General features: G+C 40.1%; 10 protein-coding genes across 44 annotated transcripts; 3 read left to right on the top strand and 7 right to left on the bottom strand.

Moving 5' to 3' along the window:
- Positions 1 to 15531: 15531 nt before the first annotated feature.
- Positions 15532 to 84509, bottom strand: atg4c (autophagy related 4C, cysteine peptidase). Of its 2 annotated transcripts, none has more exons than XM_063064109.1 (11): positions 84435 to 84509; positions 71369 to 71507; positions 59514 to 59597; positions 50117 to 50350; positions 48961 to 49303; positions 37949 to 38019; positions 34222 to 34367; positions 31399 to 31477; positions 21199 to 21275; positions 19528 to 19647; positions 15532 to 15864 (listed from the first exon to the last, which is right to left on the bottom strand). In XM_063064109.1, the coding sequence occupies exons 2-11, from the start codon at positions 71442 to 71444 to the stop codon at positions 15688 to 15690; spliced, it is 1407 nt and encodes a 468-aa protein (XP_062920179.1). In that variant the 5' UTR covers positions 71445 to 71507; positions 84435 to 84509; the 3' UTR covers positions 15532 to 15687. The 2 variants fall into 2 exon arrangements, with proteins under 2 accessions (XP_062920179.1, XP_062920180.1); XM_063064110.1 differs by having other exon boundaries at positions 84441 to 84481.
- A 17595-nt stretch (positions 84510 to 102104) lies between these two features.
- dock7 (dedicator of cytokinesis 7) lies at positions 102105 to 294659 on the top strand. 10 transcript variants are annotated; one of them, XM_063064087.1, is made up of 51 exons: positions 102105 to 102344; positions 105478 to 105580; positions 119930 to 120105; positions 126683 to 126751; positions 126845 to 126974; positions 127531 to 127743; positions 134113 to 134198; positions 140365 to 140431; positions 142132 to 142281; positions 146131 to 146211; positions 146504 to 146669; positions 149479 to 149621; positions 149755 to 149848; positions 151395 to 151557; positions 179822 to 179939; positions 184518 to 184588; positions 189700 to 189838; positions 192046 to 192147; positions 195620 to 195706; positions 206320 to 206551; positions 208228 to 208392; positions 209852 to 210027; positions 211180 to 211269; positions 216018 to 216104; positions 216895 to 216990; positions 219185 to 219325; positions 219871 to 219984; positions 220657 to 220827; positions 221629 to 221768; positions 222198 to 222367; positions 229904 to 230058; positions 231217 to 231399; positions 231809 to 231944; positions 232603 to 232699; positions 235257 to 235274; positions 244092 to 244188; positions 244735 to 244869; positions 246500 to 246652; positions 246769 to 246927; positions 251103 to 251203; positions 252707 to 252899; positions 268436 to 268579; positions 272260 to 272391; positions 272661 to 272675; positions 285694 to 285819; positions 286953 to 287042; positions 288889 to 289125; positions 290359 to 290502; positions 292170 to 292276; positions 292866 to 293033; positions 293650 to 293784. In XM_063064087.1, the coding sequence occupies exons 1-51, from the start codon at positions 102184 to 102186 to the stop codon at positions 293690 to 293692; spliced, it is 6534 nt and encodes a 2177-aa protein (XP_062920157.1). In that variant the 5' UTR covers positions 102105 to 102183; the 3' UTR covers positions 293693 to 293784. The 10 variants fall into 10 exon arrangements, with proteins under 10 accessions (XP_062920157.1, XP_062920160.1, XP_062920158.1 ...); XM_063064090.1 differs by lacking the exon at positions 211180 to 211269; XM_063064088.1 differs by lacking the exon at positions 235257 to 235274.
- On the bottom strand, positions 170195 to 173371 carry angptl3 (angiopoietin-like 3). The gene is made up of 2 exons (XM_063064942.1): positions 172879 to 173371; positions 170195 to 171417 (listed from the first exon to the last, which is right to left on the bottom strand). The coding sequence occupies exons 1-2, from the start codon at positions 173359 to 173361 to the stop codon at positions 171304 to 171306; spliced, it is 597 nt and encodes a 198-aa protein (XP_062921012.1). The 5' UTR covers positions 173362 to 173371; the 3' UTR covers positions 170195 to 171303.
- A 1497-nt stretch (positions 294660 to 296156) lies between the features above and the next one.
- Positions 296157 to 370799, bottom strand: usp1 (ubiquitin specific peptidase 1). 6 transcript variants are annotated; one of them, XM_063064100.1, is made up of 11 exons: positions 370670 to 370799; positions 365611 to 365687; positions 364381 to 364431; positions 317858 to 318029; positions 312532 to 312661; positions 308746 to 308853; positions 308108 to 308277; positions 305347 to 306086; positions 303461 to 303619; positions 301805 to 302006; positions 296157 to 296940 (listed from the first exon to the last, which is right to left on the bottom strand). In XM_063064100.1, the coding sequence occupies exons 4-11, from the start codon at positions 318019 to 318021 to the stop codon at positions 296172 to 296174; spliced, it is 2442 nt and encodes an 813-aa protein (XP_062920170.1). In that variant the 5' UTR covers positions 318022 to 318029; positions 364381 to 364431; positions 365611 to 365687; positions 370670 to 370799; the 3' UTR covers positions 296157 to 296171. The 6 variants fall into 6 exon arrangements, 5 of the variants coding, with proteins under 5 accessions (XP_062920170.1, XP_062920171.1, XP_062920172.1 ...); XM_063064101.1 differs by lacking the exons at positions 364381 to 364431; positions 365611 to 365687; positions 370670 to 370799 and adding an exon at positions 323597 to 323633; XM_063064102.1 differs by lacking the exons at positions 364381 to 364431; positions 365611 to 365687; positions 370670 to 370799 and adding an exon at positions 323373 to 323427.
- firrm (fignl1 interacting regulator of recombination and mitosis) lies at positions 338348 to 399102 on the top strand. Of its 2 annotated transcripts, XM_063064098.1 has the most exons (24): positions 338349 to 338768; positions 341772 to 341811; positions 346244 to 346332; positions 347305 to 347409; positions 348769 to 348909; positions 349654 to 349819; positions 349923 to 350007; positions 350393 to 350531; positions 353265 to 353354; positions 353991 to 354055; positions 355939 to 356087; positions 357548 to 357677; positions 360933 to 361119; positions 364051 to 364133; positions 364383 to 364434; positions 368080 to 368169; positions 381397 to 381582; positions 388052 to 388174; positions 389185 to 389280; positions 392399 to 392512; positions 394342 to 394446; positions 395086 to 395166; positions 397582 to 397704; positions 398342 to 399102. In XM_063064098.1, the coding sequence occupies exons 1-24, from the start codon at positions 338679 to 338681 to the stop codon at positions 398534 to 398536; spliced, it is 2724 nt and encodes a 907-aa protein (XP_062920168.1). In that variant the 5' UTR covers positions 338349 to 338678; the 3' UTR covers positions 398537 to 399102. The 2 variants fall into 2 exon arrangements, with proteins under 2 accessions (XP_062920169.1, XP_062920168.1); XM_063064099.1 differs by lacking the exon at positions 392399 to 392512 and having other exon boundaries at positions 338348 to 338768.
- Positions 399103 to 399115: 13 nt separating this feature from the next.
- scyl3 (SCY1-like, kinase-like 3) lies at positions 399116 to 443611 on the bottom strand. 5 transcript variants are annotated; one of them, XR_010019891.1, is made up of 14 exons: positions 443336 to 443611; positions 433381 to 433566; positions 429697 to 429810; positions 429447 to 429503; positions 428709 to 428811; positions 427255 to 427366; positions 418947 to 419027; positions 411634 to 411773; positions 410564 to 410748; positions 408848 to 409016; positions 408153 to 408335; positions 406350 to 407104; positions 402884 to 403156; positions 399116 to 400622 (listed from the first exon to the last, which is right to left on the bottom strand). XR_010019891.1 is itself a non-coding variant. In XM_063064105.1 (13 exons), exons 1-13 carry the CDS (start codon positions 443498 to 443500, stop codon positions 403103 to 403105), a joined length of 2304 nt encoding a protein of 767 aa, XP_062920175.1. In that variant the 5' UTR covers positions 443501 to 443611; the 3' UTR covers positions 399116 to 403102. The 5 variants fall into 5 exon arrangements, 4 of the variants coding, with proteins under 4 accessions (XP_062920175.1, XP_062920176.1, XP_062920177.1 ...); XM_063064105.1 differs by having other exon boundaries at positions 399116 to 403156; XM_063064106.1 differs by having other exon boundaries at positions 399116 to 403156; positions 418947 to 419024.
- A 5642-nt stretch (positions 443612 to 449253) lies between these two features.
- Positions 449254 to 508252, top strand: LOC134354801 (5'-AMP-activated protein kinase subunit beta-2-like). 4 transcript variants are annotated; one of them, XM_063064086.1, is made up of 8 exons: positions 449254 to 449405; positions 475639 to 475834; positions 479524 to 479690; positions 486116 to 486209; positions 489728 to 489842; positions 496028 to 496161; positions 503843 to 503911; positions 505761 to 508252. In XM_063064086.1, the coding sequence occupies exons 2-8, from the start codon at positions 475667 to 475669 to the stop codon at positions 505836 to 505838; spliced, it is 825 nt and encodes a 274-aa protein (XP_062920156.1). In that variant the 5' UTR covers positions 449254 to 449405; positions 475639 to 475666; the 3' UTR covers positions 505839 to 508252. The 4 variants fall into 4 exon arrangements, with proteins under 4 accessions (XP_062920156.1, XP_062920153.1, XP_062920155.1 ...); XM_063064083.1 differs by having other exon boundaries at positions 449295 to 449405; positions 475606 to 475834; XM_063064085.1 differs by lacking the exon at positions 449254 to 449405 and adding an exon at positions 449444 to 449470 and having other exon boundaries at positions 475606 to 475834.
- A 3315-nt stretch (positions 508253 to 511567) lies between these two features.
- Positions 511568 to 952481, bottom strand: pde4dip (phosphodiesterase 4D interacting protein). Of its 9 annotated transcripts, XM_063064080.1 has the most exons (49): positions 952311 to 952481; positions 911443 to 911492; positions 896564 to 896631; positions 753737 to 753847; positions 743127 to 743203; positions 703739 to 703862; positions 701913 to 702079; positions 699695 to 699848; positions 693701 to 693754; positions 664362 to 664499; positions 664006 to 664125; positions 663126 to 663218; positions 655019 to 655255; positions 654198 to 654356; positions 652567 to 652680; positions 651929 to 652066; positions 650471 to 650650; positions 649326 to 649520; positions 648363 to 648551; positions 646194 to 646299; positions 643831 to 643961; positions 641996 to 642091; positions 641491 to 641628; positions 639908 to 640020; positions 638757 to 638896; positions 627141 to 627232; positions 624597 to 624817; positions 621544 to 621976; positions 618600 to 618774; positions 613041 to 613157; positions 602191 to 602722; positions 600674 to 600909; positions 599722 to 599767; positions 553412 to 553665; positions 547534 to 547668; positions 545816 to 545992; positions 541487 to 541729; positions 538115 to 538246; positions 536787 to 536909; positions 533302 to 533491; positions 532126 to 532247; positions 526457 to 526690; positions 525144 to 525260; positions 523237 to 523463; positions 522748 to 522888; positions 520275 to 520404; positions 518971 to 519017; positions 517674 to 517734; positions 511569 to 513510 (listed from the first exon to the last, which is right to left on the bottom strand). In XM_063064080.1, exons 1-49 carry the CDS (start codon positions 952433 to 952435, stop codon positions 513368 to 513370), a joined length of 7545 nt encoding a protein of 2514 aa, XP_062920150.1. In that variant the 5' UTR covers positions 952436 to 952481; the 3' UTR covers positions 511569 to 513367. The 9 variants fall into 9 exon arrangements, with proteins under 9 accessions (XP_062920144.1, XP_062920148.1, XP_062920151.1 ...); XM_063064082.1 differs by lacking the exons at positions 896564 to 896631; positions 911443 to 911492; positions 952311 to 952481 and having other exon boundaries at positions 511570 to 513510; positions 753737 to 754042; XM_063064074.1 differs by lacking the exons at positions 693701 to 693754; positions 699695 to 699848; positions 701913 to 702079; ... (4 more) ...; positions 911443 to 911492; positions 952311 to 952481 and adding an exon at positions 668827 to 671024 and having other exon boundaries at positions 511568 to 513510; positions 643831 to 643958.
- Positions 952482 to 1062248: 109767 nt separating this feature from the next.
- Positions 1062249 to 1093161, bottom strand: prrx1b (paired related homeobox 1b). 3 transcript variants are annotated; one of them, XM_063064940.1, is made up of 6 exons: positions 1093001 to 1093161; positions 1091777 to 1092742; positions 1087699 to 1087874; positions 1083455 to 1083630; positions 1066232 to 1066335; positions 1062892 to 1063025 (listed from the first exon to the last, which is right to left on the bottom strand). In XM_063064940.1, exons 2-5 carry the CDS (start codon positions 1092024 to 1092026, stop codon positions 1066263 to 1066265), a joined length of 675 nt encoding a protein of 224 aa, XP_062921010.1. In that variant the 5' UTR covers positions 1092027 to 1092742; positions 1093001 to 1093161; the 3' UTR covers positions 1062892 to 1063025; positions 1066232 to 1066262. The 3 variants fall into 3 exon arrangements, with proteins under 3 accessions (XP_062921009.1, XP_062921010.1, XP_062921011.1); XM_063064939.1 differs by lacking the exon at positions 1066232 to 1066335 and having other exon boundaries at positions 1062249 to 1063025; XM_063064941.1 differs by lacking the exon at positions 1066232 to 1066335 and having other exon boundaries at positions 1062899 to 1063025; positions 1083441 to 1083630.
- Positions 1093162 to 1116334: 23173 nt separating this feature from the next.
- Positions 1116335 to 1147928, bottom strand: gorab (golgin, rab6-interacting). Of its 2 annotated transcripts, XM_063064937.1 has the most exons (5): positions 1147784 to 1147928; positions 1123660 to 1124026; positions 1122737 to 1122838; positions 1122148 to 1122288; positions 1116335 to 1117977 (listed from the first exon to the last, which is right to left on the bottom strand). In XM_063064937.1, exons 1-5 carry the CDS (start codon positions 1147839 to 1147841, stop codon positions 1117515 to 1117517), a joined length of 1131 nt encoding a protein of 376 aa, XP_062921007.1. In that variant the 5' UTR covers positions 1147842 to 1147928; the 3' UTR covers positions 1116335 to 1117514. The 2 variants fall into 2 exon arrangements, with proteins under 2 accessions (XP_062921007.1, XP_062921008.1); XM_063064938.1 differs by lacking the exon at positions 1122737 to 1122838.
- Positions 1147929 to 1153433: the final 5505 nt, after the last annotated feature.

Genomic DNA, 1153433 nt, shown 5'->3' with positions numbered 1-1153433 from the left:
AAATAGAGATCTTGGTTTACATTTGTAAAAATTTGTAGGAGGACTGGTTAGTTATCTTACTCTACTACTTCCATTTATCCATTAGTTGTGTTGGATCATTTTCTTGGAACATCAATTCTGTTTCTCTCTCTACTGCTGCTGCCTGATTTGATGAGTATTCCTAGCCCCTTGCTTTTATTACATTGGTTTACACACCTATCATGGATTGTGCTGAGATTTCAACTGCCTGTCAACAGTTGTCTTCAATATACTGGGAAATTAAAGTGAAAAGAATCAAACTAGGATTTCCTTTTGATTGCTATTATGAAAGCTTATGCACACGAGTGTATGCACATTTGGTGAGGGTAGAATTTTGCTTTACCCCGAGATTCAAAATCTAGACAACACTCACTGCCTTGGGTTACACACAATAAACAACTATTTGGATGAATCACTGGAGGCTATCAGCATCTGTGGAACAGTACATCAGCAAGAGTCATAGGGGGAGATATTCTTTGATGATAGCACAAACAGACTATAATAAATCAGTAGCCCCTTCTACACACTGCCTTATTTTATTTTCCAGTGACTGCAACAGAAAACAGAACCAAGCAGGTGTATAATAGGCTGATAATTTACTATCATTAAAGGATATTTTCATCCTTAGTGCCTTCAGGTAAATTGATAGAACTGGTAAAAAAAAACTATATCCGAAGCTCACCTTGAAACAGTACCTAATATTTATTCTATGATTACAATAGGATTTTAGTAATCATATATTTAAAATTTCTATTCTGGACCGATGTTAATATTTAAATTTCTCAACATAGCTTGGCCTCTCCCATTCACATTTTGTCCCTCATAAATTGGGTGTATTTTATTGTTCTTACTTAAAGACTTGCATTTCCAGATTGTAAATTATAAATGATTACATCCATGATGAAAATGGTTGCAAGTTGCCTTCAGCAAATTAATACAATGATTAGAAGAACAAAATGTTTGAACATATCAAAAGATGAAATTGTACATGCTCAGCTGTCTACACACAAAACATAATCCTTCTTGTTTTTAATATAAACCATTCATGCTCAACAAGATTGGATTAAAACATTAAGTTGATGGTGATTTGCTCACTGTGATTATCAATTGAGCTGATTCATGATCACAATTACAACTGACTGCCAGTGAGTTACCACAATGTTTATTGCAACTCTAAAACAAACTATTAATTGCTTGTGTGCTAAATGTGGACAGAGGCAAGGAATTCTTCTGTTCGCTGTTACTCTGTGGTATAATTGAGGCTGAAATGAACCTTTACAGAGACATGAAGCCTGTCTTTATCAAGAAGTGTTATTAGCCAATTAAACAAGTTTTTCCATTCATTCATTTGTTGAGATCTGGGCATTGCTGCTATCGTCATCCCTAATTGCTCTTGGGAAGGTGGTGAGGAGCTGCCTTCCATGGGGATCTGCAGTACTTCTAGCGGAAGCTTGTGGAAGTACTTCTAGCCACTTGATTTAGTTGATAAAGAATGACAGATTTTTAGCTATTAAGAAAATCAAGGACCTAACAGGAGAATAACCTACACCTGACTTTTTTTTTATTTTCTTATGTTATCTTTTGTGCAAGTTGGAGGAACATGCAGGTAGTGGTGTTTCCATGAGGCCAAAACACTGCCCCTTGTTGGTGACAGATATTTGATAGTTTGGGTGACATATTTTACTGGATTTTGTAAATAGTATACTGCATCCAATGTGCATTATTGGCAGAGGCATAAAATATTCAGGTTGGTAGCTAAGATGCTACACAAGCAGTTATCAAATTTGAGCAACACACATAAAAGTTGCTGGTGAACGCAGCAGGCCAGGCAGCATCTCTAGGAAGAGGTGCAGTTGACGTTTCGGGCCAAGACCCTTCGTCAAGACTAACTGAAGGAAGAGTTAGTAAGAGATTTGAAAGTGGGAGGGGGAGGGGGAGATCCAAAATGATAGGAGAAGACAAGAGGGGGAGGAATGGAGCCAAGAGCTGGACAGGTGATTGGCAAAAGGGATATGAGAGGATCATGGGACAGGAGGCCCAGGGAGAAGGAAAAGGGGGAGGGGGGAGAAAAACCCAGAGGATGGGCAAGGGGTATAGTGAGAAGGACAGAGGGAGAAAAAGGAGAGAGAAAGAATATGTGTATATAAATAAATAACAGATGGGGTACGAGGGGGAGGTGGGGCATTAGCAGAAGTTTGAGAAGTCAATGTTCATGCCATCTGGTTGGAGGCTACACAGACAGAATATAAGGTGTTGTTCCTCCAACCTGAGTGTGGCTTCATCTTTACAGTAGAGGAGGCCGTGGATAGACATATCAGAATGGGAATGGGATGTGGAAATAAAATGTGTGGCCACTGGGAGATCCTGCTTTCTCTAGCGGACAAAGCACACGTGTTCAGCAAAATGATCTCTCAGTCTGCGGCGGGTCTCGCTAATATATAGAAGGCCACATCGGGAGCACCGGACGCAGTATATCACCCCAGCCGACTCACAGGTGAAGTGTCGCCTCACCTGGAAGGGCTGTCTGGGGCCCTCAATGGTAGTAAGGGAGGAAGTGTAAGGGCATGTGTAGCACTTGTTCTGCTTACAAGGATAAGTGCCAAGAGGGAGATCAGTGGGGAGGGATGGGGGAAGAAATGGACAAGGGAGTCGTGTAGGGAGCGATCCCTGCGGAAAGCGGGGGGGGGTGGGAGGGGAAGATGTGCTAAGTGGTGGGATCCCGTTGGAGGTGGCGGAAGTTACGGAGAATAATATGTTGGACCCAGAGGCTGGTGGGGTGGTAGGTGAGGACCAGGGGAACCCTATTTCTAGTGGGGTGGCGGGAGCATGGAGTGAGAGCAGATGTGCGTGAAATGCAGGAGATGCGTTTGAGAACAGAGTTGATGGTGGAGGAAGGGAAGCCCCTTTCTTTAAAAAAGGCAGACATCTCCCTCGTCCTGGAATGAAAAGCCTCATCCTGAGAGCAGATGCGGCGGAGATGGAGGAATTGCGAGAAGGGGATGGCATTTTTGCAAGAGGTGGTGAGAAGAGGAATAGTCCAGATAGCTGTGAGAGTCAGTAGGCTTATAGTAGACATCAGTGGATAAGCTGTCTCCAGAGACAGAGACAGAAAGATCTAAAGGGGAGGGAGGTGTCGGAAATGGACCAGTTAAACTTGAGGGCAGGGTGAAAGTTGGAGGCAAAGTTAATGAAATCAACAAGCTCAGCACATGTGCAGGAAGCGATTGTTCCACAAAGCCAACAAAAAGGCAGGCAAGCTAGGACCCATATGGTGCCCATAGCTACACCTTTAGTTTGGAGGAAGTGGGAGGAGCTAAAGGAGAAATTATTAAGAGTAAGGACTAATTCCGCTAGACGGAGCAGAGTGGTGGTAGAGGGGAACTGATTAGGTCTGGAATCCAAAAAGAAGCGGAGAGCTTTGAGACTTTCCTGATGGGGGATGGAAGTATATAGGGACTGGACATCCATGGTGAAAATAAAGCGGTGGGGGACAGGGAACTTAAACTCATCCAGGACGAGGGAGATGTCCTCCTTTTTTAAAGAAAGGGGCTTCCCTTCCTCTACCATCAACTCTGCTCTCAAACGCATCTCCCCCATTTCATGCACATCTGCTCTCACTCCATCCTCCCGCCACCCCACTAGGAATAGGGTTCCCCTGGTCCTCACCTACCACTCCACCGGCCTCCAGGCCCAACATATTATTCTCTGTAACTTCCGCCACCTCCAACGGGATCCCACCACTAAGCACATCTTTCCCTCCCTTCCCCCACTTTCCACGGGGATCGCACCCTATGCGACTCCCTTGTCCATTCGTCCCCCCCCCCATCCCTCCCCACTGATCTCCCTCCTGGCACTTCCCCTTGTAAGTGGAACAATTGCTACACATGCCCTTACACTTCCTCCCTTACCACCATTCAGGGCCCCAGACAGTCCTTCCAGGTGAGGCGACACTTCACCTGTGAGTTGGCTGGGGAGATATACTGCGTCCGGTGCTCCCGATGTGGCCTTCTATATATTAGTGAGAACCGCCGCAGACTGGGAGACCGCTTTGCTGAACACGAGTGCTTTGTCCGCCAGAGAAAGCAGGATCTCCCAGTGGCCACACATTTTATTTCCACATCCCATTCCCATTCTGATATGTCTATCCATGGCCTCCTCTACTGTAAAGATGAAGCCACACTCAGGTTGGAGGAACAACACCTTGTATTCCATCTGTGTAGCCTCCAACCTGATGGCATGAACATTGACTTCTCAAACTTCCGCTAATGCCCCACCTCCCCCTTGTACCCCATCTGTTATTTATTTATATACACACATTCTTTCTCCCTCTCCTTTTTCTCCCTCTGTCCTTCTCACTATACCCCTTGCCCATCCTCTGGGCTTTTCTCCCCCCCTTCCCCTTTTCTTTCTCCCTGGGCCTCCTGTCCCATGATCCTCTCATATCCCTTTTGCCAATCACCTGTCCCAGCTCTTGGCTCCATCCCTCCCCTTCCTGTCTTCTCCTATCATTTTGGACTTCCCCCTCCCCCTCCCACTTTCAAATCTCTTACTAGCTCTTCCTTCAGTTAGTCCTGATGAAGGGTCTTGGCCCGAAACGTCGACTATACCTCTTCCTAGAGATGCTGCCTGGCCTGCTGCGTTCACCAGCAACTTTGATGTGTGTTGCTTGAATTTCCAGCATTTGCAGAATTCCTCGTGTTTGAGTTATCAGATTTGAATATTTTTGTACATCATAGATAATATTTAATTCAGCTGTCTCACAGAGTCCTGATGAAGCATCTTGGTCCGAAACGGCGACTGTTTATTCCCATCCATAGATACTGCCTGACCTGCTGAGCTCCTGCAACACATTTTGTGTATTGTTCTAAATTTCCAGCATCTGCAGTATATCCTGTGTCACAAAGTATTAATCCTTTCTCACAAATGCAGATTAAGAGACACTGCATTCCCACCATGTTCTACTTCTCTTTCAGTTTTCCAGCATTGTGATTTTCCTGATTCTACATAAAATCATCTCACACGAAACATAGTTGAATAAATGAACTTGTAATGAAACAAATTAGCTTAAAGTTCAGAGGTGACTATGCAATGACCACAATTGAAACATGTCTCCTCATTTCTACCTATTTCACTGGTCCCCAAGACCCGCTGAAGATGTGGCATGTAATCAAGTATAATCACAGTTTTGCATATTATTATGGGAAAACCAAGAGATTGGATTACTGATTTACTGAACATCTCTGTCCTGTCACTAAACATAATTGTATACTCCTACACAAATTGCACACTATGTTACTTCTTTCAATTAAGATTTCTTATTAGTCTCATATTTTGGATAGTGTGGGAAGTTCGAGAGATGATTTTTGGTGATTGAGAACCATTTTAGACAGATAGAAATAATTATGAAGTTGCAACTTTGCAGCTCCTGTAAGTGTAAGCTTTGTGTTCTGAGGTAGCACTGGAAAATGCACTGGAGTGCCAGCCACAACCCTCATATAAAATCTACTTATTTTGGTAACATCTCCTTCTTGGCACCATAATCAATTGTCAAGTTTGAGTATTTGCAAAAGCAGTTTATAGGTACTGATAAACATAAAGCCATCCTGTGTTGTGTTTTGTTTAGTTCAAAACACAAGAAATATATCTTTCTGGATCTGCAGTGAAAAACTGTATTTAGCAGATGATCTAATAAGCTCATGTGAATTTAAATCTCTGCATATGATTTCATTCAGCCCAAACAGGACCTTGTTCCTCTGCAACATACTACGAGATATACCTGGAACATTATTAAACTTTGTAAATAAAGCAAGCTCCAAATTTGTACCCAATCATTGCTCCAGAATCCAGTCTTAAATGATACAGTGCTAAAATTAATCGTAACAACCCCCTTATCCCATGCAACAAAGATGGAAAAATTCTGCAGGGTTCCCTCTCCTGACTGTTTCTTGATTTGTTGCACTGGAATAAATCAATGGAGTTGCCAGTTCTTAAAGTCATCAGAGCTGCTGAATTCCTTGATCCCTACCACCCCCACCCTCCTGCTGTCATTACTTAAATCAATGTTACTGACTTGCCAATACCGCTCCCTCACCAAGTCCCTGATGATCTGTCGCTAGACCTCTACAAGTGAGTGCCCTAGATACATTTGAAGTGTATTTCTTGCCCTCAAAGTCTGATAACTGTCTCTTAATCCAATAAATGACTCAGGTGGTTTCAAAAACAATTATTGTTGACAGCACTAATATCACAGAGACATAATAATTGTGGCTTCCAAAAATTAGTCATCTTATGACTCTTCTAAATTACCCAGTAACTAATTTGATCAGTGATTCTTTAAAACAGACAAATCCAATTTACTTTTCATCTTCTCTCTGTTACTTGCTTTCTTTTAATTTTTATAACCAATTATTCAAAAACATATTGGAGACTGTTGAAGGAAAGAAACTTTTTAAGTTTAAAGTTTAAATCGACTGAAAAACTTTACATTCCAATTTAAATCATTGCCATTGAGTAATCTCTGTTGGGAAATGCATGTAGATGATTAGGTTTGATTCTTCTTCCCCAGGGAACAACTGGCCAGCACTCTTTATGTAAACTCATGCATGACAACCTTGGGTAAAGCAGCTAAAGACTCAGATATCCTTGGAAGGGGAAAAATTATTCTTTTTTGTGAAAAAAAACTTTGTTTTATTCAGTCAAACTTACACTAAAAACTATTTCCATTGTATTTTTGAGGTATCTATTATGAGCTTTTTAAGCCAAATGACTGAAGTTATGCAGCCTCCAGTACCACGTGCCCACAATGTAAGCCACCAAATCTTTCCCAAGGCTGCTCATTTCCGTAGGAAAAAAATCTTTACAAATTAGACACAGTAAATTGGTCTGATAATAGTTCAAAACTGATATCTGAATAGTGTCACTTTATAGATCTCTTTGTAACCAGGAATTTACTCCACAGAATATATTAGATTTGTAAGGTCTGAATGTCATTGACATTATTGGCAGCTGTGTTAACTGTGAAAGGAGTGTGCTGTGTATGCCATAGTTATTAAATTTCTCCAGAGACCATGACTCATTTAATCAAATATTCATACCTCTCTGTAAATACACACTGAACAGTATATCCCCTCAGAAAAAAGCACCCTTTCATGTTAAAAACTGAAACAAAAAATCCTCAGAAAATATGATCGTGTTTTTGCAATTACAATGCTAGTAAAACTCTCCGCTGCCATTTCCAAAAAGGACATAACTGAACCCCTCTGACCGATTACAAAATGTTCATGGTCATACAATTAAATTAAAAATTATTCTTTCATTGCTTCATACCAACCATTTCTAATCTGTTACCAAGAGGCCTGCAATGAATTGTCCTTCTGTTCCCTTGTTTACCATCAATTCAATAGGCTCTCAAATGCAGATGAAGAAAGTTAGGCCGTTGACCCATTACTACAAGAATTTGTATTTAGCATGACAACAAACTATTGCCTACACTGCCAACAGGACACAATCTTAAAAACATATTTTACTGTGGGGTGTTTCCCATAGTTGCTTAGCAAACAACTACAAGATGAAATACCAGAGAGCTTTCACACATATTTCTCCACATAATATTTCTGAGATAAAATGCATTCTCCTAATAATTATAAGATCTGTTCTTAGCAAATTGTTTTTGATTGCAAATAAACACACTTCTTCAGTGAGTTACTTAATAAAATGGATCTTCAGCCAGCATTGAATTAGTTGGTTGTACATGACAGTAGTTGGTCCTCTCAGAACTCCATTTGAAAGTAGAAGCTCAGCGAGCAGACCTGTTGTGGGTTGCTCTACATGGTGAATAGTGAAAATTTACATGCAATTGGCCAGATGATGAAGTGAGAAATGGACTGTAACACATTCCTCAATTCCCCACCTTCCACCCCTCAAGCTAGGTACAGTCCAGGTTGTTCAGAGTCTTGAATTGAATGGTGAGAATGAGAAATGATCTTGATCACATACTCAAATATGGTCATCATTACATTTGGCACTATAATCCACAAGAACAGATCTAAGGGAAGAGACCATCTTTCTATGCCCACTGTGGGAGTGCTTAATGGAGCAGAAATTTATCCTGTATATAATTGATGGTACACTTAGCACTGCTTCAAAAAGCAAAGTAGAGGGAATTTCATATCTAAATCCTACTGTAAATTAACTAGGATCATTTGCTTATGACACTGAGCTTGTAAAATGGTAGGTGCCCCATTCCTTATAATGACTTCCCGAGCCTAAAAATAAGAACTGATTATCCCCTCAAAACGTAATACAATGGATTCTGGTTAATTGGGTCACATCAGAACCAGCACAGTTTGGCCCAGTTAAATGGTTACCCCAATTAGCCAAAGTTTCATGGAAATAGTTAAAAAGGTATAAAAAACACAAATGGAGTAACGAGTTATGTATTTAAATGAAATACTGAACAAATTAGAGAACTATCGATACTAAAACAGTACGATAAAACTGCATGTTAGTTCATTATAGTTATCAATGGAGTAATTCATCCAGTGTGCACTGTTGTGTTCTTTTGATTGACTGTAAATGAACAAAATTAGCGCAGGCACCTAGTGCAGATAATGGACTGCCTTCATACAGTTCTTTTGATTATTGCATCCTCCAAATCTTCATTTTCATTGTAACATTCAAGATGATTGTCAATATATTCAAATTTTTCATAGTTTCTACCTTCTTTAAGTTCATTTTCATTTTCACTCATGGCCATTTCTGGCATCCTCAAGCCTGAATACTTGAAACCGCAGAGAGCAAAACAATTTTTAATTGTCTTACTACTTATATCTCGCTAAATATCAGCAACAAAAAAAATTGCTGGTTTTTGAACACAAACAAACAAAATAATGCTATTTTTAAAAATTCTCTCTAAAAGCACAGTGTAGTATCTAATAACCATGCAAGTGCATGCGATTGACACTAGATGGAAACTGTTTAGCAACAGTCCCTAATTAAGTAGTATGGTGCCCCAAATAAATGAAGGGAATCCTGGCTATTTTCCTGATTTGCTTCTGTTCTTCAAGAGTTGTTTCAAATAAATGGTTGTCCCGATTAGCTGATGTATAATAATGTGCATACTTATTTCATGAATCTATTTTAAATGGCATCACTATAATTTTGATAAATTTATAGCTTTTATATTTTTAAATAATTATCTTACAATTATTTCCCATCAGTCAAAAATTTCCATATTGGCTCCAATCCTTACTTTTGAAATATTATGTAATATCTTGTTTCATTGAATTCTTCACATTAACTTATAACCTCTGGAAACAATATTTTCAATGGGTGGAAGCGAAGTGGAGATTGAGCAAACTTCCTTCATAGTGTAGTGTCATAATAAGTTCTGATTCCTTGGTATGAAGTTATTTTGTTGATTTTGTTGAACAGACCAAGGAGAAAGCTAAGGGAAATATTGTAATTGCCAATAAGATCCTGCAAAGAAACTAGTGATATCCTACCTAGCCTTAGCACCCACCATTGGTTACTGCTGAAAAATTGAGAATGATGGACATTAAATGGCAAATTGACCTAGTGTGCGGAGAATGTTTTATCCCACAGTTAAAGCTAGACTTGCACTTCGGAAAGACCCTTTTAAAAACACAAATCCATAGGATGATACCAGCAGAATATACTGATAAAATTCACTCTTTTACATCTAATGACCATACCTCACAACAATGTTAAACTTGTCAAGAAAAATTATATGTTCTATTATCACTCAATTGAATAAACTCCAACCAAAAATATGAAAATAATCTGCAAAACAAGTTTAAGTCTACAGCTAATCAGGCATCTACATAATATAATTTCTTAAACTTGATTTAGGTTAGTTAGGGCATAGCTGCCACTGACATATTAACCAATTAACCTGATCATTAACCAATAATAATAATGCACAATTTGCATCTTCTACATACTGTACAAGTTCAAGTTTAATTGTCAATCAACCATACATGTCTACAGCTAAACAAAACAGTGTTACTTCAAGGCCAAGGTGCAAAACACATAACATAGAGTCACACACAGCATCACTACCTAGAAAGTATCAGTGTCATAAATCTAAATGATCAAATGTCATGCATACTTAGAAAAACGCACCTAATAACAAATCTTAAATTTAAAAAAAAACAAATTTGCAGCTCTTTACCAAATTGATGTATGAGAAATATACTTTCCACCTTCAACTTTGGAAATTACATTCTCCAAAGTGATCAGTGACATTCCACATCAGAATGACAATCAACAACATGCATTTCTATTGAATTCTTAATGTACTAACCACTGCTTTATAGAGATACAGAAATAACAAGCACCAAAAAGTGGGAGCAATTTTAAGGGACGAAACAGCAATCAAGGAGGTGGTATGGGGGGGGGGGGGAGGGGAAGAGAGAGAGAGAGAGAGAGAGAGAGAGAGAGACACAGACACAGACACACACAGAGACAAACAGACAAAAACAAAAACGGTTTAGGACCAGCTTCTTCCCCACCACCATCATCAGATTTCTGAATGGGCAATGAACCCATGTATACTACCTCACTATTTTGTTTTACTTTTTTGCTCTCTATTTGCACTACAAATTTAATTTATGCACACATGTATACATATATACTCACACTCACTCAAAGATCTACAGACAGATAGACACACACACACACACACACAGTCTACACATATGTATATATACGGTACACACACATTTACACATACAGTACTATTCAAACGTCTTAGGCAAGGGGGAACACCATGGGAGGGGTATGGGGCAGGTGGCAGAGAGTGCCAGGGGCAGGGAGTAGTGCAGGTGTAGACACACCCAGCCCTGAGACCACCAGGTACAGTCAATTGATTCCATACAGTTGGTTTATTGATAATTACAGAATCTGTGGTACGTATATATAAATATTAATATTATATATCATACAAATATTTCTTATTTAAACGCAAACAACAGGAATTCTGCAGATGCTGGAAATTCAAGCAACACACATCAAATTTGCTGGTGAACGCAGCAGGCCAGGCAGCATCTGTAGGAAGAGGTGCAGTCGACATTTCAGCATCTGTAGGAAGAGGTGCAGTCGACGTTTCAGGTCCTGACGAAGGGTCTCGGCCTGAAACGTCGACTGCACCTCTTCCTACAGATGCTGACTGGCCTGCTGCGATCACCAGCAAATTTGATGTGTGTTGCTAATATTTCTTATTGTAGTTTTTAAAAATCTATTGCAATGTACTGTTGCTGCAACACAACAGACTTTATGATATATGCCAGCGATATCAAACTTGATTCTGCAAAAAATCTTCTTTGAATGGGATTGAGGCACTTGAAGATAATCAACAATAGTGCATTAAGGAGGAATAAACTCAAAATTATTTCAGAATAAAATAATCCAGAATAAGAACAAAAGCAGAAGCAGTTAGCTCCAATTGCGTCTAATAAGATGGTGCGACACTGTTTGCCTCAACTCTCAAATAAGAACACTTTCAGTGCTACATTAAACGTGCTCTCATAGGTTACCATCTACTTTAACAGACTAAGGCCTGATTCCTGTCCCAGTTTAGAACACAAACATTACAACACTGGACAGTCCATTTGGCCCAAGATGTTGTGCCAATCTTGTTGCCAGGTTGTACCAAATGTCCTCCTCCTATTAACATCTAAATCCCTTCATCCATACTACTTCTTTCCCTTTATATTCAAGTGTGCATCCAAAAGCTTCTTAAACTCCACCAAACTACCCAATTCCACCACTGCTGTGGGAACACATTCCAGTCACTTACCACTCTCTGCATTTATATATTAAAAAACTTGCCCATTACGATGCCTTTAAACTTACCCCTCCAATCTCAAAAGCATGTCCTCTGGTGTTTTCAACAAATGGCAGAAGTCACAGCACCAATCCTCGCAGAGCACCACTGATCGTGGACCTCCAACCAGAATAACAGACTTCTACCCCTACTTTGTCTTCCATAGGCAAGCCAGTTCTGAATCCATACTTCTGACTTACCCCAGATCTCATGCACCTTTATCTTCTGAATCAACCTACCGTGGAACTTTGTCAAATGCCTTACTAAAATCCATGTGAATAACGTAACTGCTTTCCCCTCATCAAGCACCTTTGAAACCTCCTCAAAAAACTCAAATCAAGTTTGTAGGATATGATCTGCCCTGCACAAAGCCACGCTGACTGTCCCTGACCAGGCCATGTCTTTCCAAATGAGCCTAAATCCTATCTCTTAGTATCCTCCCCATAGTTTCCTCACCACTGGCATGAGGCTCACAGGCCTTTAATTACCTGAATTATCCCCATTTCTCTTCTTGAACAAAGACACAACATTGTTACTCTCCAGTCCTCTGGGACATCGCCTGTTGCTAATCAGGACTCAAAGATTCACATGAAAGCCCAGCAATCTCCTCTCTTGATTCTTTTGATTTTCTAGGATATATACCATCAGGTCCTGGGGTCTTATCCACCTTAATGCTTTTCATAAGACCCAACACTACCTTCTTAATCTCAAGATGTCTCAGCACATTAGAATGCTCCATTCTGTTTTCACAGTCCTCCAATTTCTTCCCCTTGGTAAATATTGACACAAAGTACTCATTTACTACTTCAGCCACTTGCTCTAAGCACATATTCCTTACTTTCTCCTTGAGTGGACCTACCCTCTCCTTGCTATCCACCTTTACTTAATACATATGAAACGCCTCGGGATTCTCTTTGGTCCTGCTTGTTACGGACTATTTGTGGCCTCTTTTGGCCTTCATAATGACCTGCTTGAGCACCTTTCCTGCCGTCCTTATATTCCACAAGGACCAGTCTGATTTTGGCTTCCTAAAATCTTATGCTTACTTCCTTTTCATCCCTGCCTAAATTTAGGACCTCTTAAGTCATCAAAGGTTCCCTTATCCTACCACCCTTGTCCCTACTCCTTACTGGAACATTCAGATCCAGAACTCTGATCAGCTGGTCTTTAAACAGCTCCCACATTTCAGACATCACTTCCCTGACAGCACCTAGTCACAATTAATCCTCCCTTAGCTTCTACCTTACCCTGTTGTAATTTACCCTCTCCCAATTTTGTACCTTCCTGCATAATTGTAAATTTACCATGTGCTCTTCAACTTGATTTAGAAAAATAGCACATTACTAAAATCAGTTTACTCTTAATTGATAGAAACAAGTTCCCTCAATAGCCAGAGTCCTCTCAATTTTCTTGCCTGTCATTACTCCTGTCACTCTACCAACTCCTGCTTTGTGGCAATTGTTACCACTGCCTCAATGGCAGATTCACCTGCTGTCCCATCAAACTGTAAAATCCTTCTCATACTCCACAGAAAACCAGTAGTCCTGAACTAACTGTGGTACATAAATTCCACCCTGTTCCCTGGTTCATGAACCATACATTGAATACCTGAAAAGGAGTCACATTTGGCCAAGATTAAGCAATTGCTGTGCATATAAAGAATATCTAAACAGTGCACGTGTCCTTGAGACTGAAGAGAACCATGTTATTAGTCTGTCAACACTAAAGTTATAAGTATCCTGCTCAGGTTGGTATGGCATACAGTGCAAATTGTTAAATTAGGAGAAAGGGTAAACTGGGGAAATGCAATACTTACATGTTAAGGTATTGTCACCCCTGCCTATCATTACTTAACAATCACTCCTTGGTCAGATAACTAAAACAGCAGTTTACATTTACATAGCAATATTAATATATCAAGGCAGTTAAATTTCAAATCTCTGAAATGAGATGTTGAAATATGCAACCTTTATTTTTTGGGCAAGTGGTCAAATCTGTATGAAAAAAACTGAGCACGAATGCAAGTATACCTTGCATCTGCAGTGCACTGTGGCTGCAGTATATACAAACTATTGAATGCATTACAATAATTTAACTTGGATTACTTTGGCAACAACACTCTCTGCAACCTCAATCATGAAATAGGATAACCACAATAACTTTACAGACTGTCCTGTTTTAGAAATATACACATTTCTCTCCTTTTAACTTAAATTCTGTCATGATTATGTACTAAGAAATAGGAAAGCCAAGAGATACTATCCAATTGCAAAGACTATTGCTAGTTATTCTGTGTGTCCATCATTTTCTTTTTTTCACTATGATTATACTCCTTTCTCGGTAGTTTTTACACTTTATTCTGCATAGTTATTGTTTTACCTTATTCTAGCTCAATGCACTGTGTAATGATTTGATTTGTATGAACAGTAACCAAATCAAGCTATTTAGTGTACACATGACAATAAACTATGCAGAGGGTGACAGAAATTAGGAAATTTCACAAATGACAATCGTCAATTATTTACTTTAAATCAGAAACTGGTTTTTGATACTAACTGTATCGAGAAATAAAAGGGAGATAAATAATTTAGGTTTCCAGTCATGATTTCATAGAAACGTAGAAAGATAGAAAACCTACAGCACAATACAGGCCCTTCAGCCCACAAAGTTGTGCCGAACATGTCCCTACTTTAGAAATTACTAGGCTTACCCATAGCCCTCTATTTTTCTAAGCTCCATGTACCTATCCAAAAGTCTCTTAAAAGACCCTATCATATCTGCCTCCACCACCGTTTCTGGCAGGCCATTCCACACACTCACCACTCTCTGAGTAAAAAACTTACCCTGACACCTCCTCTGTACCTCCTCCCGAGCACCTTAAACCTGTGTCCTCTTGTGGCAACCATTTCAGCCCTGGGAAAAAGCCTCTGACTATCCACACGATCAATGCCTCTCATCATCTCATACACCTCTATCAGGTCACCTCTCATCCTCCGTCACTCCAAGGAGAAAAGGCCGAGTTCACTCAACCTGTTTTCATAAGGCATGCTCCCCAATCCAGGCAACATCCTTGTAAATCTCCTCTGCACCCTTTCTATAGCTTCCACATCCTCCCTGTAGCGCAGCAACCAGAACTGAGTACAGTATTCCAAGTGGGGTCTGACCAGGGTCCTATATAGCTGCAACATTACCTCTCTAAATTCAATTCCACGATTAATGAAGGCCAATATACCGTATGCCTTCTTAACCACAGAGTCAATCTGCGCAGCTGCTTTGAGCGTCCTATGGACTCGGACCCCAAGATCCCTCTGATCCTCCACACTGCCAAGAGTCTTACCATTAATACTATATTCTGCTATCATTTTTGACCTACCAAAATAAACCACTTCACACTTATCTTTCACGTCCATATCAGCAAGGTCAAGGAGGAGACTATATAAATATAAAGGGAGCTTGTTCAGAGTGAGGCAGGATAACTGGAGAAATTTTTGCTAGTGTATGATCACTGATTTATATATTAAACCATCACAATATTTCCAAGATCATTCTTTTGTTAATCTCAAATGTCTATGATTTAACTTAGTGAGGCAAAGAAAATAAAGATGCATGAAGAAAACCATAGAAAAATGTTCAGCTGTAAAAAACTAGTATTTAAATTATTTTATTTATAGTAAATTACAAAAAAGACACTTAAGTTTACATTTTTATACAGTGAAATATATACTTTTGCAGATGTTTCACAGATTATCCATCAATGTTAGTAGGCACCCATAGTTTCTGCCAGCAATGGCAGGAAACCCCATTGTAGTTACTGTGAAATTCTGTTACAACAAAACAAATTCCTCATTACTCAACCTTTCTGCTTTCCTCCTCCGAGTCCCAGAGTCCTGTGTTATTGATTCAGTTTTCAGTGTACTGTGTTTATTAACTTCATAATCTTTAGCATGACCCTCTGAAAAAGTAAATAGTGGATATTTCTCCTTAGAAGGAGAGCTGAAAACCTAAAAATTAAATAGAAAGTAAATACCTTTCAGATTTTCATTTACATTTTTAAACTGATTCATTCTTACAAAAAAATCTTATCACTTTTTATTTCAATATTCAGTTCTCACTCATTCCTCCATGTTTTGGCACCGACACCAAATCTGTCATTTTCTGTGTATGACGCTAGCCAGGGAGTATCATCAGATTTTTATACCTACCTATATCTAATCCTGTTCCAACACAAATTTTTGCACATGCACTTTCCAGTACATTTCAGAGATTAACCGCACGCATTAACAATTAATTAACAATACAGAACAGGAAATCTTGCTAAAGTTCCCTTTCATGCAACAAGCCAATTTTAAAAAACTTAGACAACAGGAATTCTGCAGATGTCGCCTCCGGGTCCAACATATTATTCTCCGTAACTTCCGCCACCTCCAACGGGATCCCACCACTAAGCACATCTTTCCCTCCCCCCCTCTCTCTGCATTCCGCAGGGATCGCTCCCTACGCAACTCCCTTGTCCATTCGTCCCCCCCATCCCTCCCCACTGATCTCCCTCCTGGCACTTATCCGTGTAAGCGGAACAAGTGCTACACATGCCCTTACACTTCCTCCCTTACCACCATTCAGGGCCCCAAACAGTCCTTCCAGGTGAGGCAACCTGTGAGTCGACTGGGGTGATATACTGCGTCCGGTGCTCCCGATGTGGTCTCTTATATATTGGCGAGACCCGACGCAGACTGGGAGACCGCTTTGCTGAACATCTACGCTCTGTCCACCAGAGAAAGCAGGATCTCCCAGTGGCCACACATTTTAATTCCACATCCCATTCCCATTCTGACATGTCTATCCACGGCCTCCTCTACTGTAAAGATGAAGCCACACTCAGGTTGGAGGAACAACACCTTATACTCCGTCTGGGTAGCCTCCAACCTGATGGCATGAACATCGACTTCTCTAACTTCCGCTAAGGCCCCACCTCCCCCTCGTACCCCATCTGTTACTTATTTTTATGCACACATTCTTTCTCTCACTCTCCTTTTTCTCCCTCTGTCCCTCTGAATATACCTCTTGCCCATCCTCTGGGCCCCCCCCCCGCCTTGTCTTTCTTCCCGGACCTCCTGTCCCATGATCCTCTCGTATCCCCTTTTGCCTATCACCTGTCTAGCTCTTGGCTCTATCCCTCCCCCTCCTGTCTTCTCCTATCATTTTGGATCTCCCCCTCCCCCTCCAACTTTCAAATCCCTTACTCACTCTTCCTTCAGTTAGTCCTGACAAAGGGTCTCGGCCTGAAACGTCGACTGCACCTCTTCCTAGAGATGCTGCCTGGCCTGCTGCGTTCACCAGCAACTTTAAAAAACTTAGCACTGATCCAGCTAATATTAGTAAATTCAATATAGAACAATGACGAAATTGGGGACGTTCAAGGTTTGTGTAAGTCCATATTACATCAGAGAGCATTATTACCAACAGAACTATTGGGGAGACCAATGATTACATTTTAACAATCTATCAAACAGAAATTTCAAACAAGTCCCTGATGAATGTTGAAAGATAAAACTGCATAAATATGAAACTATACACGTTCTACAACAGCACTGACAAAACTATAAATGAAAAGATTCACAATTAGTTTCAGTTATTTATTTAATATGCCTAAGTTGTTTTAAAATTTCAATGGGCAGGATCATATTATTTGCTAGTCAGCAGTTTCGAAGAGAACTACAAGCAGTGCATGGGTCAGTGCTTTCCTGATGTCTGAGCTTGTGTACTGCAGTGCAGAAATCAGGAATGTGGTCACTCAATCTACATTTACTTTCTCCAATGCAGACACAACCTTGGCATAAACAGCTAACTCAACAAACTAAACTAGAAGACGTGCAAGGGCTTTGTTGCTTCATTTCTTTGGGTTCTCAGATGATAGGAAGGGACATAACAAAATAGCAGATGTTGCACTTCATGCACATGGGAATGTGCCAAGAAAATGGGAGTGGGTGGTAAAGATGTTAAAGTGGGACAGTGAAGCAAAGAAGGTATGGTCCCTTCAAGATGGTCAAGAGAGGGGAGGAGAAGATATGTCAAGTAGTGAATACTCATTGATGGAGGCAGGAGATATAGAAGTTGAGGACATCAGAGATGTCACAATGGATATAGGAAAGATCTCATTGAGAGGGAAAAGAAAAGAGAAGACTGAAGGAAGATCTTTGTGTAGAAGGTAGAACTGGACTGCACAAGATTGTGCGTCTGAAGCTGCAGGTTGTGGAGGGTATGTCACCCAAGAAAATGAGATCAATGAAGATTGAGTAGTATGCATTACAAAGTGTATCTGAGCATCAGTTACTAATGTGATGACTATATTTAAACAAAGGACAGGTTTATATCTGTTAAATCAATAATTTTTAACATTTAAAATGGTTAATTCTATTTTTTATGCAGAAAAGAATTTAAGATAAATTAAATTTCCTTACAGTTAAGCACGTTTTCATGCACTAATAGAATAATTTCCCCCCAAATCAAACCAACTTTAGTGTGCGCCATGAATGAAATAATCTATCAGAACTGCACACAATGTAAAGCTTCATTTAAGTCAGAGTATAATGAAAGTGATTTGCCAAGCTTAGATTTATTTTACTTTCAATATTGCCACCTGCTGGTCACAATATTTGACAGCTGTTTGAAAAATACAATGTCAAATGAATGAACAATGCTAATAGGAAAATTGAACCCCGGACTTCTGATTAGCAGGAATGCTTTGTAAAATTATAGATGCAGTCTTCACAAAACTGCTTTCAAAATATCACTGATGATTATGGTACACAAAAATAACTGAATTTGGTGTGGTGAGTTAATTATATTTAAGGTGATAAAAGGAATTGACAAAGTTGACCTGGCAATTTGCTCATTGTGTTTCAGGATTCAAATACCAGGGGTAACAAGAACAGGTAGGTTATGAAAAAGGGAAATGAGGCAGAAATTTTATTCCAAATAGGTAATAGAAGTGTATAATAAATCAGAGAAGTCTCTTGAAGCGAGTAATATAAACATTCCCCAGAACAGATTTTCTCGAGAAGGAAGGACTAAGGGCCATGTTGAGAAGATGGTTAGGTCAATTAAAAATATGACAGGCTTGGTAGCTTCCTGGCTTTTGTTGTTAAGAATTCATATGAAACTGAAAAAACAATGAGGTATTTCAACTCCTCCCCTTTTACTTCTAGCTTCTAACCAAAAGGATAGTTTGCCATCGTCTTTTTCAAATCTACAAGTAAAATATGTGCACTTGACAAGTACATTTCTTATTCCTCCATCATTAACCAATAAAGTGTGAAAAGCTGCAGTTCAACTAACCCGAAAATTCCCGTGTACAATTACCATAATTTTCATTAAGCACAATATGAAAGAACAAATCTATAAAATAAAGTACTATTCTTACACATCAGTGTGGGAATCTTGGATTATTTTGCCACTCCCTGGAATCAATGCAGCAAATCTCAATTAATTCAGATCTTCCAAGAATGTATGGTTAATGCTATACCAAGTTATACCCTTATTAATCGGCTCTATCAGATGATTATTTACTTCTTCTAATAGATTTTAAGTAGTACAGAGAAACAGTGAAGAAAGAAATTACCCAGTGACTTATCCCAGCCTACTCCATCAATAATTCTACCACTCACCTTTGTTACTTCATCAATTATGTGTTCAAAATAATATTTGTTGGATGAATAAAGTCCTATTGTGCAGCTAGGATCCATTTTACCAAATGACATTTTTTTTGGAGATGGACAGTGATAAGACTGAAAATACAACAAAAATTGCAGAATTAGCCCCTCAGCAAAAAGCACGGACAACTCCACTGGTTTACTAATCCTGATAAATACAATTCAAATCAAATCGAGTTGAGTTTACTGTCATATGCACAAGTACGGTGAGGTAGAGGTACAATGAAAAATTTGCTTGCAGCAGTATTACACTTAGCACACTTCAACTGGAGAAAACAGTACTTATAATAATTCTAATTATACTATCAATTCTGAAATTGTCTCATATGATCAAATAAGATTGTAATGCATGATTATTAATGGAAGATAAAAGAATAGAGCAGAATTAGTTGGATGTATTTGCCTAGAAATTGGAACATGTGGCACAGATTTTTTTGTTATGTCATATGAAACTGATGAAACCCAGAGTAAGTCAACTAACTGATAATTTCCAGGTGAAACTGCACCCACAGTAAAACTATACTGACCTTTCTGGATAAAATTCATGCCATCAGATATAACATTTTCCTTACATTAAACACATTTTGAAAAGACATCAATTGCAAAGCAGTCAGAATGCAGGTGCTTTGAAAGGCAGCTGCCCAATCTGTGTTTCTCCAATGTAGAGGAGACGACGTTATGAAATCCAATGCAGTATTCTAGCCTGGAGGAAGTGTAACTGCTTCAGCTGGAAAGACTTTTTAGATGCCTGGATGGTGGGTAAGAAAGAGGCAAAAGGGCATCCATTGCCTCTCTGCAGGGCAGCAAGCATCTGTGGTCTCCTGCCAATGCAAGCATGGGGAACAGCATCTCATCTTCTACCATTTCTGAGTTTCATGACAATTTTTGGTACTTTATCTGTGTTATCACTTTTTAAACTGTTACCATTAATCCATCAGCCACAAGAATCTAATAGAGTCCAGTTCATTACCAAGACTTTTTGTTTTAGATTATGTTACTAACTGAATTTAAACGTCATATTGGAATTTGAACTTGCATTTTAATGTTGTTAGTGCAAGTTTATGAATCACTAAATTAAATTACTAAACTACTGTCTTGTCACATAATTTTGTAATACTTTTGAGGACACAACTACACACAACATAGTTGTAACACACCAAAAATGAGAAATTCTATTTCTATTAAAAATGATAATTGACTTTACATGTAATTTAAGTGTTACATAGTCAAGTTGCTAAGAATGAAATTCCCATTTATTTTACCAATGGTATGGATGCTATAATTAGTCTATATGCACAGTTTTGAAGTATCTGTTAACTCTTGATGCACAAATGTTTTTGTGAAATTTGAAATTCAATAATATAGTCTTAATTTAGTTGTAGTTCCATTGGATTTTAAAGTTGAAATATATTCCAGGTGTCTTTAAGTAACACAAATTTACTAAAAAAACAAAGGGATAAAGCAAAAGTTTAACAGCTCCTTCAGAATCTATTACTAATAAATCTTGATTAAGACGGAAATGTATTCATCTTAGTGTAAAGTGTCCCGTAGTACAAGACTAAATAATTCTAATTTACAGTCCGAATGAGAAAAACAAAGTAAGTATTTTACAGATGCAAACTTCACCTCAAGTGGAAAATCCTTCATGCTGACATCCACGAATGATTGGCAGTAATGAGGATCCATGTAAATTAAACTGTCATCTTGAAGGACAAAAAGAAAGAAAATAGATTCTCAATATCCTAATCAGACATCTTCTTACAGTCCCGTTTCTTCAACATGTAAAATAATGCTCAATATATCACATTTATTGAATGAAGTCTTCAGACAAGACTGTATTCTGAACACACACTTTTTAAACAATTTTTCTTTAACATAGCATTTTGATGTTATTTAAGATGTTGGAAAACTTGATCAAAAATTAAAAAGCAGCCAGCAATGGACACCTATTTGTTCTATGCAATGTGAAAGAAAATATGTTCATATGGTGAAAAGATCACGTACAGGGATTTCAAGTAGCGAGAGCTATCTTAGATAGTAAATGTAAAAAGAAGAGTGACTCAATTAGTATTAAAGATAACAGACAGTAATTATGTTAGGACTGAAAGCAGCAATACTCCATTTCAAAAGCAGTAGGATGTGCAGCTACACTAGAGTGGAAGGGTGAATCTGGAATGATGTCAATCTATGCACCAGATTAAATGCAAAGAATTTGGTACAAACTAAAATATACTGTGTGTGTGTGTGTGTGTATGTATGTGTATATATATATATATATCCTCATTACTGCCAATCAGAAAGAAGGAAGTCTATGGATTACAGTTAGATTATAATTCCATTAAAAAACATACCAAGATGTCTGTAATGGAATGCTGTGGACTGGCACAGTCCAGGCTGCAGGAGCACAGGCTGAGGGATGCAGTCAATGCTAAGGCTCTATCAGCAACAGCCACAGTCTAGGCTCCTTCCACTACTGCTCAGAGGGGTTGATTTATACAGGGTAGCCCCCTTCCCCCACAAATAATGAAAGGGTTAGCACCTCGGGAAATCATGCGAGTGGCAATTGTATTACGTTTGTTTGTGTTTGCTTTCTTTAAATGTTTACGTTACTCAATGCAGCGACCATGAATGTTAAAAAAATACTGTTTCTTCCTTTGTATACACTTTTTAATTGTGAACATAATCTATTTTTGAAATAATGAAAAATCTCTGTCACACAAAGGTCTGTACTTGTAAGTACTCTTCTACAAAGGAAAGGTAATGCGACAACATCCAACTGACAGGGACACTGCGGTAGTGCAGACAGGCCTATCTTCTGCTACACCTGGGGCGTGTAGAAACTTAATACAGAGTGACATTTGCTGCCCTCATATTTTTGGTCCATACATTGCCTGATATAGCTACAGACGTGATGGTCACCAGGATGGGGCAATGTTGGGTACACATTTGGCCCCTTTCTTGGGGGAACTTGTGCACTGTGACCCACTTGGGCTCCCAGATAATCTGGTCCAGATCCTGGGTGATTCCAAGGCAAAGGGGCCGGGAACAAGCCAAACCTGCACCCTGAGAGTGTATCACACCCAACAAAACACTATATCTACCAACCCAATTTTTGTTTCACCATCCCACTCCACCCCAGCCAATTCTTGCTACATGCATCAGCTCTTCTAAACCAGATCACCAGCATTTTCAGGTAGTCAGGCCTGACACTGAAGGGGACATTAGATCAGTTGGGCCAGTTACCAAAGAGTATAACCTCGCTCCTCCGGCAGTTGATTCTGACCCGATGCCAACTCAAACTGTGAACTGACTCTGGTCCAAGCAGAAGATGGCGACATCATCCATGCACAGAGGGGTGTTGGCTTGTGTGTCTCCTCTGTCTGGCAAGGCCATTCCTCTTATGCTCTTCCTGATGGATTTGGCAAAGGATTCTATGCAACACAAAAACAAGCCAGAGAAGGGTGGACAATCCTGCCCGACTCCAGACTTTATGGGGAAAGTCTCTGTACCCTACCTATTAATTTGGACTGTACTACAGATATCTGTGCAGAACAGTTGGATCCAATTTCTGATTCTATTCCCAAAATTTGTTTGGAGAGAGAGGACATCCATCATGTATGTGAATGATATTCTGTTGAAGACCTTCTCCTGACCAAACAGGCATTTACCTCTCTGTCCTGCATGTAGGTAAAGGTATCACTAATCAGCACAAGGCTGTCAACGATTTTCCTGCCTGACACAGCACAGGTTTTGTCTGGTGGATTTCCTGTCCAAGAGCAAATTTGACATGGTTAGCAAAGGCCCTCAAAAAAATCTTAAAAGTACACACTCAACAGTGAAATGGGTCTCCAATTCCTGATGACATCATTCTCGCCCTTGTGTTTGTTGATGAGGAAGTGATGCCCTTCTTCTTGGAGTCTGACATGCTGCCATTCAGAAGCATAGCATCATTCCTTTCTAGCAGATCCAGTCCAAGAAGTCTCACGGAGCAAAGTACAACACTGCCAACAAGCCATTCCTTTTGGGAGCTTTACTCATGCCAAGAGAAAAGATGGAGCCCCTTTCCTCTCCAATCCACACTGACTGCGTATTCCCCTCAATAGATGCTGCCTAACCTGCTGACTTCCTCCAGCATTTTGTGTGTGTTACTCAAGACTTACAACATCTGTAGAGTCTTGTGTCCATGAAAACAGAAGAAATGAAATTAATTTGTAAGGTACAATCAGGGAAAAAGAATATAAAGCAAAAGACAATATTGGAATAAGAATTGGTCTATGAAAGACAAAATTTCATATAGAGGGGGAAGACATGGGTCCAGTTCTTAATGAAAATTTTATACTGTTTACAAGAGCAGAATAATATCAATGTTGTAATTTAGGAGAAAGTAAGAGGACTATTGTATGGGATAAATATAATATATTTCAAAATTGAGCCTCTTTCAAAGAGAATAAATTACCAGCACCAGTTGAAATATAAACATTGTTGAAGGAAGCAAAGAAAGATTTTGCAGAAGCTCCGAGCCATCATTTTTCAATCCTTCCTGCCAACAGAAGTGCCAGAGAAATGGAAGACCATTAACACTGTACCAACGTTTAGAAAGGAAGGATAAATTGAGAAGGTGGTTAGTTTAACTTAAAATGTAAACAAATTATTGGAATCAATTTAGAAGGACTGTATTAAGACAGAATAAGGAATGATTACTCAAAACAAGGTCATGTCTGACTAACTTATTATATATTTTAAGGAAAAAACAAAGGGTTGATGAGAGCACAGAGTTTGTAGTGTACATGGATTTCAACAAGGCTACTGACAAGTGATCATGAAGTAGGCCAGTCAAAAGAGTAAAATTTCCTGGGATCAAAGGAACAGTGCCAACCTGGACTGAAATTTAGTTCAATGGTAGAAAGCAGAAGGTAATGATTGTTAGTTGTTTGTGAGACTAGAATGCTCTAAACCATGACGTTCCAAAATAGTCCCTTGGTTTATTTACTTATATAAAAGTGGCTTAGACATACTTGGCAGGAAAAAGAAGTTTGAAGATAAAAAAGATGGAGGAAAACTTTCAATTTGAGGATACAAATGATTTGGATAGTGAAGCAGATAAGTGGTAAACAGAATTTAATCAGTCAAAGTCATTTAAGAAGTAAAGGAAAAGAGGAATAATTCCATAAATGGAAGAATAGAGAAATGCAGCAGAACAGGTGTCCACAGATCCTTAAGTTGTCAACAGTTTAAAAAAGGTAAACAAAATATGCAGAAAGGTTATGAAGGAACTGTATATATGCACATTAAGTCACAGTTTGAGAATTGTGTACAGTTCCATAGGAAATGTACAATTGCCCTGGAAAAGATGCTGCCAGAACCAGAAAAACAGATATGAAACATTGGATGGGCTAGAGTTGTTTTCTTTGGAATAGAGCTGAGGGAGAGGCAAATGCATAAAATTATGGAAGCATCCATTTCCCATCATTCGGAGGAACCTTCATTAAATGATATGTCCTCACCTCACACATGACTTTCATAGATGGAAGGGGAAAAAGTGGTGGGAGGAAGAGAAAAGGTTCTTGACATAATTATCAGATGTGTTTGTAGACTATATATTATTGTTTAAATAACAGTTGTGTACTACTGTACTCTGCTCCCCACCCCGCCCCCCGTGGGTGTACATCTCTTATCTGATGAATCAGGATTTGCAAGAGATGGTGACGATAGAGATTGGAACACTGGCTGACAAAGACAATTCAGAATGACTCCCATTCAAAATTTCCTAATGAGCCAACTCTCTCAACATTTGTACATTCAGTTAGTAAAGAATTCCTTACAAGAGTTGACCGCATTAATATTGGTGTCTTGCCTTAATTTGACCTACATTGCCACAAGGTATTTAAAAACACACATGTGGCTTTGATTTCAAAGCTGGAAATTACCAAATTTATTGAGTTCAATGTCACTATTGACCATAAGTTTGAACATTCCGCCCATGGGTTCCCATGCTTTCAAATTATGAGCAGAAGTTTTTATCTCCCTCTTTTAACTCATGCCTTGTTCTGCTAATTCAACTGCTGGAATTGCTATTCACAAAAAAAAGTCTGATTAGTATAATCTTTCTTATCCAGTTTTATATCATTCTATTAAAGTTTTCTTTGAGGAATTCCAGAGATCTTGATTCTCATTGGTGTCTCACCCAAAAATTGCTATTCATATGCAACTTCCAACAACAAGTATTGTGGACAGCCCTTTGACTACAAGGGAATACAGGCAAATTCATCCTCTTTTCAGGAAATATAGAGGTACCTGTAGTTCACTTTCAAGCTGAGTTTCCTGTTTTGCTGTCAATTGACAGCGTGGACTTTTCCCCCTTCAAACGAAGGGCCAAGTTTAGCGTCTGTACTGCAAGTAATTCATAAGTCCTCCTAGCCTGTATAATTCAGTTACAATCTGAAGTTAATACCCTTAGCTACACATGAAGGGGCTGAGTCATTTAAAATCAATGTTCCTATTAACTAATGCAACTCAAGATCATAATGAGGCAAAGGCATTGGGAACAATTCTTTCCAAATACAAAATGTTCAGACAGGACAGACCAGGAAATGCAAAATACAAGTGGAGATCTAAGCGCAAGAATTTTAGATTACTGTGATTTTAGTGTGTTAAACCATACAAAATTATGCAATAAATATTAATCTTTTATCCACAAGCATTTGAAATATTTTCCTATTCTCATTTTCCCAATTTTTAATAAAAATTATTTTCACTTTTGCTGACTGTAACTCATTTGGAACACAATTCAGAAAGTTCCAGGTTCAAGTCCCATTTTAGAGCTGTACAAAGGTTTACTTCATTGTATGCTGTATATCAATGATTTAGATGATGGAATAGATGGCTTTGTTGCCAAGTTTGCAGACAATATAAAGATTGGTGGAGGGGCAGGTAGTGCTAAGGAAACAGGTAGGCTGCAGAAGGATCTAGGAGAATAGTCAAGGAAGTGGCAAATGAAATACAATGTTGGGAAATGCATGGTCATACACTTTGGTAGTAGAAATAAATGTGCAGACCTTTTCTAAACGGGGAGAAAATCCAAGAATCTAAGTTGCAAAAGGACTTGGGAGTCCTCGTGCAGAACATTCTAAAGATTAACTTGCAGGTTGAGTCAGTGGTGAGGAAGGTAAATGCCATGTTAGCATTCATTTCAAGAGGTCTAGAGTACAAGAGCAAGGATGTGATGCTGAAGCTTTATAAGGCACTGGTGAGGCCTCAAGTACAGGTGTTCCCTGCTTTTCGAACGTTCGCTTTACGAAACCTCACTGTTACGAAAGACCTATATTAGTTACCTGTTTTCGCTAACAGAAGGTGTTTTCACTGTTACGAAAAAAGGCAGCGTGCGATAAAAGCAGCGCGCGTCCCGAGCAGCCACTCCTCCCCCGGATTCGGAACTGTATTCTAGCCGGCATTGCTTAAACACGTGCCTGTGAGCAGCCGTTTGCAAGACGAGTTCTATGGTATCAGAAAAGCCTGAAAGAGCTCATAAGGGTATTATATTTAGCGTAAAACTAGACATAATTAAGCGTTTCAATTGTGGTGAACGAAGTAAGGACAAAGTGAGTTTGGTTTGTGGAAGTTCACGAAGATGATGTTGAAGAGGTTTTGGCATCCCATGACCAATAACTGATAGGTGAAGAGCTGATGCAATTGGAAGAGAAAAGGATAACAATCGAAACCGAATGCAGTAGCTAACGGACTGAAAGTGAAGTCGTCCAGGAACTGAACGTGAAGCAACTGCGTGAGATTTTCGCTGCAATGATAAAGTACGACTTTAATTTTGAAAGGGTACATCGGTTTAGGGCATATTTGCAAGATGATTTGAGTGCTTGCAAAGAACTGTATGATAGAAAAATGCACGAGGCTAAATAAGCAGTCAAGCAAGCCTTCCACATCAGCCACAGCAGACGACGAACCTCGACCTTCGACATCGAGACAGGCAGACATAGAAGATGACCTGCCTCCCTGATGGAAACAGACGACGATAAGATGACACCCCAGTGTTCCACCACCCCAACCCCCGGGCCGCGGACCGATACATTGCCGCGGAGAATGCAGCGGTAGCCAGGATCACATCCAGCATATCTTTAAGAAAAAAGCCGAAATAAAAAAGCTAATTAATTAGGTGCCGCCTGGCACGTAAATGTCAGCCCAAATCAGAGGCAACGCAATCAGCAATCGGCTCTGATCTGGGCCGACATTTACGTGACGGGTGGCACCTAATTAATTAGCTCGTTTATTTCGGCTTTTTTCTTAAAGATGTGCCGGGTGCATCCTGGCTACCGCTGTATTCTTCGCAGATCGGTATCGGTTCGCTGCCCGGAGGGTGGGGGCCACTGCACCACCCCAACCTCCAACGACTCAGCCTAACACATCATCATCAGTGTGCTCGGCGCTGTCTTCCCAATTCCCGTAAGTGATACTACACTGTACATACATTATTTCTACTTTATATAGGCTGTGTATTTTTATGCATTATTTGGTATGATTTGGCAGCTTCATAGCTTAAAGGTTACTGGAGAGAGTGTTTCTGCCGAGAGCACTTACGTGAGATTTTTGCCAAGAGCGCTTGCGCTGTGTTTATACCAAGAGCACTCACGTGGGATTTTTGCTACGGAGGACAGTGCAGCAATGATTGTAGAGAAGTATTTCTACTTTATATAGGCTGTGTATTTATCATATTATTCCTGCTTTTACTATATGTTATTCTTATTTTAGGTTTTATGTGTTATTTGGCATGATTTGGTAGGTTATTTTTGGGTCTGCGAACGCTCACAAATTTTTCCCACATAAATAAATGGTAATTGCTTCTTCACTTTATGACATTCCGGCTTACGAACCATTTCATAGGAACGCTCTACCTTCGGATGGCGGGAGAAACCTGTATTGTGAACAGTTTTGGGCCCCTGATCTTAGAAAAGATGTGCTGGCATTGGAGAGGGTCCAGAGGAAGTTCACAAGGATGATTCCAGGAATAAAAGGGTTATCATACAAGTTTCCATCAAACTCAATATATAAGTTTGCTGATGACACCATAATTGTAGGCCGTATCTCGGGTAGTGATGAGTTTGAGTACAGAGAGGAAATTAAGAACCTGGTGGCATGGTGCGAAAACAATAACCTATCCCTCAACGTCAGCAAGGCGAAGGAATTGGTTGTTGACTTCAGAAGGAGTAGCGGACAGCACGACCCAATTTACATCGGTGGTGCGCAAGTGGAACAGGTCAAAAGCTTTAAGTTCCTCAGGGTCAATATCACAAATGACCTGACTTCGTCCAACCAAGCAGAGTTCACTGCCGAGAAGGCCCACCAGCACCTTTACTTCCTGAGAAAACTAAAGAAATTTGGCCTGTCCCATAAAATGCTCACTAATTTTTATAGATGCACCGTAGAAAGCATTCTTCTAGGGTGCATCACAACCTGGCATGGAAGTTATGATTATGAAGACACGTAGTCCTCTTTTATTGTCATTTAGTATTGCATGCATTAAGAAATTATATATTATTTCCTCTGGTGTGATATCACAAAACACAGGACAGACCAAGACTGAAAAAACTGACAAAACCACATAATTATAACATATAGTTACAACAGCACAACAATACCATAACTTGATGAAGAAGTCCATGAGCACAGTAAAGTTCAAAGTTTCTCAAATGTCCCACATCTCACGCAGACGGGAGAAGGAAGAAAAATTCTCCCTGCCATGCTGACCACAATCCGACTCTGAGTCATCCGAAAACTTCGAGCTCTGATCAGCTCTCTGACACAGAGTACTGAGCACCATCTCTGTCCGAACGATTCAACCTCCTTCTCAGTCGCTAAAAGCAGGCAAGGCCGGAGATTTTGAGGCCTACCCTCCGAAAGATTCCCGACCACACAGTAACGACAGCAGTGAACGGGCGTTTCAGAAATTTCTCCAGATGTTCCTCTGTGCTTTCACGTCCATTCTCCAATAAATCAGAATTGTCCACGGCCCCTATTTAACAGATACGATATCACTTTTCACCAGAGGGCTGCGCACACACAGGCATGCCGCCATCTTCTCCTCCCACCAGTTGTCCTGTCCAAGACCGAAAGAAGCTGCAGAAGATCGTGAACACGGCGCAGCACATCACACAAACCAATCTTCTGTCCGTGGACTCACTTTACACCACACGCTGTTGGAGCAGTGCTGCCAGGATAATCAAGGACACAACCCACCCAGCCAACACACTTTTCGTCCCTCTTCCCTCCGGGAGAAGGTGCAGGAGCTTGAAGACTCGTACGGCCAGATTTGGGAACAGCTTCTTTCCAACTGTGATAAGACTGCTGAACAGATCCTGACCCGGATCTGGGCCGTACCCTCCAAATATCCAGACCTGCCTCTCGTTTTTTTTGCACTACCTTACTTCTCATTTTTCTATTTTCTATTTATGATTTATAATTTAAATTTTTAATATTTACTAATTTTAACTATTTTTAATATTTTAATATTTAATATTTGTAATCCAGGGAGTGTGAAGCGCAGAATCAAATATCGCTATGATGATTGTACAATTGTTTGGCAACAATAAAGTATAAAGTATGTTTGATGGCTCTGGGCCTGTACTTCCTGGAATTTAGAAGGATGAGGGGGGATCTCACTAAAACCTTTCGAATGTTGAAAGGCTAGATGTGATATTGGAAGGATATTTCCCATGGTGGGCAAGTCTAGGACAAGAGGGCACAGCCTCAGGATAGAGGGGCATCCATTTAAAACAGAGATATGGAGACATTTCTATAGTCAGAGGGTGGTGAATTTGTGGAATTTATTACCATAGGCAGCTGTGGAGGCCAGGTCATTGAATGTACTTACAGCAGGGCTTGATAGGTTTTTGACTGGACACAGCATCAAGTTATAGGGAGAAGGCCAAGGAGTGGGGCTGAGGAGGGAAAAAAAAGGATCAGCTATGATTGAATAGCGGAGCAGACTCGATGGGCTAGATGGCCTAATTCTGCTCCTATGTCTTAAGGTCTTATACCAATCTTCCAGTTTAATTCTGTACTGAAAGATACAAATGACTGAATACAGATACAGTCATACAGGTGTTTTTTTTTAAATAGATCTTGCACTGGAGGCCTTTTCCTCTTCTTAAATAAATATTAAATATTGCACAGATTATTTTTAAGAGAAGGTTACTTTTATGTTCTGGTCAAAATTTCCTTTTATTAGTAACTCCAAACTATAAAATATGTAGCTTGTAGGAGTTTGTGTAAAAAGGTTGTCAGGTTTCCTTATAAAACAGATACACTCCAATGGCTGTAAAGCACATTGGAAAACTCTGTAAAGGACTTAAAGCAAGCTAAATAAACACATTTATCCGCCAAAATTTCCTACTTTAGATCTTGATGTAATCAACTGATAAAAGAACACACACCTGTATGTAGTAGCAGGAGTATGCATTACATTTTATCATTTCTTCCAACAAGAAAAAAACTATCACCACTTTAGTTCACTGTATTAAAATAAAAATAAAGTTTAAAAAAAATTTTCCTGTGAATAGAATTAATTGCCGTCATATTTTGTGAAGTCAAATTTAAGGATAAGGAACTTTTACTGTGATCAAGCCACTCAATGCATTTGTTGTACTGCTATTCAATTACATGAGAAAATGGCAGATATGCAATAATACTTCCACCACTGACAACATCTTAATATATTGCAGCTTGCAACCAAATAAGAGCAAAATGTAAAATGTATAATTACATTGCTGCTTAATTTCAGGGGGAAAAAAAAGTTCCACATCAATTACAAAATACACAAACCTTGAAATCCCACAAAGTAGAAAGACTGCTTTGGCTTCCCACCAATAATTCCGACACAGAACTCAAGACTTAAGATCCCCTATTTATAGAAAAGAAGAACTGTGTGAGAACTTGCATGGTTTTTATTCAATTCTACAAAACATACTTTTTCTAAATTGAGAAATAATTGAAAAACAGTGTGCGACCCTTCCCAATGATTTTAACTTCTGTGTAAACAATATCTGAGGTAAAAACTAGAAAAAACTGTTAAACTGGTAATGGGAACACAGATATCAGGTTGTGCAGGTTGTGTGTAACCAGTGATCTTTTCCTGTATATTTTAATTTTTATTTTCATTAACCACACTATTGATGGTGCATTGCCTGAGAAGACAATAAGTTGCAAAGAAATTAAGGTGTAATAAAAACAAATTTCTCTTCTGAACATCATTATTCTATAGTATTGTAAATACTAAATGCCATCCATTATCAGTGATACCTGTTCTGCCTTATTCTAAATGAAAGGTAAATATACAAACATCACCATGGCCGAATCTGATCATACCCTCACCTGATGCTTTTATGCAACTGTGGCCAATACTCTCACTCTGAAAGATCTTACCAAAATTAGAAACATGGGACTTTGAATCTGCAAGGTTGATTAACACCCTGAGAAATTCTGCTTCCCATTGAACCAGAAAGATGGCTTGATTTTAAAATTAAAACAGGGATTTTATATTTACAAAAATTCAAACAAAAGCATTTAATTTATCACAAACAGGTATTTAATTGGCTATTAACATTGCCTTTCATTTAAGTCTCTACAAATAGGTAGAAACAGTTTGTTTAAATGACTTAACAGCCTTGACTCTGAAAACATATAAAGTATTTATTACCTGCCCTGCAAAGCATGCTTAGTTGGCAATCTTTTCATATGTTAAGTGAAGTGCAATAAAAACTTATCATGCGGATAAATTCAAGGCTATAGTTGTGGGTAATTTGTTGCATGGTTTAGGAGGCTTTGAACACAGCCCCAAAACAACATTCCATTATAACATCATTCAATGATGCTGCAATGATTTAGAAAATGCTATAACTAATTTCACTGAGCATGCAAATAAGCATAAATATTTAGTCTGTAGAGCAGAGTGGAATACTGGTAGACCTGCTGCTCACTGTACCAGAGACAGGGTTCAATCCTGACCTCGAGTTTGCATATCCTCCCTATTATCACATGTGTTTCCTCCGGGTGCTCTAGCTTAAAGCACAAGACATAGATTAGACATTCAGATCATTGCGTTTACTCCACCATTCCATCATGGCTGATTTATTATCCCACTCAACCCCATTCTCCTGCCTTCTCCCCATAACCTTTGATACCCAAACCAATCAAGAACCAATCAACCTCCAGCTTAAATATATTCAGTGACTTGGCCTCCACAGCCGCCTGTGATAATGAATTCCACATATTCACTACCCTCTGGCTAAAGAAATTCCTCCTCATCTCTGTTCTAAATGGATGTCCCTCAATTCTGAGACTCTAGTCCTAGATTCACCCACCATAGGAAACATCCTCTCCACAAGGCCTTAATTTGATATTTGATAGGTTTCAATGAGATCCCCTCTCATTCTTCTAAACCAGAGTTCAGGCTTACAGTCATCAAATGCTCCTCATACACTAACCCTTTCATTCCCAGAATCATTCTCATGTACCTCCTCTGGATCCTCTCCAATGCCAGTACATCTTTTTCTTAGATAATGGGCTCAAAACTGCTCACAATATTCCAAGTACTGTCTGACTAATGCTTTATAAGTCCTCTGCATTACATCCTTGCTCTCAAGTTCTAGTCCTCTCATAATGAATGCTAACATTGCATTTGCTTTCCTTACCACTGATTCAACCTGCAAATTAACCTCTTTGCAGCTCTATTTTAATTTTTCTCCCCATTCAGAAAATAGTCTACAATTTTATTCCTTCTACCAAAGTTTATGACCATACACATCCCTGCACTGTATTCCATCTACCACTTCTTTGCCCATTATCTCGATCTGTCCAAGTCCTTCTGCATACTCCCCGCTTCCTCAGCACTACCTGGCTCCTCCACCAATCTTTGTATTGTCTGCTAACTTGGCCACAAAGCCATTAATTCCATGATCCAAATCACTGACATATAATATGAAAAGAAGCGGCCCTAACACAGACCCATGCAAAACACCAGTAGTCACCAGCAGTCTCCAGAAAAGGCCACTTTTATTCCAACTCTTTGCTTGCTGCCAAACGTCCAATCTTTTATTCATGCTAGTATCTTTCCCATAATATCACGTGCTCTTATCCATTATTTCACTTTCTACACATACACATTCAAAAGCATTATTAGTCACCTTGAACTTTTGGACTCCTTAGCAACTCATTTCCACATTAAAAAAATGCTTCCTATGACACAATTGAAGTTAATGCATTTGCAGTTAAGTTTCAAGATCGCCATCCAAATGCACACAGTTTACTTGAATGGCAAAAATAGTCATCAACTTTTGCAACAATGGAGAACATCACAACCAGAGTAAATCTCGATTTCAATGGAGTTACAACTTGGCAGAATAATTAACAGCAGGAAGCTGCTTGATTTTACTGCCCCCTCTTTGGCTATGGATAAGCCTTATTGAAACCACAGCTCCAGTAAATACCAAATTAGTAAAAATTGTGTGTATAACTAACTCCCTTAGTAATATATTACCCTGTACATTGTGAAAGGATTTGAAATTAGAATGAGAACAAAAAAAAAAGTTATAACCTAGCACCAAAGAATTGTGTGGATACTATAGAATGACATTCTATTGACACTACCTTTAGAATCTCTTTGTATTCAGGGTTGACCTTCTCTCCTCCGAGTCTCACCGGTATTAGGATAAGAACAGCATTCCTGTCTGATGAACCTGGTATTCCACATTCAACAGTTTGTAAGTGTTTCTCCATTACATCAGCAATATAAACTGAAAAAGAGTGCAACACTTTAATCACAGTTTGTTCTCCCAAAATTTCTAATCTGCTCTTTCATTTCCCTGCATCCCTAAACTAAGTTGAATTCAAAAATCAAGGCAACATATCCTATTACCTGTACTCTGTATTTTTTTGTTTCTCTGTCAAGCTGGAATCCAAAGCTTTATGCCCACATTCTATTTAATATGGTGTTCACTCAGATTCCTCATAAAATAGAATATAAAACATAGAGCAGCACAACACAGTCCCGGCCTTTCAGGCCACAATGTTGAGCTGACCTTTTAATCTTTTCTAAAGATCAATCTAATGCACGTAGCGCTCCATTTTTCTTACATCTATTTTCCTAACTAAGAGACTCTTTAATGTCCCAAATGTATCTGCCTCTACCACCACCCCGGCAACAGATTCCACACACCCATCACTCTCTGTGTAAAAATCCTATCTCTGATATTTCCCCCTAATCACCTTAAAATTATACTCTCTCACATTAGCCATTTCTGCTCTGGGAAAAAGATGCTGGCCGTCCATTCTACCTATGCCCCTTATCTTCTACACCTCTATCAAGTCACCTCTCATCCTCCTTCACTACAAAAAGAAAAGCCCTAGCTCGCTTAACCTTTAATCCTAAAATATGCTCTCTAATCCAGGAAGCATCCTGGTACATCTCCTCTCCACCCCTTCTAAAGCTTTCACATCCTTTCTATAATGAGGGGTCCATAACTTAACACAATATTCCAAGTGTGGTCTAACCAGTTTTATAGAGCTGCAATATTAGCTCGTAACTGTTGGACTCAATCCCCCAACTAATGAAGACCATATGCTTACTAATTTCAGATATGGTTTTAATCTTTGAATTCTCTTCATATTACTTATCCTTCTAAATATAGACTAATTAAAAATACAAACAGCATAATGTTCTTATCTATTAGCATAACTTCCTTATACAATGCAGTTCAATTTGTCTTAAGAAGATACCAGCTACTGAATATATATGATATTTCACCATTTCTCACACCAACCATCTTCTAGCTTCATGCAAGGTCTCCAATTTTAATGACAGCCAGGCCTAAAAATTTGACTGCACAACCCAATGCTGCACAGATGGCAATTGTATTACAAGGGAGTTTGAAGAAACATTGGCTGTATTTCTGAGTGATAAATTCCAATCATTAAAACTGCAATATTCTTGGGGAAGAAAAACCTGTGTATCCTAGTGTGGTTTCTCTAGTGTCCAGCTCATCCAAATGATGTCAATAGTAGTGTAGTGCCCAAGATTATTATCTAGAGATACTTTTGACATGCACGGGAGAATCATCTCATTTAAGTGCTGAAAATTCTAAAAGGTGAATGTAAATTCATATATAAATGAACCTCCCTGCAAACTAAACCTGAACTACAGCAATCCAACTGGGGTAACTGTAATCATACCACCAGATGGCTTCAGATGGTTCCCCTTCGAGTGTTAGTACCCAGAATAATAACAATAAATTCTGCAAATAAAAATAAGCAAATCAATGCTCAACAGATAAGAAATAAAGAAAACTACTTGGCAGAAAAGAAAGCACCCAACATGATCAACCTTGGCTTGGTCACAAGTAATTCTCTCACTCACATATCACAAACTAGCACTCATGTCATGTGACATCAACGATCAGGCACATATTCATATGTTTCCTGCACACCTCTCACTCCTTTTACCAACAATAAAAGGGCTAATAGATTTCTAAGTTCCAATTTCAAACTAAAGTTAGATTTGTTCTCAAGTTCAGATTGAGATTTGACTCATTTCACGTGGGGCATTTATATGCAGCAGAATTAAATTTTCATCCCTTTTAGGATGAATTTAAACCAAGACTCAGAGGATAAGTCTTATCTCTTATATATTACATAAATGACATGAACATCATAGTAACCTCTGTACAGTGATGTTATTTTTGAGGCCCTGCATGGGTCGGGTCAACCATGGATGTTGCGTCCGAGCAGTCTACATGATACACAAGCCAGAACAGTACAATATGGAGGGCAAGGTGTTGCCCATGTAGCAGGCTCCCCCCCTCCACACTACTGATGAATCCAAAGGAACAGCAGAGATCAAAACAGTTCGGCTCGCAGGAGTTGTCAGTCAGCTTTGAACTCAATGTTGGACTACCTTAGGGACTTCAGCTCCAGACTTTTCCTTGAGGTTTACTCCCAAAGCCTTGCCCATGAGTGGGAAGAGCTGCAGGAGAGCAGAGGTTTGAGAGCAGAGTTTTCCTTCTTGTAGATGAGCTGCTAACTACGGCTGATGAGCCCCATCTGTCTAAAGCAACTGGTTTCAAGGTGCCAGTAACCAATTTTTACCCCTTCTCCAGTCAGTAAAAACAGTTCCACCAGGCTTAGTAGCTAAGCCACACACGAAGGCCAGGAGCTGGACTTAGTTGGCAGAGGCTATTTGAGATGCATGCCATTGGGAGCATTTAATAGGTAGTGGGAGCTTATCCCCACTACCATTACCAGCTACAGGTCAACCTTCACTAATCCGACTATCTGTAATCTGGTTCCTTCGATAATCCGGCACTGATTATGCTTAATGTGATCCTTCTGTAATTCGGCATTTTCACTAATCCGGCACTCCTCAGGTCCCAGTGGTGCCGGATTAGTGAAGGTCGACCTATAATAACAATCTTAACGAACCACTGCAATGTTATAGAATTAATTAAAATAGCTTCAGAAAATATGTAGACCATCTCAATTCATTCTTATCAAATAAGCAAAATAGGTAACTTTAAAGTGAATAAAAATATATTCCTTAATGTTTATGAAGAGACCAACACAAGTGCAATCAATCACCGAAAAAAATATATGTGGAGCATTAGGCAGTGTAATCTGTGAATTGGGCCTCTGATCCATTTACTTAACAGAAACAAATAAATAAATAAATGGTTTGGGCTGAATATAAATTGCAAATTTGACTCAAACACATCCTCCAGTCACCTGGTAGGACAGATTAAGATCAGGGCTGTCGCCTTTCTTATGACTTTTATATGTCTGAGATGACATTTTGAAGCACACACTCGTTGCCCATCATTTTGAGATGGAGATATTGTGTATAAATTTATTAACCTACAGGTAGATACATAAAACAGCTGTCCTTTTGTGAAATGTGTTATTACATCTGTACACTGGTGCTCACTGTCTCATTAGAAACACTTCAAAATCATTGTTCTATCTAAAATATTAGGTCGTCTTTTTCTTCCTAATTCAGATGCTGCTTGATTTGTTGTATAATTCATGCAATTTCTGCATCTATATCAAATGAAGGTGGAAGTTGTGATTTACTAAAACAATGACACTGTTTATACAAGGATAAATATGTCATCATAACCACCTTGATTTTTGTAATAAATTTAGAACATGGACAAAAAGGATTAAAATTATGCTCCTTTAGAACACAAAAGAATTGATTTTTAGGAAATCAAACAGGAGTTATGTTGAATAACGTTAAATGCTGCCTTGCATTATCTATTTCAGATGACTGGCAGAACTGGGCAAAGTTCCCAGTCAGCTTACCTCATTTCCATATTATGGCACTCACCCGTACAGTCCTGAGCAACATAAACTGTTATTCCTTGCAGCTCGGGCTCCACTGCATCTTCCACTGCTCTCCTAACAAAATGAATTTAAATAGGTTTAGACATTCACCATTGAATTGATGTTAATCAAATTGGTCTGAGTGTATTTAAAAAAAAATCAAACAACCATTTCTTTATCGAGGAAAATCTTTGGGCCAACCTATCCGTATTCAGCACCTTTTTGAACAACTTTTTTTAAAATTTAAAACTTTCTGTTTTTTAGTTCTTAAAATTAACACATTAGTAAGAAAAATGGCCATTCATGTTCTCTAAGTCAACACGTGCACTCCTGGTTACATCATGGCTACCAATGCCCAACCAGCTTCAGCTACTTCTTAACTGACTATCAGTAAGTCAGAATGGCAGATGACATCGTTTTTAGTTCCCTTTGCAATTTCTTAGATAAATAAACAATCCAAACTTGCATATAGCAAAGCCTGAATAACAGGCAGGCTTGTATTACAGAAATGATGCAAAGATTACTCAACTTTTAGAACCAAACATTGCTCACTTTCAAAATAAAAGAAGCAAATCGTTTATTCCTGAAAGTTAACAATATTTTCATCACCAAATCCCAGTACTGACATCCTAAAGAACACCTTGATACTCACAAAAATGCCTGGATATTCTGGTATCATGTAACACATCTTGACTCCTCAAAGCTATTCCACTACTTATAAGACACAACAGAAGAATATGATAGAACACTCTCCATTGCATGCATGAAGACATACCTAACTATCAAGAAGCTTAGTACCATCCAGGACAAGGTAGCCTACTTGATTGGCATCACTCCTCCAAGTATACAGTTGGTTCTGGATAACTGAGTGGTAACAAATGTCACATTAAGAACTATTAAATGGTAAGCTGCTTTTACGTTATTATTACAAAAAAAACAAGATGGCTAACAACTATCATCACTTCACCAGTGCCAATAAATGCTGGGCCTAATATAAATGACCACATTACAAGATGTCAGAGATTTATGCATTATTCCCAATATCAAACAGGGAATTAGTTTAGCAATGCCTTCTTTTTCTCAGAATGAGCTTCTCTGAGTGAGCTCATCAATTTAAAGGCAAATTAGGAAATGCAAAATAAAAACACCCAAAAAGATTCTCAGGATAGTAGACTATCTAGTCAACATGGCTTTAAGACCACAGTAATAAACTACATTGTGATGATCTAGAACCTCAATTCCCTAAGACACTAAGAAATTCACATTAAAGGATTTCTGTTAAACCTTGTTTCTATAAAATCATTAAAAAACTTAAGTGTAGCAAGTTCACTTTAAGATGTCCAGTGTCAATAAAACACATCAACTTTTTAATATTGATAAACCTTGCCCAAAGGGAGATACATCTTTCTTCAATTCATTGACCGCAATATCATTAATGAAGAAGAATCTACCTCCCTGGGTGGCAGGGTGGAGAGACGTCTCTACCAAAGGCGGTGTAAGCTCTCCTTCCCTGCTAGCCTGCAGGTCACTGTTTGACAAGGTGTAGCACCTGCTTAGCCCCCTGAACAGGGTCACATGAAGCCATGGGAGCAGGAGGTGGATGGACTTATGAGCAACTGGCGCATTTCACAAGTCCTGGAATTGCAACCACTGACGCCAAGCAGACAATCTGTGAAGAGTATTGATAATGGCTGGGGTCACCTGTCTTGTAAAGACACTGCCCAGAAGAAGACAATGGCAAACCACTTTTGTAGAAAAATTTGCCAAGAATAATCACAGTCTTGAAACCTTGATCGCCAACATCTACAAGTACTTCTTAAAATAATTTTCATTCAGATCAATAGGATCAGAATCTTAGAACAATTCAAACACATCTAAACCATGAAAAATATCAGGCTTCCTCAAGAGATACCCTCCTCAATAGAGGTCATGCTCCAACCCATTCAATTCATTTTACATGCTATCTAGAAACCCTGAATATGGTAAAACTATGGAAACAGACTTGCTAGCTTTGGAAATGAAGATCAACACCAGAACTAGCTGCTTCTCATGCCAAACTATCGCAGTACAGTTACAATGCTGGTAATTTCTTGATAGTGTGGAAAATTGCCCAGGTATGTAGTATTCACAAAAAGCAGCTATCCAATATGACAAATTACAGTAAAAATCCAATAGTACAGCAGCCTTAAAACTTTCATAGTAAAGTGGCAGATTTTCCAGACCACTAGATACTGATGCTAGTAATAATCCAACTTGTACTTCACTCTCTCTTTTTAAGATGTTAGAGATTTTCAGTAAACCAGCTGATTTTAAAAGCGGTATGGGAAATTGGGGGGGTGGGGGGGGGAAGGAGCATGATTGCCGTTTAAAAGGAGTGTCGGAAATTGGAGACTCTAATGAATTTAAAATAAATGCGAAAAGCAGGTGGAGTTCCTATGAGTTTAAAAGGAGCATAGGCAACAGGAGGAACCCACGAATTTAAAAGGAGAGTGGGAAACAGTGTCCAAAATATCAGGATTTCTGAACAAAGGATGGCATACAAATTGAGGTGAGGAGATGCCACAGTAGCGTAGTAGTTAGCATGATGCTATTACAGCTTGGGGCATCAGAGTTCAATTCCAGCATACTCTGTAAAATAGTTCTTCCCATGTGGACATAGGTTCCTCCATGTGCTCCAGTTACTTCCCACAGTCCAAAGATGTACCAGTCAGTAATTGGTCATTATAAACTGTCCTGTGATTAAGCTAAAGGTAAATAGGTGGGTTGCTGGATGGCGCGGCTCGAAGGGCTGGAAGGGCCTGATTCTCACTGTATATCTCAATAAATAAAATAAACAACAGGTAGTTTCTGACTGTGTTCAGAATCAAGAGGAGCAGGTAAAATTGTGTTAATAGCCATGAAATGGAAAACACTCGAGTGGCTTGAATCACACCCTTGATAAAGACAGGTGATTGCGGTTGTTGGAAGTCATTCATCCTAACCCCACAACGCCATTACAGTAGTTCCTCAGTGCAGGAACTGAACAATGATCAGCAGCTTTATCAGTGACTGCCTTTTTATCATAAGATCCCAAGTGGAGATCTTCAATCTATTTGCAACGCCTCAGTAAATGAGGCAGTCCATGCCAATGTGCAGCAAGACCCAGACAACTTTCAGGTAAGTTAGTAAGTGACAGGTAATATTCATAATACAAAAGAGGCTAAACATTTAACCTTTGACATTCAATGGTATAAATATTGACAAACTCCTCATAATCCTAGGAGAAACTCAAGCAAACTGTAAAAATTGTTAATTTATGTTTTTTTTCTTGTGAATGCTACTAATATGATGCTATGTGCCCGTGATACTGCTGCATGGAAGTTTTTCATTGTACCTTTAAATACATGTACTTGTGCTTATAACAATAAACTCCGCTTTGACTTTGACTAATATTGCAGCTGAAAGAGCAGGTCAAAGTCTGGGTATCCTGCAAAAAAATGACTCATTGTCTGACATTCCCAAACCTTTCCACCATCCACAAGGCTCAAATCTATATCCGAATGACTATAGGTCCAACAGCTCTTAGGAAGCTTGGCATCATTCACAACCAAGTGGCTCACTTAATTGGTATTCCTTCTATTATAGTAAATATTCATTCCTATTATTGGTGAAGTTGGCAGCAACATGTACCATTACTTGCCCAGCTACTCCTGCAGCACCTCCCACATCCATGAGCTCTACTACCAAATGACAGGAGTAGTAGGTGTATGGAAATACCACCAGCTGCAGGACCCATCCGAGTCACACATTCAATTTTGGGAACGTATCACTGGTCTTTCATCATAACTGGGTCAAAATCCTGGCCCTATAATGCAGGATTCCAGTGGTTCAAGAAGGTGCCTCACCATGACCTTCCAAAAAGGAATTAGGACGGGCAATGAATACTAGCTTTGTCAGTGACACCCAGGTACCAAAATATGAATAAAGAAATATGTTCTCAAAAAGACTATTAAAGAAGATATAACATCCATACTGTATCACAGGAGTCCTTAGCCCATAACCTCTCAGATCAATGGAAGAACATCCAAGAAGGCATAGAGTACTTCTACAATTGCATAGCATCTTAAACCACCCATTCACCGACCCTATAAGCATCATCTACAAGAGTCTGCAGATCATGCACAGGCCTCTTTAATTACCTTTAAGTGGAGTGGAAGCAAGTCATACACAATTGATTGTCTATGAAGATGACAAATAACTTGTTCTTTTAAAATTAAGTTAGCTAAATTTACCAAAACTGGTCTTTCTCACTTCACATTATCAAGTTTGGACAGGGGAGGGTTGCAAAAGGAAAAACAAAGAGGTAAAAAGGGTCTAGGGATATGGGGTGGAACCAAGATGAGATGGAAGGAAGAGAAGCAAAGAAAAAAAAGTTTCATTTAATGAGGATTAAAAGTATGAAACAAGATATTTTTTGTTTCTGTAATTGGATCACCCATCACACCTCAATCAGGCGGGAAAGAAACTAAAGGCTCTAATAGAACAGGTAACAATTTTTAGTGGGAACAGAAATATTTAAAAACTGAAGCAGAAAACACATCCACTGTTAAGAATGGCCAATTATTCACAATTACTGTGGCCCATTTTTACAGCAAAGGTTGTGGGCTTGATAACATCTTTGCTCTACTGGCAAAGACCTGCACATCATAATTAAATGCCCCTTCATCCCAAGCAAGCTGTTCCAATACAGCTTTGATGCTGGTATCCAGCCAACAATTTGGCAAATTGCCCAGGTACATCTTACCACACAAAAAAATCCCACGATAAATCTAGCTTGACCAATTATCACTCTCTCCTTAATCAAAATATTATACCATTAAGCAACACCTATTTACCAATAATCTGCTGAATCACTTGTTCTAGAAATCAATGATGTGGGCAAAAATATATGTTAAGAATGAAGGAAGTGAGAGTACAGTAGATGCCTTCATGATCAAACCTGCATTCAACTAAGCCTTAGTATAAATAATGTCACCAGGCTTTGAAAAAAAAACCCTATAGCAGATGGAGTCATACCACACACAAGAAAAGTTCATTACAGTAATTAGAAGATAATCACAGCTGCCTGAGAATATCTGCACAGATATTCCTCAAGGCAGCATACTTTGCGCTTCGACTGTTTCATTTACATTTTCCTAGCACTGTAAATTCAGGCTATATTTGATCACAAATAATTCTACAGTGCTGAGCTTCATTTACCCAATCCATTCATGACGAACCAGCACAGCCAGCGTACTTTTGTTATCATTTTTTCATATGACAAATAAGCCAATTGGCCCATCAAGTCAATATTAATTCTCAAAGCAATCTTATCAATTTCATTCTCCCGCATTTCCTTCTCTTCTATTGCCTCTCATCTGCCATTAATTCCTCCTAATTCTCCTACCATGAACCCACACAAGGGGTAATTTAAATAGCAAATTAACCCATCAGTCAATCCAATTTCTCCATGAAACCACAACCCCTAGGATGAAGTCTACGTGGTCCCAGGTAGAATATGTACACCCTGCACAGACACCACCAGATGGCAGGATAGAACCCAGGTCACTGGAGTAGAGATAGCAGTACTACCTGTTGCACCATTAATACAAACAACCCCTCCAATTATAGTCTTATTTACGGAAGTACAGTGAAAAACTTGCATTGCATATCATTCATTTGGATCAATTAATTACAACATTGCATTGAGGTAGCGCAAGGGAATATAATGAGAAAGTTTTAGATACAGAGTAAGTGCCATGTAGGTAGACAATAGGGCACAAGGTCATAAGGATGTAGATTATGAGGTCAAGCGTCCATCTTATCATACTAAGAGCTGTTCAATCATCCTATAACAGCAGAATGGAAGCTGTGGTAGGTGCTTTTAAGCTTTTGTGTCATCTTCTGCCTGATGGGAAGGAGGAAAAGAGAGAATATCCAGGGTGAATAGGATTTTTGATTATGCAGGCTGCTTTATCAGGACAGTGAGAAATATAGACAGTCATGGGAGGGAGTCTGGTTTCAATGATGTGCTGAACTGTGTCCACAACTCTCTGTAGTTTCCTGCAGTCACAGACAGAATAGCTTCCATGTTAAGCAATAATGCATCTGATTGGTGCATCAATAAAAATTGGTGATGGTCAGACGGGACAAGCCAAATTTCCTAGGAGGTTCTCTTGAACATTTTTGGCTGTGGTATCAATATCGTTGGATTCACACAGGCCACTAGTGATATTCACTCTTAAGAACTCAAAACTCCCAAGCTTCTTGGCTTCAGAACCATTGATCTAAGCAGGAGCATGTACACCATCCCACTTTCTGAAGTCAATGAACAGCCCTTTTCTTTTGCTGACATAGGAGGAAAGGTTGTTGTTATGACACCATGTAATGAGGCTCTTTATCTACTTCCTGTGTTCTCACTCATTATTTGAAACATAGCTTACCATCAGAATCAGAATCAGGTTTATTATCACCGGCATGTGTCGTGAAATTTGTTAACTTAGCAGCAGCAGTTCAATGCAATACATAACATAGCAGAAGAAAAAATAATAAATCAATTACAGTATATGAATATTGAATAGATTAAAAATCATTCAAAAAACAGAAATTATATTAAAAAAGTGAGGTAGTGTTCAATGTCCATTTAGGAATCAGATGGCAGAGGGGAAGAAGCTGTTCCTGAATCGCTGAGTGTGTGTCTTCAGGCTTCTGTTCCTCCTGCCTGAAGGTAACAGTGAGAAAAGGGCATGCCCTGGATGCTGGAGGTCCTTAATAATGGACACTGCCTTTCTGAGACACCGCTCCCTAAAGATGTCCTGAGTGGCATCATCTGCAAACATACAGATGGAGCTAGAGCAGAATCTGGCCACATAGATGTAAGAGTACAGGGATTAGAGTAGAGGGCTGAGAATGCAGCCTTGTGGGACACCAATGTTGAGGATGATTGTGGCAGAGGTGTTGCAGACTGTCTTTACTGATCATCTGCACTCTCATTGTTGGTCAGGAAGCCAAGGCAGAGGAAGGAGTTGGGTCCTAGGACAAAAGTGTCAGTTGGATTGGAATTATAGTACTAAAGGCAGAGCTGAAGCCAATAAACAAAAATCTGTCCAGATGCTCCAGACGTGAATGTAGGGCAAGTGAAACGGTGTCCACCATAGAACTGTTTTGGCAGTAGGTGAATTGCAGTGGATCAAGGTTGTCTGGGAGGCTGAAGTTGATGCATACCATGAAGCATTTCATGAATGGATGTCAGAGCAACTGGGCAGTAGTCATGAAGGCATATTACCTTGTTTTTCTGAGGTAATGGATGAAAGTGAGGCAAGGTGGCACTAGGAAACTATAGCGACGTGTTGCAGAAAACTTGTAAAACTTCTAAATATGCTTCTTTTGAACTACTCTCAATGCAATCTGCAGTCTGTAATTTTCTTCAAGTAACACAATTTTGAACTGTCTTAACAAACTTGCCATTTCACAATCTTCTGAAGAACTCAACGGACTTGATTCTCAGGCACGCTTTAAGCGGACAAAGGTAAACTGACACAGGCAACAGAGAGGACGGAGTTGAGGACTCCAAGCCAGGCTAAATGAAGGGGCATGAAACTTTCTCTAACCAGCAACTTATTAGAAAATGTACAGTCACTGGAGAACAAGATTGAAGACCTAAGGGCAAGATTTCTGTATTGGAGGGAAATGAGGTATTGTTGCATTCTCTGTTTCACGGAGACATGGCTCACTCCAGAAATGCTGAATACATCAGTAAGGCCCAAGGGCTTCTTGATATTCTCGATGGACTAGACTGCTGATTCAGAGAAGGCAAAATGTGGCATCTGTGTTTCAAGATAAGCTCTTTGTGGTGCTCAGACACAGCGTTCTTGTCACACTCTTGTTCCTCTAATCTGGAACATCTAATGATTAAGCACTGACCATTCTATTTACCAAGAGAGTTCTCCTCCGTGATCATGATTGCAGTTCACTTACTACCAAAAGCTGCTGTTATGCAGGCACTTGATTTACTGAGTGTTGCCATCAGCAAACAAGGAACAGCCTATCTCAACACCTTTCTAATCATTATCAGGGACTTAAATCATCAACATATCATTTGCAACATCAGGGGGTCCAATATACACAAACACTGCTATATGATTAGAAATGCCTACTGTTTCATGCCTAGACCGCATTTCAGGAAATCTGATTACTTGGTTGTCGTCCTAACCGCATACAGCCAGAGGCTAAAGAGCAAGGCTCCAGAGGTAAGGATGACAAAGAGGTGATCGCAGGAGTCAGAAAAGCATCTACAGGATTGCTTCGATTCGGTGGACAGGGCTGTGTTCAAGGACTCAGAGGATCTGAACCAATACACCATAGACTTTTTAATAAACTGTCATAGATGAGTGTGTCCCCACAATATCATTCAGATCATCCCCACAATCTCATTCATAGTCTTTCCCAACCATCAGCACAGGTGCGCTACAGGGCTGTGTGCTTAGCCTCACAGTCACAAGTATAAAGCGAGTAGAGCAGGGGGCTAAGCACAGCTCCAATGCTCCATTTAAATTTGCTGACAACACCACTGTCATTGCTGACTCAAAGGTGGTAACGAATCAACATATAGAAGGGAAATTGAAAATCTGGCCAGAAGAACAAGACCAAGTCAGCAAGTTAACAATGAAGGACTATGAGCCAGATCTCATTGGGGGAAATCGGAGGTGCAGGGGATCAGCAACTTTAAATCCTTGGTGTTATTATTTCAAAGCGTCTGTCCTGGGTCCAGCACGTAAGTGACATTACAAAGAAAGCACAGCTTCCCCTCTATTTTCTTAGAAGTTTGAAAGATTCTGCATGTCAGCTAAAACTTTGACAAACTTCTATAGATGTGTATTGGGAGGATATTGAACGGTTGATCATGGCCTGGTATGGAAACACCAATGCCCTCCAATGAAAAAAACTACAAAAAGTAGTGGATACGGCCCAGTCCATCATGAGCAAAGCCCACCCCATCATTGAGCACATCTACATGGAGTACTGTTGCAGGAAAGCAGAATCCATCATCAAGGACCATCCCCATCCCTACCACCCAGGCCATGCTCCCTCTCATTGCTGCCATCAGGAAGATGATACAGGAACTTCAGGACCCACACCACCAGGTTCAGGAATAATTATTAGCACTCAACCATCAGCCTCTTGAACCAGAGGGGATAACTTCACTCAACTTCATTTGCCCCATCAATGAACCGTTCCCACAACTGAAGGACTCTTCTTCTAATCTTTGTGATTTTCTTATTTCTTATTATTTCTCTTTCCTCTTGTGTATTTGCACACTTTTTGTCTTTTACACATTGATGGTTTGGCTGTCCTTTTGGGACTGGCCTTAAAAAATGTTAAAAAATGTCTGTCGTCACCCCACTAGCTGATCTGTAGAGGATCTAAGAAAACAGTCAGGGAAACCACCCTGGCCAGATGCTTTCTATGGGTTCACTCTCTGGAAGATTGATCATATGTGACTGTGGGTTCAGGTACATTAGAGGCTATCAGGGTAGGTGATGATATTTTAATCCTCTTCTGTTCAAAACATGTGTTAAGCTCATTGGGAACGGATGCATTGTCAGCGAGGCTGTCCAACTTTGTTTTGTAGCCCATTATAGCATGTGAGACTTGATACGTTACTGGGTCTCAACTTTGGACTGGTACTGTCTCATGGCATTCTAATACCAGATTATCTCAAGATGATCACACGTAGAGATGCAGTATCTCTCTGGACCATAAGGGCACATTCATTTCCAAATACTCCAACTTCAACCATTCATGTTGAGATATGCACATAATGCATATTCACAAGCTTTGCAGGCCAATTACAGCTGGGTTGATATGAGAATGAGCAGGATAGCTAGAAAAGCATGGTGATACACTTGTGCAGCAGTTAGCACACACTTCCAGGTCCCAGGAGTGGACTGCATGAAGTTTGCATGATGTCCTTGTGTTTCCTGGCCCTTCCAAACATATGCTGAAAGATTAACTGATTATTGTAAAGTACCCCTTATTGTAGCTAACTGACAAAGGCAGCACATGGACATACCAGGGAGAATAGACTAGAGGGCTCTGATGAAACGACATAATATGGAACCAATAGGATAGTTCTGTTGACTCCCTTTGGAGCCGGTGAACTAAATAACCCTATTCCACATGGTACTAAGTAAACGGCAACCCAGAAGATAGTTCAGCCAATTGGTAATCCTAACATTGGACACATATCCATCTGCTTGTAACACATATTCAGATTTATTGCGATAACTTTCCAAATTAGTTTAACAGTAGCTCCCAGTTCTGCAACTTCTTTCATAAGTAAAATAGCCACACCATGGCAGTTCTTGTGTTTCCCTTGTTAGTTCTTCCTCTTGAAGCAATATCCAATACTATAGGAGGAATAGACCCACATTTAAACTAAAGTTAGAACTTATATAATTATTACAGTAAAGTTGTTTCATAAATAAAACAATGTTAAAAAGGGAATAAAATGCACGATAAAAAATGAATTCAAAGCAGTCTCTATTGTGCAAGAACAAATACACATTTGAACCCAATTACATTCAGCTGCTGCAGGAGAAAGATCACAAGCAGGAAATGAAACCTGCATCATCTGGCATGGCACATGCCACCTCTCTTAGTCACAATTTATCTGGCCAACTAGATGAGGTGAAAAAATTTACCCAAAATACCAAGAATACAAAAACATTTGGTTAATATTTGATTCTTTTGTTTTTAAGCCTCATCACAATAGTTCCTCTGAAATTTTGTCCTTGATTAAAACCAGATATTTCATTTACAAGTTCTTTGCCTCCTTTCCAAAGCCTTAATGTATAAAAACCAAGGCTGATTATGCAATTGGGTATCTGAACTTAGTATGTTAAAATTCTTTTGACCTTCTTGTTTCTCATCTTCATTTCTCTACCTAGTAGCTGTCCTGCATCGAGTTTCCATAAACAGCCTGCAATGTCCACTCACCTTAGAATATGTGCAACTAAAGCTGGGCCATACCAATCTCCAGCTCGCTTGTCAGAGTTTTCACCCAACTCTATCAGTTTATGTATTCCAAATATTGCCTCTGGACTGTCGCCTAACCAAGTGATTATAGTTCTGTGCAACTTTTCATCCTCATTTGTTGTGCTGACTGGATTTAGAGATCGCTTTTCATTACTTGGCAAGTCCAGTTGTTCACTCATGTCCTGTAGTGATTTTTCTAAAGGTGGTAGGAAGGTAAAACCTGATTCATCAGTCTCTGATGTGTTGGATTTGAATAACTCAGATTCTAACGGAACCATCTGTGGCACGTCTGCCCATACCCAATCTGGAAAGAAAAATAACCAACTGATTAGATTTATTTTTAAATGAAGATATTGAGGATTGCTAGAGAGAAATATTCAGCCTCTCCCATTAGCATAGCAGGGCAAATAGTTGATATAGAACAGTCATCATTTCCTGAGTTAGCTAATCCTTATCTAGTGACTGTTGATTCAGTGCATCTCAAAAAGAAGTTACCCTGTGTTTCCCAGTTCTCACTGCTGATTAATGATTTTCAAGCACAAGTATGCCAAGCATTGGAAATGCAACAAAACTAGGCCATTCTTGACCTTCCTGCCAGAAATCAGATTACAACTACAGAACAGCTGTAAAGGAGAAAATATGTTATCTGTATCACACGATATACTTACAACAGCAATAATTTAAAGCTAGAATCAGAATTTATGGTTTGCAGTTCAATAGATTAGTGATACTTGACTTACCTTCTTTTCACATTGAATTGTCTCTGGTTATTTCTTGACTTGAAAGTTTTGGATTCTTTCTCAGGCATGATGCCTTGTTCCTTCTGGTACTTCAAACAACTGGCCAGTTTATACAGCCATACCTCATCAAGTTGACATACTATTGTCCCATAGACATGCATTTTCAGTTGACTCATTAGATGGTGATTAGCAATTAATTCCCTTCCATGTTGTCATCCTATCACCACTGCAGTTCAATTCAACCAACATGGCACAAATAATGAACAAGCCAGAAATATTGTTGGTACATCTGCTCCCATGTAGACAGTGAGCATTTTAATACATTACTAAAACAACATTGCAAAATCTACTGCTGATGATCATCGAAACAAACTCACCTCGACCAAGAAAATGGAGCAGAAGACTTTGTGCTAACAACATTTGACCAGACCTCAGTGTGCAGCCCCAGCCACAATCTGTTGTGAGAGTGCATCCTTTTAACTGTGGGAACTCACGTCGGTATGTTAGCCAAATCCTAGTGATGAAGTCCTTACGGAACTGATGCACATTATCTGAAATCAGTTCAGTGTTTGTTACTGTATCTGTGCAGCCTGATGCACTCTCATCCTTTCCTGGAAAATGGAAAGCAACAGAACATAAACAAAATCAATCCCTTTAAAATTTAGTGACAGTAACCTGACTAATAAAACCTGAAAAGATCATTTGTTCTGCTCTGTGGAGAACAGTCAAGAATCACTCATTACAACAATGACTATATTTCAAAAGTGCTTATTAATTATAAAGTGCTTTGGAATGTGACAGTCATGTTGGCCATTATTAAAGTGCAAGTATACTTTCTGAATGAGCATGGTTGAACACTAAGGGCACTAGAAACCGAAAAGGAGAGAAACACTATTTATTCAACACTGCAAATACAGTAACGTGTTTTGACAGTTAAAGAATCACTTTTGCAGTGTGGTCACATTGCTCAAAAAAATGGCACCTCCAATAATACAAAATTGCTTCAATACAGTACACAATGAAGAATTTTAAGAGAGAAAATCAATGCTAGTATAATAGTTTTATATAATATGAAATTTATAAAATGTTAATAATGCATGAGCTTAATTGGAAGGAGGGACCACTTTTGTCTGACAGAAAAAAGTAACACCAGTAATTTCAAATTTTATGGACATTGATCTCACACTAAACTTGCTGTTCACAACTCTGTCGTAATCTTAGTTGGAAATATGATGATGAATTATAAAGTTTCTTAGAGTCAATGCATGAAAAGGTTAACAATAGTTTTTTCCCCTCCAGCAAAGTTGACAGATCCATCAATCCTGTTCCAATTCCTACACTTCTATGTCCACTCCCCTTCTTCCAGGCAGAGCAAGAACAAGCTCCCAGCTTTCCTCCCCACTTTCTATGCTACTGGCCTTCACACTCAACCAATCCTCCTCTGTAATTTTCAACACCTTCAACAAGATTTCAGCATCAAACACAATTTTGCCCATCTTCCTCCCCCCACCCCCACCGCCAACCAAAGCAACTATTGCCTTCCAGACTTCCTGGTTTGCTCTTCTACCTCTACTAACTACTCTTCTCATGGCACTTCCCTGTGCAAATACAGAAGATGTAACACTTCCTTTTCTACCTCCAAACTATCTTTCTTGGTGAAGCAGCAATTCACTTGAACTCCTTCCAATAAGGTGACTGCGGAATAACTATTCAATCAGTAGGAGTAACTGAAATTTAATCACTCATTACTAATTCACTGTCCTGTTCTAGTATTCTTGCCTTCGGCAGCCTGGTGTTCCAAGAAGCCCAACATATACTTGAATTTTTCACCAATACACAATACAGCCTTCAGAACTCAATACTGAATTCAACAATTTTGGATAACTTATTTCCTGGTTGTATCAGAACTTATGGTTTCCTAATGGAATACCCCTGCAAAACCGAATATATCTACTTGATCCTTTTATCAATATGTTTGTTATATTATTGCAATGTTTACTCACCTCTCATCCTTCAATTACAGGGTTTTCCTACCTCGTTTTCCTTTCTGCCAGTAGTGCTCAAACGTCAAATATGCTTGAGTAGTAAGTTCCCAACTATATCCCTCAGAAGCCCCTTTCTCAAATAAGCTGGATAATTATTTTTGTCATTACTCTGCCCTATTGACTTTCCTTTCTCTTTGCTTTCCTAAATGCCACTTCAGTTGAACACCTAACTTCCATCTCCACCTAAACTTCTCCTCCTAATTAAATCCTCATGTTTCCCTTTCCCTGACAAATAGGTTTAAATCCTCCACAACAGCACTAGCAAATCAAGTGACCCAGTTCCACTAAAATGGAATCCATCTGATTTGCTGAGATTCAACCTCATTCAGGGAAAGCTCCTATTCCTCAGAAATCTAAATCCCTCCCTCCTACATTCATTCTTTTCAACCATTCACCTGTTCTATCTTCGCCTTTCTATACTCATGAATACATGGCACATGTTTTAAGTAAGGAGTAAGGAGATTTATTATCTTTACAGTCCTGCTTTCTAACCTCTGGTTGCAGAATATCAACACACTAACTACCTTTATAGTTCTGTTTCTTTATGCGGACCCTACCTGCCTACACTGGCTCCACAGAATCTCTTTTCTTATCCCATCTTTCTTTCTACATGGATCACAACTGTATCTACACTTCCCAATAAAATATTCTTACCTTGGTTAGTGATACATCCTTCAGGCCTCATACTTGCAACTGCAGAGAATGCTATCTATACCTAGAACTAAACTGTCTCCTACTACCACTAGACTATTTTTCACTCCTCCAATGCAAAGCCCCCTCCCATACAACATATCGACATTTTGCTCATCCTCCATTCAGTGTCTGATCTCATCCACACGGACTGTAATAATCCTCTACGTTATGGACAAGTGCAAGGACAGACCCCTGAAACCCTAACCTCTGGATTCTCATACCTACTTCCCACATCCTCCTTTACCTTTTGATTGATCAAATGCACAGTACTTAATATAAGATGTGTGACTACCTCCTGGAACAAAATTTCCTCCTCCCTGATGCACCACAACGTCTATAACTTGGATTCTAGCTCAGACTAGGAACTTAAGTTTCTTGATCTGTGAAAACTTACTGGAAACATGGTACACAAGGATGCCAATAGTTTCCATTAACCCCCATGTGGCACCATATTAGATTGAGGAGAATGATAAGGCAATAATTAACCAAATTGGAATATGGAAGGCATTTCTCACCTTCTCAAATTGAAGGCTGATGTGTAACTGAACAAGAACAGGGAAGGGTTAAGTCAGGCAGTGCGGTAGTTTAGGGGACTCGATAGTCAGGGGGACAGAAAGGAGATGCTGTGGCCGCAAAAGATTCACCAGGATAACGTGTTGCCTCCGGGGTACTAGAATAACTGCACTGTAATGCAGGATATTCTCAAGGGGGAGAATTTACCCGAGGTTATTGAAGGACGCAAGAGACAAGATTGCTGGAACCTTGATCAGTATCTTCATGTCCTCTCTAGCCACAGGCAATGTCCTGGAGGACTACTGAGTTGCTAATGTTGTATCTCTATTTAAAAGAGGAACAAGGGAAAATCCTGGGAACTATAGACTGGTGAGTCTCACGACTGTTGTAGGGAAATTGCTGGAAAAAATTCTTAGGGTTAGGATATGAGCATTTGGAAACCCATGGGCTAATTAGGGAGAGCCAGCACAGCTCTGTGCGGGGCAGGTCGTGTCTTTCCAACTTGATCGAGTTTTTTGACAAGCTGATGAGAGGGATTGATGAGGGTAGGGCAGTGGATGTTGTCTACATGCAGTTTAGTAAGGCATTTGACAAAGTCCCTCATGGAGGCTGATCTGGAAGATTAAGGTGCATGGGATTCACAGCAAATTAGCAGTTTAGATTCAGAATTGGCTTGCACATAGAACTCAGAGGGTAGTGGTTAAAGAGACTTATTCGAGCTGAAGGCTTTGTAACTAGTGGTGTTCTGCAGGGATCAGTGCTGGGACCCCTGCTGTTTGTGATGTCTATAAATGACCTGAATGTAAATATAAATGAATGGGGTAGTAAGTTTGTGGATGATACCAAGATTGGGGAAGTTGTGGATAGTGTAGAAGACTGCAAAGAATACAGTGCGTTATAGAACAGTTGCAGATATGGCTGAGAAACGGCAGATGGAGTTTAATCCAGATAAATATAAGGTGTTGCACCTTGGTAGGGCAAATGCAAGGAGACAGTACATTGTTTCAGTTTTGCTGGACAGAGAGATCTTGGGATCCAAGTTCATGGCTCCTTCAAAGTGGCTACACAGGTCGATAAGGTGGTTAAGAAGGCTTATGGAATGTTTGCTTTTATTAGTCGAGGCACTGAGTTCAAAAGTCAAGAGATTATGTCACAACTTTTAAAAACTCCGGTGAAGCCATATCTTGAGTATTGCATACAGTCCTGGTCTCCCAACTACAGGAAGGATGTTGAGGCTTTGGAGAGGGTGCAGAAGAGGTTTACCAGGATACTCCCTGGTTTAGAGGGTATGTGCTATCATGAGAGGCTGGATAATCTTGGGTTGTTTTCTCTGGGACCCTGAAGGTTGAGGCTTCTAAGATTATGGAAGGCATAGGTAGAGTAGACAGGGAGCATCTGTTTCCAAGGGTTGAAATGTCTAATACCAGAGGGCATGTTTTGAAGGTGAGAAGAGGTAGGTTCATGGGGAATGTGAAGGGTAAGTTTTTTTTGACTCAGAGGGTCATGGATGCCTGGTATGGTGGTACAGGCAAATATATTAGAGGCTTTTAAGAGACGTTTGGATAGGTACATGAACATAAGGAAGGAGGAGGGATATGGACATTGTGCAGGTAGGAGGGATTAGTGCTTGGGTGTTTTTGAATTGCTTTTTAGCTGGTTCGGCACAACATTGTTGGCCAAATGGCTCGTTTCTTTGCTGTAATGTTCGGTGTTCTATTTTCTATATTAAGAACACTGTGGTTACTGTGCAACTAATTCCAGAGTACATCTTCACCACATCAGCTGGAAGCATCCAATCACTTCTTGATAATACATCCATCCTGCTATCTATTTCACATTAAACTCATGCTATTTCTTGCACAACCCTTGCATTAAAAGCTGGCTTGTTGAATGCCAGGCTCAAGGGAAAAAGGGGTTAAACGATATTTGGTTTCATTGCCCCACTTCAAAACTTTTCTTGCAGTCTTTGTCCTCAAATTCATCAGCTTCCCCTTGAACTCAATATTTCTCCTTATTCAAATGTTTTTTCCTTGTTGACACTAGTTGCAAGTCTAAAATTTTCTCTATTTGTCATGCTGTAATACCTAGCCTCAACCCATATTGCCTTAAAATTAACTTTTCCTTAAATTCTGTGTTGTCCATTTACTTTTTGTTTGGCTAAACTCCACAAACAACCAAACTGTCTTCCAACGCTCACCATCTAGGTTAATACATGAAGAATGGTAATTTGGGTGAATTATTTACAAGTGACATTGTAGCTTTATGAAAGTCAGTACTTTCAGGAAAGCAGACAGCAATTTGAAATGCTAGATCAAACTACAAAAATTCCTTAGATTTTCAGCATCAGTGACTTTTATCCCTGTCACTTAAATTACTGAGATTCCAACTTTCCTAGAACATTCAACAATACAGCTGAGGAAAAGCCCAGCACTGTTTTTTTTTTAAAGCTAAAGCACCCAATGAAAAGCAAGCAACACACGTCAAAGTTACTGGTGAACGCAGCAGGCCAGGAGCATCTCCAGGAAGAGGTATAGTCGACGTTTCAAGCTGAGACCCTTCGTCAGAAGGTTAGTCCTGACGAAGGGTCTCGGCCTGAAACATCGACTGTACCTCTTCCTAGAGATGCTGCCTGGCCTGCTGCATTCACCAGCAACTTTGATGTGTGTTGCTTGAATTTCCAGCATCTGCAGAATTCCTGTTGCTTGCAATGAAAAGCAATTTTGAATTTAGTTATACACCTTTACATATAAAATTCTCACCCAGCTCTCCCCATAAATTACTAATGGGTAAAACACCTTATCCTTGTGACCTGGATATCAGAAGAGATAATGTAATTATGAGTAGTAGCCACAGGGTAGTGCTGCGGATAATTGCTGCAATTTATTTCCTACAGTGCCACTCAGTGGCTAGAAATGGATACTACAACAATTTACTCTGAATGAAATATTGGTGGAACACGCAAAAAAAGCTGGAGGAACTCAGTAGGTCATGCAACATCTATAGAGGGAAATGGACATTCAATATTCCAGACAGAAACCCTTCTTCAGAACTGGAAAGATAGAGGGCAGAAGCCCAAACAAAAGGATGGGGGTGGGGGAAGATAGAAAGGTGGGGAGGGGAAAAAAGGAATGATGTGAGAAGCTGGGAGGTGATAAATGAAGAGCCAAAGGACTGAAGGAAGAATTGAATATGAGAGGACAGGAGATCATGGAATAAAAGGAAGGACATGGAAACCAAATAGAGGAAGGTGTAGGTGGTGGGCAGGTTGTGGGTAGGTGAGCAGGAGAGGAAAGAAAAGGAGTAAAGGGGCTAAAGGCATAAAGGAAAACAAAGGGAGGTAGGTGGGAAAATAGAGGGGAGTAGTTGGTTACCAGAAGATAGAGAAATTGATGTTGATGTCACCAGGTTGCAGACAACCAAGTTGGAATATGAGGTGTTGCTCCACCCCTCCGAGTATGACCTCAAAATAGCAGTAGATGAAGTGCAGACAGACATGTCAGTATGGGAATGGGAAGTGAAATTAAAATAGCTGGCTACCAGGAGATTTTGATTGTTATGGCGAAGGCTCAACAAAGCAATCCCCCAAACTGTGTTGGGTCTCAGTGATACACACAAAGCCACAATCAATGACCCTGTGAAATGCTGCCTCACCTGGAAGGACTGTTTGGGGCCCTGTATGATGAGGGAGGAGGTCTAGGGGCAGGAATAACAATTAACATTGTTGCAGGGATAAGTGCCTGGAAGGGTATCAGTGGGGAGGGATGAGTAGACAAGGGAATCATGAAGACTCTGTGGAAAGTGAAGAGGAGAGGGGAGGGGAAGTTGTGCTTAGTGGTGGGATCCTGTTGGAGATGATGGAAGTTGTGGAGAATGGAATGTCAAATGCAGAGCTGGGTGATGGGTTGAGGAAAAGGTGAACCCTATCCTTGTTGTGTCAGGGGATAGGGAAATGGCGGCAATGCAGGTGAGAGCTTCACTGACAACAGTATAGAGGAAACCCCATTTTCTGAAAGAAGTCATCTCAGTTGTCTCAGAATGAAATGTCTCATTATGAGAACAGATACAGTGGAGATAGGTGAACTGAGAGAAGGGAATAACATTTTTGCAAGTGACAGGGTTGGAAGAGGTTAGTCAGTGAGTTTGTAAAAGATGTCAGTGGCTACGTGGAACTGTCTGGAGATGGAGACAGACAAATCAAGCAAGGGGAGAGCAGTGTCAAAAATGGACCAAGTGAATTTAAGGGCAAGGTGGAAGTTAGAAGTGAAGTTGATGAAATTAATGAGCTCTGCATGGGTTCAGGAAGTAGCAGCAATGTAGTGGTGAAAAAGTTGAATCAGAATCAGGTTTATTATCACTTACAGATATTGTGAAATTTGTTGTTTTACAGAAGCGATACAGTGAAATATATAAAATAATATTACAAGTTATAATAAGAAATAAATAGTGCAAAAAATGAGCAAAATGGTGAGATAGTCTTCATGGGTTCATGGATCATTCCGAAATCTGATGGCGAATTGGTGAGCGTTACTGAAGTAGGATCTGGAACATGTATTGTTCCACATAGCCAGTGAAAAAGCAGGCATAGCCAAGGCCCATGGGAGTGTCCACAGCTACACCTTTGATCCGGAGAAAGAGGGAGGAGCCAAAAGTGAAATTGTTAAAAGGTGAGCACCAGCTCTGCCAGACAGAGAAGGGTGGTGGTGTAGGTGAACTTGTCAGGGCAATTATTATGAAAGAAGTGGAGGGCCTTGAGGCTTTCCTAAAGGGTGCTGGAAGTGAACAGGAACTGGACATTCATGATGAAAATGAGGCAGTCAGGGCTAGGGAGCAGAAAGCTGTTGAATGGGTGGAAAGCATAGTAAGTGCACAGACATTGACATCAAGTGACAAATAAAGTATACTGCATTGCTTTAAAGTCACCTTGGGTATTAAAGACAAGTTTTTAAGCACTCAAATGCATCATTGCTCACTGTTTAATTCAGCCAGGTTGAAATGATTTTAAGAAGAAGCATTAATCTGTTATCAAGAAATAACAGATGCAGAATATAAATCTCAAAGGAAAAAAAACTGCATTTAAATGACACTTTGCTTTCAAATTTATTCCTAGGCTACTGTTAAACAATACTTTCAAAGTTTCAGGTTAAGATTTATCAGTATTTAATATGATGGTACCCTAGCATAAAAATTGGATTAAATAAGTTCTACTTATGGCATGAAAGATTGCAATGGTGTTCCATACCAAACTTTCATCAAGTTCAAAAAGATTCAGAACAGTCAACCAAAATGAGAAGTTTGCTAAATTGCTCTGCCATAAGTCATTCAGTTAACTATGTAAATAGAAAGATTCAAGTACTTCAGGTTATAATGAAATATTGATGATGAAATTCATACCATTTTCAGTACACCACCGCAGGCTTTAGGCGTCTGAGGGAAGGAATACTTGAAGACAAGCACATTGGAAAAGCATATTTGAAGACCAACACATCAAACCTAGCACAAAGCTCATGTTCAAATGAACAAGAGTGATCCCCACCTTCCTGTAAATTTCTCACACTTGGCTCCCACTACAGCAGCTGCCTTCCTGTAAACTTCTTAGAAAGCAAATCTATAATAACCATCTCAAAGCAATGGACAGGTACTACCAATACTCCCCAAAATCTTTCAATTGACAGACAGGTTAAACAAAATAACATCAGCAACCTCTTCCAGATCACAATCCCTAGAACTAAGGGCATAATTATACTCAGTTGGTTCTAATGGGCAAGCTGTGTAATTCACATGTCATACACTGGACTCTCAAATTAGGGATTAATTTTCAAGCTCTATTATGGAAGAAGCTGGATTGCCATATGGACAGAGGAAACAATTCAAATATATTCTCAAAACCTTGAAAAAGTATAATATTCCTAGCCTGTAACTACTCAAAATGCCGGAACAGCTTTCAGGACAACATTGAGAACCCCAAGTCCATTCATCAGGAGCACAAAGAGATCCAGTGTGCTATTTACATCTCTCCAGAATTGCCCAACCAGCCATCACTTCTTGCTGCATTTGTGGCAGAGACTGCAGATCCAACATTTGTCACATCAGCCAACTTGAAACTTAGAGAAATGAAGTGGAAGCCAGACTTTCATTATCTCTCGTGACTGACAAAAATCCAGAATGCACACAGGTATTAATTCTAGGAAGTTGATAAAGAAAATTATAAAATTGATTAAAAACAGAAGTGAAGGAACTCAGTGAACGACAATGGGGGAAAAAATTATTGATCAAAACTTTAGGCAGAGCTTGGTTCTCAATATTAATGCTAGTAATGTCCCTTTTCACTTTCAAGGGGATGGTCATTGTGCTAAGCATTTCCACTATTTTCTGTTTCATGTTATCCTGTTGTATTCAAATCCAGCCCCAGAATTAAAAGAATGTGTAACCCACATTATCTTTGTTACTCTCCCTATTAGACATTCTAAGTGGAAAAAAAAAGTCAAGTATTTGAAGTAAATCAACAGCAAGCCTTTATACTTACCCTCTGACTTGAAATGATAGCATTTTCCCAGCAAAAAGACAGGCGAGTTTCTACTAAACTTTGTTTTGGTTCTCACAATCCACCCTTAAGGGATAGAAGACAGAAGGGTATTATTCACAAGCAATAGTACATAGCCCTAAATGGGACATTTCCAGAGATTTTTTTAAAAAGGCTGTACTGACAAAGTACAGAAGCCCATTGTTTCAGTTTAAAAACAGCCACTGGCAAAAAACCCATGTAGTCAGCGTCCAAGATTTCATTTATACTATTCAAGAGGAGGGAGTGGGAAAGAAGTTGGTGCATGGGTGCAGTGAACTGATTTTTCTACTGAGATATACAGATCATTTCTTGTGTTAGCACCATCAGCTTTTTAAGATGTCATTAAATTGAATTAGCTATCGCAAAGCAACTGACTTGAATCACTTGTGTTTACCAAGCAAATATCTGCCAGTTATTCCCAATGGCTGCTAGTAACTGTGCTACATAGCATGCAATTCAATCACACACCAATTACTACTTTGGTTTATGCAGTCAGTTGATTCTTGCAGAAAATGACAGTTAATTTCAGGTTTAGTTTGACGGAGGCTTGGGAAGAAAAGAACTTTCATCACAAGTCATTCTACGCAGTTCCTCCTAAAAAGTATGCACATTTGGTAATCTGATGTGTTCCAGACTGTGCTTTGGGATGAATTTCTTTGCTTAAAATTTTGATTCTGAATGTTTACTGACACCTTACTTTAATTGAAAGCCACCAAAAACTTGTATGGATGCTTTAAGATTTAAAACTGAAATATGGTTCATATGTGAGTATATTTTTTAAAATGTAAACATTCAAAATCATGCATTTCCTAACACATTGAAATATGACATCTTACAACCTCAGAATGATCACTGTTTTATGGCAAGTCCTCACTTGATACGTGGAGGACCATCACTAGATAGCCAAATGAAACATTCTCTATGCTTCAGGACTATTTTGAATGGACTAACTGGAAGATGTTTAAGGAGGCTGCCACAAAAGAAGATGACACAGACTTCAAGAAATATGCCTCATCTGTCATTGGTGTGTAAAGGACATTGATACTTCAAGAATGGTCATCTTATGGTCCAACCTGAAACCTGGGCTGAATGTTGAGATGCAACCTACTGAAAACCTGAGACACTGCCTTCAAGTTTGGAGACAGAACAGCTCTTAGAATAGCCATAAGAAATCTCATCTTAGGTATCAAAAGGGCAAAGAACTGCCTACGCTCAAAATATTCAGAAACACCTCTCCTATAATGACCCCCAGCATACATGGCTGGCATCAAGGGTATTACTGACTACGCAAGGGAAAATGGTGTCAACCGTACCAGTGACTCCTCCTTTCCTGATGCTCTAAGCAACTTTCAAGCATGCTTCGAGGCTTGCAACACAATGCCAGCCACAAAAGCTACCCCTCTTCCAGATGAGCAGCCACTATCTGTAACAGCAGAAAATGTGAAAAGAACCCTGCAGAGAGTCAACCCTCGTAAGGCCGCTGGCTCATGTTTTACCATTTCCCATTCTCATCAGGGAGGAGGCTACATAGCATTCACGCCAGGACCACCAGATTCAAAAACAGTTACTTTCCCCAAGCAGCAAGGCTGATCAACATCTCCACCCGCTAACCCACCCCCTACACCCCCAACTGTCCCTACTTCATCATTTCCTGTAAGTTATCTTACGTACAGTCACTCCTGTGCCTAGCATCACTTTATGGACATACAATCAATGTGTATAAGCTATCTTACACACTTACAGTATATTTATTGTGTTGTTATTATTATTATTATGTTCTTTAACTTAGTGTTTTATTTGGTGTTGTAAAACCTGATCCGGAATAACTATTATTTTGTTTTCCTTTACAATTATGTATAGGAAATGGCATTAAACAATCTTGAATCTTGAACAAACTGCAGAGATTAGGAGAGATATGTTCCAGAAAGAAGATAGGACAAGGATAGCAAGGTAAGGGAATTTTGAATGACAAGAGAGCTGGTGGATTTATTCAAAAATAAAAAGGAAGAAATGTAAGGTTTAGAAAGCTAAAGGCAAACAGAGCCCTTGAAGATTACAAAGAAGTTACAAAAGAACTCAAGAAGGAAACTAGAAGAGCCAGAACGGGCCATGAAAATTCTTTTTGGTGACTAGGATTAAAGAAAATTCCAAGGCATTCTATGCATACATCAAGAGCAACAGGATAACTAGGGAGAGGGTAGGACCACACAGTGACAAAGAAGGGAACATGTGCTTGACGCCAGAGGATGTTGGCGAGTTTTAAATGAGTAATTTGCATTGGTACTTACCAAGAAGCACATGAATGATAGGGAGATCAGTATGCAGCGTGCTAATATGTTAGAGCATTCTGAGAAAAAGAAAGAGGTTGTATTGGGTTTCTTGAAGAACAGAGGATGAGTCCCAAGGGGGCCCGATGGGATACATCCCAGATTATTGAGAGGGGATTTCTGGGGCCTTGACCAAGACCTTCATGTCCTCTCTAGCCACAATTGAGGTCCTGGAGTACTGAGGAGCAGCTAATATAGCTCCATCATTCAAGAAGGGAAATGGCAACAATCCTGGAAACTATTGACTTGTGTGACAAAAGACCAAGTTATCAGAAGATTGATGCCGATAAGAGAGATAAGAGAGAGACAAATGGGGGAAACATTCAAAATGCTAATAAGAGAGAGACGAGAGAGATTAACGAAAAGAGACACAGTTCCGAGTATTGTCAGACCGGTTGCTTTGAACCTGAACTGTTTGAAGTTTGATGGACAGGCGATACCCCAGCAGGGGATAAAAGGAACAGGTTCGCTAAGGCAAGCGATGCACCACGACACCACGAGATAACGAGATCCTGGAAGTGCGGTGTGCCCCCCCCCCACAAGTTGGTGGGAGTTTTGGAGGTCTGGTCACAGGACCGACCATAGACGCACAGGAGGAAAAGGTACGATCGGCGGGAACCTGGTGTGTGTGTCCGCCCTTGCCTGGGTGCCCGGTTCACCACAGAAGAACGATCGTATCCGGAACGGAGGGGTCACAGTCGGTGACCTCCGAAGACATTACAAAGGGCTCGCCCGAAAGCTAACTGCGAGGAATATCAAAGGTCTGTTTGAATCCGATTTGAATATCATCATTCGCTCTCTCTCTCTCCCCAACGGCACAACAGCGATTACTGCGAACTGAACTAAACTGAACTGAACTCTGCGTCACTTGAGATTGATCATTTTACCCCTAGACTGCGATAGAGCTTGATTGATCCTATTATCCTAGTTCTCTGTACATGTGTGTTTTACCATTGCTAACCTGTTGCATTTATATCCTTACGATTAGAGTACTGTGTTACTTATTTCTTTAATAAAACTTTCTTAGTTCTAGTAATCCAGACTCCAACAAAGTGGTCCATTTCTGCTGGTTTGGCAACTCAGTTACGGGATACGTAACACTTGTGAGTCTCACTTCAGTGGTAGGAAAGCTATTGAAGAGAATTCTTAAAGAAAGAATTCATAAGCACCTGCAAAAACATAGGGATACTCAGCATAGCTTTGAGCAGAGCAAGATGTGACTTACTGAAAACTGAGTTTTTCAAGATGATGAAAATAGATTTGGGAATGTTCTCTATAGATTTTAGTGAGGCATTTGACAAGGTCCCTTATGGTAGGTTCATCAAGATTAAGATGCATGGGATCCACAATCACTTGGTTGTTTAGATTCAGAATTGGCTTACCCATAGAAGACAAAGGGTAATGGTTGATAGTACGTATTCTGGCAGGAGTTCTATGAAGAGACGTATTCCATATTGGGACCCCTGATGTTTGAGATATATATAAATGACTTGGATAAAAATGTACATGGGTGGGTTAGTAAGTTCACAAATGATACAAAGATTGATGGTATTGTGGATAGTATAGAAGATCGCCAAAGGATAGAGCAGATTATAGATCAGTTGCAGATATCGGCAGACAAATGGCATACAGAGTTTAATCTGGCCAAGTGTGAGGTCTTGCACTATGTGAGTTCAAATATAAAGGTGCAATACAAGATCCTTAACAGTATTGATATACAGAGGCCCATGTCCAGGATCATTGAAAGTGACTGCACAGGTTAAAGAATGCATATGACATGCATGCTTTTATTAACTGAGGCACTGAGTCAGAAAGCTAGAAAGCATCTCTGGAATATTGCATTGAATTTTAGTCAATACATTTTAAGACAGAAGAGCATACAGAGTTCAAGATGCTGCTTGCATTCGAGGCATATGCTTTAAGGAGAGTTTGGACAAACATAGGTTGTTTTCTGTAGAGCAACAGAGGCTGTGAAAAGGCCTGATAAATGTTTTAATATTATGAGAAGCATGGAGATTAAATAGCAATATCTTTTTCCCAAGGTCAAGATGTGTAATACTGGAGGGCTTGAATTTAAGATAATGGGGGTAAATGGTAGGGCATTAAAGAATGCTTTAGAACAGAGGGATCGAGGAATAATGGTGCATAGTTCCCTGAAGATGGAATCTCATGTGGATAGGGTGGTGAAGAAAGCTTTTGGTTTGCTGGCCTTTATTAATCAGAGCATTCAGAATAGGAGTTGGGATGTAATGCTGAATTTGTATAAGGCATTGGTAAGGCCAAATCTGGAGTATTGTGTACAGTTCTAGTCACCGAATTATAGGAAGGATGTCAATAAAATTGAGAGAGTACAGAGGAGGTTTACTAAAATGTTGCCTGGGTTTTATCTCCTAAGTTACAGTGAAAGGTTGAGCAAGTTGGGTGTTTATTCTTTGGAGCGTAGAAGGTTGAGGGGAGACTTGATAGAAGTGTTTAAAATTATGAGGGGGATTGATAGAGTTGACATGGTTAGACTTTTTCCATTGAGAGTGGAGAAGATTCAAACAAGAGGGCACGGGTTGAGAATTAGAGGACAAAAGTTTAGGGGTAACATGAGGGGGAACTTCTTTACTCAGAGAGTGGTAGCTGTGTGGAATGAGCTTCCAGCAGAAGTGGTTGAGGCAGGTTCGATGTTGTCGTTTAAAGTTAAATTGGATACATATATGGACAGGAAAGGAATGGAGGGTTATGGGCTGAGTGCAGGTCGGTGGGAATAGGATAGGGTAAGAGTTCGGCACGGACTAGAAGGGCCGAGATGGCCTGTTTCTGTGCTGTAATTGTTATATGGTTATATATGGGGTAGGTTCAAAGGAGATGGGTGAGGCAAGTTTTTTTTTAAAAAGCAGGGAGTGGTGAGTGCCTGGAATGCTCTGCCAGGGGTGCTGGTGGAGGCAAATAAGATAGAGGTATTTAAGAGGCTGTTGGACAGGCACTTGAAGGAGCAGAGAATAAAGGAACATGAATATGGTGTACAGAAGGGACTAGTCAAGTTAGACATTCAGTTACTAGTTTCATCCGTTTGGCACAATATTGTGGGTCAAGGGGCCTGTTCCTGTGCTATACTATTCGATGTTCTAAATCCAAACAGATGAAAAGAATGTATGCCCATCTTTTTAAATTTGGCCACTAATTTTATCTAGAACTAGCCATTAAGTTTTCCCACAACAGAAAGTTAACTGGCTTGTATTTGTTGGGTTTATCTCATTTCTCCTTTAAAATTAAAAAAAAAAGCAAAAAGTGATTTTTGAAGTAATTGAATAACGTTTGGAGAGTATTCACTTATAAATATGGTAGTAATAAGATTCAACAAACAATACAAAACAAGTAAATTACAGATAGTGAACTTACTGGGTTGATAGCCAGCAACATATGCCAGAATCCCACTACAGCAGTTCTAATTATAAAAAAGTTATTAGGCAATGGTGATGATAAAACTACCAGATTGTCCGAAATCTCAAATTGGTTTACTTAATTTCACACAGGGCATTTCAGGGAAGGAAGTCTGCCTGCCTAACCCATAAGAGGCCAATGTTGTTGGCCCTTTACTGTCAATTAAAGATGGATAATAAATTCTGATTTTGCCAGTAATGGCCATGCCTCAGAAAATAAATGTTTAAAGAAATTTAAAAGTGTTGGTGGCAAGCATTGGTTCAATTCTGATAACCACATTTCTAGGAAACTCCATCACTATTTTCTCAATAATGCATGCAAAGCTGGTATAATCACTCAGGCAGTTATGAACTCTTTTTCACTGTTTCTTTCAAATGTGAAACCTGACAAAAATATTGTAGTCAGTCAGTACTGTATTATGATCTGGTCTTGAAGGAAGTTTAAAGTCATTACATTTAACCCAAGAAAAAGTTTATTAACACTAAGCCAGCACTGTCATGAGAGGGAAAGGACACATCAGAAAGGGGAGAGCACCCCCTGTGGGCATCCCCCTCAACAATAAGTACTCCATTTTGAGTACTGCTGGGGGTGGGGGGCAAACTACCTGGGGGCAGCGACAGTGGCCGTGCCTCTGGTACTGAGTCTGGCCCAGTGCTCAGAAGGGTAGGGAACTGAAGATAATGGCAGCAATAATAGGGGACTCTATAGTCAGGGAGACAGATAGCCGATTCTGTGGACGCGAAAAGGAAACACGGATGATAGTTTGCCTTGCAGGTCCCAGGGTCTGAGATGTTTCTGGACATGTCCACAATATCCTGAAAAGGGAGGGTGAGCAGCCAGAAATTGTGGTATATATTGGTACCAATGACATTGGAAGAAAAAGGGAGGAGGTCCTTAAAAAAATAATACAAGGAGTTAAGCTGAGAAGCAAGACCTCAAAGGTAGTAATCTTGGGATTGCTACCTGTGCCGTGCAGCAGTGAGGACAGAAATAGAATGGAGTGGCAGATAAATGTGTGGCTGATGAATTAGAGCATGGGGCAGGGAGCAGGGATTCAGATTTCTGGATAATTGCGATCTCTTCTGGGGAAACTGGGACCTGTACAAAAAGGATGGGTTGCACTTGAATCCAAGGGGAACCAATATTCTTGCAGGCAGATTTACAAGTGCAGTTGGGAGTGGTTTAAACTCATACAGCGGGGGATGGGGACCAGTATGATAGAGCTGAAGATGAGCCAGCAGGTTGACAAGTAGATGATGGGTGTTAACATGAATATAAGTAAGGAGAAGCCAATGACTGAGTACTAATGCAGACAGAGCAAAGAGTTAAATTGTACCACAGAGGCAAAATTCAAAAAGGTGAAGAAGCAGGACTGAAAGTGCTCTATTTAAATGCGTGTAGCATTCGGAATAAGGTGGACAAACTCGTGGTGCAATCAGAGATTAGTCAGTTTGACATTGTGGGTACCACCGAGTCGTAGCTGAAAGGATGCCATAGTTGGGAGCATAACATCAAAAGATATATCTTGTATCAAAAGGACAGGCAGGAAGGCATAGGCAATGGTGTGGTTCTGATGGTTGGAAATGGAACTACATCTTTAGAAAGAAGTGACATAGGGTCATAGAATGTTGAATCTGTGTAGGTGGAATTAAGAGACTGCAAGGGTAAAAAAAAAAATCCTTATGGGAGTCATATATAGGCCTCCAACTAGTAGCCAAGATGTGGGGTTGATATTGTGAAGGGAGCCAGAAAAAGCATTAAATAAGTGTAATGACACAATTGTAATGGGGCATTTCAATATGCAAGGGGATTGGAAAAATCAGGTTGGTGCCAAGAGGGAGTTTGTTGAATGCCTACAAGATGGCTTTTTAGAGCAGCTTGTGCTTGAGCCTACTTGGGCAAAAGCTACCTTAGATTGGGTGCTGTGTAATAACCCAGATCTTATTCAGGAGCTTAACATAAAGGAACCCTTAGGAGACAGTGATCATAATATGATTGAATTCATACCACGTTGAGAGGGAGAAGCACAAGTCACATGTATCAGTATCGTAATGGAATAAAGGGAATTACAGAGGCATGAGAGAGGAGCTTACCCAGGTGGATTGGTGGAGGATACTGGCGGGGATGATGGCAGAGCAGAGATGGCTGAAGTTTCTGGGAATAGTTCACAAAGCAGGGGATAGATATGTCCCACAGAGAAAGAAGTTCTCAAATGGCAGGAGTAGGCAACTGTGGCTGACAAAGGAAGTTAAGGACTGCGTAAAAGCCAAGGAAATGGCATATAAGGTAGTAAAAGTGAGTGGTAAATTGGATGATTGAGAAGCTTTTAAAATCCAACAAAAGGCAACTAAAAAGTTTTAGGAAGGGAAAAGATGAAATATGAGGGCAGACTAACCAATAATATAAAGCAGGATACTAAAAAGTTTTTTTCAGTTATATAAAGAGTAAAAGGGAGGTGAGAGTTGATATTGGACCACTGGAAAATGATGCTGCTGAGGTAGTAATAGGGGACAAAGAAATGGCAAATGAACTTAATGGGTACTTTGCATTTGTCTTCACTGTGGAAGACACTAGCGATGTGCCAGAGGTCCATGAGTGTCAGGGAGCAAGAGTGAGTGCCATTACTATCACAAAGGAAAAAGTGCTAGGCAAATCAAAAGTCTTACGGTGGATAAGTCACCTGGACCAGATGGACTACATCCCAAAATCCTCAGAAAGGTTGCTGAAGAGATAACGGATGCATTGGTCATGACCTTTCAAAAATCACTCAATTCTGGCATGGTCCCAGAGGACTGGAAGATTGCCAATGTCACTCCACTATTTAAGAAGGGAGGACAGCAAAAGAAAGGAAATTATAGGCCAGTTAGCCTAACCTCAAGGCCGGCTGGTGGCAACAGCGCTGGACTGCGGAGCGGAGGTTCCGAAGTTCAAACCCAGCCAGCTCCCCCCGGCATGCTTTCCATCCGTGTGGGGTTAAGAGCTGGTGATCTCTGAAGAAAACACTCACCCGGCAGAAGGCAATGGCAAACCACTGCTGTAACTTGCCTCGTACGCAAATTCCATCTACGTCAGAACGGTGTGGGAGGAAGTCGTCCGCTACCCGGAAAAATTCCGGATGCTAGCTACATTATTATTAGCCTAACCTCAGTGGTTGGGAAAGTATTGGAGTCTATTGTTAAGGATGCGGTTTCGAGGTACTTGGAGACTAATGATAAAATGTCAAAGTCAGCGTGGTTTCTATAAAGGGAAATCTTGCCTGACAAATCCGTTAAAGTTCTTTGAGAAAGAATCAAGTAGGGTGGACAAAGTAGAGGCAGTGGATGTCATTTACTCAGAAGCCATTTAATAAGGTACAAAACAAGGCAGCTTAACAACATAAAATCCTATGGTGTTACAGGAAAGATACTGGCATGGATAACGGAATGGCTGACAGGCAAGAGGAAGCGAGTTGAAATAAAAAGGAACTTTTCTGGTTGGCTGCCAGTGACTAGTGGTGTCCCTCAGGGGTCAGTATTGGGACCGCTGCTTTTCACATTGTTTGTCAATGATTTGGATAATGGCTTTTGTGGCCAAGTTTGTGGATGATATGAAGACAGTTGGAGGGATAGGTAATGCTGAGAAAGCAATGCGATTGCAGCAAGACTTAGACAAATTGGAAGAATGGACAAAAAAGTGGCAGATAGAATATGGTGTTGGGAAATGTATGATAATGCATTTTTGTAAAAGGAACAATAGTGCGGATTATTATCTAAATGGGGAGAAGATTCAAACTTCAGTGCTGCAGAGGGACTTAGGAGTCCTCATGCAAGACTCCCAAAAGGTTATTTCACAGATTGAGTCTGTGGTAAGGAAGGCAAATGCAATGCTGCCACTTATTTCAAAGGGAATGGAATATAAAAGCAAGGAGATAATGGTCACTATTATAATCTGCACATGGATATGTTTTGCATTGAGTCACTGAGTTTCTAAATCTTTAGTTATAGTAATAAAGTCAAGACCTGGCTGGAGGCGTACTGGCATCAGCTTCAGACTTCGGGATGAAAGGTCCCGAGTTCGAATCCAGCTCCAGCTGGCTCCCCTGCATGCTTTCCGTCGTGCTGGGTTACGAGCTGGTGATCTCTTTGGAAACTCACCCGGCAGAAGACAATGGCAAAACCACTGCTGTGACTTGCCGCGTATGTGGTTCCCCACTACGTCAGAAAGGCGTGGAGGGAAATCGTCCGCTAACCAGAGAAACTCCGGATGCGACGTACCTTTCCTTTCAAGAAACTAATCAGGCCACACTTGGAGTATTGTCAATAGTTTTGGGCCCCATATCTCAGAAAGGATGTGTTGTCATTGGTAAGAGTCCAGAGGAGGTTCATGAGAATGATTCCAGGAATAAAGAGCCTGTACTCACTGGAATTTGGAAAAATGTGGGAGGATCTCATTGAAACCTACCGAATGTTCAAAGGATTAGGTAGGGTGGATGTGGAGAGAATGTTTCCTGTGGTGGGGGCATCCAGAACTAAAGGGCACAGCCTCAAAGTTGAGGGGGGACCCTTTCGAACAGAGGTAAGAAGCAATCTTTTTAACTAGACAGTAGTAAATCTGTGGAATGCTCTGCCACAAACTGCGGTGGAGGCCAAGTCCGTGCATATATCTAAGGCGGAAGTTGATCATTTCCTGATCGGTCAGGGCATCAAAAGATATGGCGAGAAGGCCGGTGTTGGGGTTGAGTGGGACCCAGGATCAGCCATGATAGAATGGCAGAGCAGACTTGATGGGCTGAATGGCCCAATTCTGCTCCCATGTCTTATGGTCCAAATCTGTAGTTTCTTATAATATCCCATGTCATTGCTGATTTCATGAAGATTATGGTGGAATTTGATTTAATTCGATTTTTCCAGGCAAACCAGCCTATACATGGTTAGCTGATTCACCAGACACAACACAGCCAACTTTTATAAAGTTGCTGGTGAACGCAGCAGGCCAGGCAGCATCTCTAGGAAGAGGTGCAGTCGACGTTTCAGGCCGAGACCCTTCATCAGGACTAACTGAAGGAAGAGTGAGTAAGGGAAGGGTCTCGGCCTGAAACATCAACTGCACCTTTTCCTAGAGATGCTGCCTGGCCTGCTGCGTTCACCAGCAACTTTTATGTGTGTTGCTTGAATTTCCAGCATCTGCAGAATTCCTGTTGTTTGCGTTTTTAAATTCACTACAGCCAACTCTATCTGTTTTTACTGGATGATTTCCCAAAGGCATCATTGGACCAGGATCAGAAGGGGAAACCCTAGCTAATGTTTCCTTTTCAAAGCCAAGAGGTATTGAGACAAACAGTACTATCGACTACTACCCAGTTTAGAACATCAAACGGCACAGATCTGGGCTTAAACTCAATGCCACATGGAGTTTTTTGCTCCGACACTGCATCAAAAGTATTTATTGGACCTGGCCTACAGACTTCAAGATAAACAAGAGAAAATCTGTAGATGCTGGTAATCCAAGCAACACACACAAAATGCTGAAGAAACTCAGTAGGCCAGGCAGCAAAATTGGAAAAGAGTACAGTCAACATTTCCGGCCAAGCCCCTTCAGCAGGGCTGGAGAAAAAGAGATGAGGAGTCAAGAGTAAGAAGTTGGGGGAAGGGGAGGAAGAAATACAAGGTGATAAGTGAAACCAGGAGAGGAGAGGGGTGAAGTAAAGAACTGGGAAGACGATTGGTGGGGGAAAAAAAGGGGCTGGAGAAGGGGGAATCTGATAGGAGAGGACCGAAGGCCACCGAAGAAAGGGAAGGGGAGGAGCACCAGAGAAGGGTGATGGCAGGTAAGAAGACAAGGTGAAAGGGGGAAAGGGGAATGGGAAATGGTGAGGGGGGGGCATTACCAGAAGTTTGAGAAATCAATGTTCATGCCATCAGGTTGGAGGCTACCCAGACAGAATACATGGTGTTGCCATGGACTGACATGTTGGAATGGGAATGGATGTGGAATTAAAATGGGCGTTTTGAAATTAAACCATCTTACTTTACTTTAAATCCCCCTATTGTCCACACTAAATTATTTGCAAGAATCACCTACCATACTTCACATTGTGCCATGCGGACATAAATTTTGTCTTCAGTTTATCCACTTCATCAGGTTCACTATCTTTCATTTTCAGCCTTCAACAGAGATTGCCATCTCAGCTTTCTTTACTTTGATGTATGAAAACTTGATTCTGGGATGCAGCATATTTCAAACAGAGCAGAAAAAAAGAAAAAATTATGATTAGCTATTTCATATTTAAAATGATATAGGATCTCCTTCAATTTAAAGCACATCCTTTGCTCATACTCATCTTCAATAGCTGTATGAGTAAAAAAACAAGTGTATGTGAAAACGTGCCACTAAGATCAGAAAGACTGCTCATCTATCCACACCAACATCCAGTTGGAACAACTCTAGTGTAAGTTATTTTGCCTATTTTTTTCCTAACATAAACACGGTACCAATGCAGTGAAATCTGTTACAACAATGAACCTACCCAAATAAAAAATGCAGCAATACCATGCTAATTATCCAACCCACACACAAGCAGCTACTGTACTTGCCATCATTCCAGAGAGATGCTGGGCAGATTGGAATCCCTCAGTAAATGCAAAATCAACAACTTTCCATTGCTATTCCATTAGAAAGTGAATTTCCCAGCCTTTGCACTGGCAGAAGTTTTCTCTTAAAAATCCAGGCTCCACCAAGAATTGTTGGTGCACCTGGATGGCCTCATAAGACACTGGGAAGGAAAAGGATCTTAAGTTTAATCTTGAACTCAGGCCTGCAGGAGTAGGGTAAGGAAGAGTGCAGTCATTGAAAACTGTACTGATATCAATTTCATATCATCGATGTCCAGGACAATCCCACATCAAAGTGAAATCATAATTTTAATCTGCTCCTATTTAATATGTGCATCAAATTCAATCGAATTATGATCAAAATGGAGACAATGTCCCACTAAAATGTCATGGTGTTTGAAAATGTTACCTTTAATCAACAAGAAACATCCTTAAAGGTAAAACGCAATATCATGAATTTCCAGTGGATGAACCAGTGGATAAAAGATCATCCCAGATGGTATTCATTAACAAGCAAATCAACTGAGACAGTAGTATATACAAAACTGTATATTTAGAAAGCAGCAGGGATTGGCCTGCTTCACCATTCATTATAATGGTTGATCATTTACTTCAGTTTCCTGTTCCCTCTTTCTCCCTTTGTGCATTGAGAAATATATCTACCTAATTCTTGAATATATTTAATGATATAACCTCCACTCTTTGTGGCATAGAACTCACGGGCTCGTCAGTCTATGAATGAAGAAATTTCTTCTGATCTTTGTTCCATTTGCACACCCTTTTGTCCAGAATCTCTGACCCATGGTTGATGACTTTCCAATCATCAGAAATATTTTTCTTGTTCCTGGTTTGTTGAGTCTTATCAGAATTTTTCAGGCTTCTATAAAATCCCCTTTCTTTCTTCCATTATTTATTGAATATAGGCCAACCTGATTTAATCTCTGCTCATACTCCTGCTATCCCAGAAGTCAGTCTACTAAATCTTTGCCATACTCCTCACATGCAAAGAACATCCTTTTTCATATAAGGAGATCAAAACTGCAGCTCAGTCTCAATAAAGGGCCAGTGCAGTCACATAAAGATATCTTGCTCCTCTACACAAATCTCCTTAGAAGAGGAAAACATACCATCTACCTTCCAAAATGCTCCACCTTAATCCTCAGTCTGGATATCCAAATCTTAACTTTTTCTGACCTATTATTCAGATGATAATCGGTCTATTTCAGTGTTTAACCACACTTTTACCTGCATTAAATCGCATCTGCCTTTTATTTGATCCTCACCCAACTTGCCCCTTCCTCACAGTTCACTTTGCACACTCCCCAGCTTTTATGCAATTTGCAGACTTGGAGATGTCAGTTCCTTCATTTAAAAAAGTGATACATATGACGATTAGTTGGAGATCAAAGCATCCTTGAGCATCCCACTACTCACTGTCTGTTTCTTGGAAGAAAGAAACTTTTATTCCTCATCTGCTTCCTGCTTGTCAACCAATTATCAATCTACTACCCCATTTAATACATTAAGCTCTTATTTAGTACTTTAACATTGACTCTCCTCTATCTTTCTCCTAATTATGTCCACAAGTAGATTTGTTTCATATTCTTTCCCTTTCATAAATACATTCTGAATATGCCCATTCCTTCAACGCTTGATATGTGTTCTGTTATTAATCTTTTATCATGGACTCTAGCATCTCCCCACCACTGCTGCTGAACATAATGATCAGCTTTCCCCTCCTCCTTTATTTTTCAATAGAGGGGTTATATTTGCCACTCCGTAATCTGCAGGAGCCACCCTGGAGTCTCAAGAATTTTGCAAGATGACTACCAATGCATCCTCCACTTCCAACCCCACTACTTTTTGTACTCTGGGATGCAAATACCAGACCATAGGGATTTGACAGCATTTAGCTACAGTGCTCTTCTTGAAACAATGTCTTACCTAATACTGATGAACACCACCATTTGTGATTTTCTTAAATTGGAAAAGAGACAAAGAAACATTACTGTTGAAAATATATTTTCAAATAAAGTTTTGAAACCTATTGAAAAGGATATATGCATCCTGTCCTCTTTTCCACGAATTTTCTCCTGAACTGTATCCATCATATATCTAAGCACAGCTAGTACTACATCGTCAATATCCATGACTGTCAGCTAGACCAATTAGAATTACTTTCAATTTGCCTTTTCCTGTGTGGTGATACAAAATAGCTGCTTTGTGGTTTCTAGCTAAAGTGGCTTTCAAATCACTACAAAAGAGTTGGGGAAAATTAACTTGTATGCAGATACTACAAAATTGTGTTGTTTTTCCAGTTGTAGTGTAGTTCCTTAGATTTACTCATTCACACAATTTACATTAAAATATAATACATTTAGCCCAAATTTAATGCAAGGTTAAATGCCAACTGCAAGAATTTTCTAACCAATCTGGAGACAAAGCTAACTACTTTGAAAGTAGTTAAGTTGTCATGAAAATCCAGTGATTATCACAATTATTCCCATTTTGCAAACAAAATAAGTAAACCAATCCACTTAACTTGATCAACACACACAAAATGCTGGAGCAACTCAGCAGGCCGGGCAGCATCTATGGAAGAGTACAGTTGACATTTCAGGCTGAAACCCTTCGGCAGTACTGGAGAAAAGAAGCTAAGGAGTAGATTTAAAAGGTGGGGGGAGTTGAAAGCAGAAGAAGGTGGATGAAGTAAAGAGCTGGGAAGTTGATGGTGAAAAATACAGAAGACCATGGAAGAAAGAAATAGGTGGAGTAGCACAGGAGGGAGGCGATGGGTAGGCAAGGAGATAAGGTGAGAGAGGGGAAAAGGGAATGGAAATGATGAAGGAGTGGGAGGATGGGGGCCATTACCGGAAGTTTGAGAAATCAATATTCATGCCATCAGGCTGGAGGCTATCCAAACGGAATATAAGGTGTTGTTCCTCCAACCTAAGTATGGCCTCATCACAACAGTGGAGGAGGCCAGGGATAGACATTTGGAATAGGAATGAGAAGTGGAATTAAAATAAGTGGCCACTGGGCGATAACGCTTATTTTGGTGGACGGAGCATAGGTGTTCAGCAAAGCAGTCACCCAATCTATGTCAGGTCTCACCAATATACAGGTGGTCACACCGGGAGCACCGGATACTGTAGGTAGCCCCAAGAGACACACAAGTGAAGAGGCACCTCACCTGGAAGGACTGTTTGGGGCCCTGAATGGTAGTGAGGGAGGAGATGTAGGGGCAGGTGTAGCACTTGTTCCACTTGCAAGGATAAGTGCCAGGAGGGAGATCAGTGGGGAGGGATGAAATGACAAGGGACTCACGTAGAGAGTGATCCCTGCGGAAAGCAGAATGTGAGGGGGGGGTAGGGAGGAAGAGGGAAAGACGTGCTTCGTGGTGGGAGATGGCAGAAGTTTCGGAGAATTATGTGCTGGATGCAGAGGCTGGTGGGATGGTAGGTGAGGACAAGAGAAACCCTGTCCCTTGTAGGGAGGTGGGAGGATGGGGTAAGGGCAGATGTGTATGAAATGGAAGAGATGCGGTTGAGGGCAGCATTGATGGTGGAGGAAGGGTAGCCCCTTTCTTTGAAAAAGTCATCTCCTTCATTCTAGAATAAAAACCCTCATCCCGCGAGCAGATGCAGTGGAGACGGAGGAACTGAGAGAAAGAGATGGTGTTTTTACAAGTAACAAGGTGGGAAGAGGTATAGACCAGGTAGCTGTAGGAGTCAGTGGGTTTATAATAGACATTAGTGGCTAAGCTGTCTCCAGCAATAGAGACAGTGAGATTGAGAAAGGGGAGGGAGGTGTTGGAAATGGACCAGGTAAATTTGAGGGCAGGGTGGAAGTTGGAGGCAAAGTGGATGAAGTCGATGAATTCAGTACGAGTGCAGGAAACAGCACCAATGCAGTCGTTGGTGTAGCGTAGGATAAGCGCAGGATGGTCACCAGTGTAGGCTTGGATCATAGACTGTTCCATGTAGCCAACAACAGGCAGGCATAGCTGGGACTCATGCATGTGCCCATGGCTACACCATTTAGTGTGTGTTGCTCAGATTTCAGCATTTGCAGATTTTCCCTTACTTATGATTGGATTTCCACTTAACTTGATATTTCCCATAATTTAAGTCTATGCATCAACCTTGCAACACCAAATCTTCTATCAAGGATTATGAGCTGATCATTCCATCCGAGCAACAGGTTTTGCAGAGGGATATTTACACTGTTATTATGTTGACAATCCAGTACTACACACCAAAATTCAGTTAGGAGCTCTGCTCTATAGTCCTCAATTAATGCCAAGTAGTGCACATAGAGGCCACAATTTAGTGGTAAATGGCAGATGGATATCCAACTCTACAATCCAGCCCATTATTGTAATGCTAACTTAAACAGCAGTGAAAAATTCAAAAGTTCTATTTTAAAATGAAAACTATTTAAAACAATAAACTTGGCTCAGTTTTCTTTTGCTCCTATTTTCATTTAAACATCTATTTTCTTTCTAACATTTAATCACTTTCTATTACTGTCAGAATCATATTACCCATCAGAATATTTCTCTGAGAAATATTTATCATTTGCTCATTCTCAGAAAATGTGTCACTTACAGCCAGAAGTTTACTTCCTCTTCGGAGCTTCAAATACAAAAGAATCATTTTAGGGCAAAGTACAAATTATTTAATTGTGTATTTACTAATAAATGAAGTATAACCTGACAATAATTCCAGAAGCAAAAACCGCATTGGTGTTAAATCAAAAAATTCATTCAAAGCTCAACTTCTGGTTTAATTTAGTAATCAAAATATATTAAACCAAGATCAACAAACATTGGGATGATAGGTATACAGGATCTGGTACAAAGTAGGACATGACAGAGCTTGGATAACCTCATGTTTATGAAGAGTACAAGAGAAAAGTCCAAGAAGGCACTGGAATAATCAAAACAGATTAGTAGACCAGGGATGCTGACATTCACAGATGTGCTGTAGCACAGGCAAAGCTGAAATATTTTAAAGAAGTGAAAAACGGAAGCATTAGTCAAACTGAAAATATGATATCACATTCAATTTGGAATGAGGAGCAAGAATTTAAGTAAATGTTGATCTCTGCATATTTAGAACAGTAACATCCAGTAGTCCAGGCACGCTAAGTGGCATCCAAAGTTCTCTTGACTTTGGGAGCTGTGTATCGATGATATAACATCCTCAAATGCTCATTTCCCAATTCCTACATCACTCATTCTGCAGTGTTTTTGAACAAAATTAATAAAAGTTGTGTGGTTCTTGTCAAGTTCTGCAGTGATATTTTATCTTATCAACTAGGCTGGTTCAAAATCTATACTTGATGTCAGAAAAGATCATGAGTAAACTCATCTACAGTGAGCCCTTCTTATTGTACATTCAGTGAAATGAGGTACCATATCATTAGAACAAGAACAGTTAGGACAAGAAACAGTTTCTTACCCTAGGCTGTTAAGACAACTGAACTCCCTGCCACCATCCAAGTCTCATCACATATGAAACTCAGTAGTTTACAGTAGTTACTCATTTACTTTTAAACTTGATTATATAAGCACCTCATTATTTGTGGTAATATTACTTTATGTACTATGCTTGTGAGATATATATACTGAGTTGTGCACTTTGATCCTGAGAATGTTGTCTCCTTTGGCAGTATATACATGTACATATGAACGACAATAAACTTGAACTTGAAAAACCATGGTCACTTTGAGTAAAGTGAGGAAGAATGATTCCCCTTACAAATTAGCTCACATATAAACAAATGTTTCTCTAATGGTTTAAAATATATTTTTATTGGTCAGTGACTCTGAAAACAATTGCACCACCAGCCAACCTACCAAAAGATCCAGAAAGATTTTATCACCTGAGTAAGTTTACATGTTTTCATCAAGTGGACAAGACAGTAAATATGCAGGATTACCTGAAACCAAATGGAGCAAGTATTACTCTCATTATAACTCCAGCTTTCTAGGTAAAAATTGTTGCACTGACTGTTGAATTATCAACACTTACAGATTCGCATTGAAGTTCCAAGTCAATGCAATTATTCTGACTCATTCTTCCAGGAGCTCTAAAACAAAGAACTGTTGTTTCCTTCCCAAATGATAAATGCTTTATAACTTATTCTGTCTTATATGTTTCAATCTGAGCATTATCCCACAGATTGTCTTTGTTCCTTGTCACTCAGCAACTTTACTAAAGCAAGACAATTCCTCCTGGCTTTAAATATGAAACATACCACAAAATAACTAAATAGAAGCAAGAGGAATTGCAAATAGCAGAATAGTTAATAAACTCATACAGGAGAACTGACTGGAAATTTATTTACTGACCCCTGTTCAGTTCCAGCGAATAATAAACAGATAAAACATTTGTAACGCTTTTGAACAATTGAATTGTGGCTTAAAACAATAAAGATTATTATATATTGTATCCTTATTTCCATGATTTATATCACAAACTGTTATATATAATTTGTTAGCCATTATGCTTACATATCATTTATGGAGGTCATGGCAATTTGAATTACTTTCTGTACTGGCCTAATATATTAACCCACGATAACTAAACTAATTGAGAACAATTCTAGTACCAATGTCCTCATGGTAATATTTCTGTACACTTTGTTAGGATCTAATAACAGAAGACAACCTATCAACTAACATTAACTTAAACTAACTTTTTGAAACAAAAAGCTGGTTGTGATTTTGTGGATTCCAATATTAGTGAATATTATAAACATCAGGATCTTTTGACAGAACTCTGATATTTATAAATACTCGGAGAAATTATAAAATAAATTTAAATATTGATCACATTCCCTACAGTTTTTTTGCTGAACTGTTAAATTTATACAGAAAACCACAATATTCCTAGACAACAGTAAAATTTAAATATTGCTAGCTAAGGCATATTAAATATGTATTCGAGAAAAAACAAGCGATAACAGCACATGAATTTAATACCGTGGATTTGGTTAATTGGGCCATTGGTTATGTAGGCCATTGGCTAATCGAAGCAGTTGGTTATCTGGGACAACTCTTAAAGAACAAACACTAATTGAGAAAATAGCTGGGATTCCATTCTTTTATTTGGGACACTATTCTGCTTAAATGGGGCAGGAGACTGGTGCCAAACAGTTTATAACTAGCATTAGTCATGTACACTTATGTAAGACGGGCTTAGAGGAAAGTTTTTAAATTGCATCAGTTGTGTGTGCTTGTGTTATGTTATCTATTTGGGCTGACAGACACTGAATCAAAAAGCAGTGATTTTTAATAACTTGCATCTTGGATTAAGACACTGCTTCATGCAGGAAGACAATGAAAGCAGTCTATTATCTGCACTAGGTATCTGCATTGATTTTATTCATTTACAGTCAATCAAAAGAACATAGCAGTGTAAAATGGGTGAATGTATTACTCACTGAAATAGTGGTTTATCTTTTTTTAAAATACCTTTTTAACTATTTTCATGAAGCTTTGGCTAACTGGTGCAGCTGTGTAATTGGGCTAAAATGTACTAGTCCCAAGTAGGCAAATTAACTACTGTATTCTGGAACTTCTTTTCCCAACAATCATTTCTTAAAACAAAATCATTTGTTCTGGCAAGATGGTGCCAGTGACCAACTGCGACATCTTGTAGACAGCTTACAAAACAACTATTCTTCTTATAAATATACTTCTTCAGAACTACAATCATTTGCAGCCTGTAAGAATGCATTTTTGAACCGACTAAACAATCTGCTGTTTCTGTGACCTCCTGGGTGATTTGCAGTGGAAGACCGCGGAAACTGCAAATACACCGTTGCTGGGGGTGTATGCTGCATCAATTCCTAAAGGCAGAACACAAGCCATGGTCGGCTCCATTACTCCATTGGGCAAGATTAAAACTATCGAGGACTAGAGCAGAAGATGGACAGATGCTCAGCATTGCCTGCCTGCATTTGACCAGTCTCCTCTTGCTGCTGTTAGCAGGTGGAACGTGTAGGAGACTTGTGTCCCGAGCTGCCGGGTCTGGGTGCAGCTGTTGCCCTGCAACCATCGTGCTACTGGGCGGGCTTCACTCACCTCAGTACTGAACACACTCTATGGATTCACTTGACAACACTGCAGTTCACATTCCTTGTGTTTCTGTTTTACTTCTCATTTTTTTGCTATTTGGGCAATTTGATTGAGGAGCTTCAGCGCTGACTGACTCTGCAGTTGCAACCTGCAACCCTTGGCAAAGCACTGAACTGATTCCATGGCTGTGGACTCACTTTAGGGGACTCTGTGGTTTAATGCTATTTGTTTGCACGATTTCTTTCTTTTTCACGCATTGGAGGTTGGATGGTCCTGTGTGTGGTTTTTATTTACACAGGTTATATTGTGATTCTCGGCTTTGCATCTGCCTGCAACAAGACAAATCTCAAGATTGTACATTGTATACATACTTCGATAATAAATACAGTACTTTGTTTTTAATGGTTACAGTTAACAGAAGCATCTCTTACTTTAGAATCTTCCAGCAAAATGTGATAATAAATCTTTTAAAAAGAGTTTTGTTTCATTTCACAAGCTTGCATTAAAATAACAAGAGATCTTCAACTGCCACTTTAAGTATTATCTGCACATTGCACTGCTGAACCAAGATCATCCAAATTGTAATAGGTAGACAATGATTGTATTTGTGCATGCTCAAAGTCCAAGATCAAGGAAATTATCAATACTTTCTCTGAAAATAAGTGAGTATGAATCTTACACTCAACACCCATAAGGAAAGGCTCCTAATCAACCTGTCCCTTATATAATATACTGCCCCCAAAATTAAGATTCACAGCTAGAACCAAGAAAATATTGAACACTCATCAAAGTTGCTGGTGAACGCAGCAGGCCAAGCAGCATCTGTAGGAAGAGGTGCAGTCGACGTTTTAGGCCGAGACCCTTCGTCAGGGATAACTGAAGGAAGAGTGAGTAAGGGATTTGAGAGGGCGAGGGGGAGGGGGAGATCCAAAATGATAGGAGAAGACAGGAGGGGGAGGGATGGAGCCAAGAGCTGGACAGGTGATAGGCAAAAGGGGATACGAGAGGATCATGGGACAGGAGGTCCGGGAAGAAAGACAAGGGGGGGGACCCAGAGGATGAGCAAGAGGTATATTCAGAGGGACAGAGGGAGAAAAAAGAGAGTGAGAGAAAGAATGTGTGCATAAAAATGAGTAACAGATGGGGTACGAGGGGGAGGTGGAGCCTTAGCGGAAGTTAGAGAAGTCGATGTTCATGCCATCAGGTTGGAGACTACCCAGACGGAATATAAGGTGTTGTTCCTCCAACCTGAGTGTGGCTTCATCTTTACAGTAGAGGAGGCCGTGGATAGACATGTCAGAATGGGAATGGGATGTGGAATTAAAATGTGTGGCCACTGGGAGATCCTGCTTTCTCTGGCGGACAGAGCGTAGATGTTCAGCAAAGCAGTCTCCCAGTCTGCATCAGGTCTCGTCAATATATAAAAGGCCACATCGGGAGCACCGGACGCAGTATATCACCCCAGTCGACTCACAGATGAAGTGTTGCCTCACCTGGAAGGACTGTTTGGGGCCCTGAATGGTGGTAAGGGAGGAAGTGTAAGGGCATGTGTAGCACTTGTTCCGCTTACACGGATAAGTGCCAGGAGGGAGATCAGTGGGGAGGGATGGGGGGGACGAATGGACAAGGGAGTTGTGTAGGGAGCGATCCCTGTGGAATGCAGAGAGAGGCGGGGAGGGAAAGATGTGCTTAGTGGTGGGATCCCGTTGGAGGTGGCGGAAGTTACGGAGAATAATATGTTGGACCCGGAGGCTGGTGGGGTGGTAGGTGAGGACCAGGGGAACCCTATTCCTGGTGGGGAAATATTGAACACTTCCCATTTCTTGGGAAACACCACTAGATGAAGCAGACACGGGCATCTTTGATGTGCCAGCACAGTCTTTGTTTGATTGAAGAAAAGAGTTTATGAATACTGTATTGTAAACTCAGGACTGAGCTTAGAACCTGCAACCTACAGACTGGCAGTGAAATGCTTATTCTTTTTCTATATAATTCTGAAATATCCACTGATTACTACAAGCTTTTCAAGGCACTGGAAAATAAAATAATGCTGTTTCTGCAAAATCCTCTCGTCATTACAAGGACAATGAAATCTGTTTACTCTCCCAGGCCAAAATCTCCAAGACTGAGGTTCTCGTTATACTCAACTGCTTTGGCCAAACCATGTCATTTGCATGCCAAACATCAGACATTATGAGTTCTTTCAATGGGAGAAAGAGCTTAAAAAGACTCAAGGATCAACTCAAAGCATCCTTGAAGAAATACAACATCCTCAGTCCCCAGATGCTACCTATGATTGATATATATATATATATACACACACACACACACACATATATATACACACACACACACATATATACACACACATATATACACACACACATATATACACACACACACACACATATATACACACACACACATATATATACACACACACACATATATATACACACACACATATATATATATACATATATATATATACACATACACACACACACTTCATAATATCTCTGATTTGTAAAAATTGGTCTTTGATGTTATAATTTAGGATTCTTTTAATGCAGGTAACATTAACTTAAAAAAAAAGCTTATGCAGTTTTTTTTAATACAGCTAACATTAACTTAGGCTGGCTGGTGGCGCAGTGACATCAGCACTGGACTCTGGAACCTTCGTTCCAGAACTCGAATCCAGTTGGGCTGCTCCTGGACACGCTTTCCATTCATGCCGGGTTGAGTGTCGAGCTCGCAACTCGGCCTCTTAAAAAAAAAATTGCACTGTGAGGAGGACGTGGGGGACCACTCACAGAATCTTTCCTCCAAGACAACCACTTGAAAAAGTGGTCACCAAGGCTCTGGCAGAGTATGGCACACAAAAAAAACATTAACTTTGTAAGTAAAATATCAAGAGGCTGTTATAATCTTAGCTGTAATTCCTCTGCAATAATTGAATGAACACTTACAAGGGTAAATCCAATTTTATCTGAATGTACTATAAAGCTGACACAACTGCAAGGAACACTCATTTTATCTACACAATTTACATGAATATGATCTTTTGCAATTTACAGACCAAAGACATAAGAAATCAAATTGCTTTTTCATCAGAACTGTAGGACCATATTTGCCATCATGGTGGGACACAGAAACATTAGACTGATTTACAAGTTCAAGCCCTCCCCAATACTCGTAATATTGTACATACGAAAGAACCAAAATTAAATTAATAACCATACCCATAGTTAAATTGAAAAGCCAAGATACTAGGATTTGGACTTAAGGCTCTAGTTCATAAATCCCGTGTTCAATTCAAGAACAATTATGATTGTGAAATGATCTGGCCATCAACAGCAAGGCTGACAACCTGAATATTATTGCGAAATGAAATAGAGATTTATTTTATGGGAATGCTCATTTCCTGTACAATTCTTTACCTTTGCACCATATCTGCTAGGGCTGAGGAAATGTGGGAACGATATTTTCAAACTACAACAACTGAAAATTATTTATACTTCCCCCTTTTTGTGAATGTCAGGCACTGTTCGCACCTGGGTATCTACATAATATCATCATAAGGGTAGCTAGGGAACCAATTGTGCTATCTTCTAACCCATTAAAAGTGCACAAAGGAGATTGATAAATTATAGAATGTCAAGAAACCAAATGGATTGACACAACTGTCAACATTTGATTAAAAAAAACTTAGGAAAATCATTTTAAAACAGTGACGTAATTAAAAAGGTAATTGGTGACATGATGTCGATTTTTTAAAAACTTGAAATCAGAAGACCTTCCGTTTTGGCATAAAAAATCATTCTGCACTGAGGTATTATGATTCTTTTAAAACAATAGCAATGACAAAAACCTAGCTTAACGTCGTGCCCTTCTTTTCCGGTCCTGTCAATAACTTAAGCTTATACCGTTTTTGTTGGTTCTGTCGGTAAAATAACAGCGGCCGATTAAAAGGTTTTTAATTGTCAGTAAGTTGGAAATGTTTTAAAAAAGACCTTTCGCCACCCAGTTTACTTTTCAAACAGTTTTTCATTCTAAAGAGTTGCAAAAATCGAAGGAACAACCGGATTCGACTGAATTCAAAATCAGAGGTTAACAAAAGGCATCAATCGGATCGTTTAGAAATAGAAAATGTCATCAGAAGCGATGCAGTTGCCAGGGTGAGCAAAACGACGTAACTAAATACTTGCTGCACTTGGACTACAGGAGATACCTGCATCAACAAGAACAACCCTTAAACAGAAAAAACCATCTCAGCAGGTCAGGCAGCATCAGTGGAGGCAGAAGATGTCTGACCGCCAGCAGTTTGTTTGGTGCCAGATCCCCAACATCTGCTGGTTCTCGTGTAACAGCTTCACACCCTCTCTCACCCGTCGATTCCCCTTGCTTCACAATTTACGTTACGGTTTATTCATTTAGAAGTTTGTACCTGTACCAAAATCAGCTGCGGTCGCTTCCGGGCGCACGCTCCCCGCCTACAATGGCGCCGCCGACTCGGCCGCCGGGATTGGCGGAAGGGCAAAGCACGCGCAGCGGCCTGTCACGTGACCGCGCCGTTACTGGCGGCTGAAGGAGCGGAGCGTCCGTCCCAAAACACCGCACGGCTGAGAACTATAGATTACAGTTCAAGTGATGACATAAAAGGGATTAGCAATTTCATACAGATTCCATCGTTAGCAATTTACCATATTGAAATTAAAGAGTTTTATATAAATTGCTCAGATTGCGAATAAAAATAAAAGATTACACACTGTGGAGGTATCATATCCATCAGGGATTAGTAATATGATTTAATTTGTGCAAATTGTCGTTGGATCACAGGGATTAGCGATATATTTACTCATTAATTGCAAATGGATCATATACTTAACGGGGATTAGTTTCGTATAGAGTTAACTAGGTAAAAATAGATCATATACCATGTACTGTATTCAGAAAGAGTTAACGTTATAATTAACCCACATATTGTAAGGTGGATCATACATTACGTAACAGGTCCAGAATATATTTTCTTCGTTGTAAGTACATTAAATATTTCACTAAAACTAATAACAATATTGTGCATTTCATTAATGGAACAATTACTACATAGCTTTACAGTGATTGTACATTTACAGCACCAAATTTACAAATTGAGGCTTGGGCTCAAGAGGCTTTGGCAAGGAGGCACAGGTAAGTAGCAGGTAAAGCTTTTGTAGTGGTTGAAAAAAAGGGCATGAAATTACGGCTAATCAAATTAAGTAAGGATGATGCAGGATCAGGTGTTGTGCTGTAGCTACACGATGTGGGAGCTGCTGGACCCCATTGTGGTTCCTGGAGACCACATCTGCAGCAAGCGTTGGCTGCTCGAGGAACTCGGACTCAAAGTTGATGACCCGGAATCTGAGCTTCAAACACTGCAGCACATCAGGAAGGGGGAGAGTTACCTGGATTCTCTGTTTCAGGAGGTAGTCACACCCATTAAATTAGCTGCCTCAAATTTGGTCTGTGGTCAGGGACAAGAGAGTGTGACTGCAGGTGAGGTGGGTAGTGGGATCCAAGAGACAGTGCTGGAGGAGCCTCAGCCCTCGAGCTTGTGGATGAGAGTGGGAGCTGTAGGAAGGATGAGCAACCTAACTCTGGCACCATAGTTCAGAGAGTCATTCAAGAGGAAGGAGAGAAGATAAATGTTGTGGTAATTGGAGATAGTATAGTTAGCGGAATAGACAGAGTTCTCTATTGCATGGATAGAGCATCCTGAAAGCTTTGTTGCCTGCATAGTGCCAGGTTCGGGACATCTTATCTGACCTGCAAAGGAATTTGCAGTGGAAGGGGAAAGATCCAATTGTCATGGTCTATGTGGGTACCAATGACATAGGTAGAACAAGGAAAGAGGTTCTGCTGAGGGAATCTGAGCAGCTAGGGACTAAATTAAAAAGCAGAACCAAACTGTGGTAATCTCTAGATTACTACCTGAGCCATGTGCAAATTGACATAGAGTCAAGAAGAATAAATGTGTGGCTCGAAGATTGGTGTGGGAGAAGTGAGTTTGAATTCATGGGAAATTGGTGCCAGTATTAGAGAAGGAGGGAGCTGTACCAATGAGACAGGCTTCACCCGAACCATGATGGGACCTGGATCCTAGCGAATCACATAACTAAGGCTGTGGATAGGGCTTTAAACTAAATAGTAGGGGGTGGGTTCAACAGATAGGAGAAATATGGATAATGTAAGAAGGATAAGTGGATAAAGATAAAGAAAAAGCAAAAGATAAAAAGAGAAAAGTAAGAGTGGAGTGATGAAAAGTCAAGTGCATAAGAGTAAAAGGTTACAAGATTTTAAAGGCACAATGAGTATAAGGGCACTTTATTTGAATATCCATAGCATTTGAAACAAAGTCAGTGAACTTGTGGCACAAATCAGTAAAAGGGGTGTGATTTAGTGATCATTACAGAGACGTGGTTACAGGGTGGAGAAGATTGGGAATTAAATATCCAAGGATATCAGGTAACATGGAAGGATAGGTGGGAAGATAAGGGAGGTGGGATAGCGCTCTTAATTCAAGATGAGATCAGAGCGATAGTGAGAGATGATATAAGATCTCAGAAGCAAAATGTTGAATCAAACTGGGTAGAGATTAGGAATAGTAAAGGGAAAAAAAATCACTGGTGAGAGTTGCTTATCGGCCACTGAATAATATTATAGTTGCACAGGCAATAAACAGAGAAATATCTCAGGCATGTAAGAATGGAACAGCAGTTATCATGGGGGACTTTAACTTGCACATAGATTGGGTGAGTCAAGTTGGTTGAGGCAGTCTTTAGGAGAATTTCATAGACTGCATCTGTGTTGAATTTCTTGAACAACATGTTACAAAACCTATAAGGGAACATGCCATCTTAGATCTGGTCCTGTGCAATGAGACAGATAAAATTAGTGATCTTGTAGTTAGGGATCCTCTTGGAAAGAGTGATCACTGTATGCTTAAGCTTCTCATACAAATGGAGGGTGCAATAGTTCGATCTAAAACCAGTGTATTATGTCTAAACAATGGAGTCTACAATGGGATGAGGGAGCATTTGGATAGTGTAGACTGGGATCACAGGCTATTGGTGGAACAGTTGAGGAACAGTGGAAGACTTTCAAAGATATCTTTCATAGTGCGCAACTAAAATATATTCCACTTAAAAGCGAGGACAGTAAGGGTGAGAAGAGCCAGCCTTGAATAACTAAGGAATTAAAAGAAGGCATCAAACTAAAAGCTCGTGCATACAATGTTGCCAAGAGTAGTGGGAAACTAGAAGATTGGGAAAACTTTAAAAAGCAACAAAGAGCCACTAAGTGAGCAATAAAGAAAGAGAAGATAGACTATGAAAATAAACTAGCACAAAGTATAAAAACAGATAACAGAAGTTTTTATAATTATATAAAGTGGAAAAGGGTGGCTAAAGTTAACATAGGTCCCTTGGAGGGCAAGAAGAGGGAATTAATATTGGGTAGCGAGGAAATGGCAGAGGCTTTCAATGACTATTTTGTGTCGCTCTTCATGGTGGAGGACATGTCTAACATGCCAAAGAGAAATGTTATGGATGAGATAGGAGGTGAGGACCTCGATACAATAGCTATCACTAAGGAAGTAGTGCTGAGCAAACTTGTGGGCCTGAAGATAGGTAAGTCCCCTGGTCCTGACTGAATACATCCCAGGGTACTGAAAGAAATGGAAGAAGTTATGGTAGAGGCTTTGGTGATAATTTACCAAAATTCTCTGGACTTTGGACAGGACCTGGCAGATTGGAAGACAGTGAATGCCATGCCACTGTTCAAAAAAGGATGTAGGCAAAAGGCGGTTAATTATCAGCCAGTTAGTTTAACATCTGTGGTTGGGAAAATGCTTGAAGCTATCATTAAAGAAGAAATAGTGAGGTACCTGGAAAGAAACGGATCCATCAGCGGATGCTGCATGGATTCAGCAAAGGCAGGTCCTGTTTGACAAACCTACTGAAGTTCTTTGAGGATATAACGAGCGCGGTAGATAAAAGGGAACAGATGGATGTTATTTACTTGGATTTCCAGAAGACATTTGATAAGGTGCCGCATAAAAGATTTATCCATAAGATAAGGATGCATAGAGTTGGGAGTGATGTATTATCATGGATAGAGGATTGGTTAACTAATAGAAAGCAGAGACTTGGGATACATGGGTGTTACTCTGGTTGGCAATCAGTGGGGAGTGGTGTGCTGCAGGAGTCAGTGCTGGGCCCACAACTATTTACGATATACATTAATGATCTGGAAGAAGAGATCAAGTGGAGAGTATCTAAGTTTTGCTGATGATACTAAATTGAATGGAAAAGCAAATTGTGCAGAAGATATGGTGAGTCTGAAGATATACAAACGCAGATAGGTTAAATGAGTGGGCAAGGGTCTGGCAGATGGAGTACAATGTTGTTAAATGCGAGGTCATCCAATTTGGAAGGAAAACCAAAAGAGCGGATTAATATTTAAATGGTAAAAAATTGTGGCATTCTGCTATGCAGAAGAACTTGAGAGTGCTTGTGCATGAATTGTAAAAAGTTGGTTTGCAGGTGTAGCATGCTATCAAGAAGGCAAATGGACTGCTGGCTTTCATTTTTAGAGGGACTGGATTTAAGAGCAGGGAGGTTATGCTCCAACTGTGCGGGGGACTGGTAAGGCCCCATCTGGAGTACTGAATGCAGTTCTGGTCTCCTTACTTGAGGAAGGGTATACTGGCTTTGGAGGCGGTGCAGAGGAGATTCACCAGGTTGATTTCAGAGATGATGAAGTTAGACTATGAGGAAAGATTGAGTCGCCTGGGACTGTACTCGCTGGAATTCAGAAGAATGAGAGGAGATCTTATAGAAACATATAAAATTATGAAAGGGATAAATAAGATAGAGGCAGGAAAGTTGTTTCCACTGGTAGATGAGACTAGAACTAGGGGACATAGGCCCAAGATTCGGGGAAGTGCATTTAGGACAGAGATGAGGAGGAATTGCATTTCTCAGAGGGTGATGAATCTGTGGAATTCTCTGCTCAGTGAAGCAGTGGAGGCTACCTCAGTAAATATCTTTAAGACAAGGTTGGATAGATTTTTGCATAGTAGGGGAATTAAGGGTTACGGGGAAAAGGCAGGTAGGTGGAGATAAGTCCATGGCCAGATCAGCCATGATCTTATTGAATGGTGGAGCAGGCTTGAGGGGCCAGATGGCTGACTCCTGCTCCGAGTTCTTGTGTTTTTATACCACAGAAGACCACAAAGATCACACACACTGTAAATTAATCATTATCATATAGAAAAGATGAATGAAAAACAAAACAGAATGTAATTGGATGACAAGATAAGAATAAGTACCAATATTGCACATTATAAATATATTATTGGTATCATGTCAGTCTCTGTATTTAAGGAAGGATGTAAATATTTCGGAGATAGCTCAGTGAAGTTTAATAGACCAATATCTGGAATGGGGAAAGATTAGACATGGTTGGCTTATTTGTACAGGAATTAACCAAGATGAATGAATGAAGCATAAAACATGAAAAATCTTATCAGGATGGATGTGGAGAGGATGTTTCCTCTAGTTAGAGAAAATGGTCATTTTTTTCCTCTCTTATGGTCATTGTGTATTTTTAAGGCAGAGCCACATATATTCTTGATTTAAACAAGGTGGAAGATCGTGTGGATAGTCAGAGGCTTTTTCCCAGGGCTGAAATGGATAGCACGAGAGGGCATAGTTTTAAGGTGCTTGGAAGTAGGTACAGAGGAGATAGCAGGGGTAAGTTTTTTATGCAAAGAATGGTGAGTGTGTGGAATGGGCTGCCAGCAACAGTAGTGTAGGCAGATATGATAGGTATACAGAGCTCAGAAAAATAGAGGGCTATGGGTAACCCTAGGTAATTTCTCAGGTAAGGACATGGTCGGCACAGCTTTGTGGGCCGAAGGGCCTGTATTGTGCTGTATAGTTTCTATGTCTATGTTTCTATTTCCAGGTAAGACAGAATGTAGAATATGATTACAAAGGACCTTATTGACTGGCAGAGCAGGATTGAAGGACTGGGTACTTCAAATTCAATCTCTGTTCATGTTTGCATATGCTACTTCTCAGGGAGTGGGGTGGGTCACCTTTTTGGCTGTACTGCTTTGACAGATGCCATAGAATCTGTTATGCACCTGGCCTTGACACACCTAGAAAACAAGGACATTTATGTCAGAATGCTGTTTCTGGATTTCAGTTCGGAATTCAACACTATTGCCCCACCGACTTGCTGAACCAACTCCTTCTCCATTTAGAAAATGGTGTATTCTCTAAATACACCATTATGCAATTGGGAGTTGGACTTCCGAATGAACAGAGCTCGGATAGGATGCATGACAGCTCCTCCCTCAACACAGGTGCCCCCACCACCACCCCAGGGCGGTGTGCTGAGCCCATTTCTGTGCACTTTGCTCACGTATGACTGCACTTACAAACACCCAAGTGGTCACATTGTCAAGCTCACTAATGACACGACAGTGGTGAGGCTCATCACCAACAATGATGAGTTGGCCTACAGAGAGGAGGTGGAAGAGCTTAGGGCCTTGTGCCAGGCGAATAACCTCTTCCTTAATGTCAACAAGACAAAGGAGATGGTTATCAACTTAAGGAGTACTTGCACCACTCACACCCACTTTACATAGCATCACTTTATGGACATAATCAAACCGGGCATAAAAACTATCTTTTGTATTTATACAGTATTTATTGTGTTTTTCAATTATTATTGTGTTATTTATCTTTTGTGCTGAATCAGATCTGGAGAAACTATTGTTTTGTTCTCCTTGAAACACACAGAAAATGCTGGAGAAACTCAGCAGGCCAGGCAGCATCCATGGAAAAGAGTACAGTCGATGTTTCGGGCCATGACCCTTCAGGAGGACTGGAGAAGAAAAAGATGGGGATCCTGAATAACACGCACAAACGCTGGAGGAGCTCAGCAGGTCAGGCAGCATGCTCAGATTTCCAGCATCTGCACATTTTTTCTTGTTTGTGAGGAGTCAGAGTAAGAAGGTGGGGGGGTGGGGAGGGAGAAACACAAGCTGATAGGTGAAACCGGGAGGGGGAGGGTTGAAATAAAGAGCTGGGAAGTTGATTGAGGAAAGAGATACAGGGCTGGAGAAGGGGAACTCTGAGAGGAGAGGACAGGAGGCCATGGGAGAAAGAAAAGTGGGAAGGAGAACCAGAAGGAGGTGCTGGGCAGGTAAGGAAATAAGGTGAGAGAGGGAATGAAAATGGGGAATGGTGAAGGGGAGGGGGAGTCATTATCAGAAGTTCAAGAGTTCAATGTTCATGCCATCAGGTTGGAGGCTACCCAGATGGAAAATAAGGTGTTGCTCCTCCAACCTGAGTGTGGCCTCATTACAATAGTAGAGGAAGCCATGGATTGAGATGTTGGAATGGAAATAGGAAGTGGAATTAGAATGGGTGGCCACAGGGATATCCCGCTCTTTCTGGTGACGGAGCATAGATGATCAGTGAAGCAGTCTCCCAGTTTATGTTGGGTCTCATCGATATGCAGACAGCTACACCAGAGGCACTGGATACAATAGATGACCCCAAGAGACTCACAGGTGAAATATCACCTCACCTAGAAGGGCTGTTTGAGGCCCTGAATGGTAGTAAGGGAGGAAGTGTAGGGGCAGGTGTAGCACTTGTTTTACTTGCAAGGATAAGTACCAGGAGGGAGATCAGTGGGAAGGGACGAATAGACAAGGGAGTCACATAGCAAGTGATCCCTGCAGAAAGCAGAAAGTGTAGGGGCTGGGGGGGGGGAGGTGAAAATGTGTTTGGTGGTGGGATCCCGTTGGAGATGGCGGAGGTTACAGAGGATTACGTGCTGATGCAGTAATAGGTGAGGGCAAGGAATACCCTATACCTGGTTGGGTGGCAGGAGGATGTAGTGAAGGCAGATTTGTGTGAAATGGAGGTTGAGGCCAGCGTTGATGGTGAAGGAAGGGAAGCCCCTTTCTTTGAAGAAGGAGGACCATCTCCATTCTGGAATGCAAAGCCTTATCCTGAGAGCAGATGCGGTGGAGATGAAGGAATTGAGTTTCATGCGTCCCCCCCCCAGTTCCCCCATCACCTTCTTCCTCCCCTCCCCCACCTTCTCACTCTGACTCCTCATCTTTTTTTCTCCAGTCCTGATGAAAGGTCTCAACCCAAAACGTCGACTATACTCTTTTCCATAGATGCTGTCTGGCATGCTGAGTTCCTCCAGCATTTTGTATATGGCTTGGATTTCCAGCATCTGCAGATTTTACTCTTGTCTGTGATTTTTTTCTCCTTTGCACTTGTGTAGAGGAAATGACATTAAACAATATTGAATCTTTGTGTAACTAGATGATATCCACTTCTTCTGTCGTTCAATGAGATTTAAGTTACTTATTTTCACTCCAGTTCTATGGGTTTTGAGGAGGCTGATGAAGCCAAAGTGGGAACCATAGACTCTGTCCTGGATGGGACAGCAGGTGGCTGAAACAATTGGCAGGTGAATAGGGCAGACAATGTCATTGGGTACGCATGCCCGACAACAGACTCCTTAAATTGACACTATTCTGAATTCATCTGTAGGATGTGACGGGGGTGAATAGTATGTGATGCACACCTTGTGTGATTTAAATGGGGCTTCTATGTGCTCTACTGCATGGCCCTAAGCCCCTCAATATCTTTCCAAATACTCCGTCTCCACTTTGTGGAGTCCCGGGTCAAATGTTCCCAGGAGTCAGTGGGAATGTTGCAGTTACTTTGGGAAACTTTGAGTTTATCTTTGAATTGTTTCCTCTGTTTATATGATCTCATCCACAAATGAATTCAGAATAGAATGTCAATTTAAGAAGCTTGTTGTCAGGCATGGCTGCCCAGTGACATTGTCTGCCCAATACAGCTGATTGAGAGTTAGTAGAGCCTCAGTGCTGGGGATGTTTACCTGGGCATTAATCCGCTTATCCTTCCAGTGAATTTAAATAATTTTGTGGACTCCACAGTGGTGGTACCTTACAGTGCTTCAAGAATTCAGTTGTCATCTTATAGGAGAGCAGGAATCAACAGCATGGAAACTGGCTCTTCAGCTCACTGATGCCTGGTAGACCATGAGTTTTGTACCAGGTATGAGACCCGGATGGTGGCAAAGCTTCGGTGGATGCTGATTTTTGGAGGCAGGGTTGCTTTTGGTAATAGGGCGGATTACTTGGTGATTACTGCAACGCCTGTCAGAGTGTGGTGGCTGTGAGCAGTCACTTGGTCAGATGATAACATAATGTAACAGGTGCCAGTGCTTTGATCCAGTAGCATCTGAATCCTGTGCTTACCCTTCTGATGAAACAGGGTAATGACAAGGCTATGGTCTAAGCATTTTGTCAGATATTCTTATACCTCTCAGTGGGCTGCATTCCTTTCCACCCTGTCCCTTCAGCCTGTGAAATCCGTTCGCCTCTTTTTGGGATGTAGACAGGATTTTCACAAAGCCAGAGCAGAAATCCTCCTTGACCTCAACTGAAGCTTCCAGGTTCAAGGTGTGCACACTGATGACTATGGTTATCCACCGCAACCAAGGAAGACCCCAATTTGTGATGCTCGTTCGTACGCCTGGACCCAGGCTTCTGGGGTCGAGAGAGTGGAACTGCTCCTGTGCAATGGCTTTTCAACTTTCAGAACTCTCCTGCACAGGTTCCCTGCCATTGTTGGACACGATGGATGACCACCATTGAAGCCAATATATCCATCTTCCCTTTCCCTATCTCAATTCAGTTAATAATTCAGGTCTGTGGAGCAGAGGATGGAGGATTGATGAAGATGTAGTAAGATTGAAATTAATATAGGACATAAACTAGAGATCAAAAAGCCTCAGGATGAAGCAATGTCCATTTATTCTTCTGGGATATCTAGGACAAAAGAACTAGCTGTCACATGTGTCGAAACTAAGAGGTAATCCTCAAAAGCAAGTAGGTGTTCAAAATAGTAGAAGGTCGACTAGATGTGGGAGGTGTAATGCATTTGTTATATTTACCTGTAACATGCTGATTAATCACTGAGGGCTGGACAAGTGGCCAACAAATCAGGGAGTAATCATGTAGGGTAATTATCCAAAATAGGAGATAAGAAATGGCACTCCTCGGGCCATTTCAGGATCTACATAAGGAGTTTGGCTCACTTTAGTTGGTCTGAACATCAGACAATCCAAACAATTCGGTAGCCCAGTCTGGGTGAATATATGAATATACTGTTATAACCTTTATTGGATGAATAAACCTATCTGGTACACTAACCCATATAGATCAGAAAATTTCCCATGGTAGATTTTTAGTCTGCTCGGCTTTCATTAGACCCCCGGGAGTAAGAAAGGAAAACCAAGTAAGTAGTCAACTAACATTTGCTGAAATTGGGCAAAGAAAGGCACCCTCCCCCCCACCCCCACCAATCACAATTCAGTCCTCAGGGTCCCTACAATTTGAGGTCTAATTGGAGCAGATATTAAAATGTGGTAGCACATCTTCCCACATATTAGAAATGTCAGCAACTTTGAGTAACACAGTTGGATATTTTTTGAAAAAGGACAGAATTTAAGTTCTTCAGAGCAATTAAAAAAATAAAAATGAACTACCCTAATGCAACTTGAACACAGCAATTAAAACTTGGGTTAATAATTGGTTATGTTTTTAATTTAATGGATAAGATTGTAATTTCACTATAAACAACAACATGAAACTAGTTAATTAACCAATATTTCATTTTTGATTATGACTGCTTAGAGGTATTCCTAATTTCCACAGAGATTAATTATAAGAATACTAATGACTAAACTAACAATTTTGAATGCAAAATAAATGCTTTTACACTTCCCACAGAAAACATTAACTTCAAAGTAATATTTTCCCAATATTTTCTATTGTATTAATCCGTTCTAGGATTCTGTTCTATTATAATGCCTGTAGTATCTCATATTAATAATGTAGTCCCCAAATGTTGTCAAAAGGAATAGGTGTTAATGAATTTTGAAAAAAAACATATGAATAATATAGGCAACATATTATAATATATGAACAATTTAAATTAAAGCTGATTTTTTTTCTTATCCACAGTAACCAGAGTCGATGCCCTACTTAATATTGGTGTTACCAATTGGGACTCTGCATCTGAATGGGGTACTCTATTGCTCTTTAAAAGAGATGAGTTAGCAACAATTTGAATGGTGTATTCTCATTTGTCAGGCTCAATACCAGATCACATGGTAGTTTGATCTTTTCAAGTCAAGTCGTCAATTTTTATTGTCATTTCGACCATAACTGCTGGTACAGTACAAAGTAAAAACAAAACAACGTTTTTCAGGACAATGGTGCTACATGAACAATACAAAAACTACACTGAACTATGTAAAACAACACAAAACTACTCTGGACTACAGACCTGCCCAGGACTGCATAAAGTGCACAAAACAGTGCTGGCATTACAAAATAATAAACAAGACAATAGGCACAGTAGAGGGCAGTAGGTTGGTGTCAGTCCAGGCTCTGGGTATTGAGGAGTCTGATGACTTGGGGGAAGAAACTGTTACATAGTCTGGTTGTGAGAGCCTGAATACTTCGGTGCCTTTTACCAGATGGCAGGAGGGAGAAGAGTTTGTATGAGGGGTGCGTGGGGTCCTTCATAATGCTGTTTGCTTTATGGATGCAGCATGTGGTGTAAATGTCTGTAATGGTGGGAAGAGAGACCCCGATGATCATCTCAGCTGACCTCACTATCTGCTGCAGGGTCTTGCGATCCGAGATGGTGCAATTTCCGAGCTAGGCAGTGATGCAGCTGCTCAGGATGCTCTCAATACAACTTCTGTAGGATGTGGTGAGGATGGAGGGGTGGGAGATGGACTTTTCTCAGCCTTCGTGGAAAGTAGAGACAGTGCTGGGCTTTCACCAGTGCTGGGTGTACAAGATAATAAGAGGAATAGATAGAGTGGATAGCCACATCCCATTCCCATTCTGACATGTCTATCCACAGCCTCCTGTACTGTAAAGATGAAGCCACACTCAGGTTGGAGGAACAACACCTTATATTCCGTCTGGGTAGCCTCCAACCTGATGGCATGAACATCGACTTCTCTAACTTCCGCTGCCCCACCTCCCCCTCGTACCCCATCTGTTACTTATTTTTATGCACACATTCTTTCTCTCACTCTCCTTTTTCTCCCTCTGTCCCTCTGAATATACCTCTTGCCCATCCTCTTGGTTCCCCACCCCTCCTTGTCTTTCTTCCTGGGCCTCCTGTCCCATGATCCTCTCGTATCCCTTTTGCTTATCACCTGTCCAGCTCTTGGCTCCATCCCTCCCCCTCCTGTCTTCTCCTATCATTTTGGATCTTCCCCTCCCCCTCCAACTTTCAAATTCCTTACTCACTCTTCCTTCAGTTAGTCCTGACGAAGGGTCTCGGCCTGAAACGTCGACTGCACCTCTTCCTACAGATGCTGCCTGCCCTGCTGCATTCACCAGCAACTTTTATGTGTGTTGCTTGAATTTCCAGCATCTGCAGAATTCCTGTTGTTTGAGATAAAGGAGCCAAAGTCTTTTTGAATAATGTAACAATTTCAAATGGTAATGTAGATGACTGAAAGATGTAGAAAAAACTGATGGTAAAGATATGAAGAAGATACCAGAAGCAGTAAGTGCAGTTGCAAACAGATCAGTCAGATGCTTCCAAAATCTCAGAAATTTTAAGATATTTGGAAAGATTGGGAAAACTTGGTTTGTTCGCTTTTAACATATTTTGTTTTGTGGATCATCAAGAAGATTAACAAACTTGATTCACATAAGTTACTTAAAGAGATCAAAACCTTGGAAAAGCATGATAATCAAAATAGTTAGATCAGAATCTTGTAAAACTGTTTGAACGTTTTTCTCCTTCTATTAAGTTCAAGTTCAAGTTCAATTATCATTCAATCTTACATAAACATAGCCAAACAAAACAGTTCCAAGCTACAAAGCACAGCACATGGCATACAGTATACCACAAATATTGCATATAGCTACGATTTCAAAAAAACATACAGTCACAAAGGAAAACAAATATATACAGTAGTCAAGTCCCTGAGTGACATGACTGTGGCATTATGGTAAATTGCTCTGGTCCAGCTTGTTCCTCCACCGAGCGAACATTGGAGGGCAGCATCGACGGAAAGAATCAGACCCCAACCGAGTACGGATAACAGCACACGCTACTGAGGATCTCCCTCACCACCTCTCCTGCTCATCTGCAACAGGTGAGCCCACAGCCTAGGCTTAGTTTTCACCACAGATGATACTTCGCAGCTTCTCTAGTGTTGGTCTTGTCAGCGAACCTGTGAACCACATAGAGTATTCTGTGTTACCAAGGTCCAACAGGGTCTTGCTATCACAATAAAAATTAAGATGGCTTAAATACTAACTGACATTCCTACTCTTTAAATTAACTGGAAGGTTAAACACTCAAAGATAAAATGCAGTGGGATTCTATATTATTAATCTTTTCAGAAACAATTGTAATTGCAACATTTTCTTCACTCATATGATGTGTCATTGGAAAAGCCAGCACTTATTGACCATCTATAATGCCTCTGGAAAAGTTGCTCTTAATACCAGCTTTGTCTTTTTAACAAGGAAGTTCTAGAATTTTGACCTAGTAATAAAATAATAATAATATTGATCGCGAAGAACTTGGAAGAAAATTGAGGTGGTGGTATTTCTATACTGGTATATTAGCCCTCAGCTCTGGAATTGCATGACACGTACCGGTGATAATAAACCTGATTCTGATTTGGGAACTGATCGTCTGCAGGATGTTGACAGTCGGATTCAACAATGATAATACCATTGAACTGACACTTGTTGGGAATGGCCAGGGCTTAGAACTTATTTGTGCAGTATCTACACGTGTTGTTTAAGTGTACTCTTTTAAGCAATACAATCTGAAATACTGTGCAATTTGTCTCTCTGCAGATGCTAAGCTGCTGAATATTCTCAGCATTATCTGTATATATTACTTCGGAGATTTGCAGACTCAACTATTTCTCTTCTATATGCACAATGTGAAGTTGTTCTGAAGGTGAACATTACTGAGGAATTGTGAAGAGCACAGATCAGAGAAGTTTGATGGTGTCGAGGGAAAGAAGGTGATAATGCTATTGGCAACACGGTCAAAGGAGCATGAAACATTCTAGTGTACTCACACCATGATCTACCACTAAGGTATTAGAGGAGGACATAATGCAGACCTTGAAGAGATAGTTCAATCTAATGACATCACAAGCTATTGAGAGAAGTGAATCATAATGAGTTAATGCAATGGGTTGAAGAATCAGGGAACCATGCAGGAGGCAGCTGCATTCAGTACATTCCCATAGATCAGATCCACAGTATCATCAAGGCTGTCACATACATGGTATACAGATTCAGCAGGAAACCTGCAACTCAAATGAGTGAGTCAGGCCTGCACATACAGACTTAACCCAGTCTCCAGCCAGCTATCAGGAATCACCTGCCACTCATTTCCAACTCATCACCTGCGGCCTATCTAAACCCAGCTCTCATCCACATTCCTTGTTCACTCATCTGAACCAGCCAGCCTCAACCAGTTGCTCCTAGCCTTCAGTTACCTTGTTGCCTTGTACTGGTAAGTATTTTTTTCTCTCTTGTGGCATGTTTCGCAGTTTATTTTTAAAGTTATTACTCACTACTAAATTGACTCTGCTGCTCTGTGTTTGGATCAAGACTCCTCTACGTTTCCTGACAGTGCTGGAAAGACTGAATGGCTACATGTTACAAGGGTGAGCACATGAATGTATGCATTGGAGGCAGGGGTACATGATTTAGTTCATCATGTCTGTTCCACTATATAATAAGATTATGTTTGATCTGATTGTAACTTAGTCCACATTTCCACCTATCACCATTAACCTTTCACCCCCCCCCAACAAGTATGTATTTGCCTCTCCTTTAAAAACACTCAAAGGCTCTGCTTCTATTATCCTTTGAGGAAGAGTTTCAAAGACTCATGAGCCTCGGAAAGGAAAAGCATCTTTTCAGTCAACCCCTCATTTTTAAACAGTGGCCCCTAATCTAGATTCTCCCACAAGAGAAAACATCCTCCCCACATCCATCCTGTTAAGATTTACTGGGTCTTACACATGTCAATCAAGTCCTTATACACTCTTCTAAAACAGTGGATACAAGCCTCATCCATCCAATGTTTGCTTATACAACCACCTGCCCGTTCCAGGTATCTGTCTAGTATTTGTTCAGTTAATTGCTTGCAGTGCATTTACATGCTTTATGAGAAGTGTGTGTATTAGAAGACCAAGACTGTACACAATACTCCAGATGTGGTCTCAACAATGCCCTATATGGCTGAAGCAGAACCTCCCTACTTTTGTTTTCAGTTCATCTAGAAGAGAAACACTAACATTCTGTTGCCCTCCTTTCCCTTGCTGTGCATGAATACTGGCACTTCTGCATATCTTGTGCCAGGACAGCCAGGATCCATAGCGTCTCACAGCTTAATACACTCTCATCATTCAGGTAATCTGCTTCTTTATTATTGTTCTTTCCAAAAGGACTATTTCCCATTTTCCATGTTGTACTCAATTTGCCAGATCCTATCTATAATCTCTTTTTTTTTAAAGACTCCTGATGTCTTCACAATTGAAAAAATTAGCTGTCATTGTATCGTCAGCAAACTTAGCTACTATACCTTCAGTGCTTTCTTCCAAATGATTTATATAAATAGCAAAAGGTTTTGGCTGCAACTCTTTAGTACATCATTTATTACATCCTGGCAAGCAGAAGAAGACCCTTTTGTACCAACTCTGTCTCCCATTAGTCAGCCCAACTTTCACCTATACCACTGTTACTTCCTATACTTCTGTTTCCACATTAACAAATGCTTTCTCAGAGCACAGCTTCATCATTATAAATACTACTTTTTGTAAGACCAGAACCCCTGTCCAAGACCGGCATCAGCAGGATTATATTGTCAAATAACTAAGAAACCACAAAGATGTATGCAGCACTTGTGCCATGATAGGTGCTGATGATGGTTGAAATGGGCACCACATAACCTTCTCTATTCTCTTAAATATTTACCTATTTATTCAGAGATACAGTGCAGGTCGGGCTCTTCCAGCCTAACAAGCTGCACTGCTTAGCAACCCACTTATTGAACACTAGCTTAATCATAGGACAATTTACGATGAACAATTAACCTACTAACGAGAATCTCTTTGGATTGTGGGAGGAAACCAGACACTAAAAGCTTGATATTGAAGCGCTCAATGATCCCACAAAATTGGTGCTTCTTGGACAGCATGGCACAAATAAACTGCTAACTCCCAGTCTACAGGGACTGTGTGGAGCCTTCTGGCTGCCCTGCTCAGCTGCGATCATCATCTCTGAAGAGACTCCCAGCTTTTCTAACAAGAGGATCAGTACTAGTTTGAAGCAAGTTATCTTAAACCCAGAGGGATTGGATAAGAAAAAGATATTTGTATTAATTAGCTATTAAACAGTTTTGTTAAGTTTTATGAAAGCTGTGTACGGAATCAGGGTGGCATTTAGATGATGTTGCAATTAATACAACCCTTGGAAAGTTAGACTGATATTCATGTTGCCATTGTTCTGTTAATATAAGTATGAGACCTAAACAAAGGGTGATTTACCGAAGTTACAGACAAGTAGGCATTGCAAAGACTGTTAGTGAAATGTTAAACTGTAATGAAGAGTTTTATAGATGGCAAGACATTGTGTAGATTTATAACTGCATATTTCTGTAAATAATCAATTAATTGTATGTTTTAGTGAAATGTCTTTGACCTGAAACATTAACACTCTTTCTTTCCAGATGCTGCCTGATCTGCTGACTCTTTGCAATATTTTACTTTTATTTGTAGTTGTGTAAACTCTCATGTATATAACACTCACGATCCGAATGGACTTGTAGATTTTTATTTAAAAAGGACAAACAGTGTATTTTAATATAAATATAAGTTTATACCATGTGGTACGACAATACCTTAATGTACTGGACGACGCTGTTCAAATCAAAACAATGCTTTTCAAAGTTTTGGCACAGACTAGAAGGGCCAAATGGCCTGTTTTCTGTGCTGTAACGTTCTATGGTTCTAATTAAGAGTATTCTGCTGTCAGTGCTGCCTTTACCTGACAGTACTTGCAACAACACCAAAGAAACCCACAGAATGTACAATAAATTCAGAAACTACTGCCTCTCTAGTTAATGACCACTCATTTAACAGGAATGAAAACATTTACCTGCTAATTTTCTGTGTGAAGGGGGGGAAGTATGGTTAAGCAGTGAAGCCAAAGACATCAGCTGTATCTCCACAGATGCTGTCTAATCTGCGGCCTTTCTCCAGCAGTTTGTTTAAATGTCAAAATTTCAGCATCTGCAATTTTCGCTTTTCAACCATGGATACTACAGTTTGGAATTACTGTTGATTTCCATTCACCACTCTAAACCAAGACATTGTCAAAGTCTTGCAACACACAATACATGTGGGCACATTTTCATTGTCTGCATAGTTGTGAATGTGAAATATTGTTCAATCATCAATGAATGTCCCAATAGTTACCAGATTGTCAGGTATGGTTTGGCTCTATGCTCTCAATTTTAGAACTTGTGATTTTTAGATTCAAGTTGGCTTTCCAAATTTCCACAGGACAGAGCACAACATCGAGGAATTGCTGCATTGTTGGCAAAGTTTCCTTTTGTATAGGATGGGGGGGAGGGAAGACAAATCTGGTTCTAAAGGGAGAGGGAAATATTCTATAACACCTTTTGAAGAAAACCAGAAGGCCTCTTTAATAACTTAAGCAAAGTATATCTCGATTATTACTGTGCGCAGAAGTATTGCTTTCTCCCATATTTCAGTAGTCATTACCCTTTGAAAGTATTTCCCCGGAGCAACATAATCTACATTCCTTTCTGGTGCCTCGGGTAATAAATCCCATCAACACCACCCTCCTATACTAGCACATCTGCCTCTGAACTTCCGATGTGTTGTAGTAAATCAGGCCTTCTGATTTTTTAAAGTGAGGCCGTGGAATGGGTAGTTACATGCTGGATCTCCTTTTCCTCTGATATATTACAGTAGCCGGCGCCCTCTCCATGTATTACGGTGGCAGACCCTCTCCCTCCGGTGTATTACGGTACCGCCGCCCTCTCCGGTGTATTACGGTTGGGGGCTCTGCTCTGCGCCACCGCCCTCTCACTTTTTTTCTCTTGGTACAAATGGCTGAGCGCCGCGCCTTCGCCCAGAAAATTAGCAGGTAAAGCTTTTCTTTCTGTTTGCTTGGCTCTGCTGTGAACAGTTAGCGACGGGCTGGTTGGCCGGAGAGGCTAGACCGCCTCGTCAGCTTCGCTCAGCCCGGCCTAGCCCCGCTTTGTAGGTCCCGCAGCAGCGAACACAAATGCAGCTTTTAATACAGCGTAGCAGCAATCTCAAATGTGTTGCAATCAATAGAGCAAAATTAAGGGGACAGATTATTTCGAAAAATAAACAATGCGCGATGCTGCACAGAACGATAAATTGATTACAGTTAAATCAGTATGGGGAGTTTCCAATGGCATTCATTGCTGCATGTAACGCGACAATGCCAGCTGCTGTTATATTGGGGTGGAATAGTGCATACTCCGGAGAGAGCGTAGCGCCGGACCCGATGCGACCCATCGGATGAAATTCCAGATTGCATATTTAAAGCGGCACTAATATGTTAATTCAAATAAAAGTTTAATCCCTGCTTCTGAATGTGGTATTGCAAATGATAACACCCACAAATAAATATTGTAATTCTGAAACAAATGTCTTATACTGACTTATGGAAGTGCATAACTTATGGATGATGTTTGCGTTGCCTCAGTGACATCCTTTAGATACTAGATATTAAATATAAACTACCGCCTTATGTAATTTATATATTACATTAAATCAGTGTAAACTCTGTAATCTCTTCTGGTTCTGGTGTACAGCATTTGGGGACAACAATTTTTTAAAGTGAAAATATAATTAATTTGTTGAAATGAGACATTCACACATTCGCAGTCATTTCGAGCGCTCAGCTTTGGATTCCTGTGCCGCATTTTTCATGATACTATGAGCCAATATTACTGTTTGGAGTTCAGAATGCAGTTTTACAGATAACATCTCGTAATTAGGTTTCTTTTGCAAAGTGGAATACCAGTTGGATTTGCTAGCTTTACTTTGGGCTAGACATCCACTGTGAAACCCAGGTTTTGGAGTTTATTAAGATTACGTTAAAATACAAACCATTTTATTTTACATTGTTTGAAAGATTAATGCCTCAGAACAATCTGTGGTGTTCCAGTCATAGTTACACACGAATATAAACTTTTATTTACATATTTTCAAAAATATCTAATTTCCATAAGAAATTTGTTGCAACAATCCTTTGAATTTTGGTTATAATATTTAGAAGATAATTTCCAGACATATTATAATTTATAAAAGAAGGAACAGAAGTTATAATAGTTTTCAAAATCTAATAAATTAAACTTCAAATTGAGTTGCGTATCTGTTTCAAATACAATTCTTAAAAGTTATGTAAACATAATCAAGGACAAACACAGTATTTTTTTGCATGCAGTGAAAATTAGGAAGGATGGGAGTTTCAGCACAATTTAAATTATGTCTGCTACCAGTCATTACCTCTTTTGTGGCTGGTGGATTTAATTTATGGAAATGTAAAGATATTCCCGAGCTCAAAAGGATGTTACTGAAGACCCGAATAGTCCAGTTGTGATGCAATTTTTACTTGGGGCCTGTATCTCTGATTTAAGGAACCTTCTAATTTTGTTGTGATGCAAATGTGATATAATTGGGCTGTAGTGTAACCGATACCGTGCCAACTTTTAAAGTTCAAAGTTCAAAAGTTGTTTTACAAGTTTTATTTAATTTAGCATCATTAGTTTTGATCATTATTTCAGTCAAGCTAGAGTTTTAGCTAAATTAAAATTTGTAGAATCACATTGTTGCATCTTTTCCACTCACTGAATGTAATTCTTGCAACTCCCACTCTTTTTTCTGTCACCCAGACCTCTGGATGATCGGCAAAATTCAGCAGCATTTTGAGCAGTGTGGTTACTTCATAATGATTTAACAGTTTTATTTTGTCTGAAAGTGACATTGCAATTGTCAGGCAGTTATTATGATTGGATAGTTCCCTTTGCATTGAAGCTTGGTGAACAAATTGAATTTATGCAATTATCTCCAATTCATGATTTTTTTTCCCCTTTGGAGAAAATATGTGGCTTTTATTGGGAAAAGATGCTGTGGTTTTTGGATCTTTCAATATATCCTATTTTCTGCTAAATTGATGCTTCTGCTGTAAAATAGTCTTTTGCTATGAGTGATTTGCTCTGTCCTGCTTCAAATTCATTGGCGGAATCAGTGTTATTGATAAATACTGTTTATCTTTTTAATCTGAAAGGTAGGAGAATCATTATCATCTTCTGTACATTTTGATTAATATCAGTGTTATATAATTATTTGTAAAGATTTTGTTTACATCAGCTCACAGATACTGAAAGAATTGCTCAGAATAATGAGACGTTGATCTGATTTTCTGTGAGTTATTTGCAAATTTTCCAAATTTATTTCTGGTCATGAAGTGGATAATTACTTTGAGCAAAGATGTGTAGTACTCCAGTTTTGCACTCAGACAGGTCAAACAGGGCAGCACATTTGTGTGGTAGTTAGTCCAACACTGTACTGCGCCAGTGATTGGGGTTCAATTCCTGCCACTGTCCGTAAGGAGTTTGTACATTCTCCCTGCGACGGCGTGGGTTTCCTCCGGATGCTCTGGTTTCCTCCTGTATGCCAAAGATGTGCAGGTTAGTAAGTTGTAGGCATTCTATGCTGGTGCCAGAAACATGGCGACACTTGTGAACTTCCCCCTGCGTATCCTCGTACTATGTTGGTCACTAAGTGAAATGACATATTCCAAACAACAGGAATTCTGCAGATGCTGGAAATTTAAGCAACGCACGTCAAAGTTGCTGGTGAACGCAGCAGGCCAGGCGGCATCTCTAGGAAGAGGTACAGTCGACGTTTCAGGCCGAGACCCTTCGTCAGGACTAATGAAGGGTCTCGGCCTGAAACGTCGACTATACCTCTTCCTAGAGATGCAGCCTGGCCTGCTGCGTTCACCAGCAACTTTGATGTGTGTTGCTTGACATATTCCAATGTATGTTTTGATGTCTTGATGTACATGTGAGAAATAAAACTAATCTTCAATATTTAATCTTAAAATTTCACATTGACTTTTGTTGTCATCATTACATTCTACTAGACCATCTGTGCTGATGGTTGATGTGTTTTAATTAACTGGTGTTCAGTGGGATTCCTGACACTAAATTGAACTGAAGTCCTTTTTCTTTCTCTAGAACTGTGGCAGCAGAAGTAAGGAAACAGATCTCTGGGCAGTATGGCAGCTCTCCACAGCTGCTCAAAAACCTCACCCTGGGGGCAAATATTTCTCACCATTCAGTAAGTTCATTTTTAAAAAAAGATAAAGTGTACTGGAACACTCAGAATTGGTGGTCTTTTGTTTGATGAACACGCTATTTATTAAATTTGACCTTTCTTGGTAATGAGCCAATGGTCATACAAGAGTAGGATTGATTTAAGTGTATAAGATGATGAGAGGCATTGATCGTGTGGATAACCAGAGGCTTTTTCCCGGGGCTGAAATGGCTAACATGAGGGGGCATAGTTTTAAGGTGCTTGGAAGTGGGTACAAGGGAGATGTCAAAGGTAAGTTTCTCACACAGAGTGGTGGGTGCGTGGAATGCACTGCCGGTGACAGTGGTAGAGGTGGATACAATGGGGTCTTTTAAGAGACTCTTAGATAGATACATGGAGCTTAGAAAAATAGAGGGCTATCAAGCAGTAGGGTAATTCTAGGCAGTTTCTAGAGTAGGTTACATGGTCGGCACAACATTGTGGGTCGAAGGGCCTGTAATGTGCTGTAGATTTCTATGATTTTATGAGTATTGCCTTAAATGTAGTCTTGTGTTTGTTTTGTGCCTTTAAATTAATTAAAGTTGATGTCTTCTACACTACCTCTGTCATGTGCTGGTTAGATATCTTTGTAAAGTAGAGGAAAATCAGATTGGCGATAATCGGATAGCTCATTGTTAGGCTTTGCCAAAATTTCAACTTTTAAGATGATACTTGGGCCAAGTTCAGTAGAAATTCCAGTCAAAATCCCAAGTTACAATACCCAGCATATAATTAAATCTTCAGAGGAAGAAGGAAAAAGATGTCAGTTATTGTTACGTAAGAATTGTTTCCTTTTATATTTTTGATCTTGGAAATAATTACATGGCTATTTCGCCCTAAGGGAGATTATGTAAAGAACAACAGAATAATCAACCAGTTTCTTCACAGAAGTTGAAGTTTATTTCATCCGTTTTTAAATCACAGCTGCTTGTTCAATTCTGGGTCTGTGAATAAGTGATAATGAAATCATATATAATGCAAAGTCACACTTTCATGAACCAAACAATAATTGCTAACAGTAAAGTTAATATGAGAAATAATAATGCAAAGGTGAAAGTAAAGGAGAAGTCAGGGAACATGTGGAAAAATGCTTAATATTTAAGCTTTAAACTCTGTCAGTATTGCGAGATTAATAACATTGTCTGTTGTATCTATTGCTTGTGTTGTCATCTTTATACTGGAGAAGCTAAAATGAGTTTTGGATGACTTGCCTGCCATACATCTGTCTCTGTTCTGTATGAAAAATGAAAGGAACAAAAATTTTAATCAAGTCTTTTTATCTATTCTGAAGAAGAATGTGCTAACGTGTTTGTTCTCTATTCCGAATGCTAAGTAACCGCAGCGTGTTTCCATAATAATCTGTTTTTGGTTTAATGAATTGTTCATTTGGTGACTTTGGTATGTTAAACTGTTGCAGATAAGTGGTTTATGTTTTTATCACATGTTCCAGTTATTTATCTTAATGTAATTTTTGATAGGTGAAGAAGTCATTATAAGTGGTAAAGCAGGGCTGAAAAGATGCTGCTTGAGGATAAATCAATATCCTCAAGGGAATCTTAAATTATGCAGTTAATTAAAACTGGAGAGTTTCATGTTGAGAATGTGTCCAAAATAAAACATTTCATTCACTGGTGTAAAATCCCTCACTTTGACCATGGAGTTTGAACATGCATATTGTTTGGATCCTTTGCATTAAATGGGTTTAGATAATTTTGGTGGCTTTGACTTTTCATAAATCCCGATTTTCAAAAACAAAAAAATTCAATTGGCTTTTAAATTAAGGCTGCAAAGAAATGTTGATTGGAAACTCCCCTTTTGGGAAAAGTATACAATTTATGGAGGTAAAGGAGGAAATCAAAAGGCAATTTATTTTAGACCTTGATTTTTGAAGGATGATCCTGATAGTGTTCTTAAAGCTTCTGTGTTTGCATTTTTAATTTGATTTTTATTCAATATAGACTTATTTTTAGTTATATTCAGCTGCTACCTTAAGCAAAGAAAACACTGGTAAACAGAGATTAATTATAATAGTTGTGATATGATTTGACAAGGTGTACCATCATGGTCACAACATAATGAAAGTGATAAACATGTGAAAGTTTTTGCTGCCTATTTAACAAAAAAATACATTGCCAAAAAAAAGCTGCTTACAGTATTATTGTGGCTTTGAAATGTCCCTTGTTTCTCTGTGCTCTTATACAGGATGGTTTGGTCATATGCACCCAAATACCTGCCAACGGTCACTTTGTCATTCTGGGAGGTGACTGGATATGTTGGTAGCTTGCTTCGTTTAATAGGTAATACTTAAGTGTATTTCAATTGAAATAGGCATTGAGCAGAACCAAAAGATGGTGCAAGCATTGGAATCCTTCTGCTTTGGAGAACATGCAGCCCACAAAATTGTTCTGTGTTCATTTATTTACGTTTGTAATTTTTGTAAAATATTATTTAAATCAAAAGGGAATCAAAGTACGGACTGTAATCGAATAATGTTCTCGGGGCTGAATGGGCAGGTGAAACAAATGACAACAGTACAATAAGCAGCTTAAGTAGTAGGGCTACAATCAATATTGATCTGTGAATTAATCTGTGATTTGGGTTTCTCCTGAAACAGCTCCACACCTTTTCCTGATGATACCCAATCTCTGTCAGCAGCTATGATTCTCAGAATCAGATGAGCTGAGTATCTGAATGTGGGTGGCCTCATGGGCAAACATGATCTTTCCCTTGCATAGCTCACCAGCAACCAAGTCCTGTGCAAAAATGCAAACAATTAGTGAGTTTATTTTCTTGTTTCAACTGTGGATGCTGCTGCGAACTATGGAGTCAAAGTCAAGTTTATTGTCATATACACAAGTACGTTTACACACAGATGTAATGAAAAACTTACTTGCGGCAGCACCACAGGCATATAAGCAGCATTCACTAGAATGAAAAACATACATTTACAAGCACACAAAATAAAAAGTCAGTTTTAGTTCAAGGTGATCAAAGTGTTGTTAAAGTGCTGTGATTAGAGTTTTGATGGTTGGTTCAAGAACCAAATGGTTTAAGGGAAGTAGCTCTTCTTGAACCTGGTGGTATGGGATTTCAGGCTTTTGCACTTCCTGCACAATGGTGTTGCGAATAAATGGCATGGCCTGGATGGTGGGATCTTTAATGGTAAATGTTGCCTTCTGTAAATAGTACAAATAGTGGGGAGGAATGTACCCCTGATGTATTAGGCAGAGTCCAATACACTCTGCTCTTATTGTATTCAAATTGCTGTACCAGACCATGATGCAACCAGTAAGGAGACTTTCAACAGTACATGTCCAGATGTTTGTTAGTGTGCTTGATGACAAGCCAAACCCCCTTAGCCGTCTATGAAAATAAAAATGCTGGCGTACATATGGTGTACTATGTGTCGAGCCCATGGCAGGTCATCTGATATGTTAATCCCTAAGAATTTAAAGCTTCTAACTCTCTCCACCACTGATTTCCCCCAAAGTAGACCATTCATCCCTGAGGCAGGAAATGATTCATACCATAGTAAGTGCTACCAGACAGTAGTTACTGAGGTAGGTCACCACATTTCTTAGGCACCAGTACAAAAGATGCCTCTTTAAAGCTGGTGGAAGTAGAAGTGAGAGGCTGAATTTGTCTGTAAATACTCCAGCTAGTTGTTCCTCACGGATCCTTAGTACTCAGCAAGGTACCCTGTGTTGGCACATTCGTCTGGTGATTTGAAGGTCACTAGTTTGAGCCTTGGCTGAGGCAGCGTGTGTGTCCTTGAGCAAGGCACTAAACCACACGTTGCTTTGCGATGATACCGGTGCCAAGCTGTATGGGTCCTAATGCCCTTCCCTTGGACAACATCAGTGGCATGGAGAGGGGAGACTTGCAGCATGGGCAACTGCTGGTCTTCCATACAACCTTGCCCAAGCCTGCGCCCTGGAACCCTTCCAAGGCACAAATCCATGGTCTCATGAGACTAACAGATGCCTATATAAATAACCCTGTCTTGACCAGTCTCCCTTCTGTGGATTCACCCTCTTGAAGAATGCCCGGGCATTGGCCTTAGAGACTGAAGTTATATGGTCATTCTGAGATGTGAGGTTTGTGTGGTTGTATGGTAGTTCTCCTTAACAAAATGTGTACAAAAGGCATGGAGCTTATCTGGGAATTACATGCCGTTGCCAGTTATGCTGCCTGATTTCACCTTGTAAGAAATTGTTGTGTAAGTCCTGCCACAGCTGTTTAGCGTCCATCTTTGATTTCAGTTTGGTCCAAAACTAGTGAACAAATTATCAAAGTTCAATGTAAATTTTATTATCAAAGTTCGTGTATGTCACCATAACCAACCCTGAAACCCATTTTCTCGTGGGCATACTCAACAATTCTATAGAATAGTAACTAACAGAATCAGTGAATGACCATCCAACTAGGGAGTTCAACTAGAGTGCAGAAGACAACACACTATGCAAATGCAAAAAGAAGAAACAATAATATAAATAAACAATAAATATCAAGAATATGAGATGAAGAGCCCTTGAAAGTGAGTCCATTGGTTGTGGGAACATTTCAATGATGGGGCGAGTGAAGTTATCCCCTCTGGTTCAAGCGCCTCATGGCTGAGGGGTAGATACTATTCCTAAGCCTGGTGGTGCGATTCCTAAGACTCTTGTACCTTGGTCTCAATGGCAACAGTGAGAAAAGAACATATCCTGAGTGGTGAGAGTCCCTGATGATAGATGCTCCTTTCCTGCGATGTTTCAAGTACAAACGTTTGTAGTTGTGCTCAGTGGTTGGGATAACTTTGCCCATGATTGAGGCCTTGCTGTTTTCACGTGTCTCCCATGTCACTTGAACACGGCCAGTCCAGAGACTCGAGGCAATCCCATAGCCACTCCTTTGCCTCCCACAACCGCCTCTTCGTTGTCCTAATCTCTGGAGCTTTGCTCTTTAACCTCTGCTGTGTGTGGGTAGGAGAAGGACAACCAAGTGAGCCGATTTATCAAAATGCAGTCTGGGCAAGGAATGGTAGGCTGTCCTTACCTTAGCATAACAGTGGTCTAATATGTTGAGACCTCTGGTGCTGTAGGTTATATGCTGACGGTAATTGGGCAGAGTTTTCCTCAAACAAGCCTGGTTGACGTCGCTGACTATGATTTGAAATGTATCAAGATGGACTGTTTCTAGATTGGTAATTTAGTACTGTATATATTATCAACTTTGATCTTACTGACTTGCCATGAAGGAAGATTTAATATTGCTCCCATCTTGGTCTGCCCTGTTTTCAAAATTATACTGGGTGGTACTGATTACTGATAGTGGAACAGCAGAAGATTTCCATATTAGTTCTTGAACGTGAAAGGAAATAGTGAATTATTCTCTGCGTGGTGCAGTAACTATTCATGATTTTAGTAGAATAAGTGATTGAAAATGTGAAAGAAGTATTGAAATAATTAATCCAGTAAGTCCCAGGAGCTCACATTATATCAGTTGTGAATTGAACTGCAGTCTGATTTGTATTTCATAGCGTCATAGAGAAGTTCAGTACACAAACAGGCCCTTTGGCCCATCTAGTCCATGCGGAAAACCATTTAAACTGCCTATTCCCGAAGACCTGCATTGAGACCATAGCCTTCCATATCCCTACTATCCAGGTACCTATTCAAACTTCTCTTAAACGTTGAAATTGAGCTCACGTGGACCACTTGTGCTGGCAGCTCATTTCACACTCTCACGACCCTCTGAGTTTCCCCTCATGTTCCCCTCAAACTTCTCACCTTTCACCCTTAAGCCATGAACTCTGGTTGTAGTCCCACCCAACCACACAGATAAAGCCTGCTTGCATTTACCCTATCTACACCCCATAATTTTGTATGCCTCTATCAAAGCTCCTCTCAATTTTCTACATCTTAAAGAATACAGTCCTAACATACTTAATCTTTCCATATAACTCAGATATTCCAGACCTGGCAAAATCCTTGTAAATTTCCTCTGTACTCTTTCAACCTTGTTTACATCTTTCCTTTAAGTAGGTGACAAAACTGCATAGAATACTCCAAATTAGGCCTCACCAACATTTTATACAACTTTAACATAACATTATATCTTCTGTACTCAATACATTTATGTGTGAAGGCCAATGTGTCAAAAGCTTTCTTTATGACTGTATCTACCTGTGATGCCACTTTCAAGAAATGATGAACCTATATTCCCAGATCCCTTTGTTCTACCACATTCCTCAGTGCCCTACCGTTCACTATGGAAGATCTGCCCTGGTTGGTCCTACCAAAGTTCAAAACCTCACACTTGTCTGCATTAAATTCCATCTGCCATTTTTCAGCCGACTTTTCCAGCTGATAGTCTTCCTCACTGTCCGCTACACCAGCGGTCCCCAACCACTGGGCCGCAGAGCATGTGCTAGCGGGCCGTGAGGAAATGATACGAGTCAGCTGCACCTTTCCTCATTCCCTGTCACGTACTGTTGAACTTGAACATAGGGTTGCCATCTGTCCCATATTTGCTGGGACATCCCATATATTGAGCTAAATTGGTTTGTCCCGTATTTCCCCCGCTAAGGTAGAGCGTTCCTATGAAACTTTTCGTTCCGAAATGGTGTGAAACGAAGAAGCAATTACCATTAATTTATATGGGAAAAATTTTTGAGCATTCCCAGACCCAAAAAATAACCTATCAAATCATACCAAATAACACATAAAACTGAAAATAATTAACACTGGCATATAGTAAAAGCAGGAATGATATGATAAATACACAGCCTATATAAAGTAGAAATAATGTACGTACAGTATAGTCGGGAAGATGAAGGCAAAACTGATTTGTGGGAAAAAAGTCGGCATCTACGCCCACGCGCACATCACATGCTCACGTCACGCATGCGCACACATGTGCCTGTGCAAGGCTTCATGGTCATGGTAGTCTTTCCTGGGTAAAGTGTCCTGGGATTTGACTGCTACTTTTGTCCCTTATTTGGGAGTGAGAAAGTTGGCAACCCTAACTGTGAAAGACATGTTGAGGTGAGTTTAACCCTACTTGAACATCCCCCCCCCCCACCCCCCGGTCGGCCAGTCCGCAAGAATATTGTCAATATTAAACCGGTCCGCAGTGCAAACGGTTGGGGACCCCTGCGCTACACCCTCTCTCAATCTTGATGTCATCCGCAGATTTTCTGACACAGTTGACCACATTATCAATCAGATCCATTGATATAGATGACAAACAGTAAAGGACCCAGCACTGATCCCTGCTGCGTACCACTAGACACAGGCCTCCAATCAGAGAGGCAACCATCTATTACCACTCTCTGGCTTCTCCCACAAAGCCAATGTTTAATCCAATTTACTTTCTTATCCTGAATGCCAAATGACTGGCCTTCTTGATCAGCCTCACATGTGGGACCTTGTCAAATGCCTTACTAAAGTCCATGTAGACAATCTCTGTTTTGTCTCCACACATGGATTACCATTCTGTTCGTCCAGTAGAGCAATTTTGTCCTCTGCAATCCTTTTGCTCTTGTATACCTGTAGAATCCCTTTGGATCCTCCTTCACCTTGTCTGCTAGAGCAACTTCATGCCGTCTATTGGCTTTCCTTATTTCCTTCTTAAGTGTTCTCTTGCATTTCTTGTACTCCATAAGCACTTCATTTGTTCCTACTTGCCTATACCTGCTATACACCTTCTCTTTTCTCTTAACCAGGGCCTCAGTATCTCTTGAAAACCAAGGTTCCCTACACTTGTAATCTTCATTACATTTAGCTTCTTAAAAATCTGCACAAGATTTTTAAAAAATGGAATTACTTTAGTTTATTTTAAAAGACGTAACAGTATAAATAAAATGTTTCTACATTTTATTTCTGGGCTAAGCTACAGATATTAAACTTAGTGTTTGTGATTAAGGAATTGAAGACCAGAGCAAAATATTTGAATTCGAGTACCACAGACAAAATGCTGGAGGAATTCACCAGGCCTGGTAGAATCTTTGGAGCGGAATAAAGAGTTGACAATCATACTGAGAGCCTTCATCAGGACTGGAAAGGAAGGGGGAAGAAGCCAGAATAAGAAGGTGGGGCAAAGGGAAGGGATACCATCTAGAAGTTGATAGGTGAGGCCAGGTGAGGGGAAAGATAGGTAGGTAGGGGAAGGAGGGGTGAAGTGTGAAGCTGGGAGATGAATGGTGGAAAAGAGAAAGGGCTGAAGGAGCAGAAATCTGAGCGGGCAGGAGAGTGGACTGTGGGAGAAAGGGAAGAAAGAGAGGCACCAGAGGGAGGTGATAGGCAGATGAGGAGAAGAAAAGGTAAGAGGGGAGCCGTAGTGGGAAATGGAAGAAGAGAGAAGGGGGAGGAGAGTGAAATTACTGGAAGATAGAGAAATCGATGTCAATGCCATCAAGTTGGAGGCTACGCAGACAATTATGAGGTGTTGCTCCAACAACCTGAGAGTGGCCACATTGTTCCATTTGAGGAAGCCATGGACCAGCATCTTGGAATGGGAGTGTTAATTGGAATTAAAGTGATTGGCCACCAGGAAATTCTGCTCATTACAGACTGACCGAAGATATCTGACGAGCAGTCCCCCAGTTTACGTCGGGTCTCACTGATGTAGAGGAGGTCACACGAGGAGCACCGGATACAGTAGATGGCCCCAACAAAACTGCAAATGAAGTGTGGCCTCACCAGAAGGGACTGTGTGAGCCCTGAATGGAGGTGCAAGAGGAGGCGAGTGGGCAGGTGTATCACTTCTGCTTGCAGAGATAAGTGTCAGAAGGGAAATCAGTGCGGAGGGACGAATGGATAAGGGAATCACAAAGAGAGCGATCACTGCAGAAAGCAGAGAGTAAGGGTGGGGGGATTAAAGATGTGTTTGGTGGTAGGGTCCTGTTGAAGATAACAGAAGTTGCAGAGACTGATGTGTTGGATCGGGAGGTCTTGTGAAATTAGGTTCGTGTGGTCGGTGAGTGCAGACAGAAGACACTCACTACCAGTAAGTAAGTTACTCAATTATTTATAGGACAAGGCAAACTAAACATACATTAAACCACTCAAAGTACACTCAGTTACATAAAGTGTGTGCCTGGGATCTCTTTTACTGCAGTACACGTCCGCTGTTTCTGTGGCACCATCCGCAACGTGGTCCACGGTGACCCAGAGAGCAAAAAGAGGCTAGGTGCTCTTAGCGCACTAGATTTATACTCTGCCTATGCCATGACATCATCAGCTGGCGCACGTGCCAAACAGCTCTCAGTGGGAGCCTGCAACGCTCCTTAAACGAGCCAATCCCGAGCCAGCATAAGGGAGTGGCTTTCAATGAACAGGTAAGATGAACACCTATAGTCATAGTCAAAGTTATAGTCATACTTTACTGATCCCGAGGGAAATTTGGTTTTGTTACAGTTACACCAACCAAGAACAGAGTATAAATATAGCAATATAAAACCATAAATAATTAAATAATAATATGTAAATTATGCCAGGAAATAAGTCCAGCTATTGGCTCAGGGTGTCTGACCCTCCAAGGGAGGAGTTGTAAAGTTTGATGGCCACAGGCAGGAATGACTTCCTATGACGCTCAGTGTTACATCTTGGTGGAATGAGTCTCTGGCTGAATGTACTCCTGTGCCCACCCAGTACATTATGTAGTGGATGGGAGACATTGTCCAAGATGGCATGCAACTTGGACAGCATCCTCTTTTCAGACACCACCGTCAGAGAGTCCAGTTCCATCCCCACAACATTACTGGCCTTACGAATGAGTTTGTTGATTCTGTTGGTGTCCGCTACCCTCAGCCTGCTGCCCCAGCACACAACAGCAAACATGATCGCACTGGCCACCACAGACTCGTAGAACATCCTCGGCATCGTCCGGCAGATGTTAAAGGACATCAGTCTCCTTAGGAAATAGAGACGGCTCTGACCCTTCTTGTAGACAGCTTCAGTGTCCTTTGACCAGTCCAGTTTATTGTCAATTCGTATCCACAGGTATTTGTAATCCTCCACCATGTCCACACTGACCCCCTGGATGGAAACAGGGGTCACCGGTGCCTTAGCCCTCCTCAGGTCCACCACCAGCTCCTTAGTCTTTTTCACATTAAGCTGCAGATAATTCTGCTCACACCATGTGACAAAGTTTCCTACCGTAGCCCTGTACTCAGCCTCATCTCCCTTGTTGATGCATCCAACTATGGCAGAGTCATTAGAAAACTACTGAAGATGGCAAGACTCTGTGCAGTAGTTGAAGTCCGAGGTGTAAATGATGAAGAGAAAGGGAGACAAGACAGTCCCCTGTGGAGCCCCAGTGCCGCTGATCACTCTGTCGGACACACAGTGTTGCAAGCACACGTACTGTGGTCTGCCAGTCAGGTAATCAATAATCCATGACACCAGGAAAGCATCCACCTGCATCGCTGTCAGCTTCTCCCCCAGCAGAGCAGGGCGGATGGTGTTGAACGCACTGGAGAAGTCAAAAAACATAACCCTCACAGTGCTTGCTGGCTTGTCCAGGTGGGCGTAGACACGGTTCAGCAGGTAGACGATGGCATCTTCAACTCCTAGTCGGGGCTGGTAGGCGAACTGGAGGAGATCTAAGTGTGGCCTGACCATAGGCCGGAGCAGCTCCAGAACAAGTCTCTCCAAGGTCTTCATGATGTGGGAGGTCAATGCCACTGGTCTGTAGTCATTGAGACCACTGGGGCGCGGCGTCTTCGGCACAGGGACAAGGCGGGACGTCTTCCACAGAACAGGAACTCTCTGGAGAATCAGGCTCAGGTTGAAGACATGGTGAAGTACTCCACATAGCTGATGGGCACAGGCTTTGAGCACCCTGCTGCTGACACCATCAGGCCTGCAGCCTTGCTTGGGTTGAGACGGCAACAGTGGTGGGGGGGGTGCAATATTTCATTGCTTTCCTCCCTTCCATTGGAGAAATAAACTAGCTCAGGGTAATTCAGCTTAATGTCAGAGATTGAGCAGAGCATAAATCAGAGTTATATATTTCAATATTGCTGCAGTAACTCTGATTTTGGGTTTTATTAGATGTAGACATATAGGTCCACAGTGTTGAAATAAGCATTTTGTTAGGAAAGAGCTGGGACAAATGGTTTGGCGAATTAAACCATAAAAATCAGTGCTTGAACAACCAATAATGTTGATTTCAGTCACCCACAGCCTGTAGAGTTGGTTCAGACAAATGGAGTAGGTATAGTATATTGGTTTAAGTATTTTGCTAATACAAACCTAAATGGGAAAGTGAGGAGGATGCAGAGTGAATGGGAGATCTATAGCAGATGCAGGCACATGTGGTGAAATCTGAGCTTATCCTGTTTTGGAGGAGGAACAGAAAACCACAAAGTAGTTTTTACTATGAAACTTGAATGACATTGTTCAGTACCCTGCTGTCTTCTTACAAGAAACACAAGAATTTCTTGTGCAAGGGCTGTAGGAAATTAGAAAGGCAAAAAGGATGTTTGTCTTAATAAAAAAAAAGAATGGAGTACACAAGTAGCAAAAGTTTGGCTACAGCTGTAAAGGACACACTATAGTAGTCTATATACTGTTTTGGTGCTTTATTTTGAATGGAATATACCTGTATTGAAGGCAGCAAAAAGAAGTTTGGTTTGATTTCAGGACAAGGGGGTAATTTTATGAAGAAAGGTTAATTCTATTGGGCTTATATTTGCGGGAATTCTGAAGATTGCATGTAATGTTGTTAAGGGGCTTTGACTGCTGGGGCAGTCTGAGGAAAAGAGGTCATCCATTTAAGACTGAAATGAGGAGGAATTTCTTTGGAATTCTCTGGCCCAGAAACCTCTGGAGGCTGAATCATTATTGAAGGCTGAATTACATTTTTATATCTTATTTTTGGAGATGAGGCCATAGTCAGATCAGTCAAAATTTTTCTGAATGCTGATCAAGCTGTAAGGGATGTTACCTGTACCTATTCTTTCTTATGTTCTCATTGAAATAGTTAATCAGTGAAAAACTATGAAAAGGATCATAAGCGAGTATTTGCTTAAAACCAGATTGTTATTTCTTTGTCAAATCAATCAATCTCAAAAATATCACCTGTTGGCAAATAGGTTAAATTATTTTAAATTTCTTTCTTTTGATTTGTGACTGATGTACCTTAATAGCAGAGAGAAATCAGCACAGAGAGTAAGGACATTGGCTGTCAACTCTACTCAATCTGTATGTTTCTTTTTGTTCTAAATGTTTGGAGTGAGCTAATCTTTTTTCTTATGCTTAACAATGTTTCAAAAATGTATTAAAATCAAAATTATCAGTTAATGATATAAAAGGCAAGTTCCCAAATAAGATCAGATGATTTTGAAAATACTGCAATATTTTTCCCCCCTGAGGCCTCTCTAGTTCTTCGAGTTGCAGTAGATATTTTTTATATTCTCCTTCACTGGAGTTTAACCTATCATCTTGGCCCCGGTCTCAGTTTATCTGCTCATGGGAAACACTTAAATGTATGTTGTAGTTATCTGCAATCTTGGTTCTTCCAGAATTATCTTGGAAAGCCTCCTTTTCAGCAACTTCCATCAATGTGAATCCTTCCATAATTTTGATATAGGTATCTTAATTCTTACAAAAGTCATTCTGTCCATCTCACTTGTGCTGAACAATTATTAGTTTGAACTATGTAAATTGTTAACTTAGAAAAGTTTTGATTTTAATATTCAGATTCCTCATGGTCTTGTCCCTCTGGCCCCTCCCATCACCTGTAACTCCTTCTGACCATGGAACTCTCCAAGATTTTGGCATGCCTTCAGTTCTGGCCTCTTGCATCTCACTAATCCTAATTGTTTGGAGTTCAATACTTACCTAAACCACAGGTTCATTTTTCATCTCTAACCCTCTTTACTTTTATGATAAATCTTAAAGTCGCTGTTTCTGGCAAAGTTTACAATTACATATCCTAATGTCTCCCTCTGTGACTGTGTTAAATTTTGTTTTAAGTGGTCAGTGGACTTGCCTGAGAAAGTTTATCTTTGTCTTGCAGGAATGAAAGTTATTTGCGATTTTCACGGGTTTTGCCAAATGATCTCTTTTTAAACTATTTTCCATACTCCACTTTTCACTCATTCTAGGGAACAGTTCTGACAATACTTGCCCAAGTGACCATTATATATGTGAGGAAGGGCAGTAAAATTTAGAAGATTGATGGACTATTCAATAAGCAGCTTTTTTATTTGATAAGGGTATCAAGGGATTGGGGTGGGGTTGGGGGGGGGAGAGATAAATAAACAAAGTAGAGTTACGGATCAGGTCTGATATAAATTGAATTGAATGACTGAATAGAATTACTTATATTTGATCATCACATTTTTTCAGTCAAGGCCCTATAGAAGTTCATTAAATCTGCAGCAATATACAAAGTACAGGAAGAACTTAGCAGGGCAGGTAGCATCTATGGAAGAAGATGGACAGTCGCCATTTCAGGTTGAGACCTTTCATCTGGACTGAATGACAGAGGGAAGAGTGAAGATGGCCAGTGCAGTGCAAGGACCTAGTATTGCGATAAACCACAAAATAAACAAATAGTGCAAAAAGAAACAGAATAATGAAGTACTGTTTGTGGGTTTGTGAACTGTTCAGAAATCTGATGGTGGAGGGGAAGAAACTGTTGCTGCATGTTGAGTGCAAGTCTTCGGGCTCCTGTACCTCCCCCCTTATGGTAGTAACGAGAAGGTAGTGTGTCCCGGATGGTGAGGATCCTTAATGATGGATGCCACCTTCTTGAGTCACTATTTCTCGAAAATATTGTCAATAGTGAGGAGGATGGAGCTGGCTGAATCTACAACACTTTAGCCTCTTGTAGTTCTGTATTGAAATCTCCATTCCAGGCGGTGATGCAACCAATCAGAATGCTCTCTACCTTACACTGATAGAAATTACAAATCTTTGCTGACTTACAGCTCATACAATACCATTCCTCAAGCAAGTTATTGTTGATCCAGATTTCAGCATCTGCAGCCCTCAAGTAAGAAGCAAGGTTCTGCAGGACAGCTTTTCCTCCAGCTCCACCCTTGGAGCAATGGATGAGATACTGAATCTTGCTGATGTTCCAGCAACTTTAACCAGCTGAGTTATATATGTTAGGTTTATGAAACACAGCAATTAGTTAACTTAGATATGGTAGAGTTTAAAAGGGGAAAAAACTTGACAGTTGTTCCTTCACTGAATCATTGTCCTCCAACTTTTGCTTTTGTGTCTCCATAAAGCCTGCATTTGATAAAGGATTCAAAACGTGCTCCTCGCTCATACAACCAGAGCAAAATGGAGATATTACAGAAAATATAAACCATTGACAATGTGTGCCTTTCAGGTTCCGTTAACTGAGGCAGTAGATCCAGTGGACTTTGAAGATTATGTGATGATGCACCCTCCCATAATTGATCCGGGTCCCTTGAGGGACTTGTTGGAGTTTCCACCAGATGATATTGAAGTCATCTACAGCCCAAGAGAATGCCGAACGCTGGTCCAAGCTGTACCCGAGGAAAGGTAAAAGCTTCATTCTTTTCGAACAGTTTGATCAAATGTATGCTTAACTACTCAAAGCAAATGAAGTTATTGTATCCACAGGAGAGTATGAAAACGTATGACAGCAAAAACCAAATTAGAGGAAAATTGTTCAAAATAGTAAATGGTGTCAAGGCTGATGTATTTGTGATGCATTTATTCTACTCTTTTTAATTTATCATTTCTGTATTGATGCTCACCTGCTACAGTTTAGGTGGAAGAATGTAGGGTGAAGGTCAAGTTGAGCTTGGATATTTTCATTTGACATTCTGTTGGAGGTGATCTAATACACGGCAGAGTACAAAACATCAGCACAACATTGCATTAAAACAATAAATTACATGATTAATTAATAAAGGGTGAGAGTAACTGAGTTATTAAAAAATTAGTGAGAAAATTTTAGATTAGTCAGTTTTCCTGTTTAGATTCAGAAATTAATGTTATTAGATTGGAAATTATATAAGTTTATCAATTATTTGGAGAGGAAAAGGAATAAAGATTGTGTGCGTCTGTACACTGCCAAGAAACTGTATTATTGATTGCTGGACATTGAGAAACAGTTAATGACTTTTCAACTGATGGGAGGTTGTTGATTAAAATGCTTATCTCTCCATGGATGCTGCTTGACTTTCAGGTGAGAGGATAGAGGTTTAAACTGGATCTGAGGGAAAAATTATTTTTGCGGAGTGGTTGGTATCTGGAATAATATGCCACGGGGTAGTGGAGGTGGGGATAATAACAACATTTAAAAGGCATCTTGGCAGGTACTTGAAAGAGTACCTGAGGGATATGGGGACTAATGCAGGTAAATGGAATTAGTAGATACTTTAAATTTGAGCAAATCTGGCAACCTTTTAGTCAATATTTTCATTTAATTTGATTTATTACTCTTCCAATTTTTTTTGAAGTGTTACATTTGATCAGAAAGTCTTTCTTTTTTTTAGGTCGTATCCTCAGAATGGATTGCCCAGTCCCTTTTTTTTTGTTTCTATTTTTTTGTATAGTGTAGTGGGGCTTTTTCCTCTTCATTTAAAATTCAAAGTTTTTTCTTTCCTCTTTTTTGAACTGATAAGAGGAGAATTGCTGTTTTCTTTTTTATTATATATTATATACTAGCTTAACACTATGTACGATTTTGATAATGTCTATCTCAATCTCAGTTTGTATTACTGATATATATATTTGAGATAATTCTCCTCTTGTTTGTATTTATGTTCCTTTAAAATCAATAAAAAGATAAAGAAAGAAAGGAATGAGAGAAGGGCATTATTGGACGAGTTGAAATGCCTTTTTCTCACTGTACTACTCTTTGACTTGCTATGTATCATCAGCATTTTCTGATTTGGATTCCATTTTAAACACCAGGAGTTTAGTCTTAATCTGCACATCCAGGTTTCAAGAAGGGATTTGATTTTAAAATAAGCACCATAATCGGAATCAAAAGGACAGTAAGTAGGAAATTTGTGAGTAATTTGTTGGGAAGTCGCATGAAGCAAGGGAAGAAGATAATTTTTAAAACCCACATTTTAAAATCAACAAAAATTATTTTTACTAAGAACTTTTGATAGCTAATTTTCAATGCAGGGAAGTATAGTTGGCAATACTTAAAGTCTAAAAGTAAGGGTAATTGTAGTTGCCATGATGGCTTACCATTTCTGCAGCTGCTTAGTATCTGCCATGTAACATTTTGCTGTTTGATGCATTTCAATGGTGAAGAAGACAGCAAGATTGCATTTTCACATTTTTTAGTGTGTTTGCACAGCCTAGGCAGTAGCTTTCGACATTCAACATTTCTGCATTTTTCCTGTGGCTTTAGGTTCAAGTGCTATTTGCTAATGATGTAGTGAGCACAGTTAGCCTTGCTTTTTAACAACATACTCTGGTGCATTGAGTGAGTAGATGGAGTTCAATGGAAAGGTTACTTTTGATAAAGTGAAATTAAAAGATCTTCTTAAGTGAAAGGATAGCCATGGAGGTTGCATAAAACAAGTTCTTAAAGGGCTTGACAGTGTATAGTAGTTGCCATTTTCCCTGTCTTGGGTTCTGGTTTTAGGGCATGGACTGAAATAAAGAAGCTCCAAACCTTTGGAATTCTCTATCCCAGGATGATGATTCTCATTCAATGAGTATATTCAACGAGGAGAGTGTAAAGTTGTGAACATTAGGGGAATCAAAGGATATGGTATGGCACAATAAAACTCAAGTTCAGCCTTGATTTATAGGAATGCTATGTGGTTGAAATGGGAGTTGTTTGGAATATCCTTTTGATTGAGTTACAATAGCAGTAGTTTAAGGGCACTGACTGAGTTCCAGTTGTTCTACATAGAATGAAGAGCAACTCTGCACCGGAACAGGCCCTTTAGCCCGTGATGGTGAGCTGAATTAATTAAGATAATGATGCCTAATTGAACTAATCCCTTCTGACTGTACATGATCCTTAATCCCTTCATTCTTTGCATATTCTTGTGCCTATCTAAGAGCCTCTTATTTGCCATTATTCTCCCTCTGCTACCAACCTTGGCAGTGCATTCCAAGCACCTGCCACTCTCTGCATGTTTGGGAAAACTTGCCATGGACATCTTTGAACTCTTCCATTCCCCCCCCCCCCTTAAAAATGTATACCCTCGAGTATTGGACATCTTGACACCGGTAGAAAGATATCAGCTGTCTATAATTTTATAGACTTCTATCAGGTCTCTTCTCAGCCTCCGCCGCTCCAGAGCAAAACAATCCCAGTTTGTCCAACCTCTCCCAATAGCACATGCTCTCTTATCCAGGCAGATCCATGCCGACCAAGATGCCTTATTCAAGCTAGTCCCATTTGCCAGCATCTGGCCCATAACTTAAACCTTTCCAATCCATGTACCTGTCCAGCTGTCTTTTAAAGTTGTTATTGTACCTGCCTCAACCACTTCCTCTGGCAGCTCATTTTGCATACATACCACCCTCTGTAGGAAAAAAGTTGCCCCTCAAGTTCCTATTAAATCTTTTCCCCTCTCATCTTAAACCTATGCCCCTTAGTTCTTGATTCTCCAAACTGATTCTTCACTCTATCTATGCCCTTCATGATTTTAGACACCTCTGTAAGATCCTTTCTCAGTCCCCATGGAATAAAAACATATCCCATCTAGCCTCTCCTTCTAACTCAGTCCCTCGTCCTGGCAACATCCCAAATCCCAAAGTTCAAGTTTATTGTCAACTACAACCAAACAAAACCCCACAGTGCATGCACAAAACATATAACACTCATTTGACCAGGAGCCTATATGCAGGGATAAGCAAAATGGATATGTTGTTTTGAGTATTCATGGTGAGGGCAGGGGATAGCCTTTTAAGCTCCTCTAACGTTGGTAGATACCAGGTCTGATTGCAAAAGTGACGTGCTGGAAACTTTGGCATGACTGTTTTTAAGTTGGCATGATTGAAGTCACCAGCAACAGTGAAGACACCGTCAGGGCAAGTGACTTCACACCGGCACTGTAGAGCTCCTGCAGCACTTCCCCTGCACTAGCACAGGGCAGATCCTTCATATAACAGGGCAACCAAAACTGAACACAATACTCTCCAGTGTCCTGTGCAACCAACTACAACTTCACCTCCTGACTTTTATACTCCATACCCTCACTTATGAAAGCTAGCATGTCTTCACCACCCTGTGACTCTGCTTTCAGTGAGCCGTGAGCCAGTACTCCAGGTGGCTGTGTTCTACAGCAGTCCTCAGGCTCTGTCAAGTCAAGTCACGTTTTATTGTCATTTCGACCGTAACTGCTCGTACAGTACACAGTAAAAACAAGACAACGTTTTTCAGGACAATGGTGCTACATGAACAATACAAAAACTACACTGAACTACGTGAAACAACACAAAACTACAGTAGACTACAGACCTATCCAGGACTGCATAAAGTGCACAAAACAGTGCAGGCATTACAATAAATAAGACAATAGGCACAGTAGAGAGCAGTAGGTTGGTGTCAGTCCATGCTCTGGGTATTGAGGAGTCTGATGGCTTGGGGGAAGAAACTGTTACATAGTCTGGTCGTGAGAGCCTGAATGCTTCAGTGCCTTTTGCCAGATGGCAGGAGGGAGAAGAGTTTGTATGAGGGGTGCGTGGGGTCCTTCATAATGCTGTTTGCTTTACGGATGCAGCATGTGGTGTAAATGTCTGTAATGGCGGGAAGAGAGACCCCGATGATCTTCTCAGCTGACCTCACTATCCGCTGCAGGGTCTTTCGATCTGAGATGGTGCAATTTCCGAACTAGGCAGTGATGCAGCTGCTCAGGATGCTCTCAATACAACCTCTGTAGAATGTGGTGTGGATGAGGGGGTGGGAGATGGACTTTTCTCAGCCTTTGCAGGAAGTAGAGATGCTGCTGGGCTTTCTTTGCTATGGAGCTGGTGTTGAGGGACCGGGTGAGATTCTCCGCCAGGTGAACACCAAGAAATTTGGTGCTCTTAACGATCTCTACAGAGGAGTCGTCGATGTTCAGTGGACAGTGGTGGTTCCATGTCCTCCTGAAGTCAACAACCATCTCTTTTGTTTTGTTCACATTCAAAGACAGGTTGTTGGCTCTGCACCAGTCCGTTAGCCGCTGCACCTCCTCTCTGTATGCTGACTCATCGTTCTTGCTGATGAGACCCACCACGGTCGTGTCATCGATGAACTTGATGATGTGGTTCGAGCTGTGTGTTGCAGCACAGTCGTGGGTCAGCAGAGTGAACAGCAGTGGACTGAGCACACAGCCCTGGGGGGCCCCTGTGCTCAGTGTGATGGTGTTGGAGATGCTGCTTCCAATCTGGACTGACTGAGGTCTCCCAGTCAGGAAATCTAGGATCCATTTGCAGAGGGAGGTGTTCAGGCCCAGTAGGCTCAGCTTTCCAATCAGTTTCTGAGGAATGATTGTGTTGAATGCTGAACTGAAGTCTATGAACAACATTCAAACGTACGTGTCTTTTTTGTCCAGGTGGGTCAGGGCTAGGTGGAGGACGATGGCAATGGCGTCGTCTGTTGACCGGTTGGGATGGTATGCGAGCTGCAGGGGGTCCATTGAGGGGGGCAGCAGGATCTTGATGTACCTCATGACGAGCCTCTCGAAACACTTCATGATAATGGATGTGAGTGTGACGGGATGGTAATCGTTGAGGCAGAACACTGAAGACTTCTTTGGCATGGGGACAATGGTGGCGGCCTTGAAGCACGTAGGAATGATGGCGCTGCTCAGGGAAATGTTGAAGATGTCAGTGAGAAGCTCTGCTAGCTGGTCTGCACATCCTCCAAGCACTCTGCCAGGAATATTGTCTGGTCTAGCAGCCTTCTGTTGGTTGACCCTGTATAGGGTTCTCTTCACATCGGCCACGGTAAGACACAGCACCTGGTCGTTTGGAGGAAGGGTGATCTTCCTCACAGCCACGTCATTTTCTGCCTCAAAACGAGCGTAGAAGTTATTCAACGCATCTGGGAGAGAGGCATCACCAGCACAGGCAGGTGGTGTTGTCTTGTTGCCTTTCACTTTGAAAGCCATAGCTGGATTTGACTTACAAAATGAATACCTTGCACTTTTCTGAATTAAATTCCATTTGCCGTTCCTTGGCCCACATGCTCATCTGATCAGGATCCCCCTGTACTTTTTGATTTCTGCAACTAATCTACACTCAGTGGCCACTTTATTAGGTACATCTGGTTACCTGCTTGTTAATATCTTATGAGCCAATCCTGTGGCTGCAACTCGATACATAAAAGCACGCAGGCAAGTTCGAGAGTTCTTCAGTTGCTGTTCAGACCAAATATCCGAATGGGGAAGAAATGTGATCTCAGTGACTTTGACAGTGATTTTTGGTGCCAGATGGAGTGGTTTGAGGATCTCAGAAACTGCAGATTTCCTGGGATTTTCATGCACAACAGTCTCTAGAGTTTACAGAGAATGGTGCGAAAAGCAAGAAACACTCAGTGAGTGGCAGTTCTGTGGGTGAAAGCACCTTGTTAATGAGAGAAATCAGAGGAGAATGGCCAGTCTGGTTCAAACTGGTAGGAAGGTGACGGTAACTCAGATAACCACACATCACAACAGTGGTGTGCAGAAGAGCATCTCTGAACGCATAACACATCAAACCTTGATGTGGATGGGATACAGCAGCAGAATACCATGAATGTACACTTAGTAGCCAACTTTATTAAATACAGAAGGTACTTAATAAAGTGACCATTGAGTGTGTAACCTGTTGTGTCCTTTGGCAACATTCTGTACTATGAACTATGCCTCCAACCTTGGTGGCATCTGCAGATTTCAACTATTCAACAAAGTCATTTATAAATATCACACACAGCAGCAGTCTCGGTACAGATCCCTGCAGATCACCTCTAGTCACGCCACTTTGCTGTGTCTTCTGTGGGAAGCTAGCTTTGAATCCATATGGCCAAGTTACCATAGCTCCCATGCACCTTAATCTTCTGGATGGACCTACCATCTGATAACTTTCATTGTCACTTTTAAAAGTTCATGCTGGAAGCCCGTTTTCAACTCATAATTTTTGTAATTACTATTTTTATTCCTGTTTTCAGTGATATGGACCCTCATGTAAGGGACTGTGTGAGAACCTACACTGAGGACTGGGCCATCGTGAATCGCAAGTAAGCTCTAGGTAGTATATTTTCACTCAATTTCTTTCGACTGGTTCAGTGAGCTTTAATTGTAATGCAGTTTTTAAACATTCGTTAAAACAGGTATCACAAACTCAGCACAGGATTCAATCCCAACACACTTGACAAACAGAAGGAAAGACAAAAAGGTTTGCCAAAGCAGATCTTTGAATCAGATGAAATGCCAGACCCCAACAGTTACCAGGACGATCAGGTGAAGCACTTCATTGAATGTACTTACAAAACAATAGGAAACACATTACCCAGGGTGAGTTAGTTACAAGTTAATGTCATAGAGCATAGAAATCAATAAAATGGTGCATCTGGTTTTTATTGCATTGTTGCTTCTGGAAGCTTGGTGTAGACAAATTGAATATCATGTTTCCTGCATCCAGCAGTAGCAAAGTCACTTAATCGGCTGCAGTGTTTTGTGACATCCTGACATTGTGAAGGGCACCATGTAAATTCAAATCATTCTGTTTAATCAAAGCGTCATGTAGAGTAACCAGTTCCAAGGATTAAGCACAGGCTGAATTCTACTCAAAATTTGATTTTATATATATATAGACACACACACAATTATATGTTGCCTCGTGGATACTTCAAGTTTTGCAAATGTAGTCACAATGACTTGCTGGAGTGGTAGTCAATTTGGAAACAAATATGGTATCAACCACGCAGCAATGAGATGGACATTAAATTTAAATTTACTTTTATTGTAGTGCAAAAAGTTGGAGCATGGAAGTTAACAAAAAGGTCTCTAATTGCAGGATGATTTGAAACGGCGTTCTGTATCCATAGACGATACTCCTAGAGGTAGCTGGGCCTGCAGTATTTTTGATCTCAAGAATTCGCTTCCTGATGCTGTCCTTCCAAATCTACTAGATCGATTCCCTATTGAAGAAATAGACCAACAGAATGAAGAACAGAGGAAGGGAAATCGACATAAGGAGCTATTTGCACTTTATCCAGCGCCAGATGAGGTTGGAAAATAGTTTCATGTTCTTTACATTGTTGTAGAATGGGTGGGTTTAAGCTGTGGTTGCTATTGAATGATATTGATGGCAACCTTATTCAAAAACCACACAATTGCAGATGGGAGAAATTAAAGTTATCTTGATACAACCTTGATAATACTCTGAGTTTGCTTTACATCTGATGTATTATGCTTGCCATTGCTATACTTCATCTGGATGCTGAACACCTGTATTGGGAAGTGTTTCATTGTCCAGAGCTAAAGTTCTTCAATATCGTAAGTACAAAATAAAAAAAAACTGAGAAAGCTTAAATATTTTATATGATCTACTGAACTGTTGTTACAAATGAACAATTTCTGTACAAGTTGACCACTTTGAACAAATACAGTCCTTCCCATTTTGCTTCATATAATTTCTGCCATACTCTTCAGCTAGCTGAAGATATGCTTTCCAGAGCTGAATTTGTGGTTGTATTACTTTTCCTGCAAAAACAAAAAAAACTTCTGTATTTGGTGTTGTTTTCCGGCAGTTTGTGTGGGCAGTTAATTTGTAACCAGTCATAAGAAGACTTTCATTTTGAATTACTGTTTTTTCCTCCTATTATCAGTTCCTTGGGCTCTAGTTATTACTTTCATTTCCTTATTCTCTGAAGAATACAGGAACAAGAATTGAGCTTTACCCAACCCTTTCACCACTTTGCCAGAAACTGCTTTTAGAAAACATTTTTATTCCGACAATTGACTCGACCTCCTACTTCCGTCCTAACTTCTGTGATTTTCTTCACTCCTTTGGAAGATGACTCAGTCCTGGATTCTGATTTTCATGCATGAACCAGCTCAGTATAGGTCAGGCTGAAGGGTATCATTGATCAATCCATCCTTGTCCCATGTCCATATAGATAGGTCGACTACATAAGAGTCGACTACATAAGAACATAAGGAGTAGGAGCAGGTGTAGGCTATTTGGTCCATCGAGCCTGCTCCACCATTCAATAAGATCAATAGACAATAGGCGCAGGAGTAGGCCATTCAGCCCTTTGAGCCAGCACCACCATTCACTGTGATCATGGCTAATCATCCACAATCAGTACCCTTTTCCTGCCTTTTCTCCATATCCCTTCACTCTGCTATCTTTAAGAGCTCTATCTAACTCTTTCTTGAAAGAATCCAGAGAATTGGCCTCCACTGCCTTCTGAGGCATAGCATTCCACAGAACCACAACCCTCTGTGTAGAAAAGTTTTTCCCTCAACTCCGTTCTAAATTTTCTACCCCTTACTCTTAAACTGTGGCCTCTGGTTCTGGACTCCCCCAACATCGGGAACATGATTCCTGCCTCTAGCGTGTCCAATCCCTTAATAATCTTACATGTTTCAATCAGATCCCCTCTCATCCTTCTAAATTCCAGTGTATACAATCCCAGTCGCTCCAATCATTCACCATATGACAGTCCTGCCATCATGGCTGTGGCCTCTGCTCCACCTACCTGCCCTTTTCCGAATAATCCTTAATTCCACCACTGTGCAAAAGTCTTTGTGTGTCTTAAATATATTTAATGAGGTAGCCTCTACTGTTTCCTTGTGCAGAGAATTCCATAGATTATCTATTCGCTGGGAAAAGCAATTTCTCTTATCCACGAACTTTGAGGCTATGTCCCCTAGTTCTCATTTCACTTACCAGTGGAAACAACTTTCTGTAAGACCGGGGACATGGGAGTAGTATTGGCCCTTTTGGGTGATTGAGTCTGCTCCTCCATTCGATCATAGCTGATTGATTTTCCTTCTGAACCTTATTCTCCTGCCTTCTCCCGGTAACATTTGACAGACTTTGTTAAAACGATAACCAACATCCAGCTGAACCTGGAGGATATTAATGGTCAGTTTCAACATGGTGTCTCTGTTCACGAGAGTTCTCATTAAGGGCAGCTTGGCCCTTCTGAAGTCAAGGTTTGACACCACTGACCTTTTTGATCACATGCTTATATCAGCATACTTCCTCTATAACAGGAACTACCATGAAGAAATGGACAGAGTGGCCATGGGATTGTCTTTGTTACTGGCTGTTGCTAATTTCTGCATGAAGGACTTTGAGGAGAGGGCTCTGAGTTCATCGTCCTTGCACCCCACATTCTTCAGATACTTGGTCGTGTGGCCTCATCGGCTCCAGGCACTCCCAACAGTTCCACGACCATCTGAACAGTATACGTCCAAACATTCAATTTACAACGGAGATGGAGGAGAATGGTTGCCTCCAATTCCAGGCCATTCTCATCTGATGGAAACTGGACAGTAGCCTCGGACATGGTGTTCATTGGAAACCCACTCACACGGACTTATACCTCAACAATAACAGCCACCATCACACCTCCCAACGTAGAGTGGTTCTTTCTACTTTGATCAATCATGTGAAAACTTTTTAGGACCCAGAGAGTCTTCTTGAGGAAATCAGACGATTACACACGATGTTCCGACAGAATGGCTACAAGGTGAAAGAAATCACTGACGGGGAAAATCCAGGAAACAACAAGGAGGAACCCATCGCTACCACCTGTCTTCCCTATATTTCCACAGTTTCTGGAAGGATCGCCAGGATCCTGAAGAAATACTGGACTAATACCATCTAGATACCCATAAGGAAGCTCAGGTGACAGCTTATACAGGTCAAAGATGACCTGGGACTCAGATCGGCTGGTGTTTACAGGATTTCCTGATTTTCTGTTTGGGTTACCTGGATAAATCAGCGGTAGCAGAACACTGCATTCACAATGGCCATCAGTTTGACTTTGGCACAAAAGTACTGTGCTATGCCAATGGCTTTTGGAACCACCTGCAAAAGGAAGCTATTGAAATAAAACTAGAGGAAAACTCGAAGTAAAAAGTAGAATTCGATTGTAAACAAAGTGGGAGAGCAGAAACCTGAATGGATGAGGACTAACCCATCAGGAGGGATGGACTACAGGGGTATAAATACCACTGGACTAGACATGCCCAGGCATCATCCCTGAAGATGAAGACAGAGTTTGTCATAGAAACATTGGTTATAATCGATACCTGTACCTGGTTGGAATCCTGAGAAGAGTTTATTCGTCATATACGCAGGGAAAGCACTGGATCTTTTTTCAACATTTGATGCCTTATTAATCAAGAACCTATCAACTTCCACTTTACAGCCTCTGCAGCCATCTTTAGCAATTAATTCAAGAAGAAATTTCTTATCTCTATTCTAAAGGGACGTCCTTCTACTCTGAGGCTGTGCCCTCTGGTCCTGTACTCTTCCACTATTGGATGATTCCTCTCCATGTCCACTCTATCTTGACCTTTCAATATTCAATAGGTTTCGATAGGATACTTCCCTTATTCTAGATTCCAGTGAGTACAGACACCACTCATAAATGCTCCTCATATGTTAATCCTTTCATTCAATGCGAACATGTCCTTTCTTGGATATGGTGCTCAAAACTGCTCCCAGTACTCCAAATGTGGTCTGATCAATGCCTTATAAAACTTCAACATTACATCCTTGCCTTTATATTCTAGTCCTCTCGAAATGATTGCTAACATTGCATTTGTCCTCCTTGCCACCAATTCAACCTGCAAGTTAACTTTTAGGGAATCCTGCACGAGTCTTCTCAAGTCCATTTTCACCTCTTATTTCTGAATTTGCTCCGTGTTTAGAAAATAGTGTACGTTTTTATTCCTTCTACCAAAGTCTATGACCATACACTTCCTAACACTGTATTCCATCTGCCTCTTTGCCCGTTCTCCTAATCTGTCCAAGTCCTTCTGCAGACTCTCTGCTTTCTCAACACTACCTGTCCCTCCACCTATCCACAAACTTGGTCATAAAGCCGTCCAACGTGTCATCTAGATTATTGACGTATAACGTGAAAAAAACTGATCCCAACACTTTCCCCTGCAGAACACCACTAGTCGCCAGCACCCAACTTGACCGCAACTGCTGGATCCTTCCCCTCCCTCTCCAATTTTCTCTGTGGGTCCAATGAGATATCCTGAACCCAGGCACCAGCCAGCCAACATAGCCTTTGGGACCCTCGATCAATGCGACAGGGAATGTGTCTATTCCCCTGGTTACACTATTCCTAATTACAACTACATTTCTCTTCCCAAACATGAGAAAGTCTGCAGATGCTGGAAATCCAAAACAATACAGACAAAATGCTAGAGGAACTCAGGAGGTTAGGCAGCATCAACATTTCAGGCCGAGACCCTTCTCCAGGACTGAGAAGGAAGGGGAAGATGCCAGAATAAAAAGGTGGGGTGGGGGGTGGGGAAAGAGGCAAGATGGAAGGTGATATGTGAAGCCAGGTAGGTGGTAAAGGTCAAGGCTGGAGAATAAAGAACCTGATAGGAGAGGAGAGTGGACCATAGGAGAAAGGGAAGGAGGGTGGGACCCAGGGCGAAGTAGTAGGCAGGTGAGAAGAAGTAAGAGGTCAGAATAAGGAATGGGGAGGGGAATTTGCTTACTGGAAGGAGAAATTGATCTTCATGCCATTGGTTTGGAAGGTACCCTGATGGAATATAAGGTGTTGTTCCTCCACTCTGAGGGTGCCCTCATCTTAGCACAACATTTCACTTCTTTCCCCTCTTTTGAATGACTGTCTGAACCATGGTGCCATTGTTCAGCGGCTCATCCTTCCTTCCTCACAGGCATCTCTTTCCTCTCTCTCCTCGAACCTTACCCCTTCTGAACACACTGCCCTCAACCCTCTCCGCACCAATCCCAACCCTACCGTTGAACCCGCGGACAAAGTGGGTGCTGTTGTAGCATGGTGGACTGACCTCTACTTTGCTGAGGCCAGGCATCAACTTTTAGTCACCTCCTGATACCTACCCCTTGAAGATGACCCACACCAGACCATTAGAAAGCTGTGCCTGAGATCTCACTGACCTCAACTCTGGAGAACTCCTTCCCACTGCTACAAAACTCATAGTTTCCTTACCACACACTGCTCACTAAAACCTCCAACCCAAGATCCACAGACCTGACGATCTGGGTAGGCCCATCGTCTCTGCCTGCTCTTGCCCCACTGAACTCGTGTCCTCATGTCTCAACCCCAATCTGTTCCTCTTGGTTCAGTCTCTTCCCACCAACATCCGTGGCACTTCTCATGCCTTCTGTCTCCTCACTAATATTCAATTCCCTGGCCCTGACTGCCTCATTTTCACCATGGATGTCGAGTCCCTTTACAGTTCGATCCCCCACTGAGAAGGTTTTAAAACTTTCCACTTCTTTCTCAATAAAAGAACCAAACTGTTCTCCTCCACCACCACCCTCCTTGATCTGGCAGAACTGTTCCTCACATTAGCCCAAACTCCATAAACCCTTATCTTCTGGCTAAGTTCTTTTTTGTGGCACCTTCTCAAATGCCTTCTGGGAATCAAAGTATATGAAATTGGCCTATTCCCATCCCTCCACTGTGCTCATTAATACCTCAAAGAATTCCAGTAAGGATCTGCCCTTCATGAATCCATGCTCAAAGCTGTTATTAAGGAGGAAATAGCAAGATACCTGGAAGTGCCTGATGGAACCACTTCCAAATGTCTTGCTGTTTCTTCCTGAATGATAGCTTCAAGCATATTCCCAAACAGACATTAAGCTAAATGGCCTATAGTTTCCTGCATCTTACGTTATCCTTTTGCCTCCATCATTTTCTAAACAGAACTGTGACGTTCACTGTCTTCCAATCTACCAGGACGTGCCCAGGGTCCAGAGAATTTTACTACTCCAAGTGACTTTGTATGTGTGAGCTTTTAGTTGGATGCCATCATTTGTTTCCGTAGTTATCCAAGGCTGGCTCTCCCCATCCTTACTGTCCTTGCCTTTAACCAAATATACCTTTGTTGAGCACTGTAAAAAATCATTTGAAAGTTTCCACTGTTCCTCAGTTGTCCTACTATATAGCTTGAGTTCCTAGCTCCTCCCTCATCCCATTATAGTCTCCCTTAATTATGTAGAATACACTGGTTTGAGATCAAACTATTGCACCTGCATTTGTATGAGAAATTTAATCATACTGTGATCACTTTTTCTGGCATAACTGATTGGCAGGTCTTAGAAACATGAGATCGATCTGATTTCACTTCCTGAAAAGGAAGAGCGCTTCTAAATGAAGTGTTTCAACAGCTACCTTATTGTTATGTGAGCTACTCATCTTTTTGTTAAGTGCAATATCACATTACTTACACATTTCCCATTAGAGAAGCTCTCTAGCCCAATGATGACTGTGGCTTTTCTGAAAAACTTGTCCGACATTTTGTTTCCCTTTCTTGAGAGATTATGGCCAGCAATAAATATTTATGAAAGTTGCCTTGACTAACAATGAACTAACTTAACTGCTTTGTTTCAAATTGATTACAGGATGAACCAATAGAAAGGCACACAGTCCCTGAAGTTCCCCGGGAGCACTTTGGTCAAAGGCTCCTTGTGAAATGCTTATCTTTGAAGTACGTGGGTTTTTGTTTTAAAAAATAAATTGTGAATTGTTAAATTATTTTGCAGATTGAAGAATGTGAAAATTGAACAGAATTTCAGAAAGGAGGAAGAACAAAAATATAGATTGACCTAACATCAAAAACAGGAAAATGCTGGTGGCTATTATAAAAGATGTGATAAAAGGAAACTCAGAAAATATCATGGTGATTAGACTAAGCCAATGTAGATTTATGAAAGGGAAATTACCTTTGACAAATCTGCTGGAGCTAGAATGTATCTGGTTGAATAGGTAAATGTTAGAAAACGTGGATATGGTTTATGGAACTTGTATAAGGCCTTTGATACAATCCTACATAAGAGGTTAGTGTTCAAAATTAAAGGTCATAGAATTGGGATGATATACAAACATGGTTTGAAAACTGACTGATAAGAACAGAGAATGGGAATACTTGGGACATTGTTGGGGTTGCTAAGGAAGGGATCAGTACTACCCTAGCTGATTATAATATGGAAACATTCACAAATCAAGCTGTGTTGGAACCAGGAAAGGAAGAAAACAAGCAAGTTTTATGTTATACAGAGGGCGGAGGAGGGATAGATGAATAAAGGGAGCCTCTGACAGGGTGAGCTGGGGTTTCCATGGTGATAAGCTATAGTTGAAGTCATCCAGTTGTTAGCTTAATAAGAGAACTTAGAGAGAACACGGACAAAGAAGTACTGAAGCTATGAACAGAACATTTAGATAGAGAGAATACAAATAATGGATCCTAAAATCTGCAAAAACACAGGATTATACAAAATCCCCAGCGAATCAGGGAGAAGAACTGAAGCAACATTACTGATGGATGACTTATGGTAGAACTGATTCATCAGAAAGTGAACAAACCTGAAGTTGTAGAATTCAGTATTGAGTCTGGAATGTTGTATACTGCCCAAATGGAATGTGATATTCTTATGTTTACTGATGACACAAAACTGGATGGGGCAAGGAAGCTACAAAAGTAAGATTAACTTATTTGTTACGTGCACATCAAAACATTGAATCACACACTGTAATGTGTCGATTGCATCAACAACAAACACAATCTGAGAAAATGCTGGGCACAGCCCCTCAAGTGTGATTGTACTTCTGGTTCCAACATAGCATGCCCACAACGTAGTAACCCTAACTCGTAGGACTTTGGAATGTGGAAGAAAACTGGAGGAAACCCACGCGGACTACTGTCCACAGTTTTGGTTTCCTTGCCTAAAAAAGGATATACAATGGTTTCCAGTCAGGAAACATTGGGACCAGTACATTTTGGCCCAATTAAGTGGCTATCCCAACTAGTCGAACTTTCATGGAAATAATTAAAAAGGTATAAACAAAAAAACAAATTACCATTTGAGTAACAAATTATGTATTTAAATGAAATACAGAACAAATTAAAACACTTACCAATACTACTATAGAACAAAAAATGCATTTGTTCCAAATAGTTATCGATGAAGGAATTTATCCAGTGTATGCTGTCTTTTGATTGACTGTAAATGAACAAAGTCAGCGTAGACACTGCCTTCATTCAATGGTTTTGGTGATTGCATTCTCCAAATCTTCATTTTCATTGTAACATCCAAGATGAATGTTGAAACCTTCAAACTCTTAATAGTTCCTAACTTGTTTAAGTAGTGACATTGATTCATTTTCTCTCCCAGCCGCTTCCGGCATCTATAAGCCTGAATGTTTGAAACTGCAATGAACAAAACGGTTCTAATTGTGTTAATGCTAATTTCTCACCACCTATCAGTGACAAAAGTCACTGCTTTTTGAACACAAACGCATGCAACTGAACTCTGCCATGGATGGTCCCAAACCCGGCTGTGAAAGGAGGAGGATTGGACATGGCGTTAGCAACCCCACACCGCTACAGAAATGTGAACAGAAGCTCTGAAGTCCTCGTCCCTGGGCGGGGAAACACCTTCACCTAAAAGATGTATGAAGTTGCATTATGAAAGCAGAAGCCACGCGGTTGATCAGCCCAGGACTGACGACTCTGGCGAGCCGCTGTTGGTGGCCTATGCCCCTGTACAATTGATGGGCTGACGAAGAGTAAGAAACACAACTAACGCTATTTTTAAAAACTGTTCACTCTAAGCACGGTGTAGTACCTAACGGCCATACAAGTGTGCACAACTGATGCTAGTTAGAACGTTTGGCAGTAGTCTCCTGTCCCAATTAAGTGGCACATTATCCCAAATATACAAGGGGAATTCTGGCCATTCTCTCAATTAGTTTTTGTTCAAATAAGTGGCTTCCCCGATTAGACAATGGCCCAAATAACTGGAATCCGCTTACTTGCCATTAGAGGGAATGCAGTGGAGGTTCACCAGCTTGATTCCTAAAATGGCATGATATGTACGTGAAGAGACTGCTTCCCAAACAGGAGAGAATCTGCGGATCTGGAAATCCAAGCAACACACAAAATGCTGGAGGTACTCAGCAGGCCAGGCAGCATCTATGGAAAAGAGTACAGTTGACATTTTGGGCCTAGATCCTTCAGCAGAACTGGAGGACAAAAATGATGAGTAAAGCTAAAAAGGTGGGGGGGGGGGGAGGGAGGGAGAACCACAAGGTGATAGATGAAACCGGGGGGGGGGGGGTGAAGTAAAGAGCTGGGAAGTTGATTGGTGAAAGAGATACAGGGCTGGAGAGGTGGTAATCTAGTAGGAGAGGACAGACGGCTATGGAAGAAAGAAAAAGGGAAAGGAGCACCAGAGGGAGGCAATGGGCAGGCTAGGAGATAAGGTGAGAGAGAGAAAAGGAAATGGGGAATGGTGAAGGGAGGGGTGGCATTACCGGAAATTGATGTTCATGCCACCAGGTTGGAGGCTACCCAGACGGAATATAAGGTGTTGCTCTTCCAACCTGAGAGTGGCCTCATTACGACAGTTGAGGAGGCCATGGATAGACATATTGGAATGGGAATGGGAAGTGGAACTAAAATGGGTGGCCACTGAGAGATCCCATTTTTTTCTCGTGGACGGAGTGTAAGTGCTCGGCGAAGCATCTCCCAATCTATGTTGGGTCTCACCGATATACAAGAGGCCACACTGGGAGCACTGGACACAGTATACAACCCCAACAGACTCATGGGTGAAGTGTCGCCTCACCTGGAAAGACTGTTTAGGCCTTGAATGGTAGGGAGGGAGGAGGTGTCAGGGCAGGTGTAGCACTTGTTCCGCTTGCAAGGGAACGTGCCAGGAGGGAGATCAGTAGGGATAGACAAATGGACAAGGGAGTCGCGTAGGAAGTGATCCCTGTGGAAAGCAGAAAGTGGGGGGGTTGGGAGGAGAGAGAAAGATATGCTTGGTTGTGGGATCCCGTTGGAGATGGCGGAAGTTGCAGAGAATTATGTGCTGGATGCAGAGGTTGGTGGGGTGGTAGGTGTGGACAAGAAGAACCCTATCCCTGGTTGGGTGGTGGGAGAATGGAATGAGAGCAGATGTGTGTGAAATGGAAGAGATGTGGTTGAGAGCATCGTTGATGGTGGAGGAAGGGAAGCCCCTTTCTTTGATGAAGGAGGACTTCTCCTTCATTCTGGAATAAAAAGCCTCATCCTGAGAGCAGATGTGGTGAAAATGAGAAGGGGATTGCATTTTTACAAGTAATAGGGTGGAAAGAAGTATACTCCAGGTAGCTGTGAGAGTCCTTCGGTTTATGAGACATTTGTAGATAAGCTGTCTCCAGAGATAGAGACAGACAGATCGAGAAAGGGGAGGGAGGTGTTGGAATTGGACCAGGTAAATTTGAGGGCAAGGTGGAAGTTGAAGGCAAAGTGGATGAAGTCAATGAGTTCTGCATGTGTGCAGGAAGCAGCAATAATGCAGTGGTCAATATGGCATAGGAAAAGTGCGGGACGGCCACCAGTGTGGGCTTGGAACATAGACTGTCCTACATAGCTGACAAAATGGCAGGCATAGCTGGGACCCATGCGAGTGCCCATGGCTACATCTTTTGTATGAAGGAAGTGGGAGGAGCCAAAGGAGAAATTATTAGGAGTGAGGACAAGTTCCACTAGGCAGAGGAGAGAGGTGGTGGAGGGGAACTCGTTGGGTCTGGTGTTCAGAAAAAACTGGAGAGCCTTAAGGCCTTCCTGGTGGGGGATGGAGGTGTATAGGGACTGGACATCCATAGTAAAAATAAGATGATGGGGGCCAGGGAACTTGAAAAGATGCAGAGTGAGTGAAGTGTCACGGATGTAGGTAGGAGGGGACTGAACTGGAGCGGGGGGGTGGATAAAACAGAGTCAAGGTATGCAGAATTGAGTTCAGTGGGGCAGGAATAAGCTGAAACAATGGGTCTACCTGGGCAGGTAGGTTTGTGGATCTTGGATAGGAGGTAGAAACTGGAGGTGTGGGTTGCAGGAACTATGAGGTTGGTGGCCGTGGATGGGAGATCCCCAGAGCTAATAAGGTCAGTGATGGTGGTGGGTGACAATGGCCTGGTGCTTCTTAGTGAGGACAAGGCGTAAGCAAGAGAAGGTGTCTGAGGTCAATGTGCCGGACTACTACAGCACCCCCCCCCCCATCTGCAGCTTTGATAATGAATTTAGTATTAGTGTGGAGAGAGTGGAGAGCAGAGGGTTCGGAAGGAGTGGGGTTGGAATTGTAGAGATGAGTGTTGAAGTCGAGATGGTCGATGTCCCGTTGGCAGTTGGCAGTGAAAAGGTCCAGAGCAGCCAGAAGAACAGGGTCTTATGTCCAGGAAGAGGAGGAGAGTTGAAGACAGGAGAAGGGGTCATTGGTGCAGGGTGGCAAGTTCTTGCCTAAGAAGTCAGCTCAGAGATGGAGGCAGTGGAAGAAAAGCTCAGTGTCATGGTGGGTGCAGAACTCACTGAGGTGTGGGCACGGAGGCAGAGGTGAGGCCTTTACTGAGGACAGAGTGTTCTGTTTCAGAGAGGAAAAAGGTCAGAGGGAATAATGAAGATCCGGCACGGATTAGATTAGATTAGATTATGAGGACACTCAGTCCTCGTTTATTGTCATTTAGAAATGCATGCATTAAAAAAATGATACAATGTTCCTCCAGTATGATATCACAGAAACACAAGACAGATCAAGACTAAAACTGACAAAAACCACATAATTATAACATATAGTTAGAACAGTGCAAAACAATACTGTAATTTGATAAGAGCAGACCATGGGCACGGTAAAAAAAAAGTCTCAAAGTCCCGATAGCCCCAACATTTCACGCAGACGGTAGAAGGGAGAAACTCTCTCTGCCATGAGCTTCCAGTGCTGCAAACTTGCCGATGCAGCATCCTGGAAGCACTCAGCCACAGTCCGACTCTGAGTCCGTCCGAAAACTTAAAGCCTCTGACCAGCCCTCCGACACCGAGCACCATCTCTGCCGAGCGCTTCGACCCTGGCCCCGGTCGCCAAGCAACAGGCAAAGCCGAGGATTCGGGGCCTTCCCCTCTGGAGATTTCGGATCACACGGTAGCAGCGGCAGCGAAACAAGCATTTCAGAAGTTTCAGCAGATGTTCCTCCGTGCTCTCATGTCTGCCTCCATCAAATCAGAATTGTGCACGGCTCCTACTTGACAGATAACAGATATTCATCACCAGAGAGGCAGTGCGCGCTGCGTCGTGCCACTATCTTCTCCGGCCATCTTCTGCTCCCAGAGAGCTGGGATCTAGGGGGGAAGGGTGTTGTTAGTGTCTGAGGAGAATGGAGTGTCTGAGGGATAAGAGACTGCTTGAACTGGCCTGTATTCAGGATGAGAAGAGATCTCATTGAAGCTAATTTTGGCTGGCATGGGGGTGGTGTGGAGTGGAGGTGGAGGATGATTGCTGACTGACGATGTCTAGAATCAGGGTTAGCATCTTGGGACAAAGGAAAGATTTTTAAGGCTGCACTGTGGAAAAATTTCTTTATTCAGCATGATGGAGACCTCATACAAGGGATTATCTATCATAGAATAGGGCAGAGACCAAATTGATGAATGTATTCAAGAAAGAGAAAGGTAAGTTTTAGGGTACAAAAGGAATCAACAGATATGGTGGGAGAGCAGGAACATGGTTTTGAGATAATTGTATTAAATGGTAGAGCAGACTCAAAGGGCTAGCTGCTGACTCTAAACAATTTGGAAGGTATGTCCATGCAACTTTAAAACCAAATTCTTGTCTTTGCAGATTTGAAATTGAAATTGAGCCAATTTTTGCAAGCTTGGCCTTGTATGATGTCAGAGAAAAGAAAAAGGTTGGTGCTGTGAGATATTATTTTGCCATTCTTAATGTTTTGTTAATTTTCTCCCTAAAGACATTTTGAATCTTATTGGTATAAAACCCAGCAGTGCTAATAATCCCACCCCACAACATACCCTACTGGCTGTTCCAAGTGTTAATCAACAAAGAATGTTACAAGTTATTAAACCTTGAGTTCCGTTAAATATAAACAGGAACCAGTTCACATATTTACATTTGTACTGGACAAGAATGGGAGCAGAGAGTCAAATTCAAATTTGTCCTTTTTACCCCTGTTCTCCTCACTATCTCTCTCCAATTTTGCATTCATACATGGGATCCTCCTGCACTGCATTGCTCAGCTTCTTATGGACTGTGCCATAAATTTATTGAGATGCAGTGTGGAGTAGGCCCTTTCAGCCCTTCGAGCCACACTGCAGAGCAACTCACCAACTTAATGCTCCCTAATCTTGGGACAGTTTTACAATGTCCAACTAACCTACCAAGTGGTACCTCTTTGGGCTGTGAGAGAAAGCCCACGTGGTCACGGGGAGAACGTATAAACTGCTTACAGACAGCGATGGGAATTGAACCGGTCACCTGTACTGTAAAGCGTTGTGCTGGCCACTGTACTACCGTGCTGTGGGTTTCCGAATCCACACTGCATGCTCTCTTTCCACCACTAGTGCACAGTTGCTGTAACATGTGCCATCTATAAATGCATTGAGGTTTGTTGCTATACGCTAATCCAGCACCACCTCCCAGAACTGTGACTTCTACCACGATGAAAACCAAAGGTAACAGGTGAATGGGAGCACCATCATTTGCAGATCCTCTCCAGGTCATGTATTATTCTGATCTGGCAGTATATTGCTGGTCCTTCACGTCTCAGAGTGTTAAGTTCTGAATACCACATTCACCAAATGGACAACATTAGGTCAAGAAAGCTCAGCACCAGCTTCTCAGGAACATTCAGGGTGGCAGTTGATGTTGTCCCTGGCCTGTGGCGCTTAGATACTGAAAAAAAGGAATATAAAAAGATAGTAAACTATCTTGTGCATGGCAAAAAATAATCTGGTTAAAAGCAATGGAGTGATCAACCTGCATTTCACCAAGTGACGGATCCTTACTGCAGTTTTTGAATTGCAAGAGTCTTGAGATATATTGGGAAAATTGCTAGCCCGCAGAATAGCAACCCCTCTGCAAATGCCAATTGATGCAGAGCGCTCAGTGAATTTTAAATTAGTGGTTGTTATATTATTGTAAATGAAGATAGTAAGTGATATGAGCAAAACAGTTGCATGGAGGTCAGTAGCAATCTCCTGTTTCTATTGCTGATTATACTTGGACACTGGTGGTCAATATACAAGAGAAAATTTCCCATAAGGTTGCATTAGGAATATTTCTCTGAGGATGAACTTGTTCAAAGATGTACCATACATCCAACTTATAAATGACCAAAGAATCTTTGATTGTAGTAAATGAAGGTCACTTTAAGGGCACAAGGTTCTCTTATTTTTTCCAGGTAGTTGTGCTGTTACATTTTAATAACAATAATGTTCCCTATTAACTGAAGTTCCAAGTATATACCTCTAGAGGATAGTGTAGAGCTAACATATGGTATTGTAGCTCCATTGATTGAATATTATGCAAATATTTTGAAAAATCTGAATTTTCATTTTCTTATTTATAACAATTACTTTCTTTATTCCATAGATTTCTGAAAACTTTTTCTTTGATTTGAATTCTGAACAAATTAAAGGCATGTTACGACCTCATGTTCCTCCTGCAGCTATTTCAACATTGGCCCGATCAGCAATCTTTTCAATCACTTATCCATGTCAGGATGTTTTTTTAGTTATAAAGGTAAGAAGTATTTGTTTTAAATATTTTTTTCCTTTCCCCAGCTCTCTGATGTTGTGTTAAGGCAACATGGTAAATTTTCCTTTTACTTGGCTTCGTATGTGAGACCAGAGACTGTTTGATGATATGGTGGTGGGCCCTGGAGGTGGGAGAATGGATTGGACTTTATGTCAGATGTTACTGGAAAGTCAGGAGGAGAGGGAGAAACACCAACCACTACCACTTGCATTTATACTACTTGAATTTATTTTAATGTTTTCAAACTCTGATACTTTCCACTGCTGCCTTCCCTGAAATATGTGCATGGATGGTCATACCACTTGGTGAATACTGGAGTGAATGGACTAAATTATCACACAGACAACTTGTTTTGCACAATTAATTTCAAACTCTTTCCTTTGTGACTTGATGACATTAACATGAAAATCATCGTCCGAAGATGCTCTAATAATAACCTCTCTTACCTACTCAGTGACTGCCTCCCTTCTCAAAATCCATTTTGGAGATCCTATTCATCATGTGTAAAATATTCTGTGAAATACCTTCTAAGCCCTTAACATCTTTCAAGGTGCTTCGTTAACTTCATAGAATCATAGAAATCTACAGCATATTACAGGCCCTTCGGACAACAATGTTGTGCCAACTATGTAACCTACTCTAGAAACTGCCTAGAATTACCCTACCACTTTATTGCCCTCTATTTTTCTAAACTCCATGTACCTATCTAAGAGTCTCTTAAAGACCCCATTGTATCTGCCTCTATCCCTGTCGCTGGTAGTGTATTCCATACACCCACCAATCTCTGTGTAAGAACATAGAATAGTACAGCACAGTACAGTACAGGCCCTTCGGCCCACAATGTTGTGCCAACCCTTAAACCCTGCCTCACATATAACCCCCCACCTTAAATTTCTCCATATACCTGTCTAGTAGTCTCTTAAATTTCACGAGTGTATCTGCCTCCACCACTGACTCAGGCAGTGCATTCCACGCACCAACCACTCTCTGAGTAGTAAAACCTTCCTCTAATATCCCCCTTGAACTTCCCACCCCTTACTTTCAAGCCATGTCCTCTTGTATTGAGCAGTGGTCTTTTCCAACTGCTTTCCCACCACAGACATAAGGCTCACTGGTCTATAATTACCCAGACTATCCCTACTACCTTTTTTGAACAAAGGGACAACATTTGCCTCCCTCCAGTCCTCCGGTACCATTCCCGTGGACAACGAGGACATAAAGATGCTAGCCAGAGGCTCAGCAATCTCTTCCCTCGCCTGGGGAATATTCCATCAGGCCCCGGGGACTTATCTGTCCTAATGTATTTTAACGATTCTGACACCTCCTCTCCCTTAATATCAACATGCTCCAGAACGTCAACCTCACTCGTATTGTCCTCACCGTCATCAAGTTCTCTCTCATTGGTGAATGCCGAAGAGAAGTATTCATTGAGGACCTCGCTCACTTCCGCAGCCTCCAGGCACATCTTCCCATCTTTATCTCTAATCGGTCCTATCTTCACTCCTGTCATACTTTTGTTCTTCACATAATTGAAGAATGCCTTGGGGTTTTCCTTTACTCTACTCACCAAGGCCTTCTCATGCCCTCTTCTTGCTCTCTTCAGCCCCTTTCTTGCTACCCTATATTCCTTAATAGACCTATCTGATCCTTGCTTCCTAAACCTCATGTATGCTGCCTTCTTCCACCTGACTAGATTTTCCACCTCACTTGTCACCCATGGTTCCTTCACCCTACCATTATTTCTCTTCCTCACCAGGACATATTTACATACTTATCCCTAACATCCTGCAGGAGATCCCTAAACATCGACCACATGTCCATACATGTACATTTCCCTGCAAAAACATCGTCCCAATTCACACCCGCAAGTTCTAGCCTTAAAGCCTCATAATTTGCCCTTCCCCAATTAAAAATTTTCCTGTCCTCTCTGATTCTGTCCGTTTCCATGATAATGTTAAAGGCCAGGGAGCAGCGGTCACTGTCCCCCAGATGCTCGCCCACTGAGAGATGTGACCTGACCCGGTTCTAATCTGTCTATAACATTACGTTCATTCCCATTTGAGAACTTGGAACATAGAACAGTGTGGCTCAGGGACAGGTCCTTTGGCCCAACTTGTTTGTGCTTTCCATGCCAATCTAAATAATCCTATCTACCTGCACAAAGTTGGTGTCCTATTATTCCCTGGTTGTTCATGTGCCTGTACTAATGTCTCTTAAACATTATCCTCATATCTTTTTCCACCACCTCCCACGGCGCCTACCACCGTTAATATAAAATCAAAACTTACCTCATAAATCTGCTTTAGACTTTACCCCCTTTCACATTAAAGCTATGCTCTTTAGTATTTGGCTTTTCTACCCTGGGACAAAGGCACTGACTCTCTACCCTAACTGTGCCTTTTGTAATTTTGTATGCTGCTGTCAGGTCACCCCGCTCGGACTCTAACACTCCAGAGAAAACAGTCCACAAGTTTGTCCACCCTTTTCTCAAAGCTACCACTCGCCAATTCCAGCAACATCCTGGTGAACCTTTACTGCACCCTCTCCTAAGGCTCCACATCCTTCCTGTAATAGAAAGGATGTGCTAGCATTTGAGAGGGTCCAGAGGAGCTTCAGAAGAATGATACTGTGAATGAAAGGGTTAATATATGAAGAGTATTTGATGGCTCTGTGTCTTTACACACTAAAGTTTAGAAGAATGCGGGGGGGTGGAATCTCATTGGAGCCATTGAATATTGAAAGGTCTAGATAAAGTAGACATGGAGAAGATGTTTCTAATAGTGAGGTAGTCTATGACCAGAGGGCACAGCCTCAGATTACAAGGACATCCCTTTCGAAGACAGATGAGGAGGAATTTTTTTATTCAGAGAGTGGTGAATCTGGAATTCATTGCCACAGATGGCTGTGGAGGCCAAATCATTGGGTATATTTAAAGCAGAGGTTGATAGGTTCTTGGTTAGTAAGGGTGTCAAAGGTTTCAGAGAGAAGGCAGGAGAATGAGGTTGAGATGGATAATATATCAGCCATAATCAAATTGCCTTATTGTGTTCCTATGTCTTATGGTAATATGGCATCTAGAACTGCATACAGTTATCTAAGGTGACCCGACCAATGTTTTGTACAGCTACAAGAGAACTTCCCTTGTTTTATATTGAACACCTTGACCAGTGAGAGCAAGTGCACCATGCACCTGCTCTTTCATCCTACCTAGTTGTGTTGCTATTTGCAGGGAGCTATGGACCAAGATCCCTTGGCACATCAGTGCTCCAAAGGATTCTGCCATTTACCATTTACTTTCCTCTTACACTTAACCTCCCAAAGCACACTTCACGCTTATCCAGATTAAACTCCATCTGCCATTCCTCTGTCTCCCGTTTCCAAATGGTCTATATCTTGCTGACTCTTATGACGACCTTCACTATCCACGACTTTGCTAATTTTTGTAAGATTCACTTACATTTTGACCATATATCACACAAATCGGAGGTCTCAGACCTGATCCTCATGGAACACACCACAGGTCACAGACCGCTCATCATATTAACATCCCTTCACCACCTCTATCCATCTTTGGCCAAGCAAATTTGAATCCAACCTACTCTGTCTTTGTGGATCCTATGTGCCTGTAAGGAACTACTCTGTGAAAGACATTGTTTACCTCTGTTGATAGTAGTACTTACACTCAAAAGTGTTGTTGGCATTGAGTATCGGGCTGGGTTCACTAAAGTGATTTCTTGTTGTCTAACGTAAATTATGAAACTACTTAGCCTGTATTTATAACTGAGAAGAACAGGTTGCCCACAGTTAGAAATAATGTTTCTCTTTGTTTTTCAGTTGGAGAAAGTTTTGCAACAAGGCGATATTGGTGAATGTGCAGAACCCTATATGATCTTCAAAGAGTCTGAAACAGCAAAAGTAACAATTTTTCTGAAGTATTTTGGGAATTTTAGACTTTAGTATTTACCAAATATTTCCAGCATAAAATTAATAATTTCTAAACTGTAATTGAAATTTTCTTTCACTTTTAACAAGAGCACATATGGTTGTTGATGGTGTGGCACATGAAGGGGGTCTGCCCATGCTGGGTGCCCAACTCATGAGATTAAAAATGGTGTGGGACTAGATGATTTCATCTATATAGAGAGTTTCAGTAGCACAGAGTTTTTGTTATAAATGACATACTTTTAAATTTACCTTTTTTTAACAGAACAAAGAAAAGTTGGAGAAGCTAAAGAGCCAAGCAGAGTTGTTCTGTCATAGACTGGGGAAGTACCGCATGCCTTTTGCTTGGACTGCCATACATCTAATGAACATTGTTAACAGTGCAGGAAGCCTGGAGCGAGACAGCACCGACTCAGAGATAGGAGCGGGAGGTGATGTGCTCTTAAGTGAATTTTCTTAAAAACTGGTAACACTAATGTCCATATTTCTATTTATATATCTTAATTGGTGTTTATTGCTCGTTGCTTCTTAAATTGAGGGATGTTTTGGGAATATGATCATTTCACTCAACTAGCATTAGAGGTGTTTATTACTTACTTGTGGCTCACACAGCATATTCTGCAAAAGGACTAACCCACTCTGTGTTAAGCCCCAAGTTCAGTTGAGTGCTAATAATTCAGCATTGTGTGTTTCTGTCTTTCCCACTTGCTATGTCAGATTTAATTCAGCACCATTTGGAATCATGTCAACTATACACTGGATTGAAACAGACTAGATGAGTTTCATTTCATATCTTCCATTTGAGTTAGTGTTGAGCTTGGATCCCAGAGATGAAGGTGTAGAAGCCAACAATCTCATTTTACTTAACTTTTCCGTTTGGTGTTTCCATTTATTTATATGACCACCAAAGGAAAACAGAAAAAAAGAAAAAATCCCCTCCCAGTTTCATAAGTAACTAATAAGGTTTTGACAAGTAGTTATAAGGTTGATTTAACTTAAAGAGGGGTGTGAGATAGAAACTATAAATTTTGCTGCTCATTTTGCACTCCTCTGCACCTCTGGTAGAGAAAAAATTGAGTCCTCTCTCCCTACTTTCCCTACTTCCCCTACCCCCTCCCCCCCATCCCTCACAACTGTGTTGGACCCAATGAGGTATAGCTGAACATCTTGTGGGCCTATTCACTGAGGCCTTGATTATAAAGGCCCTGCAAATGCAGAACAGAGATCCCATGTTGTGCCTCCACAATCGGTGGACCATCCCTGCAACTTTTGCCACTTTCAATGAGATTGTAGGAGCAGTTATATCTCCCTTCCCCATTCCCATTCATCAGCCCCTTCACCTGCTCATCCATTTCCACCAGCTACTCCCTTTTTTGTGGCAGTTTCTCATGTTACACACAATGTCTGACTCCTTTACTGCTCCTCCAGGGTGACGCAACGATTCAGTCAAGAGTATTGCATTCACTGCACCCGATGTGGTCTGCTCTACTTTAGAGAAACCAGGTGTATTTTGGATGATGACTTTGTACAGCATCTGTTTTCAGTCCATAGGGGTTCTGTTGTTTAGGTTTCTGTTGCCCAACTCTTTAATTCTCTTTTTTACTCGCTCTCTGGCTCATGCATTGTTATGGTAAGGCCTGGTATACCACTGAGAAGTAGTACTTTATTTTCCTTTAGGGCTTTTTGCAACCTTTCAGATTCAATGTTGAATTTATCTGCTTTTGATAACGAACATTTTCTATCAGAACTGGCTGTTTCTACTCTAGGTCACACATCAACTAGCATGACCTGACTGGATCATTTCACTGCTTTTGTTTGCTTTGTTTATCTTTTCCTTCTTTTAACTTTGCTCATTAATCAGTCAAACAGATTGCTTCATCATCTGCTTAGCCCTGCGATTATTCTGACCTTGCTCCTTCCGATAGTCCCTTTATTCCATCATCCATTTCTCATCCACCCTCTGTTCTGCTCAAGACTAATGTGTTTTCTCTTTCCAAGTTCTGGTGAAAGATCACCTTTGACATCAACTATTAATTTTGTGTCTCCATACATAATTTTCTGTTTTTATTAAAGTTTTCCTGCATCTGCAGTTGTTTCGGTTTTCTTGCCCTCAGATTCAACTTTGTTACAGACTTCAAACATTTCTGATCTTTAGAGACATTTAAAACTTAAGATTTCAGTAGGAAGTTTACCAAAAAAAACATTCACAATAAGTTAAAATGAATTCATTTTTAAAAATAATAAAAGCATTAATGTAAATCAAAATAAATAGAAGTAAATAATTGACCTTGCCTCAGCTAAGTGCCTTTTTAAATGTACAGGGTGTTTTGTGGGGTTCCTAGCATGAAAGGAGGTTTACTACTGGTCTTCAGAAGGTATTTATCATTCAGCACACTAGGATCTAGCAATGGACCAAAGTCAAGGACTCACTTCCCTCTGTGGATTTGTGGTACATTTCCACCAAAAACCAATTCAATTTGTTGCTCTGTGTTGGAGGACATAAACCAACACTTAGAGGAGAAAAAGAGAAAGGAAGAAGAGTTTTGTAATTAAACTATTTGACTTAATTCCTGAATATTGTATTACAGTTATATGTTGGTCTGGTTAAGCTGCTTTTAGAGTATCCAGTTCAATTATAATAACCTGTTAAAAGCATAGTGCCACCCAGAGGGTTAATGTGTATATATATTTTTATAAAGGGTTTTTTCAAACAGGCCCAGGGTATGATAGGCATGTCAGCTTAATGCCATTGCTAGAAAAGAAAATGATAGAATCCAACCTAAAAAAAGAGAATAGAAGAAAATCAGAATGAAAAATTATAGTAAAGAATAATCAGCATGGATTTTAAAAGGGAAATGATGCTTAAATTTTGAATTTTCCTTCTTAGACTAATGAAATTTTAGGAAGTACTGTCAGGATCAGTTGAGCCAAATGGCTTTTCTGTCCTAGATATTATCCCTCATGATTTGGACCTCTTTTATTGACTTTCTATTCCTTTCCATTGATGCAGCCTGATCTGCTTGGTTCTTCTAGCATTTTGTGTGTACCACTGTAAAATACAGTAATACTTTAAAGGAGATGAATGCAGCTGTTATTCCAGAGTAGTAACATTGCAGGGAACCATGAGTTTGGAATGGCTGGAATGGCAGCTTAAGTGGGATTTTGATTAATATGTGAGGACATGGGGCTTTCTGTGACATTGACTATTTTCTTAACTAGTGTGACATAATTTCCTGATAGAGCGGAAGGGTTCTTGGTCAGAAAGAAGGAATTCTGGTCTTGTCGGGAGACGCTCTCTTGAACGAGTTACAACAGGTGATGAATCATGCAACCTTTCAAGCTTCAGACCAGCTACGCTGACAGTCACAAACTTCTTCAAACAGGTAACCTTAAATAGTTTGACATAGTACATAACAGGAGTTCAAATTATCTGATATAAAAGAAGTTAGTAATTTATCCATAACTGACCAGATATTTTTCACTACTTCCTTTGCTCCTCTTGTACCACACATCTAGGAGGGAGATCGTCTTAGTGATGAAGATTTGTATAAATTCCTTGCTGACATGAGAAGACCTTCATCTGTTTTGAGGAGACTAAGACCAATCACAGGCAAGTTGTTCTTTTCAAAGAGTTTGCATTCATGTCTGTTGCGTCTGACAGCAGCAGAACTGTGATTGAAAATGTTGTTCAGTATGGGATGGTACCCACAGACCTGGAAAGTTTCAAGTTTTAGTCTCTATCCATACCAAGTCTCACACCACCACCACCTGCTGAAGGGAATTAGAAATGGCTATAAATGCTATTATTAATAATAGCATTTTATTTAATTGTTTACACTTAAATTCCTGTCTACTCTGCCAGAAATATCCACATCCCATGGACAAATAAATTAAAATAAAACTAAGCTGTGGAAGCTTTCCTGGCATCAGTCATAAAGCTATTTAATGAATAAATCAGGTCTACCATTAAACAAGCTGATGACACTTGCCAAAAGTTAGGATCACAGGCTGGACCTAATTCTGAGACGTGCAGCAAAGATATGAATGGCTCTTGCATTCAAGTTAAGTTTCCAGTAGAGAAGATGGAATTCTTCTTGGAGCAAAGATGATTGAAAGGAGGTTTGCTGGAAGTGCACATGCCATTGACTCCTTTGGATCAGATAAATAGTGGGAAGTTGCTGTCATCAGATGGCTTGAGATAGAGAGATGTAGATTTAAAATCTTGCACACAATGTATAAGGGAGACATGCTGAGCTTAGAAAGTGGTCGTGATCTGATGGCGGTGGTGGAAACAATCAAATGGTGCCTTCAGTAAGGAACTGAACAGAATGGATCATTTGCAGGACATTAGGGAAAGAACAGGAATGTGATGGAGGGTTTTGTCCTCTAACTGAACAGTAAGAGTTCAGTGATTCCCAGTAATTGATGATTATGGTGACGCAAAAGAGACCTGCACATGCTGAAAATCTGGAGGCGAAAGCCAGTTCTGGTGAAAGGTCTTAGCCTGAAAATCAACTGTTCATTTCCCTCCATAGATGCTGCCTAACCTGCTAAATTCCATCAGCATTTTATGTGTGTCACAGATCATGATTATGCCCTTCAGTCCTGAGAATTACTCACAAATCGAGAAAATACTGGAACTGCACAATCAGAATCTGTTAGCTGTTGAAGGAGTAAATGTTCCTGTAATCTTCAACATTAACTTTTTTTCAAATGTTACTAATATATTTTCTTTGAAGAATCACCTTACCTCCTTTCCTACTGATTGTTTCCCAAATCTATCCTCCTTGTTTCTGCTTGGTTCCCACGGTTCACTGAATAAGCATTGTATTACTGGGCTACAGTCTCATCAAGCCGTTGTCTTCAGTTCACTGTCTATAACCAATCACACTCAGATCATCTCCACTGCTGTCTATTTGGCTTGGAAGAAATGCATCACCTTTTTCAAATGCTGTTTTATTGTTTCATAAATCCAGAATTTGCTTATTTCAGTGCAGATTGACAGTATCAAGTATTAATTATTATTTTTATCTTGTCTGTTGTACAGATTTAAAAACAAATTAACATTTTTGAAATTCATTTGTACTAAATTTTTTGAAGATTTCTTTTCCTGAACGAGCACCTTTTAAGATTTCATTTTTATTTTCTGTATACAGCCCAACTGAAAATAGACATTTCTCCAGCTCCAGAAAATCCCCATTATTGTCTCACACCAGAGTTACTACAGGTCAAACCCTACCCAGATACTCGAGTTAGACCAACAAAGGATATCCTGGAGTTTCCTTCAAGGGATGTGTATGTTCCGTACACCACATACAGGTAAGAACAATAGTTATTCTTCATAACTTCTATAATGTGCAAGTGATTCTTTTGGGAAAATGGATCAGAACATTGAGGGAAGGGGGTGCACATTGTATTCAGTTCTTGTTCATGAAACATTTACTCGTGCTGTTTTTAACAAGTTGGATTTGGAGCAATTGAGAACACAGACTGGTTCCTGTGAGAGAATTCTGTCTTGTGATCATGGCCTACAGTAGGCAGGAATCTGTTATCCTATCTGTATCGCAGAAAATTAACCATAACCAGCAAAATAATGCAAAGGTAAAAAGGAAAGGTATGTTGCATCTGGAGTTTCTCCGGTTAGCGGATGATTTCCCTCTACGCCTCTCTGACGTAGTGGGGAACTGCTTATGAGGCAGGTTACAGCAGTGGGTTCTGCCAGGTGAGTTTCCAAAGAGATCACCAGCTCATAACCCAGCACGGATGGAAAGCGTGAAGGAGAGCCAGCTGGAACTGGATTTGAACTCGGCACCTTTCGTCCTGAAGTCCGACACTGATGCCACTATGCCACCAGCTGGGGGTCAAAGGTATCAAAATCAAAATGAGGATCTGAAGGTGGTATCTAAAGTTATCTCATCATGTTGTACCTGAATTTGTCTCATTTTGCCTACGATCAGGGCCAAATGGTATATCTTCTATGCAGATTGGTTAAGCTGAAGGAAGGTCAGATTTTACCGCAAGGATTTTGAAGTTTTGTCTTTGTCAGAACTCTAAAAATTTGTCAGTAAAAATTAAAATCAGTGGAATTAGATTTCTGATAATTTGGGTGACAATGTTTCTCCTGAAGAATCCTGCTGAATTGTTCCTTTCCCTTTATTGATTTTATTTTAATCCTTTTTCTTTTAATCATGCTTTTTCATTATTTCATGTAACTTTAAAAGAGTTTATGCTATCTTTTCTTCTCTGTAATAGTCCTTATGTAAGCATCCATTTTTGTGAAATTAGAATGTTTGTGTTCACTGTGATCACTGGATAAAGGCACCCTGTAGAAGCGCTTAACTAGGTCAAGATGGTATTTTATTTAATTAATGGCAAACCAGACTATGACTAATCATGATGATTAGATGAAAGGATCAGAGAAATAATATGAGGAAATAATAATGCATTCTGTACAACGGATTTATTAATAGCCTAGAATATATCTTTTATTCCAGTTTAATTTGTCAGGCATTGATGCAATTATTTTGAATTAGTATTGTTGCAGGCGTAAAGATAGAAATTGCACTGCAACTAATTTTGGACAACTTTTTCTCTATCAACTTTAAATACGGTGCTTTTGGTAAAAACAGTTTAGCTGGCATTGTACCTGTAAAGTGATTAGTTCACTTTGTAAGCATTTCATGTTTAAGATTTATAATTCTGAAACTTAAAACTTATTGTTAAGATTAGGAAAAGGCCATATTCAAGACATGATGTCGGATTTCATGCGGATTTGTTCACACTTTGTTTTATTTAATCACAACCGCTCCCCCCACAATTCTTCTCACTCTGTGTCCTGCACCCTCTGTTCCCTTGCTAATGAATCCACTTCCCGTCGTAGGCATCGCCTTGAGATGTATCACGTTCCTGTTTGACTTCCTACTTCATATGCTCTCCTTTAATATGACCAGTCTGCTTTGACCTCTAGAACATTACCTTGTCCAGACTCTTGTTACTTCTAGACTCACCTATTGCAATGTTGTTCTGCCCTTTGTCCATCTTTGCTTATCTACAGCTCTGTTCCTTACATTCTAAACCATGTTGTGCCATCCGCCCATGACTTAGATTGATTTTAAATACTTCCTTTCTTTGTTCCTTGTAATCTCTTCAAACTCAATAACCCTCCAACGACATTGTGCGCAAATTATTATGGAATGCAAGAAAAGACAACTGTTTAATTTTTTTTTCAGTCTATACTTAATTTGCATCCAGGCCCAAATGAGAACAGGTCATTGAGGAAAGCAGAAAATGCCCAATATGTCAAGCCATACATGCGGAGAGAGAAACAGAGTTGATGTGTCAGGTTGATAGTTCTTAATCTAAACTGGGAAAAATGAGAAATGTGTTGAAAATGGAGAGTAGTGAGGGATAGAGAGAAAAGGGAATGTCTAATTTTTCGGGTGGCATATTTTCAGAGTATTTCAGTTAAGAGGTGAATGAGTGTGATTGGAGAGAATAAAAAGATGAAGCAAGGTTCAAGGTTCATTTTATTGTCAAAGTATGCATGTACAATACAACTCTGATAATTGTCTTCTCCAGATAGCCATGAAATGCCCACAAAGAAGTAAAAGAAACAAACCTCGCAGACCCCAGAATCCCTGCACCCCTCCCCGCAGAAAAAGGAACAGCAGCAGTAACAATCCCCAGCCGCCTCCTATGCAGAAATAAACAATAGCGATACACTCCCCGAATCCCTCACCCACAGAAAAAACAGTAACAATCCCTGACCCCCTCTCCTGCAGAAAATAAACAGCGACAGTACAATACTCGACCCCTCCTTGCAGAAAAAACCAGCAACAATATAATCCGATCCCTCTCCTGCAGAAAAAGCAGCACCAATGCGATCCCTGATCCCCCTTCCCACAGATAAAAACAGTAACAATCCCTGACACCCTCCCCTGCAGAAAATAAACAGTGACAGTACAATACTCGACCCCCTCCTTGCAGAAAAAAACAGCAACAATATAATCCGATCCCTCTCCTGCAGAAAAAGCAGCAACAATGCGATCCCTGATCCCCTTTCCCACAGAGAAAAACAGTAACAATCCCTGACACCCTCCCCCGCAGAAAATAAACAGCGACAGTACAATACCCGACCCCCTCCTTGCAGAAAAAAACATTAACAATATAATCTGATCCCTCCCCCGCAGAAAATAAGCAGCAACAGTACAATACCCGACCCCCTCCTTGCAGAAAAAAACAGCAACAATATAATCCGATCCCTCCCCCGCAGAAAATAAGCAGCAACAGTACAATACCCGACCCCCTCCTTGCAGAAAAAAACAGCAACAATATAATCCGATCCCTCTCCCGCAGAAAAAACAGCAACAATGCGATCCCTGATCTCCTTTCCCACAGAAAAACACAGCACCAGTAACAATCCTCAATACCCACCCCGCAGAAAATAAACAGCGACTGTACAATACCCGACCCCCTCCTTGCAGAAAAAAACATTAACAATATAATCCGATCCCTCTCCTGCAGAAAATAACAGCAACAATCCCCAATACCCGCCCTGCAGAAAATAAACAGCGACTGTACAATCGCTGACCCCCTTCCTTGCAGAAAAAACAGCAACAATATAATCCGATCCCTCTCCCGCAGAAAAAAACAGCAACAATACAATCCCTGACCTCCCTCCCCACAGAAAAAACAGCAACAGTAGCAACACATCCCCAACCCTTCCCCTACAGGGAAAAAAACCGCGACCAACCCCCCCCACACGTGAAAAAGAACGGTGACAGTGACATCAAAAAACCCCTACCCCCCCCAACCACACAAAAAAACACAAAGAACTTACAGATCACCCACTCACCAATCCGCCGTAAGGAAGATAACGGCAAAAGACTGAAGGAGACCAATATAAAGTACAGTCCAATCGCATAAATTTCAGAACATCGAAGAGTCCTTCTGTGACTCAGAACTCACGCCTGGTCCGAGTGGTGGCCTCCCTTGGGAGCAATCACTGACCCCCCGGCCCCTTTGGGAGCGATCGCTAACCCCCCGGCCCCTTTGGGAGCGATCGCTGACCCCCCGGCCCCTTTGGGAGCGATCGCTGACCCCCCCCGGCCCCTTAGGGAGCGATCGCTGACCCCCCCCGGCCCCTTTGGGAGCGATCGCTGACCCCCCGGCCCCTTAGGGAGCGATCGCTGACCCCCCCAGCCTCTTAGGGAGCGATCGCTGACCCCCCCCCCGGCCCCTTAGGGAACGATCGCTGACCCCCCAGCCCCTTAGGGAGCGATCGCTGACCCCCCCCCCCGGCCCCTTAGGGAGCGATCGCTGACCCCCCCCCGGCCCCTTAGGGAGCGATCGCTGACCCCCCCCCTCGGCCCCTTAGGGAGCGATCGCTGACCCCCCCCCCCGGCCCCTTAGGGAGCGATCGCTGACCCCCCCCCGGCCCCTTAGGGAGCGATCGCTGACCCCCCCCGGCCCCTTAGGGAGCGATCGCTGACCCCCCCGGCCCCTTAGGGAGCGATCGCTGACCCCCCCGGCCCCTTAGGGAGCGATCACTGACCCTCTGACCCCTTTGGGAGACCAATATAAAGTACAGCCCAATCACATAAATTTCAGAACATCGTAGAGTCCTTCCGTGACTCAGAACTCACGCCTGGTCCGAGCGGTGGCCTCCTTTGGGAGCAGTCACTGACCCTCTGGCAGGTAGGGACGGTTCTGACTCAGGCAGATGATCTGAAATTATTGGGTTCATTATCAATCCCCGAGGTCTGCTTTGTGTCCAGGTGGAAGATGAATACCTGTGGTACCTGAGTTTGACTTGAACCTCTATTTATAATTTAACTTGTCACCCTAAATCTTTTGAGATTGATAATATTGCCATTAAAATAATGTAGTTTAAAATTTGAACATGAAATTGTATGCTTATTTTTCTGAGCCAAGTAAATATAGAACATGAGTTCAAAGACTTTAGTGGCTCAGGTTGATTGAACATTTGCACCACATATAGTTGCAGGCAGTGACAGCCTCCAACAAAAGAAAATGTAACTTCTCAGCCTTGAAGTTTTATGGTAATACCATCATGGCTTTCCTTGCCATCAGCATCCTGGAGTCATCGTTTACTAGAAATATAACTGATTCAGCTATATAAATACTGTGGCCACAAGAGCTACCTTGCATCAAGTGATTCACCTCTTGACATCCCGAGGGCTTCTAAATGTGGTCAGGTCTGTGAAGGAATACTCTCTCCACTTGGCTGGATGAGTGCAACTTCAGCAACACTTGAGATGTTCAAAATCATTCAGAAAAACAGTGTGTTGAGTAGTGCCCTATCTCCTTTGCTTCCCATCCCCCCACATTTAAACATTCACTCCCTTCACCATTGATGCACTGTGGCTGCTATGTGTACGGTATGCAGAGGGCATTGTGATCTCTAGCTTAGGCTATTCTGAAACCACTTGCATATCTGCCATCCCTACCATTGAGCAAGAGGATCTGAACAGACACCTAGGAAACGCACTTACAGGTTCCACTTGAAATCACACATGATCCTGTATATTGGCTTTTTTTTATTGTTGCTAAGTCTAAATCCTGGAACTTGCTGCCTGACTGAATGAGAATATTATAGAACAGGCACATTTTTTACACCCAACAACCCTGTCCTATTATGGTTTCTCATAAATGCATTAATTCATTACCTTATCAGAATTTTTCATCTCTACCTCTCTGCAAATCCACCTAATGCTATTTGGACCCCAATTACTGGCAGCTTTCTTTGGTTTTTTTCTGCTTAATAGTTAATAATCGTAATAGTTAAGTCTTTATTTAATTACAGTCAACTTAATAATTTTCAGCACATTTGGTATGATGTGATATCTCCTATCTTTGGTAGAGAAGGAATTCCTGCCTTTTCAGTCATTTCCCAAGAGGATGTTAGGCAGTATAATCTTTCCCCTTTTCACGCAGGTGAAAGGTATACTTTATGAAATGCTTGTCACTTTTCTGGCCTTCCATTTTAATGTGATCTCCCTGATAATGTTGTATAGAGTACCTTTTCGAACCATAACCAGAATTCACCTACACAAAGGATTAATGATGCTTTGAAAGACTGAAGTTAAACATGAGAAATATATTTATTGTAGTTTTTTACTTGGGTGTAAGAAGGTCAGAACTGATGATCACAGGAAACTGGGATGGAACACTTGGGGGGAGTGGGACAGCAGAGTGATTCAGTCCCCATTTTATTCAAAACAGTCAGGATCTGCAATGATACAATCCCAACTCTAGGCAATCATTAATTCTGTAGTGCTTTCTGCTTTGTGCAGTGCTCCAATCCAAGGATGTGAGTCTGAGCCAGCTCTGAGAGAATTTGTGAAGCCCTGTGCACTGGCAGTGCCTTCTGTCATGTGGAAGAAGTTAGAAGGAAGCTCTGACGGTTAAAACTGGTTCATGATTTTAAATACCTTCTCGCATTCTCTTGTTCCAGCTTCCCATTTAATGGGAAGTGTTAAATCTGTCAAAACAGTATTTGTGGCATTTAGAAATTATTAAAAAGCAACCGAACTGTTTAAGAAGACTAACTTGAGAAAATAACATAGAAAACTCAAAAGCCATTAAATTCATTTAAATACACAGAAAGATTTAAATGCAAACAAATAACAATAGTTTGAATTAAGTGGGACAATGCAGGCGATGGGAAAACACAGCAAATTCAGGCTACTCTCCAGCAATGAGCTGAGTTGGAAAAACGTTGAAAAGCTGACTGCAATGTAAGGAATTCAGTAATCATAAATGCAATTATAGGAATGCAGGAGTTGCTCTCATTTGCACAAGTAAAGTCAGTAAACATTGGCAGCTCTGTCAAATTTTTTCTGCAAAATCATTGCCTTCTTATCAGCAACTTGAGGTCCAGGCTAAGGGTAAAAGTAATAGAACCCAGTTTGTGATGCGTTCTCCATAGTGGCATCTATATTTTGAAGCAGGATTGTGGAGATGGGACAAGAAGGAGCAGACAAAATCTGCTGGATTTACTCAAAGTATTTGTACGGATTTACTCACAGTGTTCGTATATCGTGAGCATCTGCTCTATGCTGCTAATTTAATCAACATTGGCGAAGAAGTTGAGGATCAAGTGAATATATACTTGCTGGAACTGGAACATAATGTCTGAAATTTCTTTGATTGCTCAAAGTCAGGCTGTGACTGACCAGAGGGACAGGTGCCAGTGAATAGTGGTGTTGCTCAGGGGATGCTGTTGGGTCTGCTACTTTTCATGCTATATTTTAATGATCTGGATGACAGAAGTGATGTCTTTGTGGCCAAGTTTTTGGATGATACAAAGATAGGTGGAGCGGGAGGTAATGTGAGGAAGCAGAGAGTCTGTAGAGAGACTTGGACAAATTTGGAGAATGGGCAAAGAAGTGGCAGATGGAATACAGTGTAAAAAAAGTGTATGGTCATGCAACTTAGTTGAAGGAATAAAGGGTTCAACTATTTGATAAACAGGGAGTGAATTCAGAAATCAGAAGTGCAAAGGGACTTGGTAGTCATTGTACTCCATTCTGCCAGGCCCTTGCCCACTCACTTAATCTATCTATATCTCTCTGCAAACTCTCTGTATGCCCTGCACAATTTGCTCTTCTACACACTTTGTCATCAGCAAACTGAGATACTCTACACTCAGTCCCCTCTTCCAGATCATTAAAGTATATCATGAACTGTTGCGGGCCCAGCACCGACCCCTGTGGCACACCCACTCACCACTGATTGCCAACCAGAGAAACACCCGTGTATTACTTGCTGGAGTTTAGAAGAACGAGGGAAGATCTCACTGAACCTTGATGACTATTCATAGAGTGGATGTGGAGAGGATGTTTCCTTTAGTGAGAGGGTCTAGGATCAGTGGGCACAGTCTCAGAATAGAAGGACTTCCCTCAGAACAAGAGAAGTAGAGGAATTTCTTTTCTGAGAGCTTAATGAATCCGTTGAATTCATTGCCACAAGTAGCTGTGGAGACCAAGTCATTGAGTATGTTTAAAGCAGAGGTTGATAGGTTCTTGATTAGTAAGGAAGTGAAAGGTTATGGGGAGAAGCCGGAACATGGGGTTGAGAGGGGAAATAAATCAGAATGGCCAGAGGAGCAGACTGAATGGACCTTAACAGATTGATCTGCTCCTAAGTATGATGGTCTTTAAAAAATCGCTAACTGTAATTTTGTTTATTTTGCCCCTTTCTAAGCTGATTTGTAACGTACTAAATAACATCAAGATTAAGTACTATTTATTTTGAATTTGTAGGAAGGATTGGATAGAATACTTCTTGCATTTATGTGAATACACTGTAAATCCACCTTAGATCACCTTCGTTGATCTAACCCCCATATTGTTGCTAAAACTAAGCAAAGAACATGCAGGATCAGTAATTTTGAAGGAGGGTTGTGAAATAGGATTGTAATATTTGTTTTTTTTTATCATTGGAGGTCCTAGGATTAGTGTGTTATTGACATCAGATAAATTTTGCTTGAATTGATTGGCTTCTTGTTGTTAATGTAACCTGTAAGAAGAAATACATGACCTGAAGTTGAAGACTGGAGCAGAACTTTGAAAGCTTGCAATAGTTCATTTTCTTTTGTTATAAGCATATTGAGTACAGAAGCATAAGCTACTTTAAAATTTAATGATTTCTGCAGAGTTAACTGATACCCACTAACATTCTGTGGCAGAGTGTTAGAGAAACGGTGCTAGATGCTGCTGGTTTGCCCCTTTAATAGACACAGAGTTCTGAATGTAAAACAGGTACCAAAGTGTTACATGATGTCATATGGTTATGAGAAGTTAGACACTCGAGAGACCTGCTGTGACCCAGTATGCAGCAACAGACAAATAGAATGTCGATTTAGTGGAAGCTCCAAATCTCACCTTGGACAGTACCCTGTCTGACTTGCTGCACTGTGTTGCAGTATCTCTGCCTGATGAACAGTTCTGTGTAACGATACTCCGACCTGACTCTCAGCTCTGTGCATCAAGGCTTCTGGCTGAGTCACGATATTGTGCTACTGTACCCCATCTAACTCAGCACTGTACCCAACAGCCTGAATTGCTGTTCTGTTCTATTGTACCTCCCACCTGCCCCACTGCCCTGAGGAACTGTACCCTTGCCTGACTCACTATACTGAGCTGCTGTACCTACTCCTGATTGGGTTCCCTGTAAGAACTTGTCCACTTTCAAGTAAGGTTGGAGAGGAAGTGGATATGAAAGAGACACTAGATGGTATGTTGCCTCCCAGGTGCCAGGGTCAGGGATGTCTCTGATTGGGTCCATAGCATTCTAAGTGGGGAGGGTGAGCAGCTAGAAGTCATGGCACGTAGTGGTACCAACGACAGGTAGGAAAAGGGATGAGATCCTGAAGAGAGAATATAGGCAGCTAGGTAGGAAGCTGAAAAACAGGACTTCAGAGACAGTTATCTGTGCATTGCTATCTGTGACACACGCTAATGAGGGTGAGAATAGGATGATTTGGCAGATGATTGTGTGGCTGAGGAATTAATGCAGTGGGCAGAGTTTCAGATTTGTGGGTTTTTTAGGATTTTGTCTGGCCTTGATTGAATTCTTTGAGGATGTGACAAAGCAAATTGATGAAGGTAGAGCAGTGGATTGGTGTATGTGGATTTTAGTAAGGTGTTTGATAAGGTTCCCCAAAGTAAGCTCATTCAGAAAGTCAGGAAGCATGGGATCCAGGAAAACCTGGCTGTGTAGATTCAGAATTAGCTTGCCCAGAGAAGGCAGAGAAAGGATGGTTGTTGATAGATCAAATTCTTCCTGGAGGTTGATAACCAGTAGTGTTCCACAGGGAGCTGTTCTGAGACCTCTGCTCTTCGTGATTTTATGAGTTGAAGGAGGAAATAGAAGGGTGGTTAGTAAGCGTACAGATGACGCAAAGGTTGGTATATATTCAAAGATTCCCAGTATTACTCTACAAGGTTGGGGGAGGGAATTGAGTTCAATATAAAATTCTTTTTAGACCACACTTGCAATATTGTGTTTGCTGTAAGTGAGGAAACAGATTCAGTAGATCTCAAAGGCAAGGACTCTGGACACACAGTCTTGGTAGTAAAGGATTTTATTTACAGAAGACAAATGTGGGGAAATGACAACAGAAGCAACACGCACACGTGCACAATTTACAGCAATCGTGGGGAAAGTCGGATGGGCAATAAAACACATGCGGACGATTAGTAACGAACGTGGGAAAATCGCATGCATTACATGCCAAGCATTACATGTAACACAGTGAGAAGGAAAGTAATATATCTTAATGGAAGTCTTACACTTAACTATTTCTAAGGTTAAAGCTATATGTGACTATATAGAACTAAAGAAAGGCAGATGTGCTCTGAATAATTTGGCAAGCACAACATTATATACACGCAGCGATGATAACGAGAATGAGTCCAATCGACCAGTGGATGACAGTTGCCCACCAGCCCCTCCCCCTCCGGGACCCAACGGCCACCAGTTTCTCCATGAGGTGTTGTGCTGGAGGAGCTGGCCCCTCGATTTTTGAATTTTAGCCACCAAGTCCCGAATGTGAGTGGGTGATGTTACTCGACTCGTCAGGGATAAATGTGCAGCACTCCTTACCAATCACTGCACGGGTACCACCATCAGCCGCGAGTAGGTAATCCAGGGCCAGTCGATTCTGCAGGGCGACCATCCTGACGGCCACCAGCTCTGCCGCCGTTCGGGTGAGGGCATCTTCGGTGTGTTGCAGTGCCACTGCCGTTTCGTTGGCCAGCCTCTCGAGTACACTGGTTATCTGGATCACCTCACGGGACAATCGGGCCGAGCCATATCTGGGAAAGGCTATCATCCAGAACCTCTCCGCCTCCGTGATGGCCCTCTTGTCCTGGTGACTGCTGTATGCCGGGTGCTCCCCCAGATCGTTCAGGGGGGTGGATGAAGGGCACCACATATGCTGGAAAGCAACAACCGTACCAGCTCGCGGGGAGCCACGGGTAGGCGCTGTGGCCGCAAATCCAGTGGGTCCCGTTCAAAGTCCAGGGAGCCCCCAGCTTAGCGGCAACATCGGCAGTGGTCACTGGAGCGCCCGGATACTAGTCCCGCTCACAGTCACTGTGGCCTACTGAAAGGTTGGAACTGTGCTCATTTCGGAGCCTGCACCAGCATTCCCTGGGTCTGCTCACTGGCTGAGGGATAACCCTGAGGGTCGGGACTCAGGTGGAGGTCAAATTGTAGGGAGGGAAATATCAGTTCCTAAAGCACCCACCCCATCACGACCCCTCCAATACAGTGTTCACTTCTGGTTGTCTCTTTATGGGAAGGATGTGGAAGCTTTAGAAAGGTTGCAGAGGAGACTTATCAGGATGCTGCCTGAATTAGAGCGCATGTTTTATGAGGACAGGTTGAGTGATCTAGTGGTTTTCTGTTTGGATCAGTAGTGACTTGATAGAGGTGTACACGATAATAAGGGGCATAGCTTGAGTGGACAGCCAGAGACTTTTTCCAAGGGTGGAAGTGGCTAATATGAGGGACCATAATTTTAAAGGTGATTGGAAGAAAGTAGAGGGAGTATGTGAAAAGTAAGTTTTTTAAATTGAGAGTGGTGGGTGTATAGAGCACAGGGCTGGTGGTTGAAGCAGATACATTAGGGACATACAAGAAATTTTTTGATAGGCACATGGATAACAGGATAATCTTAGAATGAGTTAAAAGCTCAGCATACATCATGGGCTGAGAGGCCTGTACTGTGCTGTAATGTTCTGTGAATTTAAAAGTATGTGGAAAATATCTGTGATTTGTCCACAACCTTTTAAAAAAAAACTAATTGTAATTTTGTTTATTTTTACGCCCTTCTAAGCCGATTTGTATCTTCTCCCAAATAACATAAAAATTAAATACTGCTTATTTTGGATTTGTGGAAAGGACTGGATAGAATTGATTTTAAACCATCAGACATTTTTGATTTTTGTACTTTATTTATATTTTGTTGAATGTCCATCATGAATGTTATCATTTATTATGTTTAAGGGTGGTTCCATTTCAAACTTTTCAACTTTTATTTTTGGCTGAAGTCTGTGGACGCCAAATTCTGATTCTTTGGGTGCATGTTTGGTCAGATTTTGCAGGCCCAGTCACCAAGAATGATTCTCATCATCTTCATTTGTGCAGATACACACTTGTTCCCATGGGAATGTTCAGGAACAATTGTGTGTGTGGATCTAACTTCCCTGCCATCTCTACAACCACCACCTCCACACTGTCTCATAACAAACAGACTCAAGTTGACAAGGATATAATTTACTGAAATTTTTTTAAAGACATGGTAACATAATCTTCTTATCTTCCCGTGAACCAAAGCCATTTTTATAAGCTTGCTAAGGGTTGATTAAAATCTGCTGATCCATTAAATCTATACTAGATGTCTATACAAATTTGCCCTAAAATTAAGAGCAAAATATGAAGCATGTTTCTGATGCAGAATGTAATTAGTTTGCCAGAGTAAAGGCAGAGTACAAGGTTAGTGGCAGGATTCTTCGCGGTGTGGAAGAACGGAGAGATCGTGGGGTCCACATCCATAGATCCCTCAAAGTTGCCGCACAAGTTGACAGGATGGTTTAAAAGAAGTGTGGTGTGCTAGCTTTCAGTAGTCGAGTGATTGAATTCAAGAGCCGTAATGTAATGTTACAACTCTGTGAAACTCTTGTTAGATCACACTTGGAGTATTGTGTTTAGCTCTGCTCGCCTCATTATAGGAAGGATGTGGAAGTTTTAGACTGGGTGCAGTGGAGATTTACCAGGTTGCTGTCTGGATTAGAGAGTGTGTCTTATGTGGAAAGGTTGAGTGAGCTGTGACCATTCTCTTTGAGGGAGGATGAGAGGTGACTTTTCCCAAGGTGGTAGTGGCTAATACCAGAGGGCAGCTGTTTAAGGTGAGTCAAGGAAAGTTTTGGGGAGATGTCAGCAGTAGGCTTTATACGCCGAAAGTGGTGAGTGCTTGGAACTCCCTGCCAGAGGTGGTGAAAGACGCAGATACTCTTCGAGAGACACATGGATGAAAGAAAAATAGAGGGATGTGTAGGAGTGAAGAGTTAGATTAATTATGGAATAAGTTGATAAAGATCAGCACATTATGGACAGAAGAGCCCATACTATGTTGTGGTGTTTTATGTTCTATGATCCTGCAGCTAATTTTGCATAAAATCTCTGCCCCTCATGACTTTATAAACCTCTGTTCGGCCACCCCACAGCCTCCTTTGCTCCAGGGTAAGTCCCGTCCTATCCAGTCTCGTTACAACTCAAGCCCTCCTGTGCTACCAACATCCTCTTGAATACTTTCTTCATTCTCTCGAGCTTAATCCCATCCTTCCTATAGCATGGCAACTAGAACTGCACATAATACTCCAGGTATGGTTTCACCAACATCTTGTACAGCTGTAACATGACGTCCCATCTTTTGTACTCATTGCTCTTTCTGATGTAGGCAAGTATGCCATAGATCTTTACTACCACGTTGTCTCTCTGTGTCATTACTTTCTGAGAACTCTATACTTGTACCTCTTGGTCTCTCTGTTCTACAGCTTTCTCCAGGGCCCTGTTTACCATTGTGGTATTTTTTGCCCAGGTTTAATTTCCTGAAAAGCATCACTTTACTCTTGCCTGAACTGAATTCCATCTGCCAGTCCTTTGCCTACTTTTCCACTTGATAGAGTCCCTTAGTAACCTTTGATGACCTCCTCATTGCCCCACACCAAAAAGTTAAGTGTTATCTGCAAACTTACTCATCATGCCACTTATGTTTTCTACCAAATAATATATACTCGACAAACAATAGTACTGATCCCTATGGCACAGCATGGCACACACTGGCCTTCAATTTTCCACCAAGGCAGTATTTCACCCATTTGGTTAGCTGTGAACAGATCCCAAGTCCATCTGCTGAACCAGCCTACCATGTGAGACCTTCTCAAAAGCCTTGCTAAAGTCAATGTAGATAACTTCTATCGCCCTGCACATGTCAATCCATCTTATTCTATTTTGTTTCTTGCTGTCATATTTGGCATAGACAAATAGTTTGCTGTAATGTAAAACTTCATTACCCGAGGATACAAACTGAAGCATTTGCTGATTGCAAATACAGGTTTCCCCCGCCATCCGAAGGTAGAGCATTCCTATGAAACGGTTCGTAAGCTGAAATGTCGTAAAGCGAAGAAGCAATTACCATTTATTTATATGGGAAAATTTTGTGAGCGTTCGCAGACCCAAAAAATAACCTACCAAATCATGCCAAATAACACATAAAACCTAAAATAACAGTAACATATAGTAAAAGCAGGAATGACATGATAAATACACAGCCTATATAAAGTAGAAATACTTTTCCACAATCATTACTGAACTGCTCTCCATAGCGAAAATCTCACGCAAGCACCGTCAATGGAAAATCTCATGCAAGCGCTGTCGGCAAAAACACACACAAGCGCTCTCCAGTAACCTTTAAGCTGTGAAGCTGCCAAATCATACCAAATAACCCGTAAAAATACACAGCTGATATAAAGTAGAAATAATGTATGTACAGTGCAGTATCACGTACCGGAATTGGTTCAGCGCTGAGCACACTGATGATGGTGTGTTAGACTGAGTCGTCGGAGTTTGGGTGGTGCAGCGGCCCCCACCCTGCAGGTCACTGAGCGATACATTGCCGTGAAGAACGCAGGGGTCCAGCGGTAGCCAGGAGGTACACAGCACATCTTTAAGAAAAAAACGGAAACAAACATGGTAATTAATTAGGTACCGCCCGTAATTGTTGGCCCAGATCAGTGCCGATTTCCGATTGCGTCGTCTCTGATCTGGGCCGACAATTACGTGTCAGCGGCACCTAATTAATTAGCATGTTTATTTTGGCTTTTTTCTTAAAGATGTGCTGTATGCCTCCTGGCTACCTTTCCATTCTTTGCGAATTGGTATCTGTCCGTGGCCTGGGGGTTGGGGTGGTGGGACACTGGGGTGTCATCTCGTCGCCTATTTCCATTAGAGCAGGCAGCTCATCTTCTCCTATGACTGTCCGCCTCGATGTTGAAGGTCGAGGTTCTTCATCTGCTGTGGCTGATGTGGAAGGCTTGCTTGACTGCTGAGCCTGGCGTATTTTTCTATCACACAGTTCTTTAATAAGGATGCAAACCATCCTGCAAATATCTCCTAAACCAATGTACCCTTTCAAAATTAAAGTCGTACTTTATCCTTACTCATTCGGTTTCGATTGTTATCCTTTTTTCTTCCAATTGCATCAGCTCTTCATCTGTCAGTTCTTGGTCATGGGATGCCAAAACCTCTTCAACATCATCTTCGTCAGCTTCCACAAGCCAAACTCACTCTGTCCTTACTTCGTTCACCACAATCAAAACGCTTAATTATGTCTAGTTTTACCGTAAGTGTAACACCCTTACGAGCTCTTTCAGGCTTTTCCGATACCATAGAACTCATCTTGCAAACGGCTGCTCACAGGCTCGTGTTTAAGCAATACCGGCGAGAATCCGGGGGAGAGCGGCTGCTCAGGGTGCGCTGCCTTTTATCGCGCGCTGCCTTTTATCGCGCACTGATTTTTTCGCGCGCTGAATTTTTTTTTCGTAACAGTGAAAACACCTTCTGAAAGCGAAAATAGGGTATTAATGTAGGTCTTTCGTAACAGTGAGGTTTCGTAAAGCAAACGTTCGAAAAGCGGGGAATACCTGTATAAATTGAAGTTTAGCAGAAACTAGTAACATAAAGGGAAAATTGTGAATTCATTAATCAAGTGATAGTTTTGAAGCAAATATGGTAATTTTTTTTGGTGCCATTCGTTGTCCATGTATGTGTTTCTTCAAGAGTTGAAAAATATGATTAAAAGATAGATTAACACTAATATCTTCATCTTGAAAACGGTGTCTCTAGTAATGTAAAATATTCTCACTTGTGTTGTCAGACATCCCACCCTGCAAAAACTCATATCAGGGAGGTATCACCACCATTTCAGGGAGGTAGCACCCACACCCCCCACAACCCCATATCCCCTCCGCCCCCCCCCCCGTCGACCTCCAAGGGTGTATGTAAAACTTTGTTTAGTGATTTTGTCTAATCTGCAAACCAAGTTGGGTATATGCAGCAAATGTGACATTAAAATATGCACTTATATTATCATGTTTATTCTATTACAACTTTAAGCAAGTCTACAGGGTGTTTGGCCTCATGACGTAGGACATCAATAGCGTAGCTCCTTAGCAGCTAGCCAGCTAGTTTAAATAACATTAACTATGCTAATGAACAAATGACACCTGTTAAACTCACCTCAACATGTCTTTTACATCTTAACCCACCATGGGCAATAGAAAAGTCACTGTTGCAAACAGTGCAGCAAGCAACACTGTCATTATTTTTGAGGTCGATTGTAAAGCCCGCCCATAGAGAAAACTGATAGGTCTACTTAGCAGGGGTCGCCAACGGTTTTTGCACCGCAGACCGGTTTAATATTGACAATATTCTTGTGGACTGGCCGACCCGGGGGGAGGGGGGAGCGGGGGGTGTTAATCACAACTGGAATATAGGTGATAAGTCAATAGCATCATAACATTTTAAGTAATGTTTGGATATTAAACGCACAGTGCGTATTTTCCTTGTATGAACATATAAAATCATTGCAACACATCAATATCGCTGAATCAGTGGGAGCCCTGGGCTTGTTTCCCTGCAACAACTCGGTCCTATCGAGGGGTGACGGGAAACAGCGATACTTGAAAGGGGTTCCTTATGTCTAGTCTATTCCGCAATTTAGTTTTCGTTGCATTCATTGCAGAAAACTCCGCTTCGCAGCGATATGATGTTGGAAATGGAAGCAACGTTTTCAGTGCTTTCGTGGCTATCTCAGGATATTCAGCCTTGACTTTAATCCAGAATGCCAGCAGAGATGTTATGTCAAACATACTTTTCAGCCCACAGTCATTTGCAAGCTCGAGGAGTTGATCTTCTTCCCGCGCTGACATGGACGACGCGCGGGTAATGAGCTCGCGTGCGTTCAAGCTCAACAGTGCGTGACAGGGAATGAGGAAAGGTGCAGCTGACTCATATCGCCAAATCATATCGTTTCCTCGCAGCCCGGTGGTTGGGGACCAATCTTAGCACGAAGAGAGACCAATCAGGATGCTCGCTCTCCCTCTCAAGGAAATCTATTTCCGGGATATTGTATATAATTTCCGGGCGTCAGGGAGCCACTATCGATATCCGGGAGATTCCCGGATCTTCCGGGAGAGGTGGGATGTCTGTGTTGTATTTTCGTGTCAAGCCAAATTATAGGCCTTGATTATATTATGCTTTCATTCATAGATAAATCAGAATATTGTTATGTAGCTAAGCACACCAGCATCTCAGGAGAGAAGTTTAGAAAGTTGAGTAAGGATGGGCAAAGGCAAATTATATAATGGGATAAGGTCATCATACTTTTCAAATCCTTCAGCTTGTGTGATGTATGGACTGTTGCCAATGGCATGAATATTTCTCATAATGGGCTTCCAGTATTAATTGCTCAGCAGAGCAGGTTGAGCTTTGTATCTCAATGACATGATTGAGGAAGCCTTTATCTATGTAGTTGTGCTCTGGATACTTTTGTTGGTTTATGGTAATTTATTGCAAGATTTTAACATTTGAGATAATTGTGATTATTTCATCTATACAACTTCAGTCAGGGAGAAATCCTGTCCTGAGCCAATAGGACTTCACTGTTGAATGTTGCATTTGAGACTGAGAAAAGTTGGCTTTGAAAAAAAATATAAGTCCATGGGCTCAGGTCCATGGACAAATTGAGCTTGTGTTAGGTTTTAATTTTATACTTGAACAGACTTTTAGTGAAGGCACTTTTGTTAAGTAACAACTGCTAAAACATGAAGTACAATTATATGGGACCTTGGTTATATCACATGTGAAATATTCCAGTGTGATATAACCAAGAGGATGCACTTGATGTAAGAGTGAGTGTAACAAATATTTACCAGACTTATTCTTGTAATGAAGGCTCAGTCATGAAAGGAGATAATAAATAGACCAGAACTCTGTTATCTAAAATTTAAAACAATGAAATATGTCTTTGAAATGTACAAAACGTATACAACTACATGCAAGATATTCCCGCTTGGAAAAGAGTCCAGAATTCGGGCTTAAAGTCTCAAAACAAAGCGGTCATTAAGGATTGAAATAAAGGGTTTTTTTCTATCTGAGAATACTGAATGTCTGCAATTTTCTAGCTCAGAGAACTCTGGAGCCAGTAGCTGCCTTTTAACAATGCACATTGTTGTCTTAAGGACATTGAAGGTATTGAGGGTTTGGGGAAAAGGCAGAAAAATGGTGTGGTGGAGAAAAGATTGGCTGTGATGCTTTTGAATGCTAATATTCATGACTTTCATATGCCATTAAAGCTGCATTCATATTTGTAGATCATTGAATAAGCAGTTTTATAATAATACGATATGCATAACATAGATTGCATAATGTAATAATTAACAAAAAGGGAAGTTTACCCTATTAAGGTGGGCATGTTTAAATCTGACCAGTAGTGTGAGTTTGTTTTTAAGGAAAGCCATCAAAGGAACTAGATGCCTGGACCTGCAGATTAAGCCCCAGGTCATTGGAGCCAAAAGACAGCAATATTAATTGCTGTACAACCACACTACTGCCGTTGTGTTTGTATTGCACTTACACTGGAGCACGTATATTTATATAGCACTTCCAAAACATCCAAAGGAGCATTAATAGGCAGCATTTGACATTGCATCATAATTGGAGATTTGTTGCATCTTCTCTCATTATTAAATGCATTGCAATAAATCAGAAGATTTGCATTTATTAAAAGAAGATTAAATATCTGAATCAAAATAGATCTTATTTACAATGCATTTAGCTCTTTCGATCTATCAACAGGCAAAGGCATGTCAAGGTTTGCCAATCCATAATTAATTTAACAAAAGAGACTGGTTTATGAGTATAGCAAATGACAATGGAGACAGGTGTTTTTTTATTTGCATAACAGATTTACTACACAAGTTGTGGCCTGTACAGAGAAACAAAACATCAGAACAGTGATAGTTGTAGTCTGTTCCTTGAAGTGACTGAGGCTTATCTTCTGAGGGACAGTGACATGGATCTCTTCTGCTATGTTCTGTTGATTGCAGATTCTCCTCCTTTTGGTTTCTCCCTCTCCCTCTCTCCCTCTCTTAAAATGAAATGCCTTTTTCCTTTGATTTTACCTCAAAGCTACCATTTTCTATCAAAAATGCATAATGTATTTATTTGCCCTCTCCTGCAGATTATCTGCTCACTTTTTTACAGAGTGAGCTAATCCTTGATTGAGGCTCTTAAACTAATAGGACAGAATTTTGTGAGAAATGTTGCTTGCTTCTCCAATATGACCCTTTGGGTCTTTTAACCCTTCCTTTATCTTTATCAGAGTTCTGGCTCTACTGCCAAATTCATCAACATGCTGCTATAAAATTAATGTGGGTGCATCTTCCAAGACGGTACACCACAGTCCTAAGCCTAAAGTAATGCTCTGCGTAAATGTTTATATTTTAGAAAAAGTTCTTTTTAAGCTCATTCTTTATAGCTAGTAGTTTTTCTAACTTAACTGGCCATCAAGTTTTGCTTTTGACCTTGCACTTTTTAAAATAGATTGGACATGCTTCCTTGTGCATCTTGCTCATGATTATTGACTGGCTGAATGAGAGCAGCAGAATTTCTAAGCTCGATCATGTTTCATTTGATGTACACAATCACTGAGGATAGTTGTAATTTCCTGTTATCATCAGGCAACGTACAATCTGGGGCTTGGACACAGGTCTTGCTGGTCTGTACGTTTTGGCAAAGCCAATTATCAATCAAGATACTATGTAAACTCTAGTGTGGGGTTGAAACTGGCTATTGGCGTGAAATTGTTCTTATTATCAATATTTTGACAGTTCTGGCCAGTTCAATAATCTCCTAAATGTGACACAGCAATTCTAGAATTTTATTTCCGTGAAAGAAAAATGCCCCTGAGAATTACTTTTCTTCCAGTTTCTGTGTTTGATGGCTCTGCTTGTCCAGGTTACTGTGTTGCTTCTGTAAAGTATTGATCAGGCTTTTGATATTTTTGGTTTGTTCTTCAATAAGAACCTAGTGGAGTAAAATTAATAAAATAACACTCAGAGTAAATAACAATAAATTTCTGTACTAAACTTCCCAATGACTATTTTAACGTCATTAATTAATAACTAAATTCAGTTTCAAATTATAATTTCTAGGTCTTTGTTTTTAACATACAGCAATGCTAATATGTTCATGTAAGTAAAATTTTCTGAAGGTTCTCAAATCCTTCAGGATCCTTTGCTTAAACGGTGCTTGATTGAAAGGAAGTGCTAAATTCAGCACAATTAAACCCATAAGTGAAAGAGAACCTAAAGGTAGGACCACTTTAGAATTTATATCTACTTATGTTTCCTTTGGATGACAACCTCTCTCATTTGTAACCCCTTGTTTTCTCAAATAACACTGGGCATTCTCCTCCAGGATCCAATTACCATCTGACACATTGCATCCACGCCCACACTGCCAGTACCCTGACCTGATCCAGACAATATGCAGTGTTATCCTTAACATCATTTTTTAAATATGGCAATTAAAATGTTTTTTGTCTATTGCAGTTCAATGCTTTTAATGTGCCTTTTCCAGCACAAAACAGTTTCTATGATGAGCTGTTCGTTGATTTAATTTTGCATAAATAATTACACAAGGTCCTTCAAGAAGTAGCATGGTATGTATTGCATTTGCATAATATTCTGCAGTGCTACAACATAAAGCAGTATAGAGAGCCTATAAACTATCTCATCTTATTACTGCACAGAGATCACCTTCTGTTTTGAGACCATTGTTTATTACAGTAGAGTAAGTATAGTGCAGGGTAATGTTACATGTTAATCAGTATTCAAACATTGTTATTCCCCAAACAATGTTTGTGCGCTGCTCTGAAGAATGCAGTAAACTGCACCATGTAAGGATCTGATGCAGATCAGTGCATGTGATTTTTGAAACGTCCACATACCTGTTAGGAAAAGTTACGCTTTGTCAAATGGAAGTGGGGTACTTCCTTAAAAGGAAGAGGCAAAATATTATAGAATCATTCATTTTTAATAGTTCTATTTTTAGAAGGCTATTATTCTTATGTTATATGTGAATGAAATAACACATTTTAATAGTGTTCAGCATACTTGCTAATGATGAAAGGAAGTACAAAATTGTACTGGAACTTTTTGGAAATACTTTACACCTGGATGCATACAGTGGAAGGTTTACACCTTACATTGATCTTTTTCCAATTTATTGCAATTTTTTTTACTTCCTGTAATTCACACAAGTGACTATTGTTCAAATGTGAATTTAGGTAAAGTTATTTGACCGAGTGGGTTTGCAACCAACTTGCTCTTTTCACATCTAATATCCACAAATGAACTTTCTAGCAGGGGTTCACTAAATGGGAACATGGAGACTCGTTTCTTAGCTCAAGATGGAGACCATTTAACTGAGATAATTGGGTAGTAAATTGCAGATTTCACAATTTTTGTATAAAAATCCACTTACTTTTAGAGATGGGATCTTCTTTATCTCCAATATTTCTGATTTGATTTCATTCAGTTTGTATAGTTTGTCTTCCAGACCTTCTACTTTTGTTTCTAGAAAAGTCTGATTTTCCACAATGCTGTTTAATTTTTCTTTGATGTCAAGTGACATAGTTTTTAGCTCATCATTTTTGGCTTGTAGAATTGCAGTATGTTTTTTCAGTTCCTGTTCATTATGTTTGATCCCGTTGGTTTCCTTTGAGAGTTCAGTGAAAGATCTGTCGAAAATACTAATTTTTTCAAATATTTCATTCACTTGATCTTTAGTTTTCTGGACAAAATCTCTTAGACCATGTCCCAGCTGAAGCAGTCCGTTGGCTAAAATCCTCACGTCATCCAGCATTGCAAATCTAGAAGCGGGTTCTGAGCCAGAATTGTTTACTGGTATTTGAACAGAATAATGGGTCAGAAGTAAAATGAGGAATGCCAGAAAGAGCATTTTCATTTTTTCGCAATACTTGAGAGTGCCCTTTCTAGCAAAGTCCTTTATATACCTCCATTTATTGACCATTTCAATCTTTTAGCTGATGATTAAACAGGTTCATATTGAGCTGGGGTTAAATCCATAGTGGGGTTACCACCAGTAAAGTCAACATACAGATGTGTAAATAGAGTGTAAGCATTATGGTTGTTACTCAGTTTTACAAAAGGTTTTATTCTGAGTCTTGAGATTTAAGTTTCCACAATTAGATTGTTCTTTTGCTCTTCTGATATCCCTTCCTTTTTCCTTAACTGTGGTTTCCCTTCTTCCATAGTGGACAGTGCTCTTGACTGCATGGTATTTACAGGTTGACCACCGGTTTTCAGGTACCCTCGGTTCCTGAGCCTTGCCGGATTAAAAGAGGTCATGCAATAATAAAGGGGAAAATGGACAGTAGAAGCTTTAAAAGGATTAATAATTAAACAAAAAATAAATGTAAATTTATTAATTACTGTGCTTATAAAGAATATTGCTTCTCGGTTATCTTTTTAAACATTTGTATTTAAGAGGGAGTTAGATATGGCCCTTGTAGCTACAGGGATCAGGGGGTATGGAGGGAAGGCTGGGGCGGGGTTCTGAGTTGGATGATCAGCCATGATCATAATAAACGGTGGTGCAGGCTCGAAGGGCCGAATGGCCTACTCCTGCACCTATTTTCTATGTTTCTATGTTTATATCCAGGTGAAGTTGTTTCTTGTGTTTTCATCTCCCCTGTGTAATTTTTCCTGCATCAAATATAAATTCATTAGGTCTTGTTCCATCATGAATGTATGTTTCTCTAACCCTTTGATTAAATCACCCAGCAACTGAATTAACTTGTCAATAATAACTCTTCCAGTTTCATCCATTTCATCATCACTGCTGCTATCTTTAACACTTGCAGTGTTTTTATCAGAATTCAAATCACTGTCTATAATTCCCGAGTCCATAAGGTGATACACAATAGGTGTTTCATCGTGGACTATCATCTACTCACCTAGATTTTCTTCGTTAAGACTACTTGCTATATCTTTGAAAGCAAGTTCTGTAGCACTTTTTGCATACGCAAGCAAATCATGAACAATTTCTTTCTCCTTTGGTACATGAAATCCTGTAAAGTCATCGTGAAGGTTTTCTTCAGGCACATTATCAGACATCAAGCCAGGCCACAACTTATCCTGATCATTCTTTAGTGTTGAGGGTTCTACCTTCTCCCACCTTCAAGCAATGAAACAAAGAACGTCCTTCATGTTGAACTCTTTAATGAATGTTTGTACAGAATTGCCAGCATTCACCTCATCTAACTGGTGTTTCCTGAAAAGTGAGTGATACTTGGCCTCATAATTTCACCTAAATTAGAAGAGGTGCTGAACCATCAGCTTCCGGAAAATCGGTGGTCAACCTGTATATCCTATGCCTGTAACCTTCTTTACTCTGGACAGAACAGAGATAGAATTCCACTGTTCTTGCCTTCACTGGCATTCATTACCATTTTTCATATCTGATTTTAGATGATGAGTGCTACAACGTTATTTTACCATGTGAGTCACACCCAAGTTACATTGTCTATGTCTAATATCTACGTCTGTATAACCTTTGTAATCTCTACCATCTTAACAAGTTCCAACATCAAATTCCCCTCCACACTCCCCCTTCCTCCAAAAGCACTTTTCCATCAAGGCCCAATGCAAGCTTGAAAGGCAGCACTTCATCTTTTGTCTGAGCATGATGCAATCTTTAGGATTTAATATCAAATTCAGCAATTTCAGGTATCTCAAAGTTGAATAAGGGGATTTGGAATTATTGAAGAAATTACTTGTAAAGGAAAAGTCAGTGATATCTTAGAGGGCTTATAGGTGGCAAGGGAGGGGATGTTACTGCATATAATTTCCACACCATTCTATGTATGGACATTGTCCAATTTTTAAAACGTTCGGTTAGCACTAATTGCATGGTCTCTCACATTCCCACTCAACATCAGGGCTCTTGGAGACCATCTGAGCTTAAACTTAATTGTTTGAAGCTCCACCAGCATCTTTTGAATTAGAGATGTTCACTGCCAGTAGCTGTTGATGAATATCATTGAATAAATGAATTGGCGGGGGGGATCTCATTGAAGCGTAGTGAATATTGAAAGGCCTTGATAAAGTGGATGTGGAGAATATGTTTCCAATACTTGGTGAGTCTAGGACTAGAGGCACAGCCTCAGAATAGAGGTACATTCATTTAGAACAAACAATGAGGAACCATTTCTTTAGCCAGAGTGGTGAATCTGTGAAATTCATTGCTGCAGACAGCTGTGCGGGCCAAATCATTGGGTATATATAAGGCAGAGGTTACTGGTTCCTTGATTAATCATGGTGTCAAAGCTTATGTGGAGAGGACAGAAGAATGGGGTTGAGAGGGTAATAAAGCAGCCTTGATGGAATGACGGAGCTGACTCGATGGGCCGAATGGCTCTATTCTGCTCTTATGTCTAATGGTCTTATAATGCTGTCTGGTCAGACTGATCTCATGAGAGAGAGAGAATGAATAAATGAATATAGGCAAAAATATTTACTGTTTATAAATCCCTTGTAGTTAAGGGAATCTATAAGGGTGAATCATTAAGCCGTGTGTATTCATTATAGAAACGTTTGTCATTGTGGGTGATAGCCCTTTATATTCATAATATAGCTGAGGCAGATTTTGAGATCATCAACAACAAGAATGATGGCAATGTTAAATATTTGGATGTGTTTCACATTGGATTTTGGGAGTGTTTTCTTTGATCCTAATTCAGAGTAGTGGAGATCTGTGAGGACACTTAGTCATCCCTCTTTGCCATAGAGCTGGGAGCTGAGGAGCTACCTTCCTGAGTTCTCTCCAGTGTAGAATTGAGCTGTGGAGAAGAAATGCTGTTTTGTGAACAGCTCTAACGTTATGAAGGAGGAATGGCAATAGAGTTGCAAAATGTTCTCATAAGAAAATCAGTGGAACCAGGCCAGCGTTGTTAGTGACTTTAAGAGCAACTTACAGATGTCAGAGTGCTATCTTGACATGCTGGTGGAAAGAGGCTTTTCATTCTGCCTCCCCTAACGAGTTGGCTTCCCTCTAGTTGCCTCCTTCTTTTCAGATTGTGCTGGAGACCAGGAGGGATCATCACTACTTATTCTCTAAATAAAACTATAGAATGCTTTTTACAGTGAGTAAATGCCCATGCAGTCCTAGTAGCTCTTTCTAACAATCTCCTCAAGTTAATCCCATGGTTATTTGAGTGGCCTAAGGTGATGATCTTCTTCCTGCATTCAAGCCTAATTTCTTGTGCACAGCCTATGTTGTCTGGCAGATACATGACCCAATGTGATACGCCATATTGAATATACCATACCGTATTTGAAGACTATATGGAACTGCAGATATGGAGACTGTTACAAGTACTGTGAGAGGTGCTAATTGTATACTGTTTGTAATTTATGTTAATGTGAGTATATTTTAACCCTTTCTCAATGATACACTAGCACTGACCCTGTTTTCCTACTGTATAGTTCATTTAACTTCATGCAGGAAGCTGTTTTTTTTTGTGTGATGTTGCTATTCCCGTTATTCATTAACAATCTTGGGCTGTTGCAGTTACTTATCAATGTTTCATAGGTGAATCTGAAGCTAGAATTAAAAGATTATATATCTGGTCTTTAAATATATTTCATCCAGTTGACTGCTGACAACTATTAAGAAAGATTCAGCAAAGTAGGAGTGTCAGAGGGTCTAAGGGAATTTTAGCAGTCATCCATTTTAAATGCATGTGTCTGTAAACTCAGCAGATCAGGCAGTATCTGTAGATAGAGAAAGAGTTAATGTCTCAACTGCAATACCATTCAGAACTCTTTGAAGAGGCCCACGTCTGAAATAGCTGTTTCTCTTTCCTCAGTTACTACCTTATTAGCTCAGTCTTTCCAGCATCTGCAATAATTATTTCAGATTTCCAGCATCTGCAGTTTTTTTCACAATATGTTTGTATTGCTGTTTAGGAATGTTTGCCTAAATTTAGATGAGATGAGATTAGATTAGATTATGAGGACACGCAGTCCTATTTTATTGTCATTTAGTAATGCATGCATTAAGAAATGATACAATATTCCTCCGGTATGATATCACAGAAACACAACATAGACCAAGACTGAAAAACTAACAAAAACCACATAATTATAACATATAGTTACAACAGTGCAACAATACCATAACTTGAGGAAGAACAGGCCATGGCACAGTAAAAAAGTTCAAAGTCTCTCAAAAGTCCCACATCTCACGCAGACGGGAGAAGGAAGAAAACTCTCCCTACCATGCCCGTCCACAGTCCGACTCTGAGTCATCCGAAAACTTCGAGCTCTGATCAGCCCTCTGACACCGAGTACCGAGCACCATCTCTATCCGAACGCTTCGATCTCAGCCTTGGTCGCCAGCAGCAGGCAAAGCCGGGGATTTTGGGGCCTTCCCTCTGGAGATTCTCGATTGCACAGTAGTAGCGGCAGTGAACCGGCATTTCAGAAATTTCTCCAGATGCTCCTCTGTGCTTTCACGTCTGTCTCCATCAAATCAGAATTGTCCACGGCCCCTATTTAACAGATACGATATCATTTCACCGGAGAGCTGTGCACGCTGCGTCACGCTGCCATCTTCTCCTCCTGCCCAACTTTAGACTTTATTTCAGGATACTTTAAGTTTAAAGCCTTAATTACAGTTTTCTTAAATATTCACAGGAATTGATTTGCTCCATATTTATCTGTCTTAAATACTTTTTAAATTTTCAGTGCCTGATGCTTGTGGCTTTGGTACAAGAGCGACCTCACCAACTGCCTGTCATCGAAATGCAGCATTCCATTTGAAAGCGGTTTTATTGATATTCAAGGCCCTACTATCTCTTCAAATACGAGTCTTCACCCTAAGGCTTCTCATCTCTGGCAATTCAGATTCTATTCTCAAAACATCCACACACCTTCTGAGCAAGGGACACTGAGGCCATTTACACTATTGTTGCTCTCGCATTGCCTGAGATGAGCTGATGGCCAGATTTTATTGTCGGTAGTATAGACCTCGGAGAAATGTGCCACGATTTAATGATCTCTATGGTGTCAACATTCCTATTTCTAATGGTGCATGCTATCTTGTACAGTTCTAAGGGACCTCTGACTCCCAGTAATGAGCCATTGAGCTAGGTAACCAATCAGCTGTGTCAGTGAATTTTCACAGACGTTTAAACGTCTCACAGACTGCTGTAGATTGGAACAAATGAAAATACCAAAAGTATACTTTCAAAAATATAATACTTTTTTATTTTTGTTAAGCTTGTGATACGTTGGCTTTCTTTGTGGGGAAAACTGCACAAGAGTAGTGGCCATCTCTGTGGGTGAGTGAGTTGATGGGAGGTGGTGTGCCACAGGAACACAGGTCTAATAATTATTGAGCAGATTAAGGATTAACTACTTTTCACGTGTAAAATACAAGGCTGTTTAAAATGTCAATGCAAAAGCAACCATTTTGAATTCCTGCACATCATAAACACAGGAGAATCTTGAACAACACACACAAAATACTGGTAGAACTCAGCAAGTGAGATAGCATACATTAACAGTGGACGGTTTAGGCCAAGTGCCTCATCAAGACTGGAAGGGGGTAAAGGCCAGAAGAAGGTGGGGAGAGGAGAAGATGTACAAGCTGGTAGATGAGATCAGGTGAAGGGGAGGTTAGTAAATTGGGTATACTGTAGTTATATACGATAGCAGGTAAGAAAATGTCATAAATTATTTGTCTTATTGTAAGTAGCTTCACCCAGTATAAATACATTTGTTTACTTTATAATGACTAAAAATGAGAATTATTCCATAAGTGTGATAGTGATTTTTAAAAATTAGTGATATTATACGGACAATGCTAGTAAGGCTGTCATTTCTTGTTCTCACCTATCACCTGCTAGTTTGTACCCCCTTCTCTTTCCCCACCTTCTGTTCTAACTTCTGTCTTCTTCCTTTCCAGTCTTGATGAGGGGTCTCGGCCCGAAACGTTGACTGTTTATTCCCCTCCATAGATGCTGCCTGACTTGTTTTTTTTTGTTTGTTTTTGAGCATGAAAGAGTTGACTTGAAAAGAGCGAAACCAGTTTTCTAAATGTTTTCTTGCATTAAAACCCGAGTGGGATGTTGAAACAACAAGGTTGCTCTCTTCTGAAAAGCAGTGATTTTAGCCCAGGGCTAGATTTAACTGACTCTTATAGTGCATAAAACTATCCCTTGTGGTTTCTTTTACCTGTACATTCAACTGGATCTTGTATCTGAAATAGCATTGGAATTTCTGTACACTTTCTTGCTCCGTTCCTACCAACGTCATAGTTAGCTATTGATACATAAACCCCTCTATATTCAATTTTCACACAAGATCTTGCATCTCATTAACTTTGTTTAATTCCATAGGAATTTGCTGTACGTGTATCCGCAGAGTCTTAATTTTGCAAACCGTCAAGGATCTGCTAGAAATATTACCGTGAAAGTCCAGTTTATGTCTGGGGAAGATCAGAACAATGCACTGCAGGTAAAGTAAATCTTACTTTATTTAATTGTAAAATGTAAATGCAGTTTTATTTAAAGAGGAATACTGAATAAGAATGCATGTACAGTTTTGGATGTTGTGGATAAAATGTCCAATGGGATACTGGCTGATGTAATTGGGCTGACTGATAGTGCCCAGGTTCCAAGGGAACCAGCAATAATGAGACACCTGTGTGTTTCAGACTTCTTATTTTGTCAGTAGAGAAATGGAAGGACGGTTGAATCATTTGTGCTCATTGCCTTGTTGCATGGGAGGATACACTGTTTGACCTGTACTGGCTGATTTCTCAGTCTCAGTGAAGTTCCTTGTTGACGTGGGTCACACAATAAATTGGCAATCTGGCCGAAGAATGCTGAGAGGAAAGTGGGTGTGGGAAAAAATATAAATATTGCACACTTAGTTCTTCCTTTCTTCCACCAAAGGAAGATAAACTGATACTCTGTGTTCCACTGCCTCTATTACCAGTATCTCTTTGTTGTGTCAGAGAGAATTCAATGGAAAAATAGTTCCCCCAATGTATTCTAGAGCTGGCACCAGAGATAGAGAGGTTTTTGGTGTGTATTTAATATTTCAGTAACATTTGAGTGATATTGTAAATATATTGTTTGATCTAAACATTCTTTGCTGATGAAATAATTCATTATGGGTTATATGTAAAGGAACGTAAATGGCATATGTCATCACACCACCACGTCGTAAGTGTGTGCCTCGCTTAAAGTAAGAATGAAGTTAGACTCATGTTCCTGGCTCCCTTGCTTTCCTTTCAATTCATTTTATGTTTTGGAGTTACAAAACATAACACTGGCAACGAAGTTTTAAACAAATCCAAGACAACTACCTACCTGTCCAGTTTTTTTAAAAAAAGCGCAGCGTGTACGTCTTCAGAAAAGGAGACGTTTGTGTTTTTTTTTTAAAAAAAAGAAAAATAATGGACAGATTCACGGATTCATAAGCAGTGAGTACTGGGTGATAATAATTATAAATTAAAAAAGCAGAAATGGCCGTACAGCTTGCTCAGAAGTTTGACCGCTCCAACAAACCAGGCATAAATGATCTTTGCTGATATCATGAAAGTAATGCAGGAACATTTAGAACTGATGTTATTGTTGATTGCAGAATGCCTTAGGTTTTATAAGCAGAATTAAAAGGAAGGGGAGTCCATTTCAGCGTTTGTGTCTAAATTAAAGAGATTGCCTGAAATTGTCAGTTCAGTGATAGGCTTATTGATTGATGCACTGAGAGATCAATTTGGTTGTGGAATCTTATAAGAAAGCATTCAAAAACAGCTCCTAGCTGAAGCACAACTCACGTTTAAAAGAGCAGTTGAAATATCTGTATCAATGGAAACAGCAGACAGAATTGTGTTGCAGTCTGGAATGAAAATGAGTGTGAATAAAATTGCAGCATCTAAACAGGAACTGGCCTGTCAAATAAATTGTGTTTATAGTTGTAGCAGGAGCTCACATACGCCACACCAATGCAAGTTTAAAGGTGAAATTTGCAGAAAACACAACAAAGTAGGACATATTAAAGAGCATATTGAGCAGACAAGATTAAATGGACTGCTCAGGGAAGAGAAAAAGATAAAAAGTCAAGTTACAGTTTCAAAAAGAGCACTAATGTGCATACTGTGATGAAAAATTTGATAATGATGAGAATGACAAAGGACTGAGTAGCCTTGAGATTTATAATGTGAAATCTAACAATTGTCAAGCATTATGGCCTTAACTAGAAATGAACAGCAAATTAATTAAAATGGAATTGGGCACTGGCTCGGCTGTTTTAGTCATTTCTCAAATGAGTTTGATAGGCATTTCAAAGATACTGAACTGAAACCTGCAGATATCCAACTAAGAACTTATGCTGGAGAAAAGATAACTCCTGTGGGTATGGCATGTGTAATAGTGAAATGCAACAACCGACAAGCCACATTGAGCTTGTAAATGGTAAAAACAGGAGGGCCAGTATTGTGGGGTTATATTTGTCTGAGACAACTACAACTTGATTGGAGATCTGTCCATCATATGCATGTCACATCTCCTGCATTGGAGTCAACTGAAAGCAAATTAAGAAAGGTACTGGATGATGCCATGGCAGTGTTTAAGGATGACATTGGAAAACTCAACCACATAAGGGTAAAATAGTGTTAAATGAAAATGCCACCCCCAAGTTTCACAACCGGCTCATCCAGTTCCTTATACCGTCTGTCATAAAGTAGCCAGTGAGCTAGATCGCAATGAGGCTGAAGGAATTCCTTCCAAGGTTGATGGAGTCTCTGGGCAACACCCATGGCCCGAGTATCCAAGAAGGATGGGTTTGCCAGTATTTGTGGTGATTGTAAGATCACTATCAACCTAGTACTTAAAGTAGATCAGTACCCTCTGCTTAAGATAGAGGATAGCTTTACAGACCTTTCTAGAAGGAAACACTTTAGCAAAGTGGACTTAGCTGAGGCCTACCTGCAGATGGAGATGAAACATAGAATCATAGAAAACATACAGCACAATACAGGCCCTTCGGCCCACAAAGCTGTGCTGAACATGTCTCTACCTTAGAACTACCTAGGCTTTACCCATAGCCCTCTATTTTTCTAAGCTCCATGTAGTCAGCCAGGATTCTCTTAAAAGACTATGATTTCTGCCTCCATCACCGCCGCCGGCAGCCCATTCCACGAACTCACCACTCTGTGTAAAAAAACTTATCTCTGACATCTCCTCTGTAGCTACTTCCAAGCACCTTAAAACTATGCCCTCTCGTGCTAGCCAATTCAGCCCTGGGGAAAAGCCTCTGACTATCCACACGATCAATGCTTCTCATTATCTTGTACGCCTCTATCAAGTTACCTCTTATCCTCTGTCACTCTAAGGAGAAAAGGCCAAGTTCACTCAACCTATTCTCATAAGGCATGCTCCCCAATTCAGACAACATCCTTGTAAATCTCCTCTGCACCGTTCCTATGGTTTCCACGTCCTTCCTATAGTGAGGCGACCAGAACTGTGCACAGTACTCCCAAGTGGGGTCTGACTGCGGTCCTATATAGCTGCAACATTACCTCTCAGCTCTTAAACTCAACCCCACGGTTGATGAAGGCCATCATGCCATCATGCAATCAATGTTCATGCCATCAGGTTGGAGGCTACCCAGACAGAATATAAGGTGTTGTTCCTGCAACCTGAGTGTGGCTTCATCTTGACAGTAGAGGAGGCCGTGGATTGACATATCAGAATGGGCATGAACATTGATTTCTCTAACTTACGTTAATGCCCCTCCTTCCTTTCTTACCCATCCCATATTTATTTATTTATTATTCCCCCTCCCTCCTTTTTTTCTGCCTGTCCCTCTCACAATCTCTCCTTGCCTGCTGTCCATCTTCCTCTGGGCTCCCCTCCCCCTTTCTTTCTCCCTAGGTCTCCCGTCCCATGATCCTCCCCCTTCTCCAGCTCTGTATCCCCTTTACCAATCAACTTTGCAGCTCTTAGCCTCATCCTTCCCCCTCCTGTCTTCTCCTATCATTTTGGATCTCCCCTCCCCCTCCCACTGTCTTACTATCTCTTCTTTCAGTTAGTCCTGACGAAGGGTCTCGGCCCGAAACGTTGACTGTACTTCCTATAGATGCTGCCTGGCCTGCTGTGTTCCACCAGCATTTTATGTCGAGAACAAAGGTGTTCAGAGCTGTCAGAGTCACTTCCTGCCATCCCAGAGCCAACTCTTATAACCAGACGGAGGAGGCCCCAGATCCTGAGATTGTTCCACAGCCACAATTCTCACCTGCCAAGCAGAGTGACCCCCTTGTCAGGAAAGACGTTATCCCACAAGAGTTACAAAGCCTCCACAGCGATAAATCTTTAGGCCTGAATGGGACAGTTTAAAATTTACTATGCTGTGGATGTGTATAGTAGTTGTACTATATAATATATTGCGTGTGTATGTGTGTGTATATAAAATATAGCATTATGTTACATATTTGAGTTGAGTTGCATTCTATATTGAGTTGAAGTGTATAGCTAATCAAGGAGCATTGTGTATTTAATATTTCAGTACTATTTGAGTAATGTAAATATATTGTTCGATTAAGCATTCTAGTTCTTATAAATAATTCACTAAGGATTATATGTAAAAATATGAAATAGCACGTGGATCACGCCACCACAATATACCTCGCGAAGTAAAAATGAAGTTAGACCCACATTTCCGGCTCCCTTGTTTTCCTTTCAATTAGTTTTTATCTTATGGAGATGTAAATCATAACTGCTTTCTTTTTTGAAAAAAAAGGGGTCTTCAGTTTTAAGCCTTTCTCTTCCATGGAATTTGGCTGGTAACTAATATTTTCAAAACATTATTGGAAATGATTCTTCAGCAAACTCAATGGTTTGGACATATCTCACTTTAATTTAGATGAAAGTAGAGTCTTCCATGCCTACTGAGAAGCATCTCTAACAATGCTGCTCTTTGAGTGTTGGCTTAGATAACATGATCATTTCTAAAGTTGCTTGTGTAAGACTACAACCATTGAACAAAGGCTTGCAATAATTGATGGAAATGATTCTTACCCATTTTTAGGTTATTTTTGGAAAATCAAGTTGTGCGGAATTTACAAAAGAGTCATATACTGCGGTTATATATCACAACAGGTAAGAAAATGTCATAAATTATTTGCCTTATCATAAATATTTTTGCTCAGCCTAGTTTTTCATTTTATAAGGACTAAAAAGAGAAACGATACCTTTCGAGTGATTGAAAAATATTCACAGTTATGTTGACACCACTGGTAAAGCTGTCGTAATTGTCCATTTCGAATTGGGTTCAAATGAAGAGAAAGGGAAGAATCAACCATGCGCTCACAAATAGGGCAGACTGGATAAGGACAGATATCCTGACTGAACGACAGTAGTGAGCCAGAAGGGTCTTTATGAAAATGCTGTTATAGCCTGGTCATTGTTATTGATGCAACTTCAATTAACCACTGTTCCCAACCCATTTTCAACTGGCACCACCACCACTTGTACCATTCAGCCCCCACCTATCAGAGACATTTTGTTTGCTTTCCACAACACTCACCCTGTAACCATGTTTGATTTATGAATTTCCACAATATAAATATATATATATAATATATATGTTAATATATAAATATATATCAATGACTTAGACAAGGGAATTAAATGCAGCATCTCCAAGTTTGCGGATGACACAAAGCTGGACGGCAGTGTTAGCTGTGAGGAGGATGCTAAGAGGATGCAGGGTGACTTGGATAGGTTAGGTGAGTGGGCAAATTCATGGCAGATGCAATTTAATGTGGATAAATGTGAGGTTATGTGGCAAAAACAGGAAAACAGATTGTTATCTGAATGGTGGCTGATTAGGAAAAGGGGAGATGCAATGAGACCTGGGTGTCATTGTACACCAGTCATTGAAAGTGGGCATGCAGGTACAGCAGGCGGTGAAAAAGGCGAATGGTATGCTGGCATTCATAGCAAGAGGATTTGAGTACAGAAGCAGGGAGGTACTACTACAGTTGTACAAGGCATTGGTGAGACCACACCTGGAGTATTGTGTGCAGTTTTGGTCCCCTAATCTGAAGAAAGACATTCTTGCCATAGAAGGAGTACAAAGAAGGTTCACCAGATTGATTCCTGGGATGGCAGGACTTTCATATGAAGAAAGACTGGATCAACTAGGCTTATACTGGCTGGAATTTAGAAGATTGAGGGGGGATCTTATTGAAACGTATAAAATTCTAAAGGGATTGGACAGGCTAGATGCAGGAAGATTGTTCCTGATGTTGGAGAAGTCCAGAATGAGGGGTCACAGTCTGAGGATAAAGCGGAAGCCTTTTAGGACTGAGATGAGGAAAAACTTCTTCACACAGAGAGTGGTGAATCTGTGGAATTCTCTGCCACAGGAAACAGTTGAGGCCAGTTCACTGGCTATGTTTAAGAGGGAGTTAGATATGGCCCTTGTGGCTAAAGGGATCAGGGGATGGAGAGAAGGCAGGTTCTGAGTTGGATGATCAGCCATGATCATACTGAATGGCAGTGCAGGCTTGAAGGGCCGAAGGGCCGAATGACCTACTTCTGCACCTATTTTCTATGTTTGTTTTATGTTAACCTGAAACATCAGCTTTGATTTGCTCTTCAGAGGCACTTCCTGGTTCCTCATTTGCTGCTGTTTTTTCAGAATTTTTTTCTATTTTATTGCAAGAACTTTTTTAAAATTTGTATTTCTCTTTTAGGAATAAATCATTTTCCAATTTTTTTTCATTGTCATAGCCTCATCAAACATGTTAGATCTCTGCATTCTGTGGGGTAAACTATGGGTTTGTTTTATGTGTGGTCAGTAATTATTGGGTCCAACATGAATCGTCTACTCTTGTTAAAGATCTCGGAGCTTGAACATATTTTTATACAATTTTAAATAGTTGAATAAAAATGAGTATTTGCTTTAGTATATGAAAATTCTTTCAATATTATATCTACCAAAATCTTAAATTGTTAATTTAGACAACTTTACAGTAAATTTACAGTACTCTATAACTGATCAATTATATCTCATTGTGAAATCTGGCATTGTGACATTGAGATCTTTAACAAGAGTAGACGTGTTGGGGTGAGATACGATAATGGAATTGTTTTTCCTTTGGTTGAAAAAGTATTCAGAAATGGTTGATGGCAAAACTAAGTGTTAGTTATTGAATAAGCATGGCTGTGAAATAGCTGATCACTGAGGTGACTTACTGAGGATTTCATCACCAGTTATACAGTATGCCAGAGAGTGCATGAGTTCTGTGTAGTTATGGTCAATGACATGTCGTGCTTTTGAGTTCACAGTATGGTGAAATCATTTAGTTTCTCTTTCCAGTTGTTTTTAAAGACTATAAATTCTTTGCAGAATGCTTATACATTTTTAATAGGTTTATTTTCTGAAAGAAGCTTCCCCTTCTACCAATTTATACTTGGAAATGTTTGCAAGATTCTTTCAATGCTCCATTTGTAAATGAATATGGAATCTTGGGGAATAAGTTTACAAATCTGTAATATGCAACTTTTCTAAGTGAGGCTCTGTGATATCAGTGCTTGGAAAACTTGCCCTTTGACAGACCAACTATAATTTACTTCATATTAAAGAACTGCTTTGATTTGTAAAAAAAAAATCAGTACCAGTGCTCATGAGTATGAAAATGGGTTGCACAAACCAGTAAATACTTCAAGCAATTAATGCATTATTTTTGCCAGTCTCAGACATCCCACTCCTCCCGGAACTTCCGGGAGTCTCCCGCATATTAATAGTGGCACCCTGATGCCTGCAAATTATATACAATATCACAGAAATCAATTTTTTTGAGAGCAAGCGAGAGAAAGCAAGCAAGAGAGAGCGTGAGAGCGACCACGGGAGAGAGAGAGAGCGCGAGAGTGAGAGCGAAAGCAAGCGGGAGCATGCAAGCGAGAGAGAAAGCAAGTGAAAGCGCTGGAGCGACCACGAGAAAGAGAGAGAGCGTGAGTGAGAGTGCGCCATGGCAGTGTTCTCCAAAAAAATATAAAACGTACGTTACCCCAGACTACACTAAAGTGTATCCCTGCCTAATAAGGGTCAAAAATAATGACAGTGTTGCTCGCGGCACTGTTTACAATAGTGACTTTTCTATTGCCCATGGTGGGTTAAAATGTAGAAAACGTGTTGAGGTGAGTTTATCAGGTGTCATTCGTTCATTAGCTTAGCTAACATTATTTAAACTCGCTGGCCTGCTGCTAAGGAGCTACTCTATTGCAGACATCCCACCTCTCCCGGAAGTCTCCCGCAAATTGATGGTGCTACCTCCCTGAAGTGAGTTTTTACAGGGTGGGATGTCTACAGTCTCACCCTCCTTCCCTCTTAGAGTCTTTAACTCAGAGATTCTTCCAACAGCTTCCCTGACTGACTATTTTAATGTGAAACCTTTATTGATGTGCAGCTTTTTGAGCTGTGGAATGCATTACAATCAAATCATATTGACGTCACGGCTGTGTGAAAAGAGATTGCTTTCAGTCAGGACGGTGATCGAGATTTTAAAGGCAGAGCTTCACGGCAGTTTCTCTGAGTTGAGGGGCAACCAATCAGCAAGAAGGATTCCTTAGAAAGGGCCAATAAAATGGAGTGGCCATTCTTTTGAGTGTGCCAGTGTTTAAAGTGGCTTTGGCTCATCAGGCTTAGGAGAGATCAGGCTTGGGAAAGGTTAAATATTTGGTAGGTTTCTCTCTTTCTGTTTTAATTTGTTCATCGTTATCTGTTAGGACATAGTAGTGTCATGAGAACAGCTGCAGGGGTAGTGTTTTGTACTGTATGTGGGATATGGGAAGTCTGGGAGACTGGAGGTCTCCCAGATGAACACGTCTGCACCAGGTGCGCTGAGCTGCAGCTCCTGAGAGAACGCATTAAGGAAGTAGAGCTGAAGCTCAGTGACCTTCGACTCGTGGGAGAATGAGGAAGTGATAGACAGGAGCTACGGGGAGGTACATTGTAGGAGATAGGTAACTGAGTAACTGTCAGGAGAAGGAGGGAAATGCACAGCTAATGCAGAGTACACTTGGGGCCATTTCCCTCAATCACAAGTATACAACTTTAGATACTATTGGGGGGGGGTGGGTAGCCTACTGGGGGGAGCCACAGTGACCAGGTGTCTGGTGCTGTGGCTCAGAAGAGCAGAGAGGTGAAGAGGACTGCAGTGTTGAGAGGAGATTCCTTCATCAGAGGAACAGAGACGAGTTCTGTGGGTGTGATAGAGTTACCCGGATGGTATGTTGCCTCCCTGGTGCAAGGATCAGGGATAGCTCAGATCGGGTCCACGGCATTCTCAAGGGTGAGGGTGAGCAGCCAGAAGTCTTGGTGCATATGGGTACCAATGACATAGGTAGACAAGGTGAGGAGGACCTGAAGAGAGATTTTGGGAAGCTAGGTAGAAAGCTGAGAAACAGAACCTCCAGGGTAGTAATCTCTGTTGCTGCCTGTGCCACAAGGGTAAGAATAGGACAGTTTGGCAGGTGAATGCGTGGCTGAAGAACTGGTGCAGGGAGCAGGGTTTCAGACTTATGGATCATTGGGATCTCCTCAGGGGAAGGTACAACCTGTACAGAAGGGACGGATTACACCTGAACCGGAGGGGGTCCAATGTCCTTGCAGGCAGGTTGGTGAGAGTTGCTCGGGGGGGGGGAGGTTAAACTAATTTGGCAGGGAGATGGGAACTGGAGTGATAGTGCTGAAGATGAGGTAACTGGTTTACAAACAGAGGCAGTGTGTAGTGGGGAGAAGCTATTGACAGGGCAAAATTGCAGTCAACAGGATGAGTTGCAATGTAAAAGGCGGACAAAATTCGAAAGGATGAAAAATGGATCAGCCATGATGAAATTGCGGAGCAGACTGTATGGGCAAAATGGCCTGATTTGCTCCTATATCTTATGGTCTTATGATCTAGGCTTCATGAATATAAACATATTTTCCAAGGAATGAATTGGTAGTTATTAGTGATGCGGACATTTTCCTATCAGTCTGGTGGGCTTTTAATTCAATTATAGGGCATATCTGGGATGAACTAATTATATAACTAATATTTACAACCAAATACCAGATGAGGTAGTAGGAATTAACTATTGAATGGTGGAACCATCTTTAATTACTGAAGCTTGCTGATATTGTTTAATAATACATTTCACATGGAACTTAATGTGAGTAAATAATATTTTATGTGAAATGCATTTATTTCTTTTGTTAGATCCCCTGACTTTCATGAAGAGATTAAAATCAAACTCCCTGCGTACCTGACTGATCACCATCATTTGCTCTTCACCTTCTATCATGTCAGCTGCCAGCAGAAACAGAACACGCCCTTAGAAACCCCGGTTGGATACACGGTATGATCTTAACTGATTATTCCAGGTTCAAAGAGAGAATTCAAGGAAATTAACACTCTCTATGCAAATACTGTTTGATCAACACCTATTCTCTGCAAAGGCTCTAAAGCTTTTATACTTCATCATTTCTTATTCCTCTGCGTGAGCGTGGTGAGTGAGTATAAGCAGACTATTTGATTGACAAGAAATGGCATGCAGCGAATGCAAATTACCCTACAGTGCCTATAAAAAGTGTTCACCCCCCCCCCCAGAAGTTTTCATGCTGTATTATATTACAACATTGAATCACAGTGGATTTAATTTGGCTTTTTTGACACTGATCAACAGAAAAAAATTATTTCGTGTCAAAGTGAAGACAGATCTCTACAAACTGATCTAAATTAATTACAAACATAAATCACAAAATAATTGATTGCATGAGTATACACCCTCTTCAAATCAGTATTTAGTCGATACACCTTTGGCAGCAATACAGCCTTGTGTGGATAGGTCTGTATCAGCTTTGCACATCTGGACACTTTTCCCCTGTTCTCCTTTACAAAATTGCTCTTGCTCTGTCAGATTGTATGGGAATCGTGCCCTTTTCAAGTCCAGCCACAAATTCTCAGTTGGATTGAAGTCTGGATTCTGACTTGGCCACTCCAGGGCATTAACTTTGTTGTTTTTAAGCCATTCCTGTGTAGCTTTGGCTTTATGTTTGAAGTCATTGTCTTGCTGGAAAACAAATCTTCCCCCAAGTCACAGTTCTCTTGCAGACTGCATCAGCTTTTCCTCCAGGATTTCCCTGTATTTTGCTGCATTCATTTTACCCTCTACTTTCACAAGCCTTCCAGGGCCTGCTGCAGTGAAGCATCCACACAACACAATGCAGCCACCACACGCTTCATAGTCGGGATGGTGTGTTTTTGATGATTTGCTTACACCAAACATAGTATTTAGTCTGATGGCCAAAAAGCTCAATTTTGATTTCATCAGACCATAGAACCTTCTTCCAGCTGCCTTCAGAGTCTCCCACATGCCTTCTGGCAAACTCTGGCTGAGATTTCATGTGAGTTTTTTTCAACAGTGGCTTTCCCTTTGCCACCCTCCCATAAATCCGCGACTGGTGAAGCACCCAGGCAACAGTTGTTGTATGAACAGTCTCTCCCATCTCAGCCACTGAAGCTTGTAACTCCTCCAGAGTTGTCATAGGTCTCTTGGTAGTCTCCTCACTAGTCCGCTTCTTGCAGTCACTCAGTTTTTGAGGACGGCCTGTTCTAGGCAGATTTACAGCTGTTCCATCTTTTTTCCATTTCTTGATGATTGATTTAACTGTACTCCAAGGAATATTCAGTGACTTGGACATTTTCTGCCACCTTTAACAAGGTTTCAACGGCAGACACATTTTCCCTTCCCTCCCCTTTCAGCATTTCAAAGGAACAATTACCTCCATGACTCCCTGTTTGGCTGTTCCATGAATCATCTCCCTTTTGCAGTTTTCCATATAACCAAGAGAGATATGACATGTGCCTTTTCATCTCTTCCTTTCCTACCATCCAGGGACCTAAATATTTCTTGGAGATCAAAACAATTATTCCCTGGCATTTGCTGCTCAGGATGTGGTCCCTTCTACACACTGAAGAAACTTCATGGATATTGAGTGACTGCTTTGCAGGACACCTCCATTCAGTGTGCAAGAATGACCCAGCATTTTCTGTAGCCTGTCACTTTAATTTTGCATTTTATGCCCACTCTCACTTCTCAGTCTTTGGTCTCCTGTATTACTCAAACGATGCCCAATGTAAGCATCGTAATTTTCATTGGGATATTTTGCAAATCCTTCTTTCAGGTACCCACCCTTGTCTGATGTTGCTGTAATTCCTGTTTAAAGTTGTCTTTTTTTTTCTCTTCTATCTCTAAATGCTGATTTTTTTTAAAGTATCTGTGACAATTTTATTTTGCACCCCATTCCATCATTTCTTTCTACTCCTCCCTCGCTGTGCAGAAATAAAAGATGTGATGGGGTTATGGCAGAAATGATTTCTCTCTGACCATGCATATCTTGATCTCAGTTATTTAACTGTAGGGAGCTGCTTCCCTTACACAAGATTCATAAGGCAACATAATTTGTGCAAATAACTTAGAATCCTACCTCCTCTAACAAAAAGTATTGTGTCCAGACACAGGTTAACATTAACTTTTCACTCTCCTTATTCTCTCCAATGTAGTGGATCCCAATGCTGCAGAACGGACGTCTGAAAACGGGTCATTTATGTCTTCCTGTGTCACTTGAGAAGCCTCCACAGTCTTATTCAGTTTTATCCCCAGAAGTAAGTTACTTAAGTTCATCTGTAGTTTGGATTACCTTCTCTCTGTATCACACTTGCATTGACTTGCTGTTTGTGAACATTGATTACTGAAATATGATGTGATAAAGATATTGACTTGTTCATCCTTGCATCTCAGGTATCAGGCTTTGAATTTCACTGGTGTTGATAAGAATGATTCTCTGTGACAATAGCAACATAACACTTGTTAAAAAAAAACAACAAAATGTCAATTGAGCCAGAACAGAAGATAGAGGAAACAAAAGATAAATGTCTTGCAGATCAATGAATGAAAAATGTTCAGCTTGCCTTCTGTGACCAGATTAGTTCTATGAACATTTGTGAGTTTGTTTGAAAGAAAATAGTGGTTTAACGATAACTCTGCTTCAATCTTAACTAGAATTCTTTTGAAAGTTGTGTTGATATAAAACAGTAAAGCAGTGCCCTCATGTTGATAGAGCAGAAGAACTCACAAAGCAGTTGACAGTTTGCATCTAGGTTTTGTCAATTGTCAAGGATATTTCAGAAATATTCAGAACTATTAAAAAACAAAACAAATGTTTAAGTTAATAAAAATATTAAAAAACAATTGAACAATATAATTAAATTCAACTTAAAGATGTGAATTAGAAGCTTTGCATTCTCCTTTGCATTGAAATGGATGGGCTCAAATGGCAATGGTTGAGGGGTTGCATCAAGAACCTGCAGCATTGCCGGATGCTAGGACGGCCCCATTGTTGGAGCACATTCAGGAAAACCTTAGTGTAGGCAGCAAGTATGGAAATTGCATGTTTACTGTATATAGGGATCTCAAACTGAGTGGTACTTAAGCCTTCAGATTAAATTTAAGAATAAGAATACAGTCATCTTTAGGTTTAATAATAACATTAATAATTTGTCTATTGTTGCCATAGATTAATAAAGCTGAAAGCAATCATGAGTGCTTATGTTTTGATAGTTTTAGCACAGACTATGTATGACAGCTGGATATGTGAGTGCATTAATCTTTGCAACATTAGTTCATGTAGGCATGACTGATCGATGCAAGGATCAGCATGTTTCCTTCGTCAGCTATGTGTACAATCTATACATCATTCAGGGTATACAATGCAGTGTTTCATAAGGCTGTCAGAAATTTCTCCATTTCAGTATAAAGTCTCAAAGTTATCGACCTCTTCAACACCCAAGTTTTACCTGGTATATCATATGTAGTTGTATTATTATAGCAGGCAATATTTCAACAGACATCCGAACTTTGTAAAGGTGCACATCAGAGCTTCACTTCTCATGTTTGGCTAGCATAATTGGTTCATAGGCACAGCACTGTGTCCAATATTGTTGGAATTCCTAGCTAATTATAAGTTGTTCTTATAACCAGGACATAGTCCAACAGAACAATCAGAGTTTCTTTAGGGTAAGGTTGTTGATTTTTGCTTTTTAATTACGTAAGCACTTTCTTCTGTGTCACTAGTATTTTAGATTTGATAGCCAGAGTCTTCATTTGAATTTGTCTGTTGATTGAGTCTGTTCTCATAAACCTTTTCCCAGTTGATTTTGGGTTCTCTCATTCCTGTAATTAGTTTCCCCATGAGAATCATTGGCCAGAAACATTCTGGTACTCTACCATTGCTCTTCCTTATCACCCTCAATGCTCCTCCACCAGCAATAGTCTGCCTGGATGTAGAAGATCCCTCATACCTGAAGGTGCTCATTTCAATGAAATGGCAATCCATGTAGTGAACGAGTCTTGGGCCCTAGAATTTGGGGTCTTGCCCTGGATTGCCCTGACAACCTTTGGCTGCTTGTCACCATCAAAGGTTTTTGCAATAACTTTTATCTATCTATCTGTTTGTTTATTTATTCAGAGACAAGGCAGGAATAAGCCCTTCCAGCATTTCCAGTCATGCCACCCAGCAAACCCCAATGTAACCTGTTACGTACCCCGTAACTGGGTTGCCAAATCAGCAGAAGTGGATCACTCAGTTGGAATCTGGATTACTAGAACTAAGAAAGTTTTATTAAAGAAACAAGCAACACAGTACTCTAATCAAAAGGATAATGAATGCAACAGTTCAGCAATGATAAACATACATGTACACAGAATTCTGATAACAGGATCAATCAAGCTCAATCGTTGTCTAGGGGTAAATGACCAGTTTCAAAGTGATGCAAAGTTCAGTTCAATTTAGTTCAGTTCAGTTCGCAGTAATCGCTGCCGTGGGAAATGGACAGTGTGGGGGAAGGAGAGAGAGAGCAAAACGAATGAATATTCAAGGCTTCCACACAGACCTTCGCAGTCAGCTTTCGGGCGAGTCCTTTGTGATGTCATCTGAGGTCACCAACTGTGACCCCCTCCGTTTCCAGATACGATCGTTTCTCTGCGGTGAACCTGGCACCCAGGCAAGGGTGGACACACACCAGGTTCCCGCCGATCGTGCCTTTCCACCCTGTGCGTCTATGGCCTGGTCCCGCAACCGGCCTTCCAAAACTTCCCACCGACTTGTGAGATTCGCACCGCTTCCAGGGTCTCGTTACCTCGGGTGTCGTGTGTGTGTGTCCTGCCTTAGCAAACCTGTCCCTTTTTATCCCCCTGCTGGGGTATCGCCTGTCCATCACTTCAAACAGTTCAGGGTTCAAAGGGTGAGCCGATCTTGACAGCTCGCTCCTTCTGTTACTCTCTCTCCCGTCCCTTCATTACACATCTCCAAATGCTGCTCCATTGTTTTCCTTATCTCTCTCCTGAAGACAGGTGGCAGACCAACTGCTGATCCCACTGGTGCCAGCACAGGACAGCTACATCTTAATCTATGTGTATTCTTGTCACAAACCCTAGCCTAATCCCAGGACAATTTACAATGACCAATTGACCAACCAAACAGTATGTCTTTGGACTGTGGGGGGTGGGGGGGAACTGGAGCACCCAGAAAAAACCCACACATTCCATGGGGCGAATGTACAGACTCCTTACAGATGACGGTGGAATTAAACCACGATGCCCCCAAGCTGTAATAGCATCGCCTTTTAAATGTCCTGAACTGTCAGATAGATCTAAATTAAAAGAAACATAAAAGTTAGTAATGTAGAAAGAGTTTTTAAAAATCTGGTGTAACTAAAATACCTTAAAATGTAAGCGATGAATGATAAATATAAAAATAACACAAAATAAGTAAACCACATGCATTAACTAAAATATTTTAATGAGCTTAGTGATCACCACCATCTTTGTTCCAGCCAGCTTTGACCCACATCATCATTCCTTTATTGCTGTTAAGAGTTTGACATGTTAGTGTTTCTCCACTGGACCCCCATGGGACTGAGAGCCACTGGCCCTCTCCACACCTACTGGCTGAAAGTAAATTCCATCCACATATTAACCAGAACTTCAAACTGTGCAAAACATGAATAGCGTAGTTAGTAAATGAACCTTTGAGGTATTTTGTATGTATTAGCTCATAAGAGTTTGCTACTTTTGCAGGTGCCATTGCCTGGAATGAAATGGGTGGATAACCACAAGGGAGTGTTCAATGTAGAGGTGGTTGCTGTATCTTCCATTCACACCCAGGTGAGAACACAGCTGAAGTTACTTTGCACTTAATTGTAAAAATGAAGTTCTTTTTATGTATGGAGCTCCAAGGATTGAGTTCTGGCTGAAAATTTGGCCTCAATCCATTTCTTTTGTACTAGATGTACAAAATGATAATTCAATTACCATTAATGGTAATCAAATTAAGTCAAGTCAAATCAAGCTTGCTTTTCATTCAGACCATACATCAGGGGTCCCCAACCTTTTTTTGCACTGCGGACCGGCTGACCCGATGGGGGGGGGGGGGGCGCGGGGTAGGGTTGCCAATGGACAAGAGTAGCAGTTAAATACCTTGTGTTTACCCAGAGAAAAACTACAATGACCATGAAGCCTTGCGCAGGCACCAGTGCGCATGCGTGACCTGTGCATGCGTGTATCTGCTGATTTCCCCCCCCCCCCCGCAAATCGTTTTGCTGATTCTGTTTGGGGGGTGGGATGATGGTGTTAATCACGACCGGAATATAGGTGATAAGTGGCTAATACTCTCAATTTTGCTTCTCAAAGGGTTTATCTAACGAATTTAATATTAAACACAGCGCATATTTTCCTTGCATGAATATAGTGGTAAGTCAGTTATCGGGGAGGACAGGGGAGCTTGAAGTAAGTGTTGAACGAACTTCCAGTAGAAGTGGTAGAGGCAGGTTTGATATCATCATTTTTTTAAAAATTGCATAGGCATATGGACAGGAAAGGAATGGATGGTTATGGGCTGAGTGCAGGTCAGTGGGACTAGGTGAGAGTAGCGTTCGGCACGGACTAGATCGCCTGTTTCCGTGCTGTAATTGTTATGTGGTTATATAAGTCAATTATAAGTCAATAGCATCATAACATTTTAAGTAACGTTTGGATATTAAACACACAGCACATATTTTCCCCGTATGAACATATAAAATCATTGCAACACACCAATATCGCTGAATCAGTGGGAGCCCTGAGCTTGTTTCCCTGCAACAAGACGGTCCTATCGAGGGGTGATGGGGGACAGCGATACTCGAAGGTGGTTCCTTGTGTCCAGTCTATTCCGCAATTTAGTTTTTGTTGCATTCATTGCAGAAAACTCCGCTTCGCAGAAAAATGTTGGAAATGGAAGCAACGTTTTCAGTGCTTTCATGGCTATCTCAGGATATTCAGCCTTGACTTTGATCCAGAATGCCGGCAGAGATGTTATGTCAAACATACCTTTCAGCCGGCCGTCATTTGCAAGCTTAAGGAGTTGATCTCCTTCCCGTGCTGACATGGATGATGGGCGGGTCATGACCTCGCATGCGTAATAGCTGAACAGTGGGCGTGACAGAGTATGAGAAAATGTGCAGCCGACTCATATCGCCAAATCATGTCGTTTCCTCGCGGCCTGGTAGCACATGCTTTGCGGCCCGGTGGTTGGGGACTGCTGCCATACATGGATACATTTGACGAGACAGAATTCCTCAGGGGCTGGGGTGCATAACATACATTCAAAATAGCGAGAGAAAACGCACGCGCGCACACACACAAACACACACTTACACAAGAAAACACATGTATAGTCCAAGTTCCTGTTGCTCCAGCTCCTCCAGCTTCTGGCAATCCAGCCTGTACCACTGGAGGGCAGCACTGATGGGAGAGGCAAGCTTCCAGTCAAACACAGACTTGGTTATTTTAAGAGTTAACCAAAAGAATTTTGATACTTTTATATTCCATAGATTTGTGATAGCAGAAGGAAGCAAATTTAATGTATTTTGTAGATGAAGTTTTTGACAGAGGTTCCTGAGTTGCCTGAGGGATATAGAGATTTTAACTCTTCTAAGAACTACAGATACAGAAACATGTCCAGAAGGAGATGAGCATCCGTGGATCCAGTGACAGAGAAAATATAATACTGATCCACCAGGAGTGGGATTTAGTTTGCCTGTTTCTCACTTTCAGGTTATGTACTTTTCTGGGGGAAGCTCAATGTTTATTCATTCTCCCTAGTTAACTTTGTTTCTGGGACCACTGTGGCCCATACAGAGATGCTCCTAGAAATCTAGAAAGTACCATTTGGATTTTGACTCAGTGGGAATGAAGGATAAGCAATATATATCCAAATAAGGGTCATTATGAACCAGAGCTGGGAAAACAGTGATGTTCAATCCACTTTTACCCTTAATCTTTGCAGGTATTGCACTCTATCAGTTTGAAAAATAATCTTGAGGAATCCCTGACAGTGTACATTGTGTATGTTGTAAGTAGTACACTCCACAGCTATAGTGTGCTACTGCTACAGTGAAAGTTTTTACTGCTACTTGTTAATGCAAACTTCATTGTTTTCCACTTCTTGGTGGATTAATGAACAGACTGCTCCATTATCTGAGTAAGTGTGACCTTTGTAATTAGTGCAGACAGTCTAACCTGTTGGAATAAAATGGAGAAGGGTGTTAATGAAACAGCTGAGGATATTTGGGCCTAACACATTTCCTTGAGGAAAATCCTCTTGTAATGTCATAGGCTCAAAGAGCAATACAGCAAAGATACACGCTGTTCGGCCCAATGAGTCCACGTTGACCACACTGCCCACCTAGCTGGTCCTAATTTCCTGAAATCAGCCCATGTCCCTCTCAGCCCCTCTCCTCGATGTATTTATCCAGGTGTATCTTAAATGATAAACACATGGGATTCTGCAGGTGCTGAAAATCCAGAGCAACACACACAAGATGCTGGAGGAACTCAGCGGGTTAGGCAGCATCTCTGAAAATGAATAAACAGTGAACGGTTTGGGCCGAGGCCCTTCATCAAGACTGGAAAGAAAGCCGGAATAAGAAGGTTGGGGGGGGCGGTGGAATACAACCTAGAAGATGATGGGTGAAGCCAGGTGGGTGGGGGAGGAAGTAAGAATCAGGGAGGTGATAGGTGGAAAATGTAAAGGGCTGCAGAAGGAGGAGTCTGATTGGATAGGAAAGTGGACAGTGGGAGAAAGAGAAAGAAGCGGGGGCAACAGGGTGGAGGTGATAGGCAGGTGAGGAGAGGTGAGAGGGCAGCCAGAGTGGGGAATAGAAAAGGGGAAGGAGGAGGGGGAAAATTACTTGAAGTTATGCCATCAGGTTGAAGGTTTCCTAGATGGACTATGAGGTGTTGCTCCTTCAACCTGAGAGTTGGCAATAGAGGGGGCCATGGACTGACATGTCAGAATGGGAATGGGGATTGTAATTAAAATGACTAGCCACCAGGAAATCCTGTTTTTTGTGAAAGGAACAAAGGTGCTCAACAAGGCAGTCTCCCAATCAATGTCTGATCTCATCAATGTAAAGAAGGCCATATTGGGAGCATCAGATACCCCAACAAAAATGCAGGTAAAGTGTTGCCTCACCTGAAAGGTCTGTTTGGGGCCCTGAATGGAGGTGAGGGAGGAGGAGAATGGGCAGGTGTGGCACTTCTGCCTGCAGAGAGGAGTGCCAGAAAGGAGAATAGTGGGGGGGCTGGGGAGACAGACAAATGGACATGGGATTCTGAGAGGGAGCGATCCCTGCAGAAAGCGGAGAGTAAATGTGTGTTTAGTGGTAGGATCCCAGTGAATGTATCTTAAATTATACTATTGTACCTGTCTCAACTACTTCCTCTGGCAGCTTATTCCATACACTCACCACTCTCTGCGTGAAAAAGTGGCCCTTCAGGTCATTTTAAACCTTCCTCCTGTCACTCTAAATCTGTGTCCTCTAGTTTTGGACTTCCCTGTTGTTCTTAAATGCCATTGAGTCATCTTCGACTCATGGCAACCCTATGGATAGTAGCCCTAAATTAGTTTTGATCCTCGCAAAGGCGGCTCATTGTTGATTACGTTGTATTCATAGCTGCCCTTATTGTGTCCATCCATCTGATTGGCAGTCTTCCTCTCTTCCGTTGTCCTTCCACATTGTCGAGCATGATATCCTTTTCCAGGGAGCTGTTTCTTCACGTGATGTGCCCAAAGTATAATAGGCAGAGTCTTGTCGTTTGAGCCTCCAGAGAGGGACTTGGTTTGATCTTGTTGAGGACCAGTTCACTTGTTCTGTGAGAGGTTCACAAGATGAGTAGTACTTTTCTCCAGCACCACAGTTCAAAGGTGTCGATATGTTTCCTACCCTTCCTCTTTACCTTCCACCTTTTGCACCTATACGTCATTGAGAATGCCATCACCTGCACCAGTCGAACCTTTGTACGTAGAGATAGATTCCTGTTCCTGAGGATCTTCTCTAAATCCTTCATGGCTGCTCTGCCAAGGGCAATTCTTCGTTAGATTTCTTGACTGCTTACTGTTTTGGTGTTATTCATCGATCCAAGTAAGTTGAAACTGTCAACCACTTAAACTTCCTCTCCATTGAGACTGAGATTGCTTGTGCCACCAGCAGTCATAATCTTAGTCTTCTTCAGGTTAAGATGCAGACCCATCTTGAGGCTATGTTCTTTGATATTGGCTAGCAGTCATGAGCTACATAGTTGAAGGCCTTATAGTTGATAAAGCATATATAGATGTCTTTCTGGTATTCTTTTGTCTTCTTGAGAATCCATTTCATATCTGCTATGTCTCTTCTTCCCCTTCCTTTCCTGAAACCTGCTTGCACTTCAGCAAGCTCCCACTCTAAATACAGGTATCCCCCGCCATCCGAAGGTAGAGCGTTCCTATGAAACAGTTTGTAAGCCGAAATGTCATAAAGCGAGGAAGCAATTACCATTTATTTATATGGGAAAACTTTATGAGCGTTCGCAGACCCAAAAATAACCTACCAAATCATGCCAAATAACACATAAAACCTAAAATAACAGTAACATATAGTAAAAGCAGGAATGACATGATAAATACACAGCCTATATAAAGTAGAAATACTTTTCCACAATCATTACTGAACTGTTCTCCATAGTGAAAATCTCACACAAACGTCGTCGGCAGAAAATCTCACGCAAGCGCTGTTGGCAAGAACACTGTCTCCAGTAACCTTTAAGCTATGAAGGTGCCAAATCATACCAAATAACCCGTAAAAATACACAGCCAATATAAAGTAGAAATAATGTATGTACAGTGTAGTATCACTTACGGGAACCGGGAAGACAGCGCCGAGACACTGATGATGGTGTGTTAGACTGAGTCGTCGCAGGTTGGGATGGTGCAGTGGCCCCTACCCTCCAGGCCGCTGAGCAATACGTTGCTGTGAAGCATGCAGGAATGCAGCGGTAGCCGGGAGGCACACAGCACATCTTTAAGAAAAAAGCCAAAATAAGCAAGCTAATTAATTAGGTGCCGCCCGACACGTAATTGTCAGCCCAGATCAGTACCGATTTCCAATTGCGTCGTCTCTGATCTGGGCCAACAATTACATGTCGGTGGCACCTAATTAATTAGCATGTTTATTTCGGCTTTTTTCCTAAAGATGTGCTGTGTGCCTCCCGGCTACAGTTGCATTCTCTGCGAATCGGTATCTGTCCGTGGCCTGGGGGTTGGGGTGGTGGGACACTGGGGTGTCATCTCATCATTGTCTGTTTCCATTAGAGCAGGCAGCTCATCTTCTATCTCTGCCCGCCTCGACGTCGAAGGTCGAGGTTCGTCGTCTGCTGTGGCTGATGTGGAAGGCTTGCTTGAATGCTGAGCCTCGCGCATTTTTCTATCACCCAGTTCTTTGTAAGGACTCAAACCATCCTGCAAATATCCCCTAAACCAACGTACCCTTTCAAAATTAAAGTCGTACTTTATCATTACTCATTGTTATCCTTTTTTCTTCCAATTGCATCAGCTCTTCATCTGTCAGTTCTTGGTCATGGGATGCCAAAACCTCTTTAACATCATGTTCGTCAGCTTCCACAAGCCAAACTCACTTAGTCCTTACTTCGTTCACCACGATCGAAGCGCTTAATTATGTCTAGTTTTATGCTAAGTGTAACATCCTTACGAGCTCTTTCAGGCTTTTCCAATACCTTAGAACTCTTCCTAACGGCTGCTCACAGGCTCGTGTTTAAGCAATGCAGTTCCAAATCCGGGGGAGAGCGGCTGCTCGGGGCGCGCGCTGCCTTTTATCGCGCGCTGATTTTTTTTTCGTAACAGTGAAAACACCTTCTGAAAGCAAAAACGGTACTAATGTAGGTCTTTCATAACAGTGAGGTTTCGCAAAGCGAACGCTCGAAAAGCGGGGGACACCTGTAAGTTTGAAGTCTTTTCTGAATAATCTTTAGTAAAATCTTGCGGGCATAAGGAATGAAAGTGATCGCACGATAATTTTCACACTCCATCGGATAATGTTTCTTCAATATTGTTGAAAACAGTGATACACTTGGCCACGACATTGTCTTCCAGATCAGGTGACTGAGCAGCGTCAGAACTGCAACAGCTGCGTCTGATTACTGTGGTATTTCAGTTGGGATTCCATCAACTCCAGGTGCTTTGTTCTTTGGTCCAACTTTTAATGTTACTTCAACTTCTTCCTTCATCACCGTCAGCTCCTGGTTGTAAGATGTAAGATAGTGCTTCTGATTCTGTTGATCTTTCTGGTACAATGACTCTCCGTGTCATTGTTTGATCTTCTCTGATTTGTTGAGCATGGTGGCACCTTGTGCCTCTTTCAGCATACCCATGCGAGGCTGGAATTTTCTCATCAGTTCTCGTAGCTTTAAGAAGACTGATCTTGTCCTTCCTTTTTTACTTTACATTTCTACTTCTTCACACACATTATTGTAGGAGTTTTCTTTGGCCTAGCGGAATGTTAGAAAGTTTGATTGAGTACTGTAACTGCTACCCTTTTTCCCTTAGCTTTGGCTTCTTTCCTGTGCGATTTTCAGAGTTTATTCACTCATCCATTTTGGACTCTTCTGCGTTTTCACTTTATGCAGAGCCTTTTCACACTTGTCGTGTACAGCATTCTTGATACTTCCCCACAATCCTGCTGGTGTCCTATCAGTTGTGTTCGGAGCAGCGAAAGAATTGTACAGGCCATCTTTGAATTCTGGTGGAATATTTTAAAGATTACACTTTAGTATCCTGGTGAAAAGCTTGTGCTTCCTCAAATTTACTTTGAGCTTGCATATTAGCAGTTAGTGGTCTGAGCCACAGTCAGTTCCAGGTTTTGTTTTTGTAGGCATCATAGAACTTTTCCATCACTGACTTCTGCAGATATAATCTATTTGGTTCCTGTGTAATCCATTGGGAGAGGTCCAAGTGTACAGTTTGCACTTGTGTCATTGGAAAAACATGTTTGAGATGAACAAGTTGTCAGTTTTGCAGAAGTCGACTAAACGTTGTCGAGCATCGTTTCTGGTACCCAGTCCATATTTCCCCACTTCTTGACCATGCTTTTCACTCCCAACTTTTGCATTGCAATCTCCCATAACTATCAGTATACCTTGTTTGCATGTTCCATCAAGTTCAGCCTGCACTTGCTTATAGAAGTGATCTATTTCACCTTGCTCTGCATCTGTTGTTGGTGCATATGTTTGTTCAGTGGTAATGTTGATCGGTCTTCCTCGTAGATTAATTGAGATTAGGCGATGGCTGACTGCATTGTATTTCAGTACAGCTCCAGCCAGTCTCTTTTTGACTGTGAATGCAACACCATTCCTCCTGTACTTGTCGTTTCCAGCATAGTATATCCAGTGTTGATTAGGTTGGAAGCGTCCCATACCAGTCCACTTCAGTTCGCTGATTCCAAGTAGGTCAATTTCCATTTCATCTTTCACCGTGTCCAGCTTTCCATGATTCATACTACGTATGGTCCATGTACCTAAAATGAACACACCTTTGCAGCCTCTGACCCTCATTTCGTGCCCAGGAACATCAGCAATTGAAGGTGCCGAAGGCATCATACGGTTGGAGACAATCTGCAGATGCTGGAAGTCCAGGAAACACACACACAATGCTGGAGGAACTCAGCAGGCCAGGCAGCGTCTGTGGAAAAAAGTACAGTTGATGTTTCGAGCTGAGACCCTTCCGCAGGTCTGGAGAAAAAAAGCTGAGGAGTCGATTTAAAAGGTGGGGGAGGGGAGAGAGAAACACAAGGTGATAGATGTTTTTGTTAAGGGTTTCCATGGCAAGATACGGAAGTAGATTGCCAGGCCTTTCTTCGCGTTTGTACTGCTGCTGCCCAGGTGGGTGGTTTGTCTTCGTCTGACAGCTGGGCTGACACCTGTCCATCATGGGAAACCCTGCCCTGCCCTGCCCTGCCAGTAGATGAACTACCGATGGCTTAGCTCTCAGTATCGTTAATGCACACAAGCCCTCGCAGCACGACAAGCTGACAGACCGTGCGAGGGTGGTCTCCCCTACCCTGGGGAAAAGACCGTTACCATCCACGATACCTATAACTCTCATAATTTTGGACACTTCTATAAGGTTGCCCCTCATTCTCCTACGTTCCAAGACATATAGACCCAGTCTGTCCAGTCTCTCCCTATAACTCAGCCCATCTGGTTCTGGCAACATCCTTTTAAATCTTTTCTGCACCCCTTGCAGTTTATCTCTTTCCTAAACCAGTGTGACCAAAACTGTACACTGTGTTCCAGGTGTGGACACAACTGCAACGTAATGTCTCAGTGCCCTGACTGATGAATGCCACTTTCAGCAAACTTCACATTGTACTATTAGATCCCTCTGTACCATTACACCCCCTAGGGCCCTACCATTCATTATACAAGTCTTACACTGGTTTGACTTGACAAAATGCATTACGTCACACTTAATCTGTATTGAAATCCATTTGCTGCTCCTCAGCCCACTTCCATAACTGATCAAGATCCTCTTGTAATCTACAATAACCTTCTTCACTATCAACAACACCTCCTAATTCCGTGTCATCAGCAAACTTACTGATCAAGCCTTGTCCATTCACATCCATATCATTTATATAAATAACAAATAACAAGGATCTCAAAACTGACCCTGTGGCATACCACTACACACAGTCCTCCATTCTGAGAAGCAAAATTCAGTTTTATAAGCAAAACACTCAAAATGCTGGAGGATTTCAACAATCAGGCAGCTCCATGGAGGAGAATAAGCAGTTGACATTTCAGGCTGCAACCCATCATCAGGAATCAGTTAGAAACGTCAACTGTTTATTCCCCTCCATAGATTCCTCCTGACTTGCTGAGTTCCTCCAGGATGTTTGTGTGTTGCTGAAGATTTCTAGCATCTGCAGAATCTCTTGTGCCTGTTTTCTGAGGCCTCCTTTGTTCTCTACTTAGTCACTTTACTGCCTGTTTTCAGTCCTTGTGCCAGACAGAACTGAAGTCTGCAGTGGTTAGCAGGTTATTACTGAGTGTACAGTGATGGTGGTGTCTTCATTCATTTCCTGGTGATAATGAGTAATATGAAGTCCTGGATATTAGCTGGGTAGGACTTTTATCAAAAGAACACGTCAATAATGTTCAACTTTGCGCAGACTGGAGATATCGGAATTAATTTTGCTCATTTGAAGATAGGATATTTGAAAAGTTATGAAGAGGTTTAAATGTTGCGAAGAATAAATACTGTTTTCTTGTTTAGTGAATTGTAAATGTAGGGAAAGACCTTAGGGGGAATTTCTTTACTCAGTAGGTTGTTTGATGTTTAATCTCATAAAAATTATAAGTAGATTCCACTTAATTGGGACACTTCAGGACCAGCACATTTTGGCCCAATTAATTGGCTGCCCCAATTAGCTGAAGTTTCATGGAAATAGTTTTTTAAAAAATGTATTTTTAAAAAACTACTGTTTAACTGAGGAACAAATTATATATTTAAATGAAATACAGAACAAATTAGAACCTTAACAATACTACTACAGTGCTATAAAACTGTAGTTCTTAATAGTTATCGACAGAGGAATTCATCCAGTGTACGCTGCCGTGCTCCTTTGATTGACTGTAAATAAACAAAATCAGTGCAGGTAATAGACTGACTTCATACAATGATTGCATTCTCCAAATCTTCATTTTCATTCTAACATTCAAGATGATTGTTAATTCCTACAAATCTTTCATGGTTACTAACTTTTTGAAGTAATGAAATTGTTCCATTTTCTCTCCTGGCAGTTTCTGACCTCTCCAAGCGTGAATGCTTGAAACCTCAGTGAGCAAAACAGCTCCGATTGTCTTACTGCTCATTTCTCACCAACTATCAGTGACAAAAACCACTGCTTTTTGAACACAAACACATGCATCGGACGCTATTTAAAAACACTCCAATCTAAGCACGGTGTAGAGTTTAATGGCCATACAAATGCATGCAACTGGAGCTAGTTAGCATCTTCGGCAACAGTCTCCTGTCCCATTAAGCAGCATAGTGTCCCAAATAAATGAAGGAAACCCTGCCTATTTTCTCGATTAGTTTTTGCTCTTAAAGACTTATCCCATATAACTGATGGCCTTGATTAACTAATGGTCTAAATAACTGGAATCTACTTATTCTGTTCTCATATGATATCATTCATTGAGTAGCACACAGAATAGAGCAATGAATAACATCTAAGATGTTTTAATTTAAAGCATATTGTAAATTGTCGAATGGCAACAATTAATATGATTATGATCTTATTTTGCATGTTGATATCTTGTTTCATATACTTTTTGTACTTGCAACCTTGAAACCAGGGTTGAATCTGTTTTTTGTTTAAAGATTATGAATTAAATGTTTGTCCCAGGATTCATACCTTGACAAGTTCTTTTCACTGGTCCATGCCCTGGAGGAACATGCTTTTCCCGTACGGATTGGAGATCTAAGAATTCTGGAGATCGATTTGGAGAATGAGTTGAAGAGCAGTATAGCAGGCCTTAGTTCAGCTCAGCTGGAGCCAGTTGTTCGATTCCTGCATCAGCTACTGGACAAACTTGTTTTGTTGGTTGTGAAGCCCCCAGTAATTGCTGGACAGATTGGTATGTCATTTGCATTATTCTTTATTTATATATGGACACTTTTGTGGAATAATCATGAGTTTACAGTATTTTTGTTGGCCATGGGCTGTGGTCTTAGCAGACAAATGTACATTCAGACATACTTGTGAATATTTATCAGAAACAACCAATTCCCAAATGTCCAGAATAGTAGGTCTACACTGACGTAGATATCTTTACCATATAAGCATTAAGTTTGCTACTGTTGGATCAGGGCAAGCAGAAGGAAAAATGGTTGAAGTTTTCCCTCTGGTCACTAAACAATGACTACTGGTGGGATTTGAGCATGCACTCGTGTTTGAATGGATGTTATTCCAATAGTTAATACCTAATATCCAAGTTTCTACATGAATAATTTTTTTAATTAGCAATACAGAGTGGAGTAGGCCCTTCTGGCTGTTTGAACCACGCCACCCAGGAGCCCCAGACAAACCCGATTAACGCTAACCCAATCACGGGACAATTTATAATGACCAGTTAATCTACCCAGTATGCCTTTGGACTGCGGGAGGAAACTGGAAAACCCGGAGAAAATCCACGCATTCCACGGAGAGGATGTACAGAGACTCCTCTCAGAACGGCGCCAGAATTGAACTCCGAATTTTGGAATGCTCTGAGCTGCAATAACATCGCGCTAACTGCGACGCTCCCGTGGTGCTGTTCTGGCATGAAATGTTTGTGTGTGGTGCATCAACATCAGCTAGTGCCTGCAGGTCAAATGCCAGAAAGCATTTTACACGACGGGAAATGTATGTGGCAAAGCTGGTAATGTGTTTCTGGACTTGGGTGTAAATTGGGTTACAGACATCAACGTTCTGAATGAGTTTGTAGAGAGTAAGCCTGCCACAATTGGAATAGTTGTTTCTGCTGATTACACCGAACATTGTAGAGGTGTAAGTAGTGAAAAGGCTACAGACTATGGGTGTGGAGGTAGAAACATTTTTGTAAGAATATCTTTGATATGGCAAGACCAAGGTTACAGTTGGGGTATGTTGTAAAGGTTATCTTGTTGATGGCTAATGGAGGCAGAGAGATGGAGGAAAGAGCATTCAGACAAAGGAATGAGAAAAAGTACAGACTGCAGAACTGTTGGATATGCAGGTCAGGACACGATGAAGCTGTAGGATAACCTAGCAGGTCATGCTGCAATCATGAAGAGAGAAAAACTGGGCTAATATTGTAAATGGATAACTTACAGCAGTATTGACCAGTTTTGATGCAGACAGAGTTGCTAGATAGAATTTGATATTAAGTTTGGAAGGTTGCAATGTGCCTGAACAGAAAGGGAGATACTGTTCGTCAAGCTTACATTGGATCTCGTTATAACAATGCGTGGAGATCAGAGCGAGAGTGGAGGCAGAATTTAAATGGCAGGCGATAAGGAGCTCTGAGTCAACTTTGAGGACTGAATGCTGAAGCCCTGCAGAGTAGTCACCCAAACTGCGTTTACTTTCTCCACTATGGAGGAGACCACATTGTGAACATTGAATGCAGTTCACTAGACAGGAAGAGCAGGTAAAATCTGCAGGCATGACCTAAGTGTTCCATGCCAGCCTCTTTAATTCTCCATACCCACTCTGACCTTCCAGATGTTAAAGGTTAAATTGCAACTTTATGTTTTATGATTGTAAATTGATATATACCATTTTTTCTTTCAGTAAACATGGGACAGCCATCTTTCGAAGCAATGACATCCATTGTGAACAGATTGCATAAGAATTTGGAAACAAGCCAGGACCAGCATGGCAGAAACAATTTGTTGGCATCCTACATTTACTATGTTTTCCGTCTTCCAAGCACAGAGTCAACCCCTTCGTCACCAGGTCTGAATAAAGTCCCACTTTCTTCAGATTCCATAACTCACTTGATTAGTAGGTTTATTCTTTCAAGAATAATTACTCCAATTCTATTCTTGGGTTTTTTTTTACAGCCAATATGCATCTATGTACCATTCGATAAAAGAATCATACAGATATGTGGCTTATGTTACACTTAGTTTTGAGCAATGAGGAAGGATTAATTAATAAAGAATCAACATATAAATTAGGAGGACACACAAAAGGTTGGCATTCATTGTGAGAGGATCCTGGTGAAACTGCATTGTGTATGATTCTTGTCGCTATGTAACGTGGGAGGGGGTAAAATGAGGATTTACTGGATTGATTCCTGGGTTTGTGGGGATTGCCCTCAAAGGAGAAATTAAACAGACTGGGCCCATACCCTCAAATTTATAAGAAAGAGAGGAGTTCATTGAAATACTTTAAATTTTTAAAGGGCCTTGACATGGCAGATGCAGTGATGGTTCACCTGGCTGCCATGTCTAGAATTTCTAGCTGTTTGAGAGCAATCTCCACAAACTCAGGAATCAATCCATTTGGACTAGAGGATGATGTTATTCTTCTTCCAGAATGTACTAAATCCTTAAAATTATCTACTCAGTCTAGCTGTGGAGACTGAGTATAGACATGACAGAAATCAGTATTCTTCAGCATATTAGAAGAGTCAAGTGATATGAGATTAATATAGGGGAGTGGTGCTGAGACTTGCACTTGTGACTTCTTGTGTTCTTGTGAGGCTGTGGCTATACTGAACAGACATTTCAAATCATCCCTAGTGCCCTAGTAAGGTAAAATCGACCTATTAAAACATGATATCCATTTTTTAAATTATTGGGCTCTGGCCGAGGACTTTGTAACCCTGGCAGTTAATTATGGCTTTCACTTAATAACTTAATTTGTTATTTCTTATTTGTCACTTTTGTGTTCCAGTCTTCTTATAGAACATTTTAAAAACCCCTCTTCAGTTAGTCTCTAATAACAGATTTTTCCAGGCCCACCTCTCTTTCACTGGTCATCCTGACTGGAGTTGGTGTTACAAGAAACTGATTGTAATTAATATCTCCCTGGTTGTCTTTCTGACAAGAGAGAAGTCAAAATTTCAAAAATTTTGCAGTTACTTTACAATAACTAAAGAGTTGACTGATTGAATCTAAATGTAATCAATTCACATTATTTAATAGTTCATAAAATGTTCAATAGTTTGACCATTTATCCTTGTATTTCCACGATGACCAACTTTTTCTTCCTATCCTGTATTATATGTTCCTTTTAAAACCAAATTCCCCAGTCTTTTGGTGTGTGACGTGCAAAACTGTCTGCCGAACCTTGTTTATACCTTGTCTTTGATTATTTTTGCCAGATTGAGATCTCGTCTTGCAGTGCATCTGAATTTAGGCAGGGCTTCAATCTGCACATACTGCTTATGATTAACTTCTTGCTGCAGGACCTGGTGGCTGTGTGTTGGGGGGATCTATGCATTATGCTACTATGGCGCGTTCAGTGGCACGGCTAGCCAGCCTGAGCCTCAGTCGGTCCAGAAGTCTCAGTAACAGCAACCCTGACATCTCCGGTACTCCAGCCTCACCCGATGATGAAGTTAGGACAATTATTGGCAGCAAGGTAAACAGTTTCTTTTCATTATTGACATGATATTTGTAATGAGGATTTAAACTTTATATAGTGTTCAATCTGAATTCATTCATCATTATTTCCTGTGTAGACTTTGTTCCAGTGTCATGAAACCATATTCTATTTAACAATAGTTAGTTTGTGTGTTGTTTTTAATATCCTGCATCTAATTGACTTATTCCTCAGTGGGTCAAGCAGCATCTGTGAAACACTATTAATCTTCTGGCAGGACTGGGAAAGGTTAGAAATGAACCAAGTTTTAAATTGCAGAGAAAACAAAGGGGAGAGCTGTGATAAAGTGGAGACCGAAGGAGATAACTTGAGTCATTAAGTCTGTTTCTCATTTCACATATGCTGCCTGATTTGATGTGTATTTCCAACATTTTCTGTTGTATCTCATATTCTGACTGTCAGTCATGTTATGTATTTGACATACTTTTCTGTCTAACACCAGCATTTGGATTAATTAATTACATTTGTTAACTCCATAACACTGTGGTTAAAATCGTGTTGCATAGTGTTGATCTATCTTAATGGAGATGTTTAAATACTTAAACAGCTTTGCAAATAAAATCATTATTTTCTTGATGCTCCTGTTGTGTTCTGCAATTTCATCCCTCTGCTTCTTTTCAATTATGATGTTCTAGTGGATCAGATCGAATTGAACTGACTAGTTTCAGACTAGGTTTGGAAAATTTGATCAGTATTTTATACTGAGTTAGCCTCTTGTAACTTGTAAGGAACCTTTTGTTGTTCTTTTGGGTAAAAAGGCGAAAGTCAGTGCCATTGTTCTGATCATTGTCTAATGGCCCAGGCTGGAAAGTGTATACTTCTGGGCATTACAGCAGTAGTGCTTGTAATTCACAGCATTAAGTTATGTAATTCTGCTTTGTTGCTCTTTACCTTCAACCTTCACAGTCAAAAATAAAGAGCGACTATTCCCAGTTGTGTAAAATCATACACTAGAAACGATCAATATCTTGAGATGAGGATGGGAGAAAAATATATCTTTATTAGATTAATCTGAGATGGACTTATACAAATTTAATTTCCTTGTAACTTGTATGCTTTTGGAGAAATTTAGGGAATATCCAGCTAAATAGTTTAAATTCGCTTTTCCCTTTGCTTCGTTCACCTGCTTAGGGACTAGATCGTTCCAATTCCTGGGTTAATGCTGGTGACCCAACTGTCCCATGGAGAAGCCCCCCCAGATCAAGCACTGAAGTGATGCAGGTTGTTTCAGATGCTAATATATCTCTTTTAGGATATTATTTTACAAATCGGTTTTCTTTCCCTTTCTTCCATCTCTCATTCTTTGTTTATTTCATTTACTTTAGACAAAGCCTTTGAGTTTCAGTGGTGCTTGCCTATGATTAATTTATTTCTTGTAAAGTTATCAGCCATCTTTTTTTTCAGCCATTTCCCATAGCTTTAAGCCTAAGTGCCTGTGCATGTTATTAAAATGCATGAGATACATGGTACGTAAAGACATGATTGCATATGTTTCAAATGTATGTATTGTCACAATTATGAATTTCTGGTTATAGGCCGAGTAGCAATCCTTACTTAATTCTGAAATATGTTTCATTGTATATTCAGTAAATTAATTTATGTCTACTTGTACTGTTCCGCAAAATGTTGAAATTTTTCTGAACTTGCAAGTATATGTACCAGTGTATATTGTATATGTACCAGTGCTTGTTGGGGACATGGTCTCAAACCTGACTCATGTAAATGGTGTGCAATGCTCCAGGTATTTCTCTAACTCACTTCAGTGGTGTACAGTGCTCTTCTGGAATTAATTCATGTTCTTGAAAGAAGAGAGTAATTTTATTATAGTTGCCTTAATAGACATTATTTAAACTCAAGGGGTATTAAACATTGCTCATGCAGCATATACATTTGTCATCCATTACCATCATTGAGGGAAAAATCACAAAAATTGCATGATTTATTTTGTCACATTATCCAGCATCTCTGTGTGTTTAGGAGCATCTCACCACTGCAGAATTTAAATATATACATATTCTCCAGATTACAAATCTATAGAAAACCAACAGGGATGAATTCAAGAAAGCTATGTTGTTGGCCTTGGTCAAATACTGTCCGCTAGCAGCTTGTTTTATTATCACCAAAGGAGATGATACCAGACCTTGGGATGGTGTTAAAGATAAAAAGACGTAAACCTCAAAATCGAGTTGCAGGAAAGAGTGTGGATTATTTCTGATATGAATGTCTTTGAAAATTCACTGCTTGTACATCCAGCCAATTTCCCTGTCTGTTGTGCTCGTTATGCTGACAAAAACGTTACTATCAGTAAAATTGTGCTGACTCTGCTCACCATACAATGATTTTCCAAGTTATATGTTCCTGGTAAGTGGAAGTAAAAACTGAGACAGGCAAAAAATTTTACAGTTTAGAAGTTCTGGTTTGGATTAAGGAATTAAGGAGGAAGAGAAAAGATTGATAATGTATTTGGCTGAAGATACAGAAAATGCTGGAAATACCTACTAGGTCAGACAGCAACAGTGGAAGGGAAACATTTAATGTTTCAGGGATCATACATCAAAGTTGCTGGTGAACGCAGCAGGCCAAGCAGCATCTGTAGGAAGAGGCGCAGTCGACGTTTCAGGCCGAGACCCTTCGTCAGGACTAACTGAAGGAAGAGTTAGTAAGAGATTTGAAAGTTGGAGGGGGAGGGGGAGATCCAAAATGATAGGAGAAGACAGGAGGGGGAGGGATAGAGCCGAGAGCTGGACAGGTGATAGGCAAAAGGGGATACGAGAGGATCATGGGACAGGAGGTCCGGGAAGAAAGACAAGGGGGGCGGGGTTACCCAGAGGATGGGCAAGAGGTATATTCAGAGGGACAGAGGGAGAAAAAGGAGAGTGAGAGAAAGAATGTGTGCATAAAGATGAGTAACAGATGGGGTACGAGGGGGAGGTGGGGCCTTAGCGGAAGTTAGAGAAGTTGATGTTCATGCCATCAGGTTGGAGGCTACCCAGACGGAATATAAGGTGTTGTTCCTCCAACCTGAGTGTGGCTTCATCTTTACAGTAGAGGAGGCCGTGGATAGACATGTCAGAATGGGAATGGGATGTGGAATTAAAATGTGTGGCCACTGGGAGATCCTGCTTTCTCTGGCGGACAGAGCGTAGATGTTCAGCAAAGCAGTCTCCCAGTCTGCGTCGGGTCTCGCCAATATATAAAAGGCCACATCGGGAGCACCGGACGCAGTATATCACCCCAGTCGACTCAGGTGAAGTGATGCCTCACCTGGAAGGACTGTTTGGGGCCCTGAATGGTGGTAAGGGAGGAAGTGTAAGGGCATGTGTAGCACTTGTTCCGCTTACACGGATAAGTGCCTGGAGGGAGATCTGTGGGGTGGGATGGGGGGGACGAATGGACAAGGGAGTTGTGTAGGGAGCGATCCCTGCGGAATGCAGAGAGAGGCGGGGAGGGAACGATGTGCTTAGTGTATGTTAACATATTATTCTCCGTAACTTCCGCCACCTCCAACGGGATCCCACCACTAAGCACATCTTTCCCTTCCCCCCTCTCTCTGCATTCCGCAGGGATCGCTCCCTACACAACTCCCTTGTCCATTCGTCCCCCCCATCCCTCCCCACTGATCTCCCTCCTGGCACTTATCCGTGTAAGCGGAACAAGTGCTACACATGCCCTTACACTTCCTCCCTTACCACCATTCAGGGCCCCAAACAGTCCTTCCAGGTGAGGCATCACTTCACCTGTGAGTCGACTGGGGTGATATACTGCGTCTGGTGCTCCCGATGTGGCCTTTTATATATTGGCGAGACCCGACGCAGACTGGGAGACCGCTTTGCTGAACACCTATGCTCTGTCCGCCAGAGAAAGCAGGATCTCCCAGTGGCCACACATTTTAATTCCACATCCCATTCCCATTCTGACATGTCTATCCACGGCCTCCTCTACTATAAAGATGAAGCCACACTCAGGTTGGAGGAACAACATCTTATATTCCGTCTGGGTAGCCTCCAACCTGATGGCATGAACATCGACTTCTCTAACTTCCGCTAATGCCCCACCTCCCCCTCGTACCTCATCTGTTACTCATTTTTATGCACACATTCTTTCTCTCACTCTCCTTTTTCTCCCTCTGTCCCTCTGAATATACCTCTTGCCCATCCTCTGGGTCACCCCCCCCCTTGTCTTTCTTCCCGGACCTCCTGTCCCATGATCCTCTCGTATCCCCTTTTGCCTATCACCTGTCCAGCTCTCGGCTCTATCCCTCCCCCTCCTGTCTTCTCCTATCATTCTGGATCTCCCCCTCCCCCTCCAACTTTCAAATCCCTTACTCACTCTTCCTTCAGTTAGTCCTGACGAAGGGTCTCGGCCTGAAACGTCGACTGCACCTCTTCCTACAGATGCTGCCTGACCTGCTGCGTTCACCAGCAACTTTGATGTATGTTGCTTGAATTTCTAGCATCTGCAGAATTCCTGTTGTTTATGTTTCAGGGATAATGGCTTTACATCAGAACAGGAAATATGGAAAAACAAGCTATGGAGTTTTTAAGTTATGGAAATGGGGGAAGGATGGAGGCAAAGGGGATGTCTCTGGTAGAGTAAAGACCACTGGAGTTCAGGTGATACATATGCTTGTAGGGACTGTCTAAGAGAGGGTGTAAATGTCCAGTCATATCTGAAAAGCAAACAATGCAGATACTGGAAATTTGGGGAAAAAATAAAACAGAAAATGCTGGAAACAGGCAGCATTTTAAATGAGATTGTTTTAAGTCAGAACTGGGGAAGAGAAAACAATGAGACATAAAAGTGTAGATGATGGAATCTGGAGCACCAACAATTTGCTGGAGGCACATAGTGGGTTGGGCAGCAGCTGTTGGGAGCAAGGAATTGTTAGTATCATGGATCGAACCCTGCTCAGGACTGAGAGAATGGAGACGAAAGGCAGCCATTATGAAGAGGAGATCTAGAGTAGGTGATCAGAGAACTGAGGAGGGGTGAAGGATGACGGGCAAATGGAGGCAGGTAGGGGATGGAAAGGGGTGGAATTGAGAGTGACAGGTGGATGACCACTGGAGGCAGACAGCAAAAAGGTAAGTGGGCTGAGGTGGAGTGAGGGTTGGGTGAAGGTAGACACTGCTAGGAGGATGATTAGTGGAGAAAATGATGTGAGAAGGGGACGGTTGTTGGAGGTGAAGGAGCATCAAGAAGTGAGAAAGACTGGTCTTTTTGAGAGACTGGAAGAGGAAGGGAAGGTGTTGTGTCTATTAAGGGTATTTTGTGCAGATTGCAGAACTTATAGATAATGGTTTGTTGAATGCTTGTCTTAGTTAAGAAGAGTTTGGTGAGAGCAGAAGGGCAGTAAAGTGTTAAGTATTTCCTGAATTTATTTCAGATTTTCAGTATCTGCTGTGTTTTAGTTACTATAGAAGTATTATTAAAGCAAGTTCTAGAAAGTTTGATATAGAGCAAATGGGATTGGAGGTGAGAGAAAAGGAGGATTATCTGTGTGTTTTATTTTTTAAAAATACTGCTTATTGGATCTAGCTGAACTGAGAGAGAAAGAATAAAATTAGATTGACACCAAAATTAATCAGAAGATGATAGACTCAACCCAGAACAAGCAAGGAAAATGATAAAGAAGTATTTGGTTGTGTATTGGTAGGGAACTTATACAAAAATTACTATGCCTTGATTATCCACCCCTTTGAAAGATGATTAACATTTTCAATTAAAAACAACTTTGTGTAAAACACATGGTAGGTCTTAAACACGTTAAGGCCTTGATCTGCTGTAGTCTTACTTCCAGGGATAAACGTTGATAACCCTTGTTAGGGATGTGAAACTACAATCACTTCAGGTTTTAATTTCATTGCAGCCATTATGTGCTTCCAACTGCTGTGTGTTGAAATTAATATGTTCATTTGTGCCTCGTCTTCCATCACCAATCTGTTGCCAACATTCATTCCACTCCATAGGCTATGGATCGAAGTAATCGCATGTCATCGCATACCGAGAGTACAAGTTTCTTACAAACGTTAACGGGACGATTGCCAACTAAGAAGGTAGCGCACGGTACTGTTGTGTGAGCCACATAAGGAATGTTGGATAAATGTACTCCAGGAAGTCTTGAACATCGTCTCTAATTCTACTTTTTCAAATTTAGGAGATTCCAAGTCAGACCCAGATCAAGTTAGGCTTTGTGGGAGAATTTTTTGCAGAATCTATGGGCTAAAGTGTCCATACCCAGTTTGTGTGTTACCCAATGCCTAGTTGCCTCAGTGAGTGTCATAGTAATCACTAGTTTGGCTTAGCCTGATTTAGTTCATACAAAGTTGCAGACCCCTTTAGGCATAATAATAGTTTTTTTTAAATCTGAGATCTAGTTGTATGACCCCATTGCATTTACAACTTGTTATTAATATTACCACATTTCATAGGCTTTGATAGACTCAACTACTGTAATTATTAATGGTGACCAAGTTTGTATGACATTCCATTGAACTATTTTCACATTTGTAGTAGAAGGTTTTGGTTTCCAAGAGATTTAAGTTTGCAATAAGAGTGATTGAAATTTGTTCAGAAAGCTTTAACAGTTAAATACCATCCTCTGCAAAGGGAGAGAATTTACTTTATAGGTAGACAGGGATGGTAGATCTCTCATGGTATTTTTTTCCCTCTCAAATCATAGTTCCATCCTGGATCTGCTGTGAAATGGCTGATCTCTATAATAAAGTCACCATCTGGTTGCAACCAGTTCAGATCTGGCAGCATTAATACATTACTCCTTACTTAAAAATAGCATGTTGGTTGAAGTTTTAATGCATACTGTGTTGTGTGGTTTGTGTAACATAGCTATTGCACGAGGAGCTGGCCTTGCAGTGGGTGGTGAGCAGTGGGGGTGTGCGTGAATCTGCCATCCATCAAGCCTGGTTCTTCTTTGAGTTAATGGTGAGTGAAATAGACGCCAAGCAAAAGCCCTGTGGAAAAACTAGCTCTAAGTTTTAAAATTCTGCTCATGGGTGTTGAAGAGTTCATTCTTAGTTGAAGTAAACTTTGTGGAGAGGATCGTATTCTGGATTTTGCAGATCTGAGCTTTGAAACAACCCCTGATTCTTTCTTCCACCTGAACCACAATTTTCACATTCGTACTCCACTTCAGGTTCCACTTTTTCTAAGCAACCAAGTGTAAAAAAGTGAGCATGAAATATACAAAAGAAACTCATTTTGAGATGTATTACTGAAAAATGGATTATTAGTCATTTGGCACGGAAACAGGCCTTTTGGATCATCGTGTGTATGCTGAAAATCAAGAACCCATCTTTACTAATCCCATTTACCAGTATTTACATAATATTTTCTATTATGCCCTGATGGGTCAAGCTCTTGTCTGGATACTTAAATATATACGGATCTGTGCTTTCACCACCCCTCTCAGGTAGTATGTTCCAGATTTCAGCCACCCTCTTGCTGAAACGATAATTTCTCTGAAACCCCTACAACTGCCATTCTTTGCCCTCTAGTTTTAGGCATTCTGTTTTCCTTTAAAAGAACATAGAACATTACAGCATAGTACAGGCCCTGCAGCCATGATGTTGTGCTGACCTTTTAACTTGCTCTAAGATCAATCCAAACCTTCCCTCCCAAATAGCCCTCCAATTTTCCTTCATCCATGTTCTCTTAACTGTCCCTACCATCATCCATAAACCCACCACTCTCTGTGTAAAAATCTACCTCTTGACATCCCCCTCCCTATACTTTCCTTCAATTACATAAAATTATGTCCCTTTACATTGGCCATTCATGCCCTGAGAAGACTTCAGGACAATCCAATTGATTTTTGTAAGATTGTGATGGGATTTGACAAAGTGTTTGTAGGGAAATTGTCTTATTTCACATTTAATTATCAAGAAACTTTTTTTTCTTCTGCAATCCCTTCAGAAAATTAGTAAAATAATAGAATAAGTTTCAAGGGATGTTAATGAAAGTAGAGAAATGAAGAAAATAAACAGATCTGCTGTTGATGAAGAAACAAATTGGAAAAAATGTAAGATAAATAAATTTGAATTAGAATCAAAAAGAGAGGAACCATTGAATCCAAGTAATGTTTTGATAATTCCAAAATTCAGGTTTCTAATTACGCTGTTTGGCACTCAATGTACAGTGGCATGCAAAAGTTTGAGCACCCCTGGTCAAAGTTTCTGTTACTGTCAAAAAGTTCAAAGGAACATCTAAACAAGCCTGATGCATTTGGGAAACAAGTCCTGTGGACTGATGAAGTTAAAATAGAACTTTTTGGCCGCAATGAGCAAAGGTATGTTTGGAGAAAAAAGGGTGCAGAATTTCATGAAAAGAACACCTCTCCAACTGTTAAGCACGGGGATGGATCGATCATGCTTTGGGCTTGTGTTGCAGCTGGTGGCACGGGGAACATTTACTGGTAGAGGGAAGAATGAATTCAATTAAATACCAGTAAATTCTGGAAGCAAACATCACACCGTCTGTAAAAAAGCCGAAGATGAAAAGAGGATGGCTTCTACAACAGGATAATGATCCTGAACACACCTCAAAATCCATAATGAACTACCTCAAGAGGCGCAAGCTGAAGGTTTTGCCATGGCCCTCACAGTCCCCTGACCTAAACATCATCGGAAATCTATGGATAGACCTCAAAAGAGCAGTGCATGCAAGACGGCCCAGAAGTCTCACAGAACTAGAAGCCTTTTGCAAGGGAGAATGGGCGAAAATCCTCCAAACAAGAATTGAAGGAGTCTTAGTTGGCTACAGAAAGCGTTTACAAGCTGTGATACTTGCCAAAGGGGGTGTTACTAAGTACTGATCATGCAGGGTGCCCAAACTTTTGCTTCGGGCCCTTTCCTTTTTTGTTATTTTGAAACTGTAAAAGGTGGAAATAAAAAAGTAATCTTGCTTAAAATATTAAAGAAATGTGTCATCTTTAACTTTATGCCTTTTGGCAGTCAGTTCATCTTATACTCGCTTAGCTATTTACAGTGACAGAAATTTTAACCGAGGTGCCCAAACTTTTGCATGCCACTGTATAGGGCTGAAAGCACCCTGACAATTCTTCCTTTAAAATTATTAATATATCTGGGAGTAATGCTATGTTTAATGTGTTGTTGAACAGGTAAAAAGTATGGTGCACCATTTATATTTTTCTGACAAACTTGATATCCCGAGGAAAGCGCGATTTCCTGAGAGGTTCATGGACGACATTGCTGCGCTGGTTAGCATGATTGCAGGTGATATAGTTACAAGATTTCAGAAGGTAATGACTCAATTCATTGTTATTTCAGTATTCAGTTGCTTCAATGTCCGAATGTGAAAGAACCAAATTCAGTCTTGGTTCTGTGCCTCTTTGGCCAATCTCAGTTAAGTCAGTGGAAAGTTCATAGTCTAAAGGGAAGAAAAGGAAAATATAGTTTTTGTTTTTCATTGTTACCTCAAGTTCTGGGTGAAGGTAAGGCAACAACATAATATGGATTTTGTTACGATTGCACTCCCAGCTTTTCACAGTTGAGCAGACAACCTAAGTAGATGTATTGGACAGGATGACTACTGGTTACTGGTTGGATAAGGAAGTGCCTTTAAAAAAAGAGGAAACGTTTTGAGAATAATGAGAATGGCAGATAATCCAGTTTAAGAATCGTGGACAATCAAAGGAAATTTTCTTTTTTTATCTGAGTACAGTACTGATTTATAGTGACAAATTTCCATTTGTATTCCAGGAAATGTCATCTGTCATTATTATTTACTAAATTAAGAGTTGCAGACGAATACCGCTGGTGTAACTAATTAATCCTTTATTTCTAGGATATAGAACTGATTGAGAGACTAAATGTTAGTCTTGCATTTTTTCTCAATGACCTGTTTTCGGTGATGGATCGTGGCTTTGTCTTTTCACTTATCAAAACCTATTGGAAGCAGGTATGAAAATGAAGGTGACTGAACTTATGAGTTTGACCCCAGATCTAAAGGATAAAATCGGTAGCAATGTTATGCGTCTGAGGAACGTTACAGAGTCATTCTTTGTTCCATGAAAGCCATATAACATCAACCAAGAGAATTTAACTTTGATGCTATTTGATTTGTTACTCCAATTGACTCGTCGCTCCTACGGGAATGAAATGGAAATATTCACGCTCAAACACCTATGACCTTACTTATCGTATGTAAACAAAAAAAAAATTCAAGTAAAAATTTTGGTAAGGAAAATCAAATTTCCCAGGGAGCAGCAGCCTTAAGTTATTAAGATACCATTAAATAAGATATTACTTTTTAAAAATACATTTTAACATGAATTTTAAATATTATGCAGTTGGACTAAAAGAAAAAGATGGATTTGTTTAATAGCAAGTCATCCTTTCATTTTTCCATTTGGAAAATTACTCCATGAAATACTATCACTGTTGGCAAATGCTGAAGCATGGCAGACAATTCACATGTAGCCAAGTTCAGTCAGACATAGAAATATATTCTTGGTGACATTGATAATATGTTGCACAGATTATTAAGTTTGTTGATATGGATTGCTTGAGTTTGTAGTTTGATGGAGTTTATTATTTTTATTTAAAATGATTTTGCTGTTTGTTTCTGCAGGTTTCTTCAAAGCTTTATGCATTGCAGACGCCAAGTATGCTTGTATCGCTGAGGTTAGACTTTCTGCGGATTGCCTGCAGTCATGAACATTACGTCACTCTGAATTTACCATGCAGCCTCCTCACACCTCCATCCTCTCCATCCCCTTCCGTATCTTCTGCAACTAGTCAGGTAGAATTCTTTATTGGCAATTGATTTGAAAGTTTCTTGTTATAAAGCAGTTATTGATTATCGGATGTGATTATTGAATCTCACAGGATTCTGCTGTGAGACAACTGCGGTTGTTATCAATACCTTTAAATATAAGGACGATACTGTAGACTACAGGAATATTTAATGAGAAGATAATAAAATGCTTTGATAACAAAAAATAGTTTGAAATCATTAAGAATAAATGTGAGAGTAAATTTGAAAGTTAAAGAAAAGTAATTGCATGCGGGAATGATGTAAAAGAGTAAAGAGATTTGAATTTCAGGTTCACAAAATGTTAAAAGGGGCATTTTATATGGATAAAGTATTACAATATAATGGAAGTGTGACTTTTTAGTAATGTACTGTTGAGAAAATTAGATAAAAGATGGATTCAGTGAGTTGCTTTATAAGAAAGTAGATTTTTTTGCTTGGAACATCACAGAGATTTAGTAGATTTTTACAAAATTATTAAATAACAGGGAACGGTTAAGAAGAAACAAAGTGCTTCTAGCAAGTGAGTGAACTAGATTTGATGAAAATGGACATAGTTAGACCTAAGGTATTTTAAAAGAGTAGGAAAGGAACTATTTTACACTGAGATTTGAGAAGCAAGGTGCCAATCTGTATCAAAAGAGAGGTCAAAAGATTCCTCAGAGAAGTGGAAATAAATATATATTGGAACAAAGCAGACAAATGCTTTTTATTTGAAGGTCATAAGTAAATGAGTAGGGCTGAAAAACCTTTCTGCTTTTAATTCATTCTGTTGTGTTTCTTTCCCAGAGCTCTGGATTTTCTACAATTGTTCAAGACCAGAAGATTGCAAATATGTTTGAGCTATCAATGCCATTCCGCCAACAGCATTATCTAGCAGGACTTGTGCTCACTGAGTTAGCACTTATTCTAGACCCAGAGGCGGAGGGGTGAGTTGGAAAAGATACATGTCCACAACTTGTTTGCAGGAAGTTTACTCTTACATGTAACTACATGTGTCAAAGCAAATATCTTTTGTTGGGAGCAATAGAAGAGTGGTGTACAATTTTGTTTCTGTACTAAGTTCCAGACCTAGTACTTTGGAAGGACTTAGATTATTGGTATATATCAAGCCTTTCCTGACTCAGGTGAAATTCATCCTCAACTGCCAGTACTAATAAATGGCATCTTGTTATGATTGCATGTTCTATTTCATTCCTGAAACTCCAAATTTCAAGCTTATTTTCGAAGTAATATTTGTATGATAATGTATTTATAATTTTGCATAATGGCATACCTGCCTCTGTAACAAATCTGTCTCTTCATTGGACCACTGTGTTTTAGGTGATCTTTTCCAGTAATCTAATTTTTTTTTACAGCTTGTTTGGATTACACAAGAAGGTGGTCAGTGTTGTTCATAACTTGCTGTCGAGTCATGATTCAGATCCTCGGTATGCTGATCCAGAAGTGAAAGCTCGTGTGGCAATGTTATACTTGCCACTGATTGGCATAATTATGGAGACTGTACCACAGCTGTATGATTTCACAGGTAATTTAATCTTATGTTGTTTCGCTTTGCAACTGCAGGGAACATCTTTGGATCTTTGATACAAAAAAAGAGCTGTTTGAATTTCAAATGCACAAGGATTTCTTCCAGTCCTTGGCGCATGTGATAGGGCTATTAAGAGTATTCCAGTTGGTTTCTTGCCTTTTCCCTGTTGCGCCGCATTTTATTCCTCTCAAGTATTTTTCCAGCTCCCTTTGAAACCTGCATTTGCTATAGTGCATTCTAGACTCTTAAACACTTCAAAAGTTTACAACCCTGAGATTCATTTTCTTGTGGGCATACTCAATAAATCCAATAACTGTAATAGAATCAATGAAAGACCGTACCAACAGGATGGATAAACAACGAGTTTGCAAAAGACAACAAATTGTGCAAATACAAAAAAAGAAATAATAAATAATAAGCCATAGATATCGAGAACATTACATGAAGACTCCATGTAAATGAGTCCGTAGGTGTGGGAACAGTTCAGTGAACTCCTTAGAAAAGATTGCCTCAAGTTCTTTTTGGTTCTTTTGCCAGTAATGTACATTCAACATTCTTCCACCAATCGGAATGTCTTTATCCCCCCTGTTTTCATTTTAAATCACTACAATGGATTCTCTCACAATGTCCTCTGTTCTGCAGAGAACAACACTGGCTTCTCCAGTCCATCCATATGACTGAACTCCCTCTTCACTGGAATTATTTCATCAAATTTCTTCTGCTTATTCCCCCTCCAAGACTTCACATCTTTCTTAAAATGAGATGACCAGAAATGGGCACAGCGCTCCAGCTGAGCTAAGCCAGCGTTTTATAAAGCTCCACTGAGATTTCTGTTCACTTGTACTCGGTGCTCTAGTTGTAAAGCTTGGGACTCGATCCATTTTTTAGACAGTTTCTCACATGCTCTGCCAGTCTTAGTAATCAGTGTGTGTGGACTCCAGGATCTTTGTTGATGTGGTTAGAGAATTCTGCTCTCTGATTTTATAATTCTAATTCTAAGATCTGATTCTTCCAGCCAAAATCTCTCATCTTGTATTTTTCAGTATTAACTCTCACATGCCAAATATTTGCCCTTTTGACCATCCTCAGAAGCTTATCGCTATCTTCTTCATTGTTCACATTTTGTGCCATTTGTAGATTTGGGGATTGTATCCTGTAAAAGCTCCATATCATATGGACAGGAAATCCAGTTTTAAAAAAACTCCATATCATATGGACAAGAGACTTCTAGGAAACTCCATTTCCAAACTGGTACTTTGTTTCCTGTTTCATAATGTCTTTTAGATTTCTGCCTATACCACATCAACCCGATATCCCTCACTGTCTTTTAATTTTCTGTGTATACTGCATCAACTCGATATCCCTCATTGAACCCTGTCTTCTGCTTTGCCAAAAAGCTAAACATGTTTTGCCTTTAATAAATCCTCCTTTTCATTCTCTAGCCATTGTATACTTGGCCAAATGACTGCTAAGCCTGTTCCTCTTTTTTGTTTCTCCACCTTTGGGATTAACATGACTAGTCTTCAGTTACTCATTTTTAATAGATATATTTTCTTGAACAAAGGTGTAAATGTTTGTAGTTTTTACGTGTTTTAAGATAATGACTCAGATCTCTTCAGTTTTTCTCTTTACTTGGCATCCTTTTACATACTCTTGTTTTCTCCTTGTTAACCTTTATCCAATCCATAATCTCAGCAGCATAGAACATGAAACACTGCAGCACAGTTCAGACCCTTCAGCCCATTAAATTGTGTGGCCTTTTCACGTACTCAGAGCCCTCTCGCCCACATACAGTGGCATGCAAAAGTTTGGGCACCCCGGTCAAAATTTCTGTTACTGCGAATAGTTAACTGAGTAAAAGATGAACTGATCTCCAAAAGTCATGAAGTTAATGATGAAACATTTGTTTCAACATTATAAGCAAGATTAGTGTATTACTTTTGTTTTGTACAATTTTAGAGTGGGGGGAAAAAAGGAAAAGAGCACCATGCAAAAGTTTGGGCACCCCAAGAGATTTGAACTCTCAGATAACTTCTACCAAGGTTTCAGACCTTAATTAGCTTGTTAGGGCTATGGCTTGTTCACAGTCATCGTTAGGAAAGGCCAGGTGATGCAAATTTCAAAGCTTTATAAATACCCTGACTCCTCAAACCTTGTCCCAACAATCAGCAGCCATGGGCTCCTCTAAGCAGCTGCCTAGCACTCTGAAAATTTAAATAAATGATGCCCACAAAGCAGGAGACGGCTATAAGAAGTTAGCAAAGCGTTTTCAGGTAGCCATTTGCTCAGTTCATAATGTAATTAACAAATGGTAGTTAACAGGAATGGTGGAGGTCAAGTTGAGGTCTGGAAGACCAAGAAAACTTTCCGAGAGAACTGCTCGTAGGATTGGTAGAAAGGCAAATCAAAACCCCCGTTTGACTGCAAAAGACCTTCAGGAAGATTTAGCAGACTCTGGAGTGGTGGTGCACTGTTCTACTGTGCAGCAACACCTGCAGAAATATGACCTTCATGGAAGAGTCATCAGAAGAAAACCTTTCTTGCATCCTCACCACAAAATTCAGCGTCAGAAGTTTGCAAAGGAACATGTAAACAAGCCTGATGCATTTTGGAAACAAGTCCTGTGGACTGATGAGGTTAAAATAGAACTTTTTGGCTGCAATGAGCAAAGGTATGTTTGGAGAGAAAAGGGTGCAGAATTTCATGAAAAGACGGCACCTCTCCAACTGTTAAGCACGGCGGTGGATCAATAATGCTTTGGGCTTGTGTTGCAGCCAGTGGCATGGGGAACATTTCACTGGTAGAGGGAAGAATGAATTCAGTTAAATACCAGCAAATTCTGGAAGCAAACATCACACCGTCTGTAAAAAAAGCTGAAGATGAAAGGAGGACGGCTTCTACAATAGGATAATGATCCTAAACACACCTCAAAATCCACAATGGACTACCTCAAGAGGTGCAAGCTGAAGGTTTTGCCATGGCCCTCACAGTCCCCTGACCTAAACATCATCGAACATCTGTGGATTGACCTCAAAAGAGCAGCGCATGCAAGACGGCCTAAGAATCTCACAGAACTAGAAGCCTTTTGCAAGGAAGAATGGGTGAAAATCCCCCAAACAAGAATTGAAAGACTCTTTGCTGGCTACAGAAAGCGTTTACAAGTTGTGATACTTACCAAAGGGGGTGTTACTAAGTACTGACGCATGCAGGGTGCCCAAACTTTTGCTTCGGGCCCTTTTCCATTTTTGTTATTTTGAAACTATAAAAGATGGAAATAAAAAAGTAATCTTGCTTAAAATATTAAAGAAATATGTCATCTTCAACTTTATGCCTTTTGGAAATCAGGTCATCTTTTACTGACTTAGCTATTCACACAAGCAGAAATTTTAACCAGGAGTGCCCAAACTTTTCCATGTGCCTATACAGGAGTCTCTTAAATGCCCCTAATATATCTGCCTCAACCATCACCCAGGCAGCATGTTCCACACACCCACCATACTCTGTAAGGAAAAAAAAGAAAACAAAAACCTACCTCAGATATCTCTATACTTTCTCCAATCGCTTTAAAAATTTGCCCCCTTGTATTAGCTATTTACGCCCTGGGAAAAAGTCTCTGGTGAACAGTCTATCTATGCCCCTTATCATTTTATACACCCCTATCAAGACATCTCTCATTCTCCTTCATTCCAAAGGGAAAACCAGTAGCTTACTCAACCTTCCCTCATAAGGTATGCTCTTTAATACAAGCAGGATCCTAGAAAATCGCCACTGCACCCACACTATACTCTTCCTTAACCACCCAGCAACTTGTGTGGTACCCTGGAGGGATCTGTGTAAACATTAACATGCCCCTGTTCCCCCACACTGCAAAGAATCCTGCCACTAACCCCATACTCTTGTCTTGAAGTTCAATTTTCCAAAGAGTATCACTACACACTTTTCTGGATTGAACTTCTCTGCCTAGTTCTATATCCTTTCAGTGTCTCGTTGTAACCTATGACAACGTTCTACGCTATCCACAACACAACCATCCTGTGTGTCTTCTGCAAACTTACTAAACTATTTTTACAAAAATCACAAAGAACAGGGATCTAAGAACAGGTTCTTCTGGAACACCACAGGTCACTGACCTCTAGGCAGAATGTGCTCCATCTCCTACCACTCTCTGCCTTCTGTGGGCGTCAGTTCTGACACCATGCAGCCAAATTTCCTAGTATCCCCTGCCTCCTGACTTTCTAAATGAGCTTACCATGGAGAACCTTGTTAAATGTCTTACTAAAATTGATATACACCACATCCACTGCTCTATCTTCATCAATTTGTTTTGTCCTTCCTCAAAGAATTTAACCAGGCTCATGAGGCACAACCTGCCCTCACAAAGCAATGCTGTCTATCCTTCCTCAGATTATGCTTCTCTAAATGCTTGTAAATCTCTAAGAATCCTCTCCAGTACTTTGCCCATCACTGACATAAGACTCACTGGTCTATAATCCCCAGGATTATCCCTATTGGCTTTCTTGAACAAAGGAGTAAAGCTTGTCACCCTCTAATCTTCTGGTACTATTCCTGTGGCCAGTGAGAACACAAAAATAATCGCCAGTGACATAGCATTGCTTCCCTCGTTTCACCTGAGGTCTATCCCACCTGGCCCCGGGGACTTATCTATCCTAATGTTTTTCAGAAGTTCCAGCACATGCTTTTTCTTGAAGCTGACGTATTCCAACCTGTTTTATGCTGTCCTCAGATTCATTAAGGTCCCTCTCTGGTGAATACTGAAGAACCTCCCCTAGCTCATCCATCTCCAGTCACATATTTCCTCTTTTGTCCCTGCCTTCAGTTATCCTCCTATTCTCCACATGCATGTTTTACACCGTGACATTTTCCATCATCCTACTTTCTTTCCTTTTTCTTGTCTGAACACTTTATATCCAGGAATACTTAGATCTATTAAAACTAACAGTGGTCCTCTTTTATTGCCACGGCATCATTCTCTAACATGGTTAAACCCTGCAGCTCACAAACTTTTTTAGTGCACTTCTTATGCTTACTTATGAGCACTGTAATGCTGACCTACACCACCTTGTACTTTCCTTCAGTTTAGTCGGGTCCAGGAACTTCTAATTTGCTGTTATCTCTACCAATCCTTTTGGCACCATTTTCTCTTTGGCAACACGACCTATTTAGCAAATTTATAGAACAGTAACTGTAAACATCAGGAACTGATAAACTGTGTAAATGCAGATAATAAATAAATAAACAGGATAAAAGAGTCCTTAAATAAGTGCAGTTATCCCCTTTTGTTCAAAAGCCTGATGGTTGAGGGATAGTAACTGTTCTTGAACTTGGTGGTGTGAGTTCTGAGTCACCTGTACCTTTCTACCTGATAGCAGCACTGAGAAAAGAGCATGGCCCGGGTGGTGAGGATCTTTAATGATGGATGCTGCTTTTCTACAGCAGTGTTTCATGTAGATGTGCTCAGTCGTTGGGAGGGTTTTACCTGTGATGTACTGGGCTGAATTTACTATGTTTTGTAGATTTTCCACCCAAAGGCATTGGTGTTTCCATACCAGGTTGTAATGCAGCCAGAAAAAAAACATCAGGAAATATTGTGAGTGTGAACACTGTTAGAAGTAGATGCTAAGTTAGATGAAAGAAAATAAGCAAGATATGAAATTAATTGCAGATGTGATAAAATCAAAAGATGGATATAGATAAGAAAGATCACAACTCCAACCAAACTCATTTAGCCAAAATAAATTTTCCCCATCGTCGTGTCTGATTTACCTTCTAACTTTTTAAGTTTCATCATAAGAAGTATTTAATTTGGTGATTTAATAAATGTCATGTTTTTGAGGAAAAACAGCTTCAAACATTGATTACTTGCAAAGGATCTAATGCTCAGGGCATTTTGGGAGATGCACTGCTGTATTGTGGCAGAAAGTATTTAATGGTCAACAAAATAGGTGGTGTACAATGTGGAATTCCTTTGATATTCACAAAAACGTAAGATTTTCTCTTTTTTCAACAAATTATGAATTCTTATTCTGCCTCTTTCTGTGTGACTTCCACTCTTTTCAATGTTAGATACATTTTTATCATTATGATTTCTATTTTGTGTTCTCATTTGCTTGCTCTGCCTTGCATCCTGTCTTCAACCTCCCTGGCTCTTTTGTTTTCTTAAACTGTCCTCTTACATCTGTGTCCAAATCCAACCTGGATTTATACAGAAGTCTTTCTTGTATGGGAGATGAATTGCTGAGAGATAGTTCTCAGTTCCATTTATAGTTGTCTTGAGATTGTCCATGAGAAGCCAGATTCACCGATTGGAAATAAAATATATGATACACTGGCCACTTGTGGGATACTCTTCCAAGGCTGAAGTTAATGCCATTATGAGAGGAGAGCAAGCATTATTAGATGGATTTACATCTAATCCATGGAAAAATATTGAGCAATGTTGACAAATGGAAATGGTTCCCTTGGCGGAGATCCCTTATCTTGGGGTTAAAGAAAGTCCAGTCCTAATGAAATGTAGCTCCATTTTTCTCAGTCTTTGGGTGTACCTGCCCTGCTGAGTATTTTCTGCAGTTTGTTTTTATTTCTGACTTCCAGCATCAACAGAATTTTGCTCATCAAATATTATACTTTGAGCATCAGAATTTTAAATAGGGTGATAAATGAATCAATCCTAATCCATTCAGTAGGTTGCAGAGTCTACTTACAAGTGGCATTAGGTTGTTGGGAAGAGCATTTGATCGCACAAGTGATTCTTACCTGGCGATGTTGAGCTGGTGAATCGGTCTGATGTAAAACAATCTACTATTGGATCTGTTAATATAGACTGTTTAAATGTTATTTTCTTTGCAGTTTAGCAATTATCTGCTTGTATTTTAAATAGCTCTTATGTGTATAACAGCTTAATATGCTTGTAGTGATTATACAAAGTGTAATTCTGGAAAGCTCTGGAAGTTTCTTTGTTCTCCATGACTTAAATAAGTGCTTTCTCATTGGTTAGCTTGGTACTGCAACACTGAGTGAGAGACTTCTACTTGGTTGTCTCTTATCTACAGATTTGAATTGAATTTTTCTTATCTCAGTAATATAAAAAAAGCTGTTTTATGGGAGGTGTCATTTTTGTTTCTTTGTCTCTGAACTAATACACCCTGTATCACCATCTGTTTCAACTTTCATTTGTTCTATCAACTCTTAATAAAACGATCGTGAAGCAACATGTTTTGTGCCTCTATTTCTGCATTCTACAAGAACCTTGGATTTAAATACCTAGCTAATCATGTTTCTATAGCACTTTCTTAATTTACTAACTGCAGTAATTATAGACATTTCACAAAAAGTAAACTGTATTTTGAGTCCTAAAACCACCTTACATGAAGAGTAACTGTTTCAGAAAATATAAATCCATATAACCAAGAAGTAAGTTTTATTTGAGAATTAACTATTTGATGATAACATTTTAAGCATCATCTAAGATAATATTTTTTTCCTTCTTTTTCTGCTCTACCTGCTTCTTTCAAGAATCTCAAAATCAACGCGGACGCCCTAATGTTGTAACTGCGGATGATTATGAGACCGAGAGTAGTAATATGATCAATCAAACTGTTGCCATGGCAATTGCAGGAGCATCTGTCCCTCAGCTTTCTCGACCGAGCAGTTTCCTGCTGGCATCAGGGGTAAGGCAAACCTTCCTTATTTCTTAAGGGTTTAAATGAGAGTCTGTGGCTTATTGAGAAGAAATAGAAGCAAAAGTTGGATATGTCAATAGTTAACTAAGATTTGCAAGTTTTTATACTTCATCAGGAAGGAATCCTGAATTTAAAGGACTTCACAGTTTTGACATAGAAGAATCAAGGAAGGATCGATTTTAATATAGTCACAGAGGACTACAAAGAAAGACAAGTACAACAATGTACTTGCAACACCTTTTCTGATCTTAAGCCAAGCTGAAGCACTTTGCAGTCTATTAAATACAGTAGCTTTCAAGTGAGGGGATGTGGCAGCTAATTTGCAGACCAAAGTTTCATAGCCAACAGTAGGATAAATAATCAAATCATTTGTTTTAAGCACATAAGCTACGAGATTGATTTGAGCCAGGATGTTGGGGAAGCTCCTCACGCTTTATGTTCAGTTGAGGAGGTGGGCAGGTTTGAGCAGCCAATGCAATAGAGAGCACCATGACTGCAAAACTCCTTCTCGACGGCACTCAGATATCAACCTAGATTACGTGCAGAAATAGAGAGCACTATGACTGCAAAACTCCCTCTTGACGGCACTCAAATATCCGTCTGGATTATGTGCAGAAATCTTGAGTGCGGTGGAACACAGACTTTCCAATGCAATGGAGAGCACCATGACTGCAAAACTCCCTCCCTACGGCACTCAGATATTAGTCTGGATTATGTGCAGAAATCTTGAGTGGGGTGGAACACAGACCTTCCAGCTTAAAGGAGAAAAGGCTGAAAGATCAGGCTGTTGCAGGTGGAAAATTTAGAGTATCCATGAACCTCATGTAAGAATGACAGAAGAATGATTTTAGATTAGCTTTATTTGTCACATACACATGGAGATATACAGGGAAACATGTTGTTTGTGTCAATGACCAATACAGTCCATGGTTGTGCTGGAGACAGCCCACAAGTGTCACGCACAACACGCTGGAGGAACTCAGCAGGTCGGGCAGTGTCCGTGGCCCACAAGTGTCAACATGCCTGTGGTGCCAACGTAGCCCATGGAAAAAGTAAATATTCTACAATAACTTTGAATGTCAGTAATTGTTTGAAGGCACAAAGTTAAAGTTCAAATAATCAAGTCTTAATCTTTATTTGGTTTAGAGTGGACGGCAGTATACAACCTTCTCTGCAGAATCAAGCCGCAGTTTGCTGATTTGTCTTCTCTGGGTTTTGAAGAATGCAGATGGTGTGATTTTGCAGAAGTGGTTTGCGGATCTCTCTGTCCTTCAACTAAACCGCTTGTTGGACTTGATGTATCTTTGTGTGTCCTGTTACGAGTACAAGGTATAGTAGTCAAAATCGCTAAATTTCTTATTTTGTTGATGTTTGTGTAGACCAAACATTTAATCAGCCAGGAAACAGTGATAATGATTTTAAACTTGGTTTCACTATATCTCTGTGACAGGTTAATGCAGAGCTATGAATCCTGCTCTTTTACTACTGTTGTGATTTTTTTTTTCTTTATGTTTGTATATGTCAGAAGAGGACAAAATTGGGTTTTTAAAAAAATTTCTCTATAATCAAATGTCCTCCAAACATTCATGTCTGTTCTCACGAACATGTATTGCTATCTTGGCGGCAGGGTATTGGAGAGATGAGGTGAATTTCATCCCACATAAAAGAAATACCATCATGTTTGTATATGCCAGCTTTAAAAGTTGCTAAGCTGTCTATTTTGTGCCAAATGTAACAGGGCAAGAAAGCGTTTGAGCGAATGAACAGCCTCACATTCAAAAAATCAAAAGACATGAAAGCAAAACTTGAAGAAGCAATTCTGGGGAGCATTGGAGCCCGGCAGGAAATGGTTCGGCGCAGCAGAGGCCAACTAGGTATATTCAGTCTGTTCACCTGTCCCACTGTGATTTCAACTGTATGTTTGTAAGATCTCAGTCTCTACTGTTAGTGTGCTCTTGGCACCTTCCTCCAGTCACACATCACTTCACATGGATTATGGTCATTTACAGTAAGCTTTAGGATATGTATCACAACATTTGGTATTTCATATCATCTTCTTCTACCATGCTTTACGCTTGCTTAATAAAATTCTAACATTGTCGATTCAATCTGGATGCCATAGCCTCCTCTGTTGGATCCATCCCATTTCCTGGGATCAATCTCACCTCTATTTCGCCTCCCTTCATTTCCCTCGACATATTCTGCCCATCAACTCCCTCTGATTCCTTTTGCCATTAACTTACTCAGTGGGGTAATTTACAGTAACCAGTTAACCTATCCACATCTCAGAATTAGAATCAGGTATATTATCATTGACATTCATTGTGAAATTTGTTGTTTTGAAAGAGCAGTACGTTAAAAAAAATCCCTATAAATAATGGTTCTATCTTTATAGTTGTATAATCCTGACAATGCAGAGGTGATGAACACATTTTTAAGAAGGTATTAAAAAGGTACTTCTAAAGGTATGCTATATCCCTGTAAGTATCAACTACAAGGAAGTTCCTTTAATGTTCTATGCTTCATATGCAGAGCGAAGTCCATCTGGGAGTGCATTTGGAAGTCAAGAAAATCTGCGGTGGAGGAAAGATATGACCCACTGGCGTCAGAACAGTGAAAAGCTTGATAAGTGCGTTAAGTATATTGCGGTTAATATTGTAAAAAGGATGAAGAGATGTCATATTGAATTGTTGCCATTATAGTTTGTAAAAATGGAGATTAAGGCTAGATGGACGATACATACAACAGTTGTTAATCCTAAACCATTTATTTCTAGTGGTGCCTGTTTCAACAGATTTCTAGTGCTGGATGAGAGCATTGACTCTGATATTTAACTATGTGAGCCAGCACTGTATCCAGAAGATAGTCTGAATTGCATTACACAGGTAATTTGGTCCGACTGGTTAAGAGACCCCTGTGGATTTGGTAGGGCAAGAGATCATTTGATTTAAACACTACCACAGCCAAGTGAAATATCTCTAATCCACGATTTAACGTTCCATTTCAGTACATATGGAGAGTATTTTCACTGCACTTCTGTCGAAGTGCTCTTTATTTTGTAGGTAGTTTTATGCAAGGAACACCAACGATTCTCAATGGCCAAGACAAGTAAGGAGGACTTGCAACAAAAAAATCCTATATTTTCACTTCATTCTAGTGCAAGTCGACTCTTTTGTAAAAATGACGATACAATAACGACAAGTCAGGGAAAGATTAGACTTGGACACATGGCGATTATATAACCCTGCAAACTCTATGTTTAATTTATAATAAACAATATGGATGCAATGTAGAATCTGGATAGAAAGTTCCAGCCAAGAATTATATTTTAGCATTATAGTAGTTCTTTTTCCAGATAAAATTGTTTAATTTTGTGGGATACTTCCAACAGACAGTGACCCTTTATTTTTCCTCTCTCTTAAAATCATTGATTCATGCTAAAATGGCACTCCCCAAGTGTCTGCAGTTCCCTCCGCCCAATCCCTTATCTATGTACCATTCTTATATATGTGTCAGAAGACTGTTTAGCTAAATGAAACAATAGTTGCTGTGCTTTTTACGTGGCATTCATGGGTACTCACAATCCACCAGGATTCATTACACAATAGTGCTTAGGCCATAGAGTCTTAAAGAAGTACGACACAGAAACAGGCCATTCAGCCCATCTAGTTCATGCCAAAAACCATTTAAACTCCCATTGAACTGCACCAAAACCATAGCCTTCTATATCCCTACTATCCATGTATCTATCCAAACTTCTTTTAAATGTTGAAATCAAGCTCCACAGCTCTTTCCACAGTGTCACGACCCATTGAGTGAAGAAGTTTCCCTTCAAGTTCCCTTTAAATTTCTCACCTTTTATCCTTAACCAATGACCTCTGCTTGTAGTCCCATACAACCTCAGTGGAAAAAGCCTGCTTGCATTTACCTTATCTATACTCATAATTTTGTATACCTTTATCAAAACTCCTCTCAATTTTCTACGTTTCAAAGAATACAGTCCTAACCTATTCAATCTTTCCTTATAACTCAGATCTTCCAGACCTGGCAACGTCCTTGTAAATTTTCCCTGTACTCCTTCAAACTTGTTTACATTTTTCCTGTAGGTAGCTGACCAAAACTACATACAATTCTCCAAATTAGGCCTCACTAATGTCTTATACAACTTCAACATAACATCCCATCTCCTGTACTGAATACATTAATTTATGAAGGCTAATGTGCCAAAAGCTTTCTTTACGACCCTGTCTACCTGTTGCGCCACTTTCAATGAACTGTGTACCTTTATCCCCAAGTCCCTTTGTTCTACCACACACTTCCGACCGTTCACTGTGTGCACTGTGTAAGACCTACCCTGGTTGGCCCTATTGAAGTGCAATACCTCTCTCTTGTCTGCATTAAATTCCATCTGCCATTTTTCAGTCCATTTTTCCAGCTGATGTAGATCCCATTGGAAGCCATGATAGTCTTCCTCACTGTCCACCACACCCCCAGTCTTGGTGCCTTCTGCAAAATTGCTGATCCAGTTAACCACATTATCATCCAGACCATTGATATAATTGACAAATAACAAAGGACCCAGCACCGATTCCTGTGGCACACCACGAGTCACAGGCCTCCAGTCAGAGAGGCAACCCTCTAAGACCACTCCCTGGCTTCTTCCACAGAGCCAATGTCTAATCGAATTTACTGCTTCACCCCGAATGCCGAGTGACTGAACCTTCTTGACCAGCCTCCCATGCAGGTCTTGTCAAGTGCCTTAGGTCTGTGGATCATTTAGGTAATGCCCTCTGTTCTGAAGGTATGGGGTCAGGAGGGGATGGCAAATGTTGTTGGAGGGTGAAAGGGGATATTTGTAAGAAAGACTCTGTGATTGGACATGCTGAACAGACCAAATGCTTTTATGCTCTTTTTGATATATTTGAAATCCCCTGTTAATCCAGTGATAGTATGCAGAGTTTCTGCTCTGACTGATTTACTGACTCATTGAAGCTAAGGATGGAATATGGTATAGTCTGAATGGCTCAGTACCCAAAGGTAGTGGCTTTAACCAGCTGAGTCAGCTGTGTTACTAGGTGTGAGGCTGGTATCGTATTCTTGGTTGTTTAGATTGCTCTTATTTTTCTCACTGCCTGTGTCCTAACCCACAGCTATAATTATTTCTTCACATGTGCTGTTTGTTAAAGAAGCCAGAAATCTGTCAGGTATGGTAACACTGGCTGCTGCTACTGTCCCTGCTTCAGCATAACGTGGATGAAACACTTAAAACATTGATTTACAGCTGGGATGAGATTAAGTTCTGTTTTGTGCACACATCTGCTTGATATATACATACTGTGTGTTTGTTTTGTGTGTGTGAGGGTGAATAATTATTTTTTCTGGAGATCATTAGCAAAAGCCATTTTTGTGACTAAAATTCCAAAATTACAAGATCCTGTTAAGTGCCAGAAAGAACACATCTTGCAGAAATGTTAATTAGTTGCAAATGGTGATATTTTTTGTTTCTTTTGTCAAGGAAAGTAGCTTACCTGTAATGTTGTTCACCTCCTTTATTCCAAATCTTTCTCCATTTAAAATTCAATGATGTGAAGAAGATTGGCCAACCTAGCTGGGTGTACTAAATAAAAATGATGCTTCATGCCTGGGTGTTAATGCAGAAAAATAATATCGAACAAAGAGAATGGACCATTTCTCCCTGGGAAGTGTTTGGAAGTTTACTTTACACCAATGGCAATATACCTTGAGAATTCTGCCCTAAAGGCTATCCAGTCAGATGCAATGGATTTGCATGTGGACAGAGACCTTGGCTCCATGGCTAATAAATCTCCTAATACTTGCTGTTGAAACCTAGATGTTAGCAATGTCCTCTAGGGTGAAATACTAAAAAGCGGGAGATCTGGCATATTTTGGAAATGTACCCAGAAAGAACACAAGAAGAGATGAAACTGAAATTTTAATAATATTGTAAAGTAGACAGGAAGTGACAAAATGAAAAAATACGAATAATATTATTCTGAAATTGTGACATCTTTTGGAAGTATTTATTCATAATCCTATACAATGTGGAATGTCAAACAAATAAAAAGATCTGCTCCTTTATGACTCAATAAAGTAAAAAAAAAAGGGTCTCCTCCTCCCCCATGGTGCCCCCGCTTCTGGTATATCTCTCCTTGTTGGTCCTGCAGTAGCACGTCTGATGAAGCAATGGGTTGCAAATTATTCCTTACTGTTCCATGATGCTCCCCTTTGTAACGCAAGCATGCAATCAGAACAAAAATTTAAAATGTTGGAAATATTCAGTTGATCAGGAAGATTCTGTGGAGAGACGGAGTTAACCCTTCAGGCTGAAGCTCTTCCATCAACTGCACGATAATGCAGTGGTTAGCATAACGCCATTACAGTGTCAGCAGCCCAGGCTCAATTCTGCTGTTGTCTGTGAGGAGTTTGTACGTTCTCCGTGACCCGTGGGTTTCCTCCGGGTGCTCTGGTTTCTTCCCACGTTCCAAAGGCATACACCTTAATATTTTAATGAGTCACATGGGTACATTTGGACACAAAGGCCTGTTACCATGCTGTGTCCCTAAATAAATAAAAAGGAAGAAAAAGAATTAGGAAGCATAAAATGTGTTAGTTTTGCAGAGAGAGTTGGGATTGATGGAAAGGACAAAAGGGAATATCTTTGCGAGCAACACACACAAAATGCTGTAGGAACTCAGCAGGCCAGGCAGCATCTATGAAAAAGAATACAGTCCTTGCAGGACTGCTGAAGGGTTTCGGCCTGAAACGCCGACTGTTAACACTTTTCCATAGATGTTGCCTGGCCTGCTGAGTTCCTCCAGGAATTTGTGTGTGTTGCCTGGATTTCCAGCATGTGTAGACTTTCTCTTGTTTGTGATATCTTTGAGAGAGTGAGGACAGGATTGCTTTTGAGATAGTTTTAGATGGGTAGGTTAATACAGACAGTGGAGGGAGCATAACCAGAGGATAGAAATGCACCAGACATATCTGCTCTAATATCCGAAATTATCTAGTTGGCAGGTTAGTGAGAGCAGTTAGAAAGAGAGAGAAGATTAAGCCACATTCTCTCTCACTAAATGTTACTAATCTATCAACCAGGTTCTCTCTGGCTTGCCCTTTGTGAGATACTCCCTTTGCTCTATACTGTAGATCCATTCACTCTTCCTGCTCCTTAAAACTAACCTGTTTTCTCTTGTTCTCAATTCCAACAAATACTCTTCAGCCTGATATTTTAGCCATTATGTCTCTTTCTACAGATGCTTCCAGATCTGCTGAGTGTTTCCAGTATTTTCTATTTTTATTTCACATTTACTGCATCTGTTATTTGTTTTTATTTTGAATACAGTTAACCTGTTGGAGACATTTTAAAAATTTTTTTTGTTGAAGGTGGGTCTCGCTGTCGAAGCCTGCATTTCTGTCCTGCACCTAACAGGACAGTGATGAGCTGCATTTCCTTTTGAGGGCTGAAGATATTCTTACTGTGATGGTGGGCAGCGAGGTCACAGTTTCGATTTGGTAGCGGTGACGGAGGTGCGGAATGCTGACAAGTGCTGACTTCACTTGTAGGGACATTAGTGGGGGAGATTCTGAGGGACGAGTTCAACCGTCACTTGGATAGCCAAGGCCTGATCAGAAATGGACAGCAGTGGTTTTGTGGATGAGAGGTCATATCTGGCAAATCTTTTGGAGTTTATTAAAGAGGTAACTAAGGAGATAGATGAGGGCAGGGTGGTGGATGTTGTCTGTTTGGACTTCTGTAAAGCTTGTGACAAGCTTTTAACAGGCTGATCAGGAAGATTCGATTGATTAGGATGGGGGGAGCTTACGAGGTGGATTCAGAATCGGCTCGATAAAAGGAAACAAGTGGCGGTTGAAGGTCGAATATCTGACTGGAGGGCTGTGACTAGTGGAGTACTCCAGGGATCAGTTTTGGGACCTCTGATATTCATTATTTATATATGGTAAATGATTTGGATATAAATGTACATGACATAATTAGTAAGTTTGCTGATGATATTAAATTGGGGAGCTTGTTGATAGTGACGCAGATTACAATGAATTGGAAAGAAATCTTGATCAGTTACGGAGATGGGCTGAGGAACAGCAAATGGATTTCAACTTGCGTAAGTGTAAGGTAATGCATTTTGGACACAGTCAAACCAGGTAGGATTTATACGGTGAATGGCAGGGTACTGACGAATATTGTGGAAGAGGGGGACCTGGGACTACAAGTGGACAGTTCACTGAAAGCAGCTGTGCAAGTAGACATTGCTGATGGAGAAGGCATTTAGGGTTGCTGGTCTTCATCAGTCAAGACATCAAGTTTAGCAGTAGGGAAATTATGTTTGAATCTGTGTAAATCTATATTCTTCAACATAAGTTCACTCTTTTGCTTCATGCTATTTTTGGCCACTAACCTGTTTACACTTTCTCAGAATTTAGCCCAATAACTGTCAAAAAATTAGTATATAGGTATTATTAGCAATTTAAAAGACTGGTCATTTAAAATCATAAATGACTTTGCCCATCTTTATCTAAGCAATTTGATCTATTGAATCTTCTAGTGCAGTGGTCCTTTCTGTACATTAAGTTCAATGCTGTGTAGGCTGCTTGCTATGCACACCACATGGGCAGTGAGAGCTGTGGTGGAACTCTGCTTGCACTGGTTTCTTTGCTGATCTGCATGTGGCTTGAAGATTAAAGCATTAAAACTGTATTTGCATAAAGCTTGTAGCATGAATAGTGAAATGCAGAATGACATTTAACAATCTTTTTTCACGTTTAATTCCATAGGCTGCTCTGATTGAAAGTTTTACATTTAATAAGAGATGTATACTATAATAGAGTTTCTTTAATCAAAATATATTACTGGCAATTTCATATTTCAATTTAAAACATTCTATGCTATGACTGGATTTTGCAGATTAAAATTTCCTTTTTTCTTCGTTATGCTACCCTGTATCTTCTCCAGCTTCTTCATCCATTTTCCTCTGCATCCCTTTCTCTACTTCATTCTCAATCCTTTGTTCCTTTATTCTCACTTCAGTCTACAGACGTCTCCCTGTTACTGGTGTAATTTATTCAAGCTGTACTTTTTAAGTTATTGCACCCTGTGACCCGAGTACTTCTTTACCTCTCGCTATCTTCTACTTCTGTACTTAATCCCTTTTTATGTTGTCCCACTAATTAAATTGCCATTATAACCAGTTGAAAGTTGTTGACTACATCTTTTACTGTATTAGAAAACATTGAACAGTGACTCACAAAAGCCATCTTTTGCAGTCACCGGCAAGATACTGATTTTTTTTTGCTTGTTAGGTTTGTTTCTGTAACAGTTTCTATTAATAACTTGGTGTTCCTTTAATGAAGGTAATCTCACCTGTGTGCACTTGAAATATAATTGGGGAATTATATTATTGGCCATAGAATTGGGGAAGGGAAGATCACCCATTTTAAGATCATAAGATACAGGAGCAGAATTAGGCCATTCAGCCCATCGATTCTGCTCTGCCATCTCATCATGGCTGATCCATTCCCCTTCAACCCCAGTCTCCTGCTTTCTCCCCAGATCTCTTTATGTCCTCACTAAGCAAGAATCTATCAACCTCTGCATTAAATATACCCAATAACTTGGCCTCCACAGCTGATTGTGGCAACAAATTCCATAGATTTACCATTCTTAGGCTAAGAAATCCCTTCTCATCTCCATTCTAAATGGACGTCCCTCTACTCTGAGGCTGTGTTCTCTGGTATAAGACTCCCCCACCATAGGGAACATTCTCTCCACATCCAGTCTATCAAGACCTTTCAACATTTGATAGATTCATTAGTGAAGTACATGCAGAAGATGGTTTCAAAACTAATGCTTGAATTATTGTTTAAGTACTGCTATATTTTGTTGGATCTTCTCCCAGATGTCATTGCATTTGGGTGTAGAAACTATGGGGAACTTCTCATTTTCACTCAAATGCTCAAATAAAGGACACTATCTTAAGGATTTTCCATCCTTCTTTCCAACCAAAGTTTATTTATAGTGTTAAATTGCTTAAACCTGTGCTGTAAGCCTTCTTCATTTTTCCCCATTACAAGAAGACAAGTACAGGCTATCAAGCTGCTCAAAGCTGCCCTATTTCCACCAGCTAACAGCTACCATGTTCATGGCTTAACCGCACATCTATTTACGTTCTTAGCTTCATTTTATTTTTTGATCACAATTAGAAAGTCCACGTTATCTTGGTAGTTAATTTGATTTAAAACAACAAAACAGTACAGAGCAAGAATAGGTTCCTTGGCCCTCCATGTCAATGGTGACCATGAAGCCTTTTTAAATTGCCTGCACTTATCCCTCTACTCTCTGCCTGTTTATATGCCTGTTAAACATTGCTGTCATATTGCTCCCCTGGTAGCACGTTCTAGCACCTTGCGTTCTCTGCATTAAAAATCTTAACCATGTAAGTCTCCTTTAAACTTCCCCCTCTCACCTTAAAACTGTGTCTCTTAGTACTTAACATTTCCATACTGGGGAAAAAGACTATCTGCATTTATCTATGCCTCTCTTTAGTTAGTATACTTCAATCAGTTCATCCCATCAGCATTTCACACTCCAGAGAAAACTATCTTAAGTAAGTACAAAGGCAATATCATTATAAACCTCTTCTGCATCCTCTCCAGAGCCTCCATATCCTTCCTGTAATGTGGCAACCAGAGTTGTACACGATAATCCAAATGTGGCCTGACCCGAGTTTTAGATAGCTGCATTACAGATTATACAGATTTCAAGTCAATAGAAGCTGACACAAAAAGAAAGATTGAGCAATATAGTTATTACATTTTCTGTAAAAGTGATGGTGTCTAGAAGACATAACCCTTGTGATACTTGATTAAGGTATAATAAATAAATAAGATATCCATTTCAGGAGAATACATCCCACTGTAGAAAGTAGCATTTTCTTTCCTGATCTGCAATTTTTTCCCCTCTCCAATTTCAGTGACTTAAGGCAGAACTTTTGCTTTACTGTATGACTTATTGTCATACTTTGACATGCTTTGAAGGTAGAGGATCATCAGGACCCATACCACCAGGTTCAGGAACACCTTTTGCCCCTGAACCATCAGGCTCTTGAACCAGTGGGGATAACTGTACTCAACTTCACTCACCCCAACACTGAACTGTTCCCACAACCTATGGACTCGCTTCCGAGGACTCTCATTGTTCCGATATTTGTTGCTTTTTTTTTGCTCTTTTATTTGCACATTGGTTGTTTATCTGTCCTGTTGGGTGCGGTCTTTGATTCTGCCCTTTCGTTGATTCAGTTATGTTTCTTGGATTTACTGAGTATGCCTGCAAAAAAAATGAATCTCGGGATTATATATGGTGACATACAGCACTGTGTAGAAGTCTTAGGCTCATATAGCTAGCTATATATATATACTATATATATTAGGGAGCCTAAGGCTTTTGCACAGTACTGTAGTAAGTTGATCTGTGGTACTGTACTGCACAAAAAAAAAACAAATTTTATGATATATGTGAAGGATGATAAACCCGATTCTTATGTGGGTCTCTATTATGGACTGGGAGTGGGAAGATGGGCAGGAAGAAGAGAATCATGGTTGTGAAAAGAGGAAGGGAGAGAGGAGGGAACAGGAAGCACAGGGAGAGATTCTGTAATGATCAATAAACCAACTGTTTTGAATCAAATAACCTTGCCTGGTACCTCAGGGCTGGGTGTGTTGGCACCTGCAGCATTCCCTGCCCCTGGTACTCCTCTGCTACCTGTCCCACAGCCCTCTGACGACACTCCACCCTCATCGTTTCCAACATCCTTTGCTCCCGCTCTCCGCTCCACATTGACAAATACAGTAGTGTGCAAAAGACTTCGGCACTTTAGCTATATACAGCGGCGTGCAAAAATTCCCTGGTCAAAATTTCTGTTACTGTGAATAGCTAAGCGAGTAAGAGATGAACTGATTTCCAAAAGGCATTAAGTTAAAAAGATGACACATTTCTTTAATATTTTCAGCAAGGAAACCTTCTTATTTCCATTTTTTACAGTTTCAAAATAACAAAAAGCGAAAGGGCCTGAAGCAAAAGTTTGGGCACCCTGCATGGCAGTACTTAGTAACACCCCCTTTGGCAAGTATCACAGTTTGTAAACGCTTTTTGTAGCCAGCTAAGAGTCTTTCAATTCTTGTTTGGGGGATTTTCAGCCATTCTTCCTTGCAAAAGGTTTCGAGTTCTGTGAGATTCTTGGGCCGTCTTGCATGCACTGCTCTTTTGAAGTCTATCCACAGATTTTTGATGATGTTTAGGTCAGGGGACTGTGAGGGCCATGGCAAAACCTTCAGCTTGTGCCTCTTGAGGTAGTCCATTGTGGATTTTGAGGTGTGCTTAGGATCATTATCCTGTTGTAGAAGCCATCCTCTTTTCATCTTCGGCTTTTTTACAGACGGTGTGATGTTTGCTTCCAGAATTTGCTGGTATTTAATTGAATTCATTCTTCTCCCTCTACCAGTAAATGTTCCCCGTGCCACTGGCTGCAACACAAGCCCAAAGCATGATCGATCCACCCCGTGCTTAACAGTTGAAGAGGTCAAAAAAGTTGCGGCCAAAAAGTTCTATTCAAAAAGTTCAAAGGAACATGTAAACAAGCCTGATGCATTTTGGAAACAAGTCCTGTGGACTGCTGAAGTTAAAATAGAACTTCTTGGCTGCAATGAGCAAAAAGGTTTGGAGAAAAAAGGGTGCAGAATTTCATGAGAAGAACCCCTTTCCAGCTGGCACGGGGAACATTTACTGGTAGAGGGAAGAATGAATTCAATTAAATACCAGCAAATTCTGGAAGCAAACATCACATTTTCTTGTAAAAAAGCCGAAGGTGAAAAGAGGATGGCTTCTACAACAGGATAATGAGCCTAAACACACCTCAAAATCCACAATGGACTACCTCAAGAGGTGCAAGCTGAAGGTTTTGCCATGGCCCTGACAGCCCCCGGACCTAAACATCATCGAGAATCTGTGGATAGACCTCAAAAGAGCAGTGCGTGCAAGACGGCCCAAGAATCTCACAGAACTAGAAGCCTTTTGCAAGGAAGAATGGGCGAAAATCCCCCAAACAGGAATTGAAAGACTCTTAGCTGGCTACAAAAAGCGTTTACAAGCTGTGATACTTGCCAAAGGGGGTGTTACCATACAGAGTGCCCAAACTTTTGATCTGGGTCCTTTTCCTTTTTTGTTATTTTGAAACTGTAGAAGATGGAAATAAGAAAGTGTTCTTGCTTAAAATATTAAAGACGTGTCATCTTTAACTTTATGCCTTTTGGAAATCAGTTCATCTTTTACTCGCTTAGCAATTCACAGTAATTGTGTGTGTGTGTGTGTGTGTATATATATATATATATATATACACACACACACACCCCTAAGACTTTTGCACAGTACTGTATATGTACTTTGATAATAAACTTACTTCAGACTTACCCTAGTGACTCAGTGTGCAATCACTGGCAATTTATGAAACTGAACTACATTGGTCAGCAAGTTCCCAGGTTATTGGTAAGCTTATGGAAGAAGTAGTAAGAGTGTATATTTTATCATTTGTAGTGTGGAGAACTAAACCATCAATTCTTTTTCAAATCGTTTGCTATCAAGTTATGCAGATTTACTGATAGATAAAATTATGCAAACTATTTGTTTTCTTGGTTTACCCCAGGATGCTCGCCATTTAGGCCTTAGTGGGGTAGTGGGATCTCTGCTTGGCATCAATTCATACAACTACCAATTGCACATGGGGAAGAAAACAAAACTTAACAAAATATATTGATTAAGTATTAATCTTACATTGGATATTTCTAACATACAGACTAACTTGAATGTATGCATCTTGGTAATCCTTCAAATTAAACAAGTCTGCTATCTTTAGTAATAAATTATGGATGCTCATAATGGAAGCACAGCAAAGAGAAATTTGAACAGTTTCTGACAGTATATTTGTATATAATAGATCAAGAGCTGAGTTGGAACATGAAGCACTGATTGATGGTAACCTTGCAACAGAAGCAAACCTTATTATTTTGGATACATTGGAAATAATTGTTCAGGTAAGAGAACAAGAACTAGTAACCGGACAATCATTAATTTTCACACTAACATAGATTTAATATTGGTTACAATGCCTTCTATCTTAAGATCATGAAAAATTCAGCCTATGCATGGGTTGAAAGTTTTCTTGCATTGGGTTGTGTAAGTTGATATATACGTAGTCTTGATCATTTTTGTAAGGTATAAAATTTCCTTAAAGCTGACTAATAGAATTGAATTCTTCAATATATTTGAATGACAGAAAATGTATGTAGAAGATGTGATGGGTCACTTGGTAACACGGAATGCATTTTTGAGGTTGTAAGTTATTTTGCACCATTGATACGAAATAGGTCTGGATCTGATTGCCCCTTTCCTGAGAAGTGACATTGCACAATGTTGGCTGGGTCAGCTTTACAGCCACCCAGTGTCGCATCTGTACTATTATCCTTTATATCATTGCCCTTGCTAAGTTATGTTTTAAAGAGGATTGATTATTGACACTGTAAGACGTTTTGTTGAATGTTTAAAATTGTTGCTGTAATCTTTATTTTCTGCTCCTACAGACTGTTTCGGTGACTGAGTCTAAAGAGAGTGTGCTTGGAGGGGTGCTGAAGGTTCTTCTTCACACAATGGCCTGTAACCAGAGTGCACTTTACCTACAGCATTGTTTTGCCACACAGAGAGCCTTGGTGTCCAAAGTAAGTGTTCAATTACTATGGGACTTTAATGTAAGCCCATAAACCGCTCAAGGGCTACTTTCTAGAATTTTAATACACACTGCGCCATATTAAGATATGACATTAAATGGTAAATTGAGTTTCAAGATCAGTTGATTCTGGTGATACCTATCTAGATTATTATTGTGTGAAGCATTGCATAACTAAACAATGAGAGAAAATACCTGAGACCAATAGTTTTGTTAGGTTCTTTGGACGTTTTATACTACGGTTCTTGAAATAATTTGGTAACATGCTCCTGGTTTTTATTACAAAAAATATGAGGTGGAAAGGCAGCCCCAACCTACCCACTACGCCCTCCTTTTTCTAGTCTGAAAATAATAATTGTGGGGAATTCAGGTTCGAAGCCATATGGAATTAAGTCCTATTAAACTGTAAAGAGATCTTTTCCTTCTCAGTCTTGTCTTGCTGCTTTTACATTCTACCTTGGTTTTGAAACATTTAATGCACAGACATTTTCTGCATGGTTTCAAATTTTAAATTAAAACTTTCCTCTGAAATGGTTAAAAGTAAACTAAACTTCAACATTCCATTAATTGAATTAAGCCCAGGTTCATGGAACCAATGCACTTTCTTTTTTGTTTGTAAGGATTTGATGCAGGAAGAATTTGTCATTGTTGCTACCCATTCCGGGGGACATCGGAGCAATGCAAAAAAAACCTAGAATGCTGATCTGGAAGTAGAATAGCTCCTCTAATCTTGATATCTGATTTTTTTTGGAGCCACTGTGATGTACATGATGCAGGAAACCTTGTGTACTTAAAACATTGTCCAAAAAGACTGGAAGGTTGCTCCATTCACCGATTGAAAGTCTGCATTTTGGTGAATGTAACGGATCATTGTTGTATCGTGGATTAAATGCAAATCCATCAATTTATTGAAAAAATTCTCGAGTGTTTATTACAGTTGAGATGTAATATGCAAGAGAAAAGAATCCATTTAGTTTCTTTCAGATCAAAAGAAATATCAAACTGTAAGTCACCTACTAATCTCTTTTGACAAACACTATTTTCTGTTTTTGTGTCACTCATTGATAATTAGCTTTCCTTTGATTCTATAGCTGAATTACATTATTTTCCACAGAGAACCTGAGCATTGGATTTGTGCAGACAGGTAATCGTCATTGCCATGCCAGATCTTAAATCTTGACTTTAAAAGTAGCTTATTTTCAGTAGTAGGACAGCACTGGTATGGCCATGTGATGAATTTAGAAAGGCTGGGTATGTTCGACTATTTAAAATTGGACTCTGGAAAACCCTGCCTTAAATGAACTGACTGTACACTAAGGCTGAAGCTTTGTGAAAAGGGGGTAATCAGAGGTTAGAGGACACATTTGATACCATCCACTTGAATATGGTTTTCACACACTCTTCATATAAAAGAATTTTTTGTGATTCTGCATCTATTAAATGTGTTTGTACTTGTTATTATTAAGGTAAAATTATTCTCAATATGTAATAGTGAGAGGCTTTGTTCATCACCTTTAGTGGGAAATGTACATTGGTGAATACTGGAGAGAATATGAATCCTTGCCTTCAAGATTGTAAGTTAAATAGGAAGTTAAACATTTGATTAATTTCTGATGTTACAGTTTCCTGAGCTGCTTTTTGAAGAAGAAACGGAACAATGTGCTGATCTATGCTTAAGGCTTTTGCGACACTGCAGCAGCAGCATTGGCACGATCCGAGCACATGCCAGTGCCTCCCTCTACCTCCTCATGAGGCAAAATTTTGAGATTGGCAATGTAAGTGTTTTCATGACTGAGCTTTGCTTAACCTCTTCAGATGCTGTATTTTCTAACTGATGTTAAAACTCAAATATAGGCAGGAAAATTAATCATTAACTGTTTTTTGCTCACAGAATTTTGCAAGGGTGAAGATGCAAGTAACCATGTCCCTTTCTTCGCTGGTTGGAACATCACAGAATTTTAATGAAGAGTTCCTCAGGCGTTCTTTAAAAACAATACTGACATATGCTGAGGAAGACTTGGAATTGCGAGAAACAACCTTCCCTGACCAGGTACTTCATTACATAGTACAGTTTAAAACTACAGTACCTCACAAAGTCCTTTGCAGTTAATTCAGAAGTTTTCATAACTCTTGTAATGTAGAAACTGACATAGCAACATCAACAAATCTATGAAATATATGGCCAAATGTTGTGTTTTTAGTGATGTTGTTTGAAGAATGAATTTTGGCCATAAAGTGATACAGAATGGAAACAGGTCATTTGGCTAACTTGCCAACGCCAACTGTGTTGGCCTGCCAGCTGCTCCCATCTGCCAGCATTTGGCCCATAGTCTTTAAACCTTTCGTGTCCGTTTACTTGTCCAGATGGCTTTTAAATGCTGCTAATATCCCTCCCTCTGTCACTATTTTTGGCTGCTCATTCCAAATATGCACCACCCTTTGCACAAAGAAACTACGCTGATGTTTTAAAATCTTTCACCTTTGATCTAAAATCTTTGTCTTCTTGTGTTTGGCATCTCTTCCTTGGGATAAATCTTTGTACTTTCACCCTGTCTGTTACCCTTATGATCTTAAATACCTCTATCCGGTCACCCCTCCATATACATTCCAGGGAATAAAGTTCTAGTCTACGCAACCTCTCACCGGCAACATCCTGGTATATATCATTGTAACACAGGCCTCCAGGTCTTGGCAACATCCTGGTATATCTTTTCTGCGCGCTCTCTAGTTTAATAACATTTTTCCTATACTAGGCTGACCAAAACTGTACACAGTACAATTGCAATCTCAAATGTCGTATATAACGACATAACTTCTCCTGTCTCATAATTTCCCAACTCCTATACTCAATGCCCTGACTTCAGGCCAGCGTGGCAAATGCTTTCATCACCACCTTATGCCGTTTTCAGCAAACTATGCACTTGAACTCATAGGTTCCTCTATCTGTTCTATTACACTCCACTGGGCCCTACCATTCACTGTATAAGTCCTACCCTGATCTCCCAAAATGCAATACCTCACATTTACCTGGATTGAAAGCCATTTGCCAGTCCTTAGCCCATGCGCCTATCGAATCAAGGTCCACAAAATTTCATAACCTTATATGCTATCCACAACACTACCTATTTTAATATAATCTGCAAACTTACTGAGCATATCTTATACATTTACATCCAAGTGGTTTATATAAATCTCAAACAATAAAGGTCCCAACACCGACCCCTGTGGCACTCCATTTGACACAGACCTCCTCTGCTTCCTACCACTAAGCCAGTTATTAACTCAGTATTTAATCTTTCCTAGATCCCATGTAATCTAACCTTCCAGAGTAGCCTACTACGAGGGAACGTGTCAGTGGCCTTGATAAAGTCCACATAGACAACTTCCATTGTTCTCTCCTCAAAGAACTCTAGAAGATTTGTCAAACGTGGCTCCTCACACACAAAGTTGTATGGATTGTCCCAAATCAGACTCCGTCTCTCCAAATGATCCTGTCCCTCAGAATCCCCTCCGCCACTTTACCTAACACCAATATCAGACTAACCCACCTGTAGTTTCCTGGCTTGGTTTTGCTACCCTTTTTAAACAATGATACCACATTACCTACTCTCCTCTCCTGAGGAACTTCACCTTTGGCCAAAGATAAGGCAAAAATCTCTGCAAGGACCTCTGCAATTTCTTCTCGAGCTTTTTATGTGGTCCAAGATTGCACCAGACAGGACTTGTGGATTTATCACCTTCATGAACTTTAGAGCCTCCAATAGCTCCTCCCTGCTAATTACTAATGTGGTCCAAAACATCACTACTCATTTCCCTCATTTCCCCCATTTCCTTAACTTCCATCATTTTCTCTACAGTGAAAACTGAAGAGGAATATTCACTAACTATCTTAAGTATTTCCACACACAGCAAGGTTCAGCCATACGGCAACAATTTCAAAACCCATTCCTCATAATTTTTACAATAATTCTAACTGGGGTCAGAAAGAAGTAAGGAAGTGGAGGGATGGGTTAGTAAATTTGCTGATGACACCAAGGTTGGGGGTGTTGTGGATAGTGTGGAGGGCTGTCAGAGGTTACAGCAGGACATTGATAGGATGCAAAACTGGGCTGAGAAGTGGCAGATGGAGTTCAACCCAGATAAGTGTGAGGTGCTTCATATTGGTAGGTCAAACATGATGACAGAATATAGTATTAATGGTAAGACTCTTGGCAGTGTGGAGGATCAGAGGGATCTTGGGGTCCAAGTCCATAGGACACTCAAAGCTGCTGCACAGGTTGACTCTGTGGTATATAGTGCATTGGCCTTCATCAATCGTGGGATTGAGTTTAAGAGCCAAGAGGTAATGTTGCAGCTATATAGGACCCTGGTCAGACCCCACTTGGAGTACTGTGCTCAGTTCTGGTCGCCTCACTATAGGAAGGATGTGGAAACCATAGAAAGGGTGCAGAGGAGATTTACAAGGATGTTGCCTGGATTGGAGAGCATTCCTTATGAGAATAGATTGAGTGATCTCAGCCTTTTTTCCTTGGAGCAATGGAGAATGAGAGGTGACCTGATAGAGATGTATAAGATGATGAGAGACATTGATCATGTGGATAGTCAGAGGCTTTTTCGCAGGGCTGAAATGGCTAGCACGAGAGGGCACAGTTTTAAAGTGCTTGGAAGTAGGTACAGAGGAGATGTCAGGGGTAAATTTTTTATGCAGAGAGTGGTGAGTGCATGGAATGGGCTGCCAGCGACAGTGGTAGAGGTGGATACGATAGGGTCTTTTAAGAAACTCCTGGACAGGTACATGGAGCTCAGAAAAATAGAGGACTATGGGTAACCCTACCTAATTTCTAAGGTAAGACATGTTTGGCACAGGTTTGAGAGCTGAAGGGCCTGTATTGTGCTGTAGGTTTTGTATGTTTCTATGAATTTGCACTATCGCGAAAAGGAGTAGGTTATATCCTGAAATATGGGAACTAGAGAAGGCTGTGATCGGACCTGAAGCAACCTCTTGTAGACTTAATTTATTGAATGCCTGCTGCGGATTGAAAATCTGGCTGAGTGGTGCACAACAACAACCTTTCACTCAATGTAAGTAAGACCAAGGAGCTGACGATTGACTTTAGGAGAAGGAAACTGGAGGTCCATGAGCCAGTCCTCATCAGGGCATCAGAGGTGGAGAGGCTCAGTAACATTAAATTCCTCAGAGTTATCATTTCAGAGGATCGGTCCTGGGCCCAGCACACTAGTGCAGTTATGAAGATAGCACGGCAGCGCCTCTACTTCCTTAGGAGTTTGCATAGATTCGGTGTGACATCTAAGGCTTTGACAAACTTCTATAGATGTGTGGTGGAGAGTAAATTGACTGGTTTCATCATGGCCTCATATGGAAACACCATTAAATTGAATGGAAGATCCTACAAAAAGTAGTGGATATGGCTCAGTCTGTCACGAGTAGAGCCCTCCTCACCATTGAGCACACCTACAGGGAGTGCTGTTGCAGGAGAGCTGCATCCATCGTCAAGGATCCCCACCACCCAGGCCATGCTCTTTTCTTGCTGCTTCCATCAGGATAGTGGTACAGGAGCATCAGGACCCACAGCACCAGGTTCAGGAACAGTTATTATCCCTCAACCATCAGGATTTTGAATCAGTGGGGATAACTCCACGCAACTTCATTCGCCCATCACTGTGCTGTTCCCACAGCCTATGGACTCACTTTTAAGGACTTTTCATCTCATATTCTCAACATTTATTGCTTATTTATTATTATTATTATTATTATTATTATTTCTTTTACACATTGGATGTTCGTTTATCCTGTTGAGTGCAGTCTTTCATTGATTTGATTATGGATTTGAGTTTGCCTGCAGGAAAACGAATCTCAGGGTTGTATATAGTGACATATATGTTCTTTGATAATACACTTACTTTGAACTTTAAATGTTGGGTGGGAAGTAGCCTGATCTTTGTAGAATGTACTCTGAAACACAGGACATCTGTCTTCTTGCTCATTTTAAGAACACATGCCTGTGATTGACACACTGTCGAAATCTTTAAAAAAAACTGATTTGGTTTTGCTTGAGTTTCACTGCTTAAATTATACTTATTTACATGTTCTCTTTTTCATGCTTGGACTTGCTTTTGAATAATGTCTGAAAAAGAAATTCAAGCAACTTTGGCTATTCTTCATGTTTGGAGTAAATATTCCACTTTCACTGCTGTCCATTCTAGGTGCAGGATCTAGTTTTCAATCTGCACATGATCCTGTCAGACACCGTGAAAATGAAAGAACACCAGGAAGATCCAGAGATGCTGATTGATCTCATGTACAGGTACTGTTCAGCAGCTCTCAGGCGGGTAATGTGGGATATTCTCTATATTCCCTCTAAATTCATTCCTTTATCCTCTGCTCTTCTCAAGAGTCTGATACACGAAGCCACATGGTTGCCAGCATTCCTGATCAATCAGACATTAAATTAGCAGTAGGCATTTGTTCCATACTTGTTCAGCAATGCAGCATGTTGGATAATGCATGTCTGAGCAGGAATCAGTGGATACCAATCTAGACTATGAAATTTGCTTGGAGTTTCCAGTACTACCATTGTGCAGTCTGAGTTTCATTGCCTTTTAATATCCGGCTTATCTTACTCACTAAGTACCATTTGTTATCCTTCTGATCTAATCATGCAATTGTTTGAAAGTTGAAGACACTGCTTGGCTTCCAACATTGAAACTGATGGTTCGGATGTGCATGGTAATGGCCACTTCATGTAGCCATTAAAAAAGTGCCGGCCTTTTCTTTCCCACACAGAAGTATGTAAGTTTGACAACTCACCTGAAAACATAGTCTCTAGCTTGTTCCAAAAACCTATTTAATACATGTCAGTAATATCTAAGAATGTGTGTAAGAAATTTTAATTTGAATCCTGAATAATATCTGGCAGAACAGTTCTAAGTTTTCCCAAGCTTATATGATGGAGGGACACTCTATGTGGAACAATTTAACATTTGAATGATCACCAAAGGTATTTGAGAACATTGAAGTATCATGGATGTGATTCCACTTAGCTGATTTTGATAGTTTACCTGTAACGGCCGATACATACTAGACATTTAACTGAATGACAAGTAGAGAAGTGGGTTCACATGGAAGCCATCCCATGCTAAATTTGGTGTAAGAATAACCATGCAGTTTTAAGCACTTGTTATTCTATGCTATAAGTAGTACCAATGTAGATTGTAATTGTTAATAATGTATCCAGTAAAGGAAAATAAAATATTGATTTAGAAGTATGGGCTAGATGCATTTAAACATTTATATTAAGATAACTAAAGAACAGAATCTCTGGAAACAAATCATTTGGTTGCTTCACATAATAGATGAAATATTGCAACAACCTCTAGAATTCCTGTAAAGCATTGTTTAATCCACTACCTAGCATACAAGTGAGTGATGCAACTAGGATTTCTAGCTTCATTACATGGTCTGGTCTCAGTAAGCATACTCACCCAGGTGACATGCAGGTTGAAAAAGCAATTGCTTGTAGCTGATAAGTGATTACTGATGGCCACTGTATGTCTGTGGAGTTGGTAGTACTTCCTTTTGTGGTTGAATATCGCTCGTCAAAGATGAAGTGAAATACCTGAGAGCTGGATTATACTTATGAGCCATGCAGAGATGAAGCAATACTTTCAGGAGAGGAAGTAATAACATTTGAAGATTGGCAGGGGCAAGTGTGGCAAGAGAAGAAGAAATCTAATAAAAACTGGTATACTTGTAGTATTTTGATTTGAGGCTGCATGTTTATTTATTTTCTTTTCTTTTCATCTGTTAGGATTGCTAAAGGATACCAAACGTCACCAGATCTACGTCTAACATGGCTCCAAAACATGGCTGGAAAGCACTCGGAGAAGAGCAATCGCGCTGAAGCAGCACAGTGCCTGGTGCATTCAGCAGCACTTGTAGCAGAGTACCTGAGTATGCTGGAGGATCGCAAGTACCTTCCTGTTGGGTGTGTGAGCTTTCAGGTAAAGTTGTACAAGTCACATTTTTTTCCCCTTTGCATAAAATGACCTGCTAAAATAGAAGCTTCTTGCTTTATCCTCTGACTTTTGGTACTCCTGAGGTAACTGTGACCTGATGCAAAGTGAAGATCCATCCCAAAAGGGAATAGAAAAATGTACTGATAGAGTGAGGTGAAGTTGAATGGGAGTGGACTCCTGTCGGTTCCCAGTACAGGCACAGACCAATTGGGCCAAACGGTTTATATCGTTTGATAAGATCTTTGTTATAGAAACACGCCCTACATGGTGTTGTGAAGTTCAGGTGGAGAACTGCCTGTTTTATATTTGATATCCTGTTATACCTGAATTTAAAGTCCTTCATTTGGAAGTAAAACTACATTGAGGTTGATGACCAATCTGATGAATGCTCATTGACCTGGAACAGTAACTCTGCTATTCTCTTCATAGATGCTGACTGACTTGCTATTTTTATTGCATAGCCAGATTTACTTACTTTTAAAATAACTGCACATGAGGACCTTTCCTCACCTAAAACTATTGTTCACAGTCAATCTTCTTTCTTTTAACAACACATTGCATGTAAACACATGGCACTTTGTAACGTAGCATACTGAAGGACTTTAATGTGTAGTTCAGTGGATGGCCTAAATGCTTTGAAATGTAGTACCTTTTTGCTTCTATGTCTTTAAAGCTCTTCGATGAACTCTTGAAGCCTTTACTCCTTTGTCCTCTTTATATACCATATTTTGCATGCATCAGACCTACCTTTCACAGACCTTTTATAGTTACAGTCTATTTACATGAACATTTGTACTTCTTTACTTAAAATCTGATTTCTTAAACCGGACTTCCTGATTCAGTATATTTGAAGCTTTTATAAAACAGACTGTTGTCACTTAGTACTTGTATAGGGGGATGTTCTACCTGTGCAAATTAGGCAAGTCCTCAGAGTTAAGCTTGGATGAAAGAGGATGATGTCAACTTGGCCTATTCTCTGTCCTCTTTAGCAAACTCACCTCGTGTGTCATGAGAAAGTAGTGTCCCATTTGGCCCCTCGTGCCTGCTCTGCCAATTAATAAATTTATGGTTAATCTTTTATCTCAATGCTATTTTTTTTGCACCAGCCGTATATCTCTAAATTCCCTTAATAGCTAACAATAGCACAATATGTTTTGAGGTTGCACAATAGTTGAACCTCCACAACCCAGTTATAGAATTCCAAAGACTCTCCACCACCTATGTGAAGATATTTCTTCTCTGTCTTGGCCAAACTTTCATAATGAGTTTGGATTTACTCTGACAAGTCCCTTATAAATTTTGTGTGATTCCCTGAGTTAACTTTCCACAGGATTCATCTAACTCAAGAGGGTATCTGAAAAAAAAGCTGCCAATCTTGGACACAAACGTGTCAGTCCATTAGCTGGAGTCCTCAGTAGTCATGGCTGTAAATGCTGGGTCAGATTCTCCAAAGAAGAGCTGAGACTGAAAGCTAGTACCTTCAATGTCTCAGAAAAATTATTAAGAGTCCTTGTTACGAACAAGGAGATCTTTAAGAGAACTGGCTTGCAGTTCACGTGTACTTTGCCAAATGCTTGCAGGATTTGTTGCCTTGGTCACAGTAAGCACGTCCCTCAAGATTATCTGATAAAGATAGTACTGCTTATACAGTCCAGAAGGCAACAAATGCATACAATATCCTAGGCTCTTTAACAGTGAGGATTAGGTAAAGCAAGCTTTCAAGAAACTTAGCATTTCTACTGGCAACAAGTGGAAGCTGCCCTCAAACTCTCATGGAGAATCTTGATCACGGCACAATGCAGTACCAAATTACAATGACTAGAAGATCCGGGATGAGGGCCATAGGCAAGCTAGCAGATGTGTAGGGTGTTCTCCATCCTCCCTCCAGTGAGTGGACTTCTAGCCACTGTGGGAGATGTCCACCAGCGGTTTCTCACTTCGCAGAGAACCTTTGAATCACGGATTTTGCTGTTTCTTATAACCTGTTCAAATGGCCAGCTTTTGCTAAAGTTTAGACAGTCACTTATTGCTGACATCTTTACTGGCACTAATGTGCAAGCACTTAGCTCAGGCCTACATGTGGCCACTCCTAAAAGCCCTCTGAAATGGTCGTACAAAACCTCAGTTCAAAGGTGACTTGAAAAGGGAAAATAACACTAGCAATGCTTGGGTCCTGAACTAGGAATAATGAAAATCACTTTTTTTTTTCTATTCTGTAAATGTCACATTTGTTTGTGAGACGTTCTCTCATATGCTCCCTGTCTCTTCTCCTTGGTTTTTGGTGCTTTATGCATTTCCTTAGAACATTTTACATTTAACTGCTACTTCAACAATATATCACCATATCACCAAATACAGTGCCTCTAAAAAATATTCACCCCCCCCCAGGAGGGTTTTCATGTTTTATTGTTTTACAACATTGAATCACACTGGATTTAATTTGGCTTTTTTGACACTGATCAACAGAAAAAGGCTCTTCTGTGTCAGTGAAAACAGATTGCCATAAAATGATCTCAAGTAATTACAAATAATGAAACACAAAATAATTGATTGCCTAAGTGTTCATCCTCCTTTAATATGACACACCAAATCACCACTGGTGCAGGCGATTGATTGTAGTAAAAATACACCTGTATCTGGAAGGTCCAACTGCTGGTGAGTCAGTATCCTGACAAAAAGTAAACCATGAAGACAAAAGAACACTCCAAGCAACTCTGCAAAAAGGTCATTGAAAAGCAAGTCAGGAGATGGATACAAGAAAATTTCCCAGTCACTGAATATCCCTTGGGGTACACTAAAGTCAATCATCAAGAAACAGAAAGAATATGGCACAGCTGTAATTCCAACTAGAGCAGTCCATTCTCAAAAACTGAGGGACTGCAGGAAGGGGACAAGTGAGGGGGGGCACCAGAGACCCAAGACAACTCTGGAGGAATTACAAGCTTCGGTAGCTGAGATGGGAGAGACTGCGCATACAACAACTGTTGCCTGGGTGCTTCACCAGTCGCAGCTTTATGGGGGAGTGGCAAAGAGACAGCCACTTTTGGGAAAAAAAACTCACATGAAATCTTGACTAGGGTTTGCCAGAAGGCATGTGGGAGACTCTGAGGTCAGCTGGAAGAAGGATCTATTGTCTGATGAAACCAAAATTGTGTTTTATGGCCATCAGACTAAATGCTATGCTTGGTGTAAGCCAAACACTGCACATGATCAAAAACACACCATCCCTACTGTGAAGCATGGCGATGGCTGCATCATGCTGGGGGGATGCTTCACTGCGGCAGGCCCTGGAAGGCTTGTGAAGGTAGAGGGTAAAATGAATGCAGGAAGATACAGGGAAATCCTGGAGGAACACCTCATGCAGTTTGCAAGAGAACTGCATCTTGGGAGATTTGTTTTCTCGCAAGATAATGACCCCAAGCATAAAGCCAAGGCTACGGATGAATGACTTGAAAACAAAGAAGTCAATGTCCTGGAGTGGCCAAGTCAGAGTCCAGACCTCAATCCAATTGAGAAATTGTGGATGGACTTGAAAAGGGTTGTTCATTCACAATCTCAATGTAATTTGACAGAGCTTCCACAGTAAAGAAGAATGCCGAAAAATTGCAGTGTCCCGATGTGCAAAGCTGATAGAGACCGATCCACACAGACTCAAGGCTGTAATTGCTGCCAAAGGTGCAATCTTTAAATACTGACTTGAAGGGGGGTGAATACTTATGAAATTAATTAATTTGTGTTTTATATCTGTAACTAATTTAAAACACTTTGTGGAGATCTGTTTTCACTTTGACACGAAAGAGTTTTTCTGTTGATCAGTGTCAAAAAAGCCAAACTAAATCCACTGTGATTCAATGCTGTAAAACAAAACATGAAAACTTCCGGGTGGGGGGGGGGGAATATCTTTCTTTTATAGGCACTGTATTTATCACCAAGGCTACATTATCCTGTGTTTCCATATTAAAACTCTTTGTAATAAAGGATAGAGGACATTCACAACAGCTGTATTTGTTGGGATAGCTCTGCAGTTGTTCCCAAAGTGGTTGATATCAGCCCCCCCCCCCCCCCCCGGGGATGGTGGGAGTTTCTAAGGAAGCGATAAATAGGACGGTGGGGGGGGGCACATTCGGTAGCAAATGGAGCAGCTGTGGGATTACAGGCTTAATTTAAGAAGATAACTACTTATAAGCATTTGATCCTTGGTGCCTCATCATTGATTACAATCATCATGTAATCACCTCATCTCTTGCTAACCCACCATTCTCTTAAACTTTGCTTAGAGCCCTTATACTTGGTGAAAGGCAATGTGACACTTCCGTATTTGACAAATAATGAGAAATCTGGACAGAAGAATTTTTGTTACTTCTGGGCTGGCCCATGCATTTTTGCCACTCACAATTGTAGTACAGTGTTAGCTAGTATAATTCCCATACTCTAATCACACAGCGACACAATTCCTGTGAATTAGGGTTGTTACGTACCCCGTAACTGGGTTGCCAAACCAGCAGAAATGGATCACTCAGTTGGAGTCTGGAGTACTAGAACTAAGAAAGTTTTATTAAAGAAACAAGCAACACATTAATCGAAAGGATAATAAATGCAACAGTTCAGCGATGATAAACGCACATGTGCACAGAATTAAGATAACAGCATCAATCAAGCTCTATCGTTGTCTAGGGGTAAATGACCAATTTCAAAATGACTCAAAGTTCAGTCCAGTTAGTAGTTCAGTTCGCAGTAATCGTTGCCATGGCGGTGGACAACGTGGGGGAAGAGACAGAGAGAACAGGAACAACTCATCATTCAGAACGGCTTCACTCACAGACCAGCGAGATGGCTCACAAACAGCATTTGGGCGGGTCCTTGGTGATGTCACCTGAGGTCACCGACTGTGACCCCTCCTCCAGATGCGGTCGATCCTCTGCAGTGAACCCGGCACCCAGGCAAGGGCGGACACACACCGGGTTCCCGCTGATCGTACCTTTCCACCCTGGTCGTTGTCTGATACTTCTCACCCACTCGTGAGAAGCGTACCGCTTCCAGGGTCTCGTTACCTCGGGTGGCGTGTGTGTCTGTCTTAGCGAACCTGTCCCTTTTTATCCCCCTGCTGGGGTATCGCCTGTCCATCACTTCAAACAGTTCAGGGTTCAAAGGGGGGGAGCCGCTCCAGACAGCTCTCTCTCCCACATCCCTTCATTACACATCTCCAGACGCTGCTCCATTGTTCCTTATCTCTCCTTCCCCTGAGGGCAGGTGGCAGACCAACTGCTGATGCCACTGATGCTAGCCCAGGCCAGCAAACATCTTAATTTTATGTGTATTCTCGTAACACTTCCCCCCTTTAAGGATTTTTACCGGGAGGTAAAAATTACAAACATGACTACATTATCTGATACATACACAATATACATCTTTAACAGTTATTTAGCTAATACAGAGAATTTGAAGCTGTCAACACCTTGACAGACAGTCATCACATTTTCTGTTCCTTTTACACGTGTTATTAATAATCCCTTAGACCAGGCTCCAACTCAGCAAACTTCATAGTGGCCAAAAACACTGATGAATTGCGACCAATGTAACCTCTCATTTGGTTTTGTCCCGGACCACAATAACAAGGGTCGTCCCATTCCGACTCAGTTTTCTCTCGCAAGGGCTTAGTAGGAGGGGGACGGGTATTGACCGCAGAGTTATTGCAAAACTTCCTGCAGTACCCCACCATCTCCAAAAGCCTTCTGAGGGCCCTCTTGTCTGTCGGGGTTGGGAGGTCAGCGATAGCCTGCACTGTAGCTTGCATCACTGCCAGCTGCCCCTGTGTCACCACAATTCCCAGGTAAGTGACCCTCGTGTGGCCGAATTCATTTTTTTCAAGGTTCACTATCAAACTGGCTTCAGACAGCCGTATTAAATTGCCAATACACACCTCTGTGTTCATCAGCCCTTTAGTCACTGAATTACTCAAAAAATATGGGTGTTGTTTACTTGGCTGCCCTATTGTAACCACAATCACCCAACGTCCCAGTTCTTTGCATTTCCTCGGGACAATCAAACACATGGGTGCGAGTCGTTTAATTACTCCTTCGGGGATTAAGGGAGAGACCTTATCAGTAGACCTGGCCAAAACAATAGCCTTCTCCCATCTGACCGATCCCATCCTAATCTTTTCAAAATGGTTTTTTCCTCTTAGCAGGGGGCCCCTAGCTTCATTGATTTCCACGCTAACACCGACTAGGTTTGTTAGCATATCAAAAGCCGGTGACCGTCTCAGTTCGCGTCGGTCATGATCAATAACATTTTTCCCCCGGGCAGCCGGTAAATCTCTTTCATGATTCCACCAACTGTTTCCTCCAGCACCGCAAAATGTCCACCGGGGGGTACCTCGTGGGCCATGTTAAAAACCTCATCCCCATAACTCTTTTGCACCACCCCCCACTCCTCATCTGCGGATACTGTCCTTGATTTCCCTTTTTTCCTTAGCACTTCCTCCTCCGCACAATAGCCTACCAGTTCCCTTGTCAAGGCTGTGTCAGAGAGAGCGGTCTCGGCAAAAACCATCAGCCCCTCGTCTCGCTCCTGCGTCTGCACAAATTCTTTCCTGGCTACTGCTACGTCCGTCCCAGCTCCCTCACTACCTCTTATCTCACTACACCCTGTCTCATACAAGGTTGGCAGAAATGTTTCAGCCAAATTCACCATCGCGGGCGGGGCCTCCATGCTGGCAGGCTGACCCGTCAATCTCACGACTGGGAACACGATTCCTCCGGCGATGTCATTACCGAGCAAGACTTCCACGTCTTTCATCGGTAATTCGGACCTCACCCCGATCGTGACTAGTCCAGAGACCAGGTTGCTCTGTAAATGTATCTGGTGCAAAGGGACTGACTCTGTCCCTTCCCCAACACCTTTGACCTCTACCTCCCCAGTCTGGGTCTCTGAGCTAAACTCTAATACACTCTTCAGTATTAGTGACTGACACGCTCCCGTGTCTCTCCAGATCCGCACTGGAACTGGTTTTAACCTCTTTTTCACTGACACCAGTCCGGCCGAGATAAACCTCTCGCGCCCTTCCTGGACTTTTTCAGACCTGTCCTTCCCTAGCGGTTCGCTTTACAGCTCGATACAGCCATTCAAAATTTCCGCTTTTCCTTTCCCCGTCTCCTTCCTTGGGGCAAAGCACCTGGACGCAAAGTGTCCGACTTTCCCACAATTATAACAGACGACCCCAGGAGACTTCCGACCAGACTGCTCCCGGTCTACCTTATCCTTTTCACTAGTCCCCGGCTTACTTTCTGACTTTTCCGGCGGACTCTCCCCTCCGTCCTGACTACCCTTCTGGTAGCCTTTACTCGGGGCAAACTTCATTTTATGCGTCAACGCATACTCATCCGCTAACTTAGCAGTTGCGGCTAACGTGGCTGCCTCTTTCTCATCGAGGTAGGGTCTCATACCCTCAGGGACACAACCTTTAAACTGCTCAATCAGAATCAGCTGCAGCAGTCTGTCATAATCCCCCTCTACCCCTTTCGAGGCGCACCAACGCTCACAATATGTTTGCATCTCGCGAGCAAACTCCAAATACGTGCGGTCCCACTGCTTCCTCGCATTCCGGAACCTCTGCCGGTATGCCTCCGGGACCAACTCATAAATCCTGAGGATGGCCTCCTTCACCACCTCATACTTCTGGGCATCTTCCGCGGATAAAGCGGAGTAAGCTTCTTGGGCCTTCCCTTTCAGTACACTCTGAAGTAAAACAACCCACTTATCCCTCGGCCAGTCCTGACTTATAGCCACTTTTTCGAAATGGAGAAAGTACCGATCCACATCGGTATCGTCAAATGGGGGAACCAGCCTAACCTCCTGGGTCGCCCGGAACCCTCCACCTTGGTTCGGCACGAGCCCCTGCTCGGCCCTTATCTTTAACTTCTCCAGCTCAAATTCCCTTTCCCTCTGTTTCTCCTCTCTCTCCAACTGTCTGTCCCTCTCTCTCTCTTCTCTCTCCAACTGTCTTTCTCTCTCTTGCCTTTCTACCTCTTTCTCTCTCTCCCGCCTTTCTAACTCTCTCTCTTTCTCCCGCCTTTCTAACTCTCTCTTTCTCCCGCCTTTCTAACTCTCTCTCTTTCTCCTGCCTTTCTAACTGCTTCTCTTCGTGTTCTAACTGCCGTACCCGGAACTCGTGCTCGAGTCTCAGTTTTTCAAGCTGTACCTGTACCGCGTCTCCAGCAGGTTTTTCAATAGACACCACCCCCAGCTCACCTTGGGGAAACACACCTTTAGATACATAATGCTCTACAATAGCTCTGTGTATCTCCTCTCTCCTCATTGTCGACTTCACCTTAGCAAGATTCACCCGTTTGGCCACAGCTATCAATTCCGATTTCCTGGCATCCTCTAATGCCTCCAAGGTCGGCGCCTTTATAAATTCCTCAACCTCCATTTCTGCTGTTTGTCTTTTCTTTCTTTCGGGAATTTTAACCCAATCAATTTACTCCGTCCCAAATTTAGCGTTCAAAATCGCGGACGAGAACCCCACTTATGTTACGTACCCCGTAACTGGGTTGCCAAACCAGCAGAAATGGATCACTCAGTTGGAGTCTGGAGTACTAGAACTAAGAAAATTTTATTAAAGAAACAAGCAACACATTAATCGAAAGGATAATAAATGCAACAGTTCAGCGATGATAAACGCACATGTGCACAGAATTAAGATAACAGCATCAATCAAGCTCTATCGTTGTCTAGGGGTAAATGACCAATTTCAAAATGACTCAAAGTTCAGTCCAGTTAGTAGTTCAGTTCGCAGTAATCGTTGCCATGGCGGTGGACAACGTGGGGGAAGAGACAGAGAGAACAGGAACAACTCATCATTCAGAACGGCTTCACTCACAGACTAGCGAGATGGCTCACAAACAGCATTTGGGCGGGTCCTTGGTGATGTCACCTGAGGTCACCGACTGTGACCCCTCCTCCAGATGCGGTCGATCCTCTGCAGTGAACCCGGCACCCAGGCAAGGGCGGACACACACCGGGTTCCCGCTGATCGTACCTTTCCACCCTGGTCGTTGTCTGGTACTTCTCACCCACTCGTGAGAAGCGTACCGCTTCCAGGGTCTCGTTACCTCGGGTGGCGTGTGTGTCTGTCTTAGCGAACCTGTCCCTTTTTAATCCCCCTGCTGGGGTATCGCCTGTCCATCACTTCAAACAGTTCAGGGTTCAAAGGGGGGGAGCCGCTCCAGACAGCTCTCTCCCCCACATCCCTTCATTACACATCTCCAGACGCTGCTCCATTGTTCCTTATCTCTCCTTCCCCTGAGGGCAGGTGGCAGACCAACTGCTGATGCCACTGATGCTAGCCCAGGCCAGCAAACATCTTAATTTTATGTGTATTCTCGTAACAGGGTATGGCATTCAATAGGGGAAGGTTCAGAATCTGCTCTTTCGAATGGTCTTGACTTCATTTGTCTAGCCCACAGCCCAATCAAGATAATGCTTCCCCGCCCCCCCCTTAAAGTACCTTCAGACAGAGAGTTAGGTTTTGCCTGAGCTATGATTATGTCATAACTTTTGCCTTTATTGATCACAGTGTTTGAGGTTGGCCTTAAACAATAAGTGACTGACTCTCGGTATTAATCCATCATGAAAATGGCAGAAGCAGATCGAACAAAAAAAAGTATAGACAGTATAAAAGGAGTATCTGAAATATGGACTGATTCCAGCACCAAACAACCAACTCAGCCAATGTATCTGTTGTGTGAAAAAGTTTTTTCAAATGAGGCAATGAAACTGTCCAGGCTCCTTGAACATTTGAAGAGGGTGCACTCTGATAAAGCAAACAGGAACTTGGCGTACTTTCAATCACTCTATGAAAACTTTCAGAAATGAAAAACACTTCAAAACATGTTTGTCTGTGCTTCACAACAAAACAGTGATGGTTTGTGTGCTTCATACATTTCATTGCTCATTGCTAGATCTGGAAAGCCTCATACAATTGGAGAAGAACTGATCTGCCAGCAGTAATGGAGGTTTTGAAACCAACTTTGCATTAGTCATCAAACCAAATAATTAAAGCTATTCTACTCAGCGACAACTCTGTTCAAAGATGAATGAATTAAATGTCTGAGAATGTGGAAGATACTGGTGCAACATATTTAGGACAACAGAATTTGCTCTACAGTTGGATGAATCAACTTTGCCAGGCAACAAGTCCAGGCAGTCCCATCACCATGGGGCTATTACTTTCTTGAAAAAAGCTTGTACCTATCATATGTACCATTGTGTAATTCACAAACAACACCTTGTCGCAAAAATCTAAGTTTTCAATTGCACAAACCATTAAATACTGTTATCAAGCAACACACATCAAAGTTGCTGGTGAACGCAGCAGGCCAGGCAGCATCTCTAGGAAGAGGTACAGTCGACGTTTCAGGCCGAGACCCTTCGTCAGGACTAACTGAAGGAAGAGTTAGTAAGAGACTTGAAAGTGGGAGGGGGAGGGGGAGATCCAAAATGGTAGGAGAAGACAGGAGGAAGAGGGATGGAGCCAAGAGCTGGACAGGTGATTGGCAAAGGGGATATGGGAGGATCATGGGACAGGAGGCCCGGGGAGAAAGACAAGTGGGGGGGAACCCAGAGGATGGGCAAGGGGTATAGTCAGAGGGACAGAGGGAGACAAAGGAGAGTGAGAGAAAGAATGTGTGTATAAAAATAAATAATGGATGGGATACGAGGGGGAGGTGGGGCATTAGCGGAAGTTAGAGAAGTCAATGTTCATGTCATCAGATTGGAGGCTACCCAGAGGGAATATAAGGTGTTGTTCCTCCAACCTGAGTGTGGCTGCATCTTTACAGTAGAGGAGGCCGTGGGTAGACATGTCAGAATAGGATGTGGAATTAAAATGTGTGGCCACTGGGAGATCCTGCTTTCTCTGGCAGACAGAGCGTAGGTGTTCAGCAAAGCGGTCTCCTAGTCTGCGTCGGGTCTCGCCAATATATAACCTGTGAGTCGGCTGGGGTGATATACTGCGTCCAGTGCTCCCGATGTGGCCTTCTATATATTGGCAAGACCCGACGCAGATTGGGAGACCGCTTTGCTGAACACCTACGCTCTGTCCACCAGAGAAAGCAGGATCTCCCAGTGGCCACACATTTTAATTCCACATCCCATTCCCATTCTGACATGTCTATCCAAGGCCTCCTCTACTGTAAGGATGAAGCCACACTCAAGTTGGAAGAACAACACCTTATATTCCGTCTGGGTAGCCTCCAACCTGATGGCATGAACATTGACTTCTCTAACTTCCGCTAATGCCCCACGTCCCCCTCGTACCCCCTCCGTTATTTATTTTTATACACACATTCTTTCTCTCACTCTCCTTTTTCTCCCTCTGTCCCTCTGAATATACCCCTTGCCCATCCTCTGGGTCCCCCCCCCTTGTCTTTCTTCCGGGACATCCTGTCCCATGATTCTCTCGTATCCCTTTTGCCTATCACCTGTCCAGCTCTTGGCTCCATTCCTCCCCCTCCTGTCTTCTCCTATCATTTTGGATCTCCCCCTCCCCCTCCAACTTTCAAATCCCTTACTCACTCTTCCTTCAGTTAGTCCTGACGAAGGGTCTCGGCCTGAAACGTTGACTGTACCTTTCCTAGAGATGCTGCCTGGCCTACTGCGTTCACCAGCAACTTTGATGTGTGTTGCTTGAATTTCCAGCATCTGCAGAATTCCTGTTGTTTGCGTTTTAAAATACTGTTATCACATCGGTAAATAAAGTCAAGTCCCATACTCTCAATTCTCAACTATTTCAAGAGCTTTGTATTGAGATTGATGAATGGTTTATCTGCTTGCTTTGGACACAGAAGTCAGATGGCTCTCAAAAGGAAACTACCTGAGATGCTTTTTTGCACTATTTGTAACTGATGAAATTCCTTGAAGACTCAAATGCATTCAGTAATCAATTCAAGAATATTAGGCATGACATTACTTATTTGTCAGAATTATTTACAAATTTTACTGAAATCAATCTTTAATTGCAAGGACATGATGTGAATCTTATCAAAGTCAAATCAGCTGTATCCGCATTTCTGTCCAAGTTAACCCTATTTAAGTGCAACATTGGCCCTCACAGCCTTTTCCAATTGCCGAGTCTCTCTCAGTTGGAAGAGAAAGAAAGCATACCAGATAATGATCTTCAAGCGTATTGTGACCACCTGGGTGAACTGCACAAAGACATGTCAGGGAGATTTCAGGAACTTCTCTTGATCCAAATTCTAGATTGAGTAATAATTCCATTCCTGGATTCTTGTAATGAGGTAGTAACAGGAAGGATGGTGGCAGAACTGATCTCTCCACAAGTTGATTTTGAGCTGAAGCTGGGATTTTAAAAAATCATATCAAAACTTTTGCTTGCGGTAAGAAATCTCTGAACAATATCCTGTACTGTGTAAAAATTTCAAAATGTTCTCTATTGCCTTTCCAATATCATATTTAGTGGAGCACAATTTCAGTGCAGTCACCCAACTTCTTTCAAAGCAAGGAAACGGGCACAAATGACTGAACATGTGGATTGGAAACTCCTGGGACCTTCAGCCTGATATTGAGAAGCTGATATCATTGCACCAGGCCCATCCATCTCATTGAAACTTGAAAAGCAATGAAGCAGTGAATAGTTGAACTACTAATGTACACTGTAAAATTGTTGATGAAAATTGTTTTTACTGTAATTAAGGAAATAATTTTATTTGTAGCTTTAAAGAGATTTGAATATCTTTTGCTATTATTTTCACTACTTTGAGTTTGTAGTTCCTATATTCTTTCACTGTATATCCTAATTCAAGAATCAGAATCAGGTTTATTATCACTGGCATGTGACATGAAATTTGTTAACTTAGCAGCAGCAGCAGTTCAATATAATACATAATCTAGCAGAGAGAAAAAAGTAGTAATAAATAAAATAAAAATAATAATAAATGAGTAAATCAATTATGTATATTGAATAGATTTTTTAAAAAGCGCAAAAACAGAAAGACTTTTTTTTTTAAGTGAGGTAGTGTCCAAAGCTTCAATGCCCATTTAGGAATCAATGGCAGAGGGGAAGAAGCTGTTCGTGAATCGCTGAGTGTGTGCCTTCAGGCTTCTGTACCTCCTACCTGATGGTAACAGTGAGAAAAGGGCATGTCCTGGGTGCTGGAGGTCCTTAATAATGGACGCTGCCTTTCTGAGACACCGCTCCCTGAAGATGTCCTGGGTACTTTGTAGGCTAGTATCCAAGATGGAGCTGACTAGATTTACAACCTTCTGCAGCTTCTTTTGGTCCTGTGCAGTAGCCCCTCCATACCAGACAGTGATGTAGCTTGTCAGAATGCTCTCCACTGTACAACTATAGAAGTTTTTGAGTGTATTTGTTGACTGCCAAATTTCTTCAAACTCCTAATAAAGTATTGCTGCTGCCTTGCCTTCTTTATGACTACATCGACATGTTGGGACCAGGTTAGATCCTCAGAGATCTTGACACTAAGGAGCTTGAAGCTGCTCACTCTCTCCACTTCTGATCCCTCTATGAGGATTGGTATGTGTTCCTTCGCCTTACCCTTCCTGAAGTCTACAAACGGCTCTTTCGTCTTACTGACATTGAGTGCCAGGTTGTTGCTGTGGCACTATTTCACTAGTTGGCATATCTCACTTCTGTACGTCCTCTCGTTACAACCTGAGATTCTACCAACAATGGTTGTATCGTCAGCAAATTTATAGATGGTATTTGAGCTATGCCTAGCCACACAGTCATGTGTATATAGAGAGTAGAGCAGTGGGCTAAGCACACACCCCTGAGTGTTGATGGTCAGCGAGGAGGATATGTTATCACCAATCTGCACAGACTGTGGTCTTCTGGTTAGGAAGTCAAGGATCCAGTTGCTGAGGGAGGTAAAGTGCCCCAGGTTCTGCAACTTCTCAATCAGGATTGTGGGAATGATGGTAAGCTATAACTGATGAACAGCATCCTGACGTAGGTGTTTGTTGTCCCAGTGGTCTAAAGCCGTGTGGAGAGCCATTGAGATTGCATCTGCCATTGACCTATTGTGGCGATAGGCAAATTGCAATGGGTCCATGTCCTTGCTGAGGCAGGAGTTCAGTCTAGTCATGACCAACCTCTCAAAGCATTTCATCACTGTTGATGTGAGTGCTATTGGGCGATAGTCATTAAGGCAGCTTACATTATTCTTCTTAGGCACTGGTATAATTGTTGCTTTTTTGAAGCAGTTGGGAACTTACGCCCATAGCAGTGAGAGGTTGAACATGTCCCTGAATTCTCCCGCCAGTTGGTCGGCACAGGTTTTCAGAGCCTTACCAGGTACTCTATTGGGACCTTCTGCCTTTTGAGGGTTCACTCTCTTTAAAGACAGCCTAACATCGGCCTCTGAGACAGAGATCACAGGGTTGTCAGGTGCAGCAGGGATCTCCACAGCTGTAGTTGTGTTCTCCCTTTCAAAGCGTGCATAGAAGGCGTTGAGTTCATCTGGTAGCCATTCATGCTATTGGGTTTCGCTTTGTAGGAAGTACTGTCTTGCAGACCCTGCCAGAGTTGCCGTGCATCCGATGTCGCCTCCAACCTCGTTCAGAATTGTCTCTACTCCCTTGAAATAGTCCTCCGCAAATCATACCTGGTTTCCTGGTACAGGCCTGGGTTGCCAGACTTGAATGCCACAGATCTAGCCTTCAGCAGACAATGTACCTCCTGGTTCATCCATGGCTTTTGGTTTGGGAATGTACAGTAAGTCTTTGTAGGCACACACCCATCCACACAGGTTTTAATGAAGTTGGTAACAACTGCAGGATACTCATTCAGATTCGAAGATGAATCCCTGCATACAGTCCAGTCCGCTGATTCAAAGCTGTCCTGTAGGTGATCCCGTGCTTCCCTTGTCCATAACCTTCTTGGTCCTCACTACTGGTGCTGCAGTCTTCAGTCTCTGCCTATACTCAGGGAGCTGAAGTACAGCCAGGTGATCAGACTTCCCGAAGTGAGGGCATAGAATAGCACGGTAGGTATTCTTGGTGGTGTAGCAATGATCCAGTGTGTTTCTGTGGTATTGCAAGTGATCTGTTGATGGTAGTTGCTTAGTGATTTTTTAGATTTATTATAGTTTTTATGGAACGGCCAGAAACGGAGAGGGGTCACTGGGAATGTGGTCTGGGAGCCAAGGGGGTAGTAACCCAAATAAAGTTGGGAACCTCTGCTCTTCATTCACAGCAATTCTGCAGGACTATAAAGTGGAACAAAGCTTAGGTCAGGATTTGCCTGTTCTGTAGAGGCACAATCCCCATGGGGACTCTAGAAATACCCTCTGAATGGACTGAAGTTAATTGGTTACATTAATAATTCCTGAGAGAAATATAGGGAAATTGTTTTTCATGGTTGTTTGTCTCCTGTATTTGTGGAGACTTTGATCAATAATGAGCTAACTTGATTACCCTAATTAAAAGCTTTCTGTCATTGAAATTATCTGTGGTTTATACCTTTCTCTATTTCCTTCCAGAACATCTCTTTTAATGTTTTGGAGGAGTCTGCAGTTTCGGATGATGTACTTTCACCAGATGAGGAAGGAATCTGCTCTGGAAAATATTTTACAGAGGCTGGTCTTGTGGGATTGATGGAACAAGCTGCAGACCTGTTTTCAATGGTATGTATTGTTTCACTTGTCTTGCTGTCTTGTACTGCTCTCTTGGTGGGTGGAGTGAAGGTCACCAGACCAGGTGCAATGTGAATGACATAAAAGTTAGTGAATGCCTATCTTTTACAGATAGACACCTAGTATTTGAGAAAAAATGAGCTTAAATGAGTTAATTAGAGTTAAAATTAGGTACATAGTCCATCAAAAGAGTGGGTCTGATGATCTGAACAACCTGTTCTGATTTCACGTTCCTTATTTTCCAATGTGGTAAAGGGGAGGGGTGGGGGGGGGGAATATATAGTGTGTGTGTGTGTGTATTGGTATTATTTCACTGTTTATCTGCTTGCAGAATGCATTTAGGTGGACTAATTATGTACCAATGACAAATCTAATCCCAGCTTTTTGTGTACAGTTAGAAAAAATGCCTTGGTTCCTGGATGTGCTTTCTGCATTTCAAGTTCTGTGCACAAATGTGTGCAGGGAACAGATCAAGAGTTTATTTATAGACTCCAGAATGTGGAATAGTGTAGTAAGCCATTTGGCCCATTATGACCTGATCAATCAATACTAATAATGGAAAATAAGGAGGCATGAGGAAACATCTCCTGCATTTCACCTAGATAAGGATTTTTGCATTGAGTTTCCTGTAGTTTAAGGATTATTAATTCATGCCTTACATCAACATATACATTGCTGAGTCCCCTCAGTGAAATTTTATTTAGACAACAAAAAAAGCCAAAGAAAGTTTATCTGTTTGGTAAAATATTGACCACGCAACACAATGTTTGTTTATGAAATGCTATATTACAAGGTACAGGAAACAAAGTGCAGAGACTCACGGCTCAATTTCCTCTCCATCCCATTCTATAGCTTGTAGCTTTGTTGCTTTTGTATTGTTCAAACGCAGTGCTGAACAATTACCATCAGGGTGCCCAAAGGGAATATTTCGTTATGTTGCTGCAGCAGGTTAATAAATCCATTTACACAATGATCAATGATTAATAAGAGTGGCCTATTTATTCTTCCCTGAACAAGAATATTTGAATTTAATTTTGGATTACATTTTCATATTTTGGTAGATCTTTGTCATTAAGGCTATCCCATTTGGTGAACACTCATCTTTCACAACCTAAGCTGTGCCTATTACTGTTCAGAATGTAGGTAAATATAATTTAGCAATTAAGTAGAGCACCTTAGCCACAGAACTTTGAGCTTTGGGTATTTGTCATGAATTACAACATGGGCTCCTTACAGAGAACAGTTGCAGCACGGTGGAAGGATATTGGGTGCAGTGAGTCTCTACCCCACTCCCCCAAATCGGTCCCCCTTCCCTGCAAATCTTTCCTCTCGGCTATTTAGAACATAGAACAGTACAGCACATTACAGGCCCTTCGGCCCACAATGTTGTGCCGACCCTCAAACCCTGCCTCCCATATAACCCCCCACCTTAAATTCCTCCATATACCTGTCTAGTAGTCTACCAGATTACCAGATTCCTTTTGAATGCCCTGGAATAGAAAGTATCATAGACAGTGAAAAAGATTTTCGAAAATGATGGGGGGATTTTGATCAGCTTTGTATACAGTTTTGGTCCCTCAGTTACAGAAAAGACATCACTATGCTGGAAAGAGAGCAAAGAAGATTTATAAGAATTTTGCCAGAGCTCGAGGGTCTGAGTTATAGTGAAAGGTTGGGCCATTTAGTACTTTATTCCTTCGAATGTAGGAGACGGAAGGATGACTTTAAAGAAGTGCATGGAACTATTAGGGGTATAACTAAGTTGAATGTGCACAGTCTACTTTTTCCAGGGCAAGGGTGTAGTTTTAAGGTGAAAGAGGAAATACTTGAAAAGGATCTGAGGACCAATTTCTTTCTGCAGAGGGTAGTGAATATGTGGAAGGAGCTGCTGAGAAACTGCTTGAAGCATGTATAGCTATAACATTTAAAAGGCACTTGGACATACATGGATAGGAGAAGTTCAGAAGGACATGGGCCCAATGCAGGCAAATAGGGCGAGTTTAATTGAGCAGCTTAGTTAGAGAGGATGTGGGGGTCCAAAGGCCCTGTTTCTGTGCTGTACTACTATGACACTGTGACTCCTCTCTGCTAGTGTACCGGCCTGAATAAAGATGTCTTTCTGCATGTCACTTTTGCATTTTTTTTCCAGTCATCTTTATTCTTTGTTCCCTGAAACAATGGGGACAATTTCCCCATATCTTCTCTCTCTATATACCCTTTGTGATTTTAACTACCTCTATCTGATCTTCTTGTAACCAGCGTTATATCAACCACTGACATCATTATGGTGTCTGTACCACAGACATAGGTCTCACAGGTAACTGAGTTTTTTCGCTTTACCCTATGTCTCCGCTGTAATTGTGTGCCCTCCAGTTTAGATTGCATTTCTCATTTTTTTCCTACCAAAATATCAAACATGGCATTTCTTAGTAATTTTTATTTGCTATCAGTCTCTCATTTCTACCTTTTCCCTTGAAACTGTTTCTGTCCCTCACACTTGGAAATTTGGAAATTGTGCCCTGTGCATTCAGCTCGAAGTCATTGATTACAGTACCATGCAAAAGTCTTAGGCATGCATACGTATAGCTAGGGTGCCTAAGATTTTTGCACAGTACTGTATTTGTCAATGTGGAGCAGAGAGCGAGTTTTAAATCTGGTGAGAGCAAATGATGTTGGGAATGGCAAGGGAGGAGCGCTGCAGGACAGCTGGCAGAGAAGGAATGCCAGGGACAGGGAGGGGTCTGGGTGCAGATCTTGAGATACCAGGCCAGGTAATTTGATTGCAAACAAATGATTTATTGATCATTACAGAAGGTCTCTCTGTTGCATCTCACTCCCTCCCTTCTCCCTTCCCCTTTTGCCAACCATGATTCCCCTCTTCCTGGCCCCTTCCCACTCTCAGTCCACAATAGAGACCCATATCAGAATCAGGTTTATCATCACTCACAGATGTTACCAAATTTGTTTTTTTTTTAGCACAAGTACAGTGCAATACATAAAATTACTACAGTAATTTGCACTTAGCTATATATATATGTGCCTAAGACTTTTACACAGTGCTGTATATTTTAAGGAAAACAGCAGTCCAGGTTCCAACACTCACTTACAGTCTGAAAAATAACTCTTAACCATGCTCTGTTTCCTGCTGCACAATCTAGTTTTATATCCCTTGATGTTTCTTTCATTCCTCAGCCTTCAATCTTAATGATAAACTTGTCCTTATCAAAGACCTTTTGAAAGTCTAAATATATTATATTAACTATTTCCTCTGTGACTTCATTAGAAATTATTAAGCATTACTAGACTTTAATACTGTTCATTTATTGAATAATAGATAGTTACCTTGATAACAGCTTAGATGGCTATCTACATGAATCAAAATTAGATTGCCTATAAATGCCACTTACAATCAGTTCACAGGTCTCGCTCATCACCTCTATCTATAACTGAGCAGTGCTTCACTTAGTGACCATTAACAGATATGTACAGAGAAATAATGCTCAAAGAAACTTTCTAGCTTGGCCTCTTGATGCAAGAAAACATTCTCAATTGTTTGTTGATGTCTGCAAAATCATAACTTGCCTTGAATATACTTTAATTAAACAAATACTGTTGTACAGGAGGCTCATTGTACTTGCTGTTAGTAATAACTTTGGGCTTTCAAATAACAGGCTGGAATGTACGAAGCAGTTAATGAAGTTTACAAGGTTCTAATTCCAATCCATGAGGCCAATCGTGATGCAAAAAAACTAGCGACTATTCATGGTCGACTCCAAGATGCATTCAGCAAAATAGTTCATCAGGTAATTAATTTACGGTCTTCACTTAAATTTAAATTCAAAAGTTTTGAAAAAATATAATTGTCAATATTTGATTTGGGTAAGTTCTTAAAGTAGTGACTTTAATTCAGTTTCCCTCTAAGAATAGCACAGTTGGAATTAATGTGTCCAGAAGAATACAGTACATTTAAATGTGTACATGCATGCTTTTCTTTTTGCATATGTAATCCCAACTTTACAGGAACTTGTCTGTTGTGTGACTATTTGACATGACTCTACTTTCTGTTATACAGAGTACTGGCTGGGAGGTAGGTGTCACTTCAGTTGATGTTGGAGCACTAATGTCTTTTCTAAGACTCATGCGAATGCTTTGCCCGTGTGTGCTGCCTGTGGGTATTCTGTTGTTGTCTTGTTAAGAAAACATTTCCTTTGATCTCAGAATTGTAAATCCTTTTGCTGAGGTCATATGAAATGCTTTCAGATGAACAGATCTCACAGATGGTGCATGTCAAATAAACATTTTCTCACTAATGAAGAGTCCTGTGAATGAGTCACTTCCATTATCACTAGCTTTTAATTTTTTTTGTTTCACAGACATCTTATTGCCTCTCACTGCTGCTGGCAGTAAGATTTTTATTTTTCTGGTTCTGATTTATACATTTTTTTCTCAGTGCAATTATTTATGTTCATTGTTCACGAGTCACACATTACAACATTGCATGGTAAAATATCTTTCTAGTCTGTTTGCTTGTCCAATTGTGATCACTGTTAGCTTCCTTTACATTCTTGATCATTTATCTTATGGTATAGTGAATATTTTAACCCTCTTATACAGGTACTGCCTGTTGTGCTGTGCTGTTTGAGTGGGTTTGATATTTGTCTTTTTCTTATTTAATTTTATTGCTGGAATTTATTGCTTTTTTTGTTTCAAAGATCCCCACCCTGATTAAAGTAATTTGTTTTCTCCCCTCTCTCCCTTTTGCTCGCCCTGGTGCTGGCCCCTTCTTCCCACTTTTATTACTTTCCTATTGTGGTAAGTTTTGCACTTTGTTGATCTATTGCAATAGCTGATGCAATCAGTGAGCAGTCCTTACTGAGGAAAAAATATTAAATTTGCTGTCAATTGCATAACTTTTTGTTTTCTCTCTGGGCACTTTTGGTATTGCATTCCACATACCTGTATTTATTATGTTGGAATCATGCTGTTTGGTCTGACTAAATATTCTAATAAATTTGCAACATTCACTCCTGTAAGCTTAATTTCAACATCTTTTCTGTAGTTATTGTTAATTTTAGTAGAGGGAAAAGATGGGGCAAATAACCCTAACATAGGTAGAATAGTTTTGCTATATCCTCTTCATTTTATGTTAAATACCACAGTGGTTACTTGCTTTCTGTAGCAAGTTCAACAGAATTGAATACCTGAAAGCTTTCATAACTAGTTATCACAGAACGATTACAGTCCAGGTGAAGGCCATTTGGTTCAGCAAGTCCAGTTAGGCTTTATTTAAGAACAATCCAGCAGTCCCACTCCCCTACTTTCTCCCCACACCTCTAAGTTCTTTCCTTTCATTTGTTTATCCCAATCTCTTCTGAACCTCCTTTCCGAATTCTAAACAGTCACAGGTTTATCCACATGTCATATTTGGTTCTGTTGCCGGTTACCTTCATTTTAGGTTTTCTGATCCATGGTTTTGTCTCTGCCTGCTTGGTTGACACCCTTCACAATTATAATATCTTTATCATATTTCAGCAGAATCTCCTCCCTCTGTTAGAGAACAGCACCAGCTTCTCCAAAGCATTTGTATCCACATAATGAATGCCTCTCCTGTGGAATCACTTTAGTAAATATTTCCCTCACCTATTAAAGCCTTTAAATCTTTCCTTAAGGGAAGGAACCAGAAAGAATACTCCAAATGTGATCAAGCCAATGTTTTTAGCGATCCATGATTTCATAACTCTTATAACTGATGTCTCTGTTTTTGAAGCCCAGGATCCTATTTGCAATTAAACTACCTTCGCAACGTGGCCTACCACTTCAAATTAATAATGCGCTTACATTCCCAGATCTCTCTGTTGTTCTGAATTTTGCCTCTTTTCATTCTTTGCAAAAACTTAAAATTTACAACCTGTCAAGAAACTCCTTCCCACAAGCCAACATCCCAGCCCCTATCACTCCAACACAGTTTCAACAGGTCAAACCATGTGTGATGGGCTGTCATGAATATTTTTATAGTTTACTCCACAGTAATTGGGACATGGGACAAAGTGCTGCAACCGTTAAAAACTTTGTTTAAAAACAGGGAGTAAGTTTATATGTTCTCCTCGTGACTGCTTGGGTTTCCACCGGCTGCATTGGTTTCCTCTCACAGTCCCGAGATGTGCAGGTTCGTGGGTTAATTGGTCATGAGTGTAATTAGCCAGCACAGACTCATTGGACTGGAAAGGATCTATATAAAAAAAACAAGTTAATTTGCTATCTGCCCATTTCCATCTGCCTTGTTCTCTACAGCTTGAGACTCTGTGGTCTGGTAGCTTCTGTTATCCAGCATATTCTGAATCTGTAGTACAAATCTGAACTTAATAAACTAATTCGAAGTAAGATTTAATTCAAATTTAAAATTAACTAAGATTTCTACTAATCTCTAGTTAATCCACTTATGAATGCAACGGTTGCAGTCTTGATTGACAGCATTTCCAGTTTACAGAAATTCCAGGGTATTGTCAGTTCCCAGAACTCATAAGCTGGGGAGTGCCTATATTTAAAAGAACAGTCACCCTGCTCAAAAGGTGATCATCGGAGGATCCTGTGTTTAGACACCGATGAGGTCACAAGGATGCCAGAGTAGAGATTTTTTAACCTGTATTACTATCCTTCTTTAAATATTTTAAAATTATTCTTTGTATACCCAAGTCTAAGTGATCTATATATAAGCTGTGATCTAGTACTGATCTCTGGAGAAATATATAGTACACTTCACTTTAGTCTGAATTACTTTTCGATATTGTTTCCTTTAACCAATTTTCTGTCCATGTTATGACACTTTATTTTGTTGCACTGCCTGCAATCTTAATGATAAGCCTATTATACACAACTTCAACAAACACCTTTTGGAAATACATTTATAGGTGAACTGCATTTTCCTCATTGATTCTCCCCTTACCATTAGTAAATCTTCGTTAGTGTCTTAATATGTAAACATATCTTAAATCATATGTAAACATATCAAAAATTGTTTATATTTATTTCTGATGCTATTTAATTCTTCCAATCCTTTTAGCATAGTTTTAGGTTCCTTTCAATGCTACCTTCCTGCACCTGCTGAATTAATATAATCCTCTCTGCCCAAGGCTAGCAATTGTCCCTACAAGGACATAGGTCACAGCTTTGTCAAGAAGGCATTCCATATTTCCTGTCCAGGTCCCACTTCTCTCCAGAAGAAGTACTTTTTCATTGTACCTGTGCGTACATATACTTGGGCATATGATGTTGACTTAACTGGTCCCAGTGCTTCAGGAATCTAATCATTCCCTTTTGCAAAACCTCTTCAACCACTTAGAATTGATCCGCTGTTTAAAGTTACTTCTCAAGATGATTTTGCAATTGATGACTAAGCTCAAACAGGTGATTTTTGTTGGATTGATATTTAACCTTCTGTAATCTAAGGAAGTTTTTTAAATATTCTGAATTTGCTAAAATGTAATTAGATCATGAGTGACCAATGACTCTCAATATAGTGTAACTATTGTGGACATGAAGCCTGATTTTTCAATTGAGAGCTGACCAGTATATGTATGAGTACTGCACTCAATCTATATCTCTGATGGAATGGAACCCAGCTTTATTTGCAGGATTAGTCATTTAAAATGCTAGGCACTTCCTGAATACGTTCCATCTGGAAAGAGGATAGTGCTGCTGGATCAGTTCTGTTGGCTGTTGTCCAGAAAGCCATGAGTCCTGTGGTGATGCTCCCTAGACATTTGACCCCATGCTAAATTAAATCTGTTGTTAATTTCTTTTATTGCTGACTTTCACTCTTTGTTCTCTTGACCTGCTTTCTCTAAGTTCTCTTTAAAATGGCCAGCACACTGGGTCGCAGAGCACACTAAGGTGAAAGAGCAGGAACAGCTTCCAAATGTGCTGCTCCACTCTTCATGGGCTATGGTAGAAGTAGACACTCCAGCTCACAGGAATTTCTCAATCGTAAGATGGTGTATGAGGAGCAGAGACCAAAAGTTTTCTGTTCCATTGGATTAGTAACCTTCCCTTGGAAGACCATGAAATAAAGGCCTATATTGTCCAATATCTTAGCTATATCTACAGTGTTGACTGGCATTGAAGGTCCTGTGGAAACTGTTTCATTCTGTAGTCATAATTTCTCTTAGGAATGGTTTTAACCTTGTGAGGACCCCAAGCGAAAACCTTTTTTGAAAACTTAATTTTCTACATACTGTTTTAATGTGGAGTCATGAATGCAAGTATGATCATTTAAGAAAGTTGTTGCACTACATAACATAAAAGATAGTGACAAAGTGGTCAGGGATTCAACATTACCATAATGAACCTGCTCTTTCATTGGCTAATTTGGAGTCCCAAGAGTTATGATTTCTATCAGTTGAACCATCAAAAACTGATAGTCTAATTGGTGTTTCTGGAGCATCTATGGAATCAGGATCTGATTACATAATAAATGTTCATACCTCATCAAATTACCTTTCAGTTGCCTGCATATACAAGAGATTAAGTTTGTATGTTCAAGTCGTTTTCATAACTTAACCCTCTCGATCTGTTATCATTCTAATGAATTGGTGCTGCAGGCCCTCCGAGGCCAGGCTTCTTACTTGCACAAGTGGTGCCAAAAACAAAACTTGTATTTATGGCCAGCATTTAATACTCTGTAGAACTTTAGCATAACTTCCTTTTGTTTGTTTTCCAACCCCTTTGAAATGGAGTCTGCTTCCTACATCAATAAAAACACAGGCACATAAGAAAATAGGAACAGTGGATCACTTGGCCCTACAAGCCTGCTGTCCATTAACCTTAATCAAGGCTGATTTGCCCTAGGCGTTCCTCATCTGTGCCACTTTCCCATAGCTCTCAATCCCTTAACTTTCAGAAGTGTATCTACTTCTTCTGTCAGTAACCCCAATCATCTCACTTCCACACCCTTCAGGGTAGAGATGTTGCCAGACATTTCCAGACAGTATGAGATGTTCTTTTGTAAGTCGGCCATAAATAAATGCCTGCTAATCTTGTAATTTCATTTTTTAATTGACCTGCGTGTTTTTACTGATTTCTAGTTGATCACTCTTCTATTTTTTTTATATACATTCCAGTTTTTCAGTTTATTTTATTTTAATTTCAAAGAAGATAGCCTTATACTTGGCTATATAAAATGCCATTTGCTCTTCCTTTGCCCACATTTAATCTGAATCTCTATAATGTTCAGATCACTAACTGTTGCTTCTACTCAAGGACAAATACAACCACCTATTCCATATTCTCAGGTCATTCATAAATATCATGAGAAGTTGAGGCTCCAGAGTATGTCCCTGGAAAATGTTATGTATGATATCTCACCATACATAATACATATCCCTGATTCCTATTTCCTGTACCAAATTCCGAAACCAGTCCAGTACAGCACAGTCTCACTGTCTCCAATAATATCTTATGCACCATATCGAATGTCTTGTCTCTGTCCACATAAACAATATGTTCAAGGGTTCAGTTATCAACCTTATTTGTGACATCAGAACGTTCACCTCATTAAACGTGTCTTAACTGTAATAAAACCATGCGTACGGCTTCATATAAACAGGTTTTTCCAAACACATTCATGTAGAAAAATAATCCATAATTTTATTTATTTATTTGTAAGTAGGAACTGGAGTGAATATTGCATGAATTGATGTTAAATCACCTCAGGCTCATCTCCTGCACGTTGCGCTCTCTGCAGTCTGAAAGAACATAATTATCTATTGTATTTCTAATCCTCATGTTGCTTTTTTCTGCTGTTACCTTCCGTGTCGTTTTTGCCTGTAGACTTTCCATATGTTGCAAATACATGGGAAATACTGTAGCGGTTACATAGAGAGAAAAAAAACAAAAATATTCATATGGGCAAACACAAATATAGAAGTACAGATAGGGAAGGCAAGTTCTATTTCTCTGTTCTACATTATTATCAAATTAAGCTAGTGGGTGTTGTTGCCATATTACATGTAGATTTTAAAGCTACCAAAGAGGGCAATAGAAGAGATGGGCAACAACCTGCGCAATTGCTGCCTCACTGGCATAAATGATGCACAGTTGAAACTTCTAAATATTGATATGCAAACTGCTGTTACAGCAATAAGAATAAAGCAGTAAAAAAGTAGCTCCTTCCTTTCCATTATATAATAGAGACATTACATGCTTAAAGCTGCTCTTTGTCTGGAAATGGCAATTTGTTAGGCAAAAGGAATTTTTCGAAGCCTTCTGTTTTTAAACATACATCACATACATCTAGAAATGACATCATAAACTAAAAAACAGGCAAAATAGTTCAGGATTATAAAACATATTTTCATTTTCATTCTTTTACAATTTATATAACGAAGTCATCAGATGCAATTAAAGTACTCTTTATTAACATTCCGGTCTTTTGTTGTCAGTTAATGACTAACAATATGTTTACTTCATGTTTTCAACACTTGGTGTGGATTGCTTTCAGCAATTTTTTTCCTTGTATTAAATCTGCCCAAAATGTGCTGTGAATTGTACCTTAATATTAATATCATTGTATATCTTATATATATTATAGATGGAATGACAGACTTCATCTATTATTACTTTCAGAGATGGTGGAACATACAGTATTAGCATTTTGGAAATGTGAGGCTTGCATTTCAGTATCCAACACAATCTGGCCAACTCTTCCTAAGCCTCCAGTGTCTAACAGAATGAAATTCTTGCCCTGTCTGTCCACATTATAGTTATTATTGGATAAAGACATTGTCATGGTTTAACAGAAGAATTCTAATGACTTTAGTCTTTATATCATTACACATACTGAAAAATTGCCTTTGATTGTTCTTAGATGGAGGCAGAGAAGGTCTTGAATCCAGTCTTATAGGCTGTATTTAGTAAGATTGTCTTGATGAAGGCAAGAAATCAGTACACTAGAACTTGCATCAGTGTTCCCAATCTTGAGAGTTAGGGCAGAAAAGGCTCCTGATAGACAGTGTGCATTTAAATTGACTTGGATCAGTGGTGATGATTCCACAGCTAAATGTCATCATGACTCACTTTATATGTGAACAATGGTCACACAGAGGCAAGCAGCAGAAAGATGCATGCAACTGATGGAAGTAAACCCTGTTCTGGCTGAGTGATTTGTTAAGATCTGGGGAGGGGATAAATATGTAAAGATGTACAGTAAAAATATAGCATAGGGACAGTTCCTTCAACCCACAATGCCTGTGCTGACCGTGATGTCTATTTAAATTAATCCCATCTGTCTGCATGAGATTCATATCCCTCGATTCTTTGCCCCTTCATGTATCTGTCTAAATGCCTCTTAAACACTGCTATCATATCTGTTTTCATTACTTGCCCTAACAGTGCATTCCAAGTACCTACCACTCTATGTAATACAAAGACTTGCCTTGTAAATCGCCTTTAAATGGTCCCTTTCTCGTCTCAAAGCTTTGCCTTCTAGTATTTGACATTTCCACCATGGAAAAAGGACTCCATCTACCCTAAATATGTCTATTATCATTTTACACGTTTATGTCAGTTTGCCCCTCAGCTTCCTGTTCACAAAGAAACAATCCAAGTTTGTCCAACCTCTTCTTTTAGCGAACACTTTCTAATTCAGGCAGCATCATGGCAAACCTCGTCTACGTATTCTCCAAAGCTTCTACATCCTTCCTGTAATCCAGTGCCATAACTCAACACAATACTCCAAATGTGGCTTCACTGAAGTTTTAACAGCTGCAGCATAACTTCCCGACTTTACAACTCAACATCAACATTCCTAAGTGTTTTGCCATTTACTGTGTACTTTCCCTTTAGAGTTGATCTTCTGAAGTGTAACATATCATACTTGTCTGCAGTAGTGAGGAAATTCTCATTCCAGGCTATATGTTTTAGAAAATAAAGCTGGCACAGGTAGTTTTGCTTGCTGTTCCTGGAATAGACAATAGAAAATACATCAGATTAAGTCATTAGTCCACATTGTGATAGATCATCATGGGTAAAATAACTAAAATGATTGACCTAAAAAGAAACTGCTTTTTCGGTTCAGAGTCAAAGAGAACCAGGCCCTTTGCCTCACCTAGTCCATGCTAAATTGTTATTCTGCTGAGTTCTATCGACCCACACCTGGACCATAGCCCTCCATATCCTTCCCATTCATGCACTTATCCAGACTTCTCTTAAGTGTTGGAATCAAACTCACGACCGCCACTTCTGCTGGCGGCTCATTCCAGACTCACAGTACCCTCTGTGTAAAGGGGTTCCCCTTAAATAGATAGCCTTTCATTCTTAACCTATGACCTTCTAGTCTCACCCAACCTCAGTGGGAAGACCCTACTTGCATTACCCTATCTATACCCCTCATAATTTTGAATACCTCTATCAAATCTCCCCTCATCAGAATCAGAATCGGGTTTATTATCACCAGCATGTGTTGTGAAATTCTCCTAGGCTCCAGGGAATAAAGTCCTAGCCATTCAATCTTCCACTTGTGATGGTACATCCTTGTAAATTTTCTCTACACACTTTCTTGTTGATATCTTTCCTGTTGGTAGGTGACCAGAATTGCACACAATACCCCAGATTTGGCCTTACTAACATCTTCAGCATAACATCTCAACTCCTGTACCCAATACTTTGTTTACACCTTGTTTACAATCGAATTCCAGTTCTTACTTAGAACCTTTGTTTTTGTTGAAGTTCTTATTCTCTAGTGTGTTTCAATGGCTTCCTTCACCAGGCACTCCCAAAAGCCGTTGGCATGGCACAATAGTTCTGTGCTGTCAAAGTCAATCCTGTGGTCATTGCATATGCAGTGTTCTGCTGCCACTGATTTCTCTGGGTGATCCAAACGGATTGACCTCCTATGTTGCTTGATTCAGGTTTCCACCGTGCATTCCATCTGACCGATAATACGCTGCTCCGCACTAACAGGGATTCCTATACACGCCCCCTTTCCTGAGTCCCACGTCATCTTTGACCCACATAAGCTGTGATTTGAGCCTCCTTACGGGTTTGTGGATGGTATTTATCCAGTATTTCTTCAGAATTCTGACTGAGAACTGCTGTGACATTTTCCCTGACGACTAATGCCACCTCTCCCCCTTTAATCCCTCCCAATCTATCATGTCTAAAATAACGGAACCTTGGAACATTGAGCTGCCAGTCCTGCCCCTCCTGCAACCAAGTCTCACTAATGTCTACAATGTCATAATTCCACATGCTGATCCATGCCCCAAGCTCCTACAATACTCCTTGCTTTGAAATATATGCAGCTCAGAACATTAGTCCCACCATGCTCACCCTTTTGATTCCTGACCGTGTATGTGGTCTTAGCAACATCTTTCTCCACCACCACTCCACTATCTGTTCTGATGCTCTGTTCCCATCCCCCTGCTACTTATAGTTTAAACCCAAATCCCACCAACCCCCAACTCCCTGAAACTCTAGCAAACCTTCCAGCTAAGATATTAGTCCCTCTCTAGTTCAGTTGCCTTCTGTACAGGTCCCACCTGGAAGAGAGCCTAATGATCCAAAAATCTGAAGCCTTCCCTCCTGCACCACCTCCTTTGCCATGTGTTAAACTATATGATCTTCTTAATTCTGGCCTCACCAGCACGTGGCACAGGTTGCAGTCCTGAGGTCAGAATCTTGGACATCCTTTCCTTTAACTTAGCACCTAACTCCTTGAACTCAATTTGCAGGACCTTGTCACCCTCCTATCCCATGTTAATGAAACTGAAGGGGACCATGATCTCTGGCTGCTCACCCTCCCACTTAAGAATGCTGTGTACTTTATCTGAGATGTCCTTGACCCTGGCACCTGGAAGGCAACATACCTTAAGAGAATCTCATCCTCCTCGCAGAACTTCCTTTCTGTTGCCCTAGCCAACAAATCCCCCATTACTACAGCTCATCTCTTCTTTCCTCCCTCCCACTTCCCTTCCACACAGAGCCACTTTGGCTTTACTCTGCTAGGTTGTCCCTCCAACAGAATCCAAAGCTGTTTAGCTTTTGTTGAGGGGAACAACCTCAGGAGTACTCTCCACTGGCTGCCTATCCCCTTGCCCCTTCCTGATTTTATCTGTCCCCAGTTATCTGTGTGCTACACCTATGGTGTAACTACCTCCCTGTATGTCCTGTCTATCAACCTCTCAGCCTCTCAAATGATCCAGAGTTCTTCCAGTTCCAGCTCCCAACTCCTTAGCACGGTCTTTTAGAAGCTGCAGTTGTAGTCCCTAGGGACATCAGAGGTCTCCCTGCCTTCCCATATCCCACAAGATGAGCATTTCATTATCCTGCCTGGCATCCCCACTGCTCCAAATGTGCAATAAGAAAGAAAGAATGCATAACCCAAAAAAAATCCACCTTTGGCCTGTGCCTCTCCTTGTCAAAGCCTCGATGAGTCACACCCTCAACTTCCTACTCTTAACATTGGCTAGTCGCATAATGGATGCTCCCACAATAGTCGCTCTGCTTAACGTATTTATCAGACCTTGCCCGTGCCTAATTGTGTGCAATTCAAAATCTGCCTGGGAATTCTGGCGTGCAGAATGTCACAACTGCTCCCACCTACTTCTTTTAAATTCTCTCACTCTCTACGTAATCCAGTGTCTTCTTGGGAACTGTGGCGCACAAAATGTGCAAACTCTTCTTTTAACCTCTCTCTATGCAATCCAATGTCTCATTGGGAACTGCAGTGCGCAAGAAGTCCCGACTGCCTGCGGTCACTTCTTTTAGACTCCCTCTCCCTCTACACAACCCAATATCTCCTCGGGAACTGTGGCGCACAAAATTTAAGCACCCTAATTTGCTTCAAGGCACAAGCACTTCCTCTTCTACGATCCACATGCAGTTCATAGGCTGTCTGTCACCCAAGTAAATACGGCTACAAAAATCCATTTAAAATCAAACCTATTTGTTTTGTCTCCATCCTCAAGTGGGATCAATTTTGTTCCTTGCTTTCCTATTGCTCTTAAAATTCTCTTTGTGCTTTTATTTTAGCCCTCTTGATTACGTCCTTAAATATTCTCTTGTATTTATTGTGCTTCTCAAGCACATAATTTTTTCCTTGCTGACTAAACCTGCTATGCACTTCCTTTTTCTTAACCAGGGCCTCAATATCGCCTCAAAAACCAAGGTTTTGTAAACCTGTTAGTCTTACCTTTTTATTCAAACAGGAACATATGAACGCTGTACTCTCAATATTTCACTTGGAAGGCTTCTCACTTACAACGCATCCCTTTGCCAGAAAACAATCTATCTCAATCCACACTCAATCCTACCCTTGCCGATGCCTTTCTCCAATTTAGAATCTCAACCTGAGGACTAGACCTATCCTCCACAATTATCTTGAAAATAATGGAATTTTGATCTCTAGATCCAAGTTGTTCCCCTACATCTAATTCTGTCTCCAGCCCTGTCTCATTCCCTAATAAGAGATCCAGAATCATGCTCTCTATAGTTGGAACCTGTGTATTCATTGATTAAGGAAGCTTTCCTGAGCACATTTTACAAATCTTATCCTATCCAATCTGTTTACAGTAATGGAACCCCAGTCAATATATGGAAAGTTAAAATCACCTATCACAACCTTATTTTTCTTGCATCTGTCTGCTGCCTCTCTACAAATTGGCTCCTCTAAATCCCACTAACTATTGAGAGTGCTTTAATATAATCCAATTAATGTGGTCATCCCTTTCCACACATTAGAGCTTGAGTGCATGAGCCCTCCAGCCTGTCCTGCTTGAACACTTCTATGACAAAAAAATGTGAAACTGTCTCTTCTGTACCATCTCCTTAGCCGTGTGTTAAACCATGTTATCTAGCCTGACTAGCATGTGGCACAGGTAGCAATTCTGAAGTAATCACCCTGGAGGTCCTGTCCTTTAATTTAGCACCACTGAACTCACTTTGGAGGACTCATCACCATCTTGCCTGTGTCATTGGTACCTACGTGAACCATTACCTCTGGTTGCTCACCCTCTCCCTTAAGAATGGTGTGGACTTATCTAAGATGCAACTGACCTTGGCACCCAGGCGGCAATATACCATCTGGAAATCTTATTTTCGTCAATAAAACTCCTTTCTGTTCCCCTGACTAATGAATACCCCAAGACTACTCTTCTCCCCCCCGCCCCCACCAATTCCCCTCTGAGTCATAGAGCAGACTCAATGCCAGAGACTTGAATGCTGTGGCCTTCCTCTGCTAGCTCATTGCTCCCAATAGTATCCAAAACAATATACTTGTAATTGAGGGAAATGGCCACAGACGTACCCTGTACTGGTTGCCCTTTCCTTCTGATGGTCACTCGAGTACCTGTGTCTAGCACCTTAGCTGTAACTACATCCCTATATCTCCTATCATTCAACTTCTCTGTCTCCCAAGTGATCCAAAGGTCGTCCAGCTCCAGGTCCCTAAGGCAGTTTGGAACAACCTGCAATTGAATGCACTTCTTGCAGATGTAGTTGTCAGGAATACTAAATGTCTCCCTGTCTTCCCGTGTCCTGCAAGAGGAGAGCTACACCATCATGACGAGCATTTCCAGTGCTCTAACTGCAATAAGAAAGAAAGAAAAAATAACTCCCCCATCTCTTTGTGCTGAAGTCTCTTGAGCCAAAGCTTCAGCTCTCCACTCCAATCCTGGCCCACTCCCACAACGGTTGTTCTGCTTAAACCCAAGTTCTTTTTGTTTTGCCCCTGCCAACTGCCCAATAACCCAAACAATTCCAAGCTTTGTAGAAGGTCCCAACAGGCCCCACTCACATTTTAAATCTGGCACATACTCTTAGCAAGCAGCTGTTCTGTGACCTGAATTTCTGTAGGAAACCCCAACAGGGACTTTTTTAACTTTTTAAATCTACCGCATATGGGTGATTGAAAAATATTAGTTCTTTTGCAAATCAAACAATATTTATGTCAAGCCTCACACTGAGTTTGAAAAGATACAGCAGAGTGTATACGCAAAGTGGGCTTGATAGGTGTTTCTCATTTCATGTTTTAATAAATCAAAATCTGCTCTGTATGGATGTATCTAGTTTCTCCAACTTAATTATGAAAATTACTCCTTCTATAGGATGGAAAGAGGATGTTTGGTACCTATTTTCGTGTTGGCTTCTATGGGTCCAGGTTTGGTGATCTGGATGAACAAGAATTTGTTTACAAAGAGCCAGCCATTACAAAACTGGCTGAAATCTCACACCGGCTTGAGGTATGCTAAGACAATGATGGGATAATATTAGTCATAGTCATACTTTATTGATCCCGGGGGAAATTGGTTATTGGTTATTGATATTCTTTCTGCAAAAGTAGCTAGTTTGAATCATTTGTTCACAGACTTTTACTTCAATAAAACAAGTCAGTTATAATATTGTAGATGAGGAAACAGGAATGAATGAAATCGAAAGATCTTGTCTGGTTGGAGGAGAGGAGATAATTATACTGAGACACGAGGACTGTGATGCCTTTGACCATATGATACTGGAGTAGATAAAGTGAACTAGTTGAGCAGAGAGGTAGGTAGCTCCAAGTTTAGAAAGAAGGAAAACTTAAAGAGGTAGAAGCCAGAGAACATGAACGTGAAAGGAGGTGATGGCCGGGCCAAGGTAGTAAAAGAAAGCAGCTAGTGTAGGGAATAATATAGACTGTGTATTCTATCAAAAGAGAACACTTCCCAGATCAAAATTAGGAGAAAGATATCACTACAATACTGATGCTTTCCTGGTAGAAGGGTTGGGTGTGTTGGTAGGAAATTCTGTGTTTTCCTGGACCTAGACTTAGAGAGGCAGTAGTAAAATTATGTTTTCACAACAAGCATGATGTATATGGAATTGTCCCAGGACATCTCACAAGCCTTGGGACTGGAGATTAATGGAAGCACGATTGCTTGATTTGGATAGATGTTAGGAACGTACTCTAAAATCAGCACACAGATTGTGGTCCTCTATAGTAAAAGAAATAAGAAAATGTCTCAAAAAGTAGGTAAAATACATTTTGTAGTAGTATTTCAACAGAGCACTTACTCACCAAATCAATGCACGTATTAATCAAGGACTATAGGCATGGATTTTTTTAGGGGAGGGCCATCTCTGATGAACTTGATTGAGATTTTATTTGAAGGTCAAAAAGGGGCACCATCTGATGTAGGATTTCTTCAAGGATTTTAACAAGGCCTCTGCATGATTAGAAATATAGAAGTTCCTGGGACACAAGGCAGTTCCAGTGCCACCTAATATCATAAATGGTACTGCAAGCACATAGCAACACTTTTCCACACACTTGCAAGTATTTTGAAAAATAACCCTGCACCCCCATCATGAAAAATTACATTTTCTTTTGGGTTAGGCATTTTATGGTGAACGTTTTGGTGAGGATGTTGTGGAAGTTATCAAAGATTCCAATCCTGTGGACAAATGCAAATTGGATCCAAATAGGGTAAGAACATTTAATATTATGACTGTATGGAGTACTTTATAATCCTCTCAAAAGAAATTCTGCTCGTTTGATTTTTGCTGATATTTGGCAACCCAGTTCTTGTTCCTCAGATGGTTGTTCTTCATGTGTCAGTCCAGCTAGTGAGGTCTGTTAGGTTGCTTGAAAACAAAATAGATTAGGAATACACTTGATTTTTACCAATGTGTATTCGTTTCTCACCTTCCTATCTGCATTGTTGAAGCGAGATACAGCACCCCAGTGCCAGAGAATTGAAGAATCATTCATGTTGTATTGTTATTTTAAAAATAACTGTGATTATAAGGCTGCTGTTTAGTTTTGATTTGGGGAAAATATTGAAGTCAATTCCGAGGGAAAGTATACCAAATAAATACATCATAGTATGGCATATAATAATCAAGGACTATAGGCATAGATTTTTAAGGTAAGTTTGTCTCTGAAGAACTTGGTTGAGGTCGTAAGGGCAAGGAAGGTAAGGGCAGTACATTTGATGTTGTTAACATGGATTTCAGCAAGGTTCTCACAAGGCCTCTCGTACAAGGCTGGTCAGAAAAATATAAGCTCATGGGACACAAGGGTGATTGACAAATTGGATGCAAAATTTGTTCAATGGCAGAAAGCAAAAGCTTGAAGTGTGTTTTTGTAACTGGAAGGCCATTGCCACTAGAATTCTCATCACCCTTGATTTTAATTAGCGATTTAGCATTAAAAGTGAAGACTAATGAAGATTTGTAGATGATACAAAAATAGTGCTTGACACTAAGGGGGAAAGTGTAAGTGAGCTGGTTGGTTGGGCAGAAAATGCAATTTAATCCAGAGAAATGCAAAGAGATTTATTTGGAGAGGTGCAACAAACCAGGGGGGAACTCAAAGGTGTAGAAGAACAGAAGGACCTTGAAGTGTCTTTTTTTTTAAAAAGGTAGCAGGACAGCTCAATATATAGTTGAGAAGGCACACAGAGTGCTTTATAAGGAAACATGAGATTCTGCAGATGCTGGAAATCTGGAGCAACACACAAAGAATGCTGGTGGAATTCAGCAGGTCAGGTAGCATCTATGGAAAGAAATGAACAGACATTTCAGGCTGAGGCCCTTTTATCAGGAGAGGAAAGAAAGAGTACAGAAGCAAGAATAAAGGGTAAGGGAGGGAGAGTAGCATGAGCTGGCAGGTGTAGGTGAATCCAGGTGGTAGGCAGAAAGGTGAGGAGGGAGAGAAAAGGAATAACGTGAGAAGCTGGGAGATGATAGGTGAACAGGCAAAGCGCTCAAGAGGGAGGGGAAGGTGAGGAAGCTGCAGCAGCAGTAAAGATCTTCAGTAAAGGAGCTGTTTTGCAGGATTCAGCTGAGTGGCTTTAGTACTTGTAAACAATCTGCTTGAGGGATCAGCAGGTCATGCAGTGTGTTGGTGGGGTAGGTTAGTTTAAAAAAGGAATTGTCAACATTTCAGGATGAAATTCTGTATCAGACCTAGTGCAGTTTCAGCCAAAAATGTCAACAGGTCCCTCCCCCCACCTGCTGAATTTGTTTATTGTTTGCTGCTCCAGATTTCAGCACCTGCAATCTTTTTTGTCTTTGCTCCTTGTAAAGGCTGGGTTGCCAACAGCTTTAGGCCATAAATTAGGTGCAGTGACATAACTACTTGAGTAGAAGCCCACTGAAGAGTAGATACAGTGGGAATTGGCAGAATGGGATCTTCTGAATTTCTCAGAGTTGGCTAGTAAGGAAATAGACAATTCAGATATCTGTAAAAACCCATTTACAATTGGTGATGTACTTTGACAAAGTTGTAAGTTTTTTGTGACCATTTGTTTTATAAATTATTTTTACAGGCCTACATTCAGATAACTTACGTGGAACCGTATTTTGACACCTATGAAATGAAGGACAGGATTACTTATTTTGACAAAAATTATAACCTCAGACGTTTCATGTATTGCACACCATTCACACTAGATGGCCGGGCTCATGGTGATCTTCATGAACAGTTCAAACGCAAAACAATTCTGACGGTGTCACATGCATTCCCTTACATTAAGACTAGGATTAATGTAATCCACAAAGAGGAGGTGAGAAATGATTTCATGATTCAGCATTGACTATTACATTTAAATAATTTCACTCCAAATGAATAGAAAATATTAAGTTCTGCATCTTACTTTGCAATGAATGCAAGACTGGTAATGTGTTCTAATCTCTAGCCTATCTTTTATTGGAACATGATTAACCCATTCAGCAGGCAGTAGAAGACATAGACAGTGATTCAGAGCAATCTGCCTACATTCGTGGTTTTAGTTTTGCATTCATCAATGTACTTTTGTAACAGGGATTCCCAACCATTTTTATGCTATGGAGCCTGACCATTAACGAAGAGGTCTGTGGGCCCCAGGTTGGAAACCCCTGTTTTATAATAACTGAGCTAATATTTTATTTTCATTCATCCACTGCCAAAACACATTAATAGAGAAACTGATATTCCAGTTATAAATCCAGAACTTAATGATTTTCTTCCAAGTATTGTAGAATATTGTATCTAAATTTGGTGGGTATAGAAAGAAAGAATGCAAGAGATTCAGCAACCAGATTACAACCACATATGGACATTCCAGCACTGACAAAGCCGTCTATAACCCAAACGTTCCACTGTGAGCCAAGAAGAGAGAACTTATTGCAGACCTAAAGGAATTCAGTAGCTAGTTAAAGTCTTTTACTGTGATTCTGTCTTTGAAAAGACACTCTATAATGCATAATCTAGGAAGGTAACACTAACTCAGGTAACCACATGTTATAACAGTGGTGTGCATAAGAGCATATTTGAACTTACATGAAGTGGATGGGCTACAGCAACAGAAAACATGAACATGTGGGAGTACTTAATAAAGTGACCAATGAGTATATCTAAATATACAGTAAATGTATTTTATAAGATGCATGGCTGTTGCTTTCTGGGTAACTTCAACTTCATAGACTGCACTAATTGCAGCCAATAGGGTAAATGGATGCCTACTGTTCTGAAATGACATAAATGAAATATGGTATTTGTAGGGACTAATCCTTCATTTTGGTCCTCTCTACTCCTTCACACTTTTCACAGTGGAGATGAAGATCTCAGCTGCATGGAGTTTGGGGAGATCAAGCTTTTGTGATGGGTTTGTTACTAAACACGCATTATTACTGTTTCATAGAAATTAAACTTTACAAAAATGACAGGCATGGATATAATTGCTTTGAGAAATGTAACTGAATTTAGTGGAAATCATGCTGATTGAAGCATGATGAAATGTTACCTTTATTATCTACAGGTCATTTTAACACCAATCGAAGTGGCCATTGAAGATATGCAGAAAAAAACTCAAGAGCTGGCTTTTGCAACACATCAAGATCCAGCTGATCCTAAGATGCTTCAGATGGTGTTGCAGGGTTCAGTAGGAACAACGGTTAATCAAGTATGGCTTCAAACCTACCAGAGAGGGATAAAATCTAGTAACATTTAGCATGTTACTATATTCACTGATTGAAACTGTAACAACCTCTAAAGTTTTTCAGAATTCTATACCGATGTAACATTATTTTTCCAAAGTTCACATCAGGGTGCTCTGATTACTCTAATATATGTGCCATTATACAGCTATGGAATGGCCCAAGTTCAAACGTTGCTCAGTTGCAAGTCTGGGTTTTGCATTGTCTTCAGCCTAAATGAACATATTTTCCCACCCCAAATCCCCAGTTGGGAAGGAAAAGGGAAATTTCCATTTGAGCACTTAACCTCAGTTTCTCTGAGATATTTCTATCTTATGTTTCCGGTCCTACAACCTACTTGAAGTTTGGTGTTGAAATTGGTAGTAGCTATTTGGTTGATGCGACAAAGGTTGGCTGGTAAGGGAGGAAATATCATGTGCAAGGTACAAACATTGTGGAATTGATCAGAATTAAGGATTATGCACAAAAAGATAAAGGAGGACTCAAGTTTTCATATTGGTCTAATTTAAATCTTTAGTTAAATGGCTTTTGTTAAATTTTAATGCTTGTGAATTATTGAGGCCAATTCCTGGAAATGCTTAGGCATGCTGAGAGAAAGGACTGATGATACAAGAAGTATCATTACATAATTGTATTATATATTTGGCATTTAAAAACACTTCATTGTGAATGAAATGCCTTATCCTTTTTTGGGGTGATTGATAAATTCGTGGCCTAAGGTAGGAGTCAATTTTAGAAAACCTAGCACATTTACTTTTCAACATAGTCCCCTCCTACATGTACACACTTAGTCTAGTGGTCATGGAGCATACGGATCCCTTCTTTGTAGAAGTGGTCCACAGCAGGGGTGATTGATAAGTTCTTGGCCTAAGGTAGAAGGAGATTAGTTATTAACTTCAAACTTTCTGCATCATCATTCAAAGAGTTGAACTGCACGTGCATGTAACGAGAGCGTCTTGGACCTCCAGGTGGTCCACAGCAGGGGTGATTGATAAGTTTGTGGCCTATGGTAGAAGGAGATGAGTTATACAGCTCTTGTAACATGCATGTGCAGTTCAACTCTAAGTGAAAATGCAGAAAGTTTGAAGTTTCTCCTCATCTCCTTCAAGCCACGAATTTATCAATCACCCCTGCTGTGAACCACTTCTGGAGGTCCCAGACACTGACTTCTACAGGGGATCTGTATGCTCCACGACCACTGGACTAAGTGTGTAAATGTAGGAAAAATAAATGTGCTAGGTTTTCTAAAATTGACTCCTTCTATCTTAGGCCACAAACTTAACAATCACCCCTTGTATATCTGGCACTGGGAAGGTATATTGTGTAAAACAAGAAAACTAAGTATCTTAAATAGTTTTTAAAGTAGGAACACACGCAAAAAGAAAAATTAAACCTGAATATACAATTTAAGTTTAAACTTTTTTGTTTCAATTGTGTTGTTTGTTTAGGATTAATACACCAATAATGCTACTATTTATATTTTATAACATCAGTATAGGAGTCTGCTGGTGATGAATCTCTGTTCTTTGACCAAAGAACCAAATTCTTTGTATTATGCTTTCAACATGCATTAAGGTTTTGATGGTAATGAAAGCTAAGTCATGCTTCTATCACTTCTATTCCCTCTGCACAGGGACCTTTAGAAGTTGCTCAAGTATTTTTGTCCGAAATTCCCAATGATCCCAAGCTATTCCGACACCACAACAAGTTACGCTTATGCTTCAAAGACTTCACCAAAAAGTGAGATTTTTTAAATTGTTTTCCATATTGTTGATGTTATTCATGACAACGTCCAGATAAAACTGAACTCTCAACCAGCTAGAAGTGCAACAGAAAGCCTTTAGTTCAAAAGACCTTGCACTGTCATTTCATCACCTCGATAGAAATCTTTGGGCTGTTGCTGTTGGCAACTGCAGGGCTGATAATATTGAGACTGAACATTGTATTTCAGCTATGTTATTAAGTTAGGAAAGGTTGACATAATATTCTTTCTCTCTCTAGGCAAGAAAGTGGTGGCTGTTTTCATATATTCTTCCATTGATCAATTGGGTGTTATTTAGGATCAAGTCATGGTCCAATATAAATTACATCCATTTACAGCAAGATTTCTTGAGACACTTCCTGTTTTTATTTAGCTAAAATGTATTGTTAAGTCAGTCACTTGAGATAGTAAAGGTGGAGGCAAAATTGAGATGAAGTACTGTATTTGGAAACATTAAAAGAAATTACTGCTGTGATTAATAACCAAATCTAGTGCCAAAACCCAGTTCTGCTGATTAGTAACAGTACAAGGGTGTTGAAGTCTACTGACTACATTGTTTAAATTAAGATGTGAAGATGCACTACGGAAGAACAAGAGTTTAATAGGTCCTGACCAGAAGGAATATCAACGTGAGCTTGAACGGAACTATCATCGCCTCAAAGAAGCTCTTCAACCTTTGATAAACAGGAAAATACCCCAACTTTATAAAGTAGTTCTGCCAAGCAGTTGCCACAGGTAGGTTACAGTTCATATAAACAGGAATGTTGTTGTTCCTGGTGATGAGATTAACTGAAATAAAACAGATAGTGCTTTACTTAATTTTTTTCTCTTTTAATGCTGTAAAAGATTTAATCATGAAAAAAAGCTCTGTCATGGAAGAATGGGAAATACTCTCAGAATTACACTTCATTAAAATCATCACATTATTTCTATTGATTTTAGCTTAGGATTCTGTTAAAACTGGTATTTGCTCTTAAGGGGGGCTGTTTTGTAAATGCCATTCACAATCACATCAGTGCTCTATCACTATCCACTATTTGATTAATTTTTCTTGAACTGTGTGGTTTGATAGTTTACAGTCAAATCTGAAGTAATTATCAAGCTTAACTTAGATCAGTATTAAAGCATTATAAACTGCCTGGCTTTCCACTTGTAGATATTTGGTTGAAAGCAGGCCACATCTGACTACAAAACATCAGTAAACAGCTTGCTATAAATATAGAATCTTGTGAGTTGCATACAATGTATCAGTTAAATCTTTTAGAAAATGGCTTCAATTTTCCCACTATAACTGAAATAATGAAAATTACAAAAAAAATGCTTATTTGTTGATTCATTATTGTGGTTACAGGGATTCTTTCAGTCGACTAAGCCTTCGAAAAATGGACATCTGAAAGTGAACTTGACATTTATCTACAATTGCATGTGAAGGAATACAATAAAAGCCTTTCCATTTCATCATCGGGCAACAAACATGGTAATCAAAAGTACATAAAAGGAACAAATTCATACCTCAAATTTTTATACAAGTGTGGATATTTTAAATACACTACATTTCTTTAAATATGAAGGCAAGGATAAATGTCAGCCGTGATGGTACTAGTGATTATTTTGATACTGCTATGGTTACATTTGATTGCACAAAGTCTCAGTATTGTGCTGTTGTTTGTTTTGTCATGAGCATTTACAATTGTTCAGATTCACTAACAGTCATGTATTTATGTATCATTATATATTGTTATCTCATGCACTATTTATCAAATTTGAACAAGATCCCTTGTTAGGTTTTGTTGTGTAATTGGCAATTATTTTCTAAAAAAAAAGGTACGATTAAATAATGAAATTACTAAATATCTAGTACATTGATTTGCTTTGCTCCAGCCTGTTCACTTTTTATACAAGTGTTTTATTACTGAGAGAGCTTCTACTTAATGAAGAGGAATTAAGCCCACATAATGTATGCCTTGGTAATAACCCAAGATAGGAATGTTTTAAATAAACTCCTATCAAACATTAGTTCCGACACTTAACAGCTCTGGATTAATGCAAAATTTTACTCCCTCAAATTAACAAGTATATGATTTAGTGCAGTACTGTACCTGAAGATCTCTCCAGGTTCAGCTCATGTTCAAAAGTTGATTTCACATGAGACTACAATGATATTAATGCCAAAGTAAAGTGAGATATAATAGCAATTTCCTACAATTGAATAATCCATGGTTTATATTAGAATGTGAATTCCTTTAGGAAAGAAAAGTGAGAAATATATATTAGCCAGGATTATTGCATGACTGCAGGAATTGTGAACAATAGATTTGGATTGGTGTTAATACCTGCTCACATTCTAATTAACACAATTGGCATGCAATAGTACACTTTAGGTTAATGAAAGTATTAAAGAAATTATTTGTAATAATACATTATATGCTTTTGCCATTGTTTTATTAGGAAGTGAAAAAATAATTGAACTTCATTAGCTCATTATGCTACAGTAAGTTATATCCAAGGTGAGGTTCAAATCAGAAGTAAAAAGTTTATGATCACAATAGTATTTCTATATTACAACACTGAAATTATTAAATTCAGGAAAACAAACTGAAGACAAATTGTCAATGTTAAAGTAAAAAATAATGGTAGGTATCAGATTTGTGGTAATGGCCTTTGCTTTTAATTAAGAGTTGTAAAACATGTGTAAAACAAAAACACGTTAGTTTTTGCAGCAGTAATGTTGCTGTGGTTTACTAATACACACTGATAGACCTTGCTTAGTCTTCACATTATGTTAAACATATCACTTCTGAGAAATTTAAGAAGTCCCAAGACATAATATCGACATTAGCGTGCAGGCTTGTCAATTCAAATAAATGTTAATGGAGTCAATGTATAACCTTTAAGTCCATTTACAAATTTGATGTGAATTAATAGGGTAGATTTTAAAATACCTTAGGAACTATACACTAGTTGTATAATTAAACTTTATAGTTATTTTGTACAAAGTTTTATATTTACAATTATCTACATTACAATGTTTAAGAAAATAGAAATCAGTGACTATATTCCAGATTTAATATACATATTCTTAAACATGTGGAGAATTTTTGAGAAAGTAACCTAGAAAGAAAGGTCCTTTTTTAGGATAGGATATGAAGTATCTACAATCATCTACATCAAAAGCTTGAATTAAGAGCCAAACTTTATAAACTTTTAAATGGTGTGTGGTTTTATTAAGACAACTCAGCAGTAGTGCCAAGACTATAATTTAGTAGATTCTTTCCGCACTATATATGCAGTCCAAAGTTCAGGTTTGTTCAGAGTTGATCTCAACCAACTAAATAGGAACAGAAGAAATAGCAAATATCTGGCAGTGATCATACTTATCTTTGACTTCTGGATGGAGTAACACAGCAGTTCCTCAAGGTACTTGGAAACATTAGGGATGGAAGAAGGTTCAGGCAGAGGGATTCAGGTCAAACTCTACCTTTTACCATCCTTCTAAAATGTAGCCGATCACATTGTTGACAGTTATAAATATCACAAGGTGTTTTACACTTAACTGTGGTGATTTTAATCACCTTTGAAAACTTATAACCAAACAAATTGAGGTGGAGTACAATTGTAAAATCAAAACCATCTCCTAAGGAGACAAAAAAAAATTATATTTTGCACATAATCTGTGTGAATAGTGTAGTGGTGTTAATGTTCAGAAATTTAGAGCCTGCAATTTTCAGTTAAATATCAATTTGGAGGCTTATTTTAATCAGACTGTTTTGATTATGCTTGATTCATGAAGCTTCACTAGCAAGGTTTGAAAGTAATCCTCTTAAACAACAAGCAGTGAAATTACTTGGAGCAAATTTCTTAAAGTTCATTTTTTTATGGGTTTGCCATTTTCTTATAAAACAACAAATATGGGGTTGATGTACAAGAGGTCGATGGAGAAAGTGAGTTGAGAAAATCTTGCTCATCTATAAGCTTCACCTCGGCATCATCAAACAACATCCATTTTCCTTCATACTCCTGCAGACTACAGCAGCGTTGAGGAACCCCATTTTCTGGGGTATTTCTTCCAATTTTTGGTATTCCACATAGACTGTTAAAACTGCTTTGGCTGTTGAGGAAACCATTATATTTGTCTTCAAGGTTAACCAGGTCCAATTTGTCATTTTCTTTCAGTGCAAAACCAGGTTTTTCAGGGTCATTCTTATTCTTGGAGGCGTACGGTTCAAAGCCAGACAATTTTTTTTGTCCACCTAGGAGTCCAACACTTTCTGCATTCTTCTTTGTAGTTTTACCAGATGCTGCTGCTTGGAAGTTTCCTTTTAATTTCACTGATATTTCTCCATCATCATATTCATGTGAATAAATAGAGATTTTTGCCTGTTCTTCACTGACTGATTCCTGTTTCGTACTATATGCACAGTTCAATGCAGGTTCTTCATTGGTCATCTCTTGACTGCCAAGATATGTCATTTTTATATAGGCTGTGTAATGACCACTACTAATACTCACCCCATTATGCATAACCACAGCAAATAGTTCATAGCTGTCATTGGCCTCTTTAGTACTCCATTCTTCCAGTGAAAGTGTAAGAGGAGTCAGTAAGGGAGTGTTCACTTTTGAGAGATTGCCATAAGGTTCCAACCTAAAAGCAAAGAGACCATGAGTGGCAATGATATAGGTCTAGATTTTATAAGTGCAACAACTGCCATTCACCATTATTTCTGCATGAATATAACAGCAACTTGAGGGTTTCCATGTTTCGTAGAAATTACAAAGTTTCTTTTGTTGATTTGGTAATAGAACCAATACAGTCGCCTCCAGTTGTAGCCTTCTACAATGATATGAAGAACATTCACTTGAACTGATGCCAGCTGATGAATATGAACTGGTTCTGCTGTAAAATAACTCTAACTCTGACCCTTTGTATTGTATTATAAATCTTAATAACAGATATATCTAGAATTGATTTGCCCCAAAAATTTTTTTTATCTTAAGTGCAGTGTCTTTACATGAACAGCTTAAAACAAGAGTTTTGTGTTATATCACCTTCTAATTATGTTTTGATCTTTAAGCAGCACAGTATAATGTTTAAAAATGTTTGTACTGCTGAGAATTAGTCTTCACAGTTGTTGTCCTTGTGAACTAATTCCAGAGAGTAACATCTCCAACAGCTGAGATCTCATTTTTCAAACAGCTTACTGGAAAGCAAAACAATTACAATGCTGAATTTATACATGGAGCCAAGAGGTATGAGCAGGAGCAAGGATTTGAAGGATGGAGAGTTGGAGGGGATTACACTGATACTGTGGAACAGATCTGTCATGAAGGAGGAACTGTTGAGAGATATTGCCACCATTAAAGGTGAATATATTCTCAGTATCTGATGAAATCAATCCCAAGAAGCTTTTGGAAGCAAGAGAGGAGATTGCTGGAGCTCTAACAAAGATTCTTGCATCTTCATTAGCCACAGAGGGTAGCGAATGATACTCCCTTTTTCAAAGAGGGCAGTTGAGATGAGCCAGGAATCTACAGACCAATAAGCATTTCATCAATTAAATGAAAACTATTGGGGAAAAAAATTTAAGGAACGGATTAATGTTCTCTTGGAAAGGCAGAGGCTGATTATTTTGTGCAAGGGGAAATCTTGTCTCACAAATCAGATGAGTTCTTCTGAGTACGTTATAAGCAAATTGATGAGCTTAAATTGGTTTAACAGGAGAAATTTAAAGGAGATCCAAGGAGCAAGTTTTTCCTACACAGAGTGTGCTGGTTATATGGAACAAGTGATCATGGGGCACTTTTTCTGACTAGTCAGTAACTAGTGATTTACCAGAGGGACTGGTGCTGGGACCGTTGTTATTTGTCAGAAACTTATCATATATGGTAGACTTTTCAGTAGGGTCACTGGTGACATAAAAATTGGTGGAGCAGTAGATAGTGAAGATTGTGAGAGACACAGTGGGAGTTGGGTAGGGAGGCAAAGGGAATTTAATTCAGACAGATGAAGGTAATGCATTTGGGGAAATCAAACACTAACAGGACATGTATAATAAATGGTAGAGATCTTGGGGTGTAAGTTCACAGCTCCCTAAAAATGGCAATACAGGTAGAGAGCGTAGGGAAGGTGGCACTTGGCATTTTGCCTTCATATTACAACTTCACTAAACATTGGTCAAGCCACACAGAACAATGTACAGTTCCAGTCACCATACTACAGGAACAATGTGGCAGGATTAGAAAGAGTTCAAAGGAGATTCATTAGCATGTTGTCTGGAATAGAAGTCTTAACTTAAAAGAGATTGGATAGGCTGGGTCTATTCTCACTGAAATGTAAGCTGAGAGACGTGGAGGAATATAAAATTCTGAAGGCATAGACAGTATAGGCAGAAGCTTTTTCCCCAGGGAAGAGAAGTGTAAACACTAGAGGGCATGTTTAAGGTGAGGGGAGAGAAATTAAAAGAAGATTCAAGAGTGAGATTTTCCACAGAGGGAAATGATTATACAGAATGAACTGCCAGATAAAGTGGTAAAGGTATATACAATTACACATTTTAAAAAGGAATTTGAACTTGGATAGGAAAGGAGTAGAATGATGTAGGTGGGGCTACTGCAGGTAAATGGAATTAGTGTTGGTCAGCAAGGATGAGTTGGACCAAATGACTCTCTAAAGTCTAAAACATGGTTGGATTTTGTGGGAATCTCAAGATCATTCATGAATTCAATGCTGGCCACAGACTCCAAATATTTAAACACTGGATTACATTCTAATGTCACAATCATAAACTGAAACTTCTACTCTTTTAGATAGGGACGGTGCATTAAATATGTTTTCCAGCTCTGGTAATTTGTGACAAATGCATTAATTCTGCATGTAACATTCTCAAGGTGGAGGATAAACATCCAAAAATGGTGCAGATTGGCACAAATAACATAGGTAGATAAAGGGATGAAGTCCTGCAGAGTAAATATAGGGAACAAGGGAGGAAGTTAAAAAGCAGGACCTTGAGAGTAGTAATCTCTGGATTACTTCCAGTGTCATATGCTAGGAGAATGTCATAGGAAATTGAGGCCCTGAAGAAGGGTCACAGCCCAAAATGTTGACTGTTTATTCATTTCCATAGATGTTGCCTGCCCTGCTGAATTGTTCCAGCATTTGGTGTATGTTGGCATTGGAAGGAGATAAAGGAAGCGTGAAATAACTTTGGCTGAGAAAATAAAGGATAAGCCAAAGAAATTAAGTACAGTCAGCCCTCCTTACCCGTGAGTTCCGCATGTGCGAATTCAACCAACCGCGAATCAAGAAAACCCGGAAGTGCACTTCCAGCACTTGTTGTTCGAACATGTACAGACTTTTTTTTTCTTGTCATTATTCCCTAAACAATGCAGTATAACAACTATTTTACATAGCATTTACATTTACATTGTATTAGATATTATAAGTAACCTAGAGATGGTTTAAAGTATACAGGAGGATGTGCATAGGTTGTCATGGATCGGGATCAAAAAAAAACCCGTAAGTTCTCTTACTAAGTAAGTTGGAACAGGTACATCTGGTATTATTTAGCGTCAGTTAGTCAAACGTTTGTCTTAGTATATAGTATATATTTTACCTTTCTATGCATAAAAAACACTTAAGAGATGTATGTTTCAGCGCCGGGCTCGGGAATGGAAATTCCCGAGTTCGATCCAGTGACAGATCGCTCCCAAGCGTGCTGTCCATCCTTGCCGGGTTGATGTGAAGGATCAAAAACCCAAAACCCAATAATTAAACCCCTGTGTTGCTTAGTAATAATTGTAGCTTTCATCGGGGCAGGGCCTTTCTCATTTTATCCTTTAAAATTGTTCCGATCGTTGACCGACTGTAGCCTAACGCCTTTCTAATGACCGATGGCATTTCACCTCTTTCCGATCGCTTTATTATTTCCACTTTATTTTAAATTGCGATTGTGATTATTTTCGTGAATGGAAACACTGTGGATTCAGAGCTCCGCCGCTGGGTCCTAATGTCCACCGCACTGAGACAGGTTAAATAAGGTCCAGGGTTCCACTGGGTCCTAAAGTCCCACTGCATTTAGACAGGTTGAATAAGGGACTTGAGCATCCGCATTTTTTGGTATCTGCAAGGGGTCCCGGAACCAATCCCTTGCGGATAAGGAGGGCCGACTGTATTTTAATGGAGAAATTATAACGAGAGAGGGAGAGTGAGATATGAATGGAGAGGTCTTGGGCAGTAGTCCACATTGCAGACATAGTAGTGTAAAGGTTAGGGTAAAGCTCTGCAAAAACAGCTGGAAGACCCTAGTACTGTCTGTAAGGAATCTGTATGTTCTCCCCGTGACCGTGTGGATTTCCTCAGGGTGCCTCCAGTTTCCTCCCACATTCCAAAGATGAATGGGTTATGGTAAGTAAGTTCTGGCCATGCCTTGTTGGTCTGTAAGCATGGTGACACTCTGACGCATTTCACTGTATGTTTCAATGAACATGTGACAAATAAAGCTAATCTTTTTTAATCTTTTCTCAGTGCAGGACATGCTCCAAATTTTAAAAGTTATGAAGGTAGGCAAATCTCCAGAGCCTGACCGTATAAATCCAAGAATACAGTGGTAGGCTAAAGAAATTGGAAGAGCTCAGAGGTATTTGCATCAATGCTAACCATGAGTGAGGCGCTGGTATGGTGGAGGATATTGGGCCTTTACTTTAAAAAAAAAAGGGCAGCAACCAATAAAATTCTGGGAACTGTAGGACAGTAAGTCTAACGTCTGTAGTAGCTAAGTTACTAGAGAGGATCACCAGTTGGGCCAAAGAGCCCACTGCCTCTACGACTCTAATGTAGGTTCGTATAATATTTTGCATGTAGCCTTAGTTGCTATATCTAGTCCATGAAAAAAGTAATTTCACATAGATGACCTCTAAAAATGGTCCATTCTTCTGCTTCTCTGTATCTCAGAAGTGCCAAACAATGATTATCTCCAACAAAGGCAATCAACATTCAATGCCAGATTACCCCACCGTCAAAAATTGAGACATTATTCAGCAGAAACTCAACTGGTCCAACCACAAATAATGTGTGCTGGCAAGAGAAGGTCAGAGGCTGGTTGAGCAGCACCAAATGACTGACTTCCTACTACTGCAAATTTTTTTCACCATCTATATGCTCAAAGTCAAGGCTGCAAATGAATACTCCACACCTGCCTGGAGGGATACAACTGCAATTATTCTCAAGGAGCTTCAAACTATCCAGAACAAAGCAGCCAACATTGGCATACTATCAATAAACAACTACCCACCCCTATCCGTCATTCTCTTCACCTGAAAAATAAATACTTTGCACTACTGGGGGAACAGAGAAATTGTTCATATTCTTAAATAATACACAGGAATGTGAAATTGTTATCCCTCTAGCTTTCAGTCAAATATGATGGCTATTTATAACAAAGAGCAAAGAAAAGTGTTGGGGGTAGCAGTATAAAACAGATTACATTGATTTAATCAATTTTCATACTTACTCCGAGTTACATGCTGCGAAGCACTTTAAGTGGATTGTCACAACTTCTGGCATCTTGTCAAACAACAAGCTGCGTTCAGCTTCTGTGTAATGATGACAGTTTTCACAGAAATATTTGTCTTCACCAACGATTCTTTCCACTGAAGCAAACTGTGATATTGCCCAGTTCAGTGTTTTTATCTCCATCTTCGGTTCTGGTGAGACTGGAAGAAATGGAATTACAAAAATCAAAAAATCACTCCAACTTTTCTTGTAATTTTTCCCTTTAGTTCCTAGAATCAGCCTCAAGAGACTTCACAGACTGACTCCCCAGTGATTCAGTTGGAAGGAGACCATTTGGTCTGTTGATTCCTATCAGTTGTGTATAAACAATCCAAGTAGTTCCACTCCCTGTCCCCATAAGGTCAGATTTTTTTTAAACAATATTTTTACTGAATTTTACATGTACAGTTGAAGTCAGAAGTTTACATACACCTTAAGCAAATACATTTAAACTCAGTTTTTCAAAAATTCCTGACATTTAATCCTAGAAAACATTCCCTGGCTTAGGTCAGTTAGGATCACTACTTTATTTTAAGAATGTGAAATGTCAGAATAATAGTAGAGAGAATGATTTATTTCAGCTTTTATTTCTTCCATCACTTTCTCAGTGGGTCAGAAGTTTACATACACTTTGTTAGTATTTGGTAGCATTGCCTTTAAAATGTTTAACTTGGGTCAAATGTTTTGGGTAGCCTTCCACAAGCTTCTCACAGTAAGTTGCTGGAATTTTGTTCCATTCCTCCAGACAGAACTGGTGTAACTGAGTCAGGTTTGTAGGCCTCCTTGCTTGCACACGCTTTTTCAGCATTTTTGTCAGTACCCATTCTCAGCTGGGTAGACTGAGCATTGTGTGGTTAAGTGCCTTGCTCAAGGACACACACGCTGCCTCAGTCGAGGCTCGAACCCACGACCCTCAGATTGCTAGTCCAACGCCCTAATCACTTGGCCACACGCCTATCGGGGGGGGGGGGTCTTATACTCTCAGTCGCTTCACGCCACGTAAACCAGCATAAGCACCGGCCTGATGGGCCACAAGGCTCGTGACATTGTTTAATCTTAATTAATCTTATTTTCCTTCTGAATTACCTGGTCTGTTTTGGGATCCTTGTCACTCTTCAGCATCTCTTGACTCCTGATGATTATGTCATTCATAAATTCCATCCTAGTTTTAAATCCAGGGCAATAATACTTGTTCAGATTAAACTCCATCTGTGATTTCTTTGTCAACATTTCCAACTGAACTATATACTGCTTAATCATTTAATAACCAAGTTTTCTACAAACGTACAACTCTGCCAATCTATGTTGACCACACACAAACAATACACTATCAACACCAATGGTCACAAACCTTTGGTCAGAATAACACCTCTCCACCACTACTCTCAGTCTTCCTCCAATCTACCCAAGTGCAAGAGAAAAAGATAAATAGGGAAAGGAGAGAATACCCAGCAGGTTAAGTACTTCCACCATTTTCTACTTTTATATCAGATTTCCAGCACTAAAATCAGATGCTGCACCACTATAAAATTAAATACTGCATTTACTAACTGCAAATCAAGTTATTTCCAGGTTGCCACAGTAATGGTAGAAGTCTATTTATTTAATAACTTACTCTCAGATCCTTTGTCCTTGGTGTCATTCTCTTGAACAGGTACACTAATGTCTTGGAAATTCTCTCTTCGCTCAGAGTAACACTCACACTCTAAGCATCGTGTCCTTAGGACTAATTGTCCTTGGAACATTCCATCTATCATCTCTAAGCCAGACAGCTCTAGACAAACAAAAAGCAACTGTTAAAACAACAGTTTGTAAAACAGAAACCATGTGTCTGTGGAGCCAAGAGAGTTGAAATTTTTGAAACAGATAATTTGCAAAAGGTAAAGTTCCTGCACACTTGCCTGTCAGAATATTTCATATCTTTTTGTTTTATCCACTGGAACAGATATCAGCAAACCAAATTATTTGCTGAGACATTATGAATGAGGCAACAAATGCTAGAAACCATTAAGTATTGTATAGGAAGCATTTCTATATATGGAATGCCACATACAAATCTCATCATAAAATTTAAACGGCAATTGAGTACTTCCTCTGTAAATTCCAACTAAACAACAGTTGATCACAAATTGAAAGAAAAAGAGAAACACTAAAGCTCAAATACAGTTTCGAATGATGTGATACAATCCAGAGACAAGAAAAGCATTTCAAACTTTCTCCTGCGGAGGGCCACAATTATAAACCCGATTAAAGGAGGAAATAGATTCCCCTTTGATATTTTACAATACCATTGTACCTAATCATTGTACTAACATGGAAAAATGATTGAATTGTCCACAAGCATTAAAAGTATGCCATGTGGAATATAGTTATACAAATAAGGAAATAAGTAGCTTGCATCTTCTATAAAAATACTCAGCAGCGTCACCTTCATTAGTCAGATCTTAGTTTTAAATAGGAAATGTGTTGGAAAATAATCAATTATCAAAAAGCTGTAAAGCTGTAATACCATACAATATAGGAGCAGAATAGGCCCTTTTGGCCCATCGAGTCTGTGCCAATTTATCGTGGCTGATCCAATTTTCCTCTCAGCCCCAATCTCTGGCCTTCTCCCCATATTCCCCATATTCCTTCATGCCCTGACCGATCAAGAATCTATCGACCTTTGCCTTAAATACACATAAAGACTTGGCCTCCACTGTTGCCTGTGGCAAAGAATTCCACAGACTCACCACTCTCTGGCTAAAGAAATTCCTCCACATCTCCATTCTAAAAGAACACCCCTCTATTCTGAGGCTATGTCCTCAGGTCTTAGACTCTCCCATCATAGAAAACATCCTCTCCATATCCATTCTATCAAGACCTTTCACCATTCGATAGGTTTCAATAAGGTTACCCATTATTCTTCTTAATTCTAGTGAATACAGGCCCAGAGCCATTTTATCCCAATCCTTCACATGCAACTTTAAATAAAACTCCAAATGTAGAGTATTAGCTGGCTGATCACTAAATCACTATCCAACTGTTCAGAAATCCTGATGCTTTGGAGCCTCAATTACCACACTCTCCAACACACAGACTTTGGTTCCTACAGTACCTTAAAAACTCACCTAGTAGTTTATCGTGTTCCTTCAAACCTACCAAGTTCAGTGGAAAAGATGTTAACTACTGTACTGTATAACTGTAAATTACAAGTATGTTTTAATATTAACCAGATGGCTTTTTGATAAGATCTCAACATGCATCTCCCATTCTTCTTAACTTTCAACGTATTTGCATTTTGTAGCTTTCCTTTTCTTCACGCACCCCCCCCCCGCTCTTATTTACCTTCTTACAACTCTATGTAGAAAAATGTTTATTAATAATGGCACCATTCCCAGAATATTTATTTAGATGGGTCCAACTTACAAATGGCATTACGAAATGTCAATTAAGAAAATCAATGAATCCTTGATTTGGTTCAAAAGAAAAAAATGTAATGCAACTTGTAGACTTACTAACCTGCTTTACTTGTGCTCGTACCCTCAATTTCACACAGGTCTTGATTTTTCTCACTGATTTCCTTATCACATTGGGTTGCAGAGCCTGATGAAGAACAGTGGTAATCTGTCACCACTGAGTTTACAGCATAATTTGGCTGACATCCACTTGCATCATTGTTACTTGGTTCTTTTGTGCTTATGGTTGATGTCACTTTTCCAAGACTACAGAATTTTGAAAGTATACTTGGCTGGTTCACTGTTGGCTTCAGCCACCTTAACCCAAGTCGTGTCTTTTTCTGGGCAACCATGCCAGCAGTGCTATTTTCAGATACATTCCTAGTATCAGTATCAAACTCTTGCTCAATATTGTCTCCCGAAGATTTTCTCTTCCCTTTAGTTTGTCGCTTCCCTTGTATATTTTTTGGATCTTTTGGCAGTTTAGACCTTTTCATGGCATTGCCCTCTTGCGTAACACTTTTTCTTTTACCATTTTTCTTCTTCAGCGTTTCCTCTTTCTCCAGATCGGGCATTTCATGGTTTTCTTGTACAACAACATTTCTGACGCTTGAGATTTCAGAAGATATTTCAGCGATTTCAGTGGATATTTTATTCTCCACACATGTTTCAGGATCAATCTTTTCTTCAGCAGATGCATGACTCTTCAATAACTGGCAAGCTTCTAAGATGTATCCTAAAATACACTGCAAAACTTCCTGTGCATCATGCTGGAGATATCCGTCATACATTGGATTCAGCTCTCTAAAATACATGTGGACAGTCTATTAATTATTTGGTGGGACACTTGTGCTCTCATTTAATTTGCTTTTTGCACAGAACTAGAACTTATGCTGTTAAATGGCAACTGCAATAATCATATTATTCATACAACTTAGTCGTTACATTAAACCAAAGTCATGAACTCCAAGATCAGTCTTCAAAAGAAGAGACAAGATAACTGATGACAAGTAAGTCAGTGATAATAAATCTGTCTATGATTTTGATACAGAAAATTAAAATGTTAAACTTTAAAATACAAGGTTTGGGAAAAGAAATTCATTTTTAGCTCTCTGTAATATGTAAGCAAGTGAAATGGTTGCTAGTTGAATCAAAATCAAGTGAGTTACCTTAAATGGGTTTAGTGGTACTGAGCTGTGATTCATATTTATCAAATTAGCCAGAAAACAGATTTAGTAATCATAATTAGAATAAGGAAGGGAAAACAATCAATGTAGATTTGGTTTGCAAAATACTTTGGATATACCACTACGAAGGTTATTAAGGTACAATGCATAGCACCTCCTAAATCCACAATTTCTACCACCAATTCATCAGGAACATGCCTTTGGAGTTATGTCACCTAGCATCTTGACTTGAAAATAGATCTATATTCCTTTACCCTCAGAGTCTGAGCACTGGAACTCCCTATTCAATTGCACTTGAAAATACAGTCACCAGAGCGTACAGCAGTTCAAACAATGATGGCTTGCCAGTGATGCCCATATCCCACAGTAAATATTATGAATATATATTACGAATTGGGAGTGGGAGGGGTCAGATGAAGCAGGAAGTAAGAACAGGGATAGTTGAATTTGTCCCAGAACATTTCTGTATAACGTTCATGGCTAAAAATAAGACTATTTTGATTCTCTAAGTAACAGAATTGTGTATAATACCAACATAACTGGCAAGGATAAATCAGAATTTAATTACAGTGATAAACTAAATGATTCAATTACAATTTCAGAAGCATACAAATCGATGCAAAACTGAGATGGACAAATAAAAATGGAGGAAAATGATAATCTTAGCTTCCTATCTTTTTCTGATATTGAGTAACCTGCCAGTGGAATTCAGGCAGAGGCCAACAGAAAAAAAGCCAGATTAATGATTTTTAGGCTCATGGAAAAGTGGATACTTTAAGCAAGCTACCAGATGACTGAAGCATGCCAATGGAGTCATATTGTAGTTCTGTAATCATCATCTTTAAGATAAGTGGCATGAAGGCAAGTATAGAAAAAAGCAGCAATACGAGGGGTGATTGATAAGTTCATGGCCTAAGGTAGAAGGAGTCAGTTTTAGAAAACCTAGCACATTTATTTTTCAACATAGTCCCCCCTCGTACATTTACACACTTAGTCCAGTGGTCGTGGAGCATACGGATCCCTTCTTTGTAGAAGTGGTCCACAGCAGGAGAGATTGATATGTTCATGGCCTAAGGTAGAAGGAGATGAGTTATACAGCTCTCATTACATGCATGTGCAGTTCAACTCTTTGAGTAAAAATGCAACAAGTTTGAAGTTTCTCCTCATCTCCTTCTACTTTAGGCCACGACCTTATCAATCATCCCTGCTGTGGACCACTTCCGGAGGTCCAAGATGCCGACTTCTACAAAGAAGGGATATCTGTATGCTCCATGACCGCTGGACTAAGTGTGTAAATGTAGGAAAAATAAATATGCTAGGTTTTCTAAAATTGACTCCTCCTACCTTAGGCCACGAACTTAACAATCACCCCTTGTATAGTGCAGCGAAATTTGTCCTACCACATGTAGTTCAGAAAGTTCAACTGGACACGAATAAATAAATGTTCATATATTCTGATCTTTGCAAGGATTCTGATAGTTAGGATAATTAGTGAAAGACAAAAGTATTCAGACACCATTTTTTTTGCTTATGGCTAATCATCCTATGCATACAATTTTTTTTAAAACACCAAAATCTAACTTCCACATTTCTTCCTTACATACACTTAACAATTTATTCTTGCATTTAAAAACTTACCTCAACGTACACATCAGTCTTTTAGGCTGAATAGCAAGCTCCCCCTCTGTGTAATTCTCGGCATTGAGAAGGTAGCTGGCCTGAGTCTGTTCCATCAACCCAATCAAACTATGCAAATTACAGATCAGCTCTAAGCAAACTGGCAATTCCTCTCGACCATCTGTCATGTCCTACAGCAAACGAGCATTCACAGATCAGCAATGCTGTTCAAAATTTAGTTGGTTTTAATCTTTCAAATCCAGCAATTATCAGGATATACTTCATTAAAATAGCTTCTATTCTTCTGCAATACCAATCTTCTATACATATTCACATTATTTTGAAAAGAAAAAATGGCATTGTGCTTTTAATTACTTTTATTCTCCTTTACTGACTTTGCAGTTTTACTTTGTTAGAATCCTGTTATTTCTCCTACTGCACACTGTTCTAAGATACCAATCTAGTGCTAAAATTACCCAGTTTAAATCTGTTTGTAGCATTACCAGTGGACAATATATTAGTAATTCATTGTTTTGATCACACAATACTAGTAAACAAACCTATTTTAGTTACATATGTTGTGGCAAATTACAATGACCTAATAATTGCACAAGACTTTCAGCCTTATAACATATATGTTTATTTTCCTTCTGAATTACCTGATCTGTTTTGGGATCCTCGTCACTCTTCAGCATCTCTTGATTCTTGATGATTATGTCATTCATAAATTCCATCCTAGTTTTAAATCCAGGGCAATAATACAACACCTAGTTATTAAAAAAATATTTTTTGAAAACTGTTACAATTGTATGAATTTAGAGGGACCTCTATCAGCTTAAAATCACTATGAACTGCTTAACACATCACATTAACATACTCCGTTCTTCAAGCTTTCATCTAACATTCAATGTTCTTTGAATCTACCATACAATTAAAATTTAAAATATTTTATCATCTGTTTCAATAAGGCAAGATATTAGGACATCCAGAATTGTTTTATAGTGAAATAACTGGCATCCTGTTTATGATCCCAAAAGTGGTTATCTAATCATTTTTGCTTACAAGGAGAATGTTCCTCTATAACTCTCCTACAGTTCTTCATAGTAGTTCCCTGGGATCTTTTACATCCTGGCTAAATGAAAGTACTACTACTTGCGGCAAATCTGGCAGCCAATTATTCAATGGCATATTCTAATCTACTGTTATAAAATTATTTTCTAACTGATATATCTACCCATGAAAACCCTCCCCAATCTAATTTATTTTGGAGTAACCTGGAATAAGCTGTGGCCTTTCATTTCTTCACTGATAAATTAAGAAATCAGACTGCTGTTTACTGACTTCAATTTTTTTTGATATAGGGAAATACTGAAAATAGAAGATTCCTAGCTTCTAAGGCTACGTCCATACTACGCTGGATAATTTTGAAAACGCCGGTTTCGAGTAAAAACGACAGGCGTCCACACTACGCATTTTCAAAATATCTCTGTCCATACCAAAACAGATATTTGGGCGAACCTACTCCTACTGGGCATACGCAGACACATCTACAGAAAACAAGCGAAGAGGAAACAGTATAATATTTATGTTTCCGTGGTGGCGTTGTGCTATTTCCATAGAATAAAACTAGAGTACCAACAACAGCGAAAGAAAGTTTTCAACGATGTCTTCGAGGAATACAAAGAAAACCTCCGCTGGAAAAATCAGACCGGACTTCTCCGTTTAGACAGACAATGAGGTCGAGCTGTTTCTGCGAGTTACAAACGACTACAAAGTCAGTAAAGCAGTGGAGATGTTTCATTCCAAATAAACTATTAACGTAGACAATAAAGTAAACAACACACACATAAAGCCGTCCTCTATCCAAGATCAACAAGTGAGTGGAATCTTCTGCAGCCAGACCTGCACAGTATTTCTGACATTAATATTTTTAAAGATAGACTCAATCAAATCAATTTAGGGGATCTAGTCAAAAAAGCTCACTTTACAATTTAACTCTCACGCCGTTCACACCGACTGCGCGTTATAACAGCGGTGGTCAGTCAGCAACAGTGCCAGCCTGGAGACCCCGGGGTACAGGAGATCGAGGGTACGACCACCGCAGACTGGGAGACCGGAGGGTACGGGCAGAAGAACAAAGGATGCAAACAGAGAAACCGAGGGGACCAGCTTGAAAGCCACCTTCAGTTTAAATTCCATGCGGAATATTTTGGAGGATCAAGAACCAAGAACAGCCATCCGACAGTGCTTGCGCAGTCCCAAGCAGAAGCAGAAAAAGTATTGTTGTTGTGGTGTTTTCATGACAACGTTTTTAAAATCTCTCCGTTTACCCCGTACACACTACAACGCGAAACAATCGTTTTCAAATTTACACACTCTGGAGAGTGTTCTCGAAAATCTCTGTTTTCGGGGCATGAAAACACCGGTTCAGTGTGGACGGAGGGTCAAAAGGAAGAGAAAAAGCTTTGTTTTCAAAATTATCCGGCGTAGTGAGGACGTAGCCTAAATTATACGAAGCTATTCAACAGAGCAGATGGCTTGAATGGGGTGTAAATGGACAGGTTGGGCTGCATAGCTTGTTTCTGAAACATGCAAAGTAATTAATGGAACTGACTGAATTGCAGGTCTTTTTCTATCCTCATTGAAATACTAAGCAGAGAATGAAATTAGAATCACCTACTCGATATATTTACCAGAAATGGCCCAAAATATTGAATTGCCTAAAAACAGGAACTTACTGAATTGACTTTATTACTAACATCCTTCATATACATGAGGAGTAAATATCTTTACGTTACATCTCCGTCTAAATGTGCAATTTATAGTGATTTATAATAAATATCATGTACAACAGGACAATCAACATAACATAGATGGCCTGGTGGAAGAAGCTGTCCCAGAGCCTGTTGGTCCTGGCTTTAATGCTACGGTACCTTCTCCCAGATTGTAGCAGCTGGAACAGTTTGTGGTTGGGGTGACTCGGGCCCACAATGATCCTTTGGGCCCTTTTTACACACCTGTGTTTGTAAATGTCCTGAATAGTGGGAAGTTCACTTCTACAGCTGTGCTGGGCTGTCTGCACCACTCTCTGCAGGGTCTTGTGATTGAGGGAAGTACAGTTCCCATACCAGGCAGTGATGCAGCCAGTTAGGATGCTCTCAATTGCGCCCCTGTAGGAAGTTCTTAGGATTTGAGGACCCATACCAAACTTCTTCAACTGTCTTTGAGGTGAAAGAGGCGCTGTTGTACCTTTTTCACCACACACCTGGTGTGTACAGACCACACAAGATCCTCGATGATGTTTCTGCCAAGGAACTTAAAAGCTGTTCATCCTTTCAACCCCAGATCCATTGATGGCAATACGGAATGTCCCCCAGTCCTCCTGTAGTCCACAACCAGCTCCTTTGTTTTTGCGACATTGAGGGTTGTTTTGACACCACTGTGTCAGGGTGATGATTTCTTCTCTGTAGACTGCCTCATTATTATTTGAGATTAGGCCAACCAGTGTGGTAGCGCCTGCAAATTTAATTAGCAGATTGGACACAGTCATGGGTATACAGAGAGTAAAGGAGGGGGCTTATTCAGCTCTCAGGGGCGCCTGTGTGCAGGTCGGAGGTGTGGGAGCCCACTCTTACCACCTGCTGGCAATCTGACAAGAATTCCAGAAGGGTGAAGGCCGAGCTCTCTGAGTTTCTTGTCGAGCATGGAGGGAATTATGGTGTTGAATGCTGAACTGTAGTCCAGGAACAGCATTCTCACATAAGCATCCTCTTTTCCGGATGTGCAAGGGCGGTGTGTAGAGCTGTGGCTATTGTGTCGTCTGTCGATCAGTTGTGTTGGTAAGCAAATCGTAAGGGGTCCAGTGTGGGTGGTAGCATGCTACAGATGTAGTCCTTGACCAGCCACTCAAAACATTTGCTTACTATTGAGGTGAGTGCAACAGGCGCCAGTCATTCAGACGTATTATCTTGGTCTTTTTTAGGTACAGGAACAATGGTGGATGTTATAGAAGTGAATGTGCATATCGTCCCCATCAAACAAGATGTGAGCCAAGAATTTAAACAAAATATACTCACTTTGGTTACCAAGGTTCAGTTTAAAAACTAAGTATTTCCATTTTCATCCAATTCATGTTTACTTTTAATGTCAAATCAATTGATCGAAATCTCACATCGTGATTTTTTTTAAATTAGAGTACATTTTTGAGACTAGCATTCCAGTTTAAGTCATGAAGATAATAATCCACACTGGAAGCAAGGCAATTTAAGTTAAAAGAACACAGATTTAAAAACTCACATTTAAATTTATAACTTACCAAATGATCACAATTTTTAAAATAGCTGCTTCCTTAGTTACAAAAACAGAAAAGGATTAATACAACTTGGCTGATGCTACTAACGAAGACATTTCTGGGAATTGACACTACCAACGTCAGAATACTTTACCTGAAGCACACTATTGAGGTAACATGTATTTCCCAAATTGTTTAGGCCAACAAATGGCAGAAGCTGCTCTCTCTTTTCATAATCAACTGCAGAAGCTACCAGCTGGGTTCCAGAAACAGTCTTGTCACACCTATTTAAATTTCAACAGATGGGGTAAAAGTGATACACCGGGATACCAGAACAATAATCAATTCTGAACAAAAAACAAATTACAACAGTTCAAAGTCAGATCACATTAAGTAAGTGACTCAATGTAAAAAAGGAACAATGGATAGCTGCAATATAGATGGTAAATACATGATAACCATGAACTGGTAAAAGGATGACAAGCATAGATGTCATTTGTGGGTCACATAAAATCACCTCAGTTAACTGAAGACTACTGTTCACCCTGCAGTCTGCTAATCTGATATTTTTGACATGGTGTGTAAAGTATTTTAAAGGTAGCCTTTATTCACCATCATCATGTGCAGTGTTGTATGACATAGGTGATCATGGTCTCATGACCAGAATTTTTCTTGGCAAATTTTTCTACAGAAGTGGCTTGCCATTGCCTTCTTCTGGACAGAGTCTTTACAAGGCGGGCGACCCCAACTATTATCAATACTCTTCAGAGATTGTCTGCCTGGCATAGTTGCATAACCAAGACTTGAGATATGCATCAGCTGCTTATACGATCATCCACCACCTGCTTCCATGCCTTCACAATACCCTGGTCAGTGGGCTAAGCAAGTGCTACACATTACTCAAGGGTGGCTTGCAGGCTAGCAGAGGGAAGGAGCACCTTTGGTATAGATGTATTAATACAATTTAAAATACGGAAGTGAACAGGTAAGAAGAATGAAGAACATTAGTTATATTTTCAAAAAAACAAAATGTTAGTTCTTAATTGCTAGGTAGCATATATGAACTATTAAAACTGAACAGCTTGTTGATCATAGCAAGGGAAATTACATTTTCAGCTATGGAATTTAATAACAATCAGAATATTGAAAAGCATTTGCAGAAATTATCAACTCAGAATAATTAAAGAAAATTATATATGAAGAAAACAATAAACCTATATAAGTTAATAAGCTCTCTCCAATCCAGTTTGTCTACATATGAAAGAACCTTATGGATTGACTACAAATGTGTAGATTTATTAACTATTCTCAATCTACTTGAACACTGATTCTCAACATGATTTGAATCAGCTTTATAGAAAGTCCTTTCTGGTGCAGGAACCAGGTGAGCAATGTTCAATCAGAAGAACTAATTCTCCCATTTGTTTGTTCACAGCCTTCCTCTTCCTTCAGCTGCCCAGTCTCCCAAATTTAAAGTTAAGTTTCAACAATGCTCTAATATTGTACAGATGGCTAATCTGTTAGATTTGTTACATTTTATGTAATAGAATACAAATCTACTTTGAATTTGAAAATAATATGAACTGGTTGAGATTATACAATTGTGTGAATATTTAAACTGATGTTTATTGCAAAAATTTTAAGTAGATGTTCTTTGAAAGTAAGTTGAATAAATGTTCCTTCAAATTCTATTACATTACCCAATATTTGAGTAAACTTATTTGCAGATAATAATGAAAATTGCCAAAGGGAACACAAGGAATTTTGTCAATATAGATTTCCAAAGGCTGGTTAGTAAATGAGAATCACTGAATAAAAGTGTCAATGATAAAAAACAGTTAACCTTCTGCTGTTTTTGAAGGAGGATTGTAGTTAGCATAGATACCAAGAATCAGTGCCATGACCACTACCATATAAATTTGTGATGTAAAATTTCAGATTCGCAAATGACACTAAAGTAGGATGGGCTACAGGCTCCTCTATCTTCCCAAAACATTAGAGAGTAGAAAGAGCATGGATACTAGGTTTTTAATGTGAGAACAAGGGTAATTACAAAAAATAGTTCAGGAAGGGAAGTTGCCTGCTTATTCATCATATCCTATAAAAAAAACCCTGTACCCCTTAAGAAAGCTAAAAATACCCTGACCTGTGCTTTCTCACCCAGCCCAGCAACCCTTTTAATGTGAATTCCTGCACTCCCAATTCCCTTAGATCGATAATCATCATCTCTCCGTATCCCATACTTCCTGCAACTCAGAACTACATGTCTACTGTCTCTTCTTCCTGACATTCCTCACACAATCCTGTCTGATGTTTCCCTATCATTTTCAATGTTTTGTTTAACGTACAGTGCCCCAGCCTTAACCTAGTCCACAGTCTCCTATCTTCTGTACCTACTACCTACCCTAGTAGCTGCAACACTTTTTTGTATTTGATATAAATGCCTCCCTTTCCCCTCCCTGTCTCATCTTTCTTGCCACATTTGGTTTTTTTCCCCCATACAAGAAGGTGGTCAACGAGGGAAATGTATATGATGTTGTATATACAATAGTATGTGAAGTCTTAGATATTATATGTAGAGGGAGAGCACCAAGATGCTTAAGACAATTATGCACAAAACTGTAGTAATTTTACGCATTGCACCATACTTGAGCCACAAAAAAAAACTAATTTCATGACATGAGTGATGATAAACCTGATTCCGATATGTGTCTCCTGTGGACTGAGAGTGGGAAGGGGACAGAGAGAAGGGAATCATAGTTGACAGAAGGTGAAGGGAGAGGAGAGAGTGGGAAGCACCAGAGAGACATTCATAATGATCAATAAGCCAATTGCTTGGAATCAAATTACCTTGCCTGATGTTTCAGTGCCAAGTGTGTCTGCACCATCTCCCCACCTCTGGCGTTCCATCTCTGCCACCTGCCTTAAGACTTTTGCACAGTACTGTTTGCACTACCGAAGGCATTTGATAATTGACTTGTCAAAATGAAAGACTGATGGCAAAAGATTGTTTCGCTGCCTGGAAAGACAGACATACTGGAGCACCACCTAGTACTATTTTGACAGATTCCAGATGAATTTTAATACTGGTAAGTGTAAAGTTCTTGGTATGGAGAATAAGAAGAGACGGTATGAGAATTGTGTAACATTAAGAACATAGAGATCTGGAGCTATACTTACATTGTACTTTGACAGGGCATGTTGAGAAAAAAAAGTCACAAAAGCAAGTAGTAGCTAACATATCTTTATAATTTAAAAAAAAATCTCAGCCACCCTGGACTATTCTGATCTGCACTGGATGCCACACCTTAGGAAAGATGTGATAGGTTGAAAGGGAGCGTGTATTTACAAAAATTATTCTAGAGATCAGTGTTATTCTGTGGATTTACTAAACAAATTGGGGTTGACCTCCTTGTTCCAGACAAGGTTGTGAACCTCTGCGATTCAGTAACAGAGGAATCTGGGCATACAAGTGCATAAACTTTTGAAATTACACAGCGTGTTGAGACTTGCTGAAAAATCAAATGGGATCCTAAATATTAATAAAACAACTATACAAAAGCGGGGATGGGATTCCTTGTAAAGGTTGTAAATCTGAAGCCATGTACCTGTGATCCAGTACAGGAAATTTTTTCGAAGCACCTACGCATACATGTATAGTCATAAGCTACTAAAGCACAGAAACAGGCCCTTTGGCCCATCTAGTATGTGCCAAACTGTTAATCTGCATAGTCCCATCGACCCATACCTAGACTATAGCCCTCAATACCCCTCCTATTCATGTACCTATCAAAAGTTCTCTTAAATATTGCAACTGAGCCTGCATCCAGCACTTCCACTGGCAACTCATTCCACAGTCACGTTATCATCTGAAGTGGATCCCCCTCAGGTTCCTCTTAAATATTTCACCTTTCATCCTTAAACTATAACCCTAGTTCTAGTCTTACCCAAGTTCGCTGGAAAAAGCTTGCTTACATTTACCCTTAATTTTGTATCCTGCTAATCTCCCCTCATTTTCTTACACTCGAGGGAATAAAATCCGAACATATTCTACCTTTCTCTGTAACTCAGGTCTCAAATCCTAGCAACATCCTTGTAAATTTTCTCTGTATTCTTTCAGTCTTATTGATATTTTTCCTGTTGGTAGGTGACCAAAACTGGAGAGAATACTTAAAACTTGGCCTCACCAACATCTTAAACAATTTCACAATAACATCCCAACTCTTGCACTCAGCACTGATTTATAAAGGCCAATATGCCAAAAGCTCTCTTTACCCTTGAGGTTCTCTTTCACCTTGTCTATCAGAGTAACCTCATGCCTTCTTTTAACCATCGGTTTCCCTTGTAAATGTTCTCTTGCATTCTTTTAACCATGGTTTCCCTCTTAAATGTTCTCTTATAAGAGCTCTATTTGTTCCTTACTGCCTTTGCCTAATATATACCTTCTTCTTTACCAGGACCTCAATACCCCTCGAAAACCAAGATTCCCTAGCCCGTTAGCCTTGCCTTCTTTTCTAACAGGAATATGTAATTTCTGTACTCTCAATATTTCACTTTTGAAGGCTTCCTACTTACCAGAAAACTACCTCTCCCAATCCATACTTGTCAGATCCTTTCTTCAATTTAGAATCTCAAGGACCAGTCCCATCCTTCTCCATAATTATCTTGAAATTAATAAAATTATGATCACAAGGTCCTACACAGTTGTCACCCGCCCTGTCTCCTTACTTAATAAGATATTCAGAATTGCAAACAACAGGAATTCTGCAGATGCTGGAAATTCAAGTAACACACATAAAAGTTGCTGGTGAACGCAGCAGGCCAGGCAGCATCTGTAGGAAGAGGTGCAGTCGACGTTTCAGGCCGAGACCCTTCATCAGGACTCTCGGCCTGAAACGTCGACTGCACCTCTTCCTACAGATGCTGCCTGGCCTGCTGCGTTCACCAGCAACTTTTATGTGTGTTGCTTTTCAGAATTGCATATGTACTTGTGCATATGACAGAAGCAGAGGATACAAATTCAAAGTACTGAATGAAAACCAAGCAATGACAAAATTTTTAAGAAAATAGAATTTTGTAATTTGTAACTCACTGCTAGCAAGGATGATGGAGACAGTCAATGAAGGTTTTCAAAACTGGATAGGCGCTTTTGGGAAAATAACCAGCAAGGTTAAAGGAAAGAGGGTGATATGGGACTGGCACCAGGAGGGATTCACTGAGGCAGGTGGCTTCTTTCTGTGTCCTAGCATTTCAATCTGAAACCAGAGACCACCTGTGCTGATAAGCTGAAGTTCAAGAAACAAAATGGCACAACATGACAAACAATCTAGAAAGTTCCCTTATTATTTCAACACTTGAGGGCACATTTATGATGTAGCTATGTATAGTTATCTTGATTGAAAAAAATAAACCAAATAATGCTGATGATAGCAAAATTTAGTTTGCAAAACTTTATATGTGTAGTAAATATTGCAACATACTTATCTGGCCTTTTTGGCTCTGAAGGACAGTGTTCAGTTTCTTCCTTCTCAGTAAAATCAAGAGCTCGTTTGGCTTCTTTTTTCTGAAAGAATTTAAGGGAAAGTCGTTTTCTTTTGTTAGGGCTCCCCCTTCCATTACACTCGTTCTGGACTAGGCCAGGCATCCTCTTCACTAGAAAACAGAAACAAATATTGTGGATTAGATAACTATGATCTTGTTAAGTATATGAATTTAGTGCATTATGAATTGTTTAAAGCCTGTTACAGATCTCTTTAAGTTGCTTTATGAAACCAGTACGAAAATCAAATTAGGAAATGGATCAAAATGCAAATTTAGTATCTGCTGACATTGCCAGACACCTGAATCCAACCTTGTACCATACTAAACACATAAATCCTATCACCCTATCAGGAAAACACGAATATTGCTAGCTTTAATTACAAATGCTACGTGCAGTGAAAGAATATGTCGCTAAAAGAATTTCAAACAAATATAAATTAACATGTTTTATGAAAAGTCAGTTGATGTTACTTTGTGATTTCACTGAGTATTGTGACTGTATTAAATTCCATATAAATGATTAACAGATATTCAAGAACCAGAGTATACAGATTCAAAGTGTTGAATAAAACCAAGAGAGAAGAGGATTCTTAAGGAAACAATGATTATACTTTGTAACGCACCGCCTGAAAGGATGATGGAGACCTGGCATATAAATAGGTTTCTAATTATGCTCATTAATAGAATAACTTATTTGCCAGAGCAGTTGGCAAAATATACAATTAAAACAATCAAACAAAAGTTTCCTTTTGGGAAGCCTAACAAAATAATTCCGAGTTTCTTAAACATTATAATTTGTCAGAAATGATGATATGATTTCTATTTCACAGTGTAATGTCCTATTAGGAAATACTCCTAAAAGACAAAATCTTACAAATTATTTATTACTAATCTTTTATTGCAACACCAAGAAATTACATTCAATACAACCAGTTGCTAATTACATTTTGACTGCTTATCACAACCACCCCCCAACCTTCATCACCATCCCCCCTCCACCCCTCTCCCCTCCACCAACCAACTGAATAGTAGTGCATACACAGACAAAGCATTTCTATTTTAACAAAAGATCTTTTAAGTTAGATATCAAATTTGTCCACATAAAATTGTGTTTGGTCGTGCATCATTTACTCTTGCTGATGAAAGTTCCAGGTAAGAAATGTCCAAAAAGCTCCAAAGCCAGTGAGTATTTGAAATTCCATGGAGAGGTTTCCAATGCTGGATTAATCTTCTTAGCTGCAGTCAGGCCTTCCAGCCAGACTTTGCATGATTTTTCCGTAAGGGAAAGGTGGGAGTCATCATTTAGAAGACGTACAGCGGGGTCCATTGGTAATTGTACCCCCGTTAGTTCTGTAAGAGTACTGATAACCTTCCCTCACAAACCAAAAACCCCTGGACATCCCCATACCCTTGATGTCTAATTCTTGGTGTTAAGTATGCTCTATGACAAAATTTCAAGTGTATGTACCAATGATTTGGGTTTTCAAAGCACTGGCAGCATTATCCCAAATCGCATCCCAGTCTAAGTCTTGTCCCAGTTCAGATATGCCCCTATCCCAGGGTTTCATTCCTGACGTGGGCACATATTTCTGTGAGTTTAATCATAGATGTATGACACTATCTGTCCTGGAGCATTCTGTATCCAACTTTAAATGGGATGGTCCTTTAAATCTGACCCCCAGGGAACGCCGTAGGCTTTACAAGCTGATCTTACTCTGAAGTAGAAAAAAAGAGTGTTCATCAATATTATATCGAGATACCAGTTCTTGAAAGCTAAGGATAGTACTTGTCCCATTAATATCTTGAAGAGTAGTAATACCTTTATCTTCCCAAGTTCTGTTAGTGAATGGTTTCCCCCCAGATAGAAGATGATTATTGTTCCATAATGGGGATGATTTGCACGATACTCTTTTAAATTTTAGGAATTTTTCTGCTGCTCTAAACACTTGTAGCATATGGGTTAATATTGGACCAAATACAAATCACATTTTTTGGTAGACATACCTATAAGGAGAAAGTCCTTCAACCTTATTGGTGCTATTAGTTCTTGTTCTATATTTTTCCATGATGAAACTTTATCCTCCTCCATCCAATAGCTAAGACTTTTTAATACAAATGCCCAGTGATACAATTTAAAATTTGGACATGCCAATCTCCCATCCGACTTTTTGAATTGTGGAGCTGACCATTTTATATTGGGTCGTTTACCATTCCAAACATAGCATCGTAGTAAGGAATCCAGTTTTTGCCAATATCCTGCTGGAGGTGCAAGTGGGATCATTGAGCTAATAAAATTAGTGCGGGGTAAGGTGTTAATTTTAATGACCGATATACGGGCTGGGACTGATGCTGGCAGGTGTCTCCATCTATTAATACCTTCCTCTATTTTTTCAAAATTAAAGAGTAATTTGTTTTAACCACAGATGATAGGGAAGTATTAACTTTAATACCCAAGTAGAGGACCTCATTTGTAACCAAAATCTTACAAATTGTTGATTTTAAATTTAAGTGTACAGTATACATTTCCTCCTTTGAACTTTCCTCCACTGAGGGAACTGGCTTCAAAAAAAAGTGAAAGTTGGAGCAAACTCTTCACAATACAGGATGATCGATACACATGTTCCACAAAGATCAGTGCTGGGACTATCCAATTCCTAACTTACATTAATGGTTTTGATTTCGGAAACTATAATAGTGTTTCTAAATCTATGTATAACAATGTTTGTCAAACTGGAAAAGGACTACAACAAATTTCAAGAGGACTTTAAAAAAGTTTGCAGAATTAGAAAATAAATGACAGGTAAGGCTCAACACAGGTAAATGTGAGACAGTATATTCTGCTAGGAAGAATAAGGAGATAATTAGTTGAAAGTTGTGAACCAGGATGGGGAGAAGCAGAGAAGGATTCAAAAGGACCTTGGAGTACATTCAATAAGTTACACTATAGGGTAGCAAAGAGTCAAAACCAAGCACTAAGATTTATTTGTGGAAGGACATGATTGAAAGGTACAGAAATTACATTACACCTGCACCACAGCATTATAGATTACACATGAAATACTGCACACAACTTGGGTTACCACCATTTATAAAAATGATATAGATGCAATAGAGATGCAGAGATATTTTATAAGAACATTATCTACCACAATCCACACTTGCCAGATCTGATACAGTACCATCAAAATTGGATTTTCTCCAACTTAGAATCTCAACTCGAGGACCAAACCTATCCTTTTCCATAATTACATTGAAACTAATGGCATTATGATCACTAGATGCAAAGTGTTCCCCTATACAAACTTCTGTCACCTGTCCTGTCCCTTTCCTTAAAGAAAATCTAGTATCACACTCTCTCTAGTTGGGTCTTCTACGTACTGATTAAGGAAACTGTCCTGGACACATTTTATAAACTCTTTCCATTCAGTCCTTTTACAGTATGGGAGTCCCAGTTAATGTGGAAAATTAAAATCACCGTACTATCACAACCTCATGTTTCTTGCATCAATTTGCAACCTCTCTAAAAATTTGTGCCTGTAAGTCCCATGGACTGTTGGTTGGTCTACAATATAGCCCAATCATCGTGGTAATACCTTATTCCCCAGTTCCACCCATAAAGCCTCACTAGACAAGATCTCCAATCTGTCCTGACTGAGCACTACCATGACATTTTCCCTGACTGGTAATACCACCCCTCTCCTTTAATCCCTCCCACTTGGTCGCATGTAAAACAACGGAACCCAGAACATTGAGCTGCCAGTTCCGACCCTCCTGCAATCAAGTCTCACTGGTAGGTATAATGTCATTGTTCTACGTGCTGATCCACGTTCCCTACATTATTCCTGGCATTGAAATATATGCTGCTCAGAACATTAGTCCCACTTTGCTCAACCTTTTGATTCCTAACTTTGTATGTCAGCTTAACAACATCTTTCTCCACAACCACTCATCTATCTGTTCTGGCACTCTGGTTCCCATCCTCCTTCTGCAACTCTCTAGTTCAACCCCACCCCCCACCCCTGTGCAGCACTAGCAAACCTTCTCACAAGGATATTAGTCCCCCTCCAGTTCAGATGCAAATCATCCCTTTTGTACAGCTCCCACCTTCCTTGGAAGAGCCCAATAATCCAAAAATATGAAGCCCTCCTTCCTGCACCAACTCCTTAGCCATGTGTTAAACTGTATGATTTTACTATTTCTGGTCTCACTAGCACGTGGTACCAGTAGCAATCATGAGATCACAACCCTCGAGGTCCTGTCCTTTAACTTAGCACCTAACTCCCTGAATTCACTTTGCAGGACTGCATCATCCACCCTACCTGTTATTGTTACCTACATGGACCAGGACCTCGGGTTGCTCATCCTCCCATTTAAGAATGCTATGAACTCAATCCAAGATATCCCTGACCCTGGCACTCAGGGCGCAACAAACCATCCAAAATTTTCATTCTCGTCCATAGAACCCCCCCCCCTTCCGTTCCACTAACCAACAAACCTCCTTATAATACAACTCACCTCTTCTTCCCCTCCTCCCTCTGAGCAACAGATCCAGACTCAGTGGTGGAGACCTGCTTGCTGTGGATACCCTCTGGTAGGTTGATCAACACCCCAATAGGATTCAAAGCAGTATACTTATTGAGGGAAATGGCCACAAGGGTACTCAGCACTTGTTGCCTATTCCCTTTCCCTCTCCTGACAATCGGGTATCTGCTTCCTGAAACTAATGGGTGACTAGCTCCCTGTAGCTCCTATCTATCAACTTCTCATTCTTCCTTTTGAACAGAACGTCATCGAGCTGCTGCTCCAGTTCCTTTACACTGTCTTTAAGGAACTTAAGCTTGGTACAATTCGAGCAGATGTAGTTATCTGGAGCTCAGAGTTATCTGGACACTGGAGGTCTCCCAAAGTTTCCACATCTCACACAACGAACTCAACTCAAGAATATGAACCATTAACTCGAGAATATGATTAAGTTCTTTTAGCCATTCTGTTAAGAAGAACTTAGTACTCATTATTAGCAAATAGTCAAAAACTAAACAAAGACACAAGGGTCGAGATAGTAGAGGTTGTCATCAATAAACACATGGACATGGATGACTTTAGCTTCGAAGAGGAGAAGCTAAGTTATTGCTTAGATTATACCGCTGACAATAGTGACGAATTACTGAAAGATTTGTACGAGATTCTAAATCACAAACGCTAAATGTTAAAATCTGATCAATGTAATCTAGTTGGAGTGCCCAGCTACGGCCCACATCATCTCCGAAGTCTAGTGAATTCAACTTATGAATAACATCTGTTCTAAAAAGCGTCTCATTTATACATAAATAATGAATTTATTTTCTCTACTTTCTCTCCAAGCTGTTTTGCTCCTTTCAGTTATTAACTTACGACTTCTTACAACAGTGCCAAGAGTTCAAAAGAACTTTGTTTAAAACCCCTGTGTGGGATTACCTGGAAGGCCAAGCGATATAAAGATTTTTCTTGCTCCCCGCCCCCTCCCCTCCCCTCATTCCCTCCCTTTTCTCTCTCCCTCACAGTTTCTTCCTCCCGTTCCCTCTTAGCCAGAGACCGGTGGACAAGCCTGGCATGTCTATCACTCCCTCTTCTCCGCGGCACTCGGGGGCCTCTCGGCACGATGTCCGAGCCCCGGTACCAACACCAAACCACACACTCACCCGCTTAGCAACGGAGCTTGGCGCCCTTTCTCGTTCCAAGTTTCAAGTCCCAATGAGCCGTCTGCCGAGAATGCCTGCTTCGTCGTTTAACTGCCTGGCTTTATTTTTATTGCAGTTCAGACCGACAATGATGAGAACGTATGTATTTTTTTAACTGCAGAGTCAAGGTCTCATTTTTGCGCGACTGGTATAAATCTCCTCAGGATGTGAATTAGCGAACATTAAGGGGTCCATTTTGGCTGAGTGTGTGGTTTGCGGGCTAGGAGCCGGAACTCAGAGATGGCGGGAAATAAATAAGCGCGTTGTGGAGTCGAGGGTCGTTTCAAGGGGGTGCCATGCGAATCTTCATTGTAATTAACATATTTAAGAATGAAACAAGGGCCATTTTACTGAAGAGCACATAGACAGATACGGCACGGTAACGTCCTCGCCGACCATCTACCACGAATCCAATTCCATTCGTTCCACATCCCTCACCTACCGACCCGCTCTCTTTGGGAGCCGTGAGGAAACCGGGAGCAACTCACACAAGATGCGGGACGAACTCAGCAGTTCCTCCAGCATTTTGTGTGTGTTGCTTTGGATTTCCAGCACCTGCAGATTTTCTGGTGTTCGTCGGTATGAGGGTGAACGTGCAACTCCACAGCGACCGTACCGGAGGATAGGAGTGAACCTTGGGGACTGGAGCTCTGAGACTGGCTTTACTGACGAGATGCTTGTGAGACGGCCTCTGGAATTCGGCATCTGTTAATTTCTTTGCCATTGCATCTTCTTTTTGGGTTACCGAGTGATAACGAATCCAAGCCCCACCAAAATTTTACAGTTGAGCGAGACCTCGGGAAGGAATGGGAATGCCCATAAATTTCCAATTATTAGTTCCGAAATGCATAGCTAGAGGTGAGGGCAAAGTCTAGTCGCTTGAATTTAGAAATACAAATAATATAAATTATTGCTCCCTCCACACAGTCCTGAAAAAATACAAAACCGTCAAATTCCAAGGTTAAGAATAGACCTTAAAGCTCTGCTGTATGTTTCCTGGTAGAGCATTTAGTTTTGAAAAATATTAGTAATTTTTTTTTGCTTTATGATTTTGGATTATTACTTTTTGTGATGCATGATAGTTGTTTTGAAGCTTGGTAGACTTCAACACCCTCATGATTAATGCAATGTCTGTAGGACTTTACATTTCAATATTTGGCATCATAATGTAATACTCTGATATGAAACATAATTTGTTTCCAGCCAGAAATCTCTTTTCCCAAGAGGTCTGTCCCAAAAATGAATGGAAATCAAAGTCAAATGTATTATCATAAGCACATGTGCAATGAAAAGCTAAATTCCAGCAGCTTACAGGAATATAGTGTCAAATAAGCATTTGCAAGAAAACGTAAACATAAATTATGCACAATTTTTATAAGGAAGTTTTACAATGACTATCACTAAGTATGGTAAAATATATTTTAAAATAACCATTCATTTGTTTTTATTCATTTTCTCTAGTTCCATGACATGCATTGCTATGGAATATTAGGTGTCCCTTTCAGCTTGATCATCCTTCTCAATACCATATTCCTACTTTTTGTCCCATCGCCATTGAATCCTTTTGCATCTAGAATTTTCTTCATCAGTGGTCTAACTTCACAGCCCTCCATCATTGTGCATTTTACAGGTTCACTACCCTCTGAAGAAACTTCTCATTTGTGCTAAATTCTTGTACTGTAATCTGAAGCCATGAGCCCCTGTTCTTAATGCACAAGGCAGGATAAACATCCTCCAAACATTTCATTTGCCTAGGCCTGTCAAAATTTTATCAGTTTCAATTAGATTCTCTCTCAATCTTTCAACGTCTAATGAATATGAAACCTGGTTGACTAAAACTCCCCTTGTGCTGTGGTTCTTCAGCCTAGTAACAAAGTGGTGAACCTTTGCTATTCTCTCTGTATGGCAGGAATACTGTTTCTTAGCAAGGAGATTAATATTCTTGCAGATGGGTTTGCTAGAATTGTTGCAGCTTTGGTCCCCTAATCTGAGGAAAGACATTCTTGCCATAGAGGGAGTACAAAGAAGGTTCACCGGATTGATTCCTGGGATGGCAGGACTTTCATATGAAGAAAGACTGGATCAACTAGGCTTATACACACTGGAATTTAGAAGATTGAGGGGGGATCTTATTGAAACGTATAAAATCCTAAAAGGATTGGACAGGCTAGATGCTGGAAGATTGTTCCTGATGTTGGGGAAGTCCAGAACGAGGGGTCACAGTTTAAGGATAAAGGGGAAGCCTTTTAGGACTGAGATGAGGAAAAACTTCTTCACACAGAGAGTGGTGAATCTGTGGAATTCTCTGCCACAGGAAACTTGAGGCCAGTTCATTGGCTATATTTAAGAGGAAGTTAGATATGGCCCTTGTGGCTAAAGGCATCGGGGGTACGGAGAGAAGGCAGGTACAGGGTTCTGAGTTGGATGATCAGCCATGATCATACTGAATGGCAGTGCAGGCTCGAAGGGCCGAATGGCCTACTGCTGCATCTAATTTTCTATGTTGCGGAGGGTTTAAGTGATTTGGCAAGGGGGTGGGAAACTGAATGACAGGGCTGAGGATGAGGCAGTTGGTATACAAGCAGAGGCAGTGTATAGCGAGAGTGTCAGAGAGGACAGGCAGATGATAGGGCAAATTGCAGTCAGTGAAATGAGTTGCAGTGTAATATGCAGACAACATCAAAAAGGGCGACGAATACAGAACTGAAGGTGTTGGATTTGAATGCACGCTGTATATGAAATAAAATAGATGATCGTGTAGAGCAGTTAGAGATTGGCAGGTATGACATGGACATCACCGAGTTGTGGCTGAAAAAAGATTATACAGTAGTTGGGAGCTTAACATACAAGGATACACATTGTATCAAAGCTACGGGCAGGTAGTCTGAGGGGGTGGGGTGGCTCTGTTGGTAACAAACGAAATCAAATCCTTAGAAAGGTTAGAATTGTGGGTAGAGTTCAGGAACTGCAAGGGTGAAAAGACCCTGATATGTGTTACATACAGGCCTCCAAACAGTAGCCAGAATGTGGGCCACAAATTAAAATGGGAGATGGAAAACTCATGTCAAAAGGACAGTGTTGCAATAGTCATGACGGATTTCAATATGTAGGTAGATTGGGAAAATCAGACTGGTGTTAATTTTGCATCCTGAGAGAGAATCTGTAGAATGCCATGAGATGGTTTTTTTTTGTGCAGCTTATTTCTTTATTGACGTACAGCACAGAGCAGAGCCCACTAAAGATTCAGGTATTCTGGACTGGGTGGTTGATTAGAGAGCTTAAGGTAAAGTAACCTTCTAGAGGCAGTGATCATAATATGATAGAATTCACCCTGCCATTTGGGATGGAGAAGCTAAAGTCAGATATATCAGTATTGCAGTGAAGTAAAAGGAAATACAGAGGCATTAGATAGGAGGTGGCCAAGGTTGATTGGAAGGGGACAGTAGCAGGGATGACAGCAGAGAAGCAATGGCTGGAGTTCCTGGGAGCAATTCAGAAGGTGCAGGATAGATACATCCCAAAGCAGAAGAAGATGTATTCTAAAGGCAGGATGACATGATGATGGCTGACAAGGGAAGTCAAAGCCAACATAATAGCAAAAGAGAGGGCATATAATAGAGCAATAATTAGTGGGAAGTTGGAGGATTGGGAAGCTTTTAAAAACTAACAGAAGGCAACTAAAAAAGCCATAAAAAGATAAAAGCCATGAAAAGATAAAACATGAAGGTAAGCTAGCCAATAATATCAAAGAGGAATCCGAAAGTTTTTTCAGATATATAAAGAGTAAAAGAGAGGCAAGAGTAGATATCAGACTGCTGAAAAGTGACGCTGGAGAGGTAGTAATCGGGGACAGGGAGATGGCAGACAAAATGAATAAGTATTTTGCATCAGTCTTTACTGTGGAGGATACTACTAGTATGCTGGATGTTTGAGAGTGCCGGGGGCAGAAGTGAGTGCAGTTGCTATTAAAAGGTGCTTGGGAAGCTGAAAGGTCTTAAGGTAGATAAGTCACCTGGAGTAGATAGACTACACCCCAGGGTTCTGACAGAGGTAGCTGAAGAGATTGTGGAGACATTACTAATGATCTTTCAAGAATCAATAGGTTCTGACACTGTTCAGGAGCTCAGGAAAATTGCAAATGTCACTCCACTCTTCAAGAAGGGAGGGAGGCAGAAGATAGGAACTTATAGGTCAGTTAGCCTGACCTCAGTAATTGAGAAGATTTTGGTGTTAAGCATGAGGTTTCGAGGTACTTGGAGCCACGTGATAAAATGGGCCAAAGTCAGCATGGTTTCTTATGAGAACATCTTCCCTGGCAGATCTATTGGAATCTCTGAGGAAATAACAAGCAGGATAGACAAAGGATCCTTAAGGTTGTTACAGCCAGGGGTGATAACGGGGACAAGCTCCCACTACCTATTAAAGTGCTCCCAATGGCGTGTGCCGTAAATAGCCTTTGACAACCAAGACCAGCTCCTGGCCTTCATGTGCGGCTTAGTTATCAAACCCAGTGGAACCATTTCTACTGACAGGAGAAGGGGCAAAGGTGGGTTACTGGTGCCTTAAAACCAGTTGCTTTGGGCAGACGGGGCTTGTCAGCTCATCTAGGAAAAGGAAAACTATGATTTCAAACTTCAGTAACTTGTGGCTATACCCACTCATGGGGAAGATCGGGAGTAAACCCCGAGGGAAAAATCTGGAGCTGGAGTCGCTAAGGCAGTCCTACATTGAGTTCAATGCTGAGCAACTCCCGCGATGTTGCTGGTACCAAACCGTATCAGTCTCTGCTGTTCCTCTGGGTTCTTCAGTTGTGTGGAGAGGGGGAGCTTGCTATATGGGCAACAGCTTGCTCTCCATATCATACTGCCCAGGCTTGCATATCTGGGCAGCTAGGACGCAATACCCATGGTCAATTCTGACCAACAGACATCCTCACCTCACAGACAAAGGAGAATCGATGGATGTTGTGTACTTGGACTTTCAGAAGGCCTTTGACAAGGTGCCTCACAGGGTATAACAGGAAAGTTACCAGCATGGATAGAGCATTGGCTGATTGGCAGGAGGCAAAGAGTGGGAATAAAGGGATCCTTTTGGTTTGGCTGCCAATGACTAGCGGTGTTTCATAGGGGTCGGTATTAGGACTGCCCTCTTTTTACACTGCATGTCTGTGATTTGAATGATGGTATTGATGGCTTTGTGGCCAAGCTTGCGGATGATACAAATAGAGGTGGAGAGGCAGGTAGTGTTGAGGAAGTGGGGGTGTACAGAACGACCTGGACAGATTTGGGGAATGGGGAACCACGTGGCAGATGGAATACAGTGTCAGGAAGTGTATGGTTATGCACTTTGGTAGAAGGAATAAAAGCGTAGACTATTTTCTAAATGGGGAGAAAATTCTAAAATATGAGGTGCAAAGCGACTTGGGAGTCCTCGTGCAGGATTTCCTAGAGGTTAACTTGTAGGTTGAGTCAGTGGTGAGGAAGGTAAATGTTAGCATTCATTTTGAGAGGACTAGAATATAAAAGCAAGGCTGTAATGCTGAGGGTTATAAAGCACTGGTGAGACCTCACTTGGAGTATTGTGAGCAGTTTTGTGCCTCTTATCTAAGACAGGGTGTGTTGACATTGGGGAGGGTTTAAAGGAGGTTTGTGAAAAAGATTTCAGGAATGAAAGGCTTATCATATGAGGAGTGTTTGATGACTCTGGGCCTGTACTCACTGGAATTTAAAAGAGTGAGAGGGACTCTCATTGAAACCTATCAAATGTTGAAAGCCCTAGATAGAATGGACGTGGAGGGTATGATTCCTAGCATGGGGGAGTTTAAAACCAGAGGGCACAACTTCACCATAGAGGGACATCCACCTAGAACAAATATGAGGAGGAATTTCTTTAGCCAGAATCTGTGGAATACATTTGCCACAGGTGGCTGTGGAGACCAGGTCACTGAGAGAACTTAAGATGACGACTGATAGATTCTTCATAAGTCAGAGTGTCAAAGGTCACAGAGAGAAGGCTGAGGAATGGGGTTGAAAGGGAAATGGATCAGTCATAATCACATGGCAGAGCATACTCTGGGTCAAATGGCCTAATTCTGCTCCAATATCTTATGGGTTTTATGGTCTAAAACTGCACACTGTGGTGCCTGATTGCTCAATATAGAGTATTTGGGACAGCAATGAGAACCAAACCTGTGCAGCTAGTTGGCTATAGTGCAGCACATAAACTATTCCCTGCCTCTAGATGGCAGCACACTTGGATGCAGTGGCCACTTTAGGTCCAGTCAAAGATTTGTTTGTTTGTTTTGTAAGTATTTTTTATAATCAAAAGTCACTGCTGGATACTAAGAACATTAAGTACTGCAGGGCTAACCCATCAGTGAGTTGCTTGATAGCGATGGAGCTGGACTTATTGCATATCATTGTTGTGTTGTCATCCGGACTTGGCGTGTACCATTGGACGGGTGTGCGAATGATTGTCTTTTATTGTGATCACAAGACCCTGTTGGATATTGGTAACATCGAATACTGCAGGTCTGGTTCACTGGCGACACCAACGACAGAGGAGCTGCGTTGCCTTGGTTGTGGAGGGGACTAAGTCCATGCTGCAGGGTAGCCTGTTGCAGCCACCCAGGAAAGGAAATGTAGAGGCGGTGTGGGAGAGATTCTATGGGCACTGTGGAATCCATACTGGTGTTGGGGGCTGACCCCTCCCATCAGTGCTGCCCTCCAGTGTTCACTTGGTGGAAGAACAAGCTGAACCAGGGCAACTTACCATGAATTCTACAGTAATTCTGCACTCAATGACTTTTGCTGTATTATTTTGTGACTATGTTTTTATGAAATTGTAACCATATGTGCTATTTGTGCTATGTTAATGTCGTCAATGTGTTTTGCACCCTGGCACCAGAGGAACACTGTTTCGTAAGGCTATATTCATGTATGGTTGAACTATAATTAAACACGATCTTCAATTCCTCATTAATCTCATTACCCCAGACATAATGCCTTAATAACTTAAGGCAACTTTCCATTATGATATTACCAACCTGAACAAGTCACATTTTAGTGCGCTTTAAACTAAGGGTAAGTATTTGTTGTAATTGTGGATGACACATTTGTCCACTTAATTAAATGACATGAATCATGGCTATTAACAGTATTTATTCTGTACATCAGCTCCAGGAAACATGTGGCAACACATACAAATTCTCCTCCCCACCAGTATGGCAGACAATAAGCATTATGAGGGAAACATAACACAGGCTTTAAAATAAAAGCAATTTTATTTACTTACACTCAACAATTAGCTTCATATGAAACCCAGACCTGACAATAGTCTTAAAGTAAACTTCTAATGGTTTAATTTTTATCTTGTCCAGGTTACGTTTACTTTTATATACAACGGCTGATCATTGTGATTCCAAGAATTGACCATAAACATACACAAGCAAAAATGGTGATGTTTACACCACACCTGGCACACTAATATTGTTTTTTCTCAAGCGCAATGGAGATTATGATACCTCAACCCAAATATCATATTTTGAGAGGTTTCACAAACTACAGGTGTATTTCCTTAAATGTAAAAGGTAATGGAGTGGTTTAATTGAAATTAGAGAGATTGAGAACCCTGGAAGAAAGTTTTTTTTTGTCTAAAAATTAAGGTCGAATTTTCGAGGAGTAAAGTTAGGAACAGTTTAAAGTTTGGAACTTTATTCCACAAATGCAAATTGAGGCTCAGTCAGTTGTTGATCTTACACTTGACGTTTATTAATGAACAATGTCAAGGGATACAGTGAAATCACAATGATTGATAGAATAAGCTGATGGGTCATCATGATCTTCTATCTCATTTCAATGTTTCAGCATGAAATAGATGCATCTGAACAAGCTCAACAGTAGGTTTCAATCAATACTGCGCAGAGTTTACACCTATGAATACCAGATCAAGTCCTGATGATAGGGCTTGGCCTAAAACGCTGTTTACTTTTTTCCATAGATGCTGCCTGGCCTGCTGAGTTCCTCAGGTATTTTGTGTGTGTTAACACCAAATAATCTGCAGATGCTGGGGTCAAAGCAACACTCACAACACGCTGGAGGAACTCAGCAGGTCGGGCAGCATCAGTCCCGACGAAGGGTTCCGGCCCGAACCGTTGACCGATCTTTCCCACTGATGCTGCCCGACCTACTGAGTTCCTCCAGCGTATTTTGTGTGTGTTGTTTTGGATTTCCAGCATCCGCAGATTTTCTTGTGCTTATGAATACCAGATTCTTGTTTCTTTAGAAATACAACCAATTTCATAAAGTGACCTATTTCTAACCTGAAACATGCATTAAATATTACTTATATCACAAGACAAAGGAGCAGAATTAAACCATTTGGCCCATCAAGTCTGCTCTGCCATTTCATCATTGCTTATCTAATTCCCGCTCAACCCTATTCTCCTGCCCTCTCCCCATAACCTTTCACACTCTGACTAATTAAGCCCATACCAATCTCTAGCTTAAATGCACCTAATGACCTGGGCTCCACAGCCTCATGTGGCAATGAATTCCACAGATACACCATCCTCCAGCGAAATAAATGCCTCCTTATCTCCGTTCTTCGAACATGGGGCCGGTGTACATCCGCACCTCTCTACAGTAGCGGTCATCAACCTTTTTAAGCCCAAGATCCCCTCCCTCAGCCTTACTGAAAGGAAAAATCGACCTACTACAGGCTGCAGGAATTTTTACTCGTTAAGTATGCCCACAGAAAAAGAATCTCGGTTGTATGTGGTGACAAGTATGTACTCTGATGGTAAATTTTACTTTGAATTTTGAGTTAAATGGACATCCCTATCTTTTGAGGTTGTCCCCTCTGGCCTTAGACTCGCTCATCAAAGGAAACAGCCTCTTCACATCCACTTTATCATGGCTTTTCAATATTCGATGGAGATGCCCAATCATTCTTCTAAATCCTAGTGAGTACAGGCCTAGAGCCTTCATTCGCTTCTCATATGATAATCCTTTCATTCCCAGAATCATTCTCATGAACCTACTCTGAAGCCTCTCCAAAGTCAGCACATCCTTTCTTAGATAAGGGGACCAGAACTGTTCACAATACTCCAAGTGAGACCTCAACAGTGCCCTACACAGCCTCAACATTATATCCTTGCTTTTATATTCTAGTCCTCTTGAAATGAATGCTAACATTGCATTCTGCTTCCTCATCACATATTAAACTTGCAAATTAATCTTTAGGGAATCCTGCACGAGAACTCCCAAATCCCTCGGATTTTGAATTTTCTCTGTTTAGAAAATAGTCTATGCTTCTATTCCTTCTACCAAAGTACAATACCATGCACTTCCTGACACTGCATTCCATCCACTCCTTTGCCCATTCTCCTAATCTAAGTCCTTCTGCAGCCTCTCTGCTTCCTCAACACTACCTGCGCCTCCACCCATCTGAGTATCAGCCCATCAAACTGTTGACATACAACGTTAGAAGAAGCTATCCCATTATAAATCCTTGTGGAACACTAGCCACCAGTAGCTAATCCAAAAAGGATCCCTTTATTTTTACAAGCTATGCCTGCCTTTTTGTTGGCTTTGTGGAACAATCTATGTTTCGTGCCTATTCTGGTATCTGTCCCCCACTTTCCTTCGCTACATCGACGACTGCATTGGCGCTGCTTCCAGCACGCATGCAGAGCTCGTTGACTTTATTAACTTTGCCTCCAACTTTCACCCTGCCCTCAAGTTTACCTGGTACATTTCCGACACCTCCCTCCCCTTTCTAGATCTTTCTGTCTCTGTCTCTGGAGACAGCTTATCCACTGATGTCTACTATAAGCCTACTGACTCTCACAGCTATCTGGACTATTCCTCTTCTCACCCTGTCTCTTGCAAAAACGCCATCCCCTTCTTGCAATTCCTCCGTCTCCGCCGCATCTGCTCTCAGGATGAGGCTTTTCATTCTAGGACGAGGGAGATGTCTTCCTTTTTTAAAGAAAGGGGCTTCCCTTCCTCCACTATCAACTCTGCTCTTAAATGCATCTCCCCCATTTCATGTACATCTGCTCCCACTCCATCCTCCCGCCACCCCACTAGGAATAGGGTTCCCCTGGTCCTCACCTACCACCCCACCAGCCTCCGGGTCCAACCGGGTCCGTAACTTCCGCCACCTCCAACGGGATCCCACCACTAAGCACATCTTTCCCTCCCCCCCCCCTGCATTCCGCAGGGATCGCTCCCTACGCGACTCCCTTGTCCATTCGTCTCCCCCATCCCTCCCCACTGATCTCCCTCCTGGCACTTATCCGTGTAAGCGGAACAAGTGCTACACATGCCCTTACACTTCCTCCCTTACCACCATTCAGGGCCCCAAACAGTCCTTCCAGGTGAGGCAACACTTCACCTGTGAGTCGACTGGGGTGATATACTGCATCCGGTGCTCCCGATGTGGCCTTTTATATATTGGTGAGACCCGACGCAGACTGGGAGACCGCTTTGCTGAACACCTACGCTCTGTTCGCCAGAGAAAGCAGGATCTCCCAGTGGCCACACATTTTAATTCCACATCCCATTCCCATTCTGACATGTCTATCCACGGCCTCCTCCACTGTAAAGATGAAGCCACACTCAGGTTGGAAGAACAACACCTCATATTCCGTCTGGGTAGCCTCCAACCTGATGGCATGAACATCCACTTCTCTAGCTTCCGCTAATGCCCCACCTCCCCCTGGTACCCCATCCGTTATTTATTTTTATACACACATTCTTTCTCTCACTCTCCTTTTTCTCCCTCTGTCCCTCTGAATATACCCCTTGCCCATCCTCTGGGTCCCCCCCCCCCATCTTTCTTCCCGGACCTCCTGTCCCATGATCCTCTCGTATCCCTTTTGCCTATCACCTGTCCAGCTCTTGGCTCTATCCCTTCCCCTCCTGTCTTCTCCTGTCATTCTGGATCTCCCCCTGTCCCTCCAACTTTCAAATCCCTTACTCACTCTTCCTTCAGTTAGTCCTGACGAAGGGTCTCGGCCTGAAATGTCGACTGTACCTCTTCCTAGAGATGCTGCCTGGCCTGCTGCGTTCACCAGCAACCTTTATGTGTGTTGCTTGAATTTCCAGCATCTGCAGAATTCCTGTTGTTTGGTAATTGTAGGGATGACTTGCAGTGGATTGAAAAGCTTGAACATGTAGATATTAAGAAAGGTGATGTGCTGGAGCTTTAAGAAAGCATCAAGTTGATAAGTCTCTGGGACCAGATGAGATGTACCCCAGGCTACTGTGGGAGGTGAGGGAGGAGATTGCTGAGCCGCTGGCAATGATCTTTGCATCATCAATGGGGATGGGAGAGGTTCCAGAGGATTTCAGTATTGCAGGTATTTCCATTATTCAAGAAAGGGAGTACAGATAGTCCAGGAAAATGTAGACCAGTTAGTCTTACTCAGTGGTTGGTAAGTTGATGGAGCAGATCCTGAGGGGCAGGATTTATGAACATTTGGAGAGGCATAATATGATTAGGAATAGTCAGCATGGCTTCATCAAAGGCAAGTCGTGCCTTATGAGCCTGATTGAATTTTTTGAGGATGTGACTAAACACACTGATGAAGGTAGAGCAATAGTTGTAGTGTATATGGATTTCAGCAAGGCATTTGATAAGGTACCCCATATAAGGTTTATTGAGAAAGTAAAGAGGCATGGGATCCAAGGGGACCTTGCTTTGTGGATCCAGAATTGGTTTGCCTCTAGAAGGAAAAGAGTGGTTGTAGCTGGGTCATATTCTGCATGGAGGTCAGTGACCAGTGGAGTGCCTCAGAGATCTGTTCTGGGACCCCTACTCTTTGTGATTTTTATAAATGATCTAGATGAGGAAGTGGAGAGATGGGTTAGTAAATTTGCTGATGACACAAAGGTTAGGGGTGTTGTGGACAGTGTGGAGGGCTGTCAGAGGTTACAGCGGGACATTGATAGGATGCAAAACTGGGCTGAGAAGTGGCAGATGAATTTCAACCCAGATAAGTGTGAGGTGTCTCATTTTGGCAGGTCAAATATGATGGCAGAATATAGTATTAATGGTAAGATTCTTGGCAGTGTGGAGGATCAGAGGGTTCTTGGGGTCCGAGTCCATAGGACACTCAAAGCTGCTGCACAGGTTGACTCTGTGGTTAAGAAAGCATACGGTTCATTGGCCTTCATCAATCATGGGATTGAGTCTGGTCACCTCACTCCAAGAAGGATGTGCAAACTATAGAAAGGGTGCAGAGGATATTTACAAGGATGTTGCTTGGATTGGGGAGCATGCCTTTTGAGAATAGGTTGAGTGAACTCGGCCTTTTTTCCTTGGAGCGACGGAGGATGAGAGGTGACCTGATAGAGGTGTATAAGATAATGAGAGGCATTGATCATGTGGATAGTCAGAGGCTTTTTCCCAAGGCTGAAGTGTCTAACACGAGAGGACACAGTTTTAAGGTGCTTGGAAGTAGGTACAGAGGAGATGTCAGGGGTAAGTATTTTTACGCAGAGAGTGGTGAGTGCATGGAATGGGCTGCCTGGACAAGTACAGCGAGTTCAGAAAAATAGAGGGCTATGGGTAATCCTAGGTAATTTCTAAGGTAAGGACATGTTCGGTACAGCTTTGTAGGCCGAAAGGCCTGTATTGTGCTGTAGGTTTTCCATGTTTCTAAGAGAGTGTTTAATATTCGATCTGCTATTAGCAAATGAGACAGGTTAAGTGACAGAAGTTGGTGTGTAGGGGAACACTTCGCATCTAGTGATCATAATGCCATTAATTTCAAAGTAACTATGCAAAAAGATAGGCCTGGCCCATGGGTTCAGATTCTAAATTGGCAAAAGACCAATTTTGGTGGCATCAGAAAAGATCTGGCAAGTGTGGCTTAAGATAGGTTGCTTTCTGGCAAAGGTGTACTTGGTAAGTGGGAGGCCTTCAATTGTAAAATTATGAGCATACAAAGCTTGTAGATGGCTGTCAGAATAAAAAGTAAAGATAACAGGTGTAGGGAATCTTGGTCTTCAAGAGAGATTAGAAAAATAAAGGAGATGCATAGCAGGTACAGGCAGCTAGGAAAAAATGAGGTGCCAATGGAAAATAAGAAATGCAAGAGAACACTTAAGAAGGAAATCAGGAGGGATAGAAAAGGCATGAGGTTGCTCTAGCAGACAAAGTGATGGAGAATCCCAAGGGATCCTGCAGATATGTTAAGAGCAAAAGGATTGCAAGGGCAAAATTGGTCCTCAAAGATGGGGGAGATCTTAGATGAAATTTTTGCATTTGTATGGACACAGGGTCTATAGAAGTGAGGCAAAACAGCATCAACTTCATGGTTAGACCATAAGATATAGGTGAAGTAGGCTATTCGGCTCATTGAGTCTGAGGAGGTGTTTGCTGTCTTAAGGCAAATTAGGGTGGACAAATCCCCAGGGTGTGACAAGGTGTTCCCTCGGACCCTGCGGAAGACAAGTGCAGAAATTGCAGGAGCCCTAGCAGAGATAGTTAAATCATCCTCCGTGACAGGTGAGGTACCAGAGGATTGGAGGATAACCAATGTTACGCTGTTTCAGAAAGGCTCTAAAGTTAAACCAGGAAATTATAGGCCAGTGAGCCTGACATCAGTAGTGGGAACGTTATTGTGAGATATTCTAAGGGACTGGATGTATGATTATTTGGATAGACATGTGATTAAGGATAGTCAGCATGGCTTCATGCAATCTCTTATAGAGCTTTTCAAGGAAATTATCAGGAAAGATGATGAAGGCAAGGCAGTGAATGTTGCTGAAATGGGCTACAATAAGGCATTAGTAAGGCATTTGACAAGGATTGGAGGCCTGTGACTTGTGGAGTTTCATGGGGATCAGTGCTGGGTCCGTCTTTTGTCATCTATATCAATGATCTGGATAGTAATGTGGTCAACTGGATCAACGAATATGGTCTTATACAGTGAATGTAGGGTACTGAGAGTGTGGTAGAACAAAGTGATCTGGGACTAAAGATCCATAATTCATTGAAAATGGCATCACATGTAGGCTGGGTCGTAAAGAAAGCTTTTGGCACATTGGCCTTCATAAACTTCTTATTCTGGCTTATACCATAGGAGCAGAATTAGACCATTTGGTCAATCGAATCAGCTCTGCCATTTCAATATGGCTGATCCATTTTCTCTCTCAGCCCCAATCTCCCCCCTTCTCACCTTCATGCCCCCCTATCAGCCTCTGCGTTAAATATACCCATTGACTTGGCCTCCACTGTGCTTGTGCCAACGAATTCTACAGTTTCACGACTCTCTGGCTAAAGAAGTTCCTCATCTCCGTTCTGATGAGGGTCTTGACCCGAAACGTCGACTGGTTATTTCTCTTCATAGATGCAGCTTGACTCGCTGAGCTCCTCCAGCATTTTACGTGTGTTGCTTCAAGATTTCCAGCATCTGCAAAATATATTGTGTTTATCCTAACTGTCCTGTTCCTTTTTCTTCGGCTTAGTTCCTGTCATTTCCTTAATAACATGGAAAAAAAAAATAGGCACCAGTCACGGAGACTGCAGATTCCTCTACATAGACGTTACCTAACCTGTTATTGAAGCAAACCCGGAAGGATTTCTAGGAATCTCTCTGCACATGCGCGACGATTCAATTGATGCACATGCGCATTGCCGAAGCTGGGTGTCCGGTGTGTACATGCGCAGTAGGTTTCGTTCGCTCCTGATGTCAGTTCCCAAAGGCTGCTGGGATAGAAATATTTGACTGCCGTGGAGGGAAGCGTGGGGCTGGGTTGGAAGAATGGATCAGGCATCCTGCAGCTACATGTACAAAATGAAGATGATCATCTGAACGAACAAAAACTGGAAAGATCATGTCGAACTGGGTGATCCGTTCCCGCACTGGAGGAAGCTTGTGTGTAATTGACTTCAGGAGCAGTCCCTGTGCACCACTCTTTGGTTGAAATGTCAGTCGTCTACCGGTTTGACTTCTGAGCTTTCGCTGAGGAGACTTATTGTACCTTTTAAAGGTAAACCGGAGAATTTTCAAAGTGAAGACTTTTTAAGGATGTCCCAGAAATCTTTAATAGAAGAAGTTTCCCAGTGGAACGAGGAGATATGTATGAAAAAGCTGGAAGCAATTCTGCCTGAACTTATCATATCCTTTCATGGTTTCACTTGGTATTATACGTTGGCTGTGTCTAACCATTATCGGGGAAATTGATGAAGGACAAGCAGTGGATGTTATCTACATGGACAATAGCAAAGCCTTTGACAAAGTCCCACATGGGAGACTGGTCTAGAAGGTTTAGTCACATGGCAATCAGGTTGAGGTGGATAAATGGAATCAACATTAGCTTAACGGGGGAAGAGATACAAGTTGGTTGCCTCTCTGACTGGAGGCCTGTGATTAGTCGTGTGACAGAGGGATCAGTGCATTGTTGTTTGCCATTTATATTAATGATTTGGATGACAAAGTAAACTGGATCAACAAATTTGTGGATGACACCAAGATTGAGGGTGTAGTGGATAGTGAGGAAGGGTATCGAAGCTTGCAGTGGGATCTGAACCAGCAGGAAAAATGGTAAACGGAATTTAGTTAATGCAGACAAATGTGAGGTGTTGCACTTTGAGGGGACAAAGCCTGGTAAGATTTACACAGTGAACAGCCTGGTAAGACTTGCACAGTGAACAGTAGGGTACTGGGGAGAACAACAGATCAGAGGGTTCCGAGAATACAGATCCATAACTTTAAAAGTGGTGTTACAGGTAGATTTATGGTGGATATAATGCACTTGGTACAAGGAACAATAGCACAGACCCTTATCTAAATAGGGAGAGAATTTAAACAACAGAGGTGCAGAGGTACTCATGCAAACCCCCCAGAAGCTAATTTCACAGGTTGAGTCTTCTGGTAAAGAAGGCAAGTGTGATGTTGGCATTTATCAAGGGGAATAGAATATGAAAGCAAGGAGATAATGCTGAAGCTTTATAAGACACTAGTCAGGCTGCACTTGGAGTGTTGCCAACAGTTTTGGGCCCCTTATCTCAGATGGATGTATTGTCATTGGAAAGAGTCCAGAGGAGGTTTATGAAGATGATTCCGGAAATGAAGGGATTAACATATGAGGAACATTTGGCCTGTACTTACGGGAATTTAGAAGAATGCAGGGGGATCTCATTGAAACCTACCGAATGTTGAAAGGCCCAGATAGGGCGGATGAGGAGAGGATGTTTCCTCTGGTGGGGGTATCTAGAACTAGAGGGCATAGCCTCAAAACTGAGGGGGTGACCTTTTAGAACAGAAGTAATGAGGAATTTTTTTTAGCCAAAGAGTGTGGAATTCTCTGCCACAGCCTGTGGTAGAGGCCATGTGGGTGTAAAGCAGAAGTTGATAGATTCCTTATTGGTTGGGGCATCAAGGGATATGGTGAGAGGACAGCTGTATGGTGTTGAATGGGATCCAGGATTAGCCACGATGAAAGGGCAGAGCTGACTCGATAGGCTGAATGGCCTAATTCTGCTCCTATATCTTATGATCTTACATGGTTGTAAATAAAGCTTTTGGTACATAGGGTTTCATAAATCAAAGTATTGAGTCTCGGAGTTGGGATATTATGCTGAAGTTGTATGAAACTTCACTGAAGCCAGATCTGGAGTACTGAATGCAGTTCCAGTTACCTACCTGTGGGAAAGATATCAAGAAAATTGAAAGAGTACAGAGAACATGTTCAAGGATGTTGCTGAGACTAGTTGATCTGAGTTACAGGAATGGTTGAATAGGTTAGGATTTTATTCCCTGCAGCACAGGAGAATGAGGGGAGTTTTGCAGAAGGTATACAAAATTATGAGGTATAGATAGAATAAATGTAAGCCGGTTTTTTCGACTGAGGTTAGGTGAGACCAGAACTAGAGGTTATAGGTTAAGGTGAAATACATAAGGGGAACCTGAGAGGGAACTTCTTCACTTAGGGAGTGGTGCAAGTCTGGAACAAGCTGCCAACAGAAGAGGTGGATGTGGGTTCTACTGCAGCATTTAAGAGAAGTTTGGAATTGTACATGGATGGGAGGGGTGTGGAGGGCTATGGTTCAGGTGCAGGTCAATGGGTTTAGTTAGAAATTCAGTTTAGCATGGACTAGATGGGCCGAAGGACCTGTTTCTGTACTTTAGTGCTCTGTGACTCTATTGCAAACATATTAACAAAACTAGTATAGCAAAACAGTTTTATCTGACAACATGTGTTCAATTATATTGGGTAAGGAATTAACATGTTTAAGGATTATTTTGTCAAAATCACAACCAGAAATCTAGCTTGCTTGAAGATTCTCGTAGCATAAATTTGCACAGTAACTAGTATCTGTGATGAAATTTTTAGCGAGAATGAACATTGATAGTTTGTTGCTCTGTGGGAGGGAAGCTGAGGTAGGTCAGTAAGAATAGAGTAATGGATCAATGGACAAGGTAGTATGCAGCTGAAATTTGTCTGGTGAGCTAATGCTTCCAGTCTCTTAAGGCCTACAACTGGCAAGGAGTGTGCAAGTAGAAAAAGATCTGATGTTTTTCAGCAGCAGATCTGAGGGAGGAGTGAGAACAAATGACGTTTTGGAGGTAGAAGATGATAGTCTTTATAATGAAGATATGTGTATTTAGTGACATTGATGCTAACGGCTAGGGAGAAGGAAATTGCCTTGAGAATGGGTTTGGGGATCTGGCTGGACCTGGTCAAGGTGAAAGTCTACTAGTCCAGTTGCACGGTATATATTAAGCTGATCTTCTACAACTATAATTTGTGCCCAGTTATTCTTGGTATGGGAGTGCCTCAGCTATCTCATTCCTGTACATTTTGACTTTGAACAAAGCAAAAAATAATTTCTAGGATTTTACTGTCCAGAATAATCCTCTGAACATTTTAATTCCATCTTGATTGCAGTGGAGTTGAGCTCTGTTCAATTTCAAGTTGATTGGACAAATGCCTTTTTTTATGTAGGCTGGTTAAGATGCAGCAATGAATGCATTAGAGACCATTTATGTGATTATTCTGCTGAATAAGGATAATCCACATCTCACTGAACATCAATATTGGCTTTAAATGATGTAGTTTGTTGTAAGTTCTCAGCTTTCAATAATTTCAATAGTAATATTCTCCTTAACATTACTTACTCCATATACCAATGTAGCGAGAGTGGTAGCAAACAATTGCGTAAGTAGTGGTTAAACACATTAACAGTCTTTGTTTCTTCAATAAAGCACTCTAATTATATGAAGGAACCTAGAAATGGAATAATAATCGACTGTTATTTTCTACTTGTATATTATACGCCTCTAACTGCTTTCACTTTTTCTCTAGCTCAAGAGGCTGTATTAATTTTCTTAATATTTTTTCAAATTTGCCTTTACTATGAATGAAAGTTTAATCACACACATGGTTTGTGAATGCGTTCTATATGGATTGGTACTCTGTCAGTGGAATTGGTGGATAAGGTAGAGTTGGTTGCCTGGGAGATTTGGCGACTGAAAGTAAGTAGGGTACTTACTTCTTTCAGTGAATGAACCAGCAACAGAATTATCTAGAACAGGGAATGCATGCCCAAGATAGCATGCAATACTACCCTTGATTCTTTAAACTCCACCAATAATAAAAAGATACATCATTATCATCTTTACCGGCAAATGAAGTGGTAAACGATTTTTTTGCAACCTGAGGAAGGTGAGATGTTTACTACATGCATAGTTCTCAAAACAATGCAAAACAAGCTGCAGAAGATCGTGAACATGGCACAGCGCATCACACAAACCAATCTGCCGTCCTTGGACTCACTTTACACTGCATGCTGTCAGAGCAGTGCTGCCAAGATAATCAAGGACGTGACCCACCCAGCCAACACACTTTTCGTCCCACTTCCCTGCGGGAGAAGGCTCGGGAGCTTGAAGACTCGTACGGCCAGATTTGGGAACAGCTTCTTTCCAACTGTGATAAGACTGCTGAACGGATCCTGACCCGGATCTGGGCCGTACCCTCCAAATATCCAGACCTGCCTCTCAATTTTTTTGCACTACCTTACTTTCCATTTTTTTATTTTCTATTTATGATTTATAATTTGAATTTTTAATATTTACTATTGATTTGTAATTCAGGGAGCGGGAAGCACAGAATCAAATATCGCTGTGATGATTGTACGTTTTAGTATCAATTGTTTGGCGACTATAAAGTATATAAAACACTTGTCGTTAGTGCAGCAACAGAAGTCTCACTGAGGGTAAAGTGTTTATTTTCCTTTATGAATATGCAGCAAAGCTTATAATTTCACAGAAACACTTCTTATGTTTTATACTATTTAGAAATGAGGTTATTTTTCAATTGTTAGTTTAAAAGATTTATATTAATTTTTGAACAGATTTTCAAAAATCCTTCATTTATTTCAATGTCTGTTATACTTTTATTGACAATAAAACAATAAATACATGTAAATAAGTAACAGAATCCATTATTTTCCTTAATAAAAAGTCCACAACTATTGTTACAAATTCATTAATCAATGATAATCTCTGATCAAAATTACTACGGCATGTAAAGAAATATTTAGAAGATTATTGCCAATTTGGGCACATTCACCAAATGATTTGCCATCCATGATCTAGAATCTGATACACATTTTACAAAATGTGCTGATCCTGTGAGAACTTTTTGTAAGAATGATGTGCTCGTGAAAACTTGAGTTCCTTCTTTTGGTTATTTGATTTGACAAAAGTCAAATGCATTCAAAGTTGCACAAAGACAGTTATCATTTGTTAAATTAAATTATGTGTTAGTTATTGTGTGGAATATTTGTTTTAAGTTGGGTTTTATCTGGAATGCCCAGATGTTTTGTAGTCCAAAGTTTAAATGTTATTATCAGAGTACATACATGTCACCACATACAACCCTGAGGTTCATTTTCCTGTGGGCATAGTCAGGAAATCTACAGAATAGTAACTATAACAGGATCAGTGAAAGATCAACTAGAGTGCAGAAGACAACGAACTACAAATATAAATAAATAGTAATAAATAACAAGAACATGAGATAACAAGGTAGAGTCCTTAAAGTGTGAACAGTGGTTTTGGGAAGATCCCAATTGATGGGCAACTGAGTGTAATTAATCCCTTTGTTCAAGAGCCTGATGATTGAGGGGTAGTAACTGTTCTTGAACCTGGTGCTGCAAGTCCTGAGGCTCTTGTACCTTCTACCTAATGGCAGCAGCGAGAAAAGAGCATGGACTGTGTGGTGCTTCCTTATGACAGCATTCATGTAGATGTGCTCAATGATTAGAAGGGGTTAATGATGGGCTGTGCCAAATCCACTACCTTTTGTAGCATTAACAACTCCGTACTTATTACCAAGCAAGTTGTACAACAACTTCTAGGATGGATCTATCTAGTCTTGTTCCTTAAAGTTTTTTCAACATCAGTATCTTATCAGCAGATGTGACATTTAAAATAAATGTGTAAGTGGGAATATTTGGTACATACCTACAAGATAAACTGGAAATAATAGGGACTTGTTCATTCAAGTGGAAATGATTTTTTTAATGCTGTGAGAAAACAATATAGCACTAAACAACTCCTGACAGTTGAAGTTTTATTTTTGCTAATATTGAGTCTCATTCCTTCAAATTTAAAAAAAAATTGGGAATTATTTTGACATGTTGGGTATAATCTCTTCCTTAATCCAGTTTTCTTCCTCCTCGTTATCCTTTGTCTCTTAATTCTGTCATTCCACTGTATTATTTTTGTTACATAATTTTAGCATTAAATTAAATGTTCTGACCTATTCCTGTTTAAATTCTTCATGTTATATTTAGTATCCTTTAGTTTGGTTAAAGAGATGTGCTGTTGCAAATAGATATTGGAAATACATAGCGCACATGTGCATGTTGGAGTGCACATCACACACAAACTCTCATGGTCCCAGACACATCCTACACAGTCAAGAAAGTTCACCAACACCTCTACTTTCCGAGGAGGCTGAAGAGAGCTGGACTTTGTGCATCCATACTCACGGCATTCTATAGATCAGGGGTCCCCAACCACTGGGCCGCGGACCGGTACCGGGCCGCAAAGCATACGCTACCGGGCCGCGAGGAAACGATATGATTTGGCAATATGAGTCAGCTGCATCTTTCCTCATTCCCTGTCACGCAATGTTGAGCTTCAACGCACGGGAGGTCATTATCCGTGCATCATCCATGTCAGAGCGGGAAAGAGGTCAACTCCTTGAGCTTGCAAATAACAGTGGGCTGAAAAGTATGTTTGACATAACATCTCTGCCGGCATTCTGGATCAAAGTCAAGGCTAAATATCTCCTGAGATAGCCACGAAATCACTGAGAACGTTGCTTCCATTTCCAACATATCTCTGCAATGAATGCAATGGAAACTAAATTGCGGAATAGACTGGACATAAGGAACTCCCTTCGAGTATCGCTGTCTCCCATCACCCCTCGATGGGACCGTCTTGTTGCCGGGAAACAAGCCCAGGGCTCCCACTGATTCAGCGATATTGGTGTGTTGCAATGATTTTATATGTTCATACGGGAAAATATGTGCTGTGTGTTTAATATCCAAACGTTACTTAAAATGTTATGATGCTATTGACTTATATAACCATATAACAATTACAGCACGGAAACAGGCCATCTCTGACCTTCTAGTCCGTGCCGAACGCTACTCTCACCTAGTCCCACCGACCTGCACTCAGCCCATAACACACCATTCCTTTCCTGTCCATATACCTATCCAATTTTTCTTTAAATGATAATATCGAACCTGCCTCTACCACTTCTACTGGAAGTTCGTTCAACACTTACTTCAAGCTCCCCTGTCCTCCCCTGATAATTGACATCACTATATTCATGCGAGGAAAATATGCGCTGTGTGTTTAATATTAAATTCGTTAGATAAACCCTTTTAGAAACGAAATTGAGTGTATTAGCCACATCACCTATATTCCGGTCGAGATTAACCCCACCCCAAACAGAATCGCCAAAACCGATTTGTGGAAAAGAATCGGCAGGAGCACGCCTGCGTACTGGTGCCTGCGCAAGTCTTCATGGTCATTGTAGTCTATTGGGGGTAAACCCAACGTATTTGACTACTAATCTTGTTCCATTGTCAACCCTACCCCCCCCCCCCACCTGGGTCAGCCAGTCTGCAAAAATATTGTCAATATTAAACCGGTCCGCAGTGCAAAAAAAAGGTTGGTGGCCCCTGCTATAGATGCATAGTAGAGAGTATCCTGACAAGCTACTTTCCCCAAGCAGTAGGGCTGATCAACATCTCCACCACTACTTTATTATTTCCTGTCAGTCACTTATGTACTGCCCAGTATCACTTTACGGACATACAATCAATCTATTTATATAAGAAGTCTTATGTATTATATTTATTGTGTTTTTAAAAAATTGTTAGTACATTCCTATATTTCGTATTTGTTTGTGCTGCAGCATATCCAGAGTAACAAGTATTTCATTCTTCTTTACAGAATACAGAAAATGCTATTAAACAATCTTGACACGTAGAGTACTCTTTTATGAAGTAAAACAGACTCGTAAACTAAGAATCTGTGGTTCTAAGTCATTTTATAATTCTTTAAAGGAACATTGAAGATTCTCACAGAGAAGTTCTTGCCCCACATCACGCTTTCTGAGATAGAACAGACCTTTTCCTCTCATGTATTGCCCAAGGTATGTAAATTTTCAACTTTGCCCTGTATTTTTTGTCCAATTAAATACTACAAACTTGGAAACTTGCCTCTTTCCCGTGTATTCTGTTACTTTTCCAGCTGGGTGGTTGACCTGCCCAGCCTGAGACTTGCAAATTGGTGCTGAGAAGCTTCGCTGCTTGCCCCAGCCCATAAACACATCCTTCACAAGCGGTATCTCCACACTGAGCCATGTGCAGTTCATGGCTTACTGAATGCTAAGGGAGGGGAGGGCAGGGATTTGCAGCAGACCTCTCGTGGTGTACCATGTAGCAATAGGGAGGCAGACAGTTTGTGCCAGTTTTTCATCTCCTGGTGTCCTGGTGCGCTAATGTGGAAGGTAGGAGTTCACACCAGAGTTTGGTACTCATAGTGCAAGCCCACGTAGATATTTGTTTGTTTGTTTATTTATTTATGTGGCGATACAGTACAGAGTAGGCACTTCCATTCCACCACCCCAGCAAGCCCCGTCAAACCCGATTAACACTGACTTAATCATGGGACAATTTACAAAGATCAACTAACCTACCTGGTATATCTTTGGAGAGTGGGAGAAAACTGGAGGACCTGGGGAAAGCCCTTGCACTGCACAGTGAGGACGTACAGAGACTCCTTTCAGAATAACACCAGAATTGAACTCCGAACTCCAGAACACCCTGCGTTGTAATAGCGTTGCGCTAACCGCTACGCTACCGTGGCAACCAACATGACAGCAAAATATGAAAGATGTCAGAAAGCTGATAAACAAAGGGTGCTTGTAACACTCAGCAGACCAGACATTACTTGCAGGGTACACATCTGTGAGTGTTTGGCCTGGAGGGCCAAGTGTTGAAATGAATCAGCAGGGTGCTAGTGTCATCCTTGCATGGTTTTTGATGTCTTAATAACTCTTTTGCTTTAACAAACCATATATAATTTCCCAGTTGAAAGCTCAGAGTGGTTTACTTTGTGCTAGGTAATGACATTGTTTGATGAACTTGCAAATGAGCTATTGCAACACATAAGACAGTTGTCCAGTCAGAACACGGGCCTGCAGACAGCACTGCGGAACACTATACAGGTAGGATCTTTCAAGTCTAAACTGTTCTTATTTTATTATTAATCCTCTTCTAATAGTTTAATTTAATACTCAGATTGTAAGTGGCGTTGTCACAACACATCAACCATTATCTGACTGTGCTCAACTCAAGGCTTTTGTTTTATTTTCAATTCCTTCTGAATTATCAAATTCAGATAATATATCTGGCATGTGTTGTGAATTTTGTTGCTTTGCAGCAGCACTACAGTGCACTACATAATAAAAAAAAAATAACAATAAGAAGTAGATATAAAAAAAGAAAATTGACTTGAGTAAGTAGTGCAAAAAGAGAGGGGGAAATACTGAGGTGTTGTTTGTGGATACTTGTCCATTCAGAAATCTGATGGCAGAGGAGAAATAGCTGCTCCTGAAAGGTTGAGCGTGTGTCTTAAGGCTCTGTACCTCCTCCTTGATGGTAGCGATGAAAAGCAGACATGCCCTGGGTGATGCGGGTCCTTAATGTTGGATGACACCTTTAGAAGGTGTCCTGGATGCTAGGAGACTAGTGCCCACGATGGAACTGGCAGAGTCCACAACATTCTGCAGCTTTCTCTGATCCTGTGCAGTCACCCCTCCATACCGATGGTGATGCAACCAGTTCAGAACAAGTTCTTCAGTGCCTGGTATATCATTCTCTGCAGGTTTTACAAGAACTCTTTTTTTTTCCAGAACAAAATACGTGTACAATTATAGTAACAGTTAGTAATAGTCAATTGGCAACTAACCTGAATGGACCCAATGATCAATCTGGTTATCCAACCACATGCCTGACAAGATTTGACGATGTGTTGTGTGTATGTTCTGACAAGACATTCAGGCTATGCCAGGGTAATCCAGGTCAAGAAGAATTGCTTAATATTTACCGATTGCATACTTTTTTTGATCAGTGATAGGTGTTTCATTCTCACTTAGATCAATAGCATGGTAGAGACTGTATTGGCAGTGATGTTGAAGAAAAAGATTACAAGTACTTTGGCTCAGTGGGCAGTGGCAGGTTAGCTTGTACTTGAGCATATCCTTAATTAATGATCCCACAAATAGTTTGGGCAGCAAGGAGAAGGGAGTTGCTGAGGCTTCCTTCCTGCTACTGAAGATGTATTGAGTTGTATAATTGCAATATAGGACATCTGCTACAGTGGTGAGCATGAGTTTAGCAATACCAGCATCAAATCAGGGTTGCACTATAACATTATGATCTGCCTGCTCTGGATATGCTCTGACTGTTATTTGAAACCACATTTTGAGGCCATACTCGTTTCTTTAGAAGTTATGTGATTGATCAGCATATGTCCATTATCTTCTGCAAACTTGTTTATATGATTTCTGTTACTTTTTATACAGTCCCAGATCGAGATTCTGGAGATTCTGATGAGCTTTGTACATCATATGTGCAAATTTGAGGAAGCTTTAGCTTTGGAAAACATTCATTCACTATCCTTGGCGGTTTTTCATGTCCTCAAGAATATCTTTTGTCACTGCAAGGTGAGGCGGATTTTTAAAAAATTTCCCTGTTTAATTTTTTAAATGTTTCACTTATAGTCATGTCCTGATCCTTTTTTAAGAAGGCAATCTTTGGGGTTCTTGTACTGACAGCAGTAACATCCCTGTTGTGTTTCTTTTTGTTTTCCTTTTTTAGAAGGGGGGTTAGAGAGAGGGGATTTTGTTTTACAGGAAGTATAGTAATGCAGATGCTGAAGATCTAAATAATATTAAAAGATAGTGGCAAATCTCATCCATCTTTATTGAAATAATAGCTGTAAAGCAAGGCTTGCACTTGTTTTTATTCTATTTGTGCATGGAATATAAACTTTACTGATATTATCATCCATCCTGTATTCCTTCAAAGTGGAGGTGGCAATTAGGCACATTTGGTACAATGCAAATACATCTTACTCTTTAAAAGGTTGCCTGATTCACTTGTTCCTCAAAGAAACATTCCTCTCCACGTTATGTTTAGTTTCATTCCTTTCTCAGATCAGCATAATTATTTTGCAGAATTAGTAAAAGGGAGATAAAGTTCCTTTGGAGTATTTCTACAGCTGTTCAACGTAACTTGTCAGGTGTGTAAATAACTGACTTCTAAAACAATCCAGACCATAATCAAATCTGAGTTTCTACCAAGCATACTAAATTTGTACTAATAATATGCCAGTAAGTTGATAAACTACTTTCTTGCCCAGAGATAGTTCACTTTGTTGATGATAACTTTTTAAAATCTGTTCTTAGGAGAGTGAGACCTTGTACAGTGGTCGATTGCATTTGGTTGCAGACATATTGCAGTCCTTATTTAAGGAGGCATATTCCCTTCAAAAACAGTTCATGGAATTGTTGGATAGGATAGTTCTGGAATTGGCAACGAGCACTACTGAAGATATTGCATCTATGGTGACAGGTCAGTTCAGAATATTCTGTTTTGAGTTTAATGTCTGTTATTTCTGCAAGGTTTCCATAATTTATTCCAAAACAACTTATTTTAAAATTCTCCCATTTTCAAGTGGTTCACAGTGTTTTGGAAATATGTTCAATCATTTCTAAGATGGACCATGCTCTACATGCTAATACATGGAAGTTTCTTATTAAGTAAGTACAAATTATATTAATGAATATATTTTTGTCTGTTCTTAATTTTCTGTGCTAACAGGAAATTAAAGTTAGTGTATGAAAATAATTATTTTGTCATTCAATTTTAGCACTGTTTCCAGAAATGATTGTATTGATTTAATTTTTGGCTATTTAGACAATTAGTGATTGGGCAGGAAAAAGATGTGGAAGTTACACTGCTGTTAGGATTATGTACTGAGTGGCAGCACAACTGTCCCACTAGGGGGCTCTATAGAAATAAAATTGTAGCAGCCTTTCATGAAAATTTCAGAAATGCTTTCATTCAGTTGATTATTAGAGAAAATGGTTTTACACCATAGCTGTAAATCAGATTCTGTTTTAATAGTTCGGCATTCTGTTTCAGAATAAGTGTGAAGCACCGGGCATTGCTGGAGAGTAAGCTGCCACATGATGGACTTGTTGCTGGTCTTTGTGAGGACATTCTCTATTCCTTCAACTCATGCTTGCATTTAGCTGAACAAATGAACCAGCCTACAGCAGTGGTAATTATTAATTCCATCTTTTTTTTAAAAAGCTTATATGTGTCCGATATTTGGCAGAGCATATTATTATCACCACATACCTTAAAGGACGTCTTTTAAGATGATTTTGGAAGTGAAAGTGCAAGTGCTATCTTTTGTGTTTTCTGAAATTATGTTCTAATGTGTGTGTGAGTACGTATGTATATTTACATATATAAACTCAAATTAAAAATTATTTGCTTTTGGGACAGCTTTGCACAAAGCCAATATTATCCCTGTGTGCATACTTCCTAGAGGTGTCAACCTAGGAAATCTTTCTTCTTTCTTCATATTTTTTTCATATTTTGATTAAAACTTCTTTTACCACTGCCATTTTCTAGCAGCCTGCTACGTGTTGTTGTTGTTCATCCATCGTTGACGTCGATGAGGACCTTGACACCATAATGATGGTGTCGAGACTAGCGCGTGATTTGGATTTAAGTGAGGGAGAGTTGCGCAGCGTCAGCCTCACTCTCTCTTCCCAATTCCCATCTGGGTCCAGTGGCAAGACAGAGTCTAGATGGCTGGAGATGGGACTAGGCGCAGTGGATGATCAGGACATCTTCTGTGTCTTGTCCTGCTCTACACGTTCCACGACGCTTGCAGAGACCGCCTTCTTGACCGTTGGACCTTCCATTGGTCTCGTCCGCTCAATCCGCCGGAGTCTGTCTTCACATGCTGGGATAGACAACTCCCTATCTCACCGAGGGTTTGAGACCCGTCGGCTACCCTCACCTGGTTTAGCCGGCTTGACGAAGCCGTTGCCCGGGGTGTGGCCGCTGTCGCATGCAAACAGCTACGGGGAGCCACAGGTGAGAGCTGAGTGCCAGGTGGGGACCAAAGGTGGACTAACCGCCCTGAAAAGGACGCGACATGTTCCCCCACCAGAGGTGCTACCCCTCCCTGACACCCCATATACCCCTGCTACGTAGATGATCTGGATTTATTGTACTTCCTAACTTTGGACAATGTGTCATTTATATCCCTTCTGCATATCCCTACACTCTCTGCACATTAATATGCCTATCTAAGAGGTCTTGAGGATGAAGGATCAACTGTATTTGCCATATACATTCACATGTATTAGGAATTTGCTGTGGTGTGCTGGCTTGCCATGCAACAAAAAAACATTTATTCAATTATAAGAGTAAAGAATTATATAAAAAATAAACTGAAAGGTTGAAGTATGGATATGGAGTAGAACATACATAAATACCAACATGTATTTACAATGTAAAGAGCATTATAAAGAGAGGTTTAAAAAAGTGATTTCAATGTAGTGCAGTGACTGAGGTAATAGATATCTCAGACATCTTTGCATTTAGCTCATCTCACTTTAAATGCAATGCCTCCTGTCTTAGACTGGGGGATAAAAAGAGACCAACTTAGTTTAGTTGAGCATTTATTTACATACTGTGCAAAAGGCTTAGGTGCGTGTAAAAGGCTAGGGTGCTTAAGGCTTTTACACAGTACTGTATTTGTCAAATTGGTGCGGAGAGCGAGTTTGTAAATCTGGCAGGAGCAAAGGATGTTGGGAGTGGATAGGGTAGAGTGCCACAGGAGGGATGTGGGACAGGTGGCAGAGAAGGTGTGCCAAGGTTGGGGGGGGGTGTTGCACGGGTGCACACCCAGCCCTGAGACACCAAGCAAGGTCATTTGATTCTAAACAATTGGTTTATTGATCATTATAGAATGTCTCTGGTGCATCCCACTCTTTACCCTCTCCCTTCCCCTTTTGCCAACCATGATTCCCCTCTCCCTGTCCCCTTCCCACTCTCAGTCCACAATAGAGACCTATTTCAGAATCAGGTTTATCATCACTCACATGTCATGAACTTTTTTTCTGCGGCAGCAATACAGAGCATTACATCAAAATACTACAATACTGTGCAAAAGTTTAGGCACCTTGGCTATATATATTTACCCTTTGCACAGTGTGCAGTTCAGCACAACATCATGAACTGAAGGGTGCATTCCTGTGCTGTACTAGGTACTCTTGGAAGGATGTGCTTAAGACTTGGAGGGTGCAGAAACAATTTGCAAAGTTGTTGCTGGGATTGGAGGGCTTGAGTTATAAGAAGAGACTGGTTGGGTTGGGAAGGTGGCTGAGACTGCCTTTGTACAAGTTTATAAAATCATGGAGAATTGTAGGTTGGTTGGATGGTAAAAGTCTTTTATTCGCATATTAGGGAAGTGTAAACCTAGAGGCATTCATTTCAGGTTAGAGGGGATAGACTTTAAGGGGACCTGAGGACACTTTTTTCCACACAGATAGTGTTGGGTACATGGAACAAGTTGCCAGAGGAAGTGGTAGAAGCAGACACAACTACAATGTTTAAAAGACATTCTGATAGGTACATGGATTGGAAGGGCTTAGAGGAATATGGGCCAGTTAACTGGGGAAGGCACCTAGGTTGGTCTGGACAAATTGGGCCAAAGGACATGTTTCTGTGTTGTACAGCTCTCTGACTCTGTATCTCATGTTCCCTGAATGTATGCTGTTTTGAAATTTTTATATTGTTTCATTCAGCACTCCTAGTTTGTTCTTAAAATCTTTACATTCCAAAAAATCAGTTAAAGAATGTTGTGTTGGTAAATTGCTAATGGATTACTCTTTAATTTGAGTTACTGTTCGCAGGTTTGTAATAAATAGCCTTAACATTTGATCTGAAAGTATTAAGGTTCATGTATTACTGGGCATTTGCTTTTTTCAAGGAAAATGGCAACAGTACCGATTGTAAACTCTTCCAAAAGACAATGAAGCTGTGCCGATTTTTCACCAATACACTCGTGCACTATGTAAAGGTAACATAACCTATTATTATCAGGTGCTGTAGAATTTTGTGAATATATTGCACCATTGTCACTTCAAAACTTCAAACGTTCATTAGTATTCAAATTTTGAGAAACCTCCCAAGTTTTGGTGGCTTTGCTAGAGGGCTTGACTAATACAACAAGTTTTATTGAAGGGACTCTACACCCGCCATTCTCTCCCATTCCTCTTCATAAAGTCTTTGGTGGCATTGTATTTGAAAGATGCAGGACATTATTGTTGAAGATCATACTGTCTTCATTCACTGCCTTTTGCCAGGAACAAATAATATTTCTTTTACATTGGGTTTAGCTCAGTCTTATGTAAAACAGCACATACCTTTAATAACAAGTCATTTATGATGATATACTGTAACTAGTGCTGTTTGGTATTTTCTGCAATTATGTTCAGATATACCAGTATCTCTCTCAGAAAACTATTAACTAAAAATCACATTTTTATTTAACAGTTTTAATCAACCTTTATGTAAACTAATTGCTTGCATAATAGTTAAGGTAAAATGTATATCATCTGTTCCGTTAAACCAACTCTATAAATCATGTTTCTGATTATATTATGAAAATGGCACAAATCTTAAATTCTGATTTCTGATTTATTCTTCAATTTAGGAATTTAATGATTTCCTTTCAACATCTTGTCGCTTATTACACCACCTTTACCTTCAGCTGTACAGGTAAGACTGCATGTTGAGCAGCAGTAAATCAAAATATGAAAAATTCATTTTATCTAACTTTATAATAACTATAAATTGTGATTTATGTTAATTAGCTAATACAATTGTCTTGCTTCTGAGAATGATTTGTTTGAATATGGAATGGGACAGATTGTTTTTATTTATTTACTCCTTTAGATCATAGAACAACTTAAAACATTACAACATAGAAATACCCCTTCAGCCAATGATGACTGTGCCAAGCACGATACAAAGTTAAAGTCTTCTGCCAGCACATGATCCATACCCCTCATTCCTTGCATATGCATGTGCCTATCTGAAAGCATCTTGAATGCCACTGTTGTATCTGCTTCCCTTGCCTCTGCTGGCTGTGAATTCCAGGCATCTGCCACTCTCTTTTGAGAGGAAAAAAAAATACTTGCCCCTCTTACCTTAAGGGTATGCCTACTTGTCTTCAATATTTCTACTCTGTGATAAAGATTCTGATTCTGTACCCTATCTAAACCTCTCCCAATTTTATAGACTACTGTCAGGTCTCCTCTCAGCTTCTGAGGCTCTGGAGAAAATAAGCCACATTTGTCTAATCTCTTTATACTGTTTAGACAACATTCTGGTAAACTTCTGAACCCTTTGCAAAGCCTTCACATCATTCCTGTGATGGGGTAACCAGATCTGCATGTTATACTCCCAGTGTGGCCTAACCAAAATTTTATATCACTGTAACTTGATCTCCTGACTTTTGTACTCTAGCTCCCTAGCAATGAAGGCAAGTTTGCCAATTGCCTTCTTTATCACTATTTGTATGGCCACTTATAGGGAAGTATGGATTTGTATCCCAAAATCTTCCTTACATCAGTGCTGTTTAGGGTCATGCCATTAACTGTATGCTTTTCCCTTGCATTTGATCTTTGTTTTCTCTTTTCCTTTTACTGTTGATGTCTGTTGGCAGTGCAGATGCATGATTATTGAATGTAGGAAGGAAATGGAACTGAATCTTCACATTATCTTTCTTTGCATACAGTTGCATTGTGTAAATAATAATAAATGTTGTTATAGTGAACGTTATAACACCAGGAACTCTGGTATTACATTCTGGTGATTCTCTTAGTTTTAAGTTGCTGATACTAGACATCTGAAAGAAAACACAAAAATTTTTCCAGCGACTTTTTGCACATTTTCCAGTAGTAGTTTCATTGAACTAAAATAATCTGGGAACAAACCTTTTTTCCAACACTTGTTTGTGGACTGGAGCTGTGAGAATGCAAGAAAATAACTATTTTAAATGAAAGAAAAGTGAAAATATAAATTGGAAATGTGGTAACTATAGAACCATAGAAACTACAGCACAGAAACAAGCCTTTTGGCCTTTCTTGGCTGTGCCGAACCATTTTCTGCCTAGCCCCACAGACCTGCACACGGACCATATCCCTCTATACACCTCCCATCCATGTATCTGTCCAATTTATTCTTAAATGTTAAAAAAGAACCCGCATTTACCACCTCGTCTGGCAGCTCATTCCATACTCCCACCACTCTCTGTGTGAAGAAGCCCCCCCTAATGTTCCCTTTAAACTTTTCCCCCCTCACCCTTAACCCATGTCCTGTGGTTTTTTTCTCCCCTTGCCTCAGTGGAAAAAGCCTGCTTGCATTCACTCTATCAATACCCATTATAATTTTATATACCTCTATCTAATCTCCCCTCATTCTTCTACACTCCAGGGAATAAAGTCCTAACCTATTCAACCTTTCTCTGTAACTGGGTTTCTCAAGTCTCGGCAACATCCTTGTAAACCTTCTCTGCACTCTTTCAACCTTATTTATAGCCTTCCTGTAATTAATACAACTAATTTGTATTGTAATAATTTAGCTATTTTTTTCTGCAGTAAATTACCTCCAAGTTTATATGCACCTATTTTGCCCAATGGATCTTATGACCAGATTGCCTGCATTGTCCCAGTTGCACTGGATGCTCTTGTCTCGCAGCTGATGTCCTACAGGCCCTTTGTGGAGAGAGTGTTACTAGATAGTCTGGGTGAGTCCAAAGAGTTTTGGTCTAGCATGGATTTAATCTCTTTCAAATAAATAGTCTGGGTTAGGCTAAATATTGAGTTGAATCTGCATTTTACAGTTTTCATTTAAACTTGCGAATAGAAATGTATATGATTTGCAAAACAACTTTTCCTTTAATGAAGAGAAGCCTTCATCACAGTTGGAAAACAGGAGCTACTGATGAAAATATTACTGAAACATATCAACAATCTTCGCCTATCAATGAGGATAGGGAAAATGTAATTTTCTGAGATAATACAGATCAGCTATACAGCTTATTTGTATTTTTCAGAATAATTGGTCTTGGCCCTGAGCCCATCAAAATCAGGTTTAATATCACCGGCATGTCGTGAAATTTGGTAACTTTACGGCAGCAGTACAATGAAATACATGATAAATAAATATAGAGGGGGGAAAAACTGAATTACGTTAAGTATATATATGTCTTTTAAATAGTTAAATAAGTAATGCAAAAACAAGTAAAAAAGTAGTGAAGTAGTGTTCACAGGTTCAGTGTCCATTCAGAAATCAGATGGCAGAGGGGAAGAGGCTGTTCCTGAATTGCTGTGTGTGTGCTTTCAGGCTTCTGTACCTCCTTCCCGATGGTACAGATGCTTTCAAACACTATGATTTAAAAAATGTACATAATTGCAAGAGGCATTCAAATTTGAATAATTCTGAAGTCCTTGGTTTATAAAATTAATGGTTCATTTTCACTTTTTGAGTCTTTGTTTAGAGTTTACAGTCATTGGGTTTCCGATTCTGTTGAGTCAAAGGTACCTTAGTATGAATAAGAAGCAGGTAGTGAAAGTCCTGACAGCTGTGCAATAACAGTGGATTCCATCACTTGTGCCATTTGTCTATTGTATTTCATTAATCTATAAATTGAAAACATTTTACTTTGTTGTCACTATGCATTTTGATTGTAGTATGTACTTTAAGTGACACAATTAAAATAATGGGCCAGTTCTTCTGTTAACCTTGTTGTAGGTCTTTGGGCTCAGTCTTCCATAGGTAATCTGCCTCCAGCTGATTTGCATGGCTCAAAGGATAGCACAAAGCCTCTGAGCATGTCTAACGATCTTGGCATCTCTGGATTGCCAGACTAGCAGATGAGGCCTTACCCACAGCTATAAAAGTTGTCATTAAGAGTAACTGTTATCTATATGTCAAATTATTTTTAAGAGATTAGAAAAGTGAGAAGTAATTAAAAACAATTACATTTAAATTAATTTTATATTAAATGAAATGGATATTGTCCTTCTGTTTGCCACGTTTCTTCGCTTTTGAGATCAGTGGGTCTACTGCAGTTTCACTATGTCAAGCTGGCACAGGTACTGGGAAAACTGCATAATTTTGTGTTAAAGCTTGTTGAATTTGCTTCAGCCACTTATTATTTTGGTAATGATATTTTGCTAAGTGTGTGCTTTCTTTCATGTTAAGATTCCTGTTCTGAGCTGGTCTTTCCACAATGTTTACTATTGATTAACATCATGGACAAGCTTCCTTCACAGTCTGAGGAAGTTCAAAGCCTCTGGTGTTCTGGTAGCCAGTTTTCAGATGAAAAGCCAAGGTGAGGTCTGCTACTCTACCAATAATAGAAAACAGAACCAAAGCTGGCAGTTTAGTTGTATTAAGAAATGCAGGCAATCATAAAGAGCATCTGCATACCTTTGGATAATGCTTCATTAATACATACATTGAACAACATATTAGCTGTTGTTTAATTTCTTTAGTGGACTGAACATACTTTAACTCAGTGGATGAATGCACATGATATTGCAGGGAATGCAGATGATATTGAATTATATATGATGTGCTGGCTATTATATCTTCTGATCTTCAGAACATCTGCTCTGTTTGCTAATATTTAAGATTTGATCCTGAATTGAAGCCATGCTGCTGAACGAAAAACCTATTAACTGTAAAATTGATTGGCCGTTGATTAGTTGGTGACCTCTTCTGAGCTTAGACATTTCCAGTAAAGGAAGGCTACTGACATGCAGTCAACAGTGCTAAATAGAACGATATTGGTGAGCATTTACTTAAAGTCATTAAGGATTACAGCAGGGAAACAGGCCCACTGATACAACTCCTTTATGCAGGCCAAGATGCCAACCTGAGCTTATACATTTGACCTATATCCATCAAACCCTCTCTTATCCATGTACCTGTCTAAACATTGTAATTGTAACAACATCTACCAGTTTCCCTGGCAGCTTATTTCTTGTACCCACTTCCTTCTGTGTGGGGGGATAAAGGTGCCCCTCAAATCCCATTTAAATATTTGCCCTCTCATATTGGAGAAGGACTGTAGCTATCTACTCTATCTATGCCCCACATGATTTTATATTCCTCCATAAAATCACCTCTCAGCCTCATTTGCTTCAGGGAAAACAGTGCCATCTAATCCAATCCCATCCTATAACAAAAAACCTCAGTCTCCACAACATCTTTGTGAATCTTGTCTTAATCATACATTTCCTATAGTGTGGCAACCAGAAGTGTACACGATATTCCATCTGAGGTCTAAACAACATTTTATTTTACTGTATCAATGTCCCATCCCCATCTGCTGAAGACAAGTGTGTCAGTACCTCTGTCACCACTTTCGGGGAACTAAGTATTTGTACCTATACGTTGCTCTGTTCAGCAAATACTCCCGATGGCCCTGCCATTTACTGTGTTTGTCCTGCTCGAGCTTAACTTCCCAAAATGTTTATCTAAGTTAAATTACATCTGCCGTTCCTTTACCCTCAGTTGATTAATATCCCACTATAATGTGAGAAAACACTCCTCACTGTCCACTTACCACCAATTCTGATGTTGTCTGTAAACTTACTAATGATGCCACCTGCATTCTCATCCAAATCTTATTTATGGCAAAGAATGGTGGAACTAGCACTAATCCCTGTGGCGCCCCTCTGGTCACAGGCCTTAAATCTAAAAAGCTCTTTTCCACTACCATACTCTACCTCCTACCACCAAGGTAATTTTGTATTCAGTTGGCTAACTCACCCTGGATTCCATGTGTTATAATCTTGCAGGTTTGTCAAAGGCCTTGTTAAAGTCCATTTAGACAACATCTACCACCCTGCCCTCATCTGTCCTCTTAGTCACCTTTTCTTAATAATTCATTAAGTTTTGAGATGTGATTTCCCACAAATAAAGTCAGGCTAGTTATCCCTATTCAGTCCTTGTCTTTCTAAATGCAAATTAATCTTGTATCTCAGAATTCCCATGTTTCCACCACTAATGCTCCATAGTTCCTGACTTGGTTTGCAGCTCTTATTAACTAAAACGCAATGAATAAATTGTCCTTGGGCTTCTAGCCGGGTACAGTTTGTGCAGATCAAAAGTGACCTGGGACTCAGGATGGCTGGCATTTACAGGACTCCCTGTGAATGTGGAGCAGCATATATCGGCCAGACGGGGTGCATGGTGGAAACCTGCATCACGGAGCATAGGAGGTGTTTCCGTTTGGGTTACCCAGAGAAAACGGTGGTAGCCATCTGCAATGGCCATAGAATTGACTTCGATGGCACAAAACTACTGTGCCACGGCAATGGTTTTTGGAACCGCCTGGTGAAGAAAACTATTGAAATAAAACCAGAGGAAAAGAATTTTAACAAGGACAAAGATCTCGCTGTAAGAAAGAACTGGAATTCGATTGTAAACAAGGTGGGAGGTGGGACAGCGGAATCTGGATTAAATGAGGTTTAACCAGTCCAGAGGGATGGATGACAGGCGTGTATATACCACCGGACTAGACATGCCTCGGCATCCTCCCTGATGAAGGTGGCAAAGTTTGTTATCGAAATGCTGGTTAAAATTGATACCTGTACCCGTCTGGAAGCCTGAGAAGAGTTTATTAATCATATACGTCAGGAAAGCACTGGATCCTAAAAGCACAACATTAACCATTCTCCTGTCTTCTCTGCTTGTCCACCTGTGCAATTTATGACTACCAACACCTCTTCTTTCAAAATGCCTGCGTTTCAGGATAATGTTGTTTTCTTCTCAGAACTTATGAACTTTCATGTCCTTCTCCATGATAAATACAAATGAGAAGTATTCAATTAAAATCCTTAACATCTACCATTTTTATTTTAATGGTTAGATTAAAACATGCAAGAATATTGCAAAAGATTTTGAAAATCAATCTTAAAATAATTTGAGCTGAGCTTGAGTTACCATTAAGAGTTTTGTATGAGATTGTTTAAGGTTCTTGTAACTCATTTGTATAATACTGTATGTAATTAATAATTAAGATACAGCAATAAACATTGGTGTAAAAATCACAAACAGTACTGTGAACCGGTTCTTCAGAGTATAATATAGAATTATAGATCATCTTTTTCTTTCTATATGGCATACCTGTGACATGTAATTTTCATGCAGGAATGGTAGGAAACTGAGCTATCATTAAACTCTGTTTGAACTGCTTTGGTACCCAGGAATTTTGTTAGTTTTGCTGTCTTCTGATCCATATATCTCTCACAGTCAATAGCAACTTGGAGGACATTATTCTCAAACCTTTATATAAAAAAAACAACCTTCACTGAAATAGAAAACCATAGATTGAATTACCACCACTTTGTCTGAATTATGTGTCAGACAACTGTAATTCCAGGACTGTAATTAACCGAATATGAAACGATTTTAGTATTGTACTCTTCTGATATTCTGTGAGAATTACATGACTTTGAGCAATATTAATAACTGTTTTCAGCAGCAATATGCTAACATGACATGTAATGGACAAGGTTAAGGGTTAGAAATGTTTTCTATATTAGAACCTAATCTCTATCTTTTCCTTTGATTTCAGTCTACCTTTGTTCCATGCATTGTTTCGTAACTTACAGAGGTGTCATGCGGAACTTTCTGTGCCAATCCAGCTGCCAGGTGTGACGAGTAAGGGGCAGGCTCAACAAAGTGTCAGTTTGTATGAATATGTATGCACTCACTTATGCTCTTTTATCACATCCATTCCGTCGACTTATTTTCCAGAGCTGGTGAGTAAGTTTTTACTTAAAATACATGTTCCAGTGTTTGAACTGTTTTGAAAAGGAGCTTTCTTTCCTTGCATTTTGCACCTCCAAAGAAATTGATATTGTCTTCAAAGCCATGAATGAACATGAATGTTCATGTTTAATTGATATATTGCTAATTTATGATGCAGGTACTATATTTTACAAAATTTATCAGAGAGTAGTGATAATTAAAAGTAATACTCGCATCAACATTTCTTTAAAATGTATCTTAAGTATTCACAGTATTTTTCTTGAAGACTCGTACTGAGTTCTGAGACAAATGAAAAATTTCACAGTTTATCGAGTTAAATCACTTTTATTTGTTATAGTTTTTTTTTCTCGTTTCTTGTCCCTGCAAAAAAATTGTTGTTGATACATTGATATATTGGACAAAGTCCCAAACTCTGAAGTCCTCTCCTGTGCTGGACTTTCCACAATGTTCACACTTTTAAGACAACGCAGACTACGCTGGCTGGGCCACGTCCGTCGTATGAAGGATGGTAGACTGCCAAAGGACATCCTCTACGGAGAACGGACAAGAGGAATGTTGGTAGACCCCAGCTTTGTTTCAAGGACTTCTGCAAGCGCGACATGAAAGCCTTAAAAATCAACACAGAGTGCTGAGAGGATACAGCAGATGACCGCAACTAATGGCGAGGTACTCTTCAGCAGCACCTAGAGCAAGGTGAACGAGTGATCCTGAGTCAGTTTGAGGAGCAGCGAGCTAAATGGAGGGCACAGCGGACAGCAGACAACAATTCCACGACGCCCTACACATGCAGCAACTGTGGCAGAGCCTGCCGTTCCAGTATCAGCCTCAATAGCCACAGTCGACGCTGCTCGACAAACCAGTGACTACCAGAGGCGCAGTACCCATGGTTGACCACGACCGCCGGAGGCTGGCCCCACACAAAGGACAACACTGCACAACATTTGCATGGATGCAATTCAAATCCCAATGGCAGCTGTGGAATTTAATTTCTGTTTAAAAATCCTGAATTAATTTTGCTTTTAAAAGTAAGTTTAATAATGATGATCACAACATTAGTAGATTTTAGTGAACTAGCTGTATTTTTAGGAATGTCTTTCAGGAGGGGAAATTTGCTACCCTTGCCTGTTCTGGACCATTGTGACTCTAAATCTTTAGAATTTTAAATGCAGTCTTTCATGTTCTAGTAAGACACTTAGATAGCAGTTCAAGGTACAACTATCTTTATAATTGTAGTTGAGAAGGTGACTTGCTACCACCATCTTAAAGGCAGCTTGGAATGGGTAACAAAGCTCCTCCTGCCTATAATTCTTACATCCTTAAAAATGAATTAGTAAATATGAATCAATAATCCAGGCAGTACACAATTTATGACAGATTTCCATTCCTGAGAACTGTTTTGAAATTAAACTGTTTGTAAGTCAGAAATGAACAAAAACTGGGTGTGGGAGTGGATTGCAGAAATAGCTGTGATGAAAGAGCGAGCAGGCACAGGAATGGTGATTGTCAGCTTTGTTTGGCTCAACAAGTCCCCAATTGTTGTGGCTTGGGAGGTGGTGTAAAAGTGCCCTGTTTCTACCTGGCAATGGCCAGGAAATCCATCCCCATCCGTTCCAATGACCTCCTAAATGCTAGTTCATAGGTACTTGCTGTCCATAAATCCAGTGTTCATTACCTGGGAAGGACCGGTAACTTACTGGGACAGATTTTCTACCTATGTGCTTGCACATCTGTCAGGTTTGTCCATTCCTTTGCAGGTGACTTAAACCATTGTAGCTGCAGGCATTAATTATCAGTGATACTCTATCACTTTAATTATCAGTGATATCTCTATCACTCTATCACTTTTGCTAGTGACCAACCTTATGCTGTCCTTGGTCACCAGACCCTCCCCCCCACCCACTATTCATTATAGATTTGCTGGTTATACTGGCCTCTGCTCCTCTTCGATGCCAGTCCCTCATAACTCTTAATTGCTTGATCATTCATTTGGTTTAAATGTACTTAATTGTTTTAATTTTATGTCATTGTTATATCATTGTAATTGGAAAATTATCTAGCATTCCAGATTTGTTTTGAATGGTTTTTAATTTTTATTGAAGTCATTTTGAGTGTTATCTCTATTTGTCCTAAGAGGTGTCCATGGCATAAAAAAGGTTGGGAACCTGTGGTCTAGGGTCACAATTTTTGATGTCATGTAATGCTGAGTCACTTGTCCAAACTGATGTGTAAACATTACACTGGCAATATTTTACCAAAAACATACTTGTCCTGGCACATCTTTCAACATTATTCCTGTATTTTAAATGGCATGTTTTATTTCATCATTTTGCTTTGAGACGGTGCACTTGAACTGAATGTGGGGTATAATATACGTTTACATTTGCGATCATCCATTCATTGACAGATTGCAGACGTGATTTCCAGCTCTATTCCTCAGTACTTTGGTCTAATTGAATGCCTTAGTTCACAGCTAACACTATTATCCTTGAATAAAAGAGTTTCATACTCTACAAAATCGAACATGTATTCTAGAATGACATTTTCCTACGTGGAAGGAGGTTGATCTGTTAGAAGTACTTTTGGGGCGTGGGGATAAAAAAAAGCCCCATATACCCTTGGGGTGCAAGCATAAAAGATCTCATGGCACAGTTTAAAGGAAACAAATGTGAGAACTTCCTGACCAATATTCATACCTCAACCAACCTCACAAAAAGGAGTTTGGTCATTATTTTGACTGCTCTCCTTGAGACTCATGTGCCAATTGGTAGTTGCATTAGTTGGAATTATGAGAGTGACTATACTTAAAGTACATTTTTGGACGTAAAGCACATTAGGATACTCTGAGATTGCTATAAATTTCCATTACTTGAACTTATTTTTAAAACTGAAGTCGGTATACTACTAATTTATTTTTGTTACAGGAATGCTCTTTATTAGATGGCGTACTTGGTCCTCATATATTAACTGCTTTGTTGGCTTCAGATACTTGGTGCTTTCTTGCACGGTAGGTACTGCAAATGAAATTATAACCAGATTGGTAATTTACACAAATCCTTTCAATCTGCTCCTTTTAACATATTAAAAAAATTCTTCTAGACATACTGTAATAAATTTAAGTTCTCAGAGCATTAAGTGGAGGTTAGATAGTTCCATTTAACTGTCACGGGACATGGAATTTGTTGGAAAAATTAATGAATTGGAGCAGTTTTTGTTAGTGGTAGATTCCTAGTCTGTAATATTTTTTCACTTACAGGTATGGAAGTGCTGATCTTTGTGCTCATCACGTCTCCCTCGTAGCTGACCTGGTAAGCAAACAAAACCATATTAAGATAGTGTGTGAAGTGATGTGACTTGGTATGCAGTTTGCAAAATGTATTTTACAACTGAGTTGGGATTTTCACTGAATTTCATTCTCATATCTGTAGTAAATGATGCAGTGAGATCTGGACAACCTTCAGACTAAAGCAGACCGCTTTAGTGGAACTCCATCCACCACTCTAAACATTCATTCACTCTGTCACTGGTGTCACAGTAGATGCAGTGCATATCATCTACAAAATGCAGCCCAGCAACTTGCTTAGGTTACCACAATAGCACCTTCAAAATCTGGGATCTCCACCACCAAGAAGGACAAGGGCAGCAGATAATACCACCTGCAGGTTGTACCCCCAATTGCACACCTACCAGACTTGGAAAATATCACTGATGCTTCATCCTGGCTTCCCTTCCTAATGACACTTTGCCTATTATTCAGAACCTCCACCAGAAGACCAGCAGCAATTCAGAAGGTGACTCACCAACTTCTTCTAGAGAGCATTTAAGAATGAACAATAAATGCTATACTTGCTAGCAATGCCCAGAACCCAAAAAAAAATCGAACTGCCTCATTTTTTTATTTATTTGATTGAAGCATTGAAATGATGAATGGAAAAATAGGGGAATTGCTATTTTATGCATGAAACATTGAAATATTTCAAAATTTGTTTTCATTTCCTTCTAATTTCCTCCACTCCCAAAAGCCATAAATACAGTCAGTAGCCAAAATTTGTTTCTATTTTGATTTTCTGAAATTGCTGCAGTGAAATATATATCTTAAATAAATGAGGGTTTGGTGCTGTTTTGGACTCAAAGGTAGAAGAAGTTGTTTACAATTTTGCTCAGTTAGTAAAAATATTACTTGGGTATAGGGCCTGACTATATTGGGTTTGATCAGGTTGAATGTTAATTATGATAGAATAATGGGGATTGGGCTTGCCATATCACCTTTATTCAGTACTGTCCAGGTTAGTGATCGGCTTAGTGTTACTGAATCTTTCCACTGTTGTTAATCAACATTTTACGTTTTATCTTTAAACAGATTAACAGCATGTGTGACATTCTCAAATTTAAGACAATGATTGGATAAAGAAAATTATAAATGCTTCAATCAGATTCAGATTAACTGTAGCCAGGATAGATTTTAATTGTATATATTAGCATACCTTTATTTGGTTGAGATGGTATGAACAGTCCATGTGAGTGATCCTCCACTTAGGCTAGTTGGTCTCCTGGTAATTGCCTGGCAATTTAAACCAAATGAGGTTTTCAGATAGCTAACAACAGGAATTCTGCAGATGCTGGAAATTCAAGCAACACACATAAAAGTTGCTGGTGAACGCAGCAGGCCAGGCAGCATCTCTAGGAAGAGGTACAGTCGATGTTTCAGGCTGAGACCCTTTGTCAGGACTAACTGAAGGAAGAGTGAGTAAGGGATTTGAAAGTTGGAGGGGGAGGGGGAGATCCAAAATGATAGGAGAAGACAGGAGGGGGAGGGATAGAGCCAAGAGCTGGACAGGTGATAGGCAAAAGGGGATACGAGAGGATCATGGGACAGGAGGTCCGGGAAGAAAGACAAGGGGGGCGGGGGGACCCAGAGGATGGGCAAGGGGTATATTCAGAGGGACAGAGGGAGAAAAAAGAGAGTGAGAGAAAGAATGTGTGTATAAAAATAAGTAACAGATGGGGTACGAGGGGGAGGTGGGGCATTAGCGGAAGTTAGAGAAGTCGATGTTCATGCCATCAGGTTGGAGGCTACCCAGACGGAATATAAGGTGTTGTTCCTCCAACCTGAGTGTGGCTTCATCTTTACAGTAGAGGAAGCCGTGGATAGACATGTCAGAATGGGAATGGGATGTGGAATTAAACTGTGTGGCCACTGGGAGATCCTGCTTTCTCTGGCAGACAGAGCGTAGGTGTTCAGCAAAGTGGTCTCCCAGTCTGCGTCAGGTCTCGCCAATATATAAAAGGCCACATCGGGAGCACCGGACGCAGTATATCACCCCAGCCGACTCACAGGTGAAGTGTTGCCTCACCTGGAAGGACTGTTTGGGGCCCTGAATGGTGGTAAGGGAGGAAGTGTAAGGGCATGTGTAGCACTTGTTCTGCTTACACGGATAAGTGCCAGGAGGGAGATCAGTGGGGAGGGATGGGGGGGACAAATGGACAAGGGAGTTGCGTAGGGAGCGATCCCTGCGGAAAGCAGAGAGAAGGGGGAGGGAAAGATGTGCTTAGTGGTGGGATCCCGTTGGAGGTGGCGGAAGTTACGGAGAATAATATGTTGGACCCGGAGGCTGGTGGGGTGGTAGGTGAGGACCAGGGGAACCCTATTGCTAGTGGGGTGGCGGGAGGATGGAGTGAGAGCAGATGTACGTGAAATGGGGGAGATGCGTTTAAGAGCAGAGTTAATAAGTGGAGGAAGGGAAGCCCCTTTCTTTAAAAAAGGAAGACATCTCCCTCGTCCTAGAATGAAAAGCCGCATCCTGAGAGCAGATGCGGCGGAGACGGAGGAATTGCGAGAAGGGGATGGCGTTTTTGCAAGAGACAGGGTGAGAAGAGGAATAGTCCAGATAGCTGTGAGATAGCTATATTGCATAAGGGCTAAGAGAGAGGTTTATAAAAACTGAAAGGCACTCACTTAGACACAGTAGTACCCGCTTAAAATATGTCATATCTTCTTCCGAGTGTAGGAATTTAATTCCTATGATTACATTTCTGTCTCTTCCGCTGTTGCCTGACTGCTTTTTCATTTTTATTTTTTCGATTTCCAGCAGGTGCGATACTTTACTTTTATACTAGTCACATTAAAGGGCATTCTTTGTTTTAAAAAAGTCCATTTTACAAATTCTGACTACAGCCTGAAATGCTGACAGATTTTCATTTGCACTATTTGTCTGTTTCTCAGGAATTTCCTGAAAACATGTAGATTACAATTTAGTGTCAAACCATTTGGCCAGCCGAGTGACGATGTCATTTACTCCACAAGATTTAAACCAAAAAATCTTGAAGTACAGATTTAAGTAAACAAATCTGTAGAACTACTTTGAGAATATGGTAAATCTTTTGAACAAATATCCCAGAGAAATCATGCAAATACGAAGTGTTAATTGCAGTAAATCACTTCTTAAATTTTCTTCTGAAACAAATATCTTAGGATTCATATGTTTGTTATAGATTAATTGCAGTTGTTTGTAACAATTAACTAACATTATTGTTGATTCATGCAATAATCAAGAGGCAAATAAATTTGAGCTTTTTCACTGGATCAGTCCTGTGAGGAAATAACTACAGTATTTTCTTGTCATCCATGTCCACTTTTCAACCAACATCATTCATTGCCTTTGAAATCCATGCTACCCGGTTTCTTTGTATGGAGTTATTTGATGATCTCATCTATGATTAAAGACTTATTTACACACTCTCAGAAATATTGTATACTGTATATGCCATGGAGCCATTCCCATCAAGAGGGGAATTTGAAGTTTTAATGGCTTTCATTAATCAATATTGGATTGCTATTTATGTTTTAGGTTTCAGCCAAGTATTAATTGGTATTGAAAAATTGTATCACTTTTGAAGAGTCCCATTCTGGTTTAGTACATTTTTGATTTATTAATGTTGTATCTTATTTTCAGGTGAAGTCTTGTTGTGGAGATTGTTACCAGCTGTCCCATTTATCTTTACTCCTGCGACGTTTGCTTTTCCTTATGGCAGCAGAGCATCAGGTTAGTCTTTCAGATGTTTTACATAAATAAACTCCAGGAGTTGAGCAGTTTGAGCAAAGGTGACAGTCTTTATTGATTTTTAGTGGCACTTTAAACTGAAAAATAAACATGAGCTTTGAACAGTCATCATACTAACTATGGCAATCCAATACACAGATAAAAATTAGGTAACTATTAAGAGAGAAGGGGTTGCTTTTAGCATCAAGTAAATGTCCTAGCAGAGTATGGTTAATACTGAAAAGATGACTGAATGACCACTCAAAATCCATGTAGATTTCATGGTTTCAGCACTGCAGCATCACCAAGTTTGTACATTTTTATTGTGAGTACAAAAATTGCAATACTGTTCAAATGCTGAATTTGAAATTGTTAATTTTAAGGAGAATGGAAATATCTTACCAAGGTTTTTAACAGTTTTAGCATATGCCAGGATTTTAATTTGGAAATAGTCCAGCAAGAGAAGTGTTGCATTTTAGAATAGAAAAAAAAACTTCACATATCCTAATTGACAAGTTATTTGTAATCAGGGAATAATGATGCAATGTTATTAGCTGCCTTTTCATCCTCTATTATTTAAATTGTTTCCTGGTTATCACACTGGAGGTACTTGGCTGAAGTGAATTTGAAGTCTCTGCTGCACTGAGATTGCTTGTAGGGGCATCTGACCACTTTGATGTTGTGGTCGTAAGAAAGTTTTCTGTTCTGCTTTACATTCTACAGTATCTTTTGGAATGTGCTGTAACGAAAGAGAGTCACTAAGATAATAAATGAAAGCTGCAGAATTGGCCTCATGATCGGAAATCCAGTTTGGATAATACACATAGAAAAAGAGTAGAAGGGGAGTTGAAGTAAAGCCAGGTTAATTACCCAGTACCATAAATGACTCAGACTATTCTCTCATTACCCATACATCAAAATGTATAGATCCAATGACATTCGACACCTATCACATTGCCTTTTCAGGAGACAGCATTTCATCAAGCTGTGGAAGAGTCCTTCAGTGATGTAGTTTCAGATCCTGGACAATTTGACTTTGTCTTGGCATGGGTCATATACTATTAGATCATTGAAGTCAAAGCAATACACAACAGAGCCAGTCTCTTCAGCCCAATGAGTCCTTGCCGACCACAATGCCCATCCAGCTAGTCCCAAATTTCCTGCGTTCAGTCCATGCTCCTCCATGTACCTACCCAAGTGCTTCTTAAATAATATTATTGTAATCACCTCAACCACTTCCTCTGGCAGCTCATTCCTTATACTCACCTCCCTGTGTGAAAATATTGGCCCTCATATCCCTTTTAGATCTTTCCCTCTTACCCATATCTGTGCTCCTTAGTTCTGGACTCCCTACCCTGGTGACAAGACTGCTACCATTCACCTTACCTGTGCCCTTAATTTTATAAAGCTCTGAAAGTCGCCCCTCATTTTCTTATGTTCCAAGGAATAAAAACCTAGCCTAGCCGACCTCATTCTACAACTCACCTCCTCTAGTCTATGCAACATCCTCAAATCTTTTCTGCACTCTTTTCAAGTTAACCACATCTTTCCTATAACAGTACAACTGAAACAGTCCTCCAAGTGCGGCGTCAACAACTTAGACAACTGCAACACTGTCCAGGCTCCTATACTCATTCCCGTGACAGATGAAGGCCAGCATGCTAAATGTGCTTTTGACCACCCTGCCAACCTTGTGGTACTACTCTCAATGAACTGTGCACTAGTACTCCTAGGTCCTTTTGTTCCTGGTGCCCTCTCATTCATAGTAAAAATCCTGCACTGGTTTGACTTTACAAACTGCTTCATCTTGTATCTCCTTGTATTGAAATTCATTTGCTATTCCTCAGCCCTCTTTCCTCACTGATAAAAGCCTCCTGTACAGTAACCTTCACTATCAACACCTCCTAATTTTGTGTCATCTACAAGTGTACTTATCAAGCCTTGTGTACTTGCATCCAAATCATTTGTATAAATACTAAAACCAAGGATCCCAACTCCCAACTCCTTTGCCATGCCATACCATTCATCACTGACTTCCATTCTGAGAAGTGACCTTCAGCTACCACCTTTCTGCAATCTCCCTCCAAGCCAGGGTTGAATCCACCAAGTTAGCTTTCTCTGGATTCCATGGGATTTAACCTTCCAGGTCAGCCTACCTTGTTGAAAGCCTTGCAAAAATCCATTACCCAACCCTCATCTACCTTTTGGGTTATTTCAAAAAACAAGGGCCACACAACCCTGAAAGTTCATCAAGCACGGTTTTCAAAGCATAAAGCTGTCCTGACTACTTCCAATCAGACTTTGTGTGGCCCTGGCTATCTTGATTACTGAAGTTGTTTTTGCTGGTTTATCCCATGACTTGCTCCTGCTCAGATTTCCACTCCCCCTGACAACCTACTTTAAACCCTTCTGTGTAGCACTAGCAAATTTCCCTGCAAGGCTGTTGGTCCCTAGCCGACACTGAAATCAAGCAGTGAGGATCAACAGCAAAATAAAACCTTACCTGTGCCTCCTCACCAAAGCCTTTTTAAAGATCCTCTCCCATTCCCAACACTTGGGCCACTTACTCAGCCTCTTCACACGGAAGCTCCTTGAGCTTCAGCTCCGCACTCCTACTCCGGCCACTCTCCCTGACCTTACCTTTTTATTTGTTGTTATTAATTAGCTAATAAGCCATTAACTATTAACTAACAGTTAGCAAACCTTCCTCTTTTAAATTCCTATATACTCGCAAGCAGGTCCCGAGATCAACTTTTAAGCTCTGTCTCTTTTAAGCTTACTGCTCTCACTCTGTCAGAGTCCATAAGATGTAGGACCAGAAATAGGCCAACACGAGAAATTCTGCAGGTGCTGGAAATTCAAGCAACACACATCAAAGTTGCTGGTGAACACAGCAGGCCAGGCAGCATCTCTAGGAAGAGGTACAGTCCCTCTTCCTAGAGATGCTGCCTGGCCTGCTGCGTTCAACAGCAACTTTGATGTATGTTACCAGAAATAGGCCACTTGGCCCTTCGAGTCTGCTCCACCATTTCATCATGGTTGATACTTTTCGCTCTCAACCTCATTCTCCTGCCATTTTCCCATAACCTTTCACACCCCGACTTATCAAGAATCTGTCACCCTCCATCTTAAATACACCCAGCTCCCTGTGGCAATGAATTCCACGGATTCAGCACCTTCTGGCTAAAGAAATTCATCCTAATCTCCGTTTTAAATAGATGTCCCTCTATTCTAAGGTTGTGCCCTCTGATTCTCGACTCCCCCACTATAGAAAACATCCTCTCCACTTACACTCTGTCTAGACTTTTCAACATTCAATAGGTTTCAGTGAGATCCCCCTTCATTCTTCTAAATTCCTGCGAGTAAGGGTGCAGAGTCATCAGATGTTCCTCATATGATAAGCCTTTCATTCCCAGAATCATTTTCGTGAACTTCCCTTGAGCCCTCTCCAATGTCAGCACTTCCTTTCTTAGTTATGGGGCTCAGAATTGCTCACAATACTCCAAGTGAAGCCTCACCAGTCTCTTATAATGTCTCAGCATTCCGCCCTTGTTTTTATATCCTGTTACTCTCTTTTTTTCAAAGTAGTTGTGTTGTGAAATGTGGAGGGTATAATTAGTTTCATCAAAACTGCCATTTGACATCAAGCAATAACTTTGACAGATGTATCAACATGACATTCATATAGCTAAACAAGTTTTGAATAATCTGAATATTAGAAGTGACAGGCAGTAGTTATGATAACAAAAACAAACTGTTGTAACACTCATCAGTTCATAAGATCACCAAGTGCAGGAACAGAGCTGGCATCAAGGATCCTTACCTACACTGAAACAATAGAGAAAACAAGCATATTAAGATAGATAGAAAGTTAGATACTTTATTGATCCCAAAGGTGTTTACAGTGTTACAATACCATTACAGGAACACAGATTTACAAATATTAGAAGAGAAGAAAGAAAGAATTAAAAAAATAAGTTACCTCAGTCAAACAGGAGGCGGTCACCACTTCCCCGGCTATAGGTTGGCTCATTATAGAGCCTAATGGCCGAAGGTAATTGTTATAGCGCTCTTTGGAGCAGCACAGTTGTCTTTGTCTGTTACTAAAAGTGCTCCTCTGTTCAGCCAAGGTGGCATGCAGAGGGTGAGAAACATTGTCCAGAATTGCCAGGATTTTCTGTCGGGTCCTTTGTTCTACAGAGATGCAGAGAGGAGGAGAGGTGGAGCTTTTCCAGTATCTGCAGTCTCTTTTGTCACCAGAGGGAATCTCTAGGTTAGGGGTGGACCAAAATTCTCAAGTAACAGTTACTTTAAATCAAAGCACCATTTAGAAATATGCAAGGAAAAATAATTGAAACTAAGAGACACCATTACATCTGTGGAGGGAAAGGAAGTCCTGAAGGTTTCAATGTACCCAGAGAGAAGATGGAAGTTCTATTCCTTGAGTTTGCATTGGATTTTTTTGAACATGTAGGGGACGAAAGAGCGGGGGTGAAGAATTAAAGATTCAGGTGACTGGATTTCTTTAAATGGAAATGCTCAGCAAACATTGACCCAATTTACATTTGTTTTCTATGGCACTTCCATCTGCAAGAGTTATTGCCATCAAAGGTTTTAATCAATGAGTAACTGTAGTCCATTTTCTGAATAAAGATATCAATATAAAATTCCTGGATAATGGCCAAATCAAAGTACACAGGTGCATGGCTTCATTTATGAATTTATTCTGCTTTGGCTCATGGATTTTTGTGTGAATTTGTCCAGTGAAATATATAGCATGTTGTATTATTGGAAGTTTTTCTATTAGAAGTCAGAATCAGATTTAATATCACTGGCATAAATTTTGAAATCTGTTGTCTTTGCGGCAGCAGTACAATGCAATACATAATAATAGAGAAAAACTGTATTACAGTTAAGTGTGTGTGTATGTGTGTGTGTATATGTGTAAAGATATAATGTATGTATTTATTTATATATTTTATATACTACTACTACGTTGACTCAGGCTTAGGGGGCCAGCGTCAGGCACGGTGATGGACTCTCCACTTCTCCCTCTCCCTCATCAGTGTGTTCAGTTCATCTACATTAGCCGTGCCGCTGGCTTCTAGGAGTGTGTTGACCATAGTCTTGGGAGGGCACCCAGGGTTCATCCTCCCATGCTCGGACTCCTGTATGATGACTAGGCTGGCAGGTAGCTCGGGGTGGCGTAGACAGTGCCCCGCTAGTTACAGTCTTCTTGACTCGATTTTAGTGGTGAGCATCGATAGGTCCTCATAGAGCTTGACGTTCGTCATGTGCTGTTGCCAACTCACATCAAGAGCCAACTGGAGCATTCGTGTACAGCAACCATCTAGAGACTTTCACGTAGTCTTGGTGAGTGTCCACATCTTGCATCCGTACGTGAGAATGGACTCTGACTGCTATGAAGATCCTCTTTTTAAGCCCTCTCGTCAGGTTTGACTTCCAGATTTCCTTCATGTTGTTCATAGCCCCCCATGCCAGCGCCTTCCATATCTTTATGTCCTTCTCTGAACTGATCATTCTTGACCCGAGGTACTTGAAGTCAAAGACTTTCTTAATGGTATCATTCTTTACGGTCTTGAGACTACCTTCGTCGCAGTTAAACGCCATGTACTCTGTCTTTTTAGCGTTTAGGTGAAGTCCAACTTTATTGCACTCAATTTCCACTTTTGTCAGTAGCTGCTGTGCTTCCTCCATCTGGTCAGAGAGCAGGACTATGTCATCTGCAAAATCGAGATCTGTGAGCATAACTGGTCTGACCCTTTTGGTTCGTCCTGGTTTTATGGTAAAACCAAGTTTGTCATGATCTTTGGTAGTTTGACGTTGTTGTTGTTGTTGTTTGTCCATCGTTGACGTCGATGAGGACCTCGACACCATAATGATGGTGTCGAGACTAGCGCGTGATTTGGATTTAAGTGAGGGAGAGTTGCGCAGCGTCAGCCTCACTCTCTCTTCCCAATTCCCATCTGGGTCCAGTGGCAAGACAGAATCTAGACGGCTGGATATGGGACTAGGCACAGTGGATGACCAGGACGTCTTCTGTGTCTTGTCCTGCTCAACACGTTCCATGACGCTTGCAGAGACTGCCTTCTTGACCGTTGGACCTTCCATTGGTCTCGTCCGCTCAATCCGCCGGAGTCTGTCTTCACATGCTGGGATAGACAACTCCCTATCTCACCGAGGGTTTGAGACCCGTCAGCTACCCTCACCTGGTTTAGCTGGCTTGTCAAAGCCGTTGCCCGGGGTGTGGCCGCTGTCGCATGCAAACAGCTACAGGGAGCCACAGGTGAGAGCTGAGTGCCAGGTGGGGACCAAAGGTGGACTAACCGCCCTGAAAAGGACGCGACATGTTCCCCCACCAGAGGTGCTACCCCTCCCTGACACCCCATATAGCTTGACGTAGAGTGTAATCAAGGACGATTATAAAGACGTAGGGTGCCAGAGTGTCTCCTTGCAGCACACCAGCTAGGAGCTCAAACACTGCTGTTTCTCCATCTGGTGGTACAACTTTCGCCATGGTTTTGGTATAGCTGGACACTATTGCTGTCAGTAGACGGTCTGGCACTCCGTAAGCTTTCAGGATCTTCAACATTTTACCTTGGTGAATGAAGTCAAAAGCTTTGCGAAAATCAGTGAAAGTAAGCACGGCTGGTATGTTGTTCTTCTTGACTTCCTCAATGATTCTACGGACAGCAAGTATTTGCATTACTGTTGTGCGCTTCTGCCGAAAACCATTCTGATTGAATCTTAGCTTAGGGTCAATGGCGGTGCGAATCATGTTCAAGATCATCCGATTATATAGCTTTGCTTTATATATAAAAAAATAAAAATAAGTAGTGCAAAAATAGAAATAAAAAAGTAGTGAGGTAGTGTTCATGAGTTCAATGTCCATTGGCAGAGGGGAAGAAGCTGTCCCTGAATCGTTGAGTGTATGTCTTCAGACTCCTGTACCTCCTTTCTGATGGTAGCAATGAGAACAGGGCATGTCCTGGGTGTTAGGGGTCCTTAATGATGGATGGTGCCTTTTTGGAGCATTACCCCTTGAAAGTGTTGTGAATACTATGGAGGCTAGTGCTCATGGTGGAGCTAAGTTTACAACTCTCTGCAGCTCATTTTGATCCTGTGCAGTAGCTCCCCCCCCCCGTCCCCCTGCATACTGGACAGCGATGCAGCCAATTAGAATGCTCCACAGTACATCTGTAGAAATTTGTGAGTGTCTTTGGGGATATCCAAAACTCCTCAAGTTCCTAATGAAATATAGCTGCTGTTGTGCCTTCTTTGTAACTGGATCGATATGTTGGGCCCAGGATAGATCCTGAGAGGTATTGACACCCAGGAACTTGAAATTGCTCACTCTTTCCACCTCTGATCCATCTATGAGGACTGGTATGTTTTCCCTCGTCTTACCCTTTCTGAGGCTGTATTCTCAAGTAGACATTCAAGGCTGATCTGCACTATTTAAAGAGAAACAAAGACTTCTCCTACTGTGGCACGTGACCAAGTGGTTAGGGCGTTGGACTAGCGATCTGAAGGTCATGGCCTCGGCCGAGGCAGCTTGTGTGTCCTTGAGCAAGGCACTTAACCACACAATGCTTCAGTCTACCCAGCTGAGAATGGATACCGGCAAAAATGCTGGGGGTTAACCTCGCGATAGACTGGCATCCTATCCGGGGCGGTGGGGGGGTGGTGGTAGTCTTGTACTTTCAGTTGCTTCATGCCATAGAAACCGGCATAAGCACCAGCCTGATGGGCCACAAGGCTTGTGACAGACTTTAATCTTTAAAAAGACTTCTAACTCAAAACCTCCCTTTGCAACTGAATCCTTGACTTTCTGATAAACAGACTCCAATCAGAAAAGATAGATAGCAACACTTCCAGATTATCCTCAACTATGGCACCCCAAATGGCCTTCTGGCCCTTACTTTACTTCATATGCATTCACAACTGCATGGCTAGGTTTTGCTCTAATTCCATCTACAGGTTTGCAGATGACACCACTGTGGTAGGCTGTATCACAAATAATGATGAGTCAGAGTACAGGAACAAGATAGAGAGCCTTTTGGCATGGTGTCATGACAACAACCTTGAGTTGAATCATCTTTATCGTCATTATACATAGGTACAATGAAGCTCGTTTGGCTTCCTCTTGGGCAATTAAATAAAGCGGTAGATAAAAACGACAGTAATAGAAAAACAGTATTAAATAGATAAGTAGCAGAAAATACGTTGCAGCATCACCAGAATATCACAGTAATGCACAAAGTGCCGTTAGTGCAAGTATTTGAGTCCTTGTGTCTGCATGTGTGTGCTCACAGTTTCAGTCATTGTTCTGTGGGAGTGGTGTGATGGAGGCCACAGCTCTGGGATAGAAGCTGTTCCTCAGTCTATTTGTTCTGGCCTTTAGACAATAGTGCGCATGTGCCGGTCGTGCATGCAGCCTGTTACAGTTGTTCCGTTTAGTTTCTTACTTTTAAACTTTTTAACTTAGGTTATTTGTTGTATTTTTTTTCTCATGGTAACACGTTGAAGCTGCACCCTCTCTAACATGCTGGTGGAGAGAGTTTTACTTGTTTTTTTAGCGCTGGAAATAGTTATATTCAGACACGTCTTGTTAGCGTGGCAGCAGGATGGCCACATTGTTTATTCCAGGGACCAGCTGGTTGCACTCATGCCGGCTGGCTTAGTGAATAGAGCAGCGGACATCCCGGCTGAAATCTGGAGGAAAACACACAGAGGATGCAGAGGGGGATCAAAAAGGCGAGGGAAGGGGACTGGATTGAGACAACAGAGGCTTATGGAGAAGAGAAGTTATAAGCCGTGTCTCCCCTCTCTCGTCATGGGAAATGTGAGATCACTGGGGAACAAAATGGACGAATTGACAGCGCTTGTCAGGAGTCAGAGAACATTTCGGGAGAGCAGTATCATGTGTTTTACTGAGGCGTGGCTGCACGAGGACATACCTGATGAAAGCGTTTCCACAGAGGGCTTCCAGACCGTTCGAGCTGACTGGAATTGCACTGAGAGCGGTAAGCGTAAAGGAGGGGGGCTTGCGGTTCTGGTAAACAACAGATAGTACAATCCTGAGCATATTACAATCAAGGAACGTGTTTGTAGCCTGGATATTGAACTTCTTGCCATATTATTTGCCAAGGGAAATCTCGCATGCAATTATGGTTGTGGTATACGTCCCTCCCTCTGCCAACCTGACGTCGGCGTGTAACATCATTTACACTGTCATAGCCAGATTACAAACCCAGCACCCGAGTGCCCTCATTACCATCTCGGGTGACTTCAACCATGTTACCATGGTTAGAACACTGCCCAACTTCACGCAGTATGTGAGCTGTACAACCAGAGGGGAGAGGACTCTGGATTTGATGTACGCTAACATTAAGGATGCATACAGCTCCTCTCCCCTCCCCCCTCCCCCCCCCCCCCCGGGAAGGTCAGATCACAACCTGGTGCATCTAAAACCCTGCTTACGTGCCTCTGGTGAAGAGTAAACCTGCAACCTTGAGGACAGTGAGAAAATGGTCGGAGGGGGCTTATGAGACGCTCCAGGGTTGTTTTGAGGTGACAGACTGGCAGGCACTCTGTGAGCCACATGGAGAGGATATTGATGGGCTCACAGAGTGCGTCACTGATTACATCAACTTCTGTGTGGACTGCAATGTTCTGACAAGAACTGTCCTTTGTTATTCAAATAACAAGCCATAGGTGATGAAGGATATTAAGGACATCCTGAACGCTAAAAAGAGGGCGTTTAGAGATGGAAATAGGGAGGAGCTGAGGGCAATACAGACAGACCACTATTTTGGCCACTATTATATCTGGGAGATTGTTTGTGTCTTCCCTAGTGAAGACAGATCCAAAGTACCTGTTCAACTCGTCTGCCATTTCCTTGTTCCCCATAATACATTCACCCGTTTCCGTCTTCAAGAGCCCAATTTTGGTCTTAACTATTTTTTTCCTTTTCACATACCTAAAGAAGCTTTTACTATCCTCCTTTATATTCTTGGCTTGTTTACCTTCGTACCTCATTTTTTCTCCGTGTATTTTTAATTACCTTCTGTTGCTCTTTAAAAGTTTCCCAGTCCTCTGGCTTCCCACTCGTCTTTTCTATATTATACTTCTCTTTTATTTTTACACTGTCCATTACTTCCCTTGTCAGCCACGGCCTCCCCTTACTCCCCTTAGGATCTTTCTTCCTCTATGGAATGAACTGATCCTGCACCTTCCGCATTTTTCCCAGAAACACTTGCCATTGCTGTTCCACTCTCATCCCTGCTAGGGTATTGTTCCATTGAACTTTGGCCAGCTCCTCCCTCATAGCGCCATAGTTAGTGTCTTGAACCTTCTGCTGGACGGCAGCGGGTCAAACAGGGAGTGGCTGGGTTGTGTGGTGTCTCTGGTTATTCTGATTGCTTTCCTCCTGAGTCTGCTGGAATAGATGGTGTTCAGTCCTGGGAGCTCCATCCTGACAATTCGCTGGGCCACCTTCACCACGCGATGCAGGTCTTGTTGCTCAGCGGCTGTGCAGCTGGCATACCACGCTGTGGTTGGGATGGTTTCAATTGTGCTTCTGTAGAAGTTAAGCAACAGCTTTTGTGGGAGTTTGGCCTTGTTCAGATTTCTAAGGAAGAAGAGTCTTTGTTGTGCCTTTTTTACAAGCAGCGAGGTGTTGGTGGTCCATGTCAGCTGTTTTAACAACATAACTCCAAGAAACTTTAGGTTTTCCGCACTTTCCACTACCTCTCCATGTATATGGCGGGGGGGGGGTGTACTTTGTCCTTTGATCTCCTGAAGTCAATGATCATCTCTTTTGTTTTAGAAGTGTTAAGGACCAGGTCGTTGTCCTTACACCACTCCGTCAGATGATCCACCTCAAGCCTGTAGGCTGTTTCATCCTTGTCCGAGATCAGGCCAACCACTGTGGTATCCTCCGCAAATTTAATTACGGAGTTGGAGGTGTAGAGGGGGGTGCAGTCATGTGTGAAGAGTGTATAGAGCATAGGGTTCAGCACACAGCCCTGCGGGGTGCCTATTTTTAAGATGAGGGTGGTGGAGGTGTGCTTACCAATTCTGACTTGCTGTGGTTGGTCTGTGAGAAAGTCCATGACCCATGAGCACAGGGAGGAACCAAGGCCAAGAGTGTTCAGTTTGCTGACCAGTTTATGGGGGAAGACTGTGTTAAGTGCGGAACTGAAGTCCACAAATAACATCCTCACATAAGTGTTCGGTTCCTCTAAGTGAGTCAGAGCAATATGGAGGGCTGTTGTGATTGCATCCTCTGTGGAGCAGTTTGCCCAGTAGGCAATCTGGTGTTTGTCCAGATCAGGTGGGATTATAGCCTTATTGTGTGAGAGCACAAGTCTCTCAAAGCACTTCATGGCTATGGGTGTCAGCGCTACAGGGCCATAGTCATTCAGGCACTTCACAGCTGATATTTTGGGCACTGGGATGATGGTGGAGGTTTTAAGGCATGATGGAACAACAGCTTGTTGCAGTGATAGGTTAAATATACTTGTAAACACCTCAGCAAGCAGGTCGGCACATGCTTTCAGTACCCGGCCGGGCACTCCGTCTGGGCCAGCTACCTTACTCGCATTCACTTTCCTCAGGGTGGATCTCACCTGATGTTGCTTAAGGATCAGTGTGGACTCATCGTCAGGTGGGTTGATGAGTGGAGCAGCCTCCTCCCTCTGAGTATCGTGGCGTCATCATCTGGCAGCAGATTATTGGATTTGTAGTCTGTCAGCGCCTTGATGCCTTTCCACATACTGCGGGGGTTGTTGTTATCAAACTGATTTTCAATGCGCAATTTGTATTTGCGCTTCGCATCCCTGATGTCCCTGCGGAGATTCCCCCGTGCTTCACTGTAGGCTTGTTTGTCTCCTGACCTGAAGGCTGCATCGCGCTCCCTGAGTAGTGCCCTCACATTGCTGTTAATCCATGGCTTCTGATTGGGAAACACCTTAATTGTCTTTTGTGTTATTACATTTTCTGTGCAAAACTTAATATATCTTAGGACTGAACCAGCATATTCCTCCAGGTCTGCTCCCTTTGCAAACAAGCCCCAATCTCTGTTGTCAAAACAGTCCTGTAGCATTGAGGTGGCTTCCGCAGACCACACATGTACTGCCTTGATAGTTGGTTTAACTCTGCAGATCTGTGGTCTGTAAGGTGGGGTCAGTGTGAGGGAGGTGTGGTCTGATTGTCCTAGGTGTGCAGATGGAGTCGCTTTGAATGCTCCTTTTCCTCAATGTCATCAAAACAGAAGAGCTGGTCATTGACTTCAGGAAGCGGGGTGATGCTAATGCTCCTGTTTACATCAACAGCGCTGAGGCAGTGGTCTCCAACCACCGGGCTGCAAAGCATGTGCTACTGGGCTGCGAGGAAATGATATGATTTGGCGATATGAGTCAGCTGCACCTTTCCTCATTCCCTGTCACGCCCACTGTTGACTAACCCCCTCCCCACCCCCCGTCGGCCGGTCTGCGGTGCAAAAAGGTTGGGGACCCCTGTGCTGAGGTCAAGAGGGTCAAGATCTTCAAGCTTGCAGTCAACTCTGCATAGAGACCTTTCTTTAATGTGTTTTGATATGCTTGCTTGACAAAAAAACTACTGGTCTTGTCTCTCAACATTTTAATTGCTTAGTATCCACAACTTTTTTGGAGTTTTTAATCACACATTTCCATCAATTGTTGAGAGGAAAAAGTGACAATTGGTTTCACTCATAAGTGACCCAATTCTGATATTAAGATTATTCTATCTTATTCTGGACTCCACCAGAGAAGTACTGTACTCTTTTTGTCTTTACCCTGCATAGTCTTGTAAATATGCAGACATTGCTTAATTGTGATGTTGTTAGGATTAACTGTTCTTTTGATTGGCATCCTGGAAACTCTGCTGTGAGTAGTAGTTATAATGGAGAACAAATGGATTTGTAAAGATATAATGTATGACGCATGGAGGAGGAAATTAAAAAAGAATTTTTATATTTTTTGTCAAAATGTACATTTGATCTGCAATGTTTCTTCATGTTATTTTCATCTCTTAAATTTGAAATGATGACTCTGTGATGGAGGCTTAATATCCCATGACTATCATCATTTGCAACATCTCAAAGAGCTTGCAGAAGGAAACGTTTGGGCTGTAGTGGAAATGCATTTTCATTTTGAATTATTATCTTCATTTCGCTGCCTACAGGTTATATTTGTGAAAAGGTTTACTCCCAAAGAGGCAAGCAATTTACTGCTATGGCGTCAAGTTGATATTAAAGCTCTGACTCTTGAGCTTCAAAAATCTGTTACTTCTGATGTTACCAGGACAGCAACTGACCAATGCAAAAGATGGCAAAATAGCAAACACTCCTTGGGTGAACTGGATCAAGTGGTAAGATGAAATATCCAATTTTTACAGAAGTCTATGAAAAAGGAACAAATTTCATTATTCAGTTATTCATTCTTCAGCTTTTCAAGATCATAGAAACATAGAAAACCTACAGCACAATACAGGCCCTTTGATCCACAATGCTGTGCCAAACATGTACTTACTTTGGAAATTACCTAGGGTTACCCATAGCCCTCTATTTTTCTAAGATCCATGTACCTCTCCAGGGGTCTCTTAAAAGACCCAATCGTATCCGCCTCCACCACCATTGCCAGCAGCCTATTCCACACACTCACCACTCTCTGCATAACTCTCAACATCTCATCAGTGATCAACTCTCATCATCTTGTACACCTCTATCAGGTCACTTCTTATCTTCTGTCACTCCAAGGAGAAAAGGCCAAGTTCACTCAACCTATTCTCATAAGGCATGCTCCCCAATCCAGGCAACATCCTTGTAAATCTCCTCTGCAGCCTTGCTATAGTATCCACCTGTACTGAGGTGACCAGAACTGAGCACAGTTCTCCAAGTGGGGTCTGACCAGGGTCCTAAATAGCTGTAACATTACCTCTCGGCTCTTGAATTCAATCCCGCGGTTGATGAAGGCCAATGCAACCAGAGAGTCAACCTGCGCTGCAGCTTTGAGTGTCCTATGGACTCGGACCCCAAGATCCCCCGATCCTCCACACTGCCAAGAGCATTACCATTAATATTATATTCTACCATCATATTTGACCTACCAAAATGAACCACCTCACACTTATCTGGGTTGAATTCCATCTGCCACTTCTCAGCCCAGTTTTGCATCCTATCGGTGTCCTGCTCTAGTCTCTGACAGCCCTCCACACTATCCACAACACCCCCAACCTTTGTGTCACCAGCAAATTTACTAACCCATCCCTCCACTTCCTCATCCAGGTCATTTATAAAAATCATGAAGAGAAGGGGTCCCAGAACAGATCCCTGAGGCACACCACTGATCACCAATCTCTATGCAGAATATGACCCATCTACAATCCTTCCCTTCCAGCACATTTGGAAAGCAGTGAAATCATCAGACAAAGTCAGCATGGATTTGTGAAAGGAAGATCATGTCTGACGAATCTCATAGAATTTTTTGAGGATGTAACTAGTAGTGTGGATAGGGGAGAACCAGTGGATGTGGTATATTTGGATTTTCAAAAGACTTTTGACAAGGTCCCACACAGGAGATTAGTGTGTAAACTTAAAGCACACAGTATTGGGGGTGTGGTATTGATGTGGATAGAGAATTGGTTGGCAGACAGGAAGCAAAGAGTGGGAATAAACGGGACCTTTTCAGAATGGCAGGCAGTGACAAGTGGGGTATCGCAAGGCTCAGTGCTGGGACCCCAGTTGTTTACAATATATATTAATGACTTGGATGAGGGAATTAAATGCAGCATCTCCAAGTTTGCGGATGACACGAAGCTGGGTGGCAGTGTTAGCTGTGAGGAGGATGCTGAGAGGATGCAGAGTGACTTGGATAGGTTGGGTGAGTGGGCAAATTCATGGCAGATGAAATTTAATGTGGATAAATGTGAAGTTATCCACTTTGGTGGCAAAAATAGGAAAACAGATTATTATCTGAATGGTGGCCGATTAGGAAAAGGGGAGGTGCAACGAGACCTGAGTGTCATTGTACACCAGTCATTGAAAGTGGCCATGCAGGTACAGCAGATGGTGAAAAAGGCGAATGGTATACTGGCACTCATAGCAAGAGGATTCGAGAACAGGAGCAGGGAGGTACTACTGCAGTTGTACAAGGCCTCAGTGAGACCACACCTAGAGTATTGTGTGCAGTTATGGTCCCCTAATCTGAGGAAAGACATTCTTGCCATAGAGGGAGTACAAAGAAGGTTCACCAGATTGATTCCTGGGATGGCAGGACTTTCATATGATGAAAGACTGGATCGGCTGGCTTATACTCTCTGGAATTTGGAAGATTGACGGGGGGGGGGAAATCTTAATGAAACGTATAAAGTTCTAAAGGGATTGGACAGGCTAGATGTAGGAAGATTGTTCCCGATGTTGGGGAAGTCCAGAACTAGGGGTCACAGTTTGAGGATAAAGGGGAAGCCTTTTAGGACCGAGATTAGGAAAAACTTCTTCACACAGAGAGTGCTGAATCTGTCGAATTCTCTGCCGCAGGAAACAGTTGAGGCCAGTTCATTGGCTATATTTAAGAGGGAGTTGGATATGGCCCTTATAGCTAAAGGGATCAGTGGGCATGGAGAGAAGACAGGTACAGGGTTCTGAGTTGGATGATCAGCCATGATCGTACTGAATGGCGGTGCAGGCTCGAAGGGCCGAATGGCCTACTCCTGCACATATTTTCTCTGTTTCTATGTTTCTGTGGGCAAGCCAATTGTGGATCCACAAAGCAAGGTCTCCCTGGATCCCATGCTTCCTTACTTTCTCAATAAGCCTTGCATGGGGTACCTTATCAAATGCCTTGCTGAAATCCATATACACTACATCTACCGCTCTACCTTCATCAATGTTTTTAGTCATATCCTCAAAAAATTCAATCAGGCTTGTAAGGCACAACCTGCCTTTGACAAAGCAATGCTGACTATTCCTAATCATATTATGCCTTTCCAAATATTCATAAATCCTGTCTCTCAGGGATCTTCACCATCAACTTACCAATCACTGAAGTAAGACTCACTGGTTTACAATTTCCTGGGCTATCTCTTCTCCCTTTCTTGAATAAGGGAACAACATTTTCAAACCTTCCAATCCTCCGGAACCTCTCCTGTCCCCATTGATGATGCAAAGATCATTGCCAGACGCTCAGCAATCTCCTCCCCTGCCGCCCACAGTAGCCTGGGGTATATCTCATCCAGTCCCAGTGACTTATACAACTTGATGCTTTCCAAAAGCTCCAGCACATCCGCTTTCTTAATGTTTAGATGTGCAAGCTTTTCAGTCTGCTGTAAGTCCTCCCTACAATCGCCAAGGTCCTTTTTCGTACTGAATACTGAGGCAAAGTATTCATTAAGTACCTCCGCTATCTCCACTGGTTCCATACACACTTCTCCACTGTTGTACTTATTGGTCCTATTCTCTCATGTTTTATCCTCTTGCTCTTCACATACTTGTAGCTTTGGGCTTTTCCTTAATCCTGCTCACCAAAGCTTTCTCATGGCCCCTTCTGGCTCTCCTAGTTTCATTCTTGAGCTCCTTCTGCTAGCCTTATAATTTTCTAGATTGCTATCATTACCTAGCTTTTTGAACCTTTCGTAAGCTTTCTTCTTGCCTAGATTTTCAACAGCCTTTGTACACCATGGTTCCTGTACCCTACCATCCTTTCCCTGTCTCATTGGGATGTACCTATGCAGAACACCACGCAAGTATCCCCTGAACATTTGTCACATTTCTGCCGTACATTTCCCTGAGAACATCTGTTCCCAATTTATGCTTCCAAGTTCCTGCCTGATAACTTCACATTTCCCCTTACTGCAATGAAACACTTCACTAACTTGTCTCTTCCTGTCCCTCTCCAATGCTATGGTAAAGAAGATAGAGTTGTGATCACTATCTCCAAAATGCTCTCCCACTGGGAGACCTGACACCTGACCAGGTTCATTTCCCAATACCAGATCAAGTACAGCCTCTCCTCTTGTAGGCTTATCTACGTATTGTGTCAGGAAACCTTCCTGAACATACCTAACAAACTCCACCCCATCTCCCAGTAGCAGGATCCCCCAGTGGCCACACATTTTAATTCCACATTCCATTCCCATTCTGATATGTCTATCCACGGCCTCCTCTACTGTAAAGATGAAGCCACACTCAGGTTGGAGGAACAACACCTTATATTCCATCTGGGTAGCCTCCAACCTGATGGCATGAACATTGACTTCTCTAACTTCCGCTAATGCCCCACCTCTCCCTTGTACCCCATCGGTTATTTATTTATATACACACATCCTTTCTCTCTCTCTCTGCTTTTTCTCCCTCTGTCCCTCTGACTATACCCCTTGCCCATCCTCTGGGATTTTTCCCCCTCCCCCTTTTCCTTCTCCCTGGGCCTCCTGTCCTGTGATCCTCTCATATCCTTTTTGCCAATCACCTGTCTAGCTCTTGGCTCCATCCCTCCCCCTCCTGTCTTCTCCTATCATTTTGGATCTCCCCCTCCCACTTTCAAATTTCTTACTAGCTCTTCCTTCAGTTAGTCCTGACGAAGGGTCTCGGCCCGAAACGTCGACTGTACCCGTTCCTAGAGATGCTGCCTGGCCTGCTGCGTTCACTAGCAACTTTGATGTGTGTTGCTTGAATTTCCAGCCTCTGCAGAATTCCTCGTGTCCACCCCATCTAACCCCCTTGCTCTGGGAGATGCCAACCAATATTGGGGAAATTAAAATCTCCCACCACAACAACCCTGTTATCATTGCATCTTTCCAGAATCTGTCTCCCTATCTGCTCCTGGAAGTCCCTGTCACTATTGGGTGGTCGAGAAAAAATACCCAGTAGAGTTATTGACCTCTTCCTATTCCTAACTTCCACCCACAGAGACTCAGAAGACAATCCATTCATGACTTCCTTCTTTTCTGCAGCCGTGACACTATCTCTGATCAGCAGTGCCACACCCCATCATGATTATTTTATTTTGACAAAAGAAAGATGAAAGAACATATTGGAGTACTCTCTTGGCAGTCTACCCATTCCATCACATGTTCTCTTGACAGCATCAATTTTGTGCCACACCATCTCCTTTAACCTTCCAAGTTAAAGTCAAAGTAAATTTAGTATGAAAATATGTTTATGTGGGGCTGGCTGGTGGCGCAGTGACATCAGCGCCAGACTCTGGAATGGAGGTTCCCGGGTTCGAACCCAGTTGGAGCCGCTCCCGAGTACACCTTCCATCCATGCCAGGTTGAGTGTCGAGATCGCAACTTGACCTCGTAAAATTTTAAAAAAGGGAAAAATACTCCAAAATGTCTGTGTGAGGAGTGGCGTGCCACACAGTCTCTCTCTCTCTCGTTCCGCGCCTTGTAAAGGCATGAAAAAGACATCGTCCCGCCAACATCGCACACGCACACGCCAGAAAAAAAGTATGTTTATGTTACTGTTTACCACCCTGTGATCCATTTTCCTGCAGGCACTTACAGGAAAGTAAAGAAATATAATAGAATTTATGAAAAACTACATAAAGATCGACAAACAACCAATGTGCAAAAGAAGACAAATTATGAAAATAAAAATTAAATAATACTGAGAACATGAGTAGTAGAATCTTTGAAAGTGCAATAACATCAGGATTGCGGTGATTGAAGTTGTCCACACCAGTACAGGGGCAATGGTTGTAGGATAATAACAGTTCCAGAACTTAGTGATGTGGGGCTAAAGGCTGCCATACATCCTGCCTGATGATAGTAGTGAGAAGACGGTATGGCCTGGATGGTGGGGATTCTTGATGATGGATGCTACTTTCTCATGTCAGTGTGCCCAGTTGTACAGAGGACTTTGCCTGTGATGGACTGGGTTGTATCTATCACTTTCTGTAGCCTTTCCATTCCTGAGATCCCATTTTTACCTTGGGGAAAACGGACTGCTGTGAGAAAGGTAGATAGAGCTTTTGATTATTTTAAATCTTTGTTTTAACTTTTAATCACAGTATATATATATATTTTCATACATTTTTTCACACTCAGAAGTATTCATGATGTGTTAAGGCAACCAGCTGTCATATCCTTTGAGTGCAGTCAGCTGATTGAGTTAAAATGGCCTTTACTTCAGAATGCTATATTTTCTGTTGGGAGGATTGTGTCTTGGAACACGTGGAACAGAACAATGTGGACTAGGCAAAAGGGACCAGAGGTCTTGGGGCAAGGTTCTTTTGCTAATTCTCTATGGTGAGTGACGAAGCACAGGGATTACAGTGGGGGGGGGGGCTAAAGGAATCTTATTTGAAATTATCATTTGAGACAAATTTTGGAATATCCCCCAACTTAAGACCAATGGTAATGAACAATCCATCATCACCCTACATTCCTGCTCTTGTTTCTGTGTTGCATTTTCTTTGTTTCTTTCATTACTGGCATATGATTCTTGGTGTTAAAAATTAATTCATTAAAACCATGCTAAATAATGCCATTAGCATTGCAGCGTCAGAACTCCAGATGCATGGGTTCAGTCATGTCCATATGGAGTTTGTATGTTCTCCATGTGACTCCTGGGTTTTCCCCAGGTGCTCCAGTTTTTTTCCAATGTACCAAAGTCTTACATAAATCATCTCACTTGTAAAGGATGGCAGTAGAATTAGGGGCAAGAAAGAAAGAGCTGATGGAAATATGGGATAGGTGTTTGCTGGTCAGCATGGCTACCGTGGGCTTAGGGGTCTGTTTCTGTGTTATATGATCATTTGATAGTAATTCTTTAATTAAATCACCTTTGAGTGTTCACCTTTGAGAATTCATACCTCACAGGCATTTTTGTTTTTGTCAGAATGTTGCCCTTGCTGCTTTGTTGGCTGTGTGTAATGCCAATGGGGAAGGCTTGACTTCAGAGCTACAGCTGGTAGTCACAGAAACTCTGTGCCAGATATGGCCATTCCTCACTGTGGAACAGGTGAGCAAAATAAATAAAATGGTCCTGAGACTCAACCTATAAGCATTGCTATTATACAAACAACAGTGTATTACTTCAATTAAGTGATCAGGACAGTGTAGAAACAATCAGAGCCAAGTACTGTCATCAACCACAGAATTCTATTCCTTTGCTTCAATATGAATCCTTTCCATGATTTAACTAGAGTGTCTTAATGCTTTAATCGTGTTTGCTGCAAATATACTTGCATAACTAAACCTTTGAAAATGCTACAAGTAATCCAAAATACAAGCATTTGTTTTTAATCACCTAGAATAAGTAAAACTTAAACAGATATCCCAATTGTACTTCACAAATCTCATTTGGAACTTTACAGTGAAGTGTATGCCTGCTCCATATCTTCCAGATGACCTTCTGCTCTCTCACTTGCTACTTAATCCACAAATGCTTCTGACACTGCCCTACTGGCCACTCCCAAATATACTGTAGTTTCTGTAGTATCCCCCTGGTCAGAACATTTCAGGAGTCCCTGCAAGACAACTACCTGTCGAGGTGGAATGTGCACCATTTTGTTAGAAGCAACTATTCTAATAGTTTTTCAATGTGTAAGGCAGGACTTTAAAAAATATATTAAATTTAATGAAAAGCATTAAACATGCCCCAGTAATTAAAAACATTAAAGTTAAACAGATAAAGCATTTTTTCCCTACACTTCATTAATTTAATTCAAATGAATGGAGATTACCATTCTTATACTAGTCCTCCCTGGCATGAACTGAGGGTCAGGTTAACTTTTCCACCAAATTATCTTTAATCCAGAAAAAGAGGAGGCCATCACATACATATACCTCTCAGACATTTTTGACCATGCAGATACTCAAGCCCGAGTTCCTAACTTAACAAATGGCTGATAGCCAGCAGTTCCCTTTGAAACTGCTAGCTATAAGCCAGCTCAATTTGTTTACTATTTTCTGTTTATATACTTAATAGTTTGTTTTCATTTTAATATTTTTTTTTTGTTGCTCATACAGGTGTTGAGCCAGTGCTGTGTTCAGCAGACAGTTACCCTGCTCCTTTCTCTCACCACAAGCCTGATTCATGTTTTAGGTGCCACATTGATTGCTCAGGTAATGCTGATTATGGGTGAACTTAACTTCATTGCTAGAAATTTAGAACTTAGTTTGTGCTACTGGCTACATGCTGCTATTGAAGGATGAAGGAGAACATGGAAATTAGGTAGAATGAATTTAAGAGATACTAGGTACTTTGGTTTGTGGGACACAGGACACTAAATATAAACTTTTGAGGTCACTACGAGGATCCTTAATGTAGTTTTATTGATGTAGCTTTCTATGAAATTATAAGTAGGGATGATCTTGAGGTCCAGCCATAAATTGATAAGAATATTGGTTATTAGGTGAATACAGAGAAAGAAAATAGCTTTGAAGTGATTCAAATGTGAATGAAGGATGTTCAGTAAGCCTGAATACGCAAGATGTTTGCAAGAACCAAATATCTTTCTTTCGAAGAAGTGTACAGTGTTGATGTTGGTGGAAAGACTGAGGAAGTTAGTAGGCAGCTTCAAATCATAGTTCCAATCATGTAGGATATCACTTTTATTTGTGTCTTAGAAACTAATTTTTAAGTTTTGGTCTCAATATGCTTGTATTGGAGAAATTTATGAAAAATGCATGTGCTTCAGAACTTTGAAATGGTGGGAATTCAATTTATTCTTAATAATGGTTTGAAAGAGTTGAACATGTTTTTATTTAGTAATGTAATAAAGTGTTTAGAAGGTGACAGGTCTGTCCAAAGGATAGGGATGATGGAAATTCTGGAAGCTTTATTATCTCTGTGAATTCCTCTGAAGAACTTTCCTCCCTGGAACTTTTACTTCCTTTGATTCAAGTCTCTTGTGTGTGTGTGTGTCTCAGTTATCTTTTTGGTAGCCATCTCTTTCTCCTACAACTCTCTTTAGGATTCACCATTTGATCAACTTTTGATGACTCCTCTAAATGTACTCTTCTAAGACAAAATTCACTTTGCTTCTTTCATTTGTGAACACACTGGTTAAGTTTTATTACATTGAAAGTGATACTTTTGTAATAATGTTTGGAGAGGAGACAAGATTTTCTTGTTTTAAAAACGTTAATGATCTGGGAAGGTAGAAGAAACTGCCTGTAATTGTGGATAGAGTGAGAGTCGGCTAACATGAATTTGTATATATTATGCCTAACATTTTGAAAAGATACAAGTGAATGTATATGGATGTAGTTTACATAGATTTTTGACTGTTTTTAATAAAGTCCCTCAGGTTCATGGTTTTCAAGACTTTATTTAAGGCCATAAGGCATTGGATCAAAATCAGGCCATTCAGCCCATTGAGTCTGCTCTGCTATTTCATTATGGCTGATCCATTCCCCCCTCAACTCCATTCTGTCCCTCCTCCCCATAACCAATTTAATTGAATTTACTAGTCTGTTGGGCCAATTGGAAATTGTCTGAACAAAAGGAGATAGACTATGGATAAAAGGGCAAATAGTCAAGCTAGCAGAATGTGGCTTGTGAAGTCACATAAGAATTCATGTTGGAATCACAACTATGGCAGCTGTCGTTGTTATTATAAGAGATTGGAAAGGCTGAGTCTATACTGACTGGAACATGGGAGGCTGAGGAATGGTCTTATAGCAGTTTAGACAATTGTGTGGTTATAAAGGATAGCTAATAAGTGTTTTTCCAGGGAAGGGGTGTCTGGAACTAGAGGGAACAGATTTAAGTGAGAAGGGATAAAGTTTAAAGAAGGTATAAGGGGTAATTTTTTTCAGAGGGTGTTGGTCATTTGGAACATGTTGTCAACGGTGCTGTAGGGATATATAGCATAGTAACATGGTGCATATTGTTTATGCTGATTATCATGTTGCTCCATAAGGCATAAGAGCAGAATTAGACCTCTTGGCCCATTGAGTTTGCTCCACCATTTCATCATGGCTGATCCACTTCCTTCTCAACTCCATTCTCCTGCCTTCTCCCTGGAACCTTTCACGCTCTGACTTTTCAAGAACCTACAAACCTTGGCCTTAAGTACACCCATTGACCTGGCCTCTGCTGTCACCTGTGGCAACAAATTCCACAGATTCACCACCCTCTGGCTAAAGAAATTCCTCTTCATCATTGTTCTAAATGAGCATCACTCTGTTCTGAGGCTGTGCCCTTTGGTCCTATATTCTCCCATTATAGGAAACATCTTCTCCACATCCACTCTATCTAGGCCTTTCAACACTCGATAGGCTTCAATAAGATCCCACCTCATTCTTCTAAATTCCAGCAAGTAAAGGCCTATTTAAGAAAGGATTTGCTGACATTTGAGGGTTCAAAGGGCCCAAAACTGTTCAAAACAGACTCTCTATACTACTCCCACTTGCCTGCAATATGCCATATCTCTATGCCTTGCACTTGCAAGTACCAGTGCAAATGTAGCTACTGTTTCTGCCTCCATCTTCTCTGGCAGCTCATTCCAGATACCAACTACTCTTTGTGTAAAAATAATTACTGCTTAGATCCCACTTAAATCTCCTCTCTCACCTTAAGCTCATGCCCTGAAGTTTTGGACACCACTATCATTGGAAACAGACAATGGCTTTTTATCTGTTTGGTGGTATCATGCCACCCCTCAGCCTCCAGGGAATCTAGACCCAGCTCATCCAATTTCTCCTTTTAACTCAAGGTCTTCAAACCCAGCAATATTCTCATGAACATTCTGTAGCTTAATCACATCTTTCATATAGTGTGGTAACCATAACTTAAGCACAATAACCCAAAGTGTGACCTAACCAATATTTGGGTTAGTTGCCCAATGGGTCTGCCCAAATGAAGGACCTAGTTTTATTTTCTGTGGGTGAAGGGTGATGGTGATAAAATTGAGTGTTGGAGATTATTTGGTTCAAAGACTGCAGGGGATCCTTTTGCGATAATGATAAAGAGAATCAAGATAGATAAATATTGGAAATTGTCAACTTGCTGTTTAGCTAGCTGAATAAAAACATTGATCACTGCAAGTCCACAACATTCCATAAGCTCTCCTTTAAAATACAGACTGATGCAATTAGGAAATGATTGTAGCGAATAATTGAAAATGGATGCAACACTTGGTCTTAAGCAGATAGGATTTGTTGGTTTCCTGATCTGTTCTGCAGAAACTGCTGAATGATTTCCTTAATGTAATGATTAATCTTATTTATGCAATAGGTGGTATTATTTCTCAGTTTTCTTCTACCTTTAAATCCTCCTGATCATGTTCGTCTTGCTGCATTGGACTTTCTGGGATCCCTGGGAAAGATTGCTATATCACCAGATGTTCAGGTACTTTCACTTCTACTCTCTCTTCAAAGAAAAAAAAACTTATTTTAATAAAACATACCATTCATCGGTCTTGAAGAAGGGTGTCAGCCCGCAACGTCAATAGACAATAGGTGCAGGAGTAGGCTATTTGACCCTTTGAGCCGGCACCGCCATTCACTGTGATCATGGCTGATCATCCACAATCAGTATCCAGTTCCTGCCTTCTCCCCATATGCCTTGACTCCGCTATCTTTAAGAGCTCTATCTCTTTCTTGAAAGAATCCAGCGAAATGGCCTCCACTGCCTTCTGAGGCAGAGCATTCCACAGATCCACAACCCTCTCTGTGAAAAAGTTTTTCCTCAACTCCGTTTTAAATGGTCTATCCCTTATTCTTAAACTGTGGCCTCTGGTTCTGGATTCCCCCAGCATCAGGAACATGTTTCCTGCCTCTAGCGTGTCCAATCCCTTAATAATCTTATATGTTTCAATCAGATCCCCTCTCATCCTTCTGAATTCCAGTGTATACAAGCCCAGTTGCTCCAATCTTTCAACATATGACATTCCCGCCATCCCTGGAATTAACCCAGTGAACCTACGCTGCACTCCCTCCATAGCAAGAATGTCCTTCCTCAAATTTGGAGACCAAAACTGCACATGATACTCCATGTGTGGTCTCACCAGGGCCTTGTACAACTGCAGAAGGACCTCTTTGCTCCTATACTCCCCTTGTTATGAAGGCCAACATGCCATTAGCTTTCTTCACTGCCTGCTGTAGCTGTATGCTTACTTTCAGTGACTGATGAATAAGGACTCCTAGATCTCGTTGTACTTCCCCTTTTCCTAACTTGACACCATTCAGATAGTAATCTGCCTTCCTGTTCTTGCCACCAAAGTGGATAACCTTACATTTATCCACATTAAACTGCATCTGCCCACTCACCCAACCCGTCCAAATCACCCTGCGTTCTCATAAGATCCTCCTCACATTTCACACTGTCACCCAGCTTTGTGTCGTCTGCAAATTTGCTAATGTTACTTTTAATCCCTTCATCTAAATCATTAATGTATATTGTAAATAGCTGTGGTCCCAGCACCGAGCCTTGCGGTACCCCACTAGTCACTAACAGCCAAGGACCCATTAGTCCCTACTCTTTGTTTCCTGTCTGCCAACCAATTTTCTATTCATGTCAGTACCCTACCTTAAACGTTGACTGTTTACTCTTTTCCATTGATGCTGCCTGGCCTGCTGATTTCTTCCAACATGTTGTATGTGTAATTAAAAGTAATTTGCTTTGTAAATTTTAATGCCATTTTGGTTCCACAGGGTGAAAAATGTAATTACTAGAAAATAGATAACCTTTTGTTTCCCAGTTCAAACTTCGGGTATTCTAAGGGCAACTGCAACCAGAACTGGTCTGAAGTGACACCCTGGATGAAAGCTATACCTTTGGGCCAGGTTGTGCTCAGTGTTCTTGAGTTCACTGCCTTCACCATTCCTCCAGCCCTTTGCTGCTCACATCGTCTTGTGAAGCCCAGGTGTCCACAAGCACCAACTGGGCAGATCTTGATTGAACTTGTATAAACTTACTGCGTAGCTTTCTTACAGGAGTTCAGGACTACTGTTTAGCATGAACGAAATACTTGTATCTGGCATATTTTGCAACCTCAGTAGGCCCTTTGGTTCTCCATAGTAAATCAAGATCATTGAGCATTATGGGATTTGTAGTGTCAGTCTGGATTTGAAGTGAAAGTCTAATTGAATAAACCAGTTCTCTCCAGGAAAAGGCTTTTTGTTATGTTCAGATATTAAATAAGAAAGATCTTAGAACAGGTTTTATTTCCATTGCAGGGTATGGTCTTTCCAAAGCTACCTTGTCTCTTTGCTTTCCTTCTGGCTGACCAGTCTTGGCTAATTCTTCAGCAAGCACTTCAAGGATTTACACAGTTTGCTGAGGTAACAATTGAGACTAATATAATTAATATTTAATATAGTTATGCAGCCTGACAAGGTAATTTACAAACTTATTAAGAATATAATACACATTTCAGCTTGTATTACGGGGATAATATCAGATTGCTTATCTTAGTGTATATCACTGTTTTTCCTGCATCTTTGGATTTTTTTTTGTATCTTTGAAAAAGTTGAGCAGATTTTCAGTTGAGTAGGTAGGAAACTCACCTATTATCGAATTTATTCTGTCATAATCTAGGAGCCTAGTCATTTTATAAATTACAAAGGTCAATAAATCATTTATTAATTTTATTTGTAAAATGGAAGTACCTGACCAACAGGAATTTAGAAATTTGAACCAATTCCATTGTCCATCTTTGATGTAAGTGAATAAAGATCTTAAAATTATTTCTAATAAACAACGAATTAAATTAGAGGTAACCTAAGATTTGGACCAAAGAGGTCCCTATTGCTAAATAGAGTCAAACTCTTGTCAATCCACAAAACCAATTCTTTCAGAACTTACTGCCTAATTATAAATTAGATAAATATAAACAAATGTATGGTTTATTTTGTAATATTTTGTCGTGTTTTTAAACCTTGAGCAATGGTGAAGAATGAGTAACAAGCATTTTTTTTCAGGAGACCTGCCATGAGGAAATAGTCCCACAGAGTCTGGAGTCGAGCAGTACAAAGACCAAAGTTGTAAGCTTCTTGAACAAGGTACAATAAATTAGAGTTGATGGTAGAGAAAATGGCCTTATTTTTTAATTTTAAGGTTGCTTCATTAAAAGGTACTTTACTGGGAGAAGCAATAATTTAAATCGGTGATAAAGTTAGGTACTTCAGTTGATTCAGCACTTACAAGGCCAGCAATTATTGCCCATCTGAGTTGCATTTGAAAGTGACAGTAAGCAATCTTTAAGCTACTGTGGTCTTTATGGTGAAGATATATGTGTAATACTATCGCAGAAAGGGTTCCAAGATTTAGACCCAGCAGTGTTGAAGGGACAGCTGCTGCAGTTCTAGTTCAGGATGAAGTGTGATCCAAAAGGAAACCTGAAGACTAGTATTTTAATACAGTCGTTTCATGTCACGGCCACACACCACAGCAAATTCCTAATACATGTAAATAGCAAATAAAGTTGAACCTTGTCTTCCTTAGTGGAAGAGGTCATAGGTTTCTTTGAATAGCCTAGGGAAGTAACTACATTCCATATACATCGTAGCCATGTTATGCTATTGCTAAAGTGAATGAATTGTTAGGCTAATCAAAGGGGTGCCAGTCAAGTGGAATTCTTTGTTCTAAATGAAGCAGATTGGCTGTCGGCTCTGTACTCGGTGAATCGCGTGTGCTCACTCTCACTCATTGGTGAGGGAGAGTTTGCTGGTTCTCGAGTCGGAGAACTTTCTACAATTAGCGACTTGGCAGACTTTACCATCGTAAATCAACAAGCTGTTTAAAGTCTCCCCCTTGCTTTGAAAGGGTGACACCTCTCTGTCCATTTATTGAAATGGGTAGGGGGAGGGGTGTTGCTTCGCTTTTGCTTGTGCGTGGAAGGGGGAGCTTTGGGGTTCTAACATTTTTACTGTCACTCATTCTTTGGGGCACTTCTGATTTTTTGGATGTCTACGAAGAACATTTTATATATTTCTGATATTAAATGGAATTATTGAATCTTTTAAATGCAGTTTAGCTTATTGAGAGTTTTTTTGAGACACAAAATTGCAAATACTGGAACCTGGTGCAACAAGCAAGGTGCTGGAGTAACTCAGCGGGACATGCAGCATCTGTGAGGGAAGAAACTTGATTATCAACATTTCCGGTCAAAATCCTGCATCAGGGCTGAATACTGCAGAGATTTTGGACATGCACTCATGAAGCATGAATATTTCATCAGGCTGCTGATTGCATGGGTAGAAGGGCCTAGAGTGTTAAGAGGCAAGTCAATTGTTGCAGGGGACCCTGTTTCTTTCCTGATCTCAATCAGTTGAGAGCCATGGAACAAGACAACAGACTGACTGCATCTTCAGTGCAATTGCTATTCTAATGCAACTACAAGGGAAGCTGCCCAGTAATGTGGAAAATTGCTTGGATAAGGTCAAGCATAAAAACAGGACAAAAACAATCTAGCTAATTAATGTTTGGTGTCACTCAGTTGATTCTCTATCTTGGTTGTAAAGCTAGCTTAAGAAATATGTCAAACATATGTCCATTCTGTTGCTGGTGCCTAATTTTGAACTGCCAGAAATGTCCTGAGCCTATTCACTGCCAAATAATAGCTAAAGCTGTTCCTGATTTTATTATAAAAATAGCAATAATTTTACAGCTTTTGTTCAGGAATTTAGGATCACAGAACTGGCTGTGCTGTAAGCAAATATTGCTTCAGTTCAGATCAGTGATCTCCTAATTTTTGTTTACTAGGTTATCAAGGTTCTTTTGAATATGTATAATAGCCAACTAATGAGTTCATACTTTAAATAAACTAACATTTTTGGAATCTAAGGCAATATTCTAGCCAAGGTTGTAAGGTAGTATTTAGGTTTCATAGAAACATAGAAAATAGGTGCAGGAGTAGGCCATTCGGCCCTTCGAGCCTGCACCGCCATTTATTATGATCATGGCTGATCATCCAACTCAGAACCCAGCCTTCCCTCCATACCCCCTGACCCCTGTAGCCTCAAGGGCCATATCTAACTTCCTTTTAAACATAGCTAATGAACTGGCCTCAACAGTTTGCTGTGGCAGAGAATTCCACAGATTCACCACTCTCTGTGTGAAGAAGTTTTTCCTAACCTCGGTCCTAAAAGGCTTCCCCTCTATCCTCAAACTGTGACCCCTCGTTCTAGACCTCCCCAACATCGGGAACAATCTTCCCGCATCTAGCCTGTCCAATCCCTTTAGGATCTTATACGTTTCAAAGAGCATTGTTAAGTATTGATCCTGTTTTAATTAATTTATACAAAAATTGGGACAAAATGCAAGACCATACACAAAGTAATAGGATTCAAACCAGAGGTAATTTCCTGAATGTCAAGATTGGGTGGTGTATTCTATTATCAGCTCTTGAGAGAAACCAAAAAAAGTACCTGGTCCTAAAAAGGGTACTGCAGCAATAATGTGTTCTTCCCCTGCAGGCAATCACGACAGTTGAGTCCAAGGAACTACGAATGGAGAGGTTGAAACAAGAAAATATTGTTCTAGAGGCACATTTCAATATCCTAAGCCAATGTACCATGAGTGATCCTACTATAGTGCAGGTATAGTTTCAAATCATAAGTGCTTTACTGTCCAAGTTTTGTCTCCCTTTTGACGGTGTTGATTCTGGTCAAGGCTTTGTGTTAAGACCATGTTCAAGTGGTTGAGTGTAGACCTTGATAATGAACATGTTCATAGATGAATCTTTCTTAACAAATTCACTTGCATATTTCCAGAGGATGTACAGATAGGCTTCAGGAGTACAGACCTTGATGTCTTTCAGCTTATAAATTAAAACTGCTTTTGCTGTCCTTAATAAAATTAATACTATTTGGCACTAAAGAGCACCTGTAATTATCAGTGGTAATTGTATATACATGTATAATAGTAGCCCTATCAGTGACTAATCAGCACAAGTGCTAGGGAATGTTCGTTTCTGGGACTGTGACGTAAGTAGATTGAGAATAGTGGAAACAAGCTCAAGGCAAAATCCATTAAAAGATGAGTTAATCGTGTATAGGCAGTGATGACCACAAAATTCAAACTGTAAGATAACATGTTCTACTGCTATCAGAGAGCAACCATAGACTGTTCAGTGTGCAGAGGTTCAAGTGTTCATTCCCAATCTGTAGAAGCAGAGAGAACTGTCACCTACTAAACTACTCCACAACTCTAAAGCTGTTTTTATAACTTTTTCAGCCATCTGCCAAGCGTGCCCGGCAGGAATCATGTAAGGAGGAGCAGTACGAGACAGCCTTGCAAACAGCAGAGAATGCTTTTAAAATATTGCAGACTTTGGTAAAGCAGCAAGTGCCACCAGACTGGGTAACAGTCCGTTTACAAGCCTTGCAAGAAACAATCCTTGCTTTGAATAGCAGGCAAGAACCTGTCTAAAATTTGAATGAATTGTTACATACCTTCACCATAGGAGGAATGTATGCTACAGGCTAGTTTTCTTAATACAAGATAACTTGTGTTTTATTTTGAAACAACTTTGAAAGAGCACAATACTGTCTGTAAATCCTATAGGGTTTAATTGCATAAAAATTAGGTGGAGGAATAATTTGCAGCATACCCACAATACTAATAAACTTATTTATTGTAACAAGATATTTTTGATTTGCCTTTCTACAACAATAATTTGAAGGAAAATAAATCATAGAGCAAAACTACTCCTTTATGGTCGTATTTGTTTTAAGTTGATAAGTAGTGGACAATAGCTTCATCTTTTTCCAGTAATGTAATCAAGACAACCTCCCAGTTACAAAGGGAACAGATAAGTTGGATCATGAATCACAGATGCACTCAATTGCCCAAGTGACTGTTTGATCATGTTAATCAGAAGGTTATATCAGCCACTGACACTAATCTCTAAGAATCACAGCCATTGCTTCTCAGTGTATTCTTTTGGAGGTAAATCAGTGAGGAGATAAAAGGATGCACTATTTCTTCTTATATTCTCACCTTTGGGTAAAAATATTCCATTATTAAAGACATGTAAAATTGAAGTGTTGAATATTCTTACTATTATAATGAGTAGAAAACTATCAGTGTTTAGACTGTTAAGTATCTTTTATAAAATGATCTTTAATTGTACAAAAATATACATTTGAACATACTAATTTTTACAAAATCATCTTTTATAACAGCAATTTCAGCCTGGGGTTCAACTTTCTACAATTAGAGAAAGAATCAGTTGACTTTAAACTGAAATTAGTCTAATTTGGTATATTACAAGAGAAGGATCGTTACCTCTCCAAATACATGCAAATTACTTCTGCTTTTAACTAATTACTAATTGTGTCCAGTGCCTCAATACATTAAATAAATTCAAAGACCATTTGATGTGAGAAATTCTGGTTTTGCAAATGATCAGTATTAGACATTAATATCAACAGCCAGGATACTGAGGATGAATTACATTTAAAGAATCAGATCACCCAGCAAAATATTTCCTACTTCGCTGCTCCATGAAAGTGTTTCATTCAGTGTACTTAGTATATTAACCTTTGGTGTTAACAATCTGGCTCACACGCATATATTTAAATAAGTCAAACGGTATTTTGTCACTACATCCTCAGGCAATGGTTGGCAACATAGCCATGCTGTAACATAAACAGCCTGTGTCATTAGAATGTAATAGAAATGGTTACGTACTTAATGTAGTGCAATCAGGCCGAAGTAATATTGCAAAGTACACAACTGCTGATTCAAACATCAAATAAACAGAAGGATAAGCAAAGTAAGAAATGGAAGCAAAATTACAGTTACTCTTCCCAGTATTTTCAGGAACAGAATTAGGATATCAATATTCACTTTCAATTTTCTACTGAATCAGTTCCCAGCTCTGTATTTGATGGCCATTTTGGTTAGCAATGCCAATAAGCATGAAATTAGTTTCATGTATGATATTTTCATAAATTGTGTGTAGAATTTCAAATTATAAACAGTTTTGTTTAAATAAGTAAATAAATAGTGCTCTATCTTGAGCATTTTGCATTACAGTTTTAATTCCTTGAACTCAAAACAAGGTCTTTATTCAGTATTTCCCCATTAAGGAATAGTAAAAGTACTCTTTGGTTTTCTGGAAATCTCAACCCAACATTTAAGGCATAAAATGATTCTAATTTTTAGCTCATAGTATCATAGAAGAGGCAAATCTTTTCCCTCCATACTTCTCTCATTATCACTTAGTTTCTTATTAGCATTACTTATGAAATTTGAGCAGTTTTCAGGTTAAGTCCATTCACCTTTATTTGATATCCACCCATCAAGAAGTTTCGATCTAACACAATTTAAAGTTGTACCATAATAATGCAAGGCTAATGTTTTACCTTGTTCCATTAAATTTTGTTATGGGGCCATTACCAGATTACTTCAATGCCCATCTCTTTGGCCCAAGTACAAGATTCCAAAGTTCAGCAGCCAGATAGTGAAGGTGGTTGGGTCAAACTTCCATGAAAGCAGGCTTGTATAGCTACTGAAAAAAGAATCTCTTTCTAGTATGCAGTTTTTTTTCTTTGAGAAAGCTAATTGTTAACCTTAATTTCAGTGATCAATTTCTCCCTTCAGTATCCACATTCAGAAAATACACCCAAATCTTCGTTTAGAAGAATTTATTTTCTCAATGTAAATCAACAAAACTAAATAACCACAATTATAAAACAAAATGTAATTAAGATCTCTAATGTCCCTCACCTTTGAAGAGTGTGAAACAGATCAAGCCCTTGATTTAAGTTTTCTATTTGGCATTCAAGTATGTAAAGGGGCCTTAAGTAAACATATTAAAATATGTGGTTATCTGGCAATGTCCTGAAAAGTAGTGGCCAGAATGACACATTTTTATAGTTATAATTTTGATTCCGGATCATAATACCACAAGATTTGAGTACTATGTTACATCATCAAGGACGACCTACCCCCAGGAATCGAAATTGTGTACAGAACAGATGGCAGACTTTTCAATCTTGCCCGTCTCAAGTCCAGAAACAAGATATGCAGAAGTTTCCTCATCGAGTTCCAATACGCAGATGACAACAGTGTTGCAGCTCTCTCAGAAAACCACCTACAACCGTGCATAGACTAAACTTGGACTTACCATAAATTCCAAGAAGACTCAGATCATCTATCAACCGTCACCAATTGAGACAAATCGGATAGAACCATCAATTCAACTTGGCAAAACTACCTGGAAAACGTGGACCACTTTCCGTATCTTGGAAGTCACCCTCTCCTCCAATGTCGACCTTAATGACGAGATCCAACATAGTCTTAAATGCGCTGGAGCAGCTTTTGGACGTCTCCATACAAGAGTCTTTCATGATCATGACATTCAAACAGACACCAAAATGTTAGTGTAGAAAGCAGTGGTGATCCCAACACTCCTGTATGCATCAGAAACCTGGACAGCATACCGACGACATCTGAAGGCACTTGAAAGTTCCATCAACGCTGCCTTCAAAACATCTTAAATATCAGCAACACTCACAACAAGATGGAGGAACTCAGCAGGTCAGGCAGCATCCGTGGAAACAATCAGTCAGCGTTCCGGGCCGGAACGTTGACTGATCGTTTCCACAGATGCTGCCCAACCTGCCGAGTTCCTCGAGCTTGTTGTGAGTGTTGCTTTGACCCCAGCATCTGCAGAATATTTTGTGTTTATCTCAAATATCAGCTGGGAAGATAGAAGAACCAACGAAGATGGAGTGGTCATGTTGTTCGGATGAAAGACGAACGTCTGCCGAAACAAATTTTCTACTCCCAGCTTAAAGGTGGCAAACGTAAAAGAGGCAGACAACAGAAGAGATTCAAAGACATCTTAAAAGCCAACATGAAGAAATGTAACATCGACATCAACAATTGGGAAACCAATGCCAAAGACAGGAAACTCTGGCAAGCCATCATCCAAGAAGGAACAGCAACTTTCGAAGCCAACAGATGTGCAGAATTAGAAGAGAAGAAAATGGAAAGAAATGCAGCAACAACCAAAGCCTGATCTGCCATCTGGAACTACCTGTCCTGAATGCGGAAGAACTTTCAAAGCCAAGATTGGACTCATAAGCCACTTGACAGCCCATAGATAGATCAATGGAACGAAGACCATCATGCTTGACCTCGAAGGATAGCCACGACGACAACTATGTTACTGATGTTTATTGGAGGAAGTTTTAACCTTGCTGCAATACTGGGCTTGAAAATTTACCTTTTTTTCTTCCACCTTTTGACTTTCCCTTCTGTACCTTGAGTCTTTAGGTGCTCATGTTGCTACATAAAACTCATTAAATAGGAAATACATTTCAATAAGGGTTACTGTAAATAGTTGCAAGATTTTGCTCCAAGTTGGTCAATACGTTGTTAAGGCTGTTGAAAAGATAGACCTCCAGATTTAGTATCTATCATTAGTGGCTTCATTTTCACACCAACTCTAACCAGTGTGACTTCTGAATCAGATGAACTCCAGGAAACCATTATTCCCATATCAAGTGAGGTGAGTTCCAGCTTTAAACTGTATTTAAGGTGAAATGTAAATTCATAACTGTAAGTTGTAATTCTCAGTACTTAACACCAAAATCAGAACTAGACTTTTTTTTTTGCATTGGATCAATTGTTTAGAACTTTCCACAGATGGAAATATAGGCCAGACTGAAACCACCAGTGTATCTTTCTTTTCCCCACCCCTCCATATAATATTTGAATAAAACATCTTCACAAGAGTTAACAGACATCTCTAAAATAACTTACAGTAAACACTAGCAAGCATACAGCTGATGCTGCTGGGTAGTTCCTCATTGCTCTCTGGGTACTTCAGACTCCATTCTTTATTCCAGCTAGCTACATTGGATATTTACTGAACAGAACAAAAGCCTAGCTGCTTGGCAATGGCCTTAAAAGTGTGGTCAAAGATATTAGAGAGGAAGGAAATTTAAGTATCTAAATAAATCTTTGCTTGGTAAATGTTTTCTACCAAGTATTATCCTCCCAATTCAGATCATCATCCCAGCCTTCGGTTTCCATCTGTAAAAGAATGCACAATAGTTACTATAATCTCTTGCATTGTTCAGGAGAATCTGCTTTACAGGAAAAAGGCGACAAAAATTGAGAAATTTACAAGTGGGGAACAAAAATGGAGGAACAATTAAACACCACTAGATAATGTGTGGTGTTACAAAATTAATTATATATTTTATACAGTTGGTACAAAGCTCATTAAATATAAGAAACAATTTATTAATAATGGAATATCAAAAAAGGTCTTGTTGGTTTACTGAGGGTTCTATAGCTCTTTCTGGCAGGCTGCAGTTTCTGCTAGCTCGTGATGTTATAATCAACTGCCATGAGAAATAAAGTTTGTGCATCTCTTACTCTGAATTGCTCTACTTCCTGTCCAGATTCTGAAACCTCCCATTCCATGGGCAGGTCTGACAACTGTTAATGAAGGAAAACATTCATTTTGACCTTATCAAAAGTTTTTCTGAATGTCCAAATAAACCCATATCTGCTGATACTCTCATCTATTCCAGTTACATTCTCAAAAAAAAATCTCCAGTAGGTTGGTTAACATGATTGCATTTCAGAAAAACATGCTAACTTTGTCCAACACTGTTAATTCCTTCCAGGTATTTTTATATTAGATGCTAGCATTTTCTACACTACTTAGTTTGGGCTTACTAAACTGCAATTCCATTTTAAAAAATATTTACCACCTCTGAAGGTGCAGGAACTTCAGCATCTGAAGAACTTTGCAATATTACCACTACTGCAACTACATTCCCTGATCAAGTCAATTTCAGTACACAGAGGTGTAGATTACCAGACCCTGGGGATTTATCAGCCCTTAGCCCCAATAATTTTACCAGAACTGTTTATTATTAATAATTATTTCCTTCAGTTCCTCCCATGGTTCCCTAACCTATCTGGAAGGTTTCTTGTGCCTTTCATTGTAGAACAAAATAAAGTGCTCAATTAGAAACAAAAATGGGAGAACAATTATAATTTCATCCTTTATTAACACTCAGGGGCCAACATTTGTTCTTACCTAGGTTCTCCTCTCCACATATTTCCACAAGTGCTTAGTCAGTTTTTATATACCCGCCAAGCTTACTTGCATATTTTTCCCCTCAATCTATCTTTAAACCCAGATATGCAGTACTCATCTAACCTTGAATTATAGAACATAGAAAAGTACAGGCCCTTCGGCCCACAATGTTGTGCCGACCCTCAAACCCTGCCTCCCATATAAGCCCCCACCTTAAATTCCTCCATATACCTGTCTAGTAGTCTCTTACACTTCACTAGTGTATCTGCCTCCACCACTGACTCAGGCAGTGCATTCCACGCACCAACCACTCTCTGAGTAAAAAAACCTTCCTCTAATATCCCCCTTGAACTTCTCACTCCTTACCTTAAAGCCATGTCCTCTTGTATTGAGCAGTGGTGCCCTGGGGAAGAGGTGCTGGCTATCCACTCTTATCTATTCCTCTTATTATCTTGTACACCTCGATCATGTCTCCTCTCATCCTCCTTCTCTCCAAAGAGTAAAGCCCTAGCTCCCTTAATCTCTGATCATAATGCATACTCTCTAAACCAGGCAGCATCCTGGTAAATCTCCTCTGTACCCTTTCCAATACTTCTACATCCTTCCTATAGTGAGGCGACCAGAACTGGACACAGTACTCCAAGTGTGGCCTAACCAGAGTTTTATAGAGCTGCATCATTATATCGCGACTCTTAAACTCTATCCCTCGACTTATGAAAGCTAACACCCCCTAAGCTTTCTTAACTACCCTATCCACCTGTGAGGCAACTTTCAGGGATCTGTGGACATGTACCCCCAGATCCCTCTGCTCCTCCACACTGCCATATCCTGCCATTTACTTTGTACTCTGTCTTGGAGTTTATCCTTCCAAAGTGTACCACCTCACACTTCTCCAGGTTGAACATCATCTGCCACTTCTCAGCCCACTTCTGCATCCTATCAATGTCTCTCTGCAAACTTTGACAATCCTCTACACTATCTACAACACCACCAACTTTTGTGTCATCTGCAAACTTGCCAACCCGCCCTTCTACCCCCACATCCAGGTCGTTAATAAAAATCACGAAAAGTAGAGATCCCAGAACAGATCCTTGTGGGACACCACTAGTCACAACCCAACAATCCCAATCTACTCCCTCCACCACGACCCTCTGCCTTCTGCAGGCAAGCCAATTCTGAATCCACCTGGCCAAACTTCCCTGGATCCCATGCCTTCTGACTTTCTGAAGAAGCCTACTGTGTGGAACCTTTAATTATGAATTAAAGATTAAACAATTGTAAACAAATTATTAAGCAAAACAATTTTAAGTAATCTCAAAAAATGGAATCAATTTTCCATATCTTCCGAATATGGAAGGCAAGAGCTAAAATACTATGACAAATAAAATCGTGAGCTATTAAGAAATTCACAGTGTAGGCTCAACTCATTGTGCCCATGGCTAAAGTACTATTTGGGCCAATTCTGTTTCCCAAGCCTCAGGCTGTAGGCTGCAGCAGCTCAAATATTAATCCAAAAGCTCTGTGTTGAACATTTTTTGTCTTCACTACTCTAAGGCTGAGTATCATTCTAAATGGACATTGAACCCATGAACACTATGTCACTTTTTTATATTATTTGTTTTGCACCATTTTTAATTTAACTGTTTAACATACATACTGTAATTGATTTACTTTTTTTCTATATTAACATGTATTGCATTGTACTGCTGCCACTAAGTTAACAAATTTCATGACATATGCCGGTAATGTTAAACCTGATTCTGATTCTTTGGGTGGAAAAAAAACATCTTTATTCTGGCTTCCAATTACTTTCTACATAGTGTTATCACATTCTTCCTGTCATGTGGTGACCAGACTATAGGCAGTACTGTACAGCCAGATTAGCATTTATAACTTTAACATGAAATCCTTGCTTTTACATATTATGCTTTAGCCAGAAAAGGCAAGTGTCTCATTGTGGCGTTCTGTAAACATACAGTTGCTTTTGGCTTCTGTGGCAAAGCAACTCAAGATCCCACACTCCAATCTGAATATTCCACAGATGTTCAATCACACCATAATATGTATGAGAACAAACCTACACTTCGTCTCAAGTACTACAAAATATTGTATCATCATAAAAAATACTAGCTCTTGCTAGCATACCAGTGGATTTGATAATTGGCAACTCACCTCAACTGTGTCTGTTGCAGCAAACTTTGATGCAAGTGCTAAAGTTTGTGAATTGTCTCTTTCTGTCAACATCTCTGTACCTCTTGAAGCTACTTCAGTTTCTTTGGCAGAACCAGCCAACTCTGATCCCTGTGTTGGCACTAACAAGCCAGTGGAAGACAGTTTAATATCTGGTATCATATCAGCAAAGAGATCTAGTTCAGGGTCTCTCTCTGGCCTTTTCTTGACACTAATGGTGAATTCCTCTCCCAGCTCATCATTCAAAGATGTTTTCTTCATTGTGGTCCTCTGCCTGGAGGGTATCTGTGCAATAGAATTTGTTTTTCTCTTTTCCTCTACCAAAACTTTCTGCTCTTTACAGTTATTCTTCCAACTCTCACCAGGCATTTCTGAATGGATTTTCAGTGCTGAAGAAAGTTTCATGGCCTTGGACTGAGATTTATTCTCAAAAGGAGATAAATTAGATATATGTGGATTAACTGCCTGTTCCTCTGTTATTGCATTAGATTGACCATCTTCAGTTTCAAAGTCATCCCATGGTTCGTCATCAACTGTAATATTCCCAAAACTGTTTCCTGCCAGAATGCAATCTTTTTTAGGCTTAAGCAGTATTTCATTGTTCGGCTTGCTCCAGTCTGGCCAATCTTCTGCACAGTTGTGGGTGTGCATTGAGCTTTGTGCACTATCAACACCCAAAATTTCATTCCCACGAATACCAATAATGGACGTTATGGCTGTTTGTTCTTTATACTGGGCTACAAGGTTCATAAAGAAAGTAAAAATTAAAGTTACTATCAAATATTTGCTTTATAGGCAGGTACAAGGTCAAATGCATAATATAACATGAATGTTCATACCATCAGAATGTTTGGACGGTAAACTGGGAAGAAACTTTAATATCAACATGCTACTTGGGGAATTATTTATTTATAATTAATGCATATCTTTATGAAAATAGCATTCCCACATTTCCTTTATGCCACTTAGCTAGGATTTAGAAAATACATTTACAGTAAATGAAAATCTTAAAGTATTTTTCAAAGTTTATAATTTAGAACAAAAACCATTCTTGTAACTTTTCATTAACAAGCACATATTTTCATTTTAAGTTACTCCTAATGTCTCAATTATGTGTTAACCAATAAATCCCCAATTTAACAAATATTGAATAAAAATGTTAAAACAGAAAAATGATGCTCTCAACCAGGTGACGATCACATCCATTTAAAATATGATAGTTATGGAATCAAGTTATGAGACTACCAGCCAGGACAAGATGGAATGACCCAGGGGTGGCACAATAGTATGGCACATGGAACTGTTACTACACAGCCTAATCCCAATTGTAGGTACACAATTTGCACCATCTCCTTGTGACCACATGGACTCTCCTTCACTTTCCCACCCTCACCCAAATAATTCAAATTATGTGTGTGCAAAAGAACCAGATGATAGGTTTTTAAGGGGGAATAGGTCATAGGCAAAGCAAGACTTGTTAAAATATCAAAATAGCAGCTGCGGGGGGAATTTAAATACAAGTAATTAAATGCAATCTAAAAAAACTCATCTCAGTGATGCATTTTTGTAACAAGCCACCTGGTTTACAAATACCCTTCAACAGTCCTAACTCAAATTTGGCCTCCAAGAGGTTCCAGACCTACCCTAAGTTGATTTTCAATTGCATCCTTCATTTACAGGCAATTAATGATGGGCAATAAACACTGGCAATGTGTGAACAAATAAATTAAGTAATTTGTTTTGTGTCCAATAAACTCATTTTTGCAAAACCATCCAAAAGGTTACCTTGTGTTGTCAATAGCTGAAACTTTACAGGCTGGAAATTTTCAGTGGAGTTTGCTCGGACTTTCTCCCTCCCCCTTGTACACTTCTTCTCCAATTCAGACTTCTTTGAAGATGGTTTAACAGAATTGCTTAAAGCCAGTAGACTAAGATGCTCATTACTGTTGATGACATGTGTAGGGGAACCTTAAACAGAAAAAAAAACAAGATTACAAATTTCTCTCCAAGCAAGAATAATTGCATCTCAATTATCACAATAACAGCATAAGCAAATTAACTATTTAAACCATTTAAAATATATCCCAATAAAAACATTCTTATCACTGCAATCTTAATATAATTTAGCAGAAAATGAAAATCAAAAAATGCTGGAAATCTAAAGTAAAAACAGATAATACTGGATACAGCAGGTTAAACAGCATCTTCAGAAAGAAACAGCTAATGTTTGAGATATAAGCTTCTTTTCCTATCCAAGACCTGATACTAGCTACTACACCCTCCATAAATACTGCCTGGTCTGCTGACTGTTTCCAGCCTTTTCCTGTATTTATTGCTATATCAGGGAAATAATTTCGAAGTCTTCAGGTTATATATTGAAACTCTAACATGTAAGGCATGTGTAACCTCAAAACTTGAAAATTATTTTCTTACAAATTAAGAGTTTCAAGGTAGCAGACAGCAATTTTTTTCTACCTCACCTTCAGGGGTTATTTCAGTTGATTTGAAGTTGGGTGTGGCACGTTTGAAGATCTTTGCTCTTTCACCTCCAACTACCACCTCAGCTCCAAGAAGTGGCACCAATACTGCAAGGCTGGAAAGTGTTCCTGATACCAGCGTGTTGCTAGTATCTCTCAGTCCTAGCAATATCTTAAAAAAAAAATGGATTCGGTACTTTACTATAGCAAGTCAAATTTCAGTTCTTGGTGAAATAAGGTAGTGCATAACAAAAATTCCAGCTTATATTACTTCATTGTAACTGATAATTACTAAAACTGGCCTATTGAAGTCTCCATTATCATTTGTCTAAGGTCAGACTCATCTTTGAACTAGGAATTACAGATTCAAGTCCCACACCAGAGATTGGAGCACAAATTCTGCACCGATTCTCCCATGCAGTACTGAGATAATATAACATTAGTGTTGTCACTTTCCGATGATGCATTAAATACAGGACCCATCTGTTTTTGGCTATTTTGAAAATGGCAGAATCAATTAGATATTGGGCCACGTTTTTCTGCAAGCAATGAATAGCACCAGTTGATCACTAACTGTATTTGCACATGGGGAAAAAATACTCTCAGTGGGACAAAGTAGTGCCAGAGCAAGCAATTGTGTATTACTCAAATCAGACTGAAGATGCAGACTCCTGCTGGCACACTGCACATTCCTCACTTCAAACTGACCACATGACCATGCACAGAATTATGGCCCTGAATCGGCAACAACTCATCCACGTTTCCAGAATGAGTGAACTGGGAGGGATAAGTTTAGGACAAGGAAAATAAGAGCTGGGGGAATTTGGAACACCTTGTACAGTTGTTGGATAAGGAAAGTGCAGAGTAGGTTACAGGTGATGATTTGAGCACAGCATTCTGGACTTTAGTGAGCAGACTGCAAGGGTGAACACGTAAGTAGCTGGAGTGACTCAATGCAAAGTGGCTTGAGATTGTTACATCAGGGGAAGGCAGATTGTCATATAGCAAGAAATTGGTGAGTACTTTCTAACAAATTTGTACTACATTAGTAAAGGCATAGCAGGATATCTCAACTGTGTGACATCCTGTACTGTGTGGGATGTTGGGGGACTGATGACTAAGAATCTTGAAGCTAGGGGTGATGGATGCTCAAGATACAATTTCATAGATTCACAACAAAATTCCAAAGATTCTTAAGAATGGATGGTAACAAATGTGACATCATTACTTAAGACAGGAAGGAATGTTTAAAAAAACACACAGGGAATTTTCGGTCATTTTTTGGCAGATGGGAAAAGACCAGAATCTGTATTAAATATTGTAATATTAAGACACTGAGAAAACAATGTGATTAAGAGTCAACATGCATAGATGAGAGGAAAAATCATATTTGGCAGAAGACATGTGATACAGTAGATGAGGAGAAACCAGTGGATGTGGTGCAATTGGCTCTCAAGGAAAACAAAAAAACCTCATTCACATAAATATACAGGCATTATGCCTGAAGATTCATAAGGACAAGAAATGTCTTTGCAATTATCTAAATATTCTTTACAAAAGAGTTTTCATTCATGTTCTACTGTATTAAAAGTGTCATTAAGATGCAGAAGGAAATCTATAATGAGAAAATGCCTAACTGATTAACCAAAAAATGTCACTAATCAAATATCAACTACTTATTTCTTTCCAGTACAAATGAATACTTCCACTTTTACTTACCTGTGGAAGAATAATTTCTTGTAGGTCTTCAAGTGAGAAAAGATCTGCATAAGTGTCTAGGTGAGCCAAGAGCACCATTCGTACATGCTCCTCCCGCACGCTAAAGAGTTTCAACAGAACAGGGATCACATGCTCTCGAAAGGCATTGGGTGACAGGAGGCAACTGAATTCATCACCAGATGCATCTACAGTAATGTAATTCAAGTAATTTATTTGTTGCACAGCTGCACTTTTAAACCAGTCTACATTTTACACTTGACAAAATACACTTTGCCTCCCCAACAATACGATTAGTTTTGATTCAAATCTATGTTCGGTTAGAGGTACAAATATTCTAACATCATTCAGACATTTACCACTCATTTTCCATCACATCTGTAGATCACATCAAACAGATTAACATTACTTAGGTCATCATTACCAAAACCAATACATACAACAAAACAAAATGGTGCTTGGATACATGATATATGATAATTTTTTTTCACCTTGGCGATCCAATATCAGCAACCAGACTTTCCAACTTAAATTTATTACTGCACATACTCCAATTCTCATCTAACGTACATGTGGGCCGAAGGGCCTGTATTGTGCTGTAGGTTTTCTGTTTCTATGTACCAACCTCTTACTGACTTCTAAAAGTACACTTATTTCTTAAAGCAATTAATTTCATGCTTTCTGAGAACATACAATTTGACTACACTGGGACATTATTAATATGTTTAAAAAAAACAAAGCAGGAAGAAAATATGCAAACTTGGAAAATACACAGTCAAATTAGCAACTGAAAATAAAATTGAACACAAAGTTCTATAGTCAAGTATTAAAAAAGGATCTCTTCTCCATGTTATTCCATCATAATGTGACTATAATATTGGTCCTTTAAAACACAGTACTGTTAAATTTCCACACAAATGCAGATAAAATTAATAAGATTAGCATTAGTGTTTATTTTCCAAATGTAACAATTCATTTATTCACAATACTTAAGGATACCTAAATAAATGCAACATCTAATATGGGCCGTGTGATTATGCAGCTTCACCCCAGAAGATAAGCACTGAACGTACCTGTCTTTGGCCTGAGTAGGTGAGGAAGAAAGCTTTTGATTGCCACTGGTTCTGCAAAGACCAGTGGAGTTAGCAATTGTGGCACCAGACGAGAAGCCATAAGACTTTCAGGCAAGGCCTGGACTCGATCCAACAGAAATCTGTTATGAACAACAAAGAATCATTTTAATTTTAGGTGTCCCTTTCATAATCATTTTATTAAACCAAATGTTTGTCAACACTCTCAGAAAAATTTTATATGAAAAATCCAAACGCAGGCAGTTAGAAAGAAGGTAAAAAGCAAAAATACAATCTATGTTCAATTTGTGTTATCAAAATTTCTGTCAATCATGGAGTAAGGATTTTCTAATGTCATGGTTAATTCTGCATGATAATCATATGCAATAAAGAAACACTTGGAGCACTCATGATTTTTTTCTAAGTTAATAGACTCCACACAACCTGTACCTGACCACAGGATGACTTCGTGGAAAAAAAATCCTTTCTAAATTCAAGGCTTGCTCAGATGCCCAGCTTTAAAAATCAAATGAACTCCACCAAACTAACACCACACATCCTGCCCCCAATTTCAGATAAGAAAAAAATATTTCATCAGTGAAACAATTTTGATATTCATCACAAGATATCAATATTCTCACAAATGAAATAGCAACAGGCTATAATTGATTTTTAAAAACTTCCTTGAGGATTGAGTGCATCACAGCAGTTTGAAAAGCTCAAACAAATAAATAGAGGGGTAGCTCAAGTGGAGCGGCCAGTGAACGAGTGGAGCTTTGCGGCTTTGATTCGAAAGGCTTTGACGAGAAGAGGTGGAGGACAAGCTTGCTCCCAGTTAGGTTTTACAATGCTTCCTGAGACGGTGATGTGCCTCTCATGTGAGATGTGGCAGTCTTGGGGGAACTCCCCTCTCCTGCAGAGTCACATCCGCCAGAAGTGCATACGGCTGGGCGATATGGAAGACCGTGTAAGGAATCTGGAGCAGCAGCTGGTTGACCTTTGACTCATAAGGGAGAACGAGGCAGTCATAGATGAAAGCTACAGGGAGGTAGTCATGCCTAGGATGCTGGAAGCAGGTTGTTGGGTGACAGTTGGTGGGGGGGGGGGGGGAAGGCAAAGGTGAGTAGACAGGTAGTGCAGAGCACTCCTGTAGCCATTCCCGTGAATAATAAGTATACCGTCCTGGAGCCTGAAGGACACCCGCATAGTTTGTTGCCTCCTGGGTGCCAGTCCGGGATGTCTCTGACCGGGTGCACAACATCCTGGTACGAGAGGGAAAGCAACCAGATATCGTGATACATGTTGGTACCAACGACATAGGCAGGAAGAGGGAAGAGGTCCTGAAGTGTGAGTTTCGGGAACTAGGCAGAAAGCTGAAGAACAAGACCTCAAGGGTGGCGTTCTCAGGATTGCTGCCAATGCTACGTGATAGTGATGGTAAGAATTGGAGGAGATGGCAGTTGAATGCGTGGCTGAGGACTTGTTGCAGGGGGGCAGTTTTAGATTTTTGGATCATTGGGATCTCTTCTGGGGAAGGTGGGACCTGTACAGATTGGATGGGTTACACCTGAACTCGAGGGGGAGCAATATCCTTGCAGGTAGGTTTGCTAGCATGGTTCGGGAGGGTTTAAACTAATTTACAAGGGGGATGGGACCCAGAGCGATAGAGCAGTGTTAGAAGTGCATAGAGTAAAGCCAGATCTAACATATAAAGAGGCTTTGAGGAAAGAGAAGCAGAATAAAGGGTGTAAAGGTAGTAAGGTAGAAGGGCTAAAGTGCGTGTACTTCAATGCAAGAAGCATCAGGAACAAAGGTGATGAACTGAGAGCTTGGATACATACATGGAATTATGATGTAGTGGCCATTACGGAGACTTGGCTGGCACCAGGGCAGGAATGGATTCTCAATATTCCTGGATTGCAGTGCTTTAAAAGGGATGGGGGGGGGAAGGGGAGGAGGGGTGGCATTACTGGTCAGGGATACTATTACAGCTACAGAAAGGGTGGGTAATGTAGCAGGATCCTCTTTTGAGTCAGTATGGGTGGAAGTCAGGAACAGGAAGGGAGCAGTTACTCTATTGGGACATTCTATAGGCCCCCTGGTAGCAGCAGAGATACCGAGGAGTAGATTGGGAGGCAGATTTTGGAAAGGTGCAAAAATAAAAGGGTTGTTATCATGGGTGACTTTAACTTCCCTAATATTGATTGGCACCTGATTAGTTCCAATGGTTTAGATGGGGCAGAGTTTGTTAAGTGGGTCCAGGACGGATTCCTGTCACAGTATGTTGACAGGCCGACAAGGGGGAATGCCATACTAGATCTAGTATTAAGTAACCATAAGACAAAGGAGCAGAAGTAGGCCATTCGGCCCATCGAGTCTGCTCCGCCATTTTATCATGAGCTGATCCATTCTCCCATTTAGTCCCACTCCCCCACCTTCTCACCATAACCTTTGATGCCCTGGCTACTCAGATACCTATCAATCTCTGCCTTAAATACATCCAATGACTTGGCCTCCACTGCTGCCCGTGGCAACAAATTCCATAGATTCACCACCCTCTGACTAAAAAAATTTCTTCGCATTTCTGTTCTGAAAGGGCGCCCTTCAATCCTTAAGTCACGCCCTCTCGTACTAGACTCCCCCATCATGGGAAACAACTTTGCCACATCCACTCTGTCCATGCCTTTTAACATTCGAAATGTTTCTATGAGGTCTCCCCTCATTCTTCTAAACTCCAAGGAATACAGTCCAACAGCGGACAAACGTTCCTTATATGTTAACCCTCTCATTCCCGGAATCATTCTAGTGAATCTTCTCTGTACCCTCTCCAACGTCAGCACATCCTTTCTTAAATAAGGAGACCAAAACTGCCCACAGTACTCCAAGTGAGGTCTCACCAGCGCCTTATAGACCCTCAACATCACATCCCTGCTCCTATACTCTATTCCTCTTGAAATGAATGCCAACATTGCATTCGCCTTCTTCACTACTGACTCAACCTGGAGGTTAACTTTAAGGGTATCCTGTACCAGGACTCCCAAGTCCCGTTGCATCTCAGAACTTTGAATTCTTTCCCCATTTAAATAATAGTCTGCCTGTTTATTTTTTCTGCTGTGCATAACCATACACTTTCCAACATTGTACTTCATTTGCCACTTCTCTGCCCATTCTTCCAATCTATCCAAGTCTCTCTGCAGACTCTCCGTTTCCTCAGCACTACCGGCCCCTCCACCTATCTTCGTATCGTCAGCAAACTTAGCCACAAAGCCATCTATTCCATAATCCAAATCGTTGATGTACAATGTAAAAAGAAGCGGCCCCAACACTGATCCCTGTGGAACACCACTGGTAACCGGCAGCCAACCAGAATAGGATCCCTTTATTCCCACTCTCTGTTTCCTGCCAATCAGCCAACGCTCTATCCACGTATGTAACTTTCCCGTAATTCCATGGGCTCTTATCTTGTTAAGCAGCCTCATGTGTGGCACCTTGTCAAAGGCCTTCTGAAAATCCAAATATACAACACCCGCTGCATCTCCCTTGTCTAGCCTACTGGTAATTTCATCAAAAAATTGTAATAGGTTTGTCAGGCAGGATTTTCCTTGAAGGAATCCATGCTGAGTTCTGCCTATCTTGTCATATGCTTCCAGGTACTCTGTAACCTCATCCTTGACAATCGACTCAAACAACTTCCCAACCACCGATGTCAAGCTAACAGGTATATAATTTCCTTTTTGCTTCCTTGTCTCCTTCTTAAATAGTGGAGTGACATTTGCAATCTTCCAGTCTTCCGGAACCATGCCAGAATCTATCAACTTTTGAAAGATCATCGCTAATGCCTCCACAACGCCTCCGCTAATGCCTCCGTAACGAACCAGGTCAGGTCACAGATCTCTCAGTGGGTGAGCATCTGGGGGACAGTGACCACCATTCCCTGGCCTTTAGCATTATTATGGAAAAGGATAGAATCAGAGAGGACAGGAACATTTTTAATTGGAGAAGGGCAAATTATGAGGCTATAAGGCTAGAACTTGTGGGTGTGAATTGGGATGATGTTTCGGCAGGGAAATGTACTATGGACATGTGGTTGATGTTTAGAGATCTCTCGCAGGATGTTAGGGATAAATTTGTCCCGGTGAGGAAGATAAAGAATGGTAGGGTGAAGGAACCATGGGTGACAAGTGAAGTGGAAAATCTAGTCAGGTGGAAGGCAGTAGCATACATGAGGTTTAGGTTTAGGAAGCAAGGATCAAATGGGTCTATTGAAGAATATAGGGAAGCAAGAAAGGAGCCTAAGAAGGGGCTGAGGAGAGCAAAAAGGGGGCATGAGAAGGCCTTGTCAAGTAGGGTAAAGGAAAACCCCAAGGCATTCTTCAATTATGTGAAGAACAAAAGAATGACAGGAGTGAAGGTAGGACCAATTAGAGATAAAGGTGGGAAGATCTGCCTGGAGGCTGTGGAAGTGATCGAGGTCCTCAACGAATACTCCTCTTTGGTATTCACCAATGAGAGGGAACTTGATGACGGTGAGGACAATATGAGTGAGGTTGATGTTCTGGAGCATGTTGATATTAAGGGAGAGGAGGTGTTGGAGTTGTTAAAATACATTAGGAAGGATAACTCCCTGGGGCCTGACGGAATATGCCCCAGGCTGCTCCACGAGGCAAGGGAAGAGATTGCTGAGCCTCTGGCTAGGATCTTGATGTCCTCGTTGTCCACGGGAATGGTACCAGAGGATTGGAGGGAGGCGAATGTTGTCCCCTTGTTCAAAAAAGGTAGTAGGGATAGTCCGGGTAATTACAGACCAGTGAGCCTTACATCTGTGGTGGGAAAGCTATTGGAAAAGATTCTTAGAGATAGGATCTATGGACATTTAGAGAATCATGGTCTGATCAGGGACAGTCAGCATGGCTTTGTAAAGGGCAGATCATGTCTAACAAGCCTGATAGAATTCTTTGAGGAGGTGACCAGGCATATAGATGAGGGTAGTGCAGTGGATGTGACCTACATGGATTTTAGTAAGGCATTTGACAAGGTTCCACACAGTAGGCTTATTCAGAAAGTCAGAAGGCATGGGATCCAGGGAAGTTTGGCCAGGTGGATTCAGGATTGGCTTGCCTGCAGAAAGCAGAGGGTCATGGTGGAGGGAGTACATTCAGATTGGAGGGTTGTGACTAGTGGTGTCCCACAAGGATCGATTCTGGGACCTCTACTTTTCGTGATTTTTATTAACGACCTGGATGTGGGGGTAGAAGGGTGGGTTGGTAAGTTTACAAATGCTTATAAGGTGTTAGCTTTCATAAGTCGAGGGATAGAGTTTAAGAGCTCTATAAAACTCTGGTTAGGCCACACTTGGAGCACTCTGCCCAGTTCTGGTCGCCTCACTATAGGAAGGATGTGGAAGCATTGGAAAGGGTACAGAGGAGATTTACCAGGATGCCACCTGGTTTAGAGAGTATGCATTATGATCAGAGATAAAGGGAGCTAGGGCTTTACTCTTTGGAGAGGAGGAGGATGAGAGGAGACATGATAGAGGTATACAAGATATTACGAGGAATAGATAGAGTGGACAGCCAGCGCCTCTTCCCCAGGGCACCACTGCTCAATACAAGAGGACATGGCTTTAAGGTAAGGGTTGGAAAGTTCAAGGGAGATATTAGAGGAAGGTTTTTTACTCAAGAGAGTGATTGGTGCATGGAATGCACTGCCTGAGTCAGTGGAGGAGGCAGATACATTAATGAAATTTAAGAGACTACTAGACAGGTATATGGAGGAATTTATGATAGGGGGTTATATGGGAGGCAGGGTTTAAGGGTCGGCACAACATTGTGGGACGAAGGGCCTGTACTGTGCTGTACTATTCTATGTTCTATGTTCTAAATGCTCTGGCAGTTGTGTTCAGATCATGAATGCTTTGGTTTGCACTTTGGTCAGTGAAGGGTTAGAGCCACTGTTTGAATAGTGCAATTAATTTCAGACTTTTTCGTTAAATCAAGATTCCCACTCCTGCCTGTTGTCTAACAGAACTGCTAAGCAAGAACAGAAATGAGAAATACAGTGGATTCTGGTTAACTAGGACACAGCGGGACCAGTACATTTTGGCCCAATTCATTGCTTAAATGAAATTCAGAAATTACAACACCAATACTACTACAGTACTATAAAAATGTGTTCATCATAGTTATCAACAGTGAAATTCATTCAATGTACACTATGTTCTTTTGATTGACTGTAAATGAACAAAATCGATGCAAGCACCTACGGTAATTTTTTCAGCTATTGTTAAATCTTTTCATGACACAAGTTAGAAACTGTTTGGCAACAGTCTACTGTCCTAATTAACTGGATTAGTGTCAAAAATTGAAGATTCAAAGTACATTTATTATCAAAGTATGAATGCAGTATACAGCCCTGAAATTCGTCTTCCCACAGACAGCCAAAAACAAAGAAAACCATGGAATCCATTCAAAGACAGTCAACAAACCATCTCCCCAAGCGCAAAAAACCCCAAATCGCACAATAGGCAAGAAATAAAAAATGAGCGAAAAACACACAATATAAAACACCAACCTAGAAAGTCCAAGGCACATTCAGTTCAATCTGTGTCGTTCGCTATCTGCAGGCTGCCCTATCAAAATCGCACAAAATGGCAACAAAATAGCAGCAAACAGAAACACATCATAATGTGAACTACAGAATCCAATCCACAAACTGCATTGAGTAAACCTCGCCCAAGACTACAGCATCGTCTTCTGGCAGTAGTGAGCAAGAGGCTGACAGATGGCGCTGAACACCAGCTCACCTCGAAGATTTCAATCTTCCTCAATGCTTTAATCAGCGAAATCAGTAAGAAATGTAATCGATCATCAGCTCGCACCCAGTCTCCAGACTTCTTGAACTCGAAGCTGCACGGTTTGCCTGAAACCTCACCGAATCCCCTCGGAGACAGCAAAGTGCCAGATCACTCAATTGGCCTGAGAAAACACCACCAAAATGTGGGCTCCAGGCTCCAACAGTCGCAGAAAAACATTTGAAAGAAAAAGATGTAAAAGAAGTGAAATTATTTTCGTGAACCATCTGAAGGATGTTGCCCTTGGTTGTGTTGCTCGCAGGTGCCATCTTCTTCCACAATATTCCAAATAAATGAAGGGAACCCCAGCTATTTTCTCAATTAGTTTTTGCTCTTTACAAGTTGCCCCAAATAAGCAGCAGTCTCAATTAACCAATGGCCCAATTAACCGGAATCCACTGTAGTTATTATTTTTAAGTTCAATTCCATTTTCTAACAGTATTCATGACATTAATGGAATACCTACTTGAAAAACTCATTCTTTTCTTCTTCAGTTTTTAGTGTCAAACTTTGTAAGAAATTTACAATTTCCAAGAATTCATTCCTGCTGAATATATGAGGGACAACATTAGCCAAATAATAGAATCACAAATACTAAGTATTAAATATCCAAATTTTTAATTGGTAGCATAGAAGAAAGAAGAAACTTTTTTTTCCATCTGCATTGTCACTTTAAGCTATATTAAGTGCAATTAACTGAGTCCAATTTTAAAAGATGGCATCACATTAAATACATCTTATCAAATATAATGGTACTGAAAACAAACTTTCTCCTCATTTTACAAAGTCAAATTAGTGGTGGATTCATTTGCAATAATAATCTAATTTTATTAATTGGTCCATGTTGGTGGACTGATTCGAAAGTGTATTTTGGATATATTCAGTCACACCTCAGATCATAATCATTACAAAGATTTGTCTTAATATGAATAGGAAATTTTCCAATCTACTGGGAGCAACAATCAAGTACAGTATTACTTCAAAGTGATAGAAATCAAAATGTCATTCATTTAGTCATGAGCAGCATGCATATTCCCATTACACATTAAGTTTCCTCCAGTGACATATCTGAATATTGACAGTAGATCAATAATATATTTGTGATGCTGAACAAATGAAAATTGTATTTCCATGAAGCTACTATGTATGGACTTCAATAACACTGGACAACAAAGATTTTGCTTCCTGAATAGTTTTGGATCTATCTTATGGATTTTGAAATTTCACTATCATGCATTATTTATTTGAAATCACCTATATTTGTTATTTTAATTTATAATTCATGTCAATTAAACCGTTGCCCACAATGTAAGCTGAAAAGTTTTCTATCTTGTCCAGGCATGCCTGGACAGACTTAGGCAGAGTGGATGCTGTGTGGCAGGACAGGTTTTAGAAAGGCTATAAAAGTATAACACACACACCATTCTATGCATTGCCTTTACATATATATCGGCTTGCAATCACGTTGATGCACTTGCTCTACGCGCACAGCACACTGTGTATACTTATAAGTATTTTCAGGAGTACTTGCAATAGCAAAATGTCTCGCCAATGTTTCAACAGCTGCAATGCCTTCTGTTATATTTGTGTCATGTATGCATTTAAATCTCTAAGACGGAGCATGACTCCTCTTACTAAGCCTATGAGCTTAACTTTGGGTGTAAAAGTGGCAACCAAGACAAAGCTTGGGCTCCTCATACTTGTTGTGCAACATGTATGGTCAATCTTAGAGCTTGGCACAGAGGAACTCGGATCTCTGTTCGATGCTGATTGTTGTCCTGATGACATGGAGAGAGCAGAAGGATCATGCAACAGCATACTTCTGTCCGACCAGTGTGTCCGGCTTCTCTGCTAAATACAACAAATCCATTGACAACCCCCAATCTCGCTTCAGTCATGAGATCTGTGCCACATGACAACAGTCTTCCAGTACAAAAGCCATCAGAGATATGGAGTCTAGAGGAGGCAGATGACGGTGCCATGATGCACGAACCAGGAATGGAAAACAACACTGATACTGATACAGATTTTGAACCCTTTATGTCGAGTGAGCCTCATCTGATAACTGAATCTGAGTTAAATGACCTGGTCAGAGACTTGGGTTTGTCAAAGGCAAAAGCAGAATTACTGGGTTCAAGAGTGCAAGGATGGAATCAGCTGTCACCAGGCACATAATTTCTGTGAAGAATATCAATATTTGAGACAGTTGTTTCCCAGAATAACTGATGCCAAAATTAAAGAAGACATTCTTGCTGGTCCACAAATCAAACTGGTCATCAATGGCAGTCAACTCGGAGAACTTCCAGTGGGATTGGAGAAATTCGCATGGAAGGCTTTCAAGGATATTGCCGAAAATTTTCTTGGCAACTATAGAGCACCAAACTACGTGCAGCTGGTTGACAACATGCTTCAAGCATACAAAACCATGAAGTGGCAACATGTCACTAAAAATTAATTTCTGCTTTCTCATTTAGACTTCTTCCCTGCAAATCTTGGCGCTATCAGTGACGAGCATGGTGAAAGGTTTCAGCAGGACACTGCAGCCAAGGAGAATCAGTCTCAGGGCAAATGGAATCCATCAATGCTGGCTGATTATTGTTGGTCACTTAAGCAAGTCCTCTCAGACACTGAGTACAAATGAAAATTATCAACAAAACATTTTTAGCTTGGTTGAAATATTGCAAAGTGTCAGCATCATTATGCAATTAAACACATTATATTCAATAAAGGGTGTATGGGGTGGTTGGATCCTGACTAAATATCAGGAAATGCCAATAACGATTATATAGCTTCTACCACCCAAGACAACTCCACCTTCACGTAGTTCTTAGGTCTGGGTGCACGCTGTCTCGCTGAAGGGGCTCTGCCTATGGCAAGTGTTTGGTGCCAGAAAAATAACCAGACCAATGGTGGTGATGTCACCTAAAATCACTGAAGTCTCCAGCAGCAGGGAGATGGATTCCAGGCTTTGGTGGAGGATTGTCTTTGTACAGCAACAGCAAAGGCTGGGCGACATCTAGGTTATGATTCCCAATTGGCAACACCAGTAGAGGTCAAATGCTCTAGTTAGATGAGCACGCCTAGTCAGTCATGGAAAGAAACAAAAGAAGGAAGCCAGACAACAGCATGAATGGGGTTGATTCTAATCAACAGAACAACACCTCGCTCAGGAGTAGTCATGTGCTGCAGGTGACATCAGACCATCATCCAGAGACTGTAAGCAATAATGAAAGGCTAAGGGTAGCAACATAGAACATACGTACACTTTACCAGAAAGGAAAGTTGGACAACACATTAAATGAAATGAAAAGGTTGGAAGTTGATATCTTAGGCCTGTCAGAAATTAGATGGACCGACAGTGGCAAATTCACTAAGTATAGTTCTCTGATAATGTACTCTGGAGGTCAACAGCAGAATTGAAAATACACTTGGACTAAGTTGTTAACTGTCCTGTGCTATCACCAGTGGTATCATCAGTTGATCTGCCACCTGTCTTCAGGAGTTTCGGCCCGCTTATGATCAAGACTCCCTCGAGGTGGTGGGCCAGCAGTGCTAAAGCACCACCTCCCACTGGTGAGCTTAAAAACTTGGCATCTGCCTTTATCAGAGTTATTGGTCACTTCCATCCAACAGATAGTCTACTCTTCAGGTGTGTATGCAACTACTGAAGGGTTCGCAAAAGATGGATACACTGTCTGACTATCTGCCCCTCTGGACATACTTGGTCCACACCCATGATGATCCTGTCTCTGCTGCCTCAGCTACAGCCCTGCTTGTTGACTTGATCTCTCTTCTAGTGAAGTCAAGGTCACGCAGCCACTTCTGGAAAGTGAACGCAATAAATCCGTGGCAACCTACTTTGAATGGATAGCATGAGACCTTCCACCCTCTGTCTCTGCACTCTGATCTTAATTCTGCATACTTGGTTAACTTGCGCTCATGGGCTTCATCGATGTTGTCTTCCCAGGGACTGTGAGTTCACCAATAACCACTTCTCTACTGGTGTCAGACCATACGATTATATCTGGGCACAATGTGGTGAAAGCTATTTGCTCCGGGAAACTGCCTTTGCTACCCAGGTCAGCCTTGACACACCAATCATTGGCTGAAGAAAGTATGCTTGATCGTGGGCTTGCGCTGTACACCCTTGACTTGGAGCCTTCTTTCACAAATGATATGTGATGTTCTGTGCAGCATGGGGCATGAGATAAGTTGTGCTGCAGTACTTTCTGCTCAACTGATGACCACCACTTGTGGGTTGTCCATCCAAGTCCCTGGCGGCCTAGCTGGGTAGCCCCAACCGTCTCCTTGTGCTTCAGTCTAGACTCTGCCTCATCAACTGCTACATGGGCTGACCACTTACCGCCTGATCTCACATCTGGCTGGGTGTTCTTGATGACAGGGTCTTTTGAGTCTCGAAGCATCAAGAATGATCTTACCTTGGCTACCTTGACCTCTTCAACAAGGGATTGCACTGGGATGGTAAGCTTTGTCTGGCTACTGTGGATTGCAACATTGGTGAGACTGCTCAGTACTCCAAGCCACTTCTTCACATACTTGTTGATCTTCCGTTCCATTGCCTCAACATGGGACATTGCCACTTCATAGACAGTTAGTGGCCACATTATCTGTGGCATCAGTCCGTACTGCAAGCACCACAACTTCAACTTGCTAGGCAAGCCACACTTGTCAACAGACATCAGACCTCTGCTGAACTGTTCTCCTGTCTCTTGAACCCTCTTGGTGTCTCTCAGCTCCTCTGTGTACCATCGCCCGAGGCTCTTAACTGGTTGGTCCTGAATGGATGGAATCTCCTCTCCACAAAAGGTGAAATGAAAGTCAACCACTTTCCTCTCCTAAGAATAAGGCTCCTTGACTTCTTGGTCTTGAACTTCATTCTTCCCCAGTCCATTACCTCCTCGAGTCTAGATAGTACACTTTCTACTACCTTCTTGCTAGGACCCAAAAGGGTGAGATCGTCCATGAATACTCGTATTGGTGGTAACTCCCCTCCGACACCTGGTCCCACTGATTCTGCAGCCCTCACAACGACCTCCATGGCTAACACAAAAAGGATGAGTGAAATCGCACATCCCCTTGGGATGCCAATATCCAAGCTCTGCCACCTAGTTGTAAACTGCTCAGTGGAAAACCTCATCCGGAAATCATTGTAGTACTGCATAACAAAGTTCCTCACATTAGCAGGAATCCATAGGAATTCCATCGCAAACTCAATCAGGGCATGGGGAACAGGACCACATGCATTTGCAAGATCAAACCAAACTACAGCCAGATTTCTTCTCAACCTTTTCGACTGCTGGATGGTATGCCCTATCATACTAGTATGTTCAAGGCATCCTGGGAAGCCTGGTATTCCTGCCTTCTGCACAGATCTATTTACCAAATCATTTTCTATCACAAATGAAGATATTCTTTCTGCTAGAATGCCAAACATAATCTCCCCCCCTACATTCAGGAGTGAAATTGGTCAGAATTGATTCAATGTAGTAGAATTCTCTTCCTTTGGGATGTATACTCCTTCAGCCTCACTCCATGACAAAGGAACAACACCTTGTCTCCACACCACCTTTAACAATCTCCACAAGTATTTCCTCAGCTGCTCACACTTCTTGAACACCTTATATGGCACTCCATTAAGTCCTGGCACTGAACCTGACCTTGCCTTTCTGATGAACCGTTCGACTTCTGCCAGTTTGGGTTCTAACAGATCGAGCTTCACTCCTGGCTTGGTAGGCTTCACAAGCCCTGAAATGTCAAGCAAAGGAGCCTCCTGCTGTTCGTTAGAGTAAGTGCTTGCCAGGTGATCCTCAAGTTCTTGTTGAGAGATGTTAAGCTGCCCGCTCTTACTTTGTTCAAACAATTTCTTTGTGAACTGTTGAGGGTTCTCAAAGAACGACTTTCTTGCCTTCTTTCTCTTTTTACGTTGTGACTCTGCACGACAGAGTGATGCAGAAAATGCTCTCGGAGATCGGCAAGCCCTGGTTTGTCACCCTCACTTGCTACCTTCCACCTCTGTCTCAATGATCTAAGCTCTCTCCTCAACCTACTAATCTCCTTCTGGCGCCTGCTTGGTGTCTGTGTAGGCTATGCTTTCTTCAACTCAACCAAACCAAACTGGTACTTTCCAACATCGTAAATCATATCACCCATCCCTTCCAACTTTCTCTTTGATGTTCCCACGAGAGTGTTCTCCAACATCATACTGATATCCTCATCAAACACACGCCAAGCCTTCTCATCAGTCATTGTTGCATTGTTGGCCACTTGACCTTCCTCTTCTTCTCTACCTCCTCACCACCGCCATCATGCGAAGAATCTACCTGGGTACTGTGGTCTGAAACCTGACCTGGGTTATCTCTCGTCTGAGCTGGAGTACGATGACTCTCTCCAGAGCGAATCGCTGTGGTTTGTGATTCAGTGGTTGAAAAGATCACATCATCTGTGCTTGGTGAAGTAATTTCATCTTCATCCACTGGGGTGGAATAGCACTTCAATTTTGCTTGGTGGACTCGTAAACCTTTAATGCTGGAAAACGCTCTCCCACACCAACACATTGGACACTCAGAGCCTCTTACCCTAGCTCTTGTTCGTAGTCGTTCCCTGTAATTAACTGTATCTGTCCGATTGGGTCCATCATTCTCCCTCCCTCTTGGAGGACCCTGAGGGTATGTTTCTCCATGTAAACTAGAAGCTTCAAGGGGTTGGTGCTCTTCTGAGCTGGTGCCCGGATTGCCAATCCTGACACCCTCAGTGCCAGTCTTTCCTGGCTGTCCGCTGTCTCTCCACGCTGTCACTGGACTATTTCCAGTTGCCAACTAGACTATTCCTGTTAGTCACTGGTGTCCAGAGCTAAAGAATTGAAAATACATTTGGACTAAGATGTTAACTGTCCTGTGCTATCACCAGTGGGATCATCAGTTGATCTGCCACCAGTCTTCAGGAGTCTCGGCCCGCTTATGATTCCTGTAACTATTGACTGTGAAAACTATAGAACAATCAGTCTTATGAGTCACATAATAAAGATTTTGTTGAAAGTTGTTCTGAGTCGAATTAAAAACAAGTTAAGGCCAGAAACTTCTAAACTGCAATATGGGTTTATTGAGGATAGAGGAACTAGGAACGCAATTTTCACACTACGAATATTTTCAGAAAGGCCAACTGAATATCAAAATGATGTCTTTTTATGTTTTATTGATTTCACTAAAGCATTCGACAAAATGCAACATGAAAAATTATTTCAAATTCTCACTAAACTAAACATTGATGGAAAGGACAAACAACTGCTTCAAAATTTATATTGGAACCAAACGGCAGTGGTAAAAATTGATGATAATATAAGCAGTTGGGCTAAAATTCAAAGAGGAGTTAGACAGGAATGCGTTGCCTCACCGGAATTATTTAATATCTATAGTGAAATGATTCTCAGAGAAATAGAAGACCTAAATGGGATAAATATGCAGACGATACCACCTTAATAGCAAGTGCTGCAGAAGACCTAGAAATCCTCCTAGACAAAGTAATACAAACAAGTACAGATTTTGGTCTAACCATCAACTGCAAGAAAACCAAATGCATGGTAAGATCAAAACAGCAGGATACTCCCAACTGCCAATTGTACATTGGTAACCAAGAGACTGAACAAAAGATCAGCTTAATTACCTTGGTAGCTTTATATCACAAGATGCTAGAAGTAAAGTAGAAATTAAAAAAAAAGAATTGCCATTGCCAAAACTAACTTTCAAAAAATGAAACCCATTTTTACCAGCAGACACACTTCTATGACAAGGCTTAGGCTACTAAAACGTTACATCTGGTCAATTTTGCTGTATGCTTCCGAAACATGGACTGTAACACCAGAACTCCAAAGAAACTTAGAAGCAACAGAAATATGGTTTCTTAGAAGAATGCTGAAAATATATAGAGATAGGGTAACTAATGAGACAGTACTCCAACCTGCCCATACAAAAAGATCTTTAATGAGAACATTAAATGAGAGGAAACTTAAATTCCTGGGCCATGTCATCAGAAAGGGAGAAATAGAATGCCTTACATTACAAGGCCGTATGCCTGGGAAACGCAGAAGAGGAAGGCAAAGAACAAAATATGTGGACACTGTGAAAGAACTAAAAGATCTAAGTGTGCGAGATATCATTGGTGCTGCGTGGGATCGTTCGATGTGGAAAGCCATGATCGCCCAAGCGTGTAATGCGCAAGGCACATGAAGAGAGATATTCAATAAAAGTTAATTTCTTGTTTCTCTAAATTCCTACATGTAGTCTGAAATTAAATTTGTGTTCAGCTTCAAGTAGTGTATCATAACCACAAAATATTTCTGAGGAAGCAAAACTTCTGAAAAAATTTGCTATCCAGTGTAATCATTGTAAGCTTTATGAATTATTTTGACATGGTTTACTTTGTTCTTTTCGAGATAATGCAGTTAAAATACACCATCTGGATTATAATGAACACAATCGTATTTTGCCTTTGTACAACCAATAAATTTCTGTGATTGTATTAAAGTTTGCACTATTTGCATATATTCTGCTATCTTCCCCCCCCCCCCCGCCGCCGTTGCAAAATGTATGGCAGTAATCCTGACTAATCTACTGGACAAGCACAGTAGACAACTCATATATTTATGAATCAACTTTCCACTTCGATTTTAAATAGTACATGAAGTTAACTTATTTTCTAATTATTTTCTGCTTTAATTAACAAATAAATTAAAAGGAGTGCTGTGCAAAAATACTTACCTGAAAAATGCATGAGACAATAAACTACGCAAACACAGCCGTTGCATTGGGTCTGGGTTAAGAAGAGTGGCATTTAAAGTTTCCTGGAATTTTGCTAGCAAATGTTCTGCAACTTGAGAATAAACAAATTAACCCTGAACCATCAGAATTCAGTAATCAGTAATGTCCTGTACTGCAGAGATATTAGTGAGTTATCATAAAGGGATGTTTTGTACTAAAGAACAACAGTACCCAATTCGCAACTCAGTTTTTACATTTTCAGGTCAAGTATATGCTACTCAATAACTTGATTTAAAATAGCACTAACATCTTTGGATTTTTGGTGGAAAAACCATTTCAATACTACATGACCTATTTATAATCACGCGCCATCCAATTCTGTAACGTCAGCACGCAATGCTATTAATGTTACTTAATATTTATTCTATAACATTAGACTAAACATACTCATATCATCCCTTTCTTGAACTTACATTAGTGGTAACACATCTAACTTTGCAATACTAAATACATTTCAAAAGTACTTCATTTTGGTTCAGACATACAGAAACTGTGAAATTTTCCAGAGAAAATAATGAAGCAATTCTTCATCCAAATCTTTAATGTTCCTTGCACAATTGATCAAGAATTTTCTGTTAAATTATAAATCATTAATGTTCCAGTACAAGTGCCAGTTTATTATTTCAGTATCATCCCCTTGAAAAAGCTAATGTCTTGCCATGTTCACATCACTCTCTTTAGAGTAAAACATTCCTTTCCTTTTCAACCAATAGGGAGACAAATTCTCAAATTCTTTAATCTTTCACAAGTCATAATTCACCTGATACACTGGATCCCCATTTAACAATACTCTGCAGAACACATTTTTTTTATAACACTACTGCTGCTGGAGTCATAACATTTACAGGTAAATATCACAGCATAAAATAAGATATTCACTTTGGCTGTGCGCGGTTATGCATGGCTCCTAGCAATGCATCCTGAATGCTAAGCAAGAAACCCCTGTGTAGAAATGATTTTCTTCAGCCAGACATCCCAATCCTAGCTGAAGGTTTTTTAAAATCTGGGTGACAAGTTAATGTCCTTTGGGATGCCTTCTCTAAATCAGTTTACCATTTCTTTATCAAGGAAGCCTTTTGATTTCACTGCAAGTTAACCACATTTAATATTTAACTTCCTGACCTATGGTTTCTAGTAAGTTGATCTGAAACCATCTCCTGAATGGCACTACACTGGTATTAGAGACTTTTTGTTAAATCACAGCCACTGTCCTGAATATTCTGTACAGTCTACTGAACTTTAGCTCTAGTACGCTAGTACACAGACATTTAGAAAAAAAAACAAATGATATACAAAAAATAAATCAAATGCTTGTACTGATCAGTTAACATGTGCTTCCCTGACAGGTAGTTGACAGTAACCACAAACATTGGTCACTGAAATATTAACCTTACCCATATCATTAAGCAAAGGTAGGAGTTTTGCAACCATCATCCCAAATGAGTAAGCATCTCGGGCATGTCCATGCGATTCAGGAAGAATCTGAAAACCTGAGGACTAAATTCGATAAGGTCAGCTTGCAACAGGCCTTATTCTAGGGCTTCTTCATATATTGTCTCTATTGCCAGAAATGACAAGAAGTCAGACCAACATCATTTAAGTACTTCATATAGCAATACGGAATAAATACACCACTTGCCTTTTGTGAAACCCCAAGGAACTAATCCTGAGGAATCTTAGATAACAAACATTTGCAACACTGTGTTGCAGAAAACCAATTTGAACGATGACAAACTAGGTCCCAAGCTGAAAAGTTAATTAGTGTTTCCTATATCAAAGCTGCCCAACTTCCCAACATTCAAAATTTTCTGCTGGTGTTTTGTTTTTAACTTACTGAATCCAGCAAAATATTGATTAAGTTACTAAACAAGTATCCAGCATCCTAGCTACTGATCGTAATTATACCTTGAATCTAAGTAGAACAGCTCCCGAATTTAAACTGAAACTGGAACTTTAAAGAAAAGTATTGTAATATCTGTGAAAACAAATCCCAAACAAGAAATGCAGGAAGCACTCTTCAATCTGAAACACAAGATGTTTCCCTTTTTACTGATGATGTCTATCCTGCGGAGTGTTCCCAGCATTTTCTGTTTTTAAACCCATCATAATTTTATTCCATACTGTGGACACACCTGTTCCTCTGGAGCTATTCCACTCAAATCTCTCAATGACTTGATACTGGACAGGAACTACAAGAGAAAACAATTTTCTTTTAATCACAAAAATCAGGAATTACAAAAGAAAACAGATGTTCTTTTAATCTCAAAATCAATAAGAACTTAGAAGAACTGTGCAAATTAGAATTCATTCCACTAGACAAAGATTTTGCATAAGACAAATGGAAATTTTACAAAGCAGAAATTAGGACCAAGAAAAACTCACCTCAGGAGATGCTTGAGAGAAATGACACATTGTCTCCATTCCTCCCAGCTTCCAGTGACCATCCTCACTCACAAACACAGATGAAATACATATATTATTGTGGCTCAGTTTCCCCTGTGATACGAAATAACAAAGCGTTTGCATGACATTTTAACTATTGACAGAAATGTTTGTTGCAAAGATCGCTGCAGAAGCTTTTAGTTACTGTGCATACAATAAATGACAAAAGTTGCATTTATCAGTCTGACATTCATACTTCTATACACCCCTCCAATTCACAAATTGCTGTTTTTGAGCAAATTCAAAATGAAGCAGGATGGGTAATGTGGCAATGAAGAAATTTACACATCAGGCATTAATAAAGCTCTCAAAATCAAAAATCTTAGAAGCAGCAACTAAACATCAAAATAAGCAAAACAAAAATGTGGAGCACTAGGTTCACATTTTATAAGTATTTCTGGATCCCTGGTGCTTCAATTGACAAGAAAGGGCAAATTGTACAGGGCTGCAGTTAGCTAAAAAAAAAAAGCCATGAAAGTAGCACTCATTTAACAAAGAGTAAAGAGCATAGAAAAATCATGGGGTAGCGTACACAGAAAAAAATCTTAGAAAGTAGAATATTGACCAGTATCTACGTACTAGCCAGTGGGATGACGAGAATAACCAATCTAGAAGCACAAACTGCAGCAGTAAGTTTGCTGTAATAAACAAATTACTGTCAATATGTCTGTCACTAGGAAGAATGAAAATTACATCATATACACCCAGTGGCCACTTTATTAGTTACCTCCTGTAAGACAATAAGATATAAGAGCAGAATTAGACCATTTGTTCCATTGAGTCTGCTCGGTCATTTCATCATGGCTGATCCAATTTTCCCTCTCAGCTCCAATCTCCTGCCTTCCCCCCATATCCCTTCATGCCATGACCAATCAAGAATCTATCAATTTCTGCCTTAAATATACATAAAGACTTGGCCTCCACAGCTGCCTGTGGCAACAAATTTAACAGATTCACTACCCTCTGGATAAACAAATTCCTCCTCACCTCTGTTCTGAAAAGACGCCCTTCTATTCTGTGGCTGTGTCCTCTGGTCTTAGACGCTCCCAACATCAGAAACATCCTCTCCACATCAGTGCCTTTCACCATTTGGTAGGTTTCAATGAGGTCACCCCTCATTCTTCGGAATTCCAGTGAATACAGGCCCAGAGCCATCAAATGGTCTTCATATGACAAGCCATTTAATCCTGGAATCATTTTTGTGAACCTTCTTTGAACCCTCTCCAGTTTCAGCACATCCTTTCTAAGATAAGGGGCCCAAAACTGCTCATAATACTTCAAGTGAGGCTTCACCAATGCCTTATAAAGTCTAACACTTTAATATTCTAGTCTTTTTGAAATGAATGCTAACATTGCATTTGCCTTCCTCATCACAGACTCAACCTGAAAACTAACCTTTAGGGAATCATGGACATGGACTCCCCAAATCTCTTTGTACTTCAGAATTTTGCATTTTCTCGCCAGTTAAAAAATAGTCAACCCTTTCATTTCTTCAAAGTGCATGACTGTACACTTCCCAACACTGTATTCCATCTACCATTTCTTTGCCCATTCTCCTCATCTGACTAGGTCCTTCTGTAGCCTCTCTATTTCCTGAACACTATCTGCTCCTGCAACTATCTTCATATCACCTGCAAACTTTGTTACAAAGCCATCAATTCCATCATCCAAATCATTAACATATAACATAAACGCAGACCGCTGTGGAACACCACTAGTCACCGGCAGCCAACCAGAAAAGGTTATTTCCACTCTTTCTCTCCTGTCAATTAGCCACTGTTGTATTCATGCTAGAATCTTAACTGTAATACCATGGGCTCATAGCTTGCTAAGCAGCCTTATGTGTGGCACCTTGTCAAAGGCCATCTGAAAATCACTTTGATCACTTTTCTTCCCCATTCTGATGTTTGGTCTGAGCAACAACTGAACCTCTTGACCATGTCTGCATGCTCCTATGCACTGAGTTGCTGCCACATGATCGGCTGATTAGACAGTTGCATGAATGAGCATGAGTACCTGATAAAGTGGCCACTGAGTGTACAACGCAAGCCAAGGCCTTCAGAGTTACTTAGGTGGTGAACCACTGGAATTCAAGTGGAGACAATATGTCCAGTTGACTGTTATGATTACAAGCAAACTCCACCATGATCATTGATAACTTTGGAGTGGGTAAAGAAGAGGTTTACCACGATGCTGCCTGGATTAGAGGACATGTGCTATAAAGAGGTTGGACAATCTTGGGTTGTCTTCACCGGAGTGACAGAGGCTGAAGGGAGATCTGCTGGAGGTTTATAAGGTTATGAGAGCAAGAGATAGAGAAGAGGAACAGTATCTTTTTCCCAGGGTTGCAATGTCTAATACCTGAGGGCATGCATTTAAGGTGAGATGGGGCAAGTTCAAAGAAGTAGTGGGGGGCAAGCATTTTTAACACAGAGAATGGTGCATGTCTAGAATGCACTGCCCAGGGTATTGATAAAGGCAGATACATTAGGGACTTCTAAAGTTCAAAGTAAAATTCATTATCAGAGTACCTACAACCCTGAGATTCTCCTTCCTGTGGTTAAACCTAGCTAGAACAGTAACTGTAAACAGGATCAATGAACAACAAGCTGTGCAAATGCAAATATAAATAAATAGCAATACATAATGACAGCATGAAATAGCAAAATAAAAAGTCCTTAAAGTGAGACCGTCAGTTGTGGGAACACCAGAAATAGAATGAGTGTAGTTACCCACTTCGTTCAAGGTTTTTGATGACATGCTGAATCTCCGCAGACTCCTGAGGAAGTAGAGGTGCTGTTGTGCTTTCTTTACAATTATATTTACGTGATGAGTCCAGGATAGGTCCTCTGGGATAGTGACACCCATGAATTTAAAATTACTGACTCTCTCCACCCCAATACTCCAATGAGTACTAGCTCACTGACCTCTGGTTTCCCTTCCTTAAGTCTACAATCAGTTCCTTGGTCTTATTGACATTGAGTGAGACCTTGCTTGCATTTACCCGAACTAAATCCTCATAATTTTGTATACCTCTATCAAATTTCCCCCTCAGTTCTTCCGTGCTTCTCAGCCACTCAGCCAAACTTAGTCTCCCACCTGTACGCTGACTCATCACCACCTCTGATACGGCCCACAACAGCGGTGTCATCAGCAAACTTGTATATCGTGTTTGGAGTTGTACTTAGCCACACAGTCATGGGTGTAAAGTGATGTTTTAAGAGACATTTAGATAAATATGAGGGAAATGGAAGGATATGGACATTGTGTAGACAGAAGAGATTAGTTTAGTTGGCTATGTGTTTACTAATTTAATTGGTTCAGCACAACATTGTGGGACAAAAGGCACATTCCTGTGCTGTACTGTTCTATGTTCTATTTTTGTAGAAGTTGCTTGATCATGCTTTCCAATGTTACAACTGCTATTAGGGAGCCTATAAACTACTTCTAGTTGTTTTTGTCAGTTGCTTTTACTTGGCTTCACACAAATTGATTCTACATTCTGACCTACATGATTAGTCAACACCATTCTACATTATAATTAATGAAGTTTTCATACAAATATTAATGCATCACCCTTACCAAAAGCAACAACGACTTACAACCAGCCATTCTCATTCTTACCCTGTCATGGAGGAAGATAAGTGCTTGAAGGATGTCATAAATTCCAGCACAGATCTCATCTGCAGAGACATCTTCCAGCACCATATGCAGGGGCTGCACTCGCTCAGTAACCAAGTGAATGCCATCAGCTTCAACTGTGCTCGATAAGAACCTCAGCAAGCATGGGTGACGCAAGGTTTTCAGATGCTAAAACAATATATGAAGAAAGGATCATTACTATCTCAAGAACCGTTACTTCAGTTTTCTAGATTAAAAATGCTTTTTTTAAAAAAAAAGCAGACAACTTCCAGGACCATATGCAAAATCAGAACAAACAGACAGTTATTAGTTCAGGAACAGGAAATATGTTAAGTGAAATCAAGTCAGCTTAGAATTTATTCTCTAATCACAAGGAGGTAATTTGTTCTGCATACCTATTACTTTCAGACCTAATAAAAGAACTGGGACAAGTAGCTCCTTGCAAAGATTAAAAAGCGTCATAGAACACTACAGTATAGATACAGACCCTTCAGCCCATCTAATCCATGCCAAACTGTTACCCTGTCTAGTCCCATCAACTTGCACCTAGACCATAGCTCTCCATGCCCCTCCCATCCATGCGCTTATCCAAATTTCCCTTAAATGTTGAAATCAGACCTGCATCTAGCACTTCCTCAGGTAGCTCATCTCACACTACCGTTTGAGTGAAGAAGTCACCCCTCAGGTCACCTAAACTCAGTGGAAAAAGCCTGCTTGCATTTCCCAGAACTATATCCTCATAATTTTGTATACCTCTATCAAATTTCCCCCTCAATTCTTCTGTGCTTCGGCAAGCAAGTCCAAACCTATTCAACCTTTCCCCATGACTCAAGTCCTGGCAACATCCTTGTACATTTTCTCTGTGCCCTTTCAATCTTATTGATATTTTCTGTAGGCAGGTGACTCGCAATACACATAGTACTCTAAATTAGGCCTCAACTTATACAACTTACAATATAATATCCCAACTCCTAAAATCAAGAAAACCACAAAATCATTCAATATCACCTGTAACTGACTATTTAAATTTTATTCTGGCTTGCAATTTGCAGTTTGTATCAAGTAAAAACAGTAGAAACTTGTAGGGCCCTCATGTCAGTAAAATGGCTAAATGCATTGGAAATACAAACATTAAGAAAGCTGAACTTTGGAGAAAATTAGTCATGTTGGAACAGCTATGATGAATTCATATGTATACAGCAAGAGAACCTTCCAATACAAATAAAACCATGAAAATGGGAATTACGTTAGTACAATGCTGGATTTCCAACACATCTACCCATGCAATGACAAAGCTGGAATTCACATTTACTGAGCCCTTTTCAATTAAATATCAGACGAAGGCTTGATATGTCCAAAGATCAGGAAGATTCATCCCGAAGCATTTTATATTTAAGATACATCTTAATAGTCAAAATTGATCAATAGTCAGCTGATTCACAGAGTACGGTAACAGGCAATTCAACCCAACGGATCCATGCCAACCAAGGTGCCCATGTAAGCCAATCCCATTTACCAATGTTTGGCCTGCACACTCCTAAACCTTCTCAATCCATGTACCTGCACATCATTCTTTAAAAATTGTTATTGCACCTACTGCAATAACTTACTGCAGTAGCTCATTCCGTAGACATATCATACTCCTAAAAAAAAGTTGCCCCTCAAGTTCCCATTAAAGCTTTTCCCTCTCACCTTAAATTCATGTCCTCTAGTTCTTGATTCCCCAACCCTGCAAAAAAGAACTAGTGTGTCCACCCTATATATGCCAGTCATGATGATTTTGCTCATACAGTTCTATAAGATTACCTCTCAGTTTCCTATTCTTCAAAGACAAAATGTCCTAGCCTGCTCAAACTCTCCCTATAAGTTAGTCCCTCAAGTTCTAGCAACATCCTCATAAACCTTTTCTGCACGGTCTCCAGTCTAATAATACATTTCCTAACAGCAGGATGACCAAAACTAACACAATACTTCATGTGCTGCTTCATCAACATCTTGTGCAACTGCAGCGTAACCTCTCAACTTCTATAGTCAGTGTCCTGACTGATGAAGGCCAACTTGCCAAAAGCCCTTTTAACGATCTGGTCTAAAAGTAATGCAATTTTTAGGGAAATGTGTAATGGAACCAAAGGTCTTTGTTATGCAACACCCTCCTGTATACTGAGAAAATCCTGCCTTGATTTGACTTTCCAAAATGCAACACTCATATGCATCCAAATTATACTCCATTTGCCGTTCCTCAGCTTACTTACCCAGCATTTCAAGTGTAATTTTTGCTGACCTTCTTCACTGTCATTGATACATCCTATTTTAGTGTCATTTGCAACCTTCTGACCACACCTTATACATTCTCATCCAAATCACTGACATAGAAAACAAATAAAAATAGCAATAACCCAAGGCCCACCACTAATCACAGGCTTCCAGTCCAACAAACAACCTTCCACCATCAATCCAACTGAGCCAGCACCCTCTGGATTCCATGCAATCTAACCTTCCAGAGCAGCCCATCATGTGGAACCTTATCAAAGGCTTTAACTGAAGTCCATATAGACCACATCTACTGCTTTGCCCTCATCAACCCTCTTGGTTACCTCACCAAACAAACTCAATAATAAGATATGATTTTGCATGCTCTAAGCTACCTTTAACATACCTGTCTTTCCAGATGCATATATATGTAATTCCTCAGAATCTTCTCCAGTAATTTATGTACCACAGATGTCAGACTTATTGGTCTATACTTTTTGGGCTATTCCTTTGCTCCCCTTCTTAAATAAAGGCACAACATTCACCATCCTCCAGTCTTCTGACAGTTCACCCAAGGATAATGGTGATGTAAATACCTCAGCAAGGTCTCAAGCAGTTTATTCTCTAGCTTCTCACAATGATCTTAGATGATACCCTGGAGATCTAAATATCTTTTCAGATATTCTGCTCCTCCTCAAATGTATTGTAACCTATCCCCAAGACATCCCAATAAATTTTCCGAAGATTCAAACCTTTCACATCTTTCTCCATGGTAAAACAGAAGATATGTTCATTGAGGACTTTGACCAAGCCCTGCAGCTCCACACGTAGGTGAAGTAACTTGGCTAAAACTTTGCTGGTGGCCGCAAGGAGAATTCACAAATTGGAAAAGAGAAGAATGTTTGCAAAAAGTAAGAAAACCAATGAGTTTGAAAGAGTATTATTGTGATGTTTTAATCAATATAGCATAGACAGTTTCCACTTTTGAAACTGAAACAACCATGATGAAAAATAAATCAGGAGCTAGTAAACAAAAGAAATATACTTCCCTGTTAGTATTAGAAGAATTGCAGGAAAACATCTCTCCAACCAGCTGTGTTGAGCATTATAAAATTACTACTACAAATCAAAGCTTTCTTATCAGTGATTGACTACTTTAAATTGCTCAACTCAAGGGAAGCCCCATATGGGCCAATATAGCACGCACCCCAAGCACAGCATGTTGATTGCAACGTCATTCCTAATGGCGCTTTTGCAAGCCAGACCTTTAAAACAAATCAAGATGTCAAGATGGTGTACCTATCTTTCGAACATCGCTTTCTATTAGCCTATGATACCTCAAAAGCATTTTATCTTCAAGAATTACTTCTGGCCTGTTGTCCAGAAAACAAGATGCAAAGAGTAGTGAGCCAAACGATCAGTGAATGAAGATTCATTCAATGAATATGAATGACTGGGATGTAAACATAATCATATTTATTATTACTGTTGTTTTGTGGCAGAAGTACATTGTGAAGACATAAAATTACATAACAAAAATAAATAAATAGTGCAAAAAAAAACTGAGGCTGTGTGTATTCATGGAGCGGACTAAACTGTTCCTGAATCATTAGATTAGATTATTAGATTATGAGGACACACAGTCCTCTTTTATTGTCATTTAGTAATGCATGCATTAAGAAATGATACAATATTCCTCCGGTGTGCTATCACAGAAACACAGGACAGACCAAGACTGAACAACTAACAAAACCACATAATTATAACATATAATTATAACAGTGCAACAATACCATAACTTGATGAAGAACAGGCCATGGTCACAGTAAAAAAGTTCAAAGTCTCTCAAAAGTCCCACATCTCATGCAGACGGGAGAACGAAGAAAAACTCTCCCTGCCATGCCCGACCACAGTCCAATTCTGAGTCGTCCGAAAACTTCGAGCCTCCGATCAGCCCTCTGACACTGAGTACCGAGCACCATCTCTGCCGAACGCTTCGACCCCAGCCTCCTTCACCAGCAGCAGGCAAAGCCAGGGATTTTGGGGCCTTCCCTCTGGAGATTCTCGATCGCACAGTAACAGTGGCAGTGAACCGGGCATTTCAGAAGTTTTCTCCAGACGTTCCTTGGCGCTTCTCACGTCTGTCTCCATCAAATCAGAATTGTACACGGCATCCTACTTACAAATATAATATCATTTCACCGGAGAGCTGCGCGCGCTGCGTCACGCCGCCATCTTCTCCTCCCACCATTTAAGAGTGGGTCTTCAGGCTCCTGTACCTCCTCCCCAATGGTAGTAATGATAAGAGGGTATGTCCCAGAAGAGTCCTGACTGATGAACACCTAGCAGTAAAACAGACTGATGAATATCTGGCAGACGTGGAATATCTAGCAGTAAAGTGCCGTCCTTCTTACCTACTACGGGAGTTCTCTGGGGTCATTTTGGTAGCAGGTATGATTTGCGGAGGGCTATTTCAACGGCGAAGAGACAATTTCGAACGAGGTTGCAGGCGACATCGGATGCACGGCAACTCTGGCAGGGTCTGCAAGACAATAATTCCTACAAAGCGAAACCCAATAGCATGAATGGCAACGATGCTTCATTACCAGATGAACTCAACGCCTTCTATGCACGCTTTGAAAGGAAGAACACTACAGCTGTGAAGATTCCTGCTGCACCTGATGATCCTGTGATCTACGTCTCAGATGTTAGACTGTACTTAACGAGAGTGAACCCTCGCAAGGCAGAAGGTCCTGATAGAGTATCTAGTAAGGATCTGAAAACCTGTGCCAACCAACTAATGGGAGTATTCAAGGACATTTTCAACCTCTTACTGCTACAGGCGGAAGTTCCCACTTGCTTCAAAAATGTAACAGTTATACCAGTGCCTAAGAAGAATAATGTGGGCTGCCTTAATGACTGTCGCCTGGTCGCACTCACATCGACAGTGATGAAATGCTTTGAGAGGTTGGTCATGACTAGACTGAACTCCTGCCTCAGCAAGGACCTGGACTCATTGCAATTTGCCTATCGCCACAATAGGTCAAAGGCAGACACAATCTCAATGGCTCTCCACATGGCTTTAGACCACCTCGACAACATAAACGAATGTCAGGATGCTGTTCATCAATTATAGCTCAGCATTTAATACCATCATTCCCACAATCCTGATTGAGAAATTGCAGAACCTGGGCCTCTGTACCTCCCTCTGCAATTGGATCTTCGACTTCCTAACTGGAATCCACATTAGTGTGGATTGGTGATAACATCTCCTCCTCGCTGACGATCAACACTGGCACACCTCAGGGGTGTGTGCTTAGCCCACTGCTCTACTCTCTCTATACCCATGACTGTGTGGCTAGGCATAGCTCAAATACCATCTATAAATTTGCTGATGATACAACCATTGTTGGTAGAATCTCAGCTTGTGAAGAGAGGGTGTACAGGAGTGAGCTATGCCAACTGGTGCCGCAGCAACAACCTGGCACTCAACATCAGTAAGATGAAAGAGCTGACTGTGGCCTTCAGGAAGGGTAAGACGAAGGAATACATACCAATCCTCACAGAAGGATCAGAAGTGGAGAGAGTGAGCAGCTTCAAGTTCCTGGGTGTCAAGATCTCTGAGGATCTGACCTGGTCCCAACATATCGATGTAGTTATAAAGAAGGCAAGACAGCGGCTATACTTTATTAGGAGTTTGAAGAGATTTGGCATGTCAACAAATACACTCAAAAACTTCTACAGTTGTACCATGGAGAGCATCCTGACAAGCTGCATCACTGTCTGGTATGGAGGGGTACAGGACCGAAAGAAGCTGCAGAAGGTTGCAAATCTAGTCAGCTCCATCTTGGGTACTAGCCTACAAAGTACCCAGGACATCTTTAGGGAGCAGTGTCTCAGAATGGCAGTGTCCATTATTAAGGACCTCCAGCACCCAGGACATGCCCTTTTCTCACTGTTACCATCAGGTAGGTGGTACAGAAGCCTGAAGGCACACACTCAGCGATTCAGGTACAGTTTTTTTCCCCTCTGCCATCCAATTCCTAAATGGACATTGAATCTTTGGATGCTACCCTACTTTTTAAAAAAATACAGTATTCTGTTTGTGCCCTTTTTTAAAATCTATTCAATATACGTAATTGATTTACTTGTTTATTTATTTTTTAATTATATTTGTTATTTTTTTCTCTGCTATATTATGTATTGCATTGAACTGCTGCTGCTGTTAACAAAGTTCATGTCATGTGCCAGTGATAATAAACATGATTCTTCTGAATGGCACTTCCCTGAGGCACCACTTCTTGAAGATATTCTCAGCAGTAAAGGATAGTATCCATAACCAACTCTATAACCCTCTGTAGCTCCTTGCGATCTTTTGCATTGTAGCCTCCATACCAGGCTGTGATGCAACCAGCCAGAATGCTCTGCACTGTACATCTAACAGAGCCCTTGGCATGCCTGCTTTGTGACTGCATCAGTGTCTTGGGCCCGGATTACATCTTCTGAGATACTGAACAAAAGTATGGATACTGTGCTGAGGCTCAAAAGATAGGTGGGAGAGTAAGCTGTGAAGAAGTGCAATATCCTTCAATAGAATTGATCCAAAACATCAAAAAAATTCCCAATTGATAAACACAGCTTAAACAATCACTATTTTTTATTTGCAATACTTTATATTTAAAAATAGGTATCCGCTAGCTATTCAAATGGGATAGTTTAAAAATGAAATATATTCAGCATTCTCCATATTTCAAATGTAAGAAATTCACCCAAAGTATGTTAGCAAATTATTCAAATTTAAATACACACACCATGAATGCTTAAAGAAATATACGGATTAGCTGCTCAATTTATCAAAATATCCATAGCTGAAACACAAAGTAATTAATTGCTTTCCAAACTTTTAAAGGTACATAAAGATGCAACATGGAGCTTCCTATCAGAGAAGTCAAAATCTAAAGGCAACACCATGTAGGGTAGCATCAATACTATTTTCAAAACCTATTTCCTATTAATTGCCAAGTTCAATGCAATGCAAGGAAATAAGCAATGGCTTGATAAATTACTAGGTTAAGTTTTCTCAATAACTTTACAGTTTTTTTCATTGTACTGGGAAATGTAAAGCTAGATTATAAAGTAAAAGTAGATTATAAAGCTTCAATACAAAGAATTATATTTTTGTGAAATTGGCAGTAAGATACAGAAGGCAAATCTTCACAGCCACGATTCTTTACCTAACTGAGCTAACCTTTCAGATCAAACAAAATCTTTTGATAAACGATATAACATTTACTTCAGGAAAGGAACAAAATAATTTCACAAACATAGATTTCTACTGCAGGAATAGTGCTGGTAAACAGGACTCCACCCTTTTGGTACAGAAGTGGTGTACAATTCAAAGTTCAAAGTAAATTTATTATCAAAGTATATACACATTACCATATTCAACCCTGAGATTCATTTTCTTGCAGGCATACTCAATAAATCCATAATTCAACAATAACCATAATAGAATCAAATAAAGACCACACTAACTTGGACGTTCAACCAGTGTGTAAAAGACAAAAAACTGTGCAAATACAAAAAGAACAAACAAACAAACAAATAAATAAATAATGAGAACATGAGATGAAGAGTCCTTGTATGTGAATCCATAGGTTGTGAGAACATTTCAGTGATGGGGAAAGTGGAGCTGAGTGAAGTTTTCCCCTCTAGTTTAAAAGCCTGATGGTTGAGAGGTAGTAACTGTTCCTGAACCTGGTGGTGTGAGTCCTGAGGCTCTTGTACCTTCTTTCTGATGGCAACAGCAAGAAGAAAGCATGTCCTGGATGGTGGAGGTTCCCGACGCTGGATGCTGCTTTTCTGCAACAATGCTCCAGGCAAATGTGCTCAATGGTAGGCTTTATCCATGATGGAGTGGGCCAGGATGGATTTTCTGTTTGAGGCCATTGGTTGTGATGGAGGGCCAGTCAATATATTCTCCACTACACACCTATATAAGTTAGTCAAAGTTTTAAACGTCATGCCGAAACTTCGTAAATTCTGAAGAAAGCAGAAGTACTGCCGTGCTTTCTTCGTAATTGCACACATGCTGGGCCCAGGACAGGTCTACTGAAATAATAACACTGAGGAATTTAAAGTTGCTGACCGTCTCCACCTCTGATCCTCCAATAAAGACTGGCTCACGGACCTCTGGTTTCCTCCTTGGTCTTGCTGATATTGAGTCAAAGATTATTGTTATGGAACCACTCAGCCAGATTTTCAATCTCCCTTCCATATGTTGACTCATCACCACTTTTGATGCGGCCTATGACAGTGAAGTCAAGTTCAGCAAACCTGAATATGGTATCTGAGCTGTGCTTAGCCATACAGTCACAAGTGGAAAGCAAGTAGAGCAGAGGGCTAAGCACATAGCCTTGCGGCGCACCTGTGCTGACGGAGATCATGGAGATGTTGCCAATCTGAATTGACTGGGGTCTTCAGATCCAATAGCATAAGGAGGTATTGAGGCCAAGGTCTTGGAGTTTATTGTTTAGTTTTGAGGTGATGATAGTACTAAATGTTAAGCTGTTGTCAATAAAGAGTATCCTGATGTATGCACCTTTGCTGTTCAGACGTTCTAGGGTTGAGTGAAGAGCCAATGAGATGGCATCTGCTGTGGACCTATTGCTCTGGTCGGCATACTGGAACTGATCCAAATCGCTTCTCAGGCAGGAGTTGATATGCTTCATCACCAACCTCTCAAAACACTGCATCACTGTGGATGTAAGTGCCCCTGGACGACAGTCATTGAGGCAAGTTATTACTTCCTTCTTAAGCACCACTATAATTGAAGCCTGCTTGAATCAATTGGGTACCTCAGATTGCCAAAGCAAGAGGTTAAATATCTCAGTGAACAGTTCAGCCGGTTGATCAGCATAGGTTTTTAGTACTTTCAACAAGGAATACTTGATGGTTATATTGTGAATCAGACTTTCCTTTCCCTACTTAGGAGGAAGGATGAATTGCTCTCATTAAATGGCAAAGTTGCATTATGTTATCTCAGGAGTTAACTAATCCAATGCACTCCTGCCTGGCCTCCTTGGATCTACCACCTGTAAACTCAAACTCAAAGTTCTGTGGTTGTATCATACCAAGTCTCTATATGTTCACTAATTCACAGTACATTTGCTACCAATGAAGTAACAATTAATTCCCAGGTCTCCAACCTTAAACTTTCAACACTCTTTCTCCTTCCACAGAAGCTGACTGATCAGAAAGTTATGAAAACAATTACCTGCAGGTTTTGTTTTGTTTCCATTTGTATTTCTCATTTTCAAATTTGATCTTCCCCCACCTTCAATCAGTCATGATTTTAGTCGTACTTTGACAAGCATGCCTTCAACCTTCGCAAATGTGTCATTAAAATTCTTCACTATTTTCACATGAAGCCACACTTACTTTGGCAATCTGAACTACAGTGTACCCTCAGCCTTCTGGTGTGCACAGGGAATGGTGACCGTAGCAGCAGCTGAATGAGGAAATGCTCAAAAAAAAATTACAGCGCACCACAAACACCATAGTTGTAACTCTCAAGGCTAACAAAATATAAAATAAATCAAATGAATGACTGTATTCATCACTATATGAAGTGTCAGATCTTTGAAGAGGATGCAATTCACGCTGCACCTGCCTTGGCGTTGCTCACCTTTGCGGCCTTGTTGACAGTGTCCTCATTACCCCGCTGATAGACGAACACGGATGCCAGCTGTTCTTCGTCCAGCGTCGCTCGGTATACGCTGAGACCACCGGGCAAGGTTACCGGCGGCTCTTCCAGACGGGGGGACCTCGCCGCACTGCTCTCCGCTCCCATGGCCGTCTGGCCGGAGAGCCAGATAGGCAGCCCGCCACTAGGTCCGGGAATAAGATGCCAGTCTCCCTCTAACCCTTCTCCACCCTAGACACCGAACCACCAACGGCATACGTCCGGCTGACCCGGAACCACATGCAGCACTCGGTCGGCGATCAATCCCAGTGCCACAGAGAAGCATGCGCGGTGCAAACTTTGGGTCCGGAAGATTTGAGAGTGCTGTTGGTGGGCAGTGGGCTGGGCAAGGGCGGACTTCCAGCTCTCTCACGGAGCACCGGTGTCCCAAACTGACTGGTTGATCTCTCACAAAGGACTGGTAGTCAAAGATAATGGCTAGTAATGTTTAATGGCGATTGGCAGACCAACATGAGGTGCAGTATCGCCGCCTATTGAGCATAATTCAAGCGCATTAAATACAGTACTTTTCTTCCAGAAAGGTTCCCATTTGTGTCACTACAGTCCTACATGGTACTATGAGGGTGAAAATACCCTGACTAATAGCTAATAACTTCTAGCATTCCATTGTAGGATTAAAAAAAAACAAAAAAATTAAAGAGAACATTGTCAGCCCTTCTCTGAAGTCTGTATATTATTTACCCCTCCTTGAAAGGCATAATTAATAACTTCTAGGGTTAGGTCTTTAATCTCTAAATTTTTTTTCTGCAGCCTTTAATATAATTTTTATTTTTTTCAGTCCCACTTTTAGTTTGTGCTGAAGCATTTACCACATCAGCCATTAAAGTAATAAATTTGAGTTTATCATCAATCAACAAATCGTTGGTTATAAAATCTTGCACTTTACACACTGACTTTAATCTTTATGGACGGTATTCCGGATAATAATAAGTACCATTGACACAGCCTACTGTGCTTTCTGAAGAGCCTTGGCATTTGATATTGACTTTATTTCTTACATCCTTCACATACATAAGGAGTAAAAATCTTTACGTTATGTCTCCATCTAAATGTGCAATTGTAGTAATTTATATAATAAATAGAATAGTTAATGTAATACAGAGTATACTCAAGTCAGCATGAGTTCATGAGTCTGATGGCCTGGTGGAAGAAGCTGTCCCGGAGCCTGTTGGGAGCCTGGTATACAGTATACCCATTTCCACCCAAACATACTGCACTACCACAGCTTTCTTATGTACAGGACAACCAGCATAAACACTCACCACAATTGTGATATTTTGTCCTAATGCCTTCTCCACAATTACATAATCATGTTCTCCATGACATCTACCACACTGCTTTTTACCTGCTACATGGCTGAACTTCTGGTTCTGAAAACATTTCAGGGGGACAGCACGTAAACTTGAACCATATAACTCATATAGCCTAAATTATTGGTCAAAGTTCAAGGTAAGTGTATTATTAAACTACATATATGTCACCATATACAACCCTGAGATTAGTTTTCCTGTGGACATTCACAGTAAATACAAGAAACACAAAAGATATTAAGAAAGAGGCCGTGCTGGAGCTTTGGAAAAGCATTAAGTTAGATAAGTCACTGAGTCTGGACAAGATACACCCCAGGGTGCTGTGGGAAGTGAGGAAGGAGATTGCTGAGCCTCTGGCAATGATCTTTGCATCATCAATAGTGATAGAAGTACCAGAAGATTGGAGGGTTGAAAATGTTGTTCCCTTGTTCAAGAGAGAGAGTAGAGATAACCCAGGAAATTATAGACTAGTGAGTCTGACTTCACTGGTGGGCAAGTTGTTGAAGATCCTGAGAGGCAGGATCTACGAGCATTTGGAGAGACATAATCTGATTAGGGATAGTCAGCATGGCTTCGTCAAGGGCAGGTCATGCCTTACGAGTCTGGTTGAATTCTTTGAGAATGTAACAAAACACATTGATGATGGTGGAGCAGTGGATGTAGTGCATATGGATTTCAGAAAGGCATTTGATAAGGTTCCCCATGTAAGGCTCATTCAGAAAGTAAGGAGGCATGGGATCCAAAGAGACCTTGCTTTGTGGATCCAGAATTGACTTGCCCACAGAAGGCAAAGAATGGTTTTAGATGGGTCATATTCTGCATGGAGGTCAGTGACCAGTGGTGTGCCTCAGGGATCTGTTCTGGGACCCCTCCTCTTTGTGATTTTTTTATAAATGTTCTGGATGAAAAAGTGGAAGTGTGGGTTAGTAAGTTTGCTGATGATACAAAGGTCGGGGGTGTTGTGGATAGTCTGGAGGCTTGTCAGAGGTTACATTGGGACATCGATAGGGTGCAGAACTGGGCTGAGAAGTGGCAGGTGGAGTTCAACCCAGATATATGTGAAGTTGTTGATTTTGGTAGGTCAAATTTGAAGACAGAATATAGTATTAATGGTAAGATTCTTGGTAATGTGGAGGATCAGAGAGATCTTGGTGTCTGTGTTCACTCAAAGCTGCTGCGCAGGTTGACAGTGTTGTTAAGAAGGCGTATGGTGTGCTAGAACATAGAACATAGAAATCTGCAGCACATTACAGACCCTTCGACCCATAATGTCGTGCCAATCATGTAACCTACTCTAGAAACTGCCAACATTTTCCCTACCGCATAGCCCTCTATTTTTCTAAGCTCCATCTACCTACCTACGAATCTCTTAAAAGACCCAGTTGTATCTGCCTCTACAAGCATCGCTGGCAGTGCATTCCATGCATCCACCACTCTCTGGGTGAAAGACTTACCTCTGACATCCCCCTTGTACATACTTCTAAGCACCTTAAAACTATGCTTCCTCATGTTAGCCATTTCAGCCCTGGGAAAAAGCCTCTGGCTATCCACACGATGTTGGCATTCATCAACCATGGGATTGTGTTCAAGAGCCGTGAGGTAGTGTTACAGCTATATAAGACCTTGGTCAGACCTCACTTGGAGTACTGTGTTCAGTTCTGGTCACCTCACTACAGGGAGGATGTGGATACTATAAATAGAGTGCAGAGGTGATTTACAAGGATGTTGCCTGGATTGGAGAGTGTGCCTTATGAGAATAGGTTGAGTGAAGTTGGTCTTTTCCCCTTGGAGTGATGGAGGATGAGAGGTAACCCGATAGGGGTGTATAAGATGATGAGAGGCATCGATCGTGTGGATAGCCAGAGACTTTTTTCAGGGCTAACACGAGGGAGGTGTTGGGAAGTAGGTACAGAGGGGATGTTGGGGCTAAGTTTTTCACACAGAGTGGAATGCACTGCCAACAATGGTGGTCGAGGCGGTTACAACAGGGTCTTTCAAGAGACTTGTAGATAGGTACATGGAGCTTAGAAAAATAGAGGGCTATGCGGTAGGGAAATTCTAGGCAGCTTCTAGAATAGGTTACATGGTCAGCACAACATTGTGGGCTGAAGGGCCTGTAATGTGCTATGGATTTCTATGTTGTATGTTCTTGAATGAATGAATGAAGGATTGCCCCCAATAGGACAGATTACAACCAAAAGACAACAAACTGCAAAGACAAAACAAGAAAAAAACAAAAAAGATAAATAAATAAGCAATGAGTACTGAGAAAATGAGTTGCAGAGCTCTACTAATTGCATTACTAAAGCAGAGATGTGTATGCATCTTCATCAACTGTCTTTCAAAGGAATATGAGAACAATTTGTAGCAATTAGGGATACAATTGAAAACATCATAAATAATATGAAAAAAGGAAAAGGGAATGTCCAAAAGGACAATTTCAATCCTTAAGGATGTGGGTGAGTAACGAACATTCAAATAATACATTTGGAATTTAGAGGACGGAGGTTAAATACTATAGGTCTGTAACCTGAGACCAATAAAGAAATAACAAGAAAAAGTACTGTCATTTCTCAGATACATGCCAAGAGTCCTGTTGTACACCTTATGGTGTTGGACCTGGTTCTATTCGTCAATAATTGCTTTGTGAAGGTAAACTTGACAAAGTAATTTTGCACATCTGTTCATTGCACGAGAATACTGCTGACATTTATTTTACAGGACAAGTCAGGGATATCCTAAATTTGGAAAGATATTAAAATACTCAATATTTGGAATAAAAAATAGTAAAAATCCTACATAATTCAACATAATGACAAAAGTTCTGGTGAAAATCCATCACAATGTTGGAACTTCATATGGAATTATGAAATTTAAGGCACAATAAAAAAGGTTTAAAATCATTCTGAAATACTTCTTTCCTTTATCTAGTAATTTTCCGAACTGTAGGACTTTTGGAAAACTCTTTTTCTTAAATTCCAATGGGAAATTTTGCAAAGAACAGTTAATAAATTAAAATTTTCTGTTAATTTTAAGCATCATTTGAACCATGGCTATAAAAAAAAGTATAATAACTCTGCTCATGTACAGTTGACAGATAAGTAATCTAATTAAAAAATCTAAAAATGAATCTTGTCAATACACTGTCAATTGTAGTAACTTTCTCATTGATGCATAAGTGTTTAATTCTAGGATAGTTCTAAATTTTTAATTTAACAATTAATTTTATAATTTTAATACAGTATATGGAGTTTTTAGAAACTAGAAGTAATGTCAACAAATAACAGGCCAAACATCATTTTCATATTTTTAATTAGCAAAGTAGATTAACTAAAATATACTACATGCAACATGACACAAAATAAAATTTAATGACTCAGCTTCAACTGTGCTTGTATGGAAAGGTCACACTTGCTACCAATGAAAATAAATATTTAGAAATAAAGAAAGATAAACAATCTGAAAATATATTAATGCTGGGTCGGGGTAAATGGATATACGTATATAAAATCTGGATTTTTCAATTTTGACATTAGTCTTAAGGAGTCAGGCAGGATATAAATAACTGAATGTCTCAGCTGTTCTTCCAAATAACAGGCAATGACATAAAGGATGAATTGCTCTTGAAGTAATTATTAAAAACAGGCTTATTTACAGGGATAGCTTCTCTATATCAAGGTTATTATCTAACGGTGTGATGCTACATAAAGGCTCCTTGTTAGGATATAGATTGGATGCTGTCATTAGATTTTGAGTTTAAAGAAGGCTTCAACTAAATGAAATGAATGCTGCCTTTTATAATGATTATTAAGACAGTAAATAAGAGTAAGTACTTGACATCCATCATGCTATTGACATGTTGAACATCTCAACTTCCTCTGAAGGTTTATTTTACACTTTTGTCAAAGTAACATCAGAAGCTCTACTTGACTAAGGTTAAATACTGCTGCATTTGGAACTCTCTAGAAAAGGCAGTAAAAGCTGGAAATACAGCACAAGTGGAGCAAAAAGATGTTTCAGTTCAATACTACTTCGTCAGAAATTAGGGATAAATGGAAGTGCACAGTACATTGGAGAAAGAAGAACAATGTAGTGTAATAGTAATAAGTGGAAGAGGAATTAAACGTTGAAAGTGATGGTGGTGCAATCTAAAAGGGATAGTAGTAGAACAGAGAACAGATATGACAAAAGGAAGTGTAAACTGGAAATACTAATTTGCATTTTAAATGTACAACACTGCAATTCTGTGAGTCCGAAGTCAAAACGGAAAACATTGGAAATATTCAACAGATCTTCTATTGAAAGGACACCACTCAACGACATTAACTCTTTTATTCACTCTTGACTGATGCTACATAGAATTTCTACCTTTTTATTGTTTGTTTTTGTTTTAAATTTCAGGCAGCACTGTGTTCCCCGTAATCATGTCAGGATCTCTACTAGGGTTGATTGGTTTGTGTCTGCAGGAGGCGACCCTGGGTCTGCGTGGAGCGCAGGGAGAGGATGAGCCGGTGCGAGGTCGCGCGCGCGCGCTCCGGCGAACTGGCGACGGGCGCGCGCTCCGGCGAACTGGCGACGGGCGCGCGCTCCGGCGAACTGGCGACGGGCGCGCGCGGTGCGTTTCCGTTTGTGGGGAGCGAAGTGGAATGTGACAAGCAACAGGTCAGCCTCCCAGACTGCAGGTAACAGCGCCTATCACCGGTAAAATCCAGCCGGAGGCCATGCGTGCAACTTGGTGTCATTGTGCGTATGTGCCATTACTGTTTTGATCCAAAAGGGGCGGGGGACGGTGGCGATGGTGATTGCTGGACCTAAATTTAGTTGTGGCTTTGGTGAGGCCTCGGTTCGGGGTTGTTAACGTTCTTGGCACTATAAATGAAGTGGCGAGCCGATGATCTTGCACTCGAATGGTAAGCCAGGCCATTGCCAGTGTAGCTGCACCTGACGTTAACGATTATTTACCCGCATGGTTTTGTACCAAAATGTTATTCATGTATTTTGTAAATTTTAACTATGGAATTGTAATGTTGTGAAATTTTATAGTAGCTTGTGGTCTGTCTGAATATCGTTGATGCATTAGAACATGACTCAAACCTTTCTACGACCTTGATCCCCTTTATTCAAATCGGCCTGAAAAAAAACCAAGATATTTATTCGAAATAAAAACGAAATACTCAGTAATTAAAGTAACTTTTATGAAGAGAGGAACAGTTAATGTTTCAGGCAAATGACCTTTCATTGAGAAAAGCATGGACATAGTAAATTTAAAGTTGCTGAAGGTGGGGAGGGGGCGAACATAACAGACAGATCAGTTTATGATGAGGTTCATACTGTGAGAAATTGAGTATCGCTAGGGGTGATTGCTGGCTGAATGAGTGTGGTAAAGATAAGTCTGTGGAGAGAGATATAAACAGGCGATGAATTATATTTAAATTTCCAAAGGGGAAGAATGAAAAATTAACTAGAACAGAATATATGCTAAACTTTGTGGGGGACAATGTACATAAAGTAACTGAAGTTTATCATTCCAAAATTTCCTTTATCAATATTCATTTGTGACAATTCAGTGATGTAAAATAGATGTAAGCTTTGAATTCCAGTACCTCCCTGCTAAATCTCCGCTAACCTTGAACACTTAACTCAAGCTTTCTCAGTGAAGTCAGTGGCCACTTAATTGTTCATTCCTTGAGCAATAAATAGATACTTTATTGATCCCGAAAGAAATTACAGTGTCACAGTAGCATTACATGTGCACAAATATACAAATATTAGAAGAGAAGTAAGAAAGAATAAAAAATAAGTTACCTCAAACAGTCTAACAGGAGAGGGTTATCAGTTCCCCGGCTATAGGTTGACTCATAATGGAGCCTAATGGCCGAAGGTAAGAATGACCTCATATAGCGCTCTTTGGAGCAGCACAGTTGTCTTGGTCTATTACTAAAGGTACTCCTCTGTTCAGCCAAGGTGGCATGCAGAAGGTGAGAAGCATTGTCCAGAATTGCCAGGACTTTCTAAAGGGTCCTGTATTCTACCACAGCCTCCGGTGTGTCCAGTTTGACTCCTATAAGACAGCCAACCTTTCTAATCAGTTTATTGAGCCTGTTGGTATCACCTGTGTTGATGCCATTGACCCAGCACAGCGCTGCATAGAAGATTGTACTGGCAACAACAGACTAGTAGAACATGTGAAGGAGAGGCCTGCATACTCTGTAGGACCTCTGTCTCCTCAGGAAGTTGAGGAGACTCTGGCCCTTCTTGTCCACAGCCTCTGTGTTGGTGCTCCACTCAAGTCTGTCATCTAGGTGCACCCCAGGTACTTGTAGGACCTCACCACATCCATGTCCTCACCATCAATAGTAACAGGGAGCAGTGCAGGCTTAGTCTTCCTAAAGTCCATCACCATCTCCTTTGTCTTACTGATGTTGAGCTGCAGATGATCCAGCTTGCACCATTTGACAAAGTCCTCTACCAAGGCCCTGTATTCATCTTCCCATCCTCCCTTTATACACCTAGCTATTGCTGAGTCATCAGAGAATTTCTGCAGATGACATGACTCAGTGTTGTATCTAAAGTCCGAGGTATACAGGGCAAACAAGAAGGGAGCCAATACAATCCCCTGTGGGGCCCCAGTGCTACTTATAGCCATGTCTGACACAGCTCAGGTTCAGCAGCCAGATTCAGCTAAAATAACTCAAACTGTTTGTGGCCAGTGTCAGTGTGCAGTTGAAATGACAGTGCTGGTCATTTTGGGACTTCTGTACTGGAGACCTGAACTTCATTGTAGTTACAAAGGCAGAAACTGGCAGCTCTGGGTGGTAGTTCATTTGTTTTGTTTTACTGTGAATGCTAGCAAGAAGATGAATCTCAAGGTCGTATATAGTGACATATATGTACTTTGATAATAAATTTACTTTGAATTTTGAATTGCTAGCTTTTTTCAGCTGTGATTTTGCTGCATTTTGTTTAATCATACTTGCAAGAAAAGTTACAAACTCTGGCAGTAACTGGAACTACCTTATCTTCAAACAGGATGTACAGGTCTCCCCTGCCATCCGAAGGTAGAGCGTTCCTATGAAATGGTTCGTAAGCCGAAATGTCGTAAAGCGAAGAAGCAATTACCATATATTTATGTGGGAAAATTTTGTGAGCGTTCGCAGACCCAAAAATAACCTACCAAATCATGCCAAATAACACATAAAACCTAAAATAACAGTAACATATCGTAAAAGCAGGAATGATATGATAAATACACAGCCTATGTAAAGTAGAAATACTTTTCCACAATCATTACTGCACTGTTCTCCGTAGCGAAAATCTCACGCAAGCACAATTGGCAAAAACAGGGCGCAAGCGCTCTCCAGTAACCTTTAAGCTATGAAGCTGCCAAATCATACCAAATATCACGTAAAAATACACAGCCTATATAAAGTAGAAATAATGTATGTACAGTGTAGTATCACTTACAGGAATCGGGACAGCGCTGAGCACACTGATGATGGTGTGTTAGGCTAAGTCGTTGCAGGTTGGGTGGTGCAGTGGCCCCTACCCTCTGGGCCACCGACCGATACCAATCCGCGAAGCATGCAGGGGTGCAGCGGTAGCCAGGAGGTACACAGCATATCTTTAAGAAAAAAGCCGAAATAAACATTCTAATTAATTAGGTGCCACCCGGCACGTAATTGTCGGCCCAGATCAGTGCCGATTTCCGATTGCGTCGTCTCTGATCTGGGCCGACAATTACGTGCCGGGCGGCACCTAATTAATTAGCATGTCTACTTCAGCTTTTTTCTTAGAAATATGCTGTGTGCCTCCTGGCTCCCGCTGCATTCTCTGCGAATCGGTATCTGTCCATGGCCTGGGGATTGGGGTGGTGGGACACTGGGGTGTCACCTCGTCATCGTCTGTTTCCATTAGGGCAGGCAGGTCATCTTCTATCTCTACCTGCCTCGATGTCGAAGATCGAGGTTCGTCGTCTGCTGTGGCTGATGTGGAAGGCTTGCTTGACTGCTGAGCCTCGCGCATTTTTCTATCACACAGTTCTTTGTAAGAACTCAAACCATCTTGCAAATATCCCCTAAACCTACGTACCCTTTCAAAATTAAAGTCGTACTTTATTATTGCAGCGAAAATCTCACGCAGTTGCTTCACGTTCAGTTCGGTACTGCATTCAGTTTCGCTTGTTATCCTTTTTTCTTCCAATTGCACCAGCTCTTCATCTATCAGATCTTGGTCATGGGATGCCAAAACCTATTCAACATCATGTTCGTCAACTTCCACAAGCCAAACTCATTTTGTCCTTGCTTTGTTCACCACTATCGAAACGCTTAATTATGTCTAGTTTTACGCTAAGTTTCCGATACCATAGAACTCATCTTGCTAACGACTGCTCACAGGCACGTGTTTAAGCAATGCCGGCGAGAATGCAGTTCCGAATTCGGGGGAGAGTGGCTGCGCGGGGCGCGCTGATTTTTTTTCGTAACAGTGAAAACACCTTCTGAAAGCGAAAACGGTACTAATGTAGTCTTTCATAACAGTGAGGTTTTGTAAAGCAAATGTTCGAAAAGCGGGGGACAGCTGTACTATCTGGTTCCTTCATCAATAAGAAAATTAATATTTTACATATATAATATCTCATAGTGGATGTGTCATAATTTTCTACTATTAATTTGAGATGACACCAGCTTTTCCCATCATTAACTCTTCCAAAATGCTGGAACTTAATGCCAATCATGATGCAGTCATAATCTCCAATTGCCTGCCTTTGCTCACTTACAAAAGTTTCAAGTACATGACAGCTAGAGCTTAAAATTCACACTCTTTGGATTACTTATTGCATTGTCTTGTCACTTCCTGTTAGCTGTTTTCTTGCTTCCTTCCAGCACACTTCTCCTACCGCAACAATGAATGCATTTAGTTCAGTTCAGTTCTAATCTTGCTTGTCTTTGCATGGAGCCTAAAATCTCTACTTTCCAGTATAGAAATGGCGGAATGCAATTGCCATCATGTAGCACCCGATGCGCTGTCTACCTTAGGAGCACAGGGAGAAGCCAGCAAGTCACTGAAGTGCTGTGGAAACACAATGTCTGAATGTTTCCTGAGAAAGCTCAATTTAACAGCATGTATATACAGACTGCAGTCTTGTTTGTTCTGAATACCATATTTATAGCACTCCAGTAATCCATTCTGTAACAAATTAATAGGATTGGTGAAGCATTAGCCAGGAGGGAATGGCACTGACTTCTGTTTTTGCTCATTTATGATTCCACTATTACCTTTAATCCCACAGTGGTTGCTTCATTGTAGCTTGTTAATGCCATCGGCTGGTCCGGACTGCTGCTGGTTGTAATGAGAATCTGCAGTCCATACTGCTAGAGTTTGTTCTTCAGGGCAGCTGCAGCCTCGCAAGAGCTGTTTTATTTTGGATTATGTGGAGCTATGATAATTTAGACAAGTGAAAAATAGTCAGCCACACTTGTGAAATGGTTTGCGGAATGCTATTTTGACTCACATGCCATTATGTATCCAGCTTCTGACTTGGATTTTCAAGCCATGTTAATTTTTGGTTTCGATATCATTAGTCAATGGGAATCTCCAAGATGTGAGACTGAGAGATTAGGAGGACATGTATTTGATTAGTGCATGTCATTTAATGGAGTACATATTACCTGTGACGTTAGTCCAGACTTGAATTCAAGTCTGAATGTCATTCAGGTCTGCTCGCTGCCATGGTTTTAATCATAATTTGTGTCTGGACAAATCAGTCCACTTGCTGGAGCTAAGGCGAAAAATAACTGAATCAATTAAGGTAGCCTAGACTGTAGAAAGCACCCTCTTCACACAGTACTGTGCAAAAATCTGAGGCACCTGAGATTTTTTAATAATTTTTTTTAGTCTTCGGCATTAGTATGTCAGTAGGAAAGAGCAAATTTTAGATTTCCAAACATTCATTTTTCAAAAACCCGCAAGATGACCACAACCTTGTCATAGGGTTTGGAGGCTTGCATGGCTCAATAATCTGGAGAGCTACGTTGGCTGGAGTCAGGGTCTTGTGCTTTGACTCTTGGTAGGGTCACCCATGCCAAACAGATCAATGGGTAGAGGCCAGACTAAGAGTGGTCTGCCTGTCCTCCAGGTTCAGTTCAGCTCAGGGCTAACAACCCTGACTGGTCAAAAAATAAATTGTTAGGGAAACAGCAATGAAGAATCCTTCTATACCTGTGTAGGTATTCCTGAGTCTCTAACTGGGATTTACGTGACTGACAGTGGTGAACGCCGAGAGGAAGCTACTGGCATAATGAAGAAAACCCTGAACACCGCCAAGATCAAGACCAAAGTCGGTTTCTGGAATGTACAACACTGGCAAGCTAGCACAAATAACTGCAGAAATGCATCATTCCAGCCTGCATATACTGAGTGTCTATGAAAGCAGATGGACAAATTCTGCAGACTGAAAACAGCAACTAGTGAAACAGTTTTATACTCAGGAAATGAAAATAGTCAGCGTCATGATGGTGTAGCTGTCATTTTGAAGAAAGGCCTTGAGAAGTGGAAACCAATTAACAGTAGGCTGACAACAGGAATTCTGCAGATGCTGAAATTCAAGTGTTACGTACCCCGTAACTGGGTTGCCAAACCAGCAGAAATGGATCACTCAGTTGGAGTCTGGAGTACTAGAACTAAGAAAGTTTTATTAAAGAAATAAGCAACACAGTAATCGAAAGGATAATAAATGCAACAGTTCAGCAATGATAACCACTCATGTGCACAGAATTAAGATAACAGCATCAATCAAGCTCTATCGTTGTCTAGGGGTAAATGACCAAATTTCCAAGTGACTCAAAGTTCAGTTCGCAGTAATCGTTGCCATGGCGATGGACAAGGTGGGGGAAGAGACAGAGAGAACAGGAACAACTGATCATTCAGAACACTGCTTCACTCACAGACCGGCGATATTGCTCACAAGCAACTTTTGGGCGGGTCCTTGGTGATGTCACCTGAGGTCACCGACTGTGACCCCTCCTCCAGATGCGGTCGATCCTCTGCAGTGAACCCGGCACCCAGGCAAGGGCGGACACACACTGGGTTCCCGCTGATCGTACCTTTCCACCCTGGTCGTTGTCTGATACTTCTCACCCACTCGTGAGAGGCGCACCACTTCCAGGGTCTCGTTACCTCGGGTGGCGTGTGTCCAGCCTTAGCGAACCTGTCCCTTTTTATCTCCCTGCTGGGGTATCGCCTGTCCATCACTTCAAACAGTTCAAGGTTCAAAGAGGGGAGCCGCTCCAGACAGCTCTCTCTCTCCCCCGTTCCTTCATTACACATCTCCAGACGCTGCTCCATTGTTCCTTATCTCTCCTTCCCCTGAGGGCAGGTGGCAGACCAACTGCTGATGCCACTGATGCTAGCCCAGGCCAGCAAACATCTTAATTTTATGTGTATTCTCGTAACACAAGCAACACACATAAAAGTTGCTGGTGAACGCAGCAGGCCAGGCAGCATCTCTAGGAAGAGGTGCAGTCAACGTTTCAGGCCGAGATCCTTCGTCAGGACTAACTGAAGGAAGAGTGAGTAAGGGATTTGAAAGTGGGAGGGGGAGGGGGAGATCCAAAATGATAGGAGAAGACAGGAGGGGGAGGGATGGAGCCAAGAGCTGGACAAGTGATAGGCAAAAGGGATACGAGAGGATCATGGGACAGGAGGTCCGGGAAGAAAGACGGGGGGGTACCCAGAGGATGGGCAAGGGGTATATTCAGAGGGACAGGGGGAGAAAAAGGAGAGTGAGAGAAAGAATGTGTGTATAAAAATAAGTAACAGATGGGGTACGAGGGGGAGGTGGGGCATTAGTGGAAGTTAGAGAAGTCGATGTTCATGCCGTCAGGTTGGAGGCTACCCAGATGGAATATAAGGTGTTGTTCCTCCAACCTGAGTGTGGCTTCATCTTTACAGTAGAGGAGGCCGTGGATAGACATGTCACAATGGGAATGGGATGTGGAATTAAAATGTGTGGCCACTGGGAGATCCTGCTTTCTCTGGCAGACAGAGCGTAGGTGTTCAGCAAAGCGGTCTCCCAGTCTGCGTCGCGTCTCGCCAATATATAAAAGGCCACATCGGGAGCACCGGATGCAGTATATCACCCCAGCTGACTCACAAGTGAAGTGTTGCCTCACCTGGAAGGACTGTTTGGGGGCCCTGAATGGTGGTAAGGGAGGAAGTGTAAGGGCATGTGTAGCACTTGTTCCGCTTACACGGATAAGTGCCAGGAGGGAGATCAGTGGGGAGGGATGGGGGGGGACGAATGGACAAGGGAGTCGTGTAGGGAGCGATCCCTGTGGAATGCAGAGAGGCGGGGGAGGGAAAGATGTGCTTAGTGGTGGGATCCCGTTGGAGGTGGCGGAAGTTACGGAGAATAATATGTTGGACCCGGAGGCTGGTGGGGTGGTAGGTGAGGACCAGGGGAACCCTATTCCTAGTGGGGTGGCGGGAGGATGGAGTGGGAGCAGATGTACGTGAAATGGGGGAGATGCGTTTAAGAGCAGAGTTGATAGTGGAGGAAGGGAAGCCCCTTTCTTTAAAAAAGGAAGACATCTCCCTCGTCCTAGAATGAAAAGCCTCATCCTGAGAGCAGATGCGGCGGAGACGGAGGAATTGCGAGAAGGGGATGGCGTTTTTGCAAGAGACAGGGTGAGAAGAGGAATAGTCCAGAAAGCTGTGAGAGTCAGTAGGCTTATAGTAGACATCAGTGGATAAGCTGTCTCCAGAGACAGAGACAGAAAGATCTAGAAAGGGGAGGGAGGTGTCGGAAATGAACCAGGTAAACTTGAGGGCAGGGTGAAAGTTGGAGGCAAAGTTAATAAAGTCAACGAGCTCTGCATGCGTGCAGGAAGCAGTGCCAATGCAGTCGTCGATGTAGCGAAGGAAAAGTGGGGGACAGATACCAGAATAGGCACAGAACATAGATTGTTCCACAAAAGTGGATGTAGTGAAGGAAAAGTGGGGGACAGATACCAGAATAGGCACGGAACATAGATTGTTCCACAAAAGTAAATGTAGCGACAGTAGGCTGAGGAGAGTCACACTGAAAAGGAAGTCAGTGCTGTGCTCCAACTAACGATAATGACATTGAAGAAAATGATGTCTTCTATGAACAACTGCAATCGGAGGTAGAGTCTACAGAACCAGAGTGACTATTTAATGAACAATGATACATGGAGACTATCATTACAGGATGTAAAAGTGAAGAGAGGAGCATATACAGGAAGTGATCACCACCTTGTTGTAGCAATGATGAAACTCAAGCTGAGAAGCACTGCGACCAGAACACATGTACAAAGAAGTTTTGATGTTGAAAAGCTCAAGGAAACCAGTGTGAGATCTGCATTCATCATTCACCTTAAGAACAGATCCCAGGCCTTGCAAGACCTTGACAAGGATGTGTCAGTAGACAAGATCGACACAATGTGGGAATTGATTGCCCCAGTCTTCAAGGAGTGCAACGAGGCTTGTCTGGGATACAGAGCTGGAAAGAAGAACAAAGAATGGAAACATAGGCAGCCTTAGAAGAAAGACAGAAAATTAAGACACTGTTAGATGCAAAGTCAACATGACTTAAGGTGAACCTTTAGCTAGCATACACTGAAGCTAACAAGAAAGTGAAGGCATTTGTAAGAAAGGATAAGAGAGTCTACATGGAAGAACTTGCCAAGGAGGCTGAAGCAGCAGCCAATCGAGGAAATCTGGGAAATGTATACAAGATTTCAAAATTGATAAGCAAAATGTTCCAGGCCAGATCGAATAGTCCCATGAGAGATAAGAACAATCTGCCTTTGACAACTAGAAGGAGCAAGAAGCACAATGGACAGAGTATTTCAGAGAATTACTGAATAGACAAATACCATATGAAGAACAAAGCTCCAGGACGTGAGAATTTGAATGCTGAACTGTTCAAAGCTGAACCAAAAGCTGCAACAGCCACTCTGCAACCACTGTTTACCATAAGCTGGGACTGGGGACCAGTACCCAAGAACTAGACAAGGGGAGTTATTGTGAGGATCCCCAAGAAAGGAGTGCTAAGTCAAGACATGAAGCAGACAAGGCTTTGTGATGTCAGTGATACTATTTAACTTGGTAATTGACTGGGCTATGAGGCAAAGAAAGAAAGATAAACAGAGAGGCAGCAGGTGTACTCTATTCTCCACTTTAGAAGTCCTTGACTTTGTGGATGGTCTCGTGTTACTATCACATACGTACCAGCACGTGCAAGAGAAAACTCAGTGCCTTTGCACCTTTGGTGGACAGATTGGACTCAGAGTCATCCAGAGAAAGACTTAGACCATGACTCTCAATGTAGAGTCTCCTTCTCCCACCAAGGCATATGACATCAACTTACCCAGAACCAACAAATTCATCAACGTGTGCAGCATCATTTGGCAGGATGGTGGGACCAAGGACAACATTCAGTGCCGACATAGCAAAGCGAGAAACATCTTCAGATCAATGAACAACCTATGGAGATCAACCTAGTACAGTGTCCACACCAAGGTGAAGTTGTACCAGAGCTGTGTTCTGGTCACATTCTTGTATGGGTCAGAATGCTGGCACATGACAGAGAACAACCTTGCCAAGCTGTCATCATTCCACACCAAGAACCTTGGGAAAATCCTCCTTTTTTTTTTAGAGAATGCATGCCAAAAGGGCAATGTTACGATAGTAATGGGGGGGATTTCAATATGTAGATAGATTGGGAAAATCAGGTTGGTGCTGGATTACAGGAGGGGGGATTTCTAGAGTGCCTGTGAATTGGTTGAGTTCACTGGTGGATTGGCTATTTTGGATTGGGTGTTGTACAATGAACCAGAACTGATTAGCGAGCTTCAGGTAACAGAACTCATGGGAGAAAGTGATCATAATATGATCAAGTTCATCCTGAAATTTGAGAAGGAGAAGCTAAAGTCATTTATATCAGTATTATAGTGGAGTAAAGGGAATTACAGAGTCATGAAAGCGGAGCTGGCCAGAATTAATTGGAAAAGAACACAGGCAGGGATATTGGCTGGAATTTCTGGAAACAATTCAGAAGACACAGGATATTTACATCCCAAAGAGGAAAAGGTATTCTAAGGCAAGATGACACGACCGTGGCTAACAAGAGAAGTCAAAGCCAACATACAAGCCAAAGAGAGGGTATATAATGGAGCAAAAATTAGTGGGAAGTCAGAGGATTGGGAATCGTTCAAAATCCAACAGTGGACAACTAAAATACTCATTAAGGTAAAGATGGAAAATGAAAGTAAGCTAGCCAATAATATTAAAGATGATACAAAAAGTTTCTTGAGATGCATAAAACATAAAAGAGAGGTGACTGCTAGAAAAAAATGCTGGAGATGTAGTAATGGGAGACAAGGAAATGGCAGATGAACTGAATAAGTCTTTGCATCAGTCTTCATTGTGGAAGACACTAGCAGTAAGATGGAACATCCAGGTGTCAGAGGGTCATAAAATTTGTGAAGTTACTGTGACTAGAAAGAAGGGAAACTAAAAGGTCTGAAGGTAGATAAGTCACCTGGACCAGACGGTGTACACCCCAGGGTTCTGAAATAGATGGCTGAAGAGATTGTAGAGGCATTAGTATTGGCCTTCCAAGAATCAGAAAATTCTGGAATAGTACCAGAAGACTGGAAAATTGCAAATGTCACTCCATTCTTCAAGAAGGGAGAAAGGCAGAAGAAAGGAAACTATGGGCCAGTTAGTCTGACCTCAGTTGTTGGAAAGATGTTGGCATTGATTATTAAGAGTGAGGTTTCAGGGTACTTGGAGGTATATAATAAAATAGGCCATATTCAGCATGGTTTCCTCAAGGGTAAACCTTGCCTGACAAATCTTTTGGAATCTTTTGAAGAAATAACAAGCAGGATAGACAAAGGAGAATTGGTTGATGTTGTGTACTTGGATTTTTAGAAGGCCTTTGACAAGGTGCCACTCATGAGGCTACTTAACAAGCTACAAGCCCATGGTATTACATAAAAGATTCTAGCATGGATAAAACAGTGGTTGATTGGCAGGGGGGAAAGCGTAGGAATAAAGAGAGCCTTTTCTGATTGGTTGCCAGTGACTAGTGATGTTCCACAGTGGTCCGTGTTGGGACCAATTCTTTTTATGTTATATGTCAATGATTGGATGATGGAATTGATGATTCAGTTGCAAAGGTTGTAGACTATGAAGATAGGTGGAAGGGCAGGTAGTCTTGAGGAAGTAGAGAGGCTACAGAAGGACTTAGATTGGGAGAATGGGAAAAGAAATGGCAGATGGAAAACGGTATCAGAAAGTGTTTGGTCATGCACTTTGGTTGATGAAGTGAAAGGATTGATTATTTTCTACATGGAGAGCAAGTATTAAAAAATGGAGGCGCAAAGGTACATGTACAAAGGTACATGTGCATGATTCCCTAAAGGTTAATTTGCAGGTTGAGTCTGTGCTGAGGAAGGCAAATGCAATGTTAGCATTCATTTCAAAAGACCAAGAATATAAAAGCAAGGGTGTAATGTTGAAGCCTCACTTGGAGGATTGTAAGCAGTCTTGGGCACCTCATCTTAGAAAGGGTGTGCTGAAACTGGAGAAGGTTCAAAGGAGGTTCACGAAAATGATTCGAGGATTGAATGAATTGTCATAGTAAAAGCATTTGATGGCTCTGGGCCGGTATTCACTAGAATTTAGAAGAATGAGGGTGACTGCATTGAAACTTATCGAATGGTGAAAGGCCTTGTTAGCGTGGATGTGGAGAGGATGTTTCCTGTGATGGAAGAATCTAAGACCAGAGGACACAGCCTCAGAATAGAGGGGTATTCTTTTAGAACAGAGATTAACAGGAATTTATTTAACCAGAAAGTGGTGAATCTGTGAAATTTATTGCCACAGGCAGCTGTGGAGACTAAGTCTCTATGTTTAAGGCAGAGGTTGATAGATTCTTGATTGGTCAGGGCATGAAGTGATACAGGGAGAAGGCGAAGGCAGGAGATTTGAGCTGAGAGGGAAATTGGATCAGCCATGATGAAATGGCAGTGCAGACACGATGGGCCAAATGGCCTAATTCTGTTCCTCTATCTTCTGGTCGTATGGTCTTATTTGCTGGCTGAGAAAGATCTCCAACCATGCTCTACTCCTCCAGTGTCATCAAGAGGACATGTCCACAATCATCATGAGGAAACGTTGGAAATAGATTGGGCGCATGATGAGAAGAGAGGGCATCATCAAGGCAGCACTTCATTGGACCCCTGAAGGGCGGAGGAAACATGGGAGACCAAAGGCAACTTGGCACTGTACCGTAGAGACAAAACTGAGGACCCTGACGCACCTGGGGCACAATAGAGAAAGTGGCCAAGGACAGACAGACAGATGGGGGACCTTCATTGTTGCCCTAAATGCCAGTGGCATAACAGGCAGTAAATATTTTTCAAAAAATGTAACACTGTCATTTTTGTATTTTGTTATAGAAAGTAACATATTAAGTAATAATAAAAACCTGATTACTTTGTAGCTATATCTTTGTCCAGTGCATGATTAAACAAAGATAATAAACAGGTGCTATTAATCAATGACATAATGAGTTGACTGAACTGAATTGATTGACTGAAACAGAAACAGGTGGTAGAAGGAATCAAATTGGGCAATGGACAACCAAACTAAAAGATGAGGGTTTGATAGATGTGACAATTTAACCTTCAAATCATCAATTCTTACCCCATAACAAGAGTGAGTATAGCAACAGGACACAAGATGGTCATCCTGCCTCAGCAAGGTCTCTCCCAAGCATAAATTTTACAGTATACAGCAGTTTCAAGATGTGCTGTCCAAGCTCTTCTGAAGAGACACTGTGCAACAGATCAGAGATACAACAAGCTGATGTCCCTTCTAAACTGAAAGACCTCCGGAACTGCTATCAGCTCTGAACTCACAGAAACCACTGGAACCCAAGCACATCCCTCTTTAGTCTGAAGAAGTCTGGTCAGAAGTGGTCTTCATGGAAAAGTTGCTGCAAAAAGCCATTCTTCTGAAGTGGAAACAAAGCCAAGAGTCTCAACTGTGCACAAAAACACAAGGACTGGGATGCTGAATAACGTAAGCAAGTGGTCTGGACTGATGAGTCAAAATTTTAAATTTCTAGCTCAAACAGGAGGCAGTTTGTCTATGGAAGAGCTGGAGAGTGCTACATGATGAGTGTCTGGAGCCAACAGTGAAGCACAGCGAAGGTTCCCTGCAGATTTGGGATTGCATTTCTGCAAATGGAGTTGGTGAACTAGTCAGAATTAATTGAATCCTCAATGCTGAAAAATTCAAGCAGATTCTCATCCATCACACAATACCATCAGGGAGGCATCTGATCAGTCCCAACTTCACTCTGCAGCAGCACAATGACCCCCAAACACATGGCCAAGATCATAAAGAACTACCTTCAGCAAAAAGATGAACAAAGAGATCTGCAATAGATGCTATGGCCTCTACTTCGCCTGGATCTCAGCATCATTGAAGCTATCTGGGATTACCTGGAGAAACAGAAGCAAGTGAGACAGCCCAAGTCTGCAGAATAACTGTGGCAAGTTCTCCAAGATGCTTGGAACAACTTCCCAGCCGATTTTCTGATAAAACTGCACAACAGTGTACCTAAGAGAATTGATGCAGTTTTAAAGGCAGAGAGAGGTTGGTCACACCAAATACTGATTCAATTTAGTGTTTTTTTTACTGTTTACTGCTCTTTATAGTAATTGTTTTGATATTTAGAAACTTTAAACCTCATTATTTTTGAAAGTATCTTTGCTTTACAGAATTTTTTTTTACATGTGCCTAAGTCTTTTGCACAGTACAATAGATGCTCTTGCCACGGTTCAGATGAGGACAAAAACTTTGACCCTTGCAGTGAGCTACCATGGAGAGAAATCTCTAGTAAGTGCTTTTGGAAAAGACCATAATGCTTTAATACTGAATCACACAGCATATTAACTGGCATAATCAGTAGAAGGAAATGAAGCATACAAGATTTTTAAAAAATTAAAATTATGATTTCACTGGGTGCAATATAATAAAACAGTAATGAATCTAAGTTTACTGATGAAAAGTGAGTTAGGAGGAAATGTTTCATTATTTTCTCACTCATTCATGTAGAAAGTGGTAACATAAACACATGAACAAACATACTTTATGCATGTTGAGTACCCCTTATCCAGAACTGGTGAGGTCTATTATCCAGGAAGTAGCGGAGGGCTTTGAGGCCTTCTTGATGGGGAATGGAGGTGTATAAGGATTGGACATCCATAGTAAAAATGTAGCATTTGGGACCGGGGAATTGGAAGTTATTGAAGAGTTGGAGGGCATGGGATGTATCCCGGATGTAGGTGGGGAGGGACTGAACTATGGGTGACAAAATGGAGTCCAGGTAGGCAGATACAAGTTTGGTGGGACAGGAGCAGGCAGAAACTATGGGTCTACCGGGACATATCTTTGGGAGGAGGTAAAACCAAGCGGTACGGGGTGTGGGAATAATGAGTTTAGCGGCTGAGGATGGAAGGTCTCCAGAGCTGATAAGGGTGGTGATGGTGCGGGAGACAATGGTTTGATGTTTTTTGGTGGGGTCCTGTTCCAGTGGTAAGTAATAGACCTCACTAGTTCCCCACCACCACTACCCTCTTCCGGTTGGCGGAACTGGTTCTCACACTTAATAACTTCTCTTTTGGCTCTTCCCACTTTCTTCAGACTAAGGGTGTAGCTATGGGAACTCGCACGGGACCCAGCTATGCCTGCCTCTTCGTTGGTTATGTGGAACAGTCTGTGCTCCAAACCTATTCTGGTACTGCTCCCCAACTTTTCCTTCGGTACATTGATGACTACATTGGTGCTGCTTCCTGCACCCATGCTGAGCTCGTCAATTTCATCGACTTTACTTCAAACTTCCACCCCGCCCTCAAGTTCACTTGCTCTATCTCGGACACTTCTCTCCCCTTTCTCGATGTCTTGGTCTCCATCTCTGGAGACAGACTGTCCACTGACATCTTCTACAAGCCCACTGGCTCTCATAACTACCTCGACTATACCTCTTCCCACCCTACCACATGCAAAAATGCCATTCCCTATTCCCAGTTCTTCTGTCTCCGCCGCATCTGCACTGAGGATGAGGCTTTCCGTTCCAGGACATCTCAAATGTCCGCTTTCTTTAAGGATCGTGGTTTCCCTTCTACCGTCATCAATGATGCCCTCACCCGCATCTCCTCCATTTCCCGCACTTCGGCCCTCACCCCATCCTCCCGCAACCACAACAGGGACAGAGTTCCCCTTGTCCTTACCTACCATCCCATCAGCCTCCGGATCCAGCACATTATTCTCCGCAACTTCCGCCACTTTCAACAGGACCCCACCACTAAGCACATCTTTCCTTCTCCACCCTCTCCGCTTTCCGCAGGGATTGGTCCCTCCGTGACTCCCTTATCCACACGTCCATCCCCACTGATCTCCCACCCGGCACTTATCCCCGTAAGCGTAAGTGCTACACCTGTCCCTACACCTCCTCTCTTGCAACCATTCAGGGCCCCAAACAGTCCTTCTAGGTGAGACAACACTTCACTTGTGAGTCTGTTGGGGTCATCTATTGCATCCGGTGCTCCCGGTGCGGCCTCCTCTGCATCGGTGAAACCCGACGCAGATTGGGGGACCGCTTCATCAAGCACCTCCACTCCGTCCACCACAACAGACAGGATCTCCCGGTAGCCACCCACTTCAACTCTACTTCCCATTCCCGTTCAGATATGTCCATACGTGGCCTCCTCTACTGCCATGATGAGGCTAAACTCATATACCGTCTAAGTAGTCTCCAGCCCCTTGGTATGAACATAGAATTCTCCAACTTCTGGTAATTCCCTCCCCCTCCCTTCCTCTATCCCTGTTTCACTCTACTCCCTTCCCCAGCTCCCTCATGGTTCTGCCTCCTCCTTCTACCACCCATTGTTTTCAGGGCTATGATGTCAATGCTTCCCCCTCCCCCACCTCTTTGTCTTTCAAATTACTGGTTTTTCAACTGACATTCTTCAAATCCTTCCCCATCTTTCATTCTTCAGTCCTGACGAAGGGTTCCGGCCGGAAACGTCGACTCATCGTTTCTAACTGATGCTGCCCGACCTGCTGAGTTCATCCAGCGTACTGAAATGTTGCTTTGATCACAGTATCTGCAGATTATTTTGTGTTTTCAGAAGCTGCACAGGTCTTGCACACTACAGACAGTTCTGAGATGTGACCTCACATATGTAATGAACAAAAGTTAATGAAAAACAGAAAAACACTGCATAAAGCAAAAAAATGAAGATCTCAAATATGTATTGAAAGAGTGGATTTGTCAGTGTCAGTGCCACTTATAACAGCATGTTGATCATGAAACAAGCAAAGATCTATCACAATGAACTGAAAATTGAAGGTGATTGTGAATTTTCAGCTGGCTGGTTGCAGAAATTTAAGAAAAGGCAGGGCTTTAGGTTTTCAAAGATTTGTGGGGATGAAACACCTACTGATCATTGAAGCAGCAGAGAAATTCATTAATGAGTTTGCCAAGAATGTTGCTGAAGAAAATTTAATATGCTGAACACCTGTATTAGTACATATGTGTGATGAACAAATGTAAGACAGACTGCTAACCGGTAGCATATCAGTTCAGAGTCAAGAATGATGGCACTGCTAAACAGCCACTGACTGTTCACCTGGGTGGCCGATGTAGTGATAGCTTACCTTTGGTTCAATGTACTCATTATTGTTTCATGATCAAAGTTATTAAAAATATTATATAAAACTACTGTCAGGGTATATGCAGAAGCTGTGTATGTAATGTAAATGGAATTTGTGTTTAGACTTGGGTCCCATCCCTAAGATATCATAAAGATGCAAATATTCCAAAATCCGAAAAAATCCAAAATACTTCTGGCCCCAAACATTTTGGATAAGGGATGCTCAATCTGTATATTAAATAAGTCATATTATGAAAAACCACATTTCTTGTATAGATAGTAGCTTTATTTATAGAAATAGCCTCTTTAAGTGAAACAGTTGGTGGCATGCTGCATTTCCCAACATTAGCTGAATCAACTAATATTACATTCAGTACGCTGAGTGCAGGAGTGGGACCCAGTATGGTCTTCTGCTGCTGTAGACCATCCACCTGAAAATTTGTTGTGTTGTACATTCTGTGGTGCTCACTGCACAACATTGTTGTAACACATGATTATTTAAGTTGTTGTCACCTTCTTGTCATCTTGAACAAATCTGGCCATTCTCTTCTAACCTCTCTCATTAACGAGGTGCTTTCACCCATCGAACTGCCACTCACTGGATGTTTTTTCTTTGTTTTTCGCACCATTCTCTGTAAATTCTAGAAACTGTTGTGCATGAAAATCCCAGGGATCAAACAACCTTGTCTGGCACCAACAATCATTCCACGGTCAAAGTCACTTAGGTTACTTTTCTTTCCCATTCTGATGTTTGGTCTGAACAACTGAACCTCTTGGCCATGCCTGCATACTTTTATGCATTGAGTTGCTGCCACACGATTGGCTGATTAGATATTTGCATTAATGAACAGGTGTACTTAGTAAAGTGGCTACTGAGTGTATGTTACATTCCTCCTTCAATAATGAGAAAACCAGGATCTATAGCTGTGCACCCCCTTGTGTCATTTAGCAAATACTTGGGTAATGGACTTTTCTCTATATCTGGACATATGCCTTTTTTCTTTGATATAGATGCCTTTCTCAATTATCACCTCATTATCAGGCATGTGAAGTTTGTGTAGTATTAGTTGTAGCATATTTGTCGCCTCTGTTACAGACGTGTGCCAATCTTCTTTTGGTGGGTCCATTTGTTCTTTTACACTTCAAATTTACTTGTTTTGTAAACAGCATCTGGATAGTCATCCTTAACTTCCATGGCAAATATTATTTACGTTGAAGCAATCCTTATGATTCTGCTGTGACATTTTTCAGAATCAGGTTTATTTTCACTGTCTTTTATGAAGTAAAATTTGTTGTTTTGCAGTAGCAGTACTGTGCAAAGATATAAAAATACTATGAACTACAAAATAAATAGTGAGAAACAAAAGAAATAATGAAGTAGTGTTTATTGGTTCACGGACCGTTCAGAAATCTGATGATGGAGCTGTTCCTGATTTATTCAGGCTCCTGTACCTCTTCCCTGATGGTAGTAATGAGAAAAGGGCATGTCCCAAGAGTGGAAGTTTTTACTGGAGGATGCAGCATTCCTGAAGCACCACCCCTTGAAGATGACCTTGATAGTGGTGAGGGTTGTGCTCAGGATGGAACTGACTGAGTCCACAACACTCTATAGTCTCTTGTGATTCTGTGCAGTGAAGCCTCCATACCAGCTTTGATGCAACTCGTCAGCATGCTCTCCACCATATATCTGCAGAAATTTGCATGGGGCTTTGGTGACATACCAAATCTTCTCAAATTCCTAATGAAGTATAGCTACTGGTATGCCTTCTTCATGATTGGATCAATGTGTTAAACCTAGGATAGATCATCTTTGAGCTATTGATGCCCAGGAACTTGAAGCTGCTGACACTTTCCACCACTGAACTTCAGTGAGGACTGGTATGTGTTCTCTTGGCTTTCCCTTCCTGGAGCCCACAATCAGTTCCTTGGTCTTGCTGACATTGAGTGCAAGGTTGTTGTTGAGACACTACCCAATCAGTTGGCCTGTCTCACTCCTGTATGCCTCCTGTTGCCATTTGAGATTTTAACAACAAATAAGATATCATCTATGAATTTATAAATGGTATTTAAACTGTGATTAGCCACACAGTCATGAGTATTAAGAGAATAGAGCAGTTGGCTAAGCATGCATCTTTGAAGTACACCTGTGTTGATCGTCAGTGAGGAGGAGATGTTATTTATGATCCACACTGACTGTGATCTCCTGATAAGGAAGTTAAGTAGAGCGAGATAAAAAGGCCAGGATTTGAAATTTGTTGATTAGTACTGAGGGGATGATGGTGTTGAATGCTGAGCTGTAATTGATAAACAGCAGCCTGACATATGTTTTGCTGTAGTCCAGGTTCTCCAATGGAGAGCAAATGAGATTGCATCTACTGTAGACCTAATGTGTAGTAGGCGAATTGGAGCAGATGTAGGTCCTTTCTCAGGCGAGTTAATTCTATCCATAACCTCTCAAAGCACTTCATTATGGTTGATATGAGTGCTGCTGGTTAGTATTGAGGAAGCTCACTCTATTCTCCTTGGACATCAGTACAATTGTTGTCCTTTTTGAAGGAGGTGGGAGATTTGGTATGTCACCAAAGACTCAAGCAAATTACTGCAGATGTACCGTGGAGAGCATTCTGTTACGTACCCCGTAACTGGGTTGCCAAACCAGCAGAAATGGATCACTCAGTTGGAGTCTGGAGTACTAGAACTAAGAAAGTTTTATTAAAGAAACAAGCAACACAGTAATCGAAAGGATAATAAATGCAACAGTTCAGCGATGATAAACACACATGTGCACAGAATTAAGATAACAGCATCAATCAAGCTCTATCGTCGTCTAGGGGTGAATGACCAAATTTCAAAATGACTCAAAGTTCAGTCCAGTTCAGTTCGCAGTAATCGTTGCCATGGCGATGGACAACGTGCGGGAAGAGAGACAGAGAGAACAGGAACAACTGATCATTCAGAACACTGCTTCACTCACAGACCAGCGATATTGCTCACAAGCAATTTTTGGGCGGGTCCTTGGTGATGTCACCTGAGGTCACCGACTGTGACCCCTCCTCCAGATGCGGTCGATCCTCTGCAGTGAACCCGGCACCCAGGCAAGGGCGGACACACACCGGGTTCCCGCTGATCGTACCTTTCCACCCTTGTCGTTATCTGGTACTTCTCACCCACTCGTGAGAGGCGCACCGCTTCCAGGGTCTCGTTACCTCGGGTGGCGTGTGTGTCCCTGTCTTAGCGAACCTGTCCCTTTTTATCCCCCTGCTGGGGCATCGCCTGTCCATCACTTCAAACAGTTCAGGGTTCAAAGGGGGGAGCTGCTCCAGACAGCTCTCTCTCTCCCACGTCCCTTCATTACACATCTCCAGACGCTGCTCCATTGTTCCTTATCTCTCCTTCCCCTGAGGGCAGGTGGCAGACCAACTGCTGATGCCACTGATGCTAGCCCAGGCCAGCAAACATCTTAATTTTATGTGTATTCTCGTAACAATTCTAACAGGTTTCAATCAGAGTCTGGTAGTGAGGCACTAATGCATAAGTTCAGAAAGAGCTGCAGAGAGCTGTAAATTCAGCTAGCTCTATCATGAGTACTAGCCTCCCCACCATCAAGAACATCTTTAAAAGGTGATGCCTCAAAGAGGTTTTAAGAACCCCCTCCCACTCAGGACATGCCCCCTTCTTATTAGTACTATCAGGGAGGAGATACAGGAGTCTGAAGACACACACTCAATGTTTTAGGAGCAGCTTCTTCATCATCAGATTTCTGAATAGTCCATGAACCTATGAACATGAGTATTTTGCTCTCTTGCACTTTTTAATGTATTGTATTGCACTGCACTGCCGCTACAAAACAACAAATTTTGTAAGACCATAAGACATAGGAGCACAATTAGGCCATCTGGTCTGTTGGGTCTGCGTCACTATTCTATTATGGCTAATTTATTATCACTCTCAACCCTATTCTCCTCCCTCCTCCCTGTAACCCTTGACGCCCTTACTAATCAAGAACCTATCAACCTCTGCTTTAAATATACCCAAATACTTGGCCTCCACTGCTGTATATTGCAATAGATTACACAGATTCATCACCCTTTGGCTAAAGAAATTCCTCCTTAACTCTGTTTTAAAGGGATATCCTTGTATACTGAGGCTGTGCCCTCTGTTCCTAGACTCTGCCACGAAAGGGAACATCACTTCCGCGTCCACTATATCTAGACTTTTCAATATTCAATAGATTTCTATGGGGTGCCCCTCCTTTTTCTAAACTCCATGGAGCACAGGGTCAGAGCCATCAAACGCTTTTCATATCTTCACCTTGGACCCTCTCCAATGCCAGCATATCCTTTCTTAGAAAAGGGGCTGAAACTGTTCACAGTACTCCGTGTGGTCTGCCCAATGCCTTACAAAGCCTCAGCATTACATTCTTGCTTTTATATTCTCGTCCTTTCAAAATGAATGCTTATATTGCATTTGCCTTCCTTACCACCGACTCACTCTGCAAGTTAACCTTTAGGGAATCCTGCACAAGGACACCCAAGACCCTTTGCATCTCTGTTTTCTGAATTTGCTGCCCTTTTTGAAAATAGTCTATGCCTTTATTTCTTCTACCAAAGTGCATGACCATACACTTCTCTACACTGTATTCCATCTGCCACTTCTTTGCCCATTCTCCTAATCTTTGAGTCCTTCTGCGAACTCCCTGCTTCCTCAGCACTATCTCCACCTATCTTTGGATTATCCGTAAACTTGGGCACAAAGCCATCATTGAAACCATTGATATATGACGTGAAAACAAGTGGTCCCAACAAAGACCCTTGCGGGACACCACTAGTCACCAGCAGTCAACCAGAAAACCCCCTTTTATTTCCGCTCTTGCCTCCTGCCAGTCATCCTATTCATTCTGTTCTGTTCAGTCAATTTTATTCATGAACCTCAGAATGCAGCAGTGATAGGTTGAAGATATTGAAAAATCCAACCAGTTAGTAGGCACAGGTTCTCAGTACCTTGCCAGGTATAATGTCAGGCCGGCTATGTATATTATTCCTGCTTCTGTTTTGTGTTATCTTCTATATCAGTTTGCTGAAAAGTCAAGTTTAGACTGCTGGTTCAATTGCAACAGGAAGGAAGTCTTGATTATTTCCTGTTGCATGACTATTAACTATTGGTAATTCCACGGAGATGAATCTTTCAGCTATTGTTTTTAAGAAAATCTGAACCTCTATTAGTCAATCTTTTACAGTTTTAATTGTTAGAAATGTTTTTCAATTTTCAGGCATCAGAGGAATGTAATACCCTGGTTTAAGACCATGCTTCATTTTATTAATGCAGTTATGCTGTAGGGTATTTTTCCGCAGATTTTCTCAAAATGCATTGTGTTCCTTTAATTACGTTATATGGTCAAGTAATTCAGTTGATTGATAAATTTGGCTTGTTGAATTAGCCAATTGGAATTGTCTTGCAAATAAGATGCCCCACAACACTCTAGAGGTATCAAGAATAACCATTTTCTGGAGAGAGTGCAGGAGTTTTGGAGGAAGAAGAAGAAAGAAGGAAAATAGAAACAGACAACAAACATAGCAGAAGAACATGAGTTGATTTGGAAGGACAGATACTGGTGTCGGAAAATTCTCATCAAGGTCATGGTCTTGCAGTTATTGTGCAGATAAGTTTTAGATAGCTAGTTTTCACACGACCTTGGAGACAGTTCGACACTTTGTCCTTAGATGTTATGTGGAAATTTATTTATGATTCACTTGGACTGTGTTTTCAGACAGAATTGCTCGGTACAGGTTTCCCCCGCCATCCGAAGGTAGAGCATTCCTATGAAACGGTTCGTAAGCCGGAATGTCGTAAAGCGAAGAAGCAATTACCATTTATTTATATGGGAAAATTTTGTGAGCGTTCGCAGACCCAAAAATAACCGACCAAATCATGCCAAATAACACATAAAACATAAAGTAACAGTAACATATATAAAAGCAGGAATGACGTGATAAATACACAGCCTATATAAAGTAGAAATACTTTTCCACAATCATTGCTACACTGTTCTCTGTGGCGAAAATCTCGCACAAGCGCCGTAGGCAGAAAATCTCACGCAAGCGCTGTTGGCAAATACACTCTCTCCCGTAACCATTAAGCTATGAAGCTGCCAAATCATGCCAAATCATACCAAATAACAGGTAAAAATACACAGCCTATATAAAGTAGAAATAATGTATGTACAGTGTAGTATCACTTACCGGAATTGGGAAAACAGCGCCGAGCACACTGATGGTGTGTTAGGCTGAGTTGTCGCAGGTTGGGGTGGTGCAGTGGCCCCCACCCTCCAGGCCGCCGACCGATATATTGCCGCGAAGCACGCAGGGGTCCAGCGGTAGCCGGGAGGCACACAGCACATCTTTAAAAAAAAAGCCGAAATAAACATGCTAATTAATTAGGTGCTGCCTGGCACATAATTAATTAGCATGTTTATTTTGGCTTTTTTCCTTAAAGATGTGCTGTGTGTCTCCCGGCTACTGCTGCGTTCTGCACGAATCGGTATCTGTCCGCGGCCTGGGTGTTGGGGTGGTGGGACACTGGGGTGTCATCTCATCGTCTGTTTCCATTAGGGCAGGCAGCTCATCTTCTCCTATGTTTGCCTGCCTCAATGTCGAAGGTCGAGGTTCGTCGTCTGCTGTGGCTGATGTGGAAGGCTTGCTTGACTGCTGAGCCTCGCGCATTTTTCTATCATACAGTTCTTTGTAAGCACTCAAACCATCTTGCAAATATCCCTTAAACCGACATACGTTTTCAAAGTTAAAGTTGTACTTTATTATTGCAGTGAAGATCTCACGCAGTTCCTTCACTTTCAGTTCGCTACTGCATTTGGTTTCGATTGTTATCCTTTCCTCTTCCAATTGCATCAGCTCTTCATCTATCAGTTCTTGGTCATGTGATGCCAAAACCTCTTCAACATCATCTTCATCAGCTTCCACAAGCCAAACTCACTTAGTCCTTACTTTGTTCACCATGATCGAAATGCTTAATTATGTCTAGTTTTACACTAAGTGTAACACCCTTACGAGCTCTTTCAGGCCTTTCTGATACCTTAGAACTTATCTTGCAAATGGCTGCTCACAGGCATGTGTTTAAGCAATGCTGGCTAGAATGCCATTCCGAATCCGGGGAGAGCGGCTGCTCAGGGCGTGTGCTGATTTTTTCGCCAGCTTTTTTTCGTAACAGTGAAAACACCTTCTGAAAGCGAAAACAGGGTACTAATGTAGGTCTTTCGTAACAGTGAGGTTTTGTAAAGCGAACGTTGGAAAAGTGGGGGACACCTGTACCGTGAGTAAATTAAGTGAAGCAAACCAGATTGATTACACAAAAATGAGCTCCAACAGTTATGTGCACACTATAGGCTAATTAGTATATGTGTAGTGGGCTCTTTTCTTTATTGTGTTTGTTATGGTTTAAAATATTTTGTCAATACAACTTTAATCTAAACTTATACTGGTATGAGTTAAGTTATAGCTTTCAGGCGAACAGTAAATTTATATGGGTGTGTTAGTATTTATACAAGTAACAGTCCTACTTTCCCTTAAAGGAAAATTCAAACATTTGTTTTATGTTCATCAGAATCATAGTTACTCTAGATGTGTTTATTTATTGGAAATGGTCTTTTCATTGTTATTCTCATGCATTGTAGAGTTATGTTACTGTTAATTTGCATTCACAGTACTAGCTAACTCATTATGAGCCTATGGTTAGAGGGTCACAGGAAAAAAATATGTCCAAGTATTTAAGCTTCGTGAGCAATGAGTTATTTTGCAAATATATAGTGCAATTGAACTCTGAACTTAAAATCTTTTTATCAGGTTGTAAATACAGAACAAATTAGAACATTAATGTTATTACAGTACTATGTATTAATTCCTAATAGTTATCGATGGAGGCATTCATCCAGTGTACACTGCTGTTTTTTAATTTCTGTAAATGAACAAAATCAGCAGAAAAAATTGACTGCCTTTGATGATTGCATCCTCCAAATCTTCATTTTCATTGTAACATTCAAGATTATTGTTGATACCTTCAAAGTTTTAATAATTCATAACTTGTTGAAGGAGTAAAACCATTTTATTTTCACTCCAGGTCATTCCTGGCATCTCCAAGCTTGAAAGTTTGAAACCGCAGTGAGCAAAACAGTTCTAAATTGCCTTGCTGCTTATTTCGCACCAATTATTAGTGAGAAAAATAACTGCTTTTTGAACACAAACACACCAGCTGATACTATTAAAGAAACTTCATTCTAAGCATGGTGTTGTGTCAAACGGACACACAAGTTCACATGACTGATGCTAGTTAAGAACTGTTTGGCAATAGTCACCTGTCCCAATTAAATGGCACAGTGTCCCAAATAAACAAAGGGAATCCCGGCTATTTTCTTGAGTAGTTTTTGTTCTTTAAGAGTTGTCCCAAATAAGTGGCTGCTTCGATTAACTGATGTCCCAATTAACTGGAATCCACTGTATTTAATATTTGCCTAATCAGTTTAGACCCAAGTACTCATGCCAGGCACCATTTAGAATGGTTATTTTTCATTTATTTACTGTTACATACATTCATTTCCTTTACAAATGTGCTAAACTGAAAGGAAAATTGTGAATGTCTCATTCAGTATTGTTGTGTAACATATCATGAAGTATCATGGCCTGTTGGCCTATCAGCAGATAACTAATCTTGTAGAAAAACACTACAAAATTTTGAACAATTCAATTCCACTAAACAGTACATTTGAACACTAAATCATCATCAGAGAAGCCTAAATACTTGCACAAATTATTCTCCTCCAGCTATTTGTACATTGTAAAGTCTTTCTAACATTCTAAAACCCAAATTGTAAATATAATACAAGAGATAAAGTCTGCATCATAATGTTAAGTACTACATTTGCTAGATCAGGGGTTCCCAACCTTCTTTATGCCATGGACCCTTATCATTAATTGAAGGGTCCATGGACCCCCGTTTGGAAACCCCTGCGCTAGTTACACGTGTCTTTTTCTATAGTTTGGGTGTTTAGTGTTGTTCATGGGCAAGAGTGGATTGTTATCCTTTTAACAAACAGCTATTTTTAAAATTTGTTTTATCCATACAGCAACCTGCTTGTGGAATTGTTACTCTAATATAGGAGCAATAGCATCAGGACTATTAATGCAATGGGGAACACCAGTAGTGATCGCATGGGAGCAGATCGCCATGGAGGCCACAAGTCTCAGCGTGCTGACAACATGGGAATTTCTCAATCATCAAAGGAGAATGAACGTCATAAGATTATGGTGGATAGCTCTGATGATCCCAACATCTTTCATACGCAAGGCTCAAAGGTGCAGTGTGAATTTATACTGCTTGTTTCTAGCTTAATATTTACTCCATTTAAGAACAAATTGTTTGTTAACTATTCTACTGGCAGGATAGTTTCTAAATTTACTGCTGTGTATCACCAAGATTCAGCTTGTGACTTTTTAAAGACCCCCAAACTTGACAAGACCATAAAATCCTATAAAAGATAGTACATCATGGGTGAAATCCTCCCAACCATTGAGCACATCTACATAAAACATTGCCCAAGAAAAGTAGCATTCATCATCAAAGTTCCTCATCACCCACGCCACGCTCTTTTCTCACTGCTGCCATCAGGTAGAAGGTAAAAGAGCCTCAGGACTCGCACCACCAGGTTCAAGAACAATTGCTACCCCTTAACTACCAGGCTGTTGAAGAAAAGGGAATGCCTATACTCATTTTAGGACTCTTCATCTTGTTATTTCATACTTGTTATTTTTGTATTTATTATCATTTGCACATTTTTTTACAGTTTACAGATTCTGTTTACAGTTACTGTTCTCTAGATTTGCTAAGTATGCCCACAGGAAAAGAATCTCAGGGCTGTATGTGGTGACATGTATGTACTCTGAAAATAAATTTTACTTTGAACTTTGAGGACATAGGAGCAGAATTAGGCAATTCGGCCCTTTGAGTCTGCCCCACCATTCCATCATTCCATGGCTGATTTATTGTTCCTCTGAGCCCATTCTCCTGCGTTCTTCCTGTAATCTTTGATGCCCTGACTAAAGAGATATCCCTTTATTCTGAGGATGTGCCCTGTGGTCCTAGACTTGCCCGCTAAAGAAACATCCACTCCACATCTACTCTATCTAGAACTTGATGGTAACACTCTAAATATTCCATTATCCTTTCCACACTGTAAGCATGGAAGGCGGTTTTGCATGTCAGAAGAGGAGACTGGCCTACGTTGATTTTGGCACTTCAGCACCCTTGACATCCTAATACTAATACTTGTAGGGGTGCTGAATAGAGCACTGTGTTCATTTGACATCACTTGCACAAAATTCTACTGTATCTCCAAGATGTATGAAATTACCACAGGAAATGGAGGAGTGAGGCATATGTCACTTCTCTGCTTTACCTGTGTTGATAATGGAAAATCGAAGGCATTTATTTTATCTGTGATAGTCCTACTCATGCTTTTATATCCTTTGCAATCACTTCTTTGTACTGCCCCATCCCCATGGCTCCCGATTAGCTGACATTCCTGATCTCCCCCTCCATTCTGCTAGTCACCAGCCTATCTCTCCTCTGCCCTCTTTATTTATGCTTTCTCAGAACTACCCCTAGCACTCTCTTCTCCTGTGCAATTTACTCTCAAAATCATTCCAATCCTCAAAATATTTTGTGTATATTGCCACATTAGAAGGAGGTTCTGGAAGAAATTGAGTGTAATGCAATTTTCGACAGACCACTGCATTGGTTGCCATTGGCCTGCCAATCATTATCCATGATGTTTTATTTCTATGTGCCCTCTTCTGGAAACAGAAAAGGCCCCATGGTTTTTTTGTTTGCAGAATATTCTACTGGCATATTTATTTATACCCTATCCATAACCAGTAAAACTGATTGTTGTTTATGGGTCCTTACCACATGCAAAATATGTTTATTTTCTCCGTTAGATATTTCACAAATACTTAATTGAGATATTTTATGATTGCCCATAGCATTGAGTAAATGCCTTCAGTTAAGACTTGAGTGTTCTCAGGGGTGTGGTAGAATCCTGTTAACTTTTTTTCCCTACTTTCTATAAAGAAATATAAATTTATATAGTGCAATCTTGATGACCTTTATAAAAGCACTATTTTGATTTGGTGCCATATGGATGAGCTGTAAACCAAGGGCCATACACATCAAATAGCTACTAATAAATTCAAAATGGAATTCAATTTTAAACCTGTACCGGAATGCAGAAAATGTTGAACCACCACAAGGAGTCTTGTTGTTCCTTTCCACGCCTTGTGCATTGGGTGGCAACTTTGCCATTTCCTTAGCATTTGTCTGGTTTTTATGAGGCTGAGTTGCTAGCTTGACGCTCAGCCCAGCACAGATGGAAAGCATGCAAAGAGCCAGCTAGATTCAAACCCGGAACCACTCGCCTTGAAGTCTGGTGTGGGTGCCACGACACCACCGGCAGCATTCACTAGAAATAATTGAAATGAATGGCATGGAAGCATTCCATGGGTCTTTACATAAAACACTGGGGAGAAAGGAACAGAAGAGTATGTTGACAGCATTAGTTGTCAAGAATCCAAGAAGTGCCAAGAATCTGAGTGAACCATGAATGCTGACCCATCCAATTGGAAGTACCCTTTTTAGTGCTGCTTGTTTTATAGTAGTATTTCTAATTGACAAAAAAGTCATTTTTCTAATATCCATCTTTCTCAATGATAAGCCTTTGTGCACACATCTAGGTATTGCCTAGAAAGGAGAGTTGAAGTTAGGAACCAAACAGTGTAAATTTGAATTCATGTGTTTTGAATCCAAGATATGCTTCAGTTGGAATTAGATACACATGTGAAGAAGGAAAATAGTGCAGGAGAAAAGGCAAATGCTATAATTGGCTCTGCTACAGGATGTTGCAAGGAATGTTTGTCGGGGGGAGGGTAGTAAATTGGTCTCCTCTGTCAGAATTTCCAATTGTGATTGAGGAAGATAAATATACCGAGATGGTTGGCTATTTGGGGGGGTTGTGTGTGTGTCTGTGCTGTATTACGTTCTGCTTGCAGATTATATGCCATCAAATGTTATTATCTTGATTGTATAGGTTTGTTACATACTAAAAGTAATTAGAAAATCTTCCCTCTTGAATGACACTAGGGTTCACTTTGATTGTCAATAGTCCATCTTGACTCTCAAAGAACACAATTCAAATCAATACTACAGGATTTGCAATACAGAAATTTCTATTGTTACAACAATTTACCATTCTGGGAGGACTTGGTGGGACAGATGCTTTCTGAGGCTCCTGAACCAAGTCGTCAAAATATCAAATTAAACACCAGGCCATGTAAGGACTGAAATGAGAAATTTCTTCACTCAGGGAATGGTGAATCTTTGAGATTCTTTATCCTGAAGGGTTATGGAGGCTTGGATGTTGGTCATGTTCAAAAGTGAGATCAGTAGATTTCCAGACATTAGAGGAAACAGATGATGTAGAGAAAGGGAAGGGAAACAACAGAAAATCATCTGTGATTTTACTGAATGATTGAACAGGCTTGAGGGGCCAGTAAGGTATTCCTGCTCCCGTTATTTAAGTTTTTGTATTCTTGTTATTTGGGTCTGTATCCTTTGGAGCTTAGAAGAACAAGAGAGGTCTTGGATCTTGTATAGGATGGATGTGGAAAGCAAGGTTCCTCCTGTGGGGGGAAAAAAACTAGAACTGAGGGTCACAATTTAAAATAAGGCAACACCCATTTAAGACAAGTGTGGGAACATTTTTTTTCAAATAGCTAAGTGTCTTTGGAATCCTTGCTCAAAGGCTCTGTAGTAGATTTGTATTTGATAAGTAAGAAGATGTAAAGTTATTGGAAAGATAGAAATGTGGAGTTGAGGTTATAGTCAAATCAGCTAGGGTATTATTAAAGCTTGAGGGGTCAAGTTGTCTACTTCTGTTCCTATTTTATGTGTTCTCCAGTTTTACCTTTTCACTTGTGTTTTGATATTTTAGCCTCTCACTGATAAGGAATTTGCACCCTGGCACGCTGATGTGGATGAGTCTGTGAAGTTTTCTCAACAAGCTCGTCCCACTGTCATCCGCTGGAATGGTGGAGGAAAAGAAGTATTCATTTCTGGATCCTTCAACAATTGGCAAGCCAAGATTCCACTTATAAAAAGGTACATGTGTGTAATTTACAAGTAGCTTAAGATCCATTTGGTATTACAAAAGCATACTATCATATTCTACAGAAGGGGATGTTTCCATATCTTTGCATTTCAGTATAATTTTGGTAAGCCAGATTGGCCTTCAGAAAATCTCATATGCTGAGTTTCAATTTTCAGAATACTTTTATTTTATCCTAAAAGAATACACCCTGTTATCTAAGTCTAAAGCTTAAGTCGTCCAAAGTCTTCATAGAATCTCTGCTAAAGTATGATACTTAAATAGCCTATTTAGTGTTGAGCTTTAGTAACATTGCTGCTTATTCAACTAGTTTCAGCCTTTTTTTTTAGGAGTACGTTGGATAATCAAAAATTATTACATGGACTATTGTGCTATCTATATGTGTTTGTGTGTGTGGGTGCCAAAATATAGCTTTGCAGTGGCATGATGAGTGACAATATTTCCCTTTACCGGCATTTACAGAGTAACATGCATATATTCCTCAATAAATTGCTTGTTGTCATTCTCCAGGACAAATCTAGATTGCTTTTTTTAAAAATCACTATATCAGCTTCCTACTTTGCATCTTGACACCTGCAATTCTTGTGCCTTCAAAGGGTGTCTCACTAACGATTGTATTTTGAAGCACCTTTGCTTATATTGTTTGCTGTTAAAGTCTATGTGAAATCTTATTTTTGTAAATAATTATTACACTATGATTGACAACAGAAGCAACACAAATGGAGAAGTATGGAAACACCTAGCAATTGTGTTACTTTAAGAATTAGTAGCTTTCATTCATGTTGCAGTCAAGGTATCATTTTTACATATAAACCTATAAGATAATTGTAACTAAACAAGATAATACTGGAATGTGAGAAATCTAAAACACTTAAAATAGTTGGTTCTATTTAGTATATCAGTCAGAATTGCATGATTTTGTACCCTGGTTCCCAATATCTACTGTGTATTTATTAGTTGAATGCCTTTTTTCAGTTTATTTGGACGACCTGTACGTTCCTTTGTTATGTTACAACCAAGGGTTCTCAGACTGGTTCAAATAGGTAGAAAGACACAACTTCCAATCAGAACCAGTCAACACATGCCCTGTATTCACATAACTTTCATGTTCCCATGATACTATTGCATTCTCATGGTTTTATTCCCATAGAAGTAATCAAAGCTCCTGCAGCCAGTCCCTGTACACTCAACGCTATGGCGGTGAGACACTTGACAAGCCCAAAGATTAATCCTCTGCAACATATATTCCTTCCTATTGATTAGGAAAAGTTGTTTGATATGTTAAACAAACTTTATTATTTCCAATGTATGCTCCATCATATGTCTGCCTTATTCATCCACTGGCATACTATTTTAGTTAACTGCAGAGCAATCAATTTTAATTACTAGAAAGTATGGATGTATCTGGAACTTCACATTTCTTATTTAGAATGAGTAAACAGCACTTGGAAAAAACACATTTGGTGTCATTGTGCGGTTGGGTTTGTTATTACTGTCTAAATAATTCAGAATCTGGTTTAATATCACTGGCATATGTCATGAAATTTGTTGTATTATGCAGAAGTACAGTGCAATACATAATAAAATACAATAAATTACAAAAAGAAATTAAAAAAATTAAGTAGTACAAAAAGAGAAAATATGGTGAGGTAGTATAGTAGTAGAAGAAGAAGAAGAAAGCCCTTATCTCCGAGTGGAGTCATCGGGACGCCGTCACGGCGACGTTTCTTTAGCAGGCTTTCTTATTTTTATGAGGCTGAGTTGCTAGCTCAACACTCAACCCAGCACGGATGGAAAGCGTGCAAAGGAGCCAGCTGGATTCAAACTCGGGAGCCTTCGCTCTGAAGTCCGGCGCTGATGCCATTACGCCACCAGCCGGCCATGGTGAGGTAGTGTTAATGGATTAATTGTCTGTTCAGAAATCTGTTAACGGATGGGAGAGCTGTCCCGAAATGCTGAGTGTGTGTCTTCAGGCTCCTGTACCATGTCCTTGATGGTAGCGATGAGAAGAGGGTATGTACTGGGGGAGGAGGGAGGTCCTCAACGATGCATGCATCCTTCTTGAGCTATCGCTTTTCGAAGATGTCCTTGGTGCTGGGGAAGCTAGTGCCCATAATGGGGCTGACTACGCTTACAATTTTTCAGCCTTTTCTGATCCTTTTGGGTGGCCCCTCCATACCAGGTGGTGATACAACTAGTTAGAGTGCTCTGCATGGTAATCTGTAGAAATCGCTGGAGTTTGTGGTAATATACCAAATCTTGTCAAATTCACATTAAAGTGTGGCCGCTATTGTGCCTACTCTATAATTGAATCAATATATTGGACTGAGGATAGATCCTTAAAGATGTTGACGCTCAGGAACATGAAGCTGCTCACCCTTTCCACTGCTGAATTTTTGATCGGGACTGGTGTATGTTCCCTCGACTTCCCCTTCCTGAAATCCACAATCACTTCCTTGGTCTTACTGACGTAGAGTGCAAGGTTGTTGTTGCAACACCATTCAACCAGCTGACTTATCTCACTCCTATACCATTGCCATCATTTAAAATTCTGTCAACAATAGTTGTGTCATCAGCAAATTTATAGATTGCGCTTGAGTTGTGCCTAGCCACACAGTTGCAGGTGAAGAGAGAGTAGAGCAGTAGGTTAAGCACGCATCCTTGAGGTATGCCAGTGTTGATTGTCAGTGAGGAGGAGAAGTTATTTGTGATAACTGACTGTGGACCCCAATAAGGAAGTCAAGGATCCAGTTGCAGAGGGAGGTATAAGGACCCAGGTTTTGGAGCTTGCTAATTAGTACTGAGGGTGTGATGGTGTTGAATACTGAGCTGTAATCAATTATCAGCAGCCTGACATAGGTATTGGTATTGTCCAGGTGATCTAAGGTTGAGTGCAAAGCCACTGAGATTGAATTGCTGTAAACCTATTGTGGTGATAGGCAACTGCAGCAGGTCCAAGCTCTTGCTTAGGCAAGAGTTAGTTCTGGCTATGACTAACCTCTTAAAGCACTTTATTACTTGTCGTAGAAGCAACTCACCCTGCTCATCTTGGGCATTTGTATAATTATTGCCCTTTTGAAGCAGCTGAGAACCTCTGATTGCAGCAGTGAGAGATTGAAGATGTCATTGAACACTGTTGCCGATTGGTTGGTACAAGTTTTTATCCTCCGCAACTTCCGCCACCTTCAACAGGACCCCACCACTAAGCACATCTTTCCCTCTCCACTCCTCTCCGCTTTCTACAGGGATCAATCCCTCCGCGACTCACTTATCCGCAAGTCCATCCCCACGGATCTCCCACCCGGCACTTATCCCTGTAAGCGTAAGTGCTACACCTGTCTCTACACCTCCTCTCTTGCCACCATTCAGGGCCCCAAACAGTCCTTCCAGGTGAGGCAACACTTCACTTGCGAATCTGTTGGGGTCATCTATTGTATCTGGTGCTCCCGGTGCGGCCTCCTCTACATCGGTGAAACCTGACGCAGTTTGGGGGACCGCTTCATCGAGCAGCTCCACTCCATCCGCCACAACAGACAGGATCTCCCGGTAGCCACCCACTTTAACTCTGCTTCCCATTCCCATTCAGATATGTCCATACATGGCCTCCTCTACTGCCATGATGAGGCTAAACTCAGGTTGGAGGAGCAACACCTTATGTACCGTCTAGGTAGTCTCCAGCTCCTTGGTATGAACATAGAATTCTCCAACTTCCGGTAATTCCCTCCCCCTCCCTTCCTCTATCCCTATTTCACATCACCTCCCTCATAGTTCCGCCTCCTTCTACTACTGCGCATTGTTCTCCTGCCAAACACCTCCCTGCTTCCCCTCCCCCTCCCCTTTGTCTTTCAAGTTACTGTTTTTTTCAATTACCAGCATTCTTCAAACCCTCCCCAAAGTTCTTCCTTCAGTCCTGACGAAGGGTTTCGGCCCGAAACGTCGACTAATCTTTTCAACTGATGCTGACTGACCTGCTGAGTTCCTCCAGTGCATTGAGTGTTCCTTTGACAACAGCATCTGCAGATCATTTTGTGTTTACAGGATTTTAGTGCCCTAAAAGTACACCATCAGGGACTGATGCCTTCAGAGGGTTCACCCTCCTGAAGGATGTTCTGACATTAGCCTCTGAAACCGAGATCACAAGGTCAACAGATGTTGCAGAGATTTGCACAGGCTTAGTTTTATTCTTCCTTCAAAGCATGCATAAAAGAGATCGAGCACATGGGGACTGAAGCATCACAGACATTCATGATGTCTGGTTTTTCCTTTAGGAAGTAATGGTCTGTAAACCCTGCCAGAGCTGACAGGTGTCTTGAACTTCTATCAGAATTGTTCTTTCACTCTTAGACTAGCCTTCCATACGTCAAACCTGGACTTCTTGCGTAGTTTTGGATCACCAGGTTTGAATGCCACAGATCTATCCCTCAGCAGCCCATGAAACTCCTGGTTCATCCATGGCTTTTCACTTGGGTTTATCTGGTATGTTCTTGAAGACATCCATGCAGCCACACAGGTCTTGATGAAGTCAGTGACAACTGTGGCACATTCATTAAGATTTGAAGATGAATCCCTGAATGTTGTCCAGTCCACTGATTCAAGGCAATCCTGTAAGTGCTCCTCCACCTCCCTTAACCATACCTTCGTGGGCCTCACCATTGGTGCTGCAGTCCTCAGTCTCTGTCTGTACCCCGGGTGATCAGACATTCCAAGGTATGTGCGTGGGATGATATGGAAAGTGTTCTTGGTGGTGGTATAACTGTGGTGAAGTGTGTTGGCTCCTCTGTTTCAAGAGGTGATATGTTGGTGGTACTTGTTCAGAGACTTCTTCAAGCTGGCTTGTTAAAAATCCCCTGCAATGATCAAAAAGGCATCAGGGTGTACTAGTTTGTGATTGCTAATCAGTGTTCAGCTCCTCCAGTGCTGCCTTGATGTTGGCCAGGGGTGGAATGTACACCACAATCAGGATGAAGCAGAAAGCTTCCTCAGTAGATAAAATGGACGACACTTGACCTCGAGATATTCCAGGTTGGGTGAGCAGGACTGAGGCAGAGAAGCCACATCTTTGCAACATAATGAGTTAATCATGAAGCATACTCCACCTCCTCTATGTTTAAGAGATTCAGCTGTTCTCTCTTTACAATGATGGTGATGCTCTCGGGCTGCAGTGCTGCATTCAAAATGGTGGAGTTGAGCCATGTTTCCATAAAGCAAAGTACACAGCAGTTCCTGATTTCCTTCTGGTACTGCAAACTTGCTCTGAGGTCTTCAGTTTTATTTTCCAGAGACCGTACATTTGTCAGCAGGATAATAGGAAGTCGGGGAGTAAGGGCTCTGTATTTTCAGTTTTATTACTTGCAGACCAGCACACTTTCCTCATTTTCTTTTTCTTAAAGGAAAACTACACCCACAATGAGAGTCTGCAGTCTGGCGTCCACCAGTTTTAGAGGATCAAGAGATTTTTACATGTCCTAAAATTATGTTTACTGAAGTACCCTTGGCCATGAGTGTGGTTTTATCTGTATTCGTCCTAAGCGGGAATATTTGATGATTCCCTTTGGACCTGCATGTAAAGAGTTGCCAATTTCCAGCTTCTTCTTGGTTTAGCACAGCCTCACATAAGGAGTTTTGGTAATAAACCTGCTCTGCATTTCCATATATAGTGTGGATGTAAAACTTGATGAATATTAGACATTCTGAGCCATTTAGCTTCCCAGTAGCTTCTAACTGGATCCTGAACGGACTGAACTGCACAGAGATAGTCAGAAAGGTGTCAGGTACCATTTAGCTAGGTCTTCCAATGTAGGCGAGCAGGACCGAGACAGAAGTCATGTCTTTGCAGCATAATGAGTCAGGACCAACCTACAACAAATTCACAGTGGATCACATTGTTAACACATTTATTATTTTACTTGCAAGGGGAGATATACTTCTAGCCAAGTTTCATCTGGAAATATAGCTCTGTTCTTCTGTTTAAATCAAAATACTTTTATACCTAGTTTTTTTTTAACAGTGATTAGATTGCTCCATTCCATAACATTATATTCATTCCTCTGTTATCTTCCTTATTTCGTTCACACATTTGATGTTTTGAAGTTTCATCCTGTTTTTCTTGTCAAACATCCCCCAGGCCAGAAAACAATTGCCTGTCATCAAAGAAAATAATTTGTTCTCATACAATGCAAACACACCTGTAAGTTTTCTCACCCAAACTAGCAAAGCACCTTAGGATTTCATAGACCCCATTTTATTACATTACAGGTTTACAAATGTTACAAATTCATAATAAAGACTTCAGGGTTACAGAGTTTTTTTTCTACAAGAGGGAAAATGAGAAAATTGAAAAGATATTGCAAAAATATGTTAATTTTGTTTGATCATAAAGTTTTTAATAATACAGTGTAGCCTTTCTAACTTTTAACAGCCACAATGACTTTGTTGCTATCCTTGATCTGCCTGAAGGAGAGCACCAATACAAGTTCTTTGTAGATGGACAGTGGGCTCATGATCCATCAGAGGTATGTGCTCATTTAATTTTTAATACACTTAGATTTTTAAAAAGTCTATGATATGGTTAGGAGAAAATGAAAATAGAGAAAATATATTGTGTTGTATCTACATTGCAAAGTGGGATAATTTCTTGCTAATTACAGAATGATTTCAATAATGACCTTTGCCATTGGGAGGTTAGGTGGGGGAAAGGATTAATAAAGTTTGGGAATGGTAAACTGTATTTGCACTGGTTAACGAATTTATATATTGGGTTTCCTCTGGAATTATTATAAATGGAATGAAGGCCCTGTTAAAAATGTGGGTTACGACCTTTAATTTTACCAAAGAAAAAATGGCTTGAGTCGCTTAGCACTGTAGTGCAAGGATGTTTATTAGGTGCAAAGAATATTAATCTTACAAAAATTAATGAAAATAGTGAAAAAATTGCCAATATGTACAAAAAGAGACCTACAAGATACACAATAGCTCTGTACTTATTCTTGTCTACTGTGAAGTGGCAGTCCCTATATTTCTCTCTCATACTGAGGGCAATGACCTCCTTTAATTCAGCACTAGGGCATACCATCTTTAATTGCCAACAAAGGTAACTTAAATGAACACATGAATTAGAATATGAAACTCCCCACAATGTAATTACAATCATATTACAAATTAAACAGAAATATCAGAATCAGATTTATTATCAACGGCATGTGTCATGAAATTTGTTAATTTAGCAGCAGCAGTTCAATGCAATACATAGTATAGAAGAAGAATAACTAAATAAGTAAATCAATTACAGCATACATACATTGAATAGATTAAAAATCATGCAAAAAACAGAAATAATATATATTAAGAAAAGTGAGGTAGTGTTCACGGGTTCAATGTCCATTTAGGAATCAGATGGCAGAGGGGAAGAAGCTGTTCATGAATTGTTGAGTATGTGCCTTCAGGCTTTTCTGTACCTGCTACTTGATGGCAACAGTGAGAAATGGGCATGCTCTGGGTGCTGGAGGTCCTTAATAATGGGCGCTAACTTTCAGAGACATCGCTTCTTGAAGATGTCCTGTGTACTTTGAAGACTAGTACCCAAGGTGGAGCTGACTAAATTTACAACCCTCTGCAGCTTCTTTTGGTCCTGTGCAGTAGCCCTGCCCCCCCCCCCCCACCATACCAGACAGTGATGCAGCCTGTCAGAATGCTCTACACGGTGTATCTATAAAAGTTTTTGAGTGCATTTGTTGACATATCAAATCTCTTCAAACTCCTAATGAAGTATAGTCACTGTCTTGCCCTCTTTATAACTGCATCGATATGTTGGGACCAGGTTAGGTCCTCAGAGATCTTGACACCCAGGAACTTGAAACTGCTCGCTCTTTCCACTTCTGATCCCTCTCTGAGGATTGGTATGTGTTCTTTTGTCTTACCCTCCTGAGGTCCACAATCAGCACTTTCGTCATAACTGATGTTGAGTGCAAGCTTGTTGCTGCGACACCACTTCACTAGTTGGCATATCTCGCATCTATACACTCTCTCATCTCCAGCTGAGATTCTACCAACAGTGGTTGTATCATCAGCAAATTTATAGATGGTATTTGAGCTATGTGTAGCCACACAAAAATGGGTATGGAGAGAGAGAGCTAAGCACACACCCAAGGTGCACCGGTGTTGATCGACAGCAAGGAGGAGATGTTATCACTAATCCGCACGGATTGTGGTATTCCGGTTAGGAAGTCGAGGATCCAATTGCAGAGGGAGGTACAGAGACCCAGGTTCTGTAACTTCTCAATCAGGATTGTGGAAACGATGGTATTAAATGCTGAGCTACATTGATGAACAACATCCTGACATAGGTGTTTGTGATGTCCAGGTGGACTAAGGTCGTGTGGAGAGTCATTGAGATTGCATCTGTTGTTGACCTATTGTGGTGATAGGCAAATTGCAATCGGTACAGGTCCTTGCTGAGGCAGGAGTTCAGTCTAGTCATGACCAACCTCTCAAAGCATTTCATCACTGTTGATGTGAGTGCTACCGGGCATTAGTCATTAAGACAGCTCACATTATTCTTCTTAGGCACTGGTATAATTGTTGCCATTTTTGAAGCAAGTGAGAACTTTCGCCTGTAGCAGTGAGAGGTTGAAAATGTCTTTGAATTCTCCTGCCAGTTGGTTGGCACAGGTTTTCAGAGCCATACCAGGTACTCCATCGGGACCTTCTGCCTTATGAGGGTTCACCCTCTTTAAAGACAGCCTAACATTGGCCTCTTGAAACACAGTCATAGTCATACTTTATTGATCCCGGGGAAAATTGGCTTTCGTTACAGTTGCACCATAAATAATAAATAGTAATAGAACCATAAATATTTAAATAGTAATATGTAAATTATGCCAGTAAATTATGAAATAAGTCCAGTACCAGCCTATTGGCTCAGGGTGTCTGACCCTCCAAGGGAGGAGTTGTAAAGTTTGATGGCCACAAGCAGGAATGACTTCCTATGACGCTCTGTGCTGCATCTCGGAGGAATGAGTCTCTGGCTGAATGAGGAATGAGACTCAGGGTCATCAGGTGCAGCAGAGATCTTCACAGCTGTGGTTATATTCTCCTTTTCAAAGCGGGCATAGAAGTCATTGAGTTCATCTAATAAAGCATCGCTGCTATTCGTGCTGTTGGGTTTCGCTTTGTAGGAAGTAATGTCTTGCAAACTCTGCCCGAGTTGTCGTACATCCGATGTCGCCTCCAACCTCGTTTAATCTACATTTTTTGATCTATATTAAATACTGTATACAAATAACATTCACATTTACATATCCCCATTACTAAAGAAATGGAATATTCCGCTGTGTATGGCAGGAAAGGCAACATAAAGCCAACCCTAGCTCGATTTAGGACACAGCGGGCACCACAGAACTGCCAGGAGAGGACAGCATGAAACAGCAGAACACTCAGCACAATCATACACTTACAGTTAAAGACAAATAAAGAACGAAATTTATCTAAACTTTGGTGTCTGACTCTGAATGTATGTGGTAATGCAGGGAGAAACAGTGAGCTACTTATGAGAATGTACTGGGGAAGACATTGAAGTGCATACACTCACCACCATGACAGCAAAATGACAAGGCAATGTTCGTGTGTGTGTGTGTGTTCGTGTGTAAAGAGTGTGTTTACCGAGTGCTCTCCGTCACAGATACTTAGGATAGAAGTCTTTACAATAGCATTATGTTAAAGTGGAATATATACAAGTAACATTTGAAAAAGAATTAGCTAAATATTTTGAAATACGAAATATGTAAACATACAAGGAAGTTGATAGTGTAAGTATGATGGGCTAAATTGGCCTCTTATGTTGATTTTTTTTGACTCAAACAATATATAAATTGTCTTGGAAATATGTGGATGAAAACCTTGTACAAATGATATTCAACCGAAAAGTTATAATAAAAGATAATATTTATGAAATGCTTTCAGAACCCCTATGCATGAAAATGTATTTCAATTATAAAACTTAAAAATTGCCTCTCTCTAATTATTTACTTCACAGCCAGTGACAACCAGCCAACTTGGGACAATCAATAATGTTATTCAGGTGAAGAAATCTGATTTTGAGGTGTTTGATGCCCTTAAATTGGATTCACTGGAGTGTTCAGATAACTCAGGTAAGGTGCGTATAGCTGTAGTTAGTATAATTAATCAATATGAAAATCACAAATTGACTTACTAAAAATGTAAAGAAGCATATTTAACTATGGGACAAGGGGGCAAAATTGAACTTAAACCTGCCACTTAAATTAATATTCATTCTTTTTAATCGAGAGAAGTGTATCAATGTAAAGCAATTTATTACCTTGGGTTGTACTAGAGCAAATTTGAATATAGTCATTATTGTTAAGTTTGGTTGGATTCTGATGTTTTCATCCAAGGTTTTTGTAGAATTTGTAAGTAGAGGCACAAAACTTGTTGCTTCACGATCATTTTATTAAGTGTTGATAAAACAAAGGAAAATTGAACAGACAGTGACAGAGGTCTACTAAGCAAAGAAAGAGAGAGGAACCAAGATGACAACGAGCATAGAACAGCTATTTTTATACCCACAGATAAGGAAAACTCAATTCAAATTTTTAGATAATTGTCAACCAATGAGAAAGCACTTATTCAAATAATGTAGAACAAGGAAGCTTCCAGAGCTTTCTAGAATTATAATTTGTATAACCACTAGACATATTAAACTGTTATATGTATATTAGAAAGGAGCACTGCAAAGAAGTGGAAGAAGCCACCAGAATTGGAAAAACAAGAAATCTATTCAGGAAGATGAGAGAAATCAAAGGAACATTTCATGCAAAAATGAGTATTATAAAAGACAAAGAAGAGAAGGCTCTTACAAAAGCAGAAGACATCAAAAAGAGATGGCAGGAATACACAGAAGAATCGTACAGGAAAGATCCCCCAACAGCAAGGACACCTGCAATGACTCTGATCAATCTAACGCTGGACATTCTGGAAAGTGAAGTTGAATGAACGATAGAAAACATTGCCAACAATAAGGCTGCAGCATGTGACAGGATTCCAGTTGAATAGTTTAAAGCTCTAAAAGGTGATGATGTAAAAGTGTTGCATGCAATTTGCCAACAGATCTGGAAAACCCAACAATGGCTTTTAGACTGGAAAATATCAGTTTATATCTCAATTCCCAAGAAGTGAAATGTAAAGGAATTTTCAAATTACCGAACAATTTCACTAATTTCACATGCTAGCAAGATAATGCTAAAGATCATGCAAGCAAATCTCTAGCAATGAGAATGAGAACTGGCAAATGTACAAACTGGTTTTAGAAGAGGCAGAGGCACCAGAGACCAGATTGCTAACCTACGTTGGATAATGGAGAAATCGAGGGAATTCCAGAGAAGTATTTATCTATGTTTTATTGACTACTCTAGAGACTTCGACAGTGTGGACCATACGAGGGGTGATTGATAAGTTCATGGCCTAAGGTAGAAGGAGTCAATTTTAGAAAACCTAGCACATTTATTTTTCAACATAGTCCCCTCCTACATTTACACACTTCGTCTAGCGGTTGTGGAGCATATGGATCTTGGACCTCCAGAAAGTGTCCACTGCAGGAGTGATTGATAAGTTCTTGGCCTAAGGTAGAAGGAGATGAGCTGTACAGCTCTCATTACATGCACATGCAGGTCAACTCTTTGAGTGATTATGCAGAAAGTTTGAAGTTAATAACTCATCTTCTACCTTTGGCCACGAACTTATCAATCACCCTTCCTAATAAACTGTGGCAAATCCTTAAAGAAATGGGGATACCTGGACATCTGATCTGCCATATGAGAAGCTTTACGAAGATCAAGAAGCAACAGTTAGAACTGAACACGGAACAACAAACTGGTTCAAAATTGGGAAAGCAGTATGACAAGGCTGTATACAGTCACGCTACATATTTAATCTATATGCTGAACACATCATGAGGAATGCTGGTCGAGAGGACTCAAATGTTGGAATCAAAGTTTCCAGATGAAATATTAACAACCTCAGATATGCAGATGATACTACTGAACAACAAAAATATTAGGACTTCTTAAAATAAAGCGCAGAATTAATTGTTAATCTGCAAAGAAAATAAGAATTAAAGAGTGTAATCTAAGAATTAATCAGTCAGATCCAACAGTTGGAAAGAACAGCAAAAGCTCTGATTCTCTACTGTGCTGTTTTATTCTTCTAGGGTGGTTTGAGGCATGATCTTCCTCCGAGAATTCTAGCTTCCAGCATTTCAATGTTAAGGGTAGTGTGAGACATGGTCAAGTGCAAGTGACTGACTGCACTGACAGAATGGTTTTGACATTTTGAGAGTCCTTGCCCACAGGCTTGCCACTGTTTCATTTTAATATTGTGATTGCTTTTAAACATCAAAAAACATTTAAGTTTACTCAGGAGCTGTTTAAAATAATGAAAGTAAGACTAAGGTGTTTTACAGGCCTTTCAGTCAGCTGATTTCTTCATTCATTCCAATAGGGTCATAGGTACATGAGAACTGGGAAATTTGTGGAAGTGGATCTTGGTCCACATGTGCAATGCAGATGCCCCATAATTTACATTAAAATCATCATTCTGGAATAGCCTCATCAAGGGCATATTTCCTGATATATCTATGTGGATCTCAGCAAAATATTATCCCAATGAAATAATAATTGGACAAGCTATTTTACTGCAATTTAAGAAATAAGCATTGATGAGGAAGCAATGCAAACTTTCCTGCTCTTCTTGAGGGGTAACTTGTTAAAACATCTCATCAGAAAGACGGTATCTGAACATGCACTTTTCCTCAGTTAGTGCTGAAGTGTCAATACAGAAACTTGTATTCAAATCACTAAAACGGGACTTGAATCATAGAGATTCATAAAAAGTATGAGTGTTACCATGACTGACATATTATGTATAAGGCATAGCAGCATTTTTGGGCACCCAGTTCATTGAGGTACTACTTCTGAGTTTGAACGGATGCCTGATTTTGAAGTGGCCTGTAGAATACTAAAGTTAAGTCCTTGATTTTAAAGAGGTCTGTGCTGTGGAATGTACTAAAAAATTTAACTGGATGTAAACCGATCAGTTCATGGTGGCTCAAGCTGGGAACCCCGCTGCAAAAAGGACTGATGCCAAAAAAGTCCCTTTAAGAATATTACTGAAGAAAAGTTGCCTTTAGCTCAACCTTGAATGCCAGTTTCTCTTTCAATATTTAATTGAATAGATGATCTTGACTTTCTGTGACGGGAAGATTGAGATGAACAGCAAAATGCACCATTTGTGTCAAATCAAAACAGTGAGGATTGTACTGGGTAGCCCTCAAGTGCACCATGCTTCCAGTGACAAAATAACATATCCACAACTCACCAACAGTTTTTCATAAATTCTATTCTATTTCTTTATTTTCCTGCAAAATGCCTGCAAGAAAATGAATATGGCAACATATTCATACTTTGATATTAAATTTACTTTGAATTGAACTAACTTTCATTCTGGGGGAAACAACTTCTTAGAAGGTTTAGACATATTAGAGAGAGATTGTAAAATAGATGAGGGAGTTGCACTGCTGATCAACGGGTATGTGCCAGTGACACTTAGAGAGGACATGCATGGGCTCATTCTGTGAAGCAATGTTGGTAGAATTCACGAATAACAATGGTGCAGTCACTATGATGGGGTTGTACTGTAGATCTCCCAATAGTCAACAGGAGATAAAAGAACAAATATGTAGACAGATTATGGCAAGATGTAACAGCAATACATTTTTTTATTGGAGATGATTTTAACTTTCCCATTATGGACTGGTACTCTCTTAATGTAAGAGTGTTAGATGAAGTAGAATTTGTTAGGTGCATCCAAGAGATCCTTTTTCGACACTGTATGTAGACAGTTCATCTAGGGAGGGGGCTATCCTGAACCTTGTATTGGTAGGTGATCAGAGTTTTAATCAGAGAGCATTTTGGAAATAGTGATCAAAACTGTAAAATTTCAGATAGTTATTGATGAGGAAAAGACTGGACTTCAGGTGCTAAATTGGGATAAATTGCAGAAAGGCTAATTACAACAGTAATAGGTAGGAGCTGGAAAGAATAGTTCAAGTTTAATTGTTATTTAACCATATGTGAATATCCCTGAATACAGCCAAATGAAACAGCATTACTCCGGGCCAAGGTGCAAAGCAGGGTACTGACAGCCACAGATAGTACAAAGCACATATAGCACATAAAAGATAGTAAGCACAAATAAGATATCAGTAAAATACAGTCACACAAGAAAAAGTCCAACATGCTGGGCCAAAGGGCCTGTATTGTGCTGCAGGTTTTCTATGTTTCTGTGCTGAGTCCTTGAATGTCGCAGAAGTCTGTAGTTGAACACAATACAGCTGGATTTCTGCCGAGCAAACACTGGAGCTTAGCACTGACTCTAGCTTGGATGCCATACCACACTGCCTCCCGTGGAGCGCACCGACTCTTGACACCTCTTTCCTGTACGGCTGTAAACAGGCGACACTGCGGCTTGATGCCTGGTCCTCGCTACTACCAAGGCCGTGCAGCTCCCCAGCCATCTGCCCTGCTGTCCACCAATAAATCAGTGAATCAGACTTGCAGCATTCCTCATGAACGATGTCCAACAAGGTCTTGCGATTATAAGAAAAGTGATTAAAACTATCACTCACTGTTAGAATGCACACCTCCTTTGTGCACCGATGCCTCTCTGATGCAGGCAGCAGCATGATCCACATTGAGTACAGCTCCTTCAGTTTCTCCACCAATGAGCAACTCGCTGATGGGGTAGACCTGCAGAACTTTGTTCTTTTAAAAACGTAAACACGAGGAATTCTGGAGATGCTGGACAAAGGTCTTGGCCCGAAACGTCGACTATACCTCTTCCTAGAGATGCTGCCTGGCCTGCTGCGTTCACCAGCAACTTTGATGTGTGTTGCTTGAACTTTGTTCTTAATGTCCGGCAGAGTCTTGTGATTGTATAGAATAGATAGGGTGTGAATGTCATTGGATAAGTCCACATCTGTCACGTGAGTCATTTAAAGGCTAGCTGGTCAGTATTCAAGACCAACATGTTCCATTGAGGAAGAAAGACAAGGATGACAAGAGATGTTGGAAATATGGTTAGAAAGAAAAAGGAAACATATGCAAGGTTTAGGAAGTTGAAGTCCAACAGGGGTTCAGGTCTTGGTATTGTAATTTCTGCTTCAATTGATGGTTCACTGTTTCTTATGGATGCTTAACTTTGGTCTGCCAGATTTGAGTCTATCTTGTTTAGCAGAACTTTAATGCCACATGTTACGATGGAAGCTATTCTCAATTTAAGGCAGGACATTGGCTCCATAAGAAATCAGAGTCAGGTTTTATTATCACTGTATATGACATGACATTTGTTGTTTTGCTGCAGCATTACAGTGCAAAGACATAAAAGCATGACTTTAAATATAAAAATAAATAGTGCTGAAGGAGGAATAATGAGGTAGTATTTATGGACTGTTCAGAAATCTGATAACAGAGGGGAAAAAGCTGTTACTGAATAATTGAGCCTGGGTTTTCAGGCTCCTTGTCTCCTCCCCAATGGTGGTAGTGAGAGGAGGGCATCTCCTAGATGGGAAGTATCCTTAATGATGGATGCTGACTTCCTGAGGCACTGCCTCTTGAAGATGTCCTCTGGTAGGGAAGATTGTGCCCATGGTGGAACCAGCTGAGTATATACTGTGCTTTAGTCACTTCTACTCTGAATAAATGCATCTCTCACTGCTTGGTGTTTGAGAATGGGACTAAATAGGTTTATCCCTCATATTGGTTAGCTCATTTCTTGCTGAAACCCTGTTTGGCAGCTGTGATCTTCAGGGTGATCCAGCTTACTCAGTGATGGTGCTGTGAAGCCTTTCTTCTTGATGAACACTGCTGCCCCATACCCAGAGTACCTTCTATGTCCTACTACTTTCACCATTACTTCCAATTTTTGTTCAATGTCTAGGGACATTGGTTCATCATTTAAGAAAGGACATTATGCTTTCTTTGCTCATGTTTGATCTGATTGCATAAAATTTCATGGGATATAGAATCAGTGATGAGATCTCCTAAGTTTACTCCTTTCTGCCTTTATGCCACTCCACTGCTGAATCTATCTAGTTGGTGGGACAGATGTAACTAAGGATTTGCAGAATAGAATTGGATTCATCTGGAATTGAATGCTGGAAATGACCCCTTTTTGATCTGCAGGATCAGTTGTGAGCTTAGTGTTTAAAAAAAAATTCTTGGATTGTTTATATTCTATTGATAGAATACAGTATTTGTTTTAGATTTGTCAAGCTCTCCTCCAGGACCATACCATCAGGAGATGTATGTTTTAAGGCCTGAAGAGCGCTTTAAGGCACCACCAATTTTACCTCCTCATCTGCTCCAAGTCATTCTGAACAAGGATACACACATTTCGGTAAGTTTATTAAAATAAATTTAATTAAAATTGTCATTTTTTGACACTCCAAATTATTGAAATGATCAAAATTCATCTAAAATCTTTATTTTCAATCTTCAAGATCTTTAATGATACACTTAAGATTGAGGCAAGAATTTGTTAGATTTTGTCAGAAGTTCAGATGGAAAAAAGAGCATATAGTTTTTCTCCAAAAAATCTATTTCTAATGAATCACCAAAGGTGGATTTTATCGTTAAAAATAAGTTAAATATATCCTACACTTTACCTGGTTATGGGGGCCTTGCAGTGTGTATTTTGTCTCCTTAATTCCCTGCAGACAAAAATACAAAGAGTAAAACTTCTTAAATACTCTGGTTCCCTCAGAACTTCGCTGACTGGAAAATTTTCCAAACTTTTAGGTGTTATATACCAACTCAATAGCAATCAACTTTTAAACGTTACAATTTTTTGTAATCATCTTTTCAGTGAACCAGGTGAGTTTAAAGAGAGCACAAAAGGCACAGGAAAACTGAAAATGGGGCCCAGTTCAACTTAAAGGAAGTGTGGGAAAAGAGGCTCTCGTGAATTTAACAAGGGTTTGGGAGCCTGTTGAGTTGAAAGGGAACTTGGGAACTTGGAAAATGGGGTCTCATATGCCAGATAGCTGTTTATAGACTTCAGTTCAGCGTTCAACACCATCATACTCCAGAAGCTGTCCTTGCTAGATACTGGACTTCTTAATAGTAAGGCCACAGTCAGTCCACATGGGCAGCAACATCTCTCATCCCATTACTCTGAGCACTGGCACTTCCTAAATATGTGTGCTCAGCCCGCTGCTGTTCACACTGCTGATGTATAATTGTGTCACAGGATCCAGCTCAAACCATGTCATCAAGTTTGACACAACAGTGGTTGGCCTTATCAAAAATGATGACAAGACGAAGTATACAGAGTAGTGGAGTGGCTGGTGGATTGGTGTGAGAAGCACAGCCTGAATGTGGAGAAGACAAAGGAAATCATTGTGGACTTCAGGAAGGTGCAGACAAACCATCCCCCTCTGTGAATACGAGTCCTCCATAGAGAGAGTTAAGTGTACCAAGTTCCTGGGAGTTCATATCACAAATGACCTCACCTGGTCCCTTATATCACCTCCCTGAACAAGAAGGCACAGCAGTGCCTCCGCTTTTTAAGAATATTGAGGCAAGCAAGGCACCCCCCCCCCCGCCATCTTAACTGTGTTTTACGGGAGAACCAATGAGAGCGTCCTGAGAAATTGCCTCTCCATCTGGTATGGGAGCAGTCAAGCATTGGACCTGAAGTCCCTACAAAGGACTGTCAGAACAGCTGAGAGGATCGTAGGGGTCTGCCTACCATCCACTGGGGACATTTATCAGGAGTGCTGCATATGCATGTTCCTTAGTATTATTAAGGATCCCACTCATTCATCCAACATTCTCTTTGACTTTCTACCATCAGGCAGGAGACTACAATGCATAAAAGCAAGAACGGTAAGGATGAGGAACAGTTTTATCCCCCAGGCCGTTAGGCTTCTGAACTCCCAGATGCATTGTATTCAAAGTGTCACTGGCTAATCTGTTCCGTACCTTTCAATATTTAAATTTAATGCACTTTAGTTTGTTATTTATGTGTGATTCATCTGTAGATTTTATCCTTGCCTTCGTAAGTTATCATGTGTTATCTGTGTATGTGTTTTACACCCTGGTTCGAAGAAATGTTGTCTCATCTCTATATACATTGTATACATAAATATATACGGTTAAATGACAGTAAACTTCACTTTACTTGACTTGAACTTGGGGAAATGGGACCATAGTGAGATTAAAAAGAGCTTGGGAAACATTGCCTGGTGAGCCAAATGCTAAACCATCAGAATATTTGAACACTCAGATTGTGGAGTTTTATTGCTTGTCATAATCAAAGGATGTGAAAGGAGCTAATTTAAACTATTTTTGTGCTATCATGGTAGGTTTTCTCCAACCTTCAGTGTTGCCATTAAATATATTATCCTTTAAGTTGATTGATCAAGCATTGCTTTTGTTATCTATTTCTGTATCCTTGTTGATAGCTGTCCCAACTTTTGTGTCTACCACAAATTTAGCAACCTTGTATGGTTTCTCGCCTTACTTCCCTTGTCCATGGTTGTGTTGCCCTTAAGGCATTTATTTGACTTTGTTGGGTCTATGTTTTAAATGATTTGTTTGTAACTATTTTCTAGTTAAAGGTTGATAATTAAGTTACAGTATAACAAAGGTAAATCCATTGTCTATGGTATATTGCGGCATGTGATGACGTCACCTCCGGTTTCGCAGTGTCTTATGTGTAACCTCCAGTTCAGAGAAGGTGTGAAGGTGGGTACCATGCGTGCAGCATGATCATGAAGAGCTCCGTGTCTACCCACAAAGAAACATTATAGAAGCAATGCCTTTTCACCATATGATGTTAATGTGGAAGAGTGAACAGTAAATGGTTAACCTTACTACGACTCTGTCTTCATTAGCTCCGGTTTAACTTGGTGTTTAGTCAGAGTTTCAACACACTGCATGAGAACACTATAGTGAAAAGGCATAATCAATTAGATGTTTTGACAAGTGGTACGATGGTTTTGCGATCAAGCATCAAGTCGCTTGCACTCAGCGCCAAGAGCAGTAGGACGTCGACAAGTGTGGCTGACCTCACAAGAGCTAAAGCAGAAGCTGCCAAGGTGCGAGCGTCATACGCTAACCAAGAAGTAAAACTGAAAATGGAAAAGGCTGCCAGAGAAGCGGAAAACCAGTTGGAAAAGGCAAGGATAGATACAGAGTTAGAAGTGCTGATGCTACAATGAGAAGCTGATGCGGCCGTGGTGGAAGCATGAGTGTTGGAAAACGGTGAAGAAATGCATGTTCTAGACAAAACAGGAAAATCTATGTTGGAAAGGGCCAAACTGGAACGCACCAGCAAATATGTCCAATCTCAAATTGACCTGCAGATTCATTCTCCCATCTCATGTGAAATCACAGGGAAGCTTCATTGCATCGCATCCACCTGGGGAAGACAACTCACAATTGCAACCTTGCCACAAATTCAAGTATGAAAGTGCTGACTACGAATACTTCCCGACACCAAACTTACCAGATCCGGTGAGATCAGAGACAAAGGCCGAAGTCAGAACATCAAATTCTATCATGAACATACACGCTCAGTCATATGTCCCCCAACATATTCCCCCAGCTAGCACGCCACCTCCAGCAGAACCCTTGGCACAGTATTTAGTGCGGCGAGACCTCGTCAATTCAGGACTGTGCCAGTTTGACGATAAGCCTGAAAATTACCGTGCGTGATACTCCTCATTCACCAGTGCCACCGGCGGAGTCCAGCTCACAGCAATCCAAGAGTTGGACCTTATGACTAAATGGCTGGGAAAAGAATCAAGTGAACAGGTGAAACGCATACGCTCAATGTATGTCAACAACCCCAAGCTAGCCTTACACAAAGCATGGGAGAGACTTCAGAACTGCCATGCGGCCCCTGAAATTATTGAGAGGGCGCTATTTCAATGCCTGGACAATTTTCCTAGGGTGTCAGCCAAGGACCACACTGAATTACGAGAACTCAGAGATTTACTCATGGAGATTCAAGGTGCTAAGGAAGACGGCTATTTAACTGGCCTTTCGTATTTGGATACTTCACGCGGAGTTGGACCAATTGTGGACAAACTTCCTTTCCATTTGGGCTGCAGGAAAGATGGGTGTCTATTGGCTCAGAGTACAAGGAAGAGAATGGTGGTCAATTCCCTCCCTTTGAATATTTTAGTAGGTTTGTGTGCAAGGAGGCGAAGAGGCGAAGCAACCCTAGCTTCATGAATCAAGGCAGCACCACAACTCACACCAACCCAGTCAAACACATTTCGAACAATTTTGTTATCAATAAACCCGTCTCAGTGCATAAAACTGAAGTCTCCACAATCAACGATGACCCTAGCAAGAATTGTCCATTGCACAACAAACCCTACCCCCTCAAAAAATGCAGAATGTTTTGAAACAAACCCTTTGACGAAAGAAAGGCCCTTCTCAAGGAAGAAAGAATATGTTATAAGTGCTGTTCCTCTACCTCCTACCTCACTAAAGAGTATATGTTCCCCGTAAAGTGCTCGGAATGTAACAGCCCTAATCACGATGGAGCCATGCATCCTGGTCTGTCACTGCAAACTGCCAAGGCTCCTCCACTCCCTCAAGAGGATGCCGGGAAGAGTGAGGATCACTCTGATACAACTATTGTCAGCTCGAGCTGCACAGAAGTTTGCAGTCCAGGTCAGTCGCGCCGTTCATGCTCAGAGATCTGGCTCACTAAGGTATACCCTAAGGGAGCCAGAGACAAGGCCATCAAAGCCTATGTAATTCTGGATGACCAGAGTGACCGCCCACTAGTGAGACCAGAGTTCTTCAAGTTGTTCAGCGTAAAGGGTAATCCATTCCCATACTACCTCAGAACTTGCTCTGGCATCGCAGAAACATGGCAGGAAGGAAGAAGGCTTCCAGCTGGAGTCGCTGGATGGCAAAGTCGTCATCAGCCTCCCTCCACTCTTAGAGTGCAATGAGATCTTAAATAACCGATCCGAATTCCGGCGACAAGCACAGTGCTACACCAGCCCCATCTCCACCACATTGCCAAGCACATCCCAGAACTGGATCCGGAAGCAGAAATACTCCTGCTACTCGGAAGTGACGTTCTTAGGGTGCACCAAGTCAGGCAGCAGGTCAATGGACCACACAACGCCCCCTTCACCCAACGTCTGGATCTGGGCTGGGTGGTTATAGGAGAGGTGTGCCCTGGCAACGTACACAAACGGACAGTTAACACGCTCAAGACTAACGTGCTAGAGAGTGGCTGCCATTCCATTTCTCAGCCCTCCACAAGTGTTATGTGTATCAAGGAAGCACAACAAAGGCATGAGCATAGTAAAGTAACTGAGAAGACACTGGGACAGTCAGTCTTTGCTCAAACTAAGCATGATAATAAACTTGCTCCATCTGTGGAAAACGCCATCTCCTTAAAAATAATGAACACACAGGTTTTTGGGGACAAAGCGAACAACTGGGTCGCCCCACTACCATTCAGAGTACTGCGCCAGCGCTTGCCAAACAACAAAGAGCAGGCAGTCAACTGGTTCACATCTTTACAACGAACCCTGAAAAGGAAACCTGAGACCAGTTACAGAGGTTGTTCTACTTCTACCTAAGGACTGATCAAGGGACTAGTTTTATACCATGTTTATAGTGACTTTACAAAGGTCAGACAGGGAGTGTGTTGCCCTTAAGGCATTTATTTGACTTTGTTGGGTCTACGTTTTAAATGATTTGCTTGTAACTATTTTCTAGTTAAAGGCTGATAATTAAGTTACAGTATAACAAAGGTAAATCCATTGTCTATGGTATATCGTGGCATGTGATGACATCACCTCCGGTTTCGCCGCATCTTATGTGTAACCTCCAGTTCAGAGAAGGTGTGAAGATGGGTGCCATGCGTGCAGCGTGATCGTGAAGAGCTCCGTGTCTACCCACAAAGAAACATTATAGAAGCAACGCCTTTTCACCATACGATGTTAATGTATGGAAGAGTGAACAGTAAATGGTTAACCTTACTACGACTCTGTCTTCATTGGCTCCAGTTTAACTTGGTGTTTAGTCAGAGTTTCAACACCCTGCACGAGAACACTATAATGATAATTGCCTTCTATGGTTTAGGCCTATTCCTATTTTAACCATCCAGTATAATTTTCTGTTTCCCATTGAAGCCAATGTTTATTGTTTGAGCCAATTAGTTTTGTGATGGAGCAATTAGATGTGAAATGTACATACACATGTAGTGCTGAACTCAATACTAGTTCCCAATCTGGCTCAGTAGTTCTTGAGGTGGGGGTAGGGAACTATGTTCTTCATCATTCTCTGAGTTACCATGCATTGTAATTGAATAAAAATGTATGTAGGAGCAAGTCAGCAAGTACATTTCCCTACTTAAATATTGTTGACTGAGGATTAGATATATACTTATCTCAATCTGCAATTTAAAAATGTTTTGTCATTTTAGTATATGACACAATGAACATCAAGCATAGCACAGTACAGCACAGTGCAGGCCCTTTGGACAATGCTGTCATTGTTTTGACTATATTTGTCTCGGTAAAAACATGCAACATTTGATTCTTAACTCTAGAACTACTTAAGTAGTCAGTGGTTTTTTAACTCTTAAATATAATAAGTCCATATTATTTTTTTCAACAGTCCTTCATCCTAGCACAAATCACACCTGGCCAGGGCGGCTTAGGTTTAGATGTAGTCTAAGGTTTGTTAGTCTTAGCTTTTCCTTAGATAAAACCATACAGTATGTCACAATATCTTTAGGATATTTTCGGAGGTTGGTTTGCAGTAATAGAAGGCCACTAATGTTTTTCCTCTTGTTATAAATTACTACTTTCTTTCAGTATTACAACAACAAAAAATGTTCATGCATGTTGCATTGTTTGCACCTTTGTTCTTTATCAGTCATTTTCTGGTTCTCTTGTATTTTCTTTCCTACAATTTCATTTTTGTTTATTGCGTCAATATTTGATCTGTGAATTTTTCAAGGCTACTGCCTCACGTTCACCTCCTGCAACAAAGTGTAAAGAAATCATGAACTTCTTAATCATGAAGCTTTATCCACTCAACTGAGCTAGCTGCTTTCTATGCTGTACCTTCCTGCCTTCATCTGGAAAGGGTAATTTTTTCCTAATTTCCCTCTTTTCTTATCCTTGAGAATCACCTTCTACAGTTTAGACCTATTCCCATTAAACTGCTGCATAGCTAGCTTAATTTTTGGTTCTCATGAAAGCTGATGTAGTCTCTCCTACAGTAACATTCGCACTCCTTCAAATCTGCCGTCAATATGCTCAGTGAAACATCAATGTTTTTGTAGTCGACCCTTTTCTTCAAAATCTTTGAATCCATTGTTGCTTCCCAAATCCTCCTTTATTGTTTCTAGAAGTCCCTTGCCAAAATCTCAATTGATGGTAGATATAACAATTTCAAGAGAAACAATGCCTTCTTGCCCTGAATGGGGTTGTTGACATCATTGAAAATTCTATCTACCATTTTTACTACCGATGTCCAGATGGATTACACTGACCTGGTTCCATTCCTTGACTATTCAACTGAAGTCAGAAATGGCTGCCCCCAGTTAAGTAATACCATGATTTTAAACATTTATCCCTGTTTCTAAATCTTTGCCTGTTTCTGTGATCCATCAGCCTTAGAGTCTTTGAGTTTCGACACTCCTTCAGTTCTGTTCTTTTGCATAGTTAAACAAAATAATCATACTACCATTAGAGACTTTCACTTCACCTGTCAAAACCTAGATTTTGGCATTCCTTTCCTAAACCTTTATATGCCTCTAATATTCAAATAATCTTTAAAACCTACCACTTTCCAATCATATGTAGTGTGGTGAAAAGTTTTTCTTAAAAGCACTCATGATAAAAACTTCTGTTGCTTTACTACACTTAAAGCTATACAAGCTGCTTTGAGATATAAAAAATTCAATTAGGAATTTTGTAATTTGCTATTGTATGTGCAGTCTTCTGAAATATGTGTAAATCAGTTCCATACTTGGCTTGTTGAAGCAATAAAAATGTCTAACTCACTTCTCCATCTCACTTATCTAGTGTGATCCTGCTTTACTACCTGAACCAAATCATGTGATGCTGAATCACCTATATGCACTTTCTATAAAAGTAAGTTTGCCAACTCCTTAAATATTATTCTGAATGAAATGTGACCTGTGTGGAAATGTGCAATTTCCCCATTTTTTTTTTATCAGCTGGTTGAAATGCATCACAAGTTATTCACCACTGTGTATAGAGTGCAATATAAAGGGGAGAGATCTTAAGCCATGATACTTAATTATTATAAACTAATAATGAAGGTTAATTATTTTACTAAGGTGATGTTTCTCAAAATATTTTATTGTATTAATAGTATAATCCACTAATGGAAAGTTGTATTGTTTTATAAATCCCACTGGTGTGCACGGTGCCATGCAGCATAGAAGCTTTGAAATATAATTATTAGATCCCTTTATGGATCCAAATGATCCTAGGTCATCTTAGAAATCTGTATCAATCTGGAAGGGATTTCAGTGGCTTGAGTTGCCTTCATCTCTGAGTACCCAATGACAAGGTGATACATCTGAATAGCTGCAATGCTTAGGGAATGATGAATTGAGCTGCAGATTGTGTTGTGCATTTTTTGATGACTAATCTCTCATTTAGGGTATTGGCAGATTCCAGGTATTGGCAAAAGCAAACTTGATCAAAGAGTTCTGTCTTTTGGTATCAAAATTCCAGAGCCTTTGATCACCTTGTCTGTCAAGACCAGGATGACTGCACAAATGGAATCATACAACTTTGGTTTACAACTGTATTCTTGACTTCTGCACATACTCATCATGGTATTTTGTCACCCTCTAAAAATGTTATCACATGCATACCTCAGTCTGAGAGTCAGAGCTGAGTTAAAAGTGGCTATTTTTAGCTTTTTTCTATTTCAACCTCATGTTTGGAAAAAATAATTGAATTTAAGTACTAACTTTCATGATCTTGGAAACTAAAAATGCTTTACATCCAATGAACCGCATTTTGTGGTGGGGCACTTGCAGGAAAATGGCATTCAAGATGCTCAGATGTTCCTATAAAAGATAATCAGCAGACTATCTGCTTTCAGATGCTGTGAAGATTGGAACTTGGAGGTAATTTCCTCCCTCTTTTCAAAATAATGCCTTAGAATATTTTGCATCCTCATCTGAAAATGCTTGTTTTAGTTTTACATCTCATCTGAAAGACAGAACCTTAGAGTGAGCATTCTTACCACACTGTAAAAAAAAAAAAAATTGGTCAGTCAAAACTTTTGTGCTGTAATCTGGAGTGGTTTTCTCGCTTGGCAAGAGTGCCACCATGCAAAACATAGATGATTTCTCCAAGCATTTTAGTTTCTTCCCACATCTCAAATATGTGCTGGTTGGTAGATTCATTGGCCACTAAGTTGCCTCTAATATGGTGAGCTGTAGAAGAATCAAAACTGAGTTAATGGCATATCAAACAGAATGTGTTATAGTGAAATAAATGGGAGAATGGGATTGATGGCATTACTTTGAGACTTGATGTACAATTGAACAAGTCCTTCGTGTGGAAAAGAATTGAATATGATTTTACCATCTCTTATAGAAGCATTCTGTTTTTTTCCAGGATATTAATGACTTCTTACTACACTTTCCCTTTCTAGTTCCAGGACTCATAATGCTTTGTAATGATTGTAAGAATGTCTAAAAATATACCACAGCATCACAAACTCACCTGTAGATCTATTAGTCTCCTAAACTACTTGACCTTTGCATTATTATTCCTGTGGGTTTTAATTCTTCCAGAGTCCAAATGAGTAAAATAAACTTAGAATGTTAAGAAATTTTACTAGCTTTTAAAATTTTAATCAATTTACTGTTTCAATGTATTTATAACAAAGCATTATTTACTTTGGTAAATAATGACTAACCTATAAATCATTTTTCACCTTATTTTTCTGTTCTAGGATGGAGTGATGGTTCTCAGTGCTACACATCGGTACAAGAAGAAATATGTTACTACTTTACTGTATAAACCAATCTGATCTGTTATCCCTGTAGCCAGCATGCCAAAATGGTAAATGAATGCCCATGTTAGTTGGCTGTTCAGTGATGGAGCTTCATTAGGATTTTAGCAGTTGTGTTGGTTGCCTTCTACATAATCGCTACAAGCACTTTCCCAGATTGAGGTACAAGTTCAATATTGAATTTTATAGCATCGGCAATGATAATTCAGTTTGTCGATATGGATTGGAAATGTGACGAGCATTTGTAAAACAAGAGACAATCTTAGTCATGATGAGCGGTTACACTAGGAAAAGTTTACAGTTGGAGTTTAGATTTTATATTTAAACACCTTTAAATAGCTTATCTAGTATTTATTAAGTATTGCATTTTTCTTGGAGATGTGACCCAACCTATTTTAATAAACCTAATTGTTTTGGATTGAGAGCTCTTAATGTTTTGTAATTCTTGCTTTCAGCATTGTCCCTATTTAATACTGTACACAGATTCTGCTTTGTATCTGTGTGCCTGCTCATTTGTTCTTGATGTACAAATTCGAGTGTTTCCAAATGGGACATGTTATTCATTGTACTAATTTGCAAGATGTGAAGTACTTTAGGTAATAGATCTTAGATGGAAAATATATTTACAATATTGATAATAAACTAAAAAATGCAAACATTTAATGTTCACGATGTTTGACAAAATATTAAAAGTTATGTAGATCTACTTATTTACACACAGCTGAGGCACAAAGTACATGATTTATTTTGTAGCTAATTAAGGATAATAGTTACAGACTAAGAGGGCAGATTCTTGAAAAATGGGCAGACATGCGGCAAATGAAATTTAACACAGAAGTAATGCATCTTGATGGGAGAGACAATGGAAAACAAATTATACATTTTTAAGAGTGTGAAAGGGCAGATCTGGTTTTGTACATAAATCTTTTAAGGTAAAAGAAGCTATGAGAGTTTTTATTAAAAAATGGGTATGGGATACTTGATATTTGTAAAGAAGGCTTACACTTGAAATACAAATAAATTATTATGCTAAAGAAACTGGTACAGACTCAGCTGTAGAAGGGTGTTCAGTTCTGAGCAGCACTCTTCAGGAATACTGTCATCGCTTTGGGGAGGTATGGAAGGAGTTTATCAATGTTACCAGTGAATGTAACATTAAAATAATGAAAAATCTGGCAGTCACCCAGACCAAAGAAGATCAGGAAGAGTTTTGAAGTAAATATGTAAAATGGTGAACAGATTTAATAAAGTACAGGAGAATCTGGTTTCTGTGGCAGATAGTTTAGTAGCCATGGAGCATGTATTTAAGGCAATAAAACAAAGTTGAGGTGATGTTAGGAAACAGTTTTTACCAAACAATTGTGATTGAAGCAGATTCAACCAGAATTTTCAAAAGGGAAATGGATAAATATTGAAGTGAATAAATTGAATGTGTAAGAGGAAGATGGTCAGCACTTTAAGTAATTGGATAGCTCTCTCAAAAAGCAGGCAGGGAGTGATATTCTGAATGGCTTCATAATGTGCAATGTCTGTAATGCAGAAGTGTCATTATTATTTATCAAAGGTTGATTTCCACTTTTGTGTGATCTGATTTTGAGGTTTGAAAGAAGAGTTAAAGGAATAGATGAGCATCATATCTACAGAATGATTTTGAATTCTTGAATGAGGAGCATAAGAACTAATATTCCAAAATCTTTTTGGGATAAAATGATTAGATATTGATGGTGTTCTCCACAAATAACAACACAGGTGGTAATTCTAAATTACCTTTGTATAAAGGCTATTTAGAATGCAGATGCTGTTATAAGATATTTAATGTTAATTTTCATTAACATTTAAACTAAAGTCTAAATGGACAGATCTGAAAGAACTTCCTTGTTTGAATGTTGTAAATTTTGGGATCAGAATTTGATGCTCTTCTTCAGTAACTGAAGATTTTAAGAAGTACTCAGTGACAACCAATACACAAGTATTTCTATAATTTGCTGGCATATTCTGATAGAACAAATGGAGCACCATGATAGTAAAATACAAAGCAGGATTTTGCATTTGATACTTTATGACACATTATGTCTGAAAAAAAATCATCCTGCATCTATCTCTTTTTTTGATAGTAGTTTCCTTATTGCTTTAAAGTAGCATTCCAGGGAACACAAAGAGTAAAAGATTTTCTGAGGCCTGTGTGAATAGTTTGAGTAATTAAGAAGCCTTACATTGATGATATGCACAATTTTATGATTGGATGCCAGATGTTTTCTCTCTTTTAGTCCCTGCAGTAAAGTTTTTAGGTTTGTGAAAAAGCATGAATATTTAATCTTTTACAGAGACTACTGAAGTGTGAAGATTTTAATGTACCGGTGTATATATATTTGTGTGTGCTGTAAGATCTTAACACAAATAAAATATCACAGCTGACTGAAAAATGGGTATCATAGTGCATTTACCATACCAGCTGATCTCTTCTCTTTTCCCCCAGCATATACACAAAACCAGTGAGCTATATTTATGATGGTGTCCACTATACTCGCAGTTCACGTAAATCTGCAAGGATGTTGCAAATTTTCCCACCTGCTTGAAGGTAGGGGTCAACCTGATAGTCCTGAGACATTGGAAATTTGCTGTTATCTTCAGATTCCTGATTTGGGAACATTTCTTTCAGATTGAAAATTGGGCATGGTAAGGAGGGAGATTAGGGCATTACCAACTAGTTCATTAGCATCTGCTATCAGAAAACAACTAGGATCTATAAATAAGGATAGACTAACTAAACGCCTTGCAAATTTTGAACTGATCAGTCAGCCGAAGTGTATTTGTAAAGGTTAGGATTGACAAAGCTAGTTATTTTCTTTTCACAAGGCAACAATAATGGATGTTACTAATATGAACTTTCTAAACAGGAAATGCAGAAGATATTTGGGGTGAGGAAGAAGGTTTATAGGTTAGTAAAATAACATAGACAATATGTTGGCTTTTGGAAATATTTAAATGGATAAAAGTTCTGCCACAACTGTACAAAGGTGAGAGAAAATCCCAGTTAGGCAACTGGAGAACTTTGAGGCATTCTGGGCATCACTAAGGAAGTATATAATGAACTTGCAGGATTTTCAAATGGTACCTTAGCCCAGGGTTAAGTGAAAATGTATTAAAAATGTCATATGTTTTTAATATCATCTTTGGAATAAATCTGCTCTGTCCCACTAATGTTAGATTATTTCAATCTTGGATGCATTTATTGCTACTTTCCCTGTCAGAAGTATAAGTGTTTAAGCCCTTTATTTGAAATTAAATGAATTCTGAGGAGCTTGGTAAATGGTAATACACACAAAATGCTGGAGGAATTCAGCAGGCCAGTCAGCATCTATAGGAAAGAGTAAACAGTCAATATTTTGAGCCGAGACCCTTCATCAGTCATCAATGACTCCCTTAAATGGCAAGGCAGCTAGATAGAGTGCTATGGAAGGCACTTGGGTGCTTGTCTTCATCAGTTGGGATGCTGTATTTAGAATTTAGGAAGTCATATTGCAGCTGCATAAAGCTTTGGTTGGACAACATTTGAGTATTATGTGATTCTGGTTGCCACATTACAAGAAGGGTGGAGATGTAGAAGAATTTCACTGAGATGTTGCTTGGACGAAAGTGTATTAACTGTAAGGAGAAGTTTTCTGTGCAGTGTTTGTCGGAGGTTGAGGACAACCCAGTCAAAGTATATAAAATTACAAGGGGCACAAAAGCGTAGATAGACTATCCCAGGGTGGAAATATTAAGTACTAGAGGATATATGGAGGCTTTAAATTGAGAGGGGGAAATGTTAAAGGAAATTTTCCGTACATGGTGTTTGTAGTAAGTGGCTTTAATTCATTGCCAAGGTAAATATTGAAGTAGGTGTAATAGCAACATTTAAAAAGCACTTAGACATATGAATAGCCAACTATTGAGGGACATAATAGGCCGATGGGGTTAGTTTCAACTAGCTTTGTAGTCAGCAAATATACTGTGGACTGAGAGATTTGTTCCTATGCTGCACTGATGTACGTTCTATAACAGTCATCAGTGATGGCATGAAGTAAATTAGGGTCAGAGTTGTACAGTATAGAAACTGAGTCTTTGATGTTTTTTATGATCATTGTGCCCATGTATATGAATCCCACTTGGCTGCATTAATTCTATATCCTTCCATGCTTTACTCATTCAAATAATTGTCTGTCTCTTAAATGACCTTCTTAAATGACCTGCCTCCACCACCCCTTCTGGTAACTCACTCCAGTTTCCAATTACTCTTTATATGTAAATAAAACCTCTCAAATCCCCTTTAAACTTTCTTCCTCTCATTTTGAACCTTTGCCCTCTACTTTCAGATTCCCCAGTCATGGGAAATGGCCTCTGGTTATCTACCCTGTCTCTCATGTTGCTTTTTTGCCTCTTCTGCTCCAGAGAAAACAGATCCAATTTATCTATTCCAGGCAACATATCTAATCTCTCCTTATAACTCAAGCTTTCCAATCCAGGCAACATGGTTGTGAATTCTTTTTTCAGCAGTTAGGCAACCAGAACTGTATGAAATATTCCAAGGCCTACCTGAAGTTTTGTACAACTGTATCGTGACATCCTAATTCTTGTACTCAATATGTCAACCAACAAAATACTGAAGCCTTCTTTAATATTCATTCTACCTCTGCTCACTTTCAGGGAACTCTTCTACCCTAGATCTTGCTAATCAATAACATTCTCCAGTCCTGGTTCATTGTCCTGCCCTGGTTTAACTTAACCAAATACATCACATCACATGTGTCTTGAGTTAATTTCCCTGCCATTCCTTTTCTACTTCCCAGATGATAAATATCCTTTTGTAATCTTGGAACAACTTTTTCACTGTCCACTATGCCACCAGTTTTGGTTAAATCTACAAACATGCTACATACTATCCTAATCATTAGTGTTAATAGGGTATCGACAGAGGATCCAGCATTGATCCTTGTGGCACATCACTGGTCATAGGCCTTCAATCTGAAAAACAACCATACATTACTGCCCTTTGCCTCCTACCACCAACCTAATTTTATATCTAGTTTATATCAGCCTGGATCTTGTATGTTCTAACCTTTGGGACCAGCTTACAACTGGAACCTTGTCAATGTCCTTACTAAACTTCTCATGGATAATCTTATTGCCTTAACTTTGTCAACCTTCTAGGTCAATCTTTCTTTTCAAAAAAATTCAACTTTGTGAGAACTGATTTTCCATGCACAAAGCCATGGAGGCACAAGGAGCTGGAAATGGAAAAATATAGGGATTTGAGGTTAAGTGGGAGGAGCCTACAGGGTTAAGGCTAATTGTATAATCTGAACATAAGAACAATTCAAAATTATCAGTACTTTGCTTCTTAGCTTTATTTACAATACCACTTGATAGTTAACTCGGACAGAGGAATTGCACTGGAATACTTTCTCCCAAGGCCCATTCTCATCTCCTATCAGATATCAGATTTCTTCTTCTTCAGCCGTTTACCTTTCCACCTATCACCTTCCAGCTTGTACTCCTTCCTCTTTACCCACCTTTCTATTATGGCTTCTTTCTCTTTGCTTTCCAGTCCAGACCGCAGCCTGAAACCTCAACTCTTTATTCCTCTTCATAGATACAGCATGACCTGCTGAGTTCCTCCAGCATTTTGTCTGTTACTCAATTCCTTTTTAGTTACCAAATTACAGGAGTGTCAGTTTAGAGGCCCACAAAATCAGTCTAGATAGAATAGAAATTAAACAGGCATTGAGTATCTCATGTCTTTTATTTTTTGGACAAAGAAAGCAAACTCTTCTTTCAAATGTTAAACAACTCCATGTTTTTGCAGAATAGCTTTTTTAAGACAATCCAAGAATCGTAATCTTTACTTCCCAGGACTGAACCATACATGCATGCAATAATCCAACATAGAATGGAATATATATATATATATATATGTACACTAGGAAGAATATGTACACCTGTAGGACAAACACTAAATATTTATCAGTATATACGCTTTATACAGTGTACAACAATGCCATAAAGGTACCTGCTGTATCATATGGTTTTTAGTAACCTCTTATATTAAATGTTTGCAGGCTACAAACATGCTTCAACACAGGAATCCTCTGGTTTGTACCAAACATCAGGGATCAGTAATTATCTTTCTTTTCAAATCATAAAAAGAATTCTTACCCTTTACCAAGTGAAATTAGTGAATAAAAGGTCACTCTCACTTTTTTAATCCCTGGCTTTTTAAAGTTTCTTTATCGTGTACTGACCATTGCAAAACTAATGAAAAGCAAATGCCACTCAAAGCTTTCGTAATATATTATGAATCTGAGTTCTCATGAAGTCAGTTATGACAATTATAAGAACTTGATTCAGTGAACAATTTCAATTATTAATATTAATGGAGATACTGTAATCTGAGTTCTCATTAAAACAATTACGATAAATATAAGAACTTGATTCAGTGAACAGTTTTCAATTATGAATGCTAATAGGGAAAATGCTTGAGTTCACTGGGCAACATTCTTATTTGCATGTACTTGCTCTAAATGTATATGTAACAGGCAGCAGCAACAATTTTATACAAAATGCAACTCACAGTTACACTATATATTTGCCATCATGCTATATACACAGCTCAGACAAAAAACAATGCTAATGCTACTAAACTTACCCACTATTTCTAATAAGTGTACAATAGTAAATACAGAGTCACCAGCATTGTCTTACTGTACCGTACTCTCACCCACCATATTGCAATTTTGAATAAAACTCTGAAATAATGTCACGATGCTAGGCAATGTGTTTTGAGATTTAAAAGTCTGATTTTCATCTTATTTCCAGTGTTTAGCAAAAATAATGTTACAGCTTTGGCCTCAATGGCAAATTTATTGCACGTACCCATTATTTGTCTTTGCTTTGTGAACATTCTAATCTGCCCTGAATGTTGTAAGGCTCTATTTTTTCCAGTTATGGCCAGGATACATCTTTCTGTTATAAATTGCACAATTCAAATAGCAAGACACTGTTCACCAAAGCTATCATTGGACTCAAAACATTTCTGGAAGTGGTGTTTGATTTTTCTTTGTCATAAACATATTTATATTCTTATATACCAACTCAATGTAGCTCTTGACATTTAAAGAGTTTCTTCTTTGGGTGTGGAGACAGCATGATTAAATATAACATGCAATCCCTCACACTGAGCACTTTTTCATATACATCTTAAACAAGTCTATACAATTGCTAGGGCCATAAACATTAGCATCTTTTGGTAAACATGTTTGACCCAAAATAAATAAGATTTCCTGCTTCAGATTTATACATAAAACAAAAAATCTGTCAACATTCGTTGTTTTATATAGGATCATCAGATTTGGGTTATGCAGAAGAGTTTCCTCTGGATACACAAAAGGTGAAATTTGTTTTCAGATGTTGTCCTAAATTATTTTTGTAGAACAAAATTGAAATATCATTGTTTAGTTTTGTTCTTGAGGTGGAAAGAAAAGTACTGCTTCAGTAGTTTGCAATGATTCCTACTGGAGCCAGGTTGGACCATTTCTTGTAATCTTTCCAGGCAGTGAATTTTGATCCACGCTTCTTGCTTTAGCTTCAGGATAAATTGGATTCATGAAGTTCCAGCCTCTGGGATGGATGTAACCCAGTTTTGAGATTTCTGCTGAAAAAATTAATCAGGTATGAATACATAATTAACATAAAATGTGGAAAGTAAAGTAAAACATGAAAATGCAAAACAGATAAATCAGGGATGTAATGAATATTGTACTGGTATAATGAGTGATTTTGAAAAGACAACTTTCTAAGTTTAACAGTTCAATGTTCTCTTGTAGGGTCTCTACATTTCAAAAATATAACTATACAGAATAGAGGAAAATTGAGTGCTACAGTTTTTAATTAGCTTAAAATAGTAAATACTTGCCAACCAGATGAATAACAATGAATTTTTGTTCCCCTTTGTATAAAATGTAATGCCTAATGATCCAATTGTAAGCATAACCATTCTTCTGTACAAAAATAGCAATAGTGGCTGTTTGGGCAGTCCGTTAAACCAGATTCAATCATTGCAAACTTAGTATTCAGTCTAGAGAAAGCTTCGGTCTCAAAACAACATCAGCAATTAGAGGCAGCTTGAGCTAGCTCTCAGGTTAAAGAAAGACTAGCTGGAAATGTGTCTATAATTTTGGATGGCTCTTTTTGAGGATATCCATATCTGGTAGAGAGTGCAAAAGAGATTCACTGAAATAATATCTAAAACGAAGAACTTCTGTTAAGAAGCCTATGAAGCTACACTTGTACTCCTTGGAAAAGGAAAATTTCAAGAGAGATTTAAAAAGAAGAACTTGTTGTCATATGAGTAATCACTAAACAGATTTAGGAAACTGGCAAAAGCCCCAGGGCTGAGAAGAGAAAATATTTCTTTGTCGTGGTTTTGAGTTGCTAAGATTTGGTGTACGTGGAGGGTGGCGTGTAGACTTTTAGAAGGTAGTTGGATAAGTATTTTAAAAAGCTGTGGATTGAGGAGGGAAGTAACCCTAATTGGATTGCTCATAAAGAAGGCATAAGCTAAATGACATTTGGTATTCCTCCCCTAAATTACTTTGCAATCATTCTTCTATTAAGAAAGTGCTTAAAGCCTGTGACCTGTCCTAATGTGCACTGGTAAACTCAGTTTGATAATCTCTTGTGGATAGCTTTGGGATTTGTTACTGCATTGACAGCACTGAAAACTAAGATGTACGATTATCATAGGCAATCTCAGATTTTGAAAAATGTATTTATGATAAGTAAAGAACAATCTTAACTAAAATTTAGTCCTGTAACCTTTAACTCAAATCTATTTTCAGATTATGGATCTACTTTGGTTGCTGTCCAGTGATAACATAAATAATAAATTGCTATTTCACTATTTCTAGGAAGCTTAAATAGCAGAAGAAACATTAACTATTGAGCATAACCAACACAGCAGGAACAAATTAGGAATTTGGTTACTTCAGCCTGCTCTGCTGTTTAACAAGGTCATGACTGATCTGATTGTAAGTTCAACAAATTCCTGCCTGCCTCACAACAATCTTTCCTCTATTATCAACACTCTTATCTACCACTGCTCCTTTGAGGATACTCAACCCTCAGTGCTGGTTGGTATTGCATTCCATCATCAATGGAAGACTGCAGTAGAAAGAGAAAATATAAATAGAAATTCAGTCTTTCCAAACCTGGCAAAAGCGTTGAATTTGACTGGATCATAAAAAGGTAAGATAATGATGGTCTGTTCTCATGATATGTAGGTTTGAAACTTTAGAGTTTCAGTTTCTCCAATATTAAGTGTGAAATGCGTAGAGGGGATGGAATTTTAAAATTGCACCTAAGAGAGGTTTATGAGTCAGTACATAGATGGTCCTGCTAGAGAAAGGGTAGCACTGGACTTGATCTTAGGAAGTAAAGATGGACAAGTGATTGGGATGTCAGTGTAAGAGCATTTATGAGATAGTGACTGCAATTCTAAGTTTCAAAATAATTATTGAAATGCATTATTGAAGTGATCCAGAATCTTAAATCTGGAATTGGGGAAAGGTGATTTTAATATCATAAGATAGGACCTGGCAAAAGTAAACTGGGAGCAGTAGCTTGCAGGTACAACTAATTGAAGACTTATATAACTATAACAGTCAATGTTTGAAGTGAAATTGCTCCCTAAACATGAAAGGCAAGGTCAGCAAGAAAAAGGAACTTTGGATAATGAGAGTTGGCTCAAAAAAAAGCATATGGCAAGTATAGAAAATTGAAACTGGAGGAACTCCCAACAGGAGCACAAAAAATGTGTGTGGATTGAGGGAAGTATTTAGAAAAAGTGGAACAAAGGGACATAAAATATCAGCAATGAAAGGTATTAGGCATGTGACATTTTATTAAGTACAATTAAGGCCCAGCGGATAACCGGGATATCTGCAAGGACCAACAGATACTAAAAGGGCAATCTGGGGCTTCAAACAATACTTCTGATCTCTATTCATAAAGGAGAAAGACATTGTAGTGGAAGAATTCAGGCAGGGGAAACACAGAAGTTCTAGAACCTATTATTAATTACAAGAGGGTATAAGACATAGATACTTATTCATATTTAAGCATGAATGGAAAATAGCTGATCTGATATCTTCATTCAGAAGGACAGAAGGGAAAAGCCAGGTAATTTCAGGCTCATAGATTTATTATCAGTGGTAGGGATATAGATGGAAAATTTTTTGAAGGACAGATTGAGCTAGACTTGATAAGATTTGAATTATTCAAAGATAGTCAGCATGTTTTTGTTAGGGGCAGATTCCATGTGACCAATTTGATTTTGCGTTTTGAAGAGGTTACAAATATACTCATGAGGAAAATACAGTTTACTATAATCTGGACTTCAAATTGACATTTGACAAGGTTTCATGTGGGGAAACTGGTCCAAAAGTTTAGACCCCATAGGATCTAAGGTAAAGCTGGGAAAATTGGTTCTAAAATTGTTTTGGTAATGGAGTTTTTAGTAGGAGTAAAGATTCCAAGGGAAGTAGGAGTTTTTAGAGATTGGAAGCCTGTATTCAGTTTGGTGCTCACCAATTTGTATAAATTAATGATTTGGATCTGATTATAGGTGGTATGATTAGCAAGTTCACAGATGACATGCAAATCAGTGGAGCATAGATAGTGAAGAAAAAAGTGGGTTACGTTACGGGATGATTTTGATATGCTGATAAATTGAGCAGAGCAGCAGCAGATGCAATTCAGTCTTAATAAGAGATGGACTAACAAGGGTACAACATACATAAAGAATGCTGAGGGACTGAGGGACCTTCAAGTCTAAGAATTCACTAGTGGTAGATAAGGTAGTGAAGAAGGAAGTTGGTTACTTGCCATGATTAGCAGGGGCATAGGATATTACAGTACAATGTCATGGAACTTTGGTTAGGTACAACTTAAATTGACAAACTATAAGAAAGACATGATTGCATTGAAGAGTATACTGGCCTGTAATGTAGTGTTTGAGTGACAAGGGTAGACTGGTTAGTTTTCCTTGGTGTTGAGAAGGCTGATATGACCCCAAACAAAAGTATAGAAAATTATGAAGGACAGAAATAGGGTAGATTGTAGGAAACTTTTCCCAATACCAGAGATGTCTAAAAATAGAGGGAATAGGTTTGAGGAAAGGAGTAGGAAATTCGTTTTCCACCCAAAGGGTGGTTGGAATCTGGAATACAGTGAGAAGGGTGCTGGAGGCACATACTCTCACAACATTTAGGAAGTATCTAGATGAACTTGCATTGCATCTTGAATGCCAAGACTTCGTAATCTATGAGCCGTGCTGGGTACAGTGATTGCATTGATGGATTGACCAAGGAGGATTCTGTGCTGTTCTATAATTTTAAATGGCTGAACACACTCTACCATTTTTTTACACTAATATTCAGCAAACACTGTCCTAATATGTCCTTAGGTTTCCACCCATAGCCCAATGATAATATAGCATCTGCGATAGACTGTATGTATATAATAGTGTTTGGTATTCTGGCCGACCTAAAAAAACCATGTTTAACCTGTGTCATCCAATTATCTGTTTATAATAATTTCTTGATATTAGCCATAAAGAAAACATTTTATGTTGTTGATAAGCATCTTACATCTTTGTATGGAGGAGCATGAAAACTGTTAGATGTAAATGAGACAGTTGCAGGCAACAGACCTAAAACATGCAACAATTTTACTGGTAGCAGTGTTAGCAGTCAGCAAAGAGACAAAGGCTATCTGATCTCTCATAGCACATGCTAATAATAATACATTATTACCAACCTTTGTTGTCATTTGGGGAGGTTTTAGCATCAGAAATTGTGCAATCATTCATCTGAACGGACTCACAAAAGAGACAAAGGCACATAGGGAAGAGAAGGTCAGAAAGGAGAAACAATAACTTTAAATGCTCATCTATCTCCATCCTGTCTGAGCAAGGACATCACCCCCTTCAATTTCCTATCCTTACAAAAGCTCTTTGTGATTTATGCTGGGGTAATATTCTTTGTAGCCCTTTGATGCTTCACCCAAAGATCTATTCTTAAAATTTGTTAATGCTCAGTTGGAGAGGCCTTTGCACCTCTACATATAGTCAACATGTCACTGAATAGCAATGAACAGTGGGTATTCGAATTGAATTCCCTCTTTGTGGTTCAGTGGTTGAGGATATATAGCCCACCATCCTTCAATGTAGCAGACATCAGAGCAGTGAATGATTTTGATTAAAGAACAATACACTAACACTTGAAAAACACACTAGATCATTTAGATACAGAGCCTCACAATGGATAACAAGCTCTGAGTCCCTTTTCCATTAGAAATAAAGAAAATGACCTGAGCAAAAACTCTGTAGAGTCACAATTATTAAATAATAATTCCTTCTCCTGCCATTGGCTGTACGTACCTGGCATGCAGTTTAAAGGTATGAGGTTCAGTTCTTCACTTTAAACTGAAATGTCTTTGTAGCATTCTGATTTTCCTATGATTGGCCCATGTAAGTGAACTGCTCTCATTTTTTATCATATATTATGGAAGGTAAATGCAGGGTCATTTTGGGGAGGCAAAGCACGACAGATCAGTGGAAGATGCTACACTTTGCTGATTATCTGGAGTTCTGTGTAACCAGAGTAGATAAGAGTGGTGGCCTTAATGACATTAGTGAACCTGATAAGCTTTAATGGCAACTCAGTGGTCTCGTGGTCATTAATACCAATATTACTAGTTTATAATTTTAAAATTCCCAAATAATTAACAATGGTTAAATTCTATAGTTGGGATTTGAACTCTGCTCTCTGATTCATTAATCTTCCCCTGTTGGTACCTAGTTATAACCACTGTGTCTCCACTGTCACCGGATGGGAATGTACTGCTGCTTCACTTCTGGATGAAAAGAATGCTTCAAAGTTATTAGATTACAATGCACTATTTTGCTAATAATACTCAAATCTAAGATTTTGCATAGTCTATAAAAGGGTTTGTGCCCTGGCTGATGCTTGGCAAAGTATATCAGAAAAAGTAAACATACTTGTATTTATATGTTAATTATTAATAAATTCACACAGTTTTCAACAAAGCTTACCTCCAAATTACTTCTTGCTTTTTTCAAAACATCATGTGTCCTTGTAACTGTAAAACATAAGTTTTGTTGTTATCAGATGCAGTATTTTCATTGATCTAGCATGTCAGAAAACATTGTAACAAAAAGCTTCTGCATATTGTCACCTTCCAGCAGGAATCACTGGTTACAGATCAGGGCAGAGACTGGTTTATATGCAAGGTGGTATACACACTCAAGGTGGTGATTAGAAAAGGAGAAGTATATTTTGCTGCCCTAACTTATATTAGTTTCCTCAGCAAAGAGTGGCAGTCACTTCAGTAGTAAATAAGGCTTCGTCTATATGAGTTAATGTTAAATAGGATAATGCTTGTATAATTTTGAAGGCCTATGCAAGGGTTTAATGAACAATTTATGGTAGATGACTTTCAATAAAATTCTTCCTTGGTTGATAATAGTGAAGCACTTTCTGATCCAATGTATTCAGGTCATAAGGCAGCAACTTTCCTGAAATTGAGCCCTAGATCTCAGGGTAAAGTACTGTAAAGGAGTGGTGATTGTGTGGTGCTGTGGAAGAGGTGTGCAGTAGTCAGGTTGCTTTGCATAAATGGTATGGAGTTAAAATTCTAGAGAGGTTCCACACATGGAAGTCAGCCTCTGTATAAGAATAGTTGGACCATTAAAGAATACAGCTAAGGATTATGTAAGTTTTGTGGATAGCTAAAGTAGAAGTGATGGGGGTGGGTGGTCAGTAATGAAGAGGAAAGAGCAGGAGGAGTAATGCATATTTCGTGAGAAATTGGAGAACACGAAGGAGATCTTGGTTTAGTGATGGATGAATGCTTAAATAAGATTATGAAGGTGGGGTTAAGTTTACAGGAAAGTCTGCTGTATCTGAAAGAAGTGTGGCATCACTTGGTCTCAAAGGAGTATGTAATAGCACTTTACAGATAGATCCAGTCTTCTTGTAATGCATTAGAATACTCGTCAATAGTTTTATTTTACAGAAAATGCACAAAAAATAGGCATGGCTTGCCTCGAGAATAGATTTGTCACCTGCAATTGATCCCACATTTGTTAAGCTAAAAGTCCAGTGCAATAAGGGGGGTTAAATTTACTGCAATCTTTCTCAATTACACAGTCAATTTAGTATTTCACACAAATTCAAAGAAAGAATTATTTAACATATGTTCACAGTCCAATCTGCCTTAGCAGCAAAGTGGCAAACAGACATACTAACAAGATTAAATAACACTTTTGAATGACAGGCATTCTTTTTCAATTAGGAATCAAAATATGATGTGTTGTTAGGTATTGATTCAACATACGTTGGCTGACAATGAACTGTTCCATTCCTTCTTTCACTTGGTTAGTAGCCTTTAGGCGACTGATTGCATTCTGCAATAGATTTTCTTGCTCTGTTATTTTATTCCTCAGTCTGCAAATCTCTTCCTGATCCTGCAATAACCACAAGATATTTACCCCAGGAATGGAATCTGCATGAATGTTATAATATGCAAATACTTCAACACAAATTGTATGACAGGCTGAATTCTCCTTGTAATTAAAAGAATTGCTTTTAGATGCTATCTTTAAGAGGTCTCATGATATACCAATGCATTTACAACCAATTAAGTACTTCTGAAATGTAGTGGTTACTGTGGTAATTGTAGGAAACAAGACAATTTGCACAAAAAATCCCTTTTAAAAATAATGTGATAATGATCAGTTCATTTGGTTTAGTTATTTTAGTTGGAACTGATCTGTCAAGGTTTGTGTTGGAACTTTTATGCCCACGAGAAACAGTAGACAGCTTTGACTTGGTATGTAGTTCAAGTTCAAATTTACTGCCATCTGTATATATACTCAGCCAAACGAAACAACATTCCTCTGGGCCGTGGTGCACCCACAAAACATGTATCACACAAAGCACATAAAACAAAGGATTACCACAATTAAGTTAATACAACCTAGTTCAAAGTACATGTAGTGTGCAGCACAGATAAACAGCAATTGTCTTGGTCAGTCACTATTGCTCTCTTGGGCACTGGAACAATGATGACAGCCTTGAAGCTTGCAGGGACTGTGGACTGTTGCAAAGTGATATGAAAGAAGAATCCCATTGGGAATGTAGCTCTTGCTTAATTCCATACAGATCATCAAGCTATATTTTGTGCTCTGGAGGAGGACCTGTATCAATGTCCTTTTGCCTCAAAAAGTGAGAGTGCCAGCATGGAGCTAATGGTAATATTTAATGTACATACAAATTGGTCCTTAAAGTTTCTGTTCTGCTTAGGACCTTTCTGGCATCCTGTGAGTGATTAACAATGCTTTTTGAGTATGGAACAAATAAATCCTACTGTAAGATAGAAGTATTCCTCCCTGTTTCTCTTGCCACCCATTTTCATTGATATGATTTAATCTTAAGCCTCCTGTATATTGGTGAGACCCAACATAGATTGGGAGACCACTTCGTCAAGCACCTTCGCTCCATCCGCCACAAAAAGCAGGATTTCCTGGTGGCCACCCATTTCAATTCTACTTCCCATTCTGACATGTCAGTCCATGGCCTCTTCTACTGCCATAATGAGGCCACATTCAGGTTGGAGGAGTAACACCTTGTATTCCGTCTGAGTAGCCTCTAACATGATGTGAACATCAATTTCTGGACCTTCTGGTTATTGCCCCCCGCCCCCATCCTCTCTTCCACCATTCCTCATTCTTGTTTCCCTTTCACACCTTCTCTTCTTACTTGCCCATCAGCTTCCTCAGGTGCTCTTCCCACTTCCCTTTCTTCCATGGTCTTCTGTCCTCTCCTATCAGATTCCCCCTCCCAATTTCCCAGTTTCACCTGTCATCTGCCACCTGTACTACTTCCTCCCCTCCCCCTAATTCTTATTCCGACTTCTTCCCCCTTCCTTTCTAGTCCTGATGAAGGGTCTGGACCTGAAGAGTCGACTGTTTTTCCAATTCACAGATGTTGCCTGAGCTGCTGAGCTCCTCCAGCATATTGTGCATATTGCTCTAGATGTCCAGCACCTGTAGTACCTCTTGTGTCAATGATTTAATCTTGACGTATTTGAATGAGGATCTGAACATGGATCACTTTTGAATTGCCTTCCAACAATCTATTGATCAGGATTAGTGCTTCCGACACGAGTAACATTGATAGATTTAATTACAGGAAGATCATTCAGTAAACGACCACACTTCTGACCATGAGCGGCACTGTTACACTATATAAATCATTGTAACACTGAATTACAGTGGAAAAAGGCTGAGACCTTGGGAAGAAATGCAATATCCACCTCAAAGAAGACTACCAGATGTTTTGACCTTAGGATTCATCATTGTTTTGGAGATTAGTCTCTGCTAGAAAGTTGTTGCAGTGCTTTATTCAGTTATGATGCTAACATTTGAATGCTGCTCTGAATGATATAGTGTAGTGAAACATTGAGAACAATACAATAATGAAATGACTATTGCAAAAACAAGCTTGATAAATTCCAGAATTTTCCAGAAATGAGCAGTGCTAATATTTTTAACAGTATAATACATCTGAAAATGGAGGATGAAGAACACTGATACACAATTCAGATTAATTATTGTAAATTAGTCTTCTCACCTACTTAAAGGAATGGTCTATTGTGGAATCCCATTTGAGGAAAGGACAAAAAAGAACATTTTTAGAAAGAGGTTACATGCATGATAGAGGAATAAAGCAATCTTCAGTTCCACTGCACAACAACTGTATAACTATAATTGTATAATGTTCATATTAAGCTCGTCTGAGAGACTTACCTTTTGATTTTGTACATCACTGTCTGGATTTGGCAGAGTAGTTCTCCAAAACATTTTTAGCAATGAACACGTTTCATTCAAGATCTGATGCAGTGTATTGGTATTGGAGAAGAGCTGCTTGACTGTCTGATGATCCAAATGCTGCACAGGTAAATTTGCAAATAAAAGATAAAATTTTGAGATTATCTTTCCCTACACACAAAATTCTTGTCCTAATTTACAGCCAGACTTTATATATTTAGAGCTCTTAAAATTAGAAGGAATATTAATAATCAACAACTGAGTTGTATAAACTCATTAGGCATAGATTTGATGTTCTTCTTTCTTTATGGAACCATTATTCTCTGAGAAGTATCAAATCATCTTCGCCTAAACTTAACTATTTTAGCACACAGCTCAAATGTGCTCAATACGCAATTATAATGATGACTTAGGAATTCAATGTATTGGATAACAATGTGATAAGCAATTTCTTGTTTTTCCAGTTACCTTGAATCCATCAATTTCCAAAAAGGCGGCATTGACACAGGATTGGACAATAGACTCCATCCTTTGAACCAGCATTCTGCCCTCCATAATCTGTTGCTGGAGGGCATTGTAGTCATCAATGTGCCCAATCACATGAGATCCATTTTTCTTGGCAAAGGAACCATGAGGAAGCTTGTCATCTATTAGGGAACAGGAGATGTGGCTCAAGGAATCACTGAGATAAACATCTAAAATGAAAAAGGTACCAGAGTTTTAATGCACAGTGCATCTCTAACAAAGGAAAACATTGCAAGATAAAGGTAGTTGTACATAGGGGAAGAGATATTAGGAAGGGTTTGGCCAAAATAGGTAGTTTGAGTAGTGTAAAGGTTGATGACTTTAGATGAATTTCAGAACATGGAGCTAAGCAGCTGAAGTCACAATTAGCAATTGTGAAACAGAGGCTAAAAGTGGAGGTGCACATCAGAAAGTGGTGGTAACATCCTTAAAATCACCTCTGCACATCACTCCTCTGCTATGTAGTTATCAGAACTGTGGCACATAACTACTATTTTAAACAATTATAGCATGATCTTCCTGCACTTAGATAATCATATGTGCTCTGGCTGATACAGGCAAATACTCAGGTTTTTTTTTAAAAATCACTAGTCCTACTCCCTTCAGTGATCTATTCCTCTAGATTTCTTAGTATATGACAACTTAAGGTGTTCGCCCTTGCATTGTTTTGCCTTCTGAAATACACTATCTTCTTTATTTGAATTTCCACTTGCTTCCTTTGTGCTCACCCTATTAGTCCACTAATAACTGAATTTTCTTTCCCATTATCAACTACCCTAGCAATTTTGGTATCAATATCAAACTTATTAACTGCAGTCTACATTTAAGTCCAGATTAGAACAGTATAACACAGGAGTAGGATCTTCAGCCCAGAATGTCAGTGTCATCCATTACACCATTTTAAACTGCACATGTTTTTTTTATTCCTCCATTTCCTGCCTGTTCATGTGTCTGTCAAAATGCCTCTTAATTATTGCTGTCATATTTGCTTCCATGGAAGTGCAAGTTATTAACCTTGCTTTAATTCTTTGCTTTTTCTCAACTTGCACAATTATTGCTGTTATACCTGCTTCCAGCACATCCCCTGGCAGTGGGTTCCAGGGTTAGGTAGCACCTATGGAAGGGAGTAAACAGTTGATATTTTGGGCCGAGACCCTCCATCAGAATTGGAAGGGAAGTGGGAAGAAGCCAGAATAAGAAGATGCGGGGAGGGGAAGGAGCGGAAGGTATACTCTCCTTTTCTTTCTTTTTATGTTGTTTGTTCATTCCTCTCCATAGGTGCTCTCTGACCTGATTTCCTTCAGCATTTTGTGTTGGTACAATTTCTAGTTGACTTTTGCTAAATCATAACTTTTGCCCCAGTACACCTCATCTTAGCCCAGTTTAGAAGAGTTACTCCTGCACTACCCTTGTCTTTTTTCCCACAATTATGGTAAATTTAACTGAATTAGGATCGTTGCTTCCATAATGTCTTCACAATGATACCCTTTCCACTCAACCAGATTCATTCCTTAAAACTTTTTCTCTTGTATCCTTATTTGAATGATTTTAAAATCATGGCAACAAATTATTTACCAAATAATCCAAGTAAAATTAAAATCAGTGGGATAGTTTACAAAGAATGTAGCATCAAAATCTAAAGTGACACACTCACAGCACACATAGATCACTATAAAGTTATAAGCAGGCGGGACAGGAGTTAAACAGAGGTGAGAGAGAGAGACAACAGATACATATATTGGACAAAGACAAAATGCAACAGGTAAACTGATAGTTGATAGACAAGGTGTCAGGCAAATAACAGACGAGGAAACAGACATGTTAAAGGATATCAGAGGATATAAACTTACCATTCTGCTGTGATGTGTCTTCCACATTAGAATCTACCACAGAGGAAGCTGCCTTGGAGTGCATTTGAAAAGACGAAAACGTACCAGTGTCTCGAACAGGTGGTGAGGGCACACAATCTACACAGTTCACAAACAACACAAAACATCAGAAAACAAGTGAATATATTTTTGTCAGAACAGGATCAGCAATAATATTATTTATTAACTGACATAACAAGAAACCTTAATAATTATTTTAAAACAATGATGCAGATAAAGTATCAGATCATAAGATCTCTAACCATTTTACCTGAGCATCTGACTCCATATTAATTGCTTAAGACCGGAAGGCCAGGTTTTTGATCTTTCTATCCAAGTTTCTCTCTGCCCAGTTGGTATGAGGCAAGCTAAGGGCTCCTCTAGCAATGCTAGCAACCCTAATCTATATTAAGATCAGTAATGTGTCATGAGATATACTGCTATCTCCAATTGAAGGGTGTCAACCCATGGTGACTTGATTGGAATCTCAGAAATAAAAAAATCATTTAATTAATGTAAATTGTTGCAATCTAGAGTGTCAGAGTTATTGCAATATTTCCAGGCAATTTCTACTTAGTAGCAAGCTTTTGAATAATAGATCTAAGGGAAAAGATATTATTTACTTAGGATACCTGCATGCCTTAAGATCACACTGATTACAGCTAAGTCAAAGCAATACCATAGCTGTAAAGGGAAAGAGATTTTATTTTAAATTAAATTAAATTATTTATTTCTGCCTGGTTCCTTGTAGTCACATCTGCTTTCCATGCTCAAAAAAACTTCAGAACATTTCTGGATCAAGGAGGAAGTTTGTTCATTGGCAAAAAGTTTCTACTTCCAACTCTTACATAACAAGCATTAAATTGTTGTGTGAGAGAAGTAATTTAGATCCAAGAATTATAAAGATGATAAACTATGGTAAATTTTGTTCTTTAGATTTACCATTAAAAAATACAACTTGCATTTCTCACCATATGCAAGTAAGTTAAGGTTCACAATATGTAACCAGGTGAATTAAAAAGGTGCATTTTTTTCAGATATTCTCCAAGGAAGCCTGGCATTAGGCCTAAAGTTGCTAAGAATGCAATGGTGTTAAGAACACACTAGTATTTTATATTTCTGATTTTTGCTGTGATCTATTGTGAATATAAATGTAAAAAATGATCAGACTAACACCAATTAAAGGGGAAAGATTTGATAAATTTCTTGTCTAAAATTCCCAAAACTTGGTAAACTCCAAGTAAAGTATTTTTGGAGGGAAATGGAAGGTCTTTCTATCTATCCACTGGCCTCACCCTGGAATAGCTGTTTATTGATCATATGTTCATTGGCTGATGAGGTCAAATGAGTGGTATTGAGACTGGCTGGTTGATGTTCATCCATCTGTTCCTTCAGCTGCTTCTGCAGGCAGCCATTGGTGTGAATACTGTGCTCCAGCTGAATCCGAAGGCTTCTGATTTCCATCAGGAAGTCGCTGATGTCAAAGGCGTGGTGCCCACCAGCATGATGTTGAACACCTCCAGAATAAACTGAGAGGGGAAATAGATATATTTTAAAATTATGAATTTACTCTTTATTTATTCCTCTAATTCTTGACCTAGAGCAGGTCACAATACTGTTTATAAAAAGTAAGATCTTGAAATGAAAGGAACAGTATAATACCACGTGTCAATATTGTCTATCTGATATATTAACAGTTGTCACAGGTGCTGGCATTTAAGATTTCAGATATTGTTTCTTCAGCCAGTTTTTAAAACCCATCACTGAAGCAACATTCTTACAGCTACTAAGTAGTGCTGCTGCTGAGTGGATAGATACCACAATAATGGTGAGGAGAAGATCAGGCTCTAAACATTACGTGTTGTGCAGGAGGCACAGATACCTTCGAAGCTCCAGCAAGGTGGATCTGGCAGGAGTATCACTGACATCCTTGTAAAGATATTAGCATTGTCTATAAAAGCCCACAGACTGGGGAAGCATTTACAAGACCTGCCTTTGTGCACTGTGGGAAAAGCCTACTATCCTTAAGATGGAGCTTGGGTGATAGCTTTAATGCAGCAGAGGGCAAGAAACTGCAATGGATGGAGGAATAATCTTCAGGTTGGAAAGCTAGGAGTACCATGGTCAAAGGAGTCGAGGTGCACACTGAATTTGAGATTACATCTGTTTTCAGGTAACTGGACAAACAATACAATTTGAGTGTTGGCCCTTTAAAATAGTTTGAAAGGAAGCTGAGTTAAAATCCTGTTGTTGTGTGAGTGAACAGTAATTGTTTTTCATGGCAGTGATGTTGGGGAAAAAATCACAGTAGAAACAAATTTTGCAAATTGCACAACAGTACAAGTTATTTGGGAAAACCACTTAAAAAGATCAGACAAAAGTCAGGAAACAAATTTCCCAAGTGGTGAGACCCAGAAATAGGCAAAATAATACTTCAATCCAGGTTGAGCTGATTTTCACCATTTATCTTTGAGTTATGCAAAGGAATTTCTAGGCCCATTTATTTCTAATACGAATGCTAAATTGCCTTTTTCAAATGGACTATTTTTTCTAAGAATAGTTTTGCTATTTTTTCTCTGTAACTAAATTGAAATGCTGTAGATTAATATCTATTTTTCACGTATTTGCATTGAATTTTCTATTTCTGTTCTCTCACAGTGCTTTCTTTGTCTCTCACCTGGATTGAATTGCCACTTGCAAGGGTAGCTAAATGCCATAGAGTCATACAGCACTGTGATAGGCCCTTTGGCTCAATTCCTTCATGTTGAGCAAGATCCCCATCTAAACTGGTTCCATCTGTCGCCATTTGATCCATATCCTGCTAAAGTTTCCTATCCATGTTTCATACATCAAATAATGATGTTCTCTCAAGAAATTACAGCAGACCATATTTTTCCAACTGCAGTTTAGTTTGTGATTTTCTGTAATACAGGGCTGCATGCATTAAGAAGCACAAGTTGAAAGAAGTTTTTTTTTCACCAATTCTGTAACAGTAAATTTTATTCCAGATCTCAAAATCATATCCCCTCCCATCCTACCTCAATTTAAAACTGCCTTATTTTCTCTCGTTGCCATATTTTTTCTGGTGAAGTTTCTTTGACTTGAAATATTAAGTCTGCTTCTCTTTCCATAGATGCTGTTAACCTGAGTCTTCAGAATTAGTTCAAGTGTGTATTTGAAATAGAACTTGTTGAAAAATTATTGTTTCGAAATAGACTGTTTTCAACCTGGCCACTTCACTCAGCATCAGCAAGACCAAGGAATTGATTATAGATTTCAAGAGGGGAAATCAGGAGAACATGCAACATTCATCCTTGAGGTGACAGCAGTGGAAAGGGTGTCAACATCTCCAAGAATCTGTCCTGGGCCCAAAGCATTGATACAATTATGAAAAAGGCAAGCCAGTGGCTCTATTTCATTAGAAGTTTGAGAAGATTTGGTATGTCACCAAAGACCCTTGCAAATTTCTATAAATATATGCTGGAGAATATTCTGACTGGTATCAAAGCTCCAAGGCACAGGATTACCAGAAGGATGTAGATTCACCAACTTGTCATGAATGCAACGCTCCCCACCATTGAGGGCATATTCAAGATGGTAGCAGTCATCAGTAAAGATCCCCATCACCCAGGACATGCCCTCTCCTTGTTATTATCATCAGGGAGGAGGTACAGAAGCTTGAAAACCCACACTCAAAGATGTAGGAACAACTTCTTCCCTTCTGTCTTCATATTTGTGAACAGTCCATGGACCTGTGAACAATACCTCATTATTGCTTTATTTTGTAATTTATAGGAATTTTATGTCTTTGCAATGTAATGCTGCTACAACTCAACAAATTTCATATATTAGATGGTGATAATACACTTGACTGATTTTTTATAAAGAATTAATGATCACCGTGTAATGGGAAGAATGATCAAAATGGAAAGCATTTTACATTTGGTTTAGAGAAGGAGAAACTTGGGTCTGACATTTGTATCTTAAAGGCCATTGTACAAAGGTATTAAGCAGAATTGGCTGATGTAACATTGAAGAAAAGGCAAGAGCATAGATAAACAGTTACACCCATTGAAGATTATATTTCACAATTTTCCTAAAATTGCATTGCAAAATAGACCGTAAGAAAGCTGATCCATCTGCAGTGAACTGAAGTTAAAGATGGCGTCAGTTGAAAGAAAAGGTTATAAAGAACAGACAACAGCTAAGATTAGACCTGTGAAGATTTTACTGAATGGTGAAACAGAGATCTTCTGCTCCATTCTCTTTATCTCACAATTTATTTTTTTCATAAACATTTACTTGCACCTGTAGTTTCAAAATCTGTAGGCTTCTTGGGACTAAGCTCCATCTGTCATTCAGCAAGGCCTCCATAATACCTCCGGCCAGACTCCAATAGAATGGCTCAGAAAAGGACTCAGAAGAGGATACACCAGCTCATATTTGTTTTTACAGCATAGAAGTAAACCATTCAGCCCATTGAATCTACACAGTCTCTCAGAGCAATACCATCAAAACCGTTATCCCATTTATTTCTTCCCCCACCTAACATCACTTAATTTACAATAACCAAATAGCCCATAAACTAGTGCACTGTCGCTTTGTCAGCGGAACTGGAGCTTGATAAATTAGTTGCTATAAAGTAGCCTCAGTCTCGACAAGTGGTAGAAGAATCAGAGAAAATTAAGAATATAAGAAAATGTGAGCAAGAGTAGGCCATCTGGTCTGTCGAGCCTGTTCCGCCATTTAATAAGATCATGACTGATCTGAGCGTGGATTCATGTCCACCTACCTACCTTTTCCTCATAACCCTGAATTCCCCTACTATGCAAAAATCTATCCAATTTTGTCTTAAATACTGAGGTACTAAATTAATGGGCATGTGAGGGATTGTAGGTTACAGGGGAATAAGTAGGGGAAGGGGATAGATGGGAATGCTCTTAGAGATGGCCAAATGGCGCCCTTTTATATCCTAGTCAAATCTAAAAAAAACGCTAGCTTGATTCACAGTATTATGTGAAGTGGATTAAGAACATAAAAGTGAGAGGTGATCTTTTGGTCTCCTCAAGGCTGCACTGCTATTCCGTAGGATCATAGTTCATCTTTTATCCAAGCAGCACTTTTCTCTGCTAATTCAATTTCCCTCAACTCCCTCAGTATCTTAAAAATACATGGACTAGCTGCACTTCCATGACCCTCTTAGAGAATTCCAAAGATTCATTACCTTTGTGGTAAAGAAATTTCTTTTAATCCTTGTCCCAAATGGCCACTTCCTGTGACTTAAAGTTCTAAATACCCAAGGCAAAGGAAACTTCTTTGCATTTACACTATAACTGCCTTAAGTACTTTGTATGATTCAATCACCTCCCTTATAAAAACTCCAAAAAGTATAGCCCAGATTGACCAACTTCTCCTCATACAAGAAACTTGTCGTTCTAGGAATGAACCTTGTTCACTGCCTTTGTCCTGCAAGTAGAGAGGCAAATCTTAGATACAATCTCCCAGATGAAGACTCACCAAAGGTGCTTAAATATCTCTACAATTGTACTTAAATGCTCTTGCAATAAAGATTAACATAGCTTTTGACTTATTATCAATCTAGTCATTCTGACTAAAAATGTAACATGATCGTGACAGAGATTCTTTCCTGTTTAAGTGACATTTGTTGATTTTCAATGGACTGCTAACCTCTGTAGTATCAAAGAATGGTGTAGTGGCCTTCCAGGTGTGAGTTTTGAATGGGTTGTATCCAGCATCTGATATAATTGACAATTCAAGAAAGCCAGTGAACTTTTTCTAATAACTTAGCCATTCAGGGTGATTAAAAGTACTTTAACTTGTGCACTGGGCTTTTGAGAAAAACATGATTATGGAAGGTATGTCTTCAGTAATGAAATGTGAAAAACTTTGGCAGTTTTCTCTACATTTTACATTCACTTGTTTCAATGGTTGAAATCCGAGTAGCTGTACTGAATCAGGACTGTATACAATCCAAATATTCTTTTGACAGCATAATGTACCAGTGAAAATATTCATGGAGTTGATTTAAATGTGCTTACATCTGTATATGACAGATTGTTTTTATCTTTAAATTTAAGGCAAAGTCTTATCCTTACTGTGACAGAGGAGTAAGGTACCCAGGGTGCAATCCCAAGTTTTTCCTTCACCCTCCTCTTATTTTCCTGTAATTTTGTAATCTACTTTCTGCACATACATGGCCATCAACTTCACTACGATTCTTTTTGCCATTAACCAATATTAAAAGGCATTTAGCCTACCATCATGGCTTTGGGATGGGGGAAAAGGCCAAAGAATCCAAAGGGAACCTGTGCAGTGATGGAGAAAATATGTAAACTCTGTACAAATATTGGTCTTGATAAATTAGTTGGGTGTTTTCCTGTCCTTAAATTTTCAGATATTTCTTTGGTTCAATTTGCGAAATATAATTTTGGACTAGAATACTAACGATGTACTAAAATGGCTTCCCAAAAGAAAATGCTGCTGCTAATAATCACCATAATCCAAATACATTATGTATTCCCAAATTGATCATAATCAAGTACGTTGTACACTAAGAACTTATTAATGTTTGGCAAGACACAAGAATAGATCAGTTTGATTATGCTAATTTTCTATGTGAACATACTAAATAAATGTAGTGGTTACATACCACAGATACAGAAATATGCATTGGACAGCGGCATGGTGTCCTATCAATACTTCCTACCTGATATTTTATTCCATTGACATCAACAGAGTTAATTATCAGGCAATATGGTAAATCAGTGGCCATAGTCACATGGCCAGATTAATATTATTTGTCAAAATAAACTACTGACATTTAAAAAAAATTGTGTGGAGGAATTCAGAATTGTCCACTATAATACTTAGGACAGTATAGGCAGCATTTAAAAAAAAAAATGAAAAATTTATTTGATGGCATTTAAAATTGATCAGTTCCTACCAGAGAAACTTCTCTTTCTTCCATACATCCTCTCATACACTTTAATTTCTGATTCCAGGGAATGAGTAAGCTGGTGGCTTTCTTTGAGTTGCTGTTGTAACGTGGTCATCTCCTGTAATAGCCTGGGCGGATGGAGAAATCAAACATGTAAGAACAAGGAATACAAACATTAAGTTTCACAGTTTAGAAATTTTTTTGCTTCTCTGTAGTAACACTTAATAAACCAGTTTATTGGTTTGTATGAAAAGCAAAAAAAGGAATGTTTTCCTTTTGTGTCTAAATCAATTGCAGATTTAGCCTGTGACATCAGGCTCTTTATGTTTCAAAACACTGATGACCTCAAATTGTCAGTGGAGTAAATAACATTAAAATACCAGTTACAGATGCTTTAATTATACACCGTCTTACTACCATTTTGATTTATATGATGTATCCCATCTTGGAATATCATTTTGTGGTGTGTATTAAATCTAAAATGTAACCATTCCCTGCTTTTTTTTCATCACAGTCAGCAGTGAAAGGCTCCAGTCAAGGCAGTAGAGGCTAGAGTATTGATAGGACAATGAAGGGGATTTTGTTCAAAGAATACAAACACCAAACATTCAAAGTAAGAGCAGAAACACAAAAGTAATAAGCCCTGCTTACTGAAATAGAGTAAATGTATGATTGAATAATCATGGCAGGAAACTGTTTACACAGCGATCAAGATTGAGAATTTAATATTCCAAGATAGGCAACTGTTGGAAGAGAAACAAAATGTTGTGCTTTCCCCATCAACAGCTTTCAATTTCAACCTTTGAAACCTTAAGTTGCATCTGTATTCTACATACTAATTATTGTCATCTTTGAATTAATTTGCTAACAATATGAATTCTGTATTTTGGGTTTGCATTCACGGTGGACTCAGTCAATTCAATAGAACTGAGAATTTGTTGCAAGAGGATTGACACTCATCACAGTGGATATTAAGTTTATTTTCCCTGGATAAACTGTGGCATCTAACTGCATACATTTGACATATGAATTAGTCAGTCATTTACTGATTTTCTCATTTGATTGGAACAGATAGTCCAGTGAAATCCAACTCCATGTAATGCAGTCACTGGGCAAGTTAAATGAACAGCATAAGCTGCCACTAAACCAGGTAAAAACAGAAAACAACATCAGTCTCAGCACCTATTATTTTTGGTTTGGCTGTATTGTTGCTCCTCTCTCAGTTGTTGTGCTTTCTGCTGGCTAACCCTGACTTCTGTTTGCAACCTCTTGTTCTCTTCCTTCCAGTGATGTAGCTCTGTCTCCAGGAGTTTGTATCTGGCCCTGGTTGTTAAAAGGGTCCCCTTCATTTGTTCCACTTCTTTAACCTGTTCTATAGAGGCAAAATAAAACAAATTTCAGAACAAGTATAATTTTCTTTAGTTGCTAAACTTCAATTTAGTCAATTTTTTAGTTAAAACAAGTATTATTATCATTAAATAAAAATAACTTTTATTGATTGACAATAGGTAGGAACAACATTCCAACAAGCTTCATAAGTCTTAAGAAAAGAAAAATAAAAACAGATAATCTGGAAATATAAGTCAGGCAACATTTGTGGAGAGGGAACCAAGTTAATGCTGAGGGTCAATCTGTTTCTCTTACTATAGATTTTGCCCCGTTGCTTTGAGTATTTCTAGCATTTTCTTTTTTTTAATTTTAGATTTCCAGCTTTTGAAGTTTATGGTTTTGCAACAAGAAGAATATATACCACTCAAAACAAAAACAGATTTGGAGGTGTGAGCAACTGATTGGCAAATATGATAGGCTTTAGAGTGCCGTAAAGGAAAAGAATTTTGTTGAAAGCTGTAATAATATATATTATCCTAATATACAGATTAATTTGATAATTCACAAAAACATGGACAATATTGGTTTGATAATTCAAATTATCTGAACAGTGTTAGTTCATACTAAGGGATGCTTTAAGCTCTTGAGATGAAGCTGCTCAACTTCTCAAGCTCCCCTGTAGATCCAGGTACGACAAATCTGAAGTTATCTAGATTCCCGAAGGGCCAGGAGATCAGGCAACAAGACTGATTTTTTTTTTTAACTGCAGATTCTGGAAATCTGAAATTAAAACAAGATGCTGGAAACATTTGGCAGGTTAGATGAACCACCTGGCTGGAGTGTTCAAGGACACCTTCAATCTATCACTGCTGTAGTTGGAAAAGGGCATCAATCATACCAGTGCTCATGAAGAGCAAGGTGAGGTGCCTCAATGACTATCGCCCAGCAGCGCTCACATCTACTGTGAAGAAGTGCTTTGAGTGGTTGGTCATGGCCAGAATCATCTCCTGCTTAAGCAAGGACCTAGACCCGCTGCTATTTGCCTATTGCCACAATAAGTCACTGGGAGACCATAGTCAGTGTGTATCAGAAATAACACCTCCTCCTTGCTTATAATCTACACTAACACACCTCAAAGATGTGTGCTCAGCCTACTGCTCTACTCTCTACAAACACGACTAGCGGCTAGGCACAGCTCAAGTCAAGGATAAATTGAGGGATGAGCAGCTTCAAGTTCCTGAATGTCAACATCCCTGAAGCTCTATCCTGTGTCCAACACGTTGATGCAATTACAAAGAAGGCACAACATTAGCTTTATTTCATTTGAAGTTTGAGGAGACTTGCTATGTTAGCAAAGACTCTCATAAATTACTACAGATGTACCATGGAGAGCATTGTATCTTGTTTCATCACTGTCTGGTATGGAGGGGCCACTGCACAGGATCAGACAAAACTGCAAAAAGTTGTGAACTCAGTCACCTCCATCATGGGCACTAGCCGCCCCAGCATCGTGGACACCTTCAAAAGATGATGTCTCGAAAAAGCAACATCCATCATTAAAGACCCCCATCATCCAAGACATGCCCCCTTCTCATTGCTACCATCAAGGAGGAAGTACAGGAGTCTAAAGACATACACTCAATGTTTTAGGAACAGTTTCTTTCCCTTGACATCAGATTTCTGAAAGGGCCGTGAACCCATGAATAATACCTCACTTTTTATTCCCTTTTTGCACTATTTTTCTTAATTTCCTATTGCAACATATAGTAATTCATGTGTATTGCACTGTCCTGTTGCCGCAAAGAATAAACAAATTTCACAACATACGTCAGTGATATTAAATCTGACTCAGATTCTGAAAGTTGCCTGGTCTGAATTATTAACTGTTTCTCTTTCAACAGACGTTTTCAGCATTTTCTGTTCTACTTCCTTAAAATTGCCTGAAGTACAGAAACACAGAATAATCATTAAATTCAATCTAGGAATAAATAGTAGTATGAAAATAGTAGTATGACTGCAAGCCTGGTTGTCTGAAGGGAAAGGTTATTAAGAAACCATTGCCCATCACCCAGGCCACATTATTTAGGACGTAAGCTGACCACCACCCTCTCCCTGCTTCATAAAACACCAAACTTGTGTCCTTCATTGACCTGTTAAACTGGGAATCTGACTCTTTCTTCTTTGAATGCTTAAACCAGGGATGCTTTCCTGGTGTCATGGATTCTTGATTACCTGACTGGCAGACCACAGTACGTGTGCTTGCAACACTGTGTGTCCGACAAAGTGATAGCAGCACTGGGGCTCCACAGGGGACTGTCTTGTCTCCCTTTCTCTTCACCATTTACACCTCGGACTTCAACTACTGCACAGAGTCTTGTCATCTTCAGAAGTTTTCTGATGACTCTGCCATAGTTGGATGCATCAGCAAGGGAGATGAGGCTGAGTACAGGGCTACGGTAGGAAACTTTGTCACATAGTGTGAGCAGAATTATCTGCAGCTTAATGTGAAAAAGGCTAAGGAGCTGGTGGTAGACCTGAAGAGAGCTAAGGTACTGGTGACCCCTGTTTCCATCCAGGGGGTCAGGGCGGACATGGTGGAGGATTACAAATACCTGGGGATACGAATTGACAATAAACTGGACTGGTCAAAGAACACTGAGGCTGTCTACAAGAAGGGTCAGAGCCGTCTCTATTTCCTGAGGAGACTGAGGTCCTTTAACATCTGCCGGACGATGCTGAGGATGTTCTACGAGTCTGTGGTGGCTAGTGCGATCATGTTTGCTGTTGTGTGCTGGGGCAGCAGGCTGAAGGTAGCAGACACCAACAGAATCAACAAACTCATTTGTAAGGCCAGTGATGTTGTGGGGATGGAACTGGACTCTCTGACGGTGGTGTCTGAAAAGAGGATGCTGTCCAAGTTGCCTGCCATCTTGGACAATGTCTCCCATCCACTACATAATGTACTGGTTGGGCACAGGAGTACATTCAGCCAGAGACTCATTCCACCGAGATGCAACACAGAGCGTCATAGGAAGTCATTCCTGCCTGTGGCCATCAAACTTCACAACTCCTTCCTTGGAGGGTCAGACACCCTGAGCCAATAGGCTGGTCCTGGAGTTATTTCCTGGCATAATTTACATATTACTATTTAACTATTTATGGTTTTATTACTATTTAATTATTTATGGTGCAACTGTAACGAAAACCAATTTCCCCCGGGATCAATAAAGTATGACTATGACATAGAAGGTATGTTTTAACTTAGTGAGGGATAATTCATTTTATAATCAGTAACTCTTCATTTAAAGAAGGTCTTCAGTCTCTGGTCAGGGCGTTACCTTTGGAAACTTGAGTAAGCCGGCCCTGGAGAGTTTGGATCTCATCCCTCAATGTTCGGTTTTCATCCGACAACTGAGTCATTATTTCTAGTCCTTGGATATAGATGTTAGTGGGTGCAACAGCTACAAGAAAACAAAAAGAAATAGGTCAGACATTATAATGTCAAGAGTGTAAAATCTTTATCAAGGATTCCAATTCATCAGCATCTGAAATAAATAACCACTCATTTAAAAATGATTATCAACATAATTAAAGTGAAGAGGACTTAATGCTGTCTTGACCTCTGTCTTCAAGTTTGACATTCCAAAGTGTATCATGTCACACTTTTCTGGATTGAACTCCATTTGCCCCTTCTCAGCCCAGCTCTGCATATATATAAAAGAAGGAAAAGGGGATGAAGGGGGAGACATGTAAGGAATCCCAGAGCCGGGAGTCTGGGTAGTTGGCAAATAAAAATGATGAGTTGGGGGGTGGGTGGGGAAGAAAGTTCAGGTACAGTGAAAGTTACAGAGATAAGGGTGAAGCTAAATAAGGCCTTAAATATGAAAATTAAAAATTTAAGGGATTGGTAACCAGAAGGTAAAATGCAGATAAAAGGGAATTGGATGACAGATTGACTGCAACCTCATTCAGGATTTTATGAGACTAATGAAATTTGGAAATCTACCTGGAAGACCATAGCAAAGTGGGTTATGAAAAAGGGGCAGAAATAAGTGAAGTAACAAAAGGTGAAACAGATAAAAATACAAGTTCAGAGATGAACTGAGAACCAGTTACACGCACCCTAGTTTGGCCTAAAGGAGCTGGACAGTGCTTAGAGTCTTGTGGTAGTTTTACTCTTCCCAATACTTCTCTATAGGGACCAACAGTTCATCTAAGACTGAAGATTAAACAAAAGACATCCAGTGTGCAAACTAACTTTAACTTCTCCTTTCACTTACTTGTTTTGTTATTCTTGGACAACATCGATGAACTTATATTCTGGAGGAATCTGAAAATATCAGCATTACAGTTGATGTATTCCAGCCTTCCTTCTCCGTGGTTGCTTTGGTTACAGTTAAAGGGCATGTACACATAACTCTTATTCAGTTCCCCGCTCTGCTACAGTATATCTCCCATGTTAGTTATACTAATGTGTAAATATTATGTAAAGGATAGATACCTCTTCTCAGAATATGATAGATTAAAAAAAGGAATCATTGCAACACCCTTAGAGGAGCAGTACTGCTGGATCACATGATATATCCATCCTATCGCTATATTTCAGAATTTCCACTTGACATCATTATCACAGCCAACAGAAGTAAGGTGTCTGGGAGTGTCTTACTGTTTTGTTTGGCTGCAGTAGCCAGGCGCATTTCAAGCTGCTCCCTGAGTTGATCATTTGTGTGGATAGATTCTTCTAGACGCTGACGCATCACACGAATTTCCCGAAAGTGTTCTTCCAATAACTCTGCACCTTCATGAAAAACAGATAAAGTAATCGTAATGAGTATTTGCAATTTTATCAAAAACTTAATTTTAATAATTTCTGTTTCTTCATATCTTCTGAAGGCTTTGATGTACAAACATTTGTATATTGAGGGACAGTCACCAGTTTCCTGTTCAAAACTGTATTTAATAATTTATTACTTATGACTGTAACAATAATGGACATTTAGGAGAGATGTAAATGGGAGGAGAATACTTAATGAATTCTAGAAAGTCACCTATTTGGAAACAGAAGTGTAGTTATAGCACATGTAGCTATCCAGTAACTTTATACAATGTTGCACCGGTTTACATTGATATAAGATATTAGATTCAGGAGCAAAATAGAAGCTTTTTTGCACTCTAGGCCATTCAAAGACTTATTAAGTAGACGGTGGAATAAAATCAATATCAAACCTGATGTTTATAAACTTAAGCTGTAGATATCACTATATATACCAGAAAAATAGAGAATGAAATAGCACTTAAAAGTCATTACCACAAAAGCACTAAATCAATTTGGCATAATGTGGCCCTGCAAGTTATTAATAAATTATTGTCTTATTTATTACTGTTGGCAAGAGGATTAATATTATGAGTATGGGCTGATAAAATGTCCTTTCTTTATCTTCAAAATGTGATTTGTGATCTTTTGCATTAAACACATAGGTAACATTAATCCAGGATAAAATTCTGCTTTTACTTTAGTTGCAATGTAGCAGGACAATGTGGTAGATGGGTGTGTGAGGGTTGACAAGGGAAACAGATGAGTAAAGTAATGGAGGAGTGGAGAGAATTATCCCACATAATTCAGTTTCTCTTACATTATCACTACATTAAAAAACATGCTGTTTTTATGCCACAGACTTATTATCAGGCTCTGGAAAATCTCCTGTAGACAGTGATTACAAGTACCATTTTTTATTGGTGGTTGAAACAATGGAAGCTAGGGAATTACAAAATGTTCCCTTTATGTTTTAAGTCTCTTATATTAGAGAAATGAATTGAAGTTCCAATTAGGAATGTTCACCAATTAACATTTCAAACAAAGTAGCTTTTCCAAACCTACAGAGCAGCAAGTGAGAAATAAAACCATAAATCTTCAGTAACACACACGAAATGTTAGAGGAACTCAGCAGGTCAAAATGGGAATGGGAAGTAGAATTGAAATAGAAGGGCTATCCTGCATTTTGTTGCAGACTGAGGAAGGTGCTCAGCAAACCAGTCTCCCAATCTACGATGGGTCTCATCAATATACAGAAGGCTACAGTGGGAGCACCGAATACAATAGATGACCTCAACAGACTCTTAGGTGAAGTGTTGCCTCACCTGGAAGGTCCCTGAATGGTGGTAAGGGAGGAGATGTAGGGGCAGGTGTAGCACTTGTTCTACTTGCAAGGATAAGTATACCAGGAGGGAAATCAGTGGGGAGGGATGAATAGACAAAGGAGTCATGTTGGGAGTGATCCCTGCGGAAAGTGGGAAGTGGGGGGGGGGGCGGGCGGGGAGAGATAGATGTTCTTGGTGCTGGGATCCCATTGAAGATAGTGGAAGTTACGGAGAATTATGTGCTGGAAGCAGAGGCTAGAGGGGTGGTAGGTGAGGTCAAGAGCCATTCTATCTCTGGTGTGGTGGCGGCAGGATGGGGTGAGAGCAGATGTGTGTGAAATGGAAGAGATGAAGGTGAGGGCAGTGTTGATGGTGGAGGAAGGGAAGCCCCTTTCTTTAAAGGAGGAGAACATCTCAGTTGTGGAGGAGGGAAGTCTCTTCAATAAATCTGCAATTCTTTCTCACAGTGGCTGGGGTTTAGGGTTCATGCCACATGAACTATAGTTTAGAAACTGCAATGGTAAAGGTGAGAGAGGACAACTCTGATTACATTGAGATTGCAAATGAAAAACAACATCAAATTGAAGGACATTCATGTATAATTTTAGCAAGTGTTACTTATGAACATTTTTATTATATAAAATATGCTTGCTTCTCACAGCCACATAATTTGAATTAAAATCAAAGGCAATGCTGTTGAAGTGAGCATGGGTAGGGATTGCCATGACGGAACATACTGTGAACATCAGGAGCTCTGATTAAGGGAGGTCCCAACACTGCTGATAAAATTTGTCATCTCCAGTTCTTCTTTACAAGAGCCAGGCATATTAGAAGGGATAGAACATGGGATTGACTACATGGAAACCCAACCAGGAATATATTTAACAGAACAGTTAGACAAGTTTCACTCAAACACCAGTAGCCTGTCTTGATATGGAACACAATGGTCTTAACCAAAGGAATAATATATTTTGGTATTGCCTTTTTTCACAGAAAGCTGAAAAGGACCACAAAAGGCTGGTATCAGACAACATTAAAAATTACTGAAGATAGATTAACATTCATCTGATTGGTGCTCAACCATTATGCTGGGCACATTAATAATTAGATTTTTGATTAATTATAGCAACCAGTCTATCAATTCTAGAAATGAATCAATTATAGAATGATACAACACAGATAAATGCCACTCATCCCACTGTGTCCATGCAGTCCTGTTGAAGAAAATTCCAATTTTTGTTCCACTGTTCTGTTTTCCCCATAGATCTCCTACATATTCAGTTCTCCTTTGATGCAGTCTACATTGATTGTTCTACAAGACAATGTTAAAATCTTAATAACTTATTGCATATTAATATTTTCCTCTAGTCTCCCCTGGTTCTATTAGCAGTTACTTTAACCAAAGGTTTTTAAACGAACAGCCACTGGAAATGTCTGTTTATTTCCTCTATTGAAATCCTTAATGTTTTTAGATTCTTCTAACCATTCTTCTCTTGGCCTTCCCTGCTGAAGGACCACAAACCTTGTTTTTCCAGACTACCCACACAACTTGTCCTACTACCTTAAAATATCTCTGCACAGCTGGACAAGAGGTATGTGAACCAGAGAACCAAAATCATTCATTCCTCCAGCATTGCTCATACAAGTACACACAAACATATTTATCAGAGTCATTTTGTTTTGATTCTGGCTTGTTTCTTTTTTTCCCCCCTTCCCACAGTGCAGAGAAACCACTTCCAACATAACCATACAGAGGAATTAATATAATTTTAAAAAGCAGCAATTGATTCAACTTTGATCCTTAGTACAGATCTTCCTTTGATCATTTTCATGCTGTCAACAGTAATCTTTAAGCATATGTAGCTTCTGATCAATGGCCAGAGCCAAAAATGTTTCTTACCTGCCATGTTTGTCCCTGACTGGTATCCTGATGATCCAGAGGAGACATCTCCAAGTGTATTCATTCTCACTGGTTGATCAGTTGCACCCCAGAGTGCAGTGCTGGCACCATTGGAGGCTATCAGGGTCTGCAGATTATTGGCACCACTCAACTGCCGCCGAAGTGCATTCTGTGATTGTGATGAAGAGCCGCCTTGTTGTGCACGTGAAGACATATCAGGGCTAGATCCAGAAAAGGTCATGTCTACATAGGGGTGGTTATCAGTGGAAGAAATTTCAGTTTTGCAAGGAAAAAAAGAAACAGCAATTATTTAGCTTACATTTAATGAGACACAGAGGACCACTTAAGGGCAAAGACAGTTGGAAACAACCAAGTTGCATTGACGATGCAGAATATGCAGTTTTTCAATATTCAATATTGAAATTATTTGAGGACCCGGTTTATAACTTTGGTGTCAGTACAATAAGGATTAAACAGTAGAAGAGTCAAGGAGAAGGATTTCTATGAAGTTGAGATTCATTCACCTCTTCAAGAAACAGCTTATTTCATTCTAATGTTATAATTATCAATCTTGGTGTGCTCTTCACCCACCTTCATGGGCAGCAATGATGGCCTTTTCATAAATACATTCTGCAAAATCATGCAATACTCTGTAATTAATCACCCATCAGCACAGTTGTTCACTTATGCTGAATTGCAGAACATTAATGGATCACTTTCTCAATAGTGTTAAGCTGTTAAGAAATGCCAAAGGCGTTTAGGTAATTTAATTGTGCAAGCAAGCAGCATTGATTAACCGGTTGGTGTTAAAAACATTAGGTTTACAGTATATCATACTGAGCTTTTAGAGTCAAATGGAGCATTCAAAGCATGCAGTGAAGGATAAGAAGGGGTGCATTGCATCTCCAACATTAAAGCATGTTATGTTGAATAGAATCACATCATATAACAATTACAACATGGAAACAGGCCATCTCGGCCCTTCTAGTCCGTGCCGAACTCTTACTCTCACTGAACTCTTAATCACTGTAGATTAAAGAACGCCTTTTTGTGTTTGTACACAATTACTTCATTTTCTGCTACAAGTTAGTACTATTAATATTTAGACCACAGAAGGTTGAAATGACATGTATAGTTCCCTCTTTCACTATACCTAGGATTCTTTGGATTAATAAATCCTCTTTGATCATGCTGCCAATCATGGAATTGGTTTGGAAGCCCTAACAAAATTTAAAATCTATTGCAGACCTTGAAATTTTGACTTAAATTGCCATCTTCATGACAAAGACATTCTGAAAGTAACATTATAGTGACTTCTCAAAGCTGCTCTTATTCTGCCTGTGGCTCTCCACTGAGCCTATGGGTTGATCAATTTACCATGATCTTTTTTAGAGGAAGAATTAACCTTCCCTCCTGACTGCTGCAAGTTATGATAATAAGGTTAGGGGATACTGGCTGTTCAGGGTACCTTATTGATATCAGCAGATTTTGACTCTCAAGGATGCAGTAAAAATGAACATTGCTTATGATGCGTTACACCATACGTAATCCTGTGCACAGGGTGGGTAAAAAGTTGAAGAACTCCCTGTTCACGCACACTTCACAAGTATATATCTGTACACTCCGCAATCAATGTCATTAGAAGTTACAAGCACACTGAATACTCTACAACAGTGAGGACAGTGGGATAACAAGGAAGTTTTTATTTTATTTATTTAGTGACATAGCACGGAGTAGGTCCGTCTGCCCCTTCAAGCAATGCCGCCCCAGCAACCCACAACAATTCTGATTCAACCCTAACCTAAACATGGGACAATTTACAATGACCAATTAGCCTATCCGGTACATTGTTGGACTGTGGGGTGGGGAAACCAGAGCACCCGAGAAAAACTCACGTATTCCACAGGGAGGATGTACAGAATCCTTACAGAGATTGAATTCTGAATCCAAATGCCCCGAGCTGTAATAGTGTCGCATTAACTGCTAAGCTACCAAAGCGCTCAAAGTAGAGGCATCAAAAGTGGCAAAGTCATCAAAGATGTCAAGTAACTAAAGCAGTATGTTGGTTGGAGAGCAAGAAAAGCTTGAGATTAAATACCACGAGCCTGAGGTACAGACTTGAATAGAAAGTGTCTTGAAAATTTGTTGCTAATAACAAGCCCAGCAACCATCAACGGTACAAACTTACAATCCACACTTCCTAGACTGATTACATTGGAAGCCTTGAATAAAAGCAGAACCCTCCACAATTAGTGAATGAAACAAATGGGATTTTTTTTTTACGGTGAGTGACCAAAATTGCGGACAAGGTAGAAGTTCTTGAAGTGATCTACATTAAATGGAGAACAATGAGTTTGTTAGTAGATAAAGGTCTAGATATTTAAAAGTTGACAAACTTCATTGGAAAAAAAAAGTAACAAAGCTCGCAATATTCCAGAATCCCTGAACATTAAGCTGCCAGCTCTGCCTTCTCTCGGCCATCTTTCTGTTATGGCCATGATAACTGAGTCTCTAGAGGCAAGTTATACCCTCAGTTCATCTACTTTACCTGTTAAGCTGTGTATGTGCATTGCAATAGATGCAGTTTAAACTAGTGAACTTATCTGGCCATTTACTGTAAACATGGCTATCCTGATTGCTAGGCTTACATACTTTGGTAGCTGTACATATCCTTCTGTACTCACTGACTTCACTCTCAAGCCCCACCCCCTGCCAATCTAGTTTAAACACTTCCTGTTGACAAGAGCAAATTTCCCCACTAGGATATTGGTCTCCTTCTTGTTCAAGCTTGATCAACAAATCCTTAAAACATTAAAATACTAACTTTGTATTGCAACTTGGTTTCAATATTTCCAGCAAAGGCAGTGACTCACCATATCATTGTAAGTCTATTGCCTGTTCAATTACATACACTGGCCGAAAGTGAAAAATGAATTAAGCTTGAACAGTGGCAATGATATTTGGATTTAGAATTTCACCAATTCTAGCTGGGAAGGCCATTCACAGTAGTTATTGATAACAAAGTTGTGTTGGTCTTTCTGGGACCAAAGTCTGCTTGTCCCATGATGAACATGTTAAGAATAGAAAGGTGGGGCTGTTCTACTGCCTCATTACAACAGTGCCACACAGAGCATTTAAACAACGTGATATGGTGGATGCCTGTTTACAGTATCTGTCTTACTTTAAACAAAATTCATAATGTACTGGCTGAAGCAGATGACTTATCTGGCCCAGGAGTGGAAAATCTAGGTTTATATAAGACCTGACTTTTGAGGCAAGGGCATGACAGATATTGTGTGGATGAATAGAACAGACATAGGTCTGAATGAAGAAATTATCCTATTGCAGATACTTTGAACTGTCTACCAAATAGTGATAGAGAAACAATACTGAAGAAACTCCAAAGGAAAATTAATGACAATCTTCATACAGAAAATTTGTCTTTAGTGAATATGAAGGCTTTGTCTGTTGACCTGGTGTTGTCAAAGATAGACAGGACTGGCAAACACATCTCCCAAAGCATGCCTGCAAGTGTGGAAATGGCCTACAACATGATTTTGTTGGATCTGTAGAAAGTATTGGGGGAAAAAAAGGATACAATGTCTTATTGTATTTATCAATAGCCATTCAAAGAGCTAATTGATATGGGACCAGGAACCAACACAAAATTCATCATAGAGGAACCTTTGCCACACACCTCTTTGGGGAAGTATAATTAGATACTGGTCCATAGTTTAGACGAGCATGAACAATTTATAAAGAACAATGGAATACGAAACAATTTAATTTCTCTTTATCACCCATTTTCAAATGGGAATGTGGAAAGGTCCCTTTGAATGTAAAGAAGGCATCAAAGAAATAGGTCACGGAAGGTGACTGAACATCATCAAAAAGCAATGGAATAATATTGCACTCCAGAAAAATACTCATCTGCAGAAATATTAATGGGAACAGAAATTTCAGGATAAGCTTGAATCTCATTCAGCCAAATTTGTAAAGAAAGACAATTGTTATCGAATAAGCTTCGCAACATAAGTTGCATGAAGCAGACTTTGGTGTTCAGCCCGACCTTTGTATCATTTACACCAATTCAGGTGTAAGCTAGCTTTGCACAGACTGGTGACAGATACTTTGAAGTTAAACATTGTTGAGAATGGAAAATTAATAATAGTTTATGAGTTTAAAAAAAAGCAAAGTAAGTTGAATAGGCAGTCAAAGCTCATTCATATTTTAGTGCCCCAATTAAACCCCCACCATTCCACATCATGCTGTTTTGCACATGCTCTGTTATATTGGTGATATCCAAGCAGAATCAGGTAAAATTCTCACTTTCTCCCAGCTGTCTTTGTAACATGTGAAGTTCTTGTTGGACCTCGGCCAGAGAAAATGTTGATGGTGTCAGGTAAGCTGGCCCAAAGGGCATGCTTCCAAACTGAGAAGGGAAGTCAGCACAATATGAAGCCTGACAGGCATTAAGACTTGATGGCACACTGCTGGAATACAAACCTAAAGATGGACAGCAGAATCAAAATAGAAATAAAATGAAGTATTTTATAGAAATAAACATACGCTTCAACATAAACACAGTAAATCTGGAGATACTTAACAGCCCTATTCCTACTGCGTATAAGTATGGTCAAATTTGGAATTGGCAAATTTGTGATTTAATTATTTCTGCCGCTTCAAGTCTGGAGGGATCTGACTGTTGCTAAAGTATAATTGGTATATTCTCAGTTCTTTGATGTGTAACTCATTTGCTTGCTCTTGTTTGTGATGAAGGTTGTGAATGTTAATGAATGTTAATTCACCATTCAAATTCCATATGAAATCCTATTATAGCAGGAGTTACTAGAATGGAATGCCTGACTAGATTTTCTCCTCCTTAGCACAAACACTAAGCAAAGACAATAATCTTGGCTTACTCATTATAGACCTTTACCCCTTCCTTTTCCTGATGTGTTTTTGGTTCACTTTGGATGGGTGCACTGGGCTAACTACATTGCAAGTGTCAAAGTGATTTAAGATGGAAAGCAAATCATCTGTTCCTGGATCCATATAGCCCCCTTGGATGTAATAAGTGCATTCAATTCTCTGTCGATCTGCTCTTGAGCATATTCCACGAAGTTGTGAAATATTAGCAAAGTTGAATGTATTGTGTCTGCAATATTAATGATGGGTCTCAAGTGAACACTAATTCAGAGAGGTGAAAATAATCAGAAGCAGAAGAAAGACACAGGCACAATCTAACTGAAGGGAGAGGGATGCCTTGTGCTCTTGGTGTGGCCCACGTAGGATAGAGCCTTTTATTTAATATCTAAGCAGGCTTCACTTCTCTTGTTAAGACCTGCTTCACTGTTCTCCCAAGTTTTATATGATCAGCTGAATATTGCGCAGGTAACAGCAAACAATTTGGCTTACAGTCTATTGTTCATTGTTGGACATAGCCCTCCAACCATAAAGGTCTGGGCACACTGAAAACGGCTAAATGGTTCCAAACATTTAGGCACCACTGTGCTAGATGATGCATAACAACAATGTCTACTTGTCTAGTATCCTTCTCTTTGTGGGAAATACATTAATGCCATAAGTTTCTACAATGCTCCCACTATCATCCAGTATAAATTGAACTCTGTTTACATACTTTCCCTGGTATTTTCATAAACTTTACTTTAGATTAATAACTTAGAGAGCCTCCACAGAAATGTTTTTCCTTAAGGTATCATATTCTAATGTCCAGTGTGATAAGGATCGAAACTCAGTGTATGGAACATAACACTGTACCCATTTCCTGTCTTCTGCTTCACACTGCTACTCATGGTATTTGAATGCTTCCAGTCAATATCCTGAGCAAACAAATGGTATCAATTAGTAGCAGTGAGTTAACCCAGCATAATACTAAATACAGTCAGAATCTGGGAAACTAAATCACTGCCTACATTTAATAGAGGAAAAACAAAACGTCACTCTCAATCTATCTTGTTAGAACCTCCACACTCAATTTAAGATTCCAATTAAAGCACCATGCATCGATCAGTTTCTAACCATACCTTTTTGTGATTTAACAGTGTCACAGGGTTGCTGTGAGGGTGAGATGCTGGCACTGTCCTTTGGTTGATTTTCACATGAAGAAGCAGATGCAAGAGATGAATGTTGGGATGGGTGTTCGCTATGATTTTGATCATCTGACAAAAGTAAATGCTAATGTAATGAGATGTCAAAAAGTCACAAACTTGTACAAATATTTTTCTGGCATGAAACTAAAACAAACTAAAGACAGTGCAAATTCATAAACACCCTGTCCAAAAGCAATGTGAGGTTACTTTTACCAGACAAGCTATAGCAGTTCGAGACAACTCACCATCATCTGGTCAGGATGGTGCCTCCTGATTACCAAATGTGAATGAGCTGTTTCTTGATGTATTTTACTGTGAATCTATTTGCACCAAACTTAAACTGATGCAAAGAGAAACATAATTTCATGGATGTTTTTAAAATATTAAGGGTTTCAATATGGCTTTTCTGGTTGAAAGGAGAGTGACATAGGACCATCAACATAAAATTGTGGCTATGCTATGTTGGTGGGGTAAGAATGGCGATACTTGTGGGCTGCCCCAGCGCAATCCTCGTTTATTTGATTAGATGCAAATAACACATTTCAACGCATGTTTTGATGCTTCCATGTGCATGTGACAAATAGAGCCAATCTTTCAAATATAATCATCTCACTCATGGTGTCTCAAGGGACTTTAGTACTAATGAAGTACATCAGATATGTAGTGACTGAATTTAACACAATTGTCAGTTTGCAGAGAACGCTATGATAACGCACTGAAAATCTGTTTTGGTAACACAAGGAATACTGGGAATAATTTTCCTGTTCTTTTTCGAAGCACCATGAAATCTTTAAAGTCCACCTTACAAAGCAGATAGGGCCCGTGTTAACATCTTAGCCAAGACCAACAACACTCACCTTCTTCAATGCTACACTGAAGTGTCGGCCTAAAATTTTTGTGCTCAAACAAAGTTCCGTCTGGTTTACTGACTGACCCATAGCTAACAAACTCAGGATTGCGAGCCAAGTTACTTGAACATTAAGCTGAAGAGATTGTGGAGGCATTACTAATTATCTTCCAAGAATCACTGGATTCTGGAATGCTCCCAGAAGACTGGAAAATTGCAAATGTCACCCAACATTTCAAGTAGGGAGAGAAGCAGAAGAAAGGGAATTATAGGCCAGTTAGTCTGACGTCAGTGGTTGGGAAGATGTTAGAGTCGATTGTTAAGGATGAGTTCTCAGGGTACTTGAAAGCACATGATAAAATAGGCTGTAGTCAGCATGGTTTCCTCAAAGGAAAACCTTGCCTGACCAATCTATTGGAATTCTTTGAAGAAACAACAAGCACGATATACAAAGAAAAATTGATTGATGATGTGTATTTGGATTTTCAGAAGGCCTTTGACAAGGTGCCTCACACGAGGCTGCTTAACAAGCTACAAGCCCACGATATTACATGAAAGATTCTAGCAGGGATAAAGCAGTGGCTGATTGGCAGGAGGGAAAGAGTGGGAATAAAGGGAGCCTTTTCTACTTGGCTGCCTGTGACTAAAGGTTTTCCACAGGAGTCTGTATTGGGACTGATTCTTTTTACATTATATGTCAATGATTTGGATGATGGAACTGAAGGCTTTGATGCAAAGTTTGTAAACAATATGAAGATAGGTGGAGTGCCTGGTAGCTTTGAAGAAATAGAGAGGCTACAGAAGGACAGACAGATTAGGAGAATGGGCAAAGAAGTGGCAGGTGGTACAAAGTGTTGGGAATTGTATGGTCATGCACTTTGGTAGAAGAAAAGAAATGGCTGATTATTTTCTAAATGGAGAGAAAATACAAAAAACTGACGCACAAAGGGAGTTGGGAGTCCTTGTGCAGGATTCCCCAAGATTAATTTGCAGGTTTAGTCTGTAGTGAGGAAGGCGAGTGCAAAGTTAGCATTTATTTAAAGAAGACCAGAATATAAAAGCAAGGATGTAATGTTAAGAATTTATAAAGCACTGCTGAGGCCTCACTTGGAGTATTGTGAGTTTTGGGCCCCTTCACTTAGAAATGTGCTGAGACTGAAGAAGGTTCAAAGGAGGTTCACGAAAATGATTTCAGGATTGAATGGCTTGTCATATGAAGAGTATTTGATGGCTCTGTGCCTGTATCCACTAGAATTTAGAACGTTGAAGGGTGACCTAATTAAAACCTATCAAATGGTGAAAGGCCTTGATAGAGTGGATGTGGACAAGATGTTTCCTGTGATGTGAGAGTCTAAGACCAGAGGACACAGCCTCAGAATAGAGGGGCATCATTTTAGAACAGAGATGAGGAGGAATTTATTTAATCAGAGAGTGCTGAATCTGTGGAATTCTTTGCTACGGGCAGCTGTGGAAGCCAAGTCTTTATGTATATTTAAGGCAGAGGTTGATAGATTCTTGACTGGTCAGGGCATGAAGGGATCCAGGAAGGAGAGGGGTTGGAACACAGGAGACTGGGGCTGAGAGGAAAATTGGATTAGCCATGATGAAATGGTGAAGCTGACTTGATGGGCCAACTGGCCTGATTCCAATGCTGTATCTTATAGTATTGGAGCACAGATTGCTTTGTCAAAGGACTACATGAGTCAAGCCCCCATTCCTCCGTCCCCAAGCACATATTTCAATAAAATGTTTGATATACCAGGTGTCCCCCCCGCTTTTCGAATGCTCGCTTTACGAAAGACCTACATTAGTACCCTGTTTTCGCTTTCAGAAGATGTTTTCACTGTTACAAAAAAAAAGCGTGCGGGGAAAATCCGCGTGCGCCCTGAGCAGCTGCTCTCCGCGGATTCGGAACTGCATTCTGGCCGGCATTGCTTTAACATGTGCCTGTGAGCAGCCGTTTGCAAGATGAGTTCTAAGGTATTGGAAAAGCCTAAAAGAGCTCGTAAGGATGTTACACTTAGCGTAAAACTAGACATAATTAAGCATTTCGATCATGGTGAACAAAGTAAGTTTGGCTTGTGGAAGCTGACGAACATGATGTTAAAGAGGTTTTGGCATCCCACGACCAAGAACTGATAGATGAAGAGCTGATGCAATTGGAAGAGGAAAGGATAACAATCGAAACCGAATGAGTAATGATAAAGTATGACTTTAATTTTGAAAGGGTACCTCGGTTTAGGGGATATTGCAGGATGGTTTGAGTCCTTACAAAAACCTGTATGATAGAAAAATGCGCGAGGCTCATCAGTCAAGCAAGCCTTCCACATTAGCCCCACAGCAGACGACGAACCTCGACCTTCGACATCGAGGCAGGCAGTCTTAGGAGAAGATGAGCTGCCTGCTCTAATGGAAACAGACGACGAGATGACACCCCAGTGTCCCACCACCCCGCGATTTGCGGGGAATGCAGCTGTAGCCGGGAGGCACACAGCACATCTTTAAGAAAAAAGCCGAAATAAACATGCTAATTAATTAGGTGCCACCCGACATGTAATTAATTAGCATGTTTATTTCGACTTTTTTCTTAAAGATGTGCTGGATGCCTCCCAGCTACCGTTGCACCCCTGCATGCTTCGCGGTTCGGTATCTGTCGGCGGCCTGGAGGGTGGGGGCCACTGCACCACCCAAATTCCAACTCAGTCTAACACACCATCATCAGTGTGCTCTGCGCTTTCCTGATTCCGGTAAGTGATACTACACTGTACATACATTATTTCTACTTTATATAGGCTGTGTATTTTTACATGTTATTTGGTATGATTTAGCAGCTTCATAGCTTAAAGGTTACTGGAGAGCGCTTGCACCATGTTTTTGCCAACAGCGCTTGCGTGAGATTTTCTGCCGACGGCGCTTGCGTGAGATTTTCGCTACGGAGAACAGTGCAGTAATGATTGTGGAAAAGTATTTCTACTTTATATAGGCTGTGTATTTATCATATAATTCCTGCTTTTACTGTATGTTACTGTTACTTTAGGTTTTATGTGTTACTTGGCATGATTTGGTAGGTTATTTTTGGGTCTGTGAACGCTCACAAATTTTTCCCATATAAATAAATGGTAATTGCTTCTTCGCTTTATGACATTTTGGCTTACGAACCGTTTCATAGGAACGCTCTACCTTCGGATGGCGGGGGAAACCTGTATAACATAATTAGATTAAATGGTCATCATTCTGGGAGTTCTTCAAAGGTGGTATTCTGACTTGGGGCCCCCTTTTTCATATTGCATATGGAGTGAATAAAGAAAGAAACAATGGTCTTTGGAAGTACCACTGTCAATATACTCTAGGTGCTCTTGTGGACTGTAATAACTGGATGAGTGAATAAAACAGTAATATGTATCAGCATACTTCTATTCAATGAACCAGATAAAATGAATTGTGACATTTAAGATTAATGAAGATGATCATGATGTTGCGAGATCACTATTGTGTCATTTTGTCATCCTGTGATATCACAAGGACATTCCGTGATGATTGAAGGACAGAATGAACAATGTATGCAGAATGAGCAATGCACACAGGATATAGTAGCTAGCAAGAATAACATGGTAGCTGAACGAGACCAACTAAGTAACTTCAGTAAATTCTTCAGGCTTGCTCATTGGTTAGTAGAAACTGTTCTTTATAACCTGCTTTGTGACAGAAGTTTTATTCACACAAATGAGGCTAATTTATAAGTTGGTCAAATAGACATCGATATACTTCGCTGAAACAGACACTGCAAAATATTTGTGAAGTGTGCTTTACCTCATACATCAACAGAATTTGACAAAAACCCAGCATGGTGCTGACTAAAGGACAAATATTACCAAGATATACAGGAAGTTTTCCCAGTCCTGGTATCTTTCACATTCACACGAACTATCTGAACATGCCCATTCTCTTCCACATTTCTCATCCTTTCTGCCTTTTTGTGGAGATACCTTCATTAAGGCTAGCTTGCCATTGCACACTAAACCCCAACTGGAAATACTTCACAGAAGACTGCCAAAGACCGTTTCATTTGAGTGAGGCTGGATCCAAATTTGTTCACATGAAAGATATAAGGTATCTAATTAGAGTCAAAGTCATAGAATCATCAGAGAGCAGGGCCTTTGACCCAATAAATCCATGCCAACCAAGATTTGCCCCATGTTTGCCCACATCACTCTAATTCTTTCCATCCATAAGCCTACCTAAGTGTCTTATAAATGCTGCTCATGTATCTGACTCATCCAATTCCTCCACCAACTCATTCCATATACTGACCACCCTCTAGGAGAAAAGAATTTCCCCAAGGTTCCTAGTAAATTTCTCCCCACTCACCCTAAACTTACATCCTCTAATTCTTCATTTCCCAAATCGAGGAAAAAAGAGGGGTTCTATGCTCCTCATAATTTTATATGCCTCTACGATATCACCCTTGATTCTCCTACACTCCAATAAATAAAGTTCCAGCCTTCTCAACCTCCCTCCTTAACTCAGTCCCTTAATTCCTAGAATCATGTTTGTAAATCTCCTCTGCACCCCCTTCAGATAAATATCATCTTTCTTATAACTCCTATAGCACGATGAAAACTGAACACAACATTCCAAATAGGGCCTCACCAACATCTTGTAAAATTGCAACATTATATCCAACTTCTATACTCAATGCCCTGACTGGTAAGGCAAGTGTGCCAGAAGTGTTTTACCGTTTACCAGTGATAGCAACTTCAGGAAATGACGTTACTTTCCAGAAAGTGTTCTATCTCATTCCACAACTGCAGTATTTTATTAATATTTTAGTTCAATGTTACTGCTAATATTCCTACATAAATATTGCTGCTACAACCAGGACTCCAATTTCATTTTGATATATGTAATTATTCCCCTTTGCTCTTCCTTTACTTAACTCTAGTGGAGTTTTAAATGTAAGCTTACCTGCAACAGCATGTGCTTCCAACTCTGTACTCTGCTGATCATCATGCGAGTACTCACTGCTCAAGTCAACTTCGTAACGATAAGTATCCAGGTCATCATTGGTTGACTCTTGCCCATCCGATGTAAATGATGCTCTGTCAGACTGTTCAGAGTCTGAGGGAATATGGCTATTGGATGGAGTGTCTGCCCGGTTCTGCAGTTTGCAGCTCAGGGATTCAATGAGCTCATTTTTCTGCTCGAGCTCTTTATTCAATCTGCGAATAAAGTTAATGCTTCAATTAAATTACCATCTTGTCAGAGATTTTGTAGCCAATATTCTTCATATGATCTATAAACATTAGCTGCTGGTAATTTTTTTTAACACATAATGAGGGAAGAGCTACCAAAAGCTAAGAGAAGGCTGATGAAATTTAACACAACACGGTAAAAAGTTACATTTTCATACAAAAACAAGGATTTAAATAATACATAGCACAATCAATCTTAAGCTAGTTACAGCAATGGAAAGAGTTGAGGCTAAGTAGGCATTAAGGAAGTAGTAAAAAAATATAAGGACCCGGGGCATTGAGTAAAAGGGCAAGGATGTCACATTAAATATTTATAAAATACTGCTTTGATTGCAACAAGAATATTAAATCCAGTATTGGTCAGCACTCTTCAATTACACAGCGCGAAGGCTTTAGAAAGTATGCAGACGAGAGGTCCTGGAATGAATACAAGAATGTGGACTCTAGATTGGAGAAACAGGGATTGTTCTTCTTGGAACAGTGGAAGTTGAGCAGAGAGCTGATAGATACATTTAAAACTATGAAGGGTCTACACAATATAGATGAAAATAATATGCTCCCATCAAGTGGTGTCCATTGCAACAATGAGTAACCGAGGTAGATTCAGTCATAGTATGGAAAAGGAAAGAGTGTGGAGAGCTATGGGGAGATAGTGGGAGAGAGGAACTAGCCGGGTTACTCTCGCATTGGGCCAGCATGAACACAATGGAACAAAGGGCCTCCTCTGTGCTATTACATTTCTGTGATTTATAAACAAAGGGAAAATGACTTTTTATTTACAATTAATTTTAATGCACAGTCAGTCACCTGCCCCATCATGTAAGTACAGGGTTTATAAAACAAAGTATTTGAATTAATTTCCCTGAATGATATTTAAATGCTATTATTGATTCTGATTCCATTTCCATTTCTAGTAGTCCGCCTGAGATAGAAGTAATCTTCTGTTGCTTACTGTGAATCTGGTATATTGTCCGGTCTTTAAGGTAGCAGCACAAATATATAAAGTAATTTTTCATATCAGGAATCTTGCCTCAACTACTTTCAGATAATCATAAACACAGACAAATTCAGAATAAACCTCCAGGATATCCAATTACATAGAATATTCACACTAAAATAGTAGGCTCTTATCCTGAAGCCATACAATGTAATTTTCAGTATTTTTTTAGGATGTGCAGATACCAATTAACAATGTGTCATTGAATGTATTTAAAGTTCAAAGCAAATTTATTATCAGAGTACTCATATGTCACCATATACAATGCTCATTTTCTTGCGGCATTCACAGTAAATACATAACAGAATCAATGAAAGATTGCAACCAATAGGATGGACAAAGAAATAATGTGCAAAAAACAACCAACTGTGCAAATACTTCAATTGAGGCCTCACTGAAGATTTATAAGTATCAAAATTACGCCCTTGCTCTTATTAACAAGAGAAAATCTACAGATGCTGGAAATCCGAGCAACACACACAAAATGCTGGAGGAACGCAGCAGGCCAGGCAGCATCTATGGAAAAAAGAACAGTCAATGTTTTGGGCCGAGATCCTTTAGGACTGAAAAAAGATGAAAAGGTGGTGTGTTTTGTCTTTCAGTCTCTGAAGCAGTCACTAAAAGAAAAATTCTCAAGTTTGTCTTGTAGGCCTAAAGTTATGCTTAGTTTCTCTTTTACCATGCTAGCAATTTTTATAGTGGTCCTGGTATTTACTGTTGAACAAAACACAAACCTGCAATTAGAAGCAATGCACAAGAGCCAATGGAAAAATATATTTCATCAGCAAAAATACAAGAATTTTCTATGTCAAGTTGTTAAATAGTTGGAATAGAGAGATGCCAATATATTTGCATCAAGGGAGAAAGGAAGAGGAGAGCCATCCGCAGTACCACTGATGCGGCAGAGAGGGCCTCAAGATGGCTGTGGCTCAAAAGAGGGGAGCCATGGAGACATAAGTAGCTAGCCATCTGGACACAAGCTGGGGTCTGATCAGCCCCGGCTGGGTCAATTGGAGGGGGGCGTATCATGTTTAAAGACCCGAAACACCCGATGATTCCAGGAACATCACTGAAGATGTGTCCAGAGGCATCAGCAGATGTATGTACACAGCACAAATCCTCCAAATCTGTTGACAGGATAAATAGACCATTACCAATGTCCTCTCCCAAGTGAATATCTCCAGTTTTGAGACCAAAATAACTCCCCTGCCCCACTTTTTAAATCTACTCCTCATCTTTTCTTTTTTCCAGTCCTGCGGAAGGGCCTCGGCCCAAAATGTCGACTGTACCTTTTTCCATAGATGCTGCCTGGCCTGCTGAGTTCCTCCAGCATGTGTGTGTCTTCCTTGTTTTTGCTTTGTAGTCCTCTTGAAATGAATGCTAACATCGCATTTGCCTTCCTCACCACAGACTCAACCTGCAAATTAACCTTTAGGGACTCCTGCACAAGGACTCCCAAGTCCCTTTGTGCCTCAGTATTTTTGTATTTTCTCCCCATTTAGAAAATATTCAACCCTTTCATTTCTTCTATTAAAGTGGATGACCGTACACTTCCCGACACTATATTCCATCCGCCACTTCTTTGCCCATTCTCCTAATCTAAGTCCTTCTGTAGCCTCTCTGATTCCTCAAAACTACCTGCCCCTCCACCTATCTTTGTATTGTCTGCAAAGTTTGCAACAAAGCCATCAATTCCATCTTCCAAATCATTGACATATAACATAAAAAGAATCGGTCCCAACAGTCACCGGCAGCCAATCAGAAAAAATTCCCTTTATTCCCTCTCTTTCCGTTCTGCCAAATAGCCATTGCTCTATCCATGCTAGAATATTTCCTGTAATACCATGGGGTTGTAGCTTTTTAAGCAGCCTCATGTGTGGCACCTTGTCAAAGGCTTTCTGAAAATCCATGTACACCACATCAACAGATTCTCCTTTGTCTATCCTGCTTGGTATTTCTTCAAAGAATTCCAACAGATTTGTCAGACAAGATTTTCCCTTGAGGAAACCATGCTGACTATGGGCTACTTTATCATGTGTCTCCAAGTACCCTCATGCTTAATAATCGACTCCAACATCTTCCCAACCACTGAAATCAGACGAATTGGCCTATAGTTTTCTTTATTCTGCTTCTCTCCCTTCTTGAGACTGGAGTGACATTTGCAAATTTCCAGTCTTCTGGAACCATTCCAGAATCTAGTAATTCTTGAAGGATCATTACTAATGCCTCCACAATGTCTTCAGCAACATCTTTCAGAACCCTGGGATGTATGCCACCTAGTCCAGGTGACTTATCTATCTTCAGACCTTTCAGTTTCTCAAGAATCTTCTCTCCAGTTATGGTAACTTCAGGACCTCTGACACCTGGAACTTCCACCATACTGCTAGTGTCTTCCACAGTGAAGACTGATGCATAATAGTTATTCAGTTCGTCCTCCATTTCCTTGTCCCCCATTACTACAACATCATTTTCCGGTGGTCCGATATCCACTCTTGCCTCTCTTTTACACTTTATGTATCTGAAGAAACTTTTGGTATCATCTTTAATATTATTGGCGGGCTTATTTTTGTATTCCATCTTTACTTTCTTAATTAACTGTTTAGTTGCCTTCTGTTGGTTTTTAAAAGCTTCCCAATCCTCTAACTTCCCACTACTATTTGCTCTATTATATGGCCTCTCTTTGGCTTTTATGTTGGTTTTGACTTCTCTTGTTAGACACAGTTCCATCTTCTTACCTTTAGAATACTTCTTTCTTCTGGGATGTATAATCCTGTGCCTTTCAAATTGCTTCCAGAAATTCCAGCCATTGCTGCTCTGCCATCATCCCTTCCAGTGTTCTTTTCCAATCAATTCTGGCTAACTCCTCTCTCATGCATTTGTAATTCCCTTTACTCCACTGTAATACTGCTACATCTGACTTCAGCTTCTCCTTCTCAAATTTCAGGGTGAATTTGATTATATTATGATCACTTGCCCCCAAGGGATGTTTTATTTTAAGCTCTCTAATCAATTCTGGTTTATTGCACAATACCCAATCCAGAATAGCTGATCCTCTAATGGGCTCAACCACGAGCTGCTCAAGGCCAATTCCTTGGTACTCTAGAAATTCCCCTTCCTCTAATCCAGCACCAACCTGATTTTCCCAATCTACCTGTATATCGAAATCCCTCATGGCTATTATAACAATGTTCTTTTGGCATGCATTTTCTATCTCCCATTGTAATTTGTAGACCACATCCTTGGTTCCTTAAGTTTGTTATAGCCGAGGGTGGTAATGGGAACAAGCTCCCATTAACTATTAAATGCTCCCAATGGCATATGCCTCAAATGGCCTCTGACAGCCAAGTCCAGCTCCTGGCTTTCACGTGTGGTTAGCTACTGAACCGGGCAGAACTATTTCTACTGACAACAGAAGGGGCAAAGGTGGGTTACTGGTGCCTTAAAACCAGTTGTTTCTGGCAGATAGGGCTCATCAGCTGTGGTTGACAGCTCACATAAGAGTAGAAAAACTCTGATCTCAAATCTCCTCTGTCTTCTGGCTACAACCACTCCTTTGGGAGTAAACCCCAAGGGAGAAAACCGGAGCTGGAATCCTTAAGGCAGTCCTATATTGAGTTCAATGCTGACTGGCAACTCCTGTGACACTGCTGGTACCAAACTGTATCGGTCTCCGCCATTGCTTTGGGTTCATCAGATGCATGGAGAGAGGGAGCTTGCTACATGAGCAACAGCTTGCTCTCCATATCGTACTGGCCAGGCTCGTGTATCTAGACAGCTAGGACACAATATCCATGGTCAGCTCTGACTGACGGAGGCTTCAGACAGAGAGACATCCTTACTAGTGTTTGGGGGTCTGTATACAACTCCCGTCAAGGTCTTTTTACCCTTGCGGTTTCTTAGCTCTATCCACAATGATTCAACACCTTCCACCCCTATCTCACCTCTTTCTAACGATTTGAATTCATTTTTACAAACACAGCAATGCCATCCCCTCTGCCTACCTGTCTGTTCTTTTGATAATATGTGTACCCTTGGACATTAAGCTCCTGGCCATGATTCAGTGATGCCTACAACATCATACATGGCAATCTGTAACTGTGCTACAAGTTCAAGCGGATTATTCTGTATTCAGCTCTGTGCTTCTGAGCCACAGCACCAGATTCAGTGCTAGAGACCCAGTCACCATGGCTCACCCAGTAGGTTGTCCCCCTCAACAGTATCTGAAGTTGTATACTTATTATTGAGTTATTCCATATTTTATGCACATTCAAATATAACACCTTCAGCCCTGTAATCACCCTTTTCGATTTCGTCCACCTTTTACATTGAAACTCATCCTGTTGACTACAATTTTGCCACATCAACAGCCTCTGTTCACTACACATTACCTCTGTTTGTAAACCAGTTACCTGATCTTCAGCACTATCACTCTGGTACCCATCCGAAGCACCTTCAATAACTCCAAAAGACTGAAGTAGGGTAAATACTAAAAGGCTTTTATTCGCTGTACAATATGACCTCCACGGTGAGTGTCTGCCCCCGGACTGAGGGGGAGGGGCAAGGTGAAACACCTTTATACAGGACTCTGTGGGAGGAGCCACAGGGGCAGTCAGCAGAGGGGCGTATCCAGTTAACCCAGTTACAACATATATATGGTTTACCACACCATACCCCTGCCAAATCAGTTTAACCCTCCCCAAACAACTCTAGCCAAACTGCCTGCAAGGATATTAGACCCCTTCAGGGTTCAGGTATAACCCATTCCTTCTGTACAGGTCATACCTTCCCCTGAGGAGATCCCAATGATCCATAAATCTGAACCCTGCTCTCTACAACAGTTCCTCAGCTACACATTCACCTGTCAAGTCATCCTGTTCTTACCCTCACTGGCACATGGCACAGGCAACAGTCCAGAGATTACTGCCCTGGAAGTCCTGTTTCTCAGCTTTCTACCTTGCTCCCTAACATCTCTCTTCAGGACCTCCTCACCTTGTCTACCTATGTCATTGGTGCCAATATGTAGCAAGACTTCTGGCTGCCTACCCTCGCCCTTGAGAATGCCGTGGACATGATCTGAGACATCCCTGATCCTGGCACCAGGGAGGCAACATACCATCCGGTTGTCTCTATCGCATCCATAGAACCTCGGCTCTGTTCCTCTGATTAGAGAAGCTCCTATCAACACTGCAGTCCTCTTCACCTCTCTGTGCTTCTGAGCCACAGCACCAGGCTCAGTGTCAGGGACCCAGTCACTGTGGCTCCCCCGGTAGGTTGTCCCCCCTCAATAGTATCTAAAGTTGTATACTTATTATGGAGGGGAATGGCCACTGGGGTGCTCTGCACTGCCTGTGCATTTCCCCTTTTCCTCCTGACAGTCACCCAGTTCCTGTCTCCTGTGATCTGGGGGTGACTACCTCCCTATAGCTCCTGCCTCTCTCTTTTTATGCACTGCCTCCTGCTGATTGGTTGCTCCTCAACTCAGAGACACTGCCACGAAGCTCTGCCTTTAAAATCCTGTTGTTCTGGTTGAAAGCGAGCTCTTTTTATACACTCCCTGACATCGATTGTCCAACACTGAATACAACACTTTGCATACACACATTCTGTATTGTTTTATATGTAGAGTGATCTTATAAGCATCAACACTAGACCATAGGACATAGGAGTAGAATTAGGCCATTTAGCCCATCGAATCTGCTCCAGTATTCCATTATGGGTGATCCCAGATCCCACTCAACTCCATACACCTGCCTTCTCACTTTATCCTTTGATGCCCTGTCCAATCAGGAAACAATCAACGTCTGCCTTAAATATATCCACAGACTTGACCTCCACCACAGTCTGTGGCAAAGCTTTCCAAGGATTCACTGCTCTCTGGCTAAAAAAAATCCCTCCTTACCTCTATTCTAAAAAGTCACCCTTCAATTTTGAGGCTATGCTCTCTAGTTCTGGATACCCCTACCAGAGGAGACATCTTCTCCACATCCACCCTATCTAGTCTTTTCAACACTTGGTAGGTTTTGATGAGATCCTCGTGCATTCTTCTAAATTTCAGTGAGTACTGGCCTAGAGGAGATTCCAATGATCCATAAATCTGAACCCCATTAAACCAGAAATTCTGTTGACTGGTAAGCTGCCAATCCTATTATTTGCCAGTCTTTGAAGTCTGCTCTTTCTTGGCAAGGCAACTCCCATTTAGTCAGTGTGGTGTAAAGCTTTACTCTGCCAATCTATCCACCTTGGATTGCCTTGATAGCCGTATGGTTCACCTCCCACCCCTTCCCCACCCCGTCAAACTTGTCAGCCGTCAAATCTGTCGTTGACATGGGCTACTGTTCTGGCACAGACTCAATGGATAGATTTCCCAAACTCGGTTGCATGAAATTTGAGGAACCTTTTGCCTTCTTGTTGGACTCCCATGATGAATCCAGCAGCACTATGCAGGTGTCCTGTGACCATCGAACACCTGACAAGAAGGTGAGACATCTACCTGCACACAACAGTCTCAAACTTCCATCTACTGGAACTACCATCTCTATTTACAAAATCCAGCCCAGAGACACATTAACCCGTCAGTCCTACCGCAGTGACATGTACACATAGAGAAATGCACAGTAATCTGAACAAGTTAAACATATTAACTGAATTCTGTAATATAGTTAATTTCTTTGAACAAGAATTATGGTAGTATTGATTTGAACAAACACTGACTGCATTAACCTGACCTCGACATTCACCAACTAAACTAACAATCTAACAAGTATACAGTGACTGCTACATCCTGTGTACACATGATCTTTATATAGCGACAGTATCAGCTTCTGCGTATACAGTAGATTTATTTGCCTTGCATATACAGTACATTATATTAAACCAATTATATTCACCATTTGAGTAAAGTCATTTATAAAAGAAACAGTTGTACCAATTTGTGCTAAAGAACTCAGTAAAGAATGACTGTACCTGAATCATCCTGGTCCGTACAGACATTGGAGTCATTTCTAGTTACAGGGAGAACTTTAAACCAGTGAAGAGGCTGCATAAATCTAGAATGACTGTATTATGCTATGGTAGCTTGCATGTATTGATTATGATTACTCCATACATAATGAAATCCTAATAATTTCTATACACAATGTATCCTGAAAATGTGAGAAGCAGTACATATAGCCAGGCACAAATCCTTAATACATGAAGCATATCAATAATTGTACATATTAGAGCATTACATTGGAAATATAGAACTCATATTGTGGATATTCAGATGATGTCAATCATGGATACACAGAAGCTCTAACTTATTTATACTGACAATGTTGTCAACATCTATAGAGGCTATATTGTTCTGTATACAGTGAGTTTAGCAAACTGTATATACAATAGTGAACATATCACTAAACAGTTGTTTAAACTACATATAGTTTATAATAGCCTAGAGACAGAACTACTTATATTTACGTAGTTTGTATTATATTAATCTTATATTTTATTAATAACTGTGTAAACTTTGTGCCACAGTGTTTCAAATGGTCCCAAGGTATTATAAGAGCAATGAAAAGCAACCCACAATTTGACAATGATCCTCAGTCCCTAAAAATTATAATAAACTCCAACATTCTTTCTAGCAAACAATGAAGTTTGAAGGCATTTTCATTAATTAGCCAAATCTCACTCTGACAGTGTTATACCTGTTTATACCCTTCTTTCAGCTTCTCATAAGTTAACTCACACTTACATCGCTGCACATTTAGGCTTAGGTATAAGCTCATCGACAATTCCTGAAAATAAAGATTTCTCTAAACTGGGGTCCTTCATTTTTTCATTCATTAAGTTAGACCTAGAGTGAACTCTTACTTGTCTAGTTCCTCCTTGGAACTTGCAGCCAGGATCTGTTGCTGCTGCATTAAATTTCTCAGCTGCCCATGTAGCAGGCTTCGCTCCTTCTCCATCTGTTTGCGAAGAAAGATCACTTCCCTCTCCAGGTTACGGGCACTGCACAAGGAGAAGGAAAAGAGGGATCCTCGATAGAGAGGGCTGTTCTTTGACAGCATGGACAGCCACAGAGGAGCCATTTCCCCAGCCAAGAGAACCTAAATGCCACCATCAATGATCAGTGCAGTGAGGACTTCCACTACTTTAAGGAAAGTGCAGGAAATCAAGATCCAGGAAGAAAGTAGTAATTAATCAACTGGTCAGCAGCGATCACTGTCACTCATACCTGGGAGCAATAGTGACAGTGGACCAGGCAATGGTGATAGTTTTACAGAGTAAACTGCACTGATTATGTTCTCCAAGCTCAACTAATTAGCATATGCTTCCCATCCAGCCTTCTCCTGCTGCTCTCTCTTCTCAGCCTGTGTCCAGAATAAACTGCTAGAATATCTTTACTCCTCCCTTCCCGGTAATTTAATGTCAAAGCACGTTGGAACTCTTCCAAGAAAGAGGTTAAAGGGCAACTGTTTTGCCCAATAAAAATTCTGGAACATGTTGAAACACCTTTGCTAATGATCTATAACTAGATCTTTTGTCAAAGAAAATCAACTGAATGAAGACAAAACTTCACAGTCACTGGTTAACAGCTACACTGTCAATTTAATGAAGTACAGATGTACCTCAGAGGGTTAGACTCTCAAAAGACAAAATCCCTGCTCCTCAAAGGATAATCCATTCAAGCACAAAAATTATTGAAAATAATTCAATCCTATGACAATTGTAGTTATTTACTTGAAGGCAATGATAAAAAAAAAATCAAAAGGTCTGCCTCAAACTTAATTACTAGATCCAGTCCCAAGGAAACTTGGGGAAAAATAGAAGTCACTTCAGAGTACGAGTGACAGCAGCACTACTGCCTGCGACATTGTTGTGAAAGACACCGTTATGTTAGCCACTCATCAAACCTCTGGTTTGTGTTTTTTTTTAGCTCAAGTTTACTGTTTAGTGGTTGACAGGAAATAAATGGAACTCTACAAAAATAATTCTATACTGTAACTTTTAGTTTCACTCCTCTTTTCCTACAATTATTGTGCAACTGTAATAACAACTAACGTATTAACAAAGAAAATGCAGCAACGTGCATTATAATGGCAGAAAGTAATTAGGACCGGAAAGAGAATGGATATTAGGTCACAGAAGGAGTGACGAGGGAGGGTGGACAATGAATTTGGTGGAATTGGTGGCAATATGGAAAAGACCGTAAGGTCTAGAAATGATGATGTCAGTCTTATTTGTGTTCATTTGGAGAAGTCATGGCTCATCCATGGCTTCATGCCAGAAGATCATCTCATAATACAGAGAGGGTCACAGGGTCAAATGAGGCAGTGAACCAATGAGATAAGTAAAATCTGCTCGCAGAGGAAAGCTGGTTTTATGGCAGATAGAAGATGAACTTTTTCTGGAGAAATATGACCTGCTTCTCCTGCACCTATTTTCTATGTTTCTATGTATTCAGGTTGATTAGAATGGGACCTACCATGGAGCTGGTATGATGGTATGATCTTATAAAGCTGTTTGATTGAAAAGAGGCAGAAGGGAGGTTAGTATAGTTCAGCATATCAAATGCTCTTATAAAACCATAAAAAAAGGAAGAGACAGCTTGAAGAATATAATTTCTGATTTTGAAAAAAACAAGGATGAATAAAATAAAATTGGGAGATTCCAACTGCCCTAATATTAACAGGGGTACAGTCAGTGTAAAAGGTATGGAGGATACAGAATTCCAACTACTACATACTACATTTAAGAGAGCTATATATATATATAAATAATATATGTGGAAGGAATATTAGTGGAAAGCGGCCAGTGAGTGAGTGAGCCAGTGAAGGAGTGGAGCTTTGAGGCTTTGTCTCGAGAGATTCTGGCAGTTTTGGCAGTTGGTCTGTGCAATCAAGTCAATCAAGATTTGAATAGCTCAGACTCAGCAGAAAGCAGCTGATTGGGCAATCGAGGTCAGGTGATCAAGCATTTTGAAAGGCTCAAACAGATAAATAGAGGGGTAGTTCAAGTGGAGCGGCCGGTGAGTGAGTGGGCCAATGAAGGAGTGGAGCTTTGCGGCTTTGATTCGAAAGGCTTCAATGAGAAGAGGCAGAGGACAAGCTTGCTCGCAGTTAGTCTTTACAATGTCTCCTGAGACGGTGATGTGCCTTTCATGTGAGATGTGGCAGTCTTGGGGGAACGCCCCTCTCCCGCAGAGTCACATCTGCCAGAAGTGCATACGGCAGATGCACTTCTGGAAGACCATGTAAGGAATCTGGAGCAGCAGCTGGATGACCTTCGACTCATAAGGGAGAAGGAGGCAGTCATAGATGAGAGCTACAGAGAGGTAGTCACACCTAGACTGTGGGAAGCAGGTCGTTGGGTGACAGTCAGAGGGGGGAAAGCGAAGGTGAGCAGACAGGTAGTGCAGAGCATCCCTGTAGCCATTCCCCTGAATAATAAGTTTACCGTCCTGGATACTGTTGGCAGGGACAATCAACCAGGTGTGAGCCATGGTGGCAGGGCCTCCGGCACTGAGTCTGACCCAGTGGTGCAGAAGGGTGGGACGGAGAAGAGAAGAGCTGTCGTCATTGGAGACTCTATAGTCAGGGGAGCAGACAGGAGATTTTGTGGACATGAGAAGGACACTCGCATGGTTTGTTGCCTCCCGGGTGCCAGGGTCCGAGACGTCTCTGACCGGGTGCACAACATCCTGGTACGAGAGGGAAAGCAACCAGAAGTTGTGTTACATGTTGGGACCAACGACGTAGGCAGGAAGAAGGATGAGGTCCTGAAGTGTGAGTTTCGGGAACTAGGCAGAAGGCTGAAGAACAGGACCTCAATGGTGGCGTTCTCAGGATTACTGCCAGTGCTACGTGATAGTGATGGTAAGAATTGGAGGAGATGGCAGTTGAATGCATGGCTGAGGAGTTGGTGCGGGGAGCAGGGTTTTAGATTTTTGGATCATTGGGATCTCCTCTGGGGAAGGTGGGACCTGTACAAATTGGATGGATTGCACTTGAACTCCAGGGGGAGCAATATCCTTGCAGGTAGGTTTGCGAGCATGGTTCGGGACGGTTTAAACTAATTTGCAAGGGGGTTGGGACCCGGAGCAATAGAGCAGTGAAAGAAGTGCATGTAAAGCCAGATCTAACATATAGAGAGGCTTTGAGGTAAGAGAAGCAGAATAAACGGTGTAAAGGTAGTAAGGCAAAAGGGCTGAAATGGGTGTACCTTAATGCAAGAAGCATCAGAAACAAAGGTGATGAACTGAGAGCTTGGATACATACATGGAATGATGATGTAGTGGCCATTACAGAGACTTGGCTGGCACCAGGACAGGAATGGATTCTCAATATTCCTGGGTTTCAGTGCTTTAAAAGGGATGGGGGGGGGGGGCGGAAGGGGAGGCGGGGTGGCTTTACTGGTCAGGGATACTATTACAGCTACAGAAAGGGTGGGTAATGTAGCAGGATCCTCTTTTGAGTCAGTATGGGTAGAAGTCAGGAACAGGAAGGGAGCAGTTACTCTATTGGGGATATTCTGTAGGCCCCCTGGTAGCAGCAGAGATACCGAGGAGCAGATTGGGAGGCAGGTTCTGGAAGGGTACAAAAATAACAGGGTTGTTATCATGGGCGACTTTAACTTCCCTAATATTGATTGGCACCTGATTAGTTCCAAGGGTTTAGATGGGGCAGAGTTTGTTAAGTGTGTCCAGGACGGATTCCTGTCACAGTATGTGGACAGGCCGACTAGGGGTAATGCCATATGAGATCTAGTACTTGGTAACAAACTGGGTCAGGTCACAGATCTCTCAGTGGGTGTGCATCTGGGGGACAGTGACCACCGCTCCCTGGCCTTTAGCATTATCATGGAAAAGGATAGAATCAGAGAGGACAGGAAAATTTTTAATTGGGGAAGGGCAAATTATGAGGCTATAAGGCTAGAACTTGTGGGTGTGAATGGGATGATGTTTTTAAAGGGAAATGTACTATGGACATGTGGATGATGTTTAGAGATTTCTTACAGGATGTTAGGGATAAATTTGTCCCGGTGAGGAAGAGAAAGAATGGTAGGGTGAAGGAACCATGGGTGACAAGTGAGGTGAAAAATCTAGTCAGGTGGAAGAAGGCAGCATACATGAGGTTTAGGAAGCAAGGATCAGATGGGTCTATTGAGGAATATAGGGAAGCAAGAAAGGAGCTTAAGAAGGGGCTGAGAAGAGCAAGAAGGAGGCATGAGAAGGCCTTGGCGAGTAGGGTAAAGGAAAACCCCAAGGCATTCTTCAATTATGTGAAGAACAAAAGGATGACAGGAATGAAGGTAGGACTGATTAGAGATAAAGGTGGGAAGATGTGCCTGCAGGCTGTGGAAGTGAGCGAGGTCCTCAATGAGTACTTCTCTTCGGTATTCACCAATGAGAGGGAACTTGATGATGGTGAGGACAACAGGAGTGAGGTTGATGTTCTGGAGCATGTTGATGTTAAGGGAGAGGAGGTGTTGGAGTTGTTAAAATATATTAGGACAGATAAGTCCCCAGGGCCTGATGAAATATTCCCCAGGCTGCTCCACGAGGTGAGGGAAGAGATTGCTGAGCCTCTGGCTAGGATCTTTATGTCCTTGTTGTCCACGGGAATGGTACCGGAGGATTGGAGGGAGGCAAATGTTGTCCCCTTGTTCAAAGAAGGTAGTAGGGATAGTCCAGGTAATTATAGACCAGTGAGCCTTGCATCTGTGGTGGGAAAGCTGTTGGAAAAGGTTCTTAGAGATAGGATCTATGGGCACTTAGAGAATCATGGTCTGATCAGGGATAGTCAGCATGGCTTTGTGAAGGGCAGATCATGTCTAACAAGCCTGATAGAATTCTTTGAGGAGGTGACCAGACATATAGATGAGGGTAGTGCAGTGGATGTGACCTACATGGATTTTGGTAAGGCATTTGACAAGGTTTCACACAGTAGGCTTATTCAGAAAGTCAGAAGGCATGGGATCCAGGGAAGTTTGGACAGGTGGATTCAGAATTGGCTTGCCTGCAGAAGGCAGAGGGTCGTGGTGGAGGGAGTAGATTGGGATTGGAGGATTGTGACTAGTGGTGTCCCACAAGGATCTGTTCTGGGACCTCTACTTTTTGTGATTTTTATTAATGACCTGGATGTGGTGGTAGAAGGGTGGGTTGGCAAGTTTGCAGACGACACAAAGGTTGGTGGTGTTGTAGATAGTGTAGAGGACTGTCGAAGATTGCAGATAGGATGCAGAAGTGGGCTGAGAAGTGGCAGATGGAGTTCAACCCGGAGAAGTGTGAGGTGGTACACTTTGGAAGGACAAACTCCAAGGCAGAGTACAAAGTAAATGGCAGGATACTTGGTAGTGTGGAGGAGCAGAGGGATCTGGGGGTACATGTCCACAGATCCCTGAAAGTTGCCTCACAGGTAGATAGGGTAGTTAAGAAAGCTTATGGAGTGTTAGCTTTCATAAGTCGAGGGATAGAGTTTAAGAGTCGCGATGTAATGATGCAGCTCTATAAAACTCTGGTTAGGCCACACTTGGAGTACTGTGTCCAGTTCTGGTCGCCTCACTATAGGAAGGATATGGAAGCATTGGAAAGGGTACAGAGGAGATTTACCAGGATGCTGCCTGGTTTAGAGAGTATGCATTATGATCAGAGATTAAGGGAGCTAGGGCTTTACTCTTTGGAGAGAAGGAGGATTGCAGGAGACATGATAGAGGTGTACAAGAAAATAAGAGGAATAGATAGAGTGGATAGCCAGCGCCTCTTCCCCAGGGCACCACTGCTCAATACAAGAGGACATGGCTTTAAGGTAAGGGCTGGGAAGTTCAAGGGGTATATTAGAGGAAGGTTTTTTACTCAGAGAGTGGTTGGTGCGTGGAATGCACTGCTTGAGTCAGTGGTGGAGGCAGGTACACTAGTGAAGTGTAAGAGACTACTAGACAGGTATATGGAGGAATTTAAGGTGGGGGGTTATATGGGAGACAGGGTTTGAGGGTCAGCACAACATTGTGGGCCGAAGGTCCTGTAATGTGCTGTACTATTCTATGTTCGACTAACATAGTTGAAGAAGTCATTATAAATTAGATAGCTTCAACGTTTCTGTGAAATAGAACAAAAATGATAAAAATGCAAAAAATCTACATGTTAAAATCATTTTTACTAGATTGTTAAGTGATTTAGCAAAAGTGGATGGAAACTGCTACTTGATCTATAACAACAGGAGGAATTTAAGAAAGGGGTTCAGGAAAAATGTATTCCTTCAAAGAAGAAAGGTAGATCAGCCAATGTAGAGTTTGGTAAGTGACAATATGTATAGAGAGTAAACAAAAAAAAAGTATATATCCGGCACCATTAGCTTAACTTTCCAGTGGCTTAGAGGAGTATAAAAAGTGTAGGAGTGAAATTAAAGCAAAAGTTAAGAGATTGTATGAAAAATGGCAAGGAAAAACAAAGAAATCCAATAATGTTTTGTAACAGCATAAAATGCATAATGAACAAGAGGATAAGGTAACCAGGAAGGAGCACACCCTAACAGGTACCAAAGGGGTAACCTATGTATGAAGGTAGAGGACGTAAGTACAGTTATTCATGATTTTTTTTGTCACTGCTTTTACAAAAAGGATGGGTGAATTAAATGTTGTAGTTAAGGCAAAATACTGGATGGGATAAAGACAGTAATAGAGGGATTATTAAGGGAGAGAGCATCTTTGAGAATAGTTATATAAATAGTCCCAGAGAAATATATATCAAGTTATTAAAAGAAGTAAAGGAGGAAATTGCAGTTTCTGACTTCAGTGTTTCAATCCTCTCAGGCTCCAGGAACAGTGCCAGAAGATTGGAGGATTGCTAGCCTCATACTGGTGATTAAAAGGGAGAAGATGATAAACTAAGTAATTACAAGCCAATTAAACTTCAATTGCAGAATCCATTCTCTAAGCCTTCATTAAGAAAGCGCAAGATTAAAAGTAAAAGATCACAGACTCCAAGGGAGAGTGGCAAATTGAACCTAAAATAGGCTCAGTGGCAGGAAGCAAAAGATAATGGTTTGTCATACTCTTGTGACTGGAAAGCTATCATCAGTGAAGTTCCATAGTACAGTCACTCCCGTTTTATAATATGTAATAATAATTTAGACACAGTTTGATTTAAAAAAAAATTGGTCAAGATGATACTGGTGTCTAGTGAGGAATACAATTATAGCCAGCTGGGCAGAATCCACCAAAAATTGTGTGAGTTAATTAACACCAACAAAACATAAATACATTGAAATGTGACAAATCAGCAGGATTATGGTATTACCATTCCAAAGTTTCAAAGGACACAAATGAGATTATTTTATCTAACCCAATCACAATCTCCTAATGTTCTCTCAATTCTGGAATACCTCGCAATGCTAAATTACAAATAAATGAGACATGAAGGCATAAAAAGTCCATAATTGACAATACAGTGATTGAAAACAGTAAAAATTTAAAGCTGATCAGTGAATCACCATAGATGTTTAAAGGGCGGATCATGCCGATGAACCTGGCTGAATTTTCTGAAGAGGCAATTAGAGTTGTTGGTAGAGAAGTATTACGAATTTCAGGTGTTTGATAAAAATCACTCCTAAGTGTGGTAGCTCATGGTGACACTTACAGAAATGTGGCAAAATTATGATCTGTGTAGGAAATTAGCTGAACAGTCCAGGACAGATGATGGATTTTGGCCAGCTACTGTATTGGTTGGAGGTAGTCACTTCGATCCTACTAAGATCTGTGTAAGAACCCAAAAGGATTCATTGTATTTATTGATTACTTCATTAAAGTTGAAAGCATCCATTAATCGCTGATTAAAACACTGAGGCAGATTGAGACATCGAGGTGAATGCGGAAGCAAGTGAGGGTTACAGCGCCGACTGCCTGCCTTTGATCTCTGCCGGAGAAGGATCCTATGAGCAGCCAATCGCTATGTGGTTTGCGGTGGCAGCCAGGTAGGCCTCTCTGCCTTGTGTGGTGTCCTTCTCTTCTCTTTCGATGAATGATGGTGATATCATAGGATGGTATCGTGGTTCTGTGTTTATGGTTTGACTATTGCATTTATGGACTGTGGACTTCTCAGACTTACGGTTTTTATATTGTGCTTTTTTTAACCGCCTGTTGCGTTTCTGTTTTGTTGTTTGGGGGTTGATGTTCTGTTGGGTCCCGTTAGTTTTTTGTGCGGGGGAGTGGTTGTTTTTTGGGTGTTGATGCTCCTGTTCTGTTTTGTGGGTGGATGAGGGGGGGGGTTGATGATCAGATGTCGTTCATTTTTGTACAAGGGGGTCAGCTTGATGTTTCTCTCTGAATGACTTTCATATTCTTTCTTGTTTTCGTGGCAATTTGGCAAATTTCAAGTTGTATGTGGATGCATGCTTGGATAATAAATGAAATGAAATGAAGTTGATAGGAAACAGAACTACATATCCAAGATGGTGGATGACAAAGATGGGCAGCATTATAAGCAATATATTGAAGAAAAAATAAAATTACAGAGATAGCAATAGATTAAGTGATTGGTCAAAACTGTGACAGAAGAATTTCAATACGGACAAAGGTGAGAAGCTAAAGCAGGATAAATGAAAGTACTGTGATCCCACGGTAACACAGTGATCATTTATATGTAAGGTTCTTGAATTCAAGCATCAGCAGTTTTTGACTATACACAGTCTTGTTTAGACCACACCTGTCAGTTCCACATTAAGTTTAGTGCGTCAGAATTGAGAAGGATGTGCAGTGCATATTTACTTGAATCATATCTGAACTTCAAATTTTAAATTGTCTCAAGAGATTATAGCAAATCTCTTCAAGATATTAATGAAATGATATTAATCTTGAAAAGATTCTGTGGTTGGATAACAAGCAGTAGAGTACACAGGAATTGGTGCACATTGCAGAGCCTTTGTGCTCCGTTTAAGACCCCGGCTCTTCTCTGTGATTGCTCTGGCAGAGGCTCATTTCCTGCAAATTTCTTCATCTTTTTCTGCAGTTTTTAGAGGGGTCAATTCTGTGGCAGGTAGCATTTCTGCTTTTGCCATCACCAAGGCATCTGTTCACAGGATTATCTTCTTTGCAGAGCTCTGGAAGGTCAAAAGGTCCAAGGATGAATGGAACACCAATAAATTTAATATTACTGTGGACAATACACTGTGCATTGCCCCACATACACTCACTATTCAGAACAGATTAAGGAGGCTGATTAGGATCATCAGTAGAAGTTAAAAAGCTGACTGGTTTTCCTCATTCTCCTACAAACCTTGGTGATATCGTGTAAGTTGTGGCAAGGATAGCCTGGGGCAGTTATGGTGAAGTGAGACTGCCGGAGACACCACTGCTCACTACAGATAAGATAGGCTGGGGTGACTGTGGCAGTATGTACTGAAGCCAGATGAATAGGGCCTCCATAGTGAGACTTTTCTAGAAAGGTTTTCCTAAAACATAGTGTTTCTTTACACAACAGGGGGAACCGGAGAAAGACAAGGTAGGAGTAACAGAAGGATGTGAAATACATCCAACAACTAAGGGACAATTGCTTTACTAACTTCAATATACTGTATTATCAGTTGTCAGCTTGAAGTTTTGATTGAGTTTTAACACCTCTATTGTGAATGGTAATTGATCTTGCAAGTAAGGAATTCAAGTATATATGTACAATTTACCAAATGGTCAATATCCGTAATTGATAGGCCAATTCTGTATAAAAATAACAGTTTTCTGTCCTGGCTTCAGAACGGTGTGGGTTCTGATGTTCCCTCTAATTTGTAATGACCAGTGTGCGCAAAAATCTTGTACTGTGCAAATTTTTGCCCAATGGCAACAACATGTGCGAACGAAATAACTTTTTCAATAAAAACAGTATAATTAAGCCAGTTCTAAAATCTGCAGACAAATCATCCCAAACTCCACATTGTCAACACCGTCCTTATCAGAAACTGGAAAAGAAAATGCGACTGTGTACTATTGTGATATATACTTAATGTACCAAATGAAATAGGGGGTGACAACTTTCTGTACAGCTTAAATTCCTTTGTGCACTAGCAGCTAAAGATGTGTGCATGCACACCTTAGAGGGAACCCTGGGGACAGGGGCCATGCTGGTCTCCATGTGCACAAGTAAAATAAAAATAATGCTCGAGTGGTAAGTGTGTGTATTCTGAACCCAGTTATTTTAATTTTCTTACTTTGTTTTATTATCAGTGACAACAATACTGGTCACAACATTAACTGATTGGACCTATTAATCATGTTGGCTCTACAAATGACTGACGATCAACTCTGACGGATTCCTGGCTGATTAGTAAAGACTAAAATCTTTTCTGTCATGTGAAGGTTAAAAGGGCCAACGAAAAGCTTCTCACGTGTACATCACAAAAAGATGTCTGCAGCAAATCTTGAGGCAATATATTCCATCATTTCTAACAGAATTGAACACAAGTGACTGGAGTTTTTTTTTGGTCTGAAAACAAAGTTGGAAAGCCCTACAGTTCAACGCCTGAATGTATGAATTTCTAGACAGTTTTAAAAAAAGTGATAATGTACACAGTTCTTAAAAATAGACAACCGAAATTTTCCTTATATAACTGGGATGTTGGGATTAGCCATTACTCATCACTAATGAGATGGGCTATACAAAAACAAATAAAAGTTGCTCTATAATCCATATGTAGAGTAAAAGGGAAAAGAATCAGGACACTGCTCAGCTTGCAATGTCCCCCAGGTAATGTAAATGGGTACGGACAGAACGAAGGCACAGAGAACACAAGACTCGTAGGGATGCTAATTGGGGAAAGGCAGGCGAGAGGAGAAAGTCTTATGTTTAGGAGCCTTTTATTTTGGCCATTTCTAAGTACCACTAATTTTATGTCAAAGATCCACTCCCATAGTCCATTGCCCTTTGTGACTATAATGAGTGTGATGTATAAAAAGAAACAGCATTTTGATGCATAAGAATAAATATGTCAAAATACTTCTGAGTTTAAAAACTGGTAAAATGTAAATAACCATCCATTGCAAACATCATAAGAACAAGCCTTATCATGACTACAATTATTTTCCACATAGAACATTAGTGTTTTTTTATGCAGTTAACAACTGGCTCACATTGAGCATATACGGAGGTTTCAGAAATTAGCTACTGAGCAATTTACTGATTAAAATCCTGTTTCTCTTAATTTATTTCTTAGCATATGGTGCAGTACGTTTCACAAAACGATTGTTCAGGTGGGTAAATGTGCAAACAATTATCACCAAGTTCTGTGAACACAGTTAAACTAGTCATTCAAGCCTCTTGATGGGAAAAGGCTTAAATTGTGTTTAAATGAGAATTACTCACTGAATATTAGTTATTTAAATTTACTGAAATAGTCAAAGAACTTTTAAAATGTAATTTACATAAATGAGCTGCTAGAAACCAGGCATTCCAATACAGTTAAATCCCACAATGGATTGGTTTGTGACATTCAACTAAAAGATCATAAAACAATAATTTGCCAGCACATCCTTGGTAATCATACCATGGCCCACTGTCATCTCCTGCCAGATTCCTTCTTCTTCATATCATACTTGTCAATGTGGTTCAGACACGGCCCAATAGCGGAGTAAGAGACACTACAGCAGGTCGATAGGTCACAGACTTTAATGCGAACAATATTAAAGGGGAAGAAAACAATAAACGCTCAGCCAAACACTCAAATGGAAAATGAAGCCTACACCACGGCTGAAAAGAACAACTAAGAGTTAAACGAATTCAGATTCAGTTGACTCAAGAGTCCAGTTTCTTAGGCAAGGCAGAATGCAGGCAGCGAAGTGTTTCTGTGTCCAGTCCTGGGTTCAAGTTTTGACAAGTACTACGATGGAGCAAATGGAGTTAAATACTATCACAATGAAATTATAATTAGCTGACACGTGCATATTCAGGAGTGCAATTGCCAAATCTGCTGCGCAGCTGAATCTGTGGTTGTGACACTACTAATGTTATTGTGCACTCAGGAAGCAATACCATTTATAAGCCTTGCAAGGGAAACATACTGTAAACCCATCAAAGGGCCACTGTGGGTTTACTCACATGGTTATTCACAAAGTTGATTTAGATATTGCTCAATTTAGACTCTTTAAATTTCATAAGCTTAAATGACTGGAGGAGACTGCTCACAGCTACAGACACTGCATCAATCAGGAATCAGCTCATTCAGTTGGTTTATGTTTCCTCTGTGACTCATTTGTGGAAATAACAGTGAGTTTAATGCAGAAAAGTTATCCATGGAGCATAATTTTCTGTACTAATCATCTAAATGTGCCTGCCGTTGGTTAAATATGTCCTTGTAATTCTTAGGATGAAAAATTTTGCAAACAACAATTTATTGAAATAGGATCCAGTAATGACACAGCAAAGGAAAGCAACTGTGACATGAGTGAACAGAACAGGCAATTATGCATCTCCTTGATGAGACATTGCTTTTACTAATCTAATCAAAGGTGTTTGAAATGTGTAAATTAGTTGAATTCAATGTCAACACACATACTGAATGTTAAGTGAAAAGGGAAAATGGAATACAGAGAGAAAGAAACAACAATTAACAAAAATAAAATGTGAAGAAATGAGACTCCAGTGTCAGAAGAATCCTGTAATATTAACCAGGAGGAAGAATTTGGTGCAGCAAGATGTGTTACAATGGTATGATCTACTTCAAAACCTGACGAAAAAATATTAGATTAGATTAGATTATGAGGACTCGCAGTCCTCTTTTATTGTCATTTAGTAATGCATACATTAAGAAATGATACAATGTTCGTCCAGAATGATACCACAGAAACACAAGACAAACCAAGACTGAAAAACTGACCAAAAACACATAATTATAACATATAGTTACAACAGTGCAAAGCAATACCGTAATTTGATAAAGAATAGACCATGGGCACAGTAAAAAAAAGTCTCAAAGTCTCTCAAAAGTCCCATCATCTCACGCAGACAGTAGAAGGAAGAAAAAAAACTCTCCCTGCCATGAGCTTCCAGTGTTGCAAACTTGCCGATGCAGCACCTTGGAAGCACCCGACCACAGCTGACTCGAGTCCGTCTGAAAACTTCGAGCCTCCGACCAGCTCTCCGACACCGAACACCATGTCTACCAAGTGCTTCGACCCCGGCCCCGGCAACAGGCAACAGGCAAAGTCGAGGATTTGGGGCCTTCCCCTCTAGAGATTCTTGATCGCACAGTAGCAGCAGCAGTGAAGCTGGCATTTCATAAGTTTCTCCAGATGTTCCTCCGTGCTTCTCACGGCTGTCTCCATCAAATCAGGATTGTGCACAGCCCCTACTTCACAAATACAATATCATTTCGGAGTGGCCGGGTGCACTGTGTCGCGTCGCCATCTCCTCCTCCCTTCAATATCCCTACAATACTTCAAATAACTTCCAGCATTATTAATGGAAGCCTGAAATACAGTCACTGAACAGTCCTGTCTCAGTTAGCACAAGTCCCAAGTGGCACTGGAGAGCATTAAATCAAGAATAAGAAATACCTTACCTGCAGTTGGAAATAGTTACATTGACAACATATCCAACAACAAATTTAATTCAGTGAAAATAATATAAAGGGTCTGCGGTGGAAAGGATTAGCAGCTTCAAGTTCCTGGGTACCACCTATCTATCCTGGGCCCACCACATTGATGTAATCCCAAAGAATGCATGGCAGAAGGTATACTTCATTCATAGTCTGAGATTTGGTATGTCACCAAAGGTTCTTTCGAATTTCTACAGATGTCCCATGGAGAGGATTCTAACTGGTGGCATCACCACCTGGTATGGAGACCCCGATGCACAGGATTGAAATAAGCTGTGAAGGGTTATTGACTCAGCTAGCTCCATTAAGTCTCCCCACCATTACAGACAACTTCAAAAGGCATTGACTCAAGAAGGAGGCACATATCATTAAGGACACTCTCTTCTCATTATACTCAGGGAGAAGGTACAGGAGTCTGAAGACCCACACTGAAAGAACTAGGAACAGCTTCTTCTCCTCTGCCATCAGATTTCCGAATGGTCCATGAACCAATGAACACTAACTCATCATTGCTCTGTCACATTATTTATTTATCACTTTCTATCTATTATAACATTGTGATTTTTTATGTCTCGTACAGTATTGCTGCCACAAAACAATAAATTTTATGACATGTATAATAAACCTGATTCTGAGAAAATTCCAGATATTGGAAGTCTAAAATAAAACTGAACATGCTGGAAACTCTCAGCAGGGTAGACAGCATCTTTGGAAAGAGGTTTCAGGTCGAAGGCCCATTATTGGAATGAGAGTGTCTTAGACCTTAAATATTGTTCTGCTTCTCTTTACACAGAGCTGCCAGACCTGCTAAGTTACCAGCATTTTGTTTTTAACTTAATTCACTTTCTGTCAAAAAGGATAGCATCATAGAGCTGCAGCTTCACAGCTCCAGTGACCCATGTTCAATTCTGACCTCTGGTGCTGTTTGCTTGGAATCTGCATGTCCTTCCTGTGTTCACACGGACTTATTTATTCAGGGTTCCCTTTCACATCCCAAAAACAGGCATGTAACTTGGCCATTGTAAATTAAACCTGGTGTATAGCTGAGTTTTAAAATTTGAAGAGTTAATGGAAATGGGGGGGAGGGGAATGAAAATAGGATTAATGTAGGATTAGTGTAAATGGGTGCTTGATGGTCACTGTAGATTCATTGGTCAAATATAACTCTGACTAAACCAATCAAAGGCCAGCCGGCCCAATCCCAACTTGAAAGAAATTTTTCTGACTTTTTACCCACACCCCCCACCTCACTGGTTGTACTGGTAAAAGTTTATATCACCAAACAGAAATGTCAGAAGTCAACCATTGTGAATAGACCAGCTTGGAGCTTTATAAAGCTCAAGCTGAATAAAGCTGGCAACTAACCTCTTTTTACATTACAAAAATAAATGCATTATTTTTAATAATATGCTTGTAATAACCAGCAGATTACTTAAAGATTTGGAAGTTTTCTAAAGGTTTTATTAAATCTGCTGTTTTAAGTTTAAAGCCACAAACAGCATGCAAAAAGGCCCCTTGGCCCAGCTTCTCCATGTCTACCAAGGGGCTTTCCTGAACCAACCCTATTTGCTTGCATTTGGCTCATAGGAAAGGTTTAAAGTGGACTGTGGCAAAAGACTCTGACCATCTACCTTATCTATGCCCCTCACGATTTTCTAAGCATCGATAAGGTCACCGTTCAGACTCCTTCACTCCAAGGAAAACAGTCCCAGTTTATGCAGTCTCTCCTTCCAACATAGGTCCTTCAGTCCTGGCGAAACCCCCGTAAATCTTTTCTGCACCACCTTTAGTTTAATCATATCCTTCCTACGGTATAGCAACCATTCTGGGCAGCACGGTAGCGTAGCTGTTAGCACAACACTTCACAGTACAGGTGATCTGTGTTCAGTTCCTGCCCTTGCCTGTAAGGAGTTTGTACATTCTCCCCATGACTATGTGCATTTCTTCCGGGTGCTCTGGTTTCCTCCAACAATCCAAAGATGAATCCATAAATTACACCAGTGCCTAAGAGGAATAATGTGGGCTGCCTTAATGAGCACTCACATCGACAGTGATCAAATGCTTTGGGAGGTTGGTCATGACTAGACTGAACTCCTGCCTCAGCAAGGACCTGGACCCATTCCAATTTGCCTATCACCACAATAGGTCAATGGCAGATGCAATCTCAATGGCTCTTCACGCGGCTTCAGACAACCTGGACAACAGAAATACTTATGTCAAGATGCTGTTCATTGACTACAGCTTAGCATTCAATACCACCATTTCCACAATCGTGATTGAGAAGTTGCAGAACCTGGGGCTCTGTACCTCCCTCTGCAATTGGATCCTCGACTTCCCAACTGGAAGACCACAGTCTGTGTGGTTTGGAGATAACATATTCTCCTCACTGACGATCAACAGTGGTGCACCTCAGGGGTGTGTGCTTAGCCCACTGCTCTACTCTCTCTATACCCATGACTGTGTGGCTAGACACAGCTCAAATACCATCTATAAATTTGCTGACGATAGAACCATTGTTGGTAGAATCTCAGGTGGTGACAAGAGGGCGTACAGGAGTGAGGTATGCCAACTAGTGGAGTGGTGCCACAGCAACAACCAGGCACTTAGCGTCAGTAAGACGAAAGAACTGATTGTGGCCTTCAGGAAGGGTAAGATGAAGGAACGCACACCAATCCTCATAGAGGGATCAGAAGTGGAGAGAGTGAGCAGCTTCAAGTTCCTGGCTGCCAAGATCTCTGAGAATCTAACCTGGTCCCAACGTATCGATGTAGTTATAAAGAAGGCAAGACAGCAGCTATACTTTATTAGGAGTTTGAAGAGATTTGGCATGTCAACAAATACACACAAAAACTTCTCTAGTTGTACAGTGGAGTGTATTCTGACAAGCTACATCACTGTCTGGTATGGAGGGGCTACTGCACAGGACTGAAAGAAACTGCAGAAGGTTGTAAATCTAGTCAGCCCCATCTTGGGTACTAGCCTACAAAGTATCCAGGACATCTTTAGGGAGTGGTGTCTCAGAAAGGCAGCGTCTATTATTAAGGACCTCCAGCAACAAGGGCATGCCCTTTTCTCACTGTTACCATCAGGTAGGAGGTACAGGAGCCTGAAGGCACACACTCACTGATTCAGGAACAGCTTCTTCCCCTCAGCCATCTGATTCCTAAATGGACATTGAATCTTTGGACACTACTTGACTTTTTTAAAAAATATACAGTATTTCTGTTTTTGCACTTTTTAAAAATCTGTTCAATATACATAGGAACATAAGAAGTAGGAGCAGGAGTAGGCCATCCGGCCCATCGAGCCTGCCCACTATTCAATAAGATCATGGCTGATTTGTCCATAAACTCAGCTCCATCTACCTGCCTTTTCTCCATAACCCTTAATTCCCTTACTATGTAAAAATCTATCTAATTATTTCTTAAATATGTTTACTGAGGAAGCCCCAACTGCTTCCCTGGGCAAAGAATTCCATAGATTCACCACTCTCTGGGAAAAAGTTTCTCCTCATCTCCATCCTAAATCTTCTCCCCTGAATATTAAGGCATTGTCCCCTAGTTCTAGTCTCACCTACCAATGGAAACAACTTTCCTACTTCTAGCTTATCTATCCCTTTCAAAATTTTGTACGTTTCGATAAGATCCCCTCTCATTCTTCTGAACTCCAGAGAGTACAGTCCCAGGCGACTCAATCTCTCCTCATAAGTTAACCCCTTCATTCCTGGAATCAATCTGGTGAACCTCCTCTGCACTGCCTCCAAACCCAGTATATCCCTCCTCAAGTATGGAAACCAGAACTGCACACAGTACTCCAGGTGCAGCCTCACCAGTACCCTGTATAGTTGCAGCATGACCTCCCTGCTCTTGAGTTCAATCCCTCCAGCAATGAAGGCCCACATTCCATTTGCCTTCTTAATAACCTGTTGTATCTGCAATCCAATTTTTTGCAATTCATGCACAAGCACTCCCAAGTCCCTCTGCACAACAGCATGCTGCAACCTTTCACCATTTAAATAATAATCTGCTCTTCTATTATTCCTTCCAAAGTGGATAATTCCACATTACCAAAGTTGTATTTCATCTGCCAGACCTTGGCCCACTCACTTAACCTATCTATATCCCTCCGCAGACTCTCCACATCCCCTGTATAATCTGCTTTTCCACTCAGTTTAGTGTCATCAGCAAATTTTGCTACGCTACACTCAGTCCCCTCTTCCAAATCATCATTAAATGGTAAACAGCTGTGGGCCCAGCACCAACCCCTGCGGCACCCCACTCACTGCCAACTGGAGAAACACCCATTTATACCAACTCTCTGCCTTCTATTGGTTAACCAATCCACTATCCATGCCAATGCACTTCCTCCAACTTCATGAATCCATATCTTATTTATAAGTCTCTTGTGCAGCACCTTATCAAACGCCTTCTGGAAATTCAAGTATACGACATCTACCTGTTCCCCTCTATCCACTGCACTCATTACGTCCTCAAAGAACTCCAGTAAGTTTGTCAAACAGGACCTGCCCTTTCTGAATCCATGCTGCGTCTGTCTAATAGAACCACTCCTCTCTAAACGTTTTGCAATTTCTTCCTTAATGACAGCATTAAGTCGGCATTTTCCCGACTACAGATGTTAAGCTAACTGGCCCATCTTTTGCCTATATCCTTTTTGAAAAAGTGGTAATTGATTTACTTGTTTATTTATTTACTTGTTTATTTATTTTTTTCTCTCTCTGCTAGATTATGTATTGCATTGAACTGCTGCTGCTAAGTTAACAAATTTCACATCATATGCTGGTGATAATAAACCTGATTCTGATTCTGTTTCATTTGGTAGGTTAATTGGTCATTGTCCCATGACTAGGCTAGGATTAAATTGGGGGATTGCTGGGTGGCATGGCTTGAAGTGCTGGAAGGACCTATTCCAAACTCTATCTCAATAAAAATAATAAATTACTAGAAATGCACAACCTTCTCAAAGTCCAACCCTACGTGCCTGTCATGAGAGGTGGAAATGGGGAAGGCTAGCTAACACTGTGAAGTTGTATAGGCCAGTTCTCTATACAATGGATTACAGAAATATTGATAAACATCAACCATACCATCAACTTTGAACGATGGAGACGGGAGATCATCAATAGCCTATGTTTCACTGGGAGCTAAGGGTCCAAGTCAAGAAGAAGAAATGCGCACAATACTCCAGGTATGGTACAAGCAACATCACGTGCAGCTGTAACATGGTGTTCCAACTCTTGTACTCAGAGGCCCAGGTGATGAAGGCAAATGTGTTATTCTCCTTCTTACCACCTTTTAAAAAATTTAAATCATCATTTTCAGGGAACAATCTATTTTTATCCCGAGGTTTCTGTTCTAGAACACTTCCCAGGGCCTTGATTCTTGAGTCCACTACCCAAGAAACTTAAAACAAAATAGAAATGCGTCCAAATGTAAACTTTGGTGGGAAAACGACCGGTTAAAATGACTCCGTCCAAACAATGAAATAGTTATTTCACATTGAGAAGCCAAGGTGTAATGTTTTTGTCCTAGATTAACATCATGATTTAAATCTTTATACTCGTATTGTTTAATAAAATTATAAACGTATTCTTGGAGAATATTTTTATGTTTTCACCAGAGTTCACATTTGAAGAAATCCTTCCCATGCCACCGAGGTAAAATAATTCAGTCCTCCATTTTCCACTGTACACTTCGAGATGAGCACCAGCTCCCTTTGCTTAATGCTGCTTAATTTGCCCTGACATCTTGGTTAAGTCACAGCATTAAAGCAGAGATAACAAGATTCCTTTACAGACTATTTTGTGTTTTAATTATTAATAGTATAATGATGCATTACTTGTGAGAAAAAGAACTTTGCAGTGGTGGCAGAATTAATGCCTGATTCTGCACTTACCAAATTAGTTTTCATCACAGCCACTTGGGTGAATTTTGCATCTGACCCCAGTCAGTTTTTGGGGAATTCTGAAATTAGTGAACCACAACATAATAGCCATCCTCTGAACTATCTTGTCTCATTATGTTGATAAAGGCCCTCATCAAATATGATTGCCAAGACATTGATGGCACAGGGCTCTGTGACAATGATGGCAGGAAGAGTACTGACTTTTAGATTAGACTCGCTTGTGTAAACTTGGCAGTTGTGTGGCATAAACATTACTTGCCACTTATTTTACGAAGCTATATTCTGATGACACTAAACACTTGTGTCAAAATATCCCCAAAATAATATATACAGATGCTCTCATAACAATGAATGGGGTTGAATGAATTGAAAACTAATATAGCAAGAGGATGGGAACTGCAGTGATAGAGTTAAGGATGGGGCAGTTGGTATGCAAGTAGATGTAGTGTGTAGTGAGACTGTGGGAAAGGACAGGCAGATGACAGGGCAAAATTGCTGTCAGTTCAATGAGTTAAAGTGTAACAGGGGGCCAAAATCAACATGGGTGATGAATACAGGACTGAATGTTATATTTAAATGCATGCAGTATACGCAATAAGGTAGATGATCTGTAGCACAGTTAGAGATGGGCAGGTCTGACATCGTGGGTATCTCTGAGTTCTGGCTGAAAGAAGCTCATAGTTGGGAGCTCGACATCCCAGGATGCACATTATATCGGAAGGACGTGCAGGTAAGCAGAAGGGGTGGGATGGCTCTATTGGTAAAAAATGAAATCAGATCCTTAGAAAGAGGTGATATAGGATCAGAGGATGGAGAACCTTTGTTGGTAGAATTAAGAAAATGCAAGTGTAAAAAGGCCCTGATAGGAATTATATAGAGACCACCAACAGTTACAGGATGTGGGCAACAAATGACAACTGGAGATAGAAAAGGCATGTAGGAAAATCATGTTGGTGCTAGCTCCCAAGAGAGGGAATTTGTAGAATGCTAATGGGATGACTTTTTAGAGCAGCTTGTGTTTGAGCCCAGTTGGGGAACAGTAATTCTGGATTGGGTGTGACTGTTTGTAATGACCCAGATTTGTTTAGGGAGTTAAGGTAAAGGAACCTTTAGGAGACAACGATCGTAATATGATAGAATTCACCCTGCAGTTTGAGAAGGAGAAGCTAAAATCAGTTGTATCAGTATTACAGTGGAGTAAAGAGAGAGGAGCTAGCTAAAGTTGATTGGAAGGGGACACAAGTAGGCATGAAGGCAGAACAGCAATGCTGGTGTTTCTGGGGGAAATTCAGACGGTGCAGGAAAGTTACATTCCAAAGATGAAGTAATATTCTAAAGGGAGTATGAGGCAACCATTTGTTAATGTTTTGTAACTCCAAAACATAAATCTAATCGAAAAGAAAAACATGGGAGGCCCGAAGATGTGTGTCTACTTTGTTTTTACTTCACAGTGAAGCACACACTTATAATGAAATGGCATAATGACATATGCCATTCATATACTTTCACGTATAACCCATAATTAATTATTTAAACAAAGAATGCTTTATTTCATAATTCAATTTATTTTATTTGATTGATCATGAATATGGGATACTGTAATTGTATCAGTGTGATTTATTTATAGTGCATTATGTGCTACCTTACTTTGATTTATAATAAGTATCCTTATGAATTCTGTATTTATGTATATGAAATTTAATACATTTAATAAAAATATTGGAAAAGAAAGGAAGAATGCTTAATCAAATGATATATTTAAAACATTACTCAAATATTACTGAAATATTAAATACACAACTTAGCAAAACAACTCAACTATATACACAGTGTACTATATAAAACAACTACTATAAAGACATCTACAGCATAGTAAATTTTAAGTTGTCCCATTCAGGCCTAAGGATTTAATCACTGTGGATGATTTCCTACTCCTGTGAGATAACGTCTTTCCTGACAAAACATGGGCACCCTGCTCGGTAGGAGAGACCTGTGGCTGCGAAACAATCTAATCCACTAGGGCTTCCTCCGTGGTGGTTGCAGGAGTTGACTGAGACTGCAGGAAGTGGTTCTGACAGCTGTGGACACCTTTCTTCTCTAACAATGGACTCTGCTCTCTTCAACTGATTGATGCATCATACGAAATCTCCTCTGTGTAGGAGGGTGGTCCAGTTTTGTCCTATTCTTTCCAAGTGCCCACTTTGATCATCTCTGCAGCCCTGAACCAGGACTTCTTGTCCAGGAGTGGAACATCAAACCTTCTTGTTTGAGGAGCCCTCAGTTTGTCTCGGCTGTTTTTCCTTCTGAAACTGGGTTTGATGAGACCCAAGTGTGAGTGCAAGAATGCCCAGGAACAGCACAGCTGCTGAGTTGTTGGTTGTGGAGTGTGCTGCACTGTGAAATTGGCAAGCTTCTGATTCGGTGTTAGTACGGTGTGTTCTGCTGACCTTCCTTGTTCTTTAGACTCCGGACAAACATTTCCGCCGAGCCATTTGGAGCTGGGTGGTGCGGTGCAGATTAATACGTCTTATTCCATTTATTTTCAGGAATGACTGAAACTGTTGGGCAACAAACTGTGGCCCATTTTCACCAGGTGTTCTGGAACACCAATCCTTGAGAAATGGCTTTTCAACACATCAACAGTGTGCACGGCTCTAGTGGAGGTTTTTGGGAACACTTCTGACCACTTTGTAGCTGCATTCACTACTACTACAAAGTTCATGCCCATGAATACTCTGGAAAAATCCACATGAATCCTCTGCTAGGGCAAGGCAGACCATTCCCAGGGTGAAGAGGCGCTTCTCTTGGCATCTTCTGGACATGTTGGCATCCCAAACAGTGCATGGTAAGCTGATCGATCTGCTGATCTATCCTAGACTATCAGACAAGGCTTTGAGCCAACACTTTCACTTTGACCATACCTAGATGAGTGCCATGTAGCTCCTCCAACACTTCAGCTCTCAGCTTGGATGGTACAACAACTCTCAATCCCCACACATGGCAACCCCCATATAAGTTCATTTCAGCGCTAGTAAAAATGGGAAAACTGGAATTTCCGCTGAACATTCCAGCTATTTTTGGTGGCCATGTAGGCCTGAGGCAGTTTGGGGTCTTCTCTGGTTTCCCCTTGGATCATCGCTGCCATAATAGAGACTTCTAATTTGCATTAGAGAGAATACGTCAAGAGGAGTGAACTCTTTTTAAAATTTTTCCGGTATTTCCTTTTCCAAGCATAAACAGGACAGCCCATAAGCATTTCCACGATTAGCTGTTCTACTGAATTTGATCTTGTAATTGTGTCCTCCATGAAATCGAATCCATCTTTGCATTTATGATGCTACTGTTAGTGGAATATCCCTCTGGTGGTTGAAAATGGACGCCAGTGGCTCATAATCAGTAATAAGGGTAAACTCTCTTGCATACAAGTACTGGTTGAAATGAGTTACACCCCAAACCAGACTCAAGTCACCTCTCTAAATCTGTGCATAATTTTTGTCTGCAGCAGTAAATGAACATGATGCAACATCTATGGGGTGTTTACTTCCATCACTCATATGACATGACTGCACCTATACCACAAGGCGTGGCATCACAGGCAAACTTCACTGGACGATATAAATCATAATGTGTAGTACAGTGTCTGACATCACCATTTCTGGCTAAAGGGATCGGGGGGTATGGAGAGAAGGCAGGTATAGGGTTCTGAGTTGGATGATCAGCCATGATCATACTGAATAGCGGTGCAGGCTCGAAGGGCTGAATGGCCTACTCCTGCACCTATTTTCTATGTTTCTTTTCCCTTCTTGAAAGCCACCTCACATTCATTTCTTCCTAATCTGCAGTAATGAGTTTAAGGGGTGGAGCACAGTAGCCAGGTTTGGCAGGAACCTGTTATAGTAATTGACGTATCCAGAAAAGGACCACAACTGTGACAAATCCTTTGGTCTTGGAACACCCATCACCACTTAAATTTTCTTAGCACCCTTGTGTAATCCTAGTGCATCAATAGTGTGACCACAGTAAGTGATGCTTGATTTAAAGAATTCACATGTTGCGTTGTACGCTGAGCCCATAATTTTCTAATCTTTTTAACATTGTCTTGATATTTTGGAGATGTTCCTTGTTATCCTTTTCAGAAACAATGACACCATGCAGCTAACACTGAGTGCCTGGGCAGCCTTGCAGCACCTGGTCCATCCCTTTCTGCCAGGGTCCAGGTGCAGATGCTACTCCAACAAATGTGTAGCAATAAAGCCCATTGCAAGTGTCTATGGTGAGAAACACTTTGGACCCTTCTTCCACCTCCATCTGTAGGTAGACTTCAGCTAAATCCAATTTGCTAAAATGTATCCCTCCCAAAGGTTTTGAAAGATATCCTCTATACTGGGCAGAGGGTCTACTTTCAGTACAGTGTTAATAGTGCCCTTAAAATCAACAACAAATCCTGACAGACCTATTCTTCTTGGCTACTGGGACCACTGGTGTTGTCCATGGACTCCTCCCAATTTTGGAAAGAATTCTTTCAGCCTCCGTGTGATCTAGCCAAATGGCTACTTTATCACAGATGCGGTAAGGAACTAGACAGGCTTTGCAAAACTTGTACATGGCAGTTTCATTTAACACTGTTGAACCCTTGATACGTTTGAGGTTTCCAATGCCATCATTGAACTCTACTGTGGCATCATCCGGTACCTTTCTTAATTCGCCTTTAGTGTCTCTTGCAGGGGATGTGGCATGCAAATAGTGATGGATTTTCAATCAAGTTGTAGCTGCCTCAGACAATCATGTCCCCACAATGCTGGCTCTCCTGTTTTCACCACATACAAGCCCAATGTGGCTTGTCGGTTGTTGTACCAATGTCATTTGTGCTTTTTTTGAAACTGGACTCGACTTTTTATCATTTACTCTGTGCAGTCCATTTATTTTTGTCTGCCTGACGTGCTCTTTGTACGAGTCCTACTTTTTTGCATTTTCCACAAGTTTTGCCTTTAAACTTACATTGGTCAGGTGATGTAAGCCCCTGCTACAACAGTAATACAACAGGTTTGGCCAGGCTGCTTTCTGTCTATACACTGCAATTTTGTTCACGTTCACTTTCATTCCTGACTGCCACCCAATTTTGTCTGTCTGCTGTTTTAATCGCTTTCTTGTAAGATTGCACAAACTAAATGATATGTCAGTGCATCATTAAACCCGTCATTGAACTGAGAATGCTCAATCTCTTCAATTCAGCCATGTACATTAAAATGGACTTCCCTTCTTTTTGATTCCACTAATGAAAGCCAAAGCCTTCTTCAATCAACATGGTTTCAGTTCTAAATCTTCCTCCATTACTTTCATGATATTAGCACAGATCATTTTAGCTGGTTTGGTTAGAGAGTCAAACTTCTAAGCAAACTGAATGCCTTTCCACCCAATGCACTCAGCAAAACTGGCATTCGCTTTTCACTGGCTTTTTCATTTGCTTCAAAATACTGCTCTATCTGCTCAGAATACAATATACAGTTATCACATGTGCAATCAAACGTGTCTACCTTTCCAGCCATTTCTGTTTTTTAAAATTTATTATCATCTGGTACCCATGCATTTCATCCATTTTCTGTCTTTTTTCTAAAACTCTACCTTCTCTGTCCCTTTCTGAAGAAAAAAAACACTGCTGCAATTTTTTAAAAACTGGAACATCTCACTGCGCTTTAACAGGTCTCGGGTTTATTTTAAAACTAATTCATTGCTACTGTTATGTTTTGAAACTCAAAAACATAAACCTAATCAAATGAAAAACATGGGAGACCAGGAGGTATGTGTCTACTTAGCTTTTACTTTTAGCAAGGCATACATTTATGATATGGTGGCATAATGATGTATGCTATTTACATATATTGCTTTTACATCTAACCTGTAATGGATTACTTAAACAAAGAATTCTTAATCTAGTTTATTGTCATTTAACTATATACATGTATATATTCTATATAACCATATAATATATAGAAAGGAGACAATATTTCTCTGAACCAGGGTGTAAAGCACAGTAGTACACACAACACACGATAACTTATGAAGGTAAGGATAAAACTTACAGATGAATCACACATAAATAACAAACTAAAGTGCATTAATATTAAATATTGTACAGAACAGATTAAAGGCTGGGAGAAGAAACTGTTTCTCATCCTGACTGTTCTTGTTTTTATGCATCGTAGTCTCCTGCCTGATGGTAGAAAGTCAAAGAGGATGTTGGATGGATGGGTGGGATCTTTAATAATACTAAAGGGCCTGCATATGCAGCGCTCCTGATAAATGTCTCTGATGGACAGTAAGGAGACCCCTATGAACCTCTTAGCTGTTCTCAAAGCCCTTTGTAGCGATTTCTGGTCCAATGTTTGAGTGCTCCCGTACCAGATGGAGATGCAACTTGTCAGGATGCTCTCAATGGTTCTCCTGTAAAATGCAGTTAAGAATGGGGGGGGGGCGCTGGGGGAACATTGCTTCTCAATCTTCTTAGGAAGTGGAGGCGCTGCTGTGCCCTCTTGTTCAGGGAGGTGATATTAAGGGACCAGGTGAGGTCATCCATGATATGAACTCCCAGGAACTTGGTGCACTTAACTCTCTCTACAGAGGAATCATGTACTTGCAGAGGGGATGGTTTGTCTGCACCTTCCTGAAGACCACAACGATTTCCTTTGTCTTCTCCATGCTCAGGCTTAGTTTGTTCTTCTCACACCAAACAACCAGCCGTTCCCCTTCCTCTCTATACTCCATCTCGTCATCGTTCTTGATAAGGCCAACCACTGCAGTGTCATCCATAAACTTGATACACGATTTGAGCTGGATCCAGCGTCACAGTCATGTGTCAGCAGTGGGAATGGCAGCAGGCTGAGTACACAGCCTTGGGGAGCACCAGTGCTCAGTGTAATGGGACTAGAGACGTCATTGCTCACACCCACTGACCGTTGCCTTACTGTTAAGAAGTCCAGTATGCAATTGCAGAGGCAGGTGTTGAGACCCAGTTTCCTGAACAGTTTCTGGAGTATGATGGTGTTAAATGCTGAACTGAAGTCCATAACCAGCAGTCTGGCATATGAGACCCCATTTTCCAGGTGGGACAGGACAGAGTGGAGGGCAGAGGTTATTGCATCGTCAGTGGATCGATATGAGCGATAAGTGAACGGGAAGTGTGTCCAGTGTAGCCGGGAGAAAGGCTTTAATGTGCTCCATGACCAGCCGCTCAAAGCATTTCATAATGGTTGATGTTAATGCTACTGGATGATAGTCATTTAGGCAGGTTACTGTCGCCCTCTTTGGCATTGGAATGATGGTAGCTGCCTTGAAAACTAAGGAGATAATGGATTGTTCCAGAGAGATGTTGAATATATCTGTCAGTACCTCCGTCAGCTGGGCTACACAGTCTTTCAAACAATACATTTACAATATTACTCAAATATTACTGAAATATTAAATACACAACACCATGACTGACAAGAGAAGTCAAAGACAACAAAAAAGCCAAAGAGAAGGTATAAAGTATTGGAAAAATTAGTTGGAAGATAGAGAATTGGGAAGCTTTTAATAACCAGCAGAAAGCAACTAAGAAAAACCATAAAGAGAGAAAAGATTAAATATGATGTAAGCTAGCCAATAATATAAAAGAGGATACAAAAAGCTTTTTCAGACATATAAAGGGTGAAAGAGAGGATCAGAGTGGGTATCAATCCTTAGTCAGACCCCACTTGGAGTACTGTGTTCAGTTTTGGTCACCTCACTATAGGAAGGATGTGGATACTGTAGAGAGAGTGTAAAGAAGATTTACGAGGATGTTGCATGGATTGGAGAGCACGTCTTATGTGAATAGGTTGCGTGAACTTGGTCTTTTCTCCTTGGAGCGATGGAGGATGAGAGGCAACCTGATAGATGTATATAAGATGATGTGAGGCATTGATCGTGTGGATAGCCTGAGGCTTTTTCCCAGGGCTGAAGTGGCTAACACGAGTGGGCATAGTTTTAAGGTGCTTGGAAGAAGGTACAAGGGGGATGTCAGAGGTAAGATTTTCCACACAGAGAGTGGTGGGTGCGTGAAATGCACTGCCAGTGACGGTGGTGGAGGCGGATACAACAGGGTCTTTTAAGAGACTCTTGGATAGCTACATGGAGCTTAGAAAAATAGAGGGCTTTGTGGTTGGGAAATTCCAGGCAGCTTCTAGAATAGGTTACGTAGTCAGCACAACATTGTGGGTTGAAGGACCTGTAATGTGCTGGAGATTTCTATGTTCTATGTTCACTGGAAAATGATGCTGCGGAGGTAGTAGTAGGGGACAAAGAAATAGCAGAGGAACTAATTAAGTATTTTGCTTCAGCCTTCACTGCAGAAGACATGAGCAGAATGCCAGAAATGCAAAAGTATCAAGGGGCAGAAATGAGTGTTGTTGCTATTACCAAGGAGGAAGTACTTGGGAAGCTGCAAAGTCTGAAAGTAGAAAAGCCACCTGAATAAAGATGGACTATACCCCAGGGTTCTGAAGGAGGTAGCTGAAGAGATTGCGGAGGCATGAGTAATGATAGTTGAAGAATCACTAGATTCTGGAATGGTTCTGGAGGACTGGAAAATTGCAAGTGTCACTTCACTCTTCAGGAAAGGAGGGAGGCAGAAAAAAACAATTATAGGCCAGTTAGTCCAACTTCAGTGGTTGGAAAGATGTTGGAGTTTATTATTAAGGATGAGGTTTCGGGATACTTGGAGGTCCAGGATAAAATAGGGCAAAGTAAGCATGGGTTTCTAAAGCAGAACAGAGTGTCAATAGATATTGTTTATTTGGATTTTCAGAAGGCCTTTGACAAGATGCCGCACATGAGGCTGAAGATAAAAGCCTATGTTATTATAGGAAAAGTACTAGCATGGATAGATGACTGGCTGACTTGCAGGGAGTAAGAGTGGGTATAAACGGGCTTTTTCTGGTTAGCTGCTGGTGACTAGTGGTGTGCTGCAGTGGTCAGTGTTGGAACTGATTCTTTTCATGTCATTGGTCAATGATTTGGATGAATGAATTGATAGCTTTGTGGCCAAGTTTGTGGACAATACAAAAGATAGGTGGAGAGGCAGATAATGTTGAGGAAGCAGGGTTCCTGTGGAAGGATTCCGACAGATTGGAGGATTGGGCAAAGAAGTGGCAGATGGAATATAGTGTAAGGAAGCGCATGGTCATACATGTTGTGGAAGGAATAAAGGCATGGACTATTTTCTAAATGGAGATAAAATTCAAAACTCAAAGATGCAGAGAGACCTGGGAAAACTTGTGCAGATCCCCTAAAAGTTAACTTGCAGGTTGAGTTGGTGGTAAGGTAGGCAAATGCAATGTTAGCATTCATTTAGAGAGGGCTAGAATATAAAAACAAGGATATAATGCTGAGGCTTTATAAGGCATTGGTCAGACTGCAGATGGAATATCATGAGCAGTTTTGGGTCCCTTATCTAAGAAAAATAAGCTGACATTGGAGGTCCAGAAGAGATTCACAAGAATGATCCAAGGAATGAAATATGAGGAGCATTTGGTGGCTCTGGGCCTAATCTTGCTGGAGTTTAGAAGAATGGAGTGGAGGATCTCATTGAAACCTATTGAATATTGACAGGCCTAGATAGAGTGGATGTGGAGAAGATTTTCCTATGATGGGGGAGTCTAGGATCAGAGTGCATATTCTCAGAATTGAGGGATGTCAATTTAGAACAGACGGGCAAAGTTTTTTTAGCCTCTGAGTGGGGTGATTCTGTAGAATTCACACGTACAGCTGTGCAGGCCAAGTCATTGGATATATTTAAAGCAGAGGCTGATAGGTTCTTGAGTAAACAGGGCGTCAAATGTTACAGGGAGAAGGCAGGAGAATGGGGTTGAGAGGGATAATAGATCAGCCATGATGGAATGGGGGAACAGGCTCAATGGGCCAAATGGCCTAATTCTGCTCCTATGCCTTATGGTCTTATGGATTTCTATAGTGCTATAAAGGCTCAATAATCAATTCCAGCTGTGTTGTACCATACTGATGTTTACACTGCACTGAAAACTCCTGAAACTAGTGAGACTATTTGCAACATTACTATACAGTATAGTGTTCCTTTAACTAAACAGTATGAGCAGCTTTAAATTCAAGTTGCATTCTCTGCCATTAGCACAACACCTGCTCTCCTGATTGGACCAAACCTACTTCAATTAATCTCTGGGGAGCTCTCTAAAATATTGATCCTTGTTGGAATTGATTCTACATTTAGGAAAATGCAGACACTGAAGAGGCCAGTTTGCAATCCTTATTACAAGTTATCCTTTTAATGGAGCAAGTGGGACAGCATCATTGCTTTTCATCTTCTTTTCTTTCCTATGTTGAAGCCTTCCACGTGTATGCATATTTCCACTTGGTTTCAGCCTGGTCCATATTTCTGTTTCTATTATGTCTTCTCCTGGATGCTAGGAGGATTTTTTCATCCTTCAAGCAGCCATGTCTATCTAGATGTCTGAGTATTTTTTTCTCACACACACACACACACACACATACGTTGTTGAGTTGGAGCTGAGAGTTCAGGTTATCAAATAAATTTGAATTGTGCGCAGTGATACCTTAAAGTAGAGGGCGAGGAGGAAAGATATAACACATCAGAGAAGCAGCCCAATTTTTTTTTATAACTGATAGAAGTGAGAACAATAATTGTGGAAACCTTTAATGCTCAAAGCACAAGCAACTTCAATAAAAACATACGGCACACCTGATGGTAGAGTGAAATATTTTTAAAGGATATTGAAAATAGTACTTTTCATTTAATGAGATTATTCCTGACCTGGTTTCAACCTCAGCTCTGCATTCTTGCTTACCCACAGTATACCTTTATAACCTTTGCCTATCAAATAGCTCTGTCTGTCTATGTTTACCTTAAAAATACACAAAGACAATTCCAGACTGTTCCAATGAGGAAAAGAATTCCAAAGACCTCCAACCATCTGAGAGAGAAAAGAAATCATCTCATCTCTACATTACGTAAACAGCATCTTATTTCAATTAAAAGAAATCAACTCTATGTCTTAGATTCTCCCATAGGAGGAAGCATTCCCATCAAATCCACATTTTCCCTGTCAAGGCCCCTCAGGATCTTATACATTTCAATGAGATCGCCTTTCACTCTTCAAAACTCCAAGCGTATCCTATACAGTCTTACCTCATAAAACAATTATTTCATTCTATATGCTGGCATTGTAAACCACCTTTGAACTGCTTTCAATACATTAGTGGTATTTCCTATCAATAGTATTGAAACATATTTTCCCCAAGAGGACCCCTCTTTACTTTGGGAATTGCTCTAGCCACATGGATTGATGTACTTCATAAAAAGGAACAGCAGGCAAGTCAGTATTTATATCTGCACACACTATTCTTGCCTCTGTAAAGGAAAATAAATAGCATATGCTGGGAATCTGAAACCTGGACAATTCTTGTGAAGGTTCTTTGACAGGAAATATTAACCTTGCTTCTCATTCAATGGATGCTTTGACATGCACAGCATTTCCTACATTTTCTGTTTTTAATTCTTATCTCAACGCTCTCTCCCTTTTCAAACTTTGAAACCAAATTCTGACTCTAAATACCTGGTTACAGGTTCATTATTTTCACAGTTCAGTGATTTCTGTTGATATCTTCAAAGGTTCTCTCCCTCCCCCTTTCCTCCTCTCTCTGAGATCTATGTCAGTTTGGGCGATCTTTCTCCTTACACTTTCTGTATTGTTCTTTTCAAAAAGTCTGTAAGACCAGGTAGAAAAGAACCTGCTCATACTGACTTTCTGAGCAATTGGCAATTAAAACAAAGTGAAACATACTTGGTGTAATAAACACACAGACAGTATCAAACAGTTTCTGGTAAAGCACACAGGAGTGGTTCATATTTATTGCAATGGTACATATTCAGTTTAAATATAAAATATCTTGATACATGTCATCTTGAAAAAGATAACATGATTTATGAACATTTGGACCATGCCACGTCCCTAATATTGACTGCATATGTTCAGTTCTGGAACACAAGACCTGAACACAACATTCTGGATTCAGTCATAGAGTACTAAAGTACAGAAACTGGCTCCTCGGCCCACCTAGTCCATGCTGACCCATTAATCTGCCTAGTCCCATCCAGCCACACCCAGACCATAGCCCTCCACACCCCTTTCATCCATGTACCTATCCAAAATTCTCTTAAATGTTGAAATTGACCTTGCATCCACCACTTATGCAGGCAGTTTGTTCCACAATGTCACCACCCTCTGAGTGAATTAGTTCCCCTCATGTTTCCCCTTTCACCCTTGACCCACGACCTCTGGTTGCAGTCTCATCCAACCTCAGCGGAAAAGCCTACTTGCATTTACCCTAACTATACCCGGCACAATTTTGTAAACCTCTTTCAAATCTCCTCTCATTCTTCTACGTTCTAGGGAATAAAGTCCTAACCTTAACCTTGGCCTATAAATCATGTCCTCATGTCTCGGCAAAATCTTGTAAATTTTCTCTGCACTCTTTCAATCTTACTTACATCTTTCCTATAGGGAGGTGACCAAAACTGCATACAGATCTCCAACTTAGACCATTGATTTATGAAGGTCAATGTGCCAAAAGATTTCTTTATGACCCTGTCTACCTGTGATATCAAATAGGCTCAATATAATTCAAAGTTCGAAGTTCAAAGTATAAAATAAATTTATTATCAAAGTACATATATATCACCATATACAACTCTGAAATTAATTTCTTGTGGGCATTCCTAGTAAATACAAGAAACAGAATGGTGGGGAGGGCTTTACTTGTGATGGACAGGACCGTATCCACTACGTTTTGTAGGGCTTTCCATTCAAGGGCATTGGTGTTTCCATACCAGTCTGCAGCCAGCCAATATACTCTCCACCACACATCTATAGAACTTTGCCAAAGTTTTAGATAACACGCCGAATCTTCGCAAACCTCTACGGATGTAGAGGCACTGCCATGCTTTCTTTCTAATGGTACTGATGTGGACCTAGACCAGATCCTCTGAAATTATAGCACCGAGGAATTTAGAGTTGTTGTCCCGTTCCACCGCTGAACCCCCATGAGCACTGGCTCATGGACCTTTGGTTTCCTCCTCCTGAAGTCAATAATCAGCTCCTTGGCCTTGCTGACATTGTAGCAATAATCCCAATTCTTGTACTCAAAACTGTTTGCAGTAAAGATCAATGTACTATGTGCTTTCCTAATAGCTTGCCGAACCTGCAAATTAACTTTCAGTGATTTGGGTACAAATCCCTCCAGACACCTACAACTTTCTCTTTCTTTTTCTTTTCTTTCTTTTTAAATCTCTTTATTGAGTAAGTATACAAAAAAGGTAAGCCATATAAACATTAATACAATGTTAAGGTATAATAAAATTCCAAAAGATATCAATACCAAAAAGAAATTACTACAAACAATGTAATTTAAACATAAGAAACCAAGATAACATAATAGTATACTAAATTTTATATATATCAATGGAAAAAAAAGAAAAAAAAACTCCAAAAAAAAAAACCCACCGTGCAGCTAACTAAAAGCAAGGCAAAGCAATGGGCTAACTTGAAACCAAACAGAGTTAAACTTAAAATCACGTCCTCAATCCCAACCTCCATTAAAAACAGTGAAAAAAAAACAAGAAGGGTAAATATTACATTAAATGAAAATATCGAATAAAAGGTCCCCAAATCTGTTCAAATTTAAATGAAGAATCATAAAGGTTACTTCTAATTTTCTCCAAATTCAAACATAAAATCGTCTGAGAAAACCAAAAAAAGGTAGTTGGAGCATTAAGCTCTTTCCAATGTTGTAAAATACATCTTTTCGCCATTAAAGTAAGAAATGCAATCATTCTACGGGCTGAAGGGGAAAGATTACTAGAAATTTTAGGTAGTCCAAAGATAGCAGTAATAGGGTGAGGAGAGATATCTATATTTAATACCTTAGAAATAATATTGAAAATATCTCTCCAAAAAGTTTCCAAAGTAGGGCAAGACCAAAACATATGAGTTAAAGAGGCTATCTGCCCCGAACATTTATCACAGAAAGGATTAATATGCGAGTAAAAACGCGCAACTTTCTCTTATTTAAAAACATATCCATTCTTTCTATTTTTCTGCAGTAGTTGATGATGTCTCATTCAGCCATGTCATTTGACACACTTCTGCCATTTACTCAGCCTCTCTGAATCCCTTTAAAACCTCTCTGCATCCTCTTCACAGTCCATATTGTGGCCGAACTTAGAACCATCAACAAACTTCAACATAACATCCCTCTTCCCCGCATCCAAATAGCTGCTTAGTGCAAAAATGATCCTTTTATCATCAGTCTGTTAACTAATCCTCAGTCCACGCCAGTCTATTACTGAAAATAAGACACACTTTAATTTTGTTTAATATTTCTGGAGTTGCACTTCATTGAAAGGGATCTGTAAGTCTAACTACACCATATTAACTAATTTATCCTATACTGTATATTCTGATAGTTACAACCTCAAAATACCCCAAACGATTTGGCAAATGTAATTTCCCACTCATCAGTCCATGGTGGCATTACCCAGGCACAGCTAGAAGAGGGTACAGGGACACAGTGAGTGAAGCTACTGCCTCACAGCTTTGGCCACCAAGGTTCAATCCTGGCCTCGGGTGTAGACTGAATGCTCTCCCCGTGACCATAGGCTTCCTCCAGGTGCTCCAGCTTTCCCCTAACCCCCAACCCAAAAAACACTGGGTTTGATGGTTAACTGGCCACTGTAACTTGTAACTTGTTTTTATACATGTAATAGAATCAGGAATTTGGGGGGGGGAGGGGGGGAGAGGTGGTTGAGGTGGAGGGCAGGGGAAGCTTGATGGGAATGTGGGGAAAATAAAAGACAGGATTAGTGTAAAAGGGTGCTTGACGGGTGTAATCCTCTGCCGAATATGGAGATTTATTCAATTATCAGTATCACTGCTTAATGGTAAAAAGCCTTTTGCTTCAGACTGCAGTTTTAATTTGAAACCTAATAAATAGAATAAACTTAAACACGAGGAAATCTGCAGATGCTGGAAATTCAAGCAACACACACAAAATGCTGGTGGAACGTAGCAGGCCAGACGGTATCCATAGGAAGAAGCACAGTCGACATTTTGGGCTGAGACCCTTCGTCAGGACTAACTGAAAGAAGAGATAGTAAGAGATTTGAAAGTGGGTTGGGGAGGGGGAGATCCAAAATGATAGGAGAAGACAGGAGGGGGAGGGATGGAGGTAAGAGCTGGAAAATTGACTGGCAAAAGGGATACAGAGCTGGAGAAGGGGGAGGATCATGGGACGGGAGGAGAGGATCATGGGATGGGAGGAGAGGAGCACCAGAGGAAGATGGAGAGCAGGCAAGGAGTTATTGTGAGAGGGACAGAGAGAGAGAAATAAAGGGGGAAATAAATAAATAAGTAAATAGATAGATAAACAAAGGATGGGGTAAGAAGGGGATGAGGGGCATTAAGGGAAGTTAGAGAAATCAACGTTCATGCCATCAGGTTGGAGGCTACCCAGACGGAATATAAGGTGTTGTTCCTCCAACCCGAGTGTGGCTTCAGCTTGACAGTAGAGGCCATGGATAGACATATCAGAATGGGAATGGGATGTGGAATTAAAATGTGTGGCCACTGGGAGGTCCTGCTTTCTCTGGTGGACAGAGTGTAGGTGTTCAGCGAAACGGTCTCCCAGTCTGCATTGGGTCTCACCAATATATAGAAGGCCACACCAGGAGCACCGGACGCAGTATATCACACCAAAAACTTAAGTCAAGTTTTTGCCAGCCTCAGATGATGTCTTTAAGGACTGCTGATCTGTTTGCTTGGTCATAGATTTGTACAGCACAGAACTGGGTCATTTGCCCATCTCACCAATGCTGAATGTGATGCCTCTACATAATTCCTTTAGCACTGCATCACTCTGCTTCGTTCCTATCCAAGTACCTGTCCAAATGCACTTTAAACATTCCAATTTATCTCCCTTTACCACTTCCTCTGGCAGCTCATTCCATATAATCACCAACTGCTGTGTGAAAAACCTGCCCCTCAGATCACCTTTAAATTTCTCCCCTCTCACCTTAAAAATATATCCTCAAGTTTTAGACTCCCTCACCTGAGGAAAAAAAGACTTAGATTATTTAACCCGTTTACGTTCCTTACAATTTTATAAACTTTCAGGAGATCATTCACTCAGCCCTCTACATCCCAGTGAGAATAAGCCTCCATTTATAAGTTCTACATTCCAGGTAAAATCCTAATGAATCTCTTCTGTATTCTTTCTAACTGTACCACATCCTTCCCAAAGTGTGGCGACCAGAACTATACACAATGCTCCTAATGTGTCCTGACTAATGTTTTGTACAGCTACATTGTGACATCCCACTTCTTATACTCAATGCCTTAGCATTATTCACCCCGTGTCACCATTCTCAGAGAGCTATGGACTCACACTCCAATGTACCTCGGTATATCAACATACCCCAGGCTTTTGCCAGTTACTGTGTATGTCCTTTTAACAACTGCCTTCCCAAATCACATCGCCTTACACTTATCTGGATTAAATTCCAGATGTTCCACCCAACCTTCCCACTGATTTATATTCCTCTGTATCCTTTCACAATCTTTGCTACCTGTGATTCCACTTTTGTACCATATTTCATCACCACATTTTGCAGACTGCAGTCATTCACATTTCAAATCTGAAAAGAGGTGCAGTACTGGAATTAGAAGTTCCTTATCAGTGAATTATAGATGTCATAATGATTTCAGTGCATGACCTGTAGCAGCTCTAAAGAAAATGGGCTTGTTGCACTTCTGTTGCAAAATGTACAGTACACTTCCAATCGTACTATTGAGAAATACCAATGAATTCAACGTTTTTGCTTTTGCAAGTCCTTTTACACAGAATACCTACAGTTTTCTAACTAAAAGAAAAACTCCATATCCAGTGCCTTCTCAAGTTACACACAAATTAAACCTACTTCACTCCAATTTCTTCAAATGATGTTGTCTAAAAATGTTATCACTACACACATTTATTCTGAAATTCCAGCCAGTATTGCACAGATAATTCATGCTTGAGGGTGTTCTCTAGGGCTGAATCCACAGAGGTGTGGATTCCAATGTAAATGTATAAGAGAGACAGTAACTGAGTCCAGTCACTCCAGTGCATCTTAAATTTTTTCCTCCATTTATACTTCCTTTGTTGTTGCATAATCAGGTACAATCACAAACTGGAGTGCACAAAAAGGGTGTCAAGATTATTATCAAGTTTCTTCAGCTGACAATAATTTCTTTACAAATGCAATAAACCTCACATAGCACAGGTTTGTCTTATATTCATCTCCCTGCCAAGATTAACTACAATTGTGCAAAGAGCACCCAGAAGGAATTTAACATCTGAATATTACAATCACAGTATTCATACACTAAAGTCATCAGACCACTTAGTGAGCCTTGCTCATGTCTCTAAGCATCAGTGCCTTACCTGGCAATAAATAGCTCCTGGTCACTTTTGCTATCCAAAGGAACTCCTGCAATGTATGTAAGCAATTACAGCAAAACATTAGTAAATTACTAAATCTATTTCAATGACCAATTAAGCCAAATGTACAGACAAAACATTGTTAGCTATCACAAATTAAAGAACAAGGATTTATCATTTATCCAAAAAAGAAACTCAGTGAAGGCACCTGCCTCTGGGTCTGCAGGCTGTCCATTGTATATTTGTATGCTGTAGCACTTACTTTTTCTTCGCAGTTATTTTGTAAATAATACTATTCTTTGCACTTCTGGTCAGATGCTAATTGCATTTCATTGGCTTTGTATCTGTACTCGGCACAATGACAATAAAGTTGAATCTAATCTAATCTAATATTCTTAGCCCACACTTCAGCCCAAAACTGAAGGAAGACTGTGATTATGGACCTGTCATATTTTGAATGAGACTGATACACCAAGTTTCTATTCAAGTGGACATGAAAAATCTCAAGAGCTAAGAGTTCCTCCTAATACCTTTACCAACACATATCCTTTAAACAATAACCAAAATACATTACTTGGTTATTTGTTTTGATGGATGAGATTCTGCTAGAGTCTACTCAACAATTTTATACTGCTCACTCTGAAATGCCTTGAACTGTCATGAGATCTGAAGAATGCAATCTAATGCAATCACTTCTTTTTCATGATTGCTTTGTTGCTACTTTGGTTGAGATTAGTTAATGTCAGTCTGAATGTGGATAGGAGATTGGGTCTCATTGCAAAATGGCATGACTGTGCAATCTGTTTAATTGTTTAGCCATCGGAATTGCTTGGGACTTAAGTGAAGAGCTCATAGCAATTTTCTGTCTGAATTGGACACGACAAGTATGTAACAGTACATCATATAACGATGCCATTAAAAATGCCAGTTCAAGGAAAATAGAAAAACAACTTACGACCAGCCAGCTTATGAGTGATCCTCTCTGCCAGTTGGCTTCCTTGTGCTAACTGATCTCGGAAGCTCTGTCCCATATAGTAATCAATATCATTTGCTCTTAGCAACTCCTCAAAGGACTTGGTGGTATCGCCTAGGTGTTGTTTCAGAATATGGCAGACACCTCTGCCTTCACGCATCTTCTGACGGAGGTGGGAGAGCTCTCGAGCTTGGATCTGGATCAAACAGTTGTATTTCCTGGAGTGCAAAGCAGAATTGAATATGAGAAAGAGGTAGGGTAAAAGATCGGATGGAAAGTAAGGTACAGACATGATGATGTCCTAAGGTTGTGGAATCAATTCATTTCAAATCTATGCTAATGTTTAGTGCAATACCAAGAAAGTACTGTATTGTAGAGTGTCACAACTTTCAAATGTATCTTAAAACTAAATTTCTGGTCTGAAAGGCATCAAAGATCCTATGTTACAAAATTCAAGGCTTGGTTGGGATTTCTTCCAGTATTCTGAATGATCTTCCTCCCTCAAACAATGTCACCAGAAAAAAAATCTGATTATTCAGTTCAATGTAATTACTATAATCTTGTTGACTGTAAAATTACTTCGAAGGTGTCTAAAATTCAGAAATGATGAGGCAAATAATTCCTTTTATTCTTCAATGTGAAAATGAATGGAGACTTCCAAAGATGGCATCATTGTCTCAAATTATATTTATGATGAGACAAGTTCTTAATACGTGGAACAGAATGTAAGGAAAAGGTATCCAGTTTAGGATAATGCATTTAATTAAAGACCTCTCTGGCTTTCCTGTAGTGAAATCACTCTTACATGGAATTCAGAATACAACACAGTGACAACTGAATGAGAATGAAATCCATATGCAAGCAGAATTAGTGGTTCAAAGTTGAAAGTACATTTATTATCGAAGTATGTATACAATATACAACCCTGAGATTCATCTCCTTTCAGGCAGCCACAAAACAAGAACCCAAAAGAACCTATTAAAAAAAAAATGACAAACACCCAATGTGCGTGCGTGTGTATATATATATATATATAGATATAGATAGATAGTCAAGAACTTTCCATCCATTTAGTTTGATTATAATGGAAATATAACAGTGGGATACAAACACTACAAACTCCAATTTTAAATAGTTAAATATTCATTCTATAAAATTAACCAAGGATAACATTTGTCAATTTATATTGCTAGATTTCTACAGCAGACTTAATATTCAATGTGTTAAGGAGAAATCAGTTAGGTTCACACTCAGTACCATCTAAAACCCATTGACCAGAGTGTTGATCTCCATAGGCAAGGCAAGATGAAGCTCAATAATGATGAAGCCCACTGATCAAAACAGCACCTATAATGGCCTCTTTGACAAGATACTGGACAGCTGCTTAGGTAGAAAGAATTACATTCAACATATGTAACTGCTTTCAAGTGAGGAGCAACATTGTAAGATGAAAGTAAAAACAATAGTAGTTAATAAAAGAATGTTTTGATAATATTTACCCTGACCAGGAAGCAATTTTATCTGATGTATTTTCCATTTTTGCATGCTTTAGCTGTGATTCTAGAGTGGTAACCCTGTGAATGAGCTTCTTTATTTCCATGTTGGACTGTGTCATTGGTGGGTACTGGTCACCTCCATCAGACTGCCAAGTATCTTCATCATCTTCCAGCTCATCAAGCTGCAATGCTTCAAATACATCACCTTGGGCCTGTGCTTTCTCCAGACTGGAGGCATAATCACTAGTCATCGAGAAGGAGCGGATCCGAGACTGCAGGCTGCGGATGACCTTGTCAGATTTAATCAGTTGGGCTTTGAGGTCATTGATATGTTGATGGAGGGTGGCAATTTCATCAGGTTTCCCGTCATTTTCAAAAGTAAGCTCCCTCCTCAGGCAAGACTTGATTGAAAGTGGAAGTGAAAAGACAGGATGGGAGGCTGAGAAGTGTGGTTTCCCTTGGGTAAAGTGTCGCTGGGTCATTTTCTTCATGGAGGATGGGTATAAGTGTTCTTGTAAATCAACTTCACCATACTCTGCATTTGGTAAAGAAAAACAAATTAAATTAATTTCTTTCTTGCATACAGATCATTTCTCTTTGAGATTAGATACAGTTTGTCTCGAGTTTAATTTATTCTTCCTCGAACTGCTGAGTGTTAATAATTCAGCTCTTGGTTATCCCTTATTATTTTACCCATGAAACCATGGGTCGTGTGTGTGCCTGGATAGCTGTGGGGTTGTCTGAACATAACACACAGCACACCCAAGTTTAATTATGCCCTTTCTCAATTTGTCAGCCACTGAACTCTAATTCATGTAAGAGTATGTTACATCGCCACAAACTTAACCTTGTGCCGCCACATACTGTATGTTGTGACAACCACTGACTTTTCCAGTTTTATTAAAACAGACTGTGCAAAATATTTGATGTATGTGCCAAAAATACACCAGTGTTGGGATCTCAAAAATTGTTATAGTTTATCATTTAATACAAAATTGTGTAAAGAAAAAAATGGTCTGACAATGGACCTTCATTGTCTTTGAGAGTCATCTTGTGTTCATTTTTATAAGGTACTTACAGGGGCGATGCAACAAAAATAGAGTTTTCCTTACGATTTCACTAAATTCAACAAGTTTATATTGTGGTTGATGGAAGAAATAGGAGTCTATTTGTCATAAACAAGTGAGAAAGAGCAGCATTAAATGAGCCAGTATTCAGCCATTCACAGAAAGTATGTGGATTATTTATTTATTGGTTTCACACTTTGAAATGAACAAATCACTACAGTAGCCTTCAATACAATAGTTTTATTTTCTTTTGTCAGGCCTCAGATGGCATTTAAATTGGGCAAGACATTCACAGTTCTTTGACTTACAATCCTTTACATGGTCACTTCTGTTTATATAATGAGGTAAGCCCAATACTTCCAGTGGGAAGAATGGAAATATAGAGGAAATTTGTTGGCTAAATGCTATCTGAATTCATAGGCTGGTTGGCAAGAAGACCAGTGCCAAAAGGCTCCAAGAAGAGATCTTTGAAAATGCTCAATGGCCATTGATTAAACTGTTAGGTGGACTTCAGACCATGTCTCATTGGGTTGTTTCAGATAAATTTAATTCAAAATTCAAAATTTAGACTGATTTAAACTTGTTAATAAAGTATCCAATCTCTCTGAAGCAGGATATTTGCTTGATTTAAGTATCCTGAATCTAGAAATAGTAACAAGTGTGTGTCCACAGCAGAAAAATATGATGTTCCTTTTTCAGTCCTTTGAGAAAGCTTTCAGTTTCCCCATTCACCACACACCTCAACATGGGCTCTCTCCTAACTGTGTCTTGCTTTCTTCCTAATCTTCTTTTCTGCTGCCTTTGGCAGGCTGTCTATTTTGCCAGTGGATGACTACAAAACAAAATGAAAATCCTGCCCTGGTTATCAGAATATTTGTCTCCTGTGTTTATTGGGAATCTAGGCTATTTTTTCCCTCATCTACACCTCAGTGGCCTCTAAGTGACACCAAGGATATCAAGAAGCTCCATCCAATCAAGCCTGGCTTATTACTATTAATCCAATTCCTCAAAAGAATGTAACAAGAGCATTTCTTACCTTCATGAAGCATCATGTTCATAAAAAGAAAGCATCTATTTATTAGTCAATTGGATTATGCATTGCAAATTACTCAGAATGTTCTCTGCAGACTGCATTCGAAGACCACATCAGAGTGTTGTATTCAGTGCAGAGTATGGCTATTTGTACTTCTCAGGACTAAAACTTTTTAGCAAAGTTTACAAAATTAATATTTAAAATACCAAATTTTGCAATTTTTAAAATATGCCACAACTGAAATTTTCCCTGTTGTTTGTCTTCTGATAACAGAGGAGCAAGATCATGTCACAAAGGATTGATTGTGGTAGGGATGATGTCGTGGAATGACCCAAGGTTAGATATTACAACTTAAAACATTTATTTGCCATTTCTGCTGAAGTGCTGTTGTTAGATTCCGCAAGATCTCTGAATTCAAGACCTTTCTACACTACTCCACTCTCCTCATCTCCCTGTAAAAATACATCCTGTTAATTCTATTTCTCTTTTCACAGACATTTAACCCACTATAACCTTAACTTGCTTGTCCAAGTAATATTTGTATTTCCTTACATTTGAGGCCAATCGACATAGAATCTATCCCAGCTCTCAAAGCAATCCCATCATACCCCACATACTTCTCAGATCAAACGTAAAGGGACAATACACTATAATGGCAAGGCACAACGGCTAGAGGGATCTTGGGGTAATGTTCAAGGTGCCTCTGATAGCTATGCAGGTCGATATGCTGGCAAAGAAGGTAAATTGTATGCTTGCCTTTCTTAGATGAGGAATTGAGTTAAAAGTTGAGAAGTAATGTTGCAGATTTATAAAACTCTGGTTAGGTCACATCTGGAGTATTGATTTATTTCTAGGTCATCTCATTATGAGATAGACGTTGAGGTTTACCATAATGCTTTCTGATTGGGAGGGCAGATGCTATAAGGACAACTTGGGTTGTTTTTTTTTGGAGCAGCGGAGGCTGAGGGCAGATCTGATATACGGTCAAAAGATTAGAACCATAGAACACTACGGCACAGAAAACAGGCCATTCGGCCCTTCTCGTCTGTGCCGAAACATTATTCCGCTAGTCCCATTGACCTGCATCCAGTCCATAACCCTCCAGACCTTTCCCATCCATGTACCTATCCAATTTATTCTTAAAACTTAAGAGTGAGCCCGCATTTACCACGTCAGATGGCAGCTCGTTCCACACTCCCACCACTCTCTGAGTGAAGAAGTTCCCCCTAATATTGATTGGCACCTGATTAGTTCCAATGGTTTAGACGGGGCAGAGTTTGTTAAGTGTGTCCGGGACAGATTCCTGTCACAGTATGTTGACAGGCCGACAAGGGGGAATGTCATACTAGATCTAGTATTAGGTAACGAACCGGGTCAGATCACAGATCTCTCGGTGGGTGAGCATCTGGGGGACAGTGACCACTGCTCCCTGCCCTTTAGCATTATCATAGAAAAGGATAGAATCAGAGAGGACAGGAAAATTTTTAATTGGGGAAGGGCAAATTACGAGGTTATAAGGCTAGAACTTGCGCGTGTGAATTGGGATGATGTTTTTGTAGGGAAATGTATTATGGACATGTGGTTGATGTTTAGGGATCTCTTCAAGGATGTTAGGGATAAATTTGTCCCAGTGAGGAAGAGAAAGAATGGTAGGGTGAAGGAACCATGGGTGACAAGTGAGGTGGAAAATCTAGTCAGGTGGAAGAAGGCAGCATACATGAGGTTTAGGAAGCAAGGATCAGATGGGTCTATTGAGGAATATAGGGTAGCAAGAAAGGAGCTTAAGAAGGGGCTGAGGAGAGCAAGAAGGGGGCATGAGAAGGCCTTGGCGAGTAGGGTAAAGGAAAACCCCAAGGCATTCTTCAATTATGCGAAGAACAAAAGGATGACAGGAGTGAAGGTAGGACCAATTAGAGATAAAGGTGGGAAGATGTTCCTGGAGGCTGTGGAAGTGAGCGAGGTCCTCAATGAATACTTCTCTTTGGTATTCACCAATGAGAGGGAACTTGATGACGGTGAGGACAATTTGAGTGAGGTTGATGTTCTGGGGCATGTTGATATTAAGGGAGAGGAGGTGTTGGAGTTGTTAAAATACATTAGGACGGATAAGTCCCCGGGGCCTGACAGAATATTCCCCAGGCTGCTCCATGAGGTGAGGGAAGAGATTGCTGAGCCTCTGGCTAGGATCTTTATGTCCTCGTTGTCCACAGGAATAGTACTGGAGGATTGGAGGAAGGCAAGTGTCGTCCCCTTGTTCAAAAAAAGTACTAAGGATAGTCCAGGTAATTATAGACCAGTGACCCTCACGTCTGTGGTGGGAAAGCTGTTGGAAAAGATTCTTAGAGATAGGATCTATAGGCATTTAGAGAATAATGACCTGATCAGGGACAGTCAGCATGGCTTTGTAAAGGGCAGATCATGTCTAACAAGCCTGATAGAGTTCTTTGAGGAGGTAACCAGGCATATAGATGAGGGTAGTGCAGTGGATGTGATCTACATGGATTTTAGTAAGGCATTTGACAAGGTTCCACACGGTAGACTTATTCAGTAAGTCAGAAGGCATGGGATCCAGGGAAATTTGGCCAGGTGGATTCAGAATTGGCTTGCCTGAAGAAAGCAGAGGGTCATGGTGGAGGGAGTACATTCAGATTGGAGGGTTGTGACTAGTGGTGTCCCACAAAGATCGGTTCTGGGACCTCTACTTTTCGTGATTTTTATTAACGACTTGGATGTGGTGGTAGAAGGGTGGGTTGGCAAGTTTGCAGACGACACAAAGGTTGGTGGTGTTTTGGATAGTGTAGAGGATTGTCAAAGATTGCAGAGAGACATTGATAGGATGCAGAAGTGGGCTGAGAAGTGGCAGATGGAGTTCAACCTGGAGAAGTGTGAGGTGGTACACTTTGGAAGGACAAACTCCAAGGCAGAGTACAAAGTAAATGGCAGGATACTTGGTAGTGTGAGGAGCAGAGGGATCTGGGGGTACATGTCCACAGATCCCTGAAAGTTGCCTCATAGGTAGATAGGGTAGTCATGAAAGCTTATGGGGTGTTAGCTTTCATAAGTCGAGGGACAGAGTTTAAGAGTCGCGAGGTAATGATGCAGCTCTATAAAACTCTGGTTAGGCCACACTTGGAGTACTGTGTCCAGTTCTGGTCGCCTCACTATAGGAAGGAAGCATTGAAAATGGTACAGAGGAGATTTACCAGGATGCTGCCTGGTTTAGAGAGTATGCATTATGATCAGAGATTATAGGAGCTAGGGCTTTACTCTTTGGAGGGGAGGAGGATGAGAGGAGACATAATAGAGGTATACAAGATATTAAGAGGAATAGATAGAGTGGACAGCCAGCGCCTCTTCCCCAGGGCACCACTGCTCAATACAAGAGGACATGGCTTTAAGGTAAGGGGTGGGAAGTTCAAGGGGTATATTAGAGGAAGGTTTTTTTACTCAGAGAGTGGTTGGTGCGTGGAATGCACTGCCTGAGTCAGTGGTGGAGGCAGATACACTAGTGAAATTTAAGAGACTACTATACGGGTATATAGAGGAATTTATGTTGGGGGAGGGGTTATATGGGAGGCAGGATTTAAGGGTCGGCACAACATTGTGGGCCAAAGGGCCTGTACTGTGCTGTACTATCCTATGTTCTATGTTCTAAACCTTTCCTCTTTCACCCTAAAGCCGTGTCCTCGCGTCCATCTCTCCTAATCTAAGTGGAAAGAGCCTATTCACATTTACTGTCTATACCCCTCATAATTTTGTAAACCTCTATCAAATCTCCCTTCATTCTTCTACGCTCCAAGGAATAAAGTCCTAACCTGTTCAATCTTTCCCTGTAACTCAACTCCTGAAGACCCAGCAACATTCTAGTTAATCTTCTCTGCACTCTTTCAATCTTACTATTATGTGATTATGAGAGGCATTGATGGATAACCAGTATCTTTATCCCAGGGTTGAAATGCCTAATACCATTGGGTATGTGTTTAAGGTGAGAGGGGGCAGGTCCAAAGGAGATGTGCAGAAAATGGAATAGTGGGTGGCTGGAATGTGTGTCAGGGAGGCAAATACAATAGGGGCTGTTAAGTACATGAACGTGTAAGAAACAGAAGGATATGGACACTGTAAACTGAAGGGATTAGTTTAGTTGGGCATTTGATTTGCTAACTACATCACCACCTTGGACCTCTGCAAGGGGTATTGGCCTGTCCCCCTGGAGAGCCAGTCCCGGCCCCTCACTGCATTCAGGACCCTTCTAGGCCTCTTTTAGTTCACAGTGATGCCCTTTGGCTTACATGGTGCCCCAGCCACATTCCAGAGGCTTATGGACAGAGTGCTGCAAGGTTGTGAGGAACATCCAGTGTTATATCTCAGCAGGAAACTTCTGCCCCGTGAAACCTGGTACTCCACAATCGAGAAGGAGTGTCTAGCAATCAAGTGAGCATTGCACAGCCTCAGGTACTACCTTCTTGGGAGGGAGTTTGACCTCCAGACGGACCACAGAGCCCTGACCTGGATCCAGACAATGAAGGATCGGAATGCCAGGGTAACTAGGTGGTACCTGGAACTTCAACCTTTCAGGTTCTGTGTGCGGCATAAAGCAAGCAAGGAGAACATCACAGCGGACTTCCTGTCAAGACTGCCAAACATTGCCACTGCAGGAGAGGAGGGTGGTAATGTGACGAAGGCTCGTCACTGATTATGGACGGCAGATGGCGTACTCAGTAAAACACTCATCCCCAGCAGTAATAGTGACTGGGTCTGAACCAGAGCTGCTGCATGGAGCTGTCTCATGGAGGCAGCAGAACCTGCACAGGTGTGCTGATGGTGGAGGATACCATCTTTAATTGGATAATTGAGTTAATTAGCTTTTGGTTGGTCTAGGGGGAGGGGCTTAGCAGTTATAAGCCTCAGGTTACCAAGGCTTCGGGGTTAGTTTTCTTTTGTGTTTAGTCTGAGGGTAGCTATATATATTGTTTTTTTTTTCCAGTTTTTGTCTTGTTTTGAGGTAGAAAAAAGCACATCAATCTAGTTTTGTGACTCAAGCCATCTTGTTATTTTTCTTAAACAATTGACCCACAGTTTTTTGTTACAGTCTGGCACAACACTGTGAGCCAAAGGGCCTGTTCCTTTTCTGTATGTTCACATGCAAGGTTCTCCAAACCATAGTGACCCATAATTAGGTTCAGTGGTGGAACACAAGTACCCTGAAATTTCTATGTGACTTCATCTTAAGTATTGGTTTAGTTTTTCTATTAGGAATTCTTAACCTTGCATTTTTCATTCACTGTGGTAAATAAGTTGCAAAGAGTGGCAAGCATGTAGACTGCCAATCTCCCAGTTATCGGGTAACCAGATAGAACTAGTTGACTGATGTTACAGTCATCTGTTTCAAGAGGCATTCACTCCCCTCAGATTATGTGCTACCTGTCCTGTCAGTCACAAGAAACAGAAGGGAAGCAGCAATCATAAGTGAGAGTAAGAGGAGCTTTAGCCTTGTACGTCTCAAACAGAAATGAAATCCTTTCCATTTTCTGTGAACAGTATCAACGACTACAGAAAGGATGATGACCCTTTCGAGACCTATAGTAGTGATGAGGGACAGCATAGTTGGGAGGAATAGATACTGTTCTCTGAAGCATGAGTATATGTTGTAAACAACGTGTGGGCTGCCAGGCTTAAGGACATCTCTTCAGGCTGCAGAGGAACTTGGAGCGGAAAGGGAAAGGTCGATCTGTTATCTTGTGGGAACGCAGAACACAGGTAGGACTAAAAAGAAGGTTCTGCTGAAGAAGTATGAGTGGCTGGGGTCCAAATTAAAAAGCTATCAGAAGTTAGAGTTAGTGATGAGGATAATCATTTAAAGGTATTACTTGAACAATATACAAATTGGCATAGGTCAATAAAATGTAGGAAACTAAACAGAAAAGTCAAGGCAATAGTGCAGGCAGCAAAATGAGAACCAGTAACCAGAGTGTGCTAGAAAAGAATAGAATGCATAAATACTAGCATGCTTGTAACTAATGTCATGATGAACCATGAGATCCACAATCTGCTGATGGCCAGATCAGAGGAATTCAGGTCTGGTGACCAAGAAAGATACTAGAGGTCCAGGTATGTTCTCCGAAAGTACCTCCTCACGGGCGAAGTGGCAATTCTGGACTAAACTTGAATCAATGAAGGATGCTCCACAGCCATGGAAGGGTCTGAATGCTATCACCTCTTACAGAGAGAAACTAAGTGACATAGGTGACAACAGGGCTTTGCTTCAGGATGAGCTCAATGCCTTCTATGCTCACTTTGACCATCAAAACATGGAGGAATCTTCACAAACTCCCACAGCCCCTAATGACCCTGTGACTCAGTCTCTGACACCAACGTGAGAGCATCCTTCAGAGGGTGAACCCATGGAAAACTTCCAGCCTAGGTGGGATAACCGGCTGAGTACTAAAGACCTGTGTTAACCAACTGGCTGGAGTGTTTTTAGATATTTTTAACCTCTCACTTCAGCAGTCTGAGGTACCCACCTGCTTCAAGCAGGCTTCAGATATTAGTGCCCAAGAAGAAAGTGATGACCTGCTTCAATAACTATCATTCAGTGACAATTACACCACTGTGCTGAAGTGCTTTGAGAGAGTGGTGATGAAACATATCAACTCCTGCCTGAGTAGTGACTTGGATCTGATCCATTTTGCCTACCAGCACAGCAGTTACACAGCAGATGCTATTTCACTGGCTTTTCACTCAACCCTGGAACATCTGGACAACAAAGATATATACATCAGGATGCCCTTTATTGACTACAGTTTGGCATTCAATACTATCACCTCCTCAGAACAAATCAATAAGCTTCAAGACCTTGGCCTCAATACCTCCTTGTGCAAGTGGATCCTCGATTTTCTCACTTGCAGACCCCAGCTTGGATTGGCAACAAAATCTCCTCTACAATCTCCATCAGCACCACAACACTGTGTAGTTAGCCCCCTGCTCTACTTGCTTTAAATGTATGATTGTGTGGCTAAGCACAGCTCCAACGGCATACTTAAGTTCGCTGATGACATTACTGTTGTAGGTGATGAATCTAATGGGAGATTGAAAATCTGGCCGAGTGGTGCCACAACCACCACCTCTCACTCAATGGCAGCAAGACCAAGGAGCTGATAATTGACTCCAGGAGGAGGAAACTGGAAGTCCATGAGCCAGTCCTTATCAGGGCATCAGAGGTGGAGAGGGTCAGCAACCTTAAATTCCTCGGTGTTATCATTTCCGAGGAACTGTCCTGGGCCCAGCACATTAGTGCAATAACAAAGAAAGTACTGCCGTCCCTTTACTTTCTTAGAAGTTTGTGAAGATTCAGCATGACATCTAAAACTTTGACAATCTTCTATAGGTGTGTGGTGGAGAGTATACTGACTGGCTGCATCACTGCCTGGTGTGGAAACACCAATGCCCTTGAATGGAAAATCCTACAAAATGTAGTGGATACGGCCCAGTCCATCACAGGTAAATCCCTCCCCACTACTGAGCACTTCTACACCAGCATGAGCCCACCTACACAGAGCGCTGTCGCAGGAAAGTAGCATCCATCTTCAGGGATCCCTACCACCCACGTTATGCCCTCTTTTCATTGCTGCCATCAAGAAGGTGGTACAGAAGCCCAAGGACTCACACCACCAGGTTCAGGAACAGTTATTACTTCTCAGCCATCAGGCTCTTGAACCATAGGGCATAACTTCACTTGCCCCATCACTGAACTGTTCCCACAATCTATGGACTCAATTTCAAGGACTCTTCATCTCTGTTATTAATACATTATTTATTTATTATTTTTTCTTTTGTATTTGCACAGTATATTGTTTTTTGGTGTTTGTCCACCCTGTTGGGTGCAGTCTGTCATTGATTCTATTATGGTTCTTGTATCTACTGAGTATATCCACTAAAAAACAAATCTCAGGGTTGTATAGGGTGACATATATGTACTTTGATAATAAATTCAATTTGATCTTTGAATAGGGGAAAGCATTTAAAAATAGAACTGTGTGTTCTTTATGTGAATGCACATATTTTTAATAGAATATAACAAGGGTATAAAGATGAGTAAGTAGCTGCAATGTAATAGCCATAACAAATATGATAAGTTTGAAGGAGATGTGTGGGGCAAAAAACAGAGTGGGTGCTTGGAATGCTCTGCCAGGGTTGGTAATGGATCCAAGTATGATGGGGGCATTGGACAGGCACGTGAATATGCAGAGAATTCAGGGATAGGGGATTAGATTACTTGGGCATCTAATTACTAGCTTTCATTAGTTTGGCACAACTATACTGTACTGTTCTATTTTCCATGATATGTGCTTGCAAAGTGAGCTTAACTTTAGAAGACATAGACAGAATGGAAAAAGAGAAGGAGCATTGATAGTGAAGAATGAAATAAATCCAGTTGGCAGCATATTAATACTAATTTCAAGAGTATTGGAGCACAAATTGTAAATATGTTTTACTGAGACTATCTGCATCCAAAATAACCTGTAGTGCTTTATTCTCCCTATCCAAGGAAGAAGCACAATATAGGTTCAGTAATTGTACAATCTAGTTTCCACTCTTCTAGGTACCACAGTATACAGGAGATAGTTAGGGAGGATGTCCTACTAAGATTCCAGGTCTGCCTTTGTAATGGTGTCTCACTTTGGAACTTCTTACCATAATACCATATTCACTCATGTAAAATATAGTCTGTTTCACATAGGTGCCCCTGTCTTTACCTGGGCTACTGGCCTCTTCTCTTTCAGCTTCATTTTCACTTCTTCCACAAGTTTCGTAACCAAGGTCTTGCAAGTCCACTTGCACCTGTTTATTGTCCTGCTCCACTGATGATTCCGCTGGGGAAAGTACAGACATTACAGTCAGAGGGAAGAACGAAACACACTTAGTCAGAGTCAAAATTAGAACACATCATTTCCCCCGAGCACCAAAGTTGAATGTTACTGTAGGTTTTCACATTGGTGCAGTACACTAAATTTCAAATAAACTATAGTAAGGAATAACAAATATTATTCTTCAGTGAACTTCAGATCTCGGTTTTTATTTAGTCAGTTATTTGCAAGAAATGCAGATTAATCCATTTAATATATGCTACCAATATTACTCATGGCATCAACTAAACAGATACTTCGCCATCTGCTTCCACGACCGCCTTCCTTTTCATTTGGATAGTTCATTAATGTGTCTCATTTACTGTAAGAGGCTCCTTATGTGACACTATCAAATGTGTGCTGAGATTCCATATAAATATCATGCTATTACTCAAAATAATGTCATGTGCACTTATCTTTATAAATACATGCTGATTAGACCATAAGAGATAGGAGCAGAATTAGGCCATTCGTCTCAAAGAGTTTGCTCCACCATTTCATCATGGCTGATCCATTTTCCCTCTCAGCCCCATTCTCCTGTCTTCTCCCCATAACCTTCCATGCCCTGACTAATCAAGAACCTATCAACATCTGCCTTAAATACACCCAGTGACCTGCCCTCCACAGCTGTCTGTAGCAAAAAACTCCATAGATTTACCACTCTCTGGCTAAAGAAATTCCTCCTCATCTCTGTTCTAAATGGACGTTTCTCTATTCTGAGACTCTGCCCTCTGGTCCTAGCCTCACTAAAGGAAACATCCTCCCTACATCTATATTATCTAGGCCTTTAAACATTCAATAGGTTTCAATGAGATTCCCCTCCCACCCTATTCTTCTAAATTCCATCGAGTATAGGCCCAGAGCCATCAAATGCTCCTCATACAACAACCCTTTCATTACTGGAATCATTCTTGTCAACCTCCTCTGAACCCTCTCCAAGGTCAGTACATCTTTTCTTTGATTAGAGGCCCAAAACTGCTCACAATACTCCAAATGAGACCTCAACAGTGCCTTCTAAAGTCTCAGCATTACATCTTCGCTTTAATATTCTAATCCTCTCAAAATGAATGCTAATGTTGCATTTGCCTTCCTCACCACCAAACTAACCTGCAAGTTAACCTTTACGCAACCCTGCACAAGGACTCCCAAGTCCCTTTGAAACTCCCATTTTTGAATTTTCGGCCTGTTTAGAAAATAGCCTACACTTTTATTCCTTCTGCCAAAGTGCATGACCATACACTTCCCTACACTGTATTCCATCTGCCACTCTTTGCCCATTTTTCCAATCTGTCTAACACAAAATAATCTGCAGGTGCTGGGGTCAAAGCAACACTCACAACTTTCCAATCTGTCTAAGTCCTTCTGCAGTCTCCCTGCTTCCTCAACACTACCTGCCCCTCCACCTATCTTTCATATTGTCCACAAACTTGGCCCCAAAGCCACCAATTTATTCACCCAGATCAGTGACATATAACATGAAAAGCAGTCCCAACACCAACCACTGCGGTACACCATTAGTCACTGAACATGAAACAGAATGCTATGTTTCCCACCTTGGCTTTTGTGGTTTCAAAGATATTTTAAAACTTTGGTTGCTCATGTTTTGTGATAAATCACCTTTTTTTTTTACAATCAAGAATGGATGTTTTAGAATGAGGGAATCAGATGCTAAGGGGGTGTTGTTAGTTTAGTTTCTGTTGAGGAGATAACATGATGAAGGAAAATTTGAATAACAGGAATTCTGCAGATGCTGGAAATTCAAGCCACACACATCAAAGTTGCTGGTGAACGCAGCAGGCCAGGCAGCATCTCTAGGAAGAGGTGCAGTCGACGTTTCAGGCTGAGACCCTTCGTCAGGACTAACTGAAGGAAGAGTTAGTAAGAGATTTGAAAGTGGGAGGGGGAGGGGGAGATCCAAAATGATAGGAGAAGACAGGAGGGGGAGGGATGGAGCCAAGAGCTGGACAGGTGATTGGCAAAGGGGATATGAGAGGATCATGGGACAGGAGGCCCGGGGAGAAAGACGGGATGGGGGGGAACTCAGAGGATGGGCAAGGGGTATAGTCAGAGAGACTCTATCCACAGCCTCCTCTACTGTACAGATGAAGCCACACTCAGGTTGGAGGAACAACACCTTATATTCCGTCTGGGTAGCCTCCAACCTGATGGCATGAACACTGACTTCTCTAACTTCCGCTAATGCCCCACCTCCCCCTCGTACTCCATCCGTTATTTATTTTTATACACACATTCTTTCTCTCACTCTCCTTTTTCTCCCTCTGACTATACCCCTTGCCCATCCTCTGGGTTTCCCCCACCCCCTTGTCTTTCTCCCCGGGCCTCCTGTCCCATGATCCTCTCATATCTCCTTTGCCAATCACCTGTCCAGCTCTTGGCTCCATTCCTCCCTCTCCTGGTCTTCTCCTATCATTTTGGATCTCCCCCTCCCCCTCCAACTTTCAAATCCCTTACTAACTCTTCCTTCAGTTAGTCCTGACGAAAGGTCTCGGCCTGAAACGTCGACTGTACCTCTTCCTAGAGATGCTGCCTGGCCTGCTGCGTTCACCAGCAACTTTGATGAAGGAAAATTTGTTGGCTTGGCCTCAAAAGTGCTGAGGTGAGGAGTTTGGGATACAACCCACAAGTACTATAATTTTTGGATGTGACCCATAACATGCCCACAAATGGACAGATGAACTAAACACATGAAAGGAGGAAACCAAGATTCATCAGCTTTGGTAGTGTTGAATGTTAGCACTGCATAAGAAGGAAGTGGCATCCTGGGTAACCAGAGGGTTGAGAGAGCTCAACTCAGATGGCAGCAAGGACGGATATAAGAGTGGGATACATCAGCTTATTGAGTCGTGTTGCAACAACCTCACACTAAATATCAGTGAGACTGAAGAATTGATTGTGGATTTCAGGAAGGGCAAGTCGGGAGAGCACACATCAGGCCTCAGTGAGGGTTCAGAGGTGGAAAGGGAAAGCAGCTTCAAGTTCCTGGACATCAGCATCATGGAGGATATATTTTGGGCCCACACATTGACACGATCATGAAGGCAGCATGCCAGCAGCTCCATTTCAACAGAACTTTAAGGAGATCTGGTCTGCCACCAAAGACCCTTGTGAATGTCAAGAGATGTATGGTGGAGAACATTCTGACTGGTTACATCACAGGTTGGTAAGGAGGTTCTAATGCACAGAAGCACAGGAGGCTGCAGAGAGTTGAAGATTCAGCCAGCTCCATCATGGGTACAACCCTCCCCAACATCTTCAAGAGGCAGTGCCTCAAGAAGGCAGCACCTGTCATTATGGACCCTCATAGTCATGCTCTTTTCTTATTACTACCATCAGAAAGGAGGTACAAGGGCCTGAAGACCCACACTCAGTATTTTAGCAACAGCTTCTTCCCCTCCACTATCAGATTGCTAAACGGTCTTTGAACACTATCTTGTAATTCCTCTTTTGCTCAATTTGTTTGGGTTAGGAACTTATAGTAATTGCTATTGTAATTCCAGTTTGTCAGGGGTCAGAAGTGTGTGAAGTTGGCATTACTAAGGAGAAGGTTCTTGGGAAACTGAAAGGTCAGAAGGTAGATGTTACCTGGAACAGATGGTGTACACCAAGGGTTCTGATAGAGGTGGCCGAAGAGATTGTGGAGGCATTGGTAATGACCTTTCAAGAATGACTAGATTCTGGAATGGTTCCAGAGGACTGGAAAATTGCAAATGTCACTCCATGCGTCAAGAAGGAAGAGAGGCAGAAGGAAGGTAACTATACACCTGTTAGCCTGACCTCAGTGGCTGGGAAGTTGGAGTCGATTATTAAGGATGAGGTCTCAGGGTACATGGAGGCACATGATAAAAAAGGCCACAATCAGCATGGTCTCCTCGAGGGAAAATCTTGCCCAACAAATCTGTTGGAATTCTTTGAAGAAATAACATGTAGGATAGACAAAGGAGAATCTGTTGACGTGTACTTAGATTTTCAGAAGGCCTTTGGCAAGCTGCCACATATGAGGCTACTTAACAAGTTAAGAGCCCATGGTATTACAGGAAAGATTCTAACATTGATAAAGCAGTGGCTGATTGCCAGGAGACAAAGGGAGCCTTTTGTCATTGGCTGTCGGTGACTAGTGGTGTTCCACAGGGGTCTGTTTTGGGACCCTTTTTACGTTATATGTCAATGACTTGGATAATGGAATTGATGACTTTGTTGCAAAGTTAGGTGGAGGGGCAGGTGGTTTTGAAGAAGTAAAGAGCTATAGAAGGACTTAAGACAGATTAGAAGAATGGGCAAAGAAGTGGGAGATGGAATACAGTGTCAGGAAGTGTATGGCCATGCACTTTGGTAGAAGAAATAGAACATTTTCTAAAAGGAGAGAAAATACAATAAATTGAGGCACAAAGAGAATTGGGAATCTTTGTGCAGGAGTCCCTGAAGGTTAATTTGCAGGTGAGGAAGGCACATGCAATGTTCGCAGTCATTTCAAAAGGACTGGAAGATAAAAGCAAGTATGAAATGTGGTTTTGTGATGTTTCCTCTGGTGGAAGAATCTAGGACCAAAGGACAGAGGCTCAGAATAGAGGGGTGTCCTTTTAGAACAGAGATGAGAAGGAATTTCTTTAGACAGAGTGTGGTGAATCTGTGAAGTTTGTTGCCACAGGCAACTGTGGAGTCCAAATCTTTATGTATATTTAAAGCAAAGGTTGACAGATTCTTGATTGGTCAGGGCATGAAGGGATATGGGGAGAAGACAGGAAACTAGGACTGAGAGGAAAATTGGATCAGCCATGATGAAATAGCAGAGCAGACTCGAAGGGCCAAATGACCTAATTCTGCTCTTATCTTTATAGTCCTATGATTATGCTTTACATTGTACTGTACTGTACTGCTAAACAAATTTCATGATGTTTGTCAGTGATCCTAAACCTGGTTCAGATTCTGAGCTGGAAGAAAAGTAGTCAGAGAAGTTATGCAAAGTACAAATGTTTTGTTTCGGAGCAGGAAAGAAAACTGCTAAAGGAACTAAGCATCTCAGGCAGCATCTGTGGAGGAAAATGGATAGTCAACACTTCAGATTGAAACACTTCATCAAGGAAGTTGACAGCAATCACTAGAAAAAGGAAAACTGAACAAGCATTGAAAATGAATGCATTCCTTCATTAGGCCCAAAGATTCACAAATGCTACAGTGAGATGATACAGGAAAATTTACTTCTTTGTTCCTCTTGCCCCACTCCTTCATTTCCTTCTGAGAAACCACTGGGCCATTATATTAAGGTTGCATATGTTTCTTTAGGCCAGTTTGTAAATACTCAACTTAACAAAATGTCAGTGGAAGATAAATATATTAGTACATTACAGAGGACTTTGTTCAGAGTCTTTACAGGCTGAACATGATACATACTGAGTAGGTCTTTGTACTGCTGCAACTGGTTGTCCTGGGCCTTTACAGTAGCCTCGGTCACTACAAGCTTCTCCTGTAATTCCTTATTCTGTTGTCTGTACTCAGCTAGCTCGCTCTGAAACTGTTTGGATTGTTGTCCAAATTGCCCATGATGCCATGGGCTGATACTTCCAACCTGGATAGTAACACAAAAATCAAAAAGTTAAACAGAAATTGCAGAGAAGTTATTTAAATAACTTTAATAATGACCAGTAAGTATCACATAAGTGTAGGTAAAATACATTGCAGGGTCACAGTAAAATCATTTATCCAATTTTCTTCAATCCCTTTTTGAAGGTTCTAATGATTGCTTTGACATGCTTCAGTACCTAGACCTAGTAATATTGCATCACTATCACCCCCCTGTATGTGTAATCACAATGACCATTGAGCTGAGCCTGATCCAACAGTTAGCTAATAGCCAGACACATTTAACTGTGATAAGATGGCCTGAAAACATGGCTGCCCTCTCCCAACATCCAAGCCATAAAGCTTAATAGCCAAACTGAACCACCATCGCTGTCAGGGAGATCAGCTAACTCCGCGCAGATTCGGAATAGACTACAAGACCCTGTCTGGTCTGGAAAGCACAGTTCCACACTGAAAGGAGAAGAAATGCATTCACCAGATGCAAGGAAAGTAACATTTATATGAGCCATTTGATATTACCCTCTTTAATCACAGCAGACTGAGAATGAGGTGTTAGATAGAAATTAAATAACTTCCACTAATAATGGAGCTCCAGATTCTACTTCATTTCCTCACAGCCTTGTGACTGATGGCCATTTGACACTGGGAATGATCATTAAAGAAAGCTTGTGCTTGATTGGTTTGGGAAGCACAGAAGTTGGCACCTCATAGCCTCAGATATCCAAGGTCGCTGGTTCAGTTCTGGTGTGGGTGCCATCTGTGTGGAGTTGACCTTTCTTTTCTGAGACCATGTGGCTTTCCCCAGCTGCTATAGTTTTTTTCCACATCCCAAAGGTGCTAATAGTTTAAAACACTGTAAATTACTCTTTAATATAGGTTAATGGCAAAAGGAATCAATGGACAAACATGAGAGAGAATAAGCTGCAGGGGTACAGGACAATATGGAGAGAGGAAAGTAACTAATGGGTGTCAGCATATGAAAGTGCCCTCACATATTGGAAGAGTCTGACTGAAAACCAACCGTTGTCTATGTCATAGCATAGGAGTTTAAGAAACTTCAGCATACAGAAATTAAAAATCATTCACACAAGGAAACACAAGCTCAAAATATCAATTTTGCATCAAATCTTAATCCTATGGTACAAGACAATATTTCACAAGCCATGCATCTTGAATTGAATTGCTTGTGTTGCATATATTACAGAACACTGTGTAGCTTCTAGACAGTAATATCGGTAATACATCAAAAATGCAAATAAATTTAACAGCACCCTAGTCCATCACCCTGCCTCATCTTTGCTGCTGCTTATACTAACTTAATTCTCTCTTTCTCAGGTCTGATATAGGGTCCCATAAACCCATCCTGTTTGTACAACTTGCCTGCTGGGCAGATCCCATAACCCCATCATTAACACATACACAGACCAAGAAGCTTAGTGTGCTGATAACCTTACACAAATATTCCCTTTGTTCTATATATCCCTTCCCCTGCCTTCAATTCAAAGCTAAATGGCATCTCCTTCTTTCCCTGAAAGAGAATGGTGGCAGAGCTGAAATGTTAACTGTTTCTTTCTAAGTCTGACCTGCTGTTTTTGTGGCATTTTCCATTTTCATTTCAGACTACCAGCGTCAACAGATTTTTTTTCCTGATTTTCAAACTCTAACCTTTCTGGCCTCACTCCGCCTTCCCAGCACTAATCACTTCATGCTGGAGAAGACGATTTCTCTAGTAACACTTCATACCACACCATTGGATATGTGACCTGATTTTCACTAACTTCAAAGATGAAGAAGTTCAAATGAAAAAGGAAAATTTGTTGAGACTGTGTGCATCATATAAAGAGGATGTTGTTTTCTGTAACTGTGATCTAATCAGAGTAATACAGCACTGAAATAGTCCCTTTGACCTAACTTGTCCATAATAAATAAAACGTCCGCCTAAGCTCGTCCCATTTGCCCATGTTTCTTTCAACCTCTCCTATTCATCTACCTGTCCAAATAGCCTCAAATGTTGTTACACCTGCCTCAACTACTTGTGCAGATTTAGAACAGCTCATTCCACATATGCAACCACCTCTATGTGAAGAAGCTTGCCTCACGCCCCTTTTAAAATTTTCCCTCTCACAAATATATGCCCTAGAGTTTTGATTCCCTCTCCCTGAGAAAAAGACTGTGCATTTACATTATTCTTTTGCCCCTTATGATCTTATTCACCTTTATAAGGTCACCACTCAGTCTCCTCCATTCCTAGGAATAAAGTCCATGTCTGCTCAACCTCTCCTTAAGTTTCAAGCCCGAGTCCTGACAATATTCACATAAATCATTTCTGCACTTTGTCCAGATTAATGGCATTTTTTCTTATAACAAGGTAACAAAAACTAGACACAATAATCTAAGTGTTGCCTCACCAATGTCTTCCACAGCTACCAAAGTCTTGTACAACTGCACTCTGTTTATCAATTGTTCTTATTTATTTAAACTGGTTCCTGTTTGCCACTCATTTCTCAGTAAAACATATACAGTGTAGAGGTTTAGAGAAAAGATGTCTAAAAAAGTAAAATGCTTACATAAAAAACAAAAGCAACCTCAAGCTTTTCATTATTTTTACCATGAACACAGGCACTGAGTTGAATTAAGCATCTTCCAGTGAACACCAAGTAATCAAAATGAACAATGGCTTGGTAACACAGAGATGAAAATTAAAATATTATTAGATGTTATTTTTTAAAAATAACTATAGTGTATTCATACTAACCTGCTGAACAGCATCAGTCAAATATGGGGCCTCTTTATTACTCTGTGATAAGAGAATTCCAAGGTCCAGTGAATAGGGTCTGGCCTGCTTAGTCCTTCTGTCACATTGTTGCATGTCTGCTTTTGAGCATTGCACCCGAGAATGGCTAAGCTCTGATTTTAGTCGCTCAATTTCTTTGGCCATATTTACAATGAGCTCTGGATTGAAACGTTTTTCTCCGGTCTGGGAAGAGTTGAGCTCCAGCTGTTCCTTCAGGAGGCTGATGATGGTTTCTGAGTTCTGTAATTTCACAGTTAACTTTATAATCTCCTCCCTGAGGTCCCAAACATCAAGGCTGACCTTCTTTGCTTCTGTGCTCCACCCTGGCCCTGTCAGATCCGCTTCCACAATTCTCTTCTGCTCAGCATTCTCCAAAGTCTGATTTTGTAATGGGCTTCAAGGAATGAATATGAATAAAACTGAATGTCAATATGGGGTATAAAATACATATGTTCAATATTTTACATTTATGTAAAAATAGATTAAAAACTAAGGTTATCAAGAATATTAAAACCCCTCCCTTTGAAAATACTGGTATTTCAGAAAATCAACACTTCCTACATTCAAAGGTTTCCTCAGCATCAGTCTGACAATTCATAAACTATGTTCCTACCTCCTATGCAGTCACTATGCTTGAGAAGGAGCTCGATTTGCTTCCCCCAATACACCATGAAAATTCAAAAATCATTTGGTGGTCAGCTGGACCTTGCTATGAGTTAATATCTGCTCAGTGCACTGAAATGCAATAGTGATTCACAGAGACACCCCACAACTTACCACCACCATACCGTGTGTTGAAAAATTGTTTTCAAAAAGCTTCTCCACAATGGCTGAATGATTAGTTGAAAGCACTCACAAATTTCTGTGCTTACCATAAACTACTGTATATCTAGTTTACTTAATTTGATCAGTTGACCTGTTGTTTTTAGATAAGTTACACAACAAACCCCTCCCCCACACCACCTCCTTGAATAATAATTGGCTCAGGCTAGTTAATTTAATTAAAGAACTAGATGAATCATTAATGTTATTAGTGAGGGAAATGAGAGGCATTCCTGTAACAAAGGAGGAGTTTTGGTTTTGAGTTCTAAGCATCTTATGTATTAATGTTCCATGATATAGAACATTTACTATATTCCCTTAATCGACAATACAATAGTTCACTCAACAATAACCTATGTTTCTCGGTAAATTTAATTAAAAAATGCCAGTGTATATCAATATTACTGCATGTTATTTGGAACAATTTCCAGACTTCCACACATGTGGATGCTGGCAGCTAACTACACTCTAACTCTGGAAATCTGATGGAGCTCCTCAGGGGCAGGGCTTTGCTACTTGATTCCAGATTTACTGAAGCATTCTCTGCCAGGTAAGTGAAGGAACAATTGGCCTGTTCCCCTTGCATTGAATGGAAAGGAACGACTGAAAGAGTCTTCAGAAAATATCCTCAATGTAAACATCAGAGGATTTTTAGTTTAAAAATACACTTGTTAAAATTTTAATTTTGGAAGGGTTTTTCATTTAGATTTTTTGATAAATTTTAATGAGATACTGATGTTTAGAAGTATGTAAAGATGTAAAGAATCTTCTTGGTAATACTACCAGGGCTGAATAAGTAACATCATATAATGTGTGATCCATGTTGGTGAACAAAAAAGAAAAGCAGGGTACTTTTTAATGTTGGAGCTTTGGAAATGTTGGTGTTCAAAGATGTGCTTGGCAGGTTGGATGCAAAGAGGATGTTTCCACTGGCTGAGGTATTTAGAACCAAGGTTTACCATCTCAGAATAAAATACTATGACTAAGAGGAAGTGAAACCCCTTCAGTCAGACATTGACGAACTTTAAAACTCTCTACTTCAGATGGTGATAATGATTGGTATTATGTTAATTCAAAAGAGATATCAAAATATATCTGGGAATCAAGAGATATAGTGTAGTGCGGGAAGATGTCACTGAGGTAGAAGATCAGCCATGATCTTGTGAATAATGAATCAGGACTTGATGAGCTACTCCAACTTAATATGTTCTGATAAATTGCTTTAGTGTTTTAGTATCTTTCACATTTTATTCTTTCAACATACAGTGTTACGTGTTTCTAAGTTATAAAATATTTTTGTATATTTCTGTCTACCTCAAACTTTCAGAAGCATTAAGTATGTTTTAGTGGTTTGACTGTCTGGGAGCACAAGTTAGACAGCTATCAAAATCTTTTCTCTTTACTTTGAATGGAGCTTGGTTCAGCTGCCCCAGAGACCCCATCACTGTCCCAAGAAACTTGAAAGTTTCCAAGCTGCTTGTCTGCTGGGAGGATTGTAAAAAGGCAAACCCAGTTTTTTTTCCAAATATCTGAGATGGGCCAACAGTGTTCCCTTCTCACACCAATGAACTGACTGTGAAACGCCTTGAAGAGTCCTGTCAATATGAAAGGTGGTTAATAAATTTCTTCCTTAATAACTACATCATAGTTTTGCAATACATTATCAAACATTATTTAATCTAAGTGCAGGTGCCACCTTTCAAATTGCTAACATGGTCAGCTGGACCTTGCTATGGGTTAATATTGTTCAGTACATTGAAATCAGATAAAAACTGCAGAAAGTACTTGTAATTAACATCCCATTCTAGATCTTCTAACATTTTCTAACATTAATCTCATCTTAAAATTAGCAGTGACTGCTAAACACAATTGTCCTTTTCTGAAAATACAAAATGCTGAAACTCATGCCTCACCAGCTGGCAAGGTCTAATATTGTACCCGGTCAGTCTGCTACCATATGTATTGATCAACTGAGATAGACAAATTTTCGACAGCAGGGTAGTAAAGTGCCACGATAAACAGGGGACAAAGTGAAGCTGAGAATTTGGTAGAGAAGGGAAAGGATCCACACATATACTTGATTTGAAATGTGGTTGAATCTGTGCCCAGCACATTTAATATTCTCAGTCTTATAAATGTTAAGCTAAAACAAATTGACCAAGGCATCTAAATTTAATAAATAAAGTATTTACTCCATTTGAGGTACTGATTTCTCAGTCTGTGTCCTCAGCTCCATCGGTTTGTTTTCCATCAGTTTATTTTCCTCACTCGGACTCTGCATTTCGAGTTTCATCTGCTGGAAATTGTCCAGTGCCTCTGTTCTCGTGGCCATTGAATTGTGAAACAAGATGCTGGAGTCAGTTTCTTCAATACAACTTTTAAATCCAGAATCATTTGAGCCTTTCTGTAAAGACTAAAAGATTTAATTGCAATTTGAGACAAATGAAAATGGATGGATCCAAAAAATAAACCTTTTTGTTGTTAACACAAGCAACTCCTTTTCTCCCCTCTGTTGATGAAGATGGACGGCAACAATTCTAATTTTATGTATGTATGCTGCAAAGATGTCACACTACTCCATGGTTAGAGTAAGAAAATTTCCTAAGATTTGTGTTCCTCATCACTACTCAGTTACTTTCACTGGAATTCTACAATCGTGAACATTGTATGTTACAACTTGTAGTTCAATAACTATAATAGGTTGTCAACACTCACCCACACAGAGAAAAGCATATTAATGCAATGCAACAATGGAAATATGCATGTGTGAAATTAATTGCTATGTAGGAAAGGAGGAGAGACAAGAAACATTGGGAAAATACCGAGTGTCATGTGATCAACATTATTTAATCGAGTTAGCACTGTACACCTTCATTAACAATGTAAACAGTGTAAAACAAACTAACATCTATATGAATGCACTAAAAGTATTGAATTAAATACACTAAAAATATTGAGTGCCATGTGATCAACATTACTTAATCATTGAGTTGGCACTGTACAGCATCTTCAAACTTAATTGGCAAAGAATTGCCAATAATGTGAACAATGTAATGTAAAATATAACATAACATCGATATGAATGTATTAAAAGCCTGAATACAAAGACGTGGAATTTCAATTTACAATTCTTCACCCAAATTTATTCATGTACTCAGTGACTATGCTGTAGATGCAGAATCAGACTATTCAGCCCCTTGATTCTGCTCCACCATTCGATCATGGCTGATTTATTTTCCTCTCTCAACCCCGTTCTCTGCCTTCTCCCTGCAACCATTGACAACCTTACTGATCAAGAAGCTATCAAACTCCATTTTAAAACACCCAATGACTTAGTCACCTGTGGCAGTGAATTTCGTAAATGTGCAGAAGTGCAATGAATTCCCACGTATGTACAGAGAATGAATCTAAAGTTTTTCATTGATTCTATTGTGTTACTGTGACTATCTGGAAGAAAATGAATCTTGACATACAAAAATGGTGACATACAAGTACCTTGATAATAATTTTATTTTGAACCTTGAATCCTGGCTAAAGAAATTCCTCCTCATCTACATTCTAAAGTGATGTCCTTTTGTTCTGAGGCTGTGTTTTCTGGTTTTAGATACCATATCCATTCTATCCAGGCATTTCAGTATTCAGTAGGTTTCAATGACATCCCTTTTCATCCTTTTAAATTCCAGGGCCATCAGATGTTCCCCATACAGTAACTATCTCACCCCTGGGATAATTCTCATACATCTCCTGTACACCTTCAACAATCCCGTCACATCTTTCATTAGATATGGAGCCAAAAACAGCTAACAATACTCCAAATGTTTTCTGACCAACACCTTAAAAAAGCATTATTATCATGCTTTTGTTTTCTAGTCCTCTCAAAATGAATACTAACATTGCATTTGCCTTCCTCAACCCTGACTCAACCTGCAAGTTAACTTAGGAAACACAAAATACTCTGCAGATGCTGGGGTCAAAGCAACACTCACAACACACTGGAGGAACTCAGCAGGTCGGGCAGCATCCGTGGAAACAATTAGTCAACGTTTCAGGCCAGAACTCTAACTTAGGAAATCCTGCATGAGGACTTGCAAGTCCCTTTGCACCTTTGATTTCTGAATTGTCTCCCCAGTTAGAAGAGAATTCTCTACCTGTAGAGAAATAGTCTGTACCTTTTTTTGCTTCTACCAAAATGCTTTACTGTACACTTCCCCACACCTTATTCCAACTGCCACCTCTTTGCTCAGTCATCCAACCCATTCAAGCCACATGGACAAGAATGGAAGTGATAAGATCTCCACTCTCCATGGGATTCTAATTCATGCTGCCCATTTCCCCAATGGCAGAACACCAAGCCATCTGAATTATAATGAGACACTTCCATTTCTGGGCATACATTATTTCTTTTGCATTGAAAACAACAAATGCTAGACATACACATCAGGCATATCATCGCTGGAGAAAAAAATCGGCTTCCAATGTGGCTTTACATCAGAAGCACATTCAATAGCTTATGGTGAAAGATTATTACCTAAACCATTAGCTTTTTCCCTCTCCACAGATGCTGTTTGATCTGCCAAGTATTTCCTGCATTCTTTGATTTTATTTCAGATTCCTGCTGATCTGCATCTGCAGGTTTTTATTCTTTTGAACGCTTCACAAATTAGGGCATTAATTAAATGTTCTGCCTCTCTCCAAATTGTACTTAAAACAAATTCCACTGCAGCTTTTGATGTTACCTGCTGGTTGTGCTCCACATTTGTTGGATGCTCATTCAATGAATCTTTAAACTGAGTGCCCTCATTATCCTCAGCTCTCTCACAATGGTACTCTGAAAGAAAGTGAAAAACAGATACTTGTCAAGAACATGTAAAAGGATGCCAATGGCCACTACTCACTTCAAATAATAAATAACAATCACACATCAATAAAATTGTTAATTACTTTTTAAAAATATCTTGATTGATTGCTACCAAGAATACATGCACATTTATTCAATTTTTACAAGGTGTGCTGAAATGGTAGATTTAGCCTTCCCTGGAGATTTAAATAAAAATAATGTTCTGCTCATTTTCCATTTTGCATGCTGTTGATTGAAAACTACCAGCCTACATCCATGAATAACAAACTTTTTCTTGCTGCTTTATTCAGAGGCAAATGATCTGTCAGTTGGGTTAACCATTTCCTGTACATTAACAAGCTCAAGTTGCTATGGTTAAATTGCTGAACCTCTAATACATTCAAAGCAAATGCTCTGAGCAAACGATTCAGGTTAAGCATCAGTGATTGACCACTTCCCACTTTTCCCTTAATTTGTTCATCAAACAGTATATGAATGTGTTTTAAATGCCAATGTGAACCCAAAACATATTTTAAAATAGGGTGTTACTCATTAAATAGAGAAATATCAGGTGAATGTACAACAGCGGAAAGATGACAGAAGTTATATTTTTCATGTAGTTTGTTAAAAAGTGAATAACAGTTGCTGGAGCACAACAATTTCAAATCGATCACTGCACACAATGTCACCCAACAATCTGTGGATGGCACTTGAGCTGTGGTTGGCAATAAAGCATGGTGGTGATGCTGAGTTTTTAAAGGTTAATGTAACAAGAAAATATTCAGCAAAGCAAAGCAGAGGCATTCTGAAAAACATCAGCACAGCAGTTTCTCACTTTACGATTTTAATTATTTTACCAGAAGTGAATTCATTTTCACAATTACAACATCACCCACAAAATTACTGCAATTCTGAATGTATGTACCAAGGATTTACAATGTAATTGGGTATAAATGTATTTCTCACCTATTTGCATATTCCTTGGATTATAAAAGGAAATCAATTATCAAAGGTTTTAGTGTTTTTGATACACATGTTCAGGATTTGTAATTTTATTCAATGTGGACCTGATTTACTCAGGCATAATACCATTGTGGTTAAATTACTGGACTAGTAGAGACCCAAAGAAACCAGTCTAACTCACACCATACTAGCCAAGAAATTTGAGTTTATTAAATAAATTTGTAGTTTAAAGTATTCTGGTATTTGTAATGATGACCACACAAGTTAATCCACTTTTTCTCATTGTGGCATTATTGATTCCATATCTGTTTGGTTGACTGTTAATCGTCCTTTAATACAGCTAATAAAACCACTTAACTAAACAAAACCACAATACCAGAACATAAGAATTAAAACCCCGACATCTGGCCTTTCCCTAATCTTTCTCAAAACCTGGATGTGCAATAGCCTGACAATCAATATTTTACAGCAAACACTGTGGTATAATCCATAAAATATACCAAATAATTAGTCAACAATTCATAATTAATCTCATGGACTGGCTGTACTACTACCAAGAGAAACAGCGCAGTGGACGTTGGGCAATAGTACCATTTGGAATTTGGTTTCTGATTTGGAAAGATTCATTATCCTCTTCACTGTCCTATTACCATTGGCAATATCTGAATGTACAAATTAATAAAATGATGACAGTAATGGCTTTACAATAGTTGATTTCATTACAAGATCTTTTGTCTCCAAACCTCACTGTTCCAAACATCTGCCTAAGGTCACCTTTCACACATTGGTCAATAATCCACTGCACTATCTTCCCACATGAAGTGTTATCCAACTGCCTTTTTACTTACTGTCATTTGAACAACCTTTTTTTTATCCCTTCTCCAATATTTTAAGAACTGATAATGAAAGTAACACATGAACCAAAATAGTACATTTCTATTTTCATGATATTTTTCCCCAGTCTTATTCTGTCGTCCAGGTTTCCGAGAAAGTTGCTCAGATTCATCTCCAATTTCTGTGGATTCCAGGGCAATCCTGGAGAGTTGACAACCTTAACCTTGGCCTGGTTATGCAGGGAATTTAGCCAGATAACAGATGTTCCCTGCACAACTCTGGTTTTAATAAAAGGAAAGAAATTGAAGAGGAAAGGGATTAAAGTTCCAGCTGTAGCAGTTAATATTTTATGTATAACTAGTTGAAGACTTTAAGAGGAGGACAGCTGCTTACTTAAATATATATTTCCAAATATGTTCTCTTTGCATGGTGTCTCCAACTGGGAATGCTGATTATGATACTACTTATGCAGTTTTATTCACTTATTTCTGGACAGCATTGACAAGATTAGCAATTACTGTCCATCCTTAATTGCTCATTGAGAATATGGTGTTAAAGCATCTACAACTGAATGGTTTGTTAAGTCAACCATGTGGAGTCATAAATTGGACATTATTGAACCCAATCTGGTAGGTTTTGTTAGACTCATTACAAAGTTCAGCTATTGTCCCACCTTCTAATCATTAACTGAATGAATAATCTGGACAGCCAGATTATTAGATTATTTCTATGGTAATTTAACTTTAGTGACTTGTTATCATTCGAATAGTTTGTTTCTCACCATGATGGAGGAGACAGGTTTCTGTCATAACTTACATCTTCTAAATCTGAATAGCAGGATTTTAGTCCCCACCACAAATTAATTTTGAAGTTGAACATGGAATTTACGAGGAATAAGGCGTGTTTTAATTTATGGTGTATAATGATGGTCTCACACAGCATGAAGGACCATTGGGTGACTGGGGAGGTACTGTTCTTTGCAATAATCACACATTAGATTACTGTGCCTCTTGCTCTGAAAGTCCTCCGTTCATGTGCATTGCAATGCTATGCATGACACGTCCACACCACTTAACAATTCAAAGCCACACTTCTTTTACGATGCCCACAATGCTGGGTCAGATTTCGCAAGCAAAATGTAGGCAAATGTACCCCCCTAATCACCCAATGATCAGATCTCACTATTATTATACCACAAAACTGACAGCAAATTTTGGAACACACATAAAAGTTGCTGGTGAACGCAGCAGGCCAGGCAGCATCTCTGAGAAGAGGTGCAATCGACGTTTCAGGCCGAGACCCTTCGTCAGGACTAATGCGAGGGTTAGGGTTAGGAGTCTCAGCCTGAAACGTCGACTGCACCTCTTCTTAGAGATGCTGCCTGGCCTGCTGCGTTCACCAGCAACTTTTATGTGTGTTGCTTGAATTTCCAGCATCTGCAGAATTCCTGTTGTTAGCAAATTTTGGAGATTAACAGAGGAATCAGGAAATTTGTGAGAGTGGTTCCTTGTTCTATCCTTGGTAAGGTTTTTTTTTTGCAAACTACTCCAACATAATGCTGCAAGTGAGATTTTAATAGCTACAATTGCAATTCAACGACATCTCTGGACCTATAAATTTTAGATCTGTGGATAAGCATTTCCTCAAGTCTTTCAAAGTTCCAAAGTTGATTTTATTTCTTTAAAATATTTCAGCTTTGATCTTAATCTTGAGTATGAAGCAGATATTATTTTGGATTCTGTAAGGCATTTAAAATCCCTTTTACCACCAGGTTTTCCATTTATGAGAACACACAAGTATTATTAACTGCGCAACTCCCTGATGCCATTGTTATTAAATGCCATAGATCCCCTAGAATCAAGGTCTGATAGCACCAATGTTGAGAAAGAAGTAATCTGCATTACAGAGATCACTAGATCATTCTGCAAAGTTTCTTCTTATTTTGTTCTGTCACAAAATCCAGGATTTTGCATTGTGGGTCCTGCCAGAAGCACATCAAATGCTCCCTTTGTTATCTGGAAAGAACATACTCACTAACAGCTACTCTTGAACCATCAATTGGGAATGCTAGTCTTTGCAAGCTGTTTAGAGCAAAGGGAGATTGAAATATGTGTAAACTTATTTTACTCAACACTTCGTGTGAGCATTTTCCAGTAGAGACCATTGGAGAATCATCAGCAAACCTAGCCGTTTCTTTCCCAGTACCACTGAATTTTCCCACTCCCACCTACATTCATCCAGGTGCATTGAAATTGGCAGCTCTATCAAGAATGATTAGCTAGCAGTAGGAACTACGAACAGAATCCATGAGTTTCCAGTTTGACACTAAGCAGATGAGCTTTGAGTACCTATTAACTTACTGACATTTCCTCAACCTGGGATCAAATTTCATTTCTGGTGCACATAGATGAAGTTAGTTTGGAAAATACTTTAAGACAATTTTTATTGTGGACAAAATGCATCAGAACAGAGAGACTAGAATTTCTCTATCATCACAATCTGATAGTACATGCAAACAAAGAATGAATCTGCAACAAAAAGAAAACACTTTCTTATTGCACACAATCCAATTTAGCAATTGTCCATCTTTTTCCACATTACATGCCAGTTTAAAATGCTGGTCAACTCAATAATTACTAATGATCTTCATGCATATCTGGACAACATGCAGAACAAGGAAAGCAAGGCTGGACATTGTTCCATTTACTTCAGCAGAGTAGATACCATTCTCAAATCAGGAGGGTGGTCAGGCCAATTATTTCCCTACTCCTCAGTCTCTCGCAATGTGTTCTTTAACAAAATGCCAGCAAGAAAAGAAACCAGGTTGATTTATACTTTGTATATTACATTCTGGAGAACAGAGTGGTCAGGTGCCAACCTCCTTTCACTGACAGCATCACCCACCAAAGGCTCTGATTCCCTTCCAATAAGTAGCTGTAGGCAGGGCACTAAGTACTAATGGGTTAGCACAATCAGCCCTGATTATTTTTGGTCAAAATTCACACTTACAGGCTTCCAGCCAAGGTCAGAAATTACTGGTTGTCCCTTCACTAAATATTCTGGTCAAACCAGAGGTGTTGAGGTAAGATTACCCGAAGTCAATTCTCAGCAAAACAAATCTGAGGCTTTCCTGGTCTGAATAAACACTCAAGTCTTGGCTGAAATCCTATTTAAAATGATCTAAATTAAGTCTATTCACTCCCACAATACTTTTAACTTTGTAACTGATAGCCAACTTCAATGTCTGATTTACATGGAACAAAGGCATATAATATCAGTATGTTAATGTAATAAACCAGCCATTTTTCATTACCATGGACTGAAAAGGTCCTGTATATTTTCATCATTTGTACCAGTTCATTCTTTGTCAAAGCATAAACTTGATTAGATCAATAAAACGTATCTACAACACTACTCTGCCTGTTGCATAGCTGGTAAAAGCAATGAGATCATTTACTGCTAAGATAGTCAAAAGCTCTTTGTGCATTCTTGTTCTGTGTTGGTGACTTTTGCTGAAGTACATGTCCATTAAAAAGGAAGTTTGTGTCTTTACACATTTATGCTTTCCAAAATGTTTAATAACTGTGGCAGCAAAGCCTAAAAAAGATATACAAAATGGTGACTATTATGGAATTGGAAATAATCAAAAGATTATAATTTCAATTGAAGAGTAAAGCTAACATTTAGAGAGGTTGATTACCCTGTATCAATTACTTTCTGTGAGTAGAAAGCACTAGAACACATAACTGGTGCCAAGTATCTCTCCAAGTCATCAGATAGTATGTCTGTTATAATCTTAACAAAAGTACAAGATTAGACAGCTGGAAATATCTCCCCCAAACTTTTTTTTATATATATGGCCCCAGGATGCACATTTCCATTTTTACACTTAATTGTGCAGACTTATAAATTTTGAATGAATATATAAAAAACTTCTATGTATGGAAGGAGGCGGCTCAAATGACCTTAACTCAATCATGCTTTTTAAAATTCTTGATAACATTTGATTATAGCTGGACACAGTTTAAAAGTCCACAATGCATTCAGCATGCACTTAATGGCTTTTGAAGAGATGCAGCTGTGGTTGATGCCTTTGCAATAAAAACATAGAGGCATGTCTAAAGCTTCAAAACACATTCTAGGCTCCTATTCTTAAACTTTGAAAATTACAGTGTAATTTATTACTGTTTATTGGATTTTATTTAACAAAATTACAACTTTTCCAGGAACAATCCCACTAAGCTTGGCACCAAATAATGACAAATTTGACTGTGGATTATAGCAGTTTTTCTTAGGTTAATAGAAAATGATACAAAATTTAATTGAATTCAGTTTCTTGAAAGTGGCTGCAATACTTTGCTTAAAAGAAATATGAAAATGTTTTCTTAGAATCTCTCTTAAACCCTCAACTTACTTAAAGAAACAAAGTTTATTATCCTGTTCCTAGAAGGATAAAAGGTCTGAAAATATTTGAAATGCAATCAAGATCCCTATGCATAAATAGTTCTTTTCAGAAAATGCTTCAACATGCAACTTTGATAAACTGGTCTTCATCATATTTAAGGGTCAATGCCAGAGATCTTACAAGATGACTACAATTTACAAATCCATCATTGAAGTACATGGGAGATCAGAAATAAAAAATGATCTCAAAACGGAAGAGTTAACTTTTAAGTGAGGATTTAAACCTTGTCCCATTACTTGCTTTGAGTAGTTTTCTACTTTGAAAAACCAATCCTGTGAATTCCAATTTTGTATCAGTGGTGGCAATCCCGGTGCTATTTAGTTCGTGTTATGTGAAATACAGCACAGCCAAAACTGGCGTAATAACTGGTGCTTGGAAAGAAAAAAGAAATTATCACAGTAATTACCAAGTTGAATTTCACAAAAGGGTTACTGTTCAAGAAATATCTGGAGGCATACATGAAGGTGGGATTAACAAGCCCTCTCCTCCTTGGAATTATTGAGATTAATTGTATTCTCAGAATAATTGCTTCAATTATCTAATGATATGTATTGCTTATCAAAGCAGGATACAATTAGAGTAAAGCTCAGGGGAAGTTTTACATACATAGTACTGCAGAGTCATCAGTACTGGAATGCAGAAACTGGAAGTTCATATGAACATTCCCAAAACATACTTGTGTAATCTGTTCTTTTTTGTGGAGATAACTTCCCACACAGGCCACAGCATTATATTCCACAAAGACAAATAGTATTTTCTGTACACATGTAGTTAATAATTCAAAAAAGTTTAAACTTCACAATTAGTAAAAGAAACAGAGAAAGCATTAAGGTAATCCGGAACATGATTCTGTCAATGAAAACTCTTGAGTAGTCACCAGTTCATCCTGTTTGTGCACATGCCACTGCCCACACACAGCTCTAATATGACACAACTACTTGTGGTTCTCTGACCACACAACAATCCAACTAAATCAGTACAGAATATCAATAGTTCACTAAAGTGATCTTTCCATCAGAAAATATTCACTATTAAGTAATATTATCCTTTATCATCTGAAATCTCAAATGTAAATTAGTTCAGTGGTACAATTTAGCTGCTATAAGTGAACATTTTGCGTTTAGTCCATTCTTATTTCTTTTGGAATATTTGGGTAGGTGGAAGCAGGTAATTACTGTAGACTACTATTTCTTAAATTGCTTTCTGAGTGATTTTTTAAAAATGAGAGCAACTTTTCCTTTATCAGATTAAAGAGATTTATATCAAAAAACGAATTTGCTTCTAACATGCTACGTACTAGAACTTCACGTGTTTAGTTTGCAGGTAAACAGAACGCTCGCCCAGTTCACTTTTCAAAATAACCATATACATTGGCCAATATTTCCGACCTTTCATGAAAATCAGAAAATAAAGCTGGAATTCTGTAAAAACAGAAAATGCAGGAAATACCAAGTGATCAAATTGCAACTGCGGGAAGAGAAATAGAGCTTACATTCCTTTGATCAGAACCAATGGAACAGGTTCTAAACCCTGCCTCTGTGTGTTTATGTTTGGAAATTCAATGCCATGAATTCCATTATCATGATAGTGGTGGCCATACAGCTGTAATAATAGATCAGCCATAGGGTTAGCTTGTCTTCTGACAGTGTGGCTGAACTGCTGAGAACTTCCAGCATTTTCTGTTCTTTATCTACTATATATACATTTGGCATTTTAAAATTATTAATTAACCTGTACAGTCATCTTTCCATTTTTCCCATGCTTGGTATTGTCCAAAGCACAAGAAAAAAATGAACTTTTTTGCAAGGCTCAAAATTTCAGTAACACAGACTAATATTGGAAATTGTGGCCCACGAAATCAACAAGATTATATCTACTTTGAGAAATGTATATCTTAATTTGAAGTGGGATTTCCATTTCAATTGCAATCTACTCTTTAACAATGATCATACAAAACTCTTCATGTTTTACCGTGCCAATTTGAATAAAGAGTAACTTTTTTTGCTTGAAGTCTAGCTCTCTCCGCCCATCACCCACGTACCTATATATCCTGGTTCACCTTTATCACTTCCTCCACTTGGTTCCTCCCTTATCTGATTCACCCATCACCTACCGACCTCCGTCTCTACCTTTCTTCCTTCCCTGCCTTCTTCTTCCCCCTTACGTTTCCACTCAGCACCTACCCCACCCCGTAATCAACCCCACCACCTCATATTCTTCCACCTACCTATCAGCCTTTTCTCACCCCTCCCTCTCATTTCTATATGCTGACCATCTTCCCTCAGCACTCCGTTCTGATGCAGGATTTTGACTTAATATGTCTATCATCGCTCTGCTTCCACAGATGCTGCTGACCACAGAGTTCTTCCAACAGTTTTTTTTCCACTCCAATTTCTTGCACCTTCTTTTTATTTGGTACCTGCATAATCAATTTGATACCAACATTGTAGATGATACGAAGGTCGGTGATGTTGTGAATGATGTATATACTGGCAAATAATACAGTGGGATATAGATCAGTTGTAGATATGTGTGGAGAAATAGCAGATGAAGTTTATCCTGGCCAAATGTGAAGTGTTGTACTTTGGCAGGTCAAATACAGAGGCAGTACACTGTTAATGACAAAACCCTTAATAGTGTCAATGAGTAGAAGGATCTTGGGTTCGAAATTCATGTCTCTCTGAAAGTGGCCATTACAGGAGGGATGAGGCTTTGGAGAGGGTACAGAAGAGGTTTACAGGTCTACCAGGATTCTGCCTGCATTAAGGGGCATGAGAGGTTGGACAAACCCGGGGTTGTTTTCTCTGGAGTGGTAGAGGCTGAGAGGAGATCTGGTAGTGATTTAGAAGATATGAGAGGCATAAAGAGTAGGCAAACAGACAGTGTTTTTTTCCCAGAATTGAAATGTCTAGTACCAAAGGGCATTCATTTAAGGTGAGACTGGGTATGTGAGGCACAAGTTTCATTATATAACACAGAGTGGTGAGTACCTGAAATATGCTACTAGCGTAGTGGTTGAGGCAGATACATTCCGGACGTTTAGAGAGGTACATGAATGTGAGGAAAAAGAAGAAATACGGACATTGTGTAGGCAGAAGGAATTAATTTAGTTGGCCATTTGATTATTTATTTGGTTCGGTACAACATTGTGGGCTAAAGGGCTGCTTTGTGTTGTACTATTTTATGTTCTAATATTTCTTTATAAAGTGGCTAACAATCAGTGCCCTTCTGTGAAAGGCTAATATGTGGCATCTGCATTCTTTCTTTATATCGGTCCAGCTGTGTGAATACAAGTGCTGTCGTTTATTATTCCTGGAAATCTTGGCATTCAAAGAAATAACAAACAGTCTCCATTGAATAATGGGCCTCTTGATTCAAGAATGGATTCTTACTGTTGCCATGAATTATGGGAGTAGCAGCCCCTATTTAATTTTTCATATAGTTGTTGGAGAAAACGAGAGAAATTAAATACCAGAAAGTAACAGACTACATATACCATCAGAAGATAAAGCAGGATACAAATCATCTTCTTTTGATTAACGGGGTTAGAATGGCTGGATTCCCATACCTGATTGTCATTCATTCACTATGAATGCCACATGAGGAGATTGTGTAGTCGAAAAGCCTGTCAACATTCACCATTAACATATCAATGAGGGCTACCTGGGTGAATTTTTGGAAGTTGTAAACATTAGTGGAATCAACCCCTGATAGCTGACACTGGTCAAGAAGTGGAATAAACCAGAATAATTTATCATTTATTTTTGTTTTGGATTCAATGTAAACTAATATATCTCAGGCCATTACTTGCAGAGACATAACATTGTTATTACGCATTTTCATTAATTGCTTATAGAGTATCGAAAAGGGTTTTCAATCACCAACACAGATGTCCCTGTAAATATGGAAACTATATCTGTTTAGAAGCATAATAAAAAGACAAAAATGAATGAACCCTCAGATAACAAATTCAGGAAACGTATGAACCATCACATAATATCTGATGAGCAAGGACACTGTAATGTAGAAATGACGAAGATATGAAGGAAACTACCATTTAGAAATGAAAATACTGGTAAACAATAAGCTGGTTATCAATTTCCAGCAATGCTGAGTATATTACTATCATTGATCTAAAATTTCTAAATGGATTGTTCTATTCTCAAAACTGTCAACTGTACAAGTTAGATAATAAACTGGGGATGCTATGCAATTTGAAAATAGTTACGAAGTTTAGAACTTATCCATGCCCAATATCCATCACTGAAACAGCTTCTTAAAGATATTAGCAAACTAATTTGTTTAGAAATTAATTCAGACTTTTATATACAAAATCTCAAGTCACTTGTGGTCAGGAGTGTGTTTGACTTCTGTGCTTTCCATATGGCAAATTTGCAGCCTTTGGTGATCAAAATTAATATCCAGCACAAAGTTTCATTCTTTCCTGAATTAGATAGCAAGAAGTGATAAAATAGAGATACTTACTGCCACTGTAACCAAGGGGTATCTTGGAAAAACATTTGGGACCAGTATGGTCCACAACACATACAGCTGATATCATGCTTTTAGAAGTAGTAATATTACTAATAAATGAATATCTACACAAACAGTTCAACCCAATTTAGGAGCAACTTTTAAAAAAATCTTCAATCAAGCTATTAAATATATACATATTAAATATATGTATATGTTATTATAACTTAATTGCAAAATTGCTTATTTACTCCAGACATTCAGTAAGGTCGAATAAATTTGCTTAGCAAATTGATAACTGAATTTTGAGGGACGAAGGGAAAGAAGACAGGTAGGATATGGTGGGAAGGCTTTGCTGGAGGAAAGATGGTTCATGCATTCAAAATGGAAAATGTGCATAGGCAAAATGAGAAAATTGAAATGAAATTTTTATTTCATCAACATAAACAGGGAAAATGCAATAACTTAAAATAGAATGATCTTTTTCTTCTCATGATAACACGTAATACATCCTGAGTCATGAATTCTATATGACAAGGAAAACTATTAACATATATGGTACAATCATGATTTTCTGAATCCAGGTCAGTTAACATTGCACACAATTAGTTAGTAAACAGTAAAACCCCATTGGCATTAAGCAGGCATTTCCTGTTAGCAAGATTTTTCGGCTAACCACAAGCCCATATTCCACTGCACGCTATGTGGTTTGGCTGCGAGACACCTCAGTAGAGCAGGCCACATGCTCTTGCAGACTTGCCAGCCTCTCCATTCCCCCACCTCCAGAATCTGCTGAGATCTCAGGCTCCTTCTCCAGCCTGCCAATCTGCTCCTGGGTTCTCCTGAGGGCCTCTTCCAGATGTCCACGGAGTGCCTGTACAGCCATGAGTTCAGTCTGGAGCATCTTTTCTCTGCTGGTGCTAAGTGGAAATGTGAATTTAGAGACAAAAATGAGCTAAATCAATCTACTGAAGACAGTACCCAATGAACTAACAACAGATGCATATGGTCTACGAGAACCACAGAACATTGTTACAGTGACCATGGTTGAGCACTTCAATTTCCCAAACCACTTACAAGAGATGTACCTTTTAACAAAACAGCCTTACAGGCTTAAAGAGTTACCACAGAAACTTATCTGGAGGAAGGGAGTGGATGAAAAGATGGTTTTGAATTTGGAGACATTAAAATAGACTGAACATTAACTAGTGGGCATAGATGAGATTATCAATTAAACAGGACAAATTTTGAGACCCAGCTGTAAGAGATACTGTTTATAGTTAATGAAAATATAAATCAATATCTAGGTTGGAAAATTCAGAGAAAGTATTTTGAACAATAGAAGATGAAAACGTCAAGTGGTATCAAATTGAACAAGTAATGATTCATAGTTCCCTTGTATGTATTTATTGCCATACAAGGCTATAACTTTCATCTTGCACAATGATCCAGCCAGTAATATTAATAACTAGATTCCTTGCTGGTGTATGTGCCAGCATTGATGTTAATACAGTGTTATACAACTATTCTCAATCTTCATGTCAAGCAATATTAATTTTTTGGATGTGAATCTGTAAAAAATTATTCCACGCAAATTTCTTCATCCAACAGGCTTACCATTTCATAATTATATTTGAAATAAATAAGATTACTTAACTTTGGAAAGGAGACAAAATTGTAACAGGGGGTCCCTTCTATTCTGATGGCATACATGTTACTAACGAATAACCTTCAATTTTAGTTATTTTAATCATTACACTTTTATAATATCTGGTAAAGTATATAGAAACATATGTGGAAATATCACAGAGAAAACTGATATTCCTTTTAAAAACGGTGAGCAGTTTGAATCAAATACTAACAAAAGAGAACACATTCTATATACTCACACTGACTTCAAAAATCTACGCCAAGTCAGGACTTTGTCTTACCTGTCAGTTTGATTATGGAATTTAACGAGGCTAATATAGAGTTGTCTTTCAGCTCGAAGTGCTTCGTTTAGGTGAGACTGCTCCAATAACTGTTCTTCAAGAGCACAGATCAGCTGCCAATAAAAATTGGTAACAGTAAGAAACACTGAAATACCTTGTTATTTGAGGGAAATGGCCTTTGTGTTCACTTAGAGACACATAATTTCTCCTGCCATCCCAAATGAAAATATCATCCGCCTTGTCTTTAAATTAAGGTTGGAAAGGGAAATATTTACCTGTTCACTGTCACTACTGAGAAATCATCACGACAGGTATAGATAATGGAAACTAATGAAAATAATAAGGCTTGGTTATGATTTCTATTCACTGGATATCTGAATAACCTGAGGACATTCAAAGTTGTTGTTGTTCGTCCATTGTTGACGTCGATGAGGACCTCGACACCATTATCATGGTGTGGAGACTAGCGCGTCATTTGGATTTAAGTGAGGGAGAGTTGCGCAGCGTCAGCCTCACTCTCTCTTCCCAATTCCCATCTGGATCCAGTGGCAAGACAGAGTCTAGACGGCTGGAGATGGGACTAGGCGCAGTGGATGACCAGGATGTCTTCTCTGTCTTGTCCTGCTCTACACGTTCCATGATGCTTGCAGAGACCGCCTTCTTGACCGTTGGACCTTCCATGGATCTCGTCCGCTCAATCCGTCGGAGTTTGTCTTCACATGCTGGGATAGACAACTCCCTATCTCACCGAGGGTTTGAGACCCGTCGGCTACCCTCACCTGGTTTAGCCAGCTTGTCGAAGCCGTTGCCCGGGGTGTGGCCGCTGTCGCATGCAAACAGCTACGGGGAGCCACAGGTAAGAGCTGAGTGCCAGGTGGGGACCAAAGGTGGACTAACCGCCCTGAAAAGGACGCAACATGTTCCCCCACCAGAGGTGCTACCCGTCCCTGACACCCCATACATTCGAAGTACATGAGTGATAATCAATTGGCACAGCTACCAGAAGATATTTAATGCACAGAGTATGCATTAAAAAAGTGAATGATTTCAGTAGAGAAGAAATTGGGGAGTACTTTTAGGAAGAAAAAAAAACAATCAATTCCCATTGGCTCGAAATAGAACACAATCATTTAATTTGAGCTCATTTTTTGACCTTTTGAAAACTGCAGCTTTCTTAAACACAATTCGATTCATGTTTTCTATTTTTTTCATTGCTCTAATTTTTTTCAACCTTCTTTCCATATGGTACCATTAATAAACTAGGACAGTAGTCTTACTAATTTATAAATGAATTTTAAATTTACCTGTGTCTTTCTAATAGGATCACAATTTAATGTACTTGTGCTACCCAAATCAGTTAGCCCATAGGTCATCCCATCCATTTACTATTTACTGCTTTCAACCTCTTGACTCACTAATGAATTTGATCTGATCAAATTACTACTTAAATAACCTAAGGGGACTATTATTTACTGCAACAAGGTTTATAAATTGCTGGAGTTCAGCATGCTTAAGCCTCACTTGATTGAAATGTGTAAGTACTAGATTGATGCACGCTTATGAAAAGGAGAAAAATTACACACCTGATCATACTTTTTCCCTACACTTTTCTGTGCAGATAATTTCATGGTTGCCACTTGCTCCTTCAATTTCAGGAGCTCTTGTGTAAGCTTTTCCACCTCTGGAGATTCCCTTGGCTGTTCCAGCTGCCTCTGCAGATCCTGTAGTGCAACAAGATCATTAAGAACCAAAACCATTCAGCTGGCAAATCTAAAGCAACACCAATTCTGTTTTTTTTTACATCTGTAATCAATAATGCAATCTTTTTTACATTAATATTTTGTTATTATTATAAAAAGTCACACCTTGCTCTGTTGCTCTAAAATTTCTCATTTACCTGGACTATCATTCAGCAAGATCTTTTGGTTCCACATCCTATTGAACACACAAAACCTTCCCTAATTCAGCACATAGCAGGAACTCCACAGAGCCCACCAATCAGAAAATATAGACTTTTCTTTCAAGCTGATCTTCAAATCACAACAAAACAACCACAACAATTCAACTGCTGATTAAATTAAAACTCACCATAATGTGTTCTTCCTTGTCACGAATATTGTTTGAGAGTGTTTCAATCTCCACTGCCTGACATTGGAGCTCTCGCTGCTGGTCAAAAAGGGCAGACTGCAGCATTGCCAGTTCAAGCCGAAAAGAGAAAAATATAACCCATATTTAGATACTTAACCTTAGATCAATTACATAATAGAGTCATTCAACAATCTAATGGAGCATCATTTTCAAAATAACTCAAAGCATGTTCCCCAATAACACAGAGAATCATCAGCAAATTGCCAACATGTATGACTCAATTCAACTTATAAGTTATAGTCATAAATCCATGCAGCAGATCCATTCACACCAATGCTGCAAAGAGACAGAATTAAAAAGAGCAGGATAAAAGCCACAATAAATCAAAAATTTATGACTTGAAGTCTAACGAGATTCTGTAAGTCTTGAAAAGGATAAATTATAGCTCCTTATGGTTAACTCAGTCTTGATTTCAATACACTGAAGAACTTAAGAGTTTGATGTGCTTTACAGGATATGCTAGTCAGGAATTCAGTGATATCTTATGTGACTTTTCCCCCAAAGATCTTTATTCAAGGCTCATCTATTCTATCCAGTTGTTGTTTTAAGGGGTCCTTTTTTCTGCAACTTTACAATTAGTCACTTCCAAGTTTCAAGGAAACAATCAGCTTTATTATCACTGATAATGCCATGAAATTTATTGTTTTGTGGCAGCCTGGAACCTCACTTCCTGAGCTGAATTTCTTTGTTAGTTATCTTAGCTGTCCATTCATCTCAATAACTGTCAGACTTTGCCTTAGTCTTCAACTTGTGTGCTGTGAGTTCCATCTCGCCGATAATTAAATTAAAGAAGTTTTATTTTCCCCATGTGAACCCCACATTTTCCCCTAAATTTCTTCATGAAACTGACCATCTTTCAGTTACAGTAAAATCAAGTGCTGGCTGAGCACTTTATTACAGAAACTTTGGAGTCTCATCGAATGCTGCCACACATTTTGCCAAATTACTGAATAGCCAGCTCTAGTGGGAGTAGTTCATGATTTCCACAGTCCTTGCATGATAGCATTGAGATTACCTGTAGCTTCCCTCTCCATAACAACAAAAACCTACTTCTCCAACATGTTTCTGCAACGTTTGCATTCCCTTCTCAAATTCCCCTACACTATCACAAACACTCAATGAATATGAGGAAAAAGGAGGTACCTAATAAAGTGATCATTGAGTATAAGCTCATGGCTTTCTTTGCTGTAGCCCATCCACTTCAAGGTTTGACATGTTGTGCATTCAGAGATGCTCTTCTGTTGTAATGCATGGTTATTTGAGTTACTGTTGCCTTCTTGTCAGCTTGAACCAGTTTGACCATTTTCCTGACCTCTCTCATAAACAAGGCATTTTTACACACAGAACTCACGCTCACTGGATTTGTTTTTGTTTTCCCGTACTATTCTCTCTAAATTCTTGAGACTGTTGTGCATGAAAATCCCAGGAAATCAGCAGATTCTGAGATACTCTAACCACCCTGTCTGGCACTAATAATCATTCTATGGTCAAAGTCACTTAGATCACATTTCTCTCCATTCTGATGTTTGTCTGAACAACAACTGAATCTCCTGACTATGTCAGCATGCTTTTACATGTTAAGTTGCTGCAACATGATTAGCTATTAAGCTATTTGGAGTCACACCAGGTGTACCTAGTATACTGGCTACTGAATGTATACCTCAGTAAACCTGAAACTGTGACACACTAATGAAATTTTTAAATCACAAATCTGGAGATGACGGTTATATTCAGACTATTCTGTCCTATCCATTAATAGCAAGTTTAAAACTCACCCTGCTCTCTTTCTCTTTTCTTAAGGCAAGCTGAAGTTCCTCTTTCATTAGATCTAGCTCAGTCCGCATGCTGTCTTCATGGTCTGATTCAACCATTGCTTCATCTTCATCCAAGGCTGTCTGCAAACCTTCTGACAGAGTAAAGAATTATTACTGTACACTATCAATCTCCTGAAGCATTACACCTACTTTCTGCATTAGGGAAGTTGTTTTACAGCTGAGTGATACAACATGACACCAGTTCTAGCTGGTTGTATACTGGGAGCTGGAGAAAACTTTAATACTTGTAGTTTCCTCCAGTAATTGTACTCTCACCATGCTAGAAACAATGCCCTTTAGTTCACCTGATCTGGTATACACTTTTCTCAATGTGCCAGCAAGTGCAAGATCTTATAAATCAAATCTCAAAAAAGCCAAGCAGCTCAGATCTTACTTGCACCAGTGAGATAGTTCCCATATTAAAGTTGCTGGTGAACGCAGCAGGCCAGGCAGTATCTCTAGGAAGATGTACAGTAAACATTTCCGGCCGAGACCCTTCATCAGGACTAACTGAAAGAAGAGCTAGTAAGAGATTTGAGGGGGGAGGGGGAGATCCGAAATGATAGGAAAAGACCGGAGGGGGAGGGATGGAGCTAAGAGCTGGACAGTTGATTAGCAAAAGGGGTATGAGAGGATCATGGGACAGGAGGCCTAGGGAGAAAGAAAAGGGGGAGGGGGGAAACCAGAGGATGGGCAAGGGGTATAGCGAGATGGACAGAGGGAGAAAAAGGAGAGAGAGAAAAAGAATGTGTGTATATAAATAAGTAACAGATGGGGTAGGAGGGGCGTTAGCAGAAGTTTGAGAAGTCAATGTTCATGCCATCAGGTTGGAGGCTACCCAGACGGAATATAAGGTGTTGTTCCTCCAACCTGAGTGTCGTTTCATCTTTACAGTAGAGGAGGCCATGGATAGACATATCAAAATGGGAATGGGACATGGAATTAAAATCTGTGGCCACTGGAAGATCCTGCTTACTCTGGCGGACAGAGCGTAGGTGTTCAGTGAAACGATCTCCCAGTCTGCGTCAGGTCTCGCCAATATACAGAAGGCCACATCAGAAGGAGCCTCCGGCTCCAATATATAATTTTCCGTAACTTCCGTCACCTCCAACAGGATCCCACCACTAAGCACGTCTTTCCCTCCCCGCCCCTCTCTGCTTTCCACAGGGATCGCTCCCTAAGCGACCCTTGTCCATTCGATCCCCCCCCCCCATTCCCTCCCCACTGATCTCCCCTCCTGGCACTTATCCTTGTAAGCGGAACAAGTGCCACACATGCCCTTACACTTCCTCTCTTACCACCATTCAGGGCCCCAGACAGTCCTTCCGGGTGAGGCGACACTTCACCTGAGTCGACAGGGGTGATATACTGCGTCCGGTGCTCCCGATGTGGCCTTCTATACATTGGCGAGACCCGGCGCAGACTGGGAGATCGATTCGCTGAACACCTATGCTCTGTCCGCCAAAGAAAGCAGGATCTTCCAGTGGCCACACATTTTAATTCCATGTCCCATTCCCATTCTGATATGTCTATCCACGGTCTCCTCTACTGTAAAGATGAAGCCACACTCAGGTTGGAGGAACAACACCTTATATTCCGTCTGGGTAGCCTCCAACCTGATGGCATGAACATCGACTTCTCTAACTTCCATTAATACTCCACCTCCCCCTCGTACCCCATCCGTTATTTATTTACATACACACATTCTTTTTCTCTCTCTTTTATTTCCTCCCTCTGTCCCTCTCACTATACCCCTTGCCCATCCTCTGGGCTTCTCCCCCCCCCCTTTTCTTTCTCCCCAGGCCTCCTGTCCCATGATCCTCTCATATCCCCTTTGCCAATCACCTGTCCAGCTCTTGGCTCCATCCCTCCCCCTCCTGTCTTCTCCTATCATTTTGGATCTCCCCCTCCCCCTCCCACTTTCAAATCTCTTACTAGCTCTTCTTTCACAGTTAGTCCAGACGAAGGGTCTTGGCCTGAAACGTCGACTATACCTCTTCCTAGAGATGCTGCCTGGCCCACTGCGGTCACCAGCAACTTTTATGTGTGTTGCTTGATATTCCAGCATCTGCAGATTTCCTTGTGTTTAGTTCCCATATTTCCACTTTTGTCGCTTATGGAAGTCTCACAGGGAACTGTGCTTCATTAATTCCACTACTTTTAATGTAATTTCCATTTCCACAAACTGAATTTTGGACTCAGCTAGAATCTTGGTATGGATTTTCTTTGTATGTTGCTACCAGTCAATACACAAACACAACAAACAAAATTCTGGAAATCTGAGTGAGACTTTTCAGTGAAGATGGTGGCTTAATTTTACATACCTTCCCTTTCATTTGTATTCTGTTGGGCATCAATGGATTCAGAAGCTTCCATCTTCTCAGACTGGGGTGAGAGCTCATTCTTGCTGTGACCATCCTGCACCAATTCCTGAGCAGGTCAAAGAAAAGGCTCAGATCAGGTGGTTTAAAAAATTTGCCATCCCTTGAATAATGGTGTAATGGGGTCTTCTGATTTTTAAAAATTTTGTCCTATATGGATCTTACTTCCAATATAACACCATTTGGGAAGTGTAGTGAGATTTTTGGTGTCACAAACAACATTCATCTTATCATTGTTCAAGATTGTACAGCAGATTCCTACAACAAATATCACATATGGAACAAGCTTAACATGTTTTAACCTAATTAGCCTTTATGGAAGCATCACTAATTTTCAATGGATACTTTTACCTGATTTTTTTTGATTTTACTTGATTTCAGCACCTAATCCAGCCTGCATGTCTTTCTGAGTCAGCCTAAATAGTAATTGTTGGTATGTTGCAGCCTCAACCTCACTTAAGAGTATTGTCTCCAGTTATGGCGGTCACTGTACATGAGGGAAGTGAGTGAGCGCAGAAGAAACTGACCAGGATGTTCCCTGTACAAGAGGCTGTAGTTGTGAGGGACTGGATAAGCTGGGTTTATTCTCACAGGAACATTCAAGGTCAAGAGGTGGACCCAGAGGTTCACAAAGTTACGAGGGGCACAGATGCAATAGGGAGAATCACAACTTTTCCCCAAGAGAGGGAAGTCCAGAACTAGAGGGCACAGTTTTAAGGTGACAGGGGAGAAATTTAACAGAAATCAAAGGTGCAAGTTTTTCTACATAGAGGGACATGAATATCTGAAACGGAGGCAGTGGAAGAAGATGCAATTACAATGTTTAAAAAAATGACAGGACAGGTACTCGAATAGGAAAAGCAGATTGTTATGGGCCTCCTGTGAGGAAACAGAATTAACATAGATAAGCAACATGATCGGCATGAAGAGGTAGGGTGAAAGGGCCTATTTGTATGCTCTATGTTTGTGTGATTCTATTTTCTCGTATGTGCAGGAATAGTTAGATGTTAAAACCAAACTGAATCCTCTCTTTACCCCCTAGCCATACGTATGCTTCCCACATTTCCACCAAACAGGGATAGTAGATATTGTTGGATTACAAGTAAAATGGGAACAAGGCTTCAATACTTTTTCTTTTGTGAATGAAGATCATCAAAAGAACGTTTTCTAAACTCCCACCAACAGTGCAACGCAAAGCATTAGTGAAACAGACAACACATGACTTTAGGATTGATATTACTAAACAAATTTCCTTAATAGCTCAAGGAATATTTCATTTCTGCTATTTTAATCAATAATTGTATATTATGACAGCAATTGAAAAATGAACTAACTGGATGCAAATATTTCACAATGAGGGCTTCTATTGTCTGTAATGAGGGACGGCACTGGGGCCAAGGCTCAAACAACAGTAGGAGTACTGCTGGTTCACATTTCATTGAAAAGTTACTGACTCACTCCAACTAACTGAAGTCAATGGGCATGAAGGGGTTAATATTCCAACAGTCGTAGCTCGTTTGGAGGATGTGGCAGTTGGCAAATCTACCAACCCCTCTGCAAGGTATATCTGTTGGAATAATTTGTTACAGATAGCCCCTAGGACATCATCCTAGGTTCAACCATCCTTAGTTAAGGACAAGGAAGTATGCCAGATGAAATCCCCCATCTGCTGTTGCCCAACAAGCTATGCAGTATTCTGACTTCAAAATGGATTGTAGTTTCTTCATTGTCACCAGGTACACATTTTGGAAATCCCTAATTAACAGATGGATTGTAGTTTCTTCATTGTCACCGGGTATACATTATGGAAATCCCTACTTAACAAAATTGTGACAGTTCCGGTATGTGCCTCAACACCATCTTCACAGGCAGATAGATATTGGCCTTGCCCACATCACACACACACAAAAAACTTGTAAAGACTTATTTCTGTAGTTACAGTTAATATGGTTCGTATTGGGTCACTTACCTTATGATGCAGGCATACTCTATGCTTTTAATGGCATAAATTTGTATATTTTATGACTATGAGACATGGAGAAAAGGAATTCTATTAAGCAGAGTTTTCAAATTCAACATGCTGTTGGCCAACATCAAACTTTAAGAACTTACTTCAATTAACCGATTCTTTTCCGTAAGTTGTTCTTTGAGGTGGGCTATTTCCATTGGCAGTTCTGTTGCTGAAGTATTCTGCTTGATTAAATTTGCTATTTCCCGATCCTTCTCCACCAAGTGCTGACGTAATGCTTGAAGTTCATGCTTTTTCTCTGCAAGAGCACGAGTTAACCTCTCTGCTGCACCCTGAATAATTGAAGAGAAGTATACTGGAAATGAAATTTTGTAAGGACAATGGCAAATCAAACTTCACACACATGCCAGCGTTCATTGTTGCTGAAAGTTTGAGCCCCACATGATTCTACTCAATCTAAACTGACTGCAGTACTGAAGGGCAGCTGCATTGTGTGAGACTCTGCTTGGTGGATCAGGTTAACCTTATTTGCTGGAATGACCTTTCAAAAAAAAAAAAAAAAAATCCAATGAGGTTGCTTCAAAAACACACACAAAATGTTAAAGGTCAGACACAATCAATGGGGGGAAATAAATGGGTGATGTTTTTGGGCCAAGATTCTTCAACAGGACTAGAAAAGAGGCAGAAGCCAGAATAAGGAGCTGGGAGGTGAGGAAAGAGTACATGCTGGGGGGGCGGGGGGGGAGAGGCAAATTGCTGGGACATAACAGCTGGAAGAGGTAAAGGGCTACAGAAGGAACATGATAGGAGAGGACAGTGGAATAAAGCAAAGGAGGTAGGGAACCAAGGGAAGTGATGGACTGACACGAGGGCAGGTCAGAAGAAAAGAGGCAAGAGAGCCATCAAAATTAGGAAATGCAAACAAAATTGAACGAGGTGAGGGGAAAGAACGAGGAAGACAGTCCTGATTTGTTCCTGAAAAACAATGGAACCCGAGGTAATATGCTAGCTTACCAAATTGTGATGCATGCAAATCAGATGCTACAGATCTTCTGCTGTTAGTGAATTAGCCTCACAGGAATAATGCATCAAAGGTTGTTCATTACCTTCATCTGCTGCTCACGGGAGCTGATAGACTGCAGCAACTGTGTTACTTCTTGCTCATGATCAGCGGCCAGCTTGCTCCTGTCGGCGAACACCTCCTGCAGCATTTGCTCCTTTAGCTGCAGTTGCAGCCTTAGCTGCTCCATCACCTCACTGGGTCCAGCGCAAACCTTGTTCACCAACGTTGCAGTCAGGACCTGTCAACAAGATTTTAGACCAAAAGTGTAGCACTGGAGGAAGACCTGCTTAGAGACACAACCCTGAGTGATCCCACCTGTGAGAATCATTCTTAAAAATGTGTACCAATACTCTATACTGTAGCTTGATGGATGTCTGCATTGCCACAAAGGAAAGGTTTCATCTACCTCACTAGCCATAAGTAAGCAAGGTTCAGTGATATTTCATGCACGTTATTTTCACATGTTTATTATCTGGTTGATTTGAAAATAGCCTATTGCATCAAATATGCATAAACATTAATTACCAATCCCAAAGGCCCTCCCCTGAGCTCCATGCTACAAACATCAGTGAGCAGTTGTTATAATCAGATCAGAATCAGATTTAATATTACTGGCGTATGTCATGAAATTTGTCTTTCAGGCAACAGTACCATGCAATAATTAGAGAGAAAAAAACTGAATTACAGTGAGTATATATAAAATAGTTAAATTATAAAAGCGGTGAAAAATATTTTAAAAAGTGAGGTGGTTACTATCCCAAAAGAAATGGTAATGCCAAGAAGCATGTTGAGAGAGGTGAATATTTACAAAAATAGATCATAAGAACTATCTTACTTTATCTATAGACATCAAATGACTGAGGTGATCTATGCAATGTGGGAGATGAAGGTGGTGGTAGTGGAAGAGAACAGTTCTGAACTTCACACTGAAAGGTGGTCTGGTCACTAAAGACACATGAAGGATCTACTCTCCTATGGATGACAGTGCACAGGAAACCTCTGAAGCATCGACTCCAGTCTTAAGAAAATAGCATTTTTCTAATGTATAATATTTAGGAACACGAAAAGTGTTTGAAATTTGCAAAATTGTACAACCCCTTTTTTGTTTCCTACCAATTTATGAACCTCCATGAACAGGATTTTTGTCAAACTGACTTTTCCTCGGCAAGGCCCTTGCAGATTTCCTACCTCTAACTCCTTATTGTGATCCTGCAGTGCTCTCTGGAGCTGGTTGTTCATGGCATCTTTTTCTTTCAGGGAAAAGCCAAGCTTCTCTTCTACCTCCTGCTTTTGCCATTGCAGGCTTTTGAATGCTGTACCTAGTTGCTCCAACTCCAAGTCTTTCTCTTTCACAAGGCTATCCAGACTCTGAAGATACGAGGGGAGGACAGTAGGAGAGGAATTAGCAACTCAGTTGAAGGACATACAATTTTTAAATTTCATTATCCATAAACCAATACATATTCTGTAATCAAGAACAAAAACAGGTCTCCACCTACTTAGGGAATTCTTGTTTTTACAAATAATCAAATTTTGAAACAATTTCTTAAAATTATATTGTTAAATGAGCATTGCTCTTATAAGTTCTACTTTTCATCCATCCTCACTTTGTAGTCAAGAGAAAAATTTACATCCCTTCTACTTCAAACAGATTGCTTTTTTCCCCCTCTCTTTACAAGTTATTTTGAAATGATGAGCAATATCTACATGATCAATCACTTCAAAAGCCATCTTGTGGGATCCAGGATGCTTGATTTAGGATCAAACATCCATTTTCACATGCAGCTGACACATTCTTCCTAAGTGCTCAGTAGGGCAGAAAAATTGTTATTCTAAATTTTAAGGGACTCTCCAAAATCCACTACTTAATACAAAGACCACTCAATTCCATTTCCTTAGCTTAAAATGCAAGTTTTTAAAAAATTCACCAGGACTCAAAACAAATACTCTCAGCATAGCCTCACTGGCAAACACACTTGGCTTTGAGTCAACTGTTTAAGGATTTAAACTTCATTCCAAGGCTTTAGCACAAATCTAGGCTGATATAGTATGTACATATAGCACACTAAGGAAGTACTGCACCAAAGATTCAGAATTTCCAATCAAACATTAAATCATCCTTTACCTCTTGGTAAGTACATCTCAAGAAAATCCACACGGTTGCTCCAAGATAGTGGAATGTTCCATGTATGTGCAAAACCCTTTATTTTTCTAAAGACACGATACCCAATTCTCCCAGCCATTTCTTACAACTGATTTAGTTACAGTCTTCGACATAGTTTGTTATTTCTGGCTATAAAACTTATTAAATAATTAACACAGCAGAACACTCTAAAACCGTGTTTTTTTTAAGTACTGAAATAGAAGGGTATATTTATGTATGGTTGGCTGCAAGGTTCTTAACACCTTTATTAAGAAATTTAATCATTTCAGTAAGCAGATAACAAAGCTTCAAATAGTCCTGAAAATATACTACGATATTTACGTTCAATAAAGGATTGTAATACTGAAGGTAAAACAGGTCAATTCTAGATGAAATAATGCATTGAAATATAATTATAAAAAAGCTATACTTCCTCCAAATACTCTTGTTGCACACATACTTCTTGCATATGAATATCTGTACATCACAAACCATTCACTTACATTGATAGTTTCTTCATTACTGGAGAAGATGTGACGGAATCGCTCTAGATCCTTTTCTTTTTCACGTACAGTTAGATTCAGTTGTTGGATTTCACTCTCCTTTTCCTCCAAGGAACGAAATTTCTCCTCAAGGGCTCGCTGGAATAAACAGCAGAAATGAGACCGCAGTACTTAAAGATGCACAAGCTCTCCTAATTCTTGTAAAGTTTTAAAGTTGTATAAACCTTGAACCCTGGGATCTGGACTTTTCTCTCTCCACAGTTGCTGCTTGATGGGTCCCTTCAGAATCTATTTGTATTCTTCTAGTAAATGACTGTGTGGAATCTTGTAGTTTGCCCAAACATTTTGAAACAGGATCAGTTAAAACATAAAAAAAACCTAACCCACCAATCAAGCTATTTCCTGCCCCACCAACACAAAACTGAACAATTTTCTCATGAATTTCTCCAACAAACAAAATCAGAGGCATTTCATCAAAACTATTCCATTTCCTAGTAATCCTTTCAAACATTGTCTTAACTTCACCGTTAATATGCTTAATGGAACAATCATTTTCTGTTGACACAATTAAAACATGCACAATATGATCATTTCTACAATAAGCTGAAGTGAATAGGAACCAAGACTCAGTGAAGTACCTCTGAAGCTTTATCTCTCTCTTTGATACACTCCCAGAGTTTATCTACCAGTACATCTTTCTCTTGTCCACTTTGCTCCTCATTCTGCTGGCATTCAAAAAGTTCAATATATTGCTGTGAATATACAAAGAGAAATATATGGAACAAATATTGTTTTGTTGCAGTTCTCCTTCATCTTAAGCACCTGGCTGATTTCAAATCCAAGCCACTGTGGAGTAAATCTGTGGTTGGGTAAATGATTTGTGGTAATTGAGTGATCCTGCACTAATCAAAGCCTGACCCAACATGATGTTGCATAGTAAGCTTCAGTATCTCCTTACTAATTTAAAAATCTTATTCAGACCACTAGTAATGGTTCTGGAAACAGAAAATACATCTCTTCTTCTCCAGTTAATCTGCTTCAGGTAAGATTAAATGGCCAAGTGTCTCACCAATCCCAAGGTTAGAGTTGACCAAAAATTCAGCTGGATTAGTCACTTAAATACTATATAAGAGCAGGTTAGATAGAGGGAGGGTAGCCTGCTTTGAGGGGTTCATTCGACTCAACTATCTCTAAAATACAAGGGAACAGTCACCACCAGCCTGGATGACTGCAGCTTCAACAAAACTGACACCATCCAGGACAAGGCAGCCCACTTGACTTACATCCCACCCATCACCCTCAACATTCACTCCCTCTGCAACCGGTACACCGTGGCTACCGCATGTACCATTTACAAAATGTAATGCAGTTACTGGCTTAGGCTACAATACCATCTCCCAAACCCACGAGCTCAAGCATAAAAGAGGATGGTGTTTCAGGAATATGGCACATGTTCCTCCAATTCATCCCAACTTGGAAATATATTGTAGTTCCCTCTTTGTTAATGGGTGTAACCCTGGAATTCTTTATTCAACAGACTTACAAGGGAAACTTAACCAGAAGGACTTCAACTGTTCAATGTGTTGACTCACTACCACCTTTTCAAAGATAACAAATACTAACTTTTCCACAGATGTTCAGATGCTGAAAAATTAACATTTTTTGTGTTTTTGGATGACTACTTCAATAACAAAATCAGTTTGTTACCCGATTATTAAAACTATTATGCCTATGCTTTATAAGCAGAAAAATCACACCTTTTTGGCCTACACTTAGTGAAAGGAATACTTATTCTCTACTTTAATAAATCTGTCAGAAACATCCCAAAACACTACACTTACAATAAATTGCTTCCATTTTTCAACACCTTTTTTAAAAAAAAGGGGGTGGTTAGGGGAGAAGGTATTTCCTCAAATAAAATCCACAATGAAGCTGATTTGTGAATTTGGTCTGAATGCAACAGAACCCCCAAATCACATTTATAAATTTGGACGTATTCTTTTCCAGTCAAACTCAACTAAATATGTCCAGTCATTTAGGATCCCCATCACCATGAAACTTTACCCTCCATCACGTTTTCAATAAGGCATAAAGATGTAAATAGGGTGAAGATTCAGTGTGGTATTGACCAAATGACAAAACAATTGGCAATTAATAGTGCTCCTATATAAACACAATCTGACTAAAACTGCAGGACCTCCATCAATATACATCTCATTCAGCTACGTGAATATTTAATAGTAGCATGTAGAATGGCAACTCTTTCTACCTGCAGGAAGTGCTCTTTATCATGCAACCTCTCCCTCAGGCAGAGGATGTTCTCCTCTTGGATGTGGATTTCACGCTGATGCTCTCCCTCCAAGGCTCGATAGCCCTGGTCCTTCTCTAGCAGCTCCTGTCGGACCTGCTGCAGTGTGCTGCACAGCTCCTGAAACAAACCATTAAAAAAACACCGTTACCTTGCAACAGAATGATTCCCTGCATCCGCTGCCAAACAAATAGTACCACCTAACTCATTTTATATGATGCAGTATTAACACCTCTACAGTGTAATTGATCTGGAAAAAATTGCAGTAGACTATCTGTATCAGCAACAAATTTTAATGAGTCAGTGTAAGAAATTGGAGAGAACATTGCAAGTTAATAAATTAAGTTTTCAGCTCAAAACTCTAATCTCAAATCCAGCCAAGTCAATGATGTGAAAAGTCTTTTTTTGTTTCCTGCAGACAGTCCAAGTTTTTTTTTGCCACCCATACTTGGCAGAAACAAACAACCTCAGTCAGCCTGAGGCTTTGGCAAAGTTGATGGAAAAAGTTACAGTGGTGAATACAAAGATTCTCTTCTCCAGTTGAGGATGAGGCAGAATACACTTCCCCTATTCGTGAAACTTGTGTACTGCAATTTCTGATCTGGTAATGCTTACTCTTGACCAGGTGCCTTCAATCCAAAATACAGACCTGCTATAACTTGGTGAAAAATAAGACAAAACCAAACCAGGCCTCAAAAGTCTGTGTCACTGTGTTATATGCTGGAAAAAATGCACCCTTGGAAAAACCATGAGCTCATGAGAGTGAACACCCAAGCACTCACTTTATTGTGTTTGACAGCATCCTCCTTCTGCTGATAAAGTTCCTGTACTTCAGTTTCCATCAGTTCTTTCTTCCACTTGATGTCAGCCAATTCATACTCCTTCTGACGAATCAGCCTTGCGTTTCGCTGTAGTTCCAGCTGATTGGAAAAGGAAGTACTTTGCATTTCCAGAAATTCAGCCTGCTGGGTGTGTGATGATGTCAACTGTCCATCCTTGCTCTGACAGGATGAGCAACGCTGCAGCCCCGAGCAAAGACGAACACATTTGGAACAAATCGTAATAAGGAAGAGAGAACACACACAAACGTAAAATAGATTTTACATCTTCCATGGGATTTTACATTACTCTTTCTTGTTTCAAAATATTCTGTTGTATTCTCCCCTGAAACTTGCATACTCTCACTCTTCACTTATTCCTTCCACTATCATGTCAAAGACATCAGACCAATGGCCTCACTTTCTGTTTCCATTAACCTAGGCTCTCTGATAGTGGCCTTTTCATTCAGATTACACCTCAATGCAAATAAAAAAAGAGTGCTGCACTTTTGGAAATCAATCCTTTGAGATGAGATAATAATGTTCTGATTCTCTCCCTCTAACTCTTTGCAGAAGAATGTAGAAACTAACTATCCTGGACAGCATTATTCTCTGCGCCACATCAAATTAACTGGTCATTTTCTGTTTGTGGGATTTTACTAAGCATTAATTTTGCATTTTAGAACAATACTTGTATGGCAGAAGTATTTAACTGATTGTGAAGCACTCAGAAGTATGCTGTGAAGCATACCAATGTTGTGAGGAAGTTATGCAAGTACAAATTCGTACTTCTTTTCTATATGAAGCCTCATACTTAATAGGATAATCAGAATCCCCGGCAAAAAGCTGAGCTTGAGACTGCGCCAAAAGCTTTAGCACCAGATTTAAAAAGCAATTACAGCCTGTTGAGATATTCTGTGGAGCTTGACATCCTTTGGACTACAAGGCACTTGGCAAGGGCCAATAAAAATAAATTGGGTTTAAGTGGAGTGGCCATTGTGGGAGAGACCATAGCATCAGTAGGCCAGGGTCAGAGTGGTGAGCTGAGGTTTTGCCTCAAGATGCTTCAGCAAGAAGAGGCTAAGCTCAGGTAAGTTTCTTTCTTTTTTACTGCACAGTTAGAGCAGTGGGAATGACAGTTGGGATGGCAGTGCTCCTCTTGTGTGATGTTGGAAGTCAGGGAGCCCTTCGGTATTCCTGATGACTACACCTGCAAGAAGTGCATCCAGCTGCAGCCTCTTATGGACTCCATAAGGGAGCTGGACCTGGATGACCTTTGGATCATTCGGTAGATGAACGGGTAATTGACAGGAGAAACAGGGAGGTAGTTATATGCAAGGTATAGGACCTAGGTAACTGGGTGACTGTCAAAAGAGAAAAAGGGACAGTCAGCCAGTGCAGGGTACCCCTGTGGCTGTTCCCCTCAATAACAACTATATTGTTTTGGATAATGTTGGGAACAAATTAGCAGTGGACAGCCGCAGCAGTCAGTACACTGGCACTGAGTCTGGCTCTGACTCAGAAGGGAAGTGGGGAGAAGAAGTGAGCAGAGCAGTAGTGGGAAGAGGTGATTCATTGGTTAGGGGAACAGACAGAGCATTCTGTGAATGAGAATGAGATTTCTGGATGGTATGTTGCCTCCCAGGTGCCTAGGTCAGGGACATTTCAGATGGAGTCTATAGCATTCTTAAGGGAGAAGGTAAGCAGCCTGAGGTTATTGTCCACATTGTTAACAATGACATAGGCAAGAAGGGTGATGGGGTCCTGCAAAGTGGGTTCAGGGAATTATGTGCTAAGTGAAAGATAGGACCTCCAAGCTAGTGATCTTAGGATTGACATGTGCTGGTAAGGCTGGAAACAGGAATATAATATAGTTTACCATGTGGCTAAAGAGATGGTGCAATAGGGAGGGCTTCAGATTTTTGGATCATTGGACTTTCTTCCAGTGAAGGGGGAACCTGCAGAGACAGAACCGTTTGCACCTAATCTGGAAGGGGACCAATATCCTTTTGGGAAGGTTTAGAAGGCGAGCACTGCTCCAGGGGGTTTAAATTAGTGTTGCGGGGGATGTGAACCAGAGTGCCAGGCAGCTGGTGGAACAGTTGTGGGGAAAGTAGATGTCAAGGCAGGACATGAAAGGTTGAGCATGTTGGGACTAATGTTCTGAATTGTACCTATTTCAGTGTAAGGAACAGTACAGGGAAAGGCAGATGGGCTAGACCATGGATCAACACGTGGAATTATGATATTGTATCCTTTAGTGAGACTTGGTTGCAGGAGGGGCAGGACTGCAACGTAATGTTCCAGTGCAAAATACACAAAATGCAGAGGGACTCAGCAGGTCAGGCAGCATCCACAGAAATGAACAAACAGTCGACATTTCAGGCTGAGACCCTCCTTCGAGCCCTGAGCGAGGGCCTCAACCTGAAATGTTCATTTCCACGGATGCTGTGCGACCTGATTTCCTCTAGCATTCTGTGGGTTGCTCTGGATTTCCAGCATTTGCAGAATTTCTGCTGTCAATGGTCCAATGTTTTAGACATGATAGAATGGGAGGGATTGAAGGGGGAGGGGTGGCATTATTCATCAGGGAAAACGTCTGATAGAGCAGGCACAAGGGCTTGTCTACTGAGGCTATCTGGGTGGAACTGAGGAATAAGAAAGGGAAGATTATGTTAAATCTGATATAGACCCCCACTAACTAGTACCTCCTATTAGTTAGCGGGATTTAGATGAGCAATGTGTTCATGAAAGTTTCCTTAACAAATACAGAGAGGTCCCAGCTAGAAAGAGCACAATACTGGATCTCCTAATAGGGAACAAGACAGGACAGGGCAGGTGACAGAAATGTGTCTAGGGGAACACTTTGGATGTAGTGATCATAATTCTATTGGTTTCAAGATAGATACCGTCAGAACTGGTCCCTTGGATTGAGATTCTAAATTGGAGAAAGGACAAGTTTGAGGGCACCAGAAAGGATTCACCAAGTATGGATTGGGGTAGGTTGCTTTCTGACAAAGGGATGCTTGGTAGGTGAGAGTCCTTGAAAAGCAAAATATTGAAAGTACAGAGTTTGTATGTTCCTGTTAGAATAATAGGCAATGTTAACAGGTTAAGGGAACATTGGTTTTTGAGGGATATTGAGGTCCTGGTTGAGAAGAATAACAGATACAGGCAGCAGGGGGGAAACAAAGCACTTGAAGAATGTAGTAAATGCCACTTAAGAGGGAAATCAGGAGGGCTAAAAGAAGGCATGAGGTTGCTATAGCAGACAGGGTGAGGGGGAATCTCAAGGACTTCTACAGATATATGAAGAGCAAGAATATATCAAGGAACAAAATTGGTCCACTTGAAAAATCAGTATGTTCATCTATGCATGGAGCTGAAGGAGGAGGAGGAGATCTTAATTAGATTTTTTTTGGCATCTATATTTACTGGAGAGATGGACACAGAGTGTACAGAACTGAGGCAAAACAGTAACGAGATCACGGACCATATCTGGATTTCAGAAGAGGTGGTGTTTGTAGTCTTGAGGCAAATTAGAGTGGTTAAGCTCCCACTGCCTGGCAAGAAGTCTCCCCTTGGCCAGTGCAGAAATTGCAGGGGCCCCTTACAGAGGTAATTAAAACAGCCTTAGTGACAAGTGAGGTGCCAGAGGATTAGAGGATAGCTAATATTGTTCCGTTGTTCAAAAAAGGCTCTAAGAATAAAGCAGGAAATTTTATAGGGCGGACTTGAACCAGAGGTCATAAGTTAAGGGTGAAAGGTGAGCTATTTAAGGGGAACTTCTTCACTCAGAGTGCAGTGTGAATGTGGAACAAGCTGCCAGTGGAAGCAGGTTCAATTGCAACACTTAAGAAAAGTTTGGATAGGTACATGGATGGGAGGAGTATTGAGGGCCTGATGGGACTAAGCAGAATAATAGCTCGGCATGAAGGTAGGTTGTAGGGTTGATTCCTAGCACCTGCAGATCTCTTGTGGTTACTGTTTCTGTAGTGTTCTATAACTCTAAACCAGGGTTTCTCAACCGGGCTTCCGTGAGAGATTGTGATTAAGAAAAATAAACATCGCATTTTTCAACTTTGTGCAGTGTGCAACGGTAGCACTTGCAGTGGTGGGCAGTGACCGAGCAGCCCCATTAACAATCTCGTTAGAGATCTCTCAGCCCAGTATGGCACTGCGCAGTATGACCGTGTTTATCTGGTTGAATCCATTCTCAGTTTTTGACTAGGAGATAGGAGAGGCTGTTGATAATTGGTGAGCACTTTATTGCACAGAGGGGACGACAGTAGACTGATGAGGAGCATGAGGTGAGTTTTCTGAGCATTGATTGGACTCGCCTAACTTGGGCTGTGACATCAGCCCTTACGACCCAAATTACCTCCCCCCAACTTCCCCGCTCCACGCTTCCCAACTTCTCCTTTTATTAACCTGTGTTTTATAGACATGCCTGCTTGTCCAATATGGTGATTTTTGAAGAGGAGGTTTCTAAGCCTATGGAAAATTCTCAGAATAGAGGAAGAGTTCTCAACAGGGTGTTTGAGCTGAAAGCTGTATTGCAGGAGTTCTTTCAAGAAAACAGTAGGCCAGATTTTGCTGAGTGCGAAGATGAAGAACGGCTGCAGAAACTCACCTACTTAGCAAATATTTTTCATCATATGAACCAGTTAACAAATCTCCACAAGGCCCTGGAGAAAATGTTTTGACTTCAAGTTACAAGATTCTTGTATTTAAAAGGAAAATGAATCTTTGGAAAAGGAAAGCTTGAAATGTTTTCACTGCTGCTTGGGCTTGAGAGTGAGGAAGGATATCAGAAAGTCTCATTGAAAACCACCTGGGAGAACTGTCGAACAAAACTAAACAGTATTTTTCCTCCCTTTCAACACAAGTGTATGTCTGGATGAGGGACCCTTTCTCTGAATCTTCTGCTCAGCCTAAGAACTTGACTTTGAGAGAAGAGGAAGAACTTTGTGAGTTGCGGTCTGATCATGCACTCAAGATGAAATTTACTGACCTGACCCTGGATAAGTTTTCAATGTCTGTGAAAGAAGAGTATCCTGCCATTCATAAGAAAACAATGAACATTTTGCTGCAGTTTTCACATGTGCCAGCTAACTTTAATAAGCAGCAAGAGCAAGGATAGAAATTGTCTCATTTCAGATGAAGATGAAATCCATGTGTGCTTATCTCAAGTTCGACTCAGAACCTGTTCAGCAAAAAGCAAGTTAAGGTTTCACATGCTAGGCCTACCTATACTTGAGACTGATCATGTCACTTAGTAAGAAAATGCTTTTTTAAAGTCTTGTATAAAATTGCGTGTTAGACTGTATTTTTATTCATATTGCTTTGCTTATGTTCTTCATTAACTCTACTATTCAACATTGTCAATAAATTTTCATGCTATATATGGCATTAATTAAAATCAATTTACAACCTTTATTTAAATTAAATCTACCGAGCCTACCTTTAGAAAAATTAAATCCCATTTTGGATTAAGCCAGTTATTTATCAGAAATTTATTATGTTTGCCTTATGAATTTTTAAAATTTGTGAGAAGGGAAGAAAGAGATTAATTTCAAGAAAGGTAAGTTAAGCTTAACAACCTGTTGTGTTTTTTTTTCCCAAGGAAGGTTGGCTAAAAATTCATTCTCTACTCAAAACAGCATTGACAATTATTTTTGGATTATTATATCTGCAACTTACTGATCACACTACATGTACTGTGAGCTGCAGATATAATAATTTTTAAGCCGGGATTTAGAGATCTGAAAATTATTTCAAGGTTCCTCCAGGACAAAAAGATCAAGAAAGGCTGCTCCAAACAAATAGTTGAAATGACTTAGGATCAGTAGAAATGACATGCTTACTGTACTATCATATACTTCCCTATAAATAAGGACCACTTAAATTGATTATTCAGTCACTGGAAACAAAATTCGCTTTGAATAATTGTGTTATGACCACAAATGACAAAGGCTTTAAGAGCATGCAAGAGGCTGGATATCCTGCAGCAAGTGATTCATCTCCTCACAATCAAAAGCCTTTCCATTATCTACTGGGCACAGAATGGAATTACAAAGAAATATTTTCCTATTGCTGGATGACTAGAGCTCCAGCAATTGATTCATGGCTTGTCTGCTAGTAGTGCTCAGTGGCTACAGCTTTAACCATCTACCACATGCTTAGTAATTATTTCCCAGGCTACCGTAACAACATTTTCAAGCACCAAGAAGAGCAAGGGCAGCACATGGATAGGAATACCATGATCTACATTATCGTCCAGCTTGGAACTATTCTTTCATTACTGGGTCAAAATACAGCAACTCTTGGGAAATGAAAATCAAATAAAAAACAACTGCTGATGCTAGAAATGCGTAATAAAAATAGAAAATGCTGGAAAACAATCAAGAACTTAGGGAGTTCTACGCACAAGTTGAAAAAAGGGAGTTAATGGAGAGTGGGGAAGCCGGCTTGGGAAAAGCGCCTCATCTTCTGTCTGAGTACACTGTAGTTTTATAATTGCAAGCACAATGTGCTTTTTCTGCTTGAATCAGAATAAACATGTTCTGCTGCATGTCACCCATTTACAATACTGGAGCACTTTTATACTTTCATTCTCTCCATTTACAGAGCCTGGCCTTCCAGGTATATCTATAGCATTGCATTTTGTAACTGCTATGTTTGTTTTAATTTATGCTCTGTTCCCCCCCCCCACCAAAAGTTTTTGCATTTCTTTGATCATACTATCTCTAACTGCCCTCATCAACTTAGTAACTCTATTACTCCATCAACAACTTAGGTCCAACAGCAATGGCCTCACCATATCACAGAGATATTTCTCTTGTCCCTCCCTCACCCTCTCTGTAAACTTTGAACTAACTCCTTGTGTCTATTCCATGTTCTGATAAAGGGTCTCTGACTTGAAACACTGTTTCTCTGTCCATAGATGCCATCATGATCAAGTTTCTCTTCATTAGCACTAAGGGAATACCTCTACCAGAAAGACTGCAGTGGGCTGGAAAGGTTGCTCATCGCCATCTTCCCAATGAAAGTTCAGAAAGGCTAACAATTGCTGTCCTTGCTATTGATACCTAGATCCCCAAAATATGAATTTAAAAAAACTTCTATAATACATTAAACTGGGGAATGATGCAGAAATGTAGAGAATGAGCATCAGCAAGAATCAACAGGAAACAAACAAGAAACAGGATCTTGATAATTATACTACCCTACCCCCCCCACACACTCTAGCTTACAACCAATTGTGCTACATTATTTTTATCTTAGAACTAAGTTACCTGACCTCCTCTACTGATACCAACAAACTTGCATGCCTAACTGACATTAGCTCATTTAGAACTACCACTGACACCAGGTAACTGGAAATTCCCAGTCAGATTAATTAATTCAAGACTTCAAGTGAGAATATTCATTCCAGTCTATGAGACTCAGGAATATATTAAGCAGTGCATTGACCCACTGAACTGTTGCAGCTCTTTTTACATTACTAAAATTTTTTAAATAGAAAATAAAGTACACTAGTGACAAAATAATTTTGATTTTCAAAGTAGATGGACTATAGGTTATGACATTTAACAGCATAACCAACAGCTCCATGGTTTTCAATTTTTGTGGAAAAAATGAATTTGAATAAAATATAGTGTTCTGTATCTCTACTTTAGCATATTAGTAAAGGGGAGGAAGGGAACGTCAACTCAGACCATGAGAGGCCTGTGTCGGGCATTTTCATGCCTTACAAGGCGCAGATTGGAAGTCTGTGTGGGGCGCCACTCCTCACACAGACTAGAGCAATGTGTGATTAAGTGCCTTGCTCAAGGACACAAACACGTTGCCACAGCTGAGGCTCGAACTAGTGACCTTCAAATCTAGCAAAGGGCTGTGAGAATTAACAAAGATAGTATCAATTATTATCTTGGCTAATTCTTGAATTTGGAATTTGAAAGTCATTTTGGAGCTGATAGGGCACAAGTAGGAATAATAAAAACAAAAATAAGATGTTTCAGTACAATTCAATATTATTATTTATGTTATTATTTTACTTGTTCTCTACCTTCAGATTTTCAAGTTGGCTTCTGTGAAGCATCTCCCTCAGCTTGGCCTGTGTCTCATTCTGGCCATCAATTGCACGATAAAGTTCTTCGATCTGAGAGAAAAACAAAGGTGAGAGATTTGACTTTCAAGATCACAAAAATCACTGGAACTATTTCTACTAATAAAAGCATCCATATAACACAGGCTGTTATTTTTTGTCATTGTCAGGTATAGCTTCCACTGACTAATATTTCTAGCATAAGGATACAACAGTGGCTCCTCCTAGAAGTAGAAAAGGTGGAAAATCTTCTGAAGACATCTGTAATTTTGTTTATGCTTTTATTCCATTTGTTGCTCTTATTAATGAATGGATATTTCTGATTCATCTATTTCTATTAAGCAAAGGGAGCACTGTTCACTATCAGTCAACAATGTTAGATGGATGGATTGGTGATCAAACCTGAAAATAGTTATACTATTATATTGTAGTCACAATTAACAAAGACTGCATTGGCACCTAGATTTTACACATTACTTCTTAGTGGCAACATTGCCTGTCAAATGCAAAATTACCAGAGCAGAAAAAGTTAAGTGGACACCTAATAAATGGTTAATGATATAGTTGTAGTTTATTTTAACTGGTCAGAGAACACAGATTGAAAATAATTAGCAAACAAGGAGTCAAGTGGGGAGTTACTTTCCAAACTGCACCCAAGGAGGGGTTGTTACAATCTGCAACTATCGGCTGACAGGATGGAGGAAGCAGATTCCATTAGGTATTTTCAAAGAGCATTTTATGTGCACTTGAACCAGAGTAATTTACACTATAATTCCTGTAAATTATTAGATACATCCTTTTGCTTCCGTGGGCGATAGTTGCCACCTGTGTCTCTATTTACCTCCTTGTCTTTGTTTTTCAAAGCCTTGTTCAGCCCCAGCTGAGCATGTTCTTGCTTCTGTGCTGCATAACGCATTGCCTTCAATTCACTTTCCATTTCATTTAGATTCGCCTGCAGCATCTGGGAGAATGGAGAAATGGGATTAACCACAAAAAAAGGTACTAGAAAGTTGTTCAAAAACTGTTTGATTATCTGAACTACATAAGCTACTTCTGCTCTTCGCAGGAAGAGGAAATGTTAATGACCTTGCTACTGCCACAAAACATGAAAGATAGTACTGGATTTTTAGAATGAAAAATTTGTACCCGCGTGCCACTCACATCATAACATCCATCAGTTATAAGATGTCAGCTCACCTTATTAGCAGATTCCGACTCTTGAATTCTGTCCTGCAATCCACATATTTGGACCTGAGCTTTCTGTAATTCGGCGACACACTGACCAGCTGCTGACTCATACTGGTTCAACTGCTGCTGCTGCTCCTCAATTAGATTCTGGAAAACAAATGATCAAAGATTTAGTTGGTCAAATACCTCAGCACCATACAACAAGGTAAAGCAAAGTGTTCAGTTAGCCCAATTCAATACAAAGTTCCATTTGGTAATAAACGTTTTCACTATTTCGCAACAACTACTTTTTTTTATCTCCAGAATAGATTGGTAAATTCAAAAAAATCTGTGCCCAAAACATGGACTTGGATCCAACAATCTAGTTTTTTAATCCGGTATGGGCACTAATGATGGGGATAACATCTTAAATATAGCACAGAAATGGGTAGTGTTTTAATTCTTCAAATCTAGCATTAAATACATTAAACTATTGACAGGAAGTCCCATCCTCATGAATCACTGGAACTACTTTGAAATTTGCTCATTTATACATCACTGTGTTACAGACTATGTTTAATGGTGCAGGAAAACACAATGGATCATGGGTCCAAATCAGCCCAAATGGTTTAATGTCATTTGAGGCAATGGAGCTGATCAAACGTGACAGCACATCATCTCAAATTAATATAGCAGACTAGCTGATGAATAAGCGAGCATTAAAAATGCATAAGGTGCTGGGCAATGCAATGTCATTTATGTTAAGGAACATAAAGCACGTGTGGCTTTAACATTACTATCAAGTAATATTACTGTGTAAACAGGGATTGCAAGCCAGATGATTTATCAGACCATAAACACTATCTCACTATTCCTCTCTTGTGTTGTTTATTTTATTATTGTAAATTATAATCCTTTTTGTTTTGCATTGTACTGCCAACACAAAACAGCAAATTTCACCACACCTCAATGACAATAAATCTAATTCTGATTAAATAAAATTATCAGCATTATTTTTAAGCTCACAACAACACAAAATATCCCAACAGCTGAGGTGTTACATGCTACGTTGGTTAGAATGGTGAGAATCAGCGTAATAGACAGAACTGACCTGTTGCCCACATTCTAACCACTTGCTTCACGATTCATACACAGTTACAGTCGCAGTGGAAGAACAACCCAAAACAGTATTACCCACAAGAATAGAACGTAGTTTAAACTAAACAATATACTACACCACTTTTGTAGCAGTGCTGCCGAAAGACCATTGGTTCATTCCAACCACAAATTCAAGTGACCGATAATCCAGAGTCTAAAGTTTGACATCACTGGTTCTGCACAGATATCTTCACAAATGTAGCCCAATCTGCTGAACATTCACAATATTTTCTATGGTTGAGGTGTAGAATTTTTCCCCCACAGCTGAGTCCTCTTGAAACATAAAGAGTTCTTCAGCATCAATGACATTTTCAGTAGATAATTTGTAGAGTGAAGGACACAGTAAATGGTAGACTGGGGGTGTCATCAGAATGCAAGTACACAAAAAAAAATACATATCTGTGTGCTCAGCAGGTGAGAACCATAGCCTCAGTGGGCCTTTACTATTGGAATAACAGGAAGATGCCAACCTGTTTGTGAGTACTGGGTTGTTTTCAATCAAGCAGCTTCATATTTCCCTTTCTTGCACACTAAAGAACAGGCAACAAATTAGACTGCGCCAAATCTATTGAATAGACCACCATTAAAAACCCTAATTATTCCTATCCTATTGCAGTTATGGTGCCAGCATGATATTTATCTCTGTCATGTAAACAGTAGGTTCAGACTGAAAATTTACAATAGGCTGAAGGGCACCACCAGCAGCAATTGCTTCATAAACGTCACTGCACCAGATACCATTTTAAAATGCAACAAATGATTTGAATTATCTAATACTGAGCTCTGTTCTCATCAATACATTGTTTATCTGACAAAATTTGCACCAGAGGCTTGGTGAAAAGATGTGCAATTATTCAGAGATACAGCTCAGTAACAGGCCCTTCTGGCCCAGCAAGCCTGTACCACCCAATTATGCCCATGTGTAATTAACCTACTAACCCCTACATCCTTGGAATGTGAAAGAAAACTGGAGCACCCGGAGGAAACCCACACAGTAATGGGGAGAATGTTCACACTCTGTACAGACAGTGGCAGAATTGAACCTGGGTCACTGGCGCTGTTACACTAACCACCACGCTACTGTGCTGGCCCTATTGTGAAAAGAGTTATAAACAGAAAGTGTCCAAAAGGTGCACTAGAAGTTGTTAATTTCAGTTTCTACTTACAAAAACCTCATCAGCAACTCTCTCAGATGCAGGAAAGGTTTTGCATTTATATCAATTTTTTTTCTTTCAGCCCCACCTCCTGTCCACCCCACTTAACCATCAGTTAATCCACAGGCATTCAGTGCTGATGGGTCGGATTTGGTGTATACTTGGAACTCCTCTCTATTCTGAAGGAGCACTGACTGAAAAAAGGTAAAAGGGATAAAAATATCAGTGTAATAATTTCAAAATCAAATATTCTTGAATGTTATACCATTCGTCTGCCTAGCCTGGGTCCAGCTATGTCATCACAAGCTCCCAAATTATACATTATGCCCTCTAATAAATGGACGTGTGGGAAAATAGGTTAAAAGCAGGTTATTGGAACTAGATTATGTTTAATCTGTTAAGGTGCTCACAGCCTGTCATTTTCTTCTTAAGCAGCAAGTGCAACGGAGACCCTTCTACCAAACAGCAGAAAATGACAACTGTCAGTCATCTGTGCTGCAGTTATAAAAGCAGCTTCACTTAGTGTTCTTATCTTTTTCATTTTTATAAATGGCTGGAAATGCCCAACATGTCAAAGAACTTAAAAAAAAACAGCCAGAACTCCCTTGGTGACTTGGACTAACAATACAGGCTGCCGTGTTTTGAACCATATAGATCTTGGAATTCCACAGATTTGATCTAATTCACTATAGAAATATTTAACATGTTGCATGTCCACAGAAATCACCTAACAGTGAATTTCGGTTTTCCCTTGCACGAAATGAGCTTGAACCATCAGAATCCATTTCCAAAAGGGCAAGGTCCTCAAAAAAACTGGCACTAGTGAGCAATAGGCACAGGAAGTTACACCTTGCTGTATGGAGGTTTCAGATGGCAGGGGCCAGATTTCCAGCTCAGGCCTCATGAACTTCGGAACTCTTGTTTAGAAAGTCTCCCAGCTGATAGCACCAACTCTACATGCCTTACTGCATTTACACAGAGTAAAAGAAAAATAAATAGCACTGCAGCCAGAGTTCAATTCTCCAGTACCAACATGACTCAAGTACAATTTTGTTTATTTATGTCAAACTATCCTCAGTGGCCACTTCATTAGGTGTCTAATGAAGAGATCACTGAGTGTATGTTCATGGTCTTCTGCTGCTGTAGCCCATCCACTTCAAGGTTCCAAGTGTTGTGCATTCAGAGATGCCCTTCTGCACACCACTGTTGTAATGTGTGGTTATTTGAGTTACTGGCACCTTCTTGTCAACTTGAAACAATCTGACCATTCTCCTCCGACCTCTCTTATTAACAAGATGTTTTTGCCCACAGAACTGCCACTCGCTGAATGTTTTTGTTTTGCTTCTCACACCATTCTCTGTAAACTCTAGAGAGTGCTGTGCGTGAAAATCCTAGGAGATCAGCAGTTTCCGAGATACTCAAACCACCCCTCTGGCACTAACAATCATTCCACAGTCAAAGTCACTTAGATCACATTTCCTTCCTATTCTGCCATTTGGTCTGAACAACAACCGAACCTTTTGATGCACTGAGTTGCTGCCACATGATTGGACATTTGCATTAACAAGCAACCTGTGTACCTAATCAAGTGGCTGCAGAGTGTAACTACTGAGCATCAATGATATACAGTATTTTAAACTGTGCCAAGTCCTCAGTCACTAGGATTAGAAAACATCCAGGACACTTCATTTGCACAAACGCCTACACTATTATGATGCATTCCCTCCAATATTCTGAGGCTCCACATGAAGTCCAAACACACAAAGGAAGATTGCAATGCAGTGAAACAACTAAAACTACAGTTAGAGATTTTTATAATACTTTGCAAACTTGCTTACACAGTACCATTCTGTGATTTAACTGTGTTGATCTTTCAGTGGATCAACTGTATTGTTTTTTCATGGAAGAAACTTATTACAACAGCACAGAAACAATTTGCTCACAAAATTGGTGCAACTGAACACCCAATTTGTTTCACATTCACAATGGTTTTTGGAGTGGATCTCAGTGGGAAAGATGGAGAGGAGAAAAGCTCAGATTACAGTTATCAAAAATCTGCACGACAATGTTATTGAAAAAAGTTGTCTGCAAGGGTAGGGTCAGCTTCTATTGATTGCTGCAAACTAGTTTACAGAACACTGAGATGAGGGAAAAATCAATCTTAACAGTCATTCTTCAAGTACCTGTGTGCGAATGGGAATATATTCATCAAGCACGTCCTGCAGGAGGTCCTCAAGATCTGTCATATCATCAAAGCTCAAATTCATTCTAGGAGGCTCCAAGTATTTACTGATTAATTCATAGCTACCGCTTTGCAGGTGAGATCTGAAAATCCCTTCGCACAAACTACCACTTGATTGAGAGCCCAATGGTGTTGCCCTAACATGAATTGGTAACTTGCTGCCTTTCGGACTTTGCACTGGTCTGTATTCGACATTATTCACTAAACTTAGTACCAAGTCCAGTTTATGGGGGTGCATAGCAGGACTTGGTGCTGGACCATCAGAAAAGTCTGATTTAGGACTTTTGTCATCTTTCACACTTTTTTCTCCTTGTGTCACATCACTACTGGGTGCAGGACAGGATTCTACTGCTGTTCCAAGAGATTCCACAGAAGAAGCTGGTGATATTTTGTCCAGAGAGTCAGCATAGGTGGAAGTCCTAGATTCACTTGGTCCCATAGACATAGTTTCATGAATGACTGGCATTGAGAGTCCCTCCTCAGCAGTTATACTGCCTACTGTAACACTTCCACACTTGGCAGAGAGATCACCAGTCTTTGCCAGCTTCCGAGGGACCCTACAAACTGCCTCATAGTCTGCATCGGTCACACGCAAGGCTGAGCAGCTACGACACTTCCGGGATTTGAAGGTTGTGCTTTCTGAAGTCTGGCAGCTGTGAGTATCTACAGCTTCCTCCCCATGTTCTGTCCATGACTCATACCCAGAGTAGACGAAATCATCCTGCAGTAAAGCATGGTATCGGACATCAGGTAGGTTTGGAATGTCTGCTGCAATGTCCTCTCCCTTGGCGTCGATACTTGGTTCTTCATTGGTTTTACGATAAAGGCTGGCAATGCAGTGTTTGATCCGGTCTTTCTCTACCAGCAACTTCTGCAGACGCTCAATGGAGAGTGCCTCAATCCTTGCAATGACTGTATCAAATCTGTAGATTCGGTCCAACATGAAAGCACACTTGCTGCAGGCAAACTCTGGCTTCCCGTCTCGGGATATCTCTTTGCCCAGTACATGGGATAGAATGACCTGTAGGTTTAGCTTGGAAGCCGTGTGAAAGATCCATCGTCGCTGGTTACCATACAGCTCACGGGCACAAATCCTGCAAACTTCCTTCATTCTGGTGCCCAAAGTAGAGTTGATTACACAGTCAACTAGACAACGAGGTTAAAATTTAAATTGAAAAGTCACAACCTTAGTCTCCACAGCAAGGTTTCACCATTTGTCCATGTTTCTCAATAATAGTTACGAAGTTAACTAGTTTCTATTAACAATAAAGTTATCCTTTAGAAGTCTCAAATAATGTCAGGAGGAAATCAACGTACAAATACCGCTTTTTTAGTTTTTCTTTGCAGTTCAATTTGATAAATGGTTTTTCTCCTGGCACCAGTTCAGATAAATCGCAGTGTGGGCGCTATCTGGAACCATCTCCGGGTATATGAAGGCGCCCTCTCACATCCATATAAACATCACGGCTTTGAAATATTTCCATTAAACATAAATACTCTACAATAAAATATTAATTATAAACCAGCTCCTTTTATAACTTCCTAATATATATTTATATTCTCAGTCAAGCGATTCCTAATAAATAAAATCTAATTCCGGCAAATCGAAAAGCTGTGCTTTGCGCATTTTCACATATCGGTTTTCTCTCCAACCCTCCAGGTATCTGAATGTTGGAAATATTCAGGATTCAGATCAGCTCATGCCATTCCAATCAACGAAGGGAAAAATAAAACGGGGCCGCCAAATGCGCTGTGGTCCGCGTTATTCGGGGGAATCCTCTTGCCCGTAGAGACACTGGAGAAGTTGTGAGAACAGGTCTTCTCTTGCCGCCGTAACTTCGGCCATGTCACAACCCGACGGAGAACAAATCATCACACTGTCATACTCCTCGTCTTCACCGCTCCTGGCAGAGATGGAGGCAGAGCAATTGACTATCAGAGCAGAGGCACCGCCCCTCGCGTCTCAACAAAGCGGCCGCCGCCGAGTAACGGAACGGACTGAAAGAGATTGTCCATGCCAATACTGGATTAAATTACATCCCGTAAAATGAATTTCCTGGGCACAATGTCTTCAAAAGGGGAAACTTCAGCTCGCAACCCTTTAACCCGGCAGTGATGTGGCAACAATGTAGCTGAAACGGACTCAGGGTTTCAGAGATCTGGAACTAACCATGTACCGGCAGGGGAGAATCTGTCTCACTCTTTTCGCTGTAAACTCGACGCAGCGTCATACATTTGTTGCCAAATACAAGGTCTTTAAATATTTCCTGAATCTAATTATCGGTGGTTTCTAACAACGTTAAGAATACAGAAATCCTCGTTAAGAGAACCAGTCACCTTGTTTGACACCCGTCTGTGCCGTGGTACGGCCCTCTTCCCAGCAGCGGCACCACGACGACTAACAATCACCTGGTTGTCGATGCGTTTCACTGGCCGAGCATTGATACAGCACTTTGCCGTACCGTTCCTCGAACAGGACCTTACACGCGAAACATAAGTACTCTGTGCAGGAATCCGTTACTATAAATCCGAATTAAGCCATTCATCCCACAAGATGGCCCAGTAACATTCTAGTTTAGAGTTTCGTTGACATCGGTGGCGTATATTGTAGGAAACCCCCTACACACTGCAAATATTTAAAAAATATAACTGAAAGGCGTTAACAACTGAGAGTATGCATGGAACGCCAAACCTACATTAAATAATTATACCAGAATAATAGAGCTAGAATCTGATAGGTACCTTTGGCAGTTACAAATATTATAGTGTACTGAACTGATAAGGCTCAGCAAGAGAAAAATGCATCTAAGCAGCTTTTTCTTGATTCTAACACACATACAGGCTCAGGGTAATTTGTGGTGCCAATTAACTTACCAACCCACATGTGAAAAGAAACCCAAGTGGTCACCTACTCCATACAGGTGGTATCAGAGCAATATTAAGTTGTAATTGGGGCACTGTGGAAAGCTGGAATGGGACAAATCCCTGACCATGCCAACACCTCTGGAGAGATTAAACCACCATGCTCTGCAATAGTTCCACTTGTGATTATTAATGACTTCGTCAAACTTGGATTGTCTGACAAAAGTTGGCTATGGTATAAAAACGAAGAGCATGATGCCAGTCTCATTCGTACCTTTACAGCAGGGATGAGCAAAGGAATAATTTTATTTTGATTTACTACAATTATTTTTACTTTTTTTTAGAGATACAGCACAGTAACAGGCTCAACCAGTCCAGTGAGCCTTTACTGCCCAATTATATCCATATGATCAATTAAACTACTAACCCGTATGTCTTTGGAATGTGGGTGGAAACCAGAGCACCCAGAGGAAACCCTTGCAGTTGTAGGGAAAACGTACAAACTCTTTAGAGACACCGCTGGAGTTGTCGCTGGCTCTGTACTGCCATTATGCTAACTGCTGCGTTATTGTGCCATGGTGTAATTATTTTAAAATGCCGTTTCCCATTTATCCTGTCCATCCCTCATTAACTTAAACACATCTGTTATATTGACACATATTCCATGCCACAGTAAGACTCTTTTGAAAAGTACTTTCAAATGCCCACTTTTTAAAATTTGTTTTCTCTATTTCTACTAAACATCTTGTGAATCAGCCACTACCCACTCTAAAGACTTAATATTCTTTCTATTGTGTGGAGTCCAATGCAATGGCAGATGATCAGAACGATCATCTCGCCTGATCGTGCTAATGGGTGTTCAAGGTGAAGAGCTGTTTTAATTGATAGATGTATCCTCCATCGTTTAACTACTAAGGAAAGGTAATTTCCTTTCATTAGAAATTTCCTTTGCATTAAATAGCTGATCAGGTTTCAGAAGGGACAAAATATCTGGACCAACAAACCATCTGCTGGAGGAACTCAGTAGGTAGAGCAACGTCTGTCAGCCAAGAGATTGGAGCTGTTTCGGGACAAAACCCTGTATCAGAGAAAAAAATGTCTGTTTTGATTGAGTGACAGTACCACCAGCAATGTAGCATCTCCTCAGTAGTATACTGGGTGTCAATCTGGATATTTTGCATTCAAATCTTTTGTGGTGCTTAACCCACTGACTTTTCAATCAGAGATGAATGATGCATCACTGTGATTCAACTGAAAGTGAGATGGGAGTATTTGACAGCTCCTCCAACTGGAATCGTGCTTATTTATTTGAAGGCTTCAAAATAAAGCAATTTAATGACATATCAGTTATCACGTCACTAAAGTGTAAATTAATCCATTGTTAAGAAGAGGAGTGGATACCAGTATGCATCTCTGTTCATTTCAAAAATGGGAGGGAGGGAATTCATCATTAAAATTTTTTTCAAGTATGTTACAAATTAAAGAGAAATGAGAGTGGATATAGGACTGCTAGAAAATGAGGCAGGAGAAATAATAACGGGAGACAAGGAGATGGCTGATGAACTAAATGAGTATTTTGCATCAGTCTTCACTGTGGAAAAACACTAGCAATATGCCTGATGTTGTAATGTGTGAAGGAAGAGAAGTGGGTGCAGTTACCATTACAAGAGAGAACGTGATCAAAAACTGCATTCTAGGGTTCTGAAAGAGGTAGATTATGGTGGCATTAGAAATGATCTTTCAGAAATCAGTGGACTCTGGCATGGTGCCAAAGGAGAAAGACAGCAGAAAGGAAATTATAGACCAGTTAGCCTGGCCTCAGTGGTTGGGCTGATGTTAAGAGTCAATTGTTAAGGATGAGGTGATGAAGTACTTGGTGACATAGGACAAGATAAGACAAAGTCAGCATGGTTTTCTTCAGGGAACATCCTGCCTGACGAACCTGTTGGAATTCTTTGAGGAGATTACAAGTAGGATAGATAAAGGGGATGCAGTGAATGTTGTATATTTGGACTTTCAGAAGACCTTTGACAAGGTGCCACACATAAGGCTGCTTATCAAGTTAAGAGCCTATGGTATTACAGAAAAGTTACTAACATGGCTAGAGCATTGGCTGATTGGTAGGAGGTAGTGTGTGGGAATAAAAGGATCCTTTTCTGATTGGCTGCCAGTGACTAGTGCTTTTCTGTGGGGTTGGTGTTGGGACCACTTGTTTTTTACACTATATAAATGATTTAGATGATGGAATAGATGGCCTTCTTGCCAAGTTTGCAGATGATACAAAGATTGGTGGAGGGGCAGGTAGTGTTGAGGAAACAGGTAGGCTGCAGAAGAATTTAGATAAGGAGAATGGGCAAGAAAGTGGCAAAAGAAATACAATGTCAGAAAATGCAGGATCATGTACTTTGGTAGTAGAAATAAATGTGTGGACTATTTTCTAAACAGGGAGAAAATCCAAAAATCTGAGATGCAAAGGGACTTGGGCGTCCTTGTGCAGAATACCCTGAAGGTTAACTTGCAGGTTGAGTCGGTGGTGAGGAAGGCAAATGCCATGTTAGCATTCATTTCAAGAGATCCTAGAATACAAGAGCAAGGATGTGATACTGAGGCTCTATAAGGCACTGGTGAGGCCTCACCTTGAGTATTGTGAACAGTTTTGGGCCCCTCATCTTAGAAAAGATGTGCTAGTATTGTTGAGGGTCCAGAGAAGGTTCACAAAGATGATTCCAGGAATGAAAGGGTTATCATACAAGGAAAGTTTGATGGCTCTGTGTCTGCATTCACTGGAATTCAGAAGGATGAAGGGGGATCTGATTGAATTCTTTTGAATGTTGAAAGGCCTAGACAGAGTATATGTGGAAAGGATATTTCCCATGGTGGGAGAGTCTAGGATAAGAGGGCACACCCTCATCATAGAGGGGCGCCCTTTCAAAACAGATATGTGGAGAAATTTCTTTAGCCAAAGGATGGTGAATAGTGAAATTTGTTGCCACATGTATATATGGAGGCCAGGTTGTTTGGAGTACTTAAGGCAGAGATTGATAGGTTCTTGATTGGACATAGTATCAAAGGTTACGGGGAGAAGGCCAGGATCTGGGGTTGAGGAGTAGAAGAAAAAAGGATCAGCCATTATTGAATGGCAGAGCAGACTTGATGGGCCAGATGGCCTAATTCTGCTCCTATGTCTTATGGTCTTATGGTCTTTATAATGCAGTATGCTTATATTTTAGAGAATGAAAGTAAACTTCCAAGAAGGTGTTGCAAATGGACTTATAGCTATGATCAATATCACCAGGTTCCCAGCCAATATTGCAATAACTCTCAATAGTGCAATACATTCAATAGCATTACCACTGCCGAGTCGCCCACTATCAATACCCAGGGGTCACCACTGACCAAAAGTTTAAATCGATGACAAAAAATACCATGGCACCTAGCAAAAGTAGATCAGAGGCTGTGAACCTTGAATCAAGTACACCCCCCACTTCTAATCCAATTTTATAGGAACACCAGTGAGAATCTCCTGAGCAGTTGCATCACTGTCTGGTACAGGAATTGCAAGGCATCTGACCGCAAGGTCCTACAAAGGATTGCATGAACTGTTGAGAGGATCATCAGGGTCTCTCTTCCATCCACCCAAATTCAGGATCATGGCCCTTAGCATTGTCATGGATCCCTCCCATCTGTCCAACAAGCTCTTTGACCCTGACCATCAGGAAGGAGGTATCACAGCATTAGAACAATGTCTGTTAGGCTGGGACACAGTTTCTTTCTCCAGGCTGTGAGATTACTGAACTCCCTGCCACCACCCAGGTCTTATCACATATGAGGCACCAATAGCGTTATACTGTTTACTTTTAAACGTGTCATAAATACACCCTTTACTCAATGTCAGTCTTCTGGAATATACTTTATTATTCATTAATTTACATTATGTGTTACATTATGTGTTGTGTATGAAGCATATGTACTGTGTTGTGCATCTTGGTCTGGAGGAACATAGTTTGCTTAGTTATTAGGTATACCTGCTTGTTAATGCAAATATCTAATCAGTCAATCATGTGGCAGCATCTCAATGCATAAAGCATGCAGACATGGTGAAGAGGTTCAGTTCTTGTTCAGACCAAACATTAGAATGGGGAAGAAATGTGGTCTAAGTGACTGACTGTGGAATTATTGTTGAGCCAGGTGGGGTAGTTTGAGTTTCTCAGAAACTGCTGATCTTCTGGAATTTTCATGCACAACAATCTCTAGAGTTTACAGAGAATGGTGCAAAAATCATCCAGTAAGTGGTTGTTCTGTGGGCAAAAATGCCTTGTTAATGAGAGAGGTTAGAGGAGAATGGCCAGACAGTTTCAAGCTAACAGTAAGGCGCCAGTAACTCAAATGACCACATGTCACAACAGTGGTTTGCAGAAGAGCATCTCTGAATGCACAACACTTTGAACCTTAAAGTGGATGGGTTACAGCAGAAGAAGACCATGAACATACACTCAATAGCCATTTTATTAGGTACAGGAGGTATCTCATAAAATTGCCACTGAGTACGTTCAACAAGGCAGCCTGCCACCACTGTTTCAATGGAATTGAATGACGGGCAATAAAGGAGGAGGGAGGAGAAGATGGCGGTGCGACACAGCGCGCGCGGCCATTCCGAATGATATTGTATGTGTTAACTAGGGACTGTGCACAATCCTGATTTGATGGAGACAGCCGTGAGAAGCACGGAGGAACACCTGGAGAAACTTTTGAAATGCCCGCTTCGCCGCCGCTGTTACTGTGCGATCGAGAATCTCCGGAGGGGAAGGCCGCAAATCCTCGGCTTTGCCTATTGCCTGTTGCCAGGGCTGGGGTCGAAGCGCTCAGCAGGGATGGTGCTCGGTGCTCGGTGTCGGAGAGCTGGTCGGAGGCTCGGAGTTTTTGGACGGACTCGGAGTCAGACTGTGGTCGGGTGCTTCCAGGATGCTGCATCGGCAAGTTTGCGGCGCTGGAGGTTCACCATCTGCGTGAGATGATGGGACTTTCGAGCGACTTTGAGACTTTTTACCATGCCCATGGTCTGTTCTTTATCAAATTACGGTATTGCTTTGCACTGTTGTAACTATATGTCATAATTATTTGTTTTTGTCAGTTTTTCAGTCAGTTTGTCTTGTGTTTCTGTGATATCATTCTGGAGAAACGTATCACTTCTTAATGCATGCATTACTAAATGACAATATAAGGGGACGGCGTGTCCTCATAATCTAATCATAATCTAATCTAATCTAAAAAAAGTGGCTTTAGCAAATCCTAAAAGTGGATAAATAAACACATTATAGTGAGGTGTGAACTATGTGTGAAACTACCGCGGGACAAGAGGAAACAGCTACCATAAAAGTGATACTATAATAGTCACAGTGACTAAATGAAAAATCACAGCTTTGAATTATTTGTTGATGCAAAGTACCAGCGTCAGATCAGGTTTAATATCAATAGCATACGTTGTGAAATTTGTTGTTTTTACAGCAGCAGTACAATGCAATACATAGTATGTATTGCAGTGAGGTAAGATTCATGCATTCACTGTCCATTCAGAAATCTGAGGAGAAGAGACTTCCTGAATCATTGAATGTGTGCCTTCAGGCCCCCGTACCTCCTTCCTGATCGTAGCAATGAGAAGATGGTAGCATGTCCTGGGTGATGGGGGTTCTTAATGACAGATGCCACCTTTTTGAGGCATCACTCATTGAAGATGTCCTGGATGCTACGGAGGCTACTGCCCATGATGGAGCTCAATGAGTCCACAACTTTCTGCAGCCTCTTTCGATCATGTGCGGTTGCACCCCACCGCCATACCAGATGGTGGTGCAGCCAGTTAGAATGTCCTGCACGGTACCGCTGTAGAAATTTGTGAGTGTCTTTGATGATATACCAAATCTCCTCAAACTCCTAATGAAATATAGCTGCTGTCATTCCTTCTTTGTAACTGCATTGAAATGTTGAGCCCAGGATAGATCCTCAGAGATATTGACAGCCAAGAACTTGAAATTGTTCACTCTTTCCATTTCTGATCCGTCTATGAGGACTGTTGCGTGTACTCTCATCTTCCTTTTCTGAAGTCCACAATCAGTTCTTTGGACTTACTGATGTCGTGTGCACAGTTGTTGCTGCGACATCACTCAGCTAGCTGATCTACCTCGCTCCTATTCACCTTCTTGTCATCATCTGAAATTCTGCCAACTATAGTTGTGTTGTCAGCAAATTTATAGATGGCATTTGAGCTGTGCCCAGTCACATAGTCATGGGTGTAGACAGAGTTTAGCATTGGACTAAGCACATATCCCTGACGTGCGGCAGTGTTGATTGTCAGTGAGGTGGAGATGTTATTTCCGATCAGCACAGACTGTGATCCTCTGGTGAGGAAGTCAAGGATCTAGTTGCAGAGGGAGGTACAAAGGCCCAGGTTTTGGACTTTTTAAATAGAATTGCAGGAATGATTGTGTTAAACACTGAGCTGTAATCAATAAACTAAGTATTAGTATTGTCCAGGTGATCCAAGGCCACGTAAACAGCCAAAGAAATTGCATCCTGCTGTATGTAGACCTATTGTGGCAATGGGAAAATTGCAGTGGGTCTAGGTCCTTACTGAGCCAGGGGTTAATTCTGGCCATAACCAAGCTCTCTAAGCACTTCATCATTGTAGATGTGAGTGCTACTGGACAATAGTTATTAAGGTAGCTAATCCTTCTCTTCTAGGGCACTGGTGTGATCACTTCCCTTTTGAAACAGATGGGAATTTCTGACTATAGTAATGAGAGATTCAAAATGTCCTTAACACTGCTGCCAGTTGGTTGTACAGGTTTTCAGAGCCCTAACAGGTACTCCGTTGGGGCCTGTCACCTTGTAAGAATTCATCCTCTTGAAAGACAATCTGACTTCAGCATCCAAGACAGAGATCACAGGCTCACCAGGCGTTGCAGGGATCCTCATTGCTGTAGTTTTATTTTCCTCTGCTTTCACTACTCTTTCAGTGAAACGATTCAAGATAATAACTCATTGAACAAATATTGTTACTTGTTACAATGTACAAAGGTTAAATCTTTGTACCTTGCTATGACCAACCATCAGAAATGGACTTTTGAACTATTGGAAGGTATTTCTCTTTTTCCATAAGACATAGGAGCAGAATTAGGCCATTTGGCCCATCAAATCTGCTCCACCATTGAATCATGGCTGATCCTTTCTCCCCCTCCTCAACCCCACTCCCTGGCCTTTTCCTCATAATCTTTGATGCCGTGTCCAATCAAGAACCAATCAATCTCTGCCTTAAATAACCCAATGATCTGGCCTTCACAGCTGCCTGTGGTAACAAATTCCACAAATTCACCAGCCTCTGGCTGAAGAAATTTCTCCGCACCTCTGTTTTAAATGGTGCCTCTCTATCCTGAGGCTGTACCTTCTTGTCCTAGACTCCCCCACCATGGGGAACATCCTTTCCACATCTGCTCTGTCTAGGCCTTTCAACATTGGAAAGGTTTCAAAGAGGTCCCCACCCCCATCCTTCTAAATTCCAGCGAGTACAGACCCAGAGCTATCAAACATTCCTTTTATGATAACCCTTTAATCCCCAGAATCATCCTTCTGAACATCCTCTGAACCCTCTCCAATGTCAGCACATCTTTTCTTAAACGAGGAGCCCAAAACTGTTCACAATACTCAAGGTGAGGCCTTACCAGTGCTTTATAAACCCCCAACATCACATCCCTGAAATGAATGCTAACATTGCATTTGCCTTCCTCACCATCAACTCTACCTGCAAGTTAACCTTTAAGGTGTTCTGCACAAGGACTCCCAAGTCCCTTTGCACCTGAGATTTTTTGGATTTTCTTCCCGTTTAGAAAATAGCCTGCACACATTTCTACTACCAAAGTGCATGATCATGCACTTTCCAACATTGAATTTCATTGTCCCACTTTCTTGCCCATTCTCCTAATCTGTCCTTCTGTATCCTACCTGTTTCCTCAGCACTACCTGCCCCTCCACCAATCTTCGTATCATCTGCAAACTTGGCAACAAAGCCACCTGTTCCATCATCTAAATCACTGATATACAGCATAAAAAGCAGTCCAAACACAAAAATGCATCATGATTTTCTATATCTGCTCAGGGAACAACAGCATTTAAGTTAATTTGTTTACCTAAGGAGGTATTCATAATGGGGACTGGGAAAATGGCAGAGCAATAAAACAAATATTTTAGATGTATCTTCATGGATGAGAGGCATACAGAGTTCTAAAATGTTAGGGAATCAAAAATGTAATGAAGGTCAGGAAAAGAATAGTATTAGTGGGAGCAACAAACAAACTGCTGGAGGAACTCAGTGGGTGGAGCAGCATTTGTGGGAAGAAAACCATTGTTGACATTTAGAGTTGAAACTGCATCAGGACTGATGCAGTGGGAAACAGTGTAATGGCATTGAAAGCTGATAAATTCCTACAGACTAATTTGCATCTCAGAGTATCAGAGCACATAGCTGTGGAAATAGTGGATGCATCGGTTACAGTTTTCCGGAATTCCATAGATTGTTGGGTGGTAAATGCAACTCCCCTGTTTAAACAAGGGAGGGAGCAAGAAAACACAGAAATACAGACTGTGTTAGTTTAACATATGAAATGGTGAACATTCTCGAGGCTGTTAAAAAGGATGAAATTACAGACCAGATGGAAAATATCAAAGTATTTCTGGAAGGAAAACAGAGTTTGGAAAAACTATTGGAGCTTTTAGGAACGTAACATAGAATGGGGGAAATAGTGGATGTGGTTGCTTGGAATTTTTGTGTGCCTTTTAAAAATTAAGGTACATGGTTTTGGGGGCAAACTATTAGCATGGATTAAAGTTTGTTGACAGACAGAATACAAAGAGGAGAATAAAATATACACAAAATGCCGGAAGAACTCAGCAGGTCAGGCAGCAGTTATTCAGGGGAATAAAAAGTCACTGTTTCAGGGCAAGATCTTTATCAGGACTGAAAAGGGAGGGTGAAAACAAGAATAAGGTGGTGGGGGGTGTGGAGCTTTCTCAGGACAGCAAATAATAGCCAGTTAAGTAAGACACTGATCAATGAATGGAGTTTAGCTATTCACACTATATATCAATAACTTGGACAAAAAACAAAACTGAATATTTGAATATATCTGCAGTACCAAACTAGGTGAGATCATGAACTGTGAAATGGATGTAAAGACACTTTCAGGCAACTTAGATAAATTGAGCAATTGGGCAAAAGCACGGGAGATCCAGCATAATTTGATTAAATATTAAGTTAGTCTCTTTGATATTTAAATTGTGTTAGGTTGGTAAGAGATGATTTACAAAGAGATGTGAGTGCCTGTGTATGTACTCTGGTCATTGAAAGCAAAGGAACTGTCAATGCTTTAGGTTAAAAACAATGAATCAGGACACAGATGCTGCTCAACCCTGTTGAGTTCCTCCAGCAGATTGCTGCTCCAGATTCCAGCATCTGTCATCTCTTCTGTTGCCATAGAAAGCAAACATGCAAATGCAGACATCAGATAAGAAATACCGTCTAGGTAGTCTCCAGCCCTTTGGTATGTAAACTCAGGTTGGAGGAGCAACACCTCATATACCGTCTAGGTAGTTTCCAGCCCCTTGGTATGAACATAGAATTCTCCAACTTCCAGTAATTCCCTCCCCCTCCCTTCCCCTATCCCTATGTCACTCTGCCCCCTCTCCCAGCTGCCTATCACCTCCCGTATGGTTCTGCCTCCTTCTACTACCCATTGTGTTTTCCCCTATTCTTTCTTCACCTTTCCTGCCTATCACCTCCCTGCCTCCCCTCCCCTACCCCTTTGACTTTCCGCTTACTGGTTTTTCACCTGGAACCTACCAGCCTTCTCCTTCCCACCCTCCTTTATAGGGCCTCTGCCCCTTCCCCCTACAGTCCTGATGAAGGGTTCCGGCCCGAAACGTCGACCGATCTTTTCCACAGATGCTGCCCGACCTGCTGAGTTCCTCCAGTGTGTTGTGAGATAAGAAATCAGATGGTATGTTGGCCTTCATAACAAGAGGACAGAGAACAGGAGCAATTGTACAGGGTCTGTACAAGACATGAAATACTGCAGATGCTGGAATTCCAAAGCAACACAAAATGCATTAAGAGAGTGCAGTGTAGGGTCATCATTTCTGGAATGACAGGACTGTTTTAGGAGGAAAAATTATGTGGATCAGGAATGTATTCATTAGAGTTTAGGACTGAGGTGAAATCTAATAGGAACTTACAAAATTCTTATGGGGCTAGACAGACTGGATGCAACGGAGACGTTTCCCCTATCTAGGATATCTAAAATGAGTGGACAACATAATCAACACACTTAAGATTGAGATGAGGAGAAACTTCTTCATTGTTGAGGGCTGTAGAGACTAAGTTGCTGAATATATTTAGGAAGGAGAATGGCAGAATCCTTGACAAAACTGCATGAAGGGGTATGGTAAGAGAGCGGGAATATGGTTTTAAGTTACGTAGAAACATAGAAAACCTACAGCACAATACAGGCCCTTCGGCCTACAAAGCTGTGCCGAACATGTCCTTATCTTAAAAATTACCTAGAGTTACCCATAGCCCTCTATTTTTCTAACCTCCATGTACCTATCCAGGAGTCTCTTAAAAGACCCTATCGTATCTGCCTCCACCACCATTGCCGGCAGCCCATTCCACACACTCATTACTCTCTGTGTAAAAAACTTACCACTTACATCTCCTCTGTAGTTAAGCACCTTAAAACTGCGCCCTTTCGTGCTAGCCATTTCAGTCCTGGGAAAAAGTCTCTGACTATCCACACGATCAATGCCTCTCATCATCTTATACACCTCTATCAGGTCACCACTCCTCCTCCAAGGAGAAAAGGCTGAGTTCACCCAACCTATTCTCATAAGGCATGCTCCCCAATCCAGGCAACATCCTTGTAAATCTCCTCTGCACCTTTTCTATGGCTTCCAACTTAAAGGATAAACCATGATTGTATTGAATCGTGGAACAGGCTCGAAGGACTACTTCTACACTAGCTTTCTTTAATAATATCATGTGATAAGTCAAAGCCCTTTTGAAAGTCCAAATGTACCACATCAACTGCTTCATCCTTATCTATTCAGCAAAGGAGGAGCAAGGCATTAAAAAGGAAAAGGAAAGCAGAAATGCCAACTAATTTGTAAAACATAATTTCCTTTTCATAATTCAATGTTGTCAGTGCTTAAACAATTGTTACTTTCAAAGGGCCCCATTACCTCTTCCTTACCAACAGATCCTATTATTTTCCCTTTTACTAAGATCACCCAAAGTGCTCCATAGTTTCCAGTTTTCTCTCTCTTTCTGTACTTAAATAGTGCAATTGAATTTGTCATTTCCTAATCTGTAGGAACTGTTCTGAGATTAATGAAATTTCGAAATATGACAATCACTGCATCCAATACTTCCATTATCACCATCTACAAAACTAAAAGATGCACATTTTCAGATTTGGAAAATTATCCACATTTAGCACTTATTTCTTCTAATATTTATTTTCAATTAATGCTGATTTCTATGAGCTTTTCATCTAATCTAAACCTGCAGTTCACCTCTATTTCCAGATTTTTAGTGTCATGCTTTTTCTTTAAATTTCCCTGCCATTTCCTTTTTTGACAACATAACTTCATTGTATCAGTCTCCAAGACACAAACATTAACTTTTACTTTTTTTACATACAAGCTCTTTTTTGGGTTGTTACTCTTCTACACTCATATTCTGCTTTCCTTTATTCCCCTTTGCCAAATTCTAAAATCTTCCCAGTCCTTATACTCACTACTTTTATTTGGTTATCTGAAAAGCTTTTTAATTTGATGATATTATGTTTTATTTATTTTGTCAGAACTAGTTTGACCAATTGTAAGTTTACGTCTTAAAGGGATGATATATTACTTACGGTCACCACAGTGGTGTAGCAGTTAGCACGATGCTATTACAGCTCAGGGCATTCTGGAATTCAATTCCAGCACCATTTTGTAAGCAGTCTCTGTACGTCCTCCCTGTGAAATACATGGGTTTTCTCCAAGCGCTCCGGTTTCCTCCCACAATCCAAAGACGTACCAGGTATGTTAATTGATCATTGTAAATTATCCCGTGATTAGGTTAGGGTTAATTGTAGTTTTAGGGTTGCTGGGGCAGTGTAGCTTGAAGGACTGGAAGAGGATGGATAGATGGATAACGTGCTAACCACTTTGCTTCCTTGGCACCTAAATATATACCAGATAGAATTTCATATCTAAATTTAGATAGGCAAGAAATATTTGTAAAGTAATTTTTCAAAAAAATTGTTTTCTTTTTTGTTTAAATAGAATACATGCAGTTCCTTGAACAGTGAAGCATCATTCTCATCAGAAATCACTAACACTGATCAGCACCAAAACCTTTGGAAGTTTCCAATATTAACAACAGTCTTGACCTCAAAAGAACATTACATGTACTTACATTAGATGTCCTTCTCATACACTTTTTCTGTTCAAGCTTCCATTAGAGTGTTTCACAAAAAGAATAGGTGGTATAGACAGTATACCCTTCTCAGATAAAATACAAAGTCCCAACATGTCATTATGTATTCATATTTTGTGGGAACAAATGAACTTAATATGTGCACATTCAGACATGATGTTTTAGTTTGCCTTATTGTCAGGAAATGTGGAGGAGGCTTGACCCAAATACAGAGCAGTGGAGATGATTCATAGTGAACAATAATAACTTTAATTAAAAAAAACTGCAAAATACAAGCTATGAGGGGCTACAAAACAACACAGAACAGATACGAAACTCACAGGCAACAAGGTAGCTGAAGACTAGGAGCAACGGCTGAGGCTGGCTGGTCCAATGAGTGAACATGGATTGTGGATGTGAGCTAGGTTTAAATAGACTCCAGGTGATGAACTAGAAATGAGTTAGCTGGGTGGCGACTGGAAGGAGCCTGCCTGTGTAGGCCTGACAGGACCCTCCCACTTATGACCGGCACCTGACGGCCCACGAAAATCCAGATGGGTCCAGTGAAACTCCTTGATAAGCAGTGGATCTAACTGGACTGGACCTCTCCATCAGGCCTCACCCTTCCCAGCCAACCAGGTAATGCACAACTCGTTCACAAAGACATGAATCCATGAAACAGTGAACCGTGTACATTGCACCAACGTCCACCATCCTAGGTTGCAGAACTGCCCCCTCAGCTGGGTGGGGTGATCCATGGGCAACAGGTAGGTGTGATCCTGAGGGTTGGTGGCAGCTGGAGATGGTGAGTGACTGGGTTGATGTGATGGGTAATCTTACAGGAACTAATGAACCAGGATGAGAGTTTGTGGGAGTCAGTTCACAGGGACAGATCTCAGGTGGACAGCCAGACATGGTCTCCAGACCGGAGTAGTCTGGCTGGGAGCCAATGGCAGGTGGCCTGACAGCAGCAGACATGGCTGGCAGCTAGGATGGCCCTCTGTGCCCTTTCCCAAGCATTCTGACATCTGCGAACCAGGGTCCTGGCAGATGAGACCAAAGCCATTGGCTCCTCCATGGGGAACAGCAGGAGTTGGTAGCCATGAAGCACCTCAAAGGGTGATGTACCCGTGGCAGAGGAGGTGGGTAAATTGTCGGACAGTTTGACCCAGAGCAGATACTTCTTCCATGTGGAAGGGTTAGAGGTGGGGAAGCATCACAGGAACTTCTGCACTTGCTCATTGGCTCTTTCTGACTGACTGTTGGTCTACAGATGACAGCCAGAGGACAAACTCATTAAGATGCAGAGAAGGGAGCAGGAGGCTCACCAGAAACGGAAGATGAATTGTGGGCTCTGGTCTGACACAATGTTCTGGGGAAAGCTGTGGAGGTGAACCACATGTTGAAGAAGTAGGTCTGCCGTTTCTGCGGCTGATGAAAGCTTGGGGAGGGCAATACAGTGGGTCGCCTTAGAGAATCAGTCCACCATTGTCATATTCACCATGCCCCGATGGAAGATGGCAAACCTGTGATGAAATCCAAGGTGATGTGGGACCACTGATGTTGAAGGACCAGCAGGGGCTGCAGAAGCCTAGAGGGCTGCTGGTTGGAGGAATTGGACTGGGCATTTTGAGGGCAGGCAGCCATGAACTGACATAAATCTGCAATCATGGTGGGCCACAAGAACCAGCATCATAGAAAATTCCGAGTCTGTAGTGCGCCCACTGGAGTGCCTCAGAGTGGACAGCTGCCAGCATGTACATGCAGTTGTCAGGTGTGTCAGCCGGAGCAGGCTTGTGCCATAGGGCCTGGCAGATCAGCTTCTCAAGGTCCCAGATGATCAGGGTGAGGATCTGGGAGGATGGAATGATGGGCTGAGGGTCGATCTCAGTTTCAACTGGGTTGAACTGTCATGACAAGGTATCCACTTTAGTGTGCTTGGAGCTGGGTCAACAGGAGCTGGAGAGGTTGGATTGCTCAAAGAGGGCCCAGCGAGCCTGACATTGGCTGAGTTGGCAGGTCTATTGAATAAATATAGGGGTTCATTGGTTAGTCCAGATCAGGAAGGGCCTGGTGTTTCCATTAATTAATCTCTCCATTCCTCCAAGGCCCAGTTAATGGCAAGTAGCTTCCTGTCTCCTATTCCATAGTGACACTGTGTAAAGAACATAAGAAATAGGAGAGGGAGTAGGCCAACTTGCCCATCGAGCCTGCTCTGCCACTCAATAAGGTCATGGCTGATCTTTCCATGGACTCATCTCCACATACCTGCCTTTTGCCCATAACCCTTAATTCCCCTACTATGCAAAAATCTATCCAACCTTGTCTTAAACATATTTACTGAGGTAGCCTCCACTGCTTCATTAGGCAGAGAATTCCACAGATTCGCCACCCTCTGGGAAAAGCAGTTCCTCCTCATCTCCATCTTAAACCTACTCCCCTGAATCTTCAGGCTATGTGTAGAAATGAACTTGCGCGAGAAGGCACAAGGGTGTGTCTTCCCGCCTGGTCCTCACAGGGAGAGCATAGACCCAGCACCCACGTCAGATGTGTCCACCTCTACCACAAAAGGTCTGGAAGGGTTCAGATGGCGGAGAATGGGATCGGTGGTGAAGCATCTCTTGAGCTTCTTGAATGCATGGTCCACAGTAGCAAACCAGGTTATTCATGAAGTAGTTGATTTAGAGAAGGAGGTGAGAGAAATGGTGATTTGGCAGTGGTTCCTGATGAAATGGCAACAGAGGTTGGAGAAGCCCAAGAAGGGCTGCAGCTGTTTGAGGAATCGTGGTCGGGACCATTCAACAACAGCATGCTATGGGTCCATTGTTATGCTTTGGGAAGAAAGGCTGTAACCCAGGAAGAAAATGAATGAGTTGTGGAACCTGCACTTTTCTAATCTGCAACACATCTGATTTTCAAGGAAGTGCGGAAGGACTGAACAGATGTGACAGACATGGTCTTGAGGGTCCTTGGAGAAGATGAAGATGTCGTTGAGGTAGATGAACACATACCTGTGTAGCATGTCTCAGAGTATCTTGTTAATGAAGGCTTAAAAATGGCTCGACTGTTGGAGAGTCTGAAAGGCATCACCAAGTATTTGTAGTGTTCTGTAGGTGTCATGAATGTTGTCTTCTACTCATCCCCTTGGTGGATGTGAATCAGGTTGTTTGTGGTCTGTAGATCCAGTCTAGTGAAGAATATGGACTCCACGGAGTGTTTTAAATGTGTTATCCCATCAAGGGGATAGGGTAGCGGTTCTTAATAGTGATTTTGTTCAGTCCACGCTCGTCGACGCAAGGACAAAGTCTCTCATATTTCATTCTGACAAAGAAGAATCCTGCACTGACTGGGGACTGGAATGGTTGAATGAATCTGTGCTGTAGCGCTTTGGTCATTCATGGCTTGGGTCTCAGGCGGGGAGGGGGAGAACAGATTACCATGGGGAGGGGTGGTGCCCAGGAGGAGGTTGATTGCACAGTTGTGTGGTCTATGAGGTGGCAGGGTGCTGGCCTCTCTTGTATTGAAGGCAATGACTAAGTTGTGGTATTTCTGTGGGAGTTTGGTGAGTTTGAGGTTGTCCTCCACCACCACGGATTTAAGGGGTGTAGTCAGCTGAAACTGAAGGCAGACGGTTTGTAAGGTGGGTCCCCAACTCAGCAGTGAACTTGATGACCAGGCAAAGTGAGGGTTGTGAATGTAGAGCTAGGGGTAGCCCAAGATAACAAGAGTGTGGGGTAAGTTGATAAGGAGGAACTGGATGGACCTGTGGTGCTCTCCGACGGTCAGGTGCACAGGACGTAAACATGCTCTGACCATTCCAGACCCCCAAGGGACAGCGTCAATGGCCGTGATACAGAAGGGGTGAGAGATAGCCTTGGTAAAAGCTGCACAGAGTCCAGTCCAGAAAGCTGCCTATGCACCGGAATACACCAGGATCTCCTGCGAGAGTAGAGTAATTGGGGCGTAGAAGAGGACAGAGCAAGTGAGTTGGGCTACAGTGCTGGAACAAGAGGCCAGAAGGAGCTTATTAGATAGAAGGCCCCTCGTTTCTACCTGGTGGTGCTATTTTCCTGATGCAGTGGACATTTGATACATGGGTGATCGGCGGTCTGCATTAAGTACACAAGTTGTTGCTCCACTGATGCTCACAATCTTGGGGTTGGGGGGGGAGGTTTAAGAGAGTTCTCCCTAGCTGGGTAAGTTCTGAGAGGTTGATGATAAGGGGCTGCAGCCTGAAGTAGTTCTGGGAACGGAACTGGGGGATCTGGCTGATGATCTGGAGGGTCGTTCCTTAAGGCGTTTGTCAATTCGGAGGGCCAGAGTGATGAGGCTTTTGAGGTTGGAGACATCTCCCAGGTGAATAGCTCATCTTTCAAGCACTCTGAAAGGCTGTGATGGTAACGGGCCAGCAGTGCTTCCATATTCTAGCCATATTCCACCATGAGGATCCTGAATTCCACTGCGTATGAGCCTGTATGCTGGGGAAGTATCCGATCCACTACCTCCTTTCCACTTCCTGGACGGTCAGAAATCGGGCATTTCTCAGTGGCAAAATCTTCATATTGGTTGCAGATGAGGGTTTTATTGTCCCAGTTAATGGCACCTGTCAGGAAATGTAGAGGAGGCTTGACCCAAACACAGAGCAGTGGAGAAGATTCAGCGGTGAATGATGACTTTAATGACAACCTGCCAAATAACAAGCCACGATGGGCTACAAAACAAGTGAGAACAGATACTTAACACAATAAGGCAACAAAGTAACTGAAGGTTGAGGCTGGCTGTTACGAAGAGTGAACATGGACAGTGGATGAGAGCAGGGTTTAAATAGGCTGCAGGAGATGAGTGGCTGATGGTTCCTGTAGCTAGGTGGAGACTGGGAGGTGCCTGCCTGTGTAAGTCTGATACTTACCGCACATAAAATTTATGCCTATACTTCAGTGCAATATTGAAGGAGTACCACATTGTCAAAGATGCTAATTTTAGGGCAAGTTATTACACCAAGGACTTCTCTTCACGGCCTGGGCAATATTTACCTTATGACCAACATCTGGTCAATTGAATTCTCTACTCGTTTGTCAGTTATTTAAAAGATGTGCATTAGTAACTAATAGTCTGCACAGATACAAACACACATACCCACATCTATGTGGAATGAACAAAGTACATTAAATACAAATGTTTGTATATTTATAATGAATAACTCATGTGATTAAGATGCCATAGGTTCTGAATGATCATTTTTTTCTGAATGTTTACTCTGATTTTATCCTAGACATCATTGCTGGCATTTATGCCTGAGACAACTAACTGGTTAGTCTGTTTTCCTTTAATCTTTGTTTAATCTTATTTGAAAAATGTGGTCAAAGCACTGGGAGAATTCCCAAGCACTCTTTGAAATAGTGCAATGAAATCTCTTGCATTCATGTGGAAAAGATCACAAGATGTCTTCTGAAATAAATTATCCATCAATAATGAAACACTCTTCACTGTTTTTTTGAGACATCAGTCTGGAGACTGTGTGCTCAGTAAGTTTCAACTGAAAAGTGAAAAAACTACCACTGAGTTGGCTTTGCATAATTTTTTTATGATTTATTGATAAATAAAGTGAATCCTTTAATTCTCCATTGTTAACAAGTTAATCAAAATTAAACTTATTTTCCTCCTCAAAGTACAGTAAAAGATATAAGCGCTTTGCCATGCCAAGAATTAATTTGATAAAATAATTGCAACTCAGATTCAAAGTACATTTATTATCAAAGTATGCATGCAAAATTACAACTCTGGGATTTGTTTTCCCCACAGACAGCCACACAAAAAAAATAAAACCATGGAACCCGTACAAAAGAAAAACATCAAACCCACTCATCCCACTGCCTTAGAGACTCCAGCTCCGGAGTTTTCCCTCGGGGTTTACTTCCGAAGCCTACCTCATGCGTGGGTATAGTCGCAAGGTAGTGGAGGTTTGAGATTAAAGTTTTCCTTCTCCTAGATTAGCTGCTAACCATGGCTGATGAGCCCCATCTGCCCAAAGCAGCTGGCTTTAAGACATCAGTAACCCGCCTTTTACCATTTTCCTGTCAGTAGAAACAGTTCCACCAGGCTTAGCAGCTAAGCCACATGTGAAAGCCAGGAGGTGGACTTGGTTGTCAGAGGTTATTTGAAGTGCACGTCATGTAATAGCTGGCGGGAGCTTGTCCCCATTACTAACCCACCAACTGTAACAACCTTAATTGAAAAATCAGCTTACACAAATGCCAAGGAGATGGCTGGATGATTGAAAATGAGAAAAAAGTGCAGCTACTGGAATTCTGAAATAAAAACAGAAAATACTGGATATACGCCAGGAGATTAGATAGTGGAAAGAGTAACAGAGCTAACACTTCTGACCAAAGGCCTTTCACCAGAATCGTGGAAGCGTGAAAGTGACTTACTTGCAGAGAAGGAGGGGAAAAAGATAGCCAGGGAAGATTTCTGATTGGCTGAGGACAGGGTTTCCCAGGAAATTCCAATATTTATGGAGCCATCTGTTTGAGTTGTTATTAAGGGCAGTTAGAAAGGGAGAGAGAAAACTAACAGAAGGACATGCAAAAATTGTGAAGTACTGCTCAGATCTGTGGCTGAAATGAAAACAAAAAGACAACAGCGGAAATGCCCAGCACATCAGCAGAGAAAAGCTGTGTTAACCTCACAGATAGATAACTTCACAGCAGAATTAGCCATTCTACTACAAGCAGAAGGAGGAAAAACAAACTCAGCTGGAAAATAAGGTTCTGTTCCACAAGTTTATGTTGGGCCCTGTATTAACAGTTTGGACAGCTACAGACAAGTTGTTCAGAGTGGGAGTGGGATGGAGAATTAAAGTTGCATGCAGCTGGAAACTCAGTGTTGCCTGAGCTTACTGTACAGAAGTGCCTGCAAAATTGCCACCAAATCTGCACTCCAGTGCAGAGGAGACCACAGTGTGAACAATGAATATAATTATTTGATTGGAAGATGTGCATGTGAATCACTGCTAAATCTTTCAGGTCTCTGTGTCACTTAGGCTACGTCCACACTAGACCAGATAAATCCGTAACCGAAGCTTTATCTCTTCGTTTTGACCTTCCGTCCATACTGAAACGGCGTTTTCCTCCCCTGAAAACAGAGCTTTTCTAAAACACTCTCCAGAGTGTTTAAATCTGAAAATGCCAGTTGGGCGTTGTAGTGTACACGGTGTAACCGAAGGTTTTAAAAAACACTGTCATGACGTGCTGGAACAGATGGTGGCGGCAATGCGGCATTTCATTGTTTTCTTGAACGCAACCCCCAACACCACAACAATATCTGACAATAGATGTGTAACAGCCTAATGTAACATTGTATGGAAATACAAGATAACACTGATGCAGACCTGTTTTATACATTTAACAAGGTGCTTTATTAATGTATTGCTTGTGCAAACATTCAATAGATGCAATTGTCACTACTTCCAAAATGTCATTTTTAAGTAGTAGCTTATGTTTGGCATAGATGTGAAAAATGTTAAGGCCAAAAAAGGAAAATTGTAAGTTTCACTTTTACTCAGGTAAAAATAAAATCACTTTTGCCCAGTAACTCGTTTTATTGCACATGTTAAATACAACAAAATAATACAGAAAGTCATGGCAAAAGTAAAGGCAAACAAATGAGGTAACAGCAAATTTCACTTTTGCCCAGTAACAAGCCTTATTGCATTTAGTTGTAGCTGTCGTCCCTTTCATCGGTGAAGAGACTATGGCTGTAGGAAATGTTTCCAGGGTGATCCCTCTGTGGGAGTGGGCAAGATGTTGGTGGGGCCACCCAGGGGTCTGTGTGTCCATATGTGAAGCTATTGTAGTGGCAGTGAAAAGTACATGGGGTGGGGGGGAGCCATCATATTCCTCATCATTGCGAATCTCTCTGCAACAGAGTTAGTCAGTTTTTCAATGTTCGTCATCAGCCAGGTCATACTGTCTGTGAACTCTCTGTCGGTTACCTCCATACACTCTGGTATTTGCTTTTTCAGTTTTAAGTCCTCCTGTGCGAGAGCCAACAGCTGTCCGTCGTTTGGTAATTTCCTTTTAAGTTTTTCTAGTCTGTAACTGGACAAACATGACCAAGTATATTGTTTCCTCTTTGCTTGTTTTCTGTAGATGTATCCTGTGCATGCCCAGTAGGAGGAGATTCACCCAAATACCCGTTTTAATGTGGACGGAGGTATTTTCAAAAACGCCTGGTGTGGATGCCTATCGTTTTTACACGAAACCGGCGTTTCCAAAATTATCCAGTCTAGTGTGGATGCATCCTGAGTTTCCTCTTTCTTGAACTGCCATCAATAATCTATCCACAAGATGGCTTTACTAACATGGAAGAATCTGGGGAAGCCTGGCCTCATCCTATCATAGATATTCATTTTGCCCTAGGTATCCCTACCCCACACTCTCTGCAACCTAGAACTTGTTTCCTCACTTTCCCAGTTCTTATCAAAAGGTTTTGACTTTAAGTATTAAATCTGTTTCTTTTATAGATGCTGCCTAGTGCTTCCAGCTTAATGTGCTTTCATTTCAGAACCTGAATGATCTTGGTTGTTAAAAAAAAGAGTAGAATCAATTAATTTAGTGTCAATAAATTTGCAAATGTTGCATAAATAGGGCACCACCAATGCCAATCAAATCTAGTACCAGCATAAGTACAGGTTGAGTACCCCTTATCCAAAACGCACAGAGCCGGAAGTGTTTCGGATTTCAGATTTTTTTGAATCTTGTAATATATAATGAGATAGAGTAGGATCGCCATCATTTCCAGCTCTAAATTTATGTGCTACCGGTAAGCAGTCATTATCTTGCATTTGTTCATCACACATACGTACTGATGCATGTTAGATTTTCATCAGCGATGACCTTGGCAAACTCATCAATAAATTTCGTGATCAGCAGACGCTTCATCACCATAAATCTTTAAAAATTAATGCCCTGCCTTTTCTTAAATTTCTGCATCCAACCTGCTGAATATTCATGATTACAATTTCAATTTTCAGTTCAATGTGATAGACCTTTGCTTTTTTCATGATCAGCATACCATTAAGTGGCAGATATTCTCTCTGACACTGTCGAAGCCACTCATTCAATACACAATCGAGATCTTCATTTTTCACTTTATGCAGTATTTTTTCTATTTTACATTAACTTCTTTTTATTACAATGTGAGGTCACTTCTCAGACCTGTCTGTGGTGCACACAGACCTGCGCATCACCTGGGAACTTTCCCAGTACCTTGTGGAAATTTCCATTTGTGATGTCCTGTCAATGCTCAAGAAGAATTTGAATTTCAGAGGTTTTTGGATTTTGGAATTTTGGTTGAAAGGTACTCAACCTGAATAGTGAACCTCGTGGCAATGTGGAGAAAATACAGTTTACGTTCATACAGTTCATTAAATAAAGGGATTTACTCCTACCTGTATTTCTTGTTGTGTCCGCAACTTCTCTCTGACCACTTCACTTTGCAATTCCTAGCAACATACAGAAAACCAACGGTTTAATGTCATGCAGGATTAAGCTGATTATAGATTATAAATTCAAGTTGGACAGCATGGAAATGGGGCCCTTGGCCCACTATGTCTATGCTGACCTTCTTGCCCATCTGCAATAATCCCATTTGCCTGCGTTAGGACAACCTTCAAATTGAAAAAGGATCTCATGTATTCCCGGCATTTATGATGAATAAACTCTTCTTGGGCTACCAGCCGGGTACAGGTATCGATTTTAACTGACGTTTCGATGTCAAACGCTGCCATCTTCATCAGGAATGATGTCTGGGCATATCTAGTCCGGTGGTATTTATACCCCCATCCCTCCTGATTGGTTAGTCCACATCCAATCAGGTTTCCACTGTATCACCTTCTTCACAATCGAACTCCAGTTCTTACTTAGAGTGAAACCTTCATCTTTGTTAAAATTCTTTTCCTCTAGTTTTATTTCAATGGCTTCCTTCACCATGCGGTCCCAAAAGCCATTGGTACAACACAGTTTTGTGCAGTCGAAGTCAATCCTATGGCCATTGTGAATGCAATGTTCTGCTACCACTGATTTCTCTGGGTAACCCAAACAGATACATCTCCTGTGCTCCTTGATGCAGGATTCCACTACGTGTCCCATCTGGCCAATTTACACTGCTCTACATTCACAGGGAATCCTGAAAATGCCAGCTAGTAACATCTCGAAATTCAAGGGTAGTCACTTGAGATTGAAGAAAGAATATCCTACAAAGGTCTGAGGAACATTTCACATTGCAAACATAATGCATGATAGCAAGGTAAATTCATTTATTATTGTCATATATACAGAGATGTTAAAATCGTTGTTGTGATATGTCTAGAGTGATAGTGTAGTGGGTAGTGCTTGTCGCTCTCACTTTCAGCTTCCCACCGCTGGCTAGCAGTCTTGCGAAAAAGAGAGCTGAATGTGTCAGTTTCTCCCTGCCAGTACGTAGCCTCTCCAACAGCAAGTCTCATGTGGTGAGACACGCAGAAACTGTGTTCGGCAAGGACTCTTCCACCCCCACCGATGACCCCTTCTCCCATCTTCAACCCTCCTCCTCTTCATGGACACCCCGCTCTGGTCTTCTGCCTGCTCTGGTTCTCTTTATTGCTAACTGCCGACGGGACATCAACTGTCTCGACTTCACCACACCTTGTTCCCATTCCAACCTTACTCCTTCCGAACGCTCTGCTCTCCACTCCCTCCGCACTAATCCTAACCTTATTATTAAACCCGCTGATAAGGGAGGTGCTGTTGTAGTCTGGCGCACTGACCTCTACCTTGCCGAGGCACAGCGACAACTCGCAGATACCTCCTCTTATTTACCCCTCGATCATGACCCCACTAAGGAGCACCAGGCCGTTGTCTCCCACACAATCACTGACTTTATCCGCTCAGGGGATCTCCCATCCACTGCTACCAACCTTATAGTTCCCACAACTCGCACTTCCCGTTTCTACCTCCTACCCAAGATCCACAAGCCTGCCTGTCCTGGCAGACCTATTGTCTCAGCTTGCCCCTGCCCCACCGAACTCGTTTCTGCATACCTCAATACGGTTTTATCCTCCTTTGTTCAATCCCTTCCAACCTATGTTTGTGACACTTCTCACGCTCTTAAACTTTTCGATGATTTTAAGTTCCCTGGCTCCCACCACTTTATTTTCACCATCGATGTCCAGTCCCTATATACTTCCATCCCCCATCAGGAAGGTCTCAAAGCTCTCTGCTTCTTTTTGGATTCCAGACCTAATCAGTTCCTCTCTACCACCACTCTGCTCCATCTAGCGGAATTAGTCCTTACTCTTAATAGTTTCTCCTTTGGCTTCTCCCACTTCCTCCAAACTAAAGGTGTAGCTATGGGCACCCGCATGGGTCCGAGCTATGCCTGCCTTTTTGTTGGCTTTGTGGAACAATCTATGTTCCGAACCTATTCTGGTATCTGTCCCCCACTTTTCCTTTGCTACATTGACGACTGCATTGGCGCTGCTTCCTGCAAGCATGCTGAGCTCGTTGACTTTATTAAGTTTGCCTCCAACTTTTACCCTGCCCTCAAGTTTACCTGGTCCATTTCCGACACCTCTCTCCCCTTTCTAGATCTTTCTGTCTCTATCTCTGGAGACAGCTTATCTACTGATGTCTACTATAAGCCTACTGACTCTCACAGCTAACTGGACTATTCCTCTTCTCACCCTGTCTCTTGCAAAAATGCCATCCCCTTCTCACAATTCCTCTGTCTCCGCCGCATCTGCTCTCAGGATGAGGCTTTTCATTCCAGGACCAGGGAGATGTCCTCCTTTTTTAAAGAAAGGGCTTCCCTTCCTCCACCATCAACTCTGCTCTCAAATGCATCTCCCCCATTTCACGCACATCTGCTCTCACTCCACCCACTAGGAATAGGGTTCCCCTGGTCCTCACCTTACCACCCCACCAGCCTCCTGGTCCAACATATTATTCTCCATAACTTCCGCCACCTCCAACAGGATCCCACCATTAAGCACATCTTTCCCTCCCCCCCCCTGCTTTCCACAAGGATCGCTCCCTACGCGACTCCCTTGTCCATTCGTCCCCCTCCCATCCCTCCCCACTGATTTCCCTCCTGGCACTTATCCTTGTAAGAGGAACAAGTGCTACACATGCCCTTACACTTCCTCCCTTACCACCATTCAGGGCCCCAGACAGTCCTTCCAGGTGAGGCGACACTTCACCTGTGAGTCGACTGGGGTGATATACTGTGTCCGGTGCTCCCGATGTGGCCTTCTGTATATTGGCGAGACCTGATGCAGACTGGAGCCAAGAGCTGGACACCTACGCTCTGTCCATCAGAGAAAGCAGGATCTCCCAGTGGCCACATGTTTTAATTCCACATCCCATTCCCATTCTGACATGTCTATCCACGGCCTCCTCTACTGTAAGGATGAAGCCACACTCAGGTTGGAGGAGCAACACCTTATAGTCCATCTGGGTTGCCTCCAGCCTGATGGCATGAACATTGACTTCTCTAACTTCCGCTAATGCCCCACCTCCCCCTCATACCCCATCCGTTATTTATATACACACATTCTTTCTCTCACTCTCCTTTTTCTCCCTCTGTCCCTCTGACTATACCCCTTGCCCATCCTCTGGGTTCCCCTCCCTCCCCCTTTTCCTTCTCCCTGGGCCTCCTGTCCCATGATCCTCTCATGCCCCTTTTGCCAATCACCTGTCCAGTTCTCAGCTCCACCCCTCCCCCTCCTGTCTTCTCCTATCACTTTGGATCTCCCCCTCCCCCTCCCACTTTTAAATCTCTTACTAGCTCTTTCTTCAGTTAGTCCTGACAAAGGGTCTTGGCCTGAAACGTCGACTGTACCTCTTCCTAGAGATGCTGCCTGGCCTGCTGTGTTCACCAGCAACTTTGATGTGTGTTGCTTGAATTTCCAGCATCTGCAGAATTCCTCGTGTTCACACAGAAACTGAACTTCTTTTGGACTCATGCTGAACTACAGAGGATGGGGAGGAGGTCTGGCCCCTGCACATGTAGCATGTAGGCCCACTGGTGTGTGGATGTGGTTCTCGTAACCAGATCCTCAGCTATGGGTAAATAGCCTCACAGTCTTGTGGACAGCCTCGGGAGAGATGAAGGCTACGGGAGTTAAACCCAGACAGTAAATCTAGAGTGGAGCCACTAAGATGGCTGGATGTCATTAAACATCCTCCCGGCAGCTCCTGCAGCCAAACTGGTGCCAAACCGTATAAGCTTTCCTTTGGACTGCACTGGTGAGGCTAACAGAGGGATCTTTGCAAATGCTTTGAGAGTCTGGTCAAGGACTACATCTGAAGCATGCTACCACCCACACTGGACCCCCTACAATTCACCTACTGACACAACCAATCGACAGATGACGCAATAGCTACAGCTCTACACAACGTCCTTGCACATCTGGAGAAGAGGGATGCTTAGGTGCGAGTGCTGTTCTTGGACTACAGTTCAACACCATAACTCCCTCCAGGCTTGTCGCAAAAAACAAAGCAGCTGTTGTGGACTACAGGAGGAACGGAGACAGGCTCACCCCTATTGACATCAGTGGATCCGGGATTGAGAGGGTGAACAGCTTCAAGTTCCTCGGTATCCACATCACCAAGGACCACACTTAGTCTATACATACCAGCTGTGTGATGAAAAAAGCACAATAGCGCCTCTTTCACCTCAGAAGGTTGAAGAAGTTATGGAATGAGTCTGGCCCCAAATCCTAAGGACTTTCTACAGGGGCACAATTGAGAGCATCCTAACTGGCTGTATCACTGCCTGGTAGGGAGCTGTACTTCCCTCAATCGCAGGACTCTGCAGAGAGTTGTGTGAACAGCCCAAGCACATCTGTGGATGTGAAGTTCCCACTATTCAGGACATTTGCAGTGATAGGTGCATAAAAAGGGCCCGAAGGATCATTAGGGACCTGAGTCACCCCAACCACAAACTGTTCCAGCTGCTACCATCCAGGAAACGTTACTGCAGCATTAAAGCCAGGACCAACAGGCTCCAGGACAGCTTCTTCCACCAGGCCATCGGACTGATTAATTAACGCTGACACAGTTGTATTTCTAAGCTATATTGACTGTTCTGTTGTATATCTTACTCTGCATACTATTTATTACAAATTACTGTATTGCACATTCAGATGGAGACATAACATAAAGATTTTTACTCCTCATGTATGTGAAGGATGTAAGAAATAAATTCAATTCAATTGAATTGACAACTGGGCATCTCAGGATCTCCATACCTTCCACCCAGGCTTGTGATGATGATGATCATCTCCCATTGTCCTTCAAGACAGACCAATGCCAACCATCATAAAAAGAGATATATCAGAAAAACTTACCTTGAGTGGGTGCCTTTACTGATGCTCCAGAGACGAGTGTAGGACTAGGGGGATGATGTCTGCTATAGACCTGTTTCAGCAGTAGGTGAATTGCAGTGGGTTGAGGCTGCTTGGGAGTCTGGCACAGTTAATGTGTGTCATATTCAGCCTCCAGAAACACTTTGTGACGGCGGATATGACTACCAAAGCAGTAGTTATTCATGCTTACTATTTTCTTTGCCAAATATCTTCAAATTGTTATTGAAGTCCCAGCCCATTAGTTACAACGGTGTATGGAGCCTCTAGAAATATTCAATGGTCACCCTTTAATTTGCATATAAATGGATATAAATCGTTAGATCTCGATTCAACTGGGGATTTTAGAGAGATCCAAAATCTGCCTGAATTGGGATTTGGTGTAAGGGGAATTTCACCTCTAATCCTTTCTTAGACGTTATCCTATAAAACAAATTATTCTTTTCTTCAAATGAATAGTTTTGCAACGTTTTATTTTTACACCTGGGAGTCATTCCTAATTAAAGTCAGTTTAGGTCATCACTTTTATCTAAGTTGTAACCAGTGTTGATGTTTTAAAATGCCTTTTATACACTATATCTTAAATATTGTATCACTGTCTTAGATCCAGACTTCTTACAATCCCCAGCATTCCATCCTCTGAAACGGTGTCCCATGTAAGAAACATTGTGCTATTTGTAGCTGGCATAATTTTCTGTGCTATTAAGAATTCAGGCACTGAGGTCAGAGCTCTCAAGTCATGGACTGCAAGATTATCTGTCAATTAAATTAACCTCGACTGTGAACTCGTTACATCAGTCTGCTTGCCAGATTTTTTTGATATTCACTTCTATTCCACAATCTGCTGCTGTGAGAAATAAATTATAAAATTTACTCTATGTAAGCAGCAACTAATGAAGATTAGGTGGTGAGAGTACAAGTGTTTAAACTAAAAGTCCAGTTTTCAACAGTAATCATCATATCTGTGATATCAGTTAGACTTGGGCATGTTGATGGAATTATCTCACTGGCTTTTATGTTAGCTGTAAAACAAACACTTACTTCATCTTCATTTCCTTTCTGATATGGACTGTCAATCAGTTCTTCAAAATCTAAATCTTCAATATGATGATCCACCACTTTGTGATTTTCATCACGTAAAAGAGCTATCTGTGTAACTTTGTTCCTTAGTTCTTGGGTCAGCTGATTTATAAGTCTGCATGAAAGTAAAAATGTGTTCAGTTTGAAAATACTGAATGAAAATCTAAGTTTATAACGATAGGTTTATACACCCTGAGGGAATCTTGTTGTTTTCTGTGTAGGAGTACTGCACTCTTGTGTTGTATTAAATTGACATTAAAATCCTTTGCAGGTCAAAGAAGGAAAATATAGTTGCACTATGAATAGTGGATCTAATAGTCCAAAATATGCAGCACCACAGAGATGCATTATTGATGGGAAGATTTTGTACCAGAATAATAAAATTTCAATAATTCTAAGAAAAACAAGCAACTGTTAATGTTTCAATACTTAACTTTAAAAGCATTGCAATGGACCATTAAGATTACTTACTCAATATATACAAGAAATAATGGTTTGACTTAAGATTTTCAGGATATTATAAATATTATAGCTGTAGATAATGATATTGGCTATTTTTTGCTGAGCAGTGTATGATAAAAATATCAGGAATTTATTTGAATCTACTAAAAATAATACTTGAATTTATGTACAGCTTTACCACATTTTTTTTTTAACATTTAACAAACTGAAATACATCTGAATTACAGTTATTGCTTTTGTGGGGCCAGTTTAATATCTCCTTTAAACTACCAAACTCCTTGAAAATTCCACAAACTGAATAACCATCTATTAGTTTTTACACATTTATTTATAAAGATGGAAATATTGTTAATGATTATAGAATAACACCCTGATCTTCTTTAAATAATGCTTTGGATCCTTGAGATTTGCTAGAACATTTAACAACTCAATTCCACCCAGGAAAGTTAGCATTTAATTATTCACTTGTTGTTTCTTTTCATACCTGTGGCGCATTGGGCAGCATTTTTTACTGTTTCCTTAGCATTTGTCTGCTTTGTACAAGGCCGAGGTTGCTAGTTTGATGCTCAACCCAGAACGGATAGAAAGTGTGCAAGGGGCCAGTTGTATTTGAACCTGGGACCATTAACCTCCGTGTCCAGTGTTGATGCCATTACACTACCAGCCGGCATAATTGTGCACTTAGATCACAATAAAATTTTTGAAAATAATAATCAGAAAGGAAATCCTGAATTATTTTTTCAGAAATAGTCAAATCAAAATCCTTGCAGAAAAACATTAGTAACTGAGGCCCTTTCTCACAATCAATCTTCTCTCTTCAAACCAGTGCTTTTATTTCTAAAACATTATTTCAGTACAGTGGATTCCAGTTAACTGGGACACATCAGGACGAGTATATTTTGGCCCAATTAAGTGGCTACCCCAATTAGCTAAGTTTCATGGAAATATTTAAAAGGGTATAAAAAAGACAAACTACTATTTAACTGAGTAACAAATTAAATATTGAAATGAAATACAGAACAAAATAGAACACTATCACAAAATAGAACACAAAAAATGAATACTATTACAATACCATAAAACTGAGTATTAATTTCTGATAGTTATCGACAGAGGAATTCATCCAGTGTACCTGTCTGCTGCTGCATTCTTTTGATTTGACAGTAAAGGAACAAAATCAGCATAGACACCTAATGTGGATAATGGACTGCCTCCATACAATGCTATCAATGATCGCATACTCCAAATCTTCATTTTCATTGCAACATTCAAGATGATTGTTGATACCTTCAAATTCTTCATAGTTCCTGATTTGTTTTAGCAGTGAAATCGTTTCATATTTACTCATGGCCATTTCAGACATCTCCAAGCCTGAATGCCTGAAAAACAGTTCTGAATTCTTTTACTGCTTATTTCTTGCCAACTATTAGTTTTTGAGCACAAGCATATGCAACTGACATAATAGAAAAACTGTTCCTTCTAAGGGCAGTGCAGTGTCTAACTGCCACAAAACTGTATGCACCTGTCACTAGCTAAAAACTGCTAGGCAATAGTCCCCGGCCCCAATTAAATGGCACAGTGTCTGAAATAAATGAAGGGAATCCTAGCTATTTTCTCAATTTGTTTTTGTTCTTTAAGAGTTGTCCCAAATAAGTGGTTGCCCTGATGAACCAATTGTCAATTAACCGAAATCCACTGTACAGGTTTCATGCATTACCTGTCCTTTTCCATTAAAGCCTTTTCATTAGTTTCCCACAATTTTATATTCTCTTGGTTTTCCCAATTGCAATCATTCAGTTTCTTCTCCAATTCAAGAGATCGTAGTTTCTCAGTCTGCAAATTAGCAGTCATTTTTTCCACTTCATTTTTGGCCAATCTGGATTCCTGTTTTGAACAACAGAGATAGCAATTTTAGCTTTCTTTTTTTTATTTTTGAATTTACAAGTATCAGTTATAAATCAATGTTTGCCTCAGTCTGGTAAAATCTTTAATAATTTGGTTGCTACCTTCACAAAAAGATATTGTGATGAATATTTCATTTCCTGGAAAGTGAGTGGCATTCCCTTAAAAAATGGTGTCAACGTGTGCGTGTGCGTGTGTGTCCCAACACAATTCCCTGATTAAACTGTCTACAGTCAAATCAATAGTTTGAAGAGGGTACAGTATATACAACATAAGCAATTGAAATAAAAGATTGAAGAGTCTTATATTCATGCATATTTTTTTTCTCTCGCATCCAAATGGCTCTGTTCAATGGGTATTGCTGAGATGACCTAAAGGCTCTTGTATCTGATACTACTTTCCTGCACTGTAAAATGTGGCCTTTGGAACTGATGCTAAGACTGGAGAATTGGTTGAGTGTGGGGTTAGAGAGGGCCAGCTACCTCAATTAAAGGTTTGAGGCTTGTGGGTCAAGTCGGCCGGTAAGGTTAGTGGCTGGAGGAGCATGACTGCTATATCGTTGCCAAGAGATGGCTCTAACTAAATGATAGGGATCGTGAAGGTAGTTTGTCAGAAGGATCATCACCAGGAGTTGGTGGCGGAGAAAGGTGTGATAGATGATAGAGAATTCATGCAATATTAGGATCTCACCATCAACTTAGGGTTAGGGATTCGGTGGACTGGTGAATGAGACCATTGGAAAGGGACTGGCAGATTGTGTGTGCTGGGAGCTACAGTAATTGAGAAATCAGATGGTTGGAGGAGGTCAGTGGACCTTTTGTTGGAGTAGCAGATTCAATCCATTGGGGGCCGAAAAATACAAGGCAAGTCCAGAGATTCAAATGTAATTATATACTTGTCTTACAAGTATATTTGCCACACAATTGCAAAGATAAATACAGAATATATCTGTTTAATGGTCAAGCTTTGAGCCTTCATGAATCTAAATGATGGAATTCCATCACTTCATCTCTCTCATTTCCTTTAAGATGGTCCCCTTTAGCCAAACTTTTGATTACCTATCTTAATATTGTCTTGTGTCCATATTTGTCTAATTATACTGTGAAGGATTAGCTTGGGTTGCTTTACTACTGAATATGTAAATTAAAACAAGTGCTACCATTTTTGACGTATGAAGAGGGGAATGTTGTTGACCAGGTCTATTTATCGTTCACATTATGACACAATGACACCATGACTTATCTCCACTTCTGCCCTCAGACTGGTCACAGTCTCCTTTAGAAATGTAGTAACATTTAACTGTGGACCAAAGCCAAGTATAAAACTAATGGTTTTAATTTCCATGTGAGTTTTGTTTACTTTTTGCTGAGGCAAAATAACAAAGCAGAGTACTGAGACTGTAACCTTTTGACTTGGTGATGATGTTAAACAATCATGATCATAAAAGTACATCTTTTAAAAAGATAGGTGGCTTGGTAATTGGAACTACTTGTGAAAATGAGAGGAATGAAATTAAATCCTATGTGCAGGATTTGATTGATTAACTAAATTTACATTGTGTTCTGATATAATGATCTACTCCAAATAGTTGTAACAATAAAGGAAATCATCAACTGAGGCTGTGATGCTTCCTTTACCTACCTCTTGCAGAAGCTGGATTTTATTGTGCAAGATAGCTTGCACATGCTCAGTCTCCTGCTGCCTCTCTTCATATTTCTGGTGGATGTCAGCCTCATTTTGGTTACTCAGTTCTTCCACTGCTTTCCTGAGAGGCACAGAACAAGAGGAAAATTACTATTTATTCACATATCAAAAAATAATTTTAAGTGGACCATCTCATAAAACAATGTTGGAAATAGATAAATGTAATTGCCATTCAGAGCATGTATGTTCCCTGTCTTCCTTCTTATCAGAATTTTTGTAGGAAAGGAACATCAGTATAGCCCATCAATGATTGGTTTGTTATTTAAATTGTTACTATTTTGTTGGGTCAACAAAATTAATATAATGGTCAATTACACTGTTTTAAACCTTGTTCACAAATTTACGCTGTAGCCTCTTTCTGGGATTGCGACTCATTCGGATTCACGTTATTCTTAGAGAGCATCCTTAGTACAATGGGAAGTGGAAATTTCCCTTTTTTTCAATGTGCAAATCTGTATTTATGTATTAGTCTATAATTTGCATTGCCTTCCCTTCAATTCTGATAAATGCTAATATTAATTATAGACAAGGGAAGATACAGCAACATATTCACCTTTACAAAGATGCAACAGTTTATATGTTTTTAATATTAGACACAAAGCAGTTATATGTACTTTATATCAACAAAAGGTGTCTGACTGAAGAATAGTCAAAATACCAGCTATTCTTCAGTGTTTTCTTTTCAGATGACATGCCTCGTGTTCCAGGATAACCACTCTTCAACTGATTTTATTTTATTTTTTTATTTTGTTCTTTTCAAATCTTTTTATTATTATTATCCAAAATTAACAAGAGTACATCAAAGTAAGCAACACTTACAATGTCTCAAGAAAAAAAGCATTATTTTAAAGACTGAAAAATTTTTCGTGATTAAAAAAAACCTACTAAGCAAGAAAAAGTGGGAAAAAACCCCATTAGGTGTTCAACCCTGGAGCCATGTGTCATACAAAAAGCTTCTAAAGATAAACATCAAACCGCCAGCAAGAAAAAAAAAGTACCAAAAATTTACAATTAGATCGTGGAGGAAATCTGTCAATTAACTCAAATGATAACAATGAGCAAATGAACCCCATCTTTTCTCAAAATCAAACATAGGCTCAAAGGTTCAACTTCTAATTTTCTCCAAACTAAGACATAGCATCACTTGAGAGAACCATTGTGACAAAGTGGAAGCTGATGTATCCTTCCACTTCAACAAAATGGCCCTCCTAGCTACCAAAGTAACAAATGCAATAACATGTTGGTCAGACACAGAGATACCACGGATATTTTGAGGAATTATTCCAAAAAGCACAGTTAACTTGTTAGGTTGTAAATTAACTTTAAATATTTTAGAAATTGTCGATAAAACTGACTTCCAGAACTGTTCCAGTATAGAACAAGACCAAAACATGTGTGTCAGTGTAGCTGTCTCAGTTTTACATCTATCACAATAACTACCAACATTAGGGAATATTTTAGACAATCTCTCCTTCTTCAAATGGTAATAATATACAATTTTAAAATTAATCAGTGAATGACTAGCACAGGTCGAAGAAGAGTTAACCAGCTTCAGAATCCGTGTCCAATCCTCTGTCATAAAAGTCAAATTGAGTTCCTTTTTCCAATCTTGTTTAATCTTAAATAAAGGACGCTTATCCCATTGTAATAGTAAATTATAAATTCTTCTAATGGAACCCTTCAACGAAGGGTTCATATTCATAATAGTATCTAACAGGTCAGCATCCAATATGTAAGGAAAAGTACTTAAATATTTTTGTAAGAAATGTCTAACTTGAAGGTATTGTAAAAAGTGTGAGTATGAAAGAGAATATTTATCAGCTAATCGCTTTGCCTAATTTAAGAATGTATTACTGGGCTGTTAATGTGCGATACATGTCCTTTTGGTTATATTGGGTTGACAAGAACGATCGGCCAATTTGGGTAGACTTGGAATTGAAAGCTGTGAAACAGTTTTATTTAACCTCATCATTGGGAGCTGCTTTACCTATACAGTTAGCTAAAGTTGCTAATTTAAACTTAAACCCTGTGATTAAGCATTCTTTACAAACTTGGCTCCAGTTCTGCAATTTTTTTGATCTTAAAAAAATTAAACTTTGTAGTTTAATTTATCGAAATTACTTTTTTAAGCCTTCTTCGAGTGATCCAATTTTTTTACTTTGGAAAAATAAAGGTATTAATTCTTTTTTGGATTTATTTAAAGAAGATAGACTGATGTCTTTTGAAAATTAGTTGATAAATATTCTCGTTCAACTGATTTTAACTTCTCCAAGATAAAAAAAGGGAGAAATGGAAAGTTACTCTTAGGGAACATGTTGAAGACTGATTTTACATGTGGTTATGTGAATTCGCTAATAGGCTATAAGGATCAAAAGCAATGCATAGTAGGCCATTAATAATAAGTGGGTAGTATCTGAACTGTTCTGTGTTCACAGTCTGCCAACATGAATTGTGGCAGAAATATCAAAAATATTTAAGTAAACTGATTGTGCATTTTTAGAAGATGGACCCAGTGCCTGAAAAACACTTCATGCAGAATCTCCTCCACCACATACACCTCTTTCCATGTTCCAATATGCCTGCACCAATAAGAAAGTCATGTTTAGCTGCAAATGCAGTTAGGTCTGTTGACAGGTTCTGTTGTAGCCTCAATGGAGTTCACAGCTGTCATTAGCTATTAATATGCTGTGATGGGAGCAGAGGAGAGTATGTCCGTGGAGGCAGTACTGAAGTACAAACTCTTAGTCAGTTTCCAACATTCCTTCTGCCCCAGTTACACATGGTTTGTTGATAGATTACATTAGCAATTCAGAGTGCTGCTTATGAATGGCCTTTTTCCAATATTCTAGCTGACCTTGCTTCTATCTACAGATGCTCAACGTTGTTGGCAACATTTTAGGGTTAGTCATACATAACTTGTTGAAGCAAAATCTGAAACTGGGCAACACTATGTTGTGTTTTGAAGGTCACACAGGCTTGAACTCATTCACATAACACAACTGTAACAAGTAAATATTTTCAATATATTTTCATCTCAATACAAACTTCAAAACTTTGAAACTTCCACTCCTCAACAGATCTGCCATCTCTGTCAACACAACTACTTGTATCCATTTCCTATCCCAATGTCCCAGTGACAATTGGTCTGGCCCCAAATCGTTGACTCATTATTTCTTTCTGTAGATGTTGTCTGACCTGCTGACAAACTATCCAGTCCTTGAATGAATAAAAACTTAAAAACAGATATTTTGTCTGGACAACATGCTAGAAACACTCCACAGATCAGACAGCATCTAGAGAAAGAGAAACAGAGCAAATGTTTCTGATCTGGTTCTCTGACCTTAAAGATTAACTCTTTACTTTTGTTTTAACATTTAACTGGCCCTCAATCAGTTATAAATATATAAATACATCACAGAAAATTTCCCCCTTTTTTTCTGGGTTGTAAGATCATAACTACATCCAATTTGATGCTTACATTTTCTCTATTAACAATGATATTTGTCTCCTTTTCTGTCAATTTTGAGTCCAGTTCAATTGTCTATCTGGTGACTTATCCCTGAGCTTCATTACTTAGGTGTAAAAGTTTTCTTACTGATTTCCTTTCTTACTCTTGACCTTTCCCTTTTACATTTATGTCCTTGAATTTTCACTGTATTAAGCTTACAGTGTGACATATTGCTTGAAAGCATTTTGGTGATATGTTTTTGTTTTCAGAAATTTTGGATACATCTGAAGCCGTGATTGTACAATGAGCTCCTTTTCTGCACCACAAAAGCAAGAACATGCTTCCTACAAAGCCACTATACGAGCCACTTACTGTACTTAATTACATAGTCTTTCCTTCTGTCTTTTGAAATCTCATTGTCTTCAATTTAAAACTTCAATTCTTCTGGAAGGATTCTGCAATCTTGTGTTCTTGAGTCTTAGAATTCTATGATTTACTTATCCGTTCAAACATTTAACAAAAATCAAGTTGCCACTTTAAATTTGTAGCCATTGTAAATAATGCAATTATTAAAATTAATTAGAATATCAAATGAAAGAGAAGCTGACTGCACTTTCACAAACATGAATTTTTAGTAACTTCTGCAAACCAGTTTGATCTCTCTCACTGTATGCACCATTTAATGTAACGCAATTTTGGGGTATGCCTTCATCAAATTTGCATGGACAATCAGTACAGATGTGAATTAACTTTTCTGTGAAGAACCTGACAACATAATTGTCCTTACTTTTTACATTTGCAGCTCTTCACCATTCTGGCTCAGAATTTTCTGGCAGTGGTGCACTGCTTGTTCAAAGATTCCTTAGAGTGCTTCATACTATGCAAGTGGCTTCACATAGTGGGGCCAAAAACCCTGAAACAGTCTGAGGAAAGTTTAGCCTAGCACTCAAGTTTGGTGGACAGATTTTCCAGTGCAAACATTATAGAAAGGTAGGAAGTTAGTACTACATTGCTTGAATCCATGAAAAATGAAGAGATGGCGTGTCGACAGCACAATCTCAGGAAATGCCCATTTGGAAGTTCAGCACTTCCATGTCTGCACATTCTTGCATCAAAGGATTAAAATTTCTGGTATGTAGGAAGATGTCAACAGTTTCAAAGAAAATTGCTGGCATTTTAGAGGGAAGTCTAGCCCATTGCTTACTGTTAATTACTTGGAATTTGTGTGGTTGTACATATGTTGAAATTGCACTTACTGCACCATTTACAATCTATAATGTTGTGTGTTCCATTTATCAAGAAATTACATGAAATATTGCTCATTCAGTTCCCTGGAAGTATTAAGTAACACACAGTAGAAGTTTAACTGACTCCCACATAAGGATAGTCCGATCAAATGCTGATTTCATTAAATTGGCTCACTCCTAATGATCCAGGATTAGAGCAACTTTTCAGCTAACTAAACATTTATTATATTTCGGTTCAGAAGAAATTAGAAAGACAAATATATCGTAATTTAGTGCTGCATGGTTTTCTTCCACTTCCAAGATATAATGGAAATGGAAAGGACATTCAAATTCACCATATGTGTAAATATTTCTCACAGAATTAAAACTTTTAGATCTATTGGTGTTACAACCATGCAGATGTTCTATATTAGTCATGTGCAGGTCATGGCCAATAAATTTGTCAAGAGAAATGAAAAGACTGGCTAAACAGACTGCAAGATTTTAAGGATTCTTCGTGGACATGCTAAAACATGTCACGAAAAATCAGGAAGTCTTAGTTTAAAGCAATCCTCTGAAATAGGCATATCTTTTTCAGTGTTCACTTTGTAGGTGATTGATGAATTTCAAGACTTCATGTACATAAATATTTTTCGAATTTACATTCTCATTGTTTTCTCAACGTAAGTACTGAAAAAAAACACAGACATTGTAGGATAATACTGGAAGTATTCAGAAAATAAATAACTTTGGATCACTTCAGGCAAAAACCATGTCACTAGTAACCTTCTTTTGGTTGCTAGCAGCAGTAAGCATGAGATTGACAAGAAGTTACGAAACCGTTTAAATTAGTTGAAATCTGTGATAAAACTCTATTACAAGAAAACCTTCAGATGCTGGAAATCCAAGCAGCATACACAAAATGCTGGAGGAACTCAGCAGGCCAGGCAGCATCCATGGAAAAGACATTTCAGGCTGAGACCCATCGCCAGGACTCTAAAACCCTATTAACTATTTCTGTTTAAGATAAAACTAAATGATATATGATGACAGTCTATTCTTAAGTAATAGGGATAACACTATTCGATTTGAAAACATTGACTTGCATGTTATGTATTACAGACTTCTGAGTTGTTGATAATTAAGTTCATTTAAAAAAATCCTTAAAATTCCATCTTTACATCAACTGAAACTGCCATAATGACAAGGGCTTAGATGGGGTGAAATTAGTTAAATCTGTCTAGAAAGAGCTAAGAAATTAATGGAAATTGAATGAGGATGTCTTGGAATTATCCATATACAAAAGAGGATGTACTAATCATCTTAAAGCATATTAATATGAATAATTCCTTGAGACCTGACCAAGTGTATCCTGGGACATGTTGGAAAGGTAGGGAAGAAACTGCAGGGGAAGTGGCGTCATCTTTATCCATGGGTGAGGTACCAGAAGACTGAAAGGTGGCAATCGAATGTTGTGCATCTATTTGAAAAGGCTACAAGGACAAACCTGAGCCAATGAGTCTGAGATCAGTGGTGAAAAGTTACTGGAGGTGATTCTGAGGGACAGGATCTATCTGCAATTGGAAAGGCAAGGGTTAGTCAATATGGCTTTGGGCGTGAAAAATTGCTTCTCACAAATTTGATTGAGATATGTGAAGAGGTGACAAGAGAATTAATGAGGGTAGGCTGGTAGATGTCTACATGGACTTTAACAAAGCTTTTGATAAGGTCCTGCATGGTATACTACTGGGAAGATTAGATCCCATAGGAACCAAGGTTAGCAAGGTTTTCAATTGGATGAAAAATTAGCTTCCTGGAAGGAGTCTAAGGATGATAGTGAAGATGTTTTTTTTTCCAAATTGGAGCCTAGTGACCAGCGGTGTAGCACTGGGATATCTGGTGGGTCCACTGTTGTTTTGTAATCTACATTAACAATCTGGGTGGCAATGTGGTTAACATGGATAGTAAATTTGCAGATGATATCAAATATGTTATAAGGAGAGGTGTGTAGGTCTGGAGCATTGGACGTTAAAGGGTAACATTATAGAGGTATACAAACTCATGAAAATCCTTCTCCAAATTTTGGATGGAGTAGGGGGAGGCTGTGAGCCTAAAGGCCATAGGTTTAAAGTGAGAGGGGGAGGATTTAAAAGGGACCTGAGCAGTGACTTTTTTTTAAAACACAGAGGATGATGGATACATGGAATGCACTGCCTGAGGATGCTATTGAGGCAGGTACAATTACAAAGTTTAAAATACATTTTGATAGGGGTTTGGAAAGATATGGACAAATGCAGACAAATGGAATTAGCTCAGGTAAACAACTTGGTCAGCATGAACGAGTTGGGCCAAAGAAGCTTGTTTCCAAGCTCTATCACTCTATAACTCTAACAGCTCTTATAAAACTAATCCAAATAACATAACTTGGTTTGGTGTTATACAATACACTTAGGGAACTGCACTTTTCACCTTAGACGAGAAAGTGCATTGGAAAATCACTCACCTCTTTCCTCAATACCACTTACATCTATCACTTACATTCACTTTAGATTGTCTGAAATTGCAGTTTAGAAATAGCAGATGTACTTTTGACAACACTCAGGGGATGCTACAACTAAGCATGCATGATATTTACATTCTGTCACCACTTGTCTTGAGTGTTGCAGAGGTGGTGCAGAGTCAAAGTCAAAATAAATTTATTATCAAAGTAAATGCATTTTGCCATTCATTACCTTGAGATTAATTTTCATGTAGGCATTTACAGGAAAATAAAGAAATACAATAGAATTTGTGAAAAACTACACATAAATAAAGACTGACAAACAACCAACGTGCGAAAGAAGATAAATTGTGCACATAAAAAATACTGAGAACGTGAGTTGTAGAGTCCTTGAAAGTGAGTCTGTGGATTGTGGAATCAGTTCAGAGCTGTAGTGAGTGATGATGGATGCTATTTTCTTGTGGCAGTGCTCCATTTAAATGTGCTCATTGGTGGGGAGGGCTTTGTCTGTGATGGTTTGGACTGTAACCACTTTATTTAAAGTTAATGCCATGTTACAAATTGCATTTTCGTACAATCTGTCACAGCTCATTACACTGCCACAGGATTACACAGATAAGAAAACCAGAGGTAGATTATCTCTGCAGCTATCCATGATGTGGGGCACCATGGTAGCATAGTGGTTAGAACGACACTATTACAGCTTAGGGCATTGGAGTTCAGAGTTCAATTCCAGCATCCTACATAAGAAATCTTGTACGTTTTTCCTATGTGTGCATGGGTTTCCTCTGGGTGCTGCAGTATACTCCCACAGTCCAAAAGACGTGCTGGTTAATAGGTTAAATTATCCTGTGATTAGGCTAGGGTTTGAATAGTGGCTCGGTGAGCAGGAAGGGCCTGTTCCACACTGTATCTCCAAACAAAAGAAAATAAATGTGACTGGAATATGTACAGCAGCATGTAATTACAAATGTCCGAGGAGAATCACAATTGACAACAGTAAGTAGTAAATTGTCACACTGAAAAAGTTGAAAATACTCATGGGGAAGAAAACTTCAGAAATTGAAAATCTGAAACAAGGAAATGCTGGGAAGTTTCAGCTGACCAGGTAATATTGATGGAAAGAGAAACAAGTGGCATAAAACTGCAACAAAAAAAAAGCCTCTGCGAATACAAGAAGAAAGCTCAAAATTCAATGTGTCCTAAATTTTAAAGTAATTCATTGAAGCCTTGCTGTGGCAGGACTATTGGAGCTCAGGTTACTTGGTAATCAGCAGGGTGAAGTGGAAAGCAGGTGTGTCAGCCGATGGGAGTTTGTATAATCACCCACAGGAACATTCTGCGCCAGAACCATTTATAGTATCACGTACCCTGTGCAGCTGTGTTACCAGCTGACTCCATGATCAAAAGATGTGAAAGATACTTGTAAAGATTGAATTATAATGCACCAGCAAAGCAAAAATAACACAGGCAAGGACAAAATAATCCCACTTTGTCATGCCTTGGCCATCTAAAGAAAGTGGTATATACATTAGTTAATTCAGAAGTTAAATGAGCAGTACACAATTATCAGTTATTCTCCAGAGGCATTTAGTAAAGCAATGTGGTCTCTACCTGCTTCTATTCTGTTTACCTTGCTGTTTCTTACTGTCCCTTGTGTTTTTTCCTACTTTGTTGCCACTTTCTGTTCTCTTCAATTTCCCTTTTCCCAAATGCCAATTATGCTTTTCCTTCTGTCCCTTTTCTGCCTCCAATTCTTCATGCTTCTACCTCCAACCCATGCTGTTTTATCTCCTAACATTGTCTACATTTCACTTTCTATTCACTCTCATTTTTATCTGCTTCCCTACCCCACCTCTCACTGAACTCTCACAACAAACCTTGTTTTCTCCCTGCTGCCCTTCCCACTGTCAGCCAATTTGACTAAAGGCACAATAGCGTAGTGGTTAGCGTAACTCTTTATAGCAGCAGCAAATGGAAGATTGGGGTTCAATTCCCACCGTACTCTGTAAGGAGTTTGTACGTCCTCCCTGTGACCTTGTGGGATTCTCCCGTGTGCTCCCGTTTCCTCCCACATTCCAAAGGTGTATGGATTAAGGTCAGTAAATTGTGGCCACTTACGACACTTACAGGCTGCCCCAAGCACATCCTTGGAATGTGCTGATTGTTGACATAAAAGATGCATTTCACTGCATGTTTTAATATTTCAATGTGTCGTACATGAGACAAATAAATCTAATCTTTAAATCTCTGGCACTGTCCCAGATTCATTTGGTTCCTTTAAAGACTACTGACAATGGCTGTTTCCGATCACTGTCTTGAAAGTGATGTTTTCCTACATTATTTTCAGGAGGTGGGTATAGCCACACCTCTAAAGATCAGTCACCCCAGACATAAATGTGCATCTCTTCTGATCAGAGTCAATATTGAGAGAGATTTCAACTCACTAAAAAAGCTCTGTAAAAACTCTGGAGGAATGTCTGTGAGGCATATACCCTGAACATATTCTTTCCTTCCCTTAGAAATAATGAGAGTTGCAATGGAACACAGATGTCATATACCGAATACTGACAATATAGTCAAAGGAAGAGGGTTGACTATCTTATCTGCCCATCCCTGACACACCCAGGATGTTGCTAAAAGTAATTAATCAAAAGAGAATAACCAGTATACAGTATTCATAGTGTCACCAGCATGGGGATTATACTTAAATGCATTCTGCTGATTGTCTGTATTTGATCCAGTTGATTTCCCAAGTCAGTCTTCCATTATCCAAAACATTCTTCAAACAGCCCACAGATGGTCTCTATTCTATGACATCTGCAAAAGGCATTCTCTCCAAATGAGTGTGAATCAGAAAAAAGATACAGTTGTCTAACAAAGCAGAAACAGAACTTGGATTTTAACATCATATTCCAATTATTTGGACCTTACATAGTGAACTGTAGGGCACCAAGGAGTATGGCCAAACAAAAGGATCTGGGAATATAGATTGAAAGTGCTATCACAGGTACTGTAGATAGTGTCATAAAGGAAGCTGTTGGCACATTGGCCTTCATAAATCAATGTATTGAGTACGGGAGTTGGAATATTATATTGAAGTTGTATAAGACATTGGTGAGGCCAAATTTGGAGTATTATGTGTAGTTCTGGTCACCACCCTATAGGAAAGGTATTAATAAGATTAAAAAAGCATAAAGAAAGTTTACAAGAATGTTGCTGGGACTTGTGAGTTATAGGGAAGGATAGAATAGGTTAGGACTATATTCCCTGGAGTATTGGAGAATGAGGGGAGATTTGATACAGGCATACAAAATGAGAGGTATGGATCGGTTTCAGCAGGCTTTCTACATTGAGATTGGGTGACATAGAACTAGGGTCATAGTTTAAGGGTCAAAGGTAAAATATTTAAGGGGAACCCGAGGGGGATCTTTTTCACTCAGTGGGTGGTGCAAGTGTGGAATGAGCTGCCAGCAGAAGTGGTGGATGCTAGTTCCATTGCAATATTTAAGAGAAGTCTGGATAAGTACATGGATGGTAGGTGTATGGTGGGCAGGTGTGGGTCATTGAGACTAGGCAGAATAACAGTTAGGCATGGACTAGATGGGCCGAAATGCATGTTACTGAGCTGAGGCACTTTATGACCAGCATAAATCGTCATAATCTTTGTTAGTCTTTCAACAGCTTCAAAACAATTTAGTTCTTAAAGTAGATTTAATCTCAATTAATAAGACTAGATGGATGGATTTTAGCCAGACAAGGCAGATCTCAGTGAAAGGCCGATTAAGCCTGAGGGCTAACTGGCATAATGCTGTTTCTATGTTCCTAATCCCAACTCACTGGCATGTCAGTTGACCTCAGTTTATTACAGATGGCCTTAGCACCACTTGCCTTAGGGAAAGGAAATATCAGCCAGGATGCCTGTTCCTTATTGCTATCTAGTGACTGTGGTGGAACGTATCCACTCTGACTTCAGGGAATAAACCCAGATCAGATTTGAATGCTGTTCCTGATGAATGCCTCGCATTCAGGAACAGAAAACAATCACATCTGTTTTTAAGAAAAGAAAGGAGAAAATTAAGGCATTATTAGGAAAAGCTATATTCCACTTAAAAGGAGAAATCTTAAATCCAAGTTGACGCTGGTACATGGCTCCCTGTATTCTGTAACAAAGAAATAAGACAAGACTGCTGTAAGTATGATAATGGAAGATGAATAGTTTATGAAAATTGTAAAGAAGGTTTTCATTGCACTTTAAGCCTTCTGAAAAAAGTATTAAGACTGTTCTATCATTTGACATTGGTTTTAGTGGGGAAACAGCTGGTTATATCAAGTTGCATTTGCCTGGAATCTGTATAATATAATCTAGCTCTATACTGGACTATATATAGAAACACACATCAGGAGTTCAGAATGGAGTAATTTGCTAGAGGGGATTTATAGTGGCGACAATGTACTGTTCAGTCTTCCTAGTAAAGCAGCTGTTAAGAGAAACAAACACAATTTCAGGGTCCAGTAATATTTATTGGTGATGATAACTGCCTGGCTTTACTTACATTGGAAATCAAAAACAATCTGCGTCTATCTGCACAATTTGTGTATTAAAAATATTAGAAACTTGCTAAACTAACAGGAATTCCAAATGACTTCAAAAATTGGAATCCTGAACTATGAAAATAAATATTTAACAAATGGGTCTTTGTTGGCATGGCTAAGTGTTATGTATGGCAGAAGGTCACAATCTTTGAAACTGTTCAGTGATTCTGGCTGACAAGTGTGACAATTCAGATGAAATGGATACAAACCCCACAGGGATGCAGAAACCTTGGGCCTTAGCCTGGCATTGGAGTTCACAGTGCCCTTATTATGGAGCTGTGCCTCAGCATGCCTACACTGAACATGCTCATTGATGCAAAAGGGTTCAAGATCAAGGACTCTTCATACCAAGAAATTTCACTTGTACTGATTAAAAGAAGGAGTTTTAGATTTTCAGGCTGGTATGTTCCAATGAGGGAGGGAAATTGTGTGAATGGCCCCATTTGTGGTTGTGTGGCCAAAGTAAATGGGTGTGTTCTCATCTGATCTCCCCTTCCCAGTGGATGCCAATCAGGAGACAAACCCTAAAATGATAGAGAGATATTATTAGAAGTAAGTGCTTTCTTAAACAATATCTGCCTGGTTGAGTTCTGTAACTTAGCTCAAACCAAACACAGAATTTGGACTCTTTTTAAAGTAGAAACAAAAAACTGGTGAAAATACTCAAATGATCAGACAGCAACTGTGGAGATAGATGCAGTATTAGTGTTCCAAGTTGATTGGCTTTCATGGCAACAAGAAAAAGACAGAATCAAAACACATTTTCAATTCCAGAGAGATGTGGGGAGAGTGAAAAAAGTAAAAGAGAAGATCTATGGTAGGCTGGAGATCAGGCAGTGGTGGCGTTGGGACATGTAAAGGAAGGTGAAAGTGCAATGAGGAGGAGGTGAATGAAATCTGAACCTTTGAGGGGTAGAGGATAAAGAACTCTGAAATCCAAGACTGAAATGGCTAATTATCTGAAACTGTTAAACTTCATGTCACATCCTGAAGGCTGTATTGTATCATGTCCAAATATAAGGACCTGTTCCTTGAACTTGGACCATTATAGGAGGACAAAGTCAGAGAGGTCAAAGTGGAAGTGGAATGAGGAATCAAAGTGACTGGCAACAGGAAGCACACGGTTACCCTTGCAGTCAAAAGGCAGTGTTCTGCAAAGATGATTACACAATTTGCATTTGGTTTTCCTAATGCAGAAGAGATCACATCATAAGTACCAAATGCAGTAAAGAGGAAGAAATACAAGTAAATTGTAGGTTTATCTGGAAGGAACCTTTGGTGCTCGGACAGGATGACAGAGGTAAAATAGTAGGGGTTGCATCTCTTATAGTTACTGCATATGGTGATGTGCCATGAGAAAGGGCGTAGGTATTGGTGGAGGAAAAAGACTGGGCTTAGCATGTTATAGAAACAATGCTGGAAGGGCAGGAGATGGTATGCTTGATGCTGGCATCAGTTTGAAGGTGTCACAAATGACTTATCCGTTGAAGGAGCAAACTTGTAATAGAAGAAGAACCATCCTTATTTTCTGGGTGATAGGAGTGAGGATGAGTGCAGAAGTTCTGGAAATGGAATAGAAAATAAAATGATGAAACAATGTACAGGGAGGAGGTCAAACACCTAGAGAGCTGGTGCAGGGATAACAACTTGATGCTTAATGTCACCAAAACCAAGGAGATGATCGTCGATTTCAGACGGTCTCAGCCTGAGCACACACCCCTCAGCATCAGCGGCTCCACAGTGGAGAGAGTGGAAAACACCAAGTTCCTTGGGGTGCAGATCTCGGACAATCTCACCTGGTCCAGGAACACCACTGGGATTGTGAAAAGGGCCCAGCAGAGATTACACTTTCTGAGGAAGCTTAAACAAGCATCACTCCCCACTAACATCTTAACTACATTCTACAGAGGCGTGGTTGAGAGTGTGCTGACCTTTTGCATCACAACCTGGCACTCCAGCTGCAGTGTTGTCAACAAAAAAGCCTTGCAGAGGGTGGTTAGGGGAGCAGAGAAGGTTATTGGGGTCTCCCTACCTTCTGTCCAAGACCTTTTTCAGAGTCGATGCCTCCAGAAGACACGGTACATCATTAAAGACCCCTCACACCCTCTCCATGAACTGTTTGTTCTCTTGCCATCAGGCAAACATTACAGGAGCATCAAAACTAAAACCACAAGGCTACTAAACAGCTTCCTCCCACAGGCAGTCAGACTGCTAAATAGCTGCTGTACCTGACTCTGCTTTGGACACTTTTAACTTGCACTGGACACTTATAACTTGATTTTAACTGACATGTGGCTGTTGTGTTTTACTATTTATTGTTATGTTTATTATTTAGTATTGCGTTTGTTATGTTATGCTCCTGAGAAACGCTGTCTCGTTCTGCCCTGCAGAGCTGATGTATGGTTAGAATGACAATAAAGTTTTTTGAATCTTTGAATCTTGAAAAATCTTGAATCAGTTGAGAGTCATGTCAACAGCAGTGGTGTGAAGTGACAGTTGAGGAGTTAGAAATATATATTGGAAGTGCTGGTATGGAAAATAAAATTGTTGATAAAAAGTATGGTAGACAGAAACTGGAAAAGTGAAATGGAATTCTTACGGAAGGCAAGATTGAAGGAAGTGTAATCAGGTAATGTTGTCTATTAGTAGGTACGTTAGTAGTCAGTATCCTGTGTGCATGTTGGCTGGATTGGACTCAATGGTCTTGAGTTAATTATACATTGTAATCCCTATACTCAATGTTAGCACCTGTTCTGTTGATTAAATGTCATCTCAAACAGCTTAGCAGGGGACTCTGTTTAAGGGCAATTAAAGATGGGCAATAAATGCTGACATTATGTGTGTCTGATCTTAAAAGAAGTGAATAAATAGTAAAATGAAATTTAACCAATTAGGTCTTTTATGGACATTGTAAGAATTACATATAGGCAACCGTTAGTCTCATGAGACCATGGATTTGCGCCTTGGAAGGTTTCCAGGGCGCAGGCCTGGGCAAGGTTGTATGGAAGACCAGCAGTTGCCCATGCTACAAGTCTCCCCTCTTCACGCCACTGATGTTGCCCAAGGGAAGGACATTAGGACCCATACAGCCTGGCACCGGTGTCGTCGCAGAGCAATGTGTGGTTAAGTGCCTTGCTCAAGGACACACACGCTGCCTCAGCCAAGGCTCGAGCTAGCGACCTTCAAATCACTAGACAAATGCCTTAACCACTTGGCCACACACCAAGAATCATAGGAGGCCTAGAAATAGCTTTACTTCATTTTATGGTGTTAAAATTACTTTGTGCATCACCCTGATATTTTCAAAAGTCAGATGAAGATTATGATCTTTTATTACAAAATTTTTAGTATAGTGTTATCAGGGTTAGTCAGGTTGTAAGAATGCACTGTGTCACGTTCAGTTCACTGTTCGACTAATCAACTACAACTTCACACAGCTGCTGACTCCTCTTCTTGCCTTTGTGACCTCAGCAGCCAACTGCTAAAGAGACTCAACACGATAAAAATACCCTTCTAGCAGGTGGGAGGAATATTGTTTGCAGAATGTCTTCTTCTTGGGTAACCTCTCAGGATCAAGAATGCCTTGCTTTCATTCTGGTTTTTCTGTTCTGAGGTGGGTACTGCAGATCTGTCCACAAATGAGGTGGGAGCTTGGGAAGTAGTGTGCTCCTTCTACCACTTATGCATGGCTTCATGTTCTCCAGATGGATTGTCTTGAGGTGCTCAGCAGCATCCCAAATTCCCCTTCTTGATGTTGAGTCAGAGATTCCTAGGAGTTGGTGGGGATGTTGCACAGAATTTAATAATTTTCTCTATCTACTCAGTAATTTCTTCTCATCCTAGAGCTCAGGATAAATGCTGCAATGATGGAAGTTGTGATGAATTAGGCCACAGGTTCTGGATAGGTTAGAGATTAACAGTACACAAGATTAAGAGCACACTAAGAGGGCACTGACAAATGGTGACTCTTTGCATGAAGTTCCAATGGGAATAATCAAATATTCCCATTTAGGCCTAGCTGAAATCCACAGTCACAGATATGCATACGTCAGTAATCAGCATTGCTTTAAGACGTTTAAAAAATCTATCAATACTCAAAATCGACGAACCTTGGAAACTAGAAATTAGTCGCAAGTGCAGTTCCCCTTTAAGAAAATAGAAGCGCTGGTCTACATATGATTGAAATGCCAGGGGCTTCGAACTACCTCTGCCCCTCCCCTCCCCACTCCCAACTATCCTACTGGTGAATGTACAGTCTCTGTAGACAAAATTGAAGACCTCAGAGCAAGATTGCTGGACCAGAGAGGCATCAGGGACTGCTATGTACTCTGCTACATGGAAATATGGCTATCGCCCACCATTTTAGAAGCAACACAGCAGCCCGATGGCTTCACCATTCTCTGCAAATACAGGTCAGCTCCATCTTTCAATGGTAGAGAAGGTGGAGTGTGCTTTATGATTAACTCATCTTTGTACACAGACATGACAATTGCCTCAGTCCTGCTCACCTGACCTGGAACATCTAGCGGTCAAATGTCATCCTTTTTATCTGCCAAGGGAGTTTTCTGCCACCATTCTGGTAGCAATGTACATTCCACCCCAGGCCAACATCAGGCAGGCACTAGAGAAGCTGAGCATCATGATCAGCAGTCACAAAACAGTATACCCTGTTGCCTTCCCTATCATTGCAGGTGATTTCAAACAGGCCAGCTTGAAGAAGTCCCTGAACAACTACAACCAATATATCACTTGTGGAACTAGAGGAGCCAACGCACTTGACCACTGATACATCATCATCAAGAATGCTTACCGTGCTATCCCACATCCACACTTTGAAAAGTCTAATCACCTGGCTGTACTTCTATTCCTAGACTAAAGGCTGCAGCACCAGTTCAGCTGGTAGTGTGGTGTTTCAACAGCCTTGCATTCAATATCAGTAAGACCAAGGAATTGATTGTGGAACTCAGGAAAGAAACACACACCCGTCCTCATTGAGGAATCTGCAATGGAAAGGGGGAGCGGTTTCAAGTTACTATGTTTCAACATCTACCCTGAAGGTCTATCCTGGTCCCAACATATTGACGCATTACAAAGAAGGCACAACAGCGACTGTATTTCATTATGAGTTTGAGGAGACTTGGTATGTCACCAATGATACTCGCAAATTTCTATCGATACACCATGGAGATTGTTGCAACACCATCTGGCATGCAGGTACCACTACATAGGATTGGAAAAAAACTGCAGAAACTCAGCCAGCTATATCATGGGCACTAGCCTCCCAGCATTCTCAAAAGGCGATACTTCAAAAAGGCAGCATCCATCATTAAGGACCCCATCATCCAAGACATGTCCTCTTCTCATTGCTACCATCAAGAAGGAGGCACAGGAGCCTGAAGGCACATACTCAATGTTTCTAATGGCAGCTTCTTCCTCACTGCCATTAGATTTCTGAATGGACAATGAATCCATGACCCCCCCACCCCACCTTGGAAGCCTTCATGGTTTATTGTTCTACAACACTGAAACACAGTGGATTTAGTTTGGCTTTTTTGACACTGGTCAACAGACAAATACTCTTTCATGTCAAAATAAAAACCGATCTCTACAAAGTGATTTAAATTAATTACAAATATAAATCACAAAATAATTGATTGCATAAGTATTCACCACCTTTAGTGTGATACACCAAATCAGGACTGGTGCAGCCAATTAATTGTAGAATTCACATAATTAGTTAAATGGAGATCACCATGTGCAGTCAAGGTATTTTAACTGTTTATGATAAAAATACACCTGTATCTGGAAGGTCCAACTGATGGTGAGTTAATATCCTGGCAAAAGCTACACCATGAAGACAAAAGAACACTCTAACTAACTCTGCAAAAAGATTATTGAAAAGCACAAGTCAAGAGATGGATACAAGAGAATTTCCAAGTCACTGAATATCCCTTGGAGTACATTAAGAAATGGAAAGAATATGACACAGTTGTAAATTTGCCTAGAGCAGGCAGTCCTCAAAAACTGAGTGACCGTGCGAGAATGGCACTAGTGAGGAAGGCCACCAACATACCTACGACAGCTCTGGAAGGGTTACAAGCTTCAGTGGCTTAGATGGGAGAGACTGCACGTACAACAACTGTTGCCCGGGTGCTTCACCATTCGTAGCTTTATTGGAGAGTGGCAAAGAGAAAACCACTGCTGAAAAAATTCACATGAAACCCTAGCAAGAGTTTACCAGAAGGCACTTGGGACACTCTAAAGTCAGCTGGAAGAAGGTTCTATGGTCTGAAGAAACCAAAATTGAGCTTTTTGGCCATCATAACAAATGCTATATTTGGCATAATCCAAACACCACACATCATCAAAAACACACCATCCTTACAGTGAAGCATGGTGGTGGCTGCATCATGCTGTGGGGCTGCTTCACTGCAGCAGGCCCTGGAAGGCTTGTGAAGGTAGAGGGTAAAATGAATGCAGCAAAATACAGAGAAATCCTGGAGGAAAATGATGCAGTGTGCAAGAGAATTGCGACTTGGGAGAACATTTGTTTTCCAGCAAGACAATGACCCCAAGCATAAAGCCAAAGCTACACAGGAATGGTTTAAAAACAACAAGGTTAATGTCCTGGAGTGGCCAAGTCAAAGTCCAGACCTCAATCCAATTGAGAATTTGTGGATGGACTTGAAAAGTGTTGTTCACTCATGATCCCCATGCAATCTGACAGAGCTTGAGCAGTTTTGTAAAGGAGAATGGGGAAAAATTGCAGTGTCCAGATGTGCAAAATGGATAGAGAACTATCCACACAGACTCAAAGCTGTAATTGCTGCCAAAGATGAATCTACTAAATACTGACTTGAAGGGGGTGAACGCTTATGCAATCAATTATTTTGTGTTCTATATTTGTAATTAATTTAGATCACTTTGTAGAGATGTTTCCACTTTGACATGAAAGAGTATTTTTGTGTTGATCAGTGTCAAAAAAGTCAAAATAAATCCATTGTGATTCAATGTTGTAAACAATGAAACATGAATACTTCCAAGGGAGGTGAATACTTTTTATAGGAAGTATATATTGTAATTTATAGTTTTTAAATTATGTATTGCAATATATTGCTACGGCAAAACAACAAATTTCATGACATCTGCCAGTGATATTAAACCTGATTCTGATTCTGAGGAGGCATTCCATACATGGGGCCACAGTGACATTCTGGGTCTGCAGGCAAGCACTACTGCAAGAAAAATACTGTGTGACTGTAGTTTATGAATACCTGTAATTTGTGGAAGTCTCCAAGTCAGGAAAGTCCCTTGAACTTTCTGCTTGCTGTTTTAGGCTGAACTAAAAGCATTTGAATGATTTCTTCCCTTAACTGTGAAGTTTAGGTGAGTTTCCTAACGCATGAGTGAGTGAAAAGATTCTAAACTGTGGCAGAAATGGACAGCAGCAGCTGGGAATGATTCTGAGGCCAGGAAGCTGAGTGGGACTGTAAACATGAGCTTCACAAACAATGTAGTCGAGGCATATACATTAGCCTGTATGGAGTTCTCAGTAACAGCACTCTTAAATAGCTTTTGCTTCAGGACAAACAGGTTTAATGAAGGCTGGCTGTCCTGAGAGTAAATGACATGTCATTTTTCAGATCTATCTGTGAGGCTGAAAATCATTCTGCAGAAACTTCTGCATTAGTGTTGATGTCATTGTGAGAGCCTTATGCTGGAAAATGGGCACCAGCACAAATGAAGTTCCCACTGAAAAGTCTGGGGTGACATTTCCCAGAAAGACACCAAGCTTCCCAGAAATGTTGCAATATTGCTGTATTCCAGTTAAGCTTTGCAACATCAAGATTTTTTTTTTACAGAGTTTCTAGATAAGGAGTTTCTAGATAAGAATGTTTTATGTTTAGTTCTGATTACTGTTTTAGTTGATGTAAGGTTTATATATAATTTTAGAATGTTCTTTTTTAAATGCTTCGGATGTTCTTTTAAACATTTGGAATTCATTGAAATTATTTTTTCAGGTGTTAAGTTCTAATAGCATATGGTTTAGCAAATCCACAGATTAATCTGTTTAGTGAAAGTGTGAATTAATGATGTGAGTATACATTTCAGGCCACCTTGAAGTTAGGATATTACTGCCCTTGGAGACTACAGCGGCAAGCATGAAGAGTGTTTGATGACATCAGAAGTATGTTAAATGGAAAATGGAAGGTTTATTTTCTTTGGACTACTGGAAGTGGAAATTGGGGAAGAGCACGATCCTACTCAGCTGCAATAACCTTGCAGCTGAACAGCCAAGTGTTACTGTTCTTTCAAGGACAGCGCACATTGAGTCATTTTATTGCAGTCCCAAAGTAAACAACTCAGTAATTTAGAACTTAGTTAAACCTAATATGTGAATGGCCCCTTCAGTAGATCAATCAATAGTCCTGACACCTGTAGATAAAGAAGCAAAAACCTTCAAATGACAAAGACTAGACAGGTGGAAAATTATATAAAAACGTCTTGTAAATAATTATATTTATATGATAGATTATACTAGGAATATTAAAAGTTTAAAAAATGAATAAAATACAGGAAAGAACATTAAACTCAGTTCTAAGAAGCACACTACATGACAGAACAACCTGACCATAAACATTATTAAACTTGTACTGAAGTTAGTTTTGTCATAGCCTCTTTCTTGTCCCTTATTCATTCTCACAGGCAATGGGAAAAAAAAGTCAATCATTCAAACAACCAGCAATGATGCTTTATTACAGAAAGTGATAAATATGTAAAGCAGTGGTACTGTGCCTTTCTTCCACACTGACTATCTCTGGAATGTGCTACACTAAAATGCATATTTCTTTTTTTACTTTTACAGTCTTAGTTTACAGGGAAGGGAGGATTGGAGAGAATGATGGGAATATTGGTGACGGCAAAGACAAGATTTATGAGATGATATAAATGCTGTCAGCACTGCCACAGAAATGCTACCCGATCTGATGAGAAATTCCAGAATTTTTTTAAATTTCAGATTTTCAGCAACTACTGTGCACAGCATCTCACAGCTCCAGTATTATTTAAAATTCTTTCTAATGCACTCACTCAACTCTCGCTATTTACACAACTCCAATAAGACCAATAATGATTTACAAACATTCATCATCTTCTCTCAGATGTCATCAACTGCACTTCTGTCACTTAACTTGGTCTCTACTCTGTCAAAAAATTGTTCTTAGTTCACTTTCCCCAAACCCATTAAACTCAACTACACAGGAATATAGCAGTACAGTGCAGGAGCAGGCTCTTTGGCCTACCACGTCTGTGCCAACTACGATACCAGTTTATACAAATCCTGTCTATCCACACATGGTCCATATCCCTCTATTTTCTGCCACTTCATGAGTTAGTCCAAGTGCCACATAAACACCACTATTATGTTTGCTTCTATGACCTCAACTGGCAAGTTCCAGGCACCTACAACTCACTGTTTACAAAAGAAATTTGCAACTGATCTACCCTATCTATGCCTCTCATAATCTTATAAATTTGTTTCATTTTTCCCCCAGTGAAACCAATCTAAGTTTGATAAACTTCTCTCATAGTTAAAACTTGCCACTTCAGACGACGTCTCGTACATCTTCTCCAAAGCCTCCACATCTTTCTAACAGTGTAGCAATTAGAACTGTATATAATACATTAAATGTTAAATGCAGCTGCAACATGACTTTCCAACTTTTATACTCAGCACCCTGAATGATGGAGGCAAGTGTGTCATATGCCTTCTTTATCACCCTATCCCTTGTTACAACTTTCAGGGAGCTCTGACTTTGCAGCCTAATATCCCTCTGTATATCGATGAGAATAAGAGTCCTGCCATTTACTGTATACTTTATTCTTGCATTTGAACTCTCAAAATGCAATACCTCACACTTGTTTGGATTAAACAGAGGGACCTCGAGTTCAAGTACACAGTTCCCTGGAAGTGGTTTTGCAGGAAAACAGAAAGGAGAAGGCGGCCTTTGGCACACTGACCTTCATTAGTCATGGCTCTGAGTATAGAAGTTCAGATGTTATGTTACAGTTGTTCAGGTAGTGGTAGTGACCAAACTAATTTTGTATCACTGTGGATTCCATATGACTTAATCCTCTGGACCAGCGTACAAGGAGGGTTCTTGTCAAGTACTTTGCATAAGTTGATTTAGACAACATCCACTGTCCTACCCTCATCAATCATCTTTGTCACTTCCTCAAATAGCTCAATCTAACTCATGAAATGAGCTCCCATGGACAAAACCATGGTCTGCAACATAAAACATGTTATTTTTCACACTTTGCCAATTCTTTCGAAAGGTCACTGACTTAAAACATTAATTCTGTTTCTTCCTCAATAGATGTCAAGTATCTACATTATTTTAAGTTTAATTTCATATTTGCAGAATCTGCACCCTTTTGAAATGGTGGGAAATTCGAACTTATTAGTATTCAGAGGAAGTTGGGTATTCTTGTACATAAAACACTCCAAGTTAATATACATGAACAGCAGGCAGATTAGGGAAGTAACAGAGTGCTCGCCTGTATTGCTTCTGTTATTAAACACAAGCATAAAGATGGAAGCACAAGAAACTGTAGATATTGGAATCTGAAGCAAAAAACAAACTGCTGGTGGAACTCAGAGGGCCGAGTAGCATCTAGCATTGAATTATCAATGTCTTGTGTCAAGATTCTGCATCAGGACTAAGAGTGAAGAGGGAAGAGGGAAGACAGCCTGCATCGGGGGGGGGAGGGGGGGAGAAGCCCAATTTGTGAACAGTAGACCAAGGAAGTAATAGGGATAATGAGCAGAAGGGAACCAGGTGGGGAAGGGGGATTGGTGGAGTTGGGAGACAAGATGGCCAGTGAGTGATGGGTTGAAGCAGACAAGGAAGAAAAAAAAGCAGATGGAGGTGTAGACTGGAGGTTAACAAGCAGGAATGCAAAAGCTACAAGTACTAGAATCTAATAGGTAAGGGAGGTCATAATGAGAACTGTTAAGAGAGAAGTGGGCAGATGAAACCAGATGGGGAGGGGAAAGTGGGTGAAATGTGTGGGTAGTGGATGGATGAAACCAGGAGGGGGAGGGAGTCAAAAAAAGATGATGGGTTTAGGAGGCATTTTGTGGATGGAAATAGAAATGTGAGGACCAGTGGTGGATTAGAGGAGGAAGGAGAAAAGAGAGGGAGAGTTACCTGAAATTGGAAACCTCAATGTCCATACAACTGGATTGCAGATTACCCAGGTAAATTCTAGTTTGCAATGGGTTTCAGCTGAGTCTGGCAGTGGAAAAAGCCTAGAATAGACAGGTTGGTGTGGGAATCGGAAAGGAAGTTGAAAATGACATGTAGGGGCCATGTATCTATTTTCTGTCTGCCTGTATTGTATTTTTTGTTGTGCATTTTTATTATGGGTTATGTTAATTTGTCACATGGGTTTGGTGTGGTAGAAGTAAACAAGTATATCACGTATTCACCCTTTGTGCAGTTAATTTAGTTAGAGAGGAGGTGAGCCAGGGAATGGATTTAATTTTGCTATTACTACGTTAGTTTCATTTGTTTTTATCACTAATTTTGATCGTTGCTCTTTTCTGCTTGTTTTTGCTGGTTTTGTAATAAAGGATCGAATGTACTTCTTTTGACTTAGAACTCAGTTATTTAGAAATGTGTTGCACAGTGTTAATTCTCTCACTCAGTCTCTCAGCAGTTTTGGTTTGTGTTTCAAGCAGCCGTTACAGCATGTAACTGGGATTTTGGGGTGGCCAATGCGGTCAAAGCGCAAAGCTCTACAAACCGGTCACCTGGTTCACACTTCATATTACAAAAGCAGAGGAAGTCACATTGAGAGTACCACAAGCAGTGAATCATGGTGGAGGAAGTGTGCATGAAATTTTGTGTGGAAGGGTGTGTCCCTGCAAGGTGGGGAAGGAGGAGGTATAGGAATTAAACCTCCTCCAGTCATTCCCTGGTTGAAATATCTAGATCTGGAGTCACAGACTTCTGTATAAGGGATTATTCATTCTGGACTGGGATTAGAAAACATTTTCTTCACCCAAAGAAAAGTGAATCTTTATAACCCTTTACTGAAGAAGGCTTTGGAGGCTTGATTGAGTATATTCATGGCTAGTTTGATATACTTTTGGTAATTAAGGAGATTGAGGGAACGTGGAATTAATATGGGAACCTAATGGGGTGCTATAAAATCAGAAGTAATTTTACTGAATGGCAGAGCAAACCCAATAGCTAATTACTCTTTTATTTCTTTTGCCCTTATTTCCTAAGTGTTTTGGTTATTTGAAAATTCTCAGCATATCACTTCATTTGATACCAATCTGGATACCCACTGGGTACACATGTTTAATGGGGTTATTATTGCCCCCTCAGTTTGTCCTTCCGAATCATCTTAAATTTTCTCCTTGAGGGAGACTAAAATAATCCTTGGTATTTACTAGTAGATGTTTCCTTTCATCTCAAACTAAACAGTTTCTTTTTCATGTTGCTCTCTCAATCTCTGCAACATCTACAAACGTAAATAACCCTGGCAGTACTTTGTCTACACTGTTCTCACCCCTTGTGCTGGCCAGCCAGCTTTGCATGTCTGTGAACACTTTTCTAGAGTTAGCTTTATATCACATAATAACTGTTCCCTCAGCCTGGACTCCCAGATTCCACAAGTAGTTCAATTTATAACGAGCAAACTCAAATCTACAAAATGGCAGTAATACGTTTCACTCCATTAAGAAAATATCAAATGATTCTTTGCTTCTCTTGGGTGAACATAAAGAACTGCTTCCTAAGTTAATAACCTGGATGATGAAATGGTGGTTTTGTTACCAAATTTGCGGACATTACAAAGAAAGGTGGAAGTGTTGGGGAGCAGGGATTCTGCAGAAGAACTTGGACAAAGAAGGAGCAGATGAAAAACAAAAATTACACGCATTATCATGAACTTTGGTGGAAAGAATAAAGGTATAGTCTAGTTTCTAAATGGAAGAAAATTTCCAAATCAGAGGAGCAAAGGGACTTGGATAGATGTTAACTTGCAGATTCAGAGGGTAGTAAGGAAAGCAAATGAAATATTAGCATTCATTTTGAGAAGACTAGAATATAAAAGTTAAGATGTAATGATGAGCTTTATAAGGTGTTGGGCAGATCACATCTGTGAGATTAAGAGCAGTTTTGGGCTCTGTATCTAAGAAAGGATGTGCTGGCATTGGAGGTAGTCCAGAGAAGGTTAATGGGAATGCTCCTGGGAATGAAATGGTTGATTTATGAGGAGCGTTTGATGGCTCTGGGCCTGTACTCATTGGAATGAAAGGGGATCTCACTGAAACCTATTGAATTGAGAGCCTAGAAAGAGTGGATGTGGAGAGTATTTTCTAATAGTTGGAAAGTCTAGGACCAGAGGGCACAGCCTCAGAATACAAGGACATCCCTTTAAAACAGAGATGAGGAGCAATTTCTTTCGCCAGAGGGTGGTGAATCTGTGGAGTTCTTTGCCACAGAGTGGTGTGGTTGATAGATCCTTGATTAATACGAGTTTCAAAGTTTAGGGGAGAACACAGGAGAATAGGGTTGATAGGGAAAATAAATCAGCCATGATTGAATGGTGCAGCAGACTCGACGGGCTGAATAGCATAATTCTGTTCCTATGTCATATGGTCTAAATTGAGTTGAACTGTCTATCTAATCGCTACATCATTACAGCCTCTTTCAAACACTCCCTTTCTCCACCCACTGTCCTCCCTCCCTTCTTTGCTAGTTACACTAACTTGCTTTCTCTCTCAGGTCTTATTAAAAGTTCACTGTTTCTCTTTCCACGGATGTTGCCTTACCTGCTGAGATTTTCAATTATTTTCAACTTATATGACAATTTCACTTATGATGTTCAAAAGGTCACTTGATACTTTTTGAGGTTGTAGCTGGTAAATCTGAATAAATAGTTATGCTAGATAGCAACCAAGCCTTTATTTTACTGCTGGATGGGGAGAGAGAGAGAGGGAAAGGTGGGGGGGGGGGAGAAGAGAGGGGAAGGGGGGAGAAGAGGGGAAGAGGGGAGAAGAGGGTGAGAAGAGGTGGTGAAGGGGGAGGAGAGAGGGCGAGGGACCCAAATACACACAAGTAACAAATTGGCCAGTCCTAATACAGAAGGAAAGAGCAGGTTATCTGAAATTGCTGAATTTAATATTGGCTCCTGCAAGCTACAAAGTACAAACTTTCACTCAGTGTCAGCAAGACTAAGGAACTGATTGTGGACTTCAGGAAGAGAAAGTCGGGAGAACCACACAAGTCCTCTTTGAGGAGTCAGTGGTGAAAAGGGTGAGCAGCTTCATATTCCTGGACGTCAACATCTCAACATTCTGAGCCCAACACATTGATGCAGTCACAAAGAAGCCAAGCCAGTGATCCTACTTCGCTTGGAGCTTGAGGAGATTTGGTATGTCACCAAAGGCCCTTACAAATTTCTATAGTTGTACAGTGGAGAGCATTCTGACTGGTTGTGTCACAGCCTGGTATGGAGCCTCTAATACACTGGATTGCAAGAAGATGAAGAGGATCATAACTCAGCCAGCTCCATCAGGGGCACAAACCTCCCCACCAAAAGGACATTTTCAAGAGATGGTGATTCAAGAAGGTGGCATCCATCATTAAGGACCCTTACCATCTGGGACACATCCTCTTCTCGTTACTACCATCAGAGAGGAGGTACAAGAGTCTGAAGACTCAACTATTTAGGAACAGCTTCTTCCCCTTTACCATCAGAGTTTTGGATAGTTCATGAACACTGCTTCGTAACTCCATTTGTCTGCACTGTTATTTATGATTGTAATTTGTAGATTGTTATGTTTTTGCACTGCAATGCTACCGCAAAACAACAAACCTCAGTGGTAATAAATCTGGTTCTGAGACAAAATATGAGGTGTTGTCCCCTGAACTCACGTTGGACCACATTGTAACAGTGCTGGTGGCCACACTCAGAGAGGTCAGAATGGACAGGGCATGATGAATTAAAACAGCAGGCCACCAGAAACTCAATATCACTCCTATGGTCTGAACGTAAATGTTTTTGCAAAGCACTCACACAATGCATGTTTGGTTTCTCTAATGTACAGAAGGCCACTTTGTGAATATAAAATGCAATTTTCTTGATGGCAGCAAGTGAATCACTGCCACACCTGGAAAAGCTGTTCCAGTGAAGTTCTTGTAACTTGTGCAATGTATCACAATGTCACAGCTTCAAACCTGTGCCTTCAACGTTTATTTCCTCCTGTTAGGGGCAAAGTACAGTGGATTCCAGTTAATTGGGACACATTGGGGCCAGTACATTTTGGTCCAAGTAAGTGACTGCCCCAATTACCTTAAGTATTATGGAAGTAATTAAAAAGATATTTTAAAAAATACCACCATTTTTAATATCTTTAAAATTAATATCATAATTTACTGAGTAGCAAATTATGCATTTAAATAAAATAACTAATTAGAATACTACCAATGTTACCACAGTGCTATAAAAATGTGTATTAGTTCCTAATTAATTATTATTCAGTATGGGGTCTCCAGGGAGGGTAGCACCTCTGGTGAAGGGGCTTATCGTGTCCATTCTGGGGCAGCTCACTCACCTTTGGTCCCCGCTGGACATTCCGCTCTCACCTGTGGCTCCAAGTAGTTGTTTGTATGTGATAGTGACCACACCTGGAAAGCCACTTCAAAAGGCAGAATAAACCAGGTGAGGTTAGCTGGTGGGCCTCATACTCTAGTGAAGTAGAGGATGTGCCTGTTCTAGCAGCGGACTGGGTAGATGAGATCAACAATGAGATCCAATGGCCAAGACAGCAGTTCTGCAATATTTCGAGAAGAGAGAAGGCATGATAATGCACAGTAGTAGTCATGGTTATCCATTGTAACCAGGGAAGACCCCAGTTTCTGACCACTATTCATACCAATGGACCCAGACTTCAAAGGTTGAGTGAGTGGAACTGTCCCAGTGCAACAGCATTTCCACCTTTAAAACTCGTCTGCACAAGTTTCACTGCCATTGTCAGATATGACGGACAACCAACACACTGTCGTGTTGTTTTAATTGACAGTAAATGAGCAAAATCAGTGCAGGCACCTAATGTAGATAATGAGTTGTCTTTATACAATGCTTTTGACAATTGCATCCTCCATTTTCATTGTCCTAACTTGTTAAAATAGTGAAATTGTTCAATTTTCACTTCCAGCTGTTTCTGGCTTCACCAAGCCTGAAAGCTTGAAAACGCAATGAGCAAAGCAATTCTATATGGTCTTAGCGCTTACTTCTTGCCAACTATCAGTGACAAAAATTACTGCTTTTTGAACATAAATACATGCAAGTGACTCTATTTAAAAACTGTTCACTCTAAGCATGGTGTAGTGTCTAAGGGCAACACAAGTTCATGCAACTGATGCTAGTTAGAAACTGTTTGGCAACAGTGTCCTGTCCCAGTTAAGTGGCATAGCGTCCCAAATAAACAAAGGGGATCCCGACTATTTTCTTGATTAGTTTTTGATCTTTAAGAGATGTCCCAAAGAATCAGCTACCCTGATTAACCAACGTCCCAATTAACCAAAATCCACTGAATATTTCTTTTATTGACATTTAACACAGCTAAATAATAGCGAAATCACCAGAATGTATTGTTGCAGACTCAGGCAATGTTTTGCCAACATGGTTCCTCAACTTATTGCCAGGAATACAGAATAATATGGTATAATTACAGTATTTGAAACGTCTGTTAAGCAAGTACGCCTGAGCCAAATGAATGATATTTATCTGTGAAAGGAGAAAGCTACGTCTGCCATGTGGTCCACCAATGTTAAATGATACTAAATGTTAATATCAGAGTTCAGATTTTATAAACAAAAATACAATCTCAAATTAATTCCCTGCTCCATAATTAACTTGACATCTCCTTTCAATCAACTTTACTTCTAAAAGTAAAATCAATTTGGGGGCTTCAGTCAAGTAATTAGGGAGTAAATGCATAGTCCAGACCAGCAAAAGTTCATTACACAATCTGTGCTTTGTTAGCTGATATTAGCTGCAGTGTTGTTATAGTATGTGCGCTGAATTAAAGCACGATCATGTTTGTCAATGGAGTTCATGACACAGAAACCAACCTGGAGTCAACTGTTTCATGGAGTAGAAAAATTTGGGAGAATACAGTATCTAGTTTTATAATTGTATCAATAACAAAAGCTTGTTGATTGACACGAAACATATATTTACTCAAATATTTACTCAATTTACTCCACTTTCATAGGTGAAATTGAAATTGAGTGTTCACAATTTTGGTCTGCACTTTAAAGGAAAATATATTTTACCTTGGTGCTGATAAAGCAAAGTTCATGACACTGACTGCCAAGATACAGGTTACTTTAAAAGGAAATAATGAAAAGACTGGGTCTTCACTCCCTGGTGCTTTGAGGAATAAGAGTGATTTCATGAGAGGGTGAATGGTGTGAGAAAGTTTTCCCCAGCATGGTAAGTTAGGATGAGGGAGTAAATTTGGAATAAGGGATTGATTGAGCTAAGATGGAATTTCTTCTTTCTGGGAGTTGTGAATCTTTGAAATTCTCAACTAGCTGCTACAGCTATCTTTTTTGGACAAAATTTTCATGGATCAGGCAGGAATCCAGAGTTGAGGCCTAAGAGCATATCAGTTATCTGTTTACTGAATGTGGAAGTAGGCTTTGAAGGCCCATTATACCTCCGCTTATGTTCTGGCCCCTCCCCACGGTGAAAGATATTAGTACAAACCTCAAAGGCATGTGCACCCTTGAATTCCCGGGAATTGTTGACAGGGGTTCAGACCATAGCAGTATCCTTTTTGCCTAAATCCTTAAAAGTTTATTGATTAGAACATTACAAGACACAGTGAAAAAGTATTATGGATAATGAAGATGACTATCTAAAATCTTTATTGATAAGAAGATGCAATAAAAATGAAGTAATATGTTTAATAGGTTCCAGCATAGGAATTATCTGTACTATTCATCTGATTTTGTAACTTAGGCCATAGTTTAAAACATATATTTCTGTAAATCCTCCATCCACATGAGAGAGAAATAATTCTGAACTGTGCTGCACATAACAGTTCCACAAGAGGGTGCAAAAACCATATACATTCAGTTTGGTGTCTAAGTTATGAGATGATTTTTTTCCATACAGTTTTTTTTAAAGATGAAACACTGATCGAAACCTGTACTAAACTCCTGATCCTGAGGTGACCTTTAAAAATAAGATAATTTCTACTCAGTAATTTAACCTAGTTCTAAGTAAATAGGCCAGATGAGGGGTGAGTTAGACTTCTTATGATTGATATGCTTATCTGCTGCCTCAGTAAGGTACATTTGAATTTGGTCAGACTCTTGAGCATGGTGCAGTGTTTCTGTGCATTTGTCATTCAGCTGACTAATGTGCTTTTTCACAAAATTCTAAAAAAACTTAAGTTTCAAAGTTAGAACTGGAAACGCAGAATGTGAGAAAGCTGACTGAGTTTAAAAGATTAATTTCAACATCAAATACATGATAGTGACAAGGTTTTGCAATTAGCTATTTCCTGACCAGTGTCAGACTATAAAGTTTATTATGACAACTAAGGGCAATTATATTGTGACATTTTCAGCAAAAGGCTGCATGAACAAGTGAACTAACAAAATGTTTCTTCAACAAAATTGAACGAAGAATGCTTTCTGACATATGCAAAGCTCAAATGAAAAACCACAGGTTAAAATCTTTTCTTTAATTTCCAAAGAGAGAAATAAACAAATGCAAAGAAAGGCAGGATAAAAAGAGAGAGGTAAAATAGTGGGAAAAAAATCAATCAGAATCTTTTAAAATAACCTCCAATAACTACAAGCTGAAGAAACAAGAATACAACACTGATAAAAGGAGGTGTCAGTGCCAGAAAAATGTTTTCATTGTATTTAAGACTCACCAGGCTGTGAATTATTCACCGTCACTAAAAAGGCCAAGCCTAATATTTTATGGCCTTGTGTGATGGGTAATAAGTGACTAAATATAGTAACAGCCTTCATGCTGAAAGCCTTACAATTTTTCTTACTGCAGAATATAGACCATTATTTCCACAGTAATGAATCGTAAAGAGTGTCAGAACCAGTAATAAGCATTAGTACTGTATGTCCAATCCACCAGATGGTGCCAGATATTCTCAAGAACAATATGTCACCTATGTTCGGATATTTCAAAATGTAGATTATAGATCTATCACTCATTATTTATTTGAGTATGATTCGATAGCCCATGAGAGTTCTGAGCATATATACAGCATGCGAATGTTACAGAGTACTAGAAATAGAATTTAAACGTTCTGTCCATTGTTTGTACTTGCTGCCAAACTAAGTTTTCTCAGTATGAAGCCTGGTATGTAATTGAAACTGGTCTCTGCACAATCTTGCTGCACCAGCAAATTAATTCATAAAAATTACAATCTGAGCTTTTCTCCCTTGCCTGAAGTAAAGCTGCAAATATGGTTCTGGAATCTGTGCTTGGAAGGAAGGAAGACGTTTCATGCCAGTTGTGTTTCATCTTGCATTGGTACGAGTCTAGAGCTGTACTCTAGCCTAGTGTTTGGGAAAAGAGAAAAAGACCTGCGACGCAAAATCTAGATACTCATGCATACTCACATGATGTTTAAAATATGGTGTTTCATAGGAGTTGTGCTCAGCTGGACAACAGTATCCTTAGCTAAATGAACTGGAACTAATATTAAGAATATCTGTCTCAAGCAGGTATCTGCAGTTCAGATGAGCAATAGGACAGCTGAACACTCTTGGAATGAGCAAGCAGATCCATTGCAGTAATATTTAAACAATTGCAGCACCCACTGAATTCCATCATGTAACCAAATGTCAGTTGCACACTGTGTATGGTAAATTCTGACTGGAGGTGAGAAAATCAGGAGATAGCCATCTTAAAAGAATGCTTCCAAGAGAAATAAAACCCAGATGGATCAGATTAAGATTTTGATCTCACCAGCTAAATGGTTAGTAGAATTCTTCAGAGACATAAATTGAACAAGCCTCCTGCTGCAGTGGAGCCAACCTACAGGACTAATGGAAAAATTTGCACCTATCCTTCTTCCTCTCCCGAAAGAAGCTCACTCCAATCTCAGTCAACAAACCATTGCACACAAATAAAGTCTTCATAGTTTACCATATTACAAGATAGCAAATGATTGTCAATTAGTTTGCAAAGTAAACAAGAGAACTGGCCTTCCACTTAAACCAGCAAAACAAAGGCCTTTTACCAATTTGTTCCTGCTGCATAACACAACTCTCCAACAACAATGGAAAGCCTCTGGAAAGCATGAATCACTTTCCCATATCCTGAGAGCTACCTCTGAGTGAAAGCAGTGAAATTCATCGCTGACATCGATGCTCCAGACTAGCTGGTGGCAATTTAAAGAAGAGCATATGCAGATCAATACCTTTAAATCAGCTCAAAGCTTATTGGCTTTTGAGCAGCAGTGATCCCTTCCTCCTGTAAGTTTCTGAGACACTGACTTCCTATTGCAGGCAAAATCACCTCAAACTCTGCCAGATCTACTGGGAGGATAAATGAGCCAATGTCAGCATCCTTTCCAGCATTGAGGCTCCAATTACACTCATCTGGCCCTGACGGATAAGCCATATGATTTACAAGTTTGACAGCAGTCTCCCAAAACAGGCATTCTATTCTAGGCTATTCACAGCAATATATTACCAGGAGAACACAGTAAGCAGGTCAAGGATATTATCAGAGCCCCCTTGTGTCATAAACACTCAAAATGCAGAAGGGCATTCATAGTGCAATTAAGAAAACAGAGTATAAATGTAGATTGGAGAAAAAAATAGGACGTTAAAATAGGACGTAAGACACGAAATAAATGAAAAGACCAACAAGAGAAATTGTGGATCCCTTTCAAACAGAGACAGGAGAATTTATAAACACAGGAGATTCTGCAGATGCTGGAAATCCACAGCAATGCACACAAAATGCTGGATGAACTCTGCAAGTCAGGTAGCACCAATGGAGAGGAATAAACAGTCAACATCTAGGGCTGACATGCTTCATCAGGACTGCAAATGAATGGGGAAAAGGAGTAACAATATAGCAAAGGAATTAAACAATTAAACAATCCTTTGTGCCTGTCTTTACAGAGGACACAAAGAATTCTGCTTTGGATTCCAGAGAACAAAGGGTCTTGTGATAATGAGAAATTAAAGGAAGTAAACATTATTTTTAAAAAAATGCCAGAGAACATGGTGACACTGCACATCATAAATCCCAATGACTCAGTGATTTAGATCCCAAAGTTTTGAAAGACGTGGCTGTAGATATAGTGAGTACTCTGTTATCATAAGACCATAAGATATAGGAGAAGTAGGCCATTCGGCCCATCGAGTCTGCTCCACCATTCAATCATGGGCTGATCTACTTCTTCCAGTCAGCCCCAGTCCCCTGCTTTCACCCCTTACCCTTTAATGCCCTGGCTAATCAAGAACCTATCTATCTCTGCCTTAAATACACCCAATGACTTGGCCTCCACAGCCATTCATGGTAATAAATTCCACAGATTTACCGCCTTCTGACTAAAGTAATTTCTCCACATCTCAGTTCTAAAAAGATGTCCTTCAATCCTGAGGTCATGCCCTCTTGTCCTAGAACCCACTACCATGGGAAATAATTTTGCCATATCTAATCTGTTCAGGAATACAGCCCAAGAGCTGCCAGTCACTCCTCATACGGTAACCTATTCATTCCTGGAATCATTCTTGTGAATCTTCTCTGAACCCTCTCCAATGTCAGTATATCCTTTCTAAAATAAGGAGCTCAACTCTGCACACAATACTCCAAGTGTGGTCTCACAAGTGCCTTATAGAGCCACAATATCACATCCCTGCTCTTATATTCTATACCTCTAGAAATGAATGCCAACATTGCATTTGCCTTCTTCACAACTGACTCAACCTGGAGGTTAACCTTTAAGGTATCTTGCACAAGGACTCCTAAGTCTCTTTGCATCTCTGCATTTTGAATTCTCTCCCCATCTAAATAATAGTATGCCCGCTTATTTCTTCCACCAAAGTGCATGACCATACACTTTCTAACATTGTATTTCATTTGCTGCTACTTTGCCCATTCCCCTAAACTATCTAAGTCTCTCTGCAGGCTCTCTGTTTCCTCATCACTACCAGCTTCTCCACCTATCTTTGTATCATCAGCAAATTTAGCCACAAATCCTTTAATACCGTAGTCCAAATCATTGACATACATCGTAAAAAGCAGCTGTCCCAGCACCGACCCCTGTGGAACTCCACTGGTGACCGGCACTCAGCCAGAATAGGACCCCTTTATTCTCACTCTCTGTTTTCTGCCGACCAGCCAATGCTCCACCCACGCTAGTAACTTCCCTGTAATTCCATGGGCTTTTATCTTGCTAAGTAGCCTCATATGCGGCACCTTGTCAAAGGCCTTCTGAAAATCCAAGTACACCACGTCTACTGCATCTCCCTTGTCTACCCTGCTTGTAATTTCCTCAAATCATCTTTGGTCCATGATGTCACGCTGAGCTAGTTAAGTTAGTAACACCTAATTCCACGTGGTCCACACCCCTCCATCATCTGAATATTCATGTGCCGACCTAAGAGTCTTTTAAATGCACCTATCATATCTGCCTCCACTAGCAGCCTTTGCAGCCAGTTCCTAGAGAAATCCCTTTAAGATTCCTTCTGCATACCTTAAACCTATGTCCCTTTCATTTTTATACTCCTACCAAGGCAAAAAGATTCTGATTATGTATCCTGAATATGCCTCTTATAATCTCATATAGCTCTATCAAACACATCTCAGGAAAACAAACCCTACGGATCAAAGATCTCCCATGATTAATGCCAGGCAACATCCTGTGAACTTTGCTACACTCTCTCCAGCAGAACCACACTCCAGGTGGTTTAACCAGTGTTTTGTAAAATTGCAGCATAACATCCCAACTTTTAAAGTCTGTGCCCTGATCAATGATGGCAAGCATGCCATATATTTTCATCACTACCCTATCTAACTGTGTTGCTATTTCCAAGAAACTATGGACTTGAATTCCAAGGTCCCTCTGTGCATCAACACTCCTTTGCACCTGACCATTTAGTGTATATACCCTACCTGTACATGACTTTCTAAAATGCACCACCATGCATTTGTCATCTGCCAATGCTCCAGCCATCATCATATATCCTGCTGTAGCTTTAGACAATCTTCCTCAATATTTATAACACCAGCAACCTTTGTGTCACCTGCCAACTTACTTTTACACCCAAATTGTTAATATACTGTATAACACAAACAGAGGTCCCAGCACTGATCCTTATGGTACTATACTGATCATAGACTTCCAATTAGAGAATCCCGACCCTAACACTTCTACCCTCTGCCTCCTATCAACAAACCAGTTTTGAATCCAATTAGCCTTGGCTCCCATGTGCATTAACCTTCTGGAGCAGCCTACCATGTGCAATCTTGTTACAAGTCTTGTCTATTGCCTGTCAACATTAATCTTCTTAGTTGCCTATCAGTCAAATTTTAAGGCAGGATATGTCCTGCAGAAAGCCATACCAAATTTCCCTGATCATTCTTTGCCCTTTCAAATGTATAAAAATCTGATCCCTTAAGATTTTCTCTAATAATTTCCCTATCACTTACGTAAAATTTACTGTAGCAACCAGTTGCCCCATGCAAATAATGGAACATCATTAGCTATCCTCCAGTCTTCTGACATCTTACCTGTGGCTAACAAAGATTTAAAGATCTCCTTTCTCTCTTCCAATAGTAACCTAGAATAGATCTCATCCAGCCTTAGAGATTTATCAATCTTTATACATCTCATGACATCTAACATTTCCTGCTTCTTTATATTGACTTTCTCCAGATTATCCTCAAACTCACAGACTGCAACAGCTATTCTGAGTGAATCTCCACTCACCCTCCTTTCTCATCTCCTCTGTATCTGTTATCAAGATGAGGACTTCCATTCCATTCCTTTTTCAGGAAATGTCCTTCTCCTCACTGTGGTCAAAGGAGCTTTTCCCTACATCTCTTCCATTTCCATACCTGCTCTCACCCCACCTTCTCTCAGACAGAACAGGGACAGAGTTCTCTTGGTCCTTACTTTTCACTCTACCAGCCTCCACATCCAGCAAATCATTCTGTGATATTTCCACCAGCTAAAACATGATCCGATCACAGCATGTATTTCCCCACCCACCCCTGACTGCTTTCATAGGGACTACGGTCTGTATGAGTCCTTAGTTCACTCAGCTCTCCCCCTCCCCAGACACTTCCCCCTACAACCATGGGAGGTGTGATATTTGTCTTTGTACCTCCTCCTTCACCACCATCCAAGGACCTAAACAGCCCAGTTGAGGTTGGTATTCACATGTACCTCCTTCAACCTTGTCTACTTTCAATGTGGCACCCTCTTCTATCAGTAAGACCACGCACAGATGAGGCAACCGCAATGCCAAACACTTGTTGTTCTCCATGTCCATCTGGAGCTTCTGGTTGCAACCTATTTTAATTCCCCACCCAACTCCCACACCAGCCTGTCTATCCTTGGCCTCCTTCACTGCTAGGTTGAGGTCAAATGCAAACTAAAGCAACAGCAGCTCACATTCCGCTCTGATCGTCTCATCTAACCATGCCCTGTCACATATATTCTTCTTTCCAAATCCACCCTCCGCAGCTCCCCTATCACCCAGTTTCTTTCCCATCCTCTTCTTATTCCATCTGACAATCACCCACACAGTCCTTCACTCTGGGTGCCCTTCCCCACTGGTACCATTTGCCCACCCAACCTCCATTTTTTAAATTCACGTTCCTCTCTCACTTTCAACCAGATTCCACCATGTCCAGCCTCGGTTGCTTGCCTCCATCGTCCAATCAACTGCTCCACACCTGGATCTGCCTATTGTTTACCAGCTTTTGGCCCATCCCTTCCCCTCACTGGTTACTACTCTCTCTACAACCATAACTGTGTGGCTAGGCACAGCTCAAACAACATCTATAAATCTGCAAGTGACACAACTGTTGTTGGCAGAATCGCACATGGTAACAAGAAAACGTATCGCAGTGACACAGATCAGTTGGTTGAGTGGTGTCACAACAACAACTTCGCACTTAACATTAGTAAGACCGAAGAATTGACTGTGGACTTCAAGAAGGGAAGTCAAAGGAACACACACCAGTACTCATCGAGGGTTCACCAGTGGAAAGGGAGAACAGTTTCAAGTTCTTGGGTGTCAACATCTTTGAAGATCTTTCTCAGGCCCAACATGTTGACGCAATTACAAAGAAGGCATGTAACCTGCTATAGTTCATTGGAAGGATGACCTGGAACCACGATAACTTTTTTGGTACTTTCAGAGAAATAGAGAAAAGGCAATTATAAAGTGCAATGAAACTATTTCTGTGGTACTTCAGAAACCTCACAATCTTTATATGGTTTTCTATCGCTGAGAAAATATATTAGTTTGTTTACTGGTGTGCCCATGACTGAAAATATATTCACCACAGAGAGAAACTTGACAACCATCTTTTCTGCTTCATTCATTACTTATCACTCCAGGAGTTGTAAGTACCATGGGCTGCACTTGCACAACTCGTAGTTACCACATCAGATGTAGATCAAGTTGAATGCTTCTTTTAAGTATTGTGCAAAAAGACATTTTTGGTACTCCCTCAGACATTGTGATTTTATATGGAAGATCCAAACGTAGATTCCATGTAATTACTCCCATATTTACATTATATCACTGTTGAAAGACATTCAAATGTCTACAGAGAACAAATCAGGAATGGGATGAATTACTCTCTATTTAAATAAAATGGATCTTCTTGCTATTAATGTAACAAATGCAATCAAACGGCAAGCTGAAAGGGATAAATGACAAGAATCTATCACTGGTAATCCAAAAATTGCAGTAATAGGATGAGGTTGTAAATCAATACGCAGAACTATGGAAATAATATCAAAAATGTCTTTCCAATCCCCTTACTACATTTCAATGGTTTTCCCAAACTATAACATGTTTAAACTTGGAAAAAATTAGGAGTGGTATCAAACCTTCGGTTAAATTTGAAGAAACTTGGAGGCCACTTATTCAACATTTTCATAAGATGTAAGCTGACCTTTTCTGAATCGTTTTCAATAACTTTTTGTTTGTGTACAGAGGAGCGGAGTTAATGACAAATAATGATTTTAACCGATGAAACATGGCAGCCCAGCCTTTGTTTTTTTTTGCTTTTTTTTAAGTGCAGAGGGTCTTTTTCTTTGTATAAAATTTTTTGAATCCTTTTCATGTTCAGTTATTAAGAGATTGGGAGGCTTAAATTACATATGTTACCTAGAGTTTGTGTCTGTATACATTAACCTTTATTAATGCAATCCCGATCTCTTTGTATCATTATCATTGTTATGTTTATCAATTCAAAACTTAATAAAAAAGATTAAGAAAGAAAGAATTACTCTCCACTAGTCTGGATGAGTGCAGATTCAACAATGACAGAAACTGGATAAAGCAACTATTTTAATTAGTGAACCAGTCCTAATATCCCTTTTTTGTTGGCATACAATGGCTGCAGTATGCATCATCTATAAAATTTACTGTAGTTATTTGCCCAGGCAACTCTGACTGTCTCTCCCAACCCCATGGCCATTATTCCTAAGTAGGAAAGGGGCAGTGGGTGCTCGGAAACACCAATAACTGCTGGTTCTCGTCAACTTGCACACTATCTAATCCGGAAATATATTGCTGGCCCTTTCAAGAAGGCAACTCAAAGACAATTGCTGTATGCCGAGATCCTCTACCCACCCACTAATCACTCGGCACTAACCTTCCCACTTGTGAACTTCAAACCTCTTCCCCATCCACAAATCCAACTTCAGCTTCAAATGCACACCTTCTGATTCACCCCAGTCTTCATAATTTACATAGAGTCCATGAACTCCACTAAAAACACAATAATCATCCTTCTCTTCCCCCTGCCAGTCAATAGATTAGTAATGTGACTGCACGTTCCTCTCCACCATCACCTCTAGGTGAATGGTAAAAAGGAATAATGCCTGTACAGTGGCCTCAGAGTATATGGATGTTTTCAACCACATGATGGTGAGTTACTGGTGTGCCCTGCTTCAACAACCTAATACACCTGATGAGGCACACTAGAATTTCTGGGCACACGGACTCTGAAGGACAGATTTAGATGGTTACTTGGTGCATGGTAACATACTGTAGGTTCATTATTCATATCAATAATAGTATTTAATTTGTATACTATGGAGGATTTTTATTAACAAAGAAAACAATATTGCAATTTGTTCCTCCAGTCTTTCATACGGAGCAGCTAGCCAGTTCCAAACAAATATAACCCTAAAGGACATCATGATAGAATTACTCTTCAGTAACGGCATACTTTATGACACGCATAATGAATCATGTGCAAACAATATTTGTGACTTACGTGGCTTTCTCAAGTTGCCCTGCTTTTACGTTCAATTCTCGTTTCAGGCTCTCCACTTCAACTTTCAGCTCGATGTTCTGAAAAGTAAATGATTTGATGAGCTTTGGTAATTGAAGAAAGACAAAAGGATTCACATTTATCTTACATCTTTTATGATCTCAAGGTGTCCCAAAGTGCTTCACAATCATGTATGTACTTTCAACATATTAACATTGTAATAATTTTGAAAATTTGGCAGTCAATTTGTCCCAAAAAAGCAGTGATGAATCCCAAGGTTATTTATCATTGGTCATGTTGTTTAAGGGATAAACCTTGGTGAGAAAACTGTGACCGATTATATTTCCAAGACAAAATTAATTCTGACTTGGAGAAGCACATGTTAATTGGAATCAAAACAAAGTGATTGGAAGCAAATCATGCTTGATTGAATTCCTTAATGAAAAAGAAAGATTTCAGGTTGTGCACAGATGTTTTATAGTTTGTGGAAATATGGATTGTTCTCATTGAAGCACAGAAAGTTACGAAGCAAATAAAGATATATGATGTAGTGAGAAACACATTCGTTCACTGGGGTTGTCCAAAGCTGAAAGTTTAAAATAATTGACTCAAGAACCGGAGATAAAATTTCTTCACACTGGAATTGTCAACATCTGAACACACTCCTTGAACAAATAAAAAAGTTAGATACAATAAAACCCTTAAGAAATATACTTAGAAATGCAAAGAAAAACTTGCAGATTTAGGGTAAAACCTGAGGTATGGCCGTAAATTGTACATCTGTTTTAACAAGACACAAGCACAGCAGGTCTTAGAGTCTTCTTCTATGCAGCAAATGTTGTGATTCAATCTTTGGATAAACCCCCACACGATTCTTCAAATAATACTAAAGGATCCAAGAGGGCAGACAACACTTTGGTTTAATCACACTTGAAAGGCAACATCATAGAATATCCAAGTTTTAGTGTTTTGGGGTCTTTTGGGTCTCCTGACTTTAATTTTGGTGCAAGATTCAAGTTTGAAGAAATTGGTTATAGCTCTCCTTGATGTTTTCCTAGTGTTAGAGCGGACAATTGGGAGAAATCCTTAGAAATTTCAAATACAGGCTATCCTCAGGTAATGAAAGGTTCTGTTTTTACAGAGGTACATTAAGTTGATTTTGTCCATGTCAAAATATACAGAAAACTCCTTAGTATTGTAATGAATAGCATCATAAGCATATAAAACTGATAAGAAAGAATGGAGATAAGAAAGAGTAAAATAGTTCTGCGATTTGCAGGAACAAATCTATGTATATACAGTATTATATGTAGGATTTTAAAATTTAAAAATACTATGCGAGAGTGTTCTTACATTAGGGTTGTCTATAGGCCAAGCATTCTTAATCTAGGGATGGCCTGTGTGTTCCATCAATTTTATCCTTGCTTTCCCCTCCATGTGTTAGGGCTTACACACAATGCATTTTCTAAGTGCTCTTTTGAAGTTAAATTCTTTGTCTCATTTGTTCATTGTTGCTTTAAACATTAAGCTACATAATGTGCTGATCAAAGAAAGCATATCTGAGTATGACTAGAGCATTTTCATCACCCTTATCTTTACATCCAGCCCTTTTGAATTAAGTTGTGGTGCTGGAGGAGTGGGTGGGTGGTGGGGGGAGGGGTGGCATCAAGTGTTCAAACATCAGTGAAAGTTGGGAACTGAAACAAGCCTTCCATCTCAACAACTGGAAACTTTATCAATAGTCAGGGAAATTTACACTGAAATTAAATAAAGATGATGTTGAGTTTGGCAAATTGTAACTTCCAATATGATAGTAAAAGACAAATTGCTGAAAGAACTTAGCAGGTCAAACAGTATCTGTGGAGGCAAAGGGATGGTTGGCATTTCAGGTCAAGACTTTTTATCAGGAATGAGTGTGTAGAATGAAGATAGCCAGTATACAGAAGTGTGAAGGTGAGAGAGGCTGGAAGGTGATAGGTGGTACCAGGTGAGGCAGGGATGATGTGCAGATGAGCCAGGTGGGCGTGTGGGGGTGCAGGAAAGTGTTGAGATAGATACCATTGTGTGATTGATAAAAACATAAGAAAAAAGTAGGTAGGTGAAGCCCGGGTTGGAGGCGGGGGGGATAGGAGAGGGGGAAGGGTAAAGACAGAGGCTGGAAGGTGATAGGTGGAACCATAGGTGATAGGTCATCCAAGACCACTACAACCTTGTTGTGGTTTGGAACTTGTGTGCCTCAATGACCTGGAGAGCTATGTTGGCTGGAGTCAGGGCTTTGTGCTCTGGCTCTTGGTAGCGTCACCCATGCCAAACAGGTCAAAGGGTAGAGGCTGGTCCTCCAGGTTCAGGGGTTCAACTCAAGGCCAACAACCCTGACTGGTAAAACAAAATTGTTGTGGAAACAGCAATGGAGAATCCCTCTACATCTGTGTGTGATGGTACTCCTGAGTCTCCGCACAGAACTTGCATGACTGACAATAGTGAAATCCGAGCTAATGGCATGATGAAGGAAGCCCTGAACATCACCAGAGATGGAAGACCTTCAACGCTGCCCTAAACACCAGTGGCATTACAAGCAGTAGAGAGAAAGGTGTAGGTGGGATAATGGGCAGATGGAACAGTGGGTGGAGGAGAATGATGAGCCAAGGTAACAAGGGGTGGGGCATGATGGAAAGGGTTGATAAAGAGCCTGGAAGCACTAGTGGGAATGGGAATTGGATTACCTGATATTCTAAAACTGGCTGTTCATGTATTTGAGCTTTAGGTTATCTAAGTAGAATATGAGCTGCTGTTCTTCTGGTTAGTATTTGACCTTACACTGGCAGTAGAGTAGGCCAAGAACAGACAGGTTTGCATGGAAAGGGGAGTTGAAATGACCTGCAAATGAAAGCTCAAGGTAGCCACTAAAGGCAGAATATAGGTGCTCTGCCAAACGGCTATTTATTCTACACATCGTCTCACTTGGTAAAGGAGGCCACAATACAAGCATTGAATGCAGCAGATGGCTCACCTGAGGATGATCTGATTGGAGGAAGTGCATGTGAATCTCTACCTCACCTTCAAGAGCTGCTGAGGTCCCTCGATGGTAGGGTGGGAGGATTTGGAACAAGTGTAGCATCTTCTCTATGTTTGAAGAGGACAGTACAAAAGGACAGGGAGAGGTGAGTGGGATGGAAGGGGCAGACTAGGGAATCACAGTGAGCATAGTTCCTGGGGAATACAGAAGGGAAGGGAAGTGGGAAAGACATGGCTGGTGGTGGGATCCTGTTGGAGCTGATGAAGGATAAAGAGCAGATGTAGAGACTAGGGCGGAGGGGGGTGTGTAAGATTTATAGTTTGTTGAACTCTGAAAATATTACTGCAGAACTGACACCCAGTGATAGCATTTACGGAAGATAAACCAAATATTTTTCAGGTTAGTGTAAGCGGTTTGGCAGTACTTTCAACTGTCACTTTCCTTTCCAGGTGCACAAGGATCACACCTCTCCCAAAACAGACATTCTCATGTCATAGGCCAATGGGTTTTCTGCAGAAATCAGCTTTCAGGAATTTTAGGTGCCTGATATTACTCAACGCAAATCCTTTATACTTTGACTGATGTGGAAGATTAAAAGATCTTTTGCAAACCCACTGAAAATTGTCCTTGCCATCCCTGTTTCAATCACTTTATTCATTCACCACCCACATGGACACTCACTGGACTCAATGGCTTTTTAGGGAAACCACAAATTGAATTTATTTGTTAATTAGAACATTTTTTAATCAAGATAAACAGTATATTTAACACTAACCATGTGGGAAAGCTTTATGCCTTTGACATTCAAACCACTGGCTACTGCCCAATAAAGACACTGGGTAGTGTAAACCACCACTCTCCGGTTCCAACTGCTTTTCAGATTAGGACAGCATGCCGCATGTTAACTCTCTATCAAGTAAGTAGAAATAAGGGAGGGTAATGTTCAATATCATTTAAATGCAGAATATAAAATAAATGCATTGCTCTTCAAAGTCAATTACTTTCAATTCTGGTATCTGTACTTTCTGTTTAAAAATTTTTAATGTTGCTGTTATAATTCCAGCGGCAAAATCAGATTACTGGATAATTCAGTTTTGCATTTAAAAGGTAGAGGTAGACTCTAAATTCAATGAATGCTCCTATGTAACCCCTGAATTTATTAATACCCTCCTTTTTAATTCTTTCTAAAGAGTGACTAGCATTCAGTTACATTTTACAATTAAACCATCATAGGTTGCAGGATTTGACGTTAGCAATAGCTTCTATATTTAGATTTGTTGTCTCCTCAGCAACAACTCTAAGAATAAACCCAACCTGGGATAAATAAGATGCAGAACACTCCCATTGGCTGGTAGCTCTCAAATACTTGAAGCAGATTTTGTGGCAGGTCAGTAATAGATCTGTTACCACATTTGTCATATTTACCATCCACCTAGGGAGTGTGCAACAGGGAATACTCTGTGGAAGAGGGAATACCTCATGCCTAATGATATTCCTTTGATGTTAGCCCCTTTTATAATGTAGAGCTCTAGCTACCTAGACTTTTTCTCTTCTCTTTTCCATCTCAGTTTGAAAATCACAGCCTTAAACAGAAATTCGATTTTATTGAAGCTTGCCATGTTTAGCGCCCTACTAAGGTCATCACTGGAGACCTCAGGTACTGTCTATGCAGTTTGTGTCTTCTCTCTGTAACTGTATGGGTCTCCTCAGAGTGCTCTAATTTGTTCCCACACTCCAAACCATGCATTATGCAGTTTAAGTGAAAACTACAGGTTATCTCTTGATTATAGGTTAATGGCAAAAATAAAATCAAAGGGGAACCTTTAATAAAATCAAAAATGGATGTGTGTGAGAGAAAGTAAGTGACAGGTAATTAAGAAAGGTAAAGCTGCATGGATTTACTAGGTTGATTAGCTCCCAGCTCCATGTTATTATAAGTAAAACACAAGAACTGTCACGCATATTGATTAATCCAGACATAAAAACGTTGATAGGCTATCTTACAGTGGAAGGCATAATGTCAATGATCAATGTTGCTCTAACCTGGCATTTTTATCTTTTTGTCAACAGTTTTTTTTTACTGAGAATTGATGTCTCACAAGGATTTTTGTTCCTCCCAAATTCAGGACACTGAGTCCTATCATAGATCAGTAAACTCAGCAAAAACTGGTAATCAGATTTAGAGCTGTTCTGAGTACAACTCAGTACTAAATTAAGGAGTGATCTGCTGACTGAACTGCAGGACTGATTTAAAGATATGTTATGTAAAATGCAGAACTCAAGCTTTAGGTGACTGCAGCAGTGGATTAAGAATACAATTTGCCCTCTTTTTGTCACAAGAGTGCAATGTTCAAATGCAAGTAAAAATTATGTCTCAAAATAGCCTTTCTATTCTAACCAAAACCTCCAGAAACACAGCTGACATACAAATTTGCCAACCTGATTTTTCCCAGCTTGGCTGTTGGATCAGAGTAATACTCAAGCATGAATCCAGCTGATAATCAACATGATTCTCCCTTCAAATCTTATTTTTTCATATGTTTACAAGATTCCTTTGTAATTTTGAAGAGAGTTTTAAACAGCAGTCTATCCAAAATAAACTACAATTTTAGACAGTTACTTCTAATTAATCATAATTTGAGCATGCTGCATATGCACCACCCAGAAATCTGCCCAAAGAAGAGGAAGATGGTGACTTGAGAACCCTTTGCCTGAGTGACTACCTGGGCACTTTAAAAATTACTGGTAATGGTGTCACACTGCTCATGTAACCTAAATGCCTCTCCGTGCTTGATGAAGATAAAGAGGGGCACTGGCAGGGCAGAAAGAAAATATAGAGTTGGGAGATGAGGATGTGGAAAGAGGTTAAAGACTAGTAAGAGAAAAGAACTTGTGTAGGATACACTATTTTTATTCCATCCAGTCAATTTTCTCAAAAGATGCATGCATATTACTTGCACCGAGGTGCTGGCCTCCAAATATACTCAACCTACCACAGCATTAGCAGACTGTCATAGAGGCACAAAAATCTGCCATCGGCCCACCACAGCTGTGCCAGTCTTCAAGTACTTATACTAATCCACTTTCCTGCTCTTGGCTCGAAGCCTTCTAGACCATAGTGTTTTCTAATGCTCATCTAAATACTTCTTAAATATTTCAACCGCCTTCTGGGTGAAAAATAAATTTTCTCTCAAACCCCTTCTAAGTCTCCTACCCATTAAACCTATATCTTCTGGTCATGACACTCTCTATTTACCCTATCTACTCCCCTCTTAATTCTGTATCCCTCAATCGGGTTGCTATTCCAGGGAAAGCAAATCCAGCCTACCAAGTCTTTCCTCATAGCTGAAATGCTCTACCCTGGTTACCATTCTAGTGAATATCCTTTACACCAGGTGCAATCACATTCTTCTTGTACTGTGGCAATCAAACTGCATGCAGTATTCCAACTATGCCCTACTATATAAGCTTTATATAGTTGCATCACAGTTACTATTACATTCTACACCACAGCAAATGAAGGCAGGTATTCCTTTTAGTATCCTAACTACCTTATCCACCTGCACTACTGGCATCTGGGATTTTGAACATGTACGATGGTTCCACAATGCTTTCTGGGGTTCAATCACCCACTGTATATATCTTAGCTTAAATGGTCCTTGGGAATAATGTGGGACCATGATATAATTATATATGAATTTGGCTTGCATGTCTGCTCTTATGGTAACAGTGATTGCACATCAAGAGAGAAGTTAATGCAGAAGTGCCACGCGTAAAATGCTGGAGGAACTCAGCAGGTCAAGCAGCATCCATGGAAAGGAATAAAGTGTCTACGCTTCAGGCTGAGACCCTTTATCAGGACTAGAAAGGAAGTGGGAAGAAGCCAGAATAAGAAGGTGGGGGGATGGTAAAGAGTACAAGCTAGAAGGTGAAAGGCGAAGTTAGGCAACGGGGAAGGTAGGTAATTGGGGGAGTTCTTCCCACATTGCATATTCCCATATCCCAATCTCTTCAAGATTGGCTATTTCAAATTATCACTCAGTGTAGGTTAATAGCAAAAAGAATCAAGAGAGAGTTGATTGGTATGTGTGAAAGAAATAAGTTGCAAGGCGACAGGGCAATAGGGAAAAGGTGAATTTGGCCTCATGGGATTGCTGCCCTTGGAGCAGACATGAACCTCATAATTACATAGAAGGAAGGCATTCAGCCTGTAAGTATAAGAAGATAACAGAGGTATCATGCTGCAATAAACTGTTTATGTTTGCTTCCTTTACTTGCAGGCATCCAGAATACAAGTAGAACCTTGGTTTAACTCCTCATCAAAACATTGTGTTAGTGTGTAAATATGGGGCAAATATAGTTCAAACACTCACTGACCTAGCTACCCAAGCATGCCTATACATCACATGTGTTCACATCCATCCTAGAACTCATTCACTTTCCTCTAAAAGTAATGGTGAGGAAGATGGACAAAGTGTTTGTCGCATACCTCATAAAAATGCACCAACTTGGTTTCACAGCATTCAGGGCACAATTTTAAAAAATAAATTGTAATGGACTTTTACCTTCATTTGAAATATTTCTAACAAAATATGAATTGTTTGCTTACAACATAAATAGATGAAATGACAAATTAAAACAATATATCAAAACCAGTTGTGACAATTTTATGACTCCTAATATAACAGTGGATTTACAAGACAGTGTAAATATTGTAGCTTTCCTTCAACACACCTTACCCTCCATCCTCATCACTTAATATATTGCCCTATTGTTAACCCTTTCCTTGTTTAATGTGAAACAATACTTTGCTTCTTTTTACGCTTTCTGCCCAGTCTAGACAGGCAGTGGCAGAAATGGGATGGGGGAAGTATGAGAGAGGGGTCTCAAAAATGATTTTTTTTGCAGGAAATTGTATAGCAGGAAAAGCAGAAAGCAGAATAGAGTTCTACCCTTATAAGAAAAGCAAATAATTTACCAGGTTCTCTTTATCAGGTTCTCTTCCACAGATGCTTCAGCCTGCTCATGGATGTTAAAATATTGACAGCAATGGATTGAATCCCTAATTTGAACATGCTAGTTATATCCTGCTGGTTTTAGTTGGGTGGTTTTACAGTAGGCTAGGGAGTCTTTTACAGTAGACTAAAATCAATCATGATGAGACCTACAGTTAGTAGCCACAGACATTAATTAGTGCAGCCCATTTTAACTGCTCACCTACTCAATGACATCAAAATGCCTCTGAAATTTCCACAGATTGTAATGAATTTGGTACAATCTGCATCTTAGCAAGTGATTACATGTTTGCCCACTTATATGAAACATGAAAGTTAACTAGCTAGCTGATAAATGATTACACCAACAGCAGTAAACTAATAAGCTGAAAATCTGGTCACCAGACCACTTAAAAATTGGGAAATAGTTGAACTCAACATAAAAATTGATTCTAGGTTTAAAAATCTCTCATAACCATGAAAAGCATCATATTTATAATAAGCCTCTGTCTAATACATTCAGAAAAATAAGATTCCCTATGCTACACTGTAAATAAGGAAGAATAAGTCTGATGTTTTCACTGCTTAATTCTTTTCATCCTTTATGACTTAAAATATATAGAACATGAACTTGGAATTTACTCCTTAAACCTCTCCCTTACTTGTAGTTACGATGCTTCTGAAAATTTACACATTAAGAGCTTTCTTTACTTTGTTAATGACGATCGACAAAATGCTTTTTGAGTAGTTACAGGTCTCTGTTGTTGACCCTCTCTTATTACACATTATTTCTGCAGCTTTTAAAAGATATCTTCAATCCTCCATGAATTGGCTCATTTGGTAAATACAGACTTCAGGAAGGGGAAAATCGGAAGAACACGCACCAATCCTCACTGAGGGGTCAGCAGTGGAAAGGACGAGCAATTTCAAATTCCTGGGTGTAAACACTTCAGGCACATCATATTGATGTATCACAATGAAGGCACACCAGTGGCTTTACTTCATTAGTAGCTTGAGGAGATTTGGTATGTCACCAAAGACTCTAGCAAATTTCTAGATGTACAGATAGACGGCGGAGAGCATTCTGACTGGTTTCATCACCGCCTGGTAGGGAGGCACCAAAGCACAGGGTTGTAAGAGGCTTCATAGGATTGCAGACTCAATCAACTCCATCATGGGCACAACCCTCCCCAACATCAAGGACATCTTCAAAGGGCGGTTCCTCAAGGCAGGATCACTCAGTAAGGACCCTCACCATCTGGGACATGCCCGCTTCTCACTACTACCATCAGGGAGGAGGTACGGGAGTTCGAACACCTACACTCAACATTTTAGGAACAGCTTCTTCCCCTCCACCATCAGGTTTCTCAACTGTACATGACCCATAAACACTACTTTGCTATTCCTCTTTTGCACTTCTTAATATATATTTTAACTTACAATAATTTGTTTTTCCTGCACTATACTATTGCCACAACATAGCACATTTCACAATTAACGTCAGTGACAAAATCAGTGATTCTGATCGAACCAATCAAGAGTTCCTTCCTAAATCCCTACAAAATGCCCTTTTGTCATTAAACAACCACTGAAAGTCCACCTATTTGACCAGATCTTTGAATGTTCCCCCTTGTGTTTGTGGCATTAGCGTATTCCCTTTTCAGTTTGCCTCTGACTGGGTAAATATCTATTTGTTCACCTATTCACTGTCAGTTTCTGTAGACAAGACTATAATTAACCAAAGGTATTTCTATGCTAATGATTGTTAATAACATTATCTAATCAAGTTGTCAAGATGTGCAAATAGAGACTATTTTATTTTCCGAACTGAGATGTTCTTAAAAGGTGCTGAGAATTCAAATACAGCAAATTAATGAACATCTGTCAGGAATTAAAATCCTAAATTCTTTCAGGTGTGAATTAAGCCTAATATAAAATTGTATCAGGTGCAGGCATCCAGGTAACAACACTCTCCTTTTGATTAATGACCAAGAGGAGGTTAAAAAAATAACTAAAACCCCTGCATTGATTCCTGGTTACTTTATGCAAACATTTACCCTAATTCATAAAAAGGTCATTGCAGATAATTGAGGTCATACACTGTATTTTGACAATTGTCTTCAAACTGTAGGGTTGGAATTGCAGTTTGCTGGGGGAGCTAATTACAATTTAAAGCAAATTTATTGTCAAATTTGAACTGTATCATAGCCTGATGTGGGTATACCTTTAAGCATTAATAATTCAATGACTCTTAAATCCACAATTTTATTTTTTGCTTTATCTCTCCTAAACTTTCATGTACTACTTTAGGAAGGTGAGCTTCATAAATTTCTCTGTAATCTTCACATTGTATTTGGTCGATACATTGCACATTAATTAGGACTAAATGACCCTGGATAAAGGTGTGGAGTGTCTTATGCTTTTGTGTTAGAGCAGTTGATATGGGGAAATTAATAAAAGGGTGAACATAAACATTTCTATCTCTCCAGCACTGCTTGTTCATTTTCCAACATACTAGGTAAGAAATATTGTATTTTTGAGATTTTGCAGAGAATTTATTTTCAATATTTTGTCAAAACAGTATAAGCAGGGAAGTCTCTTACCCTTTTGTAGATATCCTCATTGCTGTCATCATATTTTTGCTGTATTCTCTCCTCCAGGAAATAGATCCGGAGCTTGAGGCTGAAATTTTCTTTCTTCAAGTCATTTAGATGCTGGGAAAGAGTACGATAACCGTTAGACATGGCAGGTGACTCAGCAGGGGGCAAAAGCCCCCCCACCTCACTCAGTGCAGTAACATTTCAAAATCATCTATTAGAGGTAAAACCATTGAATCATCGGCAAAGTTGTAGAGACCAACTTAACACACAGTTAGCGTGCCATCACAGCTCGTGTTCGTGTACGGTAAAGCTGAAAGTCTTTTTTTATCTCAAAGAGGAATGTTAGGAATCTTGAACAGACCAGCATGCTGCATGACAAGTGGCACAAGTGATGTAAATTGATCTCATTGCTAGTGAGAAACCCTACTAGCTTCACAACACCTTATTACTTACATATTGGTGGGTGCCTGCTAGTGTTCTTCTTCAATCTCAGCAATGTGCCTCAACAATTGCTGAGCATATTTTAGGATTAAACCATTCCAATAAGTAAATTTTTAAGTTCAAAGTAAATTTATTATGTCATTATATGTTACTCTGAGATTAATTTTCTTACAGGCACTCATAGTGAACAGAAAGAAACACAATGAACTATCGCACATGACGGACAGACAAACAGCCAAGTTGCAAATGACATCAAAATGCAAACACAAAAATAAAATAATAAGAATAATAAATAAACAATGAATATCGAGAATACGAGTTGTAGAGTCCATTAAAGTGAGTCCGTAGGTCGTGGAATCAGTTCAGTGTTGGGGTGACTGAAGTTATCCCCACTGGTTCTGACTGTTCCTGAACTTGGTGGTGTGGGTCCTGAGGCTCCTGTACCTTCTTCCTGATGGCAGCAGCAAGAAGAGCGCATGGCCTGAATGGTGGGAATCCCTTATAATGGATTCTGCTTTCCTGTGACAACGCTCCTTATAAATGTACTCAGTGGTGGGAAGGGCTTTACCCGTGATGGACTGGGCTATATCTACTACTTTTTGTAGACTTTCCTGTACAAGGGATTGGTGTTTCCATACCAGGCAATGATCCATCCAATCAATATATTCCCCAATGCACATCTATAAAAGTCTGTCAAAATTTTAGATAACATGCTCAATCTACACAAACTTCTTAAAATCCTGATTGAGAAGTTACAGAACCTGGGCCTCTGTACCTCCCTCTGCAATTGGATCCTCGACTTCCTAACCGGAAGACCACAATCTGTGCGGATTGGTGATAATATCTCCTCCTCGCTGACGATCAATCAAAACTGGTGTACCTCAGGGGTGTGTGCTTAGCCCACTGCTCTACTCTCTCTATACCCATGGCTGTGTGGCTAGGCATAGCTCAAATACATCTATAAATTTGCTGATGATACAACTATTGCTGGTAGAATCTCCGATGGAGACGAGAGGGTGTACAGGAGTGAGATGTGCCAACTAGTGGAGTGGTGTCGCAGCCTTGCACTCAATGTCAGTAAGTTGAAAGCTGATTGTGGGCTCCAGGAAGGGTAAGACGAAGGAACACATACCAACCCTCATAGAGGGATCAGAAGGGGAGAGTGAGCAGTTTCAAGTTCCTGGGTGTCAAAATCTCTGAGGATCTAACCTGGTCCCAACATATCAATGCAGTTATAAAGGAAGGCAAGACAACGACTATACTTCATTAGGAGTTTAAAGAGGTTTGGCATGTCAACAAATACACTCAAAAACTTTGAAAACTGTACTGTGGAGAGCATTCTGACAGGCTGCATCACTGTCTGGTATGGGGGGGGGGTGGCTACTGCACGGGACCGAAAGAAGCTGCAGAGGGTTGTAAATTTAGTTGGCTCCATCTTGGGTACTAACCTACAAAGTACCCAGGACATCTTCAAGGAGCGGTGTCTCAGAAAGGCAGCATCCATTATTAAGGACCTCCAGCACCCAGGGCATGCCCTTTTCTCACTGTTACCATCAGGTAGGAGGTACAGAAGCCTGAAGGCACAAACTCAGCGATTCAGGTACAGCTTCTTCCCCTCTGCCATTGATTCCTAAATGGACATTGAACCCGTGAACACTACTACATTTTTTATATGTATATTATTTCTGTTTTTTGCACAATTTTAATCTATTCCATATACGTATACTGTAATTGATTTACTTACTTATTATTTTATTACTTTTTCTCTTCTTCTATGTTATGTATTGCATTGAACCGCTGCTGCTAAGTTAACAAATTTCATGACACATGCCAGTGATAATAAATCTGATTCTGATTCTCAAAGTAGAGGTGCTGCCCTCTTTGTAATGGCAGTTACATGCTGGACCCAGGTCAGATCTTCTGAAATAACAACACACTGAAGAATTTAAAGTTGCAGTTTCTCGCCACCTCTGATCCCCTGATGAAGATTGGCTCATGGACTTCCGGTTTCCTCCTCCTGTAGCCAATAATTAGCTCTTTGCTGACATTGAGTGAGAGCTTTTGTTGGGGCACCATTCAGCAAATATGCAATCTCCCTCCTATTTGCTGATTTATCACCACCTTTGATTCAGCCAACAACAGTTGTGTTATCAGCAAATTTAAATATGGCATTGGAACTTTACTTGGCCTCAAGTCCATAATAATATATAGTGAGCAGAGCAGGGGAACAAGCACACAACCTTATGGTGCACCTGTGCTGATGGTGTTTGTAGAGGAGATGTTGTTGCCAATCTGAACTAACTGGGGTCTTCAAGAGAGGAAGTTAAAGATCCAATTGCACAAAGAGGTATTGAGAACTAGGTCTTGGAGCTTATTGATTTGTTTTGAGAGTATGATAGTATTGAATGCTGAGCTGAAGTTGATAAAGAGCATCTTGATATATGCATCTTCACTGTCCAGAGCTGAATGAAGAGCAAGTGAAATGGCATCTGATATTGACCTGTTGTGATGGCCGGCAAATTGGAGCAGATCCAAGTCACTCCTCAGGCAGGAGTGATATGTTGCATCACCAGCACTTCATCGCTGTTGATGTAAGCGCTACTGGAGGACAGTCATTGAGGCATGTTACCATGGTCTTCTTGGGCACTGGTATAATTGAAGTCTACTTGAAGTAGGTGGGAACCTCAGACTGCCGAAGCGAGATGTTAAAGATATCAGTGAACAATCCAGCCGGTTAAATAGCACAGGTTCTCAGTACTTGATCAGGTACTCATCTGGGTCAGATGCTTTCAGTGTGTTCGCCCTCCTGAAGGATGCTTTCACATCGGTCTCACAGACTGAAATCACAGGATCATCTGAGGCTGTGAGCCTTAGTGAAGGTGCCTGCATGTTTTGACAGTCAAATTGGGCATAAAAGGCATTGAGCTCATCTGAGAGTGAAACCTTATTGTCACCTATGTCACTTTGTAGGAGGTGATGGTATTCAAGCCCTGCCACAGCTATTGAGAAGTGATTTCAATTTGGTCTGGAAATGCCATTTCACAAGTGAGATGGCTTTCTGGAGATCGTAGCTGGACCTCCTGTATTCTGCTTAATCGCCAGACCTGAATGCCACTTACCTAGCCTTCAGCAGATTACAGATTTCTTTGTTTATCTGGGATTTCTGGTTGGGGAACACTCTGAATGATTTTGTGGGGGCATACTCATCTATGACTTTCTTTATAAAGTCCATGACAACCGTGGCATAGTTGTGCAGATCCTCTGATGAACCTTTGAACATGGCCTAGTCTACTGACTCAAAGCAGTCCTATAGCCACTCCTCTGTCTCCCACATCCACCTCTTTTTTGTCCTTACCTTTGGAGCCTGTTCTTTAGCCTCTGCGTGTATGCAGGTAGGAGGAGAACAGCTAGATTTCTCAAAATATGGTCTAGGGATCAAATGGTAGGTATTCCTAATTGTAGTACAACTGTAATCAAGTGTGTTGGGACCCCTGGTGCTGCTGGTGATATGTTGATGATAAATGGTATTAGATACGTGGGTTATGACCAAAGAAAAAAACAGCTGGGGTCGCTTAGCACTTTACTGCAAGGGTGTTTATTAGGTATGTCAAAAATCAAAGTTACATAAGAACACAAGAACATAAGAAATAGGAGCAGGAGTCGGCCATTTGGCCCATCGAGCCTGCTCCGCCATTCAATAAGATCATGGTTGATCTGGCTGTGGACACATCTCCACCTACTTGCCTTTTTCCCATAACTCTTAATTCCACTACTATGCAAAAATCTATCCAAGCTTGTCTTAAGTATACTTACTGAGGTAGCCTCCACTGCTTCACTGGGCAGAGAATTCCACAGATTCACCACTCTCTGGGAAAAGCAGTTCCTTCTCATCTCCATCCTAAATCTACTCCCCCGAATTTTGAGGCTATGTCCCCTTTTTCTAGTCTCAATTACCAGTGGAAACAACTTTCCTACCTCTATCTTATCTATCCCTTTCATAATTTTATATGATTCTCCTCTTATTCTTCTGAATTCTAGTGAGTACAGTTCCAGGCGACTCAATCTCTCCTCATAGTCTAACCCCCTCATCTCTGGAATCAACCTGGTGAACCTCCACTACACCGCCTCCAAAGCCAGTATTTCCTTCCTCAAGTAAGGAGACCAGAACTGCATGCCAGTACTCCAGGTGTGGTCTCACCAGTACCCTGTACAGTTACAGCATAACCTCCCTGCTCCTAAATTCAATCCCTCTAGCAATGAAGGCCAACATTCTATTTGCCTTCTTGATAGTCTGCTGCACCTGCACAAGCACTCCCAAGTCTGTCTGCACAGCAGCATGCTGCAATTTTTTACCATTTAAATAATAATCTGCTCTTTAATTTTTCCTTCCAAAGTGGATGACCTCATATTTACCACCATTGTACTCTATCTGCCAGACCCTTGCCCGCTCACTTACCCTATCTATGTCTCTCTGTAGACTCTCTGTATCTTCTGCACAATTTGCTTTTCCACTCAATTCAGTGTCATCAGCAAACTTAGATACACTACACTCGGCCCCCCTCTTCAGATCGTTAATGTATATTGTGAACAGTTGCGGGCCCAGCACCAAAAACAAGTGACAAAAGTTAGTGAAAAGTAAAATGCCAATATTTACAAAATGATATCTACTGGAAAACACAATGATAGCTCTGTGCTTATTCTTGTCCATTATGAATTCCTGGTGTTGTGTCTTTGCAACTGCATATCAATTAAAGAGAGAGAGGGAGGGGGAAGACAGTCCATAGCTAGTGCTAAGGGGAGTCATTGTTCTGAAATAAATAATCCAAACATTACACTTCCTCCCCTTTAGATTAATTTAACATAGAACTGAATATGTACAAAACATTCAATTTCCCTTTCACAAACCATGTTCAAATAATCATGCTTTCACAATAATAGCCCATAACTAACTTTAACTATACTAAGGATTCAGTCTTTTGGGTGGTGGTCTGTTTCTTTCAGGATAGTGCCTCTGGACCAGTGGAGTAGCATCAGGTTTGGCAGGTGTCTTGTCAACAATAACGTTCTCATCGCACCTCTGTACCTGTGGATCAGCTTTGGTAGGTGTCTTGTCTAAGGCAACATTCTCGATTGCTGGTGTCACGTTGCTGTTAGTGACGTGATCATCATTGAGAGGCAAGTCCACTGGCTGTAACGTGTTCATCTTGTTGGATGCAATTGACTCAGGCGTGTTCTTTGGTCGAGCATCCAGTATCTGGTCCACATGGCATTTCCATGTCAGATCCTCAACATCCACTGTGTACATCAGTGGTCCAGTTCTTGTAGGTATCCTACCGGGTGCCGACTTGTCCTCTCAGTAATCATGCACTAGGACTTCCTGTCCAATCTCAAGGTTCCTTGCTGATTCACTTGGCAACTGGCTGAACTGTTTATTCTGCACTTCCCTCCAGAGTTCTGGTTTCAGGAGGTCTATGTGAGATCTCAGATTCCTGCTCATGAACAGCATTGCAGATGTTTGATTTCTTGTCGCATGAGCAGAGTTCTGACACACAAAAAGTAGTTGTCCATCTGGTGCTGTAGAGAATGACCTTCTTGTCCATAGCTTTAATAGACTCCTTGAATGTTTGGATAAATGTCTCAGCTAACCCATTTGTTGCTGGGTGATGAAGAGCTGACTTGAAATGTTTGATGCCATTTTTCTTCATGGTTAGTCTGGACTCCTCTGACGTGTATTGTGGTCCATTGTCATTCACAATTTGTTCAGGCAAGCCATTTCTGGCGAAGATAGTCCTCAGAGTGAAGACAGTCTTTGTTCATGTGATTGACTTCATTGGTATGACATCCAGCCACTTTGAATGAGCATCCACAGCAATCAGAAACATGGAGTCCATGAATAGCCCAGCAAAGTCAATACGTATTCTTTGCCAAGGTGATGACAGGCACTCCCATGGGTGTAATGGTGCCTGTGGGGGTGCCTTTTGAACTTTTTGGCATCCCAACAGCTTTTGGGCAAGTTTTCAATCTGTTTATCTTTTCCTGGCCACCACACGTAGCTCCGTGCGAGACTCTTCATTTTGACTGTACCCACATGTCCTTCGTGCCAATTTTCTAACACTCTGGTGCTCAGTTTAGAGTGAACCACAACACAAGATCCACACATCAGTGTTCTTTGCCATATCGACAGTTGGTCTCATCTTACTGAGAACTATGGAAACATAGGGTTACCATGAACTGACCATCCTTGCATGGTGATTTCGTAGACTTTTGACAATGTTGGGTCACTCATTGTTTCTCTTTGTATTTCTGAATTTGTTACCAGCAATTGGTCCACCAATGCTGTGTGGAACACTTCTGCTGGGTTACAGTCTGAAGACTTCTTCTTCAGTTGGCAACAGTGGAAGACGTGACAAGCAATTAATGTTGTGTTTTTTGGTACCCTTAAAGTCTATGACATAAGAGTGGACTCCTAAGAATAGTGCCCAACGTTGTAACTGGGTAGCAGACATCACCGGAATTCCCTTCCTGGGATTGAAAATGGACACAAGGGGTTGGTAATTTGTCACTAGCGTAAACTTGTGTCCGTAGAGTTAGTGGTGGAACTTCTTTATTCCCCATACTAGACTAGGGTATCTTAGTCAATCTGTGCAGAGATGTGTTCTGCACTCGTCAGAGAACTTGAAGCAAGCGTAATCGGACATTCAGATGCATCTTTCATGGTGGATGACAAAATGGCCCCTATGCCATAAGGGAATGTATCGCACACCAGTCTGATGAGCAGGGATGGGTCATGATAGGTGAGCAGTTCATTGAATGTTATTAGTCTCTTTGTTTCCTTGAATGCTCTTTCACATCTTTCTGAGCATTCCCACTTGGCTCCTGTATGCAGCAGTGCATTCAATGGATGCAGCACTGTAGCAATGTTTGGGAGGAACCAGTGGTAGTAGTTTACAAGGCCCAAGTATGACATGAGTTATGACACATTTTCCAGTTTGGGTGCCTGTAGCACTGCTTCAACCTCTCGTGACTTATGTAAGCCATGCTTGTCAATGACACGTCCACAATATGAAATTTCTCTTTTTTTGTGCACAGATTATACTCACACAGCCTAGTAGGCACTTTACCAAGGTTCTGGAGGTGCTCTTCATCATTCTTGCCAGTGACAATGATGTCATCAAGACAACATTGTGTTTCTGGGCTATCTTGGAGCACTTGGTCCATTGCTCTTTGCTAAATTTCTGGAGCTGATGTAACACCAAAGCTGAGACAATTTTCCTGGAACAGTTCCTTGTGTGCGTTGATTGTGAGTAACTTCCTGCTTAACTCCTCAATCTCCATTTCCAGATCGGCTTGTGACAAGTCAATCTTTGAAAATCTCTCCCTGCCTGCCAAGGATGCAAAAATGTCTTCTATCCCTGGCGGGGAAACTGCATAGTACACAGCACTGGGTTGATGCATGCTTTGAAATCCCCACACATACAAACGGCTCCAGCCTTCTCTTTCTTGATCCCCGGAATAATGGGTGTGGCCCAATTGCTCTACTCAACCTTGGAGAAAATTCCAGATGTCTCCAAGCTCTGAAGTTCAGCATCCATTTTAAGACGTAGTGCATAAGGCAATTGATGTGCTTTATGGAATCTTGATATTGTTGCTTCATTCAATTCAATTCTGGCTTTTATGCCTTTGAGTTTACCAATACACTTATCAAACACTTTCTCATTAGCATTAAGCAGCTGTGACAGTCTCTAGTTCATGCTACCATTTGGGTTGCAGATACCTGTTGATGACACATTGAGAGCTTTGATTGGGTGCCAGTCTAGTTGGATTTTTCTCAACCATTCACATCCGAAAAGTGCTGGCCCTTCACTTTTCAGGAAATAAAACTCTAACTGCTGTGTTTGGCCTCCACATGTCACATTTACTTTCGGTTTGACTTTGGGAGATACTCTTTCGCCTGTGTAAGTCTTTAGCATCACTGGGCTCTTCTCTAATGGTTGTTTTGAAAACTCTGTTGTAGTCAGCCTCTGAAATTATAGACAAAGCTGCCCCTGTGTCCAGTTCCATTTTCAGGTTTACACCAGACACATCCATATGAAATAGCAGAACACTCAACACAATCGCACACTTACAATTAAGTCCAAAGAATAAAAGTAAACTAAACTTTGGTGTCTGACTCTGAATATATGTACCAATGCAGAGAGAAAACAGTGGGTTAATTATGAGAATATATCAGGGAAGACATTGAAGTGCATACACTGACAGCAGAACAAGGAAATGTTTGTATGTGAATGAATGCGCTTGTGCAAGGACTGTGCTTACAGAGTGCTCTCCATCACAATTGGGCAGAGATTTCTTCAAACAAGCCTGATTGAAGCCCCCAACAATGATCTTAAAGACTCTGGGGGTAGGATGTTTCATGTTTGCCAATTATGACACTCAATACCTTGAGTGCTTGCTTAATGTTGGCTTTTGGCGGTATGTAAACTGTGGTGAGGATCCTGGAGAACTCTCTTTGCACGTAGAATAGACAGCATTTGATCATTAGGTGTTTCAGGTCAGGAGAACAAGAGTGTGACAAGACTGCTATGTCTGAGCACCATGAAGAGTTAACCATGAAATGCACACCCACATCTCTTGCCTTTCCCAAAAGTTCTGCATATCGATCCATCCAGTAGTTCGAGAATCCCTCAGGCTGGACCACCATATCCACTGTGTCTTGAGTGAATCACATCCCCGTGAAACACAGAATGCAGCAACCCCTAATAATAATTTATTAATGAACTTTACCTTCACGTCCAACATTTAGTACATATCCTATTTATAAACAAATGGTTGCTTTACTTCAAATCCATTGTTAAAAAATTATAATTCAGTTAGACTGCTTTTTTAAAAATTAATATATTTAAACAGACAGTACGTACAACAAATTTTCAAATATATTCAAGTGGAACAAATGGCAACTATTCCCAAATTATAGGATTGAAATTAAAGCTGCTGAATGTAACCACAAATTATATAATTTGCATACAAATGATGACAACACTGGGATACCTTTACTATCATCCATTTATTATTAAATCAATGTTTAGTTCACAAATCCTGTTCCTAATGTTACTTTCTTCCTCCAAACATTCCTGCATTACACCAGGACAATGTACTTCACATATGTATCATATCTATCTGCCAGTTTCATGCTCTATTTTGTTGACATGCTGCATACTAGCGTTAAGAATTAAATCATCCTTGGTAAATGTGACAATGCGTTACATGGGAGAATCTAGACCTAGAGAGTCACCCATTTAAAATAAAGATGAAGCAATATATTTTTTCTCCTCAGAACACGCTTAGTATCTTCTTTCTCAAAGGGCAATAGAAGCAGAGTCCTTGAATATTTTAAGACAGAAGTAGGTAGATTACTGATAAGCAGTGGTTAAGGTTTACCAGAACAGGCCGGAATATTATAATCAGATCAACCACAATTCTTCAAATGCAGTACAGGCTTAAAGGGCTGAAGACCCTATTCATAATCCCAATTCATATGCTCATTGAACACATCTTCTGGTAATACTACTGATATGTGCACGGAGATATTGTTGAGTCTGACCTATTAAAGAGATAAATTAATATTTACAAAGATACAGTTGATAACAGGATGCTTCAATGATTTAGTTATTCCTTACATACAACAATCTATATATAAAAGCCAGCAGAGTGCAAATAGCAAGGTGTTGTAGCAACTGGTGTAGGGCAGCACCTCAGCTTTGAGAAACAGGAACAGGTCTTTGCTATTTAGTCTGTAAAAGGAAGTGGAGAAAATCATAAGACCATAAGACATAGGAGCAGAATTAGGCCATCTGGCCCATCAAGTCTGCTCCACCATTCAATCATGGTTGATCTTTTTTTTCCTCTCCTCCTCAACCCCAGTTCCCGTCTGAAAAGAGGATGCTGTCCAAGTTGCATGCCATCTTGGACAATGTCTCCCATCCACTACATAATGTGGGCACAGGAGTACATTCAGCCAGAGACTCATTCCACCGAGATGCAACACAGAGCGTCATAGGAAGTCATTCCTGTCTGTGGCCATCAAACTTTACAACTCCTCCCTTGGAGGGTCAGACACCCTGAGCCAATAGGCTGGTCCTAGACTTATTTCCTGGCATAATTTACATATTACTATTTAACTATTTATGGTTTTATTACTATTTATTATTTATGGTGCAACTGTAACGAAAACCAATTTCCCCCAGGATCAATAAAGTATGACTATGACTATGAAATTCACCACCCTTTGGCTAAAGAAATTTCTCTGTTTTGAAAGGACGCCCCTCTATCCTGAGGCACTGCCCTCTTGTCCTAGACTTTCCCACCATGGAAAACATCCTTTCCACATCTACTCTGTCTAGGCCTTTTAACATTTGAAAAGTTTCAATGAGATCCCCCCTCATCCTTCTGAATTCCAGTGAGTACAGACCCAGATTCATCAAACGTTCCTTGCATGATAACCCTTTCATTCCTGGAATCATCTTTGTGAACCTTCTCTGGACCTTTAACAATGCCAGCACATCTTTTCTAAGATGAGGGGCCCAAAACTGTTCACAATACTCAAGGTGAGGCCTCACCAGTGCCTTATAGAGTCTCAGCATCACATCCTTGCTCTTGTATTCTAGGATCTCTTGAAATGAATGCTAACATGGCATTTGCCTTCCTCATCACAGACTCAACCTGCAAGTTAACCTTCAGGGTGTTCTGCACAAGCACTCCCAAGTCCCTCTGAATCTCAGATTCCTGGATTTTCTCCCCGTTTAGAAAATAGTCCACACATTTATTTCTCCTACCAAAGTGCATAACCATGCATTTTCCAACACTGTATTTAATTTGCCACTTTCTTGCCCATTCTCCTAATCTGTCTAAGTCCTTCTGCATCCTACCTGTTTTGTCAACACTACCTGCCCCTCCACCAATCTTCGTATCATCTGCAAACTTGGCAACAAAGCCACCTATTCCATCATCTAAAACATTTATATACAGCATAAAAAGAAACGGTCCCAACACCGACCCCTGCGGAACACCACTAGTCACTGGCAGCCAACCAGAAAAGAATCCTTTTACTCCCACTTGCTGCCTCCTACCAATCAGCCAATGCTCTAACTTTCCTGTAATACCATGAGCTCTTAACTTGGTAAGCAGCCTCATGTGTGGCACCTTGTCAAAGGTCTTATGAAAATCCAAATATACAACATTCACTGCATCCCTTTAGCTATCCTTCTTGTAATCCCTTCAAAGAATTTCAACAGGTTTGTCAGGTAGGATGTTCCCTGAAGAAAACCATGCTGACTTTGTACTATCTTGTCCTGTGTCACCAAGTACTCCATCACCACATCCTTAACAATTGACTCTAACATCTTCCCAACCACCGTGGTCAGGCTAACTGGTCTATAATTTCCTTTCTGCTGCCTTCCTTCTTTCTTAAAGAGTGGAGTGACATTTGCAATTTTCCAGTCCTCTGGCACTACGCCAGAGTCCAATGATTTTTGAAAGATCATTTCTAATGCCACCAAAATCTCTAACAGTACTGTACCTCTTTTAGAACCATAGGATGCAGTTCATCTGGTCCGGGTAACTTATGCACCTTTAGGTCTTTCAGCTTTTTGAGCAACTTGTAACAGTATCTGCACCCACTTCTCTTCCTTCACACACTACAACATCAGGCATACTGCACAGTCAAGACTGATGCAAAATACTCATTCATTTCATCAGCCATCTCCTTGTCCCCATTATTATTTCTGCTGCCTCATTTTCTACCGACCTATATCCACTCTCATTTCTCTTTTATTTTTAACGTACTTGAAAAAATGTTTACTATCCACTTTGATATTATTTGCTAGCTTGCTTTCGTATTTCATCTTTTCCCTTCTACTGGTGTTTTTAGTTGCTGTCTGTAGGTGTTTAAAAACTTCCTAATCCTCTATCTTTCCACTAATTTTTGCTTTGTCATATGCCCTTTCTTTCACTGTTACAATGCCTTTGACTTCCCTTGTCAGCCATGGTTGTACTATTCTATCATTTGATTATTTCTTTATTTTTGGAATACATGAGTCCTGCTCCTTCCTCATTTTTCCCAGAAATACATGTCATTGCTGCTCTGCTCACATCCCTGCCAGCAGCTCCTTCCAATTTAGTTTGGCCAACTCTTCTCTCATACCACTATACTCTCCCTTACTCCAATGAAATACTGCTACATCAGACTTTACTTTCTCTCTATCAAATTTCAAGTTGAACTCAATCATATCGTGATCATTGTCTCCTAAGGGTTCTTTTACCTTAAGCTCCCTAATCACCTCCAGTTCATTACATAGCACCCAATCCAGTATAGCTGATCCCCCAGTTGGCTCAACAACAAACTGCTCTAAAAAGCTATCTCTTAGACATTCAACAAACTCACTCTCTTGAGATCCATTACCAACCTGATTTTCCTAATTGATCTGCATGTTAAATTCTCCCATGACTACCATAACATTGCCCTTTTGACTCATCTTTTCTATTTCCTGTTGTAACCTGTGGTCCACATCCCAGCCACTGGGAGGCCTGTACATAAGTGCCACCAACGTCCTTTTACCCTTGCAGTTTCTTAACTCAACCATCAAGGATTTAACATCTTCCGATCCTATGTCACATCTTTCTACTGATTTGACGCCATTCTTTACTAGTCAAGCCACACCACCCCCTCTGCCTACCTTCCTATCCCACCGATATAATGTGTAACCTTGGACATTCAGCTCCCAACTACAACCATCCTTCAGCCATGATTCAGTGATGGCCACAACATCATTCCTGGCAATCTGTTATATTGCAACAAGATCATCCACCTTATTTCTTATAATACGTGCATTTAGATGCAACACCTTGAGTACTGTATTTGATATCATTTCTGATTCTGCGTCCCTAATGATTTGATACTCACCCTGTTGGCTGCAACTAAGTCCCATCACTTGCCTGCCTTTCCTGACAGTCCGACTGCATGCTATCTTTACTTTTTTACCATCTATCCTATCCTGAGTCCTTGGAGACTCCAATATGCCTAGTTATTGGCGAGTCATTTCTTTAGGGTACTTAGTCTCTGAAATATATTTAGGAATCCATAAATTATATAACCGGTCAAGCTAATCTTCTGGCAATGGTTAAATCACTAGATTTTGGTGGAGGGAACTCTGATAAAGTTAATGCTACTGAGTATAGAAGGTATGTGTTTCTCAATTGGGCAGTGCCCGAGCAGGCTCGTTAGGGGTCTCTCAGCCCACCGCACAGTACGACCGTATTTATTCGATTTTTGACGTGAGATAGGGGAGGCCGTTGATAATTGGTGAGCACTGTATTATATGTAAGGGAGGACGGTAGGCTAATGAGGAGCATGGTGCGTTTTCCGAACATCATTTTTATATTTTATTAACCCCTGCATTCTATGTACAAGTCTGATGGATCAATGCGGCAATCTTTGAATTACAACCTTTAGAGTCACTTCACTGCACTCATGCAATAATAGACACAAAAAAGTTCGTCTTTATAATGAAAGCTACTTATCAGTGAGTTTTACATGGACTGGTGATCTAATTTGTCCTATTCCATTGTGCCTAGTCTATGGCAAACAATTGCAGCAATGGCTCCAGAAAAATTGAAAAGATGCTTACTACAAGTCACAGCCATATGATGCATAAAAGTGCTGATTATTTTAAATGGGTATTGGAATCTCAAAACAAACACATTAAAGCTTTTGTTAATAAAGTCACAGTCAGTAAAAAAACTACAGGAGGTTATTTAGTAGCAGAACTTGTTACCCAGAAAAGGAAAGGTCACACAGTTGGTGAGAACCTAATAATGTCAGCATGTAAAATTGTATTGGGTAAAATGCTAAGACAAGATGCAGCATGAGAAATTGAAAAGGTTTCACGCTCAGTGATGATGATGGCTGGTTCTTTGCTTATGAAGATCAGGAGGGAAGAAGAGTCTTCATGAGCGACGGCACGATCGTTGGTGACTGTAGAGGCCAATTCTGGATCTGTAGACTCTGGAGCAATAGGGACACAGGAGCAGCTGGGATGCGGACAATTGAGTAGTAGGATCCTTCCTGTGTCTCCTCTTCTCTTCAGTAGTCGCTCTCCTGGATCCCTCAAAATTCTTGGCTGCACCGTGGATCAGCATTCTCCAGCAGTCTCTGTCACAAGCCAACTGCTGTCACTCGTCGACCTTGATATTTGCCTGAGAGAGCCGCTGCTTAAGTTGGTCTTTGTATCTCTTACACGGGGCATCATGATCTCTCTTGCCCTGAGAGAGTTCTCCGTAAAGTACTGCTTTCGATAACCTGGAGTTGTCCATGTGAGACACGTGGCTTGGCCAACAGAGCTGCCTGAGCAGCAAAGTGGCTTCAACGCTTGGAAGCTGAGCCTTCTCCAGGACTTGCTGTTGGAGACACAATCCTGCCAGCTGATTCCCATGAAGGAGTGGGCGCAGTGCTGATGGAAGCATCTGAATAATCAGATTTGCTTGTGGTACAAGACCCAGGCTTCAAAGCCATATCGCAGTGATGTGGTGACAGCAGCTCTGTACACCTGGATTTTTGTGGACAGACGCAGCTGATGGTTCTTCCACACACGTTTCTGGGGGGTGGGGTTGAGGGCACTGCTAGCTCTGGCGGGTCTATTGTCAACATCCCTTACCACCATAGCATCGTTACAGATTATGCTGCCCAGATAGGTGAACTGCTCAACTGTGGTGAGAGGTTGGTCACTAATGGTGAACCAAGGTGGGTTGTAAGTGCCATGAGGGGGCTTCTGATGGAGGATCATTGTTTTCTTTAGACTGACCATTAACCCGAGAGCCCAACAGCCTCGGTGAACTGAGTGACTGCAGCCTGTATAGTGTCCTCTATGTGTGTGAGAAGGTCACAGTTGTGGGCTCGTGCACAGTTCTTGTTCAGGTAAGATGGCGGCCACTCTCAAACAGTATGATAAGTCAACATATTGATGACATGTTACATGATGCTGAAGAGGTTTTGTGTGATAAAACTGAAAAACAACAACTTCTCTATCGAGGTTGATGTGTCAACAGATTTCACCGATAAATATCATGTTGTAGCATTTGTAAGATTTGTAAATGATGGTGAAATTCAAGAAGACTTTTTCTGTTGCAAAGGGCTGCCCAAGACAAGCAAAGGCCAAGATATATTTAATGTTTTGTCTTCATATCTGGAAACAAAAGGCCTGTCTTGGAGGAACTGTGTTGACATCTGTACTGATGGTGCCTCATCAATGGTTGGCTCCATGAGAGGTTCTGTTTCTCTTGTAAAAAAAAAAGAAAATCCTGATGTTGTCACAACACACTGCTTTCTTCACAGAGAGGTGCTGATGCCAAAAACTCTTGGAGCTGAAATGAAAAAAGTTCTGGATGATGCTACAAAAATTGTTAACTTTATTAAACAAAGACCAGTTCACTAGAAAACATTTAAAAGATTGTGAAAACCTGGACAAAGAGCACACCAGTCTCCTGATACATTCAGAAATCCAGTAGCTTTGCAGAGTTTTCAACAGGGTGTTTGAGCTGAAGGGTGAATTGCAGGAATACTTTCAAGAAAGTTGTAGGCCAGAGTTTGTTGAGTGCTTTGAAGATGAAGCATGACTGCAGAAACTAGTCTACTACAGACATTAGTCTACTAGTCTACTAGACATTTTTCATCATATAAACCAGTTGAACACGTCCCTGCAAGGCCTTGGAGAAAATGTTCTGACTTCAAGTGACAAAATTCTTGGATTTAAAAAGAAACTGAATCTTTAGAAAAATCATGTTGCAAAAGGAAATCTTAAAATGATTCTACTACTGCTTGTGCTTGAGAGTGAGGAAGGGTCAGAAAATCTCGAGTCTTATTGAAAACCACCTTGAAGAACTGCAGAACAAAATTGAACAGCATTTTTCCTCCCTTTCAACATAAGTGTATAACTGGGTGAAGAACCCTTTCTCTGAATCTACTGCTCAGCCTGAGAATTTGACTTTGAGAGAAGAGGAAAAACTTAGTGAGCTGCTCTCTGATCATGCAATAAAGATAAGATTTACTGACTTGCCCCTGGACACATTCTAGATTTCTGTGAAAGACGAGTATCCTGCCATTCGTAGGAAAGCAATGAACATTTTGCTGCAGTTTTCAACTTCTTACATGTCTGAGCAAGCTTTTTCTTGTTTAACAAGTATCAAGGGGAAGGATAGAAACCAACCCATTTCAATTGAAGGTGAAATCTGTGAGTGATTATCTCAAGTTTGACCCAGAATTGAGTACTTGTGCTGCAAAAAACAGTGGCTTCACATGTTAAGCCTATATTTGAGCCTGATCATGTCACTTAGTAAGAAAATGCTTTTTCAAAGTCTTATATAAAATTGTAGCTTAGGCTATATTTCTATTCATATTGCTTTGGCTCACAGTTTTTAGTGACTCTACTATTCAACATTGTCAATAAATTTTCATGTTGTAAATAGCATTAATTAAAATCAATGTACAACCTTTATTTAAATTAAATCTTCTGAGCCTACCTTTAGAAAAATTAAATCCTATTTTGGCTTAAGGCAGTTACTTAACAGATATTTATTATGTTTACTGTATGGCTTTTTAAAATTTATGAAAGGGAAAGAAAGAGATGAATTTCAAAAAAGGTAAGCTAAGCTTAACTACCTTTTTTCAAGAAAGGTTGGCTAAAAACTCATTCTCTACTCAAAAGAACAATTGACAATTATTTTTGAATTACTATACCCATAACATACTAATCACGTTAACGTGCCCTGGGCTGTAGATATAATAATTTTTACACAGGGGTTCCCTGAGTCCTGAAAATAATTTCAAAGGATTTCTTCTAGGGCAAAAAGGTTGAGAAATGCTGGTTTAGACTCTGTTGGTGGTCAGAGTTATTGTCCGACAGTTACATATTTTCACGTGGATCTTGCGCATTAGGACCCTGAAGAGCTCATGCAGAGATGAACTGAGTGAGATGACTGGCTTCCAAGACGACATCAAATCCTTCTGCACAAGGAAAGGACTTGTAGGTAGTTTTCTGATCCCCAATGACTTTAGTTTTTAAAAATTTAAACAAAGTATACCTGTTGGAAAGGTTTAAGTTTTCTATCTTGTCCATAACATTCTATCAGTCTTCTGCCTCCAACTTCTACTTCTGTGATGTGCTATAACTACATTGACAAGAGACTGAAGCTCAAGATCCTACTCACTAGATCAAAACAAAATACCACCCGAAGAGCCTAAAATACAATTCACCAGGACATGGGCCAGCTGTAAAATACTCCATTTAATACCCCAGAGATACTTAAGCATACTATTTGTACCTGTTGTCAGCCAGTACCATTTTTATTCACACACCAAAGTGGTGTTTCAAAAATTGGCAGGTTCTCCATGAGTTAAGTCACTCTGCTGCTGGAGAATCCCTGTGGGAATTCTCGGCAGATATAATATATATCACTTTTTAATACAGTACAAAAACATCTCATTACCCGGGTTTATCCAAGTATTTGTAATGCAATCCAAACATGGAAATACCATTGTGATTACATAATAGAAGAAATTAGAGGAGTATGTCATCTGGTCCTTGGAGCCTGCCCCACCATCCATCAAGATCATGGGTGATCTTCTTCATCAGTTCCATTTTCCAGCACTGTTGTTATATCCCTTGATATCCAGAAATCTGTCAATCTCTGCTTGGAAGGACTTCAACAACTGAATCTCTAAAGCCCTCCAGGACAAAGAATTCCAAAAGTTCAATGTGCAGAGTAAAGAAATTTTTCTTCAACTTACTCCTGACCAGGCTACCTTTCATTGTCGAATGGTGCTCCTTATATTAGATTCCACCAGCTAGGGCAACATCTGCCTTGTATCTAACCTATCAAACCTTTTTAATAATTTTCTAAAGTTTTGCTGAAATCTCCTTTCATTCTTCTACACACTGGGGAATGCAGTTCTAGTCTAGCCCGTGAAAATCAAAAAAACTGCAGACGCTGAGCATCTGAAAGAAAAATTAAAAAAATGTGGTAATCACTCAACAGGCCAGGCAGCACCTGTGGAAAGAGAAATAGTTAATATTTTAGGTCACAGACCCTATGTCAGAACTCAGCAGATTTTTTTTCTGCAGAAGCTGTCTGACTCAAATTCTCTCTGGAACTAGTCTGGTAAATCTTTACTTTAACTATGGTAAATAAATCCTTTCTAAGATATGTTTTTACTATAGTGTGAGTGCTATTCTCAGTGATCCAGATAAAATCTTACTATGGATCAAAACAATTGCAATAATTCCTCCTGTAACCAACCCCTTTCATAAAAGGTTGGCATGTCATTTCCTTCCCAAGTGTAAGTTGATCTTCATTAATTTGTATACAAGCACATCTACATCTAGTTTTGAATATTAATTCTTGTGATTCTTCCACTATTTAAAAAAAACTCGTACCTTTTCTGAGCTGTGATTCAAAATTAATAACATTACATCTTCCATATAATAAGTGTTCTTACACATATGTTCATCTTGCCATATCCCCTTAAAACCTTTTTATATCCCCCCTGTATAGAGTTCCAAAGTTTAGCATTGTCAGCAAATTAGGAAACTATTACGTTTGTTCTCAGCTACACAATCATTGATATTTGTCAAACACCACATGGGTGAGAAAGCAGAAAGGAGGTGACACTGTAGAAATGAATCCTGAAAGAAGACAAGCTAAGCTAAATTGTCTTACTGTGCTTTCCCCATACTATGGTTCTTATATCAAAGACTTTTCCTCTAACTACAAATTCTATAACCACTTTAGACAATTGCTATTCTACAAAAAGAGTATTATGTATTGTATAGCAAAACAAAGAATGGAGAAAAGAGTAATTAGATCTGAAGGTGAATTGTGAAAGATCAATACAGGAAGTATGAGCTGGATTTTGCTGTTCTTTAGCTGTGGGTTCCATGCAGAACCTGTTGCTTGCCGCAATGTATGGGTCAGGTTATTCCTGCTTTCCAGGTCCACGAATTGTGACACAGATGTCAGGAACAGAAGAGATTCCACAGATGCTGAAAAACCAGAGCAACACACAAAATGTTGAAGGAACTCAGCAGGTCAGGCAGCAACTGGGCATCAGAATCTGGTGCAACAATATCTTGAGCTGAGGGAGTTGATGCACTTTGCTTCATGCCAGGGGAAGCTGATGCATTAGGACAATCCCATCCATTTGAATGGGGTTACTGATCTTGATTGAAAAGGCTCATGCAGGTAAGCGGTTTTGTTATTATTTTGATCTTAATGTTTTCAATTATCCTTAGCACTTTAACATATTTAATTGAATTATAACTTTGAAATTATATGTTTTAAATAACATATACATTTACATAAAAGATGTAAAACAATAACATATTGTGGCGAGCATTTGGTCCATAATGACAGACGAGGAAGCTCTTTAACTCAACTCAAATTTTATTGTGATAGACACAAACAAATCAGGCATCATGACCCGGTGAGTGAACCCGACCAGTCTCACACCAACGGGGGGAGGTGACCATCACACACCCTGGTTACAGTTAGGGTGACCCACAAATACACAAGCAAATAACTGTATAACCCAAGCTAAAATGTAACAATAAATGAACTGGAACTTCCCACAATAATCCCACAAAAGCATTTTAACACAAGGACAGTGAACAGCGCTGGTCATTAGAAATGCAGGGGCAGGCTGACAACTACACCCCCACCCAGAACGTCACAACATACATAAAACACACACACACACACACACACACACACACACACACACACACAGAGTGTGTACTATATATATAAGTAGAAATTCTTCCTAGAAATGCAATGCTCTTTTGCCTAGATCTGTCTGAACATTCTCTTAGAAATGGTATGAAAGGAAAAAACAGACCGTCATGAAGAGAATTAATACAAAGAAAGCAGAAAAGTTAATTAAATAACTTAAATTTATTTCCATCTGCTAATTATATTCCAAAAAGGTTGAAAAAGGATCTAGTGTTTTCTCGGTGTATATGACGAAAAACTCTTCTTGGGCTTCCAGCCGTACAGGCATTGATTTTAACCGACATTTCATTAACAAACTCTGCTATCTTCATCAGGGATGATGTCTAGGCATGTCTATTCTGGTGGTATGTATACCTTGTTTACAATCAAATTCCAGTTCTTACTTAGAGTGAGACTGTCATCTTTGTTAAAATTCTTTTTCTCTAGTTTTATTTCACTGGCTTTCTTCACCAGGCAGTCCAAAAAGCCATTGGCACAGCACAGGGTATATCAGCACAGTGGAAACCCACACAAAGGAGCACAGGAGATGTATCCATTTGGGTTACCCAGAGAAATCAATGGTAGCAGAACACTGCATTCGCAATGGCCATAGGATTGATTTCAATGCGCCAAAGCTACTGTGTTGTGCCAATGGCTTTTGGGACCACCTGGTGAAGGAAGCCATTGAAATATTAATAGAGGAAAAGAATTTTATCAAAGACTAAGAACCCGCTCTAAGTAAGAACTGGAATTCAATTGTAAACAAGGTGGGACAGCAGAAACCTGATTAGATGAGGACTAGCCAATCAGGAGGGACGGACAGTGGGGGTATACATATCACCAGACTAGACATGCCTAGGCATCATCCCTGATGAAAATGGCTGAGTTTGTCATTGAAACATCAGCTTAAAACTGAGACCTGAACCTGCTGGAAGCCTGAGAAGAGTTTATTCCTCATACACTGGTTCATCTCAGATACAGCGTTAACAGTAGCACTTCATAACTAATCACTGGAAGAGAAAAGCAATCTAATAAAATTTCTTTGTATTTCTTTCTTTTGTGTATCATCTACATGGAATATTATTATGACAATTGGACAATGTTGAAAATTATAGACCTGCCCCTATCTGGAGCAATGCACAAGATGATGGACAAACTCAGCAGATCAGGCAACATCTATGGAGGAAAATGGACACATAATCTGTCTGTCTGTCCAGGTACCATATCCGATGCGGACTTTGGTGACCATGGTTTTCCATATAGATCTATCCCTCATTCTTGGGATGACTTCCATTTCCTCCATGTGTAGCCACCTGGCCAGGCTTTTGATGTACATAAGCCGAGGTCTTCCTCTAGGCTTGCTCCCCTCGATCTTTCCAGAAAGATGAATTTTTCTAGTTCATCTTTCTGCATGATGTGTCCTAGGAATCTGAGTTGGCTTTCTCACATAATATTTCAGGAAAATTGCTAGTATAGAAATGGGGGGGGGGGGGGAGAGATGGAGCAAGGCTGTCAGGTGACAGGTGAATCCATGTGAGAGGGGGATGATAGACATCTGGGGGAGGGGAGAGTGAGAATGTAAAAAGCTGAGAGGTGATAGGTGGAAATGATAAACGGCTGAAGAAGATGGAATTTATTGAAGACAACAGTGGACAATGGAATGAAGGGAAGGAGATGAGAAGAACTGGAAGAAGTAACGTGTGGGTGATGGGCATATGGAGAGGATAGGAAGGGGAAAGGGTTGACAGTGCTAGTGCCAGTGGGATAGGGAAAAACAAAGGGGACAGATGGCAGTGGTTATCAATTTAGAGAAATTGATGTTCATGCCATTAGACTCTAGACTTCCCAGGTGGAATGTGAAGGGCTGCTCTTATAATATGCAGCTAGCCTCAACCTGGCAGTAGAGGATGCCATGGATAGATAGTGTCAGTGTGAGAATGGGAAGTGAAATTAAAATGGGTAGCTACTGGGAGATCTTGGTCATTGTGGAAGATAGAGCAAAGCTGTTCCATGACCAATCTGCATTGGGTCTCACTCACGTAGAGGTGGTCATACTGGAAGCATTGGATGTAATAAATAGCCACCCATTTTAATTCCACTTACCACTACCACATTGACACAGTCTGTCCAGGGCCTCCTTTATTGCCAAGTTGATGCTAGAATGCATGTGAAGGACTGTTTATGGCCCAGAATGGTAGTAAGGGAAGACACGTAGAGGCTGGAGTGACACTTAGTATGGTTGCAGGGATAAGAGCCTAGAGGTAGATTAGTGGGAAGAGACAAATGGACAAGGGAGTCATGAAGAGAGTGATTCCTGCAGAAGCTGAGCAGAGAGAAGATGCACCTAGTGATGGCATCCTGTTGGAGATGGAGGAAGTTGTAGAGAGAACATAAATAGAGAGCATAAAGTCATAAAATCTGATGCTACTGGGCATGATCTAGTCTTCACAATTTGACTACATTTATAATGAGAAAGTTAAAAAAAAAAACTCCAGCAGTATAAATGGCAATTAAACTGTGGAGCAGTACTTTCCACTTTAATTTCAAACTGAATATTTGGTAAGTTAAGTTGACAAATGCTGACTGTGGAAAATGGAACATAATAGTCAAAACTATTATTAATAAACATGCATTCTTTAAATATAATGCAAATACTTCTTCAAAGTCTCCATTAACTGAAGCTTTAAAAAGAACCATTTTCATTTTAATTCTACAAAAGGCACAAGGATTGATATCAAAAACATAAGAAAGTCTGCAGATGCTGGAAATCCAAAGCAACACACACAAAATGCTGGAGGAACTCCGCAGGTGAGGCAGCACCTATGGAAATGAATAAACATTTGATGTTTCAGGCTGAGACCCTTCTTCAGAATTGAAAAGGAAGGAGAACGATGCCAGCTTACTGGTAGTTTAGATGGCAAGAAATACAACTAAAACATTACTAATAACCCCTTTTCTGAAGTAAATTGTGGTCAACTATCACTGCAAACAATGAAAAAGCAAGTGGAGTGAAGATGATTTGAAGGATGCATCATGTGGGTGCATCACAAAGCCGAGGGCAATGTGCTCAAGATGGAGTCACAGACAGAGTTTGTATGATTGTTGCTGTGGAAGTGACTGATTTGGAGAGGCGACGATGCGGAAGAGTTTCAATGCTCATCCACCTAATCCAGGGTTGGGTAGGTTTCACTTGTTCTCCTGTGATGTTCATCCCTCTCTCTTGCGGCTATCATCTCCGTGAGATTTTGACCCACTAGTATGATGAACTGAGATGGCTACTATGAATAGGCTTGGGCCTACTCTGGCTGCTCCAGGGAGAGCACCTAAGAACTCAATCTGGTTCTGAATGCTGTTGTTTGCTTCTATTGTTCGCATGATGTGTGTGTGTTTTTTTCCTCTTTTATTGTTTTCTTATTAATTGGGTTTTTCGGGTTTCTTACTTTATGGCTGCCTGCAAGTAAACAAATCTTAAGGTGTATAATTTGTACAATCTTTGATAATAAATGTACTTGAATCTTCAATCTAGTTATGCACCAAAAGGAAAATGTGTGCAGAAATTGGTCCCTGCAGATCACTCTCTCTGCTGCAGACGCAGTGGAATTTCCAAAGCTATTGCAACGTGATACTGATCCCATCATTTGATCCAGTGGTGGTAGTACAGTGAACATGAGCCAAGAGGCATATTCTTAAATTAGCTTGCGTGATAATTAGAGACAGAGACTCAATGGTCAGCACTTGTTCCATCATTCTTTCCAACAAAAGTATATAACTCTTCCTGTTCAAAAGTAAACAGATTTATTTCTGAATACTTTTGGTGCTTTTTATATCAATGGGCCAAGGCCAAAGGTTTGCTCTGTTAACTCATTAAATTTTTGTTAAATCACTATACTGTGATATGGGGATAACCTTTTTGCCACTTTTTAAAAGCAGGTTGCATGTTGGAAATTTAGGTGTGGAGAATGACAAATGCAATTAATGACCTCTAAGTTTTCCCTCAAAAGTAAAGTAGAAAAAAAATGTGCAATATAAGTGGTTTATCACAGGCTGTAAGTTGTGCATGTTGACCCCTTGTGATTCAAGTCTAAATGCATGCTCCTGACTCATTAATCTCTGCACTGGTTTAGCTGTCATTAAGTTTACCGCATCATATCTCATTGGTTCTTTTCCCTAAATCCTCAGTGACTGGAAATCACGACTCATTTTTCCTTTGACCTCAGGGCAGGCAAGCTCCATTCTTAACCCACGCACATTTCTATTCCTTCTACAAAACAGAGCAGGAGCTGTCAAAAAATTAATCATGGTGACTCTTGGACCTTCAGACAATACGTGCAAAGCAACCAACATATTGAAAAGTCAAATATCAGCTTTTGTTCTTCCTGTCAAGCTTTTCTCATTTTGCCCACGTGATACTCATTGCTGATCACCATGGCTGAAAGAGTGTTCTGGTTCATGGTAGTCATTGTTAATCAACAAGTTGAAGTCCACTCCCTGCTGAACACAAATCAGTAATAAAATACTTGCACAATATACCAGTGAGGTCACTGGCTCACTAGAACCTGATCTTAAACTTCAGCAAGGCTGAAAGCAGCTGGAGCTAGTCCAGACCCCAAATAACCATGTGAAGACAATTGTGAACATCAGCAAGTTTAATGGCAGAGGAATTTGGAACACAAGTTAATATAATTTTGTGTTATTCAATCTTGTTTCATCAACCCCAACCTTGCACTTCCCAGCAAGTTCTCAGATAATCTGTCAGCCAACTCTTGGATCTTAAAATCTGGCCTGTCTTGAAGCTCATCCACGGGGCAATGCTGCTGCAGGAAGCCAACTGCCAGTTGATTGACAAGGCCCCTTGCAATGCAGACCCTTCCAATCACTAGCAGAACTCACCCTGCAGAATTGGTTTGAGAACCAAATCTCCCCAAACTTATTGACTATCATAGCTATCAAGAAGATTGAACATCTGTATTGAATTCGAGCATGCCTGATACAAGGCATAAAAAGATCAGATGCTGTAAAGCTATCATGGATGCCAAGGGGCAATACAAGACCAAAATTAAGTCTCAGACCAGCCGCCAGTTGCAACAGGGCTAATGTGCTGTAACAGGCTGCAAAGAGAATTTGGGCAGTGTCACTAACAATAGTGCATTCCTTCCCAATGAGTTTGTCTCGTTCTAAGCACATTTTGAACTTGAGAATGGAGCATTAAACTGTACAGGCTTTTCGCCTTGCAATGTTGTCCTAACCTTTTAACCTACTCCAAGTCAAGCTCTTTCCTCTCACGTGGCTCTCGGTTTTTCTTTCATCCACGTGCCAATCTAAGAATCACTTAAATGTCCTGAACATATCAACATCTATATTACCCTCTGCAGTGCATTCCATGCACTTGCCACTCTCTGTGTAAAACACCTACCTCTGATATACACCTTACAGTATCCTCCAATCACCTTAAAATTATGCCCTCCTGTATAAGCCATTGCCAGGAATGCCACCACCCACACTTACGCACCTGAACCCACGGTCACCATTGTGGATGTAAGAGCAGTCTTCCAGAAAGTATCAACCTTATATCAGTAAATGATGGCATACAAGCCTTATCTAAATCAATTGGTCTACACAGGTCCATTCTCAGTGCAGGCTAGTGTCAAGCAAGGCAATGTGATGATTCCAACACTGTTCAATCATTCTTACTATAATCCTACATTTCACCTTGGCTGAGTTTCCTGCTGGAGTGCAGTAATTCACAGGGAAAACAGAAAAAAGTTAAACATCGATTCAGTACAGTAGTGTTCATGGCAGCCAGAAGAAACACTGAATGTGCTGGGGAGTCAGAAAGGTAATGCATGGACTCAGTCGTTTGACTTGTATCTGGACAAATGCAAATATCCTGAAAGGCAAACTTTATCATTGAGCTTTAGGGAACGTTGGAAAAATGCAGTGAATTAGAGAAGAGAAAGGTGAGATTGTTGCTAGCGATTGGGACTAAGGCGCAATTTCATGTGCAAGAAGGGAACAAGCCCACGTAGATTGTCATGACAGGGTATCTCCAAGATAAAGCAAACCTATAACATTACAACAGCTGGCCATTCCCACTTCTGTAACATCAGCCTCCACTGCCCCTGCCTTTTTCTAACTGTTCACTTCTCATGCATGTCCTTGTTTCCTCATTATGCTAATGAACTCTAGGCCGCCAACCTCTCTAATAGCCTTTGCCAACCTTGTCCAAATTAATGTTTAGTCCTCCTCATCCATTGCTCCAAAATTATTGTTCTACAGTGGATTGTAGTTAATTAATGCTACAAATTTAAAATTTCCATATTTTCAATACCTCTGTGGTCTCATATATCACTATTCTCTACATCTAGGATTTCCATAACCACTCTCCCCCAAAAAAAATCTTTAAAAAAAAATCTGTCATCTTGTACATATATGGGTGGAAGAAGAGGCCAGGAAGCATCAATAGAAGTTTAGAGGAGTTAACATCTTTAGGAAAGGCAATTAGAAAACTTCCAGTGAAAGGGGAATTAAAATATCTGAATATCTGAAATTTACGCTAACTTAACACTGCATTAAGTAGAAATAAGCCACTTGGCCTTTGCAAGGTGACAAGATTTAGACAACTTTGTGGTAGAGAATTTTGATGGAACCACAGCAATGTAGGACATCATGTTTTATTCCAACAAATCAAACTTATCAGAGAAAAGTAGAGGAAAGTTTTCTACACTACCATCTGTAACACCACACAGAATGCGTTAGAAAAGTTCATGATGAGTGAATGAGCTAATAAATACGGCACATTGAATGGGATGCATTCATGATGTAAGATGAATAACTTTAAAAAAACGTTCTTCAAGGGTGATGCACATTACTCTTCTTTTACAAATGAGTAATTGATTTTTACAAGTCCATTAATATGATTGTCCTGAATAGGAAGTGTTGCCTCATTGCTTCTAGTTTTAGACTAATGTGGGTGTGCCAACTTCAGCAAGATTTCATTTACATATGAGCTGAAATCCAAAAATGAAAAGAAAGAAACAGAGGAAAAAAACAGTAAATTAGTAGTAAACAGTAGGCTTATAAAAGAACAAGTTATAAAATGGTTTCTTTGAGCAGCTTTTAAAATGCCATTTCCCACAAGCTGCATGTTCTTTTGGACAGGAAGTGCTTTAAAAGTCTTTTGTTGATATCATTGGACTGTCTGTCTTCAGGTTTACTTGTAAAGAATGTATGGAGGTACAGGAGTGTTTCTACTGCCCATGAAAATGAAGTACATAATTATTAGTGTCAAGTGCTTCTTCTGTGTTGTTCAGTCAAGTCTATAATCCAAAGCATTTCTTCTCTTCCATGCAACTGCAGTTCTGTAGAATGGAACTATTTCAGACAGAATACTTTTACAGATGTACTGTGAGTCTTTGGATTTACAAGTTCAAACTTAATTGTCAATCAACCATACAACATGTATACAGCTAAATGAAACAGCGTTCCTTCGAGGCTACGATGGAAAATACAGTATATACAGTCACACATAGCACATAACATTACAACAGCACATACAATCACAAAAAATCTCTTAAGTCTTATGATTTATAAGTCATAAATTTTATTTATTGTTCAGGCATCATGCAGAAAAGACAGGTGACAAAGGTTCTAATTGAGGGTCTTAAAGGATAAACAATAGCTGCAGAGGTGGGTATTCCAGAGTTTGGTAATGCCTAAAAATTTTATGGTCCAGCCATCCTTTTAGATGGAGGGGAAGCGAGGGGGTTAGGGGAAGTGGCAGAAATGGAGAAACACAGAGTTGTCTGAAATAGCTGAGATTGCAGAGACAGAAGGATAAAACCATCCAGAAATTTCAACACAAGAATGAAATCACTTCGATCCTATGTAGAACCTTAGTGAACATGGGGAAAACTTGGGTGAGTTTGAACAACAGATATCTGAATCAGCTAAAGTGAGGAAGTCATAGGTCTTCCATGAAAATAGTAAAATAGTGGAGTCTTGAGACAAAAGGAGTAAAGTTGACAAGTTCAGCAGAAAAGGATTAAGGTATAGATGATATTATGGAAGTGAAAAATGTGTATTAGAGATAGAGGGAATATGGGTTGGCAAATAAAACAAGTTGTGAACAAAACAAAGGCAAAGCTTCTGAAGTGCTAACGTGGTGAAAACCAAATACAAAAGCAATCAATTTCTGCAGAATATTCTGAAATTACTTTTTTTTATTGTGTGGGTCTCTTTAACTATTATGACATCTGGATTTCTTATACAGTAATGTAAAGAGAGATGGTTTTTGGCAAGAGTCTGGGAGCCCAGTGTTCACAAGCCTTGAATGCTGTAAAAGCTGTAGAGTTGCAGACAATCATGGCCCAGCTACTTTTGAGTTTTCTGCTGTGGTTAACCACCAAAAATGAAGCAGACTTTAGTAATTAAATTTAGCTCAGAGCACAAAGAAATATTGTCTGTTCAGCAAGTTTCTTCACCTGGGCTGTTTTTACGCAGCTCTAGATTTACCTATTGATAAATGTGCACACAAAATCTGAAAATGCTCTAAAAGGAAATCATTACTACGACCACATCTTCAAATGTGTATTGCAAAGAGGCAGGTATGCCACGTTATGCATCATTACATCGACATGACCTTTCATCCCAGAGCTAAGCCTTGGAACCTCCTGCCACTGGATCAAGGTCTCATTCTGTTACATATATTGTACTGTTGTGCAATGTTCACCCCACTATAATTCTCCCACAGTCAGCACTTTTTGGAATTGAAGTGGAAGCAAGGCAGCCCCGGCCCGTAACAAAGTGCCCAAGAATAAGATGGAAAAAGCAGATAAAGGCCAGGCAAATAGAACCTTACACTTTAAATATCGATATTTTACAGAGCAAATTATATACACACCGTTATGAAGCAGATGAATAACAAAATCAACTACATATACAAAATTCTAGAAATTCCTAACCTAACATATTATCAGCAATAAATTGTGAATGATATATCAATGCACCTATCATTATTTACATTTTACAAATACGTTTTACAAATTTACAAATAAACATCCAATCATATTGAAAAATATCAAAAGTATCTTTATAAAAATCTTCCACAAGAGTACAGTGTTTATAATTTCACATTAATTTTAATACATTCTTTGGGGGCTAAGATTGCCCTTTGTAGCAAGCAACACTAAGAAGCAATGAATGACAAAATGGTGTCACAGAGGCCCTAAGTCTAAAACAAAAATGCTGGAAAAACACGGCGAATGAGGCCACACTTGTGGGAAGAGAAAAAGAGATGATGTTGCAAGTCAAAGACCCCTTACCAGTTCTGACAAAACGTTTCAGGTTGAAGACCCTGACTATTTCTCTCAGATCAGCCTAATCTGCTGAGTATTTCCAGTGTTTTCTGTTTAAAGATTTCTAACATTAGCAGTTCTTTTGATTTTCACAAAACCCTTACATCCCCTACAACAAATATACATGCTTAAACTCTTGTCTGCACTTGTTAAATTATAAATTGTATTTCTTTTAAAAGAATACATACCTGAGACTCAAAATAGTTTCAATTTATAAATAGGAGTGGCAATAATTTGACTTTCTTTTTTCATTTTCACTATAATCTGCTGCTAAATTACTGCCGGTAGAAATTTGGTAGAACTTTTAAACCTATGAGAATAATTTACTCCAAGTGATGAGGCACAGTGTGTAAGTGTTTTATTTCTTATCATGGCTGAGATGTGTATTATTTCTTCACAGTAAAAATGAAATGCCACCATCCACTGAATGCCAGGATTCTTGTGGAGTCTCCAACAGAGATAGATGAATGTTAGTCTCCTATCTTAGCACATAAGTTTAGATCCTTTGACACTGATATTGCGACCCTGAGTGAGACAGAGTTGGCACAAAACTGACCAGCTCAATAACCATGGGAACCTAACAATTTTTATGGTTATCTCCATGGTCACTTTCCCCACCATGTCTCCTGTAAACATGCTACTCCCTTTTCTCAGTTCCTTTGACTCCACCACATCTGCTCCCAGCATGCGGCTTTCCTCTCCAGGACGTCAGAGATGTCCTCCTCCTTCAAAACACCTTACTTTCCTTTCTCCACTATTTATGCCACCCTCACCCGCACTCCCTTCATTTCCCAGACATCCGCGCTGGCTTCGTCTTCCCGCTGCCTTATCAGTGATAGAGTTCCTCTTGTCCTTACCTATCACCATATGAGACTCTACATACAACACATCATTCTTTGCAACTTCCAGCATCTCCAAAGCGATCCTACCATCAAGCATTACTTTCTCCCTCTCTCCGCTCTTCCTCAGGGATCACTCCCTCCATGATTCCCTTGTCTATTTGTCCATCGCCACTCATCTCCCTTCCAGCACTTATTCCTGCAAGCAACCAAAGTGCCATACCTACCCATTCATTTCTTCCCTCACCTACATTCAGCCCTTCTAGGTGAGGCAACACTTCACCTGTGAATCTGCTGCAGTTGTCTTTTACCTCCTGTGCTCCCAATGCAGCCTCCTCTACATTGGTGAGATGTCATAAATTGGGGGACCGCTCCGTTGAGCACCTCTGCTTCATCCGCCAAAATGTGGAATTCACAGTTGCTAAAGATTTTAATTCCAGTCCCCATTCCCATATGTCAGTCCATGACCTCCTCTTGTGCCATGATGAGGATACCCTTTGTGTGGAGGAGCAACACCTTAAATTAAGCCTAGGTAGCCTTCAACCTGATGGCATGAATATCAATTTCTCCTTGAATAAAATTTCCATGAGTAAAATTTCTCTCCCCCTCCACTCTTCTTCTATTCCCCACTTTGGCATTCTATCTGCCTATCACCTCCCCGAGATCCCCCCTTCCTGTTTCCTATGGCCACTCTCGTCTCCTATCAGATTCCTTTCTCTCCAGCCCATTACTTTTTATATGTACCTGGCTTCATCTATCAGAATCAGAATCAGAATCAGGTTTATTATCACCAGCATGTGGCATGAAATTTGTTAAGTTAGCAGCAGCAGTTCAATGCAATACATAATGTAGCAAAGAAAAAATATTAATAATAATAAATAAAATAAAAATAGTAATAAACAAGTAAATCAATTACATATATTGAATAGGTTAAAAAAGTGCAAAAACAGAAATACTGTATATTAAAATAGTGAGGTAGTGTCCAAAGATTCAATGTCCATTTAGGAATCAGATGACAGAGGGGAAGAAGTTGTTCCTGAATCACTGAGTGTGTGCCTTCAAGCTTCTGGTACCTCCTACCTGATGGTAACAGTGAGAAAAGGGCTCTGGGTGCTGGAGGTCCTTAATAATGGACACTACCTTTCTGAGACACCACTCCCTAAAGATGACCTGGATACTTTGTAGGCTAGTGCCCAAGATGAAGCTGACTAGATTTATAGTCATAGTCATACCTTATTGATCCCAAGGGAAATTGGTTTTCGTTACAGTTGCACCATAAATAATTAAATAGTAATATGTAAATTATGCCAGAAAATAAGTCCAGGACCAGCCTATTGGCTCAGGGTGTCTGACCCTCCAAGGGAGGAGTTGTAAAGTTTGATGGCCACGGGCAGGAATGACTTCCTACGATGCTCAGTGTTGTATCTCGGTGGAATGAGTCTCTGGCTGAATGTACTCCTGTGCCCAACCAGTCCATTATGTAGTAGATGAGAGACATTGTCCAAGATAGCATGTAACTTGGACAGCAACCTTTTGCAACTTCTTTCGGTCCTGTGCAGTAGTCCCTCCATACCAGACAGTGATGCAGCCTGGCAGAATGCTCTCCACGGTACAACTATAGAAGTTTTTGAGTGTATTTGTTGACGTGCCATATCTCTTCAAACTCCTAATAAAGTATAGCTGCTGTCTTGCCTTCTTTATAACTACATTGATATTTTGGGACCAGGTTAGATTCTCAGAGATCTTGACACCCAGGAACTTGAAGCTGCTCACTCTCTCCAATTCTGATCCTTCTACAAGGATTGGTACGTGTTCCTTCGTCTTACCCTTCCTGATGTCCACAATCAGCTCTTTTGTCTTACTGAAGTTGAGTGCTAGGTTGTTGCTGCAGCACCACTCCACTAGTTGGCATATCTCACTCCTGTACGCCCTCTCGTCACCACCTGAGATTCTACCAACAATGGTTGTATCATCAGCAAATTCATAGATGGTATTTGAGCTATGTCCTTCCCCTCCCCCCACCTTTTTATTCTGCCATCTTCCACCTTCCTTTCCAATCCTGAAGAAGGGTAAGACATACAAAATACTTGAGGAATTCAGCAGGCCAGGCAGCACTATGGAAAAAAGTACAGTTGACGTTTCGGGCCAAAACTCTTCGGCAGGACTGAACAAGGGACTCGGCCCAAAATTGCAACTGTTTAATCATTTCCATTAATGCTTCCTGACCTGCTGAGTTCCTCCAGCATTTTGTGTGTGTTGCTATGAATAACAAGTGGGTAGGTTTCTCGTTCTTCTGGAAGAGGAATGCCAACTTGATATGGTGGGTTTCACTACAGAAAATGAACAAGTCAGGCATCTCAACAATTCGAACCCAGGATAAGAAAACATCATATGATCTGACAATTTGCTGAATCCAGAAACAAAGCAGTGAATATGCTGCAAACCTGGAAGCTACATGAAAGGTTAATTTTGGACAATGCCTCACCTGAATTACAGGGAGAGAAAATTGACCTACCTGGGCAGTTTTAATACCAGGATCAATATAGTCCGTGAGCCAGTAGGGTTAGTCGGTACTGTCTGAGGGGGATAATGCTCATAGTGATTTTTGGCAAGGTATACATCTCTAGAGTTAGAAAATATGTGATAGCATTGCACCAGTGGTAGCTTTATTACTTCAAATAAGTAATCACTTTTTGTATATATTCCATATTAACATCAGTACAGCAGAAAATGTTACCCCACCCCCCCAAAAGGTAAAAAACCTCATTTGGAGAGATTTTTGGAGTTTTATCAATGTCATGATATTTTCCATATTGTTGTATCAAATCAAAACAACCTTAAGCTTTTGTCATAGCATATAGAATTACAGTACAATAATTCAAAGCGGTTCCACACGGCCAATAACCTAGGCCCCATTTAGTTGTAAAATGAATATATTTAATCAAAGACTGCTTTCCATACTGTCATAACCTATTAATAATCATAATAATTTTCCAAGTCTTCTACGTCTTCCACATCTTCATATGAACTTTCCACACTCTCTGAGGTGGATGCCTGGTTCTCACAGTCTGCCAGTCTACATATGTCAATACACCTGAGGCCATTTGCAACACATGTACATCTTGTGAGTGAACACTTTTTTTGGACAGTTACAGGCCAGTAGATCCAGGACAGCATCGGGTGCTGCCTGGCCTTCCATCCAGTGCACCACCAACTGTTCAGCTTCCTCTTCTCTCTCCATCTTCCACCCTCTGCCAACAGGGCTTGGCACTTGTGGGTCCTTCTCCAAACATCTTCTCCATATACCAGCCTGGTAGTTGGCTCTCTGTGTATGTTTTGTTAAGCAGTCCTTGCATGGTGGGAGTTGATGACTTTCAATTTCACCTTTTTTGGCACAGAAAAGGTGATACCTGAGCTCACTGACCTTGGTGGCTGATGCTTTTGGGGCATACAGGAGACATGTAAATGCCTCCAGTTTGTCCATCAGTTCTGGGGAGAGGTCCCATTCCTGACCCAACTCTAAGAATGTGTCCTGAGTTTCCCTGTTGCTGGTCAGAAGTTTTAGGGCTTGTCTTCCCTTTGTCTGCAAGAGCGCTTACAGTGTCACATCCTGTAAAGCAGCTTTATTTGTCTTTCTCAGCAATCCTTCTGGTATGGACAGGGCCCAGGGCAATGGTCCAAGGGGATGAGAACGGATATCCTCCATATGTAGACTGCGCCCTTGTGCCGTCACTATGATGCTTCCAAACAAAGACCTGTCTGCTTTCAAGATGATCGCCCTCCCATTTGATTTCACTTCTCTCTTCTTACACATATCACTGAATGTTTTCAGCTTGTTGGTTTTCATTGGGTCATGGAATTTCTTTGCTGGTGGGTCTTCCTCTAGTCTCTCATCCTTGAAGGTTGCATAGCATTGCTCACCAATGTCATATGCCTTCATCAGGTCGAAGGCAATGTCTTTGGGGGCTGCCTTTGCCGTAGAGATGCTAATGAGGTCCCACTTCTCTGCAAATGGGTTGACCCATTCATGTATGAGACTAACCACTGCTGAAACTGCTTCCTCATCTTTCTGGATTCTTGGCCGCTGTAGCTCCGCATGACAAAGCTCTGATTTGTTGCCTTGCACCATCTCCCTTAACTGTCCCAGGAATGCACTGTGGTGCTCAGGTGTTATGTAGTAACACTTGATAGCTCCAGCATTCAGGCTGAACTGTGATGTGCCTCCAGGAGTCTGTGTGTCTTTGTTTACTGTGGCTTCAATAGCCTGGTCCACAGGGATCTGCTCAAGGGGGTTGCTACTTGACAGCTGCACTGAGAATTGGCCTGTCTTGAAGGCCTTATACACAGAAGGATTCTTCTCTGGGAGGTTCATCATCTGAGCAAAGTAAGGGGACAGGTACCTGGCATAATTCATCTTATCATAGGCAAAGGACCAAGGTTCATGATTCTTATAGCATGGAGGTTGCCATGTTAGCTACCACCGCTGCAATGCTATCACATATTTTCTAGCACTATGGGTGTATACCTTGCCAAAAATCACTATAAAAATTATTCCCCCCAGCTGGTACCGGTGGCCCAAATTTGGGGTCCTGGCTCACGGACTAATAAGGACATACTCCCAGCCAGGTGTCATTGGCAAGGAAAGAATAGGGAAAGCTAGCTCCAATGAAGTCCTCCCCTTATAGCATTATCATAACCAGCTCGTTCTTTCATTAGAGTAACAAGCACAAGATTTAAAGGCTGCACTCTTAATCCAGTCAATGAGATAAATTAGACTATGTCGTCATCCTAACAAGGACCTGCAAGGATGCACACATCAATCATGCCATGACAGGTGCCAATAATCGTTAGACCCATCACCAGCAAACCAGACCTGCCATTTTCAGAGCTGTACGCATCAACGGAGACAACAGAAATGCTGCAGTAAGATTAACAACGTTGAAAGTCTCAAGGTTCGATCTACAGGGTTCTCCTTCAAGTCTGCCTTTAAGTTTAGCATTATTTAGTTGGTAGGAAGGAATGCCTGGCTTCTCTGACAAAAATCACCAGCACTGATTTGTTAGAAAAATGAGCAAATCAAGGCTAATTAACCCAGTTCAAAGTTCAAAGTAAAGTAAATTTATTATCTGAAGCACCTTCAATAACTCCAAAAGACTGAGGTTGGGTAAAATACCGAAAGGCTTTTATTCGCTGTACAACAATACGACCTCCATGTTGAGTGTTTGCCCCTGGACTGAGGGGGAGGGGCAAGGCAGAATCACCTTTATACAGGAATCTGTGGGAGCAGCCACAGGGGCAGTCAGCAGAGGGGCGTGTCCAGACAGCTAACCCAGTTACAACATATATATGGTTTACCACATTATCAAAGTACAGATATGTACCTGTGATTCATTTTCTTACAAGCATACTCAATAAATCTATAATAGAATAGTAATCATAACAGAAGCAATGAAAGACCACATGCCAACTTGGGTGTTCAACCACTGTGCAAAAGACAACAAACTGTGCAAATACAAAGAAATAAAAATAATAATTATAAATAAATAAGCAATAACAAGTATATAAAATTATGAGGGGGATCGATAGAGTTGACGTGGATAGGTTTTTTCCTTTGAGAGTGGGGGAGATTCAAACAAGAGGACATGAGTTGAGAGTTAAAGGGAAAAAGTTTAGGGGTAACAGGAGGGGGAACTTCGTTACTCAGAGAGTGGTAGCTGTGTGGAATGAGCTTCCAGCAGAAGTGGTTGAGGAAGATTCGATGTTGTTATTTAAAGCTAAATTGGATAGCTATATGGACAGGAAAGGAATGGAGGGTTATGGGCTGAGTGCAGCCAGGTCAGTGGGACTAGGTGAGAGTAAGAGTTCGGCATGGGCTAGAAGGGCCAAGATGGCCTGTTTCCGTGCTGTAATTGTTATATGGTTATAAATATCAAGAACATAAGATGATGAGTCTTTATAAGTGAGTCAATTGGCTGGGGGAACATTTCAATGATGGTGTAAGAGAAGTTGAATGAAGTTATCCCCTTTGCTTCAGAGGCCTGATGGCTGAGAGGTAAAAACTGTGCCTAAACCTGGTGGTGTGAGTCCTGAGGCTCTTGTAGCTTCTTCAGGATGGCACCAGCAAAGAAGAGAGCATGACCTGGGTGGTGGGGGTCCCTGATGATAGATGCTGCTTTCCTGTGACAACACCCCGTGTCGATGTGCTCAATGGTGGGGAGAGGTTTACGCATGATGCACCAGAAACAGGGGTTGGCTAGTAGGCCCCTTGAGCCTGCTCTGTCATTAAATTCAGATCCAATTTTGGCAACAACACCACTTTCCCACACTATGACTTATCCCGTAATTCCTTTGTGGCTTAAATTTCTATCAATTTCTGTCTTAAGGGTACTCAATGACTCTATTTCCAAGCTTTCAGAGGTAGACAATTGCAAAGAGTCGGGATCCTCTGAGAGAAGTTGTTCCTCCTCATCTCCATCTTATATGGGTGAGCACTTATCCTGAAACTATGCTTTTGTTCCAGATTCCTGATAAGTTAGAAACATAGAAAACATACATCACAATACAGGCCCTTCAGCTCACAAAGCTGTGCGGAACATGTCCCTACCTTAGAACTACCTAGGCTTTACCCATAGCCCTCTATTTTTCTAAGCTCCAGGCAGCCATCCAGGAGTCTCTTAAAAGACCCTATCATTTCCACATCCACCGCCGCCGCCGGCAGCCCATTCCACGCACTCACTACTCTCTGTGTAAAAAACCTACCCCTGACATCTCCTTTGTACCTACTTCCAAGCACCTTAAAACCCATACTTGAATGACTGGGGAAACATGCTCTCAGCATCCACCCTGCAATCTCATACATTTGAATAAGATCACCTCTTCTATGCCCAACCTGTTCAATCTTTCTTTATACCTCAAGCCCTTCATCACAAGAAACAGGTCTGTAATACCTCTAAAGAAAAGCATCTCCTTATTTAACTAGAACAAAACTGCACAGGAGACTCCAAATGACTCGCAGAGATTCTGCAAAATTTTCCTGCTTTTATACTCCATACCCCTTGCAAGTAAGGCTAACATTCCATTTGAATAAGTTGTCAAACCTGAATGCAAGTGTTTTGTGCCATTTTGTCAGCTTCCTTCATACACACACACACACACACATATACACATACATATATATTTCCTTCTCTATAGCATTTCATGCAGGAAAAAAAAGTTGTTTCTAAAAGTTTGACTCCTTGGGGAAAACTTCCATCGGAGAGCACAGAAATAGCACACTAGCATGCCACTTTCTCAATCACAGAATAGTTTAATAAAGTAATCGTGGATGCTATGGTCTCTAGGCTGTGGTTTCTCACTCAGAGATACAGAATTTGGGACCATGCACAACAATGCTAGATAGCGAGTGAGGAGGAGGTGTGGAAATACACCAAATTTAATGGTTTGTTCTGGGAAAACCCAGACGTGAGACCTATCACTATTAAGATCAAGACCATGAGTATAATTGGGTGCTAGTTGTCTTTCCCCTCTCTTTCCGAGAAGCATACATACTTTTGGCAAGTTTCAAGTTCATCTGCTTTGAGGATGGAGGTTTTCAAGTTTCTCATCTCTTGGGATATACCAGCTGATACATACAGTTTAGAATGAAATCAGTAACAAAAGAACTCAAGCATATTAAAAGAATACTATAAATGGTTCAGACTGAAGTTATATCCAATATTGGATCTCTTCTGCAAGTAACTCCAAGTATGGTTTGGAAGACCATTAAAATGAAGTGCAACTATCAATGTAGCACAACTTGGAGAATTGATTTTTTAATGTGAACTCTCTGTTTAAGTATGCGGTTTTAAAATACTCTGTTTCCTGCAATTGCGTACAATTATTTTTAAAATTGTGAGTCAGCGATTTGAAAGTCTCGATATGTTTTGGAAGATTAAGGACATTGACATTGATGTTATTTATTCAGGGTTAACTGTTGAAGCTGTGAAAAGTAGGAACCTCAGAAATAAACTAGTTAAACTGACAGTACATTACTTAAGAATGCCTTGAAGTAACTACTAAATATTTATAAGTTTAGAAAAAAATTGTGAGGAAACTATTTTTGGTAGCCATTATTACTTGATTAATATGGAAGATCACCTGTCAAAAATATGATCTTCATTATCAAATTATTTTCATAATTTATGTTCCTCAGCTTTTATGTCTCTTCCCAGATAAAATTATTTTTCAATGATTTTTACAGCCTTCAGATACTTTCCATGATCACCTATGTATTTAAATATATTTCCAATGCTTCAATTTCTTTTGGAATTTCTTTTTCATTTTTAATTTCTTTCTCATCTGGCCAATCTCGGGTCTATCCTGCACACTAATTATGCTTCATCTTTTTTTTAAATATCTGTCATCCTCACCAGATTTTATCTTACAAAGATCTGCTGCTCACAATGGATTTATTTTTCAGTGGTTACTTTCTGTCTGTTTTCCATTCTTCCATATTAAGGCATTTCTTTTCTCCATAGAGGGTGGATTAAGATTGGACTGTAGCCTAGTTGCCATGGTGTGTACATCATGTGAATAATGTTTTCCATTAAGTAAAACACTTGAATTATATGTAAGTAAACCATCAGTATCTTAAATGTGCAGATTTGTCAGAGCATGGATCATTTAGGAGTCCATGGCTTTGGCTAACAAATCTTCTTGCATGGCAGTCAGCCATAGCCTAAGGCACTCTAATCAGCACCATACTTCCAGTAAATTTTTAACTATTTTTTTGGAACATACGGTTTATTGTGTCCATAGAAGGGTTCTTTTGTAATAATCACAACAAATGCTGTTGTACTAATAGTTTCATATTGAACAAGAGAGCACAATATATTGGAGCAGGAGTATACTAGTCAGCCCCTTGAGTCTACTCCATCATTCTGTAAGATCAAGGTTAATGCAGTCTTGTCCTTAATCTATATCTATTTCTCTCCCCCCCCCCACCCCAGTCTACTGCAGTTTAAATATCTGCCAGTTATTGTCATATGTGCAATGGTCTCACTTTCACACGTCTCTGGGATACAGAATTCCAAAGAGTGCTATGTATGGATGATCAGCTCAGATTATGAAAGTATCATTTAGCTTCTCCAGAATTTAACTTTGAAGATTTTTACAATTAAATCCTAACTGCGAAGTTGAATTTCGAGGCATTCCTTACAAGTTTATATTTTCATATGTGGTGCAAAAAGCATATTTCATGGATAATCAGGAAATATGGTTTATATTATCACTTGCGAAGATAAATTTCTAATTTTCCTTTGAGTTACTGGATTATCCATACTCAGAGGAACAAGTAGTATTTATCGTTTCCTCATACAGAATCCGATATTTTGCTTTAGAGGTTGTTGACAATACCACCCACAAACATTAGCTATTCCATTTTCCTTTCATCCTAAAGCTCTGAAATTTAAAAAAATATTAATGTTATAACACGACCTCTGGTGGAATCCTGTGATGATAATTAAATTAATATATATTTTGGGTAAAGCTCTAAAATGTTGTTTCAAATAATCGGCTTTGATGAAGCTGAGCTCTGTGAGAGCAAGGTTTGAGGGGCTTGTGAGTATTAGCATCAAAGTCTATATTAAAGGGCTAAAACCATGTCTTACAGCTATCATTATTTATTCTGTTATCACTTCTGAACTAATGGGCAGCAATATAGTTAGAAATTGAAACGTGAATTCAGGACATCTGAGTGACTTGTTTCAGGTGCTCTTTATTCACTAATGTGTTTGTTTGCACAGTGATCATGGAATGTACAGTCAATCAGTTGGGCCAACTATCTCAGGAGTGCCTATACTTTCCACAGCATTTAATTTCTCTCTCACCTTGTATAATGCCAAATACTGGAGCTGGGAAATATGATTTCAGTTTTATTTTCTGTTGACCTAGTAAGTATTTCCAGCATTATCTGCTTTCCCTCTATTTCTGTTTGTTAGGTTTCCCATTTTCTTGCCAGTCTGGAATTCTCCTCAGTAGCAAAAATATTCTGCTGTACAAAATATCCCCAGAATCAAGAGGCCAACCCTGAGCAAGTAGAGCAGAGATACTGAGAAAGTGCAGCATAAAAGGCTTTTGCTGCCAAATACCGGTGGTCTCTGCTATAACGCTCAGATAATTTTATTTTACAACTGCTTAAACCCTTTCCTTTCATGTTAGATATTAGCTTCCATGCCAGTTCTAGCTTGTGGTGAAGAACCTCATAATCTAATCAGTTTCTGACTCTTCTCCCTCTTCTGCTTTACTGACTATTCATTTCTCATTCTTTTTCCTACATCATATTAATGCTGCTGCTGCTGACTCCAGAAAGCCAGATGTTTTCAATAGCCAGTGAATAGCTTAACCATTTGTCTATCAAAGGTGGCTCACAGCCCAGAAGTGCCATTTCAAAGAAGGCACATCAGTGCCTCTACTTAGAAGTTTGTGGATTCAGCACATCATCTAAAACTCTGACAGACTTCTATAGAGACACCATGCAGAGTATCCTGTCTGGTTGCATCACAGCCTGGTAGGGAAACACCAATGCCCAAGAACAGAAAAGCCTACAAAAAGTGGAGGCTGCAGCCCAGTCCATCACAGGAAAAGCCCTCTCTACCATCGACACATGAAGAACACTGCCACAGGAAAGCAGTATCCATCATCATGCACCCTCATCACCCAGGCCATGTTCTCTTGCCACTGCCATCGGGAAGGAGGTACAGGAGCCTTAGGTCCCACACCACCAGGTCTGGGACCAGTTATTACCCTTCAACCATCAGGCTCTTGAATCATTGTGGATAACTTCACTCACCTCAACACTGAACTGATTCCACGACTTCTAAATTCACTTTCAGGGATTCTGCAACCCATGTTCTCGGTATTATTTCTTTACTTATTAATTTATTATTATTGTTATTTGTTTTCTTTTTGCGTTTGCACAGTTAATCTTCTTTTGCACATTGGCTGCTTTCCAGTCTTTGTGTGTAAATTTTCATCGATTCTATTGTATTTCTCTGTTCTATTGTGAATGCCTCTAAGGCTATGAATGTCAGGGTAGTACTTAGTGATATATATGTACTTCAATAATATATTTATTTTGAACTTTGAGATAAGCCATTCATTTCTTGCTATTCATGGCTTCACTGCCAACTCTCCCCACTTGTACTTCAAGATTGCAATTGATCTCAGAATATGGCACAGGATGTGATTTAAACAGTCTCTTACATGTTGTGTATAAACACGTACCTATCTGTAGAGCTACAGTGCCTATAAGTGCATTATATGGATCTTCGGCTTCCAAAGAGAGACAATGCTCCCCCTCCACTTTGACACTTATTTCCCGTAGCGTCATCATTCTGGTCACAAAAATCCATGCTTAAGGCCAAGATTTGACGAGACAGGAAGGTCTTCGTTTAGCTGTATTAGCAATATCATTACAACACATTCCACTGATACATGTAGTCATGTTATTGTGATATGGAACATACCCACTTACTTTGCACAGAGTAAGCATTTCCAGAAAATGGTACAAATGGTATTTCTGAAATGTAATTCTCAGATTATTTTTAATGAGATTTATGAGGGTTTTTCCCATTATACGTATGGAAAAAGTGAATGGAAAAAAGTAGTAACCATGACAATAAGAAACTAAATGGTGCATACACAAATAAACACACAGGCACATAAACACAGAGAGAGGATACAGACGCAATGAACTAGTGGTAATGCACAAGTTTCCAGACTGTATAGATTCCAGTTATTCAATCCAAGAAGGCACTGGAATAGAGGCTTCCAAACGTTCCTTCAATGTGAACCCACTTCCAGATTTATCAGCTACCAGTTTGTGTTTATATTTTAATCACCAAAAGTCCGATAATTGCCTAATCCAATGTAGCAGTCCCCTTCAATTGCCCAACACATCTACCAAGCATATCTCTGACTAACCCCCCCCCGACCTTCTCTCCAACTTCTTCCACCCATAGTTTTGCAAATGGATCACTGCACAATATTGTCTGCATACTCCTACAGATTTATTGTGTATCCATAACATAGTTTTCAAACCTTGCATTAAGCAAAAACTGTCCTCAAGCTAAGATGAGGCTTTAAAGAAGAGTCTCCTTGTTTTTCATCTTTTCATTCATTTCTGGGATACTGAAATCACTGGGAAGCCCAGCAATTTTTACCCATTTTCAACTCCTTTGAGGAAGGTGGTAGTGAGTTGCTGTCATGAACAAATGCTTTGTCACTTCTCATTGGTGGAAGTTTTGAATGAGACAAACTTGGTTGAAAAATCTACCAGCCAAGAGAATGGACGATACTCCGACCTTGACAGAGGATTAAAATTGGGTCCTGCCTGAGAAGGACTGCTTCAATTATGAGGAGAGGCAATATTGGTTGAGTTTGTTTACCTTGCAGCAAAGGAGGCACAGATGGACCTGGTGGTGGAAGATAAAATTATGACAGACATAGATCGAGAAGATAGGCTTTCTTCTGTGGTAGTGGTATGGTATCTAAGATTAGAAAGTATAAGCTTAGGATGAGGGTAAGATGTTTGGAGGAACCTGAGGAAGAACTTTTTCACCCAGAGTTTGGCAGGAATCTGGAAAGCACTGCCTGAGAAGGCAGTGAAGGCAGGAATTCTCACAAAATTTAAGAACCATTGAGATAAGCACTTGAATCACCTAAAACATGGAAGCAATGGACCAAATGCTGATAAAATGTCTTGAGTTTAGACGGGTATGCGATGGTTGGCATGATCATGTTGTGTTGAAGAGCCTACTTCTGTGCTGAGTGACCATTCTCAAATCGAACAACATTCTGGAGTTCTGGTACTGACAACATCTGAGAATGAAGATATTACATTTTAAAGTCTCAGTATTCTATAACATAATAACTTAGTAATTAGAACATAGAACATAGTAGAGTACAGCATCCAATCAAAAACACCCAAACACTTATCCCTCCTACCTACACCATGTCCATATCCCTCCATCTTCCTTACATCCATATGCCTATCCAAACATCTCTTAAAACCTCTAATACATTTGCCTTTATCACCAAACTAGGCAGCACATTCCAGGCATCCACGAATCCACGAGTAAAAAAAAAACTTAACCCTCACATCCCCCTTGAACCTACCCCCTCTCAGCTTCAGTGCATGCCCTCTGGTATAAGATATTTCAACCCTGGAGTCGGATACCGTCTGTCCACTCTATCTCTGCCTCTCATAATCTTGTAAACCTCCATCAGATCGCTCAGCCTCCGGTACTCCACAGAAAACAACCCAAGTTTATCCAGCCTCTTGTGATAGCATATGGAAGGGTCTCCCACTGAAAGGTCAGTCCCCTGGCAAGGCTCCTTACCCAACACAAGGTCCAGTATGGCTCCTCCTTTCATTGGACCGTCCACATATTGATTTCAAAAAACTTCCTGGAAACACTTAACAAATTCTGCCCCATCTAAACCCTTTATATTAAGGTCCCAGTTTATATTAGGGAAGTTGAAATCCCCCGTGACAAAAACCCAATTATTTTTACACATTTCCATAATCTGATTATATACTGTTCCTCTATGTTCCGGTGGTTATTAGAGGGTCTGTAGTACAATTCCATCAGTGTGATTGCTGAGTTTCACCCAAATGTATTCAGTGTCTGACCCCTCCATTAGTCTCCTCTGAGTGCGGCTGTGCGATTGACCCTGGTTAGTAGTGAAACTACCCCCCACTCCCCACCACCACATTTTACTCCCTCCTTATCTTCTCTAAATCTTCGAAAACCTGGTACATTAATCACCCATTCCTGTCCCTCTCTCAACCAATTTTCAGTAATGGCTACAACATCATAGTTCCATGTGCTGACCAACTTAAAATTTTAATCATACAATACATAGATTTGAGTCAGCGATGAGGCACTGATATTGATTTATCAACAGCTAAGTGTGAAGCAGACTCTCATCCACATGGTTTATGTATTGTATTGCTTAAAGAGTCATTTTCCAATTTTGTTTCATTTTGCTGCCAAGCTTTGGAAAACCAGGAACTTTGATTTTACAATTATTGCATTTAGTTTCAAATCTTGGGGAAATGTCAATTAAAATTTTGGTAATCTAACATAGTGCAGACACTTGACCTATCAGTTATTATGATGAAGTAACTTCAGGAAGAAAGCAGTAACAACAACAATTAGAAAATTGATTTTGTTTTAAGTTCAAGCTCTGTATTTCATCAGAATTAAAGAATCTGGCCCATGCTTTTGGTCACTTCAAGGAAGATTCAAATATCTGATTTTTCTTAAAATGTAAATGAAGTTGAAATAGCTCACTTGTATATGGGTGGAAACCAATCAAAATTAAACTACTTGTATATTCATTTGGAAGAATTTAGCCAAGTACAGTAAATGAAGCTAACGAAGGCACTTGTTTTTGTGGCCACTTTGGGCAGAACAGTGCACAGTTGAGCTCATCAAATAACACAAGCACACATTAAAACTGCATGCCGATTAGTGCAAACTAAACGTCAAAAACATGAACATTATGAAGACAGGCATTTCCTCAACCTGTTTCCTATTGAGAGAAATTAAATCAAAACCATGAATGAAGCTCTTGGGGAATTGACAAAAACACTGGCGGACTTACATTCTTTAATCTGATACTTTTCTGGATTAAATCGTAATCAACGTGGGGGAATTCTTTAAACACAACATAGCATTATGCCTTGATTAAACATGAACAGGCAGTTTTAATTTCTCTCTACCACAAAAATGTCCTTAATCAATTCTGCGTAATGCTATCAATATGAAGTTTCCTCTAGAGAAAGGTAACAGTACACTTCCTATGAGCTCCCTCTTGATTTCCAGGAGGAGTCTGTCTAATGTTAAATCTTGAAATTTGTTTAACTGCATCCCTGTCCTGTCATGCAATACAGATGCAGTTAAAAAAAATCAAGTTTATGCACATTGGCTCAGAAAAAGAAATTGGTTTTGATGAGATGGAAAAAGGAACTCAGCAAAGTTATAGATAAGGGTTGCAATCCCCACATTGGTAGCTTCAGTAGGCAGCACATAATGTTTAAGTTAATGTTGAAACACAAATATTTCCATTTCAGTCATGGCATGAATATCACTATAAATGCCAATACTGAATCACTATGCATTAATTTATTCTGTAAACATGATCCAGTGCACATGGAATAACTCAGTGGGCCAGCCACCATCTTTGGAGAGAAGTGGACAATCAACATTTTGGGTCAAGATCTTTTATCCCAGTCCTGATGAAGGGTCTCAACTGAAACATTAACTGCCCATTTCCCTCCATAGACACCATCTGACTTGCTAAATTGCTCCAGCACTTAGTTCTTCAGTTTTCCAGCATCTGTAATCTCTCTTGGAAATGGACAGATTTTTTTTGTAGTAACCATATATTATGGGGGGGAGGGGGATGGAAATCAAACTTATAATCTAGTACAGGTCAAATCTTGATCCAATCATAGTCATACTTTATTGATCCCGGGGGAAATTGGTTTTCGTTACAGTTGCACCATAAATAATAATAGAACCATAAATAGTTAAATAGTAATATGTAAATTATGCCAGTAAATTATGAAATAAGTCCAGGACCAGCCTGTTGGCTCAGGGTGCCTGACCCTCCAAGGGAGGAGTTGTAAAGTCCTCAGGCAGGAATGACTTCCTATGACGCTCTGTGCTACATCTCGGTGAAATGAGTCTCTGGCTGAATGTACTCCCTGTGCCCACCCAGTACATTATGTAGTGGATGGGAGACATTGACCAAGATGGCATGCAATTTAGACAGCATCCTCTTTTCAGACACCACTGTGAGAGAGTCCAGTTCCATCCCCACAACATCACTGGCCTTACGAATGAGTTTGTTGATTCTGTTGGTGTCTGCTACCCTCAGCCTGCTGCCCCAGCACACAACAGCAAACATGATAGCACTGGCCACCACAGACTCGTAGAACATCCTCAGCATCGTCCGGCAGATGTTAAAGGACCTCAGTCTCCTCAGGAAATAGAGACGGCTCTGACCCTTCTTGTAGACAGCCTCAGTGTTCTTTAACCAGTCCAGTTTATTGTCAATTCATATCCCCAGGTATTTGTAATCCTCCACCATGTCCACACTGACCCCCTGGAAGGAAACAGGGGTCACCGGTACCTTAGCTCTCCTCAGGTCTACCACCAGCTCCTTAGTCTTTTTCACATTAAGCTGCAGATAATTCTGCTCACACCATGTGACAAAGTTTCCTACCGTAGCCCTGTACTCAGCCTCATCTCCCTTGCTGATGCATCCAACTATGACAGAGTCATCCAAAAACTTCTGAAGATGACAAGACTCTGTGCAGTAATTGAAGTCCAAGGTGTAAATGGTGAAGCGAAAGGAAGACAAGACAGTCCCCTGTGGAGCCCCAGTGCTGCTGATCACTCTGTCTGATCACTGTTCTGCTTGACCAAATTTCCATATCAAGTGTTTTGCACAGAAACAAGATACAGTTATTACTTTAAGTATTTCAAATTATCGCTTACATTATTAAAAATTCTAAACAGAACCAATTCATTGCCTCAAATCAACTAGAGGAGCATGACGCAAGGCTAATTGTTGCTCTGAAATGGTGGTTTATGTTATTGCTACTTTTTATTGCTGAGGCCTTATCTGAGCTATTGCATGGATAAATAAGGAACCACAGCAAGTAGATTATGTGAAGTGACCTCCCCATTCATGCTGTGACTGAAATGGAAATTCTAAACCCATGATTTTTAGCAAAGTTAATTGAAGAATGTTGTTACTTGGAAGCAAATTAGATGTTTACCAGGATTTATCTTGAGTTCAATTAAATTCTGCACAGGACTGTGAAATGAAAAAGAAAAATCACCAGAGTGGGTCTGAAGTGAGTGGAAATTGTATAAAACGGAACAAAACGACAATCATGTGGCCAGAATGAAAATAAATCAAATTTGTCTCAGTAATATTGAATTGGGCAATGTTCTGAAGGTTAAGTACTTAGCCCTCTATCATGTTTTTAAATCTGTTTTCAGGGTTTAGCCTACTTGCACTTTGAACAATTTTTTTCACATGTCTAATGTAAAGATTCCCATGCAGAATATCTAAAAGCAAAACACAATGGGTGTTCTGGGATTCCAGATTAAAAATATAAAATGGAAATACACAACTGGCAAAAGACTCCCAGAAATTTAAGATTTTATTTATCATCTCCTTATTTACTCCTTCTCTAGATCTTTTTTCATTCACTAATGCCTTTACCAATCTGCGTTACCTGGCCCCACCACCACTTCTGTCAGTCCATGTCTCATACATTATATCCTATCATTGGCTTTTCCCTTTTATTCTTCCTTTCTTCCTTGCTTTAAATCTTACTGAACTGTTTTTCTATTTTTTTTATTAGAGGTCATAGATCTGACAAGGTCTGTTTCTCTCTCCACAAACTCTTGCCAGACCAGCTGAAAATGTCTATATTTTCTGAATTTCTTCCAAGATATGAATAATTCTGACGCACTCGGTGCACTCAGACAATATAATGAAAGGAAATCTATTGGATTCTGTCGTTCTATAATGTGATCCTAATGAGAGTTGCTCAATGCAAAAGGTGATTAAGTACCTTTCTTGCTAAGTCTGTTTACCAATGAGAGTACAGTATTGAGAGCATTTATTTTCAAATCACATTTTTTTTTCATAAATCTATATTGACTCTTTCTAATTACATTGATATTTTTGGCTGTCCGTCATGGAATATTCTCCACTTCACTGGAGAAGTCCATCTGCAACAACTCTCAAGAAGTTTGACATCAGAGGAAAAAGCAGCTCATTGGCAGTTCAACCACCACTTTGCAAAAAGCCTTGCAGGACTTGTCACTAGTTACTCCAACAGTACCTCTCAACCTGCAATCTACCACAAAGATGGACAAGGGCAGCTGCCACTTTGGAATACCCCTTTAAGCCGCACCCCATTCCTGATTGGGAAACGTACTGCTTGTCCTTCATTGTAGCTAGGTCTAGTACTGAAATTTCCTATCAACAGCACTGTGTATAGCTTCACCAGAAGAGCTGCAATGGTTCATGACAGTGGTAAAAATCTTCACAACAGTGATTAGGAATGGAAACTGAATTCTGGCCTGGGCAACAACACTCAGACTCTTAAAAAAAAATGAATCATTAAAAAAAATACAGCATGATGCCATCTTAAAAGAGTGTCCTCAGGCTGGATATCTCTTATAACAACCATGGCAAAGCCCCTTGCCTTTTATTTCCGTAATACCTTAAGGACTGCAGTGTTTTGAAATTATGAGACTGGTTTTCTGCTGAATTCACACAACTCATCCACAAGGAAAACAAAACTGCCACTAGCATCTTTGTTAGCTGGTTCTCTGCTTATACCGCAAAATAGATTTTCTATATGGTCAGGTTGTTTTATGACAGTTGGGTGGAATAGATATACCTGTTGAAGTTTACAAGAGGGACAGAGGACTTGAATGAAACATCTTAGTTCCTGAGGATTTATGACAGTGATGGTGGAGAGAATATCTCCCCTTGTCAGAGAAACTAGAACAAATGATAATGTTTAGAAATAATAGGTACTCCATTTATGATGGAGAGAAGGTAAAATGTTTTCTCTCAGCGCTGTGAATAGTTGGAGCACTCTTACTCAAAGGGAGGGAGAAGTACAGTATTTGAACATTTTTAGGGCTGGGGTAAAGTCAGTTATAGTAAACAAGGGGTGAGATCTTACTGGGGTTAAGCAGGAATGCAGAAATGATATAACTGTCTGATCAACATGACTATTGAATGGCTGAGCAGCCACAAGGGCAATGAGGCCTACTTCTGCTAATTTTAAGATTCAAGACTGTTTATTGTCATTCTTTAGTACATGAGTGTAAAGGAGAACAAAATGATTGCTACTCCAGATCTGATACAGCATAAAAACATAAAGAACACATTCAGAAAAATGCAATAAATATAAAAGCAATCATATAGAACACAATGTGCAAGTAACTGGTGTGTGTGTGTATATATGGACTGATTGTCCGTACATAAAGTGATACTAGGTGATGTGTGTGTAGTTGTGGTGGGGTGGTTTAGTGAATAGAGGTATTGATCAAAGTTCATAATTCAAAGGAAATTTATTGCCAAAGAACTTACATGTCACCATATACGACCCTCGGTTTCATTTTCTTGTAGGCATTCACAGTAAATACAAAGTAACACAATAGAATCAATGGAAAAACCTCACACGACAAAGATAGAAAAACAACCAACGATCTGTGCAAATACAAAACAACAAAAGAAAAAACATCATAACAAATAAATAAGCAATAAATATCAAGAACACAAGTTGTCGAGTCCTTAAAAGTGAATCCGTAGGTTGTTGAGGCCACACGCACCAAAGTTGCTGGTGAACGCAGCAGGCCAGGCAGCATCTCTAGGAAGAGGTACAGTCGACGTTTCGGGCTGAGACCCTTCATCAGGACTAACTGAAGGAAGAGTTAGTAAGAGATTTGAAAGTGGAAGGGGGAGGGAGAGATCCAAAATGATAGGAGAAGACTGGAGGGAGAGGGATGGAGCCAAGAGCTGGACAGGTGATTGGCAAAGGGGATATGAGAGGATCATGGGACAGGAGGCCCAGGGAGAAAGACGGGGGGGGGGGGAAACCAGAGGATGGGCAAGAGGTATAGTCAGAGGGACAGAGGGAGAAAAAGGAGAGTGAGAGAAAGAATGTGTGTATAAAAATAAATAACGGATGGGGTACAAAGCAGGATCTCCCAGTGACCACACATTTTAATTCCACATCCCATTCCCATTCTGACATGTCTATCCACGGCCTCCTCCACTGTAAAGATGAAGCCACACTCAGGTTGGAGGAAACAACACCTTATATTCCGTCTGGGTAGCCTCCAATCTGATGGCACGAACATTGACTTCTCTAACTTCCGCTAATGCCCCAAGTCCCCCTCGTACCCCATCCGTTATTTATTCTTATACACACATTCTTTCTCTCACTCTCCTTTTTCTCCCTCTGTACCTCTGAATATACCCCTTGCCCATCCTCTGGGTTTCCCCCCTCCTTGTCTTTCTCCCTGGGTCTCCTGTCCCATGATCCTCTCATATCCCCTTTGCCAATCACCTGTCCAGCTCCTAGCTCCATCCCTCCCCCTCCTATCTTCTCCTATCATTTTGGATCTCCCCTTCCCCCTCTCAAATCTCTTACTAACTCTTCCTTCAGTTAGTCCTGACGAAGGGTCTCGGCCTGAAACGTCGACTGTACCTCTTCCTAGAGATGCTGCCTGGCCTGCTGCGTTCACCAGCAACTTTGATGTGTGTGGCTTGAATTTCCAGCATCTGCAGAATTCCTGTTGTTTCCGTAGGTTGTTGAATCAGTTTTTGTGTTGGATGAGTGCAGTTATTCCCTCTATTTCAAGAGCCTAATGGTTGAGGGTTAATAACTGATCCTGACCCTGATGGTGTAGGGTTTGAAGCTTCTGTACCTCCTTCCTGATGGCAGCAGTGAGAAGAGAGCATGGCTTGGATAGTAGTGGCTTTACCTGTGATGGACTGGGCTGGATCCACAACTTTTTGTACGTTATTGCACTCAAGGGCATTGGTGTTCCCATACCAGGCCATGATGCAACATCAGGATACTCTCCACTGCGCATCTAAAGAAGTCAGTCAAAATTTCAGATGACATGCTGAACTGGCGCAAACTTCTCAGAAAGCAGAGGCGCTGTTGTGCATTCTTTGAAATGCACTTGCATGCTGGACACAGGACAGTTCCTCTGAAATAAATTAAAGGAATTTAAAGTTGACCCTCTCCACCTGATACCCTGATGAGGTCTGGCTCATGGACCTCTGGTTTCCTACTCCTACAGCCAATAATCAGCTCTTTTGGTCTTGTTGACACTGTGAGAGTTTGCTGTTGAGGCGCCATTCAGCCAGATTTTCAATCTCCCTCTTATATGCTGATTCATCACCATCTTTGATTCGGCCCACAGCACTGGTGTCATCAACAACTTAAATATGGCATTGGAGCTGTGATGAGCCTCACAGTCATAAGTATAAAGTGAGTAGAACAGAGGGCTAAGAACACAGCCTGTGCTGATGGAGATTGTGGAAGAGATGTTGTTACAAATCCAAACTGACTGGGGTCTTCAGGTGAAGAAATCAAAGATCCAGTTCCACAAGGAGATATTGAGGCCTGAGTCTTGGAGCTTATTGGTTAGTTTTTTGAGGAGATGATGGTATTGAATGCAGAATTGTAGTCAATGAAGAGCATCCAGACTTATGCATCTCCACTGCCCAGATGTTCTAGCTTTGATTGAAGAGCCAATGAAATAGCATCTGCTGTTGACCTCTTGTGACAGTAGGCAAATTGAAGCAGATCCAAGTTGCTCCGCAGGCAGGAGTTTATGTGCTTCATCAGCAACCTCTCAATACACTTCATCACTGCGGATGTAAGTGTTACTGGATTCATATGTTTTGTAACTTCAAAATATTAAAATAATTCAAACAAAGACACAGGAGTCTGAAATGTAGGTCTAACTTCCTGTTTACTTTAAGCGAGGCACGCATGTATCGCATCATAGCATGATCACATATGTAATTCATGTATTTATACATATAACCTGTAATGAATTATTTAAATGAACACAAATGTTTAATCAAACAATATATATACACAAGATTACTCAAATATTACTGAAATATTAAATACACAACACTCCTCCCTGTTTAGCTAGCAACTCAATAAATAAAGCATCTCAACCATATACACAGTACACTATATAAAGCAATTATTATACACAGGCATACACAGCATAGTAAATTTTAAATTGTTCCGTTCAGGTCTAAGGATTTAGTCGCTATGGAGGATTACTTACTCCTGTAGGATAACGTTTTTCTTGACAAGGGAGGTCACTCCAGTTGGCAGGTGAGACATGCGGCTGTGAAAATAATCTCAGGTTCTGGGGCCGCCTTCTTGGTGGTTATCGGAGTTGATTCTGATAGTCTCAGCCAGCTTCCTTCATCTTCCTTTTTCTTCTTCTAGTTTGTGCATCCTGATCTTGGGAAGGTGCATTTAGTTCTCTGGAGTATTCTTTTATTAATCCTTCTATTGCTCTCTTTACAATCTGATCTCTCTTCTTGGTTTCCTCATCCACAACATCATCTGACAAATCCTCTGTTTTCGTATCTCCATTGACTCCTTTCTTTTTGGTCTTCCATTCATCCAGCTGGGCTTTGATCTTTGTATCTACATTTACAAGCAGCTTTTTGTCTCTCACTTGAAGTTCATGCAATAACCTTACTGTATGCCGAATAGATTCTGGTTTTATATACTCACAAAAGCCAAATGCTTGCAACTTTCCAGAAACTCCTTGAATTCTCTTCCAGCGTAAAACCAAGCCACAGTTCGCAAGTAACTGCCTGATGAACTGGAGACAGTTGTGGCATCATCCAGTACCCTTCTTAATTCACTTTCATTTGGCTTCATTGCAGGGGCTGTGGCATGCAAATGGTGGATGGATGTCAAATTAAGTTGTAGTTGTCTCAGCCAATCATGTCCCAAAATGCTGGTGCTTCTGTTTTTACCACATACAACCTCAATACTGCTGAATTGTTGTACTTAACTGTTATGGATGTCATTCTCACAGAAGTTATCTTTCTCCAGTACAAGTTCTCAGTTGGATATCTGCAGGCTTCCGTTTAGTACCTTTGAAATGCCTCTCAAACTCATTTTGTGGAATGACTGAAACAGTTGAAACAGTGTCTAATTCCATTATTTTCTCATTATCAGATTTTTCATCCATAGCATGCAGGTTAGTGCTCTTTTTGAAATTGCAACTTTTTAATCTTTTTCTCATCTATGTGCAGTCCATTTATTTTTGTCTGCCTGGCATGCTCTTTGTATGTGTCCTACTTCGTCGAATTTTCTGCAAATTTTGCACTTAAACCTGTATTGTTCTGCTGTGAGTCAGCCCCTGCCACAACAGTGACACTGTGTGTTTGGCTAGGCCGGTTTCTGTTTAGACACTGCAATTTTGCTCACGCTCATTTTCATTCCATAAGACCATAGGAGCAGAATTAGGCCATCTGGCCCATCGAGTCTGCTCTACCATTCAATCACGGCTGATCCTTTTTTTTTATCTCCTGACTGAAACTCAATTGCATTGAGTTCCATTGAAACAGCAATTTCAACTGCTGTTTTAAATGTAAGTTATGCTTCAGTTAGGAGCCATTGTTGAATGCTTTCTTATAAGAGTCCGCAAACTAAACAATCCTTTAGTGTTTCATTAAGCCCATTACCAAAGTGACAGTACTCAATCACTTAATTTCACCTGTGTACGCTGAAATGGATTCTCTTTCCTTTTGTTTCTGCTAATGAAACCTAAAACATTCTCCAATCAACAATGGGTTCAGTTCTAAATGTTCCTCCATTACTTTGAATATATCCGCAAAGTTCATTTCTGCTGGTTTGGTTGGAACAGTCAAACTTCGAAGAAAACTGTCTGTCTTTAAACCCAATTGGCTCAGCAAAGTTGGTACTCATTTCTCATTGGCTATTTAATTTGCTTCAAAATACTTTTCGATTTGCTCTGTATATAAAAATCCAGTTATATTTTCTGTAATCAAATGTGTTTATCTTTTTGATGTAGCCAGCCATTTCTGCTTTTTTATGATTATCATCTGGTACTCACTCCTTATGAAACCCATGAATTCTTCCATTTCTGCCTTTTTTTAAACTCAACAGTCTTTGCACACGCTGAGCTGTGTTTTTTACTTGACGTTCCTTGCTGCATTTTTTTTTAAGTTCAAATATCTTGCTGTGATTTAACAGGTCAATATCTGTATTGGGTTTGTTGTAAAAATACCTCATCACCAATGTTGTGTTTTCTAACTTCAAAACATTAAACACAAGAAGACACGGGAGTCCGAAATGAGGGTCTAACTTCGTGTTTACTTTAAGTGAGGCATGCACGTATCATGTTGTAGCATGACGACATATGTAATTCACATATTTATACCTATAACCCATAATTAATTACTTAAACAAAGAACACTTGATAAAACAATGTATATATACCAGATTACTCAAATATTAAATACACAACATGGATGATCGTCATTGAAAGTTGTCACATTTTTTGGGCACCGATTTAATTGAGGCCTGCTTGAAACAGGTGGGTAGTGCATACTGCCAAAGCGAACATTTAAAAATATCAGTGAACAATCCAGCTAGTTGTATAACACAGCTCTTCAGTGCTCAGCCAGGTATCCCATCTGTGCCAGATGCTTCCCATGGGTTCACTCTTCTTTTAAGGGTTCTCTCACATTGGCCTTAGAGACTGAAATCACAAGGTTGTTGGGGGTTCTGGGTGTTTGTGATGGTGCCTCCATGTTTTCTTGTTCAAACTGAGCCCATCTAGGAATGAAGCATCGTTGTCACCTATGTCACTCAGTTTCACTGTGTAAGAGATGACAGCATTTAAGCCCTGTCACAGCTATCAAGCACCCTTCTGTGATTCAGCCTGATGACTTGGGGGAAGTGCCAGTTTTTGAGTCTAGTGGTCCTGGCATGGATGCTGCGTAGCCTCTTCCCTGATGGAAAGGGAACAGACAGCTCATAAATAGAGTGATGGGATCCTTCATGATATTGTTGGCCTTCATCTGGCACTTTTCTCTATATACCGAACGAACTTGATGGTGGGTAAACTGGTGCCAGTGAATTTGATTAAACATATGTAGCATTTTATTTGCATCTCATCCTACCACCAGCATCAAAATTGCCTTCGTATTCTCACGTACTGCTGTAATTCTCTGTTCTGTGCCCTCCCTGGGACCTCAAAAACAATGTTCATCCTCAGAGAAATTTCCACTACATCTCTAAATAGGCTGAAAGGTTGGGTCTGCTTGTATCTCTGAATTTCTCCAACATGCTTGAAAGACCCAATGCCTGCCATTGCTGCTGCTTTGCTTTGGCAGCATAATTCTCTCTTTTCTTCAGAAAAGATGACTGTAATCTATTCCAACTAATTATATCCTTTTATTAATGTACAGCTTGTAAGTGACTGCTTCCATAGGCAAATAAACCAACCTACAGCCATAAATCGAACATCCTGTATTGAATATAGCAACTCTTAACTAAACAGGAGTGTCCGGTACAACATAGTATCAATAGTATATGGTCCTTTCTCTTCTTAAAGTACAGTTCATTTTGGAACAATTTTTAATGCAACTGTGCAAAAGACAAGTTAAACAAAATTCTTGGTTACAAACTCCCACTTAAACATACACCCCAATGATCACAGCATAACTTGTGCTTATTAAAACCAGACACCATATACAATAGGTTTCTCATTCCTTCCCAAATATAGAGCTGAGATCCTACAGCTGTGTCAATTTCCAACATTTCAAATGCATCTCTCCAAATCAGATCACCTCTGTTAACCAAAGGGAGTTCAATGGCTATTATGTATTCACCAAGAACAGTGAATGAAGTGCAGCCCATGGATGAGGATTCAGAGTTGCATTTCAAGGCTTTGAACTTGGACCAGATTCACTCCATGAAATAGCACACCCCTATATTTCCTAAATGAATAACTAAAATTATTACACCATTCAAGTTACATTTTTACAATCAAAGCTAAATAAACAAAAAAAATCCAAGTTATATCATTCCTAACATAACCAACTTGAAATATCAGTAATGCATATTAACATGCATAAAATTCTTTGCCAAAACTTAGAATTTTACTTTCCAGTGATATTTTGTTTCTCCTTGCCATACAATTCTTAAGTATGATCTCTGTCAATGATAATTTAGCCAGGTCGACATTATTGCTCTGACTGTGTCAGATGTGTTATGAAATGCCATACCTCATTAGCTGTGACTGACAGCTAGGGCAGAAGGTCTCTTCATAACTGTAAATGAGTGTGAAATTCCTCCCTCCTCTCCCAGCTTTTGTGAGGCAAATATAAGCAGATCCTTACTTTTACAAAAATATAAACTGCAACTTGTTAATTTTGTTTTCAGTACTACTCTTTGAATTCTATGGATCCTGTTCATTTTTGGAACAACATATAGGTAAGAGCCTTGTGAACTTTTCCCCATGTTTCTAAATACAGTAGAGTTATATTGCAGGATAAAACAAAATTACATCATGAGTTATAAATCAAATGTGTCACTATTCTAATTCATTATTATTTAAAAATTCCCTGAAGCATGACTCAGCTGGGCAGAATTACATAATTTAAGTTCACTATGGCCTAGTTTCTGGAACACAGCTGATGGTGGGCACATGGGAACTTCAGAAATTGGCCTTTGCTAATAATTTAAGCAAACACCTTCACAGGCATGATGCTTCACGAGGGGCTGTTTGCTTTATTGCCCATGGCTGATGCCAGAGGTGAGAAAGGTTGAAAGGAAAAGGGTTAATCACAGTTCTCTGGAGCAGTGAGGTCACTCCTCAAATCAAGTAGCAAAATAAACACAATATTTATTTATTATTCTGAAGTATTCCCTTTAAAATCTGACAGAGTTGCAAGTGTTAACAATATTTTATGAAGGGTCATAATGGCATAATACAAACGTAATTTGGCATTTTAAGTTGAACTAAGTTTACTCACCATTGTTTCTTACTATATTGGTTCTCCATCTGGATGCCTCGGCATCAGCATAATTCTCACGACTGAGTTCAAAAGCACTACAGCCTTTCCACTTTATATCACTTCAGCCCGCCCATGTCCCAGAACCTTCTGAGATTTTTGTGCAAACTTTGTACATTCCATTTGATATTCCCCGGGTTGAGCCTTCAGCTGATCAGGTTTAACCTGCTGGTTCTTTTCTAAATCATTTTACTTTTCCTTTCCGAAAACTCCCTTTTGAACCTCTATGACCCTGCTTTTGGTTACCTGCACCTGTATCATCTTCTCTGGTTTTGATATTTGGTGAAAAAATATAACAATGTGCTTTAGGATCCTTGCAACATAAAGTGGACATATGAAGTCAAGTTTCAGATATTATTGCAACTGTCCAACATAAACTTGGATGACTGGAAAACTTGGAAGGCACAAAATGTCAATATGTCATTGGGAATATTCAGCAGTCATATATAATCACTGTGAAATAGGGTCTTTTTCTGCTACAAAAACAAACAAAACGTCATTTAAAAATTATGCTCTAAAACACTGCCTGATTGTGCTGCTTCAAGGATTTTAAGCCTAGTGAGCAGAAGTTAACTGAAAATAATATTCATCAAAGCTATCAAAATGCATGGTGACATTAATACCAGGCTGCTGATTATGCATGGGTCACCAGAGCTGAAATGAGTTACCAAATGAGTTGATTTCCCAGATGAGTTCAGTCCCAAATGACATGTGCCTTACCAAATCCAAAGTTTCTTTCCTGTTTCACAGTGGATTGCATACGACCATTTCATTAACAGATAAATTGGACATTAGATGTGAATACAAGAATTCCAGACTTTCAGTCTTTCCTAAATGAAGATGAAGCAAAAAGCTGTGCCAAAAATTTGGTCCCAACTTGACTCAGTAAAAGTAGTTCATCAATTTACTGTCACCATAAAGCATTTTTCCTTTATGAATGATGCAGCTTTGCCATTCTTAGGTTCACTGAATATGGGTCAAATTTCAAAAGGGAAAAATCAGTGACTATTTTAAATCTGTGGTTTACTACTCATTTGATTTTAAATTAAAACAGATTTATGATTTAGACTTTGAAATTCTGGTCAGATTAATATGGAATAAACACCACTTGTAGAAGGAAGTATTTGATAAAAGTATTCACTCAATTTAACTAAATTGAGAGAACCAATTCTAAATCACCAAACTATTTTATGTGCATTCCTGTATTTTGTGTCCTGTCTTTTTCAGATGGAAGCTTTATTAATATTTCTTTGCCAGAAGAAACTCTACAAAGCACAGCTGATACGTCTTGAATATACATGTATACTTCTGAACCAGGCTAGCTGTTCATTGCAATACGAAAGTAATATTGGCTATATAACGCACTAGCATGTCAGGATATCTGCTTCTTTGGCTCATTAACCATTGGCTGTAAAATGCTAATTTAGCATTTCTAAAACCTTGATTTCTGAACTAATCATCGCACTTTCTTAATGACACAACATATATCCTTGCCTTCAGGATTAATTAATTTATGGTATTTCAGTATGGTTCATATCATTTTGAGATTGTGTTTCCAGTCTGCAGCCTATTTATATCAATCTCTTGCCTCTTTTTTAAAAATCTGCTTTTCTTTCATTCCTGAGTTAATTCTGTTTCTATCACTTGTTCATTAGACTTTCCCTTGAAAATATTTGAGCTGCTGTCAGGCCACAGTGAATAGCTGAGGAAAGAAGTCGGACTGACCAATGAGTCTAACCTTTTCCCTTATAAATCTGAAAGATCATATTACACAATTATTAGAGAAGGAATAAACACTTCACCTATGCTTTACTCAAGATTCATTACCCCAAAGTACCAACATTTACAAACAAAACCTCCCACGTGACAAACAGGTATGTAATACAAAAGTGACTGTGAGGGCCGCTCCAAGGATAGTATGCAGCAAATGATAGCATTGTCACTAAAGAAAGGGTTAACTTTCTACTTCTAGAGGTGGGCACAGGCGTGATTAACTTTTCCTTTGACTCTCTGTAACCTTAACAAGCTCAGGAAGCTCCAACAGATTGGTGGAAGAGTTCACACTGCAGATATATGGAAACATTCTTGCAGTTTTATTCCTTTTATCAATGGACTCCATTGATCAATATAAAAAAGAGCAAACTGCATGGTCCAGGAAGCACAAAGCTTCAAAGAATCATTTTTAAGTGGTCAGAGAATGTCAGGTTCATGGAATAGAACAACACAGGGTGACAGTTAACTGTGGAGTCTCTGATCATTTACTCCTAATCCCTTGTACTTCCTCCCTAGCCACTCAATTACTTCTCCTTCATTTATCTGATTCCCTTTGGACAGTTCATATTAAATTTACTTGCACCACCCTATCAACTGAATGAAAGGAATTATCTTTGCCTTGTGTTTCCTTCGTCAATTGCTTTAAATAAAATCTTTTGGCTACTGACCAATCTGCCATGAGAGACACTTCGTATTTATTTATTTTATCAAAATACTTAACGGATTCCCCTGAATTATGGTTGACAGGGCAGTCAGTCACAATATCTCTATTTCCCAAACCATTGCTCTCGGTACCTCTCCTCCAAGACAAAACAAGAACAAGACTCCCATTCAGAATACAGTGGATTCTAGTTAATTGGTCCATCAGTTATTCAGGGCAGCCACTTATTTGGGACAACTCTTAAAGAACAAAAGCTGTTTGAGAAAATAGCTGTGATTCCCTTAATTAATTTGGGACACTATGCCAGGAGACTGTTGTTGAATAGTTTCCAACTAGTGTCTGTTGTGTAAACCTGTGTGGTCATTATACAAAACACCATGCTTACAGAGAATAATTTTTAAATAGTATCATTTGCAAGTGATTGCGTTCAAAATAACAGTGATTTTTGTCACTGATAGTTGGTGAGAAATAAGCACTAAGACTATTTAGAATTGTTTTGCTCACTGCAGTTTCAAGCATTCAAGCTTGGAGATGCTAGAAACAGTGTGTAAATAAAACAATTTCACTACTTCAACAAGTTAGAAACTACAAAGAATTTGAAGGTGTTGACAATCATATTGTACGTAACAATAAAAATGAAGTTTTGGAGGATGCAATCATTGAGAGCACAATATGAAGGCAATCCATTATCCGCAGTAGGTAATTTTGAACTGATTTTGAACATTTACCATCAAAAGAGAGTGAAACCTGTGCAGGAGACTTTTAAAATGGAAGAGCCGTAGCACTGAGAGATTCTACTCTCTCGACCTCAGAAAATCTGGTTCCAGTGACATGCGTAGTCATCACAAACTGGGATCTTCCTTAGTTACAGTGGATAACCCATGATTTCTGTGCCTTATTATGACTTTGCTTTCCTCGAAGGGTTGTAGAACCGCTTTCTTGGCCACTGGATTTTACTGATGATCTCATCTGCCAGTCTGCCGGAGCTGACTTCACATGCTACGACAGGCATGGCCCTACTTCATCGGGGTATGAGTCCTGCCAGCTATCCTCATCTGGTTCAGCCCACCTGTTGAAGCAGTATACTGGGGTGTGGCCGTTGTCACATGTAAACAGCTAATTGAGGCCACAGTTGAGGGCTGTGTCTCCAGTGGAAACCAAAGGTGAGTGAACTGCCCCCAGAATGGGCACAACAAGCCCTTTCACCAAAGATGCTACCCTTCCCTGGACACCCCATACATAGCAGCTTACAAGGGATGAATTTCTCCATCGATAACTAACCGGGACTAATACACAGTTTTACAGTACTATAGTAGCATTGGTAGTGTTCGAATTAGTTTTGTATTTCATTTAAATGCATAATTTGTCACTCAGTTAAATGGTAGTTTGTCCTTTTTATATCTTTTTAACTATTTCCATGAATCTTTGAATAAATGGGACAACCACCTAATCGGGCTAAAATGTACTAGTCCCGATGTGTCCTAATTAACTGGAATCCACTGTATTTCAGATTTCTAGCATTTGCACTTTTTTGCTTTGGAAAATCAGCAGAGACCACAGGAAGACCTCCCACCTTAGAAGCATACACAAGTACCAGAACAGTAAAAACAAAAATAGTTTTTCAGCTGACATCGCAAAGATTTTAATATTTTCAGGAAATGGCATCAAGTTTCCCTTATTTTATTATATAGATAAAAACTACAATATTCACTAATTTAATCTCAATGTAAGTAGAACACCAATTATTTTGAGAGAAATTGTTCAAATTGCTGTTGCAGCTGGGGTCAACAAATGAAAGAGGCAAAAGGGTTGCAGGGCTGTTAGAACAGACTTTGGCATTGTCCTACAGTGCTAGCTATATAGCCGTGTAATTTGTCTACAAATCTAGATAAAATTGTACAATAAGTTCATGGGCCCATTTGCTGTGGCATACACCCAGTAAAAAAAAATTTACTAGAAGGCAAAAGCTGGGCTTCATTTCCACACAACACATATCTGCATAAAGTGTGGTGCAACCATTTATACAATAAACTAGCTGCTGTGGTTAATTTTTTGAAATGATATGAAAACAAATTTGAGATAGAACATAGAAATTTACAGCACATTCTCTTTGGCCCACAATGTTGTGCTGACCATGTAACCCACTCTAGAGACGGCCTGGAATTTCCCTAGAGCATAGCCCTCTATTTTTCCTAAGCTCCATGTACCTATCAAAGAGCCTATTGTATCCAAATAGATATGAGTGACCGGCCCTTTAAACTGTTAGATCTGCTTAAAAGTTTTTTTTGGAGGGTGACATTATGTTTTGTAACTCCAGAACATGAAACTAATTGAAAGCAAAAACACAGAACCAGGAGATAACGTGTGTACATTTGTTTTTACTTTAAGCAAGACGTGTGCTTATCATGTGGTGGCGTAATGATGTATGCCATTTATGTACTTTTACATATAACCTGCAATACATTATATAAATAAAGAATACTTAATCAAATATATTTACAATATTACTCAATAGTACAGCTAAGAGCTGTTTTTAAATACTTCCTTGTAAGATTCCACAAACTAAGTGATCTCTCAAGTGCATCATTAAGCCCATCACAGAACTGACAATGCTCAATCTCTTCAATTCAGCCTTTTGATTCTGCTTATGAAACCTAAAGTGTTCTGCTATCAACAAATGTTCTTGCATTACTTTCTCAATGTCAACAAAGTTCATTTCAACTGGTTTGGTTGGAGCAGTCAAACTACTGTGTATGTCTTTAAATCCAACGGACTCAACAAAACTGGTACTTATTTCTCATTGGCTATTCCATTTGCTTCAAAATACTGCTCAATTAGCTCAGTATACATATTCCATTTATCTTTTGTGCAATCTGACATATCTATCTTTCCGATGTAGCTAGCCATTTCTGCTCTTTTATTTATTTTTTATCACCTGGTACTCACAGTTTATTAACCCGCGAATTCTTCCATTTTCTCCCTTTTTAAAACCTTGATGGTGTCTTCCCTTATGAAGAAAATGTGCTATGCTCTTTTGTTTTTACTCAACCATTTCTTGCTGCACTTTTTTTAAAAACTCGAACATCTAGGCTGTGCTTCAACAGGTGGGTAGTCATCTCGGGTTTGTTTAAAACTTCCTCTTCACCACTGTTATGTTTTGTAATTCCAAAACACGAAACTAATTGAAAGCAAAAGCACACAGCCAGAAGATAGCTTGTGTACGTCCATTGGCATATAGCAGGATATATTTACGTATTTTTACATAAAGCCAAAAATGAATAATGTAAACAACAAAGAATACTTAATCAAACAATACATTTACAATATTCAAATATTACTGAAATATTAAATACCAACAGGGAGAGTTTACGCTAATCTATTATATACTTCTGATATGTCAGTTGCTGTTCCCCTCAAAGGTTCATTTTTCCTCTAACCATCTAGTAAAATTACTCTGGGGACAGACCTTAGAACACAATGGTGATGATGTGCAAAAAGCATGGAATAGCATTTGCTATTCTTGACCACAACCATTTATTTCTTTTTCTCCCTCTCCTTCTCTTCCTCTGCCCCCTCCCCTCCTCCTCTCCCTATATCCCTCCCTTTCTTTCACTCTCTCCCTCCGCCCCTCCCCCTCTCCCTATATCCCCCTCCACCCATTTCTCTGCCTCCCTCACACTCTCTGACACTCACACACACAGATATCATTGGATTTTTTTGATTTCATTTAGTTGTGGAATTACACAAAATGTTTTGATTTAACTCTTTCACAGCTAGAGTATCTGAAAATAACACAAACCGAAAAGAAAAATAAATGAACAGAGAACCAGTGGAACTAGTGCTTAAAGCAAATTAATTGCGATAGCTATCAATGGCTCTACATCAGTCAGCAGTAACCCTAAAATAATTTGTCAAGAAGCCCATTTATATTTATTATCCACGCACACTTTGTACGACTTAAGAAGCTAAAGAAAGATCGACATTTATTAAGGGCCTTAACACATCTCTCAGAAACGTTCTAAGTGTATCACATTAAGTTTTTGATGCACAACACTGCTGTACTTTGGCCAACTTATCATTCATCACCTATTACATAAGAGCGTAATAAATAGGAACAGGAATAGGCCACCCAATCCCTTGACTGTTCCACCAGTCAATAAGACAGGTCTTCTTGGCCTGAAATGTTGACTGTACCTCTTCCTAGAGATGCTGCCTGGCCTGCTGCGTTCACCAGCAACTTTGATGTGTGTTGCCTGGCAGTTCTTCTGGTTCTTCATTCATTTCCCCACACCATGTCCTTAACCCCCTTTTCCTTTAGTTTCTGTAAATTGACTGAATTCTGTTGTGAGTGAACACTGCAACTGAGCCTCGACAACACTCTGGAGTAGAGAGTTCCAAAAGACTACTCTCTGAATGAGGATAGTACTTGGCAGCTCAGTCATATATAACCATATCTTATTTCAAATTATCTCCTTGCTCCTGGACTCATTAGTCAGATGAATCATCCTATTTGTATCTCACCTTTCAAGCCCTTCAATGATTTTCAGTTTCAATGAAATCTCGAGTTTTTCTGAATTTAAGGATCACAGTTCTGTTCTCCTTGTTCTTTCATCATACAGCACACCTGCCATTCCTAGAAATAGTCTAGTGAATATTTACTGCACTCCCTCTATGACAAGTCAATTCTTACTTAGGTAACAAGACCAAAACCATACATACAAAAATTCTTCAAGTGTAGTCCCATCAAAGCTATGTACTGTACAATTTACTTCTGCACTCAAATCCTCTCATGGGAAGGGCTGAAGGTTACCCTCCTAATCACTTTACTACATGTTGGCCTTGTGTATTAACACCGAGGTCCCTTCAAACATAACACCACACAGTCTCACAATATAAAAAATATTGTTTTTCTGTTTTGTGGACCCTCACATGTTGCACATTATACGCCATCTCCCATATTCTCACCCATTCCCTCAGCATGTCCATATTCCCTTTATATCCCTCTCCAAACTACCAATCTTCCTAATTTAGTGTTGTCAGCAAAGTTAGAAATATGACACCTGGCCCTCAACCAAACTGTTGATATAGATGGTGGATCTATGAGCACACAACTAGTCACAAGCTGCCAACCTTAGAATGATTCATTATTCAGTCTTTGCTTTCTATCTGAAAACCAAATCCATGTTGACTCTGCTTAATCCTATTCTCCTTTTCAAGTACTTCTGCTAATACATCCTACATTAACCATATAACCATATAACAATTACAGCACGGAAACAGGCCATCTCGGCCCTTCTAGTCCGTGCCGAACGCTTACTCTCACCTAGTCCCATCTACCTGCACTCAGCCCATAACCCTCCATTCCTTTCCTGTCCATAGACCTATCCAATTTTTTTTTAATGACAAAATCGAACCTGCCTCTACCACTTCTACTAGAAGCTCATTCCACACAGCTACCACTCTCTGAGTAAAGAAGTTCCCCCTCGTGTTACCCCTAAATCTTTGCCCCTTAACTCTCAACTCATGTCCTCTTGTTTGAATCTCCCCTACTCTCAATGGAAAAAGCCTATCCACGTTAACTCTATCCCCCTCATAATTTTAAATACCTCGATCAAGTCCCCCCTCAACCTTCTACGCTCCAAAGAATAAAGACCTAATTTGTTCAACCTTTCTCGGTAACTTAGGTGCTGAAACCCAGGTAACATTCTAGTAAATCTCCTCTGTACTCTCTCTATTTTGTTGACATCATTCCTATAATTCGGTGACCAGAACTGTACACAATACTCCAAATTTGGCCTCACCAATGCCTTGTACAGCTTTAACCTTACATCCCAACTCCTATACTCAATGCTCTGATTTATAAAGGCCAGCACACCAAAAGCTTTCTTCACCACCCTATCCACATGAGATTCCACCTTCAGGGAACTAAGCACCATTATTCCTAGATCCCTCTGTTCTACTGCATTCTTCAATGCCCTACCATTTACCATGTATGTCCTATTTTGATTAGTCCTACCAAAATGTAGCACTTCACATTTTTCAGCATTAACTCCATCTGCCATCTTTCAGCCCACTCTTCTAACTGGCCCAAATCTCTCTGCAAGCTTTGAAAACCTACTTCATTATCCACACCACCTATCTTAGTATCATCTGCATACTTACTAATCCAATTTACCACCCCATCATCCAGATCATTAATGTATATGACAAACAACATTGAACCCAGTACAGATCCCTGAGGCACACCACTAGTCACCAGCCTCCAACCTGACAAACAGTTATCCACCACTACTCTCTGGCATCTCCCAATATTAATACCTAACGATTGAACCTTCCTAACTAACCTTCCATGTGGAACCTTGTCAAAGGCCTTGCTGAAGTCCATATAGACAACATCCACCGCTTTACCCTCGTCAATTTTCCTAGTAACCTCTTCAAAAAATTCAATAAGACTTGTCAAACATGACCTTCCACATACAAGTCTATGTTGACCGTTCGTAATCAGACCCTGTCTATCCAGATAATTATACATACCATCTCTAAGAATACTTTCCATTAATTTACCCACCACTGATGTCAAACTTACAGGCCAATAATTGCTAGGTTTACTCTTAGAACCCTTTTTAAATAATGGAACCACATGAGCAATACTCCAATCCTCCGGCATTATCCCCATTTCTAATGACATTTTGAAATATTTCTGTCAGAGCCCCTGCTATTTCTACACCAACTTCCCTCAAGGTCCATGGGAATATCCTGTCAGGACCTGAAGACTTATCCACTTTTATATTCCTTAAAAGCACTAGTACTTCCTCTTCTTTAATCATCATAGTTTCCATAACTACCCTACTTGTTTCCCTTACCTTACACAATTCAATATCCTTCTCCTTAGTGAATACTGAAGAAAATAAAATGTTCAGAATCTCCCCCATCTCTTTTGGCTCCGCACATAGCTGTCCACTCTGATTCTCTAAGGGACCAATTTTATCCCTCACTATCCTTTTGCTATTAATACAACTGTAGAAACCTTTTGGATTTATTTTCACCTTAGTTGCCAAAGCAACCTCACATCTTCTTTTAGCTTTTCTAATTTCTTTCTTAAGATTCTTTTTACCTTCTTTATATTCCTCGAGCACCTCATTTACTCCATGTTTCCTATATTTATTGTAGATCTCTCTCTTTTTCCAAGCCAAGTTTCCAATATCCCTTGAAAACCATGGCTCTCTCAAACTTTTAACCTTTCCTTTCAACCTAACAGGAACATAAATATTCCGTACCCTCAAAATTTCACCTTTAAATGACCTCCATTTCTTTATTACATCCGTCCCATAAAACAAATTGTCCCAATCCACTCCTTCTAAATTCTTTTGCACCTCCTCAAAGTTAGCCTTTCTCCAATCAAAAATCTCAACCCCGGATCCAGTCCTATCCTTCTCCATAATTATATTGAAACTAATGGCATTGTGATCACTGAACCCGAAGTGCTCCCCAACGCATATCTCCGTCACCTGACCTATCTCATTCCCTAACAGAAGATCCAACACTGCCCCTTCTCTAGTTGGTACCTCTATGTATTGCTGCAAAAAACTATCCTGCACCCATTTTACAAACTCCAAACCATCCATCCCTTTTACAGAATAGGCTTCCCAGTCTATGTGTGGAAAATTAAAATCTCCCACAATCACAAGTTTGTGCTTACTACAAATATCTGCTATATCCTTACAAATTTACTCCTCCAATTCTCGCTCCCCATTAGGTGGCCTATAATACACCCCTAGAAGTGTTACTACACCTTTCCCATTCCTCAATTCCACCCAAATAGCCTCCCTAGATGAGCCCTCTAATCTATCCTGCCAAAGCACCGCTGTAATATTTTCCCTGACAAGCAATGCACCACCTCACCCTCTTGCCCCTCTGATTCTATCACACCTGAAGCAACGAAATCCAGGAATATTTAGTTGCCAATCACACCCCTCCTGCAACCATGTTTCACTAATAGCTACAACATCACATTTCCAGGTATCAATCCATGCTCTAAGCTCATCCTCCTTTCTTGCATTAAAATAGATGCATTTAAGAAGCCCTCCACCTCTTACTCTCTGTTTATCCCTAATGGTGCAAACAACTTTATTATCTTTTTCTTCCTTCTCCCCTACATCTTCGGTTTAAGCACTCCCCTTCTCTGTCACCTGCCTATCCTCCTTCACACAGTCTACTAGCTTTCTCTATATGTGAACTAACCTCCTCTCTCCTAGTCTCTTCAATTTGATTCCCACCCCCCAACCATTCTAGTTTAAAGTCTCCCCAGTAGCCTTCGCAAATCTCCCCGCCAGGATATTGGTCCTCTTAGGATTCAAGTGCAACCTGTCCTTTTTGTACAGGTCACACCTGTTCCAAAAGAGGTCCCAATGATCCAGAAACTTGAATCCCTGCCCCCTACTCCAATCTTTCAGCCACTCATTTATCCTCCACCTCACTCCATTCCTACTCTCACTGTTGTGTGGCACAGGCAGTAATCTCGAGATTACTACCTTTGTGGTCCTTCTTCTCAACTCCCTTCCTAACTCCCTATATTCTCCTTTCAGGACCTCTTCCCTTTTCCTACCTATGTCATTGGTACCTATATGTACCACAACCTCTGGCTACTCACCCTCCCACTTCAGGATATCTTGGATGTGATCAGAAACATCCTGGACCCTGGCACCAGGGAGGCAAACTACCATCCGGGTCTCCTGACTGCGTCCACAGAATCGCCTATCTGACCCCCTAACTATCGAGTCCCCTATTACTGCTGCCCTCCTCTTCCTTTCCCTACCTTTCTGAGCTACAGGGCGGGACTCTGTGCTGGAGGCACGACCACTGTTGCTTCCCCCAGGTAGGCTGTCCCCCTCAACAGCACTCAAACAGGAGTACTTACTGTCATGGGGTACAGCCACTTGGGTACTCTCTAGTACCTGACTCTTCCCCTTCCCCCTCCTAACCGTGACCCATTTGTCTGCCTCCCGTGGCCCCAGTGTGACCACCTGCCTGTAACTCCTCTCTATCAACTCCTCACTCTCCCTGACCAGACGAAGTTCATCGAGCTGCAGCTCCAATTCCCTAACACGGTCCCTTAGGAGCTGCAGCTCGCCTAATGAATTTAGAATTTACGTTATAAATTCTAGCATTTTCACATCCACTAATGTTAGATTAAGAGGTTAATAGTTCTCTATTTTAACTCTTCCGTCTTTTTTTTAAACTGCGGGGTCACATTTGTTATCCTTCAATCCAGAATGGAATTTAGGAAGATCATAACCACAATAAATACTCTCTCTCAAGTTACTTCTTTCAAAACATCAGGATGTAGTTCATCAAGTCTTTGGGATTTATTGGCTTTCAAGCTGATAAATCGGTTTCTCTAGTGCTAATATTTCATCAATGCTTCTTTCTATTAATCCCTCATTCTCACTAGATCTTTGATTTTCTCACATATCTGACAAAATTTGTATGCCCTCTTCTGTGAAGACAGATACAATGTAACTGTTTAATTCCTTTACTGTTTCCTTATTCCCCATAATAAATTCTCACATTTCTGTCCCTAAGGAACCTAGTCTTGCCCTTACTATTCTTTTCTTTTCAATTCGATGATGGAACCTTTTACAATTTGCTTTTGTGGTTCTTGCCAGGGCTGTTCTGAATTTTAATCTAGTCTTTCTTTTTCTAAAATACTGCCATTCCTGAGGCTGCTGCTATTTCTAATAATTTGTGAGTCTAATAAATTACGAGTCTCTGGGATTTGATACTATCTGCAACTTCTCTTGTAAGTCACAAAGAAAACACTTTTTATGGTGTGCTTAAAGGAATATATATTTTGTATGTATGCAAGCCTTTCTTCAAATACCAGTCAGTCATTGTCATGATCATATCCTTCAATGGATGCAATGAACCAGCATCTTCAGAATTTCAAAACATTTTATCATTGCTTATCTTTGCAGATCTTTTGATTGTGAGTGTAATGGAAGATATTGCAATGGAAACAATACTGAAATATCTAATGAGAGCAATTTTCATTGATCTTATCGTTTCAGTTTCTATTTATCTGCAGTCTGTTTTCGCACATCCCCAATCATCATACAATGATGAGGTCCTTCAAAAGAAACATTCAATAACATCCTGACATCAGTTCCTTCAGGTGCTTTGGATGTTTCTGGGGTGTATTCACATGTTCAAATATTTTGATGTCAGTAATTTCTTTTACCCCGCCATTACATGGACTGTAACATACAAGGAGGAATTTGAATTCAGGACAAAGTCTCAACAAGAAAATCAAACTTGCAGTGAATGAATTCAATGCCACATCAAGATAGGAAGGGTAGGAATGAAAGGTTAGATTAAGACCAAGAGAAATAGAAAGAGTAAGTAACGATTTTTCTAAATTTTAATATTTATCGCTCCTACAATGATTAAAAATCTGAAGCAGTGAGATTCACTATGTGTGATATTTGTTTACAGACCCATAGAGTACAAATAAGGCCCTTCAGTTCCACTCATCCATGCTGATCAAGATGTCTTCTTGAGCTAGACTCACTTATCCTCTAAACCTTTCCTGTCACACAACCTGCCCAAATGTCTTTTAAGTGTTCTAACTAAACCACTTCCTCTGGCAGCTTTTTCTATAGACCCACCACTCTGTGTGTAGAAAATCTTGCCCCTCAGGTCACCTTTAAATCTTTCCCCTATCACGTAAATCTATGCCCTCTAGTCTTAGAATGCCCTACACTTGGAAATGGGATGGTGGGGTGGAGATATATCTCTACTAAAAAGAGTGTAAAGTGCTCCTTCCCTCTGCTAGCCTGCAGGTCACTCTTGGGCAAGGTGTAGCACCTTCTTAGCCCCCCCACTCCCGAACAGGGTCATATGAAGCTACGGGAGCAGGCAGTGGATGGTTATATGAGCAACTGGTGCATATCACAAGTATGTGACCATTGGTGCCAGGCAGATAATCTCTGAACAGTACTGGTAATGGTTGAGGTCACCTGTTTTGTAAAAACACTGCCCAGAAGGTGGCAATGCAAACCACTTCTATAGACAAACTTGCCAAGAGCAATCACGGTCATTGGAGCAGAATCGCCTATGTCACATAACACGGCACATAAAAATGATGATGACGACCCTCGGAAAAAGACTGACATCCACATTATCTATGCCATTTATGATTTTATAAACCTCTGTCATCCCTTAACCTCATTCACTCCAGAGAAAACAGCCCTTCCAGTCTCTCACCATAACTCAAGACCTCCATTTCCATCCTTTCTACAGCCTCTCTATCATACTCGCATCCCTCCTGTAATACGGCATCCAGAACTGCACACAATATTCTGGGTGTGGTCTCACCAATGTCCAATACTGCTGTAACGTAACATCCCAACTCTTGTTCCCCGTCCCAAAGAAAGCATACCATTTGCCACTTTGCCTACCTGTGTTAGCACTTTTGGGGAGCTATGTACTTTTAACCCTAGGTCTCTCTGTTATACACCACTCCACAGAGCCCCGTCATTTTCTGTGTCACTCCTGCCCTAGTTCAACTTCCCAAAATATATCACCTTGCACTTTTCCAAGGTAAATTCCAACTACCATTTATTTGGCAACTTTCCCAGTTGATTTCAATCCTGTTTTAGCCTTAGACAACATTCCGCAATGTCCATCACAGTGGCAATTTTGGTGCCATCTGCAGACTTACTGATCATGCCACATACAGTTTCATACCAATTATTTGTATATGCCAAATAACAGTGGACCAAACTCAGAGACCTGCAGCACAACACTGGTCTCAGGCTTCTAACCTGAGAAGCAACTCTTCAGTATCAGCCTCTGACTTCAACCACCAAGCCAAATATGTATCCACTGGCCTGCTCACCTTGGATCTCATATAATTCAACCTCTGGACCAGCCTGTTGTGACTGTGATCAAAGTCACTGAGAGACACAGAAGCTGGTGGTATAGAAGTCTGTATTCATCACAACAAGCAGGCATCATTCTGGAGACACTCTCAGTGGAGGCTCACAAATTCAAAATAAGACACCTCTGAAGGTGTTTCTCCCAAACACCTTTGGGAGAAACTAATTAACACAAATATTCTAAAAAACATCTGATGACAAAGTGCCAGGCACCCAAAAGTAATATTGTCAGGGCTGTCTCTGAGCACACAACTCTGGTAAGTACACAAAAACTATCGATTGCCTATACCTATTGTTTGCACCTGTGACCTGTGACTATGTTTGATATGTTAAGTGACAACATCTGTCTGGTCTGCCAGCTTGAACTCAAGTCACAATGGTGCAAACAATTTAGCCATGTTGCCTGGTTTAATACAATCCCATTGTTTTAAATTTCAGCTGTTGCACGTGTCTGTAGTCTTCAATTTACTGCTTGCAATTTATAATAAGGACTGAAGGCTAATTGCAACTGTTCTGAATTTAATTTACATTTATAATAAGAACTGAAGATTGGTTCCTGTTTGAATTAATATCTGCTCTACCCACATAACTCCAGAATACTTCCTAACACAGTCTACCATGTGGAACCTTGTTAAAAGATTTGCTGAAGTCCATGCAGGCAACATCTACCCTGCTCCTGTCAATTCTCTCAGTCACCTCGTCATAAAATCTCAATTACATTTGTGAGAGATGATTTCCCATGAGCAAAGCCATGCTGTGTTCCTGATCAGTCCTTGGCCTCCAGTGGCTGAAAAGTTGACAAACAGCAATTCTCTCCAATCACAACACTAAAAGAATACATAGATTCAGCATAACATACTAAAATTTGGCAGGTTTATCTGAATGGAGAGCTAAACGAAATATTAGTTTACATGACATTAGCTAATATCTCAGATCAATACATAAATAGAATCCCTGCTGATATATATTTGTTTTTCAACTGTAGATATAGCTGGAGTTGAGGACAATTATACATATTGAAATTCATCAGAATGTGTAACCTCTATACTCTCATATGGACTGGATATTTTTAAAGTGATATTTTTAATAACTTTTTTATTTTTTATAATATCTAACTTGTAGCGTTAATTAATTCCAGCTTCCTTTCTTTCATTGAGGATTGCAAAGCTGCCAAGGGGTTGGTGAGGGAAGCGAGGGTTGAGATGTGGGACTGGTACTGGAATGCAAAGTCACTAGATCAAGGCTGAGGCAATGAACGTAGGATTGGTGATGAGGCCATGATTGCTGAAGTGTGGTTGTCAACGAGGCCTCTGAAATGGAAAGGAGTAGGGGAGAAACTGTTGCAAATATTGAGGGGGGAGGGTTTATAGGGGTATGGCTTTTATTGGAGGAAATAGAAATCAGGTGGTGACAGCAGGACTATCAGCTCCTAAAGGAAGAGAAAAAAATAAATAGCAAAATCATAAAACTTTATCCCTATCAAACTCCAGAGTTTTGGCAGGAAATGTGCTTGGAAATATTTTGCTCAGACTTTGAGCTAGACATGCAGAATAACAATTTAAGTGTACAAGAAAAGCAAATGCTTGACCTGAAATCCCATCTCTGACCCTTGGCACCCTGCCAGTCATTTGCCCAAACACGCGATTTCTATCCCAAATACCAAAACAGTTTATTTATTAATTTAAGCGTTTTCACTTTCCGTCATACACCAGAGGATATGGCAAGTACAACATATGAAAGTAATTAACTTTTAACTTGGGTCTTGATGAGAACACTACAGAGCATAAACTGTGATTACTCATGGGCATTTAATCTACAGACCAAAACTGCTGTACAGCCATTAGAGTAACAGTCATTCTGCTGATGTCTAACACTTTGACACCTGGCCAAGGAGAGCCTTTAAAAATGTTGTCTTAACTACATCTCATATATAAACAAGGTTATGCAAAGTGAACCTAATCATGCCTGTAGGACAAGCCTCTGTATACTATCATGCAATGATGAAAGAGAGAAGTAAGGCACTCTTGTGACATGATGAGACAGATCAACGACTGTGTTCTTCAGCTGTCAAAAGGTAGTAAAATGTCAAACAATTCAGTCAATAGCAGCGACTTAAGATCCTTTTTCCACAATAGAGCTCAGAACCCAATCCAGAGGTTGGTGAAGGAATTGGGAACTGAGAAAATGGACAGATGCTGAAATGCAGAATCACTAACTTGCTCCTGGAATAATAGAGCATCTGAAGATGAGCTACTGCATTTTATGGTGTACAATAGAGACTCTCCAATACAATGAAAATAAATATTTTTTGATAAGTATATACTGTGAATAAGTAATATCAGAAAAGAAGATGACTTTCTTCCACACTGATTCTGTGGGTTCTGAGTAGCTGATGAGGCCATTGCAGAAGCTGCAGCTCAGTAATCAGTGGGAGAGAAGGTACTTGATGGCATTGGTGGGTGGGCAATTTGGGGCTGCATTCTGCTGCCATCCTGTTGAATAGATTCAAGCTTTTCAATGCCACCTCACATATTCCTGCTAGGGGTTACCATGAGTCATTGGGGATGTTACACCAATATATTAACATATAATTTTATTTTATATGTATATTCATTTACTTATGCATATTTAAATTTTATTATACATATATATATATATAGACTAAACTTTAAAAACAAATTTGGCATAGTTTTGAATGAAGAGGAGATTTCCTTGCATGCAAGATAAATTACTGGTTAGCTGCAAAACTAAAACTGAAATAGTCTTAAATTCAGTCCAAGGCCAATGCTAAATTAGTTCATTTTAGCTTCCATTTTTAAAAATATAATTCTGCATATGTTTAATGTATATGCTCATACAAGACTGTGCATAAAGGGCTGCTTCCTGCTACAAAGACAGAAAATTATAGAAAAGCCACCTGTGTAAGAAAGTAATGTCTAGTCCTGTTGAATCAGGATCGATGCCTTACAGATGTAAGAATCTCCTTTGTGTTCAATTATTAAGGAGTGAAACCAAGTGCAATTTAAATATTCCATGAAATGGAACATGATGACAGAGAGAAACATAAAGAGATAAAACATGCATAAAAATGAGCTGGATGTAGGGAAGAATTTATTGAAGCAATCTAGCCATATTGTGGGTTCTAAATGAAAAAAAAGCATCTTGCCAATTTTAATTATGATTTTGGTGCAGGTTTACTCAGGTATATGACTTACAATTGGAATTACTTCACAGGGGACATTGGTCTAATGTTGAAAGCAAAGCCAATAAGTTCTGATGAAATTTATGTGCAAGGAAGTGATGGTCATGGGCAGGTTTCGGATCAGCAATGATGCTCCCTGTGGTCAAATGGGCTGTCAGCACACTGGATAGACTCAAAATGTAAAATGGCCTCAAGAGTGAGGCACTGAAGCATTGATGGAGCATATAGAAAGTGCCCCAGCATGAGTCATTGCTTCCAGGAAGTGAAAGAAAAACAGTTTCATTGTATGCATAATCGCACTGATATTTAAACTCGGATACAGGTTAACAGAGGTTACAAGTATTAATTAAAAACAGCAGGCCTCACTCAAAAAAGATTGAAACTTGGCAAGTATGCTGATTTTATACTGCTTTTTCCCTAAAAATTAAAGGCTCATAGTCACCCCCTAAAGTGTAATACGTGACCTTTCTCTCCATTGCTACATAAACACATTCACCCTTCTCAGTGAATAATGTTTAAAAGCCATCTTGCATTGTGTTTACCATGGCTCCCGTCGTTACTCTTCCTTTGCAAAATCTACATATTAAATGACATAATGAAATGAACTTTATTTTAAAAGTAGTAACTAGTACAAAGAAGTAGTAAGGAGAGAACCAAAAGTCACAGGTGTCTCACCACCTGTTGATGGTGAAGAATTTGGCCAAATCCAGGTAACTCTGGACCATAATGGCATTTGTGAATATAAATAAAGCAGAACTATCAACATAAAATTATTGCAGCAACAATCCAAAACTGTGACTAATGACCAGCAACAGCAATAGCAAGAGAACAACTTGGGAGGGAGAGGGTAGAACCACTCAGGGATAAAGAAGGGAACAGGAGAATGTGGGAGGCAGAGAATGTGGGAGAGATACTAAATGAGTACTCTGCATCAGTACTTACCAAGGAGGATGTATGGCACCTTAAGGATAGAGAAATGAGCGTGGAGTGCAATAATGCTCCAAAGCATTTGAGATAAGGGAGCTATTTTAGGTCTCTTAATAAACATTAAAGTGGAAAAATCCCTAGGAGGCCTGATGGGATATACCCCAGATTACTGAGAGAGACAAGACATGAGATTGCTGGGGCCTTTACCAAGATCTTCAAGTCCTCCCTATCCACAGGTTTGGTGATTTGCAGATGTTGTTTCACTATTCAAGAAGGGAAATAGAGATAATCCCAGAAACATTTCCTCTGGAGTGGCAGAGGCTGATTGGAAATCTGACAGAGGTTTATTAGATTATGAGAGGCATAGATAGAGTAGAAAGACTGAATTTTTTTCCAAGGGTGAAATGTCTTATACCTGTGGGCATGCATTTAAGGTGAGAAGGAATAATTCCAAAGGAGATGTGAGGAGCAATTATTTTTAAACACACAGTGGTGGTTGCCTGGAATGTGCTGTCAGGGGTGGTGATAGAGGCAGAAATATTAGAGACTTTTAAGAGATGTTTAGATGAGGGAAATGGAAGAATATGGGTCCGTGTAGGCAGAAGAGATTAGTTTAGTTAACCATTTGAGTACTACTTTAATTGGTTTGGCAACATTGTTCTTCTACTGTACTGTCCTAGCTCCTAGAGAAGATTCTTAGGTACAAGATTAATGAGTATTTGGAAAATCATGGCCAATTTAGGGACAAGTCATGTCTTACTAACTCGATTAAATTTAGAGAGGAAGTGACAAAGGTGATTGTTGAAGGTAGAGCTGTGGATGTTGTCCATATGGATTTTATTAAGGCGTTTGACAAGGACCCTCATGAAGATTAAGTTGCATGAGCGCCAAGATGACTTTTGGATTCAGAATTTGCTTGCCCATAGAAGCAGAGGATCGTAAACAATGGGATTTATTCTGGCTGGAGGACTGTGGCTACTGGTGTTCCAAAAGGATCAGTAAAGGAACTTTTGCTGTTTGTGATATTCAATATATGAAAGATCTGGATGACAATATAGGTGGTTAAGTTAAGTTCACAAACGTTACAAAAATTGATGGTGTGGCAGAGACTGTCAAAGGATAGAGTGGCTCTAAGATCAGTTGCAGATATATGCAAGAAATGGCAGATGTTTAATCCAGTCAAATATGAAGTGTTGCTCTTTGGGAGATCAAATATAATAGTCTGTATACTGTTACTGGAAAAACAGGAGGATCTTGGAGTCCAAATCCATAGTTCCCTGAAAGTGACTGCACAGGTTGACAGGATGGTAAAGAAGGCTTACGACATACTTTCCTTTATTAGTCAAGGCACTAAGTTCAAGAATCAGGAAGTTTTGTTGCCACTTTAACAAAAACTCCAGTTAGGTCACACCTGGTGTGTTGTATTCAGTTCTGAATGCCTCATTATAGGAAAGATGTCAAGGCTTTGGAGAGGGTACAGATGAGATTTATCAGGATGCCGACTAGGACAAGGAGAGGTTCAACTAACATGGATTGTTTTCCTTTAACAGTGGAGACTGAGAGAAGATCTGTTAGTAGTTTAAAAGATAGAGTAGATAGCCAGTATCTAAATGTCTAATACGCAAGGCATGGATTTAAGGTGAAATGGGGAAAACTCAGAGGAGCAGATGTGCTGAACAACTTTCAAAACCATTTCACTTTAAAATCCTGCTTTTAAACTTCTGCCCTTGCAATTTCTTCATTATTTCCAAACAACATACATAAAAGTTCATGAAATTCCAGCATCTGCGGATTTCCTCGTGTTTGCGTTCATTATTTCCAACATGAGTTTCTTAGTTTCACCCTCAAAAATTTTGAATGTGTCATTACCTTAACAAATGCCTTTCCCATATCTCTATCAGTACACCTTTCTATTTAAAGATCCAAAATCTATTCCCATGTCTCCTGCATCTCCAGATTAGTTCCTACTACTGTCTCCAATACTGAAATGGTTTTTAAGTCCAAAAGAACAATGGTGACTATGACCATTATTCATAAACCTGTTTGCCTTCCTTAATCTTTCTGTGGTATTCAACTTGTTTGTCTACATCATTCTCCATCATCTTCTCTACTGCCACTATTTGGTAAGACTATTCTTGCTTACAGCCAATCTCTGATATCGGACTTAACTAGAGCAGGTCAAGCACTGGTTAATTCTCCTTGAACATGTAACGCAACCTCTTAATTCTCCAATCTTAACATTATTCCCAGAAGTGGTGATCAAATAACATTTCTTAGCTGATATCCCAATTACTTTTCTATCACTTACTTTCTATCACCTCCGTGTAAGTAGCATTCTTATTGACCCTCCACTAATGTTGTCTTTTTTTTTTTGACAGCTGCATTGAACCAGTCCCAACTTTCTCAGAAATGACAAATTTGAAATCACAGTAATGCTGCGATATTTTTGAGGCAACACTTTCATCGTAGTTTGTAATAGTAGCTGAGTATTTTTTTTGTCAGTCGTACAACATTCTCTTTTCCAAATTCAAAATTGATTGTGTTTGCAATAGCAACAGGGTCAAACGCTTGCCATTCTCTTAATTCATTGTCAGGAAATCTATTATGCAATTGATTGCACTCACATTGAATGAATCAAATAATCGGCACAGTATCAATGTCAGAACTTATAGATGCAAGCAGATCTTTCACTTTGTCACTCCAGTAAATGCTATTGCCAAGATACTGTGACTGTAGCTTGTTAATTTTTTTGCTTTTGCATGCTGCAATGGTTCAATTGTATTCAAACAGCTTTCCTGACAAAGAGATGCCGGATCTGCTAAAACATCATTAAGGACAGTTAATGCTACTCGATAATGTAGCTTGGTCAAAATCTTCAGGCAGTAGTTGCTGATTGGATCATTATATTTGTTAACTTGCTCTTTGCAATACTGGATCAAAAGCTTAATTCGCAATTCCTCATTAAAGCAGTAAAGGCAAAATGTCTTGCCAGCCATCTTACTTTATTTAATAGTCTAAATGACACAACATCACATTCTGTGACATTAGCTAATTCTTCTAACTTTCCTTTTTTAACTGAAGACCTGTTGAATACTGTTAGTAGCAGTGTTTCTATATCCTGCATGATTGATACATTTTACCGTGCATCATCTCATCTCAAATATCTGTGTGCAACACAATGTTGCTCAGACAGATGCTTTCTCTTTCAAAGAATTGCTGCCACATCATTATTCTTTCCAAGCATAACATTTGCCCAGCCTGCCATAAACATCACCATCTTTGAACATCAAGATTGTTGTTGATATCAAACTTTTTATTGCTTGAACAATAATAATCCTGCCACATGCAGTTAGCTTCAAAATTATAACATAATTTCAAAATTATATTTTAAAAATTCCAGTTACGTGGCAACAAAGGGTATGCACCCAGCAGCATTTCAGTTACTGTGCTGCCACGCACCCATGCAGCTTGGAGAGAAGAGTGCTCTCCATATTGTTCCCCATTTTCCTCTGGATTGATGATAAATGTCATTGTTTTTATTGTTGTAATGTGAAGAAAATCACCAGAAAGACACTGAAATTAGTGGATACAGAAGTGTTTTTTTCAACAAAATGAGACACTCTCAGAGGAAGAGGCCTGTTCGATCCAATATTACATGACATTTTATATGCTAAAGATCAAAGGTAACATCTTTAGTTACAATGCTTCCTTTAAATGGCACATAGTTTTTCCAACTTCTTCTTCGTACCCACACTCTGGACAGCTAAAATGAATGTTAATCAGCATTGTTTGGTTTTCAATTAACTTGTGTCCACAGCTCAAGGAAACTATTGTCCAGAGCTGCATTTTAAATTTAATATACAATCCACATTCAGGTCTAAAGATTGTGACTGAAGTTAATATTTACTATATACCCTAACTCTAGAATATGCCCCAACATTTAATACCTGCCACAAATTCCAGATCCTCGCTATGATTTCTTTCCTTCTTGGGTAAAGGTATTTGCCATCCTGGTGTTCATCAGGTTCAGCTTCCATCCATCAGTGGTAACCAACCACGTCACCATGGTCACCTCAGCCTATCTTTTGGTGAACTCCACAGCTATCTGTTAATGTTTACCTCACTTAACTGTTCCAATTACTTTTCCCAAATTAAAACCCATTCTTTAACAGCTGTAAATTTAAGCTCATCAGAAATTCTACTACCTCTATCATAACCTGCACTTGGCCTTGCTCACCCATCACTTGCATTTGGCACTTGCTTGCCTTTTTGTGTACTTCTAAGACCTTTGCCCTCTGCGCTGGTATATTCTGTAATCTCCTAAATTCTCAGTTTCTCAATCACTTCTTGGTCTCTTGCTTTTTAATTTCAAGCTAGACCTCTTTGCTTTTCCACCTTTCCTCCTTTTAAACTCCTTATAATTCACTCCTGTCTATATTTCTGATGGCCTCTCCAGCAAAACATATGGTTTGAAAAGTAGAAACTGGAGTTGCAAGGAGAACGTAAGAAAATGATGGCAGTTTTGATGAAGGGTAACCAAACTGAAATGTTTATTTCAGAACAGACATTGCCCATTATTTTGTTATTTCATCTGATCAGACCTGTGCAGAATCATGAAATGTTTTTCTGTGTTGAGATGATACACAAGTCCAAGTTGTTGCTAATGCTTTTGCCATTTAAACCTATGTGTACTGTATAAATGACTACTTCAGGTTATTTATTTGGTTTTCTCCTCAATGAGGCAAAGAATTCCTCTACAACTACTCAATAAATACAAGTACAGGAATGAGTGTTGGAAATATTTAGTGCAGTAGTGACACTATACTACAGTGTCAACAACTTTCTTATTTCAATCTACATTTCCATCTGCAGTTTCAGGTAGATATTTTTTTAAAAATCATTATTTATTTTTAGTTCATCTGATGCCCTAGCCAAAGATTTATCCCTCAAACAGCAGCTAAATTAAATAATCTTATTTTTTTTTTAAGTAGCTGCTGGATGGACTATGGGGTGTGAACACTGGCTGTCATGTTTACTGTATTACAACTTTTACCATATTTCAAAATGTATGTCAAAGTATGTTGCATTGTACAGTGACCTTAAAATGCTCTGTAGAAACACCAGTTCTTTCTTTTTATGCAATAGATTATTTATTTATTAAGATACAGCACAGAAAAGGCACCTCAGGCCCTTTGAGTAGCTTGGCCCAGCAATCCCCGACTGATGCTAGCCTTATCACAGGACAATTTTTTACAATGACAAATTTACCTACTAACTGTCTTTGGATTGTGGGAGGAAACGATGCACCCAGAGAAATCCCATGTATTGCACGAGGAATACATACAGACTCCTTACAAACAGCATCGGAAATTAACTCTGAACTCTGACACCCAAGCTGTATAGCATCACGATAACCATTATTCAGCTGTATTAATTCAAATTATATTGACTTATTTTATTTTGATACAGAACCAAGTACTATTTATAATTTTCAAGTGTCTTTATTGTTTGTTGAATAACTCAGGAAGAGGTGAACATTACTACGTATCTCTGTCTTCTTGCAACTTGGCTCCTTCCAAGACAAGACAAAAAGGAAATGGTTTTCAGGTGGTTTCTATGTTGTACTAGTTGTAATATTTCTTTACCATTTGATAAGTAAACAGTGGTAGCTTTTACTGAAAATCTTCTGAATCTTTTTTCTTTGCAATGTAAATTTCTGGTAGGCAAACTAGTGTTTTGGAACCTCTCCTTCCAAATACAAAAACTACAGCCTGCAAATTGAGTTATATTTCAGTGAATCAAATAATATTCCTGAGAGTTTTGTTCCATGGCAAAGTATGTATAAGCCATAATATTTTCTGAATTGGTCAGTTAAGTAAGATACTTGAACACTGGCTTCATTTTTACTTATTAAATCACATTGATTATAACTCATCTACTCAAAATGTAAGCAGTGGTGAAATCTGTATGTAATCATAAAAATGCATCCCAAAAATTGCTTGAAACCAACCACAGACAACAAACAGGTTAATTGTTGCTCAAATACTCAGGTACTGGCAGCACTGCAAATTCATACACTGCCACAATTGAAGATTAAGTCCAGCATAATCTGTGGAAAGGAATGTTCAATCTCATTTTCCTCCCAGTTCAACTTATGAAATAACCTCAGTTAACCTGAGATAAAACCAACAAGAATACAAGTCAGGCTTAAACTGTGACTTATGAAGTTGCTTAATAAGTGCTACTATCCTCAAAGAGTAGAAGGTGTGCAATTTTAATTGTAGCAATAATGTTTTATGTGCTGCATGATTCTAGTTGCTCTTCCATTAATACATTGTCAAAATTATGCGACATTGATCTGTTACCACCAAGCGGTAAATGACAAATTTGCTATAAATTGCCATTTTATTCATTTCAATATTATTAACTGATACTTTAATGTGATAGTTCCACTCAAGTCCTTCGCGTTACACTGACGTTTAATTTTACTGAGCAAAAGTTGGAAATGAAATAATTAAATGTTATACAAGGAACTTCAAATGTACTTTAAGTTTAGACTCTTGGTCAAACCTAACAGAACCAATGGAGGTGACTCAGGTCACAGGTATTTCTTGAATTACCTGTGTAGCCACTGCAGATACTTATTCAAAAAGTTCCACAAAGGAGTTACAGGTTTAATAAATTATCACTAATCTTAGCTAGGGTAAGTTCAACATTATTTTCATGCCTTATTCCCACATCTCTCACTAGTCTGAGATTCAGAAGAACCCTGCAAATTTCTCGAAAGCTTTAGTACATGAAAGAGCTGAATTTCAGAGTTACTGCCAGCATTTCGTCCAGTGTGGTATCAAAGTGTCCCAGTAAAATTGAAGTCAATATGCAATAAAGGAAAACATTCTAATAGTAATTTTCATACCCCATACAAAAAAAAGTGGACTGTGGCTGTTAAAGGCCAATCATGCCATGCCAAGAGGGCTACTGCAGTAATTACTATGAACAGTATCTCAAGCCCAACCCTTTTCAGTTGCTTTGTCTATTCTCTTTTTTCCATCAGAAATTCAGATGTGAAGATGCTCTTTGATGATTATGTTATGTTAAATTCCAATAACAGCTCTTCAAACCCATAGTAAGCATTCAAGCATGAGCTGATAAACATCAAATAACATTTACATCGCAAAAGATGCTATTTGATGACCATATCCAATAAGAGCGTGTTTAACTACCCTTTACTGTCATTCAATGATATTATCATCACCATCAATACGGTGAAGGCTAATGTTAAAATGAAGCAAGCTTGAGGAACAGCACCTCATCTTCCCTCCAGCAGCACTACAGCCTTTCAGACAGTACCAACTTCCACAACTTTAGATAATTCACTTCATCTGGAGATATCAAGGGATTATTGTACTACTCTTTTGTATTATCAGTTCAACAATTGAAACTAACTTGTTTTCCTTGCTTTCCCAGACTTGACAAGAATTTCAGATCTGAAATATTAACTCTATTTCTTCTTTCACTGATGCTACCTGACCTTTTTTGTAATAAGCATATTACAGTGTCGGCATTCAGTGGGCTGGCGGTTAATTAACAATGTGCTACTGACTTCCATTCTGTGTTTGTTTTTACAATTTGTAACAGATTGTAACTTGAAACACTTACAATGTAAATACATTAAAGCTCTAAAATTTTCAAAGTAAAGTTTGTGGTACATTTATTATTTTAAAATTTTATGGATTATATTCATTAATACATAGTTAATTACTAGGTATTTCATAATTATATTAACAGATTCAAAAACTATATTCACATAATTTTATAATTATATTAACATTATACATCATAAAAGAAAATTCTAGCTGCATGGCAACAAAGGTCACATGCGCGGGAACATTTTAGTTACTATGGGGCAGCGCACCCATGCAGCTTAAAGGGAACAGTGGTCAAAAAGCAAGTGTTGAAACTTGCACTCTTGTAAATCACTTGAACTTCACATGACTTACTGCACTCTAGCATGATGTCAGCAGACTATCTCATATGTCTAAACAGCAACTAATAATAACAGAGATCTCTGGCATACAGAGTACAGAGTCATAATGTTCCTGTAAGACTAAAAGGCAAGGATAACAGGTTTAGGGAACCTACGTTTTCACAAGATATTGAGGCTCAGGTTAAGAAAAGGAGGAGGTGCATAGCAGATATTGGCAGATAGGAACAAATAAGGTACTTGAGGAGTATAAGAAATGCAAGAGAACACTTAAGAAGGAGATCAGGAGGGCTAAAAGAAGGCATGGTGAAGGAAAATCCCAAGGCCTTCTACAGATATGTTAAGAGCAAAATGATAGCAAGGGACAAAATTGGTCTTCTGGAAGATCAGAGTGCTAATCTATGTGTGGAGCTGAAAGAGATGAGTGAGATCTTAAATGTTTTATTTTGCATCTGTATTTCCTTGGGAAATGAACACAGACTCTATAGAAGTGAGGCATACGGCAATGAGGCTATGGACCCTATACAGATTACAGAGGAGGAGGAGGTGTTTGCTGTCTTGAGGCAAATTAGGCTGGATAAATCCCCTGCGCTTGACAAAGTGTTCCCTCAGACCCTATGGGAGAGGCTAGTGTAGAAATTGCAGGCACCCTAGTAGAGATATTTAAAGCTTTTTTTTAGCCATGGGTGACGCGCTGGAGAATTGGAGGATAGCAAATGGTGTTCCATTGTCCTTTACATGGACTTCAGCAAAGCCTTTGACAAGGTCCCGCATGGGAGGTTGATCAAGAAGGTTCTGTCACTTGGCACTGAGGATGAGGTAGTAAATTGGATTAGACATTGGCTTCGCAGGAGAAGCCGGGGAGTGGAAGTAGATGGTGGCTCCTCTGACTGGAGGCCTGTAACTAGTAATGTGCCACAGGGATCGGTGCTGGGTCCATTGTTAGTTGTCATCTACATCAACAATTTGGATTATAATGTGGTAAACTGGATTAGTAAATTTGTGGATTACACCAAAATTGGGGGTGTAGTGGACAGTGAGGAAGACTATCAAAGCTTGTAGCTTGAATAAATAGGCTTCAAAATGGTAGATGGAATTTAATGCAGAAAAGTGTGAGGTGTTGCAACTCAGGAGGACCAACCAGGGTAGTTCTTACACGGTGAGCGGCACTGAGTGCGGTAGAACAAAAGGATCTGGGAATACAGATCCATAATTCCTTGAAAGTGGCATCACAGGTTGACAGGGTCATAAATAAAGCTTTTGGGATATTGGCCTTCATGAATCAATTTATTGCATACAGGAGTTGTGATGTAATGTTGAAATTATGTACAACATTGGTGAGGCATAATTTGGAGTATTGTGTGCAATTTTAGTCACCTACCAACAGGAAAGTTGTAAACAAGATTGAAAGAGTGCAGAGAAAATTTACGAGGATGTTGCTGTGTCTTGAGGACCTGAGTTATAGGGAAAGGTTGAATAGGTTAGGACGTTATTCCCAAAATGGAATTTGAGATGTCATGATTAAGCTGCCTTAAAAGCAGAGAAAGCTTCATAACCACTCCTTGACATTCAATGGGTTTGCCATCATTAAATCCTCCACCATCAACATCCTAGGAGAGGATGCATCATTGTATGGTCCAAAACTCAAGTAAAAGGAGGCCAAAGACTGCATATTCTGCAGTGAGTAACTCATCAACTGATTCTCCAAAGACTTTGCACACTCAGCAGGCACAAATGAAGTCTGTGGAGAATATCCCCAAAGGCCTGGAAGAGTTCAGCTCCAAACATACCCAAGAATTTCTGCATGATTAAAGTCAAAGAGGCCTGCTTATCAACAACCTAATCACCATCCTAAACACTCGCTCCCTCTACCATAGTTCTATTAAACCTGAAGTATGCAAGATCCATTACAGCATCTCACTGAAGGGTCTTCATCAGCTTCTCCCCAACTCTTGATCTTACACCCCAAGATAAAGGTAACAGGCACATGGGAACACCATAATCTCCAAATAAGGCAGACACCTGAACTAATATTTTGAAACATTCCACCTAATTGTACTGCAAGCAAACTTTAACCACGTGGACTGTGGCAGTTCACGAAGACTGATGGCTAGTATCTTGTCAAGGGTAAGTAGGATGTGTCTATTTCACATTTTCAACACAGAAACATCAAGATGAACTAGAGCACTTGCTATCAATGCCTCTGCAACCTAAGCACCGAACAAGGATAAAGATCTAGCTCAGATTATTAATACATTTGTCCAGTGATTAATATTGCCTTAACACTGATTCAAATATTAAAACTCCAGCTCCACTCCACAGGTTTTATGTTTATAATTTACACTGAGCATTTCAGTGCTTAGTGAAGGTGCTGAGTTGTCGAAAATTTGTTAAACTGGATTAACTGTAAACAATCCCAAAAACACATTTGTTGTCTAATGTCATAACCAATATTTATGCTTAACTAAAAGCACAATAAGTGATAATTTATGTATTACCGTAAGACATTGTTTCCAGTTTTACCTATAATAGTTGTGATACTGCAAAGTTGTTTTGCTGAATTTGTTGAATGTCTTGAGGTTACAAGCATCTTCCTTCTTTTTCGGCTTTGGAGGATGAAATCCCTTATGTCCCAAATCTACCAGCAGAAATTTAGTAGCTCAGCATTTATTCATAGTCATAGTCATAGTCAATTACCCTCAGATTCTGTTATCGATCTCATACCACATTGTAGCACTGAAGTTTAAAAAAATGCTTGAAAAGATATCCTGTATCTCAAAGACTATCAGTAAATGAAAAAAAATTAAGCTGAGTCATGCCGCCCTAGGGATGGGTGCCCTAATGAAAGTTGAAGAGGAACATATCCATTATATTTAAAGCTTGCCTTTTGGTGTTCAAAAGCCACCACTGTAGAGGCAGTCAGTGAATTCAATTACATTTACCCACAGCACTCAGCTTGGTCTTGAATAGAGCATATTGTAAGTTTTAATAGGGTGAAAGTCCAGGATAGCTGAAGAATTCCTTCAGATGTGCTCCAGATGTTTGTCTTGCATTGAAGAATTGCTTGTTCCGCCATGCAGAATTTCCTGTGCTGAATCCCAAAGCAACTCAACAACACTGCAGCATCCTCAACCTCAGGAATTTCAGTCTCTTGGCCAAATACCAGTGGTGCCTTTTGTTTTTGTCATTTTAGCATATGAGGAAACACATGTAGCAGTAATAGTTAAACGAACGCCCATCTTAGGAATGTTCTGACCTGCTACACTCTCCTCTGTTTACAGTAACCAATTTATACAGATTTATTTTCCCAGCTGTTCCCTGATGGCAAACATCTGTGCAGAGTGAAAGCTGTAAATAGCCCTCAGTATTCAGGAGTTAATATCCTAAACCTAACAAAGGTCTACATGCTTCCACATTCCATTCATTAGAAAATACCTCCGCCATTTTATAGTTGAAGAGCTTGTTGGAGCACCTTCTCCACAAAGAATACTATTATTACGAAGTTTAGGAATCAAAACATATAAAAAATATAATTAACGACCTGACATTTTAAACATATGCTAGGATAAGCTCATTGACTGGAAACAAATAAAATAAATGGCAACTTTGATCACAGGCATCAAAATAAGAAACCTACAAAACTTTCAGAAGAGTTATTGTCAAATTGATTTTATTGTAGATGGTTGAGATAGAGATCAAGTATGAATAAATATGATTTTACTGGCTTTGTTTACAATGAACATTTGAAATATTAAGCATTCAAGATGCTGAGAAGATCACAAGTGATTTAATACATTGGAATTTACACTGTCCATTTATGTAAAATAAAAGGAGAAAATCCTGGAATGCACAGGAAGTCAGGCAGCATTTGTGAAAAGAGAAACAGACTCACCATTTCAGGTCAATGACACTTTGTCAGTCACTGACCTTAAATATTTATCTGTTTCTCTTTCCACAGATGTTGTCTGAATTGTTATTTGCGGACTTTGATTATGGAATCCAGTGACAGACGCAATATACTCAAAATGCTCAGCATTTGTGTTTGGATTGCAAGTTTGCACCAGGCTTGTCCAGACTCAGAAATAATAATAAGTTCATTCATTTCATTGGAACTCTGGCCTGGATGTTCTTCAGCATTTGTAAAGATGTGCTAAACAAGGTCCATGATGCACACTAGATTAAGTCCTGCATGCTAAACTCGCTTTTACTATGCAATGTCAGACCAAGCTAAAAAAAACAAGAAGGGTCACATATCTGGTTTGTTGTGGGGATAGCTGGGATTCATGGGGATCAGATGGAGGAGATGAACAAAAGAGGGCATGCAGTCACAAACATGGGCACAGTAGGTGATTTGGAGACTCTAGAAGAGCTGGTACAAGTTTTATTTTGTTTTATTCAGAGGTGCCCTACATAGAACGAGTTCTCAGCATTGGAATCCACAGGTTCATGCATGTTCCTTTTAACTATGCTGAAGCTGGTTGCGCAGTTCACAGGAAGGCCTGCCACTGCATTTGTAGCCTTTGCCAGTTGTAGTCTATGTACTTGTGGAAGACGTATTAGGTAGGTTAATTGGTCATTCCATTAAGGCCAGGATGATCAGGCTACGAGACAGCTTCTTTCACCAGCCATCAATTTATCAATACAGATTGATCTGATTGCATTTCACACTGTACATTGTATCTGACTGTCCATACATGTATACAAAACAATTATGTATAAACTCTTAGTGTTTGGGCAATATCCTCCCACATTTCCCTCCCTTATTGCTTGAACATAGCAACAGAGATGCAACATAAAGATTTTTACTCCCTCATTTTGTGAGATGGATGTAAGCAATAAAAAATTCTAATTCTAATATATTTGGGACTGGGATACACAGAGAAAATTGATAGGAATCACAAATTTCATTCTCCGAACAATAAGCTCCCAGCATTAATTACAGATTAAATTTCTTAGGAAACAGATGACATAGTACAAATCATCACTGCATTACATGACACAAGTTATAGGCCACTGATGTTCTCTGAAGACACTAATGCCACTTCTTCCACAAACAATCCTCTGTAACATGGATTCCTTCTCAACTTGTTCTCCTGATTAAATAGTTCTAAAAGTATAAGACAAAGCAACAAAATCCAACTTGGATGGCACAGCATATACTCAAAGTATTTCTGAAGTGCTTAGTTAAATCAGTAAAACATTTAAAAATCTTATTTTTATAAATGTCATAACACTAAGATATCTCAGACTGATATCTAAATGCTAAAGAAGACTTGGTTAATGATTTTGATCCTGGCTTACAGTGCTCAATGCATTTCTTACACTCCCCTAAAGTCTTGTTGACCCTGCTTGTGGTGGACCAGACAACAAACACTTCTTAGGTTGTCACTTAGGGTTAAAAGATTACTTGCCTCCACTCCAGTTCTGTGGTAGCTGAACAGTCCTGTGCAGAAAATATTTCTACTGCCATAGGTGGTGTTTGGAAGAGAGATGAATGGGTAGCTGGGAATGGTGGACTTTCCTTCTGCTAATTGTATGCATTCCTGTCATGGTACTTGAAGAGCCTGCTCCTCCATTTTGAGCAGCCACGGGCCAGAAATTCTCATAAATCGGTGAGTGTTTAATTTAAAAACACAAACACGAGGAAATCTGTAGATGCTGGAAATTCAAGCAACACACACAAAATGCTGGTGGAATGCAGCAGGCCAGGCAGCATCTATAGGAAGAGGTACAGTCGACGTTTCGGGCCGAGACCCTTCGTCAGGGCTAACTGAAAGAAGAGATAGTAAGAGATTTGAAAGCGGGAGGGGGAATTTAAAAACACAAACACTTTCCCCCTTCCACTTTCAAATCTCTTACTATCTCTTCTTTCAGTTAGCCCTGACGAAGGGTCTCGGCCCGAAACGTCGACTGTACCTCTTCCTATAGATGCTGCCTGGCCTGCTGCATTCCACCAGCATTTTGTGAGTGTGTAATTTCTTTGTATGGAGACTTTGAGAAGTCCCTGAAGTATTATCTCTGTCCTCCTGGCAATTTTTATCTCCCTGAGGAATTTTGAAGAAGATTGCTTATTTCAGGTATCCGATACTAGGTATTGGAGAATGCACACTGGAACTAGTGGACAAAGCCTTGAAGCTGGAGTTGACGAACTGGGGGAGGTGGCTAGTATTTAATTTGCCTATCTTTCAATTAATTATTTCATTTTGTGGAGAATGTTTTGGTAGTGTTTCCCACTGCTTTGAAGAGTCTATTGTAGGTTATCCGTGACTCCAAATGAATCATATGAGAGCAGTGACTGTTGTTGTTCAGATCATGCCTTTATGCAAGATTTGAGGACTCCTCCTTGAATGTCATTTTTTTAAAGTCAGTGTTGTTCTAGAGACAGTTGGGAACTTTGTTATTGAGAGGTGGTTCCCAAAATAATCTAAATTTTGCATGGTCTCACTGTGCTTCTTTAATATTGCCAGTTGGTGTTGCACTGGTTGGTGAAGGATCAAGGACAACTTTGACTCCAAGTCAATAATGACTTGGAGCTTCATCTCCAAGTCTGCAAATGGTGCCTGTATACTCTAATTCCTCTGCTGACCTTAATTTTGCAGTGGAAATGATAATGCATGAACAGTTTCCCCATTCATCCTGTCCATCAACTTCACTGCAGTTAGAAGTTCATTGGAGGCATATTGCAGGGAGGAAAGTTAGTAAAATTATTTGGAACAGTGGGAAAGGTACCGGAGGGGATTTTGAAAGAATTGATTTACTTGCATTTGGAAAGGATTAAGAATCAGCATGGCATTTTGCATAGGAAATTACATCTCACAAATTTGATTGACAAAAAGGATTGTCGAGTGCATGGTTGGTAGACATTGGATACACACCCTTCAGCAAACCCTTTGCCAAGGTTCACCTTGAGGGCTGGTCTGGAAGCTTAGAGCACACTGGATCCAGGGTAGTCAAGCTAATTGGGTACAAAATTGACATGGTGAATCAGAGGGTAGTGGTGGATGTTTGTTTTTAATGGTGTTCTGCAGGGATCTGCGCTGGGTACCCTTTTGTTTCTCATCTATATTAACAATTCAGATGAAAATGTAGATAGCATTTTGCAAACTACATCAAAATTTGTTGCATAGTGTACAGTGAAGTAGGCTATCTAAGATTACAGCAGCATCCAGATTAGGTGAGAAATAGGCCAAGGAGTGGAAGATGGAATTTAAATTAGACAAGTGTGATATGTTGCATTTTGAGAAATTAAACCAAAATAAGATTTGCACAGCAAAATGGCAGAGGCTGGGAGAGTATTATACAACAGAGAGACTGAGTAGTACGAATACAAAGCTTCCTGAAAGTGGCGACAGGGTGGTAAAGAAGGCACACTGACACACTGACCTTCAACAGTCCAGGCATTGTGCACAAGAGTTGGGCCATCATGTTCAGCTGTAGAAGAAATTGGAGAGACAACTCTTGGACTATTGTGTGCAGTTGTGTTCAATGAATTAACTTGGAAAGAGTGCATAAGAGACAAACAACAATGTTACCAGGACAGGAAGGCTTGAGTTATGAAGAGTCTGGACAACCTGGAGCTTTATTCTCCTGAGTGTAGAGGCTGGGGTGGACGTTAGAGAGGCATGTATAACCATAAGGTGAATAGTTACAGTCTTCTTCCCATGGTAGGGGAGTTTAAACTAGAGGGCATACGTTTAATGTGAGACAGAAAGGTTCTTCAAGGTGCAAGTTTTTCCACACATGGGATGGTGGATATATGGAACGACCCGCCTAAAAAAATGGTCCAAGTAAGTATGATTCCATTGTTTTAAAGGCATTTGGCCAGGTACATGTATAGGAAAGGTATAGAGGCAAACTGGACCAGCTCAGGTAGGAAACCTGGTTAGTTTGGATGAGTTGGACCAAAGAGCCCATTTCTGTGCTATTTAATGCTATGATGCTCCATTCCAATCTGCACCGGAATTGGTCTGTGATGAACCACTGTCTAGGATCACAGCTTGAATGCCATTGGGTAGCAGATGTGAAATGGCAATATGTTTCCAAAAACATGTCCACTTACATTATTGTAGTCTAGTAATTCTCAGAGACCTGTATGAAGTGGTACAGCCATGAAGCATTATGGAAATGAACCCAAACATTACTTCTCCATGTAAGGGGTTTCTTCTTTTATGTTACTGTGTAAGCTAATCAAAATGGCTTCTTTGTTATGTTAACTGCTGAGAAAGTTCTCTTTCTAGCAGCTTGTTTGGGTTATAAAGAGAATTGCATTCATTTGCTAACCAATTGGGATAGATGTTATTCTTTCTTGTGTGTCTGTAAGCTATTGTGTTACGCGGGCTTTGGTGCAGAAGGCACGATGGGGACAGAGAGAGATGACGTGATGCTGTAAGCTGGCCAATGAGATGGACCCCGAGCGGGAGTCCAAGGCCCAGGGTCTTCCGAGAGGAGAGGAGACGAATACAGACTCATGTGGAGCCTCTGGCTGACCATCGTGATTGGTCCCAGGCGGCAGGTCAAGGTGCTCAGAGGGGATCAAATGGTGAAAAGAGGACCCCGTCACTTGAGCTCCAACTGTTGTGCACTTGCTGGTTGAACTTTGATAAGTTTGGCACCTTTTACTCTCCTTTTATATTTTATCTCTATTAATGACATAGTTCCAGTAATATCTATAAAGTATAATCGCATATGGTGTATTGTCTGTTATTTGGCAGGGTGAAGTACATCACACAGCATCCACACAAACTTGATTACCCAGTTTGGTGGGGCCGAAGGCTGCTCCCCCTAGACGACAGCGAGTTGAGTGAGCATGAGGCTTACCAGGGGGCTACATTTGGGGGCTTTGTCTGAGATTGGATTCAGTAGTGTGCTGTGTGATTGCCCTGTTTAAATCAGTGCTGCTGTGTCTCTGTGGGATTGCGGTTAGTAATGTGTGTCTCTGGGATTGCTGGTTATTACTGCATGCCTGTTGGGTGGGGTCTTTGTTCAAGTTCAGACTAGCGCTGACGAGTTGGTGGTGGGACTGCCAGTGTTTATTGGTGCCTCGGGTGAGGCGGGACCATGGGCTGTCCATACTGATAGGAGAGACAGGAAAGAGTGGTCTGATTCGGAGGTACTGTCTGCGAATAAATGTTCCAGCTATGGCAGGCTCAGCCTGGGTTTTGGGATATTGTCCATCTCTAAAGGGGTGGAGGCATACAAGACGTGGACAGAGCGGATCTCTCAGTTGTTAGATGAGTGGCAGTGCTTGGTTGAGGGAGAGTGACAGGGATTGGTTGAAAGATTGAGTAGGCAGGCTGTTGACGGTGTTAGAACTGTCAGGTTCAATTACCCCGTAGTGACAGCTGCCAGTTATCTGAAAGCGGGGGAAAATGCGTCTGGTTCGACTGGAAGTAAAATGCAGTGCCTGGGGGGCTTTCCATACCTGTGTCAGGAGATTGAAGAAAAGCTTTCAGTGTATCTTCTCTGGCTAGGAAGGCAGCTAAATTGCTTGCAGTGTCAGGGGGATCATTTCCGAGGATCAGCCCCTCCCTCAGTTGTTCAGCAGATCAGAGAGGTGTTGGGAAACTTAGTGGAGGCCCAGTGGGGGAACGGCTTGGGGTCTCTGGGGGAGCACGTTCCCAGCAATGTACCAAGGAACTTCTGAAAGGAAAAGACCCTATTCCTGAAGGCATAGAGGGACCACGCCCCCGTGTGTCATTACGGATAGATGGAAGCTATGCTAAAGCCATCCTCGACACTGGGGCGCAGGTCAAGTTGTTGTACAGTTCGTTTTACAACCACTGTCTGAAGCATTTACCCTTGACAACATTAAGGGCACTGGAGATTTGGGGTACCACTGCCAGTGATTATCCAGAAGACAATTATTGGTCAGTGAAACTGGTGTTCTTGGGGGCATTGTCTGTGCACCCAGCGTTTCAAGCTGCTTGTGAGGACGCATGTAGCAGTCTTGGGCCGGTACCGAATTTAAACGAGAGCTGATTGTGGTACGGCCTGGGGGAAGTATCTGAGGATGAGACCCTCTTAGTAGACGCTCTGAACTACCATGAGGGAGGGGAGTTGACTGCTGAAGACACCTCGGTGAGAGAGATATCGCAGTGACTGGACCCTGTAGCCGTGGAAGATGTAGGCAGCGTGTGTGTGGATTATAGGACACTGAACAGGCGCACTGTCATTGACCAGAGTATGGCCCTGAGGGCCGAAGATGCGATGGTCTGTTTGTATGGTGCGATGTGGTTTAATGTGCTGGATCTGAGGAGTGGATGTTGCCAGATCCCGATCAGTGAGGCCGACAAGGAGAAGACGGCCGTTATAGGCTCCCTAGGATTCTTCCGATCCGAAAAGATGCCACAGTGCATATCCGGAGCCCCTGCAACCTTCCCGCAGGGCACGAGGAAGACCATGGGGGATGTGGAGGTGTTTGGAGTTTTGGCGTATGTGGATGATCACCTAGGGTTTGGATTCGCCTTGGGGGACAATGATGTGAGGCGAGTGCTGGAGCCCGGGACAACCACTGAAGACTTGGAGTTCACACTCGTCAAAGTGGAGATGGAGAAACAGAATTCCGAGCCAAAACTGCGGTCATGAACTGATGAATTAATTCAGAGAGACGAAACAATGACTGACTAACCTTCGAAAGGATCAGCAGAAACTCAAGAAATCGATCCAGAACAGATTGGAAGAAGCTGGTGGTGTAATTACGTCCCAGATGGAGATGGACAAGAAGCGTGGGTCAGATCTGTTGAGACTGGGGCGAGAGTTGGAGGAGTCGGAGAAGAAGCTGACATCTCGACTGCAGGAGGCTGAAGAGGCTGCAGAGGCAGCCCAGGCTAAGTGCTTCAGTTTGGAGAAAATCAAACAGCAGCTACCGATCGTGGGAATGAGGAAGAATACGGATTCAAAGGATGATGTGCGGGATGTGTGGTACATGCTGCCTTTCGCTAACTTCCCCTTGATTGAGGAAGAGACTTTTGGCCCTTCTTCCAGTGAGTCAGGTGTAGTGGGGAGGGCTAGCAGTGGGCAGCCGGGGTTACAGCAGGACCCGGAAGGAAAAGAAGCAGGGCCCCGGACACGGGACAAGGGCCTCCGAGTTGCAATGGGGGCATGAGTGAGAGATAGAGAGAGGAGTTGGCAAGCAGACCCGAAGTATCCCCAGTAGTGTCCGAGCCTTCAGGGTTTAGGTGAGGGGGTACAGCGGTCTTGGAGGATTAGGAAACTCCCAGATAGGGTAGCCTACGTAGCGCCTGTGGAACAGGGCGTAAGGTCTACTGTTTGGGGAGTCATGTGACTGTTTGTACCTGGATTGGGTTTTTGTGTCTGCAGGAAGAGTGGGCGAGTTATTTAGAAGTCATGAGGACATGACTTTATTTGGTGGGGGGAGAGTGTAAGGGGTTTCTTCTTTTATGTTACTGTGTAGGCTAATCAAAATGGCTTCTTCGTTTTGTTAACTGCTGAGAAAGTTCTCTCTCTAGTAGCTTGTTTGGGTTATAAAGAGAATTGTATTCATTTGCTAACCAACTGGGATAGATGTTATTCTTTCTTGTGTGTCTGTAAGCTATTGTTTTCGTGGGCTTTGAGGCAGAAGGCGCGATGCAGACAGAGAGAGGTGACGTGATGCTGTAAGCTGGCCAACGGGGCAGACCCCGAGCAGGAGTCTAAGCCCCGGGGTCTTCGGTGAGGAGAGGAGACGAATTTAGACTCATGTGGAGCGTCTGGTCGACCACCGTGGTTGGTCCCAGGCAGCGGGTCAAGGTGGTCGGAGGGGATCAAATGGTGGAAAGAGGACCCCGTTACGAGCTCTAACTGTTGTGCACAAAGTGGTTGAACTTTGATACGTTTGGCACCTTTTACTCTTTTATATTTTATCTCTATTAATGACATAGTTCCAGTAATATCTATAAATTATAATCATTTAATCGCATATGGTGTATTGTCTGCTATTTGGCAGGGTGAAGTACATCACACAGCATCTACACAAACTTAATTACCCAGTTCGGCGGGGCCGAAGGCTTGCTCCCCCTAGATGACAGCGAATTCAGTGAGCCTGAGGCTTACCAGACTTTATTCTCCTGAGTGTAGAGGCTGGGGTGGATGTTATAGAGGCATGTATAACCATAAGGGGCATAGATAAGGTGAATAGTTACAGTCTTCTTCACATGGTAGGGGAGTTTAAACTAGAGGGCATACGTTTAACATGAGACAGAAAGGTTTTTCAAGGTGCAAGTTTTTCCACACATGGGATGGTGGATATATGGAGCGAGCTGCCTGAGAAAATGGTCAAAGCACGAATGATTCCATTGTTTTAAAGGCATTTGGTCCGGTACATTCTGTTCGGGGGAGCGGGGGGAGTGTTAACCACGACTGGAATATCGGTAATAAGTGGCTAATACACTCAATTTCCTTTCTAAAAGGGTTTATCTAACGAATTTAATATTAAACACACAGCGCATATTTTTCTCGCAATTATCAGGGGAGGACAGGGGAGCTTGAAGAAAGTGTTGAACAAACTTCCTGTAGAAGTGGTAGAGGCAGGCTCGATATTATCATTTAAAGAAAAATTGGATGGGTATATGGGCAGGAAAGGAATGGAGGGTTGTGGGTTGAGTGCAGATCGGTGGGACTAGGTGAGAGTAGCATTCAGAGCGGACTAGAAGGGCAGAGATGGCCTGTTTCCATGCTGTATTTGTTATATGGTTATAGTAGTCACTTATAAGTAAATAGCATCATAACATTTTAAGTAACGTTTGGATATTAAACACACAGCACATATTTTCCCCGTATGAACATATAAAATCATTGCAACGCAGCGATATCGGTGAATCAGTGGGAGTCCTGGGCTTGTTTCCCTGCAACAAGATGGTCCTGTCGAGGGGTGATGGGAGACCGCGATACTCGAAGGGGTTCCTTATGTCCAGTCTATTCCGCAATTTAGTTTTCGTTGCATTCATTGCAGAAAAGTCCGCTTCGCAGAGATATTTTGGAAATGGAAGCAATGTTTTCAGTGCTTTCGTGGCTCTCAGGATATTTAGCCTTGACTTTGATCCAGAATGCCGGCAGAGATGTTATGTCAAACATACTTTTTAGCCTGCCATCATTTGCAAGCTCGGGGAGTTGATCTCCTTCCCGCGCTGACATAGATGACGCGCGGTTAATGACCTCGCATGCGTAATGGCTCAACAGTGCGTGCCTGGTAGCACGTGCTTTGCGGCCCGGTGGTTGGGGACCACTGAGGTACATGTATAAGAAAGGTACAGAGGCAAATTGGACCAGCTCAGGTAGGAAGCCTGGTTAGTTAGGATGAGATAGGCCAAAGGGCCCATTTCTGTGCTATTTAACGCTATGATGCACTGGAATTGGTCTGTGGTGAGCCACTGTATAGGATCACAGCTTGAATGTCATTGGGTAGCAGATGTGAAATGGCAATATATTTCCAAAAACACGTCCACCTACATTATTGTAGTCTAGTAATTCTCAGAGACCTGTATGAAGTGGTACAGCCATGAAGTATTATGGAAATGAACCCAAACATTACTTCTCCATCTTGCTGCCCAGCTAAATTCAGAATGCTTTGATTCCTAACAGTGACTCACTAATTTCCAGCTGTCTCCTGCTGGCCCAAATGTAATTTTGATCCATGTCTAAGAACAGAGCAATTATTTGCTGGAATGTGTTTTAACAATCTGTGGGAGAAAGGAATCAGTCGTTAATGAGAGTTAAATGCAGATATTAAAATGACAACCATAGAAGTCTAATTGTCCATGTTAATATGACTGTATTTAATTTTCCGCAAACTGGCTAGATGTGGAGATGATTTGTGAAAACAGTAGCACTGCCTGGATTTAAACACCCACACTTTTATTAGTCTTTATTTTCAATTACCATTATGTTGTCAAGTGCACTTAGAAACACAGATGACCATTAAACATAAACAGCAGGGTGTGATTATTTTACAATCTGTATAAATATATCAAATACAGAAAAGACATTTAAACTGGTCGGAATTAACATGCTACCTCTAGAAAAAGACAAGGTCATGAATTATTGTAACCGGTGATCAATGGATTGCACTTTTCTGCATTTGACTTTCATCTGAAAGCCTGTGGAACCAAGTCAAGTTATTAAGGGTCATACCACTTTCCTATATCTGTCTGGACTGGGATTAAGTTCTGGCATTTTATCAGTCATCCTACTACAATGGGTCTTCTCTTAATTCTAGTTCTTTTATCTGATTATCATCTCCTTGCTGTTCTTTTCCAGAGAAACAGCAAGTATTTTCACCAGCAGATCTCTATTATGCTTGTGCTAGGCTGAATAACTTCATTAGTTAAGTACAACAGTCCAGATGAGTAGTTGTTGAGCTTAATTTGTGTATTGCTTACTCCTTCTTTTGAGGATGAAAACATGGTGAGAAGGCAGGAGAATGCAGAGCCTGAGCTAATGCTGTACCTTATCATGCAATTGTAGCATTAAATGCAAGAACTTTAGGGCAAGATGGCCCCAGTGGCCAACAGCAATACCTTGCAGGTGGCTTGCAAAACTACTGGATACTCTTCTTCTGGACTGTGATCGATTACAGCCTGTAATTTCCCATTTATGAACGTATTTTTGGGCTGACTGAATGATCTGCCAATTCTGCCATCTCCTAGGGGATTTGGCAGCTACGGCTGTCACCGGGGATGTATGCCGTGTCGATTCCTAATGGCAGAAATGAACCCGTGGTCGACTCCATTCCTCTGTGCCGATTAAAGCATTGAGCAAGGTTAAAATCAATGAGGATGAGAGCAGAATGGTTTTCAGTGCTGTCTGCCTGCACTTGACCAGTCTCCCTCTCACTGCTACTGGCGGAAGACACAACAATCTTGGGTCACATGTCGCAACGTTCAATCGCCTCAGTGGCTCGTGGCTGTCGCCTCTCAGTTGCGGTTTGATATTTGACGTTCTCAGCGCTGAATGTGCTTTAGTACTTGTGCAATTTGATCAAGGTGCCTTGGTGCAGAAATGGACCTGCAGCCAATGATACGGAGTGAACTGACTGACCTATTGGCTGTAGCTGCGGCCATTGGCTCCTGAACAGGCTTCCCTTGTCTTGGCGGCTTGTGGCAGTGGGCTCACTTTTGGAGACTCTACGGTTTGATGTTTAATGTTCACTTCTTGTTTTTGACGCGATTTGTTCTTTTTTCCATGTGTTTGATGGTCTTGTTATATGGGGTTTTTCTCTAAAGGGGTTCTATGGTGTTTCTTTGTTTTGTGGCTGCCTGTATGAAGACGAATATCAAGGTTGTATACAGTATACATACTATGATAACAAATAAATATTGAACTTTGAAAGCAATACGCATATCCTAATGGAGACTACTTATATAAACATTTTGTGCCATTTCCATGTGTGACTCCAGAAAGTAAAGATCACCAAGCTATCCCAAATATTTAGACATCAAAACTAGGTCTGAACCAGTTATTGTGTCCTTTGCAACAGCAGGTTTGTTTATATTGGAACAGAGAAAGTTGAGGTGTACAAAATTATGAGGGCATAGATAGGATAGTTACAGAAAAACGTATTTCCCTTGGCAGATGCACTTGTAACTGGAGGCATCGGGGCATAGCTTGGAAGTGTGTGTGTGTGTGTGTGTGTGTGTGTGTGTCTGTCTGTCTGTCTGTCTGTCTGTCTGTGTGTGCGCGCGGTGGCAATTTAAAAGTAAATTTGCGGAAGATTTTTTTTACACACACAAACAGGTGGTAGAAATCTGGAACATACTACCTGAGCAAGTGGTAGAGGCAGATACTATAACAACACTCATTAAGTACTTGAATGAGCACTTGAAATTAGATGGTATGGAAGGTTATGGTTCAAATACTTGGACATATGAAGAGTACAGACTGATACAATGCCAGCACGGATGTAGCTGGCTGAAGAGTCCATTTCCATACTTCATGACTCTGACCCTAATCTACAATGTACTTGGAGACTGCATTTTTAAGTAAGAAAAATACATATCCTCAACTTTGTGAAAATTACTTTCTATTTGAGAATTTGGTATCTTTTACTTTATTTTTTATAATTGCTCTATTCGAGCATCATCATGAATTACCCTTTCAAAAAAGGCATTCAAAGCAGGGTGACCAGCACCAAATGCACAGAGAGAACATGGATCAGTAAATGTGAAAGGCAGCCACTACAGAGTGGCATACAAGCCAGCAACAAAGATTAAAAGGTTCTGGACATAAAGCAATTGCAGAATGCAGCCTTTACATTGAAATAACCATACTCACATTGGTTAGCAGTTTGCCAAAATCTATTTAAAACTTGCAATAGGTAGATTGAATCTGGAATAGAATGGGCTACTTTTCAAATCCTTAATTCCACAGTAATAAATACACAACCAAGTCTGAAATTTATAAATATGTTAAAAGAAAGCTACACCATATGTTTCAAATTTACCCCACTCCTCTCTCTATAAGGGATTGAGTGGCACAATGGGTTTAGTTACTGCTCTTTTACCTTTAGATTCTGGATACAGGTTCAGCCACAATGATGCAATCAAAAATTTTTCTTTTAGGCTGCAAGGGTTCTAAATGATATGGCTTTAGTATTCTTAACCCAGCTCTCACAAGCAACAACACTAATCTAAATTCAGCCCCGAAATGGTAACTGTCTGGTAGACAAAGGATAACAGATGTGAGAGATGGAAAATTTGCCAAAGTGATGCGATGCATATTTCAGATTTGAAGCTATGATGGATAATGATGTGCCAAAATGAAAGAAATTTATTTTGTGCATTGGCATGTCATACCTACAACAGTAAACTCAATGTTAGACAAATAATAAATGTTTATTGTAATTGTCATCTTAATTTTAATTGATGTTTATAATATATTTTTAACACAAGGCTGCTCCCATTTTAAGTAATTTCCCTTAAAATTATGAACTCATTCAGACTGAGAGGACAATGTAGGGTTTACAGATGTAGCAAGAGTGCAAGGTAAATGTCAATTTGGGGTTCTACTTTTTCTCCTGATTTTATGAGAAACACATTCCCTTCCTCAGTGCCGACCCCAATAACTTGTTTGTGTGAAGCAACAGATGTTAACTGGTCTCTGACCAGACTTTTTTTGATTTGTAGATACTAACTCTTGAATGTGTGCACTGAATTTAATGAAAACAGAATTTTGGTCTCAGTTTAAATTACCATCCAAAGAAACTTACTGGTATTTTGGCTATACAGATATCAATTTATATTTTACTGAGAAACATCAGTCATATGGTGACACTGCCAACATGGTTGGATGCAGGATTCTGAAACTGGAGACTTCCAGATTTCTGTTTAGCTTTTCAGAGTTTCATATTAGATTGAAAGGGATTAAAGACAAACATTGATTCAACCATGTTGTTTTATCCCTACACATATTTACTAATGATAGTTGTTGCATTTATAGATGTGTTACTGATCATTTGTAACATTCAAACAAAGTATACCATTTTTACACTTAGTTCCTTAAAAATTCACATATAATAAGTTATGTGTTTTTAAAAAAAATACAGATATAACTTCATTTGAAACAAAATCCAACCAGGTAGTCTTTTTAATAGAAAGAAAATTGGAATTAGTTAACAAAAAATGTTTTACTTGAACACCAGTACTTCACAAATGACTAACTCAGCCTCCATAGCAACACCCATACTCCTGCCTCAGCTAACCCACTATTGTTTCCTCAACCCTACCTGTTCAGGACTACACATAAAATGCTGGAGGAACTCAGCAGGCCAGGCAGCATCTATGGAAAAGTGTAGAGTCAATGTTTTGAACCAAGACCCTTCGGCAAGACTGGAGAGAAAAAAAGAGAAGGAGTAGATTTTAAAGGTGGGGGGGGGTGGTGAGGGAGAGAGAGAAAAACACAAGGTGATATGTGAAACCGGGAGGGGGAGGGATGAACTAAAGAGCTGAGAAGTTGATTGATGAAAGAGATACAGGGCTAGAGAAAGGGGGGAGTCTGATAGGAGAGGACAGAAGGCCATGGAAGAAAGAAAAGGGGGAGGGGAGGAGCAGAGGGAAGTGACGGGTAGGAAAGGAAATAAGGTGAGAGAGGGAAAAGTGGATGGGGAATGGTGAAGGGGGCAATCCTCACCTGTACCAAAGGGATATCCTTTTATTCTGAGGCCGTGTCCACTGGTCTAGGCTCTTCCACTTGGAAAAATCCTCTCATCTACTCTATCTAGGCTTTTCAAAATTCAGTAGGTTTCAATGAGATCTCCCCTCATTTTCCTGAACTCCAGTGAGTACAGAACAAGAGCCATTAAACACTCCATTTCATCTTCAGGATCATTCTTGTAAACCTCCTTTGGACCTTTTCCAATGCCAGCACATCCTTCACTAGATATTGGGCCCAAAACTGATCACAATATTCCAAATGTGGTCTGACGAATACTTTATAAAGATTCAGCATTACATCCTTGTTCTAAAATTCTAGTCCCCTTGAAGTATCAGTAAATGCATGTCCCCACTTTTTAAGGATAAGGAAATGCATATTCTGCCAAAAGCAGTTGTGAAAGGGATGCTTGCAGAACCCTAACAGAACTTATCAAAACAGTCCTGGAAAAACCTTCCCTTTGTATTGCTCAAGTTTGCCAGTTGAGCATAAGAGCTTGAATCTGAAATTACTGGACAACAGGGTTTACACATGCCACCTTTGCAATGGTGTAATCATCAACTTTCTGAGAAATCCTGTGAAAAATATAATCTGAGTTGTGGTCAGAATATTCCATAGATGACGGCTACAAACCAGGCTCAAAATCCTTCAAAATGATTTGAACTTCCTTGGAATGCCACGGTTGCCCCCCACACACATATTTTAGCTAGCTATACATTAGACTACATTGTGTACAAAATAGTAACTTTACCTAATGAGTTCTTCTATGGGTCCAGCAAAAGACTACCAAGCCCTACTATATTTATTTAGTCCATTATTTTTTCACACTCCACCACCCTAACTTTGTTAAACATGTGATAGAATTGTCCAAAATAAGCTTCTTCCATATATCTAGAAAAATTCTGCCTAAAACTCCATGTCCTGAGATGCCAATGTAAGAATAGCAGTAACATCAGCTCCATGGCGAATAATTTCATGGACATTTTAAATTCAATGTGTGGATAACGGGAACGCTTCTATTTTGTGCTTGTGGACAAGCAAAGAATCGATGAGATCTATTGCACCAAATCACAAAGTATTATGTTTCAACATAAGAACAAGAGAAATGGATGTAGGCTGTATGTTGAACTTGCACTGGTTTCAGCACTTGCCTGTTTCTGCCTGATCCCCACACCACAAACCTATAGTCCTAAAGTCTATCTATGAATGTATTTAATTATTTAATATTCACAGTTTCCTGCTGTAAAGAATTATATAAACAAATCACAACTATGAGTGAAAAATGCCTATTAATTTCAAACTTTCAATGGGTAACTCCTTCCACCAAGACTATATCCCTCAGTTTTCCAGTCCTCCACCAAGGAATTATCCTCACAGCATCTAACCTGTCAACCCCCTACCATCTCATATGTTTCATTTGGTCACAACTCATTCTTCTGAATTCCAGAAGGTAGAGGCTCATTCAACTCCATCTTTCCCTTTCAATCTGGGAATAAATCGAGCAAACTTTCTCCATGTTGGCTCCAGGTATATATAAAATGGTACATAGTTCTTCAGGGTGGTCTCAACAAATCTTAGAGCGACTGCAGAAAGGCATTCATATTTTATATTCTATCCCTCTTGGCAATATTCTATTTGCTATCCAAAGCATTTGCTATGTTTGCATATTGATACTCTGTTTCTTCAATGAGGATATGCCAATCTTTCTGAACACCAGTGTTTACAAGTCTCACGGAGATAATCTCATATTCTAAACATCAGCCAGTGTGATGCCCTTGCAGACTTTTGCATTCTGCTCACAACTAATTTTCCCTCCTACCCTTGCAGTGTCAGCAGACTCAGCCTCCCCAAGTTGTTAATATGAACCATGAATAATGGAGGCTCCAGCTCAGATCCCTATGGTGCCTCAGTACAGTAATTACGCCTCTCTATCAATAAGGTTTGTCAATGACTCACTACTGACACAGATGAAACTGGAACATCCCTCTCTACAATATCACAAAAAGCAACATAGAGGAAAGTGCAAGTTACAGGCAGATTACAACTCACTAACTGAATCTTTCGCAATACTTAACAGGCTCAGAAAAGCATGACTATCAGACCAGAGTGATTGTTTCTATTTCTGTCCATTTCATCAGACACCCTCAGATGAAGGTCGTCAGTTCAGGGCCAATTTGTGCTGAGCTGAATTGTTAGGCCTTGCCCATCCCGAACGTGACTGAAAGTATGAACGTCAATCTTGAGATCCCACTGGTGATATTCCTGTCTGGGCTTGAACCCAGAATTTAGAGGATCTCACCAGATTTTCACTCCCACTTTAAACTATATTGCAAGATCTTTTTCCCCAATAGATGTTTCTTTGAACTATGTGTATCCAGTTTACAAAAACCTATGATATTCTGTGATTTCAGCAACAGGCAAAGACAGCCTGTATGTTGAGTGACTGAAACGTTCAGCTCTTGAAAACTGCTCAGCTTTTCCCATTATTCACCAGCTGGTTAAATTATTTGACACTGCAGTATTCAAAGAAGGTATGTTGTAATTATTTCACAATAACAGTTCTCTAACATTTGTTGAAGAGTGATTAAACATGCAACTGACCTTTTTATAATTACAAACTTTTGGAATAGATACTTATTATTTATTTTCACTTTTCCATGTATCATCATTTAAGATGATTAGAAACACTGCTTTTATCTGAAAAAAGATTTACTCCTTTTCCAAAAATGATTTGATCTGAGTTATATTCTCAGAATTAAAGGACAAGAAGTTAAATGTCTATACAAAGTATGCAACCCCCTTGGAAGTTCTCATGTTTTATTGTTTTACAACATTGAATCACAGTGGATTTAATTTGAATTTTTGACTCTGATCAACAGAAAAAGACTCTTTGAGTCAAAGTGAAAACAGATTTCTACAAAGAGATCTAAACTAATTACAAATATAAGACACAAAATAAGTATTCACCCCCTTCAAGCCAGTATTTAGTAGATGTGCCTTTGGCAGCAATTATAGCCTGGAGTCTGTTTGGATAGGTCTTTATCAGCTTTGCACACCTGGACAATGCAGTTCTTCCCCATTCTCCTTTACAAAACTGCTCAAGCTCTGTCAGGTCATATGGGGATCATGAGTGAACAGCTCTTTTCAAGTCCAGCCACAAATTCTTAATCAGATTGTGGTCTGGCCTCTGACTTGCCCACTCCAGGAGATCAACTTTGTTGTTTTTAAACCATTCCTGGGTAGCTTTGGCTTTATGTTTGGGGTCACTGCCTTGCTGGAAAACAAATCTTCTCCCAATTCGCAGTTCTCTTGCAGACTGCATCAGGTTTTCCTCCAGGATTTCCTTGTATTTTGCTGCATTCATTTTACCCTCTACCTTCACAAGCCTTCCAGGGCCTTTTTGATGATGTGCAGTGTTTGGCCAAACATAACATTTAGTCTGATGGCCAAAAAGCTCAATTTTGGTTTCATCAGATCATAGAACCTTCTTCCAGCTGACTTCAGAATCTCCCACATGCCATCTGGCAAACTCTAGCCGAGATTTCATGCATGCCTTTTTTTTTTTTAAAACAGTGACTTTCTCTTTGCCATTCTCCCATAAAGCTATGACTGGTGAAGTACCCGGGCAACAGTTGTTGCATGTAGTCTCTTCCCATCTCAACCACTGAAGCTTGTAACTCCTCCAGAGCTGTCATAGGTCTCTCCCTCGCTAGTCCGCTTCTTGCGCTGTCTCTCAGTTTTTTGAGGGCGGCCTGCTCTAGGCAGATTTACAGCTGTGCCATATTCTTTCCATTTCTTGATGGTTGACTTAACTGTACTCCATATTCAGTGACTTGGAGATTTTCTTGTATCCATCTCTTGACTTGTGCTTTTCAATAACATTTCTGCAGAGTGCTTGGAGAGTTCTTTTGTCTTCATAGTATAGTTTTTACCAGGATACTGGCTCACCATCAGTTGGACCTTCCAGATATACGTGCATTTTTACTACAATGAATTGAAACACCTTGACTGCGCACGGTGACCTAATTATGTGAATTCTAAAACCAATTGGCTTCATCAGTGATGATTGGTGTATCATATTAAAGGGCATGAGTACTGATGCAATCAATTATTTTGTATTTTATATTTGTAATTAATTTAGATCACTTTGTAGAGATCTGTTTTCACTTCGACACAAGAGAGTCTTTTTCTGTTGATCAGTGTCAAAAAAGCCAAATTAAATCCACTGTGATTCCATGTTGTAAAACAATAAAACATGAAAACTTCTAAGGGGGGTGAATTCTTTTTATAGGCACTGTATGCACTAAGACAATCTGGGGATATTTGTGCTCCACATATTAACACACTAATTGAATTTGTGAGCAGAGCAACCAATATCAGTATTCACCGCTAGAAGTAAAACATCAGATTTTCAAGTTTCTCAAAATGCTCATACCATTAGGTTTTGTGATGGTCAGCTTTATATCCATGAATGTACCTACTTTTATACAGGCAATGAATAAACCAAGCAAGTCAAACTAAACCAAAAGTAGATCACTGGTTTTGTTGTCCCTTTACCCCATTACCTGTTTCCCTTCTCTCAGTAATTTTCCATTTTGCTAACATTGATCTGATTCCAGAATCTGGAAAGCTGAGTTTAAAATGACTCAGAATCCATTTCACTCATTTAGATAAAGTTCCACCCAGACCCCTCTCTGAGCCCATCTAATTCTCTCTGACTCCCCTCAAAGTTAAAACCACCCTATATGTGTTTCACTTACTTCTCACAGATTCAGAGACAAGAACTGCCTTTGCCTAGGTAATAATTGGACAGAAAATGGTCAATGTCAGTCAAAAGTTGAAAGTAAAAATTTATGGTTAATTATTGGAATCCCATGGCTTGTGTTCTTTTTTTACACAAACAAACTGGGCTCTGTGCTCTGGGGCTGAGCCATGCATCTGCATTATTCTGCTAGCAAAACCCTTACTCAATTGTTTCCAGATGTGTTTGCTATGGTACCAATTACATGAAGGCACCGGCATGGGGCCGTCTCTGCAGGCTGCCAGCAGCCTGCCAAGGAAGTTTTCCATTCACTGCTGCCAGGTTTGAATAACAAAATTCTCCAGATATGAATCTGAGTATCAAATTTTCAGAATAATACCATTAAAGTGACATTTATTTCATTGTAATCCCTTTAGTTTGATTTTTTTTTATTAAGGTCCAATTCTGGTTAGGCATATTTCACAATTATTCTGAATTAGTCAGAGCCTTTTCATATACCACAGATTAATTCATACATTGTCACGTGGCTTGTAATGGATTTTATTTCAAAGTTTAGCTGAGTTCCTTGTTCAGAATGTAACCACTGTCATATATAGCAGTCTTGCTGTCATTTTCGACTGAAACTCATCACAAACTTGGTTATGTTTTAGTAAGAGATTCAACATAGGAGCTGGGAATCCATTCTCTAGAGAAGATTGAGGAATGACATGACAGGGGCCTTTAAGATTATAAAAACATTTTGATCATCTAAATATCAAGAAATATTTTCACTTATGGGAGACACCATAATTAGAAGCCATAAATATGAGAGCCATTGATTCATCTAAAAGGCAATTTGGGAGAAATAGCATTCTCAAAGTATAGGTAGAATGCAAGTAGTGGTTGGGGTGTACAGCTCATGGGAATGAGAAGAAATAGAAAGGTTGACCAAGTTAGATGAAGTACACCAGAGAAGGCTTGTGCGAAACATTAACGTTACTAGGATCTGTGGGGCTAAAGGGCCATTTTATGTGTTTTTGCTGTATGTATTTTGTAACATTGAAAAGGTACATTATACTCTTTTGTATCACAATCAGCTATTATAGAGCGGACAATCTACAAAAGATAATGGATTTGGTCCAGTACATGACGGGTAAAGCCCTCCCAATTATCGAGCACATCCACATGAAACATTGCCGTAAAAAAGCAGCATCCATCATCAAAGATCCTCACCACCCAGGTCATACTGTTTTCTCGCTGTTGCCATCAGGTAGAAGGTACAAGTGACTCAGGACTCACACCACCAGGTTCAAGAACAGTTACCACCCTTCAACCATCAGGCTCTTGAATAAAAGGAGATAGCTACACTCATTTAAGGACACCTATATTGTTAATTTCATGCTCATTATTTATTGCTATTTATTTATATCTGCATTTGCACTATTTGTTTACAGTTTATAATTCCTGATGTTTATCATTTACAGTTACTGTTCTATAAATTTGCTAAGTGTGCTCACAGAAAAAGATTCTCAGGGTTGTATGTGGTGACATCTATGTACTCTGATAAGAAATTTTACTTTGAACTTTTAAAATTAATTCACTAGAGCTGAATTTTATTTTATTTTTGTAAAAAATCCATTGCTTAGGTCTCAAGGTACAGTATACAGTGTTCAGTTAACTTTTGGCAAAGTGTTAGTATGCACTACAGAAGAGAAACTCAACCTGGGGGTCCATTCTTAACTACTACTGACCTTTGCTCCAAGGATAAGCATCTCTACTGTCTTCTATAATTAATATACTATTTAATATACTCAGACATCCCACCCTGCAAAAACTCATTTCAAGGAGGTAGCACCATCAATTTGCAGGAGACTTCCGGGAAAGGTGGAATGTCTGCAATAGAGTAGCTCCTTAGCAGCTAGCCAGCTAGTTTAAATAACGTTAGCTATGCTAATGAACGAATGACACCTGTTAAACTCACCTCAACACGTCTTTTACAGTCTTAACCCACCATGGGCAATAGAAAAGTCACTGTTGCAAACAGTGCAGCGAGCAACACTGTCATTATTTTGACCCCTATTAGGCAGGGGTACACTTTACTGTAGTCTGGGGTGACGTATGTTTTATATTTTTTTGAAACACTCTGCCATGGCGCGCTCTTGCTTGTGCTCTCTCTCTCTCTCGTGGTCGCTCGCGCGCTCTCACTTGCTTTCTCACTCACGCGCTCTCTCTTGCTTTTCTCTCGCTCACTTTCAAAAAAACTGATTTCCGTGATATTGTATATAACTTGCGGGCATCAGGGAGCCACTATTAATATGTGGGAGACTCCCGGAAGTTCCGGGAGAGGTGGGATGACTGTATACTGTACTTAAAAATTTGTCTCTTTACATAAAGAACTGTAGAACAGAATCATAGCTTGGAGTCAGTGCATTCAAGAGATTAAAAATAAGTGTATGAAGTTGACAGTGCAGATGCTTAGACTGAACAGTGCCATGACTGTAAAATGAATCCATGTACTGCTTTGTACTTCTTGCACAATTTTTTTTTGAATGAAGGTCAGTTTTGAAAATAGAAGAGTAAAGGAAGAATGTTAATAAGAGTCTCTGTAAATATATGTTCCCAACAGAAAAATAGAAAATGGGAGTAGGAGGCAGCTGTTTGTTGCTTTGAGCCTGTGCCATCCAATATAATCATAACTGATCTTCTGCCAAGATACTACTTTACTACTCTCCCCATACCCTCCTTGATGCTTTTTGAGATAGCTATCTACTTGCCTCCTAAATATATTTAGCAACTTGTCCATCGCAGCCTTCGTGGCGGAGAATTCCACAAGTTCACCTACCCTTTGAGTGAAGACATTTTTTCTCAGCTCAGTTTGAAATGTCTTCCCCCATGTCCTTATACAATGACCCCTTGTTCCAGACCCTTTAATCAAGAGAGATATTCTCTGTACCCAGTTTGAATGTGGTTTTGAATGTTTCAACAACATCACCCCTTTTCTTTAAAGCCCTTGTGAATACAGATCTAGTCAACTCAATCTCTTTTTATTACACAGCCCAGTTGACCCAAAAATCTGTCTGATAACTCTCTACAGTAAGTTCATACTTTCTTAGATAAAGAATCCAAATTGAACACAATGATTGAAATGTAGTCTTGCCAAGACCCCTTGATTATTGTAGAAAAACACTGTTGTTCCTACATTCAAATCCTTTGGTAATCTTTCAACGAAGGTCAACATATGTTTTGCCTGATTAAGCTCTATTTAAATAGTACTCTGCCTTTCTATTTCTCCTGCTGAGGTGGATAGCTTCCCACATGCACTTTATACTGCATCTGTCATGGATTTACCCATTTGCTCAATATATCTAAATCGTCTTGAGGCTCCTTAATGTCGTTCTTACAAACACAGCCGGCTTTACATCATCAACAAATTTAGAAATATTATAAAATGCTATTGTCTATCATAAAGAAAGTGATACTAGGACAATTCAACAATAGCAATGGCATTAGACAAAGTCAATATTGATTTATAAAAAGGGAATTATGTTCCATTAACCTAATCATTGTTGTACATTTGGAATAGCTGGGACCTAAGCACTGATCCCTAGAGTAGTCCACTTTTCACTGTCTACCACGCTGAGAATATCCTTGTATTTCTTGCTTATCTGCCAATTTTTAATCCATGTCAATGTATTAACCACAGTCTCACAATTCAGTGGACTTCATCAAAATACTGTGTATTACATGCATGGCTTCTTCCTTACCTGTACATAATTTCCTTACATAAATTAATATTTAGACTAATCCCATTGATGTTTTCTGAATGTATTGTATTTTTATTCCTAGGCAAACCAGTTTGCATTTCCTTGTTTTCTTTCCCTCTTATTTATTAAACAATGGGATTACATTTGCCACCATCTAACAGAACAGCTTTATATTAATAAAAGCATTCAGGAATTCCATAATTTTAAAGTTTACTTGACAGAGATCTAGGCATAATGAAGATTCCCTGCGACATTTGGCACGAGACCATGGAGTTCAGTTGAAATGTCAAAGACATTAGAATTGAATTGGCTGGTCCATCTTTAAAATGGTACCTCAACATGCTCATGATGTATTAAATAAAATCATCCACTGCATTATAATTTTGCCAGAGAATATTCAAAAATAATTCATGTCCTAAATTTTTGCTTCTGTTATGAATCCTAATTCGGGAATCCTGAAAATCGAATAAAGGAATCTGACTAAATCCAACAATACCAACAAGCCAAAGAAATTTTCAGGAAAAGAGTGCTAGCAGGGAAAAAAAATCATAAACAAGTACAATTCCCTCTCCCAAAAAAAATTGTAAATCTACACCACACTTACTTCAAGGCCAGTTTATTATTCCAAAAAAAATAGCAACATACATCAAAGTTGCTGGTGAACACAGCAGGCCAAGCAGCATCTATAGGAAGAGGCGCAGTCAACGTTTCAGGCCGAGACCCTTCGTCAGGATTATTATTCCAAATATTTTTCTCAAAAGCAGTTTCAAAAGACCCTGCAGAACCTCAGCAAAACTACATTATGTTGGTATTCCAATTTATTTTAATAAAGGTAAAATATTTATTTATTTACTTACTGATACAGCACCCAGTAGGCTCTTCTGTCCCTTTGACCACACCACCTTAGCAACCCCACAACCCAAAATATATCCTAACTGAATCACAAGACAATTTACAGTGACCAATTAACCTACCCAGTACATCTCTGGACTGTGGGAGAAAACCAGAGCACCCAGGTCAAGTCCACGCATTCCACGGGGAGGACGTAGAGAGACTCTTTATAGAATGGCACCGGAATTTGACTCTGGAACGCCCCGAGCTGTAATAGCATTGCACTAATCATTGGTGTACCGTGGCACCCGATTTGGCTTCCTGAGCCTGCTTGCTTACTTTCTGCATCTACTGTCCAATCTTTGTGCACTCCCCTTCAGAAGTTTACCAGTTCTCAGCATTTAAAACTTATTCAGATTTCCTGTTCTTTGTACTAAACTGCACATCACTTTATTTTTATTTACCCCCTCACATTATACCCCATCTGGCTTCTTTTTGTCCATTTGCCAAAGCTCTTGGTGTCCCTCTGTGACCCAATGTATCTTCCTCACAGCTCACTCTGCTATCAGCAAATATTACGTTGCCTGTTCATCCAAGTCATTTATTGCAAACTGTGAATAAGCAAATAACTGAGGTATTCTAAGAATTTTCTCAGTAGAAACACATACAGTAGTAATGAACAAAAGGCTGAATGAAAGTGTGGAACTGAAATTAATAAATATTGGTTAAAAAAATGTACTGGAGTAAGTTAAGTAACCAAAAGCTAACCAATCCCCCAGTCTAAATTTCTTGGGCTATAACGAGGCTTAGTTTCTGGAATGGTACCAGCAGATTAGTAATATATATAAAATTCTAATGAAATTGATGAATAAAATATTGGTTAGCCTGATACTAATTTGCGAGAAATGAATGAAATCTGTTATCAAAGAAATGATAGTAAGACATGCAAAAATCAGAATTAGACACGCTAGGGTCAACAAGGTTTATTGAAAGGAAACTGTAATGAAGATTTTAGGATGTGATTGGCATGATAAGGGTGAGGGGTGAGTTAACAATGATATTATACATTTGGATTCTCAAAAGGTACAGAAAGGTGAGTGAAAAGTTGCCTTACAAAATGAGGATATATAGAGTAATACATTAGCAAGGATACAGCATAGGTTAAGGGAAAAATACAGTAAGAGTCTGACATGTCATTTTCAGAATAGCTTACTGTTTGTAGTGGAGTGCCATAAGGATATACGAGTGCTAGGGTCTCAGCTATTTATACTTTGTATTTTTGGTTTAAGTAGCAAGACCTAATTTTGATCATAAAGATATTAAGTACACAATAGATTGTTAGGATGATGCAAATTGGTGTAGGTAAATTTAATGAATAGGAAAGTTCGTGGAGCTTTGGAGGACAATGGCGCCTAACAGGCACTCTTTTGCTTACAATAAAGGAACAGCCTTATTTGATATCTCTTTTTTCCCTTTTCAGGGTTCTTCCTGGAGGTACAAGCTGACTTCGGTTCTTTGCGGAAATGGGACCTGCTCTCAGGGCTTCATGACCGGCCGCATTTTGATATGCCAAGGACATAGCCTAGAAGACTAGCACACCTTCAGGGTGCCAGATTTTCATGGCTCTGCAGACGGGCTGATTTGAGGCCGACGCTGCCACCTGATGTGTCGTGGGAGTACACGGAAGATCGAAAGCAGCAAGCTGACTGCTGGCTGTGTGCCCAGGGACCCGAGTTCTTTGGGCACAGAGCTCGGAAAAAGCGACACAACAGATCTTTAACACCATAAATCAGCGAATTGTTTTGTTATATCTCCCCTTTTGTTGTGAAACAGGGACACTTCTTTTCCCCTTATTAGGGAGAGAAAGAGAGCCTGTGGTGTGTCAAATACCTGGTGAACGAGTAGTCTTTGGGGTACTGCAAGTCTGTATCTTTATTGATGCTTTGCTGCACACTTGAGTGTCGGTGGGTTTGCTGATGCTTTTTGCTGGGGGGGGTGTTGCTTTCCTGCTGCTTATGCGTGTGGGGGGGAGTTGGGGGGGCTTTGGGATTCTGACATTTAAATGTCATTCATTCTTTGGGGCACTCCTCTGTTTTCATGATGTTTGTGAAGAAAAAGAATTTCAGGATGTATATTGTATACATTTCTCTGACATTAAATGTACCTATTGAAACCTACTGAAATGGTCTGGGAATTGAAAATTATTCAATATAATATGAAGGTAAAAAAGCCAAGTTAAAATGAAGATAGGAAGAAAAATTGTATTTTGCCTTTCACTGCCATAAGGCAGCTTGCCTTAACTCCACAGGAGTTTGATGAGACCACATCCGAAATACTCTACTGTTTAGTTCTCCATTATCCAAGGAAAGATTTACTTGTTTGAGGGCAGTCCAGCATAGATTCATTACAGTGTTCCCCATGACGGGATTCTTTCTATACAAGAGTTGAGTAGAAGAGGCCTTTATTTTCTGATGTTTAGATGAATGAGAGGAGAAAATGAAACATAAGTTTCCAGGTAATTTGACAGGGTAGATGCTGGAAGGCTATATCCTTTGCCTGTACAGTCTAAACTTGGGGTATGGAGTCTCAAAAGGGATTGACTATTTAGGAGTGAGTTAAAGAGAAATCTCTTCACTATTCGGCTTGTACATCATCAGAATCTATTACTTATTAACTTGGAAATACACAGTGTATTCAGCACTACGGCTGTGTAACAAAAAGTAATTAAAGTTTCATTCCTAGTAATTTTCTGATTCCGCTGCAATAGGTATTAGCAAACAAAGGATGCACTGAAAATGTGTTTAAAAGTACTTTATTAACTTATTATAGCAAAAGAAACAAGATAATACTCATCCACACTGCACAATATACTGCTGGAGGGAACCACAAATGATCTACAGCCTTTCGAGACTCTCTCTTTTGTGATGTCCTTGTCTCTATCTATAGATTTTAGCACCAATCACAATCAAGCCTAAGAGAAGATTCTCCACTTACACAAAGAAATTGCCCCCATTTAATCTGTCAAGACCCCTTTATATATTTCACAGCCTTCAGCACAGACATACACAACTTAAAAATAATGACAGCAAGTGTGTAATGAGGAAAATATTCATCAACAGCATCTAATCTTAACAAAGTGCATTCAAAATAAAGACAAACCATTGATCAAGTAAGCAGGAAGGCAGGTCATTGCCACAGTCCAAACAGATACCATTTTGTCTTACAGATTTTAACATGCACAAAGGAAGAGTCAAATTTAACTCTTTCCTTATGGACTGATAAATTTTAGGCTCAATGAGTATGTGGATCAGATAAAACAACAAATCTGTAGAGAATCAGCCATATCATTAGAAGAAAAATTATCTCAAAGCTGATGATATCAGCAACAAAGTACGACACTAAGTGTACAGCATTATCAATTTATTAATAAACACCCAGTACAGATACAGGACAAGGAACAGAACTAGGATCCACAAAGTTATGAATGCTTATTACATTTATTGACTTCAACTGTTTTTCTTTACTTCAATACTGAATTGCTTGATTCTTGATGCATTCACTAACTTCAATAGTTGAATGAGAAGCTTTACAATTTCTGCATTTATCCACAAAAGGGAGAAAGTTTGCTCCAATTTACAGATAGATTTCTGCAACCTGGGTTTTACTTGACCTAGATTTTGCAATCAATTCATTTGGGAGCTGCTTCTAGGAATGAGATGATCACATGCACACAAATGTTTAAGTGCTGACTGCTCTTCATTGACAATTCCTGAATGTACTCTAATAAGGGACTTATGACAGAGTCTAGCAGCAGAGTATGAAATTGAAATAACTATCCACCACCCACAGAAGCCAAGGAATCTTTTCAAGAAACTGATGTCTGGTTACAGCCGATGAATTCTGATGTGTGGGATTATTAGATAATTTATGGCTTTTTAAAAATATTCATCTGAACAGAAATTAGTTTGTTTTTACTGGATGCAGTTTACTTTTTTATCTTTATAAAACTGTCACAATTTTCAGAATGTAATTTTTAATAAGAATTTGTGAATATTTCTCTGTTTCAGAGGCAAATTGTGCCTCACTAACAATTTGGTGAAAGAACAGAGATGGTCCATCAGGGAAAGATAGTGAATGAGGTAAGCATGAACTTCCAAAGGCATAATACAGGTCCACAATCTCTTATCCAAAATCCTTGGGGCCAGTTGCATTTTGGAATTTAGAATTTTTCAGATTTCAGACCGTGCGCCCCCCCCCCCGACACCAAAAAACACATATGCTCAAGTCCCTTATTTCACCGGTCTTAGTGTGATGGACTTTAGGACCCAGTGCCACACCAAACATACGCCCATCCGTCCGTATACTTTAAATCATCTCTAGATTACTTATAATACCTAATACAATGTAAATGCTATGTTAATAATTGTTATATTGTATTTTTTAGGGAACAATGACAAGAAGAAATTTTATTTCCAACAAAAACATTCAATAAAACAAAAATATACACTTCAAATGAACCGAATCAAACACATGGTAAATGACTTATTGGAATAAATGTAGGACGTCACTGTCACTATAAAACTTCGGTAACTTGTCTGTTTATTTAAATCATATACACTGGTAGTTCCGACACTATTTTCTTCAGTAAGACGCCGTACAGACACACCACGATCAAGCTTCTGCAATAACTCCACTTTCTGTGTTATTGATAGAGAAGATTCCTTCTCTTTTTCTCATTGTTACCCATTTAGGTATCTGTAGCTCTTTTTGACATTTTCACAGTGAAATTAAACACAAAGTCAACAGTGAGGCTTGTCATCAAACATTCTGGTGTACTCCTACAGATGTACAGTTGAAACTATCCTGATTGATTTATCATAACCTGGTACGGCAATTCAAATGTGCCGCAATGCTACAAGCTGCAGAAAGTGATAGACTCTGTAGTCTAGATAGACTATTCCTCTCCACTAGTGGTAGTATTTGCGGGAGGCACTGCCTCAAGAAGGCAACATCTATCATCAAATATTCCCATCACCTGGGCTTTGGCATCTATGGGCTATGTCAAATATTCCCATCACCTGGGCTATGCCATCTATGGGCTATGTCCAATATTCCCATCACCTGGGCTATGCCATCTATGGGCTATGTCAAATATTCCCATCACCTGGGCTATGGCATCTATGGGCTATGTCAAATATTCCCATCACCTGGGCTATGCCATCTATGGGCTATGTCAAATATTCCCATCACCTGGGCTATGGCATCTATGGGCTACGTCAAATATTCCCAGCACCTGGGCTATGTCAAATATTCCCATCACCTGGGCTATTCCATCTATGGGCTACGTCCAATATTCCCATCACCTGGGCTATGCCATCTATGGGCTATGTCAAATATTTCCATCACCTGGGCTATGGCATCTTTTCAAGGGTAGCATCAGGAGGTAGAGAAGCCTAAAGTCCCACAGCACAAGGTTCAAGAACAGATAACTTCCCTTCAACCCTTTGATTCCTGAACCAAATAGCAAAAGCCCAGTCACTAGATTTAAGCAACATTATGATCACATTGACAGTCTTACACTAAAATGTTCAAATTATGCTTTCTTGCAAAAAAAATTTATGATTAATTTGTTTTTCCTGTGAATGCTGCTTATATGATGTAACATGCCTGTGATGCTGCAAGCTTATTGCACCTGTACATACATGTACTTGTGTATATTTCAATTAACTTTGATTTTGAACCTGAACTTGCTATCAATTGCTATACTTCTATCAATTGCTATTTTATTTTAATGCCCTGCTTCACACTCTCTAACCATAGTTTTCTAGATTAGTTTCTGTACTTACAAGTCTCCAGAAGCAACTTTGTAACTAACTTTTTCAGCAACAGTTTTTGGTAATGAGTCCACTTGGTATCATTTGAAGTTCCTTCTGATTCACCTTTTGCTTCCTATTGTCTGATTACTACCATTATCCTGTTCATATTTATAGTTTTCCAGCTATCAGAGACTTTCCCTTTCATTGTACACCACTCCTAACTCCTCTGACTCCATCGCTCCACTTTTTCCTGTCTTAATACTTGCTTATAAATGTAATACAAAAATTCAAACACGAGGAAATCTGCAGATGCTGGAAATTCAAGCAACACACACAAAAAATGCTGGTGAACGCAGCAGGCCAGGGAGCACCTATAGGAAGAGGTATAGTCGATGTTTCAGGCCAGGACCCTTCATCAGGAATAACTATAGATGCTGCCTGGCCTGCTGTGTTCACCAGCATTTTTTGTGTGTGTTGCTTATAAATGTAATACTTAGCTTCTTGACAGTTCTAACAAAAGAGTTCTGACTCAAAATATTAACCCTTGCAGGGATAATGCCTGAATTATTCCAGCATTTTGCACTTCAATTTATTATAAGTATCTACCTTATTTTGGTTTTGGGAATAGAAGGCAATTTGATCCCAGTACAAACGATGTTGTACATCAATAAAGATAGAAACCAATTAAAACTGAAGGCAGTGTAGTGTACTTTAAAAATTATATATAGCTTTAATTATTCCAAATAATTAAATAAACTGACAAAAACAAAAGTTTTGAACCAAAATCCCAGTAATGTTGTGAAGATGAATTGTAGAAACTAATGTCTCCTTTAATGACTTACGAAGAAATAAATCAATAGATAACAATATGGAGTGGGAGACAGTGTATGTTGGGGAGGAAACACAGCAGCCTGCTAATAGCTTACCCAGGAATCTGTTACCTGACCTGCTCTGCCCTGGCTCTCCTGAGAACAGAATAAACTGTTACTCTAATCAGTGATGAACTCCTTTGTTCTCCCGAGGGAAGCTGCAGATACGGTAAAACATTTCCAGATAATGAGCATTTTAATGACAAAGGGAGTAATGACATAGGAAGTGTATTCGTTCAATGGCATAGCAGCAGACAGCAAGAGTCAATTTGCTGCAAAACCCCAAATGAGGTGCCTATCTATTTGTGTGCCATTTATTTACTCTGCTCCAAACTCTGATTTAGAAAATACTATAGGAAAGTATGAAAAAGAAATCCAGTGTTTTGCATTAATAACGTAATTTCATACACTGTTTTACATTATACATTTGATATATTTCCACATGACAATGTGGAAAAATCACGAAAAATCAGATGGGTTTTACTTGAAAAGCAATGGTAAAGTTTTATCTTGGACCCTTCTTGCATAAAGAGATAAAACAGCAGTAATGAAATTAGTATCAGGATCTACCTCCCAGTCAGATCAGCAGCCATCAGTAAAAGTGAAGCCAATCCCCAAACATGAACTTCCACTCTTTAAATTAAAGGAGATTTAGGGCTCAGAGACAAGGTGATCTATTCTCACCAGTCTTCCTCGAATGCTGAAATATAAAATGTTGCCAAATAACAGTCAAAAGCAAAAATTAAAAAAAAAACAAATATTACTGATCACTTCCTGTATCTTCTCTCCCCAGGTGCTTCTTCTGTGAAGAGTAAAATTAGAAGCAGGAGATCAGTTTGACAGAAGAGCTGTGAAAGAAAGGTTTGAGAAACAATGGCCTGCATCAATGTTTCTTACAATTTCCTGGGACTTGTGCTGAGGTATGTTGAAGGCAACCTAAGCTCCATTGCTCTGCAATCAGGGATCAACTATGCAAATAAATGGAAGGGTTAGAGTGGGAGGCTTTGGCTCAACAGGCTTCAGCAAGAAGAGGCAGTGGCTAAGGGTGATGAAACATTTGTAATCGTTTATTTTGATTGCAGAATTTAGGCTTGAGAAGTTAGATTCAATGTTATAACAAGCTCAGCGAGAAGCCGCTGAGTAAATGACCCATGTGAGGGCAAAACTCAAAGATGTCAGAGAGAAGGTACAGGTAAGAACAGGTGAGCTTTTTTTTGTTGCCTGGATATCCTTAGTCCTTAATTCAGTGTAGACATGATGGTGGTTAAGGCAGAGGAATGCTTCTCCTGTAAGATGTGCAATTACACGATACCTAACAGTTTCCCCGACTTTGGAAAGTCCACCCAACTTCAGCTCCTGCCTGACAAAGTCAAGGAACTGCAGCTGCATATACACAGGACCACCCATAGATGAAACTTTTACTGAGGTGGTCACACCCAGAGTACCAGAAACTTGATATTCATCCACAGAACTTTGATGAGTCCATATATAATTTGAAAGTCTTATTAAAAGCTCCATGAAAAACTAGATTAGTTAGCTTGAATTATGAGGAGAAATTGGATAGGCTAGGTCTGTTTTCCCTGAAGCAAAGAAGGCTGAGACATGACTGAATTATATAAAATTATAAGAGGCAAAGAGAGATTAGACAGCCAGATTCTATTTCCCTTCAGGAGGGATACCTAAAACTAGAGGGCATAGGTTTAAGGTGGAGAGTATTAAAAAGCCGAGGGGTAATTATTTTTTTCACAGAACAAGTAATTGGTATCTGGAATGAGCTGCCAGTGGAGGTCATGGAGCAGGAGTCATAACAACATTGAAACCATCTAGATAAATACTCGAATGAGCAGAACATGGAACAGATGCAAGCAAGTGGGATTAGTATCGATTGGCATAATGGTTGGCATAGAGATTATGGGCCGAAGGGCCTACTTCTATGCTGTACAATTCTATGATGCTATCTTCCTTAGCCAAGATCTTCAGAAATACTTGGAAGCACCAAATGAAGTCCCCTAATTTGGATGCATCTTTTCCATACAATATTTCTACCTTTAGAACATAGACCAGTACAGCACAGGAACAGGCCCTTTGGCTTTCAATGCTGTGCTGAACCAATTAAATTAGTATTCAGATAGCCAACTAAACTAATTTCTTCTGCCTGTGCAATGTAAATATTCCTCCATTTTCCTCACATTCATGTGCCTAAGAGTCCCTAATGTATCTGCCTCTATCACCACCCCTGGCAGCACTTTCCAGGAACCCACCACTCTGTGTAAAAAAAAAAAAAAAAAAAATTGCCCTTCACATCTTCTTTGAAATTGCCCCCTCTCACCTTAGATGCATGTCCTCTGGTATTAGACATTTCAACCCTGGGAAGAAGATACTCCCTGCCTCTCATAATCTTATAAACCTCTATCAGATCTCCCCTTGGAATATGTTCACTCCATCCACCACGCAAGGTGGGATATCCTAATGGTCATTCATTTCAATTTAATTTCCCTTTCTCATTCCAAAGTGTCAGTCCAAGGCCTCTTTTACTACCATGATGAGGTTAAACTCAGATTGGAGGAGTAACACCTCATATTCTGGCTAGGTAGCCTCCAACCTTACGGTATGGTTATTAATTTCTCTTACCTCCCTCCTTTTCTCTTTTTCCATTCCCCTTTTTGGTTCCCCTCTCACCCGTTTTCTTCTCTTCACCCACCTATCAGCATCCACTGTTTTCCATCTTCATTCCCTTTCTTCCATGGTCCACTGTCCTCTCCTATCAGATTCCTTCTTCTTCAGCCATTTACCTCTTCATCCATGCCCTCCCAGGGTCTTACTTCATCCCCCTTCCCCCACCTCATCTACCTTCCTCCCCTCACTTAGTCTCACCTATAATCTCTCAGCCAGAGGCGAGATAAACCATGATGGAACATCTGTCGAATATCTATAATCAAACCTGCACATTAAGAATTTATACTCTGACAAGTTTCAGAGCATGTTCAAAGCTGAGCCATCACCTTCAGGGAAGACAGAAAATTAGATCTAGATACAGTAGATTCTGGTAAATTGGGCCTTTAGTTATTCAGGGCAGCCACTCGTTTGGGATAACTGTTAAAACAACAAATAGTCTTTACAAGAATAGTTGGGATTTCCTTCATTTATTATTAGATTATGAAGACACAAAGTCCTCTTTTATTGTCATTTAGTAATGCATGCATTAAGAAATGATACAATATTCCTCCGGTGTGATATCACAGAAACGCAGGATAGACCAAGACTGAAAAAAACTAACAAAACCACATAATTATAACATGTAGTTACAACAGTGCAACAATACCATAACTTGATGAAGAAGTCCATGAGCACAGTAAAAGTTCAAAGTCTCTCAAATGTCCCACATCTCACGCAGACGAGAGAAGGAAGAAAAACTCTCCCTGCCATACCCGACCACGGTCTGACTCTGAGTCATCCGAAAACTTCAAGCTCTGATCAGCTCTCTGACACAGAGTACTGAGCGCCATCTCTATCCAAGCGATTCGACCTCCATCTCAGTCGCCAACAGCAGGCAAAGCCGGGGATTTTGAGGCCTTCCCACCGAAAGTTTCCCGACCATGCAGTAACGACAGCAGCGAACTAGTGTTTCAGAAATTTTTCCAGATGTTCCTCTGTGCTTTCACGTCCATCTCCATCAAATCAGAATTGTCCACGGCCCCTATTTAACAGATACGATATCATTTTTCACCAGAGGGCTGTGCATGCCCAGCGCGCTGCTTTCTCTCCTCCCGCCATTTGGGACACTATGCTGCTTAAATGGGACAAGAGACTGTTGTTGAACAGTTTCTAATGAGCATTAGTCGTGTGCATTCGTGTGGCCGTTAGACTGTACACCGCGCTTAGATAACAGTTTTAAAAAAGTGTTAGTTGCGTGTGTTTGTGTTCAAAAAACAGTGATTTTGTCACTGATAGTTGGCAGGAAATGAACAGTAAGCCAACTCAGAACTGTTTTGCTCACTGTGGTTTCAAGCATTCAGATTGGAGATGCCAGAAATGGCCGTTAGACATTATGGAGCGAACAGTTTTTTAAAAAATAGCGTCATCTCTGTTTGTGTTCGGTTATCCATTTGGGCTGATGGGAGCAACTAAAAAGAGCAGTGATTTTTGATCATTTTGGGTTTTTATGTTGCAGGAAGGTATTGAAGGCAGTCTATTATCTGCACTAGGTGTTTGCACTGATTTTTCTTCATTTAATCAAAAGAACATGGCAGCGATAAATTCTTCTGTTGATAACTATTAGAAACTAATACAGTTTTATTATACTGGAGTAGTATTGGTGGTGTTCCAACTTGTTCCGTATTTCATCTAAATGTATAATGTGTTACTCAGTTCAAAGCAGTTTGTTTTTGTTAAATCTTTTAACTATTCCCATGAAACTTCAGCTAATTGGGGCAGCCGTTTAATTGGGCCAAGATGCACTGGTCTCGATATGATATGCCCTAATTAATTGGAATCCACTGTAATTGATAAACGATGTTCAGAAACATCAATGATGGAAGCAGAAGCAAATTGATGTTACGGCCTTGGGTCATCTTCTGTCATGAGGGTAGAATTCCCACAATGAAATCATTGCACAGATGTGGACTATGTAGAGAGGCAATATTCTGCACGAACATTCCAACAGTTCTGTGGTTCCTCTCACAAAAACAATTGCACATAATGTAACATTACTGTCACACATTTTGTTTTGACAGTGAATCTCTTTGTCTTTGAAATTACCTCCTGAACCCCAGCTTCAAAGCCAAAGTAACAGTCAGATTGTCTGTGTAAGCTCTTATTACCCTCTGATTTCCAGCTACCCGCTGAATAATGCTCCCCGTGGTGCATTTGGGCATCAGATTCAGCAAGTACCTTGTGCCTTATGCAACCACACAAATGAGCTCACGGCTCAACACACAACAGACTGCAATTAATTACTATTTGAGGTAGAGGAATCAAATGAAAATAAAGAGATGGTAGAGACAGGCAAAGTCTCATCCATTATGATATTTAGAAGCATTTTTGAAACATCTGTTTTTTTTTGCAGGGAATTATTAGTCATTTTACTAAGGCATTCAGACTTTAAAGGGCAACACCGCCCTAACTATAATAGCTGATGGATCCAAGTCAGCAAACCTTTGGGAAATGGAACTTAACCCTTCAGACTCCCAAAGGAAAAGTCCATCAAATTTCCTATGAAATACCTTTTATACTACAGAGGTTACAAGTCTAGAATACACTAGATTGTATTGAGATCTATTTCACACCAGCCATAATTTTCAGTAATATGTGCAAGAGAACTTTGTTCAGATTACAATGGAGAAATCATCACAGCAAAGTAGAATTCTATCTTCATTCATGACACACTTTACAATGAGGTGACTGCAAACCAGCACTAAGCACAAGGAAAATCCTCATAATTAAATAGACTTAATAGATTTCTGCAAAAAGAGAAAAATATGGTTGACAGATCTCTCTATTGTCTATTTTTAAATATCAGCATAGATAAGGGTGGATAAAGGTTACATCTTGGGAGAACAAGTGGAAGCAGAATCAGATTTAATATCACAGGCACAAGTTGTGAAATTTGATGTTTAATGGCAACGGTGCATTGCAACACACAATAATAAAAACTATAAAATAAAGTATATATTTTAAAAATTACATTAAATAAGCAGTGCAAAAAGAGAAGGAAAAAGTACTAAGGAAGTGTTCATGGGTTCATTGTCCATCCAGAAATCTGATGATGGAGGGGAAAAAAGTGGTTCCTGAAACATCGAAGCAATACACACAAAATGCTGGAGGAACTCAGCAAGCCAAGCAGCATCTATGGAAAAGAGTAAACAGTTGATGTTTCGCGCTGAGACCCTTCATCAGGACTGGGGAAAAAAGATGAGAAATTAGAGCAAGGAGGTTGGGGTGGGGAGCGGGGAAGGAAGAAGTACAAGATGGTAGGTGATAGGTGAAAGCAGAAAATGGGGATGGGTGAAGTAAAGAGCTGGGAAGCTGATGGATGAAAGAGATAAAGGGCTGGAGATGGGGGAAATCTGATAGCGGGAGAGGACAGAAGGCCATAGAAGAAAGGGAGGTAGGAGGGGGAAGCATCAGAGGGAGATGACGGGCAGGTCAGGACATAAAGAGAGAGAGGGAAACGGAAATGGGAATGGTGAAGTGGGGGGGGGGGGCATTACCAGAAATATGAGAAATCAATGCTTATGCAATCAGGTTGGAGGGTACCGAGATGGAATACTGTGGCGGTGCAGCTGGCCATGGACTGCCATGTTGGAATGGGAATGGGAAGTAGAATTGAAATGCACTGACCACATTTTAATATTACATTGTCCAGAGTAATAACCAACAGGACACTGTCAGTCTCCATGTTCTTGAGATGTAGCCATGTTTCTCGTTGACATACAGGATAAAAAGTTTACCTGTATCGGGGATTGCTAATGCAGATGCAGTACACAATACCACCTCCAAAAGTTTGAAATGCTTGCAATTGTTCTTCATTAAGAATCACAAGGGTTGTCTGATTAATTCAGCAGATTGTTGAGTGGTTGAGCAATTTCAGCATATGAATTGACCCAGGCTCTGCTGTAGTTGCACAAACCCAGAAATGACCAGAGTTGCTGAACTGTTGTAGGAGGCTTTGCTGACTTAACCACTTTTGTACAATCCTCAGTGATATCCCTTTTACTTTGGGAAATTTTCTGTCCCAAGTAATTTACTTCCTCTTGTTGCAATTGTGCCTTTTCTAGATTTGCTTAGTGACCTTTGGAGGACACATAATTGACAAATTAAAGCATATCATGTTCCTGCAGGTCTGCAGCTTCGAATGCAATAGTCAAATCAATAGTCCCTAAGATGTTGTCTCAAAGCCATGTGATAGACAGTGGGACCATTGTGGAGCCCTTGTGTAGCTTTATCTACTGGTATTGTTTAGTATTAACTGTGAAAGCCTACCACAAGTGACATTCAGGTGCCAATGGTAACGATTATTATCCAATGGCCATATCAATAACTGTAAACCACTTGCACGATGGCTTTGAGTCATTGAAAAGAGTTGACTGATCTGCTACAAGAGGGGCAATACATTGATTAGCAACCTAGCAATCTACTGTCAGTCTCCAGGTACCATTCACTTTCTTAGCAGGCCAGACTGGACTATTCAACAGGTTGTGAGTTTCAACAAGAATCCCTCACTCCTCTAACTGGTTGATAATAGGTAAAAATACCTTTGATAGATGTTCTGTTCACAGGATATTGTTTACTACAAGGTGACATCTTACCAGAAAATCCAACAGGATTTATTTCCAGCAGGCCACAATCCTTTTTATCTTTCAACCGTATGAGTTGATTGGATGTTCAGATTTGGCCAACCACATGAGATTCCAAATGACTTTATCCTCTACAAACTCAAGAGTGGAATTTAAAATTAACAAGATACCATTCCAAGAAGAGGTTGCAAGACATCTCCTACCCAGAAATGTATTTCCCATAGGTGAGGACCAAGTTGTACCTCGAATAGTTTGCTTTTCTGTAATGTAACTCTCTGCCCTCCTGCATCATATGTACATTTACGGATATCAGTCAAAACTTTTTTGTACCTTTGGACAATAGATTTGGCAATACATGCTAGTTCAGCTTCTGAATCCAATAAGAATTCAGCACATTCATTAACCAATCAATAAGTTAACACACAAGCTATCTTTTTTTTTCTATCATGAAGCGCAAAAGTTGCAGGGAAGGGCCTAGTCACTTTTTTTTTAACCGGAACAATGCATTCATTATATCCACTATTGTTTGTTGAAACTGTGCCATTAGACTAGAATCGTCCAAACTTTGCAAAGCAGGGGTTTCATCTTGCTGTTGAACTTGTCTCTGTTGTCCATCTTGTTTTCTATGCTAACAACTTTTAGCCCAATGTCTGCCCTTACCACAGAAGTGACAGTGTTCTAGGGAGTTGGCTTTAGAAATGTGACTCAACCTGAGATTGCTGTGATACATATGGTGAAGATATTGGCTGTTAGCTTACCTGCAGCAGCTGTGCTGTTGATCAACAGGTAACTGGCCCACCAATAATGATTTTGGTCAATTTCAAAATCTCGTTCCATTTGTTTGGTGGCTTGCACTTGCTCACTGTGTGTAACAGCCTTTTTGCTCCAATTCAGTTTTGTCAGCTTTGCCATTTGGTAACATCTTGTTTCAGACCATCCATAAAAATTGGCCTCAAGGGTCATATGGCAAACATGGCAGAGCCTCATGGTCAGCTCTTTTTATACCCCACAGATTAGAAAAAATTCATTCTAATTTGTAGATAAGAGTCAACTAAACCACTAACCCCTATTCAGATAATGCAATGCCAAGAGAATCTTCCAGAAACATAAAAATATAACCTCTGAGGGGCACTCTGAACAACTGCATATACACTGTGACCACTAGGAAACATACTAAACAGTTACATGTATACAAGTAGTTATACAAAGTACTAGCAGGTAATTTGTTAATGCAAAGAAAATAATAATTAATCCAACTGTGCATAGGTTGCAAAGAGTACACAAAGTAGACAGATTAAGTGGGATGCCAAGAAGATGGCAAATGAAGCATGATGTAGGAATATGCAATGTTTAAAACTGAGTCATAACACCATACAACATGGAAACGTGGCCCTTTGACTGCTGCTCACTGTTGGAAAGGTGAGGGGGAGTTGATGGAAAACCAATCATCAAGTATCCATTTATACTAATCCTATTCTAACCCATTTCATTCTCCTCACCTTGCCATCAATTCCACTTCACCTTCTATTCTCCTCAACTTTTCAATCAATGAGCAGCAGGAATTTTACCACCCAGTAGTGCTGAGGCATAAAGTAAACTCAGACAACTGATCATATTCCATGGATCTAAAACTGTACCTTCTTGGAATACAAGGTTCATTTTGACAATGGTCAAATTTCACTTGCACATTGATTAAACATAAACTATCAGCTGCCTCAAAGCTTTGTGAATGATTGTCTGGCATCAAGTCATAACTTCCTCCTATCTTAACAGTCATATTATTGAAAACATCTCTGCTCTTTGTAATTATCTCCATCCCTCCCTGGCCACCATCTGGCCTATTTCATGATATTCAATCTTGAACTGATTATAAAAAAAAATGCATCACCAAGTTAGTTACTTTTATTTCTATGCTTCAAATCTCAGCTCCCCACCCCCTTGTATGTAAACCTTTATACCTACCGCATAATGATATCCGACCACCATGCTCAGAGCTTTGCAACTAACCTCTCTACCTTGCATAAACCCAAGATACCTTAAACTCTGCTACAACTATCTTATCTTGCATGTGGTTCTGCTTGTTTGCTGATCTATACTGCTGCCAATTCTGTGGTTTATTAAATTCAAATTGCTCGTTTCCACCCTTGTGGATCCATGGCCTCAATCCAACCTTTCTCTGACATGCCCTAGAGCCCTACAACACTTCTGATCCATAGCCTCTTGCCTCAGTGTTCATAAATCTCCGAATACCAAGTAATTAGGGAAGTTAACAACATGTTGGCCTTTAATATGTGAAAAATGAGTATGATAGGCCTCCTGCTCCATTTCTACAGAGATTCAGTAAGACTTCATTTGGATTATTGTGTACCAATCCATTTTCCCTAGCTAAAGATACACCACATTTGGGTGAGGATATGAGAATGATTCCTAGGTGAGTTTGTCAAACGAGGTGCGATCAAGCAGACTTGGCTGATACACTCATGTACATATTTTAAGAACGTGAGGGAATCTCATTGAAACATACAAAAGTCCTTAATTGGCTTGATAGGATAGAAATCAAATTGAAGTTTTCCCTGGCCAGTGTATCTAGAACCAGGGATCATAGTCTCAGAGTGGGGGAAATGGTGTCAGGATGGAGTTGAGAAGAAGAAGATGGTGAATTTTTAGAATCGTCTACTCAAGAAGCCTGTGGAAGTTCAGTCACAGAGTACTTTCTAGTCAGAAATCAAAAGATAATGGGAATCAAGATATATGGCATGAGTGGAATAAAGCTCAGTGGGGAAGAAAATAGCATGGTTTTGTAAACCATAAACCAACCATGATAGGCCAAATGACCTATTTATGCACCTTAATGTTCTTACTGTTTTTATTCATCCTCTCTTTGTTAATGTCCACTATCATATAGTCCTGAAACAGCATTCTCTTGAAAATCTTCATCTCAACAATTGTGACCACGTTTTTTTGACTGTCATTCTTAACATCCCTTTTGTGGTTCTACAGATATCCATCCTCTTTGTTAAGGATACCATTGGAAAATTTCACTCATGTAGGTAAATGTGGCTGCTGATAATGCAATTCACTTTTAAACATCTTTTCACTTCCAATGCCTCAAACCTCTAGGTAATACCCCAGGCTTGAAATTCCAACTGCAGCACACCTCTGCATTGTGGAGGGATTGATTTCCTAGAAAAATGTTCAAACTGTGATTTCCCGTAATGCAAACTAATGACAAGAATTGACATCATCTGTGTTATTTTGTGTTTTGGTGCCTATTTTGGCACTTTTTCCTCATATAAATTCCATAAGTACAAATCTAGTTCCATGACTGAATTTTTTTAGTCATGATTGGTGACTTTCATAGGAACAAACTTCCATTACCTTAAAAGCCGTAACACAGGGGGTATAATATATATGCTGAAGGACTACTGTATTGTCAGTGCCATCTTGTTACATCCAATTTTTAAAAGAACAAATTGGCTTTAGGGGGTATTTGCTGCCCAGGCATCAAATTTTGCAATGCACATCTCAGTCACAAAAAGAAGTTCCAGCAGAGGCAGTACAGCCGAGTCCTTTGTCATAGATATAAAATGTTAATGCAATGTTGGGAGTCACTGCTGCTGTCCTATTGTGAAAATCAACCATCTATTCTATTCATTCAGATGGGGGGGGGAGGGGGTAAAGAAAGGTCAGGAGTCCTGGTGTCCAACATATATTCCAGGCTACAACCATGCCAGTTTAGGTTGTTTCTATGTCTACATAATAAATATTGGATTTCAATGCAATGTGCTGCATAGAAGTGATTTGAAACATTTCTGCAAATCACAGGATGAAGCTTACATAAAATTAAAAATAAAAACTTATTTTCAATGAATTGCCAGTAATCTCGGGATCTGGACAGTGAGCAAACAATTCTGACAGACCCCTCCCAAAGCTAGCCAGTTAGAACCTTCTACTGCTAAACTGTTCACAGTGTTTTGAACCAGCCAACCTGATCACGATGTCTAATCAATATCCATTCGGACTCTGGAGGAGTATATAAGCCGGCATTCTTGAGGAGACAACACCCTCCAACTGCGCACTGATGATGGCTTCTCGACTGCAGCCAAAATGTCTGCAAATATTTTGCCAAGCTCAGCGATCAACCAAACTTCCAAACACCCAATTATTAGTTTTATTAATTTCTGCAATGCTAATTGTGATGAAAATGCTGCACATTTCCATGGTTTGCTCCTTTTATATAAATCCCTTCGTTAAAAATTAATTTTAAATACTCATGCTCAGAATACAAGCTCTATATACATTTTGTCCTGTCACTTGCAAAAAAAAACATAGCAGGTGGAATTGCAATATAATTATTTCATTTAGCAAACCGGGGCCTGTGTTAATATTACCACTTAAAAAACCCATGTCATTCCTTAGAATTCCCGTATTAAAAATATTTGAATTGGGACTGTATGAAGTAGCAGGGTCTTCCCACTGGGTGGCAGTCTTGGACATGTTTGACAAACTGCAAAACTGATCAAACATGGAAAATCTATCAGTTTTATATTAAAATGCACATATTTTATCTTGAAGATCCTCCTCAAAAGCTTAAGGACTTTCCTATCAATGGAAATTCCACCCTAAAAGTGCTTTCAGAATCAATTTAACTCCAACTCAGCTAATACAAAGATTGAACATGTATGAATATCAAAAATAATTCAAAAGCTCTTATAAAGGAAAGAACTTTAAAAATAAAATAATTTTTAAAAATTAAAAACAAAATCTTTAAATCAATCATTTATATATTGAAGGAAATTCTCTTGCACATACACTCAGTCTACAAACGTTACAGCCAACTGCAATCATTGGGCCTGTTGGATTGCTGTTGTGCATTTAATATTTTAGTAATATTGTAAATATATAGTTTGATTCAGTATTCTCTATTTAAATAATTCATTATGGGTTATACGTAAAAGAATGTGAATGGCATATGTCATTATGCCACCACATCAGAAGTGCATGACTTACTATGGTAAAAACAAAGTAGATACATTTATCCCTGGGCTCCAGTATTTTTTCTTACAATTAGTTTATGGAGTTACAAAACATAAGTGGCAATAAGCAAGTTTTATAATGAACCTGAGATGACTGCCTGTCACTGAAGTGCGTCTTTTTCTTTCCCCCTTCGGGAGGGAAGAGACATTTGAATTTATAAACAAAAAGAGGAAGAAAACATTTGAAATAGGCAGGTTCATAAACAGTGATCACAATAATAATAAATAAAATAAAGTAAGCAGAAATAGCTGGCTACAGCAGAAAGACAGATGCATTCAATGGCACAACAGATAAGTGATTTGTGTATACTGAATGAATTGAGCAGTATTTTGAAGCACATGAAATGGCTAATGGAACGCAAGTGCCAGTGTTACTGAATGTAATAAGTGGAAGACCATACAGTTTCCTTAGAAGTTTGACTGCTCCAACCAAACCAGCCAAAATAAGCTTTGCTGGATTCATGAAAGTACAGGAGGAGCTACATCCAAGTGTGGTCACAATGGAAGCACTGGCTCAAAGCTTTGTCTGGTGACCGAGGACAGATCAACAGTTCGAGCAGCTTGCCATGTACTGTTCTGGATGCCAACATGTCTAGAAGATGCCAAGAGAAGTGCCTCTCCATTTCTAGGAAAGGCCAACATTGCCCTGGCAGGGGATTCATGTGGATTTTGCCAGATCATTCATAAGCACAGATTTCTTGGTAGTATTACATGCAGCTACAATGTGGCCATATGTGTTCCCAATAGCCCCCACTACAGCTCCACACACTGTTAATGTGTTGAGAAGCCTCTTCCAAGGACTGGTGTTCCAGAACACTTAGTCAGCGGCAATGGATCACGGTTTGTTGCTAAACAGTTTCAGCCATTCCTGAAAATGAATGGAATAAGATATATTACATCTGCCTCACAGCACTGAGTTACAAATGGGTTGGTGGAAAGGTTTGTCCAGAGTCTAAGGAACACACTGTTAATAACTGGAGAAGGCTGGGATGTTGGAGAAGGAGACGGTCAGGATATCAGAGGAGCCGGTTTGGGTTCAGAGGCCACGTTGCTGCCCACTATTTGAAAGCATCAAAGTTGCGGCAGTATAACCATGGGAAATTATCTCGGTCTTTTCACTTGCGATAGCAAGACTCTGTTGGACAGTGATAATATAAGTTGCCGGAAGCCTGTTACCCTTGTCTGGTGGAGGGACAGATGACATGGGAGCTATGTAGCCTCAGCTGAAGTGAGGACTAGGCCTCAAGCCTTGGGCTTCCCTGCTACTGAAGACCAGGCGAGAGACGCAGAAGCATCACGGTATGGTGTCTGCATTCGGCTAGGGCCTGGACTCCCCTGTCAGTGCTTTGTTTGAGTTGTAGAATGACAGGTTGGATTGCATGCATCTGCACACTGCTGGGAGACTGTACCACTGATTACTGGATATTGTATATGGTCCAAGACCCTGAGTGACATGTTTTATTTTCCAAGTGATTCTTTGCTCGCTATTTTGAGTGTTATTCACTAATTTGAAGTTTGTTTCCCATTTTGAATGTTTTGCACCTTGGCCCCAGAGGAATGGTGTCTCGATCAGCTGTATCTACGTATTGTTGAATGATAACTAAAGTTGATTTGATTTGATGTGAATTGTCATCGGAACATACTACACTGACATCGAATCAGAAACTCGCCAATTTCCTTCTTACATATCATAATGCAGCACACTCCACAATCAACAACCCCCCAGCTATGCTGTTCCTGGGTTGTACCTTGTGCTCACGCTTGGATCTCTTCAAACCCAATCTCAAAAGGAGTATGCAGGACAAACAGCTGAAAAAAATTGAGGGCTCAGTAATTTATATGTGTATATGTGCTGAGATACATTCAATGTTAAGTTGGAATTTATAGCTAAGCAGGGAGGAGTGTTGTGTATTTAATATTTCAATAATATTTGAATAATATTGAAAATATATTGTTTGAGACCCCAAGACATAGGAGCAGAATAAGGCCATTTGGCCCATTGAGTCTGTTCTGCCATTCAATCATGGCTGAATACTTTTATCCCCACCTCAGCCCCACTCCCCAGCCTTCTCCCATTAACCTTTGATGCCATGTCCAATCAAGAACCTGTCAATCTCTGCCTTAAATAAACCTAATGACCTGGCCTCCACAGCAATGGTCACAAATTTCACAATTTTGTCACCCTCTGGCTAAAGAAATGTCTCCTCATCTGTTTTAAATGGATGTCCCTCTATCCTGAGGCTGTGCCCTCTTGTCTTAAGACTCCCTCACCATGGGAAACACCCTTTCCACATCTACTCTGTCTAGGCCTTTCAACATTCAAAAGGTTTCAATGAGATCCCTTGTCATCCTTCTAAACTCCAGCGAGTACCGACCCAGAGCCATGAAATGTTCCTCGTATGATAACCCTTTAAGTTCCGGAATCATTCTTGTGAACCTCCTCTAAACTCTGTCCAATGCCAACTCATATTAAATGAGGAGCCTAAAACTGTTCACAATACTCAAGGTGAGGCCTCACCAGCGCCTTATAAAGCCAGACCATCACATCCCTGCTCTTGTACTCTAAACCTCTTGAAATGAATGCCAACATTGCATTTACCTTCCTCACCACCCAATCAACCTGCAAGTTAACTTTTAGGGTGTCCTGTACAAGGACTCCCAAGTCCCTTTGTACCTCAGATTTTTTTATTTTCTCCCCATTTAGAAAATAGTCTGCACATTTATTTCTACTACCTAAGTACATGAACATGCGTTTTCCAACATTGCATTTTATTTGCCACTTTTACCCATTCTCCTAATCTGTCTAGGTCCTTTCTGCAGCCTACCTGTTTCCTCAACACTACATGCCCCTCCACCAATCTTGGTAACATCTGCAAACTTGGCAACAAAGCTATCTATTCCATCATCTAAATAATTGATATTCAGCATAAAACCAAGAAGCGGTCCAAATACCAACTCCTATGGAACAGCACTAGTCACAGGCAGCTAACCAGAAAAGGATCCTTTTATTCCCACTCACTGCCTCCTACCAATCAGCCAATGCTCTAACCATGCTGGTGACTTTTCTGTAATACCATGGGCTCTCAATTTTGTAAGCAGTTTCATATGTGGCACCTTGTCAAATGCTTTCTGAAAATCTACTGCATCCCCATTATCTATCCAACTTGTAATCACCTCAAAGAATTCCAACAGGTTCATCAGACAAGATTTCCCCTTAAGGAACTTGTCCTTTGTCTATATTAACTTGTGTCACCAAGTACTCCATAACCTCATCCTTAACAATTGACTCCAACCTCTTCCCAACCACTGAGGTCAGGCTAACTGGTCTATAATTACTTTTCTGCTGCCTCCCTCCTTTCTTAAAGAGTGGAATGACATTTACAATTTTCCAGTCCTCTGGCACCATGCCAGAGTCCAATGATTTTTCGAAAGATCATTACTAATGCCTCCACAATCTCTACCATTACCTCTTTCAGAACCCTAGGGTGCAGTTCATCTGGTCTGGGTGACTTATGAAGGTCTTCCAGCTTCTTGAGCACCTTCTCCCTTATAAGAGTACCTGCACATACCTCTTCCTTCACACACTACAACATCTGGCACACTGCTAGTGTCTTCCACAGTGAAGAACAATGCAAAATACTTAAGTTCATCTGCCATCTCCTTGTCCCTGTTATTATTTCTCCTGCCTCATTTTCTAGAGGTCCTATATCCAGTCTCAACTATTTATTTTATTTTATTTTATTTATTTATTTTACATACTTGGAAGCTTTTACTATCCACTTTGATATTGTTTGCTGGCTTTCATATTTCATCTTTTCCCTCCTATTGATTCTTTTACTTGCTTTTTGTATGTTTTTTTTTAAAAAGCTTCCTAATCCGCTATCTTCCTGCTAATTTTTGCTTTGTTGTATGCCCTCTTTTTTTACTTTTACATTAGCTTTAACTTCCCTTGTCAACCACGGTTGTGCTATTTTGCCATTTGAGTATTTCTTTGTTTTTGGAAATCATCCATCATGCACTTTCCTCATTTTCCTCAGAAACTCAAGACACTGCTGCTCTGCCGTCATCCCTGTCAGCATCTCCTTTCAATTTACTTTGGCCAACTCATCTTATAGCACTAATTTCTGTTACTCCACTGAAATACTGCTACATCAGACTTTACTTTCTCCCTGTCAAATTTCAAGTTGAACTCAATCATATTATGATCACTGTCTCCTAATGGTTCTTTTACCTTAAGCTCCCCAGTTGCCTCTGGTTCATTACATAACACCCAATCCAGTACAGCTGATCCCCTACTAGGCTCAATGACAAACTGCTCTAAAAAGCCATCTCGTAGACATTCAACAAACTCACTCTCTTGAGATCCATTTCCAACCTGATTTTCCCCAATCAATCTGCATGTTGAAATCTCCTACCTACTGAACCAAACTTGGTGGAAGTCTGAAATAGAGAGCAAACACACCATTGGGAGTATTCTATACACTTTGGAACAGATCAGAAAGTAAACTATGGAAAGGTACAAAAATAACAGGGTTATTGTCATAGATTACTTCAACGTCCCTAATATTGATTGGCATCTCTTTAGTGCAAAAGGCTTAGATGGAGAAGACTTTGTTTGGTGTCTCCAGGAAAGATTCCTTACAGAATATGAGGATAAACCAGCTAGAAGGAAAAACATACTACATCCAGTGCCAGGCAATGAACCTGGTCAGGTGTTAGATCTCTCAGTGGTTGAGCATTTTAAAGATAGTGACCACACAGTATCTGTGGTCAGGGATAGAAGCAGATGAAAGTATCTAATTGGAGGACGGTGAATTATGATGCTATTCGGCAGGAACTTCGGAGTGTAAACTGGGAACGGAGGTATGTGGGGAAAATGCACACACAGAAATGTGGAGGTTGTTTAGGGAGCACTTGCATGGATGTCTGGATAGGTTTATTCCATTGAGGAAGGGAAAGATGGTAGGGTGAAGGAACCATAGTTGACAAGAGAAGCAGAATATCTAGTCAACAGGAAGAAGGAAGTTTATTTAAGGTTGAGGAAACAAGAATCAGATGGGGCTTCAGAAAGTTACAAGATAGCTGAAAGCAGTTTAAGAAGGGAATTAGGGGACATGAGAAGGCTTTGGTGAGTAGGATTAACGAAAACCCTGAAGTGTTCTAACACACATAAAGAACAGAAGGATGATGAGAGCAAGGCTTGACCAGCCAGGGAGAGAAGAGGAAACATGCTTAGAGATGAAGGAGATTGGTGGCCCTTAATGAATATTTTGCTTCAGTATTCATGAGAGAGAGAGAGACCTTGACAAATGTAAAAGTAGATGTAGAACAGATTAATATACTGGGAACATGTCAAGGTTAAGAAAGAGGATGTGCTGGAACTTTTGAAAAACTTTGGGATAGGTAAGTCCCCAAGATTATTTGTGATATGCCCCAAGTTAATACAGGAAGCGAGAGAAAAGATTGCTATGATTTTGGTGATAATCGTTGCATCCTCACTGGCCATGGGAATCGTACCAGATGATTGGAGAATGACAAATTTGATAAACTTGTTCAAAAAAGGTAACAGGATAATCCTGGGAATTATTGACCAATGAGCCTTATATCAGTGGTGGAAAACTGCTGGAGAAGATTTTTAGAGACAGGAATTATGAGCATTAGTAGGAGCATTGTCAGATTAGGGATAATCATGGCTTTGTGAGGGACAGGTTGTGCTCCATGGGCCTGATTGAATTCTTTGAGGAAGTGGAAAAAAACGATGAAGGTAGAGTGGTGCATATGTATTTTAGTAAGGCTTTTGACAAGGTTCATTCAGAATGTTATGAAGCATATGATCGAGGGGAACCTGGTTGCATGGAACTGAATTGGCTTGTGCACAGAAGGCAGAGAGTGATAATAATGGTGCATATTCTGCCTGAAGGTTGGTGGCCAGTGATGTTCCACAGGGATCAGTTCTAGGACCCCTGCTCTTTGTGATTTATATAAATGAATTAGATAAGGAAATGACTTAGTAAGTTTGCTAATGACACAAAAGTTGGCGGTGTTGTGGATAGTGTGGAAGGTTTTCATAGGTTACAATGGTACATGGTTAGGATGCAGAGCTGGGCTGAGAAGTGGCAGATGGAGTTCAATCTGGAAAAGTGTGAAATTATACACTTTGGAAGGTTGAACTTGAAGGCAGGGTACAAGATTAATGGCAGAATTCATTGCAGTGTAGAGGAACAGAGGGATCTTGGGGTCCACCTCCATAAATCCCTCAAAGCCGATACAGTGGTTAAGAGGGTGCATGATGTCTTGGCTTTAACTTGTTGGGGGATTGATTTCAAAAGTTGTGAGGTAATTTTGCACTCTATAAAACTCTTGGAGTTGTGTGTCCTGCTCTGGTTGCTTCATTATAAGAAGTGCATGCAAATTTTAGAGAGAATGCAGAGGAGCTTTGCCAGAATGCTGCCTGGATTAGACAACATGCCCTCGGAGGAAAGGTTAAGTGAGCTAGGGAATTTCTCTTTGTACTGACAGAGGATGAGAAGCAACATGATGGAGGTGTGTTATGAGAGGCACAGATAGTATTCAGGCAGCAATTCTCTCCCAAGGCAGCAATGGCCAGTAACAGAGGACATCCATGTAAGGTAAGTGGAGGAAAACGTAAGGGAGGTGTCAGAGGTAATTCCCACCTCCTCCCCCCACAGAGCATGGTAGGTGCTGGAAAGCACTGCCAGGGTTGATATACAGGCAAATAGAATATGGACATTTAAATGACTCTTAGATTGGCACATAGTGCTAAAAATATGGAGGATTATGGGCTGTGATGAGGGGAGGGTTAGATTGATGGTGAAATAGATTTATGTAAGTTGGCACAACATTGTACTGTGCTATACTGTTCTGTGTTCTATGTTCTTCTCACGAGCAGGACCAATTATATCCCATGCTTTTACTTTCTTTTCTACTACTCTGAGCCCAATGTTGGAGAACATTATTTTTGTGTATTTTGAAAGAAAGTAGTTATTAATAGAACTCTCAGCATCTATGTACTTTTGCTCAAATGTTTGGACATCTGTTTTATATAATTCACCATCATTCCAAATTACAACAGTCTTCTGTGTTCAAAGTCCTCAAGTAGGTTCCATTGCCTTTTATTTTCTTTAAGAAAGCATTCACTGTAAGCCTATATAACAAAATATATATGAGAGCCTGAGGACAATTAGAAAACTACACATTTAAAAGGTTGCAGAGTATTTACTGGAGGGAAACAGACCACCAAACCCAACAGCTGTATACTGGCATTCATGCTCCACATACGTCTGTCAACTTCCTTCACCTGACTCAATCAAACATCTTTCTCCTTAACATTCATATCTGAATTTCCCTTAAATGCATCTATACTACTCAGTTTAACCAGTCATTGCTGTAGCAATTTCCACATTCTCACTACTCCCAAATCCCCAGTTTTTTAATTGGTCAGTTTGTTACCTTATCCATTATAGCTACAGTGTGATGACATGCTGTGAGAAGTTTAAAAAAAATAACATGAAGGATTGAGAGAGAAAAGACTCTGAACAACACAGCACAAAAGGAAGTCATTAGTACTATACATCTGTGCCAGTTTCTGAAAAACCAATCTGATTAATAGCACTCCATGCTCGTTTTCTATTACCTTGCAATATTATTTTCCTTTGCTTTTAAAAGAAATTAAAATTTCTACCCTGTTTTTCATACCTTTCCAAAGTCTTCCTTCTCCCTCATCTCTAATTTCCTTGCCTGCAAATATCTGAGGTCTCTGCATTCTGAACCTATAATTGTCCCAAAGTTTAATCGCTCTAACTTTGGCTGCCTACCTTCTAATCCCAAGATGCCTAGTTTTAAAATTCCACACATCTTTTTCTTCTTCAAGATATTTAAAATCTATCCCTTTGACTTAATTTTTGATCATCTAATATTTCTTTGAATGGCCTGACATGAAGCATTTGTCCTTTGATTATTATGTGAAGTGCATAGAAATGTCCTTTGCTATTTTGCTGTATAAACAGAAGATAGGGTTGTTATTATTGTTGTTGAATCTGCGCCAACACCTCTCCAAGCAATGCATACTCTCTCGTAACAACTTGCTGCTTTAAAACAATCCTCCAGCAAAACCCCTTATTCATTCACCATTTAGCAAATTATGCCCTCCGGCTAGCAATATTCTTGCCAGGGCGATGTTTCCCCAGCTCTACTGTACCAATGCTCCATCTTAAGTTGTGCTTGAATTTCCTCTGATCCTACAAGAGGAATACCAGGTTCCATCCCTTCACATTACAACATACACTCATGCCTAGTATCATTCTAGTAAATCATTCCCACATGTTCTACTACCATCATTCCTCAGATATAGTTGCACTGTGTTTAAAACAAAAAAAAGTTACTATGCTGGCACATACAACATTTTTATCATAATTTAAATGCTCTATAATCTACCAATAAGGCATTTACACTGAGGTTCCACGCTAGATGGACTGGAAACATTAACTTGAATACACAGGTTAAAAAGATCTGTAGATCTGCTTTTCAAGAAACAGTTACATTTGGGAGTCCACCAAAGCACATTTCAAACTTCCAGAATTCTCAACAGTTTCTTTCTTTTGTTGTTACTGAATTTAACAGAGATGACAGTAAATGCACACTGTTCAAACCTTTGAACAAATTATGGTCCCCAGTATGAGAAGGACTACAAATAGCTATCAATTATATGGAACATTCTTTGTGATTTACTTTCCTTTGTGCACTAAACTTTAGTGAATATATTAAATCGCACTTGTTAAACTCTGTGCAGTTTCAATGGATTAATGACAGTTAAATTATTGCCAATGGGAATTTAACAGGAATGTAGTAAGCAAATGATTTCATTACCTTTTTCTGTCAATTTTCACACACTCTCCACACGGTTTATGCCTGACTTCATCTCAGGGCATAGGTTTGCAAACAATATCTAATACATGCCATTATAAGCCCACAAGTTCCTACAGCTATTTCAACATCATCTCCGTTCATCCTGCTTCCTGTAAGGACTCCATTACATGTTCTGAGTTTGTTCATCACAGATGTGTTTCCCAATGATAAGATTTTGCACACTTGTGCTTTTGAGATGTCTTCCCTTTTAACTAACCATGGCCTCCCTTGTAACATAATTGACAGGGCTCTCATCATAAGCAAAACTGTCAAAAAAAACGATGTGCAAAATTTTGAAGAACACGAATTGCAAAAAGTCCTTGAAAATGAGCCTGTTGATTGTAGAATCAGTTCAGAGTTGTAGTGAATTAAGTTATCCATACTGGTCCAGGAGCCTGATGGTTGTAGAGAAATAACTGTCCATGAACCTGGTGATGTGGGACCAAAGACTTCTGTAATCCTGCCCAATTGTAGTAGCTTTCTTGAGGCAGCACTCCATGTAAATTTACTTAATGGTAGGGAGGGCTTTGCCTGTGATGGACTGGGCTGTATGCATCACTTTCTGTAGTCTTTTCTGTTCCTGGGCATGAAGCAAACACTGTGGATGCTCTCCACTGTGTATTAGTAGAAATTTGTCAACAGAAATTCCTTTGGAGTTCTATTGACAAATAAACCATTCCTTGAAAGTACCTCTTGTACTTCCTTTGATTGCCGGTCCTGAAGATGGAGTTACCCTTGCCCTCACATTCCACCTCCCTACCTCCTCTGACAATGCATCATCTTCAACAAGATTACAATACCAGCCACATCATTCCCTCTCCTCCCCTTTCAGTTCTGAAATTTTCCAAAGGGACCTGGTTCACTCTTCCATCTCCACCAACCACAGTTTCTCACAAGATCATCACAGGCCTTCTAGATAATGTAGCAATGTTGCACTCCTTCAGATTTGAAACACTGCATCTTGTGCTAACAATGTGGTCACCTCTACACTGGAGAAGCCGCACATGGATTGGCAATGAACTTATGCTTAGTCCACAATGGTGAGCGCAAGCTTCCATTGTACTTCTGTTCAGACCTCTCTGTCTTTGACCCTTTACATTGTCTGAGTAATGCCAGTACACTCTGGACGAACAGCATCTCATATTTCACCTTGGATATCGTAGCCCTTGGGATTCAATGTTAAACAATTACAGCTATCCAGCCTTTCCTAATTGCATCAGAACTGGCCAGTTCTGGCATAAAACCGTCCAGTGATTATGACAACTTGGGTTCTTTCTACCCCTCTCTCTCCCCATGAGTATTGTCTGATCTTCCAGGCATCTCTAACATTCCCTTTTGGTTCAGATTTCCAGTAACAGTATCTCATAGTTCAAATATATTCTTTAGTTCCCTTTCTCTCTCAATTTTTCTCTGCCATGTACTAACAATTACGCCTCCTGGACAAACTTACCCTTCATCCTATGACAAACATTTTCCTTGTTTTCTCCACCATCTCCCCCAACATGAATCACACTTTTCCAGTTCTGATGAAGAGACATTGACCTAAAAAGTTAATTCTGTTTCTCCCTCCACAGATGCTGACTGACTGGCTCAGTGTTCCCTTTGATTCAGATTTCCAACAGTAGCAGTTATCTAAAGTTTCCATTAAAATTAGCACTGAGAGGAACTGACATCCCTTTGTTGAATTTTAGGAAGGCTCACTATTCTTCTGGAATGTGAGTAAGGAGCACAATTGGGTGAGAAGCAAAAGCCGTGAGGGGAGAGAAGGTTTCAGTTAGCAACAATTAGTGAGTCTGTTCTGACAAACGTCTTCAACCTGCAATATCCACAAGTGCTGCCTGACCTGCTGAGTGCTTCCAGCATTTTTCTGTTTATTTCAGTAAGCAGAGGCCATGGGAATGTAGAGGAAGAGGTGGTTTGCGAAGAACATTGAGGAATGGAGCAGAGTGGGTATTACATCCAATGACAAGTTAAGTAGATTCAAATTATCCATGTTAAACTAGAACCTGGAATTAAAATTATACCCAGAAATACAACCAATTTTCTCAACTTCATTATATAAAATATTAATAGCTTCACTGCACTGGTTAAGGATCTTCACTTATTGGCTAAAAGGAACCTCAAAGTCATTCGGTTCCTAAATGGACATTGAACCCATGAACACTACCTCACTGTTTTAATATATATTATTTCCGTTTTTACACAATTCCTAATCTATTCAATATACATTTACTGTAATTGATTTACTTATTTATTTTTACTTTTTTTTCTTCTACATTATGTTGCATTGAACTGCTACTGTGAAGTTAACAAATTTCACGACACATACTGGTGATAATAAACCTGATTCTGAAAGTCTGTAGTAGAGATGGTGCATCTCTAAATTCTAGCATGAGTTTCTCTAAAAATGCAAGCTATGGCTGAAGTTAGTGAAAGATATACTACTTCTAAAACTTATAAATGAGGGGCTTAGAGCTTTGCAAATGCCTGAATTATCTCTAGGGGTCCCAGTAATAGCATATAACCTATGGACTGCTCTACTCCAATGACCTCGCCTGCTGTTTTTCTAACTATGCACCACTAGTTACCTCACTTTGTTGATTATTTTATTATTCTTTTTCCCCTAATGACCATTGAAATTTTCCTGCTTTCTTAATTACCTATAAAGAACTCCAGAAGAATAATTTTACATTGGAGAAATACAATGAAAACAATGAATAGAATTTTTAAATAAAATTTTAGATATTTATGAAGAAATCCCTTGCCAACAGAAAACACCAATGACTGCAAGAACTAATGATTTTGTTTCTGAAAACCCATTTCTTCTGTCAACCCTCTCAGATCAAAGCAGTTTTTACTAATAACACTGGAAGGTGCCAAACTGTATCCAAAGACAATGCAATTCTGCTTATAACAGAGTCACACAGTTCAAAGTAGGTCACATGGATAGTAAGGGCTAAGAGGAGTTATCTTAATGGCACAATGAGATATTCACATCAAACAAGCTAACAACGATGACCTATCTTTCCCTTCCTTTTAGAGAATTAACTAATTCTTATGCAGCAGGAAAACTGTATAAGTCATCCCTTGTACAGACATTTAGAAATATACAAACGTATCTCTGAAGAATTCACAAAGCACTACACAGAAATTTGAAGTGCAGAATAGAATTTCCTCTCACACAATTTATGTGAAAAAATCCAAGTCAACACAAATTATTTTCAGCTCCTGTTTGTTGATGCATATGCAAACGATAGGCCTCTTGTAACAGAAAATTATGATATGAACCATTTTCTAGAAATGCAACAAACCAACCCACCAAATACCACCACCCTGCCCCCCCCCACACACAAAACAGGGGTCACCTCCAATTACGATATATATGTGGAAATTAAGGATTACAGATGACTGCAATACTTTAACAGACAGTTTTCCTCTCAACAGTCATTTGGGAATTTGTTGTTTTTTTAGCATCTCTTGTTTAGGTGGTCTCTGAATACTTACCACTTCCTGAATTAGAAGTAAAGATTCATGTAATGTATGGCCGTATTTCCATATTCAACAATTAATTTAAAATGCTGCATCTCAGTAGAAAATGGTGACGGATTAATTTAAGATGAATATCAGGGAGTACTTACTCTCCCACTTAAATAAAAATGAACAATCCAGAATGATTTAAAATAGACTTTGACAACGTGTTGAAAGAAATAAACATTTTTTGTAAAAGGATGTCAAGCCAACACAAGAAATGACCTTCCTATATTACTGATAAATGATGGAGATAACCTACCTTTCCAAATTCTCTTAGTGTGTGTGTCTGTAATGGAAGTCCAGTCTCCTTCGTGTTTCTCAGAAGAGCTGAGAGAAGAAAGCACAAGGGACTTGCATTTGAAACTGAAATGTCCCATAATTCAAAATATTGAAACATATTATAAAAACCTTGTAAAATTATAAATTATAGAAATAAAATTATAAAATTGTTTTTAAAATATTATAAAAACATGCTAAAATATGAAACTAAATATTGAAACAATACTAGTGTTACAAGAATCACATGGATGCAAAATGTATATTATTTAAACAGAAATTCTGCAATAACCTGAAATGCTATCTAAAACTAAAACTCTGATGCACGTAAAGTTATGTTAGTACTGAATTACATTCTCACTTTCAACTTACTGCTCAGCAAGGGGTCGGAGATAGACTTGCAATTCCACAATGGGAACAAAAAACCAGGGGTTTCTTTAATGGATATCAACATACAGTGCCTATAAAAAGTATTAATTCACCAGGCACCACCGCACCCCCCCCCCCCCGGAAGTTTTCATGTTTTATTGCTTTACAACATTGAATCACTGTGAATTTAATTTGGCTTTCTTTTTGACACTGGTCAACAGAAAAAGACTTTCATGTCAAAGTGGAAATGGATCTCTAAAAAGTGATCTAAATTAATTACAAATATAAGACACAAAATAATTGATTGCATAAGTACTCACCCCCTTTAATATGACACACAAAATCATCACCGGTGCAGCCAATTGGTTTTAGAAGTCACATAACTAGTTAAATGGAGATTACCATGTGCAGTCAAGGTGTATCAATTGAAAGTAATAAAAGTACATCTGTATCTGGTGAGTCAGTATCCTGGCAAAAACTACACCATGAAGACAAAAGGGCACTCCAAGAATATCCATGAAAAGGTTATTGAAAAGTACAAGTCACAAGATGGATACAAGAAAATTTGCAAGTCACAATGTCGCTTGGAGTCCAGTTAAGTCTATCATCAAGAAATGGAAAAGACGATGGTACAGCTGTATATATGCCTAGAGCAGGCCATCCTCAAAAACTGAGTGACCGTGCAAGAAGGGGAACAGTAAGGGAGGCCACCAAGAGATGTATGACAGCTCTGGAGGAGTTACAAGCTTCAGTGGCTGAGACGGGAGAGATTGAGCATACAACTGTTGCCTGGGTGCTTCACCAGTTGCAGCTTTATGGGAGAGAGGAAAAGAGAAAGCCACTGTTGAAAAAAACTCACATGAAATCTCAGCTAGAGATTACCAGAAGGCATGTGGGAGACTCTGAAGTCAGCTGGAAGAAGGTTCTATGGTCTGATGAAACCAAAATTGAGCTTTTTGGCCATCAGACTAAACACTATGTTTGGTGTAAGCCAAACACCATACATCATCAAAACCACACCATCCCTACCGTGAAGCATGGTGGTGGCTGTATCATGCCATGAAGATGCTTCACTGGAAGGCTCGTGAAGGTAGAGAGTAAAAGGAATGCAACAAAATAGGGGGCAATCCTGGAGGAAAACTTGATGCAGTCTGCAAGAGAACTGCAACTTGGGAGAAGATTTGTTTGCCAGCAAGACAATGACCCAAGCGTAAAGCCAAAGCTAAACAGGAACGGCTTAAAAACAACAGAATTAATGTCTTGGAGTAGCCAAGTTAGAGTCCAGACCTCAATCCAATTGAGAATCTGTGGCTGGACTTGAAAAGGACTGTCCACTCATGATCCCCCATACAATCTGACAGAGCTTGAGCAGTTTCGTAAAAAAAACGGGGAAAAATTGCAGTGTCCAGATGTGCAAAGCTGATAAGAGACTCAAGGCTGTAATTGCTGCCAAAGGTGCATCTACTAAGTACTGACTTGAAGGGGGTGAATACTTACGCAATCAATTGTTTTGTGTTTTATATTTCTAATTAATTTAGAATCACTTTGTAGAGATCTGCTTTCACTTTGACACGAAGGAGTATTTTTCTGTTGATCAGTGTCAAAAAAGCCAAATTAACTGCACTGTGATTTAATGTTGTAAAACAAAACATGAAAACTTGCAAGGGAGGTGAATACCTTTCATCGGCACTGTATCACTGTTAGTTCTGTGACACAAATTTGAAAAATCTGCAGATGCTAGAAATCCAAGCAACCTACACGAAACGCTGGAGGAACTTAGCAGGCCAGGCAGCATCTATGGAAAAGAGTAAATAGTTGACGTTTCAGGTCAAGACCTCAACTGTTCATTCTTTTCCATAGATGCTGCCTGGCCTGCTGAGCTCCTCCAGCATTGTGTGTGTCGACTGTTAGTTTTGTGTCATGGCTCAGCACTTTATGCTAGTTAGGTGACCTTAGGGGATAGTTTTTTCCCCCCATGGGATGTGGGTAATCCTGAAAAGGCCACTTTTATGATCTACCTCTAGTTGTCGTTAAGGTAGTCAGGCTGAATAGTCCTGTAAAGTGCCAAAATGACATCAATGTTAAACCAGATGAAGTGTCTGATAGGCAATGGTGAAAAATAGGGGCTTTACATGATACAACAGTTTTTATAGGCATAGCACACTTAACAGATTAATTGAGTTCAAATTCATTGCTTTTTTTGATCAGCTTTAAACTGGCAACTTCTAACAAAAGTACTTTTAAAGTCCAATCTGAATAAAACTCGGGAGACCAGCTTCTCATCGTCATAACAGTTTATTGTGCACCGTCCTGCAGGAGTTTGAGACCCAGTTGTCGAAGGGAAGGCACGCAAGTACTGCCACCATCTGACAAGTGGGCCCACTTAGTCAGGTTACAGCTGTATATTTATACATATACATAAGCCCCATATATTACTGTTGCAAGATGTTATTAGAACTGGTACGTCCACCAAGTCTGTTGGTGCAAAACTTAATTACTTAGATTAGAAAGTCTGCTAAATCAAGGTTTAATTACAGATGGATGTACTTTCCAGTCCTTATCAATTATTCCCTTTGCTAGGCCCTGACTTAATTACAGATGGATATTCATTCCTGTCCGTATTGGCAAGTCCTTCTCCAACTCAAACGAGGGTACAACGTACAATGTTATCAAACTCCCAATGTCTCTCTGCAAACCAAGGAGAACTGGTAGTGAGCCTGTCTTAGCTAACTGCTGAAGACAGTTTACTTCACTTCAAAAATTCCTATTCAGTCCCAATTATTCTTTTAGCCAGAGGTTACATAGGTTCAAAATGATTTTTTATATCCAGTGCTCCAGTGACAGAACAATACATACTGAAAAATGTTATATTTATAAAGCAAATTCAATCATCCTGAACAGCGCTCTCGCTCTCTCTCCTGCTGCTCCTGAGGGATGATCCTTGTGCTCGAGTGATCTCTCTTGCCCTCTAAGCTGTCGGCGGATGGTGCTGTGACGGAGCAAGGTTTAATCGAGGCGGAGTGTAGTTTTTATGATGTTTCTATTTCTAGTTCTGGTCACTTTTTTTTGTTATGACTTTTGGTCGATATTTGAATCAGGGTGGTCTGAGCACTGAGCATTTGAACACTGAGCTGAATTGAACTGAACTGAAATGTGCCTTTTGAATTTGCATTTTGCTTTTTGGCTTACTTTTTTGTTGCTGTTTACACAATCTTTTTGTGTGCAGGGGGGAGTGGGGTTTGATGTTTGATATTTTTCTTTCAATGGGTTGGTTCCATGGTTTTTCTTTGTGTCATGACAGACTGTTGAAAAGACAAATTTCAGGGTTGTACACTGCATACGTACTTTGATAATAAATGTACTTTGAATCTTTACAAATGAGTATGGCTTAACAGATTTGTTACATTCCAAAGCAGCATCTAAAACACAGTATATATCTCAGTAGTAGATACAATAACTCAATCATCACATTGATCAGTTTATTACATGTTCATCAAACAGATCACACAAAACAAATAAAATAACAGACATTTCAGAATCCTGCGGTAAGAATTTGTCTTCGGATGAGATTTGTGGACCTTATGTTAGCTGGCGAAAAAGGCCAACATATGCTGCCGACCATATGTTAGTGATATATCTCAATGATTTAGGTGAAAATGTAGATGGGTGGATTCACAAGTTTGCTGACGACACCAAGTTTGGTGGAGTTGTGGACAGTGTAAAGGACTATCAAAGACGACAGTGGGATATAGATCAGTTACAGATATGGACAGAGAAATAGCAGGTGGAATTATATCTAGACAAGTTTGAGGTGTTGCACCTTAGGAGATCAAATGAAAGGAGAATGACCCCTTAATAGCATTGAGGTACAGGGGAATCCTCAGTGAGGTATACTGAGGTACTTCCAAGTTCATAGTTCACTGAAGGTGGCTAAGTAGGTGGATAATGTGGTGGAGAAGGTGGTAAAGAAGGTGTATGACATGCTTGCTTTTAAATGTAGGGCTGTTAAGTTTAAGAGTAAGGAAGCCATGCTGCAACCATGTAAAACTTCAGTCAGAACATACTTGGAGTACTGCATGCAGTTCTGGTCACCCCATGACAGAAATGATGTGGAGACAATGGAGATAGTGCAGAAGAGTTTTACCACAATGCTGCCTGAAATTAGAGTGTTTTAGCTACAAGGAAAGGTTAGACAAACTTTGGTTGTTCTCGTTTCTTCCTGTTGTTTCTTAATTCAATAAAATCTTTGTTACTTTTCATTTCACTTATGCCCAACTTTTTAAAATAGATTTGCAAACACCATTTTCACCTATTAGTGATGTTTGTTGCTGAAATTGATAATAACAGGCAGAATTACATGTTATTACATGACTTCCAGTCAAGATGGCGCTAAGCTATGGTCTCCTTCAAGATCGTGCTTAGACTTCATTGTCTTCTAGGTTCTTTGAGATGGTTTTGGATGGGAGCAGCATGGTGAAACTAGTGGTGGGGGGAGAAGACAAGGATGAGAGAGTTAGAGGTTTTAGGCAGTAAATTAAGAGTCAGCAGCAGGAGCTAGAATCCAAATCAGACTGCTCTGCGGAGAAGATCTGTGGACGGATGTCGGGTTGGCAGTCCCCTTGGAGACATACCATCTATGATATTTCCACAAAATTCTCCCAATCCATTTTCAGAATAAGTGAATAAATATTCCTGGACTATATTCTATCTTCTTTAATAGGTAGGTTATGTCATCCCTGTGCCTAGAACCAGACACTTGACATACTTCAAACTCCAATTTTGGCAGAAGATTACTAGGTGGACCGAGGAAATGACTTAAGGATGTTCTCTACACCAGGGGTACCCAACCTTTTTTGCACCGCAAAACGGTTTAACTTTGACAATATTCTTGCGGACCGGCCAACCGGGGTTGCGGGGGGGGGGGGGTGTTAATCACGACTGGAATATAGGTGATAAGTCAACTGTAAGTCACTTATAAGTGGCTAATAAACTCAATTTCGTTTCTAAAGGGGTTTACCTAACCAATTTAACATTAAACACAGAGCGCATATTTTCCTCGCATGAATATAGTGAAAAGTTAATTATAACAGTGGTCCCAAAGCTCCGGGCTGCGAAGAGTGCAGCGGTGGCCAGAACGCACCCAGCACATCTTTAAGAATAAAGCCGAAATAAACAAGCTAATTGATTACAACAGGAATTCTGCAGATGCTGGAAATTCAAGCAACACACATCAAAGTTGCTGGTGAACGCAGCAGGCCAGGCAGCATCTATAGGAAGAGACGCAGTCGACGTTTCAGGCCGAGACCCTTCGTCAGGACTAACTGAAGGAAGAGTGAGTAAGGGATTTGAAAGCTGGGGGGGGGGGGGGAGATGCAAAATGATAGGAGAAGACAGGAGGGGGAGGGATAGAGCCGAGAGCTGGACAGGTGATAGGCAGAAGGGGATACGAGAGGATCATGGGACAGGAGGTCCGGGAAGAAAGACGGTGGGGGGGTGACCCAGAGGATGGGCAAGAGGTATATTCAGAGGGACAGAGGGAGAAAAAGGAGAGTGAGAGAAAGAATGTGTGCATAAAAAAGAGTAACAGATGGGGTACGAGGGGGAGGTGGGGCCTAGCGGAAGTTAGAGAAGTCAATGTTCATGCCATCAGGTTGGAGGCTACCCATACGGAATATAAGGTGTTGTTCCTCCAACCTGTTTCTCCGTAACTTCCGCCACCTCCAACGGGATCCCACCACTAAGCATATCTTTCCCTCCCCCCCTCTCTCTGCATTCCGCAGAGATCGCTCCCTACACAACTCCCTTGTCCATTCGTCCCCCCCATCCCTCCCCACTGATCTCCCTCCTGGCACTTATCTGTGTAAGCGGAACAAGTGCTACACATGCCCTTACACTTCCTCCCTTACCACCATTCAGGGCCCCAAACAGTCCTTCCAGGTGAGGCATCACTTCACCTGTGAGTCGACTGGGGTGATATACTGCGTCCGGTGCTCCCGATGTGGCCTTTTATATATTGGTGAGACCCGACGCAGACTGGGAGACCGCTTTGCTGAACATCTACGCTCTGTCCGCCAGAGAAAGCAGGATCTCCCAGTGGCCACACATTTTAATTCCACATCCCATTCCCATTCTGACATGTCTATCCACGGCCTCCTCTACTGTAAAGATGAAGCCACACTCAGGTTGGAGGAACAACACCTTATATTCCGTATGGGTAGCCTCCAACCTGATGGCATGAACATTGACTTCTCTAACTTCCGCTAGGCCCCACCTCCCCCTCGTACCCCATCTGTTACTCTTTTTTATGCACACATTCTTTCTCTCACTCTCCTTTTTCTCCCTCTGTCCCTCTGAATATACCTCTTGCCCATCCTCTGGGTCACCCCCCCCCGGCTTTCTTCCCGGACCTCCTGTCCCATGATCCTCTCGTATCCCCTTCTGCCCATCACCTGTCCAGCTCTCGGCTCTATCCCTCCCCCTCCTGTCTTCTCCTATCATTTTGCATCTCCCCCCCCCTCCAGCTTTCAAATCCCTTACTCACTCTTCCTTCAGTTAGTCCTGACGAAGGGTCTCGGCCTGAAACGTCGACTGCGTCTCTTCCTATAGATGCTGCCTGGCCTGCTGCGTTCACCAGCAACTTTGATGTGTGAAGCTAATTGATTAGGTGCTGCCCAGCACGTAAATGTCGGCCCAGATCAGAGGCGACGCAATCGGCAATCGCTTCTGTCCAGTCTATTCCGTGATTTTCATTGCATTCATTGCCGAAAACTCTGCTTCAGAGATATGATGTTAGAAATGGAAGCAATGTTTTCAGTGCTTTTGTGGCTTTCTCAGGATATTCAACCTTGACTTTGATCCAGAATGCCGGCAGAGATGTTATGTCAAACATACTTTTCAGCCCACCATCATTTGCAAGCTCGAGGGGTTGATCTTTTTCCCATGCTGTCAAGGATGATTCACTGGGGACATTCACAAATGGGTTATGGACCCATTCCTTTGCACGTCTTGGGTCACGTCATGGCGGGAGGAGAAGATGGCAGTGCAACGCGCGCAGCTCTCCGGTGAAATGATATCGTATTTGTAAGTAGGACACCGTGCACAATTCTGATTTGATAGAGACAGACGTGAGAAGCACAGAGGAACATCTGGAGAAATTTCTGAAGTGCCCGGTTTGCTGCCGCTGCTACTGTACGATCGAGAATCTTCGGAGGGAAGGCCCCAAAATCCCCAGCTTTGCCTGTTGCTGGTGAGCGAGGCTGGGGTCGAAGCGTTCGGCAGAGATGGTGCTCGGTACTTGGTGTCGGAGGGCTGACCAGAGCTCAAAGTTTTCCGATGACTTAGAGTCGGACTGTGGTCGGGCATGGCAGGGAGAGTTTTCTTCCTTCTCCCGTATGCGTGAGATGTGGGACTTTCGAGAGACTTTGGACTTTTTTTTTTACTGTGCCCATGGCCTGTTCTTCATTAAGTTATGGTATTGTTGCACTGTTGTAACTATATGTTATAATTATGTGGTTTTTGTTAGTTTTCAGTCTTGGTCTGTCCTGTGTTTCTGTGATATCACACCGGAGGAATATTGTATCATTTCTTAATGCATGCATTACTAAATGACAATAAAAGGGGACTGCGTGTCCTCATAATCTAATCTAATCTGCGTCTTGGGTCACCAATGACCTCGCATGCGTTCAAGTTCAATAGTGGGCGTGACAGGGAATGAGGAAAGGTGCAGCTGACTCATAACATTTCATATTGCTAAATCATATCGTTTCCTTGCGGCCCGGTAGCACATGCTTTGTGACCCGGTGGTTGGGGACCACTGCTCTACACCTCCTTGAAAAGGTGTAATATTTTTACTGACTCATGCTTATCCCTGACCCATGACTATTCAAATTGGAGAAGCAGCATTTGGAGTGGTACTGTTAACCTCAAGTCCCTTCACCAGAATATCTCAAAATCCAAGTGTTTATTGAGTGCTCCACTCATTAAGCCCTTCCTTCCCCACAGGTGGTTAAACATTCGTATCATTTGTCAGCTCAGCAGCCAAAGAACTGGAATGGAACAAAGCCATCCTCAAACCCGCAGGACCGCCTAAAAAAGCAACAATGCATCAACATTTCACCATCCATTCAGACAAAATAGCAGTGGGAGGAGTCGGTAGGTGATGGGCAGTAGTATGTGAAGGAAGAGTAAGAAACAGGGTAATCATGGCTGGGAGAGTTTGTGTGTGTGTAGGAAGAACTGGGTAGATGAGGAGAGGGAAAAGGGACTGAGGGAGAGCAAGTTACACTGAAATTGGAGAATTCACATTTAAGCCCTTGGTTTATAGGCAACCCAGGTGGAATATGAGTGCTGTTCCTCAGTTTGTGTTTACCCGCATACTCTGGCAGTGTACACTAAGGACTGACAGTTCAGTGTGGAAATGGGGTGGGAAATTAAAATGGCTTGCAAACAAGAGCTCCAGATCGCCATTACCTATGATTTCCAAGTTTGCTTCCATTGCTCGTATTAAAATAGAGAAACAATATTGGCTATTTTTCAATCCTTTGGAACATCACCAGTGCTGAAGTGAAAACAAAGACTGCTGTCAAGGTCCCAGCAATCTCCTCTCATTTCTCTTGATAACTTGTGATAGATCCCATCAAGCCCTAGAAAGTTACCCACCTTAATGTTCTTCAAGAGATCCAAAACCTCCTCTCCTTGGTATCAAACAGGAATTCTGCAGATGCTGGAAATTCAAGCAACACACATCAAAGTTGCTGGTGAACGCAGCAGGCCAGGCAGCATCTGTAGGAAGAGGTGCAGTCGACGTTTCAGGCCGAGACTCTTCGTCAAGAGGTGCAGTCGACGTTTCAGGCCGAGACCCTTCGTCAGGTCCTGACAAAGGGTCTCGGCCTGAAACGTCGACTGCACCTCTTCCTACAGATGCTGCCTGGCCTGCTGCGTTCACCAGCAACTTTGATGTGTGCTCCTTGGTAGCAACATGCCCTAGAACATCAGCATTGTCCCCCCGATCCTATTATCCTCCATGCCCTCTTTGGTGAATACTTATGTTAAGTACAGTTTACCCCCTGCTTTTAGTATGTATAAAATGTCTTGGGATTCTCGTTAATCTTACACAACAATGTCATTTCACAACCCCATGTAGCCTTCCTGATTCTCTGTTTAGTTTCTTTCCTGCTTCTTTTGCACTTCTCCAGGTTTCTGTCCTATTCAAGTACCTTAACCTAACATATACTTTTTGTTTTTGACTAAATTTGCAACATCTCTCATCATACATAATTCCCAAATCTCGCCACCTTTGCTTTCCTTCCTTATAGGAACATGTTAGTCCTGAAATCCGACCAACTATCTTTAAATGACTCACACATCAGATGTTGTCTTTACCATTAACAACTGCTCCCAATCTACTCTCCCCAGCTCCTGCCTTGTAACAGTTTACATTTCACAGGTAATGTTATGTACAATATGAGATGTTAAAATTCAGATGTTCCTGGAGAGCAAAGTTAGTAGGAGAGCTGGATAAGGATATCACATCTTGCCATGATATCATCAGGATCAGGTTTGTGTACAAACCCCATTTCCAGAAAAGTTGGGATATTTTCCAAAATGCAATAAAAACAAAAATCTATGATATGTTAATTCACGTGAACCTTTATTTAACTGACAAAAGTACAAAAAAAAGATTTTCAGTAGTTTTACTTACCAACTTAATTGTATTTTGTAAACATACACAAATTTAGAATTTGATGGTTGCAACACACTCAACAAAAGTTAGGACAGAGGCATGTTTACCATTGTGTTACACCACATTTCCTTTTAATAACACTTTATAATCGTTTTGGAACTGAGGATACTAATTGTCATAGATTTGCAATTGGAAATTTTGTCCATTCTTGCTTGATACAAGACTTCAGCTGCTCAACAGTCTGTGGTCTCCGTTGTCTGATTCTCCTCTTCATGATGCGCCATACATTTTCAATAGGAGATAGATCTGGACTGGCAGCAGGCCAGTCAAACACACGCACTCTGTGTCTACAAAGCCACGCTGTTGTAGCCCGTGAAGAATGTGGTCTGGCATTGTCCTGCTGAAATAAGCGTGGGCGTCCCAGGAAGAGACGTCGCCTTGATGGCAAGATATGTCTCTCTAAAATCCTAATATACACCTCAGAGTCAATGGTACCTTCACATACATGCAACTCACCCATGCCGTGGGCACTGATGCACCCCCATACCATCACAGATGCTGGCTTTGGCACCTTTCGCTGATAACAATCTGGATGGTCGTTTTCATCTTTGGCACGGAGAACTCGACGCCTGTTTTTTCCGAAAACTAGTTGAAATGTGGACTCATCTGACCACAGCACACGGTTCCACAGTCTTTCAGTCCATCTGAGATGAGCTCGGACCCAGAGAACTCGCTGGCGTTTCTGCATAGAGTTGATGTATGGCTTCCTCCTTGCATAATACAGTTTTAAGTTGCATTTCTGGATGCAGCGACGGACTGTGTTGAGTGACAATGGTTTTCTGAAGTACTCCCGAGCCCAGGTGGCGATAATTGTCACAGTAGCATGACGGTTTCTTAGGCAGTGCCACCTGAGGACTTGAAGATTACGCGCATTCAACAGTGGTTTCTGACCTTGCCTTTTATGCACTGAGATGTCTCTGAATTCTCTGAATCTTTTCACAATATCATGTACTGTAGATGTTGAAAGACCCAAATTCTCTGCAATCTTGCATTGAGAAATGTTCCTTTTGAACTGACTAACAATTCTCTCACGAATTTTGGCACAAAGGGGTGAGCCACGACCCATCCTTGCTTGCAAAGACTGAGCCTTTGATGGACGCTACTTTTACACCCAGTCATGATACCTCAGCTGCTACCAATTAGCCTGCCTAATGTGAAGTCTTCCAAATCGGTGTTACCTGAATATTCTGTGCACTTTTCAATCTTATTTTAACTCTGTCTCAACTCTTGTTGAGTGTGTTGCAGCCATCAAATTCTAAATTTGTGTATATTTACAAAATACAATTAAGTTGGTCAGTAAAACTATTGAAAATCTTTTCTTTGTACTTTTGTCAGTTAAATAAAGATTCATGTGAATTAACATATCACAGATTTTTGGTTTTATTGCATTTTGGAAAATATCCCAACTTTTCTGGAAATGGGGTTTGTAGTTATCAAGAGAATAGGAGCTTCCACCATCATTTAATATGATTTGTTCTGGGTTTCTGTTGACATTGGGATTTAAGTACCATATTTGCCTTGAAATAGCAAGTTTCTAATTTTCCAAGCATCTAGTTTAAGTACTGCTTGTGACAAATCCTACAATGTTGAAAAAGGGAACTTGGACCAAATGCAAGGAGTTCCTCACATCTAGACTCATGAAAGCAACCATGTAAGCTGGACAAATATGAATGAGAAAAGATTCCTCAGAATATATGCTTTAAAAGCTCCTCTACTCAGCATTGATGCCTGAAAGAGTTTCTAGCATGTCTCAAGGTGTGTGAGATGATGAGAGGAAGAGTTGCAGATGTATATCAAAGTCTTGGAGCAACACGCATTGGCATCACATTCACTAGGAAGTAGGTTGAGAATGCTGAAAATAACTTCAGTTCCGGCTCAACACACTCAAAATGCTGGAGGAACTCAGCTGGTCAGACAGCAGTTTTGAACATGAAAAAACAGTCAATGTATCAGGTCAAGAACTTTCATCAGGACTGGAAAGGAAGGGGGGAGATTCCAGTCTAAGAAGGTGGGGGGTGAGGGGAAGGAGACCAATATAAAAGGTGACAGTTGAAGCCAGGTGGGTGGGGGAGCAGCCAAGGAAGTAGGAAGCTGGGTGCCCCTCCTTCTTCCCTTTCTCCCATAGTCCACTCTCCTCTCCAATCAGATTCCTTCTTTTCCAGTCCTTTACTTTCTCCACCTATCACCTCTCAGCTTCTCATTTCATTCCCGCTCTGCCACCCACCTGGCTTCACCCATCATCACCTTCTAGCTTGTCCTCCTTCCCTTTCCCCAATTTCATATTCTGACATCTTCCCCCTTCTTTTCCAGTCCTGATGAAGGGTTTTGGTTCGAAACGTCAACTGTTTGTTAATTTCCACAGCTGCTGCATGACCCGAGTTTCTCTGGCATCTGGTGCGAGTTTTTCTGGATTTCCAGCATCTGCAGTTTATTCATTTTTGGCTGTCATATCCCAGAACAGGAGTTCAAGCTACATCTCACAAATGAAAGGGAAATGTGCCAAACTTGGTGTACTATGCAGGCTTCTTAGCCAAAAAAAACTGGAAATACTCATTAAAAGAAACATCTACTAATGGCATCCATGTTTAATCAAATGAGTTAATTCAAGAACTGGAGTCATAAGATAATTAAACTGTTTAGTAGTCACTTTCATTTCAATATATTGTACGAAGGTTGCCTATTATTACAATGGAACTTCACACGTCACAACTGCTATAATGTGATAATACAGAAGTAGACAAAATATACTTAACGTGACACAAGACCAAAATTGTGAAAATAATTACCCCTTAAAAAAATCATAGTATGTGGCATGCAAGTTTCAATGCTCAATCTGGTTAATATCAGATATTTATATTTTTTTAATGCATGCACTCTCCAGGGATCACTAAAATAAGCAATATAAAATATTTGATATCCCCAAATGACAAATTTACCAGCTTTATTTAAATTGCAAACATTATAATATTTTATAAACCTATTTTATTAAAATTGTATCAGATTGTACAACTCACAGCTTTATTAAAATATTTTCCTTTCAATAATTTTCCATCTTCCTTTGTGCATGCAAATATACTAGGACAAGCAAAGAGCATTCAACCTGCTCCATCAGGTATAACAATCGTTTAAATTCACTCTCTCTACATTTCTCCATATCTGCCATTACCTTAATTTTTTTAAAATAAATACCATTTTAAAATATTTCCAATCTACAATCACTGCCTTTTGGGACATTTATTCTGATTTTACCAAAGATCAGAATCGCTTATTTCTTTTAGATTTGATCATCAGAAGGTAAAGGTCACACATGCCACTAAAGTTCCCACCCTCGGGGCCATGTCATCTTTTCACAGCTACCATCAGGCAGGAAGTACAGAAGCCTGAAGTCCCACACCACCAGATTCAAGAACTTCCCTTCAATCATTCAGTTCTTGAACCAACTAGCAAAATGCTAATCACTACAGCTTATAACACTATGACTATTTTGACTACTTTGCACGAGAGTGGACCATTTTTAAAAAATTCTAATTGTGTTCCTTCTTGTAAAAATTGTTCATAATTTATGCTTACCTCATTTATTTATTGTCAATGTTACTTGTATCATCCTAAGAGCCTGATGCAGCTGAAAGTAAGTTTGTCATTACATCTGTGCGTACATTTATTTGTGTACAACATTTGACTCTGAATCATACTGTAGTTCCTGTGGATTCATGCATTTAAACCACACTTTTTCAGGTGACCAACGCCCTTTATTTCCTCTTTGCTGTACATGGAATACACTTAGTTCCCAGGTGACATTGTGAGGTAATAGGCCTAAAAAAACAAGGGCTTTAATACCTCCTTGTTCCCTTTCAAATCATGCACCAACAAGTTTTGTAAATTTGCAATAGCTCACCACCACTTCCCACATTTAATTAGAGACAGGTGATAAATGCACAGTCTCCAGCAATACCCAAACCCTAAAAATTAGAACTTCAATTTCCCTGTGCTGTCTGGGATTCTCTACACAAAACTGGATGCATGCTGCCAACCAGGACAAGATCAGCATAAACAATGAGGCTGAAGGGGGCAGCTCTGGCCTCTAGATTCAGTTTCTTTGGTTGAGTCTGTGGGGTGAATAGAGGGATACTGCTAAGAAACTTCCAACGGGGCTTCACCAGGACTCTCCGCATAACTGTTGGCAGTGATCAGCAGGCAATTATAATAGGACATTATTCCCTCCGTGTCACTGCTGTTCTTGATCTTCCCACAGACAGAGCTGTGTGATTTGCTGCTATGTGTGCAGCATGCGGTGTGCACTGGAACATTATGAAAACAAATTAACTGTTGCATTTTATTTCTTGCAATCAATTATTTTGATATTTTATATATTTGAAGATATACTTGGTTTATCATCAATCTTCCCCACATGATGGTTGATCCTTGCACCGGATACCAATAGATAGTAAGATGTAAGATACTGCACTTTTATTAATGGAGTATATGTTCATGTAATGGGGATCTCTCTCTAGAAGACAATTTTAACTTTATATGGTTGTACTAAATAATGAGAAACAGAATTGCAGATTTACACCCTGGATGGATTTGTTTCTTATGCGTCCAGTTGATGAGGTTCCAAGCTCAGAACATACAATCGAATATTTAACCTCAGACTGGCAATATTGGCTGACTTTCACTAGTTCAAATAGTTTGTTTAGAGGCAGTATCCCACTGATGAAACCTGACTTAAAACACAAGCTGTATCTACTTACTTGTCACAGGACCTTTGGTAGGTATGCCACTGTCTTCATTGAGGTAGTCCCTGCAATATAAAGAAAGTATTAGTAGCTTTATTGTCCATTCTTTAAGCAGGTGAACTGGGTTTTACTTAAAAATGCATGAACCAATTGGTCTATTGTAAACTCATTAGTGTTCCAGTAAAATAAAATTCCATGTCACTTACATTCATTCTACAGTTATCATTCTCTTCTTGCATTATATTCTAAATACCATGCATGTCCTAACAAAGCAGTTTTATCTTCTTACAATGTTGTTCTTGTAAGCTCTTTATGAATCCAGATGAAGGGTCTTCACCCAAAACAACCACTGTCCATTTCCCTCCACAGATGCTGCCTGACCAGCTGGGTTCCTCCACCATCTTGTTTTCACCACTTTGAAAGCTGTGTTTGTTAACTACTACCCATAGTTTACTGAAGTAAATACATAAAATTATGGAAACATTCAGTAGGTCAAGCTGAATCTGTGATACATAAAAAATAGGCTTTAGATTTCAGATCAAGACTATTCATCAGAATGTAACAATGAGAAAACGTTAGGTTTAAATTGCAGATCAGGTGAGTGAAGGATAGAGAGAAGAATGGAATATCCTTGATAGGATTAGGCTGGGATTACTATGGTTATTCACTGCCTGGTTGACAGATTAATAAGAGCTGTTAGAGCAAAAACACAAAGAAAGGAACAACATAAGAGCTTTGAATTACAGATCAGAGCTTTTGCAAAGACCCAAAACCAGAAGAATGCTGGAAATGCTCAACAGATCAAGCATAGTTTCATTAACATACATAAAATTCTCTACTTTCTCTTTTGACCAATAACTCTGTGGTTTCAGCAACTACACTCAGTAGCCACTTTATTAGGTACAGCACTACACCTGCTTGTAATGCAGATATCTAATCAGCCAACCATGTGGCTGCAACTCAGAGCATAAAAGCATGCAGACATGGTCAAGAGGTTCAGTTGTTGTTCAGACCAAACATCAGAATGGGGAAGAAATGTGATCCAAGTGACTCTGGCCGTGAAAGGATTGTTGGTGCCAGATGGGGTGGTATATGTATTTCAGAAACTGCTGAGCTCCTGGAATTTTCACCCACAGAGTCTCTAGAGTTTACAGAGAAACAAAATCCTACCAGTGAGAAGCAGGTCTACACTTGCTAATGAGAGGTCAAGGAGAATGGGTAATCGAAAGAAATTTCATTATGTGAACACACCAATGAAGATATCCAGAAACTGTTGCAAGTAATTCACCATTGCTCCATGGGCTGTTTCTGAAACTGGGGCTAGGCTTGGGACAAAAAAATGTGGGTTAAATGTTCCATCACTTCCATTTTATACTTGGATAGTCTACAGGTTTGATCAGGTTGTAAAGTTTAATATGTATGAAGGGAAATTATTACTGAGACCTTAATTTTGAACAGTATTTAAAATGTATTTGTTTCATTAAGTAGTTTTTAACCTACTCAGTTTTTATCCCCATCAATAACTGAAATTTGGATGACAATTCCCCCATTTTGTTGTACACAATATTACCTTAAATACTACCCCAGTTGAAATCTGCTAACTCGACTTGGCCAGATATAAAATTTGAGATCTATTCTGGTCCATATACATTATGTAATGTAAATTTACAAGATAAATATGTCATTATAGTTTTTAAATAAATTATTACTGTGCAATTGTGTCATGATCATTTTCTAGACATCTGTTTTCTGTGCGCTCACAAAGCAAATGCAAAATCTGATAGCAACAACACAGTTCCAAATCTAGGTTAATGGTGTCCTGGAGGCAATTAGTTCAAAAGGCATAGGTTACTTCTCCCCCAGTTCTCTTGAAAAGAGTGAGCCCTTGGCTGCTATAGGGAGAGGGTTACCTTCTGTACTTGATAACTGCAAACTTGCATTCAGCTGTTCAATATTGTGCTAGGTAGACATGAATTACTTGTATAGCTGAGAGCATATAGACAATTCAGCATTCTGAAAAGAGGGTTTACAAAATTCTATGAGTTAAATTCACACACATTTAAACGCAGTAATGCTGCTCCAAATCATTAGAAGAATACTCTGAGGAATGTGAGGAATATTCAGCACCTGAGGAGAGAGTAATGGAATTAACGTATAGGCTGCACAAGTAATGTCTGGCCTGCTGGGTATTGCAAACATCCTTTGTTTTTCTGATTTCAGACATCCTTTATATTTTGCTTCCAAAAATGGGCACCATGGTAGCATACTGGTTAGCATGACACTATTACAGTTCGGGGAATTCTGGAGTTCAATTTTGGTGCCATTCTGTACAGAGCCACTGTATGTCCTCCTCGTAGAATGTGTGGGTTTTCCCCGAGTGCTCCGCTTTCCTCCCACAGTCTGAAGATGTACCAGGTAGGTTAACTGGTCATTGTAAATTGTCCCATGATTAGGGTTAATCCGGGTTGTGGGGTTGCTGGGCCGGCATAGCTGGAAGAGCCTACTCCACACTGTATTGTAAATATTGAGTTTATTCCTATTTCACAAAGTGATTAAGATCTGGATCAAAAACTTGTGACTTAGCAGCATCAAGAAGGTTTCATTGTATTCAAGTCAATTATTCTAACAACAAACCATGTCATGCATAGTACAATTTTGGTTAGTAACCTTCTGGTATTTAGGACATATCATGTCAAATTATGGAACTGAAGGTGGCTTTTGTGGTGCCTAGTAAACAAACAACACTCAAGAATTGTAGCACACTATCCAAATATTTCAAAACTCTGTGGGCATACGATGACAGGAACCTCAGATTATTAGAAATATAATTCTGAGTGGGAGCTTTAAAAGGCATCCTGGACTATGGGAGCAGAATTCAGCAGCATGTCCTTACTGGGATGCTGAGCCTAAAAACAGGAACTGTGTTAAAATATTTCTATAAAATTATATACAGCATTTCACATAAAAAGAGGAAAGAAAAAAACTGGAAGATTACAAGAAATATTAAAAATAAAGTTTGAGAAAATAAATTAATATTTTCAACAAGATGTACTTAAAATCTAAAGTGTGATGTTTTATACCTATATCACAAATTTTAAGTGCCTGGGAGGTTTAGTAGAAATTATTCATCATGCTGTAAATTTCACTTATACAGCAAGAGACTTTCATTCACCTTTTCTGGCAAGTTTAATGGTTATATTTCTCAACTTCACATCTACAAGGTGTCTTATGGCTGAGGCACAGATACCAAGCAGATCTGGCTGTGGCTACTCAACTTCATTGTTTAGCTCTTTACAGTTGGAGTTTTGAATTTGCTCCTCCCCTTTCCCTTTGTTCCATCGTCTTCTGTCCTTTCCTATTAGATTCCCCCTTCTCCAGAACCTTTATCTTTCAGTAATCAGCTTCCCAGCTCTTTACTTCACCCCACAAGTTTCACCTATCTACCACCTTGTACTTCCTCCACCCCCCTCCCCAACTTCTTTACACTGACTTCTCCCCTTTCTTTCCAGTCCTGTTGAAGGGTCTTGGCCAGAAACTTCATCTGTTTACTCTTTTCCATCAATCCTACATGACCCATTGAGTTCCTCCAGCATTTTGTTTGTGTTGGGATTTGCTGTCTGATTTCCTCCACAAGTAAGAGTACATAGTTAAGAAATCATACCTAAGTTTCTAATCCTAAACTCTGGAGGCGAGCAGCAGAAAATTGCAGGTTATTTTCTACTGATTCCCACAAATGGGGAAGTGACAAATGTAATCTGACTACTTAAAAGAAAGGGAAAAACAGAGAATTATAGACCAGTTTGCTTACCATTGGTAGTGGGAAATAGTGTAGTCCATTATAAATATACACTAGCAGGACACTTGAAAGCATTAACAGGATTGGATAAATCCAGGGTGGGTAGATGAAAGAAAAATTATATTTTACAAAACTATTGGAAGACGCAATAGTTGAATTGACAAGGGAGAATCAGTGAATGTGAAAGTAAACATTCAGGTTCAGAAAGCAGTTAAGAAAGGTCTTGGCTTTCATTGCAAGAGGATTGAGTATAGGAGCAAGAATGCCTTGATGCAGCTGTGCATGGCATTGATGTGACCCTAAATAGAATTATATATGCTGTTTTGGTCTTGATATCTGAGGAAAGCAGATCAATAGCAATTTATTAGATTGATTCCTGGGAACGTAAGGAACTGCATACAAGCAGAGATTATTTCGATTTGGCCTATACTCACTGGAGTAGAGACAAATGGGAGGGGCTCTCACTGAATTCTACTAAGTTTTAACAGAACAAGGAAGAACAGATGAAGGGAGAATGTTTCAGATGGCTAGGTGTTCAGAACCAGGAGTCATAGCCTCTAGGTATGGAGTATGCTATTTAGAAGCAAAATCATGAGACATTTTTTCATTCTGAAGTTGGTGAACTGGTGGAATTCTCTTCTGCAGAAAGCAGTAAAAGCTGTCATAAAATACACTCATAAAGGGAGGTAGGTATAAAATAAATCAAGGGATATGCAAAATAAGAGAAAACGGGACTAAAATGAATATTCCGCCATGATAAATGGACAGGCCCCAATGGCCTACTCCTGCTCCTATTTCCTATTATCTTTGCTTCTATCATTTATCTTACTCAAATAGAATTCACTTAAAACAGGGGTCCTAACCTTTTTTATGCCATGGAGCAATACCATTAAGCAAGAAGTCAATGGACCCCAGGTTGGAAACACTTGATATAAAGAGAATCTGATGGATAAAGGGAGAAGTTAATGTTTGAAAGAATGGCAGGTGAACTGCAGGTTTGAACAGAGCCATCTTCTGTAAGGGATTCTTGTATACTTTAATATACAAGGGATTAATCTGCAAGGGATTCTTGTATACTTTGATATACAAGGGATTAACCTGCAAGAGATTCTTGTATACTTTAATACAGCGGTCCCCAACCACCGGGCCGCAAAGCATGAGCTACCAGGCTGCGAGGAAACAATATGATTTGGCAATATGAGTCAGCTGCACCTTTCCTCATTCCCTGTCGTGCCATTACGCATGCGAAGTCATTACCGGCGCGTCATCCATGTCAGCGTGGGAAGGAGATCAACTCCTTAAACTTGCAAATGATGGCGGGCTGAAAAGTATGTTTGACATAACATCTCTGCCGGTATTCTGGATCAAACTCAAGACTAAATATCCTGAGATAGCCACGAAAGCACTGAAAACATTGCTTCCATTTCCAACATTTTTCTGCAAAGCGGAGTTTTCTGCAATGAATGCAACGAAAACTAAATTGCAGAATAGACTGGCCATAAGGAACCCCATTCGAGTATCGCTGTCTCCCATCACTCCTCGATAGGACCATCTCGTTGCAGGGAAACAAGCCCAGGGCTCCCACTGATAACAGCGATATTGGTGTGTTGCAATGATTTTACATGTTCATACGAGGAAAATATGTGCTGTGTGTTTAATATCCAAACGTTACTTAAAATGTTATGATGCTATCGATTTACTTTATAACCATATAACAATTACAGCACGGAAACAGACCATCTCGGCCCTTCTGGTCCGTGCTGAACGCTACTCTCACCTACTCGGCCCATAACCCTCCATTCCTTTCCTGTCTATATACCTATCCAATTTTTCTTTAAATGATAATATCGAACCTGCCTCTACCACTTCTACTGGAAGTTCGTTCAACACTTACTTCAAGCTCCCCTGATAAGTGACTTATCACTATATTCATGCGAGGAAAATGTGTGCTGTGTTTAATATTAAATTTGTTAGATAAACCCTTTTAGAAACAAAATTGAGTGTATTAGCCACTTATCGCCTATATTCCAGTCGTGATTAACACCCCCCTCCGAACAGAATCGCCAAGAATGATTTGCAGAAGAAGAAAAAAAAAATCGGCAGGTACATGCATGCGCAGGTCACGCATGTGCACTGGCACCCGCACAAGGCTTCATGGTCATTGTAGTCTTCCTCTGGGTAAACAACGTATTTGACTGCTACTCTTGTCCATTGGCAATCCTACCCCCCCCCCCCGGGTCGGCCGGTCTGCAAGAATATTGTCAATATTAAACCGGTCCACAGTGCAAAAAAGGTTGGGGACCCCTGCTTTAATATACAAGGGATTAACCTGCAAGGGATTCTTGTATACTTTAATATACAAGGGATTAATCTGCAAGGGATTCTTGTATACTTTAATCTACAAGGGATTAATTACAAGGGATTCTTGTATACTTTAATCTACATGGGATTCTTGTATACTTTAATATACAAGGGATTAATCTGCAAGGGATTCTTGTATACTTTAATATACAAGGGATTAATCTGCAAGGGATTCTTGTATACTTTAATATACAAGGGATTAATTACAAGGGATTCTTGTATACTTTAATCTACATGGGATTCTTGTATACTTTAATATACAGGGGATTAATCTGCAAGGGATTCTTGTATACTTTAATCTGCAAGGGATTAATTACAAGGGATTCTTGTATACTTTAATCTACATGGGATTCTTGTATACTTTAATATACAAGGGATTAATCTGCAAGGGATTCTTGTATACTTTAATCTGCAAGGGATTAATTACAAGGGATTCTTGTATACTTTAATCTACATGGGATTCTTGTATACTTTAATATACAAGGGATTAATCTGCAAGGGATTCTTGTATACTTTAATATACAAGGGATTAATCTGCAAGGGATTCTTATATACTTTAATATACAAGGGATTAATTACAAGGGATTCTTGTATACTTTAATCTACATGGGATTTTTGTATACTTTAATCTACAAGGGAGTAATTACAAGGGATTCTTGTATACCTTAATCTACATGGGATTCTTGTATACTTTAATATACAAGGGATTAATCTGCAAGGGATTCTTGTATACTTTAATATACAAAGGATTCTTTGTATACTTTAATAGATTTATAGAATTATGCAGCACTGAAATAGGCCCTTTGACCCAATCTGTCCATGCCAACCAAGTTGCCTACCTGAGCTAGTCCAACTCTCCTAGTTTGGCCCATGTCCTTCTAAACATTTCCTATCCATGCATCTGTCTAAATGTCTTTTAAATGTTGTAATTATGCCCATCTCTACCATCTCTTCTGGCAGCACATTTCATATGCTCAAGTCCCCTTTCAGTCTTTCTCCTTTCATCTTCAACCTATGTCATCTAGCTTTATACTCCCTTACCTTAGGAAAACTGATCATCCACTTATCCATGCCCCTCATGATTTTTTTACCTTTATAAGGTCAACCTTTAGGTCCCTCTGCTCCAGGGGAAAAAAATTGTCTCAGCCTATCCAGTCTCTCCTTGTAATTCAAGCACTCCAGTTCTGGTGCTATACTTTACTGCACTCTATGCACTTCAATGACATCAATCATAGCATCGTAGCTAGGTGACCATAACTGCACACAATACTCCAAGTCTCACCAACGTCCTATATGGCTATAACATTATATCCAAACTCTTCAAACACAATATCTTAACTGATGAAGGCAACTGTGGAAAGGTCTCTCACCATGTCTACCTGTGTTGTCATATTCAAGGAACTATGTACTTGCACCCTTTCGTCTCCCTTTTCTACAATACTCTCTAAGGCTCTGACATTTAACTCTGTATATCTTGCCCTGGTTTAACTTCCCAAAATGCAAGCTGGTTGCTAACAATAACCAATATTGATTAATAAAGTCCCTTCCATAATCTTGCAAAGTGTTCCTACCAGGCTTTCCCTAGTGCACCCAGATTCACTCTTAAATGGCAATACAAGTAATCTATGCTTCAAAGATAGGAAGTTGTCTCAGGTTTGTTTTAAAACTTACTTGTCACCACTGTTATGTTTTGAAACTCCCCACAAAACTAATTGAAAGAAAAACACCTCATGTATGCTTTGTTTTTGCTTTAGTGAGGCACGCACTTATGTCATAGTAGCATAATGACGAATGGCATTCATGCACTTTTACATACAACCCGTAATGAATTATGTAAACAAAGAATGCTTAATCAAATATATTTACAATGTTACTCGAATATTACTGAAGCATTAAATATACAACACATATCATCAAGACCAATCCCAATCCTGACACAAAAAGACTTCACTGGATGCTTGTATTCTAGAAGAAATCAGCAAACCATAACCTGGAGACCAGCAGACTTTGACGATGGGGTACGATGGGTATTGATACTTGGGTCCAGCTATTTAAGAACTGTAGTTACTGTAGCTGAGTGGACCAAAAGCTATATTTGCCATTATTCTGACGATATAATACTAGGTGGGATTATGAACAGTGACTAGGATGTGAAAGGGCTTCAATGCCCTACAAACTAGCTAAATGACCGGACAAGAAGATACCAAGTAGAAAAACAGAAAACTGTAGGGTTACCCACTCAGATACACAGGAGAACAGCAGAGTATTATTTAAACAGCATTAGACTGAGAACATTGATGTTCAAATGGACCTGGGTGCCTTTGTACTTGAGCCACTGAAAGCCAATATGCAGGTGCTGCAAGCAAGTAGAAAGGCATGTTGGCATATACTGTGTGGGAATTTGACTACAGAATTCAAGCAAATTTGTTAAAATTATATAGGGCCTTGGTGAAATTGCACTGAATGTATATTGTACAGTTTATAGCTCCGTACCTAAAAACAGAGGAATATTTGCCATTGAGAGAGTGCAGTGAAGTTTCACTGAAAAGATTCATGGAGTGGCCTTATGAGGAAAGAATTAGCATATTAGGCATGTATTATCTCATTTTCTTCAGAAGAATGAGAAATGATCTCATTAAAAATAATATTTTAGAAGACTCAATGTTGGATATGGCGAGGATATTTCCCGAGCTAAGTGATCAATATTGGATATGGCGAGGATATTTCCCGAGCTAAGTGATCAATAACCAGGGATAAACCATGTAGGACTGACAGGAATAGAAGCTTCTTCACTCATTTGGTGGTCAATCTTCGAATTCTCTGCCCTAGAGGGCTCTGGAATGATTAGTCTTTGAGTTCCTTCAGAATGGAGGTCAATAGATTTTTGGATATTAACAAAATCAAATGTTATGAGGAAAAATAGCACTGAAGTAAGACATATTAGTCATTTTCTTTATGAATGGCAGAGAAGGCTCAGGGGGCTGAATGGTTTACACCTGCTCCCAGCTCTTTTTAAACTCTGGTTACTTTTACTCTTCTCATTTTAGTGAAGTTAAAAATTCCCCCCAAAGTCAAATCACCTAACCCAGCATGGACCAGAAGTGAACATAGGCTTTCTTGGTCATTACAATTAAATTACTGCATTGTTCTGCTACCCATTGGGGAAATCAAGAATAAAGCATTTAAAGAATCAACCTGAAAGCTGCAGTGTATGTGGTATATTATGCAGAGTAAAGTACTACTGGAAAGATGTAAAAATTTGTAGTTTAAACTTTGTGCCCAGAAGAGATTAGTAAACCATTTGGGATTTGTTCTTATGGTTTAAAACAACATCAGAATGCTGCTTTCAATTAATTACAACTAGAAACAGCAAATTAAAAAGTCTTAAATCCTGCAGATTGTTAGTAATGGAATCATGGCTACAAATAAAGCCTGACTCAAACCTGATGTGAATTAAGGAGGAGTGAACTGGAGCAGTTCATGATGGGTGAACGGTTGAGTGAGTGAAATGGTCATGCAATGAGGTAACTGGTGCAGAGTAACATTTTTTAAATTTTTCATAGGAAGCAAGTGACCCCTGGAAATCTACATTTAATGCCAAACCCCTACCCTAAGCAGATGGTGGTCCTTCCTAAACTGTTGCAGCTCTTGTGGTGATGGCACTCCCTCAATGGAATGGTAATGAGAACAAATATGGTCACCATTTCAATCTCACACTTGCTCAAACAGCCATGCAGAATGAATGTGTTGCAGCTTATTGTGGGACTAATGAAGTCTAGTTTAAAATCAATTTCTTTCAGCAAAGAATGAAACATTGACTGGAAATTGTAATGTCTCCACAAACACTCATAGAGCTATAGAATCATAGGCTTGTACAGCACAGAAACAGGCCTTTGGACCATCAAATACCTACCTCAAATACCTCAGTCCTTTCTTCTGCTCGTCTAGTTATTCATTAAACTTCAGAGTATACCAATACGGCAGTACATTCCATATTGCAACCATCCTATTAGTGAAAAACTTTTTTCAGATCCCTTCTGAACCTCTTACTCCTTGCACTAAACTTCTGCCCTCTAGCTGTTACAGGGAAAAGTTTTCAACTACCTACCTTATATAATCCCCTAATTTTGTATTTCGGGGTGTTTGTGGTCTTTTGTTGCTGTAGTCCATAAACTTCAAGATTCAACATGTCGTGCCTTCAGAGATGCTCTTCTACACACTACTTTTGTAATGCATGTTTATCTGAGTTACTGTCACATTCCTGGCAACTTGGACCAGTCTGGCCATTCTCCTCTGACCTCCTGCATTAACAAGGTGTTCTAACCCACAGAACTGCCACTCTCTGGCTGTTTTATTTTGTTTTTTCGTATGATTCTCTGTAAACTCTAGAAAATGTTGTGTGTGGAAATCTCAGATCAGTAGTTTCTAAAATACTCAAACCACCCTGTCTGACACCAACAATCATTCCCATTCTCACATCTGATCCGACCATCAACTGAACCTCTTGACCCCATCTGCATGCATTTCTGCATTGAGTTGCTGCTACATGATTGGCTGATTAGATATCTGCATTAAAGAGCAGGTGCACCTAATAAAGTGGCCACTGAGTGTATGACTAGAGCTCTTTCTGATAACCAGGTGCTGCTGATTATTTTGATGATTTCCAATTGAGCACAGACATTGGAAAAGTCCTATCTTGTGAATATCTTTGATTCTGTTGATTCTCTTCAAAATTCTTCAGTGGATGGAGGATATCAGCTATGACTTGACTTAGTAATTGCATAGGATCTCGCCAATTGGCCCACATAAACACTATTGGCATGTGACATTCTATCTAAATGATTTTTTAAAAAGCACTTTACTTTCTTCCAGATGTCAAATTGAAGTGTGGCAAAAGCCTTTCAGAATATGTGTTGTCTCTCAACAAATATTAGTTCCACCACTGTGGCCAAGCTTCCTCTCACAGGATCTCTCCACTTTGTGAAACTGACACAATTGCTACCATGGCAGGAGATGGGGAAACCACAGAGCCACAAGACCAATTATGGACATCTGCATAAGCTGAACAACAGGCAAGGGCCAGTTTTATCCAAAATCTCTTTCACCTACTCTTACACTTGGCTGGTTGCACAGCGAATTTCAATGACTCAAGAATGCTTCTATACCTGTTTTATCCATTCATCCATTATTCTTCCAAAAACAGCACTGACTTATTAAGATTATGCTTGAATTTTCTTGCAGCAGATGAAATCTGCAGGGTAGCCTCATATCTCCTTCAACCCAGGGAAAAGGGACATTGTCAGACCCAAAGTTTAATGACAGTGAAGAGTATACAGGGCCTTTGCGTTTAAAGGCTCTGCAAGAGAAAGAGACCCTTTGGCTTTAAAGGCAAAGCAGAAGACATGGCTCCATTAGCATGTACCTGGACACTCGCCTTCACTCCTCATCTTTTATTCTCTGAAGGACTGAAGCATCAGCTCATTCTAGTGCCCTTCCTCCTTCTCTTTCTCCTATGGTCCACTATCCTCTCCTGTCAGATTCCTTCTTCTTTAACCCTTGAGCTCTTCCACCCATCACCTTCTAGTTACTTACTTCATTGCCCTCCCCCACTGACCCATCTTTATTCATCCAGTCTCACTTGTCACCTGCCAGCTTGTACTCATTCCACTCCCCACCTTCTTATTCTGGATTCTTCCCCCTTCCTTTCCAGTCTTGATGAAGGATGTCGCCCCAAAACATTAACTGCTTTTTCCTTTCTTAATTGCTAGATTGTTGATAGATACTGAAACATGCTCCAGCCAAGATTCTTTAAGCTCAATGGAAGGATGAGTAAATCTCCTTGGCCAGCACCCGCAGGACTGAGGCATGGCTTACACTTAGTTGTCTACTTTGGGCAGACCACACTGAACAGATGCTTGACACCAGACTCCCAAACCAGACCCACTCCTCTGAGCTGTCAGGTTCCAGGTGGAAGGTGGAAAGGATTCAAGGATATATTCAATGCTCCCTCAGAGAAATTCACAATCGTCATTGGCTCCCATGGCTGCTCATGGTAGAGATCGCATTCTCAGGTTGGTATTGAGAATTTCAAGTCCATGTATCAGGAACATATTAAGGCCTGCGTCAGTGGCCAAAAAAGAGCATAACATCTTTCACAAAGACTACCTGATCCATCTGTTCAGGTAACTCCTGCTCCGTCTGTAGAAGAGTCTATGGGTTCTCACAATGATGTCATTAGCCAAGCCAGAACACCCACACAATAGTGAAACAAATCATCTTTGATCCTGTGGGACTGCAAAGAAGTTGTTACTGAAAAGTGTGACGTAAATATTCACTGACTTAGATGACAAATGGGAAACCAATACATTTTTTTGCAAGTTGTCCCACATTTGGGACAGCACTCGTGGCATAACTTTGTACAGTATGTTATCTTCTCAATTCCATGACTATGTTTCTAAGCCATTATAGTTATATACACCATAACACTGAAAATAATTCCCTCAGGATAATTTTTAAATCTGCATCCCCACTTCTCAATGTGATCTTCCATGGCCTCCAGTAATCTCACAAGACTTTTCATGACCCACATCAGGCACCAAGCACCTCCTTTAATAGATACTGGAACGGCTTGAATCAGTTCTTCAAATGATGCCACATACTCACACAGCCATTACCCCTAAACATACACCAGACCTCCAACAATGTGGTTGTTATTCACTAGATTGTAAAGACCTCATAATGAGGTTAGAGGAAGAACTGTGCATGCATCATTCAACACGTCAAATGGGCAAGGTTTAGTCATCCATTACAATTAGGCACAAACTTTCCAGCATCTTGGATATTTCCCTTTACCATAACAGTGGTTGAAGAACAAAAGAGAGCAATTGCAAGGTGTTTCTCAGTGTGTACTAACTTTGGTGGCATAAGCAACGTCATATAATCTTCAGGGTCAAAATATTTCACTGAACATAATACAGAATAGAGAATCAGCTTTATTATCATTAATGTCGCATGTTGAGTGCACGGCTGTTGTGACATCACACAGAAGTTATGTTAGAGAGATATGAAGATTAACAATAATTCTGTACTGCATTTGGCAGCAATAATACAAGGGAATTATTTTAAATTCTAAAAGACAAGTTACACTCAGGAGACATATTTAGTTCCACCACTTCAATCAAAACAATGAGAAAGAGCACAATAATATTTTTCCAAAAACAGCCAGTGAGATGGGTTTATTATGCTGAATGTGTAGAGGATTAAATGTTGAAGCATGTTGGCAAACTGAGTCAGCACAAGTTCAATTTTACAAAAAATAATCACTGTTTTCTGAGGACAGCAATGACTAATTCTAAAGGTCATAATTTTAAGGTGATTGGAAGTAAGTATAGGAGGGTTGTGAGAGGTAGGTTAAAAGCGCTGGGTGCATGGAAATCGCTGCTGGGGTGGTGGTAGAGGCATACAGTATACATTAGTCATTTAAGATACTCTTAGATAAGCAAATGGATAAAAGAGAAATGAAGGAAGGCTTAGAATGATCTTGGACTAGGTTAAAAGGCTGGCACAACACTATGGTCCAAAAGGCACACACTATTATGTTCTATTCCCTGTTTAGACCATTCCCTTCCTAAAGGGCTAACCTGACATTAGAGTTGGTGAAATAAATTGGACACTTATCACCTATCTCCCAACCACTATCTAGCAAGTTGGCTAACTGTGAATCTGGATGCTGAGAAACATCAAGCTTTTTGACAGCGGAGAACTACTTATTCTAGGCCTCACTCGCTATCCCGAAATAAATATTTTCCAGCAAGTCATTGGATGGGACTTAGAAAATAGATTCCACCCTCAATATTTCAGTAGTCTTTAGATCCAAACGTAGAACCTTACTACATCACAACTCAGATTTAGTTAACTCAAGTACAAACCAAGAATCACTTGCCTATGGGCATATGTAACTTTTGTAGAAAGAATATCAAAACCAGAATCAGGTGTACTAACCCTTGCATATGTCAGTGAATTGTATTGTTTTGCAGCAGCAGTACAGTGCAGGATATAAAAATTACCTTTTTACAATAAATAAAAAGTGCAAGAGACAATTAACAAGGTAGTGTTCATGGACGGTTCAGGAATCTGTTGGCAGAGAAGAAGTTCTTCTTAAAACATTGAATGTGGGTTTTCAGGTTCCTGTACTTCCTTCCCTATGGTAGTAACATGATGAGAGAATGTCCTGGATAGTGAGAGCCTTTAATGATGGATGGTGCCTTCTTGAAAGTGTCTTCAAAAGGTGGGGAAGACTGTGCTGAGTCTATAATCCTCTGCAGTCTTTTGCGATGCTGTGCATGGGAGACTCCATACCAGGCTGTGATATAACCAGTCAAAGTGCTCTCCACTGTATGAATATGCAAGAGTTTTTGTTGACACCCCAAATCTCCCCAAATTCCTAATAGAGTCTTCATGAATACATTAATGTGTTGGGCCCAGGATACAGTCGATCACCTAAGATGATGACACCCAGGAACTTGAAGCTTCTCAGCCATTCCACTGCTGATCCCTCAATGAGGACTAGTGTGTGCTCCTCAGATTTCACTCCCTTCAGTCTACAATCAATTCCTTGGTCTTGATTGCCAGGTTGTTGTTGCAATACCACTCAACCAATCAATCTATCTCACTCACGTACACCTCCTCATAACCTCATAAAATTCTGTCAACAAGAGTAGTACCATCAATGAATTGGTAGATGTTGTTTGAGCTGTGTCTAGCCACACAGGCGTAGAGCAAGTAGAGCAGCCGGCAAAGTGCACATACTTCAGGTTGCCTATGGCGATTGTCAGCAAGGAGATGTTACTACCGATCTGCACAGACTGTGGTCTCCCAATAAGGAAGTCAAGAATGCAGTTGCTGGAGGTACAGAGACCCAGCTTTTGAAGCTTGTTGATTAGCTGTGAGGGGATAATGGTGTTGAAAGCCGAGCTGTAATCGATAAAAAAACAGCTGACATATGTTTTGCTGATTATTAGGTTGCTATTTTATTAGATGGTTTTCTCTGAAATAATTGTCAGTGAATAAATTACTTCTGAAGTAGAAACAGTGTTATTTTGTTTGACATGGTATCCTAGCAATTATGTTCGATTAGACACTCAATGTTTAGGAATTCAAATAGCTAGTTGCAAATGGCTCTGAAAAAAAATATGGAAGTAGTCAGATCTCTTCAGACAGTTCCTAGTTCACTAATATTCTTCAAACAAAGGAACTTGCCATACAGTCTACTTGGAAACAAAGAACGTTTTTTTAAACGATTGTATTAACCAAGATATATGCACCAGTTTAAATGTCTGGTAATGCAGCTCTTAATTCTCCCTTGGCCTCTGTAAAACTGCAGTGTGCCTTCCAGTCATCATGCACAGGAAGCAATTAGATAAAGTGCTCACATTGCTTCTGGCCAGGAAAGCCAAAATATAATAAAAGGTTTAAATGCAATTTAATGTAGTTCATTATTGCAATATTACAAAGCATGATGAATGCCAGTTCATTTTCAGGTTATTGAATTATCTCTGGTAAATTAGATTAGGGTTTGCATTGGTAGAATCCAAAAGTCACTTTTTTTTATTTTTAGTGCACATTTACATATGTGTTCATTGAAGTTCCTTGGAACTGGACTATGTTTGAATTAGCATTTCTGAGGTATTGCCTACAATATTCCAACCATTAAAGTGAATGATCCATTAAATGTAGACTCTGTTTTCCTGGGTTTCCAGTCTGTTGTGTTGTCCCCAGGCAAGACTTCCTATAGATCTTTTAAATATTTCCTACAAATAAAAGAGTGGTCCAAACTAGGAGCAGAACACAAGTTCTCTGTCCTGCTTTGCACTTGTGTAATATTTTAATTCCTAGCCAAGTTTAAAATCTTTCTTAAATTGACTTTAATGAAACCAAATCATAATTCAGTGTGTTGAATAAAAGGGCAGTTTTATTTTGTTTTTGATTTATGTCTGCAGTCAGGACTAAGAATAGGTCCTGAGAAGTATTTTTACTGGCAAGAAAGGACTGATGTTTACTGGCAAGAACAGAAAGCATCAAACTTTAGAGCTGTCTCCATCACTAGAATGCACTTAAATACCTCAAAGAGAAATTTATAATAGGTTTGGCAGATCTCCATAAAAAGGGTTCAAATCTGATGCCTGGATGGCAAAATATACAGGCAGATGATGGATTACTTAAAGGGAAGTGAGCTCATTGCAGTACATAAAGTCTTAAATCTTATAGGCAGAGTGAGTATGGAATATTACTTACTAAACACGGCAAATTTCAAGTGAAAACTATTTTTAAACTTATATAAAAAAAAACTTTACTCTGAGGGTGATACATGATCGAGAAGGTGAGGAAGGAGGATTACGATACTGTGCAGCAAGAATCTAACTCTGAGACACAAACTATTAGGAGGATCAAGAACTGCATGGTATTTTCACTGTCTCAATTATTCCAACTGTTTGCCCTGCTCCATTCTACTCACCATAAACTTTAAGTCATTGAAATGTTCGTAGTTTATGTCATAACTGAAAATAAGTCCCCGGATTTACCATAATTCTTGTTTGCTAATCCATACAGGGCCTTACATAAGCCGTATCACAATTTTATATTTCTTATCCCAGCTTTCAAATCTTTCCATGGTCTCTCCAGCCTAATCTTTGTAATTTCATCAGCTCCGTAAGCCTCTGAGATTCCAACATATCTTAAATTCTAAACTCCTAGTCATTCCAGATTTAATTGTTGCATATCTGATGGTCGTACCTTCAAGTGCCAAAGCCCTTAAGTTCTGGATTTCCCTTCTTTGCCTCTCAAATGCTACCTTAATGTCTTTCATAACAACCTCTTGAAACGTGGGAGATACAGTATTGCAAAATTTTCTTACGCAAACAACAGGAATTCTCCAGATGCTGGAAATTCAAGCAACACACATAAAAGTTGCCGGTGAACGCAGCAGACCAGGCAGCATCTCTAGGAAGAGGTGCAGTCGACGTTTCAGGCTGAGACCCTTCGTCAGAACTAACTAAAGGAAGAGTGAGTAAGGGATTTGAAAGTTGGAGGGGGAGGGGGAGATCCAAAATGATAGGAGGGGGAGGGATGGAGCCAAGAGCTGGACAGGTGATAGGCAAAAGGGATACGAGAGGATCATGGGACCGGAGGTCCGGGAAGAAAGACAAGGAGGTGGGGGGGGGACCCAGAGGATGGGCAAGGGGTATATTCAGAGGGAAGGGAGAAAAAGGAGAGTGAGAGAAAGAATGTGTGTGTAAAAATAAGTAACAGATGGGGTACGAGGGGGAGGTGGGACATTAGCGGAAGTTAGAGAAGTTGATGTTCATGCCATCAGGTTGGAGGCTACCCAGACGGAATATAAGCAGGATCTCCCAGTGGCCACACATTTTAATTCCACATCCCATTCTGACATGTCTATCCACGGCCTCCTCTACTGTAAAGATGAAGCCACACTCAGGTTGGAGGAACAACACCTTATATTCCGTCTGGGTAGCCTCCAAACTGATGGCATGAACATCGACTTCTCTAACTTCCGCTAATGCCCCACCTCCCCCTCGTACCCCATCTGTTACTTATTTTTATACACACTTTCTCTCACTCTCCTTTTTCTCCCTCTGTCCCTCTGAATATACCCCTTGCCCATCCTCTGGGTCCCTCCCCCACCTCCTTGTCTTTCTTCCCAGACCTCCTGTCCCATGATCCTCTCGTATCCCTTTTGCCTATCACCTGTCCAGCTCTTGGCTCCATCCCTCCCCCTCCTGTCTTCTATCATTTTGGATCTCCCCCTCCCCCTCCAACTTTCAAATCCCTTACTCACTCTTCCTTCAGTTAGTCCTGACGAAGGGTCTCGGCCTGAAACGTCGACTGCACCTCTTCCTAGAGATGCTGCCTGACCTGCTGCGTTCACCAGCAACTTTTATGTGTGTTGCAATATCTTCTTATGAGTTTTACCTCAGTCCTGAAATTCAAAACTCAGATTCAAAAAGGGCACATCGTAAATTTAAGTCCAAGTTTTAAAACTATTTTAATCAAAGATATACTAAAGATCTTTTCTGATTAATTGGCTTACATACACCCCTTTCAAAAAATAATTACAACTGTGACTTCATGTACTGAGAAGCATGATATTTAAGTAAAATTTCACATGTAGATTTAGAGGGTTCTCAAAATTGCTGCAACAGATCAAAGAATCAGAACTCAGAACTGGTCATAATCATTCCCCCCCCCAAAAAAAAAAGACTAAAGCATATTTTAAATGCTTACCTTACACAAATTTTAAACTTTTGCAATAATAGCAAATCACATTTATTAGCTTTATGCTTTCTTTGCAGAAGCTTTGATTATGTAAAGTACATACTACCTGGATGAGAACATCAATTGCTCTCAATTATTAGTTACTCGGGCTATATCACACCATTATGGAACTTGCCAACCACCAGCAGAAAACCTAAATTGCCCTCAAAATTATCTAATTGGAACCAGTCTTAATTTGTTTGTTCAGCAGTGACACTTTGCCCCCTGTACTGTTTGTAAAAAATGTCCTTGAATCATACAGCTGTTAAAAAGCTGTTTAAGATTGTGCTGAGAGCAGTTTTTGCCCAGTGCTGAATATATGTTGACTAGCAAGCCTTCCCTTCCCCTCAAGATCTATTCTCTGCTCTAGTCAGTTTCAGAAAGTCACTTGCAGCATTCGCATTCTTCTCCTGGAGATAAGCTGCATAAATGAAATGGCCGATTTAGCCCTTTCTACTAAGACTGCTATTGATAAATCTTTCTGATTCTGCTACTTCTGTAGAGCTCAAGTGTGCAGCCCTGCCTGGCTGACAACAGGAACTGTTGTACATGAGTACAGTACCATCATCATATTAACTGTGATTACAGCATATTTTGTCTCACAGCATTTCAGCCTGTGTTCACAGCACAAGACAGTCCCCATCAGTTGAATGGATTGCTACCAAATGAAATTCTTGTTTGTATGGGGAGTTCTGGAATGGACTAATGACTGCTTTTATTTTCCAATTGGCTATTAATTACCCATTACTTTTCACAAGCCAAAAAACACTTGAGATTTTATAACTACAAAATTTAACATCAAGAACCATTCTTGGAAGGGCATGTGATCCAGAACAAAATCACAGCAGGAAATGGCTTGCTGAGCATTCCTTACTGGTGTGTATCATATGCCTAGTCCCAAGTGAGTAACATTTAAAAAGGAACAAAGGAAGAATAAGTCAGAAGTCAGGATCACTCAGAAAGAAAATTTTGAAAGTAATGTTTGCAGCTCCATCTCCATCAATTATTCAGCATCTTTTCACAATGATCTGAGCATATTGTGTAACTGATACACACAGGCACATTAATCTAATAATCAAGCAGCTACTGCCTCTCAGGGGCTCATCCCCGGGCAGGCATACTTGGTCTAAGGTTTCTGCCACAGACATCAAAATCAGCATTAGAAGAATACTTACCTTCTTGTCGAGGTAAACCACCTTTCTGATCAAGATGAGTATATGGACTGAGGCACATAGGCAAACAAATTCTATAGATCATCACTGCATAGAATGCATGAGGCATTTTTGCAAGATAGGAATTATTTCCTCTATGTGCACATTTTTGCAAAGCTTTTCCAGAAGCCTTTTACTTGAGTGTTCCCTTGGTAATGATGTCATTGATTACAGAAAGATATAAGAAATGCCATTGGGAGTTAGGAGGATCAGAAAAAGCAGTATCACTTTCTCCTGACTTAGTAAGTTTGTACTCACATCAATATCAGTTTTTTTCCATTTTTATCTCATGACTGAAGTGCTTCTGGAGTCATGAATAAATATCAATATTCCCCTTTATCCTCTTCAGACACCCTGCTCAGTAAAAGTTAAACTGACTACAATAATATTACTTTAATTCTGTTTATTGAGAATCTGCTTGCTTTTTTTATATTTTTCTACTAGTGTTTTTGCAGAACATGGGGATATAATCTATGCAAAGAACAATAAAGACCATAAGAAATGGCAGTATAATATATGTGAAGCAAAAATTGAGATACTGGAAAACTAAAGAAACTGAAAAATACACAGGCAGATACTCATCAGGTTAAGCAAAATCCAGGGAAGGATCGGACACATCAATGTTTCAGCAGGGATGGTTTTGCAAAACATGAAGATCACAATCTAAAGAAACATTCAAATTGTCTTTCCACGTAACCTACTAAGAGTTAACAGAAATTATATTTTTCTATTCTGCTAAAGGCAATACACATAATCATTCAAGTACATGTTTTACAATAAAATCCTCTTTAAATGTGGCATACTTCAACACAGCAGTCCTGAACCACTGGGCTACGGACTGGTACCGGACGCAAAGCATGTGCTACCGGGCCGTGAGGAAACGATATGAGTCAGCTGCACCTTTCCTCATTTCCTGTCACGCACTGTTGAACTTGAACATAGGGTTGCCAACTGTCCTGTATTTGCCAGGACATCCCGTATATTGGGCTAAATTGGTTTGTCCCATACAGGACCGCCCTTGTCCAGTATTTCCGCTGCTAAGGTACAGCTTTCCTATGAAACTTTTCGTGCGGAAATGGCGTAAAGCGAAGAAGTAATTACCATTAATTTATATGGGAAACATTTTTGAGCATTCCCAGACCCAAAAGATAACCTACCAAATCATACCAAATAACACATAAAACCTAAAATAACACTAACATATACCAAACCCGATTTCCAGAAAAGTTGAGATATTTTCCAAAATGCAATAAAAACAAAAATCTGTGATATGTTAATTCACGTGAACCTTTATTTAACTGACAAAAGTACAAAGAAAAGATTTTCAGTAGTTTTACTGACCAACTTAATTGTATTTTGTAAACATATACAAATTTAGAATTTGATGGCTGCAACACACTCAACAAAAGTTGGGACAGAGGCATGTTTACCATTGTGTTACATCACCTTTCCTTTTAATAACACACTTTAATCGTTTTGGAACTGAGGATACTAATTGTAGATTTACAATTGTAAATTTTGTCCATCCTTGCTTGATACAAGACTTCAGCTGCTTAACGGTCCGTGGTCTCCGTTGTCTGAGTCTCCTCTTCATGATGCACCATACATTTTCAATAGGAGATAGATCTGGACTGGCAGCAGGCCAGTCAAGCACACGCACTCTGTGCCTACAAAGCCACGCTGTTGTAGCCCATGCAGAATGTGGTCTGGCATTGTCCTGCTGAAATAAGCATGGACGTCCCGGGAAGAGACGTCGCCTTGATGGCAACATATGTCTCTCTAAAATCCTAATATACGCCTCAGAGTCAATGGTACCTTCACATACATGCAACTCACCCATGCCGTGGGCACTGATGTACCCCCATACCATCACAGATGCTGGCTTTTGCACCTTTCGCTGATAACAATCTGGATTGTTGTTTTCATCTTTGGCATGGAGAACTCAACGCCCGTTTTTCTGAAAACTAGCTGAAATGTGGACTCATCTGACCACAGCACACGGTTCCACAGTCTTTCAGTCCATCTGAGATGAGCTCGGGCCCAGAGAACTCGCCAGCGTTTCTGCATAGAGTTGATGTATGGCTTCCTCCTTGCGTAATACAGTTTCAAGTTGCATTTCTGGATGCAGCGTCGGACTGTGTTGAGTGACAATGGTTTTCCGAAGTACTCCCGAGCCCAGGTGGCTATAATTGTCACATTAGCATGACTTTTCTGTGCACTTTTCAATCTTATTTTAACTCTATCCCAACTTTTGTTGAGTGTTTTTTAGCCATCAGATTCTAAATTTGTGTATATTTACAAAATACAATTAAGTTGGTCAGTAAAACTATTGAAAATCTTTTCTTTGTACTTTTGTCAGTTAAATAAAGGTTCACGTGAATTAACATATCACAGATTTTTGTTTTTATGGCATTTTGGAAAATATCCCAACTTTTCTGGCAATGGGGTTTGTAGTAAAAGCAGGAATGATATGATAAAGACACAGCCTATATAAAGCAGAAATAATGTATGTACAGTGTAGTCGGGAAGATTAAGCCAAAACCGATTTGTGGGGAAAAAATTGGCACGTATGCACATGCACATGTCACATACGCGCACGTCACGCATGAGCACACGGGTACCCGCGCAAGGCTTCATGGTCATGGTAGTCTTTCTCAGGGTAAACACAAGTGTCCCGTATTTGACTGCTACTTTTGTCCCTTATTTGGCAGTGAGAAAGTTGGCAACCCTAACTGTAAAAGATATGTTGAGCTGAGTTTAACCCTACTTGAACACCACCCCCCGCCCCACCCACCGGTCAGTCTGCAAGAATACTGTCAATATTAAACCGGTCCGTGGTGCTAAAAAAGGCCCCTGGTTTAACATTCCTTTGCAGTGAATTCTGGTTAATTGGGCTATCAAGTAATCAAAGCAGCTGGTTATTTGGGAGAACTCTTAAAGATCAAAAACAAATTGCAAAAATAGCCAGGATTCCCTTCTTTTATTTGGGAAATATGCCGCTTAATTGGGGCAGGAGATGGTCAGTCACATGCACTTGTGTGGTTGTTAGACACTGCACCGAGCTTACAGCGAACAGTCGTGTATGCTTGTGTTACATTAGCTATTTGGGCCAATGAACGCCGATTCAAAAAGCAGTGATTTTTGACATCTATTTTATTTTGACATCAAAAAAAATTTTTGAGACCCTTGCCGAGGTGCCATGAAAAGATTTGACACTAGCTGAAAAAATAACCTGACTGGACCAAATTAAAAGCTATTCGCCATCATCAGCTAGAAAATATAACTGGAGTGCCGAAATCTACAATTGCATGCTTGATACATCAGCAAGATAAACTGCGAGAAGAATGCGCATTATGAGAGGGACAACAGGGAACATCCCAAAAATTAAAATGTAAAGTTAAGGGGGTCCACATGTTGAAGAGGCTCTCAATCAATAGCTTTCCATTGTAACTGGACAAGGTGTGCATGTCAATGGACCAATGTTAAAAAAAACAAACAAGAATAGCTAGCCAAGAAGCTGGGTCACAAAGATTTTAAAGCAACAGATGGCTGGTTTTCTCAATAGGCATCATATTAAATTCAAGAAAGCACATACTGAGAAAGGTAGTGCTGATGTTGTAAGTACAAAAACACAAGGATCTACAAACTCCCCAACTTGTTTCAAAAATTTTGTGCAGATGATATTCACAATGTCAATGAAATAGGCCTTTTTTAAAAATCACACTGTACTAAATTGTTCCCTTTGCTACAAACATGTAACACTATCGGGTTCAAAGAAAGCAACTGATCATATAACTGTGCTGTGTTGTTCAAATACATCAGGAACTGATGAAAGGAAATTGTTGTTTTTGGGAAAAGCGTTAAACCTTGATGCTCTAAGGGGAGAAGAATGGATAGTTTATCAATCGAGTATTATGCTAATAAAATGCATGGAAGACTTCTGAAATCTTTAAGAAGTGGCTGATTGATGAATTCAGATATGGAGCTACAGCGGAAACCAAGCAAAGTTCTTCTGCTTGCTGACAATTGTGCAGCACACCCCAATGTAGAATGTTTGAGGAACGCACAGATGAAATTTCTGCCTGCCAATACAATATCCTTGGTGCAGCCAATGGATATGGGAATCATAAAAAAGACATTGTATCATGGAAATTTGGTGTACCACATTCTCAAAGCAACAAAGAAAATCTACTTGCATCTTCTTCAACAGCTGAATAACTGAGTGCAAGGGTTAACCTTTCACAGTCAGTGGTAGCTGGTGAGAAATAAGCAGCAAGACAATTCAGGACCATTTTGCACACCACAGTTTCAAGCATTCAAGCTTGGGTTTCCCGAAATGGTCAGGAGCAAAAATGAAACAATTTTACCACTTAAACAAGTTAGGAACTACAAAGAATTTGAAGGTATCCACAATCATCTTGAATGTTACAATGAAAATTAAGATTTGGAGGATACAATCGTCAAAAGCATTTTATGAGGCTGTCTATTATCTGCACTAGGTATCTGCACTGATTTTGTTCATTTAGAGTCAATCAAAAGAACAGCAGTGTACACTCAAATTTCTCTGATGGTAGCCATTAGGAAGAATTACACAGTTTTATAGTATTGTAGTGGTGTAATTTGTTCTGTATTTCATTTAAATACATATTTGCTACTCAGTTAAACAGTAGTTTGTCTTTTTTTTAATATACCTTTTTTAACTATTTCCATGAAACCAGCTAATTGGGCAGCTGCTTAATTGGGCCAAAACATACTGATCCCAATGTGTCCCTATTAATCAGATCCACTGTATTTGCTAATTTTAACAAACAAAATGAGGTATAAAGTGGTGAAAAATCTGTGGTAAAAACTCCTCCAGAATTTAAAAACACAAAAGATTCTGAAAATGCTGGAAACCCAGAGTAACTCACACAAAATGCTGGAGGATGTTTGCACAACACTATCACAGCTTGGGGTATTGGAGTTCAGAGTACAATTCTGGCAGCTGACTTTAAGGATTTTGTACCTTCTCCCCATGACAACATGAGTTTCCTCCATGTGCTCCAGTTTCCTCCCACAGTCTAAAGACTAACAGTTAGTATATTAATTGGGCATTGTAAATTGTCTTGTGATTAAGCTAGGGTTAAATAGGTGAGTTACAGGGTGGTGTGGCTTGAAGGCCTGTTCTGCACTGTATCTCTAAATAAAACTCAGTCGATTACACAGCATCTTTAGAAATGAAAACAGTTGATGTTTTGGGCCAAGACCATTCATCAAGACAGACTTTCTTAATAGAGGGGTATAAAATTTTCATCAATCAATAATTAAATACAGATTACTGACAAATACCCTGTAGATGAGGTAACATCTGACGATAGGGTAACAAAAATAAGATTTCAGGTCAACAACCTTTTATCAAAATGTTACTGAATCTCAGGGTTTATCTTTTTTATATGAAAAGATTTGAGATATTTCTGAGATGCAATATGAAGTTCACTAAATGAATTAAGAACAAGAGCAGTTTTCTGCAACTGCATAATTAAACCCAAAGAGTCACTCAAGATTATGCTTAGTGTAAACAAAATTTATAGAAAGAATTATTTTTCCAAGTATCATCAGTAAGTCAGCAGCATCAGAACTGAATAGTACTTAAGGCATTTTTGACTGACAGTATGGACTTGGGTCTATTGAAGAGAATATGCCAGCAACTTGGGTGATAGTATATTGAATGTACAGAGGGGGGAAGAAAAAGAGGGTCCATGATCTGCAAGAGCAACGAAAGTGCTGATGAGAACATTATGATAAACTGTGAAGGTATGATGTGGATTATGTGATAAAAACACCAAATCAAAGTAGACCAACACAGCTTTGTCATATAAATATGATAAAACCATATTATGAGAAACAGTCTGCTACTATGACTGTTGTGGTGAATAATAATGAGTCTGATCCCACTAGGAACTTAATGGATGATTCATCTGAAACTCATTTTAAACCCAACATTATTTCTGCCAGGCTACCAAACTCAACAATTCTGGAAAATATTGAAGAGAAATTAGCTCATTCACAGCCAGAGCAGAGGCAGCAGATGAAGCAGTTAATTTTTAAATATAGGGATTTATTTCCAGAGGTTTCTAAAAGAACCACAGTGGCTTCACATGATGTAGATGTTAGAGATGCCAAACCCATAAAGCAACATCCATATCGGATGAACATGGAAAAATGTGAACCTGCTGAACAAGAAATTAAGTATATTTTAGAGAATAATATTATTAGACCTTCTAATTCAAATTGGAGTTCACCGTGTGTTATGGAGTCTAAGCCAGACAGTAGTATTCGGTTTTGTACAGATTACAGGAAGGTGAACGCTGTAACAAAAACTGATGCATATCCAATCCCTAGAGTGGATCATTGTGTGGATAAAGTGGGAAAAGCAAAGTTCCTTACAAAGATTGATTTGTTAAAAGGTTATTGGTGTGTTCCATTGACAGATAGCGGTAGAGAGATTTCTGCATTTGTAACCCCGTCTGGGTTATATGAATATAATGTTCTTCCCTTTGGGATGAAGAATGTACCAGGTACTTTCCAGCAGATGATGAATTCTGTGATTCATGGGTTAACAGATACAGATGCCTATATTGATTATTTAGTTACAGGAAATGATACTTGGGAAGCACATATTACTGCAGTGGAGAAGCTATTTGAAAGGCTTTCAAAAGCTAACTTAACTATTAACTTAGCTAAAAGTGAATTTGGTCATGCCACTGTGACTTACCTTGGTTATGTTGTTGGTCCGGGCTTGGTTAAGGAAAATGGTTATGGAAATAAATCAAACTCCAATTCAGCAACAAAGTTTGATGTTACAGGAGTATAATATTTTGATAACTCATATTAAAGGTAAAGATAATGCTGACTGTACATTCAACATCTAGATAGACAATGTAATTTTTTTTAATGGAGTGTGTGACTATATCCTGAGTTATTCATTATGGACTGTGCTTTTAAAAAGAGAGAGAGAGCATGCAGCTGTACAGCACAAACAACGAGGGAGAGGGACAGGGAGAGACGGAGACTGCTCACAGTTTGTTTGGGATTTCTGCAAGGACACTGCCAGCTTCTGAGTTCCTACAGAGAGAGAGAGAGAGGAGCTACTTGATGGACAGCTGGTGTTCAGCACAACAGTATTTAAACCAGCGTAATTGCTTGTTTCACAGGACACGCAGACGCACTAAGGTGTGGTGAAGTTACCACTATTGTTCAGGTGCCCACAATTATGGGACTGAGGATCAATTGTGAGGGATCGATCTGTGATTATTAGTGCGTGAAAGAGCGACCCTGTGGAGTCTACCCGTGTGTCTAACCTTTGCCTGGGTTGGTGGACTATCACTTGAAGATGGTGCACTTAAGTTGGTCAAGTTTGGCTAACTTGGAAGTTTCGGAGGACAACCGGAATAGTCGATGGCATCAGCTTACTCGGACAACTACGACACCTCTCTCTCTCCATCACTACTCAACTCAATACCACAAACTGAACTGATTTCATTTATCCATCTTCGTGAGACTGTATCCATTTAACCCCCTAGGCTTGAAGAAGCTTGGTTTTTATATTTCCACACTTATATATGCATGAACTTTGCTAGCCTGTTTGATTTATCTGATTTTATATTACTGTATTGCGTAGTTACTAATAAATGAGCACTAGTTAACAGCAATACCAGACTCCAAGGTGTTTGCCATTTCTGCTGGTTCTTTAACCCATCACAGGGTACGTGACAAGTGGTATTTTAACATTTGTAACACTCCTACTGTATATTAGCTTGCAAAGTGCTGTATGATAATACTGTGTACATTGTGTATGTTGTAGATTTTATACATTTGTATTTTTTTGTAAATAGTTGTTAAAATTTTGCTCATAAAAAAACAAAATTTTCCTTTTTTGGAGGGAGGTGTTACATACCTCATGGGTATTTTGTGACTGTCTTATGACCATGATGTAATTGAGTATCTTGTGAGCATGATGTAATGGCCTTGTGATGTGGGGTGGTGTAATTTTCCCGCTAGTGTGAGGTCACGTGATGACGTTCTCACAGGTATATAACGGTAAATTCCTGTAGTTACGCAGTTGATTCGTTGTTTAATTCGTCAGTTACTCCGTTATGCCGTGTATTCGTCTCAAGATGCAGTTTCATTTTAAAGTGGAGTTTTATTTTCTATTGTAAGTCTAGTATTGGAGAGTGAAGACCTTACTAAAGTATGGGAACCTGAAGGATTGAGTAAAGTTGGTGTCGTTCGGCGGTTTAATGAAGGATTGACCTTATTGAATCTTCATTCAGGAATAGTGGCCTGCATCTGAGATAACCCCTGTAAGATCAGAAAGGTTTGTGCAGTGTTCATTCGCCAGTTCCTTTAAGCCGTTTTATTTCCTTCGTCGTGAATCCTTTGGACAGAATCAGCAGTAACATCACATCTTTGAAGAAAACCATTTCCAGAGAAGTCTCTCCTTATTGACTGTGTAAATCACTTGGACTTTCGAATTTACCATTTTAAGACTGTGTTCAAATTTACCACTTTTAAGAACTGTTCCAGAGTTGCCGTATAGCAGTTAACTTCCGGTTAAGTTAGTAATTTGAATACTTTTCGCTATTGTTGAGCAGAGTTTAATAAATGTTCATGTTTGTTTTTAAAACCTGACTCAATTCTATATTCACTGTTGCTGGTCATGTGGCACTGGGCAATCAGACTCAGTTATAAACATCTCTGACTGAGATTTGTGATTCACGATTGTAATGAAAATCTAAACAAGTGCGTTCTGTAATGCTGTTTGCAAGTGATAGAATACAAAGAATGATCAGTGAGTAGGGGGGCTCAAGTGTTACAGTGCAGAAATAGATGCTCCATACTCTATCACAGATGGTATATTCTTTAACAAAAATCACGATACAGAAAATCAGTGGATCACAAATCAAACATTTCATTCCAGCCATGGTACAAAAAGAAAGTACAAGGATATTCCCTGAAGGAATTAGTTTGGACAGGCATGGCACTCTGATATTGAACACGTACAGTTGAGGAGATCAGAAGTTCTATCTTCCAACAATGTTAATTTGATTTCAAGTTAGGTAATAGTGAGAGCACTAGTAATGACCAGTACATTGGGATAGAGAGTGGATAAAGATTGTTTAGGGCTTCAAAGAACATTCCAATGGATACTTCCCCCCACCCTCACCCCCGCCATCAATGGAAAAAAATTATTGAACAATAAGATGAATGCTCAAAATCAATGCTATCCATGGCTAAATTTCTTGGAAATACTTACTTGTACGTGGTAAATGGCCCAGTTGGTGAATGGCCACTTCCACGAAACTTTGAAAAAACCCTGGAAGCTGCTTAATCTACCACCATCTTTGAATTATTTGTCTTCATTCTCTTCTTAGACCTCTCAATAGCTTGCGTTTAACCTGGTAGGAGTCACAAATTGATTTCTCACTTATAGTGCTAAAAACTCAACTGCTTTTCTGTCAAAGTCATTCAGAAGCACCTTCAATGGTAACTCGAACCATAAAAAAATCTATTTTCCTTCTCTGGCAGAGTACACTACTGACCCTCTACTTTGTTTAATATGGTATCTATTAAAATGTGAAAGCTTGCTAAGACATGCAAGTGAGTCACTGATTTGTTGCTGCATGAAATATAGAAGCAGTGAAGACACACCTTTTGCTTGTGAGATCAATTTTTAAATCAAAATAATTTGTTACGACACATCATCCAGCCTACCTATAGATTGCAGATCATTACAGTAATATGTACGTATATTACAGAACACTTACTTGCACCTGAAATGTCAGAATGTATCAACATTTTTGAATAAACTCCCTTTTCAGATTTTAAGCGATTATTAGTGATTAAAGCAGATCTAGCAATGTCAGCCCATCCATTGTAATTACTGCAAATTACTATGTAAATAATGAATACACCAAGAAGACCTGATATGTTCAATGCCAAACCTTCATTCTCACACCTCCACTATTCTCAACATGATAGAAAAGGTCTATTAATATGCAATAGAATGACTTAATTTAGAAATGTCAGTGATACAATTGAGCAACTTCCAAAGCTAACAATTGATATCTCTCACAAACAAGAGAAAATATGCAGATGCTAGAAATCTAAGCAACACACACAAAATGCTGGAGGAATTCAGCAGGCCAGGCAGCATCTATGGAAAAGAGTACAGTCGATGTTTCAGACTGAGACTCTTCAGAAGGGTCTCAGCTCGCAACATCAATTGTACCCTTTTCCATAGATGCTGCCTGGCCTGCTGAGTTCCTCCAACATTTAGTGTGTGTTGGTTGAATTGATATTTCTCCCTACATCATTCTATTAAATGATGAATAGTGTTTTTTTTGAATGACAAAGGTAAATGTATCTGACTACAATATCACAGTTGTGACATATAACTGGGAACTTGTTTTTCAGCATACATACACCTATTGTTTTTCAAAGTACAATATGGCATTGTTCCAAAACCTTTACTGAAACTTGGTAAATGATGATTCAATTGACTGGGAAAATGCTGTAATATTTTTATGAGTTATTTACTGACCATCTGTTGTCATTGATCAGTGATGGGGAAACGGAGATCAAGGAAGTATTGTTCATTTAATACAAGATTTATATTTCTATATATACACTGAGAGAAGCAGTACAAGTTATAAAAAAGGGAGAAGAGGCATTTTTCTAGAGCCATATGTTTTACCACCAGCAAGAGATCAGATCTGCTGAATTTGTTGATAAATAAAGAACCAGAATTGGTTAACAACCTGAAGACAGATCTTTGAAAATAGAAATAGAATAGTGCAGCACTGAACAGGCCATTTGCCCACAATTTTATGTTGATCTTCATTCTAATTGATACGAAATGTTAACTTCCTGTGCATCATGTATAGCCTTCCATTCCCTTCACAGTCTTGGTTCTCTCAGAGCCTCTTGAACTCCAAACTGCTTGCTTCCACTACTACCCCACCACACTCTGCGTGAAGAAACTCACTCCTTAAACTTCCACCCTGCCCCATCTTAAAAGCATGTCCTCTGTTATTTGACATTTTTACCCCAATATTCTGACTGTCTGCCCTATCAATGCTTCTCATAATTTAAAAAGCCTCCATCTGGTCTTCCTTCAGCCTCCAACATTCACGGGAGAACAATCTAAGTGTGTTCAACATTTCCCTGTAGCTCATACCCTCCTCTGCACCCTCTCCACCATCTCCACAATATAAGGGAGAAAGATGAGTTCAGATAAACGGTTTAAAGTACGACAATTTTTGGAGCAAGATGACACCGGTAAACCACAGCGACATTCTGTGGGCTACATACAAAACTTCTAAATATACTTCTTTTGAATTGCTCTCAATGCAATCTGCAGGATGTAATTTCCCTTTACTTTTTCCTTACATATTTTTAAACTGACTTAATGAACTTCAGACTTCACGATCTTCTGAAGGATTCAGCAGACTTAACCTTTAAGCAATCAGATAAGCAGATCCAGCACCTTTAAGTGGATGAAGGTTCTTCACTGTGGCCGAAAGCGAGGCGGGGAGTTACTCCAAGCTAGACTGAAATGCAGAGAGATGAAACCCCCTCTACCCAGCATCTTATTAGGAAATATGCAGTCACTGGAGAACAAAATTACAAAATTGAGGACCCAAGGGCAAGACTGCTGTATCATATGGAAATGAGGAACTGTATACTCTGTTTTACCGAGGCATGGCTTACTCAGAGTACACCAGATATGGCAGTCAGACCTGAAGGCTTCTCAATACATAGGATGGACCAAACTGCTGATTCAGAAGGATGTTCAACAGATATAGCAGGATTTGGATGCTTTCACCTCTTACAAAGTTGTTGTTGTGGCCATCCCTCGAGGTCGAGGATGATGGTCTTCATTCTGAAGAAGTGGCCCACAGAGCGTGTTGCACTCCAAGAAGCACACGATACTTCACAAATCAACCAACTGATTCCAGTGGCATGGAAACCACGACGACTGGAGCTGATGGATTTGTTGCAGCCTTCATCCGCCTTCACAGCTGTTGAGTTCGAAGTAACTTCGTCCGCCTGTTCCACCGTTGAGGTCTCGGTTGGATTGTTCTTTTTCAGGGACCTCACCCTCGACCTTACCGCCATGGGTGACCCTACCAGGAGCATAGCTCCAGACGGCATTGCTCTCGGGATCACAGGACCAGACAAGCTTCTCCACCACAACAAGGTGACAATCCACAGAGAAGTCTTACAAAGTGAAATAAAGTGACATAGGTGACAACAGGGCTTTGCTTCCAGATGAGCTCAATGCCTCCTATGCTTGCAAGGAGGAACCACCAAGAACTCTCACACCCCCTGCTGACTCTGTGATTTCAGCCTCTGAGGCTGATGTGACAGCACTGGAGAGTGAAACCACAGAAAGCATCCGGCCCAGATGGGATTCTTGGCCGGGACAAACATGAGAAAATCTGCAGGTGCTGGAATCTTCTACCCTCTCTCATCAGATTCCCCTCCTCTAGCACTTTATCTCTTTCACCAATCAACTTCCCAGCTCTTCATTTAGCCACCCCCCCCCCACAGTTTCACCCATCACCTGCCAGCTTGTACTTTTTCCTCTGCTCCCTCCACCTTCTTGCTCTGACTTCTCAACTTTACTGGAACTTTACTGATACTGGAACTTTACTTCCAGTATCAACTGTTTATTCATTTCCATAGATGCTGACCAACCTGCTGAGTTCCTCCAACCTTTTGTTTAAAAACCAGTGCTGATCAACTGGCTGGAGTGTTCACTGAGATCTTTAACCTCGTGCCTTAGCAGTCTGAGGTAACTACCTGCTTCAAGCAGGCTTCAAAGATATTGATGCCCAAGAAGAACATGGTGACCTGCCTCAATGACTAGTGTCCACTAGCACTTATATCCACTGTGACAATTGGACTGAACCCAAGCCGCTTCTCGGCTAGGAGTTGATATGTTTCATCACCGACCGCTTTGAGAGGTCGGTGATGAAACATATCAACTCCTAGCCGAGAAGCGGCTTGGGTTCAGTCCAATTTACCTACCAACACAACATTTCATTGACTCCTCGTTCAATCCTGGAACATCTGGACAACAAAGGTGCATACATCAGGATGCTCTTTATCAGCATTCAATACTATCATCCCCTTAAAACTAGTCAATAAACCAAGACTTTGGCCTTAATACCATTGGCAACAACATCTCCTCCACAGTCACCATCAGCACAGGTGCATCACAAGGCTATGTACTTGGCCCCCTGCTCTACTCACTTCACACCTATGACAGTGTGACTAAGCATAGCTCTAATGCCATACTGAAGTTTGCTGACGACACCACTGTTGGAGGTTGAATCAAATGTGGTGATGAATCAGCATATAGAAGGAAGATTGAAAACCTGGCTGAGTGGTGCCATAACAACAACATCTTACTCACTGTCAGCAAGACCACGGAAGTGATTATTGATTTCAGGCATAGGAAACCAGAAGTCCATGAGCCAGGGCCCATCAGGGGATCAGACGTGCAGTGGGTCAGTGACATTAAATTCCCCAGTGTTATCATTTCGGAGAACCCGTCCTGGGCCCAGCACTTAAGTGCAATCATGGAGAAAACATGGCAGTGCTTCTACTTCCTCAGAAGTTTGCAAAGATTCAGCGTGACATCTAGAACATTGACTAAATTCAATAGATGTATGGTGATGAGTATATTGTCTGGTTGCATCACAGGGCTTTGGTGTATGGAAACGCCAATGCCCTTGAATGGAAAATCTTACAAAAAGTAATGGATATAGCCCAGCCCATCACAGGTAAAGCCCTCCACACTAGTGAGCACATCTACATTGAGCGTTGTCAGAGAAAAACAGCATCCATCATCAGGGACCCCCATCATCCAGGTCATGGTCTCTTTTCACTGCTGCCATCAAGGTGGTGGTGTAGGAGTGTCAGGATGCACCACAAAGTTCAGGAACAGTTATTAGCTCTCAACCATCAGACTGCTGAACCAGAGAGGATTAACTTTACTCAACTTCACTTGCCACATCACTGAACGGTTCCCATACCTTATGGACTCACTTTCAGGGACTTTCCATTTCATGTTTGATATTTATTGCTCACTTACTATCATTTCTTTTTTTAATCTTTTGTATTTTACATTTTTTGTCTTTTGCACATTGGTTATCCATCTGTTAGGTGTAGTCTTTCATTGATTCTATTACTGTTATTAGATTTATTGAGCATGCCCACAAGGAAACGATTCTTAGGGTTGTATATGGTGACATACATGCACTTTGATAACACGTTTACTTTGAACAAGATATAAATTGATCACATGGTGTACAAGACTGAACTGTAATGTGTATCAATAGCAGGGAGTATTCAAATAAGTAATTGATATTGTACTAAATCGAATACAATGGATTCCAGTTAGCTGGGCCACTGGTTAATTAGGGAGCTACATATTTAGGATAACTCTGAAAGAACAATAAGTAATCAAGAAAATAGCCGAGGTTCCCTTCATTTATTTAGGACACTATGCTGCTCATTTGGGACAGGAGACTGTTGCTGACCAATTTCTAATTAGTGCCAGTCGCTTGCATTTGTGTGGTCATTAGGCACTACACCATGCTAAGAGTGAACAGTTTTTAAATAGCAACAACTGTGTTTGTTTTTGTTCAAAAAGCAGTTATTTTTGTCACTGATAGTTGGCAAGAAAGACAATTCAGAACAGTTTTGCTCACTGTGGTTTCAAGCTTTGAGGCTTAGAGATGCCAGAAACAGCTGGAAGTGAAAATAAAACAATCGCACCCCTTCAACAAATTAGAAACTATGAAGAATTTGATGGCAATGACAGTTATATTGAATGTTACAATGAAAATGGAGATTTGGAGAATGCAAAGCATTTTACGAAGACAGTCCATTATCTGCACTAGGTGTCCATGCTGATTTTGTTCATTTACAGTCAATCTAAAGAACTCAGTGGCATACACTGGATGAATTCCTCCATCAATAGTCATTAGGCACTAATATACAATTCTACAGTACTGTAGTAGTATTGTCATTGTTCTAATCTATTCTGCATTTCACTTAATATTTATTACTCAGTTCAACTGTAGTTTGTCTTTTTTTATACCTTTGTAATTATTTCCATGAAACTTTGGGTAATTGGGCCAGCTGCCTAATTGGGCCAAAAGGCACTAGTCTCGATGTGTCACCATTAACCAGAGTCCACTGTAAACTATTCCATTGCCCAAAAAATGAGAAACTAGACTCAACAAATACAGTAAATGAAGAGAAGGCTTATACAAATGCAAAGAAAATTGGAAATGCTCCAGGTAGAATACAGTGGAGAAATTCAAAATAAAATTACAAGGAATACTAAAGGTAAAAATAAAGGTATTTGGAAATACATTAAGAATGGTAAAGTGGAACATGTGTCCTTCAGAACCAGAGCAAATTGCAGGCAAAGGATAGACTTGAGTAGATAGTCAGATTCAGAATCAGGTTTAATATCACAGGCATATGTTGTTCTTTTGAGGAGGATGCAAAGAATATCATGAACAAAACTAATATCAAATGAGGATGTCATGAACAGAGCAAACACAAAAAGAGAAATAATGTATGAGAGCATGAAAAGGCAAAGTAACTTCATTGGACATGTGATTAGGAAAGAGGAGTTAGAATACACGGTAATTATGGGAAAGATTGAAGGGAAGAAAGCAAGAGGAAGACAAGGACAAATAATAATGGAGACAGCAGCCAGAGAATTGGAAATGAATACAATGAATTGATCCACTTGACCCGAAACAGGAATGTGTGGGCAATGGCAGTGAGAGCTCAAACTGGGCACGGCGCCTGATGATGATGATGATGATGATACGTTGTGAAGTTTGTTGACTTTGCAGCAGCAGTACAAAATAATAGTGAAAAAACTGCGAATTACAGCCTTCACACTTCTGTACCTCGTTGCTAATGGTAACAATGAGAACAACGCATGGCCTGGATGACGGGGGTCCTTAATGATAAATGCTGCCTTTCTATGGTATTGCTCCTTGAAGAAGTCCTGGAAACTACGGAGGCTAGAGCCCTTGATGAAGATGACTCAAACACGAGGAATTCCGCAGATGCTGGAAATTCAAGCAACACACATCAAAGTTGCTGGTGAACGCAGCAGGCCAGGCAGCATCTCTAGGAAGAGGTACAGTCGACGTTTCGGGCCGAGACCCTTCGTCAGGATGAACGTTGACTGTACCTCTTCCTAGAGATGCTGCCTGGCCTGCTGCGTTCACCAGCAACTTTGATGTGTGTTGCTTGGAGGTGACTCAGTTTACTCTGCTTCGATCCTATGCGGTAAACTCCCCAGATGGTGATGCAGCCAGTTAGAATGCTCTCCACAGTACATCTGTAGAAATTTTCATGTGTTTTTGGTGACATACCAAATCTTCTCAAACACCTAATGAAAGACAGCCACTGTTGTGTCTTCTTTGTAGCTACACCGATATGTTGAGTCTAGGTTATATCTTCAGAGATATCAACACACAGGAACTTGAAATTGCTCACTCTTTCCACTTCTGATCCCTCAATGAGGACTGGTGTGTGTACCTTCCTCTTACCCCTTTTAAAGTCCACAATCAGTTCTTCAGTCTTATTGATATTGAGTGCAAAGTTATTGCTGCGACACCACTCAACTAGCTGATATATCTCTCTCCAGTACACTCTCTTATCACCATCATTCATAAGAAAAAGAAACTGAATATGAATTAACAACTGATACCCTTCATAGTGAAGGTCATCTCTTTCTCCAATATCTGTAATTGATCTTACACAGTGATACAGATCAGTATTGGGATATCAAATTCTTACCATGTAGTATATAGCACTAATTTATATCAAACAAATCACAACTGCATTCCCCAACTTTCGGATGATACCACATCAAGAAAATGTTTAGTAGCTAGTGAATAAAAGTTGCAAGAGAGGCTGACAGACAGGACAAAACAGCAGATGGAATTCAATGTTGTGAAACCATAAGGTCACCCATGGTTTGATCTGAGAAAGATAAAAATCTGACAATGATAATTTGGAATATTTCCTTCATGGAAAAAATTTTAACTGCAGATTTGGGCATCTATGTACAGAAATCACTGGAAGCTTTAGTTCAGATAGACAAATTAATCCAAGGCTAATATAAGCTTTCATTTTTCAGGGATCTATATTTCAAAAATGATGCTTTGTTTAAAATACCAGAGCTGATAGTAAGTAATTGATCTGAAAAGTTAATTCTGTTTCTCCCTTTTCAGTTGCTTTTGAGTTGTTCACTGCTTTTACTCAAGAAACATTGCTCTGCAGGAATTGCAGTGACATGTCTTCCCAAAAATAAAATCAGGCCTCGAAGTGTAAAAATATAAGGTTGCATAAATTTATCTAAAACTCACATAAATTCAGAAAGGAAAAAATTATTTTCACAAAGATATGTTCTTTTAGTTCATAACAGATCTTACAGCTGGGGCAATTTCATTACATTAGAAGAAAAGATCTTGTAAAACTACAATGAATAGACAAAAATTTAAATGTAAGGTGAAACTATAAAGTCAATGGCAGGATCCTTAATAGCATAATGTAAACATAGAAAAACTATAGCACAATACAGACCCTTTCACCTACAATGCTGTGCGAAACATGTAGTTACTTTAGAAATTACCTAGGGTTACCCACAGCCCTCTATTTTTCTAAGCTCCATGTACCTATCCGGGAGTCTCTTAAAAGACCCTATCGTATCTGCCTCCACCACCGTCACCGGCAGCCCATTTCACACACTCACCACCTTCTGCTTAAAAAACTTACCCCGACATCTCCTCTGTACCTGCTTCCAAGCACCTTAAAACTGAGCCCTCTTATGATAACCATTTCAGCCCTAGGAAAAAGCCTCTGACTATCCACATGATCAATGGCTCTCATCATCCTATACACCTCTGTCAGGTCACCTCTCATCCTTTGTTGCTCCAAGGAGAAAAGGCAAAGTTCACTCAACCTATTCTCGTAAGGCATGCTCCCCAATCCAGGCAACATTCTTGTAAATCTCCTCTGCACCCTTTCTATGGTTTCCACATCCTTCCTGCAGTGAGGTGACCAGAACTGAGCACAGTACTCCAAGTGGGGTCTGACCAGGGTCCTATATAGCCATGACATTACCTCTCGGCTCCTAATCTCAATCCCATGGTTGATGAAGGCCAACTTTAGCGTACAGAGGGATCTTGGAGGCAAACTCCACAGCTCCCTGAAAGTAGCCAGAAAAGTAGATAGGGTGATAAATAAAGTATATGGTATGCTTACCTCCATTGGTCAGGACAGTGAATATACAATTTAGGAAGTTATGTTGCAGCTATGGCAACGCATGTACTGATTACGCCATTACAGGAAGGACTGAGGGTTTGTTAAAGGTCAGAATTATTTTCACAGAGTAGAAATGCCAAGTATTAGAGGAGATACATTTATGGTGAGGGGGAAAAGTTTAAAGAAGATGTGCTGGGCAAGATTTTTTTCCTACAAAGTGCGGTAGGTAGCTAGAACAGGCTACCAGGGGTAATGGAAACAAATAAGATAGTGGTGCTTAAGAAGCTGTTAAACAGACATGAGTATAGGGCAAATGGGGGTAAATGGATCAACTACAGGCAGAAGAAGCCAGTTTAATTTGGCATCATGCTCAGCAGAGACACTGGGCCTGGGCTATGTGAAGAATTAGGGAGTACGAGTTACTGGCAAATTATCATGATGGTTACATATGAAATACAAAGAACCTTAGGGTTGTGTTGTGTAAGTGATTCTATTAACTATCAGTCATTTAGAGGGAGAACTAGAATGAGTTATGGCCAAATATACTTATGATAAAGTAATTAATTAGGAGGATAAAGTTGCAAAAAGATGAAACAGTCAAAGAAATCACATTATAAGTATTTGAGCAAAATGATAGGAATGTATAAACTTTGAAAAGACAGATTTAAACTGCAAAAATAATTATGTGCTATAAGTATCCACGGCATCATGCTTGTAGAGTGCAAGCTCTTTTATATTGAGAATACTTTTGCATTTTATTTTCCATTTTCTGCCCTGTTTTCAAATTATTTGAAACCTGATTGGGATATGAGGCTCAAATAGCATTAATAGCTAAGCATTGAAAGAAGGCTAATAGGATTCTGTTCATTTGGAAAAGAAACACCAGCTTGAACTAGTTGTGCTGAATATACCATTTCTGTACCATAACTTCCATGTCATCCTATTCACCCCAATAGAAATGAAAACTGACAGGTGTGTATAATAGACACACACACACACACACACACACACACCCCCAAACGGATTCAGTTTGAAAATCCACGCCAATGCTCTTCCTTGGCTGAAATTTTCAACCCAGAAAATTTCAAAAACTCTTGAGGGGGTGAACTCAAAAAGTTATCTTTTTAAAACTTTAATGCCAGGGTACAGATAGATTGCTTCCAATGACTATGTGAGGATGAACTTCTTTGAAGTTTCAATGTGAAATATTACTTCAAACTCTTGTTGAATCAGTAAGCCATTTGGGGATTGAATCACTTAATTAACAGAATGGCTTCTTTATGTAGAAAACCTAACAAAGAATGCATAAAATAGTTCTAATTATATACAACTTGCATCTATTTTCCTGCAATTCTTTTGATATATTCAGAATCTCCACTATGTTTTTTGCAGATACCACAGAAATGCTTAGTATCAGTTATATAGTAAGATGTCTATGATAACGTTAATCACTGAAGTGATTAATTAAAGAATTTAGCCAAATGGCATATTACGGCTGCAATGACACCAAATCACTTCTGCAAGTAACAAGTTTATTTTTCTCCCAGTATACCTAAGATATTCAAGTAAAGATAAAATATATGGGAGAGTGAGCATCATCCATGGAAAAATGTAGGAGCAATACAAAATCAAAATACATGCAGCAATGCACTGACTGAACTAACCAGCTCAATCAAATCAAATCCCACCATAGTAAACATACTTGTCTTTGGTCTAACTCATCAAGTATCAACTTCAGTCAAAGGGCAAGAAGAACATCTGCTATATTACCTCATTTTCGCATTTCTGTTAAAATCAAGGCCCATTATGTAGTCTCATCTTCCAGACTGCTATTCCCATGATATTAACCTTGTATGATCCTTTTCCTACATTATTCTGTCTTTCCTTATTTAGTCATGTATTATACCTCCTGAATTACTGAAAATAAAGGTGAGTATACTTGTAGCATGTTACATAGAAATTCAACATAGAAATTGGATTTTTACTTGAATTTCCAAATAAGTTCTATGTACACATTCAAGTCATGTGTTAAGGTAGACTACAAATCACCAATGTGTGGTTATAGTCTTAACTTATTTATCTTTCAAACAAAATGAAATTTTAAACAAAATACAGAACTACTTTGTGTATGGTCCTTGGGGAAGAACTGAAGTAAAAAATATCTCCGCAGGAAATGCTCCTCCACATTTTAATCCTGATATAAACAATCACTCAAGCCCTTCACAGAGGTGACTCTCCTTTAAAAGGCCTGATTATTACTTCGATGTCGGCAATTGTAATAAATATTAAAAACATTACTTATTGAGATGATTTGCCAACTGTTTCAAATGTTCAACTTCAAATTGACCTGTAATAACATTTCATTATAAAGCAATTATTATTCCTTCTAGCGCCTCTATGAAATTCTAATGAGTGAAAGCATATGTAGTCTTAAACGGTCTGGTTTGACATGTGTAATGAACAGTCCGGCAGGGTTACCTAAGGAGTTGCACCATGTACTTATTTATTGCTTTAAAAAATTGTCCGGAGGCGTTAAGACGCAGGATAATCAAAAACAAGTCTATCTGGAGACAAGCTACCACATGCAACCTCCCAGAGAGAAAGAGAAAAGGGGAAAAAAATCTACCACAGGAATGAACAGCCAGAGACTGCAGCAAAGCGCCTGGACTGCTGCCGAAATCACAATCTGGAATCGCGAACCACAAGGAACGTGGTCATCATTCCAATGACTATCAATCATCGGGAAATGGATGGAGGCAGCGTCCAAAGCCGTACAATTCATGCCAAGCAATCCGACTTCTCCGTCATTGTATTTTTTGAAACGTACTTACCTTCCTGCGCTGCGTATCCAAGTTTCATCGTTTTTCCAACCCCAGTCCATTCCCCGGATTGCCTGCGTGGAATGTTTTCTTGTGGTATCCAGAGAATGGAGGTGTGTTAATCCATCTGGTACCATTGGTGGAGGCTGCAATGAGGAAAGTACATGACTGGGAACTAGTGGAGGGGGCTGCGGGCACGGTGCGTGTGCAGCTGTCAGAGCGGTTGATGAGAAAGGCGCGCGCACACACACGCACACGCCCGGGGCCCGCCTCGCGCTTGCCCGCTCCCATGCGCCAGCCTGGCGACTGCAGTTATTTCATCGCCTCACAATGTTGCTGCCAGGTAGGCAACGAAATGTCCCCACTGTCTATCTGGCCATTAGTAACCTAGAGACTGCCTTGCCAAAAAAACAATCAGAATATATAAACTAATTACTTAACAAAATGTCCTAAAACGTGCTGCAGCAACAGAACACCTTTAATCATAGCAGCGACGAACATGACTTTTTATTTGACCCTTGAACTTTCAAATGGAGCTTATTTGAAGATGTTGTGCAGCCTCGTTCTTTTAAAAACGCGCATATGCCGTCGGCGCTGTGGACAACCGAAGAAACAAAAAAAATGGAGTAGGCCAATCTGCCCCTCGAGCCAGCGGCCTTTCAATAAAGTCCCGGATAATTCGATCTTGATTTCAACGCCACATTCCTGCGCTGTCCCTATTCCATATGCCCTGATTGTGTTGTACTTCAAATGTCTGTAGACCTCAGCTTCAGTATTTTCAATGACGACTCCTCACCCCTGCTATCCTTCTCACAGCCCTCCTCCGGTAGGGAACTACAAAACCGAGATCTTTTGAACGAAAATAGACCTAATTTCTGTCTTTGAGGCCAGATTTGCAAACAATACAAAGGTAGATGGAGGAGCAGTCAGTGCTGAAGAAGCATTGAGTCTGCAGAAAGACTTGGACAGATGAGGAGAACTGAAAAAGAAGTGGCAGGTGGAATACAGTGTAGAGAGGTATTTGGTCATGAATTTTGGTAGAAGGAATAAACTTACTTACCGAAGCCCATCATCCCTACTAGGGCATAGGCTGCCAACAGCAGCTCCCCAGAATGCTCTGTACTTGGCCAGTTTTTCAAGTTGTTTCTAGATTTAGCCATCTTTTAGGTGTATCCTTCCTCACACAGGATTGAAGTTCTTGGAGCTTCTGTTGGCATTTCTATAGCTCTGGGATTTTGCGGAATGGGCTTGCTAGCCCCATGTCCAACCTCTTCCAATCACAGCCAGGATTGTGACTGTCCATGATGGAGTTAGAAGGAATGAAGGCATAGACTATTTTCTAATCAGAAAACAAATTCAGAAATCAGAGGTGCAAAGGGAATTGGCAGGTCTAGTGTAGGATTCCCCGAAGGTTAGCCTGTGAAAGGATTAACGTATAAGGAGTGTTTGATAGTACTGGGCCTGTACTCGCAGGAGTATAGAAGACTGAGGGGATCTCATTGAAGCCTATCAAATATTGAAATGCCTAGATAGAGTGGACATGAGAAGGATATTTCCAATAGTGGTGGACAGAGGGCACAGCCTCAGAATACAAGGATATCCCTTTAGAAAAGGGGTTCCCAACCTTTTTTATGCCATGGAGCCTTTCATTAACCAAATAGTCTGTGGACCCCAGGTTGGAAACACCTGCTTTAGGAATTTTTTTAACCTGAATTTGGTGAATTTGTAGAATTCATTGCCACAGACAAGACAGCTGTAGAGGCCAAGTAACTGGGTATATTTAAAGTAGGGGTTGATTTATTCTTGTTTAGTGAGGGTATCAAAGTTGCCGGGAGAGGGCAGAAGTTTATGTGAGTTTGTCATGTGGTCTAAAATTTTGACAAAATTCTATAAGTGCACAGTGGAGAGTACTCTAACTGGTTGCATCATGGCATGGTATGGAAACACCAAAGCCCAAGAATGCAAAGGCCCACAAAAATTGATGGATACAAACCAGTCCATCACAGGCAGAGCCCTCTCTACTATTGAGCATATCTACAAGGAATGTTGCCACAAACAGACAACACCCAGCATCAAGGATCCCTGCCATATAGGCCATGCTCTCTTCTCACTGCTGCCATCACAAAGGAGGTATAGGAACCTCAAATCTCACACACTAAGTTCAGAAACAGATATTACCCTACCCCTATCAGGTTCCTAAACTGGTATGGATAACTTCACTCACTACAACTCTGAACTGATTCCTCAACCTATAGACTCCCTTTCAAGGACTCATTGACTTGTATTCTTGGCATTTTTTAAAAATTTGCACAATTTGTCTTTGTTCCATGTTAAGAAGATAGAACATTGAAATCTACAGCACATTACAGGCCCTTTGGCCCACAATGTGCCGACCATGTAACCTACTCTAGAAACTGCGTAGAATTGCTCTAGCGCATAGCCCTCTATTTTTCAAGCTCCATGTACCTATCTAAGAGTATCTTAAAGGACCCTATTGTATTCGCTTCCACCACCACCACTGGCAGTGCATTCCACGCACCTACCACTCTGTGTGAAAAACTTATCCCTGACATCCCCTCAGTACCTATTTCCAAGAACCTTAAAATGATGCCCCCTCGTGTTAGCCATATCAGCCCTTGGAAAAAGCCTCTGGCTATCCACACGATCAATGCCCCTTATCATCTCATACACATCAATTGTGTTAGTTGTCAGTCTTTGTTTATGTATAGTTTTTAATAAATTCCAATGTATTTCTTTATTTTCCTGTAATACTTGCAATAAAATGAATCTTGAGGTAGTATATGGTAACATATATGGACTTTGATAATAAATTTACTTTGATTTTGAATAGTTACCAGGGCAGCTGAGGTTGTGGTTACAGTCAGTTCAGGGGAAGCATCTTAGTGTTATAGTTTCTCTTCAATATCAATTTTTAAATGCTCATTAACATTTGTGGAATGTCCCTCCCCACCCCAGTTTAGGAGGGACTGTGCTGGAGAACAGTATTTTTTATATTAAAAGATATAGCTGACTTCCTAGGATCATCAGATATGGATGCATAGCTGTACTTCGTTGAATATTATTCTGTGTTACACTCATGGTTGGGGAGATGACACATTAATATATTATGCATAATTTCCTTGAATGAAAATGTAACTATGTGTTATCAAATTTAGTAAGATAGCTCAAATTTGACACCATTTTGTTTTAGTTGTGGGTCTTTAATGGTCCTGCTAAAAATTAATCCAAATCTTTTTAATAGTGTCTTTTACTACTGCAGATTTGTGTTTAGTCGCACACTTACAGATCTTCCTCCCTGACCTTTGATTGGTTGGTGAACTGTTTACAGATCACCATGTCTGTTGCTCTTAACCAGTTCATAGGAGCTTCAGAGGAAGATTTGATTGATTCACTTTCTAAATTTAGTCTTGACAAAGATTATTCATGATTCTGAACAAAGAAGTTTGATTATGAATTCCTTACATAGAATAGGCACAAAAAAAAGGCCCATCAAAAATCAACCAGTTACACTAATACTACACTAATCAATTTATTTTCCCTACATACTCTCTGCTCTCACTACCAAGGCCCCCACACCCCCACCACTTGCTAGCCTCCACTCCGGACACTCTACCACTCCATTTCAAAATAAGGGCAAAATAACCCAGATATCCCACCCTACAAAAACTAATTTCAGGGAGGTAGCACCATCAATTTGTGGGAGACTTCCGGGAGAGGTGGGATGTCTGCAATAGAGTAGCTCCTTAGCAGCTAATTTAAATAACGTTAGCTATACTAATGAATGAATGACACCTGTTAAACTCACCTCAACATGTCTTTTACGGTCTTAACCCACCATGGGCAATAGAAAAGTCACTGTTGCAAAAAGTGCAGCGAGCAATACTGTCATTATTTTGACCCCTATTAGGCAGGGGTACACTTCAGTGTAGTCTGGGGTGATGTACGTTTTATATTTTTTTTGGAACACTCTGCAATGGTGCGCTCTCGCTCGCGCACGCTCTCTCTCTCTCGTCACTCGCGCGCTCTCACTTTCGCTCTCGCTCGCTCTCTCTCACTTTCTCACTCGCACGCTCGCTTGCCTTCGCTCTCGCTTGCTTTCTCTCTCGCATGCACGCTCTCTCTCGTGGTCGCTCTCGCACTCTATCTTGCTCTTCTCTTGCTCGCTCTCAAAAAAATCAATTTCCGGGACATTGTATATAATTTGCGGGCATCAGGGAGGCACTATTAATATGTGGGAGACTCCCGGAAGTTCCGGGAGAGGTGGGATGTCTGAATAACCTATCAACCCTCTGTCATTTTTTCTATCATGGTTAACTACTTATTCGGACTTCTGGTCACTAAGTGAACCTTTATCCCCATTTCCTTCATATCGTCAATTATCAAGAAGTACACTAAATGCTAATGTGTTCTATTTCACTCACACCTTGTTCAGAAAGTCTTTGAGTGCAGCTTGCTCTTTGTTTCCATTTCTAATAAAACCTGACTTGCTATTAAAATGCCCTTGTTGAACATAAAATCTCAAAGTAGATAACAGATCATAAGCAGGTATTTATTTGAACTATTTTGGCTTATTAACAGTGAGGGTTAATGCATTTATAAAGCTGATGGTTCTTAACTTCCAATAAAATCTATTGCAGAGTGTATAATCTTCTCCTGAGACATAAGAAACTCCAAATATGTGGTCTATCCTAAGGCCCTTCAGAGTGTCTATGTTGCAGCCCATGGAACAGTTAGTCACCCAACACAATTCTTAAAAGCCTTGATGTAACAATTATTATTCAGAAGCAGTATTAGATCCTACACTTGGATCCCCAAGTTTGCTTTAAAACCTTCACACTAGCCATGGTGACTCTGCCCCATTATTATCATTGTACTGTTTGACATTCAGCTTACTCCTGCACAGGCTTTTCACACGCTGCACCTGGCTACTGTAACTAATATCTTAATAACCTGATTTCTGAAATAAGGTACCGTAGTTAATGTAGACAGGTAGAGAGCAGCTGATATGTCAAAACACCCTGCAAATGAATCACTTTCATCTTGGTTAGATTTTTGATTCCTTGTGGTTTTACCTTTTCTTATGTCAATATTAAATTCTGCTCTATTTCTGAAAATACAATATGTTACATTGGAGACAAAGTTTCAAATAATCTGCTTGCTGGAATGATTATTAATGATAAATTCAAGCAGCACATTCAACTAAAGATTCAAACGTGCAATAAGAAATGTGGAAGCTTTGATGAATCCGAGTAACATTAAGTACATACTCTCGTACTCTCAGTCACTTCATGCCACAGAAACCGGCATAAGCACCAGCCTGATGGGCCACAAGGCTCGGGACAGACTTTAACTTTGACATAATACATAACAATAGTCACTTGACCTATCTTCTTCAAATCTATCCTCATCCAAATCTGTTAGCATGATCCTTTGATCCCTTCACCTTCATATTCTTTTCAGGCATCAGTGCATTTAATTCAGTCTTTCTCCTTGGCAGCAAGTTTCACAGCTTCACAAAACAAAAGATGAATTCCATTGCAGATCTGTATGCTACTATCTTACATTGTTGGCTCAAATGATGCTTTTCTTTCTGTTTCCATTCTATCGAAAGCTTTCAGACTTTTAAAGAACTCTGTATGGTACCCTTCAGCTTCCCTTTCTCAAGAGTAAAGAAATCTAGTCTGTTCATTGCTTCCTGATTTATACCCTCATATATCTGATGTCACCTTTGAAATCTCTGTACCTTTCCATCCTCTCAATCGCATTTTGTCATATAGCAAGCAGAATTGCAGAGTGTTCCAAAGTGGTCCAATTAAGATTAGATACAGTTCAGCATAAAATTCCAAATTTTCAATTCCTTCACTCTAGAAATTAATCTTTATTAGTTTTCTTTCCCAATAACCTTTTTTTCCTTAACTCCTAAAGCTGCAACTTTCAACCTATTTTCCCGGATGAAATGTACTGTTGTATATTTAATATTTCAGTGGGATTTGAGTAATATTTTAAATGTATTGTTTATGTACACATCTCACTTAATGTAAAAACGAATATACAGGACTTTCGTCCCAACTGCCTTGATTTCCTTTCACTTAGTTTTTGTTTTGAGTTACAAGAGATAACAAGGTATTTTTAAATGAATCCGAGACGACTACCTACTTGTTGAAGCGCAGCGAGAAGTTCAAGTTTTAAAAAAAGTGCAGTGAGATGTTCAAGTTTTGAAAAAAAATCACAGAACATTTTCTTTGCAAAAGGAAGGATGATCGAGTAAAATAAAAGGCAGAAAACAGAAGAATTCATGGGTTCAAAAACAGTGTGTACTGGGTGATAATAATCATTAACAAAAATAAACTGAAATGGCTGGCTATATCAGAAAGATAGACACGATCAATTGCTCAACAGATAACTGGCTCATGTATATTGATCTAATTGAACAGTATTTTAAAGCATATGGAATAGGCAATGAGAAACAAGTACCAGTTTTGCTGAGTGCATCTTATTTAAAGTCATAAAATTTGTTTAGAATCTTAACTGCTCCAACCAAACAAGCTCAAATTACCTTTTCTGCTATCATGAAGGTAACGCAGGAACATTTAGAACCAAAACTACTGTTGATTGCAGAACGCTTTAGTGGAATCAAAAGGGAGGGGAGAATACTTCAATGTACGTGGCAGAATTGAAGAAGTTGTCTGAGCGTTGTTAGTTCAGTAATGGACTTAATGGTGCACTGAGGGATCACTTAGTTTGTGGAATCTTACAAGAAAGTATTCAAAATGGCTTCTAACTGAAGAACAACTTAGATTTAAAGATCAGTTAAAATTGCTGTATCAATGGAAACAGTAGTCAGACGTAATTGAGTTGCAGTCAGGAATGAAAGTGAGTGTGAACAAAATTGCAACATTTAAACAGAAGTCCGCCTGGCAAAACAAATTGTGTTATAATTGTGGCAGCGGCTCACATATATCAGACCAAGCAGGTTTAAAGGTGAAATTTGCAGGAAATGCAACAAAGTAGGACTATACAAAAAGCACGTAGGCAGACAAAAATAAATGAACTACACAGGGTAGGGAAAAAGATAAAAAGTCAAGTTGCAGTTTGAAAAAGAACACTAATCTGCATGCTCCTGATGAATAAACTGATAATTATGAGAATTACATAGGATTGAGTAGCATTGTGATTTGTATTGTGAAAACTAACAATATGGCTTACAACAAAAGTAAATGACAAATAATTAAAATGGAATTTTACATTGGACACTGGCTCAACTGCTGCAGTCGTTCCACAAAATGAGTTTGAGCAGTATTTCAAAGATACTAAAATGAAGCCTGCAGATATCCAATTAAGTACATACACTGGAGAAAAGATAGCTCCTGTGTGAATGACATTCGTAGCAGTGAAATACAACAACCAACAAGCCATATTGGGTCTGTATACAGTAAAAATAGGGCCAGCTTTGTGGGAGTGCCTGTTGCGAAGACAACTTGATTAGAGATCGATCCACCATTTGCATGCCACATCCTCTGTAACAGACCCAACCAAAAGCAAATTACGAAAGGTACTGGATGATGCCACAACTGTCTCTATGCTGTACACCATGAACCATTGCCCAACACAAGGTAAACAGGTGTTGGTGCCAACCTCTGTGCCTCTGTTTAGAAAGCATATTGGACCAAGAAAGGATCACACTGCTCAGAGGAAGCGTGGAAGAGATGATAGCAGTGGTCCAACAGCAACAGTTTCTATAGGCAACATATCTGAGAAAGCTTCTGAAATGTTAATCATCAGTTACTTGGATCCAATTCATTGTGTGCATGTGTGAGAGAGGAGAAAGAAACTTCACTACCATGCTTTACATAGCTATTGAGACAGTTCTCAACCCTTGTGAAAGATAAGGAACGTCTGCTGGTGAAATATTGGATAATGGTTATCAGCTACAGAATTTCATATTTCGATCAATGCCTGGAGAAATGGAAAGAAAAGGAACAGAGAGAAGCCTGTAATGAAGACAAGTGAATCAGGAAGAAAAGCAATACTGCATCTTGAACTCATCTTCCAGTCTAAACTGCTTCAAGTATTAAGTGACTCATGGGACACATTTCCAACAGCTGACCATCTGGTTATTTATCCAAAATTGGTATGGTACTTGGACCTTCTTAATTTTTTGGATTTCCCCAGGAGGCATTGTTCCTTGATTTGCAATATGAAGCAGCCAGTTGTAAAATATTGAAACCAAATAAGCAATCCAGAATGCTTTGGAGGCTGAGTTTGATGGAGAAATCTGATCATTTTGTTTTCATTTGTATAAACTATTTCTTCCTTGTGTGGAAACTGTGTAAACATTTCATCTTCAGAGATACCACCAGTCTCCGCCCCCCCCCCCGTAGTTTAACAGCACACTATTTATGCAGTTTTATACGGGGGGGGGGAGAAGTTATCTAAAGAAATATTCAAGAAAATCATCATACAGCTGAAGTGCAGGACCATGCAATTTTAGTATCCTTATATTCTTTAATAATAAATTTGGAAACCTGAAAAAAGTATTCCCAGATTCCATAGATTAAAAAAGTTATATGTCTGTAAAACGTTGCTATTTGGAAACTTCCTCTCCATTACAGTAAGCAATTTATTGTTTGATCCAAGTTGTGATATTCTGGCATTGGATTCCACATAATTACAAGTGGCCAAGAGGATGTGTTGGTGGCTTCAAGTCAGTCAGGTTTGGAGTCTGTGGTTTCCATCATGCCCATATGGTTGACTGAAAGCTCTGAAAGTAAACAAATACAGCACAATCCAAGTCAGTGATTTAGTTTCAACTGGAGACTGTTTCTTAAAGTCTGAGTTATTTTTGGAAGCAAATAGCTGATGTTTGAAGTAGCTTCATTTTTTCTGGACCGTGTTTAAAAGAATAAAAATAATTTACACAGTTTAAAATATAGGAAAGATCAATATTAATTAATTCATTACTATATATATATGAATGCATGTTATTTTAACAAAGTTGTGAATTTTACCTCTTACATTAAACGTTAATATTGATAAATTATTTTTTTTCTCTATTCTCCACTTCCACAACAACTGGTTTTTAGACTTCTAACTTTTCATATGACTATGGAGGGAGTGCTTTCAGTTGTGAAATGTAAGCTGTAAATCTCTTTTCAAAACAATGCATTTTTAGTCTTTGAAAAGATATTCTGGTCTTGACCATACTTTTCCTAGTTGGTGTCTGATCAACATTGTGTGAAACTTCTTGGGATAGTGGATGTTATTAAAGGTATAACTTAAATGTAAGCTGTTGTTGAACTTGATATCACATCACCTGTGCCAACATTTATGCATTTACATATGTGGACAATACATATCATCAACATAAATATAAAATAATCTATCTGGTTTCATGTATTTATCTAATTATATATGTGGAACAGTTACTAAAGGAAAATTACCAAAGGAAATCTTAGCTGAAGCACCATTAAATTGCTGGGAGGAACAGACTGATTTTCAAAGTATAGGAAAATTGGGAGTGGTGTAGAATGTCCATCCAGCCCAATGTTTTACAGTATCATCTGAAGTTCAAATTATTCAAATGGGATAGTGATTTCTACATTCTTACTAACATTTAGTTTTGGCTGATTTCATTCAAGTATTAGTACAGGCACAGGTTGGTTTGAGGATAAAGAAGTACAATTTTATACTATAACAAGCAGATTAATGCAGCTATTGTCAATTCTTAATTCACAGTGCAAGTTGGGTCAAGCACATAAGAATGAGTCACTCTGATGTAATAAAATTATGCTCTGTACTAAAGCACAGGATGTTTTACAATTTGTGCCTTGGGTATCTATCAAGCCCTGTCTTGGAAAGATAGATAATTCTATGATCATTATTAAAATAATTTCAAAACTCACAATGATTTTGTGTGGGTAGAAAATGCATCAAATCCTTTGGTACATGCACTGAATGAGAACATCACCAATTTCTCCAGAAACTATGGAGATCCACCCACTATATTTGCAAACCAATTTCCCCTGGGATCAATAAAGTATGACTATGACTATAATCTAGTCTGAACTCACCACCATAATATCTGAGCAGATTCTCTCATTCTTTTGTAGCACAAAAATAAGTAACAAGTTATTGCAGGTCTTTCCTTTCCCACAGGTTTGATAAGTAATACTTCAAATTTTACATTGTTCAGTTCAAATTAAACAGTATCAGATTGTTAGAGAATCCTGATGGTTTGGCATCTGGCTCTTGCATTTCTTCAGATTGTGAGTGTGATGTTTTTCCAGAGTGCAGGAGGGATGTGCGGCTAAAGCAGGGGTCCAGAGTATGAGCAGTTCTTTAAACTTTGTCCACATACATACAGTAAATGCTTTTTAAGACAGTATGCAGGATAGAACAGCACTGTGACATCAGGGAGCAGTTTGATATCCTCTTTGGTCAAGGAGGAGCCACTCCTGAAGAGATCACTGATCATTGAGTAGTAAGATGCCATAAGTGGAGAAGGTTGCTTTCTTCAGTGGCATGGGCACAGCCCAAGAGGTGTTAACAATTCTCCAAGGGCAAAGCCACATTGCAAATATGGAATTACCTGTCTTTCATGACAGGGAGAGGCTGCATGTTAGCAGATTGCTGTCTTGCATGCTCCCATAGATGCCACGATGAGCAGAAAGAGGCTGAGATATGCAGAGACTAATATGTCAATCCCTCACTCCACAACAACTCATACCTTTCTTCGGAATGAACAGGTTTCAAATCAGAATGCAAAGAGAGCTGAGGAAAAGAATGAAAATAGAAGAGCATTGTTTCAAGTTCTTCGTCAGTTCAGCTCCAAGTTTGGAAATTGAGACAAAGGTGCAGAAGATTAAATGTCAGCAGATTGTTGACCAACTGCATGCCCAGACCTTAAGAAGTTGCTTTGTTTGCTGATTCAGGGCACTGATCACCCCATCACAAGACCACCAAATTATTTCCCATCAAGGCCTCTTAAGGCAACATGTTGAACTATGCTGTGCAGCTAGCAATTCCAGACCAGTCCTTCATTTGGCCCTGGGTTGCAGTCTAACATCAGCTCATCTTGGACAAGAGTGTCTCATTGGGCATTAGGGACATCTGTGTAGACTTGAAAGGAAGGGTGATTTTTAAGCACCCAGACCACAGACACAGAGGTTTCAAAACCTAATAAAACAATAAAACTAGAAGAAATTAAAGGTTCAGACAAAAATGTTATAATTCATGATTTTGCTAGGATTTGATGTTTTTTGTTGTTTAAAAACTATTTGGACACCAACACTGTTCAAACATATTATTTAGGGTAGATCATATTCTTCAAAGTGAAAAAGTGGCACTGTTGTGGCATCTACTATAAATCCTGTTATTCTTCATCCAAAAACAGTAGTAATGGACTGCTGCCAAAAGTGTCTTACCCAATGGGTTTATTCCCAGTGAAGACCTCTGTCAAACAAGCCTGAATTGTTGCCTCAATTCTTTTGTCAGATTGTCCAAATGTTGTTCTTCACTTCCAACAAACTTCCTATAATGGGAAGCAGTTCAGCTCCAGACTAAGGTTACTCAATCCTCAGCAGTCAATTTCCAGGTGCTTACTGAGTTTACACATGCTTAGAGGCTGATCTCCAGGCCATTGCTGGCACTTTACTGAAGCATACAGGATGATAGGCCTCCTACTCAGTATGTGTAAAATAAAGATCTTCTGTCAACATACCTCTACAGCATCAGATTCCCTCCAACAACGAGATATTGGAACATGTGGGGACCACTTCCCGTATCTCTGGACCCATCTCCCAGTAAAGGCAGTCATCAGTGATGAAGTTCAACACCACCTTCAATGTGCAAGCATAGACTGTAATCTCTTTTTGAAAATCAAAATTGATGGTTTAGCTTGAAAGTTAATGATATGCCAGGCAGTAGTGATCCTTGCTTTCTGAGATCTCAATTACCCACAATAGGTATTACAAGACTCTGGAAAAATACCAATAGTTTTTCCACAAGGTCCTTCAAATTCATTGGAAGAGCATGTGAACCCAATGTTAGTGTCCTCTTATTGCAACATAGTGCCCAACATCATGAGTAATCCATTGACTATGTTGGGCAGGCCATATCAGTACCAGATTACCAAAAAAAAAATCACTTTATTCCAAGCCCTGTCTTGGGAGGGGTTTAACAACAGAAGAAAAAAAATCAAAAATGTGTTGAAAACCTCTAAGAAGACTTGCAACACCCCCGGTGAGAAACCAAATCTGCGATCCATGATTGCTTCAGATGGAGAAGGTGGTATTGAGAGCCCAGGTCTATGCAACAGATTACATAAGCTCTGCATAAGTGTCTGAAGGAGAGGATCATCTCACAAACTACCCACCGATCTGCACGTCTCCCATCTGTGGAAGAGTCTGAAGTTCCCACATTGGCCTCATTAGTCACTTCAGAACCAATAAAACGGGAGTGAAAGTAAGTCATTCTCAATCTCAATGGACTGCCTAAGAAGAAGGCATTACTGAGGCACACAATGAATAAATACATTAACAGTCAAATGCTGGACAAAGCATTCACTGTTAATTTTAAACCGAGGAATATATCTGATCAACTTGCAGTTAGTTAGAACTTTGATAGTCAACAGAAACATAAGAAATATGAGCAGGAGTAGGCCACTAGGTTCCTTCAGTCTGCTCCACCATTCAATAAGATCATGACTTAGCATCTATTTTCCCACTCTCTCCCCTTGTTCAGATGTCTGTCAATCTCCGGCTTAAATATTTTCAGTGACTTCTGCTCTGCAGCTTTCTGGGTTAGAGAATTCTAAAGAGTCAGAAGAAATTCATTCTCCTCTGCTTCTTAAATGGCTGGCCCCATATTTTGAAACTGTGATTCCTGATTTTAGTTGTACCCAGTTGAGAAAACATCTCAGCAGCCTTCCTGTCAATCCCCCACAGATTCTTGTACGGTATGTTTCCATACGATCACTTCCCATTCTTCTAAAGTCCAGTGAGTACAGGCCAGCTTGCTCAGTCTCTTTTTATACATCAAACATTTATCCTAGGAATCATTATACTGACATCTCTCACTACTTCCAATGTAGGAATATCCTTCCTTAAATATGGAGAGCAAAACTGAACACAATTCTCCAAGTACATTTTTATCAATATCCTGTAAAGATGCATCAGAACTTTTCAACTTTTATAATTATACTCTATTATCCTTTCAGTAAAAAGCAACATTACGTTAGTATTCTTAATGCTTGCTGTACCTGCATGCTAACCACTTATTTTATACTATGGATTCCTCAACACCGTTTGTATTACAGCAGTTATATAATATTTCATTCTTCTTCCAAAGTGGATAATTTCACATTTTCACACATTACATTCCATCTGCTAGCTCTCTTACTTGCTGACTTATATAACCACCCTCTCATCTCCCAATGTCAGCAGTGTCTCTTTAAACATTAATAAAAAGCATCCAAGAAATACAGTGTGTTCCTAATTGTTTTGGGAGTCATCCAAAAATATTCTTCCATGAAACTCAGCTAATGTGGATCCCTCATGGCTTTGGTGGTGCTAATCCAATAGATTCCCTAGGCTCTCCAACACTCTTCTAATACACTTTCTTTTGTTAGATATTACATAAATGGTGTAATAGAACATAGAAAAAAACAGCACAGCACGGGCCCTTTGACCCACAATGTTTTGCTGGTCCAGAATCAGAATCAAGTTTATTATCACCAGCATGTGTCGTGAAATTTGTTAACTTAGCTGCAGCAGTACAATGCAATACATGATAATATAGAAAGAAAAAATAAATAAGTGAATCAATTATAGTAGGTATATATATGTATATTAAGTAAATTAATAATGGTGCAAAAACAGAAGTAATATATATATTTTTAAAATTATGTAAATCTACTTCATGATCAATCTAACCCTTTACTCCTACATGCCACATAAAGCTCCATATTTCATGGTAGCACAGTGGTTAGTGCAACGCTATTACAGCTCAGGGCATTTGGAGTGCGGAGTTCAATTCTGGCACCATCTGTAAGGAGTCTGTACATCCTCCCCTTGGAACTGCAAGGGTTTTCCTTGGAGATTCCGGTTTCCTCCCAGAGTCCAAATGTACCAGGATAATTAGTCATTGTAAATTGTTCCGTGATTAGGCTAGGGTTAATTGGGTTTGTTGGGGGTTGCCAGGGCAGTGTGGCTCAAAGGGCCGAAAGGGCCTACTCCACACAGTATCACTAAATAAATAAATTTCTATATCCATGTGCCTATCTAATTCTTTCAAATGTCCCTAGTATATCGACCTCTATTTCCACCCCCAGCAGTGTGTTCCAGACACATGCCATTCTCTGTGTAAAAGCCTAAACCTGTCAGCTCCCCAAAGTTTACCTCCAATCACCTTAAACAGATGTCCTCTGGTATTGGCCATCGCTGCCCTCAAAAAGACGTGCTGGCTATCCAATCTCTCCATGTCCCTCATAATTTTATATGCCTCTATCAAGTTGCCTTTCCCCACCCCCCTTTGGTCAAAAGAGAAAAACCCTAACTTGCTCAGTCTGTCCTCAAAAGACATGTTCTCTAATTCAGGCAGCTTCCTGTTAAGTTTCCTCTGCACCTTCTCCAAAGCTTCCACATCTTTCCTAAAATGAGGTGACCAGAAATAAATGTGGTCTAACCAAAATTTTATAGATCTTCAACATTACTTTGCAGCTCTTGAACTCAATACCCCAACTAATGAAGACCATCACAACATAAGCCTTCTATCCACTGGCATGGAAATTTTGTGCAATCTATGGACATGGACCTCAAGCTCCCCCAGTTTCTCCACATTGCTAAGAATCTTGCCATTCGCCTTGTACTCGGACTTCAATTTCAACTTTCAAAGTATATCACTTAACAATTTCTCAGGTTGAACTCCATCTGCCACTTCTCCACTTAACACGGCATCATATTTATACCCCATTGTAACCTACGACAACCTTCCACACTATTCACAACACCTCCAATTTCTGTGTCATCTGCAAACTTAAAATGAGATTAAGATGACACCGATAAGAAACGACACTTTGCGTACAGCTCCAATGGGAATCAACCATTTCTATTTAGCACTAGTACATCTGAAATGCACAGACACAGCTTTGGGTACTACAGTAAGCAACATGATTTTAAGATCTTTAAAAATATATTGATCCTCAAAATTGGCAGACTCGGGTTAGGAGTGCAGTTCTCCTTTAAGAAAATGGAAGCATGGAAAGCGGGCTGGCCTGTAGGTACGATTGAAATGCAGAGACCTTAGACTCCCACTCCTGACTATCCTGCTGGCAAATGCACACACTCTGGAAAGTAAAATTGAAGACCTCATTGAAAGATTGCAGTACTAGAGGAACTTCAGGGATTCCAGTGCACTTTGCTTCATGGAAACATGGCTAACCCCCACCAATGTAGATGCAGTGCTGCAGCCCAAAGGCTTTACCATCCACTGAAAAGACAGGACAGCTGACTCTTTTAAAGTTAAAGGTGGAGTATGATTCATGGTTACCTCATCATAGTGGGCAGGCATGACAGTTCTGTCTCAATCCTGCTCACCCAACCTGGAACAATTAGTGGTCAAGTGCTGTCCATTTTATCTGCCACAGGACTTTTCTGCTGATATCTGGTAGCGATGTACATTCCACCCTTGGCCATCATCAGACAGGCATTGGAGGAGCTGAGCACTGTGATCAGCTGTCACAAAATAATGCACCCTGATACCTTCCCAACCATTATGTTGTATTTAAACCAACCTAATTTGAAGAAGTTTTTGAACAACTACCACCAAAATATCACCTGTAGAACAAGAGGACCCAACATGCTAGACCACCGTTATCCCATGATCAGGAATGCTTACCATGCCATCTCATGCTGGTGCTTAGGAAGGTTGTATCACCTGGCTATACTTCTACTCCTAGCATTTGGGGTGTATGGGGTGTTAGGGAGGGATAGCACCTCTGGTGGGGGAACATGTCACGTCCTTTTCAAGGTAGTTAGTCCACCTTTGGTCCCCACCTGGCACTCAACTCTCCCCTGTGGCTCCCCGTAGCTGTTTGCATGCGATAGTGGCCACACCCCGGGCAATGGCTTTGACAAGCCGGCTAAACCAGGTGAGGGTAGCTGATGGGTCTGAAACCCTTGGTGAGATAGGGAGTTGTCTATCCCAGCATGTGAAGACAGACTCCGGCAGATAGAGCAGACAAGACCAATGGAAGGTCGAACGGTCAAGAAGGCGGTCTCTGCAAGTGTCGTGGAATGTGTAGATCAGGACAAGACACAGAAGACATCTTCATCATCCACAGCGCCTAGTCCCACCTCTAGCCGTCTGGACTCTGTCTTGCCACTGGATCCAGATGGGAATTGGGAAGAGAGAGTGAGGCTGATGCTGCACAACTGTCCCTCACTTAAATCCAAATCATGCGCTAGTCTCGACACCATCATAATGGCGTTGAGGTCCTCATTGACGTCGACAATGGACAAACACAGCATACAGGCAGAGCCTTAAAGACCACACCACCAATGGTCAAGCGAGATAGAGGAGTGCTTACAGGACTGCTTTGAGTTGGTGGACTGGACGATATTTGGGGACCCATCTTTGAATCTGAATGAATATGCCACAGTTGTCACCAGCTTCTTCAAGACCTGTGTGTGCCTTTCAAAACATGCCGGACATACCCAAACCAGAAGCTGTGGATGAACCAGGAGATTTATAATCTGGTAAGGGCTAGATCTGCATCAAGACAGATAATCCAGAACTATACAAGAAGTCGAGGTATGACCTAAAGAAGGCTACTTTAAAAGTGAGAAAACAATTCTGATTGAAGTTAGAGATGAAGGCGAAACCTAACATCATGAATGGCTGTGATGCCTCACTCCCAGATGAGCTCAACACCTATGCATGTTTTAAAAGGGAGAATAAAACAATACCTATACAAATCCCTGCAGCATCTGGTGACCCTGTGATCTCTGTCTTGGAGACCAACGTCAAAACATCTTTTGAGAGGTTGAGCCCTCATAAGGTGTCAGTCCCTGATGGTATTCCTGGTAGGGTAGTGAAAACCTGTGCCAACTTACTGGTGGAAATGTTCAAGTTTTTAACCCCTCACTGCTGCAGTCAGAGGTTCCCACCTACTTTAAAAGGGCAACAATCATACCAGTGTCCAACAAGAGCAGGGTGAGCTGCCTCAATGACAGTTGCCCAGTGGCACACACATTTACTGTGATGAAGTGTGTTAAGAGTTTCGTCATGGCCAGAATCAACTCCTGCCTAAGCAAGGACCTGGACATGCTGCAATTTACCCATCGCCACAATAGGTCTTCAGTGAATGCAATCTTACTGACGCTCCACTTTTGTTAGATCACCTGGACAATAGCAATATTTATGTCAGGCGGCTGTTTATTGATTACAGCTCAGCGTTCAACGCCATGACGCCCTCAGTACTAATCAACAGATCCAAAGTGTCTGGGCCTCTGTACCACCTGGTGCTTGGCTTCCTCACTGGGAGACCATAGTCAGTTCAGATCAGAAATAACATCTCACTAACAATCAACACTGATACACCTCAAAGATGCATGCTTAGCCCACTGCCCTTCTCTCTCTACGTCCACAAATGTGTGGCTAGGCACAGCTCCAGCACCATCTATAAATTTGCCAATGATACAACTATTGTTGGCAGAATTTCATATGGTGACAAGGAGGCATATAGGAGTGAGAAAGATCAACTGGTTGAGTGGCGTCATAACAACAACTGTGCACTCAACGTCAATAAGATCAAGGAATTGACTGCAGACTTCAGGAAGGGGAAGTCGAGGGAACACACGCTAGTCCTCATTGAGTGATCAGCAGTGGAAATGGTGAGCAAGTTCCTGTGTATGAACATCTCTGAAGTTCTATCCTGGGTCCAACATGTTGATACGATTAGAAAAAAGGCATGACAGCAGCCATATTTCATCAGGGGTTTGAAGAGACTTGGTATAACAGCAAAGACTCTCACAAATTTCTACAGATGTACCATGGAGAGCATTTTAACTGGTTGCGTCACCTTCTGGTATGGAGGGGTGACTGCACAGGATCGGAAAAAGCTGTAGAAAGTTGTGAACTCAACCAGCTCCATCATGGGCATTAGCCTCCCCTACATGCAGGACATCTTCAAATGGCAATGCCTCAAAAAGGTGGTTTACATCATTAAGGACCCTCATCACCCAGGGCATACCCTCTTCTCATTGCTACCATCAAGAAGGAGGTACAGGAACCTGAAGACACACACTCAACGTTTTAGGAATAAAGGTTCTAAGGTTCATTTATTATCAAAGTGAACAACTCTGAAATTCTTCTTCTCTGGATAGCCATGAGACCAAGAAGGAAAAGAAAGGCAGCATGATCATCAACTCCCCCCTGCCAAATTTCCCCTCCCTGCACAACAAAAACAAACAAAAATGGAACAGGCACATCAACCCCCAAATCCCTCCTCGTGCACAAAAACAAATGAACGAAACACCTCTGCTTCAATATTTTTGCTGTCTTTTTGCACTACTAATTTAATTTAATTTTAAAAATAGTTCTTATTGTAATTTATAGTTTCATTATTATTATGTATTGCCTTGTACTGTTGCCGCAAAAACAACAAATTTCGTGATATATGCCAGTGTTATGAAACCTTATTCTGATTGCGAATTTACTAACCCAGATCTATTTCCTCGTCTAATCCATTTTAAGAATCACAGTGAAAGTGTCCTAGAACAGTTCCCTGCAGATCATCACTAGTCACTGTCTTCCAGGTGGAATATGCTCCACATGTCTTCTGTGGGCAACCAGTTCTGAATCCATGCAGCTGACTTTCCATGGATCCCATGCGTCATGACTTTCTGGATGAGCCTACTATGGAGAACCTTGTCAAATGCCTGATGTAAAATCCATGTACGCCACATCCACTGCTCCATCTTCATCAATTTGTTTTGTCACCTTTTCAAAGAACTCAGTTAGGGTTGTGAGGCATGACCTACTCCCCACAAAGCCATGGTGACTGTCCCTAATAAGACTATCCTTCTCCAAATGCTTATAGATCCTGGTCCCTAAGGATCCTCTCCAATAGTTTGCCCATCACTGATGTAAAACTCACTGGTCTATAATTCCCTGGATTATCCCCATTACCTTTCTTCTGATAAAGGAAGTCATGGAATTTGGAAACCAATCTACAAATGCTTTGTGATAGGTTTTCAAATACAAATTTATAATTCCCTGGATTATCCTAGTACCTTTATTAAACAACAGGACAATTACAGTACCATCCTTTAATCCTCTGATACCACTCTTCTATGGCCAGGGATTCACAAAGATCATTCTCAATGCCCAACAACCTGAACAATGCCCAATTTCTCATAGTAACATGGGGTATATCCTGCCCGGCCCTGGGGTCTTGTCTATTCTAATGTTTTTCAGCTCTACCTCTCCCAACTCAACCTCTTTCTTAACCTCAGCATTTTCCACCATATTAGCCTGTTCTACGCTAAACTCCCATTCATCATTATCACTCTCACTGGTGAACATTAAAGCAAAGTATTCATTAAGGATCATCTCTACCACCTCCACTTCTAGGTAATGTTTCCCATTTATCCTTGAGTGGTTTTAACCTCATTCTCCGGTTTTTCACAGATGTGTAGAAGGCTTTAGGATTTCCCTTAATCCTATTTGCCAAGGCATTCTCATGTCCCCTTCTAGCTCTCTAAGTCCTATCTTATGCTCCTTCCTGTGTCTCAAAAGCCTTGCCTGATTTTTCCTTACTACACCTTACGTATGCTTCCTTTTTCCTCAATTAAAAGTTCCACCTCTCATGTCAACCATACCGTACCATCCTTTCTTAGATGGTAAGCAAGACACTGAGATTTGGCTCAGTGGGACAAATCTGTCCAGAACCCTGTGCAAGTGGTCCATAAAAAAAAACACATCTCTGCTGTATGTTTCTCTAAGAATATCTATTCCCAGTTTTAACACCCACAAAATGTTGAATGCAGAAGCTCATGGGTGGTGGGTGCAGATGAGAAGAACTCTATCCTTATTAAGGCAGTGGGTCAATGGGGTGTGCATGGATGTCCAGGTAACAGCTGAGGAAAAAGCTGTTTATGCCAGTTAATGCAATGGCAAGGGAACATGACACTATCCTACTGGAAGCAACACACATAAAAGTTGCTGGTGAACGCAGCAGGCCAGGCAGCATCTCCAGGGAGAGGTATAGTCGACGTTTCAGGCTGAGACCCTTCGTCAGGACTAACTGAAAGAAGAGCTAGTAAGAGATTTGAAATTGGGAGGGGGAGGGGGAGATCCGAAATGATAGAAGACAGGAGCGGGAGGGATGGAGCCAAGAGCTGGACAGGTGATTGGCAAAAGGGATATGAGAGGATCATGGGACAGGAGGCCTAGGGAGAAAGAAAAGGGGGAGGGGGGGAAAAAAAGCCCAGAGGATGGGCAAGGGGTATAGTGAGAGGGAAAGAGGGAGATAAAGGAGAGCGAGGAAAAGAATGAGTGTACGTAAATAAATAACGGATGGGGTACGAGGGGGAGGTGGGGCATTAGCGGAAGTTTGAGAAGTCAATGTTCATGCCATCAGGTTGGAGGCTACCCAGACGGAATATAAGGTGTTGTTCCTCCAACCTGAGTGTGGCTTCATCTTTACAGTAGAGGAGGCCATGGATAGGTGTATCAGAATGGGAATGGGACATGGAATTAAAATGTGTGGCCACTGGGAGATCCTGCTTTCTCTGGCAGACAGAGTGTAGGTGTTCAGCGAAACGATCTCCCAGTCTGCATCGGGTCTCGCCAATATATAGATGGCCACATTGGGAGCACCGGACGCAGTATATCACCCCAGCTGGTTCATAGGTGAAGTGTCACCTCACCTGGAAGGTCTGTCTGGAGCCCTGAATTGTGGCGAGGGAGGAAGTATAAGGGCATGTGTAGCACTTGTTCCACTTACAAGGAGAAGTGCCGGGAGGGAGATCGGTGGGGAGGGATGGGGGGGATGAATGGACAAGGGAGTCGCGTAGGGAGCAATCCCTGCGGAAAGCAGGGGGGGAGGGAGGGAAAGATGTGCTTAGTGGTGGGATCCTGTTGGAGGTGGCGGAAGTTACGGAGAATAATATGTTGGACCCGGAGGCTGGTGGGGTGGTAGGTGAGGACAAGGGGAACCCTATTCCTAGTGGGGTGGCGGGAGGATGGAGTGAGAACAGATGTGCGTGAAATGGGGGAGATGCATTTCAGAGCAGAGTTGATGGTGGAGGAAGGGAAGCCCCTTTCTTTAAAAAAAGAAGGACATCTCCCTCATCCTGGAATGAAAAGCCTCATCCTGAGAGCAGATGCGGCAGAGATGGAGGAATTGTGAGAAGGGGATGACATTTTTGCAAGAGACAGGGTGAGAAGAGGAATAGTCCAGATAGCTGTGAGAGTCAGTAGGCTTATAGTAGACATCAGTAGACAAGCTGTCTCCAGAGATAGAGACAGAAAGATCTAGAAAGGGGAGGGAGGTGTCAGAAATGGACCAGGTAAACTTAAGGGCAGGGTGAAAGTTGGAGGCAAAGTTAATGAAGTCAACGAGCTCAGCATGCGTGCCGGAAGCAGTGCCAATGCAGTCGTCGATGTAGCGAAGGAAAAGTGGGGGACAGATACCAGAATAAGTTTGGAACATAGATTGTTCCACAAAGCGAACAAAAAGGCAGGCATAGCTGGGACCCATATGGGTGCCCATAGCTACACCTTTAGTTTGGAGGAAGTGGGAGGAACCAAAGGAGAAATTATTGAGAGTAAGGACTGATTCCGCTAGACGGAGCAGAGTGGTGGTAGAGGGGAACTGGTTAGGTCTAGAATCCAAAAAGAAGTGGAGAACTTTGAGACCTTCCTGATGGGGGATGGAAGTATGTAGGGACTGGACATCCATGGTGAAAATAAAGCGGTGGGGGCCACGGAACTTAAAATCATCGAAAAGTTTAAGAGTGTGAGAAGTGTCACGAACATAGGTAGGAAGGGATTGAACAAGGGGGGATAAAATCGTGTCGAGGTATGCAGAAATGAGTTCGGTGGTGCTGGAGCAAGCTGAGACAATAGGTCTACCGAGACAGGTAGGTTTGTGGATCTTGGGTAGGAGGTAGAAACGGGAAGTGTGGGGTATGGGAACTATAAGGTTGGTAGCAGTGGATGGGAGATCCCCTGAGTGGCTAAAGTCGGTGATGGTGTGGGAGACAATGGCCTGGTGCTCCTTAGTGGGGTCACGATCGAGGTGAAGACATGCTGCAAACCTAGCCTTGTATCTATCCACGTGTTCCAGTGCAGATACAGCAGTGCAGCATCTGCCCTTCAATGTACTGTATATAATTGTCTGGCTATGTACAGTCCACAAAACATGGTCTGTCCAATTACCTTCTTGCCATTCCATTTCTAGTCATTAGCAGTGTGCCTTCACAGTAAACCAGACAGCAGTAAATAAAGGAAACCTCTCGCCATCAACTCCTTAAATAGTAATTAGAGTTCAGCAATTCATGCAGGTTTTGTCAACAATGCCTGAAAGTGATTAATAGCTTTTGTTACCACAGAATTCCCTATTGCTGATTCAGAATTATATTTGCAACTATCCACATTGATTTTCACAGAGAGCAGCACTGCTTCATTGAACTATCAAGTCTTACAAATGGATGGATGGCTGACATAAAGCATTTCATTAAGGCCCAGGCATAAAATTCTATTCATGTTTCTATTTATTATTTTGGATTTGCTCCATTTAAATTCTGTATCAGCTTGGAAGGTCTATTTAAGTACAGCTTTCTTAATGACGGATAAAGACCAAACTTTAAACTATTCTCTCACAAACATGTGTGATACAGGCAACTTAGCAAGAAGGTTGACTTAAACATGTGTGACCCAAGAGATTCTTAAGTATACAGCCAAGTAGTTTATGATGACAGAAAGCTTTGACGTTCCTGCATCCACTGGGGAAAAGGTACTCCTCTGCTTCTCTCATTCTCACCATTAATTAGTGGCTCAACTACTTCGAGCTGACTGCTGCAAAGGATTTGTAACCCTTATTAATACATGAGGTGATTCTTTGAATGCATCATTGTTCACATGTCTATTGGTATTCCAATACTGAACAACTCTAGCCAAAGATGGATGCGGTCATAGTTTCTCACAAGCCAATTTCTATGCAATCATTTTAATTCAGAGTATGAATTGTCTAATCATAAGTAAAAAAGAAAAAAATGGCAGCAAGGAGCCTGAGGGAAAACATATTAAATTCAAATATTTCAGTCCAGATTTTGGATAAAGTTAATCCTTCTTGTCAATATTCATAAAGAAAAAAATAGGCTAATTGTGGTTTTCCATGGAAATAGTGGCATTTAGTACCACAACACCTATTCAATTTGAACCTCTGAAATCCCCTATTTGATGGTGGCAATGATCAGTATTCAAGCTGACTCCCTTTTCATTTAAAAATTCAAAGATATTAAAACATTATTTATTAGTCATGGATCTGACGCAAACCCGAATGATCTGAACTGTATTGTCACCCTTAATAATGAGTGCATTTTGAATTCATCAACTTGATTGCGGCTGAATTGACTTTCTTCAAAGATTAGATTTCAGTTGAAGGTAGAATGGGAGGGAAGAACAGAGAAAGGGGTGCTGGTGGAGAGTAAACAAGAAGAATGTTGGAACGTTGTAAGGTGGAAACCATGTTACAGGTGCACAAGCATTGAGAATGCATGCAAGAGGAAGAGAGAATTGAGTGTGTACATCTGTGAGGGGTTGGCAAGAGAGCTAGATTAAGATTTAGGGGGGATAGCAAGGTAGAGGGAAGATGAGGAACACAGAGTAAAAGAGAGAAAATGGTGGGAGAAAATGAGAAAAGGATAAAAAAAGAATGTAGCAATCCGGGGGAGGAAAGTGGGGAGCTAGCAAGGGAGAGAGTGCAAGGTAAGGTTAACTGGCTTAAAGATGGGCAAGCAAACAAAGGAAGCCAAATGGGATAGGAATGCAAGTCAGCAGAATAAATGAGAGAGGGTGGACATGCTAGTTTAGGGGGTTGTGGCTGTTTTAAAGAGAGAATGTGGATTGGAGGGAGAGAGAAAGAGAAAGAAGGGAGAAATGTCAAGAGATAAAAGGACCAAGAGAATAGGTTGCATGAGAGGTAGATATATTGACGGTATGGATAGAGTATGGGTGAAGCCATGAAGTGGGTGAAAAGAGTTAGTGCAAAAGGACAAAAAATGAGAATGGAGAGGAAATGAGTGGGGAAGATCAAGTAAGAGAGAAAGACCTGGGAGTGAAAAGTCTATTCAGCACTTATAATCTTAAAATTGTCACATTCAATGTTCCTGATTCTTTTCACCATTACCGTTACTTTTTTTTTGTTTAAGATTGGCATTCTGTGGTTTATTTGCTCAAATGATTAATGACTTTAAAGAATTTTAAGATCCTTAAATGATTGGATTCCTAGCTCAAGGATGCTCTGCTCAATTATGAGTAGCATAGAGAGGGGGAGATAGTCAGAATCTTTGTTTCATGCTAGGTGTAGCAGAAGCAAGACAGATACCTCCTTCAAAGAATGGGGTTTCCCTTCCTCCACCAGTGATGCAGCCTACACCCGAATTTCCTCCAATTCCTGGATGTCCATGATCTCACCTTCTTCCCACCGCCTTAACAGAAATGGAGCCCCTCTTGTCAAATCTACCATGCCATGAGCCTCCATATCCAACACATCATTCTCCACAACTTCCACCATCTTCAATGGGATCCTACCACCAATATACACCTTTACTATCCCTCTGCTCTCCACTTTCCACAGGAGATATTCCCTCCATGATTCCCTTGTCCATTCATCCCTCCCTACTAATCTCCCTCCTGGCATGTATCCCCGCAAGTGAGAGAAATACTACACCTGTCCATTCACCTCCTCCCTTACCTCCATTCAGAGCCCCAAACAGTCCTTCCAATTGAGGCAACACTTCACCTGCAAATCCAGTGCTCCCAATGCAGCCTCCTCTACACTGGGGACACTCAACATAAATTTGGTGGCTGCTTTGTAGAGCACCTCTGCTCCATCCACAAAAGTGGAATTTCCCAATGGCCAACCATTTTAATTTCTATCTCCATTCCTGTTCCAACAAGTCAGTCCATGGCCTCTTTTCTGCCATGTTGAGACCAATCTCAGGGTGGAGGAGCAGTAGATAACCTCCAACCTGATGACATGAACATTGATTTCTCCTTCTGGTAATTTTCCCCTCCCCCTTCCTCTATACCCCACTCTGACCTCTTACCTCTTCTCTTCACCTGCCTTTCATCTCCCCATGTTGCCCCTCCTTCTTCCCTTTCTTCCTTTCTGGAGAGCCAACTTTCCATTATTATCAGATTCCTTCTTCTTCACCCCTTACCTTTCCCACTCACCTACCCACCTAACTTCACCTATCACCTTCTAGCAAGTCCTCCTTCTGCTCCCTCCACCTTTTTATTCTGGCATCTTCTCCCTTCCTTTCCAGACCTCATGAATGGTCTCGGCCAGAAATATCGACACATTATTTATTTTCGTAGATGTTGCCTCACTTCCCAAGTTCCTTTGGCATTTTATGTGTGTTGCTCTGGATTTCCATCATCTGCAGAATCTCTTGTGTTAAGGATACGGAAAGAGTCTGGAACTCATTGGGTGAAAGAGTAGAAGAATAGACGGAATGTCTCATTGGATTTAAAAATGTGTGATTAAGTACTTGTGCCATATCCTACAAACCAATAGATTAAGAAATGGGAAATAAAATTAGGTTTCACCTAGTAAGACACAGTAGGCAAATAATTTCCATCAGTGGCATTAATTTTCATGACCTGTAATTTTATAAGCGATTCATTCCAACTGGAACAAGGTGAATTTCCCACATAATCCAGAACACATAACCCAACATCTAGAATATGGTCTCCATGTATGAAAGGTTCCTTTTCAGAGTATTTTGATTATTTCCATCTCCAACTACTTAGAAATTGTGTATAAGAGTTATTGAATAGCCACTTCATTCATACTCATTCAGAGGAACTTGACTCATAATTTACATGCCTACTGCTGAGAGAAGGGAGACTGATTTCATAGGATGGAGGACTATAAAGAGCTAACTCAATGTCATAATCCACTTGTACTTGAGAAGAATGCACACCCTAGGTTCACTGGTAACTTTTAGGTACAAGATTGAAAACTAATGGTGTTGTTTCTCAGCCTCAACTTGTTTTTCTAACTGGCAGTTTGATTAAAATGCCAGTATTGTAATTGTTTTCCTGACAGGCCAAGCTAGCAAAACATTGTTTTGATTCACTCTGTATCAAAAGGAGCAGAAATACTTCTCCACCTCCGACAAACAAACCTTGTACAGTATCCCGAATGACCTGGACTTTCCACCTGAAGCTCCTTACAGGGATTCCTCACCTGGAGATTATGCTGGGTACCATTTCATTGAGTCTGTCCTATCTCATTATATCCATTCATAATGACCATCAGTCACTTCCAATTGACGCCTCAGCCATCTCAACAGGGAGCTCGGCAGGCACCATTCAAATGAAGCATGACCATTAGAGTTAGCTGAGTTCATCTTCTGCAACTCCCAAGTGAATAGTTCACACTTCTTATCCACCTGATATTTAAAGTCAAGTGTGTTGAGACCTGTGTTGTTGCTTCCTTGCAAATTGGAAGGCATGCATAAACATTATTAAAGGAAGTTGCTCAAAAACCTTCTTTTAATGCAATTCCAATTGCACAAGTGAATGGTCACAAGCTCCTTATTGTGCAATTCTGAAGCTTTATCATCTAATACCATCTGAAGAGAAGATAGTTACAATCATAAAACATAGAAATAAGCCCTTCAGAAAACTGAGTCCACACCTGACTACCATTTGCACTAATCCCATGTTATTCTCCACATTCACCCATCATCTCCCTTCAGATTCCACCATCTACATATGCAAGAGTCAATTTGCAGTGACCAATTAACTTACCAAACATCATGTGTTTTGAATGATTGAGGAAACTGGATCAACCAGGGAAATCATGAAATCACCATGTAGGCAGCACTGGAGGTCAGGATGGAACCTGAATCAAAATGCACTATCTACTACACCTGGGTCATATTTTCTGTTATTTTAGCAGTTAATTGAACTTCAGAATCTTAAAGACAGAATGTGTTTCTCAGGATTTTGGAAATTTGATTGTAACATTTACTCCATTGGCCAAAAATCAAGATTATAACAGCCCTTGCACCTAGATGATAGGTTCACTCTTTAATTGTTAAGTCGTAAACCATTTTAATTCCCTTATGTAATGAGTTAGCTGATTTTTGTCAAAGTACAATTCTGTAACTAGTCTGAGAGTACCTCAGTTATGGAAAGGAAAAATTAATCATGGTTTCCAACCTGATGTTTAGCCAACATCCATGGCTGGAAATAATTCTTGGCTAAGGATGTCCTCAATACATCATCAATACAAGATAACAGAGCTTGAAGAATGATTTCATAGGAAAATTAGGATTGTGATCTCACGAAACTGTCACATCGTGAAAACATTTTTTAAAACTGAAGGTAGCTCAGCTCCTCTGCTTTGGAATATTTCCAACCTTAGAAATCCTTTCAACTTAAGTCTTTGATCATCTTTGTCTTTGACTGGTTACCAGTGCCAGCAATGTGCATATTAGTTTATTATCTGTACTAAATAATTGGACATCTAAACTTATAAAGTTTTGATCAAAATAAATATACTTTATGTTACAACACACATCAAAGTTGCTGGTGAACGCAGCAGGCCAGGCAGCATCTCTAGGAAGAGGTGCAGTCGACGTTTCAGGCCGAGACCCTTCGTCAGGACTAACTGAAGGAAAAGTGAGTAAGGGATTTGAAAGCTGGAGGGGGAGGGGGAGATGTAAAATGATAGGAGAAGACAGGAGGGGGAGGGATGGAGCCAAGAGCTGGACAGGTGATTGGCAAAAGGGATACGAGAGGATCATGGGACAGGAGGTCCGGGAAGAAAGACAAGGGGGGGGGGGACCCAGAGGATGGGCAAGAGGTATATTCAGAGGGACAGAGGGAGAAAAAGGAGAGTGAGAGAAAGAATGTGTGTATAAAAATAAGTAATTTTATGTTATGTTGCTGGAAGATCTAAATTAAATCCATTTTAACGTCCCATTTTCCAGAGCACTTCCATGGGGGGATTATGGATGGAGGCCAGCTGGTTTCTGACAGAAATTAGTGAAACAATAGGTGAGTAGAATAGCATAGTATTTTGAACAGATAAATGTAGAAAGAAAGAAACAGATCAGAACCAACTAGAAAAAAACAAAAGTTTTTATCATGCCAACATACTGAATTTAGAGAGTGCAGTAAGTGGCAGGAAAGTGAGGGGGAGGGGTGTAAGCATGCCTTGTGTGTAGGAGCCCTATGGTTTCATTGTTGATAATGAAAACTCATATGCTACATTAGCAACTCTTACACAAACGTTCACAGATGATCGGGGTTACTTCATGCATTTATGCTGCCGCCCTGTGGACATAATAAATACAGCTTGTGATGAAGAACTTCAGGAGGTTCATGAAAGATGCCTATTTTTAAAATAATCTTCCATAAATGTGGAATTGTAAGGTGCAGAAGTGTTTCCCTTATGCTGTGTTTAAAAGACAGGCCTCTTCTAGTCATTCTACTCATGCTTATTGATGGCTGCATCCAAACCAATCATAATGTAAATCCTGGTCATCCACCATCAACAACAGAACATTGGCAGCTTTTCCTACTTACCCACTCACCCCCATACTATTTTCCTTCCTTTCTGATTTGAATGTTTATGCACTCGTCGTTGCATTACAAGCTGAGTACTGAAGTTTTCTATATCAAATGTGCGCCTACAGTTTGTTGCTGCATTTTGCCTGAAGTCTCAATTATCATGTCAATTATCAGACCAAGCTTCTTAATCCCCAACAATTACTTGCTTGAAATACTCAGCAAATCAAGTAATGCCTATGGGGGGAACATGGATTCAATATTTCATGTAGAAGAGCCTGTTCCCTCATTTTATTCTCAGTAGTCTTGAGGCCATTCAAAATAATACAGTTCTCTCCATATAAGAGAAAATCTGCAGATCTTAGAAATCCAAGCAACACACACAGGAGGTAGAACCCTAGTCAGACCCCACTTGGAGTACTGTGCTCAGTTCTGGTCACCTCACTACAGGAAGGATGTGGAAACTATAGAAAGGATGCAGAGGAGATTTACAAGGATGGTGCCTGGATTGGGGAGCATGCATTATGAAAACAGGTTGAGTGAACTCGGTCTTTTCTCTTTGGAGCGGCGGAGGATGCAAGGTGACCTGATAGAGGTGTATAAGATGATGAGAGGCATTGATCCTGTGGATAGTCAGGCTATCTCCCAGGGCCGAAACGGCTAACACAAGATGGCAACACACATCAAAGTTGCTGGTGAACACAGCAGGCCAGGCAGCATCTCTAGGAAGAGGTACAGTCGACGTTTCAGGCCGAGACCCTTCGTCAGGACTAGATGGCACAGCTTTAAGGTGCTTGGAAGTAGGTACAGAGGAGATGTCAGGGTTACGTTTTTTATGCAGAGAGTGGTGGGTGCGTTGAATGAGCTGCCGGTGATGGTGGTGGAGGCGGATATGATAGGGTCTTTTATGAGACTCCTGGATAGGTTCATGGAACTTAGAAAAATAGAGGGCTATGGGTAACCCTAGGTAATTTCTAAAATAAGTGCATATTGGGCATAGCATTGTGGGCTGAATGGCCTGTATTGTGCTGTAGGTTTTCTAAAATGCTGGAGGAACTCAGCAGGCCAAGCAGCATCTATGGAAAAGAGTCCTGCTGAAGGTCTCACCCTGGAATATCGACTATACGCTTTTCCATGTTACTCTTTTCTTCTTCCTGCTGCCTAGCCTGCTGAGTTCCTTCAGCATTTTGTGTGTGATGCTGCTTATGTCCAAGCTCACATGGTCCCATTTCCACATGTTACTTGGAACCATTCCCAGGGGATCATGGTTGACATGCTTCCATTCTGTTTTGTAAGTTCTGAAGTAGCCATGGAGGCCAAGGTAGGAACTGCAGAATCTTCCACAGGTGGAACTGACGGTTGCTGCACAAGTGGAGAGGTACAGTGCTTTGTGGGGTGGGGTACTCTATTTCTTATTCAGGGCTTCCACGTATTTCCACTACATCGCTCAAGGTTCTCCATACCAATACGAATGCTCCTTCTCAACTTGGAGCTGTCACGGGCCCGAAGTTCTAAGGAATCAATGGAGATGTTGAATTTCTTCGAGGAATCTTTGAGCACGTTCTTGAATCTTTTTCTCCATCCACTTGTCCCACGACAGAGCTTGGAACACAATATTTCAGGAGTCTGATGAGTATGCAAGTTATGTGATCAGCTCAACATAGCTGACAGGGTATAACTAAGCCCTCAGAACTGAGGATGTTACCCAGGTAGAGCACACCAAAGTTGGTTTACTTAATCCATAATGATTCTATTATGGATTTATTATGTCCACAAGAAAATAAATCTCAGGGTTGAATATGGTGACATATACTATGTGCACTTTGATAATAAATTTACTTTGAAATTTATCCTTATTTGGAGCACTCTGAAGTGACAATAATGGTACTTTTTTCAGTGCCTTCAGATGCCAGCTGTATGTAGTTCAAGGCGTATAGCTGAGCAGATGTCTCCTGCCCAATTGATCATGTATTTTGTGCCTGAGGTCTTGGTTTTCACATTCCTTTTTCTTCCATTGATCTTTTATCTTGGAGGTCAAGGTCAGGCTGGTAGAGTGGCAACTTGGATGTTAAATATAAGGCTATCTTCTCCTATGCTTCAGTTGTTGAGTGGATGATGTTTTAGAACCTAAACCTGAATCTGAAATGGTTTAGAAACTAGACTCTGAGTAAACATAATCTTTTTACTGCAGGCATCTGCTAGTATTCGGGTAACTATAGTTTTGGAGTGTAGTTGCTGTAGTTTGAACGGTTTCGCACTAATGATGAAACTTGGTTGGAAGTGAGGTGCAACATTGCAGCAAGAAAAATTGCAGAAAGTATTGGGCAGTGAAACAGCTTTGTTTGACATTGAGTTCAGTAGTGGTCAATTAGTATTATGGTTTGCATTGGCCAACAATATTTCCTCATTATAGAACACCTCAGTTATATCTTTTCTCCATAGTGTCATCTATTCCCTTTGCTGCCCTAAACAAAAAAATGGGGGATTCATTGGGGAATCTCATTCCTCTTTCAAGATGTCAAATTGCTCCAGATTTTCTGATGTCTCTAGGTGCTCTCACATGTGCTCTCCCTGTGACTAGACATCAACCACCAACAATGTGAGTGAGGAATCATCTGCTCTCAATAATCTTTACCAAACCGAGCAGTGTAAGAGTAATGCATCTCAGCATTTATATCAGGATCTTATGGGTCACCAGATGAGGAGAGATAGAATGGATTATTTTCGATCAATGCCTGAAGGGAAATACTGAAGACCAGCTCTGAATTATTATTTACTCTATAGGTTTCAACCATTACACAAACAAATTATGTGCTGTACCAGGAAAGGGCACCTGCATAACTGTAAAGTTAGTTCAGGATTAGAAAAGCATATGGTCATTAAAATATCACAGTTTGATAACTCAGCATTTTTTGTCTGAGATCTTTTGAAATTTTACCAGATGATTTATGTTTATTATAGAACTCTTGGAAGTGAAGCTCTTCAAATTAATATTGTCTCCTTCAGAACTGTGGGGGCAATTTAAAAATCATCCTAAACACAAGAGATTGTGCAGATGCTGGATAGCCAGAGCAACACACACAAAATGTTGGAAGAACTCAGCAGGTCAGGCAGCATCTATGGAAATTAATAAGCAGTCGACATTACTGGCTGACCCTCTTTTTCGGGACTGTGAAGGAAAGGGTAGATGCCAGAATAAGAAGGTTGGGGTGGGGAAGGAGTACAAGGTGATCAGTGAAGCCAGGTGGATTGGGGAGGGTGGATGAAGTAAGAAGCTATGAGGTGATAGTTTGAAAAGGTAAAGGGCTGGTGAAGAAGGAAGCTGATTGGAGAAGAGAGTGGATCATGTGAGAAAGGAGGGCACCGAGGGAGGTGATAGACTGCTGAGGAGAAGTAGGATATGGAACTTGAAGATCAAGACCTCAGGCACAAAACACATGATCTTTTGGGCAGGAGCCATCTGCTCAGCTATATGCCTTGGACTATATACAGCTGGCATCAGAAGGCATTGGAAAAAAATAACATTGTTGTCACTTCAGAATACTTCAAGAAGAAGAGGCCAAAGTGGGAAATTGAAGAAGAGGGAAAGGGGAGGGGGGAAACATTACTGGAGGGTGGAGGCTACCTAGATGGAACATGAGGTGTTGCTTCTCCAACCTGAGAGTGGCCTCACCAGGGCAGGAATGCAGATTTGAATTAAAATAGTTGGCCACGAGTAAATCCTGCTTTTAAAGATGATCCTGAAGTGTAAGGACTTGTGTCTAGGGATCACAGTATGCTCTGTTTGAGAGCAGACAATCCAGCTGTCTTTTTGCACCTTAAGTATTGCCTGAGGATGGCTTGGCCTTAAGTATTCTCTGAGGTACAGTCATATCACCTGTGAATATGGTCTGAAAATCGTATGTTCACCCAAGATATTTTAGTGTTAATCTGTACAATCTATCCAGATGTATGAATGGTATTTCCTCCATAACCTGATTTTATAATTTTTTTTGCATGTATATTTCTTTAATCTCTTCAAAAACTAACAAGTCAAAACCATATATGAATCATTTAGCTTTTAAAACATTTAATTTGGCAGCCTTTGCTGAATTTGGCTGCTTGCCTTTTCTTTCTTTAAAAGTCATTCCCTGTTCACAGCTATTAAGGACCAATGATGGTGGATGTAAGGTGATTATGGTTTAATAAAGTATTAACATTAATATTCAACTATAGTTAGTCTCTGTATCTCTATTTTAACTTCTGCAAATGCACTTTGCTTGTAAGCTTACAACTTACACCAATTCTTTTCTCCTAATGGCCCATGGAAAATTATCAAAATATCCTAAAACATGATACATCTCCCTTCTCTGGGACACCTGGAATGAGTAAGAGCCCTATCGCACACTTAAAGATTGTAAGCTTCTCCCCACTGTGGACTTAGGGAGCCCTCAGAATCAGAATCAAGTTATCACTGACATATGTCATGAAATTTGTTGTTTTGCAGCAGCAGTACAGCGCAAAATATAAAAATTATTATAAGCTACATATAAATGAATAAATAAATAATGTAGAAGAGGAATAGGAAGGTAGTGTTCATAGGTTCATGGACTTGAACTTGATTTAGCTTTGTCCAGGAGTGATGGAATCTTCAAGATGGTTCCTCTCACTATTTGTATTTACATACAGTTCCATGGATTGCACAGTAGGTTATTCCTTTACATTTCGCAGTTTAGGCTGAATCAAGAGAAATGAGCAGTTTGCTGTAATATTACTACATCAGGAAGTTTGCTGTTCCAAAATTACTGGTAAAATATCTTTTGGAATATGTAGATTATATATGTCATGTGATAAATGTGCAAGTCACTCTTTGGAGCACAGTAATGCAGTATAAAGTTTTCCTGGTTCACAGTCACTCAAAGCACCTACATTTCAAAATACTGTACCTCTCTATTTAATCTCTTCATTATTTTATCCTCCCTTTCTCAATTATCACCTACACTGACAAACATTCACCTTTTGAACAGCCTGTTCCTCTGACTCTACCCATCTCTTAACTCCAGGACACTTCACTCTGAGGGATTACACCTTTAGTCATCTTTATTATGAAAATTCCCTAAAAATCTTTCCATAAATCCATTTCTTTGACTGGAACTTTTAGTTACCCTTCCTAATTTTTCCTTTGGCCTAATGTCAACTTAGGTCTTATTACTGTATGCTACTATGAAGTGCTGTAATCTTTTATTTTATATTAAAGGCATTATCTTATTCAAAGAGCCCTGGTGATATTACAAGTTGGATATACCATGACCTCTGTATTATGTCCTGAATGTAGAGAATCTCTTTTCATTACAGTTTAACTATACAGGTTTTCTCTGTGTTGCAGAATAATCATACAGGGAGATTTTCTACTGTTAAATGCTGATTGGACAGATACTTTTTGCATTAGAGGAAATGGTAGGAGATTCTCCTGCATTAGAGGAAAGATATAGAGGGCACAGTTTGTGTACAAGTATAACTAATTTGTCATGGTGATCCTCATAACATCCCTAATGAGTCTGAAGATTTCAGCAAATATTTTCTTTGATCGTTTTGAATTGCATCAGGTAACTTCTCACACTGCTAACAACTTTATAGTTCACAGTCAAATATAACCTTAGTCAGCTTTATAAAGTTTTTTTTTCAAACATGGAAGTTCCGTGGTTACCTGTGTAATTTTTATTTACAGTACTTTTCTATAGACTGGTCAATAATGTAGTTAATGAGCCATGAAAAGAGGTAGTTTTCAATGTAAATTTGATGTATTTTGGACTGTCAAAGAGCTTAGCCAATGATGGAATGATAAGGGCACTAGATTCATCATCAGCTCCCTACTGTTTGGAATATGAGGCTGGAACTTTCTGGCTGTTATTGCCATGAGATTGCTCTGTTCCTAGACTGACCACAGGGTGGAGCTTTCCATCTTTTGCAGTGCAGACAACCCTAAAGAGTCAATTATCTGACTGCAGACTCATCTTGTGCTGCCAAGAGTTTGAATTTGTATTTTTTTAAGAAAGGATCTTCACATTAGTGCTATGTCAACTGACGTTATACAAAAAAAATCTCATACCCACCCCCAAGTTTCCAGTTCCAGAGAACCTCACACTGTGCACAATATGTAGAGAGGGTCTTCAACTCATTCCAGATTTGTCTTTTACTTAAATCATTACTATGTGACCTGAGCAATTTTTTACATGCTGTCAAACATAAACACAAACTTAAAAGTGTATGAAAGATTGCAATTGTGGTATTTACTTTCTAAGTAAATATCCATTCATTATATCATGTAATCTATGTCAAGAATTAGTATAAATTCCAAAATAAGAGAAAGGTCATGTTTTGAACCAGGTGGAGCTCATTCCTTTTAACTTCTACTTGAATTTTCTGAGTAAAGTGAGCTAAACTAGAATTTAAAGAAATATGTGGAATACTATAACAAATTTTAATCAGGAATCTTTGCAGACAGTATTTGGAGGACTAAGAAAGCTTTGAGGTAAATTTTTACTGCCTTGACTTAATTTTAATTATACACAGAGCCTCAAATATGGGTTAGAAGCCTTACAAATCCTTTAACTATAGTGATGCAGCTTCCTCAATCATCATTACAATGCGTCAAAAAACCACTTCTGTTTCAAGGACTTTAGCTTCTAATCATTTTCAGAGATAATGGAATCAAATACCCAATTAAAGTTTCGTGTTGAAATAGTTGTGTTGATGTCCCAGAATTTACTGAAGTAATTTTGATACTTCCCTTTTCCTGCTGACCAGACTTAATTTTTATTTTATTTGGAAACACAGCAGGGAATGGAACCTTCCAACCCTTTGAGCCGCAGAGCCCAGCAACCCCCGATTTAACCCTAGGCTAATCACGGGAGAAGTTACAATGACCAATTTTCCTTTCAACCAGAACATCTTTGGACTGTGGGAAGTAACTGGAGGGCCAGGTGAAAACCGATGTATTCCACAGGGAGGACGTATAGACTCCTTACAGATAACGTCGGTATTGAACTCTGAACTCCAGTGTCCCAAACTGTAATATAGAAACATAGAAAATAGGTGCATAGTATAATGTTAACCACTATGCCACCATAGAACCCAATTTGTTGATCAATCTACCAGCCCCAAATTTGAGACTTTATCTGGTTGCTCAAACTATATCTCTCAGTTTGTTAACCAAATTAAAGGAGGCTTGGAGGTCAAAGTCATGTAACAGTCTTCTGAACACCTGACTCTCAACTGGATCATTACCCAGCTGTCAAAAATTAATTGCTGCCTCTTGGAGCTGTCAGAGAGCAACTTATATTGAATCCTGGATATTTCCCTCTTTTATGTGGAAGCAGACCTTGCCACTGGACAATGCTTTTTCCATATGGTCGGCTGAAGCCAGCACCATCTCTACTCTGTTATATATGGCCTCCTGAGATCAGCATTTCAACCTTGGGTATGTTTTGTTATTTCTACCAATTCATTACACAGCATATGCTAACAGCTGGCTATGCTGAGTTCCTTTATGCAAAATTGTTGAGAATTAGAATATAAATACACCATGTAAGATCAGTAACTAGACGAGGATCTTTATTCAAATGGAAAGAGTTAGAATGTGATGACATCACATAAAGCAAGTGATTTGCCATCTGTCTGTATACTATTGTTAAAAATCACAGTTTAACAGGATCAAATCACCAGAGTGAAGAAATGCCTTCATTCAGAAACATTTTCCAGCATCGTTTATTAATCCTGGTTTCTGTGCGTTGCCAGCAAAAGTGAGGTTTATGGCATGAGGTTCTAGTGGTGGTCTTGAACTATGACAGTCCATGTGACAAATGTTTACCCATATATTGCCACATAGGGAATTTCAAGATTTAGATTAATCAATAATGAAGTAAAATATAAGAAAAAATTCTGAACAGTAAAATAAATATATAGAATTGTGAAAGGTTCCACACTAGCTGTCATCTGATACTCTGAGGGACTCCTGAGGTTAGTACGCAAGTCTGACATCTGTACAATGGACTTTGCAGTTGAAGTCCCATTTTACTTGATCAGTTTATTAGAGGAAGGGGAGCAGCAGAAGAGGGAAATTAGATCAATCAAGGAACATCAGTGGAGATTCAGTATATAGATAGAGACTTTCCCCATTAGTTGACTCTCATGAAGTTGTAGCCATGAAACTGTGAGAAACTCTCTTTGTTGTTGCAGTCTGATTTATATCAAAGATCCATGGACGACTCTAAGCTGTGCCTTGCATCCTTCATTCTTTATCATTCTGTCATACATTTCTGCAAGTACTGATTTGAATCAGGCTCCCTTTTTGGCCAGCTTGATGCAACAGCTACATGTCTTTGATTGGAGAACGCATACTTTCCCAACTAGTTATTGGAGGAGCTTCCATCTTATTTTTAACTAATGCATAAGACTGGTGAACAAAATATAAGTTTCCAAACACAAGTTTGAAATATAGCTCAGAGTAATGAATCATTTGTCTTCTGTACTGGGACACCCTGATATATTCCTAATTGGCAATCCGAACAGACTAGAGTAGGAAAGGGGATGTTGTCAGAGCTCAGCATCTAAACATGACATACTTGCTGTCAGGCCTGCACAGGCAGGCACCTTCCTATCTCCACACAGCTAACAGGAGTCATTTGCCACTCGTTTCCAACTCATCACCTGCAGCCTATTTAAACCCAGCTCTCATTCAGTCCTTTCTTCACTCATCAAATCAGCAAGCATCAATCAGATGCTCCAAGCCTTCTGTTACCTTGTCACCTTGTTATGGTAAGTATCTGTTCTCTCTTGTTTTGTGGCTCCTTGTGACTTGTTATTTTGCAGTTTATTAGTAAAATATAATTTTCTGCTAAGTCATCTGCTCTCCTCAGCTTTTGGGTCAAGCCTCCTCTACATTTCCTGACACTTGCATTGGAAATGCTTGAAGACTATGTTAAATGTCAAGATGCAAAGAAGATTCTAATGCCAAAACTCAAATGCACAATTTACAAAAATGAAGAACTATGATAATGGAAAAGAACTATAATAATGGAATAGTCACGTCTGATGTATGCAGAATTAAAATCATGATTAATGCATTAACCTTTGAGGATATAGAATCTGTAAATGTAATCTGTGTGATTATCAAGTAAAACTTATTAGTATTAAAGTCTATCTCTTTTTAAACCATTTGGTGATTTACAGGATATGCTAAATAATTTACCCTATAGGGTATGTAGTAATGTTATTAAGGACATAATGCTGAAACTCTATAAAACACTGGTGAGGCTTTACTTGGAGTATTGTGAGCAGTTTTGGCCCCTTATCATAGAAAGGATGTGCTGAAACTGGAGTGGGTTCAAAGGGGATTTACAAAAATGATTCCGGGATTGAACAGCTTGTCATATGAAGAGTGTTTGATGGTTCCGGGTCTATATTCACTAGAATTCAGAAGAATGAGGGGTGACCTCATTGAAACCTATCGAATGGCAAAAGACCTTGAGAGAGTGGATGTGGAGAGGATGTTTCCTATGGTGGAGGAGTCTAAGACCAGAGAACACAGCCTCAGAATAGAGGGGCATCCTTTTAGAATGGAGATGAGGAAGATTTCTTTAGCTGGAGAGTGGTGAACCTATGGAATTCTTTGCCACCAGCAGCAGTGGAGGCCAAGTCTTTATGTACAGTATGATTAAGACAAAGGTTGATAGATTCTTGACTGGTCAGGGCATGAAGGGATATGGGGAGAAGGCAGGAGATTGGGGCTGAAAGGAAAATTGAATTAGCTATGACGAATGGCAGAGCAGACTCGATGGGCGAAATGGTTAATTCTGCTCCTGTATCTTATGGTCTATGTATGCATATTTGATCCCTTTTCTTCCATCTATCTGTGATTTAGCCAATCACATTCAAATATTCTCAGATAGGACTGACATCTGTCCTTATTTGTTGGTGGATTTAATATTTAAATGTATGAGTATATTGGTATCGTACAAATTTGGCTAATTCCATTCTTCTCAGCTGTCTGTTAATGTTTTGCCATATTTGGTTAATTACCCAATACAGATTTCTCAGGAAACTCCTGTGGGAATAAGTCACATGGAGCAACTGGAGCCTGGCTGGCAGTGAGTGCACAAAGGGAAATGCATCGCATTCCTCTTGGCCCCTCTGAGGATCACCATCAGTACTCAGATACATTGCATATCACAATATTGAAGTGCTGGAGTTCTGTAGGAAGTGAGCTTTTTAGTTTTGAACAAACTGTGCAGTGTTTTATTTGCGAGAGAGCCAGCTACCAGCACAGTTAATCATATAAATGATGTTCTGTGTCTTACTGGACTTTTATGTGTTTGTCAAAATGCCATTGGTCTAATATTCTCGCCAAATGGGTAAAGTCTGTAGAATCTCATGTGCTTGAATTTCAAAGTTTCATTGAAAATGAAACTCTTGCAGATCTTTCTTCTCTTTTATCTTTCTGTATATTTTGTGCCTTTTCCACCTTCTGTATTCCAGCCCCTTCCAAACTATAGTTTCACTAGTGCCATCATACTTATGATATCTAATCCAACTAATGGTTCTTTATATTGTACTGTTTGCATCAGCAGATTATTTGACATTGGAAGCCATTACTGCTGGGCTTATTCCTGTCCTCATATGGGTCCAGGCAAGAAGGTTTCCAGCGGGGTATCCTGAGTGTGGAATTTCTTCCTGACTCTCTCATCTCTTTAGCCTGAGGATACTAGAAAATTCACGAGCTGACATACAATTCAACCTAGCACCTTTCTGGTATGTATGAATCAGTATCACATCAATGTAGTAATTTAAAAATCCGATGCATATGGGAGCCATTATATATTTTTAGAGAACGAGCTTGTTTTACAGAATTTGTTGTGACTTCTTTGCCTTTTGAATCTCCACCCTTTTAGTGCAGCAGATGAGGATGGCTGCAATACTGCTTTCAAGATGGAGTATTCTAATTTTTCAGTGAAGTTCCACTGTTTCTTTCCACACTTGCTTGATTTAAATCCTCTGATCTTGGATTTAGTTTATTGGATACAGTAAAGAACACTTAATATAGCACTAAAATGTGGAAAAGATGTCAAATTTCTATTGTTTGACAGAGATGAATACCACTACAACTGGTATGTGTGTGGGTAAATGGAATGCATATGTACTTCATGTAATGTGTGAAATGTCTGACCCTGATTTCAGTAATTCTTTTCTGGAGTCTTGGTATTGCTTCTGAGTGTCCAGCTCAGTCAGTAGGCCCTATAATTATTTTGCCACTTATGTTGCCCCTCTACTAGTGCACTGCAGGAGGATCTTAAGATTTAAATTAAAATGTGAACTTTGTGTTCTATGTGGGTGGATTCATGGAAACTGCAAAATGTGTACGTAAATCATACATTTATTTGTGAATCTATAAGGAGTGACTTTGTTTAAGTGAATTTGTGTGATCAGTGTCTTAACATGCCTTTCATGGGGATTTATTCATAAGAACCTGGACTTTGTTAAGGTTGTATCCTTCACTTATCATCTTCTTTACTATTAAGTCACCTTGAGAATATTTATTTATTGATTGAGATACAATATGGTTAGGCCCTTTTGGCCCTTCGAGTCAGGCTGCCCAACAGTCCTTGAGTTAACCCAAGCCTAATCACAGGACAGTTTACAATACCCAGTTAACCAACACAGGTAGCCTGTGTGGCCTATTGCTGTGCCTGGAGGGTAGGCCTCTGGGAATCTCTCTTGTGATGATTTTGGAGAATATTACTGAAGCTTTCTGCGTTTATGGATTTGGACAATGGACTTTTCTTCAGTCTATAGTTTTTATATTCTGTGTTTTCGCTCGTTCCTTCTTGTTTTTTTTGTGTAGGGGAGGGGGATTTGGGGCTAATGTTCTTCTGGCATTTTGTGCTGGGGGGTTCTGCGGTTGATGTTCTTGTGTTTATTTGTTAGTTTTTTTCTGCAGGTAGAGGGGGATTTTGAGGCTGATATTCTTGTTGCATTTCATGCGAGAGGAAGGGCTTTGGGAGTTGATGATCATGTTGCCATTCTTTTTCGTGCAGAAGTGTGGGCTTGCTGTTTCTCTCTGAACTGACTTCCATGGTTTTTCTTTGTTCCATGGCTATCTGGAGAAGAAGAATCTCAAAGTTGTATACAGTATAATACTTTAATAAATGAACTTTTGAGTCTTTGAACCTTTTTTGAATCATTACTAACTGGCACATCTTTGGATTGTGGGAGAAAACCCAAGCATCTAGAGAAAACCCAAGCATTCCGGAGGGCGGGGGGAGAGGGTGGTGTATACACACTCCTTACAGATGATATCAGAATTGAATTCCAAACTTTGACGTCCTATGCTGTAATAGCGTTGCACTAACAACTACGCTACTGTGGTACCCACAGTATGGGGGAATATATCCAAATTTGCAGACAATGTTAAGGCAATGAATTATGGACCTCTTCATCAAATTAGACTGCTCTATAAAAATGAATGCTGGGGTAATCTTTCTGGGTACCACTGCTCCTGACTCTAATCAAGGATTCATGAGCTGGTTCCTCATTACTGTATGGTGAGTTGGTGTCCACAGAAACTTCTGCATAGCTTGTAAGTACAGATCCTTCCCAGTTTACAAATGCCTAACTTGCATTCAATCCATACATTTGAACCAGCATTTGAGAGACCGGTGAGATGGATTTGTTGACCGCTGCAGGGCTGCAGGCATCTTCTGCCACCTGGAAACTCGCTGCATGGCCACATTCCCAATGTAGAGAATCGCAAGTTCATACAGCACAGAAACAAGCCCTTCAGCCCAACTTATCCATGCTAACCAAATTAGTCCCATTTGCCAGCATTTGGCTCATAACCTTCTAAATCTTTCCACTCCATGTACGTGTCCAACTGTCTTCTGAAAGTTGTTTTTCTATTTGCCTCAATCACTTTCTCTGGCAGCTTATTCCACAGAGATACCACCCTTTTTTTTTAAAAGAAAAGTTGCCCTTCAAGTTTCTCTTAAATCTTTCCACTTTCAGCTAAAACACATGCCCTCTATTTTTTGACATCCCAACTCTAAAAAGACTCTGCATTCACCCTATCTATCCCTCATGATTTTATATGCTTCTGTAAGATCACATCTTTTCTGCCCTCTTTCTCACTTAAAACACTTCGTACAGCAGGTGACCAAAACTGAACACAATTCTCCAAGTGCAGCCTCACCAGCACCCTGTACAGCTGTACCATGACCCCCCTAACTTTTATACATAATAAGATATAGGAACAGAATTAGACTATTCAGCACATCTAATATTTGATAACCTTACCAAGCAAGAACCTATCAACCTTCACTAACCCTAACCCTAAACCTAAAACTATCAATCCTGTACCATGACTTCAAAGTCCCTTTGCAGCTCTGATTTCTGAATTCCCTCTTTATTTTGAAACTATTCTACACCCTTATCCCTTCTACCTATGTGCATCATCATACATTTCCCTATTCTAATCTCCATCTGACAGTTCTTTGCCCATTCTCCTAATCTGTCCAAGTCCTTCTCCAGACTACCTGCTTCCTCAACATTGCCTGCCCCTCCACCTATCTTTCTTTCATTCACAAACTTAGCCACAAAGCCAACAATTCCATCATCCAGATCATTAATATGTAACGTACAAAGTTGGCCTGACTTATGAAGACCAGCTTTTAAAAGCCGCCTTCACTACCCCACCTATGGCTCCACTTTCAGTGAACCATATACTAGTACTCCAAGCTCCCTCTGTTCTACACCACTTAACAGGTTCCTGCTATTCACCTTGAAAGTCCTACCTGGATTTGACTTTCCAAAATGCAACACCTCACATTTATCCAAATTAAATTCCATTGTTCATTCCTTGGCCCAATTACTCAGCTGATGAAGATTCCCCCTATAATTTCTTCATTATCTGCTATTTCTGTTATTTTAGAGTCATCTGTAACCTCACTACCATGTCTTTTCCAAAGTATTGATAATGGATGAGAAACAAAAGTGAGCCCAGCACTGATCTCTGAAGCACAAGTCTAGTCACTGGTCCCCAGTTTGAGAAACAACCTTCTACGATCACCTTTGCTTCGTCCCATCAAACCAATTGTAAATCCAATTAACCAGCTCTCCCGGATTCCATGCAATCTAACCTTCCAGAGAAGCCTGCCATATGGAACCTTATCCAAGGCCTTACTGAAGTTCAAGCCTGTCCTAGCATGCAAAGTTAGCTATGAGAGACTAGGCGGATGAGACCTACAGTGAGTTCCAATGGGCTGGAAGGCAGTACTACAACACTCCGTGGAGAGTGAAGGATATGACAGGGCATTATGCTAATCCACTTTAACCAAGGAAGAACCTAGTTTGTGACGCTTGTTCATACCACTGGACCCATATCTCTGAGGCCAAGAGAGTGGAACTGCCCCAGTGTAATGGCTTTTCCACTTTACAAACTCCTCCACACAAGTTTCCTGTCATCATCGGACACAATGGACAGCCACCATTGAAGTTCATATAAGCTGTCTCCTGCCCTGCATTCATTAACTTTCTTGGTTATCTCATCAAAACAATCAATACAGTTTGTAAGACAGGATTTCCAATACTACTATCCACAATCAGCCCATCTTTCCAAAGTTCAAAGTGAAGTTATTATCAAAGAACGTATATGTCACCAATCATAACCCTGAGATTCATTTTTCACAGTAAGTCCAAAGAAACACAATGGAATCAGTGAAAGATCACACACAATAAGGTGAACGAACAACCAATGTGTGAAAGACAGCAAACTATGCAAAAGCAAAATGTCAAAATAATAATTTATTTATTTTGTTTTATTTAGAGATACAGTGCAACAAAGGTCCTTCCAGCCCTTCCCACACTGTGCAACCTCCGACAAACCTGATTAACCTTAACCTAATCACAGGACAATTTACAATGGGCAATTAACCAACGCGATATGTCTTTGGACTGTGGGAGGAAACCGGATCACTTGGGGAAAACCCATGCATTCCTCGGGGAGGACGGACATACTCCTTACATAATGTCACTGGAATGAACTCCGAACTCCAGGATGCCATGAACATTGAACTAACTGCAACACTACCGTGGCACCCACTAATAATAATGATAAATAAATAAACAATAGGTATTGAGAACCTAAGATGAAGCATCCTTGAAAGTGAGTCCATAGGTTGTGGGAAAGGTTCAGTGTTGGGGTGAATGAAATTGCATGAATTCATCTCCTCTGGCTAAGGAATAATTTCTGAACCTGGTGGAATGGATCCTGTGGCTCCTGTACCTCCTTCCTGATGGCAGCAGCAAGGAGAAAGCATAGCCTGGATGGTGGAAGCCCTTGATGATGGATGTTGCTTTCCTGCAACGGTGCTCCATGTAGATGTGCTCATTGGTGGAGAGGGCTATACATGCGATGGACTGAGCTGTACCCACTACTTTTTGTAGGTTTTACTGTTCAAGGGCATTGGTGTTTTCATACCAGGCTGTGAAGCAACCAGTAAGTATACTCTCTACCGCATATCTATAGAAGTCTGACAAAGTTTTAGATGACATGATGGATCTATGCAATCTTATAAAAAAAGTAGACACACTGCCATGCATCCTTCATAATGGCACTTACATGCTGGACCCAGGACAGATTCTCTGAAATGATAACACCAAAGAATTTAAAGTTGCTGATCCTCTCTACCTCTGATCCCCGGTGAGGACTGGTTGGCTCATAGACCTCTGGTTTCTTCCTCCTATTTGCAATAATCAGCTCCTTGGTCTTGCTGACATTGAGTAAGGGGTTGGTGTTATGGAACCACTCAGTCAGATTTTCAATCTCCCTCCTAAATGCTGATTTGTTGCCATCTTTGATTAGGCCTACAACAGTGGTGTCATCAGGAAACTTAAAAATGGCATTGGAGCTGTGCTTAGCCTCACAGTCATAAGTTTAAAGCCAGTGGAGCAGGGGGCTAAGCACACAGCCCAGTGATACCCCTGTGTTGATGGTGATTGTGGAGAAGATGTAGTTGCCAATCTGAACTGACTGGGGTCGGTAAGTGAGGAAATTGAGGATCCATTTGCACAAGATGGTATTAAGATGGTGCTGGTGAAGCACAGAGGTGGCTTGCTGGTAGCAATCAAAACAAAACTATAAATTACTGTATCAATCACACCTTTTCTCAGATGCGATCACTGATATCAATAGACTTTAACTTGCCTTTGGGAGTTGATCTTTTGAACCTGGCATTTTTGCGGTCTCGAAGGAGCAAGGCGGTTACAGCGTGACGGGTATGGTCCGAATTGAGGTGGCAGGTCCCAGGCCTGAGAGCGGGGAATGAGCCAATACTTGGCCATTGCTTGAGCAGACTTGGAGGCGATTTGATGTGGCAGAACCAAGGCAAGGCAGAGTTGAGTTGGCATGGCCCGGGCCTAGGTCTGAGTATGAGGAACTATTGATGTCTGTACAACTACATATTAATTAAATAAAAAGCAGAGGTGAGGTTAACTGGTATATTCACTTTGCAGAGAGAGAACATCAGATTTGCAGATCAATGAACATGGGTAAGTTATCAGTCAATAAGAGGTACTTAGGGGAATCAGTGCACTAAAAGAAATAGACTCTCATATTCATCCCCCTTTAGATTCATGTACATAAAACTGTATATGTAACAAAACATTCAACAAACCATGTTCAAATAAACATGCTTTCACAATAATAGTCCATAACTAACTTCACTATAGTAAAGGTTCAAATTTTTGGGTGGCTCTCTGTTTGTGTTCCATTCCCTCTCCAGGAATTGAGCAGAAACTGAAGCCTCCTCACTACTATTGTACTAAAGCACAACTGCACTTTGATTTTTTTTCAGGGAAGAATTTTCTCCTGTCCGATGCTTATACTTCAATTAACATTTCAAACACTTGCTGAGAACTGCATTCCAAGTTCATAGCACAAAATGCAAAATGCAGTTTCTTGTCCTATTATTCGCATTGAAGTCAATGGAGTAAAGTTTGGAGACACATTGGGAAGCATTAATGCAACAGACCTGGTTACAAAATGGAAATCCAAAATAGTACAGCAGCCTTAAAGGACAAAAGACTAATTCCTGTTCCCATGAGCCAAATATGAATGCAACCTAGAGGAGGAATAGTGAACAACGTGGCAGCAACCAAAGGCAGTCAAGCAGAGGCAAATGTTTTTTTTAATGGATGTGCCTTCCAAAAAGCTTGCATAGTACCATTGTTGTATTTTGTCCAGTCTGTTACAAGAATCACCCCTTGTAATAGCGATCAGTGAGGCACAGAGAATCTGTATTTGCCAACAAGTAACTTTATTATTTCAACTAAAAAACAAGTAAGTTCACACTCTTATCTACCTGTGCGCTCCCTACTAGAATTCCCTGACACTCCATGAACAGTCAATGAAAAGAAAAGGTATTACACGGGAAAGGAGTCTATGCTGGCCAGGCATTCCTCATGGTCCCAATCTCCACGTGTCCGTGGGGTCTTTCTTGTCCACAATGGTTGGGCTCTGCCTGCTGGAGAGTTATCACCCCTGCATGTATGGAGCTCCTGAATATTATACTGTTCGTCATCAATTGAACCATTGGATCTCCATCCCATTGGCTCAAGGTCAGCTGACCTACTTGGGTCACCTTCTTACTGGTCATTGTACAGGTCTACAACCAACATTGTTTCATGGTCCTGCCCACCCCAGCCTTGTGTATTTGTGTCTTTACACTCTGACTGGTCCAAACCAGTGAAATGAGGCAACCCAGACAGTATCTAATGACATTACAGATAGCTTCTTTGGTAGGTCTGGTATTTTACATAATAAGTAGCTACTCCTCTGAGAATGGTCTCTGAGGATTGCTCCGATTAAATTGTCCCAGAGTCAAGAATCAGTATAGAGTCCATTCTCTTTACATAACAAATGGCTACTTGTTTGAGAATAGTCTCAGGTTTAGCAGATCATTACCTGAAGCTTCCTTTGTCCACATTCAGTTGCTGATTAGATTATCCAAGAGCAATAATAGAGTCCATGAAAGGGGGAAACAAAGACAACTGACTTGTCTGGGATGCTTCCTGTCCTTGATTTAACTGTAGTTTCTTCTGATCAACAAGTCAAACACATCTGATGTGGACAAAATTACTGACATGGGCAGAGTTATACTTGGATCACCTTAAACAGAACTCTCTGCAGTTCATTGTGTTTGGTCCTAATGGTGTTAATGCAACTGATCAGAGTTGATGAACTAATTGTGGTTGGTGGAAGTAGGTAAATCTGAAATGCCTCTGCTATTAGAATTGTCATGTGCAGAAATACACTGTTCATGTATTACTGTGAGGTATGTTGATAGAAGTCCAGTAATGCCTTGAAGATACCGAGATTTAGTTCAGTTCAAAGTTCAAAGTACATTTATTATCAAAGTACGTATACAGAGGCATGCAAAAGTTTAGGCACCCCTGGTCAAAATTTCTGTTACTGTGAATAGTTAAGTGAGTAGAAGATGAACTGATCTCCAAAAGTCATAAAGTTAAAGATAAAACATTCTTTTCAACATTTTAAGCAAGTTCAGTGTATTATTTTTGTTTCGTTCAATTTTAGAGTGAAAAAAAGGAACGGAGCAATAGGCAAAAGTTTGGGCACCCCAAGAGATTTGAGCTGTCAGATAATTTTTACCAAGATCTTAGACCTTAATTAGCTTGTTAGGGCTATGGCTTGTTCACAATCGTTAGGAAAGGCCAGGTGTTGCAAATTTCAAAGCTTTATAAATATCCTGACTCCTCAAACCTTGTCCCAACAATCAGCAGCCATGGGCTCCTCTAAGCAGCTGCCTAGCACTTTGAAAATTAAAATAAATGATGCCCACAAAGCAGGAGAAGGCTATTAGAAGATAGCAAAGGGTTTTCAGGTAGCCATTTCCTCAGTTCGTAATGTAATGAAGAAATGGCAGTTAGCAGGAATGGTGGAGGTCAAGTTGAGGTCTGGAAGACCAAGAAAACTTTCCAAGAGAACTGCTCATAGGATTGCTAGAAAGGCAAATCGAAACTCTCGTTTGACTGCAAAAGACCTTCAGGAAGATTTAGCAGACTCTGGAGTGGTGGTGCACTGTTCTACTGTGCAGCGACACCTGCACAAATATGACCTTCATGGAAGAGTCATCAGAAAAAAGCTTTCCTGCGTCCTCACCAAAAAATTCAGTGTCAGAAGTTTGCAAAGGAACATCTAAACAAGTCTGATGCATTTTGGAAACAAGTCCTGTGGACTGACGTTAAAATAAAACTTTTTGGCCACAATAAGCAAAGGTATGTTTGGAGAAAAAAGGGTGCAGAATTTCATGAAAAGAACACCTCTCCAATTGTTAAGTATGGGGGTGGATCGATCATGCTTTGGGCTTGTGTTGCATCCAATGGCAAAGGGAACTTTTCACTGTTAGAGGGTAGAATGAATTCAATTAAATACCAGCAAATTCTGGAAGCAAACATCACACCATCTGTAAAAAAGCTGAAGATGAAAAGAGGATGGCTTCTACAACAGGATAATGATCCTAAACACACCTCAAAATCCACAATGGACTACCTCAAGAGGCGCAAGCTGAAGGTTTTGCCATGGCCCTCACAGTCCCCTGACCTAAACATCATCGAAAATCTGTGGATAGACCTCAAAAGAGCAGTGCATGCAAGACCGCCCAAAAATCTCACAGAACTAGAAGCCTTTTGTAAGGAAGAATGGGCAAATATCCCCCAAGCAAGAATTGAAAGACTCTTAGCTGGCTACAGAAAACGTTTACAAGCTGTGATACTTGCCAAAGGGGTTGTTACTAAGTACTGACCATGCAGGGTGCCCAAACTTTTGCTTCAAGCCCTTTTCCTTTTCTGTTATTTTGAACTGTAAAAGATGGAAATAAAAAACTAATCTTGCTTAAAATATTAAAGAAATGTGTCATCTTTAACTTTATGCCTTTTGGAAATCAGTTCATCTTTTACTCGCTTAGCTAATCACAGTAACAGAAATTTTGACCAGGGGTGCCCAAACTTTTGCATACCACTGTATGTCACCATATACAACCCTGAGATTCATTTTCTTGTGGACATACTCAATAAATCTATAGAATAATAACCATACAGAATCAGTGAAAGACTGTCCAACTGGGGCGTCCAACTAGAGTGCAGAAGACAACAAACTGTGCAAATATAATAAGTAGCAATAATAATAAATAAAAAATAAATATTGAGAACATGAAATGAAGAATCCTTTAAGAATGAGTCCATTGGTTCTCGGAACATTTCAGTGATGGGGCAATTGAAGATGAGTGAAGTTATCCCCTCTGGTTCAAGAGCCTCATAGTTGAGGGGCAATAACTGTTTCTGAACCGGATGGTGTGAGACCTGAGGCTCCTGTAGCTTCTTCCTGATGGCAGCAGCTGGAAGAGAACATGCCCTGGGAGATGGGGTCCCTGACTTTGGATGCTGCTTTCCTATGACAGCACTTCATGTAGATGTGCTCAATGGTGGAGAGGGCTTTTACCTGTGATGGACTGGGCCGTATCCACTATTTTTTTTGTAGGATTTTCCATTTAAGGGCGCTGCTGTTTCCACACTAGGATATAATGCAGCCAGTCAATGTACTGTCCATTACACACCTATAGAAGTTTGTCAGTGTTTTAGATGTCATGCCGAATCTCTGTAAACTTCTAAGGAAGTAAAGATGCTGTGGTGCTTTCTTCAGTTCATGGCTGGGCTCAGGACAGGTTCTCCAAAATAATAATACCTTGGGATTTGAAGTTGCTAATCCTCTCCACCTCTGGTTTCTCCAATAAGGAATGGCTCATGGACCTCTGGTTTTCTTCTCCTGAAGTCTATAATCAGCTCCTTGGTCTTACTGACATCGAGTAACAGCTTGCTGTTATGGCACCACTTGGCCAGATTTTCAATCTCCCCCCATGTGCTGATTCATCACCATCTTTGGTTCAGCCTACGACGATGGTGTTATTGTCATGGTCCGGATCGGGGTCCCTTTAAATGTAGCTTGTTTATGTTACGATCCAGACTGTTGATTCCCTGTTTTCCTGTGTTCCTCGACTTTGGTGATTAGAGGCAATTAACACTCGGCTGAACCGGTAGTTTATAATCTCCGGCTTTCAGCCGTTTGGGGCGGGAGCGTCTGCAAAGTCTGCAAAGTCACGGCGTGCCAATGTCATCTGGCCGGAGCAAGCCTTGTTCCGCCCAAAGCGAGTGCCGGTAATTCACCTTTCCTCACTGGAGCAACCCTGTCCAGTTACCTCGCCGAAGCGAGCCTGCAAAGTTTGCTCATCAAGGTGGGTCCGTCAGTTAACGCGCCAGAGAGAATCAAGAGCCGCTGTCTACTTTTCCCAGGCCGAGTCAAGAACTTGGCACTACCTGGAAGTTCCAAGCACCACGTCCTGGCTCCTGCGGCGTCCAAGTACCATGTCCACGTCCTGGCTCCGGTGGCATCCAAGTACCACGTCCACGTCTTGGCTCTGGTGGCATCCAAGTACTACGTCCATGTCCTGGTCCTGGCGGCATTCAAGTACCATGTCAAGTCCTTTCCCTGGTGGCGTTCAAGTACCATGTCAAGTCCTGGCCCTGGCAGCTTCCCAGTTCTGAGTCTAGTCCTGGCCCTGGCAGTCTGTGATTCCTGTCCTACCACCTTGTCTGAATCCCTTCTCTGCCCCTCTCACCTCTAGCCCTCGTCTGCAGCCCCCACCTGCACTTCGGTCTAGTTCCATCACCGGAGCTAGATAGGTACTGTCTGGTGTTCATTCGTGTTGGTCTTGTCTTGACCTCGTCTCCGTGGGGTAAGTCTGGCCGTCTTGCCGTTGCCCCACGGGGAGTCATGTCATGTCTTGTCCTGTCTTTGCCTCCGTGGGGTAAGTCAGGCAGTCTTGCCGTTGCCCCGCGGGGGGTCATGTCTTGTCGTGTCTTGTCCTGGCCTCCATGGGGTAAGTCAGGCCGTCTTGCCGTTGTCCCCCGGAGGGTCATGAGTCCCGGCCCTATATCCTGTACCCAAGGAGGGGTCCTGGCTCTCTGTTCTGTGTGCGAGTCCCGGCCCTATGTCCTGTACCCAAGGACGGGTCCCGGCTCTCTGGTCTGTGTGCGAGTCCCGGCCCTATGTCCTCTACCCAAGGAGGGGTCCTGGCTCTCTGTTCTGTGTGCGAGTCCCGGCCCTATGTCCTGTACCCAAGGAGGGGTCCCGGCTCTCTGTTCTGTGTGCGAGTCCCGGCCCTATGTCCTGTACCCAAGGAGGGGTCCCGACTCTGTATTCTGTGTATGTGTCCATGGTTCCATGCACCTGCTCTCCCGAGACTGAGGCTCTGTGTTCCCATGTTCCTCCTCTTCCCTAGCCCATGTCATGTCCATGCCTGGTTCTGGGGTCCGAGCCCGAGGCAAGACCCAGGTACTGGGTCCTTGCCCAGTCTCGGGCTCGGAGTCCATACCCTAGCCTCCCCATGTCTCCTCTAGTTCTGGGAGCCGATTCCGAGTCCAAGCCCAAACTCTTGATTCCAGCCTAGTCGTAGTCCTCAGTCCTTGTCCAGTGCGCTATTCCTACTCCTGCCTTGCTCTCCTGGTTTCGAACAATAAACTAAATTTAAGTAACCTCACAAGATGTGTCTTGCATTTGGGTCCACCCTTGCTCCCAATGCCCCCGCCATTGTGACAGTTATCAGCAAAAGAATATGGTATTGGAGCAGTGCTTAGCCACACAGTCATAAGTGTAAAGTGAGTAGAGCAGGGGACCAAGCACACAGCCTTTTGGTGCACCTGTGCTGATGGAGATCGTGGAGAGATATTGTTGTCAATCCGAACTGACTGGGATCTGCAAGTGAGGAAATCAAGGATCCAATAGCACAAAGAGGAATTCAGACTGAGGTCTTGGAGCTTATTGATTAGTTTTGCAGAGATGATGGTATTGAATTCTGAGCTGTAGTCAATATAGAGCATCCTGTTGTATGCATCTTTGCTGTCCAGATGTTCCAGGGTTGAGTGAACAGCTAATGAGATGGCATTTGTGGTGGACCTGCTGCTCCAGTAGGCAAATTGGAGCAAATCTAAGTTTCTTCTCAGGCAGGACTTGATATGTTTCATCACCAACCTCTCAAAATACTTCATCACTGTGTATGTAAGTGCTACTGGGTGATGGTCATTGAGGAAGGTCACCACGTTCTTGTTAGGCACTGATATAATTGAAGCCTGTGGGTACTCCAGACTGGTGAAGTGAGAGGTTAAAGATCTCAGGAAATTACCACTGGAGTCAGTGGGGGTGGTGTGGGAGCTGATGTACAGTAATTTGAATTAGGTGTATAGATCCCTTTACATTTCATTGTTTTGCAGTTTCTTTCTCACTCACTCACCACTCTTCTCAATCATTCTGCTAATTTAAAGCTGAATTCCATTTATTAATTAATTTGACTGTTTCACACAAAAAAATTCTCACTGAACTTTTACAATAAATCTCATTTATTTGCTTATGGTTCTCAGGGTGCATTTGTGTTTGATATTCTCCCTCTAATTGAATGATGAGAAGCTGCAATTGAAGTTCAGAATGACAAATTCATGTAAACATTAATCACCCATACAATATTTAAAATTTAACATACAAGTTCCCCCAGAACTTGCAAAATATGTGGTACATTTGTAAACAAACTTATATTGTAAGACTGCTTGTACATTTTGTTTCCAGTGTACACCATCCTCAAAATTTTGCAGTTGCCGCCTGTGACCTCCCTTTGCTCATTTTGGTGAATTTCCACATCAGGTTCCCTATTAGGTTGCCTTCAGTGGATTAATCATGCTAGGGAGCATTTGGGGTGATCTCACTAATGAAGAAGGATAAAGCAATCAACAGGAATTCTGCAGATGCTGGAAATTCAAGCAACACACATCAAAGTTGCTGGTGAACGCAGCAGGCCAAGCAGCATCTATAGGAAGAGGCGCAGTCGACGTTTCAGGCCGAGACCCTTCGTCAGCAATCAAAATGCCCAATCTGATGGGATGACAGAATTCAGTTTTCCTCCAAGATATTCCTGATCCTCTTTGGTGCTTTGTTAGGGGACTATTTTAACATGCCAAAAATATAATTCTTAAGTATTATACAAAAGGCAGATGAACTAGGGGCACATGGAATTATGACATTGTAGTCACGAGTGAGACTTGGTTGTAGGTGGGGCAGGACTGGCAGCCCATTGTTTCAGATGTAATAGAGTGAGAAGGTTTAAAAGGGGATGGGTGGCATTACTAATCAGGGAAAATGTTACGGCAGTGCTCAGACAGGACAGGCTGGAGAGCTGGTCTACTGAGGCTATATGGACGGAACTGAGGAATAAGAAAGAGATAACCACAGTAATGGGATTATATTATAGACCACCCAACAGTCCACGTGATTTAGAGGAGCAAATTTGTAGAGAGATTGCAGACTCTTCCAAGAAACATAAGGCTGTGATAGTAGGTAATATTAATTTTCCTCATATTGACTGGGACTCCCATACCAGAAAAGGGCTGGATGGGAAAGAGTTTGTCAGATGTGTTCAGGAAAGTTTCCTTAATCAAAACATAGAGGTTTCAACCAGAGGGAGTGTGATACTTGATCCCCTATTAGGGAATGAGACAGGGCAGGTGACAGAAGTTTGTGTAGGGGAACACTTTGCATATAGTGATCATAATGTCATTAGTTTCAATATAATTATGAAGAAGGATAGTTTTGGTCCTCAGGCTGAGATTCTAAATTGGGAAAAGGCCATTTTTGATGGTATCAGAAATTATTTGGCAAGTGTGGACTGGGACAGGTTGTTTACAGCCAAAAGTGTGTTTGGCAAGTGGAAGGACTTCAAAAGTGAAATTTTGAGAGTACAGAGTTTGTATGTTCCTGTCAGAATAAAAGGCAAGAATAAGAGATTTAGGGAACCTTGGTTTTCGAGAGATATTGAGAAGAAAGAAGTGTATAGCAGGTATAAACATGAAGAACCAAATGAGGTATTTGAGGAGTATGAGAAATGCAAGATGTACTCACATTTACTATTACAACAGTACAATTATCCTTTACTTAAGATTAAGCAAGATTGGGAAAGAGAGCTTAACATGACCTTGATAACAGAGGATTGATTGCGAATTTTGAAGTTGGTTAACTCTTCTTTGATTTGTGTCAGTCACTCTTTAAATCAATTTAAAATTGTACATCATTACTATTTGACAAAGGAGAGACTGTCTAAAATATTTCCTAATGTTGATAGATAGTGTGATAGATGCAAAACTGAGACAGCCACATTGACACATATGTTTTGATCGTGTTCTGTATTGAAACAGTTTTGGAAATCTATTTTCTCTACAATTTCTAAAGCTTCAAAAATTAATTTACAACCTAATAAATTGACAGTTTTCATCGGTATAATCCCTCAATATATTCATGGTATTTCTATATCAGACCAACATGTAATTGCATTTGTCACATTACTGGCCAGAAGGGCTATTTTATTGAAATGCAAATATGCCTCTGCTCCCACTTTGATACAATAGTTCTCTCAGGTGATGTTATGTCTTAGTTTGGAGAAAATCAGAAGTCGAACTTTTGATCCTTGATTTGACTTTGAGAAAAGATGGGGTTCTTTTGCCCGCTACTATCATTTGATTTGAGTTAATTAAGATGGTCCCCTTCTGATTCTTGTGTAAATGGATTTGAGTTGGTGGATTGATGTTTCTCTTTTATGGAAGCTTGTACGGTATATAGCTCCGGGGTTGTGCTCCCAATGGGTTTTTTTTTGTTAGTAGGGGTTTTTTTTGTTTTAGTTAGTAGGGATTCTTTTTTCCTTCTTTCTTTTTTCCAAAAAAAAAGTTTTAACATTTTATTTTTTTCTTATTATTATTGATATATTCTTTAGCTTTGTTAATCAGTTATGTGATCATTTAATTCTTATTGTACGTATTGGCATGTTGACTTGATTACTTTAATGTATTTTTTGTTGATTTTCAATAATAATTAATAAAAAAGATTTTAAAATAAAATGAAATGAGAAATACAAGACAACAGTTCAGAAGGGATAAAAGAAGGCATGAGGTTGCTCTAGCAGAAAAAGTGAAGGACCCAAGGGCTTCTACAGATATATTAAAAGCGAGGGACAAAATTGGTCCTCTTCAATATCAGAGTTGTTATCTAGGCATGTGTAACCCTTAGGCTTGGCCAGCATGTGTTAGTCTAGGGGAAAAACAACTTCTGGCCCCGCCAAACTGAGAAATCTTGTTTGTGTGGATGCTGCGTGATGTGTTGCCCAGTTACAAATCCGTACTGCAAAATATCAGACAGTACACCATATGCAATTAAATGATTGTACTTTATAAATCTTAATCTGGATAGAGAGTTAGTAAAGAAAATAAAAAGTAGAAGGGCCCATATTAAGGAAAAAGTCTATTGCACATCATTGGAGCTCACTGTTTGTTCATTTATTCCCGTCGACCTCCAAGCGTAGCCGGCCCTCGGAACCCTTGCTCCTCAGTCCACTCCATCCGGTGGTCTTCTGACTCTCTCCATTCGTGTTCCCTCTTTATCGCTCCCTGATGAAAGACCCTGAAAATCTCGGCTTCCAGACACACAAGAAAGAATAACATTTTCTCATTGGATAGACCCCGCATTCTAAAGTCCCGTTATCTCTAGTCATAACCCAAACATTGCTGCTACAGAGAAACCATTACATTAGCAGTGAAACATTACACTAGTTTTAGTCTCAGTCTTAGCAGTGAAATCTTGCAGCGTGTTACACATAGATGAGATCTTAAATAGATTTTATGCATCTGTATTTACTCAGGAGATGGACACAGAATCTGTAGACGTAAGGCAAAATGGCAGGGAGGTTATGGACTATATTGAGGCAAATTAAGATGGCTAAATCCCCAGGACCAGATAAGGTATTCTTTTGGACCTTCTGGGAGGCTAGTAGGGAAATTGCAGGGGCCCTAGCAGAGATATTTAAAACATCCTTGGTAATGGGTGAGATGCCAGAGGATTGGACGATTGCTAATTTGTTCCATTGTTTAACAAAGGTTCTAAAAATAAGCTGGGAAATTATAGGCCGGTGAGCCTGTAATGGGTAAGTAATTGGAAGGTATTCTAACGGACCGGATATATAAGTATTTGGATAGACAGGGACTGATTAGGGATTGTCAAAGTGGCTTTTTGGATGACTCTAAGGCTGGGAGTGTGGTGGATAGTGAGTAAGGCTATCAAAGTTCGCAATGGGATCTGGACCTGCTGGACAAATGGGCTGAAAAATGGCAGACAACAGGAATTCTGCAGATGCTGGAAATTCAAGCAACACACATAAAAGTTGCTGGTGAACGCAGCAGGCCAGGCAGCATCTCTAGGAAGAGGTGCAGTCGACGTTTCAGGCCGAGACCCTTCGTCAGGACTAACTGAAGGAAGAGTGAGTAAGGGATTTGAAAGTTGGAGGGGGAGGGGGAGATCCAAAATGATAGGAGAAGACAGGAGGGGGAGGGATGGAGCCAAGAGCTGGACAGGTGATAGGCAAAAGGGATACGAGAGGATCATGGGACAGGAGGTCTGGGAAGAAAGACAAGGAGGTGGGGGGGGACCCAGAGGATGGGCAAGGGGTATATTCAGAGGGACAGAGGGAGAAAAAGGAGAGTGAGAGAAAGTGTGTATAAAAATAAGTAACAGATGGGGTACGAGGGGGAGGTGGGGCATTAGCGGAAGTTAGAGAAGTTGATATTCATGCCATCAGGTTGGAGGCTACCCAGACGGAATATAAGCAGGATCTCCCAGTGGCCACACATTTTAATTCCACATCCCATTCCCATTCTGACATGTCTATCCACGGCCTCCTCTACTGTAAAGATGAAGACACACTCAGGTTGGAGGAACAACACCTTATATTCCGTCTGGGTAGCCTCCAACCTGATGGCATGAACATCAACTTCTCTAACTTCCGCTAATGCCCCACCTCCCCCTCGTACCCCATCTGTTACTTATTTTTATACACACTTTCTCTCACTCTCCTTTTTCTCCCTCTGTCCCTCTGAATATACCCCTTGCCCATCCTCTGGGTCCCCCCCCACCTCCTTGTCTTTCTTCCCAGACCTCCTGTCCCATGATCCTCTCGTATCCCTTTTGCCTATCACCTGTCCAGCTCTTGGCTCCATCCCTCCCCCTCCTGTCTTCTCCTATCATTTTGGATCTCCCCCTCCCCCTCCAACTTTCAAATCCCTTACTCACTCTTCCTTCAGTTAGTCCTGACGAAGGGTCTCGGCCTGAAACGTCGACTGCACCTCTTCCTAGAGATGCTGCCTGGCCTGCTGCGTTCACCAGCAACTTTTATGTGTGTTGCTTGAAAAATGGCAGATATAATTTAATGTAGACAAGTGTGAGATGTTACACTTTTGGAGGACAGACCAGGATAGGGCTTACATGGTAAGCAGCAGGGCACTGATCAATGCAGTAGAACAGATGGATCTGGGAATACAGATACATAATTCCTTGAAAGTGCAGTCGCAAGTAGATAGGGTCCTAAAGAGAGCTGTTGGCACATTGACCTTCATAAATCAAATTATTGCGTACAGGAATTGAGATGTTACGTTGTTGTACAAGACATTGGTGAGGCCTAATTTGGAGTATTTTGTGCAGTTCTGGTCACCTGCCTACAAGAAAGATGTAAATAAGATTGAAAGAGTGTAGAGAAAATTTACAAGGATATTGCCAGGACTTGAGGACCTGAGTTATATAGAAAGGTTGAATAGGCTGGGACTTTATTCCTTCAAGTGTAGGAGAATGAGGTGAGATTTGATAGAAGTATACAAAATTCTGAGGGGTATAGATAGGGTAAATGCAAGCAAGTTTTTTCCACTGAAGTTGGGTGGACTAGAGCTAGAGGTGCCGAAGTGCGGGAAGTGGAGGAGATGCGGGTGAGGACATCATTGATGACGGCAGAAGGGCCCTCACCCCATCCTCCAGCCACCACAACAGGGACAAAGTTCCCCTTGTCCTCACCTACCACCCCACCACCCTCCGGATCCTGCACATTATCCTCCGCAACTTCTGCCACCTTCAACAGGACCCCACCACTAAGCACATCTTTCCCTCTCCACCCCTTGCTGCTTTCTGCAGAGATTGGTCCCTCTGCAACTCCCTGATCCACACCTCCCACCCGGCACTTATCCCCGTAAGTGTAAGTGCTACGCCAGTCCCTACACCTCCTCTCTTGCCACCATTCAGGGCCCTAAACAGTCCTTTCAGGTGAGGCAACACTTCACTTGTGAGTCTGTTGGGGTTATCTATTGCATCCGGTGCTCCCGGTAAGGCCACCTCTACATCGGTGAAACAGACTGGGGGACCGCTTCGTCGAGCACCTCTGCTCCGTCCGCAACAACAGACAGGATCTCCCAGTTGCCACCCACTTCAATTCTGCTTCCCATTCCCATTCAGATATGTTCATACATGGTCTCCGCTACTGCCATGATGAGGCTAAACTCAGGATGGAGGAGCAACCTCCTCATATACCGTCTAGGTAGTCTCCAGCCCCTTGGTAGGAACATAGAATTCTCCAACTTCCGGTAATTCCCTCCCCCTCCCTTCCTCTATCCCTATTTCACTCTGCCCCCTCCCCCAGCTGCCTATCACCTCCCTCATTGTTCCGCCTCCTTCTACTACCCATTGTGTTTTCCCCTATTCCTTCTTCACCTTTCCTGCCTATCACCTCCCTGCCTCCCCTCCCCCACCCCTTTATCTTTCCCCTTGCTGGTTTTTCACCTGGAACCTACCAGCCTTCTCCTTCCCACCCTCCCCCCATCTTCTTTATAGGGCCTCTGCCCCTTCCCTCTACAGTCCTGACGAAGGGTTCCGGCCCGAAATATCGACTCATCATTTCCACGGATGCTGCCCAACCTGCTGAGTTCCTCCAGCAGGTTGTGAGTGTTGCTTTGACCCCAGCATCTGCAGAGTATTTTGTAGTAAGGATTAGAGGGAACTTCTTCACTCGGAGGATTGTGAGAGTGCGGAACGAGTTGCTAACGGAACTGGTAGATTCAAGTTTGATTTCAGTATTTAAGAGAAATTTGGATAGGTACAAGGATGGGAGGGGTGTCGAGGACTATAATCTGGGTGCAGGTCAATGCCAATAGGCTGATTAATAGTTCGGCACTGACTTGATGGACTGAAGGGCCTATTTCTGTGCTGTAGTGTTCTATGACACTGTAAGTGTCAAATATTGTTCTTGCAGCTTAATTTTCATTCATGCAGCATTCATTATATCTATATAATTCCTTTGTGTCTTTTTCCACACTGTTATTGATTGTTTAACTTAAACTGTTTATTGACTAGTAAAATAGTGTACTCTGAGGAAAGCACATATGATTTTTTTCACATAAAACAACTTGTCTCACTTCCATGTTTAAAGTCAAATGTGAAAAACATGCCTTATAATCACAGAAAACTTAAGAGATAGAAAAAAAAATTCAACCCATCACAGGAGTTTCAATCAAAAAAGAACTAGCCAAGCTAATTGTATGCTTCATTGTTTATTCGGAAGGTCTGCGTGTCATGTCCCTTCGGCCACACAACCAAAAACTTTATAATACAAAGCCCCCTACATCCCTTCAGGCCATGAGTTAGTCAGTTTTTGTATCATCTGCAAATTTCTTTATCATGTCCCCTACAATTAAATCTGTCATTATACGGCAAAAGTAGGGAAATGAGTTATGAGCATTGTGGAAACTCACTGATAGCAGCATTCTTGTCACAAAGACACCTATCAACATTCACCCTTTGCTTCCTGCTATTAAACCAGAATTTCCAAATTGGAAGCACTCCCTCTTGGATCCTGTGGGGTTTCAATTTTTCTGACCAGCTTGCCAGGAGCATGTGAACAGGAAAAGTTTTCAGAGAATCCTGGTATCTCCTTTCAATGTGTAAAACAAATGGTGAGCTGAGTAACAGTGGAGCCCAGATAAACACGTCATCACTCCAAGTATAATATTCCAACAGGCAATTCCAGTCATATTCCTTTTGTGTGGGATCTTGATTTGATCATGATCCCAATTAATACTTACTATGCTTAAAAGTTAACAATATTCCAGTGCCTTTGGGTTATTGTCTTTCTCGATCATAACAACAGCCAGGGATTCTCAGCGGGCAGTGGGCATGTTGCAGTTCTTTGAGGAGGCTTGGAGGAAGCAAAAAGGCATTGATGCCATCTACCCTGTATTCTGTATGTTTGGCTCAAGACACTTGTATTCAAATCCTCTTGAAATAAAGGCAAATGCACTGTTTGCCTTTATAGCTTCTTTGAGGACTTCATTGGATCTTTACCTTTTCCCATGACAGAGTTGGATTAGAGTATCTAGTTTGGATAGAGCACATTCCACCATAACAGACCCCTTTCCCCAGAATGGCAGGAAGTCCTAGTAACTGGAAATCCTCTCATCCTAACCACACTTTCAGCCACACTCTGACCTCTTTGACCAAAACAGAGGCTGAAATTGTGATGCTTACCATTGGGATCTGTGTTTGACCCTGGTTCCTCAGTCCCTCTTTGCAGAACCTCAGTCCTAGCTCCATCAATTTTGTCACTTTTATTTGGATCCTAGCTGTGGAGCTGCAAAACTAGCAGCTTGAGAATTGGATTGGTGATGCAGATACTTAAATGCAAACATAGAAACATAGAAACATAGAAAATAGGTGCAGGAGTAGGCCATTCGGCCCTTCGAGCCTGCACCGCCATTTATTATGATCATGGCTGATCATCCAACTCAGAACCCAGCCTTCCCTCCATACCCCCTGACCCCTGTAGCCACAAGGGCCATATCTAACTTCCTTTTAAACATAGCTAATGAACTGGCCTCAACAGTTTGCTGTGGCAGAGAATTCCACAGATTCACCACTCTCTGTGTGAAGAAGTTTTTCCTAACCTCGGTCCTAAAAGGCTTCCCCTCTATCCTCAAACTGTGACCCCTCGTTCTAGACCTCCCCAACATCGGGAACAATCTTCCTGCATCTAGCCTGTCCAATCCCTTTAGGATCTTATACGTTTCAATCAGATCCCCCCTCAATCTTCTAAATTCCAACGAGTACAAGCCCAGTTCATCCAGTCTTTCTTCATATGAAAGACCTGCCATCCCAGGAATCAATCTGGTGAACCTTCTTTGTACTCCCTCTATGGCAAAGATGTCTTTCCTCAGATTAGGGGACCAAAACTGCACACAATACTCCAGGTGTGGTCTCACCAAGGCCTTGTACAACTGCAGTAGTACCTCCCTGCTCCTGTACTCGAATCCTCTCGCTATAAATGCCAGCATACCGTTCGCCTTTTTCACCGCCTGCTGTACCTGCATGCCCACTTTCAATGACTGGTGTATAATGACACCCAGGTCTCGTTGCACCTCCCCTTTTCCTAATCGGCCACCATTCAGATAATAATCTGTTTTCCTATTTTTGCCACCAAAGTGGATAACTTCACATTTATCCACATTAAATTGCATCTGCCATGAGTTTGCCCACTCACCCAACCTATCCAAGTCACCCTGCATCCTCTTAGCATCCTCCTCACTGCTAACACTGCCACCCAGCTTCGTGTCATCCGCAAACTTGGAGATGCTGCATTTAATTCCCTCATCCAAGTCATTAATATATATTGTAAACAACTGGGGTCCCAGCACTGAGCCTTGCGGTACCCCACTAGTCACCGCCTGCCATTCTGAAAAGGTCCCGTTTATTCCCACTCTTTGCTTCCTGTCTGCTAACCAATTCTCCACCCACACCAATACCTTACCCCCAATACCGTGTGCTTTAAGTTTGCACACTAATCTCCTATGTGGGACCTTGTCAAAAGCCTTTTGAAAATCCAAATATACCACATCCACTGGTTCTCCCCTATCCACTCTACTAGTTATATCCTCAAAAAATTCTATGAGATTCGTCAGACATGATTTTCCTTTCACAAATCCATGCTGACTTTGTCCGATCATTTCACCGCTTTCCAAATGTGCTGTTATCACATCCTTGATAACTGACTCCAGCAGTTTCCCCACCACCGACGTTAGGCTAACCGGCCTATAATTCCCCGGTTTCTCTCTCCCTCCTTTTTTAAAAAGTGGGGTTACATTAGCCACCCTCCAATCCTCAGGAACTAGTCCAGAATCTAACGAGTTTTGAAAAATTATCACTAATGCATCCACTATTTCTTGGGCCACTTCCTTAAGCACTCTGGGATGCAGACCATCTGGCCCTGGGGATTTATCTGCCTTCAATCCCTTCAATTTACCTAACACCACTTCCCTACTAACATGTATTTCGCTCAGTTCCTCCATCTCACTGGACCCTCTGTCCCTTACTATTTCTGGAAGATTATTTATGTCCTCCTTAGTGAAGACAGAACCAAAGTAATTATTCAATTGGTCTGCCATGTCCTTGCTCCCCATAATCAATTCACCTGTTTCTGTTTGCAGGGGACCTACATTTGTCTTTATCAGTCTTTTCCTTTTTACATATCTATAAAAGCTTTTACAGTCCGTTTTTATGTTCTCTGCCAGTTTTCTCTCATAATCTTTTTTCCCCTTCCTAATTAAGCCCTTTGTCCTCCTCTGCTGAACTCTGAATTTCTCCCAGTCCTCAGGTGAGCCACTTTCTCTGGCTAATTTGTATGCTACTTCTTTGGAATTGATACTATCCCTAATTTCTCTTGTCAGCCACGGGTGCACTACCTTCCTTGATTTATTCTTTTGCCAAACTGGGATGAACAATTGTTGTAGTTCATCCATGCAACCTTTAAATGCCTGCCATTGCATATCCACCGTCAATCCTTGAAGTGTCATTTGCCAGTCTATCTTAGCTAATTCACGTCTCATACCTTCAAAGTTACCCCTCTTTAAGTTCAGAACCTTTGTTTCTGAATTAACTACGTCACTCTCCATGTTAATGAAGAATTCCACCATATTATGGTCACTCTTACCCAAGGGGCCTCTCACGACAAGATCGCTAATTAACCCTTCCTCATTGCTCAAAACCCAGTCCAGAATAGCCTGCTCTCTAGTCGGTTCCTCGACATGTTGGTTCAAAAAACCATCCCGCATACATTCCAAGAAATCCTCTTCCTCAGCACCTTTACCAATTTGGTTCACCCAGTCTACATGTAGATTGAAGTCACCCATTATAACATCATCACATCACCTTGGGAGTTTACATTCAATTTATCTAATGTATTAAACATTTTTGGAGTTATGAAGAGAAACATCCCTGTGGTTTACTAAAGATCTTCAAGGGAAAAATGTGCACTGTCCTTGCCTGTACTGACCCATAAATAACCCAATTCCCAGTATGGATGACACTCAACTACCTTTTTAGTTCTTGGGCAATTTGCACAGTAGCAGTCACTTGGCCGCATCAAATTGCACTGACCATCTACTATCCACTTGCACCAATCCTGTATTAATCCCAGATTTTATTCTCCCCATATTTTCATCAACTTGTCACAAATTCTACCACTCACCCACACATTAAGGACAGTTTATAGTACTAACCTGTACACAGAAGAAACCTGTACTGTCACAGGGCAAATGTGCAAACTCTGCATGGAAGGCACATGAGGCCAGGATTGAATCTGGTTGGTCTGTATTTCTGTCTATATATCTAAAGCGATACAGCACAGAATAGATGATGAGGGGCATTATAAGATGATGAGAGGCATTGATCGTGTGGATAGCCAGAGGCTTTTTCCCAGAGCTAACATGAGGGGGCATAGTTTTAAGGTGCTTGGAAATATGTACCGAGAGGATGTCAGGGGTAAGTTTTTCAGACAGAGAGTGGTGGGTGTGTGGAGTGCACTGCTGGTGGCAGTGATGGAAGCAGATACAATAGGGTCTTTTAAAAGCCTAGGGCCTTTTAAATGGTTGGAGCTTAGTAAAATAGAAGGCTCTGCACTAGGGAAATTCTAGGCAGTTTCTAAAGTAAGTTACATGGTCGGCACAACATTGTGGGCCGAAGGTCCTGTATGTACTGTAGATTTCTATGTTCTATAATACTGCAAGGCGACTTGGAATTTTCTAGTCCTCCCCTGTCAATGGGAATACAGCATAAGGTAAGTTCTGCTGAATGCAATTTACATTGAAATACTTAACACACATTATGTTATAATTGGACACAAGAGACTCAAGATGCTGGAATTTGGGGAAAAAAACAAACTGCTGGAGGATCTCAGAGGGTCAAGCTGCATCAGAACCCTGCATTGTAATGTGCTACTTCTGAAATTTGATTTTGTGTCTTTACAGCCACCCTTTGTTATTGTTCCTTTCTGCGCCTTGTGGCATATCGGGTGGTACTCCTTGCCATTTCTTTTACATGCTTGTTAGTTTTTGACAAGGCTGAGTTGCAAGCTTGATGCTCAACCCAGCACGGATTGAAAGCTTGTAAAAAGCTGGCTGGATTCAAACCCAGGACCACTCACCTAGGCGTCCAGTGTGGATGCCCTTACACCACCGGCCAAAGGCCTCCTTTTGGAAGGATGTGAGGATGGATTTCAAAATGGTCGTTGGAAATAGTGGTCAAATGGTTGGCGTTTAAATAAAAAAGAGAAGCCTGACATCAACCCTCAACCTTCTGATTTATTGGAAGTTGGGTCATGGGCATCCTCGGGTTCCTAAAATATTCTGATGGTTCATGTTTTCACTTAAGCTAAAGCTTTATTTATAAATTGAAATTAGCCGACACTGCTGGTAGTTGAGTCAGATGAAAGGAGGGGAGAGTCAAAACCATCATTGTAGAGCTTATGAAGCAGGAGGAGATGCATACGGTAGGTCACCTCCTCATCCTCAAATTCCTTTTCAAACAATCCATGAGTAACCTACGGTATTTCATCTGGCCATTCGGCTATGCCCACTATGACTGAATGATTGACTTTTCAGTGAATAGTATCCCTCTCCAGCCACTGTTTCCCACAATGCTGACCACACGTCACGCCTGTGATGCTTCTCATCTTCCATCACCCCAATCTTGCCTTGTCTGGCTTACTAGATAACTGCTCTCCAGCTGCTTTTCTACCCCTCAGGCAGACAACCTGTGTATTGGCTGCTATCAACTGAGTACATTTTGAAATTATTTTGTATTTCAATTAAACTTAAGAGGACCTATGGGGAAACTATTACTTCTTGGTTCTGAGTCAATTGTTTCCCACGTACTATATTTTTGAAATGCCTTAAATTGTGCCAATGTCAGCTCTTTCCTGGTGCAGATCAAGACTAATGTCGCTTTCCTGCTTTCTGTATGAAGTTCAAGTATTTAATTTTCCTTTCAATAACACCATGGCCTCTGAGCCCAGATCAACAAGCCACAAAATATGATACTGACAAAGATATTAGAATACACGTGTAAATTTATAGCACATGGTAAGTAAACTTGGTGAACTGCAGACAAAAATAGCCACATAATATTATGATAGAGTGCAATAATGAAAATCCAACTCAAATAAAGGAAAAAATAGGCACTTTATATTATTGGCTACAATATATTTAGAAAAGATGGAAGAAAGAAAAGTGAAGATGGTGATGGTATTAATTAAAGATCACACAAACTAGAAGGGATAATGAACTTCTAAGTGAATGGGTAATGAACTTTGGTTTAAGCACATATTCTATTTGGTCAGAATTGAAGAAGAAAAGAGGTGCCATAATTAGAGGTGTTCAAACAGAGAAAAGAAGTGTGAGGTGCTTTCAGACAGATTGCTGAATGAAGCAAAGACTTGAGAATGGGAATAATGGGAAATTTGATTTTAGAAATTGAAAAGAGGGTGATCACTTTCTGAAATGAATACAATGGGATGTTTTTGATCAATATGTTTAACAATGAGACAGAGTACAGTGCTGGACATGGTGCTGCGGAATAAAAAGTATGGGGCAGGTGAGTATGTTTCACTGAGAAACAATGACCTCAGTAAATTTTGACTTTTTATTTATGGAATATGACAAGGAGAAATTGGACTCTCTCACGGTGGTGTCGGAAAAGAGGATGCTGTCTAAGTTGCATGCCATCTTGGACAGTGTCTCCCATCCACTACATAATGTACTGGGTGGGCACAGGAGTACATTCAGCCAGAGACTCATTCCACAGTGATGCAACACAGAGCGTCATAGGAAGTCATTCCTGCCTGTGGCCATCATACTTTACAACTCCTCCCTTGGAGCGTCAGACACCCTGAGCCAATAGGCTGGTCCTGGACATTTCATAATTTACTGACATAATTTACATATTACTATTTAACTATTTATGGTTTTATTACTATTTATTATTTATGGTGCAACTGTAACGAAAACCAATTTCCCCTGGGATCAATAAAGTATGACTATGACTATGACTATGTAGCATCATCCCGGAGAATCTTTATACTCAGTTTCAATTTACTTCAAATAACAGAAGTCTGGAACTTGCTGTCCAAATGAGGCAAAAACTCTCAACACACTTAAATGTACTTGGAAGAGTACCCTGAGGAGCTGTGACCAAGGGTACTGTGCAATTGCTAGAAGATAGGATCAGGCAGGCTAAGTACTCTTTCAACTGACACCAACACAATGGGCTGAATGGCCTATCTCAGCTCATATATTTTCTATGATTTGTTGGTCCTATGGAAGTGCCCAAAGCTGCACCCCGTATTCCAAGTGTGGCTGAATCTGCATTTGCAATAGATTGTTTATTGTTTCTTTACTCTTGTATTCTGCGACCACTTCCATAATTCAAGTGTTTTATTTCCTGGCACATTGCTCAGTACAGACCCATGCCTGTAGTTGGGCTGTACCGAGGGTAAGTGGCTTAAATCCGGAAGTACACGTCTCATGTTGCAAGGAATATGCTTCAAGCTTTTAAGTATTACTTTCTTCATTTCTCTCTGCTGTAATTAGAGCCAGGGGGTTCCTTTCACTAAATAAATCAAATTTTATTTTCATGGGATTCTGAGTTGTAATTGTTCTTGAGATCATGTTGTGGATTCCTAAACACTGCTTTCCTTTCAGTTATCTTTCAAATAAATCATAATAGAAATAGAATGCAAGTTATCAAGGAAGTGCTACAAAGAGTTTACTTTCTTATCAACCCAATTTGTTTATTGATCTCTATGTGTTTACAAAAATAAGCTGTTTTTATTACAAAAACAAGAAATGTGGCCATTAAGCACTAAAAAAGGTTCATGAGAAGAATATAATCTGCTCTTTGCAATCATCTTGGCAATTAATTTAAGCCATTTCCATCCAAAGAAAATTATTATTGTGAACTATGAAATGTGAAATAATCTTTAAGTCTGGCAACTGGTTATTTGGACACAGTTCTGCAGCTTCTATTTCATTTTAATTCAACTGGTCTGGCTGCAATCAAAATCTGATATTCCCAACAACATCCTGCCAGCATGCCTTCATTTGACTATTGGCAAACTATTCCACATAAGGGGTTATAAGTGGAAAGAAACAAATTGCATAACTGTATATAGCACTACATATCCACAGGATAACTCAAAGGACATTATAACTAATGGATTGTTTTTATGAAACTAAATGTGTAACTGTAATGAATTCAAGTGGATTTGCACATTGTTCGATCAGTTCATCCTAAATCAACAGTTCTTAGTAATTCCAAGCATCTTTCTGAATGGAGCTGATATCCAGAAAACAATACCACAGTGAAGTAAGTGATAAAGAGGACTTGGATGCTGGGTGCAAAAAAATTACTTAATTCTAGATATTCTCTTACAGGTAAAAATAGACTTAATTTCAATTAGATATTCACTCAAAAATGATTGTATACAAAGGCTTAATCAGGCTTGAGGAAATGTACAATGTACTTCTGCTTTGTTTTGTGCCTGTTGGAAAGCCACGAATGTACATATAGAGTGAACTACAAAGTTAATCTGAGCCCTGAAATATGTTTGAGATGGGAGTAGATTTACAACGTTATATCTTAACATGATTACTTTACATTAAACTGAGAGTCTAGAACAAGAGTACGAACTAGAAGGTGGCATATTTAAGACATCTCGAATATTTTCTTCATACAGAGTAATAAATGCAATGAATAGATTTCCAGCCAGTATATTGGATATGAGAATCCTGGACTCATTTGAGGGAGACACTGTAAAATTTGCAGAAAAATAATGTTTTATACAATTTTAACCATAACAGTGAAGTTTTCAGTCAAAATTTGTTGATTATTGTCACCAGTACAAAGTTGGTCCTTCCTGGACAGAGTTCACAAATTCAGCTGGTCCTATCACTGGAAAAAGAAACCTTTCCTATCAATGTAATAATTGTGTCCCGTTTGGATTTCCTGCTGTCACATCCATTTGAAGCAGAACTTTGAATAAATCCTCAGTGGACTCATTCTGTCTGTTTCTATAATCACTGCTATTGAATAGACCATTCCAAAAACAGTCAGGACCTCGCATTTCAAAAGCCTGTCATCAGGCCTACTTGTATGTAATGTAAAATTCCTAACCATGATATTAGGAAGAGCATCCCCACAAGCTCTGTTCAGTTTATATTTGTAACAGCTATCTGTTTACAGCTATTAAAGTTATTCATGATATTAACAAAGTATTTGGTGATGAAAATCTTTATACCACCTTTATTTCAATGAACTTATGTCGTAATATTATGAAATTTTTAAGATGTCAATTTATTTTTTGTTCAATATTACAGTTTTAGGGCTATTTTATAAAATAACTGTCACTGTCTACTTGGTGAGGCCTATTTTATTTCCTGAAATTATACATCAGGATATTTAAAAAGATATGCTTGTAATTTAATTGTACATTTGTAAACTTTAGGTGGCTGAAACATCATGGATAGTGCTTTATGCCTCAGGTAGAAACAGGTTACAAGGATAGTCAAGGATGTGGATTCATTTTTCTGTATCTTAACTATAACCTCTGGAGTGGAGTAAAGGACAGACATAAATATAAAACAAAAGGTTAAAATGGGAGATGGGAAACATTCTTAAAAATGCCATTGATATCAGACAGGAAGTGCCTCAGGGACAGGCTTAGGCCATTTTCAACTGAGCCAAGCCTAAATTCTGGAGTTCTTCCCTCAAGTCTTTAAAACTTTCAAATAAGACCTCACATGGTGATAATGAATGGCTTGTCCAACTATGGAGGTACTTCCCCTATTCCTCTCTGATCTACATTTTCCCTTAAGAAAGAAGTATTTTTTTTTCTGACTAGGCTTTTGAGTGTTTGTCTTAACAACTATAGATTGCCTGGTGACAAATTATGTTTGACTACTAACTCCTGAATATTACAAAAATGTGAGTGACTGATGGATGTTAAAACAAATTATTCCATTCTATAATTTGTATCTCCATTTCTCTAGCCCTATACTCACACAAAGATAACTGCACTCCTCCAATTCTGGCTCAAGAACATTCCTTAATTTAGTTGCTTATGTTAATTGTACCTATGCCTTTAGCTGCTGAATCTCTAAAGTCTGATGTTCCTTCGCTAAACTTTTCTAATTCTTTTCTCTCCATTAAGATGGTCCGTAAAATCCAAGATTTTGGTCATAGACCAATTATCTTAGCTGGCTTGTGAGAAATTTAATAGCATATTTGTGAAATACCTCAAGATGTTTATCATTAAAAGCTCTATCTGAATACAAGTTTTTGTTGTTGTATGACAGGTAGAGAGAGAAATCCATCAGTAATTCAGGCTGCATTGAGAATGGCGATGAGAATCAATGTCAGTAATTCTTCACCTTATCCAGTTGTCCTTTTAATATGTGCATTAGTAAATTTGTGACTGCACAAATTAACTAAAAGGTTCATTGAAATTTATATCTTAAATTCAATGTTTGTGCATTTTTGATGAAATATTTATTTCTAGCCAAAAAGAGCGAAAACAAGACAAGGGGTGGTTCTTGAATCTCTTGGGGCCACAGAAACAATAGTTCAGTTCAATGGCACTGCAGCAGAGTAAGGAAGGACAATATTGGCTTTAATTTCAACATTTGTATCCAATTTTGAATCAGTCACGACTGAAATTACTCCATTGTAATCAAGGAATCTTGGGAATAGGATAAAGGACAGACACAATATTAAAAAATTGTTTCAAAATGGGAGATGGGAAACAAAAAATAATAGTTTTTTTCTGCAGTCATAATATGGCAAAAATCAACAGAAATTCAAGGCATAAAATTGAAATGCCATTATGCTACACATTATATAAATGTTTTAATTATTGTTTAGTGGTTGATTTATATTACATACAAAATTTTACAGCGGGCATTTATTTTGGCATGCAAGTCAGAAGGGTCCCACTTTGGTGCCATCACTTCTTTAGGTCAGTAACAGACATGTGATGAACTGTTCTCAAACACATGAATATCCATTGGTGACAGCAGAAAAGTCTGCCCCTGAACTAAGATCCTGTAAGGATACATAAGTTAGTCATTATCTCTATGAAGAATCTGGCTTGAAAATAGACACAAGGCACACATACTAGAGAGCTGAAGCTTAGGGGTATAGCACCATTGCAGTGATCACTGTCTTCAGTGGTGACGGATTGGGTAGGGGACAGTGATTGCAGAAACCTCTCATTACTAGCTCTTGAATTTTAATGATTTAATTGGTTTGGCTTAGTGGCTTGCGGAAACATGAGCATCAAGAAAACAGCTTTGTAGAAAATCAAACAATAGGGGCAAACATTCAAAGGTCAGAGCTCATCTTGTCTAAGACTTATTTTCAGGACAGATTTCTTATGGTTTCATCCAGAAGATAACAACCAATCATAGAAAGATCACAGAATTACTCATTTTTGTTCTGTACGGATTATACTAACACTGCAGTTGTCATCATGGACAAAGAATCCAGCAGACTGGACTGGTGATCTGTAACTGAGTTCCAATCCCATGAACTTCAAGTGCAATTTATATCCAGTGCCCATCATGTATTTGCTTGTTTAAAACCAATGCGACTGAAGCAGGCCTCACTCATAAATTTGGCTATGTTCTATCAAGTTATAAGTTGCCACTAATTATGCTCAACTGGGGCCTTTCAAGGAGGCCATTAATATAACTTTATTTATTAGGTGCAAGAACATCAATTGCCACCTTTTAAAAATGTTGAAACATTAATAAAATATTTAATTTACCAAGAAGCTGATTAGTGCACTATGAACTGTAATTAAATTTGTACCAGATCCCCCTCTACAAAACATCACAATACTGTTAGTGCATGGGAAGATAACAAAATGCCTGAAAATGCTCTTGATAATTGTTCATAACAATTTTACATGTTTTATGCAAGTGAGTGGACAGAATCTTGAAACATTGTCACTTCAAAAATCTTGAATGTAATTTCTTTGCAGATCACACTTTTCTCCCATTAAGGAACACCCCTCTACTCATTGCCCCCACTCAAATCTGGCATGCTGTTGTGAGTGGCTTATAGGTGCTTTTAGCACCAGAGTAAAGTTTCTACATGTTTTTTTTCTTCTGTGCAGGATCTAGGCATCAGTATAGTTTCTATGACTGGTGTTCATAATAGCCAAGCAGAGGCTTGAAGGAACTTAGCTGAAAAGAATACCATCTTTGTTGAGTTAGCTGACACAATTTGTTATTTGGCACTGGACTAAACATCGGTTCAGAAAGTTAAATGTCTGCAGACATGAAAAGTAACATCACTCCATGAATATCTTCAGCAACTGGGCCTCGAAACCCTCTTCTCACAAAACAAATTTCACATCATCTAAGTCAATGGTAGTAAATATGATTCTGATTCTGTACAACTATTATGCCATTGTGATGTGAGAGGGAAAGGGGGCACCAGAGAAAAAAAACCTATGAAGAATAAAATCACACACAGCTGCAAGCTGGAGTTCTGCTCTTACATTGATCTATGCATAGCTGACTCTCAGAAACTGTCAGAATGGCACAGTATGCCAGCTGTCTCATGGCTTCAGTGGTTCAGATACAGTTCTGACCCCCACTCTCGCCTGTATGGTTGGGGTATTGAGTGGCAATTGACCTGCTTCTGCTTTTCACAGAGCAAAGACATAAAATCATTCTCAAGTACAAAACTAATTAGTGTACAAAAGGAATAATGAGCTTGTGGTCATGGTTTCATATTAGTTACTGACTTATTACTTACCCATCGTGACTATTGGGGCATAGGCTTCTGACAGCAGCTCACCGGAGTCCTCTGCCCTGGACCAGTCTTTCACATTGTCCCCAGGTGTAGCCCATCTTCTTCCTTCCTCTCCCAGGGATGAGGTCATGGGAACCTCTGTTGGTGTTTCTATAGCACTGGGATTTTACAGGAATGGGATGCTAACCTCATGCCCAAACCTCCTCCTTTTGCAACCAGGCTTGGGACCATCCGTGGTGGAGTTATGGGTTCATATGCCATTCAGAAATTTGATGGCAGGGAGGAAGAAGCTGTTTGTGATTATTTGAGTGCAAGCATTCAGGGTCCTGTATCTCCTCCCTGATGGTAGTAATAAGAAGAGTGCATGTCCCAGATAGTGAAGGTCCTTAGTGATGGGTGTTGTCTTCTTGAGGCACTGCCTTTTGAAGATGTTAGGTTAATCAATTTAAATTGCCACTGGCTTGAGCGAGAGGTTGGAGATTAGGGTAATGTGGAATAATTGCAAATACAGAGTTCCAGGATTTGAGCTCAGCAATCATGAAGGACTTGTGATATAATTATGTACAACTCAGGATAGTCAAACTGGAGGGGAAGCTGCAGTAGGATATCCTGCTGGTGAATGTACAGTCTCTGGAAAATAAAACTGATGAGTGATGACCTCAGAGCAAGATTTCAGTACCAGAGGGACATCAGGGACTGTTGTGTAATTTTCTTCACAGAAGGATGGCTAACGCACTCTATCCTCGTTATATGCGTCCTCAGACAATGCGGATTCACAGTTATGCGTCGAACCTATTTCTACCAACTTCTCCTTATGTATATCCAAAACTCACAGTTATGTGAGGCTGTTGGGACGAGAAACACCGCTTTCCCGCCAATACAAATCATGTGCGCACGCCTCTGTCATGGTCCGGTCTGTGAAGTCCGCATTCCAGTTCACGGTCCGGCCCGTGGACTCAGGACTCCGTGTCTTCCAGCTGTCCCTCATTTGATTGAGTTAATCATAGGCACCTGATTCCCATCTTTGGGCTTGGAATATATGTAGCCTCAGGGTTGAGTGTATGCTGCTGGTTTGTCTCATCAGTCCCCCTTGGAGCAACCTGCTGATGGAAGGCTAGTGAAACCTTTCGTGATCTCTAGGCCTGGTTGGAGGACCACCGCTTCATGGATCCTTGTTGCCACTTGTCGGAGCAGACATCATGGTATGGATTTGGCCATTTCTGTAGCCAGCCATGGTTGCTGGCTGCCCCGAGACTCAGAGCCGCCCTGGATTGAGCTCCTTTCCTGTCCTTGCCTCTGTTGGGTAAGCCAGGCCGTAATTGCCGTTACCCTGCAGTTGGTTCTGTCCCTTCCTGTCCCTTGCCTCCATCAGGTAAGCCAGGCCGATTGCTGTTACCCTGTGGTTGGTTCTGTCCCTTCTGGCAGAGAACCGCTTTAACACTTGAAAAAAAAGTTGGAAATTATAAACAGAGCTGTGTCAGGTGAAGATAACACAGCTCTGGGATGCTACTTCGGCCTGGGTGAGTCCATGATCAGAAACATAAAGAAAAATGCTGAGAAAATAAAAAGTGCAGTGATTGATTCATCACAAGTGTCTTCAAAGATTGTTACCAAAGTGCATAAGTTGATTATGACAAAAATGGAGAAAATGTTGAGTTTGTACGTTGAGCATGAAATAAAGAAAAAAACAACACTCAATTCCGATCGTCTTCGTGTGAAAGCTTTGGAAATTTATGGTTGCCTTTGTTCAGAGGCTAGTGAGGAAGTGTCAAGTGATATTGTTAACTTTAATGCAAGTAGGGGATGGTTTTCTAAGTTTGTTAATTGTCACAGGCTTCACAACTTAGCTGTGCGTGGTGAGCAAGCTAGTGCTGACCACAAAGCTGCTAAACGCTACTCTTTGCAGTTGCGGGCTATGATAGCTGAGTTAGGCATCACGCCAAAGCGGGTGTTTAATGCAGACGAGAACGGGCTTTTTTGGAAACGTATGCTGAAATGCACTTATATAAGTAAGGATGAAAAACCTGTGTCAGGTTTCAAGACAGCAAAGGATAGGTTGACTCTGCTTATGTGTTCCAATGCTGAAAGAGACTGTAAAATAAAGCCTCTTAGTTTAGCATTCACTAAACCCCAGTGCTCTTAAGAGTTTGAGTAAGAATATGCTTCCTGTCCACTGGGCAGCTGCCAAGCAAACAACGCTCACCACTTTCTTCAAACCAGTGTCATCTCCTGCTGCCGGCAGCTCTGTGAGTCTTCCTTTACCCCTTGCTGTCCTTGATGATCCTGATGACCCACAACCATCTGCCTCAACCATGTAAAGCTGCCTGACACAACTGCACGTCCATTCATCTCCTGGAGCCAACACACCGGCCACTGTTGGTGAGTACTGTATACCCTAGTATGTTAACTTTCTATGATGTATTACGTTGAATATTACCTTAGATTGATTAAATATAATATGAATGTTGCCTTATGGTACTGCTTTTGTGTTGTATTGGTATGAAAATGTGAATAAACTACAGATAAAACATATCTAGTAAGCCCCCCAGAACACATCCCTATTTTCTCCATTTAAATAATTATTCACATTATGCATTTTCCATACTATGCATCAACTGTGAGGAACATATCCCCCGCATATAACGAGGATAGGGTGCACTTGCCATTTTAGACTCAGCACTGCAGCCAGATGGCTTTACCAAAGTCTGAAAAGACAAATAGAGGAAGTGAAGTGTACTCTATGAGTAACTCATCTAATGCTAATCCTACCCACCTGACCTGTGACATCTAGCAGTCAAATGTTGTCCATTTTATCTGCCAAGAGAGTTTTCCACCATCATCCTGGTAGCAGTGCACATTCCTCCCCAGGGCAATGTCAGGCAGGCACTGGAAGAGCTGTCATGAAACAGCACACCCTTATGCCTTCCCTTTCATTGCTGGGGATTTCAGCCAGGCCAGTTTGAAGAAGCCTTTGAACAACTACCACCAGAGGAGCCAGCACACTTGACCACTTTTATACCACCGTCATGAATGCTTACTGCGCCATCCCAAGCCTACACATCGGAAAATCTGATCACTTGGCTGTACTTCTACACCTGGTGTTTTGGCAGAGACTAAAGACCACAGCACCAGTGGTGAGGACCAAGAAGATATGGTCAAGGGAAGCAGAGGAACGCTTTATTAATTAAAGCTCAGTGTTAAACACAATCATACTCTTTGTTCTAACCAACAAGCTCCAAAACCTTTGTACCTCCCTCTGTAACTGGACCATTGACTTCCTCACAGGAGTCTGGGTGGATAGGAAATAACATCTACTCCTCACTGACAATCAACATGGCACACCTCAAGGATGTGTGCTTAGCCTCCGGTTCTGCTCTCTCTACACCCACAACTGTGTGGCTAGGCAGAGTTCAAACCCCATCTATAAATTTGCTGATAACACAACTGTTGTTCGCAGAATTTCAGATAGCAATGAGGAAGCATACAGAAGTGAGATAGATCAGTTGGTTGATTGGTGTTACAGCAACAACCTTGCACTCAGTGTCAGTAAGGTCAAGCAATTAATTGTGGACCTCAGAAAGGGTAAGTTGAGGGAACACACACTAGTTCTCATTGAGGGAACACATACTTGTTCTCATCAAGGGATTCGCAGTGGAAAGAGTGAATAGTTTCAAGCTCCTGTGTATCAGCATCTCTGAAGATCTATCCTGGGCTCAACATATTGATGCAATTATAAAGAAGACATGACAGCAGCTATGTTTTATTAGGAGTTTGAGGAGACTGATATGTCACCAAAGACTTTCACAACTTTCCACAGATGTACTGTGGAGAGCATTCTAACTGACTGTATCACTGTGCTATAAAGGGGTCACTGACTGGATTGGAAAAGGCTGCAGAAAATCAAAAACTCATCCAGCTCCATCATGGTCACTAGCCTCCCCAGCATAAAGGACACCTTCAAAATGCGATGCTTCAAAAAGGCGGCCTCCATTATCAAGGACCTCCATCGCCTAGGACATGCCCTCTTCTCATAGCTGCCACTGGGGAAGTGGTGCAAAAGCTTGAACATACTCAGTCAGTATTTCAGGAACAGCTTCTTCCCTTCCGCCATCAGGGTGGCACAGCAGCATAGTGTTTAGCAGAACGCTTTACAGTACTGGTGACCCGGGTTCAGTTCCTGATGCTGACTGTAAGGAATTTGTATGTTCTTCCTGTGACCAAGTGTTTCCTTGTACCAGCTGACAGATTAATTGCCCGTCGTAAATTGTCTTGTGATGAGGCTAGCGTTAAATTGGTGAGTTGATGAGCAGCATGGCTTGAAGGGCTGGAAGGTCCTTCACACTGTGTCTCAATAGATGCATAAATAAATTTCTGAACGGACTATGAACACTATGCCACTACTTTTTCTCTCCCTCTCTTTCGGCATCACTAATTTAATTTTATTTTTTATATACTTTTTATCGTCATTTATAGTTTTTTATAATGTATTGTAGGGTATTGCTGCCGCAAAGCAACAAATTTCATGACATATGCCAGTGATATTAAACCTTATTCTGATTCTCATTCTGATTCTGAAGCAGGTGGTGTTTCCATGTGTTGCAGCTTTGAGACATACTTCTGCAGTGGCTTAGGCATGGAAGTGTAGTATATTTTGTGGACAGCACCTACTGCAGCCTTGGAGAGAATGGAAGTTTTTACCATACAGAGAATGTTCGTCAGCTTGTTTCCTGGGATTCTGAGTTTGTCCTCCCAAGGAAATTAAGCAGACTGGATTGTACGCTCTCAAATTTAAGTGAATGAGAAGTGATCCTCTTGAAACAAACTAAAGTCTTAGAAGCTTGACAGGGTACATGCAGAATTTATGCTCCTCAGCTGTGATGTCTAGAACTAGCAGTCACAATTTTACAAAATTGAGGATCTGCTATTCAGGACAATGACAAAGAGAATTGTTTTCAAACAAAGCATGATGAAGCTTTAGGATTATTCATCCAAGAGGGTTGTGGAGACTCGGTTATTGAATATATTCATGGAGAGATTAATATATTTTTAAATTTTGACAGAATCAAGGGATTTGGAATTAGTGCTGGAAGATGTCACTGAATCAGGTATGATCTTATTGAATGGTGAAGAAGGGATGTGGACTCGGTTGGTGGTGCTAAGTGGCAATTGACCTGCTCCTGCTTGTTTTCCTAATGTTCTTTTGGGGTGTCAATCAAGCAGGCTGCATGGTCCTGGATGATGTCAAGCTTATTGCATGGTTGTTGAAGCAAGAGGGAGTTGTAAAGAAAAGTAGATAAATGAGTACAGAAGAAAGGGAAAAATGTGAACAATACTGGGAGAGAGCTAATACATTACAGTCTCTGCAAATTTTCAATAGAAGAGAATGCTGGAAATACCCAGCAGGTCAGTCAGCCTTTTTTCTGCAGAAACAAATCAAATTGGCATAACAAGTTGATGACCTTTCATCAGAATCGTCCATTTCTGGTACAAACTGGATTGAAGTTGCTGTTGAATACTGAGGCTGTAGCATGCTTAGTCAGAGGATGAGATGCGGTTTCTCACTTTTGGAAGTTTATATTCTCCAGTCTCTTTTTTGGAACAGTGTGCAACAATAAAGAGTGAGGTAAAGAATTGATGTCAGTCAATTTGAAGCTCAGAGTTATTCTTGTGAACTGAACAGACGTGTTCTTCAGAGTGGTCTTCCAATCTGTGTTTGGTTTCTCCAAATTAGAGGTCACCGCACTGTGAATACCAAATGGAATACCATAAATTGTCTGCATCATCTCAAAGGAATGTTTTGACTCTCTGGCTGGTAGGAAGGAATGAGGTAAAAGAGCAAGTGTTGCATTTCCTGCAGATCACAGAAAGGTGCTGGGTGCTGGTGAAGATGGAATAGTGAATCAGGGTGTTGCAGGACAAAGTCCTCTTGGAGCGCTAAATCAGGAAGGAGGAGAGGGAAGAAAGCAGAAACGTATTTCAAAAAAGCTGACCTGCCAATTGCTTTTTGAGGGAGATTGCTTAAATTTAGGAGACCGATGGAAGAAGACCTGAGAGCTTGAGCAGGATTATAAAATGAAAGGGGTTCCATGATTCTGTGGTGTATTCCAATCCCAGACCATTGAAGGCTTTAAAAGTAAGTAAGAGAACTTTAAAATGAATTGTAAAAAATACAGAAGTCAATGCAGAGTAGCTAGGACAGGAGTGATATGTTCCCTCATCTTTGTTTTAGTTAAATGTCAAGCAGTGGCGTTCTGAATGAGTTGACATTTGTCAGTAGATTGCTTTGGAAGGCTAGTAAAAAGTGCATTGCAGTAATGTAGTCTATTCAATATAAAGGCATGAATTAGTTTTTCAGCATCATTACATGAAAGAAACAGATGTGCCTTTGCAATATTTTGTAAGTGTAGAATCGCTGCTCTGGCCACTTTCTTTGTGGGATTAAAAATTCAAATCTGGATCTAGGATAAGACTTGGTTTGTTACGTCAGATTTTACAAGGACAGCCAAGATCCCAAGTTTATCTCTTTTGTCTTTGGCACCAGCTAAGTGTATTTCAGTTTTATCTTCATTTAATTTTAGGAAATTATTGCTCATTCATTTGCATATTGCTGCCATACCAGAAGTCAGAGAAGATAGGGTGTTATCTTCAGGCTCAACGGAGATGTACAGTTTTGTGTCATCGGCAAAACTGTGAAAATCAGGTTTATACTATCTAATAATTTGGAGCATCTATAAGAAGAGCAGGGGACAAAGACAGCTACCCCAAGCAATACCAAGGTACATCGTATCTCTCAGAAAACTGGTCTCCAAAAAAGACAAAAAAATTCCTTTCTAAGATATACTGTATGAGTGAAACCAATTCTGGGCACTACCAGAGAGGCCAACCCAGTTCTCAAGATGATCTAGAAAAATGTTGTGGTCAATTAACAATTAAATCTAGGAGAATTAGAACTGAGATCCTGTTGGTATCAGTGCTGAGCCTAAGGCTACTGACAATTTTGGTAAGTGCCATCTCTGTAAAGGCATGACCATCAACTTGTTACAACTAATATAATGTATTATAATGGATTAGAAAACCATAGAAACCATAGAAAAACTACAGCACAGAAATAAGCCTTTTGGACCTTCTTGGCTGTGCCGAACCATTTTCTGCCTAGTCCCACTGACCTGCACACTGACCATATCCCTCCATACACCTCCCATCCATGTATCTGTCCAATTTATTCTTAAATGTTAAAAAAGAACCCGCATTTACGACCTCGTCTGGCAGCTCATTCCAAACTCCCACCACTCTCTGTGTGAAGAAGCCCCCCACAATGTTCCCTTTAAACTTTCCCCCCCTCATCCTTAACCCATGTCCTCTGGTTTTTTTTCTCCCCTTGCCTCAGTGGAAAAAGCCTGCTTGCATTCACTCTATCTATACCCATCATAATTTTATATACCTCTATCAAATCTCCCTTCGTTCTTCTACACTCCAGGGAATAAAGTCCTAAACTATTCAACCTTTCTCTGTAACTGAGTTTCTCAAGTCCCGGCAACATCCTTGTAAACCTTCTCTGCACTCTTTCAACCTTATTAATATCCTTCCTGTAATTTGGTGACCAAAACTGAACACAATACTCCAGATTCAGCCTCACCAATGCCTTATACAAGCTCATCATAACATTCCAGCTCTTATACTCAGTACTTTGATTAATAAAGGCCAATGTACCAAAAGCTCTCTTTACGACCCTATCTACCTGTGACGACACTTTTAGGGAATTTTGTATCTGTATTCCCAGATCCCTCTGTTCTACTGCACTCCTCATTTACCCTGTATGTTCTACCTTGGTTTGTCCTTCCAAAGTGCAATACCTCACACTTGTCTGTATTAAACTCCATCTGCCATTTTTCAGCCCATTTTTCCAGCTGGTCCAAATCCCTCTGCAAGCTTTGAAAACCTTCCTCACTGTCCACAACACTTCCAATCTTTGTATCATCAGCAAATTTGCTGATCCAATTTACCACATTATCATCCAGATCATTGATATAGATGACAAATAACAATGGACCCAGCACTGATCCCTGTGGCACACCACTAGTCACAGGCCACAACTCTAAGAAGCAATTCTCTACTACCACTCTTTGGCTTCTTCCATTGAGCCAATGTCTAATCCAATTTACTACCTCTCCATGTATACCTAGTGACTGAATTTTCCTAACTAACCTCCCATGCGGGACCTTGTCAAAGGCCTTACCGAAGTCCATGTAGACAACATCCACTGCCTTCCCTTCATCCACTTTCTTGGTAACCTCCTCGAAAAACTCCAATAGATTGGTCAAACATGACCTACCACACACAAAGCCATGTTGACTCTCCCTAATAAGTCCCTGTCTATCCAAATGCTTGTAGATTCTGTCTCTTAGTACTCCCGCCAATAACTTACCCACTACCAACGTCAAACTTACCATCCTATAATTTCCCAAATTACTTTTTGATCCTTTTTTAAACAACGGAACAACGTGAGCCATTCTCCAATCCTCCGGCACCTCACCCGTAGACACCGACATTTTAAATATATCTGCCAGGGCCCCTGCAATTTCAACACTAGTCTCCTTCAAGGTCCGAGGGAATACCCTGTCAGGTCCTGGGGATTTATCCACTTTAATTTGCCTCAAGATAGCAAGCACCTCCTCCTTTTCAATCTGTACAGTTTCCATGATCTCACTACTTGTTTCCCTTAATTCCATAGACTTCATGCCAATTTCCTTAGTAAATACAGATGCAAAAAACCTATTTAAGATCTCCTCCATTTCTTTTGGTTCAACACATAGCCGACCACTCTGATCTTCAAGAGGACCAATTTTATCCCTTACAATCCTTTTACTCTTAATATACCTGTAAAAGCTCTTTGGATTATCCTTCACTTTGACTGCCAAGGCAACCTCATGTCTTCTTTTAGCCCTCCTGATTTCCTTATGTATTTTCTTGCACTTTTTATACTCCTCAAGCACCTTATTTACTCCCTGTTTCCTGTACATGTCATACAACTCTCTCTTCTTCATTATCAGAGTTGCAATATCCCTTGAGAACCAAGGTTCCTTATTCCTATTCACTTTGCTTTTAATCCTGACAGGAACGTACAAGCTCTGCACTCTCAAAATTTCTCCTTTGAAGGCTTCCCACTTACCAATCACATCCTTGCCAGAGAACACAAATGACAGGAATTCTGCAGATACTGGAAATACAAGCAACACACATCAAAGTTGCTGGTGAACGCAGCAGGCCAGGCAGCATCTCTAGGAAGAGGTACAGTCGACGTTTCAGGCCAAGACCCTTCGTCAGGACTAACTGAAGGAAGAGCTAGTAAGAGATTTGAAAGTAGGAGAAGACAGGAGGGGGAGGAATGGAGCCAAGAGCTGAACGGGTGATTGGCAAAGGGGATATGAGAAGATCATGGGACAGGAGGCCCAGGGAGAAAGACTGTGGGGGGGGGGAACCAGACGATGGGCAAGGGGTATAGTCAGAGGGACAGAGGGAGAAAAAGGAGAGAGAGAAAGAATGTGTGTATAAAAATAAATAACGGATGGGGTACGAGGGGGAGGTGGGGCATTAGTGGAAGTTAGAGAAGTTGATGTTCATGCCATCAGGTTGGAGGCTACCCAGATGGAATATAAGGTGTTGTTCCTCCAACCTGAGTGTGGCTTCATCTTTACAGTGGAGGAGGCCGTGGATTGACATGTCAGAATGGGAATAGGATGTGGAATTAAAACGTGTGGCCACTGAGAGATCCTGCTTTCTCTGGTGGACAGAGCGTAGGTGTTCAGCAAAGTGGTCTCCCTGGAATATTAAGCTGCCAGTCCTGCCCCTCCCGTAGCCAAGTTTCACTAATTGCTATAACGTCATAATTCCATGTGTTAATCCATGCCCTCAACTTGTCTGCCTTCCCCACAATACTCCTAGCATTGAAATATATACACCTCAGAAGATTTTTACCACCACTCACAACCTTTCTATTAGCGGATTTGCTTGAACTTTTAACATCATTTATTTTCACCCCAGCCACACTGTCAGCTCTGGCACTCTGGTTCCCATCCCCCTGCAAATCTAGTTTAAAGCCTCCCCAATAGCACTAACAAACCTCCCTGAAAGGATATTGGTCCCCTTGTAGTTCAAGTGTAACCCATCTCTCTTGTACAGGTCCCACCTGCCCCAGAAGAGGTCCCAATGATCCTGAAATCTGAAACCCTGTCCCCTATACCAGTTCCTCAGCCACTTGATCATCCTCCAGAGCATCCTATTCCTACCCTCACTGGCACGTAGCACAGGTAGCAATCCTGAGATTACCACCCTCAAGGTCTTGCTTTTCAACTTCCTACCAAGCTCTCTATACTCATTGTCCAGGACCTCCTCACTCTTCCTTGCTATGTCATTGGTACCGATATGCACCACGACATCTGGCTGATCACCCTCCCACTTCAGAATGTCATGCAAGCGATCAGAGACATCACCCTGGCACCCAAGAGGCAACAAACCATCCTGGATTCTCTGTCACGACCACAGAACCTTCTATCTGTACCTCTAACTATCGAGTCCCCTATCACTACTGCTCTCCTCTTTTTCCACCCTCCCTTCTGCACTGCAGAACCAGACTCACTGCCAGAGATCTGGCTGCTGCAGCTTGTCCCAGGTAAGTCCTCCCCCCCCCCCCCCCAACAGTATCCAATGCGGTATACTTGTTGAGGGGAATGGCCACAGGGGACATGGAAACAAGAACCGTTGAAAATTTCTCTTTTTAAACCTTGGCGCGCTACATCACGCGCCTGCGCAGTGCAGACCCTTCTCCCCGAGCAGTTATTTTAAAAAAAAAAGGACTTCTTGTACCCGATTTCTTCACTCCCTTCTTCTCAGCTGCTTGCTTCAACTGATTCAATGGATAACTTGAAACACCACTACTTGGAGCTGATTCTATGACCTACAGACTCACTTTCAATGAATCTTTAAAACTCATGTTTCTCGTTATTATTCTTGTTTTATTTTGTGTGTCTTTTGTACATTGTTTGTTTATCAGTCTTGTCTGTTTATGTATTTTTTTTTGTAATCTCGATTGTTTTTTTTCCCCGTAATTGTCAGCAAGAAAATAAAACTCAAGGTAGTACATCAGGATGGATAAATCAGTGGCTGATTGGCAGGAGGCAATGAGTGGGAATAAAGGAAGCCTTTTCTGGCCGACTGCCAGTGGTTAGTTGTGTTGCACAGGGATATGTATTGGGACTGATTCTTTTTACGTTACAAACATAGAAAACCCACAGCAAAAAACAGGCCCTTCGGCCCACAAAGCTATGCTGAACAAGTCCTTACCTTAGAAATTACCTAGGGTTACCCATAGCCCTCTAGTTTTCTGATCTCCATGTACCTGTCCAGGAGTCTCTTTTAAGACCCTATCGTATCTCCCTCCACCACTGTCGCCGGCAGCCCATTCCACACACTCACCACACTCTGCGTGGGAAAAAAAACTACTTACCCCTGACATCTCCTCTGTACCTACTTCCAAGCACCTTAAAACTGCGCCCTCTCATTCTAGCCATTTCACCCTGGGGAGAAAACCTCTGACTATCCACATGATCAATGTCTCTCATCATCTTATATAGCTCTATCAGGTCACCTCTCTTCCTCCATCGCTCCAAGGAAAAAAAGCCGAGTACACTCAATCTATTTTCATAAGGCATGCTCCCCAATCCAAGCAACATCCTTGTAAATTTCCTCTGCACCCTTCCTATAGTGAGGCGACCAGAACTGTGCACAGTACTCCAAGTGGGGTCTCACTGCGGTCCTATATAGCTGCAACATTACCTCTCGGCTCCAAACCTCAACCCCATGATTGATGAAGGCCAATGCACTGTATGCTTTCTTAACCACAGAGTCAACCTGTGTAGCAACTTTGAGTGTCCTGTGGACTCGGACCCCAAGATCCCTCTGATCCTCCACACTACCAAGAGTCTTACCATTAATACTATATTCTGTCATCGTACTTGATCTACCAAAATGAACCACCTCACACTTTTCTGGGTTGAACTCCATCTGCCACTTCTCAGCCCAATTTTGCATCCTATCAATGTCCTGCTGTAACCTCTGACAGCCCTCCATACTATCCACAACACCTCCCACCTTTGTGTCGTCATCAGCAAAATTACTAAGCCATCCCTCCACTTCTTCACCTGGGTCATTTATAAAAATCACGAAGAGTAGGAGTCTCAGTACAGATCTCTGAGGCACACCACTGGTGACTGACCTCCATGCAGAATATGATCGATCTACAACCACCCTTTGCCTTCTGTGGGCAAGCCAGTTCTGGATCCACGAAGCAATGTCCACTTGGATCCCATGCCTCCTTACTTTCTCAATAAGCCTTGCATGGGGTACCTTGTCAAATGCCTTACTGAAATCCATTATACACTATGTCTACTGCTCTACCTTCATCATGTGTTTAGTCACATCCTCAGAAAATTGAATCAGGCTCATAAGGCATGACCTGCCTTTGACAAAGCCATGCTGACTATTCCTAATCATATTATCCCTCTCCAACTGTTCATAAATCCTGCCTCTCAGGATCTTCTCCATCAACTTACCAACCACTGAAGTAAGACTCACTTGTCTATAATTTCCTGAGCCATCTCTACTCCCTTTCTTGAATAATGGAACAACATATGCAACACTCCAATCCTCTGGAACCTCTCCCGTCCCCAATTGATGATGCAAAGATCATCGCCAGAGGCTCAGCAGTCTCCTCTCTCACCTCCTACAGTAGACTGGGGTACATCTCACCCAGTCCGAGTGACTTATCTAACTTGATGCTTTCCAAAAGCTCCAGCACATCCTCTTTCTTAATATCTACAAGCTCAAGCTTTCAGTTCGCTTTAAGTCATCCCTATAATCACCAAGATTCTTTTCCGTAATGAATACTGAAGCAATATACTCATTAAGTACCTCTGCAATCTCCTCTGGTTCCATACATACTTTTCCACTGTCACACTTGATTGGTCCTATTCTCTCACATCTTATCCTTTTGCTCTTCACATACTTGCAGAATGCCTTGGGATTTTCCTTAATCCTGTCCACCGAGGCCTTCTCATGGCCCCTTCTGGCTCTCCTAATTTCCTTCCTAGGCTCCTTCCTGCTAGCCTTGTAATCTTCTGGATCTCTATCATTATCTAGTCCTTTCATAAGCCTTCTTTTCTTCTTGACTAGATTTACAACAGCCTTTGTACACCATGGTTCCTGTACCCTACCATCCTTTCCCTGACTCATTGGAACGTACCTATGCAGAACTCCATGCAAATATTCCCTGAACATTTGCAACATTTCTTCCGTACATTTCCCTGAGAACATCTGTTCCCAATTTATGCTTCCAAGTTCCTGCCTGATAGCCTCATATTTCCCTTTACTCCAATTAAACGCTTTGCTAACTTGTCTGTTCCTACCCCTCTCCAATGCTGTGGTAAAGGAGATAGAATTGTGATCACTATCTCCAAAATGCTCTCCCACTGAGAGATCTGACACCTGACCAGGTTCATTTCCCAATACCAGATCAAGTACAGCCCTCCTCTTGTAGGCTTATCTACATATTGGGTCAAGAAACCCTTTTGAACACACCTAACAAACTCCACCCCATCTAAACCCTTCGCTCCAGGGACATGCCAATCGATATTTGGGAAATTAAAATCTCCCACCATGACAACCCTATTATTATTACACCTTTCCAGAATCTGTCTCCCTATCTGCTTCTCAATGTCCCTGTTACTATTGGATGGTCTATAAAAAAACACCCACTAGAGTTATTGACCCTTACCTGTTCCTAACTTCCACCCACAGAGACTCCGTAGACAATCCCTCCATGTCTTCCTCCTTTTCTACAGCTGTGACACTATCTCTGATCAACAGTGCCACACCCCCACCTCTTTTGCCTCCCTTCCTGTCCTTTCTGAAACATATAAAGCCTGGCACTCAAAGTAACCATACCCGCCCCTGCACCATCCAAGACTCTGTAATGGCCACAACATCATAGCTCCAAGTACTGATCCACGCTCTTAGCTCATCTGTTTTATTCATAATACTCCTTGCATTACAGTAGACACATCTCAAGCCGTCAGTCTGAGCATGTCCCTTCTCTATCACCTGCCTATCCCCCCTCTCACACTGTCTCCAAGCTTTCTCTATTTGTGAGCCAACTGCCTCTTGACAACATTATATGTCAGTCATTTCGATGATGGAATTGATAGCTTTGTTGAAAAGTTTGTAGACGATGTGAAGACAGGTGGCAGAGCAGGTAGTTTTGAGTAAGTAGAGAGGCCACAGAAGGACTTAGACAGATTAAGAGAATGGGCAAAGAAGTGTCAGATGGAATACAGTAATGGGAAGTGTATGATCATGCACTTTGGTAGAAGAAATGAAAGGGTTGACTATTTTCTAAGTAGAGAGAAAATACAATATAACTGAGGTGCAAAGGGACTTGGGAATCCTTGTGCAGGATTCCCTAAAGGTTAATTTGCAGGTTGAGTCAGTGGTGAGGAAGGCAAATGCGATGTTAGTATTCATTTCAAGAGGACTAGAATATAAAAGCAAGGATATAATGTTGAATCTTTATAAAGCACTGGTGAGACCTCACTTGAAGTATTGTGAGCAGGTTTTGACCCCTTATCTTAGAAAGAATGTGCTGAAACTGAAGATTCAAAGGAGATTCATGAAAATAATTCCAGGATTGAATGGCTTGTCATGTGAAGAGTGTTTGAAGGCTCTGAGCCTGTATTCAGTAGAATTCAGAAGAATGAGCGGTGTCATCATTGAAACCTATCAGATGGTGAAAGGCCTTGATAGAGTGGATGTGGAGAGGATGTTTCCTATGGCGGGAGAGCTTAACACCAGAGGACACAGCCTTAGAATAGTGGGTGTCCTTTTAGAATGGAGATGAGGAGGAATTTCTTCAGCCAGAGGTTGGTGAATCTGTGGAATTCTTTGCCACAGGCAGCTGTGGAGGCCAAGTCTTTATGTATACTTAAGGCAGAGGTTGATAGATTCCTGATTCCTAATTGGTCAGGGCATGAAAGGATATGTGGAGAAGGCAGGAGATTGGGGCTGAGAGGAAAATTGGATCAGCCAAAATGAAATGGCGAAGCAGACTTGATGGGCCAGATGGCTTATTTCTGCTTCAGGATCTTATGGCGTACTATGGTAACATATATGTACTTTAATAATAAATTTACTTTGAAATTTGAACTTTAATAATAAGTTTGGATTTTGATTGTATATGTGTTAGAACCAGAATATGATTTGTGCCTAAATCAATGTAAAAGATGGCCACGTCATCTTTGTCCAATTTTATATACAGCATAGGATTGTCCATATGTGTGTGAAAGATCAAATTGAAGTACTGGATACAAAGGGTTACTCATAAAGTCTTTGTTCAGAATGTTGTTGTTGAGATTGTTCCTCACTGTTAATGGAAGTTTCATGATTATTTTTCATTTGAAACACCAACAGCACGCATTCTATGCTGTCATGCATCAGGTTCAAAGCATGTGAATCGGAATTGCTAATGGTGGAGTAATAATAATAAACAGGGATATACAGTTTGCCAAAACCAGAGAAAGACAGACATTTAAGGGTGGTTGGGGAGATTAGTGAGATGAGGAGGGGCAATGAAAGGAAGTGATTTGAAAACAAGGATGGGAATTGCACTGTTAACTAGAAGTCTGTTAATAAGAAAACAAAGTTAATAAGCATACTGACAGGAGCACTCGGTAAACTTTGACAAGTCTTTGGAGAATGGTGGAACCAAAATGTTGGGTACTCTTACTTTCACAAGGAATTAAACTGTTTTAAAATAAATGGGTTAATGACTTCACCAAAGAAGTAAAGAGGCCATTTTCATATGAATTGGTCAAAGTTCAAAATGTAAGACTTGTTTGGCAATGAATTGTGTAATTTAATATGCATAGCAGAAGATCTCTGATAATAAGGGAGTATTACACATTTGGAACAGAATTTTTACAATGTTATGCTTGGAAAAGGAATTCTAGACAATGGGCTGTGATGCCCATTCCCAGAATTCTAACCTTGGGTTTAAATTTTTTGTTGGATCAGGTAAATGATCCATGGCAGTAATGTGGATTCTTTCTAATTTTAATAGGTACTTATTAGTTTAAAAGAAGTATGACATACCAGTGAAGGCATGTATTATTAAGACAGGAGCAGAATTAGGTTGTTCAGCCCATCAAATCTGCTTCAATGGGAATGTGTTTTATCCTACTGTTAAGGACTTACAAAGTATTTGGCTAATCTCTTTTCTGTAATTTTTAGAACTTATTCCAAATGCATCTCAGTCCAAAATGGTTCACCACTTTCAGTCTGTGATCCTAGTTTTAGACTTCTCAACAAAAAAAGACACCCTCTCTGAACCCATTCTGTTGAGCCCTGTTAGAATGCTGTAATTTTTGATGAGATATCCTTCCATTCTTCCAAAATTTAGAGAACATGAGCTTGGTTTACTCGATCTTGCCTCATTCAGCAACCCCACCATTTCCAGTAAGCAGTTCAGCAAACTGTTACTGCACTGCCTCCATGGTAAATAAATAATTACAATAAGACCTCTATACTCCTGTCCTCAAATCTTCCAGAGTCATAACATTAGATAGCACAGAAAGAGGACATTTACAAACATGGGAAAATCTGCAGATGCTGGAAATCCAAGCAACACATCAAAATGCTGGAGGAACTCAGCAGGCCTATAGAAAAGAGTAAACAGTTGATGTTTTAGGCTGCGATCTTTCATAGCCACTGCCAGGCCTGCTGAGTTCCTCCATTTTATCTGTGTTGTTAAGAGGATATTCAGCACATCACATCCATGCTGACCATTGAGTGTTCTCTATCCTCACTCATTTTCCATCACTTAGTCTTCTATTTCTTGGCAATTCATATTATGAGACCTTATCTGCACCACCCTGTTGGGCAGAGCATTCTTGATTCCAACTACTTTCTTGATAAAAGTTTCTTCCTCAGATCCCCTGTAGATCCAGATCTTAAACCTATGCTTTCTGGTTTTGTACATCTGTACTATGGAGAAATGTTACGTATTACATACCCTATCTATGTCCCTCCTAAATTTCTACATATTAATTAGCTATCTCTTTAGCTTCCTCCACTCCAAGAAAAACAAAGTTAGACTATCTGGTGTCTCCTCATAAATAAAATCCTCCATCCCGTTCAACATCCCAATGAATCTACTCTGCACACTCCCTTGTCGGGTGAAGATCAGAACTCAACACAGTAGCCCAGATAGGACACGCTTATGGTTTATACACTTGTACTATAGCACCTCTGTTTTGATGTTCTTTGCTCTATTTAATGAAGGTAATTATCCATTTACCTTCATAGCTATATCTACCTGTGCTGCAAAGTTCTGTGATCTTAGGACATATATCTCAAGGTCCATTTGTTCCTCAATACTGATACTGATTATACGTGTCCTAGCTCAATTAGTCCTCTTAAAGTGCATCATTTCATACTTATCAGGATTAAACAACTCCTGCCTTTAAATTTACCTGGTCCATTTCCGACACCTCCCTCCCCTTTCTTGATCTTTCTGTCTCTATCTCTGGAGACAGCTTATCTACTGATGTCTACTATAAGCCTATGGACTCTCACAGCTACCTGGACTATTCCTCTTCCCAACTTGTCTCTTGCAAAAATGCCATCCCCTTCTTGCAATTCCTCTGTCTCTGCCGCATCTGCTCTCAGGATGAGGCTTTTCATTCCAGGACGAAGGGGATGTCTTCCTTTTTTTAAAGAAAGGGACTTCCCTTCCTCCACCATCAACACTACTCTCAAATGCATCTCCCATTTCACACACATCTGCTCTTACCCCATCCTCCCGCCACCCCACTAGGAATAATTAATTAGTTAATTAATTAATAATTGATTAAGAATTAATTAATTGATTAATTAGGCATTAATATGGAAGTGGTAAAATGGATTCAGCAGTGACTAGATGGGAGACACCAGAGAGTAGTGGTGGATAACTGTGTGTCAGATTAGAGGACGGTGTGTAGCAGTGTGCCTCAGGGATCTGTACTGGGTCCAGTGTTGTTTGTAATATATATATTAATGATCTGGATGATGGGGTGGTAAATTGGATTAGTAAGTATGCAGATGATACTAAGATAGGTGGTGCTGTGGATGATGAGGTAGGTTTTCAAAACTTGCAGAGAGATTTAGGACAGTTAGAAGAGTGGGCTGAAAGATGGCAGATGGAGTTTAATGCTGAAAAATGTGAGGTGCTACATTTTGATAGAACTAATCAAAATAGGACATACATGGTAAATGGTAGGGCATTAAAGAATGCTTTCGAACAGAGGGATCTAGGAATAATGGTGCATAGTTCCCTGAAGATGGAATCTCATGTGGATAGGGTGGTGAAGAATACTTTTGGTTTGCTGGCCTTTATTAATCAGAACATTGAGTATAGGAGTTGGGATATAATGTTGAAATTGTATAAGGCATTGGTAAAGCCAAATCTGGAGTATTGTGTACAGTTCTGGTCACCGAATTATAGGAAAGATGTCAATAAAATTGAGAGAGTACAGAGGAGGTTTACTAAAATGTTGCCTGGGTTTAATCTCCAAAGTTGCAGAGAAAGGTTGAACAAGTTAGGTCTTTATTCTTTGGAGCGTAGAAGGTTGAGGGGAGACTTGATAGAGGTGTTTAAAATTATGAGGGGGATTGTTAGAGTTGACGTGGTTAGACTTTTTCCATTGAGAGTGGGGAAGATTCAAACAAGAGGGCATGAGTTGAGAATTAGAGGACAAAATTAGGGGTAACATGAGGGGGAACTTCTTTACTCAGAGAGTGGTAGCTGTGTGGAACGAGCTTCCAGCAGAAGTGGTTGAGACAGGTTCTATGTTGTCATTTAAAGTTAAATTGGATAGATATATGGACAGGAATGGAATGGAGGGTTGTGGGCTGAGTGCAGATCGATGGGAATAGGATAGGGTAAGAGTTCGGCACGGACTAGGAGGGCCGAGATGGCCTGTTTCCGTGCTGTAATTGTTATATGGTTATATATGAACAGGGTTTCACTTGTCCTCACCTGCCACCCCACCAGCCTCCAGGTCCAACATATAATTCTCCGCAACTTCCACCACCTCCAACAGGATCCCACCACCAAGCACATCTTTCCCTCCCCGCTGTTTCTGCTTTCTGCAGGAATCGCTACCTACGCGACTCCCTTGTCCATTTGTCTCCCCCATCCCTTCCCACCGATCTCCCTCCCGGCACTTATCCTTGTAAGCGGGACAAATGCTACACATACCCGTACACTTCCTCCCTCACCACCATTCAGGGCCCCAGACAGTCCTTCCAGGTGAAGCGATACTTCACCTGTGAGTCAGCTGGTGTGATATACTGCATCCGGTGCTCCAGGTGAGGACTTCTATATATCGGCAAGACCCGACGCAGACTGGGAGACCGTTTCGCTGAACACCTACGCTCTGTCTGCCAGAGAAAACAGGATCTCCCAGTGGCCACACATTTTAATTCTACGTCCCGTTCCCATTCTGATATGTCTATCCACGGCCTCCTCTACTGTCAAGATGAAGCCACACTCAGGTTGGAGGAACAACACCTTATATTCCATCTGGGTAGCCTCCAACCTGATGGCATGAACATTGCCTTCTCTAACTTCCATTAATGCCCCTCCTCCCCTTCTTATCCATTTATTTATTTATTTATTTATTTATTTATTATTTTTCCCCTTTTTTCTCTCTCTCTCTCTTTTCTCTCTCTGTCCCTCTCATAATAACTCTTCGCCTGCTCTCCATCTTCCTCTGGTGCTCCTCTCCCCTTTCTTTCTCCCTAGGCCTCCCATCCCATGATCCTCCCCTTTTTCCAGCCTTGTATCCCTTTTGCCAATCAACTTTCCAGCTCTTAGCTCTATCCCTCCCCCTCTGTCTTCTCCTATCATTTCAGATCTCCCCTCCCCCTCCCACCTTCAAATCTCTTGCTATCTCTTCTTTCAGTTAGTCCCAATGAAAGGTCTCAGCCCAAAATGTTGACTGTACCTCTTCCAGTAGATGCTGCCTGGCCTGCTGCATTCCACCAGCATTTTGTGTGTTGCCCTGTCTTTCTCTGACCATTTTACCAATATTGCACTGTAACCTAACCTTCCTTCTTACTGATCATGTTCTGGATATTAATGTAAATGATGAACAGCAAGCGTCCCATATAAAAACAATGTTCCACTATCTCACACTGCTTCCTATTACCAAGTTAATTTCAAACCCAGTTTCCCAACTTGCTGTAGATCCCATGGGTGCAAACTTTCTGGATCATTCTCCCATGTGGACACTTGTCAGAGGCTTTACTGAAATCCATGTAGATTACAACAGAATCACTTTCCTCATCAATATTCTTAGTCACCTCTGAAATAATTCTATTAAATCAGTCAGACTGTATCTCTCTATCAAAGCCATAGTTATAATCTTTGCTTAATTCTTCCCTTTCTACGTGTAAGTTAACCCTGTCTTCCGGGGCTTCTTCTAACTTCCCTTCCACTGATGTTGAACTCATCCTTGAAATTACCTGGCTTATCCATTCTAGAAAGTGATAGCATGAAGATATTAGAAAACTTGGTTCAATATATAGTAGGTACATCAAAAAGACAGGATGGGATTTTGAAGAAAATTATGAAAAAAAATTCTGAGCAAATTACCAATAATCTTTCAAATGCAATGGTGCTAAAGAATTAGTATGTGCTCCAAAAAAGTTCAACCAGTTTAACCTAATAGTAGGAAAGGTTTTAGAAACCTTGATCGAGGGGAGGATTAATAGTCTGGAGGATAGTGGGTTAAATAAGGTGAACAAGCATGAATTTGTTAAAGGTAAAATTGTGTTTAACCAATTTGAGAATTTCTTTGCTTTCATCAATTCTATTCTTTATCAATGTAGTTGACATGTGTATATTGACATCCAGAAGCACATAGCATAAAGCGTTCATAGATACCATGGACACAAAGTTGCCTAAGTAATGGACAATCAAGGATCATGGTGAATGGTTGTTTATTGGATTCAAAGGCAGTGAATTGAAGTTCTTTAAGGGCATCAGTGCTTGTTTTGATCTCTATTAATGCCCTAAACTTGGTGGTGCAAGCCACAGTTGCTAAATTAGTGGATGGCATTAACTTGAAAGTATTATGATCAGCAAAGAGGATGTGATAAGCTGCAGCAAGATACAAACATGTGGAAGAAGCAGAGAAATGGTAGAAGAAAGTTAGTATGAAGAAATGCACGGTGATGATTTTGGTAGGAAAATTATTGAATATTATAAGAGGTATGGAGTGAAAGAATCTGAGGATATGGTTCACAAGTTATTGAAAGCGGCAGGATAAGTTGAGAAAGCAGTTAATAAGTCAAGCACAAATTAAGTTTATTAAGTGAGGCACAAAGTATAGAAGTAGCAAAGTCATAATGAATATCTATTAAAATATTCTGGTCTCATCTGGAGTATTCTCTTTAATTTTGATTATTTCATTAAAGGAATGAAGGCATTAGGAAGAGTTTGGAAAAGATTCATATAAATGTTTCCTTCGATGAGGATCCACAGTTATAAATCCAAATTAGAGAGCTGGTATTGTTTTCTTTAAAGATGGCTGAGGAGAGACCAGATAGCTATATATAAAATAACGAAGGGCCTGGACAGAGTGAATAGTGGGAGTCTGTCTGTGGAGGACTTGAGTCTTGAAGGTTACAGGAAAAAATGAAGGATAAAAGAAATGATTCATTGCAGCATATGTTTGGAGTCCAGAACACATTGCTTACAGTGATGGAGGCAGGTTCCATGTTAGCCTTCAAAAGGGAGCTGGATAAATAGATACTGGAGAAGGTTTTGCAAGACTACAGAGAGAGTCAGGGGCGGAACTATTGATTTGCTCTGGTCAAGAACCTACATGGACACAATGGATCTCGTGGCTTACTTCAGTTCTATAACCATTCTATGATTCCTTTCTATTAACATCAGGCTTACTGATTTATAGTTTCTCTCCCTCTTTTAAATAGTAGGCTTATTCTTAGTCTAGAGATTTTAAAGATGGTATTGGATCAAAAGATATACATGTGTTTCCAAAAATATCAGGAAGCTTAAGGGTTGAGAGAGTTTCAAAATTCAGCAAAGGATCAAGGCATTGGTAAGCACAGACAAAAGTAGAATACGTAAATAGTCTAGAGGTATGTAAACAGAAAAAGTGAGTAGATGCATTGTCCAAAATTCAACAGCAGCTTAAAAATTTTAAAGTACAATTTCACACCATATAAAAAATAACAAGAGTGATCCCCTTCTTGATTATGTGGGATCACTCTGATATGTAAATCATATCAAGGAAGCCAGTTCCAGTAAAGAGCAAGATAAAAGTATTCAGCTGATACGTAACTGCTTGTAATAAGTGGATCAGGATGCTTCTACAAAAGAGGTTCAAAAGGAAGAGCAGGTGAGGAGCAGATGTGTTGAGAAATTGCACACAGTTGTGAGAATGGTAGGCTAGTGCTGGTGAGAGATTTGAATTTCTCCAATATTGACTGAGCCGCACAGAGTGTGAAGGGCTTAAATGAGGCAAAATTTGTGCAGTGCATCCAAGACAGTTTTCTTTTGCATATATAGATAATCTATCCAGAACTGAGCAATACTGGACCTTCACTTAGGTAATGAGACGGGCCAAATAACTAGAGTGTCAGTTGGGAAAAACATTGGGTTATAGTGAAAGACAGAACAAATCCACAGGTTAAAGTCCTGAATTGGAGCAGAGCCAATTTTGAAGGCATTAGGCAGGACCTAGCTGTGTTCAACAGGGTGACTCTATTTAAAAGCCAATGGATAATTGGCAGGTGGGACGTTTTTAAAAGGATCACCTCAAGGATCCAAGGCAGCATGTTCCTTTTAGGTTGAAAAGCAGACATACCAAGTTCAGGGAACTCTGGCTGCCAGGGATATCAAGCCTCTGGTAAGGAAAAAGAAGGAAGCATACATCAAGTCCATATGAAGGGGCTTGACCTAAAACATTGACTGTTTTGAAATGAAATATCTTTATTGTCATTGCATAGTACAATTTGTCATGCACCAATACAGTGAAAACGAGTTTGCATCTCTCGTACTCAATGCTATAAAACAACAAATAAAATAAATAAACAATAAATAAAATCAAGTAACCAGCCAGTACAAGCAATGTCCAGCAGTACAAAAGCGCAACTCAGATGCATGACAGCCAAAAAATCAGTATTAAAGTAGCAATACAACAAATTTATGGATGATGCTTGATCCATTGATTCAGAGCAATTATAGCTCTGGGGAAAAAGCTATTTTTCAGTCTGGAAGTGCAGGCATAGAAAATCTTATAACGTCTGCCGGATGGAAGAAGTTCAAACAGGTGATTGCATGAGTGTGTATTGTCCTTACAGATGCTTGTAACATTCCTTAGGCAGCGTGAGCTTTAAGTGTCCTTCAGGGCTGGGAGCTGTGTCCCGATAATCTTCTGTGCGCTAGAGATGACCCGCTGAAGTGCTTTCCTATCAGCTGCTGTACAACTGAGATACCACACAGTGATGCAGTATGTTAAGATGCTCTCTATGGTGCAGCGGTAAAAGGTCACCAGCATCTGTTCAGGTAGACCAGCTTTCTTCAGCATCCTGAGGAAAAACAAACATTGCTGTGCTTTCTTAACTATTGTTGTGGTGTTAGTGGACCATGTAGTGGACCTGTTTATTCCTCTCCATAGTTGCTGCCTAACTCGCTGAGTTCCTCCAGCATTTTGTATGTGTTGCTCAAGATTTTCAGCATCTGCCGAATTGCTTGTGTTTATACATCACATTTAGGTAACTAGTAAAAATTAATCCCTTGATAAATATAAAAAGTTTAAACCATAAGAGGGATCTCAGAAGGTTAAAAAAGGGTGTGAGATGGATTTGGCAGGCAGGGTTAAAGATAAATTAAATAAAATAAAATAATCCCAAGAGGTTCTTAAATTATAAGCCTGATGAGGGAGAGAATAGGTCCTCTTAAAAACTGTCAGAGGAGCTAAACTAGTTGCAGAGCTGGAGGAGGTAGCTGAGATTTTTACTGTTCACTCCTCCCCAGTGTTTACTATGAAGAATAACATGGATGCCAACAAAATGAGACGGATAAGGAGTGACATTTTAGATCATATGCATTGTGCAAGGAAGGAGGTATTTGAAACAAGAGAAAATCTGCAGATGCTGGAAATCCAAGCAACACACACAAAATACTGGAGGAACTCAGCTGGCCAGGCAGCATCTATGGAAAAGAGTAAACAATCGAAGTTTCCGGCTGTGACCCTTCATCAAGACATCAGGTATTTGAAGCCTTGCAGTACATTTAGGTGGGCAAATCTAAGCGGCATGACCAAGTGCACCATCAGACATTATGGGAACCTGAGAAGCAATTGCGGAGGCCCTTCTGGAGGAATTTGCTTCATTAGCCATTGCTGATGTTCCAGAGGAGTGTTGAAGAATGGTAGCAGGGATAGGCAAAGGGAGAGATGAACATGGGGCAATGGATGTTGTCTATATGAACTTTAGGTCTTCAACAAAGGCCCACATGGCAAACAGATCTGGAAGGTTAGGTGGCATGGGATTCAGGGGGACTTAAGAGTTGAAAGACAGTGATGGCTGAAACTCAGTTCTCTGACTGGATGCCTGTGACTGGTGAAGTGCCTGGGAGTCAGTATTGAGACCTCTGTTATTCATTATTTATGTAAATGATTTTGATATGAATGTACACAGCATTATTAGTAAGTTTGTTGATGATATAAAATTAGGGGGTCTTGTTGATAGTGAAATAGGTTACAATGAAATCTTGATCAGTTAAGGAGAGGGTCTGAGGAATGGCAAATTGATTTCAACTTTCATAAATGCTGATTCTTGTCAAACTAGGGTAAGACATATATAGTAAATGGCAGGGCACTGTCAAATGTAGTGGAACAGAGGGACCAGGGAGTACAAGCACAGTCTGCTGAAAATATCTGAAATTGTCAAGCTGGAGAGGGCGCAGAAGAGATTAATGGGGATGGTGGATGGACCAGAGGGCTTGAGTTATAGGGAGAGGTTGGCCATGCTGTATCTTTACAGGCAAATGAGGAGTGACCTCATAGAATGTTATAAATTCATGAAGGGCATGAATAAGGTGGACTGTCATAGCTTTTTCTCCAAGGTTGGTGAGTCCAAAACGAGAGGGCACAGATACAAGAAGGGAGAGATTTTGTAAAGACCTGAGAGGTAACTTCTTTACACATAGGGTAATGAGTACCTGGACTGAGCTTCCAGAGGAAGTTGTTGAGTTAGATACAAATGCAACATTTAAGAGGCATTTAGATAGGTACATAGAGAGTTATGGGCTGAAAACAGGCAACTGTGGATGCTGTAGCTGGCATGACTAGATGGGATGGAGGGTCTGTTTCCGTGCTGTATTATTCCATAACTTTATAACTCTGAATCCCACAATTCCCAATTGGTATCCTCATGAAAGGTACGTTGAAGGGTTTTAGATGAAGTCTCGGCGTGTGCTACTGTACACCATCATAGTAGCCAGCCACTATTTATTGTCCAAGTCAACAAATGAAAAAGATTACTAAGCAAATTTCCACATATTGATTGGGATTCCCATACTGTTAAAGGTCTAGAAACATAGAAACATAGAAAATAGGTGCAGGAGTAGGCCATTCGGCCCTTCGAGCCTGCACCGCCATTTATTATGATCATGGCTGATCATCCAACTCAGAACCCTGCCCCAGCCTTCCCTCCATACCCCCTGATCCCCGTAGCCACAAGGGCCATATCTAACTCCCTCTTAAATATAGCCAATGAACTGGCCTCAACTGTTTCCTGTGGCAGAGAATTCCACAGATTCACCACTCTCTGTGTGAAGAAGTTTTTCCTAATCTCGGTCCTAAAAGGCTTCCGCTTTATCCTCAAACTGTGACCCCTTGTTCTGGACTTCTCCAACATCGGGAACAATCTTCCTGTATCTAGCCTGTCCAATCCCTTTAGGATTTTATACGTTTCAATCAGATCCCCCCTCAATCTTCTAAATTCCAACGAGTACAAGCCCAGTTCATCCAGTCTTTCTTCATATGAAAGTCCTGCCATCCCAGGAACCAATCTGGTGAACCTTCTTTGTACTCCCCCTATGGCAAGGATGTCTTTCCTCAGATTAGGGGGCCAAAACTGCACACAATACTCCAGGTGTGGTCTCACCAAGGCCTTGTACAACTGCAGTAGTACCTCCCTGCTCCTGTACTCGAATCCTCTCGCTATAAATGCCAGCATACCATTCGCCTTTTTCACCGCCTGCTGTACCTGCATGCCCACTTTCAATGACTGGTGTATAATGACACCCAGGTCTCGTTGCACCTCCCCTTTTCCTAATCGGCCACCATTCAGATAATAATCTGTTTTCCTATTTTTGCCACCAAAGTGGATAACTTCACATTTATCCACATTAAATTGCATCTGCCATGAATTTGCCCACTCACCCAACCTATCCAAGTCACCCTGCATCCTCTTAGCATCCTCCTCACAGCTAACACTGCCACCCAGCTTCGTGTCATCCGCAAACTTGGAGATGCTGCATTTAATTCCCTCATCCAAGTCATTAATATATATTGTAAACAACTGGGGTCCCAGCACTGAGCCTTGCGGTACCCCACTAGTCGCCGCCTGCCATTCTGAAAAGGTCCCATTTATTTCCACTCTTTGCTTCCTGTCTGCTAACCAATTCTTTATCCACCTCAATACCTTACCCCCAATACCGTGTGCTTTAAGTTTGCACACTAATCTCCTGTGTGGGACCTTGTCAAAAGCCTTTTGAAAATCCAAATATACCACATCCACTGGCTCTCCCCTATCCACTCTACGTTACATCCTCAAAAAATTCTATGAGATTCGTCAGACATGATTTTCCTTTCACAAATCCATGCTGACTTTGTCCGATGATTTCACCACTTTCCAAATGTGCTGTTATCACATCTTTGATAACTGACTCCAGCAGTTTCCCCACCACCGACGTGAGGCTAACCGGTCTATAATTCCCCGGTTTCTCTCTCCCTCCTTTTTTAAAAAGTGGGGTTACATTAGCCACCCTCCAATCCTCAGGAACTAGTCCAGAATCTAACGAGTTTTGAAAAATTATCACTAGTGCATCCACTATTTCTTGGGCTACTTCCTTAAGCACTCTAGGATGCAGACCATCTGGCCCTGGGGATTTATCTGCCTTCAATCCCTTCAATTTACCTAACACCACTTCCCTACTAACATGTATTTCGCTCAGTTCCTCCATCTCACTGGACCCTCTGTCCCCTACTATTTCTGGAAGATTATTTATGTCCTCCTTAGTGATGACAGAACCAAAGTAATTATTCAATTGGTCTGCCATGTCCTTGCTCCCCATAATCAATTCACCTGTTTCTGTCTGTAGGGGACCTACATTTGTCTTTACCAGTCTTTTCCTTTTTACATATCTAGATGGGTTAAAGTTTGTAAAATGTATTCAGGTAAGTTTTCTAAATCAATATATAGAAGCACCAACTGGAGAGGATGCAATATTAGATCTCCTATTAGGAAACAAGTTAGGACAGGTGACGGAAGTGTGTGTAGGGGAACACTTTTGTTCCAGTGATCATAACACCATTAGTTTCAACTTGATCATGGATAAAGATAGATCTGGTCCTCAGGTTGAGGTTCTAAACTGGAAAAAGGCCAAATTTGAAGAAATAAGGAAGGATCTAAAAGGCGTGGATTGGGACAAGTTGTTCTCTGGCAAGGAGTTGATTGGTAAATGGGAGGCCTTCAAAAGAGAAATTTTGAGAGTGCAGAGCTTGTATGTTCCTGTCAGGATGAAAGGCAAAGTGAATAGGAATAAGGAACCTTGGTTCTCAAGAGATATTGGAACTCTGATAAAGAAGAAAAGAGAGATGTATGACATGTATAGGAAACAGGGAGCAAATAAGGTGTTTGAGGAGTATAAAAAGTGCAAAAAAAACTTAAGAAAGAAATCAGGAGGGCTAAAAGAAGACATGAGGTTGCTTTAGCGGTCAAGGTAAAGGATAATCCAAAGAGCTTCTACAGGTATATTAAGAGCAAAAGGACAGTAAGGGATAAAATTGGTCCTCTTGAAGATCAGAGTGGTCGGCTATGTATGGAACCAAAAAAAATGGTGGAGATCTTAAATGGTTTTTTTGTGTCTGTATTTACTAAGGAAACTGGCATGGAGTCAATGGAAATAAGGTAAACAATTAGTGAGGTCATGGAACTTATACAGATTGAAGAGGAGGAGGTGCTTGATATCTTGAGGCAAATCAGAGTAGATAAATCCCCAGGAGCTGACAGGGTATTCCCTTGGACCTTGAAGGAGACTAGTGTTGAAATTGCAGGGGCCCTGGCAGATATATTTAAAATGTCGGTATCTACAGGTGAGGTGCCGGAGGATTGGAGGGTAGCTCATGTTGTTCCGTTGTTTAAAAAAGGCCCTAAAAGTATTCCGCGAAATTATAGGCCAGTAAGTTTGATGTCAGTAGTAAGTAAATTATTGGAAGGAGTACTAAGAGATAGGATCTACAAGTATTTGGATAGACAGGGACTTATTAGGGAGAGTCAACATGGCTTTGTGCGTGGTAGGTCATGTTTAACAAATCTATTAGAGTTTTTCGAGGAGGCTACCAGAAAGTGGATACCAAGAAAGTGGATGAAGGGAAGGCAGTGGATGTTGTCTACATGGACTTCGGTAAGGCCTTTGACAAGGTCCAGCATGGGAGGTTAGTTAGGAAGATTCAGTCGCTAGGTATACATGGAGAGGTAGTAAATTGGATTAGACATTGGCTCAATGGAAGAAGCCAGAGATTGGTAGTGGAGGATTGCTTCTCTGAGTGGAGGCCTGTGACTAATGGTGTGCCACAGGGATCAGTGCTGGGTCCATTTTATTTGTCATCTATATCAATGATCTGGATGATAATGTGGTATCTTCTACTTTGAAAAAGGCACACCCGACAACTTCATGCCAAAGAAACAACTTTATCTCGAACTTCAAAACGTTACGTATATACAGGGGGTTTCACAGCCCGTACAGCATGGCGGGGACTCTAGGTACCGAGGGCCACCGGAAGAACAAAAACTGAAGTAGACTACCCCCCCCCCCCGCGATATCCTAATTAGTATTAACTTACTTTTAATTACGCTCACATTACAACAAGTTGGATCAGCAAATTTGCTGATGATACAAAGACTGGAGGTGTAGTGGACAGTGAGGAAGGTTTTCAAAGCTTGCAGAAGGATTTGGACCAGTTGGAAAAATGGGCTGAAAAATGGCAGATGGAGTTTAATACAGACAAGTGTGAGGTATTGCACTTTGGAAGGACAAACCAAGGTGGAACATACAGGGTAAATGGTAAGGCACTGAGGAGTGCAGTAGAACAGAGGGATCTGGGAATACAGACACAAAATTCCCTAAAAGTGGTGTCACAGGTAGATAGGGTCGTAAAGAGAGCTTTTGGTACATTGGCCTTTATTAATCAAAGTACTTGGAATGTTATGGTGAGGTTGTATAAGGCATTGGTGAGGCTGAATTTGGAGTATTGTGTGCCGATTTGGTCACCAAATTGCAGGAAGGATATTAATAAGATTGAAAGGGTGCAAAGAAGGTTTACAAGGATGTTGCCGGATCTTGAGAAAGTGAGTTACAGAGAAAGGTTGAATAGGTTAGGACTTTATTCCCTGTGGCGTAGAAGAATGAGGGGAGATTTGATAGAGGTATATAAAATTATGATGGGTATAGATAGAGTGAATGCAAGCAGGCTTTTTCCACTGAGGCTAGGGGAGAAAAAAACCAGAGGACATGGGTTAAAGGTGAAGGGGGAAAAGTTTAAAGGGAACATTGAGGGGGGTGCTTCTTCCCACAGAGAGTGGTGGGAGTGTGGAATGAGCTGCCAGATGAAGTGGTAAATGCAGGTTCACTTTTAACATTTAAGAAAAACTTGGAAAGGTACATAGATGAGGGGTGTATGGAAGGATATGGTCCAGGAGCATGTCAGTGGGACTAGGCAGAAAAATGGTTCGGCACAGCCAAGAGGGGCCAAAAGGCCTGTTTCTGTGCTGTAATGTTCTATGGTTCTATGGTTCAAATTCCTTTTGATTGTTAGATCGGCAAGAATCAGCATTTGGTTGCTTGGGGAGGAACGGGAGGGAGCTTTAGTTGGTGGCAGTGTAGAGAAGAAAAGTACTAGGAAATTCCTTGAAACGATGAAGCAACAATTTAGCAAATAAAGAGAACAGTGAGGCAAGGTCATGCAGCTATTGGGTTTGGAGCTTGTTTAGTGAGTAGTGCTGTTTTAATTAAGAACAAAGTTAGCCAGTCACTAACACCTTATAACTTTTGATATCATACTGTATTAGAGCTGTTTCCTTTTGCTGTCTCCTTCATACCATGTGATTGAAAAGGTAACATTGCTGTTATAAACTATTTCAATAATTAAACATAAAAGCCTTTGGAAAGAAGGCAAGAAATGCATAAGGCAGTGGAATAACAGGATACCATATCAAAATAGTTATAATAAATGTTCTTTTAAATAAAATGATACTTTTTAAAAAAGGTTTTAACTAACAAAAACAAAAAACCCTAAGGCCTAATTAGAAAAGTGGGGATTTCTCCCCCAGCGATTAAATCTGGCAAAAAATGGGAGCCATACAGAATTTAGTTTGTTTTCAGACTTTTACATATGGCTTTTAAAATGCACATTGCATAAAACCACACATGGGCTGCACGGTGGCAGTGTGGTTAGTGTAATGCCATCGCAGCACCAGCGACCCCAATTCAGTTCCGCCGTTATCTGTAAGAAGCTTGTACATTCTCCCGGTGACCATGTAGGTTTTATCCAGGTGCTCTGTTTTCCTCCCACATTCCAAGGATGTATTGGTTAGGTCAATTGGTCACATGGGTAGAAAACTGTGCAGCAGAAGCTCGTTGGGCCAGAAGGGCCTGTTTGTGCTGTATCTCCAAGTAAAAATAAACTGATGACTAATGCCATTTATCCTGGGAATGATTGCTCTCTGGCGAGATGGAGGAAACCAAATAAGAAAACAAAATCATGGGCAAGATATCAAAGAAATGCATAGTCATAAAAGACAGTGAAGATTTTGCCAGAGATATAATTAAAGGAAGACTTGCAGAGGTGTGGTTATTGGAAAAAGCAACTTGTCAGATTTTAGAGCATCCATTGCCATATAAGCCATGTAAAATGTAAAAATCCAGTCTCAGCCTTTGGTGTTGAACAGATGTCCCCGTGGGTAGCACAGTGCCATCACAGTTGGAGCTGTTGTCTCATAGCTTCAAGGACCAGGTCCTATTCAGAACTTAGGGCATTCCTGTGTACTGGTTACATGCTCTGCTGATGATTGCATAGTTTACCTCTGAGTCCTCTGGTTTGCTCCCTCATTCCAAAGGTGTGCTAGTAAGATAATTGGTTACTATAAATTGATGTCAGTGCAAAAAAAGGCTAGTTGATAGTCGTATCAGTTGCAAGGCTATGGAGGAATAAAGCCAGGGGAATTAGACTGATGGCAACAACATGTGGGAAGAAGATCAAAAGCTTCTGTGGAATTAGTTAAAGGAATGCATGCTTACTTTAACCCCAGGATATATGAACCTCTGGCCCTCAGGCCACATCTGGCCCAGTTTCTCTATTCCTGGAGACTTCTGATGCACTCATCAGGTCCAACCCCACCCCCTCCTAATTTGAGCTCAGGGCCCTCCTGACGTAACATCTTGGAGTCTTCCCAGCATGGAACTTTAGTGTCCTGGAGACAAAGAACAAAATTGGGCTGTGTCCAGGAATGTCTAAGCCTGGGAATAGGCTTACAGGGATCAGAGAGAGAACCTGAGACACTTTTGGATCCTGGTTTAACCTTCTGGGTTCCATGTACAGACCCAGGTATGCCAGGCTTATCTATGACATTTTACTCCATGACTGTACAATGGGTACAGTGCTGAAGGGCTTCGTTCAGACAAGATAGGGGACCACAGCAGACATGGGAGCTGACCGTATGGAGGACAATGAGACACTCAGTGATGCAATAGTGAATGAAGCAGCAAGAGGCAGTAGTAGGACAGCAGGAAAATGCTGAGAGCACTGTGGCACTTGTATCTTTAAACATGACTAAAAATGTCATCTACTTATGAACGGTACAAATAATGTGAATAGCCTTCAGAAGCATTTGGATGGCCCTCCATAAACATCTCCATGCTTGGTCGATCTATCCACCTTAAAGCCACATACTGCAGCAGTGGCCACAGCTTGTGTAAACATGAAGTATTGCCCCTCAGTGCCATCAATGAGTGTAAAGAAGTCATCAATGTCTCTTTAATAATGTCTGCCATGACTTACCAAAGTATTTTTTTCTGGATTTTCTTAATGTTAAATGTGGACACCCTCGCTTCATCTCTGGTCTTCATATTTACAGTTGGATGTATATATATTTAAATGATTTATTATCCCTTATATATATATATATATTAATTACTTGTTACTTTAGGAGAAACATTTATGGAAGAAAATTATCAAGGCACAGGTAAAGAATCAAATACACTTTAATAAAATGTGAATTTTAATATCGACATGTTATTCCAACTTAATTAAACTTAAACGTCAGACTGACAATTTATGCATCTCATTGATGTCGCCTTGTAATAATTAAAATTAACAGATTTTGTTGGATATAATACAAATTTTAAAAATCTAATTTTCAAAATCCAGAAATGCAAGCTCTACTTGCAAAAAGAATTGGGTTTGAGAATCTGGTGGTTAAGTTACTGTGCTTGTATCCAGAATCTTTGATGATTCATCCAGAACTGAGTTCCTATCCCAACCTGGCATCTGATAAATGTTTTCGTTATTAAATCATTTAGGAATTTAAAAAAAGAATATTAGCAGTTGTGGATTGTTGTAAAGCTCAATGTGTTTGTTATTGTCCTTCATAGAAAGAGATCTGTTGTCATTACCTGTTTAGTCCTATTTGTGATCCAGACCACAACCACACACCTCTGCATGTGATTGATTCTTAATTGAATTCATCAACTAAAAAATTCTAAACTAATTTCAATGGGCAGTTAGGGCTGGACTATAAATTCTAAACTAATTTCAATGGGCATTTAGGGTTGGAATATAAATTCAGCCTTTGCAGATATATCCGCATCCCACTAATAAATCAATTAATAGCCTCAAGATGTTTCATCCAGTATGTATTTGTTTAGAATTGTTATCATGGTAATATAAGGAAATATGTTGCTAATTTGCACACAGCAAGATCTCACAAAAAAATCTGTGATAAAACTAGATGTCTACCACGGTAATACTATTCAAAGGTTAAGTATAAGCCACGACTTCTGGAAAACTCTCCATTTTTTTAAACTTGCAGTATGCCTTGGATTTAATCTTAAATGAGCTTTCCATGAGAGGCCTAACACTCATACGGTACTGCTCTGAAGTGCCACCCTGGACTGTACTTCAAACTGCAGTCTTCTGACTCAGAAGTAGAAGTATTACCTCTTAACCAAGATGACATCTTGCATGGACAAGAGGATTTTCTGGGAATTTTTTGGTTGCAACTTACATATGGGATGCATAAACTCCAGAGTAACTTTTCCCAAATTCTAGGTCATACCATCATCTGCAGCCACATTCAACACACCATGTTGCCACTAAATCCCTCCTTGCCCTCACTGTTGGACTGACCTCTCCAGTGCTGTTACGGTAATCTGTTCTCCACATTGTTCATGTAACATGTATGAATGTTACTCATTCTGTTCTGAAGACTCTTGTTTCCATTTGGTGAAAAGAATCATCCACAGTTAATACCAAATAAAGTTTTTGTTTCTATCCAATGTGAGATAACATAGAAGTAGTATAATTCTGTAGCTGTGCCGTTCCCAAGGCTAACAGCTCACAAAACTCCTTCCCACTTTAAGCAGTAATGTGCACTTCCTTGAAAGGCTCAGAAGGATGGGGCTTAAAGGCAGAGAGACAGCCGAGGAATTGTGGTATGGAAGCTTTCAAGGCAAGGAAAAGATGGAGAGAATAAAATAGCAGAAAATATTTAAAATACAAGGAAATGGTTAGATACAGAGAGATTATATGTATGTACTTAAGTAGAGAGAGTGAGACAAGGGAGCAAAGGACAATAAGTGAGTTGGATAGAAGAAAGGGAAAGTGAGGCAGAGATTAATAGAGGCCAAGATAGAATTAGTGTCAGGGAGCAGGAAAGAGAGGAGAGAGGGAGGATAATACCTGTAATAATGCTTTAAACACAACAATCATACTGCATATAACAAGATGTCATAATCTGCAACAAGATGGTAACCACATAACCTATTTTGTTGATGTTGATGCAGATGCATCTTGATCAAGAAAACAGGGAAAATTAAGACATTAAAAAGCTACACAAGTCAAGGTTGGCCTCAAAGGCTGAATTGAAGGTGTTTTGAAAAGTATTTTAGAGGGAAACCACATCATGAATACTAAATGCAATACATTAGGAAAAAATGCAAGTCAATAACTGCATCATCTGAATGGATCTTCCCTTATCCCTTCCCACTGTCTTGGGACTCAAATAATTCTTCTAGCTCTCAGCATTCAGTACTGAATTCAACAAATGCAGATAACCAGCCTTTCTAGTTTACTGCATGTCAGAATTGGCTATGTCTGACGCTGGGTTATCCACTTGTAATATCAGCTCAGGTTTCTCTCTCCACTTATGGTGACAGTCCATGGGTATTTCTGATATTTACTTGTGTTTCAGATTTCCAGCAGCTGTTGCATTCTGCTTCTCAAGTTCCAGCACATTTTCTTTCTCATTCACCTACTTAACTACACAGTAGCAAAAGCAGTTGTCACCTGGACAGCATTGACATCTGCCCAATCAAAGGCACACTTCAAAATTCTCACTCTCTCTTCAACATAAAACACACTTGTTTTTTTTCATATTTTCAGATTTGATGGTCATTAATCTGAAATGTTAACTGTGTTTCTGTACAGATGCTGCCTGATTTGTAACACTTTACATTATTTTCTGTTTCTATTCCACTGAAATGTGGGATCCAGTTATCCATTTGAAAAAAACAGGCAAATCTTCTGTTTATTGTCCCATCAATAGTTAGCACAGCACACACTCAGTAAAGCACTGGAATATCAACTGAGACCATGTGCTCAGGTCATCAAGATGCAGTTTGAACATTTGGCCTTCTGATTAACAGGTAAAGGTGTTACTACGAACTTAATCTCCAAAGTATAAAAAAGGAGAGTTCAAATGGACAGGAAAATAATATATTAGAATAGGAAGAAAGTCTATAAAGACAGAAGGAGAGATGGACAAACAGAAAGAGGCTTAAAACAAATCAAAGATATTAAATGTTATAAGTAGATGATGGGAGCAAAGCTAATCAACATATGACCCATCTTGCAGAACTCTGCAAAACTTATATTATTATTTCTACTGCTGGGATGTTGTGGAAGCCTTTTGCTGAAAATGCAAAACTGTGTCTATATAGTTCAACAAACGGGTTATCAGCAGTGGGTCTCAAAAGTGTCACCACCATGGTGGAAAGAGAACTGCTCATTTCTGTCCCTACATATTTCAGATGTTCCACATCTGCATGGCTTCTCATTGATTGGACTTTAATTGTACCCTGGAGAGAATGCTGCTGCAGTTGCTCATGTAGTCCTAACACATTGCATGCATACAATCAGCTGTTGCTATCTGGCTCTGATAATTTATTATCTTGTTTTCAGAGATTATGACAATAACAATTTAAATGGAAAATGTGGCAAGAGATGCTATCAAACAAAGTAAGCCCCATAAGGAACTATTAAGATAGATATGCAAAAGCCTGGTCAAATACATAATCCTTAAAGGGCTGTCTTTAAGGAAGAAAGACAAGGGAGGTGGAAACAATTAGGAAGACCATTCCAGAGCATAAGGCATGCAACCAAAAGCATGGCTTCAGATGGAGTAATTACAGTATGTGCAAGATGCCAGAGCTGGAGATGCAGGTGCAGAGGATGGAAGAAGTCACAGAGATAGTGAAGAGCAAGGGAACAGACAGAGTTAAAACAGATTTTAAAAAAAAATTTTTTTCAGCCAAGACACAAGGGTGATGGTTGAATGGTACTTTCTGTGAATGGGGAAAGGACCAGAGCTTTGGAAGAAATTCATTCTAAAGCCATCTTTTCACCAGGATGGAACTATGATGAGCATATGAGTAAATGGCAGGAGCTACAAGTTACAAAAGTGATAAGTCAATGCACAAAGAAGATAATCTTCAGCATTGAACCCTGACCCAGGTAAGATTAAAACTTAAGGGTCAGTGTTCATTTTCTACAATTTCTAATTCTTAAAATGTTATTGAGGGACCTTTGCAAAAGGCCAAGGAATTGAAAATATTCCTTTTTTATTGCAGCTAAACTGATTCTTAAGATGGCTCATTTTCTGTTCTTACTTTAACAGTTAAACAGAGTTTGCCTCAAACAGTGGGTTGGGTGAGATAAGGTAATTTCATTCCATCACATTGGAGAGACGATGGCTTTACACTTTTTAAAATTCCAGTGCACCTGAATCAAATTCATTTAGAAATCAAACACTTCAAGAAAGTCCAAGAGCTGTTTGAGTTACATAGAATGGTGTCTGCACTTCTACTAATATGCTATTTGTATATTAGAGCAGTGTTCCTGAAAATCTATCCTATGCAACTGAAATGACTTCAGAAGCTTCTCCACACATGCACTACTTTTATCAGGAAAATGTATCCCCAGACCAGTATCCTCAGTTCATTCTTTCACCATGACTTAACTAGTCCAACTTCTTCCTTTCTTCCCTGGGACCACTTGCTACTCATTACCTTTCAGCCTTACAACAAAAGCAAACTAAAATCTTCGTTGTCTAGACGTTGGTCAAAATGTAGGAAATAATTAAAGTGAATGCCATAGAAATCAAAGTGAAATCTAGAAAAAAACATAAATTAACAGAGAGGATGAACCCCGTGTTGTGTTTCTTTGCTATAAATGGCCAGTGGATCAATTTATCTCAACATATACTGAATGACAATAATTTGCCATAGACATTAATGGAAATATCATAATGAAAAATATTTTTACACAGTCAGTGGTTGGAGTCAGGAATGCACTGCCCGGAGGGCAATAGTGAAGCTAGAGTTAACTGTTGTGTTCAAAAGGAAAATGAATAAATATCCAAAACGAATGAATTTGCATTAATTTTAGAAAAAGGAATCTTCACATAGAGCAGTTACTGATGGTGAACATAAAGGCCTATTTTAAATTTTCTGGACAGGAGTGAAACCAGGGGTGTTTTAGTTTTTCTATCTTTCTTAGGAGAGTACCATAATATTCAAATATTGTCAATTATTTGTTAATAAATCCTAAATACTGTTCTATTTTATATCTGGATATATATCCTTGAGATACTGTATAAATTTACAGTTTCTGGACAACATTTAAATCTTTAAACAAATCATTCATTGTAGACTAAGTCAGGAACATTTATAGTGGCTAATGGCATATTTAAAAGTGGAAAAGTGAGGTCTGAAATGGTGTAGGATATTGGGGAAAGTGCCTTGGGAAGGTTGAATTATGGGATGGAAGGATCCCGCTCATTTTTGTTCACTAATTCTCTGATATTCACAACTGAAACTTAGCAAACCAGCTACTAAACAGTTAACAGCTTTTGTCTAGAATATGCATGAATCTACCTAATAGGCACTAGTGCCTATTGCATCTGTGACTTATGTGCATAGTACATCATTGCAACAAAATATTTAGCAAAGTAATTTTGAAAAAGACCCATTTGTCAACAGCAATATTTTCATAATAATTTATTGATGTATTTCTGGTCAGATATAATCCCACGTCTTTGAGTGCTTGTTTATTGTGTACAAAAGAACCATTTTCCCTTTCAGAATTGGTCAAGATTGTTACAGACATGGAGAGAACAGGAAATCAGATTTGCCTTATCTTGAAAGAAAATGTTTGGTCAACAAAAAATAGCCTTACCAAGCTTCTCTATAGAAAAAAATGCATTGCTAACAATAACCTTGTCATGGATACAAAATGTAAAATCTGTATAGAAACAATACAATATAACTTTAATACAACACTCAGTTGGAGACCCAATAAAAGTCCCTTTAAACGTACACCAAAAAAAATCTTGTAATTGGTCTAGCCAAAGTTTGAAAAATTGTGTCCCAGTATATTAATTCTGGGTTGGAAAACATTTATTTGACAAAACTGGAATATATACTTACTCTTGCTTTTACTTAAAAATCCACAGGGATGAAACGTGTCAGCAATTCTGGCTCTATACAGGTCAAGTATTTGTGTGCGTCGGTGTATTTAATTAGCCTGTTGCACTGGGATTATGTTGTTGTATGTAGTTTTTCATTCTTTTCCCTTCATTAAGACCTGTTTCTGATGATGTCTGTTTGCAGAGAATATATGGACCCATGGTTGCTATAGTCCATGAGGGGTACTCAGTTCACGGTGGGCACTTGATTTCTTTGTAAGCTGTACTCTTTGGCTTTGAGGCGAAGGTTGGCAATACTGTTGGCCATATTCATTCCTTGAGTCGGGCTAGTGGCAGCACAGGTGGAGGAGTAGCTGGCCATTGCACTATGGGACACACAAACATACAATGTTGGCTAGCGAGCAACAAGAATCATGCCTTTAAATAATACCTATATACACATTTTCTTTGTTACCATGGTAATTTCCAAAGTTTTAGAGGTAAATTAAACTTGGCATATGATATGATCAGGATCTATTTCAAGAAAAACCTCTATTGTGGAAAATGGAGATTCTATTACATTCATATTCTCTTACTGACTGAACAAATGCTATCACCTTGCAGTCTGAATTGCTCTTTTGCAATTCAATACTTTTTGATCCTGCTCATAAAATATTGGTCTGAAACATTTCACATGAATAAACAGACTTCAATGTGGCTATATGTGATGCAATGTCTGCATAAAGCTGAAATAACAAATGAACCAGAGAATTGTTGAAATGTGAAATCTAGAATGCACTCTGCAGCAGGTTTGAGCTTTTTACTACTGCTGTGGAGCGGGGGAACAGCAACTCACTTTAATGTAAAAATTTCAGATGTTCAATTAGATCACAATTAGACACAAACAGAATGGGAGAATTAAGTTTATCATCAATTGAGGAAAGAAAAGACACGCACAAGAGAGATGGGTGGAATTCTAGCACAGCAAATAGATGTAGTGGCCTGCCAAAGAGGAGAATACATGATTGTGAAATTGTTTTTCCATGCATTTTCAAAATTTCAGTTTTGTTGAACAATGGGAGTCTTGCAGACAAAATCTAGTCAATGCAAAAGTACACACAGGAGCTGATGAACCTGATGACTCAACACCTAGGATGTCTAAAAAATGGGAATCTTAAATATTCTCACCTAAGCAATAATTGCCACATGTTATACCTCCACCTGTATTTTCAAATCTTCAACTATTTATTCATTAATTTCACATTAAAATTCACTTACAGTAAATCCTACCCATTAAATCAATCTATCCAGTACTTCATTGTTCAGTATGCAGTGTCTTTTATATACTCCCCTTCCACTCCTTCTGAGATCAATACTTATGTGATAAGAATAACAGAAACTAGAAACACCTTGGTTCTTCAGGAGACATTGTCCAAGCTGATTTCCTTGGGGAGCAAAGCAAGGCTGATACTTTAAATTGGATGATCTGTTTCAATGTTCCTTTGGTTTGACAGTTTTTTGGTTTGGTTATACTAAGCTATAATTCAGCCTTTGCCAGAATCACGCTTAAGTAAAGCAGAAACTTGTACTCATGCACATTACACGTTGGGGACTCACTACTATCAGACTGAGTAAAGCTGTTTAACTTAATAAATAACTGATTGCCCTGTAACTAACATTAATTTAACATGGATCACAAAGATCTTTTATTAAATAAGAGGATATAGACAAGCTAACTGAGTGGACAAGAACATACCAGATGGAATATGAAATGGGAAAAAGCAGCTAGGAAGGTATATGGTATGCTGGCTCTTTAGGAGAGAGGATTTAAGTAAAGGAGAAAAGAATTCTTATTACAATAATATAGAACATTGCTGAGACTTCACCCAGTCCATTGTGTACAATTTTGGTTTCTTTACCTAAAAAAGGTACATTTTCCATAGAGGAATTGCAGTGAAAATTCAATAAAATGGTGCATGTGATGGTCTCTTTAATATTTGAAAAGATACTAAGCATTCTCGAAAGACATTGTTTGCTCCAGAATTTAGAAGAATAAGAAGTGATCTCATTGATATTTACTAAATTCATACAGGGTAAAACTGTGGATGCAGGAAGGATGTTTGCCTTGGCTAAGGAGTCAAAAACTGGCATGGTAGTGAAGAGGTTAGCACAACAATTTACAATACAAGCGACCCGGGTTCAATTCCCACTGTTACATGTTCTCCCCGTTTTCATGTGGGTTTCCTCCAGTTTCCTTCCACAGTCCAAAGATGGTTGGTAGGTTAATTGGTCATTGTAAACTGTCCCATGATAAGGTTAAGATTAAATTGGGTGTTGCTGGACGGCGTGGCTCGAAGGGTCGGAAGGGCCTATTCTACTCTGTATCCCAATAAGTAAATAAATAAAACTAGGGGTCACAGTCTCAGAATAAAGGGCATGCCAGTCATTACTGAATTGAAGGAAAACATACAGTAAGTCAGAGTTGACTTCTTCATACACAATGGAAATGAATCTTTGAAATTCTCTCTTCCAGAAGATTGTGCTAGCTGTAGTTGCTGAGTTTATTCGAACAAGAGATTGATTGTAGTTTGTTTCTTGGGGGGGAGGGTCAAGGGCATAGTGCAGGAAAATGCAAGAAAATAGCACTGCGATAGAGCATAACCATGATCTTGATCATTAGTAAAGCAGATTTAAAGAACCAAATGGCCTAGTCCTACACATACAGTATGTCTTACCTACTTATGATCTCATCAGCACTGAAACTAAATGGCCCCAAGAGGGCATATTTCATCTAGCAATCAATCAATGCCATCAACATGAAATATCAACCACAAGCTTGGTTCTTAACTTAATGCAAGGATTCTACTTGATAGATCTGTGTTCTCCAAAACATTGTCTTTGCATATATTCTTTACTTTTCACTTGAAACACTATGCTAAATCTGTTTCACTTACTTTCCATAACTTCCAACACAGTTCTTAAACAATAAAGTTTGCCATTGTGACAGGTTGTCACACTGGATAGCAATGATTATATTTGCTCAATGTAGTTAATTAATCATGAATACACATAATTTCATCATTGGCATAAAAATAATTATGAAAGACATTAAAATTGCTTAGATGCTATGATATTACCTCTGTCTTTTACTTTTAGAATAACATTCTTATTTTCTCAATTGTAACTTATTTCAGTTGAATAAACATTTGCTTTATTTTCTTAAGGAACAATGATAGGTAACAAACATTCAGAAAGAGGGGAATAATACACATGTATTTTGTGTATAATTATGTGGGTGTTTCTAAGACAGAAAGAAGGCAGGAGGACACAGGTTATGCAGATAGATATGAAATGATAATCACCAGAAAGTCTGCAGATGCTGGAAATCCAAAGTACACACACAAAATGCTGGAGGAACTCAGCAGGTCAGGCAGCATCTATGGAAATCATAGATGGATATGAAATGATGCCTGTTGTTACATGCCTCCTGTAAAGTAACCAATGTACATTGCTTGAGTGTTACTGATTAATGGTGTTTACATCAAGGTATTATGGGTACGATGTATATTAATGTGATTGATTTGATACATACCTATTGTGTACAGAGGAATTGTGGAATGGATTTATGGAGTCCAATAGGATGTACGGCCAAAGAGACTAGCTGAAGGGTAAGGTTGATCCTCAAGTGTATACAGTCTGTTTAGAAAGGTTGTGCACAGAAAATGTGGAAATTACCCTTGATGTACTGGTATAATGTTCTATTGACATCAGATAATTGACAAGGCAAATTAATAACTTTAGTCTCAGTTGAATAAATACATTTCAGATTGCATAGCACAGCACTAGAATTAGAATCATTTACACGTGTTGCTGTGTCTGTGTTTGTCTATGTGTGGGTGCATCAATGTTATGATTATCAGCACCAGTAATTATTCTAAACATGAACAAGATTTTAATTGAAACCATAGAGTCTAAATTTAAATAGAGAACTTTTATTCTCTTTCAGGATACTGAGATTATACTACTGCAGAGAATCATGGACACTTACAACAAAGAAGGAAGATATTTGGCCCATCTTGTTGTGTTAGCTCTTTGAAATAGCAGTCATATTTGTTCTCATATCTTTCTTTTTGTTGTAATCCCACAGTTTCTTATTCTTAAGAAATTGACCAACCTGCTTAAAATCACTCACTGAATCAACTTCCTTTTTAGGCTGAGTATCCCAGATCTTAAAAGCCAATGAAAAATAAATCTCCTTATCTCCTTTTTCCTTCTGCAAAGCAGTTTAAACCCATAGCCTTTGGAGACTGGCTCATTCAGCAGAGATTAGTTTATCATGCAAAAACGTTGCATCACTTGAAAAGCCACAGTGAAGTCAAATCCGAACCTTCTCAAATACAAAACAATTTTTTTTAGATTTTTCTTATAATTGAAGTCCCTCATCCTTGGTAACATCTCAATAAACTTCCCTTGTACCCCTTCTACATCTGTTATATCTTTCCTGAAGTGTATGCTATCCAGAACTGTCCATAGTGTCCCAATCTAACTAGATCCTTAGGTTGCTGGTGTAAGACTCTTGGCAGTGTGGGGGATCACGAGGATCTTGGGATCCAAGTCCATAGGGCACCCAAAGCTGCTGCACAGGTTAACTATGTGGTTTAGAAGGCATACGGTGTATTGATCTTTATCAACTGTAGGATTGAGTTCAAGAGCCGAGAGATAATGTTACAGCTATATAGAACCCTGGTCAGACCCCACTTGTAGAGTATTATGCTCAGTTCCGCTCACCTCACAACAGGAAGGATGTGGAAACTATAGAAAGGGTGCAGAAGAGATTTACAAGGATGTTACCTGGATTGGGGAGCATATCTTATGAGAATAGACTGAATGAACTTGGCCTTTTTTCCTTGGAGCAACAGAGGATGAGAGGTGACCTGATAGAGGTGTGTAAGATGATGAAAGACATTTATCATGTGGGTAGTCGGAGGCTTTTTCCCAGGGCTGAAATGGCTAACACGAGAGGGCACAGTTTTAAGGTGCTTGGGAGCAGGTACAGAGGAGATGTCAGGGGTAAGTTTTTTAAGCAGAGAGTGGTGAGTGTGTGGAATGGGCTGCCGGCAACGGTGCTGGAGGCAGATAAGATAGGGTCTTTTAAAAGACTCCAGGATAGGTAAATGGAGCTTAGAAAAATAGAGGGCTATGGGTAACCATAGGTAATTTCTAAAGTAAGTACATACTGTATTCGACACAGCATTGTGGGCCAAAGGGCCCGTACTGTGCTGTAGGTTTTCTATGTTTCTATGTTAAAAACTTATTAAGCTTTGAACTCTTGGATTTAATAATCTATGCTTTTATATTAAAAACAAAACCACCCATAAGTTTTTGAAATATGTTAACTTATGCTATTTCCTTTAAGAATATGTGCCTATGGAACTCTTTTCACCCAAATCATACCATTTATAACTTACTGTCTCCCCATATCATTCATCCCAAAAATTCCTTTGCCGCACTTCACTCATTAAGTTTCTTCTACAAAGCTACTGGGCATTTCACCACAATTTACATTATCTAGAAGTGAACAGCCATCTTCATAAGCTTTGTAACATCTTCAAACATTGCTTCTGACTCCCAAGTCCATTTTCTTGAAATTAATTTTATTTTATTTAGAGATACAGTGCAGAACAGGCCCTTCCAGCCCAATGAGTCATGCCACCCAGCAACGAGCCCTGGATGAACCATGAGATCTGCAGTCTGCTGAGGGCCAGATCAGATTTCCAGAAAGCCATCTCACATGCGAAATGGCATTCCAGGCCAAATTGGAATTACTGAAGGATGATTGACACCTATGAGAGGGTTTGAATGTTATCCCCTCTTACAAAGTGAAACCAAGTGATATAGGTGACAACAAGGCTTTGCTGCTAGATGTGCTCAATGCCTTTTATGCTCACTTGGAGGCACTTTCGCAAACTCCCACAGCCCCTGATGACCCTGTGATTTCAGTGTCTGAGGCTGATGTGAGAGCATCCTTCAGGTGGGTGAACCCACTGAAACATCCAGCCCATATGGGGTACCTGGCTGAGTACTAAAGACTTGTGTTGATCATCTGGCTGGAGTGTTTACCAATATATTTAAATCTCACTTCAGCAGTCTGAAGTATCAGTCCCCACTTCAAGTACGCTTCAATTTTACCGGTGCCTAAGGAGAATGTGGTAATCTGCCTAAATGATTATCATCCAGCAGCACTTACTTCCACTGTGATGTAGTGCTTTGAGAGGATGGTGATGAAACATATCAACTCCCACCTGAGAAGTGACCCGGATCTTCTCCCATTTGTCTACTGGAGCAACATGACAACAGCAGATGCCATTTCATTGGCTCTTGACTGTACCCTGTAACAACTGGACAATGTTGATGCATACATCAGGATGCCCTTCATCGACAACAGCTCAGCATTCAATTCTATCATGCCCACAAAGCTAATCAATAAGCTTCAATACCTGCTCGTGCAACTGGATGCTCAATTTCCTCACTTGCGGACTCCTGTCAGTTCCAATTGACAGAAACATCTCCTGCACAATCTCCATCAGCTCAGGTGCACCACAAGGCGGTGTGCTTAGCCCCCTGCTCTACTTGCTGTATGCTTATCACTGTGAGGCAAAGTGCAGCTCCAATACCATGTTTAAATTTGCTGAATAAAAGGTGGTGACAAATCAGCGTAGAGGATGGAGATTGAAACTCTGGCTGAGTGGTGCCACAACAACAACCTCTCACTCAATGTCAACAAAAGCAAAGTGCTGATTATTGACCTCAGGAGCAGGAAACCGGAGGAGCGTCAGCTACTCATTGAACGATCAGAGGTGAAGAGGGTCAGTGACCTTAAATTTCTTGGTGTTATCATGTCAGAGGACCTGTGCTGGGCCTGACATATAAGTGCAATTATGAAGAAAGCACGGCAATGCCTCTACTTCGTTAGAAGTTTGCAAAGATTTGGTATGTCATCTAAAATTTTGACAAGCTTCTATAGATGTGTGGTGGAGAGTATGTTGACTGGTTGCATCCCAGCCTGGTATGGAAACACCACTGCCACTGAACAGAAAAGTCTACAAAAAGTAGTGGATACAGCTTAGTCCAACACAGGTAAAGCCCTCCCCACCGTTGAGCACATCTATACGGAATACTATTGCAGGAGAGCAATATCCATTATCAAGGACTCTCACCATCCAGGCCATGCTCTCTTCTCATTGCTGCCATCAGAAAGAAGGTACAGGAGCCTCAGGACCCACACCACCAGGTTCAGGATCAGTTATTACCACTCAACCATTAGGCTGTTGAACCAGAGGAGATAACTTGATTCAATTTTACCTGCCCCATCACTGAACTGTTCCTATAGCCTATGGACTCACTTTCAAGGACTGTTTATCTCATGTTCTTAAATAATAAATAAGCAATAAATATTATTTGTCTCTTTTTCATTTGCACAGTTTGTTGTCTTCTGCACATTTGGCTGTTTGTCCACCCTGTTGGGTGTGGTCTTTTACTTAGTCTATTGTGTTTCTTGTACTTACTCCAAATGTCCACAAGAAAATGAATCTCAGGGCAGTATATGGTGAGATATATGTACTTTCTTAATGAAATTACTTCGAACTTTTAAGTTTTCAACGTTGAACATGAACATACAAATGAGAAACATAAAAAACCTACAGCACAATATGGACCCTTCGGCCCTCCATACTGAGCCGAACCTACTTCCAAGCACCTTAAAACTGTGCCCTCTCGTGCTAGCCATTTCAGCCCTGGGAAAAAGCCTCTGACTATCCACACGATCAATACCTCTCATCATCTTATATACCTCTATCAGGTCACCACTCATCCTCCATCACTCCAAGGAGAAAAGGCATTATTCTCATAAGACATGCTCCATAATCCAGGCAACATCCTTCCTGTAGTGAGGCGACCCGAAATGAGCACAGTACTCCAAGTGGGGTCTGACCAGGGTCCTATATAGCTGCAACATTACCTCTCGGCTCCAAAACTCAACCCCACGATTGATGAAAGCCAATGCACCGTATGCCTTTTTAACCACAGAGTCAACCTGTGCAGCAGCTTTGAGTGTCCAATGGACTCTGACCCCAAGATCCCTCTGATTCTCCACACTGCCAAGAATCTTACCATTAATACTATATTCTGCCATCATATTTGACCTACCGAAATGAACCACCTCACACTAATCTGGGTTGAACTCCATCTGCCACTTCTGAGCCCTGTTTTGCATCCTATCAATGTCCCACTGTAACCTCTGACAGCCTTCCACACTATCCACAATGCCTCCAACCTTTGTGTCATCAGCAAATTTACTAACCCATCCCTCCACTTCCTCATCCAGGTCATTTATAAAAATCACGAAGAGTAGAACACTTCCCTGAGTCACACCACTGGTCACTGACCTCCATGCAGAATATGACCCGTCTACAACCACTCTTTGCTTTCTGTGGGCAAGCTAGTTCTGAATCCAGAAAGCAATATCCCCTTGGATCCCATGCCTCCTTACTTTCTCAATAAGCCTTGATAGGGGTACCTTATCAAATGCCTTGCTGAATCCATATACACTACATCTACTGCTCTACCTTCATCAATGTGTTTAGTCACATCCTCAAAACATTTAGTCAGGCTCGTAAGGCACGACCTGCCTTTGACAAAGTCATGCTGACTATTCCTAATCATATTATGCCTCTCCAAATGTTCATAAATCCTGCCTCTCAGGATCTTCTCCATCAACTTACCAACCACTGAAGTAAGACTCATTGGTCTATACTTTCCTGGACTCTGGCATTCTGTAAAATCATTGCCTATCTGATTGGAACCTCAACTCCATACTTCTACCTTCCTCTAGTAAATTTCCACCCACTTGCTTATCAAGAATCTATTATGTTATGCCTTAAAATATTCGAAGACAAATGACAGAAAGTAACAAAAACTCCTATAATTTCTAAGAGAAAAACTTCAGCCTCATCCTGCCTGAAATGGGTGAGCCCTTTTTTTCAAATAGAGACCTTTAGTTCTATATTCTCCCACGAGAAGTACCCTCTTTAAGTTGCAAAATCCTTCAGAAACTCATATATTTAAACAAGCTACCTCTCCTGCAAATACAGACCTAACCCGTTCTCTCAAGATAACCTACCCATTCAAGGCATCATTCTAACAAACGTTTCTGAACTGCTTCCAATATACATATATTGTTACTAATGTAAGTAAACAGTAATTCAGATTTAGTCTTATTAATGTCCCTGTATAAGGATAAATACAATTCCACTAGTATTAAAGTGTGATGTTCTGTTAACTTTGTTAATTACTTACAGAACCTACATTGTAGCCTTTTGCAAAACTTGCGCAAGGAATCTTGATACATATCCCAATGTCTTATCATGTAGATAATGTTTTTTATTTCTTGCCAAAATGAATAATAATACATTTAGCCAAATATACACTACTTGTCCTATTTTTCTCACTCAGCTAACCTGCTAATATATCCTTATAACCTCCTAATGTCTTCTTCACAGTTTATATCCTGGTCACCACATGTTGCCAACCGGGAAAAAAAACATTTTTGCCTACTTTTGTTTCTCGTTAGAGTGCCTGGTTCCTATCATTTACCCATTCAGTTACCTCCCAAACCACAAGCTTGCATTTTCTGCAATAACTTTAATGCGGCACCTTATCAAAGTGTCTTCTGGAAATCTAAGTGCAATATATCGACTGGTTTTCCATTCACTTCTAAATAGAAATTCAATAAATTGGTCAAACACAATTTCCTTTTCACAAACCATGGTGAATTTGCTTGATTGCCTGACAATTTTCTGTGTTTCCTGCTATAATGACTTTAATAACATTTTATAACATTTTCCACTGGCAGTTATTTTATTGAGATTTTAAAGAAATTTAAGTAAAAATTCTTGCTACATTATGGACCATATCTTATGTTAAACATATTTTATGACATATTAAAACTTGGAACATTTCCAAGTTTGCATGTCCTTAAGCATTTTATGCCTAATCTACACAATTGGCTAGAAATTTAGGAAATTGCTATTATCTGAAATACTTAGAATTTAAGTCCTAAATAATTTTGGGCATAATTATATCCACAGCAAATTCCCTCAAGATAATGGAGACTCCAATGCCTTTATGTTTCTTTGGTTAGAAAATACAAGGGAAAATAAACCGGCACGTGATAATTAGTAATACAGTCTGTACATGCTGGAAGAATAGGATCTTTGCCATTAAAATCAGAAGTTCTGGGCCACATAAATAGCAAAGTTAAGACAGACCCTGTGGCAATAGTTAACAAGTATTATTTTGCAAATTATTCTTTGTTGATATGAATTGAACATATTGTAATGAGTGTGCTGAGAATGGCTTGGAGGCAGTTTTTGATGTATGTCTTCACTATTTCCCACACTAACTGGTCATTGTAGGAACATTAACATTTTCAAGACTTTGCTGCCTCTTAGTGATAAACACAATGTCTGTTGTAATATCAAACAATAAAAATCAGGCTGTTGCAGGCTATCCCCAGCCTGAATATAATTAACTGATATGGGATACAAGTTGCAAAGTTTCAAAAAACTTAATGTAATTTACACATTCTAATCACTGCAGCTATGCTAGGATAAGGCATCGTTGGTATTTGGTGATTCCTATTACAGGAAAGGCTTCTTTCCCTCTGCCATCTGATTTCTAAATGGACAGTGAACCCATGGACTCTACCTCACTAATTTATTATTTCTGGGTTTTTTTGCACAACTTATTCTAACATAACTATTTACTAGACATATATATACTTACTGTAATTCTGTTTTTTCTTTACATTTATTTATCATGTATTTCATAGTATTGTTGACATAAAGTTAATGCAATTCATGACATATGCTGATGTTATTAAAGCTGATCCTGATTCTGCCTCTGTAAATGTTTAAGAAAAGGATCTGACTAGGCTGTGACACTGTCAAATTTGACGTTACCATTCACAACCCAGGTTCATATAAGAAAATGATCACTTGTGTTGAATACTAAAGGGTTGGTGGCACTGTTTGAAGAAAGGAGATTAAAAAGAAAACAGTGAACACAAACAGGGACTAAAATTCAAATTGAAAATAAAAATAATTAATTCAAACAAAATGCATTGTTGGATCTTGTGGAATGGCACTCAATAAATTTTAGTCACACAAGTAAGGAAAGCCTGAATGGAAGCCAATACTTTTGTTTATTAGGGGAGAAAAGAAATGTCAGACTATTCACTGATTCATTATAAAGCAGGCTGATGAGACCCTGTGTCAGACCTAACATTCCAGTATGTTTTGATGAACAATGGTTCGTGAGTCCACGTGCTGAAGTCATATTAGTAAGTCGGATGCAAAGTACTGAAACATTTATTTTCGTGTTATGCTTTGCGGGTTACAAGGACCCTGTCTACCATATTGGATTAGCTGAGAGAATGGCCGATTTACTCCTGAGTTGCTACCAGCTCCAGCAAAACTGGTGGAACTTTGTTGCAAAACAACATTGGATTAAGCAATTATCAGTGTGAAATTTCTTCTCTATCCCAATTTGTATTTATTGACCCTATTGGTAATATTGTTGTCAGTAGGAATTTTATCTTAACTGTGAAAATGAGACGAAGTTCATTTGTAGAAATGAATGAGCTGATGAAGTAGTAATTTATTAAAATAAAATAACTCTAGATAGGATTTTCATATAATAAAGTACAACATTTTGATTATAAGGCAAATTAAGTCTTTAAACATGCCCTTTTCCCTTTCATATTTAGAGTTGCTAATCAACATTGTTAAATCTAAATTATTTGGCTTTGTGCGACTCATATAAAATGCACAATGAAGATGGTCCGTTGGCTCATATTCCCGGTCAACTAATTGAAATGAGGAGGTAAATCCAAAAATAGTGATTATGTAATATCAAGCTTTAAAGAATAGTGCATGTATGAAGAAAAGACCAAAGAAAGGAACAATTTCCTTATGTTAAATTCTTAGCATATATGGGTTAGGAATATGTATATGTGCCTTAAGCACTTTTAATAGTAACAATAGATGATATAGCGATGATAAATATTGTAAATCATAATCTACTATTATTTCAAAGATCATATGTTATTACTGATTATGCACAATAATGTATTGTTCCACAGGATAGAAGCTGGTCAGGAATAGGAACATGGGACTTCAACCCAACATGGATACATAGATTAAGGAAAACCGAACTAGAATATAGACAGTTTTTATATGAAATACAACTAAATAATTATCTGAACTTCATTTCATCATAACCATTTTTTAAAACTTTCTCAGAATATGTTTTGCTATTAAAGGTGTTACATTAATGCAAGATGTTCTCATATTTTATTAAGTAACTTTTCAGGGATTAATCTTTTGCTCTGAAACATAATCTAAAATGTGTAAGGGTCGTGGAGAGATATCCTTATAATCATCTGACTTTACTGAGAGTGGGACCTATTACTGCACAAAGGGAGGAAGCCAATCGACAAGCCAAGCTTCTAAACCATTCTCCAGCCAGTTTCAAAGCTGCAGGGCTAGATGTGTAGGAAAGAGATCTGTGGATCTTATCAAGTTGTCCACAAAAATAAAGATATAAGAGAATAGAAGAGAAAGTGAAAAGTTAGATCCTAAGTGCCGCAGTGATAGAAAGCAGTGTCTGGTTTACCCTTTAAAATAGGGGATATTTGTAGAAGACACCAAATTTGGTTTATGGTTGATACTGAAAAAACAAAGCTGTATACTGCAGGACAATGTTAACAGACTAATATAAAGAAGAGGGTGGAGCTTAGTTATGATGGCGCTAAACAGCGACTCCTTTGCTTGCGTATTCGGAAACAGCTCTAGTTCCATCTTTAATAACTCTGTTTTTCCCTTTCAGGGTACTTTTGAAGACCCTGACCTGGAGTTACAGGCTGACTTAAGTTCTTTGCAGGAATAGGACCTGCTCTCAGGGTTTCACGACTGGCTGTTATCTGACGTGCCAAGGATGTGGCCTAAGAGCTTAGCTCTAGGTAACTCAGAATTAAATATGGCATAGCACAAGGCTATAGTGGAAAATAGTTATGAGGAACTCCAATCTACAAGTAAAAATAAAGTGGTCACCAAGTGTACTTATTTTCTTTGACAATCCTGTTAACAGTATTGATTTCCTAATGCTAAACATTATTTTCATTTGAGTTTGGAATCATTAGTTTTCAGAGAAACAGTTAAAATACAAAATCCAGTCATCTTAAATAAGATTAACTGGGTTCTCAGATTACTGGTTATTCTAGTATATATAAATAGGTTGATTTTCCATTCTATTCATTAGTTGGGCAGCCAAGGGGAGGAGTTTAGGAGGGTTAATGGCACCTAATGGGGACTCCTTTGTTTGCATCTTTGGAAACAGCTCTATTTCCATCTTTAATATCTCTATTTTACCCCTTCAGGATTCTTTTGAAGACCCTGACCTGGAGTTAGATGCTAACTATGGTTCTTTGCTGGAATGGGACCTGCTCTTGGGGTTTCATGAATGGCCGTTATTCGGCCGCCAAAGGCTTGGCCTAAGAGCTTCACTCACCTTTGGGGAACCGAGAATTCGTGGCTCTGGAGACCAGGGGGTGGGTGGGGTGCGGTGGTGTGGTATCGGAGGTCGGTGTCCGGGCAGGAGATCAGTGTGTCTTGGGAGATGGAAGATCTTTGGCTGTGCGCCCAGAGACCCGAGATCTTTGGGCACAGAGCTTGGAAAAAGCGATGCAATGGACTTTTAACATAATAAACCAGTGAGTTGTTTGTTATGTCTACCCTCTCACTGTGAAACGGAGACACCTCTTTCTCCCTTATTAGGGAGAGAGAGAGCCTGTGTTATGTTGAATACCGGTGAACAAGTAGTCTTTGGGGTAACTGCAAGTCTGTGTCTTTGTTGTTGCTTTGCTCTCGCTTGAGTGCTCGGTGGCAGGTGCCGATGCTTTTTTTGACGGTGGGGGGAGGGAGATTTGTTGCTTACTGCCACTTATGCGCGGGACGGAGGGGAGCTGGGGGGAGACTTTGGGGTCCTAACATTTAACTGTCATTCATTCTTTGGGGGGTCTCCTCTGTTTTGGTGGATGGTTGCAAAGAAAAAGCATTTCAGGATGTATATTCAATACATTTCTCTGACATTAAATGTACCTTTGAATCTTGGTCTACAAAGATATCGACCACAATGAAAAAGATCATGGAGTAATATTAGTAACATTTGTGCCAGTAATGATTTCTTTTGTTACTTTTTGAAAAGTGGGAGCAAACATTCAGAAGTATGAACAAGTTCAGCTCTGTAATATTTTAACCACTTTGTACCCAATATTTAAGCAATTCGGATGGATTTTGCAATATGTACAAAAGGTGAATAAGCTATCAGCTTCCAGTATGGTTGCAAGTTAAATTAACTTTCTCACATACTACCTCAACCCAGTTTCTTATTCGCCTAGCTGTCAGCTTTAATCTATATTGTTTGAGTGTTAAACAAAAATCTGTAATTGATTTACTTGTTTATTTATTTATTATTATTTTATTTTATTTCTCTCTCTGCTAGATTATGTATTGCATTGAACTGCTGCTGCTAAGTTAACAAATTTCACATCGCATGCCGGTGATAATAAACTTGATTCTGATTCTGATTCAACTCCATGGAATTTTCAACATAGCATTTTGCATTAAAAAATTGGTAAATATCCATTTCAAAAACTAAATGCTGAATTATCACAAATATAAATAACAAAGAGAACTGTTTATTCATTTCCACAGATGCTGCCTGACCTGCTAAGCTCCTCCAGCATTTCATGTGTGTTGCTCTAAATAACAAGTTCAAAGTACATTATCAAAGTAAGTATACTATATGCAACTTGAGATTCATCTTCTTGCAGGCAGCTACAAAACAAAGAGTCACAATAGATGCATTAAAAAAAAACCCCACATAACAAAGACGGTCAAACACCCACTGTGTGAAAATAAAAGAACAAATCATGCAAACACCAAAAAGTGAACAAATAACACACAGAACATGAACTGCAGAGTCCCTGAAAGTGAGTCCACAGCCACGGAGCCTATCAGCAGCCCGATTGCTGCAGGCCACAGCCACAGAGCCCTTTCAATGCTGAGGCAAGAGAAGCCCAGTCTGGGAGTCTGATGACTGCAGGTCACAGCCACGCAATCAGATCAGCACTAACTAAACCTCCCGGAGTAGTGAGTGGAACACGGTTTGGTCTTCACCCTCAACCTTGACACCTTGACCTTTGTCATCCAGCTCAGCACTTAAATCAGCCAAACATCAGTTCATTTTTCACTCTCGAACCCAGGCCCCACTGCTTCAATCCAGCCCCAAGTTTGTTTCAGTAATGGCCAAACATCGGTTTGTTTTTCACTCTTGAAGTCCAGGCACCGCTGGTCCAGTAATGGCCAAACATCAGTTCATTTTTCACTCTCGAGCCCAGGCGCCACTGCTTTAATCAGGGTCCAGGTTTGCTCCAGCGATGGCCAAACATTGATTCCATTCTTGCTCTTGGGCCGGGGTCACGTCACTTCAATCCAGTCCACGTCTGCTCCAGCAGCGGCTACCGTGGCCATACCTGCATTCTCGAGATTCCATTTTGCTGAATCCTTCAAGATACCACAAAAATGGCAGGTCGTACAGATGGTTCAAAAGCAAAACTCCGAAAGAGAAATTACAGGCTGTGGATTGCAGTGATTGCAGTCCAGAAAAAGTGCAGTTAATATAACAATTTTGGATCTCCCCCTCCCCCTCCCACTTTCAAATCTCTTACTAACTCTTCCTTCAGTTAGTCCTGACGAAGGGTCTCGGCCTAAAATGTCGACTGTACCTCTTCCTAGAGATGCTGCCTGGCCTGCTGTGTTCACCAGCAACTTTGATGTGTGTTGTTGTTTGTGTTGTTTGTTAATATAACAATAGTAGTTTTGTTTTCCAGCCTGTAAAGCATCGCTTATCTCGCTAGCGCCTTCTTATTTATTCAAGAAATTCACTAGATGCTGGAAATCCAAAGTGACACACACAAAAATTCAGCATCCAAGTAAATAGACAACAGTCAATGTTACAGGCTGAAACTCATCTTCAGGACTGGAAATGAAGGGTGAAGATGCTGGATTAAAAAGGAAGAGGGAGGGGAAGGAGAATTGCTAAAAGGTAATAGGTGAAGCCAGGTGGGTGGGAAAGTTAAAGAGCTGGAGATGAAGAAATCTGATAGGACAGGAGAGTTGATATTTGAAGAAAGGGAAAGAGGAGGGGCACCAGGGGAGGTGATAAGCTGGCAAGAACAGGTAAAAGGCCAGAGTGAGGAATAGAAGAGAGGAGGAGAAATCGATATTCATGCCATCGGGTTGGAGTCTACCTATGCAGAATATAAGGTGTTGCTCCTCCACCCCAAGGATGCCCCATCGTGGCACAAGAGGAGGCCATGAAACACATGTCAGAACAGGAATGGGAATTGGAATTAAAATGTTGGGCCATTGGGATGATCTTCTTTTGGTGGATGGAGTGGAAGTACTCAATGAGGAGGTCCCCCATTTTATGTTGGGCCTCACCAGTGTAAAGGAGGTCACTTGTGGATCACCGGATACAACAGGTGACCCCAGCAGATTCACAGTGAAAGTGTTACCTCATCTGGAAGGACTGTTTGGGGCCCTGAACAGAGGTGAGGGAGGAGGCGCATGGGCAGGTGTAGCACTTTGGCCACTTGCTGGAATAAGTGCTGGGAGGGAGATTAGTGGGGAATGATGAATAGACAAGGAATCATGGAGGAAGTGATCCCTGTGGAGAGTAGGGAGAAGTGATAATGTGTTTGGTGGTAGGATCCCTTTGGAGATGATGGACATTGTGGAGAATGATGTATTGGATGCAGAATCTTATGGGGTGGTTGGTGATGACAAGAGGAACTCTTATCACCGTTAAGGCGGCAGGAAGATGGGGTGAGAGCAGATGTCTGGGAAATGGAGGAGATGTGGGTGAGAGCAGCATCAATGGAGGAGAAAGGGAAACGCTGTTCTTTGAAGAGGGAGGATGTCTCTGGTGTCCTAGAAAGGAAAGCCTCATCCTAAAAATAGATGTGGTGGAGTCAAAGGAACTGAGAAAAGGGAATAGCATTTTTACAAAGAATTATGCTGCTTATCTAATTTGCTGATTGTTAGCAGAGACAATCTAGGATATACATTTGAATAGTTTATCTATGAAATATCATGTCTACTTACATTAAATGGTTGTTAGAAAAAGGTGTGGCTGTATCCAGCCCTCTATTCTGATGAAATCACTAATCTATAGTTTCATGATATCTTGTAATCTAAATAATTGTCCTTATGCCTCCAATTAGTGACAACTTTAAAATATAAAACAAAGCAAAGACAAGGGATGTGAGAGACTGCATTTCTTAGCAATAATATCTGCAATTAACTCACATTTCCCCTTTAAAAGAATTACTTCATTTAGTCTTAAATCATGAAACTGGCAGCAATGTAAATTCAGTCAATAAAATGCATTTAAACTACCATGATATTAAACATATCGGGTAAAATTTATCCACTGAATATAATCATACCGTTATACAATACTTCGGTTGCTTTTTATTTATAACTACCAAGTTGAAATCCGTAACTATGATTGTCACGAGAAACGCAGAATGGTATGATCTCTTTCCTGAATTCATTAATTAACCTGAGCAAACAAATTTAACAAGTTACAGCTGGTTCCTGACAAGTATGAGATGAACCATCAAAAAGTTAATCACCAAATTATAGATTCCTATTAAAAGAAAAAACATCTAAAAATCTGGGTGTATAATTAATAGCTAGTAGCTATAATTTTAAATGCCGTCTCTTGAATGTATTTAATGCATTGCAAAATTTCTCAGTCTAGTTATAAATATGACATTAAATCCAGCTTGTGTATGGCATAGTAATTGGAAATTATAGAAAAGTGCAATTAAACCTCAGACGATTAAAGAGAATTACAGAGGTATGAGAGAGGAGTTGGCCAAAATTGATTGGAAGGGGACATTAGCAAGAATGACAGAAGGACAGCAATGCCTGGAGTTTCTGGGAGTGATTTGGAAGGTGCAGAATAAATGCATCCCAAAGAAGAAGTATTCTAAAGGGAGAATGAGGCAACCGTAGCTGACAAGGGCAGTCAAAGACAGCATAAAAGTAAAAGAGAGAGCATATAATATAGCAAAAATTAGTGGGAAGCTAGAGGATTGAGAAGCTTTTAAAAACCAACAGAAGGCAACTAAGAAAGCAATAAGGAGAGAATAGATGAAGGTAATCTAGTCAATAACATAAAAGAGGATACCAAAAGATATTTCAGATATATAGAGTAAAACAGAGCTAAGTATAGACATAGGAGTGCTGGAAAATGATGCTGGAGAGAAATGGTGAACAAACTTAATAAATACGTTGCGCCAGTTTTCACTGTGGAAGACTCCAGAGAGTGTCAGAAGGCACAATTGAGGGTAGTTGCTATTACTAAGGAGAAGATGCTTGAGGAGCTCTAGGGTCTGAGGGTAGATAAAATCACTGTACCACTTGGACTACATGTCAGGGTTTTGAAAAGGGTAGCTGAAGAAATTGTGGAGACACTAGTAGTGAACTTTAAAAAATCACTAGATTTCGGAATGATTCCAGAAAATTGCATATGTTGCTCCACTTTTTCTCTCCACCGTCATATTTCTGAACAGACAATGAACCAACCCATGAACACTACCTAATTACTTCTGCTCTCTTTCTGCACTATTTATTTAATTAATTTTAAATGTATATTTCTTACTGTAATTTGTAGTATTATAGTGTCTTGCACTGTAGTGCTGTTTGCAAAACAACAAATTTCACGACATATATCAATGATATTAAACATGATTCTGATTCATCCTTTAAGAAGTGAGGGAGGCAAAAAACAGCAAATTATAGGCCAGTTAGCCACACTTCAGTAAGATGTTAGATTCCATTATTAAGGAAGAGGCTTCAGGATTCTTGGAGGTGCAGGATAAAATCGGGTGATCAGCATGGTTTCCTTCATGGGAAATTTTGCCTGGCTAATCTATTGGAATTCTTTGAGGAAGTAACGGAAGAAGTTAGCGGATGTTGTTTACTTGGATTTTCAAAAGACCTTTCATAAGGTGTCACGCCTAGGGCTGTTAAACATGATAACAGCCCATGATATTACAAGAAAGCTTTGATAGAAGACTGGCTGACTGGCAAGAGGAAAGAATGGGAATAAAGGGGTCTTTTCTGGTTGGCTGCGGGTAGCTAATGGTATTCTGCTGTGATTGGTATTGGGTCCACTATATTTCATGTTATCTGTTAATAATCTGGATGAGGGACTCTGCAGAAAGTCTTGGACAAATTAGGAGAATGGACAATGAAAAGGCAGGTGGAATATGGTATAGGGAAATGTATAATCAGGTATTTTGGCAGAATGAATAAAGGATAGACTATTTTCTAAACGGGGAAAAAATTCAGAAATCAGAGGACTTTCAGAAAGCAGACGGACTTTCAATATTCTCCTTATCTCTTTTTAATTTATCTTAATAAATATGTATGTACAGAGCAGACAATTTTAATTTCAAGAACAGTAAAATGATATTCTGGAGATGAGTTAATGCCAGAGAGTTGAATAATTCTCTGGCATTAACTTATTATCATTATCAATAATTTGATAATTGATACAAAATATTTTCGAGCTTTATATACCATACTTGGTCTATTGTACAGTTCCAAATGGGAACCAAGTCCATGTATAACTCAGTTCCTTGTTACCACAGCAATGTCTGCTGCCAAAATGATGGCTTTGTTTTCCTGCCATCATAAATTGCTGTGGGGATATTGATTTCTTGCTTGCCAAGAAATATGCCTACTGACATGCTTATTGCTTTGGCTCCTGATTAGCTGAAGCAAAGAATACTGGCTATGTCCTGACAACTTTCGGAAGAAAAACAGCAAGTAGCACCGGTGCACCTTTCTTAGGCCATTTAGGGCCATTACTGAGGACAAGGAAGTTTCCCATTTGGGTCTACACTGAATTTAATTCAAACTTTCTGTCAGGTTTTCTCTAGAATGTGAAAATGTTCAGAAATATTTCTCAGTCTGAATTTACAAAGCACAACACATTCTCTACAATAATGAGAACGAGCACACACTGCAGTGACATCATCAGTCCCTGGCATGTAGGTATTTAATTTTGTAATTCCATTGAATTGCCTTGTCTTTGTGATTTTACCAATTGTCGTTATAAAAATAGGCATTTCATGCATTCTAATTTCTACAACACCTTCCATTTTATGGAGATATTCAATAAGCTTGGCAGCCAAGGTAGCTGAAATACAGTCACCCTGACAAATCTAATAATGCTGTCTATTATTCTGTATACACCTTTTTCCATATATTATTGCATTTAGGTAACTTACATATTACATTCGTACTATCTATTAACCATAAGACTATACTAAGTGTTCTTGGGTTCTGGATATCAAATTTTAGCTGTGCTTAGAATGAAATTGTTGATCAAATTCATATTGCTCACAGTGCGGAGTTAATACTAGGCTGCATGATATGGAATTGTGGATACAACATCAAATTTAATGAGCTTATTGACAATATTATGTAGAGTACCATATTGGGGGGGTCAATTCTGAACTTTGAAGGCTACGTTCACGAGAGACTGGCAGTACTATATCATGGCAATTTCCGGGCAATGTGGTTATTACATATATATATTACCAATAAGAGATTACCCATATGGAGATGTCGTTCCCCAGGACAGGTAATCCTGGGCTCTGGGTGCAGGGCGGGGTGCCATGGGCTGCTCCACTGCCTCTCCACTGAATGATTTGAGAATGGATGCATTTTTACTGGCCAGCAAAGCTCTCTCATTTCGGCGGAATTTCGCTCTTCTGTTTTGAAACCAAACCTGAAAGGAGAGAATAAAACAATAAATCCTGTGCGCTTAAACATCATTTCCCATTCCAACTCTGCCTTAAACTTCTTGGCTCATTTTCTTGCCAGGCCAAAGATACACCATTCATGAAATTCTGTAATAAGGCATGAACCGAGTAAAAGGTTTTAGGGATTCATCTTAATAATCGTCATATGATAGGGAGAAAAAGGCTTTGAAGATGCAATCTCTGAGGAGGCATTTCAGAGCACAACATTGAATTGTATCTTGTAATTTTACTTTGATTTGGAACAATGGTACTGGAATGGTGCATTGCACAAGAAAAAGAGCAGACAGGTTGCTGAACCATCTTCAAAAATTCCAAACTGATTTTACCAGGAGCATTGTGTACAAAGGGCATGAAGCATCTGTATCACCCATCCCACAATCTCTTTGAACCACTACCATCAAGAAGGAGGTACAGAAACATAAGGACTAGGACTGCCAGACTGGGTAACAGCTTCTTCCTCAGGCTGTAAGACTAATGAATACCCTGCCACCACTGAGGTATTGTCACTAGGACAGTGAGCTGTTTACCTGTGCTGCACACTTCACATGCATTTTAATTATATTTTATTAAGTTAGTTGTGACAATATTTTGCTGTATGTGCGGTGTGTGTTATATGTACTGTGGGTGCACCATGGGCTGGAGGATTGTTGTTTCATTTGGTTGTATATACGAACAGTCAGATGACAATAAACTTGAACGTGATCTTGTCTAGGTGGAACGAGTCCACTATTGATACATTTCCCAAGCCAGCAAACTGATATTAGGACTCTAATACATTCTGAATGTAAACATTCCATCGAACCTGGTTTCGCAAGTCGATATATTTAAATTTAAACTCATATTTTAAGCTCATCTGATAGTTCAACTATTGGAGTATTTTCTATAAGTTTATTATTTTGAAGCTGACGATGTAAAAGAGTTGAGGATGCATACATCAAAACTTGTTCCAGTGAAGATCCTTTCAGGCTGGCACCTGAAAGGGCTGTAATTTACAGCTCTTGGTGTTCATGGGGACTGAAAGTCAGCTATATAAATCTTAAGAAACAATGTTTCTCAGGTCTCAAAGGTATATAATTGTAACAGTACTGCAAATTTGCAATGTAAATTGTAATTCTAATCAAGAGTATGAGCATTTTGCTTTACTGGCAATAAGATGTATTGGAATATTACATTAATGGGCAGTACCATTAATACCGTACAGCAAAGTTGTACTGTAAAGAATTTTTTAAAAATGCTCACTACTGACATAACTCACTTTCTTGACATCTTCCCTGAAAACTGGAACACAGAGGATGGTTCTCATTAGGTCCAATTAGAACAAAATGACACAACACTGTCTTGCTTATGGGGGGTTGAATCCACATAGCACATTTTCATTTTAATTATGGTATTTTTTCTTTGTTCGGAATAAAAATTCGTAAATGGGAATCTAATCAGTGCTAGTTAAGTCACTCTGCTGGGGATTTATTTTTCAAAATATAAAATATTTTGGCAAATGATTGGAGACAAACTTAGGAAGAATTACAGATTCAGAGAAGTCCATTTAGATATTGGCAAAGTTGGCTGTCCATTTTGAGTGACTTTCCTGACTATTTAAAAAAAAAAGCCCACAACTCTATCTCTTAACTGCTCAACCGACTGATTTCGCCTTTCTGTGACAGGAATAAACAAAATTAAGGAAAGAACTAAACCACTGAATAATGTTCATTGGTATGGCTTGGATGCAGAGGCTATCTTCTGAATTGGCTCACATCTGGAAGAGCTTGACTGGAAATCTGACCTATATCTGATCTATACCATGGTAGTGATGGTGGACAGTGGGAAATGAGGTATTATAATTTTCCTGCTGAGCCTGAAAATAGAGGGATATCTAATGTAGGTCCAATGCAAGAGAACATAACTTCTTCTCTCCTCTGTGTGACAGAGCATCAGTGCTCCCTGACTTCCACCCAGACCATCTGATCTGGCATGTTCTCAAAATGCCAGGAAGCAAATCCTAGTGGCACACTTCAGGGATTGTGGATACTGTACCATAACTAATAATGCAATGTAGGTGATTTGAAATGATCACTTGCTCTAGTCCAATGAAATCTCCCAATGAGCATGGCACATTGGATCTGCATTGGAGGGTGGGAGGATTGGATAATATTCCACCAGTAGAAAGGTTTTAACCCGCTTTATGCACACTTGATCCAGAGGTATGTGATAGGTAGATTTGGTTGTCAGTCTGTAGGTACCCATTGCATCAGGTCTAAAGCTCCCCTTGCTGTTTTCTTATACGTATTGGGATCAGCTGCAGTCTGGGAATTCCTACAAGATCTTAGTACGTGGCAGATTTCATTGGACTGGAGCAGGTGGTCACACCAACCTACATATATTGCTTTATTTGCCAGGCAAAATGTATTCTGCTTTGCCGTACTATAAATATTCAACAATTTGCGATGTACTTCCTATGTACTCGGTTGGTGTGTTACACTGACTCTACTCAGGAAGAAAAATTCAGTTAAAATTAATTTAGAGAATAATTCTGCCCTTCAGGTTTCGTTCATAAACTTGCAGCAGTATAGTTCTGCCGAAGGGTTGCGACCAAAGCGTTGACTGTACTTTTTTCCATAGATGCTGCCTGGCCTGCTGAGTTCCTCCAACATTGTGTGTGTGTTGCTCGGATTTTCAGCATCTGCAGATTTTCTCTTGTTCACAGTTTAAAATGCATCTTTTACAATGGATGTATCGTGGTGTGTTGCTCTGTTTCACTTTTTTTTTTACTAATGTTGTTTATCCACGGTACCACATTGTGTGGCACCAGTATACTTTTTCAGCTATTTTATCATGAATCTATATCCAAGTGCAAAATAATTAATTTTAAGAACGGACAATTGATACCATTTACGCTGCGCGCAAGTAAATTCACATGAAATTTTTAAATGTTTGGTATATAAGTTGAAAAGGAGCTTTAAATGTAACACCAAGGCACAATTATTTCGACTGTAGTGTTTGACACACTAGATCTCCAGCACAGAGGAATAATGTTTGAGCAAAACAAAACTGGCCAACACACATCAAAGTTGCTGGTGAACGCAGCAGGCCAGGCAGCATCTATAGGAAGAGGCGCAGTCGACGTTTCAGGCCGAGACCCTTCGTCAGGACTTGCCCTGAAACGTCGACTGCGCCTCTTCCTATAGATGCTGCCTGGCCTGCTGCGTTCACCAGCAACTTTGATGTGTGTTGCTTGAATTTCCAGCATCTGCAGAATTCCTGTTGTTTGCGTTTAAAAACTGGCCAACGTTGTGTTGTCTGTTTGACTGCCTGTAAATGTGTATATTCGTTCCTGTTCGTTCCCTGCCTTTGACATTCGCTGTTGCCGTTCTTACAGTTTACTCCGGGCTTTGTATTTACTTTTGAAATGAAAATAGTACCTGATAGCCAGGTCACTAAGCGGCCATTTCCAGTCACTCTCATTCAGAATCTCACTTCATATATGCTATCAGTCTTCAGAACATAAAGGCTCGTCGCAACATCAGCCACTAATTATGGACATCGTTTAACATTTGATGTGTTAAAGTCGCCAGAAGATGTACCGAACGTTGGAATCCGATCGAGATTGTGCAATGTTGGAAAATTAGAGAGTAAACAAGGTACAGAGACAAAATTAACGTTGTTGATAAGTCCTTCTTATCACGCACATTTTTGGGTATTGCGCACATAAAGTGATAAATATTATACTCACTGCACATGAAATAATGCAGTAATAAGTCAGCGCCGAATCCAATCAGTCTGTGGCAATATCGCTTTATTGTGTGATTTATTTAACTGTGAGCAAATAATTTGGAGGGAGGTTAATTTAGTATTCAGCCACTCTTTAGTAGAAGGCAAAAAAACCGCACAGGTAACAATGTGGGTAGCAACACTGAGTAAGTAACTTGTCAAAATAACTTCCTTCCTCTCTATCGCTTTCTCTAATTTTTTAATGTACAAACGAGTAACGTGCACCGAAAAGTCAATTGTTCTAAATATAAAACGGAATAAAAAGCTACCTGGACCCTGGCTTCAGTGAGGTTGACTCGTCTGGCCAGATCCTCGCGTACAAATGCGTCGGGGTAGTGCGTCCTCTCAAAAACCCTCTCCAGAGCCTGCAGTTGGCTGCTGTTGAATGTGGTCCTGTTCCTCCGCTGCTTCCGCTTCTTCTTCTGCTCTGTGTTTATTTTATCACCTACACTCCATAAAAACAATTACACGCACTGTTTAATCAGTTAGCACTTGCAGAATTAAAGAGAGGGAAAAAAAATCTCTACTTGGAGTACAAGGGACCTTCAGAACATGCACCGCAGCAATTGTGTTGAGCCCGTCTTTCTATCTCACTACTCCGCTTATCCGTCAGCAACTTGCCCGCGAAGATCAATCGCTATCATTGTATTAGTCTTACTCTAATGCTTAAATTGAGAAGGGAAATCCATAGTCTACGAAAATAAAATTGTTTCGACATCCATACTTGGCATAGTCTGCTCAATGTGAGGGGTAAATTTCCAGTCGAAACGGCCTGCTGATCCTAGATGTAGTATGTCTGTGAGTTTTTATGTCCCTGGTATTTGATATTACTTTATCTGATGAATATATCCCGTTGCTTTTCGAGTCCCTTCGCAATGGTATTTGTTTATGAATCAAATAGGTCATAAAGCAGGGTCTATGTGTTCCATATTCTTCCAACATTATTTCTGCCCTGAATGCCTAGGGCTGTATACGCCACTTAAAGAAACCTCCGTTTCTTTTATCTGTAATTCCCGTTTCCAAAAACCTGGCCTATGCTTTGATTGATGAGAGGATTAGCGTTCTGAGCGTCAATATCGTACAGGTTTCGCTAGCTGCAACTGAAATTGAAACCACGAGAGGGAACTTCTTAGCGCAGGGAAATTACGTGAGGATAGAGAAATTTTAAGTGAATGTTTTCTTTTGTCCGCTAAAGGGCTATTCTTTCACTGACTAAAACTATAATGAAATGACCATCTTCCACATACTAAAAAGTATATTTCTCGTAGGAGTATCTCGGCAATTCCAGTTTTTTCTACCATGATTTATCCATGGCCTGACATTATATCTTGATGATCAATATTTTTATATGATATATGTGAGTTACATATTGTAAGAAGTAACTCTATGTCATAATAGACTGCGTATCATATTGCACTAAGAAATTACCACCCACTCATAGTGAATATGTGGGAATATATGTAAATTAGTGGGGGAAATGCATGGTTTTGAAGGCAGCACAACTTTATTACAGTGGATGCTGTGCATGCTGTTTTAAAAATAAAGCCACTTGCCTGAACCAGTTAAAGTGCTTGGTATAATTATTGTCCCTGATTCGCACATTAATTGAAGACATAGCTATATAATGCCTGAAGTACCAGCGGGCTGGATGGACGGAATTTTTAGACAATTGATTTCTGTTGAGGTATAGGCTTTGCATTCCACCCCTTCCTCCAGCTTGGAACCTACATTCCAGTACTGTTATATAAGGGTACGTTAATTGGTTTGCAATCTTGCACAAGGCATTATGTATTTTGTGATTTCCTTGGCGGCTGCATAGAACGGCCGTTATTGGATGCATTGATTCAGTTGGAAAGTACCTCAGAGCAAGACTTCAACAAATTATAATCACCGAATAAATCCACTGGAGACCTCTATTAAAAACATCTTATTGTCAAATATTAAATAATTACTTACAGCTGCAACCAAAGATTAAAACTGCGAATCAGATTAATAAATAACAACTTTATTGATAGAAACATATTATAATCACTGTGTTTCTGGAATGCTTGCCTTTCATTCTACCGGAGAAAATGAACTGGTGAAAGATTATGTAACAGCTTTTCAGTTCTGAGTCATTATTGTGTTACGACCTCAACTACTGAGAACCCTTAAAGTTCACCGTGCAGGTAAAACTCCAGTTCTTTATTAGTTCAAAGAGGAAGCAAGCCATGTTCCAACACCTCTAGAAACGTTGATTTAATTGTATAAATTCTCTGCGCTATTACTGTTTATACCACCGAGTCGGTGCGACCCTGGCTGGCGTCAATGCCGCAAGTGTTCAAATGCATGAAGTGTGCAAAACTGTACTGCTCATCTCCTGGTTTTATGTGAAACCACCCGAAATCTCTCCGCACGGTGTCTAAAGTGACACTAGTTGCTCAGCTGAATAGACTGAAATCACAATGACCCTCTCAGGGAACTATCGTTCAATAACCTGCTAGTTTTGTTAAAAGGTGTTGACTCTCTTGGAGGCCAGTGTTTAATACAGTCTACTTAATCTTAAATTCTTTATTGGGAAGGATGGATCTCCATTTCAAAGCATGCATTATCTTGATGTCACGAAATTCTTTCCCTCTCTTTCAATATTCTTTTGGCTTAATAGCTGGTATTAAGAAACTCATTACAGCTACAGAATGTTCTCAACCAGCAACGTGTTTCATAATTGGATTGTTAAAACGTAGTGGGAGAACTATAAACTATAAAACGTTCGCGATCGTTTCCCGGGGCCTTCTCAGAATGTCAGGCTGGCTGTGTTGCTTGGGGCAGATTCTCAGACCAGGGGATCAAGGCAGATCTCCGGTCAGGGGCACATTGCCGGCGCCGATCCACATCTGCTGTGCTGTCAGAGAAATGTAAAGGGGAGGGGGCTGATGAATTTAGGCCAGGCCGGCTCAATAAGCCGTATCTAATAGTCAGTAGGGGTCTCTGGAGGCAAGGAGAGAGAAAGACAGAGAGAAAATGAGAGAGGGGGACATTCTGAACACTACACATCAATCAGCCAGCATCGGACTCACTCTGATCCAGGGACAGGCGGAAAACTTCTAACAATTTTTATCTTAACTGCTCGAGGATGAAAGAAGCTAAGAATTTACACGCTTTCCCCTTATCTTTTATTAGCGAACTGGTGCCAGACCTGGAAGAGAATGAAATTAAACTTTTTTTTAAGGGGGCCAGTAATTTTTCTGATATAAAACGGACTGTCCCCAATCAAATCATGTGCGAACTAATACCGTTTTATTCACGCGGGCCTCTGTCTATATAACATATATAAGGTAGAGATATATATAAATAATTTCCATGGCTGAGCACAATTTCCTTCATATTCGAAGCTTACAGGAAATATAAAAAAATCAAGTTTTACTGGAGATTGAAATTATTTGACTCCAAAAGTGATAAAAAATCAGAGTTATTTTGTGCACGGGGAGCGAGTGAGTTTTGGCCAGAGTATTGCCGTGGATAATTAGAAGTAAATGTTTCCTTAACTTTACATGCTAGGCATGATTCATTGAAAACAAAGTTGTCGTCTTTTATCGTTGATGCATGACCAATCAATTTATCAAACTAATCAGATTAGCTGTCATTACCAGTGTTGTTGTCTGTGGGGACACTTAAAGCACTTTTGTCAAATTCAATACGTCCACTTGTAATGGCTACACATGTTCTCAGACAATGAGCGATCAAAAGCAACATGGTTCTGCTAATGGGGGCGACGCGCTGCTAAATAGCTGAACGGCGTATTCTTCTTCGTATAATTAACTCTAAACTTACAACACTCCCCTTTATGCCAAATGAATTGTATTTAATGTTATTATCCATATAGACACGACCTTGAAATATTCTCCAGTGGGATAATGTGAACCATCTGAGCCTAACAATTCTACGATACAATCTCCACGCATCTTCTACATCTCCATACAATGTCTCTCCAATACTCTCATTGGAGACTTTACTGCATGAAGGTACTGGTACTCCCGACGCAGACTATAAATTGTTAGTTTTTAATGTGTTTGCATTTGGGACGTATTCAAAACGGAAAGCGAGAATGTAGAAGTAATGCTGCATCATCAACTTTAAAGAGTTCCGTTTTTCTTACAACACCCCCCCCCCCCAAACATTTACCTCCATCTGCCTCATAAAAGGCGCCTCGGGACTGTGCCAAGCGACATCTCCACGCTTCCGTAATAACAAACGGCTCCACGACATTTACACGTACGTGTTAATGCGATGATCACTCTTTGAGCCACAGTGATAATCCCGTTAGTAAACCCTTGTCCCCCATTTTATTTATGTTTTGTTCACACTTACTTTCTTGTTGGGGAGTGTCACTGCCGCTGGTCACCACTGGAGACTCGAGGAGTTTCCTGCCCGCCTCACTGACACCCTCGTCGGCCTGCTGAAGGTTCATCTCCCCCACTTCTTCCAGATCCAGCAGGTGACTCACCGTGAAATTCTTTTTAGACTGTAAATTGTCCATACTGGCTGTGATAGTGTTCTCCAAGCGAGTGGGTACAGAAGACGCTTGCCTGTCCATAACGTGGGGATAACTCGAGGTCATGGCTTAGGTACTAATTCTTCTAAAAACAAAATTTGTATATACAAATTCTATCAATCTTCTGCACCTCGGCACCTTTCGTCTCCAGTTTAGGCTAATACTCAGAATAGGTCTCCACACACTTGAACCCCACGCCGGAAAATCAAAACGTTAAAAAAGTAAAAAAATGAGCAAGCTTTCCTTACAGTTGATAACTTCTCCGGCGCCCAAGCAACAGCAGTACATAGTAAGGAACTTGAAGAAAAGTTGTCCTTCCTTCTTGACTCACATAGGTGACATCAGTTTAGAAAGAATGATGTTTTGCAGATGTACGAATGAGGTTTCTCAACTTACTCTAGTTTAAGAGAGAGAGACACACACACAGGAGGGTAAAATAGTTTTTGGTTGGAAGATTCTAGGCGGGGGAACTCTGAAGTGTGCAATACTTCTGCTTGTAGAAAAAAGGCCTTTCTGGCACTTCAAAAGCCAGCAGAGTGCCGTCCAGGGATTGTTTTGCGCCGAATAAATTAAAATTGGCGACCCCAGGGAGACGAGATTCTGCTAGTACAGGCCTGTAATTACGTGGCAGAGCCCCTGTGTTCTGTGCCTCTGACGTTCTACAGACCTCTCTCCATCACAGCACTCCCACCACTTTGATTAGAGCGGGCAAATGAAACCTTTGCTCTCTTGTAATCTGGCCTCGGATCCCTTTGTAATTCATTAGAAGATGTAATTATCATCTGAAAAACATATAAAAAAGAGAGAAACTGACAGCCAGGAAAATACTTCAAAGAGTCAACTTGTTTATGTATCCCGTCAACTCGCCCAGACTTGTTTTGCATTGCGGTTAAAGAACTAATTTGCATGTTTTATACCACTCGTTGGGCACCTTCCCCTCCCCCTTCCCTTCAAAAAAGAATCCGCTTTTCCTTTGCATTCGGTCATAAATAGTTCCTTGCTTCAGGCAAAAGAAAATATTACAAGGGCCATGTACTCACCTACACAAGCTGCGCCAAGAAAACTTTGTAGGAAGACTAATCCGACGGCGCTAACTTATACTTTAAATCTACATGTAGATACAGAAACTGTGCCCGTTGCGTGTGCGAGACTGCTGCGCCTCGCGGTAGTGGCGGGGGCGCTCCGAGTCCGTGCGACGCACAGCCAGTGCTCGAGTCTGTATGTAACTGGCCCTGGGAGCATTTAGCTTTTGTTTCACTTGTGCAGCAGCGATCAGAACCACACGGATCAGATGGGGGAGGGAAAACCCCAAAGTTTTCACAGATAGGCATTTTCTGAACTTTTCTTTTGAGTTGGCGATCCTCGCTGTGCTTTTAAATGCATTATTGGGATGTGGGGGCACATAAAGATTCAGTTCCCTTTTCGATTTTATTAAATGTTTTGCAAATATATGCGATAGTAGAGGCGAAGTGGTCATCTCAACCCCCCCCCCACACACCACACAATCCAAATATCCTGCTTTCATTTCGCAGATTGCGTGAGGTTTCAGAAAAAGAACTCAACAGGATTGAAGGGGAGCCCATGTGTGGAAATGGCAGGAGTCTGGGCTCCGAGCTGCAATTGACGTCCTATTACTTGCAGCGGCCTGATATGGGAAAAGAACACTTGATGCCATCAAAGAGAACCATATTGAAACCAGATGTGAGCCTCTCGGTTCTTTCCATGCATTTAATTAAGGCAACTGAGACGGAGTAGACGTTTTTTTTTCATCATTAGTTTCCCTCCAGACCATTTTCTTAGATTTGGGCGGCCAGTTCGGTGCCAGTGCAATATGTCTGTCTTTTTCATCTACAAATATCATTGAATTGAGACTTCTGTCAACATCTGTTTGGAGAAAACGCACCCTTCCCCCCTTCTTTTCCTCCTCTCCCCATTATTTGTTAAAGTCGGACTGATAGACGCGGAAGGAAACGTCAAATGAACTCGCCAGGAAGTTTATTAACCTGATATTGTACGGTTTCTAATTGCTTCTCCAACCGACGTGCGTGTTTATTTTTCAAATCGCGTTATAACCTTTATTTTGAAGAAATTTACCAGATGTCAAAACGCCTTATTACTCGAACTATAGGCGTGGGTACATCGGTGGTACCACAGAAATCACCCCTTCCCTCCCGAAAACACGCACTTCGCATTGATGAAATGAACAGATTTAAAGTCAGTGACACTATTTTAATTCAAAGTTAATATAGTATTTTATAAAATGGAATAGCATTTAACACGCTCGGTATGTAATAACTAGCTTTCTTACTAATAACCTTAAGTGTAATTCCGCACTTTTGAGAATGGATTTGATTAATCATTGGCGGGATCTATTGGGATACGGTCTGATATGCTCCGCCTAACAAGATTCATGTCAAATTTGCCTTGGTAGACTTTCCCACTACACTGAACACAGGTATCTCTGACTTTTACTTTAAACGCTGATAAAGCGACCATGAAAATGCACATGATACTAACCAGTCTAAGCAACTAAAGATTTAAATTTTTACTGGTCTTAGGCATTTTGTTCCATTTTTATTTTCAAATGCTTTTGACTACAGAACTTGAATGAAATAAGAAGAAAACGCAGATACTGGAAACGAGAGGAAATTCTTCATAAAATATCTTTATATGATTGAATTCCTTAGATCGCTTCTTCGTTTCAGATATTCAAGTGTCTGTATAAGCAAGGAGACACCGGGCTTCAATTCCGGAATCACTTTATATGTGGAATCAAATCAGAAATCACAGGCAGTCAAAACAAGCCTGTCGGTTCACTAATATTAGTAGTTGTCTTGCTAAGGTGTCCCGTCAGCTGGAAGGACGGCAGTGGAATGTTGCAAAGTGTCGCTTTGAGGATTATGATACAAAGGGTTAGTTTAACCGCCCTCCCTCCAAAAAGGAAAAGCAGATATTGGGAATGCACTATTATATATGGTTTCATTCCGGGATACTTCCATACTGGAGTCGTTAATATTTAACCTTATTCTTTATTTATTAAAATTGTTTAATATAACAAATAATGTGACGATTATGTGTTATCAACTATTCATTGATGGACAACTGCATTCTATGGGTTAACCCCTGTATATATTATTTCAATTGAGGTTTTTTTTAATGGCAATTAGCTTATCTATTTAGTCACCAGGCGCGCTCACATCTTGTGTTCATCAAAAGCCTGTAAAGATAATGTGCCCCCTGAGTCTTGTCGACGTGGTCTTTTAAAAGTATGAAAAATAATTATCATATTTATTTCTGAGACCCTCAAGTAATTTTGCAGATATCGTTCAGCAAAATATCGACAAAAATGTAATAATTTCAAAATTCACATTGATGAAGCAGAGTAACACAGAAACTATCTCGATCGCTTCAAGAAACACACGCACAAAACGCTGGAGGAACTCAGCAAGTCCCACATTGTTGCAAGTTTCTTTCTGTTTACAGTTGAAAGACGAAAATTAATCTAATTGGCTTCGCCAAAATGCAGAGAATATTTTAGAACAAATGGTTAATGTATTATGTTTAAAACATAAACAAAGTCTCTTCCCCTAATTTGTTTTGGTATTTTACATTATTTCTCCTGGGAATGTAAAACATCCACTAACGTTCGTGTTTCGGTTACAGACGGCCTCGTAAGTGCGCAAATATAAAGGGTGTTTGAGTGCTTATAATAAAAATTATCCAAATAAACTCAAGTAAAACATGGATGCAGGCATGTGAAATGAAACTACATTCTGATTTGGTTTTAAAGTACGGTTGATTTTAGCGCCCATTGGTTGAAACCCCAGCCTTACTATAGTTTACAATTTAACGCATTGCCTAATGGAAATGGGTTGATTCAATGCAATGTGTTGCAAAGCTCTTTTAGTGTCGAATCTGGAACATGAATGAAATTCACATGGTCATCGGATACTGTCGAATTTAGTGATGCAGGTCCCATAGCAAATATTCGGTAAAAAGGGTATGCTGCAAAGAACGCTACTTCACAATCCACCACGTTTCTTCCAGTCTGGGACACAAATACATTGCATTTGGAGTCAAATTGAACGTGTTATCAGCTCAGCATTCCTTTATAGTCTTATTAATAAAACAAGTTGAAATGCACAAGTATTCTTAAATGTAATTCTGTCCATGAATGTTTATATTTATCTTGATAGAAATTAGTCACGGTGATCCATTATTTCTATTAGCCATAACACTTTTGTGGCTGAATCTGTTGAATGGTGGCGCTAAGATACGGCAGAATACAAGTTTTTAAAATGGGAAAACTTGAAAAGAATAATGCTGGAAACGACAGAAGGCGTGTCACTATCTACAGAGAAACGCGAAATTAAAGCTCCCGGTTTGACCGCCTTCGTCGGAACCTCTGACAAATTCTTGGCCGTACAGTTTACAAGCAGTTCTTCGCTCTGCAATGTGTGTTATCTGTTTCGGATGATAAAAGATAAAAGATCAGAAGCCAAAAAATTCCTTCTCTAAAGGCAATACATCTGGAATTAACCGGGAGTCTAAGTTTAAAATGTTTTAAAACAAAACATCCGAATTGAATTCTATTTTAATCGATAAACTGCAAGCTACAGTATGTTAACCGTGTAACTATGTCTTATTTTTGCACCCTTTATTGCTTGCAGTGTACCATTTAATCCCACACAAATCCTTCACACACATACTGTATTCCTTATCTGTGTGTCTCCGCTGCACCACCCCGCCCCCACAATACTAGTAAAAGCCCAGCGCGGTCCAAACTCTAATTAAGATAAGTGGTACGAATAAAGTGCCACCAAAACCATATTTTATTATAAATGATGGCAACGGAAAAGAGTGGTGGTCAGGCGGCTCTTTAATAATCACAAGAGGGCACTGCCCAGCACTTCAACAGAAACTTTGCTCCAAGTGTGCGTGTCAGCTCCTGCAAAATGAAACGATTTCAGGTCAACGGTTGGTGCAATACGTTTTATTGCAAAGAAAAACCCAAACTAGTACAGTTTTAGTACATAAACTGCTATACATTTACCAAACGAAACCTCAAGCATCTACTGGAAACGCAGCCAATGATTTTATTCATAAATCTATAAGGTTGGCTCCAATCTGGACTCTGGGTAGATATTAGCGTTTTCTCCCGAAGGGGCAGCGGAGGCGTGAATTCCCACGATTTGATTCACCCCAAAACCCTTTGTTGAAAAGTCAGCCTTGCGGCAGACGGTTTGGCACCACTGGTCCTGATATGAAATTATGGTCAGCACAATTTCACATCTGCAAAATATTGGTTTGTTTCAGAAGTGTTCAATGAGCCCATTTGTGAAACAAGTCCGTGCCAATAAAAGAAGTGAATATTTGATCTGACACTGAGTAAAATTAGTGATTAATCTTTAAAAATAAATGGTGGTGTTTCTGTTCCAGAGAATGAACATTCGCTTTTGAAAGATGATTGACTCCATTAGTTTATGCCCTCCTTAGGGTTGATTGTGTTGAGTAAAAATCACTTTCCCTCTCGGTTTGCACTGAGAATACATTTTCAAATGCACCCGGTGCTCAACAGCACCTTGACCTTGATTTTCCCACCTTCACTGTTCGTATATTTCTGTGAAATATGAAAAGGTACGCAGGAATGGAACTGACAGATTGAACTGTTTGGTTTCCAAATGATATTTGAAATAGAGTCTTTAAGTCAACCGAACAGGCAATAATTTTTTTAAAAAGCCGATGTTTTACGTGACTTCTTTAATTAACAACACGGGCCAATTAAAGAAATGGTTCGGAAAAAGGTGGATTTGTATTTGCGAAACTGAAACAGATGCTGTTGCTGTAATAATTTAAGTAAAACCAAGTTAAGTTTTAATGACACTCTGCATAACGTTAAATAGCAACTGGATAAATGGCAAATCCGAGATTCCTTTTTTTCAGGTGGTTAAATAGTATCACAGATAATGTCCTTCACAGAAACCAAATTACCTTCAAACCAGGACTGCTGCCTAACTCGTATTCTCTTTGCCGTGATTCGTGACAGCGATACCACAAAATACATTGAAATAACAGAATTAATCAGGTGTATTTCCGGAAGTTAATTTGGGAAATGGGAATGAATTTGAATTTATTAAAGCGCCTCTGGCTTGTCCCAATTACTTCTTAATACCCAGTTCTTTGCTTTAGTGAAGGTGTTGTTAATATGAAGATTTGCTATCTAAACTGCCAGAAGTATCAAATACCATGAATCTAAAGCAGTCGGTGTACAGTATTTCTCGTTTACAATTGACACACGACATAAACACTTTAATCGTCATCATTAAAACAATTGGAATGAAAGATAAGCTCGATGCTGCAATTAGACCAGGAATTCTCCGAGTTCTCCAATTCCCAGAAGATCGTCTGCTGGGTGAGTTGAGTGGAATTTACTAGAATCAGAAATAGTCTCTTGCATCTTTTAAAATTCCGTTCATCAATGACATACCTTCAACGAGGCTGTTTAAACTCAATAATCAGGTTGAAATCTAGATTCGCTGGTGACAAGCAGATAAGATAGCACACATCCTTGATAAATCCTGTTCAGTCTAACTGTTAACAAAACTGATTATAACATCACTGTGCATTCTATATTTTTGGACATGATCCCCTCGCACGTCAGAACTATACCCCGTTAATGAAAACATCCCCCCTTTTCACTTCTGTTAACATCGCATTTTATATTCTAGCTGAAGACCACGAGTGGACGATTATCTACAGTATACTGCTAGGCATTTTTCAACCCCTGTTCTAGCGAATCTGTCTGAATGTATGAAATGGCCTGTGTTGCTGCAGGTCTCGTTATCATCACAACATTCATAGTGAGAGATGGAGACTAAATAGATTACTTCACACCTCTCCAAAACTAGGCTTACTCATTTCTTTGTGATATGTTTGTGGAAGAGATTTCTGTAAAATTGTTAGTATGGTGCGGGATTCGAAGAGTTGTAAATCAGAAGACAGGTAGGTGAATCGCTAAATCTTTCTGCAATTGTCCAAACTGTGTATACTGTATAATTGCTAAGTAGAGGGATAACATTCACATATAGTACTTATATCTGCACATTCACGTACACTTCTGTGTGCATATTTGTAAATTCCCACATACACCAACCAGCCCACATTGAACGCATCTTTAGGTTGCCAGGGTATTAGAAAGCATGTTCCAAATATTTTTAAAGAAACTATGCCAATCGTACAAAAGATACTTTCTTATCAGAAAGGCCGAACAGGTATTAATAAAGGGGAGCTCACGTGGCCAGCCCTGCCGTCAGATCAATACATGCGCTGTGTTTACCGAATATAATGCAGCAGCTAGCCATTTCACACGTTGTTATTTCTCCATTCCTAACTGAGGTGATAAAGTTTCAAATAACCTGGCATTAGATATCTACAGTGCACACAAACTGGGTTAATGAAGTTATTGTCATTAGTCACTCGCAGAAGCAAGGACATCTATGCATACATTACTCTACATACTGCACAAAATGCACGCATAAAACAAAGCGGTAATGGTGATTTTCAAATTGTCTATACATTTGATATGATGGTGCTTAGGTCGTCTAAAAACTATTACTCTGATATCGTACCCAAGGTTCTCTCTGCTGGTACATAATTAACCAATTTGATTTTAAGCATGCCGAGACTTTCGAGAACCCCAGAATAACAAATATACCTGAATGAGATTATTTTATTTTATTTGCAATTCCAACATTTTTTTCTTTGATGTTCAGAACAAAGGTTGATTTGTTTTAAAGTTAGGTCGCATTTATGATTGTCCGCATCAATTAGTAAATATCATCATAATATAGATCAACATTTGTTGATAAATACGCAATTAACCAGTCCTGCGCTTAAAGATGCCACATGGAAGAGTGTTTTGCTTGACAAATATTCTCTTCGGGCGATAATAGTTAATTTTCATTATAAATTTAGAAATTTTTATAGCAAACGAGGAAAATAAATAAATACATTAAGTCGATTATTGAATGAAGATATATTTCTTATGGCCTCCTTTTTTATATATAAAAAACTCTCAAGGGTTATCAGATCAGAAAACAAACACCTGCAATTGTCTCCGGTGTTACAATTTTGAATGTTTCTTTACCCGATTGTAAATCTTGATAGCAACACATCTCACGAATTATTTAACCTGAAGACAGATTGTTTTGTCTCCATCGTTCTCTATCAATATTGTCATTTTAAAAATATGCGTAATTGTTTGACTTTGATAACGTCATCCACTTAAAATGATTTATGCAGTAAAGCTACAAATATTTCATCAAATTGAAAAACCCGAGGACACGGGATGAAACAAACTGCAGTGTGTCAATCGCATATTTTTTTTACCAGCAAAACGACAGCGATTTTTTTTTCACAGTTATCTGACGATATCTTGGTAAGAACCAGGATTTGGGGGAATCCGTTTAATGTAAGGCGATTTACGACCCTCCGCGCTCCGCCCTGAACTTTTCTAAACACAAAATTTAAAAGGTAACCATGCAATTTACTACCAGGTTAAATAAGGGAAACACTGAAGATAATTAACGCCAAATGTAAGAGATTAATACTCTATGAATTTGTTGCAATGCACAACTCTTCCTAAAAATAGCTACAAGATTTAATGCTGCTTAATATTAAATACATGCATACAATAGCAAAAAAAAAACAAAATGCGATTGCACATTGCACTGCCAGAGGCGACGTTTCCAGAAGAAAGGTTGAATTCACTGTCCAGCCACTTCTCAGATTACATAATCCGTTCCAACATGTCTGGGAAGACTGTCTCTACAAAAATCAGAAGGACTTTAACGGGAATCGTCTACAGTACTAGCAAAAAAGTTTTCTTTTGTTGGGGAAAACTACTCAGCTAATTTACTCTCGCTGTGTTAAGCATCACTGTATGTTGTTCATTATGGAAAAGGACCTGCGGGTTATGAATAGAAATTTAAGACCAACATTGCTTATGTTCATCGTCTCTCCCACGTGTTTGAAGCAACCCGTTTAGATTAAATCTGATTGTTTGACCCTTTTAGAGATCTTTGCTTGAAGAGTGCATGCATTTGATTTATTTAACCATGGTTACCCAGTGGTATTGGCGTACACTGTTACAATGGGGGCCCCGGAGAACAGTGAACCGGGGATTATTAGGTTAAAAATGCCGTTCTAGACACAAGAGGTAGATCGCCCCCGTCTCCATTTCTTAGTTATATTTATACTGCGCACAAGAATCTGCGATCCTTACTTATCCAGAACTGATTTTGACTTGGAAGAACCTAATTTTATTGTCGCGCTGTCAACACAGTCTTCAGAATAGCGGGCTGAGTTCACTCAATCTGCGCGCAGATCTTCCATCGGTGTGCTATATTTTTAAGTATTTTGAGGGCGCCAGTCAGACGTTAGAAACATTTAAAGTACAGTATTATTCTGGCGTCGCCGCCCCCCCCCCCCACCCTTGCTTTCCAGTACAGAAGGAGGGACTCAGCCCGCAGCGTCGACTGTTGATTCACGCTCATAGATGCTGTCTCCAGCATTTTGTGCGTTGCTCTAAAGTACAGTAACTAAGTCTCAGTTCATGAAAGATACAGCAATCTGAGACACCTTGGAATACTTACCAAGACCAGTCTGACATCGACAACCTGTACTGTAAACTCGTTCACTCTCCACAGGCCATTCGGGCCGAAGTAAAAGCATCATTGGAACAGAGATCCTGACAGCATAATTCGGTATTCTGTAGCAATGCTTTGGTATATGTTCAGCATTCGTACACACCATCTTTTACTCATACTGCTACAGAATATTTGGAAAAACGCAGATCCTTATTATGATCGGAATCGATCGCACAATCCGGCCATTTTATAATTATCACTCCTAAGTGGCGAATAAGATAAGCATAATATTCCATCATTTGAATCAAGCCGCCATTGTTGTATTTTAATTCCATATTGTTCATTTTAGACAAATCAGTAAATGGTACTCCATAGAATCACAACTGCCATTGTCATCCTGTAGTATAAAGAATGGAACAATTATCTTTATACATTATTTTGTGCAAATATACATGCAATTTCATGCTTCGGCGAATATACTCGCCTACTTCAAGTTGAATACTAAATTAGCCAGCAGTGAGAGTAACTCTGAAATACAAATTTCGGCCGGTATCTTAAATAGGCGGAAATAAACACGGTTTTAGAGAAAGATTTGATAAATCAAGTTTAACTGAGTAATCCGGGGCTGTTTAGTTCTAAACAGCACTATCCCTGCAACTACTGCGAAGTCCCACTTCTTCAAAACTATTTGAAACCAATTTTTGCTTCTATAACTAGTGACAACAACCGCTTAATTTGAAAATCCCAATTTTACATTCTGCAGTATAATGTGTTTACTGGAAATTAACACATGCTTGAATCAACTGTTTCTTCAGCCTAAAACACATTTCACTTTGATATTGTTAGTTTAAGAATAACCAAGGCAAAGAAAACTACTCGTCTCCAATTATGTGTTTCAGTGTATCAGATATTGTATTCCTATTAATTCGAGGTGTCTGGGTTACAAGGTGCAACATGGGCTTTGTTAACTCTTTTGGAACAATGCGCGCATAATTTAGCTATACACTAAAAAATAATACCGGACCACAATCCCCGTAAAAGCGCAGGGTACAATCTGTCGTCCAGATTACGCATTTGGCAAATTCATTTCATTACACATTGCTGAGGTGGGATATAGTAACTGTAACTTTCAAATGCCGCGCTGTCATTGACATTTTTAAAAAATGTTTAAACTCTAATTCTGATTAAATGGAGTACTTGTTAAATATCGTGCCTTAAGCGCACCGATTTCAGGGCTAATACTGATCAAATTCTTATGGCGTAATTTAAGTTGTCAGCCGAGCGAAAGAGCTACTTTCTCTCAGCAGATGATGCAGATCTATGTAACCGTGAATTCACCCTATTTAGGGGTAGGCTGCAAAGAACAAGTCCTTTTAATGTTGTGTTCCTATTTTCTTTTCACATAATTCCACAGATAAGTATTTTATTTCAACCTGCCAAAATGTTGTAATCTCAAACGCAGTACCCGAGTTTAAATCCAATTTGGCGCTGGCTAGATGGTTCCTCTCCGATGGATATTAAATATTAATCAAATCAGAGTTTAAGCATCCTAATCTGGGTCGGATCAATATCAATCATTGCGGCGTTGAAACCCATTGCAATAAACCTTACATAATTCCTAAATCACTGGCATAATTGGACGACCTCGTGTAGAGAGGCCGGGAGGATGGATGTTGTGTGAAATGGAAGTACAGTAGGGGGTGTTCTTTTGAGTCTGTTAGTTAAGGCATGGTTCTCAAATGGTTCAGAAGATGAAGTACATTATGTCTTTTCACCCAGGGAGTGCTTAAATTATGCTTAAAATAATTACTGACTACCAAAATGAAAAGGGGTCATTCCTCTGCTATGCTACTTGTAAGTTCTCAGTGAATTAGCAAGTAAGAAAACAAGTTAATTCCATCATACTTTTTAAAATTAATACAAAGTCTTGAAGCTACCCAGTCCAGAGCTAGGCCATCACAGAGTGAGATCAATAAATCCTTTTCCCACTCACACAGAGTAGACATCTGGAACACCTAACCCAAAAAATGTTACTGATATCAGATCAACAATGGGACACAAGTCACTGAATGGATCTGTGGTACAATTAGCTATGGTCTTACAACAGGAAACAAGCTATGGCTGATTGATATTCTTTAGTTCTAACGGTTGGATGAAGTGATATAATGACTATGTTAATGGAATAGCAATCAGTTGGCCTGGACTAATAAACCAGGAAATGAGTTCAAATCACAACATGACAATTTGATAATTGGCTTTAAACAGCTAAAAGGTAAAAAAAGGTGATATTTGTAAGAGTGATATCAAGCAGTTAAATTGACATCAACTCTTTACTGCTTCTCTGATGTCCTTAATCTAGTCCAGATTAAAACTGACTAAAATGTTGCACCAACACCATATTTTTAACTGCAATGTGATAATTATAAAACCACTCTGCACTTTAAAACTGTTACCATAACTGCCTTTTTTTTTGGAGGAGTGAGAGCAAACATGCTTCTTTTCAGTAATGGCCATTCTCTCTAGCAGCAAACAAGTTTAATTTTATCCTTCATTATACCATTAGTGAATTGATTTGGTTGGTACACTCTTTCAAAATGATTGTCTCATCATTTTAATACCTAATGTGCTTTTCCCTAACTGAACGATATGCTGGGTGGCCAATGCAGCCTCTTTTCAACAGTACTGACTAAAGTAGTAGAGAATCACTGACATGAACTTCCATTCACATACAGTAAGGTACAAATAACATGAATAAGATAGTGCTTTTGATGATTTAAGTCTTGCTACAGTTAACGCTGCAAGAGAACATAGGAAATAAAAAACCTGACAGCACATTACAGGCCCTTTGGACAACAATGTACGGACCACGTAACCTACTCTAGAAGCTGCCTAGAATTTCCCTACCGCATAGCCCTCTTGTTTTCTAAGCTCCATTTACCAATCTAAGGATCTCTTAAAAGACCCTATTGTATCCACCTCTACCACCTTCGCCGGCAGTGCATTCCAGGTACTCACCACTCCCTGTGTGAAAAACTTACCCCTGACATCTCCCTTGTACCTACTTCCAAGCACCTTAAAATTATGCCCCCTCATGTTAGCCATTTCAGCCCTGGAAAAAAGCCTCTGACTATCCACATGATCAGTGCCTCTCATCATCTTATACACCTCTATCAGGTCACCTCTCATCCTCCGTCGCTCCAAGGAGAAAAGACCACATTCACTCAACCTATTCTCATAAGGCATGCTCTCCAATCCAGGCAATATCCTTGTAAATGTCCTCTGCATTCTCTCTATAGCATCCACATCCTTCCTGTAGTGAGGTGACCAGAACTGAACAATACTCCAAGTGGGTTCCAACTAAGTTCTTATATATCTGTAACATTATCTCATGGCTCTTGAATTCAATCGCACTGTTGATGAAGGCCAACACACCATACGCATTCTTAACAACACTGTCATCCTGTGTGACAGCTTTGAGCGACCTATGGACATGGACCCCAAGATCTCGCAGATCCTCCACACTGCCAACGGTCTTACCATTAATATTATATTCCATCTTCAAATTTGACCAACCAAAATGAACCATTTCACACTTACCCGGGTAGACTCCATCTGCCACTTCTCAGCCCAGTTCTGCATCCTATCGATGTCCCGCTGTAACCTCTGACAACCCTCCAACTTCTGTATCATCAGCAAACTTACTAACTCACCCTTCTACTTCCTCATCCAGGTCATTTATAAAACTCACAAACAGGTGGGGTCGCAGAATGGATCCCTGCAGAACACCATAGGTCACCGGCCTCCATGCAAAATATGAACCATCCACAACCACACTTTGCCTTCTGAGGGCAAAGCAATACTGGATTCACAAAGCACAATCTCCTTGGATCCCATGCCTCATTACTTTTTGAATGAGTCTCACATGGGGAACCTTATCAAATGCCTTAATGAAATCTATAGACACCGCATCCACTGTTCAACTTGCATCAAAGAGGAGTAAATTCAAAGATAAACATTCCTTTTTTAGGGGTGGGGAATATTTATAGTGGTTGTCCCACAGCCAGCTAAGTTTGCCAGATGTTAGTTTCCCCACGGACAATTTGGCTCAATATTTCCTTTTTAGACAGATTATAAGTACCTCCAAATCAGAACTGTGATAATTTCATTACAAAACTGCTGGATAGCAGAGATTATTGTAAAAGATATCTCGAATCATTTTCAGTTCTAACTTCTGGTTGCTAAATATTTACTATTACTAACCAATGCCAGTATTACAAGCCAGTTTAGACTGCTGACTCTTCAGTTTAGAAACAAATGGGAAAACCAGAAAGACTCAGGCATCGCCAGTGACAGGCACATCCACCAGTGATCTTAGTGGTGCTTGTGGCAGTACTATCTGATTTCGAGAAGGCAATTGACAGCACGACTGCCAATGCTGCAACAAATTCAGTGATTACAAAACTGGAGTTAGAAGGGCTTGGACATCTTGGAGAGGTTTTAGGGTTGGAGCAGATTATGCAGGAGGAGCAAAACCATAGAAATATTTGAAAGTAAGTGATAATTTCATGTATCAGCCTAATAGGCAATCAACCTACAAAGTTTGTAGATTAGTCAGCAAAGAAAAGATGAGAAACTGTAACTTGATGCACAGTAGAAATGGGCAGTAGCATTTTTGATGACTTCAAGATTACTGAAAGAAGTAAAGAGTACTTTAGAATGGAAATGATAGTTTCAACAACAGGAACTGAATCAATCATTTCGGAAGTAAAAGTAAGCAGTCTTCATGCACTTATGGATAGAACTAGGCACGCCAGCCCATCGAGTCTGCTTCGCTGTTTTATTTTCCTTCATTCTCCTGCCTTCTCCATGTAACATTTAACACCCTTACCAACCAAGAACCTATTACCCTCCACCTTAAATATACCTAATGAATTGGCCTCTACAACTGTCTGTAGCAATGAATTGCACAGATTCACCACCCTCTGGTCCTAGACTCTCCTACTTTCATAAACATATCCACTATATCTAGGCTTTTCATTATGTTATGTTTCAATGAGATCACACCTGCTTCTAAACTGCGGCCAGTACAAGCCTAAAGCCAAAAAAAAAATGCTCCTCATATGTTAACCCTTTAATTCCCAGGATAACTTTTGTAAACCTTGTCTAGACCCTCTCAAATGCTAACACATCCTTTCATAGATATGGGTCTCAAAACTGCTCACAATACAGTACTCCAGGTGTGGTCTGACCACATCAATGAAACCTCAGCATTGCATCCTTGCTTTTACATTGCACTCTTCTCAAAGTGAATGCTAACATGGCATTTGCCTTCCTCACTACAGACCTAACCTGCAAGTTAATGTTTGGGGAATCCTGCACTAGGACTTTAATATTCCTTTGCACTTCTGATTTCTGAACTCCCTCCCTGCATAGAAAAAAATCTACGCCTTTATTCCTCTTCCAAAGTACATGACCAATAAACTCTATGTTTGACATGTGGGAGTAAACCAGAGTACTGAGGTACATGCAAACTCTTCTCATATATCAGTATTTAACCCACATTAATGGAGCCATGTGGCACCGCTGTGCAGTCTGTGGAACTGCTGCTGATTTTAACATGGAATCAGCATGGCTAGCACTTAGTGGTAGAAATGGGAAATATAAAATGGGAAATGGGAAAAATAAATTTGGTGAGGCCATAAGGGGAGCAAGAACAAGAAGTTAACCCAAGGACAGCATAATAAATTTCAACTAGTGCAAGATAATCTGGCACTGTCAGATAATATGGTTTTGTGAAAGGGAAATCACATTTGATCAAATTATTGGAGTCCTTTGAAGTAACCTGCAGGGTTGGTAAAGTGGAACTGGTGGAAGTACTAAGTTTGTCATAAGATATTTGATGAAATATTACATCAAAGATTATTGCAGATGACTTCATAATGCAACGGCTGCCATTCTGGTATAGATAGAAGACTGGCCAACTAACATGGAAACAGTAGACATAAATACACCTTTTACTGAGTGACAAGAAGTTACAAATAGCATACAGGACAGTCAAACAATCTGGAATGCATAATTACCAAATTTCCTGTAATGCAAAGATAGTTTGGAAAGCAAGTGGTGAAGAGGACATAAAGAGGCTATAAAAGGGCCATATAGGATGCTGAGAAAGCTTTTGACAGAGTTGAATGGACATACTGATTTAACACCCTTGAGAAATTTAATTTTAGTTTGATATTTATATCTTGGATTAAACTGATATATCTCACCCAGTTGGCTTCGTATTTATTAATAATCATAGATCCCCTCTTTTTCATCTATTCCGTGGTACTAGGCAGGGCTGTCCTCTCAGTCCACTACTATTTGATATTGCTTTGGAACCGCTAGCTATTGCCATTCTTGACTCCCCTAATATATTTGGCATTACCCGTGGAAATGAGACTCATAAATTATCACTACATGCAGATGATCTACTATTATATATTTCTAACCCAGGAAAATCTATTCCGGCAGTATTAACTTTGCTTGCTCAGTTTAGTAGTTTTACTGGTTATAAACCGAACCTAGGTAAGAGTGAACTTTTCCATTAAATATGCAGGTTCCCATTTATAGAAATTTTCCAATTAGAGTGACTACTGACTATTTTACTTATTTAGGAGTTAAAATTACTAAGAGACACAAGGATCTATTCAATTTTAACCTTTTACCATTAATTAATCAGGTCAAACAACTGATTACTAAGTGGTCCCCATTGTCTCTATCATTGATTGGCCAAATCAATGCTATTAAAATGATTATTTTACCTAAGTTTTTATGTTTATTTCAAATGATACCAATTTTTATTCCTATATCCTTTTTTGATATTATTGATTCCAAAATTTCCTCTTATATATGGCAAAACAAAAATCCCAGATTAAGTAAAAAATCTTTACAGAAATCCAAGAAAGATGGTGGTTTGGCACTGCCTAACCTAAGATTTTATTATTGGGCAATTAATCTTCGATATTTGATATTTTGGACACAAGATTGGAATATAACTCCAAGCCCACATTGGGTAAACCTTGAAGGCCACTCTGTACGGGGGTTTTCTTTAGCTTCCATTTTAGGAACTTCACTGCCTTTTGTACTATCTAAATTGAATAAACAAATGTTTAATCCTATAGTTAAACATACATTGTGAATATGGTTTCAGTTTTGTAAATTTTTTGGCCTGAACGATTTTATGTTATCAAGTCCTATTATATCTAATTTCTTTTTTCAACACTCGGTTATGGACCAAGCCTTTTTGATATGGAAAATGAAAGGTATAACATGTTTTCATGACTTATTTCTGGATAACTGTTTTATGCCTTTTGAGCAGTTATCTATGAAATTCAATTTGCCTAGATCCCATCTTTTTTAGATACTTACAAATAAATTTTTAAAAATACTATGTTGCCTACCTTTCCAACTTCATATCCTACTGATATAATTGATAAAATTTTAGGTTTAAATCCTTTTCGGAAGGGATTAATAGCAGTTATCTATGATATAATTATGAAATTACAGCCAGGTATATCTGATAAAATTAAAAATGAACGGGAAAGGGAACTTCAACTTTGTCTACCTATAGCGAAATGGGATATTTTCAATTAGTTAGTACTTTTTCTATATGTGCTAAACATACATTAATACAATATAAAGTAGTGCATAGAGCCCATATGTCTAAAGATAAATTAGCCCACTTTTATTCCCATATAAACCCTATTTGTGATAGATGTCACTCCGAGGTGGCTTCTTTAACTCATATGTTTTGGTCCTGTCCTCTTTTGGAAAAATATTGGAAAGATATTTATGATATTATTTCAACAGTTCTATGTTTTGATTTACAACCCCATCCTATTACGGCAATTTTTGGATTGCCAATGGTAGAACATAGATCTTTGTCTTCTTCAGCCTGTCAGATGATAGCATTTCTTACTTTAATGGCCAGAAGATCTATTTTATTGAACTGGAAGGAAACCAATACTCCTACTACATTCCAGTGGTTTTCTCAAACTATATTAAGTTTAAACTTCGAAAAAATTAGAAGTGATATTTTTGATCCTTTGGTTAAATTTGAAGAAACTTGGAAACCTTTCATGCAACATTTTCATATGATGTAATTTGACCTTTCCGAACCTTCTTTATTAACTTAAAATGTATGAATAGAGGAGTTGACGACATTACTGAACGTGTCTGATTCAAGATATTGCTCTAGCCCTGTTTTGTTCTGTTTGCTTTTTTCTGGGTTTAGTATTTAGTTTATCTTTCTTTTTCTTTTGGGGGTTTTTCTTTGTTTATATATTTTTTATTTCTTTTTTCTGTTTATGACCAATTTCATTACGAGTTTGGAAGTCTATTATACCTGTTACTTAAAATCTTTTTTGTATGTTTATTAAGATTATTCCAATCTCTTTGTATCATCATTGTGTTTATAATTCTGAAAATTAATAAAAAGATTTAAAAAGAAAGAAAAGGGCCACATGTAAGTTGAATGTTCTGTGGTAAATGGAGTAAGCTTGAAAAAGAAATGGGATATTATCTATACCTGACCCATGACAGTGCCATGGTTGGAGTACTGTGTATGGTATTGTCCTTATTTAATAATGTTAATGCCTTGGAAATAGTTTAGAGAAGTTTACTGAATTAATATCAGAAATAGGAAGGTTGTCTTTAAGACTAGAGAGGTTAGATTTACACTTGCTGGAGCTTAGAAGAACAGCCGGGGATTTGACTGAAACAGAAAATGTTGTGCAGTTGCCTGTGGGCACATGGTGATGATTATTCCTCCCAGAGACACAAGACAGGTTTACATTGTAAATAAAACCAGAAGACATCAGAGCAGAATTTCAGCCGTTCAGCCCATCAAGTCTGCTCCACCATTCTATCATGGCTGATCCCGGATCCCACTTAACCCCATGCACCTGCCTTCTTGCCATGTCCTTTGATGACAAGTGTGGCCTGACTAGTATCTTATAAAGGCTCAGCATTATCTTCTTCCTTTTATATTCTATACCCCTTGAAACAAACGCTAATTTACCTTCTTTACCACAGACTCAACCCGTAAATTAAACTTCTGAGAGTCTTGCACAAGGTCTCCCAAGTCCCTCTGCATCGCTGATGTTTGAATTTTCTTCCCATTTAGATAATAGTCTGCTGTATTGTTCCTTTTACCAAAATGCATTATCATACATTTCCCAACACTATTCCATCTGCCACTTTTTTGCCCATTCTTCCAATTTGCCTAACTCCTGCTGAGATTGCATTGCTTCCTCAGCACTACCTACCCCTCCACCTATCTTCGCATCTACAAACTTTGCCACAAAGCCATCGATTCCATTATCTAAATCACTGACAAACAATATGAAAAGTAGTGGTCCCAATACTGATCCCTGAGCAACACCACTAGTCACTGACAGCCAACCAGAAAAGGCCCCCTTTATCCATTTCGCTCACTCCTGCCTGTCAGCCATTCCTCTATCCATGTCAGTATCTTTCCTGTAAAGCCATAGGATTTTATCTTAAGCAGCCTCATGTGTGGCACTTTATCAAGTGCCTTCAGAAAATCAAAATAAATGACATCCACTGCCTCTCCATTGTTATTGCTTGTTACTTCCTCAAAGAACTCTAACAGATTTGTCAGGCAAGATTTCCCTGTACAGAAACCATGCTGACTTTGACTTATTTTATCATTAGTCTCCAAATACCCCGAAACCTCATACTTAATAATATACTCCAACACTTTTCCAATCACTGAGGTTAAGGCTAACTAGCGTATAATTGCCTTTCTTAAAAGGAAATGCCTTCCTGCCTTCTTAACAGTGGACATTTACAATTTTCCAGTCCTCCAGGACCATGCCAGAATCAAGTTATTCTTGAAAGATCATGACCAATGCATTCGTTATCTTTTCAGAAATCTCTCTCAGGACTCTGGGATGTAGTCCATCTGGTCCAGGTGATTTATCCACCTTAAGATCTTTGAGTTGGCCTCAAGCTTTTTCCTTTGTAATAGCAATGGCACTCACTCCTGCTCCCTGACACTCTCGGACCTCTGGCACACTCCTAGTGTTTTCCGCAGTGAAGACTGATGCAAAGTACTTATTAAATTCATCTGCCATTTCTTTGTCCCCCATTACTACCTCACCAGCATAATTTTCCAGAGGTCTAATATTAACTCTTACCTCCTTTTTATTCTTTACTGAAAAAAAGTTATTTTCCTGCTTTATATTATTAATTAGCTTGCCCTCATATTTCATCTTTTCCTTTCTTGTAGTGTTTTTAGTTCTCAATGTAAGGAGTTGACCATTTAAGATAGATGAGTTTTTTTCTTCAGATGGTTGTAAGTCTTTAGTACTCTCTTCCAAATCAGAATCTTTGAATATTTTAAAAGTAGAGATAAAAAGCTCCTTGATAAACGAGTGGGGGACGGCTTACTATGGATAGACACCAATGTGAATTTGAGATTACAATCCAATCAGCCATTCTGAAATGCGTAGCAGATTTGGAGGTCTGAGCATACGCTTGCTCCTACTCCAATTGGTATGGGACGGACTAATTTGAAAAGTTAACAGAGCTAAGAAAGCTTCATTCCAGATCTCTGAAGGGAATCATTGATCTGAAGACAAAGTTAGAGAAAAGGAGGGGAGAGCAAGATATTAGATATCCCATATTTTTAAAAATTCCTGCTCTGAATTCAACTGGAACATTTAAAAATACATTCAAACATTACATTATTAAAAACAAGCAAAGTGTGAGGAAAACAAGCAGTTCCATAGATTTCAGGACTTAAAAAAAAATCTTGTGGTTAGATTTTAATGCTTTTTTAAAAGAAGATTTGGTTACATATGCTAAATAAAGCCATTCTCTAGGGACTAAACAATCAATAATCTGAATCCTATCTTGATAATTGAAAAGTTGCTTTAAACAGTCCTCTGAGAATTCTATGCCTGGAGCAGAGGGATAAAAGGGAAAATTGGAACATGAGCACGGACAAACTATTTAAAAGCAAAAGTGTTATCCTAGGGTTTAGATTTAAAGTACTAGAGGATAGTTATCAAGTGAGATACTTGAATCATTGAGGTCCTGGAATGTTGTAACATTATATTGAAGGGCAGAGATCCGAGAAGTGACAACTTCTGGATCAGAAAGTATCATATTTTTACATTTCTTCACTGGCACATGGACATCACTGGTGAAGTCAGTATTCAGTAGTCCCCATTCCTATAGGCACTCAAGGTGGTGGTAGTAGTCAACAGTCTTCCTGAGCTACTGTAGGACCTTTGGTGAAAGTACTCCATATCGAATGCTCAGGAATGTCTCGGTCATAGAGCATGGAATCAGGCTCTTTGGCTTAACTAGTTCACGCAGACCAAGATTTCTATCGACCCCAGTCCCATCTGCCCTGCATTTGGCTCATATCCCTCTAAACCTTTCCGAGCCATATACCCATCCAAGTGCCTTTTAAATGTTATTAATGTACCTGCCTCAACCACTTCCTCTGGCAGCATTTCATTTACTGACTACTCTCTGGTCACATTGGACTGCCCAATTAAATCTCCTCTATTTCTTGATTCCCCAACCCAAACAAAAATAATGTTTACCAATCACACGACAGGCAAGGAACACAATAAGATCACAAGACATAAGACAATTAGGCTATTCGGCCCATTGAGTCCACTCTGCTATTTGATTATGGCTGATCCATTTCCCTCTCAACCCCATTTGCCTGCCTTCTCCCTGTAAACTTTCATGCCGTGACATCAAGAATCTATCAACCTCTGCCTTAAAGACACTCAATGACCTGGCGCCCTACAGCCACCTGTGGCAATGGATTCCAGATTCATCACCCTCTAGCTAAAGAAATTCCTCCTCATCTCGATTCTAAGTGGATGCCTCTCTATTCTGAGGTTGTGCCCCTGGTTCTAGACTCCTCCAACTATAGGAAACATCCTCTCCCCATCCACTCTATCTAGGCCTTTCGTTTGATAGGTTTCAATGAGATTCCCCCCTCATTCTTCTAAATCCCAACAAGTACAGGCCCAGAGCCATCAAACACTCTTCATTTAACCCTTTCCTTCCCTGAATCATTTTCGTGGACCTCCTTTGAACCCTGTCTAACATCAGCACATCCTTTCTTAGCTAAGAAGCACTAAATGGCTCACAATACTCTGTCAGGCCTCACCAGTACCAAGATCTCCGGTTTTATATCCTAGCCCTCTCGAAATGAATGCTAACATTGCATTTGGCTTCCTCACCAGCAACTCAACCTGTAAGTTAACTTTTAGGGAATCCTCATGAGGACTCCCAAGTACCTGACTTCTGAATTTTCACGTTTAGAAACTAATCTACACTTTTATCCTTCTACCAAAGTGCATTATCATACACTTCCCAACACTGTATTGCATTTGCCACTTCTTTGCCCATCCTCCTAATCTGTCCGTCCTTGTGCAACCTCCCTGCTTCAACACTACCAGCCCTTCCATCTGTCTTTGTATTATCTGCAAAGTTGGCCACAAAGTCATCAATTCCCTCACCCAAATCATTGACTTACAATGTAAAAAGCAATCCCTACACCTGCTCTGCCCCCCCCCGCGCGAAACATCACTAGTCACCAGCAGGCAATCAGAAAAGGCTCCCTTTATTCCCACTCTTTGCCTCTTGCCAATCAACCAATGCCCTATCCATGCTAGTATCTTTCTTGTAAAGGACTTATTTCCTTACTTCAGGACTTACTTCCTGGCATAATTTACATATTATTTAATTATTTATGGTTTTATATTGCTATATTTTTACTCTATTCTTGGTTGGTGCAACTGTAACGAAACCCAATTTCCCTCGGGATCAATAAAGTATGCCTATGACTATGTAAAACCATGGGCTCTCATCTTGCTAAGCAGCCTCATGTGCAGCACCTTGTCAAGGGCCATCTGAAAATCCAAGTAGACAACATTCACCGATTTTCCTTTGTCTGTCTTGCTTGCTATTTCTTCAAAGAATTCCAACAGATTTTGTCAGGCAAGATTTCCCCTTAAGGAAACCATCCTGACTTCAGCCTATTTTATCATGCGCCTCCAAGTACCTCAAAACCTCATCCTTAATAATGGACTCCAACATCTTCCCAATCACTGAGGCCAAGACAACTGTCTTATAATTTCCTTTCTTCTGCCTCTTTCCCTTCTTGAAGAATGGAGTGATATTTGCAATTTTCCAGTCCTCCAGATCCATGATCCAGTGATTCTTGAAAGAGCTTTACTAAAGCTACATCTTTCGAAATTTTGTGGTGTAGTCCATCTGGTCCAGGAGATTTATCTCCTTCAGACCTTTCAATTTCCCAAGCACTTTCTCCCTGTTAATAGCAGTCACACTCACATTTGCCCCCTTACACTTTTAAACTTCTTGCATACTGCTAACGTCTTCCACATGGAAGACTGATGCAAAATAATTATTCAGTCCATCTGCCATTTCCTTGTCCTCCAATACTATCTCTCTAACTTAATTTTCCAGCAGTCCGCTACCTACTCTCAATTCTTTTACTCTTTTTATATATGAAAAAACATCTGGTATCTTTGATATTATTGGCTAGTTTACCTCCATATTTCATATTTTCCCTCCTTTTGGCTTTTTAAGTTGCTTTCTATTGACTTTTAAAGGCTTTCCTATCCTCTATCTTCCCACTAATTTTTGCTCTATTATACGCCCTCTCTTTTGTTTTGACGTTGGCTTAGTCTTCCTTTGTCAGCCTTGCCTGCATCACCCCACGTTTAGAATTCTTCTACGTCTTTGGTATGAATCCATCTATCCTGTGCCTTCTGAATTGCTCGCATAAACTCCAGCCATTGCTGCCCTGCCATCATCCTGAACTGTGTACCTTTCCAACTAATTTTGCCCAGCTCTTCTCTCACGCCTCATCATTCTGCTCACTCCACTGTAACACTGATACATTTGAGTTTAGCTTCTCGCTTTCAAATTGCATGGTGAATTCTATCATATTATGATCACTGCCTCCTAAATGTTCCTCATCTAAAAAAAAATCTAAAGAAACTCAAAACTCAAAATCCCCAAATTATCCAATTGTACATTTAACTCATTCTAGATGCATGTTTAAAATACAACTATTTAGTTTGGTACTTGCTTGGTTCATATTCCCTGGGGTGCTTCAAAGTACGAGCATCCAAATGTCAGGAAAAGAGATAGATAGAATGCAAGCTTTCATTCATTAAGGCAGAAATGACAATTTAGACATAGAGGGTTAGTTCACAAAAAAATTTTTGTGTAAAGCGTATGGAGTGAGGAATAAGACCAACAGGTCACAAATTGAAGTAGCTGTGCACTTGACTTAACCTCAAATTTGGAAAGATATTGTTAGAAGTCAAATCAAGTGATTTTTCTAAATTTCACACACCGACTCCTGCTGCAAAACAATAATTTGCACAGAATTTAGGGAGTTCTTTTTTTAACATCAAGAAAATGGTGATTTAGGATGAGACAACAACTCGTCAGGCCACTAATTCATATTAAAATTGAAAGATGTACTTACATGTGTACATCTGATGAAACCAAGTTTCAGCTTTAGTTTGAGCTCTGACAATACCAAGGTACAATTGTGTAAAGTATCTAATGGATACTTGCATGCGTGGAAGTTATAAATTAAGTCAATCTGAAAATAATATTTGTGGACAAATAAAACAAACAAAATCGTACTTCAGGATCAAAAAGAAACTTTCATTTTTAGCTACAAGGATTGCAGAACCACTAATCTGTAATTACAGGTCAATTCTGAATCAATGCACCAATAGAGTAAAACAAGTTCTAAGTGAGCAAGCTCAGAACAAGTACAAATGCAACATATCATATACATATTCTTCAACCATCTTTGTCTTCCATTTAAATCCCAGGAACAAACCAATTAAGCAGGTTTAGGAATAAATACACAAATTAGTATACAGCAACCTGTCACAACAAATGGTGATATGAATAACATGTATTAGAGGAAGATGATTGATGATAATGCAAAATCAAAAATTGTCGAGTTACCAAATGCAAAGGCTTTAAATAAACATCACAGACAAGATTTTGTTCATTTTAGTAGAATCTAATTGACTGAATTGATATTTTTAAGATCAATAAAATAACTTGCTTCCAAATACCCAGTTCATTGTTCTCCTTTCTGATTTGGTTAAGGTGCGTAATTGAACATTATATAAAAATATATTTACAGTAAAAATAAAGTCTTAGTGTATTCATGTAAATTCTGCAGTAATCTACTACTGTAATAAAGCTTTTAAGCAAATGAATAATTACATTTTAAAAAAGGATGGAAGGTCAGTAATCAATTCATCAAGAATTACATAAGGTGTTGCGATCTTTGATAAATTCTATAAGCCATTATGTGAAAGTATTTAAAGAAAAATGGAAGTATTGTTATAAATTGATGACAGATGACAATATACTTCAAGAGATAAATGACAATAGTATATTCATGCTTTCTTTAAAAGAAACTTTTATAAAATTGAGAGGTCCTCAAGCCAGTCTCAAAAATTTGTCTGGTTACATTTGATAAACAGTGTTTGGAAGAACAATATTGCACATATTATAGTTTACCAAAATGTGGGATCAAGTAATTAATCAAGTGAAGAAAACTTGTAGTGTCTCATGTTTCAGGTCACCTTTCTAGCCCATATATTGAATATGATTTATTTTTCATCCAAAATTCAAATTTTGTTCTAAAGATTGAACTGGTGGTAAAATATAGGAAATTACAATCAAAAGGAACATTTAGCCATACTTAAAAATAAATAAGTTGAGTTCAGTTTCTGCACATTGACAATATTATGGAAGTTGGCAATAATTTTACCTATATTTACTTATGGAACACCTTAACACATATTCAAGTTCTAGCAACTGTTTGGATTTTCTCTGGAGCTTGAGGATTCAATTTCTCAGTTTCTTGAATTTGAAATGCGTCCTTTAAATTACCCCTGCCTGTGTTGCAAGTAGCAGTGCTCTCCACTTCATTTTCAATCTGCTTTTTAAATGTATGACTCTGGCTGCCCTCCTCTTGAATTGTCTGGTGTGCTGCTTCTTCACTTCCTGTATTGGTCTGATCAGATGCCTTGGGTAGTTCTTCCTTTTGCAAAATGTTTTCCACTTCAATCTCTAACTCTAGTTGCTCCTCATCTGCCTCCATTTCTAGCTGCCGCATCAGCTCCTCCAGCTTCTTAGCTTTGCGTAATTCATTCTGCTGGATTATGGCACACAAATGTTCAGTCAGCTGCTCCTTCAGTTCAATCTTCTTGTGTAGATCTAGTTTAGCTGCAACATATTCCACTTCTGCTTTATCATACCTCTTCCTGAGGGCCAGGAAAGGACACACAATGAGCAAGATGCATGTTATTCTCTGTTAAGGCAATACTGTGGAAAAATCATCTAAAGCCATTAAAACAGTTGCAACAAAATGCACAGGGGCCATGAATATTCTTTTGCAAGGAGCCCTAACAGATCTTCCTCTGCAGTTTATAGCAAAAATCAAGCTAATTGGTGGGGAACCAGCATGGGAGTTTACCAGCAGGCCAGTATGAGCCTGTAGTAAATCAACATGGGATAGCGATTGCCTCATTAGCTGGTGCACCAAAGTTTGTCCATCATGTGCTGCATACAGGAGTGGTAACAATGACCATCTTTCAAATGAATTCTTCTGCACTCTCTAGTCATACAGTAGAGTCTTAAACTCAGTATCAGCATAGAATTGTTTGTGACAACAATATATAATAGGACAACATTTGTGTTCTTGAAAATCCATCCAATGAACGTGACCTTTGATTATTTAAAAATGTGATAATAGAGATTAAGGGCAACACTAACGCAAGAACAGTATCTCGTTAAACAAATTAATCTCTCAATCCCGTCTTCAAATTGCAGGTTTGCTGACTCATAAATACATTATGTGCAATATTGTACTGATAGTAAATATAATGATGCTTAATTTAAAATTATTTTTAAAATTGTGAATAGACCTGCAGTGAGTTTCATCAAGTTACAACAAAGAAACATATTTTGTATATCTGTCCTTGGCCACCATTTATATCCCAGTAAGCCTGCTCTCACCCTCTTCATCCTATCCTTCTGGTGTGCTGAATATAGTTTTCCCTCCTTGCTATTAACCTCTGCTGCTTCTTATTGTAATATGCTCCATCACCTCATACTTATCAGGATTAAATTCCATCTGTTACTGATCTATTCTTAATACCAACTGATCAATATTATTCTGCAGTCAGCAATTATCCTCATTAACAACATTACTAACTTTTGTGTCATCTACAAACTCATTAAACCCCCTACGTTCATAATTGAATTGTTAGTGTGTAGGAATCCCAGCAGTATTCCTTGTGGTACACCACTAATCACAGGATTCTAATTACAAACAAAGTGCTCTACTTATCACCCTGTTCTTCCCATTTTGGATCCAATTTGCTCCGTATTTCGTGAGGTACAACCTTTGAACTAGTCTTCCCTGTCACGAGGGACGTGTGGGCCCCTGACAAAGGCCCAAGTGAAGTCCAGGTAGCCTACATCAATGACATTGCCCCTATCAATACAGTTCGTTACCTCTGAGAAATTCACAGGATAATCCACAACAAAATCACGCTATTTTTGATTAATCTCTGCCTTTCCAATTTCAGAATAATACTCTCCTTCAATTTGTTCCAATAACTTACTATTGACATTGGACTCAAGAGCCTGCAGTTATCTGGCTTATTCCCCTGCTACTCTTCTCGAGTAAGGGGACCATATTTGCGGTCTTTCAGCATTTGGCACCTCACTAGCGGCCAAAGATTTAAAGATCTACCAGGACTGCAGCAATTTCCTTTCCTAACTTACATAGCAGCCTGGGATACAAGGTCTTAGTGATTTCTCCACTGGAAAGCCCATTAAGATCTTTGATACTGCCTTCTGACTTTTCCAACTACAATGACATGCTTCTCAATTGACAACAATTTATTTGAGATGTCACCCATATTCTCTGATTACCATTTGTTCCCTAATAGATCCGGATCTTTCCCTGATTACCCTCTTGCCCTCGATATACTTACAAAATACTTCAATTTTCCTCAATCTTGTCTGCCAAAGATGTTCTGAGGTCCCGCAAATCACTCCACCAATTTAAATAACACTGTACACTTTCTACTCTCTCAAAAACCCTCTCACCTTTCAAGCCCTCCGGCAACTGCCATATACTTACTTTTAATTCACTTCATCAAAATCTGTATTACTATCTCTTTTGTTATTAACCTTTATTACACCTTTCATATTTCCCTTTCTGTTCTCCTTCTTCCTGATCTTCACCTTTAAACAATTTATTTCCAGTTCTGAATGGCCCAAAATACAAACTGTTTCTCTCTCACAAATGTTGCCTGATCCGAGTCAAAGCAATGAAATAAAAGAAAATGTTGGCAATACATACTATATAGTTACACTACTAGATGGTTTACTCTGCCACCTAGATGATCCAAGCAACATGCCATCTGATTCTTCCCATCAAAATGCACTACTTGAAATTTAGCTACCTTGAAAATAATTGTCTTTTAAACATCAATTTGACAAATCTGTAATGTCATCTTGTACTCTGTCATATTCTCTTTATTAACTAAGGGGAAAACAATGGGGACAGGTTTTTCCTGATTTAATTGCCTGGTAAGGCAAAGGGTGACCATATGAACTGCTGACAATGGGATTCATTGCATAATGCATCTCTTTTGGTAAAGAGTTTTATTTCTCAAGATCTGCTCAATGGAACTAGCATTGGCAAATTCATAACTGATTTTTTTTAAGAAAATAACGGTGGTTAGTGACAAGTAGTTAAACAAAGTCTCATTTGATCTAAATAACTGATATTGCTTGGACTCAGTTTATCATTCTGGTCTTGTCCAAGTTCATATTTAAACCTGGAAAACAAAATAGGCACGAGTTTTTTTAAAAATATACTGAAATATATATACATATAAGCACATACTTGTATGTAAACTAGCATGTGTTTTTATTGTAAAGGTCATCAAGAGTTGTGTTGCAGGACCAACATGATACTTTTATAACAAGTCATAACTGTTCCAAGTGTAAAATTTCAATAGAATATTTCCTTTCTATTACATTTCTAATCTAAATGTAATTTTTTTTAAGTAGCCTTAAAAAAAGTTTAGCAAATGTCCACCTAAGACAGCAATCCACTTTAATAACTATAATAATTGCATGGTGAAATATTTATTTTGGCTATAACTTTGACTCAACAATCTGAAAAATATAGAAATTTCCTGACATATTGCTAAGATCAAAATCCATCAATAGTTGAAAGCTACTCAGTCCTTTTAAATACAATGGATTCCAGTAAATTGGGCCATTGGTTTATCGGGACAGCTACTTATCTGTGACAACTCTTAAAGAATAAAAAAAATCAAGAAAATAGCTGGGATTCCCTTTATTTGGGACACCATGCCACTTAATTGGGACAGGAGACTGTTGCTGAACAGTTTGTAACGAGCGTCAGTTGTGTGCACCTGTGTCGCCGTTAGACACTCTACCAAGCCTAAAGTGTTGCATGTATTCAAAAAGCAGCGATTTGTTGGTGAGAAATAAGCAGTTGGACAATTCAGAACGGTTTTGCACACTACCGCTTCAAGCATTCAGGCTTGGAAATACCAAAATTGGCTGGGAATGAAAATGAAATCATTTCCTCAGCAAGTTAGGAACTATGAAGAATTTGAAGGTTATCAGCAATCATCTTGAATGTTACGACGAAAATGAAGATTTGGAGAATGCAATCATGGAAAGCATTGTATGAAAGCAGCCATTATCTGCACTAGGTTTCTGCGCTGATTTTGTTCATTTACAGTCAAGCACAAGAACATGGCAACGTTAACTAGATGAATTCCTCTGTCGATAGCTATTAGGAACTATTAGACACTTCTGTAGTACTGTAGTAGTATTGGTAATGTTCTAATTCTTTCTGCATTTCATTTAAAAAACTTAATGTGCTACTCAGTTAAATGGTAGTTTGTATTTATTACACCTTTTTAATTATAATAGTCTTTTAAGATACTCTTAGATGGGGCTCAGAAAAACAGAGGGCTACATGGTAGGGAAATTCTAGGCAGTTTCTAGAATAGGTTACATGGTCGGCACAACATTGTGGGCTGAGATGCTTGTAATGTGCTGTAGATTTCTATGCTCTATGTTCTATTTCCATGAAACTTTGGATAATTGGGGCAGCCGCTTAATTGGGCCAACATGTGCTGGTCCGATGTGCCCCAATTAACCGGGATCCACTGCATTGCAAAACGAAAAAATAATTGCAGATGGTTCAGTGGGAAATGCAGTTAGCTGATATTAGCCAAGAATAGAACTGTATTCAGAAATTGAGTAAAAACTATTGATATAACACCAACAATTAATTACCTGATGTGGTCAGCATCACTATTACCTAGATATCGAACTAATTGCGGGCTGTCCCTTAAAAAAAAAATTCTTACTTAGCCTGATAATATTCCAAACTGGACTGTTCAATCCGATTCCGGAGGACATTAACACCATTCGATAACAAGTTATCCAAACTCTGAAGCTCTTTTTGGATATGCTTTAGTTTCATAGTTTCTGCCATGGTTTGCTTCGACCTAGGAGGAAGATAATTGGTCAGGAAGGCACAGTATATATAAGTCACAACATCCTTTGAAAAGATTATATTTACATTTAACTTAAGAAACTAAATGTAGCCAAGGAAAAATTAACTGTTACACAAATTATATTCATCATTTAATGTATACTTTAACTAAATCAGTATACATTTCACTCAGAGGGGTATATGGAAACATTTGTTAATCTGTACTATAGGCAAGTCCTCATTCTTTATGGAATCTTTCACTTCAAGAATTGCAAGACTACCTATATAACCAAGCCTTGTGGATGGTGGCCAAATAGTTTACCTTTGTTACCTGAGATTTCAACAAACTATACTAATTAAGTTTTAAAAATCCAGTTTTCATACTAGCTCAAACTCCCCGAGTAGTCCGAAAAGCTCTGGGGGCTGAGGAAGTCAATTTATTCTTCATCAATATTCCACACCTTTCTGCAATGGCTTTCGACAAAAGTGCCTTCTTGCGTTTATTCTTCTCTTCCATTAATCGCTGCTCTAGCTGCAGCTGTTCTAGCCGTGATCTCTCGCGCCTGCAGAGAAACAACTATATTGAAGGAACTTTACAGGTCAAATTCAGTACCTATAAAATAATATACAATATGTCACAGCTTGTAGTTCAAACTAGTAACAGAATCACACAAAATACAATAGGAATGTTCTTAAGTGCAGGTAAAATTCAGCTGCCTACCCTTTTTCCTTCACAGATGTTATCTATAATTAGGAACACTTTTAATTTCACTGAAAACTGGTTAACCACTGCTTTAGCAGATTACACCACTATCCAGTAAAAATATTAAAATGAGAATCAAACAGATTGCATACATCAAGTATAGATACATCTGCTATGCATTTGCCAGCAAACTACAGCTTATGGGCAATCCAAATGAGGCAGCTATGAGTAAATACATGTTTGGCCAGACAGATCCTCTGCTGGAAGCCCAGAACAAGAGGGATAACCTTCATTTTAGATGTAGGTTGCTGAAGACAAAATGAGAAACTGTTCTTTACAGCAAGAGGCGTAGAATGGGCTTATTTCAGGCTAGATTAATTCACAATTCCAAAACTGAGATTGTACGGATTTGTGCAAGGTTTATGAAACAAAGGCATTTTAAACAAAACCAAGACAGTGATCAGCTATGATCCAAGTGGACAGTAACAAAGGCATGGAATGTTTTCTCCTGTATCTACATTAGAATGAGACATAATATAAACCTCATTGTCGAATGTTTCTTCTGACTTTTCTGAGGTGGGGGGGGCGGGTGGTGGAGAGCTGGATTGAACCTTGACATTACCAAGATACAACAAGAGTATTTAAGCACCATTTCTAATAATTATTTCTAGACTTACTAACAATTCCACCCCTTTGATCTGTTCTGCTGATAGCTCTTTAACAGAGGGTTCCTGCAATGTACATGATGCTTTGGCACTAGATTCTTTCATTTCTTTTTGACAGCTTTCTTCAGGTGCAGTCAATTGTCTATCAGCTGCTTTTACAATTGGCTTCGGTCCCAGCTCAGGTGCAGGGGACTCCATGGCTTGTGGAGGGTTCATCTTTGCTTTGGCCAGTTGTTGTTCTGGAAGGATAAGAGAAACTTCCTTGTGCCCATTTGCTTTGCGACAATGCTGGTTCAATGCTCTTTCCCTCTGGAGTTGCTGACGACTTTTGTTTTTTGATGGTGCTCCTCCAAATTTTTCTGGCTTTTCAACAATCAAAGGATCTGAAAAATTAAATATTTAAAAAAAAATTTAACTCCATGCCAAAAGTACAATCAAAAATAGATGTACTCACATGCCTATTGACATAATCAACCAAATACAACTCATTTCTATTAATAGTTACCCTTAATTTAACAGAACAAATTAATGTGTTGTGTAGTTTTATGCTTCCCAGACATTGCACATTAAGCCTTTATTACACAATTTGGTCATAATATTAAGAAATACAGGAAATATCTTGGAGAACACAGCACTGATGTGGTAAAAGAAAAACACATTCTTGTTCAGACTCTTGGCCATTTATATAGTTTACAAGGCACACCCTAACTTTATGTATGGTGAATGTTTATTAGCAGATTAATATCTGTAGTTACCACAATGTACTATATTATTTTGTTTAACTGCATCTTAGTTCCATTCTGAATTCACCCAACATTGGTACTTTGCTGACTTCTAGGTCCTCTGGAATGAAAGCAGCAAAGAAATCAGCACCAAAAGAGGGGGAGGGGGGGCTGAATGCTGCCATGTTGAGACCCTGGCACAGAGTCTTGCCCTCACCACAGTCAATTCCTGCCTCCCACTGCTCTCTCAAAGCAAAGATTTGCTCTACAGATTGCTGTGGAGATGCTGATGCTTGGGTGTTTCCCTGTGGTATCAAGCTCAATAGCCAGTTATCAGCATTGAGTTTGTTACTGCCAGGATTTCTCTGGGCTAGGGGGAGAGCTTTGTAGCCAGGTAGAGAGATGAGGATACTTACAAGCCATTCCCACAAATTCTACATTTTAATTTTATGTCAATATAAACAATTAAAAACAAGAAACCAGAGAAACCCACATTTCTTAATTTTTGATTAAACGTGAACAAGATGGCAAACAGACAAACAGCAATGAAGAACTTTCTGCACCATGAGGTGTCTGGAATAGCCTCCCACATGGGACTTCTGAATGGAGGACAAAGACTCAGAAAATACGTGCTTGTGTTTGCTCTACATTGTGGACTGGAACACAATCGGGCAGTAGTAGTTGCCAGCCTTATAAAGAACATATAGTCTAAACACCACAGGCCTTGCAATACAATTTTTATGGGCTTCACAGATCACATGATAAGCCCATCATGTATGTGCCAAGCTCTATGATACGAACACCCAACCTGATACACTTACTAATTTTTAAAACTGGCTCGCAACTATTTTGCCTTCATTTACATATCCAATTTCTTTTTATAAACAATTACTTAGCTTGCTCTCCGGCAGTCTTGAGCTTTGCATTCCAGATTACAATATTCTGCACTCAAAGAATATTTCCTACCAATTTTGCCAAACAACTCAAGTCTGTTCCATCTGGTTTCAGAGCATATGCCACGTTAATGATTCTCCTCCTTAGCTACTTGATTGAAAGTCTTCACAACTCTACTGTCCCATCAATTCTCCTCTAGCCCAAGAAACACACCAGCACACAGATTAGTGCTTTAAAAGGATAAATTCCTTGCCTCTAATATTTTATAACCACAGATCTTGTAGTTTTTCCATAAATCGTATTTCAAATTAATTCCACCACTTCTAAAGATGGGTATTCAAGATCTGTTTATGTACCTGCACTGGCTTTTGCAAGAGCAAATCAGCTGGTCCCACTTCCTTACCCCTCTGTTCAGCCCAGGAAATTCCTTCCCTTTTGCTATTTATCCAGCTTTCTTGGAATGATACAACGGAATCTGTCTCCATTACTACTTCTAGTTGTACACTCTAGAGTTACGTTACCTGTCTAAAAAAAAATCATTATTACACATCCCTGGAAGGGTCTTGGCCCAAGACATTGACTATTCTTTTCCATAGATGCTGCCTGGCCTGCTGAGTTCCTCCAGCATTTTGTGCTATCATTTCAAATGTTTTTCCACATTCTCAGGAAAGATGCAAAAGCTACAAAGTGTGCTACCTAGAAAGGCTTCAATATTTCAGTTGTGGCCAAATCAGTTTAGTTTATAAAATGTTAATGGAATGTTATCACGTATGACTTTTTAATCATTATCCATGCCTTTAGTTACAAAGCTTAGGACTCACTATGCTTCCTGCCTCCCCCCCCCCCCGCATCCGCTCTACCACTTTAAATGACCCATGTACATATCAACACATCAGTTCTTCTGAAGCTTTTAATGTTCTGCTCTCCAGTATGTATTTCCACTTCTCAGTCCCCATATTAAAATTTATCATTAACACATCTCAGCAAGAGATTCATATCATCTAGTCACCCACTTTATCAGTCTGTCAATACATTCAAATGTAGTACTTTGGTCCTCACATTTCACTAGGCCTTGGTTTTGTTTCATCTGCAAATTTGGAAATTATATGGTCCATTCCAAAATTCAAGAAAAGCAGCAGTTCTGGGTATCAACCTCAGGAAATTCCACAGTATATATCTCTCCAAACCAAGCTAAAATCATACCTACTCTACTTAGCTAATTTTCTATCCATGCTGCGGCACCCACTTCTTTTCCATGTCTTCAATCACCTGGCACTTGGTCACATCTCTAACCTCATTTTTCTTATTATCCCTCTGTCACTTAGTTTTAGTAATTTTTCAGTCCTCAGATACCCGATTCTGAAAATGATTCAAAGATTATGGCCAGAGCTGCCAAAACTTATTCCCTCACTTCCTTCAAATAAAAAGAAGGGACTTCATCTCAACTAAGTGCAGTTAGCAAGATAAAAAGATGGTCCTTGACCATTCCAGCATATTCACTGCCAACACCCTAGCTATTTTACTGCTTTCCACCCCTCTTCTGCACACCTAGAGTTCATGAATATTTAAATCCATTCACTGTGTGGGAACTCTAATCACAAAGGCATATACAACAGATGGAAGTATGCTGAGAATGCAATAGAGTTCTTACAGGAAGTAGGATTGAAGGAAGTATAACCAAGATATGTTGTGAGGTTTGTAGTAGATCTTGCCACGAACTCCGCTGAGAGAGAAATCCGAAAAGGGAAGGATCATTGCTGAAAGTGAGAGGAGAGTGGAAATTGGCAGCAATGTAATGCATTTTTGAAACTCTTTACTAGAAAAGGAGTTGAGGAACAAAAGTAAAACCAAGATTGGTCCTCATATCCCACAAAGGGACAGACATAGCCTGGGCCAATACCAGTTTACATGGCTACACCTTTGATCTGGAGAGAGCGAATGGAGTTAAAGAACGCGTTCAGCCTGGTAAATGAGATTGCTAGTGGAAGAGTACTGGCTGGATTTGTATTCAGTGAAATACAGGGCCTTTATATCATTCTAGAATGGGAGAGATATAGAGGGACTGAAGGTCTATGGTGAAGATGGTTCAGAAGAAGAAACTGTCAAAGTACTAAGAGGGAAAGAATCAAACCAGTGGAAAAAAGGGCAGAGTCAAGGTGGGAACTAAACAAGGTAGGAATGAAGAAAAAGAATTTCAGAATGTGGATTGTATACATTTCTCTGATATTAAATGTACTGATTGAATCCTATTGAATCTATTTGGTGAGACAACAGCAATGTTGTCCAGGTAGTCCTGCAAGCACATTTTGAAGGGGAAGCAGATGCATAGTATGGAGAGTTGAGGATCATAGATGCTGTGTTGGGAAGATCTCCCGAGATCTTAACTAGATCAGTGACAATCTGGAGGCAAATCAAATTCAAGTGCAGTTTATTGCCATTTAACTATACACATGTATACCACCAAACAAAACAATATCTTCCGGATCAAGGTGCACAACACAATACATATAACTCACACACATAACAAAGTATATTAACAAATAATAAGGTGCATTTATTTCACAAGTTAAAAAGTAAACAGTATAACACTACTGGTGCTTAATGCACGATGACACCTGAGTGGTTACAGGGACTTCAGTAGTCTTGTGGCCTGGGAAAAGAAGCTATTTCCCATCCCAACTGTTCTTGTCCTAATGCTGTAGTGCCTCCTATCTGATAAATATCTCTGATGGGTGGAAGAGAGACTCCAATGATCTTCTCAGCAGTCCTCACCAGCCTATATAGGGGCTTACAGTCAGATGTCTTACACTTCCCATACCAGGCGGCGAAACAGCTGATTGGGATACTCCTAATGGTGCTCCTATAAAACCTGGTTAAAATGGGGAGGGGAGGAGCCTCACTCACCTTAATCTCCTCTGGAAATGGAGAAGCTGCTGTGTTTTCTTGACTAAAGGAGTGACATTGAGGGACCAGGTGAGATAGTCTGTACGTGCACTCCCAGAAACTCAGTGCTCCTCACTCTCTCCACAGAGAAGCCGTGTATGTGCAGTGAGGAGTGACACACAAAGAAAACGCCCGAGACCTCCAGTCTGAGTTCTTAAATAGCCATATTTACCTTTCTCCAATCTGTAAAACAACCATCACTTTCCAGTCTATTACTTAGCCAACTCTGTATCCATGCCCCTTTATGGAAGATTATTTTATTTTGTTGTTAAAGACTGTTATGAAGCATCTTATCAAAACTCTTCATGATGTCCATGTAAACCACTTTGACTGTATTCCCCTCATCAATTCTATTCATTACCATTTCAAAAATACTATTTTATTTATCTTCAACAAATGCATACTGGCTTGTCTTAGTTGATTTTCTTCCAGGTGACTGTTGTTTCTGTGCCAGACTGATATTTCTAAACATTTGTTGATACCAAGGTTTGACCAGCTGGTGTGTAATTGCTGGAGTTATTCATACTCCACCTTATTGAACAGTGTACGCTCCTCTACACTTTCACTACTTGTATCTGCCCATAAAAACACTTTTGAGACAACTTATATTTTATCATGTGGTCCCCGTCTCTCATACTAATTTTCAGTCTCCCTATTTTTTTTAAAACTCAAGTCTTTGCTTTCCTTATACTCCAATTCTAGTTCTGTCTACTTTGGTGCTATTCCTTTTTGCCAATTCCAGTTGGACCTTTTCCCCCTTTGATGCAACTCATGTAATTATTGCACCTATACTCTGCCATATTTGATCCCACAGCACCTGCAAACCTCCAGGCAGAGACACTGTACTGAGTGAAATATGTCTGGTCTGTACATGATCTGCCCTACCCAGAACTGGTTCCAATAACCTTCGGCTCTAAAGCCCCACTGTCTGTACCATATTTTCAGCTGCACACCGTACTGTGCACAAGTCTGAGGCACATACATATAGCTGGGGTGCCCAAGACTTTTTGCACAGTACTATAGTAATTTTATATATTACACTGCACAGCTGCTGTTGCAAAAAATATTACGACAAACGTGAGAGATGATTCTGATATTAGTCTCTATTGTGTTCGGAGTGGGAAGGGGGCGGGCAAGTGGAATTATGGGGGGGGAGGAGGGAAGTGGGAAGCACCAGAGAGGCATTCTGTAATGACCAATAAACCATTTGTTTGGATTCAAATTACTTTGCCTGGTATCTCAGGGCTGGGTGTGACTGCATCTGCACCACCTCCCACCCCAGCACTCCTTTTCTGCCACCTTTCCCATGGCGCTCCACCTTCGCCATTCCCGGCATCCGTTCCTTCCCCCAGATTTACAAACTAGCTATATATGTATGATTTTTGCACAATACTGTACAAGGCTGAAGTACCCTATTTCTACCCTTCCAGAGGCTTATACACAGAGCAATATGGAATTATCACCATTGTAGCTCTTGCTCAATCACTTTCCTAACTTCCTAAGATTCCTTCATATGAACAAGAGATTATTACCAATGCAGATCTTGAGCTTTGTCTGTTCACCTTCCAGAATCTATTGCAATAGTCAAATTCTGGCACGTGGGAGGCAAAATACTATGTCTTTATAAAGACTTTTTGCATATTCTCATATGAGCCACTCTAATATTCTTAAGATGAAAAACTGATTGTGACTTCAGGAACGGCAAGACAAGGGAACACAAACCAATCCTCGTTGAAGTGGACAGAGTGAGCAATTTCAAGTTCATGGGTGTCAATATCTCTGAGGATCTACCACAGGCCCAACATATCAATGCAGCTATAAAGGAGGAAAGACAGCAGCTATAGATCATTATGAGTTTGAAGAGATTTGGTTTGTCAACTGAAACACTCCAAAACTTCTACTTATGTACCATGGACAGCATTCTGACAAGCCGTATCACTGTCTGGTACGGGGGTGGGGGTTCTACTGCACAGGACCCAAAGCAGCTGCAGAAAGTAGTAAAAATAGTCGGCTCCATCTTGTGTACTAGCCTCTGTAGTACCCAAGACATCTTCAAGGAGTGGTGCCTCAGAAAGGCAGCGTCCATTATTAAGGATCCCCACTTTCCAGGGCATGCCCTCTTCTCATTGTTACTGCCAGATAGGAGGTATCAAAGCCTGAAGGCACACACTCAGCGATTCAGGAACAGCTTCTTCCCCTCTGCCAAACGATTCCTAAACGGACATTGATCTTATGAACATGTCTTCACTTTTTTAATATATATTATTTCTGCTTTTGCACATTTTAATGTATTCAATATACATTTATATCCTTATTATAATTGATCTATATATATTTTTTCTTTCATATTTCATTGAACTGCTGCTGCTAAGTTAACAATCACGACACATGCCGGTGATAATAAACTGTTATAATTCCCTGTAACTCTTTTTTCTAATATCTGTATTACCTATTGTTACTTTACTTTTCAGGTGCATCATGTACAACAACTTTTTTTTTTGTTTCAAGTATAGCTAGTTGCATTATGCATTGATCGGATGGCATAGTGATGCTACAGGTCGTGCAAATGTCTCATAGCTCAGGTTTCCTGGTTTCTAACCACTGCTGCTGTGAAGAGTTTCTCTGTTCTCCCTGTGACTAAGTGAGTTTCCTCTGGGTACTTGGTTTCTACCCACATTCCAAAAATGCACTAGTTGTTCGGCAAACTGGCTTCTACAAGTTGCCCCTGGGATGGTAGGGGATAGTTTGGCGGGGGAGGGGAATGCAGGAATTTATTATAATGGGCACAAGAGAGAACAGGATTTATGGAAATACAGTATATGGTGAACTGATAGTAAAGAGACTGCAGTCAATATAAACTTGTTAAGGTTAATTAGGAAACTTTTGATCAGGAAATATAAATAATGAAAAATATAAAAATCTATCAACAGCTACTAAAGGGATCTACAGGATTAGATTTACATTGCACAATTGGGTTGAACATCTATCTGAAAAGATGAACTCAGTACATGTCTACCCTAAGTAAGGTGCTTTGCTTTCACAGTGTAATTGAAAGTTGAGAATTCCTCATCAATTTCAATTATCTTATAATTGTGTGTTTGGAACTCTAATTGTTTTCATTTGCCTGACTGGTTATGGCTAGTATATATTTTTATCATGAAGACAGTAACAAAAATGAAGTTGCCATTTCTGAAATGAATGCTAGTCTACCACATCAAACAGCACATGCTTAATATGCAAGTCCATACTTCCACCGACATAGTGGGACTTGGATAGGAAGAAGACCAAGTTAGTCACTGACATATTGCTACCAGTCAATTCTGCATGCAAGGGTGTAGAGAAGCAAGATAATATAGCATCTACACAAAGTTTGCCTTTCCAGAGGCATTTTTTCCTGTTTGACATAGATGTCAGATGCAGTTGGCAAATAATAGTTACGAGGCTACCCCGGAATAATTGTGCTGAGTCGCTTACCAAATGGTGGATAAGAATGATCTGAAATTTGGTACTTGCACTTTTCCTTACAAAATGCAGGAAAGGACTGAAGATCAGACATCTTTTGAACCAAACAAACACTAACCTAGTTTTCTGAATGTAGATAAGGCAATTACTTTACTTTAGCTATCAATTCCCATAAATATGTATATTCAATCGAATACTAAGAGTGCGACCCGGCTGGGGGCATAGTGGCATCAGCGTCAGACTTTGGGACGAAAGGTCCCGGGTTTGAATCCAGCCAGCTGGCTCCTCTGCATGCTTTCCATCCGTGCTGGGTTACGAGCTGGTGATCTCTTTGAAAACTTACCTGGCAGAAGGCAATGGCAAACCACTGCTGTAACCTGCCTCGTACGCGAATCCCCACTACGTCAGAGAGGTGTGGAGGGAACTCGTCTGCTAACCGGAGAAACTCCGGATGTGACGTACCTTTCCTTACTGAGAGTGCATCTAACTTCTCCATTCTCCAGGATATTATTTATATCGTCTCAACTAAGCCAACTGCTGACATCTGGTGGTTGAAACAAAACTGCCCATCAATAATAGGACAAAGATGTCATTGCAGATGGACACACAGCAAATGTAGCTTAGAGAACTGCCCAACTAAAATGTAGGGAAATACAAAATTATCTTACTCAATGAAGTTTGTAAGATATTCAATTTCCTTTTTTTATTTAATGTGAATAATAGTAATTCTATTACAAATGTAATTTGATTCGAGAAAATGGATAGGATATCGTTCTTCAATACAGACCATTTAAGTTCTAAGCATAAATCTTCACACAGGCGAGCATAAGTTTTCAAAATCTAAGCTAATCTTAAATCCTTCAAATCAGAATCCAACTCAAATGTAGTACTACGCAAAGAGAATAAGGCTATTTTATTTTATCTATGCACAAGATCTCTACAGAAGTGATTACTTCCAAACAGGAATGATTATAGAGGAAGCAAAGCAAACTCTTGCTGGATAAATAATTGTTCCATTATTTGAAACGCTGAAAATATAAAGTACTTGCTAAAAATAGGACTAATTAAAATTAATGAAGATGCCTATTCAATAACAATATTGAGCAAATTGTTCAAATTACTCATTGATATGGTGTAAAATTTGCCCATACTGATCCTTTTTATTAAGAATCTCTCTAAAAACATATCCAAGTATAAAGTTTGTTGACGGTGTTTTAACATTCCATATTCGTTCATGGACACATCTGACTTCAGTAAAACAGGCTAAGATATTTGTGACTAGAAGTATTTTCATTTAAGGCCTAGCTTGACATTGGCTCAAACAACAGGAATTCTGCGGATGCTGGAAATTCAAGCAACACACATCAAAGTTGCTGGTGAATGCAGCAGGCCAGGCAGCATCTTAAGGAAGAGGTGCAGTTGACGTTTCAGGCCGAAGTCCTGACGAAGGGTCTCAGCCTGAAACGTCGACTGCACCTCTTCCTACAGATGCTGCCTGGCCTGCTGCGTTCACCAGCAACTTTGATGTGTGTTGCTTGATATTGGCTCCTTTGCTATGATTACTTATAAATCAAAGTCAGCCTTGCTTAGAGGTTACATCCCAGCACAATCTTTTTACAATTAAATAGTTTGGTCTTCCGGAAGCCTGCTTGAGGGAGGAATTAAGCTACTTATTCAAGTACATGCATACGTACGATTTGTTCAGATGGGAACCTAACAGGCATCCGTTCCATTTTAAGTTACTTATGGTTATTTGGTTATTGCTGTGGGGAGACTTCTGTGCACGTGCTTTTCAAATCTACAAGTTTGACCTGAGGTCCTCAGAGAATAATTACAGCAAACATCACCAGTCTTACAGATTCCGTGGTTACCTTTTTTTTAAAAAAAAAGGGAACACGGAAAGTCAAAACAAATTTAATAAAGTTCGATTTCGTTTGTTAATATATCTGTTCACATTCCTGGGGCAAGCAAAAGCAGAAAACGTAGACTTCTTGAAAAATACATATTAAGGCTTGATGGGCAATTCTCAACATCAGGGCCAGGATTAGATGAACACTTGTACTTCATGATACAGAAATTCAGGTAGAGTTTGCAAAGGAGCTCAAGGACCACCCATTTTACCTTATGCCTCATTTGTTACCTAAAGATATGCAGTTTTACCCTTATTTTACAGCTATTTGGGAAAGAGAAGTGCGAGCTATGAGATAGGGGTTCGATTCCCACTGTGGTCTGTAAGAGATTGTACGTTCTCCCTGGGGCCACCTGGGTTTCATACGGGTGCTCCGGTTTCCTCCCACATTCCAAAGACGCACAGTCAAGGTTGGTGAGTTGAGGACAAGGTATGTTGGCACCAGAAACAGGCGACACTTGCCGGCTGCCACACACAATCCCCACCAACTTCAATTGATGCAAACAACACATTTCACTGTATGTTTCGATGTACATGCAACAAATAAAATTAATCATCATCTCTTAAATCTCTGAAAGGTAAAATTCACTAACACAAAACTTTCTCTAGCTCCACAGCTGAGATGCAAAAGTCCATTAAAGGACTATCACTGCCAGAGGAAATAGGTAGAATTAATGTTTACACAATAATTTGTCATAGAACTTTACAAATTTACAAAAATAAAAATAAGAGTAAAGTAGTAACGTGTTGTTACTAAGTGGGAACATTTGTAGACAGATATATTCTTTGGGTGTAATGGATTAGAAAATAAGGGATAACTGTCTAAGATCCCAGAAAGAATTAAGAACCTACTTTTCAAGTCATATATTTGGGCCATGTGCAAATTGGCACAGGGTTAATAGTTTCGGAGAGATAAATGTGTGGCTGAAAGACTGGTGTGGAAGAACTGGTTTTAAATTTGTGGGACCTTTGTCTCAGTATTGGGGAAGGAAGGAGCTGTTACAAGGGGACGTGTCCTCCTAAACCATGCTGGAACCAGGTGAATCACAACTAGGGCTGTGGATAGGGCTTTAAATAGTAGCATGGGTTCAACGGCTCGGGAAAGTATGGATAAAGCGAAAGGGAAGGAGAGTGTAGGGGAGGTTACTAAAGTCACCAGAATAAAAAAACCTAAAAATTTAGGAAGGGATAAGAATTTAACTTCAGGCAACATGGAAACAAAATTGAAAAAAAAGGTGGTGAATACAGGACTGAAGGTGTTATATTTGAATGCATGCAGTATACGAGACAAGGTAGATGATCTTGTAGTGCAGCTATGATATTATGGGCATCAGAGTCATGATTGATTGAAAGAAGATCACAGCTGGGACCTTAACGTCCAAGAATACACATGATATCAAAAGGACAGGCAGGTGGGCAGGGGGGATGGAGTGACTTTGTTAGTAAAATAAATGAAATCAAATCCTTATAAAGAAGTGACATGGAACCAGAAAATGTAGATTCCTTGTGGATAGAATCAAGAAACAGCAGGGGTAAAAAGACCCTGTTGGGAATTACATACAGACCTCTGAACCATAGCCAGGTTGTAGGGTATGAAATATAACATGAGATAGAAAAGGCATGTAAAAAGGACAATGTTACAATAGTCATGGAGGATTTCAATATGCAGGTTGATTGCGCAAATCAGGTTGGTGCTGCATTACAAGAGAAGAAATTTGTAGAATGCATATGAAATGGCTTTTTAGGAACACTAGGGAAATGGCAATTGTAGACTGGGTGCTGTGTAATGGACCAGATTTGATTAGGGAGCCTAAGGTAAAGGAACCCTTAAGAGTCAGTGATCATAATATGATAGAAATCACTGGGGAGAGGGGCAAAAATAATGTATCAGTATTACAGTCAAAAGGGAACAACAGAGACACAAGAGAAGAACTGGCCACAGATGACTGTAAGAGGACACTAGCAGGGATGATGGTAGAACAGCAATGGCCAGAGTTTCTGTAAGTAAGTTGGAAGAGAAGATCAATTTATCCCAAAGAAGCAGCATTCTAAAGGGAGGATGGGGCAACCATGGCTGACAAAGGAAGTCAAAGATAGCATAAAAGCAAAAGAGAGGGCATACAATAAAGCAACAATTAGCGGGCATCCGTTAGTCTTGCGAGACCATGGATCTGTGCCTGGAAAGTCTTCACTCTCCAGGGCGCAGGCCTGAGCAAGGTGGTATGGAAGACCAACGGTTGCCCACGCTGCAAGTCTCCCCTCTCCACGACACCAATGTTGTCCAAAGAAAGGGCATTAGGACCCATACAGCTTGGCACCAGTGTCGTCGCAGAGCACTGTGTGATTAAGTGCCTTACTCAAGGACACAATACGTTCCCTCGGCTGGGGCTCGAACTCACGACCTTCAGGTAGCTAGTCCAATGCCTCAACCACTTCGCCATGTGCCCACAACAATTAGTGGGAATCTTTTAAAAATCAAGAGCAGGTGCTAAAGTGGGAGGAGCTAAAGACGGTGCCAGAGGTTTTTGTGGACCAGGGGAATTTTTTCCAGTTTGTCCGTGAAACAGTTTAATTTCTTCTCTTCTCATGTCTCTTTTCCTTTTCAAGATGGCTGGAATCCTGTCGGGGTCCGTGATTCACAGTTGCGGTCAAACTACATTCTTCCCAAGCTGTGAGTTCTCGCTCTCTGAACTTGCCAAGCAGACTGGCGATTCAATATCTCCAGGTGCAGCCTGGAGGTCGTGTGCCGGGGTCCTGTAGGCGAAGATTCCTCGCCAATGTTGCTGACTGAAGCATCATGGGAGATTGAAACATCGAGTGAGCAGGCAGGTGGTACGTGCTGCTGTGAAAAGAAGGTCTCTGCACTTGATCTCTCTCTCTCTCTATCTACCTATCTATGGTGAGCGAGTCTGAGGGTCCTCAGGTCAGGAGAATTCAAATAAGCGATGCTGCAGATTGTAACACTGAAACCAGTGAGCTGTTTGTCCCCCCCTCTCGTCTGTTGCAGAAGACTAAAAAATTTTTCAGATGTTTCCAAAGTAAAACAGAGACAAGTATGAACAGAAGCCTACTGGAAAATGACACTGGAGAGGTGTTAATTGGGGACAAAGAAATGGCGGATAAACTTAGTAAGTATTTTGTGTCAGTCTTCGTAAGTATGCCAGAAATTCAAAAGAGTGTCAGGGGAGAAAAGTGAGTGTAGTTGCCATCACTAAGGAGAAGCTGCTTGGGCAGCTGAAAAGTCTGAAGGTAAATAAGTCACTTGGACAGGATAGGCTACACCCCAGGTTTCTGAAAGAGACAGCTGAAGAAATTATGAAGGCATTAGTAGTGATCTTTCAAGAATCACTAGAATCTGGAATGGTTCCGGAGGACTGGAAAATTGAAATGTCACTCCACTCTTTAATAAGGGAAGGAGACAGAAGAAAGGAAATTAATAGGCCAGTTAGGCTGACTCAGTGGCTGGGAAGATGGAATCCATTATTAAGGATAAGGTTTAGGGCTACCTGGAAGCACACGGTTAAATAGGATAAAAATCAGCATGGTTTCCTTGAGGGGCAATCTTGCCTGACAAATCTGTTGGAACTCTGAGGAAGTAACGGGCTGGATACAAAAGGAGTCAGTGGATGATGTTTACTTTGATTTTCAGAAGGCCTTTCACAAGATGCTGCACATGAGGCTGCTAAATAAGGTCAGAGCCCATGGTACTACAGAAGAGATACTAGCATGAACTGAATATTGGCCGACTGTCAGGAGGCACAGAGTGGGAAAAAAAGGAGTCCTTTCTGGTTGGCTGCCAGTGGCTAGAGGTGTTCTGGAGGAGTTTGTGTTGGGTCTGCTACTTGTCACGTTATATGTTAATGATCTGGATGATGCAGCTGATGGCTTTGTGGCCAGGCTTGCGGATGATACAAAGGTAGGTGAAGGGCCGTATAATATTGAGAAGCAGGGAGTCTGCAGCAGGACTTGGAACACATTAGGAGAATGGGCAAAGGAGTGGCAATGGGAGTCCAAGTGCAGGATTCCCCGGGTTGCATAGGTAGTAAAAATGCAATGTTAACATTCATCTTGAAAGAAGTAGAATATAAAAGCAAGGATATAATGCTGAGGCTTTATAAAGCATCAATCAGACCACATTTGGAGTATTGTGAGCAATTTTAGGTCGCATATCTAAGAGCTGGCATTGGAGAGGTCCAGAGGTGGTTTACAAGAATGATCCCAGGAATGAAAGGGTTAACATATGAAGAGGGCTTGATGGCTCTGAAGCTTTACACACTGGAATTTAGAAGAATTGGTGGGGGGCGGGGGGAAGAAATCTCATTGAAACCTATCGAATATTGAAAGGCCTTGATAGAGTGGATGTGGAGAGGACGTTTCCAGTAGGAGAGAGTCTAGGACCAGAAGGCATAATATCAGAATAGAAAGATGTTCCTCTAGAACAGAGATTATGAGGAATTCTCTCAGCCAGGGGTTGGTCAATTTGTGCAATTCACTGTCAGATTCCTGTTGAAGCCTTGCCATTGGGTATACTTAAAGTGGAGGTTGATAGAGGCAGGAAAATGGGGTTAAGATGAAAAATAAATCAGATATGGTCGAATGGTGGACCAGACGTGATGAGCTGAATGGTCTGATTCTGCTCTATGTCTTATGGTCTAACCCTTATTTCAGTAATTCCATTATACAGTTGTGTTTCCATTACTAATCATCTCACTTCCCCGTTCAATGGATTAGTAGTTTCAATTTTGTGTATATTCACAGGAAACATACTCAGAGTAGACCACTGATTGATCTCTCCCAATGTCAGATAAACGTCAATTTATTCAGCTTTGCTTACCATCAGTATATCAGCAGCAATACTTGTAAAATACTGTGGGTTTGAAAAGCACCATTGAAATGATTGCAAGTGGGGCAGTGAATGGAAGAAATGTATTGTATGCAAATCCACCAAGGATGATATGCAAAAAAATGGTCATCTGCCTATAGGTCACCTGATGAATGGGATTGCCCTAAGGGATTGTTTTTGTACTTAAATGTATAATTGCACATCCTTAATCTCACCTCTATGCCTTTACTCCTGTTGGTAATTATTTGCCAAAACCTTGCATATTTATTCATTTCCCTGAACTTCATCTCTTGAGCTACACTGGAAGTTCTTTCCTTCCTCAGGCTTTCCCACGGGATTAGAAATTAGAATTTTCATTTCTTATTGGCAAGTTATCAAAATTCAACAAGAAAAAAAACCAGCGAAGTATTCTTAATATATGAGAACTCCAGACTGGCCAAAATTTAGCAAAAGTGCACTATCAAATGCATTTACTTTTACTCTAAGTAATTTGCCCAGGGAATTACCTTCCAAGTCAAGAAGTTAATCTAAAATACCAAAGATAAAAAAAACATTAAAGCGAACAGGCAACCTCACTATTGTATTCTGAAAGCCACAAATTTGTGGAAGAAAAACAGAAGAAAGGAATTGGAAAGAGTTCTGTCAACAAAGCAGTCAGAATAGGAGTTGAAATTAATCTTTACATCATATGAACAGATGCCAGGAGAAAAGTGGGCTAAGGAGCACTGACTCGTATCAAATTCAACAAAGGGAAATATTCCCCAAAAAGTAATTTAGGTAAAATTTAACACCTCTTTTCACAATTTCCAGATCCTGAGAGCCACTTGGAATTAAGTAATCAGTTTCAAATTGCAACCAGACTAAACCAAGAACTTAAAAATAAATTTGACCCAATGATGTGAGCATGACCTCATATATAGTCTGCCATTAGTAAGAAAAGGCATCTTATAATTACTTTACAATGGCAATATGAATTTTAGATACAGAAATACAGATGTTGAAAATCAGAATTAAAGAAAAATGCAAGGTTATCAACACATCAACTGTTCCAGTTTAGTTACAACACTGGCACTCTTTGCAAATTATGCCAGCTCTAACAAGATTCTACCAATAGGAACAGCATTTCAAAAGAATTGCTCCTTTTGTGATTCCTTAGTTTGCTCTTCTGTCACCAGCCTGCCAAGTGGTACTTTCCCATACAACCAAAGGTGTTATACCTGTCCCATTATTTCTTCTCTTTCCACTTGCCAGGGACCCAAAGCTTTACAAAAAGAAAAAAAACAAAGCTGATTTTTGTTCTGAAAAGCTGCAAAATGAAATAATTTACTGTGCCATTTCAGATTTTTTTGTTTACATTATTCAGTTCAGTTATTCAATAAAGACTAATTATAGTTGTATTAAATATTCATAATTTCTTACTAAAAGTTTATTCTTACATTAGTTATTGTAACTAATAGTGATTTCATGTCTTGCAATGCACAGCTACCATAAAATAACACTTCTCACCACATATATCAGTGATAATAAACCTGATTCAGGAGCAGTAACCTTTTGTTTCCCAGTCACTTTCAATGAAGTGCATGCACAACTTAGTATCTTCTAAAATGAATGGATGCTTCCTTCCTATTTTATAATTGAAGCACTTTTGAAATATACACAAACCCAGTGGCCCCTTTGAAAATATACTTGTATAATGATCCACTTTAGGGACTTTTTATCTCATGTTCCCATTATTTATTGCTATTTATTTATATCTGGATAAGCACAGTTTGTTGTCTTCAGCACTCTGTTTGATCTTCCATTGATCCTGTCAGTTACTTTTCTATAGATTTGCTGAGTACGACCACAGGAAAATGGGCCTCAAGGTTGTATATGGTGACATACATGTACTTTGATAATAAAATTTACTCTGAACTTTAAACTTAAATGAATGATGTTAATGTTTAATCTGTCATCATTGAAAATCTGCTTGTATTGAGACAAGCAGTGGCTGATATTTAACGTCCTTGATCTTGCTTCACCAGCTTTCCACTATACATTATACAGTGGAGCCTTAATATCACTAAGACCTTAAATTGTGACTCTGCTAGCAAACTGGGAGACAGACAGACTGGTACCTATTTCCTTACCAGCAACCCCACACCCCCAATGCCACCACCATTAATCCTCACAAAAGCATAAATGTGTTACCACTCTGGAACACGTGGCCAAGTGGTTAAGGCGTTCGACTAGCGATCTGAAGGCCGTGAGTTCGAGCCCCAGCTGAGGCAGCGTGTTGTGTCCTTGAGCAAGGCACTTAATCACACAGTGCTCTGCGATGACACTGGTGCCAAGCTGTATGGGCCCTAATGCCCTTCCCTTGGACAACACTGGTGTTGTGGAGAGGGGAGACTTGCAGCATGGGCAATTGCCAGTCTTCCATACAACCTTGCCCAGGCCTGCACCCTGGAGAGTGAAGACTTTCCAGGCGCAGATCCATGGTCTCGCAAGACTAACGGATGGAACAAGGCAACATTTTAGAAACCAATGAATTTCTCTCACATGGGCATGAAAGAACATAAAATTTGCAGAGATTTTCTTCAGTTGAAGCTAACTAAGTTTCTGGTTGTTACTATTTTTCCTCCAGTATGCTGCTACTGTGTTGGCGCATGGCCAAGTGGTTAAGGCGTTCGTCTAGTGATTCAAAGGTCGCTAGTTCGAGCCTTGGCTGAGGCAGTGTGTGTGTCCTTGAGCAAGGCACCTTACCACACATTGCTCTGCGATGACACTGGTGCCAAGCTGTATGGGTCCTAATGCCCTTCCCTTGGGCAACATTGGTGGCGTGGAGAGAGGAGTCTTGCAGCATGGGCAACTGCTGGTCTTCCATACGACCTTGCCCAGGCCAGTGCCCTGGAAACCTTCCAAGGTGCAAATCCATGATCTCATGAGACTAACGGATGCCTATATGCTACTAGTACAATCAGTGCTACGTATAATGTATTGAGTATTGAAGTAATTCCCTGCAATTCTGAATCACACTGACTCCCTAAAGCACTGCATATACTCCAGGAAAATGAGATACAAATTAACAGCTCTAAAATAAATCAACAAATAAGGTGGTTTATTTTTCCTGAAACAGCCACTCTTCTTCAGTACACACAGCCCCACACATGAAAGACAGTTATACCAGGCAACATCTTTCACTTCATTAAAATCCTATAATTAGAAGAATGATTATTCTCACTTCAGAACTACAAGATTATGAATGAATGTATCTTTCCAGCAGTATATTCAATACTGACATTTCAGTGCTGTTCTCAAAAAAATGGCCATATTGTCATTAAAATGAAATTATAATTGCCCATTTAAGTTAAAGGAAACTCCATAACAGGGCTATTGTTCTGGTTCACTATTCTTCCTCAGCCAATGGTACTCAAAACTGATTCGACCATAAGTCACAGCAGCAATACTCAGCAATGGTCCCATCACGATTCTACCACCGTGGCTGACTTATTATCCCTCTCAACCCCATCCATCTGCCTCCTCCGGTAACCTTTAATACCCTGACTAAATAAGAACCTATCAACCTCTGCTTTAAATACGCTCAGTAACTTGGCCTCCACAGCTGTCTGGGGCAATGAACTCCACCGATTCACTACCCTTTATCTAGAAATTCCTCCTCATCTCTTCTAAACAGACATCCCTCTATTCTGAGGCTGTGCCCTCTGGTCCTCGAGTCACCAACTATAGAAACATCCTTTCCATACCCACTCTGTCACAGCCTTTCAATATTCAATAGATTTCAATAAGATCTGCCCTTCTCCCCCCACCACTTCATTCCAGCAAGAACAGATCCAGTGCAATCAAACTCACCTCATACCCTTTCATTTTGGAATCAGTCCCCTGCAACTCCTTTGAACCTCTAGCCCTCCTGAAATGAATGCCAACATGACAGTTGCTTTCCTTACCAACCTCTAAGTTAATCTTTAGAAAACTCTGCACAAGGATGCCAAATACCTTTGTACCTCTGATATTTGAATTTTTCCCCCATAATCTATGCCTTTATTCTTTCTATCAAAGTGCATGACCACACTCTTCCCTACACTATATTCTGCCTGCCACTTCTTTGGCCATTCTCCTATTCTGTCTAAGTCCTTCTGCAGACTCTCTGCTTCCTCAACACTACCTACCCCTCCATGTATCTTCATGTAGTCTGTAAACTTGGCCACAAAGCCATCAATTCTATCACCCAACATCACTGACACAATGTGAAAAGAAGTAGCCTCAACACTGATCCCTGCAGAATACCAGAAGTCACCAGCAGCCAATCAGAAAAAGCTCTGCTTATCCCCATTCTTTGCCTCCTGCCAGTCAGACAATCTTCTATCCATGCTACACACATAAAAAATGCTGGTGAACGCAGCAGGCCAGGCAGCATCTGTAGGAAGAGGTACAGTCAACGATTCGGGCCAAGACCCTGTCCTGACGAAGGGTCTCGGCCCGAAACGTTGACTGTACCTCTTCCTACAGATGCTGCCCGGCCTGCTGCATTCACCTGCATTTTTTATGTGTGTTGCTTGAAATTCCTTGCAGATTTCCTCGTGTTTGCGTTCTATCCATGCTAGTACCTTTCCTGTAAATGGGCTAGTACCATAGGCTCTTATCTTGTTCAACAGCCTCATGCGAAGCACTCCATTAAAGGCCTTCTGAAAATCGAAGTAAGCAACATCCACTGATTTTCCTTTGTCTATCCTGCCTGTTATTTTCTGAAAGGATTCCAACAGATTTGCCAGGTAAGATTTCCCCTTCAGGAAACCAGTGGCAAGCTGGGCTATACAACGGACAAAGCAGTTATACAAACAAAATTATTCCGTTTGGACTGCATAAGTGGAACATGAAAGTACTTTGTAATCTTTCAGTTGCATTAAACTTATCTACCCGCTGTCTCAAAGACAAGCTTCAAAATCTGCAAGTTTAATAAGACATCAAATAATATATATTCCTGCTAAATTAACAAATTCACAACACTTCAGGAGCAAGGAGTGTTATTCTCAACATACTCCTCCCTCAACCATCACAATATAGTTTCCTAGGCTTTGTTTCAAGGAAAATAAATGCGAGGATGGGATCCCACCATGAAGCACATCTTTCCCTTCCCCCCACTTTCTGCTTTCCACAGGGATCGCTCTCCGCGTGACTCCCTTATCCATCCATCCCTCCTACTGATCTCCCTCCTGTTACTTATCCTTGCAAGCAGAACAAGTGCTACACCTGCCCCTACACCTCCTCCCTCACTATCAATCAGAGCCCCAAACAGTCCTTCCAAGTGAGGCGACACGTCACCTGAGAGTCTTTTGGAGACATCCACTGTATCCGGTGTTCCCAGTGTGGCATCCTGTATAGCAATGAGACACGATATAGATGGGAGGCCGCTTGGTCAAGCACCTACACTCCCATCCGCCAGGAAAAGCAGAATCTCCCGGTGGCTACCCATTTGTTTTATTTCCCATTCTGATTTGGCAGTCCATGACCTCCTCCACTGTCATGATGAGACAACACACACGTCAGAGCAGCAACACCTTGCATTCATCCGGGTAGCCTCCAACCTGATGGCATGAACATTGATTTCTCAAACTTCTGGTAATGCCCCCTTCCTCTTCACCATTCGCATCTCTCACTTTATCTCCTTCCCTGCCCATCATCTCCTTCTGGTGCTCCTCCCCCTTCCTTTTCTTCCATGGTTTTTTGTTCTCTTGTATCAGATTCCCCCATCTCCAGCCCTTCATCTCTTTCACGAATTGACTTCCCAGCTCTTTACTTTACCCCTCCCCCTCTCCCATTTTTTTTAATTATGGGAACACTCAGTCCTCTTTTATTGTCATTTAGAAATTCACCCATCACCTACTACCTTGTACTTCTTCCTCCCCTCCCCCCACCTTCTTACTCATGACTTCCATCTCTTTTTTCCAGTCCTGATGAAGGGTCTCAGCTGAAAGTTAACTGTTTACTCTTTTCACTAGGTGCTGCCTGGACTGCTGAGTTTCTCCAGCATTACTAAAATAAACCTATTGTTTGTATTGGTTATAAGAGGAGATATTCAAGATATGTCAGTTCATGACTACATACCTTGAATTACCAAGTTTGTTTTACCATGAGATGCAGTTTTAGGAAGGATACACTTTTTGATTTTCAAAATTTCACTGGAATTAACTGGTATGGTGCTAATTACAAGAGATGCAGTCACAAGGTTAGACTGGAGAAGCCGGGTTCTTCACCTTGGTAGCGAGGGTAGAGAGAGAAGTTGATGGTTCAAGGATTACGTGTAAAGACATCTGATTCTGTGAAAAAGATTAAATTGGAGAGGGCAAGAGAAGGAAAATTTGCTAAATGACCCCTTTGCCATATCAATATGAAAACTAATGCATCTAAATATTACAAGTGCCAACCTTGCCAAACTGCAGCCGAATTCACTTGATCAGCCTGCACGTTTAAGAAACAGTGAATACAGCTCCTTAAGTTTTAAGAAAGCTTCAAATAAGGATAAGTTTGGATCTTGCAGGAGAGTATTAACTTGGGGCAGCAACTGATGAGTGCATTAGGCAGGAACAAGGTGAATTAATTGGGAACAAATGATCTTGGGCAAGTCCACATCACACAGTGGAGAGTGTTTAAACATAGAAACATAGAAAATAGGTGCAGGAGTAGGCCATTCGGCCCTTCGAGCCTACACCACCACTCAGTATGATCATGGCTGATCATCCAACTCAGAATCCTGTACCAGCCTTCCCTCCATACCCCCGATCCCTTTCGCCATAAGGGCCATATCTAACTCCCTCTTAAATATAAAGATGAGTTGCAAGGAGTACAGGTCAGGTATGTTTCAATAAGTATGTTTGGATAAAGTTGGGAGGTAATAGAACGTTGGATTATGAGAGCACTGTAGAATTTAGTCAAGAAGAAAAAAGCAAATACAAGGTTCAGGAAGGTAAAATCGAGCAGAACCCTTGAGGATTGCAAAGAAGGGAACTAAGAAAGCCAAAGTGGGCCATGTAAAGTCCTTTAGCAAGCAGGATTAAAGAGAATCCCAAGGCATTCTATATATACATCAAGAGCAAGAGGATAAGTAGGGAGAGTGTTGTACCACAAGGATAAGGGAATATGTTCTTGATGGGTAGTGCTTTTCATAGGTATTTACCAAGACAAGGATGTAGAGGGTAATGAGATCAGTGTGGAGTGTACTGATACTCTAGGACATTTTTAGATAAAGAAAGTGGAAGTCTTGGGTCTCTTGAAGAACGGTGAAGTGGATAGGTCCCCAGGGCCTGATAATATGCCATGATATTTAACGAGGCAAGAGACAAGACTGTTAGGACCTTCACAAAGATCTTTTCATTCTCCCTACTCACAGTAAAGATCCCAGAGGACCGACAAGTAATTAATGTTGCTCAGAGGGGAAATTTGGGAAAATAGTGAAAACCATAGACTGGCGCGTTTCACGTCAGTGGAAGCTAGTGGAGAGGAGTTTGAAGGATAGGATTTATGAGCATTTGGAAAATCATGGCATAATTAGGAACAGTCAGCATGGCTTTGTGTGGGACAAATCTTGCCTTCCTGAGAGATTTTTTTAAAAAAAAGGTGACTGAGGAAGGTTGAACTGTAGAAGTTGTCTGTGGATTTTAGTTGTGTGTTTGTTAAGGTCCCTCACAGTAGGCTCATCTAGAACATTAAGATGCAGAGGATCCATGGTGACTTTGCCATAGAACTGGCTTGCCATAGAAAATAAAGGGTGGTGGTCGAGGAGACTTGTTCTGGCTGGAAGTCTGTGATTTGCGGTGCTCCACAGGGATTCTTACAGGGACCTCTATTTGTGATGCATATAATTAACAGACAAAAATGTGGATAGATGGTTTAGTAAATTCACAGATGATACAAGGATCGGTGGTCTGATAGAAGGTTGCCAAAGGATGCAGTGGGATATAGATCGGCAAATAACTGACAGATCGAGTTTGTTGAGGTAATGCACTTTGAGAGATCAAATATAAAATAACAGTTAAAGGCAGAACTTTGAATACTGTTAAATGTAAAGACAGATCTCGGGATTCACCCCCAAGGCCCCCTGAAAGAGGCTGCACAAGTTGATAGGATGATAAAAATGATGCATGTCATGCTTGTCTTCATTAGTCAGGAGGTCAGGATGTCATGTTGCAGCTTCATAAAACTTTGTTTAGGCTGCATCTAGAGTACAACATTAATTTCTGCTTGCCTGATTATAAAAGACACGTTGTGGCTTAGGAAAGGGTGCAGAAGAGGTTTACCTGAATGCTGCCTGGATTATGAGGAGAGGTTGTGGAACTGTTGGGACTTAGGGATGACCAGACAGGAGTTCAAGTTTATGATACATAGAATAAACAGCCTGCATCTTTCTCCGAGGGTTAACATCTAATACTGGAGGGCACATATTTAAAGTGAGAAGGGCAACAGTGCGGAGCAAGCTTTTTCCCCTAAAGTGGTGGCTGTCGTGGAGGGCAATATGAAAGAGGGGTTTAACGATCATTAAACATGCACGTGGATATGCAGAAAATGGAGATTATAAAGGCAGAAAGTATTCGGTGTTTAATTAGTTCAGCACATCATCATGGTCTGAAGGCTCTGTTCTTGAGTTGGACTGTTCTTCATTTTAAAGACCGTGTAAAAATACCCACATTTCCTAACTCCTAACCCAGTTTCCAGACGCTACAGTAGGAATACGAAGAGCACAGGGGACGAAACCCCACACGCTTATTTGCAAACAAGCTTGGTAACCAACTGTCATACTGTACCGTAAGCGTTTCCAATTGCGCTTTAAACAAAACGTGCGAATTTGACCAGACAAAAGAATCAGAATTCTAGAGTACATAGAAAAGGGTACCATTGGAAACAACTTTTAAGTATGATCGAGTTTAATAATCAAGCTATACATTTGCAAATATTTGACGGCCTTTAAATGTGTTGTAAGATGTGCTTACATTATTCTGAGACCTTCTCCTCCATTATACCAGCTCACTGTTGTGGTATGGGCTACACTGAAAAAACAGCACAAGTGTAATTATCCTTTCTAATATCAGACAATTAGGCCCTCCACTCTTGGCACAAATCGCTGAGCCGGACCATCAGAACTTCAGCACCGATGATTATATATACGTATAATTTATTTTTGCTAAATAAAAGACAAGATGGCTCAAAACGTATTGCCTCTTTAGGATTTGCCCTCCAAGCAGTGTAGCTACACAGGCCCAAAAAGATGCAGTAATAGGAAAAGTCCATGGGTAAAACATTCAGAACTGATAGCGACTTCAGGAGTGTTCTTTAACAAATCAGCAAACTCACACGTTAAAGTGCACATTTTTACCTTTCAACTGCTTTATTCGCGTCACCTCTTCGTCAGAAAATCCTGCCCAACCAGCCATATCTTCTACACAATAAACCCAAAGAGGAAAACTGCCGCCGCAGACACACAGTATACTACCAAGGCCTAATCGCTCAGAGTCGAAGCAATACACATGCGTACAGAGGGACGAGTGCGTGGCACTAGCTCGACTATTTCTTCTTGTAAAGTTTCATAGCTTTTGGGAGAACAACGTAAGGTGCATTATCGCCACCTACTGAGTTGGAGTTCGGAGCAAAGAGACGAGAAGTATACCCTCTAAATTCACACCTACCAAAAAATCTCAGAACATTTCAGAAACTCTACTGCTTTTCAGAAAGTCAAATACTTAAATATATTACAATGGCAATGATATATTAACGAACTTTCCATGTTAAACTGGATCTCTCCCAAAGATATTAATTCAGCAATTAGATGTTTCCTTTGCACCTCATAGGAACTGCATTCAAACAATATATGCGACATTGTCAAGTGCACTCTCAACAAATGCCCGCATCATGCATAATAATTCTGAACAAGGAATTATTCAACCTGGTGTACCAAATATGTAAATGTTTGAGTGTAACTTCTTCCCTTTTATACCCATCTCCCAGTTGAGTTCCCATTATTCTCTGCATTTTATGTCAATGATATCTATTCGCTTCCTTATCCTAACTTTGTCGTCACAGTGATGGAACAGACATTTTAATTATGGTTTTCACCTCCCCTTTATGCAAATTCACCACTACATGTATATCCTTAATGATCAATTATGTAATTATGTATGTTGTCATGTTGTCTATTTAATATTTCAATAATATTTTATATATATATATATATATATCTTGACTAAGCCTTCTTGTTCATTTAAATAATTAATTATAGGTTATTTGTCCAATAAGCTTTCCAACCCAGAGGCACAGAGCTTGGTACCAGCACCTATTTGTCCTCTGTGGGGTAATGGATATTGGACCAAAAAAAGGATCATGCTGCTTATAAGAAGCATGAAATTGACGAAAGCAGTGGTCCAACTACAACAGTTTTTGTAGACAGCATTTCTGAGAAAGCCTCTGATATGATAATCAGACAGTTACTTACAAAATGCGGCTTAGTTTTAAGCTGGAAGGGAGTTCAAGGAACTTCAGAAAATTTGCAAGCATTCCGCTTTTGTGAGTATAAAGAATCAAAATCTACTTTGTGTGTATTGAGGTTATTACTTGAACTTCAAGTGGGAGACAAAATGCTGCTTGTAAAAGTAGATGCAAAAAACAAAGCCCATCTGGATGAATGGAAGGGCTAAAAGAAAGGAGTCAATGGAGATTTGAAAACAGAGGGTTCGTCAGATGATGTTGTGGTCGAGGACACTACAAGGAGAGATCAGGTGGTAAAGGGAGCAATAGAAGGATTAATAAGAGAATATTTCAGTGAACTATATGGATCATCCCAAGATTAAGATGCGCAAACTAGAAGGAAAAAGAGAAGAAAGGCATCCAGAGCTGTCAGAACCACTACCTGCGGTCTCAGAGTCAATTCCTACAATCACCACGGAGGAGACCCTAAGAACCTAAAGTTGTTCCACAGCCACAAGTCTCACCTGCCAAGCAGAGTGACCTCCTTGTCAGGAAGGATGTTATCCCACCAGAGTAAGAAAGCCTCCACAGCGATTAAACCTTTTGGCCTAAATGGGACAATTTAAAATTGATTGTGCTGTGGATGTCTGTATTATATTATGTTGTATTATATAGTATACTGTGTATATAGTTGAGATGCATGCTATATTAAGTTGTTTATAGCTAAGCAGGAAGGAGTATTGTGTATTTAATACTTGAATAATATTTGAGTAATCTTATATATATAGTTTAAGCATTCTTCATTTAAATAATTATTTATGGATTATGTATAAAATACATTAATTGCATACATCATCTTGCAACTAAGTGATACATGCGCACCTTGCTTAAAGTAAAGATGAAGTTACACTCGCTCTTTTTGGACTCCTGTGAATTCCTTTGAATTAATTTAATGTTTTGAAGTTACATAATAAAGTATTGGCTAGAATGTCTGCCACCTCATTTCCTTCAACACCAACATGGACAGAGACCCATAGGAATTGTATTCACAGGCCTAGACCCTGCAGCCTCAACAAATGTTGTACAATTTCAAGAAGAATGGCTGACCTATTTTAATAGATGTTAAAACCGAGAGCGAATCAGAGCACAGAAGTATGTAATCAGGGCGTACTTCTTCGACCCAATCCAAGGCTAAAGTGATAGCAACCATCTCAGATGTGGATACTGAGACTTCATTCAATAATTTTTTCTTAATAGTCACCCGAAACTTTGGAACATAAAAAGAAACTCCTGAATGACCTGTCACTGGATCTTATGAACCATCTGTGTAGATATATAAAAAGCCTCATCTGCCTTGCATAGATTACTGAACTTGCTGTGCCACTGATATACAATCGCTCCTCATCTTGATCTTTACCTGAATGCCCAAATCTACCGTAGGCAAAGGGAAAAACTATGAAACAACACAAAGGGGTACACATTCATTTCCCATCCACCCTAAAATGAAGACCTTCCAGATACACTGCTCTCAGCACTCTACTAATGTTGCCAATATTGGATGACCAGCTTTATGTCCTCTTATGCTAACCCAATAAACCCTGCTAACTGCAACTTGTGTAAATGTAAAAGTACTTCACCCGTTTCTACCAGTAATGCTGAAATTCAGGCCCTCCCTGTGGAGTCCCCTTCTCTATCTCACGTCTTTAAAAATATTCTTCCTATGCTAACTTGTATCTTCCTATCACATTAAAAATATTGAATCTAATTGAACATTCTACAGCCTATTCCCATTGTTTTTCAGTTTAAGCAACAACCCTTGTGTCCATAACATATCATAAGCTTTCTCTGCATCAAAGAAAACTGCTTTAACTTGGGCCTTACCAATATCAGATTGCAAACTTAACACTGAGTCCATGTTCATTTTCCCTTTATGAGATCCAGATTGGTATACAGCTAATTTTCCACTACTTGCACAAAATAAAAAAAAACCTTGCTATAATCGTTCATTCCACTATCTTACAGGCATGTGTAGTTAGCGAAATAGGTCTATAACTATAAGGATCTGATTGATCCTTACCATATTTCAATATAGGGATAACAACCACTAATTTCCAGGAAGCAGGAAATCGCCCTTCAACCCATATTGTATTCAAGAATTTCGAAACCAGTAACTGTATAAACATATTATAGCAAGTATCAACTTTCCCATGTGATGTTTGACCACCACTATTAATCACACTTTTAAGTTCAGACAATGTAAATTCAGCATCCAAGCAGGAACTGGAACATTCTTTTTCCTCAGCAATCTGAGGATTGCTGGCCAAAACTGCTACGCCATAAGACCTCTCTACTTAAATTGACCAAACGATGTACACTGACATATATTTTGCTAGTAGTTTCTTCAGTCAGTACTGCAACCTTCTTCCCACTATACAAAACCAGTATTGTATTAAGTTTAATAATTGCCCTCATTTTTTGTATCATACCTCAAACTTCCCCTACCTGGATCTCTTTCCCAAAGCTATGACAATATGTTCTCCAATAGTGTCTTTGCCCTTCTCACTACTTTTCTAACTATAGCTTGAGCTCTTTCATATTGTATGAAAGATGAAGAAGTATGACACTGCCTAGCTTTCCTAAAAGATTTATTCCACTCCTTCACGGTTCATTTACTTCATCTGTCCACCAGGGACCAGCTTTTCTTTCATTATCTCCCAATGATCTGGGAATTGATTCCTTAGCTATTGAGTTGAGTACAGAGCACAAGGTATTACTACTCAACTCGATATCCTCCAAAACCAAGTGATCAGAAGCCTACTTTCACGTAAATCATCAGATACATCCCAATTTTTCATTTTAATATTCCATCTAGGGATATGAGAACCTTGCCTCTGATACACATCTATTCCCATTGTGCAGATAATGAGGAAATGATCATTTCCCACTGTTGTATCATTATACACTTCCCAGTTAGACACCCTTGCTATATCTTTGGATAGCAATGTAAGGCCTGCAGCAGAAACAGTGTTGTTAAATAGATTTATCTTTGTACTTCTAGCGTCATTCAAACACATCAAACTCTTTTCTACCAGGAAGTCTTCACTGCCACCCCACTGACATTTGCATCACTACAACCCCATGTAATACTATGAGCATTAAAATCCCCACACCATATAACCTTATCTTTCTCATTTCCACCCACTTTTTCCAATATCTCAGAAGTTAGCCTTTCACAAGGGTTAAAAAAATTATTGTCTGTACTTTACTATCCTTTCCCCAAATTTCAACCACAATTAACTCATAAAAAAGTGCAATTTCCATAACTCCATGTACTATTCTATTTTTGACAAAGGTAGCCACTCCCCCTACATTACCCATTTTCCAATTGCGTCTTATATCAACATAACCTTGTATCTTAAAGCTTAGATACTATTTCAATCAGGTATCCTGCACACATATAACATCTGGTTTATTTGGTAAATCTTCAATAAGTTTCTTAAATTCTTCATCATTAGCTAACAGGCTTCCAGCATTCCATTGTAGGATTCGAAAAAAATTAACAACCCCCCCCACCTTAGAGTCTGAGCATTATTTTCTCCTCCTTGTAAGGCATTGTTAGTAGCTTCTAGAGTTAAATCTCTTATCTCTAGATGTTTTTCTGCAGTTTTAATATAATTTTATTTTTTCTGTCCTACTTTTAATTTCTGCTGTTCAATTTGCCACATCTGCCATGAAATTGACAAACTTGCATTTATCAACAATCAACAAAACCTTTTTTAATACAATCATGCACCTTATACAGTGTCTTTAATATATTTCTTATTCTGGATATTAATAGGTCCCATTGACACTGCCTTCACTTTCTGCTGAGCTTCTGCGTATGATATGCCCATTTCCCCCCACGCTGCACTTCCACAGCTTTCTTACATACAGGACACCCTGCATAAGCAGAGCTATGTTTCCTCCACACTTGTTATATTTTAACCTAATGACTTCTCCACAATTGTCAAAATCATATTCTTCCCCACATCTACCACACCTCTTTCTATGCTTACACACAACTGCTACAAGGCCAAACTTTTGGCATTGAAAACATCTCAGAGGGAGTAAAACATATATTTAAACCATATAACTCATATAACCTAAACTAACCTTCTCTGGCAAATTTTTTTTCCATCAGATTTAATCAACGCTGGCTAAATTATTTATAACTTGGTCCATGGATACCTCTAGAGACACTCCAGAGATTACTCCCCAATTTATCCAATTCACAGCATCTTGGGAGGCACTTTTTATTCCGCACTGTTCATTGGCATTGATACAAATACACAATCTGAATAAACTTTTCAAGGCTAAGCAGCTGTCATTCAATATAATTCCTTTATTCCTCTCACAGATTTTAACCCCAAATCTTTCTCACTTTGCTTACGATCTTTATAAAATACTAAGAGTGCCCAATCTCTTAAAGGTTTTGCATCCACAATAGCTCCTAATGATTTCCTTGAATCCTTTGTTAGTATAATTGCATTGATATCAGAAACAGGTCCAAATTCAAATCTCAACAA

Source organism: Mobula hypostoma, chromosome 12, assembly GCF_963921235.1.
Source record: "Mobula hypostoma chromosome 12, sMobHyp1.1, whole genome shotgun sequence".
Classification (NCBI taxonomy): Eukaryota; Metazoa; Chordata; class Chondrichthyes; order Myliobatiformes; family Myliobatidae; genus Mobula; species Mobula hypostoma.
This window is presented reverse-complemented; position numbering and strand designations above follow the sequence as displayed.

What these genes read in the sequence shown, in the direction of transcription:
- atg4c (XM_063064109.1), bottom strand. Translation starts at nt 71,444, where the DNA reads ATGAAAGATAGTGAACCTGATGAAGTGGATAAACTGAAGACAAAATTT. An exon ending in CTATCATTTCAAGTCAGAGG is followed by an intron (nt 50,351 to 59,513) that starts GTAAGTATAAAG and finishes TCCATTTTCCAG; the next exon opens with GAAAGGATGAGAGTGCATCA. An exon ending in TTAGTTGCACATATTCTAAG is followed by an intron (nt 38,020 to 48,960) that starts GTGAGTGGACAT and finishes TCATTTTGTTAG; the next exon opens with GAGAGCAGTGGAAGATGCAG.
- dock7 (XM_063064087.1), top strand. Translation starts at nt 102,184, where the DNA reads ATGTATTACGGTGGCAGACCCTCTCCCTCCGGTGTATTACGGTACCGC. An exon ending in ATCAGAACAATGCACTGCAG is followed by an intron (nt 179,940 to 184,517) that starts GTAAAGTAAATC and finishes ACCCATTTTTAG; the next exon opens with GTTATTTTTGGAAAATCAAG. An exon ending in AAAATTTTGAGATTGGCAAT is followed by an intron (nt 246,653 to 246,768) that starts GTAAGTGTTTTC and finishes TTTTGCTCACAG; the next exon opens with AATTTTGCAAGGGTGAAGAT.
- angptl3 (XM_063064942.1), bottom strand. Translation starts at nt 173,361, where the DNA reads ATGAAAATGCTCTTTCTGGCATTCCTCATTTTACTTCTGACCCATTAT. An exon ending in AGAAGATCCCATCTCTAAAA is followed by an intron (nt 171,418 to 172,878) that starts GTAAGTGGATTT and finishes TTACTCCACTAG; the next exon opens with GTTCTTATTGAAGAACAAAC.
- usp1 (XM_063064100.1), bottom strand. Translation starts at nt 318,021, where the DNA reads ATGCCTGGCCTAGTCCAGAACGAGTGTAATGGAAGGGGGAGCCCTAAC. An exon ending in GAGCCAAAAAGGCCAGATAA is followed by an intron (nt 312,662 to 317,857) that starts GTATGTTGCAAT and finishes AAATTTAAATAG; the next exon opens with GTGTGACAAGACTGTTTCTG. An exon ending in TTCGCAGCATGTAACTCGGA is followed by an intron (nt 296,941 to 301,804) that starts GTAAGTATGAAA and finishes CTTTGCTTTTAG; the next exon opens with GTTGGAACCTTATGGCAATC.
- firrm (XM_063064098.1), top strand. Translation starts at nt 338,679, where the DNA reads ATGTCCCAGAAATCTTTAATAGAAGAAGTTTCCCAGTGGAACGAGGAG. An exon ending in TGGGTGAACTGGATCAAGTG is followed by an intron (nt 381,583 to 388,051) that starts GTAAGATGAAAT and finishes TGTTTTTGTCAG; the next exon opens with AATGTTGCCCTTGCTGCTTT. An exon ending in GTGATCCTACTATAGTGCAG is followed by an intron (nt 397,705 to 398,341) that starts GTATAGTTTCAA and finishes TAACTTTTTCAG; the next exon opens with CCATCTGCCAAGCGTGCCCG.
- scyl3 (XM_063064105.1), bottom strand. Translation starts at nt 443,500, where the DNA reads ATGGGAGCGGAGAGCAGTGCGGCGAGGTCCCCCCGTCTGGAAGAGCCG. An exon ending in CCTACTCAGGCCAAAGACAG is followed by an intron (nt 410,749 to 411,633) that starts GTACGTTCAGTG and finishes ACATTACTGTAG; the next exon opens with ATGCATCTGGTGATGAATTC. An exon ending in CTGCAACAGACACAGTTGAG is followed by an intron (nt 403,157 to 406,349) that starts GTGAGTTGCCAA and finishes ATTCTTTTACAG; the next exon opens with ATGGAAACCGAAGGCTGGGA.
- LOC134354801 (XM_063064086.1), top strand. Translation starts at nt 475,667, where the DNA reads ATGGGGAACACCAGTAGTGATCGCATGGGAGCAGATCGCCATGGAGGC. An exon ending in TTCATACGCAAGGCTCAAAG is followed by an intron (nt 475,835 to 479,523) that starts GTGCAGTGTGAA and finishes TTGATATTTTAG; the next exon opens with CCTCTCACTGATAAGGAATT. An exon ending in GGGCTCATGATCCATCAGAG is followed by an intron (nt 486,210 to 489,727) that starts GTATGTGCTCAT and finishes TTTACTTCACAG; the next exon opens with CCAGTGACAACCAGCCAACT.
- pde4dip (XM_063064073.1), bottom strand. Translation starts at nt 669,996, where the DNA reads ATGAAGGAAGTTTGCAGGATTTGTGCCCGTGAGCTGTATGGTAACCAG. An exon ending in CCCGTGAGCAGCAGATGAAG is followed by an intron (nt 648,552 to 649,325) that starts GTAATGAACAAC and finishes TCAATTATTCAG; the next exon opens with GGTGCAGCAGAGAGGTTAAC. An exon ending in TACTGCAGCCAAACAAAACA is followed by an intron (nt 536,910 to 538,114) that starts GTAAGACACTCC and finishes GTTTTCTTGTAG; the next exon opens with CTGTTGCACCCACTAACATC.
- prrx1b (XM_063064939.1), bottom strand. Translation starts at nt 1,092,026, where the DNA reads ATGACCTCGAGTTATCCCCACGTTATGGACAGGCAAGCGTCTTCTGTA. An exon ending in TGACACTCCCCAACAAGAAA is followed by an intron (nt 1,087,875 to 1,091,776) that starts GTAAGTGTGAAC and finishes TATGGAGTGTAG; the next exon opens with GTGATAAAATAAACACAGAG. An exon ending in GGAACGACATCTCCATATGG is followed by an intron (nt 1,063,026 to 1,083,454) that starts GTAATCTCTTAT and finishes TGTGTCCCATAG; the next exon opens with TGCAATGGCCAGCTACTCCT.
- gorab (XM_063064937.1), bottom strand. Translation starts at nt 1,147,841, where the DNA reads ATGGCTGGTTGGGCAGGATTTTCTGACGAAGAGGTGACGCGAATAAAG. An exon ending in GCGAATAAAGCAGTTGAAAG is followed by an intron (nt 1,124,027 to 1,147,783) that starts GTAAAAATGTGC and finishes TTAATTTTTCAG; the next exon opens with ATCCTTTGATTGTTGAAAAG. An exon ending in TCGAAAGCCATTGCAGAAAG is followed by an intron (nt 1,122,289 to 1,122,736) that starts GTGTGGAATATT and finishes TCTTCCTCCTAG; the next exon opens with GTCGAAGCAAACCATGGCAG.